The sequence below is a fragment of the Pongo abelii genome, chromosome 10, assembly GCF_028885655.2.
Source record: "Pongo abelii isolate AG06213 chromosome 10, NHGRI_mPonAbe1-v2.0_pri, whole genome shotgun sequence".
NCBI lineage: Eukaryota > Metazoa > Chordata > Mammalia > Primates > Hominidae > Pongo > Pongo abelii.
Window position 1 is genome coordinate 18,508,741 of NC_071995.2, and position 1,141,260 is coordinate 19,650,000.

General features: G+C 36.1%; 5 protein-coding genes, 2 long non-coding RNA genes and 2 pseudogenes across 24 annotated transcripts; 6 read left to right on the forward strand and 3 right to left on the reverse strand.

Annotated features, from left to right (window-relative positions):
* Positions 1-280,884: 280,884 nt before the first annotated feature.
* On the reverse strand, positions 280,885-290,185 carry RERGL (RERG like). 2 transcript variants are annotated; one of them, XM_002822997.5, is made up of 5 exons: positions 290,080-290,185; positions 288,873-288,929; positions 285,612-285,685; positions 284,509-284,657; positions 280,885-281,491 (listed from the first exon to the last, which is right to left on the reverse strand). In XM_002822997.5, the coding sequence occupies exons 1-5, from the start codon at positions 290,129-290,131 to the stop codon at positions 281,209-281,211; spliced, it is 615 nt and encodes a 204-aa protein (XP_002823043.2). In that variant the 5' UTR covers positions 290,132-290,185; the 3' UTR covers positions 280,885-281,208. The 2 variants fall into 2 exon arrangements, with proteins under 2 accessions (XP_002823043.2, XP_054384501.1); XM_054528526.1 differs by lacking the exon at positions 290,080-290,185 and adding an exon at positions 289,202-289,256 and having other exon boundaries at positions 281,209-281,491.
* Positions 290,186-466,959: 176,774 nt separating this feature from the next.
* Positions 466,960-867,952, forward strand: PIK3C2G (phosphatidylinositol-4-phosphate 3-kinase catalytic subunit type 2 gamma). 2 transcript variants are annotated; one of them, XM_024256898.2, is made up of 33 exons: positions 466,960-467,019; positions 485,859-486,614; positions 490,709-490,791; positions 494,711-494,868; positions 498,082-498,196; positions 523,623-523,725; positions 530,516-530,586; positions 534,524-534,587; positions 547,888-548,010; positions 552,781-552,814; positions 556,110-556,305; positions 574,277-574,399; positions 582,076-582,207; positions 592,666-592,780; positions 602,040-602,170; positions 610,269-610,457; positions 631,509-631,602; positions 634,492-634,586; positions 700,166-700,346; positions 703,169-703,276; positions 707,731-707,823; positions 709,284-709,413; positions 715,373-715,509; positions 717,382-717,551; positions 750,237-750,393; positions 758,467-758,576; positions 774,786-774,975; positions 775,461-775,582; positions 779,033-779,141; positions 806,494-806,569; positions 823,231-823,325; positions 860,019-860,144; positions 867,418-867,952. In XM_024256898.2, exons 2-33 carry the CDS (start codon positions 485,937-485,939, stop codon positions 867,568-867,570), a joined length of 4,461 nt encoding a protein of 1,486 aa, XP_024112666.2. In that variant the 5' UTR covers positions 466,960-467,019; positions 485,859-485,936; the 3' UTR covers positions 867,571-867,952. The 2 variants fall into 2 exon arrangements, with proteins under 2 accessions (XP_024112666.2, XP_024112667.2); XM_024256899.2 differs by lacking the exon at positions 574,277-574,399.
* On the forward strand, positions 634,724-635,686 carry LOC134759457 (F-box only protein 3-like; annotated as a pseudogene).
* LOC129049068 (uncharacterized) lies at positions 757,024-892,671 on the reverse strand. The gene is made up of 7 exons (XR_008511841.1): positions 892,402-892,671; positions 865,385-865,483; positions 834,869-834,909; positions 792,288-792,402; positions 773,440-773,563; positions 759,409-759,545; positions 757,024-757,398 (listed from the first exon to the last, which is right to left on the reverse strand). It is a non-coding gene; the product is annotated as an uncharacterized LOC129049068 (long non-coding RNA).
* Positions 892,672-892,800: 129 nt separating this feature from the next.
* On the forward strand, positions 892,801-895,084 carry LOC129049069 (uncharacterized). The gene is made up of 3 exons (XR_008511842.1): positions 892,801-893,096; positions 894,486-894,578; positions 894,883-895,084. It is a non-coding gene; the product is annotated as an uncharacterized LOC129049069 (long non-coding RNA).
* Positions 895,085-901,937: 6,853 nt separating this feature from the next.
* PLCZ1 (phospholipase C zeta 1) lies at positions 901,938-956,934 on the reverse strand. Of its 11 annotated transcripts, none has more exons than XM_054526896.1 (15): positions 956,772-956,933; positions 956,201-956,351; positions 955,035-955,156; positions 942,058-942,289; positions 938,160-938,361; positions 931,601-931,745; positions 923,883-924,032; positions 920,389-920,473; positions 920,219-920,286; positions 918,510-918,666; positions 914,897-915,013; positions 913,656-913,825; positions 906,822-906,951; positions 902,887-903,036; positions 901,938-902,082 (listed from the first exon to the last, which is right to left on the reverse strand). In XM_054526896.1, the coding sequence occupies exons 2-15, from the start codon at positions 956,211-956,213 to the stop codon at positions 901,997-901,999; spliced, it is 1,827 nt and encodes a 608-aa protein (XP_054382871.1). In that variant the 5' UTR covers positions 956,214-956,351; positions 956,772-956,933; the 3' UTR covers positions 901,938-901,996. The 11 variants fall into 11 exon arrangements, 9 of the variants coding, with proteins under 9 accessions (XP_054382871.1, XP_054382873.1, XP_054382870.1 ...); XR_010135734.1 differs by lacking the exon at positions 901,938-902,082 and adding an exon at positions 904,244-904,412 and having other exon boundaries at positions 902,891-903,036; XM_054526898.1 differs by lacking the exon at positions 914,897-915,013.
* On the forward strand, positions 911,558-912,846 carry LOC103891991 (26S proteasome regulatory subunit 4-like; annotated as a pseudogene).
* On the forward strand, positions 956,748-966,369 carry CAPZA3 (capping actin protein of muscle Z-line subunit alpha 3). Of its 6 annotated transcripts, XR_008511850.1 has the most exons (4): positions 956,863-958,021; positions 961,112-961,181; positions 964,961-965,053; positions 966,066-966,367. XR_008511850.1 is itself a non-coding variant. In XM_002823000.3 (2 exons), exon 1 carries the CDS (start codon positions 957,109-957,111, stop codon positions 958,006-958,008), a length of 900 nt encoding a protein of 299 aa, XP_002823046.1. In that variant the 5' UTR covers positions 956,863-957,108; the 3' UTR covers positions 958,009-958,021; positions 966,066-966,367. The 6 variants fall into 6 exon arrangements, 1 of the variants encoding a protein (XP_002823046.1); XR_008511846.1 differs by lacking the exon at positions 961,112-961,181 and having other exon boundaries at positions 956,748-958,021; positions 964,961-965,163; positions 966,066-966,361; XR_008511848.1 differs by lacking the exon at positions 964,961-965,053 and having other exon boundaries at positions 966,066-966,369.
* A 33,049-nt stretch (positions 966,370-999,418) lies between these two features.
* On the forward strand, positions 999,419-1,000,033 carry LOC100452472 (large ribosomal subunit protein eL19-like). Its single transcript, XM_054526904.1, has one exon. It carries the CDS (start codon positions 999,446-999,448, stop codon positions 1,000,031-1,000,033), a length of 588 nt encoding a protein of 195 aa, XP_054382879.1. The 5' UTR covers positions 999,419-999,445.
* The last annotated feature ends 141,227 nt before the right edge of the window (positions 1,000,034-1,141,260 follow it).

Genomic DNA, 1,141,260 nt, shown 5'->3' on the forward strand with positions numbered 1-1,141,260 from the left:
TCAAAAAAAAAAAAAAAAAAAAAGTTGAGAACCTGATGGCTTCCTTGCTGAATTCTGCCAAACATTTAAAGAACTAGTACCATTTCTACTCAAACTATTTCAAAAAATTGAAGAGGAGAAAATGCCTCCAACTCACTCTATGAGACCAGTATTATTCTGACAGCCAAATCATACAAGAGAACAACATCAACAACAAAAGAAAGATGCATGCCAATAGAAGAGATCACTCACCATGACCAAGTGCTACTCATTCCAGGAATGCAGGGATGCAAGAATGGTTCAAAATACACACATTAATAACCATGATACATTACATTAATGCGATCGAGGACAAAACCATAGAATTATTTTCAGTAATAATTTAAAAGTCATTGATAAACATCCCTTCATGATAAAAACTATCAACAAAATGGTTTTATAAGGAAATAAGGAATATACTTTTTAAAAAATAAAGGTCATATATATCACAAACCCACAGCCAATATAATATGGAACAGGGAAATATTGAAAGCCTGCCCTCTAGGATTGGGAATAAGATAAGGATTTTACCACTTTCACCATTTTTATTCAACATAAAACTGAAAGTGATAGCCAGAGAAATTAAGCAAAAGACAGAAATAAACGGCATCTAAATTGTAAAATAAGAAGTCAAATTGCCTTTGCTTATAGAGAATATGATCTTATATAGAAAACTTAAAGAATTCACCAAAAAATGGTATAAATGATAAAATTGTGATGTTTCTTGATGGATTTGCTTGTCTCATGCACTTGATGGATTTGCTTGTCTCAAGCACTTAGCAAGATCTCATTGTGCATTATCTATGAACAAAGCTCTGCTTTACTAGCATTAAGGAAGATATCTATGACCCAATAGTAGATTCTTTCCCCAGGAAGCATATTTGCTCTTCATTTTGTATATTTGTCATTGACCTGGGCAAAATTTTTTTTGGGTAAGACCTCAAAAGCACAAGTAACTGAAGCAAGAATACACAAATAGAATTATATTAAACTAAAAAGCTTCTGGACCACAGAAGAAATAATCAACAGAGTGAAGAGACACTCTACACAATGGGAGGAATTGTTTGAAAACTATCCATTTGATAAGAGATTAGAAACCAGAATATAAAAGAACTCAAGCAACTCAACAGCAAAAAACAAATAATGTGATTTTTTTAAATGACAAATCATCACAATAGGCATTACCTAACAAAGACATACAAATGACCGACAGGTATGTGAAAAATATGCTCATTATTAATCATTAGGATAATGCAAATCAAAACCACGATGAGATTGCACCTCACCCCAATCAGAATGACAAGTATCAAAAAGACAAAAAGTAACAAATGCTGGCAAGGATGCAGAGAAAGGGAAATTCTTATAAACATTATGGAAAACATTATGGAGGTTCTTGAAAAAACTAAAAATGGAACTACCATATGATCCAGTAATCTCATTACTGGGTATATAACCAGAAGAAAGGAAATCTGTATGTCGAAGAGACTTGTCTTTAGGTGTGACATATCTAGAAACATTTATACCCAGAGACTATAAATACATGTGATATGTTGGAAAAAATTAAGTACATAATACCAGACAATGCAATATGAAAAAGAAGGCAGTAAGTAAAACCTAAGTTGAGGAGACTGGGCTGTACCTGATGTACATTCATAAACTCATAGAATACTTCCCTCTACAGAAAAAAAATCTGTGAAATACTATGAGTGATGTAAACACTATTTAATGATTTTGGACTTGTAGACTCAATTTTTTAAAAGTGCATGTTTTCTTATATTTATGAAACACTTGTAAGTATTATCAACCTTGACAACATTAAAGTAAAACTAGAGGTGACAGGAGATGAGAAGATAAAGTGGGAAGTCAAAGGACGATGTGTTTGATTAAGGACAATATTTAGGGCAGTATTTTGAAACATCTTTACATTATAAAATAAAAAAGTATCTATACCATTAAAACTGGATTAATGGATGAGGCTGCTATTCACTGCTGGAGGCACTCTCTCTGTGGACTCTGGCTACCCAAGGCCTGATCTTGCAGAAAGCCTACACACACCATTCATGGCACACTGGCTGTTAAGTTCTACTTAATTTATGGGTGTAATAGAGGCTTTCAAAATGGTTATATACAAGAGAATGGAAGAGTTGAGTGATGTTAACCTTCATCTATCAGATTATTTTAACCCTCCCCTATCAGAACAGGAAACCAGAACTTGTCATCAAATAGTTTAAGCATATCATTTAAACTCAAAATATGGACATAAAAATTGAAAACAATATCGAAAGGACTCAAAAATAAAAATAGCGAGATGTTTTTGCTTTTGAGAAGTAGTAATGAAGAGAGGCCTATAATTTTCATTAAAAGCTCTTCTACGCTCCTTATGATTTTTTAATCCTATATACACATAACTTTCTGACTAAACAATTACCTGTTAGATAAAATAACATTTTGAGGTATGTACAATATTAGGTAAAAAATAATAACTCTAAAAAGGGTATACATAAAATGTGGAAAAACACAGTAATTACTTTGTTGCCAAAACAAACTCTTTAAAGTAAAAATGTAAAATCTTAGGAACATATATTAATTCAGGCTTTTCTGGGAACTGGGACAAAATGCTGTAGAAAGTACACAGAATGTGTAACTGATATTCCTTGGAGCAGAACAAAACCCCTGACTTTCAGATGTTGCGAGAGAAGTAAATAACAACTTCCCCCATTCAGCTTCAAAGCCTTCCATGGAAACACTGAAAATAAAAAAAAGAAAAGAAACAACCAAACAAAACTCCTAGATCCTCATCTTTCATCCTCTATCTCCCCAGCAAAAAAAAAAAAAAAAAAAAAAGTATCTCAAAAGGCAGATAATCACAGTTCTTAACATCTTACTAACACGTTAATGATGATGTAAGAAAACCTTTTTCTATCTCTTTCCTGTAGGAGGGATTTATCTTCAAAAGAAGATAGAAAACAATAGTTCTAATAAACAGCAAAATATTTAATTTCATAAAAATAGGAGTGTTTAGGAAAAATAGAGTGCATATTTTCTACTCTATTGTTTAGACAATAAAGTACAAATCATGATATTTTACTTGCATTCAGATTAATTCTTCCACTTTAAACAGACTAATACTTCAATTATTGGTACATGTTCAGTTAGATATAATTTTTCTTCATTAGAAGCATGAACCATCACCCAAAGTTTTTAAAATATCATTTTCTCAAATAAAAATCATAGACTTAAATGCTAGGAAAAAAATGATGGATGAGAAGTCACCATGAATTCAATAGCATTAGATATTTAAAAAAAAAAAAGAATCAATGTTAGGTAGACTCCAGGGGAAGACAGAAGTTTCCTAACCAAATGGAAAGAGATTATTGAAGATTTCCTTGTTGTCTAATACAGTCTTTATTCACCTAATTATTTTTAAAAACTTTTTGTAGTTCTTCCACATATTCCACATGTAGAGACTTCCACACATTTTAAAAATAACACCAGGGAAATAGAATGTAATAAACTAAGACATACCTAAACTTTTCTGTTTTAGTCAGGGACAAAAATAGAGGACATGATATTATTCTTATTTAAATTACAGCCCAAGAGGTGTTTATTTAGTCTTTTTGTTGTTGTTGTTTTCTCTCTTTTTTATTATATTTTAAGTTTTAGGGTACATGTGTACAAAGTGCAGGTTTGTTACATATGTATACATGTGCCATGTTGGTGTGCTGCACCCATTAACTCGTCATTTAACATTAGGTATATCTCCTAATGCTATCTCTTCCCCCTCCCCCCACCCCTCAGCAGGCCCCGGTGTGTGATGTTCCCCTTCCTGTGTCTTTGTGTTCTCATTGTTCAATTCCCACCTATGAGTGAGAACATGCAGTGTTTGGTTTTGTGTCCTTGTGATAGTTTGCTGAGAATGATGGTTACCAGTTTCATCCATGGCCCTACGAAGGACATAAACTCATCATTTTTTATGGCTGCAGAGTATTCCATGGTGTATATGTGCCACATTTTCTTAATCCAGTCTATCATTGTTGGACATTTGGGTTGGTTCCAAGTCTTTGCTATTGTGAATAGTGTCGCAATAAACATACGTGTGCATGTGTCTTTATAGCAGCACGATTTATAATCCTTTGGGTATATACCCAGTAATGGGATGGCTGGGTCAAATGGTATTTCTAGTTCTAGATCCCTGAGGAATCGCCACACTGACATCCACAAGGGTTGAACTAGTTTACAGTCCCACCAACAGTGTAAGACTGTTCCTATTTCTCCACATCCTCTCCAGCACCTGTTGTTTCCTGACTTTTTAATGATTGCCATTCTAACTGGTGTGAGATGGTATCTCATTGTGGTTTTGATTTGCATTTTTCTGATGGCCAGTGATGATGAGCATTTTTTCATGTGTCTTTTGGCTGCATAAATGTCTTCTTTTGAGAAGTGTCTGTTCATGTCCTTCGCCCACTTTTTGATGGGGTTGTTTTTTTCTTGTAAATTTGTTGGAGTTCATTGTAGCTTCTGGATATTAACCCTTTGTCAGATGAGTAGGTTGCAAAAATTTTCTCCCATTTTGTAGGTTGCGTGTTCACTCTGATGGTAGTTTCTTTTGCCGTGCAGAAGCTGTTTAGTTTAATTTGATTCCATTTGTCAATTTTTGCTTTTGTTGCCATTGCTGTTGGTGTTTTAGACATGAAGTCCTTGCCCATGCCTATGTCCTGAATGGTATTGCCTAGGTTTTCTTCTAGGGTTTTTATGGTTTTAGGTCTAACGTTTAAGTCTTTAATCCATCTTGAATTAATTTTTGTATAAGGTGTAAGGAAGGGATCCAGTTTCAGCTTTCTCCATATGGCTAGCCAGTTTTCCCACCACCATTTATTAAATAGGGAATCCTTTCCCCATTTCTTGTTTTTCTCAGGTTTGTCAAAGATCAGATAGTTGTAGATATGTGGCATTGTTTCTTAGGGCTCTGTTCTGTTCCATTGGTCTATATCTCTGTTTTGGTATGAGTACAATGCTGTTTTGGTTACTGTAGCCTTGTAGTATAGTTTGAAGTCAGGTGGCGTGATGCCTCCAGCTTTGTTCTTTTGGCTTAGGATTGACTTGGCAATGCGGGCTCTATTTTGATTCCATATGAACTTTAAAGTAGTTTTTTCCAATTCTGTGAAGAAAATCATTGGTGGCTTGATGGGGATGGCATTGAATCTATAAATTACCTTGGGCAGTATGGCCATTTTCACAATGTTGATTCTTCTTACCCATGATCATGGAATGTTCTTCCATTTGTTTGTATCCTCTTTTATTTCATTGAGCAGTGGTTTGTAGTTCTTCTTGAAGAGGTCCTTCACATCCCTCATAAGTTGGATTCCTAGGTATATTATTCTCTTTGAAGCAATTGTGAATGGGAGCTCACTCATGATTTGGCTCTCTGTTTGTCTGTTATTGGTGTGTAAGAATGCTTGTGATTTCTGCACATTGATTTTGTATCCTGAGACTTTGCTGAAGTTGTCTATCAGCTTAAGGAGATTTTGGGCTGAGACAATAGGGTTTTCTAGATATACAATCATGTCATCTGCAAACAGGGACAATTTGGCTTCCTCTTTTCCTAATTGAATTCCCTTTATTTCCTTTTCCTGCCTGATTGCCCTGGCCAGAACTTCCAACACTATGTTGAATAGGAGTGGTGAGAGAGGGCATCCCTGTCTTGTGCCAGTTTTCAGAGGGAATGCTTCCAGTTTTTGCCCATTCAGTATGATATTGTCTGTGGGTCTGTCATAGATAGCTCTTATTATTTTGAGATATGTCCCGTCAATACCTAATTTATTGAGAGTTTTTGGCAGGAAGATTTGTTGAATTTGTCAAAGGCCTTTTCTGCATCTATTGAGATAATCATGTGGTTTTTGTCTTTGGTTCTATTTATATGCTGGATTACATTTATTGATTTGCATACGTTGGACCAGCCTTGCATCCCAGGGTGGAAGCCCACTTGATCATGGTGGATAAGTTTTTTGATGTGCTGCTGGATTTGGTTTGCCAGTATTTTATTGAGGATTTTTGCATCAATGTTCATCAGGGATATTGGTCTAAAATCCTCTTTTTTTGTTGTGTCTCTGCCAGGCTTTGGTATCAGGATGATGCTGGCCTCATAAAATGAGTTAGGGAGGATTCCCTCTTTTTCTATTGATTGGAATAGTTTCAGAAGGAATGGTACCAGCTCCTCCTTGTACCTCTGGTAGAATTCGGCTGTGAATCCATCTGGTCCTGGACTTTTTTTGGTTTTAAGCTATTAATTATTGCCTCAATTTCAGAGCCTGTTATTGGTCTATTCAGAGATTCAACTTCTTCCTGGTTTAGTCTTGGGAGGGTGTATGTGTCGAGGAATGTATCCATTTCTTCTGGATTTTCTAGTTTATTTGCGTAGAGGTGTTTATAGTATTCTCCGATGGTAGTTTGTATTTCTGTGGGATCAGTGGTGATATCCTCTTTATAATTTTTATTGCATCTATTTGATTCTTCTCTCTTTTCTTCTTTATTAGTCTTGCTAGCAGTCTATCAATTTTGTTGATCTTTTCAAAAAACCAGCTCCTAGATTCATTGATCTTTTGAAGGGTTTTTTTGTGTCTCTATTTCCTTCAGTTCTGCTCTGATCTTAGTTATTTCTTGCCTTCTGCTAGCTTTTGAATGTGTTTGCTCTTGCTTCTCTAGTTCTTTTAATTTTGATTTTAGGGTGTCAATTTTAGATCTTTCCTGCTTTCTCTTGTGGGCATTTAGTGCTATAAATTTCCCACTAGACACTGCTTTGAATGTGTCCCAGAGATTCTGGTATGTTGCGTCTTTGTTCTCATTGGTTTCAAAGAACATCTTTATTTCTGCCTTCATTTCGTTATGTACCCAGTATTCATTCAGGAGCAGATTGTTCAGGTTCCATGTAGTTGAGCAGTTTTGAGTGGGTTTCTTAGTCCTGAGTTCTAGTTTGATTGCACTGTGGTCTGAGAGACAGTTTGTTAGAATTTCTGTTCTTTTACATTTGCTGAGAAGTGCTTTACTTCCAACTATGTGGTCAGTTTTGGAATAGGTATGGTATGGTGCTGAGAAGAATGTACATTCTGTTGATTTGGGCTGGAGAGTTCTGTAGATGTCTCTTAGGTCCACCTGGTGCAGAGCTGAGTTCAATTCCTGGATATCCTTGTTAACTTTCTGTCTCGTTGATCTGTCTAACGTTGACAGTGGGGTGTTAAAATCTCCCATTATTACTGTGTGGGAGTCTAAGTCTCTTTGTAGGTCTCTAAGGACTTGCTTTATGAATCTGGGTGCTCCTGCATTGGGTGTGTATATATTTAGGATAGTTAGTTCTTCTTGTTGAATTGATCCCTTTACCATTATGTAATGGCCTTCTTTGTCTCTTTTGATCTTTGTTGGTTTAATGTCTGTTTTATCAGAGACTAGGATTGCAACCCCTTCCTTTTTTTGTTTTCCACTTGCTTGGTAGATCTTCCTCCATCCCTTTATTTTGAGCCTATGTGTGTCTCTGCACATGAGATGGGTTTCCTAAATATAGCACACTGATGGGTCTTGACTCTTTATCCAATTTGCTGGTCTGTGTCTTTTAATTGGAGCATTTAGCCCATTTACATTTAAGGTTAATATTGTTATGTGTGAATTTGATCCTGTCATTATGATGTTAGCTGGTGATTTTGCTCGTTAGTTGATGCAGTTTCTTCCTAGCCTCGATGGTCTTTACAATTTGGCATGTTTTTGCAGTGGCTTGTACCAGTTGTTCCTTTCCATGTTTAGTGCTTCCTTCAGGAGCTCTTTTAGGTACCTGCTTTTCTAATAAATGTGATGTACTGTGTAACAGAGCTCTTGTACCTCAATATTTAAATTAGAAAAATAATGTATTTAGATTTTCGTCAAAATAATAATTTGTATTACTATAATTGGCTTTAAGGTGTTATTTAACTCTTTCACATCTTGGCAGAAAAGGAGCATATTTTGTAACTATTTAAAGTAAATGACGTATCAATCCATTCTCACAGTTAATAAAGACACATCCAAGACTGGTTAATTTATAAAGGAAAGAGGTTTAATTAACTCACAGTTCCACATGGCTGCAGGAGCCTCACAATCATGGTGGAAGATGAAGGAGGAGCAAAGTCACGTCTTACAGGAAAAGACAGCTTGGGAAGGTAACACCCCTTTATAAAACCATCATATCTTGTCAGACTTATTCACTATCATGAGAACAGCACAGGAAAGACTTGCCCCCATGATTCAATTACCTTCTACCCGGTCCCTCCTATGACACATGGCAATTATTGCAGCTATAATTCAAGATGAGATTTGGGTGGGAACACAGCCAAACGATATTAAATTAAGATGTCAATTTTAATTAAACAAAAAGAAAACAGTTCACTCCATATAGCATTCACCTTTTGATAGACTATTTAAATTCTCCATATCCTAAGGGAAAATGCATATAGTTTTACTTATGAGCTATTGCAATATATTGCTAAAATTACTGTAATATTTTAATCTACTGAATTTATTTGAATATATCTCTCTGTATCAGAGATAGATGATAGATAGATATTGAATTACATTGGCCTTACAAAAAGGTGCAGTATGGGTTTGTAATTCTTGATTTTTATTTTCCTAGGACAAGAAGGGGTGGGGTTTTTTTTTTGCTATTTATTTATATTTATAGGTCTACTGTCTACTGTATTTAAATTTTATATTGGTCTGTCTTATAGATGGTCTCTCAGGACATTACATTTCCTGCAAATAATTTATGTAATAGTTGAATTTATTTTTTAAAAGTAGTTCCAAATTATTTTTCTAATATTTTTAGCATCTAATTTTTATTATCTAATTAATATTCTCTAATTATGAGTTTTCTCCAAATATAAGATTCACCTTTCACCTGGTATACAAAGGACCAGATCAGCTCAGTCAGTGGAGAATTATACAGAGAATAATTATCCCACTGAGACTGCAATGAATACTCAGCGAAATCCCAGGCCAATTTTGGTAAAAAGAATTTTAGAAGAAATCCTCACAGAGCTCGTCAATGTCTGCTTTTCAACTTTCTGAAATTCCCCAAGAGATCTTTTGTTACACTTCTGCTACTAGCAGTGTTAGTCAGAGCAAATAGGGTACAATACGTTTTTCATTATTTTAACCTATGGAGAGAATGTTGTTTAAGTCCTCAAGGACAAGCATGTAAAAAGTAGACATGATATTATTTTGGTTAAAGCTATGTTTTAAGAGAAGACTCTTGGGGAGATTTAAAAAAAAAGCTTGTCTATGTTAACAGTTGAGTCAAATTATGAGGACAACTTCATGATAAATAATCCTTAAAAGATACTGGGGAAACCAGGGAATAAAAAAAGTTTGAATAGCTGTTAGTCTCCACCTACAAAAGATGTACACAGCTATAAAATTTACTTGAAAATATCCAGTATGCTATAAAAAACAATAATTTATTGATACAGATTTATTATACTTTGAGTCAAAATTCCAGTAGGATTTTTTTAATGTAAGCTAACAAAAAGATTTAATCAGAGAACAAAGAAGAGAAACCAGGAGTATATCCATAAATCCACAAAAATCTTTTTCACTGTATTTCCGTTTGGCAAATTAAAGAATACCAGTATCTGGTGCTGGCACAATTATTGTGAAGATGAAAAAAAATAAAATATTTTTCCCATTTTATGCCGAAAACTAAAAGCAATCCACATAGAAAAATAAGTCCATGTGGCTTAAAACCCAAAAGATAAAACATTTAGGAGACAATATAAAAATCCTTCTAACATTATTAAACCATAAATACAGTAATTTTTTAATTAAGCTTTTTCTTAATTAAAATATACTAAAAGGAAAGTAAAAGACACAGATTGAAAGTTATTAATTACATATATACCTTAAAATGAATTGATTCCAGGATATAAAAATAATTTGTTCAATAATAACAAGCAAATAGACCAATTGGAAAAAAATCTAAAATGCAAAAATAGGCCGTTTATAAGAAACAAACACGAATAACAATAGCCATCATTTATTATGAAAATTGAAATTAAAATTTCAATGAAGGCTGGGCGCGGTGGCTCATGCCTGTAATCCTAGCACTTTGGGAGGCTGAGTTGGGTGGATCACCTGAGGTCAGGAGTTCGAGACAAGCCTGGCCAACATGGTGAAACCCCATCTCTACTAAAAAAACAAAATTAGCCAGGTGTGGTGGCAGGCACCTATAATACCAGCTGCTAAGGAGGCTGAGGTAGGAGAATCGCTTGAACTCAGGGGGAGGAGGTTGCAGTGAGCCAAAGTACTACCACTTCATTCCAGCCTAGGCAAAAGAGTGAAACTTCGTCTCAAGAAACAAAAAAAAATTCAATGAAATAACATTTTTGCAGCAATTTAATTGACAATTTTTAAATGTTTGACAATACTATCGGTAAAATATGAAGCAACAGAAGATTCATATGGTACTAGTGGAAGTGCATATCACATTGATAAACAGTTCACCTTTTTGATAACATGCATATGTTACAACCCAGAAATACTTCCATACTCCAGAAAAATGCTTATATTTGTATCAGAAATGTATAAAATCAGCATTGTTTATGATAGAAAAAATGGTAACCTAAATGTTCATCAACAGGAGAATGAATAAATACATTATGAAATAGTCATATTATGAACTACTATGGCTGTAAAGTTGAATGAATTATAGTTATCCATATTGTTAGGGTCCAATCAGGGAAGAGAATTTACACAGAATTTGGACAGTGAAGGAAAATATAAAACATTATTAACTGTAACAGGGTTTAAGAAAGAAAACATTGGGTAGGAAGAAGCAAATAAAACTCTAAACATTATAGGAATAGCAGCTATAAAGAGCAGCCTGTATCACTCAGGCTGAGATTGAGGGTGCAAGGAGACCGCTACACACATATGTGTGTGCATGTGCACACAAACGCACACACACGACATCCTAAAGTGAAGTCCCGATCCTAGTGGACAGGGTATAACCATGTACTGCTAAACGGAAGAGGAGAGGGGTGGTGCCACCCTGGTAGAGCTGCCAGATATCTACCCTAAAGGGTGCCTGGCAAACTTTTTCATGAGGATGAGCCTCATCATAGGTTCTCTGCTATAAAATCACCCGAGTAGTGAGCTTGGGGAAGCCTCTGGCTTCCGGTTGCTGCTGGCTGTGTATACTGTAGAAGTTATGCACTGGAGAGGCTGTCTGCACTGCAGGAACCTGCTTAGCCAGCTGGTAAGAAAGACCTGTTAGTCTTGTGATGACTCCCCAGTGCTCTTTACTGACAGAGCTTAACATGACAAAGGGACAGTTGGCATAGAAAAAATATTCAAAGGACTCATCCATTTTTGTTACCTTCTATAACGACAACAACAAAAAAGGTAAGGTAAAGGAGAATCCTAGTTAACTAAGACTTCTTGGTTACTGTTAATATTATCACTCTTTAGTTGAGAGCTGGATACATAAAAGATTGTATTTTTTTACTCTATATACCCTTCATGTTTATACTAATATTTTGTGCTTCTATCCAGCATTAAATAAAATCAGATTAATGGAACAAATCCAAGATACATTTATAGAAAAACACACTCTAAACAGTGAAGTATATGCATTCCATATATCACTCAAATATTTCAGTGCATAGTAAAATATACATATTGAGCAACTCATTTTATAAACTTAGTATAAACATGATAAGAAAATCTGAACAACTTGTACGTAAAAAGCCAATAAAGTTACCCAAACCCTTATATAAATATAGTTGGCTATATCCTATATTAAATATTTACAAAATATTCTGGCAGAATGTTCCATTAATCTAATCCCACTGCTTTTGGGAGAGGAATGCTTGAGGGCCAGGAGTTCAAGACCAGCCTGGGCAACATAGCAACACCTTGTCTTTACTAAAAAATGAAAAAAAAAAATAGCTAAATATGATGCCGTGCACTTCTAGTCCTAGTTACTAGAGAGGCTGAGGCAGAAGAATCATTTGAACCCAGGAGTTTCAGGATATAGTGAGCCTGTATTCACTCCAGCCTGGGTGACAGTTTGAAACTATGTCACTATGATAATAATAATAATATAAACAAGTAAAATTTATTTAAAGATGCTAGATAATGTGTCAAATTGGGAAATTCAGCAACAAATTAAAGTAGAAAATACATAAGTATTTAGATATGCTTTGCAATTTTTTGTTACTAAAATGCTACATAAAATTATATAAAATACTCTAAATATTTTCTGGATAAATATACCTCAAACCAAATAAAACATTATAGCTAATAAAAATAGTAAAAATATTTTAATTACATTCAAATAAAAAAATTAAAGGATGCTTAAAAACAATTCTCAACACTGTTCCTAATGTTATAGCTAACTGCAATAAAGGAAAAATGTGATTATAAATAGTGAAGAAAAAAGATTAATAGTCATGATTAGTGGCATATTTATATTTTATAATTTAAAATGTTAACAATATCATAATAAAAATCTAGTAAGGGTAACTAGATAAAATATAGTATGCAAAATTAATTTTTTAAACCATGAAAAATCATTTTAAATCATAATAAAAAATCTCATTGGTATTAGAAAGAATTATGGAGTAATACCTAACACGGAAAGCAGTGTGTACAGTGTGTACAGGGAAATTGATAGCACTAAATGCCCACAAGAGAAAGCAGGAAGGATTTAAAATTGACACCCTAACATCACAATTAATAAACTAGAGAAGCAGAGGCAAACACATTCAAAAGCCAGCAGAAGGCAAGAAATAACTAAGATGAGAGCAGAACTGAAGGAGATAGAGACATAAAAATACCCTTCAAAGAATCAATGAATCCAGGAGCTGGTTTTTGGAAAAGATCAACAAAACTGATAGACTGCTAGCGAGACTAATAAAGAAGAAAAGAGAGAAGAATCAACTAGATGCAAAAAAAAAAAAAAAAAGATAAAGGGGATATCACCACCAATCCCACAGAAATACAAACTACCATCAAAGAATACTATAAACAACTCTATGCAAATAAACTAGAAAATCTAGAAGAAATGGATGAATTCCTGGGCACATACACCCTCCCAAGACTAAACCAGGAAGAAGTTGAATCCCTGAATAGACCAATAACAGTGTCTGAAATTGAGACAATAATTAATAGCCTACCAACCAAGAAAAGTCCAGGATCAGAAGGATTTACAGCCAGATTCTACCAGAGGTACAAAGAGGAGCTGGTACCATTCCTTCTGAAACCATTCCAATCAATAGAAAAAGAGGGAATCCTCCCTAAGTCATTTTATGAGGCCAGCATCATCCTGATACCAAAGCCTGGCAGAGACACAACAAAAAAAAGAGAATTTTAGAACAATATCCCTAATGAACATCGATGCGAAAATCCTCAATGAAATACTGGCAAAACAAATCCAGCAGCACATCAAAAAGCATATCCACCACAATCAAGTCGGCTTTATCCCTGAGATGCAAGGCTGGTTCAACATACACAAATCAATAAACGAAATCCATCACATAAACAGAACCAACAACAGAAACCACATGATAATCTCAATAGATGCAGAAAAGGCCTTCAACAAAATTCAACAGCGCTTCATGCTAAAAACTCTCAATAAACTAGGTATTGATGGAGCGTATCTCAAAATAATAAGAAGCTATTTATTACAAACCCACAGCCAATATCATACTGAATGGGCAAAAACTGGAAGCATTCCCTTTGAAAAGTGGCACAAGACAGGAATGCCCTCTCTCACCACTCCTATTCAACATAGTGTTGGAAGTTCTGGCCAGGGCAATCAGGCAAGAGAAAGAAATAAAGGGTATTCAACTAGGAAAAGAGGAAGTCAAATTGTCCCTGTTTGCAGATGACATGATTGTATATCTAGAAAACCCCATCATCTTAGTCCGAAATCTCCTTAAGCTGATAAGCAACTTCAGCAAAGTCTCAGGATGCAAAACCAATGTGCAAAAATCACAAGCATTCTTATACACCAATAACAGACAAACAGAGAGCCAAATCATGAGTGAACTCCCATTCACAATTGCTTCAAAGAAAATCAAAGACCTAGGAATCCAACTTACAAGTGATGTGAAGGACCTCTTCAAGGAGAACTACAAATCACTGCTCCACAAAATCAAAGAGGACACAAACAAATGGAAGAACATTTCATGCTCATGGATGGAAAGAATCAATATCGTGAAAATGGCCATACTGCCCAAAGTAATTTATAGATTCAATGTCATCCCCATCAAACTACCAATGATTTTCTTCACAGAATTGGAAAAAACTACTTTAAAGTTCATATGGAACTAAAAAAGAGCCTGCATTGCCAAGACAATCCTAAGCAAACAGAACAAAGCAGGAGGCATCACACTACCTGACTTCAAACTATACTACATGACTACGGTAATCAAAACAGCATGGAACTGATACAAAAACAGATATATAGACCAATGGAACAGAACGGAGGCCTCAGAAATAACATCACACATCTACAACCATCTGATCTTTGACAAACCTGACAAAAACAAGCAATGGGGAAAGGATTCCCTATTTTATAAATGGTGCTGGGAAAACTGGCTAGCCATATGTAGAAAGTTTAAACTGGATCCCTTCCTTACACCTTATACAAAAATAATTAAGAGGGATTAAATACATAAATGTTAAACCTAAAACCATAAAATCCCTAGAAGAAAACCTAGTCAATACCATTCAGTACATAGGCATGGGCAAGGACTTCATGACTAAAACACCAAAAGCAATGGCAACAAAAGCCAAAGTAGACAAACGGGATGTAATTAAACAAAGGAGCTTCTGCACAGCAAAAGAAACTACCATCAGAGTGAAGATGCAACCCACAGGATGGGAGAAAAATTTTGCACTCTACCCATCTGATAAAGGGCTAATATTCAGAATCTACAAAGAACTTAAACAAATTTACAAGAAAAAAACCATCAAAAAGTGGGCGAAGGACATGAACAGACACTTCTCAAAAGAAGATATTTATGCAGCCAATAGACATATGAAAAAATGCTCATTATTACTGGTCATCAGAGACACGCAAATCAAAACCACAATGAGATACCATCTCACACCAGTTAGAATGGCAATCATTAAAAAGTCAGGAAACAACAGATGCTGGAGAGGATGTGGAGAAATAGGAACATTTTTACACTGTTGGTAGGAGTGTAAATTAGTTCAACCATTGTGGAAGACAGTGTAGAGATTCCTCAAGGATCTAGAAATAGAAATACCATTTGACCCAGCCATCCCATTACTGGGTATATACCCAAAAGATTATAAATCATGCTACTATAAAGACACATGCACACGTATGTTTATTGTGGCACTATTCACAATAGCAAAGACTTGGAACCAACCCAAATGTCCAACAATGACAGACTGGATTAAGAAAATATGGTACATATATACCATGGAATATTGTGCAGCCATAAAAAATGATGAGTTCATGTCCTTTGCAGGGACATGGATGAATCTGGAAACTATCATTCTCAGCAAACTATCACAAGGACAGAAAACCAAACATTGCATGTTCTCACTCATAGGTGGTAACTGAACAGTGAGATCACTCAGACACAGGGAGGGGAACATCACACACCGGGGCCTGTCAGGGAGTGGAGGGCTGGGGGGAGGGATAGCATTAGGAGAAATACCTAATGTAAATGACGAGTTGATGGGTGCAGCAAACCAACAGGACACATGTATACCTATGTATCAAACCTGCATGTTGTGCACATGTGCCTTAGAACTTAAAGTATAATTTAAAAGAAAGTAACATAAAATAAATATAATGGGAGACATTAGCAAGATGGCAGAATAGGAGGTACCCAAATTTGGTTTCTTCCAAGAGAAACAATAATTAAGCAAGTATCCATGAATTTGGATGCCTATGTGAGAATTCTAAAAACCAGGGGAAAGTTTGGTGCACAACTATGGAGAAAAAAAAAGGATAAAAACACATTTAAAAGAATCAAATGAACACTCCCACTTCATCCGTATCACCCCTACTCTAAGTTGTCAAAGTGCAGTGCCAAGAAGGATCCTCTTGACCTGTAATTTCTCCCATAAAGTACAGAGAGACCAAGGTGGATGTCCAATGTCCTTGACATCTCAGAGCATAGCCTGAAAGGCCCATTTTTATCTCAACTCATCCAAAGCACTGAAGGAATTGATATGTCTAGATCACCTGGGAACAGTAAGGAACAGTAATAGGAGAGAGGTCTTTCAGCCACTGGCACATATGAATTTCAGTGGAAAGCACTTGGTCACGCCCAGCATTCTGTTAGTCTTCCTAACTGCAGAGCCTGGCAAAAGCCTTGCTTCACTATGGAGTTCCCTGAGCTTTTCTGCCTAATTAAGGAACACTGTCAGAAGCTTCACTCCATCATGGAGTCACTCTTAGCAGATTAGCTGGAACACAAAGCACCGTCTACCCACCCATCTCAATTACAGTGACTCTGCTGGTTCCCCAAACACAGAGGAGTGGCAGCAGATGCCATCTAAACCCAGAGCTCTATGTGACTGCAAATCTCTGCCAGCTGGCTTTGCCTCAGTGTGGAGGCCTGGCCAAATCACAGATGATGCAACTGGCCCTCCCAGATATCTGTGCCAGGCTGGCTGGTGCAGGCTTTTCCCTGCCGAAGCCAATCTATAAAAACTAGAGGAGGTGACTGAGTTCTCAAATGTGTGAACACCAGTAGAAGAATACAAGGCTCACAAAGAATCAGGAGAAAATGACATCATCAAAGGAAAATATCAAAGCTCCAGAAACCATGCCTAAAGAAATGGAGATCTACAAGTTGCCTGACAAAGAATTCAAAATAATCATCTTTAAGAAGGGAAAATGACACGATCAAAGGAAAATATCAAAGCTCCAGTAACCAACCCTAAAGAAATGGGGATCTACAAGTTGCCTGACAAGAATTCAAAATAATCATCTTTAAGAAGCTCAGTGTGCTACAAGAGAACACAGACAACTAAGCTATATCAGGAAAACAATACATAAACAAAATGAGAAATTCAACAATGAAATTAAAACCATACAAAAATATTTACAAAAATCCCAAAGCTAAAGAATACAACGACTGCACTAAAAAACTCAATAGGGAGGTAGAAAAGAAACTACTGGGGCAGTCCTAGAGCCTGGATCTACAGGGACCAGCTTGTAGTCCATGTTAATAGGGGCAACCCTAAAGCCTGTGTTCACAGAGCTGGACCTGGATCCTGGAGTCATGGTGGTAAGTGTGCTGCTGCAGCAGGCTTAGAGACTTGGTTCATGGGGCTCAGCCTGTCACTGGGGCAGGCCCAGAGCCTAGGTTTGCAAGGGCCAGTTTGGTAACAGGGTCTACTGGGGCAACCCTGAAAGGTGGGTCTGTAGATTCTGTCTTGGAGTCTGCATCTACCTAGGACAGTCTAGCCTTGGGGTTCACTAGGGTGGGACTGGTGCTGCTGTCTGGGAAAAATTCAGGGGCTCACCAAAATCTCCTTGCCATACACAGAGGATATCCCTCTCAGCACTGCATGGGCTTGAGGGAGGGGTGAGTGAGCAATGTAATACTGTTATTCTTATACTCTCTGATATATATTTCTCTTTTCTGTGCTCTGCCCATGTGTTGTAATTTCTAATCTGAAACAGTGTTCCATGAAAAGATGTATGCAAAGCAACCCCCAAATGCCAAAGGGGCCAAGAAACCAAAATAATAATAATAATAGTAATAATACAAAAAAAGACACCAGACAAATTGAGGGAAGTTACAGACAGAAGCATGGTTTTGGGTGGCTGCAAGACAGGTAGATTTCCACAATATTACTCACCAGACCTCAGGCTTACATGCCATAGGGAAAGGGTAGACATGCCCTAGCAAGACAATGAAAGGCAACCCTCCAGAACAGTCAAGAATACTATGTGCATCATAGCCCATAATTTGTGTGATAACATCACGATTTCTTTGTTCTTACTGTAGGTACCATGAATAAAGTAGAAACCAGGAAAAACTCATGAAACTGGGGCTAATCAGAAGTCAACATGTCAGATTAGCATCCAAGATGGAGAGATGGAGTCACTTTTTTCTCCATACTCCATCCATCTAATCCAGCTCTTACAATCTCACATGTCCACCTCTTCCACAGTGGTCCCTGAGACTCTAGAGAGGGAGGGATGCTGCAGTCATTTCCATGGTTTGAGTGACATATTGTATCAATTTGTTCCCTACTTGTCAGCAAAGGCTGCAGCAACAATACAAACAAAAGACAATGGTATCTATACCAAGTATAAGACACAAAATTAATAATGTCTTTCTCTGTCATGTTCCTCAGAATCCAAATCAAGAGGAGTAAAGCAGAGCAGCAATAGGAACAGGAGACTATGGACAGAAATACAAGTGTTTCAGCTGATACTTGCCAAGGCAGTCTTTTCCATCAAGCAAAATGACTGTGGTAGCTTCATTTGTTGGTTAGGACATTGGCAGTCCAAGGATTATGGGCTAAGGATGTATACTAAGCATGCTGCCTGACAAACAAGGTGCTAGTAATAGCTGTCAAGTCACAACAACAGCAAAAGACTATGATAAATGGCTGACCAAATTGCCCTTTAAAAAGAGCCATGTTCCAGTGTATTAGTATGTGGAGCTTCTTGGCCCAGACTCCAACACGATCAACAGAGACCACTTTAGTTGGCCAAAGAATTCCTCACTCTCTGGCAAAAAAATATGCTGTCTAACCTTGGGAAAGCTGCTAGTCCAACCCCAATACAAGAGCCCCCTTTCCTGGCTCAAGGTCTTGGGGAATCCCCAGATAACATTTTTCAGTTGTCTTTCATCAGCTCTGGTAAACATGCTTCTGGGTGAACCTTTTTTACAACTATGTCAATAGATCTTCCATTGTGGTGTTCCCAAGTCATTGGGTATGGTTCCAGCCCTGTATTTGTTTCAGCCCAATTAGGGTTTCTAATGGCCTGGGGCAAAATTTTCACCTTTCCATGTGCAGGTATTGGATTGCAGAAGAGTTTGCAGTTGTGCTTTCAAAATACCATTTTTCCTTTCAATTAACCCTACTCCACAGAGACTATGTGGCAAGTGAAATCTCCAATTTATGTCCTTTTCATGTGCCCAGTCTTGGACATCATGCCTAGTGAAATGTGTGCCTCGATTGCTATCGATGCATCAAAGATATCCACACATGATGCGAAGTTGTTCCAAGTCCTTAATGGTGGCTGTTGGTTTGCCCTTTTACAAGGCAAAGCTTGTGATAAACCTGTGGTCATGTCTACACATGTTAGTGCATATTTTTGTCCCAAGCTTATTGGCTGGTGTCCGATATAGTCTATCTGTCAGTCTTTCACATGGACAGCTATCTTAAGTATGTGTCCTGGTGCATGTAGAATGAGGCAGGGGTGCAGGCAGAAGCAAAGTAAGCAGTTTGTTACTGCTGCTGCTAAATCTGGATAGCACAGGGGCAATTCTACTCCCTTTGCTATCTGGCAGCCCACTTGTGCACTGGGATGCTCACTGTGTTTGGGTGTCTAATCAGCTAGCTCAGATGGTTGAGAGAGAGCCAGTGTTCTCATTCTTGTTAGGGTATCAGCTTCCATGTTACCATGGGATTCATCTGACCTGTGTTCTGAAACATGATACATAATTGGCTTGCAATTGGTCCTTGTAGCTTTTCCCAGATGTCTTTCCAAATGGCAGCTCCCCACAGGGGGTTTTGTTAGTACAGTCCAGTCATCCCAGTCACACTCGGTAAGCCAAGTTGCAAGAATACTGCCCAATTATCTATTCAAGAACTATACGCCATGGCTCACGGATACAAACTAACCATGCATCCTGGAGTTCTGTCCATTGACTTTTTGCTGTCTTCCAATCTCAAACCATATGGTATCTGTCTGTCTGCAGTTGTACCGCTACTGCCATTTATACACAAGGGCTACCTCAGCTCAACCCATCTGAGTACCTAGTATTTTCAGGAATGAGAGTCGTGCCTTCATGTATCCTCAGAGGCATGCCCTTTGGGGGCTGCACAATAGGGGCCACACTTGTCTCATAGTTTACTGGTGCTAAGACAGCATGTAGTTCCTCTCCCAAGGGACTGATGGAGAGGCTGCTACATTGTTGCAGGTTTGCATGCCAGTTTTGTAAAGTGGAGGCTTGGGCAATAGTTGAGGCAAGCCTGGAAAACAACACTTCTCCCCAGTACTTGATAGGAAGACCCGTTTTCACAGTTACTGGAAAGCAGCAGTTATGAATTCAACATGCTGCAAGGCCTTCTATACCCCTAGGACCTGTTGTTCAGTTGCGGAATAACAGGTTTCAATGCCCTTCCATAGTTGTAACCAGAATCCTGCTTTCCCATGCTGGACTTTCTTATACTGGCCCAGCTGGTCCCATCAGTGCTTAAGCAGGGTGAAACCTAAGGCTTGTACCTGAGCCTCTAATAGTTTAGTCTTCTCAAATACTTCCTCTTGTTCTTTATCCCAGCGTCACCTAAATCCCTTCTTTATTAGTTTATACAGGGGACTCAAACATTGCACTAACTGTGGAAAAAAGCCAATTACTATCCCAAAAGACCTAAGAAATTTTGTAACTGCTAAAACGGTTCTGGACATGGAAAATTGCACCCCTGATATAAGACATATCTTACTCAGCCTAGTAACCTTTAGGAACTTTGCAGCTGGTCCTGGGCCTTGTATTTTTTGTGGGCTGATGGCCCATCCTCTGGATTGAAGAAACATATGCACAAAGCATCAAAGCATTGCTATAGCAATAACAAGTCTTCAGAGGTTAGCATAATATCATTAAGGTAATGAAACTGTTTAACAGCAAGTGGGAGTGGACATAAAATTAAATCTCTATCAATTATTCCATGACAAAGAATGGGGCGGTGTAGATTCCCTGGTACAACTCTTGAAATGCCCCCTGTTGGCCATTCTGAGTAAAAGCAAATTGGTCCTATTAATCAGGGTGCAAAGGAATGCCAATGAAGTAATTAACTAAATCTAGCATAGCATGGTAAGTGTCTATATTTTGTATTTATTTGCTGTATCATTTGAGTGATACTGGCCATAGCAAGCATGTATCTCAGGAACCATATTATTTAGTTCCTGGTGGTTTACTGTCATGTGCCAGATGCCATCTGGTTTTCTTACTGGCTATAAGGGACTGCTGAAGAGACTCCGGGCTGGCTGGATAATATTAACTTTGGTCAGTTCATGTATAGTCGCTGGGATTTCTTCTGTCCCACCAGAAAGATAGTGTTGTTTCACATGAGCAATATGTCATGGGGAAGGAAGGTGTACAAGTTCCCCTCTTAAAATAGTCTTTACCCTCCTGAACCCATAGGAAAAATTCCCCCACATGTGTTTGTAATATGAATTTGAACAGGACATCCATCCCCAAGATATTTTCTGAAATAGGTGAGCTAAAGACAGTATAGTAAGCAGGGGGACTCCACCCAATACCAGGGAGGAGAGGAGTTTGTTTCACTTAGATAGTCTCTCTGGGTTTCCATAAATTAAGGTGCATTCTGCATCCATACCCACTAAAGCTAAGGTTCTCTGCTTGTTGTTTGGATTCCAATATAGAGTGAGCTCCACATTAGGCCTCTGGTAACCTCCTATTACTTTCACATGGAACAAACCTTGGCCCTATCCCTAGTCTCTAGGGTGGGGAAGAGTCCACCCCTGGAACACAGAGATTGTGGTTATTTTACATGGAGTTACTTCTGCTCCTTCTTGCTTTTCTGCTGGTGCACTGAGAACTGGTCTAAACTCTTGATCAAGCGTCACATTTCCAAAGGCCCGCTTACATGGCATTAGGTTGCTGGGCTATTTTCTCTATGTCTCTTCTGGCCAGAATCAGATCATAGCACATTTGTTTCCCAGAAATCCTAACTGGGCCTTTTTGCTCCTGTTTTCAGTCCAGTAGACTTTCTCTTATTTTTCCTTTTCCTTTAGCGACCATTTGAACATCATCACTTCCCTTTTTAGTTTCTCCAAAATCAGAAATGGCTTCACCATCTCATACGCATTTTGTCCCACAAGGGGGCCCACTACTCTTGGTGGTGGGGTTGCGGGGGTGGGGATGGGAACTTGGTCATTTTTCAGCTTCATTCTTTGCTAGGGAGATGCCATCCTCACCTGTGTCCCATGGCACACCATCCACGTGGCTAAGCTTTCTTTCGGCAGCTGTTTAAATGTTTTTGCTATGTACCATAATCCTGCTGAGGGCTGCACGTGTTGGGCTTTTGCTTTCTGCTGCATAAGCAATTTTGCTTTCAAAAGGGAAGAATAATTTCCACCTCCTCTGAATGAACCTCTATGTCATCATCTGATTCAGTAGTTGGTTCGCAAGAATTCCAGGTATTTGCATCCCCATCTGGGTTGACGAGAACAGCCAGCACTTGCAGCCTGCACAGCTTCCTCCCTCCCAGCTGTACAAAGTGGCAAGCAAAGGTTTGCAACTATGTCTCCTGAGTTTCCAGCTAGTCAACCAAAGCAGGCGCTAAGATAGATGTGGAAGTTCTCATAACGCTTTTTAACTGCAATTCTTCCTCCAACTTTCTTACACTTACCTCACCTGTTACCTGCACTTCTGTGGCCACTCACACAGACCATAACGGCAGAATACTTGCTGTTGTCACAGCTCTATGACCTTTCTCACCAGTGAATCATATGGCTTTTTACTAACAAGCTTTCTAGACCCTCCGGCAGGCATTTCAGGGTGTAACTGTACTCAAGTGGTAGTCCACAGGCATCTGCCAAATGAACACCACCACTTTCATGCGCGTCTGTGTGAAGAGACCACCAAACAGTCTTTGTGTGAGCAACAAGGCTGTTTATTTCACCTGGGTGCAGGCAGTCTGAGTCCGAAAAGAGAGTCAGCAAAGGGAGATAGGGGTGGGGCGTTTTATAGGATTTGGGTAGGTAAAGGAAAATTACAGTCAAAGGGGGGTTGTTCTCTGGTAGGCAGGAGTGGGGGTCACAAGGTGCTCAGTAGGGGAGTTTTTGAGCCAGGATGAGCCTGGAGAAGGAATTTCACAAGTTAATGTCATCAGTTAAGGCAGGAACAGGCCATTTTCACTTGTTTTGTGGTGGAATGTCATCAGTTAAGTCAGGAACTGGCCATCTGGATGTGTAGGTGCAGGTCACAGGGGATATGATGGCTTAGCTTGGGCTCAGAGGCCTGACATTCCTGTCTTCTTATATTAATACGAAAAATAAAATGAAATAGTGGTAAAATGTTGGGGCGGTGAAAATTTTGGTGGTGGTATGGAGAGATAATGGGCAATGTTTCTCAGGGCTGCTTCGAGCAGGATTAGGGGTGGGGTGGGAACCTAGAGTGGGAGAGATTAAACTGAAGGAAGATTTTGTGGTAAGGGGTGATATCGTGGGATTGTTAGAAGAAACATTTAGAATTATTGGTGATGGCCTGGATACGGTTTTGTATGAATTAAAAAACTAAACGGAATAAGAGAAGGAGAAAAACAGGTATAAAAGGTCTAAGAATTGGGAGGACCTAGGACATCTAATTAGAGAGTGCCTAAGGAGATTCAGCATAGTCCTGCCAGCAAAGATTATTTATTTACTTTAAGAGTTAAGAGTGGCAGTTTGGGGATAGCACCAATATCAGCTGTTATGGCTTGGAGAAACAGTGTAAACTGGCAGTGTAAACAAGAGCAGGGCATGTATGAGTAGTTGAGAATGGCGAATAGGAGTATGACTAGACAGAAGATAGTAGGGATGACAAGTTTTTTGGAGCACAGTCCAAGTTGTTCTGGTGTCTGGAATGAGACTGGGGCTTAATAAAAAGGAACGTCTATACAGGAGCTCAAATGGGCTGTACCCTGTAGTATTCCAAGGACAGGCCTGAATTCTGAGATGGGCAAGTGGTAAAAGGGCAAGTGGAGGAGTTGTTTTGATAAAATATTTTTTTCTTTTTGGAAAAGAAAAAATATCTATCAGTGAGATTGCTGGATTAAAGTGTAGTTCTACTTTTAGTTATTGGAAAAACCTCCATACTATTTCCACAGATGTTGTACTAATGTACATTCTAATCAACAGCATCAACAGTGTATAAGCATTAACTCTTCTCTGCGTCTTCACCAACATCTGTTATATGTTGACTTTTTAATATAGCCATTCTAACTAGTATGAGATGGTATCCCATTATGGTTTTAATTTACATTTCTCTGATTATTATTAATGTTGAACATTTTTCCAGATGTTTATTGGTCATTTGTATGTCTTCCTCTGAAAAATGTCTGTTCTTGTCCTTTGCCCACTTTTTAATGGAGTTATTTGCTTCTTTCTTATTGAATTGTTTGTGTTCCTTATAGACTCTGGATGTTAGCCCTCTGTTGTATGCATTGTTTGCAAATATTTTCTCCCATTCTCTAGGTTGTCTGTTTGTTTATTTCTTTTGTGGTACAGAGCTTTTTAGTTTAAGTCTAATTTGTCTGTTTTAGTTTTGTTGCATTTCCTTTTCAAGACTTAGTCATAAAGTTGTTGCCTTGACCAATGTCCTGAAGAAACTTTTTCTAGTTTATTTTCCCCCAGGATTTTTGTAGTTTCAGATCTTAGATTTGGTTCTCAGCTTGGACATTATTTGTATATAGAAATGCTACTGATTTTTGTCTTATATTATTTTATTTTTTAAGTTGTCTTTTTTTCCAACTTTTGTTTTAGATTCGGGGGTACATATGCAGGTTTGTGACATGGGTAAATTGCATGTCACAGTGGTGTGGTATACAAAAACTTTTGTCGCACAGATAATCAGCACAGTATCTGATAGGTAGGTTTTAGAGTTTTTTGTTTGTTTTCTGTTTTGCTTTTTTTCTTCTTTTTTTCTTTAAGACAATTTCTGACTCTGTTGTCCAGGCTGGGGTGCAGTGGGACAATCACAGCTCACTGTAGCCTCCACCTCCTTGTGATCCCTCCACGTCAGCCTCCTGGGTAAGGTAGTTTTTTATTTATCTTATTTCTACCCTCCACCCTCAAAGTAGGGCCCAGGGGCCATTGTTCCCTTATTTGTGTCCATGTGTGCTCAATGTTTAGCTCCCACTTGTAAGTGAGAACATGTGATGTTCATTTTCTCTTTCTCTGCTAATTTGCCTAGGATAATAGCCTCCAGTTCCACTCATATTGCTGCAAAGGACATATTTTTTTATTTTTTTATGGCTGCATAGTATTTCATGATGTTACTGAGTTTTGTATGTTGATTTTGTATCCTAAAACTTTACTAAAGTTGTTCATCAAGCCTAGGAGTTTTTTGGAGTCTTTTAGGTTTTTCTAAGTATAAGATCATGTCACCAGCAAAGAGAGATAATCTGACTTCCTAATTTGGATGCTTTTTATTTGTTTATCTTGCCTGATTGCTCCAGCTAACATTTCTAGTATCATGGTGGATAGAACTGGTGAAAGTGGGCATTCTTCTCTCATTCCAGTTCTTAGAAGGAATGTGTTCAACTTTTCCCTATTCAGTATGATGTTGGCTGTGGCATTGTCATTTATTAATTTCATTATTTTGAGGTATATTCCTACTATACCTAGTTTGGTAAAGATTTTTGTTATGAAGGAATGCTGGATTTTATCAACTGCTTTTTCTGCATCTATTGATATGATTTTTGTTTTAAATTCTGTTTATGCAGTGAATCACACTTATTAATTTGCATATATTGAACAAACCTTGCATCCCTGGAATAAATCCCACCTGATCCACAGTGTATTATCTGATGTGCTGTTGGCTTCCATTTTCTAGTGTTATGCTGAGGATTTTTGCATCTATGTTCTTCAGGGATATTTGTCTGTAGTTTTTTTTGTTTGTTTGTTTGTTGTTGTTGTTGTTGCTGTGTCCTTGTCTGGCTTTTGTATCAGGGTGAAGCTGCTTTGTAGAATGTGTTAGAAAGTATTTCTTCCTTCTTCATTTTTTGGAATAGTTTTCTGTAGAATTGGTAATAGTTCTTTCCTGTACATCTGGTAGAATTCAGCTGTTCATCCATCCTGTCCTGGGCTTTTTTTTCCTTGGAGATTTTTTATTACTGTTTCAATTTCACTACTCGTTATTGGTCTGTTCAGTATATCTATTTCTTCCTGGCTTAATGTTGAGTTAAAATCTTACATCATAATAGTGTCTGATTTTTTTGTTTCTATTTCATCATTTGAAATGACATCTTGATCATTGCTGATTGTGCTTATTTGAATCTTCTTTATTTTTTGGGTAATCTCTCAGTTTTGTTTATCATCTCAAAGAAACAACTTTGTATTTCATTGATCCTTTGTATTGTTTTTTTCCTTTAATTTTATTTAGTTCTGCTCCAATCTTTGTGGTTTTTTTTTTTTTTTTTTCTAGTTTTGGGTGTGATTTGTTCTTCTTTTTCTGGCTCCTTGAGTTTCAATGTTAGGTTGTTAATTTGAGACCTGTCTATCTTTTTCGACATAGGTATTTAACACTATAAACTTGTCTCTTAGCACTGCTTTTGCTGTAAACTAGAGGTTTTGGTATGCTGTGTCTCCAATTTCATTTTTCTCAAAGAAATTTTAAATTTCTGCCCTAATTTTATCATTGACCCAACAATCATTCAGGAGCAGATTATTTAGTTTCCATGTAATTTGTATAGTTTTGAAGAATCTTTTTCGTGTTGATTTCTAGGTTTATTACACCATGGTATGAGAAGATACTTGGTTTGTATTTAATATTTTTAAATTTATTGAGACCTGCCTTGTGACCTAGCATATGGTCAACTCTTGAGAATGTTCTATGCACTGATAGGAAAAATGTATATTTTGTGGTTATAGGATAGAATGTTCTATAAATATCTGTCAATTCCATTTGGTCTAGAGTCTAATTTAAATCAAGAGTTTGTTTGTTGATTTTCTGCCTCAATGACCTGCCTAGTGTTGTCAGTCAGATTTTGAAATCCTCCACTATTATTGTACTGTTATTTTACTGCTATCTATCTCTTTTCTTAGGTCTAGTAGTATTTGTTTTATTAATATGGGTTCTCTGGTGTTGAGTGCATATATAATTAGAATTGTATTATCTACTTGCTGAATTGATCCTTTTAATATTATATAATAACCTTTATTTTCTTTTTTTTAATTTTTTGATTTAAAGTCTGTTTTAACTGATATAAGTATAGCTACTTCTACTCTCTTTTGGTTTTAATTTTCATGGATTATCTTTTACCACGATTTTACTTTAAGCCAGCAAATATCTTTACCACTTAGATGAGTTTCTGGTAGGCAGCATGTCGCCGATTCTTGTTTTTTTTGTTTGTTTGTTTATTCATTCCAATAGTGTAAATGTTTTAAGTGGCGCATGCAGTCAATTTTTGTTTAAGGTTACCATTGGTATATGAGGGTTTGTTCTTGTTATAATGTTTATTATCACCTAATTGCATTACAGTCTTAATTATTTAATTCTTTTACAAGACTTGGGAGTTTTATACTTTCATGTGTTTTTGTGATTATAGGTATCACCCTTTTGTTTCCATGTTTAGAGCTCTTTTGAGCATTTCTTACAGGACTGGTCTAGTGGTTTTTGTTTTTTTTTTTTTTTAGCATTTGTTTGTCTATGAAAGACTTCATATTTCCTTTATTTATTGAACTTAGTTGAGCAGTATGCAACATTTTCAGCTGGCATATTTTTCCTTAAAGAAGACTGAAAATAGGACCGCAATCTCTTTTGGGTTGTAAGGTTTCGGAAGAGAAGTCCACTGTAAATCTGATGAGACTTCCTTTATAGGTGATTAGATACTTCTCTCTTGTTGCTTTTAGAATTTTTTCTTCAAGTTGACTTTGAATATTCCAGTGACTATGTGCCTAATGAGGTTCTTCTTGCAATGTGTCTCCCAGGAGTTCTCCAAGTTTTCTTTAACTGAATGTCTAGCTCTCTAGAAAGACCAGGAAAGATTTCATGAATTATTTCCTCAAATAGGTTTTTCATACTTTTTATTTTTTTCTTTTCCTTCTGGAATTCCCATAATGCCTAGGTTTGGACACTTTACATAATGTTTCTCAAGGCTTTGTTCATGTTTTAAATCAACCTTGCATTCCTGGCATAAATCTTACTTGGTCCTGGTGTATAATCATTTTTATGTGCTTATATGTTCCCAGATTTGGTTTACTATTGTTTAATTCAACATTTCATACCTAAATTTATAAGAATTATTAATCTGTATTTTTTGCACTTGAAATATTTTTAGGTAGTTTTGGTGTCACAAAAATTCTGTCTCATTGAAAGAAACAAAGTATTTCATTTTCTTCTATTTTTGGAGGAGTTTGTGAACTCTTGGTGTGAATTTAATTAAACATTTTTTGAATTTTTAATTTTTATGGGTACATAGTACCCGTGAAAATCAATTACTTCAAGTTTTCATCATTTTTCTGTGTTACAGGCATTCCAATAATATGTTTATAGTTATTTTTAGATGTATAATAAATTGTTGACTGTAGTCACCCTGTTGTGCTATCAAATACTAGATCCTTTTCATTCTGACTATATTTTTCTGCCCAATATTATGTTTATATTTTTGGTAGAATTACATAAAGCCATTTTGGCTTGGACTTTTTTGTGTAAAGTTTTAAAAATACTAATTTTTTTCTTTTCTGATTATAGTTCTATGAACAATTTCTATTTTTTCTTCACTATGGTTAGGTAGGAATTTTTTTCTGTCTTTTTCTCTAGGCATTTATCTAAATGAAACCTAAACTATTTATTTTTTGACCAATACTTGTTCATGAACTACACTAGAATCACTCTATTATTTCTGTAAGGTTAGTAATAATGTCTTTGCTTCATTTATGACTTTAGTAATTTAAGCTTTCTGTTCTTTGTTTAATTTACCTGAAAATTTATTAATTTTGCTAGACTTTTCATAGAGTTAAGTTTTGCTTCCATTGATTTTCCTAATGACTTTTCTATTTTCCATTTTACTAAATTCTACTTCAATTTTTATTACTTCCTTCTGCTTTAGGTTAGTTTGTTCCTCTTCTTTTCAGTGTATTGAGAAAGAAAGTTAAATAATTGATACAAGATCTTTCTTCTTTTTAAATACAGACATATACAACTATATATTTTTTTCTCTTAGCACTGTTCTTATTTTCATTCCACAAGTTTTGGAGTGTTATATCTTAACTTTATTTATAATACAATATTTTCCATTTTTATGATTTATTTTTTAACCTATTGGCTATTTAGGAATCTATTGTTTATTTTCCACAAACTTATACATTTTTCAAATTTATTTCTGTTATTGATTTCTTTCATAGGCATGAGAAAACAAACTTTAATTTCAACCTTTTCATATTTATTTAGGTTTACTTTATGACCTAGTATTTGATCAATCTTGGAGAATTTTCTATGTTCACTTGAGGGTAATGAGTATGCTGTTTTTGTCATGTTAGTGTTTTATGGGTGTCTGTTAGGTCTGGTTGATTTATGGCATAGTTTAAGTATTCTATTTTGTCATGCATTTGCCTAGTTCTATCCATTACTAAAGGTGAGAAATTAAAATTTCCAAACTTTATTGTATTATTATTTATTTATTTATTTTTGAGACAGAGTCTCACTCTGTCGCCCAGGCTTGAGTGCAGTGGTGCCTATCTCGGCTCACTGCAACCTCTGCCTTCTGGGTTCAAGTGATTCTTGTGCCTCAGCCTCCCAAGTAGCTGGGATTACAAGGTGCCCCACCACACCTGGCTAATTGGTGCACTTTTAGTAGAGAGAGGGTTTTGCCATGTTGGCCAGGCTGGTCTTAAATTCCTGACCTCATGTGATGTGCCTGCCTCAGCCTTCCAAAGTGCTGGGATTACAGGCATGAGCCACCGTATCCGGCCTCCAACCTTTGTTTTTAAACTTTCTATTTGTCTCTTCAATTTTGTCAAATTTTCCTTCTTTCATTTGGGTATTTTGTTGCTAGATGTATATACATTTATCATTGTTAATCTTCCTGAAAGATCAACTGTTTTATTGTTTTAAAATGTCCTTCTTCGTCTATTTTTTTTTTGAGACGGAGTCTCGCTCTGTTGCCCAGGCTGGAGTGCAGTGGCATGATCTCGGCTCACTGCAACCTCCGCCTCCCGGGTTCAGGCCATTCTTCTGCCTCAGCCTCCCAAGTAGCTGCGACTACAGGCGCCCGCCATCACTCCCGGCTAATTTTTTGTATTTTTTAGTAGAGACGGGATTTCACCGTGTTGGCCAGGCTGGTCTTGAACTCTTGACCTCAGATGACCTGTCTGCCTTGGCCTCCCAAAGTGCTCGGATTACAGGCGTGAGCCAGCATGCCTGGCCGAGACATACTTTTTTTTTTAAGGAATCATCAATTTCCAGGTGGATTATTATACTTTTTGTGAACTTTATTTCTAATTTCTGTTAGACAAATATCCTAAGATACAGGTTTTCAGGGACAGCAACTCAGTGCCTGGTGTATACAACAGAATATCTCTTTTCTGGCTGGTTTAACCTATGTTAAACCAGTGTATTGTCCCAAACAACACTTTTCTGCATGTCTTACAAAGTCCTTCCCTGTGAATGCTTTGCTTAGTATTCTACTAAAAACCAAAAGGTCGTATGCCAAGTCCTATAATTTTTCTTATGTATTCAGTTATTTCCAGTACCCTACCCCTTAAACTCCAGCTGCCTCTGCATTCACAAAATATTATCTCTGCCTCCTAAGACTACAGTTGACTTTAGAACAACATGAGTTTGAGTTATGCACATCCACTTAGATGCAGATTTTCTTCTGCCTCTGCCACCTCTGAGACAGCAAGACTAACCCCTTTTCTTCCTTCTCAGCAGCCAACTTAATGTGAAGACAATGAGGATGAAGACACTTATGATTCACTTCATAATGTATAGTCAATATATTTTCTCTTCCTTATAATTTTTCTCAACAGTTTCTTTTCTCCAGCTTCCTTTATTGTAACAATATAGTATAAAATAGATGTCACATATAAAACATCTGTTAGTCAACTGCTCGTGTTATGAGTAAGGCTTCCTGTCAACAGTAGGCTATTTACAGTTAAGTTTTCGGTGAGTCAAAAGTTATAGACAGATTTTCAACTGTTCAGGGAATCAGTGCCTCTAACCCCTACACTGTTCAAGAGTCAATTATACTGTGTTCTTGAGCTGTAACTCAGTGTGCTGTGATCTAAAAAGTGCCACTAAGCAGAGATCCTGGCCAATTGTTGTGCTAACCTCATTTGTTTCCCTTGTCTCACGAATCACAATTCTATATTTCTTGTTATCGAAACTCTGACAATAGTTGCATATGTTTTGTCTAGTTGTGTAATTGTTAAGAGTCGGATAAAGATTACAATTCCAATTACTGTCTTATGACCAAGAACAGAAGTAAAACTATGTTTTATTATTATGAGATATATATTATTTTTGAAAATAAATATATTATGATTTATAAATCTGGTTTATAAATCAGCCACCTCATCTCAGCTCATCGGAACACATTCTATTTTATAAAACGAAGTGTTTCCCAATTCTAGAGTCACAAATGAAGTCAATTAAGATCTTTAAACATACACACAAAAAATCAAATAAATATTTTTCAAAAAAGATGACTTTCCTAAACTTCATATAGGCATTTTTTTACATTTAACTTCTCTCTAATATCTTCCCCTTCCCAAATTATAACATCTAAATTCATTTTTTAACCTTTTATCTTTATGCATTTAGAAATGTATAAAATATAATAATAGGATACTGATTTAAGTATTCTTTATCACTTATATCTGTTTTTTTCTTCTTTTGTGCATTATGTATAATGGGTTTTTCTGGGATGATGATTTTCAGGTATTAGGCCATTTTCTTGAGATTAATTCATTATTTCTGCAGTTACAAATCTAATTTGATGGCTTACCAATTGAAATTAATACTACAGGGAACAAGTTGTAATATTCTTAAAGTCACTTTATTACCTATAATAAAAGACTTTTAAATATTCTATTAACCTGGGGGTTGGTGTGGAAGAAACGCATGTAACAACAGTATCAATTCAGTCTAAAATAATTAAGACAAAAGCAGTTGTCAGTTTTACATAGAGACAAAGGCAGTCCCATGGATTTATTTTGATGCAAATTATTTGATTAAAAAACTAAACAATTCTATTACTAGAGAAAAATATAAAGAATCCTTAGATATAAAATAATCTGCATTTTAAAGTCATTTTGATAACAATTTTTCAGTTTACCCCTTGAGAAGCCACAAAGTGAAGGAAGCAATTAATATCACAACTTCAAACTACCAATGGAAAAATATCTTATTATTTTATTCTTCGTCCTGTTTTTGCTTCACAAAGAGTGGTGTGTGAATAATGGGGAATGTTTGTTATATATGTTAAAATATTCATGGATGCCACCTAATGCTATTTTCTCCTTTGGAAACTAGCTAGATTGTAGTCTCTTATAATTACTTGTACTGGATGCCAAAAGAACCAAGGTATGATTTCTTGTAGAGCCCAAATAAAATAAAATTATTTCCTGAAACTATCTTGCTGTATTTACTTGGCCCTGATTCTCTATAACAATTGCTTCCAACATTAGATAATGTATTTTTAGTTTTTTCTTTCCTGCCAGCATTCAGTATCTATGCATTTGTACATTTTCATAAGTCCCTTCTTTTTTCAAATGGCATTATGTGTTTGCACATAAATTCTTCTCTTTTCCCTTGTCATGTCTGCTAATCTTTTTGCTGTTGTTGCTGCATTTGGCACTGCAAGTTCAATTTAACTTATGAAAATCAGGCTGTCTATTCTGCTTCATTCATCATCATCAACTAAAATCATTCTGGAATCAAAACTTGTTTTCTATTATCTTGTTATTTTTGGTGATGATATATGGAAGGGAAAGTAGACAGTATCAGGGTATAGAATTTAACTGTAGTTTATAACAAACATCTGCCTCTGTATAGCAACCTTGTGGGATTTGTGGAGACTCTAATCTACAAAAATCAAAATTCAGACAGAAGCTTTTTATGCCAAATATTCTTTAGATGCAGAACTCAGTATGTGGATCATCAAAAGAAAATTCAAGTGTCAAATATACATAGATTACCTGTATTATATAATTAAAAGAAAAAACTTAAATTATGTATTATACATAGGAGATACTGGGTATTTAAGTTGAATATAGAAACTTGTGTCTTTATAACTTGAAGCAAAACATACAATTTAATAGATCAAAACACATTTTGGAGAAATGTTTTTAGGAAAAATTGAACAAAGAGTGGTTCCATTTTGTCAGTAACTTGGGAGAGGTGTAAACTCAGCTACTTCTTCTAGTACAAAAAAGTGGGAAAACATTCTTAACATATTAAGGTTCAATAATGAATGCATAGTATCATACAGTTTTCTCTGAGCTCATGAAAAGAAAAACAGAGTTGATGCTTGTCTTACACAGACTTAGAAGGTTGTAAAGGAAGTCACTCAGAATCTTTATCCCTTTACTATGCAATTCTAAATGTAATAATTAAATTATAGATTAAAATGTAATCATATTTTCTATTGTACATTATGCCACTCAATATAAATGCTAGACTTTAAAGCAAACACATAATGTCTAAGTATTATAATTCATTCATTATTTGAGCAGACTTAGGAAAAGTTATTTAATTTGGCCATTCATTTATTTCGATTCTTTGGTCTTTAAAGTTCTGTAAAATCATCTGATAAAGCTACAAATACCTAAATTTTAAAGCGATATATTAAATTATCTCTATTGTGAGCAAAAAAATTATTATGGATTACAAGAAAGGAATAGCTCAAAAATGTTTCTTATAATTTTAATTTTAATGATATTTTATTGTTCTTTTGACCAACATGTTTTTGTGAACCTTAACATTTTAGTTTTATTCTATGTACTATGTGAGTAGATTGCCTCCAATTTATGATTTTCTAATTGTACTATTTGGTTGATTTCTTAGTTTAGCTAAATCCTTTTTTTTTTTTTTTTTTTCCAAAACACTTGATGTTGGAGGACTCTTTAAAGGTCCTCCTCTGACCATGTGCTGAAAACTCCCAACAACATCCCAGAGATGTGGCCAGTGTGGAACTGCTCAGAGAGAAAAACACCATTTTCTCCTAAGCAATGTCTTCCAGTTGGGAAGTTCTTACTCCTATTAAACCAAAATTTTACTAACTATATTTATTTTTAGAGGTTTTTCTTTTAGAGATAAACTCAGAAAATGTACTCTTACAACTATATCAAAACTCCTCACATATTTATTAATATTTGTCATGTTGCAGAACATTCAATATATTCGATAAAATAATTATATTTCCTTTAACTACTCTTCTAGTGACATGGATTTCAGGCCCTCATATATCATTCTCTCTCCTTTCCTAACTTACCAGATTTATTTTTCTTAATATCTCTATTAGATTGTCACTTCTAGATGTATGTACAGTTTTCTTAACATGATTAGACATTCTAAAATTTATCATTTAAAAATTTAAGACTGCAATATTTTTGCCAACTATATTATACTGCTGGCTCATGTTAAACATATAATTATAAAGGCGCTGTTATTTTATTCATTTGATAAATATTTAAAAGTACATGCTACTACTACTACTACTTGTGGTTAAAAGCTGTGTTAGGTGGTTGGAAGATACAGATTTTGAAAAATAGGAATATCAGTATAGTTAGTAAAACATAAATTAATATAAATATATAAAATAAAACAGTATGCAATTGGATCACAGAAGATTATTTTATACATACTAAGAATCATAAAAGGTTCCTGGGAGTTGCTATATATGGTACATCCTGAAGAATGAAAAGGAGGTAATTGGAACAGAAAGCACAAACATGTGAAATAACATGATGATTCTTTGGAAAACTGAAGACCTTATGAATATATGTACTAGGACATTAAGCTAACTAAAATAAAAGACAATACTTAGATCATAAATTTTCCAAGGTTCTAGGTTAAGGTGTTTCTTGTATTACATTTATTTTTGTTAAAAAAAATTTCTCTGTCCACCTTACTTTTGGAAAAAAAAAAAAAGTGTAATGAAGAATTTCTAATATACAGTGACAACATATGCACATCTCCTATCCTTCTAGGAAAACTATAGTAATAAAAGTAAAATATACAAGAAGCTCATAAATCAAAATCAATGAAAAACGTTAACAGTGACACAGATTTCTGTATACCTATGGAGGATGAAAAGTGGAGAGATAAATGAGAGTTGAAATGCCTGGGTAAAAAAACTATACAGCCTAGAAGAGATTACTAAAAAGAAAGAAGAAGGTAACCAAGTTGCCCCTGCACCCTCAAAAGAGAAAAACTTCGAAGATGTTAGATACTTGGTATGAGAAAGGCCAGAAAAAAAAAAAACTGAAAACAGTAGAATTAAAATCAAGTCTGTATATTGAATATACTACAATATTTTTTCATCCACTGTGAGGTTATACCTCCTCAGGTAGAAGTTCTGAAGTTTCTGTTCTAGATAAAAAAGTAAAAGAAAATGCTTCACTATATTCAGAAATCCTCCAAAGAAATATCTAAGACCCTACCCACAGATATTAAAGCAGATCCCTCTAGCTAACATGGCACACCCATATACAGAGTATACCCAAACAATCTTTGGTTCATACGTTAAAACATGGCTGAAGAATATCCGACATGTAAGAAAAGACTTCAATTTAAGGTAGAGATGCCACAGAAAATATAATTATATAGAAGGAAGAAACTATGAAGAATGCTAAACTGAAAAAATGTTATGTTTTGATGTGATAGGAGAAAATATTTCATCCAGAATACAACAATCACAGAACACAAACTAGCTTTTAAAAATGTAATATGTGATTGCTGAAATGAAAAAAAAGTAATTTGAGAGCACAACAGGGTGATTATATCAATAATAACTTAATTGTACATTTTTAAATAACTAAAGAGTGTAATTGGATTGTTTGTAACTCAAAGGATAAATGCTTGAGGGGATGGATACCCCATCCTCTATGATGTGATTATTTCACATTGCATGCCTGTAATCAAAACATAACATATACCTCATAAATATATATACCTACTGTATTATTCCATTTTCATGCTGCTGATAAAAACATATCCGAGACTGGGAAGAAAAAGAGGTTTAATTGGACTTACAGTTCCACATAGCTGGGGAGGCCTCCAAGTCATGGAAGTAGGTGAAAGACATTTCATAGATGGTGGCGGCAAGAGAACAAGAGGAAGATACAAAAGTGGAAGCCCCTGATGAAACCATCAGATCTCATGAGGCTTATTTACTACCATGAGAACAGTATGGGGGAAACAGCCCCCATGATTCAAATTATCTTCCACTGAGTCCCTCCCACAACATGTAGGAGTTATGAGAGTACAATTTAAGGTGAGACTTGCATGGGGACACAGACCCAAACCATACCACCTACTATGTACTCATGAAAATTGAAAATAAAATATTTTTAAAATAAAAAATTGGAATTATTTTAATGAAATAGGAAGCCAATTAAATCTCTTAGACTAAAAAAGAGAAGGTACTGAAAGTATCAAAGACAAGACACAGGAATAGAACATCAATCTAAGAGTTATAATATCAGAACTTTGGGAACTCCAGGAAGTGAAAACAGTCAAGATTAGAGAAAGAAAATTATCAAAGAAATAATACAAATTGAGGCCCTAGATCTGAAGTACACATATCTTCAGAGGAAAAGATATCAAAATGTGCTCAGGAAAATAAGTTAAAAAACAAAAAACAAAAACAAACAAAAAAAAACCTAAAACACAGAACATCATTGTGAAATTTCAGAACAAAGACAAGAAAAATATTTAAAATTTTTATATATGTCACCCAAAGAGCAGTAAAAATCATACTAACTTTGAGCTTCTGAATGTAGACTGTCAGTATCAGATTCCATGCTAGGCAAACTGGCAATCAATTATATAGTCATGTAAGAACTCAGAACATTTAACTCATACTCATTTTTTTCTTAATGAGCCATTTGAGAATGTGCTTTTGTAAAGTAAAAAGATAGGAAAAAGTATTAAATACAGATCTAGAAAAAAACCAATAAACCTAAAATATCAACAAAAATATGGTCTGAGATAAAAGCAGTGATTGATAAGGCCTGGAGAAAAGTAAATACAATGTAGACTAAATGAACATTGGAGCTTTAGATGGAGAATTTGGAATTACAAAAATGAAATAGATAGTATAAGTGGACATTTAGGAAGGGTTTATGATGAGGAATTAGACCATTAACTCAGGAAAGACAGAAAGACAATCCTGGTCTTAAGGAGAATCATAATTATGTTACACCTTCTCTCTCTCTTTAAGTGACACTATTTAAATGGTCACTGATTAGAGATTTAACTAATATCAAATATGTGTATCACAGTTTATGAAAGATGAGGGGAAAAAGGGGGTTATGTAAGAGAATACAATTTTCTCTTATTACTAGAAGTTAAAAATAATACCCAAAATTGACAGATCAAGATTTAGTGAGTATATATATATATACTCACTAACTATATATATATAAAAAACTATATATATAAAACTATATATATATATATAGTTTTCTGGACAAGAATAAGAACAGAACAAAAGTATATATACGTGTTTGTGTGTGGGTGGGTGGGTTGGCGTGTAGGGGGGTGGCATTTTAATTTGTGATAGTAACTCTTAGAAGTATCTGAAAAAGGAGCTGAAATTATGATTTTTGAAGGAGTGGGACATAATAGTCAGGAACGACTCACTAAAGCTTCTCTCATCTCAACTGGTTTTCAGCCTTACCTCCTCCACTATCTGCAACTCAACAGCCATTCTTCTTTTGCTATTCTTATTCATGTCCAGAAAAGTAGTGGTACAAGGAGGAGAACTCAGGTTAAGAAAAGGATAGACAGGAAAATTCCAAAGCTCCCCAGTGTATCAACAGAAAGGTAGCTTCCAACCTGTAGTAAATTTTAATTTAGCTAATCTGGACTTGAATTCAGCTGCATATTTGCTTCTACACTTTTAGCATTCTAGCATATCGTTGTGAATACTATGTCAATTATGACGCACCAGAGACTGTCATTTTCCATTAAGTCAGAAGAAAGAGCATATGCCTTCCCTATTATTCCTGAAATGAAATTATTTTACAACCAGCTCGTTTCAGAAACAAAACATGATTTTGCACATTTGTGGATTTTGTGGTTATTCTCATATTGTTGGATGTCTAGAAGCTTTTTTTTTTTTTTTTACCAATGTAGGAAGAAGTTACCATATATTTAGACATATATTTTATTTTGCTTTACTTATTCCTCAGGTTGGTTTAAATCTAAACATACATACTACTTTCACAATGGTTTCTATTGACTTCAATGGATCACACTCTGTACTGATGCCCCCTGTGAGACAGAAAAGAAAGAAGCTTGTTCATAGATTCCCTGTAGCACATCACCACCATTGACTCATGGCTTTAAGGACTTTAGTCACTAATTTCCTCCCACCAATGCGGAGACCCAGTGCTCAATGTGTTTAGACTCTTATGGCTGCCCACTGTGACTTCAGTTCTTAATCTGCCTGAAAGTGTCAAAAGTCACGCTGCTGTTAGGAGGGAGAGTTATTTTTTTTTAAAGAAAAAAACCCCTGCTACTGGGAGTGATGATTTTCTTAGTCCTAAGATGCCTGTGATAATGGAGAGAGCTCTGAAATACATTTATTCTGTTCACTCTTGAATGAATAACCACCACAGTTCATCTATATATGTCAGAGAATATTTTAACAATGAATTTTCACTTAGGGACCTCCAGCATAGGTAGTATGCTTAAAATTTTGCATGTTAGTTTCCTGTCATCAATGTCTAAATGGAAAAAAATCTTGTTATTAACAAAAGAAATAAGCTTGATATATTTGGTGTCCATGCCTTAAAGTTCCATGTAACTATTAACTCGTATTTACACAAAGTGAATATATGAGCGGTTTTTCTCATTAAGGATGTATTTGATTTTTATACAAATAGGTCAAATGTATTAAACAGCATAACATATATAAAGATGCTTAACCTCACTGGTAATCAAGTAAACACAAATTGAAACATCAATGAGTTATTTTTCACTTTCTAAATTAGAAATATTGATAAAGTAATACTACTTGATGTTGAAAATAGTTCTTGCTGGAAAATAAATCAGTTATTTCATTTTAGAAAGCAATCTGTCAATAGGAATTTAAAACCATTAATATGTTTATCCCCTTGACACATTAATCCAACATGTGAGAATCTATCTTATGATATTAACCTGGAAATAGCAATATAAGCAAGTGTCTAATTCAACATGACTTGTAATTTGTACAAGTTGTCCCACAGTACGGAGAAGATTAATTAAACTATGATACAACATTACAGTCATTCATTTATTTTAATAAGAAATAAAATACTTCTCTTATAAGGCTTATACCAAAAATCTTATCCTGAACATAATTGATACCAAACTTACAAGCTAAGAAAGATTGAACATGTTTGACATTTGAGAAAAAAAAGCAGAATGCATATTTACATATGTGATATTTTTATTGATCTGGACTCTTTCGGATGCAAGTGATAGACTAAAATTAACTCACTTATTATAGGACTGGTAGACAGTAGAGTTGTTCACAGAAGTAAAGAAAACACTAAAATTCAAACTCTTTTTTTAAATTATAATTTAAGTTCTAGGGTACATGTGCACAATGTGCAGGTTTGTTACATGTGTATACATGTGCCATGTTGGTGTGCTGCACCCATTAACTCATCATTTACATTAGGTATATCTCCTAATGCTATCACTTCCCCCACCACACCCCATGACAGACCCCATTATGTGATGTTCCCCACCCTGTGTCCAAGTGTTCTCATTGTTCAGTTCCCACCTATGAGTGAGAACATGTGGTGTTTGGTTTTCTGTCCTTGTGATAGTTTGCTGAGAATGATGGTTTCCAGCTTCATCCATGTCCCTACAAAGGACATGAACTCATCCTTTTTTATGGCTGCATAGTATTCCATCATGTATATGTGCCATATTTTCTTAATCCAGTCTATCACTGATAGACATTTGGGTTGGTTCCAAGTCTTTCCTATTGCGAATAGTGCTGCAATAAACATACGTGTGCATGTGTCTTTATAGCAGCATGATTTATAATCCTTTGAGTGTATACCCAGTAATGGGATGGCTGGGTCAAATGGTATTTCTAGTTCTAGATCCTTGAGGCATCGCCACTCTGTCTTCCACAATGTTGAACTAGTTTACAGTCCCACCAACAGTGTAAAAGTGTTCCTGTTTCTCCACATCCACTCCAGCACCTGTTGTTTCCTGACTTTCTAATGATCACCATTCTAACTGGTATGAGATGGTATCTCATTGTGGTTTTGATTTGCATTTTTCTGATGGCCAGTAATGATGAGCGTTTTTTCATGTGTATGTTGGCTGAGTAAATGTCTTCTTTTGAGAAGTGTCTGTTCATATCCTTTGCCCACTTTTTGATGGGGTTGTTTGATTTTTTCTTGTAAATTTGTTTAAGTTCTTTGTAGATTCTGGATACTAGCCCTTCGTCAGATGGGTAGATTGTAAACATTTTCTCCCATTCTGTAGGTTGCTTCTTCATCTGATGGTAGTTTCTTTTGCTGTGCAGAAGCTCTTTAGTTTAATTAGATCCCATTTGTCAATTTTGGCTTTTGTTGCCATTGCTTTTGGTGGTTTAGTCGTGAAGTCCTTGCCCATGCCTGTGGCCTGAATGGTATTGCCTAGGTTTTCTTTTAGGGTTTTTATGGTTTTGGGTCTAACATTTAAGTCTTTAATCCATCTTGAATTAATTTTTGTATAAGGTCTAAGTAAGGGATCCAGTTTCAGCTTTCTACATATGGCTATCCAGTTTTCCCAGCACCATTTATTCAATAGGGAATCCTTTCTCCATTTCTTGTTTTTGTCAGGTTTGTCAAAGATCAGATGGTTGTAGATGTGTGGTATTATTTCTGAGGGCTCTATTCTGTTCCATTGGTCTATATCTCTGTTTTGGTATGAGTACAATGCTGTTTTTGTTACTGTAGCCTTGTAGTATAGTTTGAAGTCAGGTGGCGTGATGCCTCCAGCTTTCTTCTCTTGGCTTAGGATTGTCTTGGCAATGCGGGCTCTTTTTTGGTTCCATATGAACTTTAAATTAGTTTTTTTCCAATTCTGTGAAGAAAGTCATTGGTAGCTTGATGGGGTTGGCATTGAATCTATAAATTACCTTGGGCAGTATGGCCATTTAGATGATATTGATTCTTCCTATCCATGAGCATGGAATGTCCTTCCATTTGTTTGTGTCCTCTTTTATTTCGTTGAGCAGTGGTTTGTAGTTCCCCTTGAAGAGGTCCTTCACATGCCTTGTAAGTTGGATTCTTAGGTATTTTATTCTCTAACGTCATAATGACAGGATCAAATTCACACATAACAAAATTAACCTTAAATGTAAATGGGCTAAATGCTCCAATTAAAAGACACAGACTGGCAAATTGGATAAAGAGTCAGGACCTATCAATGTGCTGTATTCAGGAGACACATCTCACCTGCAGAGACACATATAGGCTCAAAATAAAGGGATGGAGGAGGCTCTACCAAGCAAATGGAAAACAAAAAAAAGCAGGGGTTGCAATCCTAGCCTCTGATAAAACAGACTTTAAACCAACAAAGATCAAAACAGACAAAGAAGGCCATTACATAATGGTAAAGGGATCAATTCAACAAGAAGAGCTAACTATCCTAAATATATATGGACCCAATACAGGAGCACCCAGATTCACAAAGTAAGTCCTTAGAGACCTACAAAGAGACTTAGACTCCCACACAATAATAATGGGAGACTTTAACATCCCATCGTCAACAATAGACAGATCAACGAGACAGAAAGTTAACAAGGATATCCAGGAATTGAATCCAGCTCTGCACCAAGTAGACCTAATAGACATCTACAGAACTCTCCACCCCAAATTAGCAGAATATACATTCTTCTCAGCACCACATTGCACTTATTCCAAAATTGTCCACATAGTTGGAAGTAAAGCACTCCTCAGCAAATGTAAAAGAACAAAAATTATAACAAACTGTCTCTCAGACCACAGTGCAATCAAACTAGAACTCAAGATTAAGAAACTCACTCAAAACCGCTCAACTACATGGAAACTGAACAACCTGCTCCTGAGTGACTACTGGGTACATAACGAAATGAAGGCAGAAATAAAGATGTTATTTGAAACCAATGAGAACAAAGACACAACATACCAGAATCTCTGGGACACATTCAAAGCAGTGTGTAGAGGGAAATTTACAGCACTAAATGCCCACAAGAGAAAGCAGGAAAGATCTAAAATTGACACCCTAACATCACATTAAAAGAACTAGAGAAGCAAGAAACACATTCAAAAGCTAGCAGAAGGCAAGAAATAAGTAAGATCGGAGCAGAACTGAAGGAGATAGTGAAACAAAAAACTCTTCAAAAAATCAATGAATCCAGGAGCTGGTTTTTGGAAAAGATCAACAAAATTCATGGTCTGCTAGCAAGACTAATAAAGAAGAAAAGAGAGAAGAATCAAATAGATGCAACAAAAAATGACAAAGGGGATATCACCACTGATCCCACTGAAATACAAACTATCATCAGAGAATACTATAAACACCTCTACGCAAATAAACTCGAAAATCTAGAAGAAATGGATAAATTTCTGGACACATACACCCTCCCAAGACTAAACCAGGAAGAAGTTGAATCCCTGAATAGACCAATAACATGCTCTGAAATTGAGGCAATAATTAATAGCCTACCAACCAAAAGTCCAGTACCAGAAGGATTCACAGCTGAATTCTACCATAGGTACAAAGAAGAGCAGGTACCATTCCTTCTGAAACTATTCCAATCAATAGAAAAAGAGGGAATCCTCCCTAAATCATTTTATGAGGCCAGCATCATCCTGATACCAAAGCCTGGCAGAGACACAACAAAAAGATAGAATTTTAGAACAATATCCCTAATGAATATCGATGCGAAAATCCTCAATGAAATACTGGCAAACCGAATCCAGCAGCACATCAAAAAGCTTATCCACCAAGATCAACTTGGCTTCATCCCTCGGATACAAGACTGGCTCAACATATGCAAATCAATAATCATATTATATGAATTTGGTTCATATAAACAGAACCAAAGACAAAAACCACATGATAATCTCAATAGGTGCAGAAAAGGCCTTCAACAAAATTCAACAGCACTTCATGCTAAAAACTCTCAATAAACTAGGTATTGATGGGATGGATCTCAAAGTAATAAGAGCTATTTATGACTAACCCACAGCCAATATCATACTGAATGGCAAAAACTGGAAGCATTCCCTTTGAAAACGGGCACAAGACAGGGATGTCCTCTCTCACTACTCTTATTCAACATAGTGTTGGAAGTTCTGGCCAGGACAATCAGGCAGGAGAAAGAAATAAAGGGTATTCAATTAGGAAAAGAGGAAGTAAATTTGTCCCTGTTTGCAGATGACATGATTGTATATTTAGAAAACCCCATTGTCTCAGCCCTAAATCTCCTTAAGTGGATAAGCAACTTCAGTAAAATTCAAACCTCTTAAGGAGGGTGAAATCAAGGCAGCCTGAAGCAATACAAAGACTAATAACCAAGGACCCCAGAGTCTCCAGTTTTTCTATTTCTTGCCTTGTCTCTCTCTCTCTCTCTCAATCCTACTCTCTCTCTCTCTCTCTTTTATTTTGAATGTTGTCTTCATTTTCATCTTTTATAAGCATGGTGCTATACACAGAAGGAAGCATGACCCCTAACACACTGGTGTTAGTGTATGAAAATGTCTGCATCCACAAAGGAAAAGGCTCTCCCTAGAAAAGTTTCTTACTGGCTTAATTTATGTCATGTCATTTTAGTGAGTATATATACAGTGGAACAATGCTAACCGCTTGCCTTTGCAAAGTAAAAGGAAGCAGACACATGCTCATTGAGGGAATCATTGTATCACAGATACAACCTCAGCATGTGCCTTCTAGAAAAATAAAAAAGAAAAAAAAAAGAATAACTCAAGAAAACAGAATGTTATATCAGTGGTGTTATCTAGTTGTCTAAATTGTACCTTTTGCAGATGTTTTGGTTTTACTAAAACTCAGTTATCAGTTACTGTAATGTTAGTATGCATTACTGAGACAGACTAACATGTAGGTATAAACTCTCCCCTCTTTTTGAGATATATAATGTAATTTAAAAGTATTGGTATTTTTTATTCTGTAATATTTCCTTTTTAAATTTTTGTACTGGCATGATTATTATGCTTACACACACACATTTTCAATAAAAGACCATTTTTAGTAAAAAAAAAAAAAAAAAAAAAAAAAAGAAAAAAATTAACATGAGGAAAGAACATAAATAAGGAAAAGAACTGAAAAAGAATATACCAAAAATTTCATGTGACTTTTATTAGAGGTGGGCATGTCTCTTAAAAAAATAAAGACAAAACCAACAAAATAAATAACAAACCTCCCTAATTGGCTATTTTCTGTGTTTTCTACAATGCACATACATTTTGTACTATTCTTTTTAGTTGTACCATATAATATCTCACAAATACTTAAAACAAATGCCCAATAATATAAAAATATCAATGCATCATAGATACGGCAACATAAAGATGGGTACTAAGATAGGAGTTGCTTAGTGGCGTGTGAGCATTTTTAGGCACTTCTATGCCAAACCACATTTTGTCCAACAGAATAATGATGCAGCTGGGTAGGAAGGTAGTCAGAAATACATGACATATGACATATGACATAAATTTAACAGAAACACAAACCCCTCGTCTCCACTATTTGACAAATGTAGAAAAATAATACATGTGCAATTATTTCCCAGGTAATATAGGTATAAACTTCTTTGGAGGTGGGAAATTAAAATAAAATGGGGTGACACATAATTCAGACTTACCATTCAAATTTGCATAGACTAAATTAGCATCCTTAAGAATTATCTTTCTCCATAACATGATTATGATGACTCAGTTTTTGGACTTGATTAGTCAAATCCAGATTATTACAGTACCAGTAGCAGGAGATTCCACATAGTCTATCCTGTATAGTGAAGTGAATAACAACTTTTTTTTTTCAGATTTTGGAAACTATCAGAACATGTCAATTATCTTGAGACATGACCATCCAGCATATCAAAGGTTAAAATTTTGATGAGTTGGCTTTTCTGATGGATTCTTACAGTTTATGTCTATAAATCTACATTATAGATCACTTACCTCCTCATATTAAAATAGTAAGACCTTTTACCTAAATGTCAGGAAAAATCAATGATAATGATGAGTTGGCACACTTTTTCTCAGTGAGTTTTAGAGCCTCAGTTAAGCTCTCTAAATAATATGAAAAGTAATTTTGTGATAATTTGTTCAGCTCTGGCATTACACACTAAATTCCCATGAAATGCAAATATACTTTTTGACCCTTCCTTATTAAGGTATACGCTGTTTACTTGGAAACAGAAACGTTTGTGGTGATATACTCATTTATTTATTTCTCATACCCTAGGGTTGGTGGCAGGTCAAGGGTGACCTTCCTTAACTACTGAAAATAAGAGAATCACTCCTTAATGAGATATTTGAGAGTCCATGAGATTGAGAAAAATGTTTTACCTTACAAGAAGAATTGTTCCCTTATAACTTACACATTAGAACAATCTTGTCTTGCTAGATAGTGAAACATAGAAATATTTAGTAGAAAACCCACCCATATCTCTACCCTGTTATTAGTGGCAAGGAGAGAATATAGCCACTGTGGAGTGATTCTAATGGGCGAACAGAGAAGAAATGGAACTAGAAGCTAACTTTGAGAATGTACCTAAAGCCCAGGAGCCTTAATGTTCAGATGACTTAATCCCAGGAATCTTGTATTCCTGATTCTACAGTTTTCTCCACGGATAAGGTATAAGCAGAAAAAGAACAAAACAGTATCTGAATAATCCTGCCCAGATACCCTCAGCCCCTATTTAGGATCTATCACCTGCTTCCAGAGACTCAGGAGCCAGAAATCAATATCTTAGAATCAAATCTTTAAATATTTAAGATAGATTAATTGTTCAAAATTTCCCAATGGCATCTCTTCTTTTTAAGAGCAAGTAAGAATCCTGTAGTGACATAAAAGACCCAATACAATCTCTCTCAACCCTGCCAATGTCTCACCTCCTTCTATTTTATCTCTTATTACTCTCACTTTCTCTTATGCTTTCTGCTTTCAGAGTCTATCACTACCTTATTATTTCCAGAACATGCCAGAAGTGTTCCAATCTCATGATTTTTGCTACCTCTTCTGTCTAGTGTATTCTTCCTGCAGACACTGTCAGATTCCCTCACCTTTTTCAGATCATTGCTTAATGATCAACTTCTTAATCAGGCTTTCCCTAAGAAAACAATTTAAAATTGCAATACCCCACAATGTCTCCAACACTTGTTATCCAATCCTGCTGTTTATTTATTAAGGCTTATCTGACATACTATAGGTCTTAGACAAGATTTTGCCAATTGCAGACATGGAGACAAAAGTTTGAGTGCAAATAATTTATGAGAAAAGTGATCCCAGAAATCACTAGTAGAGGAAAAGAGAAGTGAAACAGAGAAAGAAAGGACATTAATACAGGATGCATTAAAGAGCAGGTTACTGCTATGGCCAGCTGGGGCCCAAATGTCGTGAAAACATCCGGGGAACCTGAGAGAAAATACCTGAGTTGTCCCATACAAGCCCTGAGAAAACTGTAGTATTTAACTGTCAATTTATTAATGGTGTTTTCAGTAAGAAACCATCAGATTTGGACACACAGGAAAAGCACTGGCTACTAACCTTATCTGCTACAGAGCACCTTTGCGTGACTAAGAGCTACTCATTGCCCACATTAAGTTCATTTAATTTAACTGCTACTGATTCTTTAAGATGATGGTTAGTCATATATCTAAATAAAAGAATAAAATGCTAAAAATAAAGCAAAAGTGTTACAGGGAAAAGCTACAGATCCCCACTATTGCAATTGGTTGCTTGACAAGTGGGGTAAGCTAGAGCATTCTGGGAGGGACTGGGCTCCTATTGCCATGTCCTATCTGGCTTCAGATGCTTCAATCAACCTTTCAAGGCTATCACCAAAGCAAAAACACCAAGAGGCACCCCAGCAAAATCACTGAATTCATACAACCTCTTCCTTGCACCAGTAAGCAGCAACAATCTTAGACTCTAATGATAATAAAGATCAATTATCCTGCTGGTGTACCTACTTCCCTTCTTTCCCTAATAGCCCAAGAGAACCTCAAACAGCCGCCACAACATTAGTTTGCCTTGTATTGTTACAGAAGTTTTTCCTATCACCTCAAGAACCAAAATATTTAATCGCATCACTTCTGAAGATATAGGGGTGGGAAGCACATATTCTGTAATATGTGAAGAGTTGTGAGAGGGGTCATCCCTGCCTCCTGCGTTTGGCATCTGGACCACTTTAATCTAGCTATAAGGGACATAGAATCATGTCACAGGCTTTTTAAAAATATATGTACTGCATATTGATGAATAGCAGGATATAATCCTTAAGACAGTGTCCTAGCTGTGCCTTGAAAAGGTCATTCCAGAGTTTTATCAGATTGCCAATTTGTGATTTTCTATACTCAATGACACAAGTATTTTCTGAGTTATTTCAGGTATAAATGTGGTTTAGTAATATTAACATGATGGAGACTTGCTTTCCATAAATTAAATATCTTCTATCTGGGCCTCTTTTTCCCTACTATATAAAGGAAGAAGATTGACCTAGGTGATTTATAAAAACTTTTTTAGTTCTCATTTATTTTCTTTTTTATCCAGATAAGCAGAAAGCTATTTCTGCATCATTTTGGTATTTGTACTATAGAGAAAATGCATATTCAATGAACTTGAGCTGGTGATGTCCACTATGTGGTAATGGTATGAACCCAGATGGTACTTTCTCATATGAAATACCTTATAAATTTGTATCTACTTGAACTGGTTTGGTGTGCATTTTTAAGACAAATCTTTAAAATTATAGGAGTATTATATTCCAGAAAGGAATTGTTAAAGTTAATGAAATATAATAATGATGGTGAGTAAATTAATTCTGTAAATAATTCAACATATCAACACCTGGTAATGGCCATATTTATTACTTTATTGTTATTGTCTATATTTTCTCTAAAAGGTATTGACTTGTGAAAAAAACACTAAAGTATAGGATTCATAACACTATATAAAAGTTGAATTAGATAATTTTCTGAACATTTATGAAACCTAAAACATCTTAGAGTATTTTTGTAATTTCAGTCTTGATTAAAGAGCTGGAAAACCTATTTTCTAAATAAATTTTGCTCTGCTATTTCAAGTTATCTGCTTGCACGTATGAAGTAGTAAATACCACCAAGGACAGACACATCCTTATACTTATAGACAGATGAAATATCCTTAATTGTGAACATAGAAACCCAATATGAATAATTTATTGTCAGAATTAGTGGCAGACCTAACTTATCCCAATAGGTGAGTCGAGCCTTGAACTACTAATTAGTGATAAGAATTATAAGGTTAATGATCTTGGAACTTTGCAATAATCTTTTTAGCCTAAAAATAAAATGATTGTTACCAAAAGCTTCAAGGAACATTCATACGATGGAATTAAGAGTTAGGTTACAGAAAGTAAACTGAGTAGTAGAAATAAAATGGCTTAGAATTAAGCATAGAGTGCCAAGATTATTATTAAGATTTTGTGACTGATGTTCTAGATTCATTTATTCATTCAACAATTATGTATTAAGTTTCTGATCTGTGCCTAGCATCCTTCTAGATATTGGGGATATGATAGTAATAAAAACAATAATCTTTGTCACCCATGGGCCTTATAGACTGAAAGGGTCAGACAGGTAGAAACAGATATATTTTATATTTAATATATTTTTAAGTACATATTAGCAAAATACATAGTATGGAATGTGATATGATAAAGACTATAAAAAATAGCTGTTTATTCTGTTGATAATTTCTCTTGCTGTGTAGAAGCTCTTTAGTTTAATTAGGTTCCACTTGTCAAGTTCTGTTTTTGTTGCAATTGATTTTGAGGACTTAGCCATGAATTCTTTGCCAAGGCTGATATTGAGAAGCATATTTCCTAGGTTGTCTTCTAGGAGTTTTATAGTTTCAAGTTTTACATTTAAGTCTTCAATCTATCGAGTTAATTTTTATATATGGTGATAGGTAGGAGTACAGATTCATTCTTCTGCATATGGATAGCCAATTATCCCAGCACCATTTATTGAGCTGGATAATTGGAGAAAATATTCACAAACCATGTATCCAACAAAGGTCTAATATTCAGAATCTATAAGGAACTTAACAAAATAACAAGCAAAAAACCTCAACCCTATTAAAAAGGAGGCAAAGACGTGAACAGACACTTCTCAAAAGAAGACATACAAGTGGCAACAAACACATGAAAACATGCTCCTCATTATTAATTATCAGAGAAATGCAAATCAAAATGACAATGAGATATCATCTCATGCCAGTCAGTGTGGCTTTTGTTAAAAAGTAAAAAAATAACCGATGTTGGCAAGGCTATGGAGAAAAGAGAACACCTATATGCTGCTGGTGGGAACGTAAATTAATTCAGCAACTGTGGAGAACGGTTTGGTGATTTCTCAAAAAACTAAGAGTTGAACTACCATTCAACCCAGAAATCTCATAACTAGGTACATATCAATGAATGAATCAGTCTACCAAAAGGACACGTGTACCTGTATCATTCTACCAAAAAGACACATGCACATTGCATACAGTGAATATTGCACTATTCACAATAGCAAAGACATGGAATCAACCCAGATGCCCATCAATGGTGTGTTGAATAAAGAAAATGCGGTACAACATACACCATGGGATTCTATGCAGCCATAATAAGAATGAAATTGTGTTCTTTGCAGCAATATGGTTGCAACTGGAAACCATTATCCTACTCACTAATGCAGAAACAGAAAACCAAATGCTGCATGTTCTCACTTATAAGTGGGAGATAAATATTAGGTAAAAGTGGAGATAAAGATGGGAACAGTAGACACTGAGGAACATAAGAGAGAGGAGAGAGTGAGGAGGACAAAGTTAGAAAAACTACCTATTGGATGATGGATTTAGTCATACTCTAAACATCAGCATTATGCAATATGTCTTTTTAAATAATTCTGCACATGTACCCCATGATTCTAAAATAAAAGTTATAAAAAGGATGAAAAACATGAAACAGGAATAAATGCAGTAAATGGAGAGTGTTTGGGATTTTGCTAAAGCAGTCAATAAAGACCACATTGAAGTGATGTGAATAAAGGTCTCAAGAGGCAAAGCAACAAGTCGTGAAGCCGTGTGGATACACAGAAAAAAAGTGATCCTGGCCATAAGAAGATGATGTGCAAAGGATCTACAAAGGAAGCATTCTTGGTATCTTCCAGGACATCAAGAAAGACAAGCATAGTGCGAGTGAGTGAGCAAGGAGAAGAATCATGGGAGCCAAGGTTAGTCAGGAAGCTAACAAGAGAACAGATCAAGGGAGACCTTCAAGTACATCATCTACTCAAAGTAAGGCAGGAAGCCAGTGGAAGGTTTTGAGTAAAGAAAATCAGCATGATCAGATCCAAATGTTAACATGATGATTCTCATTGTTGTGTTAAGGATAGACAGAAAAAGACAGGCAGGAATAGAACAGGTTAGGATGCTATAGCGATAATCAAGTCATGAGAGACTGGTCCAAGTTAGTGTTACAGTGATAGCGATGATAATTGGTTTTATTAATTAGACATTTTGAAAATAGAGAAAAATTGATTTTTGGAGGGAGAGATGGAGATGTCATTTAATTATATTAGAAAAAACATGTTTGAAGGTAACAAAAGAGTTTTAATGTGATATTCTAAATCTTGGGTGCTTACTTGTCAATCAGTTGGAAATAAGGATCAAGTAGTAGTCTAAATTGATCTGGATTACACAAGAGTACATAAGAGTGTGGACATAGAATTTAAAGCACTAAAGTGTGAAATAACCAAAGGAATAGGTACAGACAGAGGGGGGAAAAAAGGCTGCAGTAACATTAGAGTTTGAAAGATATCATGAAATAGCCCTTTTCTTTTTAAATTATAGTCTTTACATTAAAAACATCACTTGATCTCACAGTCGATAGCTGAGCCAATAAAGTAGCTATTCATCTTCTAGTTTTTAGTTAATAATTTAGTCATGTTCAGCTATCACAATAATTCAACTATCATTTAATAATTCAGTAAAATTTCAAAATGGGTTTTTTTAATGCTCTCAGTTCACCCTTAGGGTAAATAATCTATACAGCACACATGGCATAATCAGGAAGGAGCAAACACACTTTGAATCTCGGATGAAAGCCACCAAGAATATATGCTCCAAATAACTTTCCATCATTGGACTCAGGAATCATTACATGCAATGTTAATGTGTGAGAATATGCAAATTCATGATTTCTACAACATTTTTTCCTATATTTAACTCACAGGTGTAACGGGCAGAAAAACAATATTTAGTATTTTTCTAGGAATAAGAGTGACAAGTTTTAAATTTTGCAGGTTTTAAAAAATTATTATGGTCATACAGGCAAAAAGTCAGTTTGCCAGAAAGAAATAGATGGCATATTCAAAGTGCGTAATTTGAGGCAGAGTTTAATAAAGAAGCAAAAGTGACAGCTAAGATTCAGAGTGGAAACTTAGTAAAGTCATAAAACTAGTAACGTGTGTACTTATCATTAACTTTTAACTCCTTCTGAACATAAAGTTCACAGATTTAACATAGTATCACACTTTCACATATACCCTCACTGTTTGAACAATTCAATTGAATTTTCCAAATTTTTCAATTTTTTTTCCAATTGAACAATTTGGGAAAACAAAGTCCAAATCTCAAAATATTTCAGCAGACCAATTTATGTACATAAAATTTTGGAGGTTAATGTTTCAGAGTAAAAATCTGTTGCTCTATTAGAAAAGAACAATAAAGGTCAAGGTCTGCATAGTATTTAATACAGTTATAATTACTTACGAGAACAGTGTCTAAAATATTTAAATTTTTTATATTTATGGGAAATAGAAACTTTCTTACCAAATATGTTGGCAGTTAATGAGGGAGACTGATAGTTAATTATAACAACTGAGATATTTCAAAGGTGTAAGGACATGTTCTAAATAATGATACTAGGAACTTGCACCATGAGTGCTTGTGGTCGCTGTGCTTGATGTACTTCCTCAGGGCTTCATGTCTTTGACATCTCCTTTCTCTTTCCACTGTCCTAATTCAGTCTTATTTCAGAGTCAGAGTCAGTCACCTCTCAGAGCTGGGCCACGAATCAGACATGTACGTACAATGTCCTCAGCATCCATAGATGAAGGAACTCTTACATACAAGGAGATTGCAGGGGTTCATTATTTCTCTAATCTTATCCAGGTATACTCACCATGCCTCATATCCTCATTATCATTCTTCATCATCCAATGTAAAAAATCATCCACCCATCTATCTTTTCCTACATTGTTATTTGTGTAATGCTTTGAGATTCCTTTCCCTGACCAAACTTACAAATTTCTTACTACCATTTCTCGTAACTGAACAAATTCTAGAAGAATCTAAATGTGTGTATATTCTCCAGTAGTTAGCAGTGAAATTACTTTAAGATGGTCAGTAGAACAATGCTTAAATTAGTGCAAGCTCATAGGCCTAATTTTGTAAAATACAGATTTGAATTTTAAGCATGTTGGGTTGGTGAGGCAGACTTAGAGATAAGTACTTAGAATCACAGGGAAACCCAGTTAGTGTCATAAAAGTGAAACACAGCACTTTCTCTTGGGGGCAACCAGATGAGGTAGAAGCTCACTGCTCATGCTGCTATTGCCAAGACTTGCAAGCAGAACCACTGTCTCACCACTCTTCCAGGCATCTTAGACAATTCAAGTATCCTGAGGTGAGGTTTTAAATACTACCCTTTTGCTTCCTTACTGCATACTAAGCACCAATGGATAGATTAGAGTGGGAAGGGTGCTCTCTACCTAAATGCCAAGAGCTTTCTTTGTCTTATTGGCAAAGGCAAGGTGGGGGCAGTACATGACAGTATTTAAGTATTTTTGAGGAAACAATGATCAAACTGTAATTTAGATTTGTCCAAAGACTTATACTAAATAGGTTTTCCTATCACTTCTGCTTCTTCACTAAATGTCTCACTGACATCCTTACTGCTGCTGGAAACTAGCTCTTCCCTTAAGACTGCACTCCCATTGAGGCCCAGTGAATGAAAACTGTCCAATTTTTCCTTAGTCCACTTATGTTACTATAGCAGAATTACACAGATTTGCTAATTGATAAAGAACAGAAATTTATTTATCACGGTTCTGGAGGCTGAGAACTGCATGTCATGGTACTGGCAGGTTTGATGTTTGCTAAGGTCCCAGTGTCCTTTTCCAAGATGATACCATGATTGCTCCACCCTCCAGAGGGGAGGAATGTTGTTCTTATGTGGCAGAGTAACAGAAGAGAGAGAAGCCCCTCCCACAATCCTTTTTTATAGCAGCACGAATGCATTCATGAGGGTAGAGCGCTCATAATCTAAACATCTCCAATTAGGCCCACCCCCAACTCTGTTGGACTGGGAATTAAGCTTCTAATGTAGGGATTTGAAAAGGACAACATCATTTGAACATAGCAGAAATGGTCTTTGGACAGCTGACTCTAAATCACAACATTTTTTTCATGATACCCTCAGAAATACTCATCTTAAATGAGTATTTCCAGCCACCTCAGCTTCTTCCTTAAATGTCCTATTTACATTCCCACTATAGCTGGAAACTAGGTCTTCCCTTAAGACTGCAGTCCCATTGATGTCCCATCTAGTGAAAGCTATTTAATCTCTCATTCACCATATTCTACAACACATGGTTTGCGACTGGAGGCTGGCACACTATTCCCTCCCCATGTTAATTTTAGACTATTACTTGGCCACTCAAATACAAAACTGCTCCTTTTAAAGTTAATATAATATGGCTGTGTCAATCACCTCTTTTTATGGGTGTTATCTTCTGAACTCTATGTGACAATTTATTATCCATTGAATGTTTTAGTATTTGGGTCATTATTTTACTCTTCTTCCAATCTCTTCTAATATCGATAGAAAATGGGAAAATTCTATGGATTTGTTTCTCAGTTCTTTGTCCTTTTATGTCTAATGCTCTTATTTAAGTCTACATCTGCCAGCCATTTTGCTATGTCCTCAAAATTCATTCACCTCTGACACAGAGATTCTAGACAACCAATTACCGCTACTTTTCATTCTTCCTTTTTATGTTGTTACCACTTTATACGTGGTCTTCCAAGCATTGAGTCCTTTCTTATACTACCTAACAGTGTTTCTCTACCCTCCTCAATCTTTTTTGTTTGTTTCCATGAAGTGTTACCTAAAAGCATTTAATAATTAGTTAAACCTGTTATAACACACATCTCTTATTAGACATTATCAGAGATTGGGGTACTCTAGATACAGAGATATGGCCTCTTATAAATTGATTTATTGGGAAGTACTCAGAGGAACAACATCTTTAGAGGAGTGAGGGGGAAAAAAAAGGAATGGGTCAAGTAAAGATCAATTGTAGTGTTGTTGCAGTGAAGTACTAGTTGCTCATGCCGTGAACTCTGAAGTTTAGATGACCCTGTAGAGCTCAAATTGAGATAATAGGTCTTGGCCTCTATATATCCACCATCTTCATCATCAGCCAGACTCAAGTTTGAACATGTTTAAGAGTTTTAGTAGCCATACACATATTCTTCTCACTAAAGTAATAAACTTTGTCTGATTTCTATTGTTATTTTTTCTCATTAAATCATTTTAATGTACTTCTATGTGATTAAATATTTTCAATCTATCACTAGTATTTCAAAATTTTTTCTGTTATTTTTCTTTTGAGTTTGTTTATGATATATTTGGAAAAATTGAATAAATATAAAGACATTTATGTAGTCAAATATTTCCAGCTTTACAAAATTATAAATTGGTGTTTTCAGTCTTACGGGAAAAGATTTTCCCAAGCACTGGGTAATAGATATTTTCTAAAATTTGAGTTTTGGTATTTTAGCCCTCATTAAAACACAAACCTACTTTTATCTATGGTAAAATGATGGTACCCTTAATTTTATTCTTGGTACCTGGGCAAATATTCATGCACAGTGATTAACAAATATTTTATAATCCTGATATATGCTAAATTATAGGACTCTCTTCTTGACAGATACAATTGTCTTTCAAGGCTGGGCATGGTGGTTTACGCCTGTAATCCCAGCACTTTGGGACGCTGAGGTGAAAGAATTGCTTGAGCCCAGGAGTTCAAGACCAGCCTGGGCAACATAGTGAGACCCCAACTCTTAAAAAAATTTTCTTTCAAAATAAGGATTATTTTTTACAGGATCTTCATAGTTATTGATGTTTTGTAAGGTTGAAGTTTATTCCTCTAAATAAACCCTGCATAAAAGTTTTAAATGCCTACATTATTAAATAACTAAAAGCTTAAAGTAAACCTCTTTTTTTTTTTTTTTTTTTTGAGACGGAGTCTTGCTCTGTTGCCCAGGCTGGAGTGCCGTGGCGCGATCTAGTCTCACTTCAAGCCCCGCCTCCCGGGTTCACGCCATTCTCCTGCCTCAGCCTCCCAAGTAGCTGGGACTACAGGCGCCCGCCACTATGTCCAGCTAATTTTTTGTATTTTTAGTAGAGGTGGGGTTTCACCATGTTAGCCAGGATGGTCTCGATCTCCTGAGCTCATGATCCACCCGCCTCAGCCTCCCAAAGTGCTGGGATTGCAGGCGTGAGCCACCGTGCCCGGCCGTAAACCTCTTATGTTTTAAGAAACTATTAAAATAACAAAAACATAAGCAAAAAAAGTAGAAAATGGGAATTAAAATTCTTTAAAGCTAAAATCAATGAAACAAAAATTTAAAAAGACAATTAACCTTTTTTTACAGAAAATAATTTTTTCAAAATAGAAAATTAATAAATAACAACTACCTATGAGAAGAACTTAAAACAATTATAAAAGAACATCAAATGCAATGTTATTTTAAAAAGAAAAAGGAAATTGCAATACTAGAAAAGATTATCAAGGTGTAAGTAATCAAATCTAAATAAACAAGAACTAGAAAATTAGAATCACTGAATTATCTGAAAATAGGGAAAGGTGACAGCTTGTTTTGAAAGTCATCCATCCAAAGTATTTATTTTGGTTATATTTCACCTTTAAATAACATTGTCTCTTAACAATGATGTCACACCATGAAAAAGAAAGGTAAAGTTCTCCCGAAATAAATTTTGAAATTAGCAATCAGATAATTTATCAAGAAAATGTTTTTATATTTAAAATAATGAATGTCTAAAAAAAATTACATCAAATTCAGTGTCCATTCCTAAATATAACCCCTAAAATCCATATACATTAAAACAAAGCAAAATTTATTTCAACGGGAAAATATTTTTAAAGCTATATCTATTAAAATTTAGAACAAGATAAGGTTACCTATTGTCACTATTATTACTTAACATTGTTTTTGAAGCTCTAGCAAATCAGGTAAAAACATAAAATAAAAAAAAAGGTGCAGATATTAGTATAGAAAACACTTTTTCTTCTTCAAATAATTTATCTCAAAAAACCAAGTTCTAGTTTTACTTGAGATTTGAATTTACTTAACAGTGAAATTTGTCAACCTTGCTATGTATAAAAAAATTTAAAGCCAATAATTTTTCAATATTAGCAATAACTAACAAAATTAGAAATGTAAAAATTTTTATCTACAAAACTTTTAAAATAAAACTGAATTACTCAGAAATAAATGTAAGACTAACAGTGCAAGAGCCATATTTCAAAAGTAAAACTTCTTAATAAAGGATGTAAATAAAAAGGAAAAAATTGAAAGGCATACCATGTTTTTGGGCAGAAATACTTAAATCACAAAATGCTAATTATACTGAGATGCATATATATAATAAAATTAGAGATATTCCAGTTAGAACTCCAAATAAATTGGTAATCATATTTTCAAGTCTTTAATCTTAAAAAAAAGGACAGATGAAAGAGAAGATTCAAAACGATGATGATAACAGAAAACGAATGGTGAATGTGAGAATAGACTTATTAATCAATAAATAGATTATAAATCCACTTACTAAATTCAGTATTAACAAAAGACTAGACCAATAAATTATTTGAATCAAATAATCAGTCCAGATACCATTTTGTCTAGGAAAAAAATTAAATTACAGCACATATAAATGTGCTTATGCATATATGCATATTTTAATATATACATGTACACAGGTATAATCTGTATACATGTATGTTTGCACATATATAAGTATAAATATACTTCATTTTATGTATAGCCCATGACCTTTCAGAATATATATGTGTATATATACAAAAATATGGAGATCTGGCAAGATGGCCAAATAGGAAGAGCTCCCGTCTGCAGCTTCCAGCGAGACCAATGCAGAAGTTGGGGGATTTCTATGTTTCCAACTGAGATATGCAGTTCATCTCATTGGGACTGGTTAGGCAGTGAGTTCAGCCCGCGGAGGGCGAGCAGAAGCAGTGTGGGGTGTAGAATCACCCAGGAAGTGCAAGGAGCTGGAGATCTCCTCCCCAAGCCAAGGGAAGCCATGAGGGACTGTGCTATCCAGGCCAGATACTACACTTTTCCCACAGTTTTTGCAATCCTCATAACAGGAGATTCCATTATGTGCTGACACCACCAGGCCCTGGGTTTCAAGCACAAAACTGGGCGGCTGTTTGGGCAGACACCAAGCTAGCTGCAGGAGTTTTTTGTTTGTTTTCATACCTAGTGGTGCCTGGAACTCCAGCAAGACAGAACAGTTCACTCCCCTCAAAACAGGGCTGAAGCCAGAGAGCCAAGTAGTCCCGCTCAGTGGGTCCCACTCCCACAGAGCCCAGCAAGCTAAGGATCACTGGCTTGAAATTCTCACTGCCAGCACAGCCATCTGAAGTCTACCTGGGACAATCAAGCTTGGTGGGAAGAAGGGCATCCACCATTATTGAGGCTTGAGTAGGCGGTTTTCCTATGGCAGTGTTAAAGAGGCCGGGAAGTCTGGACTGGGTAGAACTCACCACAGTGTGGCAAAGCAGCTGTGGCCAGACTGCCTCTCTAGATTCCTCCTCACTGGACAGCACATCTCTGAAAAAAGGCAGCAGCCCATCAGGGGCTAATAGATAAAACTCCCATCTCCCTGTGACAGAGCACCTGGGGGAAGGGGAGGCTGTGGGCGGAGCTTCAGCAGACTTTAACATTCCTGTTTGCGGGCTCTGGAGAGAGAAGCGGATCCTGATAAGGAGAATCCTCTCAGCACAGTGCTGAAGCTCTGCCAAGAGACAAACTGCCTCCTCAAGTGCCTCCTGACTGGGAGACACTTCCCAGCAGGGGTCGACAGACACCTAATATAGGAGAGCTCCAGCTGACATCAGGTTGGTGCCCCTCTGGGACGAAGCTTCCAGAGGAAGGAGTAGACAGCAGTATTTGTTCTTCTGCAGCCTCCACTGGCGATACCCAGGCAAACAGGGTCTGAAGTGGATTTCCAGCAAACTACAACAGACCTACAGAAGAGGGGCCTGACTGTTAGAAGAAAAACTAAGAAACAGAAAGCAATAACAACAACATCAACAAAACGGACTCCTACACAAAAACCCCATCCAAAGGTCATCAGCCTCAAGGATCAAAGGGAGATAAATCCGTGAAGATGAGAAAAAAACAGCTAAAAGAAAATGCTGAAAATTCCAAAAACCAGAATGTCTCTTCTCCTCCAAATGATTGCACCTCCTCTTCAGCAAGGGCACAAAACTGCATGGAGAATGAACTTGATGAATTGACAGAAGTAGACTTCAGAAGATGGGTAATAATAAACTCCTCCAAGCTAAAGGAGCATGTTTTAACTCAATGCAAGGAAGCTAAAGCCCTGGATAAAAGGTTACAGGAACTGCTAACCAGAATAACCAGTTTAGAGAAGAATATAAATGGCCTGATGGAGCTGAAAAACACAGCATGAGAACTTCGTGAAACATGCACAAATACCAATAGCTAAGTAGATCAAATGGAGGAAAGGTTATCAGAGACTGAAGATCAACTTAGTGAAATAAGGCATGAAGACAAAATTAGAGAAAGAAGAATGAAAAGTATTGAACAAAGCCATCAAGAAATATGGTACTATGTGAAAAGACCAAACCTACAATTGATTGGCATATCTGAAAGTGGTGGGGAGAATGGAACCAAGTTGGAAAACACACTTCAGGATATTACCCAGGAGAACTGCCCCAACCTAGCAAGGCAGGCCTACATTCAAATTCAGGAAATACAGAGAACACCACTAAGGTACTCCTCGAGAAAAGCAACTCCAAGACACATAATTGTCAGATTCTCCAAATTGAAATGAAGGAAAAAATGTTAAGAGCTGCAGACAAAAAGGTCAGGTTACCTACAAAGAGAAGCCCAGCAGACTAACAGCAGATCTCTCTGCAGAAACCCTACAATTCAGAAGAGAGTGGGGGCCAATACTCAACATACTTAAAGAAAAGAATTTTCAACCCAGAATTTCATATCCAGCCAAACTAAGCTTCATAAGTGAAGGAGAAATAACATCCTTTATAGACAAGCAAATGCTGAGGGATTTTGTCACCATGCACCCAATACAGGAGCACCCAGATTTATAAAGCAAGTTCTTAGAGATGCACAAAGAGACTTAGACTCCCACACAATAATAGTAGGAAACTTTAACACCCACCGGTCAATATTAGAAAGATCAATGAGACAGAAAATTAACAAGGATTTTCAGGGCTTGAACTCAGCTCTGGACCAAGCAGACCTAATAGACATCTACAGAACTCTCGAACCCAAATCAACAGAATAAACAGAATATATTCTTCTCAGCACCACATCACACTTATTCTAAAATCAACCCCATTATTGGAAGTAAAATGCCCTTCAGCAAATTCAAAAGAATGGAAATCACAACAAACAGTCCCCCAGACCACAGTGCAATCAAATTAGAACTCAGGATTAAGGAACTCACTCAAAACTGCACAAATACATGGAAACTGAACAACCTGCTCCTGAATGACTATTGGGTAAATAGCGAAAATAATCACAAAACTGAATCAATGGCAAAATGAAAATGACAGAGAAAATAATTGTAAACTTGCAAATAAAGCAGTAGAAATCAACAACTATAAATGAGAAGAAGAAAATGATGAAAAAATATGAAAATAAGACCTCAAAGACCTGTGAAACAACACCAAAAAAATCTAACATCAGTGTTAGATATTTAGTGTTAGAGTAGTGTGATAGCAGTCCCAGAAAAAGAGTATAATAACTATAGCAGATGAAAAATAATATTTGAATGACACAAAACTTTCCTAGTTCAGAAAAATACATAAACCTACAGATTCAAGAATATGAGTAAACCCTAAATAGCATGAATGTAAGAAAACCCATGCCTAGATATATTAAAATCAAATCGCTGAAAACTAAAGACATAGGAAAAAAAAACCTTAAAAGTAGCAAGAGAAGAAAAACACACGGCTTATAGAAAAATAATTCAAATAACTGTAGGCTTTTCATCAGAAACACTAAAGCCCAGAAAAGTTAGCATATATTTTTAAAGTGTTCAAACAAAACAGCTGTCAAACTCAAAATACTATTTAGTGAAAATATTCAAGAATAGAGTACATTGAAATGTTTTCAGAGGAAGAAAACTAAGAAAGCTCATAGCCAAAAAACAACCAAACAAACAAAAAACTTGTTTTAAAAAATGCTACAGGAACTTCAAATAAAAGGAAATAATACCAGAGAAAACATGAAACATGGAAATCAGAAAGAACAAAAAATAAATAAATATCTGAGTCAATATAACATACTTGCTTCTCACATTTGGTTGTTTTAAATTTTATGTAGTGATTGAAAGTAAAAAGTACATTGTCACATTGGCTTTTCAATATTTGTAGGCATATAAGAAAACCATTGTGTTAATGAGACAGAACAAAGGAACCTATGTGGTTGTAATATTTTTACATTAAAATTGAAGTGGCAAAGTATCATTTTCTATAGCCTTTGAAAAGAGAACTATGTCTTTTGCAATCTTTTCAGCAACCACTAAAACAATTAGAGAAAGAGATTTTGTCAAAATCAAAGTGAAAAATTCAAAATAATTTGCTACAATGTTGAAATAGCCTCCTACATAAAAGAATAGGAAAAATAAGGAATAAAATCAGAGAAAGAAAGAGAAAACAAATAATAACATGGCATGACTAATTCCAAAAATATCAATAATATAAAGTATAAATGGTCTAAAAACAGATATTGTCAGATTGGATTAAAAAATAACCTAAATATATCAACTGATCTTCTAAAGCCTGTCAAGAATATACAATGAATAAAGAATAGTCTTTTTGAATAGGGTCTTTTTGAATAGTTGGGAATACTGGAAATTCATAAGCAAAAGAATAAAATGAAACCACTATCTTACACCATATATGAAAAGTAATTCAAAATAGATTAAAGACCTCAGTGTAAGACCTGAAACCTTAAAACTCTTAGAAAAAATAAAATAAACAGAAAAAAAATCCTTGATTTTTGTTTTGAAAATTTTTTTGTGGGGAGGGATATCACACCAAAAGCTCGGGCAACAAAAGCAGAAATTAGCAAGTGGAATTATGCCAGACTAAAAATTTTCTGCACAGCAAAGCAAACAGGCAACAGACTAAATAGACAACCTATGGAATGAAAGAAGATATTTGCAAACTGTATATCATGTATTAGTTCTTTCTCTCACTGATATAAAGAAATACCTAAAACTGGGTAATTTATAAAGAAAAGAGGTTTAATTGGCTCATAATGCTGCATGCTGTACAGGAGGCATGGCTTGGGAGGTCTCAATAAACTGTCAATCATAGTGGAAGGTGAAGGGGAAGCAGACACGTCTTACGTGGCTAGAGCAGGAAAAAGTTAAAGTGAAGTGGGAGGGGCTACACACTTTTAAACAACCAGATCTCATGAGAACTCACTCACTAGCATGGGAAAATCAACGGAAAAATCTGCCTCCATAATCCAATCACCTCCCAACAGGTCCCTGCTTCAAAATTGGGATTACTATCTAACAAGAGATTGGGGTAGAGGACACAAGTACAAACCATATTATTACATCCCTGGTGCCTCCCAAATCGCATATCCTTCTCACATTGCAAATACAATTATCCCTTCTCAACAGTCCCCCAAGTCTTAACTTATTTCAGTATTAACTCAGAAGTCCACAGTTCAGAGTCTCATTTGAGACAAGGCAAGTCCCTTCTGCCTATGAGCCTGTAAAATAAAAAACAACTTAGTTACTTCCAAGATACAATGGGGCTACAGGCACTGGGTAAATACACCCATTCCAAAATGGAGAAATCAGCCAAAAGAGAGGGGCTACAGACCGCTTGCAAGTCTGAAACCCAGCAGGGAAGTCATTAAATCTAAAAGTTCCAAAATCATCTCCTTTGACTCCATTGACTCCATGTCTCACATCCAGAGCACGCTGATGTAAGGGGTGGGCTCCAAGACCTTGAACATCTTTGCCCTTGTGGCTGTGTAGGACTCATCTCTCATGGCTGCTCTCAAGGGTTGGCATTGAATGCCTGCAGCTTTTCTGCACACACAGTGCAAGCTGTCAGTACATCTACCATTCTAGCATCTGGAAAAGTGTGGCCCTATTCTCACAGCTCCACTAGGGAGTGCCCAAGTGAGGACTCTGTGTAGGGGCTCCAACCCCACAGTTCCCCTCTGCATTTCCCTAGTAGAGGTTCACCATGAGGGCTTCACCCATGTAACAGACTTCTGCCTGGACATCCAGACATTTTCATACACCCTCTGAAATCTAGGTGGAGGCTCCCAAACTTCAACTCTTGCCCTTCATTCACCCACAGGCTTAAGCCATGTGGAAACCATTAAGGATTACAGTTTTCACTCTCTGAAGCAGTGGCTTGAGCTGTAGCTTGGTCCCTCTTAGCCATGGCTGGAGCTGGAGAGTCCAGGATGCAGGCACCATGTCCCAAGACTACACAGAGCAGCATGGCCCTGGGCCTGGTCCACAATAGTCTTCCCTCTAGGCCTCTGGGCCTGTGATGGGAGGGGCTGCTGCAGAGTTCCAAGAAATGACTCCAAGGCCTTTTTCCCATTGTCTTGACAATTAGCAATTTACTCCTCTTATGCAAACTTCTGCAGCTGGCTTGAATTCCTCCCCAGAAAATGAATTTTTCTTTTCTAGCACACGGTCAGGCTGAAACTTTTCCAGTCTTTTATGCTCTGCTCCCCCTTTTAATATAAGTTCCAGTTTCAGATCATCTCTTAGCTCATGCATATGAGAATATGCTCTTAAAAGCAGCCAGATGACATCTTGAATGCTTTGCTGCTTAGAAATTTCTTCCACCACATATCCTAAGTCATCTTTCTTAGTTCAAAGTTCCACAGATCCCTAGAGCAGGTGCACAATGCTGCCAATCTCTTTGCTAAAGCACAGTAACAGTGATCTTTATTTCAATTCCCAATAAAGTTTTTTTATCTCCATCTGAGACCTCTTCAGCCCCGACTTCACTGTTCATGTCACTATCAGAATTTTGGTTACAACCATTCAACAAGTCTCTAGGAAGTTTGAAACTTTCCCTCAACTTCCTGTATTCTTCTGAGCCCTCAAAACTATTCCAACTTCTTATTACCCAGTTCCAAAATCACTTCCACATTTTTAAGTATCTTTATAGCAATGTTCCCACTTCTCTGGTACCAATTTTCTATATTAGTTCATTCTCACACTGCTATAAAGACATATCTAAGACTTTGAAATTTATTAAATAAAAGGATTAATTGACTCATAGCTCTGTAAGCTGTACAGGAGGGATGGCTGGGGAAGCCTCAGGAAACTTTCAATCATGGAAGAAAGTGAAGGGGAGGCAGACATGTCTTACATGGCTGGAGCAAAAGAAAGTGACAGTGAAGGGGGATGTGCTACACACTTTTAAACAACCAGATCTCATGAGAACCCACTCACTATCACGAGACCAGCAAGGGAGAAATCTACTTCCGTGATCTAATCACCTCCCAGCAGGCCCCTCCTCCAACACTGGGATTACAATTTGACATGAGATTGTGTTGGGAATACACATCCAAACCATATCAGTTCTGTTAAGAAGTTAATCTCCAAAATATGTAAGAAATATATGAAATCAATAACAACAATTTAAAAAACAATCTAATTTTAAAAGTGTGCTAATGTCTTGAAGACACATTTATTCAAAGAAGACCTCAAATGCCAATAGGTGTATAAGAAATGCTGAAGATCACACTGTCCAAGAAATGTAAATCAAAACCACAATATCATCTCAAACCTATCTATGTCTACTATTACAAAAAGATGACAAATGTTGTTAAGCATGTGAAAAAAATGAAACTCTTGCACACCATTGGTAGAAATGGAAAATGGTGCAAACAATATTAAAAAGTATGGAGGTTGCTGAAAAAAATTAATATAATCCATCATATTGTCTTTTCTGTTTAGTGCTGCTATAAAGGAATCCCTGAGGCTGTGTCATTCATAAAGAATAAAAGGTTTTTCTCATGCTTATGAATGGCCTGAAAATTCAAGATTGGGCATGTGCTTCTGTTGACATCCTCACACTGCTTCAACTCATAGTGGAAGGTGAAGGAGATATGGCATGCACAGGGATCATACGGCAAGAGCAGAAGCAAGAGAGAGCAGGTAGGTGCTGGCCTCTTTTTAACAACCAGCTCTTGCAGGAACTAATAGAGTGAGAACTGAGAGAGAGCATTAATATATTCATGAGAGATTTGCCCCCATGACCTGAGTATCTCCCACTAGGCCCTACCTCCCAATATTACCAAACTAGGAATTCCATTTCAATATGAGATTTGGTAGGGCCAAATCATATCCAAACCATAGCACATATTATCCAGCAATCTTACTTCTGATTATTTATTCAAAAGAAGTGAAATTGGAATATGAAAAAGATATTAGCACTTCTATTTTCATTGCAGTACTATTTATAATAGCATGATGTGGAAACAACCCAACTGTCCATCCTCACATTAATGGAAAAAATATGGTATATACACAACAAGGAAATGCTATGAAACCTTAAAAAATTCTGCAATATGTGACAATGTGGATGAACCTTGAAGACATCATGCGAATATGCCAGTCATTGAAAGATGAATGCTGCATAATTTCATTTATATGAGGTATGTGAAATAGTCAAATTCATAGAATTAAACTACAGAATGGTGTTTTTCAGGGGCTGGTGGGGAGACAGAAGTGATGAGTTACTAATCAAAAGACATAACATTTAAGTTAAGCAAGACTAATGAGCTCTGGATCTACTCCACAACATTGTACAAATAATATATTTAATTTTAAAAAATAAAATGATAGAAGAGGATATACCCTGCCAACACTAATCAAAGGAAAGCTGGAATGTCTGTATCATTATCAAAGTAGACTTCAGAGCAAAGAAATTTACCAAGGTTAGAGACAGCCATAGAGATACTGCATATTAAATGAAGTGTCAATTCACTAAAAAGACATAAAAATATTAAAAATGTATTTACCTAAAAACAGAGTTTCAAAATACATGAAACAAAAGCTGACAGAACTGAAAAGAGAAACCTTGGATACCTTAAAACTTTTCTCTCAGTAATAGAACTAGTAGAGAGAAAAATCAACAGGTTTATAGAACTGAACATCCTCATCAACTGATTGAATCTAACTGACATTTATAGAACACTCAACAGTATCTCATTTCACATTCTTTTCAAGTGGACATGGTAAATTCCACCAGCTAGATTATACCTTGGTCATAAAACAAGACAACACAATTAAAAGACTTAAAATACAAAGTATGTTCTTTGAGCATATTTGAATTTAACCAGAAATCAATAACAAAATTGGCAAAATTGCTAATCATTTGGAAATTCAACAACAGAGTCCTAAAAATTCCATGAGTAAAAGAGGAAGTCTCAGAGTAGATTAGAAAATAATTTAACTTAATAAAAAACAACATATTAAAATGTGTGTGATGCAGCTGCACCAATACTCGAGAGAATTTATAGCTTTGAATGCTTATACTATTAATATAACAATCATTTCAAATTAATAACATAAGGCTACATTTTAAGACAAATTAATAAATAATTTTAAGCATTAAAATTGAAAATAAAAACAAAAGACAAGCAATACTTTAAAAAAAAGGTTGGGTCTTTGAGAAGAGCAGTGAAATTGATAAACCTCTAGCAATATTAACAAAAAAGGTGAGAAAAATTATATCAGAAATGAAAGAATGTCACTATAGACACTTAGGTGGGGTTATTAAAAACAAAATAAGAACATTACTACAGATCCTACAGTAATATTATTGAAAATAGAATACTACAAACAACTCTATGTACATAAATTTACCAAGTTAGATAAAATAGACCAATTCCTGAAACATTATAAACTATTAAAACTCATTCAAGATAAAATATATTATTTGAATGCTGTTATAACTATTAAAGAAATTGAATTTGTAGTTAAAGTCATCTGTAAAGGATTCTCCATGCATACATGATCTCACTGGTGAATTCTACCAAACATTTAGGAAATGTTTATAGCATTTCTTCCAGTAGCAGATGATGAAGAAGAGGAAATATTTCCTACTCATTTTACAAGACTAAGATTACCCTGATACCTAAATCACACAAAGAGTGCAAAAATAAAGAAACAAACAAAAAATTAGGGGATAGCTTCTCTAGTAAACATAGAAGCAAAATCCTTAATAAAATATTATCCAGTGAAATTCATCATTATATCAAAAGAATATCATGTATGTCCAAGTGGAGTTTACCCAAAAAATGCAAAGCTGACTCCATATTTAAAAAAATCAATCAATATAATCCACCATATTAGAAGTCCAAAGAAAGAAGAAACGCATGATTATCTTAACAGATGGAGAAAAGCAATCGACAAAATACAATTTTCATTCTCGATAGTTATTCTCAGCAAATTAGCAATAGAAGGGTATAACCTCAACCTGATAAAAGGCATCTATACAATACATCCAATATCATATTAAGTGGTGAAAGACTGAATCTTTGCTCCTAAGATCTGGAACAAGGCAAGGATATCCACTCTCACCAAATTCAGTCAACATTCAACATTCACCACTCTTATGATACAGTGTTCAGTAAATTCCTTTATAATTGAATTTCCCCAAAACTAAATCAATCCTTATTTCCTCACAATTAAATTGAGGGCTAAGAGATTAATAAAGGTGATGGGAACCCTGTCAGGAAGACAACAAATTGAGGCCTAGCATATCACCACCTGACCACTCGATAGGTGAATTCTACTTATCCTTCAAAGCTGTCCCAGTGCTACCTCTATCATTACCTTTTATGCTGAAGATGTTTTCACCACCATAAAAACCACACCACAATGGTTTTTGTATTTCTTATTTTATGAAATTAATTTTCCTTATTAACATGGTTGGGGACATTCACATTCTATCCATGTCTTAGTATGTTAAGTATTTCAAGAGCTAAGTCTATGCCAATCATCTGGACTGCCTAAAATATAGATAGGACTTAAAAATTAGCAGATTCTCACAGTTTATTTAATGATGAACAAATGAATGTACACTTAAGACCTCTAACTCACTCCCACAAGTTTACAGAATTTGATCTCTTGTATTTTCCCACCAATATACTTACCATCATGACTTTCACCCAGCATTCTCATGCGAAGATGCATTTCAGACCATTAAGATAATTGGTTGAATCGGGTTCTCTCTTCTTTGATGCAGCTACATATTTGTATTATAATTGGGACTTTAATTGTTAATAAGTTTTTTTCCATGTCTATCTTTCTCCCCTACTTCAGCATAAACTCCTTGAAAACAAAGAGACCATGGCATTGTGTTTCTCTCTCTCTCTCTCTCTCTCTCTCTCTCTCTCTCTCGTGTGTTTGTGTATGTGTCCTTACAGAGAAGTTGACAGCAAACATGTTGGATACTTGCCTGATTATTTTTAAAAATTATATTCTTCAATCAGGCCTATTTGGTATTAAAAAAAGAATATTTTTAAACTTCTCCTTCTTGTTCCATTTAGATTTAGCCATTGAACCTGAGAGGCCATCTAGTTGTTAGATCAGATATTGCCAGAGGATAAATTTTTCATTTTTAGAGATCTTTCTATTCTTTGTTTCTCAAATATGGTTTTCGTTCTAAGCATATTCTAATATTGGCACAGAAAAGACCAAATAACCTTTTCTCTTACACTTTCTAAAATCCCTCTTCCAAATATGATACCATCTGTGCCAAGAATGTGAAAAAGTAAAACTGTAATTCATCTCAAAAATGTATCTTGATGAAATAATTATTAAAAGTTTTTCTAAGTCTTTTCTTCTGCTGCCTTATGGTGGAGACAAATTCCTATCAATAATGAATATAATTGTTAGTGTCTTTGTTCCTTTATTCTGACTTAAACCAAATTAGACTATTCTTACATTTAAAATAAATGCATTAAGAACACACTGTGAGGTTACTTGTTATGCATCAAAATAATCATTCTTTCTTGGTTAATGGAAATTCTATGGATATTATTTGTAAAACTTTCCTAAAATTTCTATTAATAATAAATAATCCTGATGCTTCTTTCTATAATATATAACCTGAATTTTAAAAAATTATGCTGACTTTATTAAAGACTTTTTTTTCAAATAAGAACTTAAATCAGATTCAATAGGCTTAAACTCTAAGTGGAGTCCCTAAGACTATTCAAAATTCAAAGTTGCATTCTGAACAGATTGCACAAGCTAGTTGATGAAACTTGAGCTAATTACACTAATGTTGACAAATGCACTGGCACAAAAACAAATGTCACATTTTTCAAAAAATTACACCTCTTCAAAAGATGCTAAATAGATTCAGTGATTTGTGGGTGTAACTGAGCTATTTGTGCAAAAACAGTTTTGAAAATTCTGATTTAAAATACAAAAAGTACAAGTGCAGTATGAGCACTTATATGCAATTTTCAAATGTATTTTAATGAAATATTTGAAGTTTTGAAACAATAAAGAAATTGCTATATTTGGCACTGGAAGATTATCTCTAAGTTGTTTATTTTAAATTATGTATCATATACAAAAATAAAGTCTTTCTATCTTGAAGAATGCCTTTATATATTTTTAAATGAGTTATTGTGGATATCTCAACTCAAAATGCATTTCTAAAAGAGATTTGAATCTGTACACTCTCAGGAACAGTATTTCTCATACGTTCAGCCACAAATATACTTACATTTTCTATTACTTTGCAAAAGAGCTAGTATGTTCTGAAAGTTTTGTGCTAGACATTCCGCTAAAAGTTTTAAGTAAATGATCTAATTTGATTCTTCTGGTAGGCCTGTAAGGGAGAAATCATAATCTTTTTAAAGATGGGATGTCTGAGAATCAATGAGATCAAATAACTCACCCAAGCTAATGAAGCTGGAATTTGATTCAAGGTATCCCTGACTCTCAAGCTTCTACACTTCATGCCATCCCCACCATGGATCTCAAATGGAAAGTGTTTGACTATTATGTATTTAAAATTATCAGCTTCCTTCTATATTACATTCAAGGGAAAGTTCCAGTGATGTTTCCAGAATATATCAATGATGCCTTTCGAGTTGGGATTTGTCTTTTCTTTGTTGTTTTAAACTACTCCCAAATCACTGTTATGCCACCTTATAAGAGGCCAATCTAGGCCGCATATCCACTATAGCTTAAGTAACTAGTCTTGTCTGACACTTTAGAATTCTTAATTAAAAAAATTAAGTGGATTAGAAATATTGATGTCAGAAATCAAGTTTTCAATTAAAAACTAAAAAGTAAATTTAAATATCAAAAGTTGTGTTTGTCATCTACTAAAATCCTGGGTAGATGAAGAATCTTATTGAAAAAACCTGCTCCCACCCAGCAACAGACGGATAAGATTCATTCGGCCAATATATTATTTGCCCTTATCATTAGAGTTTAAAATGGTCATTCAGTTTGAAGCAACCAAAGTAACAAATATGTCATACAGGAGTCATTAAAGTATATTATTTTTGGCCTATAAATTTCATCTACAAACCAATACTGAAATTATAAAGAAAATACTAATCTTTAAGTTTGACATAAACAGAGTAGCAATATTTTTTATTTTTCTATCTCCTATTATGAGCCAATTCAAACTATTCTATATTTATTAAATTTTATCTTCACTAGAATTTTCTCTTGTCTCTGGTTTGCTTGGATAGTTTCAACTGAGGATGCCTTATCTCTTACTACCTGACTCTTTGTACTAGTCTCTTCTTACATACTATAAAGAACTACCTGAGACTAGGCAATTTATGAAGAAAAGAGGTTTTAATTGACTCACAGTTCCATAGGCTTAACAGGAAGCATCACTGGGAGGTCTCAGGAAACTTTCAATCATGGAAGAAGGTGAAGGGGAAGCAAGGACCTTCTTCACAGTGGTGGCAGGAGAGAGAAAGAGCAAAGAGGAGGTGCCACACACACTTCTAAATCATCAGATCTCACTCACTATCCTGAGAACAGCAAGAGGGAAATCCACCTCATGATCCAATCACCTCCCACCACGTCTCTCCTCCAATTCCACATGAGATTTGGGCGGGGACACAAATCCAAACCATATCACTCTTTGACCCATAATTTAATATGAGATTGGTTTCTCATATTCCTATCTACATATATTTTTGTCCTCCAGACTTCTGTCCCTTTGGGACTTCTGGCTTTATTGTTTTGGGGAGTTTCTCAAATATTATTCAGTGTTCTTACCTTCCAGAGGCATCTTCACATCTTAGCCCTTTACCAACTAGTTGTTTTAAGTTGAAACATCTTTCTGTTTTACAGGCGTATAAGCCATAATCTATATCTAAGGTAATAGCTTTGGGACCAGAGAATTCTAGTCTGAATTCTTAAGATAAGTAAAAAATATTTTGATTTATTGAAGATCCAGATAAACAGTTTAAAAGAAACATTAGACTCGGTTCTTTAAAATCTTCACTTGGGGCTTTTAAAAGTAATTAAGTAAAAAAATTCAAAAAGGTTTTAAATTTAACAAACTAAGTAGATTAGTTCTACCCTATCTATGATATAAACTTATTTAAAAATCACTAATTTACAGTTATTTAGCATACCTATAAGGTGTTTATTCTTTTTACAAGAGTACAAATATCCACACTCCATGAAGCAGCTGGAAAGTATTTTTCCTATGTTATTTTATATTCATATATGGTAATAATAATAAAAATATTTTCTTTGTTTATTGAGGACATGTTTTAAATTCTAAGTTATATTACCATTCTAATTAAATAAATTCTGACATTTTTGATAATGTTAGTATTCAGTTTTTAATGGTCTAATATTCAGCTGTTTTTAAGGCAACTTAATACAGTACAGAGAATAAAGGCCTGGGAAAAAGAATAATTGAATGAAATTAACATTAAAAAAAAAAAGGGTAACTATGTGGGAAAATGATTATGTTAATTTGCTTGACTATAAGAACCACTTCACTATAAATAATTATATCAAAAAAAAAAGAAATGTGTGACCCACTTGGTACTAGATATCCAGCTGGTTATTTGCCCTTCTTTGAGTACTAGTTTACTTGTTTAAAAACAGAATAGTATTCCCTGCCTAAATTTCAATTACACAAAATCTTCTCAAATTATAACATGCGGCATATCAGGAACCAACTTTCTTAATTAACAGTGTACAAGTTCGATGGAATGCTAATGGAAAAACTACTGAAGTAAGAAATTTTGTTTTTATATAACTGAATTATAGAAGAAAAAACATATGATTGATATGGATTCAGGTGTATCTCTATGGGATATCTCACATTTCACAGCTGTTTCATCAGTTTAACATCAATCACATTCTTTGTCTTTGTTCTTTGTTATTTGTCTGAGTTGTGTGTAGATATTGTGAGTAAAGTTGAATTTTCATCTTTAGTTTGTGTGGAAATGAATATGGAGATATCAGAAGGTTATTTTCTAATTGGTTACTTTAAAAGCTAAGAAAAAGTAAAAAGCATACTGAACAAATAAATCACTGTGGAGCAGAGAGAATGACTTTCTGTAAAAATAAATAATGCTTTCAAGGTCATTTAGGATGTTCCACTATCTAGTGAATGTATTTCAGAATTTATTCCATTATAGACAGATTAACATATATATCTGTGATTTCACTTGTATATGAAAAGTAAAAGATCTAGTCATCCAAATGTTTTCAAATATTTTTTATCATGTAAGGAAAACATCTGGATGAAGATGAGTTAGTTTTTTTTTTTTCTATTTGTTGCTGTTGTTTTTATTTTCCCTGTAAATATTTAGGCATTTTATAGAAATAACCTAGATGTCTATCAAAATAGTCATAGTACATTGATAATCATTATTTTTACTAGATAATGAAAATCTCTAGCTTATTAATTTGTGCAGATATAGATCCAGAATGGATATTTAGTTTAGAGAACCAGACTGTTAAAAACATCATATGTATTGCTATCACTTTGTGAAATTTCATTACATAAAACATGGGTATTTTAAAAAAATCTTTAAAAGTATGAATATATTTCCAGAGGCTTATCAGAATGGGATCTGCTCTACTTCAGAGCTGGATGTAGGTTATTCATATTATTAACTGGAAGAGTGCTTTGATCTTTAAATTTGAATGTTGATGATACACATGGCTAAACGTACACATTATTTTTACAATAACACTAGAAATAACATTTCTGCATTATATTTTGTCTTCAATAACTCAGAACAGAGACAAGATATCTCTGCCTCTGCACTGTTCTCCACCCCCTTCCAATTTTATTTCTCACTGTACTTGGTTTTGTTATAGAGAATAATAGAGTTGGGTTTGCTTTTTGTGTTTTATTTTAAAAACAGAACTGTCAACTTCTGTTGCTCCATCGATTGCTCTTCAAGTAGTTTAAAATCAGAATAGCAGAGACTGTAATAAAGTACCCTAGCCTTTCTTCTGACATTTATTAACCTTACTAGTGTTTAGTGAGCTCGTATACTGACTGATAGAAAGAGTAATTTTTTGTTCCCATAGACATGGATATCAGTTGCCTTGGAATAAGACCAGATCTTGCTCAAGAAGTATCTTTACAATTTTTAGGATATGGGCATCTTTTTTTTTTCTTTTTACATTGACACTTAATTGACCAAACTTTAATTTGGGCAAAATACCTGATGTAAAAATTACGCCTTCTGAAGTATTCATCCTAAAAATAAACTCACTAAGGAGGCCACGTTTCACAGTCTAAACATTGTTTGGAGTGAGACTGTAGTCATAGGCAAAATAATAAAGTCAACTTTTAAACAGGTAAATTTTTGGCAGCATCTGGTCATAGCATACAGGTGATTCACTAATGGTTTCTGTACCTGTTTATTTTACATATTTGAAAAATAATAAATACTACCTGACTTTTAAAGTTAGTACTGAGAGAATAAGTAACTGAGAAATCAAGGCATATTTACTCAAATAGATTACGGATTTACCCAAAGAAATATTACCGGTCTCAATCTTTATGCCCCTAAAGATCTAAAGTAAAACATTGATTAACAGAAAGTTCAGTTAAGACCCTGACCCTGTTGAGATAGTCAGATTGGTCAACATTTTTTAGTTTCTTATCCTTAATTAGCAGAGCTGTCCAAAGCATTTTGATATAAATCTCTAGAGAAAAATAGAATGTAAACTCTTTCCCCTGTTATTAATGCTTGTTTTGTAGATGATGAAGTATAAAATGATTGATCATGTACTATAATGATGGATAAGGACAATTTCTGGAAAGGTCAAACCTATTAAATAAATCTTAGAATATATTTAAAAATATCTTATCTGCCTCACTGGAGCATGGTAACTCTTTTCAATGACAGGTGGCCTTCACATGAGAGGAATAACAGCAGTGGCAAACAATAGGCATTCATACTTCACTAAAAGTGTGGTGGAGAAAGGAATGAGAATCGTGAAATTATCAGTGCTAAAGTTAGAGGTTAACTTGAATAGGACAAATAAAAACCTTGACTACAGCCACATAATCCTGAAACATTCTAATGAAAAGTAACGCAAAGCAAATAAAACAAAACAAAACAAAAAATAAGCAAACAACAGCAACAACAAATAACCCTTTTAAACAAGCAGATATTTGTTTACATGGTAACATACAAATATTTGAACAACTTCTTATTTTTAATGCCATGCAAAAATATACTAATAATAGGTTATTTACAAATAAACTACACTCTTTTTATCAAACACACATTTGTTATGATGTATTCAAAAGCTTTATTTCTACCAACTTAGGAACTTAGGATAAAGTTCACTTAGATTTAACAGAATTATGTAAGTATAGAACTAAAGGAACATTGGTGCTCATCTTGTAAACACAATGCATATTTTTAAAATCTGGGTTTCACATTGTCATAAAACAAACTAGTCATTTCTTCCACCTTCATTTATAACTCAATAGGAATGATTTCCTTATATTTAGAATTATTTGTGAAAGATAATATTTGAGTAGTATATCACTGCATGCATTTATCAGCATTAATCAGCAATCCTTTCAGATCGCTCTTTATTCCCCAAATTTCCATTTATTTTTGTAGTTGCTTAAACAAGCTAAAATATTCAGGTCACTATATTTTGCATTAGCACTTCTGCCTATAAATTCCTATTTAGACTTAATTGCCCTGGAAATTTTCTTCTGATTCTTTATCACTTAACCCACATATCATGAAATCTTTCTAACCTTTTCCAGAGAGGTTTCGGTTCTCTCCTAGGGTCCCACAAAGTTCTTTTGTTTAAGTTTCTTTTACATAATTTAACACATGATCATAATTATATCTTAAATATCTGTCACCTCTACCAGCCTCCTAGCTCCTCAAGGTCTCATATTATGGAATGATAATTTGTACATCTGTGAAACCTAAAATAGCAAATGATATTTAATATGGATCTAGTTTATAAATGAATGTATGAATGAGAGAAACTTCATAGGAACTTTCACAGAGAATGTTGTCACATGAAGCTATCACAACTAGACACTCAAATGTCTTGCATACTGTATTAGTTTCCTACAGAAGACGCCACAAACTACCACATACTTAGTAGGCTAACTACACAAACTTATTCTCTCACAGTTCTGAAAGGCATAAATCTGAAATCAGTGTCAATGGGCTAAAATCAAGATATTTGCAGAGTTGGTTCCTTCTGGAGAATGAAGCAAAAATCCATTTCCTGACCTTTCCAGCATCTATTGGTCACCTGTATTCCTTGGCTTGTGGCCCCTTTTAAGAAGTTCAAAGTACATCAATCCACCCTGATTCCCTTATCAAATCTCATTATCCTCCTCCTCTGACTACTCCTGTGTCTGCCTTTAAATTATTACTATGATTACATGATTACTACATAATCATGATGATTACATAGTACTCACCTGAATAATCTCCCCATCTCAAGATTATTAATTTAATCACAACTACCAGGTCTGCTTTTCCATATAAGGTAACAGTGATAGGTATTGAGAATTAGGACATGGAGGTATTTGGGGGCCGTTATTCAACCTACCACCAATACTCTGTTGCATTCTGACAGAGAATTATGTGAACACAGTTTAACCTTTTCTTAATGACATAACATCATCATTACATAAGTCAACGACTTCAGTGGGATGGAATAGAGTAATGTCCATTGCAGAAAAGCGATGCCTTTCTCTACCACAGAGCTTTTCAATGTTTGTGTTTTTGTTTTGTTTTGTTTTGTTTGTTTTGAATGGAATTACTATGTGAGCTGGCAGGAAGGGGAACAGAGAAGAGAAACCTTTTCTCAAAAGAGGATTTTGGGAAAAGCTTCTGCATATTAAACATTTAAAAACAAGCTACTTAAATGGAAGCTGAGTGGTTGGTCCAGAGTTCCGTTGTTTGGTTTCCCCTCTACCCCAAAAGACCTTTTAGGTACATTCATAGAAGCCAGACAGGGATATGGGGAACATAGTTAGAAGAATGCTAACCCTCTCTTCCATGTTTAAAAATTATTTTTACATCTTTATTTGCTATATATTTCATTGTAATACAAATAATGTTTCAAGCAGTCAATCCTCGTTTGTTTACTATTTTAACCTAATATGGGCTAGAAAACTTGTTAGAAACTAAAGTTATTAAGCTTCTTTGGCTTTTTTCAAAATAGCAGAAAGACATCATTAAATCAACTATGAGTATACTTCGTTTTACTACATGTAATCTTTTTAACGTGTTTTGGTCTATTGTGTCTATTACAAACAGACTTGTATAAACTGAGACTTAAGACCCTCTTACCATAGTATAGTGACTCCAGAGATGAGTATTATATACTAATCTCATGTCATTTTTTCAAATATAAAAACTGCCTTGGTGAGTTGAAGTACTATTTAAATACGCATAGAATCCTAATTAGTGATTTCAGAAAAGAAATGAATTTAATAGCAGTTTCTTAAAACAAGCAGTTTTCTGATATTTATATGGATTTGAGATTGTTGAAGTTACAGATATGAGATCTCTACATAGCATACTTGTATTTTAAAGTTGTCTGCATTCTTAAATCTCTTTTGGCCTTCAAAACAATTCTGTCAAGTATGCAGGGCAAGTGCGATTATCCCATTTACAGATATAAAAATCTCATTTCCAAGAAGTCAAATGTTTTCTCACTAAGCAATTATGATTAATTCCTTCATGTTTATCATAATGCTATACTAAAAAAAACTCTTACTATTAAGAGGCACTGAAACAATTCTGTCTGAAGAAACAGTACAGAATCAATCTTTTCAGTAACTTTTACCAATTTAACTAACTATGTGGTTCACATAGCTAAATATCCGTAGTTTTATTATATTTATTATATATTATATCGATATCATATGTTGAGGTCAAAACCCATTATTTAGAAAACATGTAACATCTCTGATTAAAAATAATTGTTTTAATATCAGGAATTAGTTTTAACATAAAGGAGTAGACATAGCCACTGTGTTATGACAAATAATTAATTACTTCAGTCAAAGAACAAATTTGATGAATTTTAAAAGAATTTTTAAACAAAGTGAATGAAAAGGAGAAAATAAAAGTTTAATGAGTGAAAAGATAGCAGTTATATTTTTAAACTGGTTTGTAAGGAGTGATTTTGATAATTTTGGATCAGATCAATGGCATAGCCAATATTTTGTGTTGGAGATATTAATTTTATCAAATGTATTGGAAATAAACAATCAACTAATTAGAGGGACATGGCAGTTGTCCACGGGAGAGGAAACAATGGTCTAAACTGCAATAGAGTTAGAGTCAAAATATGCCAAGGAAAACGGACAGATGCAAGTTACTAGAAGTAAAATCTAACAACATTTTTCTAATTGGATATGATAAATTAACAAAGAAGAAATGATGAAAGCTATTTAGAAGATGAGAAATTTGAAGAATGATGGAACCATTAAAATAACATAGGCAACTAGAGAAATGGGTAGTTGTAGAATGAAAGACTAGCAAGATCAGTTAGAATATGCCAAGTTTCAGAGATGAGGTAGAAGTATCTTGCAAATTACTGAGATGAGGTTAGATTTTTTTTAAAGTGTTTATTGGAGGTATAGGCTGGAAATAACTGCACTGACATAATAGAAGCAGTGTTAATTACAAATACATTTGACAAGGAAGACATTGTAAAATGGAGGAGAATGCCCCAAGGAGAGTAAAATGCCTACATTTTACTACATTTCAAAGTTAGATACTTTGCTTAACTTAATTCCCTCTCTCTCTGTCCCTCTCCCTCTCTCCCTCTCTTATTCTCTACCCTGCCCTCCTCTCTGCCTGTGTGTGTGTGTGTGTGTGTGTGTGTGTGTAAGTCTTGTTTTTATTTTTTTTTGGTTGTTGTTGTTTGTTTGTTTTGAGACAGAGGAGACAGAGTTTCACTCTTGTTGCCCAGGCTGGGGTGAAATGGTGCAATCTCAGCTCACTGCAAGCTCCGCTCCCAGGTTCAAGCAATTCTCCTGCCTCTGCCTCCTATGTAGCTGGGATTACAGGCACCCGCTACCACACCCAGCTAATTTTTGTATTTTTAGTAGAGATGGGGTTTCACTATGTTGGCCAAGCTGGTCTTGAACTCCTGACCTCAGGTGATCCACCCGCCTTGGCCTCCCAAAGTGCTAAGAGTACAGGTGTGAGCCACCATGCCCAGCCATTGTTTATGTTCTCTAAATATTTCTCTATATCTCATCTACTTTAAAGTAACTAGTTTTACTATAGACCTTATTATTTAATCACCTAAAACACTGCAGTTATTTTCTAATTCATCTCCTTGCATTTATTCTTGCAATCTATTTTCTCCAATTTGGTTAAATGCCCTTTCTTGAAATAAAATGACCTTCTCATGTCTCCCTTAAAACCACTGAATGCTTTCCCGTCATTTCTATGAAAAAGTCTAAATATCTCAAGTTGGTATAAAAGATGTTGCATCACCTAAGGTGCCCTAAATTACCACCTTCCAATTTATATCTCTTCCATACCAATCTTCTTTCAACTTTACAAATGTACAATGTCTTAATACCCAGCTCTTTTCATGACTTTTCTTCCTACGTGGAATATTCTTCCCTTTAACTTTTTTCTGAAAGACACATTTTTGCTCTTTCATTTTAGATATTGATGTAACTGTTACCTCCTAAATGAATTATTCCTTTTTGTTTCCACACCTCTGATGTACTCTCTAACATTTCTTGTGCTTCACTATTTCTGGGAGGTTGACCTTATAACTGCATCACTAGAAGTTTTTGTGTGTGTTGTGGCTTCCAGTTGCACTCTTCTAATGGGAGACACACACAGATCAGTGGGCAGAAGTAAAGCAACATCAAGGACAAGGTAGTTCTTTTCTTCCCCCTTCTTTGACACTACTCTCTAGCAGTAGTTACATCTTTCTGTAATAACAATTTCCATCAAGTGGCCCAGTTCTGTGACTCCAATAAGACTATGTTCTCTCCTCTTTTCTTTTAGTCTTAGGAAAGGTGACCATTTTGTAATGTTACTAGTCTCTGAGCATCTCAACATCTCAACATCCTCCGTTAACTGTGCACACACTCTATTTGAAATACATTCATTAATGTTTCTCTCTGAGTGAATCTCTACAGTACAATACCTAGTGGATGTTGTAATTGATACAAGGAGTGGTCCCAGAAATTTGATGACTACCATAAGATTCTGGATCTGTGTTGCTCACATATTTGATGAACATATGATCTCCAGTCAGGGAAAAAGGTAATAATCCTAATTTGCAGCATGCATTGCACCACAATTATCCAGGTTACCATTGGCTGTAGTTCAGCATAGATTAGCAATAGAGCATAAATACTTGGGTGATCATGTGGCTCATGTTATTCATTGTTATGGCAACAGAGATGAATAGAAAGAATGTAGGCTGATATCATCAGACAGTACTGAAAAAACATAAAACATTATCTTAAGGAACTCATGCACTCAATTCAAGAGTAAAGAAGAGAAGCTTTAAAAAAAAACAAAAAGACTTCTATGGGGCCTTAAAAAAATTCTATTTGTTCCAATAGCTACAGGGCTGACAGGGCTAAGCATCTGTCCCTGAAACTGACTATCTGTGTTTCACGGTTATTATGCCAGTGCATAAACTCATCAAGTCTTTTTTTATGCTATGGATAGGAAAGTGATTAGAAGAAGTAGATCCCTGATGAGTTGAGGTGGAGACATTTGAGCACACATTAATGATTTGAACGGACAAGTCAAATCTTTCTTTGCTTAAATATCTTGCAATGACTTTGGCTGGAGTAGGTATCTCTCAAGGAAATACCGCTTTTCCAAAAGACACAAACTCTACAGCCCTCACTGTCTGCTGAATTAAATACTAGCATTTCACAGAGGGAGAATTGCAAGATCTTTTCCAAGAGTACAAAGAGTACATACAAACATATCTGCAAGATATTTCCCTGAAGACTATGTGTTAGAATTGACTCTGTTGTTATTAGAGCAAACAAAACAAAATCTGGTGTTACATAATAACAGATTTTTCAATGTTGGGAAATTTACTGGGAATTTGTTTGTTTACCTGAAACACTTGGAATGCTCTATGAGCTCTCTTGGTTGGTTACTTGAAGCCTGAATTCAAGAGTGGCTTCCCATCAATGAAATAAAGATTCCAGAACTTGTCTTTAATACTGTGAGGGATATGATAACATCAGAGAAGATCTATTATATGCAACTTTCCCTGACACAGCAGAGAAAATGTACACATCTGGAGGATCTAGAAGATATTCCTACCCAAAGACAATTTAAAAAAAGTTTCTGGTGGAGCACCAGCATTTTCTCTAAAATTCTTTGATGTTATCCCACTGTAACCTGAAGATGCTAATGTGCCATTTAGCTGCACTCTTCATCAATGTGAACAATTGGACCAAAAATTATAGAAGTTGGATGTTGGTGTCCACAAATGATCAGAGACAAGATAGCCACAAAAGACTGGAGAGCCAAAGTTGCATTCAAAATATTTTAACCACAGGCTCTGTGGCAGTAGTTAATTGATTATTAAATCCCTGTGAATGAAAGAGATGGGTAGTCTTATGATGTTGGTTCATCTACGTATTCAGAGAAAACCATGTTTTCGGAACTTGTGTAATTTTACTGAGTTCCATATCTGAGCCATTTCATGTACCTGGAACACTTTACTTATAGAGGAAGGCTAGTTCATCATGGGTAACACTCTGCAGTGGAGGGTCAAATGCATATTTTAAATCTTCCTCCAAGCCATTACCAGAGGAACCTGTGGACACATACAATAATGTTTGTACATGGCAATGATAGAAATACATAGAACCTTCTGGGAGTTACTGAATGGTCAGTCCAAAGTTAACATTTGTTCCTATGAAACAAAAACACTACCATGATTCAGTCATCAGTATGGTTAATTATAGAGGTTACATGACAGATGAAATTGTACCCTCAATCCAGTTAGTGGATCCAATGGTTATTTCTCTAGTGTCTGAAAGTATAGTTAAAATAAAAATATTTGATGAGTAGTAGAAAACGTATATCTGTTCCTTTACCTGTGTAATACAGCTATATCAGTGGGAAGAAGCAAGTTAAATGAAGAATAATCCCCTGAAAGTTGACAATCTTCTACCACTACAATAATAATCTAAACATGTTCCAAATTGGCATGGTCTCTGACACCCAATGTGCATCTATTGTCTCAGCAAATTTCTCTTAAAAATCTTCCAATTAGTTACAACAACCAGAAATTTGTCTTAGCAGGGACAGCCATATGTCTTTACAGTCTTAAATCAAGGTCAGAACAAATCTACTGCATTCTGTCATATATGACCTATGAGAACATTTTAGTGTCCCAGAAAATATCATAATTGAACATTACACTGATGACATTATTTTACTTTGTGAGCTAAAAGTAGCAAGTATCCTATATGGCATAGTAGTGTGACACATTTTAGAGGATGAGAGAAAAACCCCAAAACAAATTTAGAGGTCTATCACATTAGTGAAGTTTTAGGGTTCCAATCCTCTTGGAATGTCAAGATGTTTCTCTGAAATGAGTGATAATTTGCAACATCTTGCACTGCTACAACATATGGTGAGCCTATTTATGTTTGATGTCTGCTATTCTGTCTACTTATTTGGTAAGCAACAAGTCTGTCAGTTTTAACTGGGCCCAATGTAAAATGCATCTCTGTGGCAGTTGTAGGTCTTATGTCCACCACTAGGATAAGTGTATGCTATGGTTAGCTGCTATTTACAGAAGGAGATACATGTAGAGGATACCTGAATACAACATACAGACTGAAAATTCACCAGTGAGAAGCCACATTTGTTGTAATCTAAAGAAGTGTTGGGATTTTTTGTCACATGTGTTTGTCAAAAAAAAAAAATAGCAGAATAATACAACAGGTTTGGAGGTCTTACTTAAAAGGGAGAAACACGTTTGCCAGGGAGCACATTCATGGATGCTAAGCATGTTTACAGGCCTTTTGGCTTTTACATCTTCTAGAATCAACAGGCATCAAGATTATTTTACTGGTTGTAGAAATTACTCCCCATTAACAAGGGAAAATTGGGTGATGGCTACACATTGGAAGGTAGGAATGTTGTACCTGGAACCTAGGAAATTCACTTGTGTGCCTTCTAGAGCTTCTAAGTTCATTAATAACAATAAATGGAAAAATAGGACAATCCAATAAAGACAGAATGACTTGCTACCCAGACTACGTTAGAGTAATAAATTAGGTCACCTATCTCATGAGGAAACTCTACAAAGTGATAGAAGAAAAGAAGGATACAAAATAAATGATAGTAAAGTTAAAGTTATGAATCTTAATATTGACCCCATAACCAGCAAGCATCAGGGTCTACAGAAATTATACTTATCATTTCTGATTGTTTGCCTCATTTTTCACGTCAACCAACATGAAGAATAATGGTGATATGTATTATTATCATTTGGGTTCTGCATGAAAATAAAGCAATCCAACATCATCCCTCATTATTTAGTCTGATGGCAGTTATGCCTCACCTGAGTTGTCAATGAGAATTCCTTCATTTGGTTAAATGGCAAGAATAAATGCTGAGTAGCAAGAGAAGTAATCTATACTGGTTGTATTTCATCCTCTCCTACCCTAACCCATTCATTCTCTGTTTTGTTCTGTACTCCAAGTGGTTGATATCATAATATGTATGCTCTCTAAAAGTTTACTTCTAGTTAAGTTTGATCAATGACAAGCATGGGCAGGAGACTGAAAAGTGGGGAAACAAGAGTTCTAGGTATTTTTCCTCTCAGTACTGCAGCTGTGACCCTTATGATCATAGCTCCCAAAGGGCTGAACTTTCATTGCCCCAGTTCCTTCTGGACTTTAGTAACACTATTTCTTTCTTTTCTCCTTCAGCCTTGGGGATAATAATGACTTGTTTCTGTTGTTAGCCTCTAGATGTCTCTAAAATCAAACTTATCTCTGGAAGCAGTCACCTCACTGACTATCTTTAAGCTATCTGAGGGGATTTTATCTTATGGCCATGCCGCAAATCATACACTTTTCTTTGATCACTTCCATCCCTCTAGTATGGGATATGTATTTTTTTGTATACTCGCATGGGCCTCTGGGAAATTCCTGTTATAACCCTATCACATGTTTTGGCATTCTCTGTTATATTGTTTATGTCCAATGTAAGACAAACCTGAAAGAAATATAGAACTTTTCTCTCCTGTTCACAGTTACATGTCTCCAGGCTAGGAATGTATGTGATATATAGCAGGTATTTAGAAGATTATTTTTAAATGAATGAATTAATGAATAAAGAGTCAGAGTTTATTTTTTTAGTTTAGATTCAGGGGTTAAAAGTGCATGTTTGTTATATGGGTAATGATGGAGAATAGGCTTCTAGTGTGCCCATCACCCAAATATTGAACATTGTATCTACTAGGTAAAGTTTTAACCCTCAAACCCCTCTTACTCTCACTCATTTTGGAAACTTCAGTTTCTGTTATTTCCATCTTTATGTCTATGTGTGTCCATTGTTTAGTTCACATTTATAAGTGAGAACATGCAATATTTGATTTTCAGTTTGTGAGTTAGGTCACTTAGGATAATGGCTTTTAGTTTCATCCATGTTGCTGCAGAGGACATGATTTCATTCTTTTTTATAGCTGCATTGTATTCTATGGTGTATATAAAGCATATTTTCTTTGTCCATCAACAACTGATGAACACTTAGTTGGTTCCATAAATGTTGTTGTGAATAGTGCTGTAATAAACATACAAGGGCAGGTGTCTTTTTCACATAACGATTTATTTTCCTTTTTTTAATTGTACTTTAAGTTCTGGGATACATGTGCAGAACGTGCAGTTTGTTACATAGGTATGCACGTGCCATGGTGGTTTGCTGCACCCATCAACCCGTCATCTACATTAGGCATTTCTCCTAATGCTATCCCTCTCCTAGCCCCTCACCCCACAACAGGCCCCGGTGTGTGATGTTCCCCTCCCTGTGTCCATGTGTTCTCATTGTTCAACTCCCACTTATGAGTGAGAACATGCAGTGTTTGCTTTTCTGTTCCTGTGTTAGTTTGCTGAGAATGATGGTTTACATCTACATCCATGTCCCTGCAAAGGACATGAACTCATCCTTTTTAAGGCTGCATAGTATTCCATGGTGTATATGTGCCACATTTTATTTATCCAGTTTATCATTAATGGGCTTTTGGGTTGGTTCCAAGTCTTTGCTATTGTAAATAGTGCTGCAATAAAGATATGTGTGCATGTGTGCATGTGTCTTTATAGTAGAATAATTTATAACCCTTTGGATATATACCCAGTAATGGGATCGCTGGGTCAAATGGTATTTCTGGTTCTAGATCCTGAAGGAATCGCCACACTGTCTTCCACAATGGTTGAACAAATTTACACTCCCATCAACAGTGTAAAAGTGTTCCTATTTCTCCACATCCTCTCCAGCATCTGTTATTTCCTGACTTTCTTTTTCTTTTTTTTTTTTGGCAGTGGGGACAGAGTCTTGCTCTTTCACCCAGGCTGGAGTGCAGTGGCGTGATCTTGGCTCACTGCAACTTCTGCCTCTCAGGTTCAAGTGATTCTCCTGCTTCAGTCTCCCGAGTAGCTGGGACTACAGGCGCACGCCGCAAAGCCCGGCTAATTTTTTGTATTTTTAGTAGAGACAGGGTTTCACTATATTGTCCAGGCTGGTCTCGAACTCCCGAGCTCAGGCAATCCGCCCGCCTCAGCCTCCCAAAGTGCTAGGATTACAGACGTGAGCCACAGCGCCCGGCCTTCCTGACTTTTTAATGATCTCCATTTTAACTGGTGTGAGATGGAATCTCATTGTGATTTTCATTTGTATTTCTGTAATGACCAGTGATGATGAGCTTTTCTTCATATGTTTGTTGGCCACAAAAATGTCTTTTTTTGAGAAGCATCCATTCATATCCTCCACCTACTTTTTGATGGGGTTGTTTTTTTCTTTTAAATTTGTTTAAGTTCCTTGTAGATTCTGAATATTAGCCGTTTGTCAGATGGATAGATTGCAAAAATTTTCTCCCATTCTATAGGTTGCCTGTTCAATTCTGATGATACTTTCTTTTGCTGTTCAGAAGCTCTTTAGGTAATTAGATCCCATTTTGTCAATTTTGGCTTTTGTTGCCATTGCTTTTGGTGTTTTAATCATGAAGTCTCTGCCCATGCCTACGTCCTGAATGGTATTGCCCAAGTTTTTTTTTCTAGGGTTTCTATGGTTTGAGGTCTTATGTTTAAGTCTTTAGTCCATCTTGAGTTAATTTTCATATAAGGTGTAGGGAAGGGGTTGTTTCAGTATTCTGCATATGGCTAGCCAGTTTTCCCAACACCATTTATTAAATAGGGAATCCTTTCCCCATTGCTTGTTTTCATCAGGTTCGCCAAAGAGCAGACGGTTGTAGATGTGTAGCATTATTTCTGAGGCCTCTGCTCTGTTCCATTGGTCTATATATCTGTTTTGGTACCAGTACCATGCTGTTTTGGTTACTCTAGCCTTGTAGTATAGTTTGAAGTCAGGTAGCGTGATGCCTCCGGCTTTGCTCTTTTTGCTTCGGATTTTCTTGACAATGCGGGCTCTTTTTTGGTTCCATATGAAAGTTAAAGTAGTTTTTTCTAATCCTGTGAAGAAAGTCAATGGTAGCTTGATGGGGATAGCATTAAATCTATAAATTACTTTGAGCAGTATGGCCATTTTCACAATAATGATTCTTTCTATGCATAAGCATGGAATGTTTTTCCATTTGTTTGTGTCCTCTCTTATTTCCTTGAGCAGTGGTTTGTAGTTCTCCTTGAAGAGGTCCTTCACATCCTTTGTAAGTTGTATTCTTAGGTATTGTGAATGGGAGTTTACTCATGATTTGACTATTTGTCTATTATTGGTGTATAGGAATGCTTGTGATTTTTGCACATTGATTTTGTATCCTGAGACTTTGCTGAAGTTGCTTATCAGCTTAAGGAGATTTTGGGCTGAGATGATGGGGTTTTCTAAACATACAATCATGTCAATGCAAACAGAGACAATTTGACATTCTCTCTTCCTATTTGACTATCCTTTATTTCTTTCTCTTGTCTGATTGCCCTGGCCAGAACTTCCAATAGTATATTGAATAGGAGTAGTGAGAAAGGGCAGCCTTGTCTTGCGCTGGTTTTCAAAGGGAATGCTTCCAGCTTTTGCCCATTCAGTATGATATTGGCTGTGGGTTTGTCATTAATAGCTCTTATTATTTTCAGATATGTTCCATCAACACCTAGTTTATTCAGAGTTTCTAGCATGAAGGGGTGTTGAATTTTATCGAATAGCTTTTCTGCATTCATTAAGATAATCATGTGGTTTTGTCATTGGTTCTGTTTGTGTGATAGATTATATTTATTGATTTCCATATGTTGAACTAGCCTTGCATCCCATGGATGAAGTCAACTTGCTCGTGATGGATAAGATTTTTGATGTGCTGCTGGATTCTGTTTGCCGCTATTTTATTGAGTATTTTTTCATTGATGTTCATCATGGATATTGGCCTGACATTTTCTTTTTTTGTTGTGTCTCTGCCAGGTTTTGGCATCAGGATGATGCTGGCCTCAAAAAATGAGTTAGGGAGGAGTCCCTCTTTTTCTATTGTTTGGAATAATTTCAGAAGGAACAGTACCAGCCCCTCTGTGAACCTCTGGAAGAATTCAGATTTGAATCTGTCTGGTCCTGAGCTTTTTTTGGTTGGTAGGCTATTAATTACTGCCTCAATTTCAGAACTTGTTATTCGTCTATTCAGGGATTCATCTTCTTCCTGGTTTAGCCTTGAGAGGGTGTATGTGCTCAGGAATTTGTCCATTTCTTCTAGATTTTTCTAGCTTATTTGCATAGAGGTGTTTATAGTATTCTCTGATGATAGTTTGTATTTCTGTGCAATGAGTGGTGATATCCCCTTTATCATTTTTTATTGTGTCTATTTGATTCGTCTCTCTTTTCTTCTTTATTAGTCTGGCTAGTGTTCTATCTGTTTTGTTAATGTTTTTGAAAAAAAACAACTCCTGGATTCATTGATTTTTTGAAGGGATTTTTGTGTCTCTATCTCCTTCAGTTCTGCTCTGATCTTAATTATTTTCTGTCTTCTGCTAGCTATTGAATTTGTTTGCTCTTGCTTCTCTAATTCTTTTAATTGTGATGTCAGGGTGTAGATTTTTTATGTTTCCCACTTTTTCCTGTGGACATTTAGTGCTATAAATTTCCCTCTAACCACTGCTTTAGCTGTGTCCCAGATATTCTAGTGCATTGTGTCTTTGTTCTCCCTAGTTTCAAAGAACTTATTTTATTTCTGCCTTAATTTTGTTATTTGCTCAGTAGTAATTCAGGAGCCCGCTGTTCAGTTTCCATGTAATTGTGCAGTTTTGAGTGAGTTTCTTAATACTGAGTTCTAACTTGATTGCACTGTGGTCTGAGAGACTGTTTGTTATGATCTCCATTCTTTTGCATTTGCTAAGGATTGTTTTACTTCCAATATGTGGTCAATTTTAGAATAAGTGTAATGTGGTGCTGAGAAGAATATATATTCTGTTGATTTGGGGTGGAGAGTTCTGTAGATGTCTATTAGGTCCACTTCACCCAGAGCTGAGTTCAAGTCTGAATATCTTTCTTAATTTTCTGTCTCATTTATCTGTCTAATATTGACAGTGGGGTGTTAAAGTCTCCCATTATTATTGTATGGGAGTCTAGGTCTCATTGTAGGTCTTTAAGAACTTGCTTTATGAATCTGGGTGCTCCTGTACTGGGTGCATATATATTTAGGATAGTTAGCTCTCCTTGGTGCATTGATCCCTTTACCACTATGTAATGCCTTTCTTTGTCTTTTTTGATCTTTGTTGATTTAAAGTCTGTTTTATCAGAGACTAGGATTGCAACCCCTGCTTTTTTATTTTTGCCTTCCATTTGCTTGGTAAGTGTTCCTCCATTCCTTTATTTTGAGCCTATGTGTGTCTTCACACGTGAGATTTGTCTCCTGAATACAGTACACCGATGGGTCTTGACTCTTCATCCAATTTGCCAGTCTGTGTCTTTTAATTGGGGCATTTAGCCCATTTACCTTTAAGGTTAATATTGTTATGTGTGAATTTGATGCTGTTATGATGATGTTAGCTGGTTATTTTGCCCGTTAGCTGTTGCAGTTTCTTTATAGTGTCATGGTCTTTACTATTTGGTATGTTTTCGCAGTGGCTGGTACTGGTTTTTGCCTTCCATATTTAATGCTTCTTTCAGGAGCTCTTATGAGGCAGGCCTGGTGGTGACAAAGTCTCTCAGCATTTGCTTCTCTGTAAAGGATTTTATTTCTCCTTTGCTTATGAAGCACAGTTTGGCTGGATATGAAATTCTGGGTTGAAAATTCTTTTCTTTAAGAATGTTGAATACTGGCCCCCATTCTCTTCTGGCTTGTAGGGTTTCTGCAGGGAGATTCACTGTTAGTCTGATGGGCTTCCCTTTGTGGGTAACCCAACATTTCTCTCTGGCTGCCCTTAACATTTTTTCCTTTGTTTCAACATTGGTGAATTTGACGATTATGTGTCTTGGAGTTGATCTTCTCAAGGAGTATCTTTGTGCTGTTCTCTGTATTTCCTGAATTTGAATTTTGGCCTGTCTTGCTAGGCTGGGGAAGTTCTCCTGGATAATATCCTGAAGAGTGTTTTCCAACTAGGTTGCATTCTCTCTGTCACTTTCAGGTACACCAATCAAACATAGATTTGGTCTTTTCACATAGTCCCATATTTTTTGGAGGCTTGTTCATTTCTTTTCATTCTTTTTTCTCTAATCTTGTCTTCACGGTTTATTTTACTGAGTTTGTCTTCAACCTCTGATATCCTTTCTTCCACTTGATCGATTCAGCTATTGGTATTTGAGTATGCTTCATGAAGTTCTTGTGCTGTTTTTTCAGCTCTTTCAGGTCATTTATGTTCTTCTCTAAACTGGTTATTCTAGTTAGCAATTCCTCTAATCGTTTCTCAAGGTTCTTAGCTTCCTTGCATTGGGTTGGAACATGCTCCTTTAGCTCGGAGGAGTTTGCTGTTACCCACCTTCTGAAGCCTACTTCTGTCAATTCATCAAACTCATTCTCCCTCTAGTTTTGTTCCCTTGCTGGAGAGGAGTTGTGATCTTTCGGAGGAGAAGAGGCATTCTGGTTTTTGGAATTTTCAGCCTTTTTGCGGTAGTTTTTCATCTTCTTCATGGATTTAGTCTACCTTTGGTCTTTGATGTTGGTGACCTTCAGATGGGGTTTTTGAGTGGATGTCCCTTTTGTTGATGTTGATGCTATTCCTGTTTGTTTGTTTTCCTTCTAATAGGCCCCTCTGCTGCAGGTCTGCTGGAGTTTGCTGGAGGTCCACTCCAGACCCTATTTGCCTGGGTATCACCACCGGCGGCTGCAAAACAGCAAAGATTGCTACCTGCTCCTTCCTCTAGTAGCTTTATCCCAAAAGGGCACCCACTAGATGCCAGCCAGAGTTCTCCTGTATGAGGTGTCTATTGACCCCTACTGGGCAGTGTCTCTGAGTCAGGAGGCACGGGGGGTCAGGGACCCACTTGAAGAGGCAGTCTGTCCCTTAGCAGAGCTCGAGGGCTGTGCTGAGACATCTGCTGCTCTCTTCAGACCTGGCAAGCAGGAACATTTAAGTCTGCTGAAGCTGCACCCACAGTCACCCCTTCCCCCAGGTGCTCTGTCCCCGGGAGATGGGAGTTTTAACTTTAAGCCCCTGACTGGGGCTGCTGCCCTGCCCAGAGAGGAGGAATCTAGAGAAGCAGTCTGGCTACAACGACTATGCAGTGCTGAGGTGGGCTCCCCCGAGTTTGAACTTCCCAGTAGCTTTGTTTACACTGTGAGGGGAAAACCACATACTCAAGCCTCAGTAATGGCAGACGCCCTTCTCCCCACCAAGCTTCAATGTCCCAGGTTGACTACAGACTGCTGTGCTGGCATCGAGAATTTAAAGCCAGTGGATCTTAGCTTGCTGGGCTCCATGGGGGTGGGATCTGCTGAGCAAGATCACTTGGTTCCCTGGCTTCAGCCCCCTTTCCAAGGGGAGTGAATGGTTCTGTCTCACTGGTGTTCCAGGCACCACTGGGGTATGGAAAAAAACTCCTGCAGCTAGCTCGGTGTCTGCCCAAATGGCCACGCAGTTTTGTACTTGGAACCCAGGGCCCTGGTGGTACAGGCACCCGAGGGAATCTCCTGGTCTGTGGGTTGTGAAGACCATGGGAAAAACATAGTATCTGGGCTGGAATGCACCTTTCCTCATGGCAAAGTCTTTCACAGCTTCCCTTGACTAGGGGAAGGAGTTCCCCAAGCACTTGCGCTTCCTGGGTGAGGCAACGACCCCCCCTGCTTTGGCACACCCACTGAGGGCTGCACCCACTGTCTAACCAGTCCTTATGAGATGAGCCGGGTACCTCAGTTGGAAATGCAGAAATCACCCACTTTCTGCGTTGATCTCGTTGGGAGCTGTAGACTGGAACTGTTCCTATTTGGCCATCTTACCATCTACCCTCCTTATTTTCCTTTCGATTGACACCCAGCAGTGATATTTCTGGCTTAAATTGTAGTTCTATTTTCAGCAGTTTGAAATATCTCCATACTGTTTTCACAAGAGGTTGAACTAATTTACATTCCCACCAACAGTGTATAAGCATTCTTTTTTCTCTATATTCATGCCAACATCTGTTGTTTTTTGACTTTTTAATAATGGCCACACTGATGGCTATAAAATGATATTTCAGTGTGGCTTAAATTTGCATTTCTCTCATGATTACTGATGATGAGCATTTTTTTCATATGTATGTATGTTAGTCATCTTCTGAGAAGTATCTTGTCATGTCCTTTGCCCAATTTTTAATGAAGTTACTTGTTTTTTTCCTGGTGAGTTGTTTGAGTTTCTTGTAGATTCTAAATATTAGTCCTTTGCCAAGAGGCCTAATTTGCAAATATTTCCTCTCAGTCTGTAGGTTGTCTTTTTTCACTTTTGATTATTTCTTTTGCTGTGGAGAAGCTCTTTTGTTTAATTGAGTCCCATTTGCCCATTTTTTTATGGTTTTTAATTTGTTTTTGATGTCTTTGTCATAAATTATTTGCCCAAGACAATGTACGGAAGAGTTTTTTCTAGGTTTTCTTCTAGAATTTTTATAGTTTCAGTTCTTACATTTAGTTCTTTAATCAATCTTGGGATAATTTTTGTATATGATGAGAGACACAGGTCAAGTTTCATTCTTCTGCATATGATTATCCAATTTTCCCATTATAATTTGTCAGATAGGGTGTCCTTTCCTCATTGTTAATTTTTGTTGACTTTGTTGAAGATCAGTTTGTTATAGGTACGTGGTCTTATTTCTGGGTTCTCTACTCTTTTCCATTGATCAATGTTTCTATTTTTATACCACTTACCATGCTGTTTTAGTTAATATAACCTTATAGTATAATTTGAAGTAAGGCAATGTGATACCCCCAGATTTGTGTTTTTTTTTTTTTTTTTTTTTTTTTTGCTTAGGATTGCTTTGACTAGTCAGGCTATTTTTGTGGCAAATGAACTTTAGGATTATTTTTTCTAATTATGTGAAAAATGACATCGGTAATTTAATAGGATTTGTGTTAAATCTGTAGCTTGCTTTGAGCAATATGGTTATTTTAACAATACTGATTCTTCCAATCCATTAGCATGGGATGTTTTTTCATTTGTTTGTGTCAGCTCTGATTTCTTTCATCAGTGTTTCATAGTTCTCCTCGTAGAGATCTTTTATCTCCTTGATTAAATGTATTCCTTGGCATTTTATTTTCATTGTGGCTACTGTAAATGGGATAAAGTTCTTGATTTGTTGTATAGTAATGATACTGATTTTGTACATTGATTTTGCATCCTGAAACTCTACTGAAGTTGTTTATAAAGTGGAGGAGTCTTTTGGAGGTGTGCTTAGGGTTTCTAGGTATATAATAATGTTATCAGCAAACAGACATCATTTGACTTCCTCTTTTCCAAGTTGAATGTCTTTAATTTCTTTCTCTTGCCTAATTGTTCTGGTGAGTACTTATAGTACTATGCAGAATAGGAGTGATGAGAATGGACACTATAATCTTGTTCCAGTTCACAGGAGGAAGGCTTTCAGTTTTTGCTCATTCAGTATATTGACTGTGGGTTTGTCAATTATGGCTCTTATTATTTTGAAGGATATTCCATTGATGCATAGTTTGTTGAGGGCTTTTATAATGAAGAAATATTGGATTTTATTGAATGCCTCTTCTGCATCTATTGAGATGATCATATGGTTTTGTTCTTAGTTCTGTTTATATGGTGAATCCTGTTTATTGATTCATTTATGTTGAAATAGCCTTGCATCTCCCCACTAAAGAAAACCCGCTTGATCATGATGAATTATCTTTTTGATGTGCTATTGGATCTGATTTGCTAACATTTTGTTGAGCAACTTTGTATCTATGATCATTGGGATATTGACTGTTTCTTTTCTCCTTTTTTCATGATTTTCATATCAGAGTGATATAAGATTCATAGAATGAGTTAAGGAGGAATGCCTGGTCCTCAATTTTTTGGAATGATTTTAGTACATGGATAACAGCTCGTTATTGTACATCTGGTGGAATTCGGCTGTGAATCTGTCTGGTTCCGAGATTTCTTTGTTGTTGGAAGTTTTTTTACTACTAATTTGATTTTATTACACATTATTGGTCTATTCAGAATTTCTGTTTCTTTCTGGTTCAATCTTGGGAGGTTGTATATATACACAATTTTATTAATTTTCTCCAGGTTTTCTAGTTTGTACATACAGAGGTATTCATAGTAGACTCTGATGATACTATAAATTACTGTAGTGTCAGCTGTAATGTCACCTTCATCATTTCTGATTGTACTTATTTGAATTGTCTTTTTCTTTTGATTAATCTTTTATTATTATTATTATACTTTAAGTTTTAGGGTACATGTGCACAATGTGCAGGTTAGTTACATATGTATACATGTGCCATGCTGGTGTGCTGCACCCATTAACTCGTCATGGTGGTCTGTCAACTGTGTTTATCCTTTTTGGAGAAACAACTTTTTGTTTTATTGATCCTTTGTGGCTTTTCATCTCAACCTCCTTTAGTTCTGCTATGATATTTGTTATCTCTTTTCTTTTGCTAGCTTTGGACTTGGTTTATTTTTGTTTTAGTATGTCTTTGAGACGTGACATTAGGTGGTTAATTTGAGACTTTTATATCTTTTTTATGTAGACATTTAGTGCTATAAACTTCTCTTAGCATTGTTTTTGTTGTATTCCAGTGGTTTGGTATACTGTGTCTCTATTTTCATTAGTTTTAAATAATTTTTTTAATTTTTCCTTTTTTCTCATATTATTTGGGTTGGTGAAAAAATAGCATTTTTTTATTATTATTATACTTTGTTTTAGGGTACATGTGCACAATGTACAGATTAGTTACATATGTATACATGTGCCATGCTGGTGTGCTGCACCCATTAACTCGTCATTCAGCATTAGATATATCTCCTAGTGCTATCCCTCCCCCCTCCCCCCACCCCACAACAGTCCCCAGAGTGTGATGTTCCCCTTCCTGTGTCCATGTGTTCTCATTGTTCAGTTCCCACCTATGAGTGAGAATATACAGTGTTTGGTTTTTTGTTCTTGCGATAGTTTACTGAGAATGATGATTTCCAGTTTCATCCATGTCCCTACAAAGGACATGAACTCATTGTTTTTTATGGCTGCATGGTATTCCATGGTGTATATGTGCCACATTTTCTTAATCCAGTCTATCATTGTTGGACATTTGGGTTGGTTCCAAGTCTTTGCTATTGTGAATAGTGCCGCAATAAACAATCCCATCAAAAAGTGGGCAAAGGACATGAACAGACACTTCTCAAAAGAAGACATTTATGCAGCCAAAAAACACATGAAAAAATGCTCACCATCACTGGCTATCAGAGAAATGCAAATCAAAACCACAATGAGATACCATCTCACACCAGTTAGAATGGCAATCATTAAAAAGTCAGGAAACAACAGGTGCTGGAGAGGATGTGGAGAAATGGGAACACTTTTACACTGTTGGTGGGACTGTAAACTAGTTCAACTATTGTGGAAGTCAGTGTGGTGACTCCTCAGGGATCTAGAACTAGAAATACCATTTGAACCAGCCATCCCATTACTGGGTATATACCCAAAGGACTATAAATCATGCTGCTAAAAAAAATAGTATTTCAAATTCTGCCTTAATTTTATTATTTACTTAACAGTTATTCTGGAGCAAGTTGTTTAGTTTCCATGTATAAATGTAGTTTTTAGAGTTCCCTTGATTTCTTATTTTATTCCATTGTGGTCTAAGAAGATACTTAGTATGATTTTTATCTTTTAAAATGTATTCAGACTTGCTTTATAGCCACATATATGGTCAAATTTGAAGAATGTTCAATGAACATATGAGAAGAATGTATATTTTGCATTTGTTGAGTAGAAAGTTCTGTAAACATCTATTAGCTCCATTTGGTCTAAATTCCAATTTATGTTGAGGTTTTTTGTTCGTTTGTTTATTCTCTGCCTCAGTCATCTTTGTAGTAATATTAGTGGAATATTAAAGTTCCCTACTATTATTGTATTTCCATCAGTCTGTTTTCTAGGGCTAGCAGTATGTTTGTTTTTTTTTTTTTTTTATGAATCTGGGTGCTTCAGTGATGAGCACATATATACTTAGGATAGTTAAATCTTCTTGTATTAAGAGGCTTATTATTATATATTGTTCTTTTTCTGTTCTTACTGTTGTTGGTTTAAGGTTTGTTTATACGATAATGGCTACCTCTCTTCTCTTCTGTTTTTCAATTGTGTGATATATCATTTTGGATTCTTTTATTTTGAGTGTGAGGTGTTATTAGCCAATAGATGTGTCTCTGTAGGCAACTGGTGGTTGGGTATTATTTTAATCAAATTTTCCACTGTGTATCTTTCAAGTGGATCATTTAGGCCAGGGATGCCCAATCATTTGGCTTCCCTTGGCCAAAATGGAAGAAAACTAGTTGTCTTAGGCCACACATAAAATATACTAACACTAATGATAGCTGATGACATAAAAAATTGCAAAAAAAAAAACTCATGTTTTAAAAAAGTTTACAAATTTGTGTTAGGCTGCAGGTTAAACAAGCTTGATTTGGGCCATTTCTATTCAAGGTTAATATCGTTATGTGGGGTTTAGTTCCTGTTACAGTGTTGTTAGCTAGGTGTTTTGGAGTGTTAATTGTGTAATTGCTTTATAAGATCTAAGAGCTTTATACTTATGTGTCCTTTTATGATGGTGAGCATCATCCTTCAATTTCCATTGTTGAACTTCTTTAATCATTTCTTGTACGTTCAGTCTATTGGTGACAAATTCTGTCAGAATTTACTTGTCTGGAAAATACTTTATTTCTCCTTCATCTATGGAGCTTATTTTGGCACGATATGAACTTCTTGGCCAGCATCTTTTTTTCTTTATGGAGGCTAAAAATAGGCCCTCAATCTTTCCTGGCTTGTATGCTTTCTGCTGAAAAGTTTGTTGTTTGATGAGTTTTTTCCTTTAGTGATTTAACCCTTTTCTTCAGCTGCCTTTCAGATTTTTATTTTTATTTGTTTTGCATTTACCTTGGATGGTCTGGTGACTGTATACTTTGATGATGTTCATCTTGAATAGTGTGAAATTATAGTTAATTATTCTCTCAAATATGTTTTCCAGGTTGCTTGGTTTTTCTACTTCTTTCTCTGGAATGCCTGTAAGTTGTAGGTTTTTTTACTTTACATAGTAAATCTCATATTTCTCAAAGGCTTTGTGCATTTTTTTTTTTTTTTTTGTCTGACTGGATTAGTTCAAAAGACTGCACATGGACGGAGAGTCCTTCAAGCTCTGAAATTCTTTCTCTTTTTTTTTGGTCCAGTCTATTATGCTGTATTTTGAAATTCCTTAAGTAATTATTTATTTCTGAAAGTCTTTTTTTCCCCTAAGATACATACCTCTTCCCTCTTCCTTTATTTTCTGGGTTGCTTTTGTGTTGATTTTCCACCTTCCCTTGGATCTCATTGAGCTTCATTGCAATCCATACTTTTAATTCTTCATTTGCTATTTCTGAGTTCTCATTTTGGTCCTTTGCTAAAGAGCTAGTGTGACCCTTTGGTGATTTCACAACATTCAGATTCGTCAAGGTGCCTGCATTTTTATGTTTCCTGATCATCTGGAGAAACTGACACTTCTTATTTTGAATTTATTTTCATTCGTATGGGATTTTCTTTTCTCTGTTATTTCCCACCTTGAGGCTGTGACTGTAGAATATGTTGGGTAGGGTCTTTTGGTTTTGCTTCTATAGCCCTGTACACTTTTGTTGGGAGGTTTTATATTGGTCAGTGCAGTTTAATCTGAAGGCCAGTATGTAGTGCTTATGGATACGAGCCAGCTGTGGCACAAGCAGATGGGTGGGTACTTGATCTTTGTTTACTGTGAGGTATTCTCTGTTTCAAATGATGGGCTGGACAATGGAGTGCTTGTTGACCTGAGCTTCCTATTCAGCAAAGAAGTATGGGAGACAGCTGGGCAGTGCTGGACCCCGTGACTTTCCCATTAATACCCCAGTGACGAGCACAGACACCAACCCTGATGGGGGTGACTAGGGGATCTCCTAGTGAAATGCACCACGTTCTCTGAGGAAGTGAGGGGGATGAACCAGCTCCATGTCCTAGATAGTCAGGAACACAATTTATTTCTCTATCACATCTCTGTTCTGGGGCTCATGACTCTCAGTCCATGTGCAATTATTTTCTGTCTCTAGGCCATAGTGTAGCTGAGAGCCATGGAAAATGCCTGTCCCATGGTTTTCCATGGGAGTGATTCTGAGGAAGAACCCCTTTACTCAGGGCAACACATACAACTTTATGGCTCACTTATTTTCTAATATGATCATGCTACTGCTTTGTTTAGAGAGGGGAAGCGCTCTGCCTTTTGGCTCTTGCGGGTGTGTGTCAGATGTCATGGTGTTAGCTGGTGAGGTTGGCCCGATCTCAGTACTCAGGGAAGCAGTCCGGTGCCAGCAGTGTTGACTAGGCTAGATAATTCCCCAGTCCCAGGCCCCAGATGGCCCACTGGATGGCATGTGAGTTCTGAAGGGGCTGGAACAGGATTGAGCCAGCACGGAGTTCAGGTGCTGGTTGTGATGGAGAGGGGCAGGGTGGTCATCCCTGGGTCACCAGCAGAACTCTCAAGTTGGGGTAAGCAGAGCACTCAGGCAGTGGGAACCCAAAGGCAGATCACAGGCCTGGGATCTCCGATAGGTTCCAGGCTGCTGCCGAAATAGTCTGGTGCGAGCCATGTGACTGTGAGTCTTTTACAAGGGAGGGCAGGCCTTCTCAGCTGGGGCAATGGAGAGTGGCAGCTGTGAGGCGTGTGGTCTGCTCACATTCCCCTCCCATGGAAGTGGTGCTTGATTTCACTGTTGGGGACATGTAAAAGTGTCTAGCCTTTCTGCTCCTTCCTTGACCTGGGGCTAGCAGAGGGGGAGGCAGCAGTGGTGATGACAACTAATACAGCAGGTAGAGCAGAAACACTTATTGGTGGTCTCTAAAGGTTGGGCTCTTAGAGGTACTCTGTGTTCAGGCAGGGATAGGGAGGCTGCAAGGTGCCTGTCATTGATGCAAGCAAGTCCATTTGGTGGGGAGCAGTGGAAGCAAGGAGTCATGTGGTATGTAGTTTGCCTGCTCCCCTATTTGGAGGCTGTGGTATCTCTCTTGGGGGGTGTATGAAAGTGCCTAGCCTCTCTGCTCCCTACCTGGGCCACAGACAGCAGGAGTGGGTGTGCAGCAACTGTTGTGAGAGTGAAAAGACTCTAAGGCTCTTAGGTAACCTCTGGGAGTTGGTATCACAGATGAATGCTGAAATGCAACTATAGTAGAACCACAGAATTCAAAGGATTCCTCCAGGCTTTCAGGGGTAAATTACAATTTGGTCTCCTAAGGACTCAAAGCAAGAAAAGTAAATGAAAATAAATGAAAAGGAGAATGAAACAATGACTTAAGATTGTGTATATGTCTCAGCTAAAAAGAGATAAACAGAATAAGTGCATGAACAAGGGAGGTCACCTCTTTAAACAAGTTTATTTCAACATATTTTATTCTTTTGGTTTCTGTTGGGATTAGAATTCTTTTATTATTTTCATCTTCAGGTAGTTCATTTCTTGTGTATAGAAAGAAAACTGAATTCTGTGCTCTGCAAATTTATTTATTTGTTCTAACAGTTTTTTGTTTAGTCTTCAGGGTTTTCTACATATAAGATCATGTCATTTGCATGCAGAGAAAATTTTTGCTTCTTCTCTTCTGATTTGGAAGGCTTTGGTTTTTATTTTTTGTCTAATTGCTCTGAATATGACTTCTAGTATTATGTTGAAGGCAAGTGGCAAGAGTGATCATCCTTACCTTGTACCAGATCGTAAAGAAAAAGCTTTTTGTTTTTCCTCATTGATTGTGATGTAAGTTGCAGGCTGTTCATAGATGGCCTTTTTTATATTGAAGTAACTAACTTCAATGCCTATCTTGCTGATACTTTTTATTATAAATGAATGCAGAATTATCTCAACTGTTTTTCTTCATCAATTAAGTGCACTGAAAATTATAAAACATTGATGAGAGAAATTAAAGAAGAATCAGATGAATAAAAATATATCCATGTTCCTGAATGGAGAGACTTAATATTGTTGAAATATCCAGAATACTCAAAGTGATCCACAGTTTTAATACAGTCCCTATAAAAATCCCTGTGGCATTCTTTACAAAAAGTAGGAAAAAAATTCTAAAAGTAATATGTATCTAAAAAAGACCCTGAATAGCCAAATCAATTTTGAGCAAGAAGAACAAAGCTGAAGGCATCACCTTTCCTGATTTCAAAATATATTACAAAGCTATGATAATAAAATTAATATGGTACTGGTAAGAAAACAAATGTAGATAATAGAAACAAAATAGCCTAGAAATAAATCCACATACCTATAGTCAACCAATCTTTGACAAAGGTGCAACCTGCCCTAACAGGAAATGAAAGGGAGTTTAACATGCGTGTTTATATTGTGACTTTCACAGGTTACTTCTTCTACCTGGAAGACAGTCTAATGTCTAGTTGTCCAACCCAAAACCAGGGGTACCCTCACATGGAAAACTTGTTTATGCTGGCAGATACACTCGTAGTTCTTGTCTGACCCATGACCCACTGGACTATTGCTCTGGTCATGGGAACCTGGCCTTATGTTTTCCCGGTGTCCTGGAGAAACCAGCCTATCGCAGCCTCTCATTCTTCAGATGGAAGCCACACATTCAATACATCACCACAACAGAAAACAAGTTTAAAGATTTTTACCTACAGAAAATGAGCAAGGAGTGTATAATGAGTAGGGAGGTCATACAAAACAGCAACAAAGAATCAGGCAGACAGAGAGAGAAAGGGAGAGAGAGAGAGAGAACATGGCAACTAACAGTATATATAAGGGAGTAAGATGTGGGCCACTTTAAGTTCACAGGCAAATATCTGAATTGTTCCTCTAAAAAAGCTGCAGGAAAGCAGGGAGTTCAGTCTTGGTGGAAGAGCTACCTCTAAATTATTATCTCTGGACACCAGCTTGAATCATTTAGGTGTGGTATAAAACCGGAAACTGTGTCAAGGATGACTGAATCTTACTTCTGGTATGAGAAAGTTAAACTTGTATTCAAAATGGATACCAAAGCAACATGAAATTATGAGAGTGTACTACAGAGGCTTACAGGTGAAAATTTTCAAGAAGAGATAGAATTGTTTTGATAAACGGTTGAAGTAGAATAAAGATTGAAATACTTGAAGTTATGAAGTGTTTAAGATACAAACAGTTAGGCCAAGGTGTCAAAAAAGTATCAACTTTGCTATAGGGGTTTTGCGAGGAATAATAATAAGACTAATAAGTCCATTTATTAAATACCTACTCTCTATGCCAGCCTTTAGACCACGTGCTTTGGGTAACTCCTGTAATCTTTTTAAGTTCACTATAAATAGTTAACTACTTGTTGGAAAGAGCAGCAAAGTCACATTGCAAAGAACATCAACATAAAGGCAATTGATCACAGCCATCAATGCAAATAATCGATCATAGTATATTAGGTAACTATCACAGTTAAAATTCAATCCTGATCGGCCTGGCCTTAATACCAATTTGCTTTCTCTCTCATTATTGGTAATGAATGAGTGAAGAGGATGACTGTTACTCAAGATTTGAATCACCAACAATAGGATAGTAGCCTATCTGTTGATGAACCACAGCAATGGTTATTGGGGAAGGGTGGTATAGGCAAATGACATGGACTTCAGTAGAGAATATAAAACACACTGACTCTTATATTTTCCAGTAACAAGAAATATATAACAAAAAAGCCACACTTGCTGGGAATTCGTGCCTCCAAAGTGGACAACAAAGTCAAGGAAAGACAAGTTTAAGTGAAAGAATGGAAATGTAAGGTAAATACTGAGAATTTGGTCATGAAATTTTGTTCTCAGTCTGAAAATCATAGAGCTCATGGAGGGATGAACAATGGAAATGGACTGACATTAATGAAGAATGGAAATAGTGTAAGCATTCTATTCAAACAATATATAGATGATAAAATCGTGTTCAAATGGACCATCCAAATATAAACACATAAAATGTCATTAAAATTAAATTAATTCCATCAATTAAACAGATGCATGTATCATTTTCCTACCAAAGACACCAGTTAAAATAGTGGTTAAAATATGAAAAGGGACATAGGAACTAAAGGGTGAATGAATGGAAGAGGAAATATGAGTAACAAAATCTTGGACAAATAGTAATTGAACAGTCAAAGAAATCAAAGAAACAATTTGATCTATGTGTTGAACACCAGAAATGTAATTGTGTAGAGTTACAAATAGTTCAATATAAAACAACAACAACAAACCAGCAGTGAGGGGAGAATTGGAAGAATACTTAAGTTCTTGAACTCTACTTGAAGTGGTACAATATTATTGAAGATAGACTGTGATACCTTACAGATGTATACTAGAAACTCAGAATAAATCAATAATAAAATAAGAATTATAGCTAATAAACCAACAAAGAAATAAAATGGAATTCTAAAAAATGTTTAGTTAATGGAAAATACAGAAAAAGAAAAAAAAGAAACAAAAAGGAAAAGGGATATATTAAAAACTAATGGAAGTTGATAGATACAAATCCAACCATCTGTAAAAGATTAAATACAAATAAAATGTAGATATGAACTAAAAGGTAAAGATTGTCAGATTAGGTTTTTAAGAAACAAGCCTGAAATAAAATCTCGTTACTAAAATCACATAATAAATGTAAAGGCATGAGTAGGTTAAAACAGAGGGGGAAAAGTTATATTAACACTAATGAAAGAAGAATGGACAGGACATATTAATATTGAACCAGTAGATTTTAAAGCACAAGATATTACCAGAATTTTTGAAATGTTATTTCATAATATTGAGGTCAGTTAAAAATAACAATCCTAGATATGAATGCACTAATAACACAGCTCAACATACATGAAATGAAAACTGAGAGAAACAGAAGGGGAAATAGACAAATCCACAATTATTCCCACAGATTTTCCATCAATAATTGATATAAAAGAAGATATAAAACCAAAACATATAGAAAATATGAGCATCACTACTTACCAACTTAATCTACTCGACATTTATAAAGTACTGCAACCAACTGAAGCAAAACAACATGACAAAAATATTTGCCAAGACAGACCATATTTTGGATAACCAAATTAGTATCTACAAGTTTGAATAGTTTCAAATCATGCACTGTATGTTCTCTGACCACAATGGAATTAAATAATAAATCAACAGCGGAAAGATATCTAAAGCTCCTCTCTCCAAAAAAATTAAATAAGACATTTCTAAATAGTCTATAGGTCAAAAAATAAGCAAAAGCAATACATGTATTTGAACAGAGTAAAAATGAAAACACAGCATATGAAAATTTGTGGGAAGCAGCTAAAATAGTATTTAGAGGAAATTTATAGCAATATACACTACATTTGAGAAAAATAAAGTCATCAAGTCAATAATATTATGTTTCTCACTAAAAAAACTAGAAAAACAAACAAATTAAACACGAAGGAATCAGGAAAATAAATCACAACTGTAAGTGAAGAAATCAATGGAAACAGAAAATCAATACTGAAAACCACTGAAAACAAACGCTGATTATTTTATATCAAGAAAGTTGATAAATCTTTAACCCAACTAAGCAGAAAAAAATATGATAAAATACACAACTTACCAATATTAGTAATGAGATATTTCTATGTCACATTCTGCAGATAAAGACTTGTGAAGAAATATTGTAATAAAATTATTTTAAGAAATTCAGCCTACATTAATTGGAAGAATTTCTTGAAAGACACGAACTACCAAAACAGAATGATAAAATATCGAAAAAAATAAATCATTGTAAATCTATTTTTTAAATTGTATTTGTACTTAGAAACCTCCCTTCATCAAGAATAGTAACAAAAACAAAAAGGTGCCAAGATGAATTCATTCTTGATTCTAACATTTAAGGAAGAAGTAAAAATAACTTTATGCAACTACTTCCAGAGCATTAAAGTGAGATTATACTTTCTAGCTCATTATATGATGTTGACACTATCCTTATTCCAAAAACAGATACACAAATTAAAAGAAAACTATATGTCAATATTCTCCATGAACATAGATAAAAATATTATTTAAAATATTAATAATTAAGCAATATATGAAAATGATAATACATCCCTAGTGAGGTTTCTTGCAGAAATATAAATGTGCTTAAACATTCAAAAATTAATATAATCATATTCATAGACTAAAAAAGATAAACCACGTTATCATCTCAACAGATACAAAAAGCATTTGAGAAAATACAGCGTTGATTCTTATAAAAACTCTCAGCACATTATGAAGAGAAGTGAACTACCTTAACATTATGAAAGCATCTACAAAAAATTTCCACTGTGAACATTACACTAAAATGTTGAAAGACTGCTTTCAGTCTGACACCAGGAACCAGGCAAGTATGTCTACCTTCACTACTTCTATGCAGCATTGTATGGGAGATCCTAGCCACTCCAGTAAGACAAGAAATAAAAGACATATAGATTGGAAAGAAAATATAAAATTAACTTTATTTGCAGATAATATGATTCACTAGGTAGTCACTCTGAAGGAATTTACTGGAAAAGCCACAAATAAGCTTATAAGTAAGTTTTGCAAATATGAGAAAAATTTAAAAATCAATTTAATTTCTATATAGCAACAAAAGTTGAAAATTGAAATAATACCATATGGCATTTCATCATAGGAAATATTCAGGCATGGACTTGAAAAAATGTATAAGAGATAAATAGAGCTGAGTGAGAACTTATAAAATATGCTGAGAAATTAAAGAGGGCACAAATAAATATTATCATAAATATTGTTTTGGGGAGGTTAGGAAACTCAGAATTGCTAAGACATCAATATTCACAAATATTCTCCATAGACTTAATGAAATTCCAGTCAAAAACCTAGGTCTTTTTCTACATATTTTCTATATATGGGCAAGCTAGTTCTAAAGTTTCTTTGCAAATGTAAAGGATTTTGAATAAACAAAATAAATTTGAAAAACAAGAACAAAGCTTGATTATATATACTACTTAATTTCATGCCCTACCTATTAAAGTCTTTAGTAATCAAAACAATTGTATTAGTCTGTTTTCAAACTGCTGATAAAGACACACCTGAAACTGGGTAATTTATAAAGAAAAAGTGGGCCATGGACTCACAGTTCCACGTGGCTGGGGAGGCCTCAAAATCATAGCGGAAGGTAAAAGGCATGTCTCACATCGCAGCAGTCGAGAGAGAGAATGAGAACCTAGAAAAAAGAATTTTCCCTTGTAAAACCATCAGATCTCAGGAGACTTATTCACCACCATGAGAAAAATATCCTTGTAAAACCGTCAGATCTCAGGAGACTTATTCACCACCATGAGAACAATATAGGGGAAACCACCTCCATGAATTATCTCCAACCTGGTCCTTCCCACAACACGTGGGAATTATGGGAGCTAAAATTCAAGGTAAGTTTTGGATGGAGACACAGTCAAACCATATCAATGACATAGTACAGAATGGGTGTGTGTAAATGGTCAGGCAAATAATTTCTGACAAGATGCCAAGGCAATTTTATGGAGAAAAGGATGATTACTTCAACAAATGCTGCTAGAACAACTGAATAACCAAATGCAAAAAAAAAAAAAAAAAAAAAAAAAGTTCAAGCATTACCTCACACTATATACAAAAGTAAACACAAAATTAGTTATAAACATATGTGTGCAGTCTAAAATTATAGTTTCTAGAATTAAATCATAGAAACCATAGGTTTTGCAAAAATGTCTTAAATATAATGAAAATCACATACTAAAAAAATCAATATACTGAGTCTCCCAGTATAAATTATAAACTCTTCCACTTCAAAAGATACTGCTAATTAATGAAAAAAAAAGCCATAATACAAGGAGAAAATATATGCAAAACTTAACAGATGTCAAATATCCATAGGAAATGATGCTCAAAATAATTGGCTATTAGACAAAGACAAAAGAAAGCTACAATAATATACCATTATATATCCACTGGAATAACTCAAGTGTTAAAACTTGGAAGGCAGTTTGTCAATTTCTTAAATAGTCACATATAAACTTACTATATGACCTTGCCTTTTCACTCTTATATGTTTTCCCAAGATAAATAAAAACATATCTATACACTGGTATACAAATATTCATAACAGCTTTATTAATAATAACTAAAAACATAAAACAACTAATGTGTACATAAAAGTATATAGGTAAGCAACTAGTGGCATTCACACACAATGGAATACTGCTCAGCAATGCCAAGAAATAAAATATGATAAACACACAACATGAATGCATCTGAAAATAAATATACTAAGTTAAAGAAATTCAGACTGAAAAGAATACATACTGTATAATGACATTTATATGAAGTTTTATGAAATGCAAACTAATTTGTTTCAGAAGTAGATCAATGATTTCATTGGTGAGGTGGAGAGAGTGGGGCTCCAACAGGATATGAAAGTTTTGGGATAGAGGAATCAAGATGACTGACCAGATGCAGGTAGTGTGTGCCTCTTCTACAAAGAGGAACCAGAAAAGTAAGTAGATACTTACATTCTAAACATAAATTAGGAGATGACACGAGGCCTTATTAGAGAAGAGATAGAAAACTCTAGAAGGAAGTAAGGAGAGTGTTTAAGGCAGCTTGGCAAGCTGGAGACTGAGGGCTAAGACAGACTCCTAGACACAGGGAAAGAGTAATACAGAAATCCCTAGGACTTCAAAATGGGCTTTTATAATTTTGGCTATGGGAGAAACCCTTGACCCACTAAGGTCTTGGGCCTAATATGAGGAGCTGCCTAAAGATTGCAGACAGGCATTGCTCCAAAAAAGGAACCCACATGGAATCCCACAGGCATCTGAAACCACAGCAGCCTCAACTGAGTGCCCTTTTAAAAGACCCAGTATCAAGGATCTACAGACAGGGATGCTGCTGCTGTACTGTTCCAAGGAGAGAGATGGGAGACCAGGCACTTCCACACACTTCCAGGAAGTTCCCTACCACTCTGCTACAGGTAGCTTTTGAGACAGAGAAATGAGTGGACCGCTCTCCCCACAGCTTCTTGCCCACATTGCTTGCGTGGGAAGGACACTGCCCTCTCTGGTACCAGGCCCAAGATCCTATTTTGACAGTTTAATGTTAGTTTGTGCTTCACTTTCAGACTGAGTTCAGACTGACATTGGCACAGATGCTGCCCGACCAAGGGGAGTCAGGGAAACCAGGCCCTCTTATGCACATCTAGGGTAATATTCATTGCACTACATCAGGCTTCTGTTAAATGCAAAGGCAGGCAGGCAGGCCACACTCCCCACAGCTTCTTGCTCATGCTGCTAGCCTGGAAGGTGTTCCACCCTCTTTGGTCAAAAGCCCACAGCTGGAACAATTTTGAGAGTTCAGTGCTGGGCTGTGCCTCATCCTTGAGCAGAGTCCAGTTGACATGACTGCAGCCCCCACATAGCTGATGAGGGATAAAAACTCCAGGGTCACTTATGTATACCCAGAACAATACCCACCATCCTGCTCCAGGTTGCTGTGAGATTGAGACTCAAGTAGACTACACTCCCCATAGCTTGTTGCTTATGCTGCTCATATGAGAGGTGTCCCACCCGCTCTAGTCATAAGCCTACAGCTGATACCATTTTGAGAGTTTAACACTGGGTTTTGCCCCACCCAGTTGAAGGTGACATGGCTGCAGCCAACACCCAGCTCTGGGAGGGGCAGAGGGGACCAAGCTCTTTTAAGCACATTTAGGAAAATACTCACTACCCTGTTGTGGTACTGAAGACTAGTCCACCCAACCAGTAGAAACTACCAGGAACATCAACAAGAATTGCTTGGGTCTCATTGGTTTGCTCCATCATGGATACTGTCATCACCTACAACACACCAGATGCTCAGGGGCCTGAAAACCCACCAACAAACTGCGCTCTTGGCTCTCATAATTAGCTTCTAAACAAGCCACCTAGAACTTCAAGACTTAGCCTCTAAGAACCTAGTAACACTGGAATCAGAGTAAGCTGCTCTGGGGCCTAAAAACAGTCACATTTACTTTATAGCTACCAACACAAGGGCCTGAAGATTGGCTCAGTTGGTGTCAAAGTCCCCAGCAATATTTCATCACAACCTCAACTAATAACTGTACCCTAAGTCGCAGAGGAAATCACAGATACTACTGATTCTATATGCTGCCGAAGAAGTGATACAATTGCGCTACCACAGGCACCCTAAAACAAAACCAAGATATCCTTCACAACCAATAACATATATACAACTTCAGAAAAAAATTCTCCCTTACCAAAGCAATTTCAAAAATTTGGAACAAGCGACTATGATACCACATATGTAGATATCAAAGGAAGGACACAGGAAACATGAAAAAGCTAGGAAATATGACACCATCAAAGGACCACAACAATCATCCAGCAAACGATCTCAATCCAAAGGATTCTTTAAAACTCCAAATAAAAAAAAATAAAAATAAAAAAGCAGAAGTTCTGCAAATAAAAAGTTCATTGACAGAAATACAAAATACAAAAGTTTCAATAATAGACTAGACAAGGCAGAAGAAAGAATCTCAGAAAGAATCTCAGGTCTTTTGAAATAGTCAAACAAAAATATATATTAAAACAAAAAACAAACAAACAACAACAACAAACAAAGCCTTTGAGAGATGTATGAGACTACTTGAAACAAGAGACCTTACAAATTATTGGTATTCCTGGGGGTGAACATGGATCAAAAACTTTTAAAAACTTATTTAAGAAAATAATCAATGAAAATGTCCTAAGACTAGCAAAAGAGTCAGACATTCAGATACAGGAGGCCCAGATACCATCACTGAAATACATTGTAAAAATGACTTCACCATAGCATATTATATTAGAAATGTCAAAAGTCAAAGTAAAAGAAATAATTTTAAAGTTAGCAAGTGTCTAGTCATCTATAAAGGAAACTCCATCAAGACTAACAACAGAGTTTTCAATAGAAATCCTTATAGGTCAGAAGAGAATAGGATGGCATTTTCAAAGTGCTGAAGAAAAACAAAATCTGTCAGCCAAGAATTTTAGAATAAATAAACTCTTTTCCAGGTAAACAAACGCTAGAAGAATTTGTCTTCACTAGACCAGCCTAACAGGAAACGCTCAAAGGTGAAAATGAAACATGGAAACAAAAGTTTGATATTTACCATCACACAAATATACAAAAAGATAAAACTCACAGTTCTTAGAAGACAATCACACAAAGAGAAAGGACTCAAATGGCAAAACAACAGAATTTCGTCAAGCCACAAAGATAAAAACACAGTGAAAAAGAAACAAAGAATTTATGAAAAACAACTTGCAGCTGGGCACGGTGTCTCATGCCTATAATCTCAGCACTTTGGGAGGCCTATAGGCGGGCAGGACACAAGGTCAGGAGATCGAAACCATCCTGGCTAACATGGTGAAGCCCCATCTCTACTAAAAACACACAAAAAAATTAGCTGGGCTTGGTGGCGTGTGCCTGTAGTCCCAGCTACTCAGCAGGCTGAGACAGGAGAGTGGCATGAACCCATGAGGCAGAGCTTGCAGTGAGCTGAGATAGCATCACTGTACTCCAGCCTGGGTGACAGAGTGAGACTGTCAAAAAAAAAAGAAAAGAAAAAAACCAGAAACTTGCAAACAATGAACAATAAAACAGGAACAAAGCCTCACATATTAACCTTGAATGTAAATGAATTAAATGTTCCACTTAAAACATACAGATTAATAGAATAAATTAAAAAGAAAGAAAATATGATCAAATTATATACTTTCTACAAGAACCTCACCTTACCCATAAAAACACATGTAAACTGAAAATAAAAGGTTGGATAAAGATTTTCCATGCAAACAGATAGCAAAAATGAGTAGGATATACTTATATAAGATTAAATAGACTTTAAATCTAAAACTAATACAAGACAGAGACTGCCATTATATAATGACAAAGAAATGAATTCATTAAGATAATGTAATAATCCTAAATATGTATACACCCAATATCAAGGCACCCAGATTGACAAAATAAATATTACTATACCTAAAAAAAACAGAGAAATAGCAATATCATAAAAATGGATGATGCCAACATTATATTTAGAGCACTGGAAAGATCATTAAGGCAGAAAATTAACAAAGTAAGATTGGACTTAAATTGAACTTTAGACCAAGTGAACTTAACAGACATTTACAGAACATTCTACTCAACAATTAGAGAATATACAGTCTTATACATAGACCATTCTCTCCAAGAGAGGCAACATATTATACAATAAAATTCTTAAATTTTTAAAAATCTAAATCATATCAAGTATCATCTTAGATCACAGTGGAATAAAGGTAGATATCAATACCAAGAGGAATTTCAGAAACTATACAAATACATGAAAATGAGACCGTATGATCTGGAAGGATTACTGGGTCAATGAAGAAATTAGGATAACATTTAAAACATTTTTTAAACCAATTAAAATGAAAATACAACAATTCAAACCTTTAAGAGACAACAAAAGTAGTGCAAAGACGGAGGTTTATAGCATAAAATCCCTACATCAAAAAAGTAGTAATAGCTCAAATTAACAATCTAATGTCACATCTCCAAAAACTAGGAACACAAGAACAAATTAAACCCTAGGAAGCAGAAAAAAAAAAAAACAAATCAGAGAAAAATAAATGAGATCAGGATTAGAAAAACAATACAAAGGATTAATGAAATAAATTACTTCAAAAAGATAAATGAAGTTGATAAACCACCAGTTAGACTACCAAAGGAAAGAACAGAGAAGATCCAAATAAACAGAAATGGAAAAGGAAACAATAAAACTGACACTTCAGACAGAAAAAAAAATCATAGACTATTCTGAGCCACTATACTTTCACAAGCAATTACACTTTCACAAACTAGAAAAGCTAGAGGAAATGGATAAATTCCTGGATACGTACAATCTCCCAAAGATTTAACCAGGAAGAAATATAAATATTGAACAGATCAATAAGGAGTAGCAAGATTGAAGCAGTAATGAAAAAAATCCAAATTAAAAAAAATGCCTGGGACCAGATGAATTCTCACCTAAACTGTAGCAAACATACAAAGAAGAGTTAATTTCAGTCCTTCTGAAAATATTTCAAAAAATTGAGGAGGAACAAATTCCCCTTAACTCATTCTACAAGACCAGTATCACCCCGATACCAAAACCAGACAAAGACACCATAACAACAAATAAAACTGCACACCAATATTCATAATAAACATAGATGCAATAAATCATTAACACAATGCCAGCAAATTGACTGCAACAGGACATCAAAATGATAATGCACCATCATCAGATAGGATTTATCCCAGGAATGCAAGTATGGTTCAACATACGCAAATCAGTAAATATGATATATGACATAAATAGAATTAAGGACAAAAATCATCTTCTCAATAGATGCAGAGAAAGCATTCAATAAAACTCAGCATCTCTTAACAATGAAAAATCTTCAACAAACTAGGCATAGAAGAAACATACTTCAATAAAATAAAGGTAATATATGACAAACCCACAGCCAGCAGCATGTTTAATGAGGGAAAGCTGAAAGCATTTTCTGTAAGAACCAGAACAAGACAAGTATGCCCATTTTCACTACTTCTATTCAACATAGCACTTGAAGCCCTTTCCAGAGCAATCAAGCAACAGAAAGAGATAAAAAAAATTCAAATTGGAAAAGAGGAAGTCAAAATAAACCTGTTCGCTAGGGATATAATCTTTCATCTAGAAAACCTTAAAGAATCCAACAAAAAACTCTTAGAATAAATTCACTAAAAATGCAAGATATAAAATTAATGTACAGAAACCAGTGTTTCTATACACCAAGAGTGATCTAGCCTGGGACTCTATCAAAGAAAGCAATTCTATTTACAATATCTATAAAAAAATTAAAATGCCTAGGAATATATTTAACCAAAGAGGTGAAAACTTCCATAAGGAAAACTACAAAACACTGATGAAAGAAATTATAGATGACACAAGCGAATAGAAAAACATTCCATGTTCATGAATTGGAAGAATACTGCCCAAAGAAATCTACAGATACAATGCAATTTCTATCAAATTACCAAGATCACTTTTCACAGAGTTTGAAAAAAAACAATTATAAAAGTCATATGGAATCAGAAAAGAGCCCAAATAGCCAAATAAATCCTAAGCAAAAAGAACAAAACTGGAGGATCACATTATATTGCAAGGCTATAGCAATCAAAACAGCATGGAACTTGTATAAGTGTAGACAGTAGTATCAATGAAATAGAATAGAGAGCCATATGCAAAAGAATGAAATTGGACCCATACCTCTCACCACATACAAAAAGTAACTTACGCTGGATTAATTAGACTTGAAACTAAAAACATCATAGAAGAAAACCTAGAAAAAACTCTTCAGGACATTGGCCTAGGCAAATTATTTACGACCAAATTCTAAACCTAACACAACAAAACCAAAAATAGACAAATAGAGATTATTGAAATGAAAAAGCTTGTGCACAGCAAAAGAAGCATTCAATAGAGTAAACTGATAACTTACAAAATGGGAAAAATATTTGCAAATTATGCCTCCAACAAAAGACTAATATCCAGAATCTACAAGGAACTTAACACAGGAAGAAAGCAGGTAACCCCATTAAAAAGTGGGCTAAGGACATGATCAGGTATTTTTAAAAGACATAAAAGCAGCAGCCAACTAACATTAAAAAAAAATCACTAATATCAGAGAAATGCAAATTAAAACCACAATGAAATATCATCTTAGATATTTAAAATGGCTATTAATAAAAAGTTAAAAAATAACAGGTGTTGGCAAGGATGAAGAGAAAAGAGAATGCTTACACACTGTTGATGTGAATGTAAATTAGTAAAACCTTTCTGGAAAACAGTATGGATATTTCTCACAGAAGTAAAGATAGAACTACCAGTTCATCCAGCAATCTCACTACTGGGTATGTACCCAAATGGAATAAAAACAAATGACAACAACAAAAATTACATCACAAAGACATTGCACTTGTAATTTTATCACAGTAGCAAAGATATGGAATCAACCTAAATGTTCATCAGTAGATGATTGGATAAAAATATGCATTACACACACACACACACACACACCATGGACTACTACTAAGCCATGAAAAGAATGAAATCATCTCTTTTGCAGCAACATAAGTGGAATTGGAGGCCATCACCTTAAGTGAAATAACTCATAAACGGGAAGTCAAATACTGCATGTTTTACTAATAAGTGGTAACTCAATAATGAGTACACATAAACATACAGAGTAGAATAACAGACATTGAACACTCCAAAAGACGAGAAGGTGGGAGGTAGGTGAGGTTTGAAAAATTATGTTATGTACAATGTTCAACTATTAAAGGCTTCACCACTAATACAGTATATGCACGTAAGAAATTTGCACTTCTAACTCCTAAGTAGATTGCTAGTAAAAAACAAAAACAAAAACAAAAAAACTTTTCGGGCTGTGGATATTTTCATGGTTTTCACTGTGGTTATGGTTGATTCCATTGTGTACATACACGAAAATTTATTAAATTGTGCACTTTCAGTATGCACAACTTATTATATGTTAATTATACCTCTGTAAGAAATTAAAGTAAAATGTTAAAAGAAAGCATACACAAGCAACAGTTTGACCTTTAGATACATTCTGATGACACATATTAGAATAACTACCTTACCATAATAGAAGCAGAAAATGGTGATTTAATCTATAGAGAATTTTAAATGAAATTTGAACTCAAAATTGTCAGGTATATCTGAGATTAGAGAGTAGAAAAATGAATTTCTACTTTGAAAGAGTTCAAAGAGACAAGTAAGATTATTAACAAAAGCAGACATACATTGAGTTTCAACACCATAAAACTTCAAAATAACATGAATTATAAAAAATAAAATTTTAAAATTTCCAGAAAACATGTTATCTATAAAGTATTTAAAAGAGGAGTATTAATTTTATCAATAGAAGCACTAATTTCCTAAAGACAATCAAGAAATACCTCAAAACCTGAGAGAGAAATGTATTAATCAATTTTAGGTTAAAATAAAGGCAGTGTGAGATAATCATGTCAGTTTACTTTACATGGACTTTTCATAAGAAACTGGAAAACTGAGCAAGTAAGACAGAGAAAATGAGTATCCAACCAAAGAATCGACACTGGATAAAGGTAAATCATGACAGAAAGAAAACATTTTAGGAAGAAAGGCATGTGGTATTCCTCAGCAGCAAGGAAGAATAGAGGATTCCAGGAATAATGCTTCCTAGAAAAACTAGTTGATTAACCAGAGTATGTATTTAAATGTGTTGAGAAGAAATTAACGCTTCAGTAGAGGTTGGAGATAAATTATAAATTACCTATAGTAACAAATACTCAGTATTAAGAAAACACAATAGACTATAATCTCCTAGAAAACACAAAATTGTACAGAAATCAGAAGTAATCAAAGTACACTGTATATATAGTTCAACTGTGAATAGTGTTCACATAATCATAATAAAAACACTAATTATTAATTTAAATAAAAACTATGGCACAACTCTTGCATATGAAGTAGGGTAAATAGAAAACTGTTCTGCATTAGTAAGTCAATAGATACATCTAACACTAGCAAATCAAGAAATAATAGAATAATCATTTTTTTTGATATATAGCATACAGAAAGAAAATTTTTCTTAATGATGTCATCTCAGGAGTGAAGATTTGGAATTCTCTAAGTGTGAGGGAATTTTTTTCTTAATTTTTCCCTATTATAAGCCATGTAGAATTATTTCACTTTGAAAACAATGACTATACAGATGTGATAAAGCATAAAAATTAAAATTAATAAATTAAAACAGGAAAAGTCTGGATTTGAATAACATACTGACAGCAATGAACAGTATTATGGTTTAGTCATAATAATATCGAGTTTATAGTTTTGAAATAACAATTTTGAGGTTTATTCCGATATTACAAAATTACTAAATTTGTAAAATGAGAATATAATACTTGACTCATTAGACCAGCCTCATAAGGTGACTGATTGCTTCAAAGACTCATTCTCTCTCTCCTTAATCTGTAACTTCTTTACAAGGAGTATCTAAACTGAATTCTCAGAACACAAAAAGAGACTATAAATCTCTTTGCTACTATACAACTGTCAGATTTCATTAAATCCAATTATCACTGGATACCACCCTAAGTTAATTTGCCACTGATTTGTATCACTGCATGTTTAGATCTGTTTTACTTGCTCTTACGACAGATGTATTTCCGCCATTTTAGCAGGGGAATTAAACGGTGAAAGCCTATTGATTATTGAGGAATGATAACTCAGCTACACAGCAGCACCATCTTTTGGCCTTTGAAGGAAAATGATCCAAACTTATGAATTACAAAGTCTGTATTTCTGGCATGCGATGTATGCTTACTTTGTGAATCACCTTTGCAATGCAATTAAAGTAAGGAAATGGCTTCAAAAGAACTGAAATCAACATTTCACATGAGATCAGATATCCACAAAAACAAATCAACTGAAAAAGATCTATATTTTATTCATTCAACAAAAATTAAAGTATTATTTTAGAAAGTGTTTACCTTTAGAATTGGAATTCTTTTTAACTTATGAATTGCTTGTACATTTATTTTGTATGGTTATTTAGTATTATCATTTAAGTTTATTCAATATTTCTGACTTATGAAAGGACTTTCTGTAATTTATTTATTTTTTGGAAAGCTGACTCCAAAGTACGGTTTTTTCCATTTATCTTTAGAGTAGTAGTAATATATTTATTACCAAATAGTTATGATTCTAATATATTTATCAAATGTTTTTATCTTTTCAGATACTATTATCAAGTGTTGTCTGCAGACAATTTGCAAGAAGTGCAAATTTTATGAAAACTAGATTTTGTTAGGTTGGTGTGATGAATAAGACAAATACTTTGTTTTAGAATATCATTTACTTTATTGCTACAGATGTATTTGCAGAAATTATATATAAAAAATAAACAGAATGCAGCATCAGAACATGTGATTTAAATCTGACCCTAACAATGAGTAGCTCTTTATACTACAGCAGTAATTCAATCTTTATTTCATACATATGGAAATATTTGCTAATATTAATCTAAAAGATTGCCTTGTCTAACTCATATAGATGCTTCCAGGTATATATATATTTTTACTTTAATAGAGTTTATTTAGGGCAGTTTTAGGTTCACAGCAAAAATGAGCTGAAGACACAGAAATTTCTCATATGCCTCTTATCCCACACATGAATAGCCTCTCCCATTATCAACATCCCCTATCAGCACAGAACATTTATTACAACTGATAAACCTACATTGACACATATGCATTCATTCCAAACCTGTAATTTACATTTATCAGGGTTCTCTCCTGGTGTTTTACATTCTATAGGCTTGGACAAATGTATGATATATATTCACCATTAGGGTATCATACAGAATATTTTCATTGTCTTAAAAACTCTGTGCCTGAGTTTTTATAAATTGTTAATTTTTGAATTGTGTTTTCTTTAGTTTTTACCAAATAAAACACTATAGTATTTTAATATTTTATCATTACCTTTTTCCCACTGATATCTTATTTTTTCATAATTCTGTGGTACCAATATAAATAAAGCTTTTAAAAAATGTGTATTTCCACACTCCTAAAAAAAATAATTTTTCTCCAAAAAAGCTTTCTCATTAAAGTCAATCTTAGAGTATAAACAAAATATTTATTTATAATTCCTCTACACCACACTGAAGCCCAGAGTGTCATTTAGGTCACTGAGTTGAATAATATTCAGAAATATAAATATGAAATAATTAAGTGTATTTTTCAACACAGTTAGATTTAAATCTAGATCTGTCCTGCCTAGTATCATAGCCACTAATACTTGAGAGGCTGAGGCAGAAGAATCGCTTGAACCCTGGAGGCGGAGGTTGCAGTGAGCCGAGATTGCACCATCGCACTCCAGCCTGGGTGACAAGCGAAACTCTGTCTCAAAATAAATAAATAAATATATGAAATTTAAAATTCAGTGATTCAGTCAATCTAGCCACATTTCAAGAGTACAGTAGCTACAAGTGGCTCATAGCTTGGGTACTGCAGATATGACCATTTCTGAAGTACTAGTCTTCCATGAAGACGATCATGGAAGAGCTATTGGACAGTACAGATTATCATACACAAATTGAAATATTATCTAAAAAGTTAATAGAAATCAAATGATATACCAAAATTTCAACAGCAAGTTAAAGTAAATAAGACCTACAAAGCTTTAAAAAGTTATTTTTTTAAATATTGGTAAGCACACATTAAACGTTTTGAAATTAGTGCTTTTAGCAATTGAAGAATTGAAGGCACAAATTCTATGTTACTTTTCCCAATTACAGCTTCTGCTTTAAAAATAAAAAAAAGAAAATTGATACGTCTGATAAAAATACACATTACATTTTGTTAATGACAAATGCTTGGTTTAAAACTTCGTGGTTCAAGTTAGTTAAAAGAATTTCAAGTCAAATATACAGTCTCCCAGATAAATTTTTTTTTTTGGATCTGAAAAAGAAAATATATATCTTTATATTTATTTTTACAAAACATCTCACTTACACCTTAGTCATAGGGTGTGAAAAACAAAGAAATAGTGAAACACTAGTAATTATATTGACTACAGAGAAGGAAATCTAAGAATCTTGTTGATTCAATGTGTTTTCTTTTTTAATTTGATAATAATTCTTTTCAATGTGCTACATACTATTGCATGCACTTTACATGCATGAATTATTTTAATCCTCACATCTGATTTAGGAGATAATTATTTTCATTTGTAAATGAAGAAATTGTGGCAACAAGAGTTTAAATGAACTTCCCAAGGTCAGACACCTTGTTTATAGATGAGCCAATTTTCGAATATATGCAGTTTGAAGTTTGAATCTCGATCCCACAGTCTATGATTAAACTCTTAAGAAAACCAATTCATCTTGTAGAATTTAAAAGGTCACATATGCATGACAGGTATTAAACCATAAACTTATTTTGGCCAGTTATGTGATGAAGAGGGAGTGCCAGCTCAGAAATAATCAGTAGGGTTGGGAAAGTTTGATGCCTATAACAGGCTAAAAATTTATCCCCAAGATATCCACATCCCAATTCCTAGCATCTCTGAATGTTACTTTTTGTGGTAAAAGAGACTTTGTAAATGTGATAAAGTTACAAATGATGAAATGGAGAAATTATTCTACATTATTTAGGCAGGCTCCAAATGCCATCACAAATGTCTTTAGATAAAGGGAGGCAGAGAGAGAATTCACACAAAGGAAGAAAGTGCAATGTGACCATAGATGCAGAGATTGAAGCAGTGCAGCCAACAGCCAAGGAATGATGGCAGCCACCTGAAGCCACCAGATAAGAGGAGGCAGGAAATGGATTCCCCCAAGAACCTCTGGAGAGAGTGTGGCCCTGCTGAGACCTTGAGTTTAAGCTAGTGAAATTCATTTTGTACTTCTGACTCTCACGCCTTGCTTGAGATCTTTATTTCCTCCCACAGCTTCCAGTTACTGTCTAGTGTCCTTTCATTTTACCCTGTAAGATTCCCTTTAGGCTTTCTTTCAGGGTAAATCTCCCTCAGCTTTTGTTTATTGGGAACATATTATTTCTCCTTCACTTTTGAAAAACAGTTTTGCTGGATATTGGATTTTTGATTGCAATATTTTTTGTTGTTTTTTCTTTAGCACTTGGAATATATTGGCCTACTGCCTGTTAGCCTTCAAAATTCTGATGAGAAATCTGATTATAATTGTATTTATAATCTTTTGTATACAATGAGTTGTTTCTTTCTTGCTGCTTTCAATGTTCTATTTGTGTCTTTAGCTTTTGAAAGTTTGATTACTTTTCTCTGCCATCTTGAATGTGTCTATGTGGGTCTCTTTGAGTTTATCTTGGAATATGTTGAGCTTCTTAGATGTTTAAATTCACATCTTTTATTAAATTTGGGAAGTTTTCAGCCATTATTTCTTCAAATATTTTCTCTGTCCTTTTATTTAAAATATTTTTTGAAACTCCTACAGTGTATGTGTTGGTCTTAATTTTTTCTCCAGTTACACAGATACCTTCAGTTTTGTTTATGTTTTCTGGTTTTTTTCTTTCTGTTCCTGAGACCTGATAATATCCATTGTCCTGTGAAGTTCCCTGACTCTTCTTTTATCCTGCATAAATCTGCCTGAGTCTCTCTAATAATCTTTTTTATTTCAATTGTGTACTTTTCAGGTAATGTTTCTCTTTCGGTTTCTTTTTAGGACGTTTTCTATCTCATTATTAATATATTTATTTTCTTCCAAAATTGTTTTATTAACATTGTCCGCATCTTTCTTTAGTTCTTTGAGCTAGATATCTTTAAGACAGTTGTTTTAAATATTTGTCTAGTAGATCTGTCATCAGGTCTTTTTCAGGGATAATTTCTGATTATTTTGCATTTGAAAGGACAATACTTTTCTGTATGCTTTATTTATTTTTTTTTTTTTTTTTTGGCTAAAAGATAGACATTTAAATCTAGGGCCAGGCACAATGGCTCATGCCTCTAATCCCAGGAATTTGGGAGGCCAAGGTGGGCAGATCACTTGAGGCCAGAAGTTCAAGACCAGCCTGGCCAACATGGTGAAACCTCATCTCTACTAAAAATACAAAAATTAGCCAGTCATGGTGGTGTGCGCCTGTAATCCCAGCTACTCGGCAGACTAAGGCAGGAGAATCACTTGAACCCGGGAGGCAGAGGTTGCAGTGAGCCAAGATCATGCCACTGTACTCCAGCCTAGGCAAGAGAGCAAGAATCTGTCTGAAAAAAATAGTAAAATAAAATAAAATAAAATAAAAGCATGCTAACTTTGAAAATCAAATTCACATCCTTCCATAGAATTTCTTGCTGTTATTGTTTTCTCTTTTGTTTATTGTTTTTTATTGTTTTAGAATGTCTCTGTGCCAAGGATTAGCATGAAATATAAATTAAGGCCTTCTTAGGTGTTTTCTGAGCTTTTACCTTCCCTTGGGAATGTTGAATCACTTTCTCATTTTCCCCATATATGCAGTTTTCTTTTATTGAATGTCATAAATTTTGATGTGTGGCCACCAAAATAAAAAAATAAACATAAAGTAGGGAAGAAATCTGTCTCTTTAAATCCCCTGGAAGTCACTTCAGCTGCAGCAGGAGGGGCTACAACAATTGGGGAAATGCAACAACAATGGCTGTGACACTACAATTCCTCCATCAAAGGGAGAATTTCTCTCTTCACCTCTTCAAATTCAGTTGGTCCTGTAATGTACTCTGGCCAATAGACTGTGAAAGAAATGATAACTTGCCAGTTCTGAACCCATATCTCAATAGCCCTTGTGTGTTTTCTACTACTTTTCTTGAGATCTTTTTCTCCGTAATGGGCCATCCTGCTAGACAATCAAAGAGTGTGGAGCCTAGGTGAATAAGCTCGGTTACCCCAGTGGAGTCCTCCAACAGTAGAGGGAGCCCAGCTAAGATTAGCAAAGCTGGTTCTCAGTTGATAGTAGATGCATGAAGGATTCCAGCCTAGACTAAATTGCTGACCTGTAGAATACTGAGATAAATAAAGTCATTGATTTAAACCACTAAGCTTTGAGATCATTCTTTATGCAGCATTAGCTATGTAATTTTTTTTTCTCCTACTTAAACTCCTTTAATAGCTTTCCATTATTCTTAACAGAAAGTCTATTTCCTTAAAATAGCCTAACTGATAGTAGAGACTGAACAAATACATTTGGGATAAATGATTAAATAATAACTTTAATAACAGCTGCTTTTGTTATTTTAAAAATATAGTGTAAGAAATTCTGAAAAATGAAACTGGGAATAAAAAGAGGAGCTATTTCTCTGAAGTAAATAGATAATTCTACAGCAAAATAGAATATAAGGTTGTCAACCAAACAAAGACAAGTTTTCTCCTTTCTATTCAGTGTCTGGAGATAACATAGCTTACCTTAAGTAATGCCATGCTGCCTAGAATTCTATCTTATTACTATCCAGAGTTTACCATTGGCAAAAAGAATAACCTCGCTGTTGTAAATGGCAGCTGAATCTTCAGTCAGACATATGTTCACGTACATATAAATTGTGCCTGTGACTTTTTGAATTTTCACAAAATTACTGGCTCTAATGTTTGGGATAAAAACATTTTTAATTTCTATAAACCAGCACTTACAAAAAATTTTCCTGGAGGTAAATCAGTACTTTTATGGTGAAACCTGAACCAAAGAGTGTTGATGAATCTGCTTTGTGCACTTATAGGTAGGTAGTGTTAAATATAAAATCCAGGTAAATAAGTAATTGAAATGTGTTACTATTTTTATATAAGAAACAAAGTGGCAGATATAAATTCTATTCTCTTTTTAACAAAGTAAAGTAGACATTTGGTAATTGGGCCAGTGTGTATAATCTGGTCAAAGAATCAATTTGGATATTTATGGCAACAATATAATACAATGCCAATAAAGTTAAATTTTTTAAAAAACTGATTAAAACTAAACTCCGTGTTTTTTCTTTGTATGCTACCTTTAGTTAATAGCTTTATCATATTAGAAATTTAGTTACCTTTCTAAATTCCTTATTTCCATTAATTTACTGTTTACAATAACCAGATATTAATTATGTCAAACTTAGAGATTGTATATCTCTAAAATCTACTCTTCCATCACTACCGTCATCGTCATTTTCCTAAATTGAGCCACAACCTTCTACTTAAATGTTGAAATCTCACTTTAAGTTTCAACCGCTAATATCAAGCTTCTGTCAGTTACATTTCCCATGTCTATTCCTACTCTCACAGATGCTTCTTTTATACCTCTTTCTCTCTCCAATAATAATTCCATTCTCCATCTTTACCTCTAATTTATGATGTTCACTTTTTCTTGAGAAAATAAACTAATTAGAAGAGAAATTCTCCAGGCTTCTTTCATTTCATCATCCCACCTACAAACTCTGGCCAATATTTTACTTTCTCTCCAAATTACTGGGTGTTATTAATTTGCTAGGGCTGCTGTAACAAAGTAGCACAAACTGGACATCTAAAAAAAAAAAAACAATTTTATTTTCTCTCAGTTCAGAAGGATAGAAGCCCAAGATCAACGTGTCTGGTTCCTTGGTCTGGTTCCTCCTATGAAGGAGAATTTTTTTTTCCATGTCTATCTCCTAGCTTGTGATGTTTTTCCTGGCAATCTTTGACATTCTTTGGCTTGCAGATGCGTTGCCTCAATTTCCACCTTAGCATTTGTGGATTCCCCTGTGTACATGTCTTTGTGTATAAATTTACTTTTTTATGAGACACAGTCAAATTTGATTAAGGCCCACCCTAAGGACTTCCTTTTACGTTGATCATTTGCAGAGAACCTATTTGAAAAAATCAGGTGCAGTTGCAGGTGTTTGGGATTAGGACTATGACATCTTCTTGGAAGATACAATTCAACCAATTGCACTGCACACATATTAACTCTATTTCTACCAAGGTAAACTCTCTGCATATGACTTGATCCTAATCCTTCTCAACCTACTCAAGGATCTCATTTTCTTCTGCAAATTTTTCTGCCTTGCATGTTCGCCTTTTTCTCCTCTAACAGAATCCAATAATCGTGTAAACATGGTATAACATTTGATACTTTTAAAAATCACTTTTAGACTTCAGATTGAGCCTTACATGTAAAGGGTGTGGACACTGTCACTTCTGTCCTGACAACAAGAAGAAATGGTGGATAAGATGAAAATCAATGACCAAAAATGTAACGGTAATTTTGATGAATTGCTAGATACTAAGGCTAGACAAGCCTAAGACTCAGAAATTCCCGGCGACTACATTCTTAGGAGTCCCCAGACCTTCATGAGCTTTCCATCAAGGAAACCCACCAGGTTATCATGGTAAAGCTCTGAGGAATGTTTCTTCATGGGTGTTTCGGGGAAGAAGGAAGAGTAATCCTTGTGAATTGTGCCCAGTAGTTTCCCCACAACAAAGGCCTACTCTCCCAAGGGGTGTGGATACAGAAGGAGCAAAGTATTGAGGCCATTCTTATAAACAACGTACCATACACAATGATGTGATAAGACTCATATTTTAGATGAAATGCACTGACTGTAGTGAGAACAGCAGATTGAAGAAGAAGATCTTATCATATTATCTCAAATATCAGTATATTCAAGAACCTCATATTTCTTTTTAAAAGTCCTTTAATATGTATAACTAGTTGGATATTCTAGTGGGGAGCTTGGGGGTTTGAACTAAAAATAAATGCATCCTTAAAAAAATACTAGCAAACTGACTTCAACTGCATAGTTTTTTTTTTATATTTATAAATATATACACGTTAGAAGGAGAACACTTTCTAAGTCATGCCAAAAGGTAAATATCACCCTAATATTAGAACCATATAAAGGTGTTGCCAGAGAGGAAAACTATAGACCAAGGTGATGAAAAACAGAAAAGTCTGAGAAACTTACAGCCAAGAGGAGTCTAGGGAGACATGCTAAGTATGTAACAGGTTGTTTGAATGGAACTCTGAAACTGAAAGGGGCATCAGGTAAAATCCCAGGAACCTAACTAGCATATAGACTTTACTTAATAATGTATCAATATTGGTTCACTGATTGTAACAAATGTGCCATATTAACACAAAATATTAATAGGAGAAACTGGGTGGGAGGTACATGGGGATTCTCTGCACTAAAAATGTAACACTATTCTAAATTACAAAATGCAGTTTTAAAACCATTCTTCAGATCCACTTTCTCCTCTTGTATATACACCACTTTATAGACAAAACTCCACATAAGGGTAATCTATGCTCAGTTTCTAATTACTCCTATTCTTTTCTCTGTTACATCTTCTCCAATCACGTTTTCGTACACTCTTTGATAAAAATTATTCTTCAAGGGCACTGATTGATCTTTTCATTGCAAAATTCAGTGGTCAAGTCTCATAGTCATGCTTGGCCAGTCATCAGCATTTGATCCCAAATTTAACTCTGTGGTTTTTGAAAATTTACTTGATTTTTGGGTCAGCACACTCACCTGATTTTTATCTGACTCCAACGATAGCTATTTCTTGATCTCCTTTGACGGTTTCTTCTTATCGCTCTGACTTGTTAACCTTGGAGTCATTCAGGCCTCTATCTTTGGACATTATTCTTACCTATACTCACCCCTCAATGATCTTATCAGATCTCATGACACATTTCAAATTTAACAAGTTACAAAAAGGAATCCTGATTTCTCTTTTTCAAATAATTTCTCTTTCTCATACTGTTTCTTTTTTTTTTTCTTTTCTTTTTTTTTGAGACAGAGTCTTGCTCAGAGGCCCAGGCTGGAGTGCAGTGGCTTGATCTCCGCTCACTGCAAGCTCCGCCTCCCGGGTTCACGCCATTCTCCTGCCTCAGCCTCCCGAGTAGCTGGGACTACAGGCACCCGCCACCACGCCGAGCTAATTGTTTTGCTTTTTTTTTTTAGTACAGACAGGGTTTCACCATGTTAGCCAGGATGGTTGCGATCTCCTGACCTCATGATCCACCCGCATCGGTCTCCCAAAGTGCTGGGATTACAAGCGTGAGCCACCGCACCCGGCCATCTCATACTGTTTCTTTGGTGTACTTTATTTGTTCAGTTAGCAGCAATCCTCCTCTCTAGTTGCTCAAACCGAAACTCTTTGTAGATAAATTATATCAATTAATCAATCTACCATCACCATCTTCACAATACCTTTCTTGTTGGAGCCACCACTATCTTTCATCTAGATTTTGCAAAGGACTTCAATAGTCTCCTTTTCATTCCTATTCTCTCAGTCACTCATTCGCTTCTTAGCATAGTAACTAGAGACCACAAATTCTCCATTTCAGACTCTCAAATGTCTCTCCATCCCTCTCAGAGTAAACACAAAATCCTATAAGATTATATAATTTCTGTTTACCGCACTGTCCCTACAGCATGAGATTGATAAGTACCTACTCAATTAATGAGAGGTGACCTGAATGATCTTTAGGATTCATTCAAACCCATCCTATAATTCCGATCTTACTGTTGTCCATAAAAAAGTCTTCAGTATGTTTTCTTTGCTTTTCAGATTATATAGTTTTATACTCCATATTATAATCTTCTACCCTCTCTGCAGCCTTATCTCTTCCAGTCACTCAATTCACATTTTATGTCTTCACTATACTTAATTATTTAAGTTCCTTCAACTCAACACCTTTCGCATCTCTAGATCTTTCCACTTGCTGCCATCCACATGTGAAATAATCCCTATAAGCCCCCAGTCCCCTTTACCTATGTTAAATCCAAACTGGATTTAAATAGTATGTGTGTGCCCCACAGCACTGTGATTTAGAGAATAATGCTATGATGAATTGCTTATAATTTATGCACATATCACAAAAATTAGCTCAGTAATGCAAGGATCACATTCATTGTTAGACTTAGTATAGTGCCTAAAATATAATGAGAATCCTATTAATACTTTTTAGGAAGCAAATGTATAAACTAGGCATTTAAAGCTCATTATGTTTTCTATTTTGTTTTCTATTTTATTTTTATAATTGTCTTGAATTTTATAATATTTATATATGTTTGCATCACCAGTAAAATGCATGGTTAATACATATTTGTTAAACAAATCAAATATACCTAGGTAAAGCCTGTGTATAAACTTTCTTCAATATAGATTCTTAAACACTGAATTTCTCCCTTTTCCCTATAATTTAAATGACATTGAACTCCGCCTGAATGCTAAGTTATTTAATCAATAGACTGATGTAGATACAATCACAGAAAACATTGCTTCACTCAGTTTTATCACTAACTTACTAACTTCCTTGTTGGTTTTGAGAAGTATCCCTTTTATAGCTTAGTTTCCTTGCCAAAGTTTTATTTCTATGATGCTGCTTCTTGACACTGCTTTAAGTGAAAATGTTGCTATACTACTTCATAGATATTCAGAACCTTTCAGATTTTGGATGAAGAGGTCTGATTGAAAATCAGATACAGACACATATGGAGAATTCTAAGTTCCCAGTTGCCTTCAAGTTAAGTGGAGTGGGCACTTGATTATTATGAAGGCTAGAATTGGATTGAAGAATCATACTTAAAGGTGTAATGGAGCTCAGAAAGTGCCAGACCTTAGAAGTACCTGGCCCTTGATTGTAGCAGCTGGAAGTGATTTAACAAGCACTTGAGGTGACAGAAGCAAATGCTTTATATGATGAATGGGCTGTTTCAACATAGTAAATTATTTTGCAATTTAAAAATCAGAATTAAATAGTTTATGTTTCATGAAAAAAAAGAAGCCCTGAAACAAGGACATACGTTCAGCGACATAACAAATGAGAGCTCAGATCAATAACATATTTTTTGGCCCATTACAGATAGTGTTATGCATGAAGATCCTATATGTTTTTGTATTAATTACAGAAATTTATATCTTGGTGATTATCTTATTGCAGCATTCGTTAAGGCTCTGTCCCTTAAGAAAATAATATTCAATGACTGCTGTCCTAAGCAAATTGGTACTCCTTAGAAACTGCAGATACGTTAAACAATAGAAGTTATTCTTATTTGATGTATTAATGTATTAAACTCTTCCATTATTTTCTCTAATCCCAAGACTAACTAGGGTTATTTATTTGTATATTTCATTCATTCATTCATATGTTTATTGAGCACAAGCCATTTTCAAGGCACTTGTAATAAAGTCTTAGGAATATAATAGTGAATATGAGAGTCCTTGTTCTTAAAAGAAATTATCATATATGTTATCAATAATTTTAAATAAGAATCTTCCTATTATTAAAAAAAGCTGTCTTTCTGTATAAGACCTGCTGCCAAAATTGCCTTTTGTACTTGAAATTTTACTAAACTTCGAACATTATTATTTCTTAATCTGTTAGTCTTATGCCATCTGAATCCTTGTTCTAAAATAGTGCAGCACACCAACGTGGCACATGTATATATATGTAACTAACCTGCACGTTGTGCACATGTACCCTAAAACTTAAAGTATAATAAAAAAATAAAATAAAGAAAAAAATAATAATGAAATAAAAACTGTTAGAAGCTCCAATTAACTTCTCCCGCTCTGTGTGTGTGTGTGTGTGTGTGTGTGTGTGTGTATGAAGGTGTATGTAATAAATATGGTCATATAAATGGGAAGTTGAAAAAATATGGGATTCAATTAGATAAAAGTGGCTTTTATCTTTACTGAGATAAAATATCCTGCCTTAACAGCATTTCCTGGCTCTTACTTTCAAAAACCACCAAAAACAAAACAACTAAGAAACACAAATTTTAGAAAATTAGTTATTAAGTATTTTAATTGAATAGTAATATTAGTGAAGAAGTATAAAGGATACATTTGATATAATAACATTAAATCACCCAAATAAGTCATGCATGGTGGCTCACGCCTGTAACCCCAGCACTTTGGGAGGCTGAGGTGGGCAGATCACCTGAGATCAGGAGTTGCAGACCAGCATGTCTTACATGGTGAAACCCCATCTCTACCAAAAATGCAAAAAGTTAGCTGGGCATGATGGCAGGTGCCTGTAGTTCCAGCTACTCAGGAGGCTGAGGCAGGAGAATCGTTTGAATCAGTAGGCTGAGGTTGCAGTGAGCCGAGATGGCACCACTGCACTCTAGCCAGCCTGGGTGACAGAGAAAGGCTCCGTCTCAAAAAATAAATCAATAAATAAAATAAAATGCCCAAATAATTAATTTTAACCTGAAGCTATAAAATTAAAAATTGAAGTAACTATCCAGGAAATTTGGGTGATCTAAAACAAAACAAAAGGAACAAAATTCAGCAACAATCACATTCTTTAAAAGACAACACAAAATGGGAGGGCAGAGATTCTTGTTGAGCTATCCCATTGTACAATTTACCCATATTAAATTAATTGATTTTACATTTACATTTGTCCTAAAAAAGTTACAATTTTAGTCTTCATTTGGAGTTTCAATTTTGCTATGTACAAATTTCTTTCCATTTTTATTTTTTAATTTCTTAATTTGAACAATCACAGAATAAAGTGTGAATTTGCTTTTACTTGCATTAATTTATTTTGTAGCACATAACATACAACCTCAAACCTAGTATATATACAATAGTTTTTCATTCAGTAAATGAAATCAACATCTGTTCTAAGAATAACATCTATTCATGGAATCTAGAGAAAACTATTAGAAGCCCCAAATGATCAATTTCTAAATAAACTTAGCTATTGATTACTTATCCTCCACCACATATATTTTATTATATCACTCAGATAACTCTACATTAATCTCTATAGTTATTTGCATATATGCCTTTCTTGTCAATTTTAAACTGGCTTAGGGAAATTTCAGATTTCATGTACCTCCTTATTCTCATCACTTCAACTGAATTGATTGCACAAAGTAAACAGTCAAAATATATCTGCTGAATTAAGTAATAGAATATAGAAATTTAAAAATATAATACAGATATGTATTTATTAAATACCATAATATTCCAGGAGTAAAACAATTTTTCAAAAATAATTTTAGAATAAAGTTATGTTAATAAAGTTTTATCAATAAACTTCATTTATAGCATCAAAAACTTAAGCACATTCAAATGTTTTTCCCACAACTTCTGTTTATATATCGTAATTGTATGATACTAAATTCAAACTATGAATTTCTGAGTACAAACTTTAAATTTTATAGTCAAGTGTAAGATTATCTTTATACTGTTGTCCTCATTTTTAATATTTTTCATAACTATAAAAATATTTATAAACTGATTTGTGATGCTTTATCACATATTACATTGTCTTATGCATTAGGTCTAATTTCATGGCAATTTATTATAATTATAGATTCCACCAATCTATGTTTTCATACAATCCATTATACAAGAATCTGAGATCCTAGGTGGCTACAGCCAATTCTCCAACTCTTTTCACAATCATTCTAGATGTTTTTAACTTCATACTTAAACTTTCAATAAATTTTGTGCATGTTGAAATGGTGTTACATTTCAACACAATTTCAATTATGGTATAATTCTGAAAGTACCAACATTTTTATCAATATCCAACCCCTTAGCCTAGGAACTACAAAGTCTGTCTCCAATTTCCTAGACTTCTCATATAACTTTAAATAAAGTTAAGTGCATGCCTTTGTTTTCATTCAGCCTTGTTAATAAGTTATTTCTTATTTTGCTACTCAGCTTACATATTTATTGCAAAGAGTTTTCCCCATTATACTTTCTCTCTGGTTATTTTGGTATACAGAAGAACGACTAAACTTTTGTGTTTCCATTTACTCCCATTAGTATATTTCACTTGATTCTCTTAAGTCTTCTAGACAATCATATATATGCTAATGAAAAGTTTGTCCCTCTCCCCCCAGCAGCCATAGCTATTATTCTTCTTTTAAGTATTTGACTGGTTAGGAGAATGGTAAAGTAACAATTTTAATCACTAAAAAATTCTCCTTTGAACCATTTTTAAATGCCTTAAAAAAAACTGTAAGACTGATGTACGTATCCCAAATGTTATGATATTTATTGGATTATATCATAAACCAAATCATGAGGTATAGTTTTCTGCTTCCAGAGATTTGACTGTGTTATTTATTCAGGCCCTGTCAATTATTTTTACTAAATATATCAATCTTTGCAATAACTTCATGAACAGCATTAGACAATAAAAAATTTAAAAGACAAAGGAGATGATGCCAATTGCCTGCCTGATATCTATCCTCTCTTCGTTTCTTGCTAGCAGAATCCCAATGAGGGAGGAAGGTAGCAATACATCTGATTATAGCCATTTTGTCTCCCCAGACACACTTACAGTTACGAAAATCTACTGCTTTATATCCTGCTAAAAAGTTAAGAGATTTGGCTGACACTTATTTTACCCTTTGTTCAAGAATACTGCTCTGTTTTTTTTCTAATAAAACATGTATATAGTGCCAAGAGCTTCAGTAGATATTTTGCAATACGCATGAGGAAGGTATCCATGTATTAAAGCGAGCAGACAAGAAAGGCAGAATGTCTAGTTTTTTCAGCACTAGAAGCCTGGTACCAGCTTATTTCAGGAAATTCTTATTACCGTCAAATTGTATACTTGTTTAAGTCACTCTAGTCAGGTTCCTGTCACACAGACGTGGATGCAATTCTGAACATGTTTTTAAAACTTTTAAAAGAACTGATTGACTAAAATAAAATTAGGCAGCATTCAAAGTGTCTTTTATAAGTTTGTTCTTTTCATTTAGTTTGTAGTTGAAAAGGTTTTTTGTTGTTGATTGTTTGTTTGTTTTAGCAGTTGGTCCTCTACTGTTGGGCTCGTTGACATCAAAGCACTATAGTCTCCACAATAGGTATTTTTGATGGTGACAAAAGAAAACATGATTAAATATAACCTCATAACTCTCTCACATTCAGGCCGCCTTCTATAGAAAAGAAGAGGGTTCTTTATTGTGTTTTTTTCCTGAGTGTACAAACATCTTCATTTTTCTTTTGTTCTTTCAAAACTTTTTCAGAAGGAAGTAATTATCTGTCCCCTGATTAGAAGCCTAAATGAGCTTTTTCTCCTCTTTCTACATAAAGTTTATGACTCTACACACAGAAATATATTGCCACATTAACTCAGTGTATCCAAAACACCTTAATAACTCCAGCTACGTCCCAAGCTAGTTACTTCACTGAAAACCACCCTGGGTGAGAGGATCTATGTCCTCTTACACAGGGCCTAGTATGTGAAAGCAGATTATTGCTGATTTCCTCAAATCACATCCCTTGGCCTTTTATCTCTCCAACTGAAATGGGAATCTCAGAAAAATTGATCTTTAAATGATTTGGCTTCTGTCTGAAATATGGGTTTGAAGATGTTAATAAAAGCAGAAATGTCTTACGACCTATAAGAAATAAACTCTTTTGAACTTAAGGTGATGCTTGTTTTTTTGTTATTTTATTTAAATGAAGATATTAGGTTAGAAAAGTATTTTAAAATCTATAGTCCAAAAGAGTAAAATTTAGACAAATATCATTTTGTAATACACTAAAATTAAAGAATATTTTTAAAGTATCAAGTAAAAGGTTTAAAATCTAATCAGTGTAATAAAAAGTGGAGTTAATTAATTTATATTGCTGAACATCTGTTTCTAGTTATAATAAAGTTGGAGTGGTTGCAGAGTGTATTTTCACTTTTAGATCATCTAAAATCAGATGCTTTGAAAAATTTCAAGCATAGCGAATTTGATGATGGATACAACAGTCTCAAGAAAAAATAGCATTTAGTATTATTTGTACTGTTCAAAAATAGATGTTCTTTAAAGATGAAATCAGTTTTTACTAAAACTGAAATAAAGTTGGCAGATACTAAGACATGTGACAATAAGGTCCATGAAATATTTTACAATATCATATCTATTTGTATATAAGCTTTCAAATGTCGCAAGTTTTATTTTCTGTGTGCCATATATGAGCAGAGTTTGGCACATGAGGACTGTGCAGAACCCTCCAAGATACTGTGGGTGTCTACGTTTTTCTTTTTTTCAATCTGTTAAACCACATCTAAAATATTTCTGTATTTAAATAAACTATTTAAATCACATTAAAAACATTCACTCACACAACAGAGGTTTACTGAACGCCAACAATGTGCTGACCACTATTCTACATGCTGCAGATGTAGCAGTGAACAAAATATTCCTTATACTAATATGTATTCTAATATGAAAATTGTACTCTAGTATAAATAAAAGAGCCAAACAACAGATCTGCTTTTTAGCAAATTATTCCCAGCTGTACATATCTCTTGCCTTTGCTAATCCTGTTTTCCTCCTTAGATTTATCTTTTTTGTTCTCCCTGTTCTGTCCACTAGAACCAACCCAACCTTAAAATCCTAGTTCCAATTTCACTTCTTTGAAACATTATTTTATACCACGTTTATTACTTTATCTCTACCTACAACCAATTATTTCTTTTTCTGAGTTCTTATAATAGTAATTGCACTTATATACATTTACTATATTGATTTATTAGTAATCACATATTTGTGTGATTTTTTAACATAAAGACATATGTACCTAATTTGTTTTCATAGCTTCTACTCCTAATACAATGCTAGATATACATAGCCATTAAAAATGAATCATAGAAAAATAAAAGAATTAACTAATGAACAATTTTAGGATGTGTTCATAGATGGCATATCAAAAGGATAAAGTGATTCCAATGAGGAATTAATATTTTATTAGCTTTCTATTGCTGCTGTAACAAATTGTCACAAAATTAGTGACTTAAAACAATGCAAATGATTTTTCAGCTCTGTAAGTTAGAAGTCTGACATGAATATCACTGAGCTAAAATCAAGGCATTACAGGGCTGCATTCTTTACTGGAAGCTCTAGGAAAGAATCTGTTCTCTTGCCTTTTCTATCTTGTAGAAGTTGCCTGCATTCGTTGGTTTGTGGTACCCTTCCTCCATCTTCAAAGCCAGAAATGTTTAATCTCTCTAACGTTCTTTCTCTGAAAACAGCCAGGAAATGTTTCTGCTTTTAAGAACTCGTGTGATTAGATGGTGCAAAACAATATAATTCATGATAATCTCCCCATCTCAAAGTCATTAACCTTGATTATATCTGCAAAGTCTCTTTTGCTATGTAAGAAACATATTTACAGGTTCCTAGGATTAGGTTGTGGACATATTGGTGTGGGGAAACCATTATCCTGCCTTCCACAATAATTCTTATGGTTGGTGAATATGTTTAATGACTGCTGTCACATGTAAAAATAAAATGGCAAGTAGTGTAACATGTCGTAGCAGTCAAGTTAATACATTGCCAGAATGTATCTGGGAAGACATTTTCTTCATCATTAATAAAGAATTGAATAAGTAATTAATTCAGTAAATGGAGTCTTGAAAAGTTACATAATTAAGTCAGCAAACAAAAGTTTTGCCAGACTACATGTAAGGGTGAAAGGCATCAAAAGCAACACCAAGATTTTTCCTAGAAAATTAGTTTCAGAATTGTGACTCTGTTTCAATTGAGAAGCAGTGAATATGAAAAGGGATTCATAAGTCTGTTTTCACCACCCAACTTCACTTGCCAGATATAAGTTTTGAATGTACTAAAAAAAACATAGATCTTTTGCAATTTCCCCCAAAGAGGTTAAAGCACTGTTAAGGTATTTGTCCTGATATCCTGACTGCAATTTCATTGGCTCAGTTTCATACCATCACTCCTACTGTAATTCCCATGAGCCATCCACAATGATACCCACAATCTTGATAAACACATCTGTCAAATACTACTACTTGTCAATGACATCAATTTAATTTTATTGGAGATAAGGTCAGAAGCAAATATCTAATAGAATACTATCCTCTAAATCACATCTAAAAATACTCACATTTGTTGTTGTCACAATTTATTTGAAGACGAAGGAAAAAAAAAGAAAATTTACCCTTGTAAATGTCAACAAAGAACAAAAGAATGGATAAAAGGAGAGTGGCAAATGTTCAATGAATGCTTGATTTAAATATATATATATAAACAAAATTGAATTTCTAGTCTTTTTAAAGTTGAAAGATGTACTTATGATTTTGGTTTTGAGAATATTAACCCAACTTTTCAACAACTTATGAAATTGCCATTCAGACTACTTCCTTACCTCCATAAATCAAATAATAGTCCATTTGTTTAAAACAGTTACAAACCTGAGTTTTTCTATATGAGCAAAGTTTTCTTATTCCCTTCAAGTTATCTTAAAACATAATCAGAAAATTTCAAGGTAATATTGTGTTTTAGTAGTTATCTCATATAAGTACACACTTTAAAGATGAGGTAACTAGAGGGATTTAATGATTTATCCAAAGATACATAGTTAGCTGGTGGCAAAACAGGAAGTTAAACTCAATTTAAATGTTAATACTCTTTTTCACCACCAGCCTTACCTTCAGAATTACATCCCTCTTTTCCCAGTATCAACATTTGCATTCATGGTATTCTATAATGTACAGGTATTCTCCCTCCTAATTAATGGGAACCGGCTAGACTGTTATTCTTAGATAATATATATCATGATGATACTTGCATTTTTAAAAGATCACTCTAACTTTGGAGTGAGGGTGAGGAGTAGAAGAGGGAAAAGAGTACCCGTAGTGTGAACTCTTAAGAATATACTTATATAGATGAAAAATGATGGAATTTTTTTTTCTACAGAGGTAGAAAAGATGGTTTCAAATTAGTTAAAATTAATAGGATTTTGTGATGGAATAGGTATGGAGAAAGAGGGCCAAGAACATAATAAAGATGATTCCCAGATTTTTGGATTACATGTTAGAAATACAATGGTGTTATATACTGAAATACAAACTATTAGAGAAAGACCAAAGTATTCACCATCTTTTTATAGTTTATAATGCAGTAACAAACAATTCTCTAATTGAAGCAACTTTTATGAGAACAAAATTTAGTTTTTTTCTTCGTGGTTAATAAAACAGATTCTGGAGCCAAGCTGATATGAATCCCAGCTACTACACTTTACTAAATGAATATCCATGGAAAAATGACATCACTCTTGGTCTCAGTCTGCCAATTGAGGATTGTCAAATGAATGTAATAGTTGTAGGGTTTCCCAGTATGCTGTAATAATTAGATAACTTACTATATGTGTGTGTGTATATATATATGTATAAAATTTCAAACATGACCTGACACATCATAAGATCCCTTTAAATATTAGCTATTATTATTATTATCCCTATTCCAATGAATAGGAAATTGAAGCATAAGAAGCCCAAATGAGTTGTATAAGATCATTAATGATAGAGGCAGAATTTAAAGCCAGTCTTACTGACTTCAGATCCAATGCTCTTAATGATTGTATTAACAATTCTCTACTTTCCTTGCACTTAATCCATGAAAGTACACCATGGTTTCCTCAAATACTGGCATTCTATAACCAGCCAATTGCTGAAGCTAAGCATGGATGTCCTGTATATTCCATTAATTCTGAAGTAAACCAAGGGTATATAGACATTTGATATATAACAGATCAATATTGGTTATCTGTGGGGAAGGAACAGATATTTCAGTGACGAGTCTGGGCAATTACAGTTCACAGAAAAAAATAAAATTAAATTGGACAGCTAGCTCCTACCAAACACAAAAATCTGTTTCAAATCATGCAGTGTCTTCGTGAACTCAGGTTAGGGAAGAATTCTTAAATATGACACAAACTAAATAATGGAAGAATTGGTACATAAATTAAACTAGAATAAAAACTACTCATTAAAAGACTGAATTAATGCAGTTAAAAAGCAAGATAAAGAATTTTTTTAAATATTTATAACACAAGTAACGGGCATAATAATGACTTGTATAAAAAATACATAGTGGGAGAAGTTACGTTACCCAGATACCTTACTAGGTGCCCCTAGCTGTTTTCCCCACTCACCACAAAGACATCCAAAAAAAGGAACAAACAACTACATTTTGATGAACATAATTAAAGGAGGATACCAAAATGCATCAAAGAAGTAGTGAAAATTCTGTGCAACATAGAAAGCCAGAATGGCCACATAGAGAACGGAAGAGAACACTTTGCCTTGGCCACCCTGTGTCCTGGCGAGGATCGCCTCAGAACCAGGAAGTACTTCTCCTGGCAGTGAAAAGGGAACCAAAAGAAGCCTTGCATCCCCCATCACCACCTCAGACATCTACAGACTTCACCACTGGGCACTACTGCAGTATTCACAAGTGCCAAGCCCAGCTGAGGGAACTTACTGGATTTCCCAAAGCTGCGCTCCCACCAGAGACAGAGCCAGCACTGTGCTCCATCCCTCATGGCTGGTATGGTCTGTTCTGGGGGCAATTAACTATGGTGCCCTTTCATCTCTGAGGTTTTGTTGCTGCTGAACCACCCCTGCCTGGGAGCCTGCCATCTCCGAGTTGAGCTGCTGCTACACCCCACCCCATGGGACCAAGCTGTTATAGAGCCACTCCATCTGCATTTCCCAATTGCTGCTGTGTCTTGCCCTTGGGGCCTGAGCTGAAGCAGTGCACTGTCTCTCCAGGAAATGTTGCCTTGGCCTCCCAGAGCAGTCACAACCCCTGGTTCCTGAGCTGAAGTGGCAGCCTGCCTCCTCAGGAAATGATGTCTTTGCCACTCAAAGTAGTCACACCCCCTGTGCTTGAGCTGAAGTGTTGCCCTCTCTCCAGAGCAGCCATGCCCACTAGGCCTAAGCTGAAGCAGCACATCACCTGCTAGGAAATCAGTACCTTGGCTGGGCTAAGCAGACATACATCCCAGGGCTAAGCCGAAGTGGCTCCACATGTCCAAAGGAAACAGAGAGTTGTCTGAGCTCAGACACCATGTCCTACAGACCAGATAACTAGTATTCTGCCTCTCTGGAACTGGCATCATTGTGTTGCTCCCTGCTCCCCTGGGTCCAAGCAATAGCTGTGTTCCACTATTCTGTTTTCCTTGCTGCCACTGCACCTGGCCTTAAAGAGTCTGGGATACTGTCATGTCCCATAATCCCAGGGTCCAGAGTCACGACTACATAAGGCTACATACCCTGAGGCCTGAGTTGCCACTGTGCCATATTAGCTAACATTTCTGAATTGCACCTGCTCCCTGGGCCAAAACCTAGAGAGCATTCCTTCTTCCTCCTTGTACTAAGGCAATTTTGTGCTCTGTCTCCTAGGGTCAGAACCACAGTGACAATCCAGCCTCCTGGGCCTGAGCTTCTTGGAGGTGGCTCAGAGTCACAGACCCTGCTTTTGTGAGCATTCTGAATCAGACCCTGCTTTTGTGAGCATTCTGAATCCAACCCTGCTTCAGAGAGTAAACCTGAACCCCAAAACTCAGGTGCCACAATAGATTTGTGCGATGCTGAGCCCAAAATCCCTGCTCCATAACTACTCTGAGCATCTACATCCTAAAACCCCATGTTGTTACAGCTGCTTGTGAGCTGTATCAGACCTAACACTAAGAAGGATCCTTTCAGTTAAGACTCCATATGTGGGGAAAATGAGGACAGGAGAATCCCAAGAGCACTTGCCACCAAGGACCCTAACAATCTACACTGTCACCACCACTGCTACAAACTCTTACATCTTAGGCCACTGAAGCACCCATAGTCATTGCTGACATTGATTATGACTAAAGAATCTGCACTACTGCATCCATTCAGAACCAGAGCCACCACACATTTCCCAACCAGCACAGTAAGACCCGTCTGTAGGTGAAGCTCTTTCCCTCTGAAAGTCACTCTGTAAAGTTTCAAAGAGGTGATTATTCCACCAGAGGCATGGACATTAATCCAGGGACACGTGAAACATGACAAAACAAGGAAACATGACATCACCAAAGGAACACAATTATTCTCTAGTAACTGACCCAAATAAAAAAAAAATGAATTGCCTGAAAGGGAATTGAAAATAATAATGCTAAAAAAAAAACTCAATGAGATACAAAAGAATACAGATAGACAATTCAACAAAATCAGAAAAAAAATCATGATCTGCATGAAAAATTCAACAAAGAGACAGGTTTTTCTAAAAGGAGTCAAACAGAAATCACGAAGCTAAAGAATTCAATGAATCAAAAATATTATGGAGAGCTTGAAAAGCAGACTACATCAAGCAGAAGAAATAATCTCTAAACTTGAATATGGGTCTTTTGAAATTACCCAGTCAGAGACAAAAAGAGAAAAATAACTTAATGAAAAAGAGTGAAGACAGTCTTCAGGACTCATGGGACATTATTAAATGAACAAATTTTTCCATTATGGGAGTTTTAGAAAGAGAGGAGATTAAGATAGAAACAAAGATTTTTTAAATACAATAATTTCTCAAAGCTTCCCAAGTCTTAGAAGAGATGTGAACATCTAGATCCGTGCAACTCAAATATCACTAAACAGACTCAGTGCAAACAAGCCCCCTCCAAAGCACACTATAATTAAACTGTCAAAAGTCAAAGATGAAGAGAGAATGTTAAAAGCAGCAAGAGAAAAAGGTTAAGTCACATGTAAGCAAATACCCTTTAGAATATCAGCAGAAACCTTGTAGGCCAGGAGACAACAGGTTGGTATATTTTAGTGCTTAAAAAAAAAAAAACCTTCTGACATGAACGCTATACCCAAAGCTGGCCTCCAGAAATGAAGGAGAAAGTTTTTCCCAGACAAGCAAAAGTTGAGGGAGTTCACCACTTGACCTGTTTTACAAGAAATGCTTTAAAAAGTTTTTCAAGTGAAAACAAAAGAACAGTAATTACTAACTGAAAAACATAAAAGTATAAAATTTACAAACAAAGGTAAATATATAGTCAAATTCAGAATGCTCTGATACTGTTATGGTGGTCTATAAATCATATGTATGTATCTAATATGAAGGTTACAAGTCAAAACTATAATAATACCTAAAATAAGTTAAGAAATATATAATATAAAAAGATATGAATTATGACATCAAAAATATAAATTGTAGGTAGGAGGGTAAAAGTCTAGGCTTTTGGTATACAACCAAAGTTAAGTTGTTATAAGTTAAGTGTAAAATAGCCGATTGTAACTATAACATGTTTTATGTAAACTTTGCCGATAACCACAAAGCAAAAAACCTACAGCAGGTACACAAATAATAAAGACGAATGAATCAAAACTTAGTACTACAGAAAAACACTAAATCACAAAGATAAGTGACTAAATCACAAAGATAAGAAAGAAACAAATGATTTAACAGAACAAACAAGAAAACCTATCAAAATTGTAGTAGTTAAATTCTTATCCATCAGTAATCATCTCCAATCCAAAGGCATAGCGTGGCTAAATGGATGAAAAATAGAATCTAACCATATACTATCTACAAGGGACTTACTTTAGCCTTCATGACACACATAGGGTGAAAGTAAACAGTTAGATGATATTCCACATAAATTGTAAACAAAAGAGAGCACAAATGGCTAGATTTACATGACATAAAATAAGCTTCAAGTCCAAATTGTAATATGAGAAAGTGGGGGTCATTTAATGTCAAAGGAGTTAATTCATCAAGATGGCATAACAATTATAAATATATAATTGTATTATATTATATATTCTCTAATACATTACACATATTATATACATAACCTATGTTATAATGTTATATTACATTATAAGATTATGTTATGTTGTATTACATTATATATACATTATAATGTTATATATAACAATAATATAGTACATTATAACATGTTATATATAACATATTATAACAAAATTATAACACTATAACATAACATATAACATAACATATAACATATGTTATATATATAACATAATTATATATATATAATTATATATTATATATATAACATATATAATACATAACATATAACATGTTATGTATTATAACATGTAACATATAACATGTTATGTATTGTCATATAACATACAACATATGTTATATATTATCTCATATAACATATAACATACATTATATATTATGTCATATACCATATAACATAATATACGTTATATATTATGTCATATACCATATAACATACGTTATATATTGTTATGTCATACGTCATATGACATATATGTTATGTCATACGTCATATGACATATATGTTATGTCATACGTCATATGACATATATGTTATGTCATACGTCATATGACATATATGTTATGTCATACGACATATGACATATATGCTATGTCATACGACATATGACATATGACATGTTATATATTATGCCATGTAACATATGTTATATAACGTTATATAACATGTTATATATTATGTTATATATTATGTTATATAACATATATGTTTTTATCTATTATATATTATATGTTGTTTTATATATTATATATTATGGCAATTATATAATTGTTATAAACATGTAATTGTTTACAATTATAAATATATAAGTAAGTAGTAAACATTGATTCACCCAAATATGTTAAGCAAGTGTGAATAGGCATGAAAGAAATAGATAGAAATATAGGAATAGTAGGGGACTTCAATATCCTACTTTCAACAATGAACAGAGAAATATGATTGAAAATTAGGAGTGAGGAGCCAAGATGGCCAAATAGGAACAGCTCCGGTCTACAGCTCCCAGCGTGAGCGATGCAGAAGATGGGTGATTTCTGTATTTCCATCTGAGGTACCAGGTTCATCTCACTAGGGAGTACCAGACAGTGGGCTCAGGTCAGTGGATGCATGCACCGTGCGCCAGCCAAAGAAGGGTGAGGCATTGCCTCACTCGGGAAGCGCAAGAGGTCAGGGAGTTCCCTTTCCTGGTCAAAGAAAGGGCTGACAGATGGCACCTGGAAAATCGGGTCACTCCCACCCGAATACTGCGCTTTTCCGACGGGCTTAAAAAACGGCGCACCAGGAGATTATATCCCGCACCTGGCACAGAGGGTCTTACGCCCACGGAGTCTCGCTGATTGCTAACACAGCAGTCTGAGATCAAACTGCAAGGCGGCAGCGAGGCTGGGGGAGGGGCGCCCGCCATTGCCCAGGCTCGCTTAGGTAAACAAAGCAGCCGGGAAGCTTGAACTGGATGGAGCCCACCACAGCTCAAGGAGGCCTGCCTGCCTCTGTAGGCTCCACCTCTGGGAGCAGGGCACAGACAAACAAAAAGACAGCAGTAACCTCTGCAGACTTAAATGTCCCTGTCTGACAGCTTTGAAGAGAGCAGTGGTTCTCCCAGCATGCAGCTGGAGATCTGAGAATAGGCAGACTGCCTCCTCAAGTGGGTCCCTGACCCCTGACCCCTGAGCAGCCTAACTGGGAGACACCCCCCAGCAGGGGCAGACTGACACCTCACACGGCTGGGTACTCCAACAGACCTGCAGCTGAGGGTCCTGTCTGTTAGAAGGAAAACTAACAAACAGAAAGGACATCCACACCAAAAACCCATCTGTACATCACCATCATCAAAGACCAAAAGTAGATAAAACCACAAAGATGGGGAAAAAACAGAGCAGAAAAACTGGAAACTCTAAAAAGCAGAGTGTCTCTCCTCCTCCAAAGGAACGCAGTTCCTCACCAGCAATGGAACAAAGCTGGACGGAGAATGACTTTGACAAGCTGAGAGAAGAAGGCTTCAGATGATCAAATTACTCTGAGCTATGGGAGGATATTCAAACCAAAGGCAAAGAAGTTGAAAACTTTGAAAAAAATTTAGAAGAATGTATAAATAGAATAACCAATACAGAGAAGTGTTTAAAGGAGCTGACGGAGCTGAAAACCAAGGCTCGAGAACTACATGAAGAATGCAGACGCCTCAGGAGCCGATGTGATCAAATGGAAGAAAGGGTATCAGTGATGGAAGATGAAATGAATGCAATGAAGTGAGAAGGGAAGTTTAGAGAAAAAAGAATAAAAAGAAATGAGCAAAGCCTCCAAGAAATGCGGGACTATGTGAAAAGACCAAATCTACGTCTGATTGGTGTACCTGAAAGTGACGGGGAGAATGGAACCACGTTGGAAAACACTCTGCAGGATATTATCCAGGAGAACTTCCCCAATCTAGCAAGGCAGGCCAACATTCAGATTCAGGAAATACAGAGAACGCCACAAAGATACTCCTCGAGAAGAGCAACTCCAAGACACATAATTGTCAGATTCACCAAAGTTGAAATGAAGGAAAAAATGTTAAGGGCAGACAGAGAGAAAGGTTGGGTTACCATCAAAGGGAAGCCTATCAGACTAACAGCGGATCTCTTGGCAGAAACTCTACAAGCCAAGAAGAGAGTGAGGGCCAATATTCAACATTCTTAAAGAAAAGAATTTTCAACCCAGAATTTCATATCCAGCCAAACTAAGCTTCATAAGTGAAGGAGAAATAAAATACTTTACAGACAAGCAAATGCTGAGAGATTTTGTCACCACCAGGCCTGCCCTAAAAGAGCTCCTGAAGGAAGCACTAAACATGGAAAGGCACAACCAGTACCAGCCACTGCAAAATAATGGCAAAATGTAAAGACCATCGAGACTAGAAAGAAACTGCATCAACTAACGAGCAAAATAACCAGCTAACACCATAATAACAGGATCAAATTCACACATAACAATATTAACTTTAAAGGTAAATGGAATAAATGCTCCAATTAAAAGACACAGACTGGCAAATTGGATAAAGACTCAAGACCCAACAGTGTGCTGTATTCAGGAAACCGATCTCACGTGCAGAGACACACATAGGCTCAAAATAAAAGGATGGAGGAAGATCTACCAAGCAAATGGAAAGCAAAAAAAGGCAGGGGTTGCAATCCTAGTCTCTGATAAAATAGACTTTAAACCAACAAAGATCAAAAGAGACAAAGAAGGCCATTACATAATGGTAAAGGGATCAATTCAACAAGAAGAGCTAACTATCCTAAATATATATGCACCCAATACAGGAGCACCCAGATTCATAAAGCAAGTCCTGAGTGACCTACACAGAGACTTAGACTCCCACACAATAATAGTGGGAGAATTTAACACCACACTGTCAACATTAGACAGATCAACGAGACAGAAAGTCAACAAGGATACCCAGGAATTGAACTCAGCTCTGCACCAAGCGGACTTAATAGACATCTACAAAACTCTCCACCCCAAATCAACAGAATATACATTTTTTTCAGCACCACACCACACCTATTCCAAAATTGACCACATACTTGGAAGTAAAGCTCTCCTCAGCAAATGTAAAAGAACAGAAATTATAACAAACTATCTCTCAGATCACAGTGCAATCAAACTAGAACTCAGGATTAAGAATCTCACTCAAAACCGCTCAACTACATGGAAACTGAACAACCTGCTCCTGAATGACTACTGGGTACATAACGAAATGAAGGCAGAAATAAAGATGTTCTTTGAAACCAACGAGAACCAAGACACAACATACCAGAATCTCTGGGATGCATTCAAAGCAGTGTATACAGGGAAATTTATAGCACTAAATGCCCAAAAGAGAAAGCAGGAAAGATCCAAAATTGACAACCTAACATCACAATTAAAAGAACTAGAGAAGCAAGAGCAAACACATTCAAAAGCTAGCAGAAGGCAAGAAATAACTAAAATCAGAGTAGAACTGAAGGAAATAGAGACACAAAAAACTCTTCAAAAAATTAATGAATCCAGGAGCTGGTTTTTTGAAAGGATCAACAAAATTGATAGACAGCTAGCAAGACTAATAAAGAAAAAGAGAAGAATCAAATAGATGCAATAAAAAATGATAAAGGGGATATCACCACCGATCCCACAGAAATACGGACTACCATCAGAGAATATTACAAACACCTCCATGCAAATAAACTAGAAAATCTAGAAGAAATGGATAAATTCCTCAACACATACACTCTCCCAAGACTAAACCAGGAAGAAATGGAATCTCTGAATAGACCAATAACAGGAGCTGAAATTGTGGTAATACTCAATACCTTACCAACCAAAAAGAGTCCAGAACCAGATGGATTCACAGCTGAATTCTACCAGAGGTACAAGGAGGAACTGGTACCATTCCTTCTGAAACTATTCCAATCAATAGAAAAAGAGGGAATCCTCCCTAACTCATTTTATGAGGCCAGCATCATCCTGATACCAAAGCCGGGCAGACACACAACCAAAAAAGAGAATTTTAGACCAATATCCTTGATGAACATTGATGCAAAAATCCTCAATAAAATACTGGCAAACCAAATCCAGCAGCACATCAAAAAGCTTATCCACCATGATCAAGTGGGCTTCATCCCTGGGATGCAAGGCTGGTTCAATATATGCAAATCAATAAATGTAATCCAGCATATAAACAGAACCAAACACAAAAACCACATGATTATCTCAATAGATGCAGAAAAGGCCTTTGACAAAATTCAACAACCCTTCATGCTAAAAATTCTCAATAAATTAGGTATTGATGGGAAGTATCTCAAAATAATAAGAGCTATCTATGGCAAACCCACAGCCAATATCATACTGAATGCACAAAAACTGGAAGCATTCCCTTTGAAAACTGGCACAAGACAGGGATGCCCTCTCTCACCACTTCTATTCAACATAGTGTTGGAAGTTCTGGCCAGGGCAATTAGCAGGAGAAGGAAATAATGGGTATTCAATTAGGAAAAGAGGAAGTCAAATTGTCCCTGTTTGCAGACTACATGATGGTATATCTAGAAAACCCCACTGTCTCAGCCCAAAATCTCCTTAAGCTGATAAGCAACTTCAGCAAAGTCTCAGGATACAAAATCAATGCACAAAAATCACAAGCATTCTTATACACCAACAACAGACAAACAGAGAGCCAAATCATGGGTGAACTCCCATCCACAATTGCTTCAAAGAGAATACCTAGGAATCCAACTTACAAGAGATGTGAAGGACCTCTTCAAGGACAACTACAAACCACTGCTCAAGGAAATAAAAGAGGATACAAACAAATGGAAGAACATTCCATGCTCATGGGTAGGAAGAATCAATATCGTGAAAATGGCCATACTGCCCAAGGTAATTTACAGATTCAATGCCATCCCCATCAAGTTACCAATGACTTTCTTCACAGAATTGGAAAAAACTAAAGTTCATATGGAACCAAAAAAGAGCCCACATCGCCAAGTCAATCCTAAGCCAAAAGAACAAAGCTGGAGGCATCACACTACCTGACTTCAAACTATACTACAAGGCTACAGTAACCAAAACAGCATGGTACTGGTACCAAAACAGAGATATAGATCAATGGAACAGAACAGAGCCCTCAGAAATAATGCCACATATCTACAACTATCTGATCTTTGATGAACCTGAGAAAAACAAGAAATGGGGAAAGGATTCCCTATTTAATAAATGGTGCTGGGAAAACTGGCTAGCCATATGTAGAAAGCTGAAACTGGATCCCTTCCTTACACCTTATACAAAAATCAATTCAAGATGGATTAAAGACTTAAATGTTAGACCTAAAACCATAAAAACCCTAGAAGAAAACCTAGGCATTACCATTCTGGACATAGGCATGGGCAAGGACTTCGTGTCTAAAACACCAAAAGCAATAGCAACAAAAGCCAAAATTGACAAATGGGAGCTAATTAAACTCAAGAGCTTCTGCACAGCAAAAGAAACTACCATCAGAGTGAACAGGCAACCTACAAAATGGGAGAAAATTTTCGCAACCTACTCATCTGACAAAGGGCTAATATCCAGAATCTACAATGAACTCAAACAAACTGACAAGAAAAAAACAAACAGCCCCATCAAAAAGTGGGCGAAGGACATGAACAGACACTACTCAAAAGAAGACATTTATGCAGCCAAAAAGCACATGAAAAAATGCTCACCATCACTGGCCATCAGAGAAATGCAAATCAAAACCACAATGAGATACCATCTCACACCAGTTAGAATGGCAATCATTAAAAAGTCAGGAAACAACAGGTGCTGGAGAGGATGTGGAGAAATAGGAACACTTTTACACTGTTGGTGGGACTGTAAACTAGTTCAACCATTGTGGAAGTCAGTGTGGCGATTCCTCAGGGATCTAGAACTAGAAATACCATTTGACCCAGCCATCCCATTACTGGGTATATACCCAAAGGACTGTAAATCATGCTGCTATAAAGACACATGCACACGTATGTTTATTGCGGCATTATTCACAATAGGAAAGACTTGGAACCAACCCAAATGTCCAACAATGATAGACTGGATTAAGAAAATGTGGCACATATTCACCATGGAATACTATGCAGCCATAAAAAATGATGAGTTCATGTCCTTTGTAGGGACATGGATGAAATGGGAAATCATCATTCTCAGTAAACTATCACAAGAACAAAAAACCAAACACCACATATTCTCACTCATAGGTGGGAAGTAAACAATGAGAACACATGGACACAGGAAGGGGAATATCACCTTCTGGGGACTGTTGTGGGGTTGGGGGAGGGCGGAGGGATAGCATTGGGAGATATACCTAAAGTATAATAATAATAAATTAATTAATTAAAAAAATAAGAAAATTAATTTATTGACAAAAATAAATGCTGCTGTTACACGAAAATAATTTTTTTTTTTTGAGACAGAATCTCGCTTTTTCACCCAGACTAGAGTGCAGTGGCTCACCGCAACCTCCACCTCCCAGGTTCAAGCAATTCCCCTGCCTCAGCCTTCCAAGTAGCTGGGATTATAGGTGTGTGCCACCACACTCTGCTAATTTTTTGTATTTTTAGTAGAAACGGAGTTTCACCATGTTAGCCAGGCTATTCTTGAACTCCTGACATCAAGTGATCTGCCCATCTCGGCCTCCCAAAATACTGGGATTACAGGCATGAGCCACTGCGCCCAGCCCATGAAAATAAATTTCTAAGGAATTCTTTAGAAATTTATTTCCATATAACAGCAGCATTTATCTTTGTCAATAAATTTTATACTTTCATATATTTTTATGTTAGTAATTAGTGTTCTTTTTTTTCACTTGGAAAGCTTTTTAAAGTATTTCTTATTAAGCAGGACTAGTGATGATGAACTGCCTCAACATTTGCTCACCTGGGATAGAATTTTTTCTCCTTCATTTCTGAAGGCCAGCTTTGTTGGGTATAGTGTTGTTGTCTGAAAGATTTCTTTTCTCTTTCAGCACTTAAATGTATTATCCTATTCTCTCCTGGACTACAAGGTGTCTGCTGATATTCTAATGGGGATTCATTTACATATGACTTAACCTTTTTCTCTTGCTGCTTTTAAAATTCTGTCTTCATCTTTGACTTCTGCCAGTTTAGAATGCTGGAAATGCATTTTAGACAAAATGTACCTAACAGATATGCACAGAACTGTCCATGTAACAGCAGCAGAATGCACATTCTGTTTTAGTGTTCATGGAATATTCTCCAAAACAGGTTATCCTGTAGGCCATAAAACATGTCTTAGCCAAGTTAAGATAATCAAAATACCAAGTACTATTTCTAACCATAATGGCATGAAACTGAAAATTAATAATAGAAGATATTTTTAAATATGTGGAAATGAAACAACATGCACCTGAACAATGAAAGAAGAAATAAAAAGAGATATTTAAAAATACCTTGAGTCACATAACAAAGGAAACACAACATACCAAAACCTATGGGATGCAGTAAAAGCAGTTTTAAGAAGGAAATGTATACCAGTAAATGCCTACATTAAAAATAAGATTCCAAATACATAGGCTGAAATTATGCCAGAAGAAACTAGAAAATGGACAAACTAAACACACAGCAGAAGTAAGAAAAGGATAAACAACAGGACAGAAATAATAAAATAGAGAATAGAAAAACCACAGGAAAAAAAGTCAATAAAACTAAGAGTTTTTTTTTTTTTGAAAAACAAAATCAAGAAACATTTAGCTACACTAAAAGAAAAGAGAGAAGACTCAAATATATAAAATCAAATATGAAAGTGTAATCATTACAGCAGGTGCCTCAGGAAAAAATAATTATAAAAGATGATTATGAACAGTTATATGCCAACAATTTTCGAACCTAGAGCACACTGATAAATTCCTAGAAGTATACAACATACCAAAGTTGAATAAGAAGGCAAAGAAAGACTTAACATACTAATAAACAGAAAGTTTAAAGTAGTGATTAAAATCTCTCAAGAAAATAAGCTCAGGTGTATATGTGCCACATTTTCTTAATCCAGTCTATTATTGTTGGACATTTGGGTTGGTTCCAAGTCTTTGCTATTATGAATAATGCCGCAATAAACATACGTGTGCATGTGTCTTTATAGCAGCATGATTTACAGTCCTTTGGGTATATACCCAGTAATGGGATGGCTGGGTCAAATGGAATTTCTAGTTCTAGATCCGTGAGGAATCGCCACACTGACTTCCACAATGGTTGAACTAGTTTACAGTCCCACCAACAGTGTAAAAGTGTTCCTATTTCTCCACATCCTCTCCAGCACCTGTTGTTTCCCTATGCAGCCATGAAAAATGATGAGTTCATGTCCTTTGTAGGGACATGGATGAAATTGGAAATCATCATTCTCAGTAAACTATCGCAAGAACAAAAAACCAAACACTGCATATTCTCACTCATAGGTGGGAATTGAACAATGAGAACACATGGACACAGGAAGGGGAACATCACACTCTGGGGACTGTTGTGGGGTGCGGGGAGGGGGGAGGGATAGCATTGGGAGATATACCTAATGCTAAATGACGAGTTAGTGGGTGCAGCGCACCAGCATGGCACATGTATACATATGTAACTAACCTGCACATTGTGCACATGTACCCTAAACCTATAGTAATAATAAATAAATAAATAAATAAATAAAAATAAAAACATATGACAAGTTAAAAAAAAAAAAAGAATTTAACATTAAAAAAAAAAAAAAAGCTCAGGACCAGATGGCTTTGTTGTGGCTTTTCTGCCCCCACAGTTCAGTTAGTGGGAACGAGTGGCATCTAGTGGCTTCACTTCTTCACTCCTGTTGCTCAGCAGGAGAGAGTGGTACTCAGTGGCTTCTCTCCTGTTTTTCAATGTGTGGGAAACAGTGTTACAGCTTTTTTACTCCCCTTGCCCACAGCTAGGGGAGCAGGGGTGTTACAGGGGGCGTTACAGCTCTTTTTGCTCCCACAGTTAAGCAAGTTCCAGGTTCTTGTCCTGTGACTGAAAGGAATAAGGTATGCCAACACCAGAGAGTGAGTAAGGCAGAATATAATTTTATTGCGTGAAAGAAAAGCTCTTGGCAGCAAGAGGGGGCCCAAAAGTGGGTAGTCTGTCAGGCTGAATCTGGGTTTTTTATGGGGTTGAGATGAGGACGTGTGGGCTGTAGGTAGTCTTGGAAAAAGCAACATTTGATTGATTAAAAAGCATTATTCAGAAAAAAACAATAGGGAAAGAGGAGGCAGTTATGGAAGTTCTCACTCCAGTGCACGGACTCCATTCAGAGCTAGTAGTTTGGTTTTCAGGCTTCATACTGTCCTTGGCTTGAAGGTCAAGTTTAACCAGGGATCTGTCTCAGTCTGCCTGGGAATATGTCTGTCTCCTGTCACTATCAACTTCACACTCAATTCTGCAAAATTTTCAAATAAGAATTAATACCAATATTTTCTTACATCCTTCCAAAAAATAGACCTGGAAAGAATACTTCCCGACACATTGTACATGGCCAGCATCACCTTGATACATGAGGTATATAAAAATAACACAAGAAAAGAAAAAATATATAAGCCAATATTTCTGAGGCACAATGAAGCAAAAATCTTTAATAAAATATTAGCAAACTGTATCCAACAACACACTAAAAATATTATACAACATGATCAAATGAAATTTATCCCTCACAATGCAAGGCTGGTTTAACATATGTAAATCAATCAATGTGATGTATTACATTAATAGACTGGAAAAAAAAAACATGATCTTACCTATTTATGCAGAAAGAGCATTTGAGAAGTTCCAAATCTATTCTTGATAAAATAACATAACAATTTAAGTATAAAATAAAAGTATTCTCAATGTAATAAAGTCATTCATGAAAAACCCAGAGCTAACATCATAATCAGTGAGGGAAAACTGTTTTCCCTCTAAGATCTGGTACAAGGCAAAGATGCCCACTCTCACCACTTCTATTCAACATAGTACTGGAAGAACTACCAAAAGCAAGTAGACAAGAAAAAGAAACAAAAAATATCCTTATTGGAAAGGAAGATGTAAAATCAGTTCTATTTGAGGATGACATAAATCCTGTATGTAGAAAACCCCAAAGATTTCACCAAAAAACCTGTTAGATATAATAAGTGAATTCAGTAAATTTGCAGAATAAAAAACCAACAAACAAAAATTCGTAGAATTTCTATACACAAATAATGACCTGACCAAAAAAAACAAAAAAAAAATCAAGAAAACAACTTGTTTTAAGAGAGCATCAAAAATAAAATAAAATACTCAGAAATAAATTTAACCAATGAGTTTGAAGACCCATACATTAAAAACTATAAAACATGGATGACAGAAATCGAAGCAGACACAAATGAAAGGAAAGGTATTTCATGCTAATGGATTGGAAGAATGTCCATACTACATAGAGCAATATACTGATTCAAAGCAATTCCTATCCAAATCCAAATGGCATTCTTCACAGAAATAGATAAAACAATTGTAAAATATGTATGAAACCACAAAAGACTTCAAACAGCCATGGCAACTGTGAAGGAAAAAAAGCAAATTTAGAAGAATCATACTTCTTGATTTAAAATTATATTCCAAAGCTATGGTAATCAAAAAGTATAATACTGCTATAAAAATAGACACACAGACCAGGAGAACAGAATAGAAATCCTAGAAATAAATCTAAACATATATATGCCCAACTAATTTTTGACAAGAGCACCAACAAGACACAATGAGGAAAGAATAGTCTCCTCAATAAATGTTGCTGGGAAAACTGAATTTTCACATGCTAAAGAATAAAATTGGACCTTTATGTTACGCCATACACCAAAATAAACTCAAAATGGATAAAAGCCCTGAACATAAGACTTGAAACCATAAAACTTTTAGAAGAAAACACAGGGAAAAAACTCCTGACATTCGTCTTGGCAATGATTTCTTAGAAATCACATCAGAAGTTCAGACTAGAAAAGCCAGAATAAATAAATGGTACTACATCAACCTAAATAGCTTCTGCACAGGAAAGGAAACAATTAACAAAATGAAAGGCCACATACAGATTGAGGAAAAAGTATTTGAAAGCCATATATCTACGTAAGAAATTAATGTCCAAGGTTTTTAAAGGGCGCTTACAACTCAATAGCAAGACAATGCATAACCTGATTTTAAAATGAACCAAAACTTGAATAGACATTGATTCAAAGGTGACATTAAAATCTCCAACAGATATGTAAAAATGTGCTCAGCATCACTAATCATCAGATAAATGCAAATCAAAGCCACTATAAGATATCATCTCACACCTCTTAGCATAGCTGTTGCCAAAAATCAAGACATAACAAGTATTGGCGATGGTATGGAGGAAAAGGAACTCTTATACACTGTTGCTGGGAATGTAGATTGGTGCAGCCATTATAGAAAACAGTATGTAAGTTCCTAAAAAATTAAAAATAGAACCGCCATAAGACCTGGAAATCCCTCTTCTGGGTACATACTCAAAGAAAATGAAATCAACACCTTGTAAGTATTTGCACTCTCATGTTCATTGCAACCTTATTCACAATAGTCAAAATATGGAAACAATGTAGGTGTCTACCAGTCGATAAATGGATAAAGAAATAGTGGAAATCATCATTCTCAGTAAACTATCGCAAGGACAAAAAACCAAACATGGCATGTTCTCACTCATAGATGGGAATTGAACAATGAGAACACATGGACACAGGAAAGGGAACATCACACTCTGGGGACTGTTGTGGGGTGGGGGGGAGGGGGGAGGGATAGCATTAGGAGATATACCTAATGCTAAATGACGAGTTAATGGGTGCAGCACACCAGCATGGCACATGTATACATATGTAACTAACCTGCACATTGTGCACATGTACCCTAAAACTTAAAGTATAATAATAATAAAAAATAAAAATAAAAAAATAAAGTTGAAAAAAAAAAAGAAATGGAGATATATACTGCATATGCAATGGAATATTTTCCAGCCTTAACAAAAAAGAAAACCCTACTATTTTTTCACAACATGAATAGACCAGAAGGACATCAGGCTAAGTGAAATAAGCCAGATATAGAAAGAAAAATAAGACATGATCTCATATGTTGAATCTAAACATATTGACATTTTTAGAAGGTCAATTACATAGAGAAAAAAAGCAGTTGTTATTAGGGTCAGAGTAGAGGGGAGAAAATGGGTGAAAGTAGGTCAAAGGATCAAGGTAGCAAATAGGATGAACAAGTCAAACGTCTAGTCCGTAACATGAAGACTATTGTTATTAATACCTGATCCTTTGACCTACATTCTCCCATTTTCTCCCTCCACTCTGACCCTTATAACAACTATTTTGTTATCTATCTCCATGTACTTGACCCTTTAAAAATGTTTATATTCAACATATGAGATCATGCAATATACATACACATACATGAATATGAATATTTTAACATTATGTTGTATATCTTAAATATGCAAAATAAAATGTATTAAGAAAATAGAATATAGAAAGAACTCCTACAAATCAATTGATGAAAGTACATGAAATTATGAGTAAAATAATTTTTTAATAAATATTTTACTCACTAAATTATTTTATGAGTAAAATAATTTCAAAGAAACTTCACAAATAAGGCTGACCAAAAGGCCAAAATAAGGCACGAAAAGTTGCTTGACTTTATAACCCTCATTAGTTATCAGGAAAATGCAAATTTATATGGTGAATATATACTATTATATACCAACAAAATTGGTAAATTTTATGAAGTTTAACAGTACCAGGTAATGGCAAAAACATGGCATAATTGGAACTTTTATATATTTTGATAATGCTAAACTTAATTACATTATGATTTGGTAAAACAACAATATTAAACAATTTTAAGGCACACGTTTAATGACCCTGCATTTTCACTGCTAGGGCTATGCGCTGGATAAAATTTATCATGTGTGCTTTAGAACCAATATACATAACATGTACATAACATTAGAATGAATGTCTATAACATCATTCTTTTTAAAAGGCCAAAATTGGCTTGATATTGTCAATTAAATGAATGAATAAATCTATCTTACCTGCATATGCACAATGCTATGAAACTATAATATTTAACTCAAAAACTTTTACATAAACTTGACAATCAAATGGAGATATGTGAAGATGATAAACTGCCACAACGTCAAATATGTGAATACAAAAAACTGGTATTTCTGTTCATACTTTTAAAACATTTATTGTTAAAATAAATTCTAATCATAGTACCCTAAAAAAACAAATCTTCTTAGCATGGTTCTTAGATTCTCATAGATTTCCTACTAAAATTCAAGGATATTTTTATTTTTAAATGTCCACTTAACTATTCCCATGATTCTCTTACTGATCATGTGAAACACACTGTCAAAAAAGACAGATAATGATTCTTGCTGGAGCAAATGGGATTTTATGACATCACACTAGAGATCCAACAAATCTGTAATTTTATCTACTTTGACAGTTATAAAGGGCATTTCAAAAACTGATTGTATCTGCTACGATTTTAAGAGGGTTAGCATACAACTAGGGAAAAAAAATCTTAAAACCTTGTCTCCAGGGAAGGCACTGTAGAAGATTTTTATTCTTAATACAAAAATACTGTTACCCTTTCCTTTAGATGCAATAGAGATTATTATGAAATATGCCATTGTCTACCACTCTAAGATGAAAGACCTTATGTTATACCTCTAGGTTCATCTGTTTTTCACTATACTATATGAAGTAAACATTGATTCTAATTTCTTTAGTTTTAATATTTTTGTTTCTATTCTGCTATAAAAAGAAGTAGTGCTGGTTTTCGTGGTTTTTAGTTACAAATAATGTTAGGGTACAGAATTACGATAAGAATTCAATCTTATTGATATTTCAAGGTTAAGTGAATTGACTTCTCTTTATGTAGAAAGTATATTTACCAGAGCCACATATTCCTTTATTTTGTTTATTCTGAGTTATGTATTATAGCCTAACTCTCAAAAACTCATACTATGTAATAAGAGTATTTTGGAACCTGAAAATGAATGTTTCACTATTGGTATCCTTGTTTTTAGTACTAAAGGCAGTATCTTTAGCAAACAGAATTAAGGTGTTGGTGACTTCAGTGTCCAGTGGAAAAGAAATATCACCTCTCATGTTTGCTGAGTGTAACATTTACCAGCAGGACTGAAATCTTAATAATTATGTTTTGAAAAAATATTTGTTTTCTGCAATTAAAGATTCATAGAATATTGGCTAACTTGTGGTAATGTCCTCTTTTATGAATTTCCCTTATGTCTTTATTGAGCGTCATTAAATCTTAGGGATGAGGGTGATTACTTTAATCTTTCTAGACTTCCTTTCCTAAATTATGGTGTAGACTTTGGGGCTGTCAGACTGCTGAAACCATGAAGCAGAACAGGATGTAACCTCATTGATTAGGCCACAGAAGTGTTGGAGAATTACATCACTAAAATTGAGTAAAAAATAATATTCTTTATGCATGCACAATATGAGTAACTAGAGCTTGCTCGTGATTTGGGGGACCTAATCTTTTATTCCTTTAAATGTTGTAATACTCACTTTAGAATATTAGATTTACAGAAAAGTTGGGAAAATTGTAGTTTCTGTGTACCTTACACCGAGTTTCCCCTATTTTTAACATCTTACATTGGTATAATCTGTCTTAATCGATGGCCAATATATTGTTACTAAATAAAACATGTACTTTATTCAGATTTATTTTTATATATTTTTAATTGAAGTGTCTTATCCAGGATATTACATCACATTAAGTCATCATGTCTCCTTAAGCTCCTATTGAGTCTGATAGTTTCTTAGGTTGTCTTTGTTTTTGATGACTGTTTGGGGCAGTAATTTTCAGACATTTTTTAAAGTATCTAGTAATTGGGACCTATCAAATGTTTCTATTATGATTATTATAAGATTATGAGTTTTCAGAGGAATAGCGCAGAGCTAATCTCCCATTCTCATTACATCATATCAAGAGTACATACTATCAACATGACTTAGGACTGTCTACATAAACTTTGAGAACCTTGAAGAAGTCGTGTTTGTCAGGTTCTACATTGCAAACTTACTCTTTCTTTTCCCTCTCTCCATACTATGATTTTTTTTTTTTTTTCAGAGAGTATTGCTCTGTTGCCCAGGCTGGAGTACAGTGGCGTGATCTCTGCTCACTGCAACCTCTGCCTGCCAGGTTCAAACGATTCTCCTGCCTCAGCTTCCCGAGCAGCTGGGACTACAGGGGCATGCCGCCACGCCCAGCTATTTTTTTTTTTTTTTTTTTTTTTATTTTTAGTAGAGATGGGGTTTCACCGTGTTGGCCAGGCTGGTCTCAATATCCTGGCCTGGTGATGGGCCCACCTCCGCCTCCCAAAGTGCTGGGATTACAGGCGTGAGCCACCACGCCCACCCATACCATGCTCTTTGGAAGGAAGTCATTCCACTTTTCCCACACTTCGGAAGTACAAATTCAGTATGCTGCTTCTCCTTGAGGCTATCTATGTAAGTTATCTGAAATTCTTTGAAATTCTTTGGCATATGAGACTTATTTCTTCTGCATTGTTTTATTTATTTATATTAAGTCATGGATATGTATTTATGGTTCAAGCTATAATTCAATGCTATTAATTTTTTTTGGTCAAATAGTTTTACTTTTGAACACTGAGAACTCTTTCAGTTACGTTCTGTGTGTTTGACATACCCCCATCAGTGTGTGTGTGTGTGTGTGTGTGTGTGTGTGTGTGTGTGTGTATGTTATTTTAAGTTTTGGGATACATGTGCAGGTTTGTTACATAGGTAAACATATGCCATGATGGTTTGCCTAACCTATCGACCCATCACCTTGGTATCAAACCCCACATGCATTAGCTATTTAGCTATTTATCCTGATGCTCTCTCTCCCACCACCCCACTGACAGGCCCCAGTGTGTATTGTTCCCCTCCCCGTGTCTATGTGTTCTCATTGTTCCACTTCCATTTATAAGTGAGGACGTGCAGTGTTTGGTATTCTGTTCTTGTATTCATTTGCTGAAAATAATGGCTACCAAATCCATCCATGTCCCTGAAAAGGACATGATCTCATTTGTTTTTATGGCTGCATAGTATTGCATGGTGTATAGGCCCATATTTTCTTTATGCAGTTTAATATTGATGGGCATTTGGGTTGATTCTATGTCTTTGTTATTGTGAATAGTGCTGCAATGAACATATGTGTGCATGTATCTTTATAATAGAAAGAAGTGTATTCCTTTGAGTATACACCCAGTAATGGGATTGCTGGGTGAAATGGTATTTCTGGTTCTAGGTCTTTGAGAAATCACCACACTGTCTTCCAAAAGGTTGAACTAATTTACACTCTCACCAACAGTGTAAAAGCATTCCTATTTCTCCACAACCTTGTCACCATCTGTTATTTCTTGACTTTTTAATAATCGCCATTCTGACTTGTGTGAGATAGTATCTCATTGTGGATTTGATTTGCATTTCTCTAAGGATCAGTGATGTTGAGCTTTTTTTCATAGGTTTGTTGTCCGCATGTTTCCTCTTAGAAGTCTCTGTTCATGTCCTTTGCCCACTTTTTAATGGGTTTGTTTGTTTTCTTGTAAATTTAAGTTCCTTGTAGATTTTAGATATTAGACCTTTGTCAGATGGATAGACTGCAAAAATTTCCTTCCATTCTGTATGTTGTCTTTAGGTTGTCTGTTCACTCTGATGATAGTTTTTTGTGCTATGCAGAAGCTCTTTAGTTTAATTAGATTCATTTGTCAAATTTTACTTTGTTGCAGTTGCTTTTGATGTTTTTGTCATGAAATCTTCACCCATGCCTATGTCCTGAATGGAATTGCCTAGATTTTCTTATAGGGTTTTTATAGTTATGGGTATTACATTTAAGTCTTTAATCCATCTTGAGTTAATTTTTGTATAAGGTGTAAGGAAGGAATCCAGTTTCAATTTTCTCCATATGGCTAGCCACTTTTCCCAACACCACTTATTAAATAGAGAATCCTTTCCCCATTGCTTGTTTTTGTCAGGTTTGTCAAAGATCAGATGGTTGTAGATGTGTGTTCTTTTTTCTGAGATCTCTATTCTGTTCTATTGGTCTATGTGTCTGGTTTTATACCAGTACCATGCTGTTTTAGTTACTGTTGCCTTGTAGTATAGTTTGAAGTCAGGTAGCATGATGCCTCCCGGTTTGTTCTTGTTGCTTAGGATTGCCTTGATGATACAGACTCATTTTTTATTCCATATTAATTTTAATGTAGTTTTTTCTAATTCTATGAAAAATGTCAATGGTAGCATAATGGGAATAGCATTGAATCTATAAATTACTTTGGGCAGTATGGCCATTTTCACAATATTTATTCTTTCTATCCATGAGCATGGAATGGTTTTACATTTGTCTGTGTCTTCTCTTATTTCTCTGAGTGGTGGTTTGTAGTTCTCCTTGAAGAAGTTGTTCACTTCCCTTGTTAGCTGTGTTCCTGAGTATCTTTTGCGCTTTTTTTTTTTTTTTAGCAATTGTGAATGGGAGTTCCTTCATGATTTGGCTCTCTGCATGTTTATTATTGGTGTGTAGAAAAGCTTGTGATTGTTGCACGTTGATTTTGTATGCCGAGACTTTCCTGAAGTTATTTATGAGCTTAAGAAGCTTTGGGGCTGAGACAACTGGGTTTTCTAGATGCAGGATCATGTCATCTGCAAACAGAGACAGTATGGCTTCTTCTCTTCCTATTTGAATACCCTTTATTTTTTTTTCTGTTGCTTGATTACCCTGGTCAGAACTTCCAGTACTATGTTGAATAGGAGTGGTAAGATAGCATGCTTGTCCCGTGCTGGTTTTCAAAGGAATGCTTCCAGTTTTTGCCCATTGAGTATGATATTGGCTGTGGGTTTGTCATAAGAGACTCTTATTATTTTGAGGTATGTTCCCTCAATACTTAGTTTATTGAGATTTTTTAACATGAAGGAATGTTGAATTTTTTGAAGGCCTTTTCTGCATCTATTGAGATAATCATGTGGTTTTTGTCTTTGGTTCTGTTTATGTGATTAATTAAGTTTATTGATTTGCATGTGTTGAATCAGCCTTACATCCTGGAGATGAAGCCAACTTGATCATGGTGGATACCCTTTTTGATGTGCTGCTGGATTCAGTTTGCCAGTATTTTATTGAGGATTTTTGCATCTATGTTTATCAGGGATATTAGCTGGAAGTTTTGTTTTTTGTTATATCTCTTGCAAGTTTGGTATCAGGATGATGCTGGCCTCATAAAATGAGTTAGGGAGAAGCCCCTCCTTCTCAGTTGCTTGGAATAGTCTCAGAAGGACTGGTACCAGCTCCTCTTTGTATCTCTTGTAGAATTCAGCTGTAAATCCATCTGGTCCCTGAGCTTTTTTGGTTGGTAGGCTATTGATTACTGCCTCAATTTCAGAACTTGTTATTGGTCTATTCATGGATTCAACTAATTCCTGGTTCAGTCTTGGAAGGGTGTATGTTTCCAGGAATTTAGCCATTCCTTCTGGATTTTCTAGTTTATTTGCCTAGAGGTGGTTATAGTATTCTCTGATGGTTGTTTATATTTCTGTGAGGTCAGTGGTGATATCTTCTTTATCATTTTTATCATGTCTATTTGATTCTTCTCTCTTTTCTTCTTTATTAGTCTAGCTGGTGGTCTACTTTATTAATTTTTTCATAAAACCAGCCTCTGGATTCTTTGATTTTTGAAGGGATTTTTCGTGTCTCTCTCTCCTTCAGTATCACTCTGATCTTGGTTATGTCTTATCTTCTGCTTGCTTTGGGGTTTGTTTACTCTTGATTCTCTAGTTCTTTTAGTTGTGATGTTAGGCTGTTGATTTGAGATCTTTCTAGCTTTTTGATGTGGACATTTAGTGCTATAAATTTCCCTGTTCACATGCCTTTAGCTGGGTCCCAGAGATTCTGGTATGTTGTCTCTTTGTTCTCATTGGTTTCAAAGAACTTCTTGATTTCTGCCTTAATTTTATTATTTACCAAGGAGTCATTGAGGAACAGGTTGTTCAATTTCCATGCAGTTGTGTGGTTTTGAGTGAGTTTCTTAATCTATAGTTCTAATTTGATTGTGCTGTGGTCTGAGAGACAATTTGTTATGATTTCCATTCCTTGGCATTTACTGAGGAGTGTTTTACTTCCAATTATGTGATTGATTTTACAGTAAGTGCCATGTGGTGCCAAGAAGAAAGTAAATTCTGTTGTTTTGGGGTGAAGAGTTCTGTAGATATCTATCAGGTCCACTTGATCCAGAGCTGAGTTCAAGACGAGAATATCTTTGTTAATTTTCTGTCTCAATGATCTATTTAATATTGAGAGTGGTGTGTTAAAGTCTCTCACTATTATTGTGTAGGAGTTTAAGTCTCTCTGTAGGTCTCTAAGAACTTGTTTTATGAATCTGGGTGCTCCTGTATTGGGTGCATATATATTTAGGATACTTAGCTCTTCTTGTTGAATCGATCCCTTTAACCATTATGTAATGCCCTTCTTTGTCTTCTATGATCTTTGTTGATTTAAAATCTTTTTTGTCAGAAACTAGGATTGCAAACCCCTGCTTTTTTCTGCTTTCCATTTGCTTGGTTAATTTTCCTCCATAATTTTATTTTGAGCCTATATGTGTCTTTGCATGTAAGACTGGTCTCTTGAATACGGCACACTAATGGGTCTTTATCTAGTGGGTATTGTGTGTCTTTTAATAGGGGCACTTAACTCATTTACATTTAAGGTTAATATTGTTATGTGTGAATATGATCCTGACATCATGATGCTAGCTGGTTATTTTTCAGACTTGTTGATGTAGTTGCTTTATAGTATCATTGGCTTTTGTATTTGTATTTCAGTGTGTTTTTGCAGTGGCTGAAAACAGTTTTTCCTTTCCGTATTTACTACTTCCTTCAGTAGCTCTTGCAAGGCAGGCCTTGTGGTGACGAATTCCCTCAGCTTTCACTTGTCTGAAAAGGATTTTATTTCTCCTTCATTTACAAAGCTTAGTTTGGCTGGATATGAAATTCTGGGTTGAAATTTGTTTTATTTAAGAATGTTGAATATTGGCCCTCAATCTCTTCTGGCTTGTAGGGTTTCCGATGAGAGGTCCACTGTTAGTCTGATGGGTTTCCCTTTGTCGGTGACCTGGCTTTTCTTTCTGGTGGCCCTTAACATTTTTCCTTTCACTGCGACCTTGGAGAATCTAATGATTTTATGTCTTTGGGTTGATCTTCTCATGGAGTATCTTATTGGGTTTCTCTAGATTTCCTGAATTTGAATGTTGACCTGTCTTATTAGGTAAGGGAAGTTCTCCTGGATAATATCCTGAAGTATGTTTTCCAACTTGGTTCCATTCTACCCATCTTTTTCAGGTACCCAAATAGTCATAAGTTTGATCTTTTTACATAATTCCATAGTTCTTGGATGTGTTATTTGTTTCTTTTCATTCTACTTTCTCTAACACTGTCTCCCTGTCTTATTTCAGCAAGATAGTCTTCAAGCTCTGAAATTCTTTTCTCTGCTTATTCTATTCAGTTATCGACACTTGTGGATGCATTGTGACATTCTCATGTTGTGTTCTGCAGCTCCATCAGGTCATTTATGTTCCTCCCTTAACTGGTTATTCTGGTTAACAGCTCCTGTAATGCTTTGTCATAGTTCTTAGCTTCTTTGCTTTGGGTTAGAACATGTTCCTTTAGCTCAGTGAATTTCGTTATTACCCACCTTCTGAAGCCTACTCTGTCAATTCATCCATCTCAGCCTCCACCCAGTTCTGTGCCCTTGTCAGAGAGATATTGTGATCATTTGGAGGAGAAGAGGGGGCACTCTGGCTTTTTGAGTTTTCAGCATTTTTTTCATTGATTCTTTCTCATCTTCATGAATTTATGTAGCTTCAATCTTGGAGGCTGCTGACTTTTGGATAGGGTGTCTGTGGGGACATTTTTTTGTTGATTCTCTTGTTGCTGTTGTTGCTTTGTTTGTTTTTCTTTTACCAGTCAGGTCTCTCTTCCATGCGGCTGTTGTGGTTTGCTGTAGGTCCACCCCAGACCCTATTTGCCTGGATCCATCTTGCACCTGGAGGTGTCACCAGTGGAGGCTGCAAAACAGCAAAGATGGCTGCCTGTTCCTTCCTCTGGGATTCCTGTCAGAGGACCACAACCTGACGCCAGTGGAAACACTCCTGTATAAGGTGTTTTGTGACCCCTGTTGGGGGGTCTCACCCAGTCAAGAGGCACAGGATCCAGGACCCCCTTAATGAAGCACTCTGGCTGCCCCTTGGCAGAGGGGTTGAACTGTGCTGGGAAAAAACCCACTCATCCAGACTACCTGGATTCCTCAGAGCCAGCAGTGGGGGGAATACTAAGTCTGCTGATCCACAGAGACTGTGGCCACCCCTTCCCACAGAGGCTCAGTCCCAGGGAGATCAGAGTTCTATCCTTAAAACTTTGGCTGGAGTTGCTGAAATTCCTGCAGGGAGACCCTGCCCAGTGAGGAGGGATGGGCAATGAGGAGGAGACCCTGCCAAAGAGGCAGTCTGGCCATGATCATAGCCACTGTGTTGTGCTATGGGGAATTCCTCCTGGGTCCAAACCATCCAGTTTCCCCAGCATTGGCAGGGGAATAATGGCAGACTAGAGCTGCAGTGATGCGGCCACCCCACCAGCTGGAAGCTCTGTTGTCTTAGGCAGCAGGCAGCCACAGTGATGATAGGTGTCCCTCCCCACAGGAAGTCAGTAGTCTCAAGCAGTCTCCCACCAAGTGGCCACTGAGAATCTGCTCAGTTCTGTGCTTGCGTCCCAAGCCCCTAGTGGTGTGGGCTCATGAAGGGGATCTCATGATCTGCAGGTTGCACAGATCCATGGGAAAAGTGTGGTTTCCCAGGCAGGGTAACATGATCACTCACCACCTCCTTTGGCTGGGAGTGGGAGCTTCCCTTTCCCCATGTGGCTCCCAGGTGAGTTGTTGCACACCCTGCTTTTTCTCGCTCTCCACGAGTCATGCCAACTGCCTGGTCAGTCCCAATGAGAGACCCTGGATATATCAGCTACTGGTGCAGTATTCATTCACCGTTTTTGTTCTTCCCAGTGGAAGCCTCTGACCGCAGCTGTTTCTAGTCAGCCATCTTGGCCCTTCATTGTGCATTTTGTGAACTTCCTTATTATCTGGCACTGCAAGATGCTCCAGGTTCATCTTGTGTATTTCTTGCCCCAGTCTTAGAATCAGCCATTTCTCCAGGAGTCTTGCTTCTTTAATCGAAAAATTGTTTTAGAAGTCAAGATGTAGGTGTTAGGTGTGCTCATTGCTACTAGAGCATCATTGCTTCCAGACCTTCTAAGCTGACAGAGCAAGGAAACATGTGTTTATATGACTATTGTGTATGTATACTTCTAGATGTAACCATCTGTATCTATATTAAACTCTACATAAGTTGATAATGTCATCAACTCTAATTCATTATCCAAAGATCATTCTAGCCTTATCCCTTGCTTGTCTATAACCTCCCACTCCAAAAGTGAGAAACCTGGTGCCTACCATCCTGTCATTAATGAACTGAATTGTTCAGTTCCAGTGTACATATATAGTAGTGTAGAACTTTTAACACATACCCCTGTGGGAAACAACTTTATTAACTAGAACATGGTGTTTATGTACATTTTTTTCCTTTAGTCTTATAGACTCCATTCATTTCCAAAGCTAATTAGGTCAGCATTCCCTTATGTGAAGTTATAGCGTATACCTAAAATAGTGTTACATTCTTTTGTCCCAGCTAACATTCTAAATCAGGGCTCCCCAACTTCTGGGCCATGGACAGCTATGGCCATGGCCTGTTAGGAACTGGGCCATACAGCAAAAGGTGGGCAGCAGGTGAGTGAGCATTACTGCCTGAAGTCTGCCTCCTGTTAGATCAGCAGTGGCATTAGATTCTCACAGAAGCCTGACCCGTACCGTGAACGGTGCATGTGAGAGATCTAGACTGTGCTCTCCATATGAGAATCTAACTAATGCCTGATGATCTGAGGTGGGACAGTTTCATCCCCAAAACCCCCAATCCTTCCTGTCTGTAAAAAAATTGTTTTCCAAGAAAACTGGTCCCTGCTGCCAAAAAGGTTGGGAACAGCTGTTCTAAATGATATTTTTTTTTTGTAACTTTGAGATATCAAATTCACTCTTTCTGCTACAAAGTTTTACACATTTTGACAAATGCACAGTGTCATGGTGTATACCGTTAGACTATCATACAGAATTGTTTTACTGTCATTAAAATAAAAAAAAACCCTCCTATGCTTTACTTATTCAATTCTCCCCCATTGCTGAACTCCTGGAAAAAACTTTTCTGTTGCTATCTCTACAGTTCTTCCTTTCCCATAATGTTACATAAATATAATTATACATTATGAAGCCATTTCAGACTAGCTTTCTTCATCTAGAAGAAAGAATTTAAAATTAATCTTCATTTTTACCTGATTTAATAGGTCATTCATTCATTCTCAATGCTGAATACTATTACACTATATGGATTTACCACTGTGTTCACTCACCTATTGAAAGATATATCGGTTGTTTCTATCCTTAGGAATTATAAGTACAACTTCTACATATATTTGAATGTAAGTTCATGTGGACATAAGTTTTCAAAAATGTTGACAGTGAAATTGCTGGATCATATGATAAACTTGCTTCTTCTAAAGTGGCTGTACCATTTTGTGTTTTTACCAGCAATGAATGAGAATTCTTCTTGCTCTGCATTTTAACCAGAAATTAGCAATGTTTATTTTTTAATTTTGGCCATTCTAATAGATGCAGTGGCATCTCTTTGTTGTTTTAATGGGTATTTTCATAATAAAAAATGATATTCACTGGAAAACATGGTGAAACCCTGTCTCTACCAAAACAAACAAACAAACAAACTAGCCAAGTGTGGTGTGCACCTATGTTCCCAAATACTTGGGAAGCTGAAATGGGAGAATCTCTTGAACCCAGTAGGTCAAGACTGCAGTGAGCTGTGATTGCACCTCTGCACTCCAGCCTGGGTGATAGATTGAGATGCTGTCTCAAAAAAAAAAAAAAACTGAGCACATTTTATATTTTTCTTTTGGTATTTATGTGCAATTAGTGAGATATCTTTAATTTTTCATACATTTTAATTGGGTTGTTCATTTTCTTATTGCTGAGATTTACTTTTTTTTTGGATTCTGGATTCAAATTCTTTACCAGATATACTTGTTTCTAATAATATCTTTCAATCTGTGGCTTAAGTTTTTAGTTTCTTAAGAGTGTATTTTGCAGAGAAAAATCTTTTGGCTTTAATAAAGTGAAATTTATCTACTTTTTCTTTCATGGATCATACTTTTGGTGTTGAATCTAAAAATATTTTGCTGACTCTAAGGTCTCATAAATTTCCTCCTATGTTTGATTCCAGAAGTTTTGTTGTTTTTAAGGTTACATTTAGAAAATATGATCATTTTCAATTAATTTTTTTGAAATGTATTGCCTGTGTCTAGGTTCAACAGTTAGCATATGGATGTCCAATGTTTTCAGCAGCCTTTGTTGAAAAAAAAAAAAAACAACTATCCTTTCTCCATTGAATTGCCTTTGACTTTTGTCAAAAATAACTTTAGAATATTTGCATGACTCTACTTCTGGGCTCTCCTGTATGTTTCTTTGATATATAAATCTATTCTTTCACCAATAGTATGCTATCTTTATTACTGTCAATATGTAGTAAGTCTGGAAATCAGTTAATGTCAGTCCTCCAACTTTGTCCATCCTTGTCAGTACTGCGTGGTGCAATTAATGGTCTTTTGACTACTTATATAAATTTTAGCATCATTTTTATTGGTATCTAGCAAATAGCTTCCTGGAATTTAGATTGGCATTCTATTGAACATATACATCAAGTTTGGAAGAATTAACAGCAATATTGTACCTTCCAATCAATGAACATAAAATATCTTTTTCTTTAGTATATCTTGTCTTCCATCAGTATTTTGTAGTGTCTGCCTACAAACCTTATACATATGTTTATTTATTTAATCTTAGGTATTTTGTTGCATTATACACTTATAATTTTTTACACTTATATTTTATTAAATCCTCAATTCCATTTTTCATTTATGTTCTATAGGAAGGGAATTGATTTGTGTATAATGACCTTGTATCTTGCCACCTTGCTATGTTTGTTTATTTGTTCTGGAAGTTTTTTGTAGATTTCTTGGGGTTTTTTACATCATGTCATCTCTGAATGTAGACATTTTAATATTTTTCCTTTCCATTCTGTAAATCTTTTTCAAAATTTTATTGCAATAGTTAGAACTTCTACTATGATGTTAATATTGACTTTTTCTCTATAATTTCTCTATTTCTTTGGTTTATGATTTTATTTTTATTATTTTCTTCCTCTGCTTATTTGGTATTTATTTCTATTTTCTTTTTTACTTTCTTAAGATGCAGGTTTAGAACATGGATTTTAGATTTTTTTTTTTCTTTTTTTTAGACAGAGTCTCGCTTTGTCACCAGGCTGGAGTGCAGTGGCGCAATCTCGGCTCACTGCAACCTCTGCCTCCTGAGTTCAAGCGATTCTCCGGCCTCAGCCTCCTGAGTAGCTGGGACTACAGGCACATGCCACCACACCCAGCTAATTTTTGTATTTTTAGTAGAGACAGGGTTTCATCATGTTGGCCAGGATGGTCTCAATCTCTTGACCTTGTGATTGGCCTGCCTCAGCCTCCCAAAGTGCTGGGATTACAGGTGTGAGCCACCGTGCCCGGCCTGGTTTTTTTCTTTTTTAATATAAACAATTAATGCTGTATATCTCTCTAGGTACTATGTTAGCTGCCATACCCAAACATTGATATATTGTATTTTTCTTTTTCATTTAGTTCAAAATGTTTTCTAATTCCTGTAATTTTTTAACGTATTATTTTATAGCATTTTATAAAATTTCTAATATTTGATTATTGTTCACAGTATCTTTTATTTTATTTATTTTTTTTTTCAGTGATAAATTTTTTTTTCTTTTTTTATTATTATTATTATTATACTTTAGGCTCTATGGTACATGTGCGCAACGTGCAGGTAAGTTACATATGTATACATGTGCCATGCTGGTGCGCTACACCCACCAACTCGTCATCTAGCATTAGGTATATCTCCCAATGCTATCCCTCCCCCCTCCCCCCACCTCACAACAGTCCCCGAAGTGTGATGTTCCCCTTCCTGTGTCCATGTGTTCTCATTGTTCAATTCCCACCTATGAGTGAGAATATGGGGTGTTTGGTTTTTTGTTCTTGTGATAGTTTACTGAGAATGATGATTTCCAATTTCATCCATGTCCCTACAAAGGACATGAAGTCATCATTTTTTATGGCTGCATAGTATTCCATGGTGTATATGTGCCACATTTTCTTAATCTAGTCTATCATTGTTGGACATTTGGGTTGGTTCCAAGTCTTTGCTATTGTGAATAGTGCCGCAATAAACATACGTGTGCATGTGTCTTTATAGCAGCATGATTTGTAGTCCTTTCGGTATATACCCAGTAATGGGATGGCTGGGTCAAATGGAATTTCTAGTTCTAGATCCCTGAGGAATCGCCACACTGACTTCCACAAGGGTTGAACTAGTTTACAGTCCCACCAACAGTGTAAAAGTGTTCCTATTTCTCCACATCCTCTCCAGCACCTGTTGTTTCCTGACTTTTTAATGATTGCCATTCTAACTGGTGTGAGATGGTATCTCATTGTGGATTTGATTTGCATTTCTCTGATGGCCAGTGATAGTGAGCATTTTTTCATGTGTTTTTTGGCTGCATAAATGTCTTCTTTTGAGAAGTGTCTGTTCATGTCCTTCACCCACTTTTTGATGGGGTTGTTTTTTTCTTGTAAATTTGTTGGAGTTCATTGTAGATTCTGGATATTAGCCCTTTGTCAGATGAGTAGGTTGCGAAAATTTTCTCCCATTTTGTAGGTTGCCTGTTCACTCTGATGGTAGTTTCCTTTGCTGTGCAGAAGCTCTTTAGTTTAATTAGATCCCATTTGTCAATTTTGGCTTTTGTTGCCATTGCTTTTGGTGTTTTAGACATGAAGTCCTTGCCCATGCCTATGTCCTGAATGGTAATGCCTAGGTTTTCTTCTAGGGTTTTTATGGTTTTAGGTCTAACATTTAAGTCTTTAATCCATCTTGAATTGATTTTTGTATAAGGTGTAAGGAAGGGATCCAGTTTCAGCTTTCTACATATGGCTAGCCAGTTTTCCCAGCACCATTTATTAAACAGGGAATCCTTTCCCCATTTCTTGTTTTTCTCAGGTTTGTCAAAGATCAGATAGTTGCAGATATGTGGCATTATTTCTGATGGCTCTGTTCTGTTCCATTGATCTATATCTCTGTTTTGGTACCAGTACCATGCTGTTTTGGTTACTGTAGCCTTGTAGTATAGTTTGAAGTCAGGTAGTGTGATGCCTCCAGCTTTGTTCTTTTGGCTTAGGATTGACTTGGCGATGCGGGCTCTTTTTCGGTTCCATATGAACTTTAAAGTAGTTTTTTCCAATTCTGTGAAGAAAGTCATTGGTAACTTGATGGGGATGGCATTGAATCTATAAATTACCTTGGGAAGGATGGCCATTTTCATGATATTGATTCTTCCTACCCATGAGCATGGAATGTTCTTCCATTTGTTTGTATCCTCTTTTATTTCCTTGAGCAGTGGTTTGTAGTTCTCCTTGAAGAGGTCCTTCACATCCCTTGTAAGTTGGATTCCTAGGTATTTTATTCTCTTTGAAGCAATTGTGAATGGGAGTTCACTCATGATTTGGCTCTCTGTTTGTCTGTTATTGATGTATAAGAATGCTTGTGATTTTTGTACATTGATTTTTTATCCTGAGACTTTGCTGATGTTGCTTATCAGCTTAAGGAGATTTTGGGCTGAGACAATGGGGTTTTCTAGATATACTATCATGTCATCTGCAAACAGGGACAATTTGACTTCCTCTTTTCCTAATTGAATACCCTTGATTTCCTTCTCCTGCCTAATTGCCCTGGCCAGAACTTCCAACACTATGTTGAATAGAAGTGGTGAGAGAGGGCATCCCTGTCTTGTGCCAGTTTTCAAAGGGAATGCTTCCAGTTTTTGCCCATTCAGTATGATATTGGCTGTGGGTTTGTCATAAATAGCTCTTATTATTTTGAGATACGTCCCATCAATACCTAATTTATTGAGAGTTGTTAGCATGAAGGGTTGTTGAATTTTGTCAAAGGCCTTTTCTGCGTCTATTGAGATAATCATGTGGTTTTTGTCTTTGGTTCTGTTTATATGCTGGATTACATTTATTGATTTGTGTATATTGAACCAGCCTTGCATCCCAGGGATGAAGCCCACTTGATCATGGTGGATAAGCTTTTTGATGTGCTGCTGGATTCGGTTTGCCAGTATTTTATTGAGGATTTTTGCATCAATGTTCATCAAGGATATTGGTCTAAAATTCTCTTTTTTTGTTGTGTCTCTGCCAGGCTTTGGTATCAGGATGATGCTGGCCTCATAAAATGAGTTAGGGAGGATTCCCTCTTTTTCTATTGATTGGAATAGTTTCAGAAGGAATGGTACCAGCTCCTCCTTGTACCTCTGGTAGAATTCGGCTGTGAACCCATCTGGTCCTGGACTTTTTTTGGTTGGTAAGCTATTGATTATTGCCACAATTTCAGTTCCTGTTATTGGTCTATTCAGAGATTCAGCTTCTTCCTGGTTTAGTCTTGGGAGGGTGTATGTGTTGAGGAATTTATCCATTTCTTCTTGATTTTCTAGTTTATTTGCATAGAGGTGTTTGTAATATTCTCTGATGGTAGTTTGTATTTCTGTGGGATCTGTGGTGATATCCCCTTTATCATTTTTTATTGCTTCTATTTGATTCTTCTCTCTTTTTTTCTTTATTAATCTTGCTAGTGGTCTATCAATTTTGTTGATCCTTTCAAAAAACCAGCTCCTGGATTCATTGATTTTTTGAAGGGTTTTTTGTGTCTCTATTTCCTTCAGTTCTGCTCTGATTTTAGTTATTTCTTGCCTTCTGCTAGCTTTTGAATGTGTTTGCTCTTGCTTTTCTAGTTCTTTTAATTGTGATGTTAGGTTGTCAATTTTGGATCTTTCCTGCTTTCTCTTTTGGGCATTTAGTGCTATAAATTTCCCTCTACACACTGCTTTGAATGCATCCCAGAGATTCTGTTATGTTGTGTCTTGGTTCTCTTTGGTTTCAAAGAACATCTTTATTTCTGCCTTCATTTCGTTATGTACCCAGTAGTCATTCAGGAGCATGTTGTTCAGTTTCCACGTAGTTGAACGGTTTTGAGTCAGATTCTTAATCCTGAGTTCTAGCTTGATTGCACTGTGATCTGAGAGATAGTTTGTTATAATTTCTGTTCTTTTACATTTGCTGAGGAGAGCTTTACTTCCAAGTATATGGTCAATTTTGGAATAGGTGTGGTGTGGTGCTGAAAAAAATGTATATTCTGTTGATTTGGGGTGGAGAGTTCTGTAGATGTCTATTAGGTCCGCTTGGTGCAGAGCTGAGTTCAATTCCTGGGTATCCTTGTTGACTTTCTGTCTCGTTGATCTGTCTAATGTTGATAGTGGGGTGTTAAAGTCTCCCATTATTATTGTGTGGGAGTCTAAGTCTCTTTGTAGGTCACTCAGGACTTGCTTTATGAATCTAGGTGCTCCTGTATTGGGTGCATATATATTTAGGATAGTTAGCTCTTCTTGTTGAATTAATCCCTTTACCATTATGTAATGGTCTTCTTTGTCTCTTTTGATCTTTGTTGGTTTAAAGTCTGTTTTGTCAGAGACTAGGATTGCAACCCCTGCCTTTTTTTGTTTTCCATTTGCTTGGTAGATCTTCCTCCATCCTTTTATTCTGAGCCTATGTGTGTCTCTGCACATGAGATGGGTTTCCTGAATACAGCACACTGATGGGTCTTGAGTCTTTATCCAATTTGCCAGTCTGTGTCTTTTAATTGGAGCATTTATTCCATTTACCTTTAAAGTTAATATTGTTATGTGTGAATCTGATCCTGTCATTATGATGTTAGCTGGTTATTTTGCTCGTTAGTTGATGCAGCGTCTTCCTAGTCTCGATGGTCTTTACATTTTGGTATGATTTTGCAGTGGCTGGTACCAGTTGTGCCTTTCCATGTTTAGTGCTTCCTTCAGGAGCTCTTTTAGGGCAGGCCTGGTGGTGACAAAATCTCTCAGCATTTGCTTGTCCGTAAAGTATTTTATTTCTCCTTCACTTATGAAGCTTAGTTTGGCAGGATATGAAATTCTGGGTTGAAAATTGTTTCCTTTAAGAATGTTGAATATTGGCCCCCACTGTCTTCTGGCTTGTAGGGTTTCTGAGGAGACATCCGCTGTTAGTCTGATGGGCTTCCCTTTGAGGGTAACCCGACCTTTCTCTCTGGCTGCCCTTAACATTTTTTCCTTCATTTCAACTTTGGTGAATCTGACAATTCTGTGTCTTGGAGTTGCTCTTCTCGAGGAGTATCTTTGTGGCATTCTCTGTATTTCCTGAATCTGAATGTTGGCCTGCCTTGCTAGATTGGGGAAGTTCTCCTGGATAATATCCTGCAGAGTGTTTTCCAACTTGGTTCCATTCTCCCCGTCACTTTCAGGTACACCAATCAGATATAGATTTGGTCTTTTCACATAGTCCCACATTTCTTGGAGGCTTTGCTCGTTTCTTTTCATTCTTTTTTCTCTAAACTTCCCTTCTCGCTTCATTTCATTCATTTCATCTTCCAGGGCTGATACCCTTTCTTCCATTTGATTGCATCGGCTCCTGAGGCTTCTGCATTCTTCACGTAGTTCTCAAGCCTTGGTTTTCAGCTCCATCAGCTCCTTTAAGCACTTCTCTGTATTGGTTATTCTAGTTATACATTCTTCTAATTTTTTTTCAAAGTTTTCAACTTCTTTGCCTTTGGTTTGAATATCCTCCCATAGCTCGGAGTAATTTGATCGTCTGAAGCCTTCTTCTCTCAGCTCGTCAAAGTCATTCTCCGTCCAGCTTTGTTCCGTTGCTGGTGAGGAACTGCGTTCCTTTGGAGGAGGAGAGGTACTCTGCTTTTTAGAGTTTCCAGTTTTTCTGCTCTGTTTTTTCCCCAATCTTTGTGGTTTTATCTACTTTTGGTCTTTGATGATGGTAATGTACAGGTGGGTTTTTGGTGTGGATGTCCTTTCTGTTAGTTTTCCTTCTTACAGACAGGACCCTCAGCTGCAGGTCTGTTGGAGTACCTGGCCAGCCGTGTGAGGTGTCAGTCTGCCCCTGCTGGGGGGTGTCTCCCAGTTAGGCTGCTCGGGGGTCAGGGGTCAGGGACCTATTTGAGGAGGCAGTCAGCCCGTTCTCTGATCTCCAGCTGCGCGCTGGGAGAACCACTGCTCTCCTCAAAGCTGTCAGACAGGGACATTTAAGTCTGCAGAGGTTACTGCTGTCTTTTTGTTTGTCTGTGTCCTGCCCCCAGAGGTGGAGCCTACAGAGGCAGGCAGGCCTCCTTGAGCTGTGGTGGGCTCCACCCAGTTCAAGCTTCCAGGCTGCTTTGTTTACCTAAGGGAGCCTGGGCAATGGCGGGCGCCCCTCCCCCAGCCTTGCTGCCGACTTGCTGTTTGATCTCAGACTGCTGTGCTAGCAATCAGTGAGACTCCGTGGGCGTAGGACCCTCTGAGCCAGGTGTGGGCTATACTCTCCTGGGGCACCGTTTCCTAAGCCCGTCGGAAAAGCACAGTATTCGGGTGGGAGTGGCCCGATTTTCCAGGTGTCGTCTCTCACCCCTGGAAAGGGAACCCACTGACCCCTTGCACTTCCCGAGTGAGGCAATGCCTCGCCCCTGCTTCAGCTGGCGCAAGGTGCATGCATCCACTGACCTGCGCCCACTGTCTGGCACTCCCTAGTGAGATGAACACGGTACCTCAGATGGAAATGCAGAAATCACCCATCTTCGACGTCGCTCGCGCTGGGAGCTGTAGACCGGAGCTGTTCCTATTCGGCCATCTTGGCTCCTCCCCCCACAGTATCTTTTAAAAATGAATTTCTGGTCTAATTTTGTTATGGCCAGAGAATTTTGATAATTTGAATCTTTAAAAATCTATTGAGATTTGTCTTATCACTCATTGTATCTTGCTAAATGATCAATGTATACCCAAAAAGAATGCTTATTCCATTGGTGCAGCACAGTGATTAACGGTAAAGTTTCTGGAACTAAATGTTTGGCTTTGCATCTCTCCCATTTTCTACTCTGTAGTCATGAAACATTGTTAAAAACACTGTGACTCAGCTTTTCTATTTGTGAAGTGGGAATAAAATGAAGACGACTACCTCATATGTAGTAATAAAGACTGAATTTGTTAACTCGTATAAACACTTTGATCTCTTTTTATAAAAAGTAAACATTTCATATATATTAGCTGTCCTTATTTATACTATAATTTTTATGATACTTGCCTTTGTCATCATCATCATCCATAGCAATAGCAGTTGTATCAAATAAACTTAAAAAAACAGACTGAGGGGCAGTAGCCTGAAATGTGATAGAAAATCAGAAAAATATAATGTCATAAAAAAGGGAAAGGAGTGATTCAAGAAGGCAGTAGAAGATCATCCTAAAGTCATCTTCTTTCTCACACTATAATTTTTCTCATTTACATAGAATTTCACGTACAATATATGCATTTACTTATTCTTCCCAGATTTATAATTTTGAGCCAGACTTTTCTGAACTGCAGCTATTTCAAGTCACTGTTTACTCCACAGTATTACATAGATTTCTCAAGGGTTTTTCAGGAGTGATATGCCTGGGTTTAATTCATAAATTTTTTCTCAAATATTGTTATATTCCAGAGTTTCTTACAGTATTGAGCTATTCATCTTCTTCTACAGGTCAATTCCTACTATTTAATATCTATCAGGAAGTCCCATTAATTTTTCCTTCTAAATATTGTTAAATGTGAAAATTACATTCTTTCCTTAATATCATCATTTTGGATCAATAAATCATATCTCATCTAGACTATAATGGCTTCTTTATCAATGTCATCCATTCTCAATGCCTTCACTTCCGTATCTATATTTTAGCCAAATTGGTCATGGTAAAATCCAAACCTGTTGATCTTACCCCAACCCACTCCTCTCCATTACTTATGTTTGGCTTTCAATTCTTTGAAAGCTCTTAGCCTATTTCTCCACCTGTATTTGTTATCAAGCACCCCCTTTTCCTTCACATTCCACTCACATAGGCCTTCTGGCACTTACTCAAACATTTTCTACTCTTTTCTGCTAAGGTGTCTTTACATATATTTTTCTATGCCTAGACTCTACTTCCCTTCAAGTTAGTAAATTAGACTCATCATATAGACTTCATTCCAAGTGGTGCTTTCTCAGAGAAATACCTGAAACCTGTGACTAGATCTTATTTCTCAGTTTATGCTCCCCGTGCTTCTAGGAGCACATTCATAAACACATTCAAATGTTTGGATTTTTAAAATTTTTATTTATTTATTTATTTACTTTTTTTTTTTTTTGAGACAGAGTCTCGCTGTGTTGCCCAGGCTGGAGTGCAGTGGCGTGATGTCGGCTTACTGCAAGCTCTGCCTCCTGGGTTCACGCCACTCTCCTGCCTCAGCCTCCCGAGTAGCTGGGACTGCAGGCGCCTGCCACCACGCCCGGCTAAGTTTTTGTATTTTAGTAGAGACGGGGTTTCACTGTGTTAGCCAGGATGGTCTCGATCTCCTGACCTAGTGATCCTCCCACCTCGGCCTCCCAAAGTGCTGGGATTGCAGGCGTGAGCCACCACGCCCAGCTGGATTTTGTTTTATTAATATCTGTCTCCCCACTGTACTTTAAAATGGGCAGGGATAGTGTTCCTTATGGTTCGCTACCTTATAACCAGTACCCTCAAGTACCTAGGCATCATAACTATAAGGAAAAATAAGTAAAGGAGTAAAGTTCCATTTTAAAGTGGTATAACCTATGAAAGATAATGCAAAGGTAAAATTAGCAAAAATTTTAACACAAGAATATTAATGAATGAGGTCTTTGTCATATAATTTTATCTTTGGATTGATATATTTTAGTGTGAATATAATTTACTTTTCTTTTGCTTAACGCCCCCCAAAGAGGAAGCCGTTGTATTATGGTAAAAAAGAGCCCTATATCCCCCCAAAAATAAGAAGACTGGGTTCTGGTCCTGACTTCTACCAAAGGAATCACATGTAAAGTCACCCAAAACTACAAAGAAGTTTTCCTGGAATATAACTGCTGTCTCAAGACCAGTTTCCCATTAACCTGTAACAAATTACCTTCAATAATTAAGTGTATATTTGTAGTTTTTTTTACACTAGCAGCCAACCTAAAAACAATAATTTGATAATAAGTTTCATTAGGAGATAAAATCAGGGAACACCTGTAAAAAAATAAGGAAGTAAGACTGGAAAAATTTGGGAGTCAGCAAAGGCTGTACTGCAGTATTTTTCCTCTCACAGAATGAGGGACCTGGGATATCTGTGCACCAGTTCCCGTTAGTCATTGGCTGAGGGTTACTCCTGGGCTGGACGTTAATTCTCGGCACTTTTGTCATTCCCAGCACGTAGACATAATGGGTCTAATTGCAGGGAAACTGAGCCAGTTGGGAGATGGGCTAGTGTGTATAATTTGGTAAAGCCCAAATAAATAAGGGAAGGATATCATAATTGTCTTCTGTAGTTTATTCCTTGCACTGAACAGATTTGCTTATGCTGCATAAGAACATACTTATCACTGCCATGCGACTCATTCAAAATGTTGCTTATTCTTTACGAGCATTTCCGTTCTCCTAAATTGATTGCTCAGCGGAGTAACTCGGATCTTAATTTCCAAAGGAGGCTGACCCTTTGTTATCATGCTCTTTTCAAGCATTGTTGCTTTAGCCACATTATAATTATACTAACTGGGCATGGAAAAAGGGAACTATAGTGAACACCCTGTTTTCTACGTATACACTTACTTGTCCCCAGGATGTAACAGAAACCATGTCTCATATAATAGAAGTGATTTTCCCTACCAGTATAGTATACCAGAATCATATTACTTTCTTTGCCTCCTAGTCTCCTGTGAAACAGTGCCTGTATCCCTTAATAGATGCATATGTAAATATTTATATAAGGTATCTATAAGGGACCAGTTGCATACCAGAAGTTGGCATTTGAATGAGGGGAATAGTTATCTGCGACAGAGGACATGGCCTTGGACCAGCAACCTGGGGACACTACATTCTTAGAATTTTCCTTGGTAATCGCCAGAAACGTCATGTGGTACTCTCGTTTTACCACAGATACTCTTTGTTCTAAAACCTGAATTTGTTCTAAAAGCTGAATTGATGTCTTCAAACTCCTCAGAGTCCCGCTATTCACTATGCATCTTTTTTAGAGATGGGAGTTACCAGGAAAAATAACTGTCCTTTACCTTGGATGGGACACGCTAGAACATTGTGCTTCTACAGTATTCACTGATAAGCTAGTCCCCTGCATTTTTGTAGGATTTATTTTGTACCATATAGTGCTCATGTGTCTTATTTGCCTGAGTTATTTCAATTTCCTAGTTTTGATATGTAAAGAAAATGATGTCATCAATGTGAGAGAACAATTTGAGGTTTGACCGAAATGCAGACGATCGGAAGTTTTTTTGGACTGTATTGTGACAAAGAGCAAGAATATAATTATAGTGATGATGCAAAATAATGAAAGTATATTGCTGTCCATTCCACAGGAATGCAATGTTCTACTCTTCTTTCACCACCGTGATGAAAAAATACATTCAAGGAATCAATAGTTGCATGTAAGTCCTAGAGGTTTTGTCGGTTTGTTCTAGTATCAAATTTGTATCAACTGTGGCTGTGATACCAGTATCAGCTATGATTGAAACTAACAGTTATGTTAAAAAGAGATTTCTGTCATTTGCTGAACCAGAGGTCATATTGGTGAATTAAATTGTGTAAGACTACCACATCTAATTTCTTTAAATCTTTGAGAAAAACATTAATCACTGCCATTCAACTTGAAATATTATATTGCCTCTGACTTTTTATTTGGGCCAAGAATGTGAGTACAATTTTACAGGCTTCTACTTTGCCTTCCCTACAGTGAAGTGAAGCTCTTACATTATACAGAGCCAGTGGGAGGATCTGCCAGCTTTTAACTATATTTATTCTTATTACAAACCCATGACCAGAGAAATGACCAAAGAATGGTGCTCACATCCATTAGACTTTCTATGAGGCAAACTTCAGGCAGGATCCATTTATCACCTGACCTCTGTGTTCCTTCTCTCTAATGGAGGGCCATCGTCACTTTTCTTTTACCGTTGGTAGTACTTAGGTTTCTGACTTATATCCAATAGCCTTTGGAAGATCTGTTGCAACATCAGGAGATCGGATCATGATTTTCCACTATGGTGACTGACATCAGCCTTCTGCTCACCTGCTGTTGATCATTTCTGATGTTTAATCAAGTAACACTCTCCTTGACTACCCATCTCTCTCACCTCTAATAACAAAATGATTTACTAGCCCTCCCCACATATCCTTGTGTGTTACTGCCGCCTGCTGGCCATTCTATGCTTGCTGCTCATTGCCAATGTTGCCTTCACCCACTGCCATGATTATGCACTGCATCTGGCCTCTGCTATTCTTGAATCCTATAATCCCCATTGACTCGACAGCTAAAATTGTCATCTCTGCCTGAAATGACATCTTTTGACCTCCTGTATTTTCCTCCCCAAAACCCATCCTAAACACTTATTATTCTAGACCCATCTTAAATTTACTTCATGGTCATAAAGCTTTCTCAGATCCCTGGCCAAAATCAATCTTTTTCTGTGGCTTCCTTATTTTTAGTTTGTACTAGATTATCACATCTTCTCAGCATCTGTATCAGATGTGATTGTGTTTTTCACCATAATGTAGCATCACTGAATGTAGAAGCTCTGTACAGTTTATCACTGTTATCTCCTGAGACACATTTCTTAACACACACACCACCCCTTTATTTGGAGTAGATGATATCATCTGAATAAAAGTAATGTACAATTTGAGAAAACATGAAGTGTATAGTACGAAGATTCTAGATGATTATATATTTCAATACTTAATATTTAGTTAATTTTAAAATAGTGGAAATTGAGAAATAAGAACAATTCAAAGTTGTGATTCTCTATATCTATGTAAGGCAGGTGCTAAGGTATATTCTATAAAAGTATATTTATTTTATATGAGAATCTTGTCCCTAAAAAGTGGCAGGTAAAAAGGAAGTTTATTCGTTTTAATGGAGCAATTTATATGTATTACACAAAAGTCCTTCTGTATCTACTATATTACATTTTCAGTGACTGATTTAAATAAAGTAGCATTAATGAAGTACTTGCAAAGATCCATTTACATATACCTTGAAATTAGTAAAGGAAGGAATATAACAATGATGATTTCTTTATATTAGCAATTCTGGGCTAGTTTATTTTATCTAAAGATCTCTAAGGCTTTACAAACATTAACATCTCCCTCTTATCCAGTGAGATAAGTATCATTATCCAAGTTTTATAGTGAAGTGATGGAGGCACAAAGAGATTAAGTGATTTCCTCAAGGTTACTGTCAGTTGTGACAAAGAAAAAAAAAGTTAGATTTATGAATCTCAGTCTTAACCATCCTTGGGCTCTGTGTAGTTGTCACCCAAAAAATCCAGATAAAAAATTGAGAATACAGTAAACAAATAACACATAGGTAAAAAACAAATATTTCGGTATTTCACATCATGTTGATTAAACAGGTAGAAGCATTCAGCACGAATCTGGAAACCTAGTATATTGAAAAGGAGATGGTCCAGAGTTTTTAATTAAATGAGGATGGAAAGGATTGTTTTACCTTAGCTGCCAATCAATTTGTATATACTAAGCATATGACTGTGCTTTGAGAAAATTCTAAACCTATGTATCAAAGAAAATAGCTACATCATTTGAAATTTCGTAACATGGCCTATGACAATTTATATACCTAAAATAAAACACTTTATATTACAACACAACAGAAAACTTTCATTGGGTAATATATTTTCTTTGTTCTTTAACAATCCATTCTGTCTGATTATAAAGGTTAAAATCCCTTTTCTAAGTGACCTCTATGTAAAGCAAAACTTCTATTGTGAAAGCAAAACAAAATGTATTATTTTATTCTGTGACATCAGGTAAAAGAATCATCTTTCTGCATATTATCTAAGTAATCATAAATCTGCAATATAATTAGTATTTATTTATTGAATGGTTGCTTTTAAGAAATAAAATTGGTCCCAGGCAACTACTAAAAGTTCTGGGAATTATTTTTGTTTAAATAGGATACTTCTAAATCTCAGGTAGACAATTTGCTAATGACAAAAAAAACAAGGAAGTTAAATCATTTGAAGTCTCTTCACTATGAGCCAATCTTCCAGTTTCGCAAACAAAAGATATCCGCAGGTCCCCTGATATCTGCAATAGGAGTTCTTCCATGTCCCCAGATTGGTTGTCTTAGTATAGCACTAATATACTAAGACATCATGGCCCATGGATACCATGTCCAATCTCTCTTATAGGCTGCTGTTTTCCTTCAATTCCGTTTACCCATATCCCTCTACAGGTAACATACCATAAACTGCACATATTTAAGGTGTATGTTTTGAAAAGTTTTCTCTCATATATGCCCTTTAAAACCATTACTACTGTTAAGATGATGAAACTGTCCATCATTTTCCAATTCGACCCTTTGTACTTCTATCTTCCCACTCCTTCTTACCCTTACTCTCCCACCCCCAAGCAACAAGGGATCTGCTTTCTATCACTATAGTCTAGTTGTCATTTTGTAGACCTTTGTATAAGTAAAATCATTTAGCATATTCTTCTTCCTTATTGTACTCTACATAATTATTTTGCTATTTACCCATGTTATAGTGTATATAAATAGTTCATTCATTTTATTGCTTGGTAGTATTATACGGATATATCCCAATTTTTAAAAATGTAAATGTTTAATGAAGAGTGTGAACTCTTCATTTGGTTTGTTTTCAATGTATGACTATTACAAATAAAGCAACTATGAACATTTGCATAAAAGTATTTCTGTGTACATACACTTTCATTTCTCTTAGGTGAACATCTAGGAATGAAAACACATGGTAGGTGTGTGTTTGACATTTTTTTGAGACAGCCGTCTCAGTCTGTCACCCAGGCTGGAGTGCAGTGGCACAATCTCCACTCACTGCAACCTCTGCCTCCCGGGCTCAAGCAATTCTTGTGCCTCAGCCTCCCGAATAGCTGGGACTACAGCTAGGATTACAGGCGTGCACCCCAGAGCCCAGCTAATTTTTGTATTTTTAGTAGGGACGGGGTTTCGCCGTGTTCCTCAGGCTGGTCTCAAACACCTGGCCTCAAGTAATCCGCCCACCTCCGCCTCCCAAAGTGCTGAGATTACAGGTGTAAGCCACCACACCCAGCCTTCACGTTTTGTTTGTTTGTTTTTTTGAGACAGAGTCTTGCTCTGTCGCCCAGGCTGGAGTGCAGTGCCGCGATCTCGGCTCACTGCAAGCTCCGCCTCCCAGGTTCACGCCATTCTCCTGCCTCAGCCTCCCGAGTAGCTGGGACTACAGGCGCCCACCACCACGCCCGGCTAATTTTTTGTATTTTTAGTAGAGACGGGGTTTCACCGTGTTAGCCAGGATGGTCTCCATCTCCTGACTTCGTGATCCACCCGCCTCGACCTCCCAAAGTGCTGGGATTACAGGCGTGAGCTACCACGCCTAGCTTCACGTTTTAATAGACTACTAAACTTTTCCAAAGTGGTGGTACAAGTTTACATTCCGTAAACTACACAGAAGAGTTCTGGTTTTTCTACATCTTTGCCGCTTCTTGGTATGGTAAAATCTTTTTAATTTTAGACATTATAATAAATATGTAGTGATAATTAGTTGGGGTTTTAATTTGTATTCTCCTAGTGACTAATGGTGTTTACCATCTTTTCATGTGCTTTTTGCCATCCATATGTCTTCTTTGATAAAATGTCTGGTCAAATATTTTCTTCATTTTTGATTTTTTAAATGAAGATTCACATTGAGCAAATATAAAACATCACAACTTTAATCTGCCTGAATAGAGAGTGTGAATCAGATCTTTAAAACATGATATGCTTATACTATCTAATCAGTTTATAATCATGGAAAAAAACAGATTGGTAATAGTATAAACGAATAAATGATTTTACATTTTTATGGAAACCAGTGCATTAGCTAGTTAACTTAATCTTGTAGGCAGATATACTAAGATTTCTACATTGTTTGTTCCTTCAATGCAGTGACCAGCAATCCTGTATACTTATTTTACTAGTAACTAACGGAAGAGCTAGCATAATTTTTTAGATAAGCAAGTAGATTCCTTTTATGTAATTAATAGGTAATTGACTAAATAATTTTTAAAATTTATTTTTGAATCAACCACTATTGACAAAATATTGCTTTTGCTATGATAAAGTATAGAAATAAGAACATATTATATGGATACTGACCCAACTCATAAAGGCTAGGTTACCAAACTACTTAGGCATTAAAACTCTTTTCTACTAACTTTTTCATAATGTTTATAAAATGTCATGTTTGTGCCAATTCATGTCAAAAGTTCAGTGCATTATTTTTTGATAGACATTTTGTGTGTATTTTCTATTTCAGGGATGTGCATTTCACAAATGTCAAGGATTTTAAAATGTAGGCGAATTTCTTTCTTTGAACACATTTTAAATTCAGACTGCCTTTCTTATTGCATGATTTTTTTCTGAAAATTTCTACTAAATTGACGAAATTAAATTGATTTGTATTTATTTACAGTGTATAAATTCTACAATTTTAATAGAAATAGTAATACATAGATGCATAGCAATTAATATCTGCATTTCAGAGTGCTAGTGTTGTGTAATTTGTACTGATCCAAAAAATATCACAACACAGGGAAAAAGCGATGTTTCATATATCAGATACCTAAACGCATAATATGTACAATTCTATATGCACAATACAGTTTTAAGACATGTGAATAATTACATGCAGACCAAACTTCCAAGTTTGACAAGCCAAGTATGGTTTTAAAATGCAGGAATCTGAGTATGTATGTGTTTCTCTGTGTACACATGCTCGTGATGGATACAAACAGACATATGGGAAAATATTCTTAGCCACTCCCTGCAACTCCTCTCTTTCTACTTTTTTCTTAGGAGATGAAACGTAGTACAGCTGAAATTCAAAATTTCCAGCAAGTTTGTTTTGTAAGTCAATAATTCCTCCCATTGAAATTTTTGACTTTTTTTTTTTCATCAAATTGCTCTTGCAGGAGGAGAGGGCATAACTACGCAATAATCTTCAGAAAAATTTCGCATTGAATAAATCTTTATACTATAATCCCATTGATGACCAGTGTTGATTCTGATGGTTTGGTTGAGTAAATGGGGGCCCTCTTCATCCCTTGATTAAAGGAAACATAGATTGATTACTTCCTCTCTTTGGTAGTCCTACTGAACTCTTGTTCAAACTCAAGGTGAGGTACAGATTTTATCTATTTTCTTAAAGCCTCCCTAGTTGCTTTAGAATGTGCTCTCTCTTAATACAAACTGCAATATTATCTTTATAATTATTACTAGTAACTACATCGTTAATCTAACTTTGCAGAAATGAAAAGTAAAAACAAAGCTTTTTCTCTCAGAGAGATGGAAAGTTCAAAGTCTAGGAGAAAGAAAAAAGTTCAAGAGTCTACCAGACAGAAAAAAAAATCACTAAACAGCAACATAATAAGCACTGGGAGATTTAGAACTTGAATGCAAATTTTGAGATTGGGATCAGGAAAGCTGAAACTGAAGTAGGAAACAGATAACATACCATAAAAAACATCTTATCCAGGGCAACCATATAGTTTATTTGACCTGATGTATTCCTGTTGGTAGTGACAAAACTATCAATAGCATCCCCTTTCACTCATAAAAGTGCCTAATTTGTACAATAAATTATAAAGTCACTGTTATTTAAGACTATCTTCTGATTTCTCTCTTTTTCCTGCAAGTAGTAAGGAGCATTTGAAATATGTTTAAAAGATACTGATAAGGTCAAATAACCACTTAGAAAAGCCAACCTGGCAATTGTTTGGAAGATGACTTTCAAAGAGGTAAGACTGAGGTCAAGAAAACTAGTAAGGAGGGGCTAGGCATGGTGGCTTACGCCTGTAAATCCAGCACTTTGAGAGGACAAGGTGGGTGGATCACCTGAGGTCGGGAGTTCGAGATAAGCCTGGCCAACATTGTGAAACCTCATCTCTACTAAAAATATACACACACACACACTAAGCCAGGCATAGTGGTGCACACTTGTAATCCCAGCTACTAAGGAGGCTGAGGCAGGTGAATTGCTTGAGTCCGGGAAGTGGAGGGTGCAGTGAGCTGAGATCGCGCCGTTGCACTCCAGCTTGGGTGACAGAGCAAGGCTGTCTCAGAAAAAAAAAAAAAAAAAAAGTATTTAGGAATTAAGTAACCATAGATTGAAAATGATGGAGAAAAAGAGGGAAGAAACAACTAGACACTAACTAAATGTTAAGCAGAAGAATAAACATGAGTAACTGAAAGTTTAGAAACAGAGAAAACTATAGGATATGTTCTCTAATGATGGAATGGCATAAATTAGATAAAGCATGAAATGTGTGTGGAACTTATTGTAATACACCTCTAGTAGAGTACTTTGGATATAAATACACGATGACTTTAATGTTAGCACTAGGAAGCTTTAGCCTAGAGAGCAGAAGAAAGGCCTCGGATAATCAGGAGATTGCCTGGACGGGACACCTGGTGGGGCACTGGGGGCAGACTACCAGGTTCTGCAATCCAGGTATGAGCTGCCCAGTGAGTCAGGTTTCAGAGCCAGTAAGTCAGAGCTGGAGCCTGGTAAACAATTCATTGTTGGGGCTAAAGTTTGAGAAAAAGTTTAATATGCTGAGGGTACAGTAGGTAACTGGGTTGAAGCTCAGGTCAGAGCAAAATCAGGGATTCCTCACTGGGGCGGGAAACCAAGACTTGCAAAACTGAAAAGAAGAGATGCTTATTTATGGATAAAGCTGACAAACGGGTGGTTGAAAAACTGATTCCTGACCAGAGAAGCTGAAAAAAATGGCAAGGCAGAAGCAGGCAGAGGTCAGATAAAAACAGAAGAATGTTTACTCGGTGAAGTTAAATTTCACCCCTCAAAAAGTAAGCTGTTTAATGCGCTACTGATTAACACTGTTTTGGGATACACAACCAACTGCATCCAAACTCAGTCTATTCAAGGGGAGTGGGCTTTACCAGGACCATGATAATTTCATTTTTTTTACCTGTAAAACATACAATTGAAAAACATGATGAGAAAAATGAGATGATAAAATGTGTTGTCAGATATATGATAAAGTCTATGTGCTTTCATAGAATGTCAGAATAGTCTAACTCTTATTGCAATTAGTTTTTATTTTACACACGTATGTGCAAAAAGTTAAACAGCTCTACTTGTCATACAATGTGACTATTTAGTGAAGTAATTTATAACTTACTAAACATTTCTCTTCTGAAAGAATGTTGTATCTTGTAACCATCCTTATTGATTTTTTTCTTTAACAGCTCTTATATTTTTCAAAAATTTAATATTTTGTTCCCCCCCTTAAAATTTTATCTTTAAAATGGTGTGTTCTATTGAGTTACAGTCACAGTTAATCAAAAAGAAGAAAATTGGGTGCTAAAAGTTATCAAGACACTAAGGTTTGGGAAATTAATAAATAGCAACATGGAATTTAAAGTTAAAAATGATTTTCAGGGTGATATCTTTCAGAATCAAGCTAATATGTCTAATTTTAGATATTTCCTTAAAACTAGGAAGTCCCATCATTATTTTTTAACTTATTTATGTACTTAAATATTTGCTGCATATTTAATGTCATACCTAAATGTGTACCAACAAAATAGAGCCTAGCATCTTATTAAAATATACTATGAGAAAACAAAACAAAATGAAATATCACCCTCTGTACCACATTTGGTGTAATCTGGAGATCATCTGTTTTAGAAATAAGTATCTGCAGATTATGGTTCGGGAAGATTACGCATAAGGAATTGATATTTGAAAGAAAAATAAAGATAATAAATATGAATATAATTTGTAGAGTTAATACAATTAGTATTTGCAAAAAAGCAAATAAAGTTACTATATAATTCTGAGTTTTCATAAGTAACATAATTAACATGTCATTAAAGCTCATTGTTAGCGTCCATAGAAAATTATCTTGACATTGCATCTGTCCAGGCTAAATACGATTCATTTTACTATTTCCCATAACTTAGCTCTTATGGTTTTATGAAAGCATATGTAGTAGTTTCACCTCTGGCTCTACCCTGTGTTATATACATCACAAACTCATTTAAATGGTGATATTAATGATTTTGGAAATCACTACAAATGGTTGGCAGCATCGTTGTCGTTAATGTCTCAAGGGAGCGATACAAGGGAGTTTTATCAGCTTGAGGCTGAGGTATTTGTTGAAGTAATAACAAACTAGCTCTGAATTGTCTTTCATTACCCTTTATCTCTCCTAGAGAGAATATAATCTTATTCAAATTATAATAGCCTCTGTTATCAACGAGCTTTACTATTTATTTACCTGCATCCAGACATGCAAATGTACATGCATTCTGCTTTTTCAACCTACCTTTAATGAAATTTCTTCACTATCAGAATCATGCACAATCACAAATTATAAACTAGTTACACTAGTATAATTTGCTAAGCATTAAAAAACTCTATTCATGCACTTAATATACTACCTTGATTAAAGGAGCAAAATCCTACCATTAGCGTTGAAATACAGTATATGCTAAACAACTTTTAAATTAGGATCACTATTTCAATTAGGAAGTAGTTGTGGCATATTTTGTTATTGTTTTGTCTTGTTTTTTTCCTCCAGCAAAACATTAAGTTAAATTGCGCTGAGACTAACATAGGTTAGATGAAGCATTGTTAAATGAGATGGTACTTCTGCTCAAAGAGAGCACTTGATGACTAGATATCTACTTTTTTTGCTTAGTTATCTTTTTCATAACAATATTCTTTATATTTGCGTAAGTTGGGTAATTTCAAAGAGCTTCCATACTCTTTACTAATTTTATCCTTTTATCCAATGTGTAAAATAGGATAAACAACTATAACTATGAAGACCCTATGAATGGAAGAACTAAAGTTGGAGAAGTGTTTTAATGTTGTGTAAAGAACATCAAGAGTAGAGTCTCTGTTCCCAAGGCAGTCAGTCTTCTTTCCTCTTTGAAAAGTCTGCTTTAGACATTGAGTATAACTGTCTTTCTTGTCTCTTTTAACATATGTTGACTAACAATGCAAAAAAAAAAAAAAGATTCTTATAATGGAGTTAATGGTGGTTTGGAAACTAAGTCTTTTTTTTTTTTCCAGTGGCTCATTTATACAACAAATATTTATTGACTATATGCTTTGTGGCAGGTACTGTCCTAGATACAGGGGATAAGGCAGTGGATGTATACACCAGAAACTCTACCTTTATTCAGTTATAAACGAGGTTATAAATGGGTAAGTACTATGGAAAAAATAACATATAAAATCATATAGGGTAGATGGGGACTGGCAAGTGTGGTTTTTAATATCAAAAAGTATTTTGAGGTAGGCCTCAATGAAATAGTAATAGACTAGAAGGAGATGAGGCAGTAAATCACCTTATAGAAAAAAAAATCAGATATTCATATGAATTACTTCCAATAATTTGTCATTTTCTACTTTGCAAAATATTCCTGATATAGCATCAGATTTTATTCTCCAAATAACCTTATGAAGTAGAATAATTATGACTATTTCTGTCTTATAGATGAGAAAACACATTTGAAGATGCTGAGTGTTATAAACAGCACCAGTATTAATTTTTCCCTTCCAGGCAATAACATAACTGGTTTAACATTCTACAGGCCAATGTACTAGCTTCATTTAAGATTCTTTCAAATTAATGAGACTTCCTAAAATTAAGATGTTAATATTATACTAGTCGATGACATCCACAAAAGTAGGATCATGTCTGTTTTATTCACTAATGATTTTATTTTATTAAGCTCACTAATGTCCAGCCATGCTAATCATTTTTTCTGGTTCTCAAATGCACTCATTTCTTCTACTCTCTTCTGCTTTCTCTGACTGTTACTTAAATACTTACTTGCACACTCTCTTTTTACATATTTGTATTCTCACAGCAGAACTTTATTTACAATTGTTGTTTACTCAGTTTCTCATATAGTAGGTATGCTATCATATGAGACTCAATTCTCTTATCACGCATTGTTTATGTATTGTCCACCTTCTCACTAGAGTAGGAACTTCCTGAGAGCAGGAACACTGTCATTATCATCACAGTGGTGTTTTCAACTCTCAGAACTATCCAAAGCACACTGTAAGCCCATGTATTGGTTGAGCTAATGAATGAATTATAGCTATCAACTCATCTTATGACTCCAAAATATGTTCTAAGCATTAATAATGACAGAAAGCATTTAGAATTAACACAAGTAATATTTGTTGTATCAGATACTTTAATTAGCATTACATTATGTAAATAACATTACTGTTAACCATTTTTCAGATCAGAAAAGTGAGGCACAGAGAGAGTGCCTCTACAGTCAGTAACTTGCAGTACCAATATTTGAGTACATGATCTTAACCATTTCACTCTATAAATTTCCTCCTTTATACATTATCTAAAAATATTATGAATATTTTCTTTCAGATTTTTCAACACATTGCACAAGTCTAGGGAGTATCATTTGTATAAATATTACATGAATATTGATAAGATGAATAAATGCCCTTGGGTCAGGCAACATGAAGGCCATTGTTTTAGTCAGAATATCTTGAACAACTTATTGGTTTCCTCTAATTTTACTCCCTTCTGCTCTTTCTGACTAGTGAGTAGTTAAATATGTGCCCAAATACTCTTTCCCATCAAAATCGTAACACAAACATTGGTAATTGCTGCTAAGAAAACAAAAAAGTTTTCTAAGGTGTACATTTGTCTATGTTTTAAACTTAATAATTAGCAACTTTAATTTCAAAATCATAAATATTCATTATCACAGAAATTGGATATGGGAGTGGGGAGGAGGACTTATGTAAGAGTTTTCACATACTATAAATGATGAGCTCTTTCTCATTTGCCAGAATTTGGATAGAAGAAAGCATGTCATTATCGTGTAAGCTTCATGAGGATATATGCAATGGCATGCAACTCTGGGTCCTGCACCCATATCCAGCGTTTGGGAAGCAGTGGAAGTGAGCAGTGCTTCTTAAGTCATCTATATCAGAGCTATTCAAAGTGGATTCTGCAGAGTATATAAGCAGGATGTTAAGAAGCATTATATAAAACAAAATTTCCATGCCAGATAAATTTAGAAAATGCTCAAATACCGTTAATAAAGTGTTATTTCTGAAAAATTTCGCCGATCTTATAACATGAGATGTAAGTACTCAAGAGGGGGTTATAGGTTGCAATGTTGCCCAAGTTAAACTGAAGTTAATATTGTCATTGATCATAAAAGAGGCATTATATGCCTTGGAGTTTATTTGGAATTGCTAATTATTCTGATTAGTAATGACTGGAAAATCATTTGCTTTTCTCATTCATTGGATGTAAAAAGTGTACCTAGTATGGTTTTGATGGATAGAAGATAAATGGAGAGAACTCACCTGAAAGGATTTTGATATAAGGTCGTTAACAATTCCTAAGGTAAGATTCTCTATATTCAAAAACAAGTGATATTAAATTGATATCATCTTAGAAAAAATGCAAAATGGATTAAGCTGTAGTTGAGGATTTTAAGACTGTTTCTAAAAATGTATTTAAAAGGTCTTAATTGTACCTAGATACAAGTATTTATTTTACTAAATTTAAAAGATTTATAAAAAATCAGCATCAATTATAAAAAAGAATATGTATTCTTATAGACTCTATTTTCAGCTAAATGAAAAATTTAGCTTTTTTAGACTTGCATCATTCTAAGGACAAATATCATGTCTCAAATTTACATGTTGGTTCCTGGAAAGAAGTAGCATCAGAAATCCCAATCTTGCATAGTCAGCCTACAAAGTAGTAGAAAATGTCAGGATAAAATTTACTAGGTAAGTCTCTTCTTAAATCCAAGGTATGTGACAAAAAAAATTCTGAACACAGAAGTATAAAATCTATTTTATAGAATTTTTAAGCCTTGGAAATGATGGGGATGATGCCAAATAAATGAAAGATCAAATGCCAAATGAATATAAGATCAAATAAATGAAAGATCAATTCAGAATACTGTTACCTCCCACATTCTACCTGGCCTATAGCCTTCCTTTAACAAATGCCGAGATCAAATGTCTTAAGGGACTTCTTTTCTTAGAATAGTAGGTGTGACCTCAAAAGTAATTAAACATAAATGATCCTTCCAGGAAGAATATTAAAGGGATTTAAGGTAGAAAGGAAAACATCGTGAAAGAAAGGGGAAACCACAGAGCTTGACCAAGTAGTTAATATAAATGTAGTGTTTGAGGATAATGTTTGCAGCATCTAAATAAAAATAACTTTCTTATTTAGGAATTTGAAAAATAAATCTCATTGAAGTACAACACAAATAAATAAAAAATGTATAAATCATTAATGCACAGTGAAATAAATCATCGTTAAAAAGAACAAAGCCATTCAGCAAAAAACAGGTAAAGATTAAAACATTGCTGATGCCAGGGAAGCCCTCTTAAGCCCCTGCCAAATACGACCAGCCACCTTCATTTCAAAAGAAACATTGTAGATTTGTTTTGAAATTTACATAAATAAAATTATATACTATGTTTCTCTGTTTTCACTCAACATTATGAGATTCACCCACATTAGGCTATCATGCAATTATTTTATTGATTGAAATTTTTAAAAAATAATTACCACCAGTTATTGCAAATCACAGAAAATAATTCTATAGGTTTCCACAAATTTAAGTCATGTTCATATTTGAGTAAATCAATGACTTTTATCATTTCAAATCTGGCTCTACTGAGTAACAACTAAATAAATGCAAATATTTGGCCTCCTAACTTAAACTGGACATAGAATAGAAATAAAATACTTGTGCCATAAGGTTATTATGAAAATCCAATGATTATGAATGCTTTATATGAAATTATAATAAAAATTAAATGCAATACCATATGAACATAGAAATTTTCACTTGTACGTAGGAATTATGACTATAATATAGAGAACAGGATTTTTATGCATGGTCTTCAGAATCCTGTTTGGTTCTCAGTCTTCTTCTGACCATGAAACCTTTTGAGTGTCTAGAGATTACCTACATTAGGATATTACCCACTTGAAAATTTTTCATATTTACATATGCAACATATTGCCTTTAATTGCAGATTGTCAGAGACCACCTGAGGGAATTCCCAAATCTGTGATCCTAAGATTTAAAAAACAATTTCTTTAGACTAATGCTTTTGCAGATTTATCTTAACAAAACAAAAAAGTACTGACTAGAAAAATACTCTCATTCTTTTGTGGAGAGAAATATTATAGGGTCTTTTTTTACTTTCAAAAACAGGTGATAAGTAGGCAGAGAGTTTGCTTTCCTAGGTAACTGAAATTAGACTGCAGAGACTAAATAATGCTTGCCTTTGAGCAGATTCAGATTTACCTCCTAAATCCTTTCCAATTCCTCACTCTGTTCTAGTCCACAGATGTAGCATTTTTCTTGGGATGAAGTGATCTGTGTATCCTCTCTGTCTCTCTCTCTCTCTCACTCTCTATCAACTTTAACTGATACTCTATTCTGACATGTAATTTGTGCAAAAGACTTCAGAAATTCTTTTCAGAATTTTTCTCATTTTATCACTTAACCTTTTTGTTGTGAAAGTGCCAATACCAACTGGGGTTTGTTTGCAGCTAACAGAACCTGCTCTATTTGATGCAGAAAGGTATTTGATAGAAGAAATGAAGTGCTAACAAGATCATTGGAAATTCCGGAAAAGGAGGCTGTTGATTGGGCCTACTTGAATAATTTCAAAATCACATCACAGAATTGACCACTACTCTGCCTCTGACAAAATCAGGAAACTAAAGCAGGATGCTGCTCTCCCACATTCTGACTTCATGATCACGCAAACTCAGCTGGAATCTGGAGATCAGAAAACCACCACTATGGTTGCCAGTATGGAGAAGACACTGTGGGCTGTGATCCAAAAATAAAGATGCTCCACCAGAATAAATAGTTCCAGAGCTACACTTCACTAGCCAAACTGATGTTAGGCACCATTCTCTACTTAGGTTAGTTCTGAATTCAAGTCTTATATGAGTATACCTGATTAATAGGACCAAAACACATCCAGAACTCTTGCTGCAAGGTAGTCCTGGAAATGCAGTCTGTAGCTTTTTATCTGTATAGTACATAAGGCAGAACACTAGGAAGTGGAACAGATGCTGAGCAAGATAATCTACCTAATATGCCACAGGCATCCAGCAGTAGTCAATCATGGTTTTGTGATTATTGAGATGTGATTATCACAGGAACATCAATACATCTTCAAATTAAAAAGAAAATAAGGTTATACTATATTTAAGCATCAGCGCTATTATACAACAGCACATGAAGAAAGGATATAGAACTGAAGTTAGGCTTATTGACTCTTATACAGTGAATAATATAGATTGTTTGCAAAATCTTGCTGTACTGAAATTATTTTTACATTAAATATTTTTTGAAATAAGGAAGTTCGAAATCAGCTGGCGTTTACCTTTTGCTTTCTTTGTTTCAAAAAATGTGTATGTGTGTATTCTGATAGCAGATAATACACTTCCTTAGCATTTTTTTGTAACAGAATTTGATCTGCAACATTCCAGATGTCTAGAAAGACAATAAGAAAATAGCAAAAAAATTCTTTCTTAATTAATTCTTATTTAATTATTATTTCTTATTTAATTAAACTTTTACACTGTTAAGAAGAGTATTGTATTGGAAATGCTACATACTTTTTAAACCTTTGTCTCTATAATACTCTATAATAGTGGTATCACAAATGTATTCTCTGGAAGCAGATGTTCTCTTTTTAATATACAAGTTATCAGGGTTTTTTTAAAAATTTCTTTAACTTTCAGGTGGCTCTCAGGTTACGCTGAAGTCTAAAGAAACTATACTCAAATTAGTTTTTTAAAATTAATTTATGCCTAATAAAAATAATTCCAGTTATAATCAGTAACTAGAAAACTTTCCGTAATCTAAAGTGGCACAACCTAGGGAAAAATAAGTTAGCTATTGTCAAATGTAAGATGTCAGATATATCCTTATCTCTTTCTTACATGAAGACCGAAAGAAAACCTGGTATTCTAATAGAGAAAATGTTTAGAACATTTCCCTAGCAAACTGACCTTTATCCATCAAGCTTTGTTATAAGGTGGCAATAATTTGATATACCACCTCATTTAACATTGAATTTCACCCAACATAACTTGAAAAAGATTCCATTTTAAACAACTTAAAACTACACATTTATAGACATTGTTAAAGCAAGATTATAACAAAACAACAAACATTAAAAATATGTAAGGTGTAATGGAAGCTAAATTTATCCAAATCCTCAACTGTCAAAAATATCTCTGCTTCTCTCACAATTGCAGAAAATTGAGCATGTCTTCTCACCTCTGCTCCTGTCTGCTCTGACTTTCAATGTTGACCCCATTTCTATCAGGGGATCACTCACAATGGAAGACTCTGGCCAGTGGCTTGCAGGTTACTACTCCTGATCCCACCTCTAGTGATTTCCTCCCTGCCCATTTCTGGCGGGTCTCACTCACACAGAGAGTCATTGGTCTTAGTGTGCACGTGTGCAAGTACGTGTGTGCAGATGTTTACATGCGTGTGTTGGGGAGGTGTCAGAAAACAATGGAAATAACAAAAACTCTTTTTTCCCCCACTGTTGTCATCATTTTTTTCAATTTCTCCCCGTTATTATCAGAAAATACCAGCTACTCTGGCTAGGGAGTAAGAATATATGCCTGGATTGGAATTTAAGCTTCAGCATTTGCTAAGTCTTTCTGCTGCACGAATCACAACATTCTGGAGCATCATAAAAGCTAGTTAGCCTTAAATAGGGTAAATGACTCCTACCCTCAAAGCTATTGTAAGAATTTCATAATTATTAATAACATATGTAAAAATGTCAAACCTCAAGGACCACAGAAAGTAGACTCAATACATGTTAGTTCCCTTCTGTTATTTCTCCAGCTATCACAGAACTGTATTTGCTCTCCCTCTAGTGGCCGACCTCCATATTCCTCATTTTTTGCATAAATTACCCATTTCAAACACTATTTTTACTTGCAATCCACCGCAAAAGGTCAAAAGATAAGACAATCTTGTGTAGAAATTAAATATTGTGGAAACCGAATGCAAACCTGATAGTAATAAAAAGAATACAAACGCTATATGAAATATTTGCTTTAGTGGGGAAAAAATATAAAAATGAGAAAATAAACAGCATAATTACAGAGACGGAAGAGCACATGCTGCTTGCCCAGCCTGGATATAATTTTTGGTTCTGATTGTCACAATTACAAGTTAAGTTAGCATTATGTTTTTCATGCTTAATTTACTTCTGAGATGTTTAAAAGGACTAGCTCTTCGTGTGTTTGTTTTGCTTAGACACATCTGTTGACGCTGCCTTCATCTTATAGTCAAAATGCAGGAGTTGGCGATGATTACAGATTCAATCCTCTGATTAGAAACAAGACTGATTTTTATGAAACATTTGTTTCTGTATTTTAAAAAAGGCTTCTTTAATTTCAAACATTGCAAACCACTTTGTTTATTAGAGTCAGATTTATTTCTTTTAGTGCACTTTTTTGGGTCGGGTTTTGAGGGTTAGACACAAGATGGCTCCATTGCTCTTATTGCACATATGATTAGCAGTGTTATCTAGTTATTTCCCTAAGCTTTTTATTTTTATTTTTCCCCGTCTTTGACAAACACACCAGAAACAAAACTTGAAAAATGTTCAAGTGGGTACAAATGGGTTAAAGTTTCCATTTATTTGTGACTTAAAAGTTGGGTTCCATTAAGGAGACTAAATATTTTACCAGACTATGTTTTTGAGAGATACAAGAGACAACTGTAGCACATTTCTTATCTGTATTCAAATATCTCTTGAACACTCTGAAATATTCCTATTGATTCATTGAACTAATGTTTGTTAAATAAAAGTTTCTTGAAAAAATTCTAGGGGAGTAATTAATATTAAACTTATAAAATTAGCTATTTGGTGGTGACATTTTCTCCCTTTTAAACTTGGCTTATCTTCATTTGTTGTCTATTGCAGATAAGAAACATTCAGGTCAGCAATATCAATAGGTTTTATTACAGAAAAACAGATGTTATCATCACCTACTCTGTCAGTTTAATTAGAAATATTGAAATGTTCTATATCCCCGTTAAGCCTAAAACTGTGGAAAATGGCTTGTTTTCCAAGTTCTTTGAATTCTTAAAGAGCTCCTGCTTCAAAAACTATATTATTTTCTCACATTTTAATGGAATCGGAGAAGCAAAATTTTGGTATTTTTCTAAGTAAATAATCTACAATGTTTTAATAAGATATGACCACATTTGACATTGATTTTAATCCCATAGATCATGGTACTATATTAGAGGCAAAAGCCCCATTTTTTGCCAAAAGAAATAGGACAATGGGTCCTCAATATGTTACAATATCAAATGGACTGCAAAATAACAGGTGGTTAAATACCAAACAGTTTTGTTTTTTCTTAAATAACACTTTAGATTAATGATGTCCTTTACATAGTCCTTTGGGAAGCCAGGCTAACGCCTTTTTATCTTCAACATGCAGCTTCCATGGTTCCCAAACATCACTCATTCCAATCAATCAGAGAAGTGAAAATGACCTGCAAGTTTTACAGCATTTCCACTAGAACTGAGCCAAAATTCAGTCCCATGACCACAACTATCAAAAGCAGGGTAGAGATAGGACCATGGAGGAAAAAAAATATGGTGACAGTTAACATTCTCTGTCTTAGTTTGCCTACTGGTAATCAAATATCCATTTGCACCTTTCTTGCCATGCATAGAATATGCTGACAACTCTTTTGTAAGGAGAAAACCTGAAGTCCTATCCAGCTCAAAGTCCAGAATCACTTGGTTTTGTGTAGATTTCTCCATGATGTTCAGAAGCAAGTCCAATGGTAAACACATTAAAAAGACAAATTGTCTCTCCTTCTCCAACATACAGAAACTAGGCCTTCTTCCCTTAGATTGGAGAAAGTTGTTTTATTAGACCTGAGTTTGATCTCTGGTAAACATTTCCAGAGCCCCCTGCTCCTCCAGCTAATGGATTCTCTGTCTTCTTTTTCTTCTCAGCCACATCTGAAGGTTGTGTTGAAAAGTATGCTAGCTTTTGTGGTTGCTCAGACTTTTCAGCCTGATTCTCATTTATGTAAGTTTGGAGCTTTAATTAGTTTTTAGGCTTAAACAATTTGAAGCTATTTTAGAGCACAACAGCGGTTTCTTTGGCTTAACTAGTGGTTATCTCTAATATTGATCATACTTTTTATCTATTTGTGTCTGTCACTCTTATGTCCACAAATCACAAAAAGAGAAATTCTTACCAGTTTCTAACTCTACTCATTTTCTGCCCTCTATTTAATATACAATATACCTATTGTTCAAATTAAAGGCACCTACCCACTGACAGTAAGGTCAGCTGAAGAATACGATTGGTGGGAAAGACAATAGCACACTCTTCTGTTCACTACTTGTTAAATATATTTGAAATATTTCATTATTGAATTTCTTTTTCTCAGTTATATTTAAAATTAGTGAAGTTGTTAAACAGAAAAAAAATGAGTTGATTTAAATGTCGCATAAAAGCATAATTGAAATAGCCAGAGAATCATGTATTTGTATATATAGAATAACTATTTTATTCCATTATATAAGTGTATATACACAACAATTTTAGGACATGTCATTACTATTCTCCCTGATTAAATCTGAATATTGCTTTCTGAGTGATAAATATTATTATTAGATGGCATGTGAGGGCAAGAATGATTGCTAAAATGTGAGCTGGGATTTAGATGGCTGAACCTCACCCAGAAACCAGAACAGTACAGCAGAATAATAAAGGAATGTATATCCTTCTTGTTGAGAGCAAACCATATTAGTCAAAGATTACACATTCACATTTGTGGCTACCGTATTTACCTTTGCTAGACAGATGGATAGATACATTCTTTTTTTTTCTTTTCTTTCTTTTCGAGACGAAGTCTCACTCTGTTGCCCAGGCTGGTGTGCAATGGTGCAATCTCGGCTCACTGCAACCTCCGCCTCCCGGGTTCAAGTGATTCTCCTGCCTCAGCCTCGTGAGTAGCTGGGATTACAGGTGCCCACCACCATGTCCAGCTAGTTTTTTGTATTTTTAGTAGACACGGGGTTTCACTATGTTGGCCAGGCTGGTCATGAGATAGATACATTCTTAGTGGTGGAGTATTTTAATTTTGTACATTTTGATGATAGTAACACTTAAAGATTACTCTCCTAGAAGAGCATGATTACATAAAAAAAAAAGGGTCAGAAAACCAAAGATTTGACTATGTCTTGACTCTAACCTCACTTTAATTAAGGTGCTTCATCTCTGGTGTTGTTTCCCCCTCCAACAAGGAGAATTAGTGATATGTTTTCTTAGGCTGAAAGTCACCTCTCATCAGAGATTGGAGAAGCTAGTTGGTTTACTTAGAAGTTGACAATAGTGGATTGAGAGTTCCAAAGAATTAAATTAAGACAAATGTATTATGGAAAAAGTTAAATGAGATCTTGAAATCAGATGCTGAAGCATCAAGATGTGAAGTCAAATTTGAGATAATCATAAATAAACAGTATTCTATATGAATGAGAAGAGCAACAGTTGGGAAATGAATAAGATTGAATGAAGGAAAAGAGAAGACAATTCAATCATGAGAAAAATTAATAAATTTCTGGAAAACCAGTGGGCATATGTATACTAGTGTCCCCTAGTGTGAGTCTATATCCAGGATGGAGGAGACTAGTGCATTCCATCTCAAATATTCTCTAATTCAGTGGTGTTGTCTTAAATTGGAAAACAAATAATAATAGAATGAGGTTCCTGAAACTACAAGAGTAATAGAGAGCCAATGGGTAAATAAGGAATAGATTACCAGATAAGGCCAGAATATGTCTGACAGACTTGATTTTCAAGGTATAAGTAGAAAATCAAGGTTTGACATAATCAGAAATACAGTATTTAAGAAACAATAAAATCTTATCATATGCAAAACTAGCATAAAAATACATAAAACATATTTATATCTTATAGAAAATATGTTCAAATGTGTCCCCTAACTTCTCAAGAAGAATATTAGCTTTTCTTACAGAATGTGATAATGAAATGATAAACTGCCCAAGGACAGCAATTCAGGTTCAGAGAATGTCATAGCCATATTCTGATCCTTCATGAATGCAGGTATTGCATTAAAATGTCAGGTGGGAACTGCAGCTAGAAACCAGGAATTCATTTATACAGCTTCAAATACAAGTTATTAAAAATAATTTCTAATTATAATTAGGAAAGTCCTGCATTGTTTTCTAGTGACTGATGTCTGCCACATAATTTAACCCATTGAAGGATGCCAATAACTAGTTAAGACACATGCCTTACAATAATATCTTTAAAACTCGTTTCTGATTTGTTCTATCATCATACTAAAGACACCCTGACAAAAGAGTTGATGATGACAGTATCTCAATAGCCAGCACGATCTGAAAGCTTTCGGAGCCCAAGGTAAAGAAATACTTTCCCAAATGTTAGTCTAGACGCTCAAGGGAAAAAATAAAAATAAAAATGGCTCACTGGAATTTCCAGTAATAAAACAGCATTGATGGAACATGATAAAAGGACACAGCCGATAGTCCAAAATTCTTCTGAAACAGGCAACAAGAAGATACATAAACCATAAAGTCTTCAGTTCTGATTGCTGCTTCACTTCTTGAAACTTAAGTTAAACATAATAGTAGAATCATTTTTTCTTTTCTTATTGCAGGAGTCTAATTCTGACCCTCACTATCTTGACCTATAAAATGAAAATAATGACACTAAAACATGTTTAGTATTTACTATTTAGCACAAAAATGGGAACAAAGAACAAGGGAAACAAATAGAAAATGGTAATAAATATTGGCAGGGCGCGGTGGCTCATGCCTGTAATCCCAGCACTTTGGGAAGCCGAGGCGGGCAGATCACAAGGTCAGGAGATCGAGACCACCCTGACTAACACAGTGAAACCCCATCTCTACTAAAATACAAAAACTTAGCCGGGCATGGTGGTGGGCGCCTGTAGTCCCAGCTACTCGGGAGGCTGAGGCAGGACAATGGCATGAACCTGGGAGGCGGAGCTTGCAGTGAGCTGAGATCACGCCACTGCACTCCAGCCTGGGCGACAGAGCGAACTCCATCTCAAAAAAAATAAAAAAAAAGAAAATGGTAACAAATATTGTAAATATTAATCCAAATATATCAATAATCACTTTAAAAATAAATGGCATAAATACATCAATTAAAAGACATAGATTGTCAGAGTGAATCAAAACACAAGACCAAAATATATGTTGTCTATAAGAGTTCCACATTAAATATAAAGACATATAGATTAAAGATAAAAAGATGGAGAAATATTATACCACAATAACACTAACTAAAAGACATCAGGGGAACTTCAGTAACATGGCATCATAGGACTTTTTAGGATTTGATCCCTTGAAGAAACAGCAATTTGAATGACTATTTAAATATCTTCACAAGAGCTAAGGATGAGTGATTACAGCACAGGGGTGCAGCACAGCAATAAAAGTCACTGAAGATGGTAAGAAGGGCACTTTCATGTTATCCATGTCAAAAGCCCTGGTAGCCCAGAACGGAGAGATACTCACTGCACTTAACTTTGTTATGGAAGCCAGTACCAATCCCACCATGGTGAAAACCAGTGCTAGGCGAGCCCCCATACTCCAAAGTCTAGGTGAGCCTCAGTCTAAGTTTTTAGGCCCAACCCAGTACCAGGCCAGCTCCCTCCACCCCAGACTCCAGGATAACACCCACAGACCTAGCTTCTAGGATTGCTCCAGGTGTCAGAGGGGCACCTGTAGCCCCAGGATCCAGGTCTGCCCCATAGACTCACCTTCTGGGCATGCTTCAGCTTCAGGTTGGCCCCAGGAGTAGCAGGCACCAGGCCAGCGCTAGTGCCAGGCAAGAACCTAATTACTCAGTCTCCAAGCTTGTCCCAGCTCCAGGCCAGGCTCAGGTTCAAGCTTGGTCCCCAAAAGCTTGTTGGTCCAGGTTGGGTCCAGGCCCATTCCATTGGACCTAGGGTTCAGGTTAATGCTGAAATAACATGGGATGGCTTCCATGAACCCACACCATAGGACTGCCCCTGTGGATTCAAGGTATAGGCCAGACCCTATGACTACAAATTAAGACCTTCCCCTGTAAACTTAGACTCCATACCCACCTCAGTGCCAGGTCTGCTCCCAAGGACTGAGACTCCAAGCTTGTCCTCATGAATTCAATGCTGGGCTAGCATCTATAGAATCAAGTTGGCTAAAGACCCACTCTAGCACCAGGCCGGCCCCAGTGGACCCAGGCTTCAGGCTGACCCCTGTGACACAGGCTGCAGGCCCAACACTGTAAGCTCAGGATCCAGAACCACCTCATGGACTCATCCAGCAGATTCACACCCATAGACATTGACACAAGGCCAGCCCCTGTGAACCCAAAATTCAGGTTTGATCCTGTGGAAACAGACCCAAGGTCCACCCAACTGCAGACCAAACCATCAGTTCTCTCTGCCAAGGACTCCAGCTGCAAGCCAACCTACTAACCCACCAAATAGCACACACAGAAATTTTGGATAGGCTAACTGGTGAAGGGCTTTTCTCAGCAAACCCAGTCTTTAAAGGTGGGAGAGGTGCCTACTTCTTCAGATGCACAGAAAATAACCTATAGCCACAAGAATCATGAATAATGGAAACCTGATATCACCCAAAAAAAAAAAAAAAAAAAGCACTAGTAATTGACCCTAAAGAAAAGAGATTTATGAACTGCCTGACAAAGAATTCAAACTAATCACCCTAAGGAAACTCAGTGAGCTATAAGATAACACAAATATACAATTAAATGAAATTAAGAAAACAGTACATAAACATCAACAAAGAGAAACCACAAACCAATCAGAAATTCTGGAGCTAAAGAATACAATGAATGAACTAAAAAATCTTATAGAGAGATTTTCAGCAGGGGAATCAGTGCATTCCAAGGCAGGTTATTTGAGATTACCCAGTTAGAAGGACAAAAAGTATGAAAAAGATTGAAGAAAGCCTATAGGAAATAGGTGACCCCATGAAATGAACCAATTTATGCATTACAGAAATTCTAGAAGAAGCAGATGAAAAGAAAGGAGCAGAAAACTTGATTTAAAAAATAATGACAGCTGCTCAAATATGGAGAGGAAAAGGACATCTTGATTCATGAATTCCAAAGAAACACAATTAGATTAAACATAAAGAATTTGTTGCTGAGACACATTGTAATCAAATTCTCCAAATCAAAGATGAAGAGAGAATTTTGAAAGCAATAAGAGCGACTTGTCACATACAAGGGAGGTTCTCATAAGACTGTAAGCAGATTTCTCAGCAGTAACCTTACAGACCAGGAGAAAGTAGGATGATATGAAAGAAAAATAAACTTGACAACCAAGAATACTACATTCAGCCTGGCTATATTTCATATGTGAAAGAACGATAAGGAATTTCCTAGAAAATCAAGTGCTGTGGCAGTTCATCAGTGCAAAAGAGGTTTACCAATTACCAGTCTCAAGGGAGATTAACACTGCAGGGAGAAAAGCAAAGATCATCACTGTGCCAATCACTAGAAATAGAAGTTTGAATATTTCTGCTGATTTCATCACGGGTTTCAGTTTTACTAACTGCCTGAGTCCAGTTAGACAGAACACAGTCACATGCAACAAGTTATATTAAGTGGATTTGTTATTTACATATAGGCAGCAATGTTTCAAGAGAAGGCTATGAGTTATTGCAAGCCAGTCTGCAAGACTGAGAAAAGCTTCCTGGAGTGGAAGGAGTTTTGACTTCATGTGGCACACTTGTGCCAAAGCTGAGGGACTTTGAAAGGCAGCCTACTACAGGTTATATACCTCAGGCTGCATGATACACTGAACTACAGTGTTAAAGAACATTTGTTTCTAGGGGAGAGAGGAACAGAGTCTGGGCTCTCCTTGCCACAGGATGTCTCAGAAAATTCTTCTCTATCTCATGATGTTAAAATTTTCTACAAGGAACAGCAACAAAGCCTGGGCTGTTTGGACACTTTCTATCTCAGGGTGTTGTATTCTCAGTGCACTGTACAGTTATTCTGAGAACTACAAGCAAGAAGAGGTTGGGGAGAAACTGATCCAGCAAAGATATCTGGGGACTTCCCAGAAATCAGCACTAGACCTGCCTTATAAGAAATGCCAAAGGAAATGTTTTCAAGTTGAAATGAAAGGATTCTAACTAACACAAGAAAATATGAAAGTATAAAACTCGACGGAAAGTATACGGTCAAATTCAAAATAATCTAATACTGTAAGGTGGTATATAAATCCCTTTAAACATGAGTATAAAAGTTATGAGACAAAAGTATCAACTGAAAATAAATGTGTTAATGAATACAATAAAAATGAAGTAAATTTTGACATCAAAACTTATCATGTGAGGGAGGATGTAAAAATGTAGTTATATGCAATTGAAGATAAATTTCTATCAAGTTAAAATAGATTGTCATATTTTATCTGATAGTAACAACAAAGCAAAATCTATAGTAGATACACAAAAGACAAACAGTAAGGAATCACAAGGAAACAGCAAAAGAGCAATAAAAGAACAAAGGAGCTACAAAACAGGATACAACAAAATGAAAGTCTTAAGTCCTAATGTATTAATAATTAATTTAAATGTGAATGATTAGATTCGCCAATTGAAAAAACATAGATTGGCTAAGTGGATGGAAAAAAACAAAACAAAACAACCAACTGTATGCTGCTCAGAAGAAACTCACTTTAAGAACAAAAATCGACTAAAAGTGTTTAGTCTATTTGACTAAAATAGTTAACAAAAAAGAGATTCTGTGAAAATGGTAATCAACCCAAAAAATAGTTGAGTAGTTATAATAATAGTAGACAAAATAGATTTTAAGTCAAATTGTCCCAAGAGAAAATTAGGATATTTATGTAATGATAGAGGGATAAATTGATATAAAAATTATAAATATGTACTTACTCAACATAGGAATGACTAAATATATGAAGCAAACATTAACAGAATGGAAATGAGAAATAAATACAAAGAAGACACAAATAAATGGAAAGGTATTCTCTGTTCATGAATGGAAGAAAATGCCCATACTACTTAAATCAATATAAAAATTCAGTGCAATCCCTATCAAAATTCTAATGGAATTTCCCACAGATATAGAAAAAATGAAAACAGTTTACAAATTCATATGAAACCACAAAGTTACTTAAATATATAAGGCAATCTTGAACAAAAGAACAAAGCTAGAGGCATCATACTATCTCATTTCAAATTATATTGCAAACCTATAGTCATTAAAACAATATGGTCCTGGTATGAAAACAGACATATAGACCACTGGAAGAGAACGGAAGGACAAGAAATAAATACACACCTTTGCAGTCAATACACATTCTTTGACAAAAGTGTCAAGAACACACAATAAAGGAAGAAGTCTCCTCAATAAATGGTGTTAGGAAAACTGCATATTCAAATGCTGAAGGATAAAATTGAAATCTTATCTCACATCATTTACAAAAGTAAACCCAAAATGGATTAAATACTTAAACATAAGACCTAAAGCATAAGATTTATGAAAAAAATAACATGGGAGGAAGCTTCATGACATTGTTCTGGGCAATAGGTTGTTAGATAAGACCCCAAAAGCACAGGAAACAAAAGCAAAAATAGGCAAATAGGATTGCAACACATGAAAAAGCTTATTCAAGCAAGTGAAACAATCAACAGAGAAAAGTGACAACTTATGGAATAGAAGAAAATATTTTTGAAACATACACCTGATAAGGGTCTAAATTCCAAAATATATAGAAAACACAAAGATTCAATTAACAACAACAACAAAAAAACAAATGTACTCAACATTAGCAATCTTGAGGGAAATCCCAATTAAAACCACAATAAGGTATCACCTCATACCTGCTAGAATACCTATTAAAAAAAAGACAAAACATAGTAAGTGTTAACAAAGATGCAGAGAAAAGGGAGCCCTTATACACTCTTCATTGAAATGTAGATTAGTGAAGAATTATGAAAAACTGTGTGGAAGATCCTCAAAAAACAAAAATACCATATAATCCTGCACACCACTTCTGGGTACATATCCAAAGAAAATGAAATCAGTATGTCAGAGAGTTATCTGTGATCCCATTTCATTGCAGCATTATTTAAAACAGCCAAGATATGAGGTCAACCTAAGTGTCCATCAACAGATTAGTGAATAAAGAAAATAATATGTGTCTGTGTTTGTCTGTGCATGTGTATAATATATATGACGGATTGCTATTTAGCCTTAAAAAATAAAGATACCCTATAATTTGCAACAACATGTATAAACTAGGAGGATAAATGCTGAAGGAAATAAAGCAGGCACAGAAAGACAAATACTACATGATCTCATTTATATATGGAATCAATAAAAAGCTGAATTTATAGAAGAGAGTAGTATGCTGGTAGAAGTAGAAAGAAGGATGACAAGATGTTGATTAAGGGGTACAAAGTTTCCTTTACCTGGGCTGAACAATTTCTGGAGATTTATTGCATAGCACGTTGACTATCATTAATAACAATGTATTGTTACGTGAAAATTGCTGAGAATATATCTCTAATGTTCTCATTATTTAAAAATATGTATTTGAAGTAATGGCTATATTGATTAGCTTGATTTAATAATGTCACAATATATACATATATCATAACATCACATTGCACACTGCAAATATATACAATGTTTATTTGTCAATTATGCCTCAATAAAGTAGGGGTTGGATAGGGGAAGAAAGTGGTAGTGGTAATGTTAATTTCAGTCAGAGCAAATGTTAGAGCAAAGCAAGGTTTCAGGAATAAAAAGCAGCATTACATAATAATGAAGAGGTCAATACTTTAAGAAGGTATAACAATCTTTAATGTGCATCCATCTAACAAAAGGATGTCATAGTATGTAAGGCAAAAATTGATAGAACTGGGAGGAAAACTAGATAAATCTGCTATTGTAGTTGAAGGTGTTTACACCTCTCCATCAGAAATGGGCATGTCCAGTAGGCAGAAAATCAGTAAGTATGTAGCTGACTGCAACAACACTGTCAACCAACTGGATATGATTGACATTTATAGACTATTCAAAATCAGCAGATGATTACACATTCTTCTCAAACTCACATGGAATGTTCACCAAGATAGACCACATCCTGGGCCATTAAACATAATCTTAACAACTTTTTTTTAATTTTATTATTATTATAATTTAAGTTTTAGGGTACATGTGCACAATGTGCCGGTTTGTTACATATGTATACATGTGCCATGTTGGTGTGCTGCACCCATTAACTCGTCATTTAGCATTAGGTATATCTCCTAATGCTATCCCTCCCCACTCCCCACACTGCACAACAGTCCCCGGAGTGTGATGTTCACCTTCCTGTGTCCATGTGTTCTCATTGTTCAGTTCCCACCTATGAGTGAGAACATGCGGTGCTTGGTTTTTTGTCCTTGCGATAGTTTGCTGAGAATGATGGTTTCCAGTTTCATCCATGTCCCTACAAAGGACATGAACTCATCATTTTTTATGGCTGCATAGTATTCCATGGTGTATATGTGCCACATTTTCTTAATCCAGTCTATCGTTGTTGGACATTTGGGTTGGTTCCAAGTCTCTGCTATTGTGAATAGTGCCACTATAAACATACGTGTGCATGTGTCTTTATAGCAGCATGATTTATAATCCTTTGGGTAAAGAGAAATCATACAATGTCTGCTCTCAGATCACAGTGAAATTACACCAGGAATCAATAGGAGAAAGGTAGCTGGAAAACCCCAAAATACTTGAAGATTAAATACACTAATAATTAAAACATGGGTCAAAAAAGAAATCTCAAAAATTTTGAAGTAAATGAGAATTAAATACAACTCATCTAAATTTGTAGTTTGTAGTAAAAGCCGTGCTTCGAGGAAGATTTATAGCATTGAATGGATATTTGAAAATAAAATAAGATGTGAAATAAAAAAATCTAAATTCCATCTTAGGAAGCTAGAAAAAGAAGAGAAAATTAAATCCAAAATAAGCAGAAGAAAAGAACTAATAAAGATTGAAACAAAAGTAAATGAAATTGAAAAGAGTAAATCAATATTGAAACCTACTAAAGCAAAAGCTAGTATTTTGAAAATATTAATAAAATTGATGACCCTCTAGCTAAAGAATAAAAGAAAGAAAACCTAAATTACTAATATGACATAAGAAAGATAGGGTATCACTACAGATCCCATGAATGGTAAAACAAGAATATTATGAACTACCCTATACCCACAAGTTGGATAACCTGGACAAAATGCATCAATTCCTTGAAAGAAACAACCTGTCACTCACACAAGAAGAAGTATACAATCTTATACTAATAGGCTTATATCTATTAGGAAATTGAATCAATAATTAATTACTTTTCAAAATAAAAAACTCAGCTCAGATGGGTTTACTGGTGAATTTTACCAAACTTTTAACAAATAAATTATAATTATCTCTGATCTCTTTCAGAAGACAGAAGAAAAGTGAACTTTTCCTAAGCATTCTATGAGGCCAAATTACCCTAATAACATAACTGCACAAAGACATAACTAGAAAACTGCAGTTCAATATCTCTCATGAACGTAGATGCACAAAAATATTAATACATTAGCAAACTGAATCCAACAAGGTATAAAAAGTATCACAAACGATGATCAAGTAAAACTTATTCCAGGTATGGAAGGCTAGCTCCTGATTAGAAAATTAATTAATATAACACTTCACATCAATAGGCTAAAGACAAAACATGATCACATCAATAGACATAGAAAAAATATTTGACAAAATTTAATCGCCATTCATGGTGAAAACTCTTAGTAAACCAGGAATAGAGGAAAATTTCCTCAACTTGATAAAGAATATCTACAGAAAACCTACAGCTAATATCATACTTAATGGTGAAACACTTGAAGTTTTCCCACTAATATCAAGAACAAAGCAAGGATATCCTCCCTTGCCCTTGCTTTTCAAGTCATACTGGAAGTCCTAGCTAATGCAAAAAGATATTAAACTAAAATAAAAGATATATAAATTCAGAAGGAATAAATAAAACTCTCTTTGTACACAGATAACATGATTGTCTATGTAGAAAATCCAAAGTTATCAGCAAAAAAGTTCTTGGAAATTATAAGCAACTACAGCAAGCTTGCAAGATGCAGAGTTGATACACAAAAGTAAACCACTTTCTTATATACCAGCAATAAACAAGTGAATTTTGAAATTAAAACACATTATTGTTTATATCAGCAACCAAAAATGAAATATTTATATATAAATCTAAAGAAATTTGTACAAGATCTATATAAGGAAAACTACAACACTGATGAAAGATTTCAAACAAAAATTAGATGAATGAAGAGATACTTCATGTTCATGGATATAAAGGGTTCAATATTGTCAAGATGTCAGTTCTTCCCAGCTTGATCTATAGATTCAACAGGATGCCAATCAATGTCCCAGCAAATTATTTTTTGGGTATCAACAAAGTGAGCCTAAAGTCTATATAGAGAGGCAAAACCCCCAAAATAGCTAACTCAATACCAAATAAGATAAAAGTTCAAAGACTGACACTACCTGACTTCAAAACTTATTATAAAGCTACAGTAATCAAGACAGTGTATTGGCAAGGGAACAGACAAATAAAGCAATGAAACAGAATAAAGAGCATGAAAATAGATCCACATAAATACAGTCAACTGATATTTGACAAGGGAACAGCTGCAATACTGCCCAGTGGAGTGAAAATAGTATTTTCAACAAAAAGTGCTAGAACAACTGAACATCTGCTTGCAAAACAGTGAATCTAGACACAGAACACCTTTTGCCCTTCCCTTCACAAAAATTAACTCAAAATAGATCACAGAACTAAATATAAAATGTAAAACTATAAGACTCCTACAAGATAACATTGAAGAAAACCTAGATTACTTTGGGTATGATGATGGCTTTTTAGATACATCCCCAAAGGTCTGAAATAAAAAAAAAACAATAACCGGGACTTTATTAAAATAAACTTCTGCTCTGCAAAAGACAGTGTCAGAATTGTTGTCTTCAGAGAATCATAAAGCAAGCTGAAGACAAGGAAAAATATATTTGTGTAAGACACATCTAATAAAGGACTCATACAAAATACACAAAAATTTTTAAAACTTAAAAACAAGAAAACAACCAGTCCAAATAAAAAATGGGCAAAAGACCTGAACAGGCACCTTGTCAAAAAAGATGTACAGGCCAGGCACGGTGGCTCACGCCTGTAATCCCAGGCTCACTTTGGGAGGCCAAGGTGGGTGGATCATAAGGTCAAGAGATCGAGACCATCCTGGTCAACATGGTGAAACCCCATCTCTACTAAAAATACAAAAATTAACTGGGCATGGTGGCATGTGCCTGTAGTCCCAGCCACTCAGGAGGCTGAGGCAGGAGAATCGCTTGAACTAAGGAGGCGGAGGTTGCAGTGAGCAGAGATCGCGCCACTGCACTCTAGCCTGGAGACACAGTGAGACTCTGTCTCAAAAAACAAACAAACAAAAAAAACAGACATACAGATTGCAAGTAAACATATACAAATATTTTAAACAACATATCTCATTAGAAAATTTCAAATTAAAACAAGGACATACCACCACATACAAATTTAAATGGCCCAAATCAAAGACACTGACAACAGCAAATGCCACAGGGATGTCAGGAAATAGGATCCTTCATTCACTGCTGGTGGATATGCATAATGGTACAGCCTCTTTGGAAGACAGTGCAGCAGTTTCTTACAAAATTAAACATATTCTTACTATAAGATCAAGCAACTGTGCTCCTTGGTATGTACTCAAATGAAGAGAAAACTTATTTCCACAAACAAAAAACCTGCCTGCAGATGTTTTTGACAGATTTATTCATGATTGTCAAAACATGGAAGTAACCAAGATGTCCTTTTCAGTAGGTAAATAGATAAACTGTGATTTATGCAGGCAATAAAATATTATTCAGTGCTAAAATGAAATGAGCTATCAAGCCAGCTAACAACATAAAGGAAATTTAAATGCATATCACTAAGTGAAAGAAGTAAATCTCAAACAATGTAAAGGCCAGGTGCGGTGGCTCATGCCTCTAATCCCAGCACTTTGGAAGGCCCAGGCGGGCAGATCACCTGACATCAGGAGTTCCAGACCAGCATAGCCAACATGGTGAAACCCCGTCTTTACCAAAAATATAAAAATTAGTTGGGCATGGTGGTAACCGCCTGTAGTTTCAGCTACTCAAGAGGCTGAGGCAGGAGAATCGCTTGAACCTGGGAGGCAGAGGTTGCAGTGTGCCGAGATCATGCCACTACACTCCAGCCTGGGCAACAAAGGAAAACTCCTTTTCAGAATAAAACCATGTAAAATTACATACATTATGACTATAGAATGGATGACTCACATTACAGAACATTCTAGAAAAGGCAAAATTATGGAAGAATTAAAAACATTTGTGAATCCCATGGATTGGAGGGGAGAGAGGGATGAAAAGGCAAAGTATGAAGCATTTTTAAGACAGTAAAACTATTATGTGATACTACAATGTTGGATAAATGTCATTATGTGTTTATCCAAACACAAAGAATGTATAATAACAAGAATGAACTGATTGTAAACTGTGGACTTTGGGATAATAAAGTGTAAAATGTAGGTTCATCAACTGTAAAATATATACCACTGTTCTGTGTGATGCCAATAGTGTGGGAGGTTTTGCATATGTGGTGAGGGGGTATATAGGAACTCTAGGTACATTCCTCTCAATTTTGCTGTGAACCTAAAATTGCTCTAAAAAGTGAAGTGTATTACTTTTAAAATATCAATAAAATGTGTAAATTGCCCCAGTGTGTGTGTGGTGGGGGGATAGAGATAGGTTCCTTAATGAGCATGGAGTTTTCTCTTGGGGTAATTATTTTGAAAATAGACAGAGGTGGTGATTGTACAACATTTTGAATGCAGTAAATGTCACTGAATTGCACAAATTTTACCTTGATAAATAAATAAATGCAAAAAGGTTACTATGAAGTTTATACAAAGCAATAGCAAAGTTTATACAAAATAGTAGCAACTTTTACACAAATTTAGGGCTTGATCCAGCTAAAATTTAACTGCTTTACCTGTACTAAATCTATTAATCAGAACATGCCTATAAAGTAGGGACTACCTTTTTCTGTGTTTTGATGAAAAAGAAGATGAAATAATTTCCCAAGACCACAAAGCTAGTAAAGTCACTGAGCTGAGGACTGGTGCTGATCTATCTTCATCAGTATGCTGTAATACCACTTCTTGAGAAAGCAGACTGAAGCTGATTTCCAAAGATGTTTTATACTGAAAGAATTCCTATTTCAGGTTCAGTCTATGTGATTCCTAATTATGTCATGTTTATTAAGGCAGCTTAACTTAGTTTCTGTTGCTTGCAGCCAAATGACCCTACTTATAGTACAAATGGCCAGTATGGAGAGAAGACTCTGGAACTAAGTAGTAGCCTAATGCTCAGAACAGAAGCCTAAGCAGGGTCAGATTATCAGGAAAGAAAAGCTGATGCTGAATATAAATATGAGAGGCTAGAAAGAGATGGAATCTGGGCACAGCCAGTTGGTCAGAGTCAAATTATTTCTGTTATGAAAAGGAAAAATTAGTAGTGGCGTGAAATCAAATTCAACCTGATAGTGGAATTAAAATCTCAAAATTCTAGATGGAACTCTTGCCAGCTAAATAGCTGCTGAAAACTAGATTAAATGAACTTTGCCTTCAATTTAATGAGCAAAAGTAATCATATTGCTGGCATAGGAATTTTACGGCTTTGGCTATGTTATTTTTTGTAGTATTATTAGTTACAGGTTCATGATCTGTCAACATTTTAAAAATGTAAAGTTTTGGAGTTAAAATAGTTTGAGTCCCAATTTGCCACTAGCTGAACCATTTGGACATGTCACTGAGCAGCAGTTTCTTCATATATGGAGACAAAAATACTTTCCTTGACACATGTAGAGAAGAACAAAATGAATAATGTGTAAATTAACTACTCCAATACCTCATTGGTGATTCTAAGTGGTTTATTATCATGTTGCTATAATATTTATTATTATCATTTCATATGTAAAGTATCCAAGCATACAGAAAAATATAACACTTAGTAAAATCAAGTTCCAATTTTTTCATATATAATTATTTTATATAAGCTTGCTTCCTCACGGAAACCTTCACAATGGTAGAGTTTACAGGATCTCTGAATTTTAGCAATAAGGTGCTTCTCTACATTCTCAAATTTAATATAAATATTCAAAGTTTATTGAGACCTAGACTTATCTCTTTATTAATATCTAAAACATAATCCTGTTAATCATATACAAACTCAAAAGTTTGTATCATAATCATATACAAACTCAAAAGAAGTTTTCTGGCTCAAGAAGCAAAGCAAAAACATACAAAATACGGTTTTCAAAACTTTTTTGTCACTAAAGTTATAAAAGTCTGTCTCTGTATCTGTGTGTCTGGGTGTGCTATGTTGTATGTATTACATGTGTATGAAAGTGCTCTAAATGGTACTTCTGTGATATTAACATATAATCTAAACACCTTTTAATTAATGTAGGTATTCTGTGTCATTTCCATCTGTTCACTTTTAAACCTATGTATGTTTTCTTGAATTATGTTTTACATGGCATATATCTGTTTTACTTTTTTATTTAATCTGACCATCATGACCTTTTAACTGTAGTGAGTGTTTAGATAATATGTAATGTAATTATTCATATGATTAAGTTTATAACACCTTATTCTTCACTGTCTATTTTTCTTATCTCTCATTTGTTCCCCTTTTCTTATTTTTCTGCCTTTGGATGAATTTGTACTTTTTATAATGCCAGTTTAGCTCCTTTGCTGTTTTACTGTCTAACCAGTTAGTTTTGGAATTATAGGGCATACCTTTAACACAGTCTACCTTGAGGTGCTATAGTACTAAAAACATAGTTTAAGAACCTTACATCAGTGGACTTCCTTTTATCTTCTCCTGACCTTTATGACACTGTTTTTATGTATTTTAGTTTAGCATATGTTATTAACCCAACAATACATTTCTATTATTTTTATTTAGGCCATCACTTTCCTTTTAAAGAAACTTAAACGATTAAACAGTCATGTATTTAGCCACATAGGTATTTCCAAAGTCTTTACTCTTTTGTAGATGTTCAGATTTCCAGCTCGTACCGTTTTCTCTGATTGAGAGCTTTTCTTTAACATTTATCAGAGTACAGGTCTATTAGTGATGAAATCTCTTAGCTCTTTTATGTCTGAGAAAGGCTTTATTGTACCACTCTTTGTAAAATTTATATTTCCTGTATATAGAGTTCTAGGTTGTTAGAAGTTTTTTTCTTTCAGTAATTTAATGATGTTAGCACACTCCCTCTCCTTGCTTATACTGTTTTCAACAAGAAATCTTCTGTCATCTTTATCTTTGTTTGCTACATTAACATGATTTTTTTCATCAGGCTGTTTTTAAGATTTTCTTTTTATCACTCATTTTGAGTAACTTGATTATATTCCTTCATGTAGTTTCCTTCATATTTCTTTTGCGTAGAGCTTATTGAAATTTCTGAAAAATCTGAATTTACATATTTTATAAAATGTGGAATTCTGCAAGTATTATTTCTCAATTTTTTTTTTTTTTTTGCTTTTCCTGTTTTTGCCTCTCGTTTATGGATCTCCATTACACAGACATTAGGCTGCATGAAGTTGTATACAGTTCACTTATGCTTTTGTATTTTTTTCCATTATTTTTCTCTGAGTGTTTTTTTTTGGAAATTTTATTGCTATGTCTTCAATTTCAATATATTTTTCCTTCTCAATGTCAAATCTGCTGTTAATTTCATTCAAGTTATTTGTCATCTTAAAATTTTTATTTCTTTTGTATGTCTTCTATATCTCTTCATAAGCATTTTGACATAATTATTTTTATCCTTTTCTACTAAATCTAACATCTAGTTCAGTCCTCAGTTTTGATCAATTGATTTTTTTCCTCATTATTATTATCCTCATTATTATCAGGACGATTATTATTGTCCTGATAATAATAGTTAACAATAATAATAGTTATTATTCAAATTGCTTATTTCAAGATACACGTGATAAAATTGCATAGAGCTACACAGACACACACACACACACACACAGATACACACAGGAATGCATATATAACTGGTGAAATATGAATAAACTGTGGATTGCATCCTTGCTAATTTTCTTGTTTTGTATCGTATATTAACAATATACAATAATATTGTTTAATTATTAAGTTATTATTCTCCTGAATCTTTGCATGCCTGATCATCTTTAATCAAATGTCAAACATTACAGATTTTCACCTTGTTAGGTACTGAATGCTATTTTTTTCTATATTATTGAGCATTATCCCGAGATGCACGTAAGTTACTTTGAAACAGTTTGATCATTTTTTGCCTTTTCTTTTTTGTCTGTGATTTTCTATTTATTAGAATCTGATTAAAAGTACTGAAGTGAATTTTACAAAAATAAAAATTCAAATATATTTTATCTTCCCATTCTGATAAAATGTTTTATCTCAAAGCTAGTTATCTCTAAGATGTTACGTATTTCTATTATATCTGGAATTAACATACACAAAAGTAGTTAAATGCAAAAGTAGAAAAAATGCAAAACATTTATTTTTTCTTCTGCAAAAGCACGTAACATGAATGATTGTGGGCAGAGTACAGTGGGTCAAATTCACATTAGCAAGGGTTAGATTTTTCTATATAGACATTAAGTTGTGGTAATCAAAATGTGATAATTATTAATAATAGGGCTAACAGGGTGTTGATTGATAGGACTAGTGCCAGGTTTATTACTCTTTTTCAAGTGCTATCGATACTAGTTAATTGGAAGTTAACGGTACTGTTTATACTAAAAGAGTAGGATCCTCACCAGTAGATGGAAACATATAGGAACAGTCAAACTACATCTACAAAGAGTCAGTATCAAGCGGCGGCTTCAAATTGCTCTAGCTACCTCAAGTTTTATAATAATCCAAATATTTCTATATTGCACATCATAAATACTACCATCATTTGAAGTATTTTGTAATACGCATAATCTCTTTGCCAAAAGGTTAAGAAAATCACCTCACACATAATTATCAGGACCTATTTACCGCCAACTGAACATAATTATTGAAATCACAAGAACACAGATTTGAGAGGAACCCAGACAGGTTATCTAGTTCATAGTCTAATCTCTTCAAGGGCATACTTTATTTATTTATTTATTTATTTTTAGATTTACTTCTTTCCAACATGTATGCCTTTAATTTGTTGTTCTGAGTTCATTGGCTAGAGCTTCCAGTATAATATGGACCAAAAGGGGCAAGTGTGGGTCATCCTTACCTTCTTCTTTTTAAATATATATTTTTTGTATTTCAATAACTTTTGGGGAACTAGTGGTTTTTGGTTACCTGGATAAATTGTGTAGTGGTGAAGTCTGAGATTTGAGTGTACCCATCACCCAAGTATCATGTGTTGTTCCAAATAAGTTTATTTTTTCTCTCTCTCCAACTTGCTTTCCACCCTCTCCAGTTCCGTATCTTCAATGTCTATTATAGCACTTTGTACGCCTCTGCATACCCATAGCTTAGCTCTCACATATAAGTGAGAACATATGATATTTTGTTTTCTATTCCTGAGTTACCTCACTTAGAATAATGTGTGCCTTGCTTTTCTAAGATTTGCTTGAACAAATCTTGAACACTGACAGAGCAGAGTTTAGTTTAAGGTGAACTATTCACCACGATGAAGGCAAGCCTTATCTCAGCACTCTGCTTAAAGCCCTGTGAATTATGAGATTTTCTAGTCTGGCTAGTGGGAACATGCACTATTCCTGGCCCCATGAGAGCATCGTGTATTCTCTCTCTAGTACTTTCATGTTTCTGTTCCTGCCTGTGCATAGTTTTCTCACATACATGCATTGATCTCTGTTGAATACCCCTGAAGATCTCTAAGAATATTTTGTGCAGCTCCAGCCTCTACTGTTCTTTGTCTTGTGAACTCTGGATGCTTTCATGTCCTGGGACTTGAACCCCATCACCTCAATGCTGGGAGCCACATTAGGCTCTGTCTTCATTCACACTTTCCATGTACTGTGGCCTGGAATCTGTCTCTCTCAAGGCATTCAGTTGGGGAAATTGTGAGGTTCGTCTCACTTATTTCCCATTTCCCAGTAAGCATTGTCCTTCATTGTTATTTTGTGTTTCAGACAAGGTAGTAAATCTGGTACCTGATACTCTATTTTGGGTAGAAGTGGAAGTCTTGTGTATATGTATCGGTGAGTCTTTTTTTTCAACCTTTATTTTGAAATAATACATTCGCAGGAAGTTGCAAATAAATGTACATGGACATTCAGTGTACCCTTCACCCAGCTTTCCACAGTGTTAACATCCTGTGTAACTGTACAATACAAAACAAGAAAATTAGCAAGGATGCAATCCACAGAGTTTATTCACATTTCACCAGTTATATATGCATTCCTGTGTGTGTCTGTGTGTGTGTGTGTGTTTGTATGTGTGTCTGTGTAGCTCTATGCAATTTTATCACATGTGTATCTTGAAATAAGCACCATATGGCCAGGCGCGGTGGTTCACGCCTATAATCCCAGCACTTTGGGCGGCAGAGACGGGTGCATCACCTGAGGTCAGGAGTTCAAGACCAACCTGGCCAACATAGTGAAATCCCGTCTCTAGTAAAAACACAAAAATTATCTGGGTGTGGTGGTGCACACCTATAGTCCAGCTACTCAGGAGGCTGAGGCTGAAGAATCATTTGAACCCAGGAGGTGGAGGTTGCAGTGAGCCAAGATCTCACCACTGCACTCCGGCCTGGGCAACAGAGTGAGACTCTGTGTCAAAAAATAAAACATTAAAAAAAAAAAAAGCACCATCACAGTCAAGATATTTTACTGTACTATCACCACAAGACTCCACCATGCCTTTTTAGTTAAAACCACCCCTCCTCCACCCTTAACCTTTGGAACACTCAATCTATACTCAATCTCTACAGGTATGTTATTTTGCAAATGTTATATAAATGTAATATTGGTAAATGTCTATGTTCATTGAGATTGGCTTTTTCATACAGCATAATTTTCTTGAGATTCATCCAAGTTATGACTATTAATCATTTGTTCCTTTTTATTATTGAAAGGTATTTTACAGTATGGATGTACTATATTTTACTTAACCGTTCACCCAGTGAAGAATGTTTAGCAGTTATCAGGTTTGAGTTATCATACTAAAGCTATAATGAATATTTACATACAAGTTTCTGCATGAAAATAAGTCTTTATTTCTCTGGAATAAATGTGCAAATGGGAAACTGCTGGATCACATGGTAAATACATTTTTAGTTTCAAAAGGAACTGCCAAATTATTTTCTAGAGTTCTTCTACCATTTTTTATTTCCATAAGCAATGTGTGAGTGATTCCGTTTCTCTGCATTCTTGTCCGCATTTGGTCTTATCACCATTTTTTATTTTAGTCATCTTGTAGGTATGTAGTAATTTCTCATAGTGATTTTAATTTTGCTTTTACAAATGGCAAATGAGGAACATATCTTCAAATATTTATTTTCCACCTGAATAACCTCTTTGATGTAATATCTATGTATGTCTTTTGCCCATTGTCAAATTAAAATATTAGGATTTTTTAATGTTGACTTTTGAAAATTCTTTACATATTATAGATAAAAGTTGTTTGTCAGATATACGATTAGAAAATATTTTCTTCCCATCTGTAATTAGCTTTTATCCTTTTAACAGGATCTTTTGCAAAGTAAAAGTTTTTAATTCTGTTGAGGTCTAACATCAATATTTCCTTTTATGAATTGTGCTTTTGGTGTTGTCTAGGAATTCTATGACCAGTCACAGGTCTCAAAGATTTTCTCTCTCTTCTGCTTCAAATTTTATATTTGTTCTTTTTACATTTAATTCCATGATTCATTTTGAGTTAATTCTTATATGAGGTGTGAGGCTTACATTGAGGTTCATTTGTGTTTGTTTTGTTTTTACTATACATGCCCACTTATTCCAGCACAATTTATTGAAAAGTCTCTTTCTTTTATTGAATTGTTTATGCATCTTTGTAAAAAATCACTTGACTATATATTTGTAGTTATCTTCTGTGTTTTCTGTTAGATTCTATTGATGTATGTGTCTCTCCCTCTGCCAATATCACATTATCTTGATTACCATAGCTACGTAGTAAACCTTAACTTCAGAGAGTGATTCTTCCCACTTTATTCTTCTTTTAAAAATTGTTTTAGCCATTCTAGAGCCTCTCTTTTAACATAAATGTATAATAAACTTGTCTATTTCTCCAAGATAACTTGCTAAGATTTTGATAGAAACTGTGTTGAGCCTATAGAACAACATAGGAAAATTAACATCTTTAATATGTTCAGTCTTCCAATCCCTAAATATATCAATTATCATTCTAAACACCTTTTTCCAAAGGCAGAAATTTATTTTATACTATAAAAGTAAAACAAATTTCAGAGATCTAGTTAATACTCATAAGAGCATTTATATTTGTTCTCTTAAAGAGATTAAAATTCTAAACATGCTAGGCTATTTCTGTATAAATAAATATATTCACTTTTAGCTCAATGGCTTTATAATTTTGTGTCTTTTTTTACCTTAGTAATAAATAGTGTTCACACTGAAATTTTCTTTGAAGGTAATTTTTAGGGTTTTTATTTTTTAAATAGCAATTTGCTATGAGCAAGGTACTGCGGAAAGTTATACAGAATATCTCCTCATAATATGTCACCATATTATTATACCTGGCTCTGTCTTGATTGCTCTACTAAAATTTAGATATATCTTCAGTATAATGTAATTACACAGTTAATATAAATAGAACTGCTAATCTTAACATACTATAGCAGACATGGTAATGTTTCACATTGTTCAAATACATTTTTAAAAGTTCTTTTATAAAACATGAACAAAGCACTTTAGAAAGGAAATGTGGCATATTTCTGAATATGTCTTAAATTGCTTAAGTGAAAATTAGCAGGTATTGTATATTTTCTTGAAATACATAGAGAAATTTAATGGACTGTGAAAAAAGGCAAGCAGAAATTGAATAAGATCAGTAAAATACATGGATCATATGGTTAGCTCTTAATATTCTTAAGGAGAAGGTTTGGATAACAACTATGTCATTGTCACTAAACTTTTTCTTGCACAGGCTTATAATATTAAGTATATTGAAATTTAATGTGATAAATGAACAACCTGTCCAAATGTTTTTGACTAAAAAATGTAATATTATTCATCATACTTTTTGAAAGCCCAATATTTTTAATATAATTCCAAGAAAATAATGTGAACCTTTCCCTTTGAGCTACAGTTAATATCTATCACTTTTTATTTTAAATTTAAATTATTTACAACTAAAATACAGAACAAAAATATTGTTCCTTTCTTTATCCTAAGCTGTTATTTTTTTCTCTCAAAAATGGGAAAATAATCTATGGGGCTAGAAAATAGCTATACTTATAGAGATAGGTATAAATATATTTCTAATTCAAAGAAGCAGCTTCTATTTATGTAGAATAATTACACAAAATAAGTGTGTTGATTATCTCTCTTCTTGGGCTTTTATAATTAAAAAATGAGCTTACAAATCTGATATACTTGATACTTCAAAAATCTAGTGTATTTGGTACTATAATAAGGAACTCTTTTTCTATTCTCTCAATGGTTACCCTAGCATCTCTATGTTATGTTATTTTTTGTAAATCTTATTTAGATAAACATTCATACTGAGTGTATGCTGGACGCTGCCATCTCACCGTCACTGGTATACAAGCATGTAAACCAGTCCTGCTGCTTTGTTGACAGTGTGCATGTGTAAGTGTGGATCTCACAGCCACTGCACTGATGAAGCACTATTGCTGGAATCCATCATTAGAGTATTGTTGCTAGCAGACTAGGAACACTTTGTTCCCTCATGGATAGCAAGTGTATACATTTGAGGAGTCAGAGAACAAAGTAATGGGCCTATGGGCATAGTCCCAGTCCTGCAGAGTAAGAGGAAGCAGCCCATAGGGCTGAGCTGAGCCTTGCCCCCTTGAAATTATCCAGAAACAAAACCAGTTAACTAAAGCCAACTTATACCACAGTTAAACTGTCAGAGGCATCAAATTAAGAACAATGAATCCCATCCAAAGAACAGCACCTTCAAAAACTGAAGGAACATTAGCCCACAGAGATGAGAAAGGATGAGTGCAAGAACTCTGGCAACTCCGAAAGCTGGAGTTCTTATCTCTAAACAACCACAAAGCTCTCCAGCAATGGTTCTTAACCCAGCTGAAATGGCAGACACATAATTCAGAATTTGGATGGCAACAAAGATAATCAAGATTCAGAAAAAAGTTAAAACCCAATCCTAAGAATCTACAGGATCCAATAAAATGATATAAAAACTGAAAGACAAAATCACCAATTTAAGAAAGAAACAAACTGATCTTCTAGAGCTGAACAATTCACTACATAAACTTCATAATAAAATCAGAAGTATTAACAGCAGAATACACCAACCTGAGGAAAGAATCTCAGAGCTCAAAGACTGGTTTATTGAATCAACTTAGACAGACAAAAATACAGAATACAAAAGAATGAACAAAATCCCTGAGAAATGTGGGATTATATACAGAAACTATACTTATGACTCATTGGTATTTCTGAAAGAGAGAGAAAGATCAAACAAAGTGGAAAACATACTCAAGAATATTGTTCAAGAAAGTTTTCCCAACCTTGATAGAGAGGTCAACATTCAAATTTAGGAAATTCAGACAACCCCTTTGAGATATAATATAAGATGACTATCTCCAAGACATAAAGTCATCAGTGTCTCTAAGGTCAACATGAAAGAAAAAATATTAAAGGCAGCTAGACAGAAGAGGCAGATGACTTACAAAGGGAACCCTATCAAGCTTATGGAGGACCTTTCAGCTAAAACCCTACAAGCAAGAAGAGAATGGAAGCCTATATTCAACATTCTTATGGAAAACAAATTTCAACCAAGAAGTTCATATTCAGCAAAACTAAGCTATATAGGTGGAGAAGAAATAAAATATTTTTCAGAAAAGCAAATGCAAAGGGAATTTGTTACCACCAGACTTCCTTATAAGAGACCCTTAAGGGAATACTAAACATGGAAATGAAAGACTGTTACCAGCCACCACAAAAACCCAATTAGGTACGAAGACCATTGACACTATAAAGCAACTATATGATCAAGTTTATATAACAACAAGCTACAGTATGATGACAGGATCAAATCTGGATGTTTCAATATCAACCTTGAATTAAAATGGTCTAAATACCCTGCTTAAAATGCATGGAGTGGCAAGTTGATTAAAGAAGTATGGCGGGGCACAGTGGCTCATGCCTGTAATCCCAGCACTTTGGGAGGCCAAGGTGGTTGGATCACCTGAGCTCAGGAGTTTGAGACCAGCCTGGCCATGGTGGTGAAACCCTGTCTCTATGAAAAATACAAAAATTAGCCAGGCATGGTGGTGCACACCTGTAGTCCCAGCTGCTCAGGGGGCTGAGGCATGAGAATCACTTGAACATGTGAGGCGGAGGTTGCAGTGAACTAAGACAGTGATACTTCATCCAGGCTGGATGAAAGAGTGGAACCCTGTCTCAAAAAAAATTTAAAAATTAAAAATAAAATAAATAAATGAAATAAAAAAGAAGCAAGACCCAACTGTGTGCTGTCTTTAAGAGACCCATTGCACATGAAATGGCATCCATAGGCTCAAAGTAAAGATATAGAGAAAAGTCTACCAAGAAAAAGGAAAGCAAAATAGACCTGGTGTTGCTATTCTAATTGCAGACAATACAGACTTTACACCAGCTACAATAAAAAAAGAACATTACATAATGAAAAGGATTCATTCAACGAGAAGAATTAACTGTCCTAAACATATATGCACCCAATGCTAGAGCACTCAAATTCATAAAACAAGCTCTTGCAGACCTATGAAGAGACTTATATAATCACCCAATAATAATGGGAGACTTCACACCCTACTGAGAGTATTAGACAGATTATTGAGGCAAAAAACTAACAAAGATATTCAGGACCTAAAACTTGATGCTTGACCATATGAAACTAATAGACATCTACAGAACACTCCATACAACAGGATATACATTCTTCTCATCTGTGCATGGCACATACTCTAACATTGACCACATGCTCAGCCATAAAATAATTCACAACAAATTTTAAAAAATAAAATCATACCAACCATTCTCTAGGACCACAGCACAATAAAAACAGAAATCAACAGTAAGAAGAGCTCTCAAAACCATACAATTACATGGAAATCAAACAACTGACTCCAGAATAACTTTTGGGTAAATAATAAAATTAAGGCAGAAATGAAGAAATTCTTCGAAACTAGTGAAAACTAATGAATAGATACAACATATCAAAATCTCTGGGACACAGCTAATGCGATGTTAATAGGAAAGCTTACAGCACTAAATACCCACATCAAAAAGTTAGACAGAACTCAAATTAATAACATAACATTATACCTACAGGAACTAGACAATAAGATCCAACCAACCCAAAAGCTAGAATAAAAGGAATAACCAAAATCAGAACTGAACTGAGCTGAAAACAAGAGAGAAAATCCAAATAAACAGAATCAGAAATGAAAAAATGAACATAAACAATGACCCCAGAGAAATACAAAAATCCCTTAGAGACTTTTACCTTGATGCACCCCTCTATGCATACAAACTAGAAAATCTAGAAAAAAAATGGATAAATTCCTATAAACATCAACTTCCCTGAATTGAACCAGGAAGAAATTAAAACACTGAACAGACCAATAGTGAGTTCCAAAACTGAATAAATAATAAAATTCTACTAACCAGAAAAAGTCCTGGACCAGAAGGATTAACAGACAATTGCTATCAGACAAATGAAGAAGAGCTAGGACCAGTCCCATTGAGATTACTTCAAACAATTGAAAAAGAGAGATTCCTCCCTAATTCATTATATGAGACCAGCATCATCCTGACACCCATACCTGGCATAAAAACAATTAAAAGAAAATAAAACCTCAGGCCAATATTCCTGCTGAACGCAGATGAAAAAATCTTCAGCAAAATACTAGCAAACCAAATCCAGAGGCACATCAAAGAGCTATTACATCAAGGTCAAGTAGACTTTATTCCTGGAATGCAAGACTGGCCCAACATACTTAAATCAATAATGTAATTCATTACATAAACAGAACTAAAACAAAATTACCTTATCATTTCAATAGATTCAGAAAAGGCTTTCAATGAAATTTAACATACTTTCATGGTAAAAATCCTCAAAAATATAGGCATCAAAGAAACATACCTCAAAGTAATAAGAGCCATCTGTGACAAACTTACAGCCAACATCATACTGAATGAGCAAAAGCTGGAAGCATTTCCCTTGAGAAACAGAATAAAACATGGATGTTCACTATCATTACTCCTATTTAACATAGTACTGGAAGTCCTAGCTAGAGTAATCAGATAAGATAAAGAAATAAAAGGCATTCAAATAGGAAAAGAAGAAGTCAAACTGTCTCACTTGACAGATTATATAATACCATATCTAGAAAACCACAAAGTCTCAGCCCAAAAGCTCCTAGAACAGATAAGCAACTTCAATAAAGAGTCAGGATACAAAACCAATGTACAAAATTAGTAGCATTTCAATACACCTATATTATCCAGGCTGAGAGCCAAATAAAAAAATGCAATCCCATTCAGAATAGCCACAGAAAGAATAAAATACCTAGGAATAGAGCTAAGCAGGGAAATGAAAGATATCTACACCAATTTAAAAACACTGCTGAATGAAGTCAGAGATGATACAAAGAAATGGAAAAACATTTGATGTTCATCGATAGGAAAAATCAGTATCGTTAAAATTTCCATACATCCCAAAGAAATTTACACATTCAATGTCATTCCTATCAAACCACCAATAACATTTTTCACGGAATTAGAAAAATAACTATTTTAAAATTCATATGGAAACAAAAAAGGGCACAAATAGCCAAAAAAAAAAAATCCTAAGCAAAAAAATTAAAAAATAAAATAATAAAAAACAAAGCTGAAGGTATCACACTACCTGACTTCAAACTATACTATTAGGCTACAATATCCAAAACAGCATGGTACAGGTATAAAAACAGATCTGTAGACCAATGGAACAGATTAGATAACCCAGAAATAAATCTACACACCCACAACCATTTGATATTTGAGAAAGTCCACAAAAATAAGCAATGGAGAAAGAACCCCCAATTTAATAAATAGTGCTGAGATAATTGGCTAGCCACATGCAGAAGATTGAAACTGAACTCATTCCTTTCATCATATACAAAACTAACTCAAGATAGATTAAAGTCTTAAATATAAAACCTAGAAGTATAAAAACCATAGAAGAAAACCTAGGAAGTACGATTCTGAATATAGGCCCTGGAAAGATTTCATGATGAAGACACTGAAATCCACTACAAAAAAAACAAAAATTGACAAGTGGGACCTAATTAAACTAAAGAGCTTCTACACAGCAAAATAAGCCATTAACAGACTAAAAAGACTACAGAATGGGAGAAAATATTTGCAAAGGATGTATCTGACAATGGTCTAGTATCCAGAATCAATAAGGAACTTAAACAAATCAACAAGCAAAAAAAAAACTTCATTAAAAAAGATCAAAGACATTAACAGACAATTCTCAAAAGGAGACATACACGTGACCAACAAGCATAGAAAACATGCTCAACATCACTAATCATTAGAGAAATGCAAACAAAAATCACAATGAGATACCATCTCACACCAGTCAGATTGCTGTCATTAAAAAGTAAAAAAGTAACAGATGATGGCAAGGTTGTGAGAAAAGAAGAGAATGCTTATACACTGCTGGTGAAAGTGTAGAATAGTTTAGTAATTGTGGAAAGCAGTTTAGAGGTTTCTCAAAGATCTTAAAACAGAAATACCACTCAACTGAATAATTCCATTACTGGATATATATCCAAAGGAATATAAATCATTCTGCTATAAAGACACATGCACACATAAATTCATTGCAGCACTATTAACAACAGCAAAAATATGAACAACATGGACACCCATCAATAGTTGACTGGATGCAGAAAATGTGAGACATACAGACTATGGAATACTATGCAGCCATAAAAAATAATGACATCATGTTCTTTGCAGCAACATGATAGAGCCAGAGACCATTATCCTAAGGGAATTAATGTGGAACAGAAAGCCAAATACCACATGTTCTCACTTATAAGTGGGAGCTAATCATTGATTACATGTGGAAAAAAAGAAGGGAACAATAGATACTGGGACCTACTTGAGGGTGGAGGGTAGAAGGAATGTGATAATTTAAAAAGTACCTATGAAGTACAATGCTCATTGCCTTGGTGATAAAATAATCAGCACAACAAATGCCTATAGTGCACAATTTACCCATGTAACTAACCTGCACATTCACCCACTAAACCTAAAATAAAAGTTGGAAAGAAGAAAATAAAGTAAAATAAAAATTTTAAAAATCACTAGAAATCAGTGATATCAGCAAAACACATAATAGGCAACTTACACATGGACCCATGGTAGAAGCAGTATTTGGATTTTTTTACATAATTAATATTTTAAATTGAATTATTTAAAAAATAGAAAAAAAAACATGTACGTATGAGTGTTCCCCTAGATGAATTATCAGTAATGAAATTATAATGATCACCCAAATAAAAAACAAATATTATAAAACCTCAGAGACTTCTCTTTCTGCTTTCCATCTTGCAGCCCGAGTAGAAGTACTCTCCTCACAATGGCCTATAATGCATATAATACCTGTGCCCTTGTTGTGTCAGGTTTCATTTACTCAACATTATGTTTGTCAAATTCACTCAAGTAATTGTGCCTTAATGTGGTTTGTTTATTTTTACTATGGTAACAATAATAATATTCATTTCATTGAATGAATAGATCTCAATTTATTTTCACATTCTAGTATATTTGAGCATTGAGATTATTTCCTGGTTTGTACTATTAAGATAGCACTACTATGAGAATTCTTGTGAAAGATTTTTTTGCATATAGAGATTGTTCGAATCATATTAAATACAATAACAGGTATCCTTCCTTTCAATTAGGCATCATGAAGCATATCCATGGTACTCTATGGGAAAAAAGTGTCAAGGCTAGGGAAGGGAAAGCTAGTAGAGAGAATGTAATGAAAGTTAGAAGAGTACACCATTGAAAATGTCATTGTTCTTGTAGAAAATACTGTGAAAGCCATAAAGCCTAAAGCAATACATTTCTAGTGGAGAAAACTGTCTAGATGTTGTGAATGATGACACAGGATATATGACAGAGCCAATCAAGCAAATCATACAAATAATTGTGAATGTGGCAGAAAGGTAGGGGTGAAGGATTTCAAAATATGGATCTAAGAGAAATTCAAGAACTAACAGATGCCACACCAGAGGAAGTAACAAAAGATGACTTGATGAAGATGTATGCTTCCAAACAGGTGCCAGACTATGAGGAAGAAGATGTAGAAAGAGCAGTGCCAGAAACCAAATAGACATTAACCAGTCTGACAGAAGGCTTTCAATTTTTCAAGATTGCTTTTGACATTTTTATGACCTGCATTATTCTATATGAGCATTGAAACTAAAGCAAACAATGGGAAAAGGATTAGTACCATATAGAAACACTTTTAGAGAAATGAAAAAGCAAAAAATTCAGACAGAAATTATGATGTGTTTCCCTAAAGTTATATCAAGTGTGCCTGCCTTTTCTGCCACTCCTGACACAGCAAGGTCAACCCCCCTTTGACTTTCAACTCCCTCAGATTTTCCTTCTTCTCAGGCTATTTAATGTAAAGATGATGAAGATGAAGACCTTATTGATCACCCACTTCTACTCAATGAATAATAAATATATTTTATCTTCATTATGATTTTCTTAACAACATTCCCTTTTCTGTAGCTTGCCTTATGGTAAAAATAGAGTGTACAGGCCGGGTGCAGTGGCTCACACCTGTAATCGCAGCACTTCGGGAAGCCAAGGCAAGCAGACCACTTGAGGTCAGGAGTTTGAGACCATCCTGGCCAACATGATGAAACCCCATCTCTCCTAAAAATACAAAAAAAAAAATTAGGCCAAATAGGAACAGCTCCAGTCTACAGCTCCCAGGGTGAGTGATGCAGAAGATGGGTGATTTCTGCATTTCCAACTGAGGTACCGGGTTCATATCACTGGGGAGTGTCAGAAAGTGGGTGCAGGACAGTGGGTGCAGTGCAGCAAGCATGAGCTGAAGCAGGGCGAGGCATCACCTCACCTGGGAAGCACAAGGGGTCATGGAATTACCTTTCCTAGTCAAAGAAAGGAGTGACAGATGGCACCTGGAAAATCAGGTCACTCCAACCCTAATACTGTGCTTTTCCAATGGTCTTAGCAAACGGCACACCAGATTATATCCCACGCCTGGCTCGGAGGGTCCTAGGCCCACAGAGCCTCACTCATTGCTAGCACAGCACTCTAAGACAATCTGCGAGGTGGCAGCGAGGCTGGGGGAGGGGAACCCACCATTGGCCCAAGGCTTGAGTAGGTAAACAAAGCAGCCAGGAAGCTCGAACTGGGTGGAGCCCACCACAGCTCAAGGAGGCTTCATGCCTCTGTAGACTCCATCTCTGGGGGCAGGGCATAGACAAAAAAAGGCAGCAGAATCCTCTGAAGACTTAAATGTCCCTGTCTGACAGCTTTGAAGAGAGTAGTGGTTCTCCCAGCATGCAGATGGAGATCTGAGAATGGACAGACTGCCTCCTCAAGTGGGTCTCTCACCCCCTAGTAGCCTAACTGGGAGGCATCCCCCAGTAAGGGAAGACTGATGCCTCACATGGCCAGGTGCTCCTCTGAGACAAAACTTCCAGAGGATCAGGCAGCAACATCTGCTGTTCAACAATATCCGCTGTTCTGCAGCCTCTGCTGCTGATACCCAGGCAAACAGGGTCTGGAGTGGACCTCCAGCAAACTCCAACAGACCTGCAGCTGAGGGTCCTGACTGTTAGAAGGAAAATCAACAAACAGGAATGACATCCACACCAAAACCTCATCTGTACATCACCATCATCAAAGACTAAAGGTAGATAAAACCACAAAGATGGGGATAAAACAGAGGAGAAAAACTGGAAACTCTAAAATTCAGAGTGCCCTTCCTCCTCTAAAGGAACACAGCTCCTCACCAGGAATAGAACAAAGCTGGATGGAGAATGACTTTGACGAGTTGAGAGAAGAAGGCTTAAGATGATCAAACTACTCTGAGTTAAAGGAGGAAGTTCGAACCAATGGCAAAGAAATTAAAAACCTTGAACAAAATAGATGAATGGCTAACTAGAATAACCAATACAGAGAAGTCCTTAAAGGATCTGATGGAGCTGAAAACCACAGTATGAGAACTACGTTACGAATGCACAAGCCTCAGTAGCCTATTTGATCAACTGGAAGAAAGGGTCTCAGTGATGGAAAATGAAATGAATGAAATGAAGCGAGAATAGAAGTTTAGAGAAAAAAGAATAAAAGGAAATGAACAAAGCCTCCAAGAAATATGGGACTATGTGAAAAAAGACCAAATCTACGTCTGAATGGTGTACCTGAAAGTGACGGGGAGAATGGAATCAAGTTGGAAAACACTCTGCAGGATATTATCCAGGAGAACTTCCTCAATCTAGCAAGGCAGGCCAACATTCAAATTCAGGAAATACAGAGAATGCCACAAAGATATTCCTTGCGAAGAGCAACTCCAACACACATAATTGTCAGATTCACCAAAGTTGAAATGAAGGAAAAAATATCAAGGGCAGACAGAGAGAAAGGTCGCGTTACCCACAAAGGGAAGCCCATCAGACTAACAGCTGATCTCTCGGCAGAAACTCTACAAGCCAGAAGAGAGTGGGAGCCAATATTCAACATTCTTATAGAAAAGAGTTTTCAACCCAGAATTTCATATCCAGCCAAACTAAGCTTCATAAGAGAAGGAGAAATAACATACTTTACAGACAAGCAAATGCTAAGAGATTTTGTCAGAACCAGACCTGCCCTAAAAGAGCTCCTGAAGGAAGCACTAAACATGGAAAGGAACAACCAGTACCAGCCACTCCAAAAACATGCCAAATTGTAAATACCATTGAGGCTAGGAAGAAACTGCATCAACTAATGAGCAAAATAAACAGCTAACATCATAATGACAGGATCAAATTCACACATAACAATATTAACCTTAAATGTAAATGGGCTAAATGCTCCAATTAAAAGACACAGACTGGCAAATTGGATAAAGAGTCAAGACCCATCAGTGTGCTGTATCCAGGAAACCCATTTCACATGCAGAGACACACATAGGCTCAAAATAAAGGGATGGAGGAAGATCTACCAAGCAAATGGAAAACAAAAAAAGGCAGGGGTTGCAATCCCAGTTTCTGATAAAACATACCTTAAACCAACAAAGATCAAAAGACACAAACAAGGCCATTATATAATGATAAAGGGATCAATTCAACAAGAAGAGCTAACTATCCTAAATATATATGCACCCAATACAGGAGCACCCGGATTCATAAAGCAAGTCCTTAGAGATCGACACAGAGACTTAGACTCCCAAACAATAATAATGGGAGACTTTAACACCCCACTATCAACATTAGACAGATCAACGACACACAAAGTTAACAAGGATATCCAGGAATTGAACTCAGCTCTGCACCAAGCAGGCCTAATAGATATCTACAGGACTCTCCACCCCAAATCAACAGATTATACATTCTTTTCAGCACCACACCACACCTATTCCAAAATTGACCACATCGTTGGAAGTAAAGCACTCCTCAGCAAATGTAAAAGAACAGAAATTGTAACAAACTGTCTCTCAGACCACAGTGCAATCAAACTAGAACCCAGGATTAAGAAACTCACTCAAAACTGCTCAACTACATGGAAACTGAACAACCTGCTCCTGAATGACTACTGGGTACATAATGAAATGAAGGCAGAAATAAAGATGTTCTTTGAAACCAATGAGAACAAAGACACAACATACCAGAATCTCTGGGACACATTCAAAGCACTGTGTACAGGGAAATTTATAGCACTAAATGCCCACAAGAGAAAGCAAGAGAGATCTAAAATTGACACCCTAACTTCACAATTAAAAGAACTAGAGAAGCAAGAGCAAACACATTCAAAAGCTAGCAGAAGGCAAGAAACAACTAAGATCAGAGCAGAACTGAAAGAAATAGAGACAGAAAAAACCCTTCAAAAAAATCAATGAATCCAAGAGCTGGGTTTCTGAAAAGACCAACAAAATTGATAGACTACTAGCAAGATTAATAAAGAAGAAAAGAGAGAAGAATAAAATAGAGGCAATAAAAAATGATAAAGGGGATATCACCACCAATCCCACAGAAATACAAACTACCATCAGAGAATACTATAAACATCTCTACACAAATAAACTAGAAAATCTAGAAGAAATGGATAAATTCCTCGACACATACACTCTCCCAAGACTAAACCAGGAAGAAGTTGAATCTCTGAATAGACCAATAACAGGCTCTGAAATTGAGGAAATGATCAATAGCTTACCCACCAAAAAAAGTCCAGGACCAGATGGATTTACAGCCAAATTCTACCAGAGGTACAAGGAGGAACTGGTACCATTCCTTCTGAAACTATTCCAATCAATAGAAAAAGAGGGAATCCTCCCTAACTCATTTTATGAGGCCAGCATCATCCTGATACCAAAGCCTGGTAGAGACACAACAAAAAAAGAGAATTTTAGACCAATACCCTTGATGAACATTGATGCAAAAATCCTCAATAAACTACTGGCAAACCAAATCCAGCAGCACATCAAAAAGCTTATCCACCATGATCAAGTGGGCTTCATCCCTGGGATGCAAGGCTGGTTCAACATATACAAATTAATAAATGTAATCCAGCAAATAAACAGAACCAAAGACAAAAACCACGTGATTATCTCAACAGACGCAGAAAAGGCCTTTGACAAAATTCAGCAACACTTTATGCTAAAAACTCTCAATAAATTAGGTATTGATGGGTCATATCTCAAAATAATAAGAGCTATCTATGACAAACCCACAGCCAATATCATACTGAATGGGCAAAAACTGGAAGCATTCCCTCTGAAAACTGGCACAAGATAGGGATGCCCTCTCTCACCACTCCTATTCAACATAGTGTTGGAAGTTCTGGCCAGGGCAATTAGGCAGGAGAAGGAAATAATGGGTATTCAGTTAGGAAAAGAAGAAGTCAAATTGTCCCTGTTTGCAGATGACATGATTGTATATCTAGAAAGCCCCATTGTCTCACCCAAAATCTCCTTTAGCTGATAGGCAACTTCAGCAAAAGTCTCAGGATACAAAATCCATGTGCAAAAATCACAAGCATTCTTATACACCAATAACAGACAAACAGAGAGCCAAATCATGAGTGAACTCCCATTCACAATTGCTTCAAAGACAATAAATACCTAGGAATCCAACTTACAAGGGACATGATGGACCTCTTCAAGAAGAACCACAAACAACTGCTCAATGAAATAAAAGAGGATACAAACAAATGGAAGAACATTCCATGCTCATGGATGGGAAGAATCAATATCATGAAAATGGCCATAGTGCCCAAGGTAATTTATAGATTCAATGCCATCCCCATCAAGCTACCAATGACTTTCTTCACAGAATTGGAAAAAACTACTTTAAAGTTCATGTGGAACCAAAAAAGAGCCCGCATTGCCAAGTCAATCCTAAGCCAAAAGAACAAAGCTGGAAGCATCAAGCTACCTGACTTCAAACTATACTACAAGGCTACAGTAACCAAAACAGCATGGTACTAGTACCAAAACAGAGATATAGACCAATGGAACAGAACAGAGCCCTCAGAAATACTGCCACATATCTACAACCATCTGATCTTTGACAAACCTGACAAAAACAAGAAATGAGGAAAGGATTCCCTATAAATGGTGCTGGGAAAACTGGCTAGCCGTATGTAGAAAGCTGAAACTGGATCCCTTCCTTACAACTTATACAAAAATTAATTCAACATGGATTAAAGACTTACACGTTAGACCTAAAACCATAAAAACCCTAGAAGAAAACCTAGGCAATACCATTCAGGACATAGGCATGGGCAAGGACTTCATGTCTAAAACACCAAAAGCAATGGCAACAAAAGACAAAATTGACAAATGGGATCTAATTAAACTAAAGAGCTTCTGCATAGCAAAAGAAACTACCATCAGAGTGAACAGGCAACCTACAGAATGGAAGAAAATGTTTGCAATCTACTCATCTGACAAAGGGCTAATATCCAGAATCTACAATGAACTCAAACAAATTTACAGGAAAAAAACAACTCTATCAAAAAGTGGGTGAAGAATATGAACAGACACTTCTCAAAAGAAGACATTTATGCAGCCAAAAGACACATGAAAAAATGCTCATCATCACTGACCATCAGAGAAATGCAAATCAAAACAACAAGATATCATCTCACACCAGTTAGAATGGTGATGATTAAAAAGTCAAGAAACAACAGGTGCTGGAGAGGATATGGAGAAATAGGAACACTTCTACACTGTTGGTGGGACTGTAAACTGGTTCAACCATTGTGGAAGCCAGTGTGGTGATTCCTCAGGGATCTAGAACTAGAAATACCATTTGACCCAGCCATCCCATTACTGGGACTATACCCAAAGGATTATAAATCATGCTGCTATAAAGACACATGCACACATATGTTCTTTGCGGCACTATTCACAATAGCATAGACTTGGAACCAAGCCAAATGTCCAACAATGATAGACTGGATTAAGAAAATGTGGCACATATACACCATGGAATACTATGCAGCCATAAAAAAGCATGAGTTTATGTCCTTTGTGGGGACATGGATGAAGCTGGAAACCATCATTCTCAGCAAACTATAACAAGGACAAAATACCAAAGACTGCATGTTCTCACTCGTAGGTGGGAATTGAACAATGAGAACACATGGACACAGGAAGAAGAACATCTCACACTGGGGCCTGTTGTGGGGTGGGGGAAGGGAGGAGGGATAGCATTAGGAGATATACCTAATGTTAAATGACGAGTTAATGGGTGCAGCACACCAACATGGCACATGTATACGTATGTAACTAACCTGCACTTTGTGCACATGTACCCTAAAACTTAAAGTATAATTAAAAAAAAAAATTAGCCAGTGTGGTGGTGCATGCCTCTAATCCCAACTACTCAGGAGGCTGAGGCAGGAGAATTGCTTGAATCCAGGAGGCAGAGTTTGCAGTGAGCCAAGATCACACCACTGCACTCCAGCCTGGGCAACAGAACAAGACTCTGTCTCAAAAAAAAAAAAAAAAAAAAAAATATATATATATATAGTGTATAATACAAATAATATATAAAACATGTGTTGATACAGTGTATAATACATATACAAAACGTGTTAATTGACTGTTTATGTGATTAGTAAGGCTTTCAGTTGACAGTAGGCTGTTAATACTTAAGTTTTTGTGGAGTCAAAAGTTATATTCAGATTTTCAACTGTGAGGGGGTGAGCAGCTCTAATCACCTAATTATGTTGTTCAGACGTCAACTGTGTGAGTGTGTGTGTGTGTGTGTGTGTGTGTGTGTGTGTGTGTGTTCAATTGTCCTTTGGCTTTCATCACACCTGTGGAAAAGTCATTTGTCAGTTTTATTGTTGCTGCTTTGAAGTAAATGTTACCTTTTTTCTTTGTCTACTTTTACTTATTTTTTGTCTTTGATTTTTGGTGGCTTTAGCAAAATATACCTAGATGTAGTTTTTATTTTATTTGTATTGTGTCTTTCAATACATTTTGAATATGTTTTAACTAATTTTTCCATGTATCCCAATACTGACTGCTTCGGTAACAACTTTGTCCCCACTTTTTATGTCCTCTACTTCGTGGCTCCATTAACATTAAGTCTTCTTTCTGAGTCAGATTATTTTTTCTAACACTTTTCAATTTTTGTCTATGTTCCTAGTTCTTTTTCCTACGCATATGCTCAAATATTTTCCATTATCATATAATTTCGTTTGATAAGTCTATCTTCTACTCTATCTAATCTGATTTTAAAGTCTTTTAGTAAGATATATTTTTTTAAGACATAGATATATCTATTATTTATATTTGATTACTTGTGTAGGCTTCAGTTATCTGGTAAACTTATTTTTTCATGGATTGCTGCAACTCTCTTGAACCAATTTACCATCATTACTTTAATGTTATTTTTTACATAACACAAATCTTTGTACTATGTAGAGATATATTTATATTTTTTGTTTTCTTCTTGGTTTTTGTCCCAATTGTCCTCTTTTTGCCATGCATTTTAATTTCTTATTGAGTTACAGACATTGTGTTTCTGAAATATTGTAGATAACCATATATTTTCACATGTGATTTTCTGTCTAGAGAATAATCATCCTTCATTTCACTGTACATAAAGAGTGGTGGTAGATCATTGTAATCCAATCAGAGATTGTAATAAATCAAAGCTCTCCTGTAATTCTGTTAAGGTCAATATACCTTATTTGTACTGCTTTTTAGCTTTTTGTTTTGTTTTTGTTATTTTTATTTAATATTGGAACATATAGTTTTCATATTTCTGTGGTACATGTGAAATTTTGATACAAACATAAATATGTAATAAACAATTCAGGGTAAAATTGAAACAATCCAGGCACATAAAGACAAATATAATATATTTTCACTCCTGTGGGAATGAAATTTTTTTAGTTATTTGATTTTCTCTCTCTTTTCTCAGTAAACTTTCCTGGACTTTGTAAGAGAGTTTTAGCCTTCTCCATATGCCTGTGTTTAGCAAATGCTTCCAAGTTATAAATGGTATAGAAACCATTTTTTATCTATGACATTTTATGATTTTTTTATATTATTTTACCCCAGTACCTCTGTACTTCCTTCAGTTTGTCCCTATATTTTTCCTATATTTTATGTATTTTATTGTATGCATTTTATTTATGTTTTACACCAGATGGGAATGCTGGTTTGCTGCTAACTACTGTATCCCAATCATAACTTAAAGTCTTAATCATAGAAATTATAAACACACATATAAGTTGAGAATATACAAAGTGAATTATTTTCTTTAGTTGTCTTTAGAAAAAGGCATGTTCTTTCCTAGCATTTTAGTTTGGTACTGAATTTTTATCTCTTCAATTAAAACAATATTGTTATTGTTTTATACTGCCACTATCTGTCTAGATTCAACCATATTTACAGTACTTTCGATATGTTACTATTGCATCTTGGGCTTTTCTTCTGGGATCATTTTTATTTTTCTTATATGTATATTCTTTGGACAATAAACATGCATCAGAGTTAATCAAGTAAGTCTCTTGTAATTGCCTTAGTTTCCAGGTGCTACTCTGTTTCCATTTTGAAATCTAAATGAAAAACAAACAATTCTTAAAAATAGTAATGAATGCAAGGTCCCAAAGATAGTTTTAGAACAAAGAAAAACTCATATTCAAAATTACATATAGCACTATTTGTTTACGCCCTTTGTCTGAAAGCTTTGGTATTATTCTGCAACACTGGACTCAAATAAGTTAAAAGTCTGTTTTCTTCTTTTGTAAAACCAAGGCTAATGATTCTGTTCATTAAAGTGCTGCCTAATCTATGTTATTAAAGTGCAGATTATTATGGAACTATAATAAACACAAAGAAATTGATAGTGACTTGAATCACTGGCTTGTTAATTGTAAAGTTTTTACCATGAAAAGCAATAATTTAACAACTGCATTTCACTAGTTATGAAGAAGTTTTATAAAAAGTAGTTGAATGGTTCCTATGCTGTCTAGTGCAGGATGTAAAACATCATTGTGCTTATGGTGAAACTATGATATTCAGATGTTGTTAACTTGTAACCAGGTAATATTTGAAACTCACGATGTTTAACTTTTTCTTTCATGTTTTATATATTTGAATATTCTATTAACAAACAAGAATATATGAAAGAAGCTTTGTGATTAATAGAAACAAGTATTCAAATACTATCATCTCCTACAGAAAAAAATGTACTTAAAAATTATAGATTGATTCTCCTGGCTTAAACATTTGAGAATCCCCTTTAATATAGAATAAATTTGATATTTTACTATTTTATATGAAGCTCCAATTTTGAATGTTCTCAGGATAAGAAATTCATTGATAAAACTTATTCCTTTAGTATGAATTTTTATTAGGCCTTTTCAGGAAAATATGTTCTATTAAAGAAAAGTAATTGAGCAGGTAAAGGACATTTATTGACTCGTTTTTGTTTTCTAGACAGTACACTAAGTGCTTTTTATGTGCTATCTGATTTAATGCCTCTAATTCTATAAGATATACATTGTTCTTTTCATCTTCAGATGTAGCAACTGCAAAAAACAAAAGGTTAGTAACTAGCCACAAATCTCACAGCTAGTAGGTGCTGAAGCTTTAATTTGAAAAACAGGTGTCTCCAAATATTTTTCTCCGGAGTAGACAACATAAGTAAAGATAACAGGGACAAATGGGAGGTAGAATATTTGAGATGACAAAAGAATGAGTGCCTAAAAACACCCTCATTATCTTCATAAACTTCTGGGAGGGAGCCTTATAGATCCCAGAAATCCAATTAGTCTTTATTTTTTCACATGTTTTTCTTCTGCTTTATGTATGGTTCACTTTACTGCTGGGAAATACATATTAAGAAAAGTGAGAGATGACAGCATGTAGGGGGAGGGGAATTTGGCCCAACCCAGTATGTGTCCCCTTCTCCCTCTCTGATTTAAAGCAGATCAAGGCAGACCTGGGGAAGTTTTCAGATGATCCTGATAGGTACATAGATGTCCTACAGGGTCTAGGGCAAACCTTTGACCTCACTTGGAGAGATGTCATGCTACTGTTAGATCAAACCCTGGCCTTTAATGAAAAGAATGTGGCTTTAGCTGCAGCCCTAGAGTTTGGAGATCCCTGGTATCTTAGTCAAGTAAATGATAGCATGACAGCCGAAGAAAGGGACAAATTCCCTACTGGTCAGCAAGCCATCCCCAGTATGGATCCCCACTGGGACCTTGACTCAGATCATGGGGACTAGAGTCATAAACATCTGTTGACCTGTGTTCTATAAGAACTAAGGAGAATTAGAAAAAAGCCCATGAATTATTCAATGATGCCCACCATAACTAAGGGAAAGGAAGAAAATCCTTCTGCCTTCCTCGAGTGGCTATGGGAGGCCTTAAGAAAATATACTCCCCTGTCACCTGAATCACTCGAGGGCCAATTGATTCTAAAAGATAAGTTTATTACCCAGTCAGCCGCAGATATCAGAAGAAATCTCCAAAAGAAAGCCCTGGGCCCTGAACAAAATCTAGCGGCATTATTAAACCTGGCAAACTTGGTGTTCTATAATAGGGACCAAGAGGAACAGGCCCAAAAGGAAAAGTGAGATCAGAGAAAGGACACAGCCTTAGTCATGGCCCTCAGACAATCAAACCTTGGTGGTTCAGAGAGGACAGAAAATGGAGCAGGCCAATCACCTACTAAGGCTTGTTATCAGTGTGGTTTACTAGGATACTTTAAAAAAGATTGTCCAATGAGAAACAAGCTGCCCCCTCATCCATGTGCATCACTGGAAGGTGCACTGCCCCAGAGGATGAAGGTTCCCTGAGTCAAAAGCCCCCAACCAGATGATCCAACAACAGGACTGAGGGTGCCCAGGGCAAGTGCCAGCTCATGTCGTCACCCTCACTGAGCCCTGAGAATGTTTAACTATTGAGGGCCAGGAAATTGACTTCCTCCTGGATGCTGGTGCAGCCTTCTCAGTGTTAATCTCCTGTCCTGGATGACTGTCCTCAAGGTCCATTACCATCCAAGGAATCCTGGGACAGCCTGTAACCAGGTATTTCTCCCACCTCCTCAGTTGTAATTGGGAGACTTTGCTCTTTTCATGCGCCTTTCTTGTTATGCCTGAAAGTCCCACACCCTTATTAGGGAGGGAAATATTAGCCAAGGCTGGAGCTATTATCTACATGAATATGGGGAACAAGTTACTCATTTGTTTTCCCCTACCTGAGGAGGGAATCAACCCTGAAGTCTGGGCATTGGAAGGACTATTTGGAAGGGCAAAAAATTCCCACCCATTCCAAATCAGGTTAAAAGATCCCACCACTTTTCCTTATCAAAGGCAATATCCCTTAAGGCCTGAAGCTCATAAAGGATTACAGAATATTGTTAAACATTTAAAAGCTCAAGTCTTAGTAAGGAAATGCAACAGTCCTTACAACACCCCAATTCTAGGAGTACAAAAACCAAATGGTCAGTGGAGACTAGTGCAAGATCTTAGACTCATCAATGAGGCAGTAATTCCTCTATAACCAGTTGCACCCAACCCCTATACCCTGCTCTCTCAAATACCAGAGGAAGCAGAATGGTTCATGGTTCTGGACCTCAAGGATGCCTTCTTCTGTATTCCCCTGCACTATGACTCCCAGTTCCTCTTTGCCTTTGATGATCCCACAGACCTCACATCCCAACTTACGTGGACAGTCTTGCCCCAAGGGTTTAGGGATAGCCCTCATCTATTTGGTCAGGCACTGGCCCAAGATCTAGGCCACTTCTCAAGTCCAGGCACTCTGGTCCTTCAATATGTGGATGATTTACTTTTGGCTACCAGTTTGGAAGCCTCATGCCAGCAGACTACTCTAGATCGCTTGAACTTTCTAGCTAATCAAGGGTACAAGGTGTCTAGGTCAAAGGCCCAGCTTTGCCTACAGCAGGTCAAATATCTAGGCCTAATCTTAGCCAGAGGGACCAGGGCCCTCAGCAAGGAATGAATATGGCCTATACTGGCTTATTCTTGCCCTAAGACATTAAAACAGTTGAGGTGGTTCCTTGGAATTACCAGCTTTTGCCAACTATGGATCCCCGGATACAGCGAGATAGCCAGGCCCCTCTATACTCTAATCAAGGAAACCCAGAAGGCAAATACTCATCTAGTCGAATGGGAACCAGAGGCAGAAACAGCCTTCAAAACCTTAAAGCAGGCTCTAGTACAAGCTCCAGCTTTAAGCTTTCCCACAGGACAGAACTTCTCTTTATACATCACAGAGACAGCCGGGATAGCTCTTGGAGTCCTTACTCAGACTTGTGGGACAACCCCACAACCAGTGTCATACCTAAGTAAGGAAATTGATGTAGTAGCAAAAGGCTGGCCTCACTGTTTAAGGGTAGTTGCAGCAGTGGCCGTCTTAGTGTCAGAGGCTATCAAAATAATACAAGGAAAGGATCTCACTGTCTGGACTACTCATGATGTAAATGGCATACTAGGTGCCAAAGGAAGTTTATGGCTATCAGACAACTGCCTACTTAGATACCAGGTGCTACTCCTTGAGGGACTGGTGCTTCAAATATGCACATGCATGGCCCTCAAACCTGCCACTTTTTTCCCAGAGGATAGGGAACCAATTGAGCATGACTGCCAACAAATTATAGTCCAGACTTATGCCACCCAAGATGATCCCTTAGAAGTCCCCTTAACTAATCCTGACCTTAACCTATATACCGATGGAAGTTCATTTGTGGAAAATGGGATATGAAGGGCAAGTTATGCCATAGATAGTGATGTAACCATACTTCAAAGTAAGCCTCTTCCCCCAGGGACCAGTGCTCAGTTAGCAGAACTAGTGGCACTTACCCAAGCCTTATAACCAGGAAAGGGAAAAAAAATAAATGTGTATATAGATAGCAAGCATGCTTATCTAATCCTTAGATCTGGGAAAGGGAAAAAGAATAAATGTGTATATAGATAGCAAGTATGCTTATCTAATCCTACATGCCCATGCTGCAATATGGAAAGAGAGGGAGTTCCTAACCTCTGGGGGAACCCCCATTAAATACCACAAGGAAATTATAGAGCTATTACACACAGTGCAAAAACCCAAGGAAGTGGCACTCTTACACAGCCAAAGCCATCAGAAAGGCAAAGGAGAGAAGGCAGAAGGAAACCCTTGGGCAGATGCTGAGGCCAAGGTTGCTGCCAGGTGGAAACCCCCATTAGAAACAACTATGGAAAGACACTTGGTATGGAACAACCCCCTCCAAGAGATTAAGACCCAGTATTTCCTGACTGAAACAGAATGGGGACTTTCACGGGGCATAGTTTTCTCCCTTCGGGGTGGTTGGTGACAGAAGGAAAGGTACTTATACCCAAAGCCAGCCAGTGGAAAATACTTAAAACCCTCCACCAAACTTTTCATATGGGTATTGAAAACACTAATCAAATGGCCAAATCCCTATTTATAGGGCCAAATCTCCTCCGGACCATCAGACAGGTAGTCAAAGCCTGTGAGGTGTGCCAAAAGAATAATCCCTTGGTTCATCATAAGGCCCCTTTGGGGGAACAAAGAATAGGTCACTATCCCAGAGAGGACTGGCAGACTTCACCCATATGCCTAAGTCAAAGGGATTTCAATACTTTTTGGTCTGTGTTGATACCTTTACAAATTGGATAGAAGCTTTCCCCTGCAAGACAGAGAAGTCTCAGGAAGTGATTAAAGTCCTAATTCATGAAATAATTCCTAGATTTGGGCTTCCCCAAAGCTTACAGAGCGACAATGGTCCAGCTTTTAAAGCCACGATAACTCAGGGAATCTCCAGGGTGCTAGGGATACAATATCACCTTCACTGCTCCTGGAGGCCACAATCCTCAGGTAAGGTCGAGAAGGCAAACGAAACACTCAAGAGTCACTTAAGGAAACTAACACAAGAAACTCACCTCCCATGGCCTACTCTTTTGCCCGTGGCCCTGTTGAGAATCTGAAATTCTCCCCACAAAATAGGGTTCAGTCCATATGAAATGCTGTATGGATGACCTTTTCTCACAGATGACCTCCTACTTGATCAGGAAATGGCCAACTTGGTCAAAGATATAACTTCTTTGGCAAAATATCAACAAAACCTTAAAAACCTACCTGAAGGATATCACAGAGAAAAGGGAACAGAGTTGTTTCAACCAGGAGATCTAGTGTTGGTCAAATCTCTCCCCTTACCTCCCCATCTATGGACTCTTTGTGGGAAGGACATACTCGGTAATTCTCTCTACTCCCACTGCAGTTAAGGTGGCAGGAGTGGAATCTTGGATTCACCACACCTGAGTTAAACTTTGGACATCCCCTGAGGAACCTGCGGGATCATCAGCTCAGGAGTCCCAAAATCAGCCAGATGAGCCTCAAAACACCTGTGAACCATTGGAGGACTTGCACCTCCTATTTTGGAAGGAAACATCCCAGACTAAAAAGGCTTCTACCACTGATCCTGAGGAAAGACCCCTTCCTCCTTAAAAAAGATAAGTGAAAACAGCATACTAACCATACTCTTTGTGATAGGACTATAAACTCTAGCTCCTGCCAGAACAAAAATCCTAATCACATCAATCTTCTTTCTATCTTCCTTCCTTTTGACAGTAATTTACTCCTACCTCTAATTCAGACTAGATAAAATGATCTCATTTTCCAGAGCACCCTCTTTACCTTCCTATTTGCTCTTTGCCTCTGTATCCCTCCTGCTTCCTTGGATACCTCATACAATCACCCCTCCCCCTTTCACTAGCTCCTAATTACCTCTACAAGACTCTCAACTTAAATCACACTGTGTTAAACCAGTCCAATCCTTCCCTGGTGAATGACTGTTGGCTGTGTATCTCTCTATCAACCTCTGCCTATGTTGCCACTCCCATTCCCACAAAAAACTGGGTCTTTACCGACTTGACCTACCACCCTCATTATGAAGGAAAAGACCCTTTCCAACTTCTAAATATGCAATCATTAGCCAACTTCCCCATATCTGATAGGACCAAGAATACCCTAACAGGATGTGCAACCCAACTTTTATGTTCTTACATTTCCAACCTCACCTATTACACAAGCAATGAAAAAGCACATACACGGCCCTGTAACCATGAATACTATCTTAACTTTCCAAGCCCCTTTATGCATCCAATGCAACCTGTTATCAGGCCTGCCTCTGGAGCACCTACCACCGCATCAGTGTAATTACACCCTACAACTTCAAGCCCCAACTGATCATAGTAACTTTTGAGTCACCCAAACAACTCCATTCAGACAGCTTGTCTGCTTCTCAGGGCCCCCCAGAATCATCACCTCCTCCCTGCTTAACAAACAGTCCAGGTTTTATAATGGCAAACATACACACTGCATGACCATTCACCCCTTCACCCCCTGCAACAGTGCCCCCACCACTAGTGAGTGCCTTCTCATCCCCTCTTCCAATCACTCTCTCGAATGGTTCCTAGTGGATACAAAACGTTTTTTTCTCCAATGGGAAAATAGAACAGAGGAAGCCACTCAGTTTGCTCCCAACACCTCTTTCCAGCCGCTCATTGGAGCTACCTTGGCAAGTACACTAGGAGTATGGGAAAATGAAAACAACAAACTCACACACCTTTTTAATATACATAACCAGTTCTGTCTACCCAGCCAAGGCATATTCTTCTCATGTGGAATGTTGACCTATATCTGCGTCCCCATTAACTGGACAGGCACCTGCACCTTAGTCTTTCTAAGTCCCAATGTTAACATTGCCCCAGGAAATCAGACCTTATCAGTATCCCTCAAAGCTCAAGTCTGTCAGCGTAGAGCCATACAACAAATACCCCTACTTATAGGGTTAGGAATGGCTACTGCTACAGGAACTGGAATAGCCAGTTTATCTACTTCATTATCCTATTACCACACACTCTCCAAGGATTTCTCAGACAGTTTACAAGAAATAACAAAATCTATTCTTACTTTACAATCCCAAATAGACTCTTTGGCAGCAATGACTCTCCAAAACCACCGAGGCCTAGACCTCCTCACTGCTGAGAAAGGAGGACTCTGCACCTTCTTAGGGGAGGAGTGTTGTTTTTACACTAACCAGTCGGGGATAGGATGAGACGCTGCCTGGCATTTACAGGAAAAGGCTTCTGAAATCAGACAACGCCTTTCAAATTCTTATACCAACCTCTGGAGTTGGGCAACATGGCTTCTCCCCTTTCTAGGTCCCATGGCAGCCATCTTGCTGGTACTCACTTTTGGGCCCTGTATTTTTAACATTCTTGTCAAATTTGTTTCCTCTAGAATCAAGGCCATCAAGCTACAGATGGTCTTACAAATGGAACCCCAAATGAGTTCAACTAACAACTTCTACCGAGGACCCCTGGACCAACCCACTGGCACTTCCCCTGGCCTAGAGAGTTACCCTCCGGAGGACACTACAACTGCAGGGCCCCTTCTTTGCCCCTATCCAGCAGGAAGTAGCTAGAGCGGTCATCGGCCAAATTCCCAACAGCAGTTGGGGTGTCCTGTTTAGAGGGGTGATTGAGAGGTGACAGAGTGCTGGCAGCCCTCATAGCCCTCACTCACTCTTGGAGCCTCCTCAGCCTTAGCACCCACTCTGGCCATGCTTGAGGAGCCCTTCAGCCCACTGCTGCACTGTGGGAGCCCCTTTCTGGGCTGGCCAAGGCTGGAGCCAGGTCCCTTAGCTTGCAGGGAGGTGTGGAGGGAGAGGCGTGGGTGGGAACTGGGGCTGTGCATGGCACTTGCGGGCCAGCATGAGTTCCGGGTGGGCATGGGCTTGGCAGGCCTCACACTCAGAGTGGCCAGCCGGCCCTGCCAGCCCTGGGCAGTGAGGGGCTTAGCACCTGGGCCAGCAGCTGCTGTGCTCAATTTCTCACTGGGCCTTAGCTGCCTTCCCACGGGGCAGGGCTTGGGACCTGCAGCCTGCCATGCCTGAGCCTCCACCACCCCTGTGGGCTCCTGTGCGGCCTGAGCCTCCCCAACAAGCACCGCCCCCTGCTCCATGGCTCCCAGTCCCAACGACCTCGCCCAAGGGCTGAGGAGTGCAGGCACATGGGGCGGAACTGGCAGGCAGCTCCACCTATGGCCCTGGTGCAGGATCCACTGGGTGAAGCCAGCTGGGCTCCTGAGTCTGGTGGGGACTTGGAGAACTTTTATGTCTAGCTAAGGGATTGTAAATACACCAATCAGCACTCTGTATCTAGCTCAAGGTTTGTAAACACACCAATCAGCACGCTGTGTCTAGCTCAGGGTTTGCGAATGCACCAATCAACACTCTGTATCTAGCTACTCTGGTGGGGACCTGGAGAACCTTTGTGTCGACGCTCTGTATTTAGCTAATCTAGTGGGGACATGGAGAACTTTTATGTCTAGCTCAAGGATTGTAAATGCACCAATCAGCACCCTGTCAAAATAGACCAATCAGCTCTCTGTAAAATGGACCAATTGGCTCTCTGTAAAATGGACCAACTAGCAGGATGTGGGTATGGCCAGATAAGAGAATAAAAGCAGGCTGCCCAAGCCACCAGTGGCAACCCACTTGGGTACCCTTCCACACTGTGGAGGCTTTGTTCTTTTGCTCTTTGCAATAAATCTTGCTGCTGCTCACTCTTTGTGTCCACACTGCCTTTATGAGCTATAACACTCACCTTTATGCCTTTATGCCTTTATGAGCTGGCTTCACTCCTGAAGCCAGCGAGACCACGAACCCACCGGGAGGAACAAACAACTCCAGACATGTCACCTTAAGAGCTGTAACACTCACCGCAAAGGTCCGCAGCTTCACTCCTGAGCCAGTGAGACCATGAACCCACCAGAAGGAAGAAACTCCAAACACATCCAAACATCAGAAGGAACAAACTCCGGACACACTGCCTTTAAGAACTGTAACACTCACCACGAGGGTCCACGGCTTCATTCTTGAAGTCAGTGAGACCAAGAACCCACCAATTCTGGACATGAAAGGTGTGGAGAGAGAGCTAGAAAGAGAAAGAATGAGAGTGAGGAGGACCACTTTGGGTATAGCTGGTGAAGTTCCAGCGACTACAATATATAACGCCACTCCAGTTAACAGCAAGAGTTAACTTCAGTCATTTTAGATGATTTGAAATTCTGTCATTAGCTGAGGTCCCATAGGTTGACACTAGCCACTTAATAAACATTTCAGGTCATGGTAAGGATTATTGACTTTAAGTGTAGAGAAACTGCTGGAGGAATGGCCAGTTTACATTTCACTTCTGGGAAATCTTCCCCGAACTACACAAGGAAAAAAAAAAAACACACAGATGACAGAACAAAGAAAAGAGAAAAAGGGGATCTAAGTATATAAAAAGGGAAACAAAAGATAAGAGAAAAGAAAAAGAAAAGCTTTCCCCTAGAGTCACAAGCCTGTATACTTTTATAACACTAAAGTGACATGGCCAAATACTTAGAAAACTTTTTTTTTTCCTCTCTGCTTTGTAAGAAGGTTTCCACCTAAAACTACTGAGTTATTTGTGATAATGGTGACAAGCTTGCTTAGTTAGGGAGCAATTAAATTGATCTACAAAATTACAGAAACAGAGAGGAGATAACATTAGCAAGTTGTAATTAGTGTTTAAAAGGAAAAAAACACATATTTTTAAATGGAATCAGATAAATCAGTAGACTGGGGGCTTCTGTAATGTTTAGGACTTCAGGGGCTCTAGCAAAGGTAAGTGGATTTTAGGGTATTTGGTCCTGAGATATGTGATGCAATTTATTTTGATACCTATTTGAGAAATTTTAGTAAAGATATAAATTGCTTTTCAATGTTCTATAGACTTCAAACTGATGACTCTTGAATGTAACTTGGTGCTGACACATGTCTCATGACAACTCATCTGCTGTAACAGCAGTATAGATGCTGGATCGGAATGGATTGTAAGTGGTTCCACTGATAATAAATTTCTTGAGAATACATGTCAGATGCTGTGTCACCTATTTTCTCAATTCTTCCTCCCCTATAAGTGCCTCAGTTCCCTCTTGCAGGCTCTGGTACATTCATAGGTATAGCCCCAACTATGACTTCTTTCAATAGGAATTTAAGAGACTCCCAAGGAATTCTTTACACTACGTGAGAGAGCTGCATACCAGCATATAATCTGTTCTTTATCTAGAATTTGCAGTTGCTTATGTAACTCATTACATCTTCCCCCTTGTGCACCTAAGGACCTTTATGTCAAAGTATTCTTCTAAGGAACTAGTGAAACTGTTAGTTCCTAGTATGTATGAAACCATAAACTAGAATGCATACATACAATAGCTGCCACAAAAGTCCTTTTTGCAAGTAGTATATAAGATTTTAATTAAAATGTAGTGAATGTATGCATTAAATGAGTTCTGGGCTCTGTGTTCTATTCTGTAATTTCAAGTTCTCAGTTCTTAAAGAAATATATATTGCATTAATAATGAAGCCACTCTCATTTCAAGACAGCAGTTAAATTATTGGTTGATATAGTTTATTTTTTTGGCAACCACACTAGTTGTTCATCTCTTTTATAGTTGTGTTCTGTGGGTAGTTTTATAAAAGCATTTCACTTCACCTGAGTCTTGTAACTTTAATCTTAGCATATAAGTATGAGGTCCAACTTTCAGTCTGAAAGTTGGAAGAACATTATTCCATAACTAGGAGAAAGAAAAAAAGCTTCACTCTAAATACTTAGAGAATTATTCTTCACAAGTTGAGACAGCCACACATATCCAGAGTTTGTTATCTTCATTTGTGACAACGATGACTACTCTCTCCCATGCACTTCCCAATCTTCATTCAAGGCACATATATCTTAGAGGGATGGTTCTAGTAGCAGCAGCTAACACATCTGGCATGGGTTCCAGTGACCCGACAGCAGTAAAGAAGAAATCTAGAATGGTTCCTTCTGACTCATGTATAAATATATCTAAAAGGAAACTATCTTTTTAAAGAGTGTCCCTGAAAATACTCTCATCTCTGTCTACCCACAGGGTGACCCTCTGCTTCACCAGCATAGCAGTTATACTACCACTGGATAAGGAAGAAAGTCTTTCATCAATGTTTAATAATGTACTCTTAAATAGCTGATTCTGGTGCACCAACAGAAGGCTGAGAATTTGACAACCAGAATACCAGCATCCCTCACTCTTGTGTAACATGTTATGCCATTGAAAATGTACTTCCATTGATTCTCACCTTATGGCCCATAAGTCTCTTGAGGTCTAAGAAAAAATTATAAAAATGAGTGGCTTACCAAAGGTCAAAAAGTACTAGAGATATGCTGTACAAAATTTTGCTTCTAGTTAACAATATTGTATCATACTCTTAAAACTTGTTAATATAGATTGCATGTTATGTAGTTTTTAAAATCACAATAAACAAAAGTGAGTGGCTTGTACAAAATAATTAGTGACAGTAAAAAAAAATAGAATCGACTACCCTGTTTCCTGGAAATGCTTTACTTTTTAATTTATTACTAAAATTATTATTTTTTTACTTTTATTTTAGGTTTGGGGTACATGCGAAGGTTTACTACCTAGGTAAACATGTGTTACAGGTTTTGTTGTACATATTATTTCATCACCTAGGTATTAAGCCTAGTACCCAATAGTTAACTTTTCTGCTGCTCTTTTTTTCCTTCATTTATTTTTCCTACCTTTCTCTCTCTCACTCTAACTCTCCCTTTCTTCTTTCTTTTTTTTTCCTGCCTTTCTTACTTCTTTACTTTATTCCTTCCTCTGACTTGAAGTATGGGAGGTATTACTGTACCTTTATTTTTTTTGTTCTCTGCTTTGTAAGGAGGTTTCCAGCTAAAAATAAAAGGCATTATTATACCTGCCATACTTCAAGTCATCAATATATTTTCTCTTTATTCCAAACATTATTTTTTAGAAAAAGGAAAACAAGCTACCATTCTACCTTGTCTTTATTCTGCCCTATTTCTTTTTTTATTTTAACATTTTTCTTTCTAAATGTCAACGTTTATCAGTGGAAGAGTCATTACAAAGACCTATTTCTTTGAAGACAATAACAATAAGATTATATAACATTGTATTTAATGCAGTAATATTTAATATCTATCAGATTTTTAAAATATTAATATCACTTTTTAAATATTTTTCTTTTCTTAACTATCAGTTTTATGGAACTAGGAACTACCATCATTTACATTTTACAGATAAGGGAGCTTACGCACTAAGATTTTTAGTAACCAGCCCAACATCACAAATTGATACAATTAGGAGTAGCCTAACTCCAGAGTTTGAACTTACTAGAACTACTACTTTATGTATAAAATCTGTTATTATTATAATCACATTAATAATACATTCACTCCATAAGAAAAAAAATTAAAAAAATAAAATACTGATTTTTTTCTCCATTCCCGAACTCTATTTCATTTTCACAGATAACTATTCTGAGCTTTCTTGTGTGTTCTTCCTAATATTTATCAGGTATACATGTACATGCAAATAAATATGCAAACATATGACATTTTAGAAAAAGTTCTATGTTCGGTGTAGTTCCACCTTGTTTTTGTACACATACAAGCATGCTTACTCTCATATCTTTTACTTTTAATTCAATTTATTATTGAGATCTCTCTACATTAGCATCCATTTTAAAACCTTCAAACTATTACTTTATTTCCTAATGTATATTTACATTGTATAAGAAATTTTGGTGTAACTTGAAACACATATATTTGTGTATATTTAAAAGTTATTGCAGAATAATTACTAAAGGTTGTATTATTGGATGAAAGAGTATGTGTGTAAATTTACATGACCATTAGTACATTTACTCTCATTTTTCTGTTTTCTGGCTAACACTGTGTGATATTAAGATTCTTCACACAAAACACCTACAAATGCTTAAAATATTTTATGCAATATTTTGGTGCTTAAATGCATCAAAATATTTTAAACATATAGCTCCAAAAGTAAGAAAGTGTCACGTGGAAAATTACCTTGACACAAAAGTAGCCTCCAAGTAAACTAGCACGCAAGCTATGCCCCCAACTGGGGAGCAAAAAGTTCACAGATCAAATTGAATGACTTGAATCAATTTAAAGCAGACAGTGTAAAGCAAAGTGAAACAGATAAAATGAATTCAGACTTAGGATATGACGCAATTAGTTGAAAAGACAACACTATACTACTTGATCCCTGGAGTATGTAATGTTCTTGTTCTCTCTCTGCTAGGTAGGCCTCCCCCACTACAGTAGGGATACAAGGACAAAAGCTTAGATTTGAGAGTATTTTGGGCAGAGGACTCATGGGGCCATAACAGGTGTCACCAAATGTTGAATGAATTAAGGCTACATGAATACTGAGTGTCTCATGTATATTTAGTATGTCATGCATATTTAATGCCCCAGGTGTCTCATGTATATTTAGTGCCTCATGAATACTGGGGAGGTATCATTGCATTCTTGCGTCCCTTTCTATATGCATAAATATCTACTTTATCTTTCAAACAAGCACCACAGTATACTCACTTACCTCTGCTTAGCACGTGAGTTATCCTATTCCTTTTCCTTTTCCAGGACAGAACTGGATATTCTCAAATATAGAGAATGCACTTGACAGCAAAAATTTCCGTGGCGACTAAATGCAAAAGATGCTGAAAAATGAAGGAAATAATAAATAAGCAAAGGTCCAAGGTACTTTTATACACTGCTGGAGATCATATAAACGTAAAGACTTTCTTAGAAAGTAACTTGGAAATGGCCGGGAGCGGTGGCTCATGCCTGTAATCCCAGCACTTTGGGAGGCCGAGGCAGGTGGATCACGAGGTCAGGAGATCGAGACGCTAACGCGGTGAAACCCCGTCTCTACTGAAAATACAAAAAAATAGCCGGGCGTGGTGGCGGGCGCCTGTAGTCCCAGCTACTCGGGAAGCTGAAGCAGGAGAATGGCGTGAACCCGGGAGGTGGAGCTTGCAGTGAGCCGAGATCGCGCCACTGCACTCCAGCCTGGGTGAAAGAGCGAGACTCCGTCTCAAAAAAAAGAAGAAAAAAAGAAAGTAACTTGGAAATATGTATCAAAGTATTGAAACAATGCATATCATTTGAGATAAAAATTTTTATTCTAGAATTTTAGCTTATATGTAATATTCTATGAAAAAGATGAATAATAACACAAATATATCATTTCTAATAAAATTGAAAAAAAATGTGTGAGTACAGAATGTTAATTCTGTATTAAATACTGAATGTGTTACACTCAGTAAAATGAGGCAATTTAAAATTATATTTAAAATATTGATACATTAGCATCAAATTATAATTCTAACTTTAAAATTACATATAAAATTTTATAATTTTATTTTTGAATTTTTCAAATGATAAAAATGAAAGAGTAATTATATTCATGCTAAATACTAAACAATATAAAAGTCAGCAATATATATTAAATAGATAATTAGATAAAAACCTTAAAATTTCTTACTGTCCTCATTCAATAAAAACAACAATTTGTAAACTTACATGAAGATATTAAATGCTTCATGGCAAAAAGATGCAACTATTTCACAAGACTGAGGGGTGGGGTGTGTGTGTGTGTGTGTGTGTGTGTCTTGAAGGAATAATTCAAAAGAGGAATAATTGTCCTATGTATTATTTCTACCTTTTCTTTCAAATTCATTACAAATTGAAAACTTCTAAGTTGCACACTTAAGCTTTTTAAAATATTCCAATGAAATCATAAAAAAATACTCTAGGGGTTGTAAGATTTCTTACCAAAAGTCAACTTGGACTAGACATTAAAGCAAATGTGAACTTTATATTCTTAAAAATCAGAAACACAATGATTGAAACTTTGCTGATAATTCTGATTCAATTTAGTACGCTGTCAAAACAATAGGTCTCATAGGAAAAAAATCAAAGAACTTTATGTGCTTAAACATCTTCACTTAATACCAATCCATTCAAGCTTCTAAAGCAAATTATTTGCATAAATTTACTTGTAATCAACTGGAATATATGCATAATAGTACAAAAATATCAGTATTTCTCTTTTCGTACAAAAATGTAACTGAAATTATTTTAATATTACTTTAAAAACTTTAGGAATTTAAACTTACATTTTGATATAATTTTGACTGCTGTAAATTTGAAATATTACAAAACATCATATATTCTACATTTGTGGAGCTGAGCAAAGATGTGGAAAAAAGAGATATATTTTCCTGTAGTTTTTCTCTCTAAATTTAGTAATAATTAAATAATTATGTCAGAAAAAAATAAACGATGCAATAATCTAAAATATTATTTTGTGTTCTTTTATTTAATTTATTTATTTATTTGAGTCAGGCTCTCACTCTGTCACTCAGACTGGAGTACAGTGATGTAATCTCGGTTTTTTGCAGCTCCGCCTCCTGAGCTCAAGGGATCCTCCCAACTCAGCCTCTTGAGTAGATGGGACTACAAGCATGGGCCACTGTGCCCTGCTGAATTTTGTATTTTTTTGGGAGATAAAGTTTCACCATGTTGCCCAGGCTGGTCTCAGTCTCCTGGGCTCAAGGGATCCTCCCATGTAGGCCTCTCAAAGTTCTGGGATTACAAGAGTGAACCACCACACCTGGTCATGTTTTTAGTTATTTTAGTTTTTTTAATAAAACATACTAAGTCTATATAGTGTCAAGTAAATGGATACAGAAAAACGTATTTTTGTAACAGGACTTTGATAGATATTGACAAATTGTTTTAATGTAAAGTTATATGAATATGTACACTCCCAGCAGAATATGAGGATGTCAGCCTCACTATCCTGGTGTTTGCACTGAACATTAGCCACCCCTAGAATCTTCTTGATGTTTTTAGAAAATCAATTTAGTTAGTAGAGGACCTGCACAATATTTCTATGTTCATTTTTTTTTGTATTTCCTCATTTTGTCATTTAGTCATTTTCATATAGAGTTGCTGTTTTCATTTTCCTTTATGATTTATGAGACAACAATTTAAATGTTAGGGATATCATATTTGAACACTTTATATAAAAGAAATATGCTCTGGAACTTCACACATTTTATTTATTTTATGTCAAAAATCAACTATTTAAATTTTTACTACATTTCTACTCATCTTTATATTACTTTTAATACTTTATACTTTTCCATTTTGTTATTAATACACACAATTACAAAAAAGTAATTTTTTATTATCTCCTGTGCAAAGGTAAACCTGTTATAGTGTATTTTTGAATATTTTGAAATATTTCTAAGGATATAATAAACTTTAAATTAGAAGAATTTCTTACAGGTATGTTGTGAGGTGTTTCAATAATTAAAATATATTACACAGTAATTGTCAAATGCTTCTGTAAATACAGTGCCACATTATCCCTTTAGTAAGATACACTCAATTATTAAATATGTCACAGTCAATTTTTAAAAGTCCCCCCAAAATAACATTAACAAATGCTGAGAAAACTGTAGAGCATTTTAATATAAGGACTGTCTTACAAAATGGGCATTTTCTATCACAATGCTAGGCTTTCAGGGCCAAATTACAATTTCTGAATCTACTTTATACAAGGTACTATTCTCTACTTGAATTAATTTAAAAATGTATTCCTTTCAATAAATGTTTTTGAGTACTCACTATGTCCTTACACTATGCATGTTGATGTGTCCTGCACCATAATTAATTTTAAGATATCATGGAAAAAACACGTGTCAAAGATTTACTTTTGCACATATTATTTATAGAATTATTGTAAAGCCTGACTAAATCTACAATAGGACAAAACAATTATGAACTGGAGAAATATCTCACGAGTTAAGGGACAGTTATAAAATAGCCTAATGCCATTAACTACTACTAACACAGAGAATCAGAAAGAAGGAGAAAGGAGGCTGTATGGCTGGAGTCCACTACAAATGTTTAGGGAAGAATGGGAAATTAAGTGGAGTTACTAAGCACTAGAGTTACTCTATGAATGAAACGCATTATTGGTCATGAAAATATTAAAACACCTATATTTTTAAAAATTATATGAGCAGGTTCATTGCAGGGTGCCAAACTGAAATAACGTTTAACCCAAAATTTGAAATAAAGATAATTTAAAAAGTCACTGTCTGAAATATTCACAAAATAAATGACAATTGGTTACATTAATCATCTGTATAAATCTTCTCAGAGATGTATACTTAAGGGATAATAACTGGCTGGGCACGGTGGCTCATGTCTGTAATCCCAGCCACTTTGAGGTGGATGTGAGGTCAGGAGTTCGAGACCAGCCTGGCCAGCACAGTAAAACCCCATCTCTACTAAAAATACAAAAAAAATTAGCCGGGTGTGGTGGCACATGACTGTAGTGCCAGCTACCTTGGAGGCTGAGGCAGTAGAATTTCTTGAACCCGGGATGCGGAGGTTACAGTGCACCGAGATCATGCTGCTGTACTCCAGCCTGGGTGACAGAGCAAGACTCCACCTCAAAAAATAATGATAACTAAGTAGCAGAAGATAATGGGGCTACCTAATCTTCATCACAATTTCTTAGTGCTTCTCTTAAGACATTATAATGTCTTCAAGAATAAATACTTATAAGTTTTCATAACAAGAATATTAAAGAAATTTCTGCTAAAATAACCATTTAACTCCATTTAGAAGCTGTACCCTTGTCTTTGTCTACTTTCTATTGCTTATAATGGAATACCTGAAACTGTGTACTTTATAAAGAAAGGAAAATTTGGGGTAATTCTGTGGGTTGATAGTAATGTCCTCTTTGACTTGATTGTACAGTTGCTTTATAACATCACTGGTTTACGTACTTAAGTTGTTTTTGTAGTGGCTGGTAACAGTCTTTTGTTTCCATGATTAGCACTTCCTTAAGGACCTCTTGTAAGTCAGGTCTGGTGGTAATGAAAACCCCTAGCTTTTGCTTATCTGAAAAGGATTTTATTTCTCCTTTGCTTATGAAGCTTAGTTTGGCTGGATATGAAATTCTTGGTTGAAATTTTTTTCCTTAATAACGCCAGATATAAGTCTCCATTCTCTTCTGACTTGTAGAGTTTCTCCTGCAAGATCTGCTGTTAGCTTTATAGAGTTCCCTTCATAGGTCACCTGCCTCTTCTTTCTAGCTGCTTTTAATATTTTTAAATTTTATACTGATTTTTTAATTTTGTACATATCATCGGGATGGTAGTCTTGTATAGAATGTCATAGAGATTCTCTGAACTTCCTGATTTTGAATGTCAGCCTCTTTAGTGAGGTTGGGGGAATTATTGCGGACAATATAATCAAACATAGTTTCCAAGTTGCTTGCCCTCTCTCCTTCTCAGGGAGGCCAATGAGTCATAGGTTTGGTCTTTTTACATAATCCCATATTTCTCAGAGGTTTTGTTCATTTTTTAATTTTTTTCTTCCTCATTGTCTGTGTTGATTTAAACAACCAGCCTTTGAGCTCTGGGATTCATTCCTCTGCTTTCTCTATTCTGTTGTTAACACTTTGGATGGTATTTTGTAGTTCTTGTAGTGAGTTTTTCAGCTCTATCAGATCAGTTTGGTTCTTTCTTAAAATGGCTATTTTGTCTTTCATATATCCTTTTACTGGATTGTTTAGATTGAGTTTCAATTTTCTCCTAAAACTTTATGAACATCATTGCTATTCAGATTCTGAATTTAATGTCATATCAGCCATTTCTGACTGGTTAAGAACCATTGCTGGGTGGCTAGTGTGATCATTTGGAGGAAAGAAGACACTCAGGATTTCTGAATTGCAGGAATTCTTGCACTGGTTCTTTCTCATTTGTGTGGGCTAATATTTATTTAATCTTTTGAAGTTTTGGTATTTTGGATGGGGCTTTTTACTTTTATAGTCTTTGATGCCCTTGAGGGTGTCAAAGTTACCCTCAATAGTATAAGATAGGTTCAGTCAACTGGCTTTGTTTCTGGCACTTTCAAGGGGCCAAGGCTCAGCTCTCCACTCCTAGGCTGTGTGCTATAACCCTAGGGGACTGGGACAGGGCCCATGGCTTTTTCTCTTGCCCCTCAAGATTAAGCACCTGCTGCACTGGAGGGGTCAAGGTATTCCCCGTCCGCTGGCAACAACGCTTTGATGGGGAGTGCTAGTAAAAGCCTTTTGTTGGAGTCGTGGCAGCAGGATCCATGCTTACCTGCATGTGCCAGCTACACCAGGATATCAATGTGACAGTGTTTGTGCACACCGGTGGTGGTGAGATGGTACAGTGCACATGCTTGCATGTGCTGGCATCTGTAGGGCAGAGGCTTTACCTGGTCCACAGGCATGCATGTGCAAGCATATTCAAATGTTTTGAGGACAGTATGTCAAAGAGATATCTCTACTCTCATTTCCTTGAAGCTTTATTCACCAATTTCTGGAATTAGCTTACCCAGCTCTGAATGGATAAAGAAAATGTGCTATATAAAAACAATGGAATACTATTCAGCCTTTTAAAAGAAAGAAATTTTGTCACTTGTGAATACATGCGTGAACCTGGAGGACATTATGTTAAGTGAAATAAGCCAGGCATAGAAAAACAAATAGTACATGATCTCACCCATGTGTGAAATGTAAAAAAAGTCAACCTCATAAACATATAGAGCAGAACATTGTTTCCCAAAGGGTGGTAGGCAGGTGAGGGGAAGATGTTGGTCAAAGGACACAGAGCTTTAAACAGAAGGAATAAGATTGAGATCTAACGCACAGCATGGTGAGTATAGTTAAAAACAATATATTGTATATTTCAAAATTGCTAAGATAGTAATTTCAAATGTTTGTTATCACAAAAATAAGTATTCATAGTATTAGGTAAGTTAATTAGCTTGATTTATAATTCCACTTTGTATACATCTCTCATAACAGCATGTTGTATGCATAAAATATATACAATTATAATCTGACAGTTTACAACTAATAAAAATGTATTGGGAATGGATAGTAATGTTTCATATTAATGTCTCAACCATAATGAGAAGAAAAAGAAGGAAGAGCAGAGAAACCTGAAAAGCACTAAGAGGCAGAGAATGAAAATAATTAAGAGAGATTGTCACTACAAATATGGGTATATATGTGTGTGTGTGTGTGTATGTGTATATATATGTATATATATGTCTGTGTATGTATATATGTATATATACACATATATGTATATATGTGTATATATGTATATATACACATATATGTATATATGTGTATATATATATACACACACATATATACACACACACACACACACATATATATATATATTTTCCAAACAGAGTCACTCTGAGAGTAAAAGGAAAAACTGAGTAACTACAGCAAGGTCATGGGCATAGATATGTTTTATCCCAGTCTAGTCAGCAGTACCTAAGGCTACTATTCTCTGAAGACACTAAGAAATTAAAATTAAAAAGGCAAAGAGAAAACCAACAGAAAATTTCAACATGCAATTTAGTAGCATCTGTAATATTATTGTAATATTGTAACAAGCGTGTGTGCATGTGTTACACAGAACAACCAGCAAGATCTGCGAGTTGGTTGCCGTTAGTTCTGCCTGTTTTATTTGTTTCTACCTCACCCTGAATAGTCCAGCCATGCTATTAATTCCAGCGTTTCCCATGAGTTGAGACTAGAGTAGGCTTTCTGGGAAGCACCTTGGAATGCTAGAGAAGTCGGACGTCTACCTCCAGTGTTCTTTTCCTGCTCTAGAGTGGGCAGAGAATCTACTCTGTTGCTTTGCCAAGTGACATGGTCTAAATGAGGTCGTTCCTCTTACCCTTCTAATGCAGTTTTTATTTGGCTCTGTGTTCCACACGTTGTCTCAGGCTGATTCCTAATTCTGTGGGTTTTCAAAAAGACATTCTTGCCTGTAGATACTTACTAGTTAAATTTTCTGTGGGGGAGGGAGGAAAGCCTGGGACCTCCTATTTCGCCATGTTGCAGATGTCATTCCCAATCCTGAGACTTTGACTTTCTTCTATGTGCATCTGTCTCCCTAAATTATTATCTTATTCAGATTTGTACCCTGAACTCTGTAATGTTATATTCATCTGCCTACTGGATGTAGCCACATGAAGGTTCCACAGAGGCCTCTTGAACTCAATATCTCCAACTGAATATATTTTCTTTCCTTCCTGAGCCAATCCTTATATTATATTCATTTATGTCAGTGAAAAGCATGATAATGCACCTTGAATTTCAGGCATCATCTTGGTCCTCCCTATCTCTTTTGTCATGTAATCAATCATAAGTCCTGACAATTCCACCTTCTATGTAGCTTCCTAGTTTGCTGCTTTATTTATTTATTTATTTATTTATTTATTTATTTAGGTCAAAGTAACTCAACAGGCAACACTATAAGCAGCTGAGTCAGAGATGTGGAATTGAATCCCTGTTTTACTGTTTACTAATTATATGAAGCACCTAATTACTCTGAGGTTCAGGTTTTCTGTTTTGTTCATCTAGGATAGCAGTAGTTCATACCTCACTCATGGGTGAGGTATGATCTGTTACTATACCAAGTGCTTGTAAAGCACTTCTCTTGGCATATGCTTATTCAGCAAATGTTAACTATTCCTTTTAATATTGTTAAGTATTACTAATGCAAACCACTATCATCTTATGACTAGATCACTGCCACCATCTTTTAATAATGATTTTCCTAATTCCATTATTTTATTCACATAGCCATTCTTTACATTACAGAAAGAATAATATTTTAAAGACACAAATGTGAGCACATCAGTTTGCTGCCCAATGGCTACTCATTAACTTGAGCATAACTTTGAAATCTTTTATCACTATGCCTAAGCAGTTCTTAATACGTCTCTTGTTTTATCATACTAGCTTTTTCTCTTGATTCTTTCCTTACCAAAAAGTTGAACTTGAATATACCTAAGAATTGCTAAAAGTATATTAAAACTGATCCAAGAATGCACCCATATATTTCAATTTAATAAACCTAGGTTGGTGATCGGAACTTTATATTTTAAGTTAATTCCAATCTCTCCATAGCCAACACCCAGAAGATTCTGCATAGGGAACATAATTTCAAAACCTTGATTTATGTCACATTAAGTTCACATTTTTTGGCCGTATGTTAATAGTCACTGTTTTTCCAAACCAAAAAAAAGCAGTAGCCCGTTAACTTTCTTTTATCATAATCCTATGCAGAAAAGCAAACTTCAGATATTTATTTGGTCTTTTACATAGGTGTTACTAAGAAGATAATTCACTAAGAAGTTGAAAGTTACTTACATTCCTCACTCTGTATTAATACATCACCATGCTAGCATATCAGTTTCTTATTAGTTTGATTAGCATGAGTAAAACTTCCCTGAAATATTACTACCAGATGTAGTAGTAAAACTGAGATAATTAGTATTTACAAATGAAGAGTAGATTCTGAAATAGAATATATCTCATGAAGTATAGCCTACAAAGAGAGCAAAACAAGTCTCTGGCAAGCTTGGCTTATTTTCAGCAACATCTTACATAAAATATAACCATTTCCTCTGCACCTCCAGTGGTTTTCTAACTTTTATAATAAAAATGACATTTCTTTTTACTACAATACTCAGCCATTTAAGACATAAAGTTAAGAGAATTAACCTTGTTATTTTTATCCCTTTTACAAGAGTAATTCCTTGTGTGCTCTTGAGTTTATTTCTTATTTTTTTTTTAATGTTTGTGTTCATTATCCCTCATGTCATAAGTAACTTGATAGCCAGGGGTGTGTATGTGTCTGTATTTATGTATGAGAGAGAGAGAGAGAGAGAGAGAGAGAGAGAAAGAGAAAGAGAGAGAGGGAAAATGTGTGTGTGATTAAAAAAAAAAAAAACTCTTCTCAGTAAAATCAGTATGATTTTGCTTTTTTCCCCCTATATGTGACAGGTATAAACATGAAGATAAGAATCATGATAGGCTATTGAATAGTTTATCTGTTTGTAGTTTCACTTCAAATATGACTCTAAATTCAGAATAGATACATCACTTGGTGTAGTTCAGATAATTGATTCATAAGCCAGCTACATCAGGTAAGTTTTGATGGTATCTTTATAAATAGGACAGAGTTTTCAAATGCCTGATGGTATCTCTCATGCTGACATGAAAGGCATTTAGAGGTTGGAATATGCTACCAGTACAACTTGTATTCTAGATACAGTGCATGAGACCTATTAACTTTCTATAGTACAAGTAAGAAAATATCACTGAAATAAATTGAATGGTATATAAGATATGATTTGGCCAGGCTTGGTGGCTCACACCTGTAATCTCAACACTTTAGGAGGCTGAGCTGGGCTGATCATGAGGCCCGGAGATGGAGACCATCCTGGCCAACATGGTGAAACCTCGTCTCTACTAAAAATACAAAAATTAGCTGGGTGTGGTGGCACATGCCTGTAATCTCAGCTACTCGAGAGGCTGAGGCATGGGAATCACTTGAACCCAGTAGGTGGAGGCTGCAGTGAGCCGAGGTCTCACCACTGCACTGCAGCCTGGTGACAGAGTGAGGCTTTGTCTCAAAAAAAAGAAAAAGCTTTTATAATTGTATTTTAAAGAAACAATATGGAGTACTGACTTTTATGTTAGGTGTTTAGAAATGAAGAGACAAACAATTTTCAGATGTTTAAAACAAAAACAAAATAATAATAAAAAAGAGGATTAGAAAGTCCAGAGACATATCCACTGGTATGTATTGCTGAAGATCAGTTCTCATCCAATATAAGATGCAGATCTTATACTGCTAAAGGTGGTTTTAGATTGAGCCTCCCTTTGCAAAGCACATTCACTCAGTCTATGTTCATAATTCCAGATGCGCATGCACACACATCTTTTATTTGTAAAATTAGGTAAAGGATTAGGAATTTACATAGAGAGATATTTATTAAGCAGCTGTGATATACAAGATTCTAGGACAGAAGTAGTATATTAAATTCATTTGGTAATTCTTACTAGGTCCTCTGAATCATTTGACTGCGAATGGTTTTATATTGTTTACAACTACTGAAGCACAGGCACCTTCTAATACACACTATGCCACCATCTTCCCCATCACCTGTTGTCATATACATAAAGAACATTTTTGCTCACCTTGAAATATTTCTTTTTAGGTGTTTATCCCCAACTCCACTCTCTACAACAAAAACATACACATAATCTCTATATCCTAGAAGATACCTATATCTATTGATTTATTAACTTCTCAGCAAATATTTATTGAGCACCTACTCTATGCTGAGTACTGAGGACATAGTGATGAGCAAGACAGACAATCTCATCCCAAGGCCTTCTAGTTTCTAGTGAAAATGACGGACATACTGCTACAATTAAGAAATATGATGCTAGGGTGATGTCAGCAAGATGGCAGAATAAAAGGTCCTTATTGTCCCCTGCCCCCATCCCTCAAGGAATGCCAATTTAACAACTATATAGACCAGAACACTTCTGTGAGAACCACAGAATACAATTAAGAAGCTGCAGCAGCCCCAGAAATCATTGAACAGAGAATCCCTATGTTGAGATGAATAGGAGCAGTAGTTTGATTTTGTCTGTCACGTCTCCTCCCCTGAGTCAGCATAGCTCAGTACCAAGAGAGATGCTGTTGTTTCTTCATTTCCTCTCTGAAGAAAGGAGAGCACAAGGAGTATAGCCAATGTCATCAGCCTTTTGGGACACTTCCAGAGAGACCTGTTCTTGTCTTGCCTACCCCAGAATACTGAGGAATTTGTCATAGTTGGAATGCCCAAGGGCAGCTAAGATGAAGAGGAGGAACAGGTGACTCTCAGCACCCTCTTCGTTTCCAGGAGTTGGCAAAGTCCCCAGCATCTACCCAGCTTCTAGCAGCTGCAGGATTTTCAGCAATCATTAAGATCACCGGCAATTCTCATGGCCTCCAACAGTCAAATGGCTCCCAAGAGCTGGCATGGATTGCAGCTGCTCTGTGCAGATTGCAGCTTTCCACACAGATCACAACTGATAAAAGGCCTGCAGCAAAAGGTGCAGCACCCAAAACCCAGCATGGATTATTGTTGTCTGTGTGGATCACAACAGCTGTGTGGCCCCAGAAACCAGGATGGCACCAGGCACTCTGTGCTGAATAAAGCAGAAGGCATAATTCCTAGGAGAAGGTGCAAATCTTGGCAGACAGCACCAATCTTGGCAGATAGTGCAGGTCTGAAAAGCCAGCACAGCTCTGTGGGACTGGGACAAAGAAAACAATTCTGGTACTTTAATTTCACTGTGGAAAGAAAATAGTGGGGCTTGCGCCTGAGGTCCCAGCATTCCAATGCACGGTCCTTGGGAAAATGCAAGAGTGGCCCTCAATAACCAGCATGGCTCTGTGGGATGGGTAGAAGGTGAAAATTTTCATATTTTTTTCCACAAGAGAAGGAAATGAGTGTAACATGCACACATATAAAAAAAATTGAGGCATTCCCAGAATCTGTAGTAAGGCTAATTAGCGAAGGTCTTTCCCTGCTAAAGCTAGTGTGCAAAGACCGGAGAGGTGGCTGCTTCTTCACATGAGGAGACATGTAAAGCTACAAGAAACAAGAAAAAACAAGGAAATATAATGCTACCAAACGAACAAAATAAATCTGTAGTAACTAACCCTAAAGAAATGAAAAAATCCAAATTACCTGGAAAAAAAATCAGAATAATTGTGATAATAGGTCCAGTGAGCTAAAGAAGACAGACAACTGAACAAAAACCAGGAAAAATATATAAAGGAAAAATTAGAATATCAGCAAAGATATAGGAACCACAAAAAAGGACGAATAGAAATTCTGAAGCTGAAAATACAATACCAGAACTGCAAAGTCCAATAGATGCCTTCAAGAGCAGACTCAATGAAGAAAAATAAAAAAGTCAGCAAAATCAAAGATAGGTTATTCAAAATTATCCAGTCAGTGGAACAAATTGAGTGAAGAAAGCCTATGGGACTTATGGCACATCATCAAGTGAACCAATATATTCATTATGGAAGTCTAAGAAGGAGAAGAGAAAGAAAAAAGGACAAACAGCTTATTTCCAGATATATGACTGACATCTCCATAATTCTGGAAAAGGGACATTCAGATTCATAAGCCTCCAAAATTCAAATAAGATAAATTAATGAAGTCTATACTGGGTCATAAGATAACTAAATTGTCAAAAGTCAGAGTCTAAGAGAAAATTTTTAAAGAGCAAGATAAAAACACTTTGTCAGGTGCAAGAGACTCCACCATAAGACTATCACGGATTTCTCAAGGAAAAACCTTACAGTATGGAATGGAACAGGAAAACATTTAGGAAACTGAAAGAAAAAAAAAATTGCTAACCCAGAATTCTGTAACTGGAAAAATTATCTTTTAAAAATGAAAGAGAAGTAAAAATCATTCCTGGCAAATGGAAGCTAAAAGAGTTGGTCACGATCAGACCCGCATTATAAGAAATGATAGTGAATTTTTTGACTTGAAATGAAAGGACCCTAAATGACAAATAAACATGTATAAAAGTATAAAACTCAATAAAGAAATTTAAAGTAGAGAATGCTGTACATCTGTAATGATGGTATGCATGCCACTATTAATTTTAGTGTAAAGGTAAAACAGACATTAACAATAACTATAACTACAAAAAGTGTTAATGTATGCATAATATAAATAGATTTAAATTGTGACATTGATAACATGAAGTGTGGGGAGAGGAAATATAAAAATGTAAGGTTTTGTATGTGATTGAAATTATCAGTTTAAGATAGACTATTATAACTAAGGGATTTTTTTTTGTAAGTCTCACAGTAATAAAACAACAACAGCAAAATAGAAGACATAAAAGTCAAAAAAAGGAAAAAAATCAAAGAAATGTCTCTACAAAAAATAATGAAATACAAAGGAAAGAGAGGAAAAAAGGAATAAAAAAACTACACAACAAAATAAAACACTGCTCCAGAGCAACCAGTGAATTGATGAATAAATCAAAATAGAAATCAAATAATATATTGAGAGAAATGAAAATAAAAACATGACATGCTAAAACTTATGATACAGCAAAACCAGTTGTAAGAGGGAAGTTTATTAATATTTACATTAAAAAAGAAGAAATAAACAAACTAGCTCTAGACATCAAGGAAATAGAAAACAAAGAACAAATTATACTCAACATTAGTGGAAGAATGGAAATAATAAAGGTAAGAGTAGAAGCAAATGAAATAGAGACTATAAAAACAAAATAAAAAATCAACAAAAGTGAAGGCTAATTTTTGAAAAAGATTAAATTAACAAATCTTTAGCTAAGCTAAGAAAAAAAGAGAGAAGACTCAAATAAAATCAGAAATAAAAGAGGAGACATTACACCTGATGCCAAAGAAATAAAAAAAAAAAATCATAGAGATTGCTAAGAACAAATATATGCCAAAAAATTTGGCAACCTAAATGAAATGGATAAACTCATAGCTACCTACAATTTACTTAAACAAAGCTATGAAGAAATAGAAAATCCGAACAGACCAATAAGAAGTAAGGAGATTGAATTAGTAATTAACAAAATTACAACAAAGAAAAGCCCAGGACCTGTGGCCTCACTGCTGAATTTCCCCAAATATTTGAAGAATAATTAAAAAGAATTATCTTCAAACTCATTCAAAAAATTAAAGTGGTGGGAGCACTTTAAAAATTCACTTTTATTAGGGCAATGTTACCCTGATACCAAAGCCAAACAAGTTCATTTATAAAAAAATAAAATTACAGTTCAATATTTCTGATGAACATGGGTGCCAAAGTCTTTAAAATACTTCTACATCAAATTCAACTACACTTTAAAAATATCATATCACAATCAAGTGAGATTTATGCCTGGGATGCAAGGATGGTTCAGCTTATGCAAATCAATAAATGTGATACATCACATTAATAGAATGAAGGATAAACATATCATCATCTCAATAGAGGCAGGAAAACACTTGACATAATTTAACACCCTTTCATGTTAAAGAAATTAGACTCTGAAAGGAACGTACCTGAACATTAAGAAGTCCACTTTTGAAAATCTCACAGCTAATGTTATACTCAATGGTGAAAAGGCAAAAGCTTTTTCTTTAAGATAAGAAACAAGACAAGGTCTTGTCTTGTCTCTCACCAATTATATTCATCATAGTAGTGGAAGTCCTAGTCAGAGCAATTTGGAACAAAGAAAAAAGAAATAAAAGGCATCTGAATTCAAATTAGAAAGAAATAAAATTATTAATGACATGATTGTATACATAAGAATGAGATGATTGTATACATAGGAAAGATGACATGATTGTATACATAGAAAGATATATGATTATAGATGACATAATAACATACATAAGAAACCCTAAAGACTACACCCACACCCACACCAAGACACACAGACACACACACACAAACTGCAAGAACTGCTAAATTCAGTAAAGTTGCAAGATACAAAATCAACATAGAAAAGTCAGTCGTGTTTCTATATACTAACAATGAACTACCTGGAACAGAATTTAAGAATTCCTTTTGCAATAGCATGAAAAATAACAAAATATTAATAAACTTAACCAAGGAGGTGAAAGTCTTATGCACTAAAAACTACAATACATTGATGGAAGAAATTACAAACACACACAAATGAGTGAAAAGTCTTCCAGTGTTTACTGATTGGAGAATTTAATCTTGTTTAAAAATGTCCATACCACTGAAAGTGATCTGCAGATTGAAGGTTGTTCCCAACAAAATCCCAATGGCATTTCTTACAGATATAGAAAAAAAATTCTAGGCTGGGTGTGGTGCCTCATGCCTGTAATCCCAGCACTTTAGGGGGCCGAGACAGGCAGATCACTTGAGGTCAGGAGTTCAAGACCAGTCTGGCCAACATGGTGAAACCTCTGTCTCTACTAAAAATACAAAACAGCTGGGTATGATGGAGTGTGCCTATAATCCCAACTATTTAGGAAGCTGAGACAGGAAAATTGCTTCAGCCTGGGAGGTGGACGTTGCAGTGAGCTGAGATGGTGCCACTGTATTCCAGTCCAGGCCACAGAGAGAGATGCTGAGAAAAAAAAAAAAAAGAAAAGAAAGGAGAGAGAGAGGAAAAAAAAAAAAAGAAAGAATTCTAAAATTCATATGGAACAACAAGAGACCCAGAATCACAAAATGATCATGAGGGAAAAGAACAAAGCTACAGACATCATATTTCCTGATTTCACAATATATTACAAATCTACAGTAATTAAAACAGTGTGGTACTGAAATAAAAGCAGGGATACAGAATAAAAGCAGTGGAACATAATAGCAGAGAAATAAAACCAGGTATTATATGGTCAACTTCAACAAGGGCACCAAGAATAGACAATAGGGAAAATACAGTTTCTTCAATAAACGGTCATGGAAAAACTAGATATCCACATTAAAATCCACAAAATTGAAGCCCTGTCTTACATTATATACAAAAATTAACTTAAAGTGGATTAACAACAAATGTAAGAATTTAAACTGTAAAATTCCTAGGAGGGGGCATAGGTGATATGACATGTTTTCATTATATTGGTCTTACTAATGGTTTCATGGATATGACATCAAAATCACCAGCAACAAAATAAAAATGGACAAGCAGGACTATATCAATCTAAGAAGTTTCTACACAGCAAAGAAAACATTCAACAGAATGAGAAGGCAACCCACAGAATAGAAGAAAATATTTGCCAATTATTTATCTGATATGGAGTTAATTTACAAAATACATAAGGAACTCCTACAATTTAATAGCAAATCAAACAAAGAAATAACTTTCTTTAAAATGGACAAAAGACTTGAAAAGACGTGTTTTCAAAGAAGATATTCGAATGACCAACAACTACGTGAAAAGGTACTCAACATCACCAATCATCAGGGACATGCAAAGAAAACTACATTGAGATATCACCTCCTGCCTGTTAGGAGAGCTATTATTTTTTAAACGACAACTCTTGGTGAGAATTTGGGCAAAATGAAATGCTTGTACACTCTTGGTGGAAATGTAAAATGGTTCAATCCCTGGGAAGTTTCCTCAAAAATTAATAATGGAATCACCATATTGTCATGCCACACCATTTCTGGGTACATATCCAAAAAAATTGAAATGTGAATCTCAAAGAGATATCTGCACTCCCATATCAGAGGGACCCACCCCCAGTAATTCAACATGAGTCCTTTTCTATTTTCCCTAAGTGTCAGCCAGTCTGAGAAATAAAGGGAAAGAGTAAAAAGAGAGAAATTTTTAAAGCTGGGTGTCCGGGGGAGACATCACATGTCGGCAGGTTCCATGACGTCCCCCAAGCCACAAAACCAGCAAGTTTTTATTAGTGATTTTCAAAAGGGGCGGGAGTGTACAAATAGGGTGTGGGTCACAGTGATCACATGCTTCACATGGTAATAAAATATTACAAGGCAAATGGAGGCAGGGCGAGATCACAGGACCGGGGCAAAATTAAAATTGCTAATGAAGTTTCGGGCACACATTGTCATTGATAACATCTTATCAGGAGACAGGGTTTGAGAGCAGACAACCGGTCTGACTAAAATTACGTGGGAATTTCCTCGTCCTAATAGGCCTGGGAGTGCTACGGGAGACCAGGGCTTATTTCATCCCTTATCTGCAACCATAAAAGACAGACGTCCCCAGAGCGGCCATTTTAGAGGCTTCCCCCTAGGAACACATTCTCTTTCTCAGGGATGTTCCTTGCTGAGAAAAAGAATTCAGTGATATTTCTCCCTTTTGCTTTTGAAAGAAGAGAAATATGGCTCTGTTCCACCTGGCTCTTAGGCAGTCAGACCTAATGGTTATCTCCCTTGTTCCCTGAACATTGCTGTTATCCTGTTCTTTTTTCAAGGTGCCCAGATTTCATATTGTTTAAACAATTTGTGCAGTTAACGTAATCATCATGGGGTTCTGAGGTGACATACACCCTCAGCTTATGAAGATGACAGGATTAAGAGATTAAAGTAAAGACAGGCATAGGAAATCACAAGAATATTGATTGGGGAAGTGATAAGTGTCCATGAAATCTTCTCAACTTATGTTCAGAAATTGCAGTAAAAACAGGCGTAAGAAATTATTAAAGTATTAATTTGGGGAACTAATAAATGTCCATGAAATCTTCACAATTTATGTTCTTCTGCCATGGCTTCAGCCAGTCCCTTCATTCAGGGTCCCTGACTTCCCACAACACTACCATATTCATTGGAGCACTATTCAAAATAGCCAAGATACAGAAACAAACAATCCATAAGCAGACAAATGGGTAAAGAAAATATGGTATGTATACACATTTTAAGACTGAGTATCATTCAGTCTTAAAAAAAGAAAATGTTTTTTATTTGTGACAACATGGATGGATCTTGAAGACATTATGCTAAGTAAGATAAGTCAGTCACAGAGGGAAAAATATGGCATAATTTCACTTATATGAGGTATCTAAACTAGCCAAACTTATAGAAGGAGAAAAAGGAATGGTGTTGCCAGGGGATGGGAGGAGAGGGAAATGGGTTCAGTGGGCCATCAACTTACAGTTTAATGAAATTAAATCTCTACCATGAAACAAAGTACCTATAGTTAACAATAAAGTGTGATGCACTTAAAAACATATTAAGAGGCTAGTTCTCATGTTAAGTCTATTTGCATTTTCATTTAAGCTGTTATTTCATGTGCTGATAATTCATTGAAAAACTCTACTACTTTTCTTCTTTTCATGTCATTATCAGTGTGCCCCACTGGGCATGTTTCTATTTCTTCTTCAAAGTTTTGCTTTACAAAGTTTTAATCACTCAAGAAAATTATTTTTTTTCTGATCTCCTGCAATTTAATCCAATTTTAAGAACCCATCTCAAATTACATATGAAATAATTATATACATATTTCACTAAATTATTTAATGGTAAATTCAATTTGCTAAGATAATTGTAGAAGATAAAATATTGCAAACTGTTTTCAACTCTTTAAATTTTTCTACAATGGAAAGACCAGACCACACAGAAAATAGATACTTTGATAAATATTTATTTATTCACTCCTCTCTCAACAAATGGTTTAAGTATTTTTGTGTGCCAAAAACTATTCTAGAAAAAGAAATATATAGTTAGATAATAATTTTAAAAACCTCTCTCATCATAGATTTTATATCTTTGTGAGAAGAGACAAACAAGGGATCCATAAATATTTTAATAAATAAACTAGATGTCAGGTAGTGATAAGCAAGACATTATACAACAAATAATGATGAACAGTGATCCTTGAGAAAAGAACAAATGAGCTAAGCCATAAGCATAGCCCAGTTTACTGTCTGTAGAAAATTTCCAGACTTTGGCACATGGAGGGGAAATCCGGACACAATTTGGAAGTCTCCCTGAATGAAGGAGATGGAGCTGAGACATGGCTGGTGTTTGTAGAGTAGAGATGCAAAGAAGAGATAGCTGTAATGAAAGAGAATTCTAGAGAACTTCACAGAGTAATCTTAGAGTCCAGTTGAATACTAATCAGGGCATGGATATGAAGAAACTCTCTGAAACCAGAAAAAGAACAACCCGAAAGAATTAGGCAGACCAGCTCTACAGGTTTGGGAATAGTGCCTTTCCCAACAGGAAGAATAGAAAACCTCCTAATTCATCGGGCATCAACTAATGTCATCCCTCAGTAGTGAGGAAAATTAACTCTTAACTAAATGCTATTCTGGACTTGCCTAACAAAGTTAAAAGCAAGAACTAAAATGATCAAACTGATTCTATGTACATAGTTGCTTATTGTTCTCTGGATTATTCTTTTTCAAATATCTTGAACACTTCACTCCTGACTTCCTTCACATCTTTGCTCACAAGTTATCATGTCAAAAGGCCCTACTTAACTTGTGTTTAAAGCAGCCATACCTCTCTCTCCCTCTCCTGCCATGCCTATCCTTCTTGCGTGAGTAATTTTCCTCTATAATCCCTAGACACTCATCATTTTCTAACATCCTGTGTAATTCATATGTTTTGTTTATCATTGTGTCTTTCTACTAAAATATAAACTTTATGGGAGTATGGAGTTTTACATATGTTGTTTTTTTCTCTCTCCTCAAATTTTAGAATAAAGCCCTGATCTATAATAGACTGTCAATAAACATTATTGCTTGATTTGATTTTGAAGTATGTGTTCTATGTTTACAAGAGGAAAGATAAAAATGAAAAGAACACACCACACTAATAATATTGAATACCCTGGGAGAGATCATTTGAAGATGATATAAGTTCTGTATTTTTGTCCTTTATAACTTTTATATTATTTTCCAACACTTATTAACAGCATGTATTTCTGTGATAACATAATAAAACTATTTATTAAAGATAATATAGTGTCTGTTGTATAATATACATTTTCATGTTATTCAGTAAGTATACTACTGGCTCCGACTATGTGCCAGACACTGTGCTAAGGTCCCTGAGAGATGGCATTGAGCAAAAACCAAAGGTACACTGGTGTTTTGGAGCTTGGAGTAATGTAATATGGATATACTCACTGAATAATAATTGCAATTTTTTTATTGTTTATATCCAATACTTTAAATGTTACATTTGTGTTTATTAAAGAAAATGTCAAACTGACTTTCAAATTACCTGGAAGGGGCACAAAGAAGTTTCTGGGATGTTAGAAATGTTCTATTTCATGATTTGTTGACTGTTTTATAGGTTTAGACATTTGTTAAAACTTACGAAAGAGTACACTTAAAATATACATATTGTATGTAAGTGATCTTAATGAAAAATACAAAGCTGTATATTCTTTCCTCAATTATAACACATGCTATTCTAGAAAATTTGAATGAGGAAATCCATTTTTTAAATAAATAATTTAAAAAGCCTGTTAATGAGATTTGGGATTTGATTTAGATTGGAAGATAAAGATTTAAAAGATCTTAATAAATATAAGTTTGGAAGTAATTTTTATAATTCATATAAGATTCTTGAGCATACCATTCAGCATAATAAACACATTTATAAATAGGAAATAATTGTTAGTTATCCTTTGATTACAAAAATATTTCATGATCATGTACAGAAAATTTTGGAAAGCACAGAAAGAAAATCATCTAAAGGCTAATAATCTTTTGGCATATTCCTTTGCAAAGATTTTTCTAGATACATTTATGCATAAATGAAATCACATGGCCTATATTTTTGTATCATGTTTTCATATTTATAATTATAAATAAAACAGGCATATTCCCATATGTTGGAAAAAGTTGAGTGTTGGGAGGGAAACTGAGGCATGTCTTGCCTAATGTCCTCGGGAATATGTCTAGACTTGCTGGCTCCTTGCTTCTGGCCCTCCTAGGCTCCTATTTCCATTACCTCAAGTAGCAAAACATGTTCCATATAAATGCTAAACCATCACAGCTGTAAATCATGTGCTTAATGCAACCTGCCCTTTTGACCTCCACATTCTCACCACCTGTTTCTTTGTTGGGTTACCAATAAAGCCTGGGCTCCCAGAGCTCGGGTCCTTCGCAGCCTCTGTACAATAGTGATGGCCCCCTAATGTCTCACCTTTTTTCTCACTTTTTCTCTATCCTTTGACTCTGCCCGACTTTGTCACCACCACAACCTGGTGTTGGGTCTGATCCCCCAACATTCCTGGCTGCCCAATGTGGGGCGACAAAGACCCCAGTGAAGGAGCACTAGAGCATGTGAAAGCAGAGGATGCATCATCAAATAAGTCAGTCACATAGAGGAAAAATATGACATAATTTCCCTTATATGAGGTACCTAAAATAGACAAACTTGGAGAAAAAGGAACCATACTGTCGTGCCACACCACTCCTGGGTACATACCCAAAAAAACTGAAACACAAATCTCGGAAATATCTGCACTCCTAAAAGCAGCTCAGCAGGAAAGCTAAGCACTGGAAGAACCAGGGTAACAATGGGACAAAGTGAAAGCAGACATTCTGCTTACTTAAATTTAAGGCATTTATTACAAAATAGGGGAGTGAAAGTACTCAAAATTTATCACTCTTTAGTGCAGTAAAGCAGTTTTGTCCATGGTTCCTGGAACAAGGGACTACGGAGTTGGATGAATGGGAGAGAATTGGCAGGCATTTTTTTAAAAAGCATATAAAGAAGGAGCAAAAATTCCAGTCTGAGTTTGGTCAATGTGGGCGCTAATAAAAGCAGCTCTTGAGCAATTTCGAACAGATGATGAGGCAGAGTCAGATGAGTAAGAGGATGAGTGTAAAAAAACTAACTTCAGATTCTGAATGTGAGGAACAGGAAACAGAGGAAATTAGAAGAAAGGGAAACAAAGTATGTTTTAACTAGCCTGTAGGCTTCACCTGCTGAATTAAGTGAAAGGCCACCTCCTCTCTCTCCCCTTAATGGGCGAGAAGATGAATTAGCTACAAAACATACTGCTCCTGTAGTTGCAACATTAAAACCTGGAGCAATTGGTGGTGCTATATAAAATTCTATTCAAAAGGCTAGAGCCAAAGAAGACTTTGAAACATGGCAATTTCCCCTAACTATAATCCAACAGGGAGGACAGCAAATGTCCTTCTGCTATGTTTCCAAAATCCACCTACAAAGGAGAAAGATATACAAGCAGTTGAAGAAAAAAGTGTACCCTATTCCTTTAAAAGCCAGGGTAAATTTAAAACCTATAATTGATCATTGAAGTTCTTCTCCATGACCCTATAAATACTCCAATACTACCTTGTTAGTGTAAACAAGGGCGTAGCCCGAAAGCACTGAGACCACTGACAACCAGTAGCCTTCCTATCAAAAATGCTTAACCCCGTAACCTGCGGATGGCCCAAATGCATTCATCGGTAGCAGCAACTACTTTGCTAACAGAAAAAAGTAGAAAAATAACTTTTAGAAGAAACCTCATTGTGAGCACACCTCACTAATTCAGACCTATGCTAAGTGAAAAAGCAAAAAGTTAGCTTACTAACTCAAAGTATGAGGCTATTCTGTTAGGAAAGGTGATTTAACATTAACCACTGAAAATTCCCTTAACCCAGCAGGTTTCCTAATGAGGGATTTAAATCTAATTACCATACAAATGTCCACCTTACCTAGGAGGAACTCCCTTCAGGACAGGACAGATGGTTCCTCCCAGGTGATTGAGGGGAAAAACACAATGGGTATTCAGTAATTCATAGAGAGACTTGTAGAAGCAGAGTTAGAAAAATTGCTTAATAATTGGTCTGCTCAAACGTGCAAGCTGTTTGCACTCCGCCTAAGCCTTAAAGTACTTACAGAATCCAAAAGCTGTATCTCAATCCTGACTCAAATGTTACCTACACCCTCTCTGAAATGTATTTGCCTAAGAACTGTTTATGGGAATGCATCTTGATAGTGCAGCTGGGTTGTTATGAAATACTTAGGAACCCAGCCCAGCTCCAGAACTCACCCCTGAACGCAAAGGCAATGTCAGACACGCTGGTAAAGGACCACTAGAATCCAGCAGCCCAGACCCCTTTCTTTGTGGTCCAGAAATGCAGGAAAACGGGTGCAGGACTGCTACACTGGTAAGCGTAACTAATCTGATAAGCAGAGGTCCATGGGTGGTTATGCACCCTGGAAGGGAATAAGCATTAGGACCCTCGAGGATGCTCTAGGACTAATGCTCATCAGAAAATGATTAGGGGTGCTGGCATCCCTATGTTATTCTTTTCAGATTGGAAACATTCCCCTCAAGGCAAAAACGCCCCTAAGATGTATTCTGGAGAATTCGGCCCTGTCAGAGTGTATGTACCTTTTTCCCTCTCAGACTTGAAGCAAATTAAAATAGACCTAGGTAAATTCTCAGATAACCCTGATGGCTACACTGATGTTTTACAAGGGTTAGGACAATCTTTTGATCTGACATGGATACATAAAATGTTACTGCTAGATCAGACACTCCAAATGAAAGAATTGCCACCATAACTGCAGCCCAAGAGTTCAGCGATCTCTGGTATCTCAGTCAGGTCAATGATAGGATGACAACAGAGGAAAGAGAACAATTCTCCACAGGCCAGCAGGCAATTCCCAGGGTAGACCCTTCACAGGGATGCAGAATCAGAACAGGGAGATTGGTGCCTCAGACATTTGCTAACTTGCGTGCTAGAAGGACTAAGGAAAACTAGAAAGAAGCCTATAAATTATTCGATGATGTCCACTATAACACAGGAAAGGAAGAAAATCCTACTGTCTTTCTGGAGAGACAAAGGGAGGCATTGAGGAAACATACCTCTGTCACTATTGAAGGCTAACTAATCTTAAAGTTTATCACTGGGTCAGCTGCAGACATTAGAAAAAGCTTCAAAAATCTGCCTTAGGCCTGGAGCAAAACTTAGAAACCCTATTGAACTTGGCAACCTCGGTTTTTTTATAATAGATATCAGGAGGAACAGGTGAAACAGGACAAACGGGGAAAAAAAGCCACTGCTTTAGTCATGACCCTCAGGCAAGTGGATTTGGGAGGCTCTGGAAAAGGGAAAGGCTGGGAAAATCGAATACCTAATAGGGCTTAGCTTCCAGTGCAGTCTGCAAGGACACTTTAAAAAAGATTTTCTGAATAGAAATAAGCTGCCCCCTCGTCCATGCCCTTTATGTCAAGGGAATCACTGGAAGGGCCACTGCCCCAGGGGATGAAGGTCCTCTAAGTCAGAAACCACTAACCAGATGATCCAGCAGCAGGACTGAGGGTGCCCAGGGGAAGCACCAGCCCATGCCGTCACCCTCCCAGAGCCCCAGGTATGCTTGACCATTGAGGCCAGGAGGTTAACTGTCTCCTGGACACTGGCACGGGCTTCTCAGTCTTACTCTCCTGTCCCAGATAACTGTCCTCCAGATCTGTCACTATCTGAGGGTTCCTGGGACAGGCAGTCACTAGATACTTCTCCCAGCCACTAAGTTGTGACTGGGGAACTTTACTCTTTTCACATGCCTTCCTAATTATGCCTGAAAGCCCCACTCCTTGGTTAGGGAGAGACATCCTAGCAAAAGCAGGGGCCATTATACACTAGAATTAGGAGAAGGAAAAAGGGTAAATATATATACAGACTCTAAGTATGCTTACCTAGTCCTCCATGCCCACGCAGCAATATGGAGAGAAAGGGAATTCCTAACTTCCGAGGGAACACCTATCAAACATCAGGAAGCCATTAAGCCCCAAAATTCTCCTTACCTCTGAGTCTACTTCCTCCGATCCCTGCCTAAAGATAATTTTATCGGGAAGAGGATTTGCTTGTGTCTCTTCAGGTGACAATCAGGTGCCTGTGTGGGTGCTCACCAAACATCTGAAGATCATGAGCCACAGCATCTAGTGGACACACCTGTACAAGATGAATTGAAGGTTTGAAAAGCCTTGATTTGCTTTCTCTGTGCCTTCTGTTAATCAGAAAAGGCCTGTTTCTCATTATCAGTGACCTCTCAGCTACAACCACAAAAGTTTTTGCTTCTGTTTCAGTAGATTTACTAACATGGGGGTGTGAGGGTATGCTTTTGTTTTTGCAGGAGATGAACAAACCATGTGGATGCCCTCAAGATGTCTATCGACCATGGAACGGGAGACTGGAGGGACTCATGGATCCCAACCATGGACCGGGTTCCCCCAGTACGAGCCATGAGCCAGTTGAATCTGAGTGCAAAGATGGAAAGAGGACCGACTGGAGTCATGATGCTTAACAGACCAGTGCTTTCTGACTCAGCTCTTCTCTACCCTGAATAAAGAGACCTTAATAGTTAGGCAGGAATATCATCACCCCTATTCCGCATGAAGTTACAGAATATGGACCTTCATCCTTCTGCAACCCCTAGGATTAAGGGTTCTCTTGTAAAAGGGTATATGGGAAGCATTCAAACCACAGCTACTCCTGTTTGAATAAGGGCTAAGACAAATGAAGCTGGATCACCAACCGGCAATTAAGGGCTGCACAGCCTGCAATCGCCTTGCTAATGATAGCTAGTAATGATAGTAATAATGATACCTTCTCTTTTACAAAAAGAAGGTGGGGGCGTGTTGGGAAAAAGCTGAGTGTTGGGATGGAAACTGAGGCAGGGCTTGCATAATGTCCTCGGGAATGTGTCTAGATTTGCTGGCTCCTTGCTTCTAGCCCTCCTAGGCTCCTATTTCCATTATCTCAAGTACCAGAACATGTTCCATATAAATGCTAAACCATCACAGCTGTAAATCATGTGCTTAAGCACCCTGCCCTTTTGACCTCCACATTCTCACCACCTGTTTCTTTGTTGGATTACCAATAAACAGTGTGGGCCCCCAGAGCTCGGGACCTTCACAGCCTCCATACACTAGTGATGGCCCCTGGTGTCCCACCTTTTTCTTTTTCTCAATCCTTTGACTCCACTGGATTTTGTCACCCCCATGACCTGGTGCTGGGTCTGATCACCCCAACACGATAAAATCTCCAAAAACACCTGTAGAAGTGATTTTAAATTTGCATATTCTTTTCAGTAGCATTGAAGTATGATGTGGGGAGAGCCATTTAGAGCCCGTTATATTTATGACTCTCAGCTAAGAGTCTGAGTCTGTATTCTGGAGAATTGGGCCCTGTCAATAACTGACCTTTGACCTAGATTAACCCTTTCATCTATATTGAGATATGTAAATGATTAAACTATGTAAAATAACACAGCAATATCACCTTTGCAGGGTACTTGTGTGTATATAAAATATATTTAAGTCAGTGCTGTTCTGATTAGCCATAACCTAGATTTCTAGAAGTGTCAGGATCACTGCTGATAGTATCACACATATTATTCTATAGATACAACTGAAACAGAGAAAGTGCCCTTGTCCCTCTCACAGGGCGTGAGACAGGGGGAGTGGCTTGCTTCTTCAGTGCCCTGCTGCTCAAACCTCTAGGAGGGACCCTACAGACGGGCAGGTTGTGGGGCTCTGACACCCGGGCGGCATCTAGGGGAGAATGTTTACAGCTCCTGAAGCCCCAGCAGGCTTGTGTTACCATGTGATCTTTTAGTTTTGCCATCTGTAGGTGGCTTGTGTTAACCAGCTCAACTAGACCCTCTGCCTTATCGCAAGGACAAAGGGCTTTCCCTATCCCAGAGTTCTTGCCTTGGTGTGCCTGAAGAATTGGATGACATGTGGGCTTGGAGAATGAGTGCAAAGTTTTTTCTTGAATGGTGGAAGTAGCTCTTAGCAAATGGATGGGGAGCCAGAAGGGTTGTGGAAAGATATCCCCTGGAGTTGGGCCACTCAGCAGCCAGACTCTCCTCTGACCACCCCCACCAAACTTCATGTGGTTGCTCTGGTGGATGGCTTGCTGGGCTCAGCTGGTGCCCGTCAGTGTGCTCTTATGCTAGTGCGTTCCTCTACACGTTCAGTTACTTGCGTCTTCCTCCGCTGGTGTGTCCCTCTCAGCGTCCAGCTGCTTGTGTGGTTTTTATAGGTGCAGGATGGGGGTGTGGTAGGCCAGAGTGATCTTGGGAAATGCAACATTTGTGCCTGAAGGCAGGAGTCCCTGTCCTCACCTAAGTCCGTGTGCACAGGCCCAGGGGTAGAGCCCTCGCTAGGGACCTGCCCTTCTCCTCGCAGCCCTTCTCTGACCTGCTTCGCTACCACAACCAAGCTTATCACTATTTCTTTTACATTATAGCCTTCTAGTTTCTAAATGATTAATTTATTTTGGGGATTGGATCTTTAAAAATCTTAGCAAAAGTAATTGAGTATATTTTTTTCAGAGCACTTGGACATCTACACATATTTTCTTCATTTTTCAAACTGAATTTATCTGTCTTTATAACTAGAGTTTTACAAAAGTTTCCCTTGAAACTCTTTAGACTTTTCTTAACTTCTTAGTATATAGTTTGCCAAGAAAATAAAGCCATTTTTGAATTATTTCCATTTTTTTAACCTGCTTCTTCTGAGAGAATATTATTTTGTGTGTGTGAAACACATTGAATTGTATTTGAGATGTAGAAGTTTGTCTTCCTTTCTCCCAGAATAGAAATTGTTTCTGCTGTGGATTTTTGAGTTCTATATTCCAGAAACATAAAGTATTATAGATTAGATTCTAATATTTACACCTATAATATTTATGTATATCCATGGTATGCTTTTTGTACATGTTTTTCATTAATTTGTCCTTTGTGTTCTTAAAAATCTTCTCAGGTTTTACATCTAAATCTTTTACCAATTGGTAGTGTCAGTTCAATTCTTCACTGCCTAAAATGCAAATTTTAAAGTCCGATCTGGACTTTCTGTTATATCTTCTATTTTAAAAATTAGGGATGTAATTTCTCGTTTTATATTAATATTTATGTTCTTTTTCCTGAGGAATATTTTTGAACCCATTCCTATTTATGCATGTGTATGTAAAGGATTTGTTTATGTCTCTTGACCTTCTTTAAACGAAAGATATTCTATGGTCTGGTTTGCTGACACGTGGTACACCTATTTTAGCTGTATCTTCATTATTCTTTCAATTATTATTTTTGGAAGGAGATAATGTAGCTCTGTCCAATCTCATACTACAAATCTGTTTGCTGTACCTATTTCAGCATAATCTCTATGTGTAACCACAATTGAATTACTTTGTTAGTGTTTTACTGAGGGGAAGGTGGTTCCCAAATTGACCGTCCTCTCATTAGTGGAAAGAAAAGACACAGATTGTGGGTTTCTTTTTCTTTTTTTACCCAAGTGCTTTACATGAGTGATTATAACAAAAGCTGTTTGAGATCCTGCCCCAACATTTCCAACAACTGAATCTACATTTCCTGTGTTTGCCTTTAGTCATGAGCACTACACAGGCTAAGATAATTTGCCACTACCACTTCTTGTATTCCTTTAGCCATGAATGTTTGAAGAAAGATAGAGTTGCTAGTGGTGGGTCCTGAGTGATAGAAGAGTTTTAGAAAACTATACTCATGTAGGGGAAGGACATCTGGCCAGTTTTCTGGTTGTGCAAAGCTTGTGTGAAAGCTGGGACTTAACAATAAGTTAAAATATTGTAGCTACCTGTTACCAGATGAATTATGCATTTTCAGTTTGAAGGTGGCACAAACATAGGCTATGATTTTATTTATCATTTTAATTCTCAACAGTAAAACACTGAATTTCTGTTAACATGATTTCTGTTACATGAACTTTCATTCCAATTGTAAATTGTCATTATTCAAATTAAAAACTAGAATTTTAACAGAAAATTATAAAATGGTGGATTCCATTCTCATAACTAGTCACTGTTTCAATTAAGCCCCTGTGATTAAAAAAATACTACTATGTATACAATATTTTTAGTGGATATCAGTTACTAGTGGATGTGTAAATATAAAATAAATTTATTGAAGCCATTTTTATGCTTTCCTTACAGAAGAAATTCTATTTATTTGAAGATATTCAATGAGAGCATCATTGATCAAAGATCACTACTATTTTTTTAAATCATTTTTTGTCAACACATTTTTGTGAAGGTTCTCTAGTAGGGGACTGACACAGGAGTGTTACTCAAAGAAAAATAATAATAAAGTAATATACACGATGACGGCTCTATACCTGACAGTTTACAATACTGAATAACACAAACTATTGTATTTATGTTTTAAAATGAAAAATTATTTCATTTTATTTTTTCAAGTTATTTTTTCAAAAATCATTTTCTCATTTTTAGTAGTTTCTTAGTTACATGCTATTCACTGTTATAACATAAGATGCCCAAAGAGTTGAAAAGACCCTTGAGTTATTTTCTTTCCCATCTCCACATCTCCACATGCATTCACATAGCTATCAGAAAAGGGAGCCCTCAGTCATCTTAAATTCCATCTCACTGCACTATAGTCCTCAATTTCAGGAATATTTTTCTTAAAATAATCTGAATTTCACAAGTCACAATTTAAGCCTATTTTATGCAGTCTATAGTGAATATACATCTATTTTTGAAGATGGTTTTATCAAATTGTTTTTCCTTTTGACACAAAATCCTCCATTTATAAACCTTTATTCACGTTTACTTTTCTAACATTTCATACATGACTACTATTTCTTCTCCCAATTCTGATGTTTGCTGAGAACAATGGGAAAATTACCTCATACTATTTCAATTATATTCCTCTTTCTTCTAAACTACTCACTCACATGTTTCGGTCATGCCCACTCAAGTAATTATCATGCTAAATTACTGAGCTCCTAATCATTTTTTTGTAATTTCAAATCAATTGCTATAATATTTGTATATATCCACTTATTCCCCATTTTATAATTGCACTTTTTTCTTTCTGTCCTAAAGGAACCCATCTAGGAATTTACCTTTTTCCAAGTTTATGATTTTGAATGTAACATTTCTCACATCTGATCATCCTTCTTTCTTCTCTTATTTTGCTCTGTTCTTTCTCTGCCTTTAATTCACTTCATATTTTGTATTCTTTCTGAGAGATTAAGTTCATATAAAGAACCACTATTTTACCTAAGAATATGTATACACACGTGTTTCTGTCTTAGTCTGCAAACAAATGTGTTTAACTGTAATAATATGTTTATTTAAAAATTACTTCATGAATAATGATCTAATTCCATAATGCTATACTATTTTTAAGCAGGTTAATGAGCTATGTATTGTGGAAAACAAACTTTGCATGACATACAGACTTATTTCACTGAAGGCCTCAAAATCTTCTGATCAAATCAAACAACTGGTTTTTCATTACAGTTATAGTTGCTCTTTGAGTTAATTAAACATACTACCCATGACTCAATCAAAAAATTTTAACCTTCGAATGTGTTTTTATATAGAAATACCTCTAAGTTTTATGAACCTAAATATTATATTACCTTGAAATTTATAGTTGAAAAAGCATATATCAGCTTGATTTTACATATGTGTTTTTACAAGTTTTCATGTGTCTAGTTGTTAAATGCTCATGTTAAGTTCCATAGAACAGTCTAAAAATCATACAGGCAACTCGTGGTTATACTTTCTTTCATGTAATGTCAAGTGATTCCATCACTCACATTTTTCTTAGTTCATTATGCCTTAGCTGCTCCAGGACCACTAAAATGTTGGTCAAGTTTTACATTGACACTGATACTTTATAGTCTGCAAATTTCCTTCTTAGAGTAATTTATATTTCCATTATTAAACATAAACTTGTGTTACATCTATATCCAAAGGGAAGAAAAATAATGTTTGGTGGTTTATATATTTGAAAATTATGATGAAGTTTTTTCTTTTCTTATGAAATAATAATCTTGTCACTACAGACTATATTTCAAATTTATGGTGTGCCTTTATTTCTTTGGGAATTTAAAATACTTTAAATAATTTGGGCTTTGCCTGATTCCCCAGAATTGTAGAGTAAGACTGACAACTGCCTTTAGAATCCTTAATAGCTAAATTACAATTATTATGCAAAGCCCTACAATAGACAGTTATATGGATTGTTAAATGACTTTGCCTTTTTTGCAAACTATAATCATTTTCCTTTATTAGCTGAAGGATTTTATAATTTAAGGAAGATGAGAAACCTATAAGTCACGCTTTCAAATAAGGAACATGGATATTGCAAACATTAAATTCCCCCATAAAAATGTTAAGGCATCATTAAACTAGGTTCAGATTAATACAATTCAGTCAAATCTAGATAGATATCTCCCATAATAACCTGAAACAATACCTAGTGATCTAAGATGTAAAACATTTTACTACAGCCAATTTATAAACCTATAAAACATACAGGTATCATTCAACCTCTTTATTAATAGTGCATGCCTTGTATTCAATCAAAACCATTTTAAAGACCCCTCCCCTTTGGCATTCCCTCCCTCAGCTGTTGCCCCTCATTATATGTTATCTCACTGAAGCTTATCCAAAATGAATGACAGCATCTTTCTTACTAGAAGCAGCATAGGCAATTCCCGGCCTAGTGATACAGCTTGGCTAGCTCTGAGATTTATAGACACACTTGCTGTCCTCAAACTACAACATTCTATTGCTTAGTGTTGATGTATTTGTTTCTCTGTAGGTATATGTGGTTTTTGCTCACTTTAGAAAAATGCAACTTATTATTTTTAAGGTTTTTCAAGTTGTTTTACAAGTGAATTATGTTCACAAGAAAACTGATATTGGGACAATATCATGTTCTAAACAATTTTGAATCTGGTTGGAGAATTCCTTTTAACACCTCATTTTTCCCTAGTGAGAAAGCCAAATATTTCATATTGGCTGAGCTGCTGAGGGTTTTAATGAATTATTTTTTCTGGTTATCTATTGCCATGTGACAATTCCAAAATAAAAACAATATTTACTATGCTCACAAATCTGTAGTTGCGGTAGAGTTCTGTGGAAGTCACCTATCTCTGTTTCACTTGCCATCAGCTGGAGTAACCCAAAGGTTGTAGGCTGGCATCACCCAAAGATTTGCTTGTATATCTATCTGGTGGTTGTGTGGTCATTAACTCTATGTGATATCTCCAGCCTGGCACTTTCCAGGTAGCTGGATTCATACATGTTGACTCATAGCTTCCAAAGCAGAGTTACATGGGAGAGAGAAACAGATGGGAGCTGTGTCTCCTTTTCTAACCTGGCTTCGTAAGTCATACACTTTACTTCTGCCTCAATCTGTTTGTTAAGACAAGTCCGTAAAACTGATCCACATCAATAGGAAGGGAATTGGAACAATCTTTTGATGGGAGAAGTATCAAAAAATGTGTTTATGTGTTTTAAAATTGTCACATTATCAAAGGTGGAATTAATCTAATAATTTCAAATATCACTCTGAAAAAATAATTAGCTGTTCGTTTCTAAAATTACTGCATCAAAAAAATCTTAATATAAATTCTTGTTCTTGTTACTACATTTCATATATTCCTTATGACAAGGTGTGTCATCCAAGGTCAATTTTCTAAAACATCAGCATCTAATTAAAAATTTTAAACATATGAAAATATAAGTGGTATCTTTGACAGAAAAATTTTGATCTCTGACTTATCACAGGTACATATGCCTGAATTAAACTATTAAAAATTACCATTTAACATTAGAGTTCTTACTTTTAACATAGATAAATATGTTATTTTTAAGGCAAAATTGTCCCCAAATCTTTCTTTAACTGGAAAAATGATTCTAAGGAATGAAAACCAAATCTCTAAAAATGAGATGATCCAGAAGAAAAACAAAACAAACAAAAACCATATTCAAGTATAACTACTTGTACTGATAAATATATATGTATACATAGCCAATATTAAAACTATCAAAGATTAATGCAATTTTTATAAACAGTTGACAGTAAGAGTGTATCATTAAATTTGCTAAGATAACTTTGTACAATAGAAGTTTATTTTTCACTCACATAGCTATCTAATATAAATGTTCCTAGTTGATGGGAAGCTGTCCTCACTTAAACGTGATATATTAGTGCCAGCCAGAAGAAGACTGTGTGTCATTACAGTCTTACAGAGATGACCATGAAGTTTATTAACAGAAAGAAATTATCTCAGTTGGCAGAATTTCAAGAAGTACACTTTGTTGTCTACAAAAGACTAGGAAAGCAAAATATATCACTATTTCATTAAATTATGTATGATATTTGTGGCCCACCATTGAAAACATTTCTATGTATCCTTCCTCATTTACCCTTTTCAATAATTTCATAAACTAGACTAAAAAAGACCTTAGTAACGTTTTTAAAAGTTCACCACTTTAAAAATGTAGGGTAAGAAAAGTGGCATGTAATACACTATTTCTAGGCAGTGATTAATAGTTTTTCCAGTTGGTCAGAAGTATGTAAAAGGTTAAGCTGGAATACCCATGACAATAAGTTTTAAAGGAAAAGTATGTGAAAGGATAGCTCTCAGAGGAATCAAAATACACAGATCTTTGTGTATCATGTTAATGCCCAGCAGAGATATAACTTTACAACCAGCTGGACAGGATGACTTGGCCGTCAGATATCCACCTGACTCTTTTTTTCTGGCCATCTCTCCTTGTGTAACTGACCCACGATAACAGTGGCCATGGTGGCAGAGATGGAAGCAATGCATGGGTCTACAGTACAGACTTTTCCTCAATGTGGCTGATTGAGCACATCACTTCTAAGTATCCAACCAGTCAGTTTCCGCAATAAAACCTCCACCCTGGGTGTGGCACCATTTCTTAAGTTGCTGGGAGAGTAGATAACAAGCTGCAGGTTAAATGCTAGCATCCAGATTTTGCTGTTCCAGGATCCTATGATCTGCATTGATATGGGGCAGCACAGTTCAGTGGTAGCACCCACTGATGTAAAACAATGGAGTGGATCTACTGTTAACTCTGACCCATAGAGCAGAGTCACCACTAAGCTTCTCAGAGTTGTCTGTGCCTACTCATCAGTGCATCCTTACCTCCTGAGTAAAGGAAATTTCCCTGAATTCTCCCAGGGATCATAGTCAAACACTGGGTTCTTGGGACTAGTTTAACATATTAACCCTAAACTCCTCCTTCACATTTTTATAAACATTCTAAACAAATTTTGTACACTGCCACATTAAGTTCTGTTTTCCCACTACTTTTACGTTAGTATATCGTGAAGGTCAGACTTCTAAGGAACAGCAAATCTATTTAGACCAGCTGTAGGTGTCACTCTTACAATGTTGCATTGTGACTCATGGTGAATGATCTCATGTCAGTGAATTTTCTCCTATCGAGCTTAATATTCTGTTTCACCCCTCTCCAAAGCCACTCTAACACTCTCTATTAAAGATCTTCATCACATTGGTCCCCAGGGTCTTGACAATACTTATTAATCAAGTGTGTACATGTGACATTGCTTGTTGTCGTAATTTCCTGTGCCTGAGACCTAACTTTGTCAGCAATTTGGCCAAAATTAAGCCTTGGGTCTCAACTTGAAACACATCTTGCGTCAAAGGTCCACAAGGGCTGTGGGAGTGGTACTGTGGTCTAGGAAGTGGATGCTTGTCTTTGGAAAGAAACAGTAATTAGAGTAACCTGAGAAGAACCAAAATGTTTGTACCTAATCCACAAATACTTATTTCAGGGCAACAAAGCCTTTAAGGTTATAAATTCCCCAATAAGTTTTTACTTCTTTACATCCTATGATGTATGAGTTTCTAAATCTTTTGATCTAAAAAGGACCTTAGCTCTATAAAATAATACATCTGTGATAATGATCCTTGCTAACATAGCGTGATACATGGAAATGGGGAAGGGTAGACTTTTTCATCATCAGATCAACTACAGAATATATATACTCTTGGGGAAGGAATTTGCTTAGGGGCCTAAGTTATATGCATAATATTATGTAAGCTACTGAATTATTGTAAAGACACAATTAAAATAAATGCATGCAATTCTATTAAATAAATCAAGAACTTTCATAGATTGATAAACTAAGCTCTGTGACCTATTAACTGTATGAATATAAATACCCATTTCATTCAAAATAACTACATAAAATAAAGGTAAACCACAAACTATGGCATGGTCATTTAATAAATTCACATAAACAGAGTTTATTTGGCAAGGCAAACTGGGATCGCTGTCCGCCAGTAGGTTAGGGTGAGTGCAATGTTGTACAATAAACGAAAGGTTCTGTGTGAAGGAGAGTGAGCAGGATACAACAACCAAAAGGGCAAACTGCATATTTGAAAACACAGCTGTGGTTCATACTCAATCATTTCACATCTCCAAGAGAATTCCTTTTACCAAAAAAAAAAATTGCATGCAAAGGTTAGTTTAATTATCATGTGAATGTTTGAAACTGTCTGATATAACAAAACTGCCAAGATTACCTGTCTACTAAACAGACTTCCTTCTCTTTCCAAATACATTATTGATCAATTTGGCCATTGATTTAGATCCACTGGGACGTCTCTTTTCTTTGAGTTTGAAGTTTATCAGGATGTCCTTGATAATTCTGATAAACATCATTTCCACCTCCAGAGACTGCTCTGCTGCAGACAGTTCACAAAATTGGCATCGGTTATCCAGTGCCAGCTTTTGCCCTTCTTCCCAGCCAACCTCTCGCACATGACAAAGATCTCGTTTGTTGCCAACCAAAAACACTGCTGATTCCACAGCTCTGAAATAGAAATACACAATTTTTAGCAAGATTGTTTTAACAACTCTTTTTTAAAAAAAAAAAAAAAACAGATTTATAACCAAAGGATTATAAATCAAAAAAGAAAAAATATTGTGTGTATGTTACTTATGGTCATGTGTGTATACAGTTACACATAGCCCCAATTACTTAAATCATTTTAGATAAAATGTAGTAAATGGCACAGAAGCAACAAGGCTTTTAAAGCATAGGAATTGAAGTAACATGGACCTATTATTGAATTCTGGTGCTGTCTACTAACCAAGTATGATTGTTATCTTTTCCACTTTCAGTTTCTTTTAATGTAAAAATGAGGTACATATTCATCATGGAATACTATGTAGCCATAAAAAAAGAATGAGAGTGGTTGGGTGCGGTGGCTCACGCCTGTAATCTCAGCACTTTGGGAGGCCAAGGCGGGTAGATCATGAGCTCAGAAGATCAAGACCACCCTGGCTAACACGGTGAAACTTCATCTCTACTAAAAATACAAAAAATTAGCCTGGCGTGGTTGCACACGCCTGTAGTCCCAGCTACTCAGGAGGCTGAGGCAGGAGAATCACTTGAATCCGGGAGGCGGAGGTTGCAGTGAGCTGAGATTGTGCTACTGCACTCCAGCCTGGGTGACAGAGCAAGACTTTGTCTCAACCAAAAAAAAAAAAAAAAAGAATGAGAGCATGTCCTTTTCAGGGACATGGATGGAGCTGGAGGCCATTATCTTTAGTAAACTGACACAAGAACAGAAAACCAAATACTGCATGTTCTCACTCATAAGTGAGACCTAAATGATGAGAACATGGACACATAGAGGGGAACAACACACAGTGGTGCCCATTGGAAGGTCGAGGGTGGGAGGAAGAAGAGGATCAGGAAAAATCAACTAACGGGTTCTAGGCTTCATACCTGGGTGATGAAATAATCTGGACAACAAACCTCCATGACACAAGTCTACCTGTGTAAAAAACCTGCACATCTACCCCGAACCTAAATTCAAAGTTTTAAAAATGGTAAAATAATCCTCCTCACACAGAATTCTCACAGAGGTTAAAGCTCATGGAGATTGTATAGAAAAATACCTAACACAGGCCCGGGCAATGAAAGATGCTTACTAAGTATTGTTTTTCATGTTCCTTATCAATTGCAAGGGAAGAACTAGCACATGTCTCTTTACTTATACAGTTACTATAATTGAACAGTCAATTTAGATAATATTTTCATAAGCAAAAATATTATTCAATATTTATCGCTGTTTCTGCTCTGCTAATATCCATTATAGCATGCTCTAGAGAAAATTGTATAATCTCATGAACTTGTCCTGTTTAAGAAATGTGTCTTTGTTAAGATAAAATGTCTCTGAAAATATCAATATGTCTTCCTTGGTTATAATGAAACAATACAAAAATAGAGTTTGAGTTGAAGAATATATTAAAATGACTAGGCTTTAAATGGCATAGAACACTGCAAAGATATCTACTATAAGGGAAAAAATGGGTGCACACAGTCAGTCTTCAACTCTTATTGGCCCTGATTCCACTAAAAGTTGGTTTCATTCAAATGACAATGTGTGGTGAACTTTTAAAAACGTTACTAAGGTCTTGTTTTAGTCTAGCTTATAAAATTATTGAAAAGGGTAAATGAGGAAGGATATATACATGTGTTTTCAAGGATGGGACACAAATATCAGATATAATTTAATGAAATAGTGATATATTTTGCTTTCCTAGTCTTTTTACAGATTGACAGCTGAGAATATTCAAAGAATTATCTAGTCAATAAACTAGAAATATTTCCTGAAAAATGTCCAATACAAATGTTTATACTTTCAATATGTTTTTAAGTGTTCTTGAGTGATTACTCTGATTTGAAGAAATGTCAGAATTTTAGTCCTGTCCCTTACCTACACCATGATGCTTAAATATAAGATATTTAATGATTGAAACAATGGAGTTCTAAAATATCAGTAATATTATAGGAAGTAAGAGCTATGAGGCACCTTAGTAAAATCACATCTGTTTCTCCTATCTTGCTTCTACCAGTTAAATAATTAGAAAAATGAGCTCTAGAGATTAAAGTGGCTTACTTAAAGCAAATCAAAGGAAAGCAAGAATGTACATCATCTAACTCCAGGGAAATACACTTTATCAATTATTACCCATGATTTCTTTATACTGGGCATTTAAAATAGTTATTAAAAGTACATATACCAATTCTCAGTAATAATATTGTGCTTTTTTTACTTACCGGATTAGAATACTATTTAGATTCTAAGGGCAAAACTGGTTAAAAGCACAAAGACTCTTTCACAATCAGCACGTTGAGCAAAAATAAATACTTTAAATGGAAAAGGCCAAAATGACTGAAAAATAGGGAAAACTAAAATGGAAAACTCAGATGCTTAAACTTTTATCTACTAATGAAACAGTAGCTTAAGGTACAATCATGTCTTCCTTCATAGTTCCTTGTGTCAAGACAATTAAGAAAAAGGAATTGTTGATCAGCCCTTTAGAAGGTAAAATGGAGAAAAATGTATTCTCATATTTAGAATTTGTAAAGTTTGATTACTCAGTCTATTTTGCTTTGATAGATTGAACAACTTAGTGACTAGGAATTGGATTTCACGGGATGCCAAACGTAATAAATCTGAATTTATTTAGTATCCTGAACATTTTTGTGAGAATGAAAAGAAAAGGTTGGAAAGATAACTATCTTATATACAAAGGACCATTATTTTGCAAGTGAGTGTCATGTTAACAATAGAAGCTGTCTTGTAAAATAGCCATTTACTCAGGGCAAGTAACTGTTTATGTCAGCCAGGATATAAAGCATTCTCATCTTATTCTTTTTTACTACATGTGTAACTCCTGTCGAATGGGAAGGTGAATTGTTCAGGGCTGTTAAGTTTTGTAATTGGAAGGCTGTATTAAACTCTTCCTAATGATGCTTACAGCTATATGATGATTTACTAAAAAGAAAGGAGAAAGAAATGAAAAATACCTTACCTTTTACAATGACTAGTTTGTGGCTCCCGGATTCTGTAGATCAGTGCTTTTGCAAAAGCAAATGAAGACCTATTACTGATGTCATACACAATAACAAACCCATCTGCCCAGTGAAGCTCACTTGTGAGGGAGAATTTTGCTTTCTGTGTCTGAAATAAACCAAGTACATTAAAAGTGGTGGGATCTAATACCTGTGTTTTTATACTTTAAACAGTTAACTAATGGAGACCCACTTCAGCTGGAAGATACATCAATATGTTAAATACTGATATTTTCTAAAATATAGTTCTGTTTCTCTCTTATTGCTTTGTCCTTAATTAAAAGTGATTAAATGTAAAACAGAACTATAATAAAGTTATACTATCTAATTTTATAACTTTTCTGGAAGAAAACATCTCCAGTTTTTCAGAAAATTTGATGAGCTACAATAATTGTCTTTTGAATAATATCCACATATTTGTTTGAAAATATATCATTTATTTATCTGTTAGTAAATGGAATATCTATTGATTTTTGGTACTAGATTTAAATCAATAAAAATCAAAAATATTATAAAGGTTTAGCTAAAATATTTAAGATATATTTTGATTTACCTAAAATGATCTGTCTCATACAGTTGTTTTGAAACCCTGAATAAATGGCCACTTTTCTCTTATGTGTATAATCCCATTTTAACTGTTTTCCCATATGAATAGACAAGGAGGTTTGTACATGGAATCTATTTTATTTATTATGTTCTATTGACAACTGGTTAGTTATAAGTGCAATTAGTGAAAATAAAAAGTGAATTGATAAGCCACTTATTAACTTCTGACAGTGACACTGTAACCTGATAGAAATATAGAAACAGCCTAATGTTGCAATTTTAAAGATATTTGTGATATGATAATTTTTGACGTGAACTTACAGAGGTGCTAGATAATGGAACTGACAACACTAGAAAATAATCTCTTAAATTTTTAATAATTAAAATGAGAAGAAACTTTGGTTTTAACACTGCAACTTTTCACTTTTTTCACTTACCCCCATATAATCTTCAAATCATGATTGTTAAAAAATCAATCAATCAATAAATCAATAAAAAAGTGTTTTGTTTTACTTACTTGAGAACAAGGGTCATATATTTCTAGATTTAGTTGTTTCCTTTCCAAACACAAGTGCTTCTTATAGATAGATTCTGCAAAAATATGCATATCCACTGTCAGTATGAAAATACTACAAATGTGAACTGATAAATTCAACCACTCACATTTTAGTGGAATCGTATTGTGCTCTTTTTATATTGCTGGTGACCGAAAGCATGTATTTGCCGTATTTACTCAGATATGTTTCTTTCTTTTTTTTTTTTTTTTTTTTTTTTGAGACAGATCTCTGTCACCTGGGCTGGAGTGCAGTGGCGCGATCTCGGCTCACTGCAAGCTCCGCTTCCTGGGTTCACGCAGTTCTCCTGCTTCAGCCTCCCGAGTAGCTGGGACTACAGGGGCCCGCCATCACGCCTGGCCAATTTGTGTGTGTGTATTTTTAGTAGAGACGGGGTTTCACCGTGTTAGCCAGGATGGTCTCGATCTCCTGACCTCGTAATCCACCTGCCTCGGCCTCCCAAAGTCCCGGGACTACAGGCGTGAGCCACCGCGCCCAGCCAATATGTTTCTTACAAATGAATCTCACCACTATCTATATTCACCTACAAACCTTTTTGCTCATATACTTATATTCCATCCTATTACTGTGGATGGAACATCTGTGTTTCTATCTAAAGTAAATCCATCACTCTCAGCTAGTGATGATTTCCCCTCACCCACCGAAAGACATGGCTTCAGCAATTTTACTTCCCTCTTATATATCATAATTTTTTCCTCTTTACCATATAATTAGCAACATCTTACAAACATGAAAAATTTCTTCTAACTTAAATGTATTATGACTTAATGGGTAATTCTGTATCTTGATTTTATTTGCCTTATTGGTAGCATTAATGTAGTTGATCATTCCTGCTTCCTTGAAGTATTTCCTTTAGGTGACCTTCAAGGCAACACTGTCTCCAGTTTTTGTTTTTGTTTTTAATTTCTTGTTGCTCTGTCTTAATCTTTTTTTGCTCACCTCTCCCCAACCCCACTGACTTCTCACATTTCAAACATGGATCCAGTTCATAGGTTTCTTCTCTTCTTACATTCCTTTTCGGATCTCTTCTAGTCCCAAGCCTTTACATGCCAATTATTTCTGATGAACTCAACTTATGTCTGAAGCCCAGACCTCATCCCTGAACTCCGGACACAAATAACTTACTATTGGACATCTCCATTTAGATACTTGATAGCTATCTCAACCTTAACACACTTCAAGCTGAACCCCTGATATCCCTGCAAAGGCTGCATCTTCTACAATTTTCCATTTTGTTAAATGGCATATCCATAACTCCAGTTTCTCAGGAAAAAACCTTAGGATTATCCTTGATTATTTATTTGTCTTATGTCACATATTTATTCTAAAATTCCTTTTTAGTCTACCTTCAAAATATATTTTGAATTTTTCTGTATCTCACCATCTCCATTGCTAACACTCTAGTCTAGACCACCATCATTACTTCCCTAATTTATCACAAAGCCTCCTAAGTCATCTTTCTGTTTCCATCCTTCCTCTAACACCCTTCCTGTTTCTAGTGTATTCTCAACACAGAAGTAAAAGTGAACCTTGTAGCCAGATCACATCACTTATCTGATCAAATTTCTTCAATGACTCCTCATCCCTCAGAGGATTAGGGTTGACTTCTTAACTCCTACCAGGTTATATTTAATGAAATTTGTTACAGTTTCACGAAACCTTAAATTACATTTTCAGCCAGTTTCTTCTAAACTTTATAGGTTTATTCTTGACTCCAAACCACATTATTTCCTTCTAGCCAATTAAAATTATCCACTCTCAGATCTCAAAAACTGCCAGCAAGTGTCATCAATTCTCACATTTTTAGAATTGTATTATTCCCCCTTCTAGTTTTAATATACAAAGTGGAGTCATTTTTGCTAGTTTGCCCTCATAGAGTTAATGAGCTTTTGATCATTTGATTAGCTTTTCAAAAATGCCTCTAGGTCTTTTATTTTTCATCGAGAGGTAACAGCCAGAAATATGTAAACATTTCATTAGTTTATACAACTATACTATATCAAAGTTTAAGTTGAGGGCTTTTATTGTTGTTATTTGGATGGCATATCGTACTGTGTTTGTTTTATTTTTTAGTTCTGGGACATTTTCTCATGCCCAAGTCCTAACTTGTATGTTATGTTGACCTTTTTGACTGATGTCGTTGCCTTCACAAATGAAACAACAGGAATTTTTCTTTTTATGTTTTCAACTTTCTATAATCAGTTTTCAGGCTCTTGCCCTAAAATGTTCATAATGTCATATGGACATGAAATACCATGTTGAATTCATGTAGGGAAAAACACAATGTAATATATTAAAGCTATTTTCTGAGATACTCCAATTATGCTACTTCATGATTGAATGCTAAAGATTTTTGTTTCTCATGGAAAAATACACTTGCAATCATAAATTCCTCTTAGTCTAAATAAGTAATAATCAACAAAAACATTCTCCTTTCTCTCAATTTTTATATTTTCTGTAATCTGCCATTCTTATTTTTTTAAAAAGAAAAAAAATTCATCTCCTCATTTCATTTCTTCACTCGGGTAAGATATTAGCACCATTATATTGTTTAATTGGTGAGCCAAAAATATGCTCAAAATTATGGCAAAATTTCTCACTTTTTGTGTTGTACTATTTCCCATATATTATGCTAATTCTAGTCAAAAAACAGAAATTTATAACAGATCATGAAATCTTAAAATTATATCAAAATGCCCCGGCATGTATTTTAGAATTTTTCTACATTTATATAAATGACTTCGATAATGATATGATATTTAATCAAGGTATAACTTTCCTTTTTTTATGGTTCTACAATAAAAATAAATTTTACTCCTTTGTTAGTTATCGTTTTAGTATTAATTTTCTCTTATTTTTTAAAGAATGTTGATTTAATTTCAAAGTTGTTTTATACCTTACAAGAAATATTCAGTTACATGTTCTACAATATTTTGAAGAGAGGATCTTAGTTTTAATGTTTTTCCAGTTCCAGACTTTGAAACCAACTGTCTTACTTAACATCAAATTGGGTGAATTTTACCATAAAAGAACATTTAATTCAAGTACTTATTTTGGCATTTCTAATCAGAATATGTGAATAAATAAATTGTTTTATATGCATAAAAATGGTATAGTCTATCAAAATGCATCTCTGTACTTAAGTGGGATTTAATTATGATGTTAAAAGTTTTAAGGTAAAAATATCTAGAGTAGTGACTTACCAAAATTAGAAGCATATTCTCCAATGAATCGCTTAGTAAGAAACCTCACTGTAAGGGCTGCAAAGCAAACAATCTAGATTTAGGGCTGTTATATTTTAGGAAACAGCTAATTTGGTTATGTGCATAAGGCTTTAGTTCTTAAATCAAAAATATTCAAGAATTAATAAAGACTTTAACATTTGACCAAATTCTGTTCTAAATAGTAGTTAACAATATTTCCATGGTACACACAAATGATTAGAAAGTTAGAAAGGAAGTGATCTTAAAGTGCTGCACATCTAAATCACTATGCAGTTAATTCATTACCACAAAAACATAAGACCACTTACCTTTTGTAACAGAAACAGATTTCTCACTATATTTGAGATGCAAGAAGTTTGACATCTGTTTATTTTCTCTGTCAAACTCAGTCTGGCTTCAAGGTACTATGTGTAATAGTCACAAAGACACTACCAAGTATTTGCAGTTATTTAAGGATGTAGGGACCTACAAATCCAGGAAATAGAAAAAGAACCTCTGGTATCCATTCATCATGTCACAGCTCCTGGGTTTGGCCAGTTAAGATGCTGTGATTCTTTAGGCTCAAGTGGCCCTATTCGAAGCATCCTACCATTATAATGTGAATGAAACCAAAGTAAAATGCAACAAAACAAAAGCATGACTTCCAGAGTTAGAGCACATTATTGCTCAGTTCCAGAACATCCACCAAGCCGTGCCCAACCAAAGTTCTTTCATCTTAGTAATGCTACATTTAAAATACAATCCACAAATCTCCAAACATCTCCCTACCCTAGTTTCAGAGCACATGAGTTCTATCAAGGCCATTGTTTGGGAACTAGTGGGTATAAGGCAAGTGTGTTGAAGTGAGAAGTAGGTGGGATAGTGATGTAGAAATTTCCTGTTATTCCTATGAATTGTAAACATCAGTAGAACAATATACAAATTAACATTTCAGATATTTATCTTGCTATGACTGCCTATATATTCTATAAACATAGTTACTTACCTATAAAAATGAAAACTCCTAATGAAAGATAATGTGCCTATCATCCCAATGAGATGTTATTATAGATGTACTTTCATATATATGAAATATATATGATATATGTAATATATATATATATATAAAATACATGGTTAATGGTTAACATGTCAATGTTTCTCTCTTTCTACACTCTATTATAACAGAGAAGACATCACCACTCACCAGATTTGCCTGTTCCTTCACCACCCAAGACAGCAAGCTTCACATCATTCATCTTGCTTTTTCTGCTTCTTGGTCAGTCCTGTCTTCTGGAAATATGCTGCCCTGTGACAAGCTTTTTTTTAATTTCCTTTTTATTGCTGCTCTCATTTCTCTAAGAACAACTCCGCCCCATATTCCTACCAGCCAACAATAACTTTAAAAATGTTTTCCTAGAGTAGTTTTCAACTCAGTTTTCATATAACATTTTAAAAAAAACAAACTGGAGTTACTGTTTAGACACAAAGGCTTATGAAGACAATATGTATATATTTATAACAGAACCTTAGCTTACGATTCTCTATTTTTGTGTACCTGGAATCTACCTTCTCCTATGACCTAAAAAAAAGTATAATCTCTTTTCATTTAGAAAATTTTTAGAGGATGGGTAAACATCTCTGTAAATTTACTTTGATTGGATTGGTTTCTTTGTTTTATTAGTATCTGAGCCTATATCTGCTAGGGTTTCTTCTGTGAAAAAAAAAGGGAAATCCATTCATTCAATCATCAAAAGAGCACAACTATCTAGGATTTAGAAGTTTAGGTTTGATAACAATGCAAATAAATATCTAGACCATGTTTGTGAATCATATGAGATTCTCAAGGAGCAAAAATGGGCACTACAGAGTTTTAACTTATCCAATGTCTTATTTAATAAGTAATTTCTCTTTAAAAATGTTTTGTCAATAGAAAACAGCAATATTTCTGGAGAAAAATAAAGCAATCAATGTCATTTGTTAGAAAAATAAACATAAACCTGTCATATTTCCTTCTGTAGTACATCGAAATTAGAAAAGAGAAATGATAAAGGAAAGAAAATTTGGAAGGGGTATTCTGGCATGATTCATTCCTGATTTATAATAAAGAGACAAATTTAATATGCAAAATGATCAGTTTTTCATATTTCTTTGTGTCAGATTTCCCTACTACCCCATTACTTTCTTCCTCTTTTACCTCCCAATTTAGATATGTAAAAATTCTACAACAAATACAATAAGTCTACATGTGTGTACTAAATTTTGAGGCCCAAGTGAAAAAGTTTCATTTCCAGACTAAGTTGATCACAGGAGTAATCATTTACTTTTTTTTTCTTTTTTATTATACTTTAAGTTTTAGGGTACATGTGCACAATGTGCAGGTTAGTTACATATGTATACATGTGCCATGTTGGTGTGCTGCACTCATTAACTCGTCATTTAGCATTAGGTATATCTCCTAATGCTAGCCCTCCCCCTTCCCCCCACCCCACAACAGGCCCTAGTGTGTGATGTTCCCCTTCCTGTGTCCATGTGTTCTCATTGTTCAAGTCCCACCTACGAGTGAGAACATGCGGTGTTTGGTTTTTTGTCCTTGCGATAATTTGCTGAGAATGATGGTTTCCAGCTTCATCCATGTCCCTACAAAGGACATGAACTCATCATTTTTTATGGCTGCATAGTATTCCATGGTGTATATATGCCACATTTTCTTAATCCAGTCTATCATTGTTGGACATTTGTGTTGGTTCCAAGTCTTTGCTATTGTGAATAGTGCCGCAATAAACATACGTGTGCATGTGTCTTTATAGCAGCATGTTTTATAATCCTTTGGGTATATACCCAGTAATGGGATGGCTGGGTCAAATGGTATTTCTAGTTCTAGATCCCTGAGGAATCGCCACACCGACTTCCACAATGATTGAACTAGTTTACAGTCCCACCAACAGTGTAAAAGTGTGTTCCTATTTCTCCACATCCTCTCCAGCACCTGTTGTTTCCTGACTTTTTAATGATTGCCATTCTAACTGGTGTGAGATGGTATCTCATTGTGGTTTTGATTTGCATTTCTCTGATGGCCAGTGATGATGAGCATTTTTTCATGTGTGTTCTGGCTGCATAAATGTCTTCTTTTGAGAAGTGTCTGTTCATATCCTTTGCCCACTTTTTGATGGGGTTGTTTGTTTTTTTCTTGTAAATTTGTTTGAGTTCATTGTAGATTCTGGATATTAGCCCTTTGTCAGATGGGTAGATTGCAAAAATTTTTTCCCATTCTGTAGGTTGCCTGTTCACTCTGATGGTAGTTTCTTTTGCTGTGCAGAAGCTCTTGAGTTTAATTAGATCCCATTTGTCAATTTTGGCTTTTGTTGCCATTGCTTTTGGTGTTTTCGATATGAAGTCCTTGCCCATGCCTATGTCCTGAATGGTATTGCCTAGGTTTTCTTCTAGGGTTTTTATGGTTTTAGGTCTAATATTTAAGTCGTTAATCCATCTTGAATTAATTTTTGTATAAGGTGTAAGGAAGGGATCCAGTTTCAGCTTTCTACATATGGCTAGCCAGTTTTCCCAGCACCATTTATTAAATAGGGAATCCTTTCCCCATTTCTTGTTTTTGTCACATATCCAGCCAAACTAAGCTTCATAAATGAAGGAGAAATAAAATACTTTACAGACAAGCAAATGCTGAGAGATTTTGTCACCACCAGGCCTGCCCTAAAAGAGCTCCTGAAGGAAGCACTCAACATGGAAAGGAATAACTGGTACCAGCCACTGCAAAAACATGCCAAATTATAAAGACCATCAATGCTAGGAAGAAACTGCATCAACTAACGAGCAAAATAAACAGCTAACATCATAATGATGGGATCAAATTCACACATAACAATATTAACCTTAAATGTAAATGGGCTAAATGCTCCAATTAAAAGACACAGACTGGCAAATTGAACAAAGAGTCAAGACCCATCAGTGTGCTGTATTCAGGAAACCCATCTCACATGCAGAGACACACATAGGCTCAAAATAAAGGGACGGAGGAACATCTACCAAGCAAATGGAAAGCAAAAAAAGGTAGGGGTTGCAATCCTAGTCTCTGATAAAACAGACTTTAAACCAACAAAGATCAAAAGAGATAAGGCCATTACATAATGGTAAAGGGATCAATTCAACAAGAAGAGCTAACTGTCTTAAATATATATGCACCCAATACAGGAGCACCCAGATTCATGAAGCAAATCCTTAGAGACCTACAAAGAGACTTAGACTCCCAAACAATAATAATGGGAGACTTTAACACCCCACTGTCAACATTAGACAGATCAACGAGACAGAAAGTTAACAAGGATACCCAAGAATTGAACTCAGCTCTGCACCAAGGAGAGCTAATAGACATCTACAGAACCCTGCACCCCAAATCAACAGAATATACATTCTTTTCAGCACCACACCACACCTATTCCAAAATTGACCACATAGTTGGAAGTAAAGCACTCCTCAGCAAATGTAAAAGAACAGAAATTATAATAAATTGTCTCTCAGACCACAGTGCAATCAAACTAAAACTCAGGATTAAGAAACTCACTCAAAACCGCTCAACTACATGGAAACTGAACAACCTTCTCCTGAATGACTACTTGGGTACATAATGAAATGAAGGCAGAAATAAAGATGTTCTTTGAAACCAACGAGAATGAAGACACAACATACCAGAATCTCTGGGACACATTCAAAGCAGTGTGTAGAGGGAAATTTATAGCACTAAATGCCCACAAGAGAAAGCAGGAAAGATCTAAAACGGACACCCTAACATCACAATTAAAAGAACTAGAGAAGCAAGAGCAAACACATTCAAAAGCTAGCGGAAGGCAAGAAATAACTAAGATCAGAGCAGAACTGAAGGAGATAGAGACACAAAAAACCCTTCAAAAAATCAATGAATCCAGGAGCTGGTTTTTTGAAAAGATCAACAAAATTGATAGACCGCTAGCAAGACTAACAAAGAAGAAAAGAGAGAAGAATCAAATAGACGCAATAAAAAATGATGAAGGGGATATCACCACCGATCCCACAGAAATACAAACTACCATCAGAGAATATTACAAACACCTCTATGCAAATAAACTAGAAAATCTAAAAGAAATGGATAAATTCCTCGACACATACACTCCCCCAAGACTGAACCAGGAAGAAGTTGAATCTCTGAATAGACCAATAACAGGCTCTGAAATTGAGGCAATAATTAATAGCCTACCAACCAAAAAAAGTCCAGGACCAAATGGATTCACAGCTGAATTGTACCAGAGGTACAAGGAGGAGCTGGTACCATTCCTTCTGAAACTGTTCCAATCAATAGAAAAAGAGGGAATCCTCCCTAACTCATTTTATGAGGCCAGCATCATCCTGATACCAAAGCCTGGCAAAGACACAACAAAAAAAGAGAATTTTAGACCATTTACTTTTTAAAAAGTGCATTTATTTAACCAACATTTTATTCTTGCAAGTATATTTTAAAGCTATGTTAGGTTTAATGAATCACTATTGTTAAATCATGAATTTCCTGCCCTGATGAAGTCTACACTCTACTAAGAGAAAATGGAAACCATTGAAATTACAGTAAACAAGAGTTGTTGCTAAAATAGGACTGGGGAAAGCAGAACATGTGGATATAAACGTCCTCAAAAAGTAGGTAAGTCTTTAAACATAGAGAGAAGGAGGAAAAAGTGACTAGTGATTAAGGAGATGTGTCTATTCCAAAAGAAGAAACAGACTCCATAAAGGAAAAGGGGCAAGAGAGAGTATGACAGTTTGTGAGATCAGCAAGGTAACTGCTGAACCATATTGCATTTTTTCTTTATTACAGATTTGAAAGAAATAGATATGATCTCTTTAATTTCTGCAACTGTATAAATAGTAACAAGAATGAATTTTTTAAAAGGAAGTTTGCAAGCTGACTTATTATACCATGGAATTAGATGTTTTTTCTGTATTTGGAGAAATGCTATTTTTGTCTTCTTAAGAAACTTCTGATGTTTTTAGAGGTTGAGTTCCTCACCCTTGCCTTAGGTTTAGAGACAATTAAAATTAGGTTGAGCTCCTCTCAACTTAAGGCAAGATTTAACTTCATAACATAGAGGATATTGAAAACAACATATAAATTTTTGTTGTCAATATACAGGCATTCTTTTCTCATGTCCTCTTCCTCCGTACTTCCACTTGGATTCCAAAAGAGGCTCTAACAAGAAAGCAGCCTGGCATTGAAATAGAGTGAAGTTGTAAACCTGAACTGAAAGAAAAAAAGCATGTACATATTTTCTTAAGAACCAGAAGCGCCATTTTTTTTTTTTTTTTTTTGCTTCAGATGATGGGTGCTAAATAGTAACATTCTATTAGCCACATTATTATACTACTTAAATTTTTCTTACAGCTCTCTAAAGAAATATTCATTCACATCCAAAACCAAATCATTTTATTCCTTTATTTATGAGGTAGGTCCTGTTACTAACTTATAACATAATAGAAATATAGGCCTTTTCAGAAAAAGAGAAATAACGAAAAAGAAAGCAAGCAAGCAAGAAAGAGAGATAAAGAAAAGGAAGGAAGGAAGGAAAAAAGGAAGGAAGGAAGATGGGGGAGCGAGGGAGATAAGAATGCAAAGAATATAACTGAAATTGAATGTATGGTTAATTTTTAATATAAAGAATTCTCTAATGCCTACTGCTAATTATAAAATGAATCTTGAAGTCTGGGATTTTAGTGTATTACTGAATAGTAATACATTGCACCCAATAGGTAATTTTTCATCCCTCACCCCTCTCCTGCCCTCCACCATTTGGATTTCCTGATATCCTCTATTTCACTCTGTATTTCCACGTGTACACATTATTTAGCTCCCACTTATAAGTAAGAACATGCAGTATTTGACTTACTGTTTCTAAATTATTTCACTTAAGATAATGGCCTACAGTTACATCCATGTTATTGCAAAAGATATTTCATTCCTTTTTATGGCTTAGTATTCCATGGTGTGTGTGTGTGTATATATATATGTGTGTGTGTGTATATATATATGGAATATATATGTGTGTGTGTGTATATATATGTGTGTATATGTATACCATATATACACACATATATATACCATATATATGCATGTGTGTATATATATACCATATATACCACATATATATACCATATATATGCATGTGTATATATGTGTGTATATATATACATACACATATATACCATATATACACACACATATATATACCATAATACATATATATACACACACACAATGTGTATATATGAAATATATGTATATATAAAATATATGTATATATAAAAATATGTGTATATATAAAATTTTCTATATATAAAATATAGAAAATATGGTGTGTGTATATATACATGGTGTGTATATAATAATATGTGTGTATATGTACATACACACCATATTTTCTTTACCCAGTAATCATAATTAAACTGTGAGTATTGGTTATGTTAGTCTCATGGGAGTATTTATCAAAGTGTATTTATTTGTATGTTTATTCACAACAAAATGAAAACCTATACACAAATAGATGATTATAAATCAATTATTTGTTTCACTTCTAATTATAATCCAAGTTACTAAAGGAATTCAGCTAGAGGTATCACAAATACTCCAAAATCTCTTCCAGATAAATTATTCACATCTGGACATTTACCTAACCAAATGATGAAGCTATTATAATAATGCCTACTAAAATACAAAAGGTTCTATTAACCCACAACCCAATATTATTTTGGCTACAATATGTGTTTCATCAAACTAATAATTGCTTATTTCAACAATGTCCTAACAGTTCAACATCAGTTTAAACTATACAGGCAACATCAGATTGCCTATGTAGAATACTTTTGTATGTGATTATTTTTGATGGATTATTTTTTCATCTGAACATGTGAAACTGATCATTATGGAACAAATGTACTTCCCACAATATTTGGTCTGGGAAGAATATTTTTAGGGTCTATCCTATTCGTGGTATTATATTTGGCTTACAGCTACTTGGAAGCCCTACTTCAAATTTGATAAATCATATCTGAATACTGAACATGACTCTACTGTGAAAACTGCTACTGATCTTTCTTTTCTTTTCTTTTCTCTCTCCTCCCCTCCCCATCACCCTCTTTTCCTTCCTTCCCCTTTCCTTCTTTCTGTGACTATTTCTATCTCTGTGTCTTTACCTCCCCCCCACTCTCTGTCTCTTCTTTCTTTATCTCTCTCTGTCTTTTTTCTCCTTATTTTCTTTCCCTTTTCCTTTCCTCATTTTATTCTGGGTTCTTTCAGGAGCGTTTCTGTATCGGTGGTATTCTAAAATTTCACAATGGTATTCCTTGTTGCTAGTCGCTTTTTTCATTAATTGTGCCAGTGTTAACTTCACCTCCTAAATGTGGAGATTCCTGTTTTTCAGTTCTGGGAAATTTTATTGTATTATTCCCTTAACAATTTATTCAAATCTGTCTTCTGTGTTCTGCCTGTCAGAAACTCTTACATTAGTTGAACCTACAAGATTGATTCCCAATGACTCTAACTCTTTCTCTCCTATTGCCCTACTCTATATCTTTAACTTCACCTTTGTGGGATATATATATATGTATGGGAGATATATATATATATAATACATGTATATATTTTAATGTATTTTATTTATATATTTTAATATTTTATATTATACAATATACAAATACAAAATAAAAGTATTTTATACAAATATATAAAAATACATGTATATATCACATATATACATGTATGTGTATCAAGTATATATCACATATATACATGTATATGTATCAAGTATATATCACTAAATATGTGATATATACTTGTATTTTTACATGTTTTTTATATATGTGTATAGCTGTATATACTATGTAAGTATATGTGTGTGACATATAGAGATTATCACACATATAACGTATGTGTGATACATATGTATGTATATACTATATATACTATATATGTGATATGTGTATATACATATGTCATATATGTGATGTTACATTTATAATACATATCAATTTAAGAGTGTTTTCTTTTGTGCTGCTATTGTATTGAAATACTGTATACATTAATTTGTTTCGAGAAAAAGTTCATTAATAACATCTGCAGTAAAATTTTAAACTGTACATAATTCCCATCATATTTAAATTCACTTTCACAAACCAGAATTGTTCTGTGTTACACTTCAGTATATCATGTATGATTTTTGTGATATAATACATACCTGTGTCTGTGTGTAAATTTCAAGTGAAGAGGATAGAGATGTTTCTATCATTCCCAAGCAACTTAAAAACTGTCATCATTAATAGAATTAACCTACAGAAATATGTCTTCATAACTCTAAATACTTTTAGAACATGCTTTGAAAGATAATCTTTCATTTAGGTATCATATTTGAAGACATATCATTTTTGATATGTAATGTTAGCAATTAACTAAAAATGGGCCTTTTTTTTGCAAAAGGAAAATGATGAATATCTCAACAGTTTCAAAGGTTTTGAAAGCATGTTTTTAAGTCTAAATAATTGAATGGCTTTTAATTGCAATAATCTTTTAAGGTAATGATTTTGTATTTACTTTACTCTTTTAAATTATTCTTGAGGTGTTTATTGTTCCATAAGGTTTTAGTTTTCCAATATTTTATAATACCTTTAAAATTATCACTAACAGTAATTACGACTCAGCTATTCATCCTTTTTGCTTTCTGTAAAAATTATGTTAATCTTTCTGTAGACACTAAGTGATTTTCTTCTAAGCTAATATAGTTTTTCTCAAAAGTAGGCTACTATTCTAGTTAGCTCCTTCTTAATCACTTGTGGTTTGTCAATAATACAGAAGTTACTGTGATCTTTAAAAACGCTCTTCCTTCTGTAATGCAGCTGCTGGAACAGGAAGTTTGAGGCAGCAACACTTCAGTGAGTGCAAGTTCTGCAGAAACATGATTTTTAAAAGGCTGAACAATGCAAATGTGGTAAGGATATGTTACTCTTATTTTTCTGCTCATTTTATCACTCTAGAAATAAATATTTCAAAATAAACTTTCAGTATTCAAGCTTATTTCTACAATTACATAGGATAGAATGCGTAAAGAAGTTTGATTTTTTGGAAGCCTTTTAAAAATAGACCTTAATGTATGCAATGGTTCATAAAGAATATAAGCATATTTCTTCCTCACATAAAATTTTATATAGATGTTTCTGATAAGTGGGCATCTCTCAAAGTCTTCAGTGTCTGGCTTCTGAACACCCTTCATAACAGTGGTAGAAGGGAAAAGCATGACAAATCATGTGCCGGAGGTTTGGTGGGTTAGCCTGGAAGAGGTTTATTTTGTTCACAAGCTGGCGGTTAGAACTTAACCTTATGGCAATACTAAACAGTAGGGAGGATGAAAAGCGAGGACTGGTTTTATTGGAGATGTAGCATTCATTCTTTGTGACAAGAGACAAATGCTCAGTCTTTAAAGCACAGGTAGGTTGAAGGTTGCTTGGCTCAAAACCTGTCCACTTCAACTTGACTTGGCCACAGAGTACCCAGATATTTGATCAATCATTATTCTGGGTGGGCCTATGGGGGTGTTTTTGGATAATATAAATGTTTTCATTGTTAGACCTAGTAAAGCAAATGGTCCTTCCTCATGTGAGTGGGCCTCATCAAATCAGTTGAAGGGACTGAACAGAACAAAAGGCTGACCACCTCCTGCAAGTAATAGGGAATTTCCTTCTGTGTGGCTTCATTAAGCTAGATCATCAGTTTTTCATGCCTTCAGACTTGAACTGAAACATTGCCTCTTCTGATGTCTCAAGCCTGCTATATTAGTCCACTTTCACATCCTATAAAGAACTACCTAAGACTGGGTAATTTATAAAGAAAAGAGGTTTAATTGACTCAGAGTTCTGCATGGCTGGGGAGGCCTCAGGAAACTTACAATCATGGTGGAAGGAGAAGGGAAAACAAGGCATGTCTTATATGGCATCGGAAGAGACAGGGAGAGCAAGGTGAGGGAACCACCATATACTTTTAAATCGTTAGAGCTCGTGAGAACTCACTCACCCTCACGAGAACAGCATGGGGAAAATCACTCCCATGATCCAATCACCTCTCACCAGGTCTCTCCCTCAACGTATGAGGATTACAATTCCAGATGAGATTTGGGTGGGGACACAGAGTCCAACCATAACACTTTGCCCCTAGCCCCAACAAAATACCACATCCTTCACACATTTAAAAACCAAACATGCCTTAACAACAGTCCCTCAAAGTCTTAACTCAATCGAGCATTAACACAAAATTCCAAGTACAAAATCTCATCTGAGGCATGGCAAATCCCTTCTGCCTCTGAGCCTGTGAAATCTAAAGCAAGTTAATTACTTCCACGATACAGTGGGGTACAGGCATTGGGTAAATGCTCCCATTCCACATGGGAGAAATTGGCCAACACAAAAGGGCTACAGGCCCCATGCAAGTCCAAAACCCAGCAGGGTAGTCATTAAATCTTAAAGCTGCAAAATAATGTCTTTTGACACACTGTCTCACATACTGGGCATGCTGATGCAAGAAGTGGGCTCCCAAAGCCTTCAGCAGCTCCATCCTTATGGCTCTGTAGGTTAGAGCCCCTGCAACTGCTTTCACAGGCTGACATTGAGTGCCTGCACCTTTTCCAAGCACGTGATACAAGCTGTCAGTGGATCTTCCATTCTGGGGTCTGGAGGACAGTGGCCTTCTTCTTACAGTGATACCAGGCAGTGCCCCAGTGGAGACTGTGTGGGGGCTCTAACCCCACATTTCTCCTCTGCTTGCTTTAGTAGAGGTTTTCCATGAGGGATTTGCCCCTGCAGCAAACTTCTGCCTCGATATCCAGGCATTTCCATAAATCCTTTGAAATCTAGGCAGAGGTTCCCAAAGCTCAACTATTGTCTTCTGCATATCTGCAGGCCCAACACTATGTGGAAGCTCCCAAGAGGCCTCCATCCTCTGAAGCCATGGTCCTGAACTGTGCCTTGGCCCCTTTTAATTATGGTGGGAGCTGGGGCAACTGGGACACAGGGCACCATGTCCTGAGGCTGCACAGAGCAGCTGGGTGCTGGGCCTGGCCCAGGAAACTATTTTCTCCCCCAAGCCTCCAGGCCTGTGATGGGAGGGGCGGCTGTGAAATCTCTAAATGCCCTGGAGACGTACCTCATTGTCTTGGCCATTAACACTGGGCTCCTCATTACTTATGCAAATGTCTGCAGTGGCTTGGGCTTCAATTTCTCCCCAGAAAATGAGTTTTTCTTTCCTACCACATGGTCAGGCTGCAAATTTTCCAAATTTTTATGCTCTGCTTCCCTTTTAAACATAAGTTGCAATTGCAGATCATCTCTTTGTGAACACATAATGACTGTATGCTTTCAGAAAAAGCCAGGTCATATCTTGAATGCTTTGCTGCTTAGAAATTTCTTCTTCCAGACACTCTAAATCAACTTCTCTCAAGTTCAAAGTTCCATAGATTTCTAGAGCAGGGGCAAAATGCTGCCAGTCTCTTTGCTAAAGCATAGCAAGAGTAACATTTGCTCCAGTTCCCAATAAGCTCCTCATCTCCATTTGAGACCACCTTAGTGTGAACTTAATTGTCCACATCACTACTAACATTTTGGTGATTCAACAGATATCTATGAAGTTCCAAACTTCTCCACATCTTCTTGTCATCTGCTGAGCCCTCTAAACTGTTCCAACCTCTGTCCATTACCCAGTTCCAAAGTAACTTCCACATTTTAAGGTATTTTTATAGCAGTGCCCTAAACTTCCAGCACCAATTTTCTGTATTAGTCCATTTCCACACTGCTGTAAAGAACTACCTGAGACTGCATAATTTATAAATAAAAGAGGTTCAATTGGCTTACAGTTCCACATGGCTGGGGAAGCCCCAGGAAACTCACAATTATGATGGAAGGAGAAGGGGAAGCAAGGTATGTCTAACATAGTGGAGAGAGAGAGAGAGAGAGAGGAGAGAACCACCACATGCTTTTAAACCATCAGAGCTCATAAGAATTCACTCACTCTCATGAGAACAACATGGAAGAAACCACCCCCATGATCCAATCACCTCCCACCAGGTCTCTTTCTCAACATGTGGGGATTACAATTCCAGATGAGATTTAGGTGAGGACACAGAGAAAAACCACATCACCTGCCCACCTTCATATTGAAATTATACCATTAGCTTTGGTTCTCAGGCCTTCAGAATTGAACTGGAACTACACCATTGGCTTTTCTGGGTCTCCAGGTTGCCAACTTCAAACCTTGGGAGTTCCTAGCCTCTATAACTGCATAATCCAACTTCCTGTTACAAATCTCTGTAGACAGATGGGTAAATAAATGGATATACATACATAGATATCTCTCTAGGGTTTACTGGAGAACACTGAGAAATAAAATTTCTAAAGATATTTCTTTAATCCATCTTGAATTAATTTTTGTATAAGGTGTAAAGAAGGGATCCAGTTTCAGCTTTCTACATATGGCTAGCCAGTTTTCCCAGCACCATTTATTAAATAGGGAATCCTTTCCCCATTGCTTGTTTTTCTCAGGTTTGTCAAAGATCAGATGGTTGTAGATATGCGGCGTTATTTCTGAGGGCTCTGTTCTGTTCCATTGATCTGTATCTCTGTTTTGGTACCAGTACCATGCTGTTTTGGTTACTGTAGCCTTGTAGTATAGTTTGAAGTCAGGTAGTGTGATGCCTCCAGCTTTGTTCTTTTGGCTTAGGATTGACTTGGCGATGCAGGCTCTTTTTTGGTTCCATATGAACTTTAAAGTAGTTTTTTCCAATTCTGTGAAGAAAGTCATAGGTAGTTTGATGGGGATGGCATTGAATCTATAAATTACCTTGGGCAGTATGGCGATTTTCACGATATTGATTCTTCCTACCCATGAGCATGGAATGTTCTTCCATTTGTTTGTATCCTCTTTTATTTCATTGAGCAGTGGTTTGTAGTTCTCCTTGAAGAGGTCCTTCACATCCCTTGTAAGTTGGATTCCTAAGTATTTTATTCTCTTTGAAGCAATTGTGAATGGGAGTTCACTCATGATTTGGCTCTCTGTTTGTCTGTTATTGGTGTATAAGAATGCTTGTGATTTCTGTACATTGATTTTGTATCCTGAGACTTTGCTGAAGTTGCTTATCAGCTTAAGGAGATTTTGCACTGCGATGATGGGGTTTTCTAGATAGACAATCATGTCATCTGCAAACAGGGACAATTTGACTTCCTTTTTTCCTAATTGAATACCCTTTATTTCCTTCTCCTGCCTAATTGCCCTGGCCAGAACTTCCAACACTATGTTGAATAGGAGTGGTGAGAGAGGGCATCCCTGTCTTGTGGCAGTTTTCAAAGGGAATGCTTCCAGTTTTTGCCCATTCAGTATGATATTGGCTGTGGGTTTGTCATAGAAAGCTCTTATTATTTTGAGATACGTCCCATCAACACCTAATTTATTGAGAGTTTTTAGCATGAAGCGTTGTTGAATTTTGTCAAAGGCCTTTTCTGCATCTTAAGACTTAAATGTTAGACCTAAAACCATAAAAATCATAGAAGAAAACCTAGGCATTACCATTCAGGACATAGGCATGGACAAGGACTTCATGTCTAAAACACCAAAAGCAATGGCAACAGAAGCCAAAATTGACAAATGGGATCTAATTAAACTCAAGAGCTTTTGCACAGCAAAAGAAACTACCGTCAGAGTGAAGAGGCAACCTACAAAATGGGAGAAAATTTTTGCAACCTACTCATCTGACAAAGGGCTAATATCCAGAATCTACAATGAACTCAAACAAATTTACAAGAAAAAAACAAACAACCCCATCAAAAAGTGGGCAAAGGATATGAATAGACACTTCTCAAAAGAAGACATTTATGCAGCCAAAAGACACATGAAAAAATGCTCATCATCACTGGCCATCAGAGAAATGCAAATCAAAACCACAATCAGATACCATCTCACACCAGTTAGAATGGCGATCATTAAAAAGTCAGGAAACAACAGGTGCTGGAGAGGATGTGGAGAAATAGGAACACTTTTACACTGTTGGTGGGACTGTAAACTAGTTCAACCATTGTGGAAGTCGGTGTGGCGATTCCTCAGGGATCTAGAACTAGAAATACCATTTGACCCAGCCATCCCATTACTGGGTATATACCCAAAGGACCATAAATCATGCTGCTATAAAGACACATGCACATGTATATTTATTGCGGCACTATTCACAGTAGCAAAGACTTGGAACCAACCCAAATGTCCAACAATGATAGACTGGATTAAGAAAATGTGGCATATATACACCATGGAATACTATGCAGCTATAAAAAATGATGAGTTCATGTCCTTTGTAGGGACATGGATGAAATTGGAAATCATCATTCTCAGTAAACTATCGCAAGGACAAAAAACCAAACACCGCATGTTCTCACTCATAGATGGGAATTGAACAATGAGAATACATGGACACAGGAAGGGGAACATCACACTCTGGGGACAGTTGTGGGGTGGGGGGAGGGGGGAGGGATAGCATTAGGAGATATACCTAATGCTAAATGACGAGTTAATGGGTGCAGCACACCAGCATGGCACATGTATACATATGTAACTAACCTGCACATTGTGCACATGTACCCTAAAACTTAAAGTATAATAATAATAATAAGAGATTTCTTTATCACTAAATATTTCAAAATGCAATTTCCTCAAGATTACTCAAATAGTAAATATAGAAGCCAAATTAATAGAAGCCCAGTCTTTCCACTATAACACACTGCCAGCCACCACATATCTCTTATTTCCTGCTTATCATTTTTATATAAAACATTAATTTTTCCTTGACATTTTTTGTAAAATTATAATCACCTGTGCTTTAGCCTCAAAGACATTATTCTAAAAGGTTTGCAGTATATATTTATATTTGTTTTATTTCTTACCATCTTCTTGACTATTTTTCCAAAAATTGAGCCCTTTAGGGAGCTCTCTATTTATATTCATAAGCATAAAGCCATGTTTTTTTTTAGGTTTCCTTCTATTTTTTCTCATTGGAAGTAAAAGCAATTGAATTGTTGGTTTTGCTTTATATGAAGTATTTTCTTCTATTATTTTTACTACTCTAATTTTCTGCAATAACTCCCTTACATTTCTGCCAAATCTACATCACAGACTGCTGTGTCCTGGATTAGTTTGTTATAGCTGCATAATCCCTTAACACAACTGAGTGACTTAAAGTAAGACACATTATCATCCTACACTTTCTACAGGCCAAAAGTCCAGGGAGCATAGCTAAAGAGGGTTTTATGATTGAGTTGTAGCCTGGAAGAGCCTTACCAGGCTGCAACCCAAGTGTGAGGTGGGCCTATGATCTTCTCTGAGGATCAACTGGTAAAACAGCCACTTCTCCTCCTTTTGTGATTGTAGGATTCTGACTACTGTTTTCTTGCTGGCTGTTGGCCAGCAGCCTCGTTCAGCTCCTGGAGGGTTCCTACAGTTCCTTGCCACTTGGCCTTGTTCATACACCCTTGCACAATGTGACAGCTTACTGCTTCAAAGCCAGTAATGAAGGGGAATCTCTCTCATGCATGTTAGCAAGCACAAGAAAGACAGGATGGATAGATGGATGGATAGATAGATAGATAGACAGATAATTTATATATATAATACATTGAATGTATACATAATAAAATCTGCCATATACATATGTAAAACACTGTAAACATGCATGTATTGAATATAAATATGGTGTGTGTTTGTGTGTATGTGTATTTCACAAAAGTCACATTCCATCACTTTTGCCATATGCCATACTCTAGTGGTTAGAAGCAAGTCATTGGTCCTGCCAGCACTTCAGGGTTGGAGATTATACAACAATGTGGCTCACTTGGTGCTATGGTTTGAATGTTTGTTCCCCCTTCAAAACTGATGTTGGAATTTAATTACCAATCTAATAGCATTGGGATGTTGGGTCCTTAAGAGGTGATTGGCCATAAGAGCTCTACCCTCATAAATGGATTACGTCATTACATAAAGGGCTTTTAGGAGTAGGTTCTTTGTCTTGGCCCTTCTGCCTTCCACCACGTGAAGATCTAGTGCTCCATCCCCAAAAGGATGCAGTGTGCAAGGTTTCATTTTGGAAGAAGATAATGGCTTCATCAAACACCAAACCTCGTGGTACCTTAACCTTCGGCTTCCCGGCCTGTGAGTTAATAGACTTCTGTTCTTTATAAATTATCCTGGCTCAGGTGTTCTGCTGTTTATGGCAGCACAAAATAAACTAAGATTCTTTGGATCACTTAAAGGTGTATATGTTACATGCCTTAACTTTTTATTTGACACTTCTTCTGAACAAGATATATTTTTATTTTGTTCCATTCACAAAAAAAAGTATCATTGATGGTAATATGATCACATTTTACATTAATAGATAATAATTTGTGGCCATAATTAGTGTTCAATGTGATATTATGAGTCAGAAATCTCCCTATAATCTCATTGGCCATTATGCCATAAAATTTTTGTCCTAAAAAAGTGAATTAACAAACCAGCATTTGAAAAATGAAGTATTTCTATTTGTATTACAGGCATACCTCTGAGATATTGTGGGTTTGGTTCTAGACCACAGCAATAAAGCAAGGCATACCAATTTTTTGGTTTGTCAGTGCATATAAAAGTTACATTTTTACTTTAATTGATTAAGTGTGTCATACAATGACATACAAAAAATATCAATGTGTATACCTTAATTTAAAAGTGTTTCATTGCCCAAAAATGCTGACACGAAGATACAAAGTGAGCACCTGCTGTTGGAAAAAAAATGGTGTCAATAGACTTGCTTGATGCCGAGTTCCCACAAATCTTCAATTTGTGAAGAATGCAGTGTCTGTGAAGCACAATAAAATAAAGCACAGTGAAATGAGGAAAACCTGTATTTCACTGGATAGGGTCAGGAAGCAAGCCACATTGCCCCTGAGGTGCTCCAGAGAGTGAGGCAAACATATGTTACCTTTCTTGTTCATTCCCACTGGCTAAGTCATTTATTTGGAAACATTAAAATCAGAGATGTCGTCATTTCAAAAGTTCAATAAATACATGCTGAACACCTACTATGTGCCAGACACCATCCTAGGGTATTGAGAGTAACAAAGGAAAAATGAATAAAATGTACATCCTCTGCCCTTGAGACGTGTTCATTCTAGGTAGAAAGATTTCATATTTATGTAATAAGTGTAAATTCAGAGGTAAGCGTAGGGTGCCAAGGGTCATCAATAAGAGAAACCTTGCTAAATTCTAAAAGAAAGCAGCAGTAGACTAAATAATGGCCTCCAAAGATATTAGAACCTAATCTGGAACCTATAAATGTTGCTTTATATAGATAAAGGCTATTTTTAAATGTCATTAAGTTAAAAGTCTTGAGATGGGAACGTCATGGGCTGAATGTTCAAGTTCTCCAAAAATTCACGTGTCGAAGTCTGGACTCCCAGTGTGATGGTATTTAGAGGTGGAGCTTTTGAAAGGTAATTAGGATTAGATTAGCTCACAAGGTGGGATCTTCACATTGGAATTAGTGCCCTTGTAAGTAGAGGAAGACAGAAAGATCTGTCTCTCTACGCCATCTTGAGCTCTCACTAAGGAAAGGCCATGTGTGCAGACAGCAAGAAGGTGGCTTTCTACAAGCCGGGAAGAGCACCCTAACAAATCACTGAGTCTGCTGACACCTTGATGATGGATTTCCCAGCCTCCAGACTGAGAGAAATAAGTGTCTGCTATTTAAGCCATCCAGTTTATGGTATTTTGTTGTAACAGCCTGAGCTGAGTAAAACAGGTAGATTATATTAGATTGCCATTGTGAGCCCTAGATGCAATGAAAAGTGTCCTTACAAAAAAGAGATGGAAGGAGATTTGACACAGAAGAAAAGGCAATGTGACCACAGAGGCAGAGATTCAAATGATGTGGCCACATGCCAAGGGACACTGGAGCCACCAGAAGCTGAAAAAGGCAAGAAAAAAATTCTCCCCTAGTGTTGCTGAGGGCAAGACCCCACTGATGCCTTGATTTCAACATAGTAAAACTGAGCTCTCATCTCCAGAACTCTAAAAGAATAGATGTGTGTGGTTTTAAGCTGCAAAGTTTGCAGCAACTTGTCACAGGACATAGAAAACTAATACTGAAGGTATTGCAGAGAGAGAGAACAGCTTGAGCAAAATCATGAAGGTAGAAAGCAGTATGGTAAATCCTGGGCACTGAAATGCCTCTGCATTGATTGAGAGCCAAGAATTAGGTAGGAAATCATGGGAATTGGGGCGCATTTACAAGACAAAGGGAAATCATGGTGACCTCATATGGCATGCTATGGACATTATCCTAAAGGACACAATGAGATATCAAGAAATTTTAAGTACGAGAGCAAAGGTTTTTTATTAGATGTTCTACTCTGAAAGTGACATGGAATATGGTTTGGAGGTAGAAAGAGAGGAGATAAAAAGAGGATGAAGAAGGAGAAGCAGGGATACCTCTTAGAAGACTAAGTACCCACAGAAAGGGTCTTGACAAGCATAACAATGAGATAAAGGAAAAATTTTGAAGAAATAGCCAATGAAATTCTGAAAATCAGCAAGATTTGGTGATTGTTTTGTGGTAGGCCAATGCTCTCTGACAGTCACACACACAGGCCTCCATAGCACTCCCGTTATACAGGCAAACTTCCATGGCATCTGCCTTAACATTAAGTTAATAATTAAACCTAGGGAAATCAATGCCCAGACACCAAAGACAAAAATGAAACATATCTTCGGTAAGACCTTTCCCCAGGCTTCTGCTGAAGCCCAGGGCAAGTCAAGATAAACGAAACTTTCGTAAATTCCTTGTCTCGACGAGGTCCTGTCTTGGGTCCACAAAACCTGGGGTGAGTCAAGACAGCCCTTCCTTCCTTGTACCAACACCCGTCTTGGATTCAGTACATTTGTTGGGGGTCTGAAGCAACTCTCTAGACCCAAACCATAGGTAACATAAGGTAGAAGTAATCAACCTGGTACCAGGGGCCTAATAGATTAAGTAGATTTAGGGGACATTTCTTTTATAATCCTGGTACCAGGGACCTCATGCATTAAGTAGATTTAGAGGACATTTCTGGCCTCTGACGTTTCAGTTAAAACAAAATTCATCACCTATAGACATAGGCGAATATGACACCACACATAGGTATACAGTTCAAAACATATAAAAGGACTGGAAAAACTTTAGAATCCTGGGTTGGTCTGATGAATTATCTCTGACCTTCTCCCTGTACCTGGTTACTGAAATAAACTCTCTTCTTTCCAAGTTGGTCTGCATCTCATTATTGGGCTACGAGAACACGAAACAGGACCTGGTTCAGTCTGGGAAGAGCTTAATTAAATTCTGACTTAAATAATTACGTTGATAGTGATGTCATTAACTGCATTAATTTTTGTTGCTTATTTTTACTTCAAGAAATAGTTCAAAGGAACAGATGTTTCCAGTTTTAGACATGTTAAGTTTAAGTTACTGTTGGGGCTGTGAACTTAATCTGTCCAGTAGTGAGTTGGCTGTCCAAATCTAAAGCTAGCAAGAGAAAAAGCAGAGGTGATGAGGCATACAGTTTGTCTTATCAAAACAAGTTTTGAGAAGAGTTAAGTTTGCTTTTATAACAGGGGTTATAAATTGATAGTGAAAGAGTTTCTGAAAAACATTCGTTTTGATCTCTGGAAAAAAGGAGAATGCTGTTTATATAGACTTTTCCACATTTGTTTTAAAAACAGTTTAAGTCAAGGGACCTTACATATTTTGTAAACTTTAAAAAATATATCAAATAAAATACTTTTGCTTATTTTAACAACCCTGTAAATAAGAATTATAAATAATATTATTCCTAGTTTATTGGCATGCACACTGAGGCCCAGAGGGCATTTTAAGTAGATAGCCAAGAGAAATATTCTTAGGAAATAGAAGCTAGAATTCCAGCTACAATTTCTCTGACATATAATCCCACCATACTGTCCCTTGACATTGAGATATCTTTTCCCAAAGCTACATGATTCTTGTTCATAGCATTTGTTCATATTGATTTTTAAAAATCAGCTTATAGTGTTATATAACAAAACTGAAGATGTTACAGAAATCAAATTTTAAAACAAATTACATTCCTATAATACATAGCAGAGAATTTAACATATAGTAGATATTCCATTTGTCATTTATTGATTGTTGGCTATCTTTGAATGCATACAATCAACCTAAGATTAGTTCCTGAATTTTAATTTAATAGATGTAAATAGTCACATTGTTATTATAACTTCTATTATAGAGAAATCATTTATCTCTGATAGAATTTAGTTATTTATCTAAGCAAAGACTAGTTCTCTTTAACTTTAATAATTAAATTCTTCCCAAAGGAACTCCAGCTGAGAACAGAAACCTTCCCATGTGAATCCAAAACAGAATTTCCTCTTGCAAATCTGTGCAATCTCATGGTCTTTATTCTTAGACTTGTTTTCATTAATTCAATGAAGCCAGAATTTAGCTGTGTTCTTCCATACATGTTGCAAATGAAGTTGTATTTTGTTATTGGAATCTTTAAAATAATTTTCACCCAAAGTATATTTGATAAAGAACACTGTTGGCAATTTTCTTCCCAAGGAACAAAGGCTTTTTCCACATTACCAATGCTTGATTGGTTTTCTTCCCTATATGGAAACATTTTTAAAGCCATTTTGCTACTAGGCCTATTCCTAAGAACTTGGATTCATTCCCACTATTCCCTGTACACCAGATTGAAAACTGTAATAATGACCATTTGGGGAGTTAAATTTGAGCAGTATTTCTTCACTGGATCCTACGCCTGGAAAGTCCAGCTCCTCTGCAAAGACCCATCTTTATAACCACTTCCATCTCAAGCAAGCATATCCTTCAGCTTGGGGTGCCCTATTCCTCTGTAATCATTGGTACCAAGTCAGCTTTTATAATACCATAAAATCTGTCTGAGTCAGAACAAAATTAATATAGAGAAACAAAATATGTTCAAAGACATTCAGGAAAAGCATGGATAGAAATAATTCAGTGGGTGATTGGTGGTAATGAAGACGAACAAGAAATTCAGAGAAACATTCGTGGAAACTTGTGTGCAGAAATGGAATGAGTTAAAGGATGATGAAAAGTTTTCAGGTCTGGAATAGTAGGACACTAACTGCCTTAGTAACAGGAGCAGGAGAACTGGGAAGGAAAGATAATTTGGGCTTCAATATTATTATATTCGAGAGTAAGATGATGGCCAGACATCATTAACACAGAGAAGTCAAGCATACAATGAGAAATAATTAATTATTTAATTAATTGAAATGAAGCAAGCAACTCAGCATATTACATCTATCTATAGTTGGTGAATGGAAAGCATTATATGAGATAGTTATTACAGAAAAATTTTGACCTTTTGATTAAATAAACTGCTTTCTACATAAGCCTACATGGAACATTTTAGATTTCGTGTCTTTTAAACAGGTTATTGACAGTTAGGTTGTATTACCATATCCAGAGAAACAGGGAATATCATATATTTCCTGTATCCATTCCTGTGGCCCATGTAGTGCCCAAAACACCTCACCTCCAAGGTTAATTAGTAAGGACAGCAATCGATAGTAACTGAGGGGTTACAAAGGCACCACGCATTTGGGCTTTGGCTTTTAGGAAAAGAAAGAAACTACCTGAGAAGCACTTGAACCAGGATAGCCTCTATGGAAAGCTATTTTCAAGAGCCTGGGTGAACTTGCTTTTGTTAGGGAAAAAAATATATTATGTTGAAACATTGTGTATATAATGAAATAGTCATTGGCTGGAATCTCCCCGATATTATTCTTAGTTTCAGGAAAGAGAAAACAAGATTGCCTGTATGTGAGTATGAACTAGTCTCTCCTAGACAGTCTCTATAGAGAGATGGACTGTCTTTCATTTTTAGGGGGAAAATGTTTATAACAGAGATCTATCTATAAAGCAAGCTGAAATGAGCAGGGAAATGATAATTAAATTTATTTTGTAGATAGGAAGCAGAGACAGAGATTAAATAACTATCTCAACAAAAAATTATACATCAAAAATTGGCAAATCTATGCTTTAAACAAGTCTTGGTATTAAAATTACTTTGGGCTTTCCTAGAAAAGTGCAAGCATATTTTGGAAATTTCCAACTTTTTAAAATCTGGCATACACCTATTTCAGGTAGTTGCCATATCGTAAATCACTAATCAATAACTCAGATGCATTCAAGTATCAAGCAAATAACATACATGTGTGCAATGGCCAAAAATAAGACAAAAGGCGTTTCTGTACGCGGTAGTTAACTGAAGAAGGAATTCCCACTCCACTTAAAGGTGATCAAATACAAAGTTAGAACAGAAGAAATAAGCTAAAACTGACTGAACTTATGCCCTGCAACAATTTTAAAAGCCCTTTATATAAGTGATTACATTTTAGATTTGTGGGAATTTCACAATTTTAACATGATGTAAAACATAACTTAGTTATGTTTTTTAAAAATTTTTAAATGTACCCAAACATAAAAAATCAAGATTCATATCATCAAACTACTTGTTGGTTCAAATCCAGGACTGAAAAATCTCACAGAGAAAACTAAAACAAGAAACCGAATACATTACCAAAAATAAAGTTGAAAATAAATTTAAAAATAAACTAAAAATAAAACAAATGGGAACAAAACAAATATACTTATCCTGAAAGGAACCTGATTGTAGAGCCATAGCCCTGTGTAACACTTACTTTGTTAGGTAAAAATATGCATGAACTTCTGCAAATGCCATATAATTTAAAACTCAATAATGCTGACAGTAAATTATTTTTCTAAATTTTCAAAATCAGACATTATCATTATTCATTTTCACAGTCCAACTGACTTGTTTTAAATTTGATCTTATAATACAAATGATTACCATTGCCTCTTGCATTTCAGATCTTCCATACAGAATAATTTTCTTCTCTCAAAATCATATACTTTATAAATTCCTAGTGACAATCTGTTGGAAGTAAGCTCTATGCTTATTTTGTCTGAAAGTGTCCTTATTTCTCTCTTGTTCCTGAAAGATTATGTCTTTGGATATATATTGGTTGGCTCATATTTAATCTTTGTCCCCTGAAATGATTATCACATTTTATTCTGCCTTTCATTATTGCTATTCAGTCTTTGAAGGTAATCTAATCTATGTCTTCTCTCTGGCTTTTTTCCCCTAGCATCTATCTTTTAAAATAGATACATAATATTTGTACATATTTGTGGGGTACATGTGATATTTTGTCACATGCACAGAATTGTAATGATCAAGTCATGCATTTAGGGGATCCATCACCTCGAGTATTTATCAATTCTATGTGTTGTGAACATTTCAACTCCTCTCTTCTAGCTATTTTGAAATATACTATACATTGTTGTTTATTGTAGTCACCTGACTCTGCTAATGAACATTAAAACTCATTCCTTATATCCAACTGTATGTCTGTATCCATTAACCAACCTCTCTTCGTCCTTCCAACCCACCCACAAATCCCTAACAGCCCTTGATATCTATCATCCTACTCTCTATCTCCATGAAACCAATTTTCTAAGCTTCCATATAGGAGTGAAAATTTGCTATTTGTCTTTCTGTGCCTGGCTTATTTCACTTCACGTAATGTCCAGTTCCATCTATGTTGTTGCAAATGATACGATTTCATTCTTTTACAGCTGAATAATATTCCATTGTGTGTATGTACCACTTTTTTTTTTAGTCATTAATCTGCTGGTGTGGACGCAAGTTGATTCCAAATCTTGGCTATTGTTAGTACTGCTGTAATAATGGTGGGGATGCAGATATCTCTTCGATGTACTGATTTCCCTTCTTTAGATATATAGCCATCAGTGGGATTGCTAGATCATATGGTAGTTCTATTATTATTTTGAGGAACCACCATATTGTTCTCCATAGTGGCTCTACAAATTTACATTCCCACGGGGTGTTCTGCTTGCTCCATATCCTCACCAGCATTTGATATTGCCTGTCTTTTGGATAAAATTCTGATATAGTCTCATGTTTTCACTCACAGCTTATGTCAAGGGGTTCATTAAAGAACTCAGCGTAAAGTAGAAATCATATTTATCCACAAAGGCATTCAGTTTTGGAGTCAATTTCGCAAAGTTTCTTTTGCAAAGAAATAAAATTCTAATAGTCACTTGTGTCATTTTTAGTTTTATTTGCTCTTCATCAAAAATATTGCTCTAAAAATCTCTGTATGTGACTGAATTTAAAGTTAAGCAAAGCATTTCCACACTTTAGTGTAGAAAATAATATTGAATAATGTCAGATAAAAAATGTAGAATAATTAATTTTATTTTCTGACTTCTAGTTTGTGGCTATACATTAGTTTAGAAGTGTAATCTTTAAACAGCCTCATTGAAGCTTCATAAAGTCGAAAATCTGGACTCATGAAATTAATTGCTGTTTCCTCCTTCCCTTGTTCATTTTAGCTATGATCTAAATAAACAATTTAAAGCTATCTGTGAAAGGATAATTATGCCAATTAGATTCAGTTGATTATGTTCTTAAAAAATTGGAGCCCAGAAAATTAGTCTTTATATGTTGCAATTCCAATCTTTGTAATTCAAAACTATAGTAAAAATTTCACTCAAAATGACCTTCAGAATAATTCAGTTTATTTTGAAATATCCTTGTATATAGCAAAAGAAAATTGAGGGTGTAGCAGTAGATGTGTGTCTTATATGTGTTCCATAATTTTTAGAGTTTGATTTCTGTTCAGTTATCTTGAGTATCTTAACCTCATCTTTATAGGAATAGTGGACAAAAAGTCTACACTTTTTATTAGGAGGCGATCCCTTTAATTCCTCAACCCAGCCTGTTGGGAGAGCCAACAAGCATGGATAAATTCCAGAATGCTTGTTTCAAAGACCCGTTAAAAACACTATTCTTATCCACAACTTACCCTTTCTCTGTCTATTTCAGACAACGACTTGTACTCGCTCCTTCCAGTATCCTGCGCACTTTTAAAAATATACTTTTGCTTCTGACCTTGGCTCTGGCATATATAACTTCTGACACAATTTTCATCTCCTGGCTCATAGATTGTCTCCATTCAAAGTGTGTTTATATTTGAACTAAATTCCCAGGTAATTCACCTGTCAGCTTTGGCCTTTGGCAAGTAGTTTATGATCTCCCCGATGAGACTTTTGTCAATTCAGACCACCGTGTTTAGAACTAAATTATCTCTCAGCTTTAATCTTTAATATTATTTTTAAGACCTCTATTTCATAGATCAATAAGACTTGCAAACCGAATCAAAAATGTTAATGTCATTTCAAGTCAGCAACTTGCCTGTTTTAGAGAAATTATCTGCTCTGTGGAAGGAAAATGTTCTGTTAAATGAGTTTACATAGAATATGATAGTAAAGTTGACTTTGTAAATAACAGGTGCGGTCTCTATAGTGCCCTGCATTTGATAAAATGACCACTGAGGTAATAGAAAATTCAACAATAAATTGTAGTGGTTTACAGATTGAGCTCTGAATTCTCAGTATCCATCAATCGTTACTATATAATTTTGGATAATTGGCTTCACCTTTTTGCATTTCAGTTTTTTATCTATAAAATGGGTATGATAGTTCTGACTCTGTCAAGGATCTTATGGAAAAATTATTAACTTATTGTAAAAAGTAAGCACTTAAGTGTCATCTCATTATTATCTCACAATTGCTTTTGAAATTAGAGACTTGATGATTCTTTAGGCCTCTAGTGTCTTAGGATAGGCTGAGGAGATTATTCCTGCTCTCTTATTCTAGCAAAGGAAAAAAAGTGTTGTGTCAAAATATACAGTTACAAACAAACAAATATTCACTTTAGTTTCTAAAATCTAGAATAGGAGAGCAGGAATAGTCTCTTTGCAATAGAGTTACAATCTTGAGCTAACAGTATACCCAGAAGGATAGTTTCCTCTTAGGAGTTCTAATACTTTAAGCATCTAAATTCCTAGAGAATTTGTCAAAATGCAGGTTTTGGGGCCACACACAAACCCACCAAATAAGAATTTTTGTGGAGGTCTACCCCAAGAAAATGCATTTCAATAAATAACCTAGATAATCTTGAAGTAGATGGTGGATGGTTACAACATAATTGGAAAACAAGCTTCAAGGTGCTAAAATCAAAGTTCCCAAGTAGATGAGATGTCTAGGGAGGCCTAATGGCGCTATTCACCTAATTAGCCCAGCATCATCAGAGGTCGCTCAACCATTCATACATACTTGCCAGTTTCCAAACAAATGCCTGCCAAAGTATATTTTATGGTCATTGTCCCAGATTTGATGCATTTGATTGATGGAATGGGGTGCTCCTATATTGTACTTTACATGGTGATCATGCCAGAGATGGAAGCATAAACCATGCACTCCAAAATGGTGAACAATTTTGTATGTTTGGCATGTTTGAGGAACTGAAAATGTATACCATTTACTGTAGTAAATTAAGGAGGACAAGTTGTATTAAATGATGTAAAAATAGACAAGGGGCAGATTATAAAATAACTTACAGAGTAAAACAATCATTTTGAATTTTCTTTTTAGAGATAAAGAAAGCCTTTACAGGTGACTGCCTCTACCACTTAACCAGCAGCATCGACATTACCTGGAAGTATATTAGAATATAGAATTACAGGCCCTATTCCCGACTTAGGGAATCAGTAATTATCTTTAAACAAAATCCCTAGGTTATTCTTATGCACATTAAAGTACAAGATAGGCCCGGCACGGGGTGGCTCACACCTATAATCCCAGCACTTTGGGAGGCTGAGGCGGGCAGATCACCTGAGGTCAGGAGTTCGAGACCAGCCTGGCTAACATGGTGAAACCCCGTCTCTACTAAAAATACAAAAATTAGCTGGGCGTGGTAGCTCATGCCTGTAATCCCAGCTACTTGGGAGGCTGAGGCAGGAGAATTGCTTGAACCCGGGAGGCAGAGGTTTCAGTGAGCAGATATCGCGCTGTTGCACTCCAGCCTGGATGACAAGAGCAAAACTCCGTCTCCAAAAAAAAAAAAATATATATATATATATACACACATATATATATACACATATATATATACACACACATATATATATATATACATATATATATATGATAGTACTATTTTAGTTTATGGAATAATAGGGAAGAGGCAGAAGAGTTAAGCAAAGACAGTACTACTTTTATACATGAGAAACTAGGGCCACTGACTTAGCCTTCAGTGTTTCAGAGCAACTCTTCTCAAAATTTAATAGGAATCTGTGTGCTACTGCTACTAGTATTGTCCAAAAGGATTCATCACCCTATACAATAAAAGAGGTGAATAGTTTTCACTAAGACCAAGAATAATATCTTTTTCATCTAGGTATTCTCAGTACCTATCCAGGATTTACATGTGAATGTCAATGACTGATATTTTGAGAGACAAGTGAAGGAAGTGAAGGCAAGTCACTAATTTCAAAGCAACTTTTCACGATAGATCTATAGGATGTGTAACAAAGTGGGATCTCAGAGATTGTCTATTTCAGCCCTTTTAACTAACAGGTATTTTAAAGGATTCCTCCTGGCAGAGCTTTCCCAATTTATTGTTTTGATCTTAGAAACTTGTCAAACTTTAATCTGGGCTATTCTTCTTTTTCCTAAATTACCACTTTGAAATTTTATGTCTTATTAAGTCAATATGTTTTATGACTGTTGTATTATTTTATCTGAACTACTTTGATTATTGCTCTTTAATATTATAGCACAATATGTACTTTAAGAAATTGTGGGCCAGGCGCAGTGGCTCACGCCTGCAATCCCAGCACTTTGGGAGGCCAAGGTGGGTGGATCATGAGGTCAGAAGATTGAGACTATCCTGGCCAACATAGTGAAACCCCATCTCTACTAAAAGTACGAAAGTAGCCGGGCGTGGTGGCAGGTGCCTGTAATCCCAGCTACTTGGGAGGCTAAGGCAGGAAATTGCTTGAACCCGGGAGGCAGAGGGTGCAGTGAGCCGAGATGGCGCCACTGCACTCCAGCCTGGAGACAGAGTGAGACTCCATTTCAAAAAAAAAAAAAAAATTGTGTGTCAGTTGGGCACAGTGTCTCACACCTCTAATCCAAGCATTTTGGAAGGCCAAGACAGGAAGATCACTTGAGCCCAGGAGCTCAAGGCTGCAGCGAGCTATGATCATGCCACTGTACTGCTGCTTGGGTGACAGAAAGAGACCCTGTCTCTAAGAAATATATATATAAATAAATAAATAATTTTAAAAATTGTGTTCTATTTTAATGAAAAACTATTCTCCTTTAAATAAAAGCTAATGTTTAAGACTAAATAGCTATTATGTATGTGCATATATGTGAATCATATATATACACAATTAGTATAAGGAATAGTTAAATATATCAAAATTTATATATGTAATTAGTAAATAGTTATGTAATTAGTTACAGACTAAGTTAAATAATGATTATAGATTTCATGAAAGTTTTTATTCATAAATAAGTGTTGTAGTCACCCCCACAGGCACAGGATGTACGCTACTCAAATTTTGATTTGGATATTGAAAAGGGTAACCCACACCAATAGGGGATGGAAAGGTTTATTACTCAAATAATGAGGCTTTCTGGGAAGAACAGTGCAGCCTCCTAAGGAGGCCCAAATGCCTTAGATAAGTAGGGAATTGTCACTATCTTAGCTTTTAGTGGGATTAGGGATGGGGCTGGCATGAGGGGTCCAGTGCCCATGTGCCAGGGCCTTGGGCTTTGAACTTCATGCAGGCACCAGGAAGCACTCTGGCTTTCTCATCAGCTTGCCCAGATGTGGGGTAGAAGGGAAAGAGAGAGGAGTGCAGTTTCGAAGCTATCAGCTGTGATTTTATCTTAAATATGTAGGTGCATTGGTGAAACCTAAGAAAAAAATAATTTGAAGAAATCTGAAAAATATGCATCACATATTTTCAAATAATTAAGCTAACTGCAATAAATGGATAATAAGGCATTTCAATAAATTTTCAATATAGAGGAAGGTATAATCATTTCTTTGTTAGTCCGGATTGTTCATCATTCTTTTTAAATGTTGTACACAGTTCAAAATATTTCTTACAGTTACAAGGTTCATAATATAAAACTTTCCAAAAGGCATGTAAATGTTTTATATTAGTGTAAAAAGTGTAATTTATATTTGATTTTCTTAAATTACTTTATATATTTTCCACCTTTTAAAAAGCTGCAGCCTTTTAACTAACCTTCTTATTTATAAATTTAACATTTTTACTAAAGCCAAATGATCATGAATCCACAAAAGACTGTATTCTAAACTTCATGAGATTTTATTATGATTAAGAAACAGGTGATTTGACTTTCTAATATTGATGCTGATCTTCTGACATAAAGAAGCTCTAACTGTATTTGCAGAAGTTTATTCTAAAACATCAGCATTTCCACCATAACAAGAAAACAGAGATTGAAAAGTTCTGAACCTACTCACGACTTTAATGTTTCTACTTTTAGACCAGGACTGACCTTTCTCAGGCACAGGTTTTGAAGGGAACATTCACATGACTTTTGGGACTCTAAAATATTAGAAACTTTCACCCTCAAGTTTATATGATTGATGGCCATACATTTCTTATTTTATAGCCAGGGTGGGATGAAAAGCAATGTTATTTTGACAATTTGGTGGCAAAAATTCTAAAGAATGTTCTTTTCTTAAAATAGTACAAAAGATCTATTATGGGAATATGAGATTGGTTAGTCAAATCCTGGCAACTCGAAATTATTATTTCTATTATATAGTCATTGTGGTGTGTCCTTGCCTGCTAAGACTGTTGAAATTTAAAAATGTATTGTTGAAAGAATATTGTGAAGCTGGAGTATGCATGTCCTCTTTAGGTAAAGAGCAAGAATATTTCTGCTATTGAATTTCAAGCACTCATCAAGCCCAGTTCAAAATTTACTCTGTCCTTCAAATTTACCCAGTTATATCTGATATATTTGATCTCCCATGTATTTAATGATCTCATTGTGTACTCTACCAGAATAGCATTTATCACATTATGCCTTGGTTACTGTTTTGAATTTATATAACTTTCTTGAAGTTTTTCCTATAATGATTCAGTCTTGGATTGATATGCCCTTTAAAGTAATATAGGGCCGGGCGCGGTTGTTCATGCCTGTAATCCCAGCACTTTGGGAGGCCGAGGTGGGTGGATTACTTGAGGTCAGGAGTTCAAGACCCGCCTGACCAACGTGGTGAAACTCCGTCTCTACTAAAAATACAAAAATTAGCCGGGCATGGTGGCAGGCGTCTGTAATCCCACCTACTCAGGAGGCTGAGGCAGGAGAATCGCTTGAGCCCAGGAGGCGGAAATTGCAGTGAGCCAAGGTTGCAGTGAGCTGAGATCACGCCATCACACTCCAGCCTGAGCAACAGAGCTAGACTCCGTCTCAAAAAACAAAAATAAAATATAAAAATTAAAGTAATATACATTAAAATGAAGTCAGTTTTTATAATATTAAAAGATAGGTGAGAAAGTAATCTCAGGCAGAAGTATATATCTCTGGAAATAAGCATATTTTTGATGAAATCTGTGTTGTATAACATGCTGACCAGAAAGGATCCATGAAGAGGGAACTCTTCATAATGAAGTGAGTAAGACAACCCATCCTGGGAGAGCCTCTCAGACATGATCATATGTGTTTACAGAGTCCATGGCAGTGGGAAGAAAGGCTGTGCATGGTCTCAAAATACCGAACATGTCTCAGCAAGGCTGATCTTCCCACTACCATTAAGGTCCCAATTGCAATGACAAGTTATGAACCCCTAATCTGGCACAATTTCCTGGCAGTACCAGCCATGGTGGCAGGTTGTTTCCACTACCTCCTTGCATTATTGCACAAGCAATCATTTATACTCAGAAGAACAGATTCATATCTCAGTTACAGATTTGCTTTTCCTGTCTGAAACACTTCTGTCAGCACCACCATTCACGATCGGCATTCCACACATCATCAGGGAACTGATGATTTGACATTCCATGATTGATTTGACATTCCATCCATCATCAGGGAACTCATTTCATGGCAAAGGGATGGTGGGGTCACCTACTGAAGGCTCAGTTATAACATCATCTGGGATACAACAGCTGTACACTCAGAACACTCTAATACGTGATGTATGCCTCAAACCAGAGGCCACATGTGTTGTCATCTACTCTAGAGCCATCTAGCCTAGTAACAAAGGAAAAGAAAACAGCCTCTCTCATTGACAACAAGTAAACCACTTACACATAACTGTGAACTCAGTCAGTGGATCAGAAGGTTTTAGTTCATAGAAGGTTAATGTCTCCAGTAGGGTACACGTGATCCTATTAAATTGAAAGCTGAGACTACTCCTGGCTATTATGGGCTCCCCGTGCTCCTGATTCTGCAGGCAAAGTGAGAGATCACTGTATTGGCTGGTATGATAGATTCTAATTTCTCAGGGGAAATGGAGCCAGTTACTCAATGAAGATAAGGAGAATATACCTGAAACTGAGAAGTCATCACTGACACACCCCTTAGTATTCCTCTTCTGAGAGTGCTGGTACACCAGAAATTTGAAAGTGCCAACCTAATAAAGTCAGGACCAGCAAGGATTCCACCTATGTAAATACACAGGTTTCAGTTCACTCATCAGAAAAGGAATCTCATCTAGCTGAGATATTTATAGATGGTAGTTCTCAATCACAAGCACTAAGTACAATTATTTTATTTTTACTCAGTACAAACTTTATTGGAAAAAATGGTAATTTATTGTCAATGGTTTTTAATTAATAGTTTTATGTATCTTAATGGATATAAAATATTTTACCATCAGATTAAACATAATTACTTATCTAGCCATCTAATTATTTTATGATTTTTATCTTTATCTCCTTAATTCATTTGAAATGTATTGATACATAGTTTGAGGTATTTTGTATGCATGTATTTATTTATTTATTTTTGAGATGGCATCTCGCTCTGTTACCCAGGCTGGGGTGCAGTGGCACGATCTCGGCTCACTGCAACCTCCGCCTGCCAGGTTCAAGCAATTCTCCTGCCTCAGCCTCCCGAGTAGCTGGGACTACAGGCACGTGCCACCATATCTATCTAATTTTTGTATTTTTAGTAGAGATGGGTTTTCACCATGCTGGCCAGGCTGGTCTCGATCTCCTGACCTTGTGATCTGCCCTCCTCGGCCTCCTAAAGTGCTGGGATTACAGGTGTGAGCCACCGTGCTGGGCCTAGTTGGAGATATTTCTATAAATTTCTGTCAAAACAATTAATAATCCTACAACTATTGTTGAATGATTTTAATTTTATTTATTTTAATTATCATATACAATTAATGCTTTCTCAAAGGCTTGAAATATAACCGTTATTACCCAACTTTTTTGTGTTTTCAAATTTTCATCATTTATTTTAGATACAGGGGGTCTTATTTGTTTTACATGTGATAAAAATTATATATCATTTCAATTACTGGTGACAAAATTTAATATAGAACTCTCTTTTATGAAAAACATATTTTGTCAATTGCTTAGGGATGAAAGATGATTTTTTGAGACCATGTGGCAGGAGGTTTATGCTTTGAAGAAATAAGAAAAAAAAAATTAAGGAGAAGGAATTCCTAAAAAAGAGAGTAGTAAAAGAAGGAGAGAGGAAAATGTCAAGTAATAGAGGAAGTCTCACATGAAAGAGAATAACTTGCTTGGTGGCTGAAGGACATTTACGTGGAGATTTCTTCCTTTTCTAACTCAATAAACATTTATTAAATGTTTATGGCAAAGACATTATTCTGGCTATTGAGTCATAAATCCCTCAAAAGCTTATATTTTAGATGAGAGAAAAATAATAAATACAAAATCAAGTGAATCAATAAGAATTTCAGACACCAATATTTAAAACATAAGACAAGACAGAGAATGGATATGGTTGTTGCAAAAAGTGAGGTGAGGTGGGTAATTAAGAAAGACAGTCTAAAATGTTTCCACTGCTGCCCTGTTAAAGCACCCTCTCATTCCCCAACTTGTATATTCTGCTACAAATTCCAATATTTCAAGCAACAGGGATGAGTTACCTGGTTAGGCCCATAATCTTGGGCCTTTTGTCTTACAAAAGGAAAACAAGGACAGGAATTGAGGCTGAAGTAATTATGAGACACAAGTCCTGAAACTGAAAGAAAAGCAATAAACTGCGAACTAGATAGCAGTAAATAGAAGGATGACATCAGTTGGCATGATACACACACACACACGCAAACATACATGCACACACTTTGTATTATTTTAGTTACTCTTATATCAAGATCACACTCTTCATTTAAGTAGAATTATGACATTGATAATAGTTTCCAATTATCTGACATCTTTTGAAGCATTTTTTTATTTTTTTCATATTTACCTAATTTGTCACATTTTTTAAAAAACTCTTTAGGTTTTATTGGAATTTTCTTATACTTTTAGTTACAAAATATTTTGACTGGTTTAGTCAGGACCCACATGTAACTCAAGTAGCCAAACTGAGTTGTCTTTAGAGTGACATGTGAAGATTTAGATTTTTATCTTGGAAAGGTGAATAGAGGTTGAGGGGAGCAAGGCTTACACAAAGGAAAAATATGAAGAGCGGGGACTCTATCTACTCATTGATGACCAAGATCTGATGGAAACAGGTCTTGAGATAATTAGAGAGAAGCAAGCAATGGTCAGAGTTGCTTTGTCATCTCCAAGGGATCACTTGTAGCCCACTGCTGTAAAAAAAAGCCCACACCATGATCACTGTGGACATCTTACTCCTCTTTGACTATCTAAATAGCTGCAGTTTATAATCATGCAGGGATAGCAACCTTGTCACTACTGTTGGTATTCTCATACAGGAGCTGACAGCTGTAAAAGAAATGAGACTCTTAAGTGTCTTTGTAACATTCGAGAGGCAGAAGTGGATTTGGAAAGGAAAGATGGTTCCTGGAAGATACTGCAAAGTGGCTGTAAACAGAGCAATGCTCTGTGGGTACAGGTGAGGCACTCCTTTGGAAACTCCCAGAAATAATAGGAGGACCCTTAAATATGATCTCATTGTCTGGTAGGCAGTGCTCATTTTGGATGATAATGAGGGACTCTAAGAATGACCATGCCAGCTGGAACAATACAGGCAATCTTAATAATCAATAGGAAAATTGTGATTTTTTTTCCCCAAGACTATTAAGTTTTTCACAAAACATTAAAAACTTTCTTATTAACAGTTATAAGATTATAAGAAAATGAAAAAATGTTAAACAAGTATGTTTTTAGTATACTCTAAAGTAAAACTTAAGAAACATTACAGTGTTTGATTTCTTTGTAAAAAAATACTTGTCAAGAGTACTTTGAATAAAGATGGCTTCTTTTGTCACATAAATTACAATACAAGCAAGCATCGTCTCTATGCCTTAGTAAATAGAATTACTCCTTTTAAAATTTGAATCGGCTTCCAACATTTTATTCTGTAGCTTTTATTATCATGAAATATCTCTGAGAAGTCCCTCTAATGTGAATTTTTTATCAACAGCAGTTCCTTTGAGACATCTTGCCTCATTCTGTTGGTAAATTTGCCTTTGCTACAAGGATCTGCCTGCATATCTACACTAACAACAGTATTTTCAACATTCTTGAAAGCAGCCATTTTTTTTCTATAACTTCATTTGCATCCTATTTTAGTTTTATTTCCTGCCTTGTCACTTTTCATTTATTTGCTGCACTTTTCTCTTTTTGGCCAGTGGCCATTTTCTAGTTACCCACTTTTGTAAATGTCACATAGATTTTTCACTGGGAAATAAGGAGGCAACACAACTATACACTTTGCTGTCTCAGGGTGAACTGAGTAACAGATACACAGAGACTCATCAGTGACAGACTGTCAAAGAAGTGACAACTGGTCAGAGATTGTGATGTGCATCTGTTTTTTAGTAATGTGTGGACTGTAAGACTAATAGCAAAGTTTTTGCTTTATGTAATTACCTACAGGTAAGAGAAAATAGTAAATAAAATATGAATTCTGTTGGGGGATTGATATGTAACTAAACTGCAGTAACTAAAATGAATGCATATTAGAACCATGCAAAGCCAGAACTGCCTGCCTATGAGTGTGTTTGTGGGAACATATTTATTTATTTTTATTTTATGGTTTAAATAATTGACCTTTATTTCCCAAACAAAATATTGGTTTTTATGCTCCCTTATTTTCTTCTACTTTTTGGGAATTTTCCTCAGTTTTCTCTATTTTACGATGAGAATTTTATTTAGAGAATTACATTTTTTGAAAATGTATAAGGTAGACTTTTTTATAATTTCAACTTTTAGATTCAGGGGATGCATGTGCAGATTTGTCCCATTGGTATATTGCATGGTGCTGATATAATTAAATATTGAATCGTTCCTTACAGGAAACTTACAAGTTACTTCATTTATTTAAAATTATAAAAAGCATTTCACTACTAAATTAAATAGGTATTGTGTTTTTAAAATGAATTCCTAGATAGTTTATAACATGCTGTTACTTTGTGGTGACATATTTCACTTTCAGCTTTTCTAACTAGTTATTTCTGATATAGGTAAGGATAATATTTTTGTCAATGTACTGAACACAGTACAATAGAATTAATAGATTTTTTTAAACTTTGTTTCTTTTTTTTCTTTTTTTTTTTTTTTTTTTTTGAGACAAGAGTTTTGCTCTCGTTACCCAGGCTGGAGTACAACGGCATGATCTCGGATCACTGCAACCTCCGCCTCTGGGTTCAAGCAATTCTCCTGTCTCAGCCTCCTGAGTAGCTGGGATTACAGGCATGTGCCACCACGCTTGGCTAATTGTGTATTTTTAGTAGAGACAGGGTTTCTCCATGTTGGTCAGGCTGGTCTCAAACTCCCAACCTCAGGTGATCTGCCCACCTCAGCCTCCCAAAGTGCTGGGATTACAGGTGTGAGCCACCATGCCCAGCCTGTTTCTTATTTATCTCAAAATTAAAAAAAATACAGAAATATGTTTTTTTAATTTTTCTATAATTATAACTCATAAGTTATAAAATTATTCAAAATTTATAAATGCATATTTTTTCCTATTTTATTGCATTGGCTATGATGTCTAGAATGATATTTTCATGTTCCAAAATTAAGTATAAAATTTAATATTTTATGATTAAGTTGTTAAGTCATGATTTCTAGTTGTGGTAAGAAAAGTTAATTATTAATTTTTAAATAATACTATAAAATTAGGTAATACAGTATATCAAATGTAGAAACTTTTATCCTTTGACTCATTAATGTTATATAATTATTTGTGTAGATTTTCCAATATGACTTTCTAAAGGATACTGCCTCCCCACTCAGGAGAAAGAGTTGCAAGTTGGCTCAAGATGCTTCTATTTGATAAGCTCTGTTCCATGTCTATTACAATGGTTTCAGCATGTAGTTGATAGAATTCCTTAATTTATATCACAGATTCAGGATTTCCTTTTTTTTTTTTTTTTTTTTTTTGAGACAGAGCCTCTCTCGTCACTAGGCTGGAGTGCAGTGGTGCAATCTTGGCCCACTGCAACCTCTGACTCCCTGGTTCAAGCAATTCTCCTGCCTCAGCGTCCCAAGTAGCTGGGATTACAGGCATGCATCACCATGCCCAGCGGATTTTTGTATTTGTAGTAGAGATGGGGTTTCACCATGTTGGCCAGGATGGTCTCGATCTCCTGACTTCGTGATCCACCCACCTCAGCCTCCCAAAGTGCTGGGATTACAGGCGTGAGCCACCACACCCAGCCGCTTGGGATTTCCTTTGTGGGTTCAGAATGTAGTCATCAGAATGGAAGAATAGAAGTAAGAAAACTTTCTTTTCCATAAGACGGTCACAATATCAGAGATTGGAAGAAAATAATACTAGAAAAAGATAAGAAATGGTCAATACAATTGTTATGGTTTGGCTCTGTGTCCCCACCCAAATCTTATCTTGTAGCTCCCATAATTCCACCTGCTGTGAGGAACCCACTGAGAGATTGTTGAATCATGGGAGCGGGTCTTTCCCATTCTGTTTTAGTGATAGTGAATGGGTCTCATGAGATCTGATGGTTTCAAAAATGGAAGTTTCTCTACACAATTTCTCTCTCTTTGCTTGCTGCCACCCATGTAAAATGTGACTTGCTCCTCCTTTTCTTCTGCCATGATTGTGGGACTTCCCCAGCCATGTGGAACTGTAAGTCCATTAAACCTCCTTCTTTTGTAAATTGCCAAGTCTTGGGTATGTCTTTATTAGCAGTGTGAAAACAGACTAATACAGTAAATTGGTACCAGTAGAGTGGGGTGCTGCTGAAAAGATACCCCAAAATCTGGAGGTGACTTTGGTACTGGGTAACAGGCAAAGATTGGAACAGTTTGGAGAGCTCAGAAAAAGATAGGAAAATGTGGTAAAGTTTGGAACTCCCTGGAGACTTGTTGAATGGCTTTGACCAAAATGCTTATAATGATATGGACAATGAAATCCAGGGTGAAGTGGTCTCGATGGAGATGAGGAACTTGTTGGGAACTGGAGCAAAGGTGACTCTTATTATCTTTTAGCAAAGACACTGGTGGCATTTTGCCCCACCCTAAAGATTTTTGGAACTTTGAACTTGAGAGAGATGATTTAGGGTATCTAGTGGAAGAAATCTGTAAGCAGCAACACAATCAAGACTTGACTTGGGTGCTGTTAAAGGCATTCAGTTTCAAAAGGGAAACAGAGCATAAAAATTTGGAAAATTTGCAGCCTGACAATGCAATAGAAAAGAAAAACCCATTTTCTAAGGAGAAATTCAGGCCAGCTGCAGATATTGCATAATTTACAATGAGCCGAATGTTAATCACCAAGACAATGGGGAAAATGTCTCCAAGGCATGTCAGAGACCTTTGCAGCAGCCCCTCCCATCACAGGCCCTGAGGCCTAGGAGGAAAAAGTGGTTTCATGGGCCAGGCCCAGGGTCCTCCTGCTGTGTGCATCCTAGGGATTTGGTGCCCTGCATCGCAGCCACTTCAGCTGTGGCTGAAAGGGGCCAACATAGAGCTCGGGTTGTGGCTTCAGAGGTGCAAGCCTCAAGCCTTGCCAGCTTCCACGTGGTGTTGAGCCTGTGAATGCATAGAAGTCAATAATTGAGGTTTGGAAATCTCCACCTAGATTTCAGAAAATGTGTAGACATGCCTGGATGCCCAGGCAGAAGTTTGCTGTAGGGGCAGGGTCCTCATGGAGAACCTCTGCTAAGGCAATGCAGAAGGGAAGTGTGGGGTCAGAGCCCCCACAAAGAGTCCCCACTGGGGCACCGCCCAGTGGAGCTGTGAGAAGCGGGCCACCATCCTCCAGACCACAATATGGTACATCCACTGACAGCTTGCGCCACGTGCCGCAGACACCTAGCACTAGCACATGAAGGCAGCCAAGAGGGAGGCTGCAACCTGCAAAGCCACAGGAGCAGACCTGCCCAAGACCATGGGAACCCACATCTTGCATCAGTGTGACCTGGATGTGAGACCTGGAGTCAAAGGAGATCATTTTGGAGCTTTAAGATTTGACTGCCCTGCTGGATTTTGGAATTGCCTGGAGCCTGTAGCCTCTTCATTTTGGCCAATTTCTCCCATTTGGAATGACTGCATTTGCCCAATACCTGTAGTCCCAATGTATCTAGGGAGTAACTAACTTGCATTTGATTTTACAAGTTTATAGGCAGAAGGGACTTGCCTTGTCTCAGATCAGACTTTGGACTGTGGACATTTAAGTTAATGCTGAAATGAGTTGAGACTTTGGGGGACTGTTGGGATGGCATGATTGGTTTTGAAATGTGAAGATATGAGATTTGGGAGGGGCCAGTGGCAGAATTATATGATTTGGCTCTGTGTCCTCACCCAAATATCACCCTATAGCTCCCATAATTCCCACATCTTGTGAGAGGGACCTAGTGGGAGATGATTGAATCATGGAGGCGGGTCTTTCCTGTGTTGTTCTCATGTTAGTGAATGGGTCTCACAAGAACTGATGGTTTTAAAGATGGGAGTTTCTCTGCACATGTTCTCTCTTTGCCTGCTGCCATCCACATAAGATGGGACTTGCTCCTCCTTGCCTTCTCCCATGATTTTGAGGCCTCTCCAGCCATGTGGAACTATAAGTCCAATACACCTCTTTTTCTTTGTAATTTACCCAGTCCTGGGTATGTCTTAATCAGCAGTGTGAAACGGACTAATACAACAATTATTACCATATGTATTGAAAAAAGTGAACTATCTAGAAATAAGAAAAATTGGAATCTAGAAATTTTTGTGATTTATCTTCCTTTCAGCACCTTAAAGTCACACTCCATGGACATTTTCAAACTGTCCCTATCAGTAAGTTTCACATTACATTTTACTTCTATGACCAAAATACTTTTACAATCATCATAGAATACATAGAATATTCTTTTAGATTTCTTTTCTTACAATTTTGGTCACTTTTTCAACTGTTTTACATGTATATAATTGTAGAATACAAATATTAAGGAAAAAATAAAAAGAGTGAATGCTTGTGTAGCTTTGTGTTTCAAGAAACCAATTACATTTTAAGAACAATAAACACTATTATACATTCTTGTTTTCTGTATACTTCCTTCCTCCTTTCATTTGCAGGTTATTTCTGAGCCAGTTATATGAAAATTTGGTTCCTTTTAAGAAGTTCCATAACTGTAACTACACTATTCTACTAAGAATTTCATTTTAACTACTGACACCACTGAATTAACATGAATTTGGTTTTAAGGAAAACATTGATTTTTTTTTAAATCAGGTCTGTTTAATCACCCATAGCTTCCTCAGTTGGGCTAGTGATTATTATTTTTAATATATTCACACATTTACATATATTTTGAGGAAACGTTGAAAACAAGTATGCTATGTAATTCATAGGGTCATATGACAGCTTTAAGATGTCATGTCTTAGATACTGCTATTAAAATTCAATTTAAGTCTTCAAGAGAGTTGACTAAATAAAATGAATTAAACCTAATATGGTTTGCAGATGGCTTGGCATATAGTAAGTGCTCAGTAAGGGGCAGCAATTATAAATAATTTAGAGTGGGAAATAATACTGTAATTCCCCTGGATATGTGAGTTCCTGTAATCAGATGCAGTTTACAATTGTGTTCTTGTATTCTAAAAATGTTTGAGACTATTCAAAATGTAAAATCTCTTAGTAGACTTGATAGATGTTAAAATTCACTATAGAAAGTTAAAAAGTAAAATAAATCATATTCTTAATAATACTGAGAAAACTTTGTGGTATTATTGATTATTCTTTTTCTCTTTCTTGGCTTTCAATGTACTTCTACTCAGGTAAATGTATCCCATGCATCCATTCATTCATCCAACTTTTTTTAAGTGATGACAATATGATAGCACTTGGTCTAAATGATATGAGCAGGCCTGTCTGAACTCGCCTTTTTGTGGTCAGGAGTGTCCTTCAAAATAATTCAATTCTCTCTTACTCTTCATACATGCCTCTTCCTTCATTCCTTCTGTACTGCAAAAACTTCGCTAGTGAAGAACAAATATTGATAACCTTATGTATGCCTTCTTTCAGAATATGATCTATAAACTCCGAATTTGCCCAGAGTGGCTAAACTATAAATTGAGATTATATATTTCATAAATTAATTAAATGATGTTGAAATCTTTCTGATTAAAAGTCAGTACAGGTGAACGTTTTATTTCAACCCAGTACAAACATTTCTCACTTTCTTTTTCCCTTCCTCCAGCTGTACATGTCCCCTGCAAATGTGCTGTTTCTCTTGTTCATTCTATTCATCTTTTATGCCATTCATTAAAATGTTACATTTTATACCCCTTATTGTTCACACTCTACAAGGTTTTTATCACTTAGATAAAAGCAATCTACTTGATGCACAGCTGGTTTCCAGTATGATCTAATTGCTTTTGTGATGTGACTAAGACACCTAATGCCACACAGAGCACTGCTGAGCTTTTTCACATATTTAAATTAAATTACTTGTAGATGAACTTGTTTTATAACATGTGCCTGAAAAGAGTTTCAGTTCATTTAGTCAGATACCTAACATCAAATCCTACTGAGAATGTGCCTGCAATGACTACATATTTTTCATTTCATATCTCATATTCCTGATTTATTTGAGTTTCTTCTCACATATCTCTAACCCATAATATTTTAATGAATACCAATGTTTTAAATGTTCATACCAAATTTCATACCTTTATCTTTGTGGTTTCTATTTTCCATTCCAATGTACTAATCAAAATTTGTAATCAAAGGAGTTTAACTGAGCTATACTTTTATTTGGCTTGCATAGCTATTTTATCATTATTAATGTACGACATATCGTGTAAAGTCCGTGAACGTATAATTCTGAAAACTAGCTGTTTGGTTTTAATTTTACACCCCTGCACCATTTTCAAGACATCACATGCTGTCATCTTGCTCTAGATCATGTCTATTTTCACTTTCAAATTTAAAATTTTCAAGTTATACATTTTTATTAAATGCCTGCATGGTTTTTTACATAAGTGAAAATTGTTCAGCTTAACCTTACGAGGTATTTTGGGGTTAAAAAGAGGCACATAGAGTAGTAACAAAATAAAATAATGGCTCTACTAAAACTTTCACATAATTTCCTTCATCTTTCATTTTAGAAATTGAGGTTTTAGTGAAAAAATAAGCATGTTTACTACATCCATGACTTTATATTATATTTGTCTAATGAAATATCAAGCAGAAACACGGGTTGGATGGGAACTAGTGGGAAAGAGACATTTTACCGATAAAACGAAATAAAACTACTGAAAAAGCACTTATTTCTAATATTTAAAATTAAGAACCTGGCATTGTTAGTGGAAAAAAAACACATTTATAGAAGTGTAAAAACCTTTCTATATAAAACTAGCTTATTTTACCCAAATTTAAATGGACATACATTTCACACAATTATTCCATCCTGTCAATGCAAGCATATGACATATTTGCTTGTAATTTACAAAAAAGGAGGTAACTATTTATAAGAACTGATTATTTTAGCATAAGATCACTTAATAGAAGTTTTCAAGTTTTAAGAAGTGTCAAAATGTCTGAACTATGTGTAACAATAGAATAAATTAGATACTAATGAGTAGTGGAAGCAATCAGATAGTCTAAGCAAATAAAATGGAACCATAATGACAAAGATGGATCAAGAATATTGGTGAGAAAGATGCACAATTAGAAATTAGATAAGAACAAACTACCATAGGATTCATCAAGTAGAAGTACCTGATGAAAAAGTTAAATAGGGTATAATCACCATGAAAGAACATAGGATAAATACGTTACATTTATGCATTCTGAATGTAAAGCTATTGGGGCAAAGTTTGGAAATATTTAATAAATATGCAAAATGTAGTCATGATTGAAAGAATTCAGTCAACCCATATTCCAAAATATTTGCTTTATTTTAAAATTTATTTGCTGGGCACAGTGGCTCAGGCCTTTAATCCCAGCACTTTGGGAGGCCAAGGTGGGCAGATCACCTGAGGTCGGGAGTTCAAGACCAGCCTGACCAACATGGAGAAACCCCATCTTTACTAAAAATACAAAATTAGCGAGGTGTGGTGGTGTCTGCCTGTATTCCCAGCTACTTGGGAAGCTGAGGCAGGAGAATCGCTTCAACGTGGGAGGCAGAGCTTGCGGTAAGCCGAGATCGCCCCATTGCACTCCAGCCTGGGCAACAAGAGCAAAACTCCATATCAAATAAATAAAGAAAGAAAAATAAATAAAGAAAAATTATGCACAAGAGATACATGGGAACCAAAAATTATAGAGAACATACATAAGAATAACAATGTTTAAAATAATTCATATAGATATTGATATTCAACCATGTTCTAAAAGTAACCCTTTCTGTGTTGAATACAACATGAGATTACTAAAGTAGTTTAAATTTGCGAGAGTGGCATAAATTTCCCAATGTATATCTAGTGATAATCTATGAAAACAGAGAATATGGGTTAAACAAGATAAAGGTAAATTCCATGTAATCATAAAGCAATTAAATTATTCATCTATGTAGATACTCTCACCTCTTCTAAAGTCTCCTTTAGGACCATAAATATATACATTAGACAGGTAACATTTCTTTTTAAATTATATTTGTACGTGGTAAATATTTTACAAAATATTTTAATCAGACAGCCGAATGTTTAATTGTCCTCTAGATTAGTCCAGCATTGATCATAAAAAGAATTGATGATAATTATGCTGTGCTATATTTCTCAGTTTAGTATGGATATGGTTTGGCTGTGTCCCCACCCAAATTTCACCTTGAATTGTAATAATCCCCATGTGTCAAGGGTGGGGCCAAGTGGAAATAACTGAATCACGGGAGAGTTGGTGTTCTCTGATACTATTCTTCTAGTGAATAAGTCTCATGAGATCTGATGGTTTTATAAATGGGCGTTCCCCTACACAAGCTCTCTTGCCTGCTACCATGTAAGATGTGCCTTTCTTCTCCTTTGCCTTCAACCATGATTGAGGCCTCTCCAGCCATGTGGAACTGTAAGTCCATTAAACCTCTTTTTCTTTATAAATTACACAGTCTTGGGTATGTCTTCATTAGCAGTGTGAGAACTGACTAATGCATCTATTCAATTAAAAAATAATAATTTTCATGTTTAATATACATAGATATGAGTGGTTTATTTGTCAGTATAAGCAAGAGAATTTTAAAAGATAAGACCAATGACTGAATTATTATCAGACAATATTGCTTCAATTCTGATATTTAAAGGCAAATAGTATTTTGGTTTATGTATAATACAGTTGTAAGTAAATCCAAAAAGCACTGAATGACGCCCCACTATAAGCACAGAATCTTCTAATATGTAGCAGACTATAAAAGAAACATCTTAGAATTTTAAGGTGTATAAAATCTAGTTGAAGAAGGAACATATACTATAAAAGAGACCAGAAACTCCATGGCACCACGGCACAGGATCTATAATTGTATTGAATATGATGATAGAGATGTGTGTATGGGCGCGTGTGTGTGTGTGTGTGTGTGTGTGTGTGTGTGTGTTGGAGAGCTGTCAAGAAAGGCTTCCTAGAATTAGTACTTGAAATGAGTAGCTTTATCAACTGAAGCAGACAGTGAAAACTGTAAAGTTCTCCTGGAAAATGAGTCAACAAAAGTAAGGCATTGGGCTATGAAGTAGCTTGGGATGTCTAGGCTAAAAGCAATTTTGTGCTGTTGAAAAAGAAGAAAAGAGAGTCGGTCAAAATGAATTTGAGAAGGCCGGAAGGATTCCATTCTTTTCAAGTGTGGCAGTGTATGCCATTTGAGGAGTTTAGAATTTAAGAAATGGGAAGCTTATGATAAAGTTCAAACAGAGGACAACATGCTTGTATTTAATTTTTAGCATCACAATTCTGGAATGAGTATGGAAAAGTGGACTTAGCACTTCATTTCCAGTATCTGGCAGACTAAGAATTATCCGAACAACTCTCTCCATTGATGCAACTATAGTGCCAAATAAAATATAATAAAAATATAACATTGTTAACAAACAAAAGCAATAATTTTGAAAGAGAAAAATGAGGATATCCTAGAGATAAGCAAATGTTAGTGCCAACTTAAGCACTAAGTATAGTGTAGTTGCCAAAAAAAATAGTCTTGAGTCGTTACCTAGGTAATACTAAAGGACAGATAACAGGATATAAGTATTTAGCTTTCACTTTTGTGTATGATGGAGTAGTTTGAATCTAACTGATCTTCAATTTAATAACAATTACAGAAGCAGAGAGGGGGCACATAACTACTTGATGACACTGGGGAGCAATTAGGAAATGGAGTCAGGAAAGAGAGTGACTGTAATGCTTGAAACAAAAGAAATATACAATAGGCTCCACATTGATCCACATTTGTCCTTGAGGCGACCTTCCAGTTTGTTCCATTCTAGTGGCACAAACAGAGATGAGTGGTCTTATTGGTCTGAGGAGACAACAGGTTGGAATTCACAGGTGCCAGAGGACTTGGAAATTAGAGAGCAAAATCCTGAGACAACAGGACCAGAAGCTTGACGTTTGGAGAATACATTAAATATTTGTATTTAACTCATGCCTGAGAATTAGAGGAAAGTTTTCTCTGGAGTCAACAGAGTGATTAAACATATTTACAACGGAATCCAGCTGTGCTGTCCAACATCTGCATGTCAGAGGTATTGTTTCCTGTAGACCTTACTTGGACTCTATGGGAGGTTGTCTGGAGGTCATTTAGGAGGTTTTTCTTCCAGAGGAAGTGTCCTCAGCCTAAAGAAGAGAATCACTGGAAGTAAGGTAGTAAAAGAGCATTCCAGAGGCTATAAATTGCCCTTTAAAACTATAAGAATGTTTCTGACACTAGAGAACCTCCAAAAATCTGAAAATATCCCCACACACAAAAAAGACAGCTTTAAATACCCGTTAAGCCTGGAGAACTCCAATATCCAATCACAAGGCGATAGAAGCACTTTTTGTTCCAAACTCTTCCACTCTCGCTACAATTCCCTCTCACTCTGCTTGGACTCTGCCACGTAAGAAGTCTCACTATCCTGTGGCCTCCATGATGGAAAGGAAGCTCCTCAGTTAACTGCCCACAAATGTTTAGCCAACAGCCAAGATTAATGGCCAGCCCTAGAAGTGAGCCATCTTGGATATGTATCTAGCATAGTGGGCTCGACAGTGGGCTCTATCTAGCATACTGCAGCCACAGCTACCATCTGACTACAACGACTGAGATACCAAAAACACAAACAGTGCCGGCAAGGCTTTTCCAAATGTGTGACCTATAAAATCATGCACAAAACAAAATAGTTTTTTAATCACTAATTTTTCGAGGAAGTTTGTATATATCAATATTAATTAGAACAAGAAATCTCTGATCATCTGGATTATTCAGGAAATATTTGCTACCCATTGATGTTATAGTTAGTCATATGATTTGCTTTGGCCAAAGAAAAGACGTGAAATGAGCTTGTACATTGGATTTTGCTCTCTTGCATCTCTGACTTTGTAATGAGAAAATAGTTGTGCCCATTTAGATTGGACCACACAATTAACACATTAGTAGCAGTAAGGACCCAATCCCAAGCAGACATACAGCCTGAGAAACAGCTACCTGCTAGATGTAAGTCTGCAGACATTAATGATAATTCCTTACTGTTTTATTTCAATGAGATTCTGTGACTGTTAGGCAGGATTTTTGCAACAATAGTTGCCTGGTAACAGAACTTAATCTGAAAACAATATACACGTATTATTTGGAGTGGAGTTGAAAATCAGATGGGGGGAAACTATGGGTCAGTTAAAGTAATGAAGCAGTGATGACGTAAAACTTGTGATTTGGGAAGGTTCCTATAAGAATTGTAGCTACCTGTAAAAACTTACAATTTCTTCTTTGAAACAAAGGAAAGAAAGCAGTGATTCCAGAAAATGAGACAGCTATGAAAGAGGGCTGGGTTTCTAGGATAAAGGTTATAGACTGCGCATGATCGCAGGAAACTATTGTCACACATTTTAAACTTACCCACAGAAGATTTTACAATTTATGGCAAGTAAAATATACCAGGGACTATAGCTAGTGACCTCATCTACATTCCTCTAGCTATTACATTTTTCTATTGGAAAGGTACATATTGTTGTAGCTCACAGACATGAAGTCTGATCTCATGTGGGCTCTCCAACCTCCGTTTTACCTTAATTAAGGCAAGAAACTCTATGCTTTCCCTACTTTTGTAAGGTCAGAATATAGGCTGCATAACCACATTCTGTAACAAGTAATTGAACACATTTGTGTTATAATTGTCCAGCACTAGTTTTAAAACTGACCATTAAACAGTCATAACTGCATTATGTGAGGTCTTTGCTACAATTAACAGATTATAATTTTGTTCTTTGAAAAGGTAGCTTGATTTTAAGAGTAGTTGTCGTGAGAAAACTAATTTTTTTACTTCTTAAACAAGTCTTGGGACTTTCCTATGCTAAGAAATAACAGATCCTCTCTTAAATATGAAAGATGACTTGAACGACCCATTTGTAAATGTTAGTGTCCAACTATAAAATACTTTCATTTGCAAGAGCTCAGACAGCTGCCCCCTGACTAATCAAAGCTTAGTTGTAGTAACTGAATATGCTAATTTTTTATTTTTGCATGTTGATTTTCATAGTAACACTCCATAAATACCATGTTTTTACTTTAGGGCCTTTTACACTAACAGGGACTACGAGAGGGTTAATTTGGTTTTGTTAAAATAAGTAGACCTTACCTAAAGGACTTACCCCAGTCTAAAATTTTCTATTACCTAATTTCTTTTTAACCTCATTTATAGGCCTAATTATCAGAAAAAATATACACATAAAAAAATTTAGTGCAGCCTAAATTTAGTGCAGCTGCCTTAAATTATATTTGGATCAATATGAAAAAGCCACAAGAGAAAAAAAAAGATGGCCCTATGATGACAATAAAGATGGTTTCAGTGTTTGTTCATATTTATTATTTTGAAAACTTGGGGTCATTTAATTAAGTCACTTTATCTTTTGCCTTAAATTCTTAAAAAGACAGCCATATTAATCCAGCCAAAGAATTACTTTGGAATTTTAAAAGTCTATTGATTTGTTTTCTTCTAAAATCTCTTCAATGAAATCTAACCTTGGAGAATTCTATAAAAAGAGCAAAAGATGTCTTTGCAGTCTTGGCTCTTTCAGACACTTGGCAGTTTAATGACTCATTGTACTTATAAATGTCTCTGATTAAGCCCTTTTATTTTTATTCTGTAATTTAATTTATAACACTACATTTCACACAAAATTTTCTCATCCCTGCTACCTGATTTACTCACCACTAAGTGTCCACTTATGCAGCGGATAGTCTCAAAAACATCAGATATGTTTTCTCTACTTGACCTCTGATAATCTTCTATAATACATCTGTTCTTTCAAATGAACAGTGATTTTTTTGCATATAAGATATATTTAATATGGTGTGTGAAATCATTTAACTAAAAATCAAACTTCAGTTGCAGATGCATTGATATTGATAAATATTACTAAAGAATGAAAGTACATATTAATTGTATCCCTTAAACACAATTTTATTTGGATCTTGTAGAGTGACATACCATTGACGTGGCTGGTTTGTTTACTAGGGCATTAAAGTTTCCCACAGCACAGTTTGTTATAGCAGATCAGAAAATGTTCAAATATGATTTTATATAGAATTATTTTTACTGAGTGTTCAAATATGACTTTACACTAAAGCACAAGTTGCAATAGATACGAAATTATGACACAGATTGTCAGACCAAAATATAATTTTCCAAAGAATACCTATGACACTTGGTTTGAAGACCAGTCAGTTCACCTATAGGTGAACCCCCTTACCTATTCTGAGAAAATAAAATAATCAAAGCAACTTCACAAAGAAGTTTTCTTTGGTGAGGGCTTTTGCTTCACCTTTGAATTGGGTGTATGACTCCTACCCGGAAAACCTAGAGAACAAAGAATGTTTCAGTGGCAGATCCAAGGAATACCATTGCCATGGATAGTTCTGCACTCTAGGAGTTTTCAGACATATTACATAAATGTTTCCCAGGGATGACAGTCTTGCATACTGGGGAGCAGAAGGAAGCTGGAGCTGTGACTCTTGATACCTGGGGACTGAGGAATGTGTCACAAATAATCAGCCACATCAGGAAATTCAGGGGAGAGGGACCCAGCAGATATCCCTCCTGAATGCCTGGAAAGAGTTCTCTTTAACTATCTGCCAGACCCCAGAAGCTAGAAAGAATCTACAAATGAAGATTACTCCATTACTTTCCCTCTCCTCCCTCCCTCTATGCTGAATGTGATGGAAGACAGAACTGAAGCTAGCTGTGGAGAATCCACCTGAAACAAAATATATTACAAGATTTCCACAGTCTTCATTTTAATCAATGTCAGGGCTCAGACTTAACTGGAGCTTCAAATCAAATGAATAGTAATTTGCTTTTCATAAGATTTTTGATTCAACAGCCATTGACTATTAGCTTTTGAAAAGGAACACTATGCCTTACATGTTTGTTCTTTCCCTGATTATGCCTAACATGAAATAGATTCACCTTTAAATGTTTGGTAACTGATCCACTTGTGGAGGCAAAATGTGGTTTAGAATAATTAAACATTCAAAATGGTAAAAGTTCACATTTCTAGTTTATACACATGCTACGAGGGAGGTTATTATTTTCTCTAGTATCAGAAGAGGAAACCAATGCTAAGAAACTTTAATTTCCCCAAAACACATTTCTGGCAGAGCTAGAAGTGAACATTAGCTTGACTGACTTCAAAGGCTACCCCTTTTCCACCACATTGCATCAGCCATAGTGAGCCAAATTAATTAAATTACAAATCTACATATGCACTAATGTAGTGAATGAGAACAAAATCAAGCTGATCATATAACATTCAGCTAGGTCCCCTTACAATATCTTTGATAAAACACAAAACCAAACACCAGTATCTCTCGGAGCTTACCCATTTGATTGTTTTTAACAAAACTACGTTTTAATTTGTGTGGTTTGTTACAAAACCAAGAAAATTCTGGAACTAATTTGTCTTAAAATATTTATAACAGATAGAATCCATTCATTCACATCTGTATTCACTGATTCATTAAGTATTTGTTAGGTCGGCTATGTGCCCGGCACTGTTCTTTTCTCTAGAATTCAGCTGTGAACAAGATAAAAATTCCTCTTTTCATGTAACTTACATTTTTATGGGAGAGGCAAACAATAATCATAAATAAATGAACAAGCAAATAAGATTTTTAAGTGGAATTCAACTTACTAAATAAAAGCCTTCCATTTAATACATATTTTCAAAAACAGAATATCATATTTAAATGTTTTAAAGCAGTTGTTCATTATATAAGTGTTAAAAGTGTTGATTCATTGGTTTTATATATATTTGATCTTACTGAGAGAAAAGTACTAAAAGATAGTGCCTTCATATTATTCATGGATACTAAAATACTCAATATTCTTAGCAGCAATATCTTAAAAGACCACAAGATGGTGACGTTACTCTATACATACAAATCTTTAACTCATGTTAAAAACCTTCAGTTTTTCCAAAGCAAAACCTAAAGTTTTTACTATTCTGAAAACAAACATAGGATTTCAAAAGCAACTGTTGCAATCATGTTAAATAGTGATTTTCCTATTTATATTTTTTAAAATCTATGAGCTGTTTTAAAACAGCACTATGACTAAGTGAATCAACCAGAGATTTGGCAAGCATTAAGGTTTCACTCTTAAAATTTGCTACCCAAATTACGGTGGCTTGTCTGTTATATTCACACACAAAATTTTTTCTCGTTGTGTATTTGCCTCTTTTTTGGACTTCCTTTGGTTGTCCTTGATAACAAATTGTAGAGTGGTTGAGTATATATCAAAATAACAAAATATCTTCACATCAAAAGAGATTATTATATTGATGGTTTCTGTTTATATTAAATAAATTACTTGTTTCAGGATGATATTTATAATTGTCAACAGCTAAGAATTCCAACTAGCAAAACATTCCAAAATAATTAAATATGTCTCCTCATTACATTGGATGTGTTCTTTTGTCTATTTATTGACTTGTCTGCATCAACTCCGCATCCGACTTCACTCCTTACCTTCACCTCTGAATCACAGAAGAATCCCTTTCCAAGATGGTCCGAGGTCAAAATCTGACAATAGGAGGCTCTCAGTTGAGATCTGAGAAGAAAAGAGAGAAGACTTTTTTTCTGATGACAGTTGCAAACAAGGGATATGGATAAGTAGCAAATGGGAGGTTTGCAGCAATATCCAAAACAATTTCTGTAAATCATGCATCTCAGTGCTTACGGGCACCTGGGATCTGCAGGTTTTCCCAAGATTGTTCAAGGTAATAACATTTTGTATGGGGGTTCTGCAAATTTCACATTTGAGGGTTGTAGGCAGCTGAAAACATTGACTGCAATGTAATTTTTATAACCTCTAGCAGCGATTTTTCTGACCTTTACTCCCCAGTCCAGTTCAATGGATGCATCAACCTCTAATTTCCTGGGTTACAGCCAATACTTCTTGGAATACATAAAGTGCATCTGCTTTCTGCATTTAACTCAGACTAATATACCACCATAAATTCCAAAGAAGTAAAATGAGAACAGACCATGTGAAACTCTTTCTATGTTTAAATTACCAAACTTAAGTGCATAAGATGACATAACAATTTCAGAAGTATAGTTATTATAATAATCACAACCAACCCTTCAGTCAAAAACAAGCAAGGGACACAGATCCATAGTGACTGTGAATTCCTGCTGGGAATTCTGCAAGAGAGCTTTTCTTGATGATAAGGAGTGTTCCTTAGACTCTTATGCTTGTTTACTGGGAGTCGCCTCCCGGTCCTTATTCTTTTGATTTTATTTTCTGGGTTTTGTGTTCTTTTTTTTTTTTCTCCTCAGCTACAACTGAACAGCCATGCCTCTTGTGAGTAGACATGTAGGAAACTTGGGCCATATACATCTTGAAGAGACACTCTTAATTCGGGCTGGTTGTGCTTGGCAGTATAATCCTCTCAAACGTTATTGAACTTTTGTCCATTTTATTCGTCTAAGTGTTGGAAATGTGCCAAGAGAAACACCCACAATTATTTTCATGACAAGGCTCTGTCTAAAATCATCAGGCTTTCTTGGGTGAGCCAAACTCTTAGTCATTTTGCTTTGAGCCATTTTCCTCAACTGACACATTTACTAGGATCACGTTGATCCATTTAGCGTTTTTAATAAAGGGCATTATGAACACACCTTGAATTGAATTTTGTTTGTAGATTGAAATTTAGTCAGCCTTTGTTGCTCAGAGTATTTTTAAATGAATCTTTAACTGATTAGGTATGCAGAGTTGTATCTTTCAATATTGCAAGATTATCTCTAATAAATTGCATTTTCCAATTATTCAATGCTAAAGTATGAAAACACAGCAAACTTTTATATTGTCTGGTATCCATAAACTTTGATATACTGTCTTTCAAGTATAATTATCACCTTTAGAGTCTACATACAAAGGTATATTGTTTTTATTACTGAATATATTATTTTGTTTAATACTTACAACTCTGTATTTTTTATTTACTTTTTTGTCTTATTTTACTGGCCAGGACACTCAGTACAATAATGAATGAAAATCATGTATTCTTTATTTATTCAATACGTTACAGACAAAACTATCAATGTGTCAACATTAGATATGAGACTGGCAATAGGTTTTCACATAAACATTTTATAAAGAAAGTTTCTCTCCACTGCTAGTTAAAACAAAAAAAAATTTGCCCAATATAAACCCAACTTTCTCATTTATATATTATGCTTTTAAACATAGTATGATGAGAGTTTTTAAAAATATTTTGTGTAGAATATTTGCATTTCTATTTTAAAGAAAATGGGCCTATGATGTTTACTTCTTGAAAAGTCCTTGCCACACAATATTGTATCAAGGTTTTGCTGCTCTCGTTAATGAGTTTAAAAGCTGTCCCTCTTTTTCTGCTCTGTGAAAGTCTTTAAGTTTGATATATTTTTTTCCTTAAATGTTCAGTGCAATTCACTGGAAATGTCTTGAAATTTTTGAATTTGAAGATCTCACATTATGGTTTCATTCTGTAACAGTTTTTAAATCGAGATTTTCCCACCTCTTTCTATTTCTATTTTGGTTAAGTTCTATATTTAAATAAATGTGCATATTTTATCTAAATTTCCAAATTTATTAACCTATACTTGTTCATACAATTCTCTTTATAAATGAATAATATTTGGTGATGTCTCCTTTTATGCTCTTGATATTAATTTAAAAATGTTTTCTTTTCTCTCTTTTTCCAGATCTAGTGATCTGGAGGCTTATTAAGTTTTAGTGCCTTTTTTTGAACCAAACTTTGCCTTATTTGATGTTTACTAGTTTGTGTTGTCTATTTCATTAATTCATTAATAATTTTATTAATTTATTCACTTACTTCCAGTAATTTATTCTCTTACCTTTATTATTTTTCTTCTTTTGTTTTCTTTGATTATATTTTGCTGTTCATTTAGATTATTGATCTTCAGGTTTTCCTCATTTCAAATATTTCTATTTTAGCTACATATTTCTAAAAGAAAGGAGTCAGAGGAAAAAGAGCTGTCAAAAATTAAGAGTGATGAACTATGTAATAATGCTAAAGAGGTCAAGTAAGATAGTAAGAACTATTCAATGCGCTTGATATTAAAAATTAAATTGCTGTGTATTCAGAAATATTTTAATGAGATAACTGATAACTCTATTATTGCTTCATCCATGATTAAATTCATTCCTTTTCTAGCAATCAAGCCTTGGCCCTAGATGGAAAATTCCATAAGGTCATCAGTGGCCTCATTCAAAGCAAACCCTTGTCTCGTTAATGTTTGTTATCACCATATTTCTACTTTATTTGCACTAAATTGTTTGGCATAAAATTTTGTGGTATAGAAAAGTAAATCAATATAATTTTCTGAGCATGTTGGGAATATTCTCAATAAAGCAACTCTAAATATATTCAGACTTTTTAAGTAAAAAATGTTATTTCTATCAATTAAAAATTCAGAATTATCTGTAATAGTTTATGCATGGGAATATTTATTGACTATGTTAAATCAAATTTCTAAACATATTAGAGCTTAAAAAGCAATAATGTCATATTAACAATTAAAATCTAGATGAATATTTAGGTGATATGTAAAAATTTTATAATGACCTATTGCTATGATCTGAATGTGTCCTCTAAAATTCATATGCTGAAATTTGATTGCCAATGTAATGGCAAATAAGTGAGGCTTTTAGGAGGTAGTTAAATCATGAGGAAAGTGTAATCATGGATGGAATTAAGGATCTTATTTAAAAATGTGAGGAAGTGGGTTTGCTCTCTTTTGCTCTTCTGCCATGCAGTGACAGAATGTTCACTCACTTTTGCCCTTTCCAGCCCTTTCAAACTGTATTTCTTACAGTTTGATATTAAGGAGGAAAAATCTTCATTTTCTTATGTCTTGCACATGTTCACAAGACATGTATAAACATATTCATCCCTTCCTTGTTGATAATAAAAGTGAGAAAGCAAGAAAAAAACACCAAAATTCTCACAAATAGAACAAAAAAATGCTAAAACTTACATACTAAAATATTTTACAGCTGCAAAAGCATTTTATGCAAACATTTAACAAGTATTTATTGATGTGCTATTGTGTGCTAGGTATTATTCTAAGTGCTGAGGACAATTAACAAAACATACACAATTTCTGGATTCTTATACTCTGTTATAGTAAGGGAATATAGACTATATGAAGAAAACAACTGATCTGTTTATTTTTAAATGATACACAATGTAGAGAAACAAAAAAGAATGAAAAGAAGTACAGACTATTCTTACGATCTATGTTATAGTAAGGGAATATAGACTATATGAAAAAAAGAATAATTGATCTTTTTTTTCTTAATGACACACAATGTAGAGAAACAATAAAGAATGAAAGAGGTACAGATTTGTGGGGCAGAGGCAGTGGAGGTGGCTAAATTAGAGTCCAGTATTAAGCCTTCACATCAATATTGGATCACAGAAACAAATCACATAAACTTAAACAGTCTAATAATATTTATATAAAATTCTAAGCTTGCAAGATTACACATATTTATAAAACATCTATGCAAAGGAAACAGAAATATATTGTAAAAATTTGAAAGCATTTATCAGGTTAGTAAGCACTGGATTCATGAGAGTGTTTACATCTCAGAATAGCAAACTATAGGATTGGGTTTAGTCAAGGAAGTCTTCGACTCTATCTGGGGTATTTAAACTCTCCTCAAACAATATTTAAATAAATGACATGATTATTAGATACTGCTTAGTGAAAGATATTAATATATGAGTGCTTATTACATTGTCCTCTTTTGTTTCAATATTTTGGTTTTATTTTGTTATAAAATCTTTATTACCAACATGATCTAACTAACTGAACTAACCAATCAAGCTTATTTTGTAATATAAACTTTAAAAGAACTAAATTTACGTATTCAGGTTTCTGGATAGGAGTGTGATTAGAAGTTTCTACTCATTATTATACATTTTAAAGTTTATACAAAAATGTGATTTGTTATTTCATTTGCAATCTCAAATTGATTGAACTAATGAGCTTCGAGGGGAGGTAGAGGGAGAACAGACAGTCCCATATGAACAAATCAGAACATTATAACCATAGTAGCACTAAACACTTGTATAACGCATACCATGTATGGTGTACTCTTTTCATTTTACTTTTGTTAACCAGTTTAAATCCCACTATAGCCTATGAGGTAAATGCTACTCATGTCCCAATTTTACAGGTGAGGTAATCTAGGTAGTAAATGGCAGAGCTGTGTATGTAAAGCACTCACTAAAATCCTTGAGAAACATTAATTGCTAAAGAAATGGTCATATTTATTATTGATATTGTCATTGTTGCTGGTGCCCAGATCATGCTTGCTTTAGCACTGATCCTTCAGTGTTGAGGCCCATTAAGGAAAACAAAGAATAGTCAGGCTGACAGAATTGTAAAGGAAATATCTTTTTTCTTCACCATAAATTCCTGATAGCTCATAAAATATTTAATTTCATTTGTTTTGATACGTGAAAAGAAAAAAATGTGTTCTTCTCTTGATTCTCACTAGTACCCTTACATATGTATCAGCTCCTGAACTACCTCAGCCCAGCTCTTTTCCAATCCATGCTCCACATTGCCATCAAGTAGCTTTCTATCCTGTAAATTTCATGAACACTCTTCTTTTTAAAGTTTGCAATTGCCTACTGGATAAATGTCAAGCACTTTTTCACAGCACACAAAGGTCTCCATAAATTTATTTCAGACTTTCTCTTCAACTTTATTGTTCATGGATACCCTTTGAAAACTTCTACATCTGACATATCAAAGTCAGAAGTACATTGCTCAGATTTGTAATGCTATTTCCTAACTTCCTGCCTTGGCAAATTTTGTTCTCTCTGCCTGGAAGTTATAAACGCATCTTTCTAAACTTAGTTCAAGAGTCTCCCCTGGAAAATCTCAAAAATAGTTAATTAACTTTCTCCATTGTCACATGCTATATTTTGCATAGAAAAATATTTAGCACTTACAATACTTTTTACTCAAAATTATTGTCTATCTAAAACAATAATTCATAGTCTCCATGTTATGAGAGACTATCACTATCTTTAGGAAAGAGAAAATTTATTCCCATAGGTTTAAATAATGAAATATTTACTTTTCAAGTAAAAGAATGTCAACTTCTGCCTATATTAGGAGAAACAAAAGAGAACGTTGCAAATAAAAAAAAAATTATTGCTTCACTGGCTCAACATGAATGAGTGCTATGCACTGGTGATACAAAGATAAATAAGGAAGTCCCTTCCAATATTACACAATACGTAGAATGGCATCGAATTATAATTGCATGTAACTCAAGAAAACGCATGCTGTTTTTTAGGGCCTAACATCCATGTAAATTATGACTCCACTATATCTTCAAACAACAATGAAACATTAGGCAGCATGCACTTTCAGTCAAGTTAGCTGTATATTATACTCCAAGACACTACCATACATGTAACAGTAATGGAAAAATTATAAAAAGTTAAAAATAATAAAGATATCAAGTAGTCAAAAAACAAAAGAAGTGCAAGACAAGGGTGGGAACTGAGCTCATTATTTCAAGCCATGCAATTCCTTAAATTATTTCTTATGAAATGAAGCCAGATAAAATTGCCATGTTCTGCTGCTACTGAAAATTATATGAAGATGCAAAGTTTTATAGTATCACTGTTGGACAGGAAATCAGAATTGTTAATCTAAGATTTCATTCTGCACTAGAATTCCTAAACAATTGAGTGCAGTCAACCAAAAAGCTAAAAGACATGCAGAGTTTACAGAAAGTGAAAAGTCCTACTCCACTGAGACTGAAATAAAAAATTCCAAAATAAATAATCAAATCTAACAATGAGAATAATGATCCAAAATACTAACACTTGAAAAGTTGCTTTCACGCCAGATAAAATGAAAATAACCAAAGTGTTTTAAAAGATAAAAACAGGAACAAGTATGTTCAGTCTGCAGAAAGCTAAATAAAAGAATCATTAAAGAATCAACTCCAAAAGTGAAAAAAGGGCAATTAAAAGTGATATAAAAAGTGAATAGAGTGAATATCTAAAAAAATCAACATATTATTTCTAGAAGAAAAATATTCAATAGAAGAGATGTGAACAAAGTCAAATAATTAATAGAAGACAATGAGGAATTTTCTTGGTGTGCAGTAATGAGAGACAAGTAAATTTTTAAAATATAAAGGAGCAGCTAAGAGACATAAAGAATAAATTGAGAGTCTTCAACTCTAATAGGAATCCAAGAAGCGTGGCCAAATGGTAGGAAATCATTTAAAGAAACAAAAGCTCAGTGAAATACTTGAGTCTTGAGAGAAAACTTACATTCATCAGAAATTAAAGATAATCAATTACAAATGTAGATAGAGAAGAAAGTCAGATCGCCAAAAAGAAATTAGAGACAATTAGACTCTCAATATACTTATCAGCAATAAAAAATACTGGAAGACAAAAGTATGATGTTCTTAATGTGCCAAAGAAAAATAAGTTTCCACTGAAATTTCTATTTTTGGCCATACTAACATTCAAGAAGACTGATAAAGATATTTTCAGGTATTAAAAAATGAGAAAATTCATAGTCCCCAAATTCACACTGAAAGGCTTATTAAAATATATGCTTGGCCGGGCACAGTGGTTCATGCCTTTAATCCCTGCACTTTGGGAGGCCAAGGCGGGCAGATCACGAGGTCAGGAAATCGAGACCATCCTGGCTAACACAGTGAAACCTCATCTCTACTAAAAATACAGAAAATCAGCCGGGCATGATGGCATGCACTTGTAGTCCCAGCTACTCAGGAGGCTGATGCAGGAGAATCGTTTGAACCCAGGAGGCGGAGGTTGCAGTGAGCCGAGATCACGCCACTGCACTCTAGCCTGGGTGACAGAGCAAGATTCCGTCTCAAAAAAAAAAAAACATTTATATATTATATATACATATATATACACATACTTACACAAGAAGAAAACAGCCAAGATAGATAGAAGGAGTAGTCATATGAATACTATGATGTAAAATGACAAATTGAATTAGTTATTGATTTATGAAACATAGCATAGCTAATTGGAAACTAAAAAATATAAGTGATCAAACTAAGATTGTAATTAGTACTACTGGGAGGGGAATGGTTCAGAGTTAAAGGACTGATGTTTCTTGTCTTTTAAAGATGGGAGAGAATAATGTTGCAAGATTTTAAGGTGTGTTAAAGAACTTAGTTATATATGTACGTTCCACACTTAAAGCTAAGTATTGTAATAGATAAATACTCTATCACTTCTAAAACAACAGAAGCGTGAGAAAGAGAGTCGGAATACATATTCTGTCCAAATAAATTTATAAAACAAAAGAAAGTGAGGAATCTAAAAAATAGAACTGGGAAATAAAAAACACAACATAAGCATGTGTGTGTTTGTGTGCATACACACACAACAAATATAAACAAGTGGTATTTATCTATTTAAATAAGAAAATTAAAATAAAACTTCAGACCTAATGTGAATCAAGACAAATGATCAATCTACCTAATCAAGACATATGGTAAATCTACATCTCACTGAAAAAACTGAAAAATAAAAATATTCAGCAAAAAATCCAGAAAAATAATTTTTAAAAGGGTCAATGTAATAACATATAACATAGATCAATTTAGAAAACTGACATATTAACTTTAAAATGAGGGCAAATTTAAATTTAATATAAAAATCAGAGAAGTGAATTGACACAGCACATAACAATAAAAAACATAATTCAAACATTGTAGTGGGCTCACTGGTGCTCACAGGTAGCTGGTGATCCTGTCTTTCTGGATATTGAAGTTTGTACTTCTCCCCTCTGCAGTGAGTCACTCCTCTGTGATGAATTCTAATCAATGAAATGTGAGCATGAGAGATGTCTGTTCCTTCTGAGCAGAGGCAATTGAAAGCCCATGCATGGTTCTTTAGTCTGGCTCTTTGCCTGCTCTCATAGCTTAAAAAAAAAAAAGGAGTCTGGTGTGGTGGCTCATGACTGTAATTCCAGCACTTTAGGAGCCGAAGGCAGGAGGATTACTTGAACCCCGGGGTTCCAGACCAGCCTAGGTAACAGTGAGACTCTGTCTCAACAAAAAATACAAAAATGAGCCAGGTATGGTGGCATGCACCTGTTGTCCTAGCTACTCAGGAGGCTGAGTTGGGAGGATTGCTTTAGCCTGGGAGTTCCAGGCTGCAGTGAGCAGTAATCACACCACTGCACTCCAGCCCGGGTGAAACAGCAAGATCCTGTCTCAAAAAAAAAAAAGGATAATGTTTACCCAAAATCTTCAAAAGTGAACACAATAGAAGCATTGCATAGCAATAGATGTGGAATGCAGCTAAATAATTTTTGGTGAAAATTGTAAAATTGCAAATGTGTTTATAAATAAAACAAGACACCCTGAAAAATTATTAAGTAGTCAACACAAGAAGCTTGGAAAAAGAAGAAGAGTAAATCTAAACTTAAAAATGAAAGAAAAATATTTAAAGCAAATAGTATAAATTAAAAGAACAAGAGGAAAATTAAAAAAAAAATTAAAACCTGATTTTAAACCTTTGGTAAAATAAAGAAAAAAAGAGTTATGATACAAATAAGTTACATTACAAATAGAAAAGAAAAAATGTACACATAGTACATATAGAAAGGGGAAAAATTAAGAAAATTTCAAGTAGCAGGGAATTTTAAGTGCTCTCTCCTTTCTTGCTGGACTTGCTTTAGCACTAAACGGCAGAAATAAATAGAAGAGTGATAAAGGGATATTTTATTAGTTCCTTGTGTGAAATGTTTCTAGGAGTATATAGTATGACTATTATTGCAATCAGTGTAGCCCTGATTGTTCAGTGTGTATACGTTCATTCTCATATACGAGTGCATAAAACTGTGATGTTTATATACTTATATGTAAACATTTCTCTCTTATTTGTCTATATATTTGAGAGAATTTTTTATTTCACTTTTTATTTTTTTATTTTTCTGTATTTTTTTGAGGATGCATTTTAATTTTATAACACATAAAATAATATCTAATGGTACATACAAAGAATTTTTATTGAAAATATTTGTATAGGGCCCGGCACGGTGGCTCATGCCTGTAACCCCAGCACTTTGGAAGGCCAAGGTGGGTAGATCACAAGGTCAAGAGATCAAGACCATCCTGGCCAACATGGTGAAACCCCGTCTCTACTAAAAATATAAAAATTAGCCCAGCGTGGTGGCACGTACCTGTAGTCCCAGCTACTCAGGAGGCTGAGGCAGGAGAATTGCTTGAGCCCGAGAGGCAGAGGTTGCAGTGAGCCAAGATCGCACCACTGCACTCCAGCCTGGTGACAGAGCGAGACACCGTCTCAAAACAAACAAACAAAAAAATTGAATACTGCCTCCTACATATCTCACAATATTTAAAGCATGGCCAGATACAAAATACGTGGTTTACACAAGTGAAAGTTGATTTCGTTCTAAGATGTATCACAGTTTCGAATTAAAGATTGAGGGGACATGTGGAGAATCCCTTTTGTCAAAAATTTTATTATGTTAATGTTAGTATGCTAAGAGATGAGTAGTAAAAGTAGAGTCTAAACTTTAAAACATTCATTTTTCAAAGTTAAATTGGCGCTATATTCAAAACTGTTTAATATATCATATCTTTCTGCTAACATATGAAAAAATATGCTACTCTGTGGGTAAGCTAGCACTATATAAAGCTTTTCCTGTGTAGTGTTCTACAAGCACTCTAGTAAACAATAAGCTTAAGAAAGTTCCAGCTTCATGGTAGATGAGTACTACGCAAGCCCCATAATATGCTATAAACTGAATTTGCATCACAGAGTTTAAGTAGTTTTACAGCTAGGCTAGATATTTAAGGCACAACATGATGCAATGACAAGTTTCTAGCTTTAGTTATTTATCTGTAACAAGACTGATAACAAGGTGATTCAGCCAAGCAAAAGACAATGTAGAAAAAAATGGAACAAAGGAATGTCAGGATTTCAAAATATCAGATATATACTTATGAATAAACCAATATACTCTCACTCAAGTACATAATGTAGAGGAAAAAAAGGTAGCTATCTAAACATGGGGAGAGTAAACCATGATGACAAAATGCATAATATCTTTTAATCAATAGATAAAATGTTACAGTTGTAAATGTCTTAGTTATTTTCAACTCAATTTCACAAACATTTATTAATAAGGCATTATCTGCCAGGCATTGTGAAAGGTACTGGAGACACATAGATACAGAATTAGACTGAGGGGAGCAGAAAGCTCCTAGTCAAGTAAGGAAGATAGGTAAGTGAACAAATAAAATCTGAGGGCATGATGATATCACAGCTGAAATATGTGCACAGAATTATGCAGAGTAAAAACAGATTTACTTTACCTAGGACTCAGGAAGACTTCCTAAATAGATGGTATCTGATCTGTGTTCTGAAGACAGAGGGAAAAGTTTTTGCAAAGACACAGGCAGGTTACAAAGCATGGTGGGGTTAGTGACCTCAGGCAGAGAGGCGTTCCACCTGGTAGGTCACAATTGTTCAAGACTCTGTATTAATGTTTTGACCATAACCTTGGGTAAGGTATCACCTTATCTGAGCTTTGATCATCTTATCTGTTAAGAAATGATTGCAATGCTTTTAGGATAGTTTTAAGGTTTAGAAATCATGCATGTAAAAGCACATCATAAAACAATAATTAATAAATTAATAACCATAATTAAGTGATTAATATTTTAAAAACTAAAATTAACACTTTTTAAATTTAATCGTATACAATTCCAATTACAACCCTCTGATTCATATTATTATCCCCATTACAGAGGTGTAAACTGAGTGTGACTGTAGTGTGATTTGCATATAAAACTCTTTAAATTTCTTTGCTCTTAAAAGAAAATCCCAACCCATAATCCAGCCTGCAAAGCCCTCCATGAACTGCTCTGCCTATCTTCCCAGTCCCTCTCATTTTTGACACTTCAGCCTTACCTGTGAGTGGCCTTTACACATGAGCTTCTCAATGTACCAAGCTCTTTTATGTCAGATCATCTCACCTACTGTTTCCTCTGCCTGGAATGGTTGCCTCCTCCTCTTCACTTAGCTAGTCACTTTTACTCTTAATTCCAACTTCATACACACTTTCCTTCTCCTTGCAGACCACAACAGATTTATCTATTAAAATAATCTGGGATAAGGTTGGGCGCCGTGGTTCATGCGTGTAATCCCAGCACTTTGGGAGGCCGAGGCAGGTGGATCACCTGAGGTTGGGAGTTCGAGACCAGCCTGACCAATATGGAGAACTCCCGTCTCTACTAAAAATACAAAAATTAGCTGAGTATGGTGGCACACGCCTGTAATCCCAGCTACTTCAGAGGCTAAGGCAGGAGAATCACTTGAATCTAGGAGATGGAGGTTGCAGTGAGCCGAGGTCAGGCCACTGCACACTCCAGCCTGGACAACAAGAGCAAGACTCCATCTCAGAAAAAAAAAAAAAAAAGAAAAGAAAAGAAAACAATTTGGGTAATTAATTGTCAAACATTAGCACGATCAGAATCACCTCTGCCATAATTCGATTGGGGTGGAAAATTTTAATCCTATTTTTCACTGTATCTGCAGCATCTAGCACTGTCCTTCGTTCATAGTAGAAGCTCAACGAATATTTGTTAAATAAATGAATAAATGTCTGGAAAGAACACAGCCAGGTCTAACTCCAAAAGTTGCACTCTTAAACCACAAATAATTGATTGCCTGATGCTAGTACTTGGAAGTCATTATTACTGCAATGTTTAAAATTTGCTTATTGGAAATTTAAAATACTTTCTAGAATATCTGATGGATGAAGTTTTTATTGGCAAAAGCAGACAAGAGAAGGAAAAAATGAAGAGAAATAAAGAGAAATCAAGCAATAGAAAAGGTACCTTCATTTAAATCTGATGACAGCAGAAATCATTTAAAACAGTGCTACCTAGCAGCAGTTGAGGCTTTCAGAAATAGAGATGAGGAAAAATATGGTTCAGCAATAAATAAGCAAAAGTTAGAAACATTGGCATGTAGAAGCAGGGCAAGAGACCTCTAAGATAATCAGGGTTCCACAATAAAGACAAATCAATAACAAGAGATACCTGTAATATTTAGTATATGGAGTGGGAGAAAAAGAAGATCAAGAGGTGGCAGAAATAAGCAACTCCAAGTTTCTTGAGGGAGAGGATATATTATTAGAAAATGAAACTACATCAGGATCTTTTTCAATAAATTAAGTTACAGAGCCTTCTCTGTGCCCATTTATCTCTCTGTACCTAAAGCTATAAATATACAAAAAGTTTGATATTATATCTTAGCCATTCAGAAAATGCACATGGATGTGTGTGTGTGTACGTGTGTGTGTGTACGTGTGTGTGTATACCTGAATTTTTGAAGCACGTGTTAAATTATACGATTATATGTTGAATAGGTCAAGAAGCCTAGGCATGTATTACATATTTTAGAAAAATTTATATTTAAAATTAAAATAAAAACACTCACGCTCAGAAATTTCAATTGGTATTCAAAAGCTCTTGTCACGTATGTGTAAAACAACCCAGCCTACTGTTGAGAGAGGTGATTGCTAATGTTTAAGTATCAACTTGAGTGAGACATGGGCTGCCAAGATAATTGGTTAAATGTTCTTGTTGGTGTGTTTGTAAGGGTGTTTCTGGATGAGATTAACATTTGAATAAGTAGACTGAGTAAAGTCAATTACCCTCCCCAGTGTGGGTGGATCTCATTCAATCCATTGGAAGCCTAAATAGAACAAAAGCCATGGTAAGGGGGAATTCCCTTTCTGCCTGATTAGTTTTGAAGTGGGGCATGTCTTCTACACTTGGACTGGAATTATACCATCAACTCTCCTGGGTCTCTAGCTTGCAGACAGCAGATTGTGGGACTTCTCTACCTTCATGACTGTGTGAGCCAAATCCTAAAATAAATAAAATAAATCTCTTTGTCTAGCTAGCTAGCTAATCCTATTAGCTCTGTTTCTCTGGAGAACCCTGGCAAATAGAGGAGACTCATACTTAATAGCTGTGACTTTCCTGAATTTCAGGTGATCTAGAGAGGGCAAAACTACTCTGTCCTAAGGATAACTAGGGATGCTTGAACTTCCAATGCTTACCAACTCCTTGGGCCAAGTGAATAAACTTATACTCAAGGTAATGCAACATACACTCATCCCATTTTTGAAGTCCTCTCCAGTTCGGTCTCCAGATCCTTGTTTCCATTACAGCCAACATCCTCTAATAAGTTGTGCTATTTTATCAGAGATGGTAGAAAAGCATTGTTTTGATTTTCCCCTCATTATCTATAGAGGCCTTGTCCAGTGATCTTTCAAATGTTACAAAATTTTTAATGTAATAATCTGTAGATTAAGCATTTGCAAATATTTGCATTATTAGAGTACTCTCCTGCAAGACAAGGGAAGAGAAAAATAGGTCAACCTGGCTAACCACAGACATCTATCTGTCATTCTGGTGAGAAAATTCACCTTACATTCAAATCCAAATTCAAATCCAAATCCAAAGGTTTTTTGTGTAATCCTGGATTTGATATACTGATATTTCGTTATAGATTTTTGTCCCTATGTTTTTGAGGAATATTGGTCTGTACTATTCTTTTCTCATAATAAAACTACCTTTGCAAAAAATACAACTGAGGAAATTATAACAGTGAAAGAGATCAGATGTAACCGACTCTGTCTTTCTTCTGACTTTTAAGCTGTCCTTGTTCTTTCCTAGCCATAGGCGAAATTAACCTAGGGAAGGAATTTAGTTTATAGTTTGACTCTGAAATAAAATTGATAATAGCACTTTCCTGAAAAGACCCCCTTCTTGCCTTGGGACCAGTCTGCCTTCTTAAGACTAACAAATTAGCTACAAGATTAGAAATTATGGTTTAGGAATCATGCAGCCTCCGGCTGCAAGAGTCTGAACCTCCCCAAATTGCTCCTGGGGATAACATCACTATTGTAAAACCTAAGATCAGTGCTTGAGATATTTTGCAGACCCTGCACTCAGTTGATCCGCTGACACCACTCAGACCAGTAATCCGACTCAACCCATTCTATGATCCTACCCAGGAAGAGAAGACAGCAAGAAAACCTCACTTCAACCCCACTATGATTCTGTCTCCAATCTGACCAATCAGAACTCCCCACTTCCCAAACCCCTACTCACCAAATTATCTTTAAAAATTCCAGTCCCCAGATGTTCAGGGAGACTGATTTGTGTAGTAATAAAACTCCGGTCTCCTGCACAGCTGGCTCTATGTGAATTACTCTTTCTCTATTGCAATTCCCTGTCTCGATAAATTGGCTCTGTCTAGGCAGTGGGCAAGGTGAACCCACTGGGTGGTTACAACAATGTTTTTATCTAGTTTTGGTAATTAGGTAAACCTGGCCTTATACAATGAGTTAGAAAGATTCTAATTATCTTCAGTTTATTTAACTGTTTTAAAGAATTCATCAGTGAGACTATCCATGAATGGAGTTTCCTTTGTTCAGTTTTAAACTCAAATTCAATTTCTTTAATCAGTGTAACACTGATTGTATGTTTCTTCTTAAGTGAATTTTAACAGTTTGTGTCTTTTTAAGGAATTGATCTAGTTTAAGTTTTTGAAATTATTGGTATAAAGTTGTTTATAATATTTTCTTATCAATTTGAATGACTGTAATGATTCTTTGTCTTCATTCCTAATAAAATCTCTATTTATATCGCTATTTCTGTCAATCTGGCTACAGATTTACCAATTTTATTAATCTTTTTAAAGATGTGGTCAGGCACAGTGGTTCACACCTGTAATCCCAGCACTTTGGGAGGCTGAGGCAGGTGGATCACCTGAGGTCAGGAGTTTGAGACCAGCCTGGTCAACATGGTGAAATGCTGTCTCTACTAAAAATACAAAAATTAGCTGGGTGTGGTGGCACATACCTGTAATCCCAGCTACTCGAGAGGCTAAGGCAGGAGTATCACTTGAACCTAGGAGATGGAGGTTGCAGTGAGCCAAGATCATGCCACTGCACTCCAGCCTAGGTGACAGAGTGAGACTCCATCTCAAAAAAAAAAAAGATTTTCTTACTTCTGCTTACTTCAACTTTCATTTGCTTTTCTTATTCCAATATCTTAAGATAAAAGTTAGATCACTGATTTGAGTCCTTTCTTCTTTTCTACTAGAAGTATTTTTTGCTATAAATTTCCCCAAATCACTGCTTTAACAGAATACTATACATTTGTATATTGTATTTTCACTTGCTTCAGTTAAAAAATGTGTAATTTCCCTTGTGATATTCTAACAAAGGAGAAAGTTTGTTGACTATCTCCTAAATATAGACGGTTTTCAAGATTTTTTTGTTACTGATTCCCAGTTTAATTTTACCATCGTTCAAGCTCATACTTTGTATAATTTTCATTATTTTAAAATTACTAAGGATTTTTGTAGCTCATTAAATGGTCTAGTTGGAAGTTGCATGTGTATCTGAAAGGAAAGTATATTCTGCTCTTGTTGGGTGGAGTGTCATTTAAATATCAGCTATGCCACCAGTCAGTCCCATGAACCAGACCTGTTCTCACTTCAAAGCTACAAGAGAATAAAGGGAAACAAAAGAAAATTCACTTCGATTTGGGTTACTGCTGAAGATGTTAATACTTCTCCATTTTCGGTCAACTTTTATTTCCCTTCAGAGTTGTCAGGCAGTTATTTTTCTTTTGCTGGTATCGCAACATTCTTTTAAACTGGAAAAAAATTTGAATGAAAGAAAACTAATAGCAGTTTAACAATATTTTGTGAATACTAGTTACAAATCAAGCCCTAATGCAGATTACCTCATTTACTCCACATAAAAAATGTTCAGTTACTCATTAATATTTATCCCCATTTTATAGATAATGTGGGTTTTAAACAATTAAATAACTTGACCAAACTCCTTCAGTTAACAATAAAAAGAATTCAGGATTGAGCATAGGTTGCTGCCCCACAATGTGTCTATATTCTTATTGTTAAAGCAAACTGAAATCTGGCCTGAGAAATCCTCTGTATTTCCATGCATGAGTCCCTATAAACAAGCCATAACACATCTTAGTAGATAGGCAGACTGAAACCCTAATGAAGGAGTATGCTTTGGTAACAGCAACTTCGTATCAGCCAACCCTAGCAGACATACTTCAACCACTTACAGGTAGCCGACTGTTTAAATCATTTTCAAATAAGGCAAATGCCAAACTGTAACCAATCCAGCAGTTTCTTTACCTCATGTCTGTTTTCTATACATCATTATCCTTTCTCTGTCCATAAATTTGCTTCAACTATGCAACATCCATGGATTCTCTCTCAATCTGCTGTGATTCTGGGGACTGCCCAATTCACAAATTATTTCCTTTTTCTGGTTCAATTAAACTCTGTTACATTTGATTTGTCTAAACTTTTTATTCGAACAGATCTGGTGTCACAAGTGGGATCTGAGGCAAAATTCCAGCAACCTCAAGGAATACTAGGTGACCAGCAGAGGTGCCCACAGCACTAGTTGTGCTTACTGCTCCCTCGATTGTAACTGGAGGTCATAGATGAGATTTCTCTAGGATTCTGACCTTCGTTAATTTGTGATCTGAGCGCTGAATTTATCTGAGCAATATTTAGACTGAACTGGGTACAGAATCAAATTACACTTGATAATTAACTGGATGGGATTTAGTTTGAAGCCTTAGGTAGGTGCTCTTATTTTTGACAGTGAATTTGTCTCAATCCAATGAGTCTGGGACCCCAACTTCTGGGACTCCAGCTAATTTTATATATAAAAATTATGGGCCCAGAATGTGTGCATCATTAGGAAAACGGGTTAATCTTATTAGAGAAAACTTAGAATCAAGATAGCCACAATGGAGAACTTTTAATTTGGATAAAATTGTTTATTTTGAGGCATATTAAGAAAAGGAGATCAAAAACCCCCACAAAAACTTTGCAATGTGTTTTCATTGCTATGCAGAGGCTTCTAAGAGACTAAATGAATCAAAATGTTCTCCTTCAAAAATTCTTTGCAAAAAGCAAATGAACTAACCCCAACTGTTCCTTCTCTTTATCTGTCTCTGCCTGCATACTCTGACACCACTAACCTTTTTGCTAAATTACCTTTTCACTTGGAAGATGATGAAAAAAGAGAAATTAGAGACCTAACAAAGTAAGGCCTTCTGATCAGCCAGGCCTGTCTGCTGCAACCACTCTCACTCCATGGTCTAAAACTGAGCTTAGAGTCACTGGAAAGTACTTCCCTGATCCAAGAAGAACTTCTCAAAAATTTACTGAGAAATTTAGGATCCTCATAGGAAGTTATGATCCAGGACCCCCCGACCTTTATCAATTTATTCACTTGATATTGAGCCTGACAAAGCTTGCAAATGGATGACAGCAGCAAAATGGGACAAACCTGAGGAGGATGTTAAAGACCCATCCAAAACCTTTTTATGAGAAGGAACAAAACGAGTTAGAAAAAATGCTGAAAACCTCTTAAATTCAATTTCTAAATTTTCCACAAAAAGTGAATCAGTACATCATGAAAACAAAAATAGGATGAACCAGTTTCAGATTACAAATTCTGTAGAAACACTGTTAGAAACACTCGTTTGTGAAACATTCTGGGCTCAAAGTTGAGCAAGGAGTATTTCCTGCAGGAACGGAAATGGCATTAACTGCTCTATTTATAAGTAGATTCCATTTTGACCTTAGTAATTTAATTAAAAAACATAAACTGGGATGGGAAGTTATAGATATGACAAAATTAGTGGCCTTAACTGAACATTTTGAGAGGACTCTAGAGCCAGAAAAAAACCCAAAAGGTTAACAAACTTAAATCTCTTTAATTACAACAGTTACAGGGGCCGGGACCAAACAGACCTTCCCATTCTCCTTTTAAATCACAACCAAGAGGTCCTAGAACAGGAAATTCTTTACTCTAAGATGTCTGCTTTATTTGCAAACAACCAGGACAGCGGAAAAGAGATTGTCCCCCTTTAGTAACCGTCAACCCATAAGCCTCCCTTTAGGCCAAACTGTTTTGCCACTAGAGAGAGCCAAAGAGACCTTTGTTCTGATAACATTGATGCGGCTCCGAGGGATTCTGTGATAAACTGCTCCCCATTATACCGTTAAATAAACATGGAGAAACAGAGGTTAAAATAAATGCGGAGTCATGCAAAGTCCTGATGAATACTGGAGCTATTCTATCTACAGTAAATCCCACTTTAATAAGCCAACAAATTCCTTGGAGTAGAAAGGTTGTTTCTGTGGTAGGGTTTTCAAATCAAATTCAAGATATTCCAATATCTGAACTTGGGGCTCTTTTCAGAAAACCACTCCTTTTTACTATGTGAAACCACTCCAGTAAATTTGCTAGGGCAAGACTTACTTTCAAAGCTAAAAGGGCACATAATATTTTTCTCAGAGGGAGAAAAAATCTTAGAGTTTCCTGAGTCTCCTGAACCAGAATTGTTATGCTGTCTACAGGTAGAAATTGATAAGAACAAAACTTAGGCTTGCAATACCCCTGATCATTCAAAAATACCTGAATCTTCATGGGCCCTTTCTTCAACTGATGTAGGAAGAATTAAAGTGTGGAACCTATAAAAGTCCAAATAGACCATTCTACTCTTTTGCTTAAATCATCACAATATACACTAAATCCTGAAGCAATTTAAGGGCTCTCACCAATTATAGAGGATTTAATTAAACAAGGACTTATAATTTCATGCACCAGCCCTTGTAACACTCAAATCCTACCAGTTAAAAAGCCAAATGGATGAGGTTGGAGATTTGCCCAAAATTTACAGGCAAGCATTAAAATTGTAATACCAAGTTTTTCTGTAGTCCAAAATCCTAATTTAACTCTATCATTTACTGTACCCACTGATTCCAAGTGGCTCACGGCAATAGATCTCTGCTTAGTCTTCTTTAGACTACTCGTTCATAAAGAGCATCAACACTTGTTTGCCTACTAGAAAACATCAGCAGTACCCTTGGACTATAGTGCCACTGTGGTTTACCAAAGCCCCTTCCTATTTTTTGTAGGCATTGCATCAGGACTTAATTATACTACAGTTTCCTCAAAATCCTACTCTCATTCAGGAGGTAGGTGATTGCTTGTTATACTCCCCCACTAAAGAGCAGAGTGCTCTGAAATTGACTGTTTGCCTTTCATAGCAACTCTCACATAAAAGTCACAAGGCTTTTATGGAAAAACTTCAGTTTTCAGAGAAAGATCCCACTATTTGGGACATGACTTGACTGCTAAAGGGATTTCCCTCTCACCTAAGAGGGTAAAAACTATTCAGTTGTCATCAACCTGCAACCGAAAGACAATTGAGAGGTTTTCTTGGACTTGCAGGATGTTACAGATTCTGAGTTCCAAATTTTTTCTTAATGGCCTCGTCATTGTATGAGTCCACTAAAAATGCTGTACCAGAGGCTTCATCTTGGGAAGACAGTCATGAGCAGTATTTTAGCCAAGTGAAATTGACTTTACAACCGCCTTCAGCTTTGGAAATTCCAAATTACACTAAACCTGTTACCTTGCTCATTCATGAACATAACTGTCAGGCATTAGGAGTTCTTAGTGAAGAATATGGGGGAAAACATAGGCCAATTGCATATTATATCCCAGAATTAGACCCAGTAGCTAAGGCATATCCTAGTTGTTTAAAAGCAGTAGCAGCAGCAGCCAAGCTGTAAAAGCTTCATCTGATCTGGTTTTAGGAAATGAACATAATTTGCAAATCCTACATGTTGTGGCAAGTCTACTAAATTCCAACAAAGCCCAGCATTTTTCAGTAAGTAGACTAACATCTTATAAAATACTTCTCCAGTTTCCTAATCTTTGTCTAAAATCCTCAGTACACTTAACCCTCCTACTCTATTACCTCTGCCTAACAATGAGGAAGACCACAATTGTGTAATGGTAGTGTCAGAAATAGTTATCTCTCATGTTGACTTATGAGATGCTCCATTGGGTAACACTGAATTAAAACTTTTTGTTCATGTGTTCTATGCCAAAAACTCAGAAGGAAAATATCAGGCAGGGTGTGTTGTTGCCACTTATAATAAATGAATAGGGAATGGAATTCTTCCTCAATTTAAGTCAAATCAACCTGCAGAGCATTTTGCCCTCACCCAAGCTTGTCATGTAAGTAAATACAAGTGAGTAAAGCTTTATATGGATGGCAGATATGCTTTTGGAGTAATTCACAATTTAGACATAATATGAAAACTATGAGAGTTTCTCACTTTTAGCAGGACTCCTATCACAAATGGACTCCAAGTAGATAAACTCATTTTTGCTATCTTGTTATCATAATAGATCACTGTTACTAACATTGAAGCTGATACCTATAGAACTGAACCTATTTTGGTTCAGGGAATGATTTATCACATTTTTATGCTAAATCTGCTAGTGCTTAAACTGTTTGGATAGCAATCTGAATAAACTCCATAAGATTAATCCAAGCCAACTCCCTTGCGGTGACCTATTTAATAAGCAGTGCAATGTACCTGATTTGAAGAAACAAAATTTGTATCTTAAAAAATGTAAATTAAATGTTAAGTGCAGGCTCACAGAGGGCCCAGACAGCGTCTTGGTTCTTCCTGAGTTTTTGAAGCTTCTGTTCTTAAAAGTTCTGCATTCCACAACTTATCATTAAACAGACAAAATAATCTAAATTATGAAATAAGTACAGTTGAGGTGATTGTTCCAAAATTGCTAAAATGGTCTATAACAATGTTTGGCTTGTCAAACTCATAATCCTGGAAAAATAATTAAAATTTTAGGTGGTGGATTTCCACTACCTGATGGAACAAAGCACATTTACAGATGGACTTCATTCAGCTGCCACCCTTAGTGAGATATCGGTAAGTTCTTGTAATCATTTGCGTGTTTTCTGATTGAGTAGAGGTCTTCCTGAGTAGGAAAGCCGATGCAATGACAGTAGCTAAGAAATTATTAGAAAATATGTTTCCTTTATGGAGCATCCCTGGAAAAATCTCCAGTGATAGGGAAACTTATTTTACTGGATAAGTTATAAATCAGTTAAATAAGGTGTTAGTCACTTTCAGTTTTCTGGAAAGGGTTGAAATAAAAAAAAATGGCATATTAAAACTGAAATTGGCAAAGTTAATGGAATCAGTTGGGTTGCCTTCGTCAAAGTAATACCTTTGGCTTTAATGGCAATGATATCCACTCTCACTGGAAAACATAAATTACCCCTTATGAAATAGACACTGGAAGACATATACCCCTAATAATAGAACTTCATGCATGTCCTGCTCCCCTAAACTCTGCTATGACTAAATACTGCAAGGCTTTAATGCATTATGCCAAAGTGTACTTTCACCAGGTAAAGAAAGTTTTTGAGATCCATCAACTGAGGGCAATCAAACCCTCCACAGTCTAGAACCTGGAGAATGGGTCTTCTGGAAATGCCATCACAGGAAGGCTGCTCTTGAACCTTGTTGGAAGGGGCCATACCAAGTTCTTCTCACAACTCACACTGTAGTGAAGCTTCAGGACCTTAAACGTTGGATCCACATCTCACACCTCAAAAGCGCCCCTTCAGACTCCTGGAACTGTACATCTGTTGGAGATTTTAAGGTAAAGCTGACCAGGGAAATCTCTCCATAAAAGCAGATAGAATCCTAGTTGTGAGCTTCTTTCTCAAGATCACAGATCAAAACTTCGCTGTGAACATGAAAACTTTATGTGCTTTTTTTTCTTATTTCTTATTTTCTGTTGCTCTGATCCTTTCCTTTTCCCTGCAGGAAAATCCATGGGACCATACGCAATGGATGGCTTTAGCTCAAGATTATGCTCTAACACAAAACCATTAATTGTTGGGTTAGTTAGTTAATGCCAAAAAATCAAGAAACAATTACACTGATGCCAATGCCTCTCAACATTCTCAATGACAATCACCTTGAAACTCCAAGGGAAGAATAAAAAGCTATTCTTGATATTCTAAACATTGCTGCTACTTGCTTTCCTGCACTCACTAAAAATAGCACTCTATTATTTTTTAATAAATAATATAGAAAACAAATCCAAGTGATGCCTGCAAAAGGTATGTTGTGCTTCCTGGCATCACACACTCAAGATTTGGGAATCATCTATGCGGTTACAATTATTTGCTTGGATTAAATCCAGTTGGGTCTCTTTTTACTGAATGTGGAGACATATATATATATATATATATATTCACATATATACGTATATATATATACACGTATATATATATACACACACACACACACACATGCACACAAAATGTGGAGATACATATCTCCACATTTATATATATATATAGTTTTCACATTTATGTGTGTGTGTATATATATATATTATATATATAGATTCCTCTCTCTCTATATATATACACACACATAAATGTGGAGACATACATATATAGAGGAATATATATGTATGTATAGAGGAATATATAAATGTGTATATATATATATGTGTGCGTATATATATATATATCTCCACATTTATGGTGCATATACATATGCCCTTACACCCTAACACTTATAGGGTGCCATAGAAAAGCGAATTTCCTACTGGCCCTTGTTCAGGAACTATGCAGATTTATGGGCAAACAAATCTAACTGATCCCTGCTCACATGCAACTAGGTGACCCTCTTTTCCAATCTCCGAGGGCCTACATTGGATATGAAGAAAATCTGCATATTTCATTTTTTACTTCCTCTTTGGTTTGGATCTTACTATTTGACTTGGCTCACTCCTGCTTCTGAATAGCTTTCCCTGAAAATTCTCATAACAGCAAGTGTTATGATCAGAGGCCAAAGTGGTCAATAACCAAAATTATCAGTAGCATGGAAATAGAAAAAGATAAGCTAGTTTCTACTGAGGAAAGATTCTAGGGAGGTTTCTGGGGGCTCGCTCTTGGAGTAGTGGGGTACCAGTTGCATGAAATTTAAAGCTAATCCATAAATTGGGAAAAATTGGATTTTCAGTATATTAGTCTGTTCTCATGACACTAATAAGGACACACCTGAGACTGGGTAATTTATAAAGGAAAGAGGTTTAAAGGGCTCTCAGTTCCACATAGCTGGGGAGGCCTCACAACTATGGTGGAAGGCAAATGAGGAGCAAAGTCACATCTTACATGGCAGCAGGCAAGAGTGCATGTGCAGTGAAACTTCCCTTTATAAAGCCATCAGATTTTATAGTGAGATTTATTCACTGTCACAAGAATGGTTAATAGTGAATAGTAAGACTTATTCACTGTCACGAGAACAGCATGGGAAAAGCCCATGATTCAATTACTCTCTGGTCCCTCCCACGACACATGGGAATTATAGGAGCTACAATTCAAGATGAGATTTGGGTGGGGACACAGCCAAACCATATAATTCAGCCACTCAAACCTCCCATAGTTTCACGTGGGTAGAAGCCATTTTCTGAAAGATAGAAAGTAACATATGTGTTCAACAGAAACACTTAAATATCATGCAGCTTTAGATCTTTTTACTCAAGGTAGGAGCCTATGTTTAGCATTTAACAAAACTCAATGTTATACTTTTCTCTCCCCTGATTTTGTTACTACAGAAAACTTAATTATTAATAAAAATGTGGCTGGTACTGCTGTTTCCTTAGACACTGCCAACAAACACATTAAAGAAACTTCCCGACACAAGAACACATGATGTGTTTACAGGAGCAATTAGCATTTGGTTTGCAAACATCCTAAATAATGGATGGCAAGCTTGGGATTTCCAAAGGTTTCTAATCTTTTTATTTTTTCTGGTTAGGTCTCCAGGTTATTATGACTTGTGTTACCAGGGTAACAACGAAAATGGATACCTCTTTAAATCAGACCACATTACAACCATGGTTCTTAATCTCTATCGTACTCCAAATAATGACTGTGACCGATTAGACACTAATGCTGTTGAACTGCCTACATTGCCTGAGCTTTGGTTTGTTTAACATGGTTTGGTTCATGTCATAAGAACTCTTGTTAAGAAATACACCTTTGTATTTTGATGTTATCTTTTTGATAGTCATGATAATTGTCCCTCTTGTGTTCTATAGCCTCTCACGTCTTAAATGTTTTGTGTGCAGCCATCTGTTGAGAGTTAAATGGTTTCACTTTGACTAGGTCAACAAGAACAGAATGAATCATTCAGCTGATGTGAAGCTGTGACTTGTGAACTCCATGCTGACACCAAAGAAGGCTTGTGAACTTCATACTAAGACTACAGAACACTTGTGAATTTCATATTGAGACAAAATAAGTCAGCTACAGAGGTGACAGGGAGTAAAGTTAATGCCTAAAGTTTGGTCATTCTCTCTAAATTGAGAGGCTGAGCAAAAGGAGTGGATTGTTAAATGAAACTAACATCTGGCCTCAGAAAGTATTCTTATTCTTGAGTCCTTATGGTTGAACTCTAACCTAATTTAGTAGATAGGCATACTCCTAACTGAGGAGTATGCTTCTATCCCAGCAGCCATACTTTAACCATTCACAGACAGCCAACTGTTCAAACCGTGTTCAAATAAAGCAAACGCTGAGCTATAACCAATGTGGCTGTTTCTGTATATCACTTCCATTTTCAGTACAACACTATTATTTTTCTGTTCATAAATTTGCTCTGACCATGTGGCATCCTTGGAGTCTCTCTGAATCTGCTGTGATTCCAGGGGGCTATCCAATTCTCAAATCTTATTATTATTAGTAGTAGTATTTTGCTTAATTAAGCTGTATTAAATTTAAATTTTAAACTACATTTAACATTGCCAAATTCACAGCCTTTGGAAGGTTACCAGAAATCTTTCACATCACTACTCCTTAACCACTTTCACCTTCATCAGAATATAATCTTAAACAAGCAGATATTCTTGAGCAGATATATTTGAGAACAGCTAAAAAGTTTCCAAAATTATTTCTAAAAACCAATTTCTTCTTGAAAATAAGTAGCATATTCCAAGTAAAATCTAATCTATCAATAGCAGTTTTAATATCATGTTCCTTCAAAGATACCTCATTAAATTTTTAAATAATTAAATGAGGAAACAGTATGGCAACAGTGAAATTTGTATAACTTTAATGACTCATTAATACAGGCATATATTATCTCTCTAATATGTACTATTTGAATGTAAACACCAATTATATGAACTTGAGGTAAATACCAAATCCATATAAATAAAAATCACTGTCATCATTTAAATGTTCTATAAGCATAATTTTATAAAGGAGTTCTCTCTTTATGTAATAGACATGCAATACCTCTATTCATGTCCCCTACTCTTTATATAGCGATTTTAGTTTTATATTTAAAATAATAGTTTGCACTTACATTGCATCCTAAGGTGCCATATTTTCTTACTGAATAATATGGTATGTCTAAAAGCTTTAATATTTTTCCCAGTCGAGTATTTTCCTAGTTAGTATTATTTTCTAAAACAGTGTTTCTCTATGATAAACGTGTTATGCCATAATTGAAGAAATCCACTATCAACATACCTCAACTTCTAAAATATGACTCCCACTATAAAGATGAAACTCCTTTTGTAAAGTAAGCAATAACCTTTTTGTATACTTGCATTGAAAGTTTGAATTTTTCTAAGATTTTCCTTATTTCAAGAAAAATTCTATTTTTTGTATTCAAATTACTAAAAACATATATTTTAGGCTTTGATTCATGTGGGTATCACACTAGGTAGTTACTTCTAGCATCTGTTTGTTATAAAGCTCGGTGTACCCTTAAGGCACACCCTTCATAAACATTGAACATAAAAAACACTGTTATTAAATTGGGCATGGCTGAGAGCAGTGGCTCAGGCCTGTAATCCCAGCACTTTGGGAGACCGAGGTGGGTGGATCACCTGAGGTCAGGAGTTCCAGACCAGCCTGGCCAAAGTGGAGAAACCCCATCTCTACTAAAAATACAAAAATTAGCCGGGCATGGTGGCAAGCGCCTGTAATCTCAGATACTCGGGAGGCTGAGGCAGGAGAAATGCTTGAACCTGCGAGGCAGAGGTTGCAGTAAGCTGAGATTATTCCACCCCACTTCAGCCTGGGCGACAGAGTGAGACCCTGTCTCAAAAAAAAAAAAAAAAAGGGGCTGCATGAATAATACAGAAGTCATGAATTTTAATTATTACTGATATCCAGAGAAAACAGGACTATCTCAGCCTTTAAACAAAAACTCCACTTTATTTCTAGAAAATGAAATTGTTAAGTTGTAAATCAGAGCTGTGCCAGGGCACCAAGCAATTCTTTATCTTCCAACAACGCTACGATATTTCAGAAATACTGATTTACATTATATCTCCCCTCCAGAGAATCTTTAGTTTACTTCTGCAAAGCAATGAAAACCTTTTAAATGATATGTTTGGCATTTTCTTATTTTATAAACAGACAGAATAAAATATGTAGCAGGTCCTGAAATATGCACCTGACCTAGAATATGTGAGTAGATGGATTCATGAACTACCATCAAGCACTATAATTTCACATAGCTTCAGGGCAAAGTATGCTTTTTTAATGATGTTTCCTAATTTAAACAATTTTTTTTTCTCAAACTGCAAATGTTCCTACTATGCTTTTTGCTACTTCAGAACTGGAATCGTACCAGATTCTGTAGGCTGCATGTCTAAAAACGTCACTGAGGTGTGGAACATATGACTGTTACAATCATTTTTTATATTGTTAACCTTGCTTGTAGTGCTATCTTTCTTCCTATTTCTATCAAAATTGAACTAATTGTTCAATGGTTCAGTTCACTGTGAGAATATAAAGTGTATGGGGGGTTCTTAGGGTCAGAATAACCTGAGTTTTGATTACCTTTTGTCTATATGCTTGCAATGGGAGAGTACAAACTTTGGCATCTTATTTTGCCTCTCAGAGCCTCAGTTTTCTGAGTTGGAGAGTTAAGCCCCTACTCACCATCATGAATATGTGCCCGAAGTCTGCAAAACTCAAAATCTGATTTGCTCAGACTCACACAGCCCCAAATATCTGAATCTACTTTTCCTTTATATTTTCACCTCTTAATCATTGATATGATACAGGAAAGAAGGGGTCCCTTATAACTTCTCAGAGCAGAGCCAATCAAGAAACAAACTTTAATTTGCTTAATCCATGAATATTTAGGGCCTCTATGTTGCAGTGACTGAAATTAGATTCTTACCAGTATGCTCATATGTTACATAAAAATTATACAGCTGAAACGAACCATGGACAAAGCAAGAAGGAAGCTCGCCAAATCAGGTTCCTGCATGTATTCTCCCGTTTCTCTGTCTCTTCCCTTTACCTGTTCTTATTCTCTCTTGCTACAACCTGACTTATCCTATGTGGCTGGAAACAGTCATGGATGATGCCAGAGTTCCATCCTCACAGTTGCTTACTCTCTAAACCTCAGTTGACTTTCTGTTAATTGGAGTTAATAAGAATAATAATATTTATTTCACAAAAAGAAGCAGTATGTAGAGTATCTTACTTCTTTGGCCTGGAGAAGCTTTTTTTCTAGCGATACTGTCACATTAAGATAAATTGAAAAATTTACTATTGATGAAAAAATAATTTTTGTTCTTTGTCATATTCTTTCTCCAAAATAAAATCTGGACATTTTTCTTTGAGATTTTAATAACATTGAGTTAAATTAAATGCTGATGTTTTAAGATGTTACTCTTATAATTGTCATTACTATATCCTACATTAATACATTAATATTCAATTCACCCTAAAAATTTTGTGTACTTAAGTAGTGGAAAACTAAAATATCTACTACCAGAGAACAGAAAAGGTATGGGTTACTGCTGCAGAAATCACAATGAGATGTGAAAAGACCTCAACATCTTTGCATATGAAAGCACAGACAACAATATATGTTCATTTTATTACCAAATTAGTTGATGTAATACTAAATTATCAACTTTGGTACTGTCCTTTTGTTCAGAACTAGAATGTATTCATGAGCTTCACTCACATTATAGAAAGACTGAATTACATATTTTAGTGAAATAAAAAATTTACTTCTATCTGAGTGCTTCAATTCACCATGGCTCTACATAGCTCTGAATACCTACTGAGAAAGTTGAGCTCAAAAGCACAGTCACTTGAAGAAAAGATTTATTCTAAGTGCTAGTAAATATTCAAGAGAGTCTCCTAAATGACTTAGGTGGAATGGAATAGAAAAATGAGAAACTGTAAAAGGCTCTTCAGGCAACCTTGAATACATTAATTTTGTGGGTGGAGAATTAGGCTTACAACATATACATATAGATATGGATGTATTTAGATAAGCCATACTCAGAGTTTCTTAAATTCAATTCTGTAAACCTCATTTGGCTTCCTATTCCTATAGGTTGGTGCAAGAGTATTTGCAGTTTTGGACCATGAATTTTAAATCATTATATAATAACTAGATTCAAACACATCTTTACTAATCAAAATAGGAACGATTACAGTCAACACATTTTTGCCAACAAGAAATAAGCTTGTTTACTCCTGTAGCATAAAAATCCATGCTTTGGGATTTGATGAACTCTTGGAAAGCATTTTCTGCATCCTGCTGGTTTTGGAAGCATTTTTTCTGCAAAAACTTGTCAAGATGCTTGAAGAAGTGGTAGATGGTTGGCAAGAGTTCAGTTGAATATAATGGATGAGGCAAAATTTTGTAGCCCAATTCGTTCAACTTTTGAGGCATTGGTTGTGCAATGTGTAGTTGGGTATTGTGGAGAAGAACTGGGCCCTTTCTGTTGACCAATGCTGGCTGCAGACGTTGCAGTTTTTGGTGCATCTCATCAATTTACTGAGCATACTTCCCAGGTGTAATGTTTTCACCTGGATTCAGAAAGCTGTAGTGGATCAGACCAGAAGCAGACCACGGAACAGTAATCATGACCTTTTTTTGGTGCAAGTTTGGCTTTGGGGAGTACTTTGGAACTTCTTCTCAGTTCAACCCCTGAGCTGGTTATCACTGGTTGTTGTATAAAATCCACTTTTCATTGCACGTCACAATTCAATCGAGAAATGGTTCATTGTTGTTGCATAGAATAAGAGAAGATAACACTTTAAAACTGCAATTCTTTTTTATTTTTGCTCAGCTCATGAGGCACCCACTTATCGAGCTTTTTTACATTTCCAATTTGCTTCAAATGCTAAAAGACCATAGAATGGTCTATATTGATTTCTTTGGCAACTTCTCCTATAGTTGTCAGAGGATCAGCTTTGCTGAGGAGTGTAGTGGCCAGCCATCAGAAGTTGACTATGACTAATTGAGAGCAATCATCGAAGCTGATCCTCTTAACAACTACAGGAGAAGTTGCCGAAGAACTCACTGTCTACCATTCTATGGTCTTTTAAATTAAAATCTTAAAGTTATTTTTCATGCTCATTTACTATCTGGGTCATTTCCAATTAAGAAAGGATTGTGGAATTTTTCTTACCTATGAATGCCCATATCTGACAGTTCAGGATTTCTTGCTTTTCAGGGTTTTACTAAAGTTTTAGGTTACTAAGGATGAGAATTTTAGTTAAAATGTAATTCTGTATATAAAATATGCCAGAAAGGGTAATGTTATTAGTGAAAAGAAAAATAATTTTGTCTAATTCAGAAATTATCCAAAAGGATAGTTCAAATTACAGATAAAAGGTTATTTATGAAAGAATGTAGTAAGGAACCATTTAGGATAGAAAGATGTGGAAAAAGTTTAAATAATAAAATATTTTTTAAAACCTGATGCAGAATTATAGACATTTGGCTAATTACAATCTCATAGTTAAAGTTCTTAGTTTTAATTAAAGTAAAATAAGAAGTATTGTTAAAAAAAAAATGCGTTGGCAATTTGGCAATTCTTAAAAAAATATAGTTAAGGCTCTTATTTGGTTCTGTGAATACTTTTTTTGTTCCCTATGCATTTCTAGCAAGCCATCATTTATTTCATTTATCTGGAATTCCTAAGCTACCTTTCTGAAGCCCACAGGAATTAATGGAGCACACTAGCCTTTAAACCTTAAACTAACTTTTTGGATTTTAAGTTTCTTGATACTTTAAGCATGTCAAGTACACTCTCATAAACAGAATTAGAGTCATATTTCTCTCTCTCTCTCTCTGCCTACTTTCTCCAACATTTGTAAACTATGGTACATACATTGGTTCATAATCTGTCAGAAACAAAACATTGATTCATTCCTTTTAACCCACATCATGAGATAAAGAGAACATTGCCAGGAGGCCTTCAGTCTTCTAGAAGGGCATCATTTGTTAGGTCCTTTTTTGATGGTTTAGAGTAAAAGGAGCAATGAATACAAATCTATCCTCCATGATAGTCTCTATAGCAAATTCTACTGTAAAGGCTACAGTTACACAACAAACTTGAATTCTCTTGTGAAAGTTATGATAGAACTGGCTGAACAGAAGAGTGTCTGTGCAGCTGCTGGCACTTGTGGTCTATGGAGAAATACATCAAATGAAGACTACAGAAATTCAGTGGTAGGGGATTAACAAAGAGACTGCTTACTTAAGTGAGTAAACTCTATCTAGCTCATTCTTTGATCTATTTGATTTTAGAAGGTTTGGTTTATGGGGATCTTGGGTAAGGAGCCTACTCTGAACTCTTGCTATTATCTTCCCAATAGTCATAATAATAGTCTCCCTGGTGCTCTATATTCTCTCAAGGCTTTAAATGCTTGCATGCAGCCATCTCTAGAAAGTCAAATGGTCTCTCTTCAAATGGAATCGCAAGAGCTGAAAGAAATGTGTAACCATGAGGACACCATAACCTATAATAACATGCCGAGACTAGAAACCCAAAATGATGGTAACTGAGAGTGGTGCTAAGGCCCTACGTTTTGGTCATACTCTCACCTAAGTAAGAACCTTTTTGACCAAAAAGGGGGAATTTTTTTAAAGAAAATCCTGGGAGACCATGGTTTTGGACTAAGCTCATGCCATAGGCCCCAACAGACCAAACCAAACCAAAGCAAACCAAAAATGGAGTTGCTTCTGCTAAGACTTTAAGGAAACACATAAATTCTAGAACAGACCAGGTTTTGTTTTTTTCTCCTGCAAATCTTTACAACAAACATTCCTGACAACATAGTGTTAGATATGAGCTCTAAATTTCCCTTCAAAGAATCAGTGTCACTATGTTCAATTCTTTGCCTTCTACTTTTATACTTAACTTCCGTGTAAAGCAACCTTTTATGATCACCTGCTCCACCATGACTGATTCTGATTACTGGCTCCACCCTGACACATTCTGAGCACCTGCTCCACCCTTACCTGCTCCACTCTGACTCCCGCCAAACCACTCACCCCGTCACTGTCTTTAAATTAGCCAATCAGAATTAGTTAGCCTGTGCGGTCTACTCCTAGCCAATAGGGGAATGACACAGCAGCAGGGGCCACATTCATCAGGGATAAGACCCTCTTCCCCTCCCTTGTCCAGGTGTGTACCTTTCTCTAGAAGTACACTGCCTTGCTGAGAATTAAAAAGAAAATTTTATATTTGAGTGCTATTTCTTTTGCAGCATCGAAACTTTCTTTATAAGAATTTGGGGGCTCGTCTGGGATCACATTCCCCTCTGGGGGTGGTCTCTGGTTCTCTCTCTTGAGGAGGCATGCCCCGCTTCCTTATGGCGGCCTCAGGGGTGAGAAATCAGGACCTACCCAGTGTGAGGAATAATGTGAGCTCTCAGCAACATGAAAAGAAACTGGCCAGCAACCTAGGGTAAAGGACCCTCACATACTGCAGCGATGACTCTGTACACAGACCAAGGAAGGAGAAGCCACAAGAGCTGGTAAAGTACTTCCTTGGTGGTCAAATTCTGGAGGGCTGAATGTGTGTGTGTGTGAATGATCACAAACAACCCTGCTTGCAGTGTTGTTCGTGTGGATAGTGACAAGTCCTACTGCTGGATGGAGTGAATGGGTTCTCCCCGTGAGTGGGAAGTGTGCAAAGGACCTTAAGAGACAGACAGGGGGGAAACAGGTCAACCTTCCAGGACAGGCAAGGCAAGACACCCCTGGTTTGAGGGGTTGAGACTTCCAGGGCAGGTAAGGCAAGACATCCCTGGTTTGAGGGATTGAGCCTTCCAGGGAAGGCAAGGCAAGACATCCCTGGTTTGAGGGGTTGAGGCTTCTGCTAATTTCAAGGGTTGAACCTCACACAACCCCCCCCCCCTTTTCTTTCTTCTCTGGGGAAGAAAGAGTATCTCCACTGGCCCCTCCTCTAGGGGAAGGGGGAGGGGAAGGAGAAGGGAGAACAGCAGCGTAAGCAGCTGGCAGAGGCAGGTAGAGATCAGCAGAGAGGAAAGAGAGAGAGAAAGAGACAGAGAGACAAAGAGGGAGTCAAAGAGAGAGACACAGAAAGAGGCAGAGAGAGGAAGAGACAGAGAGACAAAGAGGGAGTCAGAGAAAGAGAGAGACAGAAAGTCAAACAGAGAAAGAAAGACAGAGAAGTAGTAAAGAGAAAACAGAAAACTCCTTTAAAAACCAGAGTAAATTTAAAACCTATAATTGATAATTGAAGGTCTTCTCCATGACTCTATAACACTCCAATACCACCTTGTTTTCAGTGTAAACAAGGGCATAGCCCCAGAGCACTGAGGCCACTTACAAACCGTAGCCTTCCTAATCAAAAATCCTTAACACAGTAACCCGCAGGTGGCCCAAATACATTCAATCTGTAGCAATGACTGTTTTGCTAACATAAGAAAGTATGAGACTATTCTGTTAAAAAAAAAAAAAAAAAAAGATGATTCAATATTAACCACTAAAAATTCCCTTAACCCAGCAGGTTTCCTAACAGGGGATCTAAATCTTAATTAACTACTATACAAATGTCCGGTCAGACATAGGAGGAGCTCCCTTCAGGACAGGACTATAGATGGTTCTTCCTGGGTGATTGAGGGAAAAAGACACAATGGGTATTCAGTAATTGATAGGGAAACTCTTGTAGAGGCAGAGTCAGGAAAATTGCCTAATAATTGTTCTGCTGAAACACGCGAGCTGCTTGCACTCAGCCAAGCCTTAAAGTACTTACAGAACCAGGAAGGAACCATCTATAACAATTCTAAGTTAATTTGGACTAAACAAGGTCTTATTAATAGCAAAGGATAATTGAAATCCCAAACTTACAAGGTTTTCAACAAAAGAAAAGTTTGCTAAAAGTTAACAGTGTAACATGTATTACCCTAACTTCTAATCTTGTGGCCTTAGGCAGTCTAGCCCACAGACATGAACGAAGTTCACTTTGGAGAAGAATGGGGAAAAAAGGGGGAGAGGGGAATCATTTATATAAAAAGAATGTTATATGGTAAATTCTTGTCCTAGAATAAATTAACTGGTTGTTTAAAGAAAGGGATGTTTGTAACAAGTCAGAAGGTTGAGGCATGTCGAAGATTGTGAAAGTCGTGAAAATAAAAGTTATAAAAGGGAATTTATGCAAGAAATGTTGTATAATTGAAAAGTAATTTGGCCTCCTGATGGTAAAACTGTTGAAGAAACAGTTTATGTGCAAGGTGTGCAAGGAAAGTAAAATATACTTCTGGAAAAAGGATTATAAGGAGGCAAAAGATTGTGGATCTTTACCTACATTAAAAGGTTAAAAAATTTTGTTTTAAAGGTTTAAGCAAGCTTTAAAATGTTAATTGTAAAGGAAATTTTGTGTGTAAACATTGGCTAAAGTTAAAGGGGTGTCATCTAGTCTTTCTGTGAACTGGACATTAAATAAAAGCACAACAGGTTTTTCTTAAAGCACTAACCTGCTCTTTAACAAAAATTATAAAAGGTTAAAAAGAGTCTATAAAAATCTTACCTTATGGTCAGACGTTAAAATTGGATAAATATGTATACAAGGTTTTATTAAAATTGAATTTAACATTAGTAACACCCTAATAAAAAGGTGAAATTTAGCTTATTTGGTATAAAAGTCATACAGGAAGCATTGTCAAATATAAAATGGTGTTTGGCTTTCTTTGTTCTAAAAACTAATAAAAATAAGTGCTAAAGAAAATTTCTCAGTAAGAAGGCACCAAGGACTATAAAGTCCACTGCTGATGTCCCCACGTTTAAAACAAAAGATCAATTTCTTAGAAATTATATACTTGGTTTATCTTACACTTTCCTTTCCCACAAAACTAAAATCTTTTAGCATAGGTACCACCCCTAGAATTTCTGGTAAACCAGCACCAGTCTGAGGATCACGTTCTCATCAAAGGGTGGAAAGAAGGAAAATTTGAGCCAGCCTGGAAAGGACCCTACCTTGTGTTGCTAACCACGGAGACTGCTGTTCATACAGCGGAAAGGGGATGGACTCATCACACTTGAGTCAAGAAAGTGCTGCCCCTTTCAGATTTGTGGGCCATAGTCCCAGGGGAAAACCCTACCAAACTAAAGCTGAGAAAAATTTAACTCTCTTTCATCTACTCTGTTACTCTTTCTTCTTTCCTCACTCTATTGCTGACCATCTAGTTATTAACATAACAAAGTCAATTTCACCTCAGACTATTGCATTTGATGCTTGCTTTGTTATACCCTGTGGGGACTTGTCAAGTCAAAGACAGCTCTCTACTTCAGAAATGTTCCTCTGTCCCCCTTGACTCTCCTAAGACTGGGCATTAGTGAATTGGGACCATTTAATCTGGGAAGATTTTGATAAAGACCCCAGCGTCAACCAGGAGCCTTGCCCCCACCCCAACGTAGAGCTTTTATGCCATAGTTGTTCCAACATTCTGTGGACCACTAAAGAGCAAGGATGGACTGCCCCAGCCGGTTTCTGTAATTTCCTAAAGCCATACATTCATTTTACTAGAGAGACAGCACCACTCCCTTCAACTGTCAGCTAAACCAGTGCAATCCTGTACAAGTTATTATCTCAAACCCTCAAAGTTCTTCCCCTTTTCTAGGCCACTTCCCTTCTTTAAGCTGGTTTTATGGTATGGGGGCTGAGGTTTCAGGGACAGACCCTATTGGATTCTTTGAAATGTGTTTATTCGATCTCCCGCTGCCTGCACCTTCCTCTAAGCATTCTTCGAAAACCTCTCACAATGGAACAATTGCTCCTCCTCTATCTAATGACAAGACCAAGATAGCTATCATAGAAGTTAAAGACTTAAAACAAACTTTGACAATTAAGACAGGTACCAAGATGCAAATGCCTGGTTGGAATGGATCAAATATTCCGTCTGCACGTTAAACAAAAGCAATTGTTATGCTTGTGCGCATGGCAGGCCAGAGGCCCAGATTGTCCCCTTTCCACTAGGGTGGTCCCCCAGTCAACCGGGCATGGGCTTCATGGTAGATCTTTTCCAGGATTCCACAGCCTGGAGTAACAAGTCATGCCAAGCTCTCTCTCTGCTATATCCCAAAGTCCGGCACCCTGTGGGTCAACCCCCGAGGGTCATCCAGCTTCCATCTCCCAACACTAAGTTCAGTTCATGTCTCTCACAACAGGCAGGAAACTTAGTGTTCCTTGGAGACCTGAAGGGATGCAGTGAGCTTAAGAATTTTCAAGAGTTTATCAATCAGTCAGCCCTTGTTCATCCCCAAGTGGATTTGTGGTGGTATTGCGGTGGGCCTTTAATGCACACTCTGCCAAATAACTGGAGTGGCACTTGTGCTTTAGTCTGGTTGGCTATCCCTTTCACCCTGGCATTTCATCAACCAGAGGCAGGAAAAATAAGACACCATAAAGTGAGAGGAGCCCCTTATGGGTCTTTCAACTCTCACATCTATTTAAACGCAATTGGAGTCCCACAGAGAATACCATATCAATTTAAAGCCTGAAATCAAATAGCTGCAGAATTTGAGTCAATATTTTGGTGGATGACAATTAATAAAAATGTAAATTGGATAAACTAAATCTACCACAACCAAGAGCGATTTATTAACTACATGAGAGATGCTGTTAAAGGAATAGCTGAGCAATTAGGGGCTACTAGCCAGATGGCTCGGGAAAATAGGATAGCCTTAGACATGATATTAGCAGAAAGAGGGGCAGTTTGCATCATGATTAAAACTCAATGTTGTACCTTCATCCCAAACAACACTGCCCCTGATGGAAGTATAACAAAGGCATTGCAAGGTCTGACTGCTCTGTCCAATGAGTTAGCCAACAACTCAGGAGAAAATGACCCCTTTACAGGATGGCTAGAAAAGTGGTTCGGTAAATGGAAAGGAATAATAGCCTCAATTCTTACTTCCCTCACAGCTGTAATGGGTATACTTATTATTGTCAGGTGCTGTGTCATACCATGCATCCATGGGTTGGTGCAAAGGCTCATAGAAATGGTGCTTATTAAAACCTCCCTTAACTATCCTCCACCTTATCCAGAAAAGCTTCTTCTTTTGGAAAATCAAGCAGAACAACTAAGCCAGGACATGTTAAAGAAGTTTGAAAAGAAAGAGCTGTAAGGAAAATGCAAGAGGAGGGAATTATTAGATATAAGTTCTAAATTTCTCTTCAAAGAATCAACATGTCAGTATGTTCAATTCTTTGCCTCCTACTTTTAAACTTAACTTTCTCGTAAAGCAACTATTTTGATCATCTGCTCCACCCTGACTCATTCCAATTACCTGCTCCACCCTGACTCATTCCCATTACCGGCTCCACCCTGACTCATTCTGATCACCTGCTCCACCCTTACCTGCTCCACCCTGACTCCCACCAAACCACTCACTCCATCACTCTCTTTAAATTAGCCAATTGGAATTAGTTTAGCCTGTTCTGTCTAACCCTAGCCAATAGGGTAACACACAGCAGCAGGGGCCATGTGCATCAGGGATAAGAACCGCTTCCCCTCCCTTGTCCAAGTGTGCACCCACCATTGCTCCATCTGTAAGGGTGCACCCTTCTATAGAAGTACATTGCCTTGCTGAGAATTAAAAAAAAAATTTTACATTCAAGTGCTATTTCTTTTGTGGCACCGAAACTTTATTTATAACAGTAGGTATGCATCCCATGAAGTTTCCATTAAATCTTTTAACCAAATTCATTTCCTCTCTCCTAGAGACCATCAAGCTTCAGATGATCATGCAACAAAGGTTCCAGCTAGTTCCAAGAGAAAACACCACCCCTGGCCTTCAAGAAGCTACCTTGCCTCCACTAAACAGAGCAGGGTGAGAGTTCTGTGATGCCCAATAGGTTAGCCAGCATGAAGCAGTTACAGAAGAAAGGCCATCGGTCCCACTACCTCCCGTAAAGATTTATAGGGATTACCTCTCTCAGGGGGGAAATGAGGCAGGAAAATAGGGTCTGGGGGCAGGGAATGTAAGGCAGATTCATTCTTTAGCTATGACAGGAAATATCCTCTCTATAGGGCGTACACTAAGTAAATGACTTTGTAACTTTACTTAATCCTCTTCATTTACATAGGGTGTACACCAAGTAACCAATGGAATCCTCTAGAGGGTATTTCTGTAATGAAGCCCTTGAAACCCTATGGTTAGACCTGCTCACACACTGGGGAGTGTATTTTCATTTTCAATAACTTTCTGCTTTTGTGGCTTCATTCTTTCTTTGCTTTGTGCATTTTGTCCAATTCTTTGTTCAAGATGCCAAGAACCTAGACACTCTCCACCAGTAACAGTATAACATAACCACATTTATTTAAGAATGTATTCCAATATCAAATGGCAAATTTCATCAATGCAAAAACTGCAATAACTCTTAATTGGAGTTAATAGGAAGATATATATGTATCTCTATAGACCAAGGAAACACAAAAGCTACAAGCAGTTGATTTTATGCCAGATGATCCTACAATAAAGAAACACAGTAAAATGAGAAGAAGTAAGATGTATTACAGCAAAAGGTGTCTTCTGTTTGCACAAGAAGATTTGACTTTTATTTAAGCCCACCAATGACATTTTATAACTGTAACTGTAGTGCAAGACTCTAAATTAATGTCTTTTATCTGAGTCTTTGATTGCACTTGGATTTTCAGTTTCGTCTCTGATATAGAAGAATGGAAGTTGTAACTGATGTCCTTTAAAAAAAGAAGAAAGAAGAAGGAGGAAGAAGAAGGGAGGAGGAAGAGGAGAAGAAGAAGAAAGAACAAGAAGAAGAAAGAAGAAAGCCAGAGAAGCTGAAAATCCATTACTTGGATAAAATAGTAAGTTGAGGTTGCAGGGAAAACTTTCACACTAAAATATGGAAGGACAGGCAAATCTTAAGAGACACAGACAAGATCTATGTACATGGAACAGAAGCTGGGATCATACATTGGTAAAATACTTCCATGGTAATTTTAACAAATTGCTAGACACTGAATGTAGAGTGGAAAAACTTCTGGGAGCTACAGTCTTGGGAGACCTACAAACTTGAGTTTCTCACTGTGAAGATCAAAAGAAGGTTTCTGAGCTGGTTCTGTTGGGTGGTGGAGGTGGGGAGGGAGAGGGGCAGGCAATTGGGTGGGGGGAGAGAAACCACTGTGAAACATGTCCAGATCCTTCTCCATATCAAAGGCTTACTCTACAGGAAAAAGACTTGGCCAGAGCCTTATTGCAGAAGGCAGAAAAGCATTCCTCTCACCATTCTTTCCTCTAGCCCTCCTATTTCACATAAGTTATAGGGAGGTTGCGGGTGAGGGTGTGGCGGGATTAACACGGGTCAGGGCTTGAAGGGTATGCATTGAAAATACTACACATAGGGAAGCAAGTAAGAACAAGGGAAAAGAAAATAGTACCATTGGAAGAATACTTACAAGGTCACAGCCCAGATACACAGACTCACTAAAACACAGATATATAGTCTGAAGATTATAAAATGCAAAGGGAAAAAAGAATGAACAAAACAAAACAGAACATACAAGAAATGTGGGGTGGGACACAATTGCTCATGCCTATAATCCCAGCATTTTGAGAGGCTGAGACAGGAGGATCACTTGAGGCCAGCAGTTCAATAACAGCCTAGACAACATAGCAAGACCACGTCTCTACAAAAAATATAAATAAATAAAAAATAAATTAGCTTAGCATGGTGGCACATGCCTGTAGTCTTAGCTACTCTTGAGGCTGAGGAGGGAGGATCTCTTGAGCTCGAGTTCAAGGCTGCAGTAAGCTATGATTGTGCCACTGCACTCCAGCCTGGGTGACAGAGTGAGATCCTGTTTCAAGAAAAACAAAACAAACAAAAAAACAAAGAAGGAAATGTGGAACTATATAAAAAGTTATAAAATACATCTAACTGAAATACCAGAGGAGAAGAGAAAAAGAGAAAGGAGCAGAGAAAATACTTGAATTCTTATAGTAACAATGGTCAATAATTTTCAAAAATTAATGACAGACATTAAACACAAATCCACAAAACTCAGAGAACACAAAACAGGATAAATACTGAATCTAGCCATATCATATTCAAATTGTATAAAACCAGAGAAAAGGAAAAATCTTGACAGAACCCAGTTGGCAGGGGGGAGATGAAATGAGTTTCAAATGAGAAAACTTCTGTAATTGTTATACTGTTCTTACAAAGGCACCTTATACTGTTCCTCTATAGGCCTCTCATCTGAAACCAGGCAAGTAAGAAGATAATAACACGAAGTATTTAAAATATTGAAAAAAAAATCTAGAATTCAATAAGCAGTAAAATTATCTTTTAAATGAAAGAAAAATAAAGATTTTCTGAAAACAAAAATTGAGGTATTTATCACCAGCAGATGTGCCTTGCAAGAAATGTTCAAAGAAGTTCCTGAGGGAGAAGAAAATAATATAGGTCTGAAATTTGGATCCTCATAAAGAAAGGGAGAGTGTTGGACAAGGAATAAATGAAGATAAAATCTCTTAGTTTTCATATTCTTTATTGACCTAAAATATAACCATTTGCTGAAAGTAATAGTAGTAATGATGAATTGTATGATTATAGCCAATAGGTAAGTGAAGTACATGAGAAAAATATCACAAAGACTGGAATGATGAATTGTATGATTATAGTCAATAGGTAAGTGAAGTACATGAGAAAAATATCACAAAGACTGGAATGGTAGAATTGATAATACTTTGGTATAAGGTAGACACGTGAGGCAATACAGTGTTATTTAAAGGTGGACTTAATTTAAAAAGTACATTGTAAACTCTAGGGAAACCTTGAAAAATTCTTAAGTATAATTGATAGAACTAAAAGGAGAAATAGACAAATTTATTATAGTTAGAGTCTTCAAAGTCCCTTTTGTCAGTAATAAACAGATCAAACAGACAGAAAATCAGTAGATAGATGGAGACAGAGAGAGGAAGGGAGAGAGGAAGACAGTGATAATATGCTATAGTGGCTGTACCATTTACTAGTTTTGCTGTAATAGTTATGTGATTTTCTATTATCTAAAGTTCAGTCTTGCTTTCATAAAATATGAATCATAGCAGTACCTAATGATGTGTAGGGTCATTGCAGGGTTAAATAAGATATTCCAGGTAAACTACTTACCAGAGTGCTTGACACATAGTAAATTCTCAATGAAATATAACATCAGTATTTACATAAAAGCATTTTATAAATTTAATCATAAAATAAATGTCATTAATGATTGCTAACCTAAAAGCAATTATAAAGTTTTTCTACTCTCTTTTCAGCTTTATGATGTTAGACTATTGAAGTTGCTCTGCTAGGCCCTTTCCCAAGAAGAATTAAAACACCTGAGAAGAAAATAAATAAATCAGACAAAACAGAAATAACTAATACCTAAAATAGCTATTTGTCTTTAAGAATATGAAAGAAAAAATTATTTTGAAATAGATTGTTTTGCTTTAGAGTAATAATATTAGAAAATTTCCAAACATAACCTTAAAATGTATATGAATTGCATCTTATCAGAATAATAAATAAATATTATTTAGAATTTAAGGGAAGTATTTTTCACAGTAATTTAAAGAGGAATTTCTGTAGGATTTATTCCTTAAACCCAAAATTTAAATGAAGTGTTTTTGAAAAATTTCTTAACACCATAAATTTTAGCCTAATTAAACCTCTCAAGGGGAGGTTTTTCCTCTCAAGGGGAAATACAAATAACACTTCAAGGAAAATGGTATCTCTTCTTAGCTAGGATAGTTATTTTCAGAAGTTTGCTTACACTATGAAAAGGTAAAACAATGTTATGTGTCAAGCAAATGAACACATTACTTACAGTTAAAACACACTATGTATTATTTAAGCAATTGTAAACTTGTTTCAGTAAAATTTAATGAAGTTTTATTTTAAGATGCCAAAAATATTTAAACTGAATGTTTTTTAATTCTCTGCCTGAAAGTCAGACATACAATAGAAATAATGTAATAAGAGGAAATAAATATCACACTTGAATATTCGCTTTGGATTAGTATCTTTCATAAATCTATTTTTAAACTCATAATTAATGAAACTTTCAAAATAATTTATTCCTTATTTTTGTACTAAGTCGAATAATGTACTCTCACAACATAATGTTAACAAAGTAAGTATATTTTGATAAAGACTACAATAATCAAAAAATGTATTTTAGTAATGTCTGCAGTGCCTAAAAGTGGTATAAAAAACATTGGTTAATACTGCATCAATATAAGAACTGATAAGTTATATCTATGATCCAACTGTTAGAAATATATTGATTTAGTTCTTTTTCTCATAAATGCCTAGTAAACGTTCTAAAAATAGCAAATTCCTTTTAGTCTCTCTAAAATTTGACACTTCAAATTATACATTTGCCTTTCATTTGCTGGCATCATGGTGTATAATTTCTTTTCACTTTCATTTAAAATCCTGACAGCCTCACCAGGATTCTTGCTCAAGATCAGAAATAAAAGGTTTAGAAAATCATTATATTGTCAGAGCCTACACAAAAGGTAAAATGCAGTGAGCTTGTTGTGAATGATGGAAATACCAGTGGGATATTTGTCTATGAACCAGAATTCTCAAAAAGTATCAAATATGATTTATCCTTCAAAGCCATTTTCTCTTTTGAGAGAAAAACAAACCAAATAAAGAGATAAGTTTGATCTTCACTAGTAAGTTAAAAGAAACGATTTCTATTATCTTCTATTTGAAGAACTATAATAATACTATTGAATAGTTATATTTCTGAATAGACTGAAGGCCATGCTTGAAATACGTGTTTCTTTCCAATGACCAACGCTTTGTTTGCTGGGTGAATGTCCTGATACAAAGTCAAAATAAAATATAACTTTTACAACAAATAGAATTTTTAGAGTTCTATATTGGATACACAAACCCATACATATTAACAAGAACATACATACATATTAACAAGAACATAACAAAATAGATAGTAATTTTTTTAGCTTCAAGTGGAATTTTTGAATAAAAAAGTGCATTTTTAAAATTTACTAGATATTATCAAATTATTTACCAAATTGTACCCGTTATACTCCTATTATCATAGTTTAGAAATGTGTGTTTCTCCTTAATTCTACCAAAGCTTAGTGTTAGCAAGTAGTTTCACTTTTGCCTTTCTAATGGGTGCAAAATAGTATCAATGTTTTATTTTGCATTTTTCAAATGTTCTAAATAATGATTGAACATTTATTCATAAAAAGTCACTCAGATTTTCTGTTACATATTTTGCTCATTTTTCTATTCTGTTGTTGAGTTTCTCATATTAATTATGAAATATTGTGTACTCGTCCTTTGTGAAATATAGTGTTGTAATTATTTTCTCCTAGTCTGCAGTTTTTCTATTAAGTTTTATTGTATCTTTCAGGAAAACATTTGTTAATATAGCCAAATTACTACAAATATTATTTTAGGGTTTGAGACTTTAGTCTTACTTAAGGAATGCTTCACTGCCATAGTTATATATTTTCTTTTAAAAATTTTAACCTTTGTTTTTCTCATATCCCTTTTATTCATCAGAAATTACTTTCAATATGTTCTGTATGAGGTAGAATTTTAATATGTTTTTCCACATGTGACAGCATTATTTCCTGCACCATTGAGTAATACATTCTTTGTTCACTGATTTGCAATGCTTCCTAATTCATGGAATTGAAGTTCCATTTGTCCATGAGTCTGTTTCTGTAATTTTCGTGAATTAAATTGTTCCAGTTAACCTTTCCCTGTGCCAGTACCAACCTATGTGAATTGATATAGCTTTGTAGTAGATCTTGACATCAAGAAGCAAATTCCTCCTCAAATTCTGGATATATTTTATTTGCCTCATTCAGTACCATGTTCCAGCTTTCTCCATCATATTCTATGCTTTTTAATACAAGCTAGTATTGGAATCTTACTTGGTAGACTTCGTTTTAGAATAGTTTTGAATTTACAGAAAAATTGAGCAGATAGTATACAGTTCCCATGTACCTTTTTCCCTGCTCGCAGTTTCACACATAATTAGCATCCTACATTAGTGTGATACGTGTGTTACAATGAATGAATCAATATCAATACATCATTAACTAAATTCATAGTTTACATTAAGATAAATTTTTTGTTTAGTAAAGCTCTATGAGTCTTGACCAATGCATAAAGGCATGAGTTCACGTTACATTATCATATAGAATAGTTTTAATGTCCTAAAATCCTCTGCTTCATCTATTTATTCCTCCCTATACCTCTATACCACTAACAACCATTGATCCTTTACTTCTGTATAGTCTTGCCTTTTTCAGAATGTCTTGTAGCTGGAATCATACACTAGCCTTTACAGATAGGCTTCTATCATTTAGTAATATACATTTAAGTTTCATGCATTTTTGGTGGCTTGATAATTTCTTTATATAGCTAAAAAAAAATCCATTGTTTGGATGTACCATAGTCTGTTTATCTATTGAAAGTTATTTTGTTTGTTTTAAGTTTGGGACAGTTATTAACAAAGGTATTATAAAGATTGTTATGCAGGCTTTGATGTGGAACAACTCAGGTAAATACCTAACAGAATGATTGATGGATCATATGTAAGACTATATTTAGGTTTGTAAGAAACTGCCAAACTCTTTTCTAAAGTGGCTGTATAATTTTGCATTCCCATTGGCAATGAATGAGAATTCTTTTTTCTCAACATTTTTTGCCAGCATTGTATATTTTCAGTCTTGCTTTTTTTTTTTAAATAGATTTTAGGCATTCTAAGGGGTGTTTAGTATTATGATGTCCCATTGTTATTTTAAATTGCAATTCTCTAATGGCATATGATACTGAGCATTTTTTTTCATATGCTTATGTACCATCTCTGTCTGTTAGATATTTTATCCATTTTCAATTAAGTGGGGTGTTTTCTTATTGTTGAGTTTTAAGAGTTCTTTGTATATTTTGAATATCACTCACTTATCAGCTATGTGTTTGGCAAATATTTTCTTCCAGTCTCTGGTTTATATTTTTATTCTCCTAACAGTGTCTCATGGAGCAGAATTTTAAAATTTTAATAAAGTTCAACTTACCAAATTTTTCTTCTGTAGATAGTGCTTCTGCTGTTGTATCTAAAAAGTGATTACCAAATTCAAAGTCAACCAATATAAGTCACCAAATTCAACCTAAATTTTTCCCATATTGTCCTCTAGAAGTTATAGGATGTTGTATTTCACATTTAGGTCTATGATCCATTTTGAGTTAAATTTTGTGAAATGTGTAACATCTGGTCTATTTTCACCATTCTACATCTATTCTAGCACCATTTGGTGAAGAGACAGTCTTTCTTTCCTTGACTCCATCAATGATGAGTTTGCTATATTTGTGTACATTTCTTCCTGGGCTCGTAATTCTATTCCATTATCTACCTGTATAGTCTTTCATCAATAGCACATTGTACTGATTCATACTGATAGCTTTATCCTAAATCTTGGGGTAATATTAGTTTTACCACTTTTTTATTGTATTAGCTATTCTGGATCTATAATATTTTCATATAAACTTTAGAGTCAGTTTGTCAATATCTACACAATAACTTCTTTGTATTTTATTGAAAGTATAATGACTCTATAAAAGAAAGTTGGAAATAACAGGTACTTTAACAATATTGTCTACCTACCCAAAATATGGAATACAGTTCAATTTGTTTAGTTCTTTATAAATTTATTTTGTTAGAGTTTTGTTGTTTTTTTCATATATGTCATGCATATCTGGTTGGAATTACACCTAAGTATTTTAATTTTTTGGTGCTAATATAAAGGATATTGGGTTTTTAGTGTCAAATTATTTTGTTCTCTGCTGGTATATAGGAAAACAATTGACTTTTGTATATTAACCTTGTATCCTATAATCTTGCTATAGTCACTTACTAGTTCCATGAGGTTTTTGGTTGTTGATTCTTTGGAATTTTCTACATAGTATCTGAGAATATAGAAGTTTTATTTATTCCTTTTCAATTGGTATACATTTTATTTTCTTGTTTTACTGGATTATCTACAACGTTGACTAAGACTGCAGAGAGGGGGCGTCTTGCCTTATTCTAAAAGTGGAAATATTCTTTCCTGCCATTAAGTATTATGTTAACTGTAGACTTTTGTAAATTCTTTTAAAAATCATGGTTATGAAATTTCTCTCTAGTCCTAGTTTACTCAGAATTTTTATCACAAGTATGTGTTGGAGTTTATCAAACTCTTTTTCTGCATCTGTTGACATATATGATTTTTCTTCTTTAGCTGTTGACATGATAAATTTCATTAGTTGATTTTTGAATGTTGAATCTTTTTATACTTGTAATACATCCTGCCTTGTCATGTATAATTATTTTTGTACATGTTGGGTTTGATCTGCTAATATTTTGTTGAAGATATTTGCACATATGTTCATAAGAGATTGGTCTGTTGTTTTACTTTCTTGTAAACACACCCTTATTTGGTTTCAGTATTAGGATAATGCTTGCCTCACAGAATAATTTAAAAATTATTCCATCTGCTTCTACTTTCTGGAACAGTTGCCATGAATGGGTATAATTTCTTCTTTAAATGTTTGGTAGCATTCATCAGTGAAAACTTCCGGGCCTGATGCTTTTATATTTATTGAATTTTATTAAAAGTATTCTGCTATAATTTTTGAGATAGCTATATAACTTTTCACATATAGTTTCATATTGACAGATTATAAGGTATTTACCTGTTCTTGCATGCCTAATTAAACTCTAATGATTATAACATGCCACACTATTTGCTAGTATTTGCACTCTACCTTTTCAAATTTTTGAAAAGTTTGTATAGAATACATCTTATCAGTGCTTTGAAACTTTAGACATTTCACAAGTAAGACTGTCTGGCTACAGTAACCAAAACAGCATGGTACTGGTAACAAAACAGATATATAGACCAAAGGAAAAGAACAGAGACCTCAGAAATACCACCACACATTTACAACCATATGATCTTTGACAAACCCAACAAAAACAAGCAATGGGGAAAGGATTCCCTATTTAATAAATTGTGCTGGGAAAACTGGCTAACCATACGCAGAAAACTGAAACTGGGCCCCTTCCTTACACCTTATACAAAAATTAACTCAAGATGGATTAAAGACTTAAAGGTAAAACCTAGAACCATAAAATCCCTAGAAGAAAACCCAGGCAACACCATTCAGGACACAGGCATGGGCAAAGACTTAATGACGAAAATATCAAAAGCAATTGCAACAACAGCCAAAATTGACAAATAGGATCTAATTCAACTAAAGAACTTCCACACAGCAAAAGAAACTATCACCAGAGTGAACAGGCAACCTACAGAATGGGAGAAATTTTTTGCAATCTATCCATCTGACAAAGGTCTAATATCCATGATCCACAAGGAACTTAAAAAAATTTACAAAAAAAAAACCAAACAAACCCATCGAAAAGTGGGCAAAGAATGTGAACAGACACATCTCAAAAGAAGACATTTATGTGGCCCACAAACATAAGAAAAAAAGCTCATCATCACTGCTCATTAGAGAAATGCAACTCAAAACCACAGTGAGATGCCATCTCATGGCAGTTAGAATGGTGATTATTAAAAAGTCAAGAAACAACAGCTGGTGAGGCTGTGGAGAAACAGGAACACTTTTACACTGTCGGGAGTGTAAATTAGTTCAACCATTGTGGAAGACAGTGTGGTGATACCTCCAGGATCTAGAACCAGAAATACCATTTGGCCCAGCAATCCCATTACTGGGTATATACCCAAAGGATTATAAATCATTCTACTACAAACACACATGCACATGTATGTTTATTGCAGCACTACTTACAATAGCAAAGACTTGGAACAAACCCAAATGCCCATCAATAATAGACTGGATAAAGAAAATGTGGCACATATACATGACAAAATACTATGTAGCCATTAAAAAGAAGGAGCTCATGTCATTTGCAGGGACATGTATGAAGCTGGAAACAATCATTCTCTGCTAACTAACACAGAAACAGAAAACCAAATACTACATGTTCTCACTCATAAGTGGGAGATGAACAATGAGAACACATAGACACAGAGAGGGGAACATCACACACCAGGGCCAGTCATGGGGTGGAGGGTAAGGAGAGGAAGAGCATTAGGACAAATACCTAATGCACGCGGGGCTTAAAACCTAGATGATGGGTTGATAGGTGCAGCAAACCACCCTGGAACATGTATACCTATGTAACAAACCTGCAGGTTCTGCACATGTAACCCAGAACTTAAAGTAAAATAATTTTTTTAAAAGTTAAGTTTTAGTGCATTGTGAATTTTAAATCTATTTTTTGAAATAATTTTTATTTTTTATATTACTATATGAAATAATTCTTTCCATAGAATTTCTCAAATTTATTGACAAACTTTTTCATTATACATAGACACACACACACACACACACATACACACTCTCTCTCTCCCTCCCTGTTGTGTCTTCAATTATTTCTCCTTTTTTGATGTTGATTCACATATTAATGGATCATCCCATAATTTATTGGCCTTTTAGCTAAGATCAAGTATAGCATCTGTTCTCATCAGTTTAATAAATTATTTTTTGTTATTACTTTATTGTCCTAATCAGCCTTGCTAAAGGTTATTCTATTATACTATCCTTTCTAGCGAATTTATCCTTGGTTTGGATGACACTCAGGTATACATCGTATATTTGTTTTATTATATTACATTTTATTCACCTCTGTTCTTATTATGCCCATTCTTCTATTTTCTTTGGCTACATTTTTGTTCTTTTAAGTTGCCTACATTAGATTCTTAGTTCATGAAATTTTAATTTGTTCTTGTTGAAAACACAAATGTAATTATGGCTAGAAATGTTCCAAAGTTTTGTTATGTTAAATTAATGCATTCACTATCATTTAATTCTTTTGTGTGTGTGTGTGTGACAGAGTTTCACTCTTGTTGCCCAGGCTGGAGGGCAATGGCAGAATCTTGGCTTACTGCAACATCCCCTCCGGGGTTCAAATGATTCTCCTCCCTCAGCCTCCTGAATATCTGGGACTACAGGCATCCACCAGCACATCCGGCTAATTTTTTATATTTTTAGTACAGTAGGGGTTTCGCCATGTTGGCCAGGCTGGTCTTGAACTCCTGACTTCAGGTGATCTACCTGCAACAGCCTCCCAAACTGCTGGTATTACAGGAATGAACCACCACCCCTGGCCCATTTAGTTCTATTTTTCAAAGTATATTTACTTTTTTGTCTCAAAAGCCTGGCCTTTCTTTTTTAGATAATTACAAAGTTTACAACATATAGTGTTTTCTGGCTATATTTGTTATTGGTTCATGTCTCATTTAGCTGCATTATCTCAAGTAACACGGTCTCTAAAATATTTATTTTTGAAATGTCTAGAAACATCATTGTGAAAAAGTACATGTTCTTTATTTGTAAATATGTTATTTGTAGATAATATATTTTCTATATTAGGCTTCAGATATTTACACATTTCTATTATACAAGCATTGCTCAAATCTTTATTTGTATTCTTGTTTTCTTTATCTCTTGTTTTTGTTTTGTTTTGTTTTGTTTTGTTTTTTGAGACAGAGTTTTGTTCTTGTTGCCCAAGCTGAAGTGCAATGGTGCCACCTCATCTCACTGCAACCTCTGCTTCCTGGGTTCAAGCCATTCTTCTGCCTCAGCCTCCCAAGTAGCTGGAATTATAGGTGCCTGCCACCATGCCCGGCTAATTTTTTGTATTTTTAGTAGAGAAGGGGATTTACCATGTTGTCCAGGCTGGTATCAAACTCCCAATCTCAGGTGATTCGCCCACCTCGCCCTCCCAAAGTGTTGGGATTACAGGCGTGAGCCACCGCACCTGGCCTATCTCTTGATTTTTATTAAAAATTTATTAAAATCTCTCCCGTGACTGTGAAATTAACAATTTATTTTTTCAGATTTGACTTTTAAATATCAAAAGCATGTAATTAGATATAGTCAAGTTCACAAATGTTATGTCTTTTTAGTAGATTCTTCATTTGACTACTATGTTGTAATCTTTATCGTCAATTTTGTCTTATATTAATATTGCAACACTGGAATTTTTGGCAAATGCTTCCCCATCCTCCCACTACACAGACTCTTTGGATTTATTTTTCTTATGATCAATTATCTTCTTAAACAGTTTTTTTCTGTAAGAGTCTATAAGTCAAAATTCACTTAGTGTTTTATTACTCACAAATACATCTTTGTTGTTTCCACTCATGGATGATAGCTTAACTATCATAAAATACTTGTCTGTTTACCCAAATGTAGACAATATCGTGTTAGAGTATTCTGCCATTCACTGCTAATGAGAATAAAGTTTTCAATCTAATTATCATTTTTTATAGATAATGTAATTCCTCTCTGATATATTTTAACATTTTTGTTTCACTTTTAGTATTTTACTATTATCTCTCATTTTTTAAGTATGGTTTCATATTTACTTGATTGGCTTGGTACACAAAGTTTACATTTGATTTGGGGACTTACAATTCCTTCAATTATAAAAGATTCTAAATTATCATCCATTTATGTATTCCTTTTTCTTCTTTTGCTCCTTTTTCTTCTGTAATTTCTCATGTACGGTGTATTTTTGCTCAAAGTATTTACTACTACCTGCTGTGGAAGGATTACTTATGCATCCTGCAATATATCAGGCTTATCTATCCATGTGACTTGCTTTGTTCAATGAAATTTGAGTAAGATTGACAAGTGCCACATTCTAACTAGAAGTATTAAAAGTGATGACATGATTTTATCATACTTTTTATAGACATAAGATCAATAGTGTCTTACATATGAGTTAGTCTATCAACTTGGATTACTGAGGAAGGAAAACATGGACAAACTGACTCTCAATGCACATGTTCTGTGAATGAGAACTCAATGTTTATTATTTTTATTGTGAATATTTCAGTCAGTTTTACTCAGGTGTAAATTAATTAAATCTGACTTGTAAACACCAATGAGACCAATGTTAAAATTTCTCAATCCATCCTCTTTTAAATCTTCCTCTCTGTATATTTTTATCTTTTTTTCTTTAGAAGAGTTCCTCATTAACTACTAATCTAATTTTTCAGTGAAAGTCTATATAACAAAGTGATGGCATACTTCAAAGAATTTAATCAAAGATATTTAATGGTTCAGGCATTTATAGAAACAAGGAAATGTCTAAAGAAATTATTAAAATATGGTGAAACACCCAGTGAAAAGTAATAGCAGGGAGGTCTTACTATCTTAGGCCTGAAGAGACAAGGGAAGGGCATGGTTTATTGGAATCAGTAAGTACAAAAGCTGTGAAAGAAAGAGAAGCCCATCAAAGCTATAAGCCTAGTCACAGAGGAATACAAGCACTGCCAGACTGTTATGAGAGAGTGGAAGTACAGAAAAAAATGCCCGCTCTTTCTGTCCTAATGCCTTCCAATCTACCCCCTAACTTTCCCTGTGTCTGAACCCAAATCCAAGTGAAACTAAAACTCCAGATTATATAATTCACAGAACAAAGTCCTAAAAGCATAGAATATGAAAAAAATGGCAGATAATTGATCTAGATTTGGAAGCATAGGGAAATAAATAGTCAGCATATTTTCCAATTTCTCTTATTGACCAAGTCCAATAAAGAAATTATTACATCTATTAACATTTTCATTTAATTTTCTTTTTTATTAGGTGACATTTTAGGTTATAAGGAACAGAAGCTGAATGTGTGGGATTAGACCATTGTTAAAAGGACAGTGCGTAGATGTCCAATTTTGCTATTACAAAATAATTCATGCTTAAATAACGTTTCTGCCAAAACAACTATAAAAGCAATGCAAAATACATAAAACACCCGTTCAAATGCATTGTAGATCAGCCAACACAGTCATAATATGCTCCATATTCACTTTTGATTAGAAATTAAGAGTATTTGCCAATCGTAAGTCTAGGACAACAGAAAATGAACATAAAGCCTCAATCCACCTGTGTTGAGGAAACAGGTTTGCAATCTAGTATTTCCAAGGGGCTGGAAATGGAGGGAAGGAAACTGCTGAAAACTGAACCCAAAATTTTGCATGAAATTTTTCTTCAGGAAGGTTGAATGCTGAAGATGCCTATAGGAAGGACACACTTCAAAAAAACAAAACAAAACAAAACTATACAAATGAAAAACACCAGAAAGCAGCAGCTGGGATGCTAAATTGCTGAGCAGAAGTTTTTTTTATAGATGTAGAGCTCTGAGAAGACAGAAGTTTGTGTTCATGACCTACCAAGAGACTCTGGTAAAAGCCTAGGCTTTCAGCTGAGGTCTTTGAAGGTTTATATCCTAGCAGCAAAGAAAAGCTGAAGTACACTAGCCATAACGTAGGTTAAATCTACTCTTGACAGTAATAATGTCATACTTCAATAATAACTGCATGCTCTTAAAATGTTTTCTTATAAACATTGCTTGCAAGGAAGAACAAAGTCAGTAATGTCATTGTGGAAAAATCAGACAACACCTTAACAGAATGATCTAAACTAATTCAGCAGTGAGAGACAGATGGAAAATATGTGCCTCCAGATGTGATATGCTGTACAAAAGGCAAAGTAAAATTTTAGAAATGTTCCATAATTTTAAAAGTTCAAATGGCATGATCACTAACTGGTTTCTCACCCTAGACTGGTACTTGTACTAGAGGGAAGACATGACATTATAGAGTGAGCTAACAAAATTAGAGTAGAAAGAGTAGATTAAATAAAAGTATTATAAATAATGATAATGTACTGCATTTGGTAACTGTACTTTTAAAAGGTAATATAATATCTCTATTCATAGGAAATAGACACTGGAGTATTTAGGGACAAAGGGCTATAATACACCTCAACTACCTTAAATGGTTCAAAAAATATATATATATTATAGAGACAGTGTACATGCTTTAAATAATAAAATGAAATAAAATATTAACATTAACTTATACCAAATAGAATATGCAAGTGTTCTTTGAAGCATTTTAATTCTTAAACGTTCTTGTAAGTTTGAAGTCACTTCCAAAAGTTTTAAAAAATCAAATAATCTGATCTATGACAGCATTAAGAGGAGAGAATCCATAAGATTGATTAGGTGTCAAAAGGCTTTTGATAAAACTCAGCACCCATTCAAGATAAAAAGTGTCCACATTCTGGGAGTAGAAGGGATATTGCTTGATCTGAAAAACTGTATTTACCAATCTCTGCAGCTTAAGTCATATTCACAGGTGAACATATACTTCTCCTCTTAGATTAGGAAAAAGACAAGGATGACCACTGCCTCTACTTCTATTGAACGTTTTTTTGTTTGTTTTTTGAGACGGAGTTTCGCTCTTGTTGCCCAGATTGGAATGCAATGGCGCAATCTCGGCTCACCGCAATGTCCATCCCCCAGGTTTAAGTGATTCTCCTGCCTCAGCCTCCCGAGTACCTGGGATTACAGGCATGCACCACCATGCCTGGCTAATTTTGTATTTTTAGTAGAGATGGGTTTCCTCCATGTTGGTCAGTCTGGTCTTGAACTTCCGACCTCAGGTGATCTGTCCACCTTGACCTACCAAAATGCTGGGATTACAGGCATGAGCCACCGCACCCAGCCTATTTAACATTTTACAAGAAATCCTAGTTAACAAAAATAAGAAGAATAACAATTATACATAAAGGATGGTTAAAAAACCAAACCAAACAACAACAACAAAAAACAGACCTAGTGCCCAGATCTTGCCTTTAAAGGACATGGTTCTTTGAAGAAATGATTGATTCTAGATCTGTGGAAGAGAAAAGTGAGGCTGGAACATCTTTTTGTCCAAAAAAGGAAGTGCTCAAAGACCAATAGTGTCACGATACACGGAAATAGATACTGGCTTGAAGTAAATTCCACTCACCTAATTTGGGTCAATTTCAGAACCAAAATGGACAATGAAATCAATGGATAATAACACAATGAATCAAAACAAAAACACATGGATCGACAGTGATACTGAAAAGAAGTGTTGTAACCAAGTGAGTCGAGTGAGTTATAGAGAAATGCCACACTCTGAGACGAATTCAGGAGCCCTGTATTAGCCGGTGACCGAGAGACAGCTAGCACTCAAAATTCTCTCCGCCGAAAGAAGGGGCTAGATTTTCTTTTATACTTTGGTTTAGAAAGCGGGGTGGGGAAGGGGGAGTCTAGTTAAAACAATCTTACAGAAGTAAAGTAGGCAAAAAGTTAAAAGGATAAATGGTTACAAGCAAGCAAACAGTTCCACGTGCAGGGGCTTTGAATCTATCACAAGGTGATAGACGTGGGGCTTTGGGCATTATCAACTGGACACAAACGCCGGGGCTCTGGGTGCTACTACCAGGGCAAATTCCTGGGAATTGTGGATATAGCTTGCCACAGAATCTTATCAGTTAATTGCATTCTTGGATGTGCTGGGAGTCAGCTTGCCCAAGTTAAGTCCTTGAGGAAGGGGGTGGGTAAAGGGCTGCAAACGAAGGAGCCAAGATGGAGTCTGTCTGGCTCTCTTAGCTAAAGGAGAGTCAATTCTGTGAGGCCTCTAAGCCCAAGCCAAGCCATCGCATCGCATCCCCTGTGACTTGCACGTATACGCCCAGATGGCCTGAAGTAACTGAAGAATCACAAAAGAAGTGAATATGGCCTGCCCCACCTTAACTGATGACATTCCACCACAAAAGAAGTGGAAATGGTCGGTCCTTGCCTTAAGTGATGACATTACATTGTGAAAGTCCTTTTCCTGGCTCATCCTGGCTCAAAAAGCTCCGCCACTGAGCACCTTGTGACCCCCTCTCCTGCCCACCAGAGAACAAACCCCCTTTGACTGTAATTTTCCTTTACCTACCCAAATCCTATAAAACAGCCCCACCCCATCTCCCTTCGCTGACTCTCTTTTCAGACTCAGCCCGCCTGCACCCAAGTGATTAAAAGCTTTATTGCTCACACAAAGCCTGTTTGGTGGTCTCTTCACATGGACGCGCATGAAATTTGGTGCCGAGACTTGGATCGGGGGACCTCCCTTGGGAGATCAATCCCTTGCTCTTTGTTCTGTGAGAAAGGTCCACCTACGACCTCAAGTCCTCAGACCGACCAGCCCAAGAAACATGTCACCAATTTCAAATTTTTACTCTCTTCTCCAACCTCCCTCACTATACCTCAACCTCTTTCTCCTTTCAATCTTGGTGCCACTCTTCATTCTCCCCCTCCTCTTAATTTCAATTCCTTTCATTTTCTGGTATAGACAAAGGAGGCACGTTTTATCTGTGGGCCCAAAACTCCAGCGCCAGTCATTGACTAGGAAAGGCAGCCTTCCCTTGGTGTTTAATCATTGCAGGGATGCCTCACTGGTTATTCACCCAGGTTTCAGAAGTGTCTTTCTAATCTTCCGTTTCTACAGACCCATCCGACCTTTCCTCTCCTTGCCCAGCTGAGATAGGTCCCAATTCTTCCTCAGTCTCCCCTCCTCCACCCTATAATCCTTTTATCACCTCCCCTCCTCACACCTGGTCTGGCTTACAGTTTCGTTCCATGACTAGCCCTCCCCAACCTGCCCAGCAATTTACTCTTAAAAAGGTGGCTGGAGCTAAAGGCATAGTCAAGGTTAATGCTCCTTTTTCTTTATCTCAAATCAGACAGCATTTAGGCTCTTTTTCATCAAATATAAAAATCCAGCCCAGTTCATGGCTCATTTGGCAGCAACTCTGAGACGCTTTACAGCCCTAGACCCTAAAAACTCAAAAGGCTATCTTATTCTCAATATACATTTTATTACACAACCTGCTCCCGACATTAAATAAAACTCCAAAAATTAAATTCCAGCCCTCAAATCCCACAACAGGACTTAATTAACCTCGCCTTCAAGGTGTACAATAATAGAGGCAGCCAAGTAGCAACATATTTCTGAGTTGCAATTCCTTGCCTCTACTGTGAGACATACCCCAGCCACATCTTCAGCACACAAGAACTTCCAAACGCCCAAATCACAGGGGTGAGGTGTTCCTCCAGAACCACCTTCCCCAGGAGCTTGCTACAAGTGCCAGAAATCTGGCCACCAGGCCAAGGAATGTCTGCAGCCTGGGATTCCTCCTAAGCCATGTCCCATCTGTGTGGGACCCCACTGGAAATCGGACTGTTCAACTCACCTGGCAGCCACTCCCAGAGCCCCTGGAACTCTGGCCCAAGGCTCTCTGACTGACTCCTTCCCAGATATTCTTGGCTTAGCAGCTGAAGACTGATGCTGCCCGATCCCCTCTGAAGCCCAGTAGACCATCATGGACACCGAGCTTTAGGTACTCTCACAGTGGAGGGTAAGTCCGTCCCCTTCTTAATCAATACAGAGGCTACCCATTCCACATTACCTTCTTTTCAAGAGCCTTTTTCCCTTGCCTCCATAACTGTTGTGGGTATTGAAAGCTAGGCTTCTAAAACTCTTAAAACTCCCCAACTCTGGTGCCAACTTAGACAATACTCTTCTAAGCACTCCTTTTAGTTATCCCCACCTGCCCAGTTCCCTTATTAGGCTGAGACACTTTAACTAAATTATCTGCTTCCCCGACTATTCCTGGATTACAGTTACATCTCATTGCCTCCCTTCTTCCCAATCCAAAGCCTCCTTTGCCTCTTCCTCTCATATCCCCCGACCTTAGCCCACAAGTATGGGACATCTCTACTCCTTCCCTGGCAACTGATCACATGCCCATTACCATCTCATTAAAACCTAATCACCCGGGGGGGAGGAGCCAAGATGGCCAAATAGGAAGAGCTCCGGTCTACAGCTCCCAGCGTGAGCTACGCAGAAGACAGGTGATTTCTGCATTTCCATCTGAGGTACCGGGTACATCTCACTAGGGAGTGCCAGACAGTTGGTGCAGGACAGTGGGTGCAGTGCACCATGTGCCAGCCGAAGCAGGGCGAGGCATTGCCTCACTTGGGAAGCGCAAGGGGTCAGGGAGTTCCCTTTTCTGGTCAAGGAAAGGGGTAGCAGACAGCACCTGGAAAATCGGGCCACTCCCACCCGAATACTGCCCTTTTCCGATGGGCTTAGGAAATGGTGCACCAGATTATATCCCGCACCTGGCTCGCAGGGTCCTATGCCCATGGAGTCTCGCTGATTACTAGCACAGCAGTCTGAGATCAAACTGCAAGGTGTCAGCAAGGCTGGGGGAGGGGTGACCGCCATTGCCCAGGCTCGCTTAGGTAAACAAAGCAGCCTGGAAGCTTGAACGGGGTAGAGCCCACCACAGCTCAAGGAGGCCTGCCTGCCTCTGTAGGCTCCACCTCTGGGGGCAGGGCACAGACAAACAAAAAGATGGCAGTAACCTCTGCAGACTTAAATGTCCCTATCTGACAGCTGTGAGGAGAGCAGTGGTTCTCCCAGCATGCAGCTGGAGATCTGAGAACAGGCAGACTGCCTCCTCAAGTGGGTCCCTGACCCCTGACCCCCGAGCAGCCTAACTGGGAGGCACTCCCCAGTAGGGGCACACTGACACCTCACACAGCCGGGTACTCCTATGAAACAAAACTTCCAGAAGAACGATCAAACAGCAGCATTCGCAGATCATGAAAATCCGCAGTTCTGTAGACACCGCTGCTGATACCCAGGCAAACAGGGTCTGGAGTGGACCTCTAGCAAACTCCAACAGACCTGCAGCTGAGGATCCTGTCTGTTAGAAGGAAAACTAACAAACAGAAAGGACATCCACACCAAAAACCCATCTGTACAACACCATCATCAAAGACCAAAAGTAGTTAAAACCACAAACATGGGGAAAAAACAGAGCAGAAAAACTGGAAACTCTAAAAAGCAGAGCACCTCTCCTCCTCCAAAGGAATGCAGTTCCTCACCAGCAATGGAACAAAGCTGGACAGAGAATGACTTTGACGAGTTGTCAGAAGAAGCCTTCAGACGATCAAACTACTCCGAGCTACAGGGGAAAACTCAAACCAAAGTCACAGAAGTTGAAAACTTTGAAAAAAATTTAGATGAATGTATAACTAGAATAACCAATACAGACAAGTGCTTAAAGGAGCTGATGGAGCTGAAAGCCAAGGCTCGAGAACTACGTGAAGAATGCAGAAGCCTCAGAAGCTGACACGACCAACTGGAAGAAAGGGTATCAGTGATGGAAGATGAAATGAATGAAATGAAGTGAGAAGGGAAGTTTAGAGGAAAAAGAATAAAAAGAAATGAGCAAAGCCTCCAAGAAATGTGGGACTATGTGAAAAGACCAAATCTACGTCTGAATGGTGTACCTGAAAGTGACAGGGAGAATGGAACCAAGTTCGAAAACACTCTGCAGGATATTATCCAGGAGAACTTCCCCAATCTAGCAAGGCAGGCCAACATTCAAATTCAGGAAATACAGAGAACACCACAAAGATACTCCTCGAGAAGAGCAACTCCAAGACACATAACTGTCAGATTCACCAAAGTTGAAATGAAGGAAAAAATGTTAAGGGCAGCCAGAGAGAAAGGTCGGGTTACCGACAAAGGGAAGCCCATCAGACTAAGAGCAGATCTCTCGGCAGAAACTCTACAAGCCAGAAGAGAGTGGGGGCCAATATTCAACATTCTTAAAGAAAAGAATTATCAACCCAGAATTTCATATCCAGCCAAAGTAAGCTTCATAAGTGAAGGAGAAATAAAATACTTTACAGACAAGCAAATGCTGAGAGATTTTGTCACCACCAGGCCTGCCCTAAAAGAGCTCCTGAAGGAAGCACTAAAAATGGAAAGGCACAACCGGTACCAGCCGCTGCAAAATCATGCCAAAATGTAAAGAACATCGAGACTAGGAAGAAACTGCATCAACTAACGAGCAAAATAACCAGCTAACATCATAATGACAGGATCAAATTCATGCATAACAATATTAACTTTAAATGTAAATGGACTAAACGCTCCAATTAAAAGATACAGACTGGCAAATTGGATAAAGAGTCAAGACCCATCAGTGTGCTGTATTCAGGAAACACATCTCATGTGCAGAGATACGCATAGGCTCAAAATAAAAGGATGGAGGAAGATCTACCAAGCAAATGGAAAACAAAAAAAGGCAGGGGTTGCAATCCTAGTCTCTGATAAAACGGACTTTAAACCAACAAAGATGAAAAGAGACAAAGAAGGCCATTACATAATGGTAAAGGGATCAATTCAACAAGAAGAGCTAACTATCCTAAATATATATGCACCCAATACAGGAGCACCCAGATTAATAAAGCAAGTCCTGAGTGATCTACAAAGAGACTTAGATTCCACATATGAATAATGGGAGACTTTAACACCCCACTGTCAACGTTACACAGATCAACGAGAGAGAAAGTTAACAAGGATACCCAGGAATTGAACTCAGCTCTGCACCAAGCAGACCTAATAGACATCTACAGAACTCTCCACCCCAAATCAACAGAATATACATTTTTTTCCGCACCACACCTATTCCAAAACTGACCACATACTTGGAAGTAAAGCTCCCCTCAGCAAATGTAAAAGAATAGAAATTATAACAAACTGTCTCTCAGACCACAGTGCAACCAAACTAGAACTCAGGATTAAGAAACTCACTCAAAACCACTCAACTACATGGAAACTGAACAACCTGCTCTTGAATGACTACTGGGTACATAACAAAATGAAGGCAGAAATAAAGATGTTCTTTGAAACCAACGAGAACAAAGACACATTGTACCAGAATCTCTGGGACACTTTCAAAGCAGTGTGTGGAGGGAAATTTATAGCACTAAATGCCCACAAGAGAAAGCAGGAAAGATCCAAAATTGATGCCCTAACATCACAATTAAAAGAAATAGAAAAGCAAGAGAAAACACATTGAAAAGCTAGCAGAAGGCGAGAAATAACTAACATCAGAGCAGAACTGAAGGAAATTGAGACACAAAAAACCCCTCAAAAAATTAATGAATCCAGGAGCTGGTTTTTTGAAAGGATCAACAAAATTGATAGACAGCTAGCAAGACTAATTAAGAAAAAAAGAAAGAAGAATCAAATAGACGCAATAAAAAATGATAAAGGGGATATCACCACCAATCCCACAGAAATACAAACTACCATCAGAGAATATTACAAACACCTCTATGCAAATAAACTAGAAAATCTAGAAGAAATGGATACATTCCTCGACACATACACTGTCCCAAGACTAAACCAGGAAGAAGCTGAATCTCTGAATAGACCAATAACAGGAGCTGAAATTGTGGCAATAATCAATAGCTTACCAACCAAAAAGAGTCCAGGACCAGATGGATTCACAGCCGAATTCTACCAGAGGTACAAGGAAGAACTGGTACCATTCCCTCTGAAACTATTCCAATCAATAGAAAACGAGGGAATCCTCCCTAACTCATTTTATGAGGCCAGCATCATCCTGATACCAAAGCCGGGCAGAGACACAACCAAAAAAGAGAATTTTAGACCAATATCCTTGACGAACATTGATGCAAAAATCCTCAATAAAATACTGGCAAACCAAATCCAGCAGTAGATCAAAAAGCTTATCAACCATGATCAAGTGGGCTTCATCCCTGGGATGCAAGGCTGCTTCAATATATGCAAATCAATAAATGTAATCCAGCATATAAACAGAACCAAAGACAAAAACCACATGATTACCTCAATAGATGCAGAAAAGGCCTTTGACAAAATTCAACAACCCTTCATGCTAAAAACTCTCAATAAATTAGGTATCGATGGGAAGTATCTCAAAATAATAAGAGCTATCTATGACAAACCCACAGCCAATATCATACTGAATGGGCAAAACCTGGAAGCATTCCCTTTGAAAACTGGCATAAGACAGGGATGCCCTCTCTCACCACTCCTATTCAACATAGTGTTGGAAGTTCTGCCCAGGGCAATTAGGCAGGAGAAGGAAATAAAGGGTATTCAATTAGGAAAAGAGGAAATCAAATTGTCCCTGTTTGCAGACGACATGATTGTATATCTAGAAAACCCCACTGTCTCAGCCCTAAATCTCCTTAAGCTAATAAGCAACTTCAACAAAGTCTCAGGATACAAAATCAATGTGCAAAAATCACAAGCATTCTTATACACCAATAACAGACAAACAGAGAGCCAAATCATGAGTGAACTCCCATTCATAATTGCTTCAAAGAGAATAAAATACTTAGGAATCCATCTTACAAGGGACGCAAAGGACCTCTTCAAGGAGAACTACAAACCACTGCTCAATGAAATAAAAGAGGATACAAACAAATGGAAGAACATTCCATGCTCATGGGTAGTAAGAATTAATATCGTGAAAATGACCATACTGCCCAAGGTAATTTATAGATTCAATGCCATCCCCAACCAGCTACCAATGACTTTCTTCACAGAATTGGAAAAAACTACTTTAAAGTTCATATGGAAACAAAAAAGAGCCCGCATTGCCAAGTCAATCCTAAGCCAAAAGAACAAAGCTGGAGGCATTATGCTACCTGACTTCAAACTATACTACAAGGCTACAGTAACCAAAACAGCATGGTACTGGTACCAAAACAGAGATATAGATCAACGGAACAGAACAGAGCCCTGAGAAATAATACCACACATCTACAACTATCTGATCTTTGACAAACCTGAGAAAAACAAGCAATGGGGAAAAGATTCCCTATTTAATAAATGGTGCTGGGAAAACTGGCTAGCCATGTGTAGAAAGCTGAAACTGGATCCCTTCCTTATACCTTATACAAAAATTAATTCAAGATGGATTAAAGACTTAAACGTTAGACCTAAAACCATAAAAACCCTAGAAGAAAACCTAGGCATTACCATTCAGGACATAGGCATGGGCAAGGACTTCATGTCTAAAACACCAAAAGCAATGGCAACAAAAGCCAAAATTCACAAATGGGATCTAATTAAACTAAAGAGCTTCTGCACAGCAAAAGAAACTACCATCAGAGTGAACAGGCAACCTACAAAATGGAAGAACATTTTCACAACCTACTCATCTGACAAAGGGCTAATATCCAGAATCTACAATGAACTCCAACAAATTTACAAGAAAAAAACAAACAACCCCATCAAAAAGTGGGCAAAGGATATGAACAGACACTTCTCAAAAGAAGACATTTATGTAGCCAAAAGACACATGAAAAAATGCTCATCATCACTGGGCATCAGAGAAATGCAAATCAAAACCACAATGAGATACCATCTCACACCAGTTAGAATGGCAATCATTAAAAAGTCAGGAAACAACAGGTGCTGGAGAGGATGTGGAGAAATAGGAACACTTTTACACTGTTGGTGGGACTGTAAACTAGTTCAACCATTGTGGAAGTCAGTGTGGCGATTCCTCAGGGATCTAGAACTAGAAATACCATTTGACCCAGCCATCCCATTACTGGGTATATACCCAAAGGACTATAGATCATGCTGCTATAAAGACACATGCACACGTATGTTTATTGCGGCACTATTCACAATAGCAAAGACTTGGAACCAACCCAAATGTCCAAAAATGATAGACTGGGTTAAGAAAATGTGGCACATATACACCGTGGAATGCTATGCAGCCATAAAAAATGATGAGTTCATGTCCTTTGTAGGGACATGGATGAAATTGAAAATCATCATTCTCAGTAAACTATCACAAGCACAAAAAACCAAACACCGCATGTTCTCACTCATAGATGGGAATTGAACAATGAGAACACATGGACACAGGAAGGGGAACATCACACTCTGGGGACAGTTGTGGGGTGGGGGGAGGGGGGAGGGATAGCATTAGGAGATATATGTAATGCTAAATGGCATGTTAATGGGTGCAGCACACCAGCATGGCACATGTGTACATATGTAACTAACCAGCACATTGTGCACATGTACCCTAAAACTTAAAGTATAATAATAATTTTAAAAAGCAAGAAAAAAAAAAACCTAATCACCCTTACCCCACTCAATGCCAATATCCCATTCCACAGCATGCTTTTAAAGGATTAAAGCCTGTTATCACTAGCCTGCTACAGCATGGGCTTCTAAAACATATAAACTCTCCTTAGAATTCCCCCATTTTACCCGTCCAAAAACCAGACAAGTCTTACAGATTCGTTCAGGATCTGCGCCTTATCAACCAAATTGTTTTGCCTATCCACCCTGTGGTGCCCAACCAATACACTCTTTTGTCCTCAATACCTTCCTCCATAACTCACTATTCCATTCTTGATCTTAAAGATGCTTTTTTCACTATTCCCCTGCACCCCTAGTCCCAGCCTCTCTTTGCTTTCACCTGGACTGACCCTGACACCCATCAGTCCCAGCAGCTTACCTGGGCTATGCTGTCGCAAGGTTTCAGGGACAGCCCTCATTACTTCAGCCAAGCTCTTTCTCATGATTTACTTTCTTTCCACCCCTCTGCTTCTCACCTTATTCAATATATTGATGACCTTCTTCTTTGTAGCCCCTCCTTTGAATCTTCTCAATGAGACACACTTCTGCTCCTTCAGCATTTATTCTCCAAAGGATATCAGGTATCCCCCTCCAAAGCTCAAATTTCTTCTCCATCCGTTAGGTACCTCGGCATAATTCTTCATAAAAATACACATGCTCTCCCTGCCGATCATGTACAACTTATCTCTCAAACCCCAACCCCTTCTACAAAACAACAACTTCTTTCCTTCCTGGGCATGGTTGGATACTTTCGCCTTTGGATACTTGGTTTTGCCATCCTAACAAAACCATTACATAACTCACAAAAGGAAACCTAGCAGACCCCATAGATCCTAAATCCTTTCCCCACTCCTCTTTCCATTCCTTGAAGACAGCTTTAGAGACTGCCCCCACTCTAGCTCTCCCTGACTCATCCCAACCCTTTTCATTACACACAGGTGAAGTGCAGGGCTGTGCAGTCAGAATTCTTACACAAGGACCTGGATTGCGTCCTGTAGCCTTTTTGTCCAAACAACTTGACCTTACAGTTTTAGGCTGGCCATCATGTCTGTGCAGCGGCTGCTGCTGCCCTAATACTTTTAGAGGCCCTCAAAATCACAAACTATGCTCAACTCACTCTCTACAGCTCTCACAATTTCCAAAATCTGTTTTCTTCCTCACACCTGATGCATATACCTTCTGCTCCCTGGCTCCTTCAGCTGTACTCACTCTTTGTTGAGTCTCCCACAATTACCATTGTTCCTGGTCCGGACTTCAATCCAGCCTCCCACATTATTCCTGATACCACACCTGTCCCCCATGACTGCGTCTCTCTGATCCACCTGACGTTCACCCCATTTCCCCACATTTCCTTCTTCCCTGTTTCTCACCCTGATCACACTTGGTTTATTGATGGCAGTTCCACCAGGCCTACTCGCCACTCACCAGCAAAGACAGGGTATGCTATAGTATCTTCCACATCTATCATTGAGGCTACTGCTCTGCCCCCCTCCACTACCTCTCAGCAAGCCAAACTAGTTGCCTTAACTCAAGCCCTCACTCTTGCAAAAGGACTACGCATCAATATCTATACTGATTCTAAATATGCCTTTCATATTCTGCACCACCATGCGGTCATATGGGCTGAAAGAGGTTTCCTCACTACACAAGCATCCTCCATCATTAATTCTTCTTTAATAAAAACTCTACTCAAGGCCGCTTTACTTCCAAAGGAAGCTGGGGTCATTCACTGCAAGGGGCATCAAAAGGCGTCAGATCCCATTGCTCTAGGCAACGCTTATGCTGATAAGGTGGCTAGACTAGCAGCTAGCTCTCCAACTTCGGTCCCTCACGGCCAGTTTTTCTCCTTCACATCGGTCACTCCCACCTACTCCCCCGCTGAAACTTCCACCTATCAATCTCTTCCCACACAAGACGAATGGTTCTTAGACCAAGGAAAATATCCCCTTCCAGCCTCACAAGCCCATTCTATTCTGTCATCATTTCATAAACTCTTCCATGTAGGTTACAAGCCGCTAGCCCGTCTCTTAGAACCTCTCATTTCCTTTCCATCATGGAAATCTATCCTCAAGGAGATCACTTCAGGAGATCACTTCTCAGTGTTCCATCTGCTATTCTACTACCCCTCAGGGATTGTTCAGGCCTCCTCCCTTTCCTACACATCAAGCTCAGGGATTTGCCCCTGCCCAGGACTGGCAAATTGACTTTACTCACATGCCTCGAGTCAGAAAACTAAAATATCTCTTAGTCTGGGTAGACACTTTCACTGGATGGGTAGAGGCCTTCCCCACAGGGTCTGAGAAGGCCACCGCGGTCATTTCTTCCCTTCTGTCAGACATAATTCCTCAGTTTGGTCTTCCCACTGCTATACAGTCTGATAACGGACCAGCCTTTACTAGTCAAATCACCCAAGCAGTTTCTCAGGCTCTTGGTATTCAGTGGAACCTTCATATCCCTTACCGTCCTCAATCTTCAGGAAAGGTAGAATGGACTAATGGTCTTTTAAAGACACACCTCACCAAGCTCAGCCTCCAACTTAAAAAGGATTGGACAGTACTTTTACCTCTTGCCCTTCTCAGAATTAGAGCCTGTCCTCGAGATGCTACAGGGTACAGTCCATTTGAACTTTTATATGGATGCACTTTCTTGCTTGGCCCCAACCTCATCCCAGACACCAGCCCTCTAGGCGACTATCTTCCAGTCCTCCAACAGGCTAGAAAGGAAATTCACCAGGCTGCTAATCTCTTGCCTACTCCAGATCCCCAGCCATATGAAGACACCCTAGCTGGACGAGCAGTTCTTGTTAAGAATCTGACCCCTCAAACTCTACAACCTCGATGGACCGGACCCTACTTAGTCATCTATAGTACCCCGACTGCCGTCTGCCTGCAGGATCCTCCCCACTGGGTTCGCTGTTCCAGAATAAAGCTGTGTCCATTGGACAGCCAGCCTAATCCCTCCTCTTCCTCCTGGAAGTCGCAAGTTCTCTCCCCTACTTCCCTTAAACTCACTCGTATTTCTGAAGAACAGTAATAACCCGTATGAGCCTAATACATCCCTTCATGCTATTAGGTCTGTTCGTCCTTACCCTACTTTTTGCAACAGGGCTTTACGAAGTCACCCCCACCACTTAGGCCGAGCCCCAAAAAACCTGTCATCCCTACTATTTTCTGTCTAGTCATACTCCTATTCTCTGTTCTCAACTACTTATAAATGCCCTATTCTTGTTTACACTGCTGGTTTACACTGTTTCTTCAAGCCATCACAGCTGATATCTCTTGGTGCTATCCCCAAACCCCCACTCTTAACTCCCTCTTAGAGTGGGTAGATGATTTTGCTGGCAGGGCACCCTCCAGTACTTCCACCCTGATGAAGTTCTATTCTTTACTTTTATGCTCACTCTTCTTCTCATTCCCATTCTTATGCCACCCTCTACCTCTCCCCAGCTATCTCCACCACACTATCAACCTTACCCATTCTCTCCTAGCCGTTTCTAATCCCTCCTTAGTGAACAACTGCTGGCTTTGCATTTCCCTTTCTTCCAGTGCCTACACAGCTGTCCCCGCCTTACAGACAGACTGGGCAACATCTCCTGTCTCCTTACTCCTCTGAACTTCCTTTAACAGCCCTCACCTTTAGCCTCCTGAAGAACTCATTTACTTTCTAGACAGGTCCAGCAAGACCTCCCCAGACATTTCACATCAGCAAGCTGCCGCCCTCCTCCACACTTATTTAAAAAACCTTTCTCCTTATATTAACTCTACTCCCCCCATATTTGGACCTCTCACAACACAAACTACTATTCCTGTGGCCGCTCCTTTATGTATCTCTCGGCAAAGACTCACTGGAATTCCCCTGGGTAACCTTTCACCTTCTCAATGTTCCTTTACTCTTCATCTCCGAAGCCCAACTACACACATCACTGAAACAATGGGAGCCTTCCAGCTCCATATTACAGACAAGCCCTCTATCAATACTGACAAACTTAAAAACGTTAGCAGTAATTATTGCTTAGGAAGACATTTAACCTGTATTTCACTCCATCCTTGGCTACCTTCCCCTTGCTCATCAGACTCTCCTCCCAGGCCCTATTCTTGTTTACTTATACCCAGCCCTGAAAATAACAGTGAAAGGTTGTTCATAGATACTCAACGTTTTCTCATACACCATGAAAATCAAACCTCCCCCTCTATGCAGCTACCCCATCAGTCCCCATTACAACCTCTGATGGCTGCAGCCCTAGCTGGATCCCTAGGAGTCTGGGTACAAGACACCCCTTTTCAGCACTCCTTCTCACCTTTTTTACTTTGCATCTCCAGTTTTGCCTCGCACAAGGTCCCTTCTTCCTCTGTGGATCCTCTACTTACATGTGTCTACCTGCTAATTGGACAGGTACATGCACACTAGTTTTCCTTACCCCCAAAATTCAATTTGCAAATGGGACTGAAGAGCTCGCTGTTCCCCTCATGACACCAACACAACAAAAAAGAGTTATTCCACTAATTCCCTTGCTGGTCGGTTTAGGACTTTCTGTCTCCACTATTGCTCTCGGTACTGGAATAGCAGGCATTTCAACCTCTGTCACGACCTTCTGTAGCCTGTCTAATGACTTCTCTGCTAGCATCATAGACATATCACAAACTTTATCAGTTTTCCAGGCCCAAGTTGACTCTTTAGCTGCAGTTGTCCTCCAAAATCGCCGAGGCCTTGACTTACTCACTGCTGAGAAAGGAGGACTCTGTATTTTCTTAAATGAAGAGTGTTGTTTTTACCTAAATCAATCTGGCCTGGTGTACGACAACATAAAAAAACTCAAGGATAGAGACCACAAACTTGCCAACCAAGCAATTATGCTGAACCCCCTTGGGCACTCTCTAATTTGGATGTCGTGGGTCCTCCCAATTCTTAGTCCTTTAATACCCATTTTTCTCCTTCTTTTATTCAGACCTTGTATCTTCCGTTTAGTTTCTCAACTCAACCAAAACCGTATCCAGGCCATCACCAATCATTCTATATGATAAATGTTTCTTCTAACATCCCCACAATATCACCCCTTACCACAAGATCTCCCTTCAGCTTATCTCTCCCACTCTAGGTTCCCAGGCTGCCCCTAATCCCGCTTGAAGCAGCCCTGAGAAACATCGCCCATTCTGTCTCTCCATACCACCCCCCCCCCCAAAATTTTCACCACCCCAACACTTCTTATTAATATAAGAAGGCAGGAATGTCAGGCCTCTGAGCCCAAGCCAAGGCGTCGCATCCCCTGTGACTTGCACGTATACACCCAGATGGCCTGAAGTAACTGAAGAATCACAAAAGAAGTGAAAATGCCCTGCCCCACCTTAACTGATGACATTCCACCACAAAAGAAGTGGAAATGGCCGGTCCTTGCCTTAACTGATGACATTACCTTGTGAAAGTCCTTTTCCTGGCTCATCCTGGCTCAAAAAGCTCCCCCACTGAGCACCTTGCGACCCCCACTCCTGCCCGCCAGAGAACAAACCCCCTTTGACTGTAATTTTCCTTTACCTACCCAAATCTTATAAAACGGCCCCACCCCATCTCCCTTCGCTGACTCTCTTTTTGGACTTAGCCCGCCTGCACCAGGTGATTAAAAGCTTTATTGCTCACACAAAGCCTGTTTGGTGGTCTCTTCACACGGACGTGCATGAAAAATTCAGGTTACAAGGTAGGGTATCACAGAAGGAGGAAAGGAAAAAAGTATATGAGGTTGGAGGAAGCATATCCTAAGGAATGATAAAATTAGAAAGTCATTATTTGGCTGGGTGCGGTGGCTCATGCCTGTAATCCCAGCACTTTGGGAGGCCGAGGCAGGCAGATCACAAGGTCAGGAGTTCGAGACAATCCTGGCTAACACGGTGAAACCCCATCTCTACTAAAAATACAAAAAATTAGCAGGTCATCTGTAGCCCCAGCTTCTCGGGAGGCTGAGGCAAGAGAATGGCGTGAACCCGGGAGGCGGAGTGTGCAGTGAGCCGAGATCTCGCCACTACACTGTAGCCTGGGTGACAGAGCAAGACTCCGTCTCAAAACAAACAAACAAACAAAAGTCATTATTTTATATCTGCTAATACAGTTTTAATGATTCCGACAGGGTAATCAATAGAACTTAAAACCATTGCTGGTGTGTTGGATAAAAAGATATTTACAAGATCTCAGAGTATCACTCACATGCTACTTATTAACTACCAAGGAGAAAATGTCCCTATACAATGAAGAGATCTGGGTGTGACTCCTTATCTTGAAAGATACATGCTGAAGTAATTAGAAGTAAAATGTGTTGATGTCTGCAGCATTTATCTGGAGAAAGCGGGAAATGTAGAGCAGGTTGATAGGACATTACTGATTGATAAATGTCTAAGATGAGTATTCAGGTGCTCATTTTCCTGTTCATTCAACGTTTTGAGCATCCAAAATTTTTCAAAATAAAAGCCAAATGTTTACAAATTTAAAAAGCAGACCTCTAAAATGATGTATGTTTTTTCTTTGAAAGCTGATTTCTCACTTAAATAAATTTGGTGTGGTCCAAACTAATTATCAAAGCATGAATCTTTTTAAGGATATTATTAATTGAAATTAAAAGCTGTGAGTAACTATTGAAGTGGCTAGATTATCAGCAAGTTTCTTTTTTCACAGGGTCTGATCCATATTATTTCAAGTGTTTTGCTCTTTTGATTAGAAAAATCAAGGTTTTATTTAATTGTATAAATTATGTCCCGGCTTTAGAAACTAACAAAATAAATGGGAAAAAATTAATTACAAAATTGTTGGAATCAACCATTGAACAGCAGGATACAAGCATCATAAAATTAGCATTTTCATCTAATCATTCTAGAGACACCTGCTAAGTTCAAATAGATTCTATACACAGATATTATTTACAAAGTATTTTTACACAAATTCTTAAATTTATATTGAGTCTTGTAACAACATATGGAATCAGTAAAGATTCTAAGACAGACAATTCTCACCTCTCAACAAGAAATGAGGAGAGCTATGGCTTATTTACTCTGAATCCATATTCACAAAGAAAGTAGATACTTTGCAAAACAGATGTTATTTGCCTTATTTCTCATGTCTGGGAATGCTTCCAAGGCCTAAGTTATCTTAATTTGCCCAAAAAGAACTCATTTAGTGAAGTCTTGTAAGAATATTTTTTTCTTCTTATCGTTCCATTCTCACAAGCATGAAATAAAAATGCTTTTGTTATACTGAGAAATGTGTGCAGTTTTCTGAATGTATTGTGAGGGTAGGGGTTGAATATTCCTGACAATCTCTCAAATATTCCTCTCCCTATTATGCAACCTACAAAAAGAGATTTATCACTTTTTTGCATTCACAATGTCTGGCATTGTATGAGGTTCTTAGTAAACATGTGTTATTAAAAATGAATTCTATTCATGAAATACTTTTTCTAATAGACTATCTCTTTTCAAGGTCCTTATGAGCAACATTTCTCTCTGATTGAGTTGTGATTACTTCAATTTCTCATTCAACAAATATATATTGAAAGTCTATTGCTTTCTTACATTAGCCTGTCAGATCCTACATTAGCTTATGGATTTACAAAAATTATTAAGACATGGCCCCTGCCCTGTAGGGGATCTTAAATCTAAAAAGTGGAGAAACATGAAAACAGATCTTGGAAACACAATCTAGGGCAATAGAGGAAATATCAGCAAAGAACCATGGGGCCAAAATAATTGGTAAGAATGTTTGTCCTCATTTCAAATGTCAAGTTTCTTTTCCTTTGTATAAGAATTTGTTACTAAGATAAGAGCAGGCAGTCACCTTAAACAGTCACCTTAAACTTAAACACCTTTAAAGTTACCTTTAAAAAGTCTTAATATTTAGAGATAAACCTATATATATTATCAAAGATAAGAAGTAAAGGCTGAGGAAAGTTAATGACAAAATAAGAATCTAGAAAAATGATTACTGCAATTCACTATTTAATAATCTACACTTATTTCAATATCCCCGATTTTTTTTTTGTTTCTGTCAAATACAATCTATTCATAGGAATTTCTGGTAAAAAATGTATTTGACACTTTTGAGTTCCTTGAATTCTTGTATTTGCTTGAAACTAAATATTTATTGCATTGTATCCAGTCATCAAATACTAGTGAGGTCAGGTGTATAGCAGAGGAAAGATCTCTTATCATAAATACTGTTTAGGACCTCTGAAAATATCAAGTATTTTACTGATCATACAGACCTACCTCTGATATAAGAGGAAGTGTGAATTTCACTTTGTTACTTTTTTTTTGAGATGGAGTCTCAGTCTGTTGCCAGGCTGGAGTGCAGTGACTCATCTCGGCTCACTGCAGCCTCCGCCTTCTGGGTTCAAGCGATTCTCCTGCCTTAGCCTCCTGAATAGCTGGGACTACAGGCACGTGCCACTACACCTGGCTAATTTTTGTATTTTTTTAGTAGAGAAAGGGTTTCACCATGCTGGCCAGGATGGTCTCGATCTCCTGACCTCATGATTAGCCCACATCAGCCTCCCAAAGTGCTGGGATTACAGGCGTGAGCCACCGTGCCTGGCCTGACTTTGACATTAACCAGGTACTCAGAAAAGTATATTTAAATGCTTGGGTGAAAAAGAAATTCTTTGTGCTAAAATCCTGGGTTGCACGAGAAGTCTTGTCATTACAAAACATCAAGACTTTAAGGAAAGAAAATCAGTCTCTAGGTGTGCTTTGTTTGTTTGTTTGTTTTTCTCTCTTTCTTTTCTTGTCTTAAGGAATGAGGTATCCATAGCTTGCCTGAGGATAATCGTTCACCTGTGTTTGAGATTCACAACCTGCTATCTCAGGCGTTTTATTCTAATAGTTTCAACTGCCAACCAAATACCAATCATTGCCAAACCTACATCTCTAGCTCTGAATTTTTTTCTGGAACCAAGACCCATGCATTCATGTGTCCTATTTAACATTTCTAATTGTATATTCTAAAGTCACCTAAATTCAACATATTGGTTTGAGGAAGAATTTTTCGTTGCAAGCAACACCGCTGACTCTAGACAATTTCAATGTTCAATAAAATGGCTAGGGAACCTAAATTGAAACGAAATAGTTAAGAATAGTTAACCAAAACTGTCATGTAAAATTATTTCAGTGAAGGAACCTCTACCATAAAAACTGAACAACACTATTGCAGTAGGAAAATGATTTTGCAGTTTCTACCACTATGACGATTACTACTGTTACTGTTGCTGTTATTGTTAACACTACCACTTCTGCTGCTGCTATTCCTACTACTCTTAGTAGTAATACTTCTACTAGTTGAGAGAAGAAAGAAAAAGAAAGGGATCAATTCCACTGCTGGTTGCTTGTATTTCCAGCTGTAGGATCAAAGTTCCTTGCCAGAAATTATTGGAGCCAACATCACTTCTCTGTTTCCTGAACCATTTGAAACTAGGAAAATGTCAATTCCAACACCCAAAGTTGAATTCATTATCTTTCCTGCTCTTTTACCTCCATTTCCTATTTTTCTAAATACCATCACCTCCCAGCCACTCAAGCTATAAACTTGAAAACCATCTTTGACTCCTCACTTTTCCAGTCAGTACTGGTCTTATATCTTAACCTTTTTAAGAAAAACAGCTATCAAATCTAACTTCTTTTTTTTTTTTTAATAAGAAAACCCTGTTACTATTTGAATTCGGGTTCTCGAAATGTTTCATTTCTGTTATTGTCACAATTTATTAGCTTTCTTCCTGACTCTAGTTATTTTCCAGCAATCCATTCCTTATATGAATACAATACTCTTTTAAAAATAAAAATATTTCCGGCTGGGTGCGGTGGCTCACGCCTGTAATCCCAGCACTTTGGGAGGCCAAGGTGGGCAGATCACAAATTCAGGAGTTCGAGATCAGCCTGGCCAATATGGTGAAACCCTGTCTCTACTAAAAAAATACAAAAATTAGCCAGGCATGGTGGTGCACGCGTGTAGTCCCAGCTTCTCAGGAGGCCGAGGCAGGAGAATTGCTTGAACTCGGGAAGCGGAGGTTGCATGAGCCGAGACCACACCATTGCACTCCAGCCTGGGCGACAAGAGCGAAACTCCGTCTCAAACGACATAAATTAATTAAATAAGTAAATAAATAAATAAATAAATATATTTCCTAGTCTGTGACAGGCCATAATCCTTAAGTATCTCTACTAGCCTTACAGATAGAGAGTAAAATAACAAGAAAGTCTCCATTCAAAGCCATTGCCGTCTAGCTTCTACTTGTCTCTCAATCCTGTCGCTAACCTAGCTCATGCAAAGCACCACCAACAACAATATCACTGTCATTATCATCATCATTACCATTATGGCTTATATTAGTTCAAAGCATATTGGAGTTCATATAGTTCTATTATCAAAATGTTTTTGCACATGCTCTTGCACTGTTCCTTAATAAGTTGTATTCATCTTTCAAGTCTCATTTTAGATTTTACTTTCTCCAGAAGCCATATCTTAAAGCCAGCTTCCAATTACAAAACTGACTGCATTAGATATCTTTTATTTCCAGAGCAGCAAGTACTTATTTTTATTTTCCTTTCCATCAGTTTCATGTATAGAACCCTATGCCACGAGACTGTTAGCTTCTTGAAAGCTTAAATTGTGTCTTGATGACCAAGACTTGTGGCTTAAGTCTAACATTATTTCTTAATGCTATTTTTTTCAAATCATGATATTCATAAGTCACAGAATGCATGATGGGCCAGGATGTAAGTAAAATAAGGAATGCCTTAAAATGATGTATTTAGGGGAAACATGCCATGTAAATTAGCTGTTATATAATATAAATTTATTTCCATTTTTAAATTTGGGCATAGTATGAAGTAAATTAAAAATGTATATCTGTGAAACAATAAATGAGAATTTATTTCAATACTGAAGAGTCTGTGCCCATACAGTCTTATGGGGATACACTTCTCTCTGCTGTTGAAGGTTCTACATTGAAAAACTTAGATCATCCACATTGTCATCCCAGATTTTCTTCTCACCTTCTATTCTCCTAAATAGTGCACGTTCTTCTCATGTTCTTATTTTTATTATTCTCAGAAGAGCCTAGGGGTGATGCAGTCTTCAGAGATTGGTGAAATATGGACTTCTAGAAAACATGTAAGTCCTTAAAGTAAAGCAATTTAATAAACTATAATTATATACTTTACTTAATGTAATAAATATTCCTTTGAAATCAAAACATTAAAGATTTCTGTGATCCTCTGGAACATGATAGGAAATAAATCACTGTAAAAGTGATTTGTAAAAAGCTACAAATTTTAAGATCATCAGTGAATAAGTTCATTTATGTCCTACAATTCTTATAGTTCTTCCACTTGCCCAGGAAGATTATCAAAGCAAACAATAATGGAGGTTACCCAAGGAACTCAGGTGTGCAACTTGACCTAGGTTTCAGACATGATAATACTGCAACCTTGTTAATTTAAGAAAAATCAACATGTTTCCAATATACTGCTGGGTTTACAGAGACAAGATTTTTACAAACTATTAGATGAGGCCAGGCATGGTGGCTCACGTCTGTAATCCCAGCACTTTGGGAGGCCGAGGCGGGCGGATCACGGGTCAGGTGATCGAGACCATCCTGGCTAACACGGTGAAACCCCGTCTCTACTAAAAATGCAAAAAATTAGCTGGGCGTGGTGGCAGGCGCCTGTAGTCCCAGCTACTCGGGAGGCTGAGGCAGGAGAATGGTGTGAACCCCAGAGGCGGAGCTTGCAGTGAGCCGAGATCGCGCCACTGCACTCCAGCCTGGGTGACAGAGCAAGACTCCATCTCAAAACAACAACAAAAAAAAACTATTAGATGAGCTATAGAATATAAAGATTTTGTAAACATTAAATGAATTATAGAATATCAGTGCTAATCATATTCTGAAATGAGTAGAATTAAGTAAATTCTCTTCCATTATAGTTTAACCAAAATATTATAGAAGTTATGTCATACAATTTTTGTCTATTTTGTTAAGTTGGTATATTACTAAAAAACACTCTATTTCAAATCCCTTGGACCCTTTTCTTCTCATCAAATTACTGCAAATACACTCTGAGCTTTATTTCATTTACTAGAGACTTAATAACATTGCTTTACTTCATAGTTTTTTTTAATTGTCACAGAAATATTTTACAAATAAATATATTCAACAGATATTTGAATTATCCCTCAAATGTATTTGAACTTTAAACAGTGCAATAAAATAATTCTGAATTAAGACGCAGATAGGTAGTCTGTATTTGATTTGCAACTAGGATAATAATATATTCCTTGTGAAACATAGTTAAGATTACCTGTGATGTCCTTTCTTGTACAACTTAATTTTGTAGAGTTAATAACTGATTCATTTTTCTCTTGCTCAATTTTCTATAAACCTATCCCTAAATTCTCTAGCTGCCCTATCATATTCAGCATAAACCTATCAAATTTATTTCCCCTGAATATTCAAACTCATTAGATAATTATTACTTTTCCTTTCTCCTATTTAAACCTGGAAAAATTACTCTCAACACCTGCTGCATGTTTATAATCCTGAGATTTCTCTTTATGGTTCTCTTGTGTTGGACTGCCTGTTCACTATTTCTTATTTTCTTCTTTCTTTGTCAACTTCTTTACTTACATATAGTACCCTTGTAAGTATTTGCGTAGGTAGAGGAAAAGTACATATCAAAGTCCTTGAATGTCCACACCTTTATTTTACCATCACATTTGAGTAATCCCTTGTTTGGATCTAGTATTGTAGGTTGATATAAAGAATTTTGAAAACTTTGTCCATTATCTTTTAGTATGTAAATGTTACTTTTTAAAATATACTTACCATTTTAACATTTTCTTAATATAAATTCCTTATATTTTTTAAAGCTTTTATCATGTCCACCATAATCCCTAGTGTTCGAAATATTCATAATTTTCTGGATTAATATAGGTTATTCTCTAATTCAGATATTTGGTCACATAAAAAAACATTTAAAACCAGAATCTCAAAAGGTGATGTAAGCAAGATGGTGGAATTGGAGTTTTCTACCATCATCCCCCCACAGCACAATGATTTTAACAGCCAATCACAGATGAGAATACTTTTGAGGGAGTCCAAGAGTCCAGCAGAGAAGTTCCACCACACCATGGGAGCAAAAATATCCAAGAAGAGACACACTGGGGAGGATAAGAAAAGTAATTCACTTTACCCACGTCACCTCACCCCAAGGCATCACAGCTCAGTACCAGAGAGAGCACCTCTGTCCAGGATTTTTCTTATAAGAGAAAATGAGAACATAGAGAGTGATTGTCCAGCTGTTCCAGCTGTGTGAAGTACTGCCCAAGAGGCCCACCTCTTTCTAACCACATCCAGAATAGTGAGGGGATCAGCATAGCTGAATGGCTAGGAGAAGCTGGAAGCAAAGAAAAGAGGCAGAGACTAACAATAATAATGGCTTAAAACTCAACAAAGAGCCATGTAGCCTATTAAATTCTTTGTGGACTCCATCAGGAGGCCTTTCTATGAGTTGCTTGGAACACTTCTCCTGCAGACTCTCCCCACAAACTGGCCCACAGGTGCCCCTGACACTTTGTGTGCTTCACCTTCTCATTTGAAGTTAAGTTAATATCAGCTTAAAATAGACTGTTATGACTGTAAGATATCTTATGTAAGCCCCATGGCAAAAACAAAACAAAAACTATATTAGATATGCAAAGATAAATGGTAGTGGATCAAAGCATACCATAATAGAAAATCATAAAATCACAAGACAGCAAAAGAGGGAAAAAGAAACAAAAGAACAACAAAAGAGACAGAAAACAATTTTAAAATGCCAATGTTAAATGCTTACTTATCAATAATTATTTTAAATGTAAATGAACTAAATTCTCTGATCAAAAGACATAGAGTGGTTGAGTGAATGAAGAAAAAACAAGATCCAAAATATGTTGTTTACAAGAGACTAACTTTAGATTTAAGGACACATATAGGGTTATGTGAGATATGAAAAAAATAACCCATGTAAATCAAAACCAAAAGAGAGCAAGTTTGGCTACACTTATATCAAACAAAATAGACTGTAAGTCGAAAACTATAAAAAAAGACAAGGTCATTATATAGTGATAACAAGACCAATTCATCAAGATGATATAATTGTGAATATATATATGCATTCAACACTATAACACCTAGATATAGAAAACAAATATTAACAAATCAGAAGGGGGAAGAAATAGCAATATAATGATAGCAGGGGAACTTCAACACCCCCATGTTCAACAATGAAAAGATAACACCAATAGAAAATCAACAAGGAGATATTGAATTTGAAATACATTTTAGACCAAATGGACCTAACAGACATATACAGAAAATTCCATCCAACAGAAGCAGAATACATATTCTTATCAAACTTATGCAACATTCTTCAGGATAGATATGTTAGGCCACAAAAAAGTCATAAAAATTAAGAAGTTTGAATTTATATCAAATAGCTTTTCTGATCACAATGGTATGAAAATAGAAATCAATAACAGGGAAAATAATTTTTAAAATCCACAAATACATGGAAATTAAACAACACATTACTGAATAACCAATGTGTTAGAGAAATCAAAAGAGGAATCAGAAAATATTTTGAGACAAATGAAAATGAAAGCCAAACATACCAAAACTTATGGGATATAGCAATAGCTATTCTAAAGGGAAATTATGTAGTGACAAATGTCTACATGCAGAAAAATGAAAAAGCTCTAATAAACAACCTAATGCTATACCTCATAGAACTAGAAAAAGAAAAGCAAAATAGTCCAGGTTAGCAGAAGAAAGAAAATAACAAACATGAGAGCAGGAATAAACGAAAGAGAGGAGACAAGAAAAACAACAGAAAAGACCAACAAAAAAAAGTGTTGGATTTTTGAAAAGATAAACAAAATTGATAAATCTTTAACTACACTAAGAAAAAAATGAGATAACTCAAATAAAATCAAAAATAAGAGAAATTACAACTGATATCACAGAAACACAAAGGATCATGAGACTACTATTAATAATTAGATGCAAAAAATTGGATATGCTAGAAAATATAGATAAATCCCTAGACACACACAACCTACCAAGATTTAATCTTGAAGAAGTAGAAAATCTGAATAGACCAATAACAAGTTAACAGCTTAAATCACTAGTCAACAATCTCCTAAAAAAGAAAAGCCCAGGACAAGATGGTTTCACTCACAAATTCTACTAAATGTTTAAAAAAGAATTAAGACCTGTCCTTCTCAAAATGCTTTCAAAAAATTGGAAGAGGAGGGGACATTTTGAAAATAATTTTACTAATCGAACATTACCCTTGTAACAAAGCCAAGAAGGATACTGCAATACAAGAAAATTACAGGCCAATATCCTTAATGAACATAGATGCAAAAATCCTCAATAAAATATTAGCAAATTGAATTCAAAAGCACATCAAAAAGGTCATACATTATGAACAAGTGGGATTCATCCCTGGGATTCAAGGATAGGTCAACATATGCAAATCAACAAATGTGATACACAGGATTAAGAAAATGAAAGATAAAAACTATGTAATTCTCTGAAAAGATGAATAAAAAGCATTTCACAAAATTCAACATCATTTCACGATCAAAACTTTTAACAAATTACAAATTAAAGATATGTATGCTTCAGTATAATAAAGGCTATACATGACAAGCTCACAGCCAACATTCTACTCAGCAGTGAAAAGCTAAAATCTTTTCCCCTAAGATCCTGAATGTGAAAAGGATGCCTACTCTTTCCACTTCCATTCAGCCTAATACTGGAAGTCCTCGATAGAGCAATTAGGCAAAAATAAGAAGTGAAATAAAAGACATCCAAATCAGAAAGAAATAATGTAAGTGGTCCCTGTTTGCAGATATCATTATCTTATATATAGAAAACCATACAGACTCTACCACAAAAACTATTGGAACTAATGAAGAAATTTAGTAAAGTTATATTATAGTATACTAAATCAATGTACAAAATTTAGTTGTGTTTCTATGTAGTAACAACAAACTATACAAAAATAAAATTAACAAAATGTTATTTACAATAGCATCAACAAGAACGAAGTGCTTATGAATAAGTTTAAACATGGAGGTGAAAGTTTAAACATGGTGAAACGTGAAATATTTAAACAAGGTGAAAATTTAAACATGGAGGTGAAATGTACATTAAAAATTATAAGACATTAATGAAGGAAAAATTATAAGAAGGAAGAAATTAATGAAGGAAAAATTAATGAAGGAATTTTTCATTAAGGAAATGAAATTAACGAAATTTTTCATTAAGGAAAAATTAATGAATTTTCATTAAGGAAAAATTAAATTCATTAAGGAAAAATTAATGAAGGAAAAATTATAAGACATTAATGAAGGAAATTGAAGAAAACACATATAAATAGAAAGATATCCTATGTTCATGAACTGGAAGAATTAATACTGTTAAAATGCTCATGCTGCCTAAAGTTCTTTACAGATTCAGTGTAATTGTATTAAAATTTCAATGGCATTTGTATGGAACCACCAAAGACCCTGAACAGCTAAGGCAATTCTGACAAATAAGAGCAAAGCTGGATCTTCACATTCCCCAATTTCAAATAATATTACAAAGCTATAGTAATCAACAAAGTATGGTACTGGCATAAAAACAGGCATATAGACCAATGGAACAGATTACAATGCTCAGAAATAAACTCACACATAAGTAGGTAACTATCTTCGATAAAGGCACCAAGAATACCAAATGAGGAATGGATAATCTCTTCGATAAATAGTGTTGGAAAACTGTATGTCCACAAACAGTTTTGGATCCTTATTTTACATTATACACAGAAAGCAACTCAAATGCTGTAGTTAAGTCTTCAAGAAGACCTAAACATGTGAATTAATACCATAAAACTCCTAGAAGAAAATGTAGTGGAAAACCCATGAAATCAGTCATGGCAATAAACTTTTTGAATATGCCATCAAAAACAAGTCAACAAAATCAAAAATAAACAAGTGACCTATATCAAGTCACTATCTGATGAAAATAGCAAAGAAAACAACCAACAAAATACAAAAGTAACTGATGGAATGCAAAAAAATTATAAGCCATATGTCTGATAAGGGATTATATTTCAAATATGTAAAGATTTCATACAACTCAATGACAAAAAAAGCACAATTTAAAAAATGGACAAAAAACCTGAATAGACATTTTTCTAAAGAAGACATATAAATGTCTAACAGGTATATGAAAATGTGCTCAGCATAACCAATCAGAGAAATGCAAATCAAAACCAAAAGTAAAAGATAAATGTTAGCAAGGATGTAAAGAAAAGGGATCACTATACACTATTGATGAAAAAGTAAACTAATATAGTCATTATGGAAAATATTATGGAGGTCTCTCGAAAAAATTAAAAATAAAACTACATTATGATCCAGCAATCTCACTACTGAGTATATATCCAATGGAACTAAAAATCAGGATTTTTCAGAGATATCTGAACTCCCCATGTTCACTGCAGCATTATGCACAATAGTCAAGATACGGAAACAACCTAAATGCCCACTGATATGTAAAGCATAAAGAAAATGTGATATATGGACACAATGGAATGCCTTTCAGCCCTAAAACAGAAGGAAATCATGCAATTTGCTACAAAATGAATGAACCTGGAGGATATCGTGTCAGACATATAAAAACAAATATTGCACAATCTCACTTATACCTTAAGTAAAAAAAGAATGTAGAATGGTGATTATCAGGGGCTGGGGTTGGGGAAAATAGAAAGATCTTAGTCAAAGGGTACAAATTTTCAGTTATGTGATGAATATATGAACTTATATGTATATAAGCATGGTTCGTCATGAAATATAATGTGTAACATATTGACAATGGTTAATAATAATATATTGTATACTTAAAATCTGCTAAGAGAATAATTTTAAGTGTTCTCACCACAAAACGTGGGAGTTGACTATGTGATGTGATAGATATGTTAATTAGCTTGATTATGGTAATCATTTCACAATTTATACAAAATCATCAAGTTGTACACATAAATAAATACAATTTGTATTTGTCAATTATACCTAAATAAAGCTGGAAGAATTCTTTTAAAAATTATACATACATACCTACATACGTATGTAATTAAATTAATAATAATAAACCAGAAATTCATGTTCCTCTTTTTAGGAATTTGTTCATTAATTTAATTCTTGGATAACATTTTGTTTTCATTGTTTTTGTTATCTTTTTCTAAAGTTGTTAAAACTGGAAATTGATCCTCTATCTTATATTCTCATCTCTCTGTCTCTCTCCCTCTCCCGTGTGTGTGTGTGCACGTGCACGCACACACGCGCAAGTGTCTCTGTCTCTCTGTCTCTTTTGTTTTTTTTTGTTCTACTTTCTTGGAAGTTATCATTGACATTACCCTTTCAGCTTTCTATTAAATATTGCATTTCTACTATCACATTCTTATTTTCAAAGCTTTCTTTTTATCTTTTCTTTAATCATTTCTTGCCAATATTACTCTGCTTTTCTTTGGGTGATGCAATATTTTCTCTTATTCATCTGATAGTATCAATTGGAGACCTTTTGTCTTTGAAGTTCTTCTATTTTACATATGTCTCTTCAAAATTTTTTCTTTTCTGAATGTTTGCATTCCAATCTTATGTTTTTGCTTCTTTTTGTGACATTAATGAATTTCCTTCTGAAACTTGTCTGTGTTTTCATCTTTAAGAGGGATGAAAGATTGATTGGAGTGTATAAGGAAGTGACATTCCCATCATTGGCCTAGTTTAGAATTGGCAGATGGTGAGAGGAATTTTATGGGGCCACTCTTCAAAGGCAGGTTGAGGACAGATTGTTTTTCAGGACTAGTCAGTTTTTTCAGAGAAAGACCCCACCATTTGCTGTCTGGGAGAGGACAAATAGAAAGGGGTTGACATGCACCCAGCTGCCTCTTCTCTGGCAGCAGAAATGTGATTATGGTGTATCTGAGTGCTTGTTGTCTGAGGGTCCAGGAGTATATTCCATTCAATTTCTCCAAAGAAGAAATTTTGTGTCTCTGTGAATTGGGTGAAAGAGGAGTGAAGGGGAGCAAGAGAATGACTGTTGCACAGGACATAGGTGTCATGGCCCATCTAGGAGAAGTATTCATCAGCTCTGCTCTCATCTTCTACGTAGAATTATAATTCTCTGTAAATCTGCTATCACACAAATAACACCTGCTGTTGTAATTATCTCCTCTCTGCTTATACCACATACTTCTTCTCAAAACAATTTCAGAAAAAAAATATTATTCTGAATTCTTCTTTCAACATTTTATCTTTACTTCCTTCACTGATATGCCTTTTCAATTGTCTCCTCTTCTTTTCTATCTAGGTGCAAATAGGTTTCATGACAAATGCCATTCGCAATGGATTATAATGGCTGCTTGAAGTGCTAGGTAGAGAGGGGTCGTAAGGCCAATTCCAATTTAGTAGAAAACAGTCCTGGGGTTGGTTAGTGATGTTCTCAGAGGTTGAAGGAATGACAAGTCTCTCACAAATATCGTGCGTTTGCTGATACTGATCTAAACTGTTCACTCCAGACCACAAACTCTTCTCAATTTAAATTTTTTCTCATTTTTATAGCCCATTTCTGATGTCGATTTGTTTAACTAACAACCTTCTTTATTAAAACGTGTAAAGACATGACATTGCCTTATCTGTACGACACAATTACATTACTGTAAAATGTGGGAAAATACCTCCCCTACCTATTCCATAAGTTATTTGTGAAAATCAAATGAGACAATATGTTAAAAAGAGGCATCTAAATTTCCACCATCATAAATTATTAATACTTTTTGAAGGCAAAGGAAGATAATCATCTTTACTTTTCACAAGGCAGTATCTAGGACAAAGATTTTCATAGAATGGATATACAATAAATGTTTGTTGAATGGAATTGTTTTTTATAACTTGCTCTATAAAACCTTCTCTAATATTTTGACCTGGAGTGGGGGAGTGGAGGAAGAGAGAGAGAGAGTATGTTGGAGTGAATATGACTTCACTAGGCTCTAATCAATTAATTATCATTTTGAAAAGTCACACATAATTGATAATGGTTTTTGGAATTTATCTTCTGCATATAATCTCCTATTTCCTTGTTGGAAACGAATTGTGTCTGTCCCTATCTAACAAATTACAGAATAAAATGTGCTACACTGTGGACCTGTGATAAATAATAATTAATATTGATGAATTAACCTGATAAATTATTCCCTAAGTAGCATCCCCTAGGACTATGAAATATGACTTGTTCTGAAGTCAAAAGTAAAGGCTGCTAGTCCATTAATCCCTCCCTCAACACACTCACATACAGACACGATTTTTATTCATGTTGGGGTAAAATGATTTGCAGAACCATTAACCTATTTGGCAGCATTCCACTATGCCATTTGCCAGCATGTATACCTGATTTGTTTTCAAGGTAGGCTTATTCTACCAAGTTTGTAGCATTTCTACCAGAATGCTTACCTTAGTGACTTAACATATAATATTAAAAGTGATAAAAACCATTTTCCAACTCAGTGTTTCATTGTAGAGCAGAAAGTCACATGCATATTCAAACTAAATACGACTATATTCCCTAATTCTCTCCAGGTCAATTCTGCTCCACTTTCTGCATTTTCAAATCACTCATAATGAATCATACTTTATTCATCCATTCATGCAAGAAAGCTCCTAATCATTCTCACATTTTGCTTCTCCTTGACTATCATATTTAGTCATGTACTGAGCATACTCATTTTTACCTCCCATATGTGTTTGGCTCTATTCTCCTCAACCCCACTGTTGCTGACTTCCTTCAGGTCATTATGAATTTTTACAAGACAATAGCCATAAACTCTCAACTGCTCTTTTTCTCCATTTCTTCTCTTCAAATTATTGTTAATGCTGCACCAAATTCATCTTTGAAAAACATAGGTAAAATAGGGTCATGCTCCTACTTAAAAGCCCCTGATAAATGATCACTGCTCAAAATAAAACTGACACATACTTCATAATCTGGCCCTAATCTATTTTAACAACACCCATATCTCTTTTCCCCTTTCATAAAAACCAATATTCCTGCCATATTAAATATTTCAGCATCTGGGTGTTTTACCCTGTCATTCCTTGGCATGGCAAACTGTCTTCTCTATATTCACTGTGGAACATATTCTATTAATCCCTCAGAAGCTTCCAACTGGTAGCTGTTGAGCAGACACAGTCTGCAGATGTGACTTGTTTTTTTCAAAAGTACAATCAAAACTAACATTTTAATGCCTTTAGACATGCTTTTATTCTTCAGTGTCCTTAAATCTTTACTATTCCCGAGTACTTATTCTGTCCTGATTCTCACATTCATATTCCCTTTCAAGCTTCAATATGCCTCTGTTTCTTCAATTATATAAAAAGGATAGTGAGCGACCACATGATTTGCCTTAGAACATGTCTGGCACACAGTAAGGCCAGTGTACCTTAGAAATAATGATAATATAATTGTTGTTATGATTAAACACTTGCCCCCAAATGTATCTTCTTATTGAATAATTTCACATTTTAGGTTGATCAGCCTTCTCAGTTTTCTCAGCACTGTCCTAATTATAGCACTGAAAGTCCAGCATGCAGAGATATCCCTCAGTCCCTGGCAAACCAAGAAAGTTGTTCACCCTACTAATATCCCAAACAAGATCAATTATTTTCAGCCTTGGACCCCTTTTGTGCAGCATTCATGCTTCCTTTAATAGATCTTTATACATTTTTTGTATTGCTTATCATTTGCTTGTTTGTTCCCCCAAGATCTAATTATTGACTCTGTGTGTGTGTGTGTGTGTGCGCGCACATCCTCGATTCACAAAGTAACAACTTATTTTTAGAAAAAAATATAACTAAATGAACTTCAGAAAAGAATTCAAATGTCAAATCATGTCTTGCTGGTCTGGAAAAATACAGATTTATTGAAGGCATATTTACTTTTAATGGGAGGGCTTTGGTCAATAATTTGTTAATAGAATGGAGGAAGCAGAAATTTATCTGGGTATATGTTCCTGCTGTTGATATGGACAAGTAAACCTGGATAGATCTAAGAGCAGTGTACCTGTTGCTTGAAATTTAGATTCTAGTTCCTAATGTATTCAATTCTCCCTAGATGTATGAGCCCTACAGAAATTCTTATTCCCTCTGTATTATATATTAATTTCTTTTCTTTACTCTGAAGAAACTGTTTATTTTAACTCTTCAAATGATCTATTCAAATTGTCAGATAATTTTCCATTGCTAATTAAGAAGTGCATTAGTTGTGTGGTTAAAAAGATTACCTGGGAAAATATGTATCTGTATATATTTATAGCTTATAACGGTTAGGGATATGTATTAGTAAATAATAGACTAATCTATAAAACTCAATCTGCCAAAATTTGTAATATTAATGAAATAAAATTATTTTGAAGCTGAGAGACACAACAGTCATCTTTTTCTGCCACACTAGTCGAGGGTGGAAAAAATTTTTCTGTAAGACACAAGCCATAACTTTTTCTGAGGGCAAGAAAACACAGTCAACAGACTGAGTTCTAGAAGATTGACAATTGGGATATAAATGTGAATTCCAACTTACTAGCCATATAAACTTAAAAAATTTACCTCTCATCTCGGTAGTTCAGTTTACACAGCCGTGAAATAGAAATAATAATATCTACCTATTTAGATTTCTGTGAATTAAATAAATTATTTCTTTTCTTTTTTTTTTTTTGAGACCAAGTCTTGTTCTGTCGCCCAGGCTGGAATGCAGTGGCACAATCTTGGCTCATTGCAACTTCCACCTCCCAGGTTCAAGCAATTCTCCTGCCTCAGCCTCTCGAGTAGCTGGGACTATGCGCCACCACACCCGACTAATTTTTGTATTTTTAATAGAGATGGGGATTCACCATGTTGGCCAGTCTGGTCTCGAACTCCTGACCTTGTGATCTGCCCGTCTCGGCCTCCCAAAGTGCTGGGATTACAGAAGTGAGCCACCGCGCCCGGGCTAAATAAAATATTTCTCATTGAGCATTTCGTACCATAAATATCATGCAGCACTATCTTCATGAGTTACAGTAGTTATCACATTTATTTCTTTTGAATTTGTATTTCCAATGGCTGCAGAGGTGTTTACATCCAAAATGTCACAAAACGTGCAGTGTTTCTTTCCCTCTGTTTCAAACATCTATCATTACATTTATGACTTACATATTTTCAGATCTAACATGAATTTAAACTTTAAATTTTAATTAAACTGTTAGCTTTTTCAAATTTTATTAAGTAGAATGAATTAGATACTCAGGAATAGTGGGGATTGAGAACACTGAGTAATACAAGCATGTCTAAGGACATTCAAACATAGTTTTGATTTTGGTTTTGAACTCGTTCCATTGAAAACAAGTTACATATTTCAAATTTTACTTACTGAAATGGATGGAAAAAATAATGGTAATTGTAATAACATCATTTTTCAGATTAAAATTTATATTTATATTTATAAATGTTGTGGCTTTAGGGTTTTAATAAATTCCATCTTTAGTTTCTCTCCTACATTTACAACTGACCGAAAGATATATGCATGATGGCGACAAATGAAGATCAAGATACAGCTTTCTAGACTCATGCATACAGTTTCTATGTATAGCTACAATGTGCTTCATAATCTCTCATTCCAGAATTAACTTACTCTCCCAAACCGTAGGCCTCATCCTCATACAGACAAAGCCTATCCAAGTCTGGTTATCATATGACAAGAAAAGCAGATCACATTGTGTGTTCAATACCCACAGGATACTGAGTTAATAACTCACTTCTATTCCCGTGGCATGAGAGCATGAGAAAGTGTAAAAATATGAAGGTGTCTCATCCAAGCTTTTCCCTTTAGAAAGTAGCATGGAAATTTTCTCACTTTTATGCATATGTTAGTGGGGGAAAAGCGCCCGTCCCTAATAACCTCTGTGGTATTATTTGAACATCAGATGATTCAAAAAAGATTTGTGCTTTTTTAGTAATACCACTAATGTAAGATTAATGGAAATTACTAACCCAACCAGATAGCAATACGATTAATTACTAGCATTAATTGTTATACTATCCTAATTATGAAACAAAATAAGACAAGAGGAAGTTAACATAAATGATTTGAGTTTCCTAGAATATAAATAGTACAAATACTCTGTGCTTACTATAACCTTAAAGAAAGTTCACACATCTTTTAGATTGTTCAAAAAATAATAGCAGTTAATAGCCCATAATCATATCTTACTATCAGACAAAAATATATAAATTCAAAGCTTGCTGTTTGGGGGGATCTGAAAATGCAGTCTGAAAACTTCTATCATCCCGTCAAAGGGGAAATAGGAAGTCAGGGGAAATGGGCGAGAAGAGGGGCTGGTTGTTCTTAAAGACGAATAATGAACACCTGCCTTGTGTGTAGTGTAGGTTTCTCATAAGTGCTGACATAGGAAAACACTCCAGGGATTTGGGGAAATTGGTGATCTAGTAAAATATGGTCTTCAGCTAAAGGTCAAATGAAATTGTACTGGAAACCTTGGGGATACTTTAAAGTGGGAGCTAAAGACAGGGGGCTGCTCATTAGAGCTTGTGCTTAAGTACCGGTTTCACTTTATTAGGGAAATTGTTCATTTGTCTGAAAATGTGACCTCTGTCAGTTTGCCAAGCAGGCTAGGCCCGGGGGTGATCTTAGGCTCACGTGAGCTTGCAGAAGTTAACGCTACCTGGGGACTACTTTCAAAGGACACTGCCAAGGTTAGCAGACTCAAAATCTGACCTTCCTCTTCTTCCTTTCCATTTATATCTGTTTGTAAAGTTCAAATTGTTCTTTTTATTTCCCCAAAAAAGAAAGCGCTTCAAATGCAATAAAATGATAAAAAGATTCCAAAGGGATGCAGCTATAAAAAGAGAAGGTGAAATAAAAATGTTTCATCTAGGAAAGCTGGTTATTTAGGGAAATATAATTCAGATAGCTAGGTAACAATTACCATATTTCTTAACCTAGATTACATTTAGCCTTAAAGTTTTATGGCTACTACCTTTTAAACAGAAGCAAGTATTATTGCTAACGGATTAATGAAGGAGGAGAGAAGCTTTTCAATAGAATGCTTGTTATCCAGAGAAGCTAATAATTAGAAATTCTTCAAACTGCCCAAATATTTGGACCCTCTTATCACATATCACTAAGCTGCAACAGAAAAAAGAATTATGGGCTAGATTAAATGGCATGGATAAATAATTACGAAAAAAGTTGAATTTTAACAATCTGTGTTGAGCACCTATTGCATGCTAAGATTTCTGTTTTTTATTTGATGTCACTATATAAAATTATGCTTTTGAATCTATCTATGTGCTTATTATCAGTTCTTTCCTATTAGTGTGTATGCTTCCAGAGGGAATGGACTTTGTCTTATTAACTGCTGTCTTACTGACATCTAGAGCAGCACCTAGTATGGTACCTGTTTGTACTATTTCTACATAGTACCTATTTATACTAGTTTACTCTTTCTTTAATGAATAAATACACATGACACCCATATTATCATATATTATCTCATTCAATCATGTTAACAACCATCTGAACCAGCTGTTTGAAAAGTAAAAATGTTGATTTTTATACTCATAGTTAATGAATGATAAAAAATGTAACTGACTTCTAATTCTATGATCTTCTCATTCTAAATAGAAAACATTTTTATTTGTAATAGAAAAAGCACTTTTATTTATACTGCTAGCATAGAGCCCTCAACAGTTTTCTTAGCATAATTAAAATTACTGTGTGTCAAGCACTTTACTGGGAATTTTGCACACATTCATTCATATATGTGTGGGAAAAGTAAGCTTGAACCATAAGAAATGTTTAGTATTCCACTACTTTAAACTTGCATACATAGTAATTTCACATGGTTCCGTATAATATTAACTCCATTTTAAAGGGGAGTTATTGAATGTTAGTGAAATTAAATAAATTATACAAGGTCCAATACCAGTGAGCAATAAACTTAAGATCGAAACCAGCACTTAATTGCAAATACCATGTTCTTTCATTTGTTTCTCAAATATGATTTTGGCTGTGAAATCCTAGGGGTGCTACAGTCAGGGCTAAACATGGCACAGTATTTTGGATATTCTCTTTCTTTTAACATGAGCATGGATTTATATAAAGTAACATGCGAAATGATATGACTACATGTCTATTTAAGACAATAGAAGGCTTCAGAGACATTTCACACTGTATGGGATCACTCTATCAGGAATGCTCTATCAGGAAACTGTAAGAAGCAGAGTACACTTACTCCTGGAGCTTCCTTCCCTACCACCATTTTAGAGCAAATGCCCATGATAAGTTAGCCATTAAGCAACACAATTGTATAACCTACTGGGAACAAGGAAAAAAAAAGTTATTTTCTTTGGGAAAAGAAAAAACTACCTGTTACAAATGTCAATATGCAGTGATTTGCTTCAGATAGGGCAGCCAATGTTAAAGTAAACATTAAAATGTTTTCTAATTGTTGAGAAATGGATATAGATGGATGTTGTATATACTTAGGTAATATGTACTATTTTGGGAGACTAAGAAAGATATTTTCTGTGTTTTTAATTGCGTTCTATATGCATTTTTTTCTTTCCCTCTCAAATTGTTTTTAAATGCTAAAAAATATATTTGCTTCATTTCTATTATGTTACACACCATTAAAATGAAAGAGTACTTCTGGAGAACTTTTAGTAATCTAAGAGGTAGTTTTTAATATCTGGTTGTTATTTAGGAATTTATGAAATCTCCAAATACCTTTTGATTTTTCATTTAAATAGTAAATGAAAAAGATTCAGAGATACAAAGTATACAGAAGATACCGAAGAAGACAGTGCTACAGAGAAATAGTGCAGTGAGGCAGGTGTTATTTGTATATGTAATTATCTCAATCGATTTTCAATGAAAAGCGTTTCTTTTCAGTTAGAATTCTGAATGACATTGACTCTTTGACCTCTGGGGTTTTTTGTGTTGCTTTGGGTTTTGTTTGTTGCCTTAAATTCTCATTTAATAAGCAAAAGATTATGCTGAAGAAAATTAATTTAGATGTAATTATATGTTTAACTGATTACTGCTACTCAAATTTCTATTTGCCTCTTATTTAAGCAATAAGAAAATGTCTATGCAGAAGTAACTATTCATGCTAGCACTTCATTTGAGTTGTATTAAGAAGTAATAAGGAGGGCAGCAATAGTGTTTGTTTTTAAGTGGATTATAATGTTATATAATGTGAGTGAGGATAACTTCTATAATTCTTAATAGGGATAGGCAGATGAGTTTATTTTTTCTCTTAAGAAGAAAAAAAAATTAAAGTCATGTTTAGACTAAGATTTGAAAGGAGATAAACAGTACTAAGAAAGACCCAGTGCCTTTCACCACCTTGCCATCTGGAGCTAATTGTATTAGTTATGGTAATAGTGCCCTCCAGAGGAATTTTGCAGGAATTTGAAAGGCTAAGAAGAAACGGAAATAGAAGGCTCTGGATCTGATGAATTGAAATATTCGTTTTAAAAAGTAAATTAACATTTTAATCTTATGTAGATATTAATGTATCCTTTTCTTTAAATGTGATGCTAAAAGCTGACACTATATCCATGACTACAAATATCAACAAACATACACTTTTTAATATTTTAGACCACCTGTGAATATTTACATATTATATTCTTAATATAATCTAAAATATCTTATCCATTTAAAAGGATATTTAGCTTGAGAAAACAGTAAAGGACTGAGATTCAAGAATTCAAAACCATGATCTTCTTAATTTTCCTTCTTGGTATTCATTTGGCAAGTTCTTCAGAGTTTAGTGTAAGTAAATTGTAATTTTATATTAGTATCCCAGAAATAAGGTAAAATTGTAAATTGCCATCATCAATTATTAGAAGTAAATTGAAATGGGAAAACCAAAAGCAGTAATTATGGATGGCAAGGCAAAATTATTATAGCACCACAAAGCATCAACAGGTTAAAAATAGATAATTAGTACAGGAAAAGGAAAATATGAGGCCTCCTTATCTTTGTCATTTTAAATATTTAAACTTTCTTAATTTTAGAGAATGCATAATGACTGTTCCACATGATAATTTATTAATATTATCATCAAAATTGCTTTTGCTATTTTATCATTCTAGGCACTGAGGCAAATTCTGGGAAAAGGGAATTCATATTTAATGATTTGATGGCTTTTTACCTCACATGCCAGCATGATTTTCTGCATTTGAAGTCTTGGAGGATAAAGCAGATTAGCAGAAAGCATTTGCCCTCAAGAATTCACTAAAATAACTGTAAAGAGCTGAAATTTTTATCTTCAAATATGATACCAAAGTTTTTCTTAGAGAAGAACCATGTTGGCATGGAAAAATATTTCATTCAGCTGCTTGGTGTAGGGGTGATGGCAAACATGAAAACTGATCATAATTAAGAAGCTGTACATGAAAAAAGGGAGAATTTTTCTATTTCTTGCTCCTTAGAAAGGGAAGGGAGGCCGGGCGCGGTGGCTCACGCCTGTAATCCCAGCACTTTGGGAGGCCGAGGCGGGTGGATTGCTTGAGCTTGGGAGTTCAAAACCAGCCTGGGCAGCATGGTGAAACCCCGTCTCTACGAAAAATACAAAGAAATTAGCCAGGCGTGGTGCCGCGCACCTGTATTCCCAGCTACTCGGGAAACTGAGGCAGGAGACTCGCTTGAACCTGGGAAGCAGAGGTTGCAGTGAGCCGAGATGGCGCCACTGAACTCCAGCGTGGGGGACAGAGCGAGACTCTGTCTCAAAAAAAAAAAAAAAAAAAAAAAGAAAAAAAAGGGAAGGGAAAAAAGATATTGGAAACAAAAGGAATAGAAAAGTGGATTACCACTGGTACTACATCAGATGGGGGAGCAGCAGAAATTATCGATGCTGAGGAAGTGCCAAAGAGCTCCCAGAGGTTGCAGCAATGTAAATCCTTCTCCTTCTGATACTAAAATATTATTAAGCAAAGAAATTATTTCTTTAATATTTCAGGCATGCAGATAATATGTAATTTATATAGCAGACACCAGTGGGCACGCTACCCAAGAATAACAAACATTACCATATTTGCCATATTTATTTTATATGTCTCTTTTATGTAAAAAAATACATATTTTATGTGTCTCTTTTATGTAAAAAAATAAATAAATAAAGATATAGTTAGGCTGGCACTTTGGGAGGTCAACGTGGGAGAACCACTTGAGCCCAGGAGTTCAAGACCAGCCTGGGTAAAAAAGCAAGACCCCATCTCTACAAAACACTTTTAAAACTTAGCGGGATGTGGTGGTGCACACATGTAGTCCCACCAACTCAGGAGGCTGAATGAGGAGGATCATGTAAGCCCGGGAAGTTGAGGCTACAATGAGCTATGATTGTGCCACCACACTCCAGTTTGGGTGACAGAGCAAGACCCTATTTCTAAATAAATAATTAAATAAAGTTAAAGCAGATTCTCATATTCTTCCCTCATCCTGCTTCCCGAGTGGAAACCGCTATTCTGAAGTCAGTGTGTATATCCCTGTAAATATTTTTTACACTTTGTATATGATTATATCCATATGTACATATGTGTATGTATATGTAACTCAAATTACTGTGCTTAATGATCAGAATTCATATACTTGTTATACTATGAAGATATTTTACTTTTCACTCAATATTATTTTCTTATTTTTTATTTTTATATGTAAAGATCTAGTTCATTAATTTGCAGTTGCTCTTTAGTGCTCGATCTTATGAGTAAGCCATGATATATTTATCCCTGATATTGGCATACTGTTAACCGTTTATTGCTTTTTAATGTTACAAACAAATTTCAATGAATCCCTCAATATAACCTCAAACATCTTTGAGAAAGTTGCCAAGGTAGTTATCTAAAACATAATTATTTTACTTTTAGATAACTACCTTGGCAACTTTCTTTTCCATATTAATTATCACATCATCAAAGTATAATGACAACTATTCTTTCCAATTATTATCATTTACTTTTTCTCTTGTCATGTTTTATTGGCTAGTACCTTCAGTGCAATGTTGAATAGACATAGTGTTAGTAGTTCTCCTCTTTAATTCATTATGACTGTAATTGTTTTAAATATCTTTGACCAAGAATCATATTTGTTAGGTATTTCTGTTTATATTTTATTGATATTTCTTTCTTTCTAGTTATGTTAGATAATTTTTATTAGGATGGGAATGTTCTCATCCATTCCAAGTTTACTAAGACTTTTTATCTTGAATTAGTGTAAAATTTTAACTTTATAAATATTTACGTATACTGAGATAGTCATACGCTTTTTTTCTTTGAGTGTTAAAATGTAAATAAATCTTAATATGTTTTCAATGGTAAAACATTATTAGGTTAAAATCAACCTGCTTATGAGACACTACCTGTTTTCTCTTTAAAATACTATATTTAGGATTTTTGTTTTTATGTTCAAAAATAAACAAACTATAATTTTCCTTTGTCTTTGTTTGTTTGTTTTGGCAAACCAAGTTATAATAACCTCACAAAATAGTTGGTCAGTTTCCACCATTTTCCACTCTGCATAAGTTTATATGCGATAAGGTATTTGTTCCTTCAATGTTTTGTATAGCTCATAAGTGATTTTTTTTTAAAAAAACTTCTACTCTATGTTGGAAGCCTTTGATCATGCTAGTTTTCATGATTTTGTTGATTAAATATTCTATATCCTAATCTTTGTTTTCTTTAGAAGTTTTTAAAGGATTGGGTTAAAAACTTCAAAATTTCAAAATATTATTGCATATTTTTAAGTGTCCCATTTTAATTACTTTAACTTTTGTTCTGTAAATTTTGAGGTTATATTACCACGTTCATTCAGATTTAGGATAGATATTCCCCTTCTGTCGAAAATTTGCCGTATCTCTAGAATATCCCTATTTGCTAATAATGTTCTTTTTGCCTTCAGTTTATTTTTCTGTCATGTTAATATTAATATCTCAATTTTCTTTTGATAAGTACCACCTGACATACATTTTTATATAAATTCTAAAACATCTGTTTTAGATATGTTCAATATTTTATATTGTTTACATAGCATATAGTATATTTTATTACTGTTTATTTTGTCTCCCATTCTGGAAATTGAGTTTCCTGGGGAAAGAAATTTTTATTTGATTCATTGTTTTACTAAAAGTATCTAGAACAATGCTTGGCATATACTAGGTTCTCAAAAGATACCACGAATAAATTTTTCATAATGTATTTCACAACTTGCATTTAACCAGACACCTTTATATTTTAATTCAAACTCAGGGTCATTTTCTTTTAATTTGGAAGATATTTTATTTGTTATTTATTATAATTACCAAAAATGTGGACTTATTTCTACATGTTATATGTGCAGTATTTGCCATAATTTTTAAAACACTTTTTTATCCATTCTTTGTCTTTCTTTTCCCATTTTACCTGATTTTTCTTTATTTCCTTTCCTTTTTTATTAATATGTAATAATTTACATATTTATGGGGTACATGTGAACATTTGTTACTTGCAAAGAATATATAGTGACCAAGTCAGGGGCATAGGTATATCCATCACCTTGGGTGTTCATCAGTTTTATGTGTTGGTATTATTTCAAGACCTCCCTTCTAGTTACTTTGAAATATGCGTAATATTATTGCTAAGGATAGTCACCCTAGTCTGCTATCAAACATCTGAACTCATTTCTTCTATCTAACCATATGTTTGTACCCATAACCAACCCCTCTTCATCCTGCACACACCCCCCAAACTTCACACTTCTGTAATCTATTGTTCTATTCTCTATCTCCATGAGATCAAGTTCTTTAGCTCCCACGTCAGTGAGAATATGCAGTATATGTCTCTCTGTGCCTGGTTTATTTCTTTTAACATAATGACCTCCACTTCCATACATATTGCTTCAAGTGACATGATTTTATTTTTTCTGGCTGTGTAGTATTCCATGGTGTATACCTATCATATTTTCTTTATGAATTCACTGTGGAATCCATGAAGTGATGGAATCAACATATTCGTTGATGGACACTTAGAATGATGTCCAAATATTTGCTATCATGAATAGTGATGCAAAAACATGCAAGTGTAGGTATCTCTTTGATATACTTATTTCTTTTTCTTTAGATAGATACCTGGTAGTGGAATTCTTGGGTCATATGGTAGTTCTATTTTAAGTTTTTTGAGAAATTGTCAACTGTTCCCCACAGTGGTTATACTGATTTACATTCCCACCATCAATACATAAGGGTTTGCCAGTATCTGTTGTTTTTGTCTTTTTAATAGTAACCATTCTAACTGAGATGATACCTCGTTGTGGTTTTGATTTACACTATTTTGATGTTAGTGATGTTAAGAATTTTTTTATGTACCTGTTGGCCATTGTATGTCTCCTTCTGAGAAATACCTATTCATGTGCTTTGCCACCTTGTTAATGTGATTATTTGTGTTTTTACTGTTGAGATGTTTGAGTTCCTTATATATTCTGGATATTAGTCCCCTGGTGGATGAGTAATTTGAAAATATTTTCTCTCATTTTGTAGATTGTCTCCTCACTCTGTTGATTGTTTAATTTGTTGTGCAGAAAATGTTTCATTTGAGATAGTCTCATTTGTCTATTTTTGTTATTATTGCCTGTACTTTTGAGGTATTAGCCGACCTTATTGGTTGTCTAGACCAAACTCCTAAAGCAATTCACCTATGTTTTATTCTAGTAGTTTTATAGTTTCTGATCTTACATTTAAGTTTTTTATTCCATCTTGAGTTGCCTTTTTATATAATGAGAGATAGGGGTCAATTTTTATTCTTCTCTGTATATGATTATCCAGTTTTTCCAACACCATTTATTGAAGAGACTGACCTTTCCCCAATGTATCTTCTCAGTGGCTTTGTGTAGATAAATTGGTTGTAAATACATGGAATTATTTCTGGTTTCTCTATTCTGTTCCACTGGTCTATATCCCTGTTTTTACGCCAAGACCATGCTGTTTCCATTACTAGAGCTTTATAGCATATTTTGAAGTCAGGTAGCGTGATGTCACAACCTTTCTTCTTTTTGCTCAGGATTGCTTTGGCTATTCAGGATCTTTTTTAGTTTCATACAAATTTTAGGATAGTTTTTCTGTTTCAGTGAACAATGACATTGGAATTTTGATAGAAATTGCATTGAATCTGCAAATCACTTTGAGCAGTATAGTCATTTTAACAATATTAATTCTGATCCATGAACATGAGGTGAATTTCCATTTGTTTGTGTCCTCTTCAATTTCTTTTATCAATGTTTTGTAGTTTTCCTTGTACAGATCTTATACCACCGTGGTTAAATTTATTCCTAGGTTTTCTTTTTTCTTTTTTGTAGCTATTGTAAATGGGATTGGCTTCTTGATTCTTTCTGCTGCTATTTTTTCACTAGTGTATAGAAATGCTACTAATTTTTATATGTTGATTTTGTATCCTGAAACTTTACTGAATCTGTTTATCAGTTCTAACAATTTTCAAGTGAGAATTTCTGGGTTTTTTTTTAGATATAAGATTATATCATCTGTAAAGCGGGACTATTTGACTTCCAATTTGGATGCCTTTTCTTTTCTTGCCTAATTGCTCTGGCTTGGACTGATAGTACCATGTTGAATAAGAGTGGTGAAAGCAGGTACTCTTGCCTTGTTCCAATTCTTAGAGAAAAGACTTTCAACTTTCCCTCATTCAGTATGATGGTGCCTGTGGGTTTGTCATCTATGGCCATTATTATTTTAAAGTATGGTTCTTTTATGCCTAGTTTGTTGAGAATTTTTGCTATGACGAGGTATTGAATTTTGTCAGGTGCCTATTTGCGTGTCTATTGAGATAATCATATGCTAATATTATGTGTCACATTGATTTATTTTTGTGTGTTGAATGAACCTTTTATCCCTGGGATAAATCTCACTTGATTATGATGTATTATCTTTTGATGTACTGTTGGAATGGTTCTCTAGTATTTTCTTGAGAACTTTTACGTCTATGTATATCAGAAATATTGGCCTATATTTTTCTTTTTTTGCTGTGGTCCTGCCTGGTTTTGTTATCAGGGTAATGCTGGCCTCATGAAATGGGTTTTTTTTATAAACTGAATCTGTTTATCAGTTCTAAGAATCTTCAAGTGAAAATTTCTGGTTTTTCTAGATATAAGATTTTATTACCTGTAAAGAGGGACTATTTGACTTCCAATTTGGATGCCTTTTCTTTTCTTGCCTAAATGCTCTGGCTTGGACTTACAGTACTATGTTGAATAAGAGTGGTCAGAGTGGATACTCTTGTCTTGTTCCATTTCTTAGAGAAAAGGCTTTCAACTTTTCCTCATTCAGTATGAGTGTGAGGGTAGTGCTGGCCTCATGGAATGAGTTATGGAAAGTTTCTTCCTCTTAAATTTTTTGAAGTAATTAGAGGTAGGTTGGTTTTAGTTCTTCTTTATACATTTGGTGGAATTCCACAGTGAATCCACTTGGGAGTCTTTTTATTACTGATTCAATCTAGCCACTTATTATGGGTCTGTTCAGGTGTTCTACTTTTTCCTGATTCAATCTTGTTAAGTTGTATGTGTTCAGAAATTTATTCATTTCCTCTATGCTATATAGTTTGTTAGCATATGGTTACTCATATAGCTTCTGATAATCTTTTGTATTTCTGTGGTATCAATTATAATGTCTCCTTTTACTTTTCTGGTTTTGTTTATTTGGGTCTTCCCTTTTCTTGGTTAATCTAGTTAGTAGTTTACCAATTTTATTTATTTTTTCAAAGAGACAACATTATTTTATTAATCTTTGTATTTTTTAAAGTTTTAATTTTATTTATTTCTGCTTATTTATTATTTCTTTCCTTCTGCTAATTTGGGGTTTGGTTTGTTCTTGCTTTTCTAGTTCCTTGAGGTGCCTTGTTAGATTGTTTATTTAAAATCTTTTTTTAATGTAGGTATTTATTGCTATAAACTTCCCTTTTAGTGTGCTTTTGCTGGGTCCCACGAGTTATGGTATGTTGTTTTTTCCAGTTTCATTTGCTTCAAAAAAAAATGTTCTTAATGGTCACTTAGGAACATGTCATTTAATTTCTACATATTTGTATAGTTTCCAAAGTACTTCTTGGGACTAATTTCTAGTTTTATTCCACTGTAGTCTGAGAAATTACTTGATATAATTTTGATTTTTTAAAACTATGTTGAGACTTCTTTGTGGCTAAAAAGATGGTCAATCCTGGAGAATGTTCCATGTGTGGATGAGAAGAATGTGTATTTTGCAGCTGTTAGATAAAATGTTCTGTAAATTGCTGTTAGGTCCATTTGGTAAAAGTCCAGTTTAAGTCTAAATGATTCTTTGTTGATTTTCTGTCTCTGTCTCATGCTAATAGTGGGTTACGAAGTTCCCCATTTCTATTGTATTGTAGTCTCTTTCTTTACATCTACTGTTTACTTTATGATATGATTTTGCTGTGTCCCCACCCAAATTTCATCTTGAATTGTAGTTCTCATAATCCCCATGTGTCATGAGAGGGACCTGGTGGGAGATAATAGAATCATGGGGGTGGTTTCTTCCATCCTGTTCTTGTGATAGTGAGTTAGTTCTCACAAAAATCTGACAGTTTTATAAGGTGCTTTTCCCCCTTTTGCTCAGCACTTCTTACTGCCACCATATGAAGAAGGATGTGTTCCTTCCCCATCTGCCATGATTGTAAGCTTCCTGAGTTCTCCCCAGCCATGCTGAACTGTGAGTCAACCTCTTACCTTTATAAATCACCCAGTCTTGAGTATGTCTTTATTAGAAGTATGAGAATGGACTAATATACTTTATGAGTCTGGATGCTCCAGTATTGGGTGCATATGTATTTAGAATTGTTATATTATCTTCCTGGATTGATGTCTTTATCATTATATAATGATATCCTTTGTCTTTTTAGTGATTTTTGCTTTAAAGTCTATCTTAGCTGATACACGTTTTATCGCTTTTGGTTTCTGTGTGCATGGGTTATCTTTTTCTACCCCTTAAATTTTGTCTATATGTATCTACAGGTAAAGTACATTCAGATAGGTAGCATTTAGTTGTTTCATGTTTTTAAATCCATTCAGCCAGTGTATATCTCTTAAGTTAATAATTTTATTTATTTACATTGGGGGTTATTATTGATATGTGAGGTTTTATTTCTGTGATGTTATTAATTGTTTTCTGGTTGCTTTGTATATTATCTATTCATTTCTTTTTATCTTATTGATTGTCCTTATGGTTTGTTGATTTTCTATGGCGGTACCATTTAAGCCTTTTCTCTTCCTCATTTATGTGTTTGCTTTACCAGTAGTTTCATATTTTCATGTGTTTTCATGATGGTAATGCTTGTTCTTTCACTTCCAGATTCAGAACTCCCTTGTAATTCATATCTAGTGGTGGTAAATTTCCTTAGCATTTGTTTATTTGGGAAACACTTTATCTCCCCTCATTTATGAACGATAATTTTGCTGGATACAAAATCCTTGGGTGGCAATTAGCAGGGTTTTCTTCTTCTTATGCTTTGAATATATCCTCCCATTCTCTTCTGTCCTATAAGGTTTCTGCTAAGAAGCCTATCTTTAGTCTAATGAGAGCTTCTTTATAGATAACCAGATGCTTTTCTTTTGCTGCTTTTAGAATTTTCTCTTTGTCGTTACTTTAGATAATTTGACTATAATGTGCCACGGAGAAGACTTTCCACACTGTATCTGATTTGGGATGACTGGACCTCCTGTATCTGGATGTCTAAATTTTTTGCTAGACTTGAGAAGTTTTCTCCTATTTTTTAAAAAAGGTTTTCAAACTCGTTTATTCTGTCATCACCTTTGGAAATAGCAATAATTTGTATACTTGGTCACATTATGGTATCCCATATATCAGAAAGACTGTTCATTCTTCTTATTTTTTCTTTATTTTTGCCTTATTGGGCTATTTCTTTTTCTTTCTTTCTTTTTTTTAAATTATACTTTAAGTTCTGGGATACATGTGCAGAAGGTGCAGGTTTGTTACATAGGTAAACATGTGCCATGGTGGTTTGCTGCACCCATCAACCTATCATCTACATTAGGTATTTCTCCTAAGGCTATCCCTCCCCTTGCCCCCAAACTCCTAACAGGCCCAGGTGTGTGATGTTTCCCTCCCTGTGTCCATGTGTTCTCATTGTTCAACTCCCACTTATGAGTGAGAACATGAGGTGTTTGGTTTTCTGTTCCGGTGTTAGTTTGCTGAGAATGATGGTTTACAGCTTCATCCATGTCCCTGCAAAGAACATGAACTCATTCTTTTTTATGGCTGCATAGTATTCCACAGTGTATATGTGCCACATTTTCTTTATCTAGTCTATCATTGATGGGCATTTGGGTTGGTTCCAAGTCTTTGCTATTGTAAATAGTGCTGAAATAAACATATGTGTGCATGTGCCTTTATAGTAGAATAATTTATAATCTATAATTTGGGTATATACCCAGTAATGGGATTGCTGGGTCAAATGGTATTTCTGTTTCTAGATCCTTGAGGTATCACCACACTGTCTTCCACAATGGTTGAACTAATTTACACTCCCACCAACAGTGTAAAAGCATTCCTATTGCTTCACATTCCCTCCAGCATCTGTTGTTTCCTGACTCTTTAATGATCGCCATTCTAACTGGCATGAGATGGTATCTCATCATGGTTTTGATTTGAATTTTTCTAATGACCAATGCTGATAAGGCTTTTTCATATGTTTGTTGGCCACATAAATGTCTTCACTTGAGAAGTGTCTGTTCACATCCTTCACCCACTTTTTGATGGGGTTGTTTGTTTTTTTCTTGTAAATTTGTTTAACATTCCTGTAGATTCTGGATATTAGCCCTTTGTCAGATGGATAGATTGCAAAAATTTTCTTCCATTCTGTAGGCTGTCTGTTCACTCTGATGATAGTTTGTTTTGCTGTGCAGAAGCTCTTTAATTAGATCTCATTTGTCAATTTCAGTTTTTGCTGTAATTGCGTTTTTTTTTGTTTTTTTTTTTTGTAATGAAGTCTTTGCCCATGCCGTTGTCGTGAATGGTATTGTCTAGGTTTTCTTCTAGGGTTTCTATGGTTTTAGGTCATACGTTTAAGTCTTTAATCCATCTTGAGTTAATTTTTGTATATATAGTGTAAGGAAGGGGTTCAGTTTCAGTTGTCTGCATATGGCTATCCAGTTTTCTGAACACCATTTATTAAATAGGGAATCCTTTCCCCATTGCTTGTTTTTGTCAGGCTTGTCAAAGATCAGATGGTTGTAGATATGTGATGTTATTTTGAAGGTGTCTGTTCTGTTCTGTTGGTCTATATATCTGTTTTGGTACCAGTACCATGCTGTTTTGATTATTGTAGCTTTGTAGTATAGTTTGAAGTCAGGTAGCATGATGGCTCCAGCTTTTTTCTTTTTGCTTAGGATTGTCTTGGCTATATAGGCTCTTTTTTTGTTCCATATGAAATTTAAAGTAGTTTTTTCTAATTCTGTGAAGAAAGTCAATGGTAACTTAATGGGAATAGCATTGAATCTCTAAATTACTTTGGGCAGTATGGCCATTTTCATGATATTGATTGATTCTTCCTATCCATGAGCATGAAATGTTTTTCCTTTTGTTGTGTCCTCTCTTATTTCCTTGAGCAGTAATTTGTAGTTCTCCTTGAAGAAGTCCTTCACATCCCTTGTAAGTTGTAGTCCTAGGTATTTTATTCTCTTTGTAGCCATTGTGAATGGGAGTTCACTCATGATTTGACTCTGTGTTTGTCTATTACTGATGTATAGAAATGCTTGTGATTTTTGCACATTGATTTTGTATCCTGAGACTTTGCTGAAGTTGCTTATCAGCTTAAGGAGATTTTGGACTGAGACAATGGGGTTTTCTAAATATACAATCATGTCATCTGCAAACAGAGACAATATGTCTTCCTCTCTTCCTATTTGAATACCCTTTATTTCTTTCTCTCACCTGATTGCCCTGGCCAGGACTTCCAATACTATGTTAAATAGGAATGGTGAGAGAGGGCATTTTTGTCTTGTGCTGGTTTTCAAAGGGAATGCTTCCAGCTTTTGCACATTCAGTATGATATTGGCTGTGGGTTTGTCATAAATAGCTTTTATTATTTTGAGATATGTTCCATGAATACCTAGTTTATTGAGTGTTTTTAGCATGACGGGGTGTTGAATTTTATCAAAGGCCTTTTCTGCACCTATTGAGATAATCATATGGTTTTTGTCATTGGTTCTGTTTATGTGATGGATTATGTTGATTGATTTGCGTATGTTGAACCAGCCTTGCATTCCAGGGATGAAGCTAACTTGATCATGGTGGATAAGCTTTTTGATGTGCTGCTGGATTTGGTTTGCCAGTATTTTATTGAGGGTTTTTGCATCAATGTTCATCAGGGATATTGGCCTGAAATTTTCTTTTTTTGTTTTGTCTCTGCCAGGTTTTGGTATCAAAATGATGCTGGCCTCATAAAATGAGTCCCTCCTTTTCTATTGATGGGAATAGTTTCAGAAGGAATGGTACCAGCTCCTCTTTGTACCTCTGGTAGAATTCGGCAGTGAATCCATCTGGTCCTGGTCTTTTATTTGTTGGTAGGCTATTAATTACTGCCTCAATTTCAGAACTTTTTATTGGTCTATTCAGGGATTCAACTTCTTCTTGGTTTCGTATTGGGAGGGTGTATGTGTCCCGGAATTTATCCATTTCTTTTATATTTTCTAGTTTATTTGCATAAATGTGCAGTGGTATAGATTCTTAATGATTTCTTTAGCTGTAGACAACATCAGTGGGACCTGTGATTTCCTTGGTGGTTTAGGATACAGTTATAAGGGGAAGCTATGGTGAAGTTTTTCTGGAGACAGAGATGCAAGCTGGGCCAGTCTTCAGACTCTGGTGGAGGTAGTGGTGGGCTAGAGCATGCCTCATCTTAGGCCTCAAGGCAGCATATGGCTCACACTGGTGTTAGTGGGACCAGCAGGCTGATTCTTGAGCCTCCAGGTGGTTTGCTCTGATGCCAGTGGTGAGCCAGGTTGGTGAGCAGATTATTGGATGTCTAGGTTGCCAGCATGGTATGATGGCAGTAGCAGTGGTGAGATAACTCTCTGTGTCCTGAGTGATGCATACGGTTGCTGGCAATGACTGTGGTGCGGGGTCTCCATCCATAGCCCCAGACACTCTCCCACACTCTGCAGCAGTGCTACAGTGCCACCCAGATGTGGAGAGAGACCTCATGCTTCACACATAACCCTGGACATGGAGATCATTCCACCAGTGGGGATGCAGTCACCACTCACAGCCCCAGCTAGTCAGTCCTTGGTTTGCCTGCCCCAGTGTCTGATGGCAGCAGAAGCGGCTATGTCTGCAGTGGTGTGTGGAGGGATAGAAGAGGTCCTAATTTCCATGCATGAGCCTGAATGCAGAAGTCACTCTGTCTGTGAGAGGGGATCTCATTATTTGCTTGCAAGGCTAAGCACAGAATTTTTGCCACTGGTAGGGTGGAGTCACTTCTTACAGCCTCAAATAGGGAGCCCTCAAGCTCTGGAAACATACACTTTGGTTTCCTTTGTCCCAGGGTCTGCCTTCTTATGTGCACTGCACTGTCCTTTCACCTGGGAGTAGTACTCCCTGTGGGCTAGAGTAAAGGGAACCACATGGCATCTTGGGGTCCAGCCAATGCTCTGCCACTGCAGCCCTCTGGGTGGACACTGGGGTGTGTCAGTGGGAGCTCTCAGGATGCAGAGACATAGGGGCTATGGTTCCCAGGGTAGGAAGCAGTCCTGTGATGACCATGCTCTCACAATGGAGCCATTATTTTCAAGTTAAATTATGTTTTTGAAAATTTTCCGAGAACTTGTCTGTTCTCTCCTTGGAAAGTCTTAAGGAGAAAGATTCTATTTTCAGGTCTCTTAACTGTCCCAGATTTTTTATTCTATTTTTTTTTTTTTTAATAATTCTGTGCTGCCACTCTGGGCAATTCCCTTACAACTACCTTCCAGACTACTAATTCTAGCCTTAGCTGAGTCTAATCTGCTATTTAATCCATTCATGGAGTGCTTATACTTTGTTTCAATTATATTTTTAAATATCAAATATAGCTAATTTTGTTCTTTTTTCAATCTGCTTTTTCCAAATATTTGTATTTCTGCCTCATTTCTGTTTTATAGCATTTTGTTCTGTCTTACATTTTGTCCTTTTGTGGTAATTTTTGTGCCTTCCTTTATAGTTTTCCAGGTTTTATACACACTAGATTTGTTTTATAGTCTTGATCTAGCTCTATTATCCCAAGTTTTGCTTCTCTTTGTTGTAACTGATGATTCATACAGGGTACTTTTTTCATTGATTTCTGTTATGATCTATTTGTAATTGCAAGTTCCTTTTGAGCAAAATAAAGCTTGTATTTTTTTTCCTATACCAAATATAATACAGCCTGGACTTTAAGAAGGTGGTTCCAGACTAGTATTACTTATTTCCAAGAGTATCTCTGGATGAGGACAACTTTTTTTTTTTTTTTTAACCTCTGGAACTGGGTGTTTTTGCAGGACAGAGAGAGGTATAGTTACATATAATATCACCTGAGGCACAGGCTTAAGGTCTTGATTTCTCAAAGGGAGACATTTTTTCATCACCTAAATTTACATCAAGATAAAATTTTTATTTTATTTTCTGCTGCAGCTTTAGCACGGTATGTCCAATATTCCTTTATCTTTTGAGCAGCCCTTTGTAGCTTCAAGATTTATTGTAGCAGTCTGTTTTAACTCACACCCCTAAAGTGAACACAGGATCAGCTTTTGCTCCTAACCCCAGCTTTTGTCCCCTTTCTGTTTGTGCCGCAGGGGGTTTTCTTATCTTTCGTGAGAACACAGATGATTCATCTATATTATTCAGTGCTTCCACTTGTTTGTAGAGATAAAAGAAAGGTTTTTGCATCACTTTAAATGGCAATTTTATAGAAAGAGGTTTTTTTTTTAGTTTACGATACTGACAATGCTAGATATAAGTTAATTTTAATGGAAAATGGGGAATGTGCTCAAACATATATGTGGGTGGACATGGTACAAAATAGAGAAAGCATGGCCAACATTAGGATTTTGAAAGTGGAAATGAACAAGAATATCACCAATATTTACAGACATGTTATAGAGTTTTGTATATCCCCATAAGGCATATGATTGAGAGCTCAAGTCAATCTTCATTACCAAGGCTAAGTATAGCTCTCTGAAGTAATTAAAAAATGACTCCAAATGATGGTGCTGAATTACTGTGTTATAACAACCTACAAAAGGGAAAATAATGATTCTTATATTGATCTGTGAATGAGAAAAACACAAGTGCAGAAGTTTTAGGAATTCTTTTAAATTATAATCCATAGTTAGCAACAGAATACAGTTAACTTGCAAGTGCTAGTACTACTTTTTAAAGCAATATTTCAATATATTTTAAAAATAGTTAAATTGAATTTTCAGCTAAATAAAAGATTGAAAAGCATAGCACTCTAATATAAGGTAATCCAATTTCTAATTACTGTATTGATATAATATGAGTTACCATATAAATGTAACAAACTCACACTGCACTAACTTTCATGCAACTTCATGCATTTTAAAAAATTATCAGTAATACCCACCATCACATTTTAACAGAAAATGTGAGATTCATTGATTAAGCTTAGGTAATGTTACCACACTGTATTCCTGTGTGGGCTATAGGGTAAATCAATCATTTCATTAGTTCTAATGAGGTGCATGTTTATGCAAACACACACATTAATCTTATAATTTTTGTGGACTTTGTCGTTGAGTAAACTGAGATTAAGAGGTTAAAATTTTAAAAAATTTACCAAATTACAAAATAATTCTAGCAAAGCCAAGCTACCTAAGTAGGCCTCCTAACTCTAGATAGAAGTTATTTTTACTAGACCAGTAATTCTCAGTGTCCCTATAAATCTAGGGGTCTCAGACATCCTTTGAGAAGGTCCCTGAGGTCAAAACCACTTTCATAAAAATACAAAATGTTATTTGCCTTTTTCAATTTGTTGATATTTGTGCTGATAGTACAAGTGCCATTGTAGGTAAAGCAGCTAGCACCAATCAAGGAAGTGGCTCCAGATTTTTCTAGTAGTTACTGTTTTCCTCACTGGCGCACAGGAATTTTTTTCTTAAGTCAGTTTCATTAAGAATGAAAGCAGTAAAAATACTTTTTATATGAAGCAGTATAATCATTATCTTTAATAAAATCTCAACCTTTGAATGCATCTTGTTTTAACACACTGTGTAATTACATGGGACTTATACGTAAAGTACTTTTGTTACATATCAAAGGATAATGTTTGTGTCTAGAAAAAGCTAAGGTTCATTTATTTTCATTGAAAACTGAACTAACTCCCTTTCTCAGTAATGCTGTCCTCTTGAAGAAATGACTAGCACATACCATGGCTATTGGGACTTGGGTATGGGGTATTTGGTGTTCTCAAAAATAAAAGAAAGTAACTTTGTTACTCAAGGAAAACAATTTACTATAATTATTGCCAATAGCAAAATCAAATCCATGAAGTAAAAATTTGAATTTTGTGAAGCCTGTACCCACCACTCTGAGCTTTATATGTTCCTAATACTTAAAGATTTAAGTCAGCAGTTACATTAACAAATGTGATTTGCTATTTGATATTGTATAATAAAATGTGTTAACATTTGGAACATTGCATAACTTAGTAAATCAGTATTTTCCAAATAAAATATGCTTGATATTACAAAATTACAAAATGCATAAGTAAAACATCCATTGCAAGATGAATTTTAATGTAATAGTTTAAGAAAAGTTTATTAGTACAGTTAGAGCTTCCATATTGCAACTATCATTTGAAAAACTATCACTTAATGAATTTTGGTGAAATACCAAATAACAATATCCACAATTATCTAAAACTACTTTCTCTTTTCAACTACATATCTGAGTGATCCTGGATTCAAAACAGTATGTTGCAGCAGACTGAATTCAGAAGCAGATGTCAGAATCCATTTGTCTATTAAGCCAAACACAAACAAGTTTTGCAAAAATGTGAAAAAAACTCTTCTCATTATTATTTTTTTAAATAACTATTTGTAAAATTAAATATATGATTTATTTTGCCAAGCAACAGTTTATTATTGTTGTTTTAAAATAAAATATTAAATACGTATTTTAATTTTTTCTGAATTTTAATTCCTAATGTGGCAAATCTTAAGTCTTTTCAGAGGTTTTTATCTTTTAGAGTATAAAAGAAGCCGAAGGCCAAAAAAGTTTTGGGAAGGGCTGTATAGACTGAACTCCATGCCTTAAGAGGAAAAGGAAGCCAATATATTCTTACAAGAGAAGAGATACACGACAAAGCAACAACATACACCTTTCATTCCAACTCTGCTGAGTCATCGATGGTACTGTTAGATCTTAGGCGGGTAACAGCAAAATACGGTGAGAATTTCAAATAATAAACTTTCTAAGATAAATTTATAAAAGCCCTTTTATAGCATTGATCCCCTATCTTAGTTCTTGGAAGTTAATGAAAGAGGGAAGTTTAAACAACTAAATTAATACTAGTAACAGTTAAGTTGTATGAATTAAGTGTGTCAATAGTAAGTGTTAACGGAAGAGATTGGAAAAACTGATTTTCCCAGTCACTCAAGGTGCTCAAATCAATCACGGGAACATGTAGTTTTATTTGTGTAGCAACTGATAAGATAAAATCAACAGAGACCAAAACTCCTTTCACAGTGTTACAGTGAATCATTAAACACGAAACGAGCCTCTGACTTTGCCCTGTTGGCATTTTTACTGGCCAGAGAAATACGACTTAAAGAAGAACATATAAGGTAAGTAATGTAAATGTACACTGTACTATGAAATGTATCCTGAAATGAAGTTTTCAATATCAAGATTATTTGATTTATGTAATCAGAAATGCCTGAATAATTATAAAATTATTAATTCATAAACAAAGTTTAAATCCTATAAAGTCTTTCTGTGTGTGTGTGTGTGTGTGTGTGTGTATTTTAATTTCAATGATAGTTTTCCTGGATAACAAATTGTTGACAGAATAGAGTAAAGCAAGAATAATTACTACATCTGCAGGTGTTGGGTAAAAATTTTTTCAGATAAAAAAATTTTAAAAGAATAATTACTACAATAATTAAATTGTTGGTGATCTTGGTTGAAAACTCTTGTTAGAGATGGCACCATCCCAGAAAGGTTAAATCATATGTTAAAAGTCAGTATGTGACTTCTACCTGGCCCAAAGTACAATTCAAATTCAAAGAAAACAAGGGGGTAAATTAAAAACTTTAAAAACACAGATAATTAAAAACATTTTAATCACAATTAGCATGTGTAATTGAAAAATTATAATTAGTGAGAGTAGACACTAAGCCCTGAAGAAAGAAACAAGTGGTGAGAAACTAAAGTGCTTGTTATGGAGCCATCAATTTAGATTTCTTTTTGTCTATTAGTTTATGAAACTGGCTTTCATTTTTAATGCGTACTCCCATTTCCTATAATTCCTCCATTTTCAAATAGAATTTCAAATTCAGAAACTCTATGACACCCGCCTTCACACTGAATTTGCTACTTTAATTATGTAAATTCGGTTTCTAGAAAATACAACAGAAAAAAAAACAGAAAACTTTTAAAAATATTTAAAAGGCACTTATAAACTCTAATTTATTCAAGATCCTGAGGATGTTTATGTGCTAGGTATAAACTCAAATTTATTGAAGATCCTGAGGATGTTTATGTGCTAGGTATTGTAACAGACAAAAGAATACCAAGAAAATTAAGACTGAGTCCCTGCCTTCCAGAGCTTATATTCAGTAAGAGAAGAAGGGAGAATTAAGCACAAGGTTCAGTGTGGTAATAACTATGAGAACAGAGGGTATATTACATGAGTATAGCATAAAATAGTGATTAAAAATACATTAGTTGTCAAAGTGATCTGGGTAAATTGAAAATGCCGAATCAAGCAAAATAATTTTATTCACTAAAGAAAATGTCTAGAAGAAAAATATATTTTACCCCAAATTCTATAATCTGTAACAGGATAGAAATCTAACTGCCAGTCAGTAGAGGTAATAAAATAACCATCAGCTAATAGCAGAGCCTAAAATAAAAATAGAAGAATACTAAGATAATTCCAGTATAGTGAGCTCTATTCAAACCATTAGCAGAAAATAAATTATAGAATCTAATATTTTAGATGGTTTAATAAAATAGAATACTGGGGGTTCTTGATAAATTGCTTAAAATGTATAATAAAACAGAAAATTTAGTAAACAAGAACTTTTTCCTTACTTTTGGTAGAATTCTGAGCTTATCTCATACCTGCTTTCTGGGTCTCAAAACTACATTTATCCAGGAGATCCACAAATCCAACCATTTTCTCTGCATTTTACACTATCTCTAAAAGTGATTTATAAGTAAATGAAAGTGTTAATCAAATCAGGAAAATACTACAATTTCCAGCCATTATTTAATCAGGTATGTCTTAGGCACTGCCGCAATGCTATCAAGCTGCTTCCAAATGTGAAGAGTAATTAAAGGGAAGATCCAGTCTTGTCCTGGGGACACTTATAATATTTTTATAACAATGAACATTAATTTCAGAAGTAATTCAGAAGCAATGTATGGCAATATGGAGTTAGCATAGATTATACATAATATTGGTGGCATCTTAAAAAGAAGAAGGCACAATTTTTGAAAACAAGCTTATTATAAAATATTATTTGTGAAGTCAAAGATCGAGGTTATATTTTCAGCTTTATAATTCTTTTGGGTGGCTCCAAGCAAGTTCTCTGTTCCCTCTTAGTCTCAATGTTTCAACTGTAAAGAAGATGTATTTTTATTCACCCAATCTGTTTCACAGAATTTTTGTGAAGATCAAATGATAAAGCATGTGAACTGAAAAATACTTTAAGAGATTACGTGGGCATCTGTATTTTAGAAGCCTCAATTGGGGAATTATTGTGAGTCAGAAAAAATAGGAAAACTCGTAATAAAAAATAAACAAGGCATAGTCTATTTTATATAATTCATGTTTGGGAGCATCTCTTACTCAGAAACAACGTTCGATCCTTCATGTTTTAGAACCTCTCATTTCCAGTGAATTCCAATTTTAACTCAGCGCTGCATTTTACACATTTTGATGTCAGTGTGATATAATTAAACACTGAGAAAAAACCTACTCCGTAGTGAAAGATTTACTTACATCTCAATATTTTATCATAAAATTGTTAGATTTCCTTTGAATATTTTTACAGCATTCTGTTACTTCATTTAAAAAATTTGTATTAAAAATTACCCAAGAGTGCTTTGGGAGGGAAAAAAAAATCTACTGTATCCTCACAAGCAGAAATAATGTCTTCCATTTTTCAATGTTCCATCTAAATTTTTTTAAGTTACACATTTTATTAATTATCATTATAATGTGCAATTAGATGCACTGCATATTTAACTTACAATTTTTAAGGTTGCTAGTCTTTATACATTCAAATTTAGTGATAACGGAATTTTCCCTTTATCTAATACAGCATTATTTGCTTAACCATCTCTTTATGGTTTGGTAATAAGACTGCTCAAAAATTTTCACTGTTACAAATCACTCTCATACTAAAATTTTATTTATAAATTCACAACTTGAGTTTCTAGAGTTAGAGCACCTCAACATTTTATGGACTACCTAGAGCAATGTCACCATTGCCACTAGTCTAATATTGCAGAATTTTTTGCAAAACCTCATTAGTATTGGCTTTCATGATTTTAAAATTTTTGGTAGCTTATCAAGAATAAAATATATTGCCCTTTAAAAGAAGTTAAGGTTTTAGCTGAGAAATAAATTTTAATTGCAAAGCTTTAGAAGTATTTTTATTTCAATTTGAGTCCTCCATAAGATTCATTGAGCTTCTAAGAACAGTACCTTGATCATCTTTTGCAAAATCAACCCACAATGGGCAAAACTGAAGGCCAGAGAAAATCCTTAAAAGGACAGTTGGGTGCTTCCAAAACATGATAGCTGGCTGACCTCTAGGTGGCTTCACAATGAAGCATAGCTGGTTAAATATACCAAATTTCAGGGTCAAAACTTAACTACATTGCAGACTTAGAAAGCTGATATTTTCAGCCCATCACAAGTGAATCCATTTCTCATAAGAAAACACACAGTACTTCTGGCTGTAAATCTGATGTATTATACTGAGTCCAATTTATATATTATAGATTATAATATTGGTGGTGTTTTAAAAGGTAGAAAGCACAATTTTCAAAAACAAGCTTATTATAAAATATTATTTTGCCGTCAAAGATCTGGGTTAGATTCCCAGATTTATAATTCTTTATTGGTGACTCCAAGCAAGTTTCATTTTCCCCTCTGACTCTCGATTTTTCAGCTGTAAAGAAGATGTATTTTCATTCACCCAATCTGTTCACAGAATTTTTGTGAGGATGAAATGATAAAGCATGTGAACTGAAAAGTACTTTAAGAGATTATGTGGGCATCTGCGTTTTAGAAGCCTCAAATGGGGAAATATTGTAATTTACCATTAGCAATACGGCAGTCATTCAGACTGGAATTGTCTTGTGGACAGGTCTAGGACAACCTCTCCTCACCAGTAGACTTAGCTGGAGACTCATACTATAACCAAATGTTTGCTTGGCAGATCTAGTGTATAAGAAGAGGAATACTATCATTTAAATATTTAATGGCAAGAGGCTATTATAACAAGAATAATTTATGTTTACATTTGGGATAGTCAGTCTTATAATTTCCCAAACTATATCTCAATGGTCTGATGAAGGAAAATCATATGTTATATAAAACATAATATGTACTCAATAAATTCTATAAATTTTTCTCACTGCAAGACTTCTCCCAGATTTTAATATGCCAGTGTTCATTATTGATGTCTAAGAGGAAAATCTCCTAAGTCCCATTTCCTAAATAGAATTTTTGGAGAAATAGGCAATCTCTCAGAAATAGAGAACCAGGTTTGGATTATGGAATTGTAATACTTAAAAGACTCCAGTCTTTTCTCCCAAGATAGATGTGTGGACATCTCTACTTTGACACGCCCAACATCTATAGGAAGAGAAAAACAGGACAATTAGAGTCACTGATGAAACAGCTAAGTTATCTGGGGTATGTGCCCTGGTGTTTGTTGTCGCGTGCCAGAGAAATTTAGGACACAGACACACACCAGGAGTTTAGGAGTGGAGGTTTAATCTGCAGAAGAGAAAAGAAAGAGAAAGAGAAACAGCTGTCTCTATAGAGAGAGGTGTTTCCTAGCGAAGTGACCCGCTGGTGGCCAATGCATAGGATTTTATGGTCTCAGGTTTGAGGAGGTGGTGTCTGATTTACATAGGGCTCACAGATTGGTTCCATCAGGTATGACGTTTACATAGGGCATGCAAGGGGAAGGCTGGTCACTCCACCCTAATCTTATAATGCAAATGGACTTTCCAGTTGATCAGCACCATCTTGTCTGCTTCTTATTGTACATATGCCTGACAAAAGGAAGGGAAGATGGAGCCGCCATCTTGAACATGTTTAGTCCTTAGTTCCTGCTACATTCACACGTGAAAGCTCCCAGCTTGCTTCTTTGTGTCTGCCCCTCAACTTCACAGGCTGCTCTTTGTTAGAAAATGATTTGGGACTGCTTTTCATTCAAAAGGAAAGCCTTACCGAGGACTCCCATACCCTTACTATCTGCCTAAGTAATTTATTCTTAACTCCTGTACCAGTGAGACTCAAATTATTGAGAATTGTTGAGAAGCAGAAACTAACTACCTGGATTGTAAACCAAGGAAATGGTACCTGAAAACTGCCAACGGTACCTGAGAATGGAGCTGACACAGAGAAAAGCACAGGTGAGACAGGGAGAAAGAAAAACCAATTTCTGGTGATAGTATTAAATTCTGAGCTCAAGTAGTGTCTCAAGTCAACTGTACCCTTGAATTTTAAATTTCTATAAACCTAGAAATATGTAAATTCTCTCCCTCTCTTCTCCTTAAACCAATTTGCAACTAAAATATGTTTTACCTATTAACATGGGCAGTATTTGGATAGAATTCTTCTGGGCCGGGCGTGGTGGCTCACGCCTGTAATCCCAGCACTTTGGGAGGCCGAGACGGGCAGATCACGAGGTCAGGAGATCGAGACCATCCTAGCTAACACGGTGAAACCCCGTCTCTACTAAAAAAAATACAAAAAATTAGCCGGGCGAGGTGGTGGGCGCTGTAGTCCCAGCTACTCGGGAGGCTGAGGCAGGAGAATGGCGTGAACCCGGGGCGGAGCCTGCAGTGAGCCGAGATGGTGCCACTGCACTCCAGCCTGGGCGACAGAGCGAGACTCCATCTCAGAAAACAAACAAACAAACAATTCTTCAACTTTGCACCTGTGGCTGATTTTTATACGTTTCTATTACTAACCAATGCTCCTTAAGATCATCATATTTCTTATGTATGTAAAGTCATTTATATATGAACAACACTTTTGGGCATGCCATGCTCTTGTCTTATATCTCTTTGGGATGATTTATTTTCTCTCTGAGTGTTTTTAAGTGTATTACTCAACATAAATGTGTTTTATTGGCAACACATAAAACACATAAATGTGTTTTATTTGTAGGTTGTTTTACCCTCTGTACTACTTGCAGGCATGATAATGAATTAAATGAAAAGGTTCCAAACATCTCCATTTATGCATATTTCTCTGACCCGGTAAGGTGCTTTTTATGTTATTAGGACTCTAGCGCATATTCTCTTTATCCTAAACACATAAAACAGTATCTGGCACCTAATAGGCTTGAAAGTTGTTGGATTTCTTCTTAGACGATATCATCAATCTGTTATTTTTCTCTTCCTATGGCATTTGCTCTTTTTGGACTGCACGCTGTGCTAGAATATCTGTTATACTTCATTCCCTGCCACCACCCTTACTCAAGAAAAGATGTTTCTAAGGTGACTGATATTTTAAGAAATAAAGTTAATAGAACTGTTAGTGACTGGGATAGCATTATGTTTTTGGCCTTTCAAAGGTATTTACTGTTGAATAAAAAGAATTACTTTCAGAAGAATGAATATCTAATGGTGGAATTTAATTGAAGATAGTTTGAGACTATAAACTCTATTTCCAACATAAATTATATAGATAAAGTAACTACGTTTTCACTTTTTCTTTAAAATTGATATTACTTGCTTCTCTTTCTCCCTGACTTCTACTACAAGTATTTTCCTTTTCATCCTACTCATGGTCCTCCTAGGCCCTGGTTAATCCATAAACCATGTTTCATAAATTAAATTGAATAGCACTTTAAAGCAAAGTATTGTATAAACAGCTTCCTGGCTAAGTAAGAAATAGAGCCAAGATCAATTAGTAATATCTATCATGGGCAGGAGCGACTGTTCGCTACTAAATAAATTTGCTCCTCCAGATTTAGGCAAACATTTGAATGATACTATTAATATTATTTGACCAGTATATATCTACATAGTCATTTAGCAACCAGAATTATAAATTAAACAGAAATTAGAAATTGAAAATCTTCTGCTAACTTTTTTCATTAAAAAAGTGAAGACTCAGAAACATCTTACATTTCACAAAGCTAAAATTTCAGAAATAAAACTGTCCTTTTTAAACTTTTCTTTACAAACCCATCTTAACTCGAATAAGCTTCCAACTAATAAATACTAATAGTTCATTTTTAAAAAAAGCCTTTTAATAATATCACAGTGAAAATAATATTTCCTTGAAGGAGGTAAATGGGGGATGCCCTGTACACAAATCTTAACTCTAACTAATTATAAGTTTGGCTCACTCAATGTAACCAGAATTAGTCAGAAAAATCTGATTTTCTCCTGTCTCAAGCAAACAAAATGTTAAGTTCACTAGTTTAGAAAATATCGACTGGAACTGCTAACAATTAGCTTGTTCTTATTATGGTGAAAATAGATTTATACATTTTATATACTATATCTAGGTAATATAAAATGGCACATATTATGGAAGCAGGACAATTTTATTATTTAGTTGTTCCAACAGAAAAAAAGTGAAATTGACAGAATTTTATTCCCAGTATAGCAGTCGAAAAACATTTTGTTATTATGAATTTGCCATACATTATTGTCCTTTTTCATACTCCCAAAGGGAAAAAACATATTTGATTGAAAATAATATATAGTTCTCATGAGGCATGATTTTTCTCATGTAGTTCTTTTAGCTACAATCAGGAGGAGCTTCTTGACATTTAGAGAAGTATTTCATTTCCAGAAGGTGGCGCTGTAGAATAGTTAAAAACGCAGGTTTGCTTTCCCTCAGAAACAAAGCAGATACTCCCTTCATTAACATCCAAGTTAACTGCAATTCTAAGAGTATTCAAATTAAATAAATGCGCTACTGCCCTTTCCTTGCTAACATTTTAAAATCACCATTTTCCTATGTCTGTGACCTAATTGTCTAGGCAAACTAGCAGTACAACAATTTAGAAAGTGCAATATTAAAAACAAAATAGGCAAAAATATTAAGGGATATGTTAGAAAAGTAGGCCAGGCTTACATCAGAAATACCAACTTCTGCTTTGACATTTAATAAAATTTATCTATAAATGTATTTGAATAACATTTCATGCCATATAATTGTATTATACTCAAAATATATGTAAAAATCAGAGAATTCATGTGCAAAATCAGATAATTATAGAAATTCATGGATCTTCTAGTGACTATTTAAAATATTTCTGGCATTATTAAAACCTTAGGATTTAATAAGTGTATGGGGAAACTGAAGAAAGAGCAAAGAAATCAGAAAAGAGAGTAGAATTCCTTAATTCTTGAATTTTCTAGAGTTTTTAGAAATCTTTGCCTAGTAAAACATATGTAGCATTATATGTAATAAATTTCAACTACAGTAAATTGATCTGTTTTCTATGCAAAGACAGATGGAGAACATTTGTGATGTTGCCTGAGATTGTGAGTATTTATAACACATTTATTTATGTAAGCAACAAGAACCTATTCAGTGGTCAAATGAAAACTTGTATTTAGAAGGGAAAAGTCCACTTAAAACTGTCAACTTATAGTTTTTGGAATAATTGGAAATTTTAGTCATAGTTATTTATATACTGGGAGCTATTTTTTGTCTATTTGAGTCTTGTTGTTTACCAGTTGTTATATCACACAAACTACAAATGCATCTCCAGTAAAACTCTAAGCATGTGATAACAGTAGACAATGACCAGAAATATACTTGAAATTCATCATGTACAATGTATTTAGTATAGCCTACAGTATCACAAATACATCAATGAATCCCACTCTTACTTTTATGAAATTATCTTCACGATGCCCCATGGTTTAAAATATCTGTTGAAATGGAAGGCATAGATCCATCACTTAAAATTTGAAGAGTCATACTATTATACTTAATCTGTTTTTCTTGAAATACATAGCACAAATATTTGGATTCTTAAAAATTAATAATAACCGTAGCTTCATTTTTGTTAAATTAAGGCTTTTCTATCATCTCAATTTACAATGTGTTATAGAAATATGCATACCACAGTCATTTTCAGGATTTGGGAGGATGTCTGCAAATTAAGCCAGTAATTTATCTTAAGAAGAAAGGAATGAAGATACCAAAATTACACATGACACTTTGTACTATTCATGTTTCTACTAATACACCATCTCCGAATGCAATAAACTCTACTCAAGTATTTCTAAATGTGTAAATGACATTTATTCTGTAAATTCTTAAATTAGTTTTTTCCAGAAAAGACATATTCAGAAAAGGAACATTCAGTTAAAAAACTACAGGACATAAATTTTTCAAATATTAATGTTAGAAATTAAGCAGATCAAATATTCTGAGTCATATCAATATTTTTACTTCTCAGGCAAATATAGAAATAGGTTATTACAATTCTCTGAATATAACAACTTATGTACAGGATATAACCGAAACTATAGAACTAATATGGTGCAAATCCTTGACAGAATTTTGCTCAGTGAGCAAGGTTAGTCTCTCAACCTACTGTAATCAAGCCCAATGTTATCAAATTGACACAACAGTATATTCTCTGTCAGACAAATTACTCTTCACCCAAGACAGCATAATCCAACAAATCTATAAAGATGGAAATAATATATGACAATAAAGTGGAGGAGAAAAACTAATATCTTTTCCTCACCTATCACAAGGCTCATAGCTAAGTCACCTGTAATAAAAGATTAACAAAATGCATATAAATGTATTGAATAAAAGTTTTGGGTGGTGTTGGAGCCTTCAGAAATGAAAACCCAAAGAAATAGACACTTGTATATTTTTATGCTAAATTCAATGAAGAAGTGGCTAGTCGTGCAGGAATGTAGTTGAAGGACAAAAGGATATGTATAATCTAATGGTAATAAACTTGGGGGAACTAGCAAGGCCTGTTTGTTCAAATTCGACTCTGTGTCCCTGTGTCTTCAGAAACATATACATTTCTTTTCTCTGTGTATGAGGAGGGTCTTTTGACCTAGTTTGGAAGAAAGGCAGAGAATTCTTTTACAACCTGCTTCAGGGGAGAAGGGCAGGAGAAGGTCAGAGAGTAAGTTTCCTGTTTCTGCTCTTTCCTTAAATGCCAAAATGCCATATTTTGGGGTAGCATGCCCTGAAGTCCATTAATATAAATTTGGACAGTGACTGCCTCAGGGAAGAAAGGTAGCACTTGTTTTGGAAGACATATGGGGAAACTTTCCCTGAGATGATGGAAATGTTCCATATCCTGACAAGATTACACAGGTCTATGCACTTTTCAAAACTCATCAAGCTGTGCTCTTAGATCTACACATCTCACTGTGTATAAACTATATCTCAAGAAAAATGATCATATTCAAAGAATAGATTTTTTAAAAAGAACATTTTTAAAAGCTGTGCTACAAAATGTTATGGGAAAGAAGGAAAATTTATCTCCTTGTTGCATCAGCTTTGTCTCCAGTAGGCAAGAAAATGAATAAAGAAATAAATAAGTCGATAAATTTAAAAAACTTATTTGTAACACATATAGTCACGGTAGAAGTAATACAAAACAGATGTGGAAATACAAAAGGCACAGAAGCAGGATCAAGACCTATTGACAATCAATTGTTAAAAAAAATTGGTGCTTATTATAATCAAGAAGCAAAGGTATGTGAATAAAATACCGATTCTATATTATAGTAGGAGAGTAAAACGTGTGTATATGTATATATATGCACACATATTATCATACAAGTCAGAAAGATATAAATACCTCAAGATTTGTTTAGATAAAGACCAGTGCAATTTCAGAAGTACAGGAGAAGCGTTAAAAAGGTCTTATCTAAATAACTTAAACCTTAAAAGGTAAAAACAGGCATAAAGGAAACCAGCACAGTGACCGCCACGCTCTGGAGTTGTATCACAATGAAATTCTTGAAGGACTGTAACTATTTATGTGTTTCCCAAATGTCCACAAAGTAATTCCAGCTTGATCATCCCTGTCTCTTATGTTCTATATTCTAATTATCTGGCCATTATGGTAACACACAATGATTAGTGACAAAACTAGCCAATAACCAATCTGGGGGCTTCAACTAATTTTTTTTTTTTTCATTTTAAGACAGCAATTAGCCACACCTTATCTTCTGCATCTCATTCCTTAGATTGCATGTTTCAGTTTTTCTCTCACTTCAGCAACCCTAGAAGCCATAAAGCAGCGAGCATTTTCTGAGGCTGCTCCAAAGAGACAAACCTGAGTAAGAAAAACAAAATGCATCCTAAGAGCCTAGTGCTTAAAGTGGAGAAACATGAGCCGTTTACTTTAATCAACAGATTTGAGAATGGATGAATATATGTTTTTCTTATTTTATTTTTAAAGAGTTAGAGGAATTTAAAAACCAATCCTATGTTTTTGTGTACTTTGTATTAGTTGTTGAATTTAACTTTACACTCACTTAATGATCTAAGGTAGATTGCTTTCCATTCTTACTGTTTTGTTTTTCTTTTCAGAATGGAACCCTAGAGTTTATGAAATCACGTTTCCAGTGGTCCATCTATGACCACTGTTTCTTGGCTCTTTACCAAACCACGTGGAGAGCTGTAGGAATCTCTAAGATGTGAATCTGTGAAAGAATGTTTATTTAAATTAATCTAATGGTTAGTAGCATTAATATTCAATAGATGACTTACTTTATTTTCATATCCTCTGGGGAAAGTTATTTATAAACATATTTTATTATAATTTTTTAATATCAAGTTTTTATAATATTTGTAATATTCTCATTTTGGACCTGCACCTAGAAATAGTCAGTTTGGGCTGGGCACGGTGGTTCACACCTGTAATCCCAGCACTTTGGGAGTCCAAGGCAGGTGGATCATGAGGTCAAGAGATTGAGACTATCTTGGCAAACATGGTGAAACCCAGTCTCTACTAAAAATGCAAAAATTAGCTGGGCATGGTGGCATGCGCCTGTAGTTCCAGCTACTCCAGCTACTTGGGAGGCTGAGGCAGGAGAACTGCTTGAACCCGGGAGACGGAGGTTGGAGTGAGCCAAGATTGCATCATTGAACTCCAGCCTGGGTGACAGTGAGACTCCGTCTCAAAATAATAATAATAATTATAATAATAATTTCTTAATTAAAAAAATTTAAATTTTCACTTAAAAATTTAAAAAAAGAAAGAGGGCTGGGTGCAGGGGCTCAAGCCGGGCGCAGTGGCTCACGCCTGTAATCCCAGTACTTTGGGGGCTGAGACGGGCAGATCACCTGAGGTTGGGAGTTTGAGACCAGCCTGACCAACATGGTGAAACCCCGTCTGTACTAAAAGTAAAAAATTAGTAGGGCACATGCCTGACCAGCTACTCGGGAGGCTGAGGCAGGAGAATCACTTGAACTCGGGAAGTGGAGATTGCGGTGAGCCGAGATCGCACCATTGCACTCCAGCCTGAGCAACAAGAGTGAAACTCCGTCTCAAAAATAAATAAATAAATTAATTAATTAAAAGAAATGAAAAAAGAGAAATAGTCAGTTTGAGTCTATTCTGAATCTATTTTCTATAAGTAAATTTTTAAGAACAATAATTACTTGAATTTATGGCTACTGTAGGAGTTAATACAGTTTTAATCTAATTCTATAACAAAAGTACCCAAAATGCAGCCATGTAAACAAGACAAAATTTCTCTCATTTGTGTTTTTACTTTCTTTCTTTTATATCTAAGATGACAGTGAGAACCTATACAGCTTTGCCATGTTCAGTGCAAGGTTTCCTCACTATCTCCCAACTGGTTGATGGTGTGTGTGTTCAGGGCGAGGGAGCAGACAGGAGAGCACACAGATAATTCTTTTAAGAGCACAACTAGAATAATCAGGCATCGTTCCTCTCCATATTTCATTGACTAGAACCAGTAAGTTGCCCACATCTAGTTGAAAGAAAGGCTTGAAAAGATGGCCTTTGGCTAGTTGGCCATCATCAGGAAAGAAGAGGGTAAAGAATACTGGGGAACAACTTGCAGTCAATTACCCAAATATCCAGGTATACAAGAAGAGGAAAAGCACAGCTGTCATTTTTCAAGGCAATGATCAAATACCACTGGATAAGATTTTTGACCTCTTCTGCTATGGCAGTGAAATAATTTCCTTGATTATCGAGGAAGAATTATGTTATCTTGGAGGAATTTATTGTCCCTTATTACTTATGGTTCCTATTTTCATTTCTCTATGAGATTATTTGTCCATTACTGCTATAGTAACCAAAACATTGTTTTGGTGTAATGTAAGTATTCAATAAATGAATTATCTATTCTAAATATGTATCCATTTTATTCTCAGAAGTATTTAATTACCCTGTAATTATTTTGTAAGAAAGAATTAGAAAATATTCTGTCCTTGGAGCTGCACATATTTTGTGATGTACATGCTGCAAAGCCAGTCGTGGGGCATGGGAGATACTTTAAAAGTCAAACACAGATTGGCTTCTGCAGATCAATGCAATTCTCTCAAAACCTTGGTCTGCTTTTGGTCTAGTTGCTTCCAGTCAGATCCATGGGCAAATTATCATACCCAAAGACCTAACCCAGGCAGTGTTGCTATGCATGCAGACTATCTTCTTTTATTTACTGGTTTCTTTGCTTAGCACATTCTGTTCTCTTTCAATTTATGGGTGTCTACTTTGAAGCTACCTGAAAATATTAGTTTAGGCGGGAAAGCATCACTCTCAGCCTAACCTTTGAAACTATAAAGAACTTCAATTAACTGAGAGGTTTTAATGTGGGCACTTGAAAAAGTCAGAGGCCTATTTACTGCCAGCCCTCCTTTTTTAGAGTCACCTCTACCCCGAGTACATATTGTCACAGAACTTTGCACAAGAGTCTTCCTCAGCAGTTCACAGAGGTTACCTGTTCTTTTGGCAAGTAATCTCCCTTTTTAAGGATTGCAAATGACAGTTTTATGAAATGCTTTATCATAAAGTAATGAGAATTACTATCTTTCTAGCCTGCAATATCTGTGTTCTCACCCACTCTCAATCCTTAGACCAAAGCTTCATTTTTTTATTATGCTAGAGAACACTTCCAGTAAACAAGTCATGTTTCATTTAAGATTAGATGCCATTAAAACATAGAAAGAGACCCTAAAACACAGCATTTTATACTAGATAAAAATTTATGTCTCACTAAATATCAAGTGGTAGGTTGCTTGTCGTTGGCAGGACAGGACAACTCTTCCGTTCTCAATATGTCACTTCTGTCTCTGGATTCAGGGAAACCTTTGCCATGCATGACACAACTATCAGAAAGAGGGAAAGCTTCCAGAATATTGCATGCTCTAATCTTTAAGGACAAAGCCTGAAGTACCAAATATGTTCTGTTTAAATTCCATTGTCTAGAGCTTAGACACATGGTCCTACCTCTCAAAAGGGAGGCTGAAAAAGGAAGTCTTAAGTTGGATGGGCATGTGACCAGTTGAAACTCTAGTGTGGAAACAGGTTAAGAAAAGATATGGGGTGACAATTCTCGGTTTGATGCAATACTGTTATTCAGAAACAAATCTAAATATTTAAAGCAGGAAAGATTCATTTAACACAGAGAATAAACTACTTTTCGCAATAATGATAGGAAGAGCCACAGTTGTGGGCTCTAGGCTGGAACACAGCACAGGAGAACTGACACACCCAGGGACTGAGATCACCACTGGAACTATTGCAGATGAACAATCCACTATAAAAGCAATCTCAGAATCAGAAAGCTGGGAATCGGCTATCACCACTACTTTTGCCACAGCTGCCTCTCAACACCAAGGGAAGTGAAGAACAGACACTGCAGTATTGCTTTGAAAAACAAGATCTTCCTTGCCAGTACATGAAAGAGAAAGAAAGAAAGAAAAGAAAAGAAAGAAGGAAAGAAAGAAAGAGAGAAAGAAAGAAGAAAAAAAGAAAGAAGAGAGAGAGGAAGGTGGAAGGAAGGAAGGAGGGAAGGAAGGAAGGAAGGAAGGGAGGGAGGGAGGGAGGGAAAGAAAGAAGAAGAAAAAGAAAGAAAAGAAAGAAGGAGAAAGAGAGAGAAAATAAAGAAAGAGAAAGAAGGAAAAAGGAAAGAAAAGAAAGAAAGAAAAAGAAAGAAAGAAAGAAAAGAAAGAAAGGAAGGAAGGAAGAAAAAAAGAAAAGAAAGAGAGAGAGAAATATACTCCTTGCTTGTACCTTTTACCTTGTACAAATACAACTTCTCGGTAGAACCAACTCTCATCCTGACTCTCGGCTGCAAAGGCATATGGGAAGTGTCATTTTTAGCTTTTCAGAATCTAGAGTCAGGCATGTCCACTTGGCAGAGGGTCAAAAGATCCACCTCTGCTCCTGCTGAACAATGGGCACCACAGAAGAGCATATATTATTAAAGCATTATTTTTTTCCAAATTAATAATGAAAACGACAGATGATTGTTCAATCTACTCTTTTATATTGTATGTATTTATGGTGTACAACATGATATTTTGACATATACATTGTGGAGTGGCTAAATAAAGCTAATTACTATATACATTACTTCCCATACTTACCATTTTTTTTGTAGTGAGAACACTGAAAATCTGTCTTACAAATTTTCAAGTCTATAATACATTGTTATTAACCATAATGACTATGTTGTACAATGGACCTTTTGAACTTAGTTCTCCTGTCTAAATGAAATTTTGTATCCTTTGACCAACATCTCCCCAGTCTCCCTACCACAGCTTCTGGTGACCACCATTTTACTCTCTACTCTTATTAATTTAACTTTTTTAGATTTCACACATAAGTAAGATTATGTAGTATTTCTTTTTCTATGTCTAGCTTATTTTACTCAAGATAATGCCCTCCAGATCATCCATGTTGTAGCAAAGGTCAGGATTTCCTTTTTTTTTTTTTTTTTAAGGGCGGAAGAGGATTCCATTATATATATGTACTCATTCTACTTATATAGCAGTAGATGAATCTTTCATCTATGTTGATTCTTTGATAATGAATATCCTCTTAAAATAAAATGATTGGTTCAAGTTTAGTACAAAATGTTGAGGCTCAGGTTGTATAAGGTTTAGAAATATCAATACAAATATTTTGTTTATGCTAGACATTAAACAAATAGTATTTTGGAGTGTCTAAAAGCTCTATCTTTATAAAGAATTTCATATTCTATTGATTCATTTTTCCCTCTTAAAGTGAATGAATAAGCAATTTACTTTTTAATAGAGCAGTAATGCAGCTAGCACTTAATTTCTAAATAACTTGATCAAAACATTTTCCTTTCTCTGGCAGTTTCCTATATTTGAAATAGAAATATTCAAGTAGCTGCATTATTACCTGTATCTGCCTTCATTTGTTTTTCACCCAGGTACTATCTAGGTTTGGGTCACTCTACTAAGCAACAGGGTGGGAAGTTGCTCTTGTAATCTTTGTGATAGCAGAAACCTTGTTGGTCTTTTTCACCACATTATAACCAGTACTAGGCAGCTGCTAAGTACCCAGTAGATACTCTATCAGAACTTTTGACTTAAAAAGTGAGATCCTGCTTTAAAATGGGTATATACAAATAACATTAAAAAGAGAATGGGATGTAAAATGTGGAGCATGTATGAAATATGCAGGTAGCCAGCTATGGGGTCTGGGTCACAACTCTTTATATTAAACTTTAAAGACAACTGCTAAGTTCTACCTACTGGCAGAGCGAGTGTTGAAAAATCTTTCCCAGGTTTTGAGCAAGACTACAGGCAGATGAGTAAGGACACTTGTAGAACTCATCTTGTAGTGTGTGTTCCGAAAATTGAGGAATTTTGAACAAAGAAATTACATTTGCTTTAGAGTGGGGGGAAATAAGCCTATTTAGAAAAAAATAGAAGGTTATATATAATTTGACATTGATTTCTTAATGTAACAAGCAGGAAAGTTTTAGAAGGCTGTTCACCATGACACTTAAAATTTTGCATCTTACAATAAAATGCATAAGCAAAATAACCTAATTAATATTAACACAATAGATAGGAAATCAAATAAACTTGCACTGTAAAGATTGATTTTTAAATAAAATTTGCATTTCATTGTTGAAGCTTGATCATTATGTCTTAAATACTTTGCCTAAAAAATGGAGTAGACTACTACCAGGTAAGACAGAAGGCTTTGTGTGTTTAAATTTTAGACATAGGACATAGCCATGAGAAAAGTAAATTTTAGAAGAAGCTTAATTGTTCTCTGGATTTTACTTTTAATTAAAAGTGCTACTAAAATAGGTAAGCGTACATGTTAAGCAAGGAAAGATAAAATATTGAAGAACATATTTTCAAAGGAAACAAAGTACAAGGTACATTTTTGTACCCTTTCTTGTTAATGAATAATGACTATCAAACTGTTCTAACCTTAATCTTTCAGTTTTATCAAGATTAGATTGTTCCTTTTCAACCCAGTCCAGCTCTCATAAGTCCTCCTGCAAAATGTATGAGCCTACTTTAATGTGTGGTAAGAGATCTGTAGATCCAAAATGTTTCAATTTTTGAAGGGACTATTTTTCTTAAATAGTGGCTCATTTTAGGAATTAAAGAGATTTTTAAGGGTTTAGCTTAAATGTATTTGGAAAAAATCACTACATGTAAAGTTATTTTTAAAGTCATCTATCTCCCCAGAGTTCCAAAGCTAAGAATTGCAGCTCAGGTTATTATTAAAATATAAAGGTATGATTGTTTTCCTGTGTGACATCACCCTCCACTTCTAGGTCAAGCTCCCATTTTTCTGTAAGCTCTCACACCTTTGTAGCTTTAGAACAGAAGGGGTACAGGGGTCGGGGGATGGTGTTGTACAATTGTGAACCTTCAATACTATAAATATCTTTCCATGAGTAGCCCTGAAATGATATAATTCTCAACTTTCTCTTCTCTACCCTTCCATGTAAGAAATCATTCTTACAGAAAACTAATATAAATCTAAAAAGAAGAAAAAAGAAGAGAAAAAAAGAGCAACAACAAAAGGATCCTATGACATATTTTGGAAACAAGAGTAATCCAATTTATTTTTATTTCCTAAAACTTTCTCCCAGTAAAGCAGGCCTACTTCTGGCAGATCCTATTTTACCTGGATTTAATTATATAATTTCTTGTGTTGTCTCAGAGTCTTCACACATTGTTCAATTTCAAGAGCAGTATACCAAAACGATAAACTACCCACATCTACTTGCTAATCTTATAAATATTGTTTTATTTTGCTGTTTCTTTTCAAATGTTATTAAAAATATTTAAATTGAAATTTACTATGCATCCTAAGGTTAAACAAAAAATTAATATCCTTCTAAATTAGAAAAAAAAAATGAACTTACTAAATTCTAATTAAATAAAGAAAATACCTCGATAGGTGAAACTCACAGAATGGCTAGAATACCTTTTTCAAGGCCTCACCTCTGCTCCTGCAAATTGAGACCACTGGTTTCACCACATCCAACCACCTCCATGTTTAAATGCATAATAACCTTAGCTGTAATTTGAGGGGAAATATGCTCGCCCTACACATTTTTTCAAATATATTTTTGTTTGTATATTGCTGATCAGTATCTTTGGCCCGAATTCTGTTTGGCACAGAGAAGCTAATTTATTGTTAGATTTTTGGCTTAAATTCTCTATTCATTATGTCAGTACAAACCTTTTTTTTTTTTTTTTTCATATAACCCTTCAGGGTTTGATGAAAAATAGATTTCCAAACATGCCCAACCTGCCAAACAGGAATAAAAGCTTCCAGTGGAAGCATCACGTTCCCTTGAAATAGAAGTGTTTTAGCTTGTGTGAGCGTATTTGACTCTTGAAAAGAAATGAGATCGTGTTTCATTTCAGGAAGATATATGCGTCAGGTAAGAAACTAAAACAAATAAACTGCCTGTACTTAACTACATAGCATGATATTTCGATTCAAATATATCACTGAGGCAAAATAGCTCTTTAATTATACTGTGATACAAAAATGGTAGATGAATTTAAAACCAGAGTGAGTTTGTACCATATTTTGAAACAGGGATATCCAGCTTGTAAATATTCCCGAAAATCTACAACCAGAAGATAGATCTTTCCTGAATAAACTTATTCTTTCTCTCCTTCCCCCCTCCCTCTGCCTCTTTCTTTCTCTCTCTCTCCAGCTAGCTGACACCACAGATTGCATTTGATATCATACCATTTCATGAGAGCCTTGAGCTAATTATTTCATTCATGTGTGCTGGTATATTTTTCTTAGTGTACACTTTTAGTGTCTTGAAGCTCGTGCCACTAGCCTGTAGACGGCATCCCCATGATGGCTCCCAGAGGAAATTCTTGTTAAATGGAAGGTGGAATTTCTTAACATATGGGATCCAAACTAGAAGCAACTCCTGCTAGAGAGAAGCTCTGTTCTATTTCCATTTCCTCCCTCTGTGCTGCGGTCCGTCTCTGCTGTTTGCCTCTTTATTCGTAGCTCACGGAGGCCATCGTGAACCTATTGTGTGTCCCAGTTGCCCCCTTATGTTCTTGTCTGATGAACAATTCTATTTCTGAAGCTTGGGATTAAAGTTAGAGATAAGATATACCCTATTCTTTCAAACTAATCATAATATATAACTTGTACATAGTGATCACCTTTTTAAATGCATTAGCTAATGTAATTATTGAATTTTAGGAAACAGACTCAGCGAGGTTAAAGAACACATACCCCTCATGTCATTAATAATGTTATTAAAAGCTTGGATTTTAATCAAAGTTTTCTTATTCCAACTCAAGGGCTCTTTCTATGACATGTTATTTATTCTCCACGCATGTCTTTCTGCCATCTGAACCAGATAAAAAGCAAGTTTGAGTGAGCTGGCAAAAAAAAAAAAAAAAAAAGACAACTTTTACCTCCTATAGAAAGGGTTCACAGAAGGTGAGTCTTCACTGATTCATTAAATAAGCAAGATCCTGTGATGCCATTGTGAACCCCAAGGCTATGATTTCACTTTTTCTTCTGCCTGAGCTGGAATCATTTTAGTCGTGAGGGAGCCCTCTTCAAGTAAGCAAAACATGGTACATTTCTCTTAGAGCTTAGGAAGAAAACGTGATGAAGTAATGATTTCCAATCTAGAAAAGCATTGTATTGTATTTCTAACTAAATTATTGCTATTTTCCAAATGTATGATCTGATGAAATGGTATACAGATAATCATAGCAAAATATGATTAAATTGTTTAGGCATAAATCCATTTTAACTGTTATCAGTTCTTAGCAATAGACCTTTAATGACAAAACTCTTGCATTTTAAATTATTATGATTTATTTTTCTGTTGGCTGAAATATTTTCAAGAGTTTTTCAGCTATAAAATAAGAGTGATGTGTATCTTTGAATTTCTTATGCAAAAATATGTATTTTTCTTGGCAACCTTATTTTTCATCTCAAAGTTTTTCTAATTTTATTGTGGTTTTTCACTGTGCAAGTTATTTTAAAATGTTTTTTAAGTTTAAAAACATGAGTTCTGTAAGTTATCTTATTTTTACTGATTTTGACTACATTGGGGACAGAGAAAACAGTCTGTATAATACTGACTTTGAATTATATTAAAATTAGCCAAATATATGATCAATTCTCATAAGCCATCTTGTCCTTATAAAGGTGTAAATTCCAATACTGGATACAGTATCTTATATATGTTCATTGAATTAAGCTTGTTAATTGTGTATTTTTGACTGATCACTCTACAAATGATGTGAGATTACTATTACTTCCATTGTAAATGCGGCTATATCGGTTTCTCCTTGTAGCAGTGTAAACTGTTGCCATTTAAATTTCAAATGAATTATTTTTAAGTATAAATCTGTGATATGCACCTGGTGAATTGAATCTTTACCTTATAAAGTGTTATTCTTTACCTCCTGAATTACTTTTTCCAATAGGTCTGTTTTGTCTTTTTAATGTAATGACATCAGTTTTTTGTTGTTGTTGATATTATTACAAATTGCCTGTGATACATTTTTCATCTTTTTAATTTTAAGCAATACTTATCCTTTAATTTCTGGTATATCTGTAACAAATCTCACTTGGCTTTTTTTCTTAATAAAATGTAACAATCTATAGATTTTATATGACATAACCAGACAATTTACATTTATGTGTTTCTGATACACACCTTTTCATTTCTTCATCTTAGAGAACATTTTATATTTGTGCTTCAGCTGAAGATAGGACAAGGCAATTATTTGTCTCCAGCTGACTGAAATCAGTGCCACCCTTTTCTCCTCTTCTCACTTACGGAACTTCTCCCAACTTGATTGATGTTTGTTGTTTTTGTTGTTGTTTTCATTCTTTGCTTTCTACTGGTAGAAAATATACCCACTATTATCTGAATATACATTTATTATCTAAAAATTTAACATGCATTCTTCAAAAATCAAAATTTATATTTGTACTTTCTCAATATAAAATTTTTTTGAAGTTGGATTGCTCAACCCCAACTTATATAGCATTATAGTCTAGTATTTAATTATATCTTACTTATTTTGCTTTCCAGATTAGAAATTGTTATTATTGTTTATATAGTCAACGTTAGTTCAGAATTATCCACATATTTACTATCATGTTCACTCACCTCCCCTTCTGGTATTTTTCAGACCTTCCCTGGGACAATTTTCCTTCTACTCTTAAGCACATTCTTTAAAAATTTCCATTAATGGTAATGTTCTAGAGATAAACAGGTTATGAGAACACATTTTTACTTTGTTCTGCTTTTCAAAATGCTGTTTTGTTGAGTATTGGCTTATATTATTCATATTTCCACCCCCCGCCGAGATCACGTTGGCTTCCTCCTTTGTTGTGATATTTTTTGCTTAGGTTCCATTATGATTACTTTCTTGTTATTGTGCATCTTTTTTTTATTATTATTATACTTTAAGTTTTAGGGTACATGCGCACAATGTGCAGGTTAGATACCTATGTATACATGTGCCGTGCTGGTGTGCTGCACCCATTAACTCGTCATTTAGCATTAGGTATATCTCCTAAAGCTATCCCTCCCCTCTATTGTGCATCTTTGAATACGAGTAATTTTTTTTTTTCTGGAGACAGCTACTTTTTGGAATATTGACGTGAGAACAAAAGAAGAAAATCAGCTGTGTGAGCAGACAGGCTGAATTCTGATCTATTGTTTCTGAATACTTTCTCTTCAACACTCAACTTTTTGAGAAAACTCTAACTGGGCGCGGGGAGAAAAACTATCTACCTGGCTCACAGTGCATAGTGTCTTCTGCAGATTGAGATGCGTCACCACTCTTTTCTCCTCTGTTTTACCAGACTAATAACCCGCTGTAAAAGCCTGCAGGGGGCATCTGAACACTTGCTCACTCAGCAAGCCTTTTCCTCAATGATTTTGAGAATTCTCTTTCTTAGAGTCTTCACGATAACATTCTCCTCTCATAGTACTGAAATAATTTTATAAGCATCAGCTTGATTATTTCACGGTTGTGTGTGTTTCTATATTTTTGTGTATACACGTACGTGGCTATTTATTCAAACTCCAAGGAGAAAAGCCTTCTCCAGAATAATTAGTGGTAAATTTTTCTTTAATCTGTACTTCTGCCACTTGGGCTCTGGTTAAATCCCTTTCTCAAATATGTCCTTGATACTTGGTTTCTGATGTGAGAAAATTATTTTTTACATTTTAAGTATGTTCGTTTATGCTTCATGATTTAAGGAATCGTGAATAAATACAAAATTAAATACAAAACAAATGTTTTTGTATGATTTGTTGATAAAAGGATTCAATCTTTAGCAGATGGAAAAGGTAAATATATAAAGTATAAAGTTAATATTAGTTAATAAATTGAGCTGGTTATAAAATTCCAGAAATTTCCATTAATTCATTTTAAAACACACACTTTTATCTGATTCATAAATGCCTATATCTATTATAACTTATATAAAAATTTCAGTAAAATAGTCTTGATGCTTTTAGCCTACAGTTTTCTGTTACTAATATTGCCTCTCTTGCTTCATTTTGCATGTCTCTGTGTCTGTGTCTGTGTAGGTGTGTATGTTTGAGTAATATATTTGGCAATACTTTTAACTTTGCTTTAATTTTTTTATGTGTTTCTGTTACAAAAACTATGCAATAGGCTGGGAGTGGTGGCTCAAGCCTGTAATCCCAGCACTTTGGGAGGCTGAGGCGGGTGGATCACCTGAGGTCAGGGGTTCGAGACCAGCCTGGCCAACATGATGAAACCTCATCTCTACTAAAAATATAAAAATTAGGCAGGTGTGGTGGCAGTCGCCTGTAATCCCAGCTACTCGGGAGGCTGAGGCAGAAGAATCACTTGAACCTGGGAGGCAGAGGTTGCCGTGAGCCGGATTACTGCCATTGCACTCCAGCCTGAGGGAACAAGAGTGAGACTTCATCTGAAAAAAAAAACAAAAAACAAAAAACAAAACACTATGCAATAGAAAATTTATATTTGCGTAATGTTCTTAATCTTATTAACTGCTTATATTTATCTTCATTAGATGTCAGTGATCCTACAGGGCCCATTCTGTTTGCTATTCTTAAAACATACTTTTAATTTCCTATATTCCTGCTGAATATAATGTAAATGTTATCACATTTTGATTCCTCTAAAATTTTGGAAAATATGGACGGTATTTTTCTCCAACTAATAGGTCTATAATACTTAATAACTCTATATATGCAAACAAATATATATGAACTTTTAAAAAAACATTGATAGAAACAAAATAGCATATTTTATCCCCTTTCCTCTAGTAAGACAGAAAATTTAACATGGCTTTCAATTTTAGTTGAAATATAATCTAAGACTCTTCACCTTGCTCATTAATATGGAGTAAATTCTGAATTTATTAAATTATATTTGCAATCATTATTTAGACCTAGTCAATGTTAACTGATTTTTAAAGTGTTATTATTAATTCCCTATTATTGAGTTCTTATTTTGATTAAAATTTTGTGGCCTGATGCACGTTACTCATTAGAAGTGCACAAAGGTTTGTGAGCACTTACACGTGTTCAAATATGTTTTAGCTGCTCTCACATACAAAAGACAAACTGAATGCTTGGTATAGAACATATTTACTTTAGAACTATGTAGACATAGTTCCATTATCTTAAGGCAGTTTGTCTTTAAAAGTAAACTGTATGTCCAGATAGATTTTTCTTTCTCCTCCTCCTTTTTTTTCCTCCTTGCTTCCTCTCTCCCTCCCTCCCTTCTTCCTCTTCCTCCTCATTCTCTTCTTTTTCTTCATTTTTTTCATGTTGGGTAAATGCTTCATTTTCAAAATATCACAATATACATATATTTTCTGGTTATGTACATATGTGCCATATACATATGCAGATGTAATATGCATATTCAGGGTTTTCTTTTTTTGCCATCTTCAATGTTGGTTGTTTCTACTTCTTCTGATTTATTTTTAGTATTTCCATAATATAGTGATAGTTCTCCTTTCTATGAATGTTACAATTGTAGTATCACATCTTATACATTTCTATCACTTGTTCCTCTTATTCTGTATTCATAGTATTTCTCAATTTTTAATTCAAAATTTAGTTTTCTGTCGTATCACTTCTGCTTTAAGGAATATTTTAAATATGTGACTGAATTTTCAGGATCTTCACATCTCAGTATCTCATTAAGCTCCATTTTATTGACATCTCTCTCTTACTCAATTTCTTCTTTTTTTCGTTTTGTTTTGCTACTTTTTAATTTTATAGTTTAATAGAACACATGATTTCTTAATTTTATAAATCACATATAACTACTGTTTTTATAATAATTACTTCATTATACATAGCATATATTTTTCAGAAGTAAGATCTTTATGTCTTGAAAAGCATTCACTTTATTTCTTGCGAGTATTTCCACATCTATATTAACACATTTTTCCCAATTACTCATCCTTTGAATTCTCTCCATTGATGACTCATAAATAATGTCTGCAGCTTATCTTGCCTGGTTTCTCTCATTATTGACCTGTTAGAGCATGTTTCTCAGATTTTCAACTAAAGGGATGGTAAATATGAACAGACTTCATCTGATTTCTGGTCACTAGCAGTCACTTAATTTCCCTAAATTCTGGACTTCATCTATGTTGCTTTCATGTCCAATTGACTATTTTGAGAAGGTATACGTATCTAGGTAATTCTAGCCAATATATAGTTTCTTCTTTTGCCAGAAGTGGACTGTTTTTGTACTTTCTCATGGTATTCTTTGTATCCCAAATATTTATCCCCCGTTCCTGCATGAGGCAAAACAAATGCACAGTCACCATAGACGCGACATTTTGCATTAATGCAAATTTTAGTCTTAGCATGTAGAAAGCTAAGTGGCCATGTGGCCCTTGTTTCTACTGAAAGGTGTTGCTGTGCAACAGAGCAACCTTTTTAGGGTGGTGGAGGGAATTGATCCGACCCTATATCTCCCAATTCAGCAGTAGCAGGAAAATGAACCATTTCTTTACCATTTTTTCAGGCTGGGATATTTATTCTCCTCCAGATACAAAGCAAGTGCCAGCCAGTATGTGTGGATTTTTTCCTTCCATTTCTGTTTAAATCTGTTTTGACTTACATATGATAAAAATTTAGTTGACTGAATGGATGTGAGTCTTTGTGGCTGGTAATGCTATACTACAAATGAATTTTTTTGTTTGCTTATTCAATTCATAAAATATTTGCTTAATCTTTTGAGTTATGTTACCAACCAGATACCATTCTACAACAAGTCAACTGTATTGACGTTAAGTACCTTGATTTTTATTGTTATTATTATTATTATTCTAAGATTAGAGATATCATTAAGGATATTATTTCCCGAAACCACAGTCTATTTGACCAGCTTTTAATTTTATAATTTGTAATATTTTTCAAGTTTTTACAAAGTTTTCTGAATTTTTCTACCTATCTGTTCTTTCATTCAGCCTTCCCATACTAATTCATTTAACTCTTATACTACGTTGATTTTTAGATGAATTCCCACTGTTGTGCTTCCTATGCAGTGAACCATATGACATAATTCAGATACTTGTTTTAAATAGTGAAAATAAAATGTGACTATTCAAACAGTGCATATTAGCCATATTTTAAAAAGTAATTTTATGTGGTATTTATCATTGTGTGTGCTGTGTTCTCAGAAGCATTAAAATTACCAGTGTATTCAACTTATCATTGGTTTTACCTACATTTGCCTTTCAAAAAATTTCTAGATCTTTCTCTAAATCATATTCTTATCAAATATATCATTCACCATAACAATAACTTTGTCAAAGATTCAGTCAAAACTTAGATTTCTTTCTTTTTTTTTTTTTTTAAACGAGTCTCACTCTGTCACCCAGGCTGGAGTGCAGTGGTGCATATCAGTGCACCAACCTCCGCCTCCCGGGTCAAACAATTCTCATGCCTCAGCCTCCCAAGCAGCTGGGATTACAGCCGTGCACCACCATACCTGGCAAATTTTTTTATTTTTAGTAGAGATGGGATTTTGTCGTGTTGGCCAGGCTGATCTCAAACTCCTGGCCTCAAGTCTATCCTCCTGCCTCGGCCTCCCAAAGTACTGGTATTACAGGCATGAGCCGCTGTGCCAGCTGAAACTTAGATTTCTTAAGAACCTATATCCTCATGCTAACAATTACGTTAATATTAAACATCATTAAGTAGGTATCTGTTCATACTTTTTATATTTTGTACGATTAATTCACCTATAATTTTTTTTTTTTTTTTGGTGAAGAACATCCATATGTTTCTAGCCACTAGAACAGCAATAGATACATTGGGGTGTATGTAGTTTCTCTCCCCTCTCCTGCATCTGGGCAGAGGGCAGTAATGAAACATTATCTCCCCTAGGTTTTCCTCACACATACAAGTCTTCTCAAACCATGTCCTGTAAAATGACTACCAAGTAATGAGATTTCATTTAAGAGCAAAACTATTTACCACTTTGGTTTCAGAACAATATTAGAGTTTTCCAAAGAAGAAACTATTATGGAATTATTTTTTTCTGCTACTTACTTCCATTCACAGTCAAATACTCATAAAAACAAGGGTAACCTTTTGCATGAGTGCAAAATTTTGCTGCATTACATTGGTAACTAACAATAATGCTTACATAAAATGGAAATAAAGATGACAATATACACTATTTTATTATTATCAGTTAAAATACATAGAATCAGTTAAACAAAATAGACAAAAATTAATGGATTAAGGGATACATCCAAATAGCAATTATAAAATGATGTGGCTACTATTTGTCAGATACTGACAAGTTACCTTTTCTTTTTTTTTTTTTTTTTTTTGAGATGGCGTCTCTCTCCGTTACCCAGGTTGGAGTGCAGTGGTGGGATCTTAGCTCACTGCAACCTCCACCTCCCGGGTACAAGCAATTCTCCTGCCTCAGCCTCCCAGGTAGCTGGGATTATAGGCGTGAGCCACCACACCTGGCTAATTTTTGTATTTTTAGTAAAGACAGGGTTTCACCACATTCGTCAGGCTAGTCTTGAACTCCCGACCTCAGGTGATCCACCCACCTCAGCCTCCCAAAGTGCTGGGATTACAGGCGTGAGCCACTGCGCACAGTCTGACAAGTTTTTCTTATATAATACTTATTAACACTATGGAAGGTAGTTATTAATATCTTTATTTTTATTAATAACGAATTTGAGATGTTAGAAATGTTTACTAATTTACTCAAAGTCATGCAGCTATTGATGAAGAGTGAAGATGAAACTCTCTTGAGCCCATCTTTTTTTTCTCATTAACCCCTGTTACTTTTGACTAAATGGTTCTGAAATTCCGCTTTAGTTTTATAGAGTTATGTTGAGCTTAGGGAATAACATTAAATGTGGCCCAAGGACTACTACTTCCAGGAAAATATGCAGTGTCTTAGTTCCCAAGTGAGGTAAAACTTATCAGTTAAACGAGTCCCAATGGTTTTGGACCAGTATTCTATAAAATGTAGGCTAGCTGTACAATGATCTATATGGTTCTACTCTAATTCTAGACAACTTAAAATAACAGAAAACAGTCTATTGTGGGTACTTTACGGTTAAAAGATATAATGCTTTATAAATATAAATCCTCTTAAGGAATAGTTTCATATTCTAAAAATGTAACTTTGACATGCCTGAAGTTGTTTACTAACATACCAACTCCTTTTATTATTAAAATATATAAATTTTAAAAGGCATTTAAATTAAAAATATAATTTTAAGAACTACATCTGAATTGATTAATATTTTTTCTCATAAAAGCAAGAAGAGTGACAGTATCTCAATTTGTAAAATATACAGTGGGACACATTCTTTCACTTGAGATTTAATCTATGCAAGATGTTTTGCTGATTTTTTTAGGCTTCCTTTACCCTCTTTTTGTAAGGAAGACTTGGCTCTCCCTTAGGATTCTGTTCTTTTGTGACACTCTAGTGGAAGCTGTTCACGGTCCCATGGCCCACATACCAAGGAACAGGAGACAGACCCACATTCTTCTATATGGCTGTTGACTACCAGGTCACTCCTTTTCAACACAGTATAAAATTCCACTCCTTAGAGTCCCCAGACATCCTTCTCTACTGCCCCATGTCTCTTCTACTTGCTGACCTCCTCTGACCTTGTTTCTCCACATCTGTTAGAGACTTTCCTGCTAGTTACACTTGGCTCAGCCTTTTCATTTCACACTCTAACTCCAGTCTTCCCAGAGAACTTCAAAGTCATTCAATCATGATTTTTCTAAATAAGGTCATTTATTCCTTTTAGTAATAAAATACTCATGTTTTTCCCTAGGCCCATGGCAAACAAAATAAGAGACTGCATTTCCAGTCTTCCTGTTGTTATACATTCAAGGCAATCAGATGTGAGCAGAAGTGATATCTGCAGTTCTCAATCAGGTCCTTAAAAGGAAGCAGCTTGCTTTTCACTTATTTTCCTCTTACCAGGACCACAAGTGGACAAAGTGAGATGGCAGTGGCTTATTATTTTTCTCCTACCTCTCAGACTATTCTGTACTTTTCTTTTTGGGGTCAATCCATTATATACTGATTGTCTCTTATACTGAGATTTTATTCTCATATTGATATCTCTTCTTAATCTCTTAACCATCTTTAAACAAGGCTTATGGAATAAACCATAAGATATGTCACCTCAATTCAAGACCCACATGTAACAACTGCTTATTCGGCATCTTCACGTAGAGTTTGTACAAGTCCTTCAGTTTCATACATCCAATGAATCACGCTACCTAATACTTTTTAAATTGATGATATTAGCAACTACACAAAATAAAGGTACAGCTTAATGTGCTATTAGAAATTGAACAAACTGGTAATCACCTCCCATGTCTAGAAATTTCCTAACATCCAGAAAGCCCTGCTTACTCTCCCAAACACAATGCCCTTTGTCTCCCCAACAGTAAACACTCTTCTGATATCACTTCTGCACTTTTCTATATAATTTCTTCAAGCAAGTGTTTATTCCTAAAATGCATGGCTTTATTTTCCCTTATTTTGGGGAGTAGGTATTTTTAAGTATTTTTTAATTAATGTATTTCTGCTCCATTTATTTTTTTCTAGAAATTTACTTGTTAAAGAAACCATATTATTTTTTTCTGTACAGATTTCCACCTGATTTATTTTAACATGTTCCTCTGTCCTCTATATTTCCTGGGCATTGGTAATTAAATCTAGAGGCTTAATCAAATATTCAAGTTAGAATTTTTGGCAAGACTTCTTCATGATAGTTTTGAATTCTTTATCAGGAAGCACAAAACACCTGGCTGCCTCTCTTTTTGTGATATTAGCAGTCACCCATGCTTGATGCCTCGTTTTTATAATTCATTAGTTGCTGTAAAATATTGATAATGGAATTTCATCACTTTCTTCATTTATTTATTTCTCTTCTACAAAGAGAAATTTTGCCTCATCTATTACTTAGTTATCCTGTGACAGCTTTATTTTAACAATGACAAAATAAATGTTTCATTGTATACTTTATTAACCCTGCATTGTACAAAGACAATTAATTCATTGTGCATGAATGTGTGTCATGTGAATTCATGGATATAAACATATTGATATTAGCCAGTAAGAGCCTCTTTGAGTTAGCTCACAGGTTCTATTGATGTACTCTCATATTCTTTGATATCTTTCTTGCTAACTAGAGTCACAGGACATCCCAGCTCATCGTATACATTATCTGCCCAAACCTGAAATCAACTGGTCCACCAAGCAACCCTGCTTTCTTTTACTAGGTAATGATGTTTCAGTACAATCTGAATGTGAGGAATGCTCATTGTACTGAAATGAACATTACTTCTAGGCCTTCTAAGGAACGAAGTTATAAGAAATGACACCCACACACACACACACCCATAGACACACACACACACACACACACACACACACAGAGATAGAGAGAGAGAGTGAAAAAGAGAGAGACGCTGGGGATGCTAGAATTACTCATTTTTAAAATCCAGCATTACACACAAAATATTATGAGGATAAAAATTCTAATACAGTCACTTATATGACTAACAAAAAGAGTTTTCTTAAAAATGCATACATTATTTTCATGTCCTTCACCTTTTATTAAAGTTGAACTGTGTCTATGTTGTCAGTTCAGATAGCCATATTAAACTGTCTTCAATATGTCCCTCATCTGTCTGAGATCTCTAAGAAAACATGTTATATATTTAATTCTCACCAACAGGCTTTATGTTGATATATCTCTGTCATTTTGATTGTCTGTAGCTTATTCTCCAGTATTTGTTTTAAAAAGTCCGTAAGAACAATGTTTCCTGGTTCTTGCATGTTTCCTGAGTTGCGGGGTCATGACAGTTTGAGAAACTTTAATTTTGAAGCCAGTTTATGTCCTTGTTTCAATTTTCTTTTCTTGAATATCTAAAATATATCACATTATTTGCTTCTGTCACAAGGTGTTGCTGCCAAAAAGTCTGGTGACAATTTTCCTTCCCATGTTGGTCTTTTTCACTGCTGTGACTCATGACCTAGTACTTTGTAACAAAGTGCCTTCTCATGTCTTCACCTTTCTTCATTCACTTCATCTTTCTCCTTTTATATTCCACATCTTTTTGATCCTGTTTATTTATTTATTAATTTTGAGATGGAGTTTCGCTCGTTGCCCAGGCCGGAGTGAAGTGACGTGATCTCGACTCACTGCAACCTATGCCTTCCGGTTTCAAGCAATTCTCCTGTCTCAGCCTCCCACGTAGCTTGGATTACAGGCGTCCGCCACCACGCCTGGCTAATTTTTTGTATTTTTTGTAGAGACAGGATTTCACCATGTTGGCCAGGCTGGCCTCAAACTCCTGAGCTCGTGATCCGCCCGCCTCAGCCTCCAAAAGTGCTGGGATTACAGTCGTGAACCACCACGCCTGGCCTATCTTCTATTTTTCTTACTCCTGTTTTTCTTTCTTCTTATTTTTGGCCTTGACTTTGCCAAATTGATATCCTCTGTATGGAAACCAATTTAAAGACCTCCTCTTCCTCTTCTCAAATCTGTCAGAAAAACTATTACTTCCTTCAAGTTAGCTTAGGCATCTTCTATTCTTGAAATCTTAACCACTCACTTTGACACACTGAAATCTTCTTTTCCTAATGACATTGCTCACAGTTTTAATGTAAAAAATTTCTCAGAGCAGCAAATAAATTATTGAAAATAATTTTCCAGTCCTCTCATTCATTACTAAGAGAACACTCAGTAAAACAAGATTTAAACAGAGGAAGGGGATCTGCATATTTGTTGCAGTAGACAAAGAAAACAGCAGCCACATCTTCTGATCAGTAAGCGTTCGCATAGTCCTGGAATTCTCTTCGGGTTAAATTTGTCTGACAATAATTGAATCATTATTGTTTCTTCCTCAAATGCGACTAGGTTGTACTCATGCAGCCCCCAGCAAGTGTCATATTTCAAGGGCTATCAGGATTCAGTCTGTGGGTTTCCTTCACTCTCCATGTCTTTCCCTGAAGCAAGCTTTATTCCCACAAATCATTTGCCCCAAAGTTGTTATGTGAAAATAGGAAGCTAACTTTTTACTGTCTTATTTACTCCTAAGACACACTCAGAGGCATTGAATGAATTACTGATTCAACTGCTTTATTATATTTAAGGTTGAAAATTTAAAAATGCTTAGGAACCAAACACTCTTGAAGCCAGGTCTCACTGTCCTGAACAAAATTGTCTTTGACATACTGCACATTCTAAACAAAAACATACCCAATATATATACCTCAAATATGTTCTTCATGAATTTTACTTTTGCTTTTTCCAAGGCAAAATAAGCTTAATAATATTCTATATAAAATCGTACAAATAAAATGGAGCCTGTGTCTATTAAAGTTATTCCTATATTGTACTGTAATATAAATTTGTGTCTATGACCTACTTGAAGGCCAGAGCTGTATTTTATAGTTTTTGTATTCATTTTTGTATTACAAGTGTTTTGTACAGTGCTTGACATATATACTTAAAAACGGCTACTGAATAAACAAATGTGCAAATGAGTAATAGGTGTGTGAATAAATAAATGTATTTATTCAAGTACAATATCTCTCAAAAATGAGAATTAATGGTGGCTTTGAATTTTCCATATGCAAGAATCTTTAGGCAGTTTAATGGGAAGTGAAACTTCTATAAGATTATATGTGAATAAGAAAACGTCAATTGTTCACATAAAAGGGCAGCTAATCAAGACTGTGTAAAGATTAATGTTCTCCCCAAGCACCTCTTGTCTTCACGTAAATAAAAATAGTATCAGAGCTTATGTAAATAGTAAAATGTTTACCTGATCGCTCAATTCCAAATTAGAAATGAAAAAAATGAGATAATGTAAATAATAAAAGATAAATCTATCTATCTATCTATCTAGTTATTGTCTTCTCTGAATTTATACACCAAATTGAACTGAGGAAGGTCAGATTTATGTCTTGCTAAAATATGATTTTCTGCATGTGTGTCTATGTAATACATACACTTGGCTCAGCAAGTGAGGAGATACTTGGGAATTGGTTGAGCAGATGAAGAGAGACTTGGGAATTTCAGAATATCCTTCCAGCTCAGAGCCCTCTCAGTAACCAGGTCAGCTGCCATAGTTATAGACTTCCCTTCCACCTCACTAAAAATACAGATGGTTTAGCTCATTAGACATTGACACATCCTGTCTTGGCACAATCTCTATCTCCCATGACATTTATGTAAATTAAAACACTGGTAAATTTTATATTCCTAAAATTTGTTATCTGAAATAAAGATCATTTTTATTTAGTCCCATAATTTATTTCTTCCACACTCCTCTCATCTTCCTCCTGTAGATATTCTTAGTAAAGTGGCCAGGACTTTTTGGATCAAGAACAAACATTCTCAGAAAGGTTCCTTTTTTGTTGTTCTTTTGTAAAATAAACATTTTTGTTCCTATTCTGAACATTGGAGTTGTTTGAATGATATTTACACCTTTGTAGATTTAAAAAATAGAAGCAGTTGGCAGGGGCTGTCCTTTTTCTGATAGGTGTCGAAATTTTGTCTGTACTTTCTCTTTGAAGCCAGAGAAGTAATTAATCCTCAACAGAAACTGACTGCTTGCAAGTTGAACTGAATACAAGGTTATAAGCAATTGTGGTACACTAAGGAGTTGTCATTAATAATATCATCTTTCAAATATCACTGTTTGAATTGAGCTGAACTTTCCAACCAATAATAGAGAGCTTTTTGTGTGTGTGGTCTTCTATACTTACTCTAGTCTCTGATTTTCCAGTTAATTTAGGAAATACCTTTCAGTTTATTTATTGCATTTATTTTCTATTGCTGCTGTAACAAATTATCACAAACTTTGTTGCTTAAGGCAATACATTTATTACCTTTCAGTTCTGTAAGTCAGAAGTCCATCCCATTGTACTAAGATCAAGATTTCATCAGGGCTGTATTCCTTTCTGGAGGCTCCAAGGTACAGATCCCTTGACCATTCCAGCTTCTAGAGACGTCTTATGTTCCTAACCATGTGGCCCCTTTCTTCATCTTAAAAGCCAGCAAAGTGGATTCAATCCACATATCACAGCAATCTGCCTCCTTCTCCCATTTTAAGGATCCTTGTGATTACCCTGGGTCCAGTCAGATAATCTTTCTATTTTAAGGTCAGCTAATTAGGAAACTTAATTTCATCTGCAGCCTTAAATCCTCTTTGCCAGATAACTTACCGTGGTCACAGGTTCCAGGGATCAAAACATGGGAATATTTGAGGGGACACAGTTTTGTCTACGAAATACATTTTCTATAGTTCTGCAGTCTTGCTTAAATCAGGGACTCTTAGACAGGCCTTCTCAAATATGTCACAATTGCTCTTAAATTACATGTGTAGTTCTGTTTCAAAGTAGAAGTGTATGACTTTTAATTATTTTATACATTACTTCATAATGCAAAATGCAAACGTTTATTGGCTGGAACTAAATAGCATTTTTATTTGTTTATTTATAAGCTAAGAAATATTGTAGCTTCTAGAAGATGATGGTAAAAAGAAAATTGAAAATTATTAGAAATTTCTTAAAACAACCAAATTTAATATTAAGAAATGGATCTGGAAGAGGTTGTGTTTTTATTACATTTTCAATATGAAAAGATATTTCTCATTCTCCTTTATCTCATGATAATGAAATTTTTTCAGACAGGCTTCTAACCCATTTCAAGCTTGCTGTGAGAAGTACTTGAAAAAAATGTTGTTATTAATAAAAATTAAAAAGTTTTTAACCCTTTTTAGTGGAGATAGTTGAGTTGAGTGAATACTCTGTTTCAGGGCCAAAATCCAGGCACGCTCTACATGTTATACTAGTATGTCATGTTCACCCACGTGCCTCCTTTAATCCCTGTTTGTAATAAATCTGTGAACATAAACTCAAACCTTAGATAAGTTAATACATTTTTTTTTGTTTCTCAGGTCTTTATTTGCTCAGTGGTAGCAATAATATTATATATCTGACAGGTTGAAGTGAGAAATAAACATGTTAAAACATGTAAATATCTACATATATAAAGCATTAGCCCAGAGTATGTGCTCAAAAATTGTTAGGTATCATTAACAATAACAAGATGGTCCAGCCTAAAGGAATCTTTAACTGCAGCATCAGACCATTCATACCTTATTTAAAGACTTTCCTGTGGCTCCATAAAATTTAAAAACTCAAGGTTTTGAAAGCATCAAAAATTGTAAAAATCACTTTAATGTAGCTACATTTGCCATAATAAACTACAAGGAGCAAGTCAAGCTAAGAAAGAGTGGAACAGAATATTAAGTTTTGTTGTCAAAATTAAAGTCACACCTGCTGACAAATTCTGAGTTCCATGACAGAAAGTTGAAGGAGTATAATTTGCTCCAATGAAACATAGCTTATACTACAAACATAAAGAGAAAAATTGCCATTCCAGAAAAGGGCATTTCAGGTAGATAATGATATGGCTATGTGACTCATGAATTCTTATAATAGCTTTAAATAATATTTTGAGATTCATTTTCTGGTTAACACTTTATACACCATTTACATACATGTCTTGAAAATCTTTCCCAAATTTAGTAGTTAGTTCAATTACTTTACTGAATATATAAAGTATAATAAATCTAATTCATTTATTCCTTAGGTGATTATGATTTTCAAAAAAATTTAAATGCCAACATAATACAAATCAAATTGCATTGCAAAAAAAGATTGATAGAGAAATGTGCGATAGTCATTACCAGAATTATCCTTTAAAAATTGTTTTTGTCTTTACCACATGCACACATAATTGTTAAGAGAATTAATAAATCCATCAAAGTGAAGCAAATACTTCACAATTTCATTTTTCTCCTAACTTAAGTGTGGTTTTAAAAAGTTCGTTAAATAATATGGTCAACAAATGAGCATCTACTATGAGTGAAGCAATGGACTAGGCACTGAGTTATAAGTAAGAAAAACCAGTAACAAATATGGTCTCATGATCTAATGGAAAAGCGAAATAGTACATATGTAATTACAGGTATAATTATTAGTCCCAATGAGAAGTGTAAACTGTAGAATATATACAGTAGTTTTACCTTCCCGGGGCATTCAGAAGGTTTCTTTGAAGAAGTAATATTTCAATTAAATCCTGAATGATGAAAAAGAATTAGCAAGGCAAGAAGTAGGATGAGTGTCCAGGATAACACCCTAGGAAAATGTCAGTTATCAAAAATCAAGTCCTTTTGAGGAGCCAGAAGGCCAAGATGATGAAAAGGGAGAGAATGAAACTGAGTAGCACAAGGTGAACCTAGAGAGTGTGCAGTGTCACGGGTCGTTAAGGAACTTTCAAGTCAACTGAGGAATTATAAATGTTATCCTGAGATAATGTGGAACAAGTGAAAAACTATAACCGGTGGAGATATTTGGTTAGTGTCTTAAATAAAACATACATAACTGGATTACTGTATAGGGCACAAAAATGAATTGCAGAAAATGGAAAAGGAGTCCCAGAGTCAATACAATATTTCAAGTGAAAATATGAAAGCTTTAAATGAGAATTATGGTAATGATAGACAGATAGGGGATGACAGATTTAAGATATATTTATGTAGTACATCCTACAAGGACTGGTGGATTATTGGATATAGAAGAAGAAAGATGAAGAAGGATTCAAAGGTCAAACTCTGGTTTCTGGTTTGAGCAACTGCGTGAATAATTGGGTCATTTTTTTGCCCCATAAGAACACTGGAATAAGAGCAGATTCTTGGGTGAATTATGATTGGTTTTGGACTTTCACTTGGCGACTTAAAAAATATCCAAATGGAGCTATTGATTAAGTAATAAGAAGAGTGGCCAAGGTTAAAGTCATTGACAAATTGATGGGATGGTAATTTAAACTACAGGAGGTATGAAAGAATTTACAATAAAAGAATAACAGGGAAGAAAAAAAGCTCTAACAAGGATAAGATGGAAAATGCATAATAGGCAAAAAAAAAAAAAAAAAAAAGCCAGTGTTTGAGAAAGAGCAAACACGGAAAGACTCAGAAATTTCAGTGTCATGGAAAGCCAAAGTGAGAAAGCAAGAAATTATAAGTATGGTGAACGGTATCAAATCCTGTGAAGAGATAAATTCAAAAAGGACTGAAAACTGTCTTTTGAATTTACTAACATAAAGTCAATTGATGAACTTAATGTTAGTAGTTTTAGGAAAGTATAAAAGGCTTTGCAATTATTTAGAGTTTTTTGGGAAAAAAGAAAAAGTCTAGCTAACCATATTAAGGTGATTTGTTGTGGTGGATAGAAAAGAGTTAAAACTGTGTCTATGGATGGGGTAATTTCTGGTCAAGAAGAGACTGTTTAGCTAATAAGAAAGAGACTTTAGCATGCCAACATGCTTATAGATTTCCCTCTGTACTCAAATGATAAGTGGATATTCAATAGAAAAAGGGAATATTGACTTTGAATAGATTCATGAAACTTTCATTATAATTGAGGTGAACTTATTTTTCTATCACAGGAGTTTTGTCAGTCTATCCAAAGTCAATACTTTCCTTTCAGACTCATAATGTTGCAAGCCCTGATAGAGTTTTATAGTACTTAAGGAATTATTTCACTTGCTAAAAAAAGCCCACAACACACTTGTTTATAGTTATTTATCCTATATCTGTCTTACAAGCTCTTTTCTTTCAAATTAAATATTTTTTCTTTCATTTTATGCTTTTCCTAGGAAAATTTCTATCTTCTTTTGTATTATCAAGGAGATATTTGGAGCAGAGTCAACCCTCTCAGTTACATAAAATAAAAAATGGCATATTCTTGGCAAACGGATCCAAATCCTAATGAATCACATGAAAAGCAGCATGAACACCAAGAATTTCTCTTTGTAAATCAACCCCATTCTTCTAGCCAAGTCAGTCTGGGTTTTGATCAGATAGTAGATGAGATCAGTGGCAAAATTCCACACTACGAGAGTGAAATTGATGAAAACACCTTTTTTGTGCCCACTGCACCAAAATGGGACTCAAAAGGGCATTCATTAAATGAAGCACACCAAATATCCTTGAATGAATTCACTCCTAAAAGCCGTGAACTCTCCTGGCATCAAGTTACGAAAGCACCAGCAATTGGTTTTAGTCCTTCTGTGTTACCAAAACCTCAAAATATGAATAAAGAATGCTCCTGGGGAAGCCCCATAGGAAAACATCATGGTGCTGATGATTCCAGATTCAGTATTGTAGCTCCATCATTCACAAGTTTGGATAAAATTAATCTAGAGAAAGAATTAGAAAATGAAACTCATAACTACCATATAGGATTTGAAAGTAGCATTCCTCCAACAAATTCATCCTTCTCAAGTGACTTCATGCCGAAAGAAGAGAATAAAAAGAGTGGACATGTGAACATTGTGGAACCATCTTTGATGCTTTTGAAAGGCTCTCTTCAACCCGGAATGTGGGAAAGTACATGGCATAAGAATATAGAGGTAAGTATAATACATGTCAATGTAAAAATATGAATCTGAAAGGATCATTCAATAATGTATTGGGTTAAATTGGTAATGAAGATAACTAACCTTAAATAGGGAAATCTATTCATCTTACTTTTGAAAAAAAAATTTTCACAAATGATGTGTTCTTGTATTAATGATTTTTTTTCTGAGAAGAAGGGAAATTAAAAAAAATATCATCTATAAAGTTCCAGTTCCAGTTTCATCAAAACTATTATAAAATTTTATTTAGTTTTAGTTATGGTACCTTCATTTCATTGATAAAAATAGCAGAGTTGAAGGTTTAACTGATAATATTTTCTGTTTTTTGTTTAATGCACATACACAAACACAAATACGTTTCATTACATTATATTTTGAGTCACATTGTAATGATTTGGAAATTTATATCATTATTGGTAGGAAAAAATGCCCCTTTACCCAGAGTCTCCTAATTTATACGATTGGCAGGCAACTTCTACTGAGATCATTCCAAGAGTAGGAAATTAAGTATTCATTGTGTGACTCATCTTAATGCTTTTATTACTAGCTTTCCAATCATTTTAGTAACCAGAGTTTTTTTCTGTATTTGAAGATTTCTCTACTTATTTCTCTGCTTGAGTCTAGACACAAGTAAAATCAGAAGTAAATAATATTTATTTCTGATTTTAAAAAGAAGAAACATTATTGCAGCTGCAGTTTCCTGGGTGAGGCAGAAGTGTTCTTTATTTATTCAACAACTATTTTATCAAATCCTTAGAACATATTGTGATACGCTATCCAGAATGAATGCAAAGAAGAAAAGATATGATACTTGAATTCAGGAATAGCATATTGCTCATGTTTACTTGCAAACAAATAATGGCAACATAGTAAAATAACAGGTGAAGTAAGTGCATAGGAAAAGAAACATCTAATTCTACTTCATTTGAATTCACTTGCAAAAGAGGTAGCGCCTCAAAAGATCTAAATTAAAATTCAGTAAATCTTAGGGCTGTCTAGTTCTGATCACAATAGTATAATAACTACTAAACTTTCCCTACTCCTCAAAACAACTATACAGTTAGAAGAAATAAGTGAAGCAGGTGATTGAAGGTGTTGAATAGGCAGAATAGAACATAAATCCTTGAGAAAAGCGAGCCCTGTGATCATCTCAGTCTATGCCTGAGGGCAATTTCATGCTGCTATGCAGGCTGGTGGAGCCCAATTTGAGCAGCAGTATCACTGACTGCGAAGGCAGTGCCTGCACTTCCAACTTGCAGAAGCAGCTGTGATTTGACAAGCAGAGTGCTAAAGAAGAGGTAGCTATGAAATGGGTATGGGTCAGAAGTAGAGAGAGGACTTACTGCTTGGCTAAGTATTGGGATGTGCTTGCACGGCTTAGTAGATAATGTCAGCGTTTGACTGAGAATTGGATAGGATTGTGTTAATTACACAGACTTGAAGTTACAACGCAGAAATTTGGGTCAAATTAGAGAAGAGACTGAGCTGAGCACTTCAGGCATTCAAATGAAGCTACAAAGCCATGTCTTAAGAGTAAAACTCATGCTCTAAAATCAATGCTACATCAACCAAAATAGATGTGGCCTAACAACAACAAAAAATCAGAATAATAAGGTAAATAAGACAAGAAGGATTTTAACTACCTGCCAATGGAAAAAAACTTAACGATTCATAGTGTGCCACCTACAAAATTCAACATAAAATAAAAATGCATAGATATATAAAGAAGCAGGGAATTTTGGCTCTCGCTCAAGAAAATAACTCTACCAGTCAAAAGAGCCTCTGAGATAATCCAGATGTTGGAATTAACAGATGGGGACTTTAAATTGGTTATTAAAAGTATGTTCAAGTAGATAAAGTTAAAGAAGTTCATAATGGCTAGCCCAATGATGATCTCAGCAGGAAATTAGAAACATCAAGAAACAAAGAAACAAAAACAAAGGCCAAGTCCAGTGCTGGAAACAAAATATAGGCAATTAAATGTTACTCAATGTGCTCAACAACAGATAGGAAAGAATAGGGGAAAAAATAATAATTTGAAAGCAAAACAGTAGAAATTAGCCAAACTGAAGTAGAGAAAACACAGGGATCACATAAACATGAGCAGGGATTCAGAGACTTATGAGACAAGAAACATAATATGTGGACAACTGGAATGCTAACAGGAGGAAAGAAAAATAGGGAGCAAAATTAATTTGAAGAAATAATGGTCAGGAAATTATTCAAATTTGATAGAAAATATCAAATTACAGATATAACAAGCTCACCACAACCCAAATAGAATAAATGCAAAGACAGCCACATATAGACATTTTATACTCAAACATCTGAAAATTAAAAGAAAAAATTATGGAAGGGGGCAAAAATGGAAGAAAAGATTTCACACAGTGGAACAACAATCTGAATGAAAGAAAACTTGTCACTCAAAACAATGGAAGCCAGAGAGAATAGAATGACATTTTTAAATTCTTTAAAAGAAAATAAAACATACTTCTATATCCATTGAGTATAAGTTTCAAAACCAAAAACAAAATAAAAACATTACCATAAACAAATGCTGAAAGAAATTAGTCAGCTAGCAGGCACATGAGAAATGCCAAATTAAATACTTCCAGTACAAGGAAAGTGACACCAGATGGAATCTAGGAAAGAGTGAAGAGTGATAGAAATAGTAAATATGTTGAATAATACAAATGACTACTTTAAATTTTTTGAAAGACAATATACTAAACAATATAGCATGTTATTGTAGGATTTATTGTGTATGTGGATAAAAACTATTTGACAATAATAACATAATGGGTGGAAGGGGGTTAAATGTTATTTTGCTATCGTAAATTCTTACATGTTAAATGCAATGGTACAGTAGTAGTTCTGAGTAAACTGAGATATATTAAGGGTGTATATTGCAATTCCTGGAGCTAGTACCATGAATTATAAAAAAAAAATAGAAAGAAGAAAATCTAAAAATTCAGCAAAGGCATAAAATAAAAGAAACATGTCAAGAGAAATAGAAGAACAGAATAAAATAGAACAGACAAATAGAAACAAACATAAATAAGACAGTCTTAAATCTAACAATTTCCAGAAATATACTAAATGTAAATAGAATAAACATTCCAAACAAAAGGCAGGAATTGACAAATGAGATACAAAAGGAAGGACTCAATTATTGTCTACAAGGAACACAAGAAACAAAGGCAGAGACAGATTGAAAGTAAAACAAACAAAAAGACTTAACATTCAATCAGAAAAAAATGCTTGTATGATTATTAATATCAGAAAAAGTATATTTCAGGGCTGAGTACTATTAGAGAAAAAAGGGATCATTTTGTAATGCTAAAATGGTCAATCAGGAAGAGATAATAAATTTAAATGTGTATGTACCTAATAACAGTTTTAAAATGCATAAGGCAAAAATGGTTTCTTTAATCCTACATGCACTCTCTGACCAAGCTATTCATTCATATATTCCCAAGCTATTCCTGCATATATTCCCAATAAATGAAGCATGCATTCACATAATTACTTGTATATGAGCATTAATAGTTTTCTTTACAATACCAGAAAGCTAAAAACAACCCAGAGGTTCATTAATAGGAAGATGACTAAACGAACTGTGGAACAGTTACACAATGGAATACTACTAATCAGCAATAACAATGATAAACTATTGATATGTGTGATAGCAGAAATAATTTTAAAATATGTGTATCATTACATAGAAGCCACAAACAAAAGAACGCATATACATTATTTATGGTGATAGAAATCTAAATAACAGTAGTTACCAAATAGATATGCAGATGTATATAAAAAAGATACAGGGACATTTTCTAAAATGAAAGAAATGTTCTATATTGTCATTGGGGTAGGGATAGCACAGTTTTATGCCTTCCACAGAACTCAAATTATATACTTAAGATCTGTGCATTTTTCTATGTGTAAACATTACTTCAATTTTTAAAAATCTAAAAAAAAAATAAAAAATGAAATCTGAATGAAACTTCAAAACAGGATAAAATTGTAGAATTATTTAATATTTTATCTTCTCCAAATTATATTAATTTAGTAGTTTTTATTTTAAGTCAATAGGTTGTTCCATTCAGCTAGTGGAAGTACCTCAAAGCAGTAATACGAGTCTGGCCTCTTTTTGCAACAAAGTAAAAAAGTAAGTATTGGTATTTCATTAAACTTCGAATTTTTTGTGCCTGAATAAATTTGTGTATTTTGACATCACTGAACTGATTAATTTTGCATATAAAAGTCAAAGTTCTGTAATTTCAGAACACACTAAAAAATAAAATTTTTTGAGAAATTAGTTCAATAATCAACTTCTGTTAATGTTTTTGTTGTTTATAGTCAAATAGATGTTTTTCTCGTAAACATTTGGTTAAAGTTAAATGTTTTATAAATTTGGACATGCACTTGTTGTTTGTGGGTGGTTTGGTTTGCAGTGAATTTTTGTTTTTTTGTTTAATGACATAAGTGACTAGCTCCTCTGGCTAACCCCCAATTAACACAAATTTATCCTCCCTACCTGGGACAGTCTATTTAGAATCATCATAGTTCAATCTTATCTTGAGTGGATTAGCAGAATATTGAATAAATGCGTGTGTGTTAATACATTGAGAAATGAATTTGATCACTAGCAGATATTCCAAAAAAATCACTGATATTTTCTTAATCTAAAAATGAATTTATGATATAAACATAGATGCCTTCTTTAAGGCCAATTTCTTATTAGCAATTAAAATGTATATAGTTCTACCTTTTCTGTTGCTAGGGTTTCTGAAAGTTTTGAAAAACTAATGCATTCGGTTGGGCGCAGTGGCTCACGCCTGTAATCCCAGCACTTTGGGAGGCCAAGACAGGTGGATCACTGGAGGCCAGGAGTTTGAGACCAGCCTGGCCAAAGTGGTGAGACCATGTCTCTACTAAAAATATAAAAGAAAAAAAAAATTGCTGGGTGTGGTGGCGTGCACCCGTAACACCAGATACTTGGGAGGCTGAGGCAGGACAACCGCTTGAACCCAGGATGCAGAGCTTGCAGTGAGCTGTCACATCATTGCACTCCAGCCTGGGCGACAGAATGAGACTCTGTCTCAAAAAAGAAAAACAAAATAGGCTGGGCACGGTGGCTCACGCCTGTAATCCCAGCACTTTGGGAGGCCGAGGTGGGTGGATCACTTGAGGCCAGGAGTTCAAGACCAGCCTGGGCAACGTGGTGAAACCTCGTCTCTACTAAAAATACAAAAATTAGCCAGGTATCTTGGCAGGCGCCTGTAATTCCAGCTACTCGGGAGGCTGATGCAGAAGAATCACTTGGACCTGGGAGGTGGAGATTGTAGTGAGCTGAGGTCGTGCCATTGCACTCTAGCCTGGGTGACAAGAGGGAAACTCCATCTCAAAAAAAAGAGAAGAAAAACTAATGCATTCATATTTTAATTCTTTAGTTTTAACTCAGTTTTGGCTATTGTTTGAAATATAATAACTATACATTTTTATAAGCTTTCACTTTCTACCAAATGATTATTTGAAATTAAATGTTTGAATCATTTATTTAATCATTCATTTAAAGTCTGTTTCATTGTCTAATAACTAGCTCATGCATGAGAGATACTCAAATTTAAAATAAACAAGTAAACAAAAAAGCAAGGTCCCTGCCTCATAAAACCTATAACCATAAGAAGGATTGAAAGGCTTACACACAAAGATACAAAACAAATCACCTCAAGTTCACAAAAATTCAATCTTTAATTAATTTCTTGCTCTAGTTTATGTGAAAAAAATTCTAAATAGTACTTAGGATTCCTAATTTAGGGTCTTTAATGTTATCAACATTTATTCTTTCAGGAATAAGCTACTCGCTGTGACAATATGCTAAGCATAGCTAGAAACTTGCTACTTTAAGTCTAAAATATGGTTAATTTTTATTTTACCTTCTAAGCATGGCAAAGAACTCTTTTAGTACTTTAAGACAGCACTCTTCTGAATAACTCTACTCACAGACCACATTATTAGCTCCTCCAGCAACTCTCTTTTTTAAAACACAATTTCATATTCTTAGATGAAATATTTTTGTGGATACAGTAGTGACATCAAAATACTTTATGTGATGATCTTCCAGTGACTTATAGTGCATTTTCCAAGCTCTTTAATATAATTTTTCTAAATAGTTTATTTCATAATAGTCATGAAAACTAAAACATACACCAAATAATAATTTTAGAGTAGTGAAAATAAGCCATAAGTTATATCCACACACTCTTTCCTTGTTTTCAATAATTTGTTTGTTGGCAAATATTTATAAAATGATTAAATGTATACATGCATAATTATTTTGTACACAACAGGATATTTACTAAAAAATAAGTATGTTTGAGGACCTACTATGTGGCAAGCACCCTTAATTCAAAAGAAGATCAAATGGAATTTGAGAGCTGTTTCAAAAGAGGTTCTCGAAAACTTTGATTTCTCATTGTAACATACTTTAAAGCCATATCTTTCAAAAAAATATGCCAGATTCTTGTAACAAATATGATAACATGCCATAACATATGAAAGAAGTTTCTGGCCCATGGTAGATGCTCAGCAAAGGTTTAGGAGAGAATGAATCATGAATTTGTATTTTAAATTTAATTTTTTAAAATGGTAGAAGCTGAAATCATGGACGCTTTGAGAAGTGTCTTATTATATGATAAATGCTAATTCATAAGGCTCCTCAATCCCTAACTGGACTCTAGACCTTTATGGTACAGTATAACAATGGAGAGTGGCCCACGTCCTTATTCTGAGCAGTGGCTCTCAAACTGCAGTTCCAGAGCAGCAACAGCAGGAGCTTACTTGGGAAATTGTTAGTAGGACAAGTTTGGGGGACTCTCCACAGATCTACTGAATCAGAAACTAAGGGGATGGGATCCAGAACACGAGTGGATACAGATGCATGCCAGGCCATTGGGTGAATGTGTATTTACTTACCCATTTGCCAGGCCCCTGATGAAGGAGATGTTTCCATGGAATAAAGCTTTAGTGCTACACAAATAGCTATTAGGTTTGTGCAAAATTAACTGCAGTTTCTGCAATTTAGGAAGAGAACTATGAAGTTTAGATGTCAGCATAGTTAACATTAAAAAAAAAAAGATTTCATATTCACCCTCAGAAACATTTTAAATATCTACTTGAAAATATCTTCATGTTATATTCTACATGTGGGCATAAAACATTGATCCCTGAATCAAGCTATGGTAACATACAATGACAATTATACTTTACATGTATATATTGCTTTATAATCTGTAAATCTTTTACACGTTTTCTATTGTAATAGAAAACCTTTGAGGTAGATATTAATATCTACCTCAGTAAACCTTTGAGGTAGATATTAATATCTTCGCTTGTGCAAAAAAACTGGTCAAATAACTTGCCTCTGGCCATAACGTTACTAAATGAAACTGCCAGGATTCAAAGTCAAGGCTTCTGGCTCCAAGGATAAACTGTTTTTGCAATTCTTTGACTCATTTATGTGTAATTGTTCAGAATATAAGAATTACTTTTAGGCTCCAATATTTGTGTAAAATTCAAGTAGTTGTGTAGTATCCAAAAATTTTAAAGAAAATGGAGAGACAAGAATAGTGTTTACAAACTTGACAAGAACAAGAGAATTTATTTGCCAAAATTTCTAAATCAAAATGAATGACTTGCAGCTTGACAAAATCAGGCATGAAAGAAATCCAAGAGGAAGAACTCTGACATCAAAAGCAATGTAAATGAAGCAAGTAATAATATTCAGTGTGAATCCTCACGTTTCATGTTATGACAATGAATTCTTAATTATTTCAAATGAGATGCTCCTGGGAAAGCCTAAAGAACAGTCCTTTACACTTGTTTTTGGTATAATTGCAATCTCTACCAATCTGGACTAGCTAAATGCACTGCATCACAAATCAATTACTGATTGCTTTCATCTTTTAAGTCGTTTATAGCAAAACACTACATGAAGTTTCTTAAAATTACATTGTGGGCAATATGTTTTAAACTGTGTCTTGCAGGTCTTGTCCTAAGTATTTTTCTTAACATATGTTTTTCAGAATCAGAGAAAGATATCATGCAGCTGATGTTAATTTCAATTCTGGGAAGATCTGGAGCACTACTACAGCATTTCCGTATCAACTCTTTTCTAAGACCAAGTTTAATATAGATATTTTTATTGATAACTCAACGCAACCTCTTCATTTTATGCCATGTGGTAAGCAACCTTGCAAATAAGTCTACAAATCTATACAAAGCTGGTATTGGCTACGTAGCCTTGAATTCAAAGTCTGAAATTATTAAAAAATAATATTAGCTACTGTTTTTCCCTGAAGTGAAATAAGAAGAAAACATCAGGGAGCCTTTTGTTAATATTTAAGGGAGGAAAGCAAAACTATTTTCTTCAAGAAATATCTTCACATAGCTCACCCGACAATATTTTATCTTCCTGCTATAAAATGCTTAATAGCAAGTATAGCAAGTTTTTAATATATTAAAAAATGAATTTCAAAAAGATTCTAGATAAAGATGGTATTAAAGTAAAAATGGCTGCTTCTATCTATTAGGAACAAATATTTCCTTGAAATATGAATAAATTGTGAGGTAGAATAGGCATTGTTACACAGAATCTCTATTTCCATAATGAGGACTCTAGTAGCACGGTATAACATACCTCCATCAGAATTAGCAAGCCTATTGATTCAGTCTCTGGGGGTGAAACCCAGGAATTTATATTTTATCAAATTCGCCTGAGGATTTTTACTTTTCTTTCTTTTTCTTTTTTTTTTTGAGACTGAGTCTTGCTCTGTCGCCCAGGTTAGAGTGCAGTGGTGCGATCTCGGCTCACTGCAAGCTCCGCCTCCCGGGTTCACACCATTCTCCTGCCTCAGCCTCCCGAGCAGCTGGGACTACAGGCGCCTGCCACCGCACCCGGCTAATTTTTTGTATTTTTAGTAGAGACGGGGTTTCACCGTGTTAGCCAGGATGGTCTTGATCTCCTGACCTTGTGATCCGCCCACCTCGGCCTCCCAAAGTGCTGGGATTACAGGCTTGAGCCACCGCTCCCGGCCTGGATTTTTACTCTTCTAAAGTTTTAGAATATCTGTAAAGTTATTTAGTATCCTACTTCATTGTTATAGTCCACTATTTTGCAAAACAGTATTAGCTCTTTAAACATTTAGATTGCTATTGAGTTTCTGCATATCAACAAGAAACTATTTCCTGACACGTAATGATCCATTAAATATTTTCTTTTATTTTTTAGTTATTGTTATTATTGTGCTTCTTTCTTACTCTATTCAAGGTTCTGAGCTAATGCAGATGACTACAATCATAGCAGTGTTATATTGGAATATTAGTTAAGACCCTCTTCGTTGGAAATGAAAAGAAACCAATTCCTGCTAGCTTAAGCAAAAAAAAAAAAAAAAAAAAATTGTTTTAAAGAATATAGGGGCTGGGCACAGTGGTTCACACCTGTAATCCCAGCACTTTGGGAGGGCGAGGCAGGCGGATCCCCTGAGGTGGGGAGTTGGAGATCAGCCTGACCAACGTGGAGAAACCCCGTCTCTACTAAAAATACAAAAAATTAGCCGGGCGTGATGGCGCATGCCTGCAATCCCAGCTACTCCTGAGGCTGAGGCAGGAGAATCGCTTGAATCCGGGAGGCGGAGGTTGCGGCCAGCCGAGATCGCGCCATTGCGCTCCAGCCTGGGCAACAAGAGCAAAACTCCATCTCAAAAAAAAAAAAAAAAAATATATATATATATATATATATATATATATATATGGATTTATTATAGAATTCAAGTGTATGAATTTCAGCAAACAATTAGGAATATATGAAAAACACAAATAACCAAGCAGCCCAAAATTCCTGTATGCATCTCATTTCATTTCATATAATTGCTTCTCATATTCCTCTCACTCTCTGGTCACTCATTTCCTTTGCTTATCCAAAACAAGTGGGAAGCCAAGCTACTAGGCTAGCTATCTACAGACAGTTCACTATCTCTATGGGATCCAACTCCCAGTTCCTAAAGGCCAGATTCTGATTATTCGGCCAAGATCAATGATGCTGCACCTTGATCCAATCAGAAAGACCACAGGTTGGGTCATGTTGTTTTCAGTTGCTGGCCACTGTTAAATAGCATGTTCATGTAAGAGCTTAATAGGGGGGATTATGATATGTGAACATGACAAGACAAATGACTTTACCCTATAGCATGTCTACATTTTGAGTTCGAAAGGAAAAGGTGAAGAGAGAGAGTAGATATTCATTAAAGTTTCTATAATATAGCTGTTCAAGTTAGAACCTTGAGTAATTACTACATGGGAAAGGAAGAAGAACCAACGGTGGATTTGGAGTCTGACAGATCTTGTTTAGAGTCTAGAGAACAACCAACTGTGGAGACTTACAGTCATGAAGGGCACAGGCCTTGGAGTAAACAGATACTGTTTAAGTGTGACACTTAACACTAACTGTGTAATCTCTACAAAATTGCATAGCTTCCCTGAAAATCAGTCCATTCATCTTTGAAACTTGGGATATAATACCTATATAATAGGTACAGTAATCAAGAAATGACATGTAAAGCACTTAATAGAGTAATTGCTCAGTAAAATATAGCTGTTATTAATATTAATACTAACATTATATCCCAGAGTGAATATAACCTGCATAACACTTTTAAATTTACTGACCACGTTTGTCTTTTTTTTATGATAGCTTCGCACCAGATTCTTGAAGAAAATAAACTGTGCTATTATAAACCCTATTTAACAGATGAAGAAACTAGGTCAAAAAAGCGAAATAACTTGTTTACATAAATCAACTAAAAAATGAAAAATCTATATTATTTCCATGTCTCAGTGACACAACATTGATAAGAACATCTTAATGATCACAGAATTGTCTTAATGTCATGGCATGAATATGAATATTAACTGGTATAAATGCCCTGAAAATATTTATTGCAGTTAATTCAGAATCTTTTATCTTGCTGATATCCTTAGAAGGAGCAATATGTCTCACTTACGTTGAAAATGGAAAGAATCAAACACCCCCTGGAACTTTTGCCTGGCTATACCCAAGTTCCTGACTGTATTTCCCAAGTCCCTAAGAGAAACTGCAGTAGATTTTTATGCAGAACTACAGTGTACCAAGGGCTTTAACATGAGAAACACAATACCTAGCTTTGTTATATCACATGAAAGCAGAACTGATCAAAGTAATTGCAAACAACATTTTCCCCAAATATCTTTAAATCTAACCAGCCTGATAAGTGAGATGAATCTCAATTTAATTCCCCTTGAAGAAGCTAGACAGTTACAATCCTTCATAATGTGTTGGTCATATTTTGTGCTCAAAAACTTTTCCTAGTCAGTATATGATACACTTTTATTGACTTTTATTATTCCTCTTTTTCTTTAGCTAATTATCTTGTCAAAGACCTAATTGCAGAAATTCTGCATTTTTGTACAAATGACCAGCTACTCCCCAAAGATCATATTCTAAGTGTATGTGGCTCTGAAGAATTTTTACAAAAGTAAGTATTTTATAAAATTTTGGTTGTATTATAATCTGTAAATATGAAGTTACCACTTGTTTACAGTTTTTTTTAAACAGACTTTACACAAACATTATAGTCTTATATAATTAAATCAATTTTACCCCCTTTGCAGTGAATTTGAAATTTTCTAAATCATATTAACAATCTTATTCTTGATTTTATATTATGACTATTTATGAAAACAAATATTTAAATGACCTGTGACTAGGGTGACCAACCATCTCAGTTTGCTTGGAGGTAGCCCTCAGGATGTGGGAATTTCGGTTTTAAAAGCAGTAAAGTTCCAAACTAGGACAAGTTGCTCATACTACCTGTAATAAAGCTTATTAGAACCGATCACAGCTAAGTAAATAAATTCTTTGGTGATAAGTAATTTTTTGGTTAGAATAATACTTGCATGTCGATTAAATACTGATCTTTTTTTTTTTTAAATCACAGGGGCCTTAAGTGTAAGCATTATAACTTACTTTTTATGGAAGAGTAAGTTCTAAAACACCATTTCTTTATTGAGGCAGCTCATTAAAAACAATTGGAAAAGCCCGTCCTCAGTATACCAACTTCAAATACTTATTTGATAAAAAAAATCATCTTTTAGTTTACCAAAATAACCATTTGCCTGAAATTCCTACAGACCAGTCTTGAACAAATAATACAGCTTTAAGAAAATAAATATTTCTCTGCTGGCATTGCACAGTTATTCTAAATAGTAAAGTATTAAAGACTAAAACGTTTAATACAGTAGATTCCTATTTATATATCCCCTTTGCATCTCTACAAGTATCTAAAGATTGAAAACCATCTCATGGAAGTAGAAATGTATTTCCTTTGAAATTCTCATTGTCACTGTCATTATTATTCCATCATGAATGTGTTTGAAATTATCTTTTGGGAAGTTTGATAAATTTGATGATATTCTTATTAGTAAATCCAGTTCTTTATTGTGCAGTGTTAACAGTGAATGGCCTTTAATTATTTTCCTTTTTGTGGGAAAAATAATATTTTATTATTATTTATTATTTTAATAACAAAATATATCGTATTAAAATATTTCAATAACATTTTTATAATTATTTTATAATAAATAATTATACATAATAAACAAAATAATAAATATTTATATGAAATTACATGTTTTGTTGCACTAAGCTCACAGATATTCCCTTTTCCCTTTTTATTTGAACTTATTAACACACTCAGTTACTAGTCTGCTACCTTCTCCCAACATACAATTTTGACAGTAAATCCAATGAGCACAGGAAAGTATTTTAGTAAATTTAACCTTATATTGAATACTCATTAAAACTCATCTTTTGCATGGCACATGTATACATATGTAACTAACTTGCACATTGCGTACATGTACCCTAAAACCTAAAGTATAATAATAATAAGTAAGTAAATAAATAAATAAATAAATAAAAACTCATCTTTTGAATGTGTAGTTTTCCAAATGTACATCTGGACTTTTCTTGATGCCAAAACATTAGATCCAAAGAGCAAAACATTGTCAAATATTTGCATGAAGTTTTAGCAGTAGAAAATATCATCCAGAAAGCAATTGTATTAAAGAGACAGAAATTTGGAAAAGTATAATGTGGAGAAAATTTACACACCTTGATTTAATCACTGTTTTAAATAGGTAAATTATTCATAAGTAGATGGCTCAATATTTAACTAATAAATGTACACGTTAATGTTTTCATAGTCATTTAATCATATTAAAATGTATTTAATTGGGTTTTATTAAGATAGGAAAGTTGCCAAACATTAATATATGTTAAATATAGTCATTTATTCCCTAATGGACATTGAAACATTTGTGTATGTCAAGGATTTGCATATTCTTTAAGAGTAATAGCCTACTTGTATTGATAGAACTTATTTTAATGTGCAGAATATTTATTACTGCTCTTTCTAGTATCTAAAGGAATATATATTAGTCATTCAAATATTACTTTTAGTGTATTCCTGTGTGATTTGTCTAAAAAATATGTCCTTAAAGACTTGGAAATCTGTTCATAAAGTTCTTCTTTATACAGAGAACACAGGTAGCATGTAACAAGTTAACAGTGCAATAAGTAAAAATTTAGACTCTAAAACTCATAGAATTACACTTCATTTGGAGTATTCGGCTGGGGAAAATGCTAATTTTCTGATAATACTTCAAAATAATGGTCAAATAGATCAAGAAACATATGACTACAAACATAGCAGTGTTATATTGCTATATTTGTTAGGACCCTGTATTTCTCAGGGTTAGTGAAGTATTACATAAAATCCTGAAAAAGGGGAAATGTAAATAAATATGACTATGAACCCATATAATACATACAGAAATTTCAAAATTATTCTGATATTAACACAGTGTTCTCAAACTTTAAAGTGTCACCTGAGGATCTTGTTAGAAAAAGAATTCTGATTTCAGTTCGTCTGGGTGAGGCCTGAGGCTGTCCATTTCTAACAAGCATCTGGTGATGCCTATGCTGCCGGTCTACAGTCCACATTTCAAGTAGTGAGATATTAGAAGCCAAGAATGGTAATGACTTAAGAACTTAACTCTCCAAAAATTATCCTCTTTTCCAGAACAATACATGGTATAAAAACTAGATCTAATCAACAAAGTAATAAAGACGTTTATACCTTGTAACTATTGCAAAATTAAAAAGATAATTTTCCTAGCAAATCAAAATTTCCCTTTTCATGTATCAACTATACTATTTTTGCAAGTTATTTAACATTCATTTTAATTTAGTATCATAAAAGCTTTTCTGTCAATTAAAATATCCCGACTCACTCATTCTTATTCTCACTTTCATTTTCTCTCTCTCTCACTTTCTTACTCTCACTCTCCCTGTCTGATTTTAAATAATACAATATATAATGAACACAGAGCAAATTAAAGAATCAGAACATGAACTATCAATTTTGTCATACGTTCATGGAAGCTTGATGCAAAATTGTCAGCAATATGAGAAATAATAGAAGAAAAGAAATCATCTGCTTCATTCAAAAAATATTAAAATCTTTCATCATGTTCCTGTTCTTCAACTCCCAGTTTAATTACCATGGAGCAAGGAGTCCTTGATAATCCCATTTTCCATGCTCTTGTCCAATAGCTTGATCCCAGTCAGCTTTTCCAGTGAGCTCAAGGACAGGATCTATATCTTTTCTTTCCTATTGAATGTAGCACAGATATGAGGTCCTAGAAAATGAAACTATTTCCTACACTGTCCCTGCATCTCTCTTTTTGACAGGGAGTAACAATTGTAGCTTCACCTATACTTGTAACCGTCTCACATGAGTATTTTTCTTCATAAATATATTGATAATATATGAAGTATAATGCTTCTTCATAATTTTTTCTCTTATTACTCTCTAGCCAAATCTTTACTAGGAGCGCAGGTTTTTCTGTTTCTCAATCCTAACCAAAAAACCACTCCTGTTGTTTTTTTTTTTCTCTACAGCTGTGGTTTCTTTGTGTGATATATTTTCTTATTGATACATTGTAAATATTCATGAGGTAAATGTGATATTTGAATATCTACATAGAATGTATAAGGATCAAGTCAGGATATTTAGAATATCCACCACCTCGAACATCTGTCATTTCTTTGTAGTAGTGACATTTCAAATCTTCTCTTCTAGCTTTTTTGAATATACAATAAATTGTTGTTAACTGTAGTCAAACTACTGTGCTGCCAAACACTGGAACTAATTCATTCTATCTAAGTATATGTTTATACGTATTAACCCACCTCTGTTCATCCTCTCCCCATCTCATACCCTTCCCAGCCTCTTATAACTATCATTCTACACTCTAACTCCGTGAGATAACCATTTTTAGTTCCCACATATGAGTAAGAATATAGAATATTTTGGCTTGTTTTACTTAACATAATGGCCTCTAGTTCCATCCATGTTGCTGCAAATGACAGCATTTCATTCTTTTTTAAATAACTGAACAGTATTCCATTGTGTATGTATACCACATTTTCTTTCTTTCTTCATTCATTGATGAATACTTAGGTTGATTCTGTATCTTGGCTAATGTGAATAGTATTTCAATAAACATGGAGGTGCAGGTATCCCTTTGGTATACTAATTTCCTTTCTTTTGGATAAATACCCATAAGTAGGATTCCTGCATTGCATGGTAGTTCTATTTTTAGTCTTTTGCAAAATCTCCATACTGTTTTCCATAATGGTTGTAGTAATTTACATTCCCACCAACAGTGTATAAGAGCTCCCTTTTCTCTGCATCCTTGCCAGCATTTGTTATTTATTTACTTATTTTTATAACAGCCATTCTTTTTTTTGTTGTTTCTTTATGATTATTATTATTATTATTATTATTATTATTATTATTATACTTTAGACTTTATGGTACATGTGTGCAATGTGCAGGTAAGTTACATATGTATACGTGTGCCATGCTGGTGCGCTGCACCCACCAACTCGTCATCTAGCATTAGGTATATCTCTCAGTGCTATCCCTCCCCCCTCCCCCCACCCCACAACAGTCCCCGAAGTGTGATGTTCCCCTTCCTGTGTCCATGTGTTCTCATTGTTCAATTCCCACCATGAGTGAGAATATGCGGTGTTTGGTTTTTTGTTCTTGCGATAGTTTACTGAGAATGATGATTTCCAATTTCATCCATGTCCCTACAAAGGATGTGAACTCATCATTTTTTATGGCTGCATAGTATTCCATGGTGTATATGTGCCACATGTTCTTAATCCAGTCTATCATTGTTGGACATTTGGGTTGGTTCCAAGTCTTTGCTATTGTGAATAATGCGGCAATAAACATACGTCTGCATGTGTCTTTATAGCAGCATGATTTATAGTCCTTTGGGTATATACCCAGTAATGGGATGGCTGGGTCGAATGGAATTTCTAGTTCTAGATCCCTGAGGAATTGCCACACTGACTTCCACAAGGGTTGAACTAGTCTACAATCCCACCAACAGTGTAAAAGTGTTCCTATTTCTCCACATCCTCTCCAGCACCTGTTGTTTCCTGACTTTTTAATGATTGCCATTCTAACTGGTGTGAGATGGTATCTCATTGTGGTTTTGATTTGCATTGCTCTGATGGCCAGTGATGGTGAGCATTTTTTCATGTGTTTTTTGGCTGCATAAATGTCTTCTTTTGAGAAGTGTCTGTTCATGTCCTTCACCCACTTTTTGATGGGGTTGTTTGTTTTTTTCTTGTAAATTTGTTGGAGTTCATTGTAGATTCTGGATATTAGCCCTTTGTCAGATGAGTAGGTTGCGAAAATTTTCTCCCATTTTGTAGGTTGCCTGTTCACTCTGATGGTAGTTTCTTTTGCTGTGCAGAAGCTCTTTAGTTTAATTAGATCCCATTTGTCAATTTTGGCTTTTGTTGCCATTGCTTTTGGTGTTTTAGACATGAAGTCCTTGCCCATGCCTATGTCCTGAATGGTAATGCCTAGGTTTTCTTCTAGGGTTTTTATGGTTTTAGGTCTAACATTTAAGTCTTTAATCCATCTTGAATTGATTTTTGTATAAGGTGTAAGGAAGGGATCCAGTTTCAGCTTTCTACATATGGCTAGCCAGTTTTCCCAGCACCATTTATTAAATAGGGAATCCTTTCCCCATTTCTTGTTTTTGTCAGGTTTGTCAAAGATCAGATACTTGTAGATATGTGGCATTATTTCTGACGGCTCTGTTCTGTTCCATTGATCTATATCTCTGTTTTGGTACCAGTACCATGCTGTTTTGGTTACTGTAGCCTTGTAGTATAGTTTGAAGTCAGGTAGTGTGATGCCTCCAGCTTTGTTCTTTTGGCTTAGGATTGACTTGGCGATGCGGGCTCTTTTTTGGTTCCATATGAACTTTAAAGTAGTTTTTTCCAATTCTGTGAAGAAAGTCATTGGTAGCTTGATGGGGATGGCATTGAATCTGTAAATTACCTTGGGAAGGATGGCCATTTTCATGATATTGATTCTTCCTACCCATGAGCATGGAATGTTCTTCCATTTGTTTGTATCCTCTTTTATTTCCTTGAGCAGTGGTTTGTAGTTCTCCTTGAAGAGGTCTTTCACATCCCTTGTAAGCTGGATACCTAGGTATTTTATTCTCTTTGAAGCAATTGTGAATGGGAGTTCACTCATGATTTGGCTCTCTGTCTGTCTGTTATTGATGTATAAGAATGCTTGTGATTTTTGCACATTGATTTTGTATCCTGAGACTTTGCTGAAGTTGCTTATCAGCTTAAGGAGATTTTGGGCTGAGACAATGGGGTTTTCTAGATATACTATCATGTCATCTGCAAACAGGGACAATTTGACTTCCTCTTTTCCTAATTGAATACCCTTGATTTCCTTCTCCTGCCTAATTGCCCTGGCCAGAACTTCCAACACTATGTTGAATAGAAGTGGTGAGAGAGGGCATCCCTGTCTTGTGCCAGTTTTCAAAGGGAATGCTTCCAGTTTTTGCCCATTCAGTATGATATTGGCTGTGGGTTTGTCATAAATAGCTCTTATTATTTTGAGATACGTCCCATCAATTCCCAATTTATTGAGAGTTTTTAGCATGAAGAGTTGTTGAATTTTGTCAAAGGCCTTTTCTGCATCTATTGAGATAATCATGTGGTTTTTGACTTTGGTTCTGTTTATATGCTGGATTACATTTATTGATTTGTGTATATTGAACCAGCCTTGCATCCCAGGGATGAAGCCCACTTGATCATGGTGGATAAGCTTTTTGATGTGCTGCTGGATTCTGTTTGCCAGTATTTTATTGAGGATTTTTGCATCAATGTTCATCAAGGATATTGGTCTAAAATTCTCTTTTTTTGTTGTGTCTCTGCCAGGCTTTGGTATCAGGATGATGCTGGCCTCATAAAATGAGTTAGGGAGGATTCCCTCTTTTTCTATTGATTGGAATAGTTTCAGAAGGAATGGTACCAGCTCATCCTTGTACCTCTGGTAGAATTCGGCTGTGAACCCATCTGGTCCTGGACTTTTTTTGGTTGGTAAGCTATTGATTATTGCCACAATTTCAGCTCCTGTTATTGGTCTATTCAGAGATTCAACTTCTTCCTGGTTTAGTCTTGGGAGGGTGTATGTGTTGAGGAATTTATCCATTTCTTCTAGATTTTCTAGTTTATTTGCGTAGAGGTGTTTGTAATATTCTCTGATGGTAGTTTGTATTTCTGTGGTATCGGTGGTGATATCCCCTTTATCATTTTTTATTGCATCTATTTGATTCTTCTCTCTTTTTTTCTTTATTAATCTTGCTAGCGGTCTATCAATTTTGTTGATTCTTTCAAAAAACCAGCTCCTGGATTCATTTATTTTTTGAAGGGTTTTTTGTGTCTCTATTTCCTTCAGTTCTGCTCTGATTTTAGTTATTTCTTGCCTTCTGCTAGCTTTTGAATGTGTTTGCTCTTGCTTTCCTAGTTCTTTTAATTGTGATGTTAGGGTGTCAATTTTGGATCTTTCCTGCTTTCTCTTGTGGGCATTTAGTGCTATAAATTTCCCTCTACACACTGCTTTGAATGCATCCCAGAGATTCTGGTATGTTGTGTCTTGGTTCTCGTTGGTTTCAAAGAACATCTTTATTTCTGCCTTCATTTCGTTATGTACCCAGTAGTCATTCAGGAGCAGGTTGTTCAGTTTCCACGTAGTTGAGCGGTTTTGAGTGAGATTCTTAATCCTGAGTTCTAGCTTGATTGCACTGTGATCTGAGAGACAGTTTGTTACAATTTCTGTTCTTTTACATTTATTGAGGAGAGCTTTACTTCCAAGTATATGGTCAATTTTGGAATAGGTGTGGTGTGGTGCTGAAAAAAATGTATATTCTGTTGATTTGGGGTGGAGAGTTCTGTAGATGTCTATTAGGTCCGCTTGGTGCAGAGCTGAGTTCAATTCCTGGGTATCCTTGTTGACTTTCTGTCTCGTTGATCTGTCTAATGTTGACAGTGGAGTGTTAAAGTCTCCCATTATTAATGTGTGGGAGTCTAAGTCTCTTTGTAGGTCACTCAGGACTTGCTTTATGAATCTGGGTGCTCCTGTATTGGGTGCATATATATTTACGATAGTTAGCTCTTCTTGTTGAATTAATCCCTTTACCATTATGTAATGGCCTTCTTTGTCTCTTTTGATCTTTGTTGGTTTAAAGTCTGTTTTATCAGAGACTAGGATTGCAAGCCCTGCCTTTTTTTGTTTTCCATTTGCTTGGTAGATCTTCCTGCATCCTTTTATTTTGAGCCTATGTGTGTCTCTGCACGTGAGATGGGTTTCCTGAATACAGCACACTGATGGGTCTTGAGTCTTTATCCAATTTGCCAGTCTGTGTCTTTTAATTGGAGCATTTAGTCCATTTACATTTAAAGTTAATATTGTTATGTGTGAATTTGATCCTGTCATTATGATGTTAGCTGGATATTTTGCTCGTTAGTTGATGCAGTCTCTTCCTAGTCTCGATGGTCTTTACATTTCGGTATGATTTTGCAGTGGCTGGTACCGGTTGTGCCTTTCCATGTTTAGCGCTTCCTTCAGGAGCTCTTTTAGGGCAGGCCTGGTGGTGACAAAATCTCTCAGCATTTGCTTGTCTGTAAAGTATTTTATTTCTCCTTCACTTATGAAGCTTAGTTTGGCTGGATATGAAATTCTGGGTTGAAAATTCTTTTCTTTAAGAATGTTGAATATTGGCCCCCACTCTCTTCTGGCTTGTAGAGTTTCTGCCAAGAGATCCGCTGTTAGTCTGATGGGCTTCCCTTTGATGGTAACCCGACCTTTCTCTCTGGCTGCCCTTAACATTTTTTCCTTCATTTCAACTTTGGTGAATCTGACAATTATGTGTCTTGGAGTTGCTCTTCTTGAGGAGTATCTTTGTGGCGTTCTCTGTATTTCCTGAATCTGAATGTTGGCCTGCCTTGCTAGATTGGGGAAGTTCTCCTGGATAATATCCTGCAGAGTGTTTTCCAACTTGTTTCCATTCTCCCCGTCACTTTCAGGTACACCAATCAGACGTAGATTTGGTCTTTTCACATAGTCCCACATTTCTTGGAGGCTTTGCTCGTTTCTTTTTATTCTTTTTTCTCTAAATTTCCCTTCTCGCTTCATTTCATTCATTTCATCTTCCAGGGCTGATACCCTTTCTTCCATTTGATCGCATCAGCTCCTGAGGCTTCTGCATTCTTCACGTAGTTCTCGAGCCTTGGTTTTCAGCTCCATCAGCTCCTTTAAGCACTTCTCTGTATTGGTTATTCTAGTTATACATTCTTCTAAATTTTTTTCAAAGTTTTCAACTTCTTTGCCTTTGGTTTGAATATCCTCCCGTAGCTCGGAGTAATTTGATCGTCTGAAGCCTTCTTCTCTCAGCTCGTCAAAGTCATTCTCCGTCCAGCTTTGTTCCGTTGCTGGTGAGGAACTGCGTTCCTTTGGAGGAGGAGAGGTACTCTGGTTTTTAGAGTTTCCAGTTTTTCTGCTCTGTTTTTTCCCCATCTTTGTGGTTTTATCTACTTTTGGTTTTTGATGATGGTGATGTACAGATGGGTTTTTGGTGTGGATGTCCTTTCTGTCAGTTTTCCTTCTAACAGACAGAACCCTCAGCTGCAGGTCTGTTGGAGTACCTGGCCGGCCGTGTGAGGTGTCAGTCTGCCCCTGCTGGGGGGTGCCTCCCAGTTAGGCTGCTCGGGGGTCAGGGGTCAGGGACCCACTTGAGGAGGCAGTCAGCCCGTTCTTAGATCTCCAGCTGCGTGCTGGGAGAACCACTGCTCTCCTCACAGCTATAACAGCCATTCTAACAAGGGGGTAAAACAATATCTCATTGTTGTTTTGATTTGCATTGCTCTGATGACTAGTGATTTGAACATTTTTTCTATACTTCTTGGCCATTTGTATGTCTTCGTTTGAGAAAAGTCTATTCAGATTGCTTGCCCACTTTTTAACGGGATTAGTTGTTTTTTCGTTTTTAGTTTGTTTGTGTGTTTCTTTTTTTTTTTTTTTTGCTGTTGAGTTTCTTTTATATTCTGCATAGTAGTTCTCGTTAGATTAACAGTTTGCAAATATTTTCTCCCATTCAACAGATTGTCTCTGTTGATTGTTTTGTTTGCTATGAAGGAGGTTTTTAGCTTAATATAGTCCTATTTGTGTATTTTTGTTTTTGTTGCCTGTGCTTTTGAGGTATTAGCCATAAAAAACTTGCCTACACCAATGTTCTGGAGCAATTATCTTATGCTTTCTTCTAGAAGTTCTATAATTTCCGGATTTAGGTTGAAGCCTTTAATGTACTTTGAGTTGATTTTTGTATACAGTGAGAGATAGGAGACTAGTTTCATTCTTCTGCATATGAATACTTGGATTTCTCAGCACCATTTATTGAAGAGGGTCTCTTTCCCCCAAAGTTTGCTCTCAACATCTTTGTCAAAAATCAGTAGGCTATAAATAAATGAATTTATTTTAGGGTCTTTTTACTCTGTTCCATTAGCCTATGTGTTTGTTTTCATATCAATATCATTTTACTTTGGTTACGATAACTTTGTAATATATTTTGAAGGCAAGTAGTGTGATGCCTGCAGCTCTGTTCTTTTTGCTCAAGATTGCATTCACTATTTGGGCTCTTTTTTACTTCCATACAAATTTTTGGCTTTTTTTTCTATTTCTGTGAAGAATGTTATTGGTAATTTGATAAGAATTGCTTTGAATCTGTAGATTGGGTAGTATGGTCAAAACAATGTTAATTCTTCTGATACACGAGCATGGGATGTATTTCCATTTATTTGTGTTCTATTCAATTTCTTTCATCAGAGATTTGTAGTTTTACTCGCAGAGGTCTTTTACTCCTTTGGTTAAGTTTACTTCCAGGGTTTTTCAGTGTGTGTGGCAGCTGTTGTAAATGGGATTTCCTTCTTAATTTTTTTCCAGTTAGTTATTGGTTCAAAAAAATGTTATTAATTTTTGTGTGTTGATTTGATATCCTGCAACTTTATTTAATTTATCAGTTTACAGAGTGTTTTGGTGGAATCTTCAGGTTTTTCTAAATATGAGATCCTGTCATCTGCAAAGAGGGACAACTTGACTTTCTCTTTTCCAATTTGGCTGCTTTTTATTTATATATTTTGCCCAATTGTTGTGTGTAGGACTTCCATTATTGTGCTGAGTAAGAGTGGTAAAGGTAGGCAACTTTGTCTTGTTCTAGTTCTTAAAGAAAAAACTTTCAGCTTTTCTTCATTCCGTTTGATATTAATGGTGGGTTTGTCATATTATTATGTTGAGGTAAGTTATATTTATACCTAGTTTGTTGAGAGTTTTTATTATCAAGAATGTTTAGTTTTATCAGATACTTTTTCTGTACCTATTGAGATGAACATTTGGTTTTTATTCTTCATTCTGTGGTCACGATGTATCATGTACACTGATTTGCATATGTTGAACCATCTTTGCATCCCTAGGATCTTACTTGATCATGGTGTATTATCTTTTTAATGTATAGTTGGATTCACTTTGCCAATATTTTCTTCAGGATGTTTGTGTTGATGTTCATTATCAGGACATTAATGTGTAGTTTTATTTTTTGTGGTGGCTTTGTCTGGTTTTGGTATCAGGGTAATGCTGGTTTTGTATAATGAATTAGGAAAATAATCCTCCCTCTTCAAATTTTGTGACGTTTGAAAATAATTTGTGTTAGTTCTTCTTTATAAGTTTGGTAGAATTCAGCAATAAAGCCATCTCATCCTGAGTTTTTCCTTGCTGAGAGACTTTTTATTACTGATTCAGTCTTATTTATTACTCATCATTGGTCTGTTCTGGTTTTCTGTTACAGCCTGAATCAATCTTGATAAGTTGTATGTGCTTATTGGATACATATAAATATGTATGTACTATTTCACATATAAAGAGAATAGTTATATGCTCTTGCTAAATTGATCCCACTGTTATTGAAGACAAACCTTAGTTGTCTCTTTTGTATTGTTTTTCACTTAGGTCTATTTTATCTGATATAAGTATAGCTACTTCTGCTTACTTTTGGTTTCCGTTTATGCAGAATATCTTTACATCCCTTCACTTTCAGTTTATATGTGTCTTTATAGGTGACGTTTCTTGTAGACAGCGTATAATTGGGTCATTTTTTAAAATCCATTCCACCAATTTGTATCTTTTAAGTGGGTAATTTAATTTCTTTATATTCAAGCTTATAATTGATAGGTGACGACTTATTCCTGTCATTTTCTTAATTGTTTTCTAATTATGTATATCTTTTGTTCCTTTCTTTCTCCCTCATTATTTAGCACTGCCATTTGGTGGTTTTCTGCAGTGGTAATATTTTAGTTCTTTTTCTTTCTCATTTTTGTGACTGCTCTAACAGTAAGTTTTATACTTTCATGTGCTTTCATGATGATAGATATTGTTTTTTCATTTCCAGATGTAGGCTTTCCTTAAGCATTTCTTGTAAGTCTGGTCTAGTGGTGATGAATTCTCTCAGTTTTTGCTTTCCAAGGAACAATTTCATATCTCCTTCATTTGGCAAGTATAACTTAGCTGGGTAGAGTATTCTTGGTTGACAGTGGTTTCTTTTTTTCTTTCATTGAGCATTTTGAATATATCATCTCATTCTTACATGGCCTGTAAAGTTTCTGCTGATAAATTTGCTGTTAGGCTGATGGGGATTTCCTTCCATGTGACTCAATGCTTTTCCCTTGCTGTTTTTATAATACTCTCTGTCCTTGACTTTTGACAGTTTGGCTACAGTGTGCAATGGAAAAGACCTTTTTGGGTTGAATCTATTTGGGGATTTTTGAACTTCCTATACATATATTTCTAAATCCCTAGCAAAACTCGGGAAGTTTTCAGCTATTGTTTTATTATATAGGTCTGCTATGCCTTTGCCCATCTCCTCTCTTTATGGAACACCCAAAATGTGAATATTTGTTTGCTTTATGGTGTCCCATATGTCACATAGGCTTTCTTTATTTTTAAAAAAATTGTTTTTCTTTCTTTTTTTTTTTTTTGTCTGACTGGGTTATTTCAAAAGACCTATTATGAAGTTCCAAAATTCTCTCTGCTTGATCTAGTCTATTGTTAAAGCTCTTTATTATATTTCTTATTTCATTCATTGAATCCTTTTGTTCCAGAATTTTTGTTTGTTCCTTATTTGTATCTCTTTGTTTACTCTCTTATTTAGATCCTGAATTGTTTTTATGATTTTTTTTGTGCTGTTTGCTTGTGTTCTCTTGTATCTCACTGAGTTTTTTTCATATCATTATTTTAAAAAGTTATCTCATATCCTTTCTTTTCTTTGGAATTGGTGGCTGGAGAGTTTTTTGTTCTCTTGAATATGTCATATTTCTTTGCTTTTTATATTTCTTATGTCTTTACACAAAATATATATGCTATTAGTGTAATAGTCACTTCTTCCAATTTTTTTGGATAGGCTTTCATAGAGGAAGAATTTTTCCTATAGATACATCTATAGTGTGGGTGGGTACAGAACTTTAGCTTTTTTTCTATTTGAATACAGTAGTGATTTCTTGTGATTTCTTCAGCTGTAATCAGCATCAGTGATTTCTGTAATTTCCTCAGTGGCTTAGGCTACAGTTGTCAGTTCAGGCTGTGGTGAGGCTTTGCTAGGGACAAGGATACTGGGTGAATTAAACCTCAGCTCCCAGTGTGGTAGTGGTGGACCAACCATGGCTGTCTTTGGGCTCCTAGGTATCCTATGTGGGCACTGGATTTAGCAGGTTCAGGTGAACTGATGCTTGGGCTCCCAGTTGACTTCCTTGGGTGCCAGCAGTGGCAGCAGAGAGCTGAGTGGATAGGCAGGTTTTGGGGCCCCTGGCAGTGCGCCTACAATCAGCAATGAAAGTAGCAGAGAAGAAGCAACACTCAGGCTCCCAGTAGGCTCACACTGGTACACTGGTGCTAGCAGTGGCAGTGAGAAGGTGGGCAAGCCAATCCCTAAGTCCCCCAGTGGCTTGTGTGAATGAATGAGTTTCAGCAGTAGTGGTGGTGCCATGCAACTCAGGCTTGTCCTCAGGCTCTATGATGGTGTTCACAGGTGTAGAATGTTATGGGTGGTCAGGGCGATCCTCAAGGCTCTGGATAGAGTGCTTGGGCATTGATGACAGGCATTTTGGGCCTGTTTTGCAGCTCCCTGATGGTGTTCATGTGCACCAGAAACAGTAGGCAGAGTAGCTCAATCCCCAGATCCCCACCTGGCATGCTTGGGTCCTGGTGGGTCTTTTGTCAGGCCATCTGATGTTTTGCTGGTGTGGTTCAGGCATAGACAGGGTGGCATGATCCCCAGGGACCTGGGCAGTGTAGTTGGGCACCAGGGGTGTAGCACTAGATAGGGCAGAACTGTCCTCAGGGTCCCCAATGGTACTTAGGAATACAAGCTGTGATGGGCAGGATGCAGTGATTCCCAGACCCATGGATATGTTTGGGTGCTGTGTTGCAGGCAGGCTAAGTCTTTTGTCAGGCTTCCTGTTGGTGCACATGCATGGCTGGGTGGCAGACGAGGCAGGGTGATTCCCAGGGTCCGAGACATTAGGCTTGGGCATGGGGTGGAGGGGCAGTGCTAACCAGAGCAGGCCTGTCCTCAGACCCCCCAGTGGTGCACACAGATGCAGCAGGCTGTGGTAGATGGGCCTAACGTATGTAATTTTAGTAATTTCTTTCTTTCTTTCTCTTTCTTTCTTTCTTCTTTCTCTTTCTTTTCTTTCCTTCTTTCTTTCTCTCTCTCTTTCTCTCTTTCTTCTTTCTTTCTCTCTCTATTTTCTCTTTCTCTCTCTCTCTTTCTTTCTTTCTGACAGAGTCTCACTCTGTCTCCCAGGCTGGAGTGCAGTGGCACGATCTTGGCTCACTGCAACCTCGGCCTCCCAAGCTATAAGTGATTCCCCTGCCTCAGCCTCCAGAGTAGCTGGGATTACAGGCACGCACCACCATGCCTGTCTAATTTTGAATTTTTCGTGGAGACAGCTCTTCACCACGTTGGTCAGGTTCACTCCTGATCTCCAGTGATCCACCCACCTTGGCCTCCCAAAGTGCTAGGATTACAGGCATAAGCCACCACGCCCAGCCTAAGTAATTTCTTATCTCAAAAATTTTATTGTAAGTCTTTCTGTCTCATTTAACTTAAAAATAATTCTTATTAGCTTCTATGTAAAACAATAAAATTTACTGTACTTAAAAGCTTTTGCTGAATAAATAATCATTGCATTGTCAGTAGTAAACCAGAAGTGCCTCCTGAGAAAATACTAGATAGTCTTTTTTAAAAATTCTGTTTGGGCCAATTGCTTACAGGATGGTCAAATTTTATATATTTGATTTAAATGAAACAATTTTTCTTATTATTTCATTGACGGTTGTCAAGGAATGTGAGAATTGAATGCTGAAAACATATTCTTAAAAAGAAAAAAGAAATTCTACAGTGATTAAAAATTTTACTTGTAAATAGTTATATATTTTAAAATTAAATTAAGAAGGTAGTATTCACCTCTTTTTTCATCACCTGCATTGATTAGAATGATCTTCCTATCTACTTGAGAGTCTTGTTTTTCTCTCTAGGACTCTCCTAGTAGAGATAATGCCTTCTTTTTATTAGAGTACAAAAATAGTTTTACAAAATTAAATCCTTTTAATTAAAATTCTAAAATAATCCTTTTCAAAAAACTTCCATTTTTTAAAAAAGTTCTAACTAATCTCATGACAATTTATATTAATTTATTCTTTTTTTTTTGAGATGGAGTCTTCACTCTGTCACCCAGGCTGGAGTGCAGTGGCACAATCTCGTCTCACTGCAACCTCTGCCTCCTGGGTTCAAGCAATTCTCTTGCCTCAGCCTCCTGAGTAGCTGGGACAACATGTGCATGCCACCATGCCCAGCTAATTTTTGTATTTTTAGTAGAGATGAGGTTTCACCATGTTGGCCAGGCTGGTCTCAAATGCCTGACCTCTAGTGATCCACCCGCCTCGGCCTCCCAAAGTGCTGGGATTACAGGCGTGAGCTACCACGCCTGGCCCAATTTATATTAACTTGTTCATTAAACATTTGATTATAAATTGAAATAGTCTTGCACTCAGAGTAAAAATAAAACTATTAATTACCAGTGAGAAAAAGACTAAGTCATAATACATACAGTTTTAAGTAATAGATTATACTCATTAGCAGTAAAACTGCATTGTATATATTGCTGGGGAAGAAGAGTCTTTTTTCTTCTCAGTGAAATTAAAGATTTCACTTAGCAAACTTGAACGAATTGATTACTTCCAGCAAATTTGTTACAGCCTAAGACTTCAAATATTAAAATTCATTCCAACTTTTAAGACTTACTTTGAGCAAAGAAATAGGTAAAGTGCATTTCTCTTTTACATAACTCTACTCCTCCACTTATAAAATCACAGAACCATGGGAGGATAGAAAGGAACATATCATAACTTTGAGCTATCTCACACACAGTAAAAAAGTGTGTTCTGTTAATAAATCATTCAATAAGAGTTTCTTGAATGACTTTAATTTCTTTTTTAATCTCCTTCATAGTGCTTCACCTAATATTCTATAATTAACTTTGGTTTACATCTTCAGTAAATAGCTAATGACCACAAAAATAGCACACCATACAAACCTGCATTTGGTCTTAATTCAATAACTCTGTGCTAGAACAAATGTCCTCATATGTAGATACTCTGTATACACCTTCACTTGAGAGTGAAATCCCAAAGAAAGACCTTGTGCTAAATAAAGTTTGTTTATTATGATTAAAAGCTACTTGTAAAAATGACAGCATATTTCAGCCCCAAGTTTTTTAAAAAGCTGAATTGCACAAGCATCATTAACTAATAAACTTGGTCAAAGGAACCTCGAAGCTGTTGCATGAGTGTTCCAAGAAGACATGGCAAATTACATGTGAAAGTAGGTACATAATTTAATATTATTGTAGATGTACAATACCAAAATACAGCTGTCACATTATTTTTGTTACACAAAAGCACTGTCTATTTTTAGAAGGTAAGAATTATTAAATCTTCCCAATTTTGAACTAATAAAAGTTTAAATGACCCAATGCTCCATTTTTCTTAAATAAAGTGATTAGAGAATTTTTGAATTACATGTTACTTCAAATTAGCTGAAATCACCTTAATAAGACAAAACATTACTCATTTATTGTTTTTTGTTTCTAAAGTCTGTAGTAGGATGTTTCTCCTCTGGAGATTTTGTGGGAAAAAACAATAATAAAAGCTTAGGATAGAATGAAGTCTGCATATTTGATCTCCTGGTATAATTACTAAATTTTATAAATTTCGCATACCATACCCCCCACAAAAAGAGCTCCTTGGGGCTCAGTATATATTTTTTGTGAAAGAAACAAAGTTACAGTTTCACCATTGTTATATTTTTTTACTGACTTTCTTAGTAACTTCATTTATATGGTTATGTTACTACTTGTCTTTTGTGACTGTGTAACTTAGTAGGGAGAGCATTGCAAACTTGAGAGTTGTTATAAAACTTTTTTCCAGATTAAAAAAAAAACTTCTTTGCAGAATGTTCCATTTTTTGAATTTTAACAAATGCATATGTACTATATGTATGAAGAAAAATAACCATATTTGAGAGAGGAGGCATTAGGGATAGTTGCCTTTTTATAGGCTTGTAGGAAGTCTTAAGAAAAATAGGGCATTTGAATAGAAAGTTTCAGATCTCCTTGGTCCAAATCCCTCTTGAGCATTAGCTGTTGGTATCAATTTATGTCCCATACAGGATTTTTGTTCAAAAGCTTGACCCTCCTCTACTAACCACCTCATGCCTAAAAGCCCTAGTTTTAGGATTGAACCTATTCTTGTCTCTTCAAAAGTCATAAAGTTTGACTTTTCCTATTCATAGCTCACTTGAAGACAAAATAACAATAAACTCAAGAAGCACTGGTTTAGTGAAACAACGTATCACTGATCTTTATCTATGCTGAGTCAGCTCCAAATACCACTTTGAGCACAAAATCCAGGGCTATTTTATTAGTTGCAAAGACCAGTTTACTCACATTAAGGATATGGCAGATTTAACATTGTAGAAATTTTCGAGGGGCACATACCAAATGTGTGTACATGTGCCAAGTGTGCACATACACATAGCTATCTGAAAAATACTCTGAGCAGTACTACAGTACTAATATTATGTTAATATTTTGTTATATTCGCCTTACATTTCTGACTTAGTTATCCCAAAGATTTTAAGTCCAGCTTAGTTACTGAGTTTTCTTAAAGAAATATCTTCAGAAGCTGTCAGCAATCCTGGTTTTCAATATTTACAAAATCAAATAGAAATCGTTTATTTTCTATACATGAGTTTAATATTTCACAATACACCTCTGTGACTACTTCTTACATGTAAGAATAAAGAACATTTTAGCTTAATTCAAATTATATAAAACAAGCGTAAGTATTTATTCCAATGAAAGAGCATCGCTTTTAAATGTGGGTTTACAAGCAGCAGCTAGGGCAATGAGAATCAATATTCATAGTTTGAATGTTATTTAGGATGCTTACTTGCTCGTAAGACAAATTTGAGTACTTATCACTTTTTGGTGTTAAGGTCATTAATCTCTCTTTATATAAACATATTGCCTCAGAAATACTTTAAAATAACATGAGCTATTTAGGAATAGGAAATAAGGGTAATTATGTGCAAGAATTCAGCCTCTTAGTGTTCATCTTAAATGACAAGTATACTCCTAATAGTTCCTAAGATAGTTAACTAGCAGATAGATGGAATCAAATATGTGTAGAGAGAATAAATAATTAATATACAGAAAGTTTGATTTCCTAGGATATGGGAAGAAAAAGCCTAAACTTTTTATTGTATCACAGACATTCAGTTCATTTAACAGCTGAAGTTTTATAGATGATTATTAAATAAAACATCGGTAGTGCTCATATTTGGAATGTTACCAGACTGAGAAAAACACCTGGTGTGTACAACCTTAAATGGATAATTCCTGTGCTCATGTTATAAGCATTGTAATTCCCAGTGTGGCCTTTTCTTAGAGCACAACCCTTCTCTCCACACTACCCACCTTACGGTCCGTGCCTTTCATTTCTCTTTCTCTTGGTATGGTAACCTTTCTTCTTACCCTTTTTGATATCTAGAATTCTCAAATAAAAATTCATTTTTTATTGCACTTACTTATTAAATTCCCACCTTTCTTTCTATTATTTAATGCTTTTTCTCTCTTTTCTTTTTCATTTTCTCTAGATAGCACCATTTAACAAATTTATCATGTAGGCCACATAAGAGTTTTAAATTTTCTACTAGCCACACTAACAAAATATGCAAAGAAACAGGTGGAAATAAATTTTAATACTACAGTTTCTTTAATTCAATATACCTCAAATATTATCATTTTAATGTGTAATCAAAATAAAGAAAATCATTGAGATGTTTCACATTATTTAATATGACAAGTCTTGAAAATCTAGTGTGTATTTTACATTTATAGCATATCTTAATTAAAAGTAGCCTCATTGCAAGTGATTAGTAGCTGCTTATATTCACTAACCGCTATACTAGACAGCATAGCTCTATATCATTAAACACAAACTGATCAAAATTGTAGTCTTGCCACGTATAGTGGTAAAAGGAGTAGTTCACAGCTCTTAGAAACTGTGACGGTTATTGGAAACTCTAATGTCCTTTAAACAACAGCAGAGATTTAATTTTAACTGATTTCTAGTACAATATTATATTATGAAAATAATTTGACCTAGAATTCTAGAACTAACAATAAGCCAGCATTCAAGGACAATGTAAAAATAGACATTCTCAGAAATAAAAACATTTATGTCCATAAATTATCTCTCTAAAAAATTATCTGAAGATGTACTTCAACAAAATAAACAAAATAAACAATGAAGCCCTATGGAATACAGATCAATGGTTAACATAATTACTTAAAAAGTTCTAAAATATAGTAAAAAAAAAAAAGAAAAGAAATTAGTAGAGGCTCCTTTATCTATCTCTGCTTGCTTGACTTGCTGTATTAACACTCTTTATTTCCTTTACAAAACAGAATGATTAAGGCCCATAATTCATTGTTTGTTCTAGAAGAGTAGTTATCAAACATTTTGGTCTCAGAACCCTTTAAACTCACAAATTGTTGAGTACCCCAAAAAGAATTTGTGTGGACTTTGTCTATCAATATTTACCATGTTGGAAATTATAATTGAGAAATTTTTAAAATATGCATTTATTATTTGAATTAAAAATGATAAACTTATTACATGTAAATACACATAAAATATTTTTAATATAAATACTATATATTGCAAAACAAAAATAATTTGTGAGGAATGTAGCATTGTTATGTGTTTAGAAATCTTTTAAATGTCTGGTTTAATTAAGACCATTGACTGTTCTTATATTCAGTCTGTTGCCCTATGATGATTGAATGGAGGTATATAAAGAAAATTTAGCCTCACACAAATATGGTTTGCAGAAAAGATAAATATCTTAGTAGTCTTTTCAGATAATTGTGAACATCTTTCTTTGATACTACACCAAAATCAACAAGTAATAGTCTTTTAAAATTTAGATACAATGTGGAATATTAAAAAAATCAATAATTTTCACACTAGGCTACTTAGAGTCCATTGGTCTGTCTTGCCCTATTGATAAACCTTTTTTTACCCATGCAAGATTTGAAGCATCGTGGATTGTCATTTAGACAAATATGTTCATTGGATTCTGCAGATCTTCCAAATGTTTCCATACTTTATCATAAAATATCAAAAAGTCCATTTTTTAATATTAGCATTTTTCTCACCAGAAAAGTCTGTAACTATTGGTTAGCCGGCAAGCTCATAGTGGAAAATACAAATTTTACAAAATTCTTATTTCTGAAGTTGTTTTCCTTAAAGTGACAAGCTTAGCTTGTTCATTTTTGACTGCCAAACACCTGTCTGAATAACCACAGTTTGCCTGTAATTCTCTCATGTAATAAAATTGTTTCATGAAAAAAGTTACTTATCTTGCCACTCAAGCAATTACAAGAGAGCTTTTCCTGAAGACAACTTCTATATTATAGTATGCAGAAGTGCTTTAACTGTTTTTCCTATATGTTCATATAGACAATTAAAGACACATGTATTTAAGGATTTAGATTTAACAAAATTAATAATTTTTACCATTTTATCAAGGATATTTTTAAGTGACACTGATTTTTATTTCCTACAAGTGCATGTACACCCTGGAAGTGTCTCTTGTAGCTCCAGGGTTTTGTAGACAACATTTCGATAACTACTTCTCTAGCATAATAGTTTACTATAAAGTATATTATGCCCATGCACTTTTGCTTCTGTAAGTTGAGTTGCAAATGTACCTAGAGTCAGTTGTGTTTATTCCTGAAACTTTTTATGCCAGTTCTATTGTTATTTTATTTAGGTAAGTAAATGAAGTATTTACAGAGTGTTGAAATATGAGTGAAGAAAGTCAGTGTTTCTATGAAAATTAAGTTAAAATTTTTAAAAGATAATTAATAAAGGAGAGCCATTAAAATCTATTGTTGCTGAATTCAATGTAGAGGAAACAACTTAGACTAGAAAAATAATTATAAAAATCTAAAATGATTTTCCATTCAAGTTGTTCTTTGACTCTAAGAATTTGCTCCACATTTAAGAAAGTAGAATAGGCAATTAAAGATAATTACTTATAGATTTGTTTTATATCAGAAAGACGACACAAAATCGTTATCAACTGACCCTTCATCCAATAGCAAAGACTTGATGCTAATATCAGAATTTTGGCTAGTAAGAGGCTATGTAGTTATGTTTAGTTTAAAAATAAACTATTTTTAAGATATCTGTCTTCTTTATAATTCCCAACTTTAACTTTTTTGATCAACTAATCTACTACTTTTTATATTTCATCAAGTAAGTGATAAAAGAATCTGGAGCTAATATTTGAAGTGATCTCTACTTGAGCAGTTGTAAGGTTCTAAGAGAGAACTGAATTGAAGTCATATTAAGCTCTAAATTTTATTTCAGAGTGTCTGTCACATAGTAATTAAATTGAGATTGCAATAGAAAAGCTTTAAGATATGTTTCATTTTCATTTAAAAAGGCGACCACCAGAAAGTAAAAATATGCTTATGAATCTCAAGCCTCTAAAGATAAATAGAGAAAGAAGAGACTCAAAAATGGCTCAAATAATCCCAACAAATGAAAGGAAATAATTCTAAAAGAAAAAATATAGTTAATATAAACCGAAAATAATATAGCAGAAGGCATTACTATAACTTGGATAGCTGAGACTTCTCTGATTAAAAGTCAAAGTCTCAAAAATGAATTAAAAGGAATTTATAGGCTAGAGACATGACTAAAATAAGATTGTCTCATTTATAACAGAAATTTTTGTGTTACCTATTTATTTCAGTCTACAAAGAAAGTATAATAAGCTCTTGGTAATAGTTTTTCCAGAAAAAGGGAAAGGGAAGAATTTTTCTTATCTCTTTTATTTTGCAGAGTTGAATAAAATTTGGATGTATCCCATGAGAATATATTCCTATAATGTAATTTGAAAAAAATTATAGAGGAAAAAGACTCCTTCAACATCTGTTATTATCCCCAATCTGATAATTATGGTGCCAGATTCCACCATATACACACACATACAGACACACACACACACACACACAAGGACACACACAATGAAGCAAAGGTAAGGAAAGAACTAAGACCTAGTTTTTGAAAGCAGTAAAATTGGCAGATGTAGCAAATAAAAATATAGAATATCCAGTTTTATTTCAAAGTCATAAATATTTTTAGTATACGTTTCATGTAGTATTTTATATGTAGTTATATTAAAGCTGTATATATATACTCATATACACACACATATATACAGATATAAACAGTATTAACGTATTATATCTATGTATCTATCTATATCTATATATCTCTATCTATATATAGAGAGAGACACACACATATATACACCTATATGGTATAAAGGGGTGTGTGTGTGTGTGTGTGTGTGTGTGTGTGTATGAAAATATACAAAGAAACAGTTGGAAATAAATTTTAATACTACAGTATATGTGTACATACATGTATACACACACCTTTAGTGTAAATATGTATCAAATACTGCATGAAATATATACTAAAATATTCATTCATTGTTTCTCTGTAATTTATAGATACCAGATGTATTAGTCAGGGTTCTCTAGAGAGACAGAACTAATAGGACAGATGTGTATATATAAAGGGGAGTTTATTAAGGAGTATTGACTTACACTGTCACAAGGTGAGATCTCACAATAGGCCATCTGCAAGCTAAAGAGCAAGAAAGCCAATCCGAGTCCCAAAATCTCAAAAGTAGGGAAGCTGACAATGCAGCCTTCAGTCTGTGGATGAAAGTCCAAGAGTCCCAAAGCTGAAGAACTTGGAATCTGATGTTTGAGAGCAGGAAGCATCCAGCATGGGAGAAAGATGTAGGCTGGAAGGCTAAGCCAGTCTAGTCCTTCCACATTTCTCTGCCTGCTTTTATCCTAGCCATGCTGGCAGCTGTTTAAATTGTGCCCATCCAGATTAAGGATGAGCCTGCCTTGCCCAATCCACAGATTCATATGTTAACCTCATTTGGCAACACACTCACAAACACACCCAGGAACAATACTTTGCATCCTTCAATCCAATCAAGTTGACACTCAGTATTAACCATCACACTAGACATCAAGTATATTATCTGGCAATTCTAGGAAGAAGTATACACACAGGTGGATAAAGTAAAGAAAGTCAGTTTAAGTAAGCACGCAGTAGCCATACATGAGGCTGAAGTCATTGCACTAGTGTCCAGAGTGCAGTATCAAGACTTCAACATACAGAGAAAAGGAATCTTTGAAAGCAAGATGGGCCACTATTCTTAAGTCACTTCCCATAGCAGGAACAGGAAAACAAAGCTCTTGGCATGGAAAAAAGACTTGAGCAGAGGGAGATGAAAGGACAGGAACTTGAGTACATGTGATAGATTGTGAGGCTGGCCCTTGAAGCAGACCTTTGGGAAGGAGGAAGGAGAAATCAGTAGTTCCAAGAACAAGTGAAGAAAAGCAGTGGACATGCCTTTTGTCTAGATTGGCCATGAAAACAACTTAGGGAACAGTGTAAGAGCCCTATGGATACCCCAGGGACAAGAATCTAGGTTAGACTAACAGTTGGGATAGGAACAGGCATTGAACATATGTCATGAACACACTAACATTCACCATTTTGGCTAGCAGATAGGTACTAAGTTTCTTAAGTATTAAAGCAACGTTAAAATAGAAACATTTAAAAAGAATTAACTACATAGCATAGTAAATTCTATATAATTATTCTACATAATTCTATATATTTTTGTTAATTCATTTTACAGATTAATGGTCTATTTGTCTGGCATTGTTGGAAAGAAGTTATCCCAAATATTTACTGAATTTTCCATACAAGTAAAATTATCATCTAAGGATTACAAGTATCTAATATACTTTTTTTCTCCTGAAATCCTTCATGTTTAAGGTCCTTTAAACAATGTACATTAACATAACTCATCCTCTTCTCAGTGACTAAAAGTCACCAGAGATATCAAAATTTAAAGCTGTAAAGGGACTTATATAGTAGAAGCCCTTCATTTCACAGAACAATCAAATTTTATTTATAAGAAAAATGTTGCAAAATAGTAATTCATTGTGCTCTTCAGTTAATTTGTGCTTGGTAAATATTTATAGGCAAAAAAAGAAAGAGAAAGGAAGGAAGACAAAGAAATATAATAATGCCAGTAGAAATTTCTGAAATAGGTATATTTTTTTTGTTTATTCTGCTTGCTAACCCTTTGATGTAGACATTACTATTCCAACTCTAAAAGAGAAAATATTGGGTTTCAGATGGTTTAGTTTAATTGGCCTTCCTAAGGTCATCGAGCTAGTAAAACTGTCTCTAAAGCTCATGACATTTTCACCACATTCCAGTGCTTTCTTAAGACAAGGTCCCCACACAGACATAATGGCATCAGTTAGACCACCCAGAAGCATGCTGTCATCAGCTTTGAACTCTGAGATGGCTGGGTAAAACTAACTTAGAATATGCAAAGTCTTATTTGTTAAAATTTATTGTGATAATTCTAAAGGTGTCTAATCATTTAATCATTTTCTAACTTATTAATGCACATAAAAATAATTTCACGTTTCATCATTTATATCTATATATCTACATTTCCTGTCATATTATTCATTTATACACAAAAATATATAATGCATATATATTCACACACACACACACACACGCACACACACACACACTCAGCTTTTACCAAACTAAGTTCCAAAAATAAAAGAAAATGAAGTCAGAGAGGAAAACACGTATTTGGGAATATTATGGGAGGATATGATTGTGTTCATTTTTTCTCCTTTAGCGACCACTGTTTGGGGAGCCACAAATTGTTTCAAAAAGATAAATCTGTTATTCAGCTCCACCTGCAGAAAAGTAGGGAAGCTCCAGGAAAGCTATCTCGAAAGGTAAGACCTTCTTAGCATTGGTTTCAATTAGCAAACTGACAGTTTTAAGGACAATATTTCTAATTTTTGAACTATTGCCAACTTGGAATTATATAGCTTAATTAATACATGTTTATGTAAATATATTCATTGAAACATGATGAAATATCTTATCTAAATATAAATAACTGTTAATGATTTGAACTGATGCAATAACATGAACACATTACTGCAATCTTAGTGTTATGGACTGAATGTTTGTGTCCCCCCAAAATTCATAAGTTGAGGCCCCGGGTGATATTATTAGGAAGTGAGGTCTTTGGGAGGTATTTAGGTTTAGATGAAGTCATAAAAGCGGAGCCCTTATGATGAGGTGGTAAGTGCCCTTATAAAAAGGGTTTAGAGCATTCTCTCTGTCTTTCTCTTTCTCCCTCCCTCTCCCTCTCTTTCTAAGACTCTCTCTCTCTTTCCTCTCACTATGTTAGGATACAGCAAGAAGGAAGCTGTCTGCACACAGGAAAAGGGCTCTGACCCTGATTATAAACTTTGCAGCCTATAGAACGAAGAGAAATAAATGTATGTTGTTTAAGCCACCCGGTCTCTGGTATTTTGTTATAGCAGCCCAGGCTGACTAATACACTGAGTATAACAAATCTGTTGGTTTCTTTCAAAAATCATCTGTGAGACATTTATTAAGGTTATCATATTTATACTTTTCACGTATCTTCTTAGAAGTAAATGAAATAGAAAATGTAAAGGGGAATCACTGAAGGCAGAAAAATAACTTGTTTTCTGTGAAGACTGTTTATGTCAACACAGCTTAAATTAGGACAGATAAACTTTCATAATATATATAATAAAGCTACCTAGAAAAGGATGACTGTGCTTTAACGATACAGTTTCATGCTGTTAGATGCGAATTTTATTCCCTCTGTCATGTTGTGAGTTACTTCCAATTCAAACTGCACAGTATGCAGTGAACTTTGATATTATGGCAGTTTTTATCTGTAGAATTTTCAAATTACTTGCTTTAAGCAAAAATCCTCTCACCCTGTCATTTATATTAGGTAACAGATTTCCAGTGGATGATTTCTTTTTTTTCTAGTATGAAGTGTTTCATCATAAGAAAATTTCAGGTAGTACATTAGGTTGCAATGTATCAATGTGGAACACAACATAATGAGGCCAAAAGAGAGTTGTTTAGAAATATCTTTTGGATCTTATGCTCAACTTAGCTGCTGTTGACAGCTCCAAGGCTATACATCTGAAATCTCCAGGAAAAAAATGTTATAAAGTGCAACTGACCCTGTCAATATTAAACCTAAGATTCTTCAAATTGCCCTCAATGTTGAGAAAAAAAAAGCTGAAATCATCATATTTCATTGGAGCATGGGGGAAGAAGATAAAATGTATGATTCTAATTTGGATGCTGCTAAAATAATAACTTATTGGTAGTAATTAACAAATCACTAACATTTCAGACTCATGTAAATTAAGGTCTGTTTAAAAACTCTTGTAACTCTATTATTCTGATATAGGGCATACATACATGTCTAAGACTTTAACATTTCTATCACATTTAATCTTTTCAATAATTCTATAAGGTAAACACTATTAAAAATAAGGAAACTGAATCACAGGGCGGTATCAAGACTTTCCCAAGATTAAAATCATGAAACTGATGAGCAGAGAAGTACAGATTTGAGCACAGTCAGTGAGTCTTTGGAGCCCATGCATTCCTACCAACTTATATGGGAAATATACTCAGAATTTGCAGTATATTCTCAAAGGTTTTGGATGTGTGTTTCAGGGTAATTGGTCAAAATTCTAGCTTCATGCATCCACGTGTGTGTGTGTGTGTGTATGTGTAATTTTTTTTCCACAGCAATATCCATGTAGCTCAAAGTCTGGGGCATGATAGGTGATTAATAACTAAGCATATTATATATGGTTATATATTATATTAATATGGTATATATTAGGTGCCAAGTGATGTTCTTAGTGCTTTAAATGAATTAATTGACAGTAGCCCAAGAGCAAAGAAGTAATAAATACAGCTATTTTTCTATCTTATAAAAATAAAAGAACTGAAAAGTCAAGAGATTATTTAAATCATCCAAAGTTGCACAGCTAGTAAATAAGGGTGTTGAGATCAGAGCAAAACTATCTGGCTATAGATCACACTATATGGTAATGTCAGCCAGCGCAGTTACATAGTATAGCTGACTCCGTCAATATTAAACTTAAGATTCTTCAAATTACCCTCAATGTTGAGAAAAAAAAAGATGAGATAATCATATTGCTGTCATCACCACTGTTGTCATGTCCAGGGACAAGCATATTGTTATCTGTGGGTGTATAATGTGTAGTTCTCATCAGAAATGCCTGTTTTTCAATATGCCATTTGGATCACAGTGGGAATTAAGTTACATAGTTCTTTTTGATGCTTCATGGTTCAACTTACAAGCTTATCCATCCTACAGTAAAATCACCAATTCTTGGATAATTCAGCAACTCATAGGCAAAGAGTATGAATGCCTTTTCTCATCCACAACTTTTGCTAATATTGATGCTGTTGTTTAAAATGGATAATACTTTAACCCGAGAGGCGGAGGTTGCAGTGAGCCGAGATCGCGCCATTGCACTCCAGCCTGGGTGACAGAACGAGACTCTGTCTCAAAATAATAATAATAATAATAAAATAATGGATAATACACCTGATGGCAAATGTATTTGTATATTTCTATATCCTCCATTCATGCAATAAGTATTTGCTATGTAACTGCTGTGTATTACATACTAATGCTGTGTATTAATACTAATGCATAGTTAGAGTAGTGAGCAGTATCAATAAGATCTAACTACACATTAATACTAATGCGTAGTTAGAGTAGTGAGCAATATCAATAAGATCTCAGCCCTCAGGGGTTCAGGGGATGCAACTGGCACTGATTTCCAATTAAAAAGCAGGGGTAACTTCCATGCAGAATATGAAAAAGGCACTCCGTATCTCCATCTCTCTAAGTCTTGATTCTTTTTATTTATTTTTTTTTTTAAGACAGAGTCTCGCTCTGTTGCCCAGGTTGGAGTGCAGCAGCGTGGTCTTGGCTCACTGCAACCTCCACCTCCCAGGTTCAAGCGCTTCTCCTGCCTCAGCCTCCTGAGTAGCTGGGATTGCAGGCACGTGCCACCATGCCTGGCTAATTTTTGTATTTTTAGTAGAAACGGGTTTCACCATGTTGGTTAGGCTGGTCTCAAACTCCTGACCTCGTGATCCACCTGCCTCAGCCCCACAAAGTGCTGGGATTACAGGCATGAGCCACCGTGCCTGGTCCAAGTCTTGATAGTTTCAGGATGTCTTTTTGTTTTCGCATTACATTTCAAAGGGGAAGATACTACATTTTATTAAAACTTTAAGGATTTACTTCCAGGAACTGGGATAAGTACTTTATACAGTGTATACAATCTAGTAACAACTGATTAATTTAACAAATAAAACTTGTTACATGACATTCATAGTACTTGCCTTTTCTAGAATGTAGAGTTCACATCCTAGTTGAGAGACAGACAATAAACAAATATATATAATGAAGTCCTATGGAGATATGTGCTCTGAAAGAAAACATAGCCAGCTCTAAAAGTTGAGAGAAGCACCTAATGCAGATGGGTAAGAGGGGCTAGTGGTAGTGCTTGTTTTTCTGTCTAAATCCTGGAGCACATAGGCCTAGCTCTGATAGTTAGAAATGAGGAATATTAAATTTGTTCATTTAGCCTTCTATAAAAAAGCAAAAATTCTGGTTTCATATTGCTCAATTTCAAATGTTCACTTTTAGGCAAATTGTTAAATTCCCCATTTAATTTCTTCATCAAAAAATGTGAATAATAATAGTTCTTACTTAATGTGGTTATTATGAGAACTCAACTGAGAAATATAAATGAAGAGCTTAAGTCAGTGCCTGCACTTAGTATAACTACCTAAGTATTAGCTATTGAAGTCATAAAATTGGATGTTTCACTGTGTGCTATTTTGGTCCTTTATAATTAAAAATTCTAAAACATTATTAACATCAATTTGCATTAAAACATTTAGAAATTTACTCACTGTGTTGGAAATATTGAGAGAGATGGACATTTGTGTGTTATGTCAAAACAGTATATACACTGCAGTATCATGACTTTTGTTGATATAGCAACAATTTTAATATATCACAATTTTTCTTGTAAGCTTTCATACTCATAGAGCAGGATAAATTTTAGTCTTAATTGAAATTTCTATATGTAACAAGAAAATAAAAATAAACTGGTTTGGTTTTGAGGTAAGCTTTATAAAATTTTCTTTCTAAGATGTATATGATTTATTGATTAACTTAATATAACTGAAACAGTTTATCAACTTGTGTCTCATCTTCATTATCTGAATTGCCTTATTTAAAATAAGTAACCCTTGATTTGTATATTTAATTTTATATATACATCATAAGGAGATAGCAAATGTTCTCTCAGTTTTATTTTTTATAGTGGTGTCAAAATTCTCTGTGATTTTCAGGATTTCAGCTGTAAGTAAAACATTTATGAACAATTATAATCTTTCTAATAAAACTGTAAAATTGTCTTGATAGTATTCTTTTTCACATAATACTAGGAATATGACTATCATCATTATATTAAATTTATTGATACCATTGCCTCGCAGTAGATACTTTAGAGCTTTCTAATTGTGCAAAGCTCAATTCATCTTAAATAATATTTTTATTTTAAACTTGATAATATTATACTGAAATAGTATAATTTAATCCTCATTTCAAGGGAATAAGAAAGTTGTTCCAAAAAAAAAAATAAGCAGGCCAGGAGCAGTGGCTTAGGCCTCTAATCCCAGCACTTTGGGAGGCCGAGGTGGGCAGATCACCTGAGGTCAGAAGTTTGAGACCAGCCTGGCCAACATAGTGAAATCCCATCTTTACAAAAATAGCCGGACCTGGTGTTGCGTACCTATAATCACAGCTACTCAGGATGCTGAGGCACAAGAATCGCTTGAACCCGGGAGGTGGAGGTTGCAGTGAGCCGGGATCATGCCATGGCACTCCAGCCTGAGTGACAGAGCAAGACTCTGTCTCAAAAAATAAATAAATAATAAAAAGCAGGTTGATGATCTTTAGAAATCATCCAAGGTTTCAAAATTTTAAAGCTGCTACCTTGATTAGCTATGAATAACTTAATATTTTTAAATTTGTTTCCTTTTTTGTCTATCTCAAATTTGATCAAAAGTATTGCCAACACTGTAGATATTAATCATAAAATCAAGATTTTCTTATAGCTCAGGGGAACATTCACGAAAATTTACAGCAATAGATTTTTGTATGAGAAAAAAATTTTAACTTTTTCCTTTTTCCTTAAGGCCAAGGTATGGCCTCAGCTTTAAGGAAAAGTTAAGTGCACACTATTTTTTATGGACAACTACAGGAATTTTCCTCCAGCTTTTGTTTTTTTCAAGATCTGTTAATAATTGTAACAAAAAAAATGTTTCCAATACATGTACCTTACAAAGTTATTTTTCCTCCAGCCTATGGAGGTATTTAAATTTAAAAATTTCTAGCAAAAGGTACTATGACAAATACCGAAAATATTTCTGGAAACCAAATACATTGGTTTTTAAATGAATATGATTATGCTTCATAGAAAGATGTAAACAAGTATATTCTTTATATTCTTGCTTTGGTTTTAACTTCTGAAAGAAGACAAGCGCCAAATATTACAGTTCAAATCTTATTTTTTTATTTTTACTGTTTTTCACTTCTGTATTTTCCCTCTTCTTTTACTATACTTTTCATGACTACAGTTTAGCTTTCTCTGTCACAGAAACAAATTGTCTTGTCACTATCACACTTTTTATTTTAGCTGTCCCAGTGACTCTACATGTAAATTTCTAGAAAGTAAGACTCACATCTTCGTTTCTCAGTCATTCTACATAGTGTTTCTTTTTCACAGCATGTAGTCAAAATATTGTTTTGTAACAGTGACCTTATTCTTTCCATCTAACTTAGCTTCCTTCTTCCTCTTCACAAAGCAAACCAATATAAAAATTAATTTACCTTTGACATTGGGCCATATAAAGATTTTCCTTCTGATGTTTTCTGTCCGAATCTCTAATAGTCAGTTTTAAAAATAGATTGTGTGTGTATTGACACACAAGATTACATACAACCTAGGCATTAAGGGACCCACTCAGATCTCAACCTTAATGCCACCGTGTGGTGAAATCGTGCAATTATGATGAGACAAACTGCATTCTCTGCATACTTGCAAAGGGTTTTCATGAATGCCCTGTTGCAGGAGAGCTAGTCAAGAAGTTAAGGTATGCGTGTGTGTGTGCGTGTGTGTGTGTGTGTGTGCGCGTGTGTGAGTTGATTATGTGTCTGCCCACCCAACTGGCAAAATGTCAGGCTTTACACTGCCATAGCACTAATGGCCTAAATGTGAAAACAAAATGTACATGTATGTGGGAGAACTGGTGGCAAAAAATCTGCCTTCATACTTAGTAGGAGAATTTAATGTTTGACCTTGGTGATGCCACGATGTTTTCAACTGTCTTTCAGGTTTATTCTCAACCAAAGCTCAGATTTCTGTTTTACTTTTGAAAAGGCTTATATAGTTAAGGAGAGTCTTGTAAGGTCTTTCAGACAAAATGTAAAAGTGATGAATGAGGGTTATCAAAATAGGTGAATAAAATGACAGCAGGAAGTTACGGACCTATTTTTATCTGGTACTCATTCCTATTCACTCTATAAATATTAGTATATTCTGCTGTCTACAGCATGAAGAGGACCACAGTCAGTTTTATCTGAACCAACTTCTAGAATTTATGCATATTTGGAAAGTATCCAGGTAAGACATTTTATATTTGTTCCAAGACTACTTTCTGATTGAGTTCTCAAATGTCAAATCTCAGTATTTTTCAGTTGATTGTAAAAACTGCCCATTCACTGGGACTGTGGAAGCTATTGTACTTTTAATAGGTAAATTCTGTTAATAATTACCCATTCTTCAAAGTTATTCAGACATATTTGAAGAGCTGCTAACAGTTTCCAGAACATTCTAACATTCATTTAAAAAAATCTCTGCTGCTGGTTATTACATTTTCAAGGACTTGTTTTCCTGATTCATTTTGTGAATTTGGGTTTGCATATGTCACTTAAGCTCTTTGTATAACAATATTAATACTTCAAAGGTAACCATCTCCTACTTGTTTCTGAAACTCCCTGAAAATAAATGGTATATCATAAATACAGGAATGTAAATTCAAATTGGAAAACCTGATTGACAACAAATGAACATATCCTACTTCATTCTTATATCTAAATGTATGCATGTATTATTTGGAAGAATAGACTTATTGGGTAGCTAAACTGGGAGTTTGGGTATATCTGCAATTAAGGTTGTTGTGAGCTGAACCAGTAGAAAATGTAGCGTGGGAGGTACAGGTCATAAATCTCTAAAGTAAAGGCTGATATAACATATCAGCTAAATTTACAATAGCAAAGACATGGGATCAACCCATATGCCCATCAGTGATTGACTGGATAAAGAAATGGCACATATACACCATGCAGCCATATAAAGGAATGAGATCATGTCTCTTGCGGAACAGAGATGGAGCTAGAAGCCATCATCCTCAACAAACTAACACAGAAACAGAAAACAAAACACCACACATTCTCACTTATAAGAGGGAGCTGAACAATGAGAACACATGGACACAGGGAGGGGAACAACACACACTGGGGCCCGTCAGAGTTGTGGGGGAGGGAGAGCATCAGGATAAATAGCTAATGCATGCAGGGCTCAATACCTAGGTGGTGGGTTGATAGGTGCAGCAAACCACCATTGCACACGTTTACCTATGTAACAAACCTGCACATCCTGCACACGTTTCTCAGAACTTAAAATAAAATAAAATTGGCCAGGTGCAGTGGCTCACGCCTGTAATCCCAGCACTTTAGGAGGCCTAGGCGGGCGGATCACAAGGTCAGGAGTTCAAGACCAGCCTGGCCAACACAGTGAAACCCATCTCTACAAAAAATACAAAAATTAGCCAGGCATGGTGGCATGTGCCTATAGTCTCAGCTACTTGGGAGGCTGAGGCAGGAGAATCACTTGAACCCAGGAGGTGGAGGTTGCAGTAAGCTGAGATCATGCCACTGTACTCCAGCTTGGGCAACAGAGTGAGACCTCATCTCAAAAAAAAAAAAATTAATTTAAAAATAATAATAAAATAAAATTAAGTTTAAAAAATAAATAAAAATATGAGCTAAAATTGTTTTTAGTGACTATGTTTGGTAATGTTTTTGTGAAGTTATTATATATTTACATATATTATCTCATGTAATTCTTTCTAAAACTCTGTGATAGTATATATTATCCTGTTTCACAACTAAAGAAACTGAAGTTCTGAGAGGCTAAATAATTCGCCTAAGGCCATTCTGGTCATCAGTGGCAGGACTAAAATCAGGTCTGCCTGAAATTTACAAAGGACATTTTCTTTCATTAAACTATTGTGTTTTTCCATTGCCCTTCTCTGCCACCCTTCCCCCTAAAAATATCCACCTTCACTCCATAAAATCATAGAATAGCTAGGACTAGAAAGGATTTTAGACATAATCTAATACAAATTTTTGTTTTATAGGTAATTACATAATTCCGCTATAGATTTGTGTTGTATAACATACAAACAAGGACTGTAGTTTCCTTTCTCCAAAATAAATCTACCCAGGGGTGGGGGGAACAGAGAGAAAGGGAGAGAAACACACATACACCTCAAATATGGGAAGTTTTTCAAAAAGCAGGAAATCCTTGGGACACAAAGGACTTTGTTGGGTTGGTGGAGGGTTGTTGCACCTTTTAAGTCACTACTACCTGGGGCACAGAGAGGCAAGCCAAGGCTGTGAGAAGAGAGTGAGAGAAGGAGGCTTTCATTCTGTTCTTGTCTTACCCCTGCCATTGCCTGCCCCCTAGCAGACATTTGATGGCCAGTGTGCAGTTGCAGGAGTCCAGAGGGTTCATTCAGGGCAAAGCAAAAGTTCTGCTGTAGTAAGGAGTAGAGGAAACATGTCTGGGACAGCCTAGCTTCAGACTTTACTCCTCCACCCTTCCCTCCAATCCCAGGGAAGTGGATTACAGTCTGGGGTGATGCCATCTCCCAGTGCGATTTTGTCTGTGGTAAAGAAACTAAAAACAGAAGTTCAAACACTTGGCAACCATCACACAAATATTTATTCCCATAGCCATGACTAAAACCAAGTATCTAACTCTCAATCAGTGCTTATTCCACTTCCATTATGTTCTGACCCTTCCCCCCTTATTTTTCTCAAAGGGTATCTAACACAGAGACATTCTCAGCCTCATAAAGGCCACTGTAGAACTTTACTTTTGGGGATGCAATGCTTCCCTGCCTGCCCTCCTCAGAACACCGTATTGGATCATCAAAAAAAATCAAGCACTGGATGGCAAGGGCTTTGATTTCAGCCCTTCTCTTTTATGACTCAACTTCCTCTTGGAAGTTGAGCAAATCACTCACCTTCACTACTTCCCAGTGTTTTTTTCTATAAAATAGACACAATATCCAAAAACAAAGTGCTGAAGTGGGTGCATTCTTCGTGGTACTAATAGTTTCAGGTTTTATATAAAAACACTGCCATTGGCCGGGCGCGGTGGCTCACGCCTGTAATCCCAGCACTTTGGGAGGCTGAGGCGGGCGGATCACGAGGTCAGGAGATCAAGACCATCCTGGCTAACACGGTGAAACCCCATCTCTACTGAAAATACAAAACATTAGCCGGGCGAGGTGGCAGGCGCCTGTAGTCCCAGCTGCTCGGGAGGCTGAGGCAGGAGAATGGCGTAAACCCCGGCGGAGGGAGCCTGCAGTGAGCCGAGATCGCACCACTGCACTCCAGCCTGGGCGACAGCGAGATTCCGTCTCAAAAAAACAAAAACAAAAACAAAACAAAACAAAACAAAAAACACTGCCATTGCCCAAATCTTTAGTTATTATTTTCCTCTCCTTTCATTGACTTTTACATATTCTATGCATTTTGTCTTTGAACTGACAGAGGGACTCCAACTAAAGTGATAATGTAAAAAAATGAGAATGCAGCTACTGTAAAAATAATGGTGTGTTTTTTAATGTTGCATTTCTGAGTTGTGTGACTTATGATTCAATTTAAGTCAGGAGTTTTCAAGACAAATAAGAAGGTAAAGTCAATAATGTTTGGGAAAATAATTTTTGAACAGCGAAGCTCAGAAGAATTTCTGTTCAAACTGCATGTCTTCTCCCTAAGCATAGATAAAGCTGCAGCAGTAAGAGAAGCTTAGGAAAGAAAAATGCAGAGGTTTGATGTCAGAGACAACTCAATCTATTATAAATATAAGCCATTAATTCCAAATGCAATGCTCTACAAGATATGCCATACTTAATATTTCTTGATGTTAATATATGCCATTATCTGCTTATGAATCCCTTTGCAACTTACAGTTTGAATTAAGAGTAGTTGTATATAATGATCAGCCTTTGAGTGGTTTGGTTAATTTATCATGAATTCTTTGGAGTTCTAAGACTTTCAAATATGTTTGTAGTCTATCAAGTTATACAAACTTTATAAGGCACCCTTCTGAGATGTTTTTAAAATTATGTCAACAATAATCCTTTTTATAACATGCCTATGATAGTATCATGGGCAAAACAGAATTTGTGATAAATGTTTGTGCTAGAGGTAATATAAGTTTTCCTACCCAATTTTAAACAAAGTTTCTATTTTTTATTTTCCAGACAATGTCTCTTAACACTCATCAAAAAATATGACTTCCACCTGAAATACCTATTGAAAACTCAGGTATTGACTTTTGTTACTTTATCCACCAATTCAGTAAGCGTTTGTTTTTAAAACATCTACTATTTTTCTAAAACTTTCCAAATTTTGAAGATGACAAAAATGAATAAAACAGAGGATCTACACTTGAAAGGCTTTCATTTCAACCTGGAAAAATAGACAAGTAGAAAGGCATATACAGTAAAGTGCTACAACTGCTGAGGAAAGACTGTATGTACACAAGATGCATAAGAAAGAATGGTCAGTTTTATCCATTTGAGCTGAATGTTGACAAATGAGTACTGTATGTGTCTCCCAGCCAGAGACGGGCATTGTGAAGGAAGGTGGGGAATAGAGATAACTTTTGGCAAAAAACAACATGAACAGAGGCACTTTGGGAGGCCAAGGCGGGCAGATCACGAGGTCAAGAGATCGAGACCATCCTGGCCAACATGGTGAAACCCTGTCTCTACTAAAAACACAAAAATTATCCGGGCGTGGTAGTGGGTGCGTGTAATCCCAGCTACTTGGGAGGCTGAGGCAGGAGAATCGCTTGAACCTGGCAGATGGAGGTTGCAGTGAGCCGAGATTGGGCCACTGTACTCCAGCCTGGTGACAGAGCGAGACTCAGTCTCAAAAAAAAAAAAAAAAAAAAAAATTGACAGACAGAGAAAATAGTCAGGACCCAGCCTGGTGTGATTAGGAAACTATGACATTTGAAATGGCTGCAGTTAGTGTTCAAAGTTAGAGGCTGGAAAAAAATCAGATGAAAGAAGCAGACAGGGGCCAAATTATGTAGGATCTTATGGACCTTTTATGGCCAATTTTATGATGTTCTACTTTGTCAGCTGATGACATGGAGCCATTAGGCAGGGTAGTAGAATGACTGATGGATGATTAGAAGGACATTTCATTAGCCCAAAGAGATGATGAGGGCATGGACAAACACTCTACTATAGGGATGATATGAGGGGACAGATTCATAAGAAGTGAAAATGTGCAATTTACATGATTTGGTGAAATTCTATGTGCCTAGAATAACTCAAAATTCTGGACTGCTGACTGACTCCGTGGAGACATCAATTCACTATAATAGTGAAGAGAGAAGGTAACATGGCAGAGGGAATGATGGATTCATTACAAGGCTACCGAAATTTGGTCACCTATTGGTCATTGAAGTTGTGATCTCCATTAGGCAGATTACTTCTTACAGTTTCTTCTTCCAGGGAAGGTTTAGCCTTCCACAGATAAAACATCACATTACTACAGAATATTGTGAGTCAGGGAACATTTTTTAAACAAGTGACTTCTTTCCTTCTGTTAAATAATTGATTCCTGATATAAATAAAAGGGTACATAACTCAGATAATAACTATTTGTAATATCAATAAATACTAAATATATCTGAAAATAATAAATTCTACTTATTGATGTAGATACTGAAATCATATGTGACTTCCACATAAATATCTAAAGACATGGAGACTACAAATACAAGACTTAGGTTTCTCCCTAAAATGTAATCCTCTCACCCTAATTCTACTTTTTCTGCTCCGGCCTGGTCTGAGTCTGGAAGTTTAAAATGTGGAATGTGAGAAGAATCCACAATTAGCTTGTTTTAAGTCTCATAAGTGTTATGGTTAGTACCTCTAATCAGCCTTGTGAGAGTCATTCTTTCTCATGTAGAATGTGAAACTTACCAGGTTACCAGGATATATTAAGACTTAATTCCTAGAGTATTTTTGTCTCTTTACTATATGTAGAAATACTTTTGAGGTTATGGTAACCTACTTATGAATGAATTATAGTTATCTAAATGTTTCAGCACTGCTCATATATCATAGACATCTTTTTTCACACACAAATTATTGATAATTTATAACAGTTCTTAATTTCCAAATTCAGATGTTTGATCTTATTACTTATGTATGAAGCCTCCTTTATTTCTAGTTTGAAAGAAATGATTGACTATTGTAAATTTTTCTAATATGACTTAAAAGTTGGCAAAATATCAAGGAAATACTGTCTTTCCATTATCACTGGCAAATAGCAATCATCATTCGCAGCTAAATTATTTTATAAATAGGTCACAGTGTATGTGATTTTCCAGATGAACTCAATCGAAAACAATGAGTTCTTTAAATGAGATTTTTGCCTATGAAGCATCAATAGTAAATATCTTAGAAATGAGGACAGACTATGATATTATCAGTTCACAATTTTGTGCTTTCTATTCATTTGACAAGTACATTAAGTAGCATTTCATCATGTCCAAAACAGTGTCAATTGGAAAAATAATGTTTTTTTCATATCTCCCAAACTTGGATTATTACACATGATTTGAAAAAATAACAAGCATGCAGCTGAATAAGTCAGACATGAATATTATTGAATAATATGAATATTTTAAAGTACCAAATATTTTCTTTCTTGACAATTATTATTTCAACATATTTTAGATGATAACCATTTTAGGCCAGGCATTCTGGCTATTATGTCAAATGGCTAGTTTTGTATGTAATTTACAAAGAGTTTTTTCACTGGACATTTTTTCCTCTCTTCTATTCCATTAAAACCGTGAACTATAGAGAATATTTTTGAATTCATTCTGTATTCTTAATTTCATAGAAATTGAATAATATGAATTCAATAGGAATTTCAGAAACATTAAGAATGGAAGAGAATCCTCCCCCCCAAGGTATTACTGAATGCTTACTTCATGCAAATTATGAAACTATTTACTCACTGAAACCAAGAGAAATGGGAGTTCAAACCATACTCTGAAGCTGCCAATGATCTAGTTGGAGAGACAGCATATCCACATAAATAATATACACAATGGTGTCTATACAGAGCAAAGCAGTATAAAACTAAATCGTAGCCTTGGAGAAAGAATCAACTTCTGATTTAAAATCACTTCTTCCTAGTAGTTTCTAATATGTTGTCTCCAAAATTCTTTATTAAAATGCCAGTCAGGATCATGGTAGGAAATCCCTACCATGAATGACAAATTTACACTAGAATCTAGTAATTGTTGAATTTATTGTAAATTAGATGAACCAGGGTTGAGGAAAAATCAATTCATGCTTCAAAATGTGGTTTAGCTTCATGAAACATCTATCTGGTCAGAAAATAACTGAGAACCCCTAAGTCCTTCTATCATCTAGCCCATGACTCAGAGGCTACACCAAGTAGATAACCAGGAGAATATGACATCTCTAGTGTTCAGGTTTAAGTAATTCAGTGAGGAGCAAAATAATACTTATTTAATACTTGCGCAAGACCAAAATCTAACTGTATTCATCTAGAGAGAGAAAGAAAATTCCATATATGAGTAGAAAGGAAGAGGACACATAGGGATTTTATATTTAGCTTCTTTTAAACTGAAGCTCTCTTGGTTACAAGCAAATCTATTGTTAGATTTTCAGAAGTTCCAATTTCAAACAAAATTTAAGCCTAATGGTAGTCTAAGACAAAATTTAGGAGCAGAGATTCCAAAGCCAGATAAATGTATAAGTCAACCCTCCACCACTATGGAAGTTTTGTATTCGACCTTCCTTAGATTTATATGATTCATCACTAGAGTGAGGATAAGAAATATAATATAATGATGTTTTAAATAATTAATGAAACAATGGATATAATGGGCTTAGTATAATATAGTGATGGAAGATAAAACATTTTTAAGAAAAGATAAGTACCCGTGTTACTTTATTGCTATTACTGCTACCGTTTCTATCACTATTATTCAAGTTGAGGATTGTATAGGATCCGGAAGAAAATTTTCACAAAATTGATTTGCATTCAGAATAGAACATAAGAAAAGGTGGGAAATGAGCAAAAAAAAGTGTAAGAAAATCAGAAAAAATTAAGAGGTAACAAGGAGCAGTTGCAAGGTTGCAAAAGAAGTCAAGGAAATAAAGGCAATAATTATTTATTATTATAGAACACAGGAAAATGAAGCACAGTTGCAGAACTGAAACCAACCTTAGAAGAAATAAAGGGCAGATTGTACTAAAAGTCAAAGCTATCATGTATAGAACACTCTCAGACTTGAAGAAGTATAAAAAAATTAAAAGTAGATTATCAAAATAGAAGATAATCACTAGCCAACATAAGTTGTGTTGCTAATGAGATGGAGAAAACTAGAGGGTTTTGTGCGAAGGAATAACATGATCTGACATTCTACTGGTGATTTATGTACTAAATTATATAATACATGAAGAACACACAATTAAAGAATAATAATAGAAAAGCCACTCATTAATAAATTAAGGAACAAAATATTTTTGGTATCACACACCTGTTTGCCACTTCATGTCTCCTCTCCTCTATGTAAAAGGTCCTATTTGATGAAAAGGATTTTGTAGCTTTTCTTTATCATTTCAGCACCAAAGTTTGCATCTGCTAGCAATATAAGGTGTTGATTTTCTAAGGTCTCCATGAATGGAATCAAACTATATGCACTTTTTGAGCCCTGTATCTTTCACTCAGTATTATTTGTGAGATTTATCCACCTTTTTCCATGTGGTTGTTATTAGTTCATTTTCATTGTTGTGTAATAATTCCATTAAAAGACTGGACTTCAATTTATTTATCTATCCCATTTGTTGGTGTATATTTGAAATAATATCATGAGGTTTTCTAGAGCACATAGCTAGGGACATAGATTTACAAGGCAATACCAAACACTTTTCTAATGATCTTTTACCCATTTCACAATATATGAGAGTTCCTATTGCTGCATTTTCCCACCAACTTATAGTACAGTCCAAATTATAAATGTTTGCCAACATTAGGTATATGTAATGCTATCTTTGTATCAACTTTAATTTTTCTGACTCACAAATTCATACTAAACTCATAAATTCGTCTTTACCTTTTTTAAAAATGTAGTATTCAAGTGCCCTCTTTTATAACTTATCTGTTCAAACTTTTGCTGATATTTCCACATTTCTGTAGATTTTTCAGATAGATTTATGGGAGTTCTTTATATATTTACCCTTCCTTCAGTTATGTATATTGTAAATGTCTTCTGCCATTTAGGGGCTTTTCACTCTAATTATAATGTCTTATTTATTAAGTCACTTTTCTTAAAGTTTAATTTATATAAAATAAAATGCACCCATGTTAAGTGGGTAGTTTAACTAGTTTTCAAAATGTATATAATTAGGTAACAACAACTGGAATGAAGATACAAGATATTTCCATTACAAGAGAAAATGCCCAACTGCCTCTTTACAGTAAATCTCTCTCATCCCAGATTTCATACACCAAAAATTTATTTGCTCTCAATTTGGTTTTCTTTTGCCTTTACTTGACTTTTATATAAATGGAATCTCATATACAATATAAGAGTTCTTGTGGTTCTACATCCTCACCAACACCTGTTACTGTCAGTGTTTTAATTTTAGCCATTCTAGTGACTGTGTGGCAATATTTCCTTCAGTTTTTAATTTGTATTTCCTCAATGGCTGATGATGCCAAATTACTTTTCATGGAATTACTGCTCATTTATATATTTTCTGCTGTCAGGTGCCTGTTCAAATCTTTTGCCTATTTTTAAAGTTGAACTATATATCCTCTTGTTATCAAATTGTGAGGGTCCAGAACCTTACCTTGTTATCAATTAGAGGCCAGGGACGAGGAGCAGTAAACTCCCTCCTGCACATGACTAACTGCAATTGTAATCATTCTAATATGTTCCAGAAGAAAGTTCATTGTGAGGTATAGGACAAATGTATTGAAAACTTTGTCTCCCTGTCTGTGACTGGTTGTTGGTTCGTTCGCTTGCTTTTTTATTTCATTTATGTGCCATTCAAAAAGCAGAAGCTTTTAATCTTTGTGAAGTCCAGGTTTATTTTTACTTTACAGTTTATGCTTTCTCATCATATTTAATAAAGATCTGCCTACAGAAGTTTGCATACTGTATTTTTCAATACTATTTTTAGTTTTAGCTGTTCTTTAGTTCTATGATCCATTTCAAGTTATAGTTGTAGTTCTAGACTCCCTGTTCTGTTTCATAAATCTATGTCTATCCTAATATCAGTCAACATTACCTTAATTACCATACGTTCATGGAAAGTCTTGGTATCAGGCAATATAAGTTCTCCAAAATCATTCTTGTTTAAAAAAAATTTGGCTATTCTAAGTACTTTGCTACAATTGCATTGAATATATAGATTGATGTAAGGAAACTTGATATTTAAAAAAATGTATTTTCTAATCCATGAGAGATCAATTTAATCTGATCTATTTCTTCAGCTACACAGGTTTCTTAAATCACTCAGCAATGCTTTATAATTTAGCATAGAGATTATGCATATTTTATTAATTAGTTCATGTTTTTGTCTAATATTTTAAATAATATTTTTATATTATTTTCCAGTTGTTTGTTACTAATATGTGTAGAACTCACTTTCATATATTGACCTTCTATACTATGTCTTCTTGAAATCACTTTTTATATCTAAGAGTTATTTTTTGGATTCCTTAGGATTTCTACATATACAATCATGTCATCTGTGAAATAATTTTATGTTTTCTTCTTTAGTCTATAGCCCTCTTATTTTTTTACTCACCTTATAATTTAACACTTACTGAGTCTCCAATAGGATTTTACAAGTAGTCATAAGAACAGAATCCCTGCCTTGCTATTTTGAGGGAGAACTTTACAGTCTTTTATCATTAAGTATAAAGTTATTTGGAGGTTATGTTATAATATAAAAAGTTAGTTATATTTTACTGGGTTGAAAAAACTTCCTTCTATAGCTTACTAAGAGCTTATTTCTTGAATGGATTATGAGTTTTGTCAAATGCTTTTTGTGCATATGTACAAATGCACATATGGTTTTTCTCTTTTATTCTTCAAATTTTAAAAATCTTTTTATTACTGGTATAATTACTTACTAAGAATTTATAATCTGTTTCATATATTTCTAACTTCAATTAACTAATATTTTGTTAAGGGTATTTGCATCTATATTTATGAGGGACATCAGTTTGTGTTTTTATTTTCTTATAATATTGTTAGATTTTGGTATAAGAGTAATGCTGGCCTCATAAAATATTAGATAAGCTATTATTATCCGAGCTTACAGTGGAGCCTGTGGTACCATGACATTTCCCTCTGTGTAGGATCCTGCTTCATCCTCAGCTTTGACAGCTCCTGCTTGTTTGTGCCAAAGAGACAGTCTCTCTAAACACTGTTGTCACTCTCCCAGTGGTACTCCACCCTTGCTTATTTATTACTCAATGCTAGACCTATTTTGGCAGCGGGAACAAGGGGAGTTCTGTGTTGTAATGAACCAGTCACAGCCTTAGGCAGACTCTGTGTACTTGAGTCTCAGGACTAGGACTCTTGGAGCATTCCCGCCCCTCCTCCACATGGCGGCCAAACTCTGCCTTATATCTGCGTCGTTCACAGTAAACGAGAGTTTATTGCTCCTTGTCCCTGTCCTCTAATTGGTATCCAGGTAAGATCTTGGACCCAAGACAAGTTTCCTGGCCTTTCCCCAGAAGCAAAGGCCTTTTGCTTCTACCCTTCCTTCAACAGCAAAGGAGCTTCTCATCTATGTCCTACTTCTCCCCCAGAGACAAGACTATTCTGCTTTTTACTTCTCCAGAAGCAAGGGGTTTTTGCCTGGGCTCAGGGAAATGCAGGGTTTGCTGCTCCTCCTCCTGCAGCTTAAGAGTTTTGCTTCTTATGCAAAAAGGATCCACAGAAGTGGACAGAGCGCCGTAACTGTCTCCCAGAAACAGCTGATTACCTACACACCTGAACCACAGAATATGACTTCAGTTTCCTGCACAGCCTTTAGTATTTTCCCTGAAAAACTGGTAGGCGTCCATGGAAAAGAGCTTGCAGGAGATCGTAAACTCCCCATGTGTCTTGGGCTTCCTGATATTCCAAACTGACATGCTAGCTCACACCTGGCCTTTAAAAAAATCTGTTAAATTTTAGCTAATTTCTTAATTTCTTCTTACTCATGGATATGGTGACCACCTCTTTCTCCTGTGCTCTGCCAAAGTTTGAACATTTTGTGTGCCCCATCTCTCTTTGGAGCAGTACAGTGTAGTTTGGTTTACTTGGTCCCTTTGTGACCTCAGATCTCAGCGGGGTTCAGAAAAAGTTATAATTTTGTATATTATCTGGATTTTTCATTGTTGCAGAGAGATCGATGTTCTATATTTTCATTTGTTTGTGCATTACACTTTAAGTTCTGGGAAACGTGCAGAACGTGCAGGTTTGTTACATAGGTATACATGTGCCATGGTGGTTTGCTGCACCCATCAACCTGTCATCTACATTAGGTATGTCTCCTATTTCTCACCCTCCCCTAACCCCCGACCCACCAACAGGCCCGGTGTGTGATGTTCCCCTCCCTGTGTCCCTGTGTTCCCGTTGTTCAACTCCCACTTATGAGTGAGAACATGTGGTGTTAGGTTTTCTGTTCCTGTGTTAGTTTGCTAACTAAGAATGATGGTTTCCAGCTTCATCCATGTCCCTGCAAAGGACATGAACTCATTCTTTTTTATATTTTAAGCCAAGCTGCATTTCAAAGCTGTTTTTAATTTTTAAGGAAAAAAAATTCATATTGGCACTAACTACTGAACCTGGAATGAAAAGCATTCTAAATTCTCAATTTGTCTCCAAACTCATTAATTGAATTTGATAATTTTCACTGTGTCTAATATAAATAGAAACTCATGAAAGTTTATATAAAATCTGGAAGATGGTAAGCTGTTACATGGCTGTTTAAATGCATACTGCTTTGGTATCCATCACAGCTAAATAAGAGAGGAGAATAAACAACCACTTATGCCATTTTGTTTGGTTTTCCAGAAAGATGCAGGGGAGAAAAGGTTGTTACTCATCTTTTCAAATGTTCAAAACATTTTTCAAGTATGGTTAATTAATCCTAAAGTATTAGCATATGGTTCCTTCAAAGTCCAGGACACATCCAATATTTCCAAAGATAAGCTTGGAATATACTACATAAAATAACATCATAGTGCTGTTTTCAGTTTTCATTAATCCAAAGAAATTAGAAAGAATTTAGAAGCAGTTTAGTCTAAACTCCTATGCAATGCAAAAATATTCTCTAAATATCCCTCATTGCTCATATACGTGAATCTGGAGCACCTTTCTACTCAGAAGGCAGCCTACGCAGTTTTTGGACAAATAATTTTAAGAAAAAATTTTCTTATATTGAGTCAAAGGAACCTTTCTAGGTGTGCAACCATTTGTTCTCATTTATCATTTTAGAGCTACTTACAATAAATCTAATCCTCTTTTTACCTGAAAGACCATCAAATACTTGAAATGGTTATAATGTTTTATTTTTCTTCTTTTTTGCCAAGCTAAAATTTTGTAATACCATCAACTACCTTCACGTTGATGTTTATTAAGCTGTAGTCTTCTGGCTTATGTCTCCACACTGTGTGCTCCATCTGTGACCCAAACTTTCTCCTCCATCATTAAAATATGAAATGTTCTGAAATGTTATGTAACCAGTGTTCAACTTTTTTTTCTCTATCTACATTCTCTCTCGGGACAATCATATTCAAATTTTAGTCTATGTATCACCTCTATGAAAATGTTGTCCAAGTCTACCTTTGTTATTTCTTGAAATAAGGTGCTCACCCTACTGCATTTTGTGTCTGTAGGGGATCTCACATTGTGAATCAGCCATCATAGGGTTTGTAAATTTTAAACTGATATTCCCCTCATACTCTGGTGTGTGAGTGCCTGTGTGTGTGCATGCATTTGTATATGTATGTGTATTTGGGGAGAAACTCTGTAGGTCAGTATAGAAAAGTGTTTCTATACAATGATTGTGCATTTACTTCTGCCTGGGTCCAAAAAAGTCACAACAACCTAGTGCAATTTTTAACATAAATTCCTACTGAGTAGTATAAATTAATACCCCAGAGACACACAGACTAGGGTTCAGTTTCTCAGATAATCATTTTTCTTACTCAAGGGCTGAGAGAGGCTTCATCAAAAGTGTTTCTGATCAGTAGGCATAGTTTTTCTTCTCCCACTTTTTACAGGTGGCTGCTATACAATGTCTGAGGCCTATTCGAGGATCTTAGCTCCAGTTCTGCCCCTTCCCCCTACCTTCACCAAGTGATTTAGTCCTAAGATTTCAGCACTTGTCCCACTGTTAACAATAAACGCCAATAAACTAGATCTATATCTAGTCTGATATTTCCTCCAGACCATTACAGGATCACTGTTGGAGCTACTGCTCAGGCTTGAAGTTCCCTCTAAATGTCTGCAACCCTGAGATTTATCTTGCCTTTCTTAAAATTTGTTTAATGTTTATATGAACATGTGGGGAGTGTGTGTGTGTGTGTATGTGTGTGTGGTGTAGTGTGTCTGTATTTTCTCAGTCCAACAGTTGCTAGAGATAGAACTCCCTTGCATTTCCTCTGGGAAGCTCAAAGGCTATGTATCAAAAAATACTCACGTCACGATTCTACCAGAAATATTTGTCTGTGTTTCTGCCATAATGAATAGCACCCCATATTCTTAGTTTCCAAAATTTGGAAATGAAACTTTGGAATCATCTTAAATCCAAACTTTCTGTTGGTTCTCATATCCAATTAATCACCAACTCAATTTTACAATTGCAATCTTTTACTTCACATATTCTAGCAATCTCAGTTATGCATGAATATAATGATTATCTTCAGAATGTGATGATTAAATGAGATAAGTAGATCACATAAGAAGTACTGCAAGACTGGAGTAATAGATTGAATAAATCAGCTACAAGCTACCTAGTGACCTGAGTCAACCCAGTATTAGTATTTCAATTAGTGATGTTTATGAATTTTCACAAACTCATGTATCACACATATTTACTTAGAACAGATGAATGAAAAAAAAACATAGAACCTAATATGACTTTTCAGTTTTTTATGATTTTCTAATTTTTATTCTATTAGTTATCTCTGCATATACAGTGCTTCATTTCTCTTATAAACTGAAAGATTGGTGTGAATGAATAAAATTAATTAGTTAAACATTAAAATTTAGCCCTCATTATCTGCCAGGCACCATATTTCATATTTTACCTAATTTAATCTTTACAGAAACTTATTGTTCTCACTTCACAGAAGAGGGAGCCTAGGGACATGAAAGTTAAATACTCTGATGATGGCCACAGGTAGAAAGGGGCAGAACCAGGGTGTAAACAAACAGATCTTGACTTAAGAGCTGACAATATTGTCTATGATGCTATTCTGAATGAATACTGTATTAACAGTATATTAATAGTGAGGTTGTTGTCTTTTGGTAATTTCCAATTTGTTAAGTACTTTCTCAAATCTAGTACCCAAACTAAACTCCAGTTTGGATAATATACATTGAAAACGTGGTGGAACTAACTTTCTAGTTATGGAGAGCATGTGTCTTTTGATTCAATTTAATAGTGAACTGGATCTGGTAGCCACATCACAATATTGACTTACATTGAGTTTACACATAAGTGAAATAAATGATTTTTTTTCCATTTGCACAACTCATAAATTTTTCTTCCCCATGTTATTATTGAGTAGATGTATTTTTTTAATCCATGAAAGACTTAAAATAGATCTCAACTAAATTGCGTCTTTTTACTTTTAGCTCATTAATAAAATCTGTGTACAATTTTTGGAATCCTCATTTTGTCTTTTATAGTATTAGTTATTATTCAGGTTTTTGTCATTGGTTTCGGGATTTGTAAAATTACTTATCAGAGATACTGGCAACAAATTTAAAAAGTACATATTATTTTTCCACAAAAGCAAAGTATTATCCCATTATATAAAACTTGCATTGTGTCTTTGTATTGACACTTTGTTAAGAAAATGCCCTAGAATAAGGAGAATTAAAATCTTTTTATGCTGTGAACACATATCTTTGTGTGAAAATAAAAGGAAAAACTCGGTTCCATCTCTTCTTGAAATAAACTGTTGTAATTTTCCATTGGAATGACAGTGGTGCTGGTGACAAAACTGATGTTTTTTGAAAAACCACAACTGTTAATGATAAAGACAAAGAATATAAAAACATTGTAGAGTGAAACATGATTCACACAGAATCAACAAAAAGAGAGATTTCTCACTATAGTTAATGGCAAAACATGGAAAAGAATAAGGTCAAAACAGAGAAGATTTTTTTAAAATAAATGCTTATTTAAGAACATGTGCAAATCTGAGATATAGAACGGCTAATGAAAAGTTCTTAGAATGGTGACCATAAAATCGCTGTCTATCTTAAGGCCAGCCTGCATTGTTGATTTTAAGAATTTGTCATTGCTGTAGGTGTATTGGGCCATTTTTGTGTTGCTGTAAAGAAATACCTGAGTCTGAGTAATTTATAAAGAAAAGAGGTTGAATTGGCTCACAGTTCTGCAGACAATACAAGAAGTGTGGTACCAGCATCTGCTTCTGTTGAGGGCCTCAGGAAGCTTGCAATCATAGCAGAAAGTGAAGGGGAATCAGGTGTCTCACACGGCAAGAGCTGGAGCAGAGGGAGGCGGGATGTGCTGCACAATTTTAAACAACCAGATTTTGTGAGAACTCACTCACTATTGCAAGGACAGCACCAAGCCATTCAAGAGGGATCCGCCTCCGTGACCCAACGCCTCCCACCAGGCCTTGCTTCCAACATTGGGGCTTATATTTCAATATGAGATTTGGAGAGGACAAACATCCAAACTGTATCAGTAGACTGTATTTGTCATCAGCGATTTTTTTGAAAAATCAGTCACTTCAAGGATGTGCAATCAGATGATTAGCAAACACCTTAACACCACAACGGGTTGTCCACAGTTTGTTCTGAACCCTGTGAATCTGATTTTCTAGTAAGTTTGCCCAACTATACACTGATTCCAAACAACAGGTGTTTGAAACTCTCTTGGGGTCGGCCATCATAACTTTGTTTTCATGGTGTTTTGTGGAAACCACAGACTTTGTCTAAGGCTGAGTTTCCCCGCGTTCCCAACACTTCCTCCTCCCTCTCTTTTCCTCTCCCTCTTCCTTACCACTTCCTCTCCTTCTACCTCTCTCTCTCATTTTGTTTCAAGTAATGTTAAATTAGAGCTAAGTTAGTAAGTTAGTGTTAAGTCAGTTCTAATTTTGAACATTTGCTCAATGAAAATTAAAGCCCCAGTCACAGGATAACCAGAGTCTTGAGAACTTTCTTTTTATGTGAAAGCAAACAAGCATATTTTATTCCACTTGCTCCTCATGGAAAAAGAAGTTTGAGGATAAATTAATGTCCCCTCATTTATTTCAATAGATTGTAAGATGTGACTCTTGTTATCTACAGGAAAACGTGGATAATATTATTGAAGAAGTTAAAAAAATATGCAGTGTTCTAGGGTGTGTGGAAACCAAACAAATTACAGATGCAGTAAATGAACTAAGTCTAATTCTTCAGAGAAAAGCAGAGGTAAGTATATTCATTTATTACACAGTAGTTTTAAACCTGAGTTCAATACTTAATTAAGGAGAGTGAAAGACTTTTTACTAACAACTGTATTTCCGTGTGTATGTTTGTGTGTATCTGTGTGTGTGTGTGTGTGTGTGTGTGTGTGCAGCCAAACAGTATATTTCAATTGTTTGGGGGTATTGGCAGCTTGAGTCTATTATGCCAAATAGATCTGATTAAACTATAAGGACATTGATTACACCTTTGAAGTTTGTAACCACCTTACAACTTCAGGTGATACTGAAATCAATCCTATAATCCTACCTAAATGAACGTAATTATATAATATTCATATGTAAGTGTTTGTATAGATTGTTAATGGTTCTCACGTATACGAGTGTATACAGGCATAAGTGTCATGTTTGTATGGATAAGCATATTTATAAAAAAGAAAAAATCCATTTTTGTGGTATCTTTTGCAAATTTTGCAGTGCACACTGCCTCCATGATTTCTGTGTGACTTTCTATGGATCCCACATCATGGTTTGGTGGGCTTAAAAAATGGGCATTATGTGATTTTCTTTTGAATTCTCAGAAATCTGATGTAGACCTGTAAGTGATTATTTTCCAAGAAAAATATTACGACATCTGGTTACAATAAATTCATTTATCTTATTATTAGTTTAGCAGATGATAAAGCAGAAAGATATGATGATAATAACTAGTATTTGCTAGTCCATTGTAATGTATAAAATAGTTTGACATATGCATTACCTCACTGAATTTAATTTTTATTTTATCTCAATTGATGCTCACAGCAGTGTCATAAAGTGGTATTTTAATGTTCATTTCACTATTAAAACTCAATGCTTACAGTGTGTGTGTACAGAGAATTAGTAAGTGGCAAAATACAGATTTGAACCTAGGCCTCTACATACATTACAGTGTATGTGAAACTTTCTAAGATAGAGTGAATACATACATTCTCTATCTGCATGGTAGAAAACAAGAGAGATTCTACTACTTTTGAATATGCCAATCTTGAAATTTTCAAAAGATTGATTTACAATGTAGATAATCATATTACCACATAGAAATAATCATGCTTACTGCTTATTGTTTCAAATAGATAAGTGGGTATGAAAATTCAGTAGTTTCTTAATGTTGGGCTTCCTAGATCTTATTTAATCCAATGTTTTGTGTGATTAGACAGTAAAAAATGAACATAGAAATTTAAATATGTTCTTTACATGAACAATGACAATGAAGATTTTGATGAGTCATGGAGGTATACCACAAAAATATTTTAAAGATAAACATTGCTGAAAAGCTAAAATGCAAAGCACTAAAGAAATCAAAATTTAAATAATGTAATCAATAAATCCAGAAATTAAATATCGAAGACAGATTTGTGTTTATTTCCCTAAGTTTTTCTTAATAAGGCAACACCTTCTCTTTTACTTTCCAATTATAGAAGGAAAAGGAATAACTATGTAGTCTCCAAAACTGTTGTATGTAGCCATTAAGACCTAGGGCCTTTACAAATAACAACAAGGTAAAACAATCTGATTTGATCGCATCTAATATAATCATATTTTTCTATTCTGCGTCAGAGTGAAAAAAACATACTACAGCAGGGGTGTTCAATCTTTTGGCTTCCCTGGGCCACGTCGGAAGAATTGTCTTGGGCCACACATAAAATACACCAATGCTAACAATAGCTGATAGGCTAAAAAAAAAAAAAATCTCATCATCTTTTAAGGAAGTTTACATATTTGTGATATTTGTGTTGGGCCACATTCAATGTCATCCTGGGCTGCATGTGGCCCACAGGCCGCGAGTTGAACAACCTTGTATTAGAATCTTAAAAAGCATTTCACCAGTATGTTTTGAAAATAACTATTTTGATGAGCTTATAAACTTGGGAATTATATGATGCTGAAAAAGGGCTTTCTAATTGGTGATGTTAAGTCAGTATAACAAGGTAGTAAGAATTAGCTTTGAACAAGCAGTTATTTCTCTTAAATTGTCACATTTTAGAAACATGACAAGCTCCAAGAGCTAATAAAATACATGAGATAAGATAATGCAAATATGAATTGGATTTAAGATCTACCAGTTTCTATCTAAACATCCTGTGGAAAACTAATTCACTTTTTGGAGTTTTAATTTTCCTCATGTTTAAAACAGAAAAATAAAAGAATTTCCAGAGTTCTTGTGAGTATGGGAAATAATGTTAATAAAGGGCCCTGATGACAGTGTAGCTTGAATGAGATCATTGTTGTTACTGGAGGTATTAAGGATGGTGCTGGTGCTAGTTCTGGAGAATCTTTCCCACAAGGCCAATATGAAGGCTTTAATTCACACAAGCACCAGGAAGGTTGGCCCTTGTCATCTCATGGCCATCGATTACAGCCAGCCTCCTGACAAATATGAACCATTGCCAGAGGAGGAGACCAGATGTGTGGATGTGGACACGTCTTCCCATCTGTTAAGACTATTTGGTTATTCTTCGACTTTTATGTCCAGCTCTTGGCGAATTGGCAGACAAACAACTGACCAAACAACGAGGAAAATATAATTTTAGGATGAAGCATTTCGAATGATGTTAAAGTATTGCTGGTTATAAAAAGTTTTATCTTCAAAACACTCATTTTCTGAAACTCCTTAAAAGAACAAAAATGACAATTTTTCAGAAATATCAGACTTACAATATTTGAAGCTAAAAGAATTCTTCACAAAGGAATTAGTCATTTCATAGGAAAGCCATAAACAATTATAATACTCAAGAAAAACTCATCTTCACATTTCACTTTCCTTATGTACTAGTATAAACACAAAATTTTGTGTGATACTTCTTTGAAACTTTTAAACTCGTAATGTCGAAATATTTATCCTATATTTTGATAAGACTAAAATGATTTTCATGCATAGAAATTAAGAAACGAGTTGAAAATAAGGAGTTTTATTTAATATGTCAATAGACAAAATAGTTCAATATTCTATAAAAATTGGGTCCTACTTATTTTGAGCAGACTGCTGAAAGCTCATTTATTCTACATCAGTTGCATTTATACTTTTGTTCATCTCTTTTTCCATCCCATTTTAACTGTGAGCCCACCTATGTAAGAATACTGGCACACACAGTAAGTACATTTTACAGAATTTGTGCAGTAATCAGCTACAATTAACAATGCCAAAGCAGTCTATCCACCCACCATGAACTTAAGATTGAAGAAATGACAAATACAGGTCTTCTGCCAACAAACTGTGAAATTTGAGAAGATTTTCTTTTTCTTGGCTGCATTTTTGGTCAAAATGCAAAGGACTATTTCCTGCCATACAGGGAAGTCATTAGGTGTTTATTAAATGTAAGCTTTGGCAAGATGAAGACTTATAAGACAAACATACTTGTACTCTATTTTATTCTCTGACCCAGCACTGGAAACAATTTGCATCCTTCAAATTATATTCCAGAACTCATATAATTTAATTTCCATTAAATGCTTACATAACAGGCGAACCACAAAGTGAAAATATGGTCTTTCACATCCATGGTGTAGGTGGACGTCACGGTGATTTTCTAATACAAGTCTATATTTCTGAATAAATTGAATTTTAGTTAAATCAGGCTAACATTTTTAATAGTCTCACCCACATGGATAGAATGGAGATCTTATATGTAGTTGTTAAGAGTAGCAACTGGTACTATACTCTAATGAAATATTTTGCCTAATAGAAATGCTTCTGAATAGCTTCATGCAAATGATGCTTTTAATTAAAAAGTTGCATATAAATGTAATGACTTTTAAACATGATCAAAATGTTCTCTCTCTAAAGGAATACTGTAACAAATTTTTTGTTACGGAAAAACAATTATTCTCTAATTTATTTGTTTGAGAAACCTGGCTTTTAACTAATTGTATTTCCTTAAATGCAAGACTTGAAATTTTATTTTTTTATTTTTACTTTTTAAAATTTTGAGTTTATAAATTTAAAAAATTTTAATGTTAATTAAAAATGGATCTTATTAAAAACTGTATTTCCTTTTGGGCTGAAACCATTTTTTAGGATGTCTATAAATCACCTTATACAGTTTTCATGATAGTTTAGTTACAACCAGCAAATCCTAAGCCACCAAAGTAATTCTAGGCTTCTAACAAGGATAAAATTAAATAATTAAGGAAGGCCACCACCACACTAATGGACATGAATTTAAAGAATAATGAAAATGAAAACAAAAAAATAGGATTTCAGATTGTATTTTTTATTTAAGATATGACCCAAGATATTTTATTTTTTCAAGTGTTTGACTATCAGATTTTTAAAAATTCCCTAAGAAGAAAAAAAGAAAGAAAACTATTTAGTGAATCTATACTATTTTGTCCACTTCAATTCAGTCTTCTTTTTGGTGCTGTCCAAAGCTTGCTGAATAACTGCTAGGAATAAGAGCTGAACATGGCATACAGAGAGAATTAGAAGTGCACTTTTATCAAAAAATCCGTCAGTGTTATGTAAGGGGGATTGAGCTTAGACAATCTATTGTGGTAATTTCTTTTTAAAAAAAATACATAACCTACATTGCTTACTACCGTATTTAGAAAGTTTTTATTTCATCATACAATTTAAATTCATCCTGTTTAATAAGCAAATTGATATATGATGCCAAGAAATATTTTGTTGTTTTACCATGACAAAAAAATTATAACGTTTAGATTTTGGACATTACCATTTGATTATTTTGTGAATTTGTTGTGTGAATAACAAGTATAATTTTACATTTTTTTTCAGAATTTTTATCAAAGTTCAGAGACTTCAGCAAAAGGTAAAAATACATGTACTCAAGTATTTTGAAATAAAGAAAAAAATAAGTTATAGAATCCAAAATACTTTTTTCAATTTTTTTATGCAAATACTGTGGTAACACACAACACACATACACACACACACACACATACACACATGAGCTTTTTGAGGAGAAAGATGCTTTTCTAAAATTCTTTTTATTAATGGAAGTGATTATTCTGCAAGGGAATAAAAATCTGCACTCTCTAAACTTTTAGCTTGATATTTTTAAAATAATGAGAAAAATAAAAAGATCTATAAAAATTAAAATACTGAAAATATCTTATAACCATTCCAAGACGTTGAAAATTTTACCATTTACTTAATTATATTTTGATGTAAGAAAAATTAGAAAAGTAGTAGATGTCTGTCTGCAAGGTCATCCACTTCAAATTTAAATTCCAGCTCTATTTGAAAGACCAAGCTAATATAACAGGTAGGAGGATTTGGTTCTGGAATAATTAGTGTTTACAGAGGCTCCAAGTCTATAAAATTGCAAGCTACGGGAGGACTTTGCCTCTATAGAAAACAGTAGGTGTGAGATTGCGTGGGATGGAGCAGAGTCTGACTTTTGGAATCAGGCAGAACTGGTTTTGAATTTCAACTCTCTCAACTCAAATCTTAACTGGTTTTGAATCACAGACTCTGCTTTCAGAGTCTGTGATTCTAGATTAAACTCTTTGATCTTGTTATCCTAATATGCATAAACAATATAATAGGATTGAATGTGCAGGATCTGGTCAGGATCGTTCTTGGTTGTAGATGGTACTTGGCATAGGAATACTCTGAGTATCTGCAGGAAAACTCTCTGCGCCTCAGATGTTCAACTAACACCCCTGGATTCAGAAAAATCCACTGGAAAGCAAATGAAAACCTAACCCGCCCTCCACACCCTTAACTGTTTCAGTAAAGAGCCACGTACAAAAGCATATCCTCTCAACTCTAATTCCCACCACTCAAAAGAAGACACGCAATCATGTTCGAGGAACTCCCCCATCTCACATCAAAAAGGAAAATAGGGTGGCACAGGGTATAAAGAAACTTGTGCAAGTACAAAAACACTATTCTAGGTGTTCATAAAACCCCAGAACACCATAGAGGGAAGGAAAGAATGGACACTCCCTGACAGTATTGCTAACAGAATCTAAGTGGTCGTACATGGAGTGAGCAAGCTGGAGGCGTGTCTGCACGAAACTGATTCTCCCTTTCTATCATGAATGTTGTAATGAGGTCTCCTCCCCCATATTCCTCAGGGGACTGGAATATGAGATCCCACGAAACTGTACAGAGATGTTCCTGGAGACTTATATTCTATAATAAATCATGACAGAATTTAATTGAGTCTAAATTGCACATAGATTGTCCTTGCCTCTTTATTTCATGGCACTAAAACTCTTTCCAGAGTAAAATTAGGTGCGATAAACACTTTTCCCACCATATTTCACCACCAAGCCCTGTGTCTTGGGTTCTTAATATGTTTTAATGATGTTATTTGAAATGTAGTCTGCATCCAGAGTTCAGGAAGTAAAACATAATGCGTAAGCATACATCTCTATGCAAACTTAAAGTAGCAAATTATATCCAAGAACCATGTTTCTGCACGAAAAGCAAAAAGTAGAGCTTGAGTAATTAACCAAATGACTAAGTTTCCCCCAAAATATACACTACAGCTTATATTAATAAATCAAATTTATGATTTATTTTAGATGTGTGTTCATTTGCACAATGTTGGGAATTCTTGAAAAGAAGTTTGTGCTTCCTGTTTCAGCATACTGAAAGTACAATTTGGAGACAAAGAAACAAGATGTTTCCATAAATTTATAATTCTCTGCCTCCTGCTGTTCAGGAGAATCTCTGTTGGTTGGCCTCCAGAGTTTGATGAGGCCTCTTTTAAGACTATTTTTACACTGCTTTACTCTTCCGCTTCATTAATTGCTACTGCTGACTTCTCAGAGAATTTTAATTACAGATTTTCTTTTTCCTCTGCCTGTCCCCCCCAGGCTTTTTCAACAGAGGGCACAATTTAAGAAATATAACAAATAAGGAAAATTAATCTACCTTATATATTTTGTACAGATTTATGAATAACTAAGTGAAAAATAGCATGTGTTAACAACAAAAATGTTTAATTATAGACAGAGCTACTGAGGCACATACAGGATGTGGGAGGAAGCTCCATGTCAAGCTGGCCCCTTTCCTGAAGCATCCAACTGCGTGTGTGCTGGAATACTGTAGATTATCAAAGGAAATATCTAGCTCTTTGCACTATTTTCATTTCCAAACAATTAGAAACAAAAGGCAATTCATGCTTTTTTAACTTATAAGTTGTTTATTTCTGGAATTTTCATTTAATATTTTTTAACTTAAGTTGACTTTGGGTAACTGAAACTGTGGAAAGCAAAACTACTGTTAAGACTGAACTACTATATAGGGAATTGCATGTTTTAAAAACAACTTATAAAGAATTGCATGTGTTTGAATAAACAACTGTATCGACTAACTTAGCACGTGGAATCATCACAGCAGATCTGAAGAACACAATTTCTGATGATGTGCTTACTTGTTCTCAATTTCTGCTTAGCTGCCAGAGGAAAACTATTAGCCCCTATACCTAGTAATTTTTCTTCATTTTTCTTCTTTCATGACAAGTCACTTTTAGGAATAACCAGTAGACTCCTTTTAAATAACTAATGGCAAAACTCAAGAAAGGCTTTGATTTTGAAGAGATACAGTAAACATCATAAATCTTTCATTTCAAGCTGGTTTTAAATCCTAGCCTTGTACTATTTTCATTCTCTTTTTAATATCAGCGCATTGTATATGATTAGTGTTCAGTTAATGGTAAACATGATAGCATCATCAAATTTGTTATGATTAATTCTTTAGATGGAATTTGTTTGATGTACTTATAAGCCATCTATATCCTTGTCTGAAAATTAATTTTAAACAATCACAAATCAGAACAAAAATTATTGCAAATTACAGTTGATCAGAATGTCAAATTAATAATTTTTTAAATTCCAAATTGTGATGAAAAGGCCATGCTTCCAAGATTTCTGCAGCTGAAGATCGGAAAGCTTATTGATATCTAATCTAGCAGCAACTAAACCAGGTTGCATTCAGAGGTACAGATAGTTAATTCTCTTCAATTGGTAAAGGGTCACTTTAATTAAAATTATTTAAATTGTATTATAAGAAATTTCAAAGCTGTAATTCATGGCCTGTGATAAATATGGCCCTTCTTAGTGACTTGATCTCTATCTCTTCCTTTCTAGGCTTGATAGAGAAGGTAACAACTGAACTATCCACATCTATCTACCAGCTAATCAATGTCTATTGTAACAGCTTTTATGCAGATTTTCAGCCTGTAAATGTACCTAGATGCATTTCTTATCTAAATCCTGGGCTTCCTTCCCACCTCAGTTTCACAGTGTATGCGGCACACAACATTCCAGAAACCTGGGTGCACAGGTGAGTGGTGGTGAGTTTTTCACAAAAGGGTTCATTTTTACATAGCTTCTAAGTAGAATGCAATTTGTCATGTTCTCATACGCAGGAGCAAAAATTTCATAAAATTTTGGAATTAATCAGCATAGTTTTATCCATATTCTTAAAATCACATTTTAAATGTTTAGATTCAAAATGGATATTTAATTTTCTTTCTTCTTCCATTTCCCATATTTAAATAATTGTCATTGCCAATATATCGTTATGGAAATAGAAAATACTAATTCTATTTAGTAGCTCCTCTAAAATTTTCTTTTTCATGTTTGGGTTTAAATGGCTAATGCTAGTTAAGAAAACATAGGAAGACAAAAGCATATACACATGCAGAGAGATAGAGAGTCTTTAAAAACAGAAAAAAAAAATCACTGATCCCCACCAGGTTTCAGTGGTATTTTGCAAGAATTGTACCTTGATAAAATGAGAATTAGCCAAGAATTATTTGCATTTCAATAGAAATGAACGACAATTATGCATGGAATACCATCAGATTTTAAGTTGACTCTACTATGTAGTATTTTCTTCAATAACATAATTACAGTAATATAGAGATAATTAATTAAAGTTGATAAGAGTAACTTGGTAATGGATTTATTATACTTACTGCATTTAGCATCTCAAGGAAAAACTGAAATAAATAATTTCAGTAAACATTCGACTTTTGGCCGGGCACAGTGGCTCACACCTGTAATCCTAGCACTTTGGGAGGCCTAGGCAGGCAAATCACTTCAGGTCCGAAGTTCAAAACCAGCCTGGACAAAATGGTAAAACCCCGTCTCTACTAAAAATACAAAAAATTAGCAGGGCATGGTGGCGCGGCGCCTGTAATCCCAGCTACTCTGGAGGCTGAGGCAGTAGAATCGCTTGAAACCAGGAAGCAGAGGTTGCAGTGTGCAGTGAGCCGAGATCGTGCCACTGCACTCCAACCTGGGGGACAGAGTGAGACTCTGTCTCAAAAAAAAAAGAAAAAAAAATTCAATTTTTATCTTGATCTATATTTTTTAAAAAATAAACTGTATAAATATTCATAGAGTAAATTAAAGAGGAAATTTTACCTATGTATATAAAAAACACTACACACATATTTGTTTAGAATCCATAAAATAATATTTTTATTATTTTTCCTTTTTTAATTTTATGAAAAATTTTAAAGGGCCGATGTATAGTAAAATAAATTATTACTCTAATTAATGTTTTCTTTTAATTTTCTAACCATCAATAAATACCCCTTAGTTTGAATTTCCATGGAAAATCCCTATAGCCGGATAAATACAGATAAGGCTATATGTATAGGGCATGCATTTATATATGTGTGTCTATATGTAAAGAGACAAGGATAAGTATACATATAAATATATATGTGTGCAAATGTATACATTTACACACGTATATATTTACATAAAATGTAAAAATATACGTGTGTAAATATACATATGTGTACAAATGTGAAACACATATGAATATAAAAAAGTGTGCATTTATGCGTGTGTGTGTGTGTGTGTGCGTATGAATGATCTAACCAACTCTCCTTTTTCTGTCTCTACATAGTACCTACATGCAGAATAAAAATAGAGCACTTTCTAATATTGTTATATACAGGTAGATGTGTACATATGTACATATAATTATAAATATAAAATAATGCTTTTCTGCAAACGTTCCTATAATCAACAAATAAATTAGGGCTTTGATGAAGGAAACAAAATCATCCCAGCCATTCATTACTAGAACAAACTATAAAGGGCTGGACACAGGGGAAAACATGAAGCTACTCCTGTCTTAAGGAATCCATGGACCAGTCAAAATTCTTTGGGAAGAGGCTCCAGTAAGATGTCTTACCTCATGACAAATTACATCTTTATTGTCGATTTTCCTAGGGACCTAGTATATAAGTTATCTATTAATACATAACCAATTACCCCAAAACTTAGCAGTTTAGCACAACAAACTTTGATGAGTTCACATTCTGGGCTCAAGAATCTGGGAAGCATTTTTGCTGGGTGGATCTGGCTTAAGGTTTCCCATGAGTCGCAGTCAAACTGTTGACTGAGACCACAGTCATCTCAAGCTCACTGGGGCTGAGGAATCCACTTCTAAGATGGTATCGATGTGGTTCTTGAAAGACCTCAGTTCCCCATGGTGTATAGGTGTGGGAGCCTCAATTGCTTGCCACAGAGTTTTCAACAAATGTCCTCAGGCCATAGAGTTGGCTTTTCCCAGAGCAGATGATCCAAGGAATGAGAGAGAGTCTATGAGCAAGGGAACACCAGAGACAGAAGAGACAATCTTTGTAATCTAATCTTGGAAGTGGTATACCACTACTTCTGCCATATTGTATCCTGTGGGAAAGCATGATACAAGGGTTCGCATACCAGGAGACAGAATCATTGGGGGCTATCTTGGAGGCAAGACACCTGGGAAGAAACCAGGCCAGAGGTATCTCCAGAAGCATAGGTACTGACAAACTGAGGGGGTAAAATAACAAAGTGACAACTTTCTAGATGGCTTTAGTCAAAAAGACCATAATTAATGTCAGCAAGTGAAACTAATTTGTTAAGGTACAGGACTCTACAATAAAAAATAGTGAAACATTCACTATCAAATCTGAGGATTTGAAACTGAATTATCGTCTACTCCACAGATGCCTTCAGGGAACATCCCACTCAAGCTATCACAGACAAATGAGAATGTATCTTACTTAGAATAATTTGATTAAACAAATTCTTTCCTTGATTCATTACACTGATTAAGAACTCATTCATATTTATCCTAAATTTCTCATTATATGGAACAGAAATTTAATTACTTAACTTTATCCTCTCTATAGATTGAAAGTGCCTTTATCTCAAAGATGAGATAAATTTATCGTTTTGTGTATATATTTCATGATGCTCATTATCTTAATAATAGCATATTATTAGTTCTCCCCCAAGTCCTTTTACAATGTCTGTGTGACCATGCACATTTGTATGTAGGACTATAGTTTTTAAAAACCTCTAGTACCCAAAACATATCCTGGCATGCAATAGGCACTCGATAAAGATTTGTTAAAAATGTTTGAACAAAATCCCTTGAATAGAGAAATGTGTCATACTTGGTTTGTGAAATTGTTACATGGGTCTCGACAGCAGGAATACGTAGTCCATGTCGTGGTTATTACTGAGGGCAAAAATGTAAACTGAGCTGAAAACTATAAAGAAGCAATGACCATACAGGAAGGTAGACCAGGAGATATTCCAAGGAAGCCAAGAAAATATTACAATAGAGGTGAAAAGCTAAGTGCCTGAGGTCAAGAGGGCCAGAATCAGTGAAAGTGAGTCCAGAGCAATTAGTGGCAGTGTAAGAGTGGTTGACTAGACAATTGTTAAAATGATTGTTAGTAACAATTAATAAGAGTTCAGCAGAATCATACTGTTATATGAGGAGATTATAAAAAAGTCAGTAAACATTATTTTTTAAAAATCCCTTAAGTCACTCATAAAGTACGGTATCATTGATAAATAGAATGCAAAAATAATTATGCAAAAATGCATAATATGTACCTGTAATAAAGCATATCTATGCAAAAAATGATTTGACAGTACTTTCAATTATGGGATACTGTGTGCACAGGGGCAAGCTAAAATTCTTTCTCATCAAGAGGATGCCCTTTTTATGGGGAAGATTCGAATGGCATATAGAGGTTTCTTGTCCCATAACCTTTGCCATTAAAAGGTACATGTGTGCAGTTTATGTCTTCCATTCATGTCACTAAAGTCTAATTTATAAACTTGGCTCATCGTATTAGCACATTAAGGAATGTGTGGGAAACAGGCACAATCTCTCAATATAAATACTGATGCATATACCAACCAAATATTGGCATAAAGACCAACATAATAGACTCTGAATCAAGAGCATCATTAAATATAAAGTCCTGACATGGTATTGAAATATTCAATTCACCAGAAAGATGTAACAAAGTAATAACATTGACAGAAATCCAAAGAGTTTGATGGGGCCAATATGATAGTGGGGCATACCAATATTCCTCTCTCAGGAATTAATACATTAATGAGAAATTAGGAAGAATATAGGAGTGAGCATATATAAGTTTGATCCAATAAATATATATTGTACTTACAGAAGATAATTTGGAAATACAAATTCTTCTCAAGCACATATAGAATATTTATTCTAAGTGACCAAATATTAAATAGTAGGCAAATTTCCAATAACCTATATAATAAAGATCTCATCCACTTTCTGAGATGCAATTTAGAAAACAGTAACAAAAAATAAATATATTCATAAATTTAAGTATGTACTTTTAATTTTATTAATCAAGGAGTTAGAAAACATTATAACTTAAAGGTAATAAAAATATATAATAAAACATATGGAATATGGTCAAAGCTATTCTTAAAGTGAAAAATATAGCCTCACATTATAAATTAGAACTAAAAGACTAAAAATTAATGTAGCAATCATGTCACCATTTCCTCTATGCCATTTTGCTTTGTTTTGTCCAGCTTATAAAAATCAAGGATAATAAAGCGGAATAAAAATCTTCTACCAGCATTCTGGTAGAAGAACAACAAACAAGTCCTATATCCTCTGATTTATCCTCATCATAGTACTTACTATTAACTAAGCACATTCTATGAGTTTTGCTGATTTATCCTCATCATAGTACTTACTATTAACTGAGCACATTCTATGAGTTTTGCACTGGGAAAAATACTTTACCTGCATTACAGTTGTCCCTTGTTATCTGCAAGGGACGGGTGCCAGGACCCCTGGAGATAACAAATGTCACAGATGCTGAAGCTCCTTACATAAAATGGCATAGTATTTGTACATAGCATATGCACATCATCCTGTATACTGTAAATCTTTTATAGATTACTAATAATATTTAGTGCAATGTAAACTATGTAAATACACTCATGCATAGCTTATGACTTGGAGAATTATGTTCTAAGAAATGTGTTGTGAGGCAATATTGACAACCATCTACAGTCTTCAGGACAGTAACATACTGTACGGGTTTGTAGCCTTTGAGCAATAGGCTACCCCATATACCCTAGATGTGCAGTGGGCTTTGCCATCTAGGTTTGTGTAAGTACACTCTGGGATGTTCGCACAACAATAAAATCACCTAATGATGCATTTCTCACAATATATCCCTTTGTTTTATTTTTGTCATTTCAAAAATATTTCTGATCTGTGGTTGGTTGAATCTGTGGATGCATAACCTAGGGATACAGAAGACCAACTCTGTTTTATTTAATCCTCACACCAGTGACACAAGAGCACTATCATACCTATTTTGCAGATGAAGAAATTACAGTTCTAGAACTAATCTATGACAACTCCAGATGTCTTTCTACTCTAAAGTTCCTTCTGTTTACCACAGCAGAAGTGAGTATACTTCAGTATACTTCATCCTTAACTGGTTACTAGAGTTGATTCTGAAACAGGACAGTTCCCATGACCCTTCTGCAGGACTCATGAAGGGGTTGGCTTGTTTAGTCAGCCTACAGCTCTCAACCCCTCATGGGAGGGGAGGACATGCAGATGAGTGGGTACAGGCGCCAGGACAAGTGCTTCTGGGTGCCGGCAGGAGTAGAACTCTGTGTAGCCCCATGGCAGTGTCTAGGAGGGGTACTCAAAATCCCTGGATCCCCAGAAGGCATCTGTTACAGTGCTCTCTTTGCCATCCGCAGATGACTTAAGTGTTTAACAGCTCAGTGTGACAGCCCTCTGCATCCCGAGCTCTTGTTCGGCATCCAGGAAGAATCAGGTCACATCAACAAATTGAAGATGGTAAATGCAGGAGATTTTATTGCTGATGAAAGCTGCTCTCAGCAGGATGCAGAGCTAGAAAGGGGATGGAGTCGGGAGGTGGTCTACTTCCGGAGTTCAGCCATTCCTGGTCAAACTCTTCTCTGAGATCCCGCCGTCAAGCCACCCCTCTGAAGTCAAGCTGCATCTTGCCAATGTCAAACTGCTGCTTCTCTTCTTTCCTTCTCTGCCACTCTGCTGCTCTGCCACTCTGCCACTCCACCACTCAGCTGCTCTGCCAGTGGACCCTGGGGTTTTTATGGGTATAGGATGGTGGGTGGGACAGGCTAAAAAGCAACATTCAAGTAGGAAGACAGGAATGCATGTTCTCACTTTGGGCCGTGGGTCCAAGCTTGAGGGTGGGGCTTCACCAGGGACCCCACCCTTTTCAGCCTGGTATTTTCCTGCCTCCTGTCCATATCACTTCCCCACTCTGAAGAGGCACATCTTAGTGCCATTAAAATATGGAAGATGACCAATCTTAGCTACTTCCTGCTGACAGGGGGCATTGTTTTGGGGAAAACGGCAGTCAAATTCCTCCCTAAAGTCTACCTAAGGGTCCCTAGCAAAAGGGAGCCATTGTCCAAGGCTCCAGTTGCCTGACTGTTCAGAGTTTGATGGCCTCTAGGCATATGAGGAAAAAAAAAATACCAAGTTTTACAAGGTTAAGTATGCATGGGCCAAATATGTGTATTATACAAGGAAAGAATCTAGTGCCAAAGATTACAGAAATAAGAAATGAAATATGCTAACAACATTGTACCCCAAGCTGTTTCACTTTGGTGAAAGAAATTAAACCTTGTATGGGAGCAGTTAAACTTTATAAGACAGATAACTATTCTTGCCACATCTGTAGCAGTCAACAGGTGCACCTTGAGAATTCTGGGATTTGTAGGCTTGCATGGTGGCCATTAAAGCTTCTGCCTCTTTCTTGTGTCCCCCCATCTCTATTGTAAAAACCAAGTTGGCCACTTTCAGGAGGTCCTCTAAAGTAGTATCTGTTCCCAGGGCCTGTTTCTGCAGCTTCCTCCTTATATCAGGGGCTGCCTGAGTAATAAATTTATCCTTTATGTTTAGTTATCCCTCACCAGAATCAGAAGATAGAGATGTGTGCTTTACCAAGGCCTCTCAGTCTTTCCGGAAAGGCAGTGGGATTCTCATCAAATCCCTGGTCTTTCATGAATAGCTCAGTATAGTTGAGAGGCTTGGTCCAAGTCCTACATAAATCCTCCATTATGCACACCTGTAAGTGTCTCTTCTTCTATTCTCCCATCTCATCATTGAGATCCATTCCAGGGTCATCCATTGATACTGCATCTCTTTCATTTGGATAAAGTTCGGCACCTTCCCTGATGCTATATGTGATACAAAGCTCATAACCAAATCACTCTGTCACTTGCAGAGCAGTCTGCTTCTCAGTGTTAGTCAGGGTTTGCTTTAAAAGTAACATAACGTCTTTCTAGGAGAGTTCAAATACTTGGGTTAACTTCTGGAAAGCCTCTCTATATCTGTCAGGGTCATCTGAAAACTTGCCAAGATCTCCCTTAATTTGCCTTAAGTCCTGTAGGTAGAAGGGGGCCTGGACCTTACTGGGGCCAAATTCAACAGGCATCTGTTGGAGGGGCAAGAGTGATACTGGGGTTTATCTAGGGTATTTCTAGGAGGGGGCAAGCTGGAGATAGGACGGGGAGAATCCGGAGGAGCAGGGCTGAAGGGAGCTGGCTCCCCTGTGGGAGGTGCCTCTGGGGTTTGTTTCTTTAATTCCCTGAGACTGCCCCTTGCAGCCTCTCCTGAGATGGCCAATAGGAGGGATGGATCAACTCTACACTGTTGGCAAAGGTCTGGATTGCCCTGCAAGGTAAAGAAAGCCTGCACATATGGGGTCTCAGACAATTTGCCCTTGCATTTACAGGAAAGTTCCAACTGCCAGATGATATCAAAATGAATGGTTCCTTCCTGAGACCAAGCTAGTCCTCATAATTTGGCCAAACCTTTGTGCAAAGGGCTAATAGGCATTTTTTCCTCCAGATTTTGAGGGTCAAAGCAGTCGCAGTCATTCAGGATGCACTCCAGAAGAGTATAAACTGGTGATGGTGGAGACAGTTGGTTGCCCATTCTGAAAGACAAGGAAATAGGCATCCCTCATTTCCCTTCCTTCTTTCAGCAAAAACTCGGATGCGAGGGAGGGGAAGCAGGCATCGCCCCTTTCTCTTCTGTCTTCTTATTCTCAAGTCCTGGTGACCTTAGACAGACACCACCCACAGGTGCCATTGCAGCCTGCACCCATGAAGCAGGGAGGTCTCAGAAAATAGGAATTATCCACATTCACTTATGCCATGCCTCCATTCCCCCTACTATCAGCAACCTTTGGGTTTCCCGGGCCTTATCTGTGCCATGGAGCATGGCCTCCTTCCATGACGTGGAGGCTTAATTAGGAGGAATTGGTCCTGCCCATTTACAATGTGCCTGTTTCCTTGCTTGGATCCCTCAGATCTGGTTTTCCTTCCTAAGGTCTCAACCTGAAGCTTGGAATCAAGTTGGGAACAAATGTATTTCAGGGTCCTTTTAGATTAAATCCCAAATGGGCCCTGCCAAATTTGCAGTTATCAGCCAGCAGGGCTCACTCTTTTGTTGCCTCCCTATCGTAAGCAGAGTGCTGAGGTAGGAAAAGAAACCTCTCACTTAGAAAAGAAAAAAGAACAAAAACAATTTAAAGAGCAAATGGGGATGGTCCAGGGAAAGACCCTCTTGCTCTCTACAAATAGGTTACTTTAATCATTGTATCTCTCCCCCAGTTCCAACCAGGCTGAACTCCCTGCCAGACGAGGAAAGAGTCTATGGGCTTGTGGCAGGAGGGGACGGCATGCAGAAAGCACTGGCCAGCCGGCTGCATAGGGTCCCTGGCCCCAAAGACTACCCTGGGGCCTGGGCAGCATGCACCGCTAACTCCTACCACCCCACTTGGCTGTTGGGCACAGCACATGCATGCCATGGACATGCCCAGGCACCCAAGCCTGGAGGGGAGGGGATGAGAAGGGAACCGCCATTCACCTGCCCATCCCATTCACACACCTGTGGCCACTGGGGTTTGGGGTCACACCTCTAAGAACATATGGAAATTGTATTGTTCTGAGTTGCATATCTGATGGCTGGACCAAACATACATTCTGCCTAGTATCATTGCTGCAGTTTGTAGTAGAACCTTTAACATTATAAAAGAAGAGCCAGGAGCCATTTCAAACCACAAAAGAAGGAAGGAAAGATATCAAAGGAAAAGTTTGGTGGTCTTGGCTGACACCTTGATAGACACTTGGGGAACAGGTCCAGTCTTGTGGACTTCTGGCAATACTGAGGAGTGGCCTTGGCAAGAGGCCTTCAGTTTCCCCAGGACTTTATTCCAGTCCCACATGACAACTAGACCTCCATGAAGAGAAACACAGCCAACTTTCCTTTTACCCAAAAGAAGGAGAGAGATGGAAGGTTGCATCCTATCCCCTGCAAATGGCATAGCTCAGAGGAAAGTCTGAGGACAAGGAGAGACAAATCCAAATTTTGCTTACCCTTCTGAAGTATCCTGGGCAAGCCCCCAGATGAAATGGGATAGTTTCCTTGACCCCTTCACAGGATTCATGAAGGGGTTGGCTCATTTACTCAATCCATAGCAGTCAACCCCTCGCAGGAGGGGGAGCACGCCAGTGATTGGGTGTATGGGCCAGGACAAGTGCTTCTGGGTGCTGATAGGAGTAGAACTCCATGTGGCCCCGTGGCAGCATCTGGGGGGTACCTGCAATCCCTGGCACCCCAGAGGACATGTGTTACAGTACACTTTTAGCTTTGCCATCTGCAAACAGCTTAAGTGTCTAACAGCTCAGTGTGACAGCCCTCTGTATCCTGAGCTCTTGTTTGATGTCCAGGAAGAATTAGGTCACATGAACAAATTGAAGAAGGTAAACGTGGGGGATTTCACTGCCAGTGAAAGTGGCTCTCAGTGGGATGGAGAGCTGGAAAGGAGATGGAGTGGGAAGGTGGTCTTTCCCTGGAGTTTGGCCGTCCCTGGCCGAAATCTTCTGAAAGGTCCCGCTGTCAAGCCGCCCCTCTGAAGTCAAGCTGCTTCTTGCTGACCTCAAGCTGCTTTTTCTCTTCTTTCTTTCTCTGCTGCCCATCTGTCATTGGAGCCTGGGGTTTTTATGGTTATAGGATTTGGGGTGGGGTGGGCCAAAAAGTAACATTCAAGCGGGAAAACAGGAAGACATGTCCTCACTTTGGGCTTCAGGTCCAGGCTTGAGGGTGAGGCTTTGCCAGGTATCCCACCCTTTTCTGTCTAGTATTTCCCTGCCTCCTGTCTGTATCAATACCAAACTCTTTCATTCTAATTATCACATTAAATTGTTAGGCAACAGTACATATAAAAGATCAAGAGATGACAGCTATAAAAACTAAAAAAAGATATCTCAAAATGTTAAGAATATTTTATTTTAAAAAACCTGTTTGCTGTTTAGATATGTGGGAAAATTTGCTACTTGCAGAGAATTTCTATTATATACATATATAATAGTTTAAATTAATACTGTTTTTACTTATTAAGATTTTTTACAAGATTTTATAGTTTTGTCAGGAGGTGTGTGTGTGTGTGTGTGTGCGTGTGTTTAATATTGGAAAGCTCATCAGATATTGTATACAAACATGTTTTACATTTAAGTTAAAAATATTCAAACACAGTATGTACTTTCCAGAACTGCCGTGAAATATTAGCACTATTGTTAGTTATCCTATGAGTTCATTAAATGTTTAAAAATCTAATGCACACAAATTCTCATTCAATTTAAAATTGCAAAGTGAATAAGCATTGTTAGAAACTTTGGCTCCAATGCTGAATTTCATATTAGAGGTTTATACAAAAATCTAGTGCTAAATAATTTATGTTTACCAGAACAATAGCATATTGTTTCTTCTTTTTCAATGTTTTAAAAATTGTGGTAAAAATACAGAAAATGAAATCTACCCTACTAAAAAAGTTTAATTGTAAAGTACAGTAATGTTAACTACATGTGCATTGTTGTATGGGAGATCTGTAGACCTTTTTCATCTGGCATGGCTAAAATTCTTCCTCTTCCTTTTCTATCTCCAAGTCCCTGGTAACCAACATTCTACTTTTTGCTTTCATGAAGTGGTATATTTAGTATTTGTGTTTCTGTGATTGGCTTATTTCATTTAGCATAATGTCCTTAATATTTATCCATGTTGTAGTATGACAGGATTTTCTTCCTTGTCAAGGTTGAATAATATATCATTGTATGTATATACCATGTTTTCTTCATCTATTCACCCACTGGTGGACATTTAGATTCTTCCTACATCATGGCTACTGTGAACAATGTTGAAATGAACATGGGGGTTCAGATAGCTCTTCAAGATCTTAATTCAGTTCTTTTGGATAAATACCCAGAAGTAGGATTGCTGGATTATATGGTAGTTCCATTTTTAATATTCCGTATTCCATTTTTTTCTGCTCTCATATTTATTATTTCTTTTCTTCTGCCAACTTTAGGCTGAGTTTATTTACCAAACTAACATTTGCCAGTTCTGCTTACCGGAAGTGGTCCACTAGGCACTTGCATCCCACACTTGGCTTTATGCCAGCAAGCTGGATTCTTAGCCATTTAAAATGTAAGGATAGTCTGAGATCATTTCAACCCCAAGATGTCTAATAATTTGTGATCATCACACTGGATCGGGCACCTTAACTCAGCATTTGGTTCATCTCACAGCAGAAGTGCTGACCATCAAAGTATCAAGGAAAACAGGTTAGAAATCTGACTCTCATGTCCTTCGCCCACTTTTTGATGGGGTTGTTTGTTTTTTTCTTGTAAATTTGTTGGAGTTCATTGTAGATTCTGGATATTAGCCCTTTGTCAGATGAGTAGGTTGCGAAAATTTTCTCCCATTTTGTAGGTTGCCTGTTCACTCTGATGGTAGTTTCCTTTGCTGTGCAGAAGCTCTTGAGTTTAATTAGATCCCATTTGTCAATTTTGGCTTTTGTTGCCATTGCTTTTGGTGTTTTAGACATGAAGTCCTTGCCCATGCCTATGTCCTGAATGGTATTGCCTAGGTTTTCTTCTAGGGTTTTTATGGTTTTAGGTCTAACATTTAAGTCTTTAATCCATCTTGAATTGATTTTTGTATAAGGTGTAAGGAAGGGATCCAGTTTCAGCTTTCTACATATGGCTAGCCAGTTTTCCCAGCACCATTTATTAAATAGGGAATCCTTTCCCCATTTCTTGTTTTTCTCAGGTTTGTCAAAGATCAGATGGTTGTAGATATGTGGCATTATTTCTGACGGCTCTGTTCTGTTCCATTGATCTATATCTCTGTTTTGGTACCAGTACCATGCTGTTTTGGTTACTGTAGCCTTGTAGTATAGTTTGAAGTCAGGTAGCGTGATGCCTCCAGCTTTGTTCTTTTGGCTTAGGATTGACTTGGCGATGCGGGCTCTTTTTTGGTTCCATATGAACTTTAAAGTAGTTTTTTCCAATTCTGTGAAGAAAGTCATTGGTAGCTTGATGGGGATGGCATTGAATCTGTAAATTACCTTGGGAAGGATGGCCATTTTCATGATATTGATTCTTCCTACCCATGAGCATGGAATGTTCTTCCATTTGTTTGTATCCTCTTTTATTTCCTTGAGCAGTGGTTTGTAGTTCTCCTTGAAGAGGTCTTTCACATCCCTTGTAAGTTGGATTCCTAGGTATTTTATTCTCTTTGAAGCAATTGTGAATGGGAGTTCACTCATGATTTGGCTCTCTGTTTGTCTGTTATTGATGTATAAGAATGCTTGTGATTTTTGCACATTGATTTTGTATCCTGAGACTTTGCTGAAGTTGCTTATCAGCTTAAGGAGATTTTGGGCTGAGACAATGGGGTTTTCTAGATATACTATCATGTCATCTGCAAACAGGGACAATTTCAAAAGAAGACATTTATGCAGCCAAAAGACACATGAAAAAATGCTCACCATCACTGGCCATCAGAGAAATGCAAATCAAAACCACAATGAGATACCATCTCACACCAGTTAGAATGGCGATCATTCAAAAGTCAGGAAACAACAGGTGCTGGAGAGGATGTGGAGAAATAGGAACACTTTTACACTGTTGGTGGGACTGTAAACTAGTTCAACCCTTGTGGAAGTCAGTGTGGCGATTCCTCAGGGATCTAGAACTAGAAATTCCATTCGACCCAGCCATCCCATTACTGGGTATATACCCAAAGGACTATAAATCATGCTGCTATAAAGACACATGCACACGTATGTTTACTGCCGCATTATTCACAATAGCAAAGACTTGGAACCAACCCAAATGTCCAACAATGATAGATTGGATTAAGAAAATGTGGCACATCTACACCATGGAATACTATGCAGCCATAAGAAATGATGAGTTCATGTCCTTTGTAGGGACATGGATGAAATTGGAAATCATCATTCTCAGTAAACTATCGCAAGAACAAAAAACCAAACACCGCATATTCTCACTCATAGGTGGGAATTGAACAATGAGAACACATGGACACAGGAAGGGGAACATCACACTTCAGGGACTGTTGTGGGTTGGGGGGAGGGGGGAGGGATAACATTGGGAGATATACCTAATGCTAGATGACGAGTTGGTGGGTGCAGTGCACCAGCATGGCACATGTATACATATGTAACTTACCTGCACATTGGGCACATGTACCATAAAACCTAAAGTATAATAATAATAATAATAATAATAATAATAGTTACAATAAAAGAAAAAAAAAAAAAAAAAAAAAAAAAGAAATCTGACTCTCAGGACCCACTTAATTAGAAAGAGACCAAATTCTGAAATGGTGTCATACCTTTCTGCCACTGAAGCAGTGAGGCAAAAAGACAGGAAAAAAACTTAGCCCAGTTAAGAAGAATGCCAGGACAAAAGTTAACCAAAAAAAATTCCTATCCTCAACTGGTCAGCATCATCAAAATCATCCTGTCCCACAAAATCCTCATCTCTTCCAGGAACCAAAGAAAGAGCTTCAGCCTTGATTCTCATGACTTTATTATAAATTGGTAATGTTTGCAACCACATTGTAAAATGGGGGCTTTGGAAAATTAGACTCATCTGTGTAGTCAAATATACCATACTCTCTGCAGAGTTGACGCCATAAGGTGGAGGAACCTCACCTGAAGCCTTCTCAGGTTCCTCAGGCTCTTCCTCATCCTATAAATGTTGGTACTTGCTGCTGCAGACCAGCTCAACTGCCACTGGTGCCACTAATGCCAACTCCACGGTGCAGCAGGCTGCAGGGAAGGTAGGGCGAGTGAGCAAGCTGAACAGGTGCAGGAGCTGCAGCCTGGGAGTGCTGAAAGGCTGAAGGCAAAAGGCTGAAGGCAAAAGGTCTCAGGTGGATCTCAATGGCAGCCACTGCACCTGGGCAGGATGCTCTCCTCAAGCTGTAAGCACTGCCAGTTCTGAGATGTTTTGTAGCTGCCCTTTTGATATCTTCTTTGAACTGTTGGTCTTGCGGGAGTGTGTTGTTCAATTTCCACCTATTTGTGGATTTTCCAGATTTCTTTCTGCTGTTGATTTTGAATTTCATTCTCCTGTGGTCAGAAAAGCTACTTGATATTATTTGAGTTTTCTTCAATTTGTTGAGATTTGTTTTGTGACCTAACATGTCATCTAGCCTGGAGGGTGTTTCCTGTTTGCTTCAGAAGAATATGTATTCTGCTCCTGCTGAGTGGAATGTTCTGTATATATCTGTTAGGTCCATTTGGTCTATAGTGTTGTTCTAATCCTCTGTTTACTTACTTTCTGTCTGGTTGTTATGCTTATTAAAAGTGGGTTATTGATGTCTAGTATTATTGTATTGCTGTCTATTTATTCCTTCAGCTCTGTCAATGTTTGCATTATATGTTGGGTGTTCTGATATTGCTTTATATATTGGGTGTTCTGATGTTGGGTACGGATATATTTAAAATTCTTATATCTTCCTGATCAATTTATCTTTTTGTCATTATATAATCTCCTTCTCTTTTTCTTGTTATAGTTTTTAACTTAAACTTGACTTTCATGGTGTAAGAATGGCCACCCCTATTCCCCTTGGTTACTATTTGCATAGAATAGCTATTTTATCCTTTCACTTTTGGCCTATTTGTGTCCTTAAATCTGAATTGAGTCTTTTGTAAGTAGCATCTAGTTGGATCTTATATACTTTTTGTCCATTTAGCCATGCTGTTGGTTAAATGGATAATGTCTTTTGATTGGGGAATTTAATCTGTTTACTTTTAAAGTAATTGATAGTAAAGGACTTACTATTGCCATTTTGTCCATTGTTTTCTGTCTTGTAGCTTCTTTGCCTTTTCCTCTCTGGCTGTGTATTTTTAGTGTTCGTTGTTTTTTTTGTGGGGGAGGTAGTGACTTGCTTTGATTTTTTTGGTAATGATATGTTTTGATTTTTTTCTTGTTTTTTTTCGTGTATCTTCCATAAGTTTCATTTTGTGTTTACCATGAGTCTTATACAAAATATCTTATATTCATAACAACCTTCTTTAAGCTGTCAACTTAAATTCAATCGCATACGAAAACTCTGTACTTCTTTTTCTCCTCCCACCACACTTTATGTTATTGATGTTACAAATTACATCTTTTTATATTACATATCCATTAATATATTGTTGTAGCTATTTTTGTACTTTTATCATTTAAATGCTATACCAGAGTTAAAAGTAATTTATTTAGCACCATTACGGTATTCTGTATTTGTCTATATATTTACCTTTACCAGTGAGTTTTATAGTTTTATATGCTTTAGTGTTTCTCTATAGCATTGTTTCATTTCAATTTGAAGGATAGTATTTAGCATTTCTTACAAAGCAGGTCTTGTAGTGAGGAACTCCCTCAGTTTTTATTCACCTCATAAAGTATTTCTCTTTCATCATTTTCGAAGGATGATTTTATCAAATATGGTATTCTTTAGTGACAGTTTTGTTTTTCTTTCAGCATATTGAATATATTATTTCTCTCCCTTCTGGCTTACAAAGTTTCTGCTGAAAAATACACTAATAATCTTATGAATGTTCTCTTGTACATGATTAGTCACTTTCTCTAGCTGCTTGTGAAATGGTCTTTTTCATCTTTGACTTTTTATGATTTGATTCTAATATGTCCCTGTGGGGTCTTCTTGGGGTTCTTCATAGTTGGCATCCAGTGGGCTTCCTGAATCTGGATGTTCATTTTCTTCCCCAAATTTAGGAAGTTTTTCACCATTACTTTTTCAAATGAGCTTTCCTCCCTCTTTTTTTCTTTTTCTTTTTTCTCCTTCTGAAAATCCTATAATGATACATTGACATATTGGCCTGCTTGATGGTGCCCATTATTCTCTTTGGCTTTCTTCAGTTCCTTGTGGGGTTTTTGTTGTTGTTGTTGTTTTCATTTTTGGCTTCTCTGGCTGGATAATTTCAAATAACCTGTCTTCAAGTTCACTGATTATCTCCTCTGCTTTATCAATTCTGCTTCAGAATCTCTGTAGTAAATTTCTCAACTCAGTTATTGTATCCTTTAGCTCCAAAATTTCTGTTTATTTGTATAATATTTTCTATATCTTGGTTGATATTCTCATTTTATTCATCCATAATTTTTCATTGAGTATCTTTATGATGGATATTTTGAATTACTTGTCATGTAATTTATATATCTTTATTTTCTTAGAATTGATTTGCTCTGTTCCTTTGTTTCTTTGGCTAGGTCATGATCCCCTCTTTCTTTGTGTGCCTTATTACCTTGTGTTGAGATATGTGCATTTGCAAAAACAGCTAACTCTATCAGTCTTTATGGTCTGTCTGGCTTCCCACTGAAAAAAAAAAAGCTTCAAAAATAAGCCTGGCTAGAGATTCTGAGTGCCTTCCAAACCTTTCATATGAGCACATCTTCACTCTGCTTGTACTTGTAAATTCCCAGTTAGAGGGATTTTGCTGGTTTCTGTCTTGTGGAGCTCATGTTTTCTTGCTTTTTCTGGTGTCTGTCTGTGGTACTGCAGGTTCTCTGGAATTTCTGTGAGGTTATCAGATCTTTTTGTTTTCAGTAGTGTGGATCTAAAGTATGCTGCCTCCCATCAGTGCTTCTAGTTGGATAAGACAGAAACCAGTCCCTCAGGCAATCTCTTTAAAACCTGAAGTGTTGGACATATGCTCCTTTCTTCCCCATCACTTTCCCTGACCAAGGAGTGGCTGACAAGGTATATAGGCTTTGTCCACTGTACCATAAGACCTCTGGAACAATAAGAAGCCACCCAACTTTTTTTTTTGTTCTCAACAGTCTCCAGGCACCTAGGGTATGCAGGGTCCTGTCAGTGCTCCAAGACAGACAAGACAGAAACTAGTCCTTCTGATAGTAGCCTCAAAACTGGAATGTTGGACACATGAATCCACTCTTTTCCTACCCAAGGAGAAGCCATAAATTGGGTTTTTTTAAAAAAATCATTCTATGCTGAGTTGTGGAGAGAAGCAACAGCAAGTATGTGCTAGCAAAAACCATCATCTTTGTTTTCAGTGGCCCCTAAACTGGTGACATTTCCTGTCAGCATTTATATCCAGGAAAGACAAAAGCTAGTTCCTTGGGTAGTCTCAGTGGTGCTAAGTCTAAGTGTTAGATGTATGTCCCCGTGTTCTCTTTCCCTTCTTGGTGGGAAGCCAGAAGTTGAGAGTTTCTTTCTGATCATGCCACCCTGTGCCAGGGAAGAGGCTCTGGTAACTGAGTGCCACAAGTTTTTCTACCAACTTTGACGTGGCTGGTTTTGAATTCACCTGGGATACAGGAGCCTCTTAACTGGTTTCTGGTTTTCTTACAAAAGGAAATAGTCAGCATATTGTTGAATTTTTCTCTACATGAATAAAGGAAGGTCTTAGGGCCTCCTATTCCACAGTCTTTTTGACATACTCAGCCTAAATTATTAAAGCAATTTTTAAAGCATGCTTTATGCAAGCAGTCATCACTTCATCATTTGACTTTTGACTACAAAAATAATTGACCCATATAGAAAGCTAGTTTCTTTAAAGTGCTAAGCATATTGAATTGATGTTGTTTCATTTTAGCTACAAAGCGTTTTCTTTTACCTGTTGGCTTACATATGCTGGAAAGAAGCTGTGCCAAGTGAGAAACTACAGAAATATTCCAGTCAAGAAATTATTTTTTTTCTTGGTCAATTGGAACGAAACGTAAGTTTAATCTTTACTCTATCTGGATCATTTATCTAATAAATGTCAGCTTTTTCCCCCTTTTTTTAAAAAGCAAAGGATGTAATTTAAAAAAATATGCTGCCAGTTGATTTGATTCAGTGGTATGATAAATATGCTAGGGCTAATAGATAACTGACTGTTCAATTCAATAGATTAAAAGCCCATTTAGAAACCTAGACAAATGTCCAATTCACATTATTGAACTGAGAAAAAAGGGAAATTAAAAAAGAAGAAGACTTATTAATCATTCACACACTGTGCATATCAGGAATATGCTCTCTTTGAGGGAGGAGTGGAGGGAGTCCAGGTATAACAAAGAAAAGATAACCCTTCTGATAATGTGGGTAATCTCCATTTTCTCAATTTTCTCACATAAGCTGAAGTACAAATTTATTTAAACAATCAAGTTTTTTGACAATAAACATCTATAGATGTGTAAGCTTAATTTGGGGTGACTGGCTCCCACTTCCTTCTTCTGTAAAAATTTGTTAAATCAAGAAGATAAAGTACCTTCCTAACATTATCACTGTCTTTCTCCACTTTTTTGCTCCCCGCACCCAACTGAAGCCCTCTCCTTACTCAGAACCCCAGGGGGCTCATCAGCCTCATTCACAGCTTTTCCATGGTTACTGCTGCATTTCCTCACTGCTCTGCCAGCTTGCTCTCAGTCATTTCCCTGCAGTCTCTATTGCTTCACTCAGATCAATATTCTTCCCACCTCAAGCAGAAGAAAATTCCCCAGCCTACTTCCCCTCAGCTCTTTCAGATGATCTGGCTTTCTTAGAAGACAATTTGACTCCCGGTATGATGCTTTTCCATTAATACATACGTGTCAGAATTTGTAGAAGAGGATGATGTTAGATAGCACCATCTATTCTACTCTTACCACAATAATGGAGACTGTGTCCTGAAACATGGCATGTGACCTTCAATTCTTGCATACCTCATGGCCCCTCCCATTCCAAACTAAATCTGCCATCTTATAGGAAGGACCATGACAATCTCTGTCTCCCCTTCTTTGGGTAAGGTTCTTTATTCCTTTGACCAAAGACCTGACATTCAATAATAATATCCCTTTTTCTTTCATATAATCAACTCTGCTTGTAAAATTTTTCAATAGCTCTCCAATTCTTATAAGGCAAAGCACAAATCATTTAGCAAAGCATACAAGGCCTTTTGTGGTGTGGCCCCTACCTATCTCTGCATCTTTACCTCTAGAATTAACCCCATTCCCCGTTCTTGCTATCCATCAGTCATTCACATCTTATCTACTTACCCTAACTATTCCTTGACTGTCCACCAGTCATTCTTTGCATCTGATCTATTTACCCTAACTATGAACTGAGAAGTCAGGCCTCTGCCAGGGATCCTCCATGTGTCAGGAACACAGTATTCCACTCGCCCATCTGGGAAACACATAATTATCTTTCGGGATGCATCTTTTACTTCCTGTATAAACCCTTCCTGTATCATTGGGCAAAATTGTCCATCTTTTCTTCCCTTGCTTGGTCTAACCTGTAAATTTCTCTTATAGTACCTACTGTTTGTTTAGATTTCTGTATACTCCTACCGAATAATACAAAGATTTTTTTTAAAAAAAATTTTATTTAGTCACCAGCAGCTAAAGCAGCACCAGACAAAGAGTCCAGTAAGTGTTATTGGGCAAATTAATAAATTTGGTATAACAAGTGACTCCTTTAAAAAGTTATTAACCAAGCCAGGTGCGGTGGCTCACACCTATAATCCCAACACTTCGGGAGGCTGAGGCAGATGGATCACTTGAGGTCAGAAGTTTGAGACCAGCCTGGCCAACATGGTGAAACTTTGTCTCTACTAAAAATAGAAAAATTAGCTGGGCATGGTGGCTCACACTTCTAATCCCAGCCACACGGGAGGCTAAGGTAGGAGACTTGCTCGAACCCAGAAGCCGGCAGAGTTTGCAGTGAGCCGAGATCACTCCACCTTGGGCTACGGAGCAAGTCTAAAAAAAAAAAAAAAAACATTAATCAGTTCAATCTCTAAAATTTTTCTTCTGATTTAATTAAAAGTAATTTCTGGTTGTTTTAAAACATCAGATTTATTTTCAACTCACACACTTATGCCATCATATAGATAATTCAAGATAAAAATCTAATTCTAAACTCAATTTCAAAGAAAAAATTCTGAATGCTAGTTCTGATACTTACTGATTAACTTGGCCCAGTTCCCACAACCAGAAAGCGTCAAAGCTAGCATTTAGACCCACTGTTACTCCTAAGCTGATGGTTTTACTGTGACTTACATACTTTTCCTTATAACATATAAAATATTGACAAGAATATTTACATCCCATAAATAGTATTCAGGTTTTAAGTTAAGAAATAAAATAATAACAACCTCTATTCTACTCCATCCTCCTGCCAGCAGCTACCCCATTTCTTTTCTCTGCTTTGTAGTGAAACCTTCCAAATAACTATCTATATTCACTGTATTCAGTTTTTTTTCTCTGCTCTATAACATACTCCAATCAGGCTTTCATCACCTCTGCTGCACTGAAATTGTCACCAGTAACCTTCACGGCTGAATCCAATGTTTGTTTCTCAATCCTCATCTTACACGAACTATCAGAAGCTTTTGGCACTGCTGATCTCACCCTCCATCTTGAAATTTGCTTTCCACATGGCTGACTCTTACCTCACTGGCCATTTGTTCTCCATGTCCTTTTCTTCTCCCAGACTGATTATGATCTTAGTCCTTAACCCTCTTCTCTGTTGTATATGTCATTATTCCCTCACTTTTCTCTTATAGTTGTATACCTTTAAATACAATTTAAATGCCAACAGCTCCCAAATTTATATCACTAACCCAGGCATCAGTCACAAACTCCACACGTAGAGAATCAATATATCCTAAACTAAATTTCTGATCTTACATTTCAAACCACTCCACCTATGGATGGCCACTCTGGATAATCAATTCTAATTCTGGTTGTTTAGATCAAAATCCTTAGCCTGAATCTCGTTTCAGACCCTATGTTCAGAAAATCTTAATGGCTCTCTTCTCAAAACATATCCAGAATATGTTCTCATCACCTTCAATGGTCTAAACAAACATCATCTCTCCTCTCTGTACCACAATAGCTTTATAATGGTCTCCCTACTTCTCTTACACCTTTATAGTTCTTCTTGCAAAACAGCTAAAGTCATCTCTTTAAAATATCAGTCAAGGCATGTCATTCTTCTGTCTAAAAACCCTGAACTAGCTCCCCATTTCACTCAGTGAAAAGATAAAGTACTTGCAATGGTCTGTTGTTTAGTGTCTTCATTTTGTTTCAGTATTAATAGAAGAGTTCTAAACAACGTACTTTCAGCCAGGTGCAGTGGCTCACTCCTGTGATCCCAGCACTTTGGGAGGTGGATCATTTGAGGTCAGGAGCTCAAGACCAGCCTGGCCAACATGGCGAAACCCCATCTCTACTAAAAATACAAAAATTAGCCAGGCATGGTGGCCTGTACCTGTAATCCCAGCTACTTGGGAGGTCAGGGCAGGAGAATTGCTTGAACACCAGAGGAGGTTGCAATGAGCCGAGATCGCACCACTGCACTCCAGCCTGGGCAACAGAGTGAGATTCTGTCTCAAAAAAAATAAATAAATAAAAAATTAAAAGTGTAGCTTTCAAAATCTCTCCTTTTTCACTCTCAGAAGCTTACTCTGGTTTTAACAAAACTATTTCATATACAATAAAACAATTTTAAGAAAAATTGTAGTGATTATTCATTCTTAAATAGTATAGTGAGGCAAACATGTGGTTAAAACTTGAGATCTATACGATACCTGTTCCTTGGTTTAAAAAAAAAAAAAAGCAATCTGTTTCCGCTTACTGATGTGTCTGTTATTTTTTTTTCCTTTTTTGTCTGAAAGTTCATTCCTTTGATTTTTAAGTAGCCATACAAAAGTTAAAAAATTTTTCAGTGAAGGTGAGATTATTCTGGCTTTAAAAATTCATAGGTATTAAAGAATGGATAAATAACTACTTGGGAAGCACTTATTCTTATCCTAAAGGAATTTATTTTTCTTAATAAAAATGACAGAATGGAGATTGGCAGTAACTATCCACTGTAACTTATATAATTTCTTTAATTCTTGTTATTAAAAAAAAACCTCACTAACGAGTGAAGTTATACATGAAGAAGCCAGACTTAATGGGAAAAAAGGAACATTCTAGATCATGTGAGAAATAAAGTGAAATTACAGTTTTCATCGTAGCACAGAAATATGAAAGCTGAATAGAAAGTCAATTATAAGTAAAAGAAAGAACATTAAAGAAATTGCTGTGCATTCCACAGGATCATCAGCATTTTATGTCAAGTTTCAGAGCTTCTTTTAAGCTGAGAAATATGTCCATACTACCTTAAATGAATATGACAAGTGTGAAAGAATTTGAAAGAAAACAAAGAGAGGACTTTTAGTTTTGGATACCAAAACATGTTGGTATCCAATTTAATATTTTAATCTAAAATTTGACAGTCTTTAACAATAGAAGATTCTTCTCACTCTAGTCTTTTCTTTATTTTTCTCCATTAAGTCTAGCTAGACTTCTGTATTTGTCAGTTCTCACAGTGTCATAAAGATACTACAAGAGACTGGGTAATTATTTATTTATTATTTATTTATTTTATTTTATTATTATTTTTTTTTTGAGATGGAGTTTCATTCTTGTCGCCCAGGCTAGAGTGCAATGGCGTGATCTCACCTCACTGCAACCTCCGCCTCCCAGGTTCAAGCAGTTCTCCTGCCTCAGCCTCCCAAGTAGCTGGTATTACAGGCATGCATGCACCACCACGCCTGGCTAATTTTGTATTTTTAGTAGAGACAGGGTTTCTCCATGTTGGTCAGGCTGGTCTCGAACTCCTGACCTCAGGTGATCTGCCCATCTTGGTGGGAGTGCTAGGATTACAGGCATGAGCCACCACCCCTGGCTGAGACTGGATAATTTATAAAGGAAAGATGTTTACTTGACTCACAGTTACGCATGGCTGGGGAGGCCTCAGGAAACTTAAAATCATAGCAGAAGGGATAGAAGAAGCAAGTACCTTCTTCACCAGGTGGCAGGAAAAGAGAGAGAGCAGGAGAAGCTGCCACTTAGAAAACCATCAGATCTCTAAGAACTCACTCACTATCATGAAAACAACATGGGGGAAACCGCTCCTGTGATTCAATCACCTCCTCCCAGGTGCCTCTCTCAACACCTGGGGATTACAATTCGAGATGAGATTTGGGTGGGGACACAAAGCCAAATCATATCAACTTACATTTCATCTGTCTACAAGGAATGTGTTTTTTACAAACCTGTGTATTAAATGCACAATGGCTGATATAAATTATTATAATACTGATTGAATAAATGAATATAATGCTGGTATACCACCTACAATTTGCCATATATTGTGTTATATAATAGCAGTTCCATTTTGTGAAAAAGGAAAAGTAAGACTTAGAAAGGTTAAATGCACTACTTAGAAAGGTTAAATGCATCTTAGTCAATAAGGTCATTTTTTGAGCATAAATATGTCTAAATCCAAACTTGGACCCATCCTCTCCACAGACAGTTTATGTATTGGCATCTCACAATTATCATTAACTCAATAACATCATACCCTAAACTATACTAACTATTCCCATCCCAATTTCCTCTTTCTTCTTTATTCCCTATCAGTTAAAAATATCTGTTGTAATCTAGAAACTAGAATTCATCTTTAATTCTCTATTGTCTTATTCCACTGGTATGCCATCAGTCAGGTATTAGTTATGCCTTTTACTTCTAAAATAGCTCTTCTATCTTTCATCCTGTTAGCTGCTCTATAACCACACTGGATCTGGATTTGATTATCTCAATGGACACCATGAGTAGGAGAGAGAGATGTACTTCCTCAAATTCAATTATGGTCATTGAATTAAATTAACTTCTCCTTATCCCCAAGGCTGGATGCTGTACAGGCACCGAAAAAAAGGAGTCACCATGTTTGATTTGAAACCCTGTGTAAAAACTGCTCCCTAGTCTCCAGATTAGAAAGCCAACTCCTAGTGTGAGAAGATGCTTAATATTACCTGAGGCCTCAGCTGGGTGAACCTCAGTCCACACCTTTCAGTTGGACAACAGGCTTTTGTCATCTTCCGTACTCTAATAATCACCTACTGCTCAAACAATTTAACATCAAAGTTCAACTGGGAATGACAAGGTCAGTAGAGTCTGTGTATTTCCCTCACATCTCATGGCCATCAGGTATCATCCCATAAAGATGCTCAGTCACTCTTCAAGTCTCTTTGCTCTTTATCCTTCCCATTCATCTGTGATTTATCTCCCACGACTCTGGCCCTGTCTGCCAAACTTTGTTCCAATTTTCTCATTCCTCTTTAGCATTCTCACCTACTAGTAAACATATCTCCCCATCTCGGCTCCTAGAAAAAAAATTTCTTTCATCTCCTTGTCTCAAAATAGTTCTTTCCTAAACGCCAGGCTTCTCTGAGGCATTATCATATAATGATCATATAACTGACATATGATCATATAATGATCATATATGAGAACCTGATCATATAATTCTATACAATTGAGATGACTCCAGAAAATAATGAAAGGTACATGTCTCCCTGCCCCTATTAGGGATGTCAGATCACAATCTCAACTTTCTGTCAAAAGCCCCTTCTCAAACAATCATGCCACCTACGTATACCCCATCCAGTCTCATAGTAGTATTTATGACCTTCTGGACACTTCCTTATATATATTGATGATTTCAACCCAAACTCGAGTTTTTCTCACCATTAAAAATCCTGTGTCTATCCTTAGCCAATTTTATTTGCTAGTATCTATAATCCATCCAGGATCTGAGCTCGGAGAGTCTTGACCTTATCATATCCAGAGATTGTATATGTGTTACATTTCAGTGACCATCCTCCAAATTCCTAGGACCTCATCATGATCCAGAATGGTCCACATTTAAAATGGCAAAAAAATCTCTACACTTTGGCTGTATCTTTCAAATATTTCTTTTTGACTTTAGGGAAAAGTTCAAATTCTTTTGCTGGGCATGTAGAGCTCTTAAGCATTCTGGCAACCACCTATCTTTCTAGTTACATCCTCCACAATTTCCCCTAACAACTTGACTTCATCTTTTGTTCTAGCCACAATGAACCGTTCACCATTTATAAGACATACCTAATCGTTCATCCATATATGCCCTTGTCTGTGCTTTTTCCTCTTTCTGGAATATTCTTTTCCAAATCTCCATCTCATTATAGCTAATTTAATCTTTCAGAATCATTTTGAGTTATTTCCTGCCTCCTCCAACTCCCTAACACAGCGTCTTTCTAAGTCTGTTTTTCATCTGTGCTTGCAACAGCTTAAGAATAAATGCTCAAGTTATTGTAACTTTTAAAAATATACCTACATGTCAAAATTATCAGGAATAATTTTCATCAATTAACAAAATCTCACTATTCTACATATTTCTGTTAAATTTTCATTTTTACAAGATTAAACAAAAAATTTCAAGAGGCAGCCTCAATTCAAATAGTTAAATATCTTTGTCCCAGACCAGTACATTATAAGAACATTTTCATTAAAATATCAGTACAATTGGGTAGGTAATGCTACTTCTTTCTTTTATTCTTAGGATCAATTTTCCCCTTGAAATAAAGTCACTTCCAAGGGAATCCATGCTCACTGTAAAACTGTTTGGGATTGCCTGTGCAACCAACAATGCAAATTTACTGGCGTGGACTTGTCTTCCACTGTTTCCAAAAGAGTAAGTATATCAATTGTGAGTAATAAGCCTATCATTTCACTAAAACATTCTTAGAAGTAAATATTTTGGCGTATATGGCATAATGAGGAAATCAAGACATTTTATTCTAAAATTGACATAGTTCAATATAAGTCGTGACTGCTGAAAGCAGAACTGAAAAGTGAAATTGTAGAAATGGCTTTCAAAACAGGACTCATGCTGAACTTGTCAGCTGGGTCATTTATAATGAAAAGGTATCGGCATGACCAATCTCAATTACTTTTTCTTTTCTGACCAACTGATTTCTTTGGAATTAGTAATTCAAAATGATTTGGATTAATACTGTCATTTAGAAAGAATGTAAGTCATGGAATTCTGGCTAAAGTAAAATTATACAAGGTAACTGGCTTACTGACCTTTTCTTGTGAAGAAGAAATATTTAGTAACTTTAAGGTGATATTTTTCAGAAAACTAGGTCAATTATAAGTTCAGATATTCTCTCAGAACTAATGACCGTTGCAAAATGAAGTGTTGATTTAACCATAAATCTTGGAAAATATTAATATTCAGAATACTTGATAAAATCAATTACATGATGTTCTATGGTATTAAGGAAAAAATATTTTTTAAAAATCAACCATTTTTCACATGACTAGTCTTGCTTCAGAATCAAATGATAAAATTCAGGACTTTCAAAAAATCAGAACATATATTGTAATGTTAATATTTTTATAAAGCATATTTTCCCCTCTGCTGTTTTAGAAAGATATGGTGATACAAAAATATATTTTTTAATTTATTAATTTTTATTTCCCAGACCTAATCAATATAAAAAATTATTATCAGCAACCATAATAGATGTTTCAAATCTTCTTTGTTGGATTAATTCTGATGTAAGCTCTGTGTGTGTGTGTGTGTGTGCACGCACGTGTGTGTGTGTTGTTCTGTTATTTGTTTTCATGCTTTAGCCCATTTCTATACCATTGTTCCTTGAGGACAGGGAATGTATTTATCTTTGTCATATCTATCATCTAGTGTAGCACCTCATATAAATAGGCAATCAATACAAGTTTGTTTACTAAATCGAACTGAGGAAAAAAACAGTCCCTATATAGGAGATAAAGAATGAAATAGGATTTCAAGGTCTATAAGAAACAGTTTATCCCTAAAAGCAATACCTACTGCTGTTAGCAGACATTTCAAAGATATGATTTGTATGCTAAGAACTTTATTTTCTTTCTCACTAGGAGCAGCTATACAAGTGTCCTTCCTTCTCATGAGTGAGTTTCCTTAAAGTTTTACCTGCAGTATTTGTAATATCTACCATTTTTTGTAGAATATTGCTAGCTAGTCATTCAAAATAAAAAAAGGTTAAGTCCATTTTACTCTCCCATCATGTAACACACTACTTGCACATAACAATCAATAAACACTAAACATGTAAGAATTTAGGAATATTTTTGTCTTTAAAACTAATCTTCAAGGCATTTTTCCAGATGGTTATGACAGTAAAAATACCACCTCCATGTTGTATTGTCATATGTCACTTACCACTGGTAAGCATGTTACACACGAGTGGTCACAGAGGATGAGCATTTGTGAGAGATGGCATCTGGGACTGATCCTAGGTGGTATTTTTTAAGGGGATGCGTCAAAATTGTAGACAATGAGACATCAAAAAACAACTCACTTCAACAATTACTCAATAAGGATTTCTAAATATTTTTCCAAAAAAACCTGTTTCTCCTGAAAATCAGAAAATCTGCCTTTCTCCTGTGCTAGACAATTTAAGGAAATAAAGATATTTTTAAGAAACCAGAAATACGTCACATGGGGCAATTGGGAGGCTGCAAAGACTCCAGTTTGTTCATTGCTTCAAGTTACAAAGATTCTAACCCAATTTATTTGATGCAGATATTTCCAGATCACAGCAAATTGGTGACTGAATTTCATTTCCTTTCATGGCGTAATCCCTGCTCATAAACATTTGGTATTGAATCTGTCTTTTATTACAGTTCAAATTGCCCATAGCTAGCCACGTGGAACTATAATGAGCGCTTATGTCATTATTTTTTCCAACACATATATCAACTGAAAATATGCAGAATTAAAGGTTTCTTATCGTTTTGTGGTTTCCAGAAGTGGATTTCAGAAGAACCAATGGTGATTAAACTCAGATAAATCAGTTAGGGCTGCATCAACAAAGTCTGAAAATAAAAATAAACTTCTACATTTTCAAGCATGCAAAGTTGTCTTCAATTCTATTTTTAATAGTCTTGGCCAGGTGCGGTGGCTCACGCCTGTAATCCCAGCACTTTGGGAGGCCGAGGCGGGTGGATCATGAGGTCAGGAGATCGAGACCATCCTGGCTAACATGGTGAAACCCCGTCTCTACGAAAAAAATACAAAAAAATTAGCCAGGCATGGTGGCGGGTGCCTGTAGTCCCAGCTACTTGGGAGGCTGAGGCAGGAGAATGGTGTGAACCTGGGAGGCGGAGCTTGCAGTGAGCCGAAATGGTGCCACTGCACTCCAGCCTGGGCGACAAAGCAAGCCTCTGTCCAAAAAAAAAAAAAAAAAAGGCTCAAGTCCAAAGGTAAATTTGGCCCACAGAAGTTTTATAATCCTGTCTTTTGCAGGCAAGGCTTCCACTGCATCTGCATTTGTAATGTCGCCACAATGTATCGAGAAACTGTTATCCTCACCTCAGCAATTTCCATGCGCTTCCTCCCCTATTCAAGTTCAAAATTAATAGTATGGTAGTTAGTTAGCATTTCTAAATTGTGGTAAGCTACTTCAGCACAGAGATTCTCAACCCTGATTAAATAATAGAATTTTCTGAGGAGATTGAAAAATAAACCCAAAGCCCAAGCATGCCCAAAGATTCTAATTTAATTGGTCTGTGACCTGGCCTGAGCACCAGTATTTTCAAAGCTCCCAAGGTGAGTTTAAAACCTTGAAAAATCAGAATGTTTTTCATAATTCAAAAAAGGCCTAAAATAAACCTTAATCTCAAAACAATTAGATTCCTTAGACAATTGCCTGAGTAGCCAACCCCCACTGTGTCAAGTCATTTCAGATATATCTTCAAAATCATAACCAAAAAAAAACTGTGGATGAGAATTTCTTGTTGTTTTTCTCTGCTATCCAAGAGACCCTCAGTTAGTCCATATATGTCATTTACAGATGAAGAACTCTATGATGAAGGAAGATTGAAAAGCTGGCAGTTGGTTACCAGACTACTTAGAATAGAACAAGAACTAGAATGCAGGTCTGAGCTTTAACTACCTTAAGCCACCTCCCTTCCTGCTCTTAGGTGCCATGCCTTACTCCATGCACACTCTGTGAACACTTCACTACCCTACAAGAGCGATATAATTTAGATATTGTCCGCTCTAAATCTCATATTGAATTATGGTCCTCAGTATTGGAGGTGGGTCCTGGTGGCAGGTGTTTGGGTCATGGGAGCAGATCTCATGACTTGGTCCTGTCCTCGAGATAGTGACTAGGTAATCACAAGGTCTGCTTGTTTGGAAGTGTGCAGCACCTCCTCCCACCTGTTATCACCATGTGAGACACCTGCTCCTCCTTTGCCTTCTGCCATGATTGTAAGCTTCTTGAGGCCTCACCAGAAGCCCAGCAGATGCCAGCACCATGCTTCCTGTAAAGCCTGGAAAACTGTGAGGCAATTAAACTCTTTTCTTTTAAATTGCCCAGTCTCAGGTATTTCCTTACAGCAATGCAAGAATGGCCTAACCCAGAAAATCGGTACCAGGAGTAGGGTATTGCTATGAAGATATCTGGGGGCATTAGAACTGGGTAACAGGCAGAGGTTGAAAGAGTTTGGAGCACTCAGAAGAAGACATGAAGATGAGAGAAAGTTTGGGATTTCTGAAAGACTAGTTAAATAGTTGTGGCCAAAATGCTGATAGTGATATAGACTCTGTAAAGGCTGACAAAGTCTCAGTTGGCAATAAGGAACTTATTGGGAGCTGAAGCAAAGGTCACTCTTTTTATGCCTTAGCAAAGAATTTGGTTGCATTGTGTCCACGCCTTAAGAATCTGTGGAAGTTTGAACTTAAGAATGATGACTTAGGGTATCTGACAAGAGAAATTTCTAAGCAGCAGAGCATCCAAGAGGTGGCCTGGCTGCTTCCAACAGCCTCATCTCAGATTCAGGAGTGAAGAAATGACTTAAAATTGGAATTTGTACTTAAAAGGGAAGCAGAGTATAAAAGTTTGGAAAATTTGCTGCCTGGCCATGTGGCAGAGAAAGAAAAAGCATTATCAGGAGAGAAGTTGAAATGGACTTGGAGCAACCACTTCTTAGACATATCTGCATGACTGAAAAAAAGCCAGGTGCTAATAGCCAAGAAAATGTGAAAAAGGTCTCAAAGGCATTTCAGAGATATTCCAGGCAGCACCTCCCATCACAGGACCTGAGGCCTAGGAGGAAAGAATGGTTTCTGGGGCCAGGCCCAGGGACTTGCTGCCCTGTGCAGCATCAGGACACTGCTCCCCACATCCAGGTTGCTCTGGCTACAGCCTCAGACCAAAGGGGCCCAGGTACCGCTTGGGCCACCACTTTGTAAGGTGCAAGCTACAATCCTTGGCTGCTTCCACACAAGGTGTTAAGCCTTCAAGCACACAGAGTGCAAGAGTGAAGGAAGCTTGGCAACCTCCACCTAGATTTCAGAGAATATTTTGGAAAGCCCGGGTGCCCAGGCACAAGCCTGCTACAGGGGCAGATCCCTCACAGAGAACCTCTAATAGAAAAGTGCGGAGGATAAATATGGGGTTGGATTCCTCACAGAGTCCTTACTGGGGCACTGCAGAGTGGAGATGTGGGAAGTGGGCCACCACTCTCCAGATTCTGGAATGGTAGAGCCACCAGCAGCTTACAATCTCAGCATAGAAAAGCCACAGGGGCAGAGCTGAGCAAGGTCTTGGGAGCCCACCATTGTATCAGTGTGCTTGGAATGTGGGATATGGAGTCAAGGGTTATTTTGGAGCATTAAGATTTAATGACTGCCCTGCTGGGTTTCAGACTTCCGTGGGACCTGTAACTCCTTTCTTTTGGCCAAATTCTCCCTTTTGGAATGAGAATGTTTACCCAATTTCTGTACCCCCATTTTATCTTGGAAGTAAGTAACTCGTTTTGATTTTATGGGCTCATAGGTGGAAATAACTGATCTCCAGATGAGACTTTGGACTTGGACTTTAGACATTTTAGTTAATGCTGAAATGAGTTACGACTTTGGGTGACTATTGAGAAGGCATGATTGTATTTTGCAGTGTGAGAAGGACATGAGATTTGAGGAGCCAGGGGCAGAATAATATAGTTTGGATGTTGTTTCCTCCAAATCTTGTGCTGAATTGTAGTTTCCAGTGTTGGAGGTAGGACACGGTGGGAGATGTTTGGATCATGGAGATGGGTCCTTCATGGCTTGTGGCTGTCCTTGAGATAGTGAGTGGGTACTTGCAAGATCTGGTTGGTTGGCAGCGTGTGGCACATCTTCAAAGCTTGCTCCTGCTCTCACTATGTGAGACACCTGCTCACCCTTTGCCTTCCACCATGATTGGAAGCTTCCTAAGGCCTCCCAAAAAGCTGTGCAGATGCCAGCATCATGCTTTCTGTAAAGCCTGCAGAATCATGAGCCAAGTAAACTTCTTTTCTTAATAAATTATTCAATCTCAGGAATTTCTTTTTAGTGACACAAGAATAGCTTAACACAACAGGGTTCCAGCTCAGCCTTGCCTGGGCTCTACTCTTGCACATGAAACCTATTAGACATAATAAAGTCAGCAGCCCAAAGAATTTTATAACATCAGATCGTTTGGTCCTGCCAGCTACAGATTCTTTGGCTCCAGGATGCCAGCAATGGGCACATAGAATATTATGGCTAAAATTGATAATTGTTTTATTTAAACACCTTATCTTGTTGTTTGAGGAAATGGGGCCCAAAGAGGGTAAACCAGCCCATCTGTTCTCCTGGTGTCACAAATTTTGTGTTGGCTTTTCTGGTCAATGAATTTATACAACACATTCAAATTGAAAATATTCTTAAGGATACTCCAGAACAAATATTTTGAAATACTACGTTTAGCAGTGTAGTCATTCTTCTAATGGCATCATATTAAAAAGTCTCAAAGTATAGAGTGATTCCATGGATGTGTTGTGTTACGAGAATTTACAAACCCATAGCCCAGCCTAACTGACATCTTCCCATCTTTCTGAAGTTCACCCTTAACTACTAGCAGAGCCTCAAAGCTATACGTAAACTCTGAAGACCATTGATTTTGTCCAAAAAGCTCAAAAAAGTTACGTTAATAAGGGGAAGGTAATAAAGGCAGGCTCCAGATGTCCTGACACAAACTCTGGTGTTCTTTCCATTATATGAAACTCTTCTTTTGTGTCTCCTGCCTTCAAAATGTTTAATTTTAACTAACATAATAAATGTTTTCACAGGAGTAATACTTTAAAAAATAACCAGTGGTCCCCATTTGCCTGGTCTTATATATGGCTTTAAGTTATAAATATTATATATTATATATATATGGCTTTAAGGTAAATATTATATTAGCCTTTTTGAGATGGAGTTTCGCTCTCGTTGCCCAGGCTGGAGTGCAATGGTGTGATCTCGGCTCACCACAACCTCTGCCTCCCGGGTTCAAGTGATTCTCCTGCCTCAGCCTCCCGAGTAGCTGGGATAACAGGCATGCATCACCATTTGTTGATACATTGCCCCATACACACATCTATGTCAGATGTTCTGACTTCACTCTGCCACATGTGCCTCAGGGTTAAAGCCATGGTGACTGTTAATACATCCAAGACTCCATCCAAGGACAGTAATTACCATCAAATTCTTGAGTCTCCTCATCCTCTGTCAAGACCAGCTTAGATCACTCAGATTTCTGGAGTAAAGCATAGCCAAGACATAAAAATATGGTAAGGACACAAATATAACACATTCCACAACTTAGGTGTGAATAAATAATGCAACTCATATATCACACTCTTCCTCATGAGTTCCCCCCCGTAACTAAGGAGAAGAAATAAAGTTTCATCTATGATAAAGTATTAGTTCAGTAACTTTAAATAGTCATTTTAGAAATATGCAGTCTCTTTTGGATAAAAAACCTAGGCAATACCATTCAGGACATAGACATGGGCAAGGACTTCATGTCTAAAATGCCAAAAGCAACGGCAACAAAAGCCAAAATTGACAAATGGGATCTAATTAAACTAAAGAGATTCTGCACAGCAAAAGAAACTACCATCAGAGTGAACAGGCAACCTACAGAATGGGAGAAAATTTTTGCAATCTACTCATCTGACAAAGGGCTAATATCCAGAATCTACAAATAACTCAAACAAATTTACAAGAAAAAAACAAACAACCCCATCAAAAAGTGGGCAAAGGATATGAACAGACACTTCTCAAAAGAAGACATTTATGCAGCCAAAAGACACATGAAAAAATGCTCATCATCACTGGCCGTCAGAGAAATGCAAATCAAAACCCCAATGAGATACCATCTCACACCCATTAGAATGGCGATCATTAAAATGGCAGGAAACAACAGATGCTGGAGAGGATGTGGAGAAACAGGAGCACTTTTACACTGTTGGTGGGACTGTAAACTGGTTCAACCATTGTGGAAGACAGTATGGCGATTCCTCAAGGATCTAGAACTAGAAATACCATTTGACCCAGCCATCCCATTACTGGGTATATACCCAAAGGACTATAAATCATGCTGCTATAAAGACACATGCACAGGTATGTTTATTGCAGCACTATTCACAATAGTGACTTGGAACCAACCCAAATGCCCATCAATGATAGAGTGGATTAAGAAAATGTGGCACATATACACCATGGAATACTATGCAGCCAGAAAAAATGATGAGTTCATGTCCTTTGCAGGGACATGGATGAAGCTGGAAACCATCATTCTCAGCAAACTATCACAGGGACAGAAAACCAAACACCGCCATGTTCTCACTCATAGGTGGGAATTGAACAATGAGAACACTTGGACACAGGAGAGGGAACATCACACACTGGGGCCTGTCATGGGGTCGGGGGATGGGGGAGGGATAGCATTAGGAGATATACCTAATGTAAATGACAAGTTAATGGGTGCAGCACACCAACATGGCACACGTATACTTAAGTAACAAACCTGCACGTTGTGCACATGTACCTTAGAATTTAAAGTATAATTTAAAAAAATGCTGGGTCACTCAGATAAATTTCTTACACCCTGGCTCTCTTCCTAAGAGGGGGAAAGGATATATAAGAAAAGGAGAAAACAAAATCATAAAAGCAGATCCTTTGCCCTGGTGACTTCCGATATCCAAATCAAAGCCCCTTTTTAAGCTGACGGATGCTTGTTACGGCTGAAGTCTGCAGCTCGTGACTGGGGCTCCCCCAGCTTGGCCAGGGTTTCCTGGCAAGGCCTGGGTGACTCAGGCTCTCAGAGGCACCATAGACCCTCTTGAGGTTTGCCAACGACTCCCAGTTGGCCCCAGGTTGGATGTTCCTATCAGATGCCCTTGTTATAGAAGCCCTTATCCCCACCAGGGAAACTCTGGAAACTCTCCCTCTCGAAAATCTTTAGATATTTCCAGATCTCATCTCATCTACAGAGAAACCAAAGAAGGCCCACAAAAGCTAAACTCACGAGTTCCTCCTGCCTGTTAATCACATGAAGCCAAGTTTAATGGCCATGCCACAAGCAGTGCAGAACCTCTCAAGAGGTGATTTCCTTCCAGGATCTGAAACAAGGAGTGAGAAGAGGAGCGCCTCTGCCTTCAGCATTATGTTTTGCTCACTGATCTCACACTTCTCCCCATCTGCTTGCCAAAGCAGAGAAGAGGCAAGCTGGGACGCCTATGTCTGCCGTGCTTACTCGGGTCCTTCTTTCTCTGCCTTCTACTTCTCACCCTCCCAAATTCCCAGGAAGTGATGGGCTTTTCTGTCGTCATGTTCTCCTATCCAATATGGCACATCCTCCTTCCTCCTCACCTCTGTTGACTCTGTCCCATGTACAGAAACATTTTCTCTAAATGCTGTGGAGAACAATATGACCTCCAAGTTTGGCGTTGGACATGTTTCTTCCTCCTCTCGTATTCTGCCTGACACTAATCCAAAACTTTTCTCAGGCAGATGGGGATTTGACCATTTAGGGTGAAGGTCCCATGCTCTGAAAGGCAAAGGGGAAAATTACAATAATAATTTTCTAATCTTTACCTCTATTAAACTAATTCATACCTTACTAATACTGGACCCCTGATATTGTTATACCAAGACAGATTTTATTTAGGTAAGGGAGGGATGGAAAAAAGAAACAAAGAAGACCCAAAATTCATCCTGCTACAAGAATATTCTTAAGTCATATAAAACATCTGCCCATATTTTCATAAAGCACATTATACTCCTCTAGGCAGATATGTGCTGACAATATCTTTAAATAGAGAAAATAATAAAAGAGGCAGTCTTCAGAAAGCTAAAGGTCTAAAGAAAGCTTTATTTGTTGAATTTCTTCCTCATGCTTTGCATAAGATCTGTTAAATGGCAAGACGGAATTGTATATTGCTTTTAGAAAAGCTCACTGGATGTATTAAAGTTCTTTATAAACTTAAATTTGATTTTGTTGACTTTCAGTTTTGCACTTTCAATTTGGCATATTAAAATCCAACACTGTTTTCCATGATCACTGGAACATTTTACTGATATTCTGACTCATATACCCAGCCAGGTACAACTTCTTTTTTAATTCACATAAGGATCTATGGATTTGGATGTTACTGAAGCTGTTAAAACCATCTACAAACTCTTCCCTGTTTAAAGCCTTTCCTGTACGCACTCTCATTTACTATGGTAATTTACCACCAATTTTTAAACATTTAGAATATGAATAATCTTTCTATTTATGCGTAAGGAAGCGTTTCCTCCGTGAAGCCCCACAACTATTTTTATTCTGCAGATCATATGCTATGCTAATTTAAATCTTTTTTTATATAAATTTAAAACTTGTATCTTTAAAGTTTCCCAGGGGATTTAGTCACTCCATGGAGCAAAATATGTTTTGAAGAGTTGACATCTTTATTGATTTAAGGCAGTTGTAACTCTAATAATATAAATCTGAAATTCTTAGTCGTGCCTTATAATCACCATTGATGGCAATTAAAAATAAATGCTACCTATTAGAAACCACTGTGGGTAAATAATTTTCTCATGTGCAAAATAAATGTAGGCATTTATGAAAATAGCCAAGCATGTGGTATATCAGAAACGAACTGTTAATCAGTGTCTAGGCTGGTGGACTATCTCGTTTCTTTTCTAGCAACTGAATAAAGCCCCTATAAGAGCGGATTATGTTTATATTCCAAAAGAAAACATTTACAGATAATTATAACTTCCCTCATGAAGTGACTCCTGTCTGTCTGTATGTGTTGTCTTTTGCAGAAAATCCATTCTCGGGTCTATGCTGTTCAGCATGACATTACAGAGTGAGCCTCCCATAGAAATGATAGCTCCAGGAGTGTGGGATGTAAGTCAGCCATCCCCGGTGACCCTGCAGGTAAGTGCCAGGCTACAAGATTAAAGTACACATGGCAAGTATTGGTTGATAAGTAGTTTGCTGTCAATTATAGAAACAATTTCTTCCAGGATCACACATTTTAATAGTCTTCTCTGCCTCCAGCCTTCTGGGATTCGTGAAACCTCCACTGCTTTTATTTTATGTACAGTATTCTCAAAGCACTTTTCTCCCAGCTTATATAATGGCAATTTCAAACCATTCTCCATCCTACAAGGTCATGTTGGAGAACTATGGAGTGTTGCCATTAGTATACTCATTACAGGCATTCATTTTCTTTCTATTGTCTAAAAACAGTCATTGGTATGTATTATTAACTTGGTATCCTACTCACACCTGCCTCTGCTTTGTGTCATATTTCTTTAAAATCTCTTCTGGTATATGTTTCTTAAAATGGCTAGCAATTAACTGAGTAGTAGGAAAAAAACTGCAAAGTAATTATCCTTCTTTTTTTCTTAAAGTCTCTCTACTCTGTGTGATTAGTGATCATAAAAGAAAGGTGGTGAATGACTTCAGCCTTTGGTCCTTACTGCTGACAGCTCCTTATGGGTTCCTGATTGTAGTTCGTCAGATTGGCTGGAAATGTGAGGCATGCACAGTCTCATACACAGAAATGCATGGAATATGAACTCTTCATCTCTATAGGAAAAATTAGAAAATGCTCTCTGGGCAGCACCCTCTAGAACAGAGTTTTTCAGCCTTACCAGTATTGACATTTTGGACAAGAAAATTCTTTGTTGTGGGGGCTGTTCTGTGTATTTCAGGATGTTTAGCATCATCCCCGGCTTCTTTCCACTAGATGCCTGAGGTACTTTCTCATTCTGAAAATCAAAGAATGTCTCCAGATATTGTCAAATGTGATTTGAGAAAAGGATTTCCTCAGCTGACATCACTGCTCTAGAGGAAGTTAGTAGAGTCTCCAGCCTCTTAAGTTTCCAGGCTTGTGGTGAGGGGTTTGGGACATAGAGTTGAGAAAGATGCACAGAAAAATATTTAACATGGAAAGGAAAAATTAATGCTAATAAAAACATGACATCACACTCTTGCAGAGGAAAATTCGACCAGATGACACCTAAAGATCCACTTCTAATCTGTGGACATGTTAAAAATGAATGCTTATTCAGATTAGATCTTGGCACAATATCATAGACACTCCACACATGATATCTTATCAATTAGCACTTGTTCTGTTTTAAAAGAACAAAAAAAAATAAATATATCCATGAATAAAGAGGAGAGACTCATCACAAACCCGGTAAACATATTCTACTAATGAAGAAAAATAGCAAAATGCTAGAGGTTCATTTCAATCACATTTGATTCATGTTTTACATATGACTACTATGCTCCAAACATTATGGTAAACACTCTCACAAAAATGAGCGAATACGTAATACTAAGCCAAGGAATGCAAAATCCAGCTGGAGAGACAGACTTTCACAACTCACTCTGATGTAATGTGACAGATACTATAGCCATTGTAGGGACACTAACACAGCGAGAATAGCAATGAATATTTCCGAGAGAAAGTAAAGAAATGTAAAAAGTCTGGGGACAGACACCCAGAGGACATGACATTTGAATGCCCTTTATAGAATGAGTAAATTCTCACTAACGAGTTTAAATGGGAAGGATTATCCGGTCTTAAAGGAATGCACAATGCAAACACACAGATGCAGAAAAGAGTTGGCAGTTTCAAAATATGGCAAGTTAGTTATGATTAAAGAATAAATTAAGTGAGGAACAGTGGTAAAAAGTGGAAAATCATTAGGGCAATAGATTGTGTACCAGGTTTGGACATGATTGTCTGGGCAGTAAGTCATAAAAAGTAGTTCCAGCAATGTTGTAGAAAATGCCTTAAAAAACAAGAAGATCGGATATGTGAACACTTGTTTTGGTTTGGGTTTGGGTGTTTTTTTTTGAGACAGAGGCTCACTCTGTCACCGAGGCTGGAGTGTAGTGGAATAAACATAGCTCACTGCAGCCTCCACCTCCTGGGGTCCAATGACCCTGTCATCTTAGCCTCCCAAGTAGCTGGAACCACAAGTGCATGCCACCATGCCCTGTTATTTTTATTTTTATTTTTATTTGTAGAGATGGGAGTCTCACTATGTTGCTCATGCTGGTCTTGAACTCCTGACCTCAGGCAGTCCTCCTGCCTCAACATCCCAAAGTGCTGGGATTACAGGTGTGAGCCACTGCACCCAGCCTGGACATTTATTAGAAGAATATTTTAGTGATCTAAGTTAAGGATCATAGGGCCAAAAACTAAGAAAAAACAATTAAATGGTAGATTTTAGAAACTTTTTTTAAACAGAAACGGGTGCAACTATATGAAGGAAATATATAGGGAAACAGAGACAGAAACTTGAGTTCCTGAGTTCATAGCAATATCTTCAGTTTTAAGAATGAACACAGAGAAAGGATAGACAGTCTTCAACAGAGTAATATGATGAACTCAGTTTGAGATACCTTGCATTTTATATAGACCTGTGGGGTGTGTAAGATATAAGTGATCTTTCTTTAAGGAGACAAATGTATTTTCTATCAAACTATTTCTTGACAGGTCCAAACCACCTTAGCTTAATGAAAATTTTCAAGTATGACCATTGTCAGAGTTTTGTGGATATAAATTCATGATTTTAAGGTTCTATGGGGCAGAGAAGAGTGACGGTGGTAGAAGGAGGAGAAGAAAATCTATCAGATGAGACTACCCTTGATTCTTCTCAGATGAGGTGAATAGTTCCTTTATCAACACAGATTTTAGCAAGTGGAATCTGAAGGAAAACTTCAAATATTCAATAGTGGCACGGATTTCCAGGTAAAGATCTGGATCCATAATAGAATTCATCTTAAAAATAAGTGAAGGAAGGGCATGTAAATCATTCCACAGTATGCAAAAGTTAAACCATCCCATTTTTACAAAATAATTTCAAATTGTATAGATACATTAAAAGTCTCTCAGCATGACTTTAATTGGTGATGCAATATATAAAATGAGAGTTATTAAGGTAGTAAAGACAAAACCTTTAATAGTATCAGTTTAATTAAATAGTCAGCTGAATTTAGAGCAGAATCTTTCAACCTAAAGATTATGAGATGGTGAAATTACAACCAAGTTCTGCATCCATTGTTTCGTTAGGGAGTTAGTATGAGTCTCGGGGAAAGACTTCTGGCTGAGTTAGAAACTCTGGATTCTAGTCTTCCTTCTACAGAAAACTTTATGACCTTGAACAAGTCACCTAACCTATTTTATCCTCTGCATAATGAAAAGATTATACTAAGCCTACCTGACTTCACTTTTCCGATTGTCCTCATTAGATGGTGGTTACTGCCACACTGCAGCCACTCCAGTATGACAAGGGATGTGATATGACACAGATGTGATCACTTCCAGGCAATACTTTTTTCAGGTCCTATGGTTCATTGATGTACCGACCGGAAGCAGTGGACAGAGTGAAATAGATTTTAGTTCAGAAATGGAGGCAGATAATACATAAGTTATTGCTTTGACTCACTTAGCCTGGGTCTCCCTCAACTTCCTGCTTCTCCCTGAATGCAATCTAGTGGAACAGCTCTGTCACATATTTAAGCACGAAATGCAGAGCTGTTTCATAGAATTCATGTGGTTCTTGTTCTAGTCTATCTTTCTTTATTATTATTATTATTATGATTATTATTATTATTATTATTTGGAGATGAAGTCTCACTCTGTCACCCAGGCTGGAGTGCAGTGGCTCAATCTCGGCTCACTGCAACCTCCTCCTCCCGGTGCTCAAGCAATTCTCCTGCCTCAGCCTCCCAAGTAGCTGGGATTACAGGTGTGCGCCACCATGCCCAGCTAATTTTTGTATCTTAGTAGATACGGTTTCACCATGATGGCCAGGTTGGTTTCGAACTCCTGACCTCAGGTAATCCACCTATCTCGGCCCCCCAAAGTGCTGGGATCTATGTTTCTCTATTTCCTCACCTCCCCATTTGTACCTACAATCACTGTATTCTGGCTTGCCACCACTCTTAACTGTGGTTAGGTACCTGCTAGTTCCTAGGTGCCAAACCCAGTGATGGTTTTCAGTCCTCATCAGGCTAGCCCTCCCTCTGCTCTTCTTGGCACTGTCTGGCTCTTCCCCATAACTGAACTCCCTCCTCTTCTTCAAAGAGACTGAACTTTCTCCCTCCTCCTTCCACAGAACCGAACCCCCTCCTCCTCTGGCTTTGGTGTTACTGCCCTCGGTTATCTCCTTCCACTGCTCTCTGGTCTTCCTTTGTCTCCTTCCCAGGCTCTCACCAAGGACAATTCTCAAAGGTTCCAGTCTGCAGCCTGCTGCCGTGCACAGTGCACATATTCTCCCTGGATGCTCTCATTCATTTATTTTCTTTTAAAAAAACAGCCTTCTTGAGATGTAATTCACATACCACACTATCCTCCCATTTAAAGTGTGCAATTCAGTAGTTTTTAGTATTTTCACAGATATGTGCAACTATCACCGCAGTCAATTTCAGATCATTTTCATCACATCAAAAAAGAAATCCCATACCCCTTAGCTCTCACCTCCTATTCCCCCAATCCTAAGCAACCACTAATCTTCTTTCTATCTCTATCAATTTGACTGTTTGGGACATTTCATTTAAATGGAATCATACAATGTGTGATCTTATTTGTGGCCAGCTTCTGTCACTTAGCATAATATTTGCAAAGTGCATCCAGGTGGTAGCCCCGATTGGGATTCATTCCTTTTTCTATATTACATTTACATTTTTATACAATAATATTAAATTATTGTAATATGTACATATGAATATACCATATTTTATTAATTTATCAGTCAATGTACATTTGGATTCTTTTCACTATTTAGCTATTAAGAATATTGCTGTTATGAACAGGTATGGAAACGTTTTTGTGTGAACATATGTTTTCATCTTTCTTGAATATATACTTAGCCATGGAATTACTGGGTCTCATACATTTCTAAGGTTCTTGTCTCAATATCTATGTAAGTGCACTTCTGAGTCTGTATCTCTAGTTCAGACTTCTTCACACATCAAGCTTCAGACAAATATAGCCACATACTTGCTGAAACCCCCACCTGGATATTCTATTGGCAGCTTCAAACGAAACATGCCCCAAATGGAGCCCACTTCCTCTCCAAAATTACTTTCACCCTCTGAATTCTTTATGTCTGTTCATGCCCCACATACACCTACCTGATTTTCTTGTCTCCTTCCTTCTTTCTCTCTACTCATATCCGGTCCATACTATATCCTGCCAATTTATCTTCTATATTTTTATTGTCTATCCTCTCAATTCCTCACCTCATCTGCTGGTTTCCTTGGCTTTAGTTTTGTCATTCTCTAATCCAAAATTTATGCAGTCACAAGCGTGATTCTTCTAAAACTTAAATCTGAACCTGTCAGTTCCCTGCTTAGACTCTTCAATAACTCAGTGCTACCCAGAGGATTAAGGCCAACCTCTGTAGCATGACCTCTGTCCCATCGCTTCTCTTGCCAGTCCCTGTTTGACACTTCAAGCTTCAACAACTTTGAAAATATTGTCGTTTCTGACATGCACTGTCTTGCTTTCACCTTATGTGAATTTATGAATACTGTTCCCTGTCTATAACGTGCCCTCGCCCCTTCACCCTCCACTGTCCACCCCTCCTCTGACTCTGTGTAAATGAGATTCATCTTTTTCCATCCACGGAGCCTCTAGAAATCTCTCCCTTACCCCCTCCACTCTTCTCACGCCAAGCAAAGTTAAGTGCCCTTCTTCTATGTTCACGTAATACCCAACAGCATTTTTATCAACACATTTATCACATCGTATTCCTTCCCACTGACTGAGAGATCTCTGATGGCATTGAAGGTATTATATCACAAACATCTAGCACAGTAGTTGGAATAATGTATTTGTTAAATTAATGATATGTATCCATATTTCTGATGACTACAAAAACACTGCCCACACGTATGTCTCAATTTAGCCCTTTGGTCCACTTATCTGAACCTGAATACCAACATGTTTAGCTCTTCCTCTTATCTAAGCGAGACGTCTCCTTAAACCACAGACCTTACTCACTCATTCCAAGTATTTTACTTTTTCTAACATTTTAGTAGATGCTTATATTCCATTATCGTCAGTGTTAGGAAGAAGCACCAGTCTTATCATTGATACAAAGTTTTTAGAACACATTGTATTTTTATTTCTAATGTAACAGAGATCCTTTTTTTTTCTCACTCCAAAACCACCATATGGATCCCTCTTTAGAACTCCTTTTTTCAGACTCACCACAATTGCCACCCAGTTAGCAGTTATCCTTCCTTCCTCTGAACTGCAATAGAACATGCGTCTATGTCATGGTCTAACATACGTATGTCTTTTCTTTTCTTTTCTTTTTTTATGAGACAGTGTCTCACTCCGTCACCCCAGCTGGAGTGCAGTGGCATGATCTCAGCTCACTGCAACCTCCACCTCCATGGTTCAAGCAATTCTCTCTTGTGCCTCAGCCTCCCAAGTGGCTGGAATTACAGGTGCATGCCACCATGCCCAGCTCAGTTTTGTATTTTTAGTAGACACAGGGTTTCACCATGTTGGCCAGGCTGGTCTCGAGCTCCTAACCTCAAGTGATCTGTCTGCCTCAGTCTCCCAAAGTCCTGAGATTACAGGCATGAGACACCATGCCCAGCACGTGTGTCTTATAATACCAACCTACACACAGTCCAAGTGGAAGTTCTTTGCATAATCTGACAGAATCATGGGAACCCAAAACTGGCCCAGGGGCACCTTATGGGTATGGTTGTGGGGCATAGACACTAGGGACATTCACAACAGCTCCCGTGAGCAGTGCCAAGTAATGAAGCCATAGTAGAAATCACGGTGGCCAACTGTGAATGACAAAGGATGAGCAGAAGAAGTGAAGCAAGATGGATAAATGGAACACAAGAAGTTGATATCCAAATGTGTAAGGAGCTGTGAATTAGAAGGGAAGATAACCAGGTTTGAATATGTTCCTCTATCCCCCCGCAAAAAAACATATTTTTTGTTGCTGTTGTTGTTGCTGTTGTTAAAATAAGGAGTGTATCCTCAAGGCTTAGCCAGGAATGTGAGAAATAGATGTCATGGCGCATGCAGTGTTGATATTTGAATAGATCTCCTGGAGCATTCCTTTAAAAAGAAATTTGAAGCCGGGTGCGGTGGCTCACGCCTGTAATCCAAGCACTTTGGGAGGCCGAGGCAGGTGGATCATGAGGTCAGGAGATCGAGACCATCCTGGCTAACATGGTGAAACTGTCTCTACTAAAAATACAAAAAATTAGCTGGGTGTGGTGGCGGGTGCCTGTAGTCCCAGCTACTGGGGAGGCTGAGGCAGGAGAATGGCATGAACCCGGCAGGTGGAGCTTGCAGTGAGCTGAAATGGTGCCACTGCACTCCAGCCTGGGCAACAGAGTGAGACTCCATCTCAAAAAAAAAAAAAAAAAAGAAATTTGAGACCAAAGCCAGACTTGGTCAGCTACAGCCATATAAGGAGAAAGAACAGAGCTGAGTGTTTGTCAGTACTGAAAGCACAACAATGAAGCACAGCTTTGGGGTGCTATGTACTTATTATTCCCTATTTTAATTGTTAATGTGTGTGCCTTTTCTCCTCAATTAGACTTTAAGTTATCAGAAAATAATAGATATTACTTATATCTTTCATTATGTATAGTGCTTAAAAGTGTTCTAAAGCAAATGCATTAAAGCATAGTTTTGGGGAAGTTTTCTCTTATAAAAAGTACAAAAGGCAACTAGGAAAAATTCCAATATTTTCTATAGTAACTCAAGAATCAGTAGCTATTTAGCCTCATAATTCATGAAAAAATGCAATTTAATAAAAGATCTCACTCACGTATCAGAAATAAAAATTGTTTCCTAAGTAAAATATACACAAATAATTTATTATAGGTTTGTACACAGGAGTTCTTTTGTATGCTCATCTACCTTTCTCAATTTTCTCATCCACCATGCCATTTACTTAGTGTCAACATAAAATTATACTAACTCATTAAGAGCTATTTAAAAATATTTGTCCATATAAAGAGTAGCATGTAACTTGCTCGTACTGGATGCCCTTCCCTCTAAGGTACCAAAGTTCATCTTTCAAGATTAATCTTTGTCAAGAGGCAAACTTTGCTGTAATGTTTCAGTTAAGCTGATCTCGTACTTGTTTATTTTATCATGTTGGAGTAGTAATTGATACATTGTTAACACAGATTATATCAAAAACAAAAATTATAACAAATGTTAGAGGTTATAGAATGAAATTACTAAAACTTTTTCAAATAAATAAGCGCTCAAATATATTAAACTGTATTTCAATCGAAACTCACACCATCTACTTTGTAAGGTTCCTCAATTTTTTCTGAGATTCCAATCTAACATAACTCAGCAGAGAAAAATAATGTCTGTGGGATTTCTAATAAATAAAATGAAAAAAACCCAGTATGTGTGATAACCTTAAGCAAACCTATGGAGCCCTAAAATATCCAGCTTATTTACATAGTCTGGAACTGTCTTTTTGTTAACTGTAATTTTATTTACTAGAATCAGATTCTGAATCACTGAAACATGGTTTAATAGAAAGTAGACTGAGCCAGGAAAAAAAGGAGGCTGGATTCTAGAACTGTCTATAAATCTGAACTACAGAACCAAAGCAGAAATATTCTATTTGATTTTTTACTAACGCAACAGTTCTTTACCAAAGGAGAGCTCACTCATGTGTACATAATGATTCTCAGACTTGCAAATTTCATGAACTAGAGATCAATATAGATTAACTCTATTTTTTCAGGTGGGTTACACGAAAAAAGCATAATTACCAATGTTAAATTTCATCATTTCATAAGGAGACATTTTAACACTGAAATGTAAAAAGGATATAATGTCAGCATTAACCAAAAATGTAACATATTAATCTTTATGGAGAGACCATATATTATTATTTCTCTCATTTTCCCTCAGACAACATTACAGGTGACCCATCTATACCATTTGTACACATAATTGGCTAAATAACTTGTATATTTAAATCCTAAGTCCAACCTTTAATAATTATTTTAGAAATTATTTTAAAATTATAAATAGCACAGAAAAAATAGAATTTATTCTGTTCTTTAGTTTCTATAAATCTAAGATAGGAGTATTAAATCAATAATGTATTTTGAGACACCTTCAACACATGGCAAATCATTCTTTTTCTTTCAGATTGATTTTCCAGCTACTGGGTGGGAGTATATGAAACCTGATTCTGAAGAGAATAGAAGTAATCTTGAAGAGCCACCAGAGGAGTGTATAAAACATATTGCCAGACTTTCACAGAAACAGACTCCCCTACTGTAAGTGACCTAGGTCTTGTGAATGAATTTTGCCTGCTGTTTATGATTTCCTCAATCATTCCTGAAGCATGATAGCTTCAAAGAGTGAGCCTTCCTTCCTACATAACTCGTTTCATTTCCTGATGTCATGCTTGTTGGATGGTTAATTAATGTTTAGGACGTAAATAAGTAGTTTTGTCCGCTTTTAACGATTTATTTCCTGTGATCTTAAGGAAAAGCAAAAAGTTTGGAAGTTATTCAGTTCAAAATAACAAAGCGGAGAGTGATCATATATATATCAGCACATAGCAGTGATAAACCATCTCTCAACCTTCCTTCCAGGAGGTAGAAAGTTGTTTTAGTCAACAGGGAAAAGCAACATTTAATTAAGTCAGATTTTAAAAAGAGCAGAAAAGAAGTAAGTCTTGTTTGCATAGCACAAAATTAGTGACTAAGGAGTACTTTGTAAAATAATAATTCTTTGAATAGAACCAAAATCCCAGGAAGAACTATTAGGGAATTAGTGGCATTTGTAGTTGATACTTGGCAAAATGCATGTCACAGCTGATCATGCTCATTAATAACAAGCCAAAGGCATCAAACTAAGAAAGTGTCTCTCTCCCTCTCTCTCTCTCTCTCTCTCTCTGTGTGTGTGTGTGTGTGTGTGTGAGAGAGAGAGAGAGAGAGAGAGAAGATATATAACATGATAACAGACTTTACTCCAAGAGTGAAAATTAATGTAAAGGTTTTAAACAAGGGAATCATGTGACCAGAAAAATCTTGAGTGATACCTTTGACCACAAGTTGAAGAATGGATTGGAGTGGATGTGACAGTAGAAGCAAGCAGTGCAGCAAGGAGTTGAATGTAACAGTTTAGGCAAGAGGTCATGATGGCTAAAACTAAGATGATAGCAGTGGATATTCATAGAAGTGGCTAGATTTGGGAGACATATTTTGGCAGTTGAGAAGACATAACTTGATGATTAATTAGAATTTTGGAGTAAGTCCCTTAAGAAATTAAAGAATCAAGGTTAAGTCAATAGAGAGTCCAGATCAACTGGGCAGATGGTAGTCATTTTCTGGAGGAGGAATTAGTTTGGGCCCTCCCATACTAGGGCACTGAGTGCGATCAGGAGTTTTCTTTTGAGTAATCTTGCTACTTTCCTACTGTCTAATTTCAATATTTATTACAGTTTTTCTCATTCACTTCAAGCCAGTAACATCAAACTCCTTTTTAAACTTCAATTGTGCTAGTCCTGCTCCCATCTCAAGGCCTTTTTATTTGATATTCCCTCTGCCTGAAAAACTGTTTCCTAAGTTCTTCACATTACTAAATTATCTCATCCTTTAGGCTTTCACTTAAACGTCACCTGAAAAAGTCCTTCTTTGGCCACTCTATGTGATGAAGCCTTTTTTCCCTCACTCTCTATCATATTACCTTTTATGTTATCACACTTAACACAAGCTATTATCCTGCTCACTCATGTGTTTAGCTCTTGTCCCCCTCATTAATTTGCAAGAACTGGAAAAAGCAAGGAACCTATGTTTCTTGCTTATCACTATATTCCTAATGCTATACACTGATAACAATGTGTGTGAATAAATAGATTATAAGGACTGAATTGACCTTGCATAGTTTCTGGTATAAAAAGTTGCCTTAAGAACTGAAGATGACAGAAGATTCTCATAGTCTTCATGACACATATATTGACAATCCATTGTCATACTAGACTATTGTCATCTTAACTAGATGAAGCATCTTTTTCTGTCTTACTTGAAAATGTAAAACCGTGTGTTCAACAAGTGTGCCAAAAATAAGAGGCTAGCATATTTTCACTTAGAGGTTTTTAATATGAAAAAGATGCCTTGAAATGTTAAATATATTCAAGCAAAAAGAGGTCAAAACCAACAAATAATAATCATGGTAACTCTCTTTAAATATCAGAGGTTTGTGTTTTTAAATTAACCCCGGTGGTTTCTAATTGTTTTATATTTCAGTTTCTATTTAAGCTAATAACACTCATAAAATAAGCAACATTTTCGTCTGTTTCACCCACTCAAATACAATTATTAATGATCAGTATGGTGCAGTTTTATTCTGGACTGTGAAAATAGATGGAGAACAGCCTTCAATGTGGTGAAACTTGTGTTAGAATCAGATTAACCTCAGTTTCCCAACACCACATTTTATCATTTAGTTGGTGACTTAATTATTCCTTCTTTCAAACTGACCAAAAGTAATCAGAGTGAGGAAGTTCAGACTCAATGAAACTCAGTGAAAATATGCCTGTGATATTTGTAAAAAATAAAAATTGAAAAAAAAATCTTCTTGATGTCAACCAAAAAATCCTTCCAAATCTAAAGACCCCAGAATGAAATATATAACAATATATGTTCTAAAATAGATTAGTACTTCTACTTCTACCATGAAGAATACCTAGTGCAAGACTAACCCCCCTGACTGACAGAATTATGACAAGAGAAAAATAGATATGAAGCAACTGTTTTCATAAATTAAACAGACAGAACTTGAGGTAAGCCTTGGGATTAAAGTGGCTTTCAGCCTGGAGTCACTTTCTATACCTGGGTCCTCCCACATGACTTGCGAAGGTAGAATATGAGAAGAGAATGCAGCTCCTGCTGAGATATTTTTAAAAAGGCAGAATTTAGAGTTCAGTGATGCTGAGGCAGCTGGCATCTTCAGAGCATCATACTGGAGAGCAGGATGAGAGCTACAGAAATCTGTATTGGAGTCTTCTTAAATATTTGGTTGAGTGCTAAACTACTCAACTTTCCAGGTGGAAACTTTCCAGGGTCTACAAGAGAACTGCTTCAGGGAGATATAAAATAAATGTGATTTGAGAAGCCACACAATGCTGGGAGACATAAAAATTCTGACCAATAAGAATGGAGAAAGCTCACAGGCTGTCCCTTACATTTAATAAAGAAACCAAAAAGATGCACGTTAGGATTAAGTCCACTCTAGCCCTAGATTAAAGACTTTAGTAGACTCAACCTAACAAATCATAAAAACCAGTCTCAAAAAACGTAGGCTGATCTTCCAGTAATTGAACTGTCTACTAAAAAAAATGAGATCCAACACCTGAAAAATAGCAGAATGCTGACTCTCAATAATGTACTATTCTAAATGTCTAGCATATGATCAGTAATTGAGAAAACTATTGGAAAATGTCTAGCATACAATCAGTAACTAGGAAAATAATTGGAAAGAATCAGGAAAATATAAACAAAGCCTGGGGAGAGGAAGTGGTTAATAGAAACAGATCCAAAGAGTTTTAAATTAGCAAATAATGATTACAATACAGCTATTATAAAGATATTTATTGATTTTTTAAAAAGATGTATATGAATGAATAAATGAAAAATCTTATTTAAAAATGGAAATTTGAGAACTGAAAACACAATATCTAAAATATTTGTTTAAAAATTTAGCAAATGGGCTTAATAGATTGCAAAATGCAAGAAAAAAAGAACAGTGAGCTTGAAGACAGGGCAATGGGAATTATTCCCCATGTTGAGGTACAAAAAGAAAATAAACCTTGAAAATAATGAGAGCGCCTTGTGACCTGAGGGACAATATCAGACAATATGTGTGTATTGGACACACCAAAAAGGAGAAAGATAGTGAGGCAAAAAATAATTAAGGAGATGGCCAAATTTTACAAATTTGATTAAAAAAAAAATAACCTACAACTATAAGAAGTAAAAGGCTGAGTAATCCCTAAGCAAATTTTCTTTCTTTCTTTCTTTTTCTTTCTTTCCTTCTTTCTTTCTCTCTTTCTCTTTCTTTCCTTCCTTCCTTCCTTCCTTCCTTCCCTCCCTCCCTCTTTCTTTCTATCTTTCTCTCTTTCTTTTCTTTCTTTCTCTCTCTCTCTCTCTCTCACACACACACACACACACACACACGCACACACAACAAACACCCCCAGGTACATTATAGAGAAATTGCTGAAAAATAAGATAAATAAAAAATTTTTGAAACATCACATAAAATAAACAAATTCCATATAGAGAAACAACCATTATATTAATATTATAATATTCTATATAAAACACTAAATACAGGCACCTCATCAAAAAAAATTCAAGACAAAAGGCAGTAGAATACTATCTTTGTGTGTTAAAGATGAAAACAACTTTTTTCAAATTAGAACTCCATACACAGTAAAATTACGTTGCAAAAATTAAGGCCAAATGAAGACATTTTCAACCAAATGCAGCTGAGTTAGTTTATTATCAGTTCATCCATACTACACAAAATAGTAAAAGAAGTACGTCAAGCTGGAAGAAAATGATACAGTTGGAAACTCAAATCGGTAAGAAGAAATGAAAAATACCCCAATTAGGTAAATAAATAAAAATAGTTTCATTTACACATTTATTAATTTATTTAAAAAGTGATTAAAGAAAAATGAATCACAATGTACTCTGGTTTATAATATATAAAAAATAAAATTTATAATAACTTCAATAAGAATGAAAATGGAAAATGGAAGTAAACTGTTCCAAATTTTTCATATTATATGTAAGGATGCATAATGTTAATTCATGGTTGGCTGTAATATGCTTAAACAAAGGATATTTTAATCTCTAGGACAACCACACCCCTTAAAATTTAAGAGTATATTTAAAAAACAAGGAGAAGACAAAAATGAAATATAACAGGAAAAAAATCTGAAAGGAAACGTAAAAAAGAAAAAAGGGGACCAAGAAATGGTTTGGACAAACAAAGCAAAAAACACCCTATAGAAACTAATAGCAGTACAGTGAGCCATTGGTATGGTTAGGTAATCATATCAATATGACATTAAATGTAAATGCAGTAAGAACTCAAATTAAAAAGCAGAAATTGTCAGCCTACATCAAAAAAGCAATATATAATTTTATTCTGTTTACAGGAACATGTATATAAGCAATTAGATTTTATATATAAGCATTTATATATAAGCAATTAGATTAAACATTTTATATATAAGCAATTAGATTAAAAGTAAAAGAATAATATTTACCAGGAAAATCATATCACCTTGCTAGATCTAGGAAAAAAAGTGGTAAAGTTCAACACCCATTCATGATAAAAACTCACAGAACTAGAAATAGAATGAAACTTTCTCAACCTTGAAAAGTGATCTATGAAAAGTTTATAGTTAGTATCATGTTAAATCATGCAAGAATGAATGCTTTCTCTTAAGGTTGGAAACAAGCCAAAATGTCTGCTTCAAACATTTATCTTTAATGTTGTATTGGAAATCCTAGCCAGCACACAATGTGAAAAAAAATTAAGGTAAAAATTGAAAAGAAAGAAATAGAACTGACTATTTTCACATAGCATGATTATGTAAAGGTCATACCATTTGAGATCAATGTACAAGATCTAATTATGTTCCAGTAAAAATATATATAAAATAAATTCTGTTTTGAAATTTTAGTTACTATATCAAAATTTAATTTACTAAAATTTAGTAAATTATTTAATAAAATTTTATTTACCAAAAAGTGCAAAACTTTGCTAAGGAAAGTTAAAGAAAATCTAAATAAATGAAAAAATATACTGCATTTATTGATTGAAAGATTCCTGTGGTTAAGATGATAATTGTCTCCAAACTCATCTATAAATAAAATATAATCCCAATGAAAATCCCAGCAGGTTTTTGTAGAAATTAAAAAGCTGACTTCAATATTTACATGGAATGCAAAAGAAGCCAGAATAGTCAAAGCAATCATGAAAAAAGAACAAAGTCTGACTTCATAACTTGTATGGATTTATGTACTATAAATTTACAGCAATTAAGATAATGTGATATTGCTTAAGGATAGGCAAATAGATCAATGGAATACAATTTAATGTAGATAGAATAGAGAGCCAGAGACCTATTTGTATGTTCAATGTATTTTTGACAAGGCCACCCATGCCATAAATGAAAAAAGTACTTTCAGCAAGTAAAATACTGCTTTCAGAATATTTCAGAAAAAATCACAAGAATCAATGTTAAGATAGGCAATGTTTTCTTAAACAAATAAAGAAAGTAATAACTACTTAAAAGTTTCTGAATTGGACATTATCAAAATTTAAAACTATTCATGAAAAGACCCCATTAAAGAAATCTATAGGCAAGCCACATTCTGAGAAAAATATGTGCAAAACATTCATATGGCAAAATTTTTGTATCCGGAGTATATAAATAAATCATGCAAATGAATCTAAACAAACAAAAAAATTGGGAAAAGACATGAGCAGAGAATTCAAACAAAAGATATAAGAAAATAGCATATGAAAAATTGCCTAGACCCCAAGTAAATATAAATTAGAAGCACAGTGAGATACCACTATACACCCATTAGAATGGATAACATTGTAAAGACAGGCAAAATCAAGAGTTGGCAAGAATGCAGTACAAATGAAACTATCATACTCTGCAGGCAATAATGTAAAATTTTACAATTACTTCAGAAAAATTTCTTGTAAAGATAAATACCTAACATATAACCACATCCTTCCTCTCATAGATATTTCCTAGGAGAAATGAAAAATACATTCATATAAAAACTTGTGCACAAATGATCAAAGCACCTTTATTCATAATACCCCCCAAAAGGAAGCAACCCAAATGTCCATCAAATAGGAGAGTGAGTAAGTAAATTATGGCATAGTTATACAAACGAATAATATTCATTAATTAAAAGGAATTAACTATTGACAAACTCAACCAATATGGATAATTTCAAAAACATTATATGATGGAGTGAAAGAAGCCATAAATAAAAACACATTTACTCTAGGATTCCACTTATATGAGGTTCTAAAAGGTTAATATTTATCGAAAGAGAAAGAAATGATACCAGTGCTTGCCTCTGATGACATGAAAAAAACTATTTTATATTTTGATAGGAGTGTGGTTGTTATCTGGTATATGCATTTGTAAAAATTTATTGAACTGAAGCTGTGGCATGTCCTTGAATGTGAATTTGCTTTAACAAAAGGAGCTAAAAAAAAGAAAGAAAGCATTGTTCAGTATTGGGGAAAAAAATTTAATCTGAGCAAATATATTTTAGTAATTTTACTATGGATATTTTTTCTTCTGTGGGCCTTTCAGAGGAAAAGGTGGTAGCAAAATATTAAAAAAGGAACCTAACCACACCTTCAAAATCATCTATAATCCAATCTTTTCTTTTTACAAATGAGGAAAACTTTAAAATGAATTATAGAGAAACATAGACCTTTAACAGATTTTTTTATGTTTCATTAGCTTTCTTGGGAGTTTCAGCAGATTCAAGCTCAGTGTCACTTTGGAGGAGAGAGTGCTCAAAAGCCATTCTCGTGTGAGGGAAGCTGTCCTCCAACTGAACTGTGGTTCTGAATACTTCTACTGGAGTGTGAGCAAAACGTGATAAATTGTCAGCAAGTCAAGGCCCTAGTCCTAGATTTAGATCTTTTATTTCAGACTACTCTCCAGGGGGAAATATTTGAGCATCTAAGAAACTAGCATCACTGACATTTTCACGCCAAACTTCCCATGAACGCTGAACATTTAAAGACATAATCCAGGGATGAATTGAGATCTTTGTTTTTAAAGTTAACAACAGCAAAGATTTCTTAACTCTGATAAAACTTGCTCTGAGATGAAGAAATATCATTACTAAAATATGCCATTTTTTCACAGGCGCACTTGGATCTCGGTTAATTTGTAAAAAATGAAAAATAAAAAAATAAGAAAGTAAATGGTTGATTACCTTTGTTCTAAATAGGATGTGTCGCAGGATTCAGAAAAACTTGGTTTTCCCTAGAGGAGAGACATTTTGCCAACCAAAATGACATATTAAAAAAAAAAAAACACGAATAAGAGTGAACAAAAATAAATATGAGTTATCTGAATTGATGTTATTTTTTCCAAAATAATAATACAAAAGAATAAAGTTAGTGGAAAATAAACTGATGAAATCACCTATGAAACTATCCCAAGAAGGTAAAAGACATTTTTGAAAGTAAACTAAAATAAAATTCAAAGGACTACAGTAAGGTTTTGTACTGCATATTTATAGCAACATTTGTTAGTGCAGCAAACTCCAGTAAATTACAGTTTCCAATCTGGTTTTTCAGACTCTCTGAAGAAAAGAAAAGATATTTATGGTTTTATCGCTTCTACTGCAATAATGAAAACTGCTCCCTTCCTTTAGTCCTGGGTAGTGCCCCTGGATGGGATGAAAGGACTGTTTCAGAAATGCATACCATTTTGAGAAGATGGACATTTTCTCAACCTTTAGAGGCTCTTGGGCTTTTGACTTCCAGGTAAGAATTGCATAACAAGCATGGTATTACTGACTGAGAAGAACTTGCTTGAAGAGAAATATAGAACCGTATAATTAATTCAATAGCTATTCTGTTTGTTCTCAATTTTGATAGTTATGGATATTAATTTTAGATAAATGTAAGCTATGAATATAAATTTTAAACAAATCTAAGCTATAATCACGTCTTCTGCCCTAAGCTTGTAGTATAATAAATGGTAGAAGTTTCTTAAATGAGGAGTCTAGTTCTTACAGAAATAATTTAATTAAGCAGGGAAAAATAAAAATCCCTACTTCTTCTCTCAAACTAAAAATGTCTTTAAAAATTAGGATCATTTTTTGTACTATTAAAATATGCAAAGTTTAGGAAAATGCCCTGTGTAAAGTAGTTGTACAATTAATATGATAATGATGATGATAGGAATAAAAGAAAAATATCTATTCCTTGCATGTCCTTGAGATCTTCACTCAGAATCAAATGCATGGAGCACCAGGAAAGGGCTAATGATGTCTTCTTGTTAAGGAGAAGCTTGTAGGAATAACTGTGGTAGCTGGCTCTGGTCCAGGAGAAAGAAGTCTTCCTTGGCTTCCCTTTTATATTCAAAGCCAAGAAAAGATATTTCAAGTCTGTCCTGATAGCATCAGCTCACTGATGCCGTGAAGAAAGTCTGCAATCTCTTGAGCCAGGCAAAAAATTGTGAAACCCAGCTCTATTCTGAATCCATTCTCAAGAACCCAAGAGGAGGAGAAAGGCGGGAAAGGGAGTTACATGAAGAACTTTCTTCATGTAACCTAAACTGACTTTTAAAGATTTATTTACCAATTAGTGTCCTTCAGAAAACTTCTGGGGTGGGTAAAGGGGGGAGTGGGTTTTTCCTATTATTTGTAAAAGTTACTAGCTTCTCAGTCACCCAAGCTCGAAATTTACATACTATTTTTGTACCCCTCACTTTGAAGATGTTATTAGTTTTATGGCTTCTTCCATTAACTGATGTGTGCTCGGATGCCTACCTCTTTCTTTGTATATATAATGGAATATATATATTTATATTTGTTTCTATTTGAGCTTGCAACTTTTTTCTTTTATAAGCCTTCTTGTGTGGGGTCTTCTCTGACCTTGCCATGTAGAATTGATCACTCCTGGACTAGCACAGTGCTCTATTACTTTACACATTGCATTTTATGGTAACGTGTTTATATGCAACATGTAAAATGTACATATTTTTCACTCACATCTGACTCAGAGCTACTCAAGGCAAAACAGATCATCTCAATGTTTCTGTTTCCTAAAGGCTTAGTATTACCTAGGACATATTAATTCCTCAGTATTGAACCAATCACTTTCTAAGATGCATTATTATTATTTTTACAGTAGTTTAACATTTAAATTATAAGCAATTTGAGGACATTATCATTATTATTTATTTCCTACATGACTTTGTACAGTTGCATTAGTTAATAAAATAATTATATGGTAATTAACAATTGATTGGTTTCATTGGGATATTCACAATTCATCATGCTAGTGTTTAAAGATCCTTTTGGAAAAAAGGTCTCATTTCCAACATAATCCTAACCCCTTTTTCTGGTTTAGATGTAAGAACAGCTAAAATCTGTAAAATTGTTATGCTAAATTCTAGCTGGTTTTTGCTGAAGTTAGACTTGGGCTATTAGCACAATTATTTTGTCATTCTTGAGTTGATTAACTAATAGAGAGTTCATTCAAAATGTGACAGTCACAACTGACAGAATAAGAGAAAATAAATATCTGACAAGGAAATTTTATTCAAAACATATAAAGACTCTTAAAACTCAACAACAGAAAGATAAATAACCCAACTGTAAAATGGACAAAGGATCTGCATGGGCATTTCTCCAAAGAAAATATACAAATGCCCAACATTTACATGAAAATATGCTCAATATCATTAGTCATTAAGGAAATAAAAATGAAAATCACCTAACACCTAAGATACCATACTCACTAGGTCTGTATAATAAAAAAATACAAAAAGGACAAAAAATAAAAAGTGTTGATGAGGATATGGAGAAATTGGAAACCTCATTTATCTCTGGTGGGAATGCAAAATTGTGTAGCTAACTGGAAAACAGTGTGGCAGTTTCTTAAGTGTTAAACCCAGAGTTACTATATGACCCAACAATCTTACTATGAAGCATATACCCAAGATAAATTTTAAAATATGCCCACTCAAAAACTCATGCACGCATGTTTGTAACAGCATTATTCACAATAGCCAAAAAGTAGAAACAATCCAAATATCCACCAACTAATCAATAGATATGTAAAATGTGATCTACCCATATGACATAATATTATTTGATAATAAAAAGGAATGAATACTGATATATGCTACAACATGGACGGACCTTGACAGTATTATGCTAAGTGAAAGAAGCCAGTTACAGAAGACCACATATGGTATGATTCCATTTGTATGAAATGTGCAGAATAGGCAAAGCTGTAGAGACAGAAAGTAAACTGGCAGTAGCCGAGAGCGAGGGCAAGTTGCGAGAAAATGGAGAATGACTGCTAATGAGTATGAGGTTTCCTTTTGTGGTTGTAATTGATACAATTGTTGCACAAATCTGGAAACATGCTAAAAACATTGAATTGTGCACATTAAACGGGGTGGATTGTATGGTATTTCAATAATATCTCGGTAAAGGTGTTTAAAATTTTTGAGAAAATAATTGTGAAGGTGATATCTATGAATCTGTCTAATATCGTTAAAGAATAATTTTCTAACAAGATAACTTTCTAAAGTTTAAAGTTCATGGAATTTTTTTAGGAAAATCTTTAATAGAATGAATATTGTAATACTGCTCTGTTTACTCACTCACTATTAAATAAGAGGATTAGCTGGATGAACTTCAATAGCCTCTGATCCCTGATAACTAAGCAGAATTATGCTTCGTGAGTCGTCTTTATCTAAACAGATCTTCAAAATCTATTTGGCTCATTCAATGTTTTATGTGTCCAGATAAAATTTTTACTTAGTGCCCCTTAGTACTATCTCATATTAACATCCATAACAACCTTATGATGGAAATACTATTATTATTCCTATTTTACATATGAGGAAACTGAGGCCTATAGAGGTTATGTTGCACCAAGTGCCCTGTAAGTTCAAAACCTGGGAGTCAAATCCAGGCATTCATGAGAGCTTATAATCTGAACCATTCTGTTTAAAGCCTTCCTGCATAAACATGCTAGGCTATTTACATATGAAATATCTTGGCTATCCTAAACAGTTTTTTAAAATTGTAAATAGGAGCACTTAGCTATCTCGGTCATGCTCAGATGTTTCTACTTCACTGTGTAATTTCTTTTTTTCTGAATAATCAGATTTTTAGAGGTTATGGGGACTGATTTTAAAGTAGAGGGTGTTTATTAAACTTCATTCAGGGAACTTAGTAGAATCCTGATTTATTTACACACTGGAAAGTTTCTTATCATGCACCAAATAAGGTCACTGCCAATGTTGGAGTATTTCCATTGTACTCATCCTCTGACTCCCACTCTCAGTTTTACTGAACTATTAAAAAACTTGAGGACAAGCTGTTTCCAGAAATGAACCTTTCAACTCCTCTAAATTAAAAAGCTGACTTTTCTGAGAACAAACAGTATGTGCTTATTAAGCGAGTTGTCAGATTGAGTTCTGGAGAGATCTATATTTTTCCTCCTTTGAACAATCTATTTTTTAAATGGTTTAACCTCTTGAGAACTGGTGTGCTCCATTTCCAGCTTGGGGAGTTTTTAATATTGCTATTTACTTAATCTGTCCAAAGGTTCACCATCTCCTTTTAGTTTATTTTTAGCAAGAGACATGATGAAATTTAATTTACCTAGGATGGGCCATACAGTGTTAATATTTCTACTACTGAGTGCCAGCAGAGAGCTCCCTGGGTACTGATAACTTCCATTAGAGAAGGCGGTGCTGTCAGGAAAACAGAGACCAAGGGCTAAGGTCTGTGGTTCTTGGCAGATGGTTGCTATTTTCCTGAACTCTCATGCCCAGGCACAACTATTCAAGTGCTAATAACAAGCAAAAATTACCCAAGGAAGTAAAAGTCAGTTCAAGGAAAGTATTCATTTAAAAATAGCAACTTCGAATTGGCATCAGAGGATTACATCAGAAGCTTAAATAAAAATTTGACAAGGTATGAGAACTTGCCATCCCACATGATGTAAAATTATTGTTTTGCAAGAAGAAAAGCAATATTTAACAGACAGTGCCTTAGCTTCCAAAATTAGGTTCCTTGGAAAACTATTTCCGAAATATTTTTTTCTCCAAACCATTGTATTCTTCATTGTACATTTAATTTATACTGATGGCATTGTTTACTAACATTGTAAATAGAAAGAATGGAATATGGCGTAGGGAGGCAGTTAAAACTCTCACATTTGACTGAATAATTAAATTGTGAATGATGGTGTATCTTTTCCATTTATTTATTGAACAAAAATATGTGTGCAGACAAATTGGTAGGCACTGAATCAAAGAGGTAGAGGAATAAGCCATAGTGACTGTCCCCAAACAAGGTACAATTTATAGGGAGAGACTCAAGCTAGAGGTTACCAGGCAATGTGCTCTGTACCGTCACCAAAATAAGTATTAAGTGCTCTACAAGCCCAAAGGAGAGAGAGGAAAATTCTTTCAAGGAAAGTAAGGAAAAGTTCACAGAGAAATTGGATTCTGACTTGAAATATTCATAGGAATTTTCTGAGGGGAGAAGCGGGGAAATGACATTCCAAGAAGGAAGACTAGTCTGTGCATGGTTATAGAGGTTCAGAAAATAGTGAGTCATTTTATATAACATTAGAAGAGAATTGTATCAGGAAACAAAGTTGAAAATGGTGGTTCAATTTAGATTGTTTTGGGCCTGGTGAGCCAGGTAGGTACTATGAACTTGTTATGGCATACCATGGAATTTTGTTAAGAACAGGAGTCATAAAATCAGATTTATGTTATATGTGCATAAATCTGGCATCAGTATAAAGAACAGATTGAAGAAAGAAGAAAATGAGAGAAAGAATATTAGATAGACAATAGATATTAAAATAATCCATTTGAAAAATGGTCTGGGACTGAACTAAGAAGTCTAAGCAGTAGGAACCCACAAAGCAGATTTGAGAGAAGTTTCAGACGAAAGTAAAAAAGAGAGAAGAAATAAGGAAGACTTTAAGCTTTCAGACCTGGGAAACTTGATAGATAATTGCATCATTCACCAAGATAAGAGTTTTAGATGAAAGAGCAAATTTACGTAGTGAACGTTGAAAAGTTCTATTCTGGATATGTCACATTTTTTAAAACCCATGAGACACATAGAAGATGCCTGGTATGCAGTTGTGTATACAGGTCAGAATCTTAGCAGAGAAATCAAAACTTGAAAAACAAATGTGGGAGTCGTTGGCTTTCAGGCAGTAGTTGAAGCCACGGAAGTACAGGATGTGTGACAAGTACTGTGTGTAGCTATAGACAGGAAGTATAGAAAGAGGCCAGAGATGGAACTCTGGAGAACAGCAACATTTCTGTTGTTGTTGTTGTTGTTGCTGTTGAGACGGAGTCTTGCTCTGTCTCCCAGGTTAGAGTGCAGTGGCGTGATCTCGGCTCACAGCAACCTCGGCCTCCCCGGGATAAAAGCAACAATTTAAGGACAGTGCAAAGCAAGAAAAACCAGGAAAATAAACCGAAAAACAAAGTGACCAAAAGGTTGCAGGAGATCCAGAAAAGGGTGGTATCTTAGAACTCTTGAAAAAGATTTTCAAAGGCTTTAAAGAAGTATTAAATAGAATTAGGTCTAAAAACAGATCAATGAATTTGGAAAACAGGTAGTCACTGATGATATCAATGAGAGCAGTTTTTTTAATTTAGTTTTAATTGACATAATAATTGCATATATTTATGTGGTACAATATAATCTTTTGATTTATATATACATTGTAGAAAGATTAAATAAAGCTAATTAACAAAGTCGTCATCTCACAACCTTATTTTTGTGTTTAGAATGTTAAAAATTTATTTTTAGCAATTTCAAAATACATGATACATTGTTATTAACTCTGGTCTCCACGCAGTGCAATAGATCACAGAAACTTACTCCTCTAAGCTACTGAAATGTTGTACCCTTTGACCACAATCTCCTCTTTTCCATTTCTCCTCTCCCCAAAGCCTCTGGTAACCACTTTTCCACTGTTTTTATGACACTGACTTTTTCAGATTCCACATTTAAGTGAGATTATTAAAATATTTGTGTTTCTGTGCCTGGCTTATTACACTTAGCATAATGTCCTCCAGGTTCATTCGTGCTGTCATAAATAACAGAACTTCCTTCTTTTTAAGGATGAACAGTATTACATTGTGTGTATATACCACAATGTTGTTACCCATTCATCCTTTAATGGACACTAAGGTTGCTTCTATATCGTGGCTATTGTAAATAATGCTTTAATGAACATGGGGGTACAGATATCTCTTTGACATACTAATTTTAATTCATTTGGATATATATCCAGAAATGAGATTACTGGGTCATATTTTAATAGTGAAGTTAGATTCCATACTTCAAGTTCCTGAAAAGGAATAGGAGAGATATAAATGGTGCCTCTTGGAATAGAATTGATGATAAAGGCAAAAAGACAGCTAAATTTGGAAGTGGTCAGAAAAAGATGTTTGATGTTTGGGGTTTGTATCCCTTTTTAAATAAGAGAGCTTCCAGCATGCTTACAAGGTGAAAGGAAGGATATTTGAAGGGAAGATCAGAAAAGAGATAGATAGGTGAAGTAGCAAAATGGGATGGTACTAACAGCCAATAGCCTGGAACAAAAGTGCAAGCAAGCATTTTATCCAAGGAAAAGAGTGTAACTTCTTCCTCTCAGGTGAGAGGGAAGGAAAAATATGAATACAATTATAGGTAAGTGTGGATATAGAAGAGAAAAATGTGGAAATTTCAGTATTCCCTATCAAGGAAGAGTGAAGGTGAGAATGAGGAAGGTGGAGTTATATAAACACAAAGATACATATTTTGTCCTTGTAGGCTTTTGGAGTTTCTTGAGTTATTTCCAGATTTCACAGTTGATAACATAAGCTTTGAAATCAGACTTATCTGGTTCTGCCAGTTATTCCTTGAATGACCTTGGACTAGTTTCTTTAACTTTAAAACAAAGAGTAATATTATGTACCTCCTAGGGTTCTTATCTGGAACAAATAAGGTAAGGTACATATGAGAGCATTCAATAAATGCTACCAAACATTCTTATCATCAATCCTTCATTATAATTCATTTTAAAGAGAATTTTGAGCTTTCAGATTCTTTCATTGCCAAATGTTAAATATAAATAAATTCATGAGAAATATTTAATTTCTATTAAACATAAATGACTTAAACACACTTGTCGAAACTTACATGATAAAGAGTTAGCATCTTAATAATATTTTATAATTGAAGGACATAATTTACAAAGCATTTCACAATACATGACTTGAAATACAGAAAAACCTCCTTAATATTAGTCCCAACATCTATTTCCCCCATTTTACTGATCTCCATTTTACAGATGAAGACAGTGAAACCCATTTGTTTATTCATTTATTCAATACATGTATATTGATGGCCTACTCACCTTAGACACTTTGCTAGGCCCTGAAACTAGCAAAAAGAAACATGATCTTTATTCATGGTCTTGCAATCTTCTGGAGGTAGATAATAGGCCATTACCAAATTATGAGTGTAAAACAACAGTTGTTATCACAACTCTGAATAAAAGCTACATAATCCTATGATAACATACAACAAAAGAACCAAACCTTTCTTCAAAGGGGAAAAGTCTTCCCTAAGGAAGTTATATTCGAGCTCAAATCTAAAGGATAAGTGGGAATGAATTGACAAAAGGGAAAGATTAAGAGAACGATTTTCTGGGAAGAAAGAACTTAAATATGACTAAGTCTTGAGACAGGAACTGCACATAGGAAACTGGAAGAGAGACAGTGTAGCTGAAATCCAGGGGAGGAGTATATGATTTAAGATGAACTGACATTTGAAGGTCAAACTAGAAGACCATGTTGAGGACTTCTAAAGCAGGACCAAATTAGGCAAATTGGCCTTTATGCTAGTAGCAACAGTAAGGCATAAATGATTCTAAGTAACAGAATATTTTGAACAGATTTGCATCTCTTAAAGATCACTCTGGTTTCTGAGTGAAGCATAGATTTGGTGAGGAAAGCAAAAATAAATGAGCTTCCATGAAGTCTTTGCCCATGACTATGTTCTGAATGGTATTGCCTAGGTTTTCTTCTAGGGTTATTATGATTTTAGGTCTTATGTTTAAGTCTTTAATCTATGTTGAGTTAATTTTTGTATAAGGTGTAAAGAAGGGATCCAGTTTTAGCTTTCTGGATATGGCTAGCCAGTTTTCCCAACACCATTTATTAAATAGGGAATCCTTTCCCATTGCTTGTTTGTGTCAGGTTTGTAAAAGATCAGATGGTTGTAGATGTGTGGCATTATTTCTGAGGGCTCTATTCTGTTCCATTGGTCTTTATATCTGTTTTGGTACCAGTACCATGCTGTTTTTATTATGGTAGCCTTGTAGTATAGTTTGAAGTCAGGTAGCATGATGCCTCCAGCTTTGTTCTTTTTGCTTAGGATTGTATTTAACAAAAGCCAAAATAGACAAATGGGATCTAATTAAACTAAAGAGCTTCTGCACAGCAAAAGAAACTATCATCAGAGTGAAAAGGCAACCTACAGAATGGGAGAAAATTTTTGCAATCTATCCATCTGACAAAGGGCTAATATTCAGAATCTACAAAGAACTTAAACAAATTTAAAGAAAAAAGCAAACAACCCCATCAAAAAGTAGGTGAAGGACTTCTCAAAAGAAGACATTTATTCAGCCAACAAACATATGAAAAAAAGCTTATCATCACTTCTCGATAGAGAAATGCAAATCAAAACCATAATGAGATACCATCTCAGGCCAGTTAGAATGGTGATCATTAAAAACTCAGGAAACAACAGATGCTGGAGAGGATGTGGGGAAATAGGAACGCTTTTATACTGTTGGTGGGAGTGTAAATTAGTTCAATCTTTGTGGAAGACAATGTGGCAATTCCTTAAGGATCTAGAACTAGAAATACCATTTGACCCAGCAATCATTTACTGGGTATATACCCAAAGGATTATAAATCATTCTACTATAAAGACACATGCACATGTATGTTTATTGCAGCGCTCTTCACAATAGTAAAGACTTGGAACCAACCCAAATGCCCATCAATGATAGATTAGATAAAGAAAACGAGGCACACATGGAATACTATGCAGCCATAAAAAAGGATGAGTTCATGTCCTTTGCAGGGACATGGATGAAGCTGGAAACCATCATTCTCAGCAAACTAACATGAGAACAGAAAACCAAACCCCAAGTGCTCTTACTTGTAAGTGGGGTTGAATAATGAGAACACATGGACACAGGGAGGGGAACATCACACACCAGGGCCTGTTGGGGAGTGTGGGGCTAGGGGAGGGATAGCATTAGGAGAAATACCTAATGTAGATGATGGGTTGATGGATGCAGCAAACCACTATGGCATGTGTATACCTATGTAACAAATCTGCCTGTTCTGAACATGTACCCCAGAACTTAAAGTATAATTAAAAAAATTAAAAAATAAAAAATAAAAGTAAGCTTCCTGTTAGGAAGCAATGGAAGTAGTTTAGGTGTCAGAGAATGGCAGTCATCCTAGGAAGGTGGCAGCAATGATGTAATTAAATGAACAGAATGAGAAAATGGGAGTGAAAATGGCAGAATTGAATGGAGAGGGTCTGTGAAAAAGAGATGTGTCAAGGATGTATCAGTCTGTTCTCACATTGCTATAAAGAAATGCCTGAGACTGAGTAATCTATAAAGAAAAGGGGTTTAATTGTCTCATGGTTTTGTAGGCTATACAGGAAGCATAGCTGGGGAGGCCTCAGGAAACTTACAACTGTGGTGGAAGACAAAGGGGAAGCAGGCACACCTTCACATGGCTGGGAAGGAGGAAGAGAGATGGGGAGAGGTACCACACACTTTAAACAACCAGATATCATTAGAACTCTATCACTAGAACAGCACCAAAGGGGGAAATCTGCCCCCATGAGTGAATCACCTCCCACAAGGCCCTACCTCCAGCACTGGGGATTACAATTCAACACGAGATTTGGGTTGGGACACAAATCCAAACCATATCAAGGCTCAGTTCTGTGTTTCTGTCTTATGTAAGTAGGTCATAATAGAAACATTCACCAACACGGGGCACACTAGCTAACAAGCAAATTTTAGAAGAGCCTTATTGTTCAGGCCAGGCATAGTGGCTCACGCCTGTAATCGCAACACTTTGGGAAGCCGAGGTGAGGTTGGCAGATCATCTGAGGTCAGGAGTTCGAGACCAGCCTGGCCAACATGGTGAAACCCTGTCTCTACTGAAAATACAAAAATTAGCCAGGCATGGTGGCACAGGCCTGCAGTCCCAGCTACTCAAGAGGCTGAGGCAGGAGAATCACTTGGACCCAGAAGGTGGAGGTTGCAGTGAGCCAAGATTGCGTCACTGCACTCCAGCATGGGCAACAGAGTGAGACTCCATCTCAGAAAAAAAAAAAAAAAAAAGATTATTTTTCAGATTAGGATCCATTGGCTTTGAGGTGTTATGAAATAGTTGCATTTACAGATTTGGTTGTTCAAAAGGTCTAAGCTAGAGACTCCAATTTGTTTTGTAATCATCCATAGAAGGATGTGAATTAAGTGAAAGATATAGATGAATTTGCTTAGAGAGAGGGAACATAAGGTAATAAAAGAACAGACTCGACGTTTAAACTCAAAATTTCTATCCTTTTCAGTGCATCATGTTACTTTTACATATAATGTTTATGTTTAGTGCATCCAAACATAATATCTACATGGTGCTTTCAATACACTACTGGCTTTATGACAGTGACTTTTTAAGATTAGCTACATGTAAAATCAACATGTAATTATATAAGAGGAGCAAAATCAAGAACTGCTTTTTAATTGTAAATAGCAATTTAAATTCACTAATACAATGACCATCTAGTTAATTCCCAATTTCTATATGCAAGTCCATATACTATCCATCAGGAAATATCTCTGTATGGCTTCCATGTCTCCTTGGGTCTGAGATTCATTATTATTCCTGTTATATCATGACTGGGCCAATGTCCCAGTCCAGTTAGACAGATTACATTGCTTACTATTAAATATCTTTATTGATCCATTTGGAATGCAATAAAATAAATAATATACCCAAGATAATCTTGTGATTTTTATATAAGTATATATAAAAATATCCAGTCAAAAAAATGAAAAGTCCTTGCTAGGAGTGCTGTAGAAAGCCTACTGGCCTAGTGTTTTGGATATTTGGATGATAGTTTCAGTGACACAAACAAATGGTGTTGGGAAAACTGCTTATACTCTGAGTTTGAGTTTTTTCATCTGTATAAGGAGATTAAACTAGGTCTCAAGTTTCTTTGGGTTCTAATAGTCTGTAACCATATAAAAATCCTTGGAAGAACATGAATTATTCAGTAGATAGACATTTACAATCATCTTTAAAAATCCTATTCACCACTTTGCTGGAAAAAAAATTCTTCTGTCACATCTGATCATTTTTAGTACTAGAAAAATAGCAAAGATATTCATATTGACATTTTTCTTCCAAGCTGATGCTGAGTGTGTCATCAGACTCAAAATCTGTTGGAGAAACAGTTCTGCACTTCTGATGATTTTCTAATTCTAACCTGACACTGGGGCTTTTAGCTGTGAATAGCCTCATGGCATATTCTGCATGAATTCTTGCTGTGTATTCTGAAGTCTGACATTTCCATTACACTTAAATTTGATCTCATATTTCTTTGCTTTTCAGTTTACTCAAAGTTGCTTTTTTAAAAGGTTGACATTTGTTACATCGCATTTGGCTTTCACCCATCACTTCAAAAGTTCTTTGAGTAAGATATTTTCCCTATATCCTTTTCAAACTAGAAAAAGAGGAACAAGTAAAAAAAAACAATAAGGGGAGAAAATCTAAAAAAGGAATAGAAGTGTTTCTTTTACTGTCAAATGGAAGAACTTGAAAAATATATTTTTCTGTTGGAATTTTATTTCATGACTCCACTGGCCCTATTGATATTTGCCTAAATCCTCTGGATATTCCTACAGTGCTCTGAGATGAGAGGAATTGTAAATGTTTGAGAAAAGAGAAGAATAATGACAATTCCCAAGTCTGAATGTTGGTCAGATGACTTCACAGATAATTTGAGCCCAGAGAAAACACAGGCTGAGAAACAGACCACAAGTGCTAATTCCTTAACTTATGGCCACATAACAATGATCCATGTCAAACTATGCTGTGTACATCAAAGGTTCTAAAAGTGAGGTCTGAAATCCCCCAAATGCTTACAGGGGTGTTACAAGGCTAAAATTATTTCCATAATAATTCTAAGATGCCATTTGCCTTTGTCACACTCATTTGCTCATCACTGTAGAGTGGAGTTTTCCAGGGTCCACGTGACTTAAAATAAGGCAACAGATTTAACGTGGAAGCAGTAAGAGAATCCAGCTCTCTTCCATTAAGCCACATGTTAAAGAGACTTGCAAAAATGTAAAACAATATTACTAATCTCACCAAATAGTCTTTGTTTTGGAAATATTCTATTCAGAAATATATTATTTATGTTAACATAAAATGGGTTTCTTAATGTGATTGCAAATGAATTGATAAATATTTCTTAAATGTCCTGAATTTATTTCTGATATAATTATTGATAGATATCATTCACATAAACCAAAACTCTTTGAAGTCTTCAATAATTTTTAAGAATGTAAAAATGTCCTGATACTCAGCATTAGAAAAGGCCACTGTTGTACAACAAATCCTAACCATTGGTCACTTATTACCTCCACCTTGAGCTGGAGAGTTACCTAAACACTTGGTGCTCTCCTTCCCTGCACATGTAAGCATTACCATTTCAACTTAATCCTTTGCTTGGCCCTCCATTTTGTGTTTTACCCTACATTGTTGGCAAGATATAGAGTTGCTATTTCACTGAAGTTCCTTTGAAAATAATCATGAAGTTGCTTTAATTATACCTCTTCTACCTTCTGAGTTTTTAGCCATGTGTCTTTGATTCTTTTTATTAACCCTTACAATCTTAGCCTTCATGGACTATTTTTTTCTTTGTCTCTCAATGTCTTCATTGGACAATGGCTCATGTTCAAGGGTAGGTAATTTCTTAATGGTTATTTTATAGAGTTATATTTATCTTAGCGATGAGATCTTGTCCTTTAACAGATTCCAGAGACTCAATTGTTAGCTCAACTTGGAGGCCAATTAAATCCTGAACAGAGAGACAGAGTGATTTGTGTTTCCTCCCTATTAAGACACATTTGGGAAAATAAATTAAGTAACATAAAGTGCTTAGGTGAACACTTAGAGAATAATGAACTACCTTAAAGAATTGATTATTGTACATGAATTCTCGTCAAGCCTAATTTTAAGAAATATTTTTTCATAATAAATGAAAATTTATTTTGCTTTACATGATCTGCTTCCCAAGAAATAATGAAATTTTACTGACCTTTATCTTTTTTATATCTCAAGCCAGATGTCCATTTGTTACATTGTAATAATCTATTTTATGATTGATTATAAGGAAGTTTCTTATAAATGTAATTAAGATCCAAGTTGACATCAGCCTCATGAATCTTCTAGCAGTACTTTGTTTCTGTCCCATACTCAAAGTGTAATATTCACTTCGATAGTAATTAGTAGTTCCAAGGTTAGCAGAATTGCTAAAGAGTGTCTCCTGATATGACATGCAGGAATTATATGTGTATTTTTCAAGCAAATCAAATAAAGCAGGATAACCTGGCTTGTGGAAAATTCAAAATAGGTTGCAGTTCTTCTGTTACATATGATATTTCAGTCTGTAAATATCACACCAAAGTCAGAGAAATAATGGGTAGCCCTCACCTCATTGAGGATCAAGTTACTGAGCATGAAATGCCAACAACTATATCCCAAAAGAGTGTTTAAATAATTTCAGATAATATCACAGAAAAGAAATGCCAGGATTTGTGGAACATATTTGTCCATCGTTCTATACCTGAGTTCAGGAGCCCTTTTTGAAAAGGTATCAGGTTAAGCATAAATTCTCCAGAGGTATCCTATCTTAGAAGAAAATTCTAAGTCAACTAAAAAGTAGAATGCTTGCTCTTTCACGCAACAATGTATACTCTTAAAAGGGCATATGATTTGAAGCTTTTTTCTAGTGTTAGTCATAAGTTTGTAATTATTCATGTATACTCATTAACTAGTTGGACAATATTTACTTTTAAAAAGTATTATTCGTTTTCTTAGCAATTAATAAAACTTTCGTATAGAAAATTTGAAAACTTTTTAAAACTTAGCTTAAAAAAGAAAATTAAAGTAATCTATGACACCTCCATTCAGATATTTGGTATTAATGTTTTGATCCTTCTCATCTTTTTGTTAATCATATTGAGAAACATATACATATTTACAAAATGGTATTATACTACAAAAAATGGCTCTTAGTATTTTTATTTCATTAAACATTTTTTACTATTTTTAGGGACTGCATATATTCCATCACATAGTTATATCATATTTAACTATTAATTTTTAGACATTTATATTATTCCCAATTTTGTTTGCATACACATATCTTCACACATGTCACTCATCATATTCTTAAAATAAATTCCCAAAAGGTAAATAGATAGATCAAAAAAACAAGCACACTTAAAATTTTATTTGTTTTTGTTTTAATACATGTTGACCTACATTGCCAACAAGTATGAAAGAGCCCATGTCCCAGGAACTTCAGCAGTACTGCTGGCATCATTTTTAATGTGGCCAACACTTCCTAAAATAGTCAAATGCAAGCTATGTTCAGATATGCTTTAATGTCAAGTTAGGCCTTAGTCACATCTCAGAATGTCATGTGGTTGGTTTTATAGCTATTTCTCTTTCAGTTTCTTCTTGAACTTCAAGCAACAGTAATAAATAAACAGAGACATCCCTTTCCATTAAAGTGCAAAAAATTATTCCCAGCATTTGCATATATTGATACAAATACACAATTTTCCTTTTTGACTATACTCTATAGGTACTGTATTACTAATTTTTTGTTCTCCTGTTTTTGAAAAAAAAAATGCAGGCATACCTTACTTTATTGTGCTCTACTTTACTGTAATTCACAGATAGTGTGTTTTCACAACTGAAGATTTGTGGCTTCCTTGAGTCAAGAAAATCTATCAGTGAGGTTTTTCCAGCAGCATGTGCTTACTTTGTGTAACTATGTCCCATTTTGGAAATTCTCACAATATTTCAAGTATTATTGTTATTATTATATCTGTTATGGTGATCTGTGATCAGCGATTGCTGATGTTACTATTGCAATTGTTTTTGGCACCAACAGTACAGAGTGAACTTAATCCATTAATGTTATGTGTGTTCTGACTCTTCCACCTGCTAGCTGCTCTCCGTCTCTCTCCCTCTCCTTGGGCCTCCCTGTTCCCTGAGACCCTACAATATTGAAACTAGGACAGTTAATAACCCTAGAATGGCCTCTAAGTATTCAAGTGAAAGGAAGAGTTATATGTCTTCCACTTTAAATCAAAAGCTTAAAACCATTAAGCATAGTGTGAAAGGCATGTTGAAAGCTCAGATAGGCTAAAAGCTAGGTTTCATGTGCCAAACAGTTACCCAAATTGTGAATGCAAAGGAAAAGTTCTTGGAGGAAATTAGAAGTGCTATTCCAGTGAAGACAGAACTGATAAGAAAGTGAAACAGTCTTATTGCTGCAAGGGACAAAGTTGGAGTGATTTGGATATAAGACCAAATCTCACAACATTCTCTGAAGCCAAAGCCTAATCCAGAGCAAGGCCCTAACTCTCTTCAATTTCATGAAGGTTAAGAGAGATGAGGAAACTGCAGAAGAAAAGTTTGAAGCTAGCAGAGTTGATTCATGAGGTTTAAGAAAAAAAGCCAGGCAGGCGCAGTGGCTCATGCCTGTAATCCCAGCCCTTTAGGAGGCCGAGGCGGGTGGATCTTGAGGTCAGGAGTTCAAGACCAGATGGCCAAGATGGAGAAACCCCGTCTCTACTGAAAATACAAAAATTAGCCGGGCGTGGCGGCAGGCACCTAAAATCCCAGCTACTCAGGATGCTGAGGCAGGAGAATCACTTGAACCTGGGAGGCAGAGGTTGCAGTGATTGCACCACTGCACTCCAGCCTGAGAGTAAGACTCTGTCTCAAAAAGAAAAAAGAAAGAAAGAAAGAAAGAAAAAAAGCCATATTTGTAACCTAAAGGTGAACCAGAAAGTGCTGATGTAGAAGCTGCAGCAAGTTATCCATAAGATCCAGCTAAGGTCATTGAAGACTGTGGCTACAGTAAGCAACAGATTTTCAATATAGATGAAACAGCCTTCTATTGGAAAAAGATATAGGACTTTCATAGCTAGAGAAGATAAGTCAATGCTGGGCTTCAAGGCTTCAAAAGACAAGCTGACTCTCTTGATAGGGCTATGCAGCTGGTGATTTTACATTGAAGCCAATGCTCACTTACTATTTCAAAAATCCTGGGATGCTTCAGAACTCTGCTAAAGTGACTCTGCCTGTACTCTATAAATAGAACAACAAAGCCTGCATGACAGCACATCTGTTTACAGCATGGTTTACTGAATATGTTAAGCCCACTGTTGAAACTTACTGCTCAGAAAAAAGATTCCTTTCAAAATATTACTACCCATTGACAATGCACCCAGTCACTCAAGAGCTCTGATGGCGACGTATAAGGAGGTTAATGTTGTTTTCATGCCTGCTAACACAACATCCATTCTGAAGCCATGGATCAAGAAGTCATCTTGACTTTCAAGTCTTATTATTTAAGAAATAGGTTTCATAAGGCTACAGCTGCCATAGACAGTGATTCCTCGGATGGATCTGGGTAAATTGGAAACCTTCTGGAAAGGATTCACCATTCTAGATATAATTGACATTCTAGATATAATTAACATTGGTGATTCATGGGAAGAGGTCAAAATATCAACATTAACAGGAGTTTCAAGAAGTAGATCCTAATCCTCATAGATGACAGTAAGGGGTTCAGGTCTTCAGTGGAGGAAGGAACTGTAGATGTGGTAGAACTTATAAGTGAACTAGAATGAGAAGTGGAGCCTGAAGATGTGACAGAATTGCTGTAATCTCATGACAAATTTGAAGGGATGAGGAGTTGCTTCTTATGGATGAGCAAAAAAGAGTGGTTTCTTGAGATAGAATTTACTCCTGGTGAAGATGCCGCGAACATTGTTGACATCATAACAAAGGATTTAGAATCCTACATAAACATGGTTGAGAAAGCAGTGGCAGGGCTTGAAAGAATTGACTTCAATTTTGAAAGAAGTTCTACTGTTAATAAAATGCTATCAAACAGCATCACATACTATAGAAAAATCTTTCATGAAAAAGAGTCAATCGATTCAAGCTTCATTGTTGTCTTTATTTTAAGAAATTACCACAACCACCCCAACCTTCAGCAACCACCATCCTGATAAGTCTGCAGGCATCAACATGGACCGAACACCCTCCACCAGCAAAAAGATTAGAACTTGCTGAAGGCTCAGTTGATTGTTAGCATTTCTTAGCAACAAAGTATTTTTAATAAAAGTTTTTAATTTAATGATTTGTTTAGACATAATGCTATTACACATTTAGTAGACTGCAGTATGGTATAAACAGAACTTTTACATACACTGAAAAAAAAACAAAAAAAATGTGCAACTGGCTTTATTGTGATATTTATTTTATTGTGGTGGTCTGGAACCAAACCTGCAATATCTCTGAGGTATGCCTGTACATCCATCTCTTTCATAGCCTTCAGATTTGTTTTTCTTCTATGCTTTTGACTGAGAGAAAAAAAGATCTGGAATTTATACGAGCGGTATTTATAAAATTAAACCTATTGCAACCAATGGAAACTATCTCAAAACACAGAAGGAAATAAAATTGACTTTATAGTAGGATTTTTGTAATTATTATCATCATGATCAGTGCATTTTTATTCATTGCAACCATATATGGAGTAAGTCGCTAAATCCTAGGAACAAAAAGGAAAATATTGAACAATCCTCATCTTCAGTTGAATTAGTCAGTAGTTGAGGAATGAAGACACATATGTAAAAAGATAAATTCTAATACACACTGTCATATCTTAAGTGGGAGTCAACCAGTCAATATTCTTGGCATTCAGAGAAGTGATTACTAAGGACTAACAGAGGCACCTTCAAGGGAATTTGATCTACATTTTGAAGGAGGACTAGAACTTAAAGAACTAAGGGAGGGTTTTCCAGCAGATGTTACAGTGTGTGCACAACGGTGAAAATGCACATGCATTTTCAGAGTAGAATATATCGATGAGCCAGCCTGGTTCAGTGAATATTAATGGTAGAAGAAAAATCTAGAGTGTTTTGCTAGCCTTGAATATTTAGATTGCAGTGTGTACTAAAGGGAGGTTTATTGGATATAGAAAACCATTTAATGTTTTATGAGAAATAAAATACTTTAGGGGATTTGATAAGGTGTTACTATTAAAAATGTTAGTACTAGCATGAGGTAATTATGGCCTAGACTAGATAGCAGCAGAAGAAATTAAAAGCAAGCATTGAAGGCTAGAGCCATTAGGATAGAAAAATCAACAGAACTCGGCAACTGATTAGATGTAAAGATAAGAGAATACTAGGAATTCCACAAACTTTTATTCAACTGCGCTTGGGCTAGGGAAGCATAAATAAATGAGCCTGCCCTCAATGATGTATATAATATAGAATTTTATAGAGAAGGGAGTTATCAACTCCACAGGGTGTTAAAATATTGCTGGAACAGCTTCACAGGTAAATTGATGCTTGAGCTTGGAGTTCATGGATGAATAGAATTCCATCAGATGGGAAAGGTGAAAAAAGTAATAAAGAGAGGCAAAATATTACCTTTAACATTTTAAGTCTATGTAATTGGAGAAAGGTGATAACACAGACTACAGTGAGGAAGGCTGGTAGTAAAGATGTTTAGGTGTAATGACAATGAGTTCAGGTTCAACAGTCTTCTAAGAAATATGTAGAGAGTGCCTACAAATCTGAAGACATTGGGGACACATCTACGAATAAAACAGACAAAAATTTACTACTTTTCTGGAGTTTGCATTCTAGTGGAAATAAACACATAGTTAAAGGTATAGCATTCACCAAAGAGCTTTGTTTTGTTGTGATGTTCCTTTTATACTCCTTTTTTGTCATTTCTATCAATAAGGTAAAATAGTCACACAGGGAAACAGGGGCGACTGATAGCTAACTTAACAAGTCATCACTTAGGCAACAAAACTTACCTAGTAACTATTCCCTCCAAGACTTCAAACTGTCCTCACACCGACCTTGATGTCTACAAGTTTCAGACAAATAGTTTAATAATTGAGAGCAATAAATTAGAGTCAGTCACATTTAGTTAGGAGAATCTAAAGTCTTAATGTACTAAAACAAGCTGAACTGCTTCTAGCTTTGCATTTTAATTGCACTCTTTCTGCCCTCCACCTGTGCATGACGTTATGCTGAGATCTTCTGACCTTTGCAATACTTCACCAAATGTGTCTGGACCGCAGTTCTCAGTAGGTCTCGTTGCTAGAATGTTCAAAGGGAGAAAAATACTGGAAATGTACTTGCAGGTCAGAAATAAGAGTTTTGACTGACTAACCTTATAGGTAAAATTCTCTTTGCAATTAAAATGCTCAGTTTAATGAAGAAAAAATATGTAACTTGCTTAGCATTCCATTTGAAGCTGCCATCAAGGACAGTTGAATTGTGTGATACCATTGTTTACTTGACTCGATGGCAGCATAGTTCCCATTTAACCCTTCAGTAACCTGATATGCGGAGAAAACACTGACCATTAAAGACTTTACAGTTTTCTAACCTCCTACTGGAAGCCAATCTTTAGAGCCCTCACCTGATTGGTTGAAAAGCATTCAGTTAGTTGTCTACAAAAGTAATTTCTGGTTTGTTTGTTTATTTATTTGTAAATAAATTACTATAAGCAATTCTTTCACGTTTTAAATTATGCTTGTTAATTTTTTTCTAAAAAATTGTTTCTTTAAAATTAATTCTTCTTACCAAAGCCCTAGTAATATCTAATCATGTCAAAGCAATATGGAGCCAAAATTATCTCCAAGCACTTCCCAGGAACTTTGAGATAATTGAATCTATTTCTTCTGATGGAGCAAGATGACAATTTGAGGAATCCATTTCAGGATAAATTGTCTTTGGAACAGGACTTCAAATGCTAAATACCTTCACAAATTTATTTAAATAAAAAACATTTATTAAGTGCCTAATGGGTGCTAAATCTTACAACAGGCAAATGCCATCCAAAAATGAATAAGGCACAGTTTCCTTCAAGAACTTCACAGTCTAGTAAGATTTAGCTGTATTAAATTATTTTTGTTTATTTATTCTAAAGAACTTCAGATTTCTGGTTAGTGATGAGATCTGGCTAAGACTAGTTAAAAATATTAGATCCCATTTTTAATCATATAATCAGATCTCCAATTGGTAATAACTTATTTATCAAATGGTTGGCTAAATAAGAAGCAAAGATTTTCATACTACTTTAGAAAAGATTTTAGATTATCCATAATCCATATTTTATAGATAAGAAAGCTGGCAGGAATCAGACTTAAAACCACATTTCCAAAGTCTAGTTGAAAGGATTTCCTACTGCAGTCCACATGAGAGTATAGAATATGGAAAAATAATAATTATTTGGTGCTAATATTACCTTAATCAATTGTGGGATAGTTGTTTTACCTTATGCACTGGGGGTAGAATTCATTCTCTGTTCTCCCTGACATGTCTTATGCATTATTCCTTACCATTAACGGCTTAGTGGATATATTTACTGTGTATTAGTTTTCCAGATCAAGAAATTCGTAAAGTGGCAGTTCAACAATTAGACAACCTCTTGAATGATGAACTACTGGAATATCTCCCACAGCTAGTTCAGGTAAGAATAGCAGAGTTGCTAAGGAAACCCAGGGTTTTAACTAATTATCTCTAAAAGGTTCCCAGTGAATCAACAAGTCTATCTAGAAGTGATATTGCAATTTGGCCACCCTAGGGACTAAATGATGTCAACATGGGTAATGAAGACATTCTCTATCTGAAATTGTTACAATTACAAAATACATTAATTCCAAAAAGGAAAAATTTTTTTAAATGATTTCATTTATCAATTAGAACATGAAAAAATAGACATGCTCATGATAAAAATTTATAAATATGTATATATAAAATGATAAAAATTACCAAATAAATGTTATGTAGAAAATAATCATTTGCTAGGCAGCTTTTCATAATTTATGAGTTTCTTGCACTTCTTTAGAGGCTTATAATATTGATCATAAATTTTATCATAGTAATTTCTAATAGCCAAATTTTGCCACCAAATAGTACATTTTAGTAACATCAAATATCACAATGTTGGAGTAATTTTAGAAAATAATATAAAGTTATCTAGAAATGTAAGCAAAGACTGATTTAGTCTGAATATGATGAAATATAAACAAGTAAATTACACATGCCACACATGACCACGTAAATAACAGAATATCTAATAGATATAGAATAGAAGGTAAGTTGTTTTTGTTTTTTCCAGGATGACTGTATGCTGACAGCTAAATAGATCTAAACTTGTGGTTTTTATGCTTTGTTTTGTTTTTAATCCAGCTTTTTTTTTAATCTGAAAGGTCAGGTTGTTACAGCTAGTTTGAATGTCAGTTGCCTCAGGTTTTGAAAAGTGACTGGAAACTGGTAGAAGGAGCCTATATTAATAAACTTTAGTAGAGTATGACTGCACAGAGATTATGAATTTCTCTGAAGTTCTCCTTAAAAAAGAGAGCTGGTTTAGAAATAGCTGTACCATAGAGTACAATCCAATCCTTCTCGAAAATAAGGGTTAATCTAACTTACAAGTTTACCGTTCATCTCATGACTCATGGGTATGGCAACATGTTATTTCTAGCCCAATTCAGGAGAATACGTTTTCACAAAAGTCTGTAGACATTAAACTCATTTGAAAGTCTCTATCTAAGTAAGTACACTTGGCATCAGGAATGTCATTGAGACCCATACTGCCGCAAATCCAAATGTATAAGACGGGGTGCACACAATCTAACACAGCAAATACACAGAAGGCAAAATTAAAGTTTCAACTATGTTACGATTAAAAAGGAAAGTTATAAAATGTCCTGAGATGGAAATAAATAGATAATGTGACTAGAAAATTAAAAAAAAAAAACACTGGAAGAATTTCAAAACATTCATTGTCCTTGGACTTCTATACTCTACCTTGAATTTCAAACTTTCCAACACATAAAAAATCCTAACCTGTTGGTTGTTTTCTGGAGTCATGCTATTTTGTTATGTATTATCATGTTAGAATTATGCAGTCTATATTAAAGCTGTAAGAAAGGACCCTAAGGCCATAACAAAACAGAAGATACAGTTCATAGCTAAGAGTCAAATAAGACCCAGACCCAGGGATTACTGCAAACCACTTCAGATAATGTGGTGTTCACCAGAAAAATTGTCTACATTCTAGATGGTCAGGCAGGATTTAGGGGGAAATTGTATCAGTGGACAGAGTAAAGCAGGAAGCGAGGGGTAACAAACAGATACTGGGTTCAAGAAATAATGGGCAGACATCTAAAAAGGCAAGCATGTAGGTAATTCTGAAACATACCTCCTGCTCATATGCTCATATAATATGCTCACTATTAGGGCATAAATAAAACCCATGACCTAGTCAGTCCAGCGGTAGCACGTAAGTGAGAGAGTGCCATGGCTACAGTTTAAGACAGCACACATTATTGTCCTTCTACAGTCAGACAGCATCAGGAGTTTACGCAAATTTGCCGAACTCATCTTCAGCACCCTCACACCTTAGGAATTTATAAACTTTCTCATTCTTGAGGATGGCTAGCATATTGAAGTGTTTCTTCAAGTGTATGTATGACTGGATATTGTACTCATTTTTTCCTGCTGTCTGTACTGTGGTATAAAGCCTGGCTTAGACTCTGAAGCTTTTAGAGAGTATGTGTGTGTATGCACATGTGTGTGTGTGTAAGAGAGAGACTTAAATGGTTTATCAAACAACTAAAGATATATGCTTTGTCTCTCAAGCAGGAATGAGCATTTTTATGAGAACTTGGTTTTCATTTTCATATATTCAGATTCCTGGGATGATGACAGCAGCTCAGCTATAGATTGCTGTGAGTGAAGTCCCTGCAGAGGACAAGTGAAGCCCTAAATTAGGTCCCTAAGGATAGTGGGGGCTGCCACTGTTATCTGTGTTTTCTACCCAGTTGAGTATCATAAAAAGTTAAGAGTTGTTCACAGTGGAGATGAAAGAAAGGATTTGGGACTGAGTTATGATAGTAACAGTCAGTTTTGAAATTTTAAGCAAAACCTCAAGGCCTGGAGGTTAATAATGATACACCAGTTGATGATTTCTGTTAAGGCTTTGAGTGTGCATTAATTTCATCTCCAAATAGGAAAAAATATCTGTGGCTTAATAATATTGTATTTAATAATCCAGGACTTTTCGTGTCAGTATTCTCCCCTGGCACATGGTTGAACTCCACCAACCACCTGCCCTTATTTTTTATCCATATACAAGGAAAGGAAGCAAGACTACACAAATCCAAATGGTGTAATGTATGTGTGTTTTGTTATTAGTCATATACCGACTCATAAAATCATCGAATGTGTTATTAGCATTTTGTTAAAATGTGCATGCTGTTTTCTCCAGTCTTTTCTCAAGCCTCTGAAGTCCCTCTGTATTCTGCTATAATTTTGTTACTGAGAAGTAAAGTAATTGTGTCTCTTACTTCAGGCTGTCAAGTTTGAATGGAACCTTGAGAGTCCTTTAGCGCAACTTCTACTCCACCGCTCCTTGCAAAGCATCCAGGTTGCCCATCGTCTTTACTGGTAAGATTAACTAAACAGGCAAGGATGCCTTTTTAATTGCCAGCTTCTCTATGGGGCAGCTTCAGAGGAAGCAGAAGATTTCTTTACCTTATAATTGATACAGACCATAAAATTCAGGCAGTTTTGAGTCTTTGTCAATGTCATTTTTATTTAAGAGGATAATTTGTCATAATTTTCAAAATCTACCAGTTGGACAGTTGCTACTGTTAATCGGGGAGTTAAATCCAAACAGAATTTCAAATCTGAATGATGCCTTTCTTGTAGCTTTAAATGACAAGTGCAATTTGTATATCTACTCCTTGAAGATTTTAATGTAAAATCTAGTTATGAGACTGAATGTTTTTGGAAGAATATGTGGTATAAAAACACTTTCTGTGCAATATCAGTTATAAACCATAAAATCCAAAGGCTAATGTATACTCATTCTGTTGAAAATTTCTAGAGCACTAAACTTTTCCCAAAGCATAAATTTGAAATATTATTAGTGAAGAAATAAGACTGATTCATGAGATGCCAGAACTTCTGTAGCAACACCTGAGGATATTAGCATTTCAGTTTCCCCATCGTTTCTCCCAGAACTTAGCTTCTGTACAACCACCCCACTATTTCTTCACATACCAAATTAAGATCGTCAAAAGATGCTATTCCTGAGAAGGCTTGTCAGTTGGACGGTTGCTAGTGGAGACTAACGAATGCTAAAGGTGAAGTAGAAGAAGTTCAAGGACCTGGATTAGCTTGTGAATTTCCAATTATCAGCCCAGGTTGGGGATATGACTAGAGCAGCTGTACCACATTCTCTACAACACCAGGATATATGGAATGGTATTATACCTACCATTTCCTTTACTTTAAATATCTTTAATGTTGCCATTCTCCAATTCCACATGGCATGTCCAACGTTCAGGGTGTCTATAGTATGATTGGAAATGGGTCCTGATGAATATGAAGAGATGGAAGAGAAAGATGAGGGGGAAGAGAAAAAATGATGATGATGATGATGATGATTCAGCAGATATGGATGAATCAGAAGATGAGGAGAAAGACAGAGTAGAGTCTTTGATGTTCCCGTTCGTAGATGCCACTGCTCGTGCCTTTTTTAGCAAGCCTTCTGCTGATGGAAGCATTGGGATGATTCTAGTCTGCTAAATAGATTTCTCAATAATGTAAATAACTAAATTATTCTCAGCATATAGCAGGAAAACCAGAATGAAATATTGTTCCAGGCCCTGGGTTCTGTATGACATTACATTAGGAATTGGATTGTGTTGGTTTGTTTTGTGTTTTTGAAGTAAAGAAGGAAATGGGTTGCTTTTTTTCTCTAGCTAAGGGACAGACATTTCTTTTTTTTTTTGTTATTTTGAGTTGGAGTCTCACTTTGTCACCAGGCTGGAGTGCAGTGGCGCAATCTCGGCTCACTGCAACCTCCAACTCCCTGGTTCAAGCGATTCTTCTGCCTCAGCCTCCCGAGTAGCTGGGACTACAGGCACGCATCACCATGCCTGGCTAATTTTTGTATTTTTGGTAGAGACAGGGTTTCACCACGTTGGCCAGGATTGTCTTCATCTCTTGACCTCGTGATCTGCCTGCCTTGGCCTCCCAAAGTGCTGGGATTACAGGTGTGAAACACCAAGCCCAGCCAACATTTCTTTCTTTTAAAATATTTTATACTTAAAAACATAGAGAAATGGAGAGGGAATTGTTTTGAATAAGGATTTAAAGTGTAGCAGAAATACCTACACAAGGGTAGATAGATACCATGTGACTGAATGATTCTGTGAAAAGATTTCCTGAAGTTGAGAGTTATTTATAAATGAAACAAAATTTGTAATTAGGCCAATCCATTTAGTGATTTCTTATATTTTGTACTCACAGAGAACTAACTGGATAAATAACTTGAATGCTAGTGGTTTGTCCTTTCTTACGCAATATATCCTTGGATTTAAAGTCTTTATCATCAAGACCTTGACTTTGAATTTTTCATCACTACAACCTTGAATTTAATTTCAGGTCTTCAACATGATGACCTTGAATTTAAAGTCTTCAACACTATGACCTTTATCATATTATTCATAGATGCATCATTTTTGAAATGTAGTATGTAAAGGTATTTATGGGTTGTTTATTAACAAAAAAATTCTTTGCAATGTCTCATGTGGTTTAAAATTACTATTTCTGTTTTGTTTCTCCTTTATACACTTGACTATCTAACTTTGTGATAAGTGACATGAATTTTATGTTAGGATTGAGTGTGTTTTCCTGAAACATTGATTTTTTTGTGATTATATAATTGAGAGTTAAGAATAAAATCCTTCTAATGTTAAAAACTCACTTATTAATAACAAATTTTTGTTCCAATCCTGTTTTCAAAAAAAACAATTTCTCCTATCATCACCTATACTTGATCCTATTGAACATAATATTCTTTGCATACTGTTCTTCCTACTTTTCTTTGTATTATTAACCTTGTTGATTTAATTTTAATTTCACAGGACAAAGTTTTAACAATTATAAGTTTCAATGACCTAAGGATAAAATTAGATCTACGTTTTACTCTCATGAATTATGACAGGCATCATTTAGTTGCTTTGATTGATAGTTGAGACCACTAAATAACAGGAAAACAGCAAGTCAATATCATTTTGGAGTGTCATATTTTTCTGCTTCAAGAAATGTTACTCATAATGAGATCACTCTTCTCATGAAAATCACTCAAGAAGACATAGCAAAGAAGATACACAGGAACTTGGTCAGAGACTGTTTGATTTGATGCTTATTTTCATTTTAAATGCCTAATTTAAAAAGCAGAACAATTCCTCTAGCATGTTACTATAATAAAACATAAGATACATTGACTGGCATGAGGCGCTTCCATGAATAGACTCTTATTAAAGCTCTGAATGAAGTCTTATTTTCTTCAGTTTTTCAGAAAGCTACTTTGGGGCAAAGGAAAGTTAAGTGGATACACTTGGTGGTGTTACGCTGTCATATTAAATGTATGACTCCATTAAACTCAATGTTTAATTCCCTTAAAACTTTATTGTTTTTTGCATGCATTATTAAAATGCAGGCATATTAAAAAAGTAACATAGCCAGATAACAATTTTTATTTTAATATTTGAACAAAAATATAAAAATATATAAAGTATAAAATACATAAAAGACAATGTTTTAGGTGGGCGTGGTGGCTCACGTCTGTAATCCCAGCACTTTGGGAGGCCAAGGCGGGTGGATCACCTGAGGTCAGGAGTTCGAGACCAGCCAGGCCAACATGGTGAAACCCTCATTTCTACTAAAAATACAAAAATTAGCCGGGCCTGGTGGCAGGCACCTGTAATCTCAGCTACTCCGGAGGCTGAGGCAGGAGAATTGCTGGAACCTGGGAGGTTGCCGTGAGCCGAGATCGTGCCATTGCACTCCAGCCTGGGCTGTCAACAGCAAGACTCCGTTAAAAACAAAAAACAAAAAACAAAAAACAATGTTTTAAAAGTATATTAAAAATATAATAAAATATTAGAGACTTATTCTAATTGACTAACGATTGTTAAAACACTTGCACCACCTCAGTAAGTTCTTCATTTGCTAAAGTTGTATGAAAAGTGGAGTCATTTGAAAGGCAACAATGGGTGCACACAAAGTGGTAAAATCAATGTCATACTTGCAAATTCACGTAAACACGATTACGTCACTGTTTCCAAAAAGGTTGGAAGGGAAGCTTTTTTGTGTATAATTCTCATCCTTTTGAAAAAAAAATCAAGCCCATTTTTCCTTTCAGTGATTCAAGGAGAAACTAAGAAGGAATAGAAAAGAATATAAATTATAAATGGACTGTTTTGAGAGCTTTGTTTGTAAGAATATGAAAAAAGAGAAATAAAAACAAGGAAGGAGTTTTCTTTAACTTTTAAGTTCACGGGCACACATGTCGGTTTGTTACATAGGTAAACATGTGTCATGGGGATTTATTGTGCAGATTATTTCATCACCCAGGTATTAAACCTATGACCTATTAGTTATTGTTCCTGATCCTCTAAGGGGGGAGATTCAAAAATGCCTACATCACCTTAAAACAAATAAAAATTAAGAATCAGGCAACATGCACTAAGCATAAAATAATATTAATTATATTTAAAATGTATCAGAGTTAAAAAATAGCTCAAGCCTAGCATCATATGTAGGGAGTGATTGCTTCTGTGCAAAATGTTTGTGTTAAAACTTTAAAGTTCCAGCTCGCGTCTCACGATTCATGAAAAAAAATATTCAAAATATCTTTCCTTGAAAAAAGTCTTATTCAAAAAAAAAAAAAAACTAGAAACCCATCAGTCATGGGTTTAATGAGATTTTTTTTCACGTGGATGAATTACTGCTTCCTCAGATTCACCATATTCAACACTGAAATAAATATTCTGTCTTGCTCACACAGGTCTTGAGGTCTTCCTTGTTTCTCACTAACATGACCAATTATTCACCAAGCCCTATAACTCTATATATCCTCGACAGCGCTCCCTGCTCCACAACTTCCACCTGTCACTATCAGTGATCAGAAAGTTGCCTCACCAGATATTGAGCTATGAATAAGTAAGATTGGAATGAAAACCATCTTGACTACTTGGCATCACTGTGGGTAGCCTTTCTGAGAGGTGAAATTGACTTAGGCTCACGTGAGTCTCTTCCACTGAAAGAGCGAATGCAGGATGAATAGCCCCTATTTTCCAAGGCAAGTGAGTTAACTAGAAGCTTTGTGTTTGAATTTAAAAGCTTTACCTCACAGTTTGCATCCTAAAAGGTGGCTATAAATGGGAACCATAACATTTGGAGCTTATGCCCAGGAGTCCCTTCCCCCATTAAGTAACAATTAATTACAAAAGCTTAAATGTAGTGCCCCTTTCCATTTGGAATAGGAAACACTTTAACCACTAGTGAAGTATTGAGTTGAGTGGTGGCCCCAAAGAAGATATGTCGGCAGCCTAACCTCAGAAACCTGTGAATTGTGAATGTGACCTTATGGAGAAAAAGGGTCTTTGACAATAGAATTTAATTAAAGATCTTGAGATTAGATCCCCCTGGATTATCAGGGTGAGCCCTGAATCCAATGCCAAGTGACCTAAAGAGAGGCAGAAGAGGAGACACACACAGAGAGAAGGTCACGAAAAGGGAGGCACTGATTGCAGCCCCAAGCCAAGGAATGCCTAGAGCTACCATAAGCTGGAAGAGGCAAGGAAGGTTCTCCCCTGGAGCCTTGGGAGAGAGCACAGCCTTGCTTACACCCTGATTTTGGACTTCTGGCCTCCAGAACTGTGAGAATACATTTCTGTTATCACCAGTTTGTGTTAACTTGTTACGGCAGCCACAGGAAAATAATATAACCGACTTTATGAAGGCTCTGAGTCGATTGCCTAGGATGTCACATCATCCAAGATTTCCCTGACCCTCTCCCAGCCACCATCTGGGATTGAGTATTGCTTCCACATCATGTCCCACAGCATACTGTTCATGACTCTGCCGGACATCATATCACACTCCCTTGACACTCCTGCTGCCCTGTCCCTTCCCCCCTCTTAGTCCACAGAGTAGCTCAAGACAACAATCATGTCATACTCTTCCATGTACCAATCCAGCACGGTATCTGTAACTCAGTAGATACTCAAAAAATGTTTTAAAAATTATGAATCCACAGAAATGTCTGTAAGGCCATCAATATTTTCACACACAGTACTGGAAATTCCATGGTACTCAGGGAATATGAAATTGGGCGCTGTCAAAGGCACTGCTGTGTGCCTCTACCTGGCTGCTGCACCCACTCCCATCTGCTGCAGTGACTGCTAACTAAATATGGCCCCTTCTCTGGAGAATCAGCCTCTGATTCCATAGCCCCCTGGCCTACGAAGTGGGAAAATCTCTAAGATATAATTTACATTCCAGAGCCTCCCCATAAATCCAATCAAGGTTAGACTTGACCCAAGATCTCATCCTTGTTAATTCCTTTCCCTTCCCTATAATTCTGCTCTTACTCCCTCACAAGATTTTTCCTGAAGATCACTTCTTCAGTAAATCACAAACAGTGAAATTCTGTCTCACGCCCTGTACCAGAGAACCTGACCTACAATAAGTATTTCTTATGGAAGATAAAGAATTTAAATATGTGTTTTTAGAAATTGGAGCATCAGTATGCTATGGGATATATCACAGGTAGAACAGCAGTATTGCAGTCTTTCCCACTCCTCCTACCAAGTCTGATTGAACAAACTCCAAGAGAGAACCAATTGGAATGAAAAACTGTCTGGTAGGAAGCCATTTTATAACACAGCTCCTTTATAAAGTGTCACTTAAGGCACCTAATGCAAAAATCTCTTCAAAGTGTTCCTTTCAAAGTATGGGGATAACCTGAAGTGAGGCTCCCCATCTGCAAGCTCTATCAGTGTAAGGATCTTTTTTCTGCTTTATTCACTGATATATCACAAGTACCTAGAACAGTACTTGGCACTTTATAGACATTCAATAATTTACTATTCAATGTATGAATAGGATTAAGTTTCCTGGACCCAGCTGTGCACATGCAGACTTGGGTGGAGGAGAGCTGCTTCAGAGGTCAACTAAGAGCTGGCCTAGCTAAAGCAATTCCAGGAGATTGACCTGATCAGAAACCAGGCAATGGATATCACTTGTGAAACCAAAAGTGGAGAAGAGGGAAAATATGAGCAGAAGTCCAGGACGAACCAAGACAGGAGTTAGGGCCTAAGAACAAGTTGATGGAGCAGCATCTTCTGTACCAGTTGAGAAAACCACGAAATGAATTAAGCCAATGTTGTCTCTGATAGAGGGTATTAAATGACCATATCGTGTGACTTTAATATGCTATCCATAAAACTGAGATGATGCAAAAATCTGTCCACTTATTTTTTTAAAATAACCCTCCCTAAACTCTTTTATCTAAAATTTTGGGGCAATTTCTCAAGTCACAGATGACTTTAAATGAAGCAAAAAGATGTGGAAATTTGGCATCATGCGATTCAAAGTCACAGTTTTCTCTCTCGCCCCACTCTCCACAATACGTATCCCCTAATGCCTGAAATTCTCTCATTTGCAAGTCACTCTTTGAGGTTAAGTATTGCTCTCTTCCAGCAGTTCTCTTCTAATATGAAAATATATATTCTGAACCTAATGATTATGGGAATTAGTTTATCATTTTTTCATTAATGTGACAAACATTGAGATGATGGACACTGTTGAACTATTAACGATAAAACAAAGGATGATCCTTGCCTTAAAGAAGCTCAAGGGCTAACATTAGCATCCAGGCAGGAGGAAAGAGCCCACTGGCCACGTGGCAGGGACAGAGTAGAGAGAGGGAACTCAACAAATTTTGTCCACTTTACAGTTTTGCCTATGACCTTTTCCAAATAAAAGCAGAGAGGCAAGGCCAGACATCCAGTGAATAAAAAAGTCTGTGTGCTCCCATTCAGTCAGTTTTAAATACTGATAAAGGCTTACAAATGAATACACAAAGGAGGTAAATGCTCTCTCTTTCTCCTTTGATGTCTGGAACACTCCCTGAAGCAAGGGGAAAGAGCTGTACTTCAGGGAGGTCTTGCAGAGCAATAGAGCACACATGATACAGAATCCATAGGGGGCTTTAAAGCCTCAGCCCTTTACCTTTGAGAATCATTATTTTGCAACTAATTTATTTTTTTACCTTTACAATGTAATAAATAATGAATTATTGCTTCATCTTTTGTTAGGGAAAGATATGTCTCACTGACTTTTAATATTGATCTGCTGTAATCATCTTTCCACTCTGTTGTCCTCAGAAATGTATACACAGGATAGAATCCCTACATTCAGCAACTTGCTTAAACCAAAAGTGACTGTTCTCTATCCCAACCAACCTGAAGAAAAAGAGGCAGATAGTGGTAACAAGGTTTCCTTTGTACACAATAATCTGTAAAATCCATTAGCATAGTTTTCCAGTGAAGGCATAATACAGGAACAGTTGTTTTTGTCTGTTTTGTTTCTATTTTATGCAATAGAGATTTTACGTAGTTCCTTTAATAAAAAGATTTTTAAAATACCGTACAATCTTTAAATTAATTTGGTGTCATTTAAGCCTTATTACTGCTATTAAATACTTATGAAAATAGAATCTTATACAAACTTCTACCACAAATCAAGTCAAAAGCCAAGAATAGAGCTCCAGCATCAATGTATCACTGGTTTAAATCATTTTTCCCTCAAAATCTTCTGTTTTGTTAAGAAAAAGTGAAGAATTATGGAAATGAACATTATGTATATACATAATGAACTCAAATGTTGAAACTTGGACCCACCCAGGCCTTTGGGAACTGAGCTTCCTAATCCACTGTCCAGCAATTTTTCATTATAATAACCACATCCAATTACATCACTGCTTCCTTAGATAGTAATCTGGTTTCCTTATAATAATGTTAGTCCCCCACTGTCATAGTTTATACTAGGGATTTGGGTTAAGACCTTGAAAAGCAGTATTATAGTGTTTAATTATTTATCGTTTCTCAATCAGACTGAATTGCTCTAGCCAACAAAAAATATGGTTGGCAAAAAGGCATTCTGTTTAGAAATTATTCTTGTCTTCTAATAATATTTGAATTTGGCATCCAAAAGGAATACACTAACAGATATTCATAGAGTTACAGTATTTTGAAGTCAAATGGGACTTGAAGGATCATCTGCTATCCCAGAAAGGGATCTCAACATGTTAACTGATTTTTCCAATGACAATCATCTAGCTGATTAAAGAATTGAAATTAAAATATGTTTATGATATCTCATGCCCAATTCAGATTTCTTTCTAATTCAACATCTACTTTCAAAAAAGTGTAATTTGAAGAATTCATAAAATGTTTGCTTTTTCTATCAACAATTAGGAACTCATTCAAGTACTGAAGATGTGACTTTTTTTTTAACTTAAGAGCAAAACTGAAATGAAAACCATATTGCAAATTGAGATATTTAAAAGCTCAAAATTGTTGCCCCTAGTTGTTGGCATGACTCACAAGTGCTGTCAGTTGTAAATGTTAATGAGTAGGTATATACAATAAGCCCACTAAAATTGTATCCTTGAAGGAGCTTTGAAGTAGATAGTAGATTGTTTCCAGAATCTTTCTTTTATAGTATCTAATTGATATTTAAAATATTAAATGTGTCCCGGCGTGATGGCTCATGCCTATAATCCCAGTACTTTGGGAGGCCGAGGAGGATAGGTCATGAGGTCAGGAGTTTGAGACCAGCCTGCCCAACATGGTGAAACCCCGTTTCTACTAAAAATACAAAAATTAGCCGGGCGTGGTGGCAGGTGCCTGTAATCCTAGCTACTCAGGAGGCTGAGGCAGGAGGCTGAGGCAGGAGAATCACTTGAACCCAGGAGGCGGAGGTTGCAGTGAGCCGAGATCACGCCATTGCACTCCAGCCTGGGTGACAGAGCTAGACTCCATCTCAAAAAAAATAAATAAATAAAAATAAAACATTAAGTGTGCTCTTTTAGTTTTACTATTAAACCATGAGTGATGAGAACAATAACTGAGTAATCTGCTTAGTAGACTCACTTTGTACTTATTTTTCAGCACCTATTTCATAAAACCAAGACTTTCTCAGTTTTCTCAAAAACACTGTTTAATTAAGCAACTACCAATTATGCTAATACAATTAAGTCACCCATTTCATCAAGTTAAATGAGTTAGAAAATAAATCCCTCTAGGATGGGAAAGAACATGACAATAATAAAATGTAGGCAAATGAGTGTTTGGTTTCCTTCCAGCTAAAAATACACAGTAAGCAGTAGGGTACAGGCCTGAGGGACAGGGAAAAGATCTGGGATGGTGACAGAAAATTGAATGTCATCAGTTTATTGATGAGACTTACCCAGAATCCTTTAATCTTATGGCTCAGTCATTCCCTATCCTCATCCATTGGTGCTGCAGTAACAGAATATCTGAGAAATAAACAACAGAAATTATTTCTCTAAGTTGTGGAGGCTGTAAAATCCAAGATCAAGATGCTAGCAGGTTTGGTGTCTGGCAAGGGCCCAGTCTCTGCTTCCAAGATTGCACCTTGAACACTGCATCTTCCAGAGGAAAGGACTGTTGTTCCTCATGTTGTAGAAGAGTGAAGAAAAGCAAACTGACTTTTGGGAGACTTTTTTATAATGGCATGAATCCATTCATGAGTGAATGGATCCTGAACATCTTCCATTAGACCCCCACCTGTCAATACTGTTGCATTGGGGATTAAGTTTCCAGCTCATGAATTTTTAAAGGGAACACATTGAAACCATTACATCCCCTAAATTTGGAACTCTCAAATGTATTCCCTGAACCTGGACCCAAATAAGATAGAATCATAGCATATAATCATAGAATCATAGCAAGAGAATCATAGCATGATGTTGGAGATGCTTTTAGATGCTAATAGCAGACATCACTTTTGTCTATATTCCGTAGGCCAGAAGTCAGTAATAATGCCCCCACCTAACTGCAAGGTGGCAAAGGAAAGTGGTCCATGTATGCATATATACAGAAGCAAAATGCAGTTTAATTTGGTAAACCTGTAGCAGTTTCTGCCATACAAGTAAAACAGCATAGATTATTCAAGAAATCTCTCCATAAAGTGGTAGAGGAAGAGGGCATGAAAGAAAAGCCAATATCCGCCTTTCCACATATTAACTGGCTTTCTTTTCAAAAACCAAAATTAGTCTTAACAGACAAAAAAAGATTACTAGCTAACTACTCTGGTAAGAATCATCATTTTAATAGACATCCTCTAAAAATGTCTTTGACTTTTGTCCAAAAATTTTACAAATAATTCCAAGAGATTTAACCTATGGGAACATTTTGTAACCAGATTTTTTTTTTTCTGGAGGGCTCATTATTAAGATATTTATGTAGCCATGGTATATGACTGGCATCTCAGCTTAAGAAATTCAAAACTGAATTCAATATTCCTACCCTCTACCATTTCAATTCTTTCACCCACCACTCCCAAACTTTTAAAAATGCACAATGCCCTAGTTTACAGCCATTACTAAGATATCCAACACAGAAAATCTAGAAGACATTATTCTTACCCAATAATCTTTATTTACTTATTTCTTAAGTCTTGATTCTCTTTTCTCATAAATTTGTCTTTAAGTTGTCCTTTCCTTTCTACTTTATAGCTAGCACATTTGGTATCATCTACTTGGACTATCACTACCGCTTCCAGGCTGTTTAGGTCCCTTCACTTTCATTCTTACCTATCCCCAGTCCATCCATCCTCCACACTGCTCTCAGAATAATCTATACATGTAACAACTTGATCCCAAACTCATAAAGTCGGCTCCAGGTCATGGGTAACCTCCAGCTGGTTAGCATAATTTCTTAATTCCAGTTTCTTCTTTTCTTATGACAGAGTTTAGAATTAGAGTATGAGATCCATGTTAAGAGAGAAAATCCATTCTCTCTTAACATGACTTGGCAATGGAGCTTCACAGTTTCCACTCTGCCTACTTCCCACCTCATCTTGTAAGCCTTTCTACATCCAAATATAATCTTTCTTTTTATTATTCTCAAGTAGTTACTCAAACTCTCAAGTCTTTCATGCCCTGATGACTTTGCACACAGTTTTCCAATTTCTTGAAATGCAGTTGTTCCCTTGTCTGTCTGTATAGAATCCTTTAGGACTCAGCTCAAAATTTTATCCTCTTTAAAGATGTCTCTGACCTTGGCTCCCTTGTACACATCTACAATACAGTTCTTAACATATTTCATACTTTACTTCACCATTTCCCTTCCTTCACTTGAAGATACTTCTTCACTTGAAGATACTTAGAGCTGCAAGTAACAACAACAACAACAAAAAAAGCCCTGATTCAACTGGTTTACAATTATATGAAGAATTAATTATTTTATCTCACATAACAAGAAGCTCTTCAGTAGTGTGGTTCCAAAGTTTATTATTGCAGCAGCTCACTGATGATGTCATAACCTAATTTCTTTCCATCTTTCTGCTGTGCCATCCTCACCATGTTTACTTGTTCTTAGCCTACTTCACATCATTGTTACAAGAAGATTGACACGATGGGTCTCACATCCATACATGATTCCATGCGGCAAGAGTAAAGGGAATGTCTCTTCCTCAGTTAGAAAATTTTTCCATAAACCCCAAAGCTGAGTTAACTTCTCATATTATTTGCCAGAATTGGGTCCCTTATCATGAACCCATCATATGACCAGATGGCAATCTGATGACTCAGCTTACATGATTGGTTTAGCATATTCAGAATTTATCTCTAAACTGGTCATCTTCCTTTAAGGTTTTTGATGTCTGAATAAAAGCAGATTCTTTTTGCAGACATGAAGGGGAGAGGAGATTTGGTATAGACAAATCCTATGTTCTCTTCTGCACTGTAAGGACAAAACTTAACCATCCATCCTTAACACAGAACACTGCACACAGTATATAATTCATTCAATACCTATCGAATGAATAAAAATAATCACACCACATACATGTGTATTGCCTACAGGTTAATTTACCTGGACTACTATCCTTAGAACAGCAGGTAATCAGAACAAGTCATATTACAAAAGACGATTTTTCTCTTTTAAAAAAATGGACTCTCTAGCTCTCTGGAATTGGGTGAAGTTGAGTTAAATGACGTACAGCATAATCTGACGTTCTGAATAAAGGTTTTTGAAACAGTATCGTTACATTGATCCTGTTCATAGTGTGAGTTGTTTTGTACTGATTTAAAAATGATGTTTATTTAACCCTGATTGAAAATGTAAGGCTGCATCTAGTTATTTGGCCAAAAAAAAGTGTTTTCTGGGGAGGCCTTGTTAAGCAACCACTTATCATCTTTTAAAATACAATTTTCTGCATTGAGATTCTCTGTGAGCATTGGGGAATTACTAAACAGTTTCTGATTTTTTTCTGGCTTCTCTATTCTCCACTTCTATTTTGTTTTCCACGGCTGTGAAGACTCAGAGTTCTCTGTATTTTGTATTAGTTAGTGGATAAGGCTTTTATTTTCAGGCTCCATCTTAATTTTTTGTATCTTTGTTCATGAAAAGATTGCTCCTTGAAAATGTTGAATGGGGATTTTTTCTTGCTTTTCTTCTAATTCAATTTTATACTTCATTTGTATACCATTAATATTTATAAGAAAACGACAGTTACTTTCTTGTTTCTTATCTGAAGAACTTCATATGTGTTGCTTTTATTGTAACAAAACCAAGACTTGTATATTTCAATCAAACACTTGTTACATTTAATAACTTAGAATTCTTGTACTTGCTTTGGTATGTATGACTCATTTTTGACCAATGAAAAATGAACAGCTTCCACAAATAGTGACTTTTCAGACTTGACAGTCTAACTGATACACTAACCACTCTTGACAGAATGTCAGATAATTGGGTTATCTTGCTTGGGTTTAGTTATCTGTAGTTGTTAAAGGGAAGAACCATAATGTATGTGTCACTTTCCTTTTTAAATTGGGCTCTAGGCCCATATGTTTCTGACAGTGCTGTAAATGTCATTAATTTACCAAAATGGTGGAACTTCTGTTTTCTTCCAACTAAAATTTATGATTATTTTTAAAGAGGCTGCTACTCAATAAACTGTTGATATAAATTGATTGATGATGCTGAAAATCACAAAAGACAGTCTAGATAATCAATTACTAGATATTGTAGGGACAGCTGCATAAGTAGACTGGTAGACTTCAGTGAACAGAAGCAAGAAACTGCCTAGGAAGAGTATTGAGGAAAGAGTGTTTTATGTTAGTCATTTATTCTTTAATTCAAATATCTATTTTCCCAGTTTTTGTTGACTGCCTACTATGCACATAATATATAGCTCTTGAGGAGGAAATAGAAAATATAAACAAGTTATAATAAACATGGATTAAGCAATATGTGTTTTTTTTAAGTCTTCTAGCTATTTCAGGCAGCTACCACAAACACTAGAGTCATTTTTCCAACCCTTTTGTCTCAATAAATTAATTTTAAACATTTTATTTAGGGATTTTCAAGTCTTCCTTGACTGGATTGTAAACCTGAATTCAATGTATTTATTAACAATTATTTATTCTTAGACATAATTGTGTCAAGTGTCTACAGACCCCTTCCCAGGATCAAGAAATTTCAAGAACTGAATTGGTGATCAGACGGTGACTTGGATAATCTTCTGGAAAATTTTGCTGTTCTTTCTCTGCTATAAAGAAAGGAATACTAAGATTTAAGGTTAAACAGTAGACTCCAGTGTGACTCTGACTGAGAGAGTGTTGCTAAGAATTCTAATCATCTAACTTTTCTGCTTTGACTACTCCTTCTCGTCTTGACAAGATTGTCTTATGGTACACATAGTATAGTTAATGCTAGACACTACGGTAGTCATTTCAAATATTACTTCATTAATTGACAACAATTCTTTAGTCTCCATTTCTATGAAAAACATTAATACTCAGAGATGCTAGGTATACAGAGCTATAAAGAAGAAAAGCCAACATTTGATCCTGTGCCTCATACATTAGTACCCATCAATCTACTTACACATTATGAAAGCTATAAAAATAACAATAAAAGATAGAATAATGTAATAGAGGGAGAACAAGATTCGGAGAAAAACATACTTGAAGAAAAATTTCAACTCAGGCCTCTCCTAAGCTGGGTAGCCCTTGAAAAATTATTCAACCTCCCTGATAATCAATTTTATTACCTATACAAGAAATACAATTGGGCTTAACACAGTTTTTATTAAACATATATATTTTATAATATATATAATACGTATTTATACCTTCAAGAATATGTTTTTGGAGTCATTTAGAAAGGATAAGAAGTATCACCAAAGTTTCAGTTCCCAAGGTTATATCACAGATTACTAATGACATGGAATTTGGATCTCAGATTCCTGACATTTGACTCCTGACTCCTACCATTGCATTGCTCTTCTTGTCTTATCCTAATTGCAAATTTAAAATTTAAGTTTAATAACAGAGTTTGAAATGAGTAAAAGAAGTAGTAGAAAAATCACTGTATAAACAAACCAGTTTATGGACCTGTTGAGAAAAGTTTCTGAAACATTCTAAGTGTCAGACCAAGTTGGAAATATGTGTGTCATTTAGTGTCAGAGAAATTTAACATACAGAGAAATCTAGCAAAAGTCACAGATCGCCAGTTGATACATGTTTTTGCATTTCAACAGCCAACACATATTTCACTTACATCCCTCATCTGCCTGCTAGTATAATACAGATCAAGAAAGTACAAGTAAAATTCTTCATCAATTTCTTAGTTCTTTTAAAGCATTATTTAATGTATTAACCTTATTACATTAACTTTACTATTCACACTAAAATAGAGTTGAGTGTTAGAAACTCCACCTCTGACTTCTTCAAGTTCATCAGACCACTCCATAATTTGACTTGCTTTCCCACCAACTTTCTGAGCCACTCATGTATGTATCTGGGGTAATTTCTTTTATCACTCTCTGTATATAACAAGTCACTTGTGAAATGTCTCATGAATCAATACCCTTTCTTTATCTGCACTAAACCTTTAACTCAGTATGACATCATTTCCTTACTGCTAGTGCTATGTTTTTTTACTCTGTCTGCCTCATTCATGTCTCTATCCATACCACGTCATTCTCCATATTGCTTTAAAACTAAACAATGATTTTGCAATGTCTATAGTATAAAGATCAAATTTATTAATCACACACCATGTATAATGAATCACGGGATACATTTGTAAAATACGTTTATTTTATTATCAACTGGTTCCAAAGCAACCAGTTTGTGTTTCACATATGAAAACATTGTTATCCTCTTTAATTCATAAAGTAATAGTTAATAGTTTAGGATCTACCTCACTGTACCTGGATGCAAACCTGTTTCTACTATTTATTAGGTGTCTCACTTTAAGCAAGATACTTAATTTTTATAAGACTCATTTTTCTCAGGCATTAAAAATTACAATAATAATATTTACTTTCAGAAGGTTGTAGTAAGAATTAATGCAGTATGGGGCCACGGTGTTGGACAGCCATGTGAATTCAACCAGGAGTCATACAGGCTTATATCTGTAAGAGTTATAAGAGTTATAATCCTGTTCCATAGGAAGAGCTTGTTCACCAAAAAAAAAATATTTATTGAGCACCTTCCATGAGTTAAGCCATATTGTAGTCTTCAGGGATATGGCAATGAATAAAAGAGACAAAAAACCCAGTCCTTCCTTATGTAGCTTTTAAGAGAAATAAAATCCACACTTGTAAGGCATTGATAAGTACTAGGGAGAAAAATAAAACAAGTAGGAAACATAAAAAGTACACGGGTCAGGTAGTTGCAATTTTAAGCTGGGGAAGCAAGAAAAGGCCTTATTAAAAAGGTGACATTTGAAAAAGACCTCAGTGAAGTAAGAGAGTGAACCGCCTACGTATCTGAAGGAAGAGGATGGCAGGAAGAAGTAACAGCATGTGCAAAGGCATTAAGGTGTCTATTTGGGGTGTTGGGAGGACGACAATGGGGCTAAGGTGGCTGGGTTAACTTGAATGAGGGGAAGACTAGTAGTAGATGAGGTTACAGGGGGAAAGAGTAAGGGTAAGGGCAGGTTATATAAAAATTCGTAGGCATTATTAGAATATTAGCTTTAATCCAAATGATTAGACGGCTCTGAGAAGATGAAAGGCACAGTTTGGCTTATATTATCAAGAGATCAATTTTGATCTATTAAAGTGTGAAGTGACTATTGAACATTTTCATCTGGGCTAGAAGTAAAAATGAGAAAATTATCAACATATACGTAAGGTTTAAAGCCACATTAACAGAGAAGGTCACAGGAGAACGAGTACAAATAGAAAGGAAAAGAAGTCCAAATATTTAGTGGTAATGCCAACATTTTAAAAATCAAAGAGATAAAGTAGAACCAAAAAAGAAAACTGAAGAGAAGCAGTCAGAGATATAAAAGATAAACCAAGTGAGCATGGAATTCTGTAACACTATATAAAGCATCAAAAGAGAGATGTGATCACCTGTGTCAAATGCTACTGGTAGGTTAAGTAAAATTGAGATCTGATTAGCACCATATAGGTCATTGGAGGTCATCAAAAAAGCACTTTCAATTGAGTAGAGGTAAAACCTGATGGGAATATATTCAAGAGTGAAAAGGAGAGCTATCAAAAACAATTATTTTAGGAGTTTTGCAAGGAAAGGAAGACAGAAATGTGGTACTGGTTGAAGAGGGACATGGTATATGAAAAGAGTTTTGCTTCTTTGTTTTTACAATAGGAAAAATTGCTTTTTAAATATACTGGTGGGAAAAATCAAATAGAGAGCAACATTAATGAGACAGAAGAAAGAATTTCTGGTGCAAAATCCTTGAGTAATGATAGGGTGTGATATCTGTAGCACAGGAAGATTGGTACACGAAGTCCATACACAGTAAGAGGAGAAAATGAAGAGTGGACTGGAACAGGCGGGTGGGTGCATGTGGTGGTAGTTGCCTGTAGGAAGCAAAGTCATCTTCTCATGACTGTGTCTGGGCCTCATTGTTTTCTGTATGCAACAAACTCAAAATCACTTACAGTAATAGAGAAGTCTAAGATTTCCCAATGAGACAACAAAGGACAAACCAGCAAAGCAGAGGATAAAAACAAGATAAAAGTAGGGGTACAATGTGCTATAGACAGAAGTGCATCCTGGAGACTCAAGTATCAAATGCAGCATTGTGGATCATTCTATTTAAACCTCTGATTTAACTGTTCTTGAAGCTTTGTTTTCTTTTAATTTCCTTCATCTATCTGTGTATTTTTCTTATTCAAATGAAGATTTAAAAATATGAAACTTTAAAAATAAAATTTTAATTCAGTAGTGAGGCTGAATACTAATTTCTATTAAGGGGATGAAAACATTGACCAATATTAGCAGCGTTTATGATCTGTACTATAGTAATATAGGAATATGCAATTAGAATTTAATATACAATATATTTTTGCATAAATATTTAAATGAAAGATATACTGATATGAATAATCACTATAGCTTTTCTTTAACTGACAGTATTAACCCCAAAACTATGAGAAATAACTCTATTAACCTCACCCAGACAATGAATGTACTCACTGAGTGTGGAATACTGTAAAATATGCAGTGGACCAATTTCACAAACATGAATATTATTGTCTGTCCTCAAAAAGTTTACATCTTTCTTAGAAGAATAAGAAAAATATAAATAAGCAATCAAATCTGAAAAGAACATTTATAAAGTAATATTGCAATAATGGCATGATAATTACAATAGCCCTCATGGAAAGAAAAATAAAAATATCTTTCGATTTGGATGAGATTAGTTGAGGTGAATTCTTAGAAGAGGGGTTTTGAAACAGTGTTTTGAGGAGATGATAGATAAGAGTAAACTGAAAAGATTCTGAGAACGAACTCATACAAATATAGAGAGGCTAAAAGGAGAAAGGAGTAGCCGTGTTATGTTTCTAAAACAGGACTCATTGTAAGGATGAATGTGAGAAAGAGTTCCAAGTTATAACATTATAATTCTTCAGACATTAACAACATTTATAATTAATTAAAATATTTAAGAGTACACCTTTTAAAATGGTTAGAAAATTATGCATCTTTTTGTGCATACATTTTTATATAGACGAGTTAGATCTGAATCGTTCGGTCTACAAGTTCCTCTGTATGGTCAATATTCTACATTTTTTTTTTTTTTGAGACGAATTCTCACTCTTGTGGCCCAGGCTGGAGTGCAATGGTGCAATCTCGGCTCACTGCAAACTCCACCTCCTGGGTTCAAGAGATTCTCCTGCCTCAGCCTCCCAAGTAGCTGGGATTACAGGCACCTGCCACCATACCCGGCTAATTTTTTGTATTTTTAGTAGAGACAGTTTCCCCATTTTGGCCAGTTTGGTCTCGAACTCCTGACCTCAGGTGATCCACCTGCCTCGGCCTCCCAAAGGGCTGGGATTACAGGCATGAGCCACCACGCCCAGCCTAATATCCTACTTTATATTCCAGAATGATTACCTGGAACCTAAACTGATCCTACAAATTAAGAAATAGAATTAGCATTCAGAAAGCATAAGAATACCTACTCTGTACATGGTGCTGTCTGTGTGTGTGTTTGTGAGTATATGTATGTATGTGTGTATGTTTATGTATATATAAGTTTTCATAAGTAATAAAAAATATCAGTATATTTATTTAATTTTGAGACTTTCAATGTGATGTGAATGTATTGTACTTTTATTTCATAGGCTATTATGGCTTTAAAAAGTTTTTTTCATTTTACAGCACATAGGAAATGAAAAACCACTTCTTTTGTTATATCTTTGTTTATAGGAATTTCTGAAAAGTAAAATGTGTACCCTTTTACTTCTGTAATCACCGAAAAATCCTTCTATATGTATCAGAAGAAATGTTATTAAAAAGTTAAAATTTTGGTTAAAGAGAACAACTGAATGGGACCAAATGAACAGAAAATTCTTTCATGGAAAAGTGATACCATGATAATAAGAAAATGGACAACTGCTAAATCAAAATGAGTAACTACTAAAGTCTATCTCTGATCTGTTACCATTCACTAACTTTAATAATTGTTGTATATGCCATCTCTAATCATTTAGACATTAGAAAGATTCTCTAAAAATTGGATTGCCAAAATATTTATAGAAAGCATCTTAGAGTGTAATGACCCTTCTCCTTGACACCCAAGAATTATTCACACAGTTGCCACTTCAACATTCCCAATTCTTAAGCATTATACAACTATGCAAATACTCCAGGCCTGATTCATGCTCTTATGTGTATTGAGTGTATTTCGTCTGGCAAGAAACAAATATTGGCTTTCTTCTTGTCAATCAGAGAGTGCCAAGGCACTATTCTATTACAGAATAAATATATAAACAAATCAATGAATATTAAAGTTCCCATTCCAGTAAAATCTATAGACATCTATTCTCCTCCAAACACACTATAAGCCATCTTCCCTCTATAATGTTATGTTTGGCATTCAGTGCCCTTTCCTGGAATGGCCACCCCTGTCTTTACCTCCTGGGCCTTTAGTAGTCTTATCAGTAGTATGAAGTCTCACTTGAACAACTCCAATCTTGAGAATTTCCAGCTCTGCTGAAATCCTGTATCATATTTAGTCTTTATTAATTGTTTGGTATTTATGTTTTTAGTCTTACATGTATGTCTGCATCTTATGAATTCTCACACTTAGCCTAATATATTTAGTAAATACTTATCAGTATTTTTATTGAATTGGAGCTGCAAAATCAGGCAGACCACAAACTTAATGGTGGTTTTGACCTTTCCTTGCTGAATAATCTTAAATTCCCTGAACTTCAGTTTCCATACTGCAGAATGCGGATAATAGTAATTATATCTGAAAATAACAATTAGTCAATAAATGGTGGTGGTGCTGTTGCTGCTGATGATGATGACAACGACAATATCAACAATGACTATTTGTTTCTTTCATTCTTTTCCTTCAGTGTGCTTGAACTGATTTGACATTTTATCTAACATAAACTGGATACTTTTATTTATTCTTTGTATTATAAATATTTCTGAGTCCCTTTGTTTCAGCCAAACCCAAAGAATCCATTCAGGTTATGTCCTAAGTTTCATATGTTCATACGCATTCTCTATCACAGTGGATGCTTTTGTATAATTTTAGTACAATTATGTTCAGTTTTTGTCCTTACCCATAATTAAAATTATATGATACTTGCCAAAAGAGAACACTGCCAAATAATATCAATGAAGCAGAATAGAAAAACCAGAAATATACCTGATTATCTTCAAGAATTTATAGTTTTTCAAAAAATTTTAAATCAATGGAGGAAAGATCGATTATTTAATGAATGGTGTTTGGATGACCAGCTGAGGGGAAAAAATGGATCCAAAGCTAGTACAAGCCACTAGAATGTACCAGATATTTAAAAAATTAGAAGACAGAAAGAGAGAAACAATGAAAATATCAAAATAAAAATTCAGAGACTTTTTTATATTAGGAAAATACTTTTTAATAAATAGTTGTATATCGTCTTTTCAGTGGTGAAGAATTAATTTCTTTAACACAGAACCCCTACAAACCCATAAAAATGGTTGAAGAATATAAGCAAATAACTCCATTAAAAATATATACTGTGTATGGTTCTTAAACACAAGAATTGGTATTCAACTTGAATTATAAAATATAATCATATACTGCTTTCACCTATCAGATTGGCAAAAATTAAAAAAAAATTGGTGGCAGCCTACTAGTGAAAATGTGGGGAAACAGAATCACAAATTGAAGATGGAAGTTTAATTGTTAAAGTGTTGTGGAGGTTTGTCAGTTATCTTTTATATTTTAAAATACATGTATTTTCACAAAGCAATTTTGCTTTTAAATACTAATTACAGATCTACTAAGATATGTGCAAAATGATGCATGTATGATAATATTCATGGTAGTTTTGGTTGTAAAAAAATGAAAACAAATACTCATCAATGTAGAATTGGTAAAAAGATTTTGTTACACTTATCCAAATAAAATCTTATTTACTTTAGAAAGCACTCTACATGCTAACTGTAAACCATCCCAAGATGTATTATTACATTTCAAAAGCAATATGCAGTCTGTGTGTATAATATTCTACTATTCATGTAAAAGAAATATTTATTTACTTACCTTGAGTGCAATTGCATAGAACATCTCTGAATGGATACAAAAGAAACTAGGTGCAATGTTCTTAACGAGGGGAAAATGGGCACAGAGAGAGGAGGACGGGAGACTTAATTTTCATTGTGTCTCATTTGCATCTTTCGGATTTTGTAACCTAGATACATTGCCTATTTAAAAGAGTAAGAAAAGTAGATAATTTTTGAAAACCCTATAATTAGCCATGTTTTGAGAGCAACAGCAACAGACTGTATAATCTCCCCATATCTTTTTATATAAACACAGAATTTAGACCCTGCCAATCTGCCACTTAATTATTTTAATCATATGGAAGGGAATGAACTTGAAGATGATCTTGCCAGATGTCTTCTGTTTGCCTCTTAAGACCCACTCCACCGTTTCCCTGCCCCTGCCCTGGAGGTTCACCTCCATGGACAATATCCAGAGTCTCTCTTGCCCCTGGCTTTTGGTTGGATAAGCCAATTGGCAGTCTCAGCAGGAGATTACAGCGGAAAAAAGAGAGTTCAGGGTATGTATTCTCTGCCTCCCTAACTGTGGGACTCTCCTTCAGTTGGCTGTGTCTTCACTGCTCCTTTCATGGCCGCTGACTCATTCCTGAAGTCCCACACCTCAGGCCTGAGTGTTAACAGTATCACTGTCACTGGCCCCAGTGCACCGCCTATATTGTGATTTTTCTCCCTGCAACCTTTTTTAACAGTCCCATTAAACCTTCCTCAAGTTGTTTGAATGGTGCATTTTCTGTTTAGACCCTGTTACAGTGGAGGAAGTAGCTATTATTGTTGTTGTTTTGCTACAATTAATATAGGAATGAATAAAAGTGAATATTTAATCATTGGCATGAACCATGTACAAAAGCATAGTTAGAAGTTTTATATTAACTTCAAGAGAATATGTATGCCAAAACAGTCTTTATTCAAAATGAAGGACATTCTGTTTTGTCTACTTCTGCATATATACAGTCTACTGGTTTCAAAGGCCTTTTTCCTTCACTTTTTTCTTCTTTTAAATTTAATTGCTAGGCTTTTTTTTTTTTTTTTTTTTTTTGAGATGGAGTCTCACTCTGTTACCCAGACTAGAGTGCAATGGCACGATCTCGGCTCACTGCAACCTCCACTTCCCAGGTTCAAGGAATTCTCCTGCCTCAGCCTCCTGAGTAGCTGGGACTACAGGCACCTGCCACCATGCCCGGCTAATTTTTTATTTTTAGTAGAGACGGGGTTTCACCATCTTGGCCAGGCTGGTCTCGAACTCTCGACCTTGTGATCCACCCGCCTTGGCCTCCCAAAGTGCTGGGATTACAGGCGTGAGCCACCGCGCCCAGCCAATTGCTAGGCATCTTACTATTTAATGGCACACATACTATAAAATAGAGAGTAGAAAAGAGTCCAATGAAATTCTTTTATTTAGAAGAGATGAAAATATATTGATATTTCCTTATAGGTGGTGATCTTATACTTCTGTTTCTTCCCACTGCTCTATGCTATTTCACCTTTGTTCAAAGGTTGAATACAGATATTGAACTAAATATTGTAATAACTTCCTCATTATTAATATAAGAATAGTCATGTTACCCCTATTTGGTTCGTGTGTTAGATGATCACTTTTTACTCAGGGCCACGTGATATTAGGAACCACGAGTGGCAATCCCACAATATGCAGCAATTGACAGCGGCCCTTTTTGCTTGTGCCCAGTTAGGTAGATTTGTGTTATTTTGAATGGCAGAAACACTACAAGACTTTTTAATAAATAGAAAGTAACCATGACAGATTTTTGTCTAGACAGATGTTCAGTGGTTTTCTTGTGACAGAATACTCAAACAAGTTGTCAAACTTAAGAATGATTTTTGCATTTTCTTTTTAAAATAAAAGTTTAAAATTTGCAGCCTTTCTTGTGATGTCTAGTGGGTTGCCACTTGGCATATATCCTATTAACACACAGACACACGCACTTCATGTCAGGTGCCCCTTCAAGATAAAGGTAATTTTTCACAGTAATGGAAAAGCAAATATTATTTGTTTTGAATATGTTACGAGGGAGTATTCTGAAAATGTTACGTTTGTTTGGATATGTTTTCATAGCTACCTGGATTTGTTAATAAAAAATATGTAAAAACATTACCTGAAAAAAATCTTTTATCGTGTACTTTTAAAACTTGGAGACAAAATTTTCTATTCTGTCGTAAAATCTTTCAAATAATGAATTTAAAAGTATAAAGGTGCAACAGCTTCCACTAGTATGTAAGAACAGCTGATAGCTATCGAGTAGTATTGAAAATGTTAAGCAAAAGTGTTAAAAATGTTTGCTTAACTGTTGGATGGTATTATTTAAAAGTATTATCATTGAGAATACATCAATAACATTAATGCAGATTACGGAGGATTTCCTCCACTTGGTTCTCTGCATCTTTGTGATGGATTCTTCCCGGCAATGAAGCTAAGGAAATCAGATATTGGAATGATATCTCAGTAGTGTAAAACGTAAACTAAGGTCCTAAAATGTAATGAAGAATATTCAATAACATAACTCTCACTAAGTAGTATTAATTAATAATAATTGTTAGAGAGAGCAAAAAGTGCTTTTTTGATTAGAACGTACAATAAAATTATTTTTGAATAGTATTTCCTCTCTCTTATTCTTTTTAATTTGATTTCAGTTTGTGTATGTTTTGTAATGGAATATATTAGTAGGAAAGAATATACTTATAATTCATTTCTGTTTGTTTTTATTTTATATGTTTAATATACACAAAATGATGTTTTGATGTACATAGTGAAATGGTTACTACAGCCAAGCAAATTAACATATTAATCATCTCACATAGTTATAGTCCATTTTGGGATAAGAGCACTTAAAATCTACGTGTTTAAAATGATCAATACACAATACAGTTATTAACTATAATCCTCATGTTGTACATTAGATCTCTAGACTTATGCATCATATACAACTGCATATCTGTTCCCTTTGACCTACATCGCCCCATTTCCTCTCCCTGTCCACATCCCACAACCACCATGCTATGTATTGGACTTTCTTTTAGATCCCACGTAAAAGTAAAATTGTGCAGTATTTTTCTTTCTGTGTCTGGCTTATTTCATGTAATGTCCTGTAAGTTTATCCATGTTGTAGAAAATGGCAAGATTTCCTTTTTTAAGGAATTTATTTATCCATCCTCCCCAACCATTGATGGACACTTAAGTTGTTTTTATTTTTTGGCTATTATGAATAAGGCTGCAATGAATGTGAGACTGCAGATATCTCTACGAGGGGCTGACTTTATTTATTTCTGGGTTCATACCTAGAAGAGGGATTGCTGGATCATATGGTAGTTCTATTTTTAATTTTTTGAGAAACTTCCATACTGTTTTCCGTAATAGTTGTACCAATTTACATTTGCACCAACAGTGTATTGAGTCCTCTTGGTGCCATTGTTTAAAGTTAGTTTGACCATATATGCTTGCATTTATCTCTGGGCTCACTATTCTGTTCCATTGGTCTATGTCTCTGCTTTCATGCCAGTACCATACTGCTTTATTATAGCTTTGTTTGCATATAACTCTTTTTTATTTATTTATTTTTTTTTATTTTACTTTAAGTTCTGGGATACACGTGCTGAACATGCAGGTTTGTTACATAGGTATACATATGCCATGGTAGTTTGCTGCACCTATCAACACGCCATCTAGGTTTTAAGCTCCACATGCACTAGGTATTTGTCCTAATGCTCTCCCTCCCTTTGCCCTGCACCCCACAACAGGCCCCAATGTGCGATGTTCCCCTCCCTGTGTCCATGTGTTCTCATTGTTCAACTCTCACTTATGAGTGAAGACATGTGGTGTTTGGTCTTCTGTTCCTGTGTTAGTTTGCTGAGAATGATGGTTTCCAGCTTCATCCATGTCCCTGCAAAGGACATGAACTCATTCTTTTTTATGGCTGCATGGTATTCCATGGTGTGTATGTATGCCACATTGTCTTTATCCAGTCTATTATTGATGGGCATTTGGTTTGGTTCCAAGTTTTTGCTATTATAAATAGTGCTGCAATAAACATACGTGTGCATGTGTCTTTATAGCAAAATGATTTGTATTCCTTTGGGTATATACCCAGTAATGGTATTTCTGGTCCTACATCCTTGGGGAATTGCCACACTGTCTTCCATAATGGTTGAACTAATTTACACTCCACCAACAGTGTAAAAGCATTCCTATTTCTCCACATCCTCGACAGCATCTGCTGTTTTCTGACTTTTTAATGATCGCCATTCTGACTGGCATGAGATGGTTTCTCATGTGGTTTTGATTTGCATTTCTCTAATAACCAGTGATGAGCTTTCTTTCACATGTTTGTTGGCCGCATAAGTGTCTTCTGTTGAGAAGTGTCTGTTTATAACCTTTGCCCACTTTTTGATAGGGTTATTTTTATTTTTATTTTTAAGATGGAATTTTGCTATTATTGCCCAGACTGCAGTGCAATGGCACAATCTCAGCTCACCGCAACCTCCACCTCCTGGGTTCAGGTGATTCTCCTGCCTCAGCATCCCAAGTAGCTGGGATTATAGACATGTGCCACCACTCCTGGCTAATTTTGTATTTTTAGTAGAGATGAGGTTTCACCATGTTGTCCAGGCTGGTCTCGAACTCCCAACCTCAGGTGATTCACCTGCCTCGGCCTCCCAAAGTGCTGGGATCACAGGTGTGACCACCAGTCCTGCCTGTTGTTTGCTTTTCTTGTAAATTTGTTTAAGTTCCTTGTAGATTCTGGATATTAGACCTTCATCAGATGGATAGATTGCAAAAATTTTCTCTCCTGTACATTTCCTGTTCACTCTGATGATAGTTTCTTTTGCTGTGCAGAATCTTTAGTTTAATTGGATCCAGTTTGTCAATGTTGGCTTTTGTTGCAATTGCTTTTGGTGTTTTAGTCATTAAGTCTTTGCCCATGCCTGTGTTCCTGAGTGGTATTGCTTAGGTTTTCTTCTAGGGTTTTTATGGTTTTAGATTTTATGTTTAAGTCTTTAATCCATCTTGAGTTAATTTTTGTATAAGGTTTAAGGAAGGGGTCCAGTTTCAGTTTTCTGCATATGGCTAGCCAGTTTTCCCAACATCATTTATTAAATAGGGAATCCTTTCCTCATTGCTTGTTTTTGTCAGGTTTGTCAAAGATCAGATGGTTGTAGACGTGTGGTGTTATTTCTGAGGCCACTGTTCTGTTCCATTGGTCTATATTTCTGTTTTGATACCAGTACCATGCTCTTTTGGTTACTGTAGCCTTGTAGTATAGTTTGAAGTCAGGTAGCGTGATGCCTCCAGCTTTGTTCTTTTTGCTTAGGATTGTCTTGGCTATGCAGGCTCTTTTTTGGTTCCATATGAAATTTAAAGTAGTTTTTCTAATTCTGTTAAGAAAGTCAATGGTAGCTTGATGGGAATAACATTGAATCTACAAATTACTTTGCACAGTATGGCCATTTTCATGATATTGATTTTTCCCATCCATGAGCATGGAATTTCATTCAATTTGTTTGTGTCCTCTCTTATTTCCCGGAGCAGTGGTTTGTAGTTCTCCTTGAAGAGGTCCTTCACATGCCTTGTAAGTTATATTCCTAGGTATTTTATTTTCTTTGTAGCAATTGCGAGTGGGAGTTCACTCATGATTTGGCTCTCTGCTTGTCTATTATTGCTGTGTAGGAGTGCTTGCGATTTTTGCAAATTCATTTTGAATCCTGAGATTTTGCTGAAGTTGCTTATCAGCTTAAGAAGTTTTGGGGCTCAGACAATGGGGTTTTCTAAATATAATCATGTCATCTGCAAACAGAGACAATGTGACTTCCTCTCTTCCTATTTGAATATCATTTATTTCTTTCTCTTGCCTGATTGCCCTAGCCAGAACTTCCAATACTATGTTGAATAGGAGTGGTGAGAGAGGGCATCCTTGTCTTGTGCTGGTTTTCAAAGGAAATACTTCCAGCTTTTGCCCATTCAGTATGATATTGGCTATGGGTTTGTCATAAACAGCTCTTATTAGTTTGAGATATGTTTCATCAATACCTAGTTTATTGAGAGTTTTTAGCACGAAGGGGTGTTGAATTTTATTGAAGGCCTTTTCTGCACCTATTGAGATAATCATGTGGTTTTTTGTCATTGGCTCTGTTTATGTGATGGATTATGTGGATTGATTTGCGTATGTTGAACCAGCCTTGCATCCCAGGGATGAAGCCAACTTGATCGTAGTGGATAAGCTTTTTGATGTGCTGCGGGATTTGGTTTGCAAGTATTCTACTGAGGATTTTCGCATCTACGTTCATCAGGGATATTGGCCTGAAATTTTCTTTTTCTGTTGTGTCTCTGCCAGGTTTTGGTATCAGGATGATGCTGGCCTCATAAAATGAGTTAGGGAGGAGTCCCTCTTTTTCTATTGTTTGGAATAGTTTCAGAAGGAATGGTACCAGCTCCTCTTTGTACCTCTGGTAGAATTCGGCTGTAAATCCGTCTGGTCCTGGGCTTTTTCTGGTTGTTAGGCTATTAATTACTGCCTCAGTTTTAGACTTGTTATTGGTCTATTCAGAAATTCTACTTCTTCGTGGTTTAGTCTTGGGAGGGTGTATGTGTCCAGGAATTTATCCATTTCTTCTCGATTTTCTAGTTTATTTGCATAGAGGTGTTTATAGTATTCTCTGATGGTAGTTTATACTTCTGTGGGATCAGTGGTGATATCCCCTTTATCATTTTTTATTGTGCCTATTTGATTCTTCTCTCTTCTTTATTAATCTGGCTAGCTGTCTATCTATTTTGTTAATCTTTTTTTAAAAAAAAAAGCTTCTAGATTCATTGATTTTTTGGAGGGTTTCTCGTGTCTCTATCTCCTTCAGTTCTGATCTCATCTTAGTTAATTCTTGTCTTCTGCTAGCTTTTGAATTTGTTTGCTCTTGCTTCTCTAGTTCCTTTGATTTGATATTAAAGTCTTAATTTTAGATCTTTCCCACTTTCTGATGTGGGCATTCAGTGCTATAAATTTCCCTCTAAACACTGCTTTAGCTGTGTCTCAGAGATTCTGGTACATTGTGTCTTTTTCTCATTGGTTTCAAATAACTTTGTGATTTCTACTTTAATTTCATTATTTATCCAGGAGTCATTCAGGAGCAGGTTGTTCAGTTTCCATGTAGTTGTCCAGTTTTGATTGAATTTCTTAATCTTGAATTCTATTTTGGTTGCACTGTGGTCCGAGAGACTGTTTGTTATGATTCCCATTCTTTTGCATTTGCTGAGGAGTGTTTTACTTCCAATTATGTGGTCTATTTTAGAATAAGTCCTATGTGGTGCTGAGAAGAATGTATATTCTGTTCATTTGAGGTGGAGAGTTCTGTAGATGTCTATTAGGTTTGCTTGGTCCAGAGCTGAGCTCAAATCCTGAATATTCTTATTAATCTTCTGTCTCATTTATCTAATATTGACAGTGGGGTGTTAAAGTCTCCCACTATTAGAGTCTAAGTCTCTTCGTAGATCTCTAAGAACTTGTTTTATTATTCTGGGTGCTCCTGTATTGGGTGCATATATATTTAGGATAGTTAGCTCTTCTTATTGCATTGTTTCCTTTACCATTATGTAATGCCCTTCTTTGTCGTTTTTGACCTTTGTTGGTTTAAAGTCTGTTTATGAGAGACTAGGACTGCAACTCCTGCTTTTTTTTTTTTACTTTTCATTTGCTTGGTAAATATTCCTCCCTCCCTTTATTTTGTATGCATGTAACTCTTGAATGAATATAAATATTTGAGAGGTGTTCAACAACTTTTCCTCTTAGGAGTATGTGATGAAAAGTTTTGGTGACCTGTGCTTTTAATAATTGACTTTTAGATCCTGAGGGGAGGGGTTAGGCTTCAGGTTCAACATAAATGTTAAATGGAACACTCATATCTTGAGGTTACTGCCAATACTAAACACATTGTAAAGCACCTTAGGAATTCTTTCACAGGTGTTCTGAATAGCAATTTTTAAACAACAAAAAGAGACCCTCTGTCAGTTTTGTTTTATTCTTTTCAATTAAAAGAGAGAGAGAAAGTAATTTGCTATCAAAAAAAAGTATGCAAGTGAACACAGCTCAATTAGCTTTTAAATGTAAATTTTAATTAGTGTTCTGACTCACTGCCTAATTTGAATGTTGTCAGTTATCTATGGTTTAGACTATTCCATGCCAAAATTTACTCGTTTGTTAGGAAGAGCCAAAAGTTGGCTTAATTCCACCCCTCTGCTTAGCATTTTATTAATGTAAAGCTTCTTGTAGTTTTAAGTGCCACAGAAATGCCTTTGTACACCTATCTGATACACGTCTTCTTTTCAAAACAGAGTTTTTCTACTAGTTTTTTTTTTTACCAAGTAGAAATTAGTCATATTCATTCATCTGCTTCTTTAGTTAATTCAGCAGTTATTTAATGAATGCCTACTGTATGTTAAGCTTTGTCCCATGCATTAGAGATACAACAGTAAACAAAATAAAAATCTCAACACCCTAATGGAGTTTACATAATAGTGGAAGAAACAAATAATAAGCAAGATAAATAAATAAGGGGCATAAAATATTCTCTCATGAGAAATCAAAACAAGGACCTATGTTGGGAGGAGGCAGTGCAATTTTAGATAAAGCACCTGGGGAGGAACTATTTGAAAAGCACTGGAGTAAAGATATTTGAGGGAATCAGCCGTGAAGATACTGGGTGAGGTGCTTTCTCTGCTGAGAAAACAGTGAGTTCAAAGGTATTAGAGTGTGCTTGGCAATGTAGGGAAGTGTGAAAAGCCAGTGTAGTCATGTGAGGTATACACAGGGAAAGGAAACAGATCATGCAGGGTCTTACAGTTTTTGTAAGGTGGCTGAGTATCTGAATGAGAATGGAATCCATTAGCAGGATCACTTTGCCTACTGTTTTGAGAGTAGAATTAAGGAGACAAGGGCAAAAGCAGAAAAGTTGCACATTCTTAAGAGTTATTGCAATAATCAGCTGAGAAATTTTATTGCATTAGCTGAAGGTGGTACCAGATGTAGTCAGATTCTATTCTACTTCTGAATTTTAGAATTCAGAAAATTTTAGAAATTTCTATTCTTAATTTGAAGATAGAACTGACAGAATTTACTGATGAATTGGATGTGAGATATATTCATCATCTAGTGCTGCATAACTAAGTTTTATTCACATAAGAAACACATATTTGTTATCTCACTATTTCTGTAGGTCAGGAATTCAGGTACCCCTTAGCTGGGTTCTCTCCTTCAGGGTTTTTCTCTCAAGAGGCTGTAATCAAGGTGTCAACCTGGGATCTACCCTCATCTCAAGATTCAACTGGAGAAAGATTTGCTTCCAAGCTCACTCAAGTGATTGCTGGCAGCATTTAATTCCTTGCCAGGAGGCCCACTTCATCAAAGCAAACATACAAGAATAGCTAAAGAATATACCAGCAAGACCAAAGTCAGAGCCTTTTACAACCTAATTACAGAAGATCACTATATCAGCTTTGTCATAATCTATTGGCTAGGAAGAAATCGCTAGGTCCAGCCTACACTTAGACAAGAGTCCTACACAAAGACATGAACACCAGTAGGTGGGATCATTGGGAGCTACATCAGAAGATGCCTCCCACCCAAGGTATGCCAGGGGGTTGGGAAGGGGAGGGGGGTGGCGGTTGGTGGAGAAGAGTCAAGAATGACTCTCATGTAAGTAACATACATAGGATTATTTTACTTTAAACACCTCTTTTGGTGTTTAAAATTTTATTTTCTCCCTTGAATTGCAGAATTTTAATTGCTATAAATTTTAAGTTCAAAATCTTTGTCTTAGATCATTTGAGCTGCTATAACAAAAATACCATAAACTAAGTGGCTTATAAACAATAGGAATTTATTTCTATCAGTTCTGAAAGTTACAGAGTCCAAGATCAAGGTACCAGCAGATACAGTGTCTGGTGAGGACTTGCTTCCTGCTTCACAGACAGCTGTCTCCTCACTGTTTTCTCACATGGCCAAAGGGATACAGGAGCTCTCTGGGATCTCTTTTATAAGGGCACAAATCCCATTCATGAGATCTCCACCTTCATGACTTAATCACATCCCAAAGGCTTCACCTCTTAATATCATCACATTAGTGGTTAGGATTTCAGCATTCGAATTTTGGAGGAACACAAACATTCAGTTGTTAGCATTCACACTATTCATTATATCCTTTTAAGAAAAAAATAGACTGTCTGCCTCCACTCATAGTCTGTCAATGACATTTGCCTTATGCCAGTTCTACTTGTTTTCTTTACCGTTCTGGAGTTCCCAGAAGTTATTCAGTCCCAGCAATGTTTATTACGAATTCAAATGTGCCCCTTGTTGCCTTACAGAACAAAGACACAAGTCCTTGTTCTCAAGAAGAGCTCAGCAAAGGCAATTGTTTATCTGTTAGTTTACCGACCTATTTAAAGTTTAGGAATAAATAAAGTTTTTAAAATGTTAAATATTTTGGACAAATGTCCATGGTCACAAAGCAACATCATTTGTCTGGGGCAAATACCTGAGGTTTGCTGTCTCATGACTAGGAAATTAAGGACGCAGACACACAAGGGAGTTTAAGAGGGGAGGTTTAATAGGTGAGAGAAAAAAGAAAAGCTCTCTTTCTTGGAATTTAAGAGTGGAGGCTTTTTAGTCAAGAGAAAGAGAAAAGCTCTCTCTCCTGCAGAAAGAGAGGGGCTCCCAAGTGGGTCTTCCAGTTTCATGGTGAAATGCACAGGGGGTTTTATAGATGAGCTTGAGGAGGCCGTGTCTAATTTACATAGAGCACAAGAGATTGGCTGGACCAGGTGTGTCGTTTACATAGTGCAAAGAAGCTAGCGGCCCCAACCTAATCTTTTATTATGCAGATGGGTCCCCTACCTGGCCAGCACCATGTTACCTGTTCCTTTACTGTATACTTGGTTGACAAAGAAAAGGGAAGATGGAGCCTCCAGGTTGAACATGCCTGGCTCCCAGGTAACATTTTCCTATTGGCACAGTTGTCGGCATTCACCTGTGCAAGCTTCCAGCTTGCTTATCTATGTCTGCAGCTTGATTTTACAAGCTGCTCTTTGTTAGAAAATAAATAATTTGGGGGCTGCTTTTTGTTAAAAGAGAAGCCTTACCAAGGACTCTCTTACTCTCACCAATGGCTGAAATAATTTCTTTTTAGCTCCTATATCATTTATACTACTAGTAAATGGCAGAGCTGGATTGACAGTCCATTCTTTTTATATAAAATTTTCCGTTTTTGAGAACTTTGTAATCTTTTTTTTTTTCTTTTATTATTATTATTATTATTATACTTTAGGTTTTATGGTACATGTGCGCAATGTGCAGGTAAGTTACATATGTATACATGTGCCATGCTGGTGCGCTGCACCCACCAACACGTCATCTAGCATTAGGTATATCTCCCAATGCTATCCCTCCCCCCTCCCCCCACCCCACAACAGTCCCCAGAGTGTGATGTTCCCCTTCCTGTGTCCATGTGTTCTCATTGTTCAATTCCCAGCTATGAGTGAGAATATGCGGTGTTTGGTTTTTTGTTCTTGCGATAGTTTACTGAGAATGATGATTTCCAATTTCATCCATGTCCCTACAAAGGACGTGAACTCATCATTTTTTATGGCTGCATAGTATTCCATGGTGTATATGTGCCACATTTTCTTAATCCAGTCTATCATTGTTGGACATTTGGGTTGGTTCCAAGTCTTTGCTATTGTGAATAATGCCGCAATAAACATACGTGTGCATGTGTCTTTATAGCAGCATGATTTATAGTCCTTTGGGTATATACCCAGTAATGGGATGGCTGGGTCGAATGGAATTTCTAGTTCTAGATCCCTGAGGAATCGCCACACTGACTTCCACAAGGGTTGAACTAGTTTACAGTCCCACCAACAGTGTAAAAGTGTTCCTAATCTTGAGGGACAAAACCAATGATCTTGAAACCATCAAAAAAAAAATGGTGACTTTCAAAGCATTGTAATGTGAAATACAAGTACAATGGAAACATAGAAAAAGGAACAATAAGGGTAGACTGGAATAGAGAAACTGGCTGGGAGGAGACAAGACCAAACTGGAGCCATGGATAATGGATAGAAGGAAGATACACAGATTATACTGTATTGTGTAGTTTGTGCATAGGAAATTACTGAATACATATAAATATAAAATTGACGTTCGTAGAGAATAGTTAAGTGCTTTCCTTTGATTCTGCAAAGTCATATATTAACCCTCTCTTTCTTCCTGAATTTCCTTTTGGATGGCAATTGAGGAAGTAAGAAATAAATACACATCCAGTGTACTAATAATTTAACAATCACTCTTTAGTGTCTTTTGGCCATCAGAAAATTATATTGTCTTGTAGACAACCAAAAATATAGCCCATTCTTAGTGCCACCTGCACTGGCCTCAGTTCCGTGTGAGCCCTTTTCTGCCTGTCCTAACCACATCATTGATTTTGGAATATGTGTGTATGTTCATACCACTCCAAAAATTTCCCTTGGGCTTTGTGTTGCAATTTTCCAGCAAGTACACACTCCTCACTCTCTCTGTCTGTAATCATCTGCGCTGATTCTGAAACTCTTCAATCTCTATAAAATAAGAATGAGGTGCACTGATTTTTTTTAACGAAAGGCCACATCTTTTATTCTAGACTCTCCTTCAATCAGAGTGAATCCAGTGATAGCCATAGTAGAGTAAGCTGCCTATTCTTAGACGTTTTAAAGTCAATGTGAACAAAGATAATATGGACTGTGCATGAATCTAGAGTTGGGGTAATCACTTTTATAATAACTAAAACCTAATCAGACACTTGGTATTATTTAATTAGAATCTAAATATGTAAATAGGTGACAATAGTTTTTTTTAAGTCAAGATATAGAAAATTCTACATTATCTACTTCTTTTATAACCTTCTTTCTTTAATTAACATTAAAGAAACGAATTAACATTAATTATTAATGTTAACAATTTATTTTACATCAATGTTCAAAAATGAAATTTAAACTTCTTAAGTTTTATGGACTAATCCTTCCTGTTTTTATTTATTACCTTCATCTTATCCACCATAAGCTAGGTTAGTTTTATAGACAGAAAGGAATGAAGAAATGATAGGGATAGGCTAGTTAGGTCTTCCAATTGCTTTTCATTTCCAAAAGTGGATTAAACATTTTAATATATTATGTATTCTAAGGGAAGAAAGAAATGTTAGTGTGAAGCAATAATTTTCTGGGCATACTGTGTTATTTAGAGCAAAAGATATTCCCATATCCCAAAGAACTTGTTTATATGATAAGCCATGGATTAAAACATGAAGAAAAAGTAGATTGCATGGTTAGTCTTGCTTAGCACCATGCCTAGTAACTTGTAGATGCTCGTTGTATATATTATATGAATGTTGGATGAAGTTTTCAAATAATTCAGTGGCCTAAATGCTAAGTAGAGGTAGTGGGCAGAATTCTAAGATGGCCTTTAGTGGCTCTCCTCCTAGCCAGATCCCCTGCCCTACAATGTGGGAAGAAGCTGAATATGATGAGTATCACTCTTGTGATTGTGTTACATTATATGGCAAAGGACAGATTACACAGAGTGGGCCCAACTAATCACTAGAGCCCTTGAGCCCTTATAAGCAAAGACTTGCCTCCAGCTGGCAGAAAACAAAGTGAAAGAGATTCAAAGTGCAAGCAGAATTTAATGCAAGGGGATGCTCTGTGGCTGACTTTGAAGATGGTAGGGGTCATGCAGCAAGCATGACAATGGCTTCTAGTCACTGAAAGTGGCCCCTGGCTGATAGCCAGTTTAAAAAAAACAACAACAAAAAAAAAGGAAGTGGGGAGGGGCTGGACTCTCCTTACAACCACCAGGAACTGAATTCTCCCAACCATCTCAACAAGCGTAGAAGTGAGTATTTTCCCAGAGCCTTCAGATAAATATGAGTCTGGACAATACCTGGATTTTAGCCTTATGATACCCTGAGCAGAGCACCAGCCACACCATTCCTGGACTTCTGACTTACAGAACTGTGAGCCATTAAGTAGTCATGGTTTTAAGCCACTAATGAAGACTGTCAGCACTCACTCTCATTAAAATCTAAAAGAAGCCCGAGGAAAGAGAGATTTAAGAAGTTTACCACTGGAAATCATAAGTTAAAATTTTTTAGGTGTGTAACTGTTCCTCAGACAACCCCCAAATATTATAATTTACAAATTCATAAATAATTGCATATAGAAGAGCAAGCATTTGGCACAAGTCAGTCCACTGCAAGTTGTTTTAGCCATTTAACCTAAGTCTAAGGCATTTAGAAAAAGTAAAAGAGACTAACCTACATGAAAAACCAGTTAATAAACTAGCCTATGTTAGGAAGCAATTAATTATTTTGGTTGTAAACTTCCCTCACTACAACAGATTTCTCAAATAAATATTCATGGGAAAGGGTGAAAGATTCTTTCTACTGCTTATACATCAATCCCTGTGAATGTGTAGACAACTTTATATTATGTAGTTGGCATCTTTCCTGTTAGGAACAATTAAATTCAAATTCCACTATTTGGATTATATATTGGAAATACACTAGTTACAGTGAAATTTATATCGAATCTGTTGCATGCTTAACCTATGCCTAAATTGAATGGACACTTTAATGAAATAGACTCAATATTAACCAAGTCTGTGATGTACAGAGAATCGCTGTTATTATACTACATCAAATGCTATACTAAAACTCTCTGAAACTAAGACTAGAGTCTAGCTCTGTCATCCAACCTGGAGTGCAGTGGCCCAATCTCGGCTCACTGCAACCTCTGCCTCACGGGCTTCAAGTGATTCTCCTGCCTCAGCCTCCCAAGTAGCTGAGATTACAGGCACCTGCCACTACGTCTATCTAATTTTTGTATTTTTAGTAGAGACGGGGTTTCACTATGTTGACCAGGCTGGTCTCAAACTCCTGACCTCAAGTAGGATGCCCGCCTCAGCCTCCCCAAGTGCTGGGATTACAGGCGTGAGCCATCGCACCCAGCCCTTCTTTTTTCTTAATTACTTTTTTCTACATGTTATACTTATTAAGGCAGAGTGACATCATGTTTAAGAATAATGACCCTGGAGTGAGGTAAATACAAATTTGAATCTGACACTTAATAATTGTATGATTATGAAAATGTTTCTAAACCTCTCTGAGACTCAGTTACTTAATACGCAAAAAAGTATGTTTAAAAATATTGTTTTGTAGGTTTTAATTAAGACTAATTGTCCAGGTGCGGTGGCTCACTCCTGTAATCTCAGCATTTTGGGAGGCCAAGGAGGGCGGATCACGAGGTCAGGAGTTTGAGAACAGCCTGGCCAATATGGTGAAACACCGGCTCTACTAAAAATACAAAAAAATTAGCCAGGTGTGGTGGCACACGCCTGTAATCCCAGCTACTCAGGAGGCTGAGACAGGAGAATCGCTTGAACCCGGGAGGCAGAGGTTGCAGTGAGCTGAAATGGCACCACTGCACTCCAGCCTGGGTGACAGAGCAAGACTCCGTCTCAAAAAATAAATAAATAAATAAATATAAATAAAAAGATTGAGATCATATATATATATATATATATATATATATATATATATATAGCACTTAGCACACTGCCTAGAATAATTAAATCACTCAGTACATCTTAGCTATTTTTTATTGTTGCTATATGAAAATTAGAAAACGCAGATTAGCATACATATCAAATAAAATATTTGATAGTCCCTGTTGAGAGAGGCAGTAGTACTGCCTAGGAATTAGGCATGCAGATCCTGGACACTGTATTAAGGTAAAATCCCAGATCTCTCACTCATTATTTACATCACCTTACAGTTTCTGGGGTCTGGTTTCCTCGGCTGTAAAATGAATGCTAATATTAATACTTACTTTTCTAGTTTGCTGTAAGGATTAAATGAGTTAATACATGTAAAATGCTCAAAACAGATTCCGGAACCTAGTTGTGATATAGAAGTGTTAGCCTTTAGTGTACCTCAGTGGTAAATATTCTTCAAAACTGTATGTTTATGTGTATGTATGTATATAATCTGCGTGGTATTTTATATATATAGTGAAAAAAGGTGCATTATAGATATTGTGCTATACCTCACTTTATTTAAAAAATACAACCTACCTTCAGCATCTTTCTAAAAAGTAAGTAGCATATTTTCATAATGTCATTTTTGCAACTTACCAGTATTATATATTTAGTTAACATCATTTATTGATTTATTACATTATAATTTATTATGTTATAGTTAACCAAACCCCTGTTGTTGGACATTCAAACAAAAGTTGGACAAAAATATTGTTTCCAGTATTTTCCTGTGACTGTATATTCCCATTGAGATGAACTTCTTTGTAGTTAAACACTTGCATATGTCCTTAGTTATTTCTTTGGACTATTTACATAGGGTGGAATTGATAGAATAGAGAATACACATGAGAATATTCTACTTACTTTGATCTACATTGCCAAATTGCCTTTTATTAAGGTTGTAAGGATTTACACTTCCATTAGCAATAAATAAGACCAGCTGTTTCCTGTATCTCCACCAACATCTGTATTCTAACTTGGTTTGTTAATAGTGTCTAATTGTTGAGATAATTGAAATTAGTTGCTTTATAAAAGAAGCTCCAGAAAGCTAAATAGCCCTTTCCACTATGTGAGGACACAGCTAAAAGATGCCATCTGTGAACCAGAAGCAGGCCAGACACAGAATCTGCTGGCACCTTGACTTTGGACTCCACAGACTCCAGAACTGTGAAAAACAAATTTCTGTTGTTTATAAGCTACCCAGTGCATGGTATTTTGTTATAGCAGACTGAGTGAACTAAGGCACTTGCCTCTTCCAGCTTCAAGAGACTGCCCACATTCCTTGGCTCATGTCCTTCCAGCAATGGCATCACTCTGACCTCTGCTTCTGTTGTCACATCTCCTTCTCTTCACTCTGACCCATCTGCCTCCCTCTTATAAGGATGCTTGTGATGACATTGGGCCCACCCAGGAAAATCTCCCCATCTCAAAATCTCAAAATCCTTACTTAGTCACGTCTACAAGTCTCCTTTATCGTGTAAGTAACATACAGACAGGTCCAAGAATTAGAATGCAGACATTATGAGTGGAGGAGTGGGTGCATTATTCAGTTTACCATAGCAAGTTACTTTCATTTCTTCCTTGGGTAGCCTTTACTTTAATCCACAGTATGTTAGCTAATCCTTACAAACGGCTGAAGAAATTTAATTCCAATATTAAAGTATAAAGCGTCTACAAAATATTGGCTATTCACAGATACTACGCAGAATAAAAAACAACCCTTTTATAAAAGACACAGCTAATTCACTTAAGAGCACCATACAAAAAAAAATGTGGTTTTCCCTTAAGGGTATTACATGCACATTATATCTGACATTATGATAAACCAGAGTGAAATCAAGTAAGCAGTCCATTTCTCTCTTATTCCCTTCTGTTTGCATTATCTCGACTATCTTAGTTCAGGCCCTTTTTTGTAGATTATTGACAGAAGGTAAGTCAGAAAGCATGGATGACTCTGATATCTGGGCCAGTGCCCATGGGAAAGTTAAATGAAACAACTGCATTTTTGTTGTTGTTGTTAGGCTGCAAGAGAATCTAAAAGTTAGGGCCAAGTTTAAAAGAGAGGAAGTTTTAAATGTGGACTCTCTGGTTTTATTCCAAGTAATGTCAGTTTTTTGGCAAGTTGAATTTCTGACTCAGGAATTTCTTCTCACTGATTAAATTGGCCTCATTTCAACACACAATATTGGCTGCTTCCTAAAGATTAACTTGCTTACCAACAATATAATCTACTCTCTTTATTACTAGTAAAATTACATTATCCAGCATTGCATTCTTTTCAATGGTTTGCAAACAAACATTTTTTAAAAAATAAATGCTGTAATTTATAAAATGCTCTTTTCACATAGTATCATTCTTTGTAAAAGAATACTATAGCCTTTATTGGATATACTTAAAAATAGAGTTTTTCTATGAATCATGGGATAATTCAGTAATTAATAAGGATATATTTGATTTTATCTCCATTGTTAATAGTCACTATCATCAGCATTAATTACTGTGATCTGATTCTGATTTCTGTTATTCTTTCAGAGTCATCAGATTTGCTTTAGTTATTCATTGTCATGGTATATCCTACGTACCAAAATTTTATAACATATAGAATGGGCTATTTCACTATTTGATTTTCATGCATACTTATAGTAGAGCTTACCAATTTTAGTAACATATCTAATGGAAATTATATAAAGCAGCAAGAAACTAAAGCATTACCTTCCTTTGACAATGAGTGGCTCAGCAGCTGAATAAAATTCTGAAAATATAAATTGTTAGACTCCTCTCTGCCATAAAGAAATCTTTCACCTTTAATGCCTCAATCCAGGTTTTCCCTTCCATAGATAAACTTAGCATAAGCAACATGAGGATTCCCGTTAAACGTTTACACAAGAGGAATAATACTTCCTAATTAATCACCAGTGGACTGTATCAGCGATTATATGATGGTCATGTTTCTAATGCAGGTGTTCATAATTTGAATGGAATTTAATGAGCACGCGTAGTTTATCAGCGTTTATTCTCTGGTGCAAACCAGGGCAATTAAGACAGCTTGGTGTTCATGTAATCACACAGCATAGAATGTAGAAATGGGAGAGACATCATATGTCTTCATGACCTAGACTCACATTTTACAAATAAGGAAACTGGAGTCTAGAGAGGCTTGAAGACTCCCTGCTCCAAATCCCTTTGTATTATCCATAAATGAGTTTGTTGATGGCCTTAGGGCTGGTAATAGCCAGATCTACAAAGACCAAACAGGCCCTTCACTCCTCCACTCTGCTCTTTACTTGGTCTCACTTCCTCCCAGATATTCAGTGTCCTTTCCTCTTCTTCACATCCCAGCCTATCAAAGCCCTGATCTCAGATCATTACGCTTTGCTGTGTACTGAATTCTATTATTACCTTCCCCAGAATGATTTATACTAACAAATCATAAATTGTGGATTTGTGGAGTGAAAAATTGTCTGACTTTAGTGAATGAAAGAAATTTGAAAAGGGGCTGCCTCAAGTGTAAAGCTGGCCTCATATGCCCTAAAGCACTGTTATTTTAAGAGTCCAAGATCAACGCTAGCAGATTCAGTGTCTGGTGAGCACCTGTTCCTCATAGATGGTACCTTGTATGTGTCCTCACATAGTGGAAAGAGAAAACAGGCTCCCTCAAATCTCTTTTATAAGGGCATGAATCCCATTCATGAGTTAGGAGGCCTCATGACCTAATCACTTTCCAAAGTCCCTACTCTTAACACAATTGCATTAAACATTAGGTTTCAGCATATGCAGTTGGGGGAAATACAATATTCAGACTGTAGCAATAGGTCTAAATTGTAAATGACGATACAACAAACAGCCATGAATTCACTACCAAGTTTAAGAGGCATCCAAATATGAACTTTGACAACTCCTATATGACCTATGCCAATCATATTCATTTAATCTTTCTTGTCAGAAGAAGAAATGACTTTTAAGTTAATTATTCCAATTCACTTCTTTTGTATGACCTTATCACTAATGCTTACACCCTTACAAAAATACATTATTTAGTTTTATGTGTTTTTAACCCAGCATAAATAGAATTGTATGTGTCTTCTGCAAATTTTGTGTGGGCAAAATTATCTTGAAATTCACGCATGTTTTTGTTTGTAAATTCTAGTTTGTTAGTTTTCACTAGTTTATTGTACTCTGTAGTATAAATGTATCACAATTTATCTCTTCTACTTTGGATGCCATGAATATTTCTTGTGAGTACTGACATTTTTGGATTTATTTCTATCATTGTATTTTGTCTTTTCTAATTGCCTTCATTTTCTGTTTCTTTACTCTTTCCTTTGTTATCTTATTTTAAAGGATTTTTTATTCCATTTCCCCCTTGACTAGTTTGACATTTGTAAACTCTCTAATCTACTAAAGCTGTGTTAGAAATTATAACATCTACACTTAATTTATCAGAATCTAAGACTGAAAAATAAGAAACTTTCTTCATCTAGTCATTCATTCAAAGAATTGTTACAGCCCTTTGAATACCTCAGTCAAAAAACATACAAAAACTTTTCAGAAGTTCTTATTGGAACACTCTGTGAAAACTTCCTTCTTAGTGAATTTAGCGTACTTTATGTGTGTTTCCATCTTAGTGACATTTAGTACAATCCAAACAACTTGTTTCCTACTTTATATGTTATTGGTGTTAGGTGTTAGAGTTCTATTTTATTGTATATTTACCTTTACAATATGTCGTTAGTAGCTGTTTATTTAGTAAATATTTATAGGTTTTGCTTTCTTTGTCCATCACTTCTTCTTTCATTTTAGTATTTTCATCTAGAATCACTTTCTTTCTACCTGAAAAGGCTTCTTAGTGGAAGGGTGTTGTTGCAAACTCTGGCCCTTTTTATTTTCTAAAACAACTTTAGTTCATATTCATTTTTGAAAGATATGTTTAGTGAATATGCAACTCTAGGTTGGCAGTTGTTTCCTTTCAGTAATTTGGAGATATTCTAAGATCTTTTGACTTCAACTGTTGCGCTGAGAAATCATTCATCATTCTATTTGTTTCTTTTTAGATATTCTTTTCTTCTGGCCATTTTTAAGACCTCTTTGTGTCTAGATGTGTTTGAATGTCAACTTGTTTTTATTTATTCTGCATGGAAGTTGGGCTTTTGGACTTTGAAGATAAGTGTTTTTCATTAACATTCTAAAGTTCTGAAAATTTCTCAACTTTTACTGCTTGGAATACTGTCTCTTTCATTATTTCCCTGTTCTGCTTCTGGAATCCCATATATTAGATCTACTCACTCTATTTTACCTGTCTTTTTTATTGTTATTCTACATAATTCTTTTTTTTATCTTCCTATACTAGATTCTAGATAATTTTTTAAAAATTTTATTCCAGTTAATTCTCTCCTCAGCTACTTTTAATATTCTACTGTGTGTATATGTGTATTTATGTGTGTCTGTTTATGTGTGTATATTTGCATGTGTGTATATATTATACATAGAGCAAGAGATAGTTTTAAATTTATTTTAATTATGTATTTTATTACTGAAAGTTATTTTTATTATTTATTCTGTTATTATAGTGTCTTGCTCTTATTCATCTTTTTTATTCCCCCTTAGTTCTTTAAAAAGTTATTTAAATGTATTAGGTATCACTATTTTCTATATATGTCTGATAATTCCAACTGCTCAAGTTTTTATGGATCTAATTCTTTCTTATTTTGTTGCTATCGACTCTGATTTGTAGAGCAAACTGGAATAATGTTCTCAACATTATCACATTCTATACTGAAATACTCAAATTTCTGCTTTCAACTCAGAACATCTTCAGACTTTGTATTAAAGTATTGATTTTCAAACTTCCTTACTTGTAGAACCCTTTTTAAAAGGAAGTTGTACACCACACAATAATATATACATTTTAAAGTTGATTTTATTCATATAATTGCTTTACATAAGTTTAAAACATTTGTTACACATTTAATCAGATAAGTCTATTCTAAAGAATATTTTTAGTGAGTGCCTTCAAAAAGCTTAAACATTTGTCAGATGGCATGAAGACTAGATGGATGGATGATTTATTTAGAGAAGCTTGAAAGGTTCAATAAATAGCACATAGGGAAAAAGTCAATAGCAAACCACTTTACTTCAGCACAAACGGGAGAAAGTCCTCTTAAGATGACTCTAAGGTCAGATAATCACCACTACCCTTCTCTAACCTTCATCTGTTGCTAACAACTAATTCAATCACACACAAACAAAGTAATAATATTTGACACAAACAGAATTAACAACTTCTTTTTTCACTTGGAACGTTTCTAATTTAGTAGAACTAATATGAAAATGCAATAGTGCATTTCTTAAAAACAAAACATAATCAACAGGACCCTTAATTTTCACCTTTAATTGTTATTTTTATTGAGTTCACTTTTGGAATTTACCATTTTTTAGAAGAATAAATTCTAAATAACTTTACCATTGTCATTCATAGTGTATTAGGCTTGAAACGCTCAATGATAGGAAGCCATGCACAAATAATTTGATACTGTTAATGGAACAGCCTCATTAGTTCAATCAAACAAGTTAGAACTATCTCAGTTTGCTCAAAGCTGACAAATCAATATTAAATATACAGACACAGCTTCAGATAATTGATTCTACTCCTCCTACTCTTAGAATCATTCCAGGTATAGGTGTATTATTCTGGAAAGAAACCCAACACACAAAATGTTAACCTCCAAAACCACAAAGCAAGCATGCATTTCTCGTTTCAATTTCTCGTTTCCTTGTTGGTACTTGGAATGCTCTCCTCAGCCAGAACATTTAAAATAGTTTGTTTTACAAACTTTTATTTACAGATTTTTTTTTTTTAGAAACTTTTCAACTATGTAAAGCAAAGTAGACCTGAATCAAGAACCAATGTTAAGACAAGATTTACCTGACAAGGATCTTGATTAACATTTCACTTTTGATAAATTTGGTCCTTCCCTGGGAATCCACAGAAATATGCTCCTCATGTTAGGTAGTGAGATAGACATTAGCAGCTGGGAAGGGGTAAGAGAAGAAAGCAGAAAAGCCATCTCTAGAACTGCACCTGGCCCACCTAAGTTCAGCTCTGGAACCACCCTAACTCCACCCTAACAGATGGAGTTTTTGGTGGAGTCTGTATCCAGCACATCTTATAGAAAGAGAAACTAGAGCACAAATGGAAATCCCCCAAAGTAGCACATGCCCAGTAACCTAAAGCTCTATTTGGAATTGACCCTAGGCTCATGATACCATTTTTATAATAAAATTTACATGTGGTTTTGCTCCCCTGAGTGGGCATTTTTTAAAACAAATTATAGGTAAAAACATGCACAGTTTAATTTTAGCTACATAACCATAAACTGCCAATCAAATGACATCATCCTGTCACTCAAACACAGCCCAAACCTCAGCTGCTCCCCAGAAACCCCATAAGAGCACCTCGAGTTTTATAAAGAGGTGCTGATTTCACTTCACAGAAATAAGTACGCTCTCCCTCTGAGAGTATATTTCTATGCTTCAATTAACTTTGCTTTAAGCTTGCATTCTGGGGTTAATCGGCAATTTTTTTGTTTACTCTCGCAAGAACTGAGATTGCTGGTCCAGAGCTCCAACTCTCTTCATCTCCTTGGTTAAAGAATCCATTCCAATGCAGAATTCCCACTAACATATCACAGGATCAAATGTTCTGGTGGCCACCCTCTTGCAAGGACTTTTCTTTTAACTACTTCTGACATACTCTACTCACCACCTCACAACTGCTAAGTATTCTTCCTTCTTGCCTTCAGAATTCTTGCCTTCAGAGTCATCTTCAAATTCATGGACTGATACTTTAAATGCTTAAGAGGATATTCTTGAATATCCTTATATTCTATTATTCAATTGATCTGACTGACACAGTTTCTTAAACTCCGTTTAAGATCATTATTTATAAAGCTACAGGGAATAACTAGTTACTGTGACTTCTCCCTTTATTGACTCTAAATACCACATTGTGATTCATTGTCATAGCTCATGATTTTTAAGCAGTAATATTCTGTGACTAAAAAATAATTTCCAGCCATTTATGATTCAAAATTGGTTGCTCAAGGAATGAATTTCATAAAAAATAATGACTGTAAGTGCTTCTGTGAATTACTTTTTTAAAAAAATATTTTAATCCTATCCTTATTGCTGTGAAGAAGAGACTACAGGAAGAAGCATGTGTTTAATGACCAGAAAATGAGTCAAACCATTGATGTGAAACTGAGCAGCTTAATTTTGTTGGTTAATGGTGAGTAATGCACAAAACAAGCCAATGACTAAAATATATTTTAGGGAGAAGAAAAAGACCAACATGATTTTATTCCTCTGAAATTACAACATCATAATCCATCTTTGCAGCAAAAGGGTCTCTAGAAATTATTACATACATTCCTTGATCATATACCCAGATTGCTTCCATCAGTTAATTAGATAAAGCCATTGTATAGTATTTTCAATCTTTATTTCCAAATCAGAGTTAAATTTGCTTCCTACGTCAGTGTGACTGGCAGCTCCTCTGTCACCCTCAATCTCTAAACTATTGCTTCTAATTTGGAGTTGCCTGAGAGACCCATTTCTGAAAAGGAGGCTTTTATCTACAAAGCAGTTTATAGCTTCTTTGATTTCAGTACAACAAAGCTTTCGACTCTGCATAAAATGGAAATGATTATTTCCTACAGGAAAGAAAGGAGTGAACCCCTGCTGGGGGGAAAATGTTTTCTTGGAAATACTTCTATAAACTTGGTAATTAATGGCAGTAAAATTGCTTATTTAAAACTATGACCTTTCCAAAGACATGCTGAATATGCTCAAATTATCCTATACTTGTAATCATTTTTCGAATTGTAGTTGAGGTTTATTTAAACTATTAAATATATTACTGTGACTTTTGTCCTATGGATGCTTATCTTAGCCCCTTTGAATATTTTTTAATAACTAATTTCCCCAAATTTCTTCCACTCCTCAAATTATTCTTTCTCTCTCCTCTCCACTTCTCTTCCCTTCCATATTTGGTTTCTTCTATTATCTTTTGATATTTCATTTTATTTTTCTCCACAAAAGATGAATGTATGCTTAATTCACCTATGAAGTCTCTCTTTAAAAAAAAAAAGGCTTATTACACACACTGGTTACTATAATACCAGATATCAGCACCCTCTTATTACCTAGCTATCTTCACTAATTATTTAAAACTTGTCAAGTGTAGTAAAACAAAATGCAGCCACCTGCTACTTTTTTTTTTTTTTTCATTTGGGTTTTATGGCTTTCTGAGACATGGCATTACCAACTTTGTCATAGGCTTTAGAGTCATATCTAAAGTTTACCTGAAAGTTAAAGTTCAGTATACTTTATTTCTTTATCACATTTTGCTATTATATCTCCTCTTTTACTCCACACATCCTTCTGCTTCTGACCACAGTGGGTGGTAGACTACCAATTTAAGGCATAATATAGTAAACAATTTGGGAGATATTATTTATAATAATACTATCATGAGTGAAGGTATGTGGCTGGCAAAGAAGCAGTTAAGATTATAACTGATCTAGATCTAGACCAGCATTTGGGTTGAGTTAGTCAAGGCCAACCAGAATATTTTTCAAGGCTGTCTGTTAGCAGAAAAAGTGTTCAAGCCAGGACACAAGTTCAAGGTAGGAAGACACAGAGTCCAAGGTCTCTAATACTTGGTCAGAGAGCTTTCAGGTAGAGACTTGCTAATAACTTAGAGATGCATACCCCAAACATGTCTTCCATGAAACCACAGCCCCATGCGGTTAGGGCTTAGTGGTCAAATAAATCTGCAAAGGGCTGAATGCTTTGTTCCAACCATAGAAAGTTGTGGTGCACTTTAAAATGTGAAGATGCTGAAAACTCCTGTGCTTTAGAACAAGTCAATTTTTGTAGCTTTTCTCAAACCTATTTGACCTATTGACATTCTTTGAAGGAATACTCTTTGGGAACTAGAGCCTAGGATGTATCCTTACCACCTCATCTCTCAGCTTCATAACTGGTCCTCAAGTTCTGTAAGCCACACGGTTCATTCCTCAAAGAATCCCTTGCAACAACAGTTCCTTCCTTCCAGCCACCACCCATGTTCATGTCAGTGGTTCTCAATGTCAATAGAAGGGAGGAAAGATGGACATAGTTCACATCAACAGGAGAATGTGTAGTTTCAAAAATCAAAATTAATTATAATGTTTTATTATAATGTTTTATTTATCATCAAACTAATTTACTTTATTTCAAAGTTTCCAAAAGAATTAAAGGGCATGAGATTAATTTTATATATCCAAAGACAGATTCGATTTTAAAAAGTTAAGAAACATTAACTTAGACCTTTATGATGCCCTAAGCGTTGAATCAGACTTACTCTAAACTATTTTTCTACCCTCCAATGTACCATAGTCACCCTCAGCAATGCAATTATCTGAAAAGAAACAAATGAAAAAACTTGTACTCATTTTGGCAGACTTTCTGGTATGCCATAAAGATGCCAGGAGAAGCAAAGCGATGCTCCAGAAGGACAAGTTGCCTTACCTCAGAAAACACAATTACTGCTATGGACCTTAGTCTTCTCATGCACAAAATGGGTACTCGGGATTAGAGGAATCTCAACCCACATGAATTCAACATCTCCTCTCTACTCAAAAACCTTGATGTATATACTGCTCTCCCTGGTGCTATCTATAGAACAAATCTACCTTTTGGCTTAGGTATTTAAGACCTTCCAAATCTATTACAAGTCTATCTTTGTAACCTCTTCACTAACCCTCACCATTAACTTTCTGCTCTTGTCCAATTTTTCAGGTAACTGTTGCCTGAATAATTCTTGCTTGTTCTCATCACAAAGCCTTTGCTTATGACAGTCTTATCTCTGGAAACTTACTTGCCTCTTATTTCTTTTCCAACACCTACCCATCCACATCTTAATTTTTTAGGATTCAATTCACAGAGCACGTTCCCCTGTGAACTTTCTACGATTATTCTGAACAATGGAAATTTCTTCCCGATTAATTTTCTATACCAAAAAAATTTATTATTATTTTTATAATATTAATATTATATTACTAATATTTATTTATTAGTATTATTTGATCATGGTAATGTAAGATCTTGTGTATTTAAGTATATTTTATTTCTTCCAGTTAAGTTGTGTGAGTGCGTCTGGGGTTAGAAATTTTTATGCTTCAATGGCTTTCTCATGATGCCTAGTAACATGTTACCCATAGTCAATAATAAATATTTATTTATTTATTTATTTATTATTTATTTATTTTTTTTTTTTTTTGAGATGGAGTCTCGCTCTGTCACCCAGGCTGGAGTGCAGAGGCGCGATCTCTGCTCACTGCAAGCTCCGCCTCCCGGGTTCATGCCATTCTCCTGCCTCAGCCTCCCGAGTAGCTGGGACTACAGGCACCCGCCACCATGCCTGGCTAATTTTTTGTATTTTTAGTAGAGATGGGGTTTCACCGTGTTAACCAGGATGGTCTCAATCTCCTGACCTCGTGATCCGCCCCCCTTGGCCTCCCAAAGTGCTGGGATTACAGGTGTGAGCCACTGCGCCCGGCCAATAATAAATATTTATTAATCTTTGGATATTAATTAATAATGAAAGATCTATAGATTCATAATAGATTCCATTTATATCAAATTAGATACTGCATCACAAAAATCAGAATGGAATACTCTTAGTAGGCTGTAAGAAATTTGGTTCTATTATTTTAAACTACTACACTGAACTTTCTCAGTCACCTAACTTATCCAAAATGGAAACTAAATTCAATTTCTTTGTATCTTCAAATTTGAAAGGACGTTCTGCTTTTCTTGATTCAAAAATATGTTCAAATGTATAAAAATAGGAAAAGAAGAAACAGATTAAGCAGAAATTCAATTAATTCAAGAAGTGATTATAATGATACATTCATAATTCTTTCACTTTTGCTTAACATATCTTTATGTTAAAATCATCACATCTTAGAAAACATCTATAAATATTTTATTAGTATTTTTTGGACTGGATTTGTGTCCAAAGACATTCTTTAACTGGCTGTACTTATCAGCTACCTAAAAGTCCTGTCCCAATCATGTTATATCACATTTTTAACTTGTCTGCTTATTCATTTTTGTATGTTTATTGTCTCCCACTCCCTACTCCCAACTATAATGTAAGCTCTGTGGCCACATGAGCTCTAGTCATCACCATCACCCTCATGATCAGTAGAGTCTTAGTCACTTCGCTGTATAATCAGGGTTTGTGTAGGCATTTAGTATTACATACATTCATTGAATAAATAAATAAAATACTTGCCTGAACTAGAGCAAATACTTTTTTCTCTCTTGGCTTCAATTGTTGCCCCTCTAAAAATAGAAAAGTTTATCTATTCCAATATTTTTATTTTTATTATTATTATTATTTGGAGACAGAGTCTCACTCTGTCACCCAGGCTGGAGTACAGTGGTGTGATCTCGGCTCACCGCAACCTCCACCTCCTGGGTTCAAGCGATTCTCCCACCTAAGCTTCGCGAGTAGCTGGGATGACAGGCACCCGCCACCACGCCCAGCTCTAATTTTTGTATTTTTAGTAGAGAGGGGGTTTCACCATGTTTGCCAGGCTGGTCACAAACTCCTGACCTCTGGTGATCCACCCACCTCACTTTCCAAAAGTAGTAGGATTACAGGCGTGAGCCGTCGCGCACGGCCTATTTCGATGTTTTTTAAAAATGTGTTTCTCCAAATCACAAGGTTCATTAGAGCTCTCTCAGAGTGTGAAAGGGGAAACCAAAACAAGCAGTGGTCTAGGCTGCCTACTGCCCTCTCAGTAGGGCCAATCGTTTTTTATCTGTTTTTCTCCTGGGGGTGCATGTTGAGGAAGGAAGATGGTGAAGATGGTTCTAAGTAAGATTTTGCTTTAAACATGTGTACTGCTTTTACAATGTTTTAAAGAAACTTCTAAACTAGATTATTTCCATAGATCTTTTCAGATTCCAGGTCTGATTTACAGATTATGTTTGTAGGTTTGTTTTTGTTATTGTTGTTGTTTAATTTCACATGCTTGGAAAAACACTGAAAGAAATAATTATCCTCTCTGATACTGTGCAAACTTTAACCTAGAAGTGACAGCACATGTGTCTTATCAAAAGACAAAATGTCCTGTGTATCTGGACCAGTCTGTGGACCGTTTTTATATGGTACTGAAGTCCCCAGTATTGATTTCCGGCTGGTGCTCATGTCTGCTACTTCTTTGCCTGCTTGCTCAGTTCAGATCAAATATTGAAACAACCATCCCAGTGATAAGGATCAAGTAGAAATAATGTATCTAAAGCAGCCATTCAGTACTTGTTGAGAAACTAAGAAAAATGCTCACCTATCTTTGATGTTAGTAAGAGTAAGGTTGCAGTAGAGTGCCTGCTGAATTGATTCTATTACTGTTCTTACAGTGGTGACTTGACTTCAATTACTGCTATTGTTGTTATGATTATTATATATTTATTCTAATTTTTGTTATAGTAGTTGTTTCGCTGATGCTTTTGACAATGACATGAAACTAATTGAAGGTACAGAACTTGAATATCCTTGAAACCAGTTTTGTCTTAAACAGTTGAGAAAGCACTCTGCCATTTTTCTTAATTGTTTTTGTCAAACTAAGCATGTGGGCTAAACAGTATAAAATAAGTAATACTTTTAATTTAGCAGGTATTTTGATTGAGGAAAGTTTAAGTTTTTCATTGGGTCATATTTGGCAAAACATTTTTGGTAAAATGAGCCACACAGCAAAAATATTTATGAAATCTGGAACAATCTGAGCTAGTATTCAAACTGCCTATTTTTGTGAATACCAAGAACAACAACTACTATTATTATTGAGCAGATATTAATATCACACATCCACTAGGTACTGTTCTAAATTATATCATTTAAAACCTTGTCAATTGAGTATCATTAGGTACTATTGAGATTCAGAGAAGTTAAATCAGGGGCCAAAAGTCACACAGCCTTTAAATGGTTCAACCATGTTTCCAACTCAGATATAGCCAACTCCTTAGCCTGTTCTTTGCCTATATTTCAAGGCCTTAAAACTGATACTAGAATTTTTTAATTGACACAGGCATTACCAGTCCAAGAAACAGAAACGAAACTGGTAATGAGATGTCCTGAAGCAGAATTTACCATGTAAAAACAGGAGACTTTCTCTTGCTGAATTCCCTATTTATACCTTTCCAGAATTCTTGGGAAAGAAAACAAGCGAAATTCATCAAAAATTTACCATCTCATTACTCTATTTTCCCAATTTGTGAAAATAAAAAATCATTACAAAGTAATCAGAAAAGCACCACAATAAGCCAGTTAATTTCTTCTGTTGCTAACTGAAATCAAGAAAACAAGAAAAAAATTTAAAGTAAAGCATAAAAATAAGAAGATGAGTTAAGCATTATTGAGTTTGGCCAACATAAAATACTAACATAGAGGAAAATACTATTTTAGGAACAGTATTATAGAATCCTTCTAAAGATAGAGCATGTAAATATTTGATTCATAATTCAAATGAATGATTTTTAAATTGTGGTTGAGTTAATGCCATTTTCTAAGAAATGTGAACAGTAAATACTTGTCCTTTTTTTCTGATCAGAAAAAAGAAAATTGCTAACCAATTAATTCCAAAGCAATTTCAGTTATCTGCCCTTTAAGCACTATCATCCAACCACTACTGATGATTTCAGAGACAAAGAAGAGTCTCATTAAGGCAAGGCTCTTAAAACTTTTCTTAAAGGATAATTATGATGGGAGAATCTCATAAGAACACAAGAACCTAATGGTCAAGTGTGAAAAGACTTTTCTAAAGAGAAGAAAAAATGAAAATAACAATAGGAATAAAAGCCACTGATAGATTGTTATAGGCTAATTTAACTTTGGTAGATATTGCCACCTTTTTTGGTTATTGCTATAATTGCTTATATCTTAAATAAGACTGGGTTTTACAGTCTGACTTTTTTTGCACCAACATTATTAGTAGCAGTCAATCTAAACTTCTTACAACAGGCTTTTGAAAATTTTTTAGAGATAAATGCTTGAATTACTTAACTAAATAGAATCTCTCTCTCAATCTCACCCACCACCCCAACACACACACACCATTTTTTTCTTACATTTGTAATTTTTCCCCCTGAGATGAAAAATGTCCAACTCTAAAACAACATGGCTTATCTGACAGAAAAGTACTTTGTGGGATGATTCTTAGCTAATGTAACTTTACCAACGATGGGGGTTCAACAACTAAGTTCATTTAGTTATGCAATTAATTTTAAACAGTAATAATACCACCAAATTTTTCCCCATGATCTGAATCCTCAAATCACAATATGATAGAGGAATTCTGGTATTCTCTTGGAGTCTTTCAAAATTCTCAAATATAAATTAAGTTTAATCAGTTTATAATTAATGTCTACATCAATAAATATATTTTAAGTATATACATGTATATGTATAATATGCAAACTCTTAGGAGATTAAAGGAAATAGCATGTGAAAATGTAATTACTTAGGATTCTATAATTCCCAAGCTACTACTAGGTTAGTTTGGGTTCATATTCCAAAATTTTAATCAATAAATAAAAGAAATTTTAGGAAGATGGGATTTATTTATTTAGTAGTATTTAATTCATTTATTCAAGAAATATTAAGTGCCTACTCTGTCACAAGGAGAAACTGTTGAGCCACAAGGGTGTAAAGTTACAGTTCTGTTCTGAAAGAATTTAAAATCTAGTAGGAGAAAGACGTTTTAAAAAAACTAAAACACAATTTTTAAAAAGCAAAAAATAACTGTCAATAAGAACAATGAATAGAGGAACATACTTCATCCTTACAGGGGTGGATAATGCATACCTGCCCAAGCCTGAAATCCAAGGAAGCTTTTTTTAGAAAATGTGCTAAGTTGAACATTAAAAGATACACAGATGTTGTATAGAAGCATCATTTCAGACACAGAGGACAGGGCAAGGCAAAAGCATTACAGGTTGAGAAAGCTGAGAAGATTCAAGTTACCAAGGGTAGTACTTTATGTTTGGGGTGGAAGAACACGATTGGAAATATGAGATAAGACTTAAAGACCCGAGAGAAACAAATCATGAAGTGCTCTGTTTGTTATACTAAGGATTTTCTATTTTATCCCGGGGAAAGCTAGGTGATTTTAATCCCTAGAATTAGATTTCATTAGACTAAGTAAAAAAGGAAGAGAGAGTGGGAAAAAATTCACAGGTAACGGGAAAACTGAGTACCAGAAATGAAGGCCCCAGTTAAACTCTGTCAGCAATGACAGAAAGAAGAAACTAAATGTGAGAGCTATTTTGAAGGTAAACATAATAGGACATGGTAGAAAACTTGATGTTGGGGATGAAGGTGAGAGAAGTGCCAAGGATAACGGCCTCATTTTTAGTTAGGGTGATGGAAGTCTAGCCATCCTATTCATGGAGGTAAGTAATTAAGGTGAAGAAGCAGGTATTGGGGAGAACGATGATGAAATCAGACATGTTAAGGTTAAAATGCCTTAGGAAAATTTAAGTGTGCTATCTTATAAATAGATGAACATGGTCTGGATTGAAAAAAAAAAAGAGTTCTAAGTTGGAAACTGTATCAGTCTGCTAGGGCTTCCTAGAATACCACAGATTGGGTGACTTAAACAACAGAAATTTATTTTCTCACAGTTCTGGAAGCTGGAATTTCAAGATCAACGTGCCAGGAAGCTTGCTTTCTGGTGAGGCCTCTCTTCCTGGCTTGTAGACAGACACCTTCTCCCTGCGTCCTCACATGGTCTTTCCCTGTGTGCGTGTGCTCTCCTGCTCTCTCCCACTGCTCATAAGGACACCAGCCCTATGGGATTAAGTCCCCAGTCTTAGGACCTCATTTAACCTTAATTACCTTCTTAAAGGCCTTGTCTCTACATTCAATCACCTTGGGAGTTAGGGCTTTGGCATATGAGTTTTGGGAGAGGACATAATTCAAAACAAAAACACAGATTAAATGACAGGACAGACATGATTATCATCATTTTACAAATGGAAAGGCTGAGGTTGGAACTGTTAAACTGCTTGTACAGTTACACAGAGAGCATTTGAAATGAAGTGATAGAGTGAACAGGACAATTACACCTGCCTATAAGGTACAACCTGAACAATAGCAACAACAGCATAACATAAGTCAACAGAAAATTAGCACAAGGATAGGCAAATTACATAAGTCAACAGGAAATTAGCCAGATAGGTTGTGGAGGCCTCATAGAACACCATCAATTTCTTACTGAGTTTCCAAAATGAATGGGATTAAATGGTCCCAGCCAACTTTAGGGGACAAGTTCTTTCATGACAATGAACAAGAATGTTGCAGAAGTTTTCTCAGGACATCAAACACAACTCCAAATCTTATGGATAATGTCCCAGGGAACCTTTAATACCTTTACAGAATGAACCTCACTGTTAGTGACTCTGAAGAATGAAGGGAAAAGCACCTGCCCCAGCTGTGATTTGAAGCTGAGGTTCCAGGGAGACTAGGTATTTCAAAGCCAGCTTTGCCTTGCACCTATAAACCTGCCTCTCCGGCTGTGTTCAAACACATGAATTGTTCACTGCGCAATATGATGATTATCCAGCTTTCACCAGAGGGCTGTGAAAGAACAAAAGGCTGAGAGGTAAAGGGGAATTTTATTATTAGTTTGCTATTCTTATGAAACATTCGTATAGCAAAGGAATTGCCTTGCTGTTAAAAGAAATTTTGTTAAGGAAACTTTATGAAAAAGATGCTTACATTGCCTTTAAAGTAACTATATGGGTATTTAGAAGAAAAAAGAGAATTTTTTTAAAAAAAGGACTGAGTTGGGCACTCAGTTCAGAACCACATTTTCAAAGAGTAAGGGAAACTGTAGACACCTATTGAACTAACTTAAAATTCCATGAGCATGGATTCCAGCATTAATTATATGTCAAGCAAAATTTATTTTATTACGGCACATGTGCTGATGTTAGAGACTTCTCACTTCTTTTCTGCTACATTTTGAGTTATTTTGAACCCCAGGCCCAGTTAAAATGGGTAGTTCAAGCACATCTGTTGCGTGTGCACAGTTCATCAAGATTCTTAGGTTCGCAAATGCAATCAGTGTGTTACTTTCAGTGTGGCCTCTTCTCCCATCTACTCCCCCAGTGCCACCCACTGCCATTTGTCTAAATAAACCAAGGAGGCCAGACCCTTTGAAACTGTGATGTTGGTCCCACTTTCTCAAGTGAAGAAGGGGTGGAGGAGAAGTGAGTCAGGTGTATGATTTGCATCATCAGAATAGATTCCACAATTCTATTATTTTAATGGGCTGTGCAAGGGAGAGAAAAATATCCCTGCTTACCAATATTTCACACAAAGTTATATTTAAGGTTGGGCATGGTGGCTCATGCCTGTAATCCCAACACTTTGGGAGGCCAAGGCCAGATCGCTTGAGCCGAAGAGTTCCAGACCAGCCTGGGCAACACAAGGAGACCCCACCTCTAAAAAAAATTTAAAAATTAGCCAGACGTGGTGGTGCATGCCTGTGGTCCCAGTTACTCAGGAGGGTGAGGTGGGAGGTTCAGTTGAGCCTGTGAAGTAAAGGCTACAGTTAGCCATGATCACACCACTGCACTCCAGTCTGGGTAACAGAGTGAGATCCTGTCTCAAAAAAAAAAAAAATATATATATATATATATATTTTATATATACACACATACATATATACATATATTACAAATATATACATATACATATATTAAATATATCTATGTATGTATAAAATACACACACATACGTATACACACATATACATACATATAAAGTACATATAAAGTACATGCAGACATACATATACATACATACATATACACACATATACATACATATAAAGTTGGAAGCCTTTGGAAAGAAAGAAGGCAACCTGGAGAACATGAGACTTCAGAGTGTTAGGAACCAGGAAGCAAGAGAAAAAGATTAAAGAAAAACAGGGCAGGAAGGTGGCAGAAGATAATTCCTAGATTGCATAATAATCTCCGGCTAACCCCTCAGCTGGTATCCATGTTAAGACATCAGGAGGTGGCACAGCATAAGGCTAAAGAGCAAGGGCTGCGGAGTCAGACACACTTGGATCTGAATCCCCAGTCCACTGGGTGGATGACTTTGGGCAATTTACTCCACCTCCATGAATCACAATATCCTCATCTGTGAGAAGGAAGAAATCATACGACCTGGAGCTGAGGTAAGGATTGCCTAACACAGCTATGCAAAATGCTCAGAAACACCTGGCAGAGTAAATGCTTGATAATTTCATAAAAGAATAAAATTATAGAGCCCTGGAACTGGAAGGCAGCTTACTAAACCTCACCAATGCCAACATTTGACAGAGAAGGAAAGTGAAGAACCAAAGCATGCAGGTTCTTGCCAGAGTTGGTGAAAGTGGAAAACAATCTTTCAAATCACGTTTCAGTGGATTTTAGAACACAGAATATGGTGCTTTGCAAGGAGCCCTGAGTTGTTGTCCAGAATGCTGGGCTCTTGTCATAGGTCTTTGGCCAAATTTCTCGATCACTCAGTGTCCTCACCTAATAAATGTAAGGGTGGGAGAAATTTCCTCAAAGTATTCTTCAGCTCCATGCTCTTGTAATATTATCCCACTGAGAATATGAGTATAATTATACTCAGGGAATGTGTTCAGCTGGAGTGGGAAGGACAAGGACTATTTGGAAGCCCAGGACACCACAGAAGAGAGCAGAACAAGGCGGAGTTTTTGACAAAGGATAAGTGGCTGGAGCCAAGGCTTTCTTGGGGATCAGGAAAGGAGAAAACCAGAATGAGCGAAAAGGGAGGTGGGATACAGGAGGGCCTCATAGATACCTGTGTCTTCCAAAGTGTGCCCAGGGCTAAAATTCCACCTGTTTCTTTTGTTTACATAATTAACAAGCATATATGGAGTGTAGTGAGGGGGGGGCGGTCACTATAAGCTATTCACAGCAGAGTGCTCAATTTAGAAAAATGATAAAATAACTTACACTAAAGCAGTAAGTGTGTTTTGTAATGCAAAGAGGACAGTCCCTTCTCTTAAACCCCATTATTTGATAAATTTAACATGTGAACATGTTACATGTTAATGTGTGAGTAGGCTGGAAGATGTGAACATATGTTACATGTTAACATATGAGTAGGCTGGAAGGAGTTTTATGTATTTACATGTAGGCTTGAGGTAGGAGGCAAGACTTAACTCCAGAGGTGGGGCTCTGACATTGGACCAAATTGAGGACTAGCTAAAACAAGAATGGGGCAGAAGAAGCTTTCTATAAGTTTCTGTGCCATGTCAGTTTGCCATTGCCATGACAACACCCAAATGCTACTGCTCCTTTCCATGGCAACAAGTCAATGACCTGAAAGTGACCATACCATTTCTGAAAATTTCTGCATAATTCACCCCTGAATTTGCGTATAATTAAAAGTGGGTATAAATATGACTGCAAAACTGCCTCTGAGCTGCTAGTCTGGGCGCACTGCCTATGGGTAGCCCTGCTCTGCAAGGAGAAATACCTCTGCTGCTGCTCTACATTGCTGCTTCAATAAAAGTTGCTAACATCTCTGGTTGACCCTTGAGTTTTTTATTTTTATTTTCTTATTTTTTTATTTTTTTATTTTTTTTTTTGAGACGGAGTCTCACTCTGTCGCCAGGCTGGAGTGCAGTGGCGCAATCTCGGCTCACTGCAACCTCTGCCTCCCAGGCTCAAGCAATTCTCCTGCCTCAGCCTCCTGAGTAGCTTGGACTACAGGCACATGCCACCACATCCAGCTAATTTTTTTGTATTTTTAGTAGAGACAGGGTTTCACCATGTTGGCCAGGATGGTCTCGATCTCTTGACCTCATGATCAGCCCACCTCAGCCTCCCAAAGTGCTAGGATTACAGGCATGAGCCACTGCACCTGGCCTGAATTCTTCCCTGGGTGAAGATCCCTCCCAGATTAAGCACCAATTTGGGGGCTCACCTATCCTGCATCACGCTCCTGGGTTGACCATGTTTTTCTGTCAGATGAATGCAAGGAGCTCTGATTTCTTATTACAGGTGCAGGAAACTTCAGGGAAACTTATCTGCTTAACAGTTTTTTCCCTCCATAGCTACCAGCTGACCCTGAGTGCAACACTGCTGTGTAATAGTACTCTTCATGGTAGGTGTTTACACAAACAGATACCATCTATGGCTAATTTTAAGCTTATCATTAAATATGTGACTGACCATAACTGTTAAGGATTTTACTTAAATATCATGACAACTAATTGTGATAGTAAATATATACCTATATACTCATATATATGCAGTGTTAATAACCTATTGCAAAAGAAACAAGTTTTTTTTTTTAAATACAATTCATTGCTTAGCCATGCTCATCCACAAATGAAACCAAACAAAATAAGCCCAGATCTGGAAGAGTAAGTGGTGGAGAGGGAATAAAGAGAGGCAAAGAGAATGATTTCAGCCTAACTCTCAACAGTTTTGGGACAAGGTTCCCCAAAATTCTACTGCCCCAGAATAAGATCCCCCTTATTCTGCATCTTAGGGCTTTTCTCGCCTGCAATGCAATCAGGACATTTCCTGAAGCTGCACATTTCTTTCTGACTCTTAGATCTTTAACTGTCTCGGCTAGTTTTTATTAAACTGATTGAGCATAGTAGGTCTCAAAACTTTTAACGATTTAAAAAATACTACCTTTTCCCTTTCACGTTCCCTAATTAAAACCAGGCTAGATTCTATAGTTTCCTCGTATATACTTTTAGACAACAAAAAACTTCAATCCATCTTGTCCAATTTAAAACTTCATTTTCTTCTCTAATTTGACAGATACCTCACCCACCCCATCCACCCGCCCCCCGCCACCCTCGCACCCCTAGACTCCAATACTAGCCAAGATCTAGCTTAGGAATAGAAGATATGATCTGTTATTTCACTCTTCTTCTCTTTCTCTTTTGGCTGTAACTTTTCTTAGCTAAGAGTGGGGGGAAAAGAGAAAGAGAAAAGTGACCCTCACACTTGATAGGGCAGGAATTGCAATCCCCTCTCTGTGAGCTCAGATTCTCCACCAAGGCCCCCTGTGGGTTCATGGTCAAAGCTGGCTACCTTGGGGTTACCATGGGTGAGTTCTTTGGAAAGCCTTGGAGAACCTCCCCACCAGGAGATTTGGCTCTGGCTCACCTCTACCTATAAAAAGAGTGGAGCACATATAATTACCTTTTATGAGTTTATTTAAACCTTGAGTAACATCCACCCCACAAACCCTTGTTTCGTCAAATTTCAGGGGTGCAAGAATGCAGGTTGCTTTTTGCCCCCCCTTTTCTCCATCCTGGCCTTGCTTTTTCTTCATGTTCACAGAAGCCTAGGGAAAATCAACAAACTCTCTTTCAGAGCAGAAGTCTAAACTGGGGTAACAGTGTCTTATTGCATACACTCAAATCACTATAATTGGCTCAGACTGAGCTTCCTTCTCCACTGGACTTTGAAAGGATAAGTGGACATCGTGGACTCACTCTATTCCTCATTGAGCTAATGACTCATGACTCTCAAACACCCCCACCTGCAAATATGTAGCGGAGATAATGCACATAGCCATTTTATCCATTTCATCCATTTCCTAATAACCCTTGAAGAGTTATCTGACCCCCAGTTGGTTTTTCATTTACTTGCTGTTGTCTTCTTGTTGTCAATTTTTGCGACACTCTTGAAATATAGGGTAACTATTATCTCTTTTCTTCAGTCTTAGGTCTTGGTAGCCAACTCCAGGGCAACAAGGGAAAGTAACACTCAATATGCTAATCAGATGCTTCCTCATCCAAAGCCACTGGCCCCTTTTCAGCCATTTCAGTCCTCAGATATTACCATTAGGGTAGAACTGAAGTTTTTAGTTCCCAAGAACAGCCACATGTACCATCTCCTTCACTGCCCTCAGCCATCAGACCCTTTGTTTAGCCCTGTATTATGTAAACCCTAAAAAAGTTTGCCTTTGCCCTGTTGCACTTAGTACTATAACATTTTTACTCAGAGAGCGTCTCCTATCAGATACTCAGACACTTGGCTAGACAAAGCAACAGATGGTACATAGGCCTATTCACACTTTTAAATGAGTCAAGAAGTATGTTAGTAGTAATAAAATAACAATAGAATTTTAGCAGTGGCACAGAATATACATGTCCAAATAAGCTGGATCAAATCATTTTTGGAATACCTTTTGGGACTTTTTATGATCCATGAAAAAAGACATGTTAATTACTTTTACAGTTTTTTGATCTGAAATATTATACTCAAATTGACTATTCATCTAATTCACCAGACTTGGCTCCAGATGACTTTTGTTTATTTTCAGTAATTAGATTTGCCCCAAAATATCCTCAAGGATACCCCCCGAGAATGTTTAAAAAATGTGCTTTCCATTCTAAAGGCAACTCAAACAAACAAGTGGAAAAAGAAAAGAAAAACAAAGAAAGTTGGCATATTCATTAGTTTTTACCATAGCAACAAATAGCCCCACAGTTTCAGTGGCTTATGGCAACAAAGATTTATTTCTTATTCATGTAGGACTCAGGCTGCAGACTTGCTGTAGTCCTGCTTGGCTCCACCTGACTCTGTGCATCAATGCTCAGCTTGGCTCCACATTGTCTTCTCATTCCAGGACTAAAGGAACAGCCTCCTACTGGGACATGCTGTTCTCCAGGAAGAAAGCAGAGGCAAAATTAAACCAAACCGGAGGCCAAACCAAATCACAATAGCCCATTTAAAGTGTCTCCATGGACATGAGTAGAGGTTTCATCCAGTCACATTCTGTTGACCAAAGCAAATCACATGACCAACCTGACAAGGGATAAAGAAGTAAATTCTACCTACAGGAAGGTACCAGAAGTCACATGACAAAGAGTCTAGATGTATAATCTTCTACAAAGGAGAAAACATGGAGCTGGGAACAATAATGAAATCTACCACACAGTGTGGGAACAGTGGGAACATCATGAATATATAACATTCCAAAGAGATTACTTTGGAAATTATCAGAATGATTAGCCTCATAAATTATGGTAGGGGTATAAACCAAGTCAGTTTCATGCCTTATGGGCTCCCCTCATATATTTAAGTGTTCTAAAAATATATACAACATCTAGGGTATGGATTTAATCATTTTCTGAACTTGTTTCATTTGTGAATAGTTTTATACTTGAGTTGTTACGAAGTAGTTTATTGATAAACACATATTGCAGAATACTGATTGGCATTTGCATATCTGCAGACTTGCCCCATATAATGCTCTTTATATGCAAAATTCAACAGTTAGTGCTGCTATTTCTGAAAGAGCAAATTAATATTCTAAAAACGGGCTAGTCAGAAAAAACAATTATCTTTGCAAGGATTGTATAACGTATCAAGTTCCTCAGTTGAGGAAAATACTAAATAAATCTCTTAGCCACTTAGAGGTAAAATAAAGTTGCTAATGCTAAATAGGCATGCTTTTCATTTCCTAGCCACACTATTAAAATCTTAAAATTAACAATTATATTTTAGTTATTGAATTGTATTCTTTATTTGTCCCAGAGTTCTAAATACACTTGAAAAAGTCATATTCTGGAATCCACCTGTGCTCACTAAAAATTGGTCTCCTGATCCACGTACCTCAGCCCAAACAAAGTAGCAAAATATACAAGATGAAATGGGAAGGGGAAGCCCTGGAGTGATCTGAAATCACTCATCTCTATCGTGTAGCTCAATTCTTTTCTGTTACTGGATGTTGTTTCCTCTCTTGACCCACAGAAAATACACAAGTGAGTAAAATTCTAGGACAGTCCCTGAGATGTGCAATATCCTGCTGTTGAAAACTAAAATTAAGGCCTGGATTGAATGAGTTTATGAGGCAAAGAGGGCTGGCATGATGTGATTACTCTGTTCTGTCCTGCTGGTAGACTGATGGAATATGAATTATTTGTACTTTTCCTGTGGCTCTAGCAAGTCCCTCATCATGTGACCAGAAGCAGCTACATGCATGAAGAAATGTAGAAAAGTTCTAATTTTCAAGAAAAATCTCCATTCTATGCTAGCTGAGATTGGTGACTATCTCTGTATCTCTGAGTCCACTATAATTCACTTAAGTTAAATACCTCCATGACATCCTATAAAAAATTTGCTCAGTCACCTGGATTACGTTTCTTTCCCTCTTCCTTACCGCCTACCAAACTTAATACTGTCAAAATCTTCTTTAATCATCTAGATTTTATGCATTCATCCTCATTTTAATGTTGTCATAACTTACACTTTATAAAGCATTAAGGCATGTGTACAAAATAATACCAAATTGAATCACAGCTGGATATTGCAGACATTAGGGTAAACAGGTCTCTGGCATTTTAAGATAGACCTCACAGTTTGTGCAAAATCACATTGCCTGCATCTTAAAAGCCCAGTCTTTTAATAGCAAGTCTTACTTGATACTTCTCAGTCCCTTGACCTTAAACTTTTTATTTTTAAACATTTTTGGCATAAGCAATATTGCCTCTCCCAGGTTATGGCATCTTTTGAAAAGGATTTCTGTAAACCTTAAAAGAGAGTGGCCAGCTATTTTCTACAATCTTATAGACAGAGGCAATGGATAAAAACTACAATATTTAGGATTTACTGCTTCCTTATAGTGAAGGTCACTGACAGAGAACTGAGTAACCTTCCACCCAAAACTTTGTAGTTCAATCTTTTCCGTAGTTGTTTAAAGTCAAGGGGCATGTTAATTTCTCTAGTCATTTAAAGTGTCTGTGCCTGAAAATACACGAATAGAATAATTGACCTCTCGTGTTCATCTCCAGCACTCTATGATTTCAATTCTGCAGTGTACAAAAACAAACTCTCTACACATCGAGTAAAAAGCCATGGATCTTGAACCAGATCTCACCAGGAGAACATGTAATCTTGGCAGGGACGCAGGGTTTGAATGAGGTATATTCTCCAAGGAAAATAATCACAACAGAGTACACTGAGTTTTCTTAGCTTTTGTGTTTTTTAGTATATAGTCACATTTGTCTCTGTGACTCTCCCCTGCTCAGTTTTATTTTGAGCAAGGAATCAAACTGAGTTTTTCCTCCTTGAACCAGAGAGAAGCAAATACATTGCTCATGAGTGAACAAATTCATTTCAATAGAATAAGGAATAAGAGTATTATACGTACAAATTAACTAAACAATTCTGACAGTCCCTATAACCCCAACCCTAAAATATATTATTTCTTTAATTATTTTGGTAAAAAATTGTTGATTTTGTCTGTGCAAAATAACTTTTCTTTTTATCATGTATGTAGCAGTTGGGTAGTCATAGAGTTATATTTATGTACTAGATCAGGTTAAAAATACTTAAAAAAAACCAAGTAGCCCAATATTCAAAGTGTATGAAAGTGCTGACAAACATTGATATTCAATACAGAAATACTCCATCAATCAACTCCCTATTTCGATGAATCCCATGTAGACTATAAAATGGTACATTACCACTGTGCTCAAAGCACTGTGAGAATCTGAGCAGTACACAATTCTGCAAAAAACATCTTCAAGTTTTACATGTGCATGCCTGCATCTGCAGCTTTCCATTCACATGCGTGCAACATGCATTTTCTTAGAGTTTCCAGGTAATTAATTATGTGGTCCATTTATTACTTGTTTGACATTTCAAAATCTCATCATAGGGATGAGTAGGAAAATTTTTCACTGCTACTCTTCTTAAAATGAAAAGAACCAAGTATCAATAGAGAATATTTTACCAGTGATACATCTTTAGTCCCTTGAGGTATTTGTGTGTGTGTGTGTGTGTGTGTGTGTGTGTGTGTGTGTGTTTAAATGCTTTCCAGAAGTAAATAAGAGCTATTAATTCACACAAAATTTGTACTTCCTTTGAGAAAATAAAAGAGGTACTAGAAGACAAGTTGGCTTCTAATAATGACAAAGGAACAGGCCCTTACCTTAAAAAACTGCAAACTCATTCAACTAATTTTTAACTTTAATGTGTAGCAACAGAAAACATTGAATAAAAATAATTTGTTTGTTAGAGTATCTCTAACATAATACACATTGGACAGAGATGCAAAATTAGGCATGCAGAATAAAACACATCTATATATTTAAAAATCCTTTTTTTTAAGTATTTAGTTCTCAGAATTATCTTTTAGTTCCTTGAATGCTAATCATTTTTCAGAGAAGGCAAAAACTAAAGACCAGTTAAGATTAAAAGAATCAATTACAGAGAAGTTAAGGTGCAAATAAATTAGTCTTTTTGAATTCCATTTCAGTGTTTTAAGGGTATAATAGAAAGTAAGAAAGTAAAATTGTCAAACATTTGTTGTTGCTCCATTATCTTGCAATGTTTTCTTACTTCGTCATGATTTATGCTTCCCATGTTCATGATAGGAGCAGACTTCCAGGCAGAGACAGAAGCTGACTTGGGAAGGCTATGAAATGTGGATGAACTAATATTTTTGTGCTAAGCACTTTCAAATGCATTGCCTCATTCTGTGTTCTATACAGCTGTATAGCTCTATAGAATTACCTTATTTTAAGATAAATAAATAAAAACTCAGCCTAATTAAGTAATCTTTAAGTTTAAGAGCTGGGATTTGAGTCCAGACATGCCTGAAAACAAAAAACCATGCTCTTGCCTTTACAATACCTTCCTCCAGGTAGTCCAGGGGAGGTGCTGGGAAAAAGACTGCACCTTTTGTGGTTTGTGACAGTGCGGGGATATTATCATTTGAAGGAAACAAGAAAAAGTTAGGCTTCATGTTTGAGTCTCCATATAGTACAGTCACTTATAAGAACCATTTCTAAAGTTATTTGTGCATATTTTAAGAAGTCAAAAGCATGTTCTTAAGAAAAGTGTGTGTTACAGAATTAAGAGGACTGAAAGGAGAAAAGATGTGTTGTGAATTGAAATGAAGAAAGGCAGATCTCTTATTGATTCTTCACTCTTGGAATCTCATTAACTATCAGATGGAACTTGATGACTGTCAATGAATAAACAACATTTTCCCCATTCTAGGCTGTTAAACTGACCAAAGCCACCAAATGCAGATTAGTTTGAAATGCACTTATTGTTCCGACTGGAGGTGGTTAAAAAATTAGCTTTACATACAATAATTTTTTTCTGTCTCTTTTCTTCAGGCTGCTAAAGAATGCAGAAAATGAAGCTTATTTTAAAAGCTGGTATCAGAAGCTACTAGCTGCTCTCCAATTCTGTGCAGGTAAAGCCTTGAGTGATGAGTTTTCCAAGGAGCAGAAATTTATCAAAATTCTGGGAGACATTGGGGAAAAAGTCAAGTCTGCCAGTGACCATCAAAGACAGGTTTGTTGAAATATTAATCTTCAGGTAGTAATTTTTTTAACTTTGGTTTAAATTAAGTTTTAATTTCATTGTTTACAAAGCAAATTCCTTGACTACACTTAAACAGAAGATACTTAAAGCAATTACTTTAGTCAAGTTTTTTTTTCCCCACCTACTGTTCTTAAGTTAATGATAATGTCTATCACCAGGACATGGTTTTTTGACCTAAATAGCCATGTGACACACAGAGAGAACCTGAAAAGAAAAGACCAACTTATAGGCAGTTGGACTAAACAAGCCTGATAAACTAATCGCGTCAATATGGCGGCACAATTCAGACTAATGGAGAAATACATGAGGAGACGTTTTAGGGCACGTTTTTGTTGTTGCTCAGCAAAGGACATTTTTCACGCAACAAATAAGATGAATTAAACGAAATAAATCAATGGCCTTAAGAATAGTAATACTTTTTATACTAAGATCTATGGATACAAGTCAAAATATGTGCCTCTTTCTCAGTGTTTATAATAATGGACCTGGCTATTATTTTTCTTGGAAGAATATTTGCTCTTTTTAATTATCTGCATCACTAGTTCCCTATACTGATATACACCATTAAGTAGTTTCTCTCAAGTTCAACACTCTAGATGCAGGGAGAGAGGGGACATTCTTTCACTGTATTAAGAATACTATTCAATAATAATTAACTACCTACTATAGACTAGGGGTTAAGGATAGAAAGATGACCAAAACATGAGTTTTGTCCTCAAGGGAACTCAGTTTCTCTCCACTTATAATCTAAAATCAACAAGAATTTTCAACAAAATGATATAAAAATAGTAGTAGGCAAAGTGTCCCAGAATTCTCTCAGCCCAGGATTTTTCTTGCTGGAACTCACTTCATTTAGTAGAAGTGCCAGAAACTATGCTACTTCACCTTCCTGGGAGAAAATGGAAAATAAAAAAGCAAAAGTTTGGAATTTATTTTTAAATGGGAGATATACAGACACCAGTACACAGAGGAGCCTTAAGGCATATACTAGGATAAGCAATGCAAAAAAAAGTTCTATGATTTTTTAAATGTTACTACAAGTTCATTAATTATTTTCTAATGGTAGACAAAAAATTGATGGCAAGTTAAATAAATTGATTTAAAATTTACAGAAGTTTGTGTGAAGGTTTGGTCTTTATCTCCTATGTTTTAAAATCCCTCACATGTTTAAGATGTACATTATAGTTAAATAATTCTGGTGCTTTTTTTGATCATTTGCTTCAAGTACCAGAGTGATATTGACATTATTCACTCAGGTAAATATATTTATCTTTCCTTGACTGGCTGCTTTTTGATAACATCTCTTCACATAGGAAAATAGGAAGAGGAAAAGGAAGAGGTAGGTGGAAGAGGCATTTATAATTTCTCACAATTTAAGAAATAATAATTTCTCACAATTTAAGTTCCTAATGGCTATTTTTCTACTTAAAAAAGCACTAATTAAGCATAACTATATGAACTGAGAAGAGATTTTACTTAAATGAAGGGAGCAGAGATTCCTCTCCATGATATTCGCCAGGCAAACCCAAGTACAGATGAGGTGAAGGAGAACAACATACACAGAAGGCTGTAATGCAACTTTTGACTCTCCACTTTGCTCTTCCGGATTCTGGGAGCTGTGGATTCCATTATTTGCCAATAAGCCAGGAGGAAAAGCTAAGAAACTCTTGAGAGCTGAGTGAACATTATTAATATGATATCCTTGTCTTCTGCATTGGGCTCAAAAAGTTTCTTCTCTAATTTTCAATTTTAAAATGCACAAAAAAAATTTCTACCATAGTTACCTCGTGCTAGCAAATAGTAAGTCTTTCTAATTTACTCTAACTACTTTTTTGTATCCGTTAACTATTCCCCCTGCCCCCTGCTGCACTGACGACCCTTCAAAGCCTCTAGTAACCATCCTCCTACTCTCAGTCTCCATTAGTTCAATTGTTTTAAATTTTAACTGTCACAGATAAGTGAGAACATGTGATATTTGTCTTCCTGTGTCTGGCTTATTTCACATATCATAATGACCTCCAGTTCCATCCATGTTGTTGCAAATGACAGGATCTCATTCCTTTTTATGGTTGGATAGTACTCCATCGAGTATATGTGAAAGTGGACTAAAAGAAGCTTTGTTTGTTTTGTGATGAATTGTAATTATTTCCTATCTCTTTTGTCATAGGATGCACAATTTAAAGGTGTTGTTTGTGATATCTAAGCTGCCATGAATATAGTGGAGTGTAGGAGGGAGTAAATATCAGAAATATACTCATTGATGTCCAGTAAACTATTTGTTCCTGCATATTATCATTTCTGACAGCATTATGTAATTGATTTTTGTCATTGTTGTTACCATTGTACGTAATTTTTCTTTGTAACATGCACTATACTATTGAGTGTAATTTTGAGAGTCACAAACTCAGATTTCAGAAAATTATCAGAAAAGGATCATGTTAATAATTATATAAAGCAGGGTTTGCAAATTGGCGGCCATGCAGGTCAAGTCCAACCCTTTTATGTTTTGTTTGAACAGTACAGTGCTTTGTTTGGTTTTTATTTTTAGTTGAATTTGAGGTCCCTTAGAAAGGGCACGCATGCTTTAGTTTCCCATTTCTCCAACATGCCCTATTGTCTTTAGCCCACTATCTTCTCACGCCTGAATACATCACCTGCCTGACCCCAAAGTCATCCAAGTGTGTAACCCTGAATTCAAGAATTCATTTAATCAATAGAAGAAAATTACAACTTGAAGGAAAAGTCAAGTTCTTTACATTTTCTTAAATCCTTTTTCTAATGATTTTTCACAGGAGGTACTGAAGAAAGAAATTGGCAGACTAGAAGAGTTCTTTCAAGATGTAAATACTTGTCATCTTCCTCTGAACCCTGCCCTATGTATAAAAGGGATTGATCATGATGTAAGTCAACTTATTCCTCAGATTAATTGAATATTTCTGTTTCGTATAGTTTAGTTCATTGTATATGTTTGAAATGGCAAAAAGAATTCATAAGTTGACATTGCAATTATTTTAACGAAAAAGTAATTGAATCCATTTACATTGTGTTTTCCCTTTGATACACTATCAAAGGGATCACATTGGGATCACATTGGCCTTATCATATGATTTGTTTATTTGGAAACAAACTATCCATCAGTTCAGTGAAAAAAAAAAATAGAGGAACATATCGCTGGGTTAATTTCTTGACTCATTAAAAATGATTGATTTGGTGACCCCATGCAGGCTGGGTATAATTTCATGGTTTATTTAGACTATGTGCATAACCATACCTAGTACACGAATGTTAATCATTAGCTACAACATTTCTATTTTGATTTGATTTAAAATTTATTGATTCTAATATATCAGTGTGTCATATAGTTTGTGATTTTACTCACGCCTGGAAAGCCCATCTTGGCATTGTCAGACTCACAACTTCCTAAGCCTTCTCTTCCTAATCCTCTGTCATATGGTACCTCTTCAGTCACCCTTCTCTGACTTAGAATCATTCTTTCTCCCTTGTTCCTGATAAGCTTTATTATCTTCCTTCTCAAAAGCCCAAGAGTACAAAGACACTAACAGAGAAAATTATGGATATGTTAGATTTAAAAGTGAAGAGGTTAAGCTATCATGCATGGACAATAAATGTTACCTAACTGAAGTCATAAGACAGTCAAGAAAACAAACCCAATAATTAGGTGAAAAATTAGACCATTATTACTGTGAATGTAAAATGTTTTGCTAAAAACTTGATACCATCATCTTTATCACTTTGCCACAAGTAAGACTCCCTGCAAATTTTTTGATATGCTTCATAAATATATTTTGAAACATAACAAAATAACGCTTCACATTCCTTAAACTGAGATATGTCTGTCTGGGCTGAAATCCAAATCATTACTAATTTTCAAAAAATTGCCCAACTTTTTCATCATCAGCAGTATTCTTGACTAATGCTGAGCATATGTAGGAACTCAGCATTTCAAAGACACTGTACCTTAATGTAGAAAGAACAACAGGGATCACTGAGTCCATGTGTTTTTTGTTTGTTTGTTTTTGCTTTCGCTTTATTGGCTTGTTTTAAAGGAGACGAGTGTTTTTGTTTTTGTTTTTTTTCACTTAAAATTACATATAAGTTTGGCATGTGCAGGTGCACCGGCTGGGCCAGGGGTCAGATGCTCAGGAGTCACCACCCTTAGTGCTGCAGGTGGCACCACACTCCTTCCCTACAGCACCCTACAATTAGCAGTACTTTTCCTGCAGAAGCTGTCCCAAGTAGAGCCACCGTCTGGTTCCATTTGCTCTGACTAGCTATGCCTGGCACAGGGTTGGGCACCTATGGGTACAACAATGAACAGGACAGACATGGCCAGGTGACACCATCTTGGGAAACATTTTAATCTATCCTCTAGTCCCATTGAACAAAAAAGTGAGAAACCTTACAGTTGAAATGAGTACGGAAAAGCTCTCTGTTTCAACAGAAACCCTATCAACTACTAGAGAATTCACACTGGGGAGAATCCTTATAAGCATGATGAATATGGCAAGGCCTTCATTCAAAGTAAATGTCTTATTTGACATCAGAGCCTACACACTGAGGGTCATATAAAAAACTTATTTAAATGGAAGCAGTTTGGAGAAACCATCTATGAGAGCTCTTAACTTGTTGACTATGAGAAAATTCATACCTTTTGAATGCAGTGTGACAAGGCATTTGGTCTGAGTAAATGTCTTATTCTGTGTCAGAGAGTTCACACATGCCAAAAGCCCTATAAATATGATAAGCATGGAAATGTGTAGTCAAAACTTGCGCCTCATTATACACCAGAGAATTCACACTGTTAAGAAACCCTACAAATATAATGGGTACGGGAAGATATTCAGTTATAGTGCCAGTCTTGTGGTACATCAGACAACCCATTGTGGGGAGAAATCTTACAAATGCAATGATAGTGTGAAAGCTGTTATACGATTGTGTGAGCCATTATAGTTCACAAGTGATCGTGCACCAGAGAGTTCACGCTGGAAAGGAGCCCTGTGAATGCAGTGAGCATGGGAAAGCCTTTAATCAGCATTCTATCACTATCAGTCAACTATACTGGGAAGAAGCACTCAGGTCTGGCTCAATTCGTTTCTTAAAGCGTGGCTCTCAAAGGCAAAGAGCAAGGGGCTCAGGTCTGAGCTAAACTGTCTTTATAAGACAAATTTTCAACCTTTGCCTCCCACCCCTACCCACAAACCATTAATCACAATGAACCATTCCCTATTTCCTTTTAAATCACTAAAGGGTGGACCAAGTGGGAGACTGGGAGGAACTGAAAAGGACCAGGTATTTCATTTACTTACTGGTTTCTTTTTCAACTAATTTTTAGATCTCTGTCATTAATGTGTGCTTCTCAAGGACAGAGATCCTATCTTCCTTTCTTCCAGCTTTTCTATCTTATTATACCATCTCCATAAAATCCTCCTCTAAGACTCTGATTAATTCTTCCATCTATGGGCATTCCAATCTACTTTATAACTATCACTCTAATCTAATATCTTATCATTTGCCTTTTTCTATCTAGAAAACCCTTGCTTCTGCCTATTTGCTAATCTATGTCCCTCAGAATTTTCAAGATCTAGTTAACCTCTGAAAATTTTTTTCTTAAAATGTGGCTTCATTCAATGATGATAAACTATCTTGTTAATTATTTTCAACTTAATATATGTGTGTGTGTGTGCGTGTGTGTGTGTGTGTATACAACCAAATTCAATAGGCTTTGTGAGGGTAGATATAGTGTTTCTTTTTTTAGCAAATAATGTGCATACTAGTTGTTGAATACATATTTTTGACAATCACTCAAATATATACTGCACATGAAAACCAAGATGTGAAACAATAAAAGCAGAATGTCTCCAGGTGGTAGTTAAAAAGATAGGCTAAGCCTTGCCTTCAGCCTCCCTGAACTTGGGATAACTCAAAGAGATTCCCCACATATTCAATGAGCAGAATTTAAAAACCACTGATCTACACTCATTTCTTGCCTCATACAGAATTTGCTAATTCAACACCATGATATATGGTCATGTGATCCCTAATTAGCTGACTTTTGCAACAGAATTTCATTGCTTAACAAGCATCCTCACCCATAAAACTATAAAACATCTATTTTTGTTTCTAGATAAAACATCTACATTTATCTATAAAATATCTATTTCTTAACTGACCTATCAACACAAATCTAACCCAATTTCTAACTAAACAAACCCTTGCTTACTGAATCAATTCGATTTTTCAAATTGAAAATAGAAAATATCTATTTTCCATTTCTTAAACTCTTGCTTATGATTCAGTAAGCAAGGGTTTGTGTTTAGTTAAGATATTGGGTTAGATTTGTGTTGATAGGTCAGTTAAGAAATAGATATTTTCTCTCAACTTCTAATTTCAGACTTCTTGCAGATAACGTTCAAGCAGATCTTTCAACATGCATTGATGTCATATTTTACTAAGTTGATAAATTGAAACCATCGAGTCTTTTTCCTTTCTTTATATTGAGTTAAGTCTTCAATGCCATCATGAACTCTCTAATAGCCTAAAGACATACAGCTTTTCAATGCTTAATTGTAAGAAAATAAGAGGAAAACAGGCAACAAGGAAAGTAGAGTGAAAAATAGTCAACATCACAAAGCTGAAAATGCAAATGGAAGGTGTAATTACAGGAAATGAGAAGACAAAATATATGTTGTACTGCTATTTATAAAAACAAGAAAATGTTCATTAACTAAAAGATAAAGAAAAATGTAAGGATTTTTCAAAGTACCTGATTAGTGTCAGGCACTGTAAAAGGTATTTTATATCCATTAGTTCATGAATCTATCACAAAGATGTATGAGGGAGAGGTTACCTTCTCCACTTTACAGCAAATTAGTTATAAAGCTTAGATTTGAACTCAAGTCTTTCTTAACTTTCTATTTTTCCTTAAAGTATTCTGCAAGGCAGAAATAATGGAAAGGAAATAAAATTTTTTAAATAAAATTTTAACTTTTATCTACTAACCAGCTAGCATAAGCCAATATTCATACACGGCTTAGTTCATTTAAACCTCAAACATATCACTACTGTTCACTGAGGAAAAAACGTGGTTGAAGATTTGTAATCTGTCAAAAAGCTGCCTTCTTGGTTTCAAAGTAAAGGCTCCAGTTGATAGACTAAATTTTTTAAAATTTGTTATGTTTCTGTGTTCCAAAGTATAAAAATTACTCATATGTGTTACATTTTTTCATACAACAAAGTCTGCAAGGGGCTATGATTTTGGTGAAAAGGTTTGCTTTTTGGGAGTTGGAGGTTGATTTATTTTGCCTACTAGTTTTCCCTTTTTCTTTTCCTATAGGCATGTTCATATTTTACATCTAATGCTTTGCCATTGAAGATTACTTTCATCAATGCTAATCCGATGGGCAAAAACATCAGCATTATTTTTAAGGTATGATAGCGCTCTTAAAACATGAATTGATTCCATACACAGAACTATCGATTCATTACTTACAAAAAGAAATTGTTGTAGCTATTTTCCTCCAGCAACAACACATAGGTTTTTCAGTTATTTTAGAGTCTGCCTTTTTACAGCATTATATATAGTATGTGCCAAACTCCAATTGGCAATAAATCAAACATTACTGGCTCAAAGCCAGGGAGCCTTCAGTGCAAAACCTAAGAGAATATAACTCGGTAAATGAAGTGATATGATTGCTTTAAGTGGCAGAGAAAGTTGAAGGTGAGGAAAGTTTTATTTTGGTCTAGATACTAAATTGGGATCAAAATTAACTGGAACTGAAATGACATAAGTTAATTTAACATTAAATTCTTGCCTGCTAGCACTCGTTGATTTTAGTAATTTGAGGTTTTTTTTTTAATAAAAAAGTAAATATGGGTCATTTCAGTCTTCATCATTAATCCCATTGGAAAAACAGAGAAAAGGTAGTAACAGGTTTATAAGCACGTAGGAAAGAGGCAACAGAGAGGGAGATAAGGGTAAAAAGTAAGAATATGCCCGTCTTCCAGTTTATTTGGCCAATTATTCAGCCAAGCCCATGCAACAAGGTCTCAGAGTGAATCTTTGGTGAATTCTGTCTATTTTGGAGGATAATGAGTAGTGTGCCCACACTTTTGCTTTGTCATGTCACCTCAAGAGTTAGTGGTCCCACAATGCTGTACTTTTGATGAAGGGGAAAAAAGAAAACACAAAATCTTATCTTGGCAGGATTTTCCATGTATAATATAGAAAGTGTTTTCAAAACGAAAATTCTTATTTGTTTAAAAGGATAGAACTATCCTTCTCCTTTGGACATATGCAATCTCCTTAACCAATACATGACTATCACCACTTTATCATTTCTTATTATTATCAAAAATTATTTTCTCTGAAAACCTTTTAACTATCTTCAAAATAATTTGAGAATCACTGATTTAAAGTCTAATCAATCATATGGATGCTATTTATACTCCTAGCCAAGAAGCTCTTGGTATTCTAACTGCATATCGGTGCATAAATTTATGACATACCAAATAATGTTTCACTTAGAAAGAGATCTCTCTCGGCTAAGTTTGAAATTTGAATAAACATTCATCCAGCCTATCTTTGCCAGACCTTGAATCTGAGAAATTGCACGTGGATAATAAATTGAAAATTATTATCAAGGAACAACATTCCAAGCAGCACCTCTAATTTGATGGTTAAAGCTTCTGTAATTATTTAAAGGGAAGTTCTCATTTAAAAATTTTTTTATCAGAAACACAAGGTACTTTTAGTGCTAACAAAACCATTAAAACCACTCTAAGTCAGGCTAGAAATGTATCCAAGGAGAAAAGTGACATGTACTGTATTTGACTGCTTTTAATGGAATTCAAGGAAAAACCCAGGGTCCATAATTTTGTTTTTAACAGGCTGGAGATGATCTTCGTCAGGATATGCTTGTTCTGCAGACTATTCAAGTGATGGACAACATTTGGCTACAGGAAGGCTTGGATATGCAAATGATCATTTATAGATGTCTATCCACAGGAAAAGACCAAGGTCAGTATAGATTAGAAAGTGCGCTGGCTCACATTATTTATTTCACACATTCACTATTAATAGGCTACAAAACTTTCTCCGGCTTTCATTTTAAACTACAGGTTTGAAAATCCAAAGAACTATACACATTCTTCTTTTTTTAAAAGAATTATTTTCAAAAATGATAAGCCAACAGAATTTATATAAAGCATAATATGCTTTTAGGTATTAATTAGGACCTTCACATTACAAATGTTAACTGTGATTTTATTTTATGTGTCTTTAAGAGTTAGTTTCATTAATAACTTACTGTTATTTTTCTCATTTTCTAATATAAAGCCTACTCATTTTTAAAAGAATACAATTGTTACTTATTAACACAAAATCTACACATTTTCAAGTGCTGAAAGGAGTTCTGGAAATTCTGAACACATTATAAACCTTAATTTAATTTCTAAAAGACTTTTGAGTAGATAAAATATCAACAGTCAATGTTGGCCACACGTGTAAATATTGAACATATGTCAGCATTTCTTTTCCTTTATAAAAGCCAAGAAATCAATATGAAAATATAATTATACTTATGCATATTTTCAGTGAAAATAATGTCAATAGACCACCCAAATTATTACTAAAATATCAGAGGTAGAATTGCACTTAATTACAATAATGCCAAATTAAAGAGACAACAATATCTAAGATATCTTATAAATTTTTTTACATATAACCATTGCCACTCAGAATTTTATTAAATTAACTGGTATGAATTATAGCAGATACATGTGCATAAACAAAGGGATGAAATCATAGAACTGGAAAGGGGATCTAGACCATGTAGTCATTTTTTTTTTTTTTATTCAAGCAGAGCTACAATTTAAACCTGTCATCACAAGAGAACTGTCATGCCATGGATCCTCACTGCCTGAGGTCTCACCAGCAGGCTCAATACCCCAGTCAACACTTGAGATTTTAGATGCTAAGTATGAAAACACCTCCAAATTCACTCGCCACTTAATACCTTACAGTGACTGCATTACAGTCATATTAGCCAATTGATTTGATTCTGATAACAGGGCTCCTACTTTCATGCCAAGTGTCCCACTCTAAATACTTTGTAAATCTCTAGTTCCTACAACAGTCATTTATCCTTGCTACCATGAGACTGTTATTCCTTGCATCTTACCCTACTTTTTCTCACATAAGTGACCTAATGCTTTCCTATCCTAAAATGCTGAAATAGAATAATGCTACATAATCCAAGCTGAGATCTTTGATGTTACATGAATCACCTTTTCTCCCGATATTGAATAAATTACTGATCCCAGTGGAATTTTTAAATTTCATCTCATTTCTATTTATAATCATAGAATGTAACCAAGGCTGAATCTTTTAGTTAATAAAATAATTCAGCAGAAATAACTATAGACTTATCCAAAGTTGCAGATGTTGCAAGACAAAAGTTATTTTTCTTCTCTGTCTAGCAACAGCAACCTTCAATAGCTGTAAGATTTCAGAGGGCATTATACTGACAAAATAATTCTTCAAGAAAAATAGAGATCATTAAAACAAATATCATTTTTAGAAGATTAGGTTGCATTTTTAATCAGGTTCCAAGGCTTATTGAATACCTACTTTTCTCAAGAAATGTCACAACGTGAGACGGGAAATGCATGCTAAAATTAGCTAAATAGAGTTGTGCCCTTGAGGAGAGTAAACTCCAGTTTCCATGAAGTTTCCATGACTTTATCAACATTATTGTTGAGTATCATTCTCATGGTCACTTTGTATGTAATGTCCCAGGAGTTCTGAGAGAAATTTTCAGGACAAATAAAAATTCTTCAAGATTTATTTTATCACTGGTCCTCCAATTTTGATGAACATAAAAATTACATAGGCGAATGGAAAGAGTAGATACAACCTACCCCCAACCCAAGCGCACTAAATCAGACTTCCCCGGAGGTGGAGGAGAGGCTCAAAGGTTGATTGCAAAAAGCTGCTCAGGTGTTTCTTATGCACCCTTGTCTGAAAGACACCACCTCATATAACACCACCTTGAGTAATTTTATCCCTAAGAGCCTTGCTCCTTAAAGTGTGAACCGCAGACCCACAGCACTGACATCACCTAGGAACTTGTTAGAAATGCAGACTCTCAGGCCGCACCCCTGCCATACTCAATTAGAACATTTTAACAAAATCCCCAAACGTATTAGTGCGTTTTCACACTGCTATAAATACCTGTGAGAGGTGACAGCGTGCTGGCAGTCCTCACAGCCTTCGGTCGCTCTCGGCGCCTCCTCTGCCTGGGCTCCCACTTTGGCAGCACTTGAGGAGCCCTTCAGCCCACCGCTGCTGTGTGGGAGCCCCTTTCTGGGCTGGCCAAGGCCGGAGCCAGCTCCCTCAGCTTGCGGGGAGGTGTGGAGGGAGAGGCGCGGGCGGGAACCGGGGCTGCGCGCAGTGCTTGCCGGCCAGCTGGAGTTCCGGGTGGGCGTGGGCTTGGCGGGCCCCGCACTCGGAGCGGCCTACCGGCCCTGCAGGCCCCGGGCAATGAGGGGCTTAGCACCTTGGCCAGCGGCGGCGGAGGGTGTGCTGGGTCCCACAGCAGTGCCGGCCCACCAGCGTTGCGCTGGATTTCTCGCCGGGCCTTAGCTGCCTTCCCGCGGGGCAGGGCTCAGGACCTGCAGCCCGCCATGCCTGAGCCTCCCCCCGCCTCCGTGGGCTCCTGTGTAGCCGGAGCCTCCCCTACGAGCGCCTCCCCCTGCTCCAGGGCGCCCAGTCCCATGGACCACCCAAGGGCTGAGGAGGGTGGGTGCACGGCGCAGGACTGGCAGGCAGCTCCACCTGCAGCCCCAGTGCGAAATCCACTGGGTAAAGCCAGCTGCCCTGAGTCTGCTAGGGACGTGGAGAACCTTTACCTCTAGCTCAGGGATTGTAAATACACCAAATGGCACTCTGTATCTAGCTCAAGTTTTGTAAACACACCAATCAGCACCCTGTGTCTAGCTCAGGGTTTGTGAATGCACCAATGGACACTCTGTATCTAGCTACTCTGGTGGGGACGTGGAGAACCTTTTTTTTTTTTCTTTTTCTTTTTCTTTTTTTTTTTTTGAGATGGAGTCTGGCTGTGTTGCCCAGGCTGGAGTGCAATGGCGCAATCTCAGCTCACTGCAAGCTTGGAGGTGGAGAATCTTCATGTCTAGCTAAGGGATTGTAAATACACCAATCGGCACTCTGTATCTAGCTCAAGGTTTGTAAACACACCAATCAGCACCATGTGTCTAGCTCAGGGTTTGTGAATGCACCAATCTACACTCTGTATCTAGCTAATGTAGTGGGGACTGGAGAACCTTTGTGTCTAGCTCAGGGATTATAAACGCACCAATCAGCACCCTGTCAAAGCAGACCACTCTGGCTCTACCAATCAGCAGGATGTGGGTGGAGCCGGATAAGAGAATAAAAGCAGGCTGCCCAAGCCAGCAGTGGCAGCCCACTCGGGTCCCCTTGTCCGCTGTGGAAGCTTTGTTCTTTCGCTCTTTGCAATAAATCCTGCTGCTGCTCGCTCTTTGGGTCAACACTGCCTTTATGAGCTGTAACACTCACCGCAAAGGTCTGCAGCTTCACTCCTGAAACCAGCGAGACCACGAACCCACCGGGAGGAACGAACAACTCCAGACTTGCCGCCTTAAGAGCTGTAACACTCACTGTGAAGGTCCGCAGCTTCACTCCAGAGCCAGCGAGACCACGAACCCACCAGAAGGAAGAAACTCCAAACACATCCGAACATTAGAAAGAACAAACTCCAGACGGGCCACCTTAAGAGCTGTAACACTCACCGCGAGGGTCCCCGACTTCATTTTTGAAGTCAGTGAGACCAAGAACCCAGCAATTCCGGACACACCTGGACTGGGTAATTAATAAAGGAAAGAGGTTAAATGGCTCACAGTTCCACATGGCGGGGGAGGCCTCAGGAAACTTACATTCATGGCAGAAGGTGAAGTGGAAGCCAGGGCCTTTTCTACAAGGCGGCAGGAAAAAAGGGGGGAGAATGGAGAACTGCTAAACAGTAATAAAACCATCAAATCTTGTGAGAACTCACTCACTATCGTGAGAACAGCATGGGGGAAAACTGCCCACATGATCTGATCACCTCCCTTCCTCCGCACGTGGGGATTATAATTTGAGATGAGATTTGACTGGGGACACAGAGCTAAACCATACCACAGAGTTATTTGTATGTGCATTAAAATTTGAGAAATGCTGCATTAAAGGACTATAAGAATGAAACCACACGTTACTCTATGTACATAGAATTATGTTCGAAGAATTTAAATAGTGTATGATATATATACTAGCTTAAAATGTATAAAATGTAATTTATGATTTCAGTTAATGAGCAGAATTTAGCCACCATGATTGATATAAATTAGGTACAAGGTTTTCTGGATAGTCAGCAATTCAAGGCTTGTGATCAGTGGCTTGGGATTTAGCAAGCATTAACTCCCTAGATCTACGTAGTTGGAAAAGCAATTGACATTGCTGCAGCAAAGTATCCAAAAAGGTGCAATCATCTAAGTCCTAATTTTGAGCATGGTCAAAGGTAAGATGGCATTGAAACACTCAGCAACCATGTAGAAAGTGACTTTCTTCAGGAAGTATTAAATAGAGGAACTGGAAAAAAGAGGAGGGAAGTTTTCAGGATTAAAAAGCATCACCTACTGACATTAAATGTTTTAAATCTGCTATCTCCCTTAACACACATGAGAAAACCTGGGCAACAGCCGAATACTATTAGGAGAGAAGGGAGAAGCATCATGATACTATGGATATTCCCAGGACCTGTCTCTGGAATGTGAAGTTTCCTTCTGATCCACAAATGTAGATGCCCAATGATCACAACAGGACTATCAGATGTTAAGAGAAATTAAGGCTGCAAACTGGCTGTAACTGACCAAATTCAGCACAGATAAGTCTTTTGTTTATCACCATCATAATCTACTTTAATGTTGTTTAATTTGAATGCTTTTCAGGTAGGTCATTAAATGCTCAATTTAAAACACTCAACCATCTCTCTGTTCATGTAGTTATATTTGTGTCCCTGGTCTCTCTGGGAATTTGAGTTTGCAACTCTTGCAATTATCGAGACTATGGAAATCAGAAACTCTAGACTTTAATTTATTTTAATGACTGTATTTATAATACTGTACTTTGTGGGTTGTTTTGTAGACATTATCCCTGAGAGAGCTTTAAGTACTGGATCTAAATTGCTGTTCTGTGCAGTATAAAAATCAGAAGGTTTACAAATATTTACATTCCAATAACCTTACGAGCACAATTAAAAAAAAAAAAGCCTTGATGGATATATGGCCAGTGGAGCAAAGTTCCTATTTAAGTTCAATCAATATATGCTCCCTTTAAAAAAAATTACTATTGTAGTTTCTCTTTAATATTGACTGACAAGGAAGGAGCAGGTGGCTCTCTAGATGTTCACTGCTGAGTTATTCTGTTCACTCCCAGAAATGTAACATTTAACTGTGAAGCTTTTTTTAACCTGAACATTGATTTTTATAATATATATGCAATGTTTGTTATGGAGAGTGTATTTGGCTCCCTTAAATTGTAAATATGTTTGTTATCCAAGCTTAAATGTCCTCCCTTAAACTGTAAATGAGTGCACCAGCCATGTGATAATTAATTCACTACTCAGTGGGGTCTCTGTTCATCATCAAGATTGGCTTGCTACCACAGCTCTAGAAAAAATATTAAAGCTGCTTCTGATAAATCCGATCCAAACACAAGTAGCCTCATTGTTCTCCAAGATTTTGGGAAGAATTAGAAAGAGATGCATCTAGATAAGCCTCCTCCAGAAAAGATTTGAAAAGGAAAGGGGTAATCCAGTAGTGCTGGAAGCTATTGTTATATTTCCTAAGGCTCCCTCATCCTGTGATGAAGGAATTGTCTCTGTAATCTTTTTTCTCTCTACCAGGATTGGTGCAGATGGTACCTGATGCTGTGACCCTAGCAAAGATTCATCGCCATTCTGGACTGATAGGACCATTGAAAGAAAATACAATTAAAAAGTGGTTCAGTCAGCACAACCACTTAAAGGCAGATTATGAAAAGGTTTGTCCTGCTGCAGATCATTTTAAATAATGTACTTAAATAAGAATATGCTCTGGTTCATTAGATATTCTGGTTTGTAGAAAAGTAAATTAAGTGCACTTTGAGTTCTAATTCAATCATCAGCCCAGTAATAATGACCCAGTTTAAATGATATATTAACTACATAAAAGTTTCTGTATTTTATTTAGTTTCTGGGTGAAATTCCTGGTTATCAATAAAATTTTTTTTTGCTCAGCTGCCATCCTGACATCAATCTTACCCCAGAAACAATACCCCTTGAAATTACCTCCTTTAAGTAATCTCCAACTTCTATAAATACCCCTTCTTTTCTTTGCCATACATTTCTTCTGCCATTCTCTACTTTTTCATCTCCCATTTTCTTAATGGTTTGCAAAATGCAAAATAGAGTTTATGTATGTCATAATTTTACCAAATATACTGTTTTATTTGACTGCAAACACTTTTTCTCAACGTTTACTTCATTCTGGTATCTGGCTTGCAGTGTACAGTTGTGCAGGTTCTGCCCTATATTAGGGATCTTGGCTAAGGAGATGAGTGTGGCTAGAACCAGGCCTTGTTCCACTTGCCAAGCTATGATCTAGTACAGCTGGGTCCACCCAGAGGAAGGAGCACCTAAATGCTAATTCATGCAAAAATGCACCATTAGATTTGCCTGGTACTATCCTGTGCACTGAAATCCCCTTATTTTGAGAAATTCCTCAAACCTGGGTAAACTGAGATGATTGGTCACCCTACCTATGATAAAAAGGCCATGATAAAAAAGACCCCAGAGTTCATCTATTCCACACTTCCATAACATTGCGTTGGAGCAAAATACAAGCTTTACAGGCCAAATAATAAATAATTAGATAAAATTACCTTGAAGTCTACTTTTTAGCTGTTCCCAAAATTATAACTTCAGTTTTGCATTAATCCTTGTGGTTACGTTGTTTCCAAGTACATCGCTCTTCACAACCACCATATGAAGGACATATTTTATTATTTTCACTTTCTAAGTGAAGAACATTTGGATTGACAAATTAAGTGACTTGCTTAGGCAAATGGGAGACGTAGAACTAAGGCACCCTAGCATGCAGGCTGGTGACCTAGCCTTCACTGCATCAAGGCAGCCCCTCCATGCTAGGAGACCCATAACCTTGTCCCAACCAGTCATTCATGGTTACACCACCAAGTTGATGAAATGATGTATACCCAGGAGACCATTTTGGACACAAAGTGTATTTTTGGAAAGAAACGTCTGTTCATTAGAGAAACATAAGCACAAATAGACTTAATGATAATCTGCTTCCACCCACACAGGCATTCACTCTTAAATACGTACTATACCAAACAGCTTCAGACATCAGTTGTATTGATGACTTATTTGTAAAAATACACATGAAATGTTACAGATTTCTCAGTATAGCTTTCTCTGTATTCCAAAATTTCAAATATTCAACCATTGATATTTTAAAATTCCTCTGGGAATAGGCAATATTGGGCCATATTGTTCCTCCTTTTACTTTGAAAAAAAATCATTCAATATTGTATATTTGAGGTATCAAAAAATCACACTAGGAAACCTCTCTAGTGAACCAATGAAAATTAGCTGCATCTGAATGAAGGAGATATTTTCCGCAGTTTCAGTGAAAACATTCATCTATTAGGTTAAAGAACAATTGTTCCATATTCTTCTGTAGCAGATCAAGAATCAGCTGCTTAACTGTACCCTTCTGTCCACTGAAATGTAGAAATTTTTCCTGATTATGTAATTTTGCTTCTTATCATTTACTTTTTATGATTACCTCTGATGCTAATGCATTTGCTCATTTTTTGTTGTTATTTTTGCATGATTATTTTTCAATGAATTAGGCCTTGAGGAACTTTTTCTACTCCTGTGCTGGCTGGTGTGTGGTAACATTCATCCTGGGAGTATGTGACCGTCACAATGATAATATCATGCTGACAAAGTCGGGCCACATGTTTCATATTGACTTTGGAAAATTCTTAGGTCATGCACAAACATTTGGAGGGATAAAAAGGTCAGTGCACAAATGTTTATTACAGTAATTAAGCAATGTCCTAAGCAATATGTATAACATGTAATTGCACAGAAACCCTGCTGATGACTTGCTCCCATCTCTCAAATCCCCCAAGGTAATATAAACATGATAATATATCTAATAAGATTGAAGAAAAGATTTAAAGTAGATTTTTAATGCAACAAATTTGGTTTCCTCAAACTGGTAGTAGACTAAACTGGTCTTCCCCCATAAGAAGCAGCTAATCCTGTTTTAGTCTGAGTGGTTTGAAATAATATTTTTTGTTTCCTTATGAACCTTGAATGGACAATGAGGTATGAATTGATGATCTCAAAACATCTGATATATTGCTCATAGCAAATCATCACTGGTCTACACATATTAATACTAGCTTACTTCCCACACTGAACTAGCCTTTCATCATTCCACAGATATTTAGGGAATACCTACTATTGAAGGATACAACAGTAAACAAGACAGACACAAACCCTGATCTCTTTCTAGTAGGGGTGACAGACATTAAACAAGTTTACAAGCTAAGAAATGACACGAGAAAATGAGAAGTTATTTTAGAAAACTAAGGCAGAGAAATGGAATAGAAAGTAACTGGAGTGGGGATACTATTTTAAAGAGGCATCTCGGAAGACATGACAAAGAGCTGTGTCTGTAAGACCACCTCATGGAGATCCATGAGAAGAGTATTCCAGGAAGAAAGAACAGCACATATAATAGCAGTGAGCACATAAATGAGCATGGCATGTTCCAGTGACAAGAAGACCTGGAGTCTGCAGATGGGATAGAGAGGGGCGGGCAGTAGGAGGTAAGGGTGAAGAGTTTGGTGGAGGCCCAATCAGGGAGGGCACAGAGGGCATATAGAGTGTGGCTTTTATTTTTTAAGTTCAGGAGAAACTTTTCGATTTTGTGGTTTTCAAAAGCTTTCCTTGATACCTTGTGTAATGGAGACCAGTGAAGAGACTACTGCAATAGAGTGAGGCCAGTAAAGGTAGAAGTAGTAAAAACCGACAGATTCAGGATATATTTTGAAGACAGAGCCACAGGATCTGCTAACTGATCGGACGTTGGCTGTGATTAATGCACTGGAGGAGGGCCACAGAAGGTCAGAGAAGAAAACATTCAAGGATGATGCCTAGATTGTTTTATCTTAGCAAATGACTGAATAATTATATTATTTACTGAAATAAGGAATACTGATAGATGAATAGGTTTTGTTTCATTTTATTTAAGCCAAAAGTAAGGAAATCAGAGGTTGAACACTAAAAATCTTTAAAAATATATTTCATATGAAGGTAGAAATAGGATCAAGCCATTCCAAAGACTAATTAGTCACTTTTGCCTGAGAACAGCCCCTCAATATAAGAAATAATAATATTTCTTACAAGATAATGTGATCAAATTTATACCAGATGGCCATAACCTGGCATTAAAATACCAACATAAACTACATGATATATACAAATGGATTATTTTACTTTTTGTTGCTTTCAATACATTGCTTTCTTTAATAAATAGCCTCAAAAAATTCACCACATATTCATTCACTTTTCTTTTTCTTTTTCTTTTTCTTTTTGAGATGGAGTCTCACTCTGTCACCCAGGCTAGAGTGCAGTGGCACAATCTTGGCGCACTGCAACCTCTACCTCCTGGGTTCAAGTGATTCTCCTGCCTCAGCCTCCTGAGTAGCTGGGACTACAGGAGTGTGCCACCACGCCTGGATAATTTTTGTATTTTTAGTAGAGATGGGGTTTCACCATGTTGGCCAAGCTGGTCTCGAACTCCTAGCCTCAAGTGATCTCCTGCCTTGGCTTCCCAAAGTGCGGGGATTAGAGGCATAAGCCACCATGCCTGGCCTTCATTCACTTCTTAAATGTCCACTGGGAATGGTCTGTGTACCAAGGACTGTGGTAAACATTGGAGATACAAAGATAATTAATATGCATTTACCATGAAAGTTAGGGATACTCTTTCAAGTACTGTGAATACAGACACATAAATGATTATTATAAAATGTTATAAGGGCAGAGATGGAGAAATGTACAGACCATGAGAATGTCATAGAGGAGGGATACCTAGCTTATGAGGGACAAATGTCAATTAACATACTTGAGTGTATATAAAATTTATTCATGTAACAGTTTTTTCCTGAACTCTACCTTTTTCTAAAAATTCGAAGATTCAGTTTGGACATCTGTTTTTAAAATTTTGATGTATTGTACACTGGCAATTTGGGGTACCCTTATTCATTTATTCCACTGGCTTCTGTATTGTTCATGTGAGTGGTTTAAAATGAAAAAAGATATTTCAGCTCTACAGAAAAAGTTCCAGTTGGCAGACATAAAAACGTAAAGAAAAGATTATTAAAACAGTATGGTAAGTTCATATACCAGGGTCTGTAGAGAAGATCAAGCTCCAGTTTGGTTGCTTGTTGATGCTACAGCAGCTACTGCTACTTCTAGAGTTTGACAATTTTAAACCTTTCTTAGGCAGCATCATATGTCAATTAAAAATGTGCCCAGCATACGGCCACACTCATGATTGGTTCTTAATATTTTCTGCTGAATTAAGCAGCCAGTAAACCAATCATCAACCATTCAATAATTATTGATAGGATGAATGAAAATGAAGTTGCCACTGTCTTCCTTTGAGAATATTAGTTATTAACCACCAGCTAAGAAGGCCAACTGCAGCTCCATGAGCCATATGGATTATTGTTTCTAAGATTTTATGTCCGCTGGCGGCTCCCATAAGGCTCATCGGCAGTGTCTCCTTGGATTACTTTCTCAGTGCTGATACATTTGCCCTAAGTTTGTTTAATGGTAAAACTGAACTATACCTATTACACTATCTTTTGAATTGTAGGAAGCATCTAATACTTCTCCTCCTAAGCTCTTTCAGTTTCTGGAATTCACAGAATGTTGTTTTGTAGGACAGCTAACTTCTTCCATACTAGGTTCATTGTGTGTTCTTATTGTTTTCTAGGTACACAAAAGTCCTTTTACAAGTCTTTTAGGTCCTATAAATAGGACCTTTGTATTACTCCAGGATAAATGAACATTCTTATTTGTCTCACATTTATTACGTTATGGACCCCTTTTTTAGAGAGAAACCTGGCCCACACCTAGTTTCTGTACACATACTCAGATGTATTAACCCACTTATGCCAGAGGTTGCAAATTTTTTTTGTGAAAAATCAGACCTTGGCGATGACCTTGAGCAGTAGGATATAAATAACTCCCACAAGCTTAGCGTTCCAGTAATGGAACACTAGGCATAAATGAGTTTAATAACACCCCCCCACCGCCATAATTTACAAAACCAGATTTATAAATCATGCCCTAAGACTGTCATAACATCCCATAGTCTGACAAGATCATATAATGCTCCAATACCAACCAACAATAACCCTAGGTCATAGTCTTTAATGTAAAATGCTGCATCCACTGGAAGCATAGCATTTATATGTACAGATACATGTGTTTCGTCTATTGTCTATTTCTTAAAAACATGGAAGGGAAAAGCATTTGTATGACTTTTTATGGTTTACACAATATTATTATTATTATTATTGCTGTTTTATTTTTATTTATTTGTTTTTTTAGATGGAGTCTCGCTCTGTCGCTGAGGCTAGAGTGCAGTGGCACAATCTCAGCTCACTGAAATCTCCACCTCCCTGGTTCAAGCAATTCCCCTGCCTCAGCCTCCTAAGTAGCTGTAATTACATGCCACCATACCTGGCTAATTTTTTTGTGTTTTTAGTAGAGACAGGGTTTCACCGTGTTGGCCACTGGTCTCGAACTCCTGACCTCAGGCAATTCGCCCTCCTCAGCCTCTCAAAGTGCTGAGATTACAGGCATGAGCCACCGTGCCCAGTTACAAAATATTATTAACATATATTAACTAATCCATTGTGTATTAACTAACACAGCAAAGAGGTGATATTCTTATAAGAAGGATCTTGAGAAAAAAACATTTCTTAGTGGGCTGCTGCCCTTTATACTCATGCTTACATCACCATTCCAGAACGTCTCACACTAAGCTTCTGTGTTACTCTGTTTAGGGTATGTTACAGACAGTGAGCTCTCCTGGCTCTTGAATTAAATTGAGTCAGCCAAGCCACTCTCTCATTTGGAATCTATGCCCAGGTGTCCCTGAACAATTCCTCTGAATTCAGTTCTCCAGGAATCTGGAAATTCTATTTTGATGCTCAGACCAACTCTGAGGCTCCCATAAACTTTCAAACTTCTAAGAGAGAAAAAATAAATCTTAGTTATGACTATGAAGGATTTCACATCCTGTGTATAAACAAATGATCCCTTCTTATTGGCTTTAGCTGTGAGACTAGATAAAGAGAATTTATGCCATCAGATTAAATCAAAGAACAACTGAGGTATTACTTAATGATTCTGGGGAAAATTTGGCTAATCTTTATAATGGAAGCAATAAGGAATTTCTCCAGCTCTCTGAAACCAATTGGTTTTACTTTTGAACTATTGCCTAATTATTATCTTCTTTTATGGGGGACAGGGTCTCACTCTGTCGCCAGGGCTGGAGTGCAGTGGCACAATCATGGCTCACTGCAGCCTTTACCTCCCTGGACTCAGGCGATCCTCCCACCTCAGCGTCCCAAGTAGCTGGGACCAGAGGCATGCACCACCATACCCAGCTAACTTTTTTATTGTTTTGTAGAGATAGGGTCTCACCATGTTGCCCAGGCTGGTCTTCAACTCCTAGGCTCAAGCAATTTGGACCTCGGCCAAAAATGCTGGAATTATAGGCATGTGCCACAGTGCCCAACCTATCTTCATTTTTTAATTTTCTTTCACCAAGATACAAATTAAAGTGGTTAACAAATTATGCATCCACAATTTTGCACTCAATTCCACTTTAACAATTATTTCTACAGAGTGATTTTTCATTACATAAAAGACTTCACTGTAGTAATAAACTCAAAATTTCAACTCAGTAATTTCTTGATTAATTTCATGCTCTTATAAAGCAGGAGAAATTGAGAAAAACATTTATTACTGATGTTTGTTGCTCTCCTAGCTCTTTATTTCATACTTTTATTTTTTAGACTAGACTGTGTTTTCATATTCTATATGGCCTTTCGCTTTGCTGATGCTAGCCTTGCATTAAGTGTTTTTTGTAGCTTTCTTTCTAGACAATTTTAAAGGGCAATATGACCAGTGTTTAAGGTCAGGTATGCTGGAGACAGACTATGTGTTTTTGTTTTGTTTTTATTTATTTTTATTTTTGAAAAAAGTTATTATTTATGTCATTTATGATTGACAGATCATAATTGTATGCATTTATGGGATACAGTGTGATGAAATCAAACTAATTAACACAGCCACCACCTTGCTTACCTATCACTTTTTTATGGTGAGACATTTGAAATTTACTCTGTTATTTTTACATTTATAATACATTACTATTGACTGTAGTCAACTGATGGACAATAGATCTAAAAGTCTATTCTACCGTCTATCTGAAACTTTATACCCTTTGATCAACAGCTCCTCATTCCCCCCAACTCCTCACTCCCTAAGACTCTGATAATCACCATTCTACTCCTAGAAATTAAACTTTATTAGATTTCGCATGTATGTGAGATCATGTGATTTTTTCTGTGGTTGGCTTATTTCACTTAGCATCATGCTCCCTGGATTCATTCATGTTGTCATAAATGACAGAATTTCCACTCTTTTAAAACTAAATAGTATTTCATTGTGTGTACGTACTACATTTTACCTCTTCATCCATTGATGGACATTTATTTGTTTCCATATCTTGGCTATTGTGAACAATACTGCAAAGAATATGAGAGTGAAGACATTCTTGCAACATATTGATTTCCATTCTTTTGAAGAAATACCCAGAAGCGAGATTATTGGGTCATACGGTAGTTCTATTTTTAGTTTCTAGAGGAAACTGCATACTGTTTTCCATAATTGCTGTACTAATTTATGTTCCCACAAACATTGCATAATTTCCCTTTTTTTAAACCCTCACCAACACTTAATCTTTCATGTTTTTGATAAACCCGTTCTAACAGATGTGAGGTGGTTTCTCAGTGTGGCTTTAATCGCATTTCCTTGATAATTAGTGATGCCTAACAGTTTATGTACTTATTGGCCATTTATATGTCTTCTTTTGAGAAATGTCTATTTAGGTTCTTTGCTTATTTTTTAATCAGTTTATTTGTTTTCTTGCTATTAAGTTATTTGAGTTTCTTATATAATTTGGATACTAACCCATTATCAGACAAATGGCTTGCAAACATTTTCTCTGATTCTATGGGCCATCTCTTCAGTTTGCTAATTGTTTCCTTTACTGAGTGGAAGTGTTTTAATTTGATGCCTTCCATTTGTCTATTTTTGCTTTTGTTGCATGTGCTTTTGGGGTCTCATCCAAAAAAAATTGCTGAGACCAATGTCATGGAGATTTCCCCTTATGTTTTCTTCTAGCAGTTTTATAGTTTCAAGTCTTATATTTAAGTATTTTCTCCATTTTGAGCTATTTTTTGTGGGTGATGTAAGCTAAGTTCCTAATTTTCTTATTCATGTGAATATCCAGCTTATCAAACACAATTTATTGAAAGACTGTCTTCTTTCCATCATGTGTTCTTGGCACCTTTGTCAAAAACAAGTTGACCATAAATACATGGGTTTATTTCCGGGTTTTCTATCTTGTTCCCTTTTGTTCAATGTATCTATTTTTATGCCAGGACCATGCTATTTTGATTACAATCACTTTATAATATGTCTTGAAGTTGAGTAGTGTGATTCCTCTAGCTTTGTTCTTTTTGCTCAAGATTGTTTTGGCTGCTTGGGATCTTTTGTGGTTCCATAATAAGGATTGTTTGTCCATTTGTGTGAAAAAAAAATGACATCTGGTTTTTTAGGAATTGCACTGAATCTGTAGATTGCTTTGGGTAATATGGACATTTTTAAAATATTAATTCTTCCAATCCATGAACACAGAAAATCTTTTAAGTTTTTTCAATTTCTTTCATCCATGTTTTACAGTATTCACTATACAAGTCTTTTACCTCCTTGGTTAAATTTGCACCTAAGTATTTGATTTTTTTGTTGCCACCATAAATGGGATTTTCTTAATTTTTTTCCAGGTAGTTCATTATTAGTATATAGAAATGCTACTGATTTTTGTATGTTTGTTTTGTGTCTTGCAACTTTAGTGAATTCCTTTATCAGTTCTAACAGTTCTTTAGTGGAGTCTTTAGGATTTTCTATATATATCATGTCATCAGCAAATGGAAACAATTTCACTTCTTCCTTTCCTATTAGGATGCCTTCAATTTTCTTTTTGTCTTGCCTAACTGCCCTGGCAACTTCCAGTACTATGCTGAAAAGAAGTGGTAAGAATGGGCATCCTTGTCCTGTCTCTGATCTTAGAGGAAAAGCTTTCAACTTTTCACCATTGAGAATAAAGTTAGCTATGAGTTTGTCATATGTGGCCTTTATTGTCCTGAGGTACATATCCTTTATACTTAATCTGTGGAGAGTTTTTATCATGAAGGTATGTTACATTTTGTCACATGATTCTTCTGCATCCAGTGAGATGATGATGTTATTTTTATCCTTCATTTTGTAAATTTAGTGTATCACATTTATTAATTTGGGTATGTTGAACCATCCTTGGATCCCAGGGTAAATCCCTCTGGACCATGGTGAATGATTCTTTTAATGTGTTCTGGAATTCAGCTTTCTAATAATATTTTCTTGAGTATTTTTGCATCTATCTACGTTAATTAGAAATATTGGCCTGTAATTTTCTTTTCTTGTAGTGTGCTTTTCTGGGTTTGATATCAAGATAATGCTAGTCTCGTAAAATGAGTTTGAAAGAATTTCTTCTGTTTCAATTTTGTGGAAGAGTTTGAAAAGAATTGGTATTCTTTTTTTTTATGTTTGATATAATTCAAGAGTAAAGCTGTCCAGTTGTGGGCTTTTCTTTGATGAGAGACTTTTTATTACTGATCCAATCTCCTTACTCATTATTGGACTATTCAGATTTTCTGTTTCCTTCTGATTCAGTCTTGGTAGATTATATGTGTCTAGGAATTTATCCAATTCTTCAAGGTTATCCAATTTTTTGGCATGTAATTGCTCATCCCATTTTTTAATGATCCTTTCTATTACAGTGACATCAGTTATAATGTCTCCTCTTTCACTTTTGAGTCATTTATTTGAATAGTCTTTCTTTTTTTCCTAGTTAGTCTAGTAAGCAGTTTGTATTACCATCTTGTAAACGGTTTATCACAAAATACAAACCATCTAGTAAACGGTTTGTATTTTGTATTTTGTTTATCTTTTCAAAAAACAACTGTGTGATTTTTTTTTTCTGTTGTTTTTTAGTACTTATTTCATTAATTTCTGCTCTGGTCTTTGTTATTTCCTTTCATTTGCCAGCTTTGAACTAAGGTAGTTCTTCTGTCTCTAGACTTTTGAGGTGTTATGTTACATTGCTTATTTGTGATTTTTCTTCTGCTTTGACATAGACATTTATTGCTATGAATTTCCCACTTGGAACTGCTTTTGCTGCATGCAATATGCTTTAGTCTGTTTTGTTTTTATTTTTGTCTCCATGTATTTTTTATATTTTCTGTGACCCATAGGTTGTTTATGAGCATGTTGTTTAATTTCCACATATTTGAGTATTTTCCAAATTTCTCCTGTAGTTGATTTCTAGGTTTACAGCATTGTGATCCAAAAATATGCTTAATATAATTTCAATCACCTTGAATTTGTTATTTTCTTTTGTGACCTTACATGATCTGTCCTAGAGAATGTTTCATGTGCACCTGAGAAGAATGGGTATCCTACTGCTATTGGATGGAATGTTTTGTATTTGATCTAAAGTATAATCTACGTCCAATATTTCTTATTGATTTTATTTCAATCCCTGAACACAGGGTCTTTCTACTGTTTTGTTTTCTTTGAATTCTTTCTTTAATGCTTAATAGTTTTTATCGCAGAGATCTTTTACCTCCTTGGTTAAATTTATTTCTATTTTACTTTTTTGTGACCATTGTAAAAGGAAGTGCCTTTTTGATGTCTTTTTCAGGTAGTTCTCTACTGGCATATAGAATTGCTACTAATCTTGTGTATTGATTTTGTATCCTGCAACTTTATTGAATTTGTTTATTTGTTATGGCAAATTTTTTGTGAAGTCTTTAGTATTTCTATATAAATGATCATGTCATCTGCAAACACGGACAAATTTGACTTTCTGCTTTCTGATTTGAATGTTCTTTTTTTCTTTCTGTTGCCAAATTGCTCTAAGTAGGACTTCCAACACTATGTTGAATAAAAGTGGTTAAAGTGGGCATCCTTGTCTTCTTGTTCCAGATCTTAGAGGAACAATTTTAACTTTTCCTCATTTTGTATGATGTTAGCTGTGGGTTTGTCATATATTGACTTTATAATGAGTATTTTCCTTTTATACCTAATTTGTTGAGGGTTTTTATCATGAAGGATGTTAAATTTTATAAAATACTTTTTCTGTAACTCTTGAAGCAATTATATGATTTGTGTCCTTGATTCTGTTATTGTGATGTATCACACCTATTTATTTGCAGCTGAATCATCCTTGCATCTCTGATATAAATCCCACTTGATCATGGTGACTGATCTTTTTAATGTGTTGTTGAATTGGTTTGCTAGTAATTTGTTGGGGATTTTTGCGTCTATGCTCATCAGACCTGTGGTTTTCTTTTTTTGTTGTGTGCTTCTCTGGTATTGGAACTAGTGTAATGCTGGCCTCATAAGATGAGTTTGGAGTGATTCTCAGCTTTTTTCTATTTTTGGAAGAGTTTGGTAAGAATTTGTATTAGTTCTTTTTTAAATAGAATTCAGCAGTAAAACCATCAGGCTCTGGGCTTTTCTTTGATGAGAGAGTCTTTATTACTACTTCTGTCTTGTTACACATTATTAGTTCAGGTTTTCTATTTCTTCATGATTTAATCTTGGTATGTTGTATGTATTCAGTAATTTACCTATTTCTGCTGGATTTTCCAGTTTGTTGGCATATAATTGCCCATAATAGTTTCTTCTGAGCCTTTGTATTTCTATGATATCAGTCGTAATGTCCCTTTTAAAAATCTTTGATTTTACTTGTCTTTGCTCTTTTTTTCTTAGTCTAGCTAAACGTTTGTTAATTTTATTTATTTATTTTTAAAGAACCAACTGTCTTTGTCATTGATCTTGTGTATTTGTTTTAATCTGTCATTTATTTCTGTTCTGATCTTTGTTGTTTCTTTCCTTCCAGTAATTTGGGGTTTAGTTTTTTCCTGTTTTTCTAGTTCCATGAGGTATAACATTAGGTTGTTTTTTAAATATCTTTCTATTTTGTTGATGTATGCATTTATTGATATAAATTTCCCTCATAGAACTGCTTTTGCTATATCCCACAGATTCTAGTATGTTGTGTTTCCATTTGAACTTGCCTCAAGGAATTTTTTTTAATTTTCTATTTAATTTTTTCCTTAAAAATTATTTAGTCTTTATACTAAATATATAAATGGCTTGCACATCATAATTATAGTATTACATTATTCTGACTTTGTCTGTGTACTCACTTTTACCAGTGATTTTAATACATTCAGGTGTTTTCTTATTACATGTTAGCATTCTTTTCATTGAGAATAAACAACTCCTTTTAGCATTTCATGTAAGACAGATCCAGTGTAAATGAATTCCCTCAGTTTTTATTTTTCTAGAAAAGTCTTTGTTTCTCCATGATGTTTTAAGAATAGCTTTGCTGAGTACTGTATTATTGACTGACGGGTTTTTTTTTTTTCATTCAGCATTTTGAAGATGTTATCCCGCTTTCTCCTGCCCTGCAGGGTTTCTGCCGTGAAACCCACTGAAAGCTGGATGAGTCTCGGCTAAAAATACGTTTCTCTTGCTGCTTTCAGCATTCTTTCTTTGTCTTTAATTTTTGATAATTTGATTATAATGTGTCTTGGGGAATTTCTCCTTAGTTTAAAATTTGATTGGTAACCTCTGGGCTTCCTCTACCTGAACAATGTCATAGATTTGGAAAATTTTCAGACATTATATCCTTAAATATGCTTCCTAGGCCTTTTTCTCTCTCCTCCTTTTTGAGAATTATTATTATGCGGAGCTTAGTTTGCTTAATGGTGGCCAATAATTCCCATAGGTCTTTTTCACTCTTTTTTCCTTCTCTGATTGGATAATTTCATATATCTGGTCTTGAAGCTCACTGACTTTTGTGTGAACAAGTCTGTTGTTTATGTTTTCTGATGAGTTTTTCAGTACGGTTATTGTGGTTTTTTTCTTTCTAGGATTCCTATTTGGTTTTTTATTAAATTGTTCCTCTGTCTTTGTCAAATTTTTTATTTTATTTCTGGATGGTTTTCCAAATTTTATTTATATTTTTTAAACATTTTCTTTGTTATTCACTGAATTCCTTTAAGAAGATTATTCTGAATTCTTTATCAGACATTTTATAGAACTTCAATTTTTCTGTGTCCATTACTGGAACTTTGTTGATGTTGTTTTTCTTTTTTCTTTGCTTTGCTTTTCCTTTTTTTTTTTTTTTTTTGACAGTGTCAACTATCCCTAAGTTTTCACAATCCTTGCATATTTTCACTGATGCTCACACATTTGAGAAGTTGGCCATGTCTTCCAGCTTTTGCAGGTGATCTTTGGTGGTTTGGTACTTCACATTAGAACATAATCATTTGTCTGCTGTTACTTTCCATTCTGGGGAAGGCTTATCGTGAGTACCAGAACTAAAATACTGCACAAGACCTAACTTGCTGCCCTGCCGTTGTTTCTCAGTCTGGGGAACACTTACAAAGAGCACCAAAACTTAAGCCACAGTGGAAATTAAATACAATATTGATTCTTCCTATCCATGAGGATGGGATGTTTTTCCATGTGTTTGTGTCTTCTTTTATTTCCTTGAGCAGTAGTTTGTAGTTTTCCTTGAAGAGGTCCTTCACATCCCTTGTTAACTGTATTCCTAGGTATTTTATTCTCTTTGTAGCAATTGTGAATGGGAGTTCATTCATGATTTGAGTCTCTGTTTGTCTATTGTTGAAGTATAGGAGTGCTTGTGATTTTTGCACATTGATTTTGTATCCTGAGACTTTGCTGAAGTTGCTTATCAGCTTAAGGAGTTTTGGGGCTGAGATGATGGGGTTTTCTAAATATAGAATCATGTCGCCTGCAAACAGAGACAATATGACTTCCTCTCTTCCTGTTTGAATACCCTTTATTTCTTTTCTTGCCTGATTGTCCTGGCCAGAACTTCCAACACTATGTTGAATAGGAGTGGTGAAAGAGGGCTTCCTTATCTTGTGCTGGTTTTCAAAGGGAATGCTTCCAGCTTTTGCCCATTCAGTATGATATTGGGTGTGGGTCTGTCATAAATAGCTCTTATTATTTTGAGATATGTTCCATCAATACCTAGTTTACTGAGAGTTTTTAACATGAAGGGATGTTGAATTTTATCAAAGGCCTTTTCTGCATCTATTGAGATAAACATGTGGTTTTTGTCATTGATTCTGTTTATGTGACAATGGATTACATTTCTTGATTTGCGTATGTTGAACCAGCCTTGCACCCCAGGGATGAAGCTGACTTGATTGTGGTGGATAAGCTTTTTGATATGCTGCTGGATTCGGTTTGCCAATATTTTATTGAGGATTTTCGCATTGATGTTCATCAGGGATGTTGGCCTGAAGTTTTCTTTTTTTGTTGTGCCTCTGCCAGGTTTTGGCATCAGGATGATGCTGACCTCAGAAAATGAGTTAGGGAAAAGTCCCACCGTCTAAATTGTTTGGAATAGTTTCGGAAGGAATGGTACCAGCTCCTCTTTGTACCACTGGTAGAATTCGGCTATGAATCTGTCTGGTCCTGGACTATTTTTGGTTAGTAGGCTATTAATTACTGCCTCAATTTCTGAGCTTGTTCTTGGTATATTCAGGGATTTGACTTCTTCTTGGTTTAATATTGGGAGGGTGTATGTGTCCAGGAATTTATCTGTTCCTTCTAGATTTTCTAGTTTATTTGCATAGAAGTGTTTATAGTATTCTCTGATGGTAGTTTGTATCCCTGTGGGGTCAGTGTTGATACCCCTTTATCACTTTATATTGTGTCTATTTGATTCTTCTCTGTTTTCTTCTTTATTATTCTAGATAGCTATCTATTTTGTTAATTTTTTCAAAAAACAAGCTCCTGGATTCATTGATTTTTTTGGAGGCTTTTTGTATCTCTATCACCTTCAATTCTGCTTTAATCTTAGTTAATTCTTGTCTTCTGCTAGCTTTTTGATTAGTTTGCTCTTTCTTCTCTAGCACGTTTAATTTAATTGTGATGTTAGAGTGCTGATGTGAGACATTTCCAGCTTTCTGATGTGGATATTTAGTGCTATAAATTTCCCTCTTAACACTGCTTTAGCTGTGTCCCAGAGATTCTGACACATTGTCTCTTTGTTCTCATTGGTTTCAAAGAACTTCTTGATTTCTGCCTTAATTTCACTATTTACCCAGGAGTCATTCAGGAGCTGGTTGTTCGATTTCTATGTAATTGTGTGGTTTTGAGTGAGTTTCTTAATACTGAGTTCTAATTTGATTGCACTGTGGTCTGAGAGACTGTGTTATGATTTCAATTCTTTTCCATTTGCTGAGGAGTGTTTTACTTCCAATTATATGGTCAATTTTAGAAGTAAGTGCCATGTGGCACTGAAAATGTGTATCATGTTGATCTGGGGTGGAGAGTTCTGTAGATGTCTGTTAGGTCCACTTGATCCAGAGCTGAGTTCAAGTCCTTAATATCCTTGTTAATTTTCTGTCTCGTTGTATTGACAGTGGGATGTTAAAGTATCCCACTATTATTGTGTGGGAGTCTCAGTCTCTTTGTTGGTCTCCAAGAACTTGTTTTATGAATCTGGGTGCTCGTGTACTGGGTGCATATATAAGAATAGTTAGCTCTTCTTGTTGCATTGATCCCTTTACCATTATGTAATGCCCTTTTTTGTCTTTTGTGATCTTTGTTGGTTTAAAGTCTGTTTTGTCAGAGACTAGGATTGCAACCCCTGCTTTCTTTTGCTTTCCATTTACTTGGGAAGTTTACCTCCAGCCCTTTATTTTGAGCCTATATGTGTCTTTGTATGTGAGATGAGTCTCCTGAATTCAGCACACCGATTGGTCTTGACTCTTTATCCAATTTGTCAGTGTGTGTCTTTTAGTTGGGACGTTTAGCCCATTTACATTTAAGATTAATATTGTTATGTGTGAATTTAATCCTGTCATCATGATGCTATCTGGTTATTTTGCACACTAGTTGCTGCAGTTTCTTCACAGTGTCATTAGTCTTTATATTTTGGTGTGTTTTTGCAGTGTCTGGTACCGGTTTTTCCTTTCCATATTTAATGCTTCCTTCAGGAGCTCCTCCAAGGCAGGCCTGGTGGTGATGAAATCCCTCAGCATTTACTTGTCTGGAAAGGATATTATTTCTCCTTCACTTATGAAGCTTACTTTGGCTGCATATGAAATTCTGGGTTGAACATTCTTTTCTTTAAGAATGTTGAATATTGGCCACCCCTCTCTTCTGTCTTGTAGGGTTTCTGCTGAGAGGTCTGCTGTTAGTCTGATGGGCTTACCTTTGTAGGTGACTTGGCATTTCTTTCTGGTTGCCCTTAACATTTTTTCCTTCATTTCAACCGTGGAGAATCTGATGACTATGTGTCTTGGGATTGATCTTCTCAGAGATTATCTTAGTGGTGTTCTCTGAATTTCCTGAATTTGAATATTGGCCTGTCTTGCTAGGTTGGGAAAGTTCTCCAGGATAATATCCTGAAGTGTGTTTTCCAACTTAGTTCCATTCTCTGATTCTCTTTCAGGTACTCCAATCAGTCATAGCTTTGGTCTTTTTACATAGTCCCATATTTCTTGGAGGTTTCATTCATTCCTTTTCATTCTTTTTCTCTAATCTTGTCTGCCTTCCTTTCAGCAAGATAGTCTTCAAACTCTGATATCCTTTCTTCCATTTGGTCAACTAGGCTATTGATACTTGTTTATGCTTCACGAAGTTCTTGTGCTGTATTTTTCAGCTCCATTAGGTCATTTATGTTCCTCTCTAAACTGGTTATTCTAGTTCACACCTCCTGTAACCTTTTATCAAGGTTCTTAGCTTCTTTGCATTGGGTTAGAATATGTTCCTCTAGTTCAGCGTAGCTTGCTATTACCCCCCTTCTGAAGCCTACTTCTGTCAATTTTTCCATCTCATCCTCTATCCAGTTCTGCACCCTTGCTGGACAGGTGTTGCAGTCAGTTGTAGGAGATGAGGCATTCTGGCCTTTTGGGTTTTCAGCGTTTGTTTGCTGATTCTTTCTCATCTTCATGAGACAAACTCACTAATTCTTCGTGAGTTTGTCTACTTTCAGTCTTTGAGTCTGCTGACCCTTGGATGGGGTTTTTGTGGGGACCTTTTTTGTTGATGCTGTTGTTGTTGCATTCTGTTTGTTTTTCTTTTGATGGTCAGGTCCCTCTTCTGTAGGGCTGCTGCAGTTTTCTGGGGGTTCACTTCAGGCTCTACTCATCTGGTAACTCCCACGTGTGGAGATGTCACTCGAGAAGGCTTGCGAACAGCAAAGGTGGGTGCCTGTGCCTTCTCCTGGGATTTCTGACCTCGAGGGGCACTGACCTGATGCCATTAGGAATGCTCCTGTATTGGGTGTCTGACAACCTCTGTTGGAGGGTCTCACCCAGTTGGGTGGCATGGAGAGCAGGACCCGTTTAACAAAGCACTTTGACTGTCCCGTGGTAGAGGGGTTGTGTTTCACTGTGGGGAAAACCCACTCATCTGGGCTGCCCAATTCTTCAGAACTAGCAGGAGGAAAGACTACGTCTGCTGGCCTGCTGAATCTGTGGCTACCCCTCCTCTTAGGGGCTCAGGCCCAGGGAGATCAGAGTTCTGTCCCTGAGCCCCTGGCTAGAGTTGTTGGAGTTCCTGCAGGGAGGCCCTGCCCAGTGAGTAGGAGTGGGTCAGGGTCAGGCATGAAGAGGCACTCTGGCCACAGTCTGCCATAGCTTGTGTGTTGGGCTGTGGGGGATACCTCTTGAGACCAAGCTTTCCAGCCTCCTTGGCTCCAGCCGGGAGGGGTGGGGAATTAGGAAGGGGGAGTGCAGCCTGGAGCTATAGAGATGGCTGACGCCCATCCCTCGCCCTGGGATCTTAGTTTGTTAGGTAGCTCTCTGTCCCAGTGTTGACTGCCGTCTCTCCCACAAGGACCTCACAGGGCTTAGACAGCAGGCAACTGCAGCTGTGGTGCTGGCCACCTCTCCTCCCAGGAGCTTAGCAGGGTTAAGCAGATTTTAGCTGAGTGGCTGTTGAGAATCTGTGCGGCTCCATGGTTGGGACCCTAGGCCCCAGTGGTATGGGATCTTCCAATTCATGGGTTGCACAGTTCCATGGAAAAAGCATGGTTTCCCATGCAGGGTAGCATGCTCACTTACCGCCTCCCTTGGCTGGGGGGTGGGGGCTGCCCTGCCCTATGTGGCTCTCAGGTGGCCCACTGCGCCATACTGCTCTTCCTTCCTCTCTGTGGGTCACGCCAGCTGCCTAGTCAGTTCTAATGACAGAATCTGGATACCTTAATTGCCAGTGCAGGATTCGCACACTGTTATGGTTCTTTTCAATGGAAGCCTCTGATAGCCGCTGCTTCTAGTTGGCCATCTTGGCCCTGCCCCTAATTTGTATCTCTTAACAATTTATTTCAGCAGTTGTTTTTAATAGCTTTTTCTTCTAACTCTCTAAAACTGCTTTACACACCACCCTTAGAGTGTTAGAGAATTCTGAGTATGGATGTGCATCACTTATACCATTGAGCCTTTTTTTCTCACTTTCATTTGTTTTTTGTTATTAATTAGCAGACTTTTATTTTAGCTTAAATAACTCCCGTTAGCAATTCCTGTAAAGCAGGGCTAGTGGTGATGAACTCCATTAGCTTTTGTTTTTATTTTTTCTCTCATTTCTGAAGGACAACTTTGCCAGGTAAAGTATTCTTACTGGCAGGTTTCTTTTTTTTCTTCAGCAATTTGAATATATCATCCTATTCTCGCCTGGCTTGCAGGGTTTCTGCTGCAAAATCTGTTTAAAGTCATATTTGTAGTCCATTGAATGTGATATCTTCTTTATATGTTGTTGCTTTTAGTATTCTTTCCTTACCTTTGATTTTTGATAATTGGAGTGTGATGTCTTGGGAATTTCCTCTTTGAGTTGAATTTAATTGATGACTTCTGAATTTTCTACATCTGAATGTTGTCATCTTTCCTCAGATTTGAGAAATTTTCCATCATTATTTTATTAAATATGCTTTCTAGGCCCTTTTCTCTCTCCTCTCCTTTAGGAACTCCTACTAGTTGAAGGTTAGTTAACTTGACAGTGTCTCTTAATTCTCATAAACTTTCTTCATTCTTTTTCATTATGCTTTTCTGTTGTTTCTCTGATTGGATAATTTCAGATGTCCTGTCTTTGTGCTCACTGTTTTTTTCTTCTACTTGATCATGTCTACTGTTGAAGCTTTCTAATAACTTTTTCAGTTCAGTTATTGTATTCTTTATCTCTAGAATTTTTATTTGGGTTTTTGACATTTTTTATATTTCTTTGTAAGATGTATTCTTTTGTTTTCCATATTTCATTTAATTTTCTATCTGAATTTTCTTTTAGTACCTTGAACTGCTTTAAGAGGAGTATTCTGAATATTTTATCAGACATTTCATAATACTCCATTTCTTCGTGGTCTGTTACTGGCATTTTAGTAGTTTCCTTTGGCAGTGTCATATTTCCGTGATTTTTTATAACCCTTGTGTCCTTATATTGGTGCTTGCATATGTGAGGACATCATCACCTCTTCCAGTCTTTGTTTGTGTTTTTTGATGGTGATAGAGCTGTACTATTTAGTATAACCTAGAATTCTGGTTGGGCCAGCTGGTAGCAACATTGGTAGGATCACTGCTCTGCAGCTAAAGTTGTGCAGGGCCAAATACTTCATTTATAGGTAATTACTGATCTGTAGGTGCCTCCTACCATGGGGAAGACAACAAGAGCATTGGGCTCAGTTGGATTACCTGTTCATTTCTAGGATTGGGTAGGGCCAAATGCTCCCTCCATGGGTAACTGCTAATCTGCAGTTGCCTTCAAGTCTGGGAAAGACTTAATGCAAGCATTGAAATTAGTTGGATCACCTCTTCATGGCCAGAGTTTGGCAGGGCCAGATACTCTGTGGATAATCACTGATCTGCAGTTCCTCCCCAGTATGGGGAAAACTAAATTTGAGTACTGAAACTTAGGGGATTACCTCTCCACTGGTAGGACTGAGCAAGTTTGGATACTCTCTCCATGGGCAATCACTGATCTACAGTTGCCTGTCAACCCTGGGAAGACTTATGAGAGCATCTGGGCTGTGTGGGGAAGCTGCCTAAGGACTGGACCATGAAATATCCATGAACTGTTTTCTCCATTATAATGTTGTTGCTAGTCTCTCTGGTATGGCACCTCCACTGGCCAGATGAAGAGCAACCCCCACAATCTGTGTGCTGGTGGCTGACAGCCCCACTCCTATTCTTTTTTTCTAAATGAGCCCAGGTGGTTTAACCCTGTTGGTACTCCCAGCATTTCCTTTGAGACAAGACAGGAGTGAGCCTCCTGCAAAGGGTCCCAGAAAAGTGGGAAGACTGAATGTGTGCCTCCAACTCACATTTGTCTCTGTAGAAACTGTGCGTCCAGGGAAATTATCTGTGGATGATGCTGTGCTAGCTTGAAGGAGGGGTGACACAATCAAAGAGAACCATTTCTTTTGCTGTGTAATCATAGCCCTTCTTGATTCTGCAGTCCAAAGGATGTCTCAGCTTCACTCTCAAGTTTTAGGATATTCAGGGTGGTATTCTCGCCTGTGGATAGTTGCTAATTGAATTTCTGGATATGGGGGTAGTGAGGCCACAGAAATCTTTGTCACTTTGTTAATGTCACTCTTCCAATGTGTTATTTTAATCCTGTATTAGTATATGTTAATGGTGTGACCTTAAACTAGTGGCTTCTTTGTGCCTCAGTTTTCTTTTTGAGCCGGAGTTCCAACCTTGTTGCCCAGGCTGAAGTGCAACATCGTAATCTTGGCTCACTGCAACCTCCACCTCCCAGGTTCAAGTGATTCTCCTGCCTCAGCCTCCCGAGTAGCTGGGATTACAGGCACCCACCACCACGCCTGGCTAATTTTTTTGTATTTTTAGTAGAGATAGGATTTTGCCATGTTGGCCAGGCTGGTCTCAAACTCCTGACCTCAGGTGATCCACCTGCCTTGGTCTCCCGAAGTGCTAGGATTACAGGCATGAGCCACCACCCACCCGGCCTGTGCCTCAGTTTTCTTGTTTATAAAACAGATTTTTTTTGAAGATTAAATGAATTGATATCAGTAAAATTCTTAGAAGAGTGTCCAGCACTAAGTGAGGGCTTTATAAAAGTTTGTTGCAATTAATGTAAGTGTTCCAAATGAAGTGATGAGAAATTAGTTACATCTCTGGGTAACTTTTTTCTTTTATTTAAAATTATCTAAGTATATTTTTGCTATTTTTAAAAAATCTGTATATTGGGCTGGACCTGGTGACTCATGCCTGTAATCCCAGCACTTTGGGAGGCCAAGGCAGGCGGATCACCTGAGGTCAGAAGTTTGAGACCAGCTGGGCCAACATGATAAAACCCCGTCCCTACTAAAAAGACAAAAAATTAACTGGGCATAGTGGCTGGCACCTGTAATCACAGCTACTCGGGAGGCTGAGGCAGGAGAATCGCTTGAACCCGGGAGGCAGGGTTTGCAGTGAACCAAGATTGCACCACTGTTACTCCAACCTGGGCAACAAAAGTGAAACCCCATCTCAAAAAAAAAAAAAATCTGTATATTGAAGTTCATAAATTGAACTATTAGTCCTTTAAGTTCTCTGAGTTTGAGGCTTGTTGACTGATAGACTGGATCACACTTTTTGTCAGGTTTAGATTGGGAGGTATTTCATCAAATCATCCCTAACTTCTAATACAATTTCAGATACAAGCAGAGGTATGCTGTACCTGGCCCATACTGTCTTGCAAGAGCCAGTTGTGTGTACTTCTTCTCAATTCTGTATTTAATGACATCACATCGATAGCCTAAAATCAGCCATAATGGGAGTATTTACACCACATAAAATTGGCAAATGCCACAAATCAGAGCTTTTTTCCTAAGGAAACAAAGTAAGCCAGCTATTAAATATTCATCACTGCATAACAGGACATAAATCCACTTTAAAGAGATAGAAAATGATTCCAGAACTCAGCAAAATAAAAATCAACCTCTGTTCTTTTCCTATTGAAATATTTACACCCAGATGATCAAAATATCATATATCAGTCTTATCACAATACTGTTTAAACACTTTATAAGTTTTATCCCAATAGACAACAAATTACCTACTATAATTAATCTCAGCATTTTCATCCCAATACTATTCACAAAAATTCCCTGTGTTTATAATCATTTTGATATTATTTTCAATAGTTAATTACCACTGATTTTTTAAAAAATTAATTTAATTTCTAATTTGAGTATTACAGTATTTATATTCTAAATCTTCCCAATTTAAAACTATCTTTTAACAAAAAAACTACCTTAACAGATTAAAGGAGTAATTGTGTCTTACTCCAATCATTCTCCTTCAGTACAATATTCACAGTGATCCAAATGATAGGTAATAATAATCTCCTGCATGCTTTAATTACTACCTTAGTTTTCTTTGAAATTAGATGATTCTCATTGGTCTGTTATTCACAATTGCTTTCTCAGAAACATGGTGGTTTCTTTTTACTCACAGCAGGCCTTTGTATCATCTGAGTTTTCTAGAAAGGAAACATACTTTCCAATATCTGTCCAACTGTGAGTGTTTTAAGGATATCTTTGTAGCCTAAGCACCAAGCACAGAGCAGAGGTTCAATTTCAGTTGATTGTAGGATCATTCCAAAAATGTCATCACATTTACTTTCCTTGACCCGAGAACATGAGAGGGTACAATTTTTCTAAATATAAATTTATTAAGAATGTGCTATATTCTGTAACCCTAACTGGAAATTTACCAAGGGTTTTTGTTTGTTGTTTGTTTGTTTTGGTTTTGTTTTGTTTTTTAACCTGATGGTTACTCTTCATGTGAGGATGAAGTCTTCTGCCAGTCACAAAGCCATTCCTAGGCAAACTACACCTCACATTTAAATAGTGCTTTGGATGTTACAAAGCACTCTCACTTACTCACACGGACCATTTCAAGAAACAAAGTTTGTTTTACCAATCTCATCTTCTCACTATTACTTCTCCCTCTTTGACTTTACCTCATCATTACTGTTTTATTGCATGATTTCTTTTGAATATCTCCCTTATATCAACCCCTGATTATAAGTAAAAACAGTTTCTCTGATAAGACAAATACATTTTCTCCAAAGAGAGACTTTGTGCGTTTTCAGATGAAAAGAGTAAAGGATGACTGAGAAGGGAAAAATGTTTGTGAGAGAGATGAAATAAAAGAACAAAGGAAGGAGCCACTTACATGGTGTAAGGATTCTGCCGTCTCGCACTCAGTAAGCCAGTGCCCCATTGTGAACAAAGCAAGCAAAGATGGAAGGCATGAATGCTGATTCCTCAGCTGGTCTAAGGTACAATGTGCTTGCCAATATAAGGATCTCATAGCATTGACTCTAAATTTAGTTTTAGACTAAATTTGTGGAATAATACAAATGTTTCCTAAACATAAGCTTAGTATAAGAACTTTATCAGTATCCAACTAAAGAAATAGTGCCCCGCTTCTGTTGCTGGGGGAAACAACTATGGGGTTCACTTTAGTAAGAGATAATATGTACATTCAATGCCTCATGTATACATTTTGATTATGCACATGGTAACTTTATGGGTTATTTAAATGTTTTTACAGCTAACTTAGGCTGTTCTTGATTTTCACCTTCAACCTGATTTTAGAAACTAATGTGTATTTAAAATTCAATTTCACCCAAGAGTTATAGCATTGTTAATGTTTTCCTCATATCCAGACTAGACTACTTCTGTTTCAAGTATAAACTGGAATTCCATGCGAAACATAGCCATGCTCTTTCCTCAAAGAGCTCTTTCCTCTAAACTCAACTTCAAAGAAAAAAAAAAAGTGGGCAGTTGAAGGATCTAATCAGCCTCTTCTTGTCCTCATGAAATTCTGATCTACTATGAATTCAGACACAATATATTATACTTAGGAAAGGAGACTTGATAATTTTGAAGAAATAGTTGTTTTAACCACCCTTGTCAAATAAGAGACATGCTGTAGTTGAGCCTGAGAGGAACCAGAGTTAGTATCGAAAGTTATTAATCTATTGATGATCAGGGACTTCCAGGGGTCTCATTTAGGACATATATTGCATTTACAAGAGACTGAACCAGGAAAAAAAAATTGTTTTACACTTAAAAGACTAACTAAGGCTGTCCTTAGTTAATAATTGCAGAGAGCTTGGAGATCTCACAGGGTGTTAAATGTTCTTTCTATAATAGTACATGCACTCTCATGTTCTCATTATATTGCACATGTGAGGTTTTCTGTGTTGCTTGATTATCTAATGTTCTATCCTATCCAATGGAGATTCCAAATTTGCCTTCTCAATTAACTCATGGATATTAGACAAGAGACTTGTGTTCTTTCTGCTGAACAGCAAAATGTGCTCTCTGAAATGTAGGTCATTTGTGATATCAAGAACAGTGTAAGCTTAAACATTCCCCAATGTGCTTTGTAGTCATTATTTCTATTCCCATTCACTATTATGGGAGTATACAACTTTTAGAAATCTTTAAACAGTATACATTAATATTATTATTATATTTCCTAGGAATAAAAATAGTTGAAATTCAAAGAATTAATACAAATAATGTTAATAATAAAAACAAAATATGCCTTATTACTAAGTCCCACATTTCAGTTTGGGGTACAAATACATTATTCAAACACTCAAGTCTTTCAGTTTGGGATTTAAGCTTGCATACTTTTATTTACTGATTTTATCAGTTGCTTAAATAAAATACTGGATAAACTAAACTATAAAAGGAAGAAATATCTATGTTCACAGAGTCCAGCACACTAATTCTACTATCACGAATTATTGATAGAGTTCTATCTTTTCATTCCACTTTCCATATGTCCATATCCCCTGCCTCTATCACGAATATCAAACATGTAGCTCTTCTCAAATTGCTCTGGATTTGGTGCAGCTTGTCACTGGCCTGGCACAAAGCAAGTGCCCTGTAGCGTGGTGCTGCATCATCAAGTGAAGATCAGATTATAAAGGAAATGGTCAAAAATACCCTTTAAAGTCTCATACGTACTTGCTATGCATTAGCCTCATTAATTCTTACAGAAGCTCTTTGAGGTAGATACTGTTATTTTCTCTATTTCACAAATGAAGAACTGAGACAGAGAGAAGTCTTAGTTGTTAAAATTTGTCCAAAGTTGTAGGTAATAAGTAGATGGTAGAATCTTTGGAAGATGCCATGATATTCCCATTTCTCGATAATCCCAACACAGCCTATGCTTTCTGCAGCATTGGGATAGATGACTGTTTCTTTAGTTAGCATATTGCATTTATGACCCTGATGTATATTAAATTCATACCTTTAACAACTACAATTAAATGTCATGAAAGGTGGTTGCACTGCAAGAGGCATGCAAAAAGTAAGTCCAAGTGTGAAAGTATCAGGATCACTTTCTCATCATTGGGCATTTTCTCTTTGAGTGAAAAGGCAGGCAGAATTGCTTACTCTCTTTTAAGATTTTTCTTACTTTTTAAAAAAAAATCTAATAGGAACAGTTAAGCTCATGTAAGTTAAACATTTATGATATTTTACTCTAATTTCAGAGCCTACCAGAGTCTATCCTATTGAGATTAGTACGTCCGAAGACCACCCTGAACTGTGGGGAAGCAACCCAGTGGTATTATCTAGACGGCATAATTCACATTTGAGGAAACAGCCTCTGTGAATTATTTTGTTTTTAAATAGCTTATGTATGTAACACTTGAAAATCAAACATCATTCATTTTTTGAGTATGTATGTATTTGTTTAAAGAATAATTCAATAAGTAAAAGGCTGATAATTTTAAGGATACAGCTCCTCAGCTATTTCAGAGTTCATTTATTACAATTAGCATCCTTGTCCATTTCTTTAATATTGTGTTTTAAAATACAGCCATTTCCACTGTGAGGGCTGGTGCTATTGCAAAGATTTCAAGAGAAAGTGCAATATGAACAGGATTTTAAAGAAAGGATTGGACTTGAATTTGTGGGAAAGGTGGGGGAAAGACAGTCTATAGCAGAACATATTATGAACAGAAATGTGGAAGTAGAAGATAACCAAGTGCCATTACCCACCCATCTGTTGTCTCTGTTCTACGCACAGCAGCCAAGGGCTCTAAGATCACATGACAGAGCAAACATGTCAGTAGTTTAAAATGGGGCACCCTCATGGCCCAGCAATGGCACATTTCTGTGGCCATCCCACTATTTCACTCTCTACAATTGGCACCCTAACCTCTCAAGCATAAACCTCAGATCACTCCTACCAACTCCCTGCTTTAAACAGATGACCATACTTACTTTCTTGAGAAAAATAAAATCATCAGAACAGAGTCACTTTTCTACCCAATAAAAATCTCACACACTCTTCTTCCTTTCTCTTATCATAGAAGACCTGTTTTTCCCTTCTAAAGTCAGTCCTTCCATCTGTGCTTTGAAGCCATTCTCCTCCTACCTTCTGATGAACATTATATTATCAGCAATTCATTTTTCTTGAATATTTATCCTTTCCCTCTCAAATAATATTTTTAAATAAGCTTGTCTCTCCAACATTTAAATAACCTTGCCTCAAAATCTCCAGGATTCATGCCATTTTGCTCGCCTTCACAAATTTCCTGGAGGAGTTGTCTATAAACTCTTGTCTCCTTTCCTTACCTCCTGTTCAATCCATGACCACTTGATCTGGTTTTATTCTTCATTACTTGATAAGATCAACAATGACCTGATATGGCTTGGCTCTGCGTGCCCACCCAAATCTCATGCTGAATTGTAAACCCCAATATTATGGGAGGGACCTGGAGGGAAGTGAATAGACCATGGGGGTGGATTTAACCCTTGCTGTTCTTGTGATAGGCAGTGAATTCTCATGAGATTTGGTTGTTTAAAAATGTGTAGCACTTCCCCCTCACCTGCTCCACCACGTGAAGATTGTGCCTGCTTCCCCTCACCTTACGCCATGATTGTAGTTTCCTGAGGTCTCCCCAGCCATGCCTCCTGTACAGCCTGTGGAACTGTGAGCCAATTAAACCTCTTTTCGCCATAAATTTCCCAGTCTCAGGTATGTCTTTATAGCAGTGTGAGAATGGAATAATACACCTTCAGGATACTAGACCTAAAAATACTTACTCATCATTTTATTTGATTTATCTGCAAATTTCAACAATGTTAACTATTCCTTCCTCAAAGTATCTTCTTCACATGCCTTACGTAATGTATCATCACCCTCTAGTTTTTCTCCCTTTCTTGATATCTAATTCAAAATTATTTCGTTCTACCAAGTTACCAAAAGATTGATTTCCCAAAGATTCATCGTAGTGCTTTTCTCATCTCGCTCTACAGTTTCCACCAAACTGGTATCATCTATATATATTATCTATGTCAAGGCGTCTATCAATATCTATATCCAGATAACTCACAATATTTTAAATAATACTTTTTATTTTGAGATAATTGAAGATCCACATGCAGTTGTAATAAATAATACAAAGAGATTCCATAAATCCTTTACCAGTTTCCTCCAATGGTAACATCTTACAGAATTATAGTACAATTCTCACAACCAGGGTACTGATATCAATACATTCAAAATACAGAACAATTTCATCCTCCAGGATTCTTTGGGTTGCCCTTTTGTAGCCACATTCACTTCCCTCTCACCTTCTTCCCCACTCCATTCTTATCCCCTGACAATAACTAATCTGTTCTCCATTCCTATATTTTTGTCATTTCAAGTATGTTATATAAATAGAACCATGCACTATGCAATTTTTATTGGTTGGCTCTTTTCACACAGAATACTTCTCTGAAGATTAATTCAAGCTGTTGTGTTTTCAAAATTATGTTATTTTATTGACAAATAATATTTCTTAATATGTATGTACACATATTGTTTAACCATTCACCCATTGAAGGACATCTTAGTTGTTTGCATTTTCTGGCTATTAAGAATAAAGCTATTGCAAACAATTCATTTGTAAGTCTCTGTGAACATGTATTTCTCTGAGGTAAATGTCCAAAAGTATAATTGCTGGGTTGTATGGTAGTTGTATGTTGTTGTTGTTTTTAAGAAACTGCCAAGTGATTTTCCAGAGTGACTATACCACTTTACATTTTCACCAGCAATGTGTGAGTAATCCAGTTTCTCCACCTTTGCCAGCATTTGGCATTGTTTTATTATTTTTTATCTAGCCATTTTGATAGGTGGGTAGTGATGATATCTCATTGTGGGTTTAAGTTTCATCTTCCTAGTGGTTAATAATGTTGAACATCTTTTTATATGTTTATTTACAATCTGCAAGTCACCTTCTATGAAATCTCTCTTTATGTCTTTTGCTCATTTTCTAGTTATATTGTTTGATTTTTATGGTTAAATTTTGAGAATTTTTAAAATAGATACTCCAGATACTGGCACTTTGCTGGCTATGTGGTTGGCAAATATTACCTTCTAATCTATAGTTTGTCTTTTCATCTCATTATTTTTCACAAGACAGACATGTTGAAATTCTAAAATTCTTTGCATCGCCCTAAATATCAAAGATTTTCTCCTTTTTTTTTTTCTAAAAGTTGTATAACTTTACATTTTATATTTAAGTCTGTGAACCATTGTAAGTTAATTTTTGTATTAGGTATGAGGTTTGGGTAAAGGTTTATATTTTTACATATGGGTGTCTAATTGTTCCAGTATCATCAGTTCAAAAGGCTAACCTGTCTTCATTGAATTACTTTTACAACTTGGAAAAAATCAGTTGGGCATGTATTTGTGTGGGTCTATTTCTGTATTATTGATTCTGTTCCATTAGCCTATGTGTATTCTGCCACCAATACCAATTTTCTTACTGAGCTGTCTCTGACAGTACCCTGCGGGGGATTGAAGTGCCACATCACATTCTGGTAGGAGTGGGAGTCTTGGCTGCCTACCTTGCCCTTAGCTGGTGTAGGAGAGAAGTGGTATCACAGTGTCTTCCCTGATATTTAACTGGAGTAGAGTGGCTACAGTCTAAAAGTTTGCTGGTTGTTTTTTTTTGTTTGTTTTTTGTTTTTTTCCAGCTGCCCCTTTAAAGCAGGCTTTTCTTTGGGGCTTTTTGGATTACCTGCTTTAGCAGCATGTATTTCATGCCTAGAATATATGAGGCAAAAAAGAAAACCCAGAAAACTCACCTCCATGTTGTTACTTGAGTCCTGATATCCCTAGGTAGTCTGTCTTCTTTATGCCTGTCAGAGTCACCGTATGTTTGCTTTGTATATAATTTCCAGAGTTCTTAATATACTCAGTGGGAGCAACAAGGAAAAATATGCCTACTTCATCTTTCCAGAATCAGAAGTTTCGCTCACAAAATTTTACCTCCAACCTAAATCTTTTCTCCATGGTCCAGAAATGAGTACCCTCATTTTAATCTGCATTTGTATGTCTCAAAGGCACCTCAAATATAACTTAAGCTCAAAGCTGAGCTACCTCCAAATGTTGAACTGCAGTCTTCCTGCTACACAAGGGAAAAAGTTAAAGTTCTTCTTGGCACCTCTTCTCCCTCTCATTCTCATTATCATGAAATCCTATTGATTTTTTTTCTCCGAAATATGCTTTAAGTCTTCCCACTTCTCTGTTATCTGTATGTCACAACTCTAATCTAAGCTACTATCACATCTGGTCAAAGTGTTTTGCAAAAGTCTCTTGTCTGATCTGCTCATATATACCCTTCCTGCTCCAAACCCTTCTCTGTATTGTTAGTGGAATAATCTTTTCAAAACACTATTGTTCTTATTTAATAAATTGATATTGCTTTTAGAACATTGATTTTTAAAAATCTTTCACCTCACTTACAAGCCTTGCACAAACCTATTATAGAAGCCCAGTATTTGTTGATAAATAACTACAGTGTATATCTCCCTGATTAGATTCCATTCACCTAATAGACAGAAATATACCCTAAAACTCTACATATCTTCAGTTCAGTGGTGATCTGCAAATGCTTAATGATAATGATCTTGGTATTCTAATGACTATATAAGGAGATTATATATACAGTATGGCTAGAAGGAAAACATGTGAAAGTAATAAACAGCAAACTATTAATTGTCCTGCTATTTCTTTTTTTTTTTTTTTTTCTGAGACAGAGCCTTGCCCTGTCTCCCAGGCTGGAGTGCAGTGGCACAATCTTGGCTCACTGCAACCTCCCCCTCTGGGGTTCAAACAATTCTTGTGCCTCAGCCTCCCAAGTAGCTGGGATTACAGGTGTGTGCCACTGTGCCTGGATAACTTTTGTATTTTTTGTAGAGATAGGGTTTCACTATGTTGCTCAGACTGGCCTCGAGCTCCTGGCCTCTGGTAATCCACCCACCTCAGCCTCCCAAAGTTCTGGGATTACAGGTGTGAGCCACCATGCCCAGCCTCTTGCTATTTCTTATATCAAGTGAATTTATTTGTCTGCTTAATAATTATTATCTGTAATATAAGTGTTCTTACATTTCTAAGTATATATACATTTTTAAACCACCAACTCACTTCTTACCCCTATTGGAAATCTGTAAAATAATCACTCTCTGCATTTAAAAATAATAATAACTTCAGGGAAATATGGTCATAAGTTAATGAAAATATTAATTTTGACGATAAAAATGACAGAATCATTACAAATATATTTGTACTTATGGCCTTCCCGAATAAATGTCAAATTCTTACAAGCTCTTCACTATATGAGCTATGTTTATTTATTGTTGCATTCATTGCATATAAGAGAATAACATCAAAATATTGTTTCTGATGTTAAGACTATATAAAAGGAAGGTGGACTACTTCCTCTGCTCTTGAAAATCATACGTGTCATTTGGATTAAAAAAAAAAAAGACTTCTGATTCTGACAAGGTTTGGGTTAATTGGAGAAGACTAACAAGACAAGATTTTTGGTCCTGATATCTAAATCAGTTTTAGAACATCAGGTGAGAAAGAGAGAGAAGAAAAAAAAAAACAGTAGTTACAATATGAGTAAAAGGTACAGAAGCAAGAACAGGTGGGACTTTGGTAAGCAAAGGTAAAACCACTAATCTAGGGAAAAAAAAGCTAGGATTGTCACAGCAAGAAATATCTATAGTTTATTTATATAGCTATAAATAAGAGATGTTCAATATATAATTCAAAATATAATCACAGTATAGACCATGAGAGATCAAATTTAGAATATTCCCTTTTGTCACAACCAATTTATACCTCAGATTTATTAGTAATGCTTAAATTTCAGAGATAAACTCCAACACATTAATTCTATAATGTAGGAATAGGTTTACATTTCAGTGGACTGATAAATTATATCCTAACTGAAATTTCTACATCTTACAGGAATAGATGGGATTTTGCTTCACATGTGAAGTTTCTTTTCATTTATAGACAAGTTTAGGGTAATTCTGAGATTTAAAAAAATTGCTCAGAAGTGAGCCATGAAAATCATATAGAAAAGATACAGCATTTTATTTTGTTGGATCCTCTGAAAATTTAGACTATGATAATGTTTAAGCACAACTAAAATTTGTTTCTTTAATATTACTTTATATTTTATTTAATTTGTATATGTTTCTTTTGTGTATTTAACTTTCTGTTATGGTGTTTCCACATCTGATTTCTAATAATGGTGACTATGGACAAAGGAAATGTGTTATCTCATGAACTTGAGCATAACTACAGAAACCTTCCAAGAGAAATTAATTTGATCCATCATAATTCTCCTTATTGAAAAGAGAAAAGTATATTCATCATATTAGGAGAAAAAGTTTCAGGAAGTTGTAAAAATTAATACTCTTCTAAAATTATTTCCGAAGTTCTACTCAATATAGTAACCACAACATAGAGAGTAGGGTGGAAAAACTATTAGAAAACTGTTACATATAAAATTAAAATTTTTTTCTGATTATGAAAATCTATGATATTGCTAAAACTCTACTAAAATGTTGGCAATAGTGATGAGTGAGTGCGCAATATATAAAAAATGCTATCAGCTATCGCAAGGACAAAAAAACAAACACCGCATGTTGTCACTCATAGGTGGGAATTGAACAATGAGATCACATGGACACAGGAAGGGGAACTTCACACACCAGGGCCTGTTGTGGGGTGGGGGAAACGGGGGAGGGATAGCATTAGGAGATATACCTAATGTTAAATGAAGAGTTAATGGGTGCAGTACACCAACATGGCACATGTATACATATGTAACTAACCTGCACGTTGTGCACGTGTACCCTAAAACTTAAAGTATAATAAAAAAAAATGCTATCAAATTCAAAGATCCACTTACGGGTTTATGCAGCAAGAGAGGTTACATGGAGTAACAGAGTAAATTAAACTTTGGAAAAAGGATGAGATTTTACTGATATATTTTTGAAGAGACGAGGAAATTTAGTGATAACAAGGTTCAGCTATGAGAACACTTGGCTGTTTGCAGACCATACTATTTAAAATTTGGTGAGTGCTTACTACACGCTAGGCTATGTTCTAAGCACTTGCACATGCTATGACCCATTTGATTCTCTCAACCATACCAAGAGTCAAGTGCTCTCATCTCCATTTTACAAAGAAGGAGATTACAGCATGGAGAGAATAAGTCACCCAGAGTCATAGAACTACTATAGTAAGTGGTGAAGCCATTTGAAACCTGGTTAACAGGCCCACAGTTTGTGCCTCTGCAAGAGCCTCTCTCTAATGTGAGCAGTTCACAAATGTGCCACCCTCCCTATGTGTCAGGCATTTATGTACATGTACATTTCCTAAGTTAATCCTCACAGCAATTCTAAGAGTTAGGTGGTTTAGAGATGAAGGATTGAGACATAGCAGGTCCAGAATTAGAACCTATGCTATATCTCATGTTTTCAACATCTCTTCTCCCAGCTTGGCTAAAGTCAAGAACTTGTAAAATAATTCATAGAATATAGGTTGGATAAGTCAATGAAGGCCAAATAAAAAAGGATTTTGAACCAAAATTTTAAAATTTAGACCTGATACTTTAGACATAGTCCTCAGTGTATGTATATGCTCAATAAATTTTGTTGAAGAAATGAATGAATATAAACAGAAGTGAAGGTACTGGTATTCCAGCCTTTCCTCCAGGCATTGTGGTAGCATGGATTACAAAATAAAATTTCTAAATAAAATAATCATAGCCAAAAAACTTGAGTGTTTGGTTTATTTTAAACATTTTGCCTGCAATTAGACCCCCCTGTCCCAAACCTGCCACAAATTGCCGAAGTTGTAGCTTTCTGATATAAATATCCACACTACTGAAAGGTCTCATTAACTGTCAGATTAGTGAAATTTTTCACTCCATTGTATTTTTACTAAAATAGCTAAGCATAGCAACAGAAAGAAAACAATTATGTTTTATTATTTAAAAAAAATAAGAGTTTCCCTCAATAATCCATGACTTTTTAAATTGCTACTTGGTCTAACCTTTCACCAAATTGGTGTCAAATTGGCCTAAGGTATCAAAACTCTGTGTTGAGTGATAATTCCTCAAACAGGGATGTTTCTAATCCTCTCTCTGCTATTCTCTGTTAGAACTGCTAATACTTCATCTCAGGCCTATCCATATCTTAAATGACATGATAAAAAAACTGACAAAGGTGGGGGACATGGGACCATCTTCTCTCTGGTCTTTTGTTTTCTTATTTTTCCATCCTTAGACTACAGTGGTCAGTATTACTTACATAATGATATGGTCTACTCATATTCTTCCTTTCTGATCAGCATTTTTGCTGGGTCCAGTGTGAAATAAAATATAGCTACCTTTTTTCTCCTTCACTAAGCATATGCCAGCGAATTGGTAACATCTGCTTGCTTCTTAGCTTTTACCAGAAACTTTTTTCCTAAAGGGTCATCATATAAGGAAATTTTTTTTAATACTATAAGGTCAAACACATCTGTTTGATCATTATCAAAATTTAGCAGAAAATGTACTTTTTATAAAGACTCTATAAATATCACCTTCACTATGAACTGGCCTTTATGTTTCTTTTAATGAATAATATTCCCCTCCAAATGTAATTTAGAATTAAACATTTCAGACAATATAGTTCACATTATAAAATATCTTATCCTTTTCTCTATTGCAGCATGGTTATTCAAGGCCTACAATTATGCAGTTTCTCAAGCTGCCTTACAATGAAGGAAATTTATCTGTTACAGTAGAGAAAAAAAAACAAGAAAATTCAAATGAAAATAAGTCGTTGAAACTGCTGATTTAACCTGACAAACCATTTCTCTTCCTTCAAATGATTGCTACTGTTTTTCGTTTACAGGGACCGAGCTCCTTTCATTTTTACTTCAGAGATGGAATACTTTATTACAGAGGGTGGGAAAAACCCACAGCATTTTCAAGATTTTGTGGAACTTTGCTGTCGTGCTTATAATATTATCAGAAAGCACAGCCAACTGCTCTTGAACCTGCTAGAAATGGTAAGTCCCTTGGGAAAAAAAAAACAAAAATAATAAGCTTCATTTATGCCTCTGCTTCAGTAGTCTATTTTTACTAATGGCTTGGAGTTCCCCAAGGAGCTATTCAGAGGAGAAAGGAATGAGCAAACTAAGAGTACCATTGTGCAGCTTATAAACATATTTCTTAATAATTTAATATGTTCGTTCATAGTTATTGTCTCAAACATTCCTATTCGTATCAATATTGTTGCATGTAGGGGGTTGTCCCACTATATTTTGACTAATGTTCAAGGACAGTAATTTTAAAAATAATGCCTTCAGTCATACTGGGCATTAGGATCTTTCAAAAATGCCTTATATATACTATCTCATTTATATATCATGACAACCTAATAATGTAGACTAGGCAAGAATTTTCCCTGGCTCTCCATTCCAAACTCCACCTTTTATCATTTGCCAATTTCCCACATTAAGAAACTGAGAGTCAAAAGTGGAAAGTGAGTTGCTTGCTAGCAAGTCAACTTTTAGTGGTATGCATTAGGTGTACTGAGTCATGGTCCTACGCACTCTCTTGTGACCAACAGGGGAAAATTTAAGGTTTTATTCCACTGTTCACACTTCAAAGAGATGGAGACCAGATATGTACCATGAAGGAGGAAAAATCTGATAGAAATATCTTCTAGGAGAGGGATATAGTGATTCCTCTAGGCACATACATACACACTAGTGATTGCAGCAAACTATACTGGGAAACATACATTTGGTCTATCAGCATGGGATCTGGAGTCTATGAAAAATAACTGATTTAGAGCTGATTTATTGTCATTTAGTAGATGACAATAATTCTACCAGATGTTGTTAAGGGTACAAACATGGCAGGCAGACCTTTCTGTGTTTCAATCCTAGTTTGGCATTTTACTGGCTACATTCTTCAGGACATGTTAACCCCCAAAAGACTGTTTCCTTATCTACTAAATGAAGATAACAACATCTACCTTGTAGAGTTAATGAATAAATGACCTAATAGTGAATTATTTGCATGGCCCAGGCATTGTGCTAAGTGCGTTGTGTGTATTAATTGATTTAAAATTCATAACAACCCTAACAGATCATTAACATAAAGCACTTAGCACAGTACTTGCCATTTAGTAGACTTCAATTCATTTATGTTATTATACTAGATCCTTGTTAATTTATAAGGACACTGTCCAATGTAATAGACTCTAGTCACATGTTTGTTTATATTTAAGTTAATTTTTCTTAAACAAAATTTAAAATTCCATTCTTCAATTTCACTGATCACATTTCAAGTACTCAGTAGCCACGTTTGGCTAGTGGCACCATATTGGTCAGCACAGATAGGAAACTTTCATCACCACAGAAAAGTTCCATTGGTTAGTACAGAACAAATGTTGACTTTGTTGCAAGGAAGAATTGATTTGGATTCTTGTTTTAACTTTCAAACAACATATTCACCTTACTTCTCTCCACTTTGCCTTGAAAGATAAGTATCTCTAAAAATATTATAAACATGTCCTTCATATGCAAAGATATTGGTTTCTTCTTGTGTAAAGTTGATATATAAAGTTCTACCCATCTCCAAAATCTTCAAGATTACTTTTCAGTAATAGCCAAGGATTCTTATTGGTAAATCTGCATTCCATCTGCCAATTCTATTAGGCCATTTTGCACGTATGAGATGACTACGGTTTATAATGTGTCTGTACCACAAACAAACAAACAAAAAAACCTACAAGGATTAAGTCTGTGATTCTGACCCCATTTAAATAATAAATATCCAGGTAGTATCAAGTCTATGTCTCCTTGGACTCTAGCAGGTTCTAGCTCATGAATTCATGAGCTCTTGAGTGTTTACCACAGGCTAGAAATTGCAAGGATACATTAACATATGAGACCCAGAGTCTTAAAATTTTCAACTTAATGAGGAAGATAAAATTTATTTACATAAAAGACCAAGGTGTCCAGCATTTCTAAATGCCTATAATGATATAAATAACTACATATGAGGAGTAGTACCAAATTTTAACAACTGCTTTAACCTGCTCCAGATATTTCAAAAATAAACCCAAAACAGGAAAGCACAAATAAAAGTTATGCTGTTTCTCAGGTGACACTAAAATTATGCTGATGAAAACTGAGCATGTTAAAATAATGTGAAAGAACAGCTCTTTCAGAAAGCTATCAGTGGGCTTTTTTTCTCTTGTTTAATAAACTTTTCTACATACCTTAACAAAGTATTCAGCATAAGAGTCATGATGTGTTAAACAATCACCAAAGAAAATGTATAGTGGTATTTTATTTAAAAGAAGTAACTATATGGTATTTTATTCATAAGTATTGAAATAATTTATCATTAATCAGTTGTTGAAAATTTATGGAATATAGTATATCCAAAAAAACTTCTATGCTCTAATTATTCAGCTCTTTTAGGCTAAGGAAGAAAATTTGGCAGTGGAAGGCACTCATCCAGAGTAAACACATAATCTTAGATTTAGGCTCTCACAGAAATTGAAATAGAGATCAGAAGCAATGTAGACCAATTAAACTAATGAATAAATACATGTAAAACAGCACTGTGTTATTACCTCTGTTTCTGTTCATTTACCTCTCAACTCTCTTCTTCTCAACTGTGTATCTTATGGGACTCTGTAGATCATCAAAGCATTTAGTGAAGGTTCCAGTACCACACTTTCTTTGGTATAGCTTCTTATAAAATAAAACCGAGTTTAAATTTACGAAAGACTATTTTCTACTTATGTATGTAATCTATTCATTAATTCTGTCTCAACCTGACTCTTTTATGTTAAATTCTTTAAAAAGAATTCAGTCTACTTACCATGACCCAGTTACAACTTGAGAAATACTTGACATGGGTCATAAATTCTATCTTGTGCGAATGATCAGTCCCCAGGATTATGGGCCACAAACATTTGGTGGGTCCACTACAGAGTTAATGGCTCATCCTTAGTAAAGAGCAGCATGTCTCCAGATATCCATATTGCTTTTTATTTACTCCTGAGAAAAGCGGGGAAAAAAGTAATCCATGAAATTCCCATCTTGCTTAAAAGTAACATCTGTAGGAGACCCAAGAGTGTTGCCGGCTGAGTTCACAAAAATAAAAGCCTGTGTTTCATCAGCTTTTCTCTCATTAAAAAATCAATATCAGCTATTATGGAAGGCTCCCAGAGAACACAGAGACCATTTGCCCAGTTTAAAATGTTTATCACACCCATTATTATATCAGATATTTCCCATCAGAAATCTTCCTAACTTCTCTATGTGATGGGGAAGAGTGTCTGCTTTTCTGAGCATAACTGTTAAAATAGATTTGGACTTAAGAGAACAGAAGTAAAGACTTCAAAAATGTTCCTGACCTTTAAAAAGGGATGTATGTATTCATTACCTGTATCTGTTCACTTCCTGTTCTAGCTTCCCTTTCCCTTGGTATTGCCCCAATTAAAGTTATTACCCATGCAGTCTAGAGTGGGAGGCACCTGAACCATGTGGCTAGGGGGTCAGAGAAGAGACATAGCTAAGTGCAACCAGCTAAGAGGCCATCCTTACTCCGTGATTTGCAGAGTCAACACTCAAAGTCTTCTCTCCAAGGAATAGAACACATTAATAAGGGCAAACTTGGCACATGTTACCTTTAGTCAGATACATGGTGGGGAGAGAACTATTATAGGTTCATCTGGTATGAAGCAGTCTGTACTTGGCAGCTAGTGTGTGACATGTGTGGGTTATGTGTGTGGATGTTGGCAAGGGAACGAGTAAGTATAGGGTCCACTTTCCAGAGAAATGTTTGATAGAGTTCTAACCAAGCAGGTGTGAATTCAGGGTATCCAGAGAAACTGGAATGTAATTCAGACTTTACAGAAGAAGACTGTCCTTAGAAAATGGATAGTTACGGTGTGATAAAGAAGAAATCTGCCTCAATGAGCACACGGAAGTCTCCATACCTCTTAGTACAGAACTAGTAAGATAAAACCTAATCTAGATTCTAGTGGCTATGGGGAATGTGTCTTCCTATGGTTGATTTTGTTAAATTTAGTAGTCAGCATTAAATTTGCTAATTGTAGGTTTTCATTGCCTAATAGCATCAAGTATTTTTTTCTCTCTTTTTTTAAACTTTTATTTTAGATTCAGGGGTACATGTGAAGGTTGGTTACATAGGTAAACTTCTGTCACAGGGATTTGATGTACAGAATATTTCATCACCCAGGTATTAAGCCCAGTACCCAATAGTTATCTTTTCTGCTCCTCACCCTCCTCCTACCCTCGCCCCTCAAGTAGACCCCAGTGCCTGTTGTTTCTGTCTTTGTGTTCATGAGTTCTCACCATTTATCTCCCTCTTATAAGTGAGAATATGCAGTATATGGTTTTCTGCTCCTGCATTAGTTTGCTAAGGATAATAGCCTCCAGCTCCATCCATGTTCCAGTAAAAGACATGATCTCATTTTTTTGTAAGGCTTCATAGTATTCTATGGTGTATATGTGCACATTTTCTTAATCCAATCTGTCATTGATGGGCATTTAGGTTGATTCCATGTCTTTGCTATTGTAAATAGTGCTGCAGTGAACATTTGTGTGCATGTATCTTTATGGTAGAATGATATACCCAGCAATGAGATTGCTGTGTCTAATGGCAGTTCTGCTTTTAGCTCTTTAAGGAATCACCATACTGCTTTTCACAATGGTTGAACTAATTTATACTCCAACCAACAGTGCATAAGTGTTCCGTTTTCTCTGCAACCTTGCCAGCATCTGTTATTTTCTGACTTTTTAGTAATAACCATTCTGACTGGTGTGAGATGGTATCTCATTGTGGTTTTGATTTGCATTTCTCTAGTGATCAGTGATATTGAGCTTTTTTTCATATGCTTGTTGGACACATGTATGCCTTCTTTTGAGAAGTGTCTGTTCATGTCCTTTGCCCACTTTTTAATGGGTTTTTTTTTGTTTTTCTCTTGTAAATTTGTTTAAGTTTCTTATAGATGCTGGGTATTAGACCTTTGTCAGATGCATAGTTTGCAAATACTTTCTCTCATTCTGTAGGTTGCTGTTTACTCTGTTGATAGTTTCTTTTGCTGTGCAGAAGCTCTTAAGTTTAATTAGATCCCACCTGCCAATTTTTGCTCTCGTTGTGATTGCTTTTGGTGTCTTCATCATGAAATCTTTGCCCATTCCTATGTCCAGGATGGTACTGCCTAGGTTGTCTTCCAGACTTTTATAGCTTTGGGTTTTACATTTAAGTCTTTAATCCATCTTGAGTTGATTTTTGTATATGGTGTAAGGAAGGGTCCAGCTTCAATCTTCTGCATATGGCTAGCCAGTTATCCCAACAGCATTTATTGAATAGGGAGTCCTTTCCACACTGCTTGTTTTTGTCAGCTTAGTCAAAGATCAGATACTCATAATTGTGTGGCCTTATTTCTGGCCTCTCTATTTTGTTCCATTGGTCTGTGTGCCTATTTTTGTACCAGTACCATGCTGTTTTGGTTACTATAGCCTGAATCATGTATTTTTTTATTAATTTATTCATGAATTCATTATCCCAGACATTTATTAAAATCTAGCTATTTACAAAGCACCGTGCTGGGCAATGTGCACAATTCAACATGAAATACAAATCCAGTTCCTGTTCTCAAAGAACTTAAGATCTAATGTGACAAACATACATATGAACAAAACACAGTAAAAGCTAGGAAGCAATAAGTACTGTGAAAGAAGTAGAACCAAACTATGATTATACAAAGAAAGCTGTCATTAAATCTCATCAAGAGGATCAGTGATGCTTCAAGGAGGAAGCTGAGCCTTGAAAAAGAATTTCAGTAGACAAGGAAAGAGAGAAAAGGCAATTCCAGCTGAGAGAAAAATGTACATGTAGAGGTTTAATGAGCATGGGCATGACGTGTAGTAAATGAAGGTAACTAAGCGTGCCCAGTCTGTGCTATAGATGGAAATCTCTGTAGAAGATGAGGCTGGAGTGATAGGTTACAGTGTGATTATAAAAGATATTTGTGACCAGAATGAGGATTTTAGACTTTAGTACCTAGACACTTGACAAACTAGAAGTTTGTATGCTTATAATGAAGAAGTACCATTATCTAGCTGGGATCTTAGGCAGATAACAGAGTTTATGTAATTAAAGAGATAAGGATTGGAGAACAAGATAAAAGTTATTCAAGATATCCAGGCAAATGTAGATGAGGGGCTGAATTAGGACAATGATAATTACAATGAAAAGGAGGAATGAATACAAGAGACTGCTGAGGAGTGTTTTTAATAGAATGAAGTAATTGATTATAGGAACTAGGAAAAAGAAAGAATCAAAGAAGATATGAATTTCTTGTTAGTTGGGCAGTGGTGGCAGTGTGAATGAAACAGAAAAAAAGAAGGAAAAGTTTATGTGAGAAAAGAATTTGCTGTAATTTAGATGTCATGAGTTTAAGATGCTAATAGATCATCCAGGAGGAGAGAGAGTTGACAACTCTCCAGGACTCCCTCATCCATCTCCTTGGTTTCAATTATCATTTATGTGCTAATGATGGTCAAATCTGTATTATAGGATGTGCTTTGGGCCCTCTCAATATGTCCAATCTATCTCCCAGTTTTCTCAATTCTACTTTCTACATTTATTTAAAATCCAATGACTGATCTTCATTCCTAACCAGTCTCCTAATCTGGCCTTTTAATGGGCCTCATTTTAGTCCATTTTCCATACGTAACCACAATGATCTTTCAAGACACAATTAAATCTCTTACTCTCATGTTAAAACATTTAAAGAGCTTTCTTGTTTTTTTGTACTTTAGGATAGAGTACAAAATCCTTAATGTTGCCAGAATGTCTTATCCTACTTGCCTTTCATCCCCATCTCTTGCTGCTCACCCACATAATAATACTCGGTTCCAGAAAGCCAGCCTGGGTTTCCTTCTGCAGACACATTAAAGACATCTTGCTTTCCTTTGTTTGTCTCGCTTTCCTATATATGCTGCTTCCTCAGCCTGGGTGGGGATGGTGGGAAAAAAGAATAGTTTTTATATCATTCATTTTCTCATTTGAACTTCAGCAAGTTAATCACAATTTCACCCATCTTCCAAAACCGTATTCTCACTTTACCCTTTGTCCATATTCTCACTTTACCCTTTGTTTTAAGGATCGATAGTATCATTCTTAACTTCTTATTGTAAGAGGGCCTTTATTCCAGAGAGCAGTAAATAATTTGTCATCTTAGTCATAGAAGTGCTGATAACAGTCTTCATTTTTTTTGCAAAGTTCAAATTTAGTTTAGAAAGTTCTATTATTTTCTTAAAAAAAAGTAGTCTAAAGAGATTATAATTCCTTCAGTCTACACTGTAATATAAACAAAATATCTTCCTGATAATTGGCAGGAAAATACCTTATACAATTTATCCTTAATTATTTATTGCCTTAGTAAATACAGTCACCATTTAAGTAGGGAAAATTGTATTCTTATAGTGAGAATCATGGAGTCATAAAAGAACATAGGATTAAGAACCAGAGCGGTGAGTTTTATACTTTATGCTTGCACATCGTTTGACCTGGACATACCACTTACAGTTTTCTGGAGATTAAGCTTTTCTTCTCTAAAATGCATATTATTATATAATTTTTGTGTAATATTTTGTAATGTATACACCTCTTTCTTATTTTGTATCTATTTTAAAAATGAGAAAATGAAGACTCAGAGGTTAAGGAACTTTCTCAAAATCACATAGATTTTAAATGATGGGTCCACAAATTCTCACATGGGGATAATATCATGCTTATTTCACTGGTTTATGATGAGAATAAAACTGAATTATTAATCTACAAGAATTTTCCAATTATAGTGGTTATTTTATTATAGTTGTTATTGCTGGTGTCTCTACTACTTAATACGAGAGGTTAAAAACGCATGAACTTATATGCATTCGTGTATATAAACTGAAAGACATTGCCATGCAAACTTCGGTCTAGATGTCTCTGGGTAGAATTAATCAAGTAAGCTTGATTGTATCTGCATTTATTCTGTCTTCTTTTTTGCTTTGCTTGTTCTTGTTGTGGTTAAGATGCTATATGCAGGACTGCCTGAGCTAAGTGGAATTCAAGACCTGAAATATGTGTATAATAATCTTCGTCCACAAGACACAGACCTGGAAGCAACAAGTCATTTTACCAAGTAAGATCAGCTATGAATGTGTGAGCATGAATGCATGAATGCACGCAGACACATGTTCCACAGTGGAGATGATTTCAGGTTGACCAGTCATTGGTATGAAGCTGTTGTTTCTAGAACAAGCTTGTGTTCCCTTTTCCAAAGAGCAGAAAGGAAGCAATGTGAATGTCTAGCAGAAGGCCTTAGTCAGTGTTTCTGCAGCATGTCATTGTTTGCTAACCAGCCTCTTCATCTAACAGATTGCTCAATAAGAGGTCATTGAAAAGAGCAAGAGCTGACATAAATAAATTGGTTGTTCTACTTGAACTATGTCCAGAAAAACAATTTGGAAAAAGAGATTTATGATGAGATATGTACTCACTACTTTCATATATAAGACAATACAAATATTGGGATATTTGGTCAAAGACCTGTGACTGTCTTTTGCTTTTAATCTATTTTTTTATTAAACAAGTCTAGCAAAACACTGATGTATATCAAGGTAAGAATCTGGGCAGAATATGATTAATATCAGACCCCAAATCTGGTCAAAAGGACAGTACATTTTATAAGATCTTTTTGAATTTTTCTTTTTAAATGGATATATAATTCCTGGCAAATTTTAGGTGCTCAATAAATGTTAGCAGTAATTATTTTCCTACAAACAGGAGAGAAAAACTGCATTCTTTCTTTCCTGTAACCTCTTAATTGTGGTCTTGAGTCTAATTTTTAATTGTTCTAATATTTTCCACTGGAAATTTATAAACAGAGATTATATTCTTTTAAGTGGAATGTATGCTTTAAAGAAAATCATGATTATAATAAAACCTCTTCCAGGTTTTACTTTTTCTCTCACCCTTCCAGAATATACAGCAAGAAATTGCTTCCCATTCTAATGGTGGCAGTGCGGCTTCATGGGGATGTCGTACACACTCGGGGAATTTCACTTGGCTCAGAGATTTCTGTTTCATGAACTTGAATGGGTGTGCTGCCCTTGTTGTTGAAAAGAGGCAAAGTGACAGAATCACAAAATATTACAGCTGGAAGAGCCTTTATAGTTTATTTATTCTGACAGTAGACATTCAAATGACAAAACTGAGATACAGAGAATTGGCTTGCCCACAATTAGTAGAAGTAGCAAGAAACAGTGTCTGGTCCCTCTAGTCCTGGGTTTTTCCAGTACTCAATATTGGAAATTATATGACTATGGAACTCCAGGAAGAGTTGTTGCAAAAAAACAAACAAACAAACAAACAAACAAAAAACCCTACCTTCTTGCTATCTAGTTCATTAGAGATCCCTTAAGGGAGTCCAGCAGGTTGTCTTAGTCTTGAAAAATGCCCTTTAATAGTACAATGACCTCTGAAAGAAGCATTTGTTTACATCTACTAACAAAATCCCAAGTAATTGATGTTTGACTGTGGCCAAAGACATTAGCTTGAAGACTTGGGGAGGTATTTTAGACCCTTTATTTCAAGGATCAGAAACTCTACAGTTATCTCAACTAATGGGGATGGGTGCCTTGCATGAGAAAACCCAGGGAAAGCCTCAGGAAGAACAGAAGGGCAGCATCACAGAGTCTGGAAGGTCCTTCAGAATTGAAGGCAGCTCCAGGGACCACATCAGCAGGAACTTACTCCTCCCCCTCTGACTGTTTAACCCGAGTACAAAACTCCATCCCATGCAGGTGGGTTTACATGGTACCAAAAATAGCCCCCTCAGGGTATCCCTTCAGGAGAGGATCTGAGTAGGACTCTTTTCTTTAAAATGGCTGCAGCATGGCAGATACAATGATTGACATGTCAGTGCGGCTGGGTGGGAAGACAAAGGAGGAGCATGGAGAAAGCTAAGGAAGGTAGAGAAAAGGAATGCAAAGTTGGGCTGCAAGGCCTGTGTTCGAGATGTGTCATTGTGTGGGCAGAACAATTATAGTGCTGTAGCTTACTATTAGTCCCTCCTGAAAAAGGAAAAGCCATATATGTATTTGGATGAAAAAAGTTCTTTCAGGCCCTGGCCAAAAGAAAAATATAAATAGGCTTTATTCATCTGCCAGAATTCCATCTCTTCCTGTCCCTCTACTTCATGGGACACACCGAGATCTGTAAAGAGCATAATCTTGGATATCAGTGATCTTGCCTATGGTGAGTCATCTCCCCTTCCCATCCAAGAGGACATGAACTAATGTGAAAGTAGATCTGAAGCTAGAACCTCATGGCAGTGAGGCGGACCTTGTGATCCTGCCTGCATATCTCTGCCAGGCCAATCTTCCCACTTACCAATGTTATGTGGTATGTTCTGTTAATTAAACTTCTTTCTATGACTTTGGAATAAAGAACTTGTTCTCCATTGAAGCCTTAAAAGGCATCAAATTATATAAACTAGGACACATCATTTCTCAGTTCAATAATTTTCCTTGGTGTGCCATCTCCTATCCCTCACTTCCTAGGACCTTATAATCTGATTGTCTTTGTCAAGGTTTATCCAACTACCTGCCCTCTGTCTCCATTATTCCACGTGAATCCTTTTCTGGATAGGCCATTCTCTCCGTGTACATTCATTCCTGCATTGTCTGTTTAACTCACATCGCTAGCCTCACTAGAAATGCTCCAATGGAATCATAAAATTTCTGGAATACAGGAAGATTCTGATCTAACTTTTAATCCCACCCATCCCTTGATATTCTGGACAGCTAGTACCTCCTCCATGAAACCTTATCTGATCATTCCAGTACTTCCCAATCTTTTCTTCTACAATTCTCTTGAACATGCCATCTTTTGTGCTGTCCTTAATTTATTACTGAATTACATACTGTCTTGTATATCAGTTTAATTAATATATTGATGAGTTACATCAATTTCTCCCAAGTAAAGCAGGGAATGTATTCCCAATTCTAAGAATATCTGAATATGAAACAAGCCCTATTTAACAGAAAATACAATTTAAACATCAAATATCAAGTATATAAAGAGCATATAATAATAACTACAACTTAATGCAATGCTTCTTGTGTGTCAAGCCCTGTTCTAAGTGCTTTTCTTACAGTAATGTATTTAACTGTCATAACAATCCTATGAGGTATTAATATCTTTATCTACATTTTTATACTAGTGAATTGAGACCCCAGGGAAGTTAAATAATTTACCAGAGAACATTCTCTATGCTCAAAATCACCTCTTCCATATGTGGGCTCTCAGGAATGTGCTGTTTTGTAATTCAGACCACAGTCTTCTCAAGGTTTTTCAGAGCCTGCATTGGCTGAAGTTTAACAAAGATATATTCTTCACCCTTTCTCAGGCACTAATCCTCTTATCCAGAATACCTCAAGCATCAGCAGAGAACAGAAGTTCCTTCCTGGAACTGTTATCTCTATGCTACCACAAGGAGTCCCCTGGGTGTTTGGTTCCAGATCTGCTTTGCAGTCTTGAGAGACCCCTAATAAATGGTAATTTGGCTGCTGACTTCCTGGAAGTCACCTTCCTTCCTTTTCCTTTTGTGGCCCATTCCACAATGCCATGAGCCTCTCTCTACTTTTTTTTCTTCTCAGAGAAATATCCCATGAGGCTCACTATCCCCTAACTTCCAAGAGCCCATCTCAGTCATATTTTTTAATCTTAAAGTCTCAATTACATACCTTTATTTTTAGATATGATTTAATGTGCAAATAGCATATCTGTTCAATTTCTGTCTGTTTCTTGCTCAGCATATATACATCAAGCACTGAGGATCTTTTCTATCACACATCCCATCTAGCACTATGAACAATCTCTTACAGAGAGGCCAGCAGCCTCCCTTAATTGTAACTGTAACTACCATTTAGAAATGTTTCCTGAGATCTATCATTTGTATATTATAAATTTCTGAAACAAATTATGTATTATGTCTTTTGGAAATCCTTAAACAATGAATAGAGTGAATTTATTAAAGTAGCCTGGGATAATTAAAAACAACTTTAATGGAACTCTGAATAACAGGATATCCATGACTCAAATAACTGTTAAAAATAATGTAGACTTGTTTACTTTGTGTAAATAATATTGTTATTTTGTGCTGTGTTCTCTGATATCACATGGATTTTAAAACTTAGGGAGACTAAATGCAGACCTCATTGCACATAATTCACCAAAAAAAAAAAAAAAAAGGTTTGTCATAGATCCATCATTGGTGTCTTGGTGCTTCAATGAGTGGCATTAATCCATAGATAGATAATTGATAAAAGTATATTATATACATATAATATGAACCCCTCTATATTTAAACTCCTTGTTCTTTTTATTTCTTTGTTCTGATAGGCTAAAAGTATTTTATGCCACTGTTTATTGTGATACAACTACTAAGTTACAGACAAAAGTAAGACAAGAAAACCTCTTCTTCTTTCTCCACCAGGCTCACAGATTGGGATCCCGAGCCAAGACCAGGCCATCTGAGACATAACATGTGTGGCTACTTTAAGTTCCCTGGTCTTAACTACAATATTAGCACTAAGAGGCTGCCCCTCTTGACCCTATTTGAGACTTGAAAGAAATAAACAGCTTTTTCCTGTCTCTTGGAGGATGTACTTTATTTATGAACAACCCAAGATTTTTCCTCACTCCTGGACATATCCATTCTAGGTCAAGAGCTGATCCTAAGAGTTTCAGGGAATGCTGCATACTGTGTGGCATTAAAAATTCTGTACAATTAATGGTATTTAGAGGGAAAATGGAAAGTTAAATTGGTTTGCTGGCCACAAATGCTTTTCACATCATCATCAACTACTCTGTTTCCCTTACTCTCTTCCACTCCCCTTACAGCTGAGTGCTGTTGAATAGAATCAAGAAAGTATCATGACACAGTCCACTGCAGATTGATACTCTCATGTAATATCTCTGCAGAGACCACTGCTAGGCAACAAAGGCAGCCATCCATTAAAATGTTGTCCAAAAGGGTTATTTCAGAAATTTCAGTCACTCTCAAACCTCGGGTTAGCTGTCCTCATAAAGAGCTAACCTATTTCACAGACCAGACTGGGATCATTAAGCGTAAACTTCCCTGCCTACCTCCCCTCCCACATACAGATAGTGCTTTTCATTCTATCCATTTTCTCCTCCAAGAGAGTGAGAGGACATTTTTCAAGTATGCTCAGATATTCCAGTTGGCCTGCCATATAAATTCTCATTTAGTAAGTATATGATCTGCTCTTCAGCTAAAACTGAAGCCAGCTTGAAGCAAAACAAAACCCCACACTTCAAAAAACAAAACTCAAAACAAAACAAAAAGACAAATTGTTTGCATTCTTGAGCTATTTTGACAGCAAAAGAACCCTGTCTGGTAGCCTTAGATTAAAGGCTCTACATGGAGTCAAACGGTAAGCTAACAAATCCCAGAAACCAATAGGGCTTGGCTAGTTTCTAGTGGAAACACACAGGCCTTCTAGTCTGTTTACCTCTGCTTTGCTATTCTATTGTTCCCTGCCCATTGCCCAATATTCCCCAGTGTAAATTCCAGAGAAAGGCAAACTGTTTGACTTAATTAGTTGTCTTTGTCCTTACTGGACAAGTTCCTTCATGCGAAGCCACAGTGGATTTCGTTGCCCAGCCGTATTCCTGTCATAGGCCACCCTTTCACAGAAAAATAGCCTAGAGCTTCTTCTGTGAACTTTGAGCTGTGAGGGAAGTCTTAGGAGGGGCCATTAGGCAGAATAGGCACAGTGACCATCCAACAAGTACAACTTTGAAGCCGTTGGAAATGTGGATGGCATCCAGAGAGTGTACCTGGCCTCCACATCATAGACACAGGAGCCAGAGTCCCTGTACCACTGAAGGTTTGCAGACTCAATTTCAGAAATTCTTTGTTCCCCTCGTTCCTCATTTATTTCTCATGGCTAGGGTGTGAGACAAGACTCTTTATGCTCAAATGTCTTAAAACATAGTTCAATGATTTTATATCTTGTTTCTCTTCAAAACTGAGAAATAGCACATGAGATGGAAATGCAAATCCTTGTATACTTTTATCATTAAATTTTCTTATTTTTTTTACTGTGATGCAAACTGTGGTTATAATTCCACAAATAAGAGCCAATGTTTTCCTTTGTCTTAGCTTAACAATTGATACCTACAGAAATAAACACTACCAAGGGGAGATGGGGACACAGAACCAAGAGAAAATAACAATCAAGAAGTCCAGCTTTTCGTAAATAAGAAAGTAGATTCAAAGGAAAATGTAAATTAAAACAAGTAGAAATTTCTCCTCTCATTGTGAAAGTCTCCCATTATTTTTAGTTATAATAACAAACCTGAACTAAATTAACTTTATAAACTATTTTTAACTGCAGATATAACCACTTATAATATCTGTACTTCCTAAGTTGCATGGCCCAGTCACAGTCATTATGATGTTTGATAGTGTGTTTGCTGTTCTAAATTTCTGCAGTAGGGGAAATGCTGTTTTTGAATTATATGAATTAAACTGAGAATTTGCCTAAATTGCCTAAATTCCAAGTCAGAATACACCTTAGCTGTTAAGCTTTGAAAAAAGATATCGTAAACTCTTCAGGAGACTATCAGTCTAAAGGTTAAAAGCATTTGAAAAGTTTAATGTACCCACCAAGAGTACCAAAAATCATTAGTGAAAAAAGATGAATAGTCCAGATGGCGCTGTTTCCCAACAGCTGTTTTATGCACAACAGCGCTGTGTATCTGTTAATCCCCATTGGTATTTCTGACCCTACGCATTGCATACAATTACTATATACCAGTGATTTAACAAGCAATTAGGCTACAATCGTTTACTATTTTAAAACATATTTTTCACATTTTAAAGATTTTTATTACCTTAACTATAGCACCATTTATCACTATTGATTTTTCTTTACTGTTAAGGTTTATTGTTTTGCTTTGCATACAACTTCCTTTTAATATCATTAATAAAATAAGATGGCTTTGGGAGTGGGAACTGAAAACTGGAATATCATTTCCCTGGCATATCACTTTATTCATAGTAAGACTAGCCCATCAACCCTTCACTGGTTCCTTGATTCAGTTTGTTCTGATTTGGTCAATTTCATAAGGCATCTATCTAAAAAGGTAAAAGAATGATCCACTCCCAGCCAAGTCCACAGAGCCTAAAACTCTTGTTTGAATGCAGTTTGGTGCCTGTGATGACATTTACGTAAGACTAGCTGAACTTGTAGCATGAATTCTGAAGTCTTGAAACCTCAACTTGGAAAACAACTAAGACCTTTAAGTTTGTTAGTCTTTAAGCCAATATCTAAACTGTAAAGCAGGAGAAAGGGGATGGGGAGAAGAAAGAAAATAAGAAAATAAACGCTAAAGATGCTGCTTGTTCTAATCCTTACCTAATATCTCTCTTGTAGGAGTTCAAGAGAGCACCACAAGCCAGTTACCTTTTAACAATAAATTTGTACATTTATTTTCTCTTGTATCCCTCTTTGTAAAGTTTGCTACCTTTTAGACTCATATGCATTTATTTCTTTACTCATTGGTAGTATATTTTCTGAAATAATATTTGCTTAATACTATTTCATTTCCAAAGACTTTTCCTACTTTTTCTAATTTGATCCTATCAATGATTTTGGGAAATGGCATGGTTTAGTAATCAGTTATGTTTTATAAATACAGCAATTGAGTCTCCTGAAGTCATTCAAAATGACTTTCTTGAGATCACTGGCATGAGTCATCAACTACATTTTATAGATGCAACAGTTGAATATCCTGAAATTGTTCAACAATGACTTTCTTGAGATCATGGGTAGACCTAGTGAGTACAGATTAGAACAAGGTTTATTCCTTGCATAATGAGTGCTCTTCCCAGGACACAACTATGCCAAATCATATGGAAAAAAGTCCTGCATATGGAACTCTTAATGTCCTGACTGTCAGATAAATATAAATGTTCTGTAACTTTAGTGTCTTCAGATTAGTTGAAAGACCATCATAAGAAAAACATCGACATGCTTACAGCTATGTTTCTCAAATTGGCATACCATGCTATCAAAGCCCCAAGGATTAATATGACATATCCTTTTTAGTATCGTATTTTGTTTAAAGGATTAGAATATCAACTTTAAAGTTTGGAGTCAAATGTGTACATACACATTAGATACATGTGCAACCAAAATCATCATGTGCTCCTTTTTCCATGTGTGCAATTTTGAAGTTTTAAGAATAAAAGTGCATAGAAATGAATCATTTTATCATGTACTGAGAATACATTAGCAATGATTGTCACTGAGCTCATTTAGGAATAGTAAACTTTTTTGCTTAAAAAATATGTGTTTGAATACTTAGTGCAGTATGAATTTGTAGTAAAATAGGAATTATCCGAAAGCATACTTCATAAGTTTAAGTAAAAGAAAGCACTGGTCATATATTTCAGAGATTACAAGTTCAATGCCGAACTACTGATTTTCTTTGTGCAATAAAAGAAACTATGACAAAGTTGTATTAATTCATTGTTCCCCTTGAATGATTAAGAGTGACTTGTAAAGCTGGACACTCAGTCAGTAACTTCAATACAAAAAAACAAAGTAATGTGTTTCTTGCACATGCCAGAATACTGCAATGAAATGAAGTTTGAGATTTAGATGAAGAAATTTGTTCATGGGGGGTGAGTCAATTGCAACTCTTCCTGTATTTATATATTATAAACTTACAGTATCAGTGGTAAAATAAAGAATGTTCTCATGCAAATTCCTTCACAGAAGCCTTATGAGAAATATTTTCCTGTGACTATTAAAGATACTGACCATTGAAACAGTTATTCTATCCAACTGCCAAATATATGAACAATTTAAACTGTAAATTGAAGTATGCACTCGTAGAAATCTCCATCAGGTGTTGCCTAAGAACCTTCGTTCAACTGCCAATGGCATTGTAGTCATCTCTCCTCAATGCTTAGTCTGATGTAGCTCATAAAGCAGTGAAAAATGTGTGCCATTTGTAGTCACATATCAACATAAATGTGAATTTATATTTAATTTGAGAAAAAATAATCTGCCTAGATGCTGAACCTGACAGAGAAGATCTGAGCTCTGGATTCAGCTCAGTTTTCTGAGACTGATAGACTCAGTTGCCCATTCACACACACAGTGCTAGGAAACCTGTTAGAAGCAATTGTTTCTGATGATAAGCAATTAAAATATTTAGTTTATATAAAAAGTGCATATATTATGAAGTAGAATACAATGTATACACATTTTTTAAGACAGGACCTAAGGTTTAAGAAATTTTATGCTTATTATAGGTCCCTTTAGATTATGTTCATTGGCAGATAGAAATATGTTACTTTTTTTTACCTAAGGGTTATTTCTATGTAAAAATCAAAGGATCATTGTCTTAGTACCTTTGATCCACCTGAGAATTCCACAAGTTATTGGCTTATTTTTCTCTGAAAGACAAAATTGAATTATTGTTTGCTTTTTAAAATCCACAGTGAGAGCAAAGACTAAGGAATCAGATAAACATGAGTAGAATTCTTCAGTTACTACTTCTTAGTTGATGTCACCTTTGGTATGCATTTAACTTCTCCTGGTCATTTTCTTATCTATTGCTGAAATAATTTGACTGCTCTTCTCTAAGGATGAAAAGATTAACATGAAGCATTTAGTGTACTACCTGCCGAGGGATATATACTTCCTGAGGGCAGAAATCTGGTTTCTCTTCTTTACCTCCCAGCACATAGAATAGTGCCTAGCAAGGGAGGGTTAAAAGTGTTTATCAAGACTGCTTGGAGACTTCCCTTAGGAAACTTAAGAGCTAAAATCCTCCCAGCTGCAGCTTTATTCCTGTAATATAAGGATAATCCAAAGCACAATCCTGCTAATACTGCCATTAAACAAAATAAATCAGGGAGCTATTACTTGGATAAATTAGATCCTCACAGAGGCCTGAAACCTACTACACTCAGAGCCCTAGTCCCAAGTCCAATCATAGTTAACAGCACTGTTTTGTCTGACCCATTAAGTCTGACACCTGAGAGATAGGAGATGGATTTGAGTGAAAGTCTGCCCCCAAACCATGGGCTGACCATGAAGTCTCACCCTTCATCTTCAGCCTTCTTACATCCTAACTGTTGGGCAATGTAAGAATATTGGGCATAGTTGAGATTTTGTGAGGGTGAGTTCATCAAAACTTAAAATTTATGATTCACAAAACTTAAAACTGATATCTTCATGAGAAATGAGTACATGCTGTCACCCTAAAGCTTTTCACTCCAGCAAATAAAATGTGTTCAGTAAATATTTGTTGGATCATTGTTCAATGAATGAATGGTGGAGTCTCCATAAATCATGATTAATATTATACTCCTACTATTATTATTATCCTCATGTCTTTAAAGTGCTGATGAAGAAATAATGTTTTGTACTGCACTGTGTACCTATAAATTCACAAGTGCAAACAACATCTTTAGAAATGGTGAACACTGGGATGAATAATGGGATCAGAGTCATATTTTAACTTTCTTAGCAAGTTTTGGCCTAAATTGATGTACAATAGTGGAAAAAATTGGAATTTATTCAAAAAAGTTTCAGACCAGAACAAGATAAATGGCTTTGAATTTTTATGAAATTGAAAGGAAAATTATTAAACATAATCAAAGTACATTTTTAACATTGAGGACATGGCAGATTAGTTGTAAAGAAGGCATTGCATGATCACTTTGATAGACGCCAACCCAGAAAAGTCATACTGGATTACATTCAGCATCCATTCCTCCTGGAAAATTTTAGTATACTCAGAATAGATCCAAGCTTAGATAAGCATCATACTTTCAAAAGTTAAAAATGATAAGCATTCTCATTAATGGTGGGGAAAAGATAGTATCTTCTATATTGATAATAAAGCTCTCTAATTAAACTTTGTTATGTAGTTATTTTTTCAAGTGAATAATACAATAATTAATACAATCCCAGAGAATTAACACACACACACACACAAGCAAATCAAAATAACAAGAATTTAGTAAAATAAGTGGTTACAAAGTAAACATTTAAGACTCAGTATTTTAAAAATTAAAAAGAAAATATATGATCACCTAAATAGATACAGAAAATGTAGTTAATAAAATGTAGAACCATTCATTTAGGAAAAAAATAGAAATAGAAAAGAATGTCATTAATGTATAGCTAAAAACCTACAGAAAACATTACGCTTAACAGTAAACATTGAAAGTTTTTCCTTTGTAATCAGGAACACACCAAATATGGTTGCTATCACCACTTCCATTTAATATTGAAGTGGACGTCTCTTAGCCGTGCAGAGTGACAAAAACAGCCGCTACCATTATTTGCAGGTTACATGACTGTGTACATACAAATTTCAAAAGAATATGCATATGTTGTTAGAATTAATAAGAGTTAAAGATCTACTCATATATTATCAAATATGCATTAAAAGTTAGTAAAAGATAGCGTTTATGCCATACAAAATATGCCAAACCAAAGAATAACTCCAACAAAAAATATGCAAGACCAAACTAAATAGAACAATATACCACATTCGTGAACTGAATGTCTTAATACTATAGAGATGTTAATATTCTCCAAATTGATTTGTAATTTGCATACAGTACATTCAAAATCCTTACCTATTGGTTTTGTGTGTTGGTGAACTTGATAAGCTAATTCTAAAATATATTTAGGAGGTCAAAGGGCCTAGAATAGTGAAGAACCCCCTAAAGAAAATGAGGTAAAATAATCGTTCTTCTGGATTTCAAGATGTACTATAAAGTTCCAGCTATTTAGGATAGCGTAATACTGACACAGAGATAGAAAAAGAGATAAATGCAACAAAATGAGGAGGCCAGAAACAGGCTTGTGTATATACAGTCCCTTGGTTTTGGACAAAGTTAAACAGTAAAGAAAAAAATGTCTTTGCAATTTAAAAAATTGTTACATTAAACATTGTTCATCCATATTTGGAGAAACCATGTAGCCATTTAAAAATATGATTTAATGCTATGTTCTGAATTAGAAAGATTGTTCGGTCATTCAACAAATATTTTTGGATCACTTACTATATACCAGTTACTATTAATTTTTCCCTGTAAAATATTAAGTTAACAAAAACAAATTGCAACATTACATACAATTGTGATTCTTCTCTAACTCTCATCTCACACAAAGTCAAATTCTTATGCAATTGTGCCCTTTAGGTCTTTGATTCCCTTCTTTCTCTACTCACTTTGTGTCAGCCACACTGCTGTCCTCTTGCTGCTCATCAAACACTCTAGTCATTCATCTACCTCTGAGCTTGTGGACGAGCTGTTGCTTCTGCCTAAAATGCATTTCATCAGAATTCCCATGGCCTACTTTCATGGCAAGTTAAAGTCTTTGTCAAACCATTCAGCTCATCTTTTCAGTGAGATGAGCACTTTTCAGTGGGCATCCTATTTAAAATTGTAAAACTATTATCTACCCCCATACTTCCTTTCCTTATTTCCTATTTTCTTTTATAATATATATTACTTTATCAAATTCTATATTTTTACTTGATTAATTACTATCAGAATTTTAGATTATACAAACTCTAAAAGGGCGAAAAACTTCCATCTCTTCTGTTCATTGCTAAATCCCACCACTAGAATAGTACCTGGCATGTAATAGGAATAAGGACAATGTGTGTGTCTATGTGTTTGCATGTCTGTATGTTTGCATGTCTCTGTGTTTGCACAAATATATAGAGAAAGTTCAAAAAAGAATGATGTCAAACTGCTTACAGTGGTTATTTCTGGGGAGAAGCACTGGCCTCCGATGGAGAAAAGAAACAGGGAAACTTTCACATTTTGCTTTATATTTTCCTGTGTTGCTTGAATTATATATGCTAAAATGCCAAGTTTTTAAATGTCCCTAAATCTCTTACATACAACAGGCAAATCAACCAGGATAGCAAAATCCAAAAGCTTGGACAACATTTATGACAAAACTAGGCAACAAGGTATACCCTAAGCACCGTACAATAAAAGCAGGTGGAGGCAAACCATTAAATTACAAGATTTGTGTCGTACGAGCATTTGGATAGAAGGAAGCTAAGGGAAACCACAGGTACTCTGGCTGACCTGAGAGCAGTACTCCAAAAGTCAACAGTTATTTGTTGGAAGCTGAGCAGGCTAATTTGAGAAAAGCAGTTGAAATTGGAAGTACTTTTTGCATACTCTATTTCACAGGCAAGGGTGAGGGTTCTGTGGCAAATATAAAAAGATTAGGCAATCTATGAATTCTCAACTTTAACTGGGGCTTTCTTCCAAGAAAAAGGTCTCTCTCACACTGAAGAGAAACTGTTGGACATAGAATCCAAATTGCATGGACAAGAGATAATATTAGCAAAGGGAAAATCAAAGTCCAGAAAAAGTTGGAGGGAGGGGATCAAAGGAGAAATATCTCAGAATGTATTGTATGAAATTATATGTGTATATATTTTTTGAGACAAGAGTTTGGCTCTTGTTGCTCAGGCTAGAGTGCAGTGGCACAATCTCGGCTCACTGCAAACTCCACCTCCCAGGTCCAAGTAATTCTCCTGCCTCAGCCTCACAAGTAGCTGGGATTACAGGCATCTACCACCATGCCTGGCTAATTTTTTGTATTTTCAGTAGAGATGGAGTTTCACTGGTCTCAAACTCCTGACCTCAGGTGATCTACCAGCCTCAGCCTCCCAAAGTGCTGGGATTACAGGCATGAGCCGCCGCACCTGGCCAAAATCATTTTTTTAAATCACTATGTGACAGCAACAGAAAAGGAAGCCCCAGACCCTAAAAAATCCTCTACTCCTTCCTGAAAGTTCAGGAATACTCATTTTATATAGAAATGAACAAGAAAAATGACCATGGTTGAAAGTCATATAGAATTATAACAAGAAAAAGAGAAATAAGAAGAAAATAATATCCTTAAAAAAATGGGCCAGAAAGACATGCCCACCAAAAGGATAAACTGTATCCTTATATTTAATTGAGATAAAAGAAATTACGAAAATGATAAATACATGAAGGAACAACATACACCACAATTAGGAAACCTCAGAAAGGAAGTGATTGAACCCAAGAAAGAAATAAAAGAAAACCTGATTTTACAAACAGTAAGCTAGAAGAGACATGGGAATGAACAAACACAACAAAACACACAATGCCTCAAGAGAGAAGGTAAAAACAGAGAGGACTTTTAAAATAAAAAAGAAATAAAGAAAGGCAATGAAGATCCAATGTACATATAATAGTAGTCCCTGAAAAAAAGAAAATGAAATAATATATAAAACTATATCAAAACTACATAGCATATTTAGTATTTTAACAAATACTAAGACTATAATTTAAGAAAAAAATTTCAAAAGTGAAAGGATTTGAAATTACATATTGAAAGGGCACTATTCAAAAAAATGACCCAGAAAAACCAATACAGAGGCATGTTTTAGAAAAACTACTGAACTTTACAGAAAGAGAAACTTCCTTCAAGCATGTAGGCAGGAAGACTAACTCACTTATATGGGAAATAATTTACTATGTCATCAGAGTTTTAAATAGTAATCCTTTATTCCAGAAGAAAATAGAATAGCTTTATGGCACTCAAAACGAAAATGTGAGCTAATGATGTTATATCCAGGCAAACTAACTTTCAAGTATAAAGGCCACAGACCAACTGTTGTCAGCTTACAAGAATTCAGAAACTTATTTCCTTGAGCACTTCTTGAAGAATTTACTGGAATATGAGTTTCAGATAATCAAAGTGACTGTAGAGATGTGGGCATAAAGACTGGTAGAGAGTTTAAAATTTAGTGAGGGTTATAAGAGAAACTGAAAAGTGTGTTTAGTATACATACTCTACGATACAGTTCAATTGTACTATACAATTGTAGGTCAATAAAAAATGGAGGTGGGTTTAGACAGGCATACTGGCACATACCTCTAATCCTAGCTACTCAGGAAGCTGAGGAGGGAGGATCCTTTGAGCCTAGGATTCAGAGGCTGCAGTGAGCTACTATCTCACCACTGTATTCCAGCCTGGGTAACAGAGTAAGACCCTATCTCTGAAAATAAAAAAAGAAAGTAGGGGTTAGGAAGTACAAATTAAAAGTAGAATAAGCATACTGTTTGCTTTATGGTATTCACTGAGATTAAAAGGGTAATATCACAAGTCAGACACTGGAGTAAAGGGAACAAACAGTATTAAAAAAGAAGGTATTAGCTGATTTCAATATTGCTCTCAATAGAGAATGAATTAAAAATAACAAAAAAAGAAGAGGTAAAGGAAAATATAGAAATAAATTATTACACCATTAGAATGCAAACTTTCTTAAATACAAAAAAAACCTTTAAAAAGCAGGGACAACAAAAATAAAAACACCAAAAACAAAGGAAAACAAATCAAAGAATGAAAAATATTTTATATAAAATACGTGTCTGTTAAATATAGTACTTAAGTATGCTACCTTTTTTAAAGATAGAAAAACACAAAAATATACAAAAATAAAATTTAAATTAAAAATTAAACAATGAAAGTTGAGCCATAAGTGTTAAAACTGTTTACATATAAGGAAGGGGAAAGAATAGGGTAGAAAGTATGGGAATAGCTACTAGGCTTCTTGGAATTTGCGTTACTTAACTTCTGGAATTTTGTAAATATTTTAAATAATTATAAGCTGGAATTAAATTTTTTTAAAATTCCCCCAAATAAACAACAAAATCTTTTTTTGCTGTTGTTGTTTTTGAGACGGAGTCTCTCCAGGCTGGAGTGCAGCCGCAGGATCTCAGCTCACTGCAGGCTCCGCCTGCCGGGTTCAAGCCATTCTCCTGCCTCGGCTTCCTGAGTAGCTGGGGCTACAGGCGCCCGCCACCACGCCCGGCTAATTTTTTTGTATTTTTAGTAGAGACAGGGTTTCACCATGTTAGCCAGGCTGGTCTCGATCTCCTGACCTCATGATCCGCCCGCCTCGGCCTCCCAAAGTGTTGGGATTACAGGCGTGAGCCACCGCGCCCGGCCACAACAAAGTCTTTTTAAAATGTAGTTATACAATATAGCAACTACAGTTTTATATTTCATCACAAGAGTTTCTTGTATGTTTATTTGCTAACAACTCCAGATGCGAACTTGAAGTTTATACAAATAACATTTAATAGTTGGGCTCCAAATAAACATACATGGTTCTTGGCTTTTTCCCCTCACACTGACAAACACAAAGAAACATCATAAACGAAATGAGCAGAGGCAGAGGAGTGTTACTCACTGTCTTTTCTTTTACATTTCTCTAGGAAAATAAAGGAAAGTCTGGAGTGTTTCCCTGTTAAATTGAATAACTTGATCCACACACTTGCACAAATGTCAGCCATAAGACCTGCCAAATCTACTTCACAGACTTTTCCTCAGGAATCCTGTTTGCTGAGTACAAGTAGGTCGATTGAAAGAGCAACAATTTTAGGGTTCAGCAAGAAATCCAGTAATGTAAGTTTAAAGTCTGTCATCTTGACTTAAGTATCACTTGACTTTATCTCAGACTTCTCTTCACTATGCTACACAGCCTTTCTTATAGCATAATTTTTTACTATGCAAATGAAAAATAATTTACAATTTAAGTGGAAGTGTCATTAAGAGGATGTTCCAAGGAAAAATCATAACAACAAGAGCTATGAGTAGGGAACCATCAAAGAGAACAATTACTGCCCTGTGGAAGAGTATAAATCAAGAACTAATTAAAATGTCCACAAGAACAACAAAAATTAGGCAATCTGTTCCTAGCACATATGATTATGATACTCTTAGATATTATTTATAGGTAATTTTGCCTTTACAAAATCCATCTCCTAGCTTTTATGATAATGTTTTGCAGAAAGGTTCTTCCTTTGTTTGGTTTACATAAAATCAGGTTTTAGAATGTATCACAGGCTGATATTGCCATCTTTTGATTTCTATCTATTTACTTTCTGCAGCTGTATCTGATCCAGGTGACACACAGCAACAGCGAAACAAGCCTGATAGAAAAATCATTTGACCAGTTTTCAAAACTTCACAGCCAACTTGAGAAGCAGTTTGCATCACTGACTCTCCCAGAGTAAGGCACTGTCCTTTTACATTGTTTTGCCTTCAGTACTTGTCCTTGAGCAAAAAGGAAAATTATGGTTTTGGGATTTTCTATTTGTGAGCAACACAGTATTCCGACTCCAATGCCATTGAATCTATCCCAGCAGAGTCTGAATTGCTCTCAGAGTGAAGAGTCTTTTGTCTCATAAAACAGAACAAGATTTGCAATTTTCTTTTTACTTCCAGTCATTGATTTTGTAGACAGACAATTTCAAAAGCTACTTCATTTTTCTTCGATTATTGGGAAAATAGTCTCATTTGCCTGTTTTTAATTTAATCCTCTTAGTTATTTTTTTATAAAAATACAATTGAAATTGAAATTGCAGAAGAAAATTGGATATGTTTACTTTTTCAACAAATAACTATAATATAAAGCCTATATATATATACAGGCTTATTAATATACATATTTAATTATATATAATTATATATATGCTTATTAAATATACATTTAATTTCAATACCAGAAAAAATGTAAATGTATTTATATCAATTCATATATTACTAACTCATTTTGTTGCCATTAATTTTTAACTTTTAAATTATTAACTTGCATTATCTAAATTGAATTTGTTATTTTGTTCATTTTGAAGCCATCTTGAAAATCATTATTTTCATTTATGTTGTAATGGAAAAATGTTAAACATAAGCAAACTAAAAATATCATTAAAATAACTGCTGTTCAAATAACCCTTCAAAAATCCATCACTTAGAAGCAGTCAAATTTTGATCATAGACTTCAGTCTATAAAAAAGGTTTATCTTGATTTTAAAAATGTGAGCTTTCCAGAAATCATGATATTGCATTTAGGTTAATCAGATGTTTTATCTACAGTGAGATTTTTGTTAGGTAAAGTAAATGGTCCTTTTATGATGTAATTGTTTATACTTCACCTGGCATACCTGATACATGTGGATTTTTACTCGGCTTTCAGGATTTAGTCACCTTCCAAAATATAAATATAAGCAAAGTTAGTGCATAGGGAGATATTGCACAATATTAAAAATTGAGTAGTTCACATTCATGAAAAAAAAACTGTACTGGCATATGTAACAGGGATTTTTTAAATTCAGATGCTCTGAGCATCAGGAAGACCAGAAATTAAGAGCATACTCAAGAGACTGAAAGGGAGGCAAAGTCATTCTGGAAACTTTTAGAAGTAACATCAAGTTTTAGAATTATCAAAAAATCTGATAGAATAATTGAAAAAAAGAGACACAGGCAAAAAAAGGCTCAACGTTTGGCTGCAAATACCACATTCAACATCAATGTTTGCCATGATACCCTACTAATTAATAATTGAGAAGAATATGTTAATCTTTGTTTAATGGCTATCCTTTTTCGGTTTCAAAAATGTCTCTGTTCTACACTGTACCTCACCAATACATATCAGTATAACTTGTAAAACTTTAAAAATTCTAATAGTCTATCTCAATTGGCCTCTTTTCAGTTTTCAGCTTTTGTTAGGATTCTGCTTTGCTCATTACTGCTGCCTGGAGGTTCTTACATTGATTTTCAAACTGTGTAAGCAACCTGTGGAGGCAAGGAACATTTTGTCCTATGTTCCCTGAACACTGTTTGCATGCTGACAGTCACAAATGGGCCCAGGCTTACAGTGATGCACATAAATAAAGGATGAAGATTCCCTATGACTTCTAAATTTACTGAGAAGCCCTACGAGAGTTATGTAAATGTCATCTGGAAGGCATGATCAGAAAGTCAGAGTCATAAAGAATGAAATTCTAATCAGTTCATACCATCCAACAGTGGACTTCAAATCAGCTATTTGTGTTTCTGGGTAACTTCCAGGGGTACATGACATGAAAATATTCCTTAAAATTAATAATCTTTTTTAGAAAAGTAATATGCTTTGCGAGAGTTGACTTTCTTCTCCCAACCAAAATCCAAAATTTTATTTTGGTACACTGATCAGGCTATAGAAACTTCTGAGGACCAGACAAAAGGGCAAATCAAAATATTGGTGATGGTATTGAGAAAATGAATTACTCTAATAATCAAATATCAAATCAAATCTTTGTCAGATGTTTTCTAATCTTTGTTGTGAATGAAATTGAGGGAGGATATGATGATACTGTCAGACAAAAGATCATAAAAAGTAATTTTCAATAACTGCTGTATTTGACATATAACTCGAAGAAGTTTCAATTAAATGACAATATTATAGAAGCATTCCTCAACTTTCATGTACTTATTTATACATAAGATGTTTTCGTACATGTATCTATAAAAATATTAACAAAGTAGCAGAATTGATGTAGACTTCTGTTTTGTTCTACCAACAAGGAAAATTCACACAGACATGTGTATTAATACTTAAAACCAGCCTAATCTCTCATTTATCAAATTCATTTCTCCCAAAAAAATACTATGCATATATAGATATATAGAATATAGATTATCTCTCTACCTACCTATCTATCTATCTTCTATGCTATATGCTCAATTGGTTGTATACTGGTACTAATTTTCATGATTAAATTTGGATAAAAAATTTTAAAGACTTAAGTCTTAGAGTCTGCAAGAGACTTTAAAAAATAAAATGTTCATTGTTAAAATATACAAGCATAGAGTTTTGGACTTTCCTGACATTTCCAACAGTAATCAGTGGGGTGGCATGAAATTATCACATACATCTGTATCTTTGCTGACTGTCCTTTACTATCCTCCATGTTCATTTCCCCTGCAAGCATGGTAGCCAAGCCGTGGTTCCTACCAAAGAAGCAGAAGTGTGGATGAGGCAGCAGTATGACTGGAGTCAGAGGAGGCTGCTAGGTAGTTCCTAAAAGGGTATATGCAGACAGCAAGATATGTTACCAAATGCTACCCATTACCGGTCATTCCACCTAATAATTGGTCTTAATCAAGTTCAACCCATCAAGATGAATCATCAGATTGTGCAAAGGAAATTCTGCAAGTAGTCAGACTCTTGGGGAAAGTGTTACTATTTTCTAGAAGGCTAAGAGCAGATGGATGCATATGTCACTTGCTAAAATGCTTAATTTAGTTAGTGTAATGGTGTCTCTAGCGAACCCAGAAGAAACAATACAATCTGAACCTTTTGAAAAATTTTGAACCATTAACTTCAGACAGTCTTTTTTTAAGACCCCACATATGTTTAAAAGACAAAGTGTGTGGTCTGCCATAAATATAGTAAGAAGGGACATATAAATTAATTTGTCAAATTAAATTAAGTTAGTATTAATATTAATGACCATTAATATGGCATGAATGACCACAGCCATATTAATAAAATTCTGAGGATTAATCACGTAGACTATGACTTTTTCAAATGTTTTCATTGGCCCTTCCATCTGATGCAGCTGTAACTTCACGAACAATCCTAAGATGAAAAGGCCAGTTTTCAAACTAATGAAGATAACTTTTCTTTCTCTTAAAACAGGTTTCCTCATTGGTGGCACCTACCTTTTACAAATTCAGATCACAGAAGATTCAGAGATCTAAATCATTACATGGAACAGATATTAAATGGATCACATGAAGTTACAAATGTATGTTATAATTTATTTTTCTATTTTTACATAAAACATCAACTATTTTATATTTTATTCATGAGTGTGGTGGTTTATGTCTGTAATCCCAGTACTTTGGGAGGTCAAGGTGAGAAGATTGCTTAAAGCCAGGAGTTTAAGTCAATCCTGGGCCACAAAACGAGACCTCATCTCTACAAAAAATTTTTCAAATTATCTAGGCATGGTGACACATGACTGTAGTCCCAGCTACTCAGGAGGCTGAGGCAGAAGAATCATTTGAGCCCAGGAGTTGGAAGCTGCAGTGAGCTATGATAGTGTCACTGCACTCCAGCCTGGGTGACAGACCCAGATTCCGTCTCTAATAATAATAATATTTTATGATAACATTCTTTGGGTTCATTCATTCAATGAATATGTATGCCTAATTTGTATAAAATACACGAACTGAGAACTGTGGAGCAGCAAAACAAGTATAGAACCTTGACTTCAAATAACTTCAATGAAATAATATGTGATAAATGGACTATCAGTGCCGTGAAGTGCTCTAGAGTTTCAGAGGAGTAAGAATCATTCCCAATGCAATAATAAAGTTTCAAGGAGAAGAGGGCATCTGAGCTGAGCCTTTAACACTGAGTAGGATTTAACAGAGGTGGCCTGGGGAAGTGTCTCAACAATATAAGAAAAATTATGAGTGAGAAAAACCAAAAAGAAATCATATTCTTAAAATTTAAATATGTTGCTGCTGTGACAAGTTACCACACACTTGGTGGCTTTAAACAGTACATATCAATTTTCTTTCAGTTCTGGAATTCAGAAGTCTGAAAAACGGGTTTTATGGAATTAAAATCAAAATGTTAGTGGGCTGGTTCTGGAACCTTTTCAATTTCTAGAGGCTGCTTGCGTTCCTTGGCTTGTGGCTCTCTTCCAGCGACACAGTGGCACACTCTGACCTCTGATCGTGTCATCACATCTTCTTTGGCTCAAATTCTGACCCTTCTGCCTCTCTCTCAGAAGGGCTCTTGTGATTACATTGTGTCCATCTGGGTAATTTAGGATAATCTCACCATCTCAGGATTCCTAATGTAATTTTATCTGCAAAGTCTCTTTTGCCATGTAAGGTAACATATTCAGAGTTTCCAGGGATTAGGACATGAACATCTTTTGGTAGGGGGAATTATTCTGCCTATCACGGGGATCTAAGAAAATGTGCAAGGACACAGTTCTGATGGATCTCAGCATTCTTGTGAGGTAAGAGTTTGGACGCCAAGCCCAAGTTGTTAGAAACTAAAACTAAGCCTTAGAGAGTTTATTAGTCAGGGTTCTCCAGAGAAACTGAACCAACAAAATTGTGTGTGTGTGTGTCTGTGTATGTGTGTGTGTGTGTGAGAGAGAGAGAGAGAAGAAATTTGTTTAATTGGCTCACATGATTGTGGAGGTGCAAATCCAAAATCTGTAGGGTGGGCTGGCAGGCTGGAGAGACCAGAGGAGATTATTTACCATCTGAGTCCCAAGACATTCTGCTCGGAAGTCAGTCTTTGCTGTTTAGGTATTCAGTTGATTGGATGAGGCCTACCCATATTATGAAGAGTAATATGCTTTACTCAGACTCTGCCAATTTCAATATGAATCTCATCCAAAAAAACACCTTCACAGAAACATCCACAATAATGTTTGACCAAATATAGGGGCACTGTGACCCAGCCAAGTTGACAGACAAAATTAACCATCACAAGAGTTGTGAGGAACTAAAAACACTGTGAAGTACAATATCCCTCACCACTTTGGTAGATCTGGGCCCTCCTTACTAGACTAGCACATTGTTCTTCTTACTATTTTTTTCACTTTTAAATTGTAAAATGTAAACACACTCAGAAGTATCCACAAAAGAAAATTAAACAGTTCAAGGGTAAATTATAAGAACACCATGTAAATGTGCAGTAGTTTCAAAACATGTCTGAAAATTCTTTGCCACCCTCCCATCAAGAGGAGGCAGCTTGTGTCCCACCCTCTTGATCCCAAGAGGGCTTCTGTCATTTGCTCATCAAATAGAATATGGTGGAAGTGACCCTTTATGACTTCCAAGATAGGTTAGAAAATGCCACACACCTTCTAACAATTTCTTTTGAAATGGTCACTGCGGGAACCTTCAGTTGCCATCTTTCAAGCTGACCTACCCTGAGTCTGCCCGGCAGAGAAACCAAAAAGATCAAATCCAAAGAGTGATATCTAAGGAACAGCAACTGTTCCAGTCCCCAGCTGGGACTCCATCCCCAACCACCAAATGATCACAGTTTCATCAGAGACCCCAAGCAGAACACCCAGCTGAGCCCTCTCAAACACCTGAACTAAGAAATAATAATAGAATGACTGGTTTTAAGCCAACAATGCAGTGATAGCCCATTTCCAAGGTTCATGGATTTTTATTGTTGTGTAATATTCTATTATACAAATATACTACAATTCATCTGTAGATACTTGTCTACATAGACTTTTGGGATGTTTCCAGTTTGGGGATATTACAAACCATACTGTTATGAACATTCTTTCACATGCATGACTCAGTATCCACATGTTGTTCCTATACCCAGGAATAGAATTTCCAGATTGTAGGATATACTTATTTCAACCTTGTAATGACCAGTTTGTTCTCTCATTTGCAATAAATACATTTTCCAATTTTCTATACTTGGTATTTTTAATCTTTTAAATTTGGGCCATTCTGGTTGGTGTGCATCTCATTGAACTCTTAGCTTGCATTTTCCTGTTACTAATGAGCTTGAACACTTTTTGATATGTTTTTTGGTCATTCGGATATCTTCTTTCGTGAAGTGCCAGTTCATGTCTCTTTACCATTTTTCTGTTGAGTTGTTTAACATTCATTTATTGATTCATTTCTTGGTTGAAATTGTTAGAAGGTGTATTTCTTCATATATTCTGGATAGAAGTTCTTTATTATTTAAACAGATTGAAAACAATTTTCTCCTCCTCTGTACCTTGTCCCTTTGCTCTCTCTATCATGTCTTCTGATGAACAGAAATGCTTAATTTTAATGAAGTGAAATGTGTCAGTATTTTCTTAGTAAGAACATACCCTACCTCAGTGTCATAAATGTGTGAATCTTTTGGGGTGATCCATGATCAACGGCTCTTCTCTTTTATTCAGGTTTACAATGTGCCTTTCATGTAATACTTCTTTATCCATAAATAAAATGCACACTTTTTTTTTTTTTTTTGAGACGGAGTTTTGCTCATCACCCACGCTGGAGTGCAATGGCGTGATCTCAGCTCACTGCAACCTCTGCCTCCCAGGTTCAAGCAATTCTCCCGCCTCAGCCTCCCCAGTAGCTGGGATTACAGATGCCCACCATCACACCCAGCCTATTTTCGTATTTTTAGTAGAGATGGTGTTTCGCCATGTTAGCCAGGCTGGTCTCAAACTCCTGACCTCAGGTGATCCTGCTTCAGCCTCCCAAAGTGCTGGGATTACAGGTGTGAGCCACTGTGCCCAGCCTGAGATGCACACTTTATTAACACACACACTCAAGCAGCAGGTAGAGAACAAGAGAGAGAGGGCAAGGGACCTGTGGACCAAAGCCTTTGTTGCAGTGTAGGGCATTATCCAAGCAGGTTTCCCACAGGGAGTTCTAATTAGAGGATTTAGAGCAAGCAGGCACAGATTCTAGAGTTGAACGGTGACTGAAGGTAGTCATTGTAGCATATCTATGCAACGCAAGCAGTGTGTGGGTATGAGTGGAGTGAGTCAAGAAGGTTATATCTATCTGACCCATAGAGAGATGGTCACCAGGAGGTAGTTGTATAAGAAATATCTGGATGGACCACATCAAGGAGCTCAAAGGCAGAGAATTGAAAACTGTTAAAGATGACTAAGATTTTCTTCTAGTATTTGAAAGTGCAACTTATATTCAAAATAAATGCCAAGGAAAATTATAGAGATGACTGCTTAAATTTACTTTCAACCTATCTAACTTACACATTTAAAATTCGAATCCCTTCCAGTAAAGGTTTGATTGCACCCCATAAATCTCTTTATATAATATTGTATATACAAATTTGATATACAATACCATATTGTCTTTTTTTTATTATTATTATACTTTAAGTTTTAGGGTACATGTGCACAATGTGCAGGTTAGTTACATATGTATGCATGTGCCATGCTGGTGTGCTGCACCCATTAACTCGTCATTTAGCATTAGGTATTCTTTCAAAATATTTATAAACTTTTCATTGTGATTTCTCTTGTGGCCATGGATTTTTAAGAAATACTTTTAAATGTTTTCAAATATATTTAGCCTCTTTTTTGTTATTTTATTTCTAGCTTAAGTATGTCAGAGAATACACCTATAGTTTCAATTTTTTCTAAATTTTGCAATGTTTTATGGTCCTAAATATGGTCAATTTAGGTAAAAATTCCATGCATGCTTTAGAAGAATGCACCTTGTAGTTGTGAGATGCAGTGTTCTACACATGTATATTAGTGCAAATTGTCATCTTCACTGATTTTTGTTTGTTTGTACCAGTAGACATTTTTAGAAATATTCCACTATATTTATACATCTAACTACTTCTCATTATCTTCCTGTGAATTTTTGCTTTATATGTTTTTGTCTGTTATTAGGATCACTTACATGGAGAATTGTTATATTTTCCCATTATATTGAAATTTTCACTAACGTCCATGTGTCTCTCCTATCTCTAACAATGCCTTTTGTCTGAACAATCTTTCTTCTGTGTTACTAATATAGCCAAGCCAGCTTTATTTTGGCTAGTGCCTGCATGAAACAACTTTTTCCATTGCTTTACTTTCATCATTTCATATTTTTCCATTTCAATGATCACTCTTATAAGCAACACACAGATGGGTTTTTTTCTAAATCTAGTAACATAATTTTCATCTTGTACTTGTACTGCTTAATTATTTACATTTGCTACTGCTATTGATACATATGTGTGTGCATGTGTCTATGTGTATATGTTATACTCAAGTCTATCACCTAATGCTTTCTCTCTTTTCTTCCATTCTTTTTTTAAATTTAGTATTTATTTTTCCATTTTGTCCTATGTAGCCTCAGGAGTTATAAACTCTTTTACTGTTAGGAATTACCATAGACATTAAAGTATGTGTCTTTGGCTTATTTAAGTCTAATATAAATTAGAATTTTTATGAATTTCCCAATGATACAAGGTCCTTAGAGCCCTATGCCTATTTAACCCACTTGTGTCTTATATGCTTTACAAATAATGTACATCTATATCTGTATCTATAAACTTAAGAAGTAGTTATTATTTTTAATTCATATAATCAACATTTGTTTAGTCTTTTATTCTTGAGGGATATTTTTGCTGACAATACTATTTTAATAGCAATTATATAAAATATATATATTTATATATAAGGCTATATATAATAAGGCTGTATATATAGCTTTATATATATAGTTTTTATAATATAAAGCCTTATTATATATAGCTTTATATATAAATATATACATATAATAAAGCTTTATGTTATTAAATATAAAATTTATATAATAAAGCTTTATATAGATAGCTATATCAATATATCTGCTGATATATAAATATAATCTGCTGATACATATCTGCTTTTGTTTTTTTGCACTTTTACTATAATCTGCTCAGATGTAATGTTACTTTTATCATGCTTGAGCTTCAGAGCTTCTTGAATTTGTGCTATGATGTCTTTCATCAGTTTTGGAAAGTTTTCAGACATTATGACTTCAAATATTGCTTGTACCATTTCTTCTCTTTTTCTAGGACTGTAATAACATATATGTTAAACCTTTTCACTATATCCTTTATGCCTCCTACTCCTTACTCTTACTCCTGTATTTTTTAATTATTTTGTCTCTTCATGCCTCATTCTGAGTAGCTTCTGACATAACTTCTGGGTTATTAATTCTCTTTTATCTGTGTTTAATAAGTTATTAAACTTATTCTTCGAGTTCTTAATTTCAAATATTATGTTTTTCAGTTTTATGATTTCCATTTTTATGTGAGTTCCCATTTTTACTGAAAATCTCAGCCTTTCTTATTATATCTTTGCAAACAGTAAGCATAGTTATTTTTAAATCTTTCTTAAAACTCCACTATTGAGAATCACTGCATGTATGATTCTAATGTGTAATGTTTCTACTGATTTTCAATCATGTAGTCTTGTTCACTTGTGAGTTTAGTTATTTTCTTTTTTATTGTGGCCAGATATTATACTGCAATATCCTTTGCAGAAATAATTTACCACCTAGGTTACTATTATCTTAGTGTGGAAAAGAATTAAATATAGGGACATTAGCAATCTAAAATTGCCAAAATTCAATTGCAGCAATTCAGATTATTTGAAACTGAACTATAGCCTTTGTGAGGGCCTCTTTCTGGTTCATCCTTATTCCTCAGATATAGCCATCTGGGGTCCAGACCCAAGGAGAGGCAGATTCACCAGGAGGCTACCTGACAGTCCTGGCTTCAATTTCCTTTTCTCCTGTGTCTGCAAAGTGGTCAAAAGTGCTGCTTAACTTCTCAGCCTCTCAACTGCTCCCATTTGTGTGAGTAAACACCCACAACAGAGAAGCAGTGCCAAATCCTGAACCCACATTCCTGAATTTGTGTCTTCCTTCCAGATCCTACCCTGGTAATTTTTCACTATCTTGTTGGCTGTCTAACACTTTCCAGCAAAGTTTAAAAAGCAAATGTCTAGCTGTTTCAATTATTCTCATTAGGATATTTGGACAAAATGGCCTAACCTACTATCACCAGAAAATGGAGTCTAAAACTGCAGCCATCACCCAAGCTACCCTTGGTTTTAAGAGATAGCTGCCATTTTGCTTTTCCATCTCTTTCTTGTGCTTTGCTACAACCATTCTCTCATAGGTTACTATTGTAGGGTCTCAGTCTGTGGTCACTTTCCAGCCCAAAAAGTATTAAAGGATTTCTTATTGGGCTGTTTTCTGCTACCCACCAGTGGCTCTGAGAATAGCCTAGAAAATTGAAGGGAAATGCCAAACCCTAATTCTGTCCTTTCTCACATGTGGATCAAAAAAGGCTTTTAAGATCACACAAACACACACACATACTCTGTATATGCACAGAACATACAACTTCTAAATGCTAAAAGGAGCTCTAATTTTCTTTACTGTTAGATTCTCATATCATCATCCTGTATGAAGGACTCATCTTATTTGAGATGAATGCTGCATTTCATAGGGAGGCACCAAACTAACAGAATACTCTAGAGTTCTTGGATAGACACAGGATCTTTTAGTGATTTATCTGAAACATTATCCTTAAAAGTAAAGAGTACAAGGCCTTTTGGATTTTTTGCCTTTTGATGTAAGAATAAAGAACAGTTATAGAATATTTTTAGCTAGTCCTCAGATCTTGATAACTTTAATGTCACCCATGAGAACCCATTTCTAATATTAACGCGACTAGTCAATAAGCCACCATTTTTATAAAGAAAAACTCATCTGTAACATTCAGTTTGCTAATTACTAAAATGCCTATTATCAAGTTCTGAGTGAATAACAGAAGCACGTGTACTGACTGCATCTAGAATGGGCTTCTTGATTAGAACACTAAAAACCCCCTCCTTTTTCCCTCCCCATACCACTGCCCCAATTGTGCATCTTTGATTAGGGCATTAACAGGTCATTCCTAGACTCAACTCTGCAGTCTTGATTAAATGCCAGCAGCACTTGGGTTATATCTTGACTTAACAGACATATATATAATATCATGTTGCACATGCAGACATATTTCAAAGTAAATTACAGGCATTGTAACAGTAGGAAAACAGCTAACCCCATAACTAGAACTTACTAAAGGGCAAAAGAGCTTTATTTTTTTCTCAGCTGTCAGTTCAACGTTTCTTTTACATTGGATCTTGGGAAAGCCTTTAGATGAAATTACATCCCAAGTCATGGTTTAAATTTCTTTTGTTACATGCTATATAATAGATTGAATCAGTACATATAAAAAAAACTTACAGAAAAACTTACAATGCATATATACAAAATAGCCTCCTAATTGTAAAATAGACTCACTGAGTCAGTATGTTGGCTTATTGCTGTGCCTTCTAGTTGAGTAATATTGTGGTTTAATGATAAATAGATGTACTTAAAGAAGAAAATCCTAGGTCATAGGGGTCCTAAGCACTGTTAGAGAAAACCTGAGTTGTCAATCAGGACTGCATTAGATTGCATATAGTCAGGAGCAAGAAGAGGTGAAACTTTTATATCCCTTTCAGCAGTTACTAAAAAAACAAGTGGTTCTCAAATTATAGTTCCTATATGGTGCTGGGAACCTCACCTTGAAACTTATATAAGAATGTTAAATATTGGCCCTATCTAGATCTACTAAATCAGAAACTTAAGGGGTGGGACCCGGCAATCCTTGTTTTTAACAAATCCTCCAGAAGATCTCAATACATGGTAGTATTTGAGAACCGTTGCCTCAGACAACAAATATCTTCCCATTTATTTTTCAGTTTAAATATGGTCAGTCATTTGGCCTCCAATATAGCAGGTACTCAAGTATTCTATTATATTATTGATTCTTAGCAAGTTTTGATACAAGAACATTGTTCTGCAATATTATTTCAAGGCTGGTAGACTCTCAGCTGGAGATGCTATGTTGTGTCAAAGGGCAACTGCCTGAGCACCTAAGGAGGTGTACTCAACTAATTCCAAGTGTGGTAGAGAAGGCATCCCAGATGGTATGGCATTTAAGATGATATTAAAGGGCAAGTAGCAGTTAGTAACTGGAAATCGGGAAAAGTCATGCTAGGCAAAGAGAACTGCAAAAACAAAACATTATGGTTACACGCTTTCTCCTGTTGAGAAACTTAAAGAACAAAATGACTATATTTATCTCTATTTTTATCCCATGTCTAGCACTAATACTCTTACCAATGTTTATTAGTGTTTTTGAATGAGTAAATGAATAACAAAATCATTAGCACATATTAGCCTATAAAACTTCTGCTGCTATTGAAAACCTAAGGGACTGAAAGATTGCATCTGAGAAGTGATTAGCCATGGTCTCTAAACTTGTTTATTCTTATATCTTATCAAGTTTTTATTTAAAAATATTGCTCATGGCTCCAAAATATATAACTCATTTAAATATGTTTTATACACTACTATACAAATAGTGACAGACATTTTAAAACTTGTAGAAAATGAAAAATTTAGAAAAAGAAGTTTAAATGTTATTACAAAATAAACATTCATAGTACTTTTAATATTTTCCTTCACTTCAGTGCATAATCCCACATGAATGTCATGACAGAGACCTCTGGCATTGTAGAGAATGATCCTGGGAATCCTCTTCACTGCCAGCTCTGGGGTAGGCTGCACTCGTTGCCTAGTGCCATGCCCAGAAACATTGCCTAGCCATAGGCAGAAAGAATGAATGGTAATAGCACACCAAGTCATGACTGTGCCCTCCAGAAAGATCACTCAGATTATACAAATCACATTTGTAATGTATCTGTTGTGAGCAGAGGGAAAGAAATGAACAGTATGTGCTCACTCACTATGAAGACAGAATAGTGTAATAGAGAAACTGAGAGTATAATAATGTTAGTAGTAGGAGGAAACAAAGAAGTAAAATAAAATAATTGCTGAAAACATTGTTAACAAAACAATAGGAAAGCAAGATATTGTTATGTGCGTTCTCAATATAAAATTATATGACATGTTTTAGTATATTTGCCCTTCTGTCTCAGTCAATGGAGAATGAATTATGACTAAGGCTTCTGCCCTACAGAATCAAGGAAACTTAATTCATCACACTGGGTTCCAAGTGATTTTTGCATGTTAAAGAAGCACATAGAATGTTGACATCTTAATGTCCCTCACTGATGCTGACATTCTCTGAAGGTCACGTCTGTTCGTTTATACTGTAGTCAAGGGCTGTGGATATGGCAGTAGCTGTAAAGGAAAGTGCTAAGGGAATGGTGGGTGGATTGTTATCTTTGCATGCTGAGGGCTGTCTTACTGATTGTAATAAAGCTGTTTGGAGACAATATCTGTCCAGCAACTGCTGAAATTGTCAGGTTTGGGCTATGTAAGCTGAGGCCAATAAGTGCAAAGTAAAAAGGCCTCTGATTTCTCAGACTGATGTGAAGAAGGTGAATATTGGAAGCAGCAGACTTTCAATAGGAAACTCCTAAATGTATCTGCTATGAAATCTCACAGGATGGGTTAAGATAGAAGTATTAGCAGAGGGCTGTCATGAAAGCAGAAGGCAAAGAAGCCAGGCATGTACAGGCAGAGAAGGTTTTTTGTAAAGGTGTAGTTCAGCACAGCAAGGCTTAATGAATATTGTTGCCCATCATACTCATTGCTGCATGGGGACATAAGACCAAAACCACCAAACATAGCTTGCAGTTTTCATCACATCCACATTTACAAATGTGCTAATTAAAGTACTACCCTAGAGGCCCCAAGGAGAGATGTTTTTATCTTGTTTTGTGTCTCTTTTAATCTCCATTGGTCAGTATTTACGGAAAGCAAGGCTAAAGAAATTCCAGGCACTACACTGTTTTTATATTGAATTGAATTAAAATCTAATGGGAGAAGGCATTTATATCATCAAACATGAAGTACTATTATGAAATCACATAGCCTAAAAATACTTCAAGTGAGAATATTTCAGCCATCTTCTAACACTGGAGTTTCAAGGAGGGGAATCCTGTCTTGTTCCATAATAGTCTCATACTAAAAGAAGCTAAAATTGTAGATATAATAGCTTCTCCCAAGGTATCATCCTGGTAATTAACTTAGTTGATTTTGCATAATGAATAATTAGGGTATCATACCTTCCTGAGATGTATAATCTATATCTCACTTATTATTTGCCCTTTCTGGACTACAAAATAAATAAAGTAGTGCTATATTAATAGATGCCAAATCATCAAAAATTAAATGTGGACACTGAGGAGCCTCGGCGTATTAGCTGCTACATTGAAAATCACTGTCTTAGTCATTCAACAAATGTTTATTGATTGCCTACATTTTATACTCTCTGGCCAGAGATGCCAAAATAGTACCTGGTAACCAATTGTTTTAGAATAAACTGGGAAGGTTTTAAAAGGATTGTTCAGAGCCCCATCCTTAAACATGCTGGTTGTAAAGGTAGAAGGTGATATATTAGGTATCTGTCTTGTATTTCAATAATTCTAGTGATTCAGATGCACAACCAGGTCTGGGAAACTCTACCCCAGAAAGTAGGAAGCTGAATCAGATACAGTGCTGCCATAAGAAGCTTGCAGTCTGTGTCTATATTCTGTCTATGTTGATATGCACCAGTGGCCTCATAAAGTCTTTTATAACCTCACACACCGGGTTTTTTTTTTCTCCTATATTCCAAAGGAATTTTATGGGACTTGGGATAATATTCATTATTTGAGTTATATTGTGATAGAACAATAATGATGTCATCAGATGTTGCTCAGCGTTAATAAGCAGTGTGATCTGACTAATCACTCATGCTCTCTGTGATGCATAATGTAGTCAGATTTTAATTATCTGCAAGTAGGTTAGTCCTCATAAAAGCATTATGCATCTCCATATGTTTATGGACACTTGCCTAAGTCAGTTTGTTTATATTCAGGAAATAAAAACATAATTTTAAGATTAAATGAAACATTATTGGCCTAAAGATCACAAAAATAATTCCAAACCAAATCATGTTATTTTCAGATTTTTAAAATCTTGTATTACCGATACAGCTCCCTTTATTCATATATATTAACATAGTTATATCTACATAAACATTAAAATTTATGTAGTCTATGTGCCATAAGTATTTTTACTATTTTAAGTGATATGAACTGCTTAGAAGATGTTTTCATGCATTCACAAATTCTCTTTTCTCTTGTTAATAAAACAAGAGATTTAACTTGAATCTATACTATTTATGCTGAATACTTCCATAATAGAATAATCTGCATCTCTGATTCTAGAAAAATTCTCCTGAAATGTTTTTCACATTTTATAGTTGCTAGCCTTATGACAACATAGGAAAAGTAAAGATAATCCTATACGCTTCTACACTAAAACACATCCCAATTTTAGTTATATGATATATTTATTTATAACAATTATAAAATTATTTTACATCACCACATAACTTTGTAAAGACTTTAAATATTTACTGACACTATGTGTAACACTCTTGATTAAGAGCTTTAAGTTGGTTGCAGACAAGAAATTAGAGAGATTAAAAATAATGCAACATATACTTTACTCTCATTGAGTTTATAATACTGTAATAAATACAGACATTAATATAAATAATATATGACAGTGAGTGGAAAAATGGAAGAAAAGGAAGTAGAAAATGTAGCTTTAACATGAAATCGTACAACTTTAACTTGCTAATATCAAATATTATCATGTGCCCTTCTAGTATAATTCTTAATTATAAGCAGTCTTACTTTTGCCTGTCTGTCTCTCTCTCCCTCTCTCCCTCACACATGCACACAACTGAAAAAAGAAAATGGACTATCCCAATACCTCTTCTAATGGAGTTGATCAGTTTAGACATCCTTGTTCCATATCTACCTGGCTTGTCTTTTAGCTTCACTCTTTTCCTCAAAATGGATTTAAACTTTTTTTCTTTCAGTGTTTGTAGTTCATTCAAGTTCATTCTTGTAGTGCTAACAAGAATTCCTTTTGCTTCTTAAAATTTTGCTCTGTTTTGGTGGAATTGTGTTGTGGACTAAATAAGATCTTTATAAAGAGTAATAGAAACTGCCGGGAGTGGTGGCTCACGCCTGTAATTCCAGCACTTTGGGAAGCTGAGGTGGGTGGATCACGAGGTCAAGAGATCAAGACCATCCTAGCCAACATGGTGAAACCCTGTCTCTACTAAAAATACAAAAATTAGCCAGGCGTGGTGGTGTGCACCTGTAGTCCCAGCTACTTGGGAGGCTGAGGCAGGAGAATTGCTTGAACCCATGAGGTGGAGGTTGCAGTGAGCCGAGTTCATGCCACTGCACTCCAGCCTGGCAATAGAGCGAGATTCTGTCTCAAAAAAAAAAAAAAAAAAAAGAGAGAGAGAGTAATAGAAACATGTAATAAAAGTAATAGTAAATGATAGCAGTACCTAAACAAATGCGTACCCACATTTGAGGTTAGCTGAGATATTCAAACAGCTGTTGTTTTTAAAATTTTTAAAGCCATATTCACTGTGAGCTTTAGCTCTTCTCAGTACTGTTGTTCATTACCAGAAGTTCCCTAAAATAAGAAATTGATATTACTTAAGGTTTAAGCAGTGTTATTTTTTTAAAGCCGAAATCAAATGTCAAAATAAATCCAAATGGATAAATCCTATCTTAATCGTGAGCATATGTTTCTTGTTCCCTGTTTGCTAAACCCAGATGTTAATTACTACATTTGTCACTACATTGCTCTTTTCTTATTTGGAGCTAGCTGAGATTATGTTGCATGCAGGATAAATGTCATATGTGTACCATCAGTAAAGCCAAGATTACTTTACACAGTCTACTAAAATGTTGATGACATTTTAAACTAGAATTGTAAAGATTCTTTAGAAGTTCACTATTCTTCATAGTGTCATTCTTCCATGTAACTCTAATATGAATATAGTGGGTTGAACTACATTAAAGACTGGACATTCTGACAAACTGCTTTATAAAAAAAGCAATAAAATAAAATTACTGTTCAACTTTGATTTAAAACTCTTATGGAAATTCATTTTTAAATTCACATTTTTACAGCACTTCATCGTGTTTGAGAGAGATAGATTTAGCTTATTGTTTTAACTCACTAAAGCTAAATCTTGCATCCAATTCTAGATGTCGGCTGAACAGTTAATAAATGGGAATGCTTAATATGCTATTTTTAAAGAAAGAAAAAATTGATCTCACTGTTATATTACATTACTACTGGCCTTTGCAAGTACTTTAACTCTGCAGTCTTTGGTAACAAGAATATGTTCAGATGACATAGGAAAAGCACTTAGGTTTCAAGTAACTTTGAATTGATCAACTCTCTCAAAAAATCAATCATATTAAATTGTAAATGAGTTAACATAATTGGCAAACAAAATATCTGAACTTAAACTATAAACTGATGAAGATTTTAATTTAAAATTATTCAATTGGGTTTCAAATTTGTTCTTTATTGATTGCACTGTTAAATTTAAAAGCACATTATTAGACATTGAAAATCCTATATTAGATAAACATATCTACTCTGACAGTGAAAAAAATACACATATATATATACATAAAACCTCATAGAGCATTTCATTTAGCTTAACACATTTAGCTGAGTCATTGATATCAAAGGACAGTAACTTTAGATCCCCTAAGAAAAATCCCAAACATTTATTTATTTATTCACCAAATACGTAATGCTCTACATAGGAGAAGTGTTCCAAATATCTAACAACTCTTAGTGCACAAGCACTGACCTAGTCAGGATGATTGCCAACCACTAATGTGCCTTTATGTCCTGACAAGCTTGCATTGGCTGAACATTTACTGTGATGGCAAAAACTTGAGAATGGAGAGTGGGGCAAGAAGGAGTTTGAATCTAAACCCATTACATTTGAGTTGCCCATAAGGCTTCCAGAGATGTCAAGTAGGAAGGTGGATTCATGTATCTCGAGTTTAGGGGAGAAGTTAGGCTGGAAATATTCATAATGCAGTTGTCAGCAAATAATTGATTATCAAAGGGATGAGACAGGATGAGATTACTTATGGTGAGAGTGTAAATATGAAAAAGAAGCAGTCTGAGGACTAGACTGTGCAGAACCCCAATTTTAAAGCTTGAAGAGATACAGGAGAATCAACAAAGGAGCTGAGCAGGAGCAACCAGTTGGACACCAGAAGACTGTGGTGCCTGGAATTTCAGAGAAAAGCATATTTCAAAGAAGAAGGGATAATAAGCTGAGTCAAATGGTACTGATGGTCAAAAATTGAGAATTGACCACTGGATTAAGCAAAAATGGATATGATTAGTGAAATGAAGAAAAACACTTTCAACGCAGGCTGGACAGGATGGCCAGCTAGAAGCAGCTCGTGTGCACAGCTCTCATGGAGAGAAATAGAAGGGGCAAGGAAATACAGCACCTGCGATTGAAGCATCCGGGTTCATGCATTGGAATTCATCAAGAAAAGAAATCAACCCACAGTGAATGCAGAAAAGCAACAACCGCCCACTCAGAAGTGACACAGAAACAGGGGAACCTCCCCAGCCCAGGAAAATGGTGAGTGAGTGCGCAAACCCCAGCACGCACAGTTCTCCCATGTATCTTTGCAACCCTTGGGTCAGGAGATCCCCTCGCGAACCCACTCCACCAGGGCCTTCAGTCTAACAGACTGAGCTACACAGAATCTTGGCAGAGCGGCCACTAAGACACACGCGAAGCACCAGGAGCTTTAGATACCAGGCTTCCCAGCAAAAGTGGCTGTAACTCTGGCAAAGCGAAAGGTTAGACTCCCATACATACCCCTAAAAAAGGGGCTGAATCCAGGGGGCTGAGCAGCAATGGTGTGCAGGCTCCGCTTCCACAGAACCTGGCAGGATGAGACCCACTGGCTGAGAATTTCAGTCAGGCACTGGTAGCAGCATTACACCTCCCTGAAACAGAGCTCCCAGAGGGAGGGGTGGGCTGCCATCTTTGCTGTTTTGCAGCCTTAGCAGTTATTGCCTTCAGTGCAGCCACCCTAAGAAAAAGCAGTCAGACTGCTTTTCTTTTTTATGTGGGACCCTGACCCCTCTTCTCCTCACTGGGCAGGACCTCCTCGCTGGTATCACCAGCCACTCTCACCAGTGTTTTCTAATTGGCAGTGGTTCCAAGCCTCTCTGGGATGAAGCTCCCACAGAGAGGGACAGGCTGCCATCTATGGTCTTTCACAGCTTTAGCTGTTGTTGTTTTCAGGCGCTAGAGAGTCCGGGGTGACTATAGGCTGGAGCAGTCCCGTGGCACAGCACAGCAGCTCTGTGGAGAAGCAGCCAGACTGCTTTTTCATATGGATTCTGAATCCTATTTCTCTTCACTGGGCAGAATCTCCTGACTGAGGTCTACAACCACCCCCGTCAGTGTGTTCAGGCCAGCAACAAGTCCATACCTCCCTTGGATAGAGACGGAGCTCCCAGAGAGAGGGGCAAGCCACTATATTTGCTGTTTCAAAGCCTTTGCTGTTGCTACCTTCACTGTAGGTGCTGAAAAATCCAAGGTGACTGAGGACTAGAGCAGACCCCCAGCATACTGCAGCCCTACAGAAAAGTGGGCAGACTGTTTGTTACATGGGTCCCCAGCCTTGTATCTCCTCAATGGGTGGGTCCTCCTGGCCTGAGTCTCCAGCCATCCCTCGTTAGGAATATCAAGACAGTAACAGCTCTGCAACTCCCTGAGACAGAGCTCCCAGTGGGAGGGGTGGGTTGCCACCTCTGCTGTTTTGCGGCCCTTGTCCTGCTGTCTCCAGGCTCTAGAGAGTCTATGGAGATCAGGGGCTGGTCTAGACCCCCAGCACAGAGCACCCACCGCACAGAAAAGTGGACATACTGTTTGCCACACAGGTCCTGGTCATCACTTCTTACTAGGCAGGGCTTCCCAACCTGGGACTCCAGCACAACTACCCTTCCCCTGCCTGACCACTTTAATCAGAGGCAGCCGGCCAGTTAAAGGAACACCCACATTCAAAGATAAGAAAAAACCAATGCAGGAGCTCCAGCAACTCAAATGGCCAGTTATGTCCTCCAAATGACTGCACTAGTTCTCCAACAAGGGTTCTTAACTAGGCTGAGTTGGCCGGAATGACAGAAATAGAATTAAGGATATGGATAGGAACAAAGATCATTGATGCTCAGAAGAACAGCAAAACCCAACCCATAAGAATCACAATAAAATAATACAGGAGCTGACAGATAAAATAGGCAGGTTTTTTTTTTTTTTGAGACAGAGTCTCGCTCTGTCGCCCAGACTGGAGTGCAGTGGCGTGATCTCAGCTCACCGCAAGGTCCATCTCCTGGGTTCACGCCATTCTCCTGCCCCAGCCTCCCAAGTAGCTGGGACTACAGGCACCCGCCACTGTGCCCAGCTAATTTTTTTTTTGTATTTTTGGTAGAGACAGGGTTTCACCGTGGTCTCGATCTCCTGACCTCATGATCCACCTGCCTCAGCCTTCCAAAGTGCTGGGATTACAGGCGTGAGCCACCATGCCTGGCTAAATGGACAGTATTTTCAAAAACCCTAATAGATCTGATAAAGCAGAAAAACATGCTAAAAGTATTTTACAATACAATTTCAAATATTAACAGTAGATTAGACCAAGCTGGGGAAAGAATTTTGGAACTTGAAGACTGGCTCTCTGAAATAAGACAGTCAGACAAAAATAAAGAGAAAAAGAATGAAAAGAAATGAACAAAACCTCTGAGACATATGGAATCAAGTAAAGAAGCCAAATCTATAAATTATTGACATCTCTGAAGGAATGGGGAGAAAGCAAACAACTTGGAAATATATTTCTGAATATAATCAATTGAAAACTTCCCCAACATTGCTAGAGAGGAAAACAGTAAAACTCAGTAAATATAGAGGACCCCTGCAAGATTCTACAGAAGATGATCATCCCAAGACACATAATTATTGGATTTTCCAAGATTGAAATGAAAGAAAAAGTATTAAAAGGAGCTAGAGAGAAAGGGAAGGTCACCTACAAAGGGAACACCATCAGGCTGACAGTGGACCTCTCAGCAGAAAATCTATAAGCCAGAAGAGGCTGGGGGCCTGTATTCAACATTCTTAAAGAAAAAAAATCTTCAACCAAGAATTTTATATGAACCAAATTAAGCTTTCTCAGTAAAGAAGAAATAAGATCCTTTTCAAATAAGCAAATGCTGATGGAGTCTGTTACCACCAGACCTGCCTTACAAGAGATCTTGAAAGGAGCACTAAATATAGAAAGGAAGCATTATTATCAGATGATACAGAAACACACTTAAGTACACAGACCAGTGACACTCTAAAGGAAACACACAAACAAGCTGGCATGATAACCAGCTAACAACACAATGACAGGATCAAATCCACATGTAACAAAACTAAACTTGAATGTAAATGGGCTAAATACCACATTTAAAAAGAGTGGTCAACTGGATAGAAAAGCAAGACCCAATGGTATGCTATCTTTAAGAGTCCCATCTCACACACAGTGACACAAATAGACTCAAAATAAAGGGATGGAAGAAAATCTACCAAGCAAATGGAAATCAGAAAAAAAAAAGCAAGAGTTGTAATCCTAATTTCCAACAAAACGGACTTTAAACCAACAAAGATAAAAAAAAAAAAAAGAAGGGCATTACATAATGGTAAAGCATTGAATTCAACAAGAAGACTTAACTATCCTAAACATATATGCAGCCAACACAGGAACACCCAGATTCATAAAGCAAGTTCTTAGAGACCTACACAGATATTAGACTCCCACACAATAATAGTGTGAGACTTCAACATTCCACTGACAGTACTAGACAGATAATTGAGGCAGAAAATTAACAAAGATGTTGAGGACTTGAACTCAACATTGGACCAAATGGATCTAACAGACCTCTATAGAATTCTTCACCCAAAAACAACAGAACATACATTTTTCTTATTTCCACATGGCACATACTCTAAAATCAATCACACAATCAGATAAAAAACAATGCTTAGCAAATTCAAAATAACCAGAATTATACCAAACACTTTCTCAGACCACAGCAAAATAAAAATAGAAATCAAGACTAAAAATATTGCTCAAAACTGCAATTACATGGAAGTTAAACAGCTTACTCTTGAATGGTTTTGGGGTATACAATGAAATTAAGGCAGAAATCAAGAAGTTCTTTGAAACTAATAAGAACAAAGTTACAATATACCAAAATTTCTGGGACACAGCTAAAGCAGTGTTAAGAGGGAAACTTATAGCTCTAAATACCCACATCAATAAGCTAGAAAGGTCTCAAATTAACAATCTAACATCACAACTAAAAGAACTAGGGAATCGAGAGCAAACCAACCCCAAAGCTAGCAGAAGAGTAACCAGATAAGAAATAACTAAATAATATGAAATAGGCAAAATCAGAGCTTAACTGAAGGAGATCAAGACACAAAAAACCTCAATCAATCAATCTAGGAGTTAATTTTTTGAAAAAATTAGTAAGATAGATAGCCCATTAGCTAGACTAACAAAGAAGAAAAGAGAGAAGATCCAAATAAACACAATTAGAAATGACAAAGGGGACATTACCATTGACCTCACAAAAATACAGACAGCCATCAGAGACTTACTTATGAGCACCTCTATGCACACAAACTAGAAAACCTGAAAGGAATGGAAAAATTCCTGGACACCATCCCAAGACTGAACCAGGAAGAAATTAATTCCCTAAACAGGCCAATAATGAGCTCTGAAATTGAATCAGTAATAAATAGCCTGGTAACCAAAAAAAGCCCAGGATCAGAAAGATTCATAGCTGAATTCTACCAGATGTATAAAGAAAAGCTGTATAATTACTACTGAAACTGTTCCAAAAAATTGAGAAGAGACTTTTCCCCAATTCATTCCATGAGGCCAGCATCATCCTGATACCAAAGCCTGGCAGAGACACAACAAATAAAGAAAACTTCAGGCCAATATAACATCAATTCAAAGATTCTCAACTAAATATTTGCAAACCAAATCAGAAGCACATAAAAAAGCTAATTCACCACAATGAAGTAAGCTTCATCCCTGGGATGAAAGGTTGGGTCAACATATGCAAATCAATAAATGTAATTCATCACATAAACAGAACTAAACACAAAAACCACATGACTATCCCAATAGATGCAGAAAAGGCGTTTGACAAAATTCAACATCCCTTCATTTAAAAAAATCTCAATAAACTAGATACTGAAGGAACCTATCTCAAAATAATAGACGCCATCTATAACAAACCCACAGCCAACATCATACTGAATGGGCAAAAGCTGGAAGCATTCCCCTTGAAAATCAGCACAAGATAAGGATGTCCTCCCTCATCACTCCTATTCAACATAGTATGGAAGTCCTGGCCAGAGCATCAGGCAAGAGAAATAAATAAAGGGCATCCAAATAGGAAGATAGGAAGTCAAGCTATCTCTGTTTGCAAATGACATGATACTATATCTCGAAAACCCCATTGTCTCAGCCCAAAAGCTCCTTAAGCTAATAGACAACTTCAGCAAAGTTTTGGGATACAAATCAACATACAGAAAGGAGTAGCATTCCTATACACCAACAAAGTCAAGCCAACAGCCAAATCAAGAATGAAATCCCTTTCATAATTGCCATAAAAAGAATAAAATACCTAGGAATACAACTAACCAGAGAGGTGAATGATCTCTAAAATGAGAATTACAAAACACTGCTCAAAGAAATCAAAGATGACACACAAATGGAAAAACATTCCATGCTCATGGATAGAAAGATTAATATCATTAAAATGGCCATACTGCTCAAAACAATTTACAGAGTCAATGCTATTCCTATCAAGCTACAATGACATTCTTCACAGAACTGGAAAAAACTATTTTAAAATTCATATGAAACCAAAAACCAACAACAACAACAACAAAACAAAAAACAAAATAAAAACAAACACCTGAATAGCCAACCCAATCCTAAGCAAAAAATAAAACTGGAGGCATCATGTTACCCAACTTCAGAACTATACTACACGGTGACAGTAACTAAAACAGCATGGTGCTGATTAAAAAAAAAAACAGACATATGTATCAATAGAACAGAATAACAAGCCCAGAAATAAGGCTGCACACCTATAGCCAACCGTTTTTTGACAAACCTGACAAAAGCAATGGGGAAAGCACTCCCTATTCAATACATGCTGCTGAGATAACTGGCTCACCATATGCAGAAGATTGAAACTGGACCCCTTCTTTAAGCCATATACAAAACCCACTCAAGATGGTATAAAGACTTACATATAAAACCCAAAACTATAAAAGCACTAGAAGATGACCTAAACAATACCATTATGAACATAGGAACAGGCAAAGATTTCATGATGAAGACACCAAAATCAGTCACACCAAAAGGAAAAATTGAAAAATGGGATCTAATTAAACTTAAGAGCTTCTGCACAGCAAAAGATATAATTAACAGAGTAAGCAGAAAACCTACTGAATGAGAGAAAATACTTGCAAACTATGCATCTGACAAAGGTCTAATATGCACATCTATAAGAAACTTAAATTTACAGGAAAAAAAACAACCCCATTAAAATGTGGACAAAGGACATGAACAGACACTTTTCAAAAGAAGACATACATGTAGCCAAGAAGCATAGGAAAAATTACTCATATCACTGATCATTACAGAAATGCAAATCAAAACCAATGACGTACCATCTTACACCAGTCAGAATAGCTATTATTAAAAAGTCAAAAAATAACAGGTGCTGGAGAGGTTATGGAGAAAAAGGAAAGCTTATACACTGTTGGTGGGAGTGTAAATTAGTCCAGCCGTTGTGGAAAGCAGTATGGTGATTCCTCAAGAAACTAGAAAGAGAACTACCACTTGACCTAGCAATCCCATTACTGGATATATACCCAAAGAAATATAAATCATTCTATCATAAAGACACATATGCGTGTAGGCTTATTGCAACACTATTTACAATAGCAAAGAAATGGAATCAACCTAAATGCCCTCAGTGGCAGATTGGATAAAGAAAATGTGGTACATATACACCATGGAATGCTATGCAGTCATAAAAAAGAGCAAGATCATGTCCTTTGCAGGAACATGGATGGAGCTGGAGGCCACTATTTTTAGCAAACTAATGCAGGAACAGAAAACCAAATACCAAATGTTCTCATTTATACATGGGAGCTAAATTATGAGAACACATAAACACAAAGACAGGAACAACAGATACTGGAGTCTACTTGAGGGTGGAGGTTAGGAGGAGAGAGAGGATCAGAAAAAATAACTACGGGGAACCCATATAACAAACCTGCACATGTACCCCTGAGCTTAAAAGTTTTTTTAAAAAAGAAAGAAGATTAAAGTTTTAATCAGGAGATTTATGGATCTATTAATAAATTAGGTATGATTTTAAAATTAAAAAAAGAAAAACAGTTTGATGGGAATGTCAGGAACAAAAACTTGATTGGAATTGCTTAAGGGAGAATGTAAAGAAAGGAATTTGAGATAGAAAGCAGAAAACAATCCTTGCAGGAGCTTTGCTCTAAAGATGAAAGAGTGTGCAGAGAAATGTAGGTCAAGATTTTTCTTTATTAAAATAAATTATAGCATCTTTATGAATTCCAGTGACCTAAGACCAGTAGGCAAGTGTGTTAACAAGAGGTAGAGGGCAGTATAGTCAGTAGACATGCTATTCAAATCAGGGCATTTTTACGAAGGAATTAAAAATAGAGGTTAGAGGAGCAAGTAAATGCGAAGAGGATGCCTACCCCACCTTCTTCTGGGACAAGGATTATTAAGAAAATGAGAGGGAACACAGATACCAATTCAGAGACTTAAAGGGGAAAAAGAATGGAGCACTCAGATAATACAATTTGTTTAGCACATAAGGAATTTTGCCCATGGCATTCTCCAAGGCTAATTGCTGTCTTTTCTTTTTTCCACAATGCTCCATTTTCATCTTTCTTAAAACAAACATGATTGTAATGTTTTTCTTCTTTACATTGATAAATAGGTCAAACTAGCCTTAAGCTAGAAGAGGAATGTGCTCTAGGTTCCCTACGAAGTTCTCTCTTGCTCTCTCCTGCCTGTACCCCATCAGCACTCTTCACTTCTATAGCCCATTTTCAGTGGTCACGTAAGTGAGCCTGGACTTGGTAACCACACAGTCCCAGTTTTGTTTGTACTGATTCCAAACAATCATTTATTCTCTCTGGTATCCAACTTTCTCATTTATAGTATACAGTAGTTAAATTCAGAGTTTTTTTTTTTTTTCACCTGGGAAACTACAACCACTTGAGGAATTAAGCAGAAAAGAAACATTCTTCATAATGTGAGAATCTTCTAGGTATTTCAGGACACTTAGGGGAAGTGACATTGCCCATTAATTTCTAGCTGTATCCTCCGGTCCTTGACACAACCAAAAGTATGGCCACATACTTTCCAAACACCTCATATTCCAGAGTTGATAGATAATAATATGGGTTACCCAGTTAAATTTGAATTTTCCATAAACCATAAAGTTTTTAGTAAAAGTATGTCCAAAATATTGTATGGGCACCCTCTGTTTTTATTACTCTAGCTGGTAACACTACATATGGGGAACCCTCCTGCATACATTGTAGACTATGTGAAAATTGCCCCTTAGAGTTGTGCAGTATCCAACCTACACTACTAAATGTGGCAACACTGCTTGGAGGTCAATACCAGTGGAGAACACTGACATAGGTTATTGATGAGAGCAACTGTAGCACTGATATTTCTATAAATCTTCAGACTATCTATTGGTGCAATGTGCTAAAAAGCTGTGGGATGCATACATATAAGCAAAGTCAAGTTTGAGAAAATTTAAAAGTTGATCATTTTGAGATCCAGTAATATTACTTTTTGTACCTTCTTCATCTCTTTTGTTGATTTATCCCTCTCTTGATTCTGGATCTTGTTTCTTTATTCCCAGGAGAGAAAATAACCTTGTTACAATAAGAAGTTAGTATTTAGTCATCCACACCCAGAATTATAAATGAGGACTTGAAGGATATGACAGTGTAAACACAAGGGAATAATTAGCTAGTAGTGACATTTCAGACACTAATTGGGAAGATTTCTTGCCTACTACTGAACTTTAATAACCATTGGATGGTGAGGTCAAAATGTCACCAAAGAAAAGTAATTGACTAGTTGTCAAAAGGCCAAAGAAGGTCAAATTTCCTTAAACAGATTCTGCAGTCTGAGGTTTGATTTTATGCTTTCAAAATAAAAAATCTTGACTCTGTCGTCTCCTTGAATATGAGTCCATTTCTTAAAAGTAGACTTCTATTAAACAAGTTCACAAGAGATCAATTCACAGATGAAAATTGCCAACTGACTAATTTACAATGATACATAGAAGAAAATTGGTGACTAATTTGCAATGATGCATAAACTGCTATGCAGATAAGAATATCTGCATTTGAAATTGATGTATTCTACATTTGAAGACAGACATCAGTTTGTTTCTGTTAACTAGTATTTATTGAAAGAAACACTGTTTTATTGAAGAGGAGCATAAGGGAATAAGTCACAATCTCTGTACTTGTATTTTACTAATATTAACAAGAGTGAAGAAAAGAGAACATGACAAACCCTGGGCAGATGGGTGGATGGGGCAGAAAAGAAAGAGAAAGGAAAATATAGGAAGACAAGAAAGTGAGAGACCATGACACATTTGAGAAAGTAAATATAATTCAGCAAAGGTAAGCGTTAAGCACCAGATGAGAAAGGGTGAGAGAAGAACATAGGGAAACGAGCAAGATCCCATTCAAGACCAGTCTTACAAGCTTTGTTCAGCAGTTGGTCTGTTTCTTAAGAGTAATGCAGAATCACTACAGGTTTTAAGCAGTTAATTATTAGATTTTCATTTTGAAAGATCTGTTGAGCAATTGTGTAGAGAATGGATTGGATTAAAGGGTAGCAAGATAAGTATAAAGGGCCCAAGATAAGCATTAAGGCTATAACATAGATGAGAATTGATGATGTTGGAACTAGATGATATTAGTATACCTGGAAGGAGAAGATGAATAGGTGAGCTATTTAGCAGGTACAATCCACAGGATTTAGCAATTAATTTTATGTATGGGGTGAGGAGAACAGAGAGTCCAAGTAGGTACACTCTATTGTGAGCATGGACATAGGAGAAGAAGCAAATAGAGGTGAAGGAAAGGAAAAACTATTTAGTGGTACACTTTTGTGGTTTGATTTGTGCTTGGAAGAGTCAAGTGAACCAGTAAAAAGATATTTTGAGATAGAGGGCTTAAGTTTAGGAGACAAATCTGGAATAAATGTTTAGATTTATGCATCATTATAGATGTCACCAAAGATCATAATATCACCCAGAAAGGATACATTAGAGTAATAAGAGAGCTGGGCCTAGAAGTGAGAAACACTTAAATCATAAGGAAAAGGAGTCCACTAAAAAGTCTCAGAAGTGATGGCAAGAGAAAGGGAAGACAGTCACTTGGGAGAACATGTAATATAAAAGCAAAGACAAGACAGAATTCACTAAAAATGGAATAGCTATACATGACAAAGGAAATTCCCACTGGTTTTGAAATACATATATGTAGTTTTTAAGAGAGGGCTTGTTAGAGAAGATAATTAGAGCATTTTTCAGAGGACATTTAGTGGCAGAAACCTGAATGTAGTTGATCATAAAGTGAGTAGAAATTGAAGAAGTGGAATCAGTGTGAGTGCAGACAATTCTTCCCACAGATTTGTTTGCATCAGGGAAGAGAAAAATAACACACAATTTGCAAGGGGCATTAATGACAAAATTCGATTTATGTGTGAGTATATTTTGGGTGGTTTGACTCACCTGTTTGTTAGTTTTTAAAATTGACAGAATTGACCATATTTTATGTTGATGAGGAAAAAAGGAAGAAGGGTGAAGTGGCTAAAATGTAGATGGGAATCTTCTACAAGGTTCCTGAGGAGGAACTAATAGAATCCAGGACACAGATAAAGGGCTCAGCATTAGATGGTTTGCCAGGGCTGCCATAACAAACTACTATAAATTGGGTGGCTTAAACAACAGAATGTTTTTGTTTCACAGTTCTAGAAGTTAAGAGTCTGAAATAAAGATGTCTGTAGGGTTGGTTCCTTCTGATGGCTATGAGGAAAGAATCTATTCCAGATCTCTCTCCTTGGCTTGTAGATGGTCATCTTCTTCCTATGTCTCTTCACCTTGTCTTCCTTCTATGAGTGTGTCCACATTTCCTCTTTTTATAAAGACACCAGTCAATTGGATTAGGGGCCCGCTCTGCTCAAGTATTACCCCATCCTAACTTAACTAATTACATCGGCAATGACCTTATTTCCAAATAAGACCATGTCCTGGAGTACTGGGGATTAGAACTTTAAGATATGAATTTGGGAGGGGGAAATAATTCAACTATAACAGATGGAAAGACACATTTTTTTTTTCCATTGTAAGAGGATGGAAAGCTGTGTGTCTGTAGATTTTATGGCAGGAAGTGTAGGAATTTCCATCGGCCTTTTATTTTCTTGGAAGTAGAGATAGTCATTAGCAGAGAAGGAGTCAGAGTTGGAAGTTAAAGTCTCCTGGGGAAGAGTAGAAACAAGCATTGGACAGAGTGAGAGAAAAGAACAGGGAAGCTGTCAGGCAGCTTTGACAGCTACTATGGCATCAGCCTATGAAAGGTAGTCCAAGGAAGTAATCAATTATTCTTTGGTGCCCCTTAGATAGTAATGTAAAATCTCATGGAGAGGCCTACTTTGGTCATAGAGTAGCTTACAACAAAATATGTGCCAGTTTTACTAAGGAAAAGCTATTCTCAGACTTCCCAGTTAGCCATTCATTTGGAGATCAGGTTAAATGTCAATTTGTGATTAACCCTATTTAAAAGAGAAGCATGCTTCTCTGTACATAGTAAAATTACTTATAACTAGAATTTTTATTAAAGTAATATAATGTTTTCTCTACTTAATTGTGTTCTAAAGAGAGAGAATACCTTATGCATCTTTCTGTCTTGAAATATCCCGATTCTCTCTCTTTAGAACACAATTAAGTGGAGAAAACAGATTATATTACTTTAATAAAAATTCTAGTTATAAATAATTTTCCTATGTACAGAGAAGCATGCTTCTCTTTTAAATTCCTCAGTGCTCTGAGTGTAGTCAGTACTCAGCGAGTATTCCTAGAATTGAACCTTGAGTAGTAGTGGTTACTCACTAAGTGAGCATCTGTGTCCCACTCACAGTAATTTTTCTCAGAAAGGCCATCCAAGGATACACCTTGTTTTCCAAAATTGAGATGTGAAATGCATGCATATTTGTAAAATGTCATGTGGACATTTATGATGAGGTCCAAGAGCAGAGCACACTTGAACCTCTTGAAGAAATAGAAAGTAATCTGACCTCCAATCGCACAAAATTTAGTTTAACTTAATGGTAAGATGATAGCATTGACTTAATAAGCTTTTCTGAAATAAATAAACTTTCTCTCTATTTGTAGAATCTATAACAGGTATCTATTTTAAAATGATATATATGGCAATTTTATGTAATAATGAATAGGAGTAACAAATATAAGAAATAAAGAAATATTATGTTTCATCTTGTTTTTCAGAGTGATTGTGTACTTAGCTTTTTCCTCTCTGAGGCTGTGCAACAAACAGTTGAAGAATCATCACTTGTGTACCTAGGTAAGTAAATCTGTCATTATATTATGTACAGTGATTTTCAAAATAATTGGACAAAAAGATATCACAACTTATTTTTTTCAATTTTTCAATTAAAATCTCTTTTTAAGAGTAAGACTTTAATACTCTTTTCTAACCATTTCCATAGCATAAACTTGAATAATCCAGATTTTGAAAAAATAAAACATGAGGTTGTAGAATTCTAGAGGTGTGGGGCTTTGATGAAAGGTTGACTCTATTTTGTCACTAGTCTCTCAAGAAAATTGTTTCTCTGTGTTTCAAGAAATTAAATTGCAGACCACTGTCAAGTCTTTTTTATTTTGATTATAATATTATTTCTTTGAAAGGTGTTTTGAAATACATTTGCACACATTAAAAATTTAGGATTATTATTGCAAAAACTAAAATGGTTGAGAACTTTTTTTTTATTTCTTACGTCATAGAATATTCAAGATTTGTTTCAGCAGTGATGAGTGACAAAAGATTTGATTCTCAATACATTTAGATTATCGGCTACATATTAAATATAATCTATTATCTTAAAACAACAGAACACATATTTCCTAGCACAATATGCAAGTTATTACAACAAGCAAGGATTAGCAGGAAGTTATTCCTTCTTGTGCTAATCAAATTATTTTCTTTTTCATGTTTTTGAATTCTTAATTCTTTTGTCACAGAACATTAGCTGGTTGTAAGCAAGAAGCACAATATTTATTTTAAGCACTATTCCTGTCTGTTAGTTGAAAATAAGTGTATGTTGTTAAATGATTACAAGGTGAAATCATTCACGTGTATTAAAATGTTGGTTAACCTAGGAAAACATTAAGCGAAAAACTCAGATTTCACCATTTTACTACCTCTGCAAGTTAATTAAGAGGGCGGATTCCAGATACCTGTGTATCTAGGCACATGGACTTAGAAAAATAATAGCAATATTTAACTCTAAGTCTGGGAGATACTAATACTCTTTGCCTTTACTCACTAACTAAACATGCCTTGGGAGAACAATTGAGGAATTTAAGGAATTTATCTTTTTCAAATGCCAATTCAATCATCTCTCTTCTCTACTTAAACCTTCTCTTTGGCTTCTGATTGCCCTTAGGCAGGGCCAGCTGTGTCCACTTGTGACCTGCACAGTCACACAGGGCAGGCTGCTTAAAAAGTTCTTGCACTTGGTTTAATACACTGCTGCCACTGTCTTGAAATTCTTAATAAGTTTTGAAAAAGCATCCCCACATTTTTATTTTGCACTGGGCCCCACCAATTATGTAGCTGGTCTTGCCCTTTGGATAAACATCAAAGCTCTCATCATGGCATTCCAGCAGAATATGGTCTTTGCTATACACTCCTAGAATGTTATTTCTTCAAAACACTTATTGCCATGATAATTCTCGCTTGTGTGTTTATCTGTAGACAAAAATCCATTGGGATAATCCATGTCCATATGGCTCACCGTTGTATCCCTGGGGTCATGCACAGTGTCTGGCCTACTATAGTTGTTCAATAAATAATTACTGAATAAATGATTGATGACAGAAAGAACAACTATGGAGGACATCTTGATATTCTCTATCAAGGTAGCATGGCATTTGTAAAATAATTTTTGATTTTGGTTTTTTGTCTCTTGTCCTTATCAAAATCATGCTATTCCTCCCAAACTGATTACTTCATGTGTAAATGTCCTGGCACAAGAAATTCAAGGCCTCCCAACCACTAAAATTATCTTAAAGTTATCACTTGGAATAAAAAAACTACAAATTCTTACACTAAATATTATGGATACCAGACTCAACAAAGCAGTAACCAAAAAAGTTGCTGGATTTTATTTTAAGTGTATATTCTTTAACTCTCTAATGACATGATCCTATATATTCTTCCAAAATTAATATAGCCCACATACCAAATAATACCTCCACAAAAAAATAAAATAAAATTATCTACTCACAACTACTACATAGCTTTGACACACAGAAGATAGTTATTTGTCAAGGTACAGAAATAATAACATAGGTAATGGAGTAGAACATGATCAAACACAGCAATTGTCAGGGTTAAGAGGAGGAGTTAATGAGCATGATTAAGCACCATTAATAATTACAAATGATTGCAAACACAAGCTTTCAATCATTACCTCATATCACTACCTCCCATTTGAGATGTTAATTTGAAAGAGAACTTGAGGCCATGCCATCTACATGTCAGGGTCTCACTAGTTAATGGTCTAGCTACTTGCTCTGGCAGAGCCCAGATCAATTATCCATGAGTTGAAGTATGGTACTCAGGTTTTCAATTAAAATGTTAATGATGTGAAAGGCCAAGCAGTGTAAGAATAGAACTATTTAAAAATAAATACTTGTGTTAAGTTGTTTCTGAAACATTCAGTTGAAAGCTTTAACATAGTAGCCATTTTGCTATGTTGTATGACCTCATGTTTTTAATTAGAAAAATATTTTAGACTTTTACTTTGATCTGGGAAGGAAAAGATTAAAAAATGATGAGTTAGAGGGCTTTCTCTAATTACCTCATCTCTAACATCTGAGTGTGAAAGATATAACTAAAATCTAAGAAATCAAGCAATAAAAAAATCTATATCTGTGTTAGGGAAACACCAAAACACCAAGAAAAATCGCAACATTGAATATAATTGGGTGGTAGATGAAATAGATTTAGAAAGATTGTGCACACTAATTTCACCTTTTTCTTTATTCATTTATGAAACAAGTATTGTCAGAAGAAATAAAAAGTCTAAGGCTGTTAAATAAAGGCAACTGCTAAAACAAAAGTAACAACTTTCTCAGGTATCACAAATACATGAAAATAAAAGCAAATTATGTAGCAAAAGACTTTCTTTAAAAATCATAAAAATAGTAATATAAAGCATTAAAACAGACCTAAGAGAAAACTAATCTATTATGTTAATAAGTGTAAATGGGCTTAACTCATCTGTTAAGGAAGTTCTTTTTCAAATTGGAATAAAAATGCAAATCATAACTCTACGTGAAAACACACCTAAAACAAAGTGATTGTAAAAGGTTGAAAATTAAAATATAGCCATAGGTATATTAGGCAAAGCAGAGAAAATTCAATCAGAGGTCACAATCTTGATGAAGAAAAAGAGGAATTTAGGCTAAAAAGCATTGAATTAAATAAGAGAATTTTATAATGAGTACAATTCTCAATAAAGATAGGTGCAGTTATGACTACATATCAAATAATATGACAGCAACCTATATAAAGCAGAAATTACTGAACACACAAGAAGAAACACATAAAAACACACTAGTAGTAGGATACTCTAATTCACATCTTGATTTATGAAAGACCAAATGGAAAAAACTAAGTAGATTTATAGAAAAATAGTCAATAAGTCAAAACTTTATCCTGAAAAAAAATGAAATCTTCTCTTCAAATGCCTATAAAAGTTTATAAAATAGATGATATATTTGACTACAGAAAAGCTCAATAAAGTCCAAAAAGTAAAAATAATGTAGTTGAAATTCTTTAATCGTTTAATCACTTTAACAAAGTGAAAATTTAATGGAAATTTTCAGAAAACTAGAAGACAAGTTTAGGAATTTAAAAAAATCTTTTGAACTGTTGGATCAAAAGGATTACAGAAAAAATTTGCAAAATTTCTAAAGACTAGCAATAGTGAAATACTACATCTCAGAAACCATGAAAGATAAAACTATGCTCAGAGGAATATTGGAATAAAAGTTACAAACCAAACCAAACAAACAAAGAAAGGATAAAGATAAAAGTAGATTTCAAGTAGTTAGAACAAAGAAAACACTGGAACAAATCAGAAGTAAAAAGTAAACAATAAAATAAATGAGTCACTATCTAACCTAATCAAAAATGGGGAGTAATACAAGTATGCAAATATTAATACAAAAGGAAATGCGAGAATTAACCATAGAAAGATGAAATACCTGTTCAACTCCATGAAAATAAATTTATAAATCTGTCTGAAATTGATAATTTTCTAGGAAAAAAAAAAAATTTACTTGGCCTAGAGAAGACGATTCTAACAAGATTAAGTTTGATCAAATAAACACAATATAAAGCTTCAAAATGCAAGTAAAACTTTTACATTTTTCAAAAAGTACCAAGTTCAGATGATTTCCAGACAAATTCTACCAGACTCTTTAAAAGCAGACAATTTCACGTTACTTAAACACTTCCAAAGCAGAGAAAAAGAAAATTTTCCATATTACTTTTATGATGCACATAAAGTATTTACACCAATAGCTTCAAGGATTACAAGGGTGGCAAATAAGAAATCACAGACTAATCTTACTTACGAATATCATTAAAAAATTCTAAATAAAATATTAGCCAAAATAATCCATTAGCACACTAAAGGAATATAATTCACCATGACAGAAATGCAAGAACAGTTCAATATTAGTACTATACATAATATATAATACATATTATCATATTGATAGGTTTAAGGATAAAAATCACATCGTCACCTCTATAGATCCTGAAAAGGCATTTGATAAAATTGAATGAACTTTCTTAGTAAAAAACCAATAAAATAAAAATTAAAAAAAAAAAATCCTGTCATTTGTGGTAACTTGGATGGAACTGGTGGACATTATGTTAAGTGAAATAAGCCAGGAACAGAAAGTTAAACACCATATATTTTCACTCATATATGGAAGCTTAAAAACGTTGATCTCAAATAAGTAAAAAGTAGAACAGAGGATAGTAGAGGATGAGAAAGGTGGGCGTAAAGGAGAGATGGAGAGAGATTTTTTTAAAGAATACAAAATTACAGCTAGATAGGTGGAATAAGATCTAGGGTTCTATACTACGTAGGATGTAGGATGACTATAGTTAACCATAATATGTTAATGATGAATCTGTAAATTACTTTGGGCAGTATGGCCATTTTAATGATATTGATACTTCTAGTCTATGGGCATGGAATTTTTTTTCATTCAAATTACCAATGTCATTTTTCACAGAATTTGAAAAAACTATTCTAAAATTCATGTGGTACAAAAACAAAAAAAAAGTCCAAATAGCAAAGCAAAAAGAACAAAGCCAGAAGCATCACATTACCTGACTTTCAACTATACTAGACATTAGAGAGCCAGGCTTAGGGAAATACTGGGGTAGAGGAAGCAGCAGAAAGGCCCTGTGAGCTCGCTGGGTCCCCAAGCAGCCCATTCCTGCCTGGCACCACAGGGATCCATCAGTGGGGTGGCCAGAGGAGGGGGTAAAACTGCACAGGGAGAAAGAATTCTCTAGCTGAACTTTAACAATTTGAATGGGGCTAGAACCCTCCTGGCCAGAACTCAGGGGAGGGCACGAATCCAGCTTGGAGACTTCACAGGTAAGGGAAGAACTAAAGCCCTTTTATTTTGCAGCTGGGAGGTGGAAAGCTTTGGGCAACTTTTCAAGCCTGACTCGCCCTCCACCTGGAAACAGATTGTTGCGGGGGGGCACAGTGGGAGTGAGACTGGCCATTCAGTTTGTGTGGGAGCTGGGTGAGGCCTGTTACTGCCAGCTTTCCTCCACTTCCCTGACAACCTGCATGACTTAGCAAAGGCAGCCATAATCCTCCTAGGCACGTAACTCCAGTAACCTGGGACCTCACGCCCACCCCCAACAGCAGTTGCAGCAAGACCGGCCCAAGCAGAGTCTGAGCTCAGACACACCTAGCCCCACCCCCACCAGATGGTCCCTCCCTACCCACCCTGGTAGTGGGCGACAAAGGACATATAATCTTGGGAGTTCTAGGACCCCGCCCACTGCTGGTTCCCTTCCACATTACTACAGCTGATGCTTTCTGGAAAGCTCCACCTCCTGACAGGAGGCCATCGGCACAAGAGCATTAAACCACCAAAGCTAAGGACCCCCACAGAGTCTATTGCACCCTCTGCCACTTCACTAAAACAGATGCTGGTATCCATGGCTGAGAGACCCATAGATGGTTCACATCACAGGACTCTGTGCAGACAACCCCCAGTACCAGCCCAAAGCCAGGTAGGCTCACTGGGTGAATGAACCCAGAAGAGAGACAACAATCACTGCACTTTGGCTCACTGGAAGCCACATCCACAGGAAAAGGGGGAGAGTACTACATCAAGGAACACCCCGTGGGACAAAAAAATCTGAACAACATCCTTCAGCCCTAGACTTTCCCTCTGACAGAAACTGCCTGAATGAGAAGGAACCAGAAAACCAACCCTGGTAATATGAAAAAACAAGGCTCATCAACACCCACCAAAAATCACACTAGTTCACCAGCAATGGATCCAAACCAAGAAGAAATTCCTGATTTACCTGAAAAAGAATTCAAGAGGTTAGTTATTAAGCTAATCAGGGAAAGACCAGAGAAAGGCAAAGGCCAATGCAAGAAAATCCAAAATATGTTACAAGAAGTGAAGGGAAAAATATTCAAGGAAATAGATAGCTTAAAAAACAATCAAATATTCAGGAAACTTCAGACACACTTTTAGAAATGCAAAATGCTCTGGAAATTCTCAGTAATATAATTGAACAAGTAGAAGAAAGAAACTCAGAGCTTGAAGACAAGGCCTTTGAATTAACCTAGTCTAACAAAGACAAAGAAAAAGAAAATATGAACAAAGCCTCCAAGAAGTCTGGGATTATGTTAAATGACCAAACCTAAGAATAATCGGTGTTTCTTAGGAAGAAGATATTTCTAAAAGCTTGGAAAACATATCTGGGGGAATAACCAAGCAAAACTTCCCCAGCCTTGCGGGAGTCCTAGACATGCAAATACAAGAAGCACTAAGAACACCTGGGAATTCCTGGCAAAAAGTTCTTCTCCTAAGCACATTGTCATCAGGTTATCCAAATTAAGACAAAGGAAAGAATCTTAAGACCTGTGAGACAGAAGCCCTAGTTAACCTATAAAGGAAAAGCTATCAGATTAACAGCAGATTTCTCAGCAAAAACCCTACAAGCTAGAAAGCATTTGGGACCTATATTCAGCCTCCTAAAACAAAACAATTATCAGCCAAGAGTTTTGTATCCAGCAAAACTAAGCATCATTTATGAAGGAAAGATAGTCTTTTTCAGACAAACAAACGCTGAGAGAATTCACCATTACCAAACCACTACTACAAGAACTGCTAAAAAGAGCTCCAAATCTTGAAACAAATCCTGGAAACACATCAAAAAGAATCTCTTTAAAGCATAAATCACACAGGACCTATAAAACAAAAATGCAAGTTAAAAAGCTAAAACAAACAAACAAAATGAAAGTACACAGGCAACAAAGAGCATGATGAATGCAATGGTACCTCACATTTCAATACTACCATCGAAGGTAAATGGCCTAAATGCTCCACTTAAAAGATACAGAACCACAAAATGCATAAGAACTCACCAACCAACTATCTGCTGCCTTCAGGAGACTCACCTAACACATAAGCACTCATATAAACTTAGAGTAAATAGGTAGAAAAAGGCATTTCATGCAAATGTAGACCAAAAGCGAGCAGGGTTAGCTATTCTTATATCAGACAAAACAAACTTTAAAGCAACAGCAGTTAAAAGACACAAAGAGGGACAGTATATAATGGTAAAAGGCCTTGTCCAACAGGAAACTATCACAAACCTAAACATATACGCACCTAACACTGGAGCTCCCAAAGTTATGAAACAATTACTAATAGACCTAAGAAATGAGATAGACAGCAACACAATAATAGTAGGGGACTTCAATACTCCACTGACAGCACTAGACAGGTCATCAAGACAGAAAGTCAACAGAGAAACAATGAATTTAAACTATACCTTGGAGCAAATGGACTTAACAGATATATCTAGAACATTTCATCCAGCAACCACAGAATACACATTCCATTCAACAGTGCATGGAACTTTCTCCAAGATAGACCATACGATAGGCCATAAAATGAGCCTCAATAAATTTAAGAAAATTGAAATTATATCAAACACTCTCTCAGACTACAATGGATTAAAACTGAAAATCAACTCCAAAAGGAACCTTCAAAAACACACAAATACATGTAAATTAAATAACCTGCTCCTGAATGAGTATTGGGTCAAAAATGAAACCAAGATGGAAATTAAAAAAATTCTTTGAACTGAATGACAATAATGACACAACCTATCAAAACCTCTGGGATACAGCTAAGGCTGTGCTAAGAGGAAAGTTCCCAGCCCGCCTACATCAAAAAGTCTGAAAGAGCACACAGACACTCTAAGGTCACACCTCAAGGAACTAGAGAAACAAGAACAAGCCAAACCCAAACCCAGTGGAAGAGAGGAAATAACCAAGATCAGAGCAGAACTAAATGAAATTGAAACAAAAAAAATACAAAAGATGAATGAAACAAAAGGCTGGTTCTTTGGAAATACAAATAAAATTGATAGACCATTAGCAAGATTAACCAAGAAAAGAAAGAAAATCCAAATAACTTCACAGAGAAATGAAACAGGAGATATTACAACAGACACCACTGAAACACAAAAGATCATTCAAGGGTACTATGAACACCTTTACACACATAAACTGGAAAACCTAGAAGACATGGATGAATTCCTGGAAAAATACAACCCTTGTAGCTTGAATCAGGAATAATTAGATACCCTGAACAGACCAATAATAAGCAGTGAGATTAAAATGGTAGTTAATAAATTACTGACCCAAAATCCAGGACCAGATGGATTCACAGCAGAATTCTACCAGACATTCAAAGAAGAATTGATACCAATCCTTTTGACACTATTCCACAAGATAGAGAAAGAAAGACCTCTCCCTAATTCATTATATGAAGCCAGCATCATGCTAATACCAAAACTAGGAAAGGACACAACCAAAAAAGAGAACTACAGACTGATATCCTTGATGAACATAAATGCTAAAATCCTTAACAAAATACTACCTAACCAAATCCAACAACATATCAAAAAGATAATCCACCATGATCAAGTGGGTTTCATACCAAGGGTGCAGGGATGGTTTAACATATGCAAGTCAATAAATGTGATACAACACATAAACAGAATTAAATACAAAAATCACATGACCATTTCAATGCATGCAGAAAAAGTATTCAACAAAAACCAGCATCACTTTATGATTGAAACCCTCAGCAGGCTGGGCGCGGTGGCTCATGCCTGTAATCCCAGCGCTTTGGGAGGCTGAGATGGGTGGATCACGAGGTCAGGAGATCAAGAACATCCTGGCTAACACGGTGAAACCCCGTCTATACTAAAAATACAAAAAAATTTGCTGGGCATGGTGGTGGGCGCCTGTAGTCCCAGCTACTTGGGAGGCTGAGACAGGAGAATGGCATGAACCCAGGAAGCAGAGCTTGCAGTGAGCCGAGATTGCGCCACTGCACTCTAGCCTGGGTGAGAGAGTGAGACTCCGTCTCAAAAAAAACCCTCAGCAAAATTGGCATTAAGGGACACAATGTAACAAAATCCATCTACAACAAACTCACAGCCAACATAATACTGAATGGGGAAAAATTAAAAGCATTTTCTTTGAGAACTGGAACAAGAAAAGGATGCCCACTCTCACCTCTCCTCTTCAACATTCTACTGGAAGTCCTAGCTAGAGCAATCAGACAAGAGAAAGAAATAAAGGGCATCCAAATCAGTAAAAAGGAAATCAAACTGTCCCTCCTTGCTGATGATATGATCGTTTACCTTGAAAACCCTAAAGACTCCTCCAGAAAGCTCCTAGAACTGATAAAAGAATTCAGCAAAGTTTCCAGATACAAGATTAGTGTACACAAATCAATAACTCTTCTATATACTAACAGTGACCAAGTGGAGAATCAAATCAAGAACTCAACTTCTTTTACAATAGCTGCAAAAACTAAAAATAAATAAAATACTTAGGAATATACCTAACAAAGGGGTCGAAGGACCTCTAAAAGGAAAACTACAAAGTGCTGCTGAAATAAATCATAGATGACACAAACAAATGGAAACACATCCCATGCTCATGAATGGGTAGAATCAATATTGTGAAAATGAACATATTGCCAAATGCAATCTACAAATTCAGCACAATCCCTATCAAAATACTAGCATCATTCCTCACAGAGTTAGAAAAAACAATTCTAAAACTCATATGGAACCAAAAAAGAGCCTGCATAGCCAAAGCAAGACTAGGCAAAAAGAACAAATCTGGGGGCATCACACTACCTGACTATACTATAAGGCCATAGTCACCCAAACAGCATGGTACTGGTATAAAAATAGGCATATAGACCAATGGAACAGAATGAAGAACCTGGAAATAAACCCAAATACTTATAGCCAACTGATCTTCGACGAAGCAAACAAAAACACAAAGTGGGAGAGGACACCCTTTCTCAAATGGTGCTGGGATAATTGGCTAACCACATGTAGGAGATTGAAACTGGATCCTCATCTCTCACCTTACACAAAAATCAACTCAAGATGGATTAAGGAGTTAAACTTAAGACATGAAACTATAAAAATTCTAGAAGATAACATTGGAAAAACCCTTCTAGACATTGGCTTAGATAACAATTTCATGACCTAGAACCCAAACGCAAATGTAATAAAAACAAAAATAAATAGCTAGGACCTAATTAAACTAAAGCACCTTTGTACAGTAAAAGGAACAGTCAGCAGAATAAACAGACAACCCACAGAATGAGAGAAAATCTTCACAATCTATACATCTGACAGAGGACTAATATCCAGAATCTACAATGAACTCAAACAAATCAGTAAGAAAAAAACAAACAATCCTATCAAAAAGTAGGCTAAGGACATGAATAGACAATTCTCAAAAGAACGTATATACAAATGGCCAACAAACATACGAAAAAATGCTCACCATCACTAATGATCAGGAAAATGCACATCAAAACCACAATGCAATACCACCTTACTCCTGAAAGAATGGCCATAATAAAAAAATCAAAAAACACTAGATGTTGGCTTGGGTATGGCAATCAGGCAACACTTCTACACTGCTAGTGGGAATGTAAACTAGGGAAATAAAGCTGCACAGCTATAGTCATCTGATCTTTCATAGAGCCAAAAAAACAAGCAAGGGGGAAAGGACTCTGTGTTCAATAAATGGTTGTTATATACATATATAAAATACACATTTTATATAGTAAATTTATATCTATATGTAACATATAATTGATATCTATATATCAATTTTGTATTTGATACTTTTGTTGAATTCTCTTATTTATGATAGACATATTATCTTCTTAGGTAGGAAAATTCAACATCTTAAAGACATCATATATTTCCAATTAATTTTGAAATGTAATAAATTTTTTAAAAAATTAGCAGGTTTTCTTCCAAGTGGATAACCTAATTCTATAGCTCATAAACAAAGAAAACAAAGAAAAAACAGAAAAGCTTAGTAAAAACAGAGCAATGAGTGAAGTCAAGGCCCACTAGATATCAAAACATATTATAAAACCTCAGTAATTAAAACGGTGCTGTGTCAGTGCATAAACAGATGAATAAATGCAATGTAATCGGATTTTGAAAAATACCTATATGGCCAAACACAGTCAGGAGTTTAGTATGTGACCAAAATTGTAAGGGAAATTTCAATAAATGGTGTTGAAATACTGTACTTCATACCATATGCCAGGATAAGTAACAAATGGAGGAAATATTTTAAATGTAAGTAATGAAGTCACACATGTGACAATGAAAACAGAAAAACTCCTTTATAATCTTGAAATGAATTACTATAGCTATGACTCCAAATCCAGAAGCCATAACAACCCCTGCATGCCATAAAGCACTACAGCAGAGTCAAAAAAATAAAAAGGTAAATGACAAAATGGGTGAAATTTTTGCAATTCATTACAGACAAAGGATTTGTTATCTAACACCTAACTATCCTGTAGAACATGATAAGAAAAAGATCAACAACCAAATAAAAAATTGAGTAAATAGTATAAAAAGATAACCCACAAAAAAGAAAATACAAGTGGCTCTTAACCAAGTGAAAAGATACTCAACCTCACTCAGATAAATGCAAATTAAATTACACTGATACCATTTTTTTCTAATCAGATTGGCAAAACCCCAAAAATTTAATTAACAAGCTTGGTTATAAATCAGCAGACACTCATACACTGCTGATAATAATGCAAATTGTTAGAACCTCCATGGAAGGCAATTGGCAATATTCATCAAAATTACAAATGCTAATACCCTTTGACCAGCAATTCTGATGTTGGAAGTTTATTCTGTGATATTTGTACATAGGTACAGAATGATGCAGGTACAAAATGATTCACACTACATGATTTTTAATAGCTGCAAAACATTGGAAACAATCCACCTGCCCATGAATTAGCAACTGGTTATAGTACTTTCATATAATGGAATACTAAGAAGCTATATTTTAAAAAATAAAGATGATATGTATTACTGATATGAAAATATCTCCAAGATCTTTGTGGAGAATGATGGATACATTATGCTTATTAAAAAGAGTGAAATAGAATTACTGATCTATATTCACAAATATGAAGCAACACCCCCCAAAAATGTATCCCTCTGGAGAGATATAGGGGAAACTAATAAAATAATGATGGGAGAACTGGGTGGATAGATGTTAGGAAGATTTTTTATGTGTACTTAAAATTTTTTCAGATGAATATATCATCTGAAAAAAGTGAAATTTTGAAATAACATTTTCTAATGCCAATGGACATATTTTGCATAATAAGCAATGTATTAGCTGCTGTAGTACCATGCATCAAGCATCTCAACACAATCATCCTTAAAATTAAAAATATTTTAACAGCTCTTGGGGTTACTATAAATGGTTAATCTAAGCATACTTGAATCCCTCAGACTAACCTGAAGCAGAAGACCAAAATATCCTAGTGTCTTCTTAAACATATTAAGCTATTCACAAATGTCCCTCTTGAGTTCATTTAAGCTGTTTTTCTTATGTTGTAGCCACCTTTCTTGACACTCTACAGCACGATGCTTATAAACCAGGTGCTTATAAACACAAGCTTTGGAGATCACTTAAACCTGTACCATTTATTGTGTCTATGACCTTGGACCAAGTGCCTGAGTTTCCTCATGTGTAAAATGGAGATAATACAAATTTCATAGATTTGCTATGATGATTGAATGGGGTTACTGTACATAAAGCTCTTAGCCTGAAAAGCTACAGAAATATTAAGCCTCTCTAATCCTACTACTACATTGACTACTGAGTGTCATTTCCTAGTGGTGTGAATTTTCACTGGGTTCTGAACTCCGGCATGTTTTGATGGATGCTTTAGTTACTAATCTTGCACAAGAGGTGGAGGGAGAAATGTAATCTTCAGTCAGTTCAAGTGGCAATTGTACTTTTACTACATAGGCAGTCAATCACAAATTTATGCTAATTTTCTACCTTTGAATTAAAACTTCTCTGATTAAACACATTGGATGTCTAAACAATTCTTCCACTCTTTAATTCAAATATAATGTTCGTTGTGCCTCAAAACATCACCAGCATTTTTAGCACCTTTATACCAAACATCTTTTTATTATGAAATGCAATTTACTTCAGTCTTACTCAGAATTAACTCATAGTATCTCTATGTTAGTCTACATAGTCTTTCCCAGTTATTGTAATCAAGATATTATAAGTGATTTTTTTATTATATTACCATTGCAATTGTAAAAAACATCCTTTTCAATGTCAGAAATCCATATTATTAACAATAAAATTAATATCACCTCATACTATGTATAAATTACTCAAATAAACATGTAGAAGGCTTTGAAAAGTTATATATTTGAAAATTATACTGATCAGGTATAACTACACTGCTCAGGCATAATTTTCAAATATTAGAGAAGATTAGAAAGTTAAGATTGACTTTCTGATGACCATTGACAAATTCTTTGTTATTAATAAATTGATCTCTAAATTCCCCCAGATAACATACAACCAGAGATTATAAGGGAAATATTAGTAAAACTATAAATTATGTTTAATCCTTGGGCAGTAAACAATAAATTTTTAATTAAAAAAACTAAATTTCTCATTTTAACGATGTTGCGATACAACTCAAAAGAAAAATTAAGGTTACTCTTGTTATTAAATAAATGTTTAATGTGCACATTATGGAGTAAGCATTGGCTTTGCCCCTTGGGGATATAGGGGTAAAAAGTAAACCCTGAGATAGATTGTAATCCCCTAAACAAATTGAGACATATAAAATAATTACAATGTAATATTTCATGATAAGGGCTGTGCTAGGAGAGTTCAGGGAGAGATGACCACACAAACTATTTTGCGTTTTAATTAAGCTTTGAAGAAAGGTAGAAGTTCAATAGACAAAAATGGTTAACAAAATCATTTTAATTGAAAGGAATAATATGAGAAACTACTAGAAAGAAATAGTAGAGCCTGTTTGTATAACTAAACATATGAATGAAAGTATAGAATAGCTACAGTAACCAAAACAGCATGGTACTGGTACCAAAACAGAGATATAGACCAATGGAACTGAACAGAGCCCTCAGAAATAATGCCGCATATCTACAACTATCTGATCTTTGACAAACCTGACAAAAACAAGAAATGGGGAAAGGATTCCCTATTTAATAAATGGTGCTGGGAAAACTGGCTAGCTGTATGTAGAAAGCTGAAACTGGATCCCTTCTTTACACCTTATACAAAAATTAATTCAAGATGGATTAAAGACTTAAATGTTAGACCTAAAACCATAAAAACCTTAGAAGAAAACCTAGGCAATACCATTCAGGACATAGGCATAGGCAAGGACTTATGTCTAAAACACCAAAAGCAATGGCAACAAAAGCCAAAATTGCCAAATGGAATCTAATTAAACTAAAGAGCTTCTGCACAGAAAAAGAAACTACCACCAGAGTGAACAGGCAACCTACAGAATGGGAGTAAATTTTTGCAATCTACTCATCTGACAAAGGGCTAGTATCCAGAATCTACAATGAACTCAAACAAATTTACAAGAAAACAACAAACAACCCCATCAACAAGTGGGCGAAGGATATAAACAAGACACTTCTCAAAAGAAGACATTTATGCAGCCAAAAGATACATGAAAAAATGCTCATCATCACTGGCCATCAGAGAAATGCAAATCAAAACCCCAATGAGATACCATCTCACACCAGTTAGAATGGCAACCATTAAAAAGCCAGGAAACAACAGGTGCTGGAGAGGATGTGGAGAAACAGGATCACTTTTACACTGTTGGTGGGACTGTAAACTGGTTCAACCATTGTGGAAGTCAGTGTGGCGATTCCTCAAGGATCTAGAACTAGAAATACCATAAGACCCAGCCATCCCATTACTAGGTATATACCCAAAGGATTATAAATCATGCTGCTATAAAGACACATGCACACGTATGTTTATTGCAGCACTACTCACAATAGCAAAGACTTAGAACCAACCCAAATGTCCAACAATGATAGACTGGATTAAGAAAATGTGGCACATATACACCATGGAATACTGTGTAGCCATAAAAAATAATGAGTTCATGTGCTTTGTAGGGACATGGATGAAGCTGGAAACCATCATTCTCAGCAAACTATGGCAAGGACAAACGACCAAACACCGCATGTTCTCACTCATAGGTGGGAATTGAACAACGAGAACACGTGGACACAGGAAGGGGAACATCACACACTGGGGCCTGTTGTGGGGTGGGGGGAGGGGGGAGGGATAGCATTAGGAGATATACCTAATGTTAAATGACGAGTTAATGGGTACAGCACACCAACATGGCACATGTATATATATGTAACAAACCCGCTCGTTGTGCACATGTACCCTAAAACTTAAAGTATAATAATAAAAAAAAAGTATAGAATAAAAGTGGGAAATAAAACAGTAATAAGAATTTACAATACAAGGCTGAGAAATTTAGACCTTTTTTCATAAGCAATGGAAATCTCTGAAAGGCATTTTGATCAAAAAATAATCTTACGAAAGTTGTTGTCGGAAACTTACATTGGTAATGGTATACAAATAGATTTGGATTCTGTGCAGGGGGTGGGAGGAGTGAATGAATGTCCTAGTAGATTAGGCAAAACGTTTGTATGAGTTTGAATTAGCTGCCATGGGATGAGAAAAAAGAGATTAGTGCAAATTGACCACTTACTATGTGACAACTTTTGAATTTTATCAGTTAATCATCTCAACCACCTATCTCAAAAAGTAACTATTATTTCCATTTTATATAAAGTTGATGAATTTAGTCATGATGACACAGTCATGAATAGTAGTGCTGGGCCTTGAACCCCAGGTTCACTGATTTCTAAAGGCCACATTTTTAATCTCTATGACCTCTAATACTTTAAGCTCATTATAATGAATGCTAAGGAGAAAATTGGAGCCAAAAATGACACTGAGGTTTTAAGCTTAAGTTGTTGAGAAAATAATGGTATCAATCAAAACAAAATATGAAATATTAGGGGAAGAGTTAAAGATTAGACACAAATCCCATCTCTATCTAATCAACTCTGCCTCCTGAAGAGCATTAAGATTCTTCAACATTATCTGAAGAATGTTTTTTCTACTTGTTATTTATTGGTCCTGTTTTAGTTTTCAACTGTTTGATTGCTCCTGCGCTGAGCTTTTTCCAACTGAACTCACTGAAATTCTATTCTTTTATCAGGTGAGAAGTTTCCAGACAAGAAGCCTAAGGTGCAGTTAGTCATATCCTACGAGGATGTGAAGCTGACCATACTAGTGAAACACATGAAAAACATTGTAAGTTTATTATGTATAATAAGAAACATGTAAGCCTACATCCAGAAATCAGTTACCTCCTTTGGGCAATTAGTGTCAACATTAGCTAGAAGAATGGATATCTCGGCCAAGTTTGAGTAAGAAACAATGAGCCAATTACAATATTTTTGCCTCGGGATGATTGTGATCCTTGGGGTAAAGACCCTAAAATACTTCACAAGGAAAGTCCTAGAATGAACATTAAACTTTATTCAAAATGTCAGGAAAAAGACTAGGGAAAAGGCTCTGAAAAAGCAGGATTAGCTGGAGGATTGAAGGGTAAAATAAAAAAGGCTGGGTTCCAATAATTTCCAACTATCTCATCATGCTGAACTTGGTGGAGAATTCACTCCGTCTCTTTGCATCATGCCAGTACCTTCCCTGAAACCAAGAACTCTTAGGGTTCTCCCCCAAACTCCCATTGTACATTGAGTTTATAGCATCATACAGTATCATATTGTGATGTAATTCCTTATGCATATTTCCTTCTCCTCAAAAAATAATAGTGTTCTGAGAATGGAAACCCCATCTTTGTTTCCGTTTCCACATCCCAGAACCTAGAACAAAATCTGTAGTTAGCCTCCAAAGAAAACTAAAAGTTCCACTCTCTATTACATGCCACTTAAGGTTGGGGCAAGTCAGAGGCAATGACGGTAACTGGGCCATATCATTAAGAAAGAGAGGAAGCTTTCTGTGTCACAGGGTAAGTGACTAATGACCCGAGTTGGGGTGCAGCAAACATAGAAGGAAAACACGAAACCTCACCAACTATTCTAATCTTCCTTGAGCCTAGACAAAATGGGTTCTCCATGTGGTATAACTTCCCAGGAGACTATATCAGATGTGGAGAAAGTCAGTAACACAATTTTTGCTCTCTTCTTTGTGCACATAAATCTCTGAGGATGCATTTGGAAGGATCTAAAAGAGCAAACTCTTCTGCATATGATATGCATCCATAACATATTAAAACAATAGATATTTGTTTGGTGAACAAATAATTGGCATAATTTGAGGAGAATATGTTCATTACAAATTCATTATTAGTCAGACATCCAAGAAGGCATGTTTGTAAACCTCTGGTGTTCACTATCAGTAATTTTTATAGTATCTGGGCAAATATTTTAACATTTTCTTGCAAATCTTTTACTAATTAAAACAATTATTTTCCATTGTTTTTCATTAGATAATCATCTTAAATGAGAATAGCAGTTTTTTAAGAAACCCTTACATTGCAAAATGAAGATTCAGTTAGACATTATTTATGGCTATATGCATGTTGATGGACTTTAAGCAACTATATAAACATATGATAAAACAATAGAATATTAAGAAATATTGTTAATCAAGTTAACAAAACTTATATATGTACTTCATATATGAAAATTAGTCTTGAACATAGTCCTCTTAGAAATGATATATTTGTTCCAGTAATGTTATCATTGCTCAAAACATTTTAGAGCACACCTGATGAAATTGCTTTTAGACTGGGCATGTAAACCACACAGTAAACTTGGTGATATTACTCAATGGTCACTCCTAGTTTTTGATCAAAAGTGATATTAACCAACCTAGTCACCCATTTCATTCACCAGATGAATCACCAAATTACTTTTGACAGTTTTCAAAAATGCATTTTACACTCAGATGAAATTACAGTACCAATGGAAGATCTTCAAAATGAATGTGATGCAAGCATGAAGCAGGGATAGGAGGAGTGAATGGGAAAGAGCAAGAGTTTAAGATTGAGACCAAGTTATAGGTAAATAGAAAATGACCAAATGACCTTTAAAAATGTGAAAAAACACTTGGGGCCATGAGAACCTCTACATTACCAATGCTCTCAGAAAGAGCTGTTAATGATGTAGTAATACTTGTTTCAGTGTGCCTTCTCAGTTCACTTGCTAGTTCCTCTCGTCTCCACAATCTCTTAACATTGAAAGATTTTAGTGCCTTAAAGTTCAATCCTAGACCTCTCCTCTTTTTCTACCTCTGGCCTCATGGCTTTAAACATTACTTACTTGTTTTTCTTTTCCAAATCTACAATTCCAGCTTAGAAATCTCATCTGAAATCCAGGTTATATGTACAGCTGACTATCAACAACTCTAGTATAATAGGTGTCTCAGACTCAATATGCACCAAACTTCTCATGACTGCCTCTCTAAACCTACATCATTTGCCATCTTTTTCATCTGAGTAAATAGCACCTTCATTCTCTAGTTACTCAGGTGAAAACCCTAGAGTCGTTTTGACTCCTCTCCTTCCCCACAAGCTACATCCATATTACCAGCAAATTCTGTCATTCTGCTTTCAAAATAAATCCAGAACACACCAACTTTCTCCTCCACTACTTCCACTTTTGGTTCAAGTCACCAGCATCTCTTACTTGAATTACTGCTATAGTTTCTTGACAGTTGTCCCTGCTTCTGTCCTTCTTTATAATCTCTTTTTAATCTAGCAGCCTGAATGTTCCTTTGAGAATAAAAGTCAGATCTTGTCATTCCTCTCTTCATATCCCTTTGGGGGAAGGAGTCTCATATCAGTTGCAGTGAAAGCCAAGGTACTTGTTAACGACTTGTGAGACCCTGTCAATCTGCCGTCTTGACCTCTTAATCTCATCTCCAACCACAGACTCCCTCAGTCACTCCATGCCAGCCTAAGTGCCTTCTTTGCTGTTCCTTGAATATGGCAGGCATGTTGCTGCCCCAGGACCTTTGTATCTGCTACTCCATTTACCTAGAATGTTCTTCCCAAGCTTATGGATCAATATTCTCCATGGCTCAATCTCACATGTCCCGAATGCTTGTATTTTACTGTCACCTTTTCAGTAAAGTCCTATCTGACTCCCAAATGTGAAACTACAACACTGCTCTCTTTGTTGTCTCTTTTAATCTTTCTTTTCTACTTTATTTTCTTTCCCCCCCTGTGCTACTGCTATAACCCAAGGTGTATAGAATAGGGCCAAGTATATAGTAGGTACTCAGTAAAGCCTTGGTTAAATAAAAGAATGTTGACTTACTTCTCACGTGAACAACTAAGGACTAGAATGTTTTCATCTTCCAAAAATCATCACAGCAAAGTTATGCATTACATTTTCCTCAGCTTCCTTTAAATGATTATTTTGTTTCTTCTGCTTAAAACAGCTTTCTACTATAAATGACATAAAAATCCATCTATAAATTCTCAACATCTTTTATTTGCTAATTTCAAATTTTAGCTAATTGTTATTTATTTGTCGATCCTTTAGTGTGTTCACATACCAAAATAATTAGACTAACATTGTGCTTGATTTTATATTAATATTAAAATGAATTGTTATGCCTAGAGTTCTGTTATGTTTAATGTTAAGTTTGATGAAAAGTATTGTTTATCTTTTATTAAATCTATGAAGCTTTGCTCTGAGAGTTACTTTCCTCCTATGAGATGACAAACTAAAATAAAATTGCTAAAATTCTTTCCCTTTCAAAGCATCACAATATGATTCACTCTAGTACACAGAGACTGATGAAGTAGTGCAAGTATTTAAAAGCTTGCCCATGATTTTTTAAAACACCATTTCAGTTTATATGACAAAGAAACATATAAAAAACAGTTAGATTTGAAATATTTTTAAAAACTCTCTCTAGCACTTTTCCATGTATCCTTCCTTAAAATGCTCTCTTTCATTGACTTCTACAATGTTTCTCCATGCATTTTCTGCTGACTTCATGGATTTTTTTCTAGTCTGTGTAGTTTCTAGGCTGCTGTCTTCTCCCTGCTCCAGAATATTCACATTCCAGAAGGTGCTAAACATAACCAATAGGATGAAACTCTCTTCTGATATTGAATCTACCCACACTTTCTCAGGCTCTTAAAACAAGGAGCAAGAAATGTCAGGAAAGATAGAAGACAACTCAAATGTGGTACCTTCAATCCTTTCATAAGACAAAAGATGGGAAAAGTAGTTTCTATATGAAAATTAACATGAGAGAGACAGACGTAGAGTCAAACACAAGAACCCACACATTCTAAAACTGTATTACTTTTAATTTTTTTATTTAAACTCTTCTTTTACATTTTTAATGTGTCTAAGTGTAGCCTGGGGGTTCTTGTTTTTAAAATACATATTTCTGGGTGCCACTCCTAGTAATTTTGATTCTGTAAGTATAGATTGGGCTATCTGCATCCGCACAATACAGGCAACTCTTGGTCCCATGGATTCCTCTACTGTCTCTTTCATTTCTAGACTTTTTTCCTCTCTCCTGCTGCAGAATATGAGCATTCCAGAAGGCTCTCTGGTGCAAATGGTTCATGGACCACTTCGAAAAAATAACCCAAGTGGCTAGTACCCTAATGTCCCAAATGGCACTCTACACACAATGTGGTGAGTTCGGTACTTGGCACCAAGTAAATTGTGGTGCCTTTGATGTAGAACAAAGACAACACTTGGACTTGGTGAAGATAACAATTGAGGGTTGTGAAAATAAAGCACAGACAATGGCAATGTTTGACATTTAAAAACAACATGTTCTGCATATCTTTTTAAAATTAACTTGGCTGAGTCCTCTGATAGTCTTAATTTTTTGTTGTTTTTTAAAATCTAGATTCTTCAAGGAAATTTGTCTTTGTTTCATCCTAGATGCACTTCAATCTAAATAAACGTCAATTTTTAAAATAAAGGATGATTTCCTGATAACAATCATCTTATCAAATGTGTTTTTCCTTCATTCCGTGAATGAAAATTGTTCTTCCAGAGTTGGCCCATTTTGACATTGATCTACCATTTCAAAGAATAAGATACAAAGCAAAGGATAGTGACGAGTACCTGTCTAGATCTGGATATTCTATTGTGTTTCATGACTTTTTTGGCCAAAGAAACATTGACCCTCAAAGATGACCTATTATTTTTTAATGAAATAAACCATTAATTGTTCTAAAACCTGTTATCACTGACCTCTTTCTAACAGCCAACAAACACCTTTAACCAGCCCTTCCTTTTTGAACATTTTGTTACCAGCTTTTTCTTGAAACTTCACTGGACATTGGCACCAAGCAAATTGTGTCTGCACATTCTCTCAACCACTTGGACAGCACTATTTCTGAGGCTTCGTTGGCTCTTGTAAATTTAAGATAGATGTATGTGTAGTGGCTTAATAAATGTTGGCTTTGCCCTTAGCTCTTAAATGTGAAGATTTTCCAGTATTCAGGGCTTTAACTTTTGAAACTAATTTCCTAAGAAATTTTATCCAATCTTGAAACTTCAAAATTAATATGAATTACTACTAAATTTATATCTCTACATTCAATCTTTCTCTGACCTTCATTTACATGTTTCCAACTGCCTGATGGGCATTTACAGTCCAATATCTTGCCATCTCTTTAAACTGAACAGTTATACAATATGGCCCTCTGCTTACCACTGAAACCATCTTTCATTCCGAATTACTTATTTCTATAAATTGTTGCACCATCATCAAGTAATTCCTGATCAAAACTTCTCTATAATTAATTTTCTTTTCTTTTATTATTTCAATACTTTTTAGGGAACAGGTGCTTTTTGGCTGCATGGAAAAGTTCCCTAGTGGTGATTTCTGAGATTTTGGTGTAATTCGTCACCCAAGCAGTGTACACTGTACCCAATGTGTAGTCTTTTATTTCTCACCCACTTCCCACACTTCCCCCCAAGTCCCTAAAGTTCATTATATCATTCTTATTCCTTTGTGTCCTCATAGCTTAGCTCTCACCTATACATGAGAACATAAAATGTTTAGTTTTCGATTCCTGAGTTGCTTCACTTAGAATAATGATCCCCAGCTCCATGCAGGTTTCTGCCAATGCCATTATTTCATTCATTTTTATGGCTGAGTAGTATTTCACGGTGTGTGTGTGTGTGTGTGTGTGTGTGTAAATATATATATAATGGTGGTATTACTCAATGGTCACACCTAAATGTGAGATATATATATATATATATACCTAAAATATATATATCATATTTTTTTTCACTTATTGGTTGATGGGCATCTAGGCTGGTTCCATATTTTTGCAATTGCAAATTGTGCTGCAATAAACATACATGTGCAAGTGTCTTTCATATAATGACTTCTTTTCCTCTGGGTAGATGCCCAGTAGTGACATTGCTGGATCAAATGGTAGCTCCACTTTTTTTCTATATTTCAATTCATTCTTTTACTCATATATATAATCATCAACAAATCCTTTTAGTTTCTTTTAGATTACTTTTATTATTCTCAAAATCCTATTCAACATTCTCTGTTGATTCATCTATGGGTTATTTTGATTGGCTGCTATAATATTCCTTTCCTTGTTTTCTTCTCTAATTCTCTCCTGCACAAAACATTCTAAGACTGCATTTTACTATATCAATAAAAAATTTTAAGAGTCTCTGTAAATTTGAAATTTCTTAGCTTAATACCTTATAGTATTATACAATCTAGCTATAACCTACCTCTAATATTCACCTCTCAACACAAAATTTGTATTATATCTAGATGGATCATTCACTGTTAACTAAACACACACCACTCATTCTATCTGACTAGGTCATACATCTATTTATCTTCTATTTACTGTTTATATCCAATGTAATCTTCTAGGCTTAGGTCAAATCGCTCATCCTCCCTGAAGCTCCTGGGTCACTCCTGCTCCTAGTGACCTTTCTCTTCTTTGGAAACTTTACTATATACACCATCTGTTTGATATTCACTGCCTTATCTCAGCTCTTAAAGCTTGGATTATCTTAATTTATCCTGAAGTTTCAATTGTATTGAGAATTCACTGAGTATAAAAAACTGTGAAAAATGTATTTTGAATACAGTGGTTAGCAAAATATTATGCCCTTAACACACAGTTGTTAAATAAGCAAATGTTTGCTTAAGTGTACATCATGTGAAAAATATCCACAATCCAGAAAAGCTTAAGCTATATTTATAAATCAATAGCTTTTATCTGTGAATTCAGCTACCTATAATACTTGACACTAAACTAAGGATGGTCAAATGTCAAATATTTGATCTTAACATCCGTCTCACTTAAAAATAAAGTGAATTCTTGTTGAGGGCTTTTATTTTTAATGTTCAAAAACCCTGAACACTTTCCTTCTCTCCAGATGACACAGCCATCAATGGATACGTCGCCACATGACTAAAATTTCATTTATTCTCTCTCTGTTCTTTTCTGACAGTCTTGTACCCTAATCTCTGCCCTTTCTCCAAATCTCCCTCAATTTTACATTCTGACCTAAAAAAGTTCTAACCTAAAAAAGAAGCAATAAAGAACTTTAAAGATTGATGAACAAGTACATACCTAAAGAGAAGAGCAAAAAACTGAAAATTTTTGTTTTATAAAATTGTTTTAAAAGAGTTATTTCATTAGAACTATATTTTGAATATGCAAAAAATACAAAATGGATTAAATAATTTCCAGAGATTTAAAAATTTTATTTTTATCCAGTAGTTAAAATACTTTTTATTAACACCAAATATTAAAATGTAAATGCTGGGAGTCACGCAATTCCTGAGTTAAAACTCTAATCTAATGCAGATAGGCCTTCATTTTGCCAAAAACATTCAAGTCTTTTATCTCATCCCTTTAGCTTACTGAGTGGCAGAATCTTCTTTCTCCTGCTTTATGCTTCTGTTTTCCTTCAGGGGAGATTTTTGCCATCTGAGGAAGCAGTCTACCTGTACTGACCACCTATCTCAGTTATTTGTCCTTATAAAAATTTGTAAGTGTGCATACAGAGAGATTACCTCAAAAAAAGTGTCACATATCATTCAACTCATTGGAATCCCGCAAATAAACACGTGATACATTCCTTCCTTGCTGTGTGACTTACATACGAACTATAGACTCTCTGACTTTTCCAGGTTTTTTGTCTTCAGTTTCACTTGCTTTCTATGAAAATCATGAAAAGCTTTTTTGCCTATACCATATATGCCAAGAACTGTGACTTTTATATATGTTTCACCAAAAGAGAGAAAATTTTGTACGCATATTCACAAAATAGTAAACTGAAATGCAGCAAGTTTAAATATTTTTCCAAGATCTCATAACAAAGGGCTGAAATCTAAAGCCTTCACAATTATGAGCCCTTATTTTTGATTCTAGATCGTATTATAGCATTAGCAGTCTATTTTTCTGCTATGTACCTCTAGGCTATACCTGTTCTTGCCAGATACTCCCCAGAAGGACTCTTCAAATGTTTGCCTGGCTCATTAAAAACAGTTTCCAGCCAGAGACCTGAGCATCTTCTTATGTATCCATGAAATATCCCCAAGGATAGTGACTACATTGTACTTGGCAAACCCTCTATAGTGGAGGCATTACCTAGCTAAATGAAAGAGGGTAAAGAGCAAAAGATATTAGGTGTAATGTGAAACCTCTGACAGGCTGATTATAGTAAGCTATTATGTATGTGCTGAGAATTAAAATTAGCTCTTCCGGTTGTGGCATGTGGCATAAGACCACCACAGCCCATCCCGCCTACTAATTACAACTCTAATTTATGAAAATATATTTTTTAAAACTATATAAGACACCTTAAAAATAAACAAAAGGAGGCAAATTGTGAAAGGAAATCAGAACTTGGAGATTTTACCCACATAAGGACGTTTTCTCTCCTTTTTTTTTTTTTAACTTATGTACCTGTAGAGCTGTGCCCTGAGGGTGGACCCTAGTTGCAGAGAAGCAAGATGGTAGTGGCAGCTTTGACAGCAAAATCTCCAACAGAAACTTTGTGTTTCTGACTGAAAGAACCAAGAAACACGGCCTGTGTTTGCCAGAGACTATAGGAAAGTCCCTGATAAAAGACAGAAGGGTATGCACTAATTCTGTGTATAAATCTACACAATTCTCAGCCTAATCCCTGAGATGCTATTGAGCAGGACAGAATTATATCAGAACAAAAAAGCCTTTGCAAATTGAACTGAGATTTGAACACCTGAAAACAAAAGTTAGAACACAATTTATATTCCTAATATAACTAGATTGATTGCCTACTTTAAAATGTCAACTTTCTCCAGAAGATTAAACAGCACAGAGTTTCCACAACATAACATTAAAAATATCCACAATACAACTCAAAATTGCTTATATAAAACCCAGGAAAATATGAATAATCCTCAGTTGAAAAGACAATAGATACACTCTGAAATGATCCAGATTTTGGAGCTGTTGGGCAACATTTTAAAGCAGCTATAATAACCATCCTCCATGAGGTAAGAAAAAAAACACACTTGAAATTAATGAAATGTTAGGAATTATTGGCAAGAAATAAACAATCACAAAACAAATGCACATTTAAAGACTGAAAAACAAAATACCTAAAATGACAAATCTTGCTGGATGGACTCAAGAGAAGAATGAAGATGACAGTGAACTTGAAGATAGTCTCATAGAAATTATCCAAGCTACAGAATGTAGAGGAAAAAAGATTGAAATAAAAGAGAACAGAAGATTGGGAGTCTGTTGGAAAATATCTAAAGATCTTACATTTGTGCCTTTGGAATCCAAGAAAGACAGAAGAAAGAGATTGGGGCAGAAAAATATTTGAAGAATTGATAGCCAGAAACTTAGTGAAAGACATAAATTTAATTATATTATATATGATTTAATTATAGATTACACATTGTAATAAAACTGCTGAGAACCAAAGACAATCTAAAAATATCTTGAAACAGAGAAAAACAACATATGGTATATGGAGGAACAATGAAATAATGTAGTCTAGAGACTATGGAGAAACAGCAGAAGGTAGAAAACAGTGGAACGTCTTTAAAATGTTGGGAAAAAAGGAAAGAACTGTCAGTTTGGAATTCTATCACCAGAGAAAATATCCTCAGCAGCAAAGGAGAAAGAAATACATATTCTAATAAAAAACACAAAGAATTTGCCCCAAGCAGACAAATTCTACAAACAAACAAAAAAAGCTAAAGATTTTAATCTCATTCTAATTTCTTAAGACGGAAGCTAAGGCCAATTTGAGATGTTTCATCTTTTATCACATAGGTAATTAGTGTTATAATTTTTTTCTGAGTAATGCTTTAGCTGTATCCCCGAAATTTTGGTATGGTACATTTTCATTTTCTTTCAGTTTATAATTCTTCTGATTTCCCTTCTGATTTTTTCTTTGTCTTTGGATTATTCAGACACATGCTGTTTCATTTTCAAGTATTTGGAAAATTTCCAGAGATGTATCTGTTATTAATATCTAATAATTACATTATGGTCAAAGAACATACTTTGTATGATTTTAATTTTTTTCTTTTTTTTTTTTTTTTTTGAGACGGAGTCTCGCTCTGTTGCCCAGGCTGGAGTGCAGTGGCACGATCTCGGCTCACTGCAAGCTCCGCCTCCTGGGTTCACGCCATTCTCCTGCCTCAGCCTCCCGCATAGCTGGGACTACAGGCGCCCACCACCACACCCTGCTAATTTATTGTATTTTTAGTAGAGACGGGGTTTCACCATGTTAACCAGGATGGTTTCGATCTCCTGACCTCGTGATCCACCCACCACGGCCTCCCAAAGTGCTGGGATTACAGGCATGAGCCACCACGCCCAGCCCCTTAATTTTTTAAAATATATTGAAACTTGTTTTATGTCCCAGGCATGACACATTTGGTAAATACCCCATGTCCAATTGAGAAGGATATGAGTTCTCCTGTTGTTAAACGGAGGGTTCTATGAAAGTCAATTAAGTCACATTGATTATGTTGTTCAGGTCTTTTACAGCCTTACTAATTCTCTGTATACTAGTTCTATGAATTATTAAGAGAAAGGTATTAAAATCTCTCTAATTTTTAATTTGTATAATGTTGCATACATATGTAAGATTGTGTCCTCTTGATTAATTAACCCTGTCATCATTATAAAATGAACATCTTTATTTCTAGTAGTATTTTTTGCCCTCAAAAATACTTTTCCAGGTAGTTATATAGATAATTCAGCTTTCTTTTGATTAATATTAGCATGGTATAGCTTTTCTATTCTTTTATTCTTAACCTATTTGTGTCTTTACATTTAAAGTGGGCTTCTTGTACGTATGACAGATAGATAAATGATTAGATAGATAGATAGATAGATAGGTAACCATACTGTAGGGTGCAGCTAGTAATCTCTGGCATATAAATGTGTTGAACCTATACTCATCTATAACTCTTTAAATTTTCCCAAGTGCTATTGCTAAGCCAACTTTTCTTTTATATTCTGAATTTGCAAAGTGAGTTTTCTACACCCAAAAGAAGAAACTGACATTCAATCTATCTTCAATCTATCATTTTTAACCTTGTTGGATACAGTTCATCATTCCAGTCCCTCTTAATCCTGATTATTTAGTCCAGCATATTCACATTATTGACATATTCATTCTCAGGTTATTGACACGTTCACATCGCATACCTATATATTTCTTTAAACCATGATGAAATTGTTTACTGGTACAGGATAAAAATAAGTATCTAAGGTATATATAGGCAGAAAATGTTTATATATAAGGTATATATATAGGCAGAAAATGTTTATATTTTACCTCTAAATTAATAGGTTCTTCTTTTTCAATCTGTCTTCTTCCTGTAGTAAGAAAAATATATGAATTTAATCTTCCAGTATTTTATCTGTTTTGTATAGTTTCTCAATAATCACTAACAATGGATAGTTCATCTTCTCTTATTTGTACAATTTTTTTCAGCATCTGGGAATAGAGGCTGAGTGTCAGGATATTTGGAATCATTTAAGGCAGTTCAAAGCAATTTGAAAAAAAAACAAAAAACAAAAAAGAAAAAGTTTAGTTGCCTGTTAGCTCATAAACAACTCATCAGCATTTGGTATTTAGTACATTCTAAAAAATAAATGAAGTTTAAAACCTTACTTCTTACATGTTTTTAAAATAAAGAAATAGAAAAACTTGCCCAACTTCACAAGACACTTCAGTGACAAAATCTGGGATCTAATTAGAATTCTGAATTTTTAGAAGAAATTTAGTTTGTATGTATTGAGTTAGAAAAAGAATTATATCTACTAGACTGTGACTTCTGTCCAGTTGATAACTTCGTCAAGTCAAAGAGTAAATGTGTATAACATGTTTTATATATTTATATTTCCACTAACAGTGACAAGGGTTCCCTTTTCTCCACATTCTTGTCAGTAATTGTCTTTTGTCTTTTTGATAATAGCTATTCTAACAGGTGTAAGGTGATATCTCATTGTGACTTTAACACATCTGCCTAATAATTAGTGATGCTGAGCATTTTTTTCATGTATCTGTTAGCCATTCATAGGTCTTCTTTTGAAGTATGTCTATCTGGGTTTCTTGACCCACTTCTTAATTGAATTGTTTTCTTTCTATAGAGTTGAGTTCCTTAAATAATTCGGATATTAATTCCTTATCAGATATATGGCTTGCAAATATTTTTTCCATTCTATAGGTTGTCTCTTTGCGTTGTTTATTGTTTCTTTTGCTGAGCAGAAGCTTTTCATTTTGATGTAATCCCACTTGTCTATCTTTGCATTTGTTGTCTGTGCTTTGGGATCAAATCTAAAAAATCATTGCCCAGCCCAATGTCATGTAGATTTTTCTCTGACTTTTCTTCTCATAGTTTTACAGTTTAAGATCTTATATTTAAGTCTTTAACTCATTTTGAGTTGATTTTTATGTATGGTGTGAGATAAGGGTTCAATTTTACTCTTTTGCATATGAATACCCAGTTTTTCCAACACCATTAATTAAAGAGGCTGTTCTTTTCTCATCGTATGTTATTGTCACTCTTGTTGATCAATTGACTATACGTGTGGGGGTTCTTGGGCTCTCTAATCTGTTCCATTGGGTTGATATATTTATTTGTATGCCAATACTAGCTGTTTAATTACTATCATTTTGTTGTATAGTTTGAAATCAGGTAGTATGATGCTCAGGGTTTGTTCTTTTTGCTCATGATGGCCTTGGCAATTTGGAGTTTTTTGTGGTTCCATATGAATTTTAGGATTCCTTTTTTTCTATATCTATGAGAAATGAATTTGGAATTCTGATAGGGTTTGCACTGAATCTGTAGATTACTTTTGGGAAATATGGACATTTTAAGAATATTAATTATTCCAATCCATGAATACAGGCTATCTTTCCATGTATTTGTGTTTTCTGCAATTTTTTTCCATTAATGTTTTATATTTTTCAGTGTACAGGTCTTTTGCCTCCTTTGTTAAATTTGTTCCTAAATATTTTTTGTAGCTATTGCAAATGGAATTATTCTCTTGATATCCTTTTTGGAAAGTTCATTGTTAGTCTAGAGAATTGCTACTGATTTTTACATGTTGATTTTGTATCCTGCAACTTCGCTGAATTCATTTATCAGTTCTAACAGTTTTTTGGTGGAATCTTTTGAGTTTTCTATATATAAAATCATGCCATCTGCAAACAAAGATGATTTAACTTCTTTTCCAGTTTGGATGACTTTTCTTTCTTTCTCCTTTCTAATTGCTCAGGATAGAAACTCTAGTGCTATACTGAATAGACGTGGTTAGAGTAGGCATCATTTTCCTGTTCTAGATTTTAGAGGAAAAGCTTTCATTTTCGCCATTGAGTATGATGTTAGCTATGGGTTTGTCATATATGGCCTTAATTGTGCTCAGATACATTCTTTCCATACCAAATTTCTTGAAAGTTTTTATCATAAAAGAATGTTGAATTTAATTAAATGCTGCTTTTTTTCTAGTGACATGATTACATGATTTTGGTCCTTCATTCAGTTAATGCAATGTATCACATTAATTGATTTGCATATGTAGAATCATCCTTGCATCTCAGGGATAAATCCCACTTGTTCATGGTCAATGATCCTTTTAATGTGTTGTTGAATTTGATTTGCTAGTATTTTGTTGAGGATTTTCATGTCTATTAATATGTTTGTGAAGACTATTGGCCTGTAGTTTTCTTTTCTTGTGATTTTCTTGTCTCCCTATATTGTAAGGATAATGCTGGTCTTGTGAAAAGAGTTTGGAAGTATTTCTTCCTCATCGATTTTTTTTGGCAAAGTTTGTGGCAAATTGCTATTATTTCTTCATTAAATATTTGATAGAATACAGCAGTGAAGGCATCAGGTCCTGGGCTTTTTTTTGAGGAGAGACTTTTTATTACGGCTTCAATCTCTTCTCTCATTAATGATCTATTCAGATTTTCCATTTCTTCATGATTCAGTCTTCATAGATATATGTGTCTAAGAATTAACCCATTTCTTCTAGGTTATCCAATGTTTTGGCATACAACTCTCTGTAATAGTCTCTCATGATCTTTTGTATTCTTTTGGTGCCAGTTGTAATAGCACTTCTTAAATTTCTGATTTTAATTTGAGTCCTTTCTTTTTCTCCTCCTTAGTTTAACTACAGGTTTGTTGATTTTGTTTTTCTTTTTAAAAGCCACACTCTGAGTTTTGTTGATCTTTGTATTGTTTTTGTAGTCTCATTTATTTCTGCTCTGTTCTTTATTATTTCTTTTCTTCTGCTAACATTGGGCTTAGTTTGTTTGCTTTTTCTATTTCCTTGAAGTGTAACATTAAGTTGTTTATTTGCAAATTTTGTTCTTATTTGATATTGGCATTTCTTGTTACAAACTTTCTTTTTAGACCTGTTTTTGCTGTATCTCATGTTTTGTTATGTTATGTTTACATTTTTCCTTGTCTCAAGGTATTTTTTTATTTCGTTTTTAATTTCTTCATTGACCTATTGGCTGTTCAGGGTGTGTTGTTTAATTTCTGTTTATCTGTTAATTTTCTAAAATTCCTCCTGTTACTGATTTCTACACACATATCACTGTGGTTAGAAAAGGTGCTTGCTGTGATTTCAATCTTCCTAATTTTTCTAAGACTTTTATTATGGCCTAACATATGATCTATCCTGAAGAATATTCTGTGTGTGCTTAAGAGAAAACTTCATTATGTTGCTGTTGGGTGGAATGTTCCAGATACATCCATTGTGTCCTTTTGGTCTAAAGTGTTGTTCAAATTCAGTGTTTCCTTATTAATTTTCTCTATGGATGATCTGTCCACTATTGAAAGTGATGTATTGAAGTTCCCTACCACTATTGTATTGAAAAGAATCTATCCCTTCAGATCCTTTAATATTTGCTTTATACGTATAGCTCTTCCAATGTTAGAAGCATATATATTTAAAATTGCCATGCCTTCTTGATGAATTGACCCCTTTACCATTATACAATGTCTTTCTTTGTCTCTTTTTGCAGTTTTTTATTTAAAGTCTATTTTTTCTGATATAAGTATTGCTACCCCTGCTCTTTTTTGGTTTCAGTTTTCACAGACTGTTGTTTTTCATTCCCTCAATTTTAGTCTCTGTGTCCTTAAAAGTGAAGTGAACTTCTTGCAGACAGCATATAGTTGGATCTTGTATTTTTTTTATCCATTACCTCACTTTGTATCTTTTATTAAAGAATTTAATCCATTTACATTCAAAATAACTATTGACAGGTAAAGACTTACTAGTATCATTTTGTTACTAACTGTATTGTTTTATTTATGTGTAGATACTTGGTTTTTTCTTCCTCTGTTGCTGTCTTTCTTTGTGGATTGATGGTTTTCTGTAGTAGTGTTTTCAATATTTTTATTTGTGCTTTGTCCATTTTCTATAGATTTGTTTCTCCTTGGTTACCCTGATGCTTACAAATAATATCTTTCACTTACAACAGTCTATTTCAAGCCAATAACAATGCAATTTTCATTGCATACAACAACTCTATACTTTTCTCCTCACACACCATTTTATGTTTTTTATGTCTGAATGTATATTATTTTGTAATATGTATTCCTTGACAGTTAATTTTAGCTATAGTTCTTATTAATAATTTTGTCATTGTGCCTGGGATAATATTACTTTACACACCACCATTATAGTCTTAAGAGTGTTCTGAATGTTGTTCGGTATTATTTATACCATTGGATTTCATGCTTTCATAAGTTTCATGTTATTAGCTAACAAATTTTTCTTTCAGTTTAAAGAACTCCCTTAAGTAATTTCTGTAATTCAAGCCTAATGATGATTAACTCCCATAGCATGGTTTGTCTGGGAAAGTTTTTATTTCTTCCTTATTTTTGAAAGACAGATTTTTCTGGGTAAAATAGTCTTGGTTGGTAGGCTTTTTCTTCTTTCAGCAATTCTACTATATCATCCCACTCTCTCCTGGACTGAAGGGTTTCTGCTAAGAAGTTTGCTGGTAGTTGTATTGGGACTCCTTTTGCTGCTCTCAGAATTTTTTCTTTGATTTTTTTAATAGTTTGATTCTTATATGTTGTGTTGAATTCTGAATTTGATTGGAGATTTCTGTGGTTCCTATATTTGGATGTTAGCTTTTTCCCTTATATTAGGGAACTTATCATCCATTATTTCTTTAAATATGCTTTGTGACTCTTGTATTCCTCCTCTCTGTATTTAATTCCTTTTACTCATGGCTTGGGTCTCTTGATGGTGTACCAACATTCCCATAAATTTTCCTTCTCCCTTTTTTTTTCTTTTTGCTCCTCTGCTTGGATGATTTCAAATGTTCTGTCTTCACACTCACTGATTCTTCAGTGTGATTTTGCTGGCTGTTGAAACTTTCTATTGCATTTTTTCAGTTCAGTCATTATATTCTTCTTCTCTATGATTTCTTTTTGGGGTTTTAAAATCATTTATATTTCTTTTTCAAACTTCTCATTTGTTCATGTATTGTTTTCCAAATTTTACTTTTTGCCCATGTATTCTTGGAGTTCATTGAATTATTTTACAGAGTTATTCTGAATTATTTTTCTGTCATTTCTTAGCTACCCCTTTCTTTGGGCATCATTGTTGGAGCATTTTTGTTTCTTCTTGAGATGCCATGATTCCCTGAGTTTTTGTAAACCTGTGTCCTTGCATTGGTGTTTGTGCATTTGTGGAGGCAGCCACCTTTTCTGGCCTTTACAAGTGTTCTTTGACAGTGATAGACCTTCTCTACTTAGTCTAGCCTATGTTTCTGGATGGGTCAGCTGGTAGTAACCTTGGGCAGGCAGAGCTTGCTTTCAGGTTCTCTAGACAGTTGGGCTGCTACCTTTGCTTTGAATTTGTGTGGGGGAACTAGCTAGGTTCTGCTGTATGGCAAGACCACTGGCTGAGTTCTATAGTTAGGATAAACTTCTGGATGGGAACTGCAATCACCTCCTATCAGGACAGACCATAGGGCTTGTTTTTTGGCCAGAAGATGATATTATTTGAGTTCAGCCCTGGGATAGAATTCGAGGAGCAACATTTAGGTTGAGTGGATTGGGATGAATGGACCAACTTCCATGCTTGGTAGAAACACATGGTTGAGAGGGCTGGGTATCTTGGTGGACAGTAGGCAGGACTAGATTGCAGCTCCAACTCTAATGGACAGAGCAGCATGTGGAGGCTTGCATCATGAATTTTTGCTCCAGAATGACTACAGGAATAAATCAGGAAACTCAAAAGGACCCACAGACCCTCTGACGGAAGCAGATTGCTCCTGCAGGACCCAGGACACACCCAAAATACTGTGCTGGTATCCATGGCTAAGAAACATAATAGATGGTTCACATCACAGGACTCTGCAGACAACCCCCAGTACCAGCCTAGAGCCTGGTAGACTTGATGGGTGGCTAGATCCAGAAGAGAGATAGCAATCACTACGACTCAGCTCTCAGGAAGTCACATCCATAGGAAAAGGGGGAGAGTACTATATCAAGGAAATACCGCATGGGACAAAATAATCTGACCAATAGCCTTCAGCCCTAGACCTTTCCTCTGACAGAGCCTACCCAAATGAGAAGGAACCAGAAAACCGACTCTAGTGGTGTGACGAAACAAAGTTCTTTAACACCCCCCAAAAGTCACACTAGTTCACCATTAATGGATGCAAACCAAGAAGAAATCCCTGATTTAACTGAAAAAGAATTCAGGGGGTGAGTTATTAAGCTAACCAGGGAGGCACCAGAGAAAGGCAAAGCCCAAAATAAGGAAATTAAAACAATGCTATAAGAAGTGAAGGGAGAAGTATTCAATGAAATAGATAGCATAAATAAAAAACAATCAAAACTTCAGGAAACAGTGAACACGTGTAGAAATGCAAAATGCTCTGGAAAGTCTCAGCAATAGAATTGAACAAGTAAAAGAAAGAAATTCAGAGCTTGAAAACAAGGTCTTTTAATTTTAACTCAATCCAACAAAGACAAAGAAAAAAGAATAAGAAAATATGAACAAAGCCTCCAAGAAGTCAGGTATTATGTTAAATGACCAAACCTAAGAATAATTGGTGTTCCTGAGGAAGAAGAGAAATCTAAAAGTTTGAAAAACGTATTTGGGGGAATAATCAAGGAAAACTGCCCCAGCCTTACTAGAGACCTAGAGATCCAAATACAAGAAGCACAAAGAACACCTGGGAAATTCATTGCATAAAGATCATTGCCTAGGCATATTGTCATCAGGTTATAAAGCTAAGACAAAGAAAAGAATCTTAAGAGCTGTGAGACAAAAGCACCAGGCAACCCATAAAGGAAAACCTATCAGACTAACAGCAGATTTCTCAGCAGAAACCCTACAAACTAGAAAGGATTGGGGCCCTATCCTCAGCCCCCTCAAACAAAACAATTATCAGCCAAGAATTTTGTATCCAGTGAAACTAAGCTTCATATATGAAGGAAAGACACACACAAAGGCTCAGAGAATCAAGCCATCACTACAAGAACTGCTAAAAGGGGCTCTAAATCATGAAACAAATCCTGGAAACACATCAAAACAGAACCTCTTTAAAGCATAAACCTCACTGCACCTATAAAACAAAAATACAGTTTAATAAACAAATCCAAAAACAAAAAACCAAGGTATACAGGCAACAAATAGCACAATGATAGAATGGCACCTCACCTCTCAATACTAACATTGAATGTAAACAGCCTAAATGCTCCACTTAAAAGATACAGAATTGCAGAATGGATAAGAATTCACCAACTCACTATCTGTTGCCTTCAGGAGACTCACTTAAAACATAAAGACTCACATAAACTTCAGTTAAAGGTGTGGAAAAGGGCATTTCATGCAAATGGACACCAAAAGTGAGTAGGGTGAGCTATTCTTATATCAGACAAAACAAACTTTAAGGCAACAGTAGTTTAAAGAGACAAAGAAGGATAGTATATAATGATAAAAGTCCTTGTCCAATAGGAAACTCTCACAACCCTGAACATATATGCACCTAACACTGGAGCTCCCAAAGTTATAAAACAATTACTAATAGACCTAAGAAATGAGGTCTAGACAGCAACACAATAATAGTGGGGTACTTCAATACTCTACTGACACCACTAGACAGGTCATCAAGACAGAAAGTCAACAGAGAAACAATGGATTTAAACTATACTCTGGAATAAACAGACTTAACATATACATATACACAGAACATTCCATCCAACAACCACAGAATATACATTCTATTCAACAGCACGTGAAACTTTCTCCAAGATAGACCATATGATAGGCCATAAAATGAGCCTCAATAAATTTAAGAAAATTGAAATTATATCAAACACTGTCTCAAACCACAGTGGAATAAAACTGGAAATGAATTCCAAAAGGAAACTTCAAAATCAAGCAAATACATGGAAATTAAATAACCTACTCCTGAATGATTATAGGGTCAAAAAGGAAATCAATGTGGAATTTAACATCTACATAAAAAAGTATGAAAGAACACAAACAATCTAAGGTCACACCTTAAGGAACTAGAGAAACAAGAACAAACCAAACCCAAACCCAACAGAAGAAAAGAAAGAACTAAGATCAGAACAGAACTAAGATCAGAACAGAACTAAATGAAATTGAAACCAACAAAAAAACAATACAAAAGATAAATGAAACAAAAAGCTGGTTCTTTGAAAATATAAATAAAATTGATAGGCCATTAGCAAGATTAACCAAGAAAAGAAGAGAGAAAATCCAAATGAGCTCAATAAGAAACAAAATGGGAGATATTACAACTGACACTACAGAAATACAAAAGATCATTCAAGGCTACTATGAACACCTTAATACACATAAACTAGAAAACCTGGAAGAGATGAATAAATTCCTGGAAAGATACAACCCTCCTAGCTTAAATCAGGAGGATTTATAATCTCTGAACAGACCAATTACAAGCAGCAAGTTTGAAATGGTAATTTAAAAATTACCAACAAAAAAAGGCCAGGATCAGATGGAGTAACAGCAGAATTCTACCAGACATTGAAAGAAGAATTGGTACCAATCCTATTGATACTATTCCACAAGACAGAGAAAGAAGGAACTCTCCCTAAATCATTCTATGAAGCCAGTATCACCCTAAAACCAAAACCAGGAAAAGACACAACCAAAAAAGGAAACTACAGACCAATATCCATGATGAACATACATGCTAAAGTCATTAACAAAATACTAGCTAACTGAATCCAACAACATGTCAAAAAGATAATCCACCATAATCAAGTGGGTTTCATACAAGGAATGCAGGGATGGTTTAACATAAGCGAGTTGATAAATGTGATACACCACATAAACAGAATTAAATACAAAAATCACATGACCATTTCAATAGATGCAGAAAAAATATTCAACAAAATCCACCATCACTTTATGATTAAAATTCTCAGGAAAATCAGCATAAAAGGGGCATACCTCAGTGTAATAAAAGCCATCTATGACAAACCCACAGCCAACATAATACTGAATGGAGAAAAGTTGAAAGCATTTTCTCTCAGAACTAGGATGAGACAAGGATGCCCACTCTCATCATTCCTCTTTAACAAAGTTCTGGAAGTCCTAGCCAGAGCAATCAGACAAGAAAAGGAAATAAAAGGCACCAAATCGGTAGAGGAAGTCAAACTGTTGCTGTTTGCTGATGATATGATTGTTTACCTAGAAAATCTTAAAGATTCCTCCAGAAAGCTCCTAGAACTGATAAAAGAATTCAGCAAAATTTCAAGATACAAAATTAGTGTATGCAAATCAGTAGTTTTTCCAAACACCAACAGCAGCCAAGCTGAGAATCAAATCAAGAACTCAACCCCTTTTACAATAGCTGCAAAATAAAAGCCCAAAATACTTAGGAATATACCTAACTAAGGAGGTAAAAGACCTCTACAAGGAAAACTAGAAAACACTGCTGAAATGAATCATAGGTGACACAAACAAATGGAAACACATCCCATGCTCATGGATGGGTAGAATCAATATTGTAAAAATGACCATACTGCCAAAAGCAATCTACAAATTCAATGCAATCCCCATCAAAATACAAATATCATTCTTCACAGAATTAGAGAAAACAATTCTAAAATCCGTATGGAACCAAAAAAGAGCCCACATAGTCAAGACAAGACTAAGCAAAAAGAAAAAATCTGGAGACATCACATTACCTGATTTCAAACTATACTATAAGGCCATAGTCACCAAAGCAGCATAGTACTTGTATAAAAATAGACACATAGACAATGGAACAGAGAACCCAGAATTAAACTCGAATTCTTACAGCCAACTGATCTTCGACTAAGCAAACAAAAACACAATGGTGCTGGGATAATTGGCTAACCACATGTAGGAGATTGAAACTGGATCCTCATCTCTCACCTTATACAAAAATAAACTCAAGATGGATTAAAGACTTAAATCTAAGACCTGAAACTATAAAAATTCTAAAAGATAACATTGGAAAAACTCTTCTAGACATTGGTGTAGGCCATTTCATGAACAAGATCCCAAAAGCAAATGTGATAAAAACAAAGATAAATAGTTGGGACTTAATTAAACTAAAGAGATTTGCAGGGCAAAAGGAACACTCATCAGAGTAAACAGACAACCCACAGAGTGGGAGAAAATCTTCACCATCTGTACATCTGACAAAGGACTAATATCTAGAATCTACAACAAACTCAAACAAATCAGTAAGAAAAAAACAATCCCATCAAAAATTGGGCTAATGACCTGAATAGACAATTCTCAAAAGAAGATATGCCAATGGCCAACAAACATATGAAAAAATGCTCAACATCACTAATAATCAGGAAAATGCAAATCAAAATCACAATGTGATACTACCTTACTTCTGCAAGAAGGGCCATAATCAAAAAATCAAAAAATAGTAGATGTTGGCGTGGATGCAGTGAACAGGAAGCATTTCTATACTGCTGGTGGGAATGTAAACTAATACAACCACCTTGGAAAACAATGTAGAGATTCCTTAAAGAACTAAAAGTAGAACTACCATTTAATCCAGCAATCCCACTGCTGGGTATCTATCCAGAGAAAAAGAAGTCATTATACAAAAAAGATACTTGCACACACATGTTTATAACAGCACAATTTGCAATTGCAAAAACGTGGAACCAACCCAAATGCCCATCAATCAACGAATGGATAAAGAAACTGTGATATATACATATATCATGCATATGTATATATATATATGATACAATGCTACTCAGTCATAAAAAGAAATGAATTAATGGCATTCACAGCGACCTGGATGGGATTGGAGACCATTATTCTAGGTGAAGTAACTCAGGAATGGAAAACCAAGCATGGTATGTTCTCACTCGTAAGTGGGAGCTAAGCTATGAAAATGCAAAGACATAAGAATGACACAATGGACTTTGAGGACTCAGCAGGAAAGGGTGGGAATGGGCTGAGGGATAAAAGACTACAAATAGGGTACAGTGTATACTGCTCAGGTGATGGGTGCACCAAAATCTCACAAATCATCACTAAAGAACTTACTCATGTAACCACCTGTTCCCCAATAATCTATGGAAATTTTTTTAAAAATTAAGAAACACATGGTTGAGATTTTCCTCCCTTTCTGGGTAAGGTCTGAGGGTGGGCTTTGAGGCCACAGGGAGCACTAATTAAACTCTCTGGTGTGGCAGAGATAGTGTCTGCTGGTTGTTGAGATTTTCTCAGGATCTGCTATGGAACACATGCTGGCAAGCCTGCTTTAGTGGCTTAGACTGGCTCATCTCACAGCAATTCTCTATACATGGGCAAAATTACTACAAGTTTGTGTCAGAGAGGAGCTGGAAACAAGATAGGGCCGTTTTAGCATCTGCTGTGGAATGAAGGCCAGAAACCTGTCTCAGAGGGTCAGCTGGGCAAGTCTTCCAGCAGATTCTTATTCCTTTGGGATAGTTTCCTGACTGCAGTGAGAGGGACTCGAGCTGAGCTTGAGCCCCTTCAGGATTTGCTGTGGGACAGAGACTATTCTGTGACTCAGATAGATGAGTCTCCCAGCAGTCCTCTGTGTGGGTGGGATATCTCTCAGGCTGTGGCAGAGAGAGACTGTAGCCAAAACAGGAGGCTCAGATGGGTTAGTCTCCTCATGTGAGCAGTACTAAGCTGGGACCACAATTGAAGAGGGCTGGAGCCAACTTACAGGGTAACTTTGGGTTCCACTGTGGAGACCAGTGTTGGTGCCCATAGAAGCCTTTCTTCAAAGGCACCAATGCGTATGATTCCTACAAGACTTCTTAGAAAATGGTTTTGGTTGTAGGGTCAAGTCTAAACAGGGCTGTAGCCAAATTCTTTGGGGGATGGGGTTGTTTCCAGGTTTGAACCAATGGGCATGACCAGCAGGTCTCCCACCGTGGTGCAGGTCTGCACTCTCAAAATGACCCCCATAGGTCTGCCAGGGTTTTAAAATCCTACGTAAATCCTAAGGCTCCCACAAAGAGACTTTTGCCTGTGGATGGGTGCAGAATTCTTGTTGTAGGGAGACATAAGTAGATGACCTCCTATTCTGCCCCATCTTGCAGACATCACTCCTCAGCCATCATTCGTTCTACCATTTAACTGAAGCACACAGCAAATCATATCGCAAGTGCTTTTATTATACACTATTGTTTTATAAACAGACCCTTTTCATGATGGCTAACCTGAATTTAAAAATTACAATGTGACAGGCACATAGATGAGAAAATGCTTTTATATTATGTTGTTTTGTTTCTGGTATAGACCTCAGGTTTTGATAGTTCCATCATATTTTAATCATCAATTGATTTCCACTAAAGCTTATATTATCCTATGATTGGAAACATTTAAGGTAAAGAACAGATGATAAATTCTCATAAATTATTCATTGAAAAGATAATAACCTATTAAATACAATTAAGCCTTAGATTAATCTATAGAAGTTTCCAATGCATCTGATATTTTTAAACCGTGTCTGTATCTTCATCACATTCCTGGTAAAACTTGATCTAGAAGTGCTCTTTCTTTCTTGGTCTTTCTTTGTAGTGAATCAATATAGGATCGTGGTTAGGAACGTAGGTTATATAGAAAAACCTCCTCAATAAACTGAAGCCGATAATCCTGGCCTGAGGATTATTTTAATAGAGTTCTTTAAGTATAGTAAATAGTCATTATGTGATAGCTATTATTATTGTTATTATTACTATGAATGCAAAATAAATATTTTCCTCATATACACATATGAAAATACTGAAGAGTTGCTGGCATACCCCATAATATTAGATGTTTCACTTACTTTATAAACAGTTTAAAATGTGCTTTGTTTTTGTACTAACATGCTACTGCTTTTTTTCTGTTTTGATATATTAACCATGTTTTTAAGATAATTTTAATCTGTTGGTGATAAGAACAATAGTAGCATTGAAAGCCGTTTGAAATGCTATATGCAATCTGGGGCAAGAAACAAAGGCAGAAGATTGGTATATTTAATTATTCATGTACTTAAAACAATACCATTTAGAGGTCAACATTGTGAACAAAGAATTACTAATATGCATCATACATTTAGGTTTTGCAACCTGAAATAATAACTAAGCTGTATTCCTCTCTTCAGTTGAGAAAGAAGTATCCTCACTAGTAAATTCTAAGAAGATCATAAGGTCTTCATTTCTAATCTTTCCAAGTAGTGGGACACCTTTTTAAACTTAGAGAAAATTATCTATCAAGTGTCCCTGAAATCTTTTTAATATCTTATAATTTATCTGGGCACAGTGGCATGGTAGTTCCAGCTACTTGGGAGGCTGAGGCAGGAGGATTTTTTGAGCCAGAGAGTTGGAAGCCAGCTGAGGCAATGTAGTGAGACCCCGTCTCTGAAAAAAAAATCTGATAAGTTAAGAAATATAAAATAATTTTTAAAAACACTATAAATGTAGCAGTGCTTTTAAAAATATTAAAATTGTGGTAACAAGAGCATCTACATGTATTTGACAAAATAATAGCAAACTTGAATGAATCATACTAATTCCCTCTGTGGAGAATGTTTGGTGTTAACATGGATCTAGCTCCCTGGCCTAACCATGGGTCACCATACGATGCCTCTTCAATAAATTTTGAATAACTTAATATCAGCAGAGCAAAGGAATGTGCTGATTTCCTTTTGTTTCTTCCTTGTACTGCACAACAGAGAGGCAAGGTGGGGAGAACTTGCACAGATATGAGAGAGGGCACAGGAATACAGCACAAAAATGTAACTTTAGCTCACAGTCTCTGTCTACAAGTTCCCTAAGAAATGGTCAGGTCATCATCAGCTCCTAGGAGAGTTTAAGAACTTCTTGTGCTCATTGCCTAGATTTTCAAGGAGTTAAGGTGGAGAAACCCGGAGAGGTGATGAGGAATATCACAGAGGAGTAAACAAGGCCCCAAGGAAGGAACACAATTAGAGATGAAGTCTCTAAAACCTAAAGTATAATAACAATAATAATAATCATCATCATCATCATAAAAAAAAAGATAGAGTAAAAGAAAAAAAAAAAGAAAGAAAGTGAGGAGGATGGTGACTAAGGATTAATTCTGGGACTAAGTTTGAATAATGATGTTACAAAAGAAGTCTGGCTCCAGTTGGGAGTAGAGGGGATAAAGAAGGGTAGTTGGCGTATAATTGCCTAATATTGGCTCAGAGATAGGATAAGGCCAAAAGTTTAGAAGTGCATTGAGACAAGCAGACTTTGGCATGATTACTCCTGATTAGCCACAAAATCCAAATGATGTGCAGGAGAAAGTCACTTCTATCAGAGACATGCCTTTAGATGGCTAGCTGTTCAGGGTAAACACCTAGGATAAACCCAAGATATTTTCACTTTACCCTATGATAGACATTTTATTCCTTGGTATTACAATAAGAAATATTGCAATAGATAAGAGAAACTATTTCAATGAAATATCTTTTTTATATTACATTACAAATGATGACTCAACAAATAACTCTGAAGTACTTTCAAAGCGCTAAATATTATTAATACACACCTCATTCACTCAGTCATTTAATAACTATTTAGTATCCACCCTCTACCAAGCACTGTGTTAAGGAAAGGATTTGCTATAAAAGAAAGGAACGTTATGAAGGGAAGGCATGACTATGAAAGTAAAGAATAAAATGAAGGGGGCCAGGTGCGGTGGCTCATGCCTGTAATCCCAGGCGGATTACTTGAGGTCAGGAATTTGACACCAGCCTGGCCAACATGGTGAAACCCTGTCTCTACTAAAAATATAATAAATTAGCCAGGCATAGTGACTCATGCCTGTAGTTTCAGCTACTCGGGAGGCTGAGGCAGGAGAATCACTCAAACCTGGGAGATGGAGGTTGCAGTGAGCCAAGATCATGCCACTGCACTCCAGCCTGGGTAACAGAGCAGGACTTTGTCTCAAAAACAAAATAAACAAAAACAAAAACAACAAAAGAATAAGATGAAAGGAAGCCTGATTTCAAGCAAAAATTTTTAAATTTTAATTGAAGATTCAGAAATATATTGACAGCTTAGAAAGAAGGATCTAGGATGGGGTTAGGGTAGTCGGGTAGTGAATAACCAATGGAGCAAAGCCCCAAGGGAATGTGGAGTCGGGGAAGAAGTGGAACAAAACATAGACCTTCCCTTTAAATAATTTTGTATCTCATGAGGAAGATGATATACATATAAAACTATTTTTAAAACATTGAAAAATTATGTTTTAACAGCAAATCTAGAATATATAAAATTCACAGTTGGTATGAGCAAAAAGAATTAAAGTTAGATGACTTCATATTACCTTCTGAGCACAGTAATATTATTAGCTGGAATTTTAAAAGAAAAGAGTACTGCTACTTTATTTCAACCTACCGTGAGTAAGGAAGTCCTCTAGATGACATAAGGAAACTTCTCATTGTTTAGATTGAGGGCCAGACAGAATTCTGTATCTCTAACCCTAATCATTCTTCAGGGGAGTGTTAAGTCTTTGTGAAGGTCTAAAATGCAGCCAGTGTTAAAAAAAAAAAAAAAAAAATCGCAGGGTAAGACATTTAGACAAGTAGGGGTTATTTAATCATTTTAAAGTAAAATTTAATTTGCATAATCATAAGGGCAAAGGATGAAATGAGAAGTATTGATGAGGAGACAGCTAGTGATCTCTTTAATAAATTATTTGAGACCTTTAAGGAAGAGGATATGATGCTAGTAAGAAGAAAAACAAATTACTGTTGATAAGACAGCAACACTGGGGGGAAGAGAAGTTTCTCTTAAAGATTTGAAAAATGAATGTCTGTGTTTAAAGCTGTTAAAGGACAAACTAAGCCTGCTGCTTACATCTAATGCACCCCCGACTTCAACTAAAACCTGTGCTGTTCTATCATTCTAAAAACTTCACAATATTCAAGGACCTCGTCAAAGACACTAATAACTTGGAAATAGAAGCCCAAACCTTGAGTGTTACTTAATGCTGGGAAAAGGCTCTATACAAATGGATTTTATTCTTCTGTAATGTGGAGTTTATTCTTCATACAGTGGGGAATCCTTGAATGTTTAGAGAAGGAAAGTGACATGATCAAAGCAGTCTTATGGGAAGATTCAATACACCAGTGGTATACAGAATGAATGAAGGAAAAGGGTGGGAAAATTAGAAGATTAAAAAGTATTAAAATCCAGTTATAATAAGTCAGGGAATAAAGATATGCGGTGGCAGATGAACCAAAGCAAAAAAGAAGGTGTTCGATCTTGGTACATAGTGGATTTGAAAATCAAGGATGAGGGGGGCACCAGGAAAACTGAGTAGCAGTACTAACAAAGTCTAATTTGTTGGGAAAATCTGTTTTGGAACAGTGAGGAGGAATAGAAGATAGATTCAGATTGAAGTTTGTTGAGTGTAAGAATGCTAAGAAGACATCCAGATGGAAATATTCACAGATCTCTAGGCTGGGATCCTACAGATCAACTAGAGATTCTTATTTGGGAGTCATCTAACATCAATGTTCCCCACTGGGGTCAGTTTTGTATCCTGGGTGACATTTAATGATGTTTGAATACATTTTCAGTTGTTACAACTGGAAGGATGATGGTACTGATATCTAGTAGGTAGAGGTCAGGGACACTGTGAAAACATCCTATGGTGCACAGAACAGCCCCCTGCAACAAAGAATTAAAAGAATTATCTGTCCCAAAGGGTCAATAGTGCCAAGACTGAGAAACCCTGCTCTACATAAATGTCATAATACATTGGAGATACCTTATCCAATCAGTACATACAGTATATTCATGTTTAATTCCTAGGAAATAAAAATAATATCAATGTTTATTCAGCCTTACTGCTTAAGCACTGTCCTCACATTACATGGTATATTATTTAATCTTTAAAATCCTATGAGATAGGCATTATTTTTATCCTCATTTAGCAGATGAGGAAACATCCACTGAAAAGTTAAGATACCTGCTGTATTAGGGTTCACCAGAAAAACAGAACCAATAATAAGTATAGATATGGACACAGATAGAGATATAGAAAACAGATACGGATACAGACATAGTCATAAACATCAATATAGACATAAAGAGATTGATCATGAGGAATTGGCTTATGGACATATGGAGTTGGAGCAGTCTCGCAGTCAGCTATCCACAAACTGAAGATTCACAAAAACTAAACTGGTGGTGTAGATCCAATCAAAGTCTGAAGGCCTAAGAACCAGGAGTACAAATGGTGTAAGTCCCGGAGGACCAGAAGAGACTGCTATCCCAGCTGAAACAGGAAGGAAGAACAAATTATCTTTTTCTCACTTTTTTACTCTATTCAGGCTTTGATGCATTAGATAATGCCCACCCACCCTGGGGATAACAATCTACTTTACTGGGTCTCTAGATTCAAATGCTGATCTCTTTTGGAAACCCCCTCACAGACACACCCTGTGTTTAACCTGATATCTGAAATAATATTTAACCTGATATCTGGGCATCCTGTGAATGAGTCAAGTTGACACACTAAATTAACCATCACAAGTTCACTCCCTGTCAACTTGCCGCTCATATATATCTCCTTAACAGTACTTACTCTCCAAGTAAAGACAATAATGTCATAATTCTGCCAAACATGATAGAACTCTGCTCCATACAACCAAAACCATGCTAATGCCATCCTCAGAAAAAGAGGTAAAGTCCTTGAGTGATGTTTACTCTTCTCCTTGATATTCCATAGTTTAAATACTATGATGTAAAATTAATAATGCTTAAATACTATGATATTAATATAAAGTATGATGTAATAACAAATAAATAACATAATAAATACATACATAAACACGTTACATGATAAGAGAATAAAAGAGTAAAGAAAACAAAGATGTTTGCTATATGTACTAAGTGTTCATTACAAAATAAGGAGTAAATACTCATGATACTTAAAATATTCATCTCTGTAACTGGTCACATTGTCGTAGTTGGTATTTATAACTACCTACTTCCATCCTTTATTCTATTTGCCTTCAGCATATACCTCTGCTGGTCATGTTTCTTTACCTGGTGGGGTAACCGAAACCTTCATGACGGGTCTGGGCCATTAGTGATCCTGCCTGGAGTGGGTCGTTGTAGTATTCTGTTGACCTTAATTGCAGGGCATGGTAAAACTAAGAGTTGCCCTAAATGATCGCCTGTACTCCAGAAGTACTCTTCCTTAATTCCATTGTGGAGTAGTAGTCCAATTTGCCCTTGTTAGTCAGGATCAATCACTCTAGCCAGAACTGTAACTCCCTTTTTGCCTGGTGGTTCAGAGGCTTGAAGAGCTCAGAGTGGCTGAGTAGAAGTCTTAACATTCAATTCAATGCAATCATTGTTGTGCCTCCCAATGGAAACGTTCCTCTCTGTTTTAATGATTCGGTTTAGAGGAACTAAGATCTCTAGGCTGGTAGTGTGTAAGGGTGTACGAACAGGAAACAAAAATTTGCTTGTTATTCACTGGGCATAATAGTATGTGGTGCCATTCCCATTTCCACCCCTTTATTCCTGTACCTGTGAATCTTGGCTATGAGAGAAATAGTGCCATATATTGGATGCTGGTTCAGAGCATACACAGCCTTTTGGAGAATCTTGCTGCAGCCTGGCAAGGTATCACCACCTAACTTGAACTGTAACTAAGTCTTCAAAGGCCATTTCATCATTCTGTAGAGGCCAGATGCTTCAGGAGGGTGGGGAACATAGTAAGACCAGTGAAGTCCATGAACATGGGCCCATTGCCGTGCTCTTTTTGCTGTGATGTGAGTCCCATAATCATAAACAATGAGGTCCAGTAGTGTGAAGCATGATGATAGATCCCTTCTAAGATAAAGGATAAGTTGTTGCAGCTGGCTTCTCCTACAACCAAGAAAGAGGCACAATGACTAGTGGGCCTAAGGGATTTTGGAGGCAACGTACTCCTCATGTGGAATACTGTGATGGATAAGGCATTCTACAAGTCCATGGACAGTAGTTCTGACAGAAACTGCACAAGGAACTCAAATCCGTATTCACAGTATTTATTCCAGTAAGAAGAAACACCACTTTTTCATGATGGAAGCAGTCCAATGTAATCAACCTGCCATCAGATAGCTTACCAGCATGGGGAATAATGCCATCTCAGGAACTGAGTGTCAGTGTCTGCTGTTGACATTTTGGGCACTCAGCAGTGGCTGTAGCTAGGTCAGCCTTGATGAATAAAAGTCCATGTTGCTGAGCTCAGGCAAAACCTCCCCCCCTGCTACCATGACCACTTTGTTCATGAACCCACTGGGCGATGACAGGGGTGACAGGAGAAAGAGGCTAATGAGTATCCACAGAATGGCTCATCTTATCCACTTAATTATTAAAATCTTCTGATGAGGTCACCTTTCAGTGAGCATTCACATGGGACATGAATATCTTCACATTTTTTGCCCATTTAGAGAGACCTATCCACATGCTTCCTCCCTAATCTTCTTGTCACCAATTTTCCAGTCACATTCTTTCTAAGCCCCTGATCACCCAGCCAAACCATTGGCTGCAACCCATGGATCACTATATAATTACACACCTGGCCATTTCTCCTTCCAAGCAAAGTGAACAAGCAGGTGAACTGCTTGAAATTCTGCCCAGTGGGAGGATTTTCCTTTATCATTGTCCTTTAGGGATGTCCCAGAAAGGAGCTGTAGTGCTAAAGCTGTCCACTTTCAGATGGTGCCTGTATATCATGCAGAACTATCTGTAAACCAGGCCTCGTCTTTCTTTCTCTTCCTCTGTCAACTGACCGCAGGGAACTCTTCATGAGGCCACAGGCGCAGTCTGGAAGAAAGAAGTCAGTGCAGCAGCAGTGGAAACCATGGGAACTTGGGCCACTTCTTCATGTAACTTATCGTGCCACGCCATCAAGGCCAGTTCAGGCCTGATTATGCGTATACCGATTTCATTTGATGATGGAGTATTGTGATGCACACCCAGCTTTATGGCTTCATGAGTGAGATGACATCCAATTCGTGATGGGCAACTCGGGGCACACGGCGACATGGTGGCCCACAGTTGAGCATTCAGTCACCACTAAGTCCTAGTAGCAGGTCAAGAGCTATTTCTCAAAAGGAGACAGTTTATCTGCATAAGATGGCAGGCCTTTGCTCCAAAATCCTAAGGGCCTGTGGTGAAATTCACCATAGGGACTTGCAAAGGCTTCAAATATCATCTTTTCTGCCACTTACACTTTAAGCACCATTAGATCTACTGTATCATGTAAACCATGTGGCAAAGCAGCTTGCACAGCAGCTTGGACCTGTTGCAGAACCTTCTCTTCTTCTGAGACCCACTCAAAACAAGCAGCTTTTCAGGTCACTCAGCAAATGGGCCAGGCTAACACACCCAAATGAGGAGTATGTTGCATCCAAAATCCCATAGGCCCACTAGGCATTTGCCTCTTTCTTGGTTGTAGGAGAAGCCAGCTGCAACAACTTATCCTTTATCTTAGAAGGGATATATCAACACGCTCCACACCACTGGACCTCTAAAAATTTAACTGAGATAGAAGTCCTCTGAAGTTTAGTCAGCTTTATTTTCCACCCTCTGACATGTAAAATCCTCACAAATAAGTCTATAGTTAGCATAATGTCATCAATGTAATGGACCAGTGTGTTATCATGTGAACTAAATTATGACATAGGGCTGGATAGTTGATGTACCCCTGAGGTAGGACAGTGAAGGTGACTTGCTGGTCTTGTCAGCTGAAAGCAAACTGCTTCTGGTGGTCTTTGTTTTTGTTTTGTTTAGTTTTGAGATGGAATTTTGCTCTTGTTGCCCAGGCTAGAGTGCAATGGCACGATCTCGGCTCACCACAACCTCTGCCTCCTGGGTTCAAGTGATTCTCCTGCCTCAGCCCCCAAGCAGCTGGGATTACAGGCATGTGCCACCATGTCCAGCTAATTTTGTATTTTTGGTAGAGATGGGGTTTCTTCATGTTGATCAGGCTGCTCTTGAACTCCTGACCTCAGGTGATCCACCCACCTTGGCCTCCCAAAGTGCTGGGATTACAGGTGTGAGCCACTGCACCCCGGTGGTCTTTGTTAACAGGTATTAATAAAAATAGCATTTGCCGGGTCAATAGCTGCATACCAGGTATCAGGAGATGTGTTAATTTGTATAAGCAGTGAAACCACATGTAGTATAGCAGCTGCAATTGGAGTTATCACTTGGTTAAGCTGATGATAATCCACTCTCATTCTCCAAGATTCATCCATATGGCCAAATAGACAAATTGAATGGGGATGTGGTGGGATTCACCCCCAACCCCTGTGTCTTTCAAGTCCTTGATAGTTGTACTAATCTCTGAAATCCACCCAGTAATATGGCTTTGGTTTATTATTTTCCTAGATAGAGGCAATACTAGTGGCTCCCACTACACCTTTTTCACCATAATAGCCCTCACTTCACAGGTCAGGACACCAGTGTGAGGACTCTGCTAGCTGCTATGTCTATTCCAATTATGCCTTCCAGAATTGAAGAAGTAACCATAGGATGGGTTTGAGAACCCACAGGGCCCACTGGGAGACAGACATGAGCTAAAATTCTATTGATCAGCTGACCTCTATAAGCCTCCTACTCTGACTGGTGGTCCACAGTGACATTTTGAGTCTCTTGAATTCAGTGCCAGTTGAGAGCCAGTGTCCAGTAGTTCCCAAAAGATCTGATTACATCCTTTCCCCTTGTGCACAGTTATCCTGGTAAAAACCCAGAGGTCCCTTTGAATAAAGATTAACAGTATAAATTTTGGAAAGTATCCAAGAGTCCTTCCTCAAGGGGACCCAGTCTCTCCTTCATTCAAGGCTTTCTGGATCTGTAAGCTGACTCAAGCCTAGGAATTAATTGAGAGGCCGTGACTCTCTGTTTTTATGATTCGGGTAAGATTTTGTTCACTTGACCTAGTTTTTTTTTTTTTTTTAACAAAGAAATGAAATAAGAATTTGTAGTCTACCTATTGATTTCACTTCAAGGAACACATAAAAGCTATTCTACGTCATGCGTCTGCAGGAATCAGACTGTTCTGATAGCTGCTTTGGCCCTGCTGTTCGCTGTGGTAACCACACCCGCCCTGACCTTAGCAGTTTAGCAAGGCAGCTTGGCCCCTGCCACACTGGGGTCTAATTACCCCCATTGCATTTAGGTTTCCCAATTCAGTGACTGCAGGTCCTACTGTGAGGCTTGGCCTACAGAGAAGAGTGATCACAGAGCTTTTCAAGGATGCTGGGCCTCCCCTCACAAATTTATTTCTCACAGTGTTGTTGAAAATTGTGTCTTTTGATTACTCTCAGTGTGGGTCTTATATGACGAATCCACTCTCCGTATGCTTTTAATCCCCTCTGCTACGTTAAATCAAGGCAGGTCCAGCCTGTCCACCTTTTGGTCCATGTGTCAGCCAACCCAGCACACTGTTAGAACCCTTTCTGATTCCCCAAGCTTCAACATTAAATGAAGAATCTCTGCTTAGTGAGCCCGGAACAACAAAAAAAATTTAACTTAATATAACTTTATGTTCTTTCTACCATTATTTCACACCCTCAGTATCCATTCCTGTACCTGTTACCCAGATTTCTGTCTGTAAGAATTAGAAAACTCAAGTAATTCTTTTGGAGTGTAGCACACATCTTCATGGGTCACACTTTGAACCTCAACTTTAGAGGCCAGCTGGGATTTGAGTTTGGTTATAGGGCTAGAAGCAGAGGGAGATGAGAGATGGGGTAGAGGTAAAGGGGTTCTCAGGAGAATTAAAATTGTCTTGCATAGCAGCTGCCTCAGAGGAGGCTATCACTATTTGCTCAGACAGTGCAGAGCTGATCCTCTCAGAGGTTGGAGGTGAAGTAGAGAAGGAGACACCACTGGGGACAAGGAGACCGCTTCCACTAGAAAAGAAGACTCATCAGAATTTAGGAGCTCCATGTTCCAAACTTGATCAGCGACTTTCTACACAACCCATCCCAAATTACAGAATCTCATCAATGCTTCACTTTAACAGTAGACACTTTGTGAAGCCTGGAGTTCAACTTGCATTGTAATTCAACCAGTGTCAAGCTGAGATTCTGCATTTGATGTTAAGCAATCTCAGCCCCACAGTACAGGAGATAAGGGTCTCCTTCAGGGCACACATAGAAGTTTTAGGTCATTTATGCAGTGTTTGAGCTACATAACACCCTTACAGACAAACCTAGAAATAGTGTTTAACCAGATATCTGGGCATCCCACGACCCAGCCATAATGACACACAAAACTAACCATCACACCTGTCTAAAGCCACATAGCTGGCAAATTTGGGGGCCCAGATTCGCAATCAGAAAATCCATTTCCGGAAACATGTTTTACCCACTAAGTTGCCGTATCTAGGAATTATGGGCAGGATATCCTCAAGTTCCAAAACAGATAAGACAGAGAGTTAAACAGAGCAGAAACACTTTTACTACTTCATTCTTCTCACCCAAAAAAAAAAAATCTACTCCCAAATATTAATAGCAACTTCTTTCTGTGTCACTGAAGATTTCATTATACCATTGATAGATTTCAGTGCTCCCCCTCCTGGGGGAGGATATCAAATGGCAGAGGTATACCTTGAGCTCCAATAAAGTACCAGTCCTCATTCTTAACATCTTGACAAATGAGGGTGTCCAGATATATTTTATCTTATTTGTTAATAATTATAATAAAAACCCAAACTGTCTAATGATATAACTTTTAATATGTAATTTAGAACTGAATAAAATTTAGTCCTATAATAATATATATCATATTTCCTTGCTTTACTGTAGGTTTTTTTGAGTTCTGAAGAAAGATGTGAAATTAAAGCTAATGGAGCTGGGTGTGGGGGTGCACTGGTTTTCACATGTGAATATCACTGTATTTCAGAGCATTAAAATATATTTCTTGAAAATTACTGATTTCATAGAATTAGTAAACAAAACGAGCACTTAATTCCTCAAGTTTTACTTTTAAATCATCTGCTTTAAATATAAATTATGCAAATATTTCTCATTTTATAAAACTAGACTTTCAGAGTTTTAGTACCATTTACTCTACAGTTGGTCAAGATCACAAAGATAGAATCCATTTCTTTCAAGTATGATGGTTTCCAAATTTTTGAAACAGGGGAGTCATTCTTCAAATGATCTATTTAGAAATTAACATATCCATAACAGATTTGAAGGCAAGATGGAAAAGGTGGAAACAAGTTCTGAAGCCAGGATGGGGAGCTGAGGAGGAGAGAGTTCAAGGAAGAACTGGGGAGTGGAGGTCCAGAGATCCACCCATTTAGCCATGCTATTCAGCAACTCCTTAGGCAACTTTTGGGGCACCATAGAACATAGTTTAAAAGGGATTATCCAACATAATTTAGAGTACTTTAGATGATAAAATTATTATAATCATTTTTAAATCTCGTAGGTATATTAAAGTTATAGCTTTAATTAATATTTTAATTATATTTTATTTTAAAATGTGATATTATATAATATACATATACATATTATTAAATGCTACATCTCATTTTATATATTGAACTTGAATTTTTTAATTTTCAAAAGTGGTGTACCGCATCCTGAGGCACTTATATTTTTGTCTCTGCTTGTGGCTAATATTTATCTCTTGACCATATCTGTCAAAATGCAAATTTAGATTTTACAGCAAAAAATTAAAGTATATGTAATGGACTTTAAATATAGTTCTCTGACACAACACTTAATTTAAGATGGCCAGCTTTACTCTTTTAAACTGTAGTTTGGAATTATCTTTGAGCATTGATGAATTTCTTTTGATTTTCTCTTATTTTCAGATCAACAAAGTTACTGTAATAAATCCTGATCCTGCCTTTGGTCTGGATATTTAGTAGCTCTGTATTTGTTTTCTTTGATAGCAACATGCATTAATATTTATAACCATTTTCCTTTGCAGCATCTCCCAGATGGCTCTGCGCCCAGTGCACATGTTGAATTTTATCTTTTACCATATCCCAGTGAAGTTCGTAGGAGGAAAACAAAATCTGTTCCAAAATGTACAGACCCCACTTACAATGAAATTGTAAGTATGAGTCATCTTTTGTCCAGTCATTTTGTATTTTTCTTACCATTTTTCAGCTTAACAACCAAATATGGAAAATTTGCAGTAATTGGCAGCATTATTTCATAAAGGAAAGATATTTTCCAAAGTAGTCGCAGTATGCTGATCACTCTTCTAGATGCTATGGGCACTGGAAAATACAGACACTGCTTTCAGAGCTCTTATAAACCAATTTGCAGTTATGGCTAACCTCCAGCAAGAGCCCAAAACATACTAACATTGTTCCTGCATACTAACATTATTCCTGACTCCATCTTATTTTCTCTAACCTTATTCTCCTTTACCTGATTTTCCTTATCTAATAATTTTATCATATACTACCTTGGGTATAACAGTAAATCTCATAAAATCTCTTTTGAAAAACTAAAAAAAAAAATACAAAATACAAATGGAAGTTAGTGTATATTATAAATAGCTCTCTAATTTATTTGTAATGGTGCAATTCCCTAACTTCTTTCTAAGGCAAGCCCCTACATTTATTCTCTTGATTCCATCCTTTCCCATCTCCTCTGCACCTTGCTCAGCTGCTTATTTGTGTTCCTTTTCTTATGGGTGTCTCATCCACAGGATCCTCCACTCAGAAACATTAAAAAACAAAAACAAAAAACTCCCCAACTCAGGCTTGCTAAGCAAATTTTCTTTCCCTCCCTATCACCTCCAAACTTTTCCAAAATTAACCCACATGATCTGCTTTCCCTTCATCTCTCCCTTTCACCCTTGAATGCTTTGCAATGTGGATTCTGACCTTTATTGATAGTACTTTATTCAAGGGGCATCAATAGACTCCTAACTGCTAAATCCAAAGAGCCCTCAGGCTCTCATGCCTGGATGGGTTGTACAGCAGCACTATTGACCACACCCCCATTCCTGAAACCTCCCTTTTGCTTTTTGAGTTGTACCATTTCTTAATTCTCTTCCATTTTCTCTACCTACTCTCTCATTTTCCTTCATTGTTATTCTTTCTCTTAAAGTATTATTGTTTGCTGAAGTCGCGTGATCCACCCTCATCTCCTCTTCCTGTACATACTCTCACAATTATCTTATGGATCCACAAAGTTTTATTTATCACCTATAGGTAGGTTGCATCTGAATTTACTCCTAAAACCCTGGCTTCTCTCTCAAGCATTTTGTTTGTTTGTTTTTGTTTTTGTTTTTGAGATGGAGCCCCTCACTCTGTGTCAAGCAGGCTGGAGTGCAGTGGCACAATCTCAGCTCACCACAACCTCCACCTCCCAGGTTCAAGCAATTCTCCTGTTTCAGCCACCCAAGTAGCTGGGATTACAAGCTCCCACCACCACATCCCGCTAATGTTTGTATTTTTAGCTGAGACGGGGTTTTGCCATGTTGGTCAGGCTGGTCTTGAACTCCTGACCTCAGGTGATCCTCCCGCCTCAGCCTCCCAAAATGCTGGGATTGCAGGCATGAGCCATCATGCCCGGCCTCTCTCACATTTCTACCTGATTACTGGAGAGCTCCATCTGAATGTCTCATAGGCACTTTTAGACCAGGCTTTCCTCCATTCATTCTTTCTTTTATAGATGGTACCTTTGGTGTCAAAACTAAGAAACTCTTTGTCTAGCATTGAGTCTCAAAGATTTTCTCTTATATTTTTTTCTAAAAGTTGTACAGCTTTACGTTGTACATTTAAGTACATTATCCATTTTGAGTTAAATTTTTAATAAAATGTGATGTTTAAGTCAAGGCTCTTTATTTCTCCACTGTGGATACCAATTATTCCAGCACTATTTGTTAAAAAGGCAATTCTTCCTCCACTGAATTTCTTTTGCACCTTTGTCAAAAATCAGTTGGGAATATTTGTGTTCTTATACTCTTTTTGTTGTCCCATACTTAGCCATATTTTCAGATCACATCAGACAGCTTGTCATTCCCTGAATGGACTTTAGGATTTTGTGATAGAACTCGTGCCATCATTCACCTCTCTCTGCCCTTCTCTACCTGCTTTGAGACTGACCTCAGAGGTGAACTCTGCAAACACTGTCACCTTGTGGACTCACACCACACTTATAATCCTTTCTTTAGTCCTACTTGGTTTTTCTTCTAGTATATCATAAACTTCTCCAGGGTGGGGTAAATGTCTTATCCTTTTTAATACTTTTAACACTTAGTTACTGCTAAAAAGATGTGTAATAAATATTCGGGGCAGTTTTATAAGTGACACTTTGTGTGTGTGTGTGTGTGTGTGTGTATAAAATGTAAATACATGTGTATACTGCATATATAGAGAGAGATTCTCTAAACTAGTAAGGAAAAATATTTTGACACTATTATTTGTCATGATGTCAACAGTGAGAAGTGTACACTTCCCAACAATATATCACTGTTTCTTTTCATAATTTTTGAGTACAAGTTTCCATGCCTCACTATCAAGAAACTTCTCAGACCCTGTGCGAGGCATAAGCATTTTCAGTATAAGAAAACACATAATAGCAAGAAACTACTAACAATTCAGAATAATTTAAATAAACTTGTGTTTTATTTCAAGCTTTATGTATTATAAGAAAACAGTAGTAAATTATATTCATGGAAGATTACTTTATAATTCTTGCTGTGCACATTACTTTTCTGAGGGCTTGCCATACCTAGGTCCTCACACATCCATAACCCACTGATTAAAAATCACTACAAATCTTTCTCAATTGATCTATACTTGTCACATGAATAGACACTTTATACTTTGGACACATTTTAAATTGCTTCAAAAACCACGGTCCATGCATAGCCAATTCCAATCAGAACATAGTCCAATCAAGCAGAAATTTGAAGTAGTGTGTGTATAAGTGATGATTTTAGTAGTCGTCATTAGGACAGTAAGAGGTTTCTAATCATATAAACAATTCTGGCAAAGAAGCTGGATGAATTCCAAGAGCCAAAAGGAAAAAAAGGCAACAACGGTTAATTTAATTTTTTTCATTCTGTGTCTGTATCAACACAACAAGAATATTTATAAGAAATGCAAAGAAGCACTAGATGTTAACTCTGATTTTACTTTCTCGTGCCCTCAGTTGTGATGTAGGATCCCATCTTTGTGTCAAACTCCTCGATCACTTGTGTGCAACCTTAAGAACACCTTACTAGATGTCTTTACCAATAAGCCCAGTGCTTACTAGAGAGCCCAGTGAGTTATCACAGGGCATCTACCTTGTTTTAAACTTTTCCTCCGCTTCCGCCGCCTCACTGAGTACTGCTGCATCAACCACTCACCACAGCTGGGATTTCTCAAACTGTAAAAGCTGTGTACTGTGCTTGAAGTGGGAGAAGATGACCCCACTCTCCTCTTTATACAAATCTCTTAGAGGAGTACAAAGAAGATATTACATTGCATATCAATGTCTTACAAAGCCTTTTGTGAAAATAGTTCTTTTTATTTTTATTCCTATCCTCCTTTCTCCTTAATATCTAGAGATGAGAGAGGCTGGGTCGGGGACGCAGACAAGTGACAGAGTCTCCACCCTTCACATACTTAGGCTTTGATGCAGGGCCAAGTTTGTCTATTTGACAGTTCGCAGAGTGAGCCCCAATAGGCTTCATCAGCAGTCTCCCTGAAAACCCCTGTTATGTACAAATCCCAGTGATAGGCATGGCTGGTCTCAATATGGGGCTGGGGCTGGGGGTGTGAGTGCTCAGGGAACTGCCATACAGCTTGAAGAAGCAGAGGTGGGATTCCGGGCTCCAAAGCCTCTTTCCACGCCACTACTTTTGCCATCTTTTTAAAAACCATCATTTTTCACATGATTCATTAGAAATACAGAATTTCTACCCTATGACAGAATTACATGCTTATAATCAATATATTTTGTATATTATAACCTTTTCTTATATATTACTCTGTTGTAAGGTATAAAGGGAAAATTAGAAAGAACAGAACAGGAACGTTCTATGCATTTTACATGCCTTAAAATCTCCTGCAGAATATACAGTGATTACTTAGCTCAATGCCAAGTATATGGCACACTCAGTAAGCTATAGTTATTGTTATCTGTGTTATAATCTTATTGCAATTTCAACACGATGAAAATTGTATTTGTAAGTGAAGACAATGTGACCCAGAGGTCACACAACCAGATGTCAAGCCCAGAACTGCCTGATTCCAAAGGTCACGGTTACTGCACTACACTATGCTGTGTTATTCCTACCTGTCTCCTCCCACGCAGTACTCCTATTCTCGCTTTTGAACTCTTTCTTTCATTATCCTGCTTCCTCTACCACTTCCCACAAGCACTAGAGACACTTCAGTTCCTATCTTACTGTTCTCTCATTTCAATCATGAAAATACACTTTAGAATTATTTACTAGACCCTTGTGTCAACTAATGTTCAGTAAATTCTTGGAATGTTCAGTATATGTTAATAGATATTAATTACCTTCAGTGTTTTCTATTAGACGTAATAATTCCAAACCCACACATTTAATTATTTGTCAGAAGGTAGTAAAGACTTAGCTCATGCCTATAGGTAAAAATTATTAGAAAAAGAAATTAAAAGAGCTATTTATTTTTGGTTCTGAGTATGTACCAGAACCATTTTTTTTTTGTTCTGAGTATGCAGAATATATATTAAATCCTTTGACACAAAGGTCTCAAAGAATATAATCATCTCTGTACTTCACTAACATTAGCCACTAATTATTCTTTGCTCAGTTAAAAAGAGTACTTACTATCTAACAACATTATGGATGCGCCAAAGAAATTAGAATAGATATTTATCATCTATAATGTGCAATGATTACAGGTTTATAAAACTTCAGTCACTTTTAAGAAAATAACTTTTCTTAATGGAGCAGAGGGAAAAATATATTAAATAATAAAAACTTTGGAAGTTCAAATGTTTGTATTTTAACCAGGAAAGCAATTAACTCCTAAAATCATTTCTTGAAGCTTTCAGCTTGCTAAATACCTGGAAGACTCAATTCTGTCTGGAAGGGTTTTCTCCAGCCAACTGATGCAAAATACTAAGAAACAACTGTTCCTTTTTGTGTATTTGATGGATCTTTTTCAGCTATAATTTACTGCTGTCTAATATGTTCCAGGCTTTGTAGCAAGGCTTATATTCATTATCTCATTTCTTCCTCCCTATAATGCTAAAAGGTAAGGATTATTATCAGCATTATACAAATGAGAAAACACACAGTTGACAACAGATTCATGAAAATATAAATTATCGATATGTTTTTTAAAAACTTACAATTTATGACTTATTCATGCAATTCAGAGTCCTTAGCCAGACTTCCCCATTTTTCTGCATCATATACAGTCACACTTTGAGGGTTCCTTTCTGTTTTCTCTGTAAAATAAGAGAGGAGTTCATCAGCTGAACATGATGCAGGAAGAAAAATGGAGAATAGTTCAGACAGCTCAAAATACCCACTTAGAGAAAAGGAAAAGGAGTTTACTCTGAAGTCCTAGAAAGATTTCCAGGCAGCACTGGGCGTCCAGTTGTTAAAAAGCATGAATTACAGTGGTAGGGTTCTGAGATTCTTTAACGCAACTCTTAAAATCCTTTATTAGCCCAGGAAAACTCAATAGATGAAATTGTTTCATGAAGATTTTATTTAATGAACATGTATTTTCATAATTAAAAAATTAGTAATTTTGAATAAATAAAATAACCACAGTATTACTTCTGCACATGTACAAGAAAATATCATTGTGAATGAGCAATATTAGAAAACTAAACCATAATCTCCTGTATGGAATGACAGTAAAATTCTGGAAGAAGAGGTAGCCAAGAACACTCACATGGATTGGGGTAGACCGCATTCGTGTATCATATTGTATCTCATGCTCTTTGATTGAACTTATTTACTTGGTAAGTGAATCATTGTTCAGAGCCACTAGCAGATTGATCTGGAACTGAATTTCATTGATAACGTAATGAAAGGTAAGCGTATGCTGTACAAAGTACTGGAAACTAAATCCATGCTCACAGGAGAGGCCACCCAGTGAACTCAGAGGGCTGCCCTCTCAAGTTGTCTCCTCTGCTTCTTTTTGGCATATATGGAGAAAGTTTCTATCTTGTGACTTGGCTGTAAAAAGCAGGCAAGTTGTAGCAGAATATGAAATTCCTTTTCTAAATGTGTTCTAAGACATTTCCCTGGTAACCATGCCAGATTTCCACTCAGCTCTCCCCTCCTTTCATGATAAATGACTAATTTCTTAGCAGTACTATGCCTTTACATTGCTTTACCACTGCAGGTTGCTGACGGGCCTGTAACTTACTTCCTGAACATTATAAAAGGACAGCTGAACAGATTCCTTTTGAAAAAACAAGCCACAAAAAAAGAACAAGATGTGAAACTGTATATACAGCATAATTACAAGTCAGATTCTGAATAAGTGATTATATATAGAAAACAAAAAGAACATCAAAATGTTAACTGTAATTGTCTCCCAATGGTGAAAATTCCAATTATTTTCTTCCTTTTTGGTATTTTTTTTTGTTTCATGCAGATTTTATTTAATGAACATGTATTTTCATAATTAAAAGTAAGTAATTTTGAATAAATAAAAGTAACCACAGTATTACTTCTGCATATGTACAAGAAAATATCATTGTGCTGCATTTAAGTAGCACAGGGAAATGATAGAAATTGGTCTGTTTCATGGTCACAAAGATGGGAACCATAAAGACTGGGGATTCCAAAAGAGGGAAGAAGGAAGAAGGAGACCAAGGGTAGAAAAACTACCTATTGGGTGCTATGTTCACTACTTAGGCAACATAATCATTAGAAGCCCAAGCCACAGCATCATGTAATATACCCCTGGTACAAACCTGCACATCTATTCCCCTGAATCTAAAATTGAAAAAAAAAATGGTCTGCTTTTCCTCATTAACCTTCAACACAGAAGAATGATGTTCCCTTTTTATTTCTATGAATACATAATAGCTGTACATATTTGTGGGGTATAAAAGGTGAAGTATATTTAAATCTCTTCCTAGAGAATAATTTACCATCTTTCTAAATATTGAGTGGGCAATTCTTAGTGGAATCAGTAAATTCTAGGATTCTTACAAAAATAGCCTGTCATTAAACTCTATTATGTTAGCAGAACCTTTAGCTTTTCAGAATAAAAGTTAGAAATAAAAGAGTCTGACATTAACCTATCTATTCCAGGGTACAAGATATTAGCAGCTAATTTTTTTATTAAAAGCAATATTCAAAAAAGATGTATTTAAGCATTTCTGATTTATATTTTCATTATTTTCTCCCTTTATAGGTAGTATATGATGAAGTCACTGAGCTCCAAGGACATGTCTTAATGCTTATTGTGAAGAGTAAAACTGTATTTGTGGGAGCAATTAACATCCGACTCTGTAGTGTCCCACTCGATGAAGAAAAATGGTATCCATTAGGAAACAGTATAATTTGACCATTGCTATGAACGTATGCATTATTCATTAACTACTTGTATTTTTTTCACTTCTGGACCTCTGAATCACATAAGTAAGGCATCTTTGTTGTCAAAGACAGCACAGGGTATTAAGGACACAAAAGAAAATCAGAATTAGTCTTTTGTGTTGTTTATTTTCTACCTGTGCTTTCATTGTTTTTTCATAATCTTTTCTCTTTCAATGGAGTACTGATTGCATGAAATTTGATATGTAAAATAATAAAAGACCTTTATTAAATCATTTTAATATATTTTAAACATAGGTTTACATTTGTTTTAATTGTGTGCCTACAGTTAAAAGCAGTATTTTTAATGTATTTTATAAGAAAGACAATCAAATAAACCTCATCAATTAATTCAAGATCTAGGTATATCTGCAATCAATTTTTAAAATATAAATTATATATACTTATACCTACTCATAATCTTACTTATTGAGGGAATCGGTATATTTCAGCAGAATGCTATATTATTTTCTATCAGAAAACCAAAACATAAATCCTGAAATTCTTAAATTCAATCGTTGGAAGAAACTTCTTTGTAGTTTTTCACCCTCTTCACCACCAATCAATTCATTGTCACTGGATTTCTCCCACCCAGAGGTATGATTTAAACTTGGTTATGCCTGGACTCCAAGATCTCAAACTCTGAAACTCTCCCTTCTGATCAAATTTCTTATCTGTGCACCTTATTTTCCTTACTTCTGAACCTACTTTCATAGTCACCATTACCAGGAGAAACAATCCCGCAGATTTCCACCTGCACAGTGGGTAAAATTTAATGCACTATGCCACATTCTTTAAAACAATCAAAAAAATTTTTTAATCTTGCCATTCAAATTACTGAAAAAATTTAAATCCCTGCTTATTCAATGTTCCCCTGTGTATGAATGAAAAAAAATGTAAGCTTTTTCCCATCACTTCCTATATATCATATGAGCATGTAAATGTATTCATCGAAAATTATTTGAGTGTGTGATATGAGCTGATATGGGCTTATTTGAAATACATGATCATGCAAGTCAAGTGAGCCCTTAATTCTGTATGTTCTTAGTCCATTACTCTCCCTTTCTGCTGGATGATTATACACCCTTCTGTCTGCTGAAACCTCAGCAGCTCCTCCCCTAATCCTCACTCTTGGCTGATGGCATTGTTTCCTACATCACTTAAAAATTAGAATCAGTCAAAAGAAACTGCCACAGATTTCCACGACTGCATCTATCCAGGTAAGCAAATTCCATGTTCCACCTCTCTGCTTATCACCAGAGAAGAACTACCCATGCTCCTATCCCAAACCAGTCTCCCAATTTGTACATTTGATCCCATCTCCTCTGACCTGCTCCAAAACATTGTGCTACTGAAATCCTCTTCTACTCAAATCATCATTTCTTTACTGTCTGCTGGATAATTCTGGACACCATGCAACCATGATGTTAAGTCTCCCATCAAAAAATTAAAACTTTCTCGTTGCCCCACTTCCCTGCCAAATGCTGACCCACTACCCTGCTCCTCTTTGCAGCAAAACTCTTCAAAATGGTTGTCTTTACTGCCTCCGGTTTCTCACCTCCAATTTTCTCTTAGAGCCATTACAAGCAGGTATTTGCTCCCACCATTTCCATGAAACTACTTTAGTCAAAATCACTATTGACCTCCAATTAGCTAAATCCAAAGGTTATTTTTCAGAACTATTCTGATTTACTTGTCAACAGTATTGGATACAATGAGTATCTCTATCTTCCTGGATATATTTTCTTCATTTGGCTTCCAATACCCTACATCCTCTTGTGCTTCCTTTTAGTTATAGTTTAGTTTAGCTTCGTTTCCTTTTTGTCTCTCCTTCTTAGTCTTCTGTGTGGGAACATGCTCCTCTCTGCCACCTCCAGTGCTGGAGTGTCCCAGGGCTCACCTCTTGCTCCCGTTTCCCATCAAGCTTAACTCCTTTAATGATCTCATCTCTCAAGGCTTTATATATCATCTGAATACTGATGATTCCCAGCTTTATAACTCCAGCCCAGAATACCTCCCAGATTCCAGAGATGAGTAACAAATTGCCAACTCAATATCCGCTTGAATTGCTGATAAATATCCCAAACTCAGTATCCCCAAAAGTACACAGGGATCAGGGAAAATGTTAGGGTTCTTTTCCCCCAGACCTGTTTTAGCCACATCCTTTCCCCTCCTAGTTGATGTCAAACCCATCATTCAGTTGTTAAGAGCAAAAAACTTGAAGCTAACCCAAATTTCTCTCTCTATATATATATATATGTGTGTGTGTGTGTGTGTGTGTGTGTGTGTGTGTCTGTGTATACACACACATTTTTTAAGAGAATTACATAGGAATTTTTTTTTAATCTTTGCCATTCAAATTACTGAAAAAATAAACCCTTGCTAATTAAATGTTTTCCTGTGTATGAAAAAAAATTAAGCTATTTTGTATGCTCATTTGCATAACCATATAAACACATAAAAGTCTATACATTTATTTACTGAAAATTTTGAGTGCTTGATATGAGAGCTGATATGGGCTCATTTGAAATACATGAAATACCTAATATTTACATAACTAGAATATAAATATATGTGTGTGTGTGTATGTGTATATATTCCAGTCCATCAGGAAGTCCTGTTGGCTCCACCTTCAGAATATTTCCCAAATCCAATCACCAACCACTTATCACTCTCCACCTGAAAATACTCTGGTCCAACTTACTGCTCTCATCCTTGGCCTGGATTATATAATTGCCTTCTAAACAGTCTCCTCCTTTCTATGCTTACTCTGCTCCTTATAGTCTGTTCTCAACACAGCAATGGGAATGGTTAGATCATTCTTCTGTTCAAAACTCTGCAGGGGCTTCTAATCTCAGAGTAAAAGCCCAAGCCTTTAAAATAACCTAAAAGGCCCTATGTGATCTGACCTCCCATCCTCATCTCTCTGATTTTAACTCTTATTATATCCTCCTATGCTTATAACATTCAATCAACACTGGCCTCCCTTCTATCTCCTGGACACTCCAGGCACGCTTCATCCCTGGGATCTTTGATCAGCCAACTCCTTCTTCCCAAAATGTGCCTTTGTGCCCTGTATCCATTTCCCTAGCTCCCTTACCTCTCTCAAATCCTGCTCAGATGTCTCCATCTCTGCCAGGCCTACCTTGAACACCTATGTGAGATGTTGCAAGCTGCCCTGTCCCTGGAAACACACCAGATCTTTCCTACTCTACACCACTTTTATCTTATGCACTTATCACCTTTGAATATTTTATATAATTTACTTATGTATTTTGCTTATTATTTATGCTTTGTCTCCCTTCACTAGGCAATTAGCCATAAGACTATCAGGAAGTTTAGTTCACTGACAGTATAGACTTAGATCCAGGCAAGAGAAGTTCTTGCCCTGGTGTCCTCACCATAAAGAACCCTGCCTTCTCTAGTTGTGACTCAGAAACACCCAAAGCCCTCATTCTAGACCACAGTCTAGGTACCTAAGGACCCTGGAACTTCCTGCCTGAACAGCCTTTGAAGGCCTTTTCTCTAGATCCATTCATCTCAAGTCAGACTCACCACCAATGGGAGCAATGCCTGGGCTCCAAGGATAACCAAGGGAAGGCTCCTTGCAGGGTATATGAATGTCGCTGGAATGTGCCAGTTGATTGTTCACAGACATGTGCATGAGGCCACCACAGGGCAGGATGGAGCCGGGGGCAGGAATAAATAGCAGGGCATGAAGGAGGTTGAGGATAAGGACCACCTCTTTCCATTCCATCATAACTCAGCAGGGATCTCTAAGGATTCCAAAAAGCTCATCTCCCCAGGTGTTTAAAAAAGTATATTTATTATTGGAGGAGAATAAAACATATTTTCTTTGTTAGTTTGTTAGTTTTATGTATAACTTTTAAAGTTAGGCAGATGATATATGAGTATTATGGACTAAATCATGTACTCCCCAAAATTGATATGTTGAAGTCCTAACCCTAGGTACCTCAGAATGTGAACTTATTTGGGAAAAAGAAAAAAGGTTACTAAAGATGTAATTATTTAAGATGAGGTCATATGGAGTGAGGTGGTCCCCTAATTCGCCAGTCCTGTATACCAGTGACATATAAATATATGACTGATATATTTCTGAAAGGGAGAAATGTGTCACAGATCTGCACAGAAAGAAAATGTCATATAAACATAAAGGTGGAGATTAGAGTGATGCATCTACAAGTCGAGGAATGCTAAAGATTGCCAGAAAACCACTGCGAACTGCAAAAGAGGCATGGCAGAGATTCTCCCTTACAGCCCTCAAAAGGAACCACCCATTGATCTTGGACTTACAGCCTCCAAACCTGTGGAGGAAAAATACTGTTGCTTAAGCCACTTGGTGTGTGATGCTTTGTGACAGCGGTCCTAGCTAACTAATATATTGGGTCATCATCTGTTGTGTTGTCCCAGCCCCACAAACACTTGGCACAATGTTTTTTAAAATGTGTGAATTATTACCTAAACAAATGATAGAATGGCACACCAGTACAAGAGAAGCAAGGTCCCAGTCTTCACTCACATTCATACAATGTTGCAAAGTTCCTTTAGGCTTTTTATGTTTATATTTTATTTGTTCCCTACTAGAAACCTAATGAGGTGGGAAAGAAAGAATTATTATGTCTCTAGAGAGTAGTAACATTCAATTGTCTCATAGCAACATATCTTTCTATTCAAATGAAATCTTACATTGAACATATATATATATATATATATGTTCAATTTTAGACTGAGTGAGGATGAGGGAGCAGGAAGCTTCGGACACACAGTCACCCCCTCAAACCCCTACCTATCATTCTCATCCTTAAAGTCTCCTCGAAACTTCTGCAAAAACTAAGACATCTCAAAAAGCACAGGCTAGAAAAAAATAAATGAGATTATAGATCATTGCCTGGCTACTAATATCATAAAACAAAGTGGTTGCAGTAGCAGAGACCCACTCCCAGCATTGGCAGCATGGTTTGGGTCAGGAGTTGATTCCCAGAGGAAATGGATTATTAAGAAGCCATCATTAGTCACATATTACCCACACCAAAAGTGAAGATTTGATATTACATAGGAAAAATTCCAGTGACAAAAGCAATTTTTCAGCAACTTGAACTCTCATGATGTAACACAAATATTACAAATTTATGTATATATTATTTCCTAGCACAAACTCTTGAATAGTCTCAATGCAATGGGCTTCTTGGCCAAGTCTCACCTGCTAGGCCTGATATTTGAACAGTGACTGAATTCAAAATGTGTTACAAGCTCTAGTAAATTTGTAGCTTAAAATTCACTCCAGACACAGGTATACCTGACTATTACCTAAACTTCACCAAATTATGTTCCTTTGTACGTGTGCACGCTATTTTGAAGTGGTTTTAGGGTGACAGAGCACTGGAGGAGACAAAACCAAACGAATTCAAGTGGTATATTTATATACTTCAGTCACCTCAACCACAAGGTGTTAAGTAGACTCTGAGTTTAATAATTAAAGGAAAGACACTCATTATTAGAGTTCGGAGATTCAAACTACAGCTGCAATTATAGGAGGGAAGTGGATTTTATTAACATTTAAAACAAAATATAGGAACTCTTTATATAAAGAGAAAACGCCCTCTTCCTAGGCTGAGGTTCAGAAATAAGTGACTGCGATTATTGCATGCCCCAAAATTGAGAAAGCAATTTAAAGGACTATACCTGTCAGCCTTCTGGCTCCATGATTCCGATTTACCCCAAGAATCAAGAGTAGCTTAAAAAAGAGCCTCATTTTCTGATAGTTTCTTATTATCAGAGCAACGGTAGTGGAAGAAGGAAAATAAAATAGAATGTGTCAAACTGAGTAGTAATGAGAAAGATACTGCCTTAAAAGAAATATTTGGATCTCAAAACACAGACTGGGCAGATATGAAGGGGAAATGAAATGCTAGTAGCTGGAAGAGACAACTATAAAGTTAAAAAGTCAATATACTCAGGTCCAACTTCTCTTGAAGAAGGTAATAGAAAAGAGCAATACGTTTTAGTTGTTGCCATTTCCAAAAGAAAGACTAGTACCTAAAAAAAAAAAAATCTATCAGATAAGAAAAGGAAAAGCCTTGGAGAGCAGATATAATGATGTCCTGGAAACACTTAGAATCACACTTGCTTTTTAAAATTCCTCTTAAAGCATCAGCATTTTTGTAAAAACAATCAAATCACCTTTTCCTTCAAAACTGGGATAGATCTTTCAAGTGGTTAAGAAAATTTGGTCCCATTTCAGACCGAAATCCCAGGAAAATTTGTATAAAGGATGAAAATGCATTTGTGTCAACTGCAAAGGAGCAAAATTATTGCCACGGGTGTTCCCTGAGGAAAAATATTTGGAAAATTTGTGGAACTATCATTCCAGGTAAAAGTAAAGCAAAGAGAGGACTTATTAAAGGGAAATCAGACAAGCTGATTCCAGTTGAATACTTGGTCTGGATCAGTTTTGGTCTGATAAGATTATCTTTTACATGGGACTCTCCTACTCATAAGGATCAAGATAATCAAGACTTGCTTGAACAAGGGATAAGTGACAAACATCGAACTCACCGACTTCACCTCTCTTAATGTGTGACATTCTCAAGATAAAATTTTGAGACTGGAAAGTTGGAAAAACAAATGTTTTGGTCAGAGAGTGAAGGGAAAGGAAAAAGAAAAAAGACACTTATTTCTGGGAAACAATGTTATCCCTATGTGAAATAAAGAAGTAAACAGGCCCATATAAGAAGCTGAATAAAAAGTTATAAACCCAGCCGAACCAGTCTTAAAAGAATACAGAAACAATAAAAGAAAAAAAAACACCAGAGGCTTTTGATGTTTCTTGTTGAGAAAAAGACCGTAACAGGAAAATATTGTTAAATACTTGTGAAATTTAAAAGCTAAGAAGAGAAAGGGTTTTGGAGATCATAGGGTGAAAATATTAATCATCACTAGACTCTAATGTATCAGAAACATCAACTGCAGCTTCAGGTAAAGAACCTGCTTCCAATGGTCCTCCAGCTGAAGGAAAAAAATATTCCCAAAGACACAGGAGCCAACTGAAAGAGTACCCAATGGACAAAGCTGGGACAAGTTGGGTAAGTAACATTAAATTATAGCCTAAAGTATAAAACAGTTATCCACGAATCCACACTGCTATAAATGAATAAATAAATAAGTAGGGAGAAAGAAACAAAATCCATGCAGAATTCCTAATTATTTATGGAGATGTTGCACCTGATAAAAGGTAGAACGTAGCTACCCATTCCTTACATATGAGCTGTGCATAGTGATATCATCCTGAAGAATATAGTATGGAAAAGAGGATTGGGGGATTAACTTTATAGTAGAGAAACCTGACAAATACTGCCTCAGGCAGGTAGTGAAGGTCAATATCAACAGTGGAAGTCATGTTGACAGTATGTACCCTTGACAAGATGTGATGAAAGTGGCACTTTACCTCTGAGGTTTTCCTCCCAAAAACTCACAGCCCCAACCTTATCATGAAAAAAAAAAAAAAAATCAGAATTGACAAATCCCAATTGACAATATTCTACCAAACACTTGAATTGTACTCCCGAAAACTGTCAACATCATCAAAAGCGAAGAATCCCTGAGAAACTGTCACAGCCAAGACGAGCTTCAGGAGACATGACTACTCAATGTAATGTGGTACCCTGGATGGGATCCTGAAACAGAAAAACTAAGTAAATTTAAATTAGGTAAAAAGTAAGTAAATTTTAATTAAAGTGGACTTTGGCTAATAACAATATATCAATATTGGTTCATCAATTGTGACAAATTCTAATATGAGTTGTTAATACTAGTGAAGGAGAGTGACACCAGCAAAAATGGTGAAGTAGGGAAGTCAAAAGTTCCATTTTTCCACAAAAACAGCAAATATGCTGGGCATAGTGGCTCACACCTGTAATCCCAGCACTTTGTGAAGTTGAGGAGGAAGCATCATTTGAGCTCAGGAGTTTGAGACCAGCCTGGGAAACATAGCAAGACCCTGTCTATACCAAAAAAGCATTAAAAAATATTAGCCAGGTGGCTGGGCGCTGCGGGTCATGCCTGTAATCCCAGCACTTTAGGAGGCTGAGGTGGGTGGATCACGAGCTCAGGAGTTCAAGACCAGCCTGGCCAAGATGGTCTCTACTAAAAATACAAAAATTAGCTGGGCATGGTGGCGGGCGCCTGTAATCCCAGCTACTTAGAAGGCTGAGGCAGAGAATTGCTTGAACCCAGGAGATGGAGGTTGCAGTGAGACGAGATCACACCACTGGACTCCAGCCTGGGCGACAGAGCGAGACTGTCCTGAAAAAAATAAAATAAAATAAAATAGCCAGGCATGGTTACATGCACCTGGTGTCCCAGCTACTTGGGAAGCTCAGGTGGAAGGACTGCTTCAGGCAGGAGTTCAAGTTAGCAGTGAGCTATGATCATGCCACTGCACTCCAGCCTGGGTGACAGAGCAAGACCCTGTCTCAAACAACAGCAACCACAACAACAAAAACACAATTACACAGGCAGAAATGGTCAGAATCAACTTTATTAGAACAATTGAAATCAATCAAATTTTGTAACAAAATTAATGCCTAATCAAGAAAAGAGACTTAAATTTCAGTAAGAGAGGTGTGGTGTTAAACTTACTTTGGCCCCATCTCCTGCTCCCAGCTCAACTTTTTAAGGCAGCCCTAATGACAACAGCTCACATTTTTTGTATAGGGTCCTAATATGACAGAGAGTAAAATAGATCTCATTCTGACCACAAAGAATTGTGGTTGTTTTGACTTGGCTAGTGATCCCAAAAAAACAAGCCCAAAGGGTTTGTCTTTATTTTATCTAACTCAAATCTCTACCAGTGCTGAGGTGACTACCCACGGAGAATTTGTTTGAAATATTTATAGGCAGATGTATTTGCCACTGCTGCTGGGGACAAGGAATAATAGTTGGAACAAACAATTTACTAACTGAAAAACCTGGGGTGAAAGACTGGGAAATGACATGTTTTGGGGAATAAGGGCTCTGAAAAGTTTCCACAAATACCTGGGATTTAGATGACCATATATGTGCCCAGGGATGGGATCATACTCAGAAAATACCTAAGAAGATCCAGAGCTCTTGTCTCTGGCTCTGTGAAAGCACAAATGAAGACTATAGCAGAGTAGTAGGCTTGCAAGCTGAGTGTTGAAGGCATGCCTCAACATTCACACAGAGCCCATACGCAAAGGCTGAAAGATTTCTAATTTTTTGTTGTTGTTGTTGGCTCCAGTAGTTTAAAGAAATCTCTGTAAAATCATTAGCTGACCACCACTAAGCTAACAGAAAAGAGAATCTAGATACAACAATGAATACATACTTTAAAAAATTAGTTCAGAGAAGGCACTAAACAAACAACTACTATAATAAGCAGCAACAACAAACCCCCAAGGAAGAAAGTGAATCTGATTTCTAGAGTTGCCACACTATAATATTCAAAATGTTCAGTCTTCAACAAAAAATTATGAAGTGTGCAAATAATAGGAAAGTATGGCCCATACACAGAAAAAAAAAAGAAAGTAATAGAAATTATCCCTAAGGAAACCCATCTATTGGACTTACTAGACAGACTTTAAATTAACTATTTAAATATGCTTAAAGCTCTTAAGGAAACCACACACAAAGAACTAAAGAGAACCACTAGAATAATATCACTTCATATAAAAAACTTCAATAAAGAGATATATTATGAAGTAACCAAAAAAAACTGGATTAAAAAATTATAACAACTGAAATGAAAAATTCACAAAAGAAGTTCAGCAGTACACTTGAGCAGACAGAGGGAAGAATTAGCAAACTTGAAAGTAAGTTCATTGAGATTTCCTGATCTGAGGAACAAAAGGAATAAAGAAAAATCAACAGATCCTAAGAGACCTATGAAATACCACCAAGTATATTAACATTTGCATATTAGGCATCCCAGAAGATAAAAGGACAGAAAGAATATTTAAAGAAATAATAGTCCAAAACATCAATTCATTTGATGAATTACATCCAAGAGGCTCAACAAACTCTAAGTAGGATAAACATAACAAGATTCACAATGAGACACGCTGTAATCAAACTGTCAAAAGCAAAAGACAAAGAATCATAAAAGCAGCAGGAGAGAAGCAAGTCATTATGCACAAGAAATCCTCAACAAGATTAATGGCTGATTCTTACCACAGACCATGGAGGCCAGACATACGACATATTCAAAGAGATAAAAGAAAAGACCATCAACCAAGAAATCTATATTTGATAAAAACTGTTTTTGAAAAATAAAGGAGAATTTTTTTACAGAAATCAATATTTTAATAAATAATAACATTAAAGTACCAGTTTTACATACATGCATAACCGACATGTAACTTAAAATTTAAGTATTTGGAATAGATGGCTTGAGTTATGCATATAAATTCTTTTAGAAGGTTTTACATATTCTATTTCATGGAGAGTAAAACGGGAGAGAAGCTAAAGCTTAGGTATTTACTACAATAGAATCTAATTCACCTTCAAAAATGTTCTAAAGTGAATTATTCTATTTGAATGGAAAAAATTTGCATTATGGAACCTGTAAAAATGAGATCTTTGTATATTTTTTGTACATTAACCTTTCACACAAATTATCTCTTTCTATTGGTGAAGATATTATAATCATGCAAGGAATAACTCATGCCATCTGACTCAGTGCTTTTTGGAGCATGAAGCTTTGTGTTGGAGAGGCAAAAGTTGCTATGGAAAGGAAACCAACATGGATAGGAAACAGTAGGGCAGAAGGGAAGACACACTAAAAGTGGGCCAAGACAGGAGAAGGTAAAAAATAAACAGGAACCATAATCCTCATATTATAGTTGGAGCTAATATATAAAGGTACTCAAAAACTAGCCAACTTTAACTAGGCACTAAATAACCACTTTACCTTTACCATCTTATTTAATCTCATAACAATGCAAAGAGATGGATACTATCACTAGTCCTGTACAATAGATGAGGAAACAAAAGTAGTAAGACAAAATAACCTGCCCACAGCCATACGCTTGTAACTGAAGGATAAAGAACTCTTTGTTCCCTGAATCACTTGGGATTAAGTGGCTGACCTGATACTCTATCATCCCTGCATACTTAGAGATGATGTTTCCTAAATAAGAATATTCTCTCTCTTATCCAAAATACCATGATCAAAATCAGGAAATTACATAACTATCATTTAATGCTTAGACTTCCTTCAAGTTTTATCAATTGTCTCAATAATGTATTTTATAGCGAAAGGATATCTACATTAGAATCACACATTTCATTTAGGTGTCAGGCCTCTTAAGTCTCCTTTACTATGGAATAGTTCTTCATTCTTTTTTTTTTTTACTATTATTATACTTTAAGTTTTAGGGTACATGTGTACAACGTGCAGGTTTGTTACATATGTATATACATGCCACATTGGTGTGCTGCACCCATTAACTTGTCATTTAGCATTACATATATCACCTAATGCCAAAATAAAGGCAAAATTAAGACTCTCCCAGATAAACAAAAACTGAGAGAGTTAACTGCTAGTTGACTTACTCTATAAGAAATGTTAAAGGGAGTCCTTTGGACTGAAACAAAAGAACTCTAGGCTAACTCAAATTTACATGGAGAAATAAAGAACACTGCCAAAGATAAGTAAATGTAAAAAACAAATGTTGGAGAGAATTCTGGGAAGATGGCACAGTATGAAGTACCAAAAATTTATCTCCCCACCAAGAGAACAATTACACTGACATAATCTGTCTGAGGTAAATATTTTGGAACCTTGGAGTTTATTGAAGGCTTGCTTGCACCTTCCAGGAGAGGACCTGGATAGTAAATTTCAGTACATTTAGGTCAATTTCAGCTCTTAACTCAGCAGTGGCTATCCATCCCCATTCTCCTGCCCCATGGCAAGCAGCTGTGCATATTTCTGGATCAGCTTGCACACAGCTTGCTGAAACCAGCAGGAGCCATTAGGATACTATCCATTAAATATCAGGGATCTGTGTTCTGATATCTGATTGATGCTCTGATCACAAAGGCAGAGACACAGACAAAGGTGGGAAGTTTTGTTGCAACTCCTCCTTTGTTGCAAGCCCTTCCCTCTCCAGCAGAAGTGAGATCCAGGGGGGTTTAAAGGGCCAGCGCCTCAGCACCTTTAGTTTTTCTCCTTTTCCCCTTTTGAGAGCCAGACATTAAAGACTAGGACATTAAATTAAAAGCAACTACATATATAGAGGAAATTAGAAAGTAACTGTGCATGCCCAGAGAAAGGTATAGACTCAGAAATGACCAGAAAAGACGTTAGGTTTATACCTCAGGCTGCTCCTTGGCACAGAGAAGCCTGTATCAATTAAAACAGAACAGATACAGCAAATTCTGGGAAAGGAGAAGTATCTGATTTCCAGAGACATGATATTTATTAGATTCATATATACAGTTTTCAACAAAAAAACCACAAGGCATCTAACAAACAGGAAAAGTATGTCTCATTCAAAGGAAAAAATAAACCAACAGAAACTGTCCTTCAGAAAGACCTGATGAAATATTTACTAGGCAAAGAGTTTAAAACAATTGATAGTCAAAGAAGTAAAGGAAGTTGTAAAGAAAATCAAGAAAACAAAGTATAAACAAAATAAAAAGATCGATAAAAATATAGAAAACCCAAATGAAGCCAAAATGAAATTCTGGAACTGAAAAGTACAACTGAAGACAAAAATTCACTAGAAGAATTGAAGGGTATATATATGAGCAGTTAGAAGAATTGGCAAACTTGAGGACAGAACAATGGAAATTACTGAGTTTGGGGAATTTCAATAAAGATTTAAGAAAAGTGAGCAGAGCCTAACCAACCTGTAGGATATTATGAAGCAGACCAACATATCCATTGAAAGAGTTCTACAAGAAGAGAAAGAGGCAAAGGGATTATTTGAAGAAATAGTACCCCAAATATTTCCAAGTGTGATGAGATACAAGAATATAAACATCCAAGAAGTTTAATGAACTCCAAATGAGATAACTCAAAAAGACCTATACCAAGACATATTATAATCCTACTGCCAAAAATAAAAAAAAAAACAGAGAGAGAATCTTGAAAGCAGCAAGAGAGAAGTGACACATCACATAAAAAGGCCCTTTCGTAGGATTATGTATTTAAAGTGCTAAAAGAAAAACAACTGTCAACCATGAATCCTATATCTAGCAAAACTGTCCTTCATAAATGAGGGATAAACAAGAATATAAAACAACGTTCAACATGATTAATCAGAAAAATGCAAACCAAAACCATGATGAGAGACCATCTCACACCAGTCAGAATGCCTATTATTAAAAAGTCAAAAAATAACAGATGCTGGTGAGGTTGTGGAGAAAAGAGGATGCTTATACACTGCTGGTGGGAATGAAATTAGGTCAGCCATCGTGGAAAGCAGTTTGGTGATTTCTCAAAAAACTTAGAACTACCATTGACCCAGCAATCCCATTATTGGATACACACCCAAAGGAATATAAATTGTTCTACCATTGTAGAAATATTCACAATAGCAAAGACAATAGGAATCAACCTACGTGCCCATCAACAGTAGTACTGGATTTTTTTAAATGAAGTATACATACACCATGAAATACTACACATCCATAAAAAAAGAACAAGATCATATCATTTGCAGAAACATGAATGGAGCTGGGGGCCATTATCCCATTATCCTAAGTGAACTAATGCAGGAACAGAAAACCAATACTGCGTGTTCTCCCGTATAAGTAGGAACTAAATCTTGAGTACACATGGACACAAAAATGAGAACAATAGACACTGGGACTACTTGCAGATGGAAAGTGCAAGGAGGGTGAAGATTGAAAAACTACCCATTGGAGTTAAGTAGTCATGCTATGCTACCTAGATAGCATAGGCACTATGCTCATCACCTGGCTGATGAAATAATCTGTACAACAAACCCCTGCAACATGCAACTTACCTATATAGCAAACCTGAACATGTACCTCTAAACCTAAAGTAAAGGTTTTTAAGTACAATTTTTAAAAAACACAAAATTGAGGGAGAAATTAAGAAATTAATAAATGAGGGAGAAATAAATTTTGTTTATCTCAGATAAACAAAAGCTGAGGAAATTTATGACCCTAGATCTACCCTGCAGGGAATACTAAAGGTGGCCTCACACTTTGAAATAAAAAAGCATTACACAGTTTAAAAAAAGGCTTTGTGAAGAAGTAAAGGTCCACAGTAAAGGTAAATACATGAACAATTATAAAAATTTGTATTATTGTAACTTTGGTCTGTAGCTACACATTTTGTTTTCTACATAATTTAAGATATTAATGCATTAAAAGTAATTATTAGTTTATATATCTGGACCCACAACTTGGAAAGATGTAATTTTGAAGCATCAATAACTGAAAAATGAGGTCTAGGCTGTAAAGGAGCAGAATCTCACATGTTATTGAAGTTAAGCTGTTATAAAATCAAATTAGAGAGTTATAACTTTAGCATGTTAAATGTAATCCCCATGGTAACCAAACAGAAAATGCATATAGAATAAAAACCAAAGGAAATGAGAAAATACTTAAAACATTTAACTACAAAAAAAATCAACTAAACACAAAAAGACAGTAATGCAAAGATAAAAATTAGGACTATAAAAGCTATAAGGCATGTAGAAAACAAATAGAAAACTGACAGAAGTTCCTCCATATCAGAAATTACTTTAAATATAAGTGGATTAAACTCTCTCCAGTCAAAAGACATAGATTGAAAACTACCTCAGCATAATAAAAGCCACATATGAAAAACCCTCAATGAATATTATGCTCAGTGTTGAAAGACTGAAAGCTTTTCTTCTAAGATCAGGAACAAGGCAAGGGTGAACAGGTTCATCACTTTTATTCAACATAGTACTGGATATTCCATCCAGAGCAGTCAGGCAAGAAAAGGAAATAAAAGACATCCAAATTTGAAAAGAAGAGGCAAAATTATGTTTGTTCACAGATAATACGATCTTGTTTTTAGAAAACCATAATGAGTCCAGAAAAACTGTTAGAATTAATTAATTTAGCACTTTTTCCTAAACAACACAGTATAACAACTATTTACATAATATTTACGTTGTGTCAAGTATAGGTAATGTAGAGGTTATTTAAACTACGTAGGAGGATATGCATAGGTTATATGCAAATACTATGTTATTTTATATCAGAGATATGAACTTCTGTGGATTTTGATATCCATAGGAGGTCCTGGAAGTAATCCCACATTGATACCAAAGGATGACTATGTAAAAATTAACTTAAAATATATCCAGTACCTAAACATAACAGCAAAAACTATAAAACTCTTAGAAAAAAAAATAGGACAAAAGCTTTATGATGTTAGATTTGGCAATGATTTGTTAGACATGACACCAAAGACACAAACAACAAAAGAAAAAAGAAAGAAATTGAACTTCATGAAAATTGAAAAATGTTGTGCATCTGAAAACACTATCAACACAGAAAAAGGCAATATACAAAATGGAAGAAAATATTAGCAAATCATACATCTTATAAGGAATTAATATCCAGAATACATAGAGAATTCCTAAAACACAACAACCAATAGCCAAACAACCTGGTTTAAGTAATAGGCTAAGGACTTGAATAGACATTTCTCCAAAGAAGATATACAAATGGCTAGTAAGCACATAAAAACATGCTCAACATCACTAATCATTGAAAATGCAAATCAAAACTACAATGATATAACACTCACACTCATTAGGATGGCTACTATCAAAAACCAGACCAAACAAACAAACAAAGAAACACCAGAAAATAACAAGTGAGGGTCAGGATGTGGAAGAATTGGAACGCTTGTGTACTGTTGGTAGGAACATAAAATGGTATAGCCACTGTGGGACACAGTTTGGTGGTTCCTTAAAAACTTAAACATAGAATTACCATATAATCCTACGATTCCAGTTCTGAATATATACCAAAAAAAACTGAAAGCAGGCTTCTGAAAATATATTTGTACATCCATGTTTATAGCAGCATTATTCTCAATAGCTTGGGGAGTAACCCAAATATCCGTTGATACATAAATGGATAAGGAAACTGTAGTTGATACATACTGTGGAATATTGTTCAGCATTGACAGGGAAGGAAATTCTGGCATCTACTACAACATGGATGAACTTAGAGGGCATTACGCCAAGTGAAATAAGAAAATCACAAAAAGATAAAGTATGATTTTATTTATATGAGATACTTAAAGTGTTCGAAATCATGGAGACAATGAGTAGAATAGTGGTTGCCAGGGACTGGTGGAAGGGGTAATTGAGGAGTTATTGTTTAAAGGGTATACAGACTTTCAGTTTTGCAAGATGGAAAGAGTTCTGGAGATGGATATCAGTGATAGTTGTAGAATGTGAATGTATTTAATACTACTGAACTGCACCTCTAAAAATGGCTAAAATAGTATATTTTATATTATTTGTATTTCACCACAAGAAAAAAAAATTGAGAAAAGGTCATTGGTAATGTATTTTAGGTTTGTAATTTCTCTATTTTGTCTGTATTATTTAAAAGATAATTATATAAAACAATAATTATGGCCAGGCACAGTGGCTCCTGCCTGCAATCCCAGCACTTTGGGAGGCCAAGGCAGGCGGATCACCTGAGGTCGGGAGTTCAAGACTAGCCTGACCAACATAGTGAAACCCCGTCTCTACTGAAAATACAAAAATTAGCCTGGCGGGCTGGATGCAGTGGCTCTTGCCTATAATCCCAGCACTTTGGGAGGCCGAGGCAGGTGGATCACGAGGTCAGGAGATGGAGACCATCCTGGCCCACATGGTGAAACTCCTTCTCTAGTAAAATACAAAAAATTAGCCAGGCATAGTGGTGTGCGCCTGTAGTCCCAGGTACTTAGGAGGCTGAGGCAGGGGAATTACTTGAACCCAGTAGGCAGAGGTTGCAGTGAGCCGAGATCGCGCCATTGTACTCCAGCCTGGGCAACAGAGCTAGACTCTATCTCGAAAAAAAAAAAAAAAACTAGTTGGGCATGGTGGTGCATGCCTGAGGTATGGAGCTATATGTGACCAAAGTCTTTGTATCCTATTAAATGTTAATTTAAACTAGATTATTATAAATTAAGGTGTTAATGGTAATCTCCAGGTAAACCATAAGAAAATAACTTAAAAGTGTATACTAAAACAAATGAAAAAGAAATCAAAAGTTACACTAGAAAATATCTAACACAAAAGAAAAAAATTATAGAGAAATTGATAATTAAAAGATATTGCCTATATAAAACAAAGAGAAAATTGGCAAGTCTTTTTCTATCTTTAATTTCATTAAATATAAGTGGATTAAACTCTTCAATTAAAGGGCATATTTGGCAAAATGCACTAAGAAGCACGATCCAATTATATACTGTCTACAAGATACTCCTTAGATTTACAGACACAAATATGTTGAAAATGGAAAAATACATTCATGCAAACAGTCTCAAAAAGAGCTGGGGTGGCTATACTAATTTTTAAAATGGACTTCAAGGTGACTGTTACAAGAAACAAAGAAGGACATTATATAATATAAAAGTATCCATCTATTAAGATAAAACAATTATAAACATATAAATGGAAAAACCCCAAAATATGTGAAGCAAAAACTGACAGAATTGAAGAAAGAAACAGATAGTTCAACAACATTTGGAGATTTTAATACCCAACTTTCAATAGGAAAAAGTACTAGACAAAAGACAAACAGAGAAATAGAATACTTGAACAACACTGCAAACCAACTAAAACTACAGACATATATAGAACACATCACTCAACAATAGCAGAATACAAGTTCTTCACAAGTAGACATGAAACATTCTCCAGGATAGACCACATATTAGGTTACAGATGATAGTCTAAACTGGCTATGTGGTATACGGAAACTCCATTTATTATTTTTGCAATTTTCCTATAAACCTAAAACTGTTAAGTAAAAGGTTATTTTCAAACAAATTCTCTAGGAGGCAGGTTTCAGGGTTTTACCCACAATTCCTTAGGAAACAGCAGAGAAAGTAGCAATCATGGCCTAGAACTAAAAATACCCTTTCTCAATAATGGTGTAGGCTGTATCACCAGACAGAGTGCACCCTCAATGCATCACAGTGGGGGGAAGTTGCCAGAAACACTAGGCTTAAGTGGAGAATGAAAATAAAGGCATTTCAGTATATTGAAAGGGGTCTCAAATAAGGTCTCATGATGAGGGTTGCCACCATTATAAACTTGTAAGCTTTGAATGAAGGCAGGAATAGTTCAAATACATAAGTGAATATACTTCTTCTTAGAGCTATGACAGCATATGACTACCACTTAGAGATATGTGTAATATCTTAATTAAACCCTTGGTGGGAGAAACCTCCTACCAAGAAGTTAACAGTCATCAACTTTTAACTGTTATAAACTGATGGGCTCCTGGTTGGGCTAAGATCAAGATTACCTGTATCTACCTGCTCTCATTCAGGTCTCCGGAGTCAATATTATAGTCTTTGACAACACTAAGTACTATGTTTTGAGAATATAATTTTAGTAAAATAACTGCTCTATAAGCTAGAGTTTGGCTTGTTTTTAAAACATATTTAAGACTTTTTTTCTTCTACTTTTACTTGAGTTCCTTTCTTAGTGATCCTTCTTGTCACCAATTTTCTGTAGTAGGAAAGGGGAAAGGAGTTAGCGTTTATTGAAGACCTAATTTGTACAATGCATTGTACTAGTGCTTTACCCACAGCATTTGATTTAATTATCATAAAAGTCTATGAAATAAGCAATGGTATTTCTATTTTTAAAAGAAAATGAAACTCTATAAAGTTAAGTAATGTCCTTGAGCCCAGCAGTCAAACCCAGCTCTGGCTTGACTTCAAACTCTATGCCATTTCCACCACATTGCTCTGTCTTCTTAAGAGGAGAGGTTCTGCCCATAGTTCTAGCAGATTCTCTTCCCAGTAAACAGAACAAGGTGGAGAGCGAGATGGGGAGCAGGGGAAAACTTTGAATCCTGAGGAGAAGCAACAACAACAACAAAAAAAGGCAAAAGATTTTTACCTAAGGTCTACCGTTAGGACACTACCTAATATAATCAGATTTCTGATATAGTCAAAGTTCGTCTCCACTTAGCGTAATTATGCTAAAAGAGTCACTGTCTTTTTCTTAGCCCCAACTTGTATTATCTTAATCTCTGTCTCATAGGGACTAGCAGGTAGTGAAATTTAAAAAGAAAAAAAGTCCAGTCATACTTTCAATAACATCCCCTACAGAATATCACAGTAAGCCCATTATTTCTTAAGAAGAAACACACATCACATTTTCATTAAATATTTACATGAACCTTTCCTACTGATAATAATTCTTTGGAAAGTTAGAGAAACTAAGACCATCTCTTTGCCACTTTACCAGTTTACTAATTCCCTTTTGAGGTGATTAAGAGAAAATTTGTAAAAGGAAAACCTTGCTCATCCATCAGAAACCAAATGGAACCCAACCTACACACATGGAGCACCAAGGTGAGACAAGGACTGCAGGGATCACTAACCTGCCTGCCGTCTACTACAACTGAAGCTCCAGGACTGTAACCCTAGTGCCCTTTGCCTTCTTCAAGGAGATCATGCCTGCTGGACCACCATCTTCTGGCACATTGAAGATAGGACCAACACCCTGGGGAAGCCCACAGATCATACCACAACTCATCTCCCTAGAGCAAAGTGCTGCTCACTTCAGGCCAACTCACCTCCAGCCCATAAAGGAAAAGACCATTTATCACTCTCTGGGTAGAAGTGCTCACACCCCAAAGCTATATTTATTGTTTGGGAATGCTGCCTGCTGATATTCACCTCAGGCCTGCCCAGCTCTGATACATATCTACTCATTCATCAGAATACACGAGTGCAGAAGGAGCTTACACCAGACAAAAATTCTGATGGATCTTTTTGGACTTTCAATTGTAAATGTCAGCAAAGACGAAATAAATTACTAGATGTGTAAGAAAAAATCGTGAATAAGAGATTAAGAGAGAAGCTCCAGGTGTGTAATTAATTTCCCCCGCTGAGCAAAAGCTAGTGCAGAAAATAGTAATAATAATAATAGCTAATATTTATGTGACACTCTTGTCTCTATTCTGCATTTTTATGGTACTGTTCCAAATTCTTGATAAACAACAGTTAATTTAATCCTTGTAACAATGATTATTTTCTTGATTCCTCTGATGAGAAACTAAAGCACACACACAGAAGAAGGTGAGTAATTTTTTTCCAAGGTCTCACAGCTGGTAGGTAGCAAAGGACATGAAGTCAGGCAATCAAGTGTCAGAATCCATCCTCTTAACCACTGCACTATATTCTCTTTCCATTATATGTGTGGTCTCTTGTATTCTTACTATGTAGCAGGCACCACAGTAAAGATTATTTCATTTAACTTTTATAATAAATTGGTGTGTGGTAAGGATAATTATCCTCACTTTAAATAATCTAATTCATATTATCAGTGAGATTCTAAAAGATACTGTCTTAATGTGAACTGCTATAACAAAAATACCATAGACTGGGTGGCTCAAACAACAGAAATTTATTTCTCACAGTTCTGGAGGCTGGAAAGTCCAAACCAGCAGATTCAGTTGTTGGTGAGGGCCCCTATTCCTGGCTTCCAGACAGTTGCCTTTGCAGCTGAATCCTCACATGGCAGAGAGAGGAAGCTCTGGTGTCTCTTCCTCTCTTTATTTATTTATTTATTTATTTATTTATTTTATTTTATTTTATTTTATTTTTGAGACAGATTCTTGCTCTGTCACCCAGGCTGGAGTCCAGAGACGTAATTTCAGCTCACTGCAACCTCCGCCTCCCGGGTTCAAGTGATTCTCCTTCCTCAGCTTCCTGAGTAGCTGGGATCACAGGTGCGTGCCACCACACCTGGCTAATTTTTATATTCTTTGTTTGTTTGTTTAGTAGAGACAGGGTTTCATCACGTTGCTCAGGCTGGTCTCAAACTCCTGACCTCGTGATCTGCCCACCCGGCCTCCCAAAGTGCTGGGATTACAGGTGTGAGCCACCGCGCCCGGCCCTCTTCCTCTTCTCATGAGGACATCAATCCTATCACAGTGGCTCAGCCCTTATGTCTTAATTTAAACCTAATTACCTCCCAAAGATCCTACCTCCTAATACCACCCCATTGGGAGTTAGGGCTTCAAAATATGAATTTGGGAATGTTTGGAGAGGACATAAACATTCACTTCACAACAGATATCAAATCATTAGATAGAAGAAGTATGCTGCCTTGAAACAAGATCAATATAAAAATGAAATGCTTTAGGAAATCACTTTTTTCAGAAGAGTTGTTTTATCAGATTGCTACATTTCTCCACAATTGCAGAAATTACACACATAGGCACACACACACACACAATATCAGAAAGGACACTGCCAAAAATCATATTATTGATTTAGACATTTCAATTGTCTGTGCCACAGAGAGCTAGAACTTAGATATTGTCTAGTTCAGCAACCTCCTTTTTAAAGGGGAGCAAACAAACCATGAGAGTCGAAGGGCCTACCCAAGACAGCTTCAACCACCCAAGGTGCATTACCTTCAACACAGTTCTTAACCTCTTTAATCTTATTGTCTTCATCTGCAAAGTCTCCAGGGATTGATATGAGGGTTAACTTCTTTTCTGCAGGGTTAACTTCATTTCTGCATATAAAGCACTTAGGATAATGCTTGGAATATGATAAGTGGGTAATACATGTCTCTATTACTATTATCATTATTATTATTGCTATTATCTATCTCATGATAAGTGGCAGGCACAGCTCTTCAGTGTTCTTTATACATTATCATCCTGAACTATTTTAGGTGCACTTTTCTTACCAATTCCGGAATAACCAATGTTTACATTGTCATGAAACATTCTTCCAAATGAGCTCCTTTACTTGATCAAATCAGTTAGGAAGCTTTCAACTGGAAAAATTATTTAAGAAAACGCAGTTTCGGCCAGGCACAGTGGCTCGCGCCTGTAATCCCAACACTTTGGGAGGCTGAGGCAGGCAGATCACGAGGTCAGGAGTTAGAGCACCTGGACAACATGGTGAAACCCTGTCTCTACTAAAATACAAAAATTAGCCCGGCATGGTGGCATGCGCCTGTAATCCCAGCTACTCAGGAGGCTGAGGCAGGAGAATTACTTGAGCCTGGGAAGTGGAGGTGGCAGTGATTTCAGCAGTGAGCCGAAATCAGGCCATTGCCCTCCAGCCCGGGCGACAGGGTGAGACTCCATCTAAAAAAAAAAAAAAAAAAGAAAAAAGAAAAAGAAAAAGCACTATCATCTAGTTCCATTTATTATGAGAATCAAACTAAATAGTGTATGTAAAAACATTTCATAAACTGCTATGTACCATACAAAGAAGATATTGGGATTTTTTTTTATTGGACTGAATCCACAATCAAGTAAGTACAGTTGGGAAGAAACAGACACATGTAGGAGAAAGAACATGAGAGCCTGGCCCCTTTGTGTAATAAGGGACTGCGTGTGACTGCGTCAGCATAATGCAGAAAACCTGAACCTAAGAAGATCACACATGAGATCAGCACTCCAGAGCTACAGCATTCACTATGGAGGCACCACCCATGTGTGGCTACTCAATTAAAAATGAAATAAAACTACAAATTTGATTTCTCAGGTATACTAGGCACATCACAAGTGGTGAGGAGGCACATATGGCTAGTGGCTACCCTATTTGATATAAAAAAATTTCATTATTGCAGACAATTTATGGAAAGGAAAGGCTCCAGAAAAATGATGAGGAAAAGGGAAATTTGAATTTTTTTCCAAAATGCAAAAAGACTGTCTTAGTTCATCCAAGCTGCTATAACAAAAATATCATCCATGGAGTGGCTACAAACAATAGAAATTGATTTCTCACAGTTCTGGAGCTTGAGAGGTTTAAGATCAAGGCGCCTGCAGATTCAATGTCTGGTGAAGGCTCATCTCCCATATACAGCACCTTTTCATGACATCTTGACTTGGTAGAGTGGGCATATAAGTGCCCTAGGGCTCTTTTATAAGGACACAAATCCCATACATGACGGCTACATCATGACCTAGTCACCCACCAAAGGCCCCACCTACTAATACCATTACTTTGAGGATTCAATTTCAGCTTATGAATTTTGTGGGGACACAAACATTCAGATCATAGCAAACACAAGCGAATTTAAAGATATTATTTTATTTTGCAGTGGATCATGATTTATGGCTTTATAGTTTCTGACATTTCTCAGTTTTGCAGAATTAGCTTATATTACTTCAGAGAACTGTTCTGCTGTTACTGTTTTTAATGAGAAAATACAACTGTCTTCTTCTAGCTTAATTCTCAGCACCTCTATTACTCAGTCATCATTGCTCATCTAGAACAAACCTTTCCTGAATAAAGAAAAGGGCAAGGCTTTTAATTGATTGTTTACTTTTACTCGTTATGTTATGTGCTCATTTAATGTGTGATCTCTGATTATGTAAGTTTCAAGATAGAGTCTGGAATTAAAGTCAAATGACTTGAAAATGAAACTGGTATAAATCTAGGTTAAAACAACTATATAAAAATAAATTTGTGTTATTTAATATACTCAACATTCCATACGCTGGAGGCTGATTTCTACTCCCACTGCTCGTCACATTTGAATGAACATGAGAAAATCAGAACATGTAGTTTCATTCTTTGATCTTTTCTTTACTGACACTGAGTTTCTTATTGACCAGAACCCAGAAGGGTAGCAAGTCACATTGAGGAACATGACCATCCCAAGGTGACCTCACTGGGAGGAAAATTGAAGAATAGATGCCTTGAACTCTTCCCTCCCTTCAACCTCCTGGTGGGCTTCTCCTCATGGCCTAACCTAACAGGAGCAAGAGGGCACAGAAACGCTTCAATGTAGTCCATTCAGGGCTACTACCTAGGCAGAGGGCAAGGTGAGCAGGATGGAGGGTAGGTCTGGAGGAGCTAAGAGAAAATGTCTGGCTCAGGTGAGGACTACCAAGAACAGCTTTCAGGAAGAAGTGAGATGTGAAGGCTAAATTGTGCACAGATTGGTACATGACACAAAAGATTGCATAAATTAAAATACAGAAATGTTTGCCAAAGTGGTACATAGAAGAGAATTAAAAAGCAGACTAATTTAGCTGAAGCAGAAAAGTTCTAAAAATTAGTTCCAAAAGGTATGAAGAAGACAGGCTTAAGGAATAGGGGAATTTATTCATGTTTTTAATGGTTAAATTGATTCATATACTGCCCCTCATAAAGGGTACAGGAAAAGATCCTTTTAAAACCAAAGTTTTAAAAATCTGTTCTTCAGCTATCCCCACTGTAATCCCTACAATATAATTTCAAATTTCACATTTGAAATAGTATATAAGTTATTGAAATGAAAATGTGATATATTTGTCCCCACTGAGAAAAAACTAGAATAGAAAAATTTGTTGTTATAGGAAAATATCATAAACAGAGACATTTCACCAAGATATACTTTTTACATCCATTATGGAATTCTAAAACTATTAGGGTTTGATGGCAAGGAAAACGCCAAAAATGAACAAACGAACAAGGCTAGAGAAGCCTTGTGATATCTACGATCCTTTCTCTCCCCACAAAGGAAAGGCCTATTCTACTAGTTATCTGTCGTTATGTAACAAATTACTCCAAAACTTTGCAGCTTAAAAGGATATGCATTAATTATCTCACAGTTTCCGTATGTCAGAAATCCAGGCACAGCTTCTGGGCCCTCTGATTCACTGTCTCTCACAAGGCTGCAAAGGGTCTGCAGTCTCATCTGACGCCTCATCAGGGGAAGGATCCACTGCCACCTTCTTTCAGTAGCTGTTGGAAGCATTCAGCTCCTCACAAACTGTTGGATTCAGTGCCTCAGTTCCTCACTGGCTGTTCCACAGAAGCTGCCCTGAGCTCTTTGCCACATGGGCCTCTTTAACATGGCAGCTTGCTGCATCATAGTGTGCAAGCCAAGAAAACAATAGTCTACTAGCAAGATAGAAGTCACAATCAGAAGTGACATCACCTCCATGTTGCTGTATTCTATTGGATAAAAGCAAGTTATTTAAAGGCAGCGGATTACACAAAGCTGTGAGTATCAGGAAGTGAAGATCACTGGTAGATATCTTAGAGGCTGTCTACCACAACTATGAAGAATAAAATCAAAAGACAAAGAATATTAGAGGGAAAAGCATATAGAAACACATGGATTCAAATACTTTTGGAACTACATTTTAAATGCTTTTCCATTCATTGCACCTTTTAAATATAAGCCACATATATTAAATTCAAACAATAGCTTAAGATAATAATGACAATTAGAAAAGCTAAAGGATTTCTCTCATTTCCTGAATTTACTCTCTAAAGTAACACCTTCATACTACCCTCTGGTAACTATCTAAAATTTTGTTTGTTTGTTTTACATGTCTGCAATAGAATGTGAGATTTATGAGAGCAAGAAGCGTATTGGTTTTGTTTAGCACTTCATCCTCAGCTACTATGCCTGGCACATGATATTTTCTCACTCTATGAACTTTTTGGACAAATAAATTGAGCAAATACATGAATTTCCTCCTAAACCCAGAATTTTAATTCTCTCCAATCAATATTTAATCCAACATTTTCAGTCTGCCAACCATTATTCTTGAGAGAGTAAACCTTCTACATTTGCTTGCTGTCATGCATTGTAGTAGGTGAAACATGGTCACAAATTTTTTGCAACTACTCCCATCAAGAGGCAAAGCATAATGTTCCACTGCTTGAAGCTAGGCTGGTCTTTTGTTTGCTCTAACTAACACGATAGAGTGAAAGTGATGTTGTATAACTTCTGTAATGAGTTGAAAGTGGTATTGTATGACTTCCATGCTCAGGCCTCAACACACATTGCACCCTCTGCTCTTCTGCACTTAGAACGCTTCCACCAGCCTGTGAAGAACCCTGGGATGAAAGGTAACCTGGGGAGAGAGAGAAGACTAGCTGACTCAGCTATGTTAGCATTCAATTGAGGCTGCAGTCATGTGAGTGAAGCCATCTTGAAATATCTAGCCCCAGCCAACTCTGTAGATCAGCACTTCCAATGAGGGCAATAGTCTGTAACTACCCTATTCAATATGGTAGCTACTAGCCACAGACAGCTATTGATTGAATACCGGAAATGTGATTAATAATGTGACTAGAGAACAAAATTTTAAATTGTATTTAATTTTAATTTATTTAAATATAAATAGTCAAATTGGACAGAGCTGGTCTAGATGGCTACAGTCACATGAGTAAACTCTCCTCCTCTCTCTCCCACCTGGTAAAACCAGCAAATCAGCTTAGTCCAGCCAAATTGTAGTCTCATAAACAAATCAATGGCTGTTTCAAGCCACTCTGTTTTGGGGAAAGTTTTATGACCATTATAGAAGTCTAGGTACGTTGAAACTACACCAACAGATCTTCACATGGATGCAGATAAAAGAGAATATTGATACACTGCTGGTGGGAATGTAAATTAGTACAACCTCTATGGAAAAAAGTATGGGTATTTATCACAGAACTAAAAGCAGAACAACCATTCAACTCTGCAATTCCACCACTAGGTATCCACCCAAAGGAAAAGAAATCACATCAAAAACATACCTGCACCTGTATGTTTGTCACTGCACTATTCACAATAACAAAGTCATGGAACCAAGCTAAGTGCTCATCAATGGTTGATTGGGTAAAGAAAATGTGATATATATACACCATGGAATACTACATAGCCACGAAAAAGAATAAAATTATATCTTTTGCAGCAACATGAATGGAGCTGGAGGCCATTATTTTAAGTGAAATAGCTCAGAAGAATCAAATACCACATGTTCTCACTTATAAGAGGGAGCTAAACAGTAAGTACAAATGAACAGATGGGGAAATAATAGACACTAGGGACTCAAAAAGGGAAGGGTGGGAGGAGGGTGAGGTTTGAGATTTTACTTTTTGGGTACGATGTTAACTATTAAAATGACAGGCATATTAGAAACTCAGACATCACATCACAATTATATATCAATGTAACAAACCTGCACATATACCTTCTGAATCTATTAAAAAAAATACGTTTTGAAAGAAAGGAAAAAAAATTATACCATCAACACGAGTTAATAGACCTGTGTCTTTCTCATTCTTCCTGCTTTGCATGGATATCCTTAGAATTTGCCATCTTGGGACCGTGACACAAGAGACAGCTAGAAAATGGACCCAAAACTGAATACATGGAATGGAAAAAACAAGAGAAAGCAACCAGGTCCTAATCATGTTGTTTGACCTTTGGGTCAAGCCTCTTTTGAGGCCAGATTTACCTGTTCTCTTTAGCAATATGAGCTAATAAATGTCTATATTTGCTTAAACCACCAAGCCAGGTTCACTGTACTTTGTAACTGAAAGAATCCAATACAGTCCATGTTCCATAGTCAGCTTTTTTGCAGATGTCCCTTGAGCAGCCTGAGATCAGTCTCAGTATGTCGACCCCTTGCTTCTTCAGTGAAAATGTATGCATTTGCCTTGGTAGTATCCCACTGAGAGCTCTCAACCACCTGAGGACTCTGTTCTTTCCTGTTATCACTTACATATATGGTAGTTGTGTTCATTTTGTAGTTAGGTGTCTAAGAAGAGAGTGTATTTCTTACTCTCTGACTCTGATGTAGACTACAAAGAATAATCAGTCTAGCAAGATTAAAGTAGAAAAATAAGCAGGACTATAGTATAAGCGTTACTATAAATGTAATGAATTATTACTAACTTACCTGCCCACTAACTATTCCTGATGTCTTACCTTTCTCTCTTCAGCAAAGTCCTAAAAGGTAATAGATGTTAGAAAAACTAGAAGGTCAGAAGGGACAGTTTATGCTAGGAAGAGGTCTGAAATGGAAACACACATATAAGATTGATCACAGCTATGTAAAATAATAATAACAGGAAGACCTATGCATTCATCATTTGTATAAAACTTCAGATTCCCGAAGATTGTAAAAGCAAAACTGTTTTTCTTATTCCCCAAAACATCTGGTTCAAAACACTTTGTTGCTTACTGAACAGATATTTGTCATAAATCACCATGAACAATATAAAGATGAATGAGAGTGATTTTTTCCCAAAAGGAAAATAAAAGGTACCAGGGAAGAAGGCTCTGTCTCTCCAGAAAGTTTGATGTAGAAAAGGGAAGTCTGTATCAGGGCTTTGGCTGAACACAAGATACTGTCATATTCCAACAGCAGATCCTGGTCAGGCTGCTTGCCACAATATGATACACAAATATGTGAGCACTTTAAATCCAGAGAGCAAAATCTAAACCAGCATATGAATTGAGGAAAGATGGTGAGCAAGACAGTTTCTAGAAAGCTAAGCCAGGCACACAACATAGGCTGAATCAGCACCGTGCAATCAAACTGGTAATGAATAGAGGCAAGGCTAGTTGTTTTCAGTCCTGACCACTGATTGGAACAGTGGTTCTCAAATTTGAGCATGCATCTGAATCACATAGAGGGCTGGTTAGAAGGCAGACTGCTTGGCCACACCTTCTGAGTTTCCAATTCAGGAGGTCTGGGGTGGAGCCTGTGAATTTTCTTCTCTTAAAATGTCCCCTGATGCTGTTGTCACTGGCCTGAGGACCTAAAGCAATGCTTTAAGAGCACTGCTTTAGAATAACCTAAAGAATTTTCAAAAATCACAATGCTCAAGCGGAATGCCACACCAATTTCATCAGAATCTCTTAAAAAGGAGCAGAGACATCAGTATTTTTTAAATGTTCTATATGTTTCCAGTGTTCAGATAAAGTTAAGAACAACTGGTCTACATTTAAAACAAAAATAATTATTTGTGTTTTCTAGACATGTAGATAGATCTAAAAAATATAAGCATAAATTTATCCTTTCATTTTGGTTTTAAAATTGTACTTTAATAATTTGTCATAAAACACGTGATATTTATGTGTGAGCATGTGTATCCATATGCATGTGTGTTTGTGTATGTGGTGTGTTTGTGTGTGTGTGGGCGCACACAAATGTATTTCAATCAAGAGAGTATGTTAATTAGCATAAAGAATATGAGAAATATAACTCTCATTGGTTAAATGAATGACATTGTGGATATGTGGATTTGCTATAAATATTATGCAAACAACTGTATACAAGTTTCTAGCAAGCCCAGCTGTCCGCAGAGTCTAGAACAGTGCTTTACACCTCCTATTCATTCAATTCTGTTTCCCCCACTTAGGGAGGCTTCTGTCACCTGATCCAGTTAGAGGTCTGGCTAATACTGCTGTTAGAACACATATTGTCACATCTGAGCCAAATAAACATTTCATGCATCACTTACACAAGTTATTGGTCAGCATGCTCAAAAGAAAGCCAGAATTATGCTATTTTTCTTTTCAGCATTTGAATTTCTTCAACTTTTTTGAGATATAGTTGAAGTTAACAAAGCTTCACATGTTTGAAGTATACAATTTGATTCGTTCTGACATAGGCATACACCATTCAACCATAATGATAATTGAGATAAACATTTCCATCAGTGCCAAAAATTTCTTGTGGCTCCTTTTAAACCATCCCTCTTTCCATCCCTAACCCCATTCACTGATTTTTCTTTCTGTTACTACAGAAATTTAATTTGCATTTTTTGCTCTTTTGAATAAATGGAACCACACAGTACATACTACTTTTTGCCTACATTCATTCATTTTAATAATTTTGATTCACTGGTATTAATGCATGTATGAATAGTCTATTCCTTTATTAAATAGTATTGGATATAACATCATTTTTTATCTATTCACCTGTTCATGAACAGTTGGGTTGTTTCCAGTTTGGGGTTATTATAAAAAATCCTTCTATAAACAGTCATGGAAAGCCTTTGTGTGGACATGTGTTTTCATTTCCCTTGAGTAAATACCTAGGACCAAAAAGTCTGAGTTATATGGTACAGATGTACTTGACTTTGTAAGAAATGGTCAAACTGTTTTCACAGTGATTGTCCCACTTTACATTCCCACTAGCAGTGAATGAGTTCAATTCTCCACATCCACCCCAATATTTAGTATGGTCATTTATGTTCTATTTTAGCAATACTAATGATAACTGATTATAGTGCTAAGTTGCCTTTCTCTGATGATGAATGGCATTGAGCCTCTTTTCATATGCTTATTGATCATTCACATATTTCCTTTTGGCAAGTGCCTGTTGACCATTTTTCTTATTGGGTTGTCATTATTAAGTTATAAGTATTTTTCATATATTCTGGATATAAGTCCTTTGATATATATATATATCTTACCTTATCATTTTCATTATGGTATATTCAAAACGCAGAAGTTCTTTTTAAAAAAATTTTTGATGAAATCAACTCTATCATTTATTTTATGCCTCATGCATTTAATGTTTCAAGAAAACTTTGCTTATCCCAAGACTACAAAGATATTCAATCTGCTTTCTTCTAGAAGTTTCATAACTTTAGCTTTTTCATTTAGGTTTATGACCCATTTTGAGTTAATTTTTGTGTATTGTGCATTAAGTGACAACATTCATTTTTTCCAGATGGCCCTAAATTAATAACCCTGGTTCTGTCATTTACTGTAAACCATAGGCAATGTTTATAATGCCTGTAAACATTGCCTCAATATTTCTGAGCCTGTGTCATTAACAATACAATGTAAGACTGCCAAAAGGATTAAGATTAATTTTTATTAATATTAGGCACACATTAGGCCCTGGCTAACATTGCAGATATTGTGATTAATACATTAGAAAAAAGACTGCCCTGCGAGAAGAATGGAAAAGATGACTGAAAGTGTGAAAGTTAAATTATGTACACATGGAAAGTAGAAAAAGGGCACTTATCCCTGAAAACAGGTACATTATTAAGGCATTTAACACCAACTCCCAGGTGTGCTGAGCTGTTATGTAAGCATAGAAGATACATAAAAGAAAAATCTATCTCTTCATCGGTTCAAATCCACTTCAATTCAACCCTTCAGTGTTTGGAATGAGTTTCCAGTGGCTGGTAGAAGTAACTTAACTATGAATCCTATAGAATGCTCAAATTTTATGGCCTAAGAATTTAGAATGCATCATAAGAACGCTTTGTTGGTACACATATTTCCAGTGTGTTATTACTTTGAAAGTAATATAATTAAACAGATGTTTTTGCGGTACTGAGAATAAAGGGATACTAACAACTCTTGAAAAATGAAATCCAGTCCATATAGCCCCCAGTAAAATGTCCATTGTTCAACCCCATAAACATTTCACTCAAAAGGGATTCCATTCTCTCTGCACTAACCAACAGCACAAGCTTCTTCCTAGTGTGGCTCCCAAATCTCCTGAGATTTGCACAAAGATTTTGACTAGAACTCCTAGAGGCTCTGTTTAAGGGACATGTTTTACATCCCTCAAGACACTCCCTTATATCCAACATTTAAAATGGAGACCTTCTTTTTACAGCTACAGGGAAGCTTCCTCACACCTCTTTCAGAGACAGGGCAACTTTACTCTTTAGCAACCAGCCTGTCGTTTACCTCCAGCGACCATCATTTCCCAGACAAAAGTCCAGATAAGTCTGGGTAGAGAGACTGTACTCATTTTCTATTTGAGACCCTAACCAACCACAACCAGAAAAAAAATAAACCCTCAAAATTAACAACATAATTAAACTTCTCTGTAACACATATAAGTACAAGATAATGCAAGAAGTCAGAATTTGTCCAGCCAAAGACCACCAGGAACACACAGTTGCATCTTTTGCTCACTACAAAAGGAGACACAAGATGGGAAGCCATAGGGCATCTCAGTAAGAGGGCATTAGAAAGGACTCACTATTGGATTTGGGCTTGGATTAAATGATTTGAGGGAGATTTCAAAAAAGTAGAGTTCTCCTCTGTATTTGGATGTTGTCAAGAACAGGGGTCAATTCTATGATTGGAGTAAATCTTATCTATAAGATGAGAGGAGTAAATCAAGGCTAAAGCGATACTTGGTAATAAATTAATAGTCATTTAGGTCAGCCAGGATAGGGGAGTGTGTAGCATTGTTGTGTTTGGACGATATTCATGTTTTTGCCGTGCGTTTAGTCATGATTCCGGAATGTTCTTGTCTTTGTCTTGTTCCGTCATGGTACAGAGTGGCTGTGTCCGGGTTGATGCTCTGTGAAACTGTTTATGTTCAACAAGGAAACACCACAGTTTAGCTGTGAGCTCCACGGCAGCTCCTAGCAAGACTAAAGTCTGGCTGATAGTACAAAGTTGGTTCCTAACTGTCATTATCAGTTGTAAAGAAGCAGAAGTCAGGGAATATAACCTAATCTAGCAGAACACGGATGGCTTCCCTGAGGAACTGATTTTTAAACTAAGACTTTAAAGTTTAAAAAATCTTCTGTTGCCACAGTCTCAAGGGTTCATTTAGCCTTTTCCGATGTTTTCTTCCATTTACCAACACAATTTTTTCTTGTAAATGAATTGTACCTAAAAAGCATGAATCAAATCTGTCTTCTCACAACATTCCCAACCTATTCTAAATGTGAGAACATTCCCTGACTCTGGAGTTTTACATGAATAAAATCTGTTAATAGTTCCTGTGAGAAAATTCTAATAAAAATTCTAGTTCAATACATAGGGACATTAAATGATAAATAATGCAAATTTTAAAAAGGAACCAAAAATGTTTCAAGACATCACAAGATTCTTGAACAAGAAAATAATTTAATATTTCTCTCAAAGTCCGTATTCCTAATATAGAGTGGAATATTTCAAAATGAACAATTTGGTGTTCAAAATTAGTGAGATAAGTTTGGTACCTAAAGAAAAGCAGAGAAAACAAAATATATCCTTTTTCTCTCTCGTTTCAAAGCTTGATGGTATAAATGAGAAATAGAAGTTTATTCCACTGCAGAATTAATGAACTCTCTTGTAAAACTCACTTGATTAAAGCCTTTAAATTTCATGGAATTCCAGATCTTCAAAAGGCCTTAGGAGATTAGGGAAGGGTAAAGCCTTGGGTCAATGGGCTGAAACTCCCTCCTGCTGTCATGCTGAACAGTAGATGATTTAAATAAGATCCATTCATTATCTGGCAAAACAGAAGCATCTTTCTAAGAATTGGCTGTGCATCCCTACTGGGAAGGGTGTGCACTGATCTTAAATCCAACAGCCCTTGAGGTGGAAACTGGAAGATTGTGCACTTAGTAACCACATCCATTTCTTACAACCTATGTCTTGCGAATTTGAATTCTCAGTGATATGTTTATTTTAAACATTTAGTACTGACAGTAAACCATGATAATAGTAAAACATGCTAGTTGGGTTATATTTTCTGGTCATAAAGATATCATGTGTTAGTACACATCCCAAACATTTTGTTATTTTAGTTATTAGTTAGGATTCAATTGCAAAAGTACCTATTAAAGGTCCCTGACTTTGTCAAACTTTGTGCTGGGTGCTTTCACATCACTACCATGCAACAATGTGGTAGAATTAGCATTAATATCAGTGGTTCCATATTCTTCTACATGGCATTTAATAAAGCAAAGTTCTGCTGTTGGTAAGAAGTCCAGCAGATGAGATAGCACAGGAATCTCATCTTTGACCACGAAACCATCTTGAAAGTATATTTAGTATAGATTCAGAAACATTGCAAATTAATTTAAGATCTAAGCATGTAAGTCCACACAGTAGATCTCTTTTATAGATACGGAGTCTGAATACAGTCTGCATGCAAATCAATTTTATACACACTCATAAAAATGGCTGTCTAATTACAGGGTACCAACTCCAGTGCACAGCATCTAAGAACTAGCATAAGAATGCAGGGGCTAATTACTCTCCAGGATATGAAAAGGCTCAGAGGGCCTGGCAATCTAATTCCTTCCCACAAAAATACACAGTAGTGGGTGTCTAGAAGTTAAAACACTCTTAGATTTCACATTTCTTTTATACTGCTAAATATTTGCCAATGTATCTTTTATAATTAGATGTATTTCAAAAGCTTATAAATTCTAGTAATTAAAAATGATACAAGCCAGTTGAAAACAACTCAGCAGCAGAAGGGAAGGAGAAATCAGCTAACAAGAACGCCATGCTGGGTTAGGACCCTCTGAAGTTTCTATTTTCTTTTCTTCCACTGATTTATTTTTGTATATTTTTAAGTGAATGGGCTCAATACTTCTATTTGTATGAGTAATTATTTTTCTTTATGTTTAAAAAAGAAAACATATAAACATTCATTTTGGATGTTTTATTGGGATGCATAGCTAATGATATGTCGTTTATCATTAGCTGTTATCTGACGTACCAAACATAAACAAACAGTGAAGCAGGCTCAAGGCTCTCACCCATTCTGGAAAACAGAGGAACACGACGATAACCTGCAAAAGGAATTATCTAATTAGACCAATAACCAATTAATCAGTGGTGTCTCCAATAGCCTTGCTGAGAAACAAGAGCTCTTTACTAAGCATACATTAAAAACCATGACTATAGAGTTATATTGCCATCTGGCATATTAATCTTCCACAAAAATTAAATATTTGCGTTTTCTATTCTGACTTCCTAACTGCCCAAAACTGAACACACAGCTCATACTTCTCCTTCCACAAAACGCTGCATGATCCAAAATTAGCCACCACCCTTCTGCTTCAGGAAGACCCTGTTTCCTAGGCACATCTCAGATGCTGTTAGAAAAGTAAGCATATTGAGACAAGGTAATTGGGAGCACAGTGTAAATCACCCTGGAAAGGTGACTGTGCAACATAAAGGCAGTCAGCCCTGAAAAGGGGTCAGGAAAGGATAATCTCAGGCTCCCAATCTCTTCTCCTCAGGCAGGAAGAATGAGTCACTGCTTCTCCCTTCTGGTTGCCACCCATCATCATTTCTTTATGGTAGTCATGACTACTCTTCACTGAAACAGAAGAACTATGATGCATGTAAAGAAATGCTTATACATGCCAAGTTTGTCTAATTAGCCTTCCTGTCAGTCCCACACCCCCACCCCACCTTCCACATGAGAACACATTTTTATAATTCCACAGAGAAAAAATATGTGTCAATACATAAAATTTCCTTTATATCCTACTTTATGATAGAGCTATTTGGTATGTCAAAATGTGCCTTTGATAGGCACAATTTATATTTAAATGCTGGTACAATCATCTAACTTTTAGGGACATTACCTTTGTTCATGCATAGAAGTGGCAAAGTATATTGCCCAAGAAATTCATTTCCTGCTATTAAACCTTGACTTTCAACAACAAAACGTATCAATGCCAATTCTGGGACATGAATAATAAATGTGAATGTTTCATTCCATCTTGGACTAAAAGCTGAAATATAAAAAAAAAAGATACAAAGAATAATAGATACCATATCTAGGAAAAAATAGATTACACTTGTTCTCCAAACTATTTCTTTTCATCCCTTTAACAATAATAATATCTTGTGTTTAGAGCACATAGGTTTTTAACATACTCAGTGTGAGAGGAATAATAACCAGACAATATTGAGTGTTTACTATTGCTGGGCAATGTTCTAAGAATAGATCAACTCAATTAATCCTGATAACCACCCCATCAGGGTGGGATGTGAAAACTGAGCCACAAAGATGTTACATAATTTCCTAAGGTTTCACATATGTGGTCATTAAGTGGCAGATCAGGAATTCAAAAACAGGGAGTCTGACTTCAGAGCAAAAGCTTTTAATCATTATGCAATATGACTGCTGTACTTAGGCAATTCTTTAGCAAATAAATTGAGAAATGAAGAAAATTAAGTAACATCATTTTTCTATACTAAGTCCTTGATATGGTTAAGCTTTGTGCCCCCACCCAAATCTCATCTTGAATTGTAATCCCCAGCTGTTTAGGAAGACACCTGGTGGAAAGTGACTGGATTATAGGGGGCTGTTCTCATGATAGTGAGTGAGTACTCATGAGATCTGATGGTTTTATAAGGCAGTTTTCCCCACTCTTACTAGCAATCTCCTGCTGCCACATGAAAAGGTCCAAATTTGTTTCCCCTTCACCTTCCACCATGATTAAGTTTCCTGAGGCCTCCCCAGCCATGGGGAACTGTGAGTCAATTAAACCTCTTTCCTTTGTAAGTTATCCAGTCTCGGGTAGTATCTTTAGAGCAATGTGAAAATGGACTAATACAGTCTTAGTATAGGAAGAGTTCCATACATAGTTGTTAGACTGAAAGCTAGATAGCAAACTAAAGCCAACTCTTGATCCTTCTTTAGACTAAGTGCTCCTTTCAAAGTCCAAAGTTGATGAATTTCAATCTCTAGGAAAATAAATCATCCCAAACAACCAATTTCTGCCAAGCAAGAAATCCACATTGTGTCACAGTATCACCCAAATCATCCAAAAAGTAAAGCGTAATTTAACAGAATCAAGAAATTCACATCCAGATTAAATATAAATTCTACTTAATAAAGACTCAAAGGTTTGGAGAAGAATTATGTGTATTATTTTTCATTTACAAAGACAATGCTACACTTAATATGTCAATAGTTTTTGTTCTTTGACTTACATTTCCAGAAGCATTGATGAATTTCTAATTATACTATATCTATGTTTTCTATGGTGCACCTGTGGTCACAAGAGCACATTTACCACATAGCAATCCAGGGTGCAGTCTATGCCCACAGAAATAGTAAACTAATTGGCTCATGCTGGAATAATGATCATATTACCTTGACCTAAGAAGAGAAATAATTTCATGGGGTACAGAGGCAGGTTTAGAGCCAATTCTTTATAGATACTGCAAAACATCTGCAGAAATGTTTATACTGATTTCTTCTTCCTCCAATCCTACTTCATTACACATGTGCCTCTGCCTCCCTTCCATCCTCCTCCTGTATCTCTCTCTGTCACACACACATGCACACACACACACACACAATAATATGGATTAATTATAAGAGAAAGCCCTCACTTTTAGTTGTCAACATAGAAAAAAAGTAAACCAGGATACTAAATTTGATAGTGATGAAAATAGTTCTCCCAGACATGACCAAAACTGAAGAATTACTTCCACATTCTATCCAAATGTTATCCTTTTCCTCCCAGACTCTCATGTCTAGCTAAATCATCTTAAAATTCTTCTTGTCCAGCCATCTGGATGTTGACTTCTGCGCAGTGTTTCTCACTTGCATCCCCCATTCCTTTCCTACTGCCATAGCCTCCTTTATACCATGACTTTTATATCCTCTAACCACTGAAATTTTATCCTGACTCTACTTTGTATTTCTCATTTCCCTCTCATATACTTCTTCTCAACTCTGCAGGAAAAAACCTAACCTCAACTCTGTTAAAGTTATAGCCCTATTTAAAATCTGAATTTTATTCATTTTCTAGAAAAAAGAAAGTTCCTGACACCTTAGCATGGCTTTTGAGATTTTCCATGACCCTCCCTAAATAACTTTCTCATTTTATCTCTCACTAATCTTTCTTAAGCACCCTATATTCCACCCATCTTGAGTTTCTTGGCTTTTCTCTAGCATGTTTAAATTATGTTTTCTTCATATTTTAGGACTAGTGTTCTGTCTCTGGTATGTTTAACTTGTATTTTCTTCATATTTTAAGACTTATATTATGGCTTCTGCCTTAAATGTCCTTGTCCCCCATCTCTAAAAAATTCTACTCATTCTCCAAGAACCATCTCCAAAAGTGCCCCTTTCCAGTACAAATCTTTGTACTCTCCTTGAAGCACAAATTACTCTAAATCATAATTATTTTACTTATAGCATCATCTTTCACACTGAACTATAAACTATCTATAGAAGAGTTAGGTAAGAATTCATTTAATAAACAGATTTTAAGTCTTTTACTGCTTAGCACAAGGCTTTTAGCATAGCAGAGGCTCAGTAATGTTTGATGAACCAAATTGAATTTCTGCAAGGATATTCCCATAAAATCCAAGGATGTAATACAAATTCTAGAATCATAGTATTATAAGGGGTGCATTGAATAAATTAAGTTTCTAAGCATTTTGTGATGAAGATTCAAGTAGAGGATGGAGGGAACAAGTGATAGATTATTATAAGCTTTGTGACGTCAGCAGTTACTATCTCTGGACACAGCCATAGCAATGTGCCTTCAACTCTAAAGGGTGTCAAATGAGGCAGGAAGCCATCATCAATATCCCTTCCCATTGATAACATAGGATAAGGCAATAAAATCTTCCCAAATCTTTTTCTATGACTTTCGCTCTAGAAGCCACACTGGAAGTATTCAGGGGAGTGCAAAGGAGGCAGACTATGGACATTGTTAGAAATTATTATCCAAGAAGAAAAGGAAAAAGAAAACTGTGCCTGCTACTCTGTCAGTGCCATTTGGCCTGGAGCATATTTCTAGACTCTGGAATGAAGTCCACTTTGCTTTGAGAATATCCCTTGAAGAAGATTCCAGACTCAAGAATCAGTTCCAATGTCTCCTTCAAGGTGACCCTGACTAGGGATCAATCCCAGGAACCCATCCTTTTCTAATTTCCTTAGTCATTTCAACCTCAGAGAAGAAATGGCAATGCCAGTACTATACTGTGTAAGATGTCATAGCATGCCAGAATGATGAAAATCTTACCAGAGTTATTTCCCTTAATTCTTCACTCCCCTTATGGCAAAAATGACTGAATTATCCAAAAATTCTATCAGTAGGCTTCTATGGCATCCTTAGCCTGATTCAGAAGCCATAGACTTTTAATCTAAAATAATTCAAATAATTAATTATAAAAATATATAATACGCTGTGTCTAAAATCACAAATTTTTGATTTAACACAAAGGCTAGAAGCTAAGTAGATTTGAGGCTGTTAAAATGCCTTCTTAATTCAGTGATATGAGGGAAAACATAAAAAGGAGGTAAATTTTTTTAAGCAATAATTTTGCAGGTCAGATACATTTCTGTATTCATAACCAGAAAATACAGCCAAACAACCTAATCATTATAAAAATGTTTTTGCTGCATATAACATTTTGCTAATTTTGGACATAATGGAAAACCCTTGTCTTATGAATAATAAATCTGTATAAAAATTTTATCAACATATAATTTGTAAGCTTTCCAACAAGAAGTCTAATGGAAGTTCAATAAGGTATATTAGGAGCTCACCATTTTTTTTAATTACACGAGTCTGCTGCTTCATTTGATCATTTGGAACACCAAAAACTTCTATAATTACTAATGAATCACCTTTGTTAGATGATGAGTGAGTAAGAGGCAACTGGATACCACTGATGAGCTGCACAAATATATACGAATATAAGAATTTAGCAAGATATTAAGTTATATTGCCATTTATTTCAAAATTAAATTATGTATTACAAAAAGTTGATGGACTCTAAGTCAGTTCCCACAAAGATTGACAGCGGAATATAATACAAATTTTAAAATTTAAGTCTTTTATCCTCAGTTATCAATAGATAAACACCAAGAATATGTACAAAATTATAATGAAATCCATAATGTCCACAATTTTTGATGTATTAACATATTTTTGTTTTAAAATCATTTGCTGTGATCACATTTTAGGGAATTCAGGTCGAGTTCTCTGATAACATGTACTATTTTTGAATTCATATATATATATATATGCTGGAAAAAGTTAAAAGCAATATAAATATTACTTTTTAAAAAATGTACCATTTAACTTCCCATGATAGCATTTTTCTGAGTTTGACAAAATCAGTTATTTCATATGTATATTAGGGACTGGGTATCAAAAAAATCTTAACAAAGTAATTAATAATAATTGTATTTAAACTTTTATTTGCCAAGCTAATTGTTGAAGCAAAAATGTGTTATAATTTAAGGAACAAAATGAGCATACAACAAAACTATATTTGAAATGTACTAACTTAGGCTAAGAGATAGAAGATTTAAGCCTTAAAATGCAGTTATAAAAATTGAGGCATAATTCCAACTTCTGAAGTTTACATAAGGAGAAACAAATATATAATTAAGTTTGATTATAAAGGAATAAAGGAAGGAAAAGAGGGAAGGAAGGAGGGAGAGAAGGAGGAGAAGAGAAAAGAAAGGAAAAGAAAAAACACCAATGTGTAATTTTTCACATTGTAAATCTGTAATTTTCCACAGATTACGGCATTAGCTAGAAGCCAGTATGACTGTGCAACTGTTTAGCAATCAGTATGGAATGGGCATCAGCATAATTAGACATCAAAGTAATTAGAAAGAACAATGACCATAAACATATAGTACACTGGTCCCAGTGCCACTACAGACCCGCTAAATATCACTCTGCAGGTAATAGACCCTTCCCAAAATGGAGTAGGTTCAGCTTGGTGTACCTCATTCCAGAAAGAAAAAAAAAAATTATCTAATTTTGAAAAACATAATTGAATATGAAAACTGAATGAGAATTTAGGGCAAGCTTGTCCAACCTGCGGGCCACATGTGGCCCATGGTGGCTTTGAATGAGACCCAACACAAATTCGTAAACTTTCTTAAAACATTATGAGATTTTTTTCTGCATTTTTAAAAGCTCATCAGCTATCATTAGTGTTAGTGTATTTTATCTGTGGCCCAAGATAATTCCTCTTCTTCCAACGTGGCCCAGGGAAGCCAAAAGATTGGACACCCCTTGTTTAGTGAGTATTGATCAAATAATTTGTAAATAAATTAACAAATTTGTTTGTACAGGAGCCAGTGCAGAGGAAGGGATGTCAAACAATAAGCCCTCAATGGTCAACTCTGTTGTTATCCATTGGCCTTACCCATAAGATTTTGGATTTAGAAAGCAGTCCTGTAGTTTTTATAAATTTGAAAATAACTGGCCTAGACCAAAACTCTCAGATTGCAGATGACAAAGAGTAAAGCAGCAATGTCAAATGCCTTCATCAAGAACCTAAGAAAGCTTATGGTAAAACTTGACCCTCTGATTCCCAAATCATGCCCTCTACTATCTGAGCAAGTCACAAAGTAATCACAAAACTCCCTAGAGTGATAGACGCAACAGAGAAAGACCCACATGGCCATGGCAGCAGCTTCCTGGAGAATCATTAACTCCCCATGCCACTTACACCCCAAAGAGACTCCTCAGAATACAAACGTGGCACTTGTGAGCATTTGTGCACACTAGCAGCCTTCCACCTTCACTTTCTCAATAAAAGAGCACACATGTTCTCTTTACTATTCGTAACAGGAAAAATAATGTATTTGTTCAATGAACCTAGATACATTGGGCATATACTTTGTGTCAGGCACAAATAAGGATGGAACAAAACACATCTGTTTTTTGTTTGTTTGTTTGTTTCTTTGAGATGAACTTTGGCTCTTGCTACCCAAGCTGGAGTGCAATGGCGCAACCTTGGCTCACTGCAACCTCTGCCTCCTGGATTCAAGTGATTCTTCTGCCTCAGCCTCCCAAGTAGCTGGGATTACAGTTGCATGCCACCACGCCCAGCTAAGTTTTTGTATGTTTAGTAGAAACAGGGTTTCACCATGTTAGCCAGGCTGGTCTTGAACTCTTGACCTCAGGTAATCTGCCCACCTCAGCCTCCCAAAGTGATGGGATTACAGATGTGAACCACCGTGCCCAGCCCACATCTCTTATCCCTAAGGAATCCTCAGACAAATGGAGAAGACAAGTTACAAGTAAATAAACAATTATAAAACCTTGTGATAAATGCCATAATATATGCATGCAGAGGGTGTTACGGAAAACAGCAAAGCTATGAAAAGAAGCACAGCTAACCCAGCCTAGGAAAATGCTTTCAAAAAGACATGATTCCTAAGTCTTGAAAACTGAGTCAAAATGAAATAGGCAGGTAAGGCTGAAAGAATGCTCTAGTCACAGGAAAAGCATATATAATTCGTGGAGGTGAGTCATGGTTAGAGAAGGATCCTAGTTCCATATGGTTGTAGAACAGGGTGAAAGGCTAGAAGTGGTGAGAGATAGGGCTAGGCAAGTAGGGCAAGGCCTGACTAAGATAATAGTCAAGAGACACAAATAAATATTATGTATGCATGATAATATTAGCACTGTAGCAAAATCTCTCTGGTCAACTTGTGGAGAATAGATATGGAGGACTGAGACAGGCTACCTGAAACTATCAGGAAGCCAAAGAAATAGACTTGATGACAGGTAGTAAATTCCTGCTATAGGACAGCAGCAAAATAGGTCAGATCAAGAGAATGGAGAAGGAAAACATTTAGGAATAGAATCAGCAGAATTTAACGTTGGTCTGGATGTGGGGACGTGAAGGAGATGTGGAAGATTAGAATGGTTCCCAATTTTCTAGTCTGAGCAGAGTGGAAGAATGGGGCCATTTGTTGACATTTAAATAAGAGCAGAAGTAGATTTGATTAGGAAGGGATGTTCAAGTTTTACTATTTTAAGTTTGACAGAATGGTGATTAAGGAGGTAAGGATGCTCAGTGAGCTAAAATATGCCTTTAGATTCCCAAAATGATGTCCAATTAAAGACTTGAGCATTGTTGGTGGTGAAACTATGAATGTTTATGTAACAGAACCCAAGGAGACTAGTTTGAGACAAGGTTTAAGGAAAGACTTTAGTTAACATAAATATCTTAAGGGAAGGCAGAGAAAGAGGAAGCCATAAATAAAAGTGACAATCACTTGGAAGGTAGGGGGTAAAAGGAGAGTCCAGTCCCAGAGCACGGAAGAGCAATGTGTGTAGAAATGGAAGGGATCTTCAAAGTGGCTGATTTGCCATTTCTTTTTACCAGATCAACCACAAGAAGGATGCCAACATTATAATAGCATTGTAAAGTGAAGTCAGTGGTTAATACTTTGCCAGACCTTGAAGGAGTATTAACAATCCAGTGCTGTAGGCAATTGCTGCCTATCCACTAAATGCTTCTACATCAGAGTCACAAACTCCTTAACAGACAATACAAAAGCCAGCTACATACTTCACAGGCACTCTTTCCTGCAATGGTCGGGATCTTTCTAGTCCTGTTCATCTTTACTATACTTTCCACATTAATTTCTGGAAAAAAGCTCTCAATCCTCCCATTCTCAGCTGAGATAAAGTGGCTAGGGCCTGAAATAGTCGTGGAGTGTAGTTTCCCAAATCCTGTGGTCTTACAATGGTAGAAAAAGGAGCTGAGCTAGGAAGAATCGCAGGAGAAGCACATTCTGGAGGCCCCAGCATTTCCTGCACTCTACCAGCCAGGTAATGGGGAGCAGGGGAGCGCTCAGCAGCTGGCAGAGCTTCACTAAGTAATGACATGCTGGCCAGGGACAGAAACATAAATACTACAAAATTCCAGGTAGGATCTGAGATGGTTTATACAGTTCTAGGAGTAACTAGTTAAATAGAAAGAGGGACCAATGAAACCATACCCACTCTATTGATTTGCAAACAACAGGTACAGTTATAGCCTAAAATAGAATTGCTCATAAGTAAGTGAAGAGAAAAAGCAACTAGAGGTTTTTCAAAAGATTTGGTGACATTTTAAAAAGAAAATAAATATAGCACTTAGGTTATAGAGGAAAAAGAAAGATGTTTTGAAAAGTCTTTACTAATGGAAACAAATATTAGACAACTGCTTTTATGCTCCATAAGGTTTTACAGGATGTGATAAAATAAAAGCTAAAATAATAAGACAAGAGTCTGGAGGAAGGGTGCTAGGTGGGATACAGACAGAAATAAAAAGGAAGCAATATGAGGTCAACCGCAATGGGGCAGGAGGACTAATTATGCAGGATAAAAAAATCATTTCTACATTAAAATCAGTAAAGAACAAAATCAAATACAGACTTTGAATCATCAACATAAAGAAAAAATGTTAAAAGCTCTCCCCGGCCAAGGCAAGATGGGCCAAGTCAGAGTGGTGGTCATGGTCCTGGAGGTGGCAAAAAGGATGACAAGTTCTAACAACTCAAGGACAAGAAAAAGAAATATGAACCTCCTGTACCAACTAGAGTGGGGAAAAAGAAGAAGAAAACAAAGGGACCAGATGCTGCCAGCAAACTGCCACTGGTGACACCTCACACTCAGTGCCCGTTAAAATTACTGAAGTTAAAGAGAATTAAAGACTATCTTCTCATGGAGGAAGAATTCATTAGAAATCAGGAACAAATGAAACCATTAGAAGAAAAGCAAGAGGAGGAAAGATCAAAAGTAGATGATCTGAGGGGGACCCCAATGTCAGTAGGAATCTTGGAAGAGATCATTGATGACAACCATGCCATCGTGTCTACATCTACGGGCTCAGAACACCACGTCAGCATTCTTTCATTTGTAGACAAGGATCTGCTGGAAACTGGCTGCTCAGTCAGGCTCAACCACAAGGTGCATACCATGATAGGGGTGCTGATGGATGACACGGATCCCCTGGTCACAGTGATGAAGGTGGAAAAGGCCCCCCAAGAGACCTTTGCAGATATTGGGGGGTTGGACAACCAAATTCAGGAAATTCAGGAATCTGTGGAGCTTCCTCTCACCCATCCTGAATATTATGAAGAGATGAGTATAAAGCCTCCTAAGGGGGTCATTCTCTATGGTCCACCTGGCACAGGTAAAACCTTGTTAGCCAAAGCAGTAGCAAACCAACCCTCAGCCACTTTCTTGAGAGTGGTTGGCTCTGAACTTATTCAGAAGTACCTAGGTGATGGGCCCAAACTCGGAAGGGAATTGTTTCGAGTTGCTGAAGAACATGCACCGTCCATCGTGTTTATTGATTAAATTGATGCCATTGGGACAAAAAGATATGACTCCAATTCTGGTGGTGAGAGAGAAATTCGGCGAACAATGTTGGAACTGCTGAACCAGTTGGATGGATTTGATTCTAGGGGAGATATGAAAGTTATCATGGTCGCAAACCGAATAGAAACTTTGGATCCAGCACTTATCAGACCAGGCCGCATTGACAGGAAGATTGAGTTCCCCCTGCCCGATGAAAAGACAAAGAAGTGCATCTTTCAGATTCACACAAGCAGGATGACGCTGGCTGATGATGTAACCCTGGACGACTTGATCATGGCTAAAGATGACCTCTCTGGTGTTGACATCAAGGCAATCTGTACAGAAGCTGGTCTGATGGCCTTAAGAGAATGCAGAATGAAAGTAACAAACGAAGACTTCAAAAAATCTAAAGAAAATGTTCTTTATAAGAAACAGGAAGACACCCCTGAGGGTCTGTATCTCTAGAGAACCACGGCTGCCATCAGGAAAATGGTTGAGCGATTTCTCAATCCCTGAAAGGGATGAGGCTGGGGGAGTTGCCCAGAGGAATCCCCGTTCCCATTGATTTTTATTAGCAAAACATCCTGTCTTTTGGAGTACAATGTGTAAGTGCCCACTGGGTGGCCTGTCTGTTGGTCACTGTGCAGCAGTCTGCTTCCCAATAAAGCGCGCTCTTTCACAAACAAACAAACAAAAAAGCTCTCCCAACATGCAGAGGAAAAGGGAATATGTTAAAGTTGACACAAATTAACAGACACAGAAGACAGATACTGGAGAAAGACATATGGATAATTTTTCTTTTTAAGTAATCAAATGATATTCACAGACATATGGGGGGAAAATATCCTGACCTACAAAAGCCTAATTGTGGAGACTGAGGAAAAGACAAGGGCTCCTAAAATTTCCAGGTAAAATTCATCAAAGGCAAGAAAAAGTAACATGCCCACAAGGTAATTAGTGGGCTGAACTGAGACCTGTATCTCACAATATTAAATGCCTAAATACAATGAAATCATATAGTAGAACTTTGAGAGGAGAAGGTTTTAGCCTCAACATGTCTATTCACAGGGAGATAATCATTCATGTAAAACTGCAACAGGAAGACATTTTTCAGATATAGAAGGATGCTGAAATACTACCCACATATAGTACCTGAAAAGATTAACAGAAATTTAAAAGAAATTAAAGCAAATCAGTGGAATTCAAAATACTAATGTACACTCTCTAGTTTATATAATAACCAAAAAATGTAAAAGAAAAGTTATTAATCTTACCCTTATTGTAAGTGTAATTGGCATACCCTCTTTTATGTTACTTGGGTTAAAGTATGATTTACTCTCTCTTAAGAATTGTGGTTTCAAAATATATCCAGAACCACCATTATCCAAAAATTTCCCATTTTGCAGATCCATAGGCAGACCAGGGGTCTGGAAATTTAAAGCCACTGTAAGGAAGAAGTATTTTGACATTGTCAGGTAATAGAGAATACAAATAAAGGAACACAAACCATTTACTGAAATCTAATAATGGATTCTATATCCCCAAATGTTCTATGACCAAGCACCATTAGCCTAATAATTCATGATTTTTAAAACTCTTTCTCCTGCCACGTCTATATTAATGTATATTGATGAGTTGCAAAGTTTAATCTGTAAGTAAATTACTACACAGCTTTGAGTAAAGAAATCAAAATGGTATCCAGTACAGATTATAGAATAACAATGTTCATGTCAGGTAACACTTAAGAAATATCAGAATAAAGAGTATCAGTGCATTGAATGCAAGAGGTAAAGACATCAACTATGTCACAAATTTTCAAGTCCATGAGATGCTGTTGTCACTTGAGGAGAAAGTGAGAAACAGGCAAAGCAATAATTGTCATTAAAATATGGAAGTACCTCAATATAGGCTGGTAAATAGCCACTGTAGAGAGTACCACACTCCACCCTCCACCCAGCCCCAATATCCCCCCTCCTCACACCTACAGGCCTTGCCACAATCCAGTAGAAGAAGGGTAACACCTGGTACTTTCTGATGGGTTAGTGCAGTGCTGTACTAGCTGTGCAATTTGGGATAAGAGTCTGGTGAGGGCAAATAACCAAGTTATGCAATCTTATTCACTTTTCAAAACTATGAATGTAGAAGCTCATGTAAAATATAAATGATAGAGGTCATTTGATTTGAACAGGCCTTGAGCATATCTCAAGCAAAGGAATTTGATCTTCAATGTCCATTTGGGTTTCCTTGTTCCCTTTCTCCACTACACGTCTCATATTAACTCCTCATGAATGTAACCACCATTCCCCGAACCATCAGCAAGATTTACCCCACCTCTACCCAGATAGGAATGACTTCAACTCTTAAAACACGTGACTCACCATTAGTGCCTGACCCCAAAGCCCCTGGGCCAAAAAATCTTGCATAGAAAGCCCTTTTTGTGAGTTTTTCATACATTCATAAAATGAATTCATTTTATGTTACTTTTGCAAACAACTCAGTATCCTATATAACATACCCATTTGACAACCTATATTCCAAAATTCTTGGGGATTAAAATTAGAAGAGTCTGCTCTTGTTGCTTTGGGATATATTCTGGTAATGAACTTCCTGGTGTGAAAAATAAACTCATGGACTGAAAAAGAATTATTAAAACATTGTGAAAGAATTCAAATAAATTTAAAAAGCCACTATTTCTCTCTATATATATCATATAATTCTATAATAGTTTCAACAATTTTGGTATGTATTGTCTTGGCAAAAATTTGCAATTCACGAATATCAAAATAAATCCATGCCTTTATATTTACAGTATAATTCACTATTATTTAGATGGTAGTGACAATTTTATCATAAAATTTATGTACACTGATCATTCAAGGAAAAAATTGATTAGATAATTTATATATTTTTTACATCCAAGTTATTTCACTTTGTTGTAAGAATACATAAAACTCTAAAATATAATCCATTCATTTTTCAAAACAAAAGCAGCATTTTCCCTTATTATTTTTCCACTTTGATTTTCACAGTAGGACAGAATCACATGGAAGTCACACAAAGCTATATGATTCCAGCTAAATTAATCCTACTGAACATTTCACAGGTTCTCAGTGTTGAAAGGCACCCCAAAGTTGTCCAGTTCGACTTCCAATCCCTTCACTCCAGCATCTTCCCCCAAAGTTTATTCAATCTGTGTTTACATCTCTCCATTGAAAAACTCTCAATGCTTTTAATTATTTCAAATGTCGTTCTTACTGGGATAATTTCTACGTATTTGTAGTATACACACAAACAGGAACAAACATACACACACAGTCTTAGTTTCTGTACATATTCTTTGTGTTTCTTCTTGTCTGTATAATATTTAAGTCACCTGAGATTCAAACTAACTTAAACCCTTTACCATTTGGCACCTTCTTCAAATTTTTGAACACAGATTTCATGCTTCTCCAAGGATTTTCTTATTTCATTAAACAGATCCTGTTTCTGCAACCATTCCTGCTGATATAGTGACTCATCATGGGAGAACCGTTATTGCTTATGGCTCACTTCATTTGCTAATCCAACTAGAATAGAATCACCTCTCCCCTCACCCTAAATACTATTATTTAGGAAGCATTGTCAAATTAAAAATTACAGCTAATTTTATCAATTTTTATTTTCAAAAGTTACACGTTCCTTGAGAGAAAGTTTATCTTGAAACCATGTATGTATAAATACAGCATAGGTGTCCAAGTATCATGCTCCCTTATCTAGTCCTAACAGATGTCTGTCCTTAGGCAAAACACATACTCTTCTGAGTCTTAATGTTTCTCATTTACAAAGTAATAAATGTGAATGATGACTAAGGTCTCATAACATAATATGATTTCGTTATTTCTGAGATTAACCTTTAGAAAATGAACATGTTTGTTATTACAAATGCAGTTCATGTTTACTGTAAGATAGGAGGACATCAAAGAACAAATCAAACCATATGTCATCATTCAATTGATAACCACTGATAACTCCTTCATATATATCTTCCCATTCTTTTATATGTGTATAATTTTTAGTTGAATGATAATGTTTGTTCCCTTTCACAAACCACTATCTTTATTTACTAAAATAATGTGAACATCATTTCATTTCAATAATATTCATCTACAACATTATTTTTAATGATTTTTATTATGTTTATAATAATAATTGGCATCCTTGAAGTTAAACCTTTGCAGACATCATTGATTATTTACTATTAACTTTTGGTGCAAGAAAAATGCTCTACGCCCCTTCAAAGAAATGGTAATGCTATACTTTGACTCTACTCAGAACTGTCTAATTCCTTTCCAAAATGTTTGCAAGTATTTAATATGATGAGAGTAATATAATTATAATTAATTTATGCTGTGCCTACAGGTCCTGTCCTCATGAACAACAAATATCCAATAATTTGAAGGAACAGAGACCCATAAAGCATGTCATTCAAACTCTCTTAACCATACCTTACAGTAAGAAATACATTTTACAATCCAACACACATGCACCATGCACAATTGCTTCATAAAACCGTATTTATTATTACTGCTTGCAATACACTTTTCTTCTATTCTATTCTATTCTATTCTATCCTATTCTATTCTACTCTATTCCATTCCATTCCATCCCATTCCATTCTACTCTACACTACTCTATCCTATTCTATTATTTCACTGTAGTCCAGACCTACTGAATTGATTTTTGGTTACAACACACAGGTTAAAAAAGGAAAAGAGCTTCTAAAAAATCCAGAATCTCTCTAACAGATAGAGAATATGAACTAAAGTATACTTCAAAATCTTTGGGTATCTATGACCAGCCCAATAAGGTTAATCATTAAATCTATCAGAATCTGCACTCCCAAACAGCCAGCAACTTTTCTCAAGTCAATTGCAGGTGCTGATTTTCCTTCTGTGGTATTTCTACACAGGATGGTAGATTGCATTTTTTTAACTTTTAATTTTTGTGGGTACATAGATAAATATATTTATGGAGTACATGAGATATTTTGATAAAGATATACAACGTCTAGTAACACATCAGGGTAAGTGGTGTATCCATCACCCCAAGCATTTATCCTTTGTGTAACAAACAATCCAATTATACTCTTTTAGTTATTTTTAAATGTACAATAAACTATTGTTGATTGTAGTCACTTGTTGCACTATCAAATACTATGTCTTATTCATTCTATCCAACTATAGTTTTGTATCCATTATTGTCCCTACTTCCCCCATAACCCTACTACCAAAAAAACCTGCCATTTTTTGAGAATTAGCAGAGTCACCCGGCTGTTAAGTTAGTTGCTCATTCCCTTTTAAGTTTGGGACATTCCCCACATAATGAGTCTTCTTCCCATTCTCTTTCTCAGGCCCCATTTTACCTTGGGCACTGCCAAACAGAATAACCACCTCAGTTTTAGGATTAGAGGCAGTGAAAAGAAGATGCAGAGACAGATGGCACCTCTAGAGGTGTGCAGTGGGGCATGCACAATCTGCACAGCCATCTGGTAGTCCAGCCTGGGCGCCATTTCTTCCCCTTCCTTCACCATAGACATAGAGCCTCCAAGTCTGATTAACCCCACCTTCTTCAATGCCTATTAAATCCACAAAGTTCATCCTGTCTCCACTCTCACTGCCATAAATCTTTATTACCACCTTCTGCCTGCAATCTCACCCTTTGGCTGCTATCAGAGGCATCGTTTAGAAATACAGTGGATCATGCCACTCCTGAGAGTTCAATCTTCTCCTGCTCACCTTCGCTTCCAGGACAAAGTTCAAGCCTTCTAATTTCGCTCTGCCTCCCTCTGCAGCCCCGTCACTTCTCTCCTATACAAACTGCTCACCACAGCCCCCCAGCCCTCAACAAATGTGGCCACATCGGACATTCTCAATCAAAATGTCATGGCTTAGGAAAGTTAGTTAATGGCTAAGTTCTGTGAAATAAAACTTAATGAGACCTGAGGTATGTAACCCCATTCTAAATTATGTTAAATGTGTTGAAATTTTATGACAATATACATTTTATAAATATCATTGAGCAATCTTAACACCCTAGCAGTGAATCTAACTCATTTAAATATTTCATCTATTTGAGTCATAAAAATTTACCTCGCAATTTTGAAAGTTTTCGGGCTTGTGTCTCCCCAATAGAATTATTTTCATTAAATTGCTGATATAATCTTGAATGTTGAAAGCTTTTGAACTTCTCAGCTTTAGTATAAATGACAAGATCAGATAAGGCCAGAGCAATTTTTAGCTTCCTGGTCTAAAAATAAAATGCAGTAATTTTACATTTTTATGCTAATCATTGGGAAAAAATCTTCTTCTAGTAAAGAAAATACACTTTCAAATAAATGATTTTCATCTTTTCATAAGATTGTCTCCTCAAACACCATTTGATTAACTCAATGTGATTATTTTTGGGAGCAAAAATATTTAATGTTAATATAAGCTAGCTTAAATTTAAAAATCACGATTAATGTAATAAGTATTGAGGACCATAATTATTACTATTTATTTTTTCCCAAAGATCTCAGTGTATTCCCATGAATTTTATAAATTTAGGAATTTTCATCATGAATAAATTTATATTGAAATGACTTCTATTACATAGTGAACATTTGCCATTTCACAACCTGGCATCTATTTCTTTTACACTTCTTTTTAGCCATTTCCCAAGTTTTGTTTTGGGAAAACATTTCTTGCTCATGCTCAATCCAAGTATGAGTCAGGCAGATTGGGCCAGCTAAACAGAGCTTTGCATTCCCCTAGCAACAGTAATCGGTTCAGGGATGTGCGCATAACCAGATCAGAGCCAATGTACCAAAAAAAAAAAAAAAAAAAATTGCTTGCTCTGCCAAGAGATAGGCGTTCCACTGGATTTGAAGCTGAAATGATATAAAGCTGAATCCTTACAATAGCCATGCACCAACACAGAGAAAGTGGGAGCAAAGCTGGAGAAAGAATTGAAGTTCTGCTGACTTTATGTGAGACGTTATATCAAGTCATTTTTTAAATTAAAATCCCTTTCACTGAACTTTTCATCTGTGTAGGCCAATTAATTAATTATCATTTTATTTAAACCAGCTGGATTGGTTTTGTGTCACATGCAACCTAATATACTTTCTTTCATCATGCTAATGTATATACATATAACACTATGTATTATAAACATTGAATCTTGTCTTTGTCTTTACTTGGGACCAGGGAAATTACGTTGTGTATCTCTGCATCTTTTGCACTTTGCACAAAGCCTGCTTCATAAGAATGCATAATATTCATCAACTATAGAGAATTTTTTTTGTTTTTTTTTTTGAAACAGGATCTCCTTCTGTTGCCCAGGCTGGAGTGCAATGGCGCGATCTCGGCTCACTGCAACCTCCCCATCCCAGGTTCAAGCAATTGTCCTGCTTCAGCGTCCCGAGTAGTTGGAACTACAGGCATGCGTCACCATCCCTGGCTAATTTTTGTATTTTTAGTAGAGACGGGGTTTCACCATGTTGGCCAGGCTGATCTCAAACTCCTGACCTCATGTGATCTGCCCACCTCAGCCTCCCAAAGTGCTGGGATTACAGGCATGAGCCATCCTGCTCAGCCTAGAGAAAAACAATTTTTAAGCAGCTAACATAAGAAAAGAGGCAATTTAAAAAATTCATCATCCACCATCGATGTTTTCAAAGTAAATTGTAAATGATAGACTAGAGTTTTTATAAGAAGGAAAACGATTTTTCTCCAGAATTAAAAAAAAAAAAATCTCCAAGAATAAAATTAGAAAACTTTCCAATCACTTGTAAGATTTTCACAAAGCACCACCTCACCTTCTTTTTCTTGAAAAGCATTACTCCAGGTAACTTTTTTACCCCTGTTTCCTTGTCTTGATTGTCTCCTAAAACAGATTCGAATACTTCTGATTCTTTGAATTTATCCTCCTCCTCCTCCTCCTCCTCCTCTAGATCTGCCACTTCTTCTTCCCATTCCTCCACCTTACCACGCTTATCAGAACCTTTTCTTTCACGGGTTTCCTTTAAGGTTCCTATTTTCTTATTTTTAACTAATATTTTGAATTTTAGTGCCTAAGGAAACAATTTGAGAGATACAATTACACATTTACAAGTAAATTTGCATTGTAACAGTCATTGAAAAGTGTTTCACTATATTTCCAATTAGCCTACAGTAATAAGATATGTAAGAACTCCGTTTTTTCCCATACCCCTATTCACATCTCAGTAGAGGAATGAATACAGTGATATAAAGCTATTGATTGTAATTCACCAAAAAAAAGCCTGTTATTATTGAGACTTACCATATGCCATTTTTTTTTATATTTCACAAGTTGGTACTATTCCAACAATTTGAAATACGTGAAAAGTATATATATAAATACTTACCATGATATTGCAATTAAAATGTTACAACTTCTGGTAGTAAACGCTTCAGCTCATCATTTTCTTATCCAACATTAAAAAGTATTAAATGAAATCAGGTATATTAAAATGTCTATCGTAAGTGTCTGGCATCCAGTATAGACTAAATTAAAGATTCGTAATAAAGGCTCTTCAAATTTCTTCTGTATTACACATAAACATCATTAACTTAATATTTTCTGTCCTTCAAACTTAGAAGCATAGCAAAATTTACATCAGTGTCACTTGTTCTAAATTTGAAGGCTTCTGATTCCATTCTTTCACTTGGTTATTCCTGCCCTCAGGATAATTTATTTAATTTAACAAGTACATTTAAGTACCAGCTCTGTTATATACAATGCTGAAATCTGGGTTATAAAGTAAAGTTCTTTTCTCCAAGGAGCTTTGATTGTCCTTTCTCTTTTGTCATCCTCAGGTATCCATTCAAATTATTCCATCATCTTGGGTCTTCCCTCTTTCACAATGACCCTTATGATACTCTCTACTGCAGAGTTAATGCACTCTGCAATCCCATGCATCAAGAATATTATCAGAAGTGCTTGGGAAAGGGACAAATTCCTAGGATCTACTTCAAAATAAGGGAATCAGAATCTTGAATTGTGGGGCTGGAATTAGGCCTCCTTAAACAAGTCTCTAGGCAATTCTTTTACACACAAGGACTGAATATTGTAGGATAAGGTAACTTTTTTTTTTTTTTTTTTTTGAAATGGAGTCTCACTCCGTCACCCAGGATGGAGTGCAGTGACATGATCTCAGCTCACTGCAACCTCCGCCTCCCAGGTTCAAGAGATTCTCCTGCCTCAGCCTCCCAAGTAGCTGGGATTACAGGGTAACTTTAATTCTTCATTTACTCATTGAAAAGCACCTCCCTGCTTTAGTATGGAGCTAAAATTTGAATGAAAGCTATGTACAGGAATGCTAGAAAAATAGATTCATATATAATAGGAAGTGGGATTCTTTTCCAAAAAAGCTAAAAATTATAAGTTCCAGAATTGGACTATGATTCGGGTTTAATCTTTGATGATATGTTTCGAAATTCTTTACTATTTCTTTTCTGCCACAATTGAACACATTGAGTCTGTGGGCATTCTTATGCCACAAAAGAACCGTGGTCTTTCCATTTATCACACAGTTCATTTTTTCCTGTCTCAGTTCTATCATCAGCCCTATATTTCTTGTCACTAGTGTCACACCACTTTCACCTGAAAATTTTTCACTGATTTAAATAAAATGTTAAAAGAAGTAAAATTTGAGGATCTTCCAAATTTATTATGTCAAGGAGAAAAGTTCAGCCCTGGAAACTTAGTCACGTAATACAGCTGTTTTGCTTCGATAGTACATGACCATTGCTTTCTGACCTTTGTGTTGAGATGTTATACATTGACCAGACTCCTTATTCTTTATTCAAACCCAGACTAAATGACCTTAGAGATAGAGAACCTTGTGATTACCTCTTTACAATAGAATGTTAAGCAAACCCCTTAGAGTGTAATCGACAGTAGCCAATCAAATCTTAAATCTGTATGTTAACTCTTGTGTGGAAAATACTGTAATTCTGTTCTATACCTCTGTTCTTGCCTGTATAAAACAATTTTCACTTTTTCCCACACCAGGAGCAATGACTACCATCCTTTGCTGTCTTGTGTGTCCCAGAAAGCTACCCTTACGCTTTGCACTTGAATAAATTCTTCTAACTGAATCCCAAGCCTTTTGATTATTTTAGGTTGGCTAAATAAATAAATAAATAAATAAGGAAAATACAGAGGGAAATACACAAATATTACAAAAATATTGTTATGTCTAGCAAAAATGAAGACATGTCAAAACCAAACTATTTGTTGTTAGACAATACTATTCATCAAAAAGAAAGTTTATTTATAATCTGATAAAATTTGGGATAGGGAGAAAGGCCCAGCAAAGAAAACTAAGCAGGAGTAGTCAAAGAGGAGTGAGGGAAGTTTAAAGAATGTGGTGTTGCAACAGAAAGTAATTCAGGGAAAGGAAGTGGAGGTCCACAGTATTGAATGTTAATGAGAGGACAACCAGATGAAGACGAAAAGAGGTTCATTAGAATTTATCAGTAAGAAAATCTTTGATGAATGTGATGGGAACTTTCCTGTGAAGCAATTAGAAGAGAAAGAGGGACTGAATAGGTTGCAAGGAGACAAGAAAATGAAAATTTGGGCTGTGAGAGGGAGTAATTTCTTTCTTTCTTTTTTTTCAATAAGAAGGAGTTTCGCTTTTTTTGCCCAGGCTGGAGTGCAGTAGCTCAATCTTGGCTCACTGTAACCCCCGCCTCCCGGGTTCAAGCGATTCTCCTGCCTCAGTCTCCCTACTAGCTGGGATTACAGGTAGATGCCATGACACCCAGCTAATTTTTGTATTTTTAGTAGAGACAGGGTTTCACCATGTTGCTCAAGGCTGGTTTTGAACTCCTAACCTCAGGTGATCTGCCCTCCTCGGCCTCCCAAGGTGCTGGGATTACAGGCGTGAGTCACCGCACCCGGCCATAGAGAGGGAATAATAAAGAGACAGCCAGAGAGAGAAGTCCTGATGGTAGATGTGGATGTGATTTTTCAAAGCAAATACTTCAGTATGCTCAAATTAAGATGTAAAGGGACATTGAGACAGGGAAATTGAAAAGAGTAGATTTTTTAAAGGGGAACTTGCTACCCAGCTGTTGAGATATTGGGTACTGACTCTATTTATAGTCTAGAACTTTTACCACTTTCTAGGACTTTTGCCTGTAAAACATACTAAATTTCTGGTCCTTAATACTAATTGCTTTGATATTGTGGACCCATGGGGTAGGAGACACAATCAAAAGGTGGGTTGTACATATATATATATATATATATATATATAATTTTCATCAAAATATATTCACCTAAACGTTCATGAGAACATTCCCTAGACAACATTGCAAAGATAAACCTCTATACATGATCAAAACTAAGCATATTCATTGGTCTCTAGCACAGTTTCACGGGCCAATATAACAGTGACATGTGTTCATGGACTTCTTTCTTAACCCGAGTTTCTCAGAAAAAAATGTTACCTCTGGTGATGGCAGAGTATCAGGAAAATCATCAAGCATATCAGAAAGCAAGGACTCTCCAAAAGTAGCCTGCAAATTGTCTGCCATGACTTCTTGTTGGGCAGTGGAGCAGTGATTTTCTAAAGAGAGCACCACTGGGTAGTCAGATGTCTAAAAAAGTAACCATTGCTATGGTTATTCATCAAAACTTCTAAATAATTGTAAGGCAATTAATATAAGTGCTTAATGTATTTTAAAACTTACTTCTAACGTTTAGTACCTTTGCAAAATAAATATTCTTTAAACTGAAAGTACTTTTGAGTTTGGCAAAACAGAGACCATTAAATCTGCATAAAAAGAAAAATGTATTACTATTTGCACCAAAAGAATAGGAACAACTGAAGCATCCATCAGTAAGTACTTATTTAAATAAATTATACTGGCCAGGCTGGGTGGCTCACATCTGTAATCCCAGCACTTTGAGAGGCTGAGGCAGGCGGATCACCTGAGGTCAGGAGTTCGAGGCCAGCTTGTCCAACGTAGTGAAACCCGTCTCTACTAAAATTACAAAAATTAGCCAGGTGTGGTAGTGTGTGCCTGTAATCCCAGCTACTCAGGAGGCTAAGGCAGGAGAATCACTTGAACCCAGGAGGCAGAGATTACAATGAGCCGAGGTTGCGCCATTGCATTCCAGCCTGGGTGACAGAGCAAGACTCCATCTCAAAAATAACAATAATAATAATAAATAAATTATACCATATTCATATAAAGAAATGATATAGACCAATTAAGAAGAAGGCAGGACGAGCATGGTAGCTCACACCTGTAATCCCAGCACTTTGGGAGGCCAGGGTGGGTGGATCACCTGGGGTCAGGAGTTTGAGACCAGGCTGGCCAACATGGCGAAACCCCATCTCTACTAAAAATGCAAAAAAGAAATTTAGCTGGGCGTGGTGGCAGGTGCCTGTAATCCCAGTTACCTGGGAGGCTGAGGCAGGAGAATTGCTTGAACAGGGAGGCGGAGGTTGCAGTGAGCCGAGATTGCACCATTGCACTCACTCCAGCCTGGGTGACAGAACGAGACTCTGTCTCAAAAATAAAAATTAAAAAAAAGAAGAAGACAGAGCTATCTATACTGCTATAGAAAGTTATCTATAGGTTTATGAAGAAAAACAAGTTACCCAAAAGTAGCAGGCTATATTTTTACTGTTAATATACAAATATTTAGAGATTTTAAAACGTGAAACAAAAACACTATTAACACTGATGAGTTGGGGGAAATGTTAATATTCTGCTTTTTCAGTTTTAAGTTCTGTAATCAAAACTCATTGTTTTAGAATTAGAAACAAAGATAAAGACATTTCCAGTTTCTAATAGCAAAGGAGTTTTATTAAATGAAGGTGGCTCTGCAAAGGTATTTTCTGCCCTTTCTCATTGCTGTAACTTCAAAACTTGCCAAAAAACAGGGAACAAAACATCATTGGATCTTATTTACAATTCTTTTCTTTGTTTCGATTTCATATATGCTTATCAGGGCACAAATTTACCAATTTGTAAACAAGCCAGGGAATCACAAGTCTCACTGCATTTTCACAGCACTCAGAACAGGGTAGATTATTACTATGTCTTTTTAATGTATGAGTGTATTGCTCTGTGGCTGCTGTGACAAAAATTAGTACAAACCTTGGTGGCTTAAAACAACAACATTTATTCTCTCACTGTCTAGTCACCAGAAGTTTGAAATCAGTTTCACTGGCCTCAAATCAAGGTGTTGGTAAGGCTGCACTCCCTTGGAAGGCACTGGAGAAGAATCCTCCTTGCCTCTTCCGGGTTTGGGTGGCTGCCCACATTCCTTGGCTTGTGGCCACATCTCTCTAATCTCTGTCCCTGTCTTCCCATTGCCTCCTCCTCTGGTGTATCAAATCTCTCTCTACTTCCTTCTTATGAAAGTGCTTATGATGGTGTTTAGCGCCCACTCAGATAATCCAGAATAATCTTCCCATCTAGAGGTCTTTAACTGAATTACATCTACAAAGACACTTTTTCCAAATAAAACAACATTTACAAGTTCGAGGAATTAAAACTTAATATTTTTGGAAGCCCTTATTTGACCTACACAATGACCTTCTCAACTAGAGTGAGTCTACTGACTCACTCTGATCCCAAAAGAATAGGTAAAGTTTTTTCCAAATATAATAAGTAATTCTGAGACTGGGCAAAGTGATGGCCTAAAAGGTGGATTCTTCCATGAGGCCCTGACGTCACTGACATCATTTCTCTTTCTTCTTGGCTCCATCTTCTGGGAAGATCCTCTTTCTTTTATCTTCCTCGGCCACATTGAAAGTGGATGTTGAGGAGTTTGCTCTCTTGAAAGCCAAGCAATGTTTGCAGCCCATTTCCTTACCAAAGGCTGTTTTAAGGCTCACCTAAGAGTCATACTTATGGGGTTTTTTTGGCAATATAAGTCCCTCAAAACTTAGATTTCTTATGTATTTATTCTAGTAAACTCATGCAACTAGACCCAATTATGACTTCCCTAGTAATAATTATCATCTATTTAATTTCATGTCCTCTTTTTCCAAATTAATAGTGACTACCTTGAGTAGGAAGTCTAAACTTTAATCTTATCTATGCTGCAAAACTGAGTCACCTTGTTCAGCTGGGAAGTCTCACTGAGACTCCACTGCTCAAAGCCTTGTTTAAAATCTCATTTCTTGCTCTTTTGGGTGTTTTTAAATACACTTTATTGTGTATACTTAAAGTATACAACATGATGTTATGGGGCATAACATCATGTGATAGTAAGAAGGTTATTATAGTGAATGAAATTAACATATCCATCTATCCATCATTTCACAGTTACCCTTTTATTAATTTTTATGGCAAGAGCAGCAAAAATCTACTCATTCAGCATGAAGACCATATACAATACAATTTTATTACCTACAATCCTCATATGATACATTAGATGTCTAGACTTTTTCATCCTACATATGTGCTACTTTGTAGCCTCTGACATACCTTTCTCCATTTTCTTCTCCCTCCCCACACCTCATTCCTGTCAACCACTGTTTTGTTTTCTATCTCTGTACCTTTGAGAGTTTTTTTTTAATTCCACATATAAGTGAGATCAGGCATTATGTCTTTCTGCATCTGGCTTATTTCACTTAACATAATGTCCTCACTCATGTTGTGGTAAATGGAAAGATCTCATTCTTTTTAAAGACTGAATCATATTCCATTGTATATATCCATTTTCTTTATCCATTTGTCTGTGAATGAACACTTATGTTGTTTCCATATCATGGCTATTGTGAACAATTCTACAGTGAACATTGCAGCACAAATATCTTTATGAGATGGTTATTTAATTCCCTTTGGGTATGTACCCAGAAGAGGGAATACTGGGTCATATGGTGGCTGTATTTTTTATTTCTTTAGAAACCTCCATGCTGTATTCCCATTGGTGGTACCAATCTACATTTCCACCATCAGTGTACATAGTTCCCTTTTTGCCAAGCCCTTGCCAACATTTGTTATCCTTTGACTTTTTGATGAGATCTTCTAACATGGTAAGACTCTGAGGTGGTATCTCATGGTGGTTTTGATTTGCATGTCCCTGGTGACTAATAATATTGAGTACCTTCTCATATACTTGTTGGCCATTTTTATGTCTTCTTTGGAGAAATGCCTATTCAGGTTTTTTGTTCATTTTTTTAATCAAGTTTTTTTTTCCACTAATGAGTTGTATGAGTTCTTTATAAATTTTGGATATTACTCCCTTATCAGATACATGGTTTGCAAATATTTTTTTCCCAGTTCATAGGCTGCCCTTTCATTTTGTTGATTGTTTGATTGTTTCCTTTGCTGTGCAAAAGCTTATTAGTTCGATGTAGTCCCAGTTATTTATTTTTGCTTTTGTGACCTGAGCTTTTGATGTAATATCAAAAAAAATTGCCAAAGTCAGTGTCTAGGAGCTTTTCCCCTATGTTCCCTTCTAGGGTCTTCATAGTTTCTAGTATTATATGTAAGTTTTTTATCCATTTTAACTTGATTTGTTGCGTATGGTGTAAGATAAGGATCTAATTTCATTCTTTAGCATGTTGAAATTCAGTTTTTTCAGTACCATTTATTGAAGATACTATCCTTTACCATTTTGTCTTCTTGGTCTCCTTGATAAAAATTAGGTTGACCATATATGCTTAGGTTGATCTCTAGGCTCTCTATTCTTTTCCAAAGGTCTATATGTCTGTTTTTCTGCACAGGACCATGCTGTATTGATTACTATAGCTTTGTAATATAATTTTAAATCAGAAAGTGTGATGCCTCCAACTTTGTTTTCATTTGTCAGAATTATTTTGGCTATTTGAAGTCTTTTATACTTCTTTACAAATTGTAGGACTTTTTTTTTCTATTTCTATGAATAATGCCGTTGGAATTTTGGTAAGAATTGCATTAAATCTGTATATTGTAGCCTAGTATAGTTGCTCACACCTGTAATCCCAGCACTTTGGGAGGCCAAGGTGAGAGGATCTTCTGAGGCCAGGATTTTGACATCAGCCTTGACAACATAACAATACCACACCCCAAGTGAAAAAAACCCAGTGTATTGCTTTAGATAGTATGAACATTTTAACAATATTATTTTATATCTTCTGATTCAGGAGCATAGGATATCTTTATTTGTATCTCCAATTTCTTTCATCCATGTTTTACAGTTTTCAGTATACAGATATTTCACTTCCTTGGTTAAATTTATTCCTAGATATGTCATTTTTATACTATTGTAAATGAGATTATTTTCTTAATTTCTTTCAATTAGGTCACTATTTGCATATAAAAATACTACTGATTTAAATATATTGATTTTGTGTTCTGCAACTTTACTGAATTCATTTATGAGTTCTAACAGGGTTTTTTGTGTGGAATTGTTGGGCTTTTTTACATACAGGATTATGTCATCTGCAAATAAACATAATGTTGCTTCTTTTCTTCCTATTGGAAAAAATAGAAAGTATTGCATTTTGTCTCTTTTTCTTATCTCGTTGCCCATTTCTTGCTTTTTGGAATCTTAGAAGCTGTAGGCTTTTCATCCTTGCAAGGCCTCTGAATTTTAAGACTGTCACTATTTTTTTAATTCATTTTTCCACTCTGAATTAGGTGAGGGAGTTAGCCATGCAAATATTTGGGAAGGGTATTTCATATGAAGGAGGAATAGCAAGTACAAAGGCCTTGAGATGTGTCTGAAAAAGACTAAGGAGGCCAGAATGGCCAAGCGAACAGGGATGGAGTAGCAGGAGAGTTAAAAGAGGTAATGAAAAACTGACCACTTATGGCCTTGTGAGTCATTGTACAAATTTTAGCTTTTATTTTGAGTGAGGCTGAAGTCTTTGAGAAGGGGAATGACATAGTCTGAGTTACCAAAAATCACTCTGGTTGATATGTTGAGATGAGATGGCAGGGGAATAAGAAAAGAAGCAAGAATATCAGAGAAGAGGGCAGTGGGATCTTAAATGAGAGGTGATGTTGGTTGACTACGACAGTGACAGTAAGAATGGGCAGAGATAGTTAAATTCAGGATACATTTTAAAAGTAAAGCCACTTCTCAAAAGAAGACATTTATGCAGCCAAAACACACATGAAAAAATGCTCATCGTCACTGGCCATCAAAGAAATGCAAATCAAAACCACAATGAGATACCATCTCACACCAGTTAGAATGGCGATCATTAAAAAGTCAGGAAACAACAGGTGCTGGAGAGGATGTGGAGAAATAGGAACACTTTTATACTGTTGGTGGGACTGTAAACTAGTTCAACTATTGTGGAAGTCAGTGTGGCAATTCCTCAGGAATCTAGAACTAGAAATACCATTTGACCCAGCCATCCCATTACTGGGTATATACCCAAAGGATTATAAATCATGCTGCTATAAAGACACATGCACACGTATGTTTATTGCGGCACTATTCACAATAGCAAAGACTTGGAACCAACCCAAATGTCCAACAACGATAGACTGGATTAAGAAAATGTAGCACATATACACCATGGAATACTATGCAGCCATAAAAATGAAGAGTTCATGTCCTTTGTAGGGACATGGATGAAATTGGAAACCATCATTCTCAGCAAACTATCTCAAGGACAAAAAACCAAACACCGCATGTTCTCACTCATAGGTGGGAATTGAACAATGAGAACACATGGACACAGGAAGAGGAACATCACACTCCGGGAACTGTTGTGGGGTGGGGGGAGGGGGGAGGGATAGAATTAGGAGATATACCTAATGCTAAATGACGAGTTAATGGTGCAGTACACCAACATGGCACATGTATACATATGTAACTAATCTGCACATTGTGCGCATGTACCCTAAAACTTAAAGTATATATAAAAAAAAAAAAGTAAAGCCAAGATGATTTACTGAAGAATTGATTGAGGGGATTGAGAGAAGGAGAAGAAGGTTACAGTTGGCAAAAAAGGTCTTGGCTAGAGCATATGAAAGTTGTCATTGATGAGATCGGGAAGATCATGGCGAGAGCAGGACTAGAGAAATATCAGGGAGCTCAATTTTAAACATGTTAAGTTAAATATGCCTATTCATATCCAAGTGGTAATGTCAAACAGGCAGTTGTGTACATTGGTGTGAGTTCAAGAAAGAGACTGGAGCAGAAATAAATATATTTAGAAATAATAGAAACTACATGTTTAGGAGAATCAGTGCCATACTCTCAATGTCTTTATATTAAGATAGAAATTGTTCATATATTTGTATCTTTGAAATATTTATTTTGTACTTCATTTTAATATATAGTAGATAAATTTATATAAATTTGTGATTTTAAGTTTATGTTGACAGATTATGTAATGTATTGACATAGGAGAACTTTAAGTTTATTACATTTGTAAATTTAATGTATTAGGTACACATTACACAGTTTTAGTACATGGTAAGAATTCTTTTTGATTGTAGTCGTTTTGATTGTACTAAAATTGTACACTTTTTGATTGTAGTCATTTTGATTGTACTAAAATTGTACTATAATTGAAGTACTTAAGAAATCAAGTGTGTTAAGTTTACAAAAACAACTTAAAATGTCTGAAGGTGCAAAATTAGCCACGTTTATAAATGAAACCAGTGTTATTTAGAACTCCTTAACATTGAGGGATTGCAAAAACCTGCTCAATTTATAGAGTAGGATTCATAAACTGAGCTCAAATTCTAGGAATAACTATATCTTTGAATCTGTAACAAATTAAACATTTTTGAATCCAAAGGAAACTTCTGAACATTTCTTACTATATCAATAGCTGTCATTATGGTAATTAAAATGTCAACAATTGAAATGATGCATTGTTGACACATTTTATTTTGTCTTGAAAGTAAAAGAGTTGAATATTGGTAAAATATCTACTATTACCTAGACCAGTATTTCTCAAACTTTCCTGGCCATTATCCACAATAATAAATATATTTTACGTTGTGAAACAATACACACACACACGAGTAAACAAAAAGTTCCATGAAACACTATGTACCTTACCACCTGAAACTAACCTTGATAAATCTACCTTTAACTATACACAACATGGATTTCACTGCCTACTAATGGATCATAACCCACAATTTGAAATATTGTCTAAAGTAAGGCTAAGCATTATAGGATTTTGAAGCAAGTAAATTAGAATTGCTTCAGTTTAAATAGCTACAGTTGAACAAAGATATGTACATACCATGAACGCATACTTCTGTATAGCTTGGATAACAGTTTTAAACAGAAGTTTGCTTGTGAGTGTGTAGCCATGATATACAACAGGTTCATTTTGTGCTCCATCCCAGCAGTCAATCTCCAAACAACGGCATCCTTTCACAAGGGCACTAGCAAAATTTCAGCAAAATAAAATGTTACTCCTGGACCATTAAAAATATATACCAAAGTATTAAAATATTCCAAAGACCATTTGTGATTTTATGATAAATGCATAAGTGAGTCCATAAAACTCTATAAAAACTTGTCTTTGGGACAAGTTTTGAGTCTCTAGAAATTTGCATTAAAAAGGAAGACACATACTATCTGTGTAGTACAATACTGTGTCTTTCTCTATAGTCAAATGTTTTACTCTTGTGTGCTCTCCATACAAGCCTTGGTTTTCAGTAAGCAATGAAGATACCTGCTCCATAGTTGTAGCTCTGAAACATCCCTACTCCCAACCCATATAATTTTACTTATGGTGGCATTTACTGTTCAATGCCATACCATTGAAAAGTGATAATGTTCAAAGCCCTCTCAGAATAGTAAAATATATTAATAAAATCTTGTCTAATTCTTTCCTCATGTCAGGCTTTGGGGAATGGGGTATATGGCAGAAAGGGAAGGATAAAGAAAAGATAAAGCATGACAATACTTGCTCTCTGGAAACAGTGTTGGCTAGACAGTATGGAAGCTAGAGGGCCTGGTGAATCAGCAAATAATCCTTATCTCTCTAACCAGTTAACATAAGGCCATCTCTAATTTTAATCCAAGTAAGCACTAGAGAAAATCAAGGTTTATGCAAAGGAAGCCTGGATACCTGCTCATCTATATCTATTCGACTCATAATTTCACTAGGAGAAAAGTATGACCTGCTTGCCTCAGAGTACAAATTCACAGCTTTATCAAAACCGAGGAAAATATATTTCTACTTCTGCTGATATCTAAAACTGGGTCTGATTTTTCTACCTAAAAAATAAATATCCGTTTCTTGATTTAAACATAAATTCTAACTTAGGTTCATTAAATCAGTTGTACCCACTGGGTTTAAATTAATTTTCAGTGTTCATACTACAAGACAGCAGTGACAGGATGCTTTATTAGCACATATGCTTTTATTTACTCTGTGTCAGTGGAAGCTGATTGCATTCAGATTTTTCACTGACTTTATAATAATGAATATAAGCAAATAGGGATGTCTCAAAATCTTCATACCCAGCCCAGAGTAGGCCATTGTATGCCATTATGAAATAGGTCATTTGCCCCAAACTACCAAGAGTTCACTCCAATTTATTGATTTATGTATAGACATTGTTTTATTGACTCATGCAAATGTAGTTATAGCATTAAGATAAATCTTTAAATTATTTCACAGACACATACAAAGAGTTGTATAGTTGTTCCTATATCTATGAACCTGACCTGACACGGAGCTAATGTGTGCCAACCACAGACAGGGTCAGCAACACTAACATAAGACAATGGTTAGTGCTGTTTCTACAACAGCAGGGATTGAAATTTCAGTCCATAAAACATGTTTGACATAAACTGACTGTTAGTAAATATTTATTGTGTTTATATTAGAAAAAATGGGAACTGTAGAGATGTAAGAAGAAAAGTGGAAGGCAGAAAAATGTGATCTTCTGAAATGCGATCTTGGAACAGACAAAACTGAATCTGAGAGCTGACTTGAAACACCGGGATCTTAGAATCGATACATATTAGGAAAGAGGTTAAAAAAGCTCCCTTGTCATACATAGAGATATTTTTCCATAGAAAACCAATAATACATTAAATTACCCCATGTCTACAGGCTACTGGTTTTCCACTGGGATGATTTTGCCTCACAGGAGGGATTTGGCAATGTCTGGAGACATTTTCGGCTGCCACAGCTGGAGATAGGGGGAGGTTTGTAACTGGCATCTAGCAGGTAATGGTCACGATGCTGCTAAACATTCTGCAATGCACAGGACAGCCTCCAACAACAAATTATCTGACTCAAAAAATGAAAAGTTTGAGAAACCTTGCCATAAGTCATGACAACCTGGAGAAGGGAGTGTGGTCCCAGCACCAAGTACTTATATAAAATCAGTAGTTTTTCCAAACAGAAGCACAGAGCACCAAATGGGCCATATGAGAAAGTGAAACTTTTAGATTTAGTTCTTTTTGGAGATCTTATTTAGTCCCTTTCTAGGGAGATGACCCAAGAAGTACTTAGGTAAGAGCATAGCTGAGAAGAGATAAAACAATTAGGATACTAAGTCAATATACTGAATTCAGGACTGCCTAAAATATGAGGGGGGGAGGGAGGGAGGGAGGGAGAGAGAGAGAGCGAGAGAGAGAGAGAGAGAAAAACTTTATATACCCTTGGGAATAATAGAGATAAAAGATGGAAGAACCCCAATGAGGAAGTAAGGCATTAGAGAGAAAGAACTGGTGAACCTCATCTATCTTGGAGGCTTCACCAACCAAACCAAATTTTTATTAAGAAAAATTAAATTCTTAATAAATTCTTTTGGGGTGTTTTTTTTTTTTTTTTTTTTTTTTAGAGACAGAGTCTCGCTCTGTCGCCCAGACTGTGGTGCAGTGGCGCGATCTCGGCTCACTGCAAGCTCCGCCTCCCGGGTTCACGCCATTCTCCTGCCTCAGCCTCCTGAGTAGCTGGAACTACAGGCGCCCGCCACCACGCCCTGCTAATTTGTGTATTTTTAGTAGAAACGGGGTTTCACTGTGTTAGCCAGGATGAGGTTTTTAAGTTTTGCTTTGTTTTTTGTTTTTGTGTCTGTTTTTGTTTTTTTGTTGTTGCTTTTAAGATGGGGTCTCTTTCTGTCACCCACACTAAAGTGCAGCCTGGAAGTCCTAGGCGCATCCCACTTCAGCCTCACAACTAGCTGGGACTACAGACATATGCTACCACATTTGGGTAATTTGCTATGGTTTTTGTTTGTTTGTTTAAGTGCACAATGCTTTATTTAGGCATGCGGCCAATGCACTGTAATGTAAAACTAATTGTCTTTGTATTGGAGAAACGGACCTAGAATGTTCATAGAGAAATCTTCTCTGGGCCATGGGTACTCTCTCTGGGCAAATAAGGCAGAAGTTCTAAATTCAGCTACATTTGTAGAATTGCAAACGAATATATTTCTTGGCTTATGGATTTATTTATGTATTTAGATTTTAAGTTGGAGAAGAAACAATGTTTATTTGTAAAGTTTCTTAATTTCTGTGGAAGAATGTTTGCTTTCCTGACTCGTATTTGATTATGACAGTAAATTGTCTTGCCTATTTTATCAACATAGAGTATGAGTTCTCTGGAGTGCTGCCAGAGAAAAATCTTGAGCTTTTTACTTGGGTGGTGGGGGGAAAAAAACACCAAGAAATATGTTATGAAAGAAAACTTTTCATAAATAATATTGGCTGTTGCTACTTCTCTAGTTTTAATTTTATCCATGGATCAAGCCAACCTTTACAAAACTGCATATTCAGACTACATGGTTTGGTCCCCAGCAAAATGTTTTCAGTGACTGCACAATGTCATGCCAACCACTTACATGTGGAGGCACATAAGAGAAAGTTTTATCGTCTCCAATGGTGATGTTGAGGACACTCCACTATTTCACTTTGAGCCTCCTTTTTGGAAACAAATAGAGAAAATTTCTCTCTCATTCACTACTGTTTTTTATGATCATTGTAAACCTTGTAACTAATCCTGTTTCTCTCTTGACTTTGGCTGCTAGGAAACTTACAGGTGATAGTCTCCAGGCATTCTAGAATTTGTACAGAACTTCGTGGTATGAAATTTCCACTCAACTTTATTTCATCTATTTATCCTTAAATTTCCTTCAAATACTTCCTATAAACTATCAAGGTATAAAATATTATATTTTTTGTTGTAACTTCTTTAGATTGTGTAATATTACTATTTTCTATTTGAAGTTGAATTTTAACTGGTAATAAAAATAAATTTAAGAATCTTTTGTTACATTAAGATATTGAATGCTATAAAGCAGTAATATTCTTTTTCCTTTTGTAAATATGAGGAAATTGAGATACACAATGGTTATATCTGTCACAAAATTAACAGATGAGGGAAAGGGAAGAAATATGAGCACTAGAAACTTAAACATTGATATTTAAACACTATATTATGCCACTAGTCACAAGGAAAAATATTTTGAAAGACTTTCATACTAAGCATGTATCTTCCAAAGGTGGATAAAGAAACAGAGAAAAGGACAATTAAATTTAAATGTAAATTTGCGGTTGGGTGAAACTTTTTCTTGTAATGTAAAAGTAATTATATATATTTCTAAATATAACTGCTTTAATATTTATATTTTCTCTCTTAAAAAAATTAAAATAACAAAAAATGAACAGAAATTCCTATAATGAAATTATAGCTATAAATTGGGCTGTCTTTACAGAATTCTAAATGAATACATTTCAAAATTTGTGAATTTATGTCTTTACTTAGATTTGAAATTAGAGAAGCAGAAATATTTACTTGTATGTTTGATATTATCTTGGAATTAGAAGATATCTTTTCTATGGATGGTTTTACCTTAAGTAATACTATCTAATCATTTGGTTTTAAATACCCCGTATATGCTGATGACTTCCAATTCTGTTTTTCCAGTCTGTTAACTTCTGAATTCCACACACATATAGATCAGACTATCTGATCTAGCCATTTGGAAACGAATTGGTATCTCAAACTTAACATGGAAACCACAGAACCCTTGCATGTTGCCTCAAACCCTACAATGGGCTTCTCTCTTGGGCTTCAACATCTCAGCCAACAGTATCACTGTAATTTGGTTATTGGAATGAAAATCTTGATTCCTCTCTTTCCCTCATATCTCTCTTCAAATCACCTGGTAAGTCATGTTGGCTATGCCTCCTAAAATTACATGGTCCCCAACATATGATGGTTCAACTTATAATTTTTCAACATTATGATAGTGCAAAGAAAATATGCATTCAGTGGAAATCACATTTTGAATTTTGAATATTGGTCATTTCCCAAGCTAGCAATATGCTGTATGAGATACTCCGTTGCAAGATGTTGAGCAGCAGCAGTGAGCTACAGATCTCACTCAGCCACATGATCACAAGGGTAAACAACCAAAACTCTATGGTGTCCTGTGTTGCCAGTTTTTGGGGGTGCTTTGGGAGTGAGGATATGATTTAGCCTCACTGTAAGCTAGTGTAAGTGTCTTAAAGTAAGCTAGGTTAAGCTATAATGTTTGGTAGGTTAGATGTACTAAATGCGTTTTCAACTTACGATATTTTCAAGTATTGGGATGTAACCACATTGTAAGTTGAGAAGCATCTGTATCTCAAATTCAACCACTTATCATCTCAGCTGCTGCCTCGTGAGTTCACCACCAGCTATATCACCTGCACTGCTACACCATCTTCCCAAATCATTTTCTACCTCCACTCTGGCCCCATCAGTCATTCCTCTACATTACTGAATAAATCAAATTATGACACTATCTTAAGGAAAATCCTTCTCAGTGCAGCTGGAATAAAATCTATTCTCCTCTCCATGCCCTACAAGATCCTCATTAACTGACTCTGCCTACCTCCTCAAACTCACCTCCCTTCATTCACCATTGACTTGTCTCTAACCACATTTGCCATTTTTCTCTCATTTAAACATGCCAAGCACTTATTCTGTTTAACATGACCTTCCTACTAGATCTTTCTAAGGCTTCCTGTGTCATCACTCGTGCCACAACTATTTCTTTTTACCTCTTGAGAAGACTTTTCTGATAACTTTACCCTAAGTAACACTCTCCACCCCACAGTCACTTTCTATCACATTACCTTAGTTCATCTTCCCTGCATGATTCATTCATCCTTGAAAACATTTTTTTACCTGGTTATTATCTGTCTGTCTGCTTGTACACAGATAAATGTAGCAGCTTTGAAAATCTTATTCAGCACTGTATCTGAGCTGACTGACTAAACTGAAGTCTGGTATTAACAGTATGATAGGTACATTGTTAGGTATAAAATCAGCGATGCAATATGGATTATTTTTAATCTATGTAAACTATTTAACATACAAGTCTATAAAAATCACTATCCATAAATGCGAAGTTGTACAATGTACTGTATTTATGTGTTGGCTTTAGTTATAGTATGTGTCCTGATGTCTGATAATTAATTTTAACCATACTTATTAAAATCGAGGATCTTCTGACTAGCTAAATAAGAGTCTTCTTCATATGCTTTCCTTTGAGAAGTGTCTAGGTTATTCAGCAAACTTCAGAGGGGCCATAACCATGGAGAAGAGGTTAACAGGTGGGATTAGAAGGGAAGCATATGATACTAATGCATACAATAAATTATGTTGCCACTTCATCCAATTGTTGGATCTTCAAGATATGTACAAGTAAAAATTTCTATTCCCTATGAGTCTGGATAACATGGAGAGTCTTCTTTTTATTGTGCACTCTTGCCTACTGAGGTAGACACTGCCAGGAACTTCCAAGTATTTTTAAATGTAATAGATTTAAAAATAAAATAAATACCTTACATATCCCCAAAGGTCACTTGGTCCCAATAATTGATCAGATACCAAATACGTGTTATGTGAAGATGAAATAAAATAATCACTTAATGGATGACTCATATCTTGATAAACTTTTCTACATTCATTTTTAAACAGTAGACATTCACGTGAATTCATGTATCTTGTAAAACCTTCTAATGACATTTGGTGTGCTTTCCTAACTAAAAAAAAAAATAAAATAAGTTAAAAGGATGCAAAAATACCATTAGCAAGATAAAAAATTACATCTCACTTGTAAACTTACTCAGTAGTAGAGCATATTTCTAAAATATTCCTTTAGAATTAATATTAATACTATATTTATGTTGTTTGGAAACAAATTTTTGTAGTAAAACCTTCAGTTCTTCCATATTAACATTCAAGTAAATAATATATTATTTAATTATCTCTTTTTTTATGTTTTAAAAATACACACAAGTACATATATTATAGATCAATGAACTTCCACAAGCTACACATCTGGATAACTGGCACACAGGTTGAGGAACAAAGCATTGCAGTGTTCCAGAAGCCTGCTTCCGACTAACTTCCCTGTCACTCACCACACCCAAGTATATCCACTGATCTGACTTCGAAAAGCGCAGATTAGTTTTCTTTGGTTGTTGTGTTTTACATGAATTGACTCAGACAGTATGTATTTTTTGTATCTGGTTTCTTTTACTCAACATTATATTTCAAAGATTTATTCTTGTAGTTACACGTACTTATACATTGCTCATTCCCATTACTTTGCAGTATTCCATTGTATGACTATGCCACCATTTATTTATTCATTTTATCACTGATAGGCATTTAGATAATTTCCTGTTTGGGGCTGTTACAAATTGTGCTGCCAAAAATAACCAGTAAATGTCTTTTGGTGCAAATATATACACATTTCTGTATGGTGCATGCCTAGGAATGGAACTGCTGGGTCATTTGCATGTGATCATCTTTAGTAATTAATCGCTGAACTTTTTTACTCACTGTAATATGTACCAAAATATCAATCAAGCAGAAGACTGGCTCTGGAAACAGCCTGGACTCATATCCATTTAACTTGTTATATGACCTTGAACATATTAGCTAACTTCTCCCTATCTGTGGAATGGGGGTAATAATAGGATCTACCCTTATATATTCAGTCTAAAATTTTCAGTTGCTATTATTGCTATTGATAGTTCATTTCAACCAAAAAGAAAAGGTGACATGAGCATTCACTTGATTAGAGTGTGATCTTTGGCAGAGAATTTTATTTCCAGGAATTTATCCTGTAGAAGTAGAGACTCAGACAGTGATGTACAAGAATGCTCACATTAGCATTGTTTATAAAAGCAAGGTAAGTATGGGAGAATAAACAAATTAAAGCTCAAAATATGATACAATACTAAGCACCATTAAGAATAATGTATCATAAAAATATAGTGACGTAAGTAAATGTTTATGACATCGTAAAAATGAAGAAGACAGCATTCAAAATGCTATTACTATTTTGGTTTAAAAAATAAAAGCTAGAAGAAAATAAATAAAATTTGTATAGGTATACAAACCCTCTGTTTCAAAGCCATATAAATTTAGGAAGATAGAAGTGTATGGAGCAAATGAATCATGCATTGTAACAGTAATGACTTGCATACATTTATTATTTTTCCCTGTTTAATTAGCAGTAATTGGCTTAGCCCCTTTGAACTATTGAATAATTAAATAAACATCTTTGGTAATGGAATAGAAAATAAACTCATTTTGTTCCCTTAAAAACTACCAGTTTGAAATAAGGATTAATCACATGGATTTTTAAAAACCTCATTTGGTGCATGTCACATACCAATGAGGGATGAAGCTGAGGAACTTGGCGGCATTTGGAACTATAAGATCATAATTCAAATTGGCCTTAATAAGACACCAAAGTGATCAATAATCATGTAAATGAAATGCAAGGTCTTGGCTGTGTTGGAGAGTATTCGAGGCAGGTGAAGGCTCAAAAGAGGAAATGGATGAACAGTATAATATTGTAGTTAAAATGCAAACACAATTCCAAAGTGTCACTGCCACCATCCCAATATCTCATTTGTATCTTTTAATTTACCACCTGAAGTTTACAGTGCCAAAGTAATTTTTTTGGTAATATTCACGAGATTAGTGCTACCTAAAGTGCTCATCTGTAAACTGGTTGTTTCCAGTTGGCAATGACATAAAGAGCTTGAGCCAGAACATAAATCAATTCACTACTTCCTCAGAGAAAGTCTTGCTATTAAAAAAAAAATAAAAATAAATTTAAAAAGTCAACTGAACTCATCAGTTCTGCTTAGTGATATAGTCACTTAGTATTCTGGTGCAAGCTCTTTACCTTGCTGCAAACCTGCAAAAATTTAATGGTGCTGAGACCAAATCGTCACTAACACTGAACTCAATGACACCACTACAATGTTGAGAGCCCTCCAAAATCTTTGCATGGCACTGAGTCATGAAGCCAAAATCTTTATTGTGGCCTCTAAGAACCTGTATGGTTCGATCTCTGCCAGTCTCTCCAAACTCATCTCCCTCTCATTGTCAAAGTTCTAACCACACAGTCCTCCTGTTCCTTCAGTTATTCAACTCAGATTTAATGCTTCCCTTACTTGGACCTTAGACACTTCTCCCATTTTGTCATATAACTTGTCCGTTCTTGCCATTTAAGTCTCAGCTCAAATCTCACACTCTCAGAGAGGGTTCCTCTGAACACCCAACCTGAACTAGGCCTCCCAGGTCACTTACTCTCCATCACCTTCCCTGCTCTATGTTTCTATATCACATAGCACTATCTTAAGATATCCTTTTACATGCTTCATTATTTACTGTCAACTTTCCTCCAACCCATCAGGAACTCAAGACCTAATTGCCTTATTCTTCACTGTATCTTCAGCCCCCAAAACCATACTTGGTTACTACAGATAAATATTTGAATAAATTATGAATAAATTATGAATAAATTATGTATGATCCAATGCAGAAATAAGTTTGGTTTTGTTAGAACCTACATTATCATGTGTTAAACATTGGTAGCCTAAACCAACTTAAAGAGGCAAAACTAGAACTTTCATACGCCCCTCCTAGGTGAATATTTTGAGCTATTCTATCAGTTAGTTTCTGTAAGGTCAAACATTGTGCTTTCACAATGTTTTGGTACCATATTTGATTATTTTATTGTATTATGTGTTTATACTTTTATTTCAAAATGAACATAAATGAAAAACTGTGAAGTGTTTTTACCCATTGAAAGATACAACAAAGATCACAAATTCTATGACAGATCATTAGCCTAAATGGTCATTTAATTTAAATCAAATCACTATGTGTTCAAAAATGAAGAACAAGCGAAAAGCATATATATTTATGAAATGTTGTAGATAATTATATTTATAAACAAAGTAAAATTCATCAGTTTATAATATTTTCTTAGAATTTTTTTTCATTTAGCACATTTAATTTTCATACATATTTTCAATAATATAATGCATTAAAATGGAAGACCACCTATAACTGGGGTTTTATCTTATTCATGAGATCAAGATACTTTCTTCTAATAGGGTACATGTAATAGAATTGTTGTCTTACTTTCACCTCCAAGCTCATTTCTCAACACTTGAGAGATACATGGAAGCAGTTAAAAGAAAGGAGCTGAACAATGTATAGGAAAGGATGTCATAGTTGCATAGTATAGCATTGTAAAAGGTATCAATTCTATAAAATATATTTTCCCAAAGACATTTGACCCATCCAAAAACTGCAATTTGATAACCATAATTCATAAAAATACTTTGCTTTAAAATAATTTTTGAAAAAAGAAAAAAATAGTTCACATATACATATTCTGATAAAAGTTTGAAATGCAAACATACCTTCTTCGATAGGCTCATATTTCTGAATGATCTCAAAAGCAATAGTTTTACTCATCTCAGCTGTATATTGTTCTTGTGTCAGAAATTGAGCCAGATTATTTTCTAAAAGAATTTTCCGGTTTTCAGAATATGCGTTGAAAATCTCAATAATTTCTTCTCTGTGAGTGATAATTCGATAAATTGCTCTAAATTCTTCTATGGTGATTCTTCCTTGTTTCAGCCTGTCATTGTCCTACTAAAAAAATGACTGGTGGGCTCACATTGTGAGTATAAAAAATACATAAAATGAATATTAAGAGTATTTATGTAATATGTAATAATTTATACTTGAAAGAAGATGAAACTTACATTGGATTCTTATTGAAGATAAAATATATAAAGCTGCATGGAGTGATGTCAAAATTGGGAAAGGGTTAGTTAACTCTTGAAACCCAGTGGTTACAGGGATAAAGAAAGGACTCTGGGAGAAAATGAGGATTCCAGGTTGTCTTTCAATTTCACATTTCATTTTTGTATTCCACTTTACTTCAATACCTTCTTAAAACCATACCAGGCAGTGTGTAATCTCATGCCACTGGTGTGTAGCCTGGACCATGTATGTCAGAGTGAGTCAGACACATTCAAGATCAATGTAAACTGCAGAAGCTGTAGTAGTTATGCAATACCTTGCAGAAGTAGAGTCTGAGTAATCATTGAAGGATTTAGGGCAGGTGCGAACAAGATGAGCTCCAATAAGAAAGAGTGGATTCGAAAGGTCACATTTGAACTTTATGAGAAAAGGCAAGTTATTAAAAGTACCAGGATGACTGGGAGTTTCTGAATAGGAAAAGGAATACCAAAAATAGAAGACTGGTTTGATTAGTTGTGCATTTCCAATTGGAAGAGATAGAGAACTGCAGGTAAGAGAGCAGATAAGAAGAAATTCAAGTAGGAGGTGGTGAATAGACACTAAAGAACAGACCTCAGTGAAATGACGAAGGGAGAATTCAGAAGGATTCGACACAATGCAATTTTAGACAAATGAGAGAGATAATTCAGGAATGACTGGGGTCAGGGAGAGTTAGAAAAACTAGTAGAACTATAGTATCACTAACAAAAAAACTGGGAAATAGGAATTTCAGCTAAGAGGGAGATTTAATTTTTAAAGAGAATGCTTTTTTATAACATCTTAACGCTCTTGTTACATTGTAAACAGCTTGAATGCAAGAAGCATGTGTTGAAGAGGCATTGTGTCATAGTGGGATCTGTGGTTGTCAAATCAGATGCTGGGTCTCCAGAGCTTATTAAACAATGATAGCACCTTAAAATTATATAATCTTAAAGTAATTCATGCATATTGTTCACTACATTACTTAAATAACATGCTTCAACTTACTGTTTTTAAATTCTGGGTTTTGAGGTCCATGGAAGTGGATGTTATAGAATTAATTTCATTTTAGCCTTATCCCACTCCTTATTTGCCATAAAACCTTAAGCAAGTCAATAAAAATTTAAAATGTGCCTGTAATTCCTGAAAATTTTGGTTATAGAAAATTATATAAATAAAAAATTATGGTTCTACTGAATAGCAGCATAAAATAAAATATACATTATTCACTGAATAATGAAAGTTTTATTACTTTCAAACAGAGTATAAGCTTGGTCATCTGAAATGTTCTCTGATAATTTGTTTTGTCTCGTGTTCTTCTAAAAGGTCAAAGTTGCCATCTTATACTAAAAAGAATTGGAGATATGAGTCCAAACAAAATTCCACAAATCCAAAGAATCACTATAATTGATCAAGATCAAAGAAGAATTGAAAGTCAAATGTTAATCAAATTATAGAAAAATGAAAACCACACAGAATAGTGAGAGTTGTATCACTGAAGAGGGGAAGATCTAATTTTAGTAGAAAGAGAATGGAAAAGGAAAGCAACAAGGAGCAAGTAACAATGGGGAAGAAAAACAAGACATGGCAGCATCACGATCAAGGGAAGCAGGGAGAAGAAAAGCAATAAGTAAGAAGGTGCGATCTGAGTGCTGAGGCACGTGATAGCAGCTCAGACTGCCAACGTACTAGACTCCCCTGTAAGAGAAAACTGAAGCGCAAAAATCTTACATAAATTGTCCCCAGCCACACAGGTAGACCAGAATTTTTAACTAACTCTAAGACCACCCAGAGGAGCAGTTGGAAGAAAAAAAGTCAGTATACCATTACACAGATTAACAGTATATAGGCAGAAATAAATTCTGTCAAATGCAAATCTGACCATCTCAACTCCCTCTTAAAGTTCTCACTGCACCTCCTTTGTCTTCAAGACAAAACCCCAACTGTATTGTGTAGCATCCAAGGCCATCTAAAATGTCATGGATGATTTCTGCTCTTATCTTTTTCCTCCTTCCACCTCACACTTCAGGTGCTCTGAATTAGTTGCAGCACAGGTACCAAACCATCTCTTGCTATGGTACAGATTTTTTTTGTTGTTTTTTGTTTGTTTGTTTGTTTGTTTTTCTTTCTGGAATATCCTTCTTTCTGTTTAAATTACCAATTTCTACTAATCCTTGAAAAAGTGTCACCCACTCTAGAAATCTTCCTAGGTCCTTTGTGTCTCCTCCCCAGGTTGCATTAAAATATCCCTTCTCTGGGTTCTTAGAAGACTCCACTTTCTTCTCTTATTACAGGCCTTATTAGATTGGAATAACAGCCTTTTTCTATATTCATTCTAGAATTGCCTTAGATAGCGAGTTTCTTGTACCCTCAGGACTTAAAAAAGTGCCTGACTGAAGATATTCAGAATGCGGCCTACCACCCAAACAGTTTTTTGAATCTGATGAAATAAGCGCATTTAGACAATAATTAGATAAAGGAGTTAACTATCTCCCTAGACTTAAGGAGGATAGGAAAAGAGATTTAAAAATGCATATTCCAGAAGATATGCAAAATCTCAGGCCCCACCTCAGGGTTCACTATCACCTTTAAAATGTTTCATATTAATCATTAAACAACATAAAATAAGAGTAATAAAATCATTTTTCTCCTGTTTAAAAAATGTTCCTTAAGTGGTTATTCTTTGCAAAGCATTACAAAAAGCACTTTCCCAAACAATTCATTCAATGTCTTGTATATTTAGAAATACACCACGTACTTCAAGACCGTGAACATCATGAAGGTAGATATTTTATTCTTTTTATTCCCAATGCCTGCTACTGGACCTACCTAGAGGAGGAGCTTAATTACTATATGTTTAAATGAATGATTGAATAAACAAGGAAAAAAGAATACAAAATAATTCTATTGATTGTCATTCTGAGTGTACACTTTCAGAAACAGAATGAAGGCTTTCCATATTGTCACCATTTTCCATTTCCAATGCTCAGTTTGCTAGTAAAAATATGAAATGTTATCTAAAATAATGTGATGAGAAAGCTGATTTATCAAAACAGAATTTACTTTTAATGTAAGATACAGCATTTTAGAGTTGGTTGTATCTAAAATTACATTAAAAATAAAGCCTAAGTAAATTCAAACTACATTACAGGAAATGATATGACTTGCCACTTTCTTTTTTCCCAAACTCTCACACTAGTTTAAATTGTTTGGCAGTTTTGCCTGTTTCCTTTTCTTCTTCCCTTTCCTCCTTACCAAATATATGAGTCAGATACTATACTGGGTAACAAGGATGCAAAAGTAACATTAACAAGGATGCAAAAGTAACATTTGCAAGGATGCAAAAGTAACTTCAGTGCCCTGTGGAAGCAGATAGTCTAGAAAAAGAAAGTAGGCATGGAAGTGTACAGGTTCCGAAATATAATCTTTGTAGCTAAGCACAATGGCTCACACCTGCAATCCCCAAGCTTTGGGAAGTCAAGATGCGAGGAGCACTTGAGGCCGAGTTCGAGATCACCCTGGGCAACATAGTGAGACCCTGTCTCTAAATGTAAAAAAAAATAATTAACCAGGTGCATTGGTGCATGCCTGTAGTCCCGGCTACTCTGGAGGCTGAGGCAGGAGGATCCCTTGAGCCCAGGAGTCCAGGGCTAGAGTGAGCTATAATCATACCACTGTACTCTGGCCTGGGTGACAGAGCAAGACCTTTTCTCTAATTTTTTAAAATTTTAAAAATAAAATAAATTTTATAGATAACAGACACAATAAGGAAAGTTGGACAATTCTTCCTGGAGGGTCAAAGGAGAATCTTTATAGAAAAAGTGATCCTGGAACTGAGTCTTCAGAGATGAGAAGGAAGATATTTGCCTGAAATTAGGGAGGAAAGGGGCTAATTCTATTTGTTAAGATCAGAGCAAATGAAGGTACAAAGTACAAAACAGAAGAGTGTAATTAGAGAGAATGTTAGTGAAGCTGCGGGAGAAGATAAGGCAGGAGGCACAGCTGAGTCCCAGGGGTCCTCGGAAGCCACAGTGAGAAATTTAGACTTCTTTGGAAAGAGTAAAGAGTTATTGATCAGTTTTAAGAGAGAAATCACATAGATTTTTGTTCTAGAAAGATTACTCTGGCAGCAGTGTAGAAGGTAGATGTTGGGATTTAAAACAAACCAATCTGTAGGGTTTTTCCAACTTTGATATACATATGAGTCAACTTGGGACTTGCTGAAATGCAATCAGCTTCATTTCTGGTCTGAGGACCACAATAAGTAGTAAGTAGTTCAAGAGCAATTGACATGGTGTAGCAAGTATATGGACCTAAAAAGATAGGGTCAGAAGAAGAGTCTGAAAACCTCTTCAATTTCTGCTTAGATAACTGAGAGAACAGTGCTGAGATCACCGAGCAAAGAAATAAAGGAGTAAAGACAGTTTAAGAGGGAAAGATGAGTTTCACTTTAAACATATTAAATTTGAAGTACATCTGAGATGACATCTAAGCAGAGACAGCCAGTAGGCAAATGGTTGTGGGTTAGGGATAGAGGAAAACAATACGCTATAGAAGAAAGTACAATAATAACTTTGGAGTCAGACATGAGTTTCTACTGTTATGTGAGATATGAAGAAATTATATCAACATTCTTATGCTCAATATCCTTATGTGTAAAAAGAAGCTAACAATAACTTCCTTATATGTTTTTAATAAAATGAGTGCAACACCTAATCAGTGTCTACATTATGGCAGATGATGAACAAATGGTGCCATTTACCTGTCTTCAACGTTCAGGATAGAAAAGTTGGAACTTGTTCCTATTTAAGAAGTAGCCATTAGGAGTCAATAAGATAGCTCAGGAAAAGTTTGTAATGTAAAAATAAAGGATATAAAGAGCTCAACTTTAAGAGGAGAGCAGAAGGAATGGTCACAGGACAGAAGGAGGACTGGTCACAGATTTTAAGAGAAAATTGGGAGAGAATGATGTCGTAGAAGTCAGAACAAGGAAATTTTTTATAAAGAGGAACAAGTGAAATGCACAGAGAGGCTAACCAGTGGATTTAGCGTTTATGACCTAAAAAGATTTTCGAGATAGGTATGAAAGCAAAACGGATTGCAATGGATCATTGAACAAGTGGAGAAAGAAATGTGACGGATTCTTTTGGTTTATCTGTTAAGACAGAGAATGTAACATTAGAAGAGGATATGGTGCTATTTATTTTTTAGATGAGACTTTTTAAAAGTTTACATTGTGGAGGACCAACTAAAGTAAGAAACCATAAACTTGAGGTGGAACCAAACAGAATGTAAGTGGCTGAGTTGATTCCAGGTAGCAGATTTGTAGGGCAGAATCAGTAGAGAAATAATTTCTCTCTCTCTGAATACTAGCTTCCAATCCATTCTAACTGGTGCCATGTTATTTATCCTAAAATATGTAATATTTCTTTACTCAAGAAATTTCAGTGAGTACCCCTTGCCTACAAAAGGAAATATAATTTCCATGGTCTACCATTCAAGGTTTCCATCATCTGGCTATAACTGTCATTTGCAACTCTTTCTTACCACTTCCTTTCATGCATCCTGTACTCGTCATATTTGATTACTTTTTATTCTCCATGCACTCTTTCCACATACTCCATACATATTGCTTCTTATTTAAGGTCTAGCAAGAATGCCATTTCCATCATGGCATCTTCTATAAAAGCCCAAATTAAATAGAGTCTCTTCTCAGATTCCCTGTTAGTATTACCCACGAGATATATTACAAGCTACTTATAAAACAGTAATTTCTGCATTCCTTTTTCTGCCCTTAAAAGAGAGATAACACTTTATTCATTTTTTACAGTTCACAGTTTCCTACAGAGTGTCAGCACATACTATAGATTTAATAGGGGCTATTAATTCCTTAAAGAATTTGAAGACTCAGGGCAAATCCAATTTAAAAAATCCTGAAATTACAAAGGAAACTATTTCTTACTCAACCAACAATCAAAAGTGTAATCCAACACTCATCTATGTATTGAAATAACATATATTTCCTATAAAATATTTTAAATGCTATAAAGACTATTGCATGATAAAAGCAATAGACTTTTTTTAGTAAAGGGATTTAAAAAATCTTAGAGAATTGCTGCTCAAGCCATGAATCAATAATTAATCTTGTAGAAAGAAGTTCAGAATATATTGCCAAGATCATAAAGTTGTATTTTCTTTACTCAAATTTATAATAAAATGTCACCTTGTAAGAAAATAAACTCACGTCAGAATTTATGTCAGCTACTTAGAAAACGAATAGATGTAATTCAATTGTGTATACTTAACTGATGCGGCGTCTACATATATTTATTGAACACCTATTTTGTGTCATGCCTAGTACTAGGTATATTCATACATAATATCTTATTTAATACCCACAACAATCATGTGACATAGCTATGTTAGTAGTCTCATTCTATGGTTAAGAAATTTGCTCAGAGAGATTTTTAACTTGCCAAGTAGTAAACAGCTAGGATGTCTTACAGCCAAGAATCTCTAGTGCTCTGAGAGACTAGAAGATTTTGGTCACGAAAGATTTATTAGGACTCATTTTATTTACTCTGGGAAAAGGTGCATCCATAAAATGAGAAGAAATTAGCAACAAGAGTTGAAGCAAGTGAGTTGAATGTGTAAGAAGCTTAATCTTCAACTATCCATAAAATACAGTTAACCAATACACCTTCCCTAAGGATTCTACTTAATCAACATTTTAATGCATACATGGCAATTTAGCCTAAGGTGACAAAGTTTTAAATTAGTGGTTCTAGAATTATGTTAATAGATAAGAATGGTTTATCATGATTATCAGCCTTGTTTATATGTAATTTATGCTTCTAAAGTATTTACAGTTATTTTAGGGAGGTTTTTGAAGTATTCTTAGCAAACTCTGCCTCTCTAATTTTTGTAATTAATATTATATTCATAGCCACTCCAAAAACGCTTTGCTAAACAATAGATCTTCAGGCCTGCTCATGTCCGTAATTGTACATTTCAATTAGTGAGCCATTTCTGTGTTTTATAATGGTTGAGCATTCTATGTAATGCTTTTAAATATGGCATGTATTTTACTAAATTTCACTTCAGATATCTCTGCCCTGAAGATAACATAAAGAAGCCTGATAATCACTGAATAATATTTACAACATTTCACATTTGATACAGATTTCAATATATTACTATTTTTATTTTGTCTTTAATGTAAATTTTATTAAATCGGGAAGCAATAGTTTTTCTCCCTTTGGAAGATACTACCGGAGGAAAAATCCTACATGTAAAGATGTTCATAAAAACTTGTGTTCTTTGGATGTGGTATTAGCCAAGAATTGATTAAAATCCTGATACCTTATGGCCACATGCACTGCCTGGATTCAGAGAAACAGTTCTGCAACTTTGGTTTTCACTGGGTTCTCCTGAGAAGCACAACTTTTCTTTTTTAACCTCCTCTTTGTGGTTTGTAAACTTGACGGCTAAATGTTATTGAGAGAAGTGGTTCTTGGAAGACAATTCTCCATAGGTCTCTTGTGTTTCTATGTGTTTTCTGAGCAGAGGTATTGATTGCTTTTCTTCCATACTAGATTTTCAAGGACATTTGTATAGCGAACAGCTTTGGTAAAGATACTGTCTCCTTCCAGAGGAAAAAAAGCAGTTTTGTTTACTGTTCCGTATAATAATGATGACAGCCTACAGGGCAAAGATCAGGTAGGCTTACTGCCCACCATAAATGGCCCCGGTTCCTTAAGCTTGAGGTACCTATTCTATAACGCAACTCACTGTGTGTCACTTGTTCCTCTTCGTACCACACTTTAAAAACTGGGGCTTGGGGAAATAACATCAAAATGCTAATACTCTGACAACTGTCATTTCTGTGAGTAATAAGCTGTCTTTTTTTTTTTTTTTTTTTTTGACCCACAAGCCTGCTTCCACCAGCTTCCATGGAGCTACATCAGGCCAATTTGGTAGCTTGCAGGGAGGGTAAAATGTCAGACCTTTCCCAGTTTGTGTAACCAATAACAACTTCAACACAGATTGTGTTATCTGAGTACTCACTTTCAAAAAACAAAATCATACGCAGGATTTTAAGGTTCCTATTGATCTGGATTGGCCAGTGTAGCTTTCTTGCCTCATTCTCCAACAAATTTGTCATCTTCCTAGTACAAAACTCAGCTAAAATGGCTTTTCCTAATTTTGTTAATGATCTTTCCTTCTGTCATCTAGTGACAGAATTGAGCCAGGTTTCCCTCCTACTAGTTCTTCTTCAAACAAAGAAAATTTTTGGATGATTTTCTTTTGGGGAATAAGTGAAATAACATATGTTTTCAGATTACGTATTCCTTCTTGATTTTTTAAATCAATTTATTGAGGTATAATTGACATACAGAAAGCTATACATATTTAATGTATACAACTTGATGAGTTTGGAGATAAGTATACAGCCATGAATTTATCAACACAATCTATGCCATAAACACACCCATTCCTTCCAAAAGTTTCCTTCTGCCCTCTTTATTATTTTTTCCCCACAGGGTCTCTGTTTGTCACCCAGGCTAGAGAGCAGCAGTGCCATCACAGCTCACTACAGCCTCTATCTCCTGAGCTCAAAGGATCATTCCACCTCAGCCTCCCAAGTAGCTGGGCCCACAGGCACACACCACCAGGCCCAGCTAATTTTTTGTATTTTTTGTAGAGACGGAGTTTCACCATGTTGTAGAGACTGGTCTCGAACTTGTGAGCTCAGGCGATCTGCCCACCTCGGCTTCACAAAGTGCTGGAATTACAGTCATGAGCTACCGCACCTGGACCCTCTTTATTACTTTTGTGTGTGATAAGAATACTCAGTATAAGATCTACCCTCTTACACTTTTAAATATGCAACACAGTGTTATTTCTCACAGGTACTATGCTGTTCAGTGGCTCGCTGGGACTTATTTGTGCTGTATAACAGAAACTATACCCTGACTAACACTTCCTTGTTTTCCCCTCCCCCAGCCCTGGTAGCTATCATTCAACTCTCTCCTTCTATGAGTTTGACTGTTTTAGATTCCTCACATAAGTGGTGTGTCATGCACTATTTGTCCTTCTGTGTCTGGCTTATTTCCCTTAATATAATGTCTTCTAGTTTTACCCATATTGTCACAAATAACAAGATATTCTTTATTTTTTCAGGATGAGTAATATTTCATTGTATGCACATACCATATTTTCTTTATTCATTCATAATGGACAGTTAGATTGCTTGTATATCTTGGCTATGGTAAAATAATGCTGCAATATATATGGGAGTATAAATATCTCTTGATTTCAATTCCTTTGGGTATATACCCAGAAATGGGATTGCTGGATTGTATGGCAGTTCTATTTTTAATTTTTGTGGAACCTCCATATTGTTTTCCACAGTGGTTGTACCAGTTTGCATTCACCCCAATAGTATATAAGAGTTCCCTTTTCTCCACATTCCTGCAAACACTTTTCTGTTGTACTTTTTTTATAATAATCATTCTAACAGGTATGAGGTGATATCTCATGTGGTTTGATGTGCATTTCCCTGATGATTAGTGATGTTGAGCACCTATTTATTTACCTGTTGGCCATTTGTATAGCTTCTTTAGGGAAATGTCTATACAATCCCTTTGCACATTTTCTAATCAGGTTATTTGGGGTTTTTATTCTATTGAGTTGTGGGATTCAATTTTGGATACTATCCCTTTATCAGATATGTGGTTTGCAAATATTTTCTTTTATTCTGTAAATTGCCTTTACATTTTTGTTGATTATTTCCTTTTCTGTGCAGTAGCTACTTTGTTTCATGTAATCCCACTTTTCTATTTTTAGACAAGTTTTTGTTACCTGTCTTTGTTACAATCCCTTTGGAGTCATATCTTAGAAATTCTTGCCAAGCCCAATGTCAAAAAGCTTTTTTCCTATTTTCTTCTGGGAGTTTCATAGTTTCAGGACTTAAGTTTAAGTCTTTAATGGATTTTGAGTTGATTTTTGAGTATGGGATAAGGTTAGAGCCCAATTTCACTTTTTACATGCGAATACACAGTTTTCCCAGTGCCATTTATTGAAGAGACTATTCTTTCCCCATTATGTATTTTAGTACCTTTGTAGAAGATCATTTGACTATATATGAAGGGGTTTGTTTCTGGGCTGTCTATTCTGTTCCATTGGTCTATATATTTGTTTTTATGCCCCTACCATACAGCCTCAATTACTACAGTATTTTAAATATATTTGGAAATCAAAAATTGTGATGCCTCCACCTTTCTATTTCTTTTTTAAAGATTGGTTTTGGCTATTCAGGGTCTTTCTTGGTTCCAACATGAATTTTAGGATTGTTTCTTCTGTTCCTGTAAAAACAAAACAAAAATGCCATTGGGATTTTAGTAGTGATTACATTGAATCTGTAGATCGCCTTGGGTAGTATGGATATATTAACATGGGATTTTTTCTGTTTATTTGTAACTTTTAAAGTTTGTTTCATCAATGGTTTACAGTTTTGGTGTGCCAGTTTTTCACTTCCTTGGTTAAATTTATTCCTAAGCATTTTATATTTTTTAATGCTAATGTAAATGAAAATGTTTTCTTGATTTCTTTTTGCATAGTTCATAGTTAATGAATAGAAATGCAAAAAATGTTTACATACTAATTTTGTATCTTGCAACTTTACTGAATTTAATAGTTCTAGTAGTTGTTTTTGTTGTTGTCATTGTTGTGTTTTTTTGTTTTGAGGACTCTCACTCTGTTGCCCAGGCTGAAGTGCAGTGGCACGATCTCAGCTCACTGCAACTTCTGCCTCCCAGGTTCAAGCAATTCTCATGCCTCAGCCTCCTGAGTAGCTGGAATTACAGGTGTGCACCACCATGCCTGGCTAATTTTTGTATTTTTAGTAGAGACAGGGTTTCACCACGTTGGCCAGGCTGGCCTCAAACTCCTGACCTCAGGTGATCCACCAGCCTCAGCCTCCCAAAGTGCTGTGATTACTTCACAGGCATGAGCCACCAGGCCCAGCCTTCTGGTAGTCTGTTGACAAAATCGTCAGAAGTTTCTACATGTAAGATCATGCCATCAGTGAATAGAGATAATTTTGCTTCTGCCTTTTTAATTTAATTGCCTTTTATTTTCATTTCTTGACTAATTGCTTTGGCTAGGATTTCCAGTACCATCTTGAACAGAAGTGGTGAGAGTGGGCATCCTTGCCTTTTCTCAGATCTTAGAAAAAATCTTTTCAGTTTATTTTATATGATATTAGCTGTAGGCTTTTCATATATGGACTTTATTGTGTTAAGTTCCTTTTATACTTAATTTATTGAGAGTTATCATAAAAGGGACTTAAATTTTGTCAAATGCTTTTTCTATATTTTTGAGATAATCATTTGATTTTTATCTCCATTCTGTTAATGTGGTACACCACATTGATTGATTTCTGTATGTTGAGCCATCCTTGCATGCCAGAGACACATATTATTTGGTCATGGAATATGATCCTTCTAAAGTGCTATAAATTTGGTTTGCTATTATTCTGTTGGGGAATTTTGCATCTATGTTCATCAGGAATATTGGCCTAAAGTTTTGTTTTCTTGTGGTGTCTTTGTTCAGCTTTGGTATCAGGATGATGTTGACCTTATAAAATAAAATTGGAAGTGTTCCCTCTTCTATTTTTTAGAAGCATTTCAGAAGGATTGGTATTAATTCTTCTTTAAATCTTTGGTAGAATTCACCTGTGAAGTCATTTGGTCCTGAGCTTCTCTTCGCTGGGCAGTTTTTGATTACTGATTAAGTCTCCAAACAGGGTCTCACTATGTTACCCAGGCTGGTCTCAAACTCCTAGCTCCAAGTGATCCTCCCACCTTGGCCTCTCAAAGCATTGGGATTACAGGCACAAATCACTGCATCCAGCCTCTCAGTCTCCTTTTTGTTATTGGTCTGTTTAACCTTTCTAGTTCTTCTTGGTTCAGTCTTGATGGGTTGTATGTTTCTTGAAATTTCTCTTTTTCTTTCTGGATTGTCCAATTTTATAGTGTATGATTGCTCTATGTGTTTTTCATCTTTGTGAGATCCGTTGTAATGTCTCCACTTTCATTTCTGATTTTATTTATTTGAGTCCTCTCTCTTTTTTTCTTACTCTTACTAAGTATTTGTCAATTTTATTTAACTTTTCAAAAAAAACAAGTCTTAGTTTCCTCAATTTCTTCTAATTTTTTTCTTTTCTATTTTAGTTATTTCTGTGCTAATCTGTATTATTTCCTCCCTTCTGCTAACTTTGGGCTTATTCTCCACTCTTTCTATAAATAGCTAACATCTAATACAGTTACCATTATTATTTTGATCTAGTTAGACATCCAATCCTAGGTTTAATGTTAGCATTTCTGTATGCTCAGGAAATTATTCTAAACTGATATCCTGGTATTAGTTCAGATTTTCTCAACAACTAATTTTACTTTCTACTGAAATGCTCTCCATCTTGACTGTAAATATAGTTAGTAGAATTAATTGCTTTTCTTCTTAAGAGACTAACCTTTATATGACATTTACTCACATTGGATTAAGTTCCTCCTAGGACAGGATAGGCAGGGGGTGGATATCATCTTACCTTAAAAATCTGTTTCACATGAATATAACTGCACCGAATATCTAATTTTTCAAGTAACCTCTGAGTTTTTTCTAGGTTAATTTTTCCACCTCTAAAGTCATCCTGAATCTTCGACAAAAACCATGTATGAAGCACAAAAAAGTTAAGGAAATTCTCATAGAAAGTCATTAAGTATTTAAAATTCCTAAAGAAACATTTGATTTACTGTACTTATTTTTATTTTTAAAGAATATGCTTAAAGTAAATTATAGGATAATTGTATGATAAATAATGTTTTTAAAAAACAAAATTAAGTAGTTACTTTGCTATAGTAAAGGTGTGAAAGGGCATAGCACAATAAAAATACAAAAAAAGAATTAAAGTTAAAATTTGAGAATTATAGTCATTACTTAGAAAATACATTAAAACATTATTACAATCTATTGCCTGAAGGCATGAAGTTGGGAGGCAGCTAAACTTCAAGATCACCTCTCACCTGACCTCTCTGTGTTAGTTCTCTCATCCAGAAAGGTGAGCAAATTAACCCTGAATCTTAAGGAAGGTAGAAGCATTAGATGAATTCCTAATGTCACCGAACACAGTTTCTGCTACTTAGTGTTCAATAAATCGTAACCATGACTGATAAAATTATTATTACTACATTAGTCAAATGCCCAGCTACACACACACACTCAAGACCGTAACATTTTAAGTACCATCAAAAAGCATCAAAAATACCATGGTGAGTGTATATTTGGTATGAAAGAGAAAACAAAAAAAAATAAAAATAAAAAGCTTACTTATCATAGACAGATAAACTACAAAAACTAGGATACTTCCATTTGAAAAACTAAGATCGAAATGAGATAATGACAATTATCATGAAAATTATAAAAGGTATAGGTAAAAATTGTGCAAAACTACTCAGTTTCAGATTGTTAGAACGAATTAATGAGATCTCCTTAAATTTAATAGTTACGACTTAATACAGCAAAGCTCATGCTCTTGTAAGAAAAGGATACCAGAATGTAGAGAAAGTTAGAAAAGCTCAGAACAAACAGGGAACAAGCAGTTCAACTTAAATGAAGAGGACTTAAATTCAGAACTCCTCGAAAAGAATAACAGCATCAAGTAAAGAGGATAATTAGGAGAAAGAAGAAGGGGGTAGAAAGAAGCTCTCAATGGATATCTCATTTCCATAGTTTCATGACCTGTAGAGCCGTTTCTCCTCACTTAGAAGTCTTTCCCCAGTAGGTGCTGTCACGGGTTCCAAATACAATTAACTCTGCCCCTTTGCAGAAAATAATTTCTTGATACTCATCAGCTGTTAGCACTTTTCTAGGTAGAAAGCAGAGAACACACAGTGGTTTGTTGCCTTTGTTCTTTGAAGCTAGCTCACACTTAACCATAGAAACAGCATGCAAGATGTGGTACCTGCACTACCCTGCCCTTGAAACTGTTTGGCTTCTTACGTTCTGACCATCTCCAAACCCACAATATTTGAAAACGCAGCTTTCCCTCATGTCTGGCATTTTTCCATGAACTGCCATTGTATCTCCTTTTATTTTTTACTATTTTGTTTAAACCCCTCAAACCTTTCATCATAATATGCTTCCAGTGGGTTTCGGCAGCTACTCTGAGAGCCTGAGTATAAATCAACACCATTGTGATTCCTGAAGTTGCAAAGTGCTGTCACTCTTGAAACTTTGGGCTGCTTCTCTAGATCCCTGACAACATATAATGTACACAGAGACACACCACTTTCGAAGAAGACTGTTCAGGAGGCTAAGTTCTTAAAATCTTCAAAAGAGGTATAGCTGGTTGGCTGGGCACCACACTGTCAGGTGACTGTCATTTTTTCCTTTTGGTCTGAATTCCCATTGTGATATCATCAGAGGTTCCACACTTCACAAGGAAAGCTTCTTATGACCTCATCAGGAGGCTGAGACCTTGCCAGACTGCCTGCTTTCATGGATAGACATAATAACCTTCAGCTTGAATGTTAACACCTTGATGGGAAAGGTGTCTCATGGAATGTTTTCTTATCCTTTGAACACTCTTCATTTCAGAAGCTTTGCTTCTGTTGCAACCAAACATGACACTTAGCGTGCTGAGCAGGAAGGACAAGGAAAGAGTAATTCGCAGACTGTTATTACAGGCCCCTCCAGGGGAATTTGTAAATGCCTTTGATGATCTCTGTCTGCTTATCCGTGATGAAAAACTTATGCACCATCAAGGTGAGTGTGCAGGCCACCAACACTGCCAAAAATATTCTGTACCACTCTGCATCGATGGAAATCCAGTACTCTTGTCTCACCACAATGTAATGGGCGACTACCGATTTTTTGACCATCAAAGCAAACTTTCTTTCAGATATGACCTGCTTCAAAATCAGCTGAAAGACATCCAAAGTCATGGTATCATTCGGAATGAGACAGAATACCTGAGAGTTGTTGTTCTGTGCGCCTTAAAACTGTATGTGAATGACCACTATCCAAAAGGAAATTGCAACGTGCTGAGAAAAACTGTCAAAAGTAAGGAGTACTTGATAGCTTGCATTGAAGATCACAACTATGAAACAGGAGAGTGCTGGAACGGACTTTGGAAATCTAAGTGGATTTTCCAAGTTAACCCATTTCTAACCCAAGTAACAGGAAGAATATTTGTGCAAGCTCACTTCTTCAGGTGTGTCAACCTTCATATTGAAATATCCAAGGACCTGAAAGAAAGCTTGGAAATAGTTAACCAAGCTCAACTGGCTCTAAGTTTTGCAAGGCTTGTGGAAGAGCAAGAGAACAAATTTCAAGCTGCAGTCTTGGAAGAATTACAGGAGTTATCCAATGAAGCCCTGAGAAAAATTCTACGAAGGGATCTTCCAGTGACCCGCACTCTTATTGACTGGCAGAGGATAGTCTCCGACTTGAATCTGGTGATGTATCCTAAATTAGGATATGTCATTTATTCAAGAAGTGTGTTGTGCAACTGGATAATATAAAGAATTGCTCCTGGTAACTATCTTGATTTGACTTGTTTGTGTTTCTGGGGAATGGTTATTTTCCTAAAATTGAGAAATCTGTAGAGATGCCTCTCGCTTAGACAATGCAAATTTAAATGGGAAAAGTATAACAAGTAATTTTACTTGGGGAATATTTATGAACAAGGCAAGAAAGTGTAAAGTAACTGTGTTTCATGGTGGTGACCATCATAAAGACCAAGACGTTTGTTAGAAACTAAAATAGCTTTATAGAATCTGGCATTCCAGAAATAATATAGAGGTGGCCAGGGTTAAGGCTGTGTGTGTATGTGTGTGTGTGTGTGTGTGTGTGTGAGAGAGAGAGAGAGACTTTTGACTTTGTTTTGAACTGAAAAGGTATACAAATGAAAATCACTCCACAAATGATATTTTACATAACTCAATTCAGTCCTGGAACATCCACGAGATGGTGAATTTCAATAAATGACATTAGGTTTGGATTTTCCACAAAACCAACAAATATCAAAAATCTAGCTCAGAAGAAGGACTATTAGTAATTTTGGCTCCTCTTCCACTCTACCTTCTTCCCCTCAAGAACTGGGGTTACTCAAAATCCCTGGCTTGTCTGATAACTAACATGGTCTTCCAAGCCAACTAGGGAAGCCTGACTTCCCAAACTTTTACAGCTAAGCTTTTGTGAAGTCGTCACTGTAAACACTTAGAAGTACTTACTACGTAACATGGCTTGTGCTAAATATTTTGCATAACATTTTTCATCACTAATCTGGTACTAGCATTATCTCCGTTGTACCTAAGAAAAACCTAAGTTCTCAAGTTGTTTACATCTTCCAGACACATAGTGTCACAGTTCGTTTGTGCTGCTATAACAAAATACCATATATTGAGTAACTTATAAATAACAGGAATTTATTGGTCACCGTTATGGAGGCTGCGAAATGCAAGACCAAGATGCTAGTAGATTCAGTGCCTAGTAATGGTGTGTTTCCTTATAGATAGGACTTTCTGACTGTGACCTTACATGGTAAAAGGGGCAAAGCAGCTCTGTAGAACTTCTTTTAATGGCACTAATATCATTCATGAGGGCTCCACTCTCATGGCCAATCACCTCCCAAAGTCCTCACCTCCTAATACTATCACCTCGGGGACTTGGTTTCAACATATAAATTTTGGGGGACACAAACAATCAGACCATACCACACAGTGACAAGTGTATCTGACTTAGTGCTCATGCTTCAGGGTACAACAGTTCCCCATGGAAGCCTATTTCATTACGAGCTATGGACTCTGATGTACATTGATTTTGCCAAGCATTCCACCTTAAAGGATGTCCCAGAAGAAATGGAACTTGTGACAGCTGTTTTCTAGCCAGAGTAAATCACCTATACACTCACCCTACCACTATTCCTAGCAATGTTACTGACCACTGGTATCTGCTCTTTCAATAAGTTCCCAAATGTAAACCTCTTTAACAAGATTACAGTACAGCAGTATGTAGGCTCCATCCTCCAATTCTGATTTATCTAAGAAGCAAAGTGTTTTGTATTTTGGGTTTATGCAATTGAAAAACAGTTCTAATTCTACTTATTAACATTGGAGCATTCAGATCCCGTGCAAGAATTTCTAAACCTCAAACCTCCCCAGCTGATGGTTCTTAGAGAATCTCAGGAGAATAACCTGGGATTTATCTTTAAAAATATACATTACTGGGGCCCATCCTAGGATTCTGATTTAGTAGGCTGGGAAATCTGCATTTTAGCAAGTATCAAAGATTTCAGGGCCACATTTTAAGAAATGTTCCCTAATCTTAAAATAGAATGTCCCGTGCTTTCTCTTTACTTAATTAAAATCATTTCCCACAAAACCATAGCCCAGTAAAGGCCACTGCTACCACTTTACTGCATTTACTATGCACAGACCAAGGACGGGCCTTGCCATGTCAAAAAGGTAAAAACAAACTTTCTAAAGAAAAGCAGAAAAGAAAGTTGCTCTCATAGCACTAAAATACAGCCATCTGGTGAATCCTTAAGCAAAAATTTGAATTCATATTATGGTTATATGTGTAAGGGTTGATTTTCCAGATCATTGCAGATTAGGACCCAGTGGTTTGTGGGATAATTACAGAGGCATTTAGCTCCTGCTTTAACATAGGGGTTTTTTTAAGTAATATTTGTTGATAATTCTGAATATGAAAGTCACATGTACAAATCGTGGAAAATGCTTAAAGCATAAAGCGTTGTGGCCCATTTTCTTCTGTCTAATTTTATAGAACTGCTTTAAATATTAAGAATAGACAAAATATAAAAATTTGTATCTTGTTCTTTTTTATAACACATATATCATAAACATTGCCCCATGTCATTAAAAACTCCTTGAGCACATAATTTTAATTATTTACATAATATTCATACTGTAGATGTCCATAACAAGACAAATCATTTCTCTATTCATATATAATTTAAATTTTTAGCATTTTATCTTTGTTATTAATGACGCTATGATGAACATTTGTTTGTCCTCATCATAGGTTATTTTCCTTGAGATAAATTCCTTAAAACTGCATATTAAAAAGACATGAACATATTAATAGTTAATATATATTGCCAAATTGCTTTCCATAAAGATTTTGACAAATTTATCATCCCATTAGTAGCATTAAGAGAGTATCTAGCTCAGCACAGTAATCTTGACCATATAATATCAAATTTTTTTGATAAGCAACAAGGACATCTTAGACAATAAAAAACAGGAAAAAAAGTTATTTCATGAACTTATACTTCATTATGTCAAGAGTAGTCCCACAAAGATATTTAATTTGGTAGTTATTTTCCTTATATGGAAATTGGCAGGGCCAGGGAAATGCAGTTACTACCTGTTCCCTGTACCTCTCTCTCTCTGTCTCTCATTCTGTCCTCTCTTCCTCTCTTTTTCTCTGTCTTCTCTCTCTCTTTCTCTTTTCTCTCTCTTTCTCACACATACACACACACACACTTAGACTTGCACTCAGAACACATACATACACACATGCCTACGCACATGCACACATAAAAAATATTTCAGATTGAGGAGTCACTGTGTTCTCTCCCTCAAATCCCACTCCCAACAGAAACACAAGCTCCATGGGAAGGATGATCTCGTCAGTCTCAAGTACCTAATCCATTATTGTCTGTCATATGGTAAGTACTCAAATGAATGAATGAATGAACAAATGAATAAGGATCACAAAGATAGGAAGCACAGTAGGTTTAACTGGCCTTAAGGTTTTTGTAACCCACCAACACCGGCTGTCCCTTAGGAGGCATGCAACCCACCGCATATTCCCAGTGCTGATGTTGTTACCCCTTCCTTACTCCAAGGCAGTTCATTCCATTCAGAAACTGCCATTGGTCTTCTGCTGTGATGAAAACCTTTGCTTTTTTCTGACTCCAAATGGTAGGAGATTTCTCCTCTATCAAATGTAAGAAAATCAAGTTCTTCAAAAGTCATACATTTCTTTTCATTTTACATTGATTACATTTTACATGATTCTCTGTCAAAGATTTTCTATCCTTGGAGGCTGGTTCAGAGAGCTAAAGGAATGAACATATAATGTTCTACTCAAGCAGAGGTCCATGAGGAGACTTACATCTTTCAACATGCCTGCATGTTAGGGTGCATCCCTGCTGCTCTGGAACATGCCCTGGCTTCATGAGGGCCTTGAGATTAAAGCATGCTTCATCGTTTCCGCTTTGTTTGCACTTTTATCACATTATACAAGACCTAACTACTCCCTTCTATGTATCATGCATTTCTGAGAATAATCAACTGGAGCTCCTATTCAACTCTTTGGATGTTCAAAAGCTTATAAAGGCCCTCTCCATAGTAGATTAAATTTTAGTGAGTCAATATGAAAAGTGATTTCGGTTCACTGTCACTCATCCAATTTTTGGCCATGTTACTGATTTATCTCACCTTCTTCTCAATCGTCTCATCATGACGTACCTTAGATTCTGGCCCGTCTACTTGGATAACTGAAGCAGCTCCCTAGGGTTTACTACTATTCTTAGAAAATGGGTTACCAGTCTACCTTTTCCTAAACTCTCATGAAATCTATCTTGACTCTACTTCAGTCACTTGTCTTTCACTCCTGATGAGAAATCTATCTATTCTTTTCTACTAACATCTGTAGTCTTTTTTATGATATGCTTTCAAATTTGTCTACTTTACTAAGCTCCACTTCTTCATCACTGCTTCACACAGCAAACGACTTTGTTCCTTCACCGAGAAGACACATTCTTTCGAAAGAGCTACTGCTGCCTTTCTCTGCATTTAAAAATATGTTTATGCTCTTCTCCTTCCAAATAGTCACCAAAGAAGTATATGTTCCTGTCTAAGACTAACTTTTCCTCCTGGACATCGAATCCTAAATTCTTGATCTTTTCCCGTCTAGGCTGTTTATCCGTCAGGGCGTTTGTTTTGTTTGTTTTGTTTTGTTTTGTTTGTTTTCGAGACAGTGTCTCACTCTGTTATCCAGGCTGGAGTACAGTGGCACAATCACAGCTCACTGCAACCTCCATCTCCCGGGCTCAAGAGATCCTCCTACCTCAGCCTCCCAAGCAGCTAGGACTACAGGAATGCACCATCACACCTAGCTTTTTTAATATTTTGTAGAGATGGGGTTTCACCATGTTGTCCACGCTGGTCTCAAACTCCTGTGGGGTCAGTGGTAATACCCCCTTTATCATTTCTTAGGTAACATGGCCTAATTGACACAGCTGGTAAGTGGCCAAACTGGAATTCCAACTCAGGCCTGTCACACTTCAAAATTCATGCCCTCTACACCTTGCCATGCTGCCTTAACTCTACCCCCTGGCTTCTATTCCATCAGCATAACTAACACCCATTCTCAAAAGTTTCAATATCAATTATTCATTCCAATTACCTTTTCTCAGTTATCACAGGAATTTGGTTTTATCTTGAAAACCTTACTTCCTCAGTTGTGCCTGTATCTTAGTTTATCTCTTCTCTAATTTCTTTCATATCTCCTCATCCACTATTTCTTTCATATCTCCTCATCCACCCCTCAGCCAAACACAGGCTTCTTCCAACTTTAGTTCTTTGTCCTCTTGTTTTTTTAGCTTTATTTAGGTATAATTGAGATACAAAAATTGCACACATTCATGCACATATCTTGACGAATTTGGACATATGCATACACCCATGATACCATCACAACCAAGGTACTAAGCATATCCAACACCTCAAAAAATTTCCTTATGTTCATTTGTGAGGTTTTTTTGTAAAAACATTTGACATGAGATCTATCTTAACATATTTTTAAAGCACACAATAAGGTATTGTTAACCATGTGTACTATGTTGTACAGCAGACATCTAGAACTTATTCATCTTGCATAACAGAAACTTTATACCCACTGAAGAACAATTTTCCATTTCCCCTATCCCCAGTTCCTGACAATGATTACACATTTCCAATATTGCCTACCAGTCCAAGCCATACTATGTCAAAAATCAACACTCCCAGATCCAAATCGCTTATTTCTTTCCCGTCCCCCACCCCCACTTCAAACAAATTACTCTCTCTTATTTTCTGCTCTTGGAAGCATTATCTTACCATTAACTCAAGGTCAAGACTTTAAGCATTCTTAACTTGTTTTCCGAAGGGAACACACAAAGGGAATGTAAATTAGTCCATCCATTGCGGAAAGCAGTTTGGTGATTTCTCAAAGAACTTAAAACAGAAATACCATTCAACCCCTCAATCCCATTATTGGGCATATACTCAAACGAATATAAATTTTTCTACCTTAAAGACACATGCATGCATATGTTAATTGCAGCACTATTCACAATAGCAAAGTCATAGAATCAACCTAAATGCCCATCAGCCGTAGACTGGATAAAGAAAATGTGGTACATATACACCATATACAGCCATAAAAAAGAACAAGATTATGTCCTTTGCAGCAACATGGATGCAGCTGGAGGCCATAATCCTAAACACACTAACCCAGGAATAGAAAACCAAATACTACGTTTTCTCCCAAATAAGTGGGATCTAAACATGGAGACAAAGAAGGGAACAACAGACACTGGGGCCTACTTGAGGGTGGAGGGTCAGAGGAGGGACAGGATTTAAAAATTACCTATCGAGTATTATGCTTATTACCAGAGTGATGAAATAATCTGTACACCAAACACCTGTGACACACAATGCACCTATGTAACAAACCTGCATGTGTACCCCTGAACCTACAATCAAAGATTTTAAAAAGTAAAATAATAAAATAAAACAACACAAAATAAAATCAAATCCAATAAGTCATTGGATTCCTTTGTTTCTATGCTTGAAAGCATTTTCCATATTTATTCCCTTTGTCATTTATTAATTATCCATTTATTAAAATTCAATTCATCATTGGGTCTATTTTCAAATTCCCTAGCTTAGCAGTCTAATGTCCTCCATGACCCGAGTGTCCCTATCTTCCAGCATCTTTTTTCTTTTCTTTTTTTTTTTTTTTTTGTTTTTTTTTTTTTGTTTGAGATGGAGTCTTGCTCTATCGCCCAGGCTGGAGTGCTGTAGGGGGATCTCGGCTCACTGCAACATCCGCCTCCCAGGTTCAAGCGATTCTCATGCCTCAGTCTCCCAAGTAGCTGAGATTACAGGCATGCGCCACCAGGCCTGGTTATTTTTTCTATGTTTAGTAGAGATGGGGTTTCACCATGTTGGCCAGGCTGGTCTCAAACTCCCAACCTCAGGTCATCCACCCACCTCGGCCTTGCAAAGTGCTGGGATTACAGGAGTGAGCCACCGTGCCTGGCCTCCAGCATCTTTTTTAAAAAGCCTGTTCTACTGGCCTCAACAGAGGTGCTCTAAATTCCCTAAAAGTGAACACATTTTATCTCTAATTCTGCCTTGGTACTTGTTCACCTTATTCTTTTTGTTTGTTTTTCAGAGATGGGAACTTGCTATGTTGCCCAGGCTGGTCTTGAACTCCTGGCCTCAAGGGATCCTCTTGCTCTGGCCTCCCAAGTTGCTAGGATTACAGGTGTGAGCCACTGCGCTCAGCATGTTCACCCTAATTTGAATATTAAATGTGTCTGCATGTGTCCTGCTCCTGTTAATAAACTAAAGGAGGAATTTTTTTTTCATTCTTAGGTAATATAGTGGAAATCTATGAAACACTGTGTCAGACTACATAAGTTCAAGTCTTTATTCTACCAATTACTATCTTTGTAATTTTAGGCATAGTTAAAACATATGATTTGTTTGATACTCAATTGTTCCATCTGTTAAATGGGGAGGATTTTTGCAACATTAAAATTAGATAGTGAGTTAATTGTACAGCACTTTGCAGCTGCAAATCTGCAGCACCTCGTACGGTGTTTATGTATATTTCATGAGCAGTAAATGATTGGTGAATGAATAAATGTCCAAAAGAAGAGAACTTCCATCAGTCTCACAGGTTGGCCAGAGCTGGACAGGCAATATTTCCCAATGATAAGAGAAAGCTTCTGAGAGCATCATTCCCCAGTCCAGCCAAGCTCTCTACCTTTCAGAAATTCCAATTTACAGATACCTCTGGGTTGGATGTACAGATTTGCAATTAAAAAGTGTTTCATGGTATCTGGCACATAATGAGAATATATCATTTCCTCACTCTGTTATTTCCCTGACAATTCACTCTTGATGTCTTATTACATGCCAAGTGGGCATAGATTCTTTAAAAAGGTGCCGGGGGCAAGATTTGTATTCCAAATTCAGTAAATCTGGATCCCAACAGGAAACAGATGGACAAATACAAATCTAATAATTCAAAGAAGATATAATGAAAGAATTATCAACAAAGATGTGGAAACACATGGAGTGGTAAAGTAACATGAAAGTAGTTCATATCTTTAGGCCCAGATTAGGGAGTGGTCACTGGAGCCTGGAAGGAGGAGTCTATTTATTGGGACACCATAAGAAGGGGTATAAACTTCTATGGAAGGACACTGACAGTCTAAAGACATTGCTCAGGGAAAAAGCTAACAGCATAAATGTTCTCCTTCTTTCTCTAGTCTCTGTCAGAGCTCTCTAGCTAACTCAATCTACAAACAGAGGACAGACAAGAGAGCCCATGAATATAGTCCATATACATCAGCCTCCGCAGGTTAACAACATGGTGGTGAAGGGAAGAAAGTAAGACTGGAGGAGCAAATAGGAGATATCAAATATCCATTCATCTGAATGCTATTTCTGACACCTTACAGAGCTTCATTTTGATAAGATGAGCATCTAGCATTCGCTAAAGATATTTTATCCTTTTGTTCATTTGGAAATGCCATTTGTTTAAGTAAATAAATATATTTTGTATCACTACATAAAAGATGTGTTTGGAAGGTTTTCAAGTAACTGTTCTGTATATTTTAGTCCATTTTAATTCCCCTGAAAAGGACAACCTCTTCTAGGTTATAAATGCAACAGCTTTCCTGAATTAATTTTGTTACACAAATATAATTCTTACCATACTGTTCTTATCTCCCTAGTCACTTTTTATTCTTATTTTAGAATATGTAAAGTGCCCTTGCTTTGCAAACACCATGTTCAGACTCCAAACTCATGCAAATAGAGAAGAATTTATGGTGCGAATAGGATTTGCTAATTGGACAGATTTATTTTTTTCATTCCCTGGGAAGGTGATCTGTGACCTTAATGGCATGCAAATATAGCCTCAATTCAGAGGCAGTTGTGGCATGAGAGAGTGAGTTAACTTATTGGTATGTAAGACTGCTTTCTTATCAAACTTGGGAAAACCACTCAGCTAGGCAGCCAACAGGCTGATCTCAACACTGTGATTTGCAAACACAGTGACAGTGAAGTATCATATAAAGCTTATTACTGAAGATACTGGAAAATTCCATATACATTATATGCTTTTTAGCAGGGATATTGGAACAATTTCTCAATGCTTCCTAATAAATATTTTGCACATTCACCTCAGTATTTCATTTTATACCTCATTTTTGGATAAACAGTCTCCTTCTACAAAGAATTTTCCTTTTCTTTGGGAATTTCCTTATAACTAATTCCATTCTTGCCTTGAAAAATTCATGTTGAAGACTTCTGCTGATGAGCCACGTATAAGCTTGAAAACAGTTTGAAGACTTTCATAGTTTTGTGTTTTGTGTTTTTCTTTTTTAACTAAGACGATAGCCACCATACAGTTTTGTTTCTTCATTTATAGTTCGGGAAACTGAAACAAGGCCCACATAATTTGAGTGCTTTTTTAAAACAATTATGCAACTTTAATCAATACTATAGTCCTGGTCCAGTATTATATTCACATTTTGTTCCATTTCCTCTATTATTACTAAGCCCATCAGGCAGATCTTAGGAGAAACACATGTGAGGGTTTAGACACAAAAGGTATGGTTGAGCCAACACCTAATTTCAGAGAAGATGCTTGGAAAGAGCTTCTCACATTTCCATCATTATGGGGCAGCCCAGCTGTGCATTATGGCTGAGGTAGAATTGGATGTCAATTTTTTTCCCCTGTACCTTCTGATAATTGGAGGAACTTGCCCTAAGAAAGTCTCAACAGCTCCATTATCATTTCTATTTCCAAGCTGCTGACAAGTGGGTGGTATTTTAAAAGAAAATAATCTACAATTTCTTAGTAAATCAAGGTAACTGTAATGCTCTCATAAGTTGTAACAAATCATTGAACAATATCTTCATATGGCTGATGAAGGGTAAAATTACTGAGGCCTTGAGTGGGAAGCTATAAAGAAGAGAAGTAAATCTTACCCTTCTTTCTTCTAGCAGTATACACACACTTTGACACAAGAAACTGTTCAAATCAAAAAGAGAAGTAAATCTTACCCTTCTTTCTTCTAGCAGTATACACACACTTTGACACAAGAAACTGCTCAAATCAAAAAGAGAAGTAAATCTTACCCTTCTTTCTTCTAGCAGTATACACACACTTTGACACAAGAAACTGTTCAAATCAAAAAGAGAAGTAAATCTTACCCTTCTTTCTTCTAGCAGTATACACACACTTTGACACAAGAAACTGTTCAAATCAAACAGAAAATAGCAATCTTAATACAAAAAATGGGTGAAGTATATAAAAACTTATAGAACAGAAAACCCAGAATAACTAAGAAAAAAAGGATATGAAATTATCAAAGAAATGCAAATTAAAACTGCCATTAGTTTTATATCACACTTCTAAAAAAGGCAAAAATTAGAAGCCAGTTTAGGTAAATTCTGGTTAGAGGGTGTGTGTGTGTGTGTGTTTGGAACTCTCATACATTACTAGTGGGAAGGTAGACAAGGGCTGCTGTCAGCAATGTGGCACTATTTAGTCAAATTAATCGCAGGCATGCCCTATGACTTAGCAATTCCATTTCTGGGTCTATTTTTTTCCAAAATGCTCACACTGCTCTGGAAGAAAACATGTACAAGGATGTTCACTGCAGTGGCAGGAGGTTAGTTGCAATTTGGATGAATGAAAAGGTAAATGTGGCAGATACACACCAAGGAGTACCATGGACAGCTGGAAATAATGGAGTAGACGTACCCAGAGCAACATGGGTGGATCTTAAAAGCACATTGCTGGGTAAGAAAGAGTAAGACACAGTGCGATTTATATCACAATAACAAATGCAAAAATTGAAAGGAGATGCTTACAAATTGCAATATACATTTTTCAAGAACACATGCTCTTTTTTAAAAAAAAAATACACATTAAATGTATTAGAATGGTTGCCTGTGCAGAGAGGAGAAAAGAAATGAGCTATGGGGAATAAAAGAAAACAGGTGAATAAAAAAAGCTTAAACAAGGGAAATAAGAAAGCAAACCAAAAATAAACAACCAGAACCACAAAAGGAGGAAACTAAAGGGAAAACAAACAGAAGTAAAAAATTGTTTTATTTATTCAGAAGCAGCATGAGGTTAAAGTTGCCAAAGCTAAACTGAAATACGTCCCCACATTTCCCTTCTCCTCTGCTTGTGTCAGGGAGAGAGCACCACACTTCAACCTTACCTTATGTAACTGTGGTGGTCTGTTGTAATCAGATGAGGCTGAGTGCTGGGCAAGGGTGTGCTTTGAGCAAAGTAAGAAACGCCACTCGTCTGGCTGGGGTTGAATTTCTCAAGACAAACACAAAGTGGGATTGGAAAAAAGAGTCTATCTCTGTTTTCACCTAGGAGGTGATGGGAAAAAGTGAGTTTGGCTTCATAGGCTGTCACTGTTATCAAAGGATTGTTTAGGAGAGATCAAAGGAGGCCAGGACCTGTAAGCAGTGTCAAATTCTAACTGGGAAATTGAAAAAGTTGTGTATTTATTCTTACCAGATCGGTAGATTATGAAAACCTGACCATAAAGATATAGTATAACTTTATTGTGATTCACTCAAAATTCTAATAATTTTCTCTTCTATAAAACTGCTTCACAAAGGAGTACAGAAATTTCCTGCCTCTCCAGTTGCCCCCTCTAATCCTCAACTTTGTTCATGTCTGTCTTGTTGCCTGGTCTAGTCTCCTAGTGGTGAAGAAAATTAACAAAAAGAAGTTGCTGAATATTCATTTTTAAAATTTTCACTTATTATAGTTCAATGAATATGTCAGAAAAAGCAAAACCCCAAAGATAAAAATCCATTTCTCTTTAAACAGAGTGTTAAATTAGAAGGAATTTAGCTGTAAAATTATTAGTGATATTTTTCTGGGAAATGACAGTATAACAGAAAATGAGTTGACACTTCTCAAATAGGTACTGTAGATGGTTTGGTGCCCTTGAAACACAATCACATGTATTCACAGGATGCCCTGGAGTTTCTGGCACAAAGGACAGACAGCCGAAGACTTAATATTGGACAGCCAACTTACATCTACCCCAAGATACGTGATTCTGTGAAATAGAGTGCATTAGAAATGCACAATTCATACTGTGGCACTAGAAAATACTATAGGCATCATGATAGCCAAACTCAAAATATATACAATATCATTTTAAGCATATAATTAAGACACAGCTCGTATGCACTGAAGCCAAAAGGTATTTGGAATGGCTACATTGAGAAAATATGGAGTCAGTAGAATAGAACAGAGTCCCTCCTGATCCCTCTGTCAATGCTGTCCATCTACATCCAGAGTTAGAAATCTAGGTGTGCTGTCTGTCAAATTAAACTGTTCTCTTTTTCTGCATGCCCACTCTATTAGCTTTCTCCTGGGAAAGCGATCATGTAGAAACTTCAAATGATGCCAACAGTAAACTCTTCCCAAAAGTCTACAGAATGTGAAAATATCTGAATCAAGTACAGTTCATCTACTGTTGGAGGAGCAAGGCATAAACTTTAACCCATACTGTGTTATAGTACTGGACTTATCACAGAGAATTTACTTCCCGTCAATTCATTCTACAAGTTATTGTCCTGAAAACACCCCTGTAACAGGAACTATAGACTGAAAAACAATATGAGTAATGATCTCTGCTCTCCAGGAGCTGAAGACCTTTTTTTTTTTTTTTTTTTTTGAGACAGAATCTTGCTATGGACCTTTTAAAGAGCGATAGTTACTGTAACTTCAGATGTTATCTTTATGTTTCCTGCAATTCAGAGATAATAATTTTAACAGAGAGTAATATTGAGAAATTAGTACCTTTGCTTTTTGTTCCTATAGATTCAATCAATACAAAGAATAAAAAAAGCAATATTCCCCTTCATGGTAAGCAGGGTCTAGAATCGCTTGTCCTAGAATTAACAGCTTTTTCTGATTCAGGTCCAGAGGAAGCGAATTAAGTTGGCTTATCTGAAGAGTGGCAGGAGATAGTGAGTTTTGTGTTTGGAAGGTGGAGATAAATGAAGCTAATGGAAGTCCAGCAGAGAAATCCATATTGTTCCTACCACATGCCAGGAAGTGTCAGGAACATTAATAGGGCAGCTTATGAAGCCAGGGGGAGAATTTCTCCCAAATCCAAGTGTGTGATTGAAATTGGACATTCTACTTTTCTTGTATTCAAATGTCATGCATCCGTTCATATCCATTTCATGAAAATAAACAAAGGTCTAGTTTACAAGATATCTGACTCTTAAAAAACCCTTCCACTTACTCTATGAATGCCTAGACAGATGATTTTCCATATTTCAGTCTTATAAAAAGCGAGAATATTTCCTCATTCGGTTACTAGCTACTGAGCCCAATCTTTATGCCAAACTCTACATTAGGCACTAGGAGCACAAAAGAAAATTGCACACTCTTCTTGTTCCTGGTAGGTCCCAGCTGAGCGGAGGATACTGGCATGTAAAGGACTAATTAGGCAAAAACTTCACACTGTGGGAGACCAAAGGAGAGCAAAAAACTCTCCCTCAGGAAGTTAGAGAAGGCTCATATAGTGAATGCTTCCACCACCCCCTACCCTCCCTGGAGGACTGAAGCACTCATCCTCCAGCTCCCTCATCAAGATAAGGCTCCTTCCCAGGAGCAGACCACATGGGAAATCCTACCCCTTTGCCCCAGTTCAAGACAAATTTGCAGCATCATCCCAGCTTCCAAGCTCCCAGGAGGATTGACTAAGGCCTTTGTTATGACGGCATCAGCAGTTCCCCATCCCCCTTCCAACCTAGGAGTAGGCAATTTTTTTCTGAAAGGGCTACAGAGTAAAATGTTTTAGGCTTTGCAGTCCACATAAGGTCAATTTCTGTCAGATAGTCTTATTTTTTTTTTACAACCCATTGAAAATGTAAAAACCATTCTTACTTATCTCAGAGCCAAATACAATCAGGCCATGAACCAGATTTGGTTTGTGGAATTTTGTTCCACCCTAAACAGCTTTTCTCACCTGCTGTCCACAGCTGTTAATCCCAAAAGGACCTCCCAATAAACATCCGGCAAGCTAATCCCTGTCTCACTTCTATTTCCTGGGGAGCCTGAGGATTACAGTTTGACAAAGGAAGTATTTAGGACCCAAAGGTTTAACCACGGTGGTGACATTGAAATTTACCTATGCCCTGTGGTTCTGAAAAGTAGCTTTCCAGAATTCCTCACCCTTTTTGTGTTCTGGGAAAGGGTTTACTGCAAAGAATCCCCTTCCCAGGTGACACATGAGACACAAAATTCACTCTTTTTCCTAACTCACATAAGACTCACAAATGTTTCTGTATAACAAAGCCAGACCCTGAAAAACTGTCTTTGTTTCATAAATAATTAGCTGAACTGTTTATCCTCCGAAAACTAGCTTGACACAGAGATAAACATTTCTTGCTCATCTTGTCAGAGGCATTCGAACCAGACCAACTTGAACAGGGGCTGGATAAAATAAGGCTGAGACCTACTGAAGCAGGACATTTCCCTGACCCCTTTGTGGAACTCGCAACAGGGGTGCCCCGTTTACTCAGCCCACAGCTCTCAACTCCTCGTAGGAAGGAGTGAGCAAGCCAACAAGGCGGGAACTGGAATACATGAGTGCTAGAATCAGCTGGCCACTTCATTGCCGGCAAGAGCGAACTCCACTCACTCAGACCCGCTGCCTACCACCCCTTGTGGGAGAGGTTACCGCTTACACAGGTAAGCGGGTGCAGGAGCCAGGGTGAGTGCTGTTGGGTACTGGCAGGAGCATACTCTGTGCATGCTCAGCGGCAGCACTGCAGGGGTGCCTACGACCCTTGAAGCCCCAGAGGGAGTGTACAGTGCTCTTTTCTCTCTGCCGTCCATGGACAGCTTAAGCGTTAACAGCTCAGTGTACCCTCTGCCTTTTCATGTGAGGCAGCTGCCTTCTGCCAACAAAGGCAAAGGGTCAGTGTGACAGCCTTTTTGCATCCGCACTCACAGCTCCCGAGCTCTTCTCCGGTGTCCAGGAGAAATGAGATCACATGAACAAATTGAAGGATGGTAAACGTGGGGGATATTATTGCAGATGAAAGTGGCTCTCAATGGGAAGGAGAGCTGAAAAGGGGATAAAGTGAGAAGGTAATCTTCCCCCAAAGTCCAGCTATCTCCTGCCGGATTCCTCTCTGAAGTTACCAGAGAAGCTGTCAATTTGTCCTTCTGAAGTCAAGCCACTTCTCTCCAACATCCAGCTGTAGTAGCTAATGTCCAGCTGCCTCTCCTCTCTCTGCTGGCTGGGTTTGAGGTTTTTATAGGCACAGAATGGAGTAGGGTGGGGCTATAGGTTGTTTTGGAAAAGGCAACATTCAAGCAGGAAAACAGCGATGTAAATTCTCACTTTGGGATGCAGTCTCCGGCTTTTTGGTTTGAGGGTGGGGGCCTTGCCAGGAATCTGCCCTCTTCTGCCCAGAATTTCTTTGCCGCCTGTCCCTGTCACTACTGGGCTGCATTCCCAGGAGATTAGACATTCTAAGTCACAGGATAAGATAGGAGGTTGGCATAAAATACAGGTCATGAAGACCTTGCTGATAAAACAGGTTGCAGAAAAGAAGCCAGCAAAACCCACCAAAACCAAGATGGTAACATGAGTGACCTCTCGTTGTCCTTACTGCTCATTATAATGCATTAGCGTGCAGAAAGACACTCCCACCAGTGCCATGACAGTTTACGAATGCCATGGCCATGTCAGGAAATTACCCTATATGGTCTAAAAAGGGGAGGAACCCCCAGTTTCAGGTATTGCCCACCCCTTTCCCGGAAAGCTCACGAATAATCCACCCCTTGTTTAGCATATAATCAAGAAATAACTATAAGTTTCCTTATTTGAGCAGCCCGTGCTGCTGCTTTGCCTATGGAATAGTCATTCTTTTATTCCTATGCTTTCTTAATAAACCTGCTCTCACTTTACTCTATGGACTGGCTCTGAATTCTTTCTTGCACGAGATCCAAGAACCCTGTCTTGGAGTCTGGATTGGAAGCCCTTTCCAGTAACAATTTGACAGACTGAGTCTCCCCCTGATTACAAAAAAAAAAAAAAAAATCCTAACTGTGAAGTCATCCCACATATAGCTTAGACAAGCTCTTTGTTATAAAATCCAAGGCCAAACCACCCTGCTGACACGCTCTGATCCTCAGATCTGGGGTGCTCTTGCTATTGCAAAATTCCAAATAAAATCAATCTCCCTACATGTTCTGGGTTTTAGTTTTTGTCTTTGTTTTTGCCTTTGCCATTGACCGTGAGAAGATGGCTGCAGGCAGAAGAAACATAAGGTTCAAAGCACCAAAGTACAAAAGGATCTGATGTTGTCACAGACTGAGAGATTTGATGTGGAGAGAGTGTGGTGCTCTGGTGGGGGCCACAGTGCAAGGCTGGGGTAGTAAGTTAGAACAGGCTGAAGGGCCTTGATTCAGCTCCTAATGTGGTCATGTTCCTGAGGACCTTGGTGCAGTCCCCTCTTGGAGATAAAGAGGCTTGGCCACCATTCAGGCAAAAATAACTCCTTCAATGAAGAAAAAGACTTTAAAACTTATCACCAAGAAAACATGGTCCCCTAAGATAGAGGACTTTAACTGACAAATCCCTAAAATTTTGGAAGAATTTTAGAAAAATAGGTATCTTCTTGTACATTTTTAAGTTGATGTTTAAGATTTATCTTTTAAAAAGTGAAGAGTAACATGTAATTTCAGACATATTGTAAATATCAACATTTTCAAATAAAATATTTTTATCAGATTTTTTAAGTATGCAGCAGAATCTAAATACACTAGATTTATTCATTTTTTTAAAAAAAGACAAACCCTTCCCTAATTTTATGTAGTTTCTTTCTCTTTTTGAACTTTCTATGTCATTTCACCAATACATTTTATACTAATTTAATACATTTTTATGCTGAAAAGTCTTTCACTGATTATTCTGTCATACATGTTTGCTTCAAAAACATGTGTATGATTTTTTCCTGTGCCCACGAGTATAAAACATTTAAAAATTTTCTCTTCTATAAACAACTGTTCAAAATAACATAAAGATATTAACAAATTTAATGTAATTTTAAAGATAAAAATTTAAACTTATTGAAAACACAATTCATACTGACATGGATCAAGCTCATTTATTTTGGATTAGTTCATATATCTATCAATGAATATTAGTTATTACTAGAAAGACAGAGTGTTCAGCATCCAGTCTACTTTTATTTTTACTTCATAGATATGAGCAATGAGCAACCTTGATCAGAAAAAAAGTGAATGGGAAAGAGTTTTCTTGTGATGATGTCACTCAGTTCTTTAAATTCTTCTGAATTTTATACCAAAAGAATCACAGTAGTCTATCATCAAACATTATTTTTAATAATATGTCAATGGACACTTTGTTGCCAGCCCTTCTGTTATATTGAAAGTAAACAATAAGAAACCAATATATTTGAAAATGGACTTGTTATTCTATTATTAGAGCCACTGACATCCTCAATTTCTGAAAGGAAGAGCACTAAGAGCACAAAGTCTTTACCCTGACTCACTCAATGATCAGCCTATACCAGTGGCTGTTTCACTGAAAGGGGTTGTGTTTAATTCAATATATTTAGGCAGGGAGGGAGAAATTAAAATATTCAACTCAGTGCATCTTTGAAACCTGCCAACATCGAGGAACACAATGCAGTGTTATGCTCATTTAATTAGTGGGAAATAGCCACCATATAACCTAATTAAGCAAGCCAACCCACATTTAATAATGTCAACCATCAGCCACTCTTAAAAAAAAAAAGTCAGACCTCAAGTTTTAACTTCCAATAAAAGGATAATACACATATTTTCAGAAATATGAAATTCACTGTGAAATAAATTAGAAGTCATATCTTGCAACATGTTACTAAAAGCAACCAAGACTACAATTTTTCATATCTACATAATGTAATTTATCATTTTCTAATAAATTGACATGATCAAATGCCATTTTTATTTCTTAATTTGCAAAACTAAATTATGAGTTATTTATAAAGTGAGGAGTCTGATATATATATATACATGAACTATGTATAAAGTATAGTTAACAAATCTCTAATCAAAATTGTCTATGTATTTTATTTTAAAAATTATATGTACTACTAAAAATTACTTAATCCAGCAGTTAGTTTCAATTATATTTATCTAGTAGGAAGTAAAAAATATTAAATATTTTAGAGATGAAACAAGATTAGGCTGACAGAAATCAGAATAATTATTTTATGAAATGATTTGAGAAAATAAGTTTAACTACTTTAGCATATGATAAACTCCAATCTGAAAAAAAAAAATCATGTAACAGTTTTTATCTAGTATCTTAAGGAATTTGACAGTCCCAGAACACTTTTCAGTTACATGTAAAATAATCCACAGCCTAATTTGTAGTCATTTGCCTCCTCACTTCAAGCTAGCAACAGCTTGAAGCTGACTGTGTCAAGCAAGCATATCAATGCCATTTTTTCAATAGCGTGTGCTCGCTTTACATCTCTGTGACACATTTTGGTAATTCATGCAATATTTCAAATTTTGCATTATTATCACATCTTTTATGATGATACGTGATTTTTTTTTTTGACAGACTCTCACTCTGTCTCTTAGGCTGGAGTGCAGTGGTGCGATCTCAGCTCACTGCAACCTCCATCTCCTGGGTTCAAGAGACTCTTCTGCCTTTCCCCTCCAAGTAGCTGGGATTACAGCCATCCACCACCACACACGGCTAATTTTTTTTTTTTTTTTTTTGTATTTTCAGTAGAGATGGGGTTTCACCATGTTGGCCAGGCTGGTCTCAAAATCCTGGCCTCAGGTGATGCACCCACCTTGGCCTCCCAAAGTGCTGGGATTACAGGTGTGAGCCACCACGCCTGGCAGTGATTTTTGATATTGCTATTGACACTGTAATCGCACGTGCAAGACAGCAAATTTAATTGACAAATATTGTGTGTTCTGACTGCTTCACAGACCAGCAATTGTCCCATCTTTCTCCCTCTCCTTGGGCTTTCCTATTCCCTGAGGCAAAACAATATTGAAATTGGGCCAATTAATAACCTACAAATAGCCTCTAAGTGTTCAAGTGAAAGGAAGAGTCACATATCTCTTATTTTAAATCAAGAGCTAGAAACAATTAAGCTTATGAGGAAGACATGTTAAAAGTCAAGATGGGCTGAAAGTTAGGCCTCTTGTGTCAAACAGCCAGATTGTGAATGCAAAGGAGAACTTCTTGAAGGAAATTAAAAGTGCTACTCCACTCAATATATGAATAATGAGAAAGCAAAAAGCCTTATTGCTGATAGGGGGAAAGTTGTAGTGGTCTGGAGAGAAGATCAAGCCAGCCGCAACATTCCCTTAAGCCAAAGCCTAATCCAGAGCAAGGTTCTAAGTCTCCTCAATTCTATGAAGACTGAGAGAGGTGAGGAAGCTGCAGGCAAAAGGTTGGAAGCTAGCAAAGGTTGGTTCGTGAGGCTTAAGGAAAGAAACCATCTTCATAACATAAAAGTACAAAGTGAAGCAGCAAGTGCTGATGGAAAAGCTACAGCAAGTTACCCAGAGGATCTAGCTAAGATCATTGATGCAGGTAGCTACACTCAACAACAGATTTTCAATGTAGACAAAACAGGTTTCTATTGGAAGAAGAAGCACCCTGCAACATTCGTACCTAGAAAGAAGTCAGTGTCTGACTTCAGAGTTTCAAATGCAGAGTTTCAGTGCAGCTGGTAACTTTAAGTGGAAGCCAGTGCTCGTTGACCATGCCAAATATCATAGGATCTTTAAGAATTATGTTAAATCAACTCTGCCTGGCTCTATAAGTGCATCAGCAAAGCCTGGATGACAGTATATTTATTTACAACATAGTTTACTGAATATTTAAAGCTCTCTGTTGAGACTTAGTGCTCAGAAAAAAGATTCCTTTCAAAATACTACTACTCATTGACAATGCACCTAGTCACCCAAGAGCTCTGGGAAAGATGTACAAAGAGTTTTTATAACTGCTAACACAACATCCATTCTGCAGTCCATGAATCAAGGGGTAATTTTGACTTTCAAGTCTTATTATTTAAGAATTATGTTTCTTAATGCTAATGTCTGGTTAATGTTTATATTTTTTGTAGAGATGGGTTTTCACAATGTTGCTCCGGTTGATCTCGAACTCCTGGCCTCAAGCAATCTGCCTGCCTTGGCCTCCCAAAGTGCTGGGATTACAGGCGTGAGCCATAGTGCCTGGCCAACAGTTGTTTATTACTTAATATTGTTGGCAGGAAGATAAAAGGGACTTGAAAAACTCTTTAGGCTTATGTCTGTATCTTAGACTTCTGAGTATTTCACTCACTGCCATGTACAGGGACCCATAACTCCTTTAGGGCCTATAAAGTAGAAGGGAGTCTCTCTTTTGGCTAACACTTTATGTAAATTAAGTGATATATAATTTTATATTTTAAAATTTTTATATATGATACACAAAATATATACAGATGCTCTTCTGCTTATAATGGTGTTATGTCCTAATAAGCCCATCATAAGTTGAAAGTATCATAAGTTGAAAATGCATTTAATACACCTAACCTACTGAACATCATAGTTTAGCCTAGCATTCCTTAAACATGCTCAGAATGCTTATGTTAGCCTAAAGTTGGGCAAAATTATCTAACACAAAGCCTATTTCATAATAAAGTGTTAAATATCTCATGGAAATTATTGAATTTTCTACTGAAAGTGAAAAGCAGAATTGTTGTATGGGCATTTGAAGTTTCAGTTGAATACATTGCTTTCACACTACTGTAGAGTTGAAAAATAGTAAGTCAAACTATCATTAAGTTGGGGACTGTCCATATATGAAACATATAACAGACAAAAGAAAGGGATTTGGTTTTCAAAATTGGAATTCTTATATATTTTTTACATTTATTATGATAAAAAATTGAAAAAAAGAAGGAAAATCTTTCTAGACAAAACCTAGCAGAATCTCTACTTGAACAGTTTAATTGCCACTGAAAAAATTAATCTTGCAATATTTTATACAAAATCTTATAATTGGTTCTATAGTTAATTAAAATTTCATTACTGAGCAGATATGAAAAGCACAGCTTATTTGAAGTATTTATTATTCCTTCTTGAATTGCTAATGAATTAAAGCCTCAAGTGCATCTGTATTAAAGTCACCTTCCTGCTCATCTATCTACATGCTCAGAAAGTAATATGTTAAAACCAAGAGTCTTCATATATTTGGTGCTGTTATTTTTCTTAACTAGTGAATGTAAATTTATTCCATGGTACTATCTGAAAAATTACCTACTGTTTCTGTTAACATCATCTTTTCCAGTCCAGTTGCTTTAGTAATTAAGATTCTATTTGAAGTTCATTTTCATTTAAGCATATTATAACTTTTGACAACATTTTTCTCATCATCAAAAGGTCAATGCAAAGTCATGTCAACAGCATTAACTGTTCTGATCTGTAGACTTCAGGGAAGAAGATGCTACTTCACCCTCTGGATTTTAGTTTATATTCCTTAATACATTTAAAACAGATTTAAAAGAATCTAATCATTTATAAAAAAAAAATATCGGTAGTGGCTGGCAAGATGGCTGAATAGGAATAGCTACAGTCTGCAGCTCCCAGCGAGATCAATGCAGAAGGCAGGTGATTTCTGCATTTCCAACTGAGGTACCCAGTTCATCTCATTGGAACTGGTTAGATGGTGGGTGCAGCCCACAGAGGGCAAGCCAAAGCAGGGTGGGGCATCGCCTCACCTGGGAAGTGCAAGGGGTAGGGGAACTCCCTCCCCTAGCCAAGGGAAACCATGAAGAACTGTGCCGTGAGGAACGGCCAGTTCCAGCCCAGATACTATGTTTTTCCCATGGTCTTCGCAACCCACAGACCAAGAGATTCCCTTGGGTGACTACGCCACCAGGGCCCTGGGTTTCAAGCACAAAATTGGGCAGCTGTTTGGGCAGACACCAAGCTAGCTGCAGGAGATTTTTTTCATACCCCAGTGGCTCCTGGAATGCCAGCGAGACAGAACCATACACTCCTCTGGAAAGGGAGCTGAAGCCTGGGAGCCAAGTGGTCTAGCTCAGTGGATCCCACCCCTACAGATCTCAGCAAGCTAAGATCCATTGGCTTGAAATCGCTACAAGCACAGCAGTCTGAAGTCGACCAGGGACGCTCGAGCTTGGTGTGGGGAGGGGCATCTGCCATTACTGAGGCTTGAGTAGGCAGTTTTCCCTGTACAGTGTAAATAAAGCTGCCAGGAAGTTTGAACTGGGCGGAGCCCACCGCAGCTCGACATTCCTCCTCTCTGGGCGGGGCATCTCTGAAAGAAAGGCAGCAGCCCCAGTTAGGGGCTTACAGATAAAACTCCTATCTCCCTGGGACAGAGCACCTGAGGGAAAGGGTGGCTGTGAACCCAGCTTCAGCAGACTTAAACATTCCTGCATGGCAGCTCTGAAGAGAGCAGCAGATCTCCCAGCACAGCGCTCGAGCTCTGCTAAGGGCCAGACTGCCTCCTCAAATGAGTACCCGACCCCTGTGCCTCTTGACTGGGAGACACCTCCCAGCAGGGGTAGACAACTCATATAGGAGCACTCCGGCTGGTATCTGGCAGGTGCACTCTGGGACAAAGCTTCCAGAGGAAGGAATAGGCAGCAATCTTTGCTATTCTGCAGACTCTGCGGGTGATACCCAGGCAAACAGGGTCTGTAGTGGACCTCCAGCAAACTCCAGCAGACCTGCAGCAGAAGGGCCTGAGTGTTAGAAGGAAAACTAACAAACAGAAAGGAATAGCATCAACATCAACAGAAAGGATGTCCACATGGAAACCCCATCCGAGGGTCACCAACATCAAAGACCAAAGGTAGATAAATCCACGAAGATGAGGAAAAACCAGTGCAAAAAGGCTAAAAATTCCAAAAACCAGAACGTCTCTTCTCCTCCAAAGGATCACTACTCCTCGCCAGCAAGAGAACAAAACTGGACAGAGAATGAGCTTGACGAATTGACAGAAGTAGGCTTCAGAAGGTAGGTAATAACAAATTCCTCCAAGCTGAAGGAGCATGTTCTAACTCAATGCAAGGAAGCTAAGAACCTTGAAAAAAGGTTACAGGAATTGCTAACTAGAATAACCAGTTTAGAGAAGAACATAAATGACCTGATGGAGCTGAAAAACACAGCATGAGAACTTTGTGAAGCATATACAAGTATCAATACCAAATTGATCAAGCAGAAGAAAGGATATCAGAGATTGAAGATCAACTTAATGAAGTAAAGCATGAAGACAAGATTTGAGAAAAAAAGAATGAAAAGGAACAAACAAAGCCTCCAAGAAATACAGGACTATGTGAAAAGACGAAACCTACATTTGACTGGTGTACCTGAAAGTGACAGGGGGAATGGAACCAAGTTGGAAAACACTCTTCAGGATATTATCCAGGAGATCTTCCCCAGCCTAGCAAGACAAGCCAACATTCAAATTCAGGAAATACAGAGAACACCACAAAGATACTCCTCAAGAAGAGCAACCCCAAGACACATAATCATCAGATTCACCAAGGTTGAAATGAAGGAAAAAATGCTAAGGGCAGCCAGAGAGAAAGGTCGGGTTACCCACAAATGGAAGCACATCAGACTAACAGCATATCTCTTTGCAGAAATGCTAGAAGCCAGAAGAGAATGGGACTCAATATTCAACATCTTAAAGAAAAGAATTTTTAACCCAGAATTTCATATCCAGCCAAACTAAACTTTGTAAGTGATATGGAAAGGAAAAACTGATAGCAGCCACTGCAAAAACACACCAAATTGTAAAGACCATCAACATTATAAAGAAACTGCAACAACTAATGGGCAAAATAACCAGCTAGCATCATAATGACAGGATCAAATTCATGCATAACAATATCAACCTTAAGTGTAAATAGACTAAATGCCCCAATTAAAAGATACAGACTGCCAAATTGGATAAAGAGTCAGGACCCATCAGTGTGCTGTATTCAGGAGACCCATCTCACATGAAAAGACACACATAGGCAAAAAATAAAGGGATAGAGGAATATTTGCCAAGCAAATAGAAAGCAAAAATAAGCAGGGTTGTAATCCCAGTCTCTGATAAAACAGACTTTAAACCAGCAAAGATCAAAAAAGACAAAGAAGGGCATTACACAATGGTAAAGGGATCAATGCAACAAGAAGAGCTAACTATCCTAAATATATATACACCCAATACAGAAGCACCCAGATTCATAAAGCAAGTTCTTAGAGACATATGAAGAGACTTAGACTCCCACACAATAATAATGGGAGACTTTAACACCCCACTGTCAATATTAGACAGATCAATAAGACATAAAAATAACAAGGATATTCAGGACTTGAACTCAGCTCTGGACCAAGCAGACCTAATAGACATCTACAGAACTCTCCACCCCAGATCAACAGAATATACATTTTTCTCAGCACCACATCACACTTATTCTAAAATTGACCATATAATTGGAAGTAAAACACTCCTCAGCAAATGCAAAAGAACTGAAATTATAACAAACAGTCTCTCAGACCACAGTGCAATCAAATTAGAACTCAGGATTAAGAAACTCAATCGAAACCACACAAATACATGGAAACTGAACAACCTGCTCCTGAATGACTACTGAGTAAATAATGACATTAAGGCAGAAATAACGAAATTCTTTGAAACCAATGAGAACAAAGACACAATGTACCAGAATCTCTGGGACACAGCTAAAGCAGTGTTTAGAGGGAAATTTATAGCAGTAAATGCCCACAGGAGAAAGCAAGAAAGATCTAAAATCAACACTTTAACATCACGATTAAAAGAGCTAGAAAAGCAAGAGCAAACAAATTCAAAAGCTAGCAGAAGACAAGAAATAACTAAGATCGGAGCAGAACTGAAAGAGATAAAGACATGAAAAATCCTTCAAAAAATCAATGATTCCAGGAGCTGTTTTTTTGAAAAGATTAACAAAATAGATAGACCACTAGCCAGACTAATACAGAAAAGAGAGAAGAATCAAATAGACACAATAAAAAAAATGATAAAAGGGATATCACCACTGATCCCACAGAAATACAAACTACCATCAGAGAATACTATAAACACCTCTACGCAAATAAACTAGAAAATCTAGAAGAAATGAATAAATTCCTGGACACATATACCCTCCCAAGGCTAAACCAGGAGGAAGTCAAATCCCTGAATAGACCAATAACAATTTCTGAAATTGAGGCAGTAATTAATAGCCTATCAACCAAAAAAAGCCCAGGATCAGACGGATTCACAGCTGAATTCTACCAGAGGTACAAAGAGAAGCAGGTACCATTCCCTCTGAAACTATTCCAAACAATAGAATAAGGACTCCTCCCTAACTCATTTGATGAGGCCAGCATCATCCTGATATCAAAACCTGGCAGAGACACAACAAAAAAAGAAAATTTCAGGCCAATATGCATGATGAACATTGATGTGAAAATCCTCAATAAAATACTGGCAAACCAAATCTAGCAGCACATCAAAAAGCTTATCCATCACAATCAAGTCGGCTTCATCCCTGGGATGCAAGGCTGGTTCAACACACACAAACCAATAAACTTAATGCATCACATAAACAGAACCAATGACAAAAACTACATGATTATCTCAATAGATGCAGAAAAGGCCTTTGATAAAATTCAACACCCCTTCATGCTAAAAACTCTCAGTAAACTAGGTATTGATGGAACATATCTCAAAATAATAAGAGCTATTTATGACAAACCCACAGCCTATATATATCATACTGAATGGACAAAAGTTGGAAGCATCCCCTTTGAAAACCAGCACAAGGATGCCCTCTCTCACCACTCCTACTCAACATAGTATTGGAAGTTCTGGCCAGAGCAATCAGGCAAAAGAAAGAAATAAAGTGTATTCAGCTAGGAAGAGAGGAAGTCAAATTGTCTCTTTTTGCAGATAACATGATTCTATATTTAGAAAACCCCATCATCTTAGTCCAAAATCTCCTTAAGCTGATAAGCAACTTCAGCAAAGTCTCAGGATACAAAATCAATGGGCAAAAATCACAAGCATTCCTACACACCCATAACAAACAAACAGAGAGCCAAATCATGAGTGAACTCCCATTCACAATTGCTACAAAGAGAATAAAATACCTAGGAATACAACTTACAAGGGATGTGAAGGACCTCTTCAAGGAGAACCACAAACAACTACTCAAGGAAATAAGAGAGGACACAAACAAATGGAAAACCATTCCATGCTCATGGATAGGAAGAATTAATATCATGAAAATGGCCATACTGCCCAAAGTAATGTATAGATTCAATGCTATCCCCATCAAGCTACCATTGACTTTCTTCACAGAATTAGAAAAAAACATTACTTTAAATTTCATATGGAACAAAAAAAGAGCCTGCATAGCCAAGACAATCCTAAACAAAAAGAACAAAGCTGGAGGCATCACACTACCTGACTTCAAACTATACTACAAGCCTACAGTAACAAAAACAGCATGGTACTGGTACCAAAACAGATATATAGATTAACAGAACATAACAGAGGCCTCAGAAATAACACCACACAACTACAGCCATCTGATCTTTGACAAATCTGACAAAAACAAGCAATGGGGAAAGGATTCCCTATTTAATAAATGGTGTTGGGAAAACTGGCTAGCCATTTGCAGAAAACTAAAACTGGATGCCTTCCTTACACCTTACACAAAAATTAACTCAAGTTAAACTAAAGACTCAAATGTAAGACCTAAAACCATAAAAACCCTAGAAGAAAACCTAGACAATACCATTCAGGACATAGGTGTGGTCAAAGACTTCATGACTAAAACACCAAAAGCAACAGCAACAAAAGCCAAAATTGACAAATGGGATCCAGTTAAACTAAAGAGCTTCTACACAGCAAAAGAAACTATCATCAGAGTGAACAGGCAACATACAGAATGGGATAAAATTTTTGCAATCTATCCATCTGACAAAGGGCTAATATCCAGAATCTACAAATTCTGGATATTAGCCCTTAAACAAATTTACAAGAAAAAAAACAACCCCATCAAAAAGTGGGCAAAGGACATTTGAATGGACACTTCTCAAAAGAAGACATTTATGCGACCAACAAACATATGAATAAAAGCACATCATCACTGGTTATTAGAGAAATGCAAATCAAAACCACAATGAGATACCATCTCACGCCAGTTAAAATGGTGATCATTAAAAAGTCAGAAAACAACAGATGCTGGAGAGGATGTGGAGAAATAGGAACGCTTCTACACTGTTAGTGGGAATGTAAATTAGTCCAACCATTCTGGAAGACAGTGTGGTGATTCCTCAAGGATCTAGAACCAGAAATACCATTTGACCCAGCAATCCCATTACTGGGTATATAACCAAAGGAATATAAATCATTCTACTATAAACAGACATGCACATGTATGTTTATTGCAGCACTATTCACAATAGCAAAGACTTGGAACCAACCCAGATGCCCATCAATGATAGACTGGATAAAGAAAATGTGGCACAAATAGAACATGGAATACTATGCAGCCATAAAAAAGGATAAGTTCATGTCCTTTGTAGGGACATAGATAAAGCTGGAAACCATCATTCCCAGCAAACTAATACAGGAACAGAAAAACAAACACTGCATGTTCTCACTCATAAATGGAAGTTGAACAATGAGAACACATGGACACAGGGAAGGGAACATCACACACTGCAGCCTGTTGGGGGGTGGGGGGCTAGAGGAGGGATAGCATTTAGCATTAGGAGAAATACCTAACGTCGATCATGGGTTGATGGGTGCAGCAAACCACCATGGCACCTGTATACCTATGTAACGAACCTGCACATTCTGCACATGTACCCCAGAACTTAAAGTATAATAAAAATAAAATAAAATAAAAATCAGTGTTTTTGAAGTTTCTTGAGATATGCCTTAACTGCAAATATCTTACTTTGAAACTGAATACATTATGCACAAAGCAAAATGTATATAACAGATATTTTATTAGTAGTAAATTTTATGAAGATCATTTTCTATATTCATGAAACCATGAAAAACATTCCTTAAGGGTTTAAGATACTTTTTATAGTGCAAACATTTTACTGCTAATTTATTAAAAGCCAACTAAAGAAAACTATTATAGTTATGAACATTATAGCAGACTAACAATTATAAATATAGCAAGGTGAATTTTTCCCACTTGAAGTGGGGTAAGACATTATGATGAGGGATATGAAGTTTCTGGAATTCTGTATTCCCACAAAAAAAAAAAAAAAAAAAAAAAAAAACACTGTGTAGGTCTCAAGTTCTAAATTCATCTAAGGGAAAGATATGAGGGACAGGAAGAGGGAGGCTCTAACCCCACTCAGGCCATTATTAGGCTGAAGTGCACTACACTGTTGAGCTTCAGAATCAACTATTTCATAAAGTTCAGCCTGTAAAGTCAATGCTCCTTTCCAGTCCACTTTCTCAGTGTTTTCAGACCATGTTTCCCACAGAGTTCTGCAGGAGCATCTACACTGCTACTCAAGAGGAGACACAGGAGCTGATGCCATGTGGAAAGTAAACCCTGTGAGTAGGGCTCTAGTTCTTTGTCATTGTTTCAACCAGAGAAGCTCTGTTTTTATCTTTTTTATACAATGGAGCTCCCAGTAAAGCACTGTTTAAAAAGAAAGAGAATTACACTTCTAAAAATGATTTTGAAAAATCATAGCTATATTCCAGTATCACAAAAAGATATTGAAATCATGGTATTATAAAAATGCAGAGGTGATCTCATCTAATTTCCCTAATTTACAGAAGATGCTGAGGCCCTGAAAGGTTAATGCTTTCCCCAGGGCCACAGTGTGACTCCTTGGCAAAGCCCTGTGGAAACCAAGTCATTTCAAGTCCAGTGTTGTCTTCAGTATACCATTTGATAATATCACTGCCTTATAGTTCTACAACCCAAGCCCTCCATTTTCTAGGCTGTACTTGTCTAGTTCCTTCATGTACACTTAACTGCTATGCTTTCTAGAAACCTCACCATCCTCACCTCTTCTACTTACATTCCAATTTTACAAGTTTCCTAAAGTACCCAGGATTCTACCTAACACAACCTGCTGTATTTGCACTCTTTCTAAGTACAGTGAGACCATGCCTCATTTGTTCTAGGTACATAGTTATCTTTTCCGTCATTTCATGGTAGAAGCGCAAGTGTTAGATGCTACTCTCAGGGCTGTCTCCAAACTTCTGCTACTTTAGGAATTAAAAGGGCAAATGCTATGAAATGCCACCTCACAGTCAGGAAAATAAAACCATGATGAGAGTGAAGTACAGCATTCTGGTTAAAGAAGTGAACTATATCATCGTAACAAAGCTCTATAGGGAGCCCCAGTTATCCTACGATAAAGCACAGTTGATCCAAGCAGCTTGCAGGAAAGAAATAGCAGGTTATTTTCTTAAAGGAAGAAAACCCCTTTTGTTTACTGCTTGTGAAATAACTTCTTTGTGGGGAAAAAAAAATATTATCTTTAACTATCAAAATGGAACACAACCAGTTATAAAGTCAAATTACGAAATCTGTGTGACAGGGAAGTGGTGGAGAAATCATCTGAATACAGAAACTCACCTCTTGGTGAGAACATACTTTGTAAGCCCTGATGTCAATATTCTAATGTAAATCAAGACCAGGGTATTACTAACTACCAGGAAGAATGAAGAAAATTATTCTAAAACATAAAATAATAATGACTTTACATATAACCATGCAGCTGTTGTAGCAAATTTGAAGATAAATACATCCAAATCTTTAAAAAAAAAAAAAAAAAAAAAAAAAAAAAAGAGATACAATAACAAGAAGGGCCCAGGCAAGCAAATTTGCTCAGAAAAGATAGAAAAATATTATTTAAAGCTTTAGAGAACTTGAATAATCTTTTAATAAGATCAAAGAACACTTAACAATATACGGCAAGATATATTTCAGTAAGGAATTTAATCAAATTACACACATTTTCCCCTGCAATTTGATAGTGTGATGATATATCCTTAAACTTTGAACTATCTTGATGTTATTTTGCCAATTTGCGTAAAACTGATATCAAACTGATTTTTTCTCCTCCACTAAGAATGCCAGTGTCATCTGGGTGAATATCCTTGCCAATATCGTTATTGTATAGATTTTCCTTATGATGTATATATGATAAATATACTTGTATCTGTTTCCTTACATACACTTGTGTTTCATTCCGTTTTTTAATTTTCTTTCCTTAAATCCTTATCACATATTTTCAAAGGTGTGCTGTTAGGACATTGTAATAACTGCTTTTTTGACAAAAAGTTCTTTACTATTTCTGTGTGGTTATTTTCCACTAGATTTACTTGAGAATTTTTGTCAAGTTCCCCCTAAAAAATAAATATTTTTCAATTTGATCAGAATTGTGTTAAACCTATCAATTAATTTGAGGAAAATTGTTCATTCCAACATTTTTGAACCCTTATAATTTTCAAGACATTGTGCTAAGAACTTTACCAAAACAAGTGACAATGTATTCACAAGACGTGTGGGAAATACCATCGTATCCCTAACATATGGATAGTAAAATTGAGTCTTAGGAACTTTAAGCAGCTACTAAGTAGAGGGGCAAGAATCCTAGCCTGGGTCAGTTTGATTCCAAGCCCATGATCTTAATTATCATGATATACTACCTTCTCATCAATTACTACAATACATCTCTCCATCCATCCAAGAACCCCTTCATATGGATAAGTAAAATGTTACAGGTTTTCTTATATTTCTTTACATTTCATGAGTTGATTCCTAAATATATTATGATTTTTTTTCTGTAGCAATTGTGAATGAGATTCCCCTGTTGTTTTATCTAATTGGGCACTATACTGATAATAATGGTCAATTTTGTATCATTTTCTTGAATTCAGCCAGTTTAATGAGGTTGCTTAATTTAGGCTATCTACATTTGAAATATTACATTATCTGCAACAATAATAGTTTGTCTCATTGTTTTCAAAACACTTTAGCTTTTATTGTTTCATGTTTAATTACATTGACCTTCTAGAATACTATAACAGTAGTTAATATAGTATAATATATACACTGTATAATATGGTGTAAATAATAATTTAATGACAATGAAAGGTCTTTTGTTCAATCATTAAGGATAAGGCACCTCTTAGTTTCAAACAATTTTTATTTATTATTTTTTAAGTAATGATTTTTTAACCAAAAATATATTAGATTTTATTAAATATGTTTCAGTACCTATTAAAAATTTTTTATTTAATCTATTGATATAAAGTAAGTGCATTCATTTCAAACTATCCTTGCATTTTTTAATGCAAATTACTTGTCGATGGTGGAGTATATCCATTTGTTAATATTTTATTTAGACTTTTATTTTTAATAAAAGATGAAATTTGTAATTCCTTTATGCACCATCTTTTCAGGTTTCGGTATCATATGTGATACTTCATTCAATGATTTGCTTATTTTATAAATCAGTGTACCAGCAAGAAACAAATATTATAGTCAAATTAAGATAATTTCAGTAAAGATTAATAAATTTATCATGTACAAAGAGGTATGCAGGGAGTGTAGATTAACCACCAGCTACACTACAGTATCTTAGGGTGGTTTACACACCTAGGTCTGAAGGTGTAAAGGGAGAAATAGTTACCAAACTTGGAATGAGAGAATAGTATTAAAATGGCCAACTTGCGAAAACCTATAATCTTTAGTACGGGTCTCAAACAGCCTAAGGTAACTCCTCAGAAAAGGAGCTAAAGATATAAATACTGAAAGTTTACTTTCTTTCCTCCCTTAAACCTCCTGCTGGGTTTCCCATTTGGCTGAAACCAGTCCAAAAGGGAGTGCAGGGAGTCCTCCAAAGTAGTACATCTGGGTATGAGGGCAGTGAGGGGAAAGGTGGAGTGGGTCTAGAGGGGAATATGAATGACACAAGCACACACAGGTTTTTAATGTTCTGAGCAAAGTGTATACTGTTGAACTATTCCTGGAATATTTAAATGCATAATTTTCAAGCACTTTGTGACACTGGAGCATGTGTTTTTAGATAATTGACATGTTTTTAAATTTTTTTCCCAACGATTACATTAGAAAGGTTTTCTACCTCTTGAGTCAATTTTAATACTTTTTTCATTAGACAAGTGATTCATGTCATTGAAATGTTCAAGTTGTAAGCTTTAATGTGCATCAAATCTCTTATGAGTTTAATTTATTATTTGTTTATTGTTAAATCCTCTTTCTCATTTCAAATGGTGTGTATATTCTTTTTTAGATTTTCCGTTAGTTTGGCTTTTTTTAAAAAAAATCTAATTCTTGTCTATGTCAATCTGTGACTTTTTAAATTTTGTCTCATTTTAATTCTAATTTATATATGTGTGTGCATGTGTTGGTGTGTATGTGTTATTTTTTTTCACTCAGATTCCTTAAATTTAACATTTTTGTTTTATTTCTATCTTTTTACATTGAATGCTTGATTAATTAATTTTCTCTTTTATTAATGTATAAAGAATATAAAAATGTTTACTTATATTTAAATCTTTGATTTATTTTAAGTTAATTTTTATATATGTTGAAAGGTAGGGGTCCAGCTTCAATCATCTGCATATGGCTAGCCAGTTATCCCAGCACTATTTATTAAATAAGAAGTCTTTTCCCCATTGCTTGTTTGTGTTGGTCCTGTCAAAGATCAGATGGTTGTTATGTGTGTGGTGATATTTCTGAGTTTTCTTTTCTGTTCCATTTGTCTATGTGTCTGATTTTGTACCAGTACCATGCTGTTTTGATTACTATATTTTTACTGTATAGTTTGAAGTTGGGTAGTATTATGCCTCTAGCTTTTTTTTTTTTTTTTTTGGTTTTGTTTTCTTTTGTTTTGTTTTTTGCATAAGATTGCTTTAGCTATTTGCATTATTTTTGGATTCCATATGAATTTTAGAATAGCTTTTTCTAATTCTGTGAAGGATGATGTTGGTAGTTTGATAGGAATAGTAACAACACTGAAGACAACCTAGAAAATATTCTTCTTGACATTGACCTTGGCAAAGAATTTTTAGCCAAGTCCCCACAAGCAATTGCAACAAAAACAAAACTAGACAAGTAGGACCCAATTAAACTAAAGAGCTTCTGCACAGCAAAAGAAACTATCAACAGAGCAAACAGACAACCTACAGAATGAGAAAACACATCACAAGCTACGTATCAGACAAAGTCCTAATATCCAGAATCTACAGGGAACTTAAATCAATGAGTAAAAAAAACCCCATTAAAAGAAGAGCAAAGGACATGAACAGACACTTCTCAAAAGAAAGCATACAAGCAGCCAACAAACATGAAAAAACACTCACCATCACTAATCATCAAAGAAACGCAAATTGAAACCACAGTGAGATGCCATTTTACACTAATCAGAATGGCTATTATCAAAAAGTCAAAAAAAAAAAAAAAACAGATGCTGGCCAAGCTGTAGAGAAAAGTGAATGTTTATACACTGTTGGTAGGAATGTAAATTAGTCCAGCCACTGTGGAAAGCAGTCTGGAGTTTTCTCACATGTATTTGTATGTTCATCCTTGTGCTATTCACAGTAGCAAAGACATGTAGTCAAATCAGGTGCCCATCAATGGCAGATTGGCTAAAGAAAATGTGGTACATATAAACAACATGGAATTTTACGCAGCCATAAAAAAAGAGCAAAATGATGTCCTTTGTAGCAACATGGATGGAGCTGGAGGCTATAATCCTAAGCAAACTAATGCAGGAAGAGAAAACCAAATTTTACATTTTCCCCCTTATAAGTAGGAGCTAAGCATTGAGTACACGTGGACACAAAGAAGAGACCAACAAACACCACGGCCTGCTTGAGGGTAGAGGGAGGAAAGAGGAAGAGGATCAAAAAACTACCTATCAGAGACCATGCATCACTGGGTGATGGATCCATACCCCAAACCTCATCAGACAATATTTCCATGTAAAACACCTGTGCACATGTATCCCCTGTATCTAAAATAAAAGTTAAAACTTAAAAAATACATATTTACTTGTGAATAAGTTTATCTTTGGCCAAATCACGTAAGTTTTGATATACATATTTATTTTTTTCTTTGGTAAGCTGTTGACTGTTTTTTGTTTTTTGATCCTATGGTAATCTGTGGGGATGTTTTAAGTATACGAATGATTGAAAAAATGTTATTAAAATTTTAAAATTAATTCTTGTTATGTTTTAGGTAACCAAAGAATCTGACCTACAGGGTTTCTAACTCACAAAAGGTAAATTCTGTATTGCACTTAGTAGTTATTATTTTCATTACTTAATGTGGTATTGTTCCCATATATATCCATTAGCAAAATGTATTGTTGTATGTTTTTAGATTTATATAAATAGAATCATACTGTATAATTTTAAAACTTGCTCTTTTTGGCTAAATTTTATTTTTTTTAGATCCATCCACTGTTGCATGTACTCATAGTTTATTCATTTGAACTGCTATAGAGTTTTTAATTGCATGTGTACTCCAAAATTCATGCTTCTATTCTTCTTTAGATAGACAGTTAAGGCCTCTTCAGTTTTTCGCAATTATGAATGGTGGTGCAACAAACATTCTTGCATGATCTTGTTATGCATATGAGGAAAAATTTCTATAGGGTACCTAGGACTGCAACCACCAGTGATGGGTTATCCACACCTTTAACTTGGCAAGATATTGCCAAAATCCATTTCACATTGATTGTAACAATCTGTATACTTGTGAAGTATATTGAAATTCTACTTGTGAAGTATGTTGAAATTTTTTGGCCTAGTCAAAGTTTTATTTGAATAAATGTTCCTTTAACATTTAAAAATAAAAAATATTTTCTCTTCATGGATTACAGTGTCAGATACCAAACTATTCGTTCAATTATTAATCATATTATTCAAATATTATATATGTTTTGTCTTCTTGCTCTAACATGAATATATAAAGGAGTGTTAAAATATCCCACTATATTATTTGTGTATTGCAATTTTTAATTCTAACAGGTCTTGGTTTATAAATTATAATATTTTATTATTTCAAGATTTTTTTATGTTAGTTGTGTATAGTAGTTATTAACCTTATGAAATCTGTCCTATTCTGAAGGTTTTGTCTTAATTTACACCTGTTTGATGTGAATAATGTCATTCTTGCTTTTTTAAATTTTTGAAATCTTTCCTAATATATCTTTTTTCCTGTTTCATTTTACAATGGTGTACTTTTGTGTGAAGAATATTCCTTTGTTTAAAAAAAAAACTGGTCAGATGGTGATTTATTTGTTCATATGGAGATTTGGCCTGTTTACATTAAATATCATTAATTGTTGAGTTTGCTTTGGTTTCAGTCAACTTTATTCTATCCATTCTATTCTTGATTTTCTTTATTATTCTGCTATTATTCTCTGCAAAAATTATAAAGAGAAAGAAACACATTTGTTCCTACTAGTGAATCTGACAGTTTGGCAATGATCCATATTAAATTAATTCAATAACTGAACAGTATTATTTTACCAACCTTTTTGAAAAATAGGGGTTCCTATTGGGTCCACGTTTCTCCTTCTGATCCTTGTAGATTTAATAATATAATAACAAGAATAGCCATAGTAATACCTAACATTTATTGAGTACTTACCATGTGCCAGTCAGTTTTAAGCACTTTATATATTAACTCATTTTACCCTCACTACAACTCTACGAAACAACTGTTATTCTTGTTTCCAATTACAAGTAGGGAAATTGAGTTGCTGAGAGTTTAACTCAACCATGGTCATAAAACTTAGTATATGGTAGAGCTGAACTTTAAACCCAGAAACTTTGGAGCCAGAGCTCATATATTTAACTTCTACACTAAAGTCTTCCCTGAAATTTAACAAGGTATAATTTCTATTTTATTGTATAACTTAAAATATAACTTTAAATGAAAAACACCGTATATAATTTAGTGTACTTAAAAAATTATTTAAACATCCCTTAGTTTAGCACCTACTTCATACATTTATCCAGGTATCATCTTCTCAGCCCTGATTATCATATTTTAAATACAATACTCCATAAACTCCCATCATATCCCCCTCTTGGATTTAGTTATTTTAATCATATGTATCATCATCCAGCGTAGTATATATTACATATATTTGTTTTGCTTTTTCATCTTCTCCTCCACTAGAATTTAAACTTTATGGAGAAGATCTGCTTACAACTATATCCCTAGCACCTAGAACAGTGATCAAGGCATAAGAGTCATTAAATAAATATTTTTTGAGTAAATGAAGAAATGAATTGAGTTTAGTAATCACCACTAGTTTTCTCCAATTGCTATTTCATCATTACTGCATTCTTATCTTTGACTCATTTTTCCAGTTTTCTTTTATATCTAAGAAGGACTTTCTGTGTCCTCACAGAAAATTTGTATGGTTACAGTCCTATTCTTTTCAAATAATTTCCCCTAGAACTCCGTCATTTCTGAATGCTTATAATATTCACTGGAAAAGAAAACAATTCTGAGGACACTTTAATTTTTATCTCCTTGTATGAAATCTCAGCTTTTCTCTTAATTATTTATTTCAATGGGAAATTTGGAAAGAGAGACGCATATTCTAAGAAAAACATCTAACTTTGAAATCCCTCATCATGATGTAAACTGAAAGCATTGTTTGAAAAGTTTAGCATCCGTGGAGATATGATGTAAATGAAAAGGGAAAAGAATGAATGGCATTATTAAATTTTAATGTATGAACAGAACCAATAATGAAAATGCAACTGGAGCAAGGAAAAAAAAACTGTAAGTAAGGAGGCAAAATTTTCCTGTAAAAAGAAATTGTCCTTAATTAAATTTTAAAATAATTTTAACAAGCTGTTGCTTGTAAGAGTTACACTTAATATCCAGAAATATTAGCAACCTAAAAGTTAAGGCCTACTCTCTGTTCATTCCTTTGAGATCACAGAGCAGAGTTTACTATCACTTTACCTACAATGGGTGTTACAATGGAACAGTAAAGGACAGAAAGACCTCAAAAGGCACAGTTAACTTTATATCAAGTGCCTACAGTGGCAAATGTATTGAAACATTGCACAGAGAAGGCTGACAAAGTAGGAATAAGGCAGCACTCTCTCCCAGTTGGGAGTGCAGTTTCCTTAGCGTATTAGTTTCCTATTGCTGCTAAACAAAGTACCATAAACTCACTGCTTAAAACAATGTAGAGGAGACGTGGAGCAAGACGGCTGAATAGAAGTGTCCACCAGTTGTCTCCCTGGAAGGAACACCAATTTACAACATATCTACATTTTTTAAAAAAACACCTTCATAAGAACCAAAAATCAGGTGAGCACTCATAATGCCTGGTTTTAACTTCATATCAGTGAAAGAGGCACTGAAGAGGGGAGAAAAGACAGTCTTGAATCTTCCACACCACCCCTGCCCCATCCCTGGCAGCAGCTGCCTGACACAGAAAGAGAATCTGTGCTTTCGGGAAAGGAAAAGTGTAGCAATTGTGAGACACTGCATTGAACTTAGTGCTACTCTGTCATAGCAATGAGCAAAACTGGGCTGAACTCAGCTGATGCCCATTGATGGAGGAAGTATTTAAGCCAGCCCTATCCAGAGGGGAATTGCCCATCCCAGCAGTAAGAACTTGACTTTCAGCAAGGCTTGCTGCCATGGGCTAAAGTGCTCTAGGGTTCTAAATAAACTTGAAAGGCAAAGGCTGCCTAGGCCACAAAGACTGCAATTCCTAGGCAAGACCTAATGCTGTGCTGGGCTTGGTACCAGTGTACAAAGTGGACTTGGGGAGCACATGACCTAGTGAGACACCAGCCAGGGCAGCTGAAAGAGTGCTTGTGCCACCTCTCCCCAACCCCAGGCTGCACAGCTCATGAATCCAAAAGACATCCTCCTTCACTTGAGGGGAGGAAAGGGAAGAATAAAGAGGACTCTACCTTGAATATTAGCCCAGCCACAGTAAGATAAGGGCACCAGTCAGAGTAGCGAAGCCACCTCTCCAGGCCCTAGCTCCCAGATGACATCACCATACCTGCCCTGGGACAAAAGAGAACGTAATTCCTTGAAGGGAAGGAGCCTGTCCTGTAGGACCCATCATCTGCTGACTAAAGAGCACTTTGGTTCTGAAAAACCAGCAGCAATACCAAGGTAGCATGCCATGGAGCTTGGGTGAGACTCTGAAACTTGCTGGTTTCAGGTAAGACTCAGCACATTCCCAGCTATGGTGTCTATGGGGAGAGACTCCTTCTTCTTGAGAAAAGTGGACAAAAAGGCCAAGGGGACTTTGTCTTGCACCTTAGGTAGCAGCTTGGCCAAAGAGGGATGGAGAACCAAGTGGGATCCTGGGGTCTCTAATTCCAGGATTTGGCTCATGAAGGGCATTTCAGAACCTACCATGGGCCAGAGACAAGCCCACTTCCCTGAAGGGTTAGACCCAGGCCAGGCAACATTCACTGCTAGCTGACTGGAGAGCCCTTGGGCCTCGAAGGAACACTGACAACAGTCAGACAGTACTCCCCATGGGCCTGTAGTGGTGGTAGCCATGGGGTGAGGCTCCTTTACCTATGGAAAGGGGAGGGAAGAGTGCAAAGGATCATGTCTCATGGTTTGAGTGCCAGTTCAGCTGCAGTAAAATAGAACATCAGGTGGACTTCTAAGGTTTTTTATTCCAGTCCATGGCTCCCAGCTGGCACCTCTTGACCTGCCCAGGACATAGGGGAATTTACCTTCCTGAAGGGGAGGATACAAGCTTGGATGGTTTTGCAACCTGCTGATTGTAGAGCCCCCAAGACCTTAAGGGAACATAGGCAGTAGCCATGTAGTGGTTACAGCAGACCTTGGGTGAGACCCAGTGCTATACTGTGCTGGCTTCAGTTCTAGCCTAGCACAGTACCACTGGTGATGGCCACAGAGGTGCTTATGTCACCCCACCTCCAGCTCCAGACAATGCAGAACTGAGAAACTCCATTTCTTTGGGAGAAAGTAAGAGAAGAGAACAAGAGTCTCTGCTTTGTAATCAAGAGAATTCTTCCAGACCTTATCGAAGACCATCAAGGTGAGACTTCCATGAGTCTACAAGGACCATGGTGTTACTGAGCTTAGAGTAGCCCCTAATGCAGATACAGCTAAGATTACAACCATCAAGTCCTTTTAAAAAAACTGGAAAGACTTCCCAAGAAGGATGGGTAAAAACAAGCCCAAATCGTGAAGGCTACTATAAATACCTAACTCCTCAATGCCCAGACAAAGACAAACATCTACAAGCATCAATGCCACCGAGGAAAACATGACCTCACCAAATGAACTAAATAAGGCACTAGAACAGTCTTGGAGAAATAGAGATATGTGACTTTTTAAATAGAGAATTGAAAATAGGTGTTTTGAAGAAACTCAAAGAAATTAAAAATAACACAGAGAAGGAATTCAGAATTCTACCAGATAATTCGATGAAGAGATTGAAATAATTGAAAAGAATCAAGCAGAAGTTCTGGAGCTGGAAAATGCAATTAACATACTGAATAATGCATCAAAGACTTTTAATAGGAGAATTAATTAAGCAGAAGAAATAATTAGTGAGCTTTAAGACAAGCTATTTAAAAATACACAGTCAAGAGTGGAGCCAAGATGGCCAACTAGAAGGAGCGCTGTTTGGAGGCTCCCATCAGAGAAAACCATAATAAGTGTGTGAATCCTTCACTGTCAACTAAGGTATCCAGGTTCTCTCATCAAAATTGACTTGAAAGCTAGGCATAGTAGCTCACACCTGTAATCCCCGCACTTTGGGAGGCCAAGGCAGCTGGATCACCTGAGGTCAGGAGTTCGAGACCAGCCTGGCCAACATGGTGAAATCCCCTCTCCACTAAAAATATAAAAATTAGCCAGGTGCCATTGTGCGTGCCTGTAATCCCAGGCAGTAGAATCACTTGAACCCAGAAGGCAGAGGTTGCAGTGAGCCGAGATCATACCACTGCACTCCAGCCTGAGCAACAGAGTAAGACTCTGTCTCAAAAAAAAGAAAATAAAATTGACTAGAAGACTGTTGTGACCCATGGAGAGAAAGAAGAGCAGTGTGGTGTGGCAGCCCACCTGAGACCCACACGGGGAAGGGGAACCCCCCTCCCACCAACAAAGGGGGGTGGTGATTGAGCGCACTACTCAGCCAGGGAAACTGCTTTTTCCATGGAACTGTGCAACCCATGGAGTGGAAGATCCCACTCATGAAACCATGCCACCGGGGCCTAGCGTGTCAGCCCCAGAACACACAGATTCTTACAGCCTCTCAGTTCAAATCTGCTTAAGCCTACCAAACTCAGGGGGATAGGCGACCAGCAACAGCTGCCACAGCCTGCTGTCTAAGCCATTTGAGCTCTTTGAAGGAGAGGCAGCAACCAGCACTGGGACTCACAACTGCCTAACATGCTAAGCTCCCTGGGCGGGGACAGGGTGGCATCCATTTCCACAGCTCCAGGCTGCGCTTTCTCCCTGCTGGAGCCACGAAGGCAGGAAGGCTTGGTCCCAAGACTTGTCCCCACAGCACAACACACCGGCTGTGGCAGTCTGTGGCCAGAATGCCTCTTTAGGTCCAACCCAGACCCATCCTTCATCAGTAGGCAGGGCTTCCCTACAGGATCTCCAATAAGTCCAGCCAGAGGCTCAGGGACAGAATTTGGATCTCCCTGGGCCTGAGCCCCTAGCGGGAGGGGTGACCACAGTCTTTACAGACCAGCAGACTTAGCCTTTCCTCCTGGTAGTTCTGAGGAATCCAGGCAGCCCAGATGAGTGGGTTTTCCCCCAGCAAAACACACCCTCTCCATCAAGGAACAAAGTGCTTCATTAAACGGGTCCTGCTCCCCGTGCCACCCAACTGGGTGAGATCCTCAAACAGGGGTTGACAGACACCCTATACAGGAGCAATCCTCCTGGCATCAGGTTGGTGTCCCTCAAGGTCAGAGGTCCCAGAAGAGGAAACAGGTACACATCTTTGCTGTGTTCCAGCCTCTTTGGGTGACATGTCCAGGCAAAGGAGTGAATCAGATGAATACGGCCTGAAGTGGACCTCCAGCAAATGGCAACAGCCGTACAGGAGAGAGACCTGACTACTGAAATAAAAACAAACAAGCAGAAAGTGACAACAACAGCATCAACAACAAAAACCAAAAAAAGGTCCCCACAAAACCCCTTCTGAGAGTCAGCAGCCTCAAAGACCGAAACTAGACAAACTCACAAAGATGAGAAAGAATCAGTGAAAAAAATCCTGAAAACCCAAAAGGCCAGAGTGCCTCTTCTCCAAATGATCACAGTATCTCTCCATCAAGGGTGCAGAGTTGGACAGAGGATCAGATAGATGAGTTGACAGAAGTAGGCTTCAGAAGATGGGTAATGAAAAACTACAACGAGCTAAAGGAGATTGTTCTAATCCAATGCGAAGCTAAGAACCTTGATAAAAAGGTTAGAGGAAATGTTAACTAGAATAACCAGATTAGAGCTCTTTCCTTTCACTGCTGCAGTTGCAGCCATGAGTATGCTCAGGCTTCAGAAGAGGCTTGCCTCTAGTGTCCTCCACTGTGGCAAGAAGAAGGTCTGGTTAGACCCCAATGAGACCAATGAAATCGCCAATGCCAACTCCCATCAGCAGATCCAGAAGCTCATCAAAGATGGGCTGATCATCTGCAAGCCTGTGACGGTCCATTCCCGGGCTCAATGCTGGAAAAACACCTTGGCACGCTGGAAGGGCAGGCACATGGGCATAGGTAAGCAGAAGGGTACAGCCAATGCCCGAATGCCAAAGAAGTTCACATGGATGAGGAGAATGAGGATTTTGCGCTGGCTGCACAGAAGATACCGGGAATCTAAGAAGATTGATCACCACATGTATCACAGCCTGTACCTGAAGGTGAAGGGGAATGTGTTCAAAAACAAGCGGATTCTCATGGAACACATCCACAAGCTGAAGGCTTACAAGGCCCGCAAGAAGCTCCGGACTGACCAGGCTGAGGCCTGCAGGTCTAAGACCAAGGAAGCATGCAAGCGCCGTGAAGAACGCCTCCAGGCCAAGAAGGAGATCATCAAGACTTTGTCCAAGGAGGAAGAGACCAAGAAATAAAACCTCCCCCTTTGTCTGTAAAAAAAAAAAAAAGAATAACCAGATTAGAGAGGAACATAAACAACCAGATGGGGCTGACAAACACAGCACGAAAACCTCATAAAGCATACACAAGCATCAACAGCTGAATTGACCAAGCAGAAGAAAGGATATCAGAGTTGGAAAACCACGTTACTGAAATAAGACATGTAGACAAGAATAGAGAAAAAAGAATGAAAAGGAATGAACAAAGCCTCCAAGAAATATGGGACTTCATAAAAAGACCGAACCTTGATTGGAGTACCAGAAGGAGATGGGGAGAATGGAAACAAGCTGGAAAACACACTTCAGGATATTATCCAGGAGAACTTCCCCAACCTAGCAAAACAGGCCAACATTCAAATTCAGGAAATACAAAGAACACCATTAAGATGCTCCACAGGAAGATCAACCCCAAGACACATAATCATCAGATTCTCCAAGGTTGAAATGAAGAAAAAATTGTTAAGAGCAGCCAGAGAGAAAGACCAGGTCACCTACAAAGGGAAGCCCATCAGACTAACAGTTGATCTCTCAACAGAAACTCTACAAGCCAGAAGAGATTGGGGGCCAATATTCAACATTCTTAAAGAAAAGAATTTTCAACCCAGAATATCATATCCAGCGAAACTAAGCTTCATAAGTGAAGGAGAAATAAAATCCTTTCCAGAAAAGCAAATCCTGAGTCACCACCAGACCTGCCCTGCAAGGGCTTTTGAAACAAGCGGTAAATATGGAAAGGAAAAACCAGTATCAGCCACTGCAAAAACACACCGAAATATAAAGACTAACAACACTACAAAGAAACTACATCAACTAGTGTGCAAAATAACCAAATAGTATCATGAAGACAGGATCAAATTCACACATAACAATACTAACCTGAAATGTAAATGGGCTAAATGCCCCAGTTAAAAGACACAGACTGGCAAATTGCATAAGAAGTCAAGACCTGCTGTATTCAGGAGACCCATATTATGTGCAAAGACACACACAGGCTCAAAATAAAGGGATGGAGGAAAATTTACTAAGCAAATGGAAAGCAAAAAAAAAAAAAAAAAAAAAAAAGCAGGGGTTGCAATCCGAGTCTCTAACAAAACAGACTTTAAAAATAACGAAGATCCAAAAAGACAAAGAAGGTCATTACATAATGGAAAAGGGAAGAGTTCAAAAAGAAGAGCTAACTATTCGGAATATATATGCGCCCAATACAGGAGCACCCAGATTCATAAAATTTCTCTTTAATAAAAGATCTCCTTTCGTAGAGATCTATGAAAAGATGTAGACTCCCACATAATAATAGTAGGATACGGTAACACCCCATTGTCAGTATTAGACACATCAACAAGACAGAAAATTAACAAGGATATTCAGGACTTGAACTCAGCTCTGGATCAAGTGGACCTAGTAGACATCTACTGAAGTCTCTACCCTAAATCAACAGAATGTACATTCTTCTCAGTGCCACTTGGCCCTTATTCTAAAATCAACCACATAATTGGAAGTAAAACACTCCTCAGCAAATGAAAAAGAACTGAAATTATAACAGTCTCTCAGACCACAGTTCAATCAAATTAGAACTCAGGATTAAGAAACTCACTCAAAACCACACAATTACATGGAAACTGAACAACCTGCTGCTGAATGACTCCTGGGTAAATAATGAAATTAAGGCAGAAATAAGGAAGTTCTTTGAAACCAATGAGAACAAAAAGACAATGTACCAGAATCTCTGGGACACAGCTAAAGCAGTGTTAAGAGGGAAATTTACAGCACTAAATGCCCAAATCAGAAAGCTAGAAAGATCTCAAACTGACACCCTAACAACACAATTAAAAGCATTAGAGAAGCAAGAGCAACGTATTCCAAAATCCAGCAGAAGATAAGAAATAACTAAGATCAGAGCAGTATTGAAGGAAATAGAGACACGAAAACCCTCCAAAAAAAAAAAAAAATCAATGAATCCAGGAGCTGGTTTTTTGAAAAAATTAACAAAATAGAGCACTAGTTAGACCAATAAAGAAGAAAAGAGATAAAAATTTAATAGACACAATAAAAAAGGGGGATATCACCACTGACTCCACAGAAATACAAACTACCATCAGAGAATACTATAAAGACCTCTATGCAAATAAACTAGAAAGTCTAGAAGAAAATGATAAATTCCTGGACACATATACCCTTCCAAGACTAAAGCAAGAATAAGTCAAATCCCTAAATAGACCAATAACAACGTCTGAAATTGAAGCAGAAATTAATAAATTTCTGGACACATACACCCTACCAAGACTAATCCAGGAATAAGCTGAATCCCTGAATAGACCAATAACAAGCTCTGAAAATCAGGCAGTAATTAAGAGCTTCACAAAAAAAAGTCCAGGACCAGATGGATTCACAGCTGAATTCTACCAGAAATACAAAGAGGAGCTGGTACCATTCCTTCTGAAACTATTCCAAACAATTGAAAAGGAAGGACTCCTGCCTGACTCATTTTATGAAGCCAGCATCAACCTGATACCAAAACCAGGAGGAGACAAAACAAAAAAAGAAAACTTCAGGCCAATATCCCTAATGAACATCAATGTAAAAATCTTCAATAAAATACTGGTGAAACAAATCCAGCAGCACATCAAAAAATTTATCCATCATGATCAAGTCACCTTCATCCCTGGGATAAAAGGCTCTTTCAACATATGTAAATCAATAAACATAGTCCATTACATAAACAGAACCAAAGACAAAAACATGATTATCTCAATAGATGCAGAAAAGCCCTTTAATAAAATTCAACATCCCTTCAGGTTAAAAACTCTCAATAAACTAGGTATTGATGGAACATATCTCATAATAGTAAGAGCCATTTATGAAAAATCCACCACCAATATCATATGGAATGGGCAAAAGCTGGAAGTATTCCTTTTGAAAACTGGTACAAGACAAGGATGCCCTCTCTCACCACTCCTATTCAACATAGTATTGGAAGTTCTGACCAGGGCAATCAATCTCTTGATGCCTTTCAGATCTTTTATTTATCTTTGACTTTTGGGAGTTTGATCATTAAATGCCTTGAGATAGTCGTCTTTGGGTTAAATCTGCTTGGTGTTCTATACCCTTCTTATATTTGGATATTGATATCTTTCTCTAGTTTTGAGAAGTTCTCTGTTATTATCCCTTTGAATAAACTTTCTAACTCTTTCTCTCTACCTCCTCTTTAAAGCCAATAACTCTTAGATTTGCCCTTTTGAGGCTATTTTCTAGGTCCTGTAGGCATGCTTCCTTGTTTTTTATTCTTTTTTCTTTTGTCTCCCCTGACTGTGTAGTTTTGTTTATATATGTTTTTTCTTTATTTCTTCTAAAATAAAACCAGGATACATGTGCAGAACGTGCAGGTTTGTTACATAAGTGTACACATGCCATGCTGGTTTGCTGCACCTATTGACCCATCCTCTAATTTCCCTCCCCTCACCCCCCACACCTAAAAAGGCCCTGGCGTGTGTTGCTTCTCTCTCTGTGTTCATGTGTTCTGAACATTCAGCTCCCACATGAGAACATGTGGTGTTTGGTTTTGTTTCTGTGTTAGTTTGCTGAGGATGATGGGTTCCAGCTTCATCCATGTCCCTACAAAGTACATGATAGCATTCCTTTTTATGGCTGTGTAGTATTCTATGGTGTATATGTACCATATTTTCTTTATCCAGTCTATCGTTGATGGGCATTTGGGTTGGCTCCATATCTTTGCTATTGTAAATAGTGCTATAATAAACATATATGTGTGTGTCTCTTTGTAGTAGAATGATTTATAATCCTCTGGGTATATACCCAGTAATGAGATTGCTTGGTCAAATGGTATTTCTGGTTCTAGATCCTTGAGGAATCACCATACTGTCTTCCACAATGGTTGTACTAATTTACATTCCCAACAACAGTGTAAAAGTGTTCCTGTTTCTCCACAGCCTTGCCAATATCTATTGTTTCCTGACTTTTTGACAATTGCCATTCTGAATGGTGTGAGATGGTATCTCATTGTGATTTTGATTTGCATTTCTCTGATGATCAGTGACATTGAGCTTTTTGTTATATGTTTGTTGGCTGTGTTAACGTCTTCTTTTGAGAAGTGTCTGTTCATATCCTTTGGCCACTTTTTGATGGGGTTGTTTGTCTTTTTCTTGTAAATAGGTTTAAGTTCCTTGTAAATTCTGGACATTAGACATTTGTAAGATGGGTAGATTTCAAAAATTTTCTCCCATTCTGTAGGTTGCCTGTTCACTCTGATGATGGTTTCTTTTGCTGTTCAGAAGCTCTTTAGTTTAATTAGATCTCATTTGTCAATTATGACTTTTGTTGCAATTGCTTTTGGCGTTTTCCTCATGAAGTCTTTGCCCATGCATATGTCCTGAATTATGGTATTGCCTAGGTTTTCTTCTAGGGCTTTTATGGCTTTGGGTTTTACATTTAAGTCTTTAATCCATATTGAGTTAATTTTTGTATAAGGTATAAGGAAGGGATCCAGTTTCAATTTTCTGCATGTGGCTATCCAGTTTTCCCAGCACCATTTACTGAATAGGAGATCCTTTCCCCATTGCTTGTTTTTCTCAGGTTTGTTGGAGAACAGATGGTTGTAGATGTTTGGTGTTATTTCCAAGGTCTCTGTTTTGCTCCACTGGTATATATGTCTGTTTTGGTACCAGTACCATGCTGTTTTATTTGCTGTAGCCTTGTAATATAGTTTGAAGTCAGGTAGCATGATGTCTCCAGCTTTGTTGTTTTTACTTAGGATTGTCTTGACTATACGGGGTCTTCTTTGATTCCATATGAAATTTAAAATAGTTTTTTCTAATTCTGTGACAAATGTCAATGGTAGTTTAAGGGACTAGCATTGAACCTATAAATTACTTTGGGCAGTGTGGCCATTTTTGCAATGTTGCTTCTTCCTATCCATGAGCATAGAATGTTTTTCCATTTGTTTGTGTCCTCTCTTATTTCCTTGAGCAGTGGTTTGTAATTCTCCTTGAAGAGGTCCTTCACATCCCTTGTTAGCTGTATTCCTAGGTATTTTATTCTCTGCAGTGATTGTGAATGGGAGTTCATTCAAGATTTGGCTCTCTGCGTACCTATTGGGGTAAAGGAATGCTTGTGATTTTTGCACATATTGATTTTGTATCCTGGGACTTTGCTGAAGTTGCTTATCAGTTCAAGAAATTTTTGGGATGAGATGATGGGCTTTTCTAAATATAAAATCATGTCATCTGCAAACAGAGACATCTTGACTTTCTCTCTTCTTATTGAATACACAGTCAGAGGAGACAAAAGAAAAAAGAAAAAAAAACAAGGAAGCATGCCTACAGGTCCTAGAAAATAGCCTCAAAAGGGCAAATCTAAGAGTTATTGGCTTTAAAGAGGAGGTAGAGAGAGAGAAACAGTTAGAAAGTTTATTCAAAGGGATAATAACAGAGAACTTCTCAAAACTAGAGAAAGATATCAATATCCAAATATAAGAAGGGTATAGAACACCAAGCAGATTTAACCCAAAGACGACTATCTCAAGGCATTTAATGATCAAACTCCCAAAAGTCAAAGATAAATAAAAGATCTGAAAGGCATCAAGAGAAAAGAAACAAATAACATACCATGGAGCCCAATATATCTGGCAGCAGACTTTTCAGTGGAAACCTTACGGGCCAAGAGAGGGTAGCATTTAAAGTGCTGAAGGAAAAAAAAAATTTACCCTAGAATAGTATGTTTGGTGGAAATATCCTTCATATACGAAGGGAAAATAAAGACTTTCACAGACAAACAAAAGTTGAGGTATTTTATCAACACTAGACCTGTCCTACAAGAAATGTTCAAGAGAGTACTTCAATCAGAAAGAAAAGGATGTTAATGAGCACTAATAAATTACCTCAAGGTACAAAACTCACTGTTAATAGTATATACACATGTAAGCACAGAATATTATAAAACTGTAACTGTGGTGTGTAAACTAGCCTTATATTAAATAGAAACACAAAATGATGAACCCATCAAAAATAATAACTACAAAAACTTTTCAAGATTTAGACAGTACAATAAGGTATAAATAAAAACAGTAAAAAGTTAAAAAGCAGGGAGACCAAGTTAAGGTGTAGAGTTTTTATTAATTTTCTTTTTGCTTGCTTGTTTATTTATGTGAACAATGTTAAGTGGTTATCAGATTAAAACAATGGGTTGGAAGATAAGATTTGTAAGCCTCATGGTAACCTCAAATCAAAAAAATACATTGGATACATGAAAAATAAAAAGCAAGAAAATGAATCATGCCGCCAGAGAAAATCACCTTCACTAAAAGGAAGACAGGAAGAAAAAAAAAAAAAGAAGGAAGAAAAGACCACAAAACAACCAGAAAACAAATAACAAATGGCAGGAGTAAGTTCTGTAAAAGGAAAATAAATCTTGGGACCCCAAAATTATTAAGCCAAAGGGAAAACTTAAGCTGGGAACTATGTCAGGCAAACATGCCTCCCATTTTATTCCTAAATAAGAAAGCTACAAATGTAAAAGATATACATACCTTCTCATGATTTGCCCACAAGAAAATTCCGTGTGGACTTCAAGATCTTCACTCTAAAACAGTTCTGCTGAATTTTATCTTGGCAATATAAATTGATAGCTTATCTTAACAGGTTCATGACAAAGGACAGTACTGATAGTCATCCTTCTGCTCACCTGAGACAAATGCATATCTGATTTCTTCCTCTGTCCAATTGTTTATGTAAAAATAGAGATTCTCTGAGGCAGATTAAGGCAGAAATGGCAGTCTCCTACCCCAACCCCTCACATATAAATTGTGTATTCAATGAAAAGCTGATCAAAGACTCAAAAGAATGCAACCATCTGTGTTTTATGTACCTATGACCTGGCAGCCCCCATTTCAAGTTGTCCCACCTACTGGATTGAACCAATGTACACATTACACATATTGATTTATGTCTCACATCTCTCAAAATGTATAAAATGAAGCTGTACCACAACCACCTTGGGCATATGCCATCAGTACCTCCTGAGGCTGTGTCACGGGCATGTCTTTAACCTTGACAAAATAAACTTTATAAATTGATTGAGACCTGTCTCAAATACTTTTGGGTTCGCAGTCCTTACTTATCAATAATAACATTGAATGTAAATGGACTAAACTCTTCCATCAAAAGACATAGAGTGGCTAAATGTTTTTTTAAAAAAGATCCAGTGATCTATTGCCTACAAGAAACACACTTTACCTATAAAGACACATATAAACTGAAAATGAAGGGATGGAAAAAAATATTCCATGCCAAGGAAAACCAAAGAACAGGGATAGCTATACTCCTATCAGACCAAATAAATTTCAAGACAAAAACAGTAAGAAGAGATAAAGGTCACTATATAATGATAAAGGACTCAATTCAGCAAAAGGATAAAACAATTGTAAACATATGTGCAACCAACACTGGAGCACTCAGTTGTATAAAGCAAATATTATTAGAGCTAAAGAGAAAAATAGGCCCCAATACAATAATAGCTGGAGACTTCAGCACATCACTTTCAGTACTAAGCAGATCTTCCAGAGAGAAAATCAACAAAGAAACATCAGACTTAATCTGCACTATAGCCCAAGTGGGCCTAATAGATACTTACAGAACATTTCATTCAGTGGCTGCTGACTACACATTTCTTCCTCAGCACATGGATTATTATCTAGGATAAACCATATATAAGAACACAAAATAAGTCTTAAAACATTTTTTAAAAATTGAAATAATATCAAGCATATTTTTTAAGGGATACGTGTGTGTGTGTGTGTGTGTGTGTGTGTATGTGTGTGTTTTGTAGAGACCGGGTTTCTCCATGTTGCCCAGGCTGGTCTCAAACTCCTGGGCTCAAGTGATCCACCCTCCTTACCCTCCCAAAGTGCTTGGATTACAGGTGTGAGCCACTATGCCCAGCCTAATATTAAGTATCTTCACTGACCACAGTGGAATATAACAAGAAATCATTAAGAAGAGAAATTTTGGAAACTGTATAAACTCATGGAAATTAATCAATATGCTCCTAAATTACCAGTGGATCCATGAAGAAATTAAGAAGAAAATTTAAAATTTTCTTGAAACAAATAATAGTGGAAACACAACATAACAAAACCCATGGGGTAAAGCAAAAGCAGTACTATAGAAGTTTATAGCTATAAGCACCCACATCGAAAAAGGAGGAAAAACTTCAAATAAACAACAAAATAATGCATCATATAGAGCTAGAAAAGCAAGAGCAAATCAAACCCAAAATCAGTAGAAGGAAAGAAATAATAAAGATCAGAGCAAAAATAAATAAAATTGAAATGAAGAAAACAATACAAAACATCAATGAAACAAAAAGTTTTTTTGAAAAGATAAACAAAATTGACAAACCTTTAGCCAAACTCACCAAGAAAAAAGAGAGAAGACTCAAATAAATAAAATCAGAGTTGAAAAGGAGGACATCACAACTGATACTGCAGAAATTCAAAGGTTAATTAGGTGCCACTATGAGCAACTATATTCCAATCACCTGGAAAATCTAAAAGAAACAGATAAATCCTTAGAAACATACAACCTACCAAGATTGAGCCATGAAGAAAGTCCAAAACCTGAGCAGATCTATAACAAGTAATGGGATCGAAGCTGGAATAAAATGTCTTCCAGTAAAGAAAAGCAAGAAACCCAATGGCTTCACTGCTGAATTCTACCAAACATTTTAAGAAGAACTTATACCAATCCTACTCACACTATTCCAAAAAATGAGGATGAGTGAGTACTTTCAAACTCATTCTGTGAGGCCAGTATTACCCTGATATCAAAACCAGACAATGACATATCAAAAAAAGAAAACTACAGGCCAATATCACTGATGAGTATTGATGCAAAAATCCTTGACAAAATACTAGGAAACCAAATTCAAGAAAACACTTAAAAGACCATTCATCATGACCAAGTGGAATTTATTCCAGGGATTCAAGGATGGTTCAACACGTGCAAATCAATTAATGCAATACATCATATCAATAGAATAAAAGACAAAATCCATATGATCATTTTAGTTGATGCTGAAAAAGCATTTGATAAAATTCAACATCCCTTTATGATGAAAACCCTCAAAACACTGGGTATAGAAGGAACATACCTCAACATAATACAAGGCATATACACAGTCTCATAACTAGTATCATATTAAATGGGAAAAACGGAAATCCTCTCCTCTAATATTGGGAACATGACGAGGATGCCTACTTTCACCACTGTTATTTAACATAGTACTGGAATTCCTAGCTAGAGCAATAAGACAAGAGAAATAAATAAAGGGCATCCAGTTTGAAGAAGAAGAAGTCAAATTATCCTTGTTTTCAGATGATATGATCTTATACTTGGAAAAAGCTAAACATTCTATAAAAAAAACTATTGGAACTGATCAAATTCAGTGAAGTTGGAGGATGCAAAATCAACATATGAAGCCACCTGCATCCCTTGGTTCATGGCCTCTGTTCACTCCAAAGCCTCTGCTTCCTTAATCACAGTTTCTTCTCTGACTCTGAACCTTCTGCCTTCCTCTTAGAAGGACCCTTGTGATTGTGTTGGGCTCACCAGAATAATCCAGGATAATCTCTCCATCTTAAGATGTTCAACTAAGTCACATCTTTAGACCCTTTTGCCATGTAAGGTAACAGATCCACAGGTTTGGGGGATTAGGAAACATACTGAGTATCCCCAAATTTTCCCATCCCATTTAATATGAGAGATACTGGGGTATGCTAGTTAGAATAATTTAGTAGAGAGGATAATATAGTGATGCCAGCACAAGAAAATATGATCACAAAATCTTTAAGAAATGAGAAGAAAGAGGATTCAGAGATACTTCTTCCATTCCAGTGATACTTCATTTTAAGTGCTTGATAAATGTTTACAGATACCATAAATTCATGATACTTTGAAACTCAAGCATTGCTTTGAAGATATCAAAAAGCAGAACTTGATATGCTACATTCACAGCATTCATTGCAATATTAGACAAAGTGAAAGTAATCTAATAATTTAAAAATTAAAAATAGCACTTCAAAATCTTATTTAAGGAAGAAATAAGATATCAAAATATTTGAACGGTAAAAATATAAGTAAAACATATGAAAATTCATAAGGTATTGCCAAAGTAATATCTAAAAACAAATGTACTTCTCTGAATATATGTACTAACTGACACCACCCTAAGACTTGGGAAAGAAACAATTAGGCCAAATAAAGTTGGAAAAAAGAAATGATACAACAAAGAGCAAAAACAAGCTTGCTTGGGAAAGGGGAGAAAAAATAAGTAAAAATTGATCACCAGAAACACTAATTAACTGGTAGGAAAAGGTCGAAGCAGATGGCCTTCAATTCATTCACTCTCTTCATGGGGTGGGGGTACTACGTTCTCATAAGTCACTCCCTGGCAGGAGGCAGGTGACCTCCTCCTTGTCAACTGTACCTCTGGGTAAATATACTAGAGAAATGTATTAGGAAGAGGATAACTTATTTCTGAATTGCCTTTAACAGGAAGTCTCTGGCTACAGATCACCTATAGTAAATAGAATCCAGGATCTATGGGGAATGATCCCTTGGAGAATGCCTCATGGGCTATTTAATTCCCTTGGACTATCTCCCACTGTGGGAGATACTCCCATAACCTCACATGCAAACCAGCCTATCCTGAGCCAGAGGAGCATAGCCAACATGGAAAGTACTTCTCACTGCATCTGAACCTACTGAGTGCCTGTTCCTTAACTTCATTTGGACAATATAAGGTAAGATCTCTGATTCATGTGGGGCTGACTTTCCAATCCAATCCTGTGCATTGGTATTCTCACTATACCATTGACTCAAACTGAAGAACCAAGTAGCATTGATAACTAGTTACTATGTGTATATATATATATGTATATATATATAAAAGTAGATATACATATATAACTATATATACCTATATAACTATATATACTATATATAACTATACATACTATATATACTATATTTTTTATTATATAGTATATTTCATATATATAACTATATATACTTCATATATAGTTATACAATTATACATATATGTAGTTATATAGTTATATATAGTTATATAGTTATACATATATAGTTATATATGTATACATATATGTATACATATATATGTATTTATATATACACATATTTATTTATATACGTATTTATATATAAAAACTATCTAAAATTATTTATATATATAAAACTATCTAAAATTCTTTAAAATGAAAAAGTACCCCAAATTTCTCTATGAGGCAAAAACTGTTTTGATTGCAAAACCTAAAAGAGAAATACCAACAGTTTTACTAGGCCAACCTCAATTATAAATGATAATTATAATTATTTATAAGTTATATATATTTTATAATACTTGAATATTCAAGTATTATAAAATGTATTCAAGTATTATAAAAACTGCCAATGATTTACTCTGGGATTTCAAATTGATGTGGCACAAAGAAAGTAATCAACATGACTCATCATATTAACAAGAGGAGAAAAAGCTAAGATCTTCTAAGCTTCTCAGTAAACACCAAGAGCACATTTGACAAAAATCCAATATCTGTTCCAAGTTTTAAGTCTAAAACTGGAGTCACTGAGAATTCCTTAACTCACCTTCAAAGAGTATGTCTATTTCAAGTTGCATGTTAATATATTTAATACAGATTCATTGAATTATTCGCTAAAAAAAAAAAGACAACGAATGCTCCCTTTTAGTACTTCTACTTAATATGTTAATAATCCTGGCAATTTGTATGTTAATATCATTGGAAATATTATTCAAGCAAAAGGAAAAATAGGCACACAAACATAAAAATGAAAATATAATGAGTCATATTTGCAGATGGCATGAATATGTATCTGGAAAGCCAGAAGCAAAATAATAATAATAATAATAAAATTATCACTAGAGACAATAATCCACTGAGGTCCAAACTGTAAGATGAATCCACCAAACTTAATTGCATCTCTTTATAAAATGATACCTGACTAGATTAATTGAGAAGAATTAATTTCACTGATAATATAGGTCAACATATTTAAATGCTAGAATACTTATTTAATTTAGGTCATTAGGGTTTGAATTTTTTAAATAGCATAACAGAAAAGACATGAATAGTTGTAGCAATATATTATATTTCTGATTGGGTATATTAAACAGTAGATGTCAGTATCTATGGTTGTTATAAATAACACATTAATGGTAAAAAACAGATAGCATTTATTACTTAGTATGAGGCAGTTATTATGGAAAGCACTCTAGTTGCCTTTTCTGCTTAATCACCAATCTTATGAGATAAATTCTATTCTAATCCTCACTCTACGGACAAGGAAATTGAGGATAAAATAGGTTAAGTTGTTTGCGTATGATCAATAAGTAGTAAGTGACAGAGGCTGGACTTAAATGACTACGCCCTGGCTACTTAATAAAAATTGAAAAATTGGTAGCTGGAGCTTAATATAAAGAATAGGCAAAAAGTTGTAGCGCATCTTTTTCCCTAAAAAATGTAACAATGGTGAACACATTGTACCAGATTTATAAATGCCTCAAGGTGATATATATTTGTATTTTTTGAGCCTGGCTACAAATGGTATGTTTGATTAAAAATGAAAATATAGAGTCAATTTGTTAAAATATAATCAAACTGTGGGTTTCTGCCAAGTATCTAAACTATTCTGGGCACTGAGCTCAATTCAGGTCCATATTGCCCAAGACCAGGCAGATCCCCTGGCCTCACAGGTTTGCCCACAGTGGAGGGCACAGGTGGGGAGAGACGGCACAACCACTCCCAGGTGTTGGCTGCTCTCTGTATGAGGACTCTGGACCCTCATCATATGCTGGGATGGCACTGGTAGGAAGCCGCAATAATCCATTTCCAAGCTGGAGCACTGTACCAAATATTCACCACCTGCCTGAATCAGTATGTTTCATTAAAATTATACCTTTCTTACTTTCTTCTATTTTTAAGGCTTTATTTTATTTGATGGGTCTAAAAAGCTGCAGACAAAAAATAATGATACAAAAAAAATAACAAAAAATAATAATAAAATTAAATAAATAAATAAAAAGTAGCATATTCTCAGGTGCTGTATTATCCTGACTTGTGCTGATTTGCCCTCATTTTATAATGAAATTTTCTATGCTTACAGGATTCATTTCTACTTTCTTTAAATCTCTTGACTTTTAAAAATTATACTTGTTCTATAATTCTTAATAAAATATGTTTTATATTTTAATTTTTTCTTATCCAAATTTTTCTTCACAATTGTTCATCCCTCTGTTGTAGTGCCTTTACATCTTAACTTTCTAATATTAGCTTGCTTTTTATTTTTAACTTTTCTAAAAATTCAAGTTATTTATAATTATTTTATTATTGTGAAGGTTTCTTTTTTTTTACAACTTTCGGTTGTAACGTGTACTCACAACCATTTTCAATATTATGGGTTTCTAACAATGCTTGACTTTTTTCCCTTATTATTTTAATGTAAATACTTTTCCACTTATTCATGAATTATTTTTTCCCCTCATGAGGTGTTTTTGTAATGGCAGATGAAAGTAATAGCTGAGACAGTAAAAACAGAAAGAGTCCACTTCAAGCGGGAAAAGCCACAGGCTCTTTCCCCATTACCCCTCTCCTTCCTTGCCTCAACGAGCTGCCTCCAGTTTTCACCCTCTGCTTCTTTAGGAGGGTCCAACTATGTGGAAGCTGTCAACTTTGATGGAATTTATCTGATACCATATAACATAGGTAAGACACTTAATGTTCTGGTTAGCTACTGCAAAGTAACAAATTATTCTTACCTCTTAGACACTTCAAAAAAATAACCAACTTACAATATTTCACGATCCTCTACATGAGGACTTTGACCGGGGCCCAGTGGGTCATTCTTAGAATTCTGAGGCGTTCTTAGTGAGGACTGGCAGCCAAAACACCTCCACATAGCTTCTCTAGCATGGAAGTCTCAGGGTCATCGTAAGTCTTCCACCATGCCTCAGAGATCTCAGAGAGTGATCTCAGAGACAGGAAGTGAAAGCTCCTGTTTTTCTAAGGCCTTGGCTAGGAAACTGTGACCTGGTTACTTCCGCCATATTCTATTGGTCAAAGCAGTCACAGACCCCTCTCAGATTCAAGTGGAGGGAGAAAAAGGTTTGCAAACCTCCTATTGCTGGGTATGTATTTAACTAAGGGGCCCAGCTACTGCGCTTCAAAGTCCACATCTCCCTACCAGTGATTGAGAATTGTGCAGATTATAAGACAGACCTATTCCTGGAAGACACAGGACTCCTTTGCCAGTCACCTTTAGCCCAAGGACTCCCCAACAGCTTTGCTGAACCTTCCTTAGATACACAACAATCTGCGGTGCCCTCACGCTTCCTTCCATCTCTCCTGCACTGAGTTGGACTCACCCTGCTGTCTGCTGACTCCCCAGACTTCCCTGGCTTCTTTTCTATTTCCATTCACATAGGCATGGCCTCTAATAAAATCCTTGCTTATTTAATGCTATTTTGCTGTCTAATTCTCAAATTAGTATATTATATTCTACTAATATAAATTAGTATATTATACTCATACTAAAACAAAATTTCACCTTTCAGTGGAAGGAGAGTCAGAATTTGTGGCTATTTTAAATCACCACATCATTTCTTTTTCCATGCCCCACCCCTGGAACCTTCTCAAGTTATTTGACTTCAACCGGAGTTGAAGATCCCCCATCTGCAATACTGCTGCACCCCCACCTCCAGCCCCAGTGGATTGAACCCCAGGTGGACTCCTGATTCAGGCAATCCACAGGCTGGGCTGAAGCAATCATGATGTCTCTCTAAGGAATATTAATTAAAAGCCCCAGAGACCCCAGTCAGTTTTAAGGAGGTGTGCCACCAGAAACCAGGATCAGCACCATACCAAACCAAAGTTATGGAGGAGTAAAAACCAAAAGTCTTGCAGAAGAAGCAGATTTGGAGAGAAAAAAAGCAGAACCCACATGCAGAAAGAAGAGAAGAGAGGCACCATGTGACCCTTGAGACAAAGTGATAGACATTCCAGTGCTGCCAGACAGATTTCCAGTTTCTGTGAGGTCCTGCTGTGCACCAGAGAAGAGAGTTCTGGGAAAACCCCTGCTATGGGTTGAATTGTATTCCCCAAAAATTCATATGTTGAAGCCTTAACCTCCAGGACCTTAGAATGGGACCTTACTTGGAAATAGAGTCATTGCAGATGTAATTAGTTAAGCTGAGTTCCTACTGGAGTAGGGTGGGCCCCTAATCCAATATATTGTTGTCCTTATAAAAAGGAGAAGTTTGGAGAATAGTTATCCTTCCAAGATAAACTATTTGCCAAATATGTAACAGAGTAACCAGCCATTTCCATATGGGATTTCTAGTCATTTCCCAGTTAAAAATTAAGGAATAGGTACACGCAGTAAGAACACTCAGTGAAGATGAGGGCAGAGATCAAGATGCCACATCTACAAGCCAAGGAACACCAAAGGTTGCCAGAAACTATCAGAAGCTAGGGGAAAGGCATGGAACAGTTACTTCTTCACAGCCCTCAGAAGTAACCAACCCTGTTGACACCTGGACCTCAGACGTGAAGCCTCCAGAACCGTGAGATACAAAATTCCTGTTGTTTAAGCCACTCAGTTTGTGGTACTTTGTTATGGCAGCTCTGGAAAATGAATACCACCCCATACCCGCATTTCCATGTGAGCTCATTTGAGTGGGTGTCTGTCTGTTCCTTGAAAAAGAAAAAATGATATGAATCAAAACATCCAACCTAAACTGCCTTTGCTCTGAGCAGAGGGAACACCCTCTGGCAGAGCCAGGGTTCTTCTCAGAAAATTATTCCCAATCTGCTCCAGAACTAAGATAAATGAATGAGCAAAGTTTAAAAGTTCTCTTCTAAAGAACATGGTCAAAATAGTTTTAGCCTGTAAAACTTTGAAGGCAGATAAAACCAGAATTCGGCCTTGGCAGAATAAACTCTCAATAAAGTGACCTCAGATCCTTAGCTTTGAACACCACTTTTTTTTTTCCTGTATTCCTTCCAGGATAAACTATTAGCCAGATATGTAACAGAGTAACCAGTCATTTTTATATGGGATTGTTACTGATTGCCCAGTTGAAAATTAAAGAATCAGTACAAAGAAAAAAAAAAACACTTTTGTTCTAGGAAAGAGAATCAGATGACCTTTTTTAGCAGTAATTAACTAGCAAGGTCGTGCTGTCAGCACGGTTTTTAAAATACCCTTTTGTCTTTCGTGGCAAGTGTATGCATCTAGGCCATCTGAAAGTGGCACTAGAACATGAAAATAGAAATGTAAAACAAGAAGGGGGCAGGAAAAGAATGAGGAGCAGGCAAAACATAACCACATGTTGGCAATTTTAACTCCCTGGTCCAGGAGTACTCATTAATCACTCTAATCCCACAGAAGTATAATGATTCTGAATATCTACATATGCCACAAATTATCTAATACTGTTCCTGATTTACTAGATGTGGAGTGGCCATATATAAAACCTGACTGTTACTCACATAAAATATTGGCCTGAAACTCTCAGACTTCGAAGCAAGTAGCAGATTTGGATGGAATACACCACCAATTAATAAAACCATAATCTAGAGAAGGTAATAAATTGACTTTTCAAATATGAGATACTCTAAACTCTGGCTTCAGTGGGGAAGAGTTTTTTTTTTTTTTTTTTTTTACTTCAAGTTATGCTGATTTAATTTCAAAATAAGCTTTTCCAAGGCCCTGGCCTTTGTAATGAAGGTTAATATTACATGTTTGCTAAGAAACAGAGTTTTATAAAACTCCTCACCTCATATAAACAATTGTAAGTCTTTTGTTTTTTCCAGGAAAAAAGAAAAACTTTCACAAAGTACTAGTCACACATATATCTGTAAAGCTCAGAGGAATTTCCCCAAGCACTCTGGCTTCCCAAGTAGGACATTGTTTCTCCGAGTTCAAGTCTCATTTCACTGTTAGGCTGGCTGTTATTTCCTGGTGACTTGCAGTGTTAATAGTATGTCTTCTAATCCATGAATGTGATATAGCTCTCCAACTTATTTAAGTCCTCTTCAGTTTTACTCAACAGTGTTTTGTAGTTTTCTGTGTATGGGTTTTGGAAATCCATAATTAAATTTATCCTTCGGTATTCTATGGTTCTTTGTTATTATGAATTGTATTTTTTATCTCATTTTCCAATTGTTTTGCTGGTATATAGAAATATAATTTATTTACCTATATGGACCTGGAAAATTACAGCTTTGTTAAATTCAACTAGTTATGTTGTTTTGCAGATTCCTTAGGATTTCTACATTTTAAAAAGAAAGTCATAAAAATAATTTTGATTCTTTCCAACTTTGAATGCTTAATTTCCTTTTCGTATTGCATTACCGTGGTTAAGCGTTTCAGTACAATGTTGAATAGAAGTAGTTAGCACGGAGATCCTTTCCCTGTTCTTCATCTTAGAGGAACAGCATTCAGTCTTTTGCAATGTAATAGGATGTTAGCCAGTAGGATTTCTACAAATAGCCCACTGATCTTTTTAGAATAATTAGATCCGGTCACTCCTTTGCCCAGTTCTCCAGTGGTTTCCCAAATCATTTAAAATAATTTCATAAATCCTTAAAGTGACCTACATAATCTGGTTTTCTATAATCTCTCCGAATTCAGATTCTCCCCTCCACCCCATCGTCAGTCATCACATTGGGTGTTTTGCATGGGGCACTACAAACAGGCCCCATCTCAGTGCTTTGGTCCTTCTTGTTCCTGCTCCCTGAAGTGCTTTTACCCCAGACAGCCACAGGGGTCACTCTTTCTTGTCTCTATTTTCTTTTTCTCTCTTTTTTTTTTTTTTTTTGAGACAGAGTCTCACTCTTTTGCCCAGGCTGGAGTGCAGTGGTGCAATCTTGGCTCACTGCAAGCTCCGCCTCCCGGGTTCACACCATTCTCCTGCCTCAGCCTCCGGAGTAGCTGGGACTACAGGCGCCGGCCACCACGCCCGGCTAATTTTTTTTTGTGTATTTTTAGTAGGGACGGGGGTTTCACCGTGTTAGCCAGGATGGTCTCGATCTCCTGACCTCGTGATCCGCCTGCCTCGGCCTCCCAAAGTGCTGGGATTATAGGCGTGAGCCACCGCGCCCAGCCTCTCTGCTCTTTCTAAAATACAGAAATTTCACCATATTAGCTTTCCTGACCACTTTATATAAAATAGGAACCCCTTCCCTAGCTTGCCTAAGTATTTCTGTCTCCCTTATCCTGTTTATTTTTCTTAATAGAACTTATTGCCGCCTGATATATTATATACTTCTTTCTATATTTATTTACATGTCCTTTCCCACTATCATGTAAGATCATTGAGTGTGGGGACTTTTTCTATGAGAAAATGGGGCATATAGTTAGTGTTTTAGAAGTATTGAATGAATATATATATATATAAAAATATATATATATAAAAAATATATATATAATTTATGTTTGGGTATAAATGACACTCTCCCTGCTAGTTGCTATATTGATAGGGATAATGGGAAGCAAAATCATTGCTGTCATCATCCACATAATCCAGAAATACTACAATCTTAAGTAATTTAAATCATACTATAATCTTCTTAGTATTATAGTATGAGGATTGGGGTTTGGCAATTAAAGTAGGGAATGAGACCAGATTCTGGGATATAACTACCAATGGCATGATTGTCATAACTGAGTCCATGGAAGACATCTCATTTAACATCATTTTTAAATTTCCTTTCAGTAGGGACAGGGTCTCACTATGTTGCCCAGGCTGGTCTTGAACTCCTGAGCTCAAGCAATCCTCCTGCCTCAGCCTTCCAAAGTTCTGGACTTACAGGTATGAGCCACCACACCAAGCCCCTATTGCCATCTTGGAGACCCATTTTTCTCAATTTAATAATTCAAGAAATACTGCTGTGAACTTCGTCAACCCCACATCTCTTTCTAATTGACCACTGACTATGATTTTTTAATTTTAATTAGACACAGGGTCTTCCTCTGTTGCCCAGGCTGCAGTGCAGTGGTGAGATCATAGCTCACTGCAGCCTCAAATTTCTGGGCTCAAGCGATCCTTCTGCCTCTGCCTCCTGAATGGCTGGGACTACAGGTGCACAACACGACACCTGGCTATTTTTTTTAAATTTTTTGTAGAGATGGGGTCTCACTATGTTGCCCAGGCTGGTCTCGAACACTAGGCCTCAAGGTATACTCCTGCCTTGGCCTCTCAAAGTGCTGAGATTATAGGCATAAGCCATCTGCCTGGCCGACAATGGTTTCTTAAAGCACTGTTGATTGTAAAACTTACATTAAATAAAGACTCGTTCCGCAGAACTGTGTATGGCCCACTCTGGCAAATACCTGACAATTGTTTACCCTTATGAATTCTTGAATTCAGGTCTCAATTAGACCCATCTGGAGTATCTGTTATCTTATTTTTTATAAGGTGATCTGTTTTCCAATATTATAATGCTCCTAGTTCATCAGTTCATTGGAAGTGACTTCTAAGTTCTGTTACTGATCTGTAGGGAATGTTATGAAGACTCTCAAAATCTTAAAAATAGATGAACTAATGTTACTCCTGAAGGAATACCTGCAAAAGGGATCTGTCAGCAATGGAAGCAGAGAAAAAGGAAGGTTACAAGAGTTAACATTACACTCCTACAAAAGAAATCCCCAGCTTAGTGATTGGATCGGCTTTGTTCCATAGTTGTGTATAACCCATTTATTGTGGAAATTAATGCATGAAACAATCTTAGACTGATATAACAAAATATTGAACGCACGTTATTAAAACTTTCTGATTATAATGGTGTGCAAGACAGAATAAACTACCCAGAGAATGAAAGTGGTCTTGTCAACTGTTTCTCTCTTCCTTTCATATTTTTATTATAAATTTGTAGGATTTTACTGTCATGCCATATCAGGGGAGTCAAGTCTAGACAAAGATAACCCATATTCCCAAATGAACATTCTGAACAAGGTTTATATAAGGTATAGAAAAGCTCTTATTTTATTGCAATATGGCCACCTTTATAGTAGGTCTTAGGAGCCAATAAAAATGTGACTTTGGGTCAAGAGCAGCGGCTCACTCCTGTAATTTCAGCACTTTGGGAGGCTGAGGCAGGTGGATCACGTGAGCCCAGGAGTTCAAGACCAGCCTGGGCAACATAGTGAGACTCCATCTCTACAAAATATACAAAAATTAGCTGGGTGTGGTGATGCACACCTGTAATCCCAGCTACTCGGGAGGTTGAGGCAGGAGAATCGCTTGAACCCAGGAGGTGGAGCTGCAGTGAGCCAATATTCCACCACTGTCCTCCAGCCTGGGTGCCAGAGTGAGACTCTGTCTCAAAAAAATAAAAATAAAAAGTGACTTCATGTCATGCGTAGTTCATATAAATAAGTTCAATTTATAAGGTCTTTTCCCTGGAAAGTGGTGACCTACTTAAGAATCCATGGGCACAATTTTGGTACTGGCTACTGAGTGGCTGAAGTCTCAGAGAAGAAGGCCCTTTTTAAAGCAAGACTTAGCAATCAGTGCACATGCACATATTGAAAGTACTTGACATAGTCTTTATTTAAAACGTTTTATTTAAAACAACGATTTACTAATTGCTCTTGATTGTCAGCTTCTGCAGCTGGATTACTTTTCCCAATCTGCATGGTATATCATCTCACAAGAAAGGACTGTGATTTTGTTTCATCTGCTGATGACATCAATAAAATGCATAGTAAATCACCACTACTATGTTGTTTCAAGAAAGTATAGTGTGTTCACCTGCATGTTCTCACTCATAGATGGGAATTGAACAATGAGAACACATGGACACAGGAAGGGGAACATCACACTCTGGGGACTGTTGTGGGCTGGGGGGAGGGGGGAGGGATAGCATTAGGAGATATACCTAATGCTAAATGGTGAGTTAATGGGTGCAGCGCACCAGCATGGCACATGTATACATATGTAACTAACCTGCACATTGTGCACATGTACCCTAAAACTTACAGTATAATAATAAAAAATAAAAAATAAGAAAGTATAGTGTGTTCACTAGAAACCATATCACACAGTGTATTATTTTTTATTTTCTTGACTAATTAAATTAGGAAATATCCATGTTTTATTGACTGTGTGGAATTTAATATATAACATAATAATCATGATGAGTAGCCCCAAACTGAAAACAACACTGAGACATGCCACCCTCATTACACAATGATTTTTTAAAATATTTTCTACTTAGATGTATGTAAATAATAGGTACCAGCATGATAGTGAGACCATCCTGAGAGAATAGACCCACACATTCCTTCAGGACAAAAAGTATCTGAGAAAACTGAAACATCTCCTAATTATAAAACGGTTCTTAACTAGCTCTAGGCTCTAATTTTAATGCTAACTATAAACTTTAGTCACTTACTCATGTATGATTGAAGATTTATCTTTTGCTGATTTTATTTTAACAGAAATAATCCTCATAAAGAATGAAGAGGCAGCCAAAAAGAGCCTTAAAGGAGAATTTGAAAATAGATATCTTAGTAGCAGGAAGGAAAATATAATTTATGGGTAAACATCTTTTGAACATTTCTATATAATCAAACTTTAGTAGGAAAAGCAATGTCCAATAATAACTGAATTGACTATTGAACATTATTTCTCTAAATGCAAAATAAATATAGAAGTATTCTTTCTCCATCATAGAAACTGACTTAGCTTTTCTATTTTTATTCATATATTTATATTCACCTCCCATTATTTTGTTCTACAAAGAAGTTGAGGCACATGATGAAGCTTCTGTATATGATATGATTACAAAAACTAAGGTATTTTAGGGACTATCATTGATAATGTTTATGTTTATTAAACAAAATAAATCTAGCAATTTTGAGCACATCAAAGTTAAATTAAGTTCAAGTTATACTCTTATGCCTGAGAATACAATGGATAAAGACCAGTATCTCAAGTTCTAGTTCTTAAGTTAGAGAAACTAAGATACTGGTCTTTATCCAGCCAAAAGATATAATTAACTCTTAGCATATATACTTTTCAGTTATTAAGTTCATGAAAAAGACTTAATTTGATTTTAAAACTTCATAATTAGATTAACTGTATCGTCAGATATGTCTTTGATTATTCTCATTTACATGAATTTGCTCTCACCTATCATGGTATAGATTTATCCTATGTGCTACTTTATCCTTTGTGCTCTGTTGGGGTTTCACAAATCAGTTCATATCACCTAAATTGATCAATCTGAATTTGATTATAGAGCTAAGGGAAGGCAACACACCTATAGAATACTGTTTTAATCCATACGGCCATACATTTATTGTAGCAGCTATTTAGTTTATACTAATGAAAAACCTCTAAGCCTAATAAATTATAAATATCTTAAATTTGGGCACTTGAAACAGAATGAGAATCTTAATTTAACCTCATTTTGTGTTCATACAAAGACTAAAGAGCTAAAAATTGGTCTAAAAATTTTGCATCCATTATTCATATCCAGTTAGTGTTCTGCTATTGTGCCCAGAAGAAAGTGATTAATGCATGGGAAGCACCAAGGTCAAATTTATTTTGGGTACAACATAATGTACCTCTGTATTTCAGACTGCTGTCATGGCATGAATTCTTAATATCCTCATAAGGTTAACTTCATGTTCAATCACAATTTAGAAAGCATTAATGTTCTACCATGTTAAAATATAGAAACAATTGGAGATATAGAACAAAAAAAAAGCTATCAACTAGTTATATTTCAAATAGTGTATTTTTTTGAAAGTGATTATACCATACGTCAGTTTTTAAAATATTTCAGGTACATAATACCTTTTTCCTGTCCCAGAAGCCCAGCCTATTGAAAAGAAAAACCACTGTCACTTCCACTTCTAATCTCACTCTATTTTCAAATAACCTTAGCATAACACAGCTTTAGCTCATTAACTATAGATATCCATCACTTTTCAAATTAGATATGCTTCATTGAATTTGGCTGCAATGTGAATTTATACAGATTTAAGTCTGATATTTTTCAGTGACCTCCCAAATACAATAGAAAATGTGATATCATTGAAAAGTTCTTTCTGTAAACTCTGGACACAAAGCATGTTAAAGATGCAGTGAGAACATGGCCTCCAGAGGCTCCCTTGCCGTGGAGCACTGCGTGTTTCCAAAGACCCTCAGCTCTGCCTGCTCAGCGAAAGGCCCCTGGGCCTTATGCCCCTCAGGATGAGAGCTGCAGGTCCTGACACTCACCAGTCCAGATAGGGCTGCATGGAGGCCTGGGATAGAGACAGTTTCCCCAGTCAGAAAACTTAGCTTTGGTCCAGAGCCCACTCAAAACTCCCTCAATAGACTCAGGCAGGCTAATGATCAAGGGCATAATTCTTAAATCTAAAATCCTGAAATTCAAAAACTTCTAAAGCTCCAAAATCTTTTGACAGCAAAGCTGAAATGACCTAAATCATTTGGCTGCAAAACCTGACCTGCACTCACGTAAGCCTATTTATAGACATTTTTTATCTCATATTAGGTGAACGTTATTGTTTTTCTGCCAAAATATGAATCTGTTTGATTACAGGGAGCCCCAGGCCTTGCTGGGACTGTTTATATAGTACGTGATATTTGCACTGTATTGTCCTCTAAATTCTGATACCCAACATATATGTGGCACCAAGGCATTTGGATAAGAAATAGGAAAATAATGTCTTATGAAATTATATGGAAATGAATTTAAATATTGCAATCTACTGCTATGTACTAATTATATGACTTTGGACAAATTATCTAATGTCCTTAACCTTGTTCTTATCTTTAAAAAGTGAAGAAATCAAATCATGCTCAAATGCTTTGATGGTATTTGCATAACTCGGGAATCACTTTTCCAACACTGTCTTTTCCTAAAAAATCACTTCCCCCTCCCTCCCTCAGCCCTCACTAAATATCAGAACTCAGTGGCTTATGGCAAGATCCCCACATGCACGTGTTCCAAATGTTGCTCAAGTCCTTTTGTCTAGATATTTACAATGTCTAATAGAGCTAAACCACAACAGCGTATTTATCTATGTATTACCACAATCTAGATGTGTGTTTCTCAAGACAAGAATCATGGTGTTTCGCACCTGCACATGTTGTTGGGGGGAAAAGACTATAGTCTCAGAATCTGAAATATGACTATCCCAAATAAAAAACAGATGGCAGAGAATAAGAAGGGAAGTTCATATCCACCAGAGGCTGGAGACCACCTCAGCCCAATTTCTAAATCCACTAGATTTACAACTTTTCTCTACAGTGAGCCCAGTCTAAATCCACCCCACTCCCGCTGTCTTGATGTTAACCGGCAAGGGGCTCTGTAAAACTTACATAGGGGAAAGAACCCTATGCTACTGGGCAGAAGAGAAAAGGTAGTTCCCAGTTAGCAAATATCAAGAAGAGGTTTCCATAATTGTCCAAGAAAATGGTGAACACCCATAGAAGTTCAGTTTTTATCCAGGATAGCCAAACACTATGGACCTTTTCTGGTTTTTGATATTTTAACCAGCTCTATGAGCTATGAAGCCTCAGTTCATAGAAAGATGGAATCATAGAAAAATGTCCAATAAATTTTTCTCTGATACTAAATGTAACATGTTCAGTAGTGAAAGGCGTAGCATATAAAGATAATCTGAGTGTCTGGAGAGACCTGAGAAATTATCTAATATCATTTAACAAATAAAAAACTGAAGCCCAAAGAAGACTAGTAACTTGAGTAAACTGACAGAGCTGGTAAAAAGAAGAGCCAGAAGGATTCAAATTCTTCTGTTCATTAAAAGAAAATAATAAATAAATGACAGGCTATGTCTCCACTGAAAAATATTTGTATTAAAAATAAGTATCCTTGGACACAGAGTAGTGGTGTTGTGTGGGCAATGGAGTTGGAGACCTAGCGTTAGAAGTTGTTCTTCCAGGAACTTAGGCAAGGCAAAAATCTAAGGCCCTTCCAGTTGTGAGGTGTTCAGATGCCATGGTTCTTTCCCAGTAACATCAAAGTAATATAATCTCCAAAGATAAGAACCAAAGAAGACATCTGACATAAGAATCTGATCCAATGGCTTTAAACATTAAATTGAATATTAAATAGAAGAGATTTTAGCCTGGTGCTCAAGATTTGAATGTATGGTGTATTTAAACCCATGGCCAAATATATTTTTAAATTATAAAAAAATGATATTTTCTCTGCTGGGAAATTATTAGGAATTCTAATTTTATGCATACTGCAAGTCTTCAACTATTTATGACTGTTCAAAAGAAACCATGCTGAGCTTCTCTGTCAATGACTTCTAATCAGAGAAGCCTTCTATAAGCTTAGCATAAATAGGTGATGAGAGCAATGAAAGGGCATCACCGTTTGTCGCAACACTTGACATTTAATATTACTGTCACAGATGCAGGCCTTCTGGGAGAGGAAAGAAGTTATTAAGACAAGGGACTTAAGAATACTTTATAAAATCCTACCCTCTTGATTTTATTTGATTTTTTTTTTTTTTTAATATTCAACTCACCGTGTTTGGAGAACCCCTCCTCCTTTTTTTCTTGCTTATGTCAATTTCATTCTTTCAACTTTTCCCATTGGCTTGTGCTTCCTCCTGTTAAATTGACATGCCATGAATCTTTTAGATATCAATTCTCAGTAGAAATCCTTCAATGTTATTGAAGACCGTGTGCTTGCTTATTTGAACTTTATTATTTTTTCCCTCTACATACTATTTACTTCAAACCATGTAATAGACTTTAAAACATGTGTTCACATTATCTTTGGGGGAAGTACTCTTACCCCATGGGACAGTATAACAGCAAGCTTTGCTCAAAGACTCTTATAAAACATTAGGTGGTGATTATTTGAATTACCAAGGACTTTGTAAAAGCTACTCCCCTGGTTCATTTAAGTATTTATTTACTAAACTCTCTTATGAGGAAAGTGGCTTAAGTAGCCACTGCCAAATGGCGGCCAATCATAAGAGAAAAGGCATCTAGGACAATACAGGGTAATCAGCAGGAAAATGGTATTGCATTGCAGTTAGTATGCATCTTATCATTTAGGCAAAGCAAAATATTTCTAGAGATACCGTAGTCCAGTTCACCTTAAATAGGAAAAGTACTAACTATAGGTGTAAAATGATCCTGCTACTTCTGGTTAATTCAATACCACATGAAGTTTAGTTTAATTGTTGCCAAGAATCAGAAAAAGAACCTTTAAAAAACCAATTGGACACTATAGTATATCTTATACATTAAACTTATAGTTCCTTTGCATACTGTTAATGATCCAACCCATCTTAAGCCCTATTGAGGCAACTGAAATAGACATTACTCTGTAAAGTGAGCAATGATTATGACTGCTTTTAATAATGTATCTTTCATATCTTACAGAAACAAAGACTCCTTATATGCAGTGGATTTTTTAATCTCAAGGATGACAATATTTATCATAAAAAGTATGTTAAATAACACATGTACGACATGAATATATTATATTCTGAATTTGAGGAAAAACTATCTCTGTAAACAGGAATTTGCCCTTTCATGTTAATAATCATTTAGCTGGGTGAGCAGCTTAGACTAGCATGGATGATTCAGAGGGGCATTGAGGAAATCATGCTGAGCTTGGAATTGCAGTTTATGAGAGAAAGCATGGTTCAAGAATGGATGATCCAGGCAGAGACCAAAATCACATAACATTTCATGAATTTACTAAATGAGAACATATAAACAGCTCACTCACAAAGTTGAATATTAGTTTTGAACCCAGACACAATGCATACTTACTACTTTCTTTTTTTTTTTTATGAGACAGAGTCTCGCTCTGTCACCCAGGATGGAGTGCGGTGGCGCCATCTCGGCTCACTGCAAGCTCTGCCTCCTGGGTTCACATCATTCTCTTGCCTCAGCCTCCTGAGTAGCTGGGACTACAGGCGCCTGCCACCACGCCCGGCTAATTTTTTGTCTTTTTTTTAGTAGAGACGGGGTTTCACTGTGTTGGCCAGGGTGGTCTCGATCTCCTGACCTCGTGATCCACCCGCCTCGGCCTCCCAAAGTGCTGGGATTACAGGCATGAGCCACTGCGCCCGGCCATATTTACTACATTTTAGAAATTAGAATTATTGGCCGGGTGCGGTGGCTCACGCCTGTAATCCCAGCACTTCGGGAAGCTGAGGTGGGTGGATCCTGAGGCTGGGAGTTCGAGACCAGCCTGACCAACATGGAGAAACCCCGTCTCTATTAAAAATACAAAATTAGCCCGGTGTGGTGGCGCATGCCTGTAATCCCAGCTACTCGGGTGGCTGAGGCAGGAGACTTGCTTGAACCCGGGAAGCAGAGGTTGCAGTGAGCTGAGATTGTGCCATCGCTCTGCAGCCTGGGAAACAAGAGTGAAACTCCGTCTCAAAAAACAAAAGAAATTAGAATTATTTTTGGCACAAGAAAGAGAGAAAGATCAGACATGCTTGGACTGGTTCAAATTTGTATTTCTGCTTTACTGACTGGCTCTGTGGAGAATCAGTGGCTGCTGTCGGTCTTTCAACTGGTCCAAGTAGCCTTTACATGGATATAGACTACCGATTCCATAAATAGAGAAATTTCCAGATGGTCCCATCTCAGGGGGAGTCATTTGAGTCATGACTGGCACACAACACTGAAAATGCTGGAAAGATGGCAAATATTAGTAACTGATAATACTAGAGGAGTGAGTGGGAACATACAGGACCCAGCATTTAAATTTATTTCAGGAATCAAAAACACCAGACTCTCTACGTCGCTGGTAGACTGTTTCCCTCCCCTAGAAAGCTCGTATAGCAGGGTATGAAGTAGCGAGATTTGCATATGGAATTCATGATTAACATTAAAATGAGAAGAAATGTTCCATTTTGTGTTTCTGTTGGAGGGACTGCTGCAGTGGGCTAGCTATCAAGCAGCATTAGAATTGATTGGGTCAGTCCCAATGAATGTGATTTTTATCCATCAATTATTCAAAAATTCTGAGTTTCATCATCAAACTGAGAGGCCGCATAAATCTCAGACTTATGAAGCTCATCAGGTAGCAGGTGATCCTAGAGGCCTTTTGGGAACAGGACTAAATAATCAAGTTTAGACCTGAGTCACTAAGATGGGCTTGAGAAAAGATGATGAACTGAGAAAATTAGAGCAGTGAGAGGACCATATGGGGACATTTGGATAGATAAGACAGTGTTTTTGCAGCTGCTGTGAGTCCATAACATTTAGGCAACAGAGATGCATTAGTTATCCATTGTCATAGTAATGCTGCATAACAATTTACCCCAAAACTCATGGCTCAAAACAATAGGCATTCATTGAGCTTACACGTCTGTGGGTTATCAATTTAGACTGAGGTTGGCATGACAGTTCCAGCCTTAGCTGGCTGCACTCACGTGTCTGGCCATCAGCTGCGAGTCAGCTGATCTTGGATAGCCTCCGTGGGAGCTGGAGCAATTCAGAACTGGGTCTCTTCTCCAGCAAGTTAGGCTTTCTCATAACAAAGAGAAGCAAGAGATACAGCAAAAACACAAATGTACTTTTTAAAGCCTCTATTGCGTCATATCTGCTAACATCTCATTGTTCAAAGCAAGTCCCAGGGACAAACCAGAATTAAGAGACGGAAAAATAGACTCGTTCTTGTTAGCAAGAGAAAATATAAAGTCAAAGGCAGAGGGTACTGTGTTAAATATCTACTGCTCCATTAAAAATCTACCCGAAAACTTAGTAACATAACACAACTGCCATTTAATTTGCTTACTATTCAGAGTTAGTCTTCTGGAGGCTCAACCAACAATGTAGCTGAGATTAGATAATGTAAGATGTCCTGACACATGTGTCTGACAGTTGATGCTGGCTATCAGCTGGATCGTATATCATCGACACAGTAACCCAGGATTTCTCATAATGGCTGGTTTACAAAAGTGACAAGAGAGGGCATATTCTATTGCACAAGTGCTCTGTGGTCATGATTGCTAAAGTCCCATCAGCCAAAGCAAGTTGTATGGTCAAAGAAAAATCACAGAACCAAGCTCAGGATCAGTTTAGGAGGGTGTGCATACAGAGAAATATGATTATTAGGGACTATTAATGTAACAAGCTACTACAGGTGTGGATGCAGGGAGCAGATCAATGTAATGACATCATCAATGTAATCAATCTACCATAAGAGAGATATTGACGGAGACATGTAAGGGGACTTTTAGAGCATCGGCACCAAATTTCCCTTGGAATTTTCAAGAATCGTAATAGAAAAGGTTTTTTTTAAAGGAGCTTTGGTGAGTTCTGCTGTATAACACACTTTACTTTCCCCTCAGTGTATATATTTTCCATTAACAATAGTAAAGATTTGAAATGCTTCAAATTAATCCAATTAGAAATAAATCCCTAGCTACAGAAAATATTTCTTGAACTGCAATTCATGCAGGACTGAGCCATGAGCACCTTGGCTTTATATAGGATACATAATGGTAACTTAGGCAATATATGCCAAAATTATCAGAATGTGCAATAAATTTTGGTTTTGAAAAAATATGGTTGCAACAATGTAAAAACTTCATATCTTCATGAGAAATAAAAGGGAAAATATAACTAAATACCTTTTAGGCAGGCTGCTAGATTCACAGTGAATCCCCCTCATCTCGGTAAACACTCCCTAGGTAGAACGGGTTCTTTGAGGCCATATCTCTGAAATATGATTCTACCTCAACGACTATATTGACTGATTAAGGGAAGATGCCTGGCCTAAACTGGGTCAATCACCTTTTCTATCCTAAGAATTCAGAATTGGAGAGTGAGAAATTCAAAACAAGATTAGTAGTTATTGAAGAGGAATCAAATTAACAGCAATACTTATTCATCTGAAATCTCTAGAATCAGCCTGCTTCCTGCCTTTCTAGATGTTCAACACATGTTTAGATTCCATGCCTTATGCCAAAATTCTTCCAATAAGCTTCCCTTTACGGTTTTTTTTTTAACTTAAGCCAATTAGTTTTGTTTTCTATATGTAGTGGATGCTGTAGTGTGCCACTCAGAATGCCTTCAGGACTGAGATACTCATTCCTCTATTAGCCAGTAGCAAAACTACATGCCCTCCAAAAGTTACCCTTTGATGAATGGAGCTGCCCTGACCCTTCCCTGGGGGAAGCCCCTGAATGTCAGCATTTCTAGAAAAGACTCAATCAACTACTTGGCAGCAATTTGACTTCATGGGACCCCTCCAACCTTCAAAGAGGTGGCAGCCCTTCTTGACTAACACCAAAACACATTCCAAATATAGACTGTCTTTCCTGCCCACCAGGTCTTGGCCAGTACCTGTCCACAAGAACTTAAGTAATATTTGATCCACTGACATGGGAATCCACCTTAACACTGCATTGGATGAAGAGACTCATTTTAGAGCAGAGTGGGTATAGCAGTAAGCATACGACCATGGGAATAATTGTCCCCCATTACAAAGCACACCACCAGAAATGTTCAGCCTGAAGGAGCAATGGAACAGTCTTTGAAGGCATAGGTAAGACATCAGCTTGAAGATGCCTGTGAGGATGAGGCACCATCATTGAGGACACAGCATATGCCCTAAAGCAATGGCTATTTCATGGTCATGAATCCCCAGTTAGGTAAAACACATGAACCCTAGAAGTAAAGTATGGCAGTAGGAGTGGCCCTACTTACATCACTCCCATGACCCACTTAGAGAATTTGTGTGTCTCATCCCTACAGATTTGGACTGTGCCAGTGTAGAAGTTCTGTTTCCAAGAGGGTGAATGTTTTCACAGGGGAATACAGTAAATTATATCTCTTACCGGTCACTTCAGGATCCATGTGCCAAACAATCAGAACCAAGGAAAGGGTCACAGTGACAGGTGTAATTGATCCTGAACATCACAAAGAAGTAACTACTCATGTCAGCAGGAGGAAGACATTTGGTCCTGGACTTTGACTTGGGACTCGCCTTGCCAAATGTTGATGGTAAATGGACAAAAGCAACAGCCACGTCCTAAGAAAAGCATGATGACCAGGAACTCAAATCTCTAAGAAAGAAGAGTCTAGGCTGTCCACAAGTAAGCCACCAGACCAGCAGAGGTGCTAACTGAGAGTTAAAACGTCTAGAACAGATAATAGAGGAGGGAGACGGTGAGTATTGATTGCAGCCCTGAGACTAGCAGCAGCAGCAGTGGGGGTTGTGGTTTCTTCCAACTAAGCTTTACTGTGTAAGTTTTCCCTGGAAATAACTTTAAAACACACACACACACACACACACACACACACACACACACACACACACAATCCTGGAGAACCTATTTCTAAACAGGAGAAATATACTTTGAGAGGCAAGTGGATCCAAGCAGCATAAGGGGTGGAGATTAGAGGATGTAGTGGCGCACTGCTCAGATATCCCCTTTGTGACTGAGGCACTCATTTCCACCGCTGCCAAGAATGTTGACTACTGACACCTCAAAGCTTTATCCCTCTTTGGGAACTATCCTCAGTCAAGGGGAGACACCTAATGCAAGTTCATTCCCCCTTCCCTGGAGCAGGCCACATCCAATGGCTGCTCAATGTAGGGGTATAAAGGTCCAGACCCTTGCCTCATTTTGGAACAACTCTGAATGGCCATCCCAGACCACAGCTCCCTGAGGAATTAATTGCCTGTGGCCATTGTGGCAACTACATCACAGATCATCTTTTCCTTCTGCCTGTTCCTGTCTCCCTTTGTCCTTTCAGTGCTGTCCTGAGCCTTTTTCCAGGAACTCAACCTAAGGCTCCCTAACCTCTGTCAAAATGAATATAGCAGCTTCTTTTGGAGGAATATGTTATAAAATGTGAGAGGGGAATGAGAGGTAAAGAGAGAGATGGATGCTCACAAAAATCCTGTAAGCTAGACACTGTAATTATCTATAGTTTACAGATGATACAGATGGAGACATGGAAGCTTAGAATTTAAGAGATTTCTCTAAAGTCACTGATCATGACCAGGTGTGCCTGACACAAGAACTTGTACTGTTTACTACTACATTGTTCATAAATAGTCCATTTTCCTTTGTATAGCTCTTTACTGGCCTGGAGACGAAAAAATAAAAGTAAACATTTTTGCTATTTCCTCCCAGGAGCTCTCCATGAGCTGAGCCTATGCTAAAGCCAAGATAAGATACCGTCTCATAAGAGCAGCAACTTAATCCAGTCTCTAATGCCAGTGTTACGAGTTATGTATCAGGCCCTATGTGAAAACTCCATATAGGAAGTAGCAAAAAAAAAAAAAAAAAAAATGAAGATTCATCTAACTAACTCATTGGCTACATCCTAAATACTGGGCAAATGTCTATGTATGTGTACTTCCAACACACACCGAAGAAACGGATGGACCATAGTGGCCAGGTAGAGATCCTACTTTCAAATGATGAGTCATCTGATGCATTATATATGACTGTCCTCTTTATTTACAATTTAACTTAACCTGACAGAAAGGAAATGTAGGAAGGAGGGGGAAAGGATGGGGAGGAGAGTAAGAGGAAGGAAGAAAGAAAGAGACTGAAATGTTAGTACCATTTATGTATGGAGGTAGAATTTTAGGATTTTTGTTTATCTTTTCTAAATTTTCTACAATTAACAGAGTTATATAATCACAACTATAAATTAGGTATAAAAGCATATGTTATTTTGACATCCCAGGGTACCCTACAATGGACTATTCAGACACCATTTTGATATTGCTTCTTCCTAAGAAGAGAAAGAACACATTATGGAAGACTAGTCATCATTTCCCATCCAATTCAGTCTGCTTTGCTTTCGTGAACTGTAGGTCAAATTGTGTATGGATGAATTGGCAGAACTTTATATATTCATGACCACAGATTAAAGTCAGAAGAATGGTGAACTCTTCCTCTTATCAGAAATAGTAAATGTGTTCAAAATTTTCAACAAAGATAAAAATTAATACCAAGTTAATCCTGTTATTCTCTAAGAAGACAAGATTGGAAAGTCACTTTGTATGAAGGTCTTTATAAAGACTTTACAAAGAAAAAATAATCATTAGTTGCAATTCCCTTACCATTTTCACTGTAATGCCTCTACCAAGTATATTTTACCAAATTCCATGCTCAAAAGGCACATCTATTTGTGGTATTTTATTTTTCCAGCCTGATATTGGAGTAACCTTTTTAAATGAACTGACTGCTTAATTTCATTATCATGGGATCTGGTAAGTCACAGCCACAGGAAGATAATCTCTGTACGGAACCAGAGAAACAAAATTTTTTTTAATTTTTATATCATCTACAATTCATGCCTCCACAACGTACCCTATAATAAAGTTTTTCATGTAATTCAGAAAAAGAATATTGAAAACAAGCTCCAGCCTGTCAAATAAAATTCTAAGTAACAAGCTTGTCTGCCACTATTCTATTAAAATGTTCTACACTTTGAGATGTCCTTATTTCTGAAGGGCAAATGAACCCAGCAGGTGACTGAGTGATTATGACTTCTGATTCAGAGCTCATTTTTTAAAACATGAGCTGTTTAATGCTTGCTGATTGCCATCACTAACATTCCCTTGTTTTCAATACAGTCTCCTCATTCACCGACTGAAGCCTGCCCTGCATCCAGAGAGCCCACTTAAAGAGACTCTGCAGCTAAGTTTCAATTCCCAGGATGGCAAAAAGACTTACTATAAAATTAATTTTCAAAAACATATTTAGAATCCTCTATTTTCCTATTCCAGATGTAAATTTTAAGAGATGGTTTGAAGAAAAGGATCCTTAATAACATAGTGAAATGAAAGGAAATTACTGCCAACAAGAGACTGTACTTCACGTAAAATATGTCCCATATGGATGTCCAGGAGAAAAGCTATAGCAGTACAAGCAGTTATTCTCCTCCTCTGAAAAGTTATAAAAACAAAGCCAAACAAAATAACAACAGCAAAACAGTCCACAAACAAATCAATCTCTCAGCATTGTCTTGTTTATTAAAACTTCTGGGATATTCCTGAAATTCTGAATATACTGTCTTGTGGTTATAAAATGGCATCCTGGATTTTATGGGTTTATAGCCTAAATGCAAAAGATAGAAACAATCATATATTACAGTACAGAGTCTCCTACAGTTTTCAAATATCATGTACATCCTCCGACCTTTATCTGACTAAAGCAACAGCTCTTTGACAAGAGAAGATGTGACTATCCCACATTCTAATGTCTTGGAGGATGTGAGGGCTAGCCCATCTTTGAAAAGCTATTTTTATAGTAACTAGAAGATGCAGAAACCTCCAATAAGGCTACAAGGTTGTCTCTCATCCACTGCATCCTCAAATGCTTTATCACTTGTCATTTTGAAGATGATCATTAATCACAGCACTTTGCACACAAGCCAACTTGTAACCTATGGGCTTTTTACAACATAACAAGCTACATCCATAAAATGCAGCTGTTGTGAAGAGAAATGAGACTGTTCATCATAATATGAGTTAGCAGTCTAAAACGGGAAGATAAAGATGACATTACACCCAGTTGAAAATGCTGGCGTTGTTTTCTTCTTCCTAAACTCTATTTGATATCTCAAGTGTAAGTATCAGGTATACAGCAAATAAACATTTAGGGGCCAATATTAAAAATCATGAAGAGATGGATATCAAAAATAGAACTAGTATATATAAATTAGCATGTATAGTATACCAAAAGGCTAAGTTTGTACCTATGCCCATACAAACCAACCTAATTGGTGCTTTTTTAATTTTAGTTGTCAGTTACAGAAAACAACTCATTGCAACAAATATTGGTTGGATCCTTCTGGACAAACAGTCATCTCACCTCACACCAACCTGCAAGTTGGACTTAGTACTTCGAAACATCACAGACATCCAAACATAGATCACATAGATCCAGCTCTTCAGTGTATGATCCACACACAAAAAGATGTGTTATTGAAGTTTTTGTGAGAAGACTGCAAAGAGGATTTATATTTCTTACAGTGTAGCTAAACTTCCATTGTCTTTCAAAATATTTTCTCTCGATACAGTCTCTGTTTCTCTCTCCAAGTCCAGCTCTTCCAGTCCCTCCAGTTAAGCTCTGGGACTTAGACCTGAGCTTCCTTTCTTACATGAAGCAATTGAGATGTGTAGCTCCCCAGCCTGTGTGCTTCACCCGTGGGACTAGGTAGCCACCCCCTTGGAAGGCTGAGAAAATTGAAGGATCAAGTATTTTATTGCTGAACGAAGTGGCTCACCCCTGTAATCCTAGCACTTTGGGAGCTTGAGGCACGTGGATTGCTTAAGTCCAGGAGTTTGAGACCAGCCTGGGCAACATGGCAAAACTCCATCTCTACAAAAATTAACTGGGTGTGAGGGCACATGCCAGTAGTCCCAGCTACCCTGGAGGTTGAGGCAGGAGGATCACTTGAGCCTGGGAGGCAGAGGTTGCAGTGAGCCAATAGTGTGCCACTGCACTCCAGCCTGGGCAATAGAGCAAGACCACTTCCCAAAAAATATTTTTTTTCATAGTTTTAAGGACATACAGTATCTCAAGAGCAGGAATGCTAAGTTAGCCTTAAAAATGAACTGGATCCAAAAATAGGAATGTCACCAGAAATACTAGGAAACTTCTTCAGTCTTGTCTCAGCTTCTCTCTTTTCATTTACTCTTTTCTTCTGTCTAGGTTTTCCTCTCTTCTCCTAATCTTTCTTGTTCTATAAAGAGTGAAGGCTTCCACAGAGAGAAGTCTTTCTTATAGAGACCAGGGGTTTTCAAGTCTATTATTCATCAGTATGTTTCACTAACATAGATTCCTGAGCCTCACTCACAAAGATTATTGTGATTTCGTAAGTCTGTTAGGGCTTGAAAATCTGTAATTTTGAAAGCTCCTCAATTGGCTTAGGGTAAAGATTAATCTCCTGAAACAAAGAGCTCCTCTCAAAAAATAAAAATAAAAAAAAGTACACACACCCACACACACACACACACACACACAAAATAAGAAATGTATTTCTTTTCTCACTTAACTGTCCTAACACCAGGATCCAGATTGGCAGGATAGCTGGGCTCTGCCTAATAATTAAAGATCCCAATTTCCTTCCATCTTATTCATCCAAGGGGCCAACTTACAATCAAAAAGCACTTATAAACGTAATGTCCCTTGTTTGGTCAAAGTGGAGCCACTGTCGCATTCACTTTACATCTCTCGGAAGAGAAAGATTAAAGGTTCAAGCTCAGCAGTTTTATATATCAGCAAGTAGGGCAGAAGTTGCCCACACCGCTTTCACCCTGATTCTTATGAAAACAACTTAATCATTTGTCTGGGAAACATAGTCTGTATCTGGACTGCAATGTGCCCAGGAAGAAGTGAAAAACAGATTTGAGGAGACGCGCACACCCCCAACATGACAGCGTCTAACACATAGGCAGGCTTGGGAACTACTGTATAGAGATAAATGATGATGACCTTTCCACCTCTATCCTTCACTTCGCACAATATCAGCTGTCATGTAGGGGAGAGAGCCCTCTACCTGGTGTCAGAGCACCCACGTACAAACCCTAGTTCTGCCACCTAACTAATTGTGTGATCTCAAACAGATCATTTAATAAGAATATTTTGTGCCAGGCTAAATACTGAGTGCATATATCATTTCTTTTAACCTTTATAACGTAAGGCAAATATTTTTCACTCTATTTTAAAAAACGAAATGTCTTTTCCCACCTCACACTGTTATATATGATCAAAACTAGATTTCAAACACTAAAGTGCCCAAAGCACATCATTTTTCCCTTCTGCCATATTTAACCTGAGTCTCCTTTTCTCATAAGTAGGAGAAAATATCTACCTCAATGAGTTATTGTGAGGTTTAAATGAGCTCACTTAAAAGTACTAAATAGACCTTAAATCCCAACATAAATACATTATTTTCTTTTGTAGACACAAAAGTTCAAACTAATTTGCCATTCTGGGCCTGTGTTTTGAGTTCTATTCTGGCAATGATGATGAATTTGTGCTTATTCACTCACAATCTCTGGTTCTGTCTTCCGTGATCAATGGCATCCATTGTAAGATGACAGTTCAGAGTTAACCTGTGGTCACAGAACTAAACAAAGCCAACTGGCCCATATGGGAATTGAATTAATGATCTGGAACTGATAAGAACTGGACTCAGATGAGCTGAAACAACTAGACGTCGACTGTCATCATGAAGACACGGACTAAAGATGATAAGATTCGGGGAAGAGCCATCTCTCTTTGTTCCTCTTGTAAGTCCATTCATTAAAGGCTTGCAAATAAAACTGGCTGTCTTGCCAGCAAATGGCCTGTTATCATAAACCAAATTAAGGTGAATTTCAGCACATTTCTCTATTCATATTCCAGTCATATTATGAACGAACTTATCTTTTCTTTTATGAAGGTTGAAAATTCCAGCCTATATGTCGTAAGTTGCAGAAAAGCAAAGAATAAAATGAGACACCAAACAAGGTAAACACATAATTCCCTCCCATCTCATTCCTACCTGACCCTCCTCCCAAATAGGCAGAAACATTTGAGGAAAGAGTAAAATAAATATAAACTGAAATGCACATCATTACTACCCATGGTTTCTAGAAGGCTTTTAAGTATGAATATATATGGTGGTGGGTATTACATTTTTTATTAAACAGAATTATTATCTTTTAAAATTAAGACAAAAAGTCTCATCAAAAGGGTCCTAAAATCTCTGGCAATTTCCATAATATCCAGCACCACTCAAATCTAGATCCTCCAAAACTGCTCCTCCACAAGCATCCAGGGATTGGGCTCAAGATTTTCCTGATTTTCAGCTCCGTATTATTTACCTGCTCATTAAAAAAAAATACTGTACCCCCTTCTGTGAAGGAAAACATCCTATCTTGGTCAGGATGGAGTAATTTCACTTACCAAACTGAAAAATCTCACTCTCCGTCTCCTATCCTCGCCCCTGAACAGTGTGTTTTGCCAACAAGCCACTCTTAACGTATCTACCACAGGAAGGGAAATGGAGAGAAAACTAATTTCCCCTTAGTATAAAGAATCTCAATTGTCTAAGAAAGTGAAGCTTTCTTCCCAAAATGAGTCTAACACACACACACACATACATATATATATATATATATATAAAGTATCATTATTTCTCCTGAAAGATCTCTTATTTCAGATGACCTCAAATTGAGAAAACTAAAAAAAAATTGATTTTAAAAAATGTTTTGGAATTTGGAGAATCTGAAATTTCTAATTTAACAAAAAAGTAAATTGCTTTCTCTCTTCGTCTGGATGAGAATCCTCTGCAGCAGACTGAGTATGAGAAATAAAAAGCTTTCCCTTTTTTACTGGGTTATAAACAGAGGAGATCCAGGAGTTGGACTGTATCTCCATTTTGATAGATTTTGTTATAGTGCTTTAAACAATAGAATTTTTTGCTCAACCACATGTAGGGATATATGCCATATAGTATCTATTGCACTAGCTACTTGCCAACTCATTTCTAAATTCTTTTCTAAATATAGAGACTAAACTGTGAAGCTAGGTGGGTCCAAAAAAATTTCAACTTATAAAATAAAACATGGGGCAACAATTATGTTCCCTGAAGCAGCAGCTACTAAATATCCTTCTAAGTCTATTCAGTGGCTAAGCTGAGAAACTGATGATTAAGGGCACCAAGGTTATGGTGTCTTACTAGAAAGGGATAATCAGTGACTCTGTGTTGCAATGGGTCCAGTAGATCCAAGGAACCTAGAAATGCAGATTTTTTATGATAATTACTAAGACATTAGAAAAATATTTATAAATGTACTAATGCCTTCAACTAATGTAAGAACTTTTTTCTAAGCTAAGAAAAAATCTAAATAATCCAAGTAATTTAACAAAAATTGGGTTCTTTTACAAGTAATCATAAAACAGAAAGATTAAAGCTCTTTGGTCATTCCTGGAAGCTTTAGCAACAAGAAATGTGGGTAAAACACATAATTTGAAATGATACAGAGCTGGTTTCCACTCCTTACTAGCTGTGTGATCTTGACTAGTCCCAAATTCTAAATTTCAGTTTCCTGTCCTGTAAAATGCAGATAATGATACACAGTAAATATCCCTTATCAGAAATGCTTGGGATCAAAAGTCCTTCCGATTTCAGATTTTTTTCAGATTTGGAAATAGTCGTGCTTCAGATTTCAGATTTTTCCATATTTTGAAATATTTGCATATACATAGTGAGATATTTTGGGGATGGGACATAAGTCCAAACACAAAATTCATTTATATTTTATTCATTCCACATACACATAAACATGAAGGTAATTTTACACACTGTTTTTAATAATTTTGAGCACGAAACAAAGTTTGTGTACATTGAACCATCAGAAAGCAAAGACGTCATCATCTCAGCCACCCATGGGGACAGTCTGTGGTTGTTTAGCATCACCATCATTCCTCACTCTGAATTTACACACTACCAATAGGCAATCATTTTCTTACACTTATTCCCACATAATGGTAAATACACCATTTGTACGATGAAAAAGCAATGTCTTCAGGGTAAGTAAGCATCCCAGCAGCATCACCAGAATACCTATATCAGCTGTCAAACAACAGCAACAGCAAACAACAGGCCTTCAGTCTCCACCTCCAATGCTATGTTTTGATTAAAAGGTTACTGTACACCACATTTTATTTTTGTAGATGAGAAGACACATCAGAAGCAGTTGAGCAACCAGGAACTGAGTTTTCTAGGCTTGAGGAGACATTCTGCCGAGTGGCTTTTAGAAAATCTTTCCCCCAGAGTCATCTGCCTTACTAACAAAATTTTTTCATCTCAGGAGCCTCCCTTGGATTTTATAAACTGACACAATTTCCTGTTCTGTTACAAATGCACACTGTGCTAGTCCTTCAATAAGCCCATCACATATTTTCATCATGCTGCCTGTAGACACTTTTTCTGCAATATTAACAATGTCCTCTTCATATCATGGTCACCTTGATTCAGAACTATTTCAGCTATTTCATCATCAGTCAATACATAAACAACTGGAGCCTCACTACTGATGTTAAAACTTCTTCAATGTACACTTCTGCCACTTACTGACAAAAACTCTGAAGGTATATTTTTTGCATACGTAAAGAAGTCAGACATCTGTTTTTCCTCACTTGACATACAAAATCCTCCAAAGTCACCACCTTGTTCATCATCATGACTGAACGTAGTTGCAGGACAGAGGTTGCGCCAGGCATGCACAGCTGGGACTTTTATCATGTGTTCCAAGCGTTGGTAGCAGTATATATGACATCCTTTGTGCTAAAGTGCTTTTGAAAACCTTCCAAACCCACATCTCCGTTCATTCCTGCTAACATGCTCTTCAAGTAAGTGTTTTATATTTACTCTTCATTGATCTAAGGATAGCCTGATCACATGGATGAATTAATGAAGTCTCATTTGGTGGAAAATACATGGCATAAATATTATTATTTTATTATTATTGTTGTTGATGGGCTCTCACTATATTGCCCAAATAGGTCTCGAACTCTTTGCCTCAAGTGATCCTCCTGCCTCAGCCTCCCAAATTGCTGGAATTACAGGATTAAGCCACCATACTTTGCCTTTTTTTGTCATAAACATTATTTTTGATGAGAATTTCAGCTGGAAATAAGCAGAACACTTGTCAAATAATAACAAAATCTTACAGTTGTCATCCAGTCCAGCTTCCCTGCAGTGACCATGAGCTGCTGGTACAAAATGTTTGTAAAAACAATCAGAAGAGATACCCCAGTTATCATGCCTGTTTGTTAGCATAATTGTGGACTGGTGAGCAACTCAATCCTGAAAATCAGTGAGGATGCAAGTTTTTGCCTGTCATGACAAGTTTACATTTATGCATGCCTTCCACATTGGCACATCCCAGCACAGTTATTCTGTCCTTGGCATTCTTAATTACTGTAGGCACTGTCTCATCAGTTGGAGTCTGTGTCTTTCTGGGGCAGTAACACCAAAACAGTGACATTTCATCTGCATTACAAACTCATTCTGATGTAAGATTTTCATCAGTGATGACCTTGGTAAATTTGTCAATGAACTTCCTCACTGCTTCATGATCAGCAGATGCAATGTCATCATAAATCTTCAAAAATTTAATGCCATATCTTCTCAAATTTTTGCAACCAGCCTATTGAATAGTCACAGTTCCCTTCAGTTTTCAGCTTATTGTGATAGATCTTTGCTTGTTTCATGAGCATACCGTTAAGTGGCATGTGCTCACTGTGATGCTGATGGATCCACTCCTTCAATACATAATCAAGATCTTCATTTTAGCTTTATGCAGTGTTTTTTTAAACTTTTTCATTAAATTCTGTTTATCACTTTCAGCATAGAATTTCAACAGTTTTCCTTCTTTTTCTTCAGGTCATACATAGTGGTCATTCCCACACCATAATCTTCTATAACACATTTCCTGGCTGGGTGCAGTGGCTCACGCCTGTAATCAATCCCAGCACTTTGGGAGGCCTAGGCAGGTGGATCACCTGTAGTCAGGAGTTCGAGACTAGCCTGGCCAACATGGTGAAACTCCATCTCTACTAAAAAAAAAGTACAAAATTTAGCCAGGCATGGTGCCGCGTGCCTGTAATCCCAGCTACTCAGGGAGCTGAGGCAGGAGAATGTTTGATCCCAGGAGCAGAGGATGCAGTGAGCCAAGATCGCACCATTGCACTCCAGCCTGGGTGACAGAGCGAGACTCCATCTCAAAAAATAAAAAGAAAAAGAAAAAAGAAGCATTTCCCACTTATACCACTGTTCATTTTCTCCAACAGTTCAACTTTCTGTGCTATAGATAAACATAAATGCTTCCTCTTTTTCTTATCACCGTTACACATAGGGGTATCTGCAGGCTTTTTTGATATTTTCAACAATGTCTTCACACCACAGAGCAGAAAATAATCAAAAGAACACAGTGCGTAATACGCATAGGTCTTAACTCTGTGTGGGGCATTGTGAAGAAATTGCCATTGGCACATTTGGCCTGCACACGAGCCATTTTATTATTCTTCAAGAGCATGCTTATGTAGGCGAATCTGGGTGTGCGTGGAAATGATGTATTACAGCTGAAGGGAACTAGGAGGGTCTTTTCCCCTTGGGGACAACAAATAAACTGTGTGTTGTGCACCTGATGTTATGTTATGTAATGGGTTGTAATGTTATGTAATGGGTTGACTACAACCCATTACATGAGGGCAGGTTTGAAATTTTCTATTTATGGCATCACGTTGATGCTCAAAAACTTCTGGCTTTTAGAGCATTTTGGATTTCAAATTTTTAGATGAAGGATGCTCAACCTATACCTAAATTTCTGAAGATTTGCAATGTTAAATAAAAAGTGCAATGTGGTCCTGTAGATTCAGCTACTCAGGAGACTGAGGTGGAAGGATTGCTTGAGCCCCAGGAGTTCAAGGCCCTGGGCAACACAACAAGACTCTGCCTTTAAAAAAAAAAGTACCTTGCCAAAAATGGATATTAATTTAGTAATAGCTATCATTTTTACTAGAGCTAAGATGGCAATGGTGTTAATAAAAATTTTAAGTCCTAAATAAAACTCTCAGAAAAGAATACCTTCACTATTTACTGCAAAATATAAGCACCCCGACAATCCTGGGGCTAGTGGATGGTGTTTGTCAGCAGAAAAAGTAAAAAAGACTTTGGCGCTTTCCAAATGTAATCTTACCATTTGAATAACTAATTGTGAAGAAGCCGGGTGACATAAAGCCGTCCTGTAGGTCAGGGTTTCACAGCCTTGGCAACATTGACAGTTGGACCAGATGATTCCTTGGTGTGGGGGTGCTGCCCTATGCAATATAGGGTATTTAGCAGCATCCCTGGCCTCTACTCCCTAAATGACCTTCTCATTTATGTCAACCAAAAATGTCTGCAGGCATTGCCAAACATCCCTTGGAGGGCAAAATCACCCTGGCTGAGAACCGGTCTTGTTAAAGGGGAATGGCATGTGTATGCTCTGATGCTGTTCTGAGCCCTCTGATAGTAACTTACAGCTGGAGTCCTCATTTTATGTGGCCTAACATTCAACCAGGTAAATAAGATGATTAAAGATAAGCCAACTAATCAGTTTAGATGTTTACTTGAGAATTAAATGACTTGTATTTAAAGACATTGGTTTTAGCATTATAAAGAAATGGTTGTGAATCCAAGCTCTCGTACTGTTCTATCTACATAACTAGGGATAAGTTACTTATGTGGGTCTCAGTAAAATGAAAATAATAGTACTTACATGATACCAACAATAGTAGTAATAGTACTGACTATATTTATGTCGCTGGGACCCAGTTCTCCTGTAGATAATATTCACAAAGCTTAACTGCTGACTAAAATGAACACCTTACAGCTTGAGATGATAGTGATGATAAATTTTTTAACCAGTTTATGATTAACATATGACATGCCAGAGATATTTAACATATACTATTGGATGTACATGGCAATAAGTTCACACCTGTGAAACCATCAAACTCTCATAGCTATCAATGTAGTAAATTTATCTGTCACCTCTAAAAGAACCTTCTCACCCCTATAATGTTTCTTTTCCTTTTACGGTAACAGCACTTAATATAAGATCTATCCTCTTAGGAAGTATTAAGGATACAATACAATACTGGTAATAATAGGCCCTACATTGCACAGTAGATATACAGAACTTATTCATTTTGCATAACTGAAACTTTCTACCCTTTGATCAACATCTCTCCATTTTCCCTTCCCCCTGCCCCTGCTACTCTCTGCTTCTATGTGTTTGACTACTTTACAATCCACATGTAAGTGAGATTTACAGTATTTGTCTTTCTGTGTCATGCTTACCTCATTTTGCATCATTTCCTCCAGGTCTATTTTTGTTGTTGCAAATGGCAGGATTTCTTTCCTTTTAAAAAAATGAATGCTATTCCATTGAGTGTATATACCACATTTTCTTTATCCATTCTTCTGTTTATGGATATTTATGTTGTTTCCATATCTTGGCTAATATAAATAGTGCTGCAATAAGCATGGGGTTGTTTCAAAATTCTTTCCAAGATCCAGATGTCAATTCCTTTGGCTATATATCCAGAAGTGAGATTGCTAGCTCCAGTGGTAATATTTTTTAATTTTTTGAGAAACAGCCTTCTTGTTTTCCGTAGAGGCTGCACCAATTTACATTCCCGCCAACAGTGTACAAGGGTTTTTTTTTTTTTTTCCACCACATCCACTCCAACACTTGTCCTTTCTAACAGGTGTGACATGATATCAGCCATTCTAACAGGTGTGACATGATATCTCATCTCTGATGATTAGTGATGTTGAGCACATTTTCATATAAATCTTGGCCATTTCTATGTCTTCTTTAAAAAAAAGGTCTATTCATATCCTTAGCCCATTTTAGAAACTGGATCATTTGTTTTGTTGTTGAGTTGTAGAAGTTCTTTATAATTTGGGGTATTAACACCTTATCAGGTATATGGTCCGCAGATATTTTCTCTTGCTTCATTAGTTGCCTTTTCAGTACAGGAGTTTTCAGTTTGATGTAATTCCACTTGTCTGTTTTTTATTTTGTTGTCTATGTTTTCGGTATAATAATCAAGAAATCATTCCCCAGTTTAATGTTTAGAAACATTTTCCCTGTTTCTTCTAAGAGTTTTATTGCTTCCAGTTTTACACTTAAGTCTTGAATCCACTTTGAGTTGGTTTTTGTATGTTATTTACAAAATTTATTTTAACTTCCTGAGTCTTTTCTAATAACACTTAGCTTAAAACACAAATATATTGTACAGTTGTACAAAAATATTGTATTTCTTTATATCCTTATTCTATAAGCTTTCTTCTATTACTAAATTTTTTGTTTAATTTTTAAACTTTTTTGCTAAAAACTAAGAGATAAACATAAATTAACCTAGGCCTACGCAGGGTCTGGATCATCAATATCAGTCTCCCACCTCCATATCTTGTCCCACTGGCAGGTCTTCAGGGGCAATAACACGTGTGGAGCTGTCATGTCCTATGATAACAATGCCTTCTTCTGAAACACCTCCTGAAGGATCCGCCTGAGGCTGTTTTACAGACAACTTTTCTAATAAGTAGAAGGATTACACTCTAAAATAACAATTAAAAGCATAATATAGTAAATATATAAATCAGTAACAGTTATTTATTATCATTATCAAGCATTATGTACTCTACAAAATTGTATGTGCTCTATTTTTATACAACTGACAGCACAGTAGGTTTTTTTACATCAGCGTCACCACAAACACATGAGTAATGTATTGCACTATGATATTGTAATGGCTACAACATCACTAGGCAATAGCAATTTTTCAGCTCCATTACATTATAATCTTATGGGACCACTGTCATATAAGCAATTCATCACTGACTAAAACATCAATATGCAACATGTGCTTGCATATTACGTGGTAATCAAATGTGTTCAACTTAGACACTCCTAGTTTTGCAAAGTGGTTGTACCAGTCTACCTTCCCACTAGCAATGTTTGAGAAATCTGGTTGCTTCATATTCTCACTGAGACTTGGTATTGTAAATCTTTTTTAGCCACTTCTTGGTGTGATGTGACATCATAATGTGGTTTTAAGTTGTATATTCCTAATAACTAATGAGGTTGAGCATCTTCTCATCTGTTCGTAGGCATTTTTGATACCTACTTTTTGAAGTCTTATTCAAATATTTTGCCCATTTTTCTGCTAAGTGTTTTGTCTTTTTCTTACTACTCTATTGTTTTCATATATTGTAGATAGCAGTCCTTTAATAGGACTGCAAATATCTTCTCTACTCTGTACCTTGCCTTTTCATTCACTAAATGGCATCTTTTAAGGAACAGAATGTTTTGATGTTAGTATAGTTCAATTTATCAATTTTTCCCTTTTGGATTAATGCTTTACTCCAGGTGCACTGGACTCCTTGCTGCTCCTCATCATACCAGGCACTTCCTACTTCTTTACTGCCTACTTGCATACATATACTTATATGACTCATTCCCTTCAAGTCTCTCTGTTCAAATGTGCCCTTTTCAAAGGGCTCTTTCCTGGCATATCTATATAAAATAAGAACCCTTACCTACCCTGCCCCACCCCTAGTATTTCCTACTCTCTATCTCTGCTTTACTTTCTTCTTGTCACCCTTAACTACCTGATGTACCATTTATTTATTATCTCTCTTCTCCACCCACATATTACAATGTAAGCTCTATGAGAACTGGACATTTGTCTGCTTTGACCAATCCCAAGTGTCCAGAACAGTACCTGACACATAATAAGTCTCCAAAAATTTTTTTTTGCTTAATGAATGAATAAACAATGCCTAAGTATAGACTTATTATTATTTATCTTTCTCATGGCTCTGTATGCTTTTTTTAATATGGGTGTTCAAATCTTTGTTCAATTCTGCCTCCTAATTCACTGTCTAGTCTACACTGCATATTAGACATGTCAGAATTTTTAGGCCTGTTTCACATCTTCTCACATCTCTTAAATATTTTCTGCCCCTTTCCTTACTATGCTACTTTCTGAATTATTTCCTCAGAGCTGTCATTCAATTAAACAATTCTCTCTTCAACTTTGTCTACTCTACTGTTAATTCATCCTTGACATTTTTATTTCAATAACTACCCCTTGTATTTACATAATGTTTATTTGGTGATTTACAATCTGTCTGCTGTTTCCTTCTGATGCTATGCTCTTATTTTGTGGATTATCTTATTTCTAAAGAGATAATTTTTGAAAATTTTAGGCACACTTATTTTAGAGCTTTTCTTAGATAATTCTGGTTCTTCTTAGGTATGAATACTTTCATTTATTTCATCTGTTTATCCTGTTGCATGATTTGTCATATTTTCCATATTCAGTGGGATTTATCATTTACAAAAGTTACATGTGTCCTGGACTAAGAGGTTTACTACTGTGGATTAAATTTATATTTTCTTCTGCTGAAGTTTTTTAATGTTCACTGGTTTCAGAATAGTTTTTATGACATTCTTAGCTGCAAATTTCTGCACTATTTGGGAGATAAATTTTGGCTACTATTAAAGCACAGCTTGGGCCAAGATGGGAGGATTAAGCCATCTCTACTATTTTAAAAGTACAAGACATCCTCCACCTCCATCAGGAACCTATACTGGAGTTTCATACAAAAGTCCAACTATTAATAGAAGTATAGCATCTTCCAGGCATTTTCTGTTGTGCATATATAGCTTGGTTATCCAATGTAAATATTCCATAAGTAGTTGCAAATAAGGCAAGAGTGCTAAGAGGGCAAGTCAGGAAAAGTGAACAGAATTTAACATAATACATGTTATGTGACAGTCTATTTTTAATGAAATATTTGGAATTATTTATTCTATTGACACCAAATAGCATAATTACTATTTGCTTAGAAAATTGGAAGACAATGCAAAGTCCCTCTGGTTTGTTATTCTTTCTTGCACTCAAAATTCCAAAGTCATTTAGTAAACCTTTATCGGCTGTCTGCTGCATATAAAGCACTATTCTACATTTGTAAGTGTAACAATCATTCCTGGATAAAATCTGAACATTTCTATATAAAAGAAGAAATCAGAGAGTGGGAGAGCTTAATAGCCAAATAATCAATGAGAAGAACCACAACTTCTTGGGAAAATAATTTACCATAGTAATGATATGTTGACCTCCATTTACAAAATTGATATTATTTAATTTTCCTATTTATTTTGGCTGTTTATTTATCAGAAGTGATAGATTTGTCATGATATATTTCCTTTCTTGCCCAGTTCCTATTGTTAATGACAGCATGTATTTTGTAAGACGATTGGACAGGGATTAGGAATAGTACATGGCTAAAAAATGGTAAAAAGCTGATAGAGTGTATTAAAGTTCTGCACCATGAACTTGGCCTCATTAGAAACCTAGCAAACTGAGCTAACTAGCTATAAGCAAAAGCTTTTTTAAGGACAAGACTTATTACGTTGCAGCAGATAAGCAGGCTATCAGCAGCACCATAGCAGATTCTGATGACTCTCTAGAGGGAGGTAATTCTGTCCACATTATCCATAGTTGTAAAAACACCAGGGAGTTGGTATCTGAGCCTTATTCGTGATGAAAAGACTTAAAGGATGAAGACCTGGGAGCCAGTAACACAAACAGCACAAGCTACCAACAGTATTTTTGTAGGGATACTTCTGTATTTCAGAGCACAGATTTTTATATTAGAATTACTGGTGGCATTGTCATCCATCATTACAAATGTTTTCTTCATATTTTCTGGGGGAAAAAAGAGGAATTTCTTGTACCTAAAACATACATTAAAGCATAAAGCAAGGTTGAAGTAGGAACATGTCTTCCTGTAACATCCATCAGCATTTTTATTAATCTTGACCATGTCGTGTCCTCTAAAAAAAAAACAAACAAAAAAAAAACACACAGCCAAAATAAACACTGAGCATATGCAGTAGAGTTAAAATATCAAATTTAATTTGTTTTATTTTCCAATCTCATCCCAATATTAGCAGTAGGATTTTTTAAATTATTTCGTTAAATCATTGCAGCGATAATCCACTGCTTCCTAAATTATCTGAGAACTGATTGTGAAACTATATAATAACCAACTTCCTACATAAGTTCCTTCCTTCATCTTCTACATACTTTTTGGCTGAAGAAATAATAGATTAAAGGAATTAAACAACGGGCAAAACTTAGTAATGATTGTCATTCCAATAGCTTTCTTTAATGGGGGGCTATGAAACCATAACAAAGTACATTATGCACTGTGATTAGGCCCTCAATGTCTATAAAAACCTTGGCTAGAATGTCATTGTTACATCCATTACATTTCTTATTTAGGTAACTTCAAATTAAGCAATGCAGTGAGCTATGCTAAGACACAATGAGTTATGTGCACCAACCTTACACTTGAGGATAATATTTTACTATTCATCCCACCATCTCCAAATGCATTTTTATTTCCTTCATTTTCTTTCTCTTCTTCCCTCAGATTATCTCCAATTAATGTATTGAGTAAAACTTAACATACTCATTCATTCAACTGTGGTATATTTAATGCCTACAATAAGCCAACCACTATACTCAGTGAAAAAAAATGAGTAGCAAAAGCAAAAACAGTTCTTAATCTCAAATACTGCAGTTGAGTGGCAAACAGGGAAGACAATCAAATAATCATACAAAAGTATGAAATTAATAATTTCTATAAAATGAGACGCCTATGGTAATATGAAAGCTTATAATAAAGAGATTTGAGGTCATTAAAAAGGGCTTCCCCAAGGAAGGGACATTTGTATTGATATTTGAAGGATGACTACAATTTGCCCAGGTACAAAAAGGAGACGAGACAAAGATTGGCATATGCAAGTGTCCTGTATAGAATTTCAAATTGACTGATACTAGAACTGCAAGAATTTAGATACATGAGTTCTATTCCTGAGACTAAGGCAAATAGGCCCTTATTTTGAACTATTCAAGGTCAAATGTTTTCAAAATTGGATCCAGGAGAAATCATTTGTTTAGTCATTAAATTCTTTTATTTCAGAGTAATCTTTGCAAGAAGAAAGAAAGAAAAATATTCTAAGTCTATTATAGTTAAAGACCTCACCATTAGAGAATATTATAAATACCTCTATGCAGATAAACTGGAAAACCTAGAAAATAGATAAATTCCTAGACACTTACACCCTCCCCGTAGTGCACCAGGAAGAAATTCTATCCCTGAAAAGACCAATAACAAGTTCTGAAATTGAGGCAGTAATAAATAGACAACCAACCAAAAAAAAAAAAAGCCCTAGGTCTAGATGGATTTATAGCTGAATTCTACCAGAGGTACAAAGAAGAGCTGGTACCATTCCTACTGAAACTATTTCAAAAATTTGAAAAGGAGGTACTCCTCACTAATTTATTTTGAGGCCAACATCATCCTTATACCAAAACCGGGTAGAGATTCAACAAAAAAAGAAAACTTCAGGCTAATATCCTTGATGAATATTGACGCAAAAATCCTCAACAAAATACTGGCAAACCAAATCCAGTAACACATCAAAAAGCTTATCCAACATGATCAAGGTAGATTTTATCCCTGGGATGTAAGGTTGGTTCAACATATGCAAATCAATAACTGTGATTCATCACATAAGCAGAGCTAAAGACAAAAACCACATGATTATCTCAATAGATGCAGAAAAGGCCTTCAATAAAATTCAACATTCATTCATGTTAAAAACTCAATAAACTAGGTGTTGAAGGAACATATCTCAAAATAATAAGAGCCAGCCATGTATGACAAACCCAGAGCCAATATCATACTGAATAGGCAAAAGCAGGACACATTCCCCTTGAAAATCAGCAAAAGACAAAGTTGCCCTCTCTCACCACTTTTCTTCAACATAGTATTGGAAGTTCCAGCCAGGGTGATCAGGGAAGAGAAAGAAAGAAAGTGTATTCAAATAGGAAGAGAGGAAGTCAAACTATCTTTGTTTGCAGATGTCATAATCCTATATCTACAGAACCCCATTGTCTCAGCCCAAAAGCTTCTTAAGCTGATAAGCAAATTCAGCAAAGTCTCAGGATACAAAATCGATGTGCAAAAATTGCTAGCATTCCTATACACCAACAATGGGCAAGCCAAGAGCCAAACCATTAATGAACTCCCATTTACAATCGCCACAAAAAGAATAAAATACCTAGGAATACAGCTAACAAGGGAAGTAAAGGACTTCTTCAAGGAGAACTACAAACCACTGCTCAAAGAAATCAGAGAGGACACAAACAAATGGAAAAACATTTTATGCTTATGGATAGGAAGAATCAATATTGTGAAAATGGCCAAACTGCTCAAAGCACGTTATAGATTCAGTGCTTTCCCCATCAAACTACCATTGACATTCTTTACAGAATTACAAGAAACTATTTTAAAATTCATATGGAACCAAAAAAGAGCCCAAATAGTCAAGACAATCCTAAGCAAAAAGAACAAAGTTGGAGGCATCAAGCTATTCAACTTCAAACTATTTGACAGGGCTACAGTAACCAAAACAGCATGGTACTGGTACAAGAACAGACACATAGACCAATAGAACAGACTAGAGAACCCAGAAATAAGTCGGCACACCTATAACCATCTGATCTTCAACAAATCTGACAAAAACAAGCAATGGAGAAAGGATTCCCTATTTAATAAATGGTGATGGGAGAACTGGCTAGCCATATGCAGAAAATTGAAACTGGACCTCTACCTTACAGCATATACAAAAATCAACTCAAGGTGGATTAAAGACTTAAATGTAAAGCCCAAATGTAGCCCTGTCAAATAGTTTGAAGTTGAGTAGCTTGATGCCTCCAACTTTGTTCTTTGTGCTTAGGATTGTCTTGGCTATTCTGGCTCTTTTTTGGTTCCATATGAACTTTAAAATAGTTTCTTCTAATTCTGTGAAGAATGTCAATGGTAGTTTGATGGGGAAAACCCTAGAAGAAAACCTAGGCAATACCATTCAGGACATAGGCATGGGCAAAGATTTCATGATGAAGACACCAAAAGCAATTGCAACAAAAGCAAAAATTGACAAATGGGATCAAATTAAACTAAAGAGCTTCTACACAGCAAAAGGAACTATCAACAGAGTAAACAGACAACCTCAATATGGGAGGAAATTTTTACAAACTATGCATCTGACAAAGGTCTAATACCCAACATCTCTAAGGAGCTTAAACAAAATTGCAAAAAAAAAAAACATTAAAAAGTGGGCAAAGGACATGAACAGACACTTCTCAGAAGAAGACATATATGAGGCCAACAAACATATGAAAAAAAGCTCAACATCACTGATCATTAGAGAAATGCACATCAAAACTACAATGAGATACCATCTCATGCCAGTCAGAGTGGCTATTATTAAAAAGTAAAAAATCAGATGCTGGTGAGGTTGTAGAGAAAAGGAATGTTTTTACACTATTGGTGGGAGTGTAAATTAGTACAACCATTGTGGAAGACAGTGTGGTGATTCCTCAGTGACCTAGAGGCAGAAATTCCATTCAACCCAGCAATCCCAGTATTGGGTATATACCCATAAGAATATAAATTGTTCTATTATAAAGACACATGTATGTGTGTGTTAATTGCAGCACTATTCACAATAGCAAAGACATAGAATCAACCTAAATGCCCATCAATGATAGATTGGATAAAGAAAATGTAGTACATATACACCTTAGAATACTATGCAGCCATAAAAGGGAATGAGATCATGTCCTTCACAAGGACATGGATGGAGCTTGAAGCTATTATTTTCAGAAAACTAAGGCAGAAACAGAAAATCAAATACCTCATGTTCTCACTTATAAGTGGCAGCTGAATGATGAGAACAAATAGACACATGGAGGAGAACAACACACAATGTGGCCTGTTGGAGGGTGAGGGGTGGGTGGAGGGAGAGCATCAGCAAGAACAGGTAATGGATGCTGGGCTTAATACCTGGGTGATAGGATGATCTGTGCTGCAAACCATCATGACACATGTTTATCTATGTAACAAACCTGCGCACCCTGTACATGTAACCCTGAACTTAAAATAAAAGTTGGAATTTTTTTAAATACAAATAAAATTTAAAAATAAAGACCTCGTGATCACCCAAGGAATAGATCCAGGAGTTTTGCACCCTTAGCTGCACAGCTTGGCACATATGGGTTTTTCTTATTTTTATTTTTTTCTTTATGATTGGTACCTACTTATAAATAAAATGTGATGGGCTATTTTGGTTTGATATGTGATTGTACTGTAGTTGGCATTTTATTTCTATAATTTGTGAACATTTATTGTAGGAAAGCATTTTAAAATGAAATGTAAGAGAAAGTGATTGCTAAAGTTCACTACAAAAGTAAATGGATTTCTTTCAAGAAACAAATGATAGTACTATTGTAAAAAATTATCAATATGAGCAATTTCAAACTGCTTTTAAAATTATTGGCTTTTATTTTACATTGATGTGACATCTAAATGATCATTTTACTCTAACATCATCAATCAATTCCTTAAATATGTATAATATCATAACAAAAAACCCTATACATATATAGTCTACCTTGAGAAATATTCACAGCTAATTTCTTAAAAAAATACATTGAGACAGTATTCCTTTGAAAAATAAATATTAGGTAATGCAGTTTTTTAAGGGTTGTTTTTGTAGATAAAAGGATGAATAGAAAAGACCTGAACACTATAAAGCAACAAAAATTTCTATCACTTCTATGTACATATATGTATATGTATGTGTAGATGTATGTGTGTATATATATACACACATACTTCTCTGTATATAGACAGACAGAAAAAGAAAAAGAGAAGCTTGCAATGCCACAGAGATGAATTATAATTTAGGGTATATTAAATCACTCAGTGTCTTCCTTCAATTAGTCAACAGTTAACTTCTCATGTATCTATGTTTATTGACCACTTTTTCAAATGGGTTATATCAGAAAATACAACTTATCAAATGTTAAAGCTCTAAATAGCCAAGTTAGACAGAATATACATAGTCCTAAAAATAATTTTATCTATCATATAGCCACATTTTCTCTCATTCATTAACAAATTTTATTAAGCTCCTACTGCACTAAGTCCTGGGAGATCCCAGCAAAAATCACAAATCTCTTAAACTATCACAATGGTACTTAACAATTTTTAGAATTGTAAAATAAGTGATGAGCTTTTTCTTTAGATCTTAAATGGAACCAAGAACATACAAAAGCTGTACTGATACTAATTCTTCCCCCTTTGTAACTACCATCATCACAAGTGCTTGATCTTATATAATGAGATAATAAGGAATTTCATAAATATAGCCTAACCACTACACTATGGAATTTTACAATTCAGTAGAAATAGGTTAACAATCATTATTTATATTTGTCTGCTATTTTACAATTCAAAAAACACGTCACATGCAGTATCTCATTTGGTGTATGTGTGCTGCTATGGTTACCCATATAGAGAGACCATTATAAATTGATAAAATTCCTATGAAAATCAACAGAATAAGAACTTCTAAGTAAGACACACATATACAGCAGGGTATATATCCAATGCAATTCAAAACTGAAGAAAGATGAGGTAAAGCCTCACGAGTGTGTGGCTCTACAATATGATCAGCACTGAAACATTTTGAAAAAGAGATGAGATTTAAGGATACATTTAACTAACAAAAAGAGTCCACTTAATAGGTTCAAGTAAAGGAAGTTCAGGAAGACATTCCAAGGACAAAGTGCTATTTTGGAAAAGACACCGAATTTTATAATAAAAATTTATGCTAAGGTTTACAACCATGCCACTTGTCTCATTCTGTAGTGCCTCCAAAAGTGTTATTGAGATTAATACCAGATTCTATAAATGAACAATAAATAAGTCATTCAATATTTCCATCTCACTTCTTTTATTTCAGAGTTTTAAATCTATTAAGAGTATTTAAAGGAAGCTGACAAGCAAAGTCATCCAAACATTTCCATAACTAATCTTGTTTTCCAACATATGATGTAAAACCAATGAATCACAGTAACTAACTCAAATAAGTGACCCTGCGTCATTCCTATTATGAGAACAGGCCATCTGCTCATTGTCCTCGAAAGCTAAACACTGCTCCAGCTTAACTTTGTCAGAGCTGTGATTATTCACTTTGGCAAGCGTTGCGCGTATTGTTTGTTTCATCACCGTAAAGATTCTATTTGGGCATCCAAATGCTGTATATTTTCTTCTCTGGCATTACATGAGCATTCATTCCTCTTCATAATATGGGAAATTTATTCAGTGCCAATTAGAAAAATAAACTCCAAGATGAAAATGGCTCTGTTGCATCAGAAATCATACACAAACTAGACTCTTCCTGCTATTACCCAATTACAGAGAAATTTTAATAACGTCTCTTTCTCAATTGCAAATAATTAATAGGTTAAGCCATATGAAATGTTCAATATTCAATTATTTGACTTATTAAAATGTCAATTTCATATCATCCTACCTAATATAATGAACCAGAGATGGTTCATACTTTTACTTACTAATTAAAAGCTATCTATCTTAAAAGACACATCAATATATTAGACTCTAAGGAAATGACTCATACCTGGCTCCTACTTTCTAGCTATTTCAGATCACAGAAAGCTAAACCGTAAAGTACTCTATTTGCCTTTTGTCTACAAAGTACAATTTTCAAAAAAAATAAAAACATGTTTTCCTTACAATTACAGATGAATACATGTCAAAATGTTTTAGCTCATTAATGAAGGATCCACTAAGATCTTAAAGCTGATTCTGAGGGTATTTTGAGGAACTGGCATTTATAGGCATTTTGGGAAAACAAAGTAAGAATAAAAATAAGTTTGCTAGGTAAGATACAAATTTGATTAGTGTCTTACAGTGTTATAAAATCATAACCTTTGGGCTTATCTTCTCTTTCTTTCTTATCTTCCCTTTCTGAACAGAAAAATTCAAATTAACATGTGTCTGGACTCCAAGCAAATAGAAAATAGCAAAATGAAATACAGATACATTTCCCTAGATAATTAAAATATCCTTAGGTAAGTTCATTAAATGAAGCCCCAGCATGGCAATGAATAAACCTATTGACCCTCATCCCTTTGCCTTATTTTTAAGTTTTAAATAATATTTCTTAACAATAGTATGAAAAGGAGAACTTTATTGTAGAATAGAAGTTGGAATTACTGTCTTAAATTCAACTTTTTTTGGCTGGGTGCAGTGGCTCACGCCTGTAATCCCAGAACTTTGGGAGGCCGAGGTGGGTGGATCATCTGAAGTCAGGAGTTCGAGACCTGCCTGGCCAACGTGGTGAAACCCCATCTCTACTAAAAATACAAAAAATTAGCCAGGCATGATGGCAGGTGCCTGTAATCCCAGCTACTTGGGAGACTGAGGTGGGAGAATGGCTTGAACCTGGGAGGCAGAGGTTCCAGTGAGCCAAGATCGCCCCACTGCACTCCAGCCTGGGCACAACAGATCAAGACTCCCTCTCAAAAACAAAGACAAAACAAAACAAAATTCAACTTTTATTTGTGGAATTTATTTATCTCCACTATCCTCTTTGCCTAGTTTTTGATCTCAGGATCTTTGAGCTAGCATATTATTCTAAAATAGTAATCCCCACAAATTAAAAAAATTCAGTAAACCCATGATCACCTACATCCAGATAATCTTCGCTGATCATTTCCTATGCTGGATTATTAGAATTTGAACTCATACTTGGGTATACATTACTGTTTTTTTAGTACCAAGTCAAAGGCTATAAACATTATGTTAACTATTTGATAAACCTCTTTTCACGCATATCCCCCGCCTTCCTAATACCACCACGTCTATACATTGAAAGTTCCTAAAGCAGAAGGGGTTTTACAAATATGTAAGTCTCCTTAAATAGCAATTACAAAGACCTAAATAAAAATTTTGCAATTGCCATCTTTATGCCAAGAAATATGCTTAATATTTATATTCCAAAAAATACAATCAAATATACTTTCAATTTTAAATATGATTGCCTTAAATAAATTCTGTTTTGGGTCAGTCACTTTTCTAAAAAATTTTTCCATAGGTTATTGGGGTACAGGTGGTATTTGGTTACATGAGTAAGTTCTTTAGTGGTGATTTATGAGATTTTGGTGCACCCATAACCCAAGCAGTATACACCGTACCCTATTTGTAGTATTTTATCCCTCATCCCCTTCCACCTTCCCCCCAAGTTCCCAAAGTCCATTGTATCATTCTTATGCCTTTGTGTCCTCATAGCTTAGCTCCCACATATCAGTGAGAACATATGATGTTTGGTTTTCTACTCCTGAGTTACTTCACTTAGAATAATAGTCTCCAATCTCATCCAGGTTGCTGCAAGTGCTTTTAATACATTCCTTTTTATGATGGAGTAGTATTCCATTGTGTGTGTATATATATATATATATATATATATATATATATATACACCACAGTTTCTTTATCCACTCGTTGATTGATGGGCATTTGGGTTTGTTCCACAAATTTGCAATTGTGAATTGTGCTGCTATAAATATGCATGTGCAAGTATCTTCTTCATATAATGACTTATTTTTCTCTGGGTAGATACCCAGTAATGGAATTGCTGGATCAAATGGTAGTTCTACTTTTAGTTCTTAAGGAACCTCCACACTGTTTTCCATAATAGTTGTACTAGTTTACATTCCCACCAGCAGTTTAGAAGTGTTCCCTGATCACCGCATCCATGCTAACATCTACTGTTTTTTTATTTTTTTATTATGGCCATTCTTGCAGGAGTAAGGTGGTATTGCATTGCGGTTTTGATTTGCATTTCCCTGATCATTAGTGATGTTGAGCATTTTTTCATATGTTTATTGTCCATTGGCATATCTTCTTTTGAGAATTGTCTATTCATGTACTCAGCCCACTTTTTGATGGGGTTGTTTGCTTTTTTCTTACTGATTTGTTTGAGTTCATTGTAGGTTCTGCATATTAGTTCTTTGTCAAACGTACAGATTGTGAAGATTTTTCTCCCACTCTGTAGGCTGTCTGTTTACTCTGCTGACTGTTTTACTTTTGCTGTGCAAAAGCGATTTAGTTTAATTAAGTCCCAGCTATTTATCTTTGTTTTTATTACATTTGCTTTTGGGTTCTTGGTCATGGAATCCTTGCCTAAGCCAATGTCTAGAAGGGTTTTTCCAATGTTATCTTCTAGAATTTTTAGTTTCAGGTCTTAGATTTAAGTCCTTAATCCATCTTGAGTTGATTTTTGTACAAAGTGAGAGATGAGTCTCCAGTTTCATTCTCCTACAGGTGGCTAGCCAATTATCCCAGCACCATTTGTTGAAAGAGTGTCCTTTCCCCACTTTATATTTTTGTTTGCTTTGTTGAAGATCAGTTGGGTGTATTTGGGTTTATTTCTGGGTTCTCTCTTCTGTTCCATTGGTCTATGTGCCTATATTTATACCAGTACCATGCTGTTTTGGTGACTATGGCCTTACAGTATAGTTTGAAATCAGGTAGTGGGATGCCTCCAGATTTGTTCTTTTTGCTTAGTCTTTCTTTGGCTATGCAGGCTCTTTTTTGGTGCCATATGAATTTTACAATTGTTATTTCTAATTCTGTGAAGAATGATGGTGGTATTTTGATGGGGATTGAGTTGAATTTGTAAACTGCTTTTGGCAGTATGGTCATTTTCACAATATTGATTCTACTCATCCATGAGCATGGGAGGTGTTTCCATTTGTTTGTGTCATCTATGATTTCTTTTCCAGCAGTGTATTGTAGTTTTCCTTGTAGAGGTCTTTTGCCTCGTTGGTTAGATATATTCCTAAGTTATTTATTTATTTATTATTTATTTATTTATTTATTTATTGCAGCTATTGTAAAAGAGATTGAGTTCTTGATTTGATTCTCCACTTTGTTGCTCTTGTTGTATAGAAGAGCTACTGATTTGTGTACATTAATCTTGTATCCAGAAAGTTTGCTGAATATTTTATCAGTTCTAGAAGCTTTCTGGAGGAATCTTTAGGGTTTTCAAGGTAAATGATTGCATCATCAGCAAAGAGTGACAGTTTTACTTCCTCTTTACTGATTTCTCTGTCTTGTCTGATTGCTCTGGCTAGGACTTCCAGTACTATGTTGAAGAGGAGTGGTGAGAGTGGGCATCCTTGTCTTGTTCTAGTTCTCAGAGGGAATGCTTTCAACTTTTCCCCATTTGGTATTATGTGGCTATGGGTTTGTCATAGATGGCTTTTATTACATTGAGGTGTGTCCCTTGTATGCTGATTTTGCTGAGAGTTTTAATAATAAAGGAATGCTGGATTTTGTCAAATGCTTTTTCTGCATCTATTGAGATGATCATGTGATTTTTGTTTTTAATTTTGTTTATGTGGTTTATCACATTTATTGACTTGCATATATTAAACCATCCCTGCATCCCTGGTATGAAACCCACTTGATCATGGTGGATTCTCTTTTTGATGTGTTGTTGGATTCAGTTAGCTAATATTTTGTTAAGGATTTTAGTGTCTGTGTCCATCGGGGATATTGGTCTGTAGTTTTCTTTTTGCGCTATGTCCTTTCCTGGTTTTGGTATTAGGGTGATGCAGGCTTCATAGAATGAATTAGGGAGGGTTCCCTCTTTCTCTGTGCTGTGGAATAGTGTCAAAAGGATTAGTACCAATTCTTCTTTGAAGGTCTGGTAGAATTCAGCTGTGAATCTGTCTGGTCCTGGACTTCTTTTTGTTCACAATTTTTTAATTACCATTTCAATCTTGCTGCTTGTTATTGGTCTGTTCAGGGTATCTAATTCTTTCCAATTTAAGCTAGGAGGGTTGTATTTCTCCAGGACTGTGCCCATCTCTTCTAGGTTTTCTAGTTCATGTGCATAAAAGTGTTCATAGTACCTTTGAATGATCTTTTGTATTTCAGTGGTGTCAGCTGTAGTAGCTCCCGATTCGTTTCTTAATGACGTTATTTGAATTTTCTCTCTTCTTGTTTAATCTTGCTAATGGTCTAACAACTTTATTTATCTTTTCAAAGAACCAGCTTTTTGTTTCATTTATCTTTTGTATTTTTGTTTGTTTGTTTCAATTTCATTTAGTTCTGCTCTGATCTTGATTATTTCCTTTCTTCTGCTGGGTTTGGGTTTGGTTTGTTCTTGTTTCTCTAGTTCCTTGAGGTGTGACCTTAGAATGTCATTTTCTGCTACTTCAGTCTTTTTGATGTCGTTTTTGGGGCTATAAACCTTCCTCTTAGCACCGCCTTTGCTGTTTTCCAGAGGTTTTCATAGGTTGTCATTATTGTCATTCAATTAGAAGAATTTCTTAATTTCCATCTTGATTTTGTTTTTGACCCAATGATCATTCAGGAGCAGGTTATTTAATTTCTATGTATTTGCATGGTTTTGAAGGTCCCTTTTGGAGTTGACTTCCAGTTTTATTCCACTGTGGTCTGAGAGAGTGCTTGGTATAATTTCAATTTTCTTAAATTTATTGAGGCTCACTTTGTAGCCTATCATGTGGTCTATCTTGGAGAAAGTTCCATACACTGTTGAATAGAATATGTATACTGTGGTTGTTGGATGAAATGTTCTGTATATATCTGTTAAGTCCATTTGTTCCAAGGCATAGTTTAAATCCATTGTTTCTTTGTTGGCTTTCTGTCTTGATGACCTGTCTAGTGCTCAGTGGAGTATTGAAGTTCCCTACTATTATTGTATTGCTGTCTATCTCATTTCTTAGGCCTATTAGTAATTGTTTTATAAATTTGGGAGCTCCAGTGTTACTTGCATATATGTTTAGGATGACATTTTCCTGTTGGACAAGGCCTTTTACCATTATACAATGTCCCTATTTGTCTCTTTTAACTGTTGTCACTTTAAAATTTGTTTTGTCTGATACAAGAATAGCTACCCCTGCTCACTTTTGGTGTCCATTTGCATGAAATGCCTTTTTCTACCCCTTTACTTTAAATTTATGTGAGTCCTTGTTTGTTAGGTGAGTCTCCTGAATGCAACAGATAGTTGGTTGGTGAGTTCTATCCATCCGGCAGTTCTGATCTTTTAAGTGGAGCATTTAGGCTGTTTACATTCAATGTTAGTATTGAGATGTGAGGCACCATTCCATTCATTGTGCTATTTGTTGCCTGTGTACCTTGGTTTTGGGGGGTTTTGTTTTTGCTTTTCAAATTGTATTTTTGTTTATAGGTTCTGTGTGATGTATGCTTTAAACAGGTTCTGTTTTGATGTGTTTCCAGGATTTGTTTCACGATTTAGAGCTCCTCTTAGCAGTTCTTGTAGTTTCTTGATGGTGGTGAATTCTCTCAGCATTTGTTTGTCTGAAAAAGACTGTTACCTTTCCTTCATGTATGATGCTTAGTTTCACTGGATACAAAATTCCTGGCTGATAATTGTTCTGTTTAAGGAGGCTGAAGATAGGGCCCCAGTCTCTTCTAGCTTGTAGGGTTTCTGCTGAGAAGTCTGCTGTTAATATGATAGGTTTTCCTTTATAGGTCACCTGGGGCTTTCATCTCACAGCTCTTAAGATTCTTTCCTTTGTCTTAACTTTAGATAACTTGATGATAATATGCCTAGATGATGATTTCTTTGCAATAAATTTCCCAGATGTTCTTTGTGCTTCTTATATTTGGATGTCTAGGTCTCTAGCAAGGCCAGGGAAGTTTTCCTTGATTATTCCCCCAAATATGTTTTCCAAACTTTTAGATTTCTCTTCTTCCTCAGGAACACCAATTATTCTTAGGTTTGGTCATTTAACATAATCCCAGACTTCTTGGAGGCTTTGTTCATATTTTCTTATTCTTTTTTCTTTGTCTTTGTTGGATTGAGTTAATTTGAAGACCTTGTCTTTGAGCTCTGAATTTCTCTATTCTACTTGCTTAATTCTATTGCTGAGACTTTCCAGAGCATTTTGCATTTATATAAGTGTGTCCAGTGTTTCTTGAAGTTTTGATTATTCTTTTTCATGTTATTTCCTTGAATATTTCTCCCTTCACTTCTTGTATCATTTTCTGGATTTCCTTGCACTGGGCTTAACCTTTCTCTGGTGCCTCCCTCATTAGCTTAATAACTAGCCTCCTGGGCTGGGCATGGTGGCTCACACCAGTAATACCAGCACTTTGGGAGGCCAAGGCAGGTGAGTCACCTGAGGTCAGGAGTTCAAGACCAGCCTGACCAACATGGTGAAACCCCGTCTCTACTAAAAACACAAAAATTAGCCAGGCATGGTGGTGGGTGCCTGTAATCCCAGCTGGTCAGGAGGCTGAGGCAGGAAAATCGCCTGAACCCATGCAGCGGAGGTTGCAGTGAGCCGAGATCGCGCCACTGCACTCCAGCCTGGGCAACAAGAGTGAGACTCCATGTCAAAAAGAAAAAAAAAAGAGAAAAAAGAAAGAGAAAACAACTAACCTCCTGAATTATTTTTCAGGTAAATCAGGGATTTTTTCTTGGTTTGGATCCATTGCTGGTGAGCTAGTGTGATTTTTTTTGGTGGTGTTAAAGTGCCTTGTTTTGTCATATCACCAGAGTTGGTTTTCTGGTTCCTCCTCATTTGGGTAGGCTCTGTAAGAGGGAAGGTCTAGGGCTGAAGGCTGTTGTTCAGATTCTTTTGTCCCACAGGGTGTTCCCTTGATGTAGTACCCTCCTCCTTTTTCTATGGATGTGGCTTCCTGAGAGCTGAGCTGCAGTGATTGTTATCTGTCTTCTGGGTCTAGCCACCCAGCAAGTCTACCAGGCTCCAGGCTGGTATTGAGGGCTGTCTGCACAGAGTCCTGTGAAGTGGACCGTCTATGGGTCTCGCAGCCATGGATACCAGCACCTCTTCTGGTGGAGGTGGCAGGGGGTGAAACAGACTCTGTGAAGGTTCTTAGCTTTGGTGGTTTAATGTTCTATTTTCCTGCTGGTTGGCCCCTGTCGGGAGGTGGCACTTGCCGGAGAGCATCAGCTGTGGTAGTATGGAGAGGAACCAGTGGTGTCAGGGCCTTAGAACTCCCAAGATTATATGCCCTTTCCCTTCAGCTACCAGGGTGGGTAGGGAAGGCCCATCAGGTGGGGCAGAGCTATGCATGTCTGAGCTCAGACTCTCCTTGGGCAGGACTTGCTGCAGCTGCTGTGGAGAATGGGGGTGAGGTCCCAGGTCAATGGAGTTGTGTACCTAGGAGGATTATGGCTGCTGCTGCTGAGTCAGGCAGGTTGTCAGGGAAGTGGGGGAAAGCCGGCAGTCACAGGCCTCACCCAGCTCCCACACAATCCAAAGGGCCAATCTCATTCCTGCAGTGCCCCCTCTAACAGCACCAAGTCTGTTTCCAGGCCAGTGGGCTAGCAGGGCTTGAGAACTTGCCCCAGGATCTCCATCTCCCAGCTGTGAAAGAAAAGGGCTTTGGTTCTTCTCCTGCCTGTGGAGTCTGCATGCTGGATTCACATCCTCCCCCGAGTTCTGGCCAGGAAGCTTCTTGCCCAGTTCAAATTCTTACAAAGTTCAGCTCTACCTTTTCCTTGTGGCGTTTTCCCCTGAGCCTCTGGCCGCCCTCCCAAAGGATCCCTGTGATACCAGGCAGGAATGGCCGGCTTGGGGACCCAGCGAGCTCCCAGGACCTTTCCTGCTGCTTCCTCTACCCCATGTATTTCACTCAGCTCTCTAAATTGACTCGGCTCCAGGTAAGGTTGGAAACTTCTCCTGCAGACTGGATCTTCAGTTTCCCCAGTGCGGATGTGTGTTCAGGGGTGGAGGATCTCCCTTTCTCACTTCCACGGTTTGGGCACTCACAGTATTTGGGGTGTTTCCTGGGTCCTACAGGAGCAGTCTGCTTCCTTCAGAGGGTCTGTGGGTCCTCTCGGGATTCCTGCTTTGCTCTTGCACTCATTCTGAAGCTAATATTTATGATGCGAGCCTCTGCACGCTGCTCTGTCCATCCAAGTCAGAGCTGCAATCTAGTCCTGCCTCTATTTGAAAAATGAAGTCAGTCACTTTTAATATAATTTTTTTGTATTTTGTCAACTTCTTGGAATTAATCTTTAAATTCCTGATATGGGGAAAATTAGAAGCTTTAAGCACACTCTCTTGAGACTATGTGAATTATAAAAATTAACAGAAGATGTATTGTTTTAATTTCATGCATAAGTGAATGAGGGATGAGACTATAGCACAGTTGTCCCACAATATCCACTGGGGAATGTGTTCCAGGACCTCCTGAAACAGCAAAATAGATGAATGCTCAAATTCCTGATATAAAATAGGGGTACTATTTACATGTAAACTATACACATCCTGCCATAAACTTTAGATCATCTCTAGATTACTTATAATATCTAAGACAATGTAAATGTTATGTAAATAGTTGTTATACTATATCATTTAGAGAATAATGACAAGGAAAAATGTATGTACATGTTCAATACAGACACAATTTTTTTGGAATATATTCAGTCTACTGTTGGTTGAATCCACAAATATGGAACACACAAATATGAAGGGCCAACTCTATTTAGAAAAGGCATAAGTGAGAAGCTCTGTACAAAGATAGCCATAGTCGGGAGCTCTATGATCTGGATTTACGTTTCACTTGAAGTAGGCAGCTGTAAATAAAAATATTAAATGGGACTCCTTCAAAAGGAAACATTTTAGCAAACAACATGTAATGCATAAAGTTAGGTTGAAAACTAGAGTCCTTTTTGACAGAGTTACTAAACCTGCACATCAGTGAAATACAGTGGATATCAGAAACCTAGACTTCATCAAGGCTAAAAGGCTTGACAAAGTCTTTTTTAATACACTTGCAAAAGAAAGAAAGAGTAAATGTTAATAAAACTGGATGGATCTGAAATGAATTGAAAAGCCATTTCTTGAGGATGCTGATTAATGATGAAATAATGTCACTCTCTGTGGGCTTTGCTTTCTGCCTCATCTTGTTCAACAATTTTATCAATGACTTGAATGAAGACAGGAAACATATGTGTATTATATTTGCACCTGATAAAAAGCTTAGAAGGATAGGGAATATGTTGGATGACAATATGCCAGTATCATGAATCAAAAAGATCTTGACAGGCTAGAAAGATAGGCCAAATCTAACAAGACGGAATTTAATCAGGATAAATGTAAGACCATTGCAACAACAACAACAACAAAAAAACAAAAGAAGCCTGCTATTTAGGTACAGGCTGAGGGAGCTGTGGCTTAAAGGCAACAAGTGAAATGATGACTGAGGAATTTAGTTGAGTTCACAGTAATCTTCACAGTATTGTGAATTGTCATTAAGAGCTTGTTCTTTAGCGTCAAAAGGATGGGGAGTTAATGTCCTGAATCTGACACTTACTCGAGATTAATCTTGGTAAATTACTTAATCCCTCCACACCTCAGTTTCCTTATATATAAAATGATATTGATAATAGTAAAATCTTCAACATGAAGTCTATGTTACTTTTTTATGTAAGTGCTGAGCCTTAATTCTTGAATAGTTCATTACTGAACATTTCCTTGAATATAACTTCCTTTTCCCATCTTTCAGTGGGAGAAGAGATAGAAAGGAAGGAATGAGGAAGTAAAGGGGAAGTAGAAAAGAAAACAAGAGATGAAAGAAATTAACCAATGTTTATTGAGCAACTACTTTGGTCCAGGTACACTGTGAGACACTCTATATACGTGAAGTCATTTAATTCTCATAGCAAAATGTAACAAAGATATAATCTCCATGTCAGACATGAGAAAACTGAGGGTTAGAAAGAATAGTTTCCCCAAAGTCAAAACATAGAAAATAGCAAAATTGGACTTTGAACCCAGGTATGCACTCTGAGACCAAGATTCTCGCCTCCACCTTCCATTCACCTCAGGAAAGAGTCCTTTGTGGTCTCTTAAATGACAGGTATCCTCCACATTCCCTCACTCTATCTGTATGGTCTAAAATTCAACTTGAAATATTATTCTATTACCACATTTATATTAATGTTATTTGGTTTGGTCAATCTCTGAGAATGTATTTTAACACATTAAATTATGTCTATGACTCAACATGCCTAAATAAATTCAGTAGACACAATAACATTCCTGATAGTCATCCCATTTCTTTAATAGTAACCCTTCCCATTAATGGTTCCTGAAAAGTTTTCTTCCATGGGCCTCTTTATGTAATTTTGCTTTTTCTGTATTTTTATTTAAGTCATTCCTTCTTATTTTTCCACCCATGGCACATAAGCAAACCATGAAGCAAGCCAGCAGCAGTGGCAGCAGAACTACTTATTATATAAACTGAAAGAAATACATTTATTCCACCTAATAAAAAATGCAATGCTATGCACTTGTAGGTTATCACCGATACCAAAGTAATTTGGAAAGAGGCCAGCAGGGACACATAGCTTCAGGGAGAACATTATATGCCTCCCACTGTCAAAGTCCCATGCTACCCACACGCTTCCATCCTTCAAAACTAAAGTCAAACATCACATTTCCTGTGAAGTTCTGCCTGACCACATCTCCACCCCAGGTGAGATTTGATCACACTTTCCTTTGCTCCGTATCTTTAATACTTTTTATAGAGCACTCGGTACACTGAATTGCAAAAATTTGCTGATAAAACAAGATGTTAAATTATAAATTTAAATGAAGGCGTCAACACAATAGACGTTATATTCCAAAGGAGGTGCTAGACCATTTGCAGAATTTTAAAAATAGATAATTAGAATAGTTAAACAATACCTGAATCCCTCATCCACCTTGAAGTTATAGAAAAAATGAAAATTGAGATAAGGGATGAATTTCTAATTGGGTTTCTTTCTTCTAAGACTGTACTTAGAGTCCCATCCTCCTTGGAGATACTGGAGCTCTCAAGCCTAATAAGCGAGCACCAACGAGTCTGCTCTTGAAGCTTAGCATGTGAACCTCGAAGCTAGGAGGAACACAAGGGAATAGCATCTGACTTCCACCCAAGAAATCTGGAGGCAGTAGAAATGGGCTAATGAGCTGCAATTATCTCAGAGCATTGGAGTGTTGCTGCCACGTATAAGAAACAGTTTGCAATAGCAAAGTATGCTGAGGCAAGGCATTTTCCAGCCTATTACATTCTGCCTTCGAAGTCTGCTCTATGGAAAATGTTCTTCTGAAGCTTGTCAATGACTACCTCCTTCTGAGAAAGTCAATAAACTCTTCTAAATCCTTGTGATGACTCAACAGCTCTGAATGAGTTAGTGTATGCTTTCGTATTCAAACTTTCACCTTCCGTGGTTTCTGTGATCATTCAATAAGGTATTACGCAAAGACCATAGGCTTTGAAGTCAAACAGACATAAGTTTGATTTAATATAATCAATGGGTGCTTATTGAATGTACAGTGTGTACCAGGAACCAAACTAGGTTCTGAGGATCAATGTTAAACAAAGCAGACATGGAACAATGTTAGACACAGAACAACATGCCCTCACTATGCTTAATATTTCACCCAGCTACGCCACTTTCCAGCTATATAACCTTGGGAAAATTTGTTAAATTATCTGTGCATAAGCTTTCTCATCTATCAAAGAAAAATAATATTACCTATTTCATGGGCTATGTTATGAGGATTAAATGAGGCAAATTAAGTAAATTGCCTATCAATCTCTAACAGACACGTAATAGTCATTCAATAAATGTCCAAGCATTTCACCTTCCCACACTCTCCTTACCACCTCATCTATTCCCTGCATATTCTTATATCTCCTACTGCTTTTGCTCCACTTATTCTTTAATTATCTCAGTCCTGCCCTAGTAAGCAGCTATGAAATGCCTACATTCCCCAAAGGTTTCCCAGCTCTGTCTTTCCTCATTCTTTACTTTCTCCCTAAGGAAACTTATTCACTCCCTTGGCATCAGCTACCACTTCTATGCAATTCCTGCTTCAAGCTATGTCTTCAAATGTGATCCCTACTTCCTATCTCACATTCCCAGGATGTCTCTATCTCAATGTGTGAAAAAATAAATTCACCATACTCACCTGAAATCTACTTCATCGTTTATGCCGTTGATATTAATTAAACTTATTTAAACAAACATTTATTAGGCACCCACTATATACAAGCAACTTTTCTGGGGCTAGGGACTCTTCTGTTACTATCTGAGATCAAATAGACTCAAATAAGATAGGGTCAGTATTCTATATTAGCTGAACTCCCACTGTTTTCTCTCAAGAATTCACGAACAGGCCAGGTGCTGTGGCTCACTCCTGTAATCCCAGTACTTTGGGAGGCTGAGGGGGGCGGATCACTTGAGGTTAGGAGTTCCAGGCCAGCCTGGCCAAAATGGTGACAGTCTCTACTAAAAATACAAGAATTACCTGTGCATGGTGGCACACAGCTATAGTCCCAGCTACTCAGGAGGCTGAGGCAGGAGACTCGCTTGAACCTGGGAGATGGAGGTTGCAGTGAGCCAAGATTGTGCCACTGCACTCCAGCCTGGGTGACAGGACGAGACTCTGTCTCAAAAAACAAACAAACAAACAAACAAAAACTCAAGAACAAATAAGACTTGATTAGCAAGGGATACTTGTATCTACAAAACATTGTAGCTTATACATAGTAGGTGGTCAGTGAATGCTTATTTAGCTAAATTCAATTTAAATTAATGGTATAAACAGAAGAAGAAAGTCTTAAAGATGTCATGCTAGGAGTGGTTAATAATCCAGGAGCACAGTTTGAGCATAAAGTGAGTAATTGGCGGTAAATTCGAAAAAGTATTTTGAGATCAACTTTGGAAGTCTTTAATAGAAAGACCAGTGGTTTGATGTTTATCCAATAAGATTAAGTCATGAACAATAAGATTAACTAATGAACAAAGTCATCTAAGAAATGATATTTGTTTAATAAATCTCCTGTAATAAAAAACCACTAAGAGCTTTACAGTAAGTGAAAAACACTATAACAACTATTAAGATTTTTCTGTGGGCAACATAAACTTGAGAAACAAGAGCAGAGAAATGACTTCAAGTACTATTGCAAGGAAAATATATATGGAAAGAAAGAGTTGTATGCAGATGTTTGCAGCAGGCTTTTTCATTGTAGACAAAGAATGGAAACAACCAAATATCCATCAATTGGTCAATAGATAGACAAATTATGATACAACTCTGATAGAATGCTATTCAGCCATAAAAAGGAATGAACTACATGCAACAATACAAATGAACCTCAAAAGCATTCCACTAAGTGAAAGTAGCCTCGTACAAAAGTGTGCATACAGAACAATTCCACTTATGTGACATTCTGTAAAAGACAAAATCATAGGGACAGGAAACAGATTGGCAGTTCCCAGCGGCTAAAGGTTTAGGACAGGAAGTAACTGCAAATTGCCACAAGGAAACATTTTGGGGCAATGGAAATATTTTATATCTTAATCATGGTGGTACTAACATGACTGTATATGCATTTGTCAAAACTCATTAACTTTCACACTTAAAAGAGTGAATTTTATTGTATGTAAATTATACCCCGGTGAACCTAACTTTTAAAAAATGCTTTTGCATTAATTCTTGCAGATCATTAAAAAAGATCCAAATTAAATCTGATACCAGTGTCAATGGAAATTGAGAGAATGTACAAAGTACATCAAAAAGGAAAAAATAATAGATGTCGGCAATTACTTACATGCAAAATTAAGGGAGAAACTTTATTCTGAAAGCATGGTAGAATCACTAAAAGAAATAAAGACTCCAAGTTGAAGAGTCTAACAGGCAGTGAGAAATATAAGATAGCAGCTTTAAAAAAAAAAGGCAGAGTTGGAAATCAGAGATTTCTAAATAGTCTGCATAGTTTACATTTCTATCTATTGGACTAGGTGACACTGCTATGTAAATGTTGAATAAAAGATGCATTGTGGCCATCCACAATTAGACTGCAGGATGGAAAATAGGAAACATCTAAAGAATAGAAAACTTTAGAAAAGGGGCATTGACAATCTTCAATGTTTCAGAGTAGTCAAAAATTTTAAACCAAACAGATATTCAGTGTGGATTTTGGAGCCATTGGGTGACTTTTCTCAGGCTCAGAACACAATACCTCAAAGTATAGTACTTTGACATGCTGAGTATTTTTGAGCTGAAGAAAACAGGAGGATCTCAGAAGCAAGAAGGTCTCTCTGACTTTCTGCCCTCTTGTCTCCCTCTTTGCTCTCTCTTCCCCAAAACAATAAAACTTAGAAAGGTCACTCTCTGACCTACCTCCCCTAAAAGTAGCTCATAAGACCCTCACATGTCAGGTGTTCTGCCCTAAGCTCGTAGAGAAAAAATGCTACACAGAGAAGCCAAGAAGAACTTGAGTGAACAGGTCTTGTTAAGTTCCCCCAAGTTTATTACCATGAGATTATACCCTTTTTGTGCAGTTATTTTTCTCCACAATGACCTATTTCTTTCATCAGACTTAGCATAAAACCACAGTTTTAAGCACATGCAGTGTCACATGCCTGTAATCTGCTGGTGATCAGCAGGCTGAAGTGGGAGGATCACTTGAGGCCAGGAGTTTGAATCCAGTCTGGGCAACATAGCCGACTCTCAAAAGACTAAATAAGAAAAAATAAAAATAAATGTTAAAAAAAAACCACACAGGTTTCCCTGGATCTTCAGGTATTTATTTCTGAAGGTGCCTATGTCATGTAAAACTTCCCTCAAGTTTTTAAAATGAATTTGTTACACTTTTCTCTTGTTAATCTGTGTTTTCTTATAAGGTATTCAGCCATGACCCTTGTGATAGGTGACAAAAAAGATACTGCCTTTTCACCCCTATACCTTAAATAGCACTATTTTAGTAGAATAGGAGGGTTACAACTCAGATAGGTTAAAGAGGTTTAAGAAGAGAGGGGTCTCAAGGACTTAAAAATAGCAAAAGGCTTTTTTGCAAAGATCAAAAACAGTAAAATGCTTTTTCTTTTTTTTCAAAGGTTGCCTAGAGGTTATCAACTAGGAATCTTTTTTCTTAGTGAAAAAAAAAACAGGAGACATAAAAATGAGGGATATTTACTAAGGGCTAAAATATCAATATTCAGTTTATCTAACGGTCATCAGGCCCTAGGATATGTTAGGTCATGGTACCCAAACTGAAGACTGAATTATACCAAAAGCCAAGTAAACAATTTATAATGAAAAGCACAACTGCTAAGCAGGCTGTTCATTATATTCACTGATCAACACATTATTGCCCCAGGGGAGAAGCTTTCTCTAGGAAGCAAGTTTAAAATTACAAAGTGTTTGTCACCCCCACTAGCACTTAGGCCTCCCTTTGGCATCTTCTTTTTTTCTTTTCTTTTTTTTTTTTTTTTTGCCAACTTTTTTGAAAATATGGTTCAGACTTTATTAAAACTAGGATGCTTTATAAAAAGCAAATTTCTGGCTCTTGGTAAGACTAAATTAGGACTTCTGAGAGTGAGACCCAGAAATCTCTATTTTTTAACACTTTCACCACATCACCCAAATGATTCTGATGCACTTTAGACAATGTTTGGTATGGTTTATACCCACTTCCACTTCCCCATCTGATACTCCTTATTCCATTTCAGTCTGGCATCTACTACTTCACTCTGTTTTCTGGCAGAAATCAACAGTGACGTCTTAATTTTCAGGTCCAATGACATACTTCTAATGAAATATCCTAAAATAATGAACACTTCTGCCACTTTCCTTTTCTTGGAACTTTCTAATTATTGGCTTCCAAGCTAGTATTCCATCCATGTTCTCTTCCTACTCATTGGACCTCTTCTTTCTGTTTTCCTTGCTGTAGCTTCTTCCATGCCTTTGGGACTTACGTATTGAGTTGTTCCCAAGTTCAGCCCTTGTTTTCTCCTTTTTTTTCTGTCTGAGCTTTCTTCTGTGATAATTCCATTCATTCCCATTGCTTTTTCCATGGACTGTATTTTTGTAACTCCCAAATCTTTATTTTCATGTCTACCCTCTTATCTTCATTGTGCTCACTAACTTCCAGTGCTCACCAGACAGCTGCCTTGAGGGACTAAGTAAATTTGAGACGAGGGCAGCAGAAAAGGCTGTGGGTGGAACTGCTCACAAAAAGTCTGGGAAAGGATGGCAAAGTGCTCTGACAGAACTGCGAAAGGCTAAGAATATAAGAGACACATTGAGAATCAGGTGACATCAGCCCAGACCCTACTAAGTCATTTGAACGTAAAAGCCAGAAAAGGATACAGCATTAGTAATCGTTTGCTACAAAACTTCAGTGGCATTCAACAGTCATTGCTTATTGCTCATGTTTGGGGGGTCAGCTGGCAGTTGGCTGATCTAGACTAGTCTTGACCAGAACAGTGGGGGTGACATGGTGACACAGTTCTGCTCCATGTGTCTCTCACCTTTTAGCAAGAGAGCTCAGGCATGTTCCCATGGTGATGGCAGAGGCACAAGAGAGCAAACCACGGCACACAAGCCCATCTCAAGTCTCTTCTTGCATTTATGTCAGATAATATCCCACCTGCCAAAGCAAGTCACATGGTTGAAACCACTGTCGGGGGCAGGATAGGTCACCCCACCCATGATAGAAAGGCGCTATTTGTGAATATAGGGAGGAGTGAAAAATTGGTCACTCTCACTGAACTTTTTGCCTAGTAAATAAACAAAGTGATGAATGTAAGCTGTTTTGTCACAGTCAACCCACATCTTGGGATGAAATATGTCAACACTTGTGTCTTTAAAAATAATGTGTTCTTATATTGAGAGTAAGCTTCCAGCCAAGGTGCTTGGTGTGATTAATGCAAAGTATTTTTAAAAATTAATATATCATCATATTTTTGGAAAATTATGAGAAAGTATTAAACAATTAGCCTAAATTGCCATAGTTTCTGCTGTGAAGAAAAATAAATGCAAATGAGAAAATAATTAACTGAATAATGCAGTTTAATTACAAACAATATCATTTTGACATGGTCTGGTAATTGTGTATTCTTGGTTGCACTGCAAAACAAAAAAGCAAGAAAAGTGGTAAGATATGAGTGGAAGATATGAGTTGGACAAATTAATGTAAGTTTATATTATAAAGTCCACTCTAAATAGCAAGGTTTTAATAATGTTTTAGTGGAATTTTGAAAAAAATTTTGTAAAATATAAGCAATGTTAAAAATCTGCTCCAATATGATCTTACGTATAGAAAACCCTAAAGACTACACCAAAAAGCTGTTAGAACTAAGAAATAAATTCAGTAAAGTTGTAGGATATAAAGTCAATTTAAAAAAACAGGTTGTGTTTCTATACACTAACAATGAACTATTTGAAAAAGAAATTAAGAAAATATTTTCATTAACAAATAGGATCAAAAAGAATAAAACACTTAGGAATTAATTTAACCAAGGAGGTGAAAGATCTGTTTGCTGAAAACTATAATGCATTGGTGAAAGAAACTGAAGGAGCACGAGTAATGGAAAAACATTATGTGTTCATGAATTAGACAACTAATATTGTTAAATGTCTGTACCACCCAAGGCAATCTATAGATTCAATGCAATCCCTATCAAAATTCAAAGGACATTTTTCACAGAATAGAAAAAGCCATGCTAAAACTCACATGGAATCACAAAAGACCCCTAATAGCTGAAGCAATCTTGAGAAGGACAAAGATGGAGGCATTATAATTCCTGATTTTGAAATGTATTACAAAGCTATCAAAACAGTATGGCACTGACATTGAAACAGACACATCAACCAATGAAACAGAATAGAGAATCTAGAAATAAACCCACACACAACTAGTAATTAACAAGGGTGCCAAAAATACACAATGGGGGGAGGATAGTCTCTTTAATAAATGGTATTGGAAAAACTGGATATTCATATGCAAAAGAGTGAAACTGGACCATTATCATATATCACACACAAAAATTAACTAGAAATGGATTAAATAATTAAATATAAGCCTGAAACCATGAAACTCCTAGAAGAAAACAGGGAGAAATCACCTTGGCATTGGCCTTGGCAATGATTTTTTGAATATGACACCAAAAGCACAGGCAACAAAATCAAAAACAAACAAGTTGGTGGGGTGGGGGGGGCTATATCAAACTAAAAGCATTCTGCACAGCAAACAATCCACAAATGAAAAAGCAACCTACAGAATGCAAGACAATATTTGTAAACTATATATCTAATAAGGGGCTAATATGTGAAATGTATACAAAATTCATACAACTCAACAGAAAAAAGAAAATCTGGTTAAAACGTGGAAAAAAGGCCCGGTGTGGTGGCTCGTGTCTGTAATCCCAGCACTTTGGGAGGCCAAGGAAGGAGGATTGCTTAAGCTTAGGAGTTCAAGACCAGCCTGGGCAACATAGCAAGACCCCATCTCTAAAATAAAGAAATTAAAGAAAATAAAAGAAATAATTAAAAAAAACATGAAAAAATACCTGAATAGACATTTTTCCTAAGAAGACATACAAATGGCCAAAATGTATATGAAAAGCTGTTCAACATCACTAATTATCAGGGAAATGAAAATCAAAATCACAATGAGACATCACCATATTCCTGTGAGGATGGCAAAGAGATCACAACTGTTGGAAATGATGTGAACAAAAGGGAACCCTTGTATACTGCTGATGGGAACATAAGTTGCTGCAGCCACTATAGAAAACAATATGGAGATTCCTCCAAAATTTAAAGAAAAAAAGAACTACATTTGATCCAGCAATCCCAATTCTGGGTATATATTCCAAAGGAATTGAAATCAAGACCTCAAAGGGATATCTACACCCCCATGTTCATTGCAGTATTATTCGCAATCTAGAGGATAGGGGAGATGGTGAGACATTGGTCAAAGTGTACAAATTCCCCGTTATAAGATGAGTACGTTCTAGGAATCTAATGTACAGTATGGTGACTACAGTTAATAATACCATATAATTTACTTGAAATCTAAGAGACTAGATCTTGTGCTCTTACTACACACACACACACACACACACACACACACACAAAGTAACTATGTGAGGGATGGATGTGTTAATTACTTGGTTGTGGGAGTCATTTCACAACGTATACATATATCAAATCATCATGTTGCACACCCTAAGTACACATGATGCAAATATACACAATTTTTATTTGCTGATTATATGTCAATGAAGCTGGAAAAAAATAATTTAAAAAGAAATCTACCCCAATAAGGCTTTGCTCTCACCATTAAGTCTTTTAGTTGTCACCAGTGACCTCACTATTAATTCATCAACAGCATTTGACATATTAGATCACTCACTCCTCTTTGATACATTTTCTTCACTTGTCTTGGGATCGCACACTTCATTGGCTTTCCTGCTTTCTCACTAAGGTTTTCTTCTCAGTCTCCACTGTTGGCTTCTCCTCTTCTCCCAACCTCTAAAGGTTGAAGGACCCTGGGGCTTAGTCCTTAGACATCTTATCTTACTCAACATTTATTTTCCAGATAACCTTATCCAATTCCATGGCTGTCGGACATAAGATAACTTCTGTATTCTCCAACTCACACTTTTCTGAACTCCAGGTTCTTTTACTGACTTCACAACATTTCTCTTTGTGTATCTAATAGTCATTTCAAATTTAGCAGATCCAAAAATCAAACTCTTAATATTTCCTTACAAACCTGTAAAATTCCTGCCTGAGTTGACAACAATTCCACCCTTGCAGATGTTCTTGTCAAAATGTCAGAGTCATCACTGATTTCTGCCTCTTTCATTCCATGCCCTTTCTATACATTTTATTACAGAAACTTGTTGGCCTGACCTATAAAATATATCCAGAGTCCAATCACTTCTCGCTACTTCCACTGCTACCATCTGCTCCAACCATCATCTTTCACCTGACTGTTGCAGTAGCATCCTTACCAGTCTCGCCACTTCCACACTCACCATTCCACAGCCTGTTCTTGGCAGAGTGATCCCTTTCAAATCTAAGTCAGATCACTTCACTTTGCTCAAAATGCCCCCATAGCTCCTGAAGGCAAACCCTGACAATACGCCGTAGGTTTTGTGTGCCCTGGCCCCTGTTACCTCCCTGATTTCATCTCGTACACTCAATCTTGCTCACTACACTCTTACGTTGGTCTCCAAGCTTCCTTACATACACCAGGCGTGCTCCCACCTGAGGGCTTTGCACTGGCTATTCTCACTGCCTGAAATGGTCTTTCCCCTCCTTCAAGCCTTTGCTCAAATATCCTCTCCTCAGAAGGCGATCTGTATGACAAAATGCTACCCTCTTAGCCCACCCCTCACGCCCAATATACACACACATGCACACAGGTGTCTTCTTCTTGATTTTTACAGCACTTATTACTTTCTAAAGTATTATAGAATTAACTTATTTATTTCTTCTCTTCCCAGAATGTAAGACACACAAGCAGGGATTTTTGTGCCTTTGATATACAAATATGTCCCAAACACTAGAACAATGCCTGCTGAAGAGTGGCAGAAGGATTTTTTTCTAGCTAAAGGCACTTGGAAAACAACAGATACAAAAGGGACACCTTGCCCTCCCTGTGCCAGGAGAGAATAAATATTCTTGTCACCAGAAATGGGGAGTGGAAACAGAAAAACCTGGGATAAGGAAACCTTATTAAAATCATTCGTCTTCCTTTAGACTTCCCATACATTTTTGTTACTTTTGCACAATTGTCACACTTTGTTCAACCTACTCTATAAGCACTTAGCTCTTGCCAATCCTTTGGACCTTCATTTTCCTATGGGGGCTCCCATACACACGTAGAAATTTGTATGCATTTCTCCTGTTAATCTGTCTGATATCAATTTAATTCTCAAGCCCAGCTGGAGACCGTAAGTAGGTAAAGTCTTACCTCTCCTAAACAGAAACACAATTTGGTGCTCAATAATTATGAGTTTAGGATACGAATTTGTAAATGAAAAACTAGACGAATTACTCAATACATCTCTCATAGAGAAGGATGGGTACTTTGTTAAATAAATGGGATCAGAGATTCTCCATGAATATTTATCTTTATTATTCCCTTACTCTTCTTAAAATTTACATCTCTTATAGCATAGTATTTAAAAATCTATTTGTATTTAAAACTTACTCATATATAAACATTTATGAAAAATATCTCCACTAAGCTCATTTCCTAGTTTTCATATATAAATTCCATCTAGAACCTACTTAAAATGTCTCTATGTCTGATATTTTAAAATGGAATTTATATAGAAAGTTTTCATATCACATATTTTAATTATATTTATCTCAATGTCTGATTTGATATTTTTTTTAAATTGGAGGAATAGTGTTGCAAAGAATTGTCATTTCTAACAGTGACAACCACACTGTCATTGCCATCTTTCTGTTTGTGAGCTATTTGTGAGCTGAAAGCGATAGACTCTTGCCACTTAATGAACTCCACTTGGCAGACAGAAGACCTACATGTCACACACTTCAGTAACTCTCTCCTCCTGCAGCTCCCACATGTCCACATTTTCCTCTTTCCTCTTCTAATATGCTGTCTGGTTCTACTTTTAATAGTGCCGGTTGCCAGTTTTACATACAGTCATTGCCTAGACTGCAACAGATTGGATTACTAACCTCATTCCTAAAATTCAGGCTCCCTCCTTGAAAACCCTGCATGACCAGAAAGGATGGATTATGGCAAATGCAGGTGAGCCTTAGTGCCCCTGAGTAGCCCGTGAGGCAGTTGTCAGGAGTACTTTATCATCCCAGAATCATATTCAGCTCTTTTTTCTCTTTTTTCCACTCTAATATCCAGCTTTCCTCCTCCTCCCTGAAGTGAAGTGAATGAGTTCTGCTCTTGACCTTTTTCAACCAAATATGTAGTCACCTACAAAAAACCCTTCCACCATCCTGTTCCCTTGTTCATTTCACACCCCCCCCCTCCCCGCTTTCTCATGACTTCCTTTCTTTTGTAGATAATTGTTGCCTAAAGGACGTCTTATTCCCAATAGAATATACAAAGCTTGCTAAAGTATGTCTTTAAAAATTTTTAGACTGCTTTTTTGTAGTAAGGTTTAAAATCATTATCATTTCCATCCATTAAAGGCAAATTTGCACTCTAGAAAGGAAGGAGATAATTAAGGCCATGGCTAAATAGCTGTCTTTCTAGATCACCTTTTCCCTAATATGAACCCCATTGTGCACCAAAACAAAACAAAACAAAAACAATTGGAGGCAGAAAAGCATGAATCAAGCCATTGATTTAGAGACTGAAATCTTACATACAAATTTAATAGCCTTGTTACTTTTTGGCTGATGACTTTGGGCAATCTGGAGTCTTATTTTCTTCCTAGAACATTGTAATGTCTACTTCTAGGATACTGTGTGACAGTAAAGCTGACATCTCTGAAATAAGTCTGTAGACTTTAAAAAGTTTTCAGAACAAGTTGGTCTCGGTGGTGTATACTTGCAGTCCCAGCTACTGAGGAGGATCACTTGAGCCCAGGAGTCTGGGACTACCCTGGGCAACATAGTAAGATAGTAAGACCTCCTATCTCTCTCTAAAATAAATAAATAAATAAATAAATACAAATAAATAAAATGTTTTAAAAACATACATGACTATTGCTGAAGATCCTAAAATAAGGCTACCTGCTTAAAAGCATAAATTAAAAGAAAATGTCAATCTCATTTATGAAAAATTTAAAAACAAACTTTAAGGCCTAGGTATAAGATCTGAGACTAACCATACTGCAGTATATACATGAAAAGGTACCATCTAGGCATTTTTTAGACTTAAATTTTAATCATAAAATACTTCAAACATTAAAAGTACAGAAAATGCTACAACAGTTACCTATTACATACCACTAACATTAAACAGATGTTAACATTTTCCATAATGTGTTTTAGAGCTTTCTCTCTTTTGAGGATACAAAATGTTACAGTTAAAATTAAAGCCCTTCCTCCCTTCTTTCCTTTTGTCTTCCTCTCTAAACAACCACTTTCCTGAAGTTTTTCTATATCTTTCCATATAAGTTTTGAGACATTTACCTCCATAAAGAAAATGTACTACTGTTTCATATATTTTTAAATTTTACATACATAATATGCATATTAATATTTGTATCTTTTTAACCTCCTTTCTTCCTGTTAAAAATGTGTTTTTGTGCTTTACCTGTGTTGATATCTGAAGGTCTACTTTCTTTGCACAGCTCTGCAACATGGTGTTGAAGAACTACTATGTACGCGTTTTCTTATAAACGTACAGGTTTCTCCCTAAAAGTGTAATTGCTGGCTTTATGGCAGATGACCATCTTCACATTTACAGCCCCACTGAAAATTCACAATCTCTCCAGTAGGTGTCATCAGAATTATTAAGTTTTACATATTAGATAAGTATCATGTGGTATGTCTGAATGTTTTAATTTATATTTCCCAGAATACTAGCAATATTGAGAATCTTTTCAAATTTTTATTGGCATTCAGTTTTCTTCTTCTACTAATTACCTATCATTACCTTTACCTATTTTTCCATTGCATTGTTTTTCTTTTTATCATCAATTTATAGAAGCTCTTTATATATTCTAGATACTAATCCTTTGATGGCTATAGTATTACAAGTTTCTTGTAGTTTTTATCTTCTTTTTTCATATTTTTCATGGTATCTTATAGAAGCCAGTATGTAGTCAAATTTGTTAATATTCTCCTTAACAGTTTGTGCCTTTGCATCATACATAAAAAACCCTTACCTGATGTAATTCACATATTATTTTCCCTGTTTTCTTCTAAATTTGTATTATTTTACTTTTTAAGCCCTTAGTTTATCTAGAATTCAATTTGTATAAATGTACAGATATAGAATTTTTCAATATCAATAACAAATTGTCACAATGTCATTTACTTAATAATCCATCCTGCTCCCACTGAAATTTTATTGCCACCCTCACTGTATAAATAGATTGGGCTCTAAATTCCCTTTTCTTTTCCATTGGTTTGCCTATTTCTCTGTCAACCCTCAGTTTTTACTCATAGGATTTACAAAAGTTATAATATCTAGTCAGACAAATCTACCATTATTTTTATTCTTCAAGATTGTGTTGACTTTTCTTGGTCATTTATATTTCCATATATATGTGAGAATTTGTTTGTCAAATTCTATTCAAAAGAAATTGATGATATCTTTACTGAAAGTACACTAAATTTATAAATTAATTTGGATATGTTTCTATCATTATGAATTTGAGTTTTCCCATCCACAAATTATGGTATCACAGTCATATTACATCTTTTCAATCAGTTAAGTGTTCTTTTAATGAAGTTTTAAAATTTTCTATGTAAAAGTCTCAGTAACCTTTTGTAAGTTTTTTTCTACATATCTTATAGTTTTGTCTCCTATTACAAATGATATGTAAAAATTTTATAGTACATTTTCTGAGGAAGACAGCATACCAAGTGATTAACAGAACAAGTTCAGGTATTGAAACCAAAAGACTCGAGTTCAAATCTTGTCTCTGCCATTTACAAGGTGTGTCACCTAAAGCAAGATATTTTAATCTCTCAGTATCTCTAGGGGATAATTCACTCACCTGTCAAATCGAGGGTCATAAGAATACCTACTTCATAAAATTCTGGTGGTGATTACATTAAATAAGGAGAAAGAGAAAGAGAGAGATGGAGAAAGAGAAAGAGAGAGACAGAGAAAGAGAGAGAGGACTCAGAACAGCTTGGCACATAGTAAATGATTAATAGATGTTCATTGGTCATATCCGTTAGGATCAGCTAGGGGATGCTACATTAACAAATAACCCTAAAATTTCAATGACTGAAAATAAAGTTTACTTCTTGTTTATGCTGTGTGTCTATCATGTATTAGGTAGGGCACTATTCTATTTTGTCCTCACCACAGGACCCAAATTGTCTATAGAGCAACCAATATCTGGAAGATATGGCAGTCTTCCGGATAATGGTGCTCTATCAATTTGCCACATGGAAGATGATCGCCATTCCTTGTTCCAAGAAACAAAGGAAAAGAGCAGCAAATCTTGTGCTGGCTCTTAAAGGTTCTACCTGGAAGAGACAGGCATCACTTCTGCTTACACTTCATTGTTCACAGCAAGTCACATGATCAAACCTAACTTCAAGGAGACAAGAAAGTAAAATCCTACCCTGTACTAATACAAAATCAAGAATATTTAGTGAACAGTTTCTTCTATCATAGCTGTTGGTATGGTTTATTAAAATTAAATTTTTTATCTTAATTTTAAATTTAATTGACTTGCTAAATTATTGTGTTAGTTCTAACAGTCTTATTTTGTTTAATAGTTTTATTTTGTTCATTTAAAGAAACTAAACTAACATTGTTAATCCTATTGTACAGGTTCCTAAGATCATATGGCTAATGAACTGTGAAAATCAAATTTGAGGCCAGATTTCTCTGCCTTCAAATCCATTTCCTTCCATTTTCTTCCCACTACAAAATCATTTAATATCTCATAACATTTAGTATTTAGTTCCTTAATCCATTTGGAAGAGTCTGACTTATTTTCTCTTGAAATTGTATGGTAAATATGCCAACACTGTGTACAAATGATGACAGTTTTGTGTCTTGCTGCCCAATCCTTATGCTCTTCACTTCATTCCTTTGTGTGTTTAGGTGTGTTACTGTGCTGATTAAATATTACAGTATAATGTTGAAGAAATTATAACTAGCAATTAAAACGTGAATTTTTGTGAATTTAATCAGTGTAACGTATCTCATTTTTATATCAGTTTGCATTTCCTCAATTACTAGTGAAATTGAGCTTTTTTTTCTAGATGTTCTTGGCCACGCAACTTTCCCTTTTGTGAATTGTAAATTCACACCCTTTGCTTTTTTTCTATTGCATTGTTTGCCTTTTTCTGCTGGTTTGTGAGAATGCTTATATATTCAGATACTAATCCTTTGTTAGTTAAATACATTGAAATACCTTCTTACATTGTGTCTTTGTCTTAGAGAAGTTTTACATTTTAACATAGTCAAAATTCCTTCCTTTATGTTTTGAGTTTTTGTCTTTTTTAAAGAGATACTCACTATGAAAAAATTACATATAACATTTTTCCGTATTTCTTCTAAATGGTTTCCATTTTTATGTTCACATTTAGTTCCTTAATCCATCTGGAATTGACCTAGGAGCTCTGTATGGTTGGGATCCTCTGGGGGAAGGGAGAGTGGGTAAAAACAAGAGTTAGAAGCATTTCTAAAGAGAAGCATTTCTTTAGAAGCATTCACTCCACACCAACATACTGACCATGAAAAACGTTTTTATGAAGAATGTTAATTACCTCTCTCAGAACACCTAATTTTCTGCAGAGCATAGTTTAGGAAATTCTGAAACCAGTGAATTCTATCTAAATTTTGAAAGTCAGGAAGGAAACCAACAATTCAGTGCCCCCTAAGTGAAAAGCATTATGTTAAGTATGTTCCCATAACTCATTTCATCCTCAAAAAAAAAAACCAAACTAATATTATTAATCCCATTGTATAGGTTCCTAAGATCATATGGGTAATGAACTGTGAAAATAAAATTTGAGGCCAGATTTATCTGCCTTCAAAATCCATTTCCTTCCATTTTCTTCCCACTACAAAATCATTCAGTATTTTGTAAGGCTGAAGCATAAATTAATACTTTGGGATTTTAGGACAAAGTGAGAACCAGAAAAGAGAGATGGAGACTCTGGTAGAAGGTAATGGCTACTTGCTTTTAAATACATAAGCAAACTACATCTCTTTAAGTATCACCTAGACTGTATGATTATTTTGAAGTTAAAAACATGTGCTAGGATTCAAGTCATGTAGACTTGAGTTTAAACCTGCTTATACCAAGCAAGCTATTTTCTAACCTCAGTAAAAGGAGGATAATAACAGCTACTGCACAAGACTGTTAGGTGGATTACATGAGTTACACGGAAAAGGCATCCAGCACTCTGTTTGATACGTAATAGACCCTGAAATGTTAGTTCCTTTAAACCTCAATTGTATACATATGTATCCAGAAACCTTCGCAGGGTCTCTACAGCCTAAAGAATACTGGAAGCCATCGTCTGCTCTTGCTTTCCTTTTGTTTTCTTCTCTCTTTGTTTCTTCTCTGCCTCTGCCTCAGGCAACACTTTGTTGGTAATACTGGACCCACTGTATAACCAGGTATCCTGTTATTAATTATGACTAGGTTCAGCCCAGTGGAGCTAAATTACTTTCATAAGGCCAAATCAGCACCAGAATGAGTCACCAACACACTGAGACACTCTTCCTCCTCCCCCAGGGGTTTGCTCCACAGTAGACACAGCTGCCTTCGGGTTCTTAGAGGTTAGAGGGTTACTGAAGAGTGACTGAGAGTGACCTCGAATATCCTGTTGCTTGCCCTCCTCCAGCATCCCATAAATGAACAAGTTGGCATCCATCGGGAATTAGCTGGGTCATACTAGGACAAGGAAAAATGTTATATTGATTCTGTCTCTGGTTCTACTCAAACCTGCTTCTTTCCTGTAAATTTCTCTCTCATTCTTTCTTTCTCTCAGTTCTCTTTTTTAAATGTTTCTCCCCTCCATCTGGTATTTTCCTTCTCTTTGTTCTCCCCTGTGACATCTGCCATCTCCACCCTATTCCCATTCTCCTCCTCATCTCCTCCTTCTTTCTTGTTCTGTTCAAAAATAATAATAGTGATAACAATAATAATAAGTAGTTGTCTGCTGATTGTTCTGCAGGAACATAGAGTACTTCCATTTGTGATCACAGGTGGCTTCCCAAGTCCCGCCAGCCTGGTGGCTGAATTTTTGGGTCATAGTGAGGCAGGTAGGTAGGAGGGCGTGAGTGGTAAAATATCCAGTACAGTCAAATGCATTGTAGCTCCTTACATTTATGTTGCTAATGCAATCCAAGCCAATCACAATAAAGTTTCCAATGGAAAATCATCACATTCAGTCCATAGAGATTAATTAAGACTGTGACATCATCTCCTGATTTTATATCTGCCCAGCTTTTGTTCTATGAATAAACAGGCTTCTGCTTTTCAGAGCAATGTTGTGAAAAACAGATATGATAAAAATTATACGGGGATACCCAGGGAAGCCTGCATCTACCCAAACAAATTATCTAGTGGAGATACCCAAAGTAGTTAATGCAGGAGTGGAAGTTCTTACTTTTTCATACATAGCAATTTAAGAACTGACTCACACATAATTATCTCAAACTCTACTTAATTCTTCCTATGATTTTTGCCTTACTCTTCTAAATTGTATTTACTCAATATTTTTATTGAAATTCTATTTTTCTTAACATATTTGTATATGCGTTTTTGTTGTAAGTCATTTCAAATCTTTTATGGAACAGCATGAGTTTTAAAAAAGAAAAACAAATAAATGAAGCAATAAACTCTGCCTTTATCCAATCATCTATACCATATGTCTTGATCTGTAATCTGACTTTTAGCTCAGATTTTTTTCATGTTACCACTTCATTTGACCTCATGAGAGTATCTCATTTAAGAATATTAATAGAAGATGTACAAGCTTCATTTTACTAGGGTTATACAAGCAGTCTTAATTTAAATTCATATATGTGAAGAATAGATTTAGAAAAACATCAACACAAAGTGGATATTTATAAGACACTATTCTAAGCTAAGTATTCTGGCTTTAAAATTCTTGTTTTGACATAAACTATCCAGGTGTAGTATTTCAAACCAAGATTAAAGGCATGAATAAAGCAAGCATCAATTGTCAGCCTAACCTCTATCAGTTAACACCAGTCTTCAAGGACTCTGTTATTAATAATGAAATTCATAACAAGGAAAAAAGTTTCCTCACAACCTGGCTTCTCCTGGTTTCTCTTGTTCATGGAAGCTCTCATCTAGAAAATTCATCAGTATTTGTGAACTAAAGCAGAGAACTGTTTACTTATATCTCTCTCTTCTATGTTCGTAAGGGGTAGAGAATCCTTTTCCCCACAGTACCCCCCAGCATCTAGCAATGTCTCTGTCATGAGGAAGGCCATGGACTCTGCACTCAGGGTATCTGATTTAAATCCTAGCACCGCCATTTATCATCTGTACACTGGAGAGCAACCTGCTTAAACTCTCTGTGCATTAGCTTTTTCATCACACAGAAAACGTAACCATTCTTAGAAATTAAAACAATGCATGGCTTATAGAAAATATTCAAATATTCAAAAATATTCAAAGTGTAATCATATGGGTGGAAGAATTAAATATTTATGTAACTACATAATGACATTTCTTAATTGCATTTGTGAATCTCTGAAATTCTCAGATATAGATGCTTGGGGAAAGGTCCTCATTAGCGACTGCTAGTTCCTCCAGCTGACATGATCAACTGGTTGATGACGCCATTCCCAGGCACGAGAGTGCTGTGAGAAACCAATCAGTGGCAAAAGCTGTGTCTCTTAAATTCAAGCCTACTCCAGCCATGGCAAGTGTACCAAAAATAACAGCTTCTAATTGCATTTCATAATCAGCTGGGTTCTTTATATGGACAATACACACACAGAGAGACAGAGACAGAGAGAGAGAGAACAGCAACATAACCAAAAGGATAGGTTTACCATCAGTCCTATATTGGGATTCCTCATTCTTATATTCATTAATTAAATGTCCTTGGGAAAGTTAAACTCATTAAGCCTCAACTTTCCCTTGTAAAATGGGAATAATATCTACTTTGAGGACTGGTAATTAGAAAAATAAATGAAACAATGTATGTAAATAACCTATAGTTTGTTCGTCTGTTTTTTGAGACAGTCTTGCTCTGTCGCCCAGGGTGGAGTGCAATGGCGCTCTAGTGTTTGACACATATGAAGTATTTACTAAGTAGGAGCTACTGTTACTATTATTATTATCATTGACATCATCATTACCCCAAATTCTGAGAAATTTTTCATTAAGAGGGAGACATAACATTGGTTACAAAATAATCTTATTTTACTTATGAAGAAAAAAAATTTAGCAATTTTAATCCTTAATGGAATTTCTGATGTTACAATTGCCACCTAGCATTCCCTAAAATTTAAAAAGTTGGTAAGTTCACATTCGTTTGTATTGTGGATAGAAGTTCAAAGTACTAATTAGATAAGAGGGTGCCCTGATTCTTCCAGATGACTGGGTCAGAGTGACTGGTTGTTTGGGTGGTGTTATTATTAATAATGGTAATAATTATTTAGCCCTTTAATGTCCCATAATTGCAAGTGAAGCTTCCACTAAAATGCCACATCAAAAACATTTTTTTTTTTTGCTTATGAATTCAGTTTCTTTGTTCACCCCAAGCACAGTCTATAGGTATCAGTATACATAATGATCCTTCTCTTCATGCACCTTTTGCTTTGAACAATTCCTTCCAGTACATTTGGTTGGAAGGTAATAGGCCTGTATAATATTTCTAAGGAAGGGGAGGGAAGGGATTTACAGGGAGGAGTTGAAGGATGTCAGTACAGCCAACCCAAAGGAAAGTGGGGTAAAGGAGATTTTATTTGCAGCCTAAGATCTTATAAAAGATTTCTTTGTCTGAGTGTGTTGAAGAAGGGCACCTTGGCCCTTTAAGGAAATCTAACAGGCAAGGTGAGGACAAGTCAAAAAAAAAGCACAAGTGAATCTCATCCAGAAGTAAATATCTGAATATAAAAGAGGCCAAGCTAGGCTGTAGAGAAGTATATAAAGGATATGTACTGTAATCAAGTCTTCCTGGATATTTTCCAGGCTCAATTCTGTGTTATTGTGGTAGTAATTTCATTAGTCATTTCTGTAACTACGACTTTGATACTCACTCAGTGTACAACTATTTTTTTAAGCCAACCTACACTAGTTCCTTATTTCGGTTTGCAAATTTTTTTAGTAAGTTTTCAACTTCTGGTTTGAAGATTTAGTCTCTGAGTAAAATTCTTAAAGACTGTTCAGATGCTTTGACAGCCAAAAATGCTTTACTTTTATCTGTCATCAAAGCAGCAAGATATACTAGCATCCTGTTTTCAATGTGTATTAACTTCATTCAATAAGTCTTTGACTTAATGTGTTCTTCCTGGATGTCTACGAGTGTCTATGACTGTCACTATGCATGAAACCAAGCCTAATATGACCTTTGCCCTACTATCCCAAGGCTGAAGCTTTTCCTGCGAGTCTCGATATTTTCAGAAATGCATAATGTCTTCTTGCCAACTACTTCAAACATTGTTCACCTGGTGTGAGTTGGAGACACTTTCAACCATTCTTCATCACCCTGACCCAGACTGCCAGAGTGAATAAAGCACAAGGGAAGAAATGACAGAGACAGTTTTAGAAGCCGGGGCTCCAAAATGAGGATGAGGGAACTGAAGTACTGCCGTAGATAATTCAGTCACTGACTCCCTTTCCTGTTAAATACCCATGGGATTTGGAAGTCCTACAGAGTCTTGAAAACTCTTGTTTTTAAAGTGGTCCAATAAAGACATTCACACCTGATGAACTGCAGGGAACAGTCAGTTGCTGCTGAAGAAGTGGAATTTCTTATGGCTTTATACTTAGAGAAGAAAGGAATAGAAACACTAAGTCTTTTGTGATCATCCTTGGGTCATAAACATTTTTCATAAAACTACTCCAGTTACAAGTAAATGTTGTTGGTTTTGATAAAAGATTAGAAGTCTATGAGTGATACTTTGATGGTAAGCCATTATCGTTCATTAATAATGTACACAGTGGCACTCAGTTTCTAAAGCCATTTCCCTAGTGACATAAAAATCTTTCTTAAGTTGTTCCACAGTCCTCATTCTTATTATCTTCAAATATAACCTTGATGAACATCAATGCCTACATAGAGTGTGGACATTATTAGAAAATGCCCTATGTCCTACCAACTAATAGAGAGCAGTGTTTTATTTTTGAGGCTCTAGTTGCTACCCTGCTATAATTATCTGATAAAAATCTAAAGAATATTGAACCTGGCTGGGGATGGTGGCTCACCTCTGTAATCCCAGCACTTTGGGAGGCCAAGGCAGGCGGATCACTTGAAGTAAGGAGTTCAAGACTAGCATGGCCAACATAGTGAAACTCCATCTCTACTAAAAATACAAAAATTAGCCAGGCATAGTGGCAGGCGCCTGTAATCCCAGCTACTCAGGAGGCTAAGGCACTAGGATCACTTGGACCTGTGGGGTGGAGGTTGCAATGAGTCAAGATCTTACCACTGCACTCCAGCCTGGATGACACAGTGAGACTGTCCAAAAAAAAAAAAAAGCCTGCAAAGCTCAGACTTAGAGAAATAGAAACAGTTTGCAATAATTTGTTCTAAGTTAGACATGAGCCCAATAAGACTGTTGTTTCGAAATACAAACTCTTTTATTCTAGAAGTAAAATACAAAAATTCTTAGGTAATTTCAGTTTTGTAAACATATTATGAATTTGGTTATATTTTCTCTATGTTTCAGAGGTATTATACTTAATCATAAAGTATATGTTTTATTTTTTCAAGAACGTAAAATTTATTTTCATATTTTAAATAATACCAAGTTCGATAAAGTTAAGTTTGCACATTTAGCCCATTTTTACTAAGGATTGTAACGACATATTTTGAGTTAGTTAGAAAGAACTCTCCAAAAGACACATCAAATTAGTTTCAGGGTTAAGTAAAGAATCTTACTCTAAGTAGAGAATCTTACTCTAACTAAGTAAAGAATCTCTAATTATACTTACTCTTTTAACCAGGATGGCAAATGTGTGTTTAGCTTACAGTTTTAAACTCTTATTGATCCAAAATCAATAGTAGCTTGTGTTTAAAAGTACTATCTCAAAGGCATAAATTATAAAAATGTAAAGGAGTGTGATCTGACAATATTTGGTATATATTTTTCCCTTCTCTGGAAGCTGAGTGATATATATATACATATATATATTTAGAGCAATGCTTATTAAATTAGGATCAGTGGAAGCTCTGAAATTGTATGACAAAATCTGAGCATACATGTATTGGTTAGGGGGAGAAAGAGGATGACAGAGCGTATATATAGAGAGTCATTTCTATATGACAGGCCCTGTCCAAGGCACTGGAAATACAGTCTTAACAAGACAGAGTTCCTGACCTCAAGTAGCTTATATTCTTGTCAGGAAATATGGGCAATAAAAATATAAGTAAATAAATGAATTTCAGAAATACATGAAAGCTCTGGGATTCCAAAAATTTAAGTTTAAACTAATAAGAACTCGAAATCAGAAATGGACAAAAACAAGAGATACAGACGAACACAAGCATGAGCAGAAAAGGACACCAAAGACTGCTCTTAGAATTACTAAATACAACATATAAAAGAACATGAATAAAATGTTTCCATTTTACTAAAATAAATGATCAAAAACTGATTAAGGAAGAAGTGACACTTAGAAATAGCCATAAAGAATTAAGAGAGACTCAACATTTGGGAACAAGAAATAAATGATTGGCCAGGCACGGTGGCTCATGCCTGTAATCCCAGCACTTTCGGAGGCCGAGGCAGGTGGATCACGAGGTCAGGAGTTCAAGACCAGCCTGGCCAAGATGGTGAAACCCTGTCTGTACTAAAAATATAAAAATTAGCCAGGCATGGTGGCAGGCACCTGTAATACCAGCTACTCGGGAGGCTGAAGCAGAGAATTGCTTGAACCCAGGAGGCGGAGGTTGCAGTGAGCCAAGATGGCGCCATTGTATTCCAGCCTGGGCGACAGGGAAAGACACTGTCTCAAAAAAAAAAAAAAAAGAAAAGAAAAGAAAAGAAAAAGAAAGAAATGATTGAAGATGGAGTTTCAACAAATGAGTGGCACATGAGAACAGAGAGAATGAACTAAAAACTAGATCTGAAGATATTACCTAGACTGCAGCACAGAGAGAAAACAACTAAGACTGTATGAAAGAACAGAGAAAATGAGAGATTCTGGCATGCCTATCATTGAATCTCAGAAGGAGAGAACATTTTAAAATACAGAAGGGATCAGTTCAAGAAGAAAATCCTGAAAATGTTTCAGAATTGATAAAAGACATATATATATTAAAAGACATACGTATATTTTATATATAGTATATTGCATATTATATAATATACAGTGTATTACATATTATATAATAATATATAATATACAATACACTATATATTATATATTATATTATATAATATATAATATATAATATATTATATATTATATAATATATAATATATAATATATTATATTATATAATATATTATATTATATATTATATAATATAATATATAATATGTAATATATTACATATTATATATTATATTATGTATTTTATATATGTAGGAAGTTCCATATATATCAAGTGGGATAAACAAGTGAAGTTCACTTGGGGCATACACATTAAGTGGGATAAACAAGTGAGGTTCATTTGGGTTCATTTGGGCATATTTTACAAGGCTACAGAATGCCAAGGACAAGAAAGGAAACTTTGATTTCAGGAATCAAGTTAAGCAAGAAGTGAAAGTGAACCTGCAAAAGAGAGAACAAAGATGATAAACCAGAAGTTTCAAAAGATGTAGTTTAAGGGTTTGAGATGACAGGGAGAAATTGCATATGAGAAGTTATGGTTTTTAATGAGATTTGTACTTCTGATGATTATGATGTTGAATGTATGGTGAGAGGCAAGATGGAAAGGGATTTCAACTAACCCTTCAAGTGGCAAATAATTTGAAATTAAAAACATCAAGAATCAGTATTTTGAGTATGGTAGTAAGAGTGTCTCATAAAGTTATGAACAAACTTTGGAAATGGGTGAGTAGAGAAATAAAAGTTGTTTACAATTCTTGAGAACTTCCTTCAATATACTCTCTAGACTGGAGTGACGCTACAGTTTTTCTGTGAAATCCATGCCCTTGATTCCAGTTCATACTCACTTAAAGGACATGTAGACTTCATGAGTACCACATTTCATGTGCTGTCTCATGACAGACCCAAACATTTGTGGTATGGACAGCTAAAGTGGCAGGGTGGGGCCCAAGGCTAAGAAATGGAGAAAAGGAGAGAATGTTCAGAACCAGCTTGAAAAGAGTGGCAAAGTAGGAAAAATTTGCCTTTAGTGTCATTCAGTCACCTAAGACTTGCCCCAACCCCTTTTATTCAAGCCATCAGCTACCAAACCTCTTGCTCATCTTCTTCCTCCCATCACTGAAACTTATCTCTACCTTTTACCCATTCCTTTCAAGGAGTCATCTAGCTAACCCAGTAGCTCTCAAATTGTGCTTGGATGAAACTACAAAATTCAGGTGATCCTTTGCTAAATTAGCAGTTATTTTCCTCAATTTGCAATAATAATAATAAAAGTAATAATATTGACTAGAGTGTTTTCAATTTAAAGTTATTTGCCACACATTTTCCTCAATTTGCAATAATAAAAGTAATAATATTGTCTAGAATATTTTCAATTCAAAAACCACAATTACTTTTGCACCAATCTAATATTTACCACACATTTGCCTTAAAACCTGTGATCTCCCCCTCAGCCCATCTATATAAAATTATAGTAGCATGACATGGCATCTGATGTGGCTTGAAATCACGTAACTATGAAATCACATCATTACTGGAAGGTTAGTATGTTCACGCTTCATTGTATTACACAAAAAAGCACTGTGACTTTTGGACATTTGCATTCAGCATAATTTTGAGACCCTTGAAAACCGAACCTCTGACAAAAATCTAACCTCTGGCGTAGACAAGAATATCCTGAAGCATTCAGAAACCTCCTAAAGACAAAGTATTTCCTCCAATTAAATGAGAATTTCTAGCCAATTAGCACATCAAGAGAGATAAGTTGGGGGGCCACTGGTACTTTTAACTCCGTTTATGAGATTGCCAGCTACTGCCTCCAACAGTTGTAGCAGTGTGGAAGGGGTACAGGCTTCAGAAGCAGGTATTTCCAAGCTCTGATACTTTGAGCAAGTTGCTTAACATCGGTGAGCTTCAGTTTCCTTGTTAACACAAAGATAGTAATCCTGTTTCAGATTGTTCTAAGGACTGTATCAAATGATGTAATGATTCAGAACACACAGAACCAGCAGTGTGCTGCCACATTGTAAGATAGAGGCTGGAATTCTGACACAGGAACTGTGCAGACAATCAACTTCACTTTGGTGGTGATCAGCAGGCCAAGGGATGGCGGGAGAGCTTCTATTCCCTTGTGAGCAAGACTAGTGTTGAACACAAAATTAAAAACTCAACTGCTATATTTCTCTGAAAGCATGTGTTATCCCAGAACATCACACTATAAAATCACTTTCAGAAACTGATGCAGCGTATCTAGTCCATTCACAGAGCAGCACAGACAAACCTAAAGGCAAACACTTTTCAGCTGATTTAAATCTTTTCAGGATTACTCTTTAAAAAAAAAAACCGGCAAGATTACTCTTATTCTTTCTCTTCTGCCATTGAAACGTGCTTCCTCTAAAAGCAAAGTGTAGGGTTGTTTGGCTCACAGAAAATGTCACAGTTATTTACTTAATCTTATTATATAAAGTCTTTGGCTTTCGTAAACAGCTAACTTTTAATGTGTATTGTAGCTGGCAAGGCAGTAATGGACTATTTCTATAAAATCACCTGGAAAATGTATCAGTGGGTGTTGCTGCACAACAGTAAAACCTGCTGCCACATATTCGAAGGGAGCATTGGCCAATTACCGTCCTAAAAAATGAACTGCCCACTGCCTCCCATCCATTTCTTAAGCAAACTTCCTTTCCAGTTTGTTTTCCATAATGTAACCGTTCTAGGGCACCACAAGCTGGGCTCGTTCAGACCATATTTGTTGAAAAAGGTGCCACTGAACTTTGCCAGTGGGAAAAAGAGACAGACCAGCTATTAATCCATATCCACACAGGAAAGAAACAGGCTATTTTTGCTTCTAAAAGCTTTTAAAAAGAAGGAAAAAAAAAATCACTCCTTGAAGCTGCTTTGTAGCTTTGTAGGCAAGCTGGCTGGCACCAGTAAAGACAATGGAAGATAAGGCTCATATCAGAGGTAGCATGAGGGACGGAAAGGAGGTTTCAGACAGATTCACTGAGGTCTGTCTCCAAGACACCCCTCATCCTCTAGGTCTCTCCAGCGAAAGCTGAGGAAGGGTTTTGCGATTACTGTAGCAATTCAGGCAAAAACAAACATGACCATTTATGCATGAGCTCTGCAAAAGCAGACCTAAAGTAATACAGTCAAAAGTATGTCAAAACTTCATAAAAATATAGAAAATATAAAATTGGTTGCTTGGCAGCCTTGTTACCTGGAAACGTCAATTTGTTTTTTCTCCCAGGTAACATGACAAATTTAGGCTTTTCACTTAGAGTCAGAAAATAACAAATTAAGGATGATTTCCTTGGACAAGTTCTGCTGTAGCAGAACCCCTCAATTACAGGAATAAACCAGGGGTGGCTATGAGAAGCGGGAGCACAGGAATCAGCATTCCATGAACGAGGACTGTAAACTCCAGGAAGGGCTTCTACTGGTGGAAAGTCAACAAGGACTTGCCTCCCAAGACGACCAATTTACCCCAACATCATCACACTGGTACCCATGTTTCCTGTTTGTTTATACGTGCTGCACTATCTCAGCCTGTTTAGTGTTGCTGTAAGGAATACCTGAGACTGAATAATTTACAAAAGAGGTTTATTTGGTTCACAGCTCTGTAGGCTGTACGGGAAGCATGACACAAGCATGTGATTCCTGTGAGGGCCTCAGGCTGCTTCCACTCATGGTAGAAGGTGAGGGGGAGCTGGTTGTGTCACATGGAGAGAGAGAGAGAGAGAGAGAGAGAGAGAAGGTGCCAGGCTCTTTTTACCCATCAGCTCTCACAGGAATTAATAGTGAACTCACTCACCCTCCACCCCACTATAATCTTTTTCATAGGGAATCCACCCCCATGTCCCAAACACCTCCATTAGGCCCCACCTACAACACTGGGGACAAATTTCAACTTGAGATTTGGAGGGGACAAACATCCAAACTATAGCATCCACCATGCTCTGCAAAGGAATTAGGGCAGTTTAGAAAAACACATTTATTAAATGCATAAACAAATCAAATTTTTAAATAAATATGATATGATAGTGTTACCTAAACTAGTACATGAGAAGATTTTAAGTAATATGCAAATTACCTGCTTTCGATGTTTTACTTATATTTTTATCTACATTTTTAAAAATACAACTTGCACATAGGACTTATGTTTTCACACACTAGGTATCTGTCCTAAGCAAGGTTAGAGTTATTTAGAATTTCCGAATGAGTGTATTCCCAGAAATAGTTAAGTAAAGAGCACTACAGGTGTTAAATGTAAATGGCAAAAATGTAAAGTTGGTTTATCCACATGTGATAGATTTAGGGACTACTTAATGAGGAAGCTGACACCATGAGGAGAGTCACATGTTCCTGCTGAAGTCTTGGGGTGCTGACCCATGAATGAGGCTCTTTAATTTTCCCGTTCCAAGAAAAACTTACCATGAACTATTTCTCTGGATAGATAGAGCCCTGCTTCCTGAGCTGCAGGCAGGATGTGGGATGGTGCTCTTTATTGCCCTAGTACTCCAGCAGAGGAAGGAGATCCATTCCTTGCTGACTGGGTACAATATCCCTTCTCCACCCTTATTGAATGCCACCATGTTTGTCTCTCCCCGAAGGAAATACAGTCTGGCCTTCATGATTTAAAGTTTTTTACCGAAGGGACTCCAGTGAAGTTTCCAAAGCTTGACAAAATGTGTTTGGGGCAGGGCATAGGGATGGAGGAAGGAGCTGAGTAAGAAATTATGCCTTTGGCCCAACCATCTGAATCTCTCATTCCACATGAGGAACTAGGCCCTCCAAGGTGCAGACTTTACCTCGTCCACTATCAACACTTCCCCTGCCCAGGGCTCCCTGCTTATACTCTCCCACCCTCCCCACACACACCTTGCCTTGTTACGGAATTCTGACAATGAAGAAAGCCTAACCCAAAGGACTGCTTCCTATTTTCTGTGTGTGTTTAGGGGATGTTGCAAAGGGAGGGATTCTCAGATACCAACACACATTACTCATTTACTAAAATCATGTTATGTTACAAATTTCCTCATAAGAATTCTATCGATCCTATCAAAAATGGGATGCAGAATCATCATGGTTCCTCAGAGAAATGTTCTCCTAGGTCTTCATATGGAGCGGCAGTCCCCAACCTTTTTGGCGCCAGGGAATGGTTTTGTGGAAGACAATTTTTCCACAGATGGGGTAAGGGGTGGGTGATGTTTTGGGGATGAAATTGTTCCACCTCAGATCATCAGGCATTAGATTCTCATAAGGAGCACACAACCTAGATCTCTTGCATGTGCAATCCACAACAGGGTTTGAGCTCCTATAAGAATCTAATGCTGCCACTGATCTGCCAGGAGACGGAGCTCAGGCAGTGATGCATGCTGGCCTGTCACTCACCTCCTGCTGTGCAGCCAGGCTCCTAACAAGCCACGGACCAGTACAAACTCCTGATGTGTAGGACATCAGCAACATCCCCTACAAAGAATGGCCAGTGGCTGGCCGGACATGGTGGCTCAAGCCTGTAATCCCAAAGCTTTGGGAGGCCGAGGCAGGCAGATCATGAGGTCAGGAGTTCGAGGCCAGCCTGGCCAACACAGTGAAATCCCGTCTTTACTAAAAATATAAAAAATTAGCTGGGCATGATGACAGGCATAATCCCAGCTACTTGGGAGGCTGAGGCAGCAGAATCGCTTGAACCCAGGAGGCGGAGGTTGCAGTGAGCTGAGATCACACCATTGCACTCCAGTCTGGGCAACAGAGCGAGACGCCATCTCAAAAAAAAAATGTCCAGTGGCTTCCTTTGGCTATGTGACATAATTCATCTGTGTAAGCTGAGGAGTGCTTAAACACCTTGTAATTATTTGTTTATATGTCTGTCCCCTCCTTCTAAACTAATTAATTTCTTGAGGGCAGGTTGTATGTTGACACATGTTTCTATCTCCAATGCCAGGCACAATACCAGGCTTTAAAAGTGTTTACTAAGTGAATGAATAATCACAAGAGAAATGTTTAAAGATAAAGGAACTGAAATACTATGTTGAAATAGGAAATAGAGATTTAAAAAAAAAAATCAACAACTATGTTATTTACACCAAGAAATCTGCTAAGGAGCAGTAAACAGCAGACAGGAGTGTGTTATCCAAGATGTCCCCACGGCTTTCCTGTCTATCAAACTTATTATATGTGTGCTCAACTTTCCCTTATGTTTCCCCCATACAGGCTCAGATTCCACAGTTTCCATGTAGCTGTATTTATACCTACACTTCATTTTGGACACAATATGGGCCCACGAGCCTATAGGGGAAAAAAATGAAACCATAAGGCAGAGTGACCTAGATTCTCTTTTGGGGTCCCTTGAGCCCACGCTATATGTAGGCCATTTGGTTTGAGTGACAAGCAGACCAGTGAATGATACTAGATTGTCTTTAATTTGTAGCTGCATATCATAATCAATCAGTCTTTTAAAGAGAAAGGAGGCTCTGGGAAAGTAGAGCTTGGAATATGGTCTGCTTAGTGATGTGTGCTAAAAAAGGAAGACAGAATGTTTAGCATAAATGGACACATTGTTACATAAGGCTTTTTTTGGACAAAAATATCAAAGATGGTAGAATCTCCTTCTCCCCCACTCCCATCCCAGTATACATACTCAGAAGCAAGTTCCCATGTAAATGGTTTATTTTAGTTTGCTAGGGCTGCCACAACAAAATACCAGACTGGGTGGTTTAAACAACACAAATGTATCTTCTCACAGTTCTGAACACTGGAAGTCCAAGATCAAGGTACGGGCAGGGTGGGTTTCCCCTGAGGCCTTTCTCCTTGGCTTGCAGATGGTTGCCTTTTCGAGGTGTACTCACATGGTCTTTCCCCTGTGTGCAGGCACCTCTGGATCTCTCTGTATGTCCAAATTTATTCTCTTTTTACAAGGAATCAGTCAGACTGGATTAGGGCCCACCCAAACATCGTCATTGTAACTTAATTGCCTCTTGAAAGGCCCTATCTCCAATCGGCTTTTAGGCCCTTGGGCTAAGACCTAGTGTAGTATCTCTTCTTATCAGTTTAAAGGTCCTATCTCCAAATACAGTCACACTCTGGAGTACTGCGGGTAGGGCTTCAACATATAAATGAGAGCAGGGTGGGGGGATACAATTAGCCCATAACATGGTTGCACACCATATTCTTTGAATGTAAAAGTCCCAGTGCCAACCTAATCAGTAAATGGCTTGATTTGTCACTGCAGAGGTACTTTTGAATGATATTGAGATGAAGGAAGGAACTAAGCATAATAACGAGAAAATTAGAGATTATTTTCCAAGGAAAACAGATGAGGCTGCAGACTGAGGACGAAGACTTTGGATTATTTTGTTTTTAAAACAGAACAGGATGTCAAGTTCAAACTAAACCTGGGGCGAAAATCTTAATACTTTCTGGTCCAAGCAGATAACATCAATGTGGGCCTTCAGCCTACTGTTGAAAAAAAAAAAAAAAGGCAAATGGAAGAGAATGACAGTAGCAAACTGGAGAGGCTATGTCCTAAAGGCAATCAAACTCCATTTTTTTCAAACACATCAGCCAGTTTGTGAGCCCTGAAGTAGATGTCGAAGAACATCTTTGCTACACACTCAAAACATGTCTTTCCCATATGCCCCATGACAGTTCTTCTTTTCTCTCCTTATCTTTCTCTAACACTGTTCAGAAAAGTTCTTTGATTTGGTGGCAGCCCAGGGCTTCAAGCTGCTGACCTACATTTGGAGCGTCACAGGAGCCAACTACCCTGTTCCCAATCAGTGCTGGCCACGAAGGCAGTCACTGTTTTGCAAGCACGTTCTTGCCTCATTACCCTTCTCCTTTAACTTGGTTGTCACATGGACGGTAGCATGCTTGAGGCCAGAAAACTAGGACATATGCAAACCTGCAGGGCCTATCAAGCATTGAGTCAGAGCCAGAGGAGCAACAGAAATCAAAGATTTGTTAATGCTATGAGGGAACATCAGTTGGCACATCCAGAATCTAAGCCAGTGGTTCCTAACAGAGAGTAATAAGTAGATGAGGGGATATTTCAGATTTATTTAGGAACCCTTTTCAAAATACAGATGCCTACTCCCTGCTAACCTCTACTGAATTTGTATAACAGGAATAGACTTAGCGGCGAATGGTGTCTCGAACAAAGGGAATCAGAAAAGGTATAAACTGAAGCAATTTGTTTAGTCATAGCTACCTGAATAATCTCTTCATCTGGTAGTGTTAGGAGATAAAACTTACTCCTCTTTCCTCACGTCTCCTCTCTAAGAGAAGAACTTTTAGTGTCACTTCTGGCCTACCTACTCCTATAACTGCTCTACCTCAAAGGATTTGGAAAAATTTATCTTATGGGTGAATTTGGGAATAATAAACTGGATGTCTTAATTTAGGTGGCTTAAACAAAAAAAAATTTATTTCTCACAGTTCTGAAGGCTGGGAAGTCTAAGATTAATGTATAGGAAGAATCACACATTATGATGAGGACTCGCTTCGTGGTTCATAGGGTATTATTTTCTTACTGTGTCCTCACATTGCAGAAAGAAGGCAAAAGAACTTTCTCTGAGATCCCTTTCATAAGGCACCAATCCCATTCATGTGGGCTCCACCCGCAAGATCTAATCATCTCCCAAAGGCTACACCTCCTGATACCATCACATTAGGGTTCGGATTTCAACATATAAATTTTGGGGGGATACAAATATTTAGTCTATTCATACTGGGCATGTTTAACTCAGCCCTGCCTTTCTTCCTGTTTAGGAAGCAGCTTGCCCAGAAACAGTGTAGGTTACCCTTACGACCAGCTCTGCCCAACAGCAGGGGTGGAGATGATATATATGTCTTGGTCCAATATTGTATGTGTCTGTTTGATAAGTCTGCCAAATTCTGGGGTTCAGTATGAGTACGGTCATTTTGATAACAGACCTAAAGCTCAATCTTCTAAACTGCTGTTTGTCCTACATCTGTCATTCTTTTTTGTACAGAGCCTGAGGATACAAAAGTACCAACAGTAAAATCATATTAAACTCTTTTGTGGTAATAATGATGAAACATGAGATTGCTCTGTGATTAACAAGAGTGTGAGGAGAAGTGGTGCTAGTCCCTAACAGGTAATTTCTCTGATACTGGCACGAGTAAACATGAAGGTAAATACACACACACACACACACACACAGGCTTACATATGTAGTATCTCCCATATCAAAACAGAGCCTATAACACTTCAGGGCACAAACTAGTAGTTCTTTCTATTAAAGTCTCCACAATACAATCACTTAATTCTGTAGCATCTACCTGCATATCAAATATCTTTGAAATATGTAATTTTAAATTACAAAACATAACCCCATTTGAAAAATTCATCATCTATAACCAACTAATACATCAAATCTAGAGGTTTGTCCTATAATCTTTAAGAATATACCACATGTTATCAAAACCCATGACATTTTTCTGAGGTTAGAACATACTAACTCAGTATGAAAAATATTATTTTTCAATATGGCTAACATTTCAACTATCTAGGAAACAGTTGAAATAGTAACCTACTTGGTTTAGTCAAAAGATATTTATTAACATTTTCTAAAGGCCAGACTAAATGAGAAATACACTTAAGTCTTGTTTCAAAAAACATGAAAGGTAAGAAAAATAACCTACTAATTTGGGGCAAATAAAGGAGCTGTAGCAAGTAGGGGTGGGATGACTCAAAAGGCAATTCCACATAGACTTTGTTTTGTATGGCCAAGTCCTTCAAAACAATGAGGCTGAATTTCCCCAAAAGATGACATTTTGGAGGCTGCAGGATTCTATAGTTAAAGAGAGCTTCTTGACGTGAATGAGTTTTGGGAGGAAGAGAAATGTTATATGTTTTCTGAAATAGAGCAGAGAACTTGCAAAGCACTACTCCAAAATTAAGCAGCAACTCATGTAGGAAAGGGTGTGTAGATGCCTTAAGATGGCCACTATGAAGTCTGACTGTCCCCATCTATAGTCAAGCTTTGCACTGAGAGATGCCTGTCTCTGCAAAACACTGGACCCTGGACTGAGAGCTTCCACAGAACTGACCACAATGGATGTCTTCTTTTCTGGAACTGAATAAGTCTTCAGGTTCTTGTACCACATAAGGGAGTGAGGAGAGCGTACACTGTTATCCGTATCACCCTTCTTGACAACCAAATAAAGAAATATTACACTGGATCTATTCTATTAAGTTGCTTGTTAATTCATGAAACTATTTCACACACTGCATCATCCTGCCATCTGCACACTAGATTGTGTTTTGTCAACATGGCATTGCCACTCCAGTCTGAGGCTGGAAACATCTTCCAAATACCCTTCCCATAATGTCCTGGGTTAAATCTGGCCACGAGAGATCCCTGTGTGACATTTGGAAAGCCGAAGAGCAACAGAAGCCATTACTCTGGGAAGATGATGGCAATCAGACAAGGTGACAGACAGTGTAAATGTGCCTAAAGGGCTCTGGCTTTCAGCTTGTTTTCTCAGCTTCTGGCTGTGCCAACCAAAAGTAACTCACACCGATCACCAAATACTTGGCCCTATTTCCCTTAGAGGTAGCAGCTTCCACAGACCTCACTATGAGCTCTCTTTACATTGCACTTCAGTGGAATACTTTTTGGCAAATTCTGCTTAAAACCAACATTTTGGGGGGTTTCTGTGTTGAGAATTTTTCCACAAGTTTTGCCCTGCACATCAGCACCAATGCTTCAGGCTGTGGTGTTAGTGACTTTTTCTGATCTTCTGATTCCTCTCTTCTTGATCTTCACTTTCCTAGTTCCTCCCACATATGCATATGTCCTAATTTCTACAGTAAATCCCATAATATTTTAGTGATTGTTTTCTTGAGTGAATCCTGATGGTTTAAGCTAGGTACTGAATGTGATTTCAGATGAAAAGACCCTCAGGGGAAGGAATCTGAAATTTATTCTCTGTTCTGATTAAATATAATAATTTATATTTATTATATCAATCTATATATTACATAGAAGCATTAATAACTCTGCTGCTAATGGTTAATGGTCTAATAGTAGTCCATAATATCCAGTGGCAAAAAACTGAAATTATGACTTGAAAACACCTGCAAGTGAGTGCCAACAAAAGCGAAGGGTTTTTGGGTGACCAAGTTGCTGCATCCATCTGATATTATATTAGAAATTAAGAAAATAAAAACGAGGAGTTGTCTACTCGTGGAGCTTGCAGGAAGAAAATTGTCATTTCAGAGGTTTAAATTTTCCAATCATGACACAGTAAGGATCTAGAAAAACATTCGTAATTTCCCTGAAGAAAAAAAAAAAAAAAAATTCCTACCTCCTGTACACATGGGATCAATATTTCTGAAAACTAAACCCAAAGTCAGAATTTATAGATGGCTAAATTACAGTGCAAATTGAATTCATAGCTGAGGACCTTGAATATCCCAATTCTGCTGAATCTTTCCCTTCTAAAAAAAAAAAAAAAAGTAGCTCCTCATTTCTTCTCTGAAGAGCTTGCAATGACCTTTCCTAAGATAGTGGCTTTGCAGGAAATAATGATCCTCCTCAAGACCCATCCCTACCACTTCTCATTGTTTCTAGACCTATAACCAGCCTCAGGTCCCAGTAGGACCTGGGAGCTGGGTACAAACAGTGCCCCAGGAAGAGGTCCCATGTAGCCCAAAATAATTACCAGATTTTACCAATTTATACCGATGAAAACCTGGGGAATATATATGTGAATGGATTTTAGGGATATTGGATCAGGCTGGGAAGAAATTCATGTTGGATTGGGCTACATTTATTTATGAGGTGCACTAATCAGATATTCTGAATTCAATGTATTATCTTGAGCACCTTGTCATGGTTCTAACAGTTTGCTTAAACCTGGACCCAAAGTTGACCTAAGCTGAATAAAGTTGAGATGCCAATTCTCTATTGTATCCAAACGGTTATGGAGATTGGAAGGCTGGAGTGTATTTAGGTGCCCACCTATTGTCTACATGTGTCTCCTGGAAGATTTCAGAGGACAGTCTCCTTCTCCAAGGTTTTATAAAATTGCTGAAGGTGCAAAGCATCCCAGAAACACTGTGTGGTGGCTGTCCTCTAAAGGATGGAAACGACAGGAGGAGATGCTTCATTTAACTGGGCTCCTGAATTCAGTGGAGATGATGGGACCCCAGATAATGGGAAACAAGTAGCAGCACTTGATCTCCAGCCAGGGGCTTGTAGTTATTGTAGTGGGCAGAAAAGCTAAGTAATCAGGGCATTTTCAACTACAAAGTTCTTTGGTGTTGGCTAATTGATTGTTCTGTCACTAGGACTGAAATAGATGGGCAGACTCCTAAAGTTTAATTTGATTTGTCTTGCTCTGATAAGGAGAAGTCTGTCTTGAATCACTTTCATACAGAGTTGTGGCTCTTCAACCAATTTCCAGATGTTAGCTTGTTACCAGTCCCTGAGCCCCTTACATGGAGAAAAGACCAGGTCTTCTTTAAGACAATCCTTCTACTCTTTTAAAACATACAGTGTAAATCTTCCTCTAATACTTTTCTAAAGAGACTGGCAACCATTTACCTATTTACCAGATTAACTGTGCATTAGAGAAAGAAATTAGCCAATTTTTTAAAGCAGTTTCTGTTCAAGAGCTCTGAACCAACATGAATTCCTAGGAATCCAAAACTCTATTATTGCTCTAGCTTGAATGTCCCCTCCAAAACTCCTGTTGAAATTTAAATGCCATTGTGATAGTGTTGAGATGGAAACTTGATCAAAAAATGAGTTATTAGCTAATGAAAGGGGTCATGAGTTGTAGTTAATTTCTGTTTATTCAGTTTATTCTAACTACAGTATAATATTTAGTTTAGGAATAAAGGGAATGACGTTAGTAAAATAGATAAGCCAAATTTTATAGTACCTAGAATTCTCATAGCCAAGTCTCAACACCATCATTTGATGAGCCTGTTTTCTGTAAATTGCTCCTAAAAGAGGGAATTTTTATTTAACTATCATGCTGAGTGTAGCAAAATGATTGGTGTGAATTTACTTTGGAGATTTGCAAACTCAAGGCAGTTTTTCAAATGGAGTGGGTGAGACTGGTGGAGGCTCCAGGTTAAACTATTGTAAATTCCAGACTATTCTACATGATGAGGGCACTTAGCAAAAATAAAAGCAATGTGGAAAAAAAAACTTTTTGTAAAATTTGGTTTTTATGGCATTAATCTCCCTGTGAGATAATAATCTCCAGACATAATAAATGAGAGAGAGTAAGCAGAATCCATCTTAGAACAGATATTCTTCTCTCCACACACTAATTTCTTCTTAAACCTTTTAAAATTCAAAAGGTGAAGTGATATGGAAACTGATCAAACATCAGCCCCAAAGCTCATGAGAAATACTATGTTCATGTTATTAAATTTTGGATTATTGTTTCTCTGCATATTTATTTACCATTGAACTAAAGGCTAATTCTCTGTCTGTAAATTAAATGGATTTGTAATTAGAGCCTTTTGCTTAATTTGCTTTAAAGATCATTCCTGTTTATGTGTGGACCGCAATTTCACTTTTAAATGTAATTGCTTTTAAATCCCAGAGGATGCTAATGTAGATTCAGATCAATACATTTTAATACTGAAAACTGTGATTAAGGATTAACAATGTAAATTTTTACAAAGGTAAGTGTAGCTATCTCTGTGTCCCTCTTGTTGGTGGCATCCAATTAGATGTTGCTGAGAGCTTAACCTCCAGAAGCTCTAGAATATTGTACACCTGCAGCAGCTTCCCCAGCCACATTCATTGTGGAGCATGGGCGAGAACACAAACTCTTCAGTAAGTCAGTCTTACCAGACAGAGCCCAGCAAACAGGAAAAATAATAACTACAACCCAAGCAGTTCCTATTTTTCAAGTCTATGTTGAACCTCTCCGAAAAGTCAACTCCAAAGGTTAGGGGAGACTTTAGATTGAGTCCAGGATATTTCACTTGTATTGTAGCCCATGGGTCAGCCACGTCCCAAAGCTAAATGATTTATCCCAACTTTTTACATCACAAACTCTTCCCTGAGCCAGATTGCGTGGTGGCTGGGCAACTGCACTTACTGATTATTTTTAAAACGTCACTGTGTGTCACTGGACAAGAATGAGACAAAGAAAATTATCTTTACTTGAACTCTTCTCAAAGAAAACTGCTTATAGATGGAAGGAAGAAACTCCTCTAAAGGTGGGGGCACAGGTTAGGGGAGATTGGACACTGACATGGTTAGGCTGTGTCCCCACCCGAATCTCATCCTGGAGTTTCCATAATCCTCAAGTGTAGTGGGAGGGACCCGGTAGGAGGTAATTGAATCATGGGGATGATTACTTCCATGCTGTTCTCGGTGATAGTGGGTGAGTTCTCACAAGATCTGATGGTTTTATAAGGGGCTTCCCCGTTCGCTCATTCTCATTCTTTTCTCTCCTGCCACCGTGTGAAGAAAGATGTGTTGCTTCCCCTTCCATCATGATTGTAAGGTTCCTGAGGCCTCCCCAGCTGTGTGGAACTGTGAGTCAATTAAACCTCTTTTCTTTGTAAATTACCCAGTCTTGGATATTTCTTCATAGCAGTGTGAGAACAGACTGATACAGGCACTCTCAGGGCCTTGCTGACATTGCCTTCCTTCTAAGGAAGCTACATCTGACTGACCACAGGGTGTGTGTGTGTTTGTGTTTCTGTGTGTGTGTTTGTTTTGCTAACAGGAAACTGCAAGTTTCAGGTGAAAAGAGACTTTCTGGTGATTATTATAGAAAACCTGAGAACTACCACAACTGGTTCTCTTTCTTTATCCTTCTTTCATACTTCATTCAGTAGTTTCTTAAAATAAATATTGAAGGAATAGTCAAAGAATGGCAGTTTAAATAATTACTGAATTCTTATAGCCATCCACAGAGCTCCCATGTCTTAGCTGGGCTCTTCCTCCGCTGTCCTCACCACCGCATGAAGAGATTAAGATATGCCAGGTAGCTCCTATAAACCATGTCACCTCACCCCTATTATGAGGCTATAGAAAAAAAAGAAAAAAAACATGCCTCCATCCCTACATCAGCGTCACACATGCCAGGAACTCGGCAACATTCTGCTTAGAAGATTTAACACCACATTAAATAAACACTACACTGAGATTTTAATTTCAAAAGTACTTTATTGAAAACCAGCTACGTGACTAGCACCATTTTAAGTATTATGGAGGCTGCTATTAGAAATAAATGGCCTGGTCCTTCCCATCAAAGAGCATAGAATCTGCTTAGAAAAACAAGCTTAGAGTAAGCCTTTAAAGTAAGCCTCCAGCAAATCTTGGTCCACGCTGTACAAGCCTTTGCTCTTGAATTGGCACTTGGGAAATATAGAGAATTATTATAGGAATGGATCTCCATTTTGTGAGTGTGTGTGTGTGTGTGTGTGTGTGTGTGTGTCTTAGACATGGAACTTCTCATATCCATATAGTCACCTCATGGCCAAATTATAAAGACACAGGATTCAAAATATTTAACAGAAGGCAAACTTCCGCTGCAGAGATGGGAGAAAGAGCCTGTGTACACAGATGCAAAATGAAAGGGAGGGAAAGATTCCCTCAGAAGCGTAATCATGCTGGAACCCCTGCCTGGATAATTCAGAGGGAGCTGAAAAAACTATTTCTTCTATTTTGTCATTTTTAGATAAATTAGCAGGATAATTGCCTTGACTCTACTCTTTCCCCAGTGGGTGGAGACACAGCTGGGCTAAGAGTAGAGGCCAAGCCAATCTGAATCCAAATGAAGGGTGAATCACAGTAGGGTTGAATAATAATCGCCTGCTCTCTGCCTCTGCTCTTCTTGTAACCTGCTTCTAGAGAAGACCTTTGTCTTTGGGCTGGGATATAATTAAAGCTTGTCAAAATATCCTTCCCATTTCCCTATACACAATTGCCCTCTGTATTATGTTTTATATTAATTTATCAAGATGCTTTAAAAAATTCCCAAGTACAATTTTTGAATAATTTTTGAAAAGATCGGTATTCTTCATAACCAAAACTTTATTTCTGGCTGTACACAGCATTTGCCTTCATCTGCATGGCTCTGCTGCAATCTATAGTCTACTGTCTTCATTCATTCATTCATATTTGTTGACTAATTCATAAATCTGTGTCGAATGAGTGAGTGAATCTCTGAGAGAACATGAATTTGTGGTGGGGGGGTTCAGGCAGAATGAGGTGATTTGAATGTATCCCCCTTTAAATTTCAGGTGTTGCCAATGTGGTGATGTTGGGAGGTGGGATTTTTGAAAGGCGATTGGGCTATGTGGGCTCCTCCCTTGTGGGCGAGATTGAACGCCCTTGTAAGAGGACTTGGCAAAAGGAGTTCTTCCTTTCTCACCCTCCCAGCTTTTTCCATGTGAAAATACAGCATTCTTCCCTGCTGGAGGATGCAACCCTGACCAGACACCAAATGCTTGTGCCTTATTGTAGAGCTTCCAGCCTCCAGGACTGTGAGAAATAATTTTCTGTTCTTTGTAAATTACCCAGTCCCAGGTACTCTGTTATAGCAGCACAAACAAAGACAGTGGTGTTCAACAAATACGATTGTGGAGACACGTTTTATAGTATCAACATGGTCTGGATTTTGAGTCACCTTATCTTATACTCTGAGGTTGAACTCCATGCAGTTCACTTAAATGGCAAAATGCTGTAAACATGTATATACGAACCAAAGAGAATTTGTACTTACATCTTGATGCCTAATTTTCCTGGCAGTATTAATATTTGTTATTTTTTTCTAAACCACCTTCAGTGTATATGTCTCCAAAAATAAGTGTTAAATATTCAATATTACACATGTAGTCATTCATAATTTCATAAAATTATGAAATCAAGAAGAATCTCTGTTGCCCATTCCCAATGTATTATATAGTCAGTGTACTCTTCATAACCAAAGCTTTATTTCTAGCTGTACACAGCATTTCCCTTCATTTGCATGACGCTGCTGTAATCTACAGTCTACACTATTGCCAATGTATATACAATTATGCTACACTATAGCACAATTTTTATATAATGTACTATTTTCAATCTCTGTTGTTTGCTGAGTATATTTTCCTGATATACTTTCCCTCTATGGGTTTAGAGTTTTATAGTTGTTGCCTATTATTTCTGAGTGTGGTCAAAGTAGACAGGTTTTCTGTGTACTTATCAGTGTTTATGATGTCTTCTAAGATAACATCATCAGTCCATCTGGAATGTTTCTCTAACACTTAAACTTCACTAAAAATTTGAGGGAATGATTACTGTGCCCCTAATTCTAACTAGAGCATATGTTCTAGCCTGAGCTAAACAATTGATTCAGAAGGCTTTAAAATATTTCAAATGATATCAATCACCCTCAAGGATCATAACTGGCAACTTTGCTTCTAGATATAATGGCAAATAATAAAAAGTAAAACCTCTACAAATCAAGCTAGAAGCTAGACTTCTTACTATAACTCAGCAGAGCAAAAATGTATATTTAAAGGTAATAAAACGAACTAATATTTTCACAACTTTAAAAAATTTTATAAGTATCTTTTATGTTTTTACAAGTTTTTTTAATTTTATAAATATCAATTTATATTTGTTTCTGGGTAGCTAAGAACAAAAATATCAAACATGTTTTATGTTTATAATCAAATGCTGAGTTTTTTAAAACTAGCAAAATGTTAATAGTAGCTGTCTCAGACATTAGGTCATTGGTGATTTTTATTTGCCACTTTTACTTTTTTGTATTTTTTTTTTAAGTTCTGGGATACATATGCAGAACGTGTAGGTTTGTTACATAGGTATACGTATGCCATGGTGGTTTGCTGCATCTATTGACTTGTCCTCTAAGTTCCTTCCCCTCACCCCGCAAACCCCAACAAGCCCTGGTGTGTGTTGTTCCCCTCCCTGTGTCCATGTGTTCTCATTGTTCAACTCCCACCTAACGAGAACATGCGGTGTTTGCTTTTCTGTTCCCGTGTTAGTTTGCTGAGAACGATGGCTTCCAGCTTCATCCAAATCCCTACAAAGGACATGATCTCATTCCTTTTTTTGGCTGCATAGTATTTCCATGGTGTATATGTACCATATTTTCTATATCCAGTCTACCATTGATGGGCATTTGGGTTGGTTCCATGTCTTTGCTATTGTAAATAATGTAATAAACATACATGTGTATGTGTCTTTATAGTAGAATGATTTATATTCTTTTGGTTATATGCCCAGCAATGGAATTGCTGGGTCAAGTGGTATTTCTGGTTCTAGATCCTTGAGGAATTGCCACACTGTCTTTTCCACAATGATTGAACTAATTTACATTCCCACCAGCTGTGTAAAAGCGTTCCTATTTCTCCACAGCCTTGCCAGTATCTATTGTTTCCTGACTTTTTGTTAATCACCATTCTGACTGGTATGAGATGGTATCTCATTGTGGTTTTGATTTGCATTTCTCTAATGATCAGTGAAGTTTAACTTCTTTTCATATGTTTGTTGGCCACATAAATGTCTTTTTTGAGAAGTGTCTGTTCGTATTCTTTGCCCACTTTTTGATGAGGTTGTTTGTTTTTTTTCTTGTAAGTCTGTTTAAGTTCCTTGTAAATTCTGGACCTTTGTCAGATGGGTAGATTGTAAAAATTTTCTCCCATTCTATAGGTTGCCTGTTCACCCTGATGATAGTTTCTTTTGCTGTGCAGAAGCTCTTTAGTTCAATTAGATACCATTTGTCAATTGCGGCTTTTGTTGCAATTGCTTTTTGGCATTTTTATCATGAAGTTTTTGCCCATGACTATGTCCTGAATTATGGTATTGCCTAGGTTTTCTTCTAGGGTTTTTATGGTTTTGGGTTTTACATTTAAGTCTTTTTTTTGTATAAGGTGTAAGGAAGGGGTCCAGTTTCAGTTTTCTGCCTATGGCTAGTCAGCTTTCCCAGCACCATTTATTAAACAGGAGATCCTTTCTCCATTGCTTGTTTTTGTCAGGTTTGTCGAAGATCAGATGGTTGTAGAAGTGTGGTGTTATTTCTGAAGTCTCTGTTGTGTCCATTGGTCTATGTGTCTGTTTGGGTACCAGTACCATGCTGTTTTGGATACTGTAGCCTTGTAGTGTAGTTTGAAGTCAGGTAGCGTGATGCCTCCAGCTTTGTTCTTTTTGCTTAGGATTGTCCTAACTATATGGGGTCTTCTTTAATTCCCTGAAATCTGAAGTAGTTTTTTCTAATTCTGTGAAGAACGTCAATGGTAGTTTGATGAGAATAGCATTGAATCTATAAATTACTTTGGGCAGTATGGCCATTTTCATGATTCTTCCTATCCATGAGGATGGAATGGTTTTTCCATTTGTTTGTGTCCTCTCTTATTTCCTTGAGCAGTGGTTTGTGGTTCTCCTTGAAGAGGTCCTTCACTTTGCTTGTTAGCTGTATTCCTAAGTATTTGATTCTCTCTGTGGCATTTGTGAGTGGAAGTTCATTCTTGATTTGGGTTTCTGCTTGTCTGTTGTTGGTGTATAGGAATGCTCGTGAATTTCTGCACATTTATTTTGTATCCTGAGACTGCTGAAGTTGCTTATCAGCTTAAGGAGTTTTGGGGCTGAGAGATGGGGTTCTCTAAACATACGATACTATTGTCTGCCAACAGAGACAATTTGACTTCCTTTTTTCTTGTGTGAATACCCTTTATTTCTTTCTCTTGCCTGATTGCCCTGGCCAGAACTTCCAATACTGTGTTGAATAGGAGTGGTGAGGAAGGGCATCCTTGTCTTACTCTGGTTTTTAAAGGAAATGCTTCCAGCTTTTGCCCGTTCAATATTATATTGGTTGTGGGTTTGTCATAAATAGCTCTTATTATTGTGAGATATGTTCCATCAATACCTAGTTTATTGAGAGTTTTTAACATGAAGAGATGTTGAATTTTATCAAAGGCCTTTTCTGCATCTATTGAAATAATAATGTGGTTTTTGTCATTGGTTCTATTTATGTGATGGATTATGTTTACTGATTTACGTATGTTCAACCCAGCCTTGCATCCCCAGGATAAAGCCGACTTGATCGTGGTAGATAAGTTTTTTGATGTGCTGCTGGATTCGGTTTGCCAGTATTTTACTCAGGATTTTCACATTGATGTTCATTAGGGATATTGGCCTGAAGTTTTCTTTTTTTGTTGTGTCTCTGCCAGGTTTTGGTATCAGGATAATGCTGGCTTCATAAAATGAGTTAGGGAGGGGTTCCCTCCTTTATCAATTGTTTGGAATAGTGTCAGAAGGGATGCCAGCAGTTCCTCTTTGTACCTCTGGCAGAATTCGGCTGTGAATCCATCTGGTCCTGGGCTTTTTTGTTGTTGTTGCTGGTAGGCTATTAATTACTGCCTCAATTTCAAAACTTGTTATTGGTCTATTCAGGGATTCAACTTCTTCCTGGTTTAGTCTTGGGAGGGTGCAAATGTCCAGGAATTTATTCATCTCTTCTAGATTTTCTAGTTTATTTGCATAGTTGTATTTACACTATTCTCTGATGGTAGTTTGTATTTCTGTGGGGTCATCGCCTTTATCATTTTTTATTGTGTCTATTTGATTCTTCTCTCTCTTCTTATCCATCCAGCTAGCAGTCTATCTATTATGTTAATTTCTTCAAAACACCAGCTGCTGGATTCATTGATTTTTTGGAGGGTTTTTTAATGTCTCTATCTCCTTCATTTCTGCTCTGATCTTAGTTATTTCTTGTCTTCTGCTAGCTTTTGGATTAGTTTGCTCTTGCTTCCCTGGTGCTTTTAATTGTGAGTTTAGTGTGTCAGTTTCAGATCTTTCTAGCTTTCTGTTGTGGGCATTTAGTGCAATAAATTTCCCTCTTAACACTGCTTTAGCTGTGTCCCAGAGATTCTGGTACGTTGTCTCTTTGTTCTCCTTGGTTTCAAAGAACTTCTTGATTTCTGCCTCAATTTCATTATTTACCCAGGAGTCATTCAGGAGCAGGTTGTTCAATTTCTATGTAATTGTGCGGTTTTGAGTGAGTTTCTTAATCCTGAGTTCTAATTCAATTGCACTGTGGTCTGACAGAATGTTATGATTTCAGTTGTTTTTCATTTGCTGAGGAGTGTTGTACTTCCAATTATGTGGTCGAGTTTAGAATAAGTGCCATGTGGCACCAAGAAGAATATCTATTCTGTTGATTAGGGATGGAGAATGCTGCAGATGTCTATTAGGTCCACATGATGCAGAGCAGAGTTCAAGCCCTGAATAACCCTGTTAATTTTCTGTCTCATTTATCTGTCTAATATTGACAGTGGGGTGTTAAAGTCTCCCACTATTATTTTTTGGGAGTCTAAGTCTCTTTGTAGGTCTCTAAGAACTTGTTTTATGAATCTGGGTGCTCCTGTATTGGGTGCATATATATTTAGGAGAGTTAGCTCTTCTTGTTGAAGTGATCCCTTTATTATTATGTAATACCCTTCTTTGTCTTTTTTTTATCCTTGTTGGTTTAAAGTCTGTTTTGTCAGAGACTGGAATTGCAACCCCTGAGCTTTTTTTTTTTCTTCTTCCATTTGCTTGGTGAATTGTCTTCCATCCCTTTATTTTGAGCCTAAGTGTATCTTTGCGTGTGAGATGGGTCTTTTGAATACAGCACACCGATGGGCCTTGACTCTTTATCCAATTTGCCAGTCTGTGTCTTTTAACTGGGGCATTTAACCCATTTACATTTAAGGTTAGTATTGTTATGTGTGAATTTGATCCTGTCATCATGACGCTATTTGGTTATTTTGCACACTAGTTGCAGTTTCTTCATAGTGTCATTGGTCTTCATATTTTGGTGTGTTTTTGCAGTGGCTGGTACCAGTTTTCCTTTCCATATTTAGTGCTTTCTTCAGGAGCTCTTGCAAGGTAGGCCTGGTGGTGACAAAATCCCTCAGCATTTGCTTATCTGGAAAGGATTTTATTTCTCCTTCACTTATGAAGCTTAGTTTGGCTGGATATGAAATTCTGGGTTGAAAATCCTTTTCTTTAAGAATGTTGAATATTGGCCCCCACTCTCTTCTGGCTTGTAAGCTTTCTGCTGAGAGGTCTGCTGTTACTCTGATGGGCTCCCCTTTGTAGGTGGCCTGGCCTTTCTCTGGCTGCCCTTAACATTTTTTCCTTTATTTTGACCTTGGAGAATCTGATGATTATGTGTCTTGGGGTTGATCCTCTCGAGGAGTATCTTAGTGGTGTTCTCTGTATTTCCTGAATTTGCGTGTTGGTCTATCTTTCTAGGTGGAGGAAGTTCTGGATAATATCCTGAAGTGTGTTTTCTGGCTTGTTTCTATTCTCCCGGTCTCCTTCAGGTACTCCAATCAATCATAGGTTTGGTCTTTTTACAAAGTCCCATATTTCTTGGAGGCTCTGTTCATTCCTTTTCATACTTTTTTCTCTAATCTTGTCTGAATGCCTTATTTCAGCAAGGTGGTCTTCAAACTCTGATATTCTTTCTTCCGCTTGGTCAATTCGGCTATTGATACTTGTGTATACTTCACAAAGTTCACGTGTTGTATTTTTCAGCTCCATCAAGTCATTTATGTTCCTTTCTAAACTGGTTATTCTAGTTAGCATCTTCTCTAACCTTTTATCAAGGTTCTTAGCTTCTTTGCATTGGGTTAGAACATGCTCCTTTAGCTCAGCGGAGTTTTTTATTACCCATCTTCTGAAGCCTAATTCTATCAATTTGTCCATCTCATCCTCCATCTAGTTCTATGCCCTTGCTGGACAGGCATTTCGATCATTTGGAGAAGAAGAGGCACTCTGGCCTTTTAGGTTTTCAACATTTTTTTGCTGATTCTTTCTCATCTTCATGAGTTTGTCTAGTTTTGATCTTTGAGGCTGCTGACCCTTGGATGGGGTTTTTGTGGGGACTTTTTGTTGTTGCTGATGCTGTTGTTGTTGCTTTCTGTTTGTTTGTTTGTTTTTCTTTCAATGGTCAGGTCCCTCTTCCATAGGGCTGCTGCAGCTTGTTGGGGGTTCACTTCAGGCTGTATTCATCTGGTTTGTTCCTGTGCCTGGAGATGTCAGTCAAGGAGGATGGAGAACAGCAAAGATAGGTGCCTGCTCATTCTCTGGGATCTCTGACCTCGAGAGACACCAACCTGATGCCAGTAGGGTCACTCCTGTATAGAGTGTCTGAAAACCCCTGTTGGAGGGTCTCACCCAGTTGAGTGGCACGGGGACCGGAACCCGTTTAATGAAGCACTTTGACTGTCCCTTGGTGGAGCGGGTGTCCTTCACTGGTCATCCCACTTGTCTGGGCTGCCCGGATTCCTCAGAACTACCCAGAGGAAAGGCTACGTCTGCTGATCTACAGAGGCTGCAGCCAACCCTCCCATTAGGGGCTCAGGCCCAGGGAGACCAGGGTTCTGTCCCTGAGCCCCTGGCTGGAGTTGTTGGAGTTCCTGAAGGTAGGCTCCACCCAGTGAGGAAGGATGGGTCAGGGTCAGGCCTGAAGAGATGCTGTGGCCTGAATCTGCCACAGCCAATGTGTTGGGCTGTGGGGGGATACCTCTTGGGACCAAGCTGTCCAGCCTCCCTGGCTCCAGCCGGAAAAAAGCATGGCCTAGAGCTATAGAGATGGCTGCTGCCCTTCCCCTACCCAGGGAACTCAGCGTGTTAGGCAGTTATCAGTCCCAGTGTTGGCTGCTGCCCCTCCCCCAAGGAGCTCCAAGGGCTTAGACAGCAGGCAGCCACAGCTGTGGTGCTCGTCGCCCCTCCCCCTGGGAACTCAGCAGCCTTAAGCAGATTCTAGCACGGCTCCGGGGTCAGAATCCTAGGCCCCAGTGGCGTGGGTTTGCGAGTGGGATCTTTCAATCCGTGGGTCGCACAGTTCTGTGGAAAAACACAGTTTCCCACAGCTGGGTAACACTCTCACTCACCAGCTCCCTTGGCTGGGGGATGGCGGCTCCCCTGCCCCGTGTGGCTCTCAGGTGGGCCACCACACCACATTGCTCTTCTTTCCTCTCCATGGATCACACTAGGCACCTAGTCAGTTCTGATGAAAGAACGTATACCTTGGTTGCCAGTGCAGGATTCACACGCTATTCTGGCTCTTCAATGGGAGGCTCTGATCACTGCTGCTTCTAGTTGGCCATCTTGGCCCCGCCCTGATATTTTTTATTTTCTACAATGAACACATATTGTTTGGAAAATGTATCTTAGAGCATTTTAAGTAATCAAACAACTATCATTCTATTTAAAAGGACTAAATTAATTTCATATTTTTTACATCTCCAAATCCAAACCATCAAGAATTTTAAGAAATTCCACTTTGTTCTGATCATGGTCAATAGACTAATATTTTACTTAATATAAGTCAGTAATTTTATGGAATTTGTCAATATAATCTGGAAGTAAAGTAAATGTTGAAACAGACAATAATAATTTATTAATTTAGTAGTTATTATGGATGTATCATAATACATCAAAACCTAAACATCTTATATAACTAAGAATTTATCCTGTTTAGATTTGCTTTTAAAGCAACTTTTTTTGTAAATGTAGGATAATTTTTCAGTTATAGTACATTATAGAAGTGTTCTCAACCTGCATTGTTAAAATAAACATGACATGACACACACACGTGTGTGTGTATATATACATTTTATATAAATACATACATATATTTATCTATAATATATACATATATCTATAATATATACATATTATAGATAAAAATAGTAACTGCTGTGATTTCACATAAGTGCATTGAATACTTAGGAAACTGATGATCTATAAAATTTAGAATTCACCTGCCATATTTCTAAGAACTTATATTTGCACAGTATTATATTTTAATGTTCTTGGCAAGAGCCATGCCATTACAGTGAAATTATTCCAAAAGCAGCTAAACTAAAAACCTCAAATAATACAGCACAGTCTTGACAGAAGAGGATGGAAAGCAATATAATGAGTCAACAGAATTTTAGTACCTGCTCTGTGCCCAAATGAAGCCTGTTCAAGTGGTTAAAAAAGTGCCAGACATGGCCCCTGTCATAAAGAAGCATTGAGGAGATGCAACAAACCTCACTAAAAGTTTTGAAAACAGGCATGAAATTACATTGTGTTGATTATAAGAATAATAGATATCCAGATAAAAGGAAAAAGGGGGAAAAAAAGATTAAATAACACACATTAAAGGCTTCCTGAAGGAGGAAGAATTCAAGAAGGTCCAAGAAGGATGAGTGTGGTCTAGTTAGGAGGTATGGAGACATGTTATTTCAGAAGATGAAAATTGACTGAATAAAGACAATAAGGGCATTAATTTAAATTTAAGGGAGAAATGATAAGCACAAGGAGGAGAAGAAAGAGACGATTTGATGAGCAGAAACAATGAAGTGCAATAAAGTGAAGGTCAGAAACTGGGAACTATAAACATGTCTTCACTCTGTCAGGCACAACCAAATGCCACTGAGTCATCCAATCTCCAGGGAAGCCGCCTTGGAGTCTTTTAGAGGAATTTATCAGCAATTCAGAATATCAAATATCAGTCTTAGTATGGGGTAATGCTGATGGCTTGAAATCTTGTGCTTAACACAAATCTTTATGTCAAGATACTGCTCCAAATGTTCGTTTCATCTTAAATTTAGGTGTTCTGGGATTCTATTTTGTTCTTCAACTCTCCTAATCTTTTTTTGGACTCCAGTTTTTGGACCTTGGGCTCATTAAGCAGCACATCCCTTTGGTTGCATCTTTGCTATGGGGCCTGAATCTGACCTTTCTCATAGTCATATTCTACTAAAGCTAGATAATTTATCACTTGAAAATCTATGACTAGGTGTGATCCATAAGTGCTATATTTATTTCAACTATTTGTAGGAAGTTTGGTGTTTGGAGCTTATGCAAATTTACTGAATTAAAACTGTGTAATTTATGAGAGGAGTCTTGAATCTAATCTTTGCTATTTGGGAGTTTGAAAAGAATAAAGGGGAAATCATTGGGATGAATATGGATTTGTTTTGTACAATGGAAACTCATGTGTGGAAATGATCTATAGGGCATTCAGTTCAGCTTCCTGCCAATGCAGAATTGCTCCCTACCATAAAACCTCAGAGGCTGATTTCAGACTATCTTAAAATATGACTCAGCTGCTACCAAACATCAAGGAGAGCTTGTAGGAGTCCTGGACAATATGCCTCAATATGAACTGATGACCTCCTTCAGTAAACTGTAATACCTTCCACATCCAAACATATTTTCTACTTGTGATTGGTCTTATGAAAGTAAAATCTTGGTAATAAGACAAGGTAAAAACTTGCTTTGTTATGGCTTATTGAATCTGTCTTTTAGGATGCAGCCTGTCCCTGGAACAATATATTAAAAGGACTAGGCCCACTCTTATCCATCTTAGCCCTTGTACAAAATTCATCACATGCCCTAAACTCTGGCTGCCACATCAAAGCAAGCTACAGACAATTAAGCTTGTTTTAGGCAATTTCCCTAACCTTTTCTCTGACTTCAATAAAGGTGACCTCAGCTAATGCAACACCCTATTATGTAATCCCCATGTGAAGCTGAATGAATGAATGGACGTAAATCTGGTCTTGAATCCAAATCTTATAGTGTCAATAGCCAGCCTAAAATATCCATCTTTCAATAGATTCCCGTAACTTTCAAAACAACCAAATCAATATGGCCTACAAGAACCGGTTAAAATCTGGCTCTGGCTGTGGCTGCTTGCTCAGCCTCATCACATGCCACTTATGAACATTTGTGCTCCAGCCCATACAAGTTTTTGTTTGTTTGTTTGTTTGCCTTCTCCATTGTATCATGATTCTTCAGCCTCAGATTCCTTGCAAATGCTGTTTACTTTGCTGTTTACTCTTCCCTCCCCACCCCATCCCAATCTCACTCCCTTCTCATCATTTTGCTGGACAACTGCAACTCATCTTTCAACTCTCAACTCAAATGTTGCTTCCTCAAGAACAGCTTCCTGATACCTTCAAATATTTCAGTTCTATCTAATATATGCCTTTATATTTTCTTGCAATTTGTATTCAGAGCAAGTATTGCTAATAATAATTATGAATGTCCTTAGTACCTAGTGGGCCATCAATAATCATTTTATAAGTCTGAATAAGGCTAAGCGCTGTGGCTAATGCCTGTAATCCAGCACTTTGGGAGGCCAAGGTGGGGGGTTTGCTTCAGCCCAGGAGTTTGAGACCAGCCTGGGCAACATGGTGAGACCTTGTCTGTACAAAAAAATATTAAAATTAGCTGGGCGTGGTGGCACATGCCTGTAGTCCCAGCTACTGAGGAAGCTGAGGTCACTTACACCCAGTGGGAAGTCAAGGCTGCAGTGAGTCATGATTGTGACACTGATTATGCACCCCAGCCTGGGCAACAGAGCTGAGATCTTGTCTCAAAAAATAAAAATAAAAATAAAAATAAATAAATTTTAGAAAGATTTAAAGACTGAATGAAAAGCACACTGAGCATGTGTCTTTGCAAGATCTGCAATTTCTGTATTTAACACAGGTAGAGCTCTCACATCAGCATGGAAAAATGCTATCTTGCTTTTTGCTTTTGCGTCATTGGAATTCCTGGGGGTTCTATCTTGGAACAATCAAATGACTTAGCAAAAAACAGATAGAAGTAAAGTATAGGTGTTTATTATGTACAGATCATTTGAGAAATATGAAGCTTTGGAAAAAATGAAAACTACCAGTACCCAGATCTATTGTGGCACAAGGGAGTAGTCTACACCAATCAATCTCTTCTTTCTAATCCATTGCACTCACTCAGATATAAAGGGATCGTTAGAACAGAAAAGAGGCAGAGACATCACAACTTTTTAAAAAACGTCAATGTGGTAGTAAATATTACTAAGACAAAGATACTTATTTTGTGTCTCTTAGCTACTTGACTTGAGAATATCTAGAATAGCTAGTCTACTCCAAAAAAAGACTGTATAGTCAGTATGGGATTAGTTATCCTACAGTAAAAATCAGTCCCAAAATCCCAGTGGCTAAACACAGCACATCCATTTCTCACTTCCTTTACATGCCTAAGGCAAGTTGACATTGGATTCTGTTCATTGTGGTCATTCAAGGACTGAGGCTAAACAGGGGGTGCAGAAGACAGGGGTTTCTTCTTAATAGAGGCTTCCTTGATGAACCACAACAGGGAATGAAACAGCAAAAAATTACCCATTAGCTCAGGAAGTTACCCTTAGAAGTGAAACACATCACTTCAGCTCACGTTTCATTGATCAAAGCAAGTCTCATGGTCACGCCTAACTACAAAGTTGTTGACAAAGTGTAATCCTACTATGTGCCAGTATCAAGACAAAACAGCACTAATGGCTACCGCAAGAACCACGTGAATTGATAGAGCCCAGAACAAAGGTTATCATGACCTTGACCTCTCTGTGCACTAGCAGAGCTGGGATTGGTATAAAATAGAGACACTAGGGAGGAAAAGAACTTGCAGAAACCCAAAAAAGCCTAACCCCAGGAGTACAAAGTGGCAGCTCAACAGGAAAAGGAAAGAACTTAAAGAAATGTTTGCTCATCTTCATTCTCTGGACTCCATATGTGTTTATGACCAACTAAATGTAAAACTGTTTTCTTTCTAGTAATACATTGCACATACACACACATAACCAAGGGGTTATACTATTATAGTGCAATTGTGATTATTTTAAAAGATTAAAGATATTTAGGGGGAGAAAGGACAACAGTATTTTTAGCAGAGGTCTGAAGTAGCTTTAAAATGTTAAAAACAGTTGGGGCAAGGTGGCTTATGCTTCTAATTCCATCACTTTGGGAGGCCAAGGCAGAAGGATCACTTAAGCCCAGGAGTCTAAGACCAGCCTGGGCAACATAGTGAGACCACAGCTCTACAAAAAAAAATTACAAGAATCAGCTGAGAATGGGGGTACACACCTGTAGTCCCAGCTATTCAAGAGGTTGAGGTGGGAAGATTCATTGAGCCTGCAAGATCAAGGCTGCAGTGAACCAAGATCACAGCACTGCACTCCAGCCTGAGTGACAGAGAGTGACCCTGTCTCAAAAAAAAAAAAAAAAAAAAAAAATGTTTAAAACAGCTGGAATGTGCAAAAAATATTGAAGATAAGGGAATCTAGCAGGAAAAAAATGTTTAGAAGAGAAAGTGGGTGTCACTAAGAATCCTACTTCAGGAAGGAGGCAGGATCATTTACTGAGATTTAATTCATATCAATCCTCTTCCATTTTCTTTCCACCTTACCAAACAGGTAGTCAGATCCTTTGAATTTCCTGATTCAAGTATTGTGCTATGCAAACAGCAAAAGACCAGCTTCACAGAGGGCACCATGCCAGTGTTTAGAGGGTAGGGAGAAAAAGAAAAACACCCATAACTTGAGAACAAAGTAAAGGGAAGTATACAAATAACAGAGGCACACCTGTGCGAAGAATGGCCCTGCTCTGTAGCACTAACCTGAGAAGTTAGCTAAACTCAGGGCATTGCTATGTGGTCACTCAGGAACACTGGACCCTAATCAAAAGTAATAATTTCTATGTCCCAAGCCTAAAACAAAAGCAGCACAGTTGCCAGACTTGGAAGGAACATTGACAATAGGCATCGCAAGAGTTTATCAGTAAGATAAGAGGAGTCTTCTTGTTATTTTGGTACAGCCTAAAATGTCTCAGAATTTTGACATTCTGGTGGAGTAGAGGGAAGATGACATAAATTTGCTGCTGGGCATGGTGGCTCGTGCCTGTCTTCACAGCTACTTAAGAGGCTGGGGAGGATGGCTGAAACCCAGGAGTTCACGACAGCGGTGAGCTATGATCGCACCACTACACTTTAGCCTCAGTGACAAAACAAGACCTCATCTCTAATTAAATTTGCTACCAGCCCTACAAGATGGGAACTCAAAGGCAGATTTAAGTTGATTTATGGGGAAAAAATGTCTCAATCCTTATATACCAGAGTTTACAGTTAAAAAGCTATGCTCATTAGAAAAAGGAAAGAATATGGACTAGGACCAGAATTACGAAGACATTAGAAGAGGAGGGCCTATTTTACTTGTCATCATCTATTTTTGTCTGCCTTGAGAGAAAAGGAAAATAAGTATGCCATCAGGGAGATCCTGCAGATATGATGGTGTTAGCTCTGATCTTAGGGTAAGTGCCTGTCTTAGTCCAGTTACTGCTACTATAACAAAATGCCTGAGGCTGGGTACTTTATAAACAATAGAAATGTGTTTCTTACAGTTCTGGAGGCAGGGAAGTCCAAGAGCAAAGCAGCAGTAGGTTCATCATCTGGTGAGAGTCAGGTCTCTGCTTCCAAGATGGCACCTTGAACACTGAATCTTTCAGAAGAGAGGAATGCTGTGTCTTCACATGGCATAAGATGGAAGGGCAAAAAAAGGTAAACTCCCTCCACCAAGCTGTTTACCTAACCCCACTCAGGAGGAAGGACCCGTCATGGGCTAATTTCCTCTTAAAGGCCCCTACATCTTAATACTATCACATTGGCAACTCCCCATTTTAGAGATAACACATTCAAACCACAGCAGTGCCTAATGTAATACCTGATGCATGAAAGCCACCTACCCTAAAAGCTGCCAGGGGCTATATTCAAAGTGTTAGGCCTCTGAGCCCAAGCCAAGCCATCGCATCCCCTGTGACTTGCACGTATATGCCCAGCTGGCCTGAAGTAACCAAAGAATCACAAAAGAACTGAAAATGCCCTGCCCCGCCTTAACCAATGACATTCCACCACAAAAGAAGTGTAAATGGCCGGTCCTTGCCTTAACTGATGACATTCCACCACAAAAGAAGTGTAAATGGCCAGTCCTTGCCTTAACTGATGACATTCCACCACAAAAGAAGTGAAAATGGCCAGTCCTTGTCTCAAGTGATGACATTATCTTGTGAAAGTCCTTTTCCTGGCTCATCCTGGCTCAAAAATCTCCCCCACTAAGCACCTTGCAACCCCCACTCCTGCCCGCCAGAGAACAAATCCCCTTTGACTGTAATTTTCCTTTATCTACCCAAATCCTATAAAATGGCCCCACCCTTATCTCCCTTCGCTGACTCTCTTTTCGGACTCAGCCCGCCTGCACCCAGGTGATTAAAAGCTTTATTGCTCACACAAAGCCTGCTTGGTGGTCTCTTCACATGGACGCACATGAAACAAAGTTACCAGACAACCTACAGAACCAGTGATTGCCATCTCTAGCAGAAGGAATTTTGGAAAAGCAAATAAATGTTGAATCATAAAGGGTGCCCTAGGTTGGACCTTGGAATAACATTTATGCTGCCTTTTTAATAAAGAATTTATTTTGCCTAGTGGGTTATCTATCTCTCAAATTCTTAGTAACTACCAAATACTGAATATTATTCCAAAAACATAAGGGTTCAGTGTTGCCTTTATGTACTTTCGGTGATCACACCACTCCTTCTAGGTCCCCTCCAACTGAAAGAATGTGACATAGTGCAACTGCTTTGAGTTTGCTAAACATTTGCAGATGTGAATCAAATAATACGGGGGTGGGGGTGGTAGGGGACTCTTAAAATTTAGAAATGAAGGAATGCCTGACTTCTGATTTGTCAATCTGTGAAGGTTTTCCTTAGAAGTTTTAGAGTACTTTCATCACTAATTAATAAATAATGATGTGTCAGACAAGCAAATTTAATACTGAGAAAACTAACAGATATGCTTTTCAAAAGCTATTAACACTGACTTCATCTCATTTAAGTGCCATTATTTCAGTGTTTTGTTCAATGAAAACTGACACTTGGTATATTAGACCAATTATGAGATAGAAAATCATGTGCAAAATAATTACAGTCAAGCCCTTACTGTCAGGTTCCTATCTTCCTTTTCCAACTTCTTTCTTCCCAAAACAAGTCATTTCCTCTAGCCACTATTCTCTGAGCATCTCCCAAATCCTCACTTCCTCCCCCATGTCTTTACTTATAAAATTCCTCCTACAATTGTGCCTCTTCTCTTTTAATTGTTTTGTGGACCAAAACCAAGATTTAGTCATCCTTGTATCCCCTACAGGCCCTAGCATGGCACCTGCACATAAAAAGCTATACAACAAATGCTTGCTGAAGTGAATCGAATTTTTATTGTTGACTTCAGTCATTATTATAGCAATTCTCACATCACAGGTTGCATAAGGGCTTACCAACCTGTACTGCTACCCCTTCTTAATCTGACAAGAGAAACCACCTTGTTGAGAAAAGAAAATAAAAGGAGGAAAAGCAAGTGGGCAGGATGAAAAAATAAAAACTATACTATTGAAGTCAATTCCATGGAAGAACAATTTCTTTACTACCTTAAATAAGTGTGTTGGTCAAATGTACAATGTTAAAGAAACATTCCTATTTAGTTAATAGTGCATGATAGACCTCATCAGAGTTAGTCTCCATTCTTTGGAGGATTCTGTAGGGTTTTTGTAGGCTAAAAAGCTTCAGTTTTAGGAAAGTTTGGACTGCTTTCTAGTGAAATTGCTGTCTTTTGGATTTCATCCCTCTCCAGGGCATATTAGAAGAGTGAATCAATTCTACTTAAAGTGAAAGGACTTGGGTAATTAGGTGAACCATTCAATTTATTTAGAGACAATCCTTAGATGTGTGAAATAATTTCAATAAAGCTCATTTTCATGCCAAGATTGATATAGGCATTAAGCTCTTCTGTTAGCAGACGTAAGTGCAGTTCAAGTATTTCATACATAGTCACCTCAGTCTTTATGATTTTAAAATATGTAAATACTTTGTGCTTAAATAATAATGAAATGGTAATGTTTATGAAATACCTACTGTGTGCCAGCCCCCATGATAAGCACTTACCACAGAATGATTCAGCTTAATACTCATTAGTAATAACAGAATTGATATTTTCTTTTAACAGATGAGAAAACTAAACCACAAGGAGATTAAATAACTTGGCTAGGGCCACACAGTCTTGTGGCAAAGACAAAATCAGACCAAAGACAAATTCCACGGTCCTCACTCTTAATTACTGTATCATGTTATGGTCCAAGTTCACAGTGTGTCCGACTAATTAGGTGGCACCTGTGATGGCAGCAGTTTGAAAAAAGTTGATCAACTTACTATTTAAAATTCTCATCAATAGGATTTTAAAAAGAGATAAGAAAGTAAACAGGCAGTTGTAGTTTTCCTTCAAATGGAAAATTTGAGAATAGATACATGTCTCTCTGCCAGGCCCCACTGAAGCAGCTAGGTGAGGAGGAGGCTTCTGCCAGATTGCTGTAACCCAACACGTCTAGCTGAGACTGGATGAACAGTTGTGTGAGGAGGAATCTGTAACTCACAGAAACCTTACTGTCAACTACCCAGTACCCACGGGGTTATGTGAACAAATATCTACTTGCCTGGCATCATATTGAAAAGGCTTTGTTCTGCTTACCAGCTTTGTACTGATTTGTCCCAAGGCCACAAAGAAAGAAAATAAAACAGAGGGTTGATGATTACTCAGCTATGCTGTGCTAGGTAAACTTTTCAACATGCTTAGCAGAGATTTGAAAACATAAATAATTCTCTTACCATATTTTCAAATGGCCCAAAATGGAATGAGAGAGCTAATATTATTAAGACAATAAGTGGAGATATGAAATTATCTCAATAAACCAGAACATTAGAGGAAACCCAAGTAAAATTTAATAGAGATAAAGTCATGGATTTTAGTTCAAAATTCGTAGAAATTGAGTGCAGAGTGAGAGGGAGTTAGATGAACTTTCTGCATCAAAAGGCATTGCACAGGACGTAGATTGCAATCCATAAGAAGCCAGAATTTTCCAACAGTCTTAATCAACATTACTATCAGGCTAGGGTCTTTATCAAGAAAGGTGATGGTGATGGAAGATTATGTTCAGTTTAGATGCCACTATTTAAGAACAAGTCTATCCAGAGAAGGACAGTGACCAGAATAATGACAGCTTTGGGAACTTGTGCATGTAACGAATGGATAGAGGAACAGAGGAAATTTAGCCTGAAGAGGAAGGCACTACAGGTGAATTTGATAGAGCTCTTCATGATGTAATGGAAAGTGTGCTGAGCCTGGAGACCAGTCTCAACCATAGTACTCTGAAAACTAGGGCAACCACTTAACCAGTCAAACTCTCAGAAACTTAAGCCTACATGATTTGTTTATCCCTAAGTTATCTAGACTCAATAAGCTGGGTACTGAGAACACAGAAATAAAGAGCAAAGCTGTGGACCTTGAAGAGCTTATAGTCTTGTGCCTAATACAGATGAGTTTCAGACCATTAATATACACAGTAATGATGTCCTGGGAATGATGTTCTGGGAGCCCAGAGGATGGGCAACTCACCTTGAAACAGGGCATTTTGACCAGCCTTTTTGATACAATCCTTTTATATGGTGTATTAATTTGCTAGAGCTGCTGTAACAAAGTACCACAAACTAGATGGCTTAAACAACAGACATTTACTGTCTTACAGTTCTGGAGGCTAGAAGTCTGAGATCAAGGAGTCAGCAGGCCTTGGGAGGCCAAGGCCTGTAAGGGAGAATCTGTTCCATGCTGCTCTCCTGGCTTCTGGTTGTTTGCTGGCAATCTTTTGCTTTCCTTGGCTTGGTGACGCATCACCATGATCTCTTGTCTTCATCTGCACATGGTTTTCTCCCTGCATCGCTTCACATAGTCTTTCCTCTGTGTCTGTCTGTCTCTGTGGCCAAATTTCCTTTTGTATTATAAGAATAAATTCACATTGGATTAGGGCTCACCAGTGGCCTCACCTCAACTGGATCATCTGCAAAGACCCCATTTCCAAATAAAGTCACATTCTCAGGTACTGGGGGTTAGGATTTTAACACCTTTTGGGGGGACAAAATTCAATCCACAATATATGGCTTATTTGAAATAATCATGTACAGATGTCTTTTTTTTTTCTTTTTGTTACTATCTAAGCAGCAAGTGCAACAAAATTTCTACTCCTATGCCAGCAGGAGCCTCTGACCCTCCACCCTGAGCCTAATACTCACCCCACCGTGGATCCTTCTTTCATCTCTGACTCCACTGCAGAACTCACTCTCCCCTCACCTCATTTCTGAACCACATCCCCTCTCTCTCCCCACCGACAGAGGAGTAGGTCATCAATGCTGTAAAGGTCAGCAACAGAATAAGAATAAATGTTTTAATAATTCCTTAGGATTTTTTCCTGGGTTGAAAATGTAATGGTTCATTGTTTTATCCATCAAAGTGAACTCAAATGATGATGCATAAAAATGTTTCTGGAATCAAAATGTCCTCAGGGTAAAAGTTACCAAAATAGCCAAATCAAAATATCATATAACAAATTATGTGATCCAGAAGAGTCTTGGATAGCACGCTTGTAAAGGCCACACCAGAGCTGAGTGTAGAAGGACAAATGGAAAATTAATCAGGCAAGGAAAGGAACATTCTTGGCTGAAGGAAAAGCAAATGTGAAGCCACGATACCGAGAAAGTAGGAGGCATCAGAGACCCTGAAGCAGTGTGGCATGACCAGGGCACAGAAGAAGGGGTGGCAGGCACAGACCTAACCCTCAAAGGCCTAGTACACACCATTGGTTGTCTACTCACTTTATTATTATCTCATTTATCACTGCAATAGAGAGTGAGCCGAGAATTGGAAGTCAAAAATGGCATGCCCAGACATTTATGTGCAGTTTCAAAAGATCACCTTGGCAACCATAAGGAGGGTGGATTAAAAGGCCAAAGACTGGACATGGGAAGACCAGTGAGAAGTCTTTGTAATGATGAAGGTAAACAACGATGAAAGCTACGCTAACATGGCAAGCATGGGAAGTGGGGCAACCCTTCCCAGCTGTTTGTGGAAATATTTAGCGGGTAGAATCCACAGGATTTTAATGAGAGTCTTGCGGAACCTAAATGAATGGTTTCCAACTCTAGCAGCACATCAGAGGCACCTTGGGAACTTTTTTAAATGTGGATTTTTCTGGCCCTGTCTGAGACTTAGTGAATCATAATGTTTGTGTTTAAGCCTTGTGATTTTGAAGATCTTCTCCAGCCAGTCTCTGTGACTAAACATTTAAGGGCTGATACCCAGGAGAAAGAGGAAGCACTCTGTTGATTCAGGATTAGGTTTTAGTCCCATAGAAGAAAAAACATATTTATAATTAAACTGTTTAAAGATAAACCATTCCCTCAGAACGTTCTTGCTGAATATATTCAAGAAGGGGCCAGCAAACTAGGTAAAGGGAGGTTGTAGAAGGGCTCTTTACTTGTCAGAAGAATAAGAGAGCCTTGAAGGCACTCCAGAGGCAGAGCTCCCCATGTGCAGTGAGCAGGCCACTGCAAAGCCAGCCAGAGCAACAGCCAGGCATTCAAAGGAAATCTGCCTGCCCAGGCCCTGTGTGTGCACCCACAGTGTGCTCCAGCTGTGGCTTCAGACACTGTCTCACTCTGACCTGGTTTAGATTCCAGGTTCTGGCCTTTGGATCTGTGTCTGTTTCCATGACAACCTCATTCTATTGGAGCCATGCTTGCTGTCTGGCTGCTGCATTTAGATTCACCCAGGTACCCCACCCTATGGTTTCAATTTGTCGTGACTCCTGAGATGAGTTTGAGTCTAGCCCACCTCACACCTACCTTCCAGCCCCATTCAACCTTTCCAAGCTTCCTCCCTGCTTGTGCCCACATTCAGACTCTGCCTCTGGCTCAGAATGTAAACTAGCAATTCTAACATTGGTCTGCTGGACAAAGTTTCTGTGAGATTATGAAGATCTAGTAGCTTCCCAGTACTAGTGGGCAGGAAACTACAATTATTGAAAGCACAAGCTTTGAACCCAGACTTGAATTCCAATCTAGACTGTTACAGTAAGCAAGTTACCTAACCTCTACCAGCCTCAGTTTCTAAACCTAAGTAAAGATGATAAATGCACCTAACCTAAGTTATAAAGATACATGCAGCATAGCCAGTTTCACCAACTGAGCATAAACAGATGACACAGTCTTTTCTGATTTTTGGTTAACAACTCAAGCATCCGGGTATCTTTATTAACAGGATGTTCCATATCTCCCTCTTGAAGCCTAATGCCAATTAGTCCAAGAATTCTGAAGATTAATTCCATCTGAAAAGGTCAAATCTAGGTAAGTCAAAGAGAGAGCTGGAGCTGCTGGTCAGTCCATGGACCCAGTTTCTGCACACAGCGTCGTGAAGGCTATTCCTCTGCTCTCTGACGGATGCTTGCTCACTATACCAGTAATGCCTTTGCTGGCTCCAATGTGTGCCCAGGGTGTCTGAGAGACACAGGGTGCCTCACTCTTGGGTTCCCAGGTAACAGCCATTGCTCTGCTGCAGGCGGCCCCTCCTCAGACTCTTACGTTGGAGTCCTGTGCACTAACTCAGCAACCAGGTTCTGCCCAGAGCTCCTTTTCAAGGCTTTGAGGCTTGTTAGTTTCCTAGAGTTGTCATAACAAATTACCACAAACTGATTGGCTTAAAACACAGAAATATCTTCTTTCACAGTCCAAGAAAGCAGAAGTCTAAATCAAGTTGTCAGCAGAGCCGGTTTCTTTTGGAGGCTGCAAGGGAAAAACTCTCATGCCTCCCAGCATCGGAAGGCTCCCAGCAATCTCTGGCATTCCTTGGCTTGTAGCCGCATCACTCCAATCTGTATCTTCTTTTTCACCTGTTTTCTTCATTCTGTGTAACGCTAGGAGTTCTCCCTTCTTCTTATAAGGTTACCAGTCATTGGATTTAAGGCCCATCCATTAAATGACTATAACTTGGTCTTAACTAATTACACCTGCCCGCCTTATTTTCTAACAAGGTTACATTCTGAAGTTTCAAATAAACGTGAATTTGGGAGCCTTTTCTTGATAACAAGACTTAACAACCATTTTCATAATTTCAGATCTCTGAAAGAAGAGTTTTCACACCCCTTTCCTCAAGAAAATCTACTGAGCTCTGTATGCAAATTTTCCTTTTACCGTCTCCTTCAGAGCAAGAGAAAACAAACAGATAGTCATATATTTTCAAATGTCTTAATTAATAAGAAAAATATACTCATGGAGTCTTGCTAGCCCTACTCCCAGAATCTAGAGGGAACTGGAATAATTTTATCCTATTTTGTATGTGAAGTATATACAAAGTCTGGCACAAAGAAAGCCCTCAATTATTCGTAATTACAGTCATGAGTCGCTTAACAACAGGGATATGTTCTAAGAAATGCGTTGCTAGGTGATTTCACGGCTGTGAGAACATCATAGGGTGTACTTACACAAAGCTAGATGGTATAGCCTATTGCTCCTAGGCTACAAGCCTATACAGCATATTACTACACTGGATACTGTAGGCAATTGTAACACAATGGTAAGTGTTTGTGTATCTAAACATAAAAAGGTACAGCAAAAATACAGTGTAAAAGATGAAAATGGCACTCCTGTATAGGTCACTTACAATGAATGGTGCTCAAAGGACTGGAAGTAGCTCTGGGTAAGTCAATGAGTGAGTGATGAGTGACTGTGAAAGCCTAGGACGTTACTGTACATTATTGCAGACTTTTTAAAGACTGTACACTTAGGCTATACAAAATTTATTTTAAAATTAAGTAATTGAGCTATAATATGATGGCTATGATGTCACTAGGTGATAGAAATTTTTCACCTCCATTATTATCTTATGGGACCACCATCCTATATGCAGTACATCGTTGACTGAAATGCCGTTATGCAGCACATGGCTGTATTTATTATTCCAGAAGGTAATCAAAAGTACCCTGAGGATGCAAAGCATCAGGATAAAATTTAATTTGCTGGAGGCAAAATATCTGCCTTATTTAGTTTCTAGCACAATTTGAGTGGAACTCTCAATGCAGTCTGGCAGGCTCTGTATCCCTCATATAAGACCTAGGTAAATTTTATACATCTTTGGCTCATGGATCACACTAACAATTATGTGTATCAGAGCTCTCTAACAATCTGAACATTTCAGGGCTCCTGACTAGTGCTAACCTAGAATACATAAACAGTATTCCATTATGTATATATACCACATTTCTTCTTTATCCATTCATCTGTTATTGCACAGTTAGGTTGATTCTGTAACTTGGCTATTGTGACTAGTGTTGCAAAGAATACAGGACAATTCATGTTCAAAGTGGAGAAAAGTGAGATATGGACACTCACTAAGGGCTTTTGCCTTGTGACGAGCACATCTTCAGATCTACAGGTTCCATGAAACCATGGGCCAGTTGTAGAGGCAGCATCTTAGGACTCTTCTGCAATTACAAAGCAGGATCTCACTCAAGACTCCAATCTAAATCTAGACCTTTTAGGCTGAGTGGAACCACTGTTTGACACCCTGGGCAAAGCTGGTCTAGCTCCTCTGCTTCTCTAAAATCTATAGAAGCAGGAGTCTCCCTGCCTGAATGGGGTTGTTGGGAGTGCTTTTGGCTGAGTGGAACCATTGTTTGATTTCCTGGGTCAAGCCAGTCTCAACACAACAAAGACCATGTATGAGAAGCCCACAGCTAACAATATACTCAAAGATAAAAAAAAATTGAAAGCCTTTCCTCTAAAATCCAGAACAAGGTACAATGCCCACCCTTATCACTTCTATTCAACATAGAATTGGAAGTTCTTGCCAGAGCAATTAGGCAAGAGAAAGAAATGAAAAGCATTCAAATAGAAAAGGAAGAAGTAAACTTTTCACTGTTTGCTGACAACATGATCCTACATATAGAAAAACCTACAAATTCCACCAAAAGACTGTCAAGACTATTAAATGAATAAAGTTGCACGATACAAAATCAACACATAAAAGTCAATGGTGGTTCTATATACTACCGATGAACTATCTGAAAATGAAATCAAGAGAACAATCACATTCAAAACAGTTACAAAAACAATAAAATACTTAGGAAAAAATTTAACCTAGAGGTAAAAGATCTATACACTAAAAACTATAAAATGTTAATGAAAAAAAATTGAAGAGGACACAAATAAATGAAAAGAAATTCATGTTTATGAGTTGAAAGAGTTAATATTGTTAAAATGTCTGTACCATCCAAAATAATGTACAGATTCAATGCAATACCTATCAAAAGTCCAACATCATTTTTCATAGAAATAGAAAAAACAATCTTAAAATTCATATAGAACCAAAAAAAATCCTGAATAATCATGGCAAGCATGAGCAAAAAGAATAAAGTTGGAGGTAACAAGCTACCTGATTTCAAACTATACTATAAGACAATAGTAATTAAAACAGCATGGTATTGGCAAAAAAAAAAAAAAAAAAAATGAACATGTTGACCAATGAAACAGAATAGAGCACCCAGAAATGAACCAATATATGCACAGTCAACTAATTTTTGACAATGGTGCCAAGAATATGCAATGGGAAAATGGCAGTACCTTTAATAAATGGTGTTGGGGAAAATTGAATTTCCACATACAGAAGAATGAAACTGGACTGTTATCTCACATCATATGCAAAAACTAACCCAAATGGATTAAAGACTTAGAACAAGAAACTCTAAAACTACTAGAAACAAACATGGGGGAAAAACTACATGACATTAGTCTGGTCAATGATTTTTTTTTATTTGACTCCAAAAGTTCAAGCAATGAAAGCAAAAATAGACAAATGAGATTACATCAAACCAAAAAGCTTCTGCACAGCAAAGGAAACAATTCGCATTGTACATAGTCAACCTTTGTTAGGAAAAAACATTTGCAAGCCATACATCTGTTAAGGGACTAATATTCAAAACATATAAGGAGCTCAAACAATTCAATACCAAAAAAATAAAAATCTCAATTTGAAAAATGTGCAAGAGACCTAAATAGGCATTTCTCAAAAGAAAACATACAACTGGCCAACAGATGTGTGAAAAATGCTCAGTATCACTAATTATTAGGAAATGTGAATTAAAACCACAATGAGATATCATCTCACACCTGTCAGAATAGCTTTCATCAAAAGCATGAAAGATAACAAATGTTGACAAGGATGTGGAGAAAAGGAAACCCTCATACACTGTTGGTTAAATGTAAATTAGTGCAGACACTATGGAAAACAGTATGGAAGTTCCTCATAAAACTAAAAATAGAATTATCATACAATCCAGTAATCCCATTTCTGGGTACTTATCCAAAAGATTTGAAGTCAGTTTCTCTAAGAAATGTCCTGTATTCATTACGGCCTATTCACAATAGCCAACTTATGGAATCAACCTAAGTGTTCCTCAACGGATGAATGGATAAAGAAAATGTGGCATATGTACACAATGAAATACTATTCAGCCTTTAAAAAGAAAGAAAATCTGTCATTTGCGACATGGGTAGAATTGGAGAACACTATGCTAATGAAATAAGTCAGATACACAAAGACAAATACCACATGTTCTCACTCGTATGTGGTAGGGGGAATGGCCAGATGGCTGAAGGGTACAAAATATCAGACATAAGGAGTATGTTTTCTTTATTTTTTTGAGTTTCATTTGCACACTCTGGTGAATATAATTAATAATATTGTATATTTCAAAATTGCTAAGAATAAATTTCAGACATTCTCATCACAAAAAATGGTAAGTTTTTTGGGTGATGGACATGTTAACTAGCTTGATTTAATTTTTCCACATTGTATTTATAAATTATTAATATACTTTGCACCCTATAAGTTTATATGATTATAAATTTTTAATTTAAAATAAAAATAAAGAAATCTAGGCCCCTGATATATGTCTTCTATTCCCGGCCATATCTGCTCTCCATTCTACTGCCCTTCTTCCTGTTTCAGGACCTAACAAGTAGAGGCTACATAATTAGGCCCTTTGGTCTTGAGGCTTCCAGTTGGATGTAGAATAACAGTGGAAAGACCCAGCAGAAATTCAAAAAGAAAAGGTATAAGATGAGGTGATTCATTTCCCTGGCTCCTTCCTTGTGAAGTATCCTATGACTGGTACGTCCATAACCCATGGTCATGGCTCCTCCCAGAGGCCTCCACAAGCCTCTTTCTTTTTCCTCCCCACCTTCAGGCCTAGTGGTAGTAACTACTCCACTGTTTTTACAGTATTAGCACTGCACCCTTGTCAATAGTGCCTTTGTAAAAATTTCTTCAAACCTATTTCCATTCGTTACAAGTTAACAAACTTATATGAAATACATGAGGTGATTCTCAGTTATTTTCATCTTAAATACTTCATCAAGAATTTTAGGACACCAGGAGATCATCTAAATTAAATCTAAATGTTACTTGGTAGGAGAGCTGATCCTAAAACACAAGGCTCCTAAGTCCTAATCCAATAGTCTTTCTACTTATGTGCCTGGAAAAAGGCTTATTATTTTCCTAGACAATACCAGGTTTCTGTGGTCAATAGATACTCAAAATCAGAGTCACCTTCAGTCATGCTATAGACTTCATCCTCCATTCTTTTCTTTCCTTCCTTTTCCTTTCCTTGTCCTCCCTTTTTCTTTCCAGTGCTCTCTCTCTCTCTCTACCCTGAGAGAGGAATTAACATTTACTGAATACTCATTATGCAGCAAACACCATGAAACACATAAATAACCTGTGCTAAATGATATCTCACTTAACACTCCCAACACTCTCACTTAACATTCCCAACAACCATGAGTTATTAAACCAATTTTACATATTAGGAAACTGACGCTTAAAGAACTTAAGTGTCCAAGGCGGCACAACTAATTATGCAAGGGCATGAGCTTCAAGTCCAATAAGTCTGACTGTAGAGTCTATGGTCTCCCCACGGAGCCCTGGCACATTCTGCATCCTGTGGCCCGTGCTGACCCCTCTTCTCCCTCTCCCGGATGTTTTTGTTTTGTTTGTTGGCTGGTTGTTTTGGTTTTTTTGTTTGTTTGCTTGCTTGCTTTTTGAAACAGAGTCTTTCTCTTTCACCCAGGCTGGAGTGCAGTGACATGATCTCAGCTCACTGCAACCTCAACCTCCCAGGTTCAAGCAATTCTCCTGCCTCAGCCTCCCAAGTAGCTGGAACTACAGGCACACACCACCACACCCAGCTAATTTTTGTATTTTTAGTAGAGACAGGGTTTCGCCATGTTGGCAGGTCTGGTCTTAAACTCCCGACCTCAAGAGATCATCCTGCCTCGGCCTCCCAAAGTGCAGGAATTACAGGTGTGAGCCACTGCTCTGGGCCTCCCCTGGTGTTTAGACCAAAACTTAGCCATCTTATGTTTGATGCCATTAACTGGTAACAACACTAGTTGAATAATCTCTAATAAACTAATTTAGAGAAATTAATTACCCATGATTTCTTCAGTTTTTATGTTTTTTAAACGCCTCCTAGAATCAAAACCTAATGTGGTTTCTACAGCCATGGAAACAGTGAAATTGTAATGGATGCAATATATTGGCATCCATTCTTATTAGAGAAGAAAACAGTACCACTAACTTTTTTTGAAAATAATTGCTCAAGAGGGAAGATAAAGAGAGCTCTTCTAGCACATTCATGTAACTAGAAGTCCATTCATTTGTTCTCAAAGCACTGCTAGAAACTGGTAGAAATAAGCTAGTATATGACAGAATTCATATTCTGCAAATGCAGGACCCCAGAACAATGAGCACTGCATTCACAGTGTGAGAGGCTACAGTGGGGAGACAAGGTTTGTGGCCAGCTTTCAAGCCTTTAAGAGGAAGGAGCTGAATTCATAAGGAAGGATTACATCTCACTGCAATAATTTGCATGACTGACTTTCAGTATATTTTGTAATTGTTTTACAGTTTTCTCTCTTTTGTCTTCTGTAAGCTTTGAAACAATGGGAACTATGCCTTATTCATCTTTGCATTTTCCACAGCTCAGAGTCAATGCCATATACATAGAAGATGCTCAATAAATGTTTTAACTAAATAAGCACTCTGCCTTTTCAAGTGACTGACTGAATTTAAAGAGCCTACTCCTAAATTTATATACTGTGTTGTCCATATTTCAGAAGTATATTTTTGAAGATAGGGTGAAAATAAGATTTTACAATAGAATCGGAGGCATAATGGTAGGATTTTGTAAAATAATAATGAAAATAAGTATAAAAGTTCAGCAATTCCTAGGCTTTCATCTAAATGACTTTGACCTCTTTTATAAAGAAGAAACTTAACCTGTAGCTATTATTTTCTTTTTTTCCAAATACTTTTAAAATAAAATGTATTTTGGGGGCACAATACTGTTCTTTATGCATTCAGATGACTTGCATGTTAGACACAAAAGGGTTCCTTGGTCCGCTGTAGGTCTATTGTATATACATGCACATTTCAAGTAGATTTTCAGCACAATAGGTGTTAACAGCAGTCCTCAAAACCACTCACTGTTTGGGGTGCACTTTTTCCTGATTTTTATAGGATTTTGTTTTCTTCTTTTGACATTGTATCTACAATAATACCTCCAATGGTTGATAAATTAGAAAGGAATTCAGAACTAAAATTGTTTATGGTTTGTTTTTCAGGAAAAAATCAATAAAGAGGCAAATTTCAAAACACAGAGTTAATAATGTCATCTACTTCAACAATGTAAGTACCATCTAAGTCTAATATTTTTATTATCAGTTTGAATAAAAGCAGATGATAGTTTTTAAGCTTATATTTCTATGACTCAGGCATTTAAAAAGGCAGACTGCACTGTTTTTTACTTTGTTGAGCCCATTGTGTCAAAAATAAGATTTTTTTTTTTGTGTGGACTCCATAAAATATAGTAAAGTAGGTACAGCAAGATTAGTGAGTTATGCTGAACAAAGCATGGTTCTGATACACCCTTTTGGCCTCTTTGAAGTTAGGAATCAGAACCACTTTCCTACCAACAGTTGGCTACACTCAATGAGATGATGTTCAAACATTGGCTATATGTAAGAGCTCCAATTCATAAAAAGCAATTGAAAATTTGGCCCTAGCAAATGGAAGGGCCAGCCACCCACTCCTTTGCAGCTTGTAGGTCACTGTAACCCACTATGATGACTCAGTTGGGTTCCAGATGTCATTTTCTTCTCTCACTGTCTAGAATCATGGCACCCAACTTTTCTTTTTCTGTAACTCTAAATTGGACAGCAGGGAGGCTTTGTCACCCTTATGTCCTAAAGTTAAACTAAATTAGGAGCTAGTACACTTCAAAAACCATTGAATAAAATTTATATATTCCTGTGGTTATCATGATATGAAAGTAATCTTTTAATATTTAGGCTCAGCATGTGAAATATATCAGGTTGGCCTCTCCCTGCACTCTCTCAGTATCAAAGAGTAAGAAGCAGGAAAAGCCATTATGCCAGTGATCAGCTAGAATTATCCCCTGCATGACACACAAACAATGCCACAGATTCCTGTTGTAATCCTGCCTGCTTGGGGTTGGGAGATGGAGGGAGGACAGGAAAAAGTCATGAAAACTGACTCTTCTCTCAACCTCTACTCTCCATTCAAAAAGTCCACCACATCCAGTGTTTGCCTGGAAGATTAGAAATGTATCTTTTATTGGGATTCTCTGGTGACACTTCTATGGACTCTAGACATGGCTAATGTTCAGCTCTTGAGCCAGACTGTGGGGCAGACAATTCAAAAACATGGTCACATGTAATATGTTCATATTTTCTGAATCAAAATTTGAACATACAAGTCTGACACATTGGTCTAGCTGTACATGGTCTAGTAAGAGCACAAAATAGAGTATTTTAGTCAATTCTAAGATACACATACTGTGATGATTAATTTTATCTGTCAATCTGATGGGGCAAAGAAATGCCCAGCTAGCTAGAAAAACATCATTTCTAGGTGTGTCTGTGAGGTGCTTCCAGAAGACATTAGCATCTGCATTATTCAAGAACACTGCCTTCACCAGTGTGGGTGGGCATCATCCAGTCCACTGAGAAAGCAAATAGAACCAAAAGATGGAAGAAAGGTGAATTTGCTCTTGCTGTTTAAGCTGGGACATCCATCTTCTCTTGCCCTCAGACATCAGTGCTCCTGGTTCTTGGGCCTTCAGATTTCGACCACAACTTATATCTTTGGCTGTTCTGTTTCCCAGGCCTTCAAGCATGAACTGGAACTATATCACCAGCTTTCCTGAGTCTCCAGCTTGCAAAAGGCAGATTGTGGGATTTCTCAGCCTCCATAATTATGTGAGCCAATTCCTTAAAAAAAAAAAATCTCTCCCACTGGCTAGCCATATACAGAAATGGAAACAGGACCCCTTCCTTACACCATATACAAAAATCAACTCACAATGGATTAAAGACATAAATGTAAAACCCAAAGCTATAAAAACCCTAGAAGAAAACCTAGACAATACCGTTCAGGACATAGGCATGGGCAAAGATTTCATGATGAAGACGGCAAAAACAATTGCAAAGGCAAAAATTGACAAATAGGATCTAATTAAACTTGAAGAGCTTCTGCACAGCAAAAGAAACTATCCACAGAGTAAACAGACAACCTGCAGAATAGGAGGAAATTTTTGCAAACTATGCATCTGACAAAGGTCTAATGCCCAGCATCTCTAAGGAACTTAAACAAATTTACAAGAAAAAATAACCCCATTAAAAAGTAGGCAAAGGATATGAACAGACACTTATCAGAAGAAGACATACATGTGGCCAAGAAACATGTGAAAGAAACCTCAACATCACTGATCATTAGAGAAATGCACATCAAAATTACAATGAGATACCATCTCATGCCGGTCAGAATGGCTGTTATTAAAAAGTCAAAAAACAACAGGTGCTGGAGAGGTTGTGCAGAAAAGGAATGTTTTTACACTGTTGGTGGAAGTATAAATTAGTACAACCATTATGGAAGACAGTGTGTGATTCCTCAGTGACCTAGAGGCAGAAACACCATTCAACCCAGCAATCCCATTACTGGGTATATACCCAAATATAAATTGTTCTATTATAAAGACACATGCACATGTGTGTTAACTGCAGCGCTATTCACAATAGCAAAGACATGGAATCAACCAAATGCCCATCAATGATAGACTAGATAAAGAAAATGTGAGGCCGGGCGCGGTGGCTCAAGCCTGTAATCCCAGCACTTTGGGAGGCTGAGGCAGGCGGATCACAAGGTCAGGAGATCAAGACCATCCTGGCTAACACAGTGAAACCCCGTCTCTACTAAAAATACAAAAAATTAGCCGGGCGTGGTGGCAGGCGCCTGTAGTCCCAGCTGCTCAGGAGGCTGAGGCAGGAGAATGGCATGAACCTGGGAGGCGGAGCTTGCAGTGAGCCGAGATGGCGCCACTGCACTCCAGCCTGGGCGACAGAGCAAGACTCCGTCTCAAAAAAAAAAAAAAAAAAAATGTGGTACATATACACCATAGAATACTATGCAACCATAAAGAATGAGATCATGTTCTTTGCAGGGACATGGATGGTACTGGAAACCATTATCTTTAGCAAACTAACATAGGAATAGAAAACCAAATACCACATGTTCTCATTTATAGTTGGGAGCTAAATGATGGAACACATGGACACGTGGAGGGGAACCACACACACTGGGGCCTGTCAGAGGGTGGAGGGGTGGGAGGAAGGAGAGGATGAGGAAGAATGGCTAATGGATGCTGGGCTTAATACCTGGGTGATGGGATGATCTGTGCTGCAAGCCCCCATGGCACACATTTACCTATGTAACAAACCTGCACATCATGCATATGTACCCCTGAACTTAAAAGTTGGAAATTTAAAAATTAATTAACTTAAATAAAATTGTCATTGCACAATATTTAAAAACAAAAACAAACAAAAACTCTCCCTGTGTATCTAATAGAAAGAAGTGGGAAGGGCCAGTATGCCAGTGTTCAGGATATTGGTTGTGTTTCTCTGGAGAGCCTTGGCTAATACACATAATTATTGTAATATAACAGAAATAAGTGTATGTCTTATGATCAATAGCATGTCTGTTTAACTAGTGGCATTTTTTTCTTTATTAGTAGCACAAAAAATAATGGTGTATCTTACAATCGATGTCATCTTAGATTCAATAAAATATTTTTGACCCCAGAAATATCTCAGAAAATCCAGGAAAAGTGATTTGTTTTTCTGTCACATTCAATATATGTTGCCTTTGTTCCCACACCTTGCCATTTCTCTAATAACAAACTGGATTTCAGAGGAAAGGTGAGATGGTCAGTTTTATGTGTCAAATTGGCTAGGCTTCAGTCCCCACTTATTCAATCGAACACTAATCTAGATATCACTGTGAAGTTATTTTGTAGACATGGTTCAATTTATAATCAGTTGATTTTAAGTAAAGGAGATTATCCTCCATCATCTGGCGGGGGGGACTGATCTAATCAGTTGAAAGGCTTTAAGAGCAGAACTGAGGTTTCCCTGAGGAAGAAAAAATTCTGCAGTGTAAGCTCTTGCCACAGATTTTCCAGCCAGCCCTTCCTGACAGTCTGCCCTACGGACTTTGGACTTGCCTAGCCAGCCCCCCAAGTCACATAAGCCAATGTTGTGGCATTGTATACATCTTACAGTTCTATTTCTCTGTTAGAACTGAGTGATACACAGAGTCAATGGTATTCATTTTTCATGCTAATATTTTCTCTTTATTGTATTTATTTGAAAAGGTGATATATTCCCATGTTCTTTATATAGGAATACAATGAAAAGATTTATTTCTACTCTCTTCCCCATTCTCCCAGCTCCTAATCCACCACCACCTGTCATAGGTAACCACTAGAATTAATTCTTTGTGAGTAATTCCAAAGTTTCTTTGTGCATAAGCAGATCAACGCAGATATATATTCTTTCTCCCAATTTACAAAACAGAAAAAAAGGTAACCTGCTATGTACAATGATCTGCACTCAGCTTTTTCCTGACTCTTTCTTAAGAGTTTTTCATTTCATTGTACAAAGAGCTTCCTCTTGCTTTTTTCTCAGCTCTGTTTCCTATCCATACCATGATTTATTTAACCAGTCACCTGTTGGTGGACATTTGGCTTATTTCAACACTTTTGCTATTACCCACAAGTGAAATCCTTTAAAATCATTTAGATAGATAGATAGATAGATAGATAGAAAACATGTTATATATGATGAGTCATGTATAAAAATCATTATGTACTTTGAGCAAGAGTATGCGTAGAAGAAAACACAGGTAGAATGACTCAAAGGGGCACAAGGCATATGCATTTGTGATTGTGAGAGATCTTCCTAAACTTCCCAGCATCAACTAAATAAGGTATTTGTTTGGAGAATGCTTGCCTCAATGCAAATGTGCTAATGAACTTTGGAATATGTATCAATTCAGTAAATTACAAAACTTGCAGTGGATGTATAATTTGCATCTCACTGAATATTAATGGTATAGATCATCTTTTTAATATGTTTATGTCATTTTTATTTCCTTTATTTTATAATCCCCATTCACATCTTTTGACTATTTTTCTATTGAATTGGTCTTTTTATAATCATGCAGGAGTTCTTACATATTCGAGAAATTAGTCTTTTATCTGTGAAATGGAATACTAATATTTTCCCCAATTTTTTGTCTTTTAACTCTCCCAATAGACATCCCCCTAGAAAATGTCTTTGTGTATTTGGATTTATCGATCTTTTCTCTTACATCTCCAGATTTTGCATCATAGTTAGAATGCCCTTCTCCACACCGAGGTTCTAAAGGCATTCATCATCCTTCATTACTTTTCAGATGGCTGACCAATTGTTCCAACATCATTTATAATAAGGCTACTTTTTCCCTACTTATTTGAGATTCCTTTATCATATACTAAATTTCTATATGTCTTGCTCTAGTGTGTTCCATTGCTTTATATGTCTGTGAACCAGTACCACATATTTTACTTATTAAAGTTTATAACATATTTTCACATCTCCGGGGATTAATTCTTCTTTTTCTTTAACACCACCATTGCCCTTCTTTTTCAAGATTTTCTTAGCTATTTTATTTAGTTCTGCACAAGTACTTCAAAACCAATGTTCCCCTCTTCAACACACCCTGTCCCCTGTCCCACAAAATATTTTTATGCTGGCTTGGCTTATCACAGTCCTAAAATTCTATCATTAGATAAAATGAATCAGAAAGCCATAGGCATCAGATAGTGCTCTGCCACTTTGCGCTATGAACTGAGACAGCCGCTACATCTCTGGGTCTCGGTTGTGACAGAATGGGAATGAAGGTAAGAAGTTTTACATAGATGTTCTCTAAGATTCTTTCCAGTTCTAAGATTTCCTGGTTCAGTGTTAAACCTCATATTTGGGGTTTTCTTTAGCACTGTGTCCATTTCTCCTAAAAATACTTCCTTTGTGATTATGTTACAAACAACTGGAATTTTTTTTCATCATATACCATAATTTGCAGTAACAGAGAAGAGTAAAAAGAAATGACTTGCTTCTCCTACAGATCAAATTTGAAACAATAGAACTTTTGCTAAGTCACATTTTCAAACCATTTACCTTTCTAAGTGCAACATGGTATAAGCAAAGAATCTGGCATATGGAAAATGCCAACAAAAAATGAAAATTTGGGTTTGTTGCTTTTTCAGAAGGTCTACTTCTATTTTTTTTTTGTTTTGTTTTGTTTTCCTTCTTGCCATGTCTGTAAATTGTTGGCTGACCAAATTTTGTGAGATCGAAGCCTCTGGATGCAGTTTTCTCACACATGACTGAGAGGCTGCTGGGCACATTGATTACACATCACCGCTGAGTAACTGGGACACTACTCCACTCTAAATTGCATATTGTGGACGAGGATGAAATAAATGAACCAATAAAAACTTTAGTTGGTTGCGTTGCTCAGGAAAGCACATTATTAAAAACATCTTGCCAACAGGTTGACATAATACAATTTGTACCACCAAAATACACCGTGATTACGTGTTTCGTGGCTTCTGATCAGCCATCTAAATATCTATGAACTAAAAAGCTGGAAAAAAAGGCTCCTCTGGCAACCTCCATTCTGTTCATCACTGCTTTGTTAACACATTTTCCTTCTCCCTTTTCCTCAATGGTTATGTGTTAGCTGGACTCTGTGAGAAAATGGAGTATAAAGCACAAAACCGAAAAGAATAGTTTATTTTCAGTGTAGTATTTTTATGCTTTCTGCAGACTAGTGTCTTACATATGCAGTATGCCTCCCGCACAGAAAATGAAGCATTCTTACAGTGATTGACCTACATGGAAATCTCATTTCAGCTTTAAAAATTTCTGTACAAAAATGTGAAGCTAAGATAGAAGGATCTGCATTTATTTCAGGAAGTCCGAAGTTACTTGGGCACTAATCCTAATGGGAGCTGCATACAAATCCCTGGACATCAAAATACCCTTGACTGGGCTGACTTTTAATTTAGAAATTTACTAGAGCCTGCAACTATCCTGCTGGAGTATGTGATAGTGTCAGATCCTATAAATGAAGCATGGAGGACTTGGTTAGCTGCCTGGGTTGAATGCCAAAGAATGCCCTGGGGATGTGGTAATTCAGTACTCGAGGTAGCCTTGGTTGCTGCAAGCCAATATTAAATCAGTGCCCCATAATGGTGTTAGAAGTACTGCGGTGCAGTCTCAGATTTTTGCTATCAGCTCCCTCACACTTATTTACAAAGCTCTTGTCTCTGGCATATGCAGGGTAACTGCAAGGACAATAAGTTATAGCTGTCACATCCAATTTCCCTGCAAGCAGGGACTGCCTGGCACCTCGCCATCAGCCAACTTTTCCTTGTT

Coding starts and splice junctions, on each gene's coding strand:
- PIK3C2G (XM_024256898.2), top strand. CDS start 485,937: ATGGCATATTCTTGGCAAACGGATCCAAATCCTAATGAATCACATGAA. Junction 703,277..707,730: donor TAAAAGGGATTGATCATGAT/GTAAGTCAACTT, acceptor CTTTTCCTATAG/GCATGTTCATATTTTACATC. Junction 707,824..709,283: donor ACATCAGCATTATTTTTAAG/GTATGATAGCGC, acceptor TGTTTTTAACAG/GCTGGAGATGATCTTCGTCA.
- RERGL (XM_054528526.1), bottom strand. CDS start 289,256: ATGTCAAACTTCTTGCATCTCAAATATAGTGAGAAATCTGTTTCTGTT. Junction 285,686..288,872: donor AGAATATGCTTCTAATTTTG/GTAAGTCACTAC, acceptor ATATTTTTGCAG/AATCTATCTATAAGAAGCAC. Junction 284,658..285,611: donor TATATGACCCTTGTTCTCAA/GTAAGTAAAACA, acceptor GGTTTATTTCAG/ACACAGAAAGCAAAATTCTC.
- PLCZ1 (XM_054526895.1), bottom strand. Junction 938,362..942,057: donor ATATGAGCCTATCGAAGAAG/GTATGTTTGCAT, acceptor TTTTTTTTTTAG/TTAGGAAAGCACACCAAATG. Junction 918,667..920,218: donor TGCTTTTCAAGAAAAAGAAG/GTGAGGTGGTGC, acceptor TTTTATTTTTAG/ACCAGGAAGCTAAAAATTGC.
- LOC100452472 (XM_054526904.1), top strand. CDS start 999,446: ATGAGTATGCTCAGGCTTCAGAAGAGGCTTGCCTCTAGTGTCCTCCAC.
- CAPZA3 (XM_002823000.3), top strand. CDS start 957,109: ATGACACTTAGCGTGCTGAGCAGGAAGGACAAGGAAAGAGTAATTCGC.